Source organism: Schistocerca americana, chromosome X, assembly GCF_021461395.2.
Source record: "Schistocerca americana isolate TAMUIC-IGC-003095 chromosome X, iqSchAmer2.1, whole genome shotgun sequence".
NCBI lineage: Eukaryota > Metazoa > Arthropoda > Insecta > Orthoptera > Acrididae > Schistocerca > Schistocerca americana.
In genome coordinates this window covers 219,664,240-220,817,672 of record NC_060130.1, presented here as the reverse complement: position 1 = coordinate 220,817,672, position 1,153,433 = coordinate 219,664,240, and the positions used below count along the sequence as shown (strand labels likewise).

The following is a 1,153,433-nucleotide window of genomic DNA, read 5'->3' as shown; positions in this document are numbered from 1 at the left end:
AGTAGCCAAAATGAGATTCACCCAAAAAAAAGATGCGTTTCCATTGATCGACGATTGTGTCTCGATTGTGCCAACTGCAGTCGTGACTGACAATGTTGTGGGTCAGCATGTGAACATGTAGGGGTGGTCTGCTGTGGAGCTCCATGTTCACGATTGAACGATGAACAGTGTGCTCCGAAACAGTTGTGCATGCACCAGCGTTGTGCTCTTTCAGCAGAGATACCACAGATCTATACTAATTTACAGAGTAGACGAGCCTCCGACCCCAATGTTCTGTGAAGAGTCATGGACGTCCAGCCATTCAGCACTTAGTGGCAGTGTCTCTGTCCTTCTACCTACACTACTGGCCGTTAAAATTACTACACCAAGAAGAAATGCAGATGATAAACAGGTATTCACTGGACAAATATATTATACTAGAACTGACATGTGATTACATTTTCACTCAGTTTGGGTGCATAGATTCTGAGAAATCAATACCCAGAACAACCATCTCTGGCTGTAATACCGTCCTTGATACACCTGGGCATTGAGTCAAACAGAGCTTGGATGGAGTGTACAAGTACAGCTGCCCATTCAGCTTCAACACGATACCACAGTTCATCAAGAGTAGTGCCTGGGGTATTGTGATGAGCCAGTTGCTCGGCCACCATGGTCCAGACGTTTTCAATTGGTGAGAGATCTGGAGAATGTGCTGGCCAGGGCAGCAGTCGAACATTTTCTGTATCCAGAAAGGCCCGAGACGTGTAACCAATTGCACCCGATACCATCACATCGGCTGATACGGCAGTATGGTGATGACGAATACATGCTTCCAATGTGCGTTCACCATGATGTCGCCAAAGACGGATGTGACCATCATGATGATGTAAACAGAACCTGGATTTATCCGAGAAAAAATGACGTTTTGCCATTCGTGCACCCAGGTTCGTCTCTTGCGCTGCTGTCTGTGATGCAGCGTCAAGGGTAACCACAGCCGTGGTCTACGAGCTGATAGTCCATGAACTGTTTGTGCAGAATATTGTTGTGTTGCAAACGTCCCCATCTGCTGACTCAGGGAACGAGACGTGGCTGCATGATCCGTTACAGCCATGCAGATAAGATGCCTGTCATCTCGAGTGCTAGTGATACAAGGCCATCGGGATCCAGCAGGGCGTTCCGTATTACCCTCCTGAACCCACCGATTCGATATTATGCTAACAGTCATTGGATCTCGACCAACGCTAGCAGCAATGTCGAGATATGATAAACCGCAATCACGATAGGCTAGAATCCGACCTTTATCAAAGTCGGAATCGTGATGGTAGGCATTTTTCCACCTTACACGAGGCATTACAACAACGTTTCACCAGGCATCGCCGGTCAACTGCTGTTTGTGTATGAGAAATCGGTTGGAAACTTTCCTCATGTCAGTATGTTGTAGGTGTCGCTCCGGCGCCAACCTTGTGTGAATGCTCTGAAAAGCTAATCATTTGCATATCACAGCATCTTCTCCCTGTTGGTTAAATTTCGCGTCTGTAGCACATCATCTTCGTGGTGTAGCAATTTTAATGGCCAGTAGTGCAGTAAAAAAGATGAAGTACTTTATCCATTGTCAATGTTTGGTGGATTGTTTAAAGATTATAAAGAAATTGTTTTTGAAAGAAACTTAACTGTAGTTTTTATGTGTAATTCATCTTCTGGAGATGCAGTTTTACGTTGGTTTGATAAAAAATGATGCTGGTGTTGAAATAAAAGATGCACTTCCTAAAGAACGTAAAATAGGTGTAGGATGTATGGAAATACGTGTACCAGAGATTAAATATGAACCACATTATGAACTTGAAGAATGTGAGAATATTTTAAGAATCATAAAATTCCTATTTCTCTTTATGACTTCAAACAGAAGAAGGTGCTGGATTATCTGGTAAAAACAATTTTGAACTAGATATAACAAATCACTAAACTCTACAGAATTTGATATGCCATATTTTGTTTTTGTTGTATTTCAGACAAATCGTAAAAATAATCAATTAGTTTATTCATCATTATTTGATCATGTTAAACTACAGAATATATTTTTAAAAAATAGTAAAAATGAAATTTTTCCTCAAGAAATGGGGAATATTAATCCACCAAATAATTTTGTAAAAGCATATGATGCATTTCTAGATTTTAAAAGAATTACTTTACTAAAATCAGGTATTGATATTAATCCATTTAGTTTTATAAAGAATTATCCCATTCATGTAATCAATATGATATATAGAAAGAATGTTATAACTATGCAAAAAAACAAATATGAAACTTTGTGCAACTTTTAATGATAAAATTCCAAATGATACACTTGCTTATATAGTTATGTATGGTAAAAAGAATCTCACATATGATGTTCATCATAGACTACTTACTGAAAATTTTTACTTATTAATTATTAATATTTGCTTCTATATAAATGAATGAAAAGCTTAAAAAGTCTATAAAATGTTAATTTCAAGCTTATACACATTTCTGAAACATTTTAAGATGGACAGAAAAAATAAAAGCTGAAAATTTTAATATAATTTACTTTTGTTAACTAATAAATTTTAAAATAATTTACTTATCTTAACAATGTGATTTTTTAAAACAATGTGTTTTGTTTACTAATATATTTTAATTAATTTATTTACATTCACAATGTAAATTTTTTTAAAAATAATCTAATTTTGTTAACTAATTTATTTTATTTATTTACTTATGTTCACAATCTAAAATTTTTAAAAATAACTTATGTTCTTTAACTAATACATATTATTGTGTTAAAATCGTGCTGTAAATGAAATAATAAAGTTAGAAATCAGTTGTTTATTATAATTAGTTGTATTATTGAAAAAATTAGGTATTTAGTCAACGTTTTAAAATCGATTAAGTTAATTAAATATACTGAATTTTTAAAAAATCATTTAAGTTACTTATATAATACAGAATTTAGTTTTATGTTGTCCTATTGTCCTAGAACTGGCAAAATGTATCTACTTACATTAAACATGGAGTGCTTGCAGCATTTCCACACCAGAAACATAGGTCGGCCTTTTCCTATGGTTTATCTCTCATGACAAATAAGTTCAAATTGTTCAAATGGCTCTGAGCACTATGGGACTTAACATCTGTGGTCATCAGTCCCCTAGAACTTATAACTAACTAACCTAAGGACATCACACACATCCACGCTCAAGGCAGGATTCGAACCTGTGACTGTAGCGGTCGTGCTGTTCCAGATTGAAACTCCTATAACCGCTCTTCCACAGCGGCCGGCGACAAATTAGTACCCTATCGAAATTAATCACCACATTCTCCACCACTCGGGGCTAGTAAGATTACATTAGGCTTCTTAAAGTAGGATTAAGCCATATTGACACCTTGGAAGCAATCGTGTTTCATCTCTTGGGATCTGCGTGTGTTTTCTTTTTTTAATCTCTTCTGTTACTCTGTTCCAGAAACTATGTCTTTGCTGATCTTTTTGATGAAATTCCAGATGCCAGTTGGGGTTGCATTACACCACGACTGGATGACTATAGTATCAGGGGATGCGCACTCCTCACTTTGATTTATCAAAGTGTATAAAATGACTTGAAGGCAACATCAGTGACTTGTATCTGGCGATTGTTAACTGTGTAGTGTTGTTGTTGTTGTTGTGGTCTTCAGTCCTCCATGCTACTCTATCCTGTGCAAGCTTCTTCATCTCCCAGTACCTACTGCAACCTACATCCTTCTGAATCTGCTTAGTGTATTCATCTCTTGGTCTCCCTCTACGATTTTTACCCTCCACGCTGTCCTCCAATGCTACATTTGTGATCCCTTGATGCCTCAAAACATGTCCTACCAACCGATCTCTTCTTCTAGTCAAGTTGTGCCACAAACTTCTCTTCTCTCCAATCCTATTCAATACCTCCTCATTAGTTACGTGATCTACCCACCTTATCTTCAGCATTCTTCTGTAGCACCACATTTCGAAAGCTTCTATTCTCTTCTTGTCCAAACTGGTTATCGTCCATGTTTCACTTCCATACATGGCTACACTCCATACAAATACTTTCAGAAACGACTTCCTGACACTTAAATCTATACTCGATGTTAACAAATTTCTCTTCTTCAGAAACGATTTCCTTCCCATTGCCAGTCTACATTTTATATCCTCTCTACTTCGACCATCATCAGTTATTTTACTCCCTAAATAGCAAAACTCCTTTACTACTTTAAGTGTCTCATTTCCTAATCTAATCCCCTCAGCATCACCCGATTTAATATGACTACATTCCATTATCCTCGTTTTGCTTTTGTTGATGTTCATCTTATATCCTCCTTTCAAGACACTGTCCATTCCGTTCAACTGCTCTTCCAAGTCCTTTGCTGTCTCTGACAGAATTACAATGTCATCGGCGAACCTCAAAGTTTTTACTTCTTCTCCATGAATTTTAATACCTACTCCGAACTTTTCTTTTGTTTCCTTTACTGCTTGCTCAATATACAGATTGAATAACATCGGGGAGAGGCTACAACCCTGTCTCACTCCTTTCCCAACCACTGCTTCCCTTTCATGCCCCTCGACTCTTATAACTGCCATCTGGTTTCTGTACAAATTGTATTTCACCCCTGCCACCTTCAGAATTTGAAAGAGAGTATTCCAGTTAACGATGTCAAAAGCTTTCTCTAAGTCTACAAATGCTAGAAATGTAGGTTTGGCTTTTCTTAATCTTGCTTCTAAGATAAGTCGTAAGGTTAGTATTGCCTCATGTGTTCCAACATTTCTATGGAATCCAAACTGATCTTCCCCGAGGTCCGCTTCTACCAGTTTTTCCATTCATCCGTAAATAATTTGTGTTAGTATTTTGAAGCCATGGCTTATTAAACTGACAGCTTGGTAATTTTCACATCTGTCAACACCTGCTTTCTTTGGGATTGGAATTATTATATTCTTCTTGAAGTCTGTGGGTATTTCGCCTGTCTCATACATCTTGCTCACCAGATGGTAGAGTTTTGTCATGACTGGCTCTCCCAAGGCCATCAGTAGTTCTAATGGAATGTTGTCTACTCCCAGGGCCTTGTTTCGACTCAGGTCTTTCAGTGCTCTGTCAAACTCTTCACGCAGTATCTTATCTCCCATTTCATCTTCATCTACATCCTCTTCCATTTCCATAATATTGTCCTCAAGTACATCGCCCTTGTATAAACCCTCTATATACTCCTTCCACCTTTCTGCCTTTCCTTCTTTGCTTAGAACTGGGTTGCCATCTGAGCTCTTGATATTCATACAAGTGGTTCTCTTCTCTCCAAAGGTCTCTTTAATTTTCCTGTAGGCAGTATCTATCTTACCCCTAGTGAGACAAGCCTCTACATCCTTACATTTGTCCTCTAGCCATCCCTGCTTAGACATTTTGCACTTCCTGTCGATCTCATTTTTGAGACGTTTGTATTCCTTTTTGCCCTCTTCATTTACTGCATTTTTATATTTTCTCCTTTCATCAATTAAATTCAATATTTCTTCTGTTACCCAAGGATTTCTATTAGCCCTCGTCTTTTTACCTACTTGACCCTCTGCTGCCTTCACTACTTCATCCCTCAGAGCTACCCATTCTTCTTCTACTGTATTTCTTTCCCCCATTCCTGTCAATTGTTCCCTTATGCTCTCCCTGAAACTCTCTACAACCTCTGGTTCTTTCAGTTTATCCAGGTCCCATCTCCTTAAATTCCCACATTTTTGCAGTTTCTTCAGTTTCAATCTGCAGTTCATAACCAATAGATTGTGGTCAGAATCCACATCTGCCCCTGGAAATGTCTTACAATTTAAAACCTGGTTCCTAAATCTCTGTCTTACCATTATATAATCTATCTGATACCTTTTAATATCTCCAGGATTCTTCCAGGTATACAACCTTCTTTTATGATTCTTGAACCAAGTGTTAGCTATGATTAAGTTATGCTCTGTGCAAAATTCTACAAGGCGGCTTCCACTTTCATTTCGTCCCCCCAATCCATATTCAACCACTATGTTTCCTTCCTTCCCTTTTCCTACTGACGAATTCCAGTCACCCATGACTATTAAATTTTCGTCTCCCTTCACTACCTGAATAATTTCTTTTATCTCGTCATACATTTCATCAATTTCTTCATCATCTGCAGAGCTAGTTGGCATATAAACTTGTACTACTGTAGTAGGCATGGGCTTTGTGTCTATCTTGGCCACAATAATGCGTTCACTATGCTGTTTGTAGTAGCTAACCCGCACTCCTATTTTTTTATTCATTATTAAACCTACTCCTGCATTACCCCTATTTGATTTTGTATTTATAACCCTGTAATCACCTGACCAAAAGTCTTGTTCCTCCTGCCACCGAACTTCACTAATTCCCGCTATATCTAACTTTAACCTATCCATTTCCCTTTTTAAATTTTCTAACCTACCTGCCCGATTAAGGGATCTGACATTCCACACTCCAATCCGTAGAATGCCAGTTTTCTGTCTCCTGGTAACGACGTCCTCTTGAGTAGTCCCTGCCCAGAGATACGAATGGGGGACTATTTTACCTCTGGAATATTTTACCCAAGAGGACGCCATCATCATTTAATCATACAGTAAAGCTGCATGTCCTCGGGAAAAATTACGGCTGTAGTTTCCCCTTGCTTTCAGCCGTTCGCAGTACCAGCACAGCAAGGCCGCTTTGGTTAATGTTACAAGGCCAGATCAGTCAATCATCCAGACTGTTGCCCCTGCAACTACTGAAAAGGCTGCTGCCCCTCTTCAGGAACCACATGTTTGTCTGGCCTCTCAACAGATACCCCTCCGTTGTGGTTGCACCTACGGTACGGTCATCTGTATCGCTGAGGCACGCAAGCCTCCCCACCAAGGGCAAGGTCCATGGTTCATGGGGGGGAACTGTGTAGTGCAAATGATAATATTTAAGGAAGAACTGATTTAGGATTCATCTCAAAATGTTTCATTTATTTAATTAATCTCAATTCATCTACTTTCATCGTCTTACCAACCCTACAAATTTTTCAAGTTTTTCCATGCTGATGTAAAGAGTGAGGTGTCTAGTCTCCATGTGTATTTGTCCTTCTGGTTTTGCCCTAGTTATGGCGAACCTCATCTTTTTATGTACTCAAGAGCGAGCTGATGATCAGTTGTATCAGAAGTCAAGTCGACGAGCACAGGTTCTATCTTTAAAGCATTACTAAGACTTTCTAAGAGTCTAGAAGAAGAAACGAAATTACAGGTAGCCACAAGCACCATAAAATTAAACATAGCAGCCTGTTTTAACAATGATACTTCGACAATTCTCTTATGGATGTTGCGATAGCTTAGGGACGTCGTTAGTGTGAAACAACAGGTTAGTAAACTACGAGCAAAATGCGCCAGCTGGGAGGTACTGCATAAAAATTCCAAGCTCGCTCATCTAAGGTAACGTCTTGTTATATCTTTGGTTTCTCTCCATCTTAAGTTGTCTGAAAATTAGAAAGCTGATTTATCATGCGCTTTTCGCTTTTATTGGGAAAGTATCACAATCAGATACACTGATCAGCCAGAACACTATGACCACTTGCCTAATGGCCGGTATATCCACCTTTGGCACGGATAACAGCGGCGATGCGTCGTGGCATGGGAGCAGTGAAGCCTTGGTAGGTCGCTGGAGGGAGTTGGCACCACATCTGCACACACAGGTCACCTAATTCCCATAAATTCTGGAGGGGGGAGGGGGCGATGAGCTCTGACGCCACGTTCAGTCACATCTCAGATGTATTCGATCGCGTTCAGATCTGGCGAGTTGGGTGGCCAGCACATAAATTAGAACTCGTCACTGTGTTCCTCGAATCACTCCATCAGACTCCTGGCCTCCTGGCCTTGTGAGATGGCCCATTATGTTGTTAAAAAATGCCACTGCCGTCGGGAGACATCATCGTCGTGAAGGGATGTACGTGGCCTGCAACCAGTGTACTATACTCCTTGGCCGTCATGGTGCCCTGCAGGAGCTCCACTGGACCCATCGACGCACACGTGAATGTTCCCCAGAGCATAATGGAACCATCTCGTAGTATAGGTGTCAAGGAGATGTTCCCCTGGAAGAGGAAGATTTGCGCCTTCCCATAGGCATGATGAAGAAGGTATCGGGATTAATTAGACCGTGCAACGCTCTGCCACTGCGACAGCGTCCAGTGCCGATGGTCGTCTGCCCAATTCAGGCGTAGTTGTCGATGTCGTGGTGTTAACACTGACACATGCATGAATCGACGGCTGCGGAGGCCCGTTGTTGGGAGTGTTCGGTGATCTGTGTGTTGAGACACACTTCAACTCTGCCCAGCATTGAAGTCTGATGTCAGTTCCGCCACAGTTCGCCGCCTGTCCTGTTTTACGAGTCTGCCCATCCTACGATGTCTAACATCTGTAATGAAGGGTGGCCGCCCAACCCCACGACGTCTGGACGTGGTTTCACCTTGGTTTCGTCACGTGTTGAAGACACTCACCTAGCACTCCTCGAACACCCGACAAGTCGGCAGTTTCCGAAATGATTGTGCCGAACCTCTGGGCTACCACAATGTGCCCTTGGTCAAACTGAGATACATCACACGCCTTCCCCATTCTACATACGGACAGCACGCTCACTGATACTACTCGTACATGCACCGTGCGTGCGTCTGACAAGCAGTCATTCCTCCCTAGGTGACGCTGTTATCCCTTGGGTAGATTCATATCGGTAGTAGGTCTGTGGTCATGATGTTCTGGCTGATGAGTGTATATTGCGATCGTTACAAGTAACCATACTTTCCGTCCCTTTGGTTTTTATAAAATGAATCACATTTTTGCTTAAGAATGATTTATTCGAGGAGTTACTGTCGGCTCTTCTTCCTGCTAGTTTCACTTTCTCATCAGAACTGCTTCTCCTTTCACGTAATCATAGCTGGAATCGAACTTACACTACAGTCATACACTAGTTAATTTTCTTCACAGTTTTTGTTTCTCATTTCTCGCTCATTACGAAAGGTTTCCTATCACAGTTTGCTTTCCTGATATAAAACTGTGTTATTTGTAGCTTATGAAATTTCTTTGTATATGTTTGCATTTTGTAATCAATGTTATGTTGTCTTTTCATTTGTGCTGTGACGGTACTGTCGCACATTTCTATGCAATACGTATTCGTTTCAGGGCCAGAATATTTTTCCTTTTCCATTATTGGTTTGTGGACTGTATGTTGAAAGAAAAGCTTCGAATTCGGCCGGCGGACATGGGGTGGGCTGAGGGTCCGATTGTAGCAACAGAGGGCAGTCGTTAAATCTCATTGTGTGAACCACGTTCCCATGGTAGATGACAGAAGCTTGGCATCAGTCTGAACGCCTCGCACCATCGCCTTTGGTGTGTTGGCGAGCGGCGTCAAGGGCCTCTCCCTGGAAATTAGTGACGTCAGTAATCACGCTTCTCTGTGCATGCATTTTGAGGACCGCTCCGAAACTTTCATTGAGCCAAAGAATTGTTGTCAGTTCACCTAGCATTAGACAAGGACGAAAAGGCCAATCGAAAATAATTTGGTTAAATCCAGTACCAAGTTCATGTAGGTTAAATATGCTTCGTATACGCAAAGATACCGAAGTTTGTTGTCTTTTCCCCGATTTCTCGAATATTTTGTGGTATTTGTCAGCTGGCATGTTGGCAGTAGCATAGAGATACCCCTCCACCTGTGATTTTTGAGAAGTCAGAAGTTGGGCAAGAGGAAGGAATTTTTCAGCAGAGTCGTGAAAGCACTGTCAAGTGACGTGGGCGCTGATCGCCAGAGGTGAGAGCGACTGGCCATCTGTGGCTGTTTTGCACCACTCTGCTGACTTGGAACAGAGATAGTTTTTGAAATTGACGGTAGCGCGTTCCGCAGTCTGAGCAACTCTTCTCATATATTTTTGATGTGCAACCCACGTTGCTGACTTAACTCCATCTTGAATTTAGGTTCTTTAATCTTGTATCAACGAGCTGCACAGATAAGATTATCTTTGTCATATAGCTCCCATGCAGTCTTCCATCCACAGTGTTCCTCTCACAGCCTTAATCTCAACCAATGTGTTAACCTAATTTAAAATTGAATTGACTTCATTTCACTGTTTGCCTCGGTTATGATCATTGTTGCACATATAAGTTTCTGCTAAAAATTAATTTATTGTGATGTACTCATGTTTCACTTAAAGTAACAAATTAAAAATTCGGTTAAAGGCAAATAACTTATTACTCTCGTTCAAATTTAGAATAAACAAAAATTTTGTTAAAAGCGGATCTTGTAATGTCGTCTGAAGAACGAGGTCCAAGGTCAAAGTTGGTACCTCACGACGGAACTGCAAGCCAGAGTAATCACTGCCTGATGGAAATGGAAATGCCGCGTGGCTAGGGCTGTTCGCCTGGTGCAAGTCTGTCGAGTGTACGCCACTTCGGCGACTTGTGTGTCGATGGGGATGAAATGATGATGTTAAGGACGACACAACACCCAGTCCCTGAGTGGAGAAGATCTCCGACCCAGTCGGGAATCGGACCCGGGCCGTTAGGTATGACATTCCGTCGCACTGACCACTCAGCTACCAGGGGTGGACAGTCGCTGCCTGATGCAGCAACGAGTGAGACACGCGCTGAAGAGGTTCCATGCGGCAGCGCTGCTGGTAGGTTACTTACGTCAGAGCACAGCGCCGGTGTATCGTCTTACTTCAGATCCAGCAGCGAGAGTTGTATTAAGAGTTACAACTGTATCGAAGTTTATAGTTGGTTTACATTAAGAGATGGTACTATCATTCAGTATTGTGTCAAGTGATAAGTTTTGGAGTACAGTCATAGTATAAAATACATAGACAGTGGTGCAGTTTACGTTGTTCAAAGTTTGATGAAGTGAGCCAATATTTTGTGTGTGTTGTAGTACGCACTAGACTTCCTCCAGAAGTAAATCGAGGCTTGCTGGAACCCAGCACAGTGCCGTCACGAATGTCTCAAGTGTTTTCCTGTCCGACATTACAGTGGTGACAAGGATGGTTGCTGTCGTATTCCAGTGCATTAAATTTCGCCCTGGTCTGCCCTGAGAATGTTTTAAATTCCGCTAGTCACAGAAGCCAAACTCATATTACTATATTTTTATGTCTACTATAATGTGTTTAACTGTGTCTGAACCCGCACGGGAAATGTCTGTAAACGAAGCTGTTCAGTTTCAAGCGCAGCAGATTGATCGACTGCTGCTCTGCGTCTGAAATATGACAACTCTGCTGTTGCAACATGCAGCTCCGCAGCCTGTTGCTGCTCCCAAGTTTCGATCACTGCATACAACATTACAGGTGTGGCACTCATTGATATGCTTTATCAACTGTCGGAGCCGACGTTTGTAGACTCTTAAAGTGTGTCCTGACTGTCGTCCGGACTGGTCTGCCTACATATAAGGAACTCGTTTGCAATTACAGTGAACGTTATGAATCACAGATTCGTGTCGCTATGGCGAGATTTAAACTCTTTTTCTAAAGCAGCAGCTTGAACAGCCATTAAAACAGTGGACTGCTGAACTTAGAGGGCTAACTAGAGATTTTTCATTCAAATGTTCTTATGGATAAAGTTATAGTGACGTTATGTTACATGATGCAATCACCCAAAATGTGTCAGACACGTGCATTCGTGCTGTTGTTCTAAAATTGCCTGATCTGGATCTGAAAACAGTTTCGTCAGTTGTAGAATCTCAAAGTATGGTGGACGCAACTGAAGCTGAATTTGTGGCTCCGTCTGTTTCTCTCGATCATAGTGCACAAGACACTTAGTCTCCAGTTCATGCTAATGTTAAAGTGAGTAAAAACAAGACTCAGGTTAACAATAAACTTAAAGACAAAACCTTTCAGTCATGTGGTATATGAGGTGTATTTGAGAATAAGGTGAGGAAGTCTTGTGCTCGGTGTTTTTAAAATAATGATAGAAAAGCTTGTCCTTTCGTGATGCAAAGCGTTTCCAGTATGATAAACAAGGTCATATCCAGACATCCTTCTTACAAAGTAGCCAGGGTAGGCACAACTCGCGAGTGCGGCTACAGCATAGCTTTCAGGGAATGAATGTCGTGTTGACGCAAACGTTACAGCCGGCGCCACCGAAGGCTCGCTTTTCTGCTTCGCGGAAATCTTCTTTAGTTCGCAGACAGAAGAACCAATTTCTTGTCCAATTAAGAGTGGCTCAACAGAAAATTACATTTCAGTCAGACACAGGTGCATATTTTTCCCTTATCAATAAGGACACCTATGAAATGATCTGTAGCCCACGGTTACAAAAGCATACTTTTGTTTTGTTTGCATATAACGGACATTAAATTCCAGTGCTTGGAAGGTGCAGATTGCCCGTAACTTTTCGTGACTTCGTAAAGAGTGTTTCATTTCATGTCCACAGTTCTAGAACAGTGCAAACATCTTTGATTTATACTTGTTTGATTTGTTCAGCCTTTGCATACAAGAATTATGCAATAAGACTTATGCAATAAGTACATTGAACTTTTGAATCAGGATTAAGAAAGTTTAGAGATGTTTAGGTGCACATTACTGTTAAAAGACAAGGCCCAACCACGATTTTGTCGTGCTCGGACTGTCTCCCATGCAATACAAGAGCAGGCTGCTTCGGAACTCCAACAATGGAAAAAAAATGGGGTGTGCAACCCATTTCTGAACGTCAGTGGGCATCACTCTTGGTCATATTAAAGAGGCGTTAGGGGGTTATGTCTCTGTGTTGATTTCAAAGCAAGAGTTAACCCACAAAGTGTCATGGATTATTTTCTCTCAGACGGCCGGAGAAATTAATGAACAGATTGGCACATGGCAGGTTCTTTTCCAAGACTGATTTACATGAGTCATGCTTACAGTTACCACAGGACTAGTAGTCCAAGCAATATTTTGTGATTAACACTCACCTGAGTTTGTTCCAGTAGCAAAGACTACCGTTCAGAAGTGCTTCAGCCCCTGCTATTTTTTAACGGTTCCTGGAACAATTAACAGCCAAAGTTCCTTCATGTACTATCTGTACAATATTTTTGTTGCGGATCATACACCTGCTGAACATTTGACTAATTTAGAATATTTGTTTAAAGTTCTTGCTGTGGCTGGCTTAAAGTTTAACAAGTACTCCTTCCACGAAGAACTCGAATATTTAGGACGTCATGAACGTCCAGTGTATTCATCGTGCTTATTCGCAATTGTCGGCGATTACAGATCTGCTGGCTCCCCTGTCGTCGAGGAACTACAGGCCGCCACGGGCAAGCTCACATATTACAATACGTTTATTGCAAACGCTGTTCCATTGAACCGGGTGCACTGGAATGGTATTCCCTTTGTGCGGTTTCACGAATGTTTGGACGCCTTTCAGCAGTTGAAAGACGCATTGCGAAGTCGTCATTGCCTGATTCATTTTGATCTACCTAAGCTTGTTATCTACATCTACATCTATACTCCGCGAGCCACCTTACGGTGTGTGGCGGAGGGTACTTATTGTACCACTATCTGATCCCCCCTTCCCTGTTCCATTCACGAATTGTGCGTGGGAAGAACGACTGCTTGTAAGTCTCCGTATTTGCTCTAATTTCTCGGATCTTTTCGTTGTGATCATTACGCGAGATATATGTGGGCGGTAGTAATATGTTGCCCATCTCTTCCCGGAATGTGCTCTCTCGTAATTTCGATAATAAACCTCTCCGTATTGCGTAACGCCTTTCTTGAAGTGTCCGCCACTGGAGCTTGTTCAGCATCTCCGTAACGCTCTCGCGCTGACTAAATGTCCCCATGACGAATCGCGCTGCTTTTCGCTGGATCATGTCTATCTCGTCTATTAATCCAACCTGGTAAGGGTCCCATACTGATGAGCAATACTCAAGAATCGGACGAACAAGTGTTTTGTAAGCTACTTCTTTCGTCGATGAGTCACATTTTCTTAGCTGAGGATGCAGCTTCTTACAGGGATGAAGGTGTGGTCTCCCATAGAATTGGTTTTTTCCTGATAGGCTCATCGCATTTACCTCGAAAACTTTAACCAATGCGCAGTGCGATAGTCTACTTGAAAAAGAGGCGCTCGCTATTATCTATGGTATTACCAAGATACACCAGTATTTGTAGGCTATTTGATTACGGATAATTGGCGTTTAACAGCTTTGTTCAATCCTTCGAGGCCTGTCCCATCATAGGCAGCGCAAAAATTGCAACGTTGGGCTCTTTTGTAGTCTAATTATCAATACTACACTGAAGAGCCAAAGAAACTGGTACACCTGCCTAATATCGTCGAGGGTCCGAGCGATGACGCAGAAGTGCCGCAACACGACGTGGTGTGGACTCGACTAATGTCTGAAGTAGTGCTGGAGCGAAATGGCAGCATTAACCCTGCAGGGCTGTCCATAAATCCGTAAGAGTACGAGCGGGTAGAGATATGTTCAATAATGTTCTTGTCTGGAGAGTTTACTAGCCAGCGGAAGTGTTTAAACTCAAAAGAGTGTTCCTGGAGCCTCGCTGCAGCAATTTTCGATTCGTGGGATGTCGCATTGTCCAGCTGGAATATCCCAAGTCCGTTGGATGCTGACGTACGTGTCTCCTGTCAGAGTCGTACCTAGACGTATCAGGGGTCCAATATCACTCCAATTGCACACGCCCCACACCATTACAGAGCCTCCACTAGCTTGAACAGTCTCCTGCTGACATTCAGGTTCCTTGGATTCACGAGACTGTCTCTATAGCTGCACACGTCCATCCGCTCAATATAATTTGAAACGAGACTCGTCCGACCAGGTAACATGTTTCCAGACATCAACTGTCCAATGTCGGTGTTGACGGGTCCAGGGCGAGGCGTAAGGCTTTGTGTCGTGCAGTCATCAAGGGTATAAGAGTGGGCCTTTGGCTCCGAAAGCCCATATCGATGATGTTTCCTTAAATGGTTCGCGCACTGACAGTTGATGATGACCCAGCACTGAAATCAGCAGCAATTTACGGGAGGATTGCACTTCTGTCACGTTGAACTATTCTCTTAAGTCATCGTTGGTCCCGTTCTTGCAGGATCTTTGTTCGGTCGCAGTGAAGTCGGAGATCTGATGTTTTAGCCGATTCCTGGTATTCACAGTGCTCTCGTAAAATGGTCTTACGGAAAATTCCCACTTCATCGCTACCTCGGAGACGATGTGTCCCATCGCTCATGCGCCAACTATAACACTACGTTCAAACACACTTAAATCTTGATAACCTACCATTGTAGCAGCAGTAACTGATCCAACAACTGCGCCAGACACTTGTCTTATATAGGCGTTGCCGACCGTAGCGTCGTATTCTTCCTGTTTACATACCTCTGTATCTGAATACGCATACCTTACCGGTTGGCAGTTTCTTTGGCGCTTCAGTGTAGTTGTACTGACCGAGCGAAATGGCGCAGTGGTTAGCACAAAGGATTCGCACTCAAGAGGACGACGGTTCAAACCCGCGTCCTGCCATCTTGATTTAGGTTGTCTGTGATTTCCCCAAATCATTTCAGGCAAATGCCGGAATGGTTCCTTTCAAAGGACACGGCCGACTTCCTTCCCCATCTTTCCCTAATCCGATGGGACCAATGACCTCGCTGTTTGGCCCGCTTCCCCAAATCAACCAATCAACCTACTAGTTGTACTACAGGCCCGCTGCACAATATTCGAATGTTGGCTTTTCTCGGTTACGGCTGGTACCGACACAGAATTTGCTTTGTCTAAGGATTCATGGTATCAAATCGATACTCAGGATTTGGAAAATCATCAACTGTTTCCTCTTGACTTTCGGCGTATAGCTGGAGCAACTGCTTTTGACCCACCTCTTCAGGTCATTTTGCAATTCATGCGCCATGAGTAGCCACGTAGTTTGAAAGGAATTAGACACCCAGTGGCGCGTCGTTATTTTTCACATTGTCACGCGTTATTCTTGTTGTCAGGTGCTCTGTTACTGCGTACAGAGAAGGACGATACACGGGTTGTGTTTCCTCATTCCCTTCAGTGGGAAGCTACGTCTTGTTGCCTGGTCGGACGTGTCTCGTTTCAAATTGTATCAAGCGGCTGGAAGTGTAAGGGTATGGAGACAACCTCATGAATCCATGGACCCTGCATGTCAGACAGGGGCTATTAAGGCTGGTGGGGGCTCTGTAATGGTATGGGGCATGTGCAGTTGAAGTGATATGGGACCCCTGATACGCCTAGATACGACTCTGACAGGAGACACGTACGTAAGCATGCTGTCTGATCACCTGCATCCATTCGTGGCCATTGTGCATTCTGAAGGGCTTGGCAATTCCAGCAGGACAATGCGACACCACTTCCAAAATTGCTACAGAATGGCTCCAGGGTCACTCTTCTGAGTTTAAACACTTCCGCTGGCCACTAAACTCTCCATACACGAACATTATTGAGCATACCTGGGATGCATTGTAACGTGTTGTTCAGGAGAGATCTTCACCCTCTCGTACTCTCTGCGTACTCGTGGGGGCCCTACATGATATTAGGTAGGTGTACCAGTTTCTTTGGCTCTTCAGTATGTTATTCATAACCAAGCTTTAGAGCCAAATCCTATCTATGGGAAAGCGACAAAAACTCATTTCTTCTCCCAGTCAACGTGACTGCAGCGAGTGCTACCATGTCCTTGGAAAAGGAGCTTCCCCAGTGCTAGCCAGCTAGACAAACACATCAGCTGAGCAAACGAATTCTTCCTGTCACTAGTCTAATGTAAAATTGGCCACATTATAGAATACGTTTGGCCACTATATGACCATCGATTTACTTGATGGAGTGGTTTAGAATTATCCTGGAAAATTCATTCGATATTTCCCTGTAATTTAGATTAAATATAAGGGATGACATAGAAGAAGTAAATATATGGTTTTGAATTCAGAAAACTCTGTCCAACAGAAACTACTGCTTACTTCGCCAGTTACGTTGCAAATTCTCGGTCGTAGCGATCACTGTGGCAACAAGTGATCGCTGTCTGCTATAGTTGTATGCTAGCTCAGCGATAAAGTGTTCGGCCTTTAAGGAGAAGTCGATGTTAATTTTCGGTTATAATCTTGCTGGAGACAAGATTTTTACCTCTTCTGTGGAAGAGTCGCTAGTAGACAAATCGCCAATCAGTAAAGAAATATTAAATCAACTTGTCCTCAGTCAATTTTCTAGCTAACTTCCTTATGCAGATCTGAAGGTAAAACTCTGCAGAACTGCACACTTGTTAAGGCCTGCTTTTCTGCTACTGTCCAGTTGTATTGACTTAATCGTGCACGGGATGGTTTGTTAACTGGATTTCATAATGTATCTATTCCTACTGCCACATTTGAATACTTTCATTGTAGTCCTTCCCGTAATATGACTTTGGGCCCAATATAGACACAGACCGTTCTGAAGCCGAAAGTGTGTATTATCCTGCTAATTCGTGACAATTTGGGATACTTTATTTCATTGTGAAAGAATTTTTCATAATGTTATCGTGGTAAGTTGTAATTCATTTTTATTAGTACACTGCACTAGAAGTAGCGTTTTTTCCTAAGTTTATTGAACAAAACGGATCAACATAACAGACAAATCAATCAGCAGTATTGTAGTCCCACTTATTATCTGAAATAGTCTGACAATGCTCCGATAGTTTTTCGACTTCACGTATGTAGACAATGTATTCGTAGGACTTTGTTACCTTGCATGTTATTCTGTGTAGTGGACAGTAGAGCCGTGCAGTTCACAGTGACTATAAGGCGAGGTGTCTCGAGAATTCTGTCACCGATTGTACAAACTGAGCCCCAGAGGAGCCTGGATAGATTCTTTAGCTCAATCTGTGAACTCATCTTGTTACCTATTAGTAGTAGGAACCATTGGTTACTGAAAATTTCAGGGATTAGATTTTTAGCCTTGGGTGACTTGCAGAAGTTTTTATATAGCACTTTGCCTCTAGACAGTATAAAATGCATTACCCTGTACATGGCTCCTGGATGGTGCTAGAAGAGCAACAAAATACTGGCAACCAGCTAGTCCTAGAGAAGTTCTGGAAAATATTAGTGTACACAGTAGTACGTGAATGAGTCAAAACGTAACTAATTATTTTGTATTATAAATATCTGATGAAATTATGGGTTGAAAATGGCTTATTCTTAAGATTAAATTTGCATATTGTGTTTACACAAAAACATAAACTGTAATATTTCAAGTATATTGAAATTCGGTAATTTCAATAGGCAATCCATTTTCAGCCGCACAGGGTAGAAGCGCTGTCTATGGCGCCTCGCCACGGTTCGCGCGGCTCCCCCCGTCGGAGGTTCGAGTCCTCCCTCGGGTGCGGGTGTGTGTGTTGTCCTTAGCGGAAGTTTAAGTTAGATTAAGTAGTGTGTAAGCCTAGGATCCGATGATCTCAGCAGTTTGGCCCCATGGGAACTTACCACAGATTTCCAAAATTTTCCAATCCATTTTCGTAAACCTTTCATGTAGCTGGATGAACTTCGTTTCAATACATAAAATTAAAGTCTAAGTGTAAAAGTCTCTATGAACGCACTGACACCAGTTCCATCTTTGCACACTGAATAGTGAACGAGTTGAATAAAATGACAGTTTAGGAACTTGCTCCGTTTGGGATGTGGGAATTCTACGGCGCGTCTACGTGCTCCAGCTAAGATGTCAAACCTGAAATAAAGTTGAATAGGACACAAAACTACTAATTTCTTCCGCTATTTTTTCTTTTTGATGACGTTGGCATCAGTGTCAACCTGTATTATCAGAAGCCAGTGCATACACTTGATTTCTCGAAGAGCAAAGTATATGTTTCACGCTCATTCATGGGGTTCTAAGAACTGCCAGTATTCTGTCTCAGATTTTCGAGTATAGGTAATTAGTGAAACAGAAATAGTTTTTTAAATCTGTAAATTCAAATGCGATCACAATAACTACATTTTTTCTGTGGCATTGCGGACTTGTTTTATTATTTATAATATTACACTTTTCATGGACATATTTAAACATGAATAATTTTTTTACACTATGCAGACTATAACGTTGGCCCTTCTGTTGGTTATACCGCTCTCAATATTTACATTTTCGGTGTACATCAGTGCAAATATTTTACATTTTATGTCGGAGTATTTTATTATGAGGGACAATTTAGTTCATATTACAACTGTTTTATCTACGTAGATACAGTACTACTTACGTAGAATTAATCTGATGTTTCCTGATGATACTATGGTAGTGGTATACGTAATGGAATGCTTTAGTTTCAATAGTTACAACAATGTCCATAGAAATCAATGAAAACTATATGAATGAATTGAAGAACAAGTTAACTGAAAATATGTTTTCGGATAATCATAATCAGCTGAAGGCAAAGCTGCAAGAACGTGACATTTAGCAAAAGGAGGATAGATACACCTGAGGACAAGCCAGAATGAGTTTTGCAGCAAATTATATGCGAGTCAACGAAAGTGAGTAAGTGTCTACGGGAATATTAACTGAACATTACGTTGCAGAAAGTGATAAAAATTACAGTGTTGTCTCTTCTAGCTCTTCTACAGCTAAACAAATTTTGGAATTGGAAAATACACAGAATTTTTAAAATCGACACGTAACTGTCAATAGTAATTAATATTTCTGACTCATTCGGAACATCATTGACAAAGATTCTGCCTGAAGAAAAACTAGCGCTCTCCAATGAACAAAACGAGACCTGGCTCACTGATTCTCACCCATGAAGTGGGATGGACAACTTTTAGAAATGGGCTTTGCAGTGGAGTAAGAAGCGTAATGTCCAATGGACATGAAGTGTTAAACTGTAAATATTAATTTACTTACTGAACACTTTTTTTTCATTCCATTAACTGTCGACTGCATATTTGTCATATCCTGAAGAGCAGCAGAGTTTCACAGACGTTCTATCACAGCAGAATGTGTTGTGTAAATCAGTACTGTTGTTGCAGCCCGCAGTGTAACATACAGAGGAAGGACTTGATAACATAAAATCATGTCTCAATGAGTGACTTGCTATTTCAGCTGCACTAAAACTTTCATACAAAATGTATCTCTATGAAGAGGACTTCACGCTTAACGCCTGTTACATCTAAACAACTAAATGAAATAACGTTATATAGAGTGAGAAATGCTGTTTAAGGGAGGAATTCTATGACATAAATCCTCTGCAGAACAGCATGAGCTCCCTTGTCCGGAAAGCTGCGGTTGGCCGGAGGAACTTTTGTGATGCCAGGGCTTCCAGTTAGAGACGTCTGGTTCGCCGGAGATATTTTTGTGATACCGCTGGTTCCATTTTGATTCGTCTTCATGAAATAAGGCGTAAGACTGAGGTCAACCGCCGCGTGCTTCTCTTTTTCATACTCTCGCTGAAGTTCCAAGAGTTCGCTCTCATTCCGCAGTACCATGCAGCAGGCTCTCATCGTGAAATAGTAGATCATCTCCACTCCAGAAAGCAAACTGAATCCCAGAAACAGACCGGCGATACCTCCAAACGACACTGTAATTGGAGAAACATTACTTAATTTTTATAATTGAATTAGGCGCCACTGTTTATTTTCTAGTGAGAATCAGCTCAATAAAATAATAAAATTAGTGACAAATATGGCATTATGCGATTGATTTTTTTATTAGAACAATTCATTCGTGTTACAGGTAAGAAAAGTGTCTATTGCATGTTTTCAAGTATTGGGCCTAAAAGCCTAATCAGAGATCACGAATAGACTTCGAGCGTATGATCTAGCACTGACAAAGGCGATACTTACAACATAAATTTAATTTGAGCCAAACTATTACTAACATTTGCCATTAACTTGAGAAATAGAGACCAGTAAATATAGTTCCCAATTAAAATTTATTTTCTGTACTGATTTATCCGAGTTTTCCCTACACAGAAAAAAAAGACAAGACTACTTAGATTGTCATTATATAATTTAATTTAACTTCTGGAGGAGCTATTAAAATCGATATGAAAGGGAAATCAGCGTTAAACGTCGCGTCCACATAAAATGAGTGTAAGCTCAGATTGGAGCGCGTTGGAAATGAAATGGGTTATATGCTTTTCAACAGAGCCATAAGGTCAGTTTCCTTAATTAATCTGTGAAACAGCGGAAAATTACAATCTGGATGGCCGGAAGGGTATTTGAACCGCTCTTCTCCCGAATGTCTTAGCAGTGCGCCACCTCGCTCGGTGTCAAAACTGATATTAGTGTACTGAAATGTATACGAAAATTTTAGGTATTGCCTGATTACGCTTCAGGTAAGGGCATTTGGCGTTATTTCTGTTCTGTCACATTTCTTTCTAAAGTGTTGAAAGTAGTCTCAGAATGAAACACACATTTTCTGGACTGTACTTTGCTATAGATTTGTTCAGTTGTATTAATGGTTAACAGCCAAAACACAATGATTTCTTTCGTTATTATCGGTTCATTTGACTGCAGTTTTTGTTCATTTTGCTTAGATACAATACTGTATGTATATGTACATAAAGGATGAGGCAGTTAAGACAACGCACGACAAATTCATCAACAACGAGTAAATATATTGAGGTGCGGAAGCAGGTGCGGATTTCACATTTTAGCAGACAACGACACGTAGCCCAAGTGTTTGGTGTTTCAAGAGGCGCCGTGTCGAAGATGTATACCGGATGCAGGGCAAGCAAGAAAACATCATTCACTAAACCACAACGAGGACGAATGTGTAAGCTGAGTGATCGCGACGGAAGATTGTGATAAAAAATGGTAGAGACGACAGTTGCAAAAGTCACTGTAGAACTGAACGTCGCACTCGCGAACCCTGTCAGTACTAAAACAACACGAAGGGAGCTCCATAAGCAGGGAACTGCAGGGCGAACTGGAATTCGACATCCACTCATCAGTGATGCAAATGACAGTAACATGAAAACGTGGTGCCGATCCCATAAAACCTGGACTATGGAGTAATGGAAGTTCGTCATTTGGTCGGATGAGTCTTGCTTCACACTGTTTCCACCTTCTGGTCGACTTTAGGTACCCAAAAGTGAAATATGTCACTAGCGATTTGGGCAGCTGTACTGTAGTATTCCATGGGTCCAATAGTTACTCTGAAATGTTGCTTTACTGCTAATGATTATGTGACCATTTTGGCTGATCAGGTCTATGTCATGGTACAGTGTTTGTTCCCCAAAGCTTATGGTATGTTCCAGGACGATAGGACCCCTGTTCTCACAGCTTGCATTGTCCAGGACTGGTTTTGTGTGCACGTCGATGAAGTGTCGCATTTCCACTAGCAACCATAGTCGGTAGATCTTAATATTATTGCGTTTTTCTGGACTATTTTTTACCTGAACTTGGCACTATTTTACGGGAAGCATGGTATGAGATTCCCTTGAAAACCATAGAGGACCCGTATTTATCCGTTCTGAGACGACTGGAAACTCTTTTGAATGGCGACGTTTTTCCTACGTAATGTCTAGTGTTTTGTTGTTTCCACATTATTGTCCATTCTCTATGATATCATAAACAAGATAGATACAAAAGACACATTTACGAACACTAAGCATATTTTTTCGTTATGAACTACAGACTGAAACTGAAGAAATTGCGTCCGCAGCTCGTGGTCTTGCGGTAGCGTTCTCGCTTCCCATGCCCGGGTTACCGGGTTCGATTCCCGGTGGGGTCACGGATTTTCTCTGCCTCGTGAAGACTGGTTGCTGTGTGATGTGCTTAGGTTAGTTAGGTTTAAGTAGTTCTAAGTTCTAGGGGACTGATGACCATAGATGTTAAGTCCCATAGTGCTCAGAGCCATTTGAACCATTTTTTTGAAGAAATTGCAAGAAAGATAGGAGATTAAGGAAATGGGATCTGCATAAATTGAAAGAACCTTGAATGGATGAGGGTTTTAAATGGAACATTAGACAATGATCAACTGAAGCTGTGGGAAAGAATATAATAGAAGGTGAATGGGTGTGAGAGACGAAATAGTGAAGGCAGCAAACTATGAAGCAGGCATAGAGACAAAGCCCAGTAGGAATCCTTGGATAACACGAGAAGTTAAATTAACTAAGAAAAGGAGCAAATATAAAAATTCATAAAAAGATAAAAGGCCAACAGATGTCTAAAACATGAGATCGAGAGAGAGCGCAAAATGGTGAAGGAGGAATGACTAGAGCCAACGGCCTTGCCGCAGTGGTAACACCGGTCCCCGCCAGATCACTGAAGTTCAGCGCTGTCGGGCTGGGCTAGTACTAGGATGGGTGACCATCCGGTCTGCCGAGCGCTGATGGCAAGCACCTTATACTCAGCCCTTGTGACGCAAACTGAGGAGCCACTTGATTAACAAGTAGCGGCTCCGGAATCGTAAACTGGCAAAACGGCCGGGGGAGTGGTGTGCTGACCATATACCTCTCCATATCCGCATCTAGTGACGCATGTGTGCTGAGGATGATACTTTTGGAGAATAGAGGAACATCCACATAAATATTAAGAACTCAGGTGGCCAGTCACCAGTAAGAAAAGAAGACGAGGCAGAAGGGTGGAAGGAATATATAGAAGGTATGTGGAAGAGAAAAGAACTTCAAGACAATTACAATGTTAAGTAGAAAGAAGCGTAAGTAGATGACGACGAGATGGGAGACATACTTCCTGATGAGTTTGACAGAGCAGTGAAAATCCTATGTGAAGAAAAGGCCCCTGGAGTAAATGACATTCTCTCAGGATGAGTGAGACCCCTGTGAGGGCCAACCATGACAAAAAGTAATTCTCCTGGTATGCAAGATACATGAAACGGGAGAAATACCCTCAGACATAATGAAGAATGTAATAATTCCTATTCCAAAGAAGGCAGTTGCTGACAGGTGCGAATATAATGGAAATATGTTAACGTCCAATAAAAATGTTAGTGTTACGAAGACTTTTCCAAAGGTGTTAATCTGGAAGGTAGCCTTGTACGAAAGCGAAAAGTGGACTACTAACATTTCGCTCAGTAAGGAACAGAATATTTTGAAATGTGATGCTACACAAGAATGGTGAATATCTGGTGCGTAGATGGAATAACTAATAAGGAAGTACTGAATCAATATGGTATGAGAAAAAGTTTAATGCACAACCTGACTAAAAGAAGGGACTGGTTGACAGTACACATGCTGAGGATCAAAGAATCGTGGTTTTGGTAATAGGAATGAGTGTAGGAGGTATAAACAGTGGAGGGTGACCAATGGTTGAGTGCAATAAGCTGGTTCAAGTGGGTGAATTATGCAGAGATGAAAACGCTTGCGTGAAACAACGTAGTGTGGAGAACTGTATCTCATCAGTCCTCGGACTGACGACCACAACAACAGCATCGTAAACCACAGTATCATCGTCACGAGAAGTCCGGCAAGTGTCTGCCCTGTTGTACCGAATGTAAGGTTGGTTGGTTGATTTGAGGGAGGGGACCAAAGAGCGAGGTCATCGGTCCCATCGGGTTACGGAAGGATGAGGAAGGAAGTCGGCCGTGCCCTTTAAAAGGAGTAATTCCGGAATTTGCCTGAAGCGATTTAGAGAAATCACGGAAAATCTAATTCAGGGTGAACGGACGTGGGTTTGAACCGTCGTCCTCCCGAATGCGAGTCCATTGTGCTATCCACTGTGCCAATTCGCTCGCTATCCAACGTAAGTAGAAGAAGAAATTGTGTTAAGTATATGAAGTATGAGAAAATAAATACATAATACTATTTTACATTAATTTCAAAATATATTAATATGGCGCATCTTGAAGAGTGTGACAAAGTTTGCCACTAACATAATAGTGGGAGAACAATATCTGTTCATAACTAAGATAATCTCACATGTTGCTACCATAGAAACTTACCTAAAAGATCCACCCACCCGAAGAGCACTTCCCTCTTATATCTCACCATCGGCCACGACACAAATCCTATGTCTATATGCCCTGGTGCAGCTCCACTGCAAAAATGAAAACAAAAGTTCGTAATTATATAATTACTGTGGTTGACCCATCTGACATGTTAGTCCTGCTGTATGATTAGTGATGTTAGATGGTGAAATGCAACTTCAGGGTTAATCATACTTATACAGTATACCTTAAAATCATTTTGACCTCTTACCTCTGTAGGGAATTTGTTTTCATTTACGCAAATTATCTCAAGGGTTTCATAAATATTGTATCATTACTCGCAAATAAAGAAAAACCGACTTCAGTCACAAATCGTTATTTTTATTTCAGTACATGACGTATTTCGAGGCCTGCGGGCTCATCTCTAGGTGCTTGATCATTCTGCATCAGTTTCCAATTTTAGGTTAATACTGGGCTTCTTAAGATTACATAAGTATGTTACAAAGTGGCACACCATGAATATGTGTTTTATGAAACTAAGACGACATCGAAAAATTACTCATTGGTCCCAGTAGTGGTTACGCAGTTTTGAAGCACAAGATAAGTTGAAATAGTTGCAGACATATATTACTCATACTGTACTAGTATTGGTTACTGACATGTAACCACTACTGGAAACAGCAACCATTTTTGCAATGTTGTAGTATCATAAAACTTGATTTCACAATGTGCCACTTTGTAACGTATTTACGTAATCATAACAGGACCAGAATTAAGCTAAAATTGAAACAAGATGTTGACTGATGAAGCAACTGAAGATGATCACCCAGGGCTCGAAACTGCTTCGTGATTGAAATAAAGATCACAATTTGTAAAGAAAGGTTGTTTGTTTTTTTATTTTAAAAAAGTAATACAGTCACGGAAGCAACATGACAACTCATGGATGAAATTAAGTTAAACCAAAGACATTAGAGTTTTTCAAACTCTGTTGTCTGTTGTCTCTTGGCTTCTGATTAGCAGTTCTGAATGGTAAAAATGCAGTAGTCTGGAGGTCTGAGATGAAATTATGGAGAAAACATGCATTTAAAATTTAGATTTAAGAAATTATTCTTGCGATGTGTAAACTAATGCCGCTCTCAACTATAAAATGCTTAACCAAAGGAGGAAATTCTTAATGAGTTTTGGTTTGACATTCCGAATAATTCAGTGTGTTGGTACAACAGATCTGCTTAGGGTGGGGAAGGAGTAAGTCACTTTGATTTATATAGAGAAGCGGTGAGGATTGTGAGGCAAGAATAGCTACTTCTGCTACGTCATTGGCATTATAACTTTGTACTCGTTTTTAAGGGGCAGTATGTCGAAACTTTTTGACAGTATTGACGCAGCTGGGGGGAAATGGACAGCATTTTCTTGCAGACCATATTTCATCTAGTTCTACAGTTCACGGTATATTTAGTTTACATATACATGATTTAATACCTTGTAAACAAATCCTTCGTTGGGAAAAACCGTTGTAAAACTGAATGATATACGGATTAATAATTATTCAGTAATGAAATATCGTGTACCAACAACCGAACAATATACTACATTACCTACCAAACGACATGATCGACGTACACATAAGCCCCACTGCACTTCATCAAATCTTGCGAAGAGCAGTACACAACTTTTCAAGTAACTCTTAAAGGTATTTTACCTTCGAGAAAGGGATAGACGCAAAAAAAGAAAACAGTAAATGCAGTTTCGTGGCATAATTTTTATCATATAAAAGCTTAATTTGGCTTGAAAAACAAATTTGTTTTCTATACCTCAGTGGTCAATAAGATAATGGAACGTGCTAGTCATGATTCTGAAAACCCCTTGTTTTAGGGGAAAGCCGATTATCAATATATCTAACGTGACAAATGGTGTTTAGGTCATGACGTCAACTGCTTCATCTTCTTTGTTAAATATAAGATTACGAAATACTGTGGGCAAAGTATCACAACTTTGAAACATAACAATTATCATTTTAATTACACAATGTCAACAATAAGCAAATTATACTCGATGGAAGAGATGCAAAACCTTTAAAATATCTTTTAATATCGATCAACAGTTAAAGGAATAAAGGAATTACAGTGAAGAAAGCAGATACTAGACGAGAAATGCAGCCAGTCACAATGCTGTCACATGAACGATTAATATTCCATAATTAGACTGTATGCCAGTTTCCTTTTGTCTTGCAGGTTGCAAGTTATTTCTCTCAAATTACGAACCAGTAAGTGTTCAGGCAGTTTTTGTTAAATACAGAATCGAGGATTACTGCTCTTCACTAAAAAGATACCTTTTTGATCTGAATTATGTCATGTGACGTTTGGCATGCTTGTCATGCCTTTAAACCAAAATAAATTACCATAAATGAATCTACTGAGAAGAAACGCTGAAAAAATTTATGCGTTGAAGGTTCCTTAGGGCGTCCTCATGTTTGTACTGACGAGGCCCATTCCCACTCTTCAGTAATTAATATAAACCGCATTTGGATTTGTTCGTTAGCACAGCAGTTTGTGATGGGTCTTCCTCATATCGTACCTCGCCAGTGTAAATACCATCACGTGCCCATTTAGTAAAATTAAGTAACTATCTGATTTTATACATATATATCTCTAAAAATGTATGTGCAGTTCATGTTACTTTCAGTTCTATTCAGAATTGTTCCTTATACTCCTTAAAAGATTTTTGATGTTATTGTAACTAGAGGTATACGATATGTACTTTACAGTTGTTTATGCCGTTAGTTGGACTTGCCATATATTTCCTTATAGGTGGTTTCACTTTAACTCTTCACCTATACCTATATCTCCGATATTTGAACATCTGCTGTGTTCTTTTAGTATTTAATTGCATAAAGCAATTCACAGTTATTATTAGATGTTAAAATGCTTATAAAGAAAGCGGTTTGTGCCTATGAAAAAAGTTATTTTTTATTGAAATAACTGGTGTACTAATACCCACCGAAGTACGCTCTTCGTCCTAATCATCGATATGAATAAGCTATATCTAGTAGCACCCAAAGCCAATAAGTAATATGCCGCAAGTAGAAAGATACAGGCTCAGTTTCTTATCGCTGTCTGATTTCAGTTCTTTTCGACGCTCATCTAATCTCTCTCGGCAGCGTACAGTGAGTTCATGTGATTTCTCTCTCCTGTTTCAGCTGTGCTCGGGCATTGACATGCCTACGTCGTCGAACTTGGTTATGTGTGTTAAGTAATCTACTCTATAAGGCTCAGTAATGAATGAATTGTTTTTGTTTATTTTTAACTAGTTTTCGGTTTATTGGGCCATCTTTAGGGAACAAGTGACTAGCTTCCTTAAGGAACAATAGTTCTTAGTTAAGCAAATAATGTAAGAAAAGATACAATCCACTTGCACAGAATGATGTGCACCGAACTTGTTTTCTATGGTTGTAAATTACCCTTACACAATGGACAGTAATAAACGCAATAAATAATTAAACTACACATTATTAGCGTATTGCATGCTATATGCTATGCATGCTATGTTATGCTTAAGTTTGTGAGGTCGTGATATTGGTTGCGAAACTGTCAAACTGAGCACTGTTCATTTATGTTATGCACCAAACATGTTTTTAGCATTGTAAATTTTGCTAAACCCAATGGACAATACTGTACACAATAAATGGCTAAAATGTACAATATTACAGTATCTCCCATTGTATGGTGATAATGCTGTTGTTTCTGAGGTCGTGACATTTGTTGATAACTGTCTAATTACATTGTGCAACAAATAAGGTTTACATTGTAAATTACAGTTTACACAATGGTTAATATTAAACAGAGTACTTGATTAAAATACACAATATTACAGTATTACAAATTATATTGTTATCATGTTGTAGTTTGTGACGTAAGCAAGCTAAGAAATATGAAACTCTATTGTGATTTTATTCTTGTCTAGCAGTATGTGTCAGTGTGACAGGCTCTGGGTATGTGGCTGGTTGACTGCATAACGTGAAACTTACAAGTGGGGATGTTCTCAGCTGTAATTGATCATTTAGAGCCAGCTGGGGATTATTAGCTAAATTTTTGTTTACCTCAAGTGATTGTATCAATCTTAGGTTTCCTCCTTTATTGACTATATGTCGCACTTCTGTATGGACTTACTATTTGTGTCCTTCCTTGAACACATGTCTGACAAAGGCTGAGTCTGACTTATGCAATCTCCAGCTGTGTTCATGTACAGCTGGTTTAGTTGTTATAGCTCTGGCTGTTTGAGCAATATAGAGTTTGTTGCAGTCATTGCAAGTTATTTTATATGCACCACTGTTTTTAATAAATCCATTTTGTCCTTGCTGTTGAATAAGATATGAGCTGTAGTGCCTCTAACATAACATGATATTTTATAATTGCAGGATTTGAGAGTTTTAGCTAATTTGTTGGACAGCTTTTCTAAATATGGGATAGTACACCAGTTTGTTATAGATATGACTGTTGTTGCAAAGGGGGCATACATGCAGTCCAACATTTTTCTTCTTTGCTCTTTGTGTCCAATATTGTCAATTAAGTCAGGGCTGTAGCCATTGTTAAATGCAGTACGTATGATAGTGTACGATTCTGTTCGAAAATTCTGTTTTGACATTGTTATTGATGTAAGACGATGCACCACGGAATGGAAGGTAGCATGTTCTTGCGTTACTGGATGTTGTGAACATGAGGGTATTACCATATCTGTTGTTGTATAGTTTCAAAATTTACAGAAAATCCACAACAGATGCGGTAATACCCTCATGTTCAAAACACCCAATAACACACAGAAATGCTGCCTTCTATTCCATGATTACATACGTACATCGTCTTACATCCGTACCAATGTCATACTGAATTTTCAGACAGAATTAGATACCATTAAACGTATTGCATCCAACAATGGCTATATGCCTGACTTAACTTAGAACATTCTACACAAGAAACAAAGAAGAAAAATTTTGCACTATGTGTATACAGCAATGTTCATATCTAACAGAAACTGGTGTACTATCCTGTGTTTAGAAAAGCTATCGGACAAATAAGCCCAAACTATCAAATCCTACAGTTATGAAATTTCATTTTATGCAAGGGGGGCTACTGCTCATATCTTATTCAACAGCAAGGACAAAACAGATTTATTATGTAACAGTGATGCATATAAAATAAGTTGAAATGACAGCAACTAACTGTATATTGGTCAAACAGGCAGGGCTATAACAACTAGACTGATTGAATATGAACACAGATGGAAATTACGTAAGTCTGATTCACCTTTTACAAACATGTGTTGAATGAAGGACACAGATATCAAGTCCAAACAGAAGTGCTACATATAGTCAACAAAGGAAGAGAACCAAGTCTGTTAGAAAAATTTGAGGTAAACAGAAATTCAGCTAAAAATTGCCAGCTGGTTCTAAATGACCAAATACATCTGAGCACATCCCTACTTTTAAGTTTCACATGATGCACACAACCAGTCACATACACACAAACTGTCACAATGATACATACTGCTACACAAAAAAAAGCAATACAATTTCAAATTCCTTACCGTGCTTACCTCAAAAACTTGAACATGATAACAGTGTAATTTGTAATACTGTAATATTGTGTATTTTAATCGTGTACTGTGTTTAGTATTGTGTATTGCATAAACTGTAACTTACAATACGCAACACGTTTGCTGCACAACATGCCACTAGTGTTTAGTCAGTTATTAACCAATGTCACGACTGCACAAACGTCATTATCGTATGACTTGCATTACTTGTAACAACATGCAGTTTAATTTTTTGTTAGGTTTGTTACTGTCCACTGTGTAAAGCGTAATTTGCAACGATAAGAAACTAGTTTGGGACACCACATTTTCTTCATGTGGATTGTATCTTAGCTTATAATATGTGGTTACATAAGAACTAGTGTCTCTTACAGACGCTAGTCAGTTTTTCCTGAAGTATTTGCATTATGGTCATTGTTGAACATGATTTACTACACACTTTTGTATTCCTTGTTTTAATATTTTCCTATATTTAGGAAAATCCACGAGTTGCACCTGCATTTGTGAAACGGGGTCTCTGCCAATTGCGGGCACACAGCAAAATATTTGATAACATAAAAGTATCTATAAATTGAGTATAAAAAAGACGGATTAAAAAACAGTGTGAAAGTTGTTAGATGAAGCAGCTATCAGTCACTTAAGTATGACTTGCAGAGTAGTCAAGTTGATGTAGATAGAGATATACTAGAATGGCAATCGAGCCGAAGAGCTTCTTTAATTGTACAAAGATTTATGAATTTGAAGTACAATCTGCTGTATATGCCATGGTTGCAAGAATACCTGTAATTGCAGTCATGGACACACACACTTAATTAAGTGCCCTGTTGGCGGGTTTCCAAGGAAGAAATTGTGAACACCAAAGGTATCAGCATTCCTGGTGAATGGATGCCAGCCCCAGATATAAGCCAGTGAAGTCGCAGGCGATGATAAAAACTGAGATACGGGAATTGAAGTTAGAGCATTCGTCCCTGGTAGTAAATGGTTTGACAGCAAAAATGTTTCGTAGGAATTAGACCAGAAAGATTCTAGGGTCGACCTCTGTGCTGGCCAGCTAAGTTTGAGAGTAGGTTATGACCACATCATCACCAATTTGAATCATGGTGGTGTGAGCCATGGGCCTGTTTGCCAAACAGTAAAACTACAATACATTGGCAAGCTCACTTACGATAAACTGCTGAATGCACTGAAACCACTTGCCATGAATCAAGCCATTTTGTGGAATCTGACACTCAGAGAAGTGAGTTCATATATATTTTGGAAGAATTTGAAGTAGTATTTGAAGAACCACCTGGAGTCTTGTGCAAATATGAATCTAAACTGCATGTCTGTCCTCAAAAAGCATATTTTCAGGTTTTGTATAGCGTCCCCTGCACCAAGTGGCTGGCTGTTACTAAGAAGATCAGGAAGATGCTATCTAGGGAAATTTAGCATCTCTCACAGAACCCATACTCTAGTCCAGCATTAATAGTTTTGAAACCTGGCAGAAGTGTCAGACTTGTGGCGCAGCAATAAAGAAAATTCTTGTTCCTGTACAGACCCACCCAGGAAACATCAAATAAAAGATTCAGAGCTTCTATGGTGTCAAATTGTTAACCAGACTTGACGTGCTACATCATACTGGCAGATTTCCTTGGAAAAGAAGTCACATATATATTGCTTTCTTATTTGCTGGCCACATTTACCAATTCAAGGCGCTGCTGTTTGGGTTAAATGTTATTATTAGTGTGTTTACAGCTCCCTTGGACACTGTTATTGGCCCTGACTTACAAGATCAAATCAGAGTCATTATAGATGATATGCTTACTGCAATGGCTACGTGATGGGAACATCTCGAATTATTGTGTAAGGTTCTACTATGATTCGAGGACTCTGGAATTACCGTCAATCATCAGAAGTCAAAATTTGCTACATGCAATATCAACTATTTGGAACATATTAATTCACTGGAGGATATACAACCTGACTAAAGCAAACTGACTGCTGTTAAGAGCATTCCTGTTGGCAACACAATGAAACACTTTAAGTCATTTCTCGGTCTTGTATCCTTCTATTGGAGGTTTCTGCCGAATCATCTACTCAGTAGTGCAGTTCTGTCGAGTTAGCATGCACACTGGTGCTGGTGAAATGATTGTCAGAATGACTTTGACTGCATAAAGCAAACTTCATGTACACTCCTGGAAATTGAAATAAGAACACCATGAATTCATTGTCCCAGGAAGGGGAAACTTTATTGACACATTCCTGGGGTCAGATAGATCACATGTTCACACTGACAGAACCACAGGCACATAGACACAGGCAACAGAGCATGCACAATGTCGGCACTAGTACAGTGTATATCCACCTTTCGCAGCAATGCAGGCTGCTATTCTCCCATGGAGACGATCGTAGAGATGCTGGATGTAGTCCTGTGGAACGGCTTGCCATGCCATTTCCACCTGGCGCCTCAGTTGGACCAGCGTTCGTGCTGGACGTGCAGACCGCGTGAGACGACGCTTCATCCAGTCCCAAACATGCTCAATGGGGGACAGATCCGGAGATCTTGCTGGCCAGGGTAGTTGACTTACACCTTCTAGAGCACGTTGGGTGGCACGGGATACATGCGGACGTGCATTGTCCTGTTGGAACAGCAAGTTCCCTTGCCGGTCTAGGAATGGTAGAACGATGGGTTCGATGACGGTTTGGATGTACCGTGCACTATTCAGTGTCCCCTCGACGATCACCAGTGGTGTACGGCCAGTGTAGGAGATCGCTCCCCACACCATGATGCCGGGTGTTGGCCCTGTGTGCCTCGGTCGTATGCAGTCCTGATTGTGGCGCTCACCTGCACGGCGCCAAACACGCATACGACCATCATTGGCACCAAGGCAGAAGCGACTCTCATCGCTGAAGACGACACGTCTCCATTCGTCCCTCCATTAACGCCTGTCGCGACACCACTGGAGGCGGGCTGCACGATGTTGGGGTGTGAGCGGAAGACGGCCTAACGGTGTGCGGGACCGTAGCCCAGCTTCATGGAGACGGTTGCGAATGGTCCTCGCCGATACCCCAGGAGCAACAGTGTCCCTAATTTGCTGGGAAGTGGCGGTGCGGTCCCCTACGGCACTGCGTAGGATCCTACGGTCTTGGCGTGCATCCGTGCGTCGCTGCGGTCCGGTCCCAGGTCGACGGGCACGTGCACCTTCCGCCGACCACTGGCGACAACATCGATGTACTGTGGAGACCTCACGCCCCACGTGTTGAGCAATTCAGCGGTACGTCCACCCGGCCTCCCGCATGCCCACTATACGCCCTCGCTCAAAGTCCGTCAACTGCATATACGGTTCACGTCCACGCTGTCGCGGCATGCTACCAGTGTTAAAGACTGCGATGGAGCTCCGTATGCCACGGCAAACTGGCTGACACTGACGGCGGCGGTGCACAAATGCTGCGCAGCTAGCGCCATTCGACGGCCAACACCGCGGTTCCTGGTGTGTCCGCTGTGCCGTGCGTGTGATCATTGCTTGTACAGCCCCCTCGCAGTGTCCGGAGCAAGTATGGTGGGTCTGACACACCGGTGTCAATGTGTTCTTTTTTCCATTTCCAGGAGTGTAGTTGAAACACTCTTGCTTATCCTGACATGAACAGAGACTTCTGTCTGTCGACAGATGTGTCAGATCTTGGCTGTGAGGCATCTTTGTCGCAGATTCGTAACACTGAAGCAGACCAGTGATACATATCATAGGTTTCGTCAGTCGCTTAGTAACCAACTGGTAGTTGTCATATTACATCACTGAGTTTCAAGTACTTGCCATTGTGTGGACTTTTAATAGGTTCCACTATTAACTGTCATTCAATTGTATACTGTAAGCACCAAGCCTTGATCTTACTGTTAAAAACTAAAGTACTCTATGCATGTTTAGAACGTTGGTCATCAGTGTTACAGGAATACAACTTCCCTATCTTTTACATATCAGGTAAATTTAACGTAGTAGCTAATGCAGGTTCATGACTGTCTGAGAACCTCGATCAAGCGCCTATGTCATGTCAGAATATACCTTATGAAAGTCGACAGTAACTAGCGGTATTTCCTGAACTTGTGCTAGAATATAGCAGATATGCAAGACGCTGACGAACGTTGGCAGGGAATAAAGGACCATTGCTACACAACCCGATAGAAGTCCTAACAGCACTCTGTCAGATACACATTGGCGTATTATTCTTGCAACATCAGAATCACCCAGGATCAGGTACGTGATGTGTCTGCATTCCAGCTATGGCTGAAGAATGTTGATCTTATAAACCCACTTATGGACAGTTCAGTGTGTTAAAATGTGTGAAGAAACTGGGAGACTGTTGTTACTTTCCAAGGATCTGCATGAAAGTCAAAAAGCTTTTGTGCATGTGTCTCATGTGTCAGAACACCAAGCCACAGAATATCTTCATGACAGGAGAGTTACACCCGATTACACTGATCAAGGCACTACACTGATGTTTGCGACCTTTGCCGCAAAGTAGAACAGGTATTGAGTACTTCTCTATGATGTAAAAGGATGTATGGTACTCGTACAACTACAATGGAGATCATTATCAAACGTGTATTGAATGATATTATACCCAAAGTCAGTAATCACAGATCCATTTTACCAGGCAATGGAAGTACGTGCATTCACAACCTGTAAAGAGAAACAGTTCTTGAAAAAATAAGACATAAGCCCTGTGCTAATTTCAAAATACCACCCAGAAACCAATCTCGCTGCACAGATCGTCTGTAAATGCAGAAGATCAATCGTAATTTATTGTTATAGTAGACACAGTTCGTGATTTCCACATGTGTCCAATTTTGAGGAAGCTATGAATTGCCTACGTCATATATCTAATAATAGTGTACCATACAAACTTATGCTTGGAGTAACAGAAAACAAATACCAAAGATCCCTAGTTGAATAGTGTATTGGGAGAAAAAAAGGTTTCGCAAGCTGTACTTGCGTGTTTGTGTAGGTTTTCCTGGCGAATGTGTTACTCGAAAGCCTCTTGGGCACGCAGCTGTATTAACTAATCGTTGTAGAACGAATTTTCGATGGCGTAACATGCCATCATCAGAGACACACCCCGCTAGCTGGGCTCTATAGGACGTTGAAACTTTGACCTGCATCCAGAATTGGTATCATTGCTCGTCCCAGTAACTAGGAGTGGGTTGAATATTCAATGAATTCGAAAGTAAAGTTCAATGTACTGACTTGGCAGAAAATCCTAAGAAATTTTGGTCTTATGTCAAAGTGGTAGGTGGATCAAACCAAATGTCCAGACATTCTATGACCAAAATGGTACCGAAACACAGGATGACAGACTAAAGGCCGAAATACTAAATGTCTTTTTCCAAAGCTGTTTCACAGAGGAAGACTGCACTGTAGTTCCTTCTCTAGATTTTCGCACAGATGACAAAATGGTAGATTTCGAAATGGATGACAGAGGGATGGAAAAAAATTAAAACCGCTCAAAAGAGGAAAGGCCGCTGGACCTGATGGGATACCAGTTCGATTTTACACAGAGTACGCGAAGGAAAGTGCCCCCTCCCCCCCCCCCCCCCTTCTTGCAGCGGTGTACCGTAGGTCTCTAGAAGAGAGTAGGGTTCCAAAAGATTGGAAAAGGGCACAGGTCATCCCCGTTTTCAAGAAGGGCCGTCGAACAGATGTGCAGAACTATAGACCTATATCTCTAACGTCGATCAGTTGTAGAATTTTGGAACACGTATTATGTTCGAGTGTAATGACTTTTCTGGAGACTAGAAATCTACTCTGTAGTAATCAGCGTGGGTTTCGGAAAAGACGATCGTGTGAAAACCAGCTCGCGCTATTCGTCCACGAGATTCAGAGGGCCGTAGACACGGGTTCCCAGGTAGATGCCGTGTTTCTTGACTTCCGCAAGGGGTTTGATACAGTTCCCCACAGTCGTTTAATGAACAAAGTAAGAGCATATGGACTATCAGACCAAATGTGTGATTGGATTGAGGAGTTCCTAGATAACAGAACGCAGCATGTCATTCTCAATCGAGAGAAGTCTTCCGAAGTAAGAGCGATTTGAGGTGTGCCGCAGGGGAGTGTCGTAGGACCGTTGCTATTCCCAATATATATAAATGACCTTATGGATAACATCGGAAGTTCACTGAGGCTTTTTGCGGATGATGCTGTAGTATATCGAGAGGTTGTAACAACGAAAAATTGTACTGAAATGCAGGAGGATCTGCAAAGAATTGACGCATGGCGCAGGGAATGGCAATTGAATCTCAATGTAGACAAGTGTAATGTGCTGCGGATACATAGAAAGAAAGATCCTTTATCATTTAGCTACAATATAGCAGGTCAGCAACTGGAAGCAGTTAATTCCATAAATTATCTGGGAGTAGGCATTAGAAGTGATGGAATGACCATATAAAATTAATGGTCGCTAAAGCAGATGCCAGACTGAGATTCATTGGAAGAATCCTAAGGAAATGCAACCGAAAACAAAGGAAGTATGTTACAGTACACTTGTTCGCCCACTGGTCGAATACTGCTCACCGGTGTGGGATCCGTACCAGATAGGTTTGATAGAAGAGATAGAGAAGATCCAACGGAGAGCAGCGCGCTTCGTTACAGAATCATTTAGTAATCGCGAAAGCGTTACCGAGATGATAGGTAAACTCCAGTGGAAAACTCTGCAAGAGAGACGCTCAGTAGCTCGGTACGGGCTTTTGTTGAAGTTTCAAGAACATACCTTCACCGAGGAGTCAAGCAGTATATTGCTCCATCCTACGTATATCTCGCGAAGAGACCATCAGGATAAAATCAGAGAGATTAGAGCCTACATAGAGGCATGCCGACAATCTTTCTTTCCACCAACAATACGGGACTGGAATTGGACGGAGAACCGATAGAGCTACTCAAAGTACCCTCCGCCACACACCGTCAGGTGGCTTGCGGAGTATGGATGTATATATAGAACCTGGGCGCAATCAGACATGGCACAATGAAATACATGTATGAACCACTCTTCAAAATTCAACCAACTATCGTCGAAACAGCCAAAAAAAGAGACTAGACGAATTGTCATGAGTATTAAGAAGAAAACCATTGATGATACTGCGTTGTATGTCCTTGAGAAATGCTTAAACATTGTCCCAACACCAGCAGCACTACCTGCAGCAGTATTCATAAGCAGAGTGGAGCATGTTGCCTACACTCTACCACCCAAAACGGCGGAGGAGATACGGCAAGAAACGTGCCGTACTCTCGCCAGGTCTGCGAGGCCGAGGCATTAACATCTCCAGATAGGAAAGAGCCGCTCTGCGTTCTCTGCATGACGATCCAGACGTTGCCGTCCTCACCGCAGATAAGGGCATCAAACTAGCAGTCACAATATACAAAGAACAAATGTACAAACTCTTAGACGAAGTAGCTTCCAAGATGATGACGATGGATCCCACCAGCCGAATGCTGACAAGACGAATTAACTTCTCCGAAGTAGTTTTACAGAAGAGACAGCAAATAAACTTCAGCCACGTGCTGCTGCACAACCTAAGCTCTATGGGCTTCCAGAGGTACACAAAGACGTCACACCTCTGAGACCAATAGTTAGTGCAATAGGAGTGCCAACGTTCCAGCTTGTCTAACACTAACACTTTACATTAGTTTTGATTCCGCAGGTTGGCAAATGTGAGCTTCACATCAAGAACCTTGCTCAAGGAGTCGCTGGAACTTATTGAAAAAGAAATTTGGGCCCTCATTCATTAAACTTTTCAGTGTCGTGGTCATGTCCACATATTTTGTTTTTGACGGACATTACTATGAACAGACTGATGGCGTGCCTATGGTTAGTACTCTGACCCTGTGGTGGCCGCTATGTACCTGGAAGACTTTGAGGATAAGGCACTAGACTCAGCACCATTAAAACTGACAGTCTTTTACAGATATGTTGACAATACATTTGTCATTTGACCTCAGGGGAAAGATGAGCTTCAAGTTTTCTTGCAACACCTGAACTCTATTCACACCAAATTCATTTCGGGTGAAGGTGAAACAAACTGTCAGCTGCCATTCTTGAATGTTCTGGTATGGAGAAAACTGGATGGAACACAGGGACACAACATCTATTGGAAGAAACCCCACACCGACCATTATCTTCACGCCTCTGGGGCAGGAGTGCTAAACACGCTGGTCCACAGAGCTCGTGTGATCTCCGATGAAGAAAGCCTAAAAACGGAACTAGACCACTTAATTGTGTAGAAAATCGAGTGAGTACATTGTTGACTGGTAGTTGTACGTCAGTCGACCCGCCAGATACGCGACGCTGCTGGTCAAAGGGTGCCACCGTTAGTGAATTCTGTTGATATCGCGAGACGGTTGTGGATAACGTAAATATCACGAGACGAGTGGCTGAGTGGTGTTATCTGATCCATCTGCTGGCTGGTCATAATGTTGCCATGACTTAGCCGTGACATGGGGACGACAGCCATCTTGTGACGTCTCATGTGACTGCATGGACTTCGCGTTACTGCCACTGGATGTCTCCACTGTTTCCACGCTCTCATCGGTCTTTTATGACAAACGAACGAAGATGCTGCGTCACAACCACACATCCAAGAGTCGCACCATGTTGAAATTGTTGTGAACTGATAGGTGCATGAACTGAATAATGACATCATTTCAGAACTGCATACAGTCATCGATTGAGGGACACTGGACTCAACTTCTAGCTCTGTGAATTCTTGTGATTAAATTTCACACTTGAACTTCAGGACTATCACAAGAATCACGACTGAATATCGCAAGCGCACAGTTGTATTTGTTTGAGTTGTGTCACCTCTTCTCGCGTATTTTGTTCCACGCAGTACCTCTGTCCATACCAGATCCTCAATTATAAACCTATACTAATTGCATACTCTTGCAGGAAAAGCAGTGTGTTTTTTTTACTAGTGCTTGTCGTACCATCTGGTTTTGAACTCTTTCATTTTCTTGAGTCTACCTCATTTTGGAGACTCCACTTACTCTCAGCCTGCTGTATGCGGACTGCGTCTTTGAAACCAAATATCCGTTGGCTTACCAATCCATCCTATGGTCCACAAAATCGCCGTGTGTAACATAACAAGCAATGAGCCAATGAAAAATCTCACACTCGAAGTTTAAGTAGGCTTTTTTCGAGACAACGGGTGAATGCCGAGATGTGCCTGTACCACTTCTAATCTGAAAGGCAATTAATTCTAGAGCGCATATGACAGAAAAAACGGAAATGAACGAACTCTAATGAACATAAATGTTGGCTGAGCGAACTGGCGTCAAACACCATGTAAAACTCAAAGCATTTCAGAACTAACAACTCTCTTAACATTTCTCGTAAAAATTTTGAAACTATTCTGTAATGAATATATTTATTTTAAACGTTTCTTCTGCTGCAGTGGCCCATAGGGAATTTTTAAATCATTGTCATAGATGTTTACTGACTGAACTACTAGTTCAGCGTTGAATCTTTCTCTTTGAAAGACTCAGTTATCTTCAAGATTTTATTAAATTAGTTGCTCATGTTTTATCCCTACTTGTCATGATGAATTAGTGGCCAACATACAGTTGACTGAACTCATAAACGCCGTGATACAGTTGTGCTGTCGTGAACTGACTCAGTGAGAATCAGTTGAATATATAACTGACGAACAGCGAAGATTTTGCAAATAGGGTAAATTATTTTTTAACGTGTCTACAAAAAAATAAAAATATGTGGCAATCCTCTTCGCCCCGAACATTGATATGAATAAATGACAATAAGTAATATGACGCAAGTAGAGAGATACAGACTCAGTTTTCTTATCTCTGCCTGATTTAAGCTATTTGCGACTCTCGTCTGATTTGTCCTCCCGACAGCGAGTAGCGAGTTTACGTGGCATCTATTTTGTTTTAGTTGTGCTAGGGTGCAGACATTCCTATGTGACCGACCTTGGTTATATGTGTTAAATAATCTTTTTATTGTATTGTATTGTAAAATCGGCCATGGATAGTAGCTTATGCATACAGATTGATATTTTCAATGTGAGAGAGCAATTTTTCGATTATAAAATGAAAAGGTAAATTTCAAAGTCTAAGTCTTTTCATTATGGTCGTTACTAAACATCTTTTACTAAACACTTTTGCCTTGCTAGTGTTATATGTTCTTACAGTAAAGAAAAGCTGCGAGTTGAGCATACATTTGAGAGATGAGTTCCGTGCCGATTCCGGGCACATGACAAAATATTTAATTACATAAGCGTATCTATAAATTGAGTATAAAGCAGACAAATTAAGATATTACTATTTGCAAAATCTTCGCTGTTCGTCTGTTATATATTCAACTGTTTCTCACTGAGTCAGTTCACGACAGTACAACTGTATTACGGCGTTTATGAGTTCAGTCAGCTGTATGTTTGCCACTAATTCATCATGACAAGTAGGGATAACACATGAGCAACTAATTTAATAAAATGTTGAAGATAACTGAGTTTTTCATAGAGAAATATTCAACCCTGAACTAGTAGTTCAGTAAGTAAACATCTATGACAATGATTTAAAAATTCCCTATGGGCCACTGCACTTCTATTCTTCATTACCATTCAGTTCCTCTGAAGAAGTGGGTGACAGGAATCATAATTCATGTCAGTAACTACAACTGGAGGTATAATCAAACTAATTCAACAAAACGCTAAAAATCTGCACAGCTACTATCTCTGCAAATTGGATAACCTAATTAGCGAGGAAACGAACACATCACCGTTGATGACCTCTTACTCGTAAAAACATGAGAGAAAGAGAAGTGAGAGCACATAGAAGTGGGTATCTCATCATCAAAATCACATTACGTTCGCGTAACACTGAAGCTTGCAGAAGGATAGGAAAATGGCGATAAGGTACACGTTTCATGCGCGGAGGTGGTTAAAAAATTTTTTTGAAGCTACTAAAATGAGTAACGCAGAAAAAGTGTTTGTATGGAGAAAGAGTTTTGTTCCATTTCTCATATATCTTAGTTCAGTAAAGAGATATTACAAAGCTTGATTTTATATTTTGGTTTTCTTCGTATAACTACGTCGCAGTGAGTAATATAAAGGCAACTTCTACGATACTTACGTTTGGTCCTGAAGTGTTTCCACTTCATAGACGGTGTTCATGCAGCCCAGTTCGCAGTGGCAGTGTCTATTCTTGTCCAGGAACTTTTCTGCAGATAAAGAACACTAAAACCACATGTTGTCCTGTACTGAGTTAATGAACTGATATCTAGCATGCACATTCAACGTAAAACGGATAGCACTGTTGCGTTGCAACAGGCTAATTACTTGAACTCACATGAGCGTCTTTTTCTCAATGGTGGTAAAACTGCTTAATATTTAAAATAATGTCTTAACACTACACTGAAATCATTTGTAGTTGATAGTTCCTTCTTCGTAGACGATCTACTGAAGAGATCATTTCCGGGTGTGGTTAGGTCACATTTATCAAATTTTAATGAGGATTAAGAGTGGAGAAAAAATACTGTTATGTTAATGGAAAGCGTATGGCCATGTCTCAGAAGGAAAATAAATATCTTTTCAAAAAACCTACTGACATGCTCCACATCATAGCGAGTTGTCGCAAATTTGAGGTACGGAACTCGTAAATCAGTAACCAATTCCTTAAATAATTAACTAATCCTGTTCTTTTCTATACCGAAATTACTGCGACTAAATAAGTTTCACTTTCTAATGAATTAGGTCATAAAATAACTGTTACAGCGAATGGAGCATCATGCAACGTCCATGAATGTACTACGTTGTTTCTTGAAGTGATCGCCCATCTAACTTTGATCCCGTCTCTCTGTTTTAGCATCAAAATCACTGAGGGAATGAATACAGGAAACTTGCCTAACCTTCACTGCCTCACGTTTTCAAGACTGCCTTTCATGCACAACTGTGTAATAATTCAGAGTGAAAACGCCTACATCAGAATACGGTCCATATCTGATACACTTATTTAAATATATGTTAAATATTTCAAATCAACTATCTGTGAGATTTGGAGTGATATTGTCACGAAGTAATTCTTTAAAGTGACAGTCTGTAGTTTTGTCATTTCCTGATTACGCCTATTAATATGCTAAATTGTTCATTATCGGGAATTTCAGCCTAACTAATGCTGAGGTTCTCACGACAGAATATTATAAATATGCGACCAGTAGCATTTCCTTAACAATTTGCCTTATGGGTATTGTGTTCGAGAAGTATCCACTTATGCAGTTGTTTGAACAATATGACCGCTACATCGTCGATGTACATCGTCTGTGAATGAGGTGTCAGTATCTTTTTGTGGTCAGATGGAGACCCACTATAATCTGTGACAGAACGAAAATCCAGTATTCAGAAAAATTTAAAGTAAAGAGATAGTGCAACAGTCGCTGGAAAGAGGGGAAATGATAGTAGCACCCTAAGTAAATTTCGACACACAGTATGGTGGCGTACGGGGTACAGAGTTATGCGACGAACAGCCTAGTAGAACGCCTGATTGTGTCCCAGCTGAAACAATGAAAAACATACTGACCACAGAATCCGTCACTGGTGTTCAAATTACCGTAGAATTCAACAGGATCTGGTTACACGTAGTTTCATCTACGATTCCCTTGGGTATAGGAAAGTTTATAGCTGAAGGATACGAAGATGGCCGTCGTTTGATCACATATGTGATTCAAGAGCACTTGAACGGCTTTGCGCGGGAAGCTGACGGTTATTTTCGATCGAGATGTGACGGGAGATGGGTAAATCCTTACCAACCACAAATTAAGCGACAACACATAGTCTCCGATGAGAAAACGCTCATGATGCAGGCGTCAATTAGGAAAATATTAATTTTCGTTTGGGTTAAGTGGTACTATACTGCTGCAGGTGCGAGGTGTCGGTCGTGAGCTTCGGCATGGCTGTCTGTTAACGTCCGATGCTGGCTGGACTTTTCGGCAATCAGGGTGTTCTCCATTATTCACATACGTGAATTAAGATTCGCGGAATGGAACTGAAGAAGAATGATCTCCGTACATGAACAATGGCTGATTGATCTGGCAGAATCACTAATCAACAGTGGCAGACATTACCTAACTAGAGAAATACACTAAAGAGCCAAAGAATCTGGTACACCTGCCTAATATCGTGTAGGTCCCTGCGAGCACGCAGAAGTGCCTCAACACGTTGTGGCATGGATTCGACTAATGTCTGAAGTAGTTCTGGAAGGAACTGAGAGCACGAATCCTACTGGGATGTCCATACATACGTAAGAAGAGTACGATGGGCTGGAGATCTCTTGTGAACAGCACATTGCAAGACATTCCAGATATTCTCAATAATGTTCATTCTGGAGAGTCTGGTCGTCAGCGGAAGTGTTTAAACTCCGAAGAGTGTTCCTGGATCAACTCTGTAGCAATTCTGGACGTGCAGGGTGTCGCACTGCCCGGCTGGAATTGCCCACGTCCGCCCGAACGCACAATGGGTATGGATGGATGCTGGTGATCAGACAGGATGCTTACGTACGTGTCACCTAACAAAGAGTATCAGGGGTCCCGTATCACACCAACTGCACACGCCTCACACCATTTCAGAGACTCCACCAGCTTGAACATTCCCCTGCTGACACGCAGGGTCCATGGGTTCGTGAGGTTGTCTCACAGCCATACACGCCCATCCGCTCGATACAATTTGAAACGACACTCGCCCAACCAGGCAACATGTTTCCAATCATCAACAGTCCAATGTCGGTGTTGACGGACCCAGGCGAGGCGTAAAGTTTTGCGTCGTGCAGTCATGAATTGTACACGAGTGGGCCTTCGGCTTCGAAAGCCCATATCGATGAAGTTTCGTTGAATGGTTCGCACGTTGACACTTGTTGACGACCCAGAATTGAAATCTGCAGAAATATGCGGAAGGGCTGCACTTCTGTCACCTTTAACGATTCTCCTCAGTCGTCGTTGGTCACGTTCTTGCAGGATCTTTTTCTGGCCGCAGCGATGTCGAAGATTTGATGTTTTACCAGATTCCTGATATTCAGGTACACTCGTGAAATGGTCGTCTGGGAAAATCCCCACTTCATCGCTACCTCGGATATACTCCACCGCTCGTGCGCCAACTATAACACCACGTTTAAACTCACTTAAATCTTGATAACCTGCCATTATAGCGGCAGTAACCGACCTTACAACTGCGCCAGACAGTTGTTATCTTATATAGGTGTTGTCGACCGCATCACCGTATTCTGCCTGTTTACATATCTCTGTAATTGAATTATCATGCGTATACCCGTTCCTTGGCGCTTCATTGTAATATAAGGGGCGAATAAAAACTTTCCGTTCATCAGCTGTACAGTTCGGAATCGGTATGCCAATCGGGCAAAATCATAGTGTGCACCGAGGGAATCAACCCACCATCGCAACAGGTCAGAGATACCGGTTTTATAAAACACCGTGTCCTGCTGCATGAAGAAGTCCGTAGGTGCCTGGTGCACATCCTCATCTAACGGGTATCGTCGACCCTTCGAAGCGTTTTTTAAGGGACCAAAAGTATGATAATAGCACAGGAGAGATCAGAACTATGGGCCGGGTGCTCGAGTGTCTTCCATTTGAGTAATGGATGAGTCTGGTGTTTCAGATCGACCAGCATCGTGTGTTGAATGGCGACCAGCACGGAACCTGTTGTAATTATATACCCACATCAGACTCGAGCTGCGTTGCATATACGCTGCAGCAACGCCCTCAGACGGAAGCTTTTTGACCGCCCCCCTCCTCGCCCCTTATAGCAAAAGGAAGTTGATACGTTCTAAAAAACTGTCAATACACACGTGAAGGCAGTGAACTATGTAATTCATACTTTATACACTTACGAGGTGGATCACGAGGAATAAGGGAAGATGGAGCGAAAAGTATTACCTCCAGCGATTACGCTGGGACCTACTTATACCGCTATGACACAGTTAATCATGTTATCCAGGCTACAAGGAGGGGTACTAATCAGATATACAAGAACCTAAAAACAGGCACTTGGCACTGTAATGAACAAAATGTGGAGGCACAAAATTGTGGAAGAAACCTTGAATATATGCTGCATTCAGCGAAGCATCAAACGCTTCTGTAAGCTATTTACCCTTTTCAGCTCGACTCTGATATGGATATATAATTACAACAAGTTCCGTGCTGGTGGCCATTCGACACACGATGCTGGTCGATCTGAAACACCAGGCTCATCCATTACTCAAATGGAAGACACTCGAGCACAACTAATTTAAAAACATCCGGTAAATGAATAAGAAAATAATGAAAAATGGTACTAAATGAAGTAAAACGTTAGCACGACGATCGTGAAAAAGACCCGATACCTGACCGACTCCATCCTAGACACACCGGAGCGAAGCAGAAGATGCCCAGCTATGCAGCGCCAGAGTCGCAGCCATAGATCCATGTACTGTTCCGATCCAAGTCTGAACCTAGAGTCTCGCCGCAGCGTCCGCAGATCAGAGCGGAGTCTGCAGCAGTGTCTCCCTGAACAGCTCGCAAAAGAGTGAGTAGAAAAATTCTTTCTTTCGACTTCAGGCGTTCTTATGGAATAAGCGGAGCCCGACAAAGTAGTTATCGTCCAATAAAAACCCGTGACTGGTTGTCATTCTATCAAATTAGAGAAAATTACCGTTTCTAAACCCCATTCTATTGTGGCGTACCTGAGAAAGCAGCGCACCCAAACTGTCATCGGCTTATCAAAGTCCACGACCAGTGCTCCTTTCAAGAACGAGCGGACACTACGCTTACGAACTCCCCCTCTCTAGCGAGAATTTGAACTAGCGGGCCAGTCAAATGTGCAACGACTATGCAAGGCACCAATTTGTCGCAGAGTCATTGCCCGGGACCGTACCTCAGACACCTAACGTCAAGGTAAGACACCGTACAATCGCCTCGACATGCGTGGTAGGTGACACCCCTTTTCAAAGTCGCTTTTGTCCAGAAATTTTCGCGCATAGCCAACAAAAGCTACACACAGCGCCGCCGCCGTCGAGTGGTTTGAGCCGGAGGTCCACTCCAGGGCTCCCACTCTCCAGGAGGCTTCGAAAGTAATCGACAAAGGAATGACAATGCAGACCCTATCGTCGCTACATGGCACAACTTTTATTACATTAGTGAAATCAATATTGCTCCTACATCACCATTATAAGATGTACATGAAACTAAACAGAAAAGGGCTGGATGAGTGTACTGTCTATTTGTTATATCGCAATTATTTCTGTTATAACTGAATGTTACATCGAACTGTTGGCTGAACAAATCTTAAACAGTGGTCGAAAATGATCTGCATGAAACTAGTCAGCTATAAAGCGGGCAGAGACGTTTCACACTTCCACAAGAGGGGTCAAACTGTGACTGCTACGTTCTGTCATGCAAGCGCAACATTAGGAACGTCTCTACAATCATACACTGCTGCCCCATGACCACGTTCGTCCTTACACAGCTGCCCCTAGAAAAGTAACAATACGTGATTCGAAACTAGCGTGTTGAAACATCCAACACACAACCATCGGCGTCCACAAGGTTGGGAGGGAGGGGGGGGGGGGGGGAGGAGAGGTAGCTCTTGCCCCCATTTGGAATCTGAGGGTATAGACGTTACATTTATACGTTTCTAGCAATGATTGCCTGCAGTTCTGCTAAATCGCAGGTTTAGTATTGCCGAGCACGATGGGAATTAATGTTATTTTTAAAGTTTAATTCTGTTTCTACAATTTAGGAAAACACAATTGTGATTTCTAAAGCGTAATTACATTCCTACGCTTTGGAGAGTAATAATTTGATATTTTCCCCTGATTATTTTTGTTCCTATCCAACAAGATTTTATCAATCTTTATGAAGATTTTTTCTGTTTGCTATTTTTAATTTTCGGTGGTAATCTAACATTACTGGTTCATGAACAAACAAATTTTTTGTAATAGCTCGTTGGATACTATGGATTTAATTATAAGAAAGAAGTACTGTTCGACCGTTGAACCAAAATAATGGCTTTTTCCCTCCTCTTGGATAAATTTATGTGGACGCCCATACATACAGCCCTGATTATTCACACCCTCTGAAAGAAAATCTGCCGGATCAGAAGCTGGTATATGAGGATCAAGACACAGGTGCGCTGTGATCACCCTTAAGATTCGTTTTTGAAATTTCCGAGAAGATTAAAATTGTGTACCAACGCGAACACTGGACTTTTCAGCATTCCTGGGCTATTAGCTTCACGACTGAGCTATCCACACATGACTCACGACACCTCATAACAAACTTTCTTGCGCCGGTACCTATCTCCTACTTTCCAACAAAAGTGGGGTACTGTGGGCAGATTGTGAGTCATACCAGGACAGCTCAGCCGATAACAGTATTGCTGGTGAAACACAAAGTTCTAGGTACTATAAAAAAATTTCTCTGACAGAAAGTTTCAAACCAGTACACACTTCACTGCCCTGTGAGATACATTCAAGTTTTCATTTTTCCTGGAAGACATTTAATTAAGCTTGTAGACAGGCGGACCATATAAATGGCGTAACAAGAGGAATATGTCAGCTGAATAAACCGAAAACCATTTCTGTAAGTATCTTTGTAAAAAACTTATAACAAAGTTCCTGCTATTTAATGATTTTCCCTCGCTATTTAACGAAATATGAGTCTAATATGTTCAATATTTCATACTCACTGTAATGATGAGCTAAACATTTAAGTCCTTCCGCGTCACAGGATTTGTATGGCTCTGAAACAGAAAGTTTATCAAAAGCTAAACTCACAAGCCTAAGGAAAGTTAATGTTATATAAATAATAACAGATTAGAAGCCAGGTCCGTGGAGATTATTAATTCCAGTAAAAAATTTGCCTGTATCACACATTCTTGCATTAAAGGCTATCGGTTTCGGAAGATCAACGTTTCATCTTCAGACACTTGAGATAAATGTACCCACATGGTATAGATTTGGTTACCAGCATCCAGTTATATGAGCCATGGTACCAGAAACACGATGATTATACGGCTGTCGTACCGTAACATACATCGCTCCCCCCCCCCCCCCCCCCCCCCCTCTCCCGAGCACCACCGCCCAAAAAAAGAAAGAAAGTCCACTCGTTCTCAACAGCACCGTTGTCGTGTGTCGAAAGTGACTGAAGTTGAAATATTAACCTTCTGTCGCAGGTAGTATGAGGCAAACTTTAGTTGCTGTAGTTTAATAGGGATGCAGCACAACCTCGGTCTGGGGATGGAAGGGGAATGAAATCGGACGTGTCTTTTTCAGAGGAACTGTAACGACATTCACCTTAAGAGATTTGAGGAAACTAGGGAAACATATTTCGATGACTGGACGGGGATTTGAACCGCCGTCCAGTCATTTGCGTACCTAGAGTGCTGGCCACTCGTATCGAAACATATAAAAGAGCTTGTGTAAGATAAGCACATCGGACGAAACATTCCTCCCTCCAGGAGACATCTTGCCAATACCGTCTCTAGCCAGTAAATTGCCACAATTCGGCGACAAAGAAGAGTGCACAAGTGTCTTCAGTTATGCCATATCCAGGGGAAGCATGTCATTGATGATAAAGTCGTAGAAGGCTACGGAGACGTAAAGTAGTATGTTTCATACGTTGTTGCAAATAATCCTAGACATTTTTATGGGATTAAGATCAGCTGATTTAGTGGATCAGTCGGGATGTGATAGGGTGCCTGAATACTCGCAAAAGCAGGGACGCATACGTGCAGCCGTGTGAATCAGCTGTTGATATCTTGGAAGGTGGGAGTACACACGGCATCTCATGAAAATGTAGAAGAAAGGGCAACACTTGGTCAACAAGAAGGTTGAAATAAATATCCTCGTACAGGTTACTGTCAACATGAACGAAGCTGACCAAATGTTGCCCTTTCTTCTTTCATGTTCTCGGTGACATGAGCGAGCTGGCGAAAGTCAAAACACCACAGACCCTCCTCCGGCCTGAATTACAAACTTCATATACTGCGAATTAAACGCCTCGGGGACTGTCGGTGCACTCGACACTTTCCATCAATTGAAAAGAGACAAAACCCCGACTCGTCTGACCACACTATATGGCTCCAGTCAGTTACTGTAAAGTTTTTGTATTGTTCGATCCACTGATGACGTGCAGCTTTATGTGACCCTGTGAGAAATGGCCTTTTGCGTGATTCTGGAATCCAAATTACCTGGCACGCAGTTACCTTCGCAGCACACGCTTGGAAACTGGTTGAGACTGATCAGCATCGACTGACAGCACCAAATTAAGTTGTGTTTTGAACCGATTGACTTTGACAAAGCGTGAAAGTCGTGTCCGGTCTCAGTCAGTAACGGCCTTTTTACGAACATAGTTCTTACGCCGCGTTACGTAACTCCGAGTGGTACACCATCCGTTGTAGACACATTGGATACACCAAGCTGATATACCGTACATTCGGACAACGTCATTTGGTCATGGATACGTCCAAGCGCCTCACTACGCTGATTCCACCGTACCGACTGGGACATAAACATCACTTCACTGTCATGTCTTATGTCAGCGGTGAAGAGTGACATGGCTGCCTGTCACCAATTCAGCAGCAACTGCAGCACTTCAAATCGACCAGTGTGGTGTTTTAAGGGAGCGCCTAATATTTTGTCCGGTGAACTTAATACACTACTGGCCATTAAAATTGCTACACCATGAAGATGACGTGCTACAGACGCGAAATTTAACCGACAGGAAGAAGATGATGTGATATGCAAATGATTAGCTTTTCAGAGCATTCACACAAGGTTGGCGCCGGTGGCGACATCTACAACGTGTGACATGAGGAAAGTTTCCGACCGATTTCTCATACACAAACAGCGGTTGACCGGTGTTGCTGATAAAACGTTGTTGTGATGCCTCGTGTAAGGAGGAGAAATGTGTACCATCACGTTTCCGACTTTGATAAAGGTCGGATTGTAGCCTATGGCGATTGCGGTTTATCGTATCACGACATTGCTCCTCACGTTGATCGAAATCCAATGACTGTTAGCAGAATATGGAATCGGTGGGTTCAGGAGGGTAATACGGAACGTCATGCTGGATCCCAACGGCCTCGTATCACTAGCAGTCGAGATGACAGGCATCTTATCCGCATGGCTGTAACGGATCGTGCAGCCACGTCTCGATCCATGAGTCAACAGATGGGGACGTTTGCAAGACAACAACCATCTGCACGAACAGTTCGACGACGTTTGCAGCAGCATGGACTATCAGCTCGGAAACCATTTCTGCGGTTACCCTTGACGCTGCATCACAGACAGTAGCGCCTGCGATGGTGTACTCAACGACGAACCTAGGTGCACGAATGGCAAAACGTCATTTTTTCTGATGAGTCCGGGTTCTGTTTACAGCATCATGATGGTCGCATCCGTGTTTGGCGACATCGCCGTGAACGCACATTGGAAGCGTGTATTCGTCATCGTCATACTGGCATATCACCCGGTGTGATGGTATGGGGTGCCATTGGTTACACGTCTCGGTCACATCTTGTTCGCATTGACGGCATTTTGAACAGTGGACGTTACATTTTAGATGTGTTACAACCCGTGGCTGTACTCTTCATTCGATCCCTGCGAAACCCTACATTTCAGCAGAATAATGCACGACCGCATGTTTCAGGTCCTGTACGGGCCTTTCTGGATACAAAAATGTACGACTGCTACCCTGGCCAGCACATTCTCCAGATCTCTCACCAATTGAAAACGTCTGGTCAATGGTGGCCGAGCCACTGGCTCGTCACAATGCGCCAGTCACTACTCTTGATGAACTGTGGTATCGTGTTGAAGCTGCATGGGCAGCTGTGCCTGTACACGCCATCCAAGCTCTGTTTGACTCAATGTCCAGGCGTATGAAGGATTACGGGCAGAGGTGGTTGTTCTGGGTACTGATTTCTCAGGATCTATGCACCCAAACTGCGTGAAAATGTAATCATATGTCAGTTCTAGTCTAATACACTCCTGGAAATTGAAATAAGAACACCGTGAATTCATTGTCCCAGGAAGGGGAAACTTTATTGACACATTCCTGGGGTCAGATACATCACATGATCACACTGACAGAACCACAGGCACATAGACACAGGCAACAGAGCATGCACAATGTCGGCACTAGTACAGTGTATATCCACCTTTCGCAGCAATGCAGGCTGCTATTCTCCCATGGAGACGATCGTAGAGATGCTGGATGTAGTCCTGTGGAACGGCTTGCCATGCCATTTCCACCTGGCGCCTCAGTTGGACCAGCGTTCGTGCTGGACGTGCAGACCGCGTGAGACGACGCTTCGTCCAGTCCCAAACATGCTCAATGGGGGACAGATCCGGAGATCTTGCTGGCCAGGGTAGTTGACTTACACCTTCTAGAGCACGTTGGGTGGCACGGGATACATGCGGACGTGCATTGTCCTGTTGGAACAGCAAGTTCCCTTGCCGGTCTAGGAATGGTAGAACGATGGATTCGATGACGGTTTGGATGTACCGTGCACTATTCAGTGTCCCCTGGACGATCACCAGTGGTGTACGGCCAGTGTAGGAGATCGCTCCCCACACCATGATGCCGGGTGTTGGCCCTGTGTGCCTCGGTCGTATGCAGTCCTGATTGTGGCGCTCACCTGCACAGCGCCAAACACGCATACGACCATCGTTGGCACCAAGGCAGAAGCGACTCTCATCGCTGAAGACGACACGTCTCCATTCGTCCCTCCATTCACGCCTGTCGCGACACCACTGGAGGCGGGCTGCACGATGTTGGGGCGTGAGCGGAAGACGGCCTAACGGTGTGCGGGACCGTAGCCCAGCTTCATGGGGACGGTTGCGAATGGTCCTCGCCGATACCCCAGGAGCAACAGTGTCCCTAATTTGCTGGGAAGTGGCGGTGCGGTCCCCTACGACACTGCGTAGGATCCTACGGTCTTGGCGTGCATCCGTGCGTCGCTGCGGTCCGGTCCCGGGTCGACGGGCACGTGCACCTTCCGCCGACCACTGGCGACAACATCGATGTACTGTGGAGACCTCACGCCCCACGTGTTGAGCAATTCGGCGGTACGTCCACCCGGCCTCCCGCATGCCCACTATACGCCCTCGCTCAAAGCCCGTCAACTGCAAATACGGTTCACGTCCACGCTGTCGCGGCATGTTACCAGTGTTAAAGACTGCGATGGAGCTCCGTATGCCACGGCAAACTGGCTGACACTGACGGCGGCGGTGCACAAATGCTGCGCAGCTAGCGCCATTCGACGGCCAACACCGCGGTTCCTGGTGTGTCCGCTGTGCCGTGCGTGTGATCATTGCTTGTACAGCCCTCTCGCAGTGTCCGGAGCAAGTATGGTGGGTCTGACACACCGGTGTCAATGTGTTCTTTTTTCCATTTCCAGGAGTGTATATTTGTCCAATGAATACCCGTTTATCATCTGTATTTCGTCTTGGTGTAGCAATTTTAATGGCCTGTAGTGTAGTTCTTACGCCGCGGTTCGTAACTGCGAGTGGTATACCAGCCGTTGTAGACACATTGGATACACCAAGCTCATATACCGTACATTCGGACAACGTCATCTGGTCCCTCGGCCGGCCTCACTACGCTGATGCCACCTTACCGACTGGGACATAAACATCACTTCACTGTCATGGCTTATGTCAGCGGTGAAGAGTGACATGGCCCCCTGGCACCAGTTCAGCACCAACTGCAGCACTTCAAATCGACCAGTGTGCTGTTTTAAGGGAGCGAGTAATATTTTGTCCGGTGAACTTAACAGGTTGTAGGACGAAGTGCTTTGCAGCTTGTGTACCAGCAGGCGGTTGTCATACTCACTGCTGGGCCGGTAGAAGGTGGGTACGCAGTTGCAGAGGGTGAACGCGAGCCGCATGCGGCACTGGCTGGTGCACGCGCTGTACGTGTATATGGAGTCCGTCTCGAGCTTGATCTCGTCGGCGAAGACGCAGCGGCGCTGGCGAATGGACAACTGGCGCGCGTCCTCTGTGGTGTACGTCTCCTTGGCAGAGAACGCTATCATGCTGATCTTCTGCGTCCACTCGTGCTGGGGGCTCACGTCCAGTACCGGGATCTCGTCGTTGCTGTGGATGTACAGCTGTGGGACAGACCACCATACTACACAATCCTGGTTAAACTTAAATTTTGTCTCTGCACACAGCTACGCTAGTACATTCAATACATCTATAAACGAGATATTGTTACTACACTAACATTTCAAATCTTCAAATGTGTGTGAAATCTTATAGGACTTAACTGCTAAGGTGATCAGTCCCTAAGCTTACACGTTACTTAACCTAAATTATTCTAAGGACAAACAAACACACCCATGCCCGAGGAAGGACTCGAACCTCCGTCGGGACCAGCCGCACAGTCCGTTACTGTAGCGCATAAGACCGCTCGGCTAATCCCGGGCTGCACTAACATTTATCAAAACTGCATCATTAAGAAGGCGAGACACGGCCCAATCGAACTTCATTCCACATGATAGGTACCGTGCGATTACACAAATCATGTTGATTACAGAACTGTACACGATCACTGACTTCGACAGTCCGATTTTGTGCGAGAGGCCGACACTTCGCAAATTGAGTCCCTAAACGTTAGACGAGGAATGTAAAGTGCCCTGGGTATGTTCCTAATATTCCTAGGGAATCGAACTTCCAGTGACCTCTATGCAAGCCCACAAAGTATCAACAGTGGGTGCTGGAGCGGCTTGAGCAACAAGTTGTCGATCAGCCAAATCTCAGACATTGTGAAGTCCCCATCAATCTACTTGCCATTTGCCTGGATGACTGTTACCAACGACAGCATCTAGCAATCGGCTGAGTCGGATTGGACAGATGAGTGATTTTGAATTATAGTATCTCTTCATACTTCGTCTTAAGGGTGCGTAGCACAGTCTTACCTACGTGTCTCACATCTGTTCTCTCTTTGAAATATAAGGAGGATTTTCTGATACCGCACGCCGCGGAATTTGAATCCGCGCCAGGCGTCATGGACGTCGAAGACCCATAGAGGTCTCTAGACCATCGCGCCGTAAGCTGTGGCGGCGCGCGCTTCGTGTCCCGCTTTTAGTGTGAGGGCGCCACAGTGGGACACGTGGTCCCAGCGGCCAATAGCGGCGCCCCCGATAGCGTACTTAAAGGCTTGCCTCGCGCTCAGCCAGCCACCCCTCTACCATCCTCCACACCTACAAATCCTTAATCCGTCCCATCCTCTGTTATGCCAGTCCTGCCTGGATATCTGCCCCCCCCCCCCCCAAATTCTATAAGTCCCTCCAGATCCTTGAGCGTCATGCACTCCGCCTCGCCTTCCGTATTCGCCTCCCATCCCCCACGCGGATCCTCTATGATCTCATTCCTTACCCCCATCTGCTCCTATTCCTCGAACATATCCGCATCCTCTACACCTCCCGCCGTCTTGAACCCCCTCACCCCCTGGTTGCTCCTCTCCTCTCCGATCCCCGCCCCCTGGCACATCTGCACCGTTGTGTCCCGCCTACCCTCCATCTCTACACCCTACATCTCCTTTCCCAAGGTGGCTTCCATCAGCTCCCCCTCCCGGATGATGCCCTCTCTCCCTTCATATACCCCTCTTATCAACTCTGATCCTCACTCCCCTTCCTTTCCTCTGTCCTTTTCCCGGGCTCCCTCTCCCCCCCCTTCCATCCTCTTTCTTCCCCACCTCCCCTCTCTTTGCCCCCTTCTCTCCCCCGTGTCCTTTTCCATTTCCCTCCTCTGCCTCCTCTCATTCCCTCTCGTGTCTGTCCTTCTCCCCCTTTATTAGTCCTCTCCCTCCTTGGTTCCCCCCTTTTCGTTTTTTCCTCTCCTCCCTCCTTGTTTTTCCCCCTCCTGCAGGTTCCCCCCCCCCCCCCCCCCCATCTGCTTTTGGCTCGGGAGTGTCGTCTTTGTGCTGCCACTTTCGTGCAGTGTTCTACAGTGAGTGTTCTACGTTGCGTGTTCCGTGTTGTGTTTTTTGGGACTTGTTGCGAATGGCCATCATACTGTCACTGGGTGTGCCTTTTGTCTCTTGCGAACAGAAACCAGACTGCCGCCATGTTTTTTAATTGTGTGTCTACTATGTTACTTGTCTGATTCCTGTGTATTTTATCTACATTGCCAACCCCTTTAGCTTTCTGTTTTAACTTCCAGCAATTTTACGCCATTTTACACTTTAAATCACCATTTTATCGCCTGTTTTTCCTTGTTTCTTTCTTCTTCCTTTATTTAAAAAAAAGTCTGTAGGCTGTAGAGCAGCGTAGTAAGCTGCTGCCAGCCCGCCCCCTTCGGGGGGAATTGAAAATCAATAAAGAGGAAAAAAAAAAGCTCAGTCAGCCATCCATAATGCCAATTCCCACACCTTCTACCCCTCAGCCGGTGTGCCCCAGGGCTCTGTCCTCTCCCCTCTCCTCTACCTCCTGTACACGGTAGATATGCCCCAACCCCTCCCCCCCCCCCCCTCCAGTACACCTCTTGCAGTATGCCGATCACAGCGCATTCCTCGCCATCACTCCTACCCTACAACGGTCCCAACGCCTTCACGAGAATCACCTTGACCTTTTTGCCGCATGGTGTAACCAGTGGCTCCTGAAAATCAATCCTTCCAAGACCCAGGCAATCATCGTAGGTCGTACCACTCACTCCTTCCGGCTCCTGGATTTCTCACTTACCGTCTGCGCCCATCCTTTCCGCCTCTCTCCCACCCTCACCTACTTTGGCCTCACCATTGACCGTAACCTCACCTGGATCCCTCATCTCCGCTCCATCCAATCCAGAGCTCACAACCGCCTCCGACTCCTCAAACTCCTCTCTGGCCGGACATGGGGGGTGCACCCCTCTACCATCCTCCACACCTACAAATTCTTAATTCCTCCCATCCTCTGTTATGCCAGTCCAACCTGAATATCGGCCCCCTCCCCCCCCCCCCAAATTCTATAAGTCCCTCCAGATCCTTGAGCATCATGCACTCTGCCTTGCCTTCCTTATATGCCTCCCGTCCCCCATGCAGATCCTCTATGACCTCATTCCTTTCCCCCATCTGCTCCTATTCCTCAAACATATACACATACTCTACACCTCCCACTGCCTTGATCCCCCTCACCCCTTGGTTGCTCCTCTCCTCTCCTCTCCCGTCCCCACCCCCCGCCACGCCTTCACTGTTGTGTCCCCCCTACCCTCCATCTCTACACACTTCATCATCTTTCCCAAGGTGGCTTCTATCAACTCCCCCTCCCGGATGATGCCCTCTCTCCCTCCATTTACCCCTCCTATCAACTCTGATCCTCACCCCCCTCCTTTCCTCTGTCCTTTCCCTGGGCTCCCTCTTCCCCCCCTTCCATACTGTTTTCTCCCTGCCTAACCTATCCCTACCTCCCTTCTCCCCCCCGAGTCCTTGTATTCCACTCCTCTGCCTTCCCCACTCCCTGTCGCGTCTGCCCAGCACCCCCCACCCCTCTTATGGGTCCTCATCCTCCTTTGGCTCCTTTCCCCCCTCCCCCTTTCGTTTTTCCTCTCCCCCCCTTTTCATTTTCCCATCATCTGTCCAGTTTCTCCCCCCCCCCCCCTACACCTGCGGCCGGCCGAAGTGGCCGCGCGGTTCTGGCGCTGCAGTCTGGAACCGCGAGACCACTACGGTCGCAGGTTCGAATCCTGCCTCGGGCATGGATGTGTGTGATGTCCTTAGGTTAGTTAGGTTTAACTAGTTCTAAGTTCTAGGGGACTAATGACCTCAGCAGTTGAGTCCCATAGTGCTCAGAGCCATTTGAACCCTACACCTGCTCTCGGCTGTGTTATGTCATATTTGCCAAATTTTAGTGCAGTGTTCAAATGAATGTTCAGTGTTGTTTGTCTTTCCAAAGTGTTGCGAACAGAAACCATGCTGTCGCTGGGTGTGAATTTTATGTCTTTTGCGAACAGAAGCCAGACTGTCTATTGTTTTGCCTGTCTGATTCATATGTATTTTATTAGCATCATCATCCCTTTGTTCTACGTTCTAAGTTCCACGATTTTTTTCGCCATGTTACCATTTAAGTCTCCGATTTATCACCTGTTTTCATTATTTATTATCTTCACCTTTTTAAAACAAAGTCTGTAGGCCGAAGAGCGGCATACTAAGCTGCTGCCAGTCCATCCCCTTCGGGGGGAATCGAAACTCAATAAAGAAAAAAAAAAAATAAGCTCAGCCAGCCAGTCTAATCTCGCGTACGTCGGTTTACACCTCGCTTCGCGCTAGACAGCTTTCTTCCTTGTTCTGTGTACGAGTGGACGTGTTTGTTCCTTTTTTCCTTGTGACTCCGTTGTTCGATCTTGTCGTTTTCGTTCTGTCCTTTGTTGTTCGTGTCCGTCCTCTCCCGTTGTGTTGCTGTTCGCGGGCCTCTCCGCGGGTCCCGCCGCGCTTTCCGTCATTGCTGCCCCGCGACCGTCCTGGTCGCAGTTACAACAGATTTATGATGGTAGCTAATAAAAATATGTAAAAATGACCCTATGAAGTCGCCAATCAATAGAAAATGTAGCTGTAAAATTAAAGGCAGTTATTTATTTTCATTCACAGTGGTAAAAATTATGAGTAGTGATCTAACCTTGTTCCAAAGATCGGATTCAAGTGGAACGCCATCTTAAAATACGAAATAATACAAGTGGAGTAAATCTTGCTCTTAGGCGAACAAGTGCTAGCGGATCCTCTTAAACAACCGTCTGTCTCAACATTGCTTAAATGAGCAGTCTCGGAGCGCCTCAGCTTCACTAAAGTCCAACAATTCAGAATTTCATAACGGTATCTTATAGCCTACTCGCGAAATGTTAATGTACTGGAACTGCACTCTAGTCTGGTACTGAAAGCAGTAAAAATATTTCCAAATCTCCGCAGGTGTTGAAAGCCTCTCGTAAAGTTTTAAGTTTAACCTGACGGTCAAACTCTGTCAATGAACGACAGCAAACTATTCTAACTGCCAAGCTGATTTTCTGAGCCTATCACTAGACATATCTTTCAACATCTACATCTATATACAGGGGGTACGGAAATATCGGTCTTGGCTTTTGGCAAACCATAAGTCTAAACCGGTCAATAAACAAATGTTACTGCGATCTTGACTGTTGATTTGAACCTAAGTATAGCACTAGATTGCTCATTCCATAGACAATGTTGTCTAAATTGATGAACTTTCCTAAATGAACGCGGAAGTAGAGAAAGAGAGAGAGAGAGAGAGAGAGAGAGAGAGAGAGAGAGAGAGAGAGAGGGATATTAACGTTCAACGTAGACTGTGTGTGTTTAAGTCATAGGAATTGGAGGAAAAGCTTGAACTCAGCTGAAAGTCTGCCACAGCCTTTTCGACGAAACAGTTAAACTAACGCAGTTTATGGAAATCGTGACAAACTTAATCGGGAGAGTCAGACGGAATTTGAACATCGCCCCTTCCACAGACTAGTCTCGCGAGTAACTATTGCGTTACCCCACTCGGTTCGGGCTCAGTGCTTTAGTAAATGACTTTTATAGTTAGAAAAACTGCGGTGATCATGATGCATAGGTTTCTATGAGCAACATTAGAAGGGAACGGATTTTACCTGGTGACAAAAGAGCAGAAATAGGTTTACTGGCAGGCCGTTGTGGCCGAGCGGTTCTAGGTGCTTCAGTCCGGAACGGCGCCATTGCTACGGTCGCAAGTTCGAATCCTGCCTTGGGCATGGATGTGTGTGATGTCCTTAGGTTAGTTAGGTTTAAGTAGTTCTAAGTTCTAGGGGACTGATGACCTCAGATGTTAAGTCCCATAGTGCTCAGAGCCATTTGAACAATTTTTTTCGGTTGACTGACCAATATTCAATTTCTTTGATGCAAACATTAGACAACTACAATAGTGTCTTTAAGACTGTATATATTTGAATTATAATAGATCAGGTAAATCCTCCACAGGGCACGTGGGGTTTTCTTGAGACAAATAACACTTATACTTTATGTAGTTCATTACTTACTGATCCTGCAATGCTCATGGTCCTTGACATCTCTCTTGTAGCTATCATCTAAATGGCCACTATGCAAAAATACCATTAATTAACTATTTCTTTAATTTATGATGATTCACTTTCTGAATAAACGAAAGTGGGCGCTTGGGGTATTTAAGGACATAAGCCGGATTAACTGACTCAAAGTTGCCAGCAAATGGCTGAAGTTGACAGAATTTATTTACAATGAAGGTTTCTCATTTGTTGAGCCTTAGACAGCATTGTGATGTGAGGAATGCAGATGATGGGAAGCTCAGTGCTTGTTTTCAGACCGTACAGTTTTCATATATGTGTGACACTGTTCATCCAAAAAAGAAATGATTTAAGTAAGCCATGAATAATGAAAAATTTAGGAATTTCAGGGAAAACTATTGTCTAATAACTTAGGTTAGAATTTAAATATAGGATTAGTTTTTTGTTTAGGATTATTCGGCCTGAAGAGGCTGATAAGATTCTTCTTCAGATGCAAGATGACGCTCATGTCGTTAACAGAAATATTTTTTACCTGAATGATGATGAATACTTGCCCACAGACAGCGAGGAGGAGGAAAGCAATGAAGTAATGAAAGAGGAAGATCATAGTCATAATGTAATAGTTAGTAATGAGAACACTATGAAATATTATTTCATCGGAAAAAAGGGAATGATTTGGTAGAAAGAGCCTCCAACTAAGTGCCAAACTCCATCTCATAATTTGGGATAAACCAGGTTCAAAAGCGGCACCCGCTAGTTCAATAAAATAAGCCTTACTCCTCTTAATTACTCCAGAAATAATATCCGTCGTGGTAAGGAAACCTAACAGAGAGGCTAGGCGGGTGTACAGTGGAATGAAGATTGTCCGAATAGTATACATAAAGTGTGGAAGTAACTAGCAGGGGAAGAATTAGAGGTCTATATTGGTTTGCTTATATCTTCTGGAGCCAACAGTCAGGGAGGGAGGACGTAAGTGAACAGCGGAACGAGGAATAAGATAAGGCTTTCATACGTTTTCTTAGAGTTGACAATAAGGAGACAAGGGCAGCTCATAGGATTCATGATAAACTGGTTGCATGTAGAGAAATTTGAGAAAGGCTTTCTTCCACATAAAGTCCAGGTTTTGACGTAACTTTTGACGAACATCTTTTTACGTTTAGAGGGAAATGTCCATTTCGACACAATATGAAAAGCAAGTCTGCTAAATATGGTAGGCTCGCGATTCTAGAAATTCATTTTCATCTAATGGACAGATTTACCCGAGAAAAATTGGTTCAAATGGCATTGAGCACTATGAGACTTAACTTCTGAGGTCATCAGTCCCCTAGAACTTAGAACCAATTAAACCCTAACTAACGTAAGGACATCACACACATCCATGCCCGAGGCAGGATTCGAACCTGCGACCGTAGCTGTCGCGCGGTTCCAGACTGTAGCGCCTAGAACCGCTCGGCCACTCCGGCCGGCTTACCTGAGAAAACAACCAGGCCTACAGAGAGAAGTAAATCAGGCTTCCAGAGTCATGAAACATTTAATTGCAAAATAGTTCTACAGAGGCCGCAAATATTGTAACTGAAAATTTTTTTGGTAGCATCTCTTACTGAGGAAACTGCTGGCGGTGAGAACTGAAATTCCTAAGGAGATGCGGCCAAAACTAAATTCATCTGTTTTTAGATTTCCTTATTCCATATCACTAGCATCACATATACCAAAGAAATCATCGGCAACACCAAGCTGAAATAGTGCTGCTAATCTGGTCGTTACCGTCGTGATACGGTACGAAATCGTAGTAATGGGACATGGCTCACCTTCACTAATTCTCCTTCATCAGCGCTGATTGAAACGTCAAGGGCCCATTTTTCATCTGTTTCTCTGATAGTTTCAACTTCAAAACTGCCTCTGCAAAGAGGAACAAATAATATGAAGCATATAGATTATGAGTAGATGTCTTAAAATACAGTACTGATAAAAAAGCACAGTGAATTTTAAAGATAGAATAACAGAGCGTAACGATATGCAGAATATATGTAGCATCATATGTGTTATTTGTGTCACAGACTACTTCTTTCGAAGTAATTCAAATCAGAGGAAAAATTGTGGTTAGATTTTCTTTCTCATAATGAATACGAGCATCTTTCATTATTCCTTCATCAGTCTGTGGAGATTAGAATGACAGTTCCTTTTGTATCTTTATAAGCTTATACTTATGGACTGTGGTATGATATGAAGAAGACTGATGACGAATTGGGGTGCAGGGGGGACGGTGTGCAGAGCCAGGCAAACAGTGGCAATTTTCTAGATTGTTTCACTGCGGCTCCCCACTGTGAAACAGTGCTGCAGCTCCGGCCTCATCCAGTAACACTGACCCCAGCAGCAGCACATGACACAACCGCCTCTGGCAGTGACGACTCTAGTCCTGGCGGCTTCGGCAACTACGGCTGCAAGTTCGGTGGCACGACTCTAGCTGCCGTCGCTGTCCAGTAGGTGACTTGACGGCAGTGAGCCACTCCCCAGCGTTTATGGCAAGCAAAATGCATCTCAGACCCTGCTGGCTCGATGTGACGGTGGCCTTAACTCCAGTGGTCTCAGAACGGACTGCCCTGTCACAGAACCGAACTGTGGTCCACGAACAGCGTTCCGGATGGTGCTCCAAGCGACACAGCCCGGTGGTAGTAGAGATACGATACTAACACGAGAGACCTTACAAGGGAACCTCCCCATCGCACCCCGCTTAGATTTAGTTATAAAAGGGCACAGTGGATAGGTCTTGAAAAACTGAACACAGATAAATCTAGAAAACAGGAAGAAGTTGTGTGGAACTATGAAAAAATAAGCAGAATATACAAACTGAGTAGTCCATGTACAAGATAGGCAACATCAAGGAGAATTGGAGCTCAGTGGTGCCGTGGTCCCGTGGTTAGCGTGGGCAGCCACCGAACGAGAGGTCCTTGGTTCAAGTCTTCCCTCGAGTGAAAAGTTTATTTTCTTTATTTTCGCAAAGTTATGATCTGTCCGTTCGTTCATTGACGTCTCTGATCACTGTAATAAGTTTAGTGTCTGTGTTTTGCGACCGCATCGCAAAACCATGTGATTAATAGACGAAAGGACGTGCCTCTCCAATGGGAACCGAAAAAATTTGATCGCAAGGTCATAGGTCAACCGATTCCTCCACAGGAAATCACGTCTGATATATTCTATACGACACTGGTGACGGCATGTGCTTCACATGACAGGAATATGCTGTCGACCCACCTAACTTGTACACTTGGCGAATGGGTAAAAAGATTCTTCTACCTTGCCCGATTTAGGTTTTCTTGTGGATGTGAGAATCACTCCCAAAAAAGTGATGAAAACATGAGAGTTTGTCACATAAACTGAAAATAAAACAATTAAAATTTCCATTCGAAGGAAGACTTGAACCAAGGACCTCTCATTCGGCAGCTGCCGACGCTAACCACGGGACCACGGCACTACTGAGCTCATATTCTCCTTGATGTTGCATATCTTGTGCATGGACTACTCAGTTTGTATATTTTGCTTATTTTTTCATAGTTCCACACTACTTCCTCCTGTTTTCTCGATTGATCTGTGTTCAGTTTTTCAAGGCCTATCCACTGTGCCCTTTTATAACTAAATCTGAGGGGGGTGCGATGGGGAGGTTCCCTTGTTAGTACAGAATGGCTGCTCTTGCTTGGGCTTTGTTGTGTCTTGTGGCATGCGTTCTAGACACTGCAGAAACTGCCGGTGTGGAAAGGCTTCTGCCTTTAATCGCTTACTGACTGCTATATCAGCTGTTTCCACACATGTACTGTAGAAAAGTTGGGAATGTTTTCAAAGAGATAGTATCGACAGCAATTGAGGGATATATACCACATAAATTAATAAGTGATGGTACTGATCCCCCATGGTACACAAAACGGGTCAGATCGTTGTTGCAGAAGCACCGAAAAAAGCATGCCAAATTTAAAAGAACGCATAATCCCCGAGATCGGCAAAGTTTTACAGAAGTTCGAAATATGGCGCGTACTTCAATGCGAGACGCTTTTAATAATTTCCACAACGGAATTCTCACAGAAAACCCAAAGAGATTCTGGGCATACATAAAGCACACCAGTGGCAAGACGCAATCAATACCTTCACTGCGCGATAACAACGGTGAAGTCACTGATGACAGTGCCACTAAAGCAGAGTTATTAAAGACGGTTTCCCGAAACTCCTTTACCAAAGAAGACGAACAACATATTCCTGAAGTCCAATGATGAACAACTGCCAAGATGAGAAACATAGAAGTAGATATCCTCGGAGTAACGAATCAGCTTAAATCACTTAATGAAGGCAAGGCCTCCGGTCCACATTGTATACCAGTCAGGTTCCTCTCAGAGTATGCTGATAAAATAGCTCCATATTTAGCAATTATATACAACCACTCGCTCCCAGAAAGATCCGCACCTAAAGACTGGAAAATTGCTCAAGTCACACCAATACCCAAAAAGGGAAGTAGGAGTAATCCGCTGAATTACAGGCCTATATCAATAACGTCGATTTGCAGATGGGTTTTGGGACATATACTGTATTCGAACTTTATGAAGTACCTCGAAGAAAACGATTGGCTCAAATGGCTCTGAGCACTATGGGACTCAACTGCTGAGGTCATTAGTCCCCTAGAACTTAGAACTAGTTAAACCTAACTAACCTAAGGACATCACAAACATCCATGCCCGAGGTAGGATTCGAACCTGCGACCGTAGCGGTCTTGCGGTTCCAGACTGCAGCGCCTTTAACCGCACGGCCACTTCGGCCGGCAAGAAAACGATTTATTGACACACAGTCAGCAGGGTTTCAGAAAATATCGTTCTTGTGAAACATAACTAGCTCTTTATACTCATGAAGTGCTATCGACAGAGGATGTCAAATTGATTGATTTTTAGATTTCCAGAAGGCTTTCGACACTGTTCCTCACAAGCATCTTCTAACCAAACTGCATGCCTACAGAGTATCGCCTCAGTTGTGCGACTGGATTCGTGATTTCCTGTCGGAAAGGGCACAGTTCGTAGTAATAGACGGAAAGTCATCGAGGAAAACAGAAGTAATATCCGGCGTTCCCCAAAGAAGTGTTATAGGCCCTCTATTGTTCCTGATCTATATTAACGACATAGGAGACAATCTGAGTATCCGTCTAAGTTTGTTTGCAGATGATGCTGTCATTTACCGTCTTGTAACGTCATTAGATGATCAAAACGACTTGCAAAATGATTTAGATTAGATATATGTGTGGCGCGAAAAGTGGCAATTGACCCTGAATAAGGATAAGTGTGAAGTTATTAACATGAGTACTAAAAGAAATCAGCTAAATTTCGATTAAGCGATAAGTCACACAAATGTGAAGGCTGTAAATTCAACTAAATACTTAGGAATTACAATTACAAATAACCTAAATTGGAACGATCACATAGACAATATTGTGGTTAGAGCAAACCAAAGACTGCCATTCATTGGTAGAACACTTAGAAGGCGCAACAGGTCTACTAAAGAGACTGCTTACACCACGCTTGTCCACCCTATTCTGGAGTATTGCTGTGCGGTGTGGGACCCGCATCAGGTGGGACTGACGGATGACATCGAGAAAGTACAAAGAAGGGCAGCTAGTTTTGTATTATCTCGAAATAGTGGAGATAGTGTCATGTATGTGATACGTGAATTGGAGTGGCAGTCATTAAAACAAAGGCGTTTTTAGTTGCGACGGAATCTTCTCATGAAATTTCAATCACCAGTTATCTCCTCCGATTGCGAAAACATTCTGTTGGCACCCATCTACATAGGGAGAAATGTTCATCACGATAAAATAAGAGAAATCAGGGCTCGCACAGAAAAATTTAAGTGCTCGTTTTTCCCGCGTGCCGTTCGAGAGTGGAACGGTAGAGAGACAGCTTGAAGGTGGTTCATTGAACCCTCTGCCAGGCACTTTATTGTGAGTAGCAGAGTAATCACGAAGATGAAGATGTAGATGTACTGCTGCAGTGCATGGTGCGTGCTGGCACTTTTAGCCAAGCGCCTTTGCTGAAGAAGAACAGACAGTGACTTAGGCCGAATGATAAGGATATAAAAGCTTGGTCCTGAGGTATGTCAACAGTTGAATTTGTGGTGGAAACGCCCTAATAGCACCATTTCTTACTTGTAATAAATTCATCTATGTGTACCAGTGCACCAGTTAAGCATAATCAAGAAATGAGAGTACATTTGATGGACAATAAATCACGAGCTGTCATCTTGCATTGGAAGTTAAGCTTGCCGTGCAGCCAGGAGAGCACATTTGGTTCTCACGCTGGCACAGCTGACGCTGGCTACCGAGAAGCGCGAGTCATATACTTGCTTAATGCAGCGTGCAATACGTTACACATACTCTCTATAAATCTGAAGAAGTACTATTAAATATTAATTGATCTTTTTCATACTTGGTGTACCAAATTCTATGGCTAACACAACCATACTGCTAAAATTTCAAACCAATAACTTCAGTACTTTCGGAGATACACATATTTGCCTAAAACACGTAATAACCGTGGTGGCATTGTGAAACGGAGTTAGGGACTGTAATATATTCACCTATAGTATCAATTGAAACTTTAAGTTGATATAATCCTATTTTCTGGAATTTTCTTTAGTTTAATTACTACAGATTTTTGGCATAATTAAAAGTAGTTTTGGAAGTTATTATTTCGTCGTGTTTTGATTGTATGAGTGTTTTGGAGAGACTGAGAGCGTGGATGGAAGACATATGTAAAGTGAGAATGTGATATTACATTAAAACTATGTAAATGTGGGCATGAGAATGCTGCTGTGCAGTAGGGACATTTGTGACGTATGTCCGAGTGAGCTCGATTTTGTAAAAGACAGCCAGAAGGGGAGTTCAGTATTAAATTTATTAGTAATTTCTTTTGTGGAAAAGAATCGTATTTTGTTTTCATTATATTTTATTTAGTTTCATAATTACGAGATTTATAGTTTAAATTACTTGTGGTGATCTGATTGGCTGACATAAGAAATACCGCGAGTGTAGAAGTGCTCGAGATGATCTGATTGACTGCTTAACATACTAGCCAATAGGAATTCATATCTTCCCGCCTTAAAACTATGAGTCGAGAGAGTCGCTCGGAAGCCGTCTTGTGGTAAACACCTATGTTACACAGCGTTGATAAAATTTGTACGAAAATGAAGAAATTCGCGAGTCTGAGCGGTTCTCGTGTCCATGCCGAAAAGCGACTATAGTATTGTGTATTTTGTGGAAGTTTGAGCATTATGAGTGGTGTATTTTATGAGATATTTGAGTGTGAACCGTTCATGTCGTATAAAAACTCCGCGTAAACTCGTACAGCTTACAAGACATGGCGAGCACTTCCTTACAAGAAGCCTGAACGACTGAACGTGTTAATTCGCAAGTAGTCGTGGGTCAGTGGCTATTTAGGACGTTTAAAATATCGGGTCTTACTAAATATCTTCTGGCTGCTTTTGGGTGTTACAAAAACAAAAAAAAGGTTCTAAGCACTATGGGACTTAACAGCCATGGTCATCAGTCCCCTAGAACTTAGTACTACGTAAACCTAACTAACCTAAGGACAGCACACAATACCCAGTCATCACGAGGCTGAGAAAATCCTTGACCCCGCCGGGAATCGAACCCGGGAACCCGTGCGTGGGAAGCGAGAACGCTACAGCACGACCACGAGCTGCGGACGTTATAAAAACAGTCAGTAACATTGTGTAATTGATCTCGGGATGCGAGATACGGACTCGGTAGCCGGTTTATGTGTTTTAAAGACAATAAACCCACTAAAAGGAACTTTTTACCTTTTTTTCCGAATTACTCATGCAAGAATTGCATCAAACCAATCTCAGGACTGAAGACCACAACAACAACAACAACATGCCAGAATCCCGAACATTCGAAAGTTTAACTAACTTTTAGATAGACGGAGTTATTGAGCCTTTTGCGTGGTAGGTATTTAGTCGAATTTTCATCAAAGCTGCTTTTGTCGGCTAAACCAGTATCTACCATCGCAGAGTGAATGGGCGAACAACCTGAAACCTATCCACGTAGATGGACAGATTGTTTAATCAATAGTGAGAGTGCAACCCGCTCTGCCTCATTTGGTGCATTTAGCGGCCTGGAAAAGTAAAGTTCAGTGTCGAACGAACTTAAAAAGCAGTGGTGTAAAACCCGTGACAGAAAGACCCACGCATGTGCAGATAAACTTTTGAACTGAAGCGATAGAGGAAGGGCTTAAATAAAGTGTAGATACTGTGAACAATACTAGCGGAGGGACAGGACACAGCAAGCAGAGAGGACAGCGAAATACAGGAACGCCGACGGAAGCAGCTGGCAGCAGCGTCCGTAGCAGATCGGCAGCCAGGAGCAGTTGGCAGCCGTGGATGGTGCTGTGAGGTCCCAGGAATTGGACCGGAGCTTGCAGCCTGTGGCGGACGGATCCGCAGTAGCTTCATGCCGTGCTCACAACGTGGAGAAAAAGGTAAGTAGTGTTTTGCTTCGTTTGGTTTGTGAATGTGGAAAGAAACTTGCCAACATGGAGGAAAGTGATGTGCCGGTAATAAGTGAAAGGGAGAAGGTTATAGATTTTGATAATTCAGTACTTGCAAATGACAATATGAGAGGAAATTTTAGTTTTAATGTGTGTAAAATTAATGACCGTGGTTATCCAAAATCAGTATCTGATACTTAAGGGTCAATTAATGGGCAAGACATAGTGGAAGCTGATGTTAAGTTCGCACCAGATTTTGTGAAGGAAATAAAAAGGGAGTCAAGTTCTGAAGTTGAGGAAAAAATATATACAAGTACTCCTGCTCAAAAAATAAGAATGGAACAAACACCTGGTCCTAATGTTAAATTAGTACCATTTACAGTCACTGAAGCGAAAGTAGAGACAGCATTGGAGGCTGGTGAGTAGAAATGTAGCATTGCAATCATGTTCCTAAAGGTTATGATACAAATTGGAGGTATTAGCATTGCTATGAATGGAGTGAATAGTAAAATAAGTGGACTGGGTATGGATATGAGTAACAGGAATACAAAAGTAAATGAACTTGGGCCTGATGTGGATAGTAAAATAAGTGGATTAGTTTCTGAAATTAATCAGGGGTTTATAATACAGTCAGAAGAGTTTGAAAATAAACTGAAAAATTTTAAAGAGGAAATTCAGAGGGAAATCGATCACAGAATTTTAGGTTTAAATGATACTGTAAAAAATGAGATGCCACAGCTTAACGAAAGCGTGAAGGGCAAATTTGCCACGCGAAACAAGAATGTAAAAATAATACTGGAACAGTAATAGGTGAACTAACTACCCATATAAAGCAAGCTGCTGAAGGTAGTAAACAGCTAGTCCTGACTTGACTAAAGTACAGGCCAAAGTAGATCATACTGAAAAACAGTGTAATGAGAATTATAAAATTCTGGGTAATAAAATTAAGGAGGAAAGTGACAAATGTAAACTGTTTGGAGGACAAGTGCGAGCAAATAACTGCTTTAGAAACTAACTTGTCAGAATTTAGTACACCAGTAAATGGTTACCTACAAGAGCATAACAGTAGTGGCCATGTAATAATAAATAGTGTTGCAGAACCATCTGAAATTGCCTATGTTAACCACAGACAGTTTTTGAGATTTGGTCCCAGTATGAGTGTGCATCCCAAAGAGTTCTGGAGGGATTTTGAGGCAGTGTTGCCTAGGACATGAAATGGCAAACAGGAAATAGGATTTGTGGTATCTAATCTTATGGGAGAAGCTCGTGTTTGGGCAAATTTAGCTGTAGACAAGTATTGCAATGTGGAAAGCTTTAAACAGACTTCTTTGAGGAATACTGGGAAAAAAGAAAACGGATGGAAGTATTAAACAGCTTTTGGTCAGGTGAAAAGTTTATCCCATAGAAAGACACTATGAAGAGGTTTGTGCAGAAGTGGGCAACTATATTGTCTTATATGACTACCAAATTAGGAGCAGAACAAATTATAATGGGGCGAGAAAACAAATTGCTTTTATACCTGCGAAATAAACTAATTTCTGCACCCAGAGAGAACATTAACAAGTTCGTTGGTTACTTGTAAAGGGTAGAGAATCTTTTGAAAGAAGAGGAAAATAATAATAGTGATTAGAGGGCTCCTACTAGGCAAAATGAAGTGCAAGTAAACAGAATAGGTGTGCAGAGGGCTAACAATCACAGATGAAGGTCCAGCGGCCGAGAGGGGTTTTACTGGTATTAGAAATTACGACAGGAACAGGAATGACACGTATCTGAATCTGCAATCAGCTGAGAGAGCAGAACAGCATTACAGACAGCCGAATGTTCAAAATGTTCAAATGTGTGTGAAATCTTATGGGACTTAACTGCTAAGATCATCAGTCCCTAAGCTTACACACTACTTAACCTAAATTATCCGAAGGACAGACACGCACCCATGCCCGAGGGAGGACTCGAACCTCCACCGGGATCAACAGCCGAATGAACGGAACGCTACCGCTAATGGCAGAGTGGACGACGAGGAAAACTAGTAGCATCTGTAAGGGTGCTAGCGTTGCAGACTGCCAAAAGGTTGGTTAAACCGCTAACAAAGCCCTTTGTAAGGTAGTAACCAACACAACAACACAGTGGTACAGGTACTATAAATTTAACGGAGCAAAGAGAGGAAGTGATAATACACTCCTGGAAATGGAAAAAAGAACACATTGACACCGGTGTGTCAGACCCACCATACTTGCTCCGGACACTGCGAGAGGGCTGTACAAGCGATGATCACACGCACGGCACAGCGGACACACCAGGAACCGCGGTGTTGGCCGTCGAATGGCGCTAGCTGCGCAGCATTTGTGCACCGCCGCCGTCAGTGTCAGCCAGTTTGCCGTGGCATACGGAGCTCCATCGCAGTCTTTAACACTGGTAGCATGCCGCGACAGCGTGGACGTGAACCGTATGTGCAGTTGACGGACTTTGAGCGAGGGCGTATAGTGGGCATGCGGGAGGCCGGGTGGACGTACCGCCGAATTGCTCAACACGTGGGGCATGAGGTCTCCACAGTACATCGATGTTGTCGCCAGTGGTCGGCGGAAGGTGCACGTGCCCGTCGACCTGGGACCGGACCGCAGCGACGCACGGATGCACGCCAAGACCGTAGGATCCTACGCAGTGCCGTAGGGGACCGCACCGCCACTTCCCAGCAAATTAGGGACACGGTCCCGCACACCGTTAGGCCGTCTTCCGCTCACGCCCCAACATCGTGCAGCCCGCCTCCAGTGGTGTCGCGACAGGCGTGAATGGAGGGACGAATGGAGACGTGTCGTCTTCAGCGATGAGAGTCGCTTCTGCCTTGATGCCAATGATGGTCGTATGCGTGTTTGGCGCCGTGCAGGTGAGCGCCACAATCAGGACTGCATACGACCGAGGCACACAGGGCCAACACCTGGCATCATGGTGTGGGGAGCGATCTCCTACACTGGCCGTACACCACTGGTGATCGTCGAGGGGACACTGAATAGTGCACGGTACATCCAAACTGTCGTCGAACCCATCGTTCTACCATTCCTAGACCGGCAAGGGAACTTGCTGTTCCAACAGGACAATGCACGTCCGCATGTATCCCGTGCCACCCAACGTGCTCTAGAAGGTGTAAGTCAACTACCCTGGCCAGCAAGATCTCCGGATCTGTCCCCCATTGAGCATGTTTGGGACTGGATGAAGCGTCGTCTCACGCGGTCTGCACGTCCAGCACGAACGCTGGTCCAACTGAGGCGCCAGGTGGAAATGGCATGGCAAGCCGTTCCACAGGACTACATCCAGCATCTCTACGATCGTCTCCATGGGAGAATAGCAGCCTGCATTGCTGCGAAAGGTGGATATGCACTGTACTAGTGCCGACATTGTGCATGCTCTGTTGCCTGTGTCTATGTGCCTGTGGTTCTGTCAGTGTGATCATGTGATGTATCTGACCCCAGGAATGTGTCAATAAAGTTTCCCCTTCCTGGGACAATGAATTCACGGTGTTCTTATTTCAATTTCCAGGAGTGTATTTACTTATCAGGAAAACGTGGCAGAATTTTGCGAAAAGTTTGGATGAAAATCGCAAATCTAGGAACCAGGTTAGCAAGGAACAGGAGTTATCTGATAAAATTGTGAAGCAGAATCGTAGTCTAACTGAGTACTGCCATACTATAGATTATCCTGTAGGGAACGTGGAAGAAAGCACTGTATATGGTAAAAGTGTAGCGGAGGAAGAAGATATACCGACAGATGAAATTTTAAGTAGAATAGAGGAGCTTCTGCCTGATAGTGAAGGAACAGTTTCAGATGTCGAAGAAGGTGGAGTGGAAGAAAGCTCATCGAATAGTGATGCAGCTACAGAAATAGATGACGCTGGTGGTTATTTTGAAAGTTCTGACAACATAGAAGGAAGTCTCGCAGAACTGAGCAGATGAGGGAAGGTGAATTTTTGGAGAAATGTTTTGACTTGTCACTAGTAGACAGATTAATTAAAGCTGCCACAATTAAAGAAGAAGAAGACCCCATAAGAAAGTGTGTTATTTCCGCAGAAGGTATAGGATTCGTCAGACGTGAGGTAGTGAGGGATTTATTGGAAGAACGAGATTCGGAAACTGTTGAAGAATCATCAGAACAACCGATAATAGAAGTTGCAGGTTTTATGAGAAATTCCCTTGCTTACTTGATAGTGGTTCAGATGTATGTGAAGTGTCAAAAAATTTTGTAGATATTATTTCCAATCGTCTCCAGAATAAACATTGTAGTAGCCACAGGTAAAAGTAAGAAAGTAGTAACTCACGAGGTCATATTACCTATAAAGATTCAGGGTGAGCAATTGTACCAGAACTTCCTGATAATTTTCTGGTTAAGTCTGGAGATGTTGGTAGGGGCAGATTTTTTGCAAAAATACAAAGTGAAGGTCGATTTCGGGAATTACGAGGCTATCTACCATTATCGTAGATGGAAAGTACTTGACAGTGCCATTTACAGGAAGAAAGCGATATCCGGCAGGTGAACAATTGATGTACCTATCCGTTGCTGCAGGAAAAAAGAGGATATCGTAGGTTACAATGAATGTGGAGAGCGGTAGGAAAAGTATATACAGGAAGATAATGGAGGCAGTAGTAACTAACTGTCCTCAGGGGCGCGCTTTCTTTGTGATGTCAGGTGTTTGACGAACACTAGGCATTCCGAGCTGTTGGCAATATTATTTCCTTTCCGTTTCGTATTGTCAAACTACTTCTTCTTCATTCAGAACTTTTGCTATTATCTGTTCTGTCTTCAATATGTGGTGTATACAGTGTACATTGTGTTTCCTAGGAGGTAAAGAGTTACTAAAAACTATTTTTGAAAAAATTTAATTACTAAAAAACTGTACTAACATACTAAATAGTGGATGAGGAGTGAGTGAGGAGTAGAGTTTTGTAGAATAAGGCAGTGTAAAATGTAACTGAGATGAAATGTGTTTCTATCTGTTTATGTGAAAGCTTCAGAACAGAGACAGTACTGTTATGATTGACGATCTACAAAGCCCAGATATTTTGTACTGAGATGAATGTGAAGAGGTTGTGTATTTCATGACAACTACAAACTGAGGCAGCTATTGTAAATGTTTTCAGGAATTTTTCTTTCATTGTGTGTTTGTATATATTAGGTAAAGCTTTATGCAATAGTAGGTGCTAGGCTTAATACGTAGAGATCTTCTAAAAGTTATGAAATGTGTTTACTAGTATTTAAGACTGAAAATTTATTATCAGAAGCAAAGAACGTACGTAGTAAAGAGAGATATTTTTCAGCAAGTTATAGTTACAGTACCATTTGATTTTGATTACTAAAAATTATTTCACTTTTTACTGAACAATATTTTTTCTGAAGAAGAATTTACACTGAATTATACTTTAGTGAAGTAAGTTTACTACTGGGTATGTAAAGTCAATGAAAGCCAGAAAATTGTCTTTGTAAATGTACCGATTATGATAAAAAACATATAGTGTACGTATTTTGGAAGAAACATGTATAACATTCTTCTTTGCAGGAAGCAAAGTAATGACTGTTTGGCTTAAACGTATTGTATTTTGCAGGTAGCCCATTATGTAAACCGGACTCGTGAGACACTTGTACCTGACAGATGAGAGGACGTCGATGTTTATAAAGTACTTAAGGTGCGGAATTGGTGTAAGAGTAAACGGAAAAGAAGTTCCCATGCTGTTTCATCGAAAAGTAGGTACCGAAAATATATCATTTTTATAGACGCTCACCACAGCGAGAAAATTTTGTGAAAGTTAGGAAATGGTCCGCCCCCCCCCTTCCCCCCCCCCCCCCCTCATACTATTGTCGAATAGGACAAGGACGCCAACAACATATCATTTTGTGAGAAGTTTGTGAAACAGTATACTTAGTTAGAAGAGAGACGCCCTCCATAGTACCTCGCCATTGTGTAGATTACGTATTGTTCAAAACGTTTTTTAAACGCACACCAGAGATAATTTCGGGAATAGTTTACGTTTGTAACGAAGGACACCCACCAAAGTGACTTTGATATAAAGAAGGTTTCAGTAGGTTTCCTGCATTACGAAAATTTCTTTTTATAATGAAAACGGAAAAGTAAAATTTTTGAAGAGCTCTGTTTGCAAGTAGATCTAATTCCTGAGAAAGAATTGTATGGATACATGTAAGAGACCATGGTGTCAGCTGACGGGCTACAGTTCGTTTCTCCAATGCGTCCCAGACGTGCTCAACAGGATTCAGATCTAGAGATTTCACTGGCCGTGTGTGCATTGGTTTTTTACCTGTCAACTGTTTATTCTGTTCGATTCCGACGGACATTATCGTTCGTGAAGATGAAGTATCGCATGTAAGACAACAGGCTACATCTACATCTTAACTCCGCAAGCCACTTTATGGTGCGTGGTGGAGGATATTCTGGTAGCCATATCGTCACCTCCTTTCGAAATTACATTCGCAAATGGTGCAAGGGAAGAACGACTTTCGGTAATCCTCCAAACGAGCTCTGATTTCTCGGGTTTTCTCGTCGAGGTCACATCATGAGATGTATGCGGGAGGAGTAACATGTTTCCCGAGGCTTCCCGGAACGAACGCTCTCGGTATTTCAACAGTAAGCATCCACGTGATGCTGAATGCCCCTGTTGTAACTTCTGGCACTAGAGTATGTTGAGCAGCTCCGTAACGCTCTCGCGCTCACTAAACAGTTCCGTGACGAAACGTGCCATTCTTCGTTGAATCTTCTCTATTTCTATCGCTTGCGCCTTGTCCCGCGGTTACGCAGGGTCGGTCACGGTTAATCGGATTTGGCATGTTAATTTTAAGGGGTAGCTGGATGCAATTCCTGCCGCCACCCTGAACCCCCCAGGACGGAATAAGTGTACCCCAACTGTCTGTGTCTAGTGGAATCCATGAAATAGTGTGAATGTGTTCAGATGTCTGCGAGCTGTGTAACTGAGGAGGAACGGGGGCACCAGCCCGGTATTCACCTAGCGGTATGTGAAAATCCGCCTAAATACCACATCCAGGCTGGCCGGCACACCGGCCCTCGTCGTCAATCCGCCGGGCGGATTCATTCTGGGGCCGGCGCGCCTACCGGAGTCCAGGAAGCAGCGCGTTAGCGCTCTCGGCTACCCTGCCAGGTGTTGAATCTTGTCTATCTCTTCTATTAATCTAATCTTGGAAGGATCCCATATCGATTAACAATGCCCGAGACCCACTCGAACAAGTTTTTTGTAGGCCACTTCGTTCGTGGATGAATTACATTTCCTTAAAGTTTTCCGAATGAATCTCAGCCTAGCATCTGATTTCCTACAAATAGTTTTAAAGATCATTTCACTTCAGGACGCTGCGAACGGTTTCTACAATTCACTACTGTGGTGTCACCGCCAGACACCACACTTGCTAGGTGGTAGCCTTTAAATCGGCCGCGGTCCGTTAGTATACGTCGGACCCGCGTGTCGCCACTATCAGTGATTGCAGACCGAGCGCCGCCACACGGCAGGTCTAGAGAGACTTCCTAGCACTCGCCCCAGTTGTACAGCCGACTTTGCTAGCGATCGTTCACTGACAAAATACGCTCTCATTTGCCGAGACGATAGTTAGCATAGCCTTCAGCTACGTCATTTGCTACGACCTAGCAAGGCGCCATTATCAGTTGCTATTGATATTGTAAATAATGTACAGACAAGAGCTACGTTCAACATTAATGGATTAAAGATAAGTATTCCACCATCTGCGTCCGTTTTTCTAAGTTCTAATTTCCTTGTCCTGTTCCAGACCTCACGCCAGCCTGCGTGAGCTAAAACGCGTGCCTTTCGGCTTCCTCTAACATTAGTGGGTTGGCTCTTCTGCCAATCCACAACAACTACAGTCTTCTGCCGTTTCAGGCGTTCTATATTTTCACACGCCATAACAACACCAAAATCCAAATCCGAAAGCTGTGAACTTCATCACTTAGCACTGAAAGCACGTTTATTACGAACACCAACGCACAGTCAGAGCAGAACTCCTGGACGGAGAATTCTGCTGTTTATACAAATATCAATATTCCAGAATATACGAACATTGCAAACATAAAACGTTCCGAGAACCTTCCAGAAACGATAACGAAGAAATAACATACAATTACTGCTGTTCGTCTTCAAACTGACGTCCCACAGTACGCTCGCCATCCGACCCTAACAGTTATGCTACACTGCAGGCATCACTGAGGTAACGAAAGTCAAGGCATAGCGATATGCACGTGTAGAGATGACGGTAGTGTCGCGCACACAAGGTACAAAAGGGTACTGCATCGGCGGAGCTGTCATTTGTACCCACGTGACTCACATGAAAAGATTTCCGAGGTGATTATGGCTGCAAGACGGATTTAACAGACTATGAATGTGGTGTCACCGCCAGACACCACACTTGCTAGGTGGTAGCTTTAAATCGGCCGCGGTCCATTAGTACAAGTCGGACCCGCGTGTCGCCACTGTGTGATCGCAGACCGAGCGCCACCACAAGGCAGGTCTCGAGAGACTGACTAGCACGCCCCAGTTGTACGGACAACGTAGCTAGCGACTATACTGACGAAGCCTCGCTCCTTTGCCGAGCCGATAGTTAGAATAGCCTTCAGCTAAGTCAATGGCTACGACCTAGCAAGGCGCCATTAGTAACATTGCATGTATCTAAAGAGTCTCACTTGTATCGCCACAATCTCCAGATGTACCAAAAGGATGGATTAAAGTTAAGTATTCCAGAAGCTACGTACTTTTCTTTATAGCATTCATTACCTATCCTGTTTCAGACCTCACGCCCATCTGCGTGAGCGTAGCGCGTGCCTTTCGGCTTCCTATCATTGTGTCTAGGCTGTCTTGTCTAGACACAACAATGAACACGGAATGGTAGTTGGAGCTAGACGCATTGAGACCTTCCATTTCGAAAACCGTTAGGAAATTCAATATTCAGAGATCCACAGCCCTAAGAGTGTGCCAAGAATACCAAATTTCAGGAATTACTTCTCACCACGGACAACGCAGTAGCTGATAGTTTCACTTAACGGCTGAGAGCAGCGGCTTTTGCGTTGAGTCATCACTGCTAACAGACAAGCAACACTGTGTCAAATAACCACAGAAATCAGTGTGGGACACAAGACAAATTTATCCGTTAATACAATGCGGCGAAATCTGGCGTTAATGGTCTATGGCAGCAGACGACAGGCGCGAATGCCTCTGCTAGCATCAAGACGTCGCCTGCAGCGCTTCTCCTAGGGTCCTGACCATATCGATTGGAACATAGACGACTGGAAAACCGTGGCCTAGTCAGATCAGTCCCGCTTTCAGTTGATGAGAGCTGATGGCAGTGTTAGTGTGGCGCAGACTTCACGAAGCAATGAATCCAAGTTGTCAACAAGGCACTGTGCAAACTGATGGTGGCTCCATAATGGTGTGGGTTGTGTTTAAATGGAATGGACTGGGTCCTCTAGTCGAACTGAAGCGATCATTGACGTGGTGACCATTTACAGCCATTGATGGACTTCATGTTTTATGAATGACAATGAGCCATGTCGTCCAGTCACAAATGTTCGCCTCGGGGAGTGGCCGCGCGGTTTGAGGCGTCATGTCACGGACTGTGCGGCCGATCCCACCAGAGGTTCGAGTCCTCCCTCGGGCATGGGTGTGTGTTATTCTTAGCATAAATTAGTTTAAGTTAGTTTAAGTAGCGTGTAAGTCTAGGGACCGATGACCTAAGCAGTTTGGTTTCTCAGGAATTCACACACATTTGAACATTGACAAACGTTCACGACTGGTTTGAAGAACATTCTTGACACTTCGAGCGAATGATTTGCTCACCCAGATCGCCAGACATGAATCCCATCGAACATTTATGAGACGTAATCGAGAGGTGCATTCGTGCACAAAATCCTGCACCGGCGTCACTTCCGCAATTATGGACGGCTGTAAAGGCAGAGGGCTCAGTATTCCTGCAGGGGACTTCCAACGACTTGTTGAATCCGTGCCACGTCGAGTTGCCGCACTAAGGCGGGCAAAACGAGGTCCACCACGATATTAGGAGGTATCCATGAGTGTTGTCACCTCAGCGGATACAACAGCATCGTCCACGAAGAGCCTCAACAGAGTTACCAACACTATCCTCTAGAGTCTAGACTATTTATGTGAGTTGTACGCAGTAACGGCTTTATGACACTCGCTTTATAACACTCTCTTGAGATACAAACGAAACCACGTCTACATCTGTCAATTTCGTCCCAGTAATAACGACTTTGCCTGGATGGAAGTCCTGAACCTAATCAGAAATTTGATCCGACATACAGTAAACTCGTATTTTGGTCACTAAACGACAGTTTGAGACTGTGTTGAATGCCTTCTAAAAATCAAGGAATGCATCAATCAGACGACGTTTTCTACCGCACTCTGGATCACAATAACGAACAGTGCAAGTTGTCTCTCGTATGGCCGGCCGAAGTGGCAGAGCGGTTCTAGGCGCTACAGTCTGGAGCCGCGCGACCGCTACGGTCGCAGGCTCAAATCCTGCCTCGGGCACGGATGTGTGTGATGTCCTTAGTTAGGTTTAAGTAGTTCTGAGTTCTAGCGGACTGATGACCTCAGACGTTAAGTCCCATAGTGCTCAGAGCCAATTGAACCATTTTTTTATGCTCGATGTTAACAAATTTCTCTTTTCCATTGCCAGTCGACATTTTATATCCTCTCTACTTCGACCACCATCAGTTATTTTGCTCCCCAAATAGCAAAACTCTTTTACTACTTAAAGTGTCTCATTTCCTAATCTAATTCCCTCAGCATCACCCGACTTAATTCGACTGCATTCCATTATTCTCGTTTTGCTTTTGTTGATGTTCATCTTATATCCTCCTTTCAAGACATTGTCCATTCCGTTCAACTGCTCTTCCACGTCCTTTGCTGTCTCTGACAGAATTACAATGTCATCGGCGAACCTCAAAGTTTTTATTTCTTCTCCATGGATTTTAATACCTACTCCAAATTTTTCTTTTGTTTCCTTTACTGCTTGCTCAATATACAGATTGAATAACATCGGGGAGAGGCTACAACACTGTTTCACTCACATCCCAACCACTGCTTCCCTTTCATGCCACTCGACTCTTATAACTGCCATCTGGTTTCTGTACAAATTGTAAATAGCCTTTCGCTCCCTGTATTTTACCCCTGCCACCTTTAGAATTTGAAAGAGAGTATTCCAGTCAACATTGTCAAAAGCTTTTTCTAAGTCTGATGGTTCAGATGGCTCTGAGCACTATGGGACTTAACATCTCAGGTCATCAGAAATTAGAACTACTTAAACCTAACTAACCTAAGGACATCACACACATCCATGCCGGAAGCAGGATTCGAACCTGCGGCCGTAGTGGTCGCGCGGTTTCAGACTGTAGCGCCTAGAACCGCTCGGCCACCAGCGGCCGGCTTTCTCTAAGTCTACAAATGCTAGAAACGTAGGTTTGCCTTTCCTTAATCTTGCTTCTAAGATAAGTCGTAAGGTCAGTATTGCCTCACATGTTCCAACATTTCTACAGAATCAAACTGATCTTCCCCGAGGTCGGCTACTACCAGTTTTTCCATTCGTCTGTAAGGAATTCGCATTAGTATTTTGCAGCTGTGACTTATTAAATTGATAGGTCGGTAATTTTCACATCTGTCAACACCTGCTTTCTTTCGGATTGGAATTATTATATTCTTCTTGAAGTCTGAGGGATTTCGCCTGTCTCATACATCTTGCTCACCAGATGGTAGAGTTTTGTCAGGACTGGCTCTCCCAAGGCCGTTAGTATTTCTAATGGACTGTTGTCTACTCCCGGGGCCTTGTTTCGACTCAGGTCTTTCAGTGCTCTGTCAAACTCTTCACGCAATATCGTATCTCCCATTCCATCTTCATCTACATCCTCTCCCATTTCCATAATATTGTCCTCAAGTGCATCGCCCTTGTATAGACTCTCTATATACTCCTTCCACCTTTGTGCTTTCCCTTCTTTGCTTAGAACTGGGTTTCCATCTCAGCTCTTGATATTATTACAAGTGGCTCTCTTTTATCCAAAGGTCTCTTTAATTTTCCTGTTGGCAGTATCTATCTTACCCCTAGTGAGAGAAGTCTCTACATCCTTACATTTGTCCTCTAGCCATCCATGCTTAGCCATTTTGCACTTCCTGTCGATCTCATTTTTGAGACGTTTGTATTCCTTTATGCCTGCTTCATTTACTGCATTTTTATATTTTCTTCTTTCATCAATTAAATTCAATATTTCTTCTGTTACCCAAGGATTTCTACTATCCCTCGACTCTTTACCTACTTGATCCTCTGCTGCCTTCACTACTTCATCCCTCAGAGCTATCCATTCTTCTTATACCGTATTTCTTTCCCCCATTCCTGTCAATTGTTCCCTTATGCTCTCCCTGAAACTTTGTACAACCTCTGGTTTAGTTATTTTATCCACGTCCCATCATCTTAAATTCCCACCTTTTTGCTGTTTCTTCAGTTTTAATCTGCAGTTCATAACCAATAGATTGTGGTCAGAGTCCACATCTGCCCCTGGACATGTCTTACAATTTAAAACCTGGTTCCTAACTCTCTGTCCTACCATTATATAATCTATCTGATACCTTCTAGTATCTCCAGGATTCTTCCATGTATACAACCTTCCTTTATGATTCTTGAACCAAGTGTTAGCCATGATTAATTTATGCTCTGTGCAAAATTATGCCAGACGGCTTCCTGTTTCATTTCTTACCCTAATCCATATTCACCTACTATGTTTTGTTCTCTCCCTTTTCCTACTCTCGAATTACAGTCACCCATGACTATTAAATTTTCGTCTCCCTTCACTACCTCAATAATTTCTAATTTCTTTTATCTCATCATACATTTCATCAATTTCTTCATCATCTGCAGAGCTAGTTGGCATATAAACTTTTACTGCTGTAGACGGCATGGGCTTCGTGTCTATCTGGCCACAATAATGCGTTCACTGTGCTGTTTATAGTAGCTTATCCGCACTCCTATTTTTTAATCCATTATTAAACCTACTCCTGCATTATCTCTATTTGATTTTGTATTTATAACCCTGTATTCACCTGAGCAAAAGTCTTGTTCCTCCTGCTACCGAACTTCACTAATTTCCACTACATATGAGCTTAATCTATCCATTTCCCTTTTTCAATTTTCTAACCTACCTGCCCGATAAGGGATCTGACATTGCACGCTCCGATCCGTAGAACGCCAGTTTTCTTTCTCCTGAAAACGACGTCCTCTTGAGTAGTCCCCGCCCGGAGATCCGAATGGGGGACTATTTTACCTCCGGAATATTTTACCCAAGAGGACGCCATCATCATTTAACCATACAGTAAAGCTGCATGCCCTCGGGAAAAATTACGGCTGTAGTTTCCCCTTGCTGTCAGCCGTTCGCAGTACCAGCACAGCAAGGCCGTTTTGGTTAGTGTTACAAGGTCAGATCAGTCAATCAACCAGACTGTTGCCCCTGCAACTACTGAAAAGGCTGCTGCCCCTCTTCAGGAACCACATGTTTGTCTGACCTCTCAACAGATACCCCTCCGTTGTGGTTGCACCTACGGTACGGCTATCTGTATCGCTAAGGCACGCAAGCCTCCCCACTAACGGCAAGGTCCATGGTTCGTGGGCGGGAACGGGTCATACGAACTGAAAAATCGCTGATGTCATGCGGACCGAGATGGAGGTAAAATGCGACGCCGTCACGTTCCATGTGTAAGCAAACACCACGAAACGCCATACATAGATACCCTCATACGCCAAGCAACGCAGAGTTTAAGAGTTCGGCAGAGTTCGTGAGTTTCAGCGAAAGACAGCAACCTCGGATGGAGGAGCCTACAGCAAATACTACTGATATGTAAGTGATCAGTCGCACTCAGTTTTGTGCACTAAGAAGGACTTGCCTCAGGGGTGGGGTTATTTGTTTCCATCGTACATTTGTTTACATGCAACTTTGTCTTCATGTCCTTTCCATAACGACGAGTACTAGTACCTAAAGATTTGATTAAAGTAACAAAATGTGGCACTTTCATGGTTCGTGGTCTGTAGTTCCATACATTGCTGTATATACCTGAATCTTAACAAAAATATAAGCTGGGATGACTATTTGTTCTAATATCTGATTAGAGAATCTAGTAAGCCTCATAAGTTTTTATAAACCAGTGACTGTGCTCTTCTGTATATTCACTGCAAACGCGTTAAGAAGCAATAAAAGGCAGATTAGTAAGCCAACACAGAGTTTCACTTCTCCTATCATGGCCACATTTATCTCCTTAGCTTAACATCCAAGTCATTCTGTACTGTCTCCAACCGCAGATACCTCAAAAGTCTTAGCTTTATCACGTAGCTGTTTCACTCGTGAACACAGCCGCTCGCATACCAAGAAACGAATGACCAAAAATCTCGCTTCACCTCTGATCTGAGCGCGAGCTATTAAGTATGTCATGATCCACGTCGGGTAACGACATATAAAACTGGTGCCCCTTGTGGGGTTCGTGATACGAAGTGCTAATATTCGTTTTTGTACATACACGATGGCTGCCAATAACAGTTCGTACTCTCCTCTCAATTCTTGGAAAATTGCTACCAACTGCATCATCAGTTCATTAAACACTGTCTTTAAGGTTTGTCGCTGCAATCATTAGACTGTTTCATTTCGAAATTGAGACACTTGTTTCTTATTTTTCTCCATAATGATTCACATAGCATCAGTGTACCTTTACAGACTCTCTTCTGTGTTGTTAAAGTCGGTTATCGCGGAGAAGGGGGAAAACGTATGGGAGAAGAAAAATAAATAGTTACAAAATGTAGCAATAGATGGCGCTGTAAGCATCGTAATTTATGGTGGCCGGCTACAAATGACTAATGAATCATACAACAATGCCTAATGTGTACGTTTGACGTTAAACAAACTGTACTACTCATCGTGCATGGATGTACAGGTGTGATACTGTTAGTTACGTAAGCCCATCCACCATGGCAAGTTCACATCACATCGGATGGGAAAAATCGGTTTTTAATTGTTTTGAGGCTAAAAACAGCATAAAAAGCATCAATCACATCGGTTCTTAGTTGTCCTGAGACCAAAAACCGCATAAAAAGCTTCAATCACATCGGTTTTTAATTGTCCTGAGGACAAAAACCGCATAAAAAGCGTAAATCAAAATCAAATCGTGTTATTAATTTGGCGCAAGACATGTTCAATATGCTGCCCACCGTTTTCTGTAACAAGTTGAAATCGAGAAACAGCATGTTCCACAGCTGATCGAAGTGTTTCTGGGGTCACGTTCAGAATGTGTTGCGCAATGCGAGCCTGTAATGCAACAAAGTCTGCAATCGGAACACTGAACACAACATTTTTCAGACAGCCCCACAGCCAGAAGTCACGCGGATTAAGATCAGGTGATCGGGACGGCCAGGCTGTAGAGAAATGGCGGCTGATGATTCTAGCATTTCTGAAATGGTGCTTCAGCAGCTGCTTAACTGGATTTGCAGTGTGCAGAGATGCGCCATATTGCATAAAAATGATCCCATCCACACATCCACGTTGTTGGAGAGCTGGAATGACGTGTTGCTCTAAAGATACTCATAGTGACGGTACAGGTAACAGGACCGAAATCACCTGTCTCTTCGAAAATATATGGCCCTATGATGAATGATGCCGTAAACCCGCACCACACAGTGGCCTTTTCAGGATGAAGTGTGGATTTTCCGGTGCCCATATTCGACAATTCTGTGTATTGACATAACCGGTCAGATGGAAGTGGGCTTCGTCTGTCCACAAAATCTTCCATGGCCAATCATTGTCCACTTCCATGCGAGCAAGAAATTCTAAACCAACGGTATCTCTTGCTGGCAGGTCAACAGGAAGCAGCTCTTGCACATGGGTAATTTTGAATGGATGGCAGAAAAGAATGTTTCGTAGGATTTTACGTACTGTGCTCACGGGTATGTCCAATGTTCGGGCAATTCTCCGTGCACTACATGTTTGAACACCACCACTCGTCTCCTCCTGCATAACTATGGCCACTGCTTCCACTGACGTCGAATCATTTCGTTTCCTCCCTCTACCAGGTTGCGCACCAAAAGAACCCGTCTTTTCGAATTCCCGAATCATTTTCTCCAGACCCACGGCAGTCATCGGACCAACGCCTCTTTTCTAACCCTTCAGTGCCGGACGTTCTGCAGAGCGACGTGTGCACAGTAATCATTGTTGTAATACGGCTGTACAAGCAAAGCGCGATCGTGCGTTGAGACAGTCATGGCCAACTTCGCAGACGCGAAAGGAGGAGAAGCCGTGTACCCTACTTGTTTATACCAACTTCAATGGGTCGTGCGCGTGGCAGGTGTTTCATTTACGTATTATGACGCGTACAGCGCCATCTATCCATCAGTTTTCACGCTATTTTTTTTTCTTCTGCCATACGTTTTCCCCCTTCTCCGATAATATCCCATTGTTAATTTGACGTCCAACTGACCAGTGGTGCTATATCTACAGCGTTTGGAAAGTTTAACTTTAATTATGATCACCCTGTATATCTAAAACATCAGAATGTTGTTAATAAGAATGGCTCTGAGCACTATGGGACTTAACATCTTAGGTCATCAGTCCCCTAGAACTTAGAACTACTTAAACCTAACTAACCTAAGGACATCACACACATCCACGCCCGAGGCAGGATTCGAACCTGCGACCGTAGCAGTCCCACGTTTCCGGACTGCAGCGCCTAGAACCGCACGGCCACCGCGGCCGGCGTTGTTAATAAGAGGGGGTTGGGGGTTGGGTTGTTTTGGGAAGGAGACCAGACAGCGAGGTCACCGGTCTCATCGGATAAGGGAAGGACTGGGAAGGAAGTCGGCCGTGCCCTTTCAAAGGAACCACCCCGGCATTTGCCTGGAGCGATTTAGGGAAATCACGGAAAACCTAAATCAGGATGGCCGGACGCGGGATTGAACCGTCGTCCTCCCGAATGCGAGTCCAGTGTTTAACCACTACGCCACCTCGCTCGGTGTTAATAAGAAAGACCTGTATTATGCACTATCAATTGTCACCGATAGACTGTGTCATTGGAATCAATAAGTGGGAGTAGTGTACTATGAATTTGTTGAGCACTTGTGCAATAACACTATAAATACTGACCAAGTGGAGCAGTACGTCTTGTACCAAAGAGTGTAAGTATTGAGTCTGTAACTATTACATCAGTAGAGGCTGAATTTACTGAATGAATGCCCACGTGTGTAATTGCACCTATAGGCTTGAACACGATTCAGGCTGAATGCAAAGCGTATAGAAAACAATTAACTGGACCTGACTCTGAAACTGAATAATTGTGTGTGAAACAATAAAAATTTGTATAAAGTTGTTCTTATTTACTTTCACGCTACAATAATTTTAATTGTGAAAGCATCAAATAATAATAATAGTAACAACACAGATGCGGAATAAAATCTCATGGTTTATTATGAGAAACAAAACATTTTTAAAAAAAGAGACTGCATAAGTACACAATGATTTTATTTTTTACGTTACAGCTCTTGATCAACTATTCAATGCTTTTACAGCAGCAGAGATGCGCTAAATCAGTAACAATACTTTTCTTTTTAAACAGGAGATTTTACAAATGCAGAATGAATTTATTTATTTGACAGCAAGTAATCAAGTAGCAGAGATTCAGCATGTTAAGATGATTTCTTTAATTATTTACCATATTTACAGTGTATAGCGAGTAGCAGCAGCAGGTGAAGAACAGCACACACACACACACACACACACACACACACACACACACTCTCTAACTCACTTGAGCGAATAGTGTGAGCACGGGACGGTTCCAATCCAATCCGCACAGATGAATCATTTGTTGTCATGACGTGACGTATCGACTTTCAGTTGCAGTGCAGTGTTCATCATGGTCCCATGACCGAATGACTACGTTCTGCTTCATATGAGCAGAATCATCATAAGGAAAATTAGATCCCATACACTCCTTATAGTCTTCTATCATGTTCGCTCCTGAGGTTGCTTGACCTAAATCCTTACCCCGTCCCTGGGTGGCACCTGCATCTACATGGTATGCATACATCTTCGATATGATGGCTCTGAGCACTATGGGACTCAACTGCTGAGGTCATTAGTCCCCTAGAACTTAGAACTAATTAAACCTAACTAACCTAAGGACATCACAAACATCCACGCCCGAGGCAGGATTCGAACCTGCGACCGTAGCGGTCTTGCGGTTCCAGACTGCAGCGCCTTTAACCGCACGGCCACTTCGGCCGGCCTTCGATATGAGCCCTACAGACTCCTCAATATACGAGCCATTCGCCTTGTGCTTCATCAGGCCGATAACCTTCTTCTTCTGGGGTGTTATGTTATAAGGATTATCGGTCGTAAATCCAGACATGTCGAGTTCCTCGGGATTACATCTAATTATTTCATATAGATCGCAACCCTTCACCCAACAGAGGAAACTTTCTGTATGCATACAAAGATAACTTGACATCAGTGAGTTTTGGTGTGGCAAAAATGTGATGGAATCTGTACATGAGAAGTTTGGAGAGACCAAGGACACATATATCGATGCAGACAGGCTTCGTGAACTCAACTGAAACCTTAGGCTACTCCACAGCGACTAGTCCTTCATTGAAGATTGTGGCCTGCTTAAAATTTGGCCTTGTGACGTAATCTTTTGCATCATAACGCCCATCCCAGGGGTACAAAAAAGAATATTGCAACTGTTTCTAACATTCTCCATGATTTTGCCTAAAACTGAATTATTCATTAGTTTATCAAAATCTTTTTCATTGCAAAAGCCTTCTGTTTAGCGTTTAAATCAATATGCTCCTTCAACCAGGGTTGCTGCTAGAAGGAGATGCTGCAGATGATTCTAAGAAGTCACATCCCCAACTTGAGACATCGCTAGAGGTTTTCATAGTGTAGAATATATCTCTACTTATTTCACAGCGTTGTCATTAGCTTTGAGACGGAATCATTTCGCGGAGCACACATAGGACACAATGGCAGGTCACTGTGCATGTCATGCAAATCGGCTGAATATTCCAGGTGTGCCTCCAGAACATATACCCAACTAACGTCAGCAGCGGCAACGAGGATATTCTCCTTCAGTCTCATGATTTCCTCTTTGGGCAACCATCCGAAACTTCCACATGTCAGAGTGGCGTATGACCTGTTCGTTGAGATTGTTCACATCCAAGTAAAGTATGTAACTCAGATCATCAGATGACCTGTACTCCCACTTACTCAGTCATGGGTTATTCACCTTGGAATACCTGTGGCCGCACTGGCAAAGTCCCCTGCGAATCCCACGTTCGAAAGAAAGGAACATTTCAACATCAGTCAACATTTCAAGGTTGACACGTGTCTTTTTTAACACTGCATCCCACGAAAGTCTTGGCGCGGTGTTATAGAAGGCAGAATCCAGAATGTATGTGCCCAGACATACACTACAGAATTACTGAAAACTGTCTGCAGGCAAGCGCATGTCTGCCTCCATGTGCAATTTAGCATGAACCTCTAAATCAGAGACGTTGAACTCCTGCCAAACGTTAACCGCATGGCAGTGCCAATGAGTTTGCTGGTGAATGCGGTTATATCAAGTAATGTGGTTTCGCGGAGTCTTTCCATCGAATTCAGGTATTCGTATGACCCCATCTTCGTTATTAGGTGAAACTTTCGATCATTGGGAAATGCATATCGACTGATATGCATATCTGTTGACGCATCGTCTCACCAAGTTTCTGAAGAGGCGCCTATATAAATCAGAGTGAAACCAGGAAGCCGAGCAATAGTCTTGGCGTCATTCGCTTGGAGAATGAAGTGTATTTTTCTACATCGTCAGGTATGAAACTGACCCTATCACACTCCAACCCAAAAGAGCTCAAGTGCTCAACTGCTCAGCAAGAAAGTAAACATCACACTCACTCAAATTATGGAAGAAGGCGAGTATGTGTCATGGTGCTTTGTACTTCAGGTTGCATGTGTTTCAAGCTACAAAGCGGAAATTCCCCGTTAGATGACAGTGATCTCTATATGGAATTTCAATTTTCCTGTCCAAAGGCAGGTCACAAACATGACATTTAACCGCCTGCTTGTAGAAGGCATCGTTCTCCTGCAGCTGCTCATTAGCATGTTCTTGCTATATAGGTCATCAACATCCCTCGCAAGCTTTTTGAGCTCAGGAAGAAGCCTTCTCACAGGATTATCCCTGAGACATATGACCCAAATTTGTGGCCTGAAGCGCTTCCGCATACGGTACATGTTCTGTGAAAGTGGTTTGCTAGGCGTTGGGACCTCCTTGACAATGCGCCACAGGGAATAGCAAACACTCAAAGTCAGTGTACACAACAAAGGCACATCCGTCCTGGTGATGGCCCTTCCTAAACTCTAAGAATTTTTATTCTCAGTGGGCATTTCCACACATACCAGTTCCTGGCTCAAGCAGTCAAGCAGATGTCTTTCTAAATACTCACGCTTAGTAAAAGAGTTGAGGCATATGCGACAAAAGTGCCTTGTGTCATAATGTGTCTGTGCTTTCATAAACTGTCGCCAGCACACCCGTTGGCACACAGGTTGTGAGAAGATCGATAGTAGGCGCTGGAGCAAGTGCGGCTATTAGGACGGAGGTCAAAGACAGACTTGCAAGCAACGCGCCACAACGCTCTTTCGACCACAAGTATTTAGATCGCCGCCGCGGACCGGAATCGCCCAGTCAGTCGCAGTCTCAGTCAGAGAGTCAGAGTCTCAGTCCCTGTTCTAGTTGGTGTCTGTCAGTTCACATCACTGACTACAAGAGTTTAGTATTTATAGTGGGATTTGTAGTCCGCCAGCAGTGAGGCTAATGCGGACTATTACAGAAGAGCTTGTACCACAACACATGAAAGCTTAAACGTAAGTAGCTTCTTGTTCTTGTAAATAAAGAACCCTGTTAATACACGTGTGCAGTTGTGTTGTAGAAAGAGGATACTAACCACCAAATAATGTCCTCTCCCTTGCTTCTCCTGGTACAAGGCTCTACAGTGGCAATGACACCAAAATGGCGAAGAGGGTAATTCAGTACAGATCAAAGTTAATCAGCTTGGCCAATGATTTTGGTTACTTCTCTTGTGTTTTAGCTTGTAGGGATGATCATTTTGCGAATCTATACTGACCACCAAATAATGTCCTCTCCCTTGCTTCCCCTGGTACAAGGCTCTACAGTGGCAATGACGACACCAAAGTGGCGAAGAGGGTAATTCAGTACAGATCAAAGTTAATCAGCTTGGCCAATGATTTTGGTTACTTCTCTTGTGTTTTAGCTTGTAGGGATGATCATTTTGCGAATCTGCTGTTTGTTCGTGCGTGCATTCCAGGAGGCGAACCACACAGCTAATCAAATTTCTCGTTTCAGAGGCTTTGCTTGCTTTTTGGTATAACGTATTTGTGTGAACCATGGTTACCCTGCCCCCTCTACCCACTGCCACGCGCCTCAGGCCCAGACGATGGATCTAACACAAGCTTTTCAGTTTCAGAACCAACAAACTGCTGCCTTGCTGACGACGATACAACAACTACTGGCTGCACAAGCGGCGTCGGCCGCAGATCCACAACAACGAGCGCGTACACAGTCGCGCGGTCAGCCACATAGACATGTAGACAGATCTACAAATTTGCCCTAGATGTTTTGCTCGCCATAAAAGACACGATAGCCCGTCACGTAACGCAACGTGTTACACGTGCGCGAAAAAGTTCATGTCCAAGCAGTTTGTTTGCAACGGCACAAAAACGCCAATTTTGCCCGTTCCCAGAAAAAACAGGTTGTGCATATGAAGTCAACGCTGTGTTTTCAAAACCTACAACAGGTTATGACAAAAGTAAGATTAAGGTTGTGCCTCACTCTCGCCCTAGTGCTACGCAACGACGTTCTAACAAAATGTCACATTTCGAATTGCTGGCCATCGTGTGAACTTCCAGTTAGACACAGGTGCCTCAGTAACTTTGCTTAATCGTGCCACGTACGAACAGTCAGGCTCACCACGCCTTTCTAAATCTAGCAGGCACCACACTGCTTACAATGGACAAAAAATTCCAGTGCTTGCACAGTGTAATTTGCCTGTCACTTACAAATCGCACACCAAGACAGTGAATTTTACTGTGCTGAAATCCAGAGGTTTAGATGCCTTTAATTTGTTTGGCCTTAGCATCCAAGACAATGTACTTTCAGCTTTTGCACGAAAAGACAGCGTCGCTAGCTTACATAAAGAATTTCCTGGAGTATTTTCAGACGGAATGGGAAAAGCTAATAACTTTGCAGCGCATGTTACACTGAAAGACAATGCACAGCCTAAGTTTTTCTGGGCCCGCCCCGTTCCAATTGCTTTAAGAGACAAAGTAGCCAATGAACTGGAAGAATGGCTCAAATGGCTCTGAGCACTATGGGAATTAACTTCTGAGGTCATCAGTCCCCTAGAACTTAGAACTACTTAAACCTAACTAACCTAAGGACATCACACACATCCATGACCGAGGCAGGATTCGAACCTGCGACCGTAGTGGTCGCGCGGTTCCAGACTGTACTGCCTAGAACCGCTCGTCCACCCCGGCCGGTGAAGAATTACAAGATAACGGTGTAATTGCTCCCATTCAAGCTAGCCAGTGGGAAAGTTCTCTCGTTTTGTTGCCTAAGCCTTCTGGTCGCATTCGCATTTGTGTAGACTAGACGTCTACAGTTAACCCACAGACAGTAGTTGACACTTAACCGTTACCTCGCCCAGAAGAACTCATGGACAGGCTATGGGCAGGACGTAACTTTTCTGAGACAGATTTTCGTGATGCCTACTTACAAATTCCATTGGACGAAGAATCACAGGAAGCGTTTGTTGCAAATACATGCGTACTACTGTTCAGGTATTTGAGTTGTCCCTTCACCAGTGCTTCCGCACACGTCATTTTTCAAGGTTATTTGGAACAGCTGACAGCAAAAGTGCCATTTTGTTCAAACTACCTAGACGATATTGTCGTCTCAAGTCGTACACCACAGGAACATATTGATAATTTGCGTACTCTTTTTCGAGCGTTGTCAGAAGCAGGACTCAAGTGTCGTCTCGAAAGGTGACTTTTTTCAAACTGAGTTCCAGTACTTAGGTCATGTGATAAACAGTCAGGGTATGCACCCCCTCCAGTCTCATTTGCTTGAGATCCGTGACCCGCATCTTCCTCACAATGTGTCTGAACTGCAGTCAGTATTAGGCAAAATGACGTGCTACATTCGTTTGACCGATGATCGTAGCAGTCTGGTCGCTTTAATCCCACAAACGACATTCGTTTCTTACCGAATGCCGCTCAGATCGCGGCTCCACTGCACGTCGCAAAAAGGTACCTTTTGTGTGGACTGAAGATTGAAAGACGCATTTCAGAAACTAAAATATGCTTTCCTTAGTGACAGATGTTTAGTGCATTTTGATCCTACCAATCCAGTAGTTTTGCAAGTCGACGCTTCTTCCTACGGAATCGGCGCTGTGCTTTCACACAGAATAGGCGCACGAGACAGACCTATTACTTTTGCCTCAAAATTGTTAACTCCAACTCAGTGCAATTATTCTTCAATTGAAAAAGAAGCTCTTGCTATTGTGAATGGTGTGACAACGTTCCATCACTATTTGTATGGTCGCAAGTTCTATTTAGTGACAGATCGCAAGTCTTTGCACTACTTGTTTCATCCGTCAAAGCCGGATCGTACACGCACTGTTCAAAAATTGCAACGCTGGGCTTTGTTGCTTTTGCAGTACCAGTATGAAACTGTGTACAGACCTACGGCAAAGCATGGCAATGCAGGCGCCCATGTCGCCTTCCGATAGGCCCAGACTCTGAATTTGATGCATCAGCCACATCTTGTTGCCAAATCGATGCGCAGGACTCTGAATTGCTGGAATATTTTCCCTTGAACTACAGAAAAATTGCGCAGGCCACGGAAGCAGACCAAGATCTCAAGATTTTGTTGCATTACCTTCGCAACTTTTGGCCTCGTTCATTGGACAGTATCCAAAACTCAGCTGTGCGCCGATATTTTACACGTCGGCACCTTTTCGGTACAACAAGGTGTGGTTCTAGTTCAAAATGACAATGGACAATGGCGTGTGCTTATTCCCAAAGTGTTGCAAAAGGATGTGGTGCGATTGCTCCACCAAGGACATTGGGGAATTGTTCACACTAAACAGATAGCGCGACGGCGCTTTTCTTGGCAGGGCATGAACGCCCACATTGAGCAGATGACATCACAGTGTCGCGCATGCGCAGAGAACCAATGCGCTCCACCACAGACATTTTCAGCTTTGCCTAAGACACAATCGCCATGGCAACAGGAATGTTATTGCCGTGTAACCACTCCGCCGCAGGCCGTGCATTATGGACAGGTGCTCGATCGTGTTGAAAGATGCAATCACCATCCCCGACTTGCTCTTCAACAGTGGGAAGCAAGAAGGTGCTTAAAACATCAATATAGACCTGTCCTGTAATAGCGCAACGCAAAACAACAAGGGGTGCCAGCCCCCTCCATGAAAAACACGACTACACCATAACACCACCGCCTCCGAATTTTACTGTTGGCACTACACATGCTGGCAGATGATTTTCACCGGGCATTCGACATACCCACACCCTGCCATCGGATCGCCACATTGTGTACCGTGATTCTCCACTCCACACTACGTTTTTCTACTGTTCAATCGCCCAATGTTTACGCCCCTTACATAATACGAGGCGTCGTTTGGCATTTACCGGTGTGATGTGTGGCTTATGAGCTGCCGCTCGACCATGAAATCCATGTTTCTCACCTCCCGCCGGTCATAGTACTCACAGTAGACCTTGATGCACTTCGGAATTTCTGTGTGATGGTCTGGATAGATGTCTGCCCATTACACATTACGACCCTCTTCAACTGTCGGCGGTCTCTGTCAGCCAACAGAAGAGGACGGCCTATAGGCTTTTGTGCTATACTTGTCTCTTCACGTTTCCACTTCACTATCACATCGGAAACAATGGACCTAGGGATGTTTGGGACTGTGGAAATCTCGCGTACAGACGTATGACACAAGTAACACCCAATCACCTGACCACGTTCGAAGTTCCGCAGAGGGCCCCATTCTGCTCTCTCATGATGTCTAGTGATTACAGAGGTCGCTGATATGGAGTACCTCGCAGTAGGTGGCAGCGCAATGCACCTAATTTGAAAAACGAATGTTTTTGAGGTGTCCGGATACTTTTGATCACATGGTGTATATGGGACTACTGGGAAAGACTGTGTATGTAGTATGGACTAGTCGTCATTGAGGTGCGAATTCGTCGCGATATTACTCTCTACACGAATCGTACTGACTGGTAATATGTCTGCTGACTGATGCTACTCATAAATATTATCAGTATTATGCTCCTGCACTTGTCCTCCCTAGAAATATAGTACCGATCTTACTGAACCTTTGTGACTAAACCCCTGTGTATCTTCTGATATTTTTATCTTTGTTTTAAACGTATTAGTGTTTGCTAGTAACTCAAATCCTTTTACAAATCATTTTATATAAGCATTTAAATCGCCAATGTCATAGTAGGCAGGAGATATTACCATAAGTTCGCCACTCCCTAAATGCAGTTTATTGTTTACTTAGCCGGCCGCTGTGGCCGAGCGGTTCTAGGTGCTTCAGTCCGGAACCGCGCGACCGCTACGGTCGTAGGTTCGAATCCTGCCTCGGGCATGGATGTGTGTGATGTCCTTCGGTTAGATAGGTTTAAGTAATTCTAAGTTTAGGGGACTGATGACCTCAGATGTAAAGTCACATAGTGCTCAGAGACATTTGAACCATTTATTATTTACGTCAGTGACATTAGCTATGTTGTGTGTTTCAAGACCGATCAGTGCTATACTCAGCTTTCCCCTGCTCAGATCTGTTGGAGGAAAGTAGTTTGCTTTTAATTATTTAATTCAGACGAACGTTCTTTTAGAGTTAGAGTGTACGACGTCGCATCTTGATTTCGAATGATCATAGTCACCAATTTGTTTATGGAAGATTTTGAGGATACGGGGATACGGCACTAAAGACGACATCCTGAAGACCAACTTGTTTTTGGAAATACACTCCTAGAAATTGAAATAAGAACACCGTGAATTCATTGTCCCAGGAAGGGGAAACTTTATTGACACATTCCTGGGGTCAGATACATCACATGATCACACTGACAGAACCACAGGCACATAGACACAGGCAACAGAGCATGCACAATGTCGGCACTAGTACAGTGTATATCCACCTTTCGCAGCAATGCAGGCTGCTATTCTCCCGTGGAGACGATCGTAGAGATGCTGGATGTAGTCCTGTGGAACGGCTTGCCATGCCATTTCCACCTGGCGCCTCAGTTGGACCAGCGTTCGTGCTGGACGTGCAGACCGCGTGAGACGACGCTTCATCCAGTCCCAAACATGCTCAATGGGGGACAGATCCGGAGATCTTGCTGGCCAGGGTAGTTGACTTACACCTTCTAGAGCACGTTGGGTGGCACGGGATACATGCGGACGTGCATTGTCCTGTTGGAACAGCAAGTTCCCTTGCCGGTCTAGGAATGGTAGAACGATGGGTTCGATGACGGTTTGGATGTACCGTGCACTATTCAGTGTCCCCTCGACGATCACCAGTGGTGTACGGCCAGTGTAGGAGATCGCTCCCCACACCATGATGCCGGGTGTTGGCCCTGTGTGCCTCGGTCGTATGCAGTCCTGATTGTGGCGCTCACCTGCACGGCGCCAAACACGCATACGACCATCATTGGCACCAAGGCAGAAGCGACTCTCATCGCTGAAGACGACACGTCTCCATTCGTCCCTCCATTCACGCCTGTCGCGACACCACTGGAGGCGGGCTGCACGATGTTGGGGCGAGAGCGGAAGACGGCCTAACGGTGTGCGGGACCGTAGCCCAGCTTCATGGAGACGGTTGCGAATGGTCCTCGCCGATACCCCAGGAGCAACAGCGTCCCTAATTTCCTGGGAAGTGGCGGTGCGGTCCCCTACGGCACTGCGTAGGATCCTACGGTCTTGGCGTGCATCCGTGCGTCGCTGCGGTCCGGTCCCAGGTCGACGGGCACGTGCACCTTCCGCCGACCACTGGCGACAACATCGATGTACTGTGGAGACCTCACGCCCCACGTGTTGAGCAATTCGGCGGTACGTCCACCCAGCCTCCCGCATGCCCACTATACGCCCTCGCTCAAAGTCCGTCAACTGCACATACGGTTCACGTCCACGCTGTCGCGGCATGCTACCAGTGTTAAAGACTGCGATGGAGCTCCGTATGCCACGGCAAACTGGCTGACACTGACGGCGGCGGTGCACAAATGCTGCGCAGCTAGCGCCATTCGACGGCCAACATCGCGGTTCCTGGTGTGTCCGCTGTGCCGTGCGTGTGATCATTGCTTGTACAGCCCTCTCGCAGTGTCCGGAGCAAGTATGGTGGGTCTGACACACCGGTGTCAATTTGTTCTTTTTTCCATTTCCAGGAGTGTACATCGACGATACGTGTATGGTATTGGCACATGGTAGGGATATTCTAGATCGCTTCGTATATCATTTTAATTGTCTGCATCCCAATATTACGTTCACGATGGCAGTTGAAAATGACGGAAAACTTCCGTTTTTAGATGCCTGCAGGAGGGATAATAGGACATTAGGACACAGTGTCTATCGTAAGCCAACGCATATGGACCGATATCTTGATGCATCAAGTTATCATCCATCGTTCCGACGCAAAGGAGTCCTGCGTACATTGGTACAAAGAGGTTATGCCGTCTCAGATGCAGATAGTTTGACAGAAGAACTGGTTCATCTAAAGACAGTGTTCAAGCAGAATGGTAATACCGTCAGTCAGATCCGTCGCGCTCTACGGACTGGACCTTTGCGGTAACCGGCAGAAGATACAAGCAAACTGGTTGCGTTCCTACCTTTCGTGGTAAGCATTTCTTCAAAAATAGGAAGAATTTTAAGAGATTTGACATTAAAAGTGTATTCAGTCCTCCAGCTAAACTTGAGGGCTGCTTGGCTCAGTGAAGGATGATTCAGGTTTGAGGAAGCCCGGTGTCTAAAAAATTCCCCGCCATTTCGGGAAAGCCTATATTGGACTAATTATATTGTAACGTCCCTTAGCAAAAGACATATTTTGTAGTAAAGAGAAAATATTGTGCATCGTATTCTGTTATTGTATGGAATTATGTATTTTTTTATTATTATTATTTATTTTAGATAATATCTGTGTCGGCGAGTACTGAAACCGCACAGACGATAAATATCATACAAAGATGAAAAAATATCACTAGTATAAATAATACAGAACGAACAGTAATTTCTTTGTCTTCCTCTTGGAGTTACGGGAGTAAGATAGCCTGTGTCGCAGTTGTACATGCTAACGTAGTCTTCTTTTGTCATGGTTAATCGATGTACGCCATTACGTACTCATTTTTAAAAAAGGTGTGTATTGTAGATAAGTTAACATATTTGAATGTTTTGAATAGAGGTATTTAATGAAACCTTGCATTATTATTTGTAGTAGCTTGCTTAAAATATTATCCCATCCTTTTAAGACATTTTCAGTTATTTAAATATTATCCGTGGTGCAGAGCTGCGCTACGAACGAACAAGCCGCTGCCGCGGCGCATTCAAACTGCATTAAAAGAAATCGATCATACCGCAAAGAAGCGGGAAGGTAATAGTGAAATAAAATCATCTCTTTCAGCTTCCGGACTTGCAGAGCAGACCAGCAGATTTTATGATGTGTTTTGCAGGTTGACGCGGGCTGCTGATAATATATTGCCAACAGTACAAAAGAGATAATTTACCTTCGTAACATAATAGGAATTTTGCTGTGCTTAGTTCTGGTCTGGCAAACCTTATAGTGAAAACGTATTTTTCTCCGACAATAGTCTCATGTTCTTGTGCTAGTCGTGGTAATTATTGGTGTTTTACGCTTAACAAAAATCCACTGCAAAATGTTGAACAATCTTTGCGAACTGTAACATCAGTATTTCATAACAAAGTAATTTTCATTTTCAATAACTATAAAGTAGGGAAGATATGTTGATTTTTATAGTGAGTTACAGTAACCAAAAATGTTCCTTTAATAGAAAGCCAGATACAGAACAATAAGAACCCAATATATTCTGTTTTGTTGAAAATTAATGATTCTAAAGAAATTCTTGGCACAGCATTACTAAAAGGTATTTCGTGGCTCTTTTCGTATATGCGTTATTACGCGAGCAATAACAAAAACAAAACCAAAATAAATAGAAAAGAGTATATAATTGTCGCCCAAAAACATGGGGCTCGAATTTGCAGTGGCCACGAAAATAAGAATATTTTATGTACTTTCTTTCAGTGTTTATTGTTATATATATGTATGTATTTAGTGATAAATGTATGTATGTGTATCATGATTAATGCTATGTATTAATGAATGTACAAAAATTTTTCATGAAAAACCGCACCACTGCAAGCAAGTTAGAGGAAACGAACCTGATAGTACTGAGAAACTGTAACGACTACATAATCCGGGGGCAGCCGATCCCCGAGATCAGATAAATTAAAGGTAAGACTACAGTGTAGTTGTCCTGTTTGTATAAGCTTAACTCCAGTGAAGTGATCTCATATCGCTAGTGGTGTGTAGTTTGATGTTAGTGTTTATGACAGAACAAAGTTGATTGTAGATAGCAATTTTTAGTGTGCAGTGTATTGTAGATAAACTAACATATTTTGTGTGCAAGTGAAAAAACTGTTAGGTCTTGTGTTCGAGTAGGTAATTTATGAATATGGTTAAATTGCGTAGTCAACGTCCGAGCAATATGGATACTGAGGAACAGCCATTAGTTAGTGCAGGAAATGTAGAAACGGGTGCATTAAGCAGTACAAGTACTCTCTTTGAGGATATACCATGCGAAAATGTGGGGGCAGGGGCACAGGAAGTGGTGCCACCGCCCACCAGTGCTCAAGGAGAGGTAGATAAAGAAATTGCACCACCCCCCGCGTGCTGGATTACCAGGCAAAATTCGCGCAACAACAAGCTGAAAAAGACGAAAAAATTGAAATCTTTCATGCACAGCAAGCCGAGCGAGATCGCCAGCAAGCTGAGCGAGATCGCCAGTTAACAGAAAATTTACTTGCCCAGCAGGCTGAGAGGGATCGCCAGCAAGCTGAGAGAGATCGCCAGCAAGCTGAGCGGGACCAGCAACTTGTGCAATCGTTAGAAAATATGAAAAAAGAGATTGCCTGTATGAAACAGAACTATGAGTCGATACCTAAGGCTGTGCAGGAGTTGACGGTACAGGTCAACAACCTGCAAGTAGCAAACACTAACATGGTAGACGAGATAGGTGTCTTAGCCAACCGAGTAGAAAAGCTAGAAATAGATTCCACACAGCTTGTAGAGCAGAAGTGGAACGAACAAGCGACTAAAATTGAAACCGAATTCAACTCATGGCTAGAAGCGAAGGAGAGTGAGATTGACAAAAATATTAATTCTAAGGTACAAGCAGCCATAGCGGATAGAGATTCCGAATCGTTCAGTACCGCAGTAAATAGTCAGGTACAGAACGACGTCCAAACCATCAAACAAATACTCAGTGAGGATATTCCGCAGTGGCAAGTGAATATTAACAAACGGATATCCGACTTGGAAAAGGGTTTAGCACAAAGTAGCAAACATCTTGAACATGAAACTATGTCGCCAACAGCCAATGTGTTTGGCAACGCACAAACTTATATGCGACGCAACAATTGTGAATCTTTAGGCGATAATGCGAAGAGCTGTAGCTTCTGTTCGGAGCACACAGCCTATGTCCCAGGAGCAAACCAGTATAGCCCAAAAATATTAGTTGAAGAAAGTTTGATAAAAAATAGGCAGTTTCAAACGTTTACTACTGAACGGAAGTCAGTACACCCAGTAGTATTCATAAAAAGCTTTAAAAATATCTTGCCTAGTGTGTGAAACGAAGCACAGAAAATTCAATACGTAATGTCATACATTCAGGGTGATGCAGCGTTGTGGGCTACGGAAGTAGCAGACAGCTGCATGACATATGAACAGTTCGAAAGGGCGTTTTTGTCGAAATACTGGTCGCCTTGTATACAAGAGCGGCTAAGAAAAGAAGTATACAATCCCGAACCGTACTCACCCCGTCTCGGGAATCTGAGACGGTATTTCGAGAAGTACATAAACAAAACGCGTTACTAGGACGAGCCGATCTCACCAAGAGACATAATAAGACTCCTAAAATCACATTTACCCATTCATATCAAAGAGAAATTAATACACGTACCAGAAAGCGACATGGAACATTTCCTGTCTGTTCTAGATTCAATAGACTTAATCCAGGAAGACGCAAAAGCAGCGTGTGATCACTCGCGGAATAATGGATCAGGATGTAAACATGACAGAAATAATAGTGCACAAAACCACAACCATGGAAATGGTAGGGGTGGTAACAAGCGGCAAGAGCATTCGCAAAATTGTAATAATGGGAGAAGTCAGAACGGGTATGGGCAGCCGTCCCATAACAAAAAGCGTCGATTTGACGACCGGTACGATTCCGGATTGTCAGGGACCAACCGCTGGAAAAATGCGCGAGGTCAGTGGCATAGCAATTACAATGACGGTAATCGTAATTGGAATCAGAATCAGCGACCAAGCCCAGAGCGGCAGGGTAATGACCGGTACGATAACAGCCGACCACCACTGCAGAACGCGCCTATTGCGCAGGCGTGGCGGCCCACAAACCAAAGCGTAAACATAGTAGAGGTCGCGGATAATAGCCGTCCAAGTACCTCGCAAGCAAGCCATCCAACAAACTAGAATCGGCCTCGATATGCTCTCCATCGCTGGCCGAGGGGTGGAGTGAGAGCAACACGAATAACAATAATATCCCTGGAATACATATGCTGCGATACAACGACGGTATCAGTATGGATAAAGATCTACTGACCGAACCGCATGAATGTAAGAAAGATAGCAACGAAAATGTGCAAGCCATAATAGAAGCGAAAATCAATGATGTTGCAGTGAATATAATCATTGACACAGGTGCCTCAGTGAGTGTAATGAGTACAGAGTTGTTTAAAGCGCTAGGGAAGGGACGTAGTATACCGACTTTCCCGGTTAATAATTGCAAGGTGTCTGGAGCTATAAGTGCACAGAGCCAGTTAGTTAAGTACCAGGTGCAGGTGGAGATTTGTAAGGAGGGCGAAGCCATAGTGAGCTCGTTCCTCATTGTTAAAGGGTTAAAGGTGGCCTGCATTCTGGGAGTAGATTTTCTCCGTGAGAGGGACGCAGTGATCGACCTCTCCTCGGGAAAACTAAGTATAGTTAATAAAGGTAGGAGGATTGAGTTGTCTATGATGAAATCGAAGGAGGTACTTGTGCCATGTTGCAATCGAATTAATATCAAAGGTAGGAACCCCTGGGTACTACACTTTAATGATTATTCACCTGTGACGGATCTCTATTATCCGAATATAGGAGATAGAAATTTTGAACCAAATGTTGATGAATTTCGAACCAAAGTACAGGAATCTGAAAGTTTAAGCAACATACAAAAGCAACAGTTGACGCAGCTGTTATCGGAATATACCATGGTATTTACCGACCGACCAGGAATAGTCAAAGGGTACCACTATCACATAGAGGTGATGCCTCACAAAACATACTGTCGCGCATCTTACTCCATCCCTTGGTCGAGGAGGGAAGTAGTGGCTAAAGAGATTCGGAAGATGTTGCCACACGAATGTAGCTATTTGTTAGCACATCCCCAGACGGGGAAAATAAAAGGACTGTATCCACGTAAAGATGTAAAGTTATTTATTCAGTGACATGTCTGATGTAAATAGTAGTGGTAAGAAGGTTTCAATTGTGTTTTAGAGTATAAGTATGTTAGTTTTAAGAAAGAATTTATGTATAGTTACAATTTTGAGGAAGTAGAATCAGTAAACTGAGCAATAATATGCAAATGGAAGACTTTGTTTACAGACAGTTAGTGTCATTAAAATACTACATGCTCTTCAAGCAATGAATAATCCTTTGTTGATAAAATAATGATTAATTTCTTGAATCATTTTGTAGTAAGTAAGTACAATTAATGATGAAATCTCATATAAATATGTAGCAGATGTAATTGTGTTAGAATTAAGGAACCTTGAGAGAGAGTCTATACTAGCCAAAAATTGACTTTGTAGTACGAAATAATTATGTGATGTAATGTTTACTGCCAATAGTGATCTGAGAACGACACTGGAGCAGAATCCAATAAAAAACAAAACCGTTCCGTGTAACCTATGCTTTGTATGTATGAATGCTTCAATTGAAGCCTGTGTACTTGGTACACGTTCTTGAATATTAATTACGCGGTACGCGAATCAAGTTACGCGGAAACTACACTGTAGTCCTGTAGGACAGACCGTTAAAAATAATATTAGTACTAAATGAAGTATTTATTGAACAATATGCCCAAGTCAAGCTGTCATGCACATGGTAAAATCTGTTTGCTAGATGGGTGATAACCTGGCAAGCTACACTAAAAGAGGAAAAGAAAGCTATGCACAAAAAAATCACACACCTTTAAATAATTACAAAAAAGCAATATATGCCTAGTAATAGTATTAAAAGTGTGTAATGAGAAGGTAACACAATGGACTCAATGTAGATGAGAGTGATTATGCTAAGAACAGTTGTTATGCATTAAAAATAAACTGTGTGCATAAACAATCTAGGAAAGGACGGAATATTGTGTGTAGTAGGGACAGAAAATGACTGTTGTATCTGCACCAATATATACGTCGGTATAAGTTAAGTGTTGAGTGACTAACTGTCATAGTGCAGTGCTCAACGAACAGTACACTGTGAGTAAAAACGGTAGTTAGTGATCCGTTCGGAGTCGATTCAAACAAACATCGCTCGACGGAGACATTTAGTATGTGTGTACCGAAATATTTTCGCGTGTTGAAAGACGCTCTGGCAGTGTATCAACCGTGAGAACAAGTGAAAGTGTGTAGTACAATGTGCGTGTGACGAACCCTGAATACCAGTGTCACAATGCCACAAGAAACCTGTTATCACGCCAAAACATCCTGTGCATACCAGCGAAGCGACGGCGTAATGAACAATAAACGCTTTTAACCAAAGTGCATTTTCTTCCACAGCTAATAAGTTGTATCCTTAAAGACAGTACACCGTTGTGGAATATTTGTTTCATGCGTTATGACGGGGAGCCATGCGGAGAAGCAGAGACGGGTGCCGTGCCGCCAGCCAGCCGGTCGCAGGAAACCACTACAACACGCCGACATTGGTGAATGGTTCGGAGCGGTTCGCGACTGCTCGGGCGCCACCGCAGCACGCCGTCGGTGTTGCTGCTAGCAGGTCGTCGACCTCAGCGGTCGTTGGCACGCCGCGCTCCAGACGACGCTACGCAACAATTGCTTCGCGCCGCCCGCTCCGTACGACATTGTTGACGTTCAACCGAACATTACCAACTACGTTGTTCATGTACTAATATAAAAATGATTTATTGAACACGAAATTACGTGACAAACATTTTTTTTTTTTTTTTTTTTTTTTTTGCTGAGTATAACTCAAAACATTCACTTGTTCGATGATATATGTCATATGTTTTCGTCATATTAGTGACACAAACTGACACGAATGCCATACAATGGTAGAACATTTGTCGTGAGTAAGTGTAGAGACAATCCATTACATTGCTATCGAACTGTTTAATGATTGACCTTAATTGTGACACAGAACACAAATGTGAAAAAGTGTAGAAGGTACATTTTTAATAGAGAGACTAAAAGGTTTAACATTTTGACATAAATAATCATTGTTATCTGTGAACATTGGATAAAGTCCACCCTTGTTTGATGAACAAAACCGTGTGTTAAGACAAACCAGGCGAGATGACCATGGCTCCGGCGCAGTTTTCCCAGGTTTTCTGATCGCACGTAGCCCAAATGGGGGAGCCAGAAAACTGTAATGACCCTGGGACTAGGTTTACGGTCACCTCGCAAAGTGTGAAAAACTATAAAAAAAATGTAATTAAAACTATAATGTAAAAGAAGACAGAAGTGAACAGTGAATATTCCAAACAAGGTGACAGACAATGACAAAACGGACGTTAGTGGCAGCATATTGCCGAACATTCTTAACGTTAGTCAATTGCTGCCAGGGGGCATTGTAACGTCCCTTAGCAAAAGACATATTTTGTAGTAAAGAGAAAATATTGTGCATCGTATTCTGTTATTGTATGGAATTATGTATTGTTTTTTTATTATTATTTATTTTAGATAATATCTGTGTCGGCGAGTACTGAAACCGCACAGACGATAAATATCATACAAAGATGAAAAAATATCACTAGTATAAATAATACAGAACGAACAGTAATTTCTTTGTCTTCCTCTTGGAGTTACGGGAGTAAGATAGCCTGTGTCGCAGTTGTACATGCTAACGTAGTCTTCTTTTGTCATGGTTAATCGATGTACGCCATTACGTACTCATTTTTAAAAAAGGTGTGTATTGTAGATAAGTTAACATATTTGAATGTTTTGAATAGAGGTATTTAATGAAACCTTGCATTATTATTTGTAGTAGCTTGCTTAAAATATTATCCCATCCTTTTAAGACATTTTCAGTTATTTAAATATTATCCGTGGTGCAGAGCTGCGCTACGAACGAACAAGCCGCTGCCGCGGCGCATTCAAACTGCATTAAAAGAAATCGATCATACCGCAAAGAAGCGGGAAGGTAATAGTGAAATAAAATCATCTCTTTCAGCTTCCGGACTTGCAGAGCAGACCAGCAGATTTTATGATGTGTTTTGCAGGTTGACGCGGGCTGCTGATAATATATTGCCAACAGTACAAAAGAGATAATTTACCTTCGTAACATAATAGGAATTTTGCTGTGCTTAGTTCTGGTCTGGCAAACCTTATAGTGAAAACGTATTTTTCTCCGACAATAGTCTCATGTTCTTGTGCTAGTCGTGGTAATTATTGGTGTTTTACGCTTAACAAAAATCCACTGCAAAATGTTGAACAATCTTTGCGAACTGTAACATCAGTATTTCATAACAAAGTAATTTTCATTTTCAATAACTATAAAGTAGGGAAGATATGTTGATTTTTATAGTGAGTTACAGTAACCAAAAATGTTCCTTTAATAGAAAGCCAGATACAGAACAATAAGAACCCAATATATTCTGTTTTGTTGAAAATTAATGATTCTAAAGAAATTCTTGGCACAGCATTACTAAAAGGTATTTCGTGGCTCTTTTCGTATATGCGTTATTACGCGAGCAATAACAAAAACAAAACCAAAATAAATAGAAAAGAGTATATATTTACGAGTTACGCGAAAATATGTACGGTCCAGGCTCGATGCGTGGAGCATCATCGCCACACGCTTTTATTTCAGCCACAAAAATCTGCGGTTGCGGAACATTATTTTACTGAAGGGCATAAAATGTTGTATGATGAGACAAAGGTGGTTACCCCTGCGTCAAGTTATTGGGATTATGTAGTAAAAGAAGCTATTGAAATGCGGCTATCTGACAGTATCATAAACAGAGATAAGGGGTAACTCTTAAGATAGAGTTGGAACCCCGTTTTGTTTGATATTAAAAAACAACTATCCTTGTTTCGGTAATTAAAAGCACAGTGTTGGATAGTGATTTATCGTTCAGTGAGTTTTCACCACTTGTGCGCTGTCGTGCGTTGTGTTAGAGGGCAATTCTGTTCGCGCACGCGCCGTGGTCCTACAGGCGATGTATGAAGGAGCGGCAGCAACGGTTTGATTTCAGTTCCAGCAAGTTAGTGCGACGGGTTAATCACGAGAAGATAGCGACCAGTTGTAGGTCCAATATATTGTGTCAAGATGACGTTATGTTCCGGCTAGAGACTCGATATGAATATCATTGTACAATACCTGCTTCCCGTCGGTGAAGTAACGACACATTTCTTCAGGCGGTCTTAAATCGTGGTTCAAAAATGGGTCCAAATGGCTCTGAGCACTATGGGACTTAACATCTGAGGTCATCAGTCCCCTAGAACTTAGAACTACTTAAACCTAACTAACCTAAGCACATCACACACATCCATGCCCGAGGCAGGATTCGAACCTGCGACCGTAGCGGTCGCTCGGTTCCAGACTGAAGCGCCTAGAACTGCACGGCCACACCGGCCGGCTCTTAAATCGTGGAATGAGTCAAAGTAGTAGATGGTATTCCGTTTTTTCAACATACGCAAGCCAGTGAGTTCCATATCCTCCCACGACATCTAAATTAACGATCCCACATTCTTCAGATTCCACATTGCATCGGTAAAGCATTCCGCATAAACACGCTGCGAAACTCGAGATTTTGAGTTTTCTGTCGAATTTAAGCAGATCTGTGTTTGTAATCGGTCTGTCCGGTAGTATCTATATGGATTTTTGTTCCTTCAACCCATGCCGTTCCCCGTATGGTTTTAAATATATGACTTTAAAGATAGCGATGGCCTCCTCGCCCATATTCTGCTTTTGAGCGTCTTTTAATTGCTTCTCAGCGTTTCGGGCATTTTTACTACTTGAGTTATGGCAGCAGTTCCCCCAGCTAACGAACCAATGGCTGATAGCCTTGCAAATCCAGGGATTAGAAACGGAATTATTCCGCCATATATCTTCGGTACTGGCAGGACGCTAGGCAAAATGCCTTTTCCTTCCCCTTTTCTGCCTCAAAGCACCTTTCGCCACTGTCAGCGCTGATTGATGCTATTTTTGAAGATAATTCCAGCACCCAGTTTAAGATGGGCATGCACTGCCTTAACAACCACGAATGCAACAATACATCACCTGATACCAGTATCCTTTCGTCGATGTATCTGTCTAGCCTTATCAGCTAATATTTGGTCTGCAATGCGGCGATCTTTATATGTAGCGTAAGCAATGTCGTGCTCTTACACTGTGTTGTTTAGTAAATTAATTCCCTTGTTACCAAGGTCTCGGTACTCTCTCAATTTCGTTCCAGGTCCACAAAAACTGAATCCTGGCATATGGAGTTGGAATGGTAGATTCCCGAGAATGCAGCCATAACTCTGTTGATACGTTCCCTAGCACTCATGTCACGTTACCGGGTGTTTTGAGGTTTGCGTTTCCTGTTATACAGAAAACTGCTAGCATTCACCCAACTGTTCTGCTTTAATGAGAAGCCAAGTCATTTCACCAGTGCACTGTTCCCCCCATGTCTTATGACACGCTCTACAAGGAACACGTTCGGTTCAGAAATTTCCTGTAATTCCTTTGTGTAGAGGTTCCCTGTGATTTCTTAACTATCACTGTCTTTTAAGATGTACATTTATCAGCCAGAACATTATGGCCACCGACCTACTATCGATATAAACCCGTTCAGGCGATGGCAGCGTCACCTGACTAGTCAGACGCACACACGTTGCATGTAGTATCAATGAGCGTGCTGTATGTGTGTAAAATGGGGAAGGATCTAGCTGATTTTGACTGAGGGGAGATTGTGATGGCCCGGAGCCTCAGCACGAGCATTTCCGAAACTGCACGACTAGCCAGCTGTTCGAGGAGTGCTGTGGTGAGTTCCTTCAACATGTGGAGAAACCAAGGTGAAATCATGTTCAGACGTCTTGAGCAGTGAGATGACAGGGTTTCCAATACACTTTGATATCAAACTGATATGCAAAGGAATTAAATTGTGATAGATTAAAGTCCTTAACCTGTTGTTCTGCTAAGTGGTTTATGACCCCCTGCGGATAATCTGTCCTTCTGAGATCCATTTCCCTTATCTTCCCTTTCCTCTCCTTCCCTTCCCTTCCCTTCCACACCCCGATCCTCACCAATCCCCTCCCTTCCCCACCCCTCCCCACCTCTCCTCTCCCCTCCCAACACCTCCCCTCCACTCCCCTCTGCACCCCTCCCTTCTTCTCCCCTCTCCTCCCTACATCTCTGCTCACCTCCACTCCTCTCCTCTCCCCTCCCCTCCTCCCATCCCCTCGCTTCCACAGCCCTCCACTCCCTTCCCCTCTACTCCCCCCTCCCCCTCCATTCCCCACTCCACGCCTCCGCTCCCCTCCCCACCCTTACTTGTTTTCTAATTCATGCATCTGCTGTCCTGTCCCTTTTAAGTTCTATGAGTGACGTATGAGTGTAAGAGCAAGGAAGTGCAATTGTCTGTCTGTATTTCTGTTTCAGGTGGGACCTCCTTCAAAAATATGTTAACATGGGGTAGCATGTCGAGGAGGACTCTCACAGTTCATATTGTCTATTGGGTATGTAGTATAGTTTGCTCACCATACCCCATACACTTTCCTAAGAGTATCAGTTTACCCAATTCTTCCACAGTCTATTGGTTCGTGACTACCACAAAACACTGTTAATCTTTCCTCTTTAGGCGCTATGTAGATCCATTCATTCGATTACATGGCTGTCCAAATGCTATTCGTGATCGATACTGTTTTCTTGATACAGTATTTGGAAGCTCTTTCGGCTACTCGAACAGATTTGTCTCACAGGGCGTGTGCTCTCGTGTTGTTTTAATCGTAAATGTGAGTCTGCATATCGTTTGCACTTGTGGTGGTGGTGGTTGTTGGGATGTTTAAGGGGGACTAAACAGCTAAGGTCATCAGTCCCCCATTCCAAAAACAGGCGAGACATAAATTCGCGGAGCAGGTAAAACCCCAAGGGGAAGGAAACTCCCCCCCAGGCACTAAAAGAACACAAATGAGGCAACGAACACTACAGACAAGAAGAGGACAGATAAACACCAGACAGAAAGTAACAGAAGAAAAGAAGATGGCCGGAGAGTGGTTGACTGACTACGAGAACAAGAAAAGGGAAAGAGTGAACCATCTTACGACACACTAAAATCTGCAACCAAATATGAGAGACTCGAGGACAAGAGACACAGAAAGGGAAAGGTGCAGGACCCCCCTAAATGGAACCATAAAAAGGACTACCACGGATAAAATTTAAAACATCGTCAGCCATGGAGGCATCGTCGCATAAAACCAAAGGCAAAGTGCCCGGGACATTAAAAGATTGCCGGAGGGTGCGCAGTCGGGGACACTCCAACAAAATGTGGGCGACCGTCAGCCGGGACCCACACCGACACAGGCGGGGATCCTCCTGACGCAAAAGATGGCCGTGCGTCAGGTAGGTATGGCCGATGCGGAGCCGACACAGGATTACAGAGTCCCTGCGAGAAGCCCGCAGGGAGGACCACCACACATCGGTCGTCTCCTTAACAGCCCGCAGTTTATTCGGGGATGTCAGGCCACACCGCTCAGCAGCCCACATCCCAAGCACCTGACGGCGCAACACCAACCGCTGATCACGAGCCGGGAGGCCGATCTCCAAAGCTGGGACGTCGATCGCCCCTTTGGCCAGCCTGTCGACACGTTCGTTCCCCGGGATGCCAACGTGACCTGGCGTCCAAATAAAGACCACCGAACGACCAGAGCGGGTAATGGCGGAAACAGACTCCTGAATAGACGACACCAGAGGAGAAGAGGTATAGCAGCGGTCGATGGCCTGGAGGCTGCTCAGGGAGTCACTGCAGATGACCATGGACGTACCTGAGCAGGAACGCATATGCTCAAAAGCGCGCAATATGGCCACCAGCTCTGCAGTAAAAATACTGCAGCCAGCCGGCAAGGAGCGCTGTTCAACATGGGCAGCGTGAGCAAAAGCGTAGGCAGTGCGACCAGTTTGGACTTTTAATATTGCTCTGCAATCTAGCTGATCCTGTTATAACGCAGCAGGCTGTTGTTCGGCATCGTCTATTTAAAGATACTCCATTTATGAAGCCAAATTTACGTGCCTGTCCTCCTTTCTCTTTACGGGTAGTGGCAGAACCGCCTATAAATTGACAGCTTGGCTCTCTACTAGGAGTACTGAGCTAAGTACTCTTACGTGTCGGTCAGGAACACATCTGTTTCTGTTATTCGGAGGACCCTGCATCCATTCTCTTCTTTAAGGTGTGGTGGAAACTTCTTGTTGCCGACATCGACCCTGATAACTCGGAGGTATTCTATCCCCTGTGCTTCTTCTCTTAATGCTAGATCTACTGCTTGTGCTGGCGTTAAATCCTCTCCTCGCGCTCTCACGTCTGTTCTAGTCTCTTCATCTTCGATTCCATGTATGAACACTGGTCACGCCAGCTTCCCAATTACAGCATGGCTTCCCGGAACGTCTCGTTCCCTCCTCACTCCACAGACGTATTCTCGAAACTGGTGTTGCAATGTGTCAATACGATTCGCTCACTTGGTCATACTTTCGGCCCTGTTCTGCCTACTAGAGAATAGTAAACACGTACGGTAACCTAAGTCCGTTTTGTCTCATAGTTCTCCAATAAAATTCCTTTCACGTCTGCCCAAGTAGCTGTCAAACCGCGTACAAGTAATTTGCTCTGAGATGCGCCCACAGTCCTAGTTTTAGAAAGAATTAATAGCGTATTATGACTATGGCTGGGCGTTAGTTCGAATGCTGCGTCACAGTTGTCTACGAACTCTCTAAGTTACTCTTCATTTTCGTCAAAAGCTCTCGGTAGTAACTTAAATGAGTCAGAAAAAGCTACATGTTCAACGGGGAAGTCACTACCAGTTTTATATTAGATGTTTTATCGTCCGTTTTCGCAGCGTAGACCCCGTTTCCATACTATGCTGTTATACACTCACCGTGTTTCTCGGTCAGGCGTTGCGCTCTGTTGTCGTCCCATGAAGGCAAAAGGTAGGAATTCGGTGCGATCAGCATACACGTGCCACTGATTCAAGTGTCGGTGTCCCCGACCTCCAGTGTCATAACTGCTCCTAAGGGGACCCTGTTGTTCACTGTTGAGAACTGCTCGCTGCGCTCTCAGAATTCTTCGTCACGGGACGGGACTTCTTCACGCGTTCTTCTTCTTGCCTCGCTCGTGCTGTACACTATGAAGGACTGTTTCGCCTGTGCACCATAACTGAACTACCTCGAAAGTTCAAGCCTATTCGCCCTAAGACGGAGCTTGCTAATTTTCGTAAGAGAAAACCCTATCATCAGTACTCTATGGCACCTTACTTCTTAGTGAAAGTACTCAGCCAGGAATCGAAACCTGGACCTCAACCCTGACACCAGTTTTATATATCGTAGCCCGACGTGGGTCGCGACATACTTACTGTAAAAGCTCACGCTCAGATCACAGGTGAAGCGGGATTTTTGGTCATCCGTTTCTTGGTACGCGAGCGGCTGCGTACGTGAGTGAAACAGCGACGGGGTCAAGCTGAGAATTTTCAGGTCTTAGTGGTTGGAGACAGTACACAATTACTTGTATGTTCGCATTCGGGAGGACGACGGTTCAATCCCGCGTCCGGCCATCCTGATTTAGGTTTTCCGTGATTTCCCTAAATCACTCCAGGCAAATGCCGGGATGGTTCCTCTGAAAGGGCACGGCCGACTTCCTTCCCCATCCTTCCATAATCCGATGAGACCGATGACCACGCTGTCTGGTCTCCTTCCCCAAACCAACCAACCAACTTGTATGTTAGGCAAAGGAGGTAGGCATGGAGAACATAGGAAAAGTGAGGCTCTATATTGACTTACCCGTTGAATTTTCTTGCTTCATCACGTGTTAGCAATGAACATGCGGCAGAGCACAGCCGCTAGTTTCTTGAATCTTAGATGAGGCTTACTAGATTCTCCAGTCAGTTGTCAGAACAAATTACCTTCCCAGCTTATAACTTTCTTAAGATTCGGGTATACACTGCAGTGTACGGTACTGTACACCACGAATTGTGGAAGCTTATGTTGCTTTAATTGAACCTTTACGTTCTAGTACTCGTTGCTAAGGAACGGACATAAAGACAAGGCTCCATGTAGACAAATGTACGATGGAAACTAATAACCCTAGCCCAGATGTACGTATAGGCAAGCTTTTTGTGGCTCTGTGGCTCTGAGCACTATGGGACTTAACATCTGTGGTCATCAGTCCCCTAGAACTTAGAACTACTTAAACCTAACTAACCTAAGGACATCACACACACCCGTGCCCGAGACAGGATTCGAACCTGCGACCGTAGCAGTCGCGCGGTTCCGGACTGAGCGCCTAGAACCGCTAGACCACCGCGGCCGGCTGCAAGCTTTTTCAAGTTCTTCTTTGTGCGCGAAGTTAACTGAGTCTAACATACGAATAATATTTGCTGTCGTCGTTCACCAGGACTCTCGAACTATGCCGAACTCTTGAACTCTACTTTGCTTGGCGTTTGAGGGCCTCTATATACGGCGTTTGATGGTGTTGGCTTACAAATTGAACGTGATTGCGTCGCATTTTACCTCCAGTTCGGTGTGCGTCAAATCAGCGGTTTCTCAGTGCGTATCCTGTTAATGGACAGACGAGAGCGGCTTCCACTGTGCGTCTCTACCTAAGTTACAAGACTTACAGTTGTAGTCATACTTGGATGAGCTTTTCTTTTTTTCTGGCAATCTTACATGATTCGATCATTACAATACAAAGGTAAATATGACATAAATGTTACAGTAATTGAATGAAACAATATTACTTACGGTGTTGCATGACGTGAGTTGAAAGAAAAGCAGAAACCAACTTCAGTGTAGATGGGAAAAAATCGTTCGCAACAGTCGAACTTCTGCGACAACTTGAATGTACAGTTTTGCAGTAGATCCTTACATCTCTTCACCAGCTGAAAAAAAAAGAAGTAAATAACTTAGCAGTTTTCTTAGCAGTTTCAAAGAGTATTTAGAAGGGAAATAAAGTTATTTATGGAAGTTACAACTATAGACTGTTTTATTGCACTGCTCTTAACACGAAAAATCACGGATCTAACCGCTCAACTACAGGGAACACCTAATTAAAGTTACAGTTCCAAAACGCTGTAGAGAAAGAACCACTGCTCATAATAAGGTCAAATTTGAACAGCATATTATTGGTGTAGGGGGAAACGTCATGAAAGAAAAAAGACAATTTGACCAAAAGGTGGTACTGTAAGTGTCAGAGTATGCACATCAGAAGACGCGCGGGCCGCGGCTGTTCCTCGGGTTGCGTCCGAGACGCCCCACATGACTGTCTCCATGAAGGATCTCGCACTGCTGGTAGAGCTCTTTTACAAGATCGGTTATTGTGCGTCAGTAGCGGTATGAAATAAGACGTGGGTTCCGTTTTTGCTACGGATTCGGAGAAAATGATTACAAAATTCGAAAAGACAGGTTCTTTTGAAGAGCAATGTGGCAGAGGGAGGAAAGCAGTTGATCCAACATCTTTCGATGGGGTGGCCACGGCCGTGCAGGAGGTGTCGAGGCGTGGTGTGCAGACATGCAGTGCACGGTGCATAAAATCCTGAGAATCATTCTGCATTGCTATCCCTATAAAAACACCCATCCTCAGAAGTTGCTTCCTGTTGACCTGTCAGCAAGACAAACATTCGCTCTGGAATTTCTTGCTCGCTTGAAAGTGGACAATAAATGGCCATGGAACATTCTGTAGACAGTCGAAGCACATTTTCATCTCCAAGAACATGTCAATATGCAGAATATGGACAACGAAAATTCCGCACACTCATCAACCGGTACCCCTTCAGTCTGCAAATGTGACTATGTGGCGCGGGTTGACAGCATCTTTTATCCTAGGGCCGTGTTTTTACGAGGAGTTGAGTCCTGCAGATCCTGTTACCTGTACCGTAACTGGTAAACAGTATGAGAATCTTTTGCGTACCAACGTCATTCAAACCCTACGACAGCGTGCACGTGTGGATGCTAGAACTATCAGCACTCATTTTCCTACAACTCCGTGCGACTGCTACGGTCGCAGGTTCGAATCCTGCCTCGGGCATGGATGTGTGTGATGTCCTTAGGTTAGTTAGGTTTAAGTAGTTCTAAGTTCTAGGGGACTGATGACCACAGATGTTAAGTCCCATAGTGCTCAGAGCCATTTGATTTTTTCCTACAACTTGGAAGTCCAGATCACCTGATCTTAATGTCCGCCCCCGCTATCTGAGTGGTCATTCCCGCTTCGCGCGTCGGGCGACTAGGTTGTGCTATTAGTTCCGCCTCTACCGTAGCGCCGGCCTCGGTGGCCGTGCGGTTCTAGGCGCTACAGTCCGGAACCACGGGACTGCTACGGTCGCAGGTTCGAACCCTGCCTCGGGCATGGATGTGTGTGATATCCTTAGGTTAGTTTGGTTTAAGTAGTTCTAAGTTCTAGGGGACTGATGACCTAAGATGTTAAGTCCCATAGTGCTCAGAGTCTACCGTAGCGCTGCGTGTTTTGCTCGTGTCCGTTTAGTGTCGTATTGGTCTCCGCGCGCGTCGCATCGCTGGTTGTAGGCTAGTGTTCGGTGTTCGTGCGGCCCTTCCTGTCGCGGCGTTGTCTTGCGCCATGATGTCCACCATGGTTCCCAGGAAAATTCTGCATACAGGTACTGTCAGCTTCACCTTCGACAGATACACGCGTCACGTCCAGTCCGGTTCTTTGGAGATACATGACTGGTTAGTCGATACAATTAAAGTCACTACTGATCAAGTGCATACTGCATATTTTGACAACGAACTATATGTGTCTTTTGTTAAGTTTCTTGATCCAATCCAGGTTGATAGGATACTTTCTCGTCACGGTTCTCAGGTACCCTTCACGCACCGTGATGGTTCCACTAGTACGGTTCTCTTGGCAAATGCAGAAGTGATATATACGAATGTCCGGGTGTTTAACCTTCCGCCCGAGGCAGACGACTGTTTTCTGAGGCCCGTTTTGCTTCCTTACGGGGAAATACGTCATATTCGAAAGCAACGCTGGTCTGCTCAGCACCACTTACAGGTCTATAGTGGTATACGGTCGGTGGAAATGGTGGTCAAAAAACATATTCCTTCTCATCTACAGGTATGTGGTTATAGGGTCCATATTACGCACAGTGGCCAAGAAGGAACATGTTATTATTGTAATCAAACCGGTCATTTCCGTACTAATTTTCCGCGGCGTGTGGTGGTATTAAAAACCTACATACGAACAGCGTAAAAAATTGACTTTAGCTGCTCCTTTCCCGCAGGGGTCTGACTGAATCACTCCCTATTACTGAGGGACGCAGTGCCCGACTACTCCCGTGATTTTCTCACGCTGTCCTTGCGTAGGGATGTTGATGCCGTTAATTCCGATGTGCCCGCCGTGATTTCTCACAACAAGCGTCGCCGAACACAAGATGGTGCGGCTGATGAACCTTCCCTGCTGGCTCGCCCTTCCGATGGGCCTCCAGTAAAGGACCCTCTTCCTCAGTCTGAAATTGTGGATGAGGACGCCACAGGTGCTTTCACGCCTGTGCAGAAGATCCCTGACACCTTATCTGGCGTTGTTCCTGTTGGCGAGGCTGCCTCTTCGGAGACGCCCGTGAAGGAACCTGCTTCCGGTTCCCACGTGTCTTCTCCGGTTCTCTCTGACACTTCTCCTGTCGACTCTGTTTCCATCCCTCTTCTGCGACTTCTGTCGCCTCCTCTGGGTCACAGCCTTTTCCCATGAAACAACTGATTGATTCTCAAGAGTCAGTGAATCCCGTTGCTATTCACCAACCGTCCCTCCGTGAAACCATGTCTGCGGACGAGAGGGATGTAGAGGCCTCTCCCTCGCAATCTGAAGCGGAATACCTACATGATGCTCCCACGCGACCAAACGCGTAAACAGCCACAGCATCACGGCCGAAGAAAAAGCAGTGGGAAGATAAGGGTTCTGTTTCGTAGTTCTTCTCTCTCTGTGGTTCGGCGATTGAGTCTGGTATGGTTACATGCATGTTGCTCCGTCAACTGACGGATCTCTATCGTTCTTTGTTCTTCTTTCTGGGTTGAAGTTCCGTGCAAGCATACACATTTCTTACTCTGAATATTAACAGAATATGTTCTGAGCTTCGGCTCGCCGCTTTGCGACAGTTTATATATCAGTCTGGGGCAGATGTTGCTTTTTTACAGGAAGTCTTATTTGACCAGTTTTTCATTCCTGGATTCTCAACCTTTTTTAATGTAGCTTCCAAACTTTCTACGCGCATTGCCTTGTTTTATAGGGAATGCATTCCGTTGATGTATTTCGAAGTACTCGACAGTGGAAGGGGGATCGGGTGTACGTTTTGTGATCTCAGTTTACTCATTCACGTTCGAGTTTCTATAAAGAAGAATCATTTACCTGTTTCGTAAATCCCCGACAAAGATTATCTTAGGTGGGGACTTCAATTGTGTTGTACGGCCAGTGGATCAGTCTCCTAATTTTAATTTCAGTAAAGAACTCGACGACCTGGTGCGCTCCTTGCGCCTGCGTGACTTGTGGGTTTCTCGATATCCTACACTTGTGCGACATACATACTTTACTCCCACGTCTAGCAGTCGCCGCGATCGCTTTTATCTTTCCGATTCCTTGTGTGGGCAACTTCTGGATGTTGATGTGATACCAGCCTCTTTTACTGATCATTGCGCCGTAGCCATCACGTTTAATTACGAGCAGCAACCAGTAAAATTGTTTCGTCCTCCCTGGATGCTCAATATAGCCTATTTGCAAGATACCTCTCTTGGTGTCGTCCTGGAGGACGTATGGGTTCGTTGTTCTCGTACTATGGACCGGTACTCGTCTCTTGTGGCATGGTGGACACAGCCTACTGAACCACAAATCCGTAGGGCTCTCATGCGTTTTGGAGCTGCGCATCAAAGCCAAATTTCTGCGGGCCAAACGCATTCAAATGGAGGGACTGCGGACGAGGTCTCAACCACGTTCCCTTTAACAAGACGAATTGACGTCACTATACCATCTAGTCCGTTTACGGGCACGCCGGAAAGGTGTGTGCCTTACCTCCTTCACAACCGCTGACGGCCTCATGTTCACTTCTCACCGTGACATTTCCGACTTTATTTACAACTATTTAAATGATCTGTACGATACCCATGTCCCGGCTGAAAACTCATTAACGACTTTACATTCTTGCTGCATCACGTCGTCACTCCTCAATTAAATGACGCCTTTCTGCCTCCCTTTCACAAGGATGATATATATGATGTTGTTACAGGATCTCTGTCTCGCAAGTCGCCTGGAGTAGACGGTATTCCTAAGGAGTTTTATGTTCAATTTTGGCCATCCATTGGCGACACCTTAACGTCGATGGTTAAATGAAATGATGCAGGGAGTCTCACTTCCTGCTCCTTTTCAGGATGGTAAACTGGTCCTCCTCCCGAAATCCACAGGTCGCCATGCGATTGATTCCCTCCGTCCTATTACTCTCCTCAACTTCGATTGTAAAATTGTCGCTCGAGCAATTAATTTACGTCTCTCTAAGCTGCTCGATACCGTTATTATCGCCCACCAAAGCTGTGTGCCTGGACGCACGATACTGACTTCTGTTCTCGAATGTCGCGATGTAATTTCGGTGGCGGCTGTCGCTAATATCCCAGGGGCTTTGCTTTTTCTTGATTTCCAAAAAGCGTTTGATCGTGACAGCCATGATTTTGTAACGAGAGTGCTCACCGCTGTCGGCTTTAATAATCATGCTCAACAGGTCTTAACTCGCCTTTTTACCTGTATCAGTGTCTCGGTGATTGTGAACGGTCACCCTAACTCCCCCCCCTCCCCCCCCCCCACCCCCCACCCCAGGGAAGTCCCCTATCCATGTCACTTTTTCAAAAAAATTGTTCAAATGGCTCTGAGCACTATGGGACTTAACATCTGAGGTCATCAGTCCCCTAGAACTTAGAACTACTTAAACCTAACTAACCTAAGGACATCACACACAGCCATGCGCGAGGCAGATTCGAACCTGCGACCGTAGCAGTCGCCCGGTTCCAGACTGAAGCGCCTAGAACCGCTCGGCCACACCGGCCGGCCATGTCACTTTTTGTCTTGTTCTTAGAGCCCTTACTTCGGCGCCTCGCCATGCAATTACGTTGCTGGGCTATATTGGGGGAACTTTTTTCGGTCCGTGCATACGCCGATGACGTCATGGCTTTAGTACGACATATCGAAGACATACCGAGGCTTAAGGATACCTTGGATTCATTTTGTCGTCTTGCTGGCGCTCGCATTTATGATCGTAAATGCATGTTCCTACCGTTGAGAGGCTTCGATCATGTCGTCATTCCTTGGGCGACGGTCGTCAATCGCCATAAAACCTTAGGGATCTTAGTGAATCGCAATCCGATCAAAATGGCGACACTCAATTGGCGTGAGGTTACGAGTCGTGTTCACGGGGCGATCCTTGAACATGAACGCCGTTCCCTCAGCCTCCTTCACAAGGTACGGGTTTTAGAGACCTATGTCTTCAGTAAAGAATATTACGTTGCGCAGGTCTTCCCGTTTCCCGCGATGATGGCCTGCGGACTAAAACAGCTGTCTGGTTGATTCCTGTGGTGCCGCCATATCTTTCATGTCCGGTATGAAGTCGCGGCCAGGCCTCGAATGCTTGGAGGATTGGATCTTTCCGATATCAAAGTGAAGACATCCATCTTATTTGCCCGCCACAATGTTTTAACCTGTACGCGGGCTTCGCATTCAGTTACCTTTACCTCTCTTTTAGTTTCCCGCCTCTGGCAGGTCTGCCTGACCTCTCCTCTTGATGTTGGGCTGATTAATACTAAATTGCAGCACATTCGTGAATACTTTCTAATTATCGGTATCCTAGGTGCTGATATACTTTCTATGACGCATATTACTACGAACATACTATCACCCCGTTGGGGTGCACTATGTTCCCTTTCTTCTGTTGAACTTGCTTCCCCGTCAACGTCTTGAAAAACGGTCTGGTCTCATCTTAGTCTTCCTATATTGCCGATGGAGATTGCTTCAACGTGGTATAAGGTCATTCACCGTCTGATACCTACTGGTGATCGTCTTTTTCGTATTGGCCTTCGTCCGACTGATCAGCGTGAGGAATGTCATCAGACTGTCACCTTACTTCACAGGCTTGTTGCTTACGGACGGGATCATTGGCTTTGGGTCCGCCGTCAATTAGCTTTCCTTACTCGAGGGACTGAAACCGCCTTCCCAGACGACATTCTCCTACATCCGGACATATCCTTTTTTCCTCAGACGAAAACGAACACGATTGTCTGGCTCTTGGGTTACTATGTTCACTATGTCGTTGAAGGCGGGAATGACTCAGATCCCCGAGTTTTTCACCATTATCTGACATCTGCGCATTGGAAATGGCAGCGGTTGCCACGATACCGAACGCTTTTTGCGAATATGCTTTTTCTTGTGTTTAACCGTCAGGGTGTTTGTTAAGTTCCCCTGTGATCCCTGTTTCTTCCCTGAGCTTGAATCCCCTCCCTTGTAGCTTTGTTTTGTCACTTTTTCTCTTCCACATGTACATAAAAGAAACTGAGGAGAAGAGTGGGATATGGGCTAGTCTTCCCGTTCAGAAGTTAATTATTGTTTGTACTGGAAATAATTTGTTGATTTTCTTTTTGCAGCTGATATCAAATAAAAAAAAGTGGTCAGCGAGATAGAATGTCAATCCTAAGGGCCCGGGTTCGATTCCCGGCTGGGTTGGAGATTTTTTCCGTTCAGGGACTGGGTTTTGTGTTGTCCTAATCATCATCATTTCATCCCCATCGACGCGCAAGTCACCGAAATGGCGTCACATCGAAAGACTTGCACCCGGCGAACAGTCTACCCGACGGGAGGCTCTAGTCACACGACATTTACATCTTACCTGATCTACACTCCGCTCTTATGTGGAGCATGGTGTTTCCCGATTTCAACTTTTGGCAGAAAACTGTGAACAGCATACTGAACATGTCTTGTATCAGTCTCACAAAAATTAGAAACTAATGTCAATCTGCTTTTTATGCGGTTTTTGGCCTCAGGTCAATTAATAGTGATTTTTCAATTCGATATGGTACGACATTGCCGTGGTGGATGGGCTTACCTGACTAACAGTGCCACAACTGTTGACTGCCGAACTTCTGCAGTCATGCACATTGAACAGTACGGATGCTGCAATGTGCACCTCAAACCATAGCCGTCGTAGTGCGATTCATTTGTCATTTGTAGCCAACCCCGTTTACCTTAAGACGCTTAGAGCTCCATCTATTGTAAAATTTTTGTTGATTTTTCTTGCTCCATGATGTTTCCCTCTGCATCAATAATATGCTGGTCAAATTTGATGTCATTCTGAGCAGTGGTTCTCTTTCTACAGCTCTTTGAAAATGGAGCTTTCATTATGGACACACTGTACATAACACATTACTGTTCATGCAGATAAAAAAACAGCGTGTTGCAGGCTTAAAAGCAGCTGCTCTGACGAGTCCTTGAAGTGCTCCTGGCGTTCAACATAGACAAAAGCCAACCCATTCTCATCAACAAGTGGAATATCCCGGCCAACCTACAACATGTACACTTTCATTGATACCTATAACAATGGAGCAGAACTGCTGGTTACCTTTGTCATATTGGGCATTCGGTTAACGAAGTGCCAGCATGTACAGAAACAATCTATTTGATGGTGAATCCTTCATGATTGTTTCTGGGGAACCTCTGATCCGTCCTGTACATGTTGCTGCTCTGACAAATAACGGAGTAGGCAGCAGTAATGTGAGGGAACGCTGCGGATTCATTCAGTTCTACAGCGTTATTCTGTTTGAGTTTAAAAGGATGGCTGTGCGAGAACTACGAGACATACAGGAAATTGACACGTGCAAATGGATAGAGTATCTCTCCAAGTCTAGAATCGTAATACACGCCGTGCAGTAGATACGCTAACGGGCTGGCATGTTAGAATGTGTAGACCAGGGGGGCTAAGAACTCTCCATGGGTGCAGTGCTCTCGTTCGCGTGCTAACTTCTGTCTCCTGGCTGCACCCTCCCCACACTAACACTCCATCCTGTCTGAGGGGAAAGAGAGAGGAAATGCGAATGCTCTGTATTTAGAGGCAATGTAACTGCGCAAGGATTAATTAACTCCTAGCGTGTGGTCTCATTTCATATTTCATATCGATAGAGATCACAAAGGAAAAAAAAAACAGTATTTAATTACTTCTGACGCACTGTAGATATAATAAAATTTATATCTGGCACAAACTGTCGGCATACGCACAGACACAGATAATTTCGCAGATTTTTGTCACTCGGACTGCCACATTATTCTAACTCAATTACTTTCCTAACAGAAAAAAGCCTTTTACACACATATGTTGATCGAAGCATTCTATCACGTTTGCAACCTCATTATGGAGATGTGGGAACTATTCCTGAAATTCTTTCAACGCCACAATAAATTCTTCAAAATTAGCGTTTTCTTTGATGCCTGTGAGCTCAGAGGAATGGACTTTTTTCAGAAGTTGTCTCTTCCACAGTGCGATTTTATTTTTAAATGCACCCGCACTAAATCAGAAAGAAGTTGTTTTTAACGTTGCAGCGTCTTACTGTGGGTGGTGTGCAATGAAGTCCACTTAAAGTGAAAGGTCTGCAATCCATTTTGAATGTTCTAATTTTCTTTTATGCTTTCCTTTTTACATCACAAAGTCAGCAATAACGTGTCTTAAATCTAAAAATAATTTGCAGGCGTACCTGCCGGCCGAAGTGGCCGTGCGGTTAAAGGCGCTGCAGTCTGGAACCGCAAGACCGCTACGGTCGCAGGTTCGAATCCTGCCTCGGGCATGGATGTTTGTGATGTCCTTAGGTTAGTTAGGTTTAACTAGTTCTAAGTTCTAGGGGACTAATGACCTCAGCAGTTGAGTCCCATAGTGCTCAGAGCCATTTGAACCATTTGAACCAGGCGTACCTCTTGACTTAATCAACGTTCTTTGTAGTAATATATAACGTCTCCATACTCGTCATTCAGTTCTATCAAAAACTGTTGCAACTGCCGATGCAATAATGCATCAAACTTCAGAAAATTTACTGTTCGTACCAGCAATTTCATCGTGCTCCACGCCTGCTAATTTGTCACAAAGTGCTTCTTGATGTACAAGACAATGAATCCCATACAAATCGTCCGTCGATCTTTGTAGCTGTTCGATCTTTGATAGTCAAATTCTGTACGGTGTTGAAATATCGTTCCATACCAAATTTTCGGTACCTGTCGATTATGTGACTGCATAATAGATCTTGAGAATTCTCATCCTTCCCTTTTGTGATTCCCGTTCCTTGTTTAAGCTTGGGACAGTGGATCGCTAGACTATCTCTTTTAGTGCAAAGAATCACTGGACCTATGAACTTCCTTTGTACCAAGGATAGATAGCGATGGATAAACAATGCTGACACCACCATTCTGCAGAACAGAAGAAACTCGTGACAACCACAAAATTCCGCACCAAATGCCGGAAGCAGCAGTCTCACATCACACTGCAACATTGAAATGTTGCACTGCACCGAGGAGTTCCGAGAAGGATCAAGCAGAGCCGAGAAGACAGACCGAGCCTTGGATCGCAAGCGTGCAAGGTGAAGTTTTGCCATTAAATTAGTTCGGGCCTGCAGATAGGTAACATAACAGAGCAGATTTCCAAAGCAGAATGTTGTCACGCCTTCCTGGCCAATTCGTGTCATTGCACACTTGTATTGACGTTTGCCACATCACAAAAGGTGCACGTATTAAGCACCTGTAGTTCGAGTTAAGAACTTGGACAGATACTTTACCCACTGAAATGCATCTATTTTCTGCATATCTTGTAGTTTGCACCCATAACCGACATAATCAGGCACTAGGACACAAAATCCATCGAACTATCATTACAGAATGTCAGGATTACTAACAATATAATCAGCATCTGAAGAATAACATCGTTAAAGAGATCACCACAATACTCAACGAAACAAAGGACAGATCACGCATTACATAAAACAGGAAGAAAAACCAGAAAGTTGAGAACTTACAGAAGAAGACCCTGTAGGAGCTAAACTATTTGCTAGAACATTTGTAAGTTTTGAGACTATTTTAAGGGGTTTTAGATAAAGAGATTCAATGAAAATTATACAGACTCAAGAATTCCACACGTAGATGAATCTCTTGCTATACTAAGCATAGACATGCCGGAACTAGAAAGTTCCAGTTACTAATAGTTTTGTTGTTGTTACCGGTCCTTTTTACCAATGGAAATTTGGAAATTTGTGGTAAGGACTATGGGACCAAACTGCTCAGATCATCGGTCCCTAGGCTTACGCACTACTTAATCTAACTTAAACGAACTTAGGCTAAGGACAAAACACACACACACACACACACACACACACACGCACGCACGCACGCACGCACGCACACACACACACACACACACACACACACACGCGCACACACACACACACACACACACACACACACACACACGCCCGAGGGAGGACTCGAACCTCTGTTGGGGGAAGCCGCGCGAACCGTGGCAAGGCGTCCCTAGACCTCAAGGCTACCCCGCCCTTTTACCAATGGAACACCAACAGATCCCATCGTTAGTGAACTAGTAATACAGCAGACACATACACTGAACTTGTATAAAGCGTATTATTGCGGTCAGAATAGGATGGTTTGCCTCAGAAAGAGACTTCTTACATAAAATGGATGGAGTTAAGAGTAATTCAGTCGTAGGCTCTGAAGGACAAAATTTATGAAATGCTGATTAATCTATTTTCTGAAACAAAACTAAATTCTCTCTATTAGCTAATTCTTAACACAATACATAGAATGTAAACAGATCACAGAAAGCGTTTGAGTCGTAGCTGATAACAAGAGATTGAGTATTCACTAGAATGTAGACAAAAAATAGAAGCCAATTAATTTCCTAACCTGTTTTTGTGTATCTTTTATGGACTCTGATAGGTTTATCCGTTGTTGTGAGAGAAGTTCATCTATAATATATAGATTACTGTACGATAAGTTCGCTATCTGCGTGAAATATTCGGTGTGAACTTGTGTACAATTGTGAGTTTCTTCGTTACACCTGAAAAAAAGAAACACAAATAAAAGGAAAAGAGCAATTTGTTAGAAGAGTAAATATATCTACCTTAATGTTGAATGTGTGTAGTGTGATTTTTTTTCATTATATTTTGATTTCATATTACATTATAACTCACAAAAATTTTCTGAAGTTCCTTCAACAAAACTGCATTCTATTAAAAGAGAATTTACTGTATAACACGTAAATATGAGGTACTTTTATGTTCCATCGACACAGTACATTATGAAACATGGTAAATAAAATGAAGTATTTGGTGCTGAAGTTTATTTACAAACCCACTAACACTGAAGTTTCCATTTCCAACTTTCACGAGATATGGAAAAATATGGTGGGGTGAATGATTTGGAAACAGAAAGGAAAAGGAGGACGGTTAGGTTCTAATCTTCTGTCGGCGACGAGGCCGTTAGAGGCTGCATGCAAACTTGATCTGAATAAGGACGGGCAAGGAAATCGACCGTGTTCTTTTAAAAGAACCATTCCGCCATTCGCTTTAAGAATTTTTGGATACTGACAAAAAGGTAAATCTGGATGGTTGGGGGCATTTGACGGTTCCTATGACGACGCAGTGTTAGTTGCAAATGGTCCCACCTATTCTCAACCTGGCTCATATCAAAACATACTGTTGGCCATCCCGTTCGGTTTGTTTCCTGCCTCCTGGAGGGAGGAGCTCGCGAGATGGTCGCGGTATGCTCGTGCGATACCGTCTTCAAGACGAGGTCATTGCTGAAATGTTGACTGCACAGCTGACAATAGATTTGAGGAAAATGGCCCGATACTGCACAGGTTTCAAATTTCCCTCTACAAAGGTAAGATAGTCTGACATACACTGAAGAGCCAAAGAAACTGCCACACCTGCCGCGAGCACGCAGAAGTGCCGCAACACGACGTGGCATGGACTCGACTGATGTCTGAAGTAGTGCTGGAGGGAATTCACACCATGAATCCTGCACGGCTGTCGATAAATCCGTAAGAGTGCGAAGGGGTGGAGATCTCTTCTGAACAGTTCGGTGCAAGACATCACAGATATGCTCAATAATGTTCATGTCTGGGGAGTTTGGCTGCCAGTGAAAGTGTTTAAACTCAGAAGAGTGTTCCTGGGTCGACTCTGAAGCAATTCTGGACGTGTGGGGTGTCCCATTGTCCTCCTGCGATTGCCCAAGTCTGTCGGAATGCACAATGGATATGAGTGGATGCAGGTGATCGGACAGCATGCATACGTACGTGTCACCTGTCAGAGTCGTATCTAGACGTATCAGGGGTCCCATATCAATCTAAATATACACGCCCCACTCCATTAAAGAGCCTCCACTAGCTTGTACAGTCCCCTGCTGACATGCAGGATCCATGGATTCATGAGGTTTTCTCCATACCCGTACACGTCAATCCGCTCGATACGATTTGAAACTAGACTCGTCCGACTAGGCAACATGTTTATCGTCATCAACAGTCCAATGTCGGTGTTGACGGGACCAGGCGAGGCGTAAAGCTTATTGTCGTGCAGTCATCAAGGGTACTCGAGTGGGCGCCGGATGTGATAAAGCGCATACGTTCCGAGGTGGAAGTGGCCTGTGAGCCATATTGGTAGGCTGGACAACGTACGCAAGACACAGTGCTCTCTACTGAACTGCGATTGCCATTTAGCTTTATTTTGATCTCCGTTATGGTTATCTGTACACAGCGATTTCCTGTGGTCGAAAGACCAAAAGGGTATTGAGAAAGAGGTGTACTACAAAAGTCATGAGAGCGCCGAAAAACGTTTTTCAGGCTGTTTAGATCGGGACTTGACGGCGCTTGCTATTAGTTCTGGAAGTAAGCGGAAATAAGTATGGTGGATCTGAGCACAGACAAACATAAAGACTAATCAAGGATTTTTAGTGTAAACTGATGTACGCAAAACATGTCAGTTGTAAGGATACGATACCCTTGCCATCAACGTACCTAGCAGCAGGCACTAGGCGGTGAACGTTGCCTTCCAGTTTTTTTGTGATGTTACTCGTCTTTTTTGTGAATGAGATACTGTTCTATGACGTCCAATGCTAGCAGCAATGAGAACGTGGAGGCTGTATCCATGACGAAACGAGTCACTCTTCTTTAGCTATTCTCCACGTCCTCTATCAATGCAGCGTCTTCAAAGTTCACATTGAGGAACAAAATTTCAGAGTGAGCTGAACAAATACGAATACACAGTCCACTCACGTTAATGTGACCACCGCCTATTTTCGACATCAACGTGCAATAAGCACTCACAGCGCCAGGTGGCGCACTAGCAGTGTAGGGTGCATAAAGCGTGACGGTGGGATAGCGATGATGTGGGGATTTTCCTGTACGACCATATCACGAGTGTAGGTCGGAAAAAGATGCTGCAAGAACGGGACCAACGACGACTGAAGAGAATCGTTCAACGTGACAGAAGTGAAACCCTTCCGGAAATTGCTGCAGATTTCAATGCTGGGCCATCAACAAGTGTCAGAATACGAACCATTCAACGAAACATCATCGATATGGGCTTTCGGAGCCGAAGGCCCGCTCGCATACCCTTGATGAATGCACGACGCAAAGCTTTACGCCTCACCTGGGTACCGTCAACACCGACATTGGACTTCTCATGACTGGAAACATGTTGCCTGGTCGGACGAGTCTAGTTTCAAATTATATCGAGCGGATGGTCGTGCACAGCTGTGGAGACAACCTCATGAATCCATGGACCTGCATGTCAGCAGGGGACTGTACAAGCTAGTGCAGGCTCTTTAATGGTGTGGGACGTGTATATCTGGATTGGTATGGGACTCCTGATACGTCTAGATACGACTCTGACAGGTGCCATGTACGTAAGCATGCTGTCTGATCACCTGCATGCATTTTTATCTATTGTGCATTCAGACAGACTTTGCAATACCAGCAAAACAATGCGATACCTCACATGTCCAGAATTACTACATACTGGCTCCAGGGTCACTCTTCTGAGTTTAAACACTTCCGCTGGTCACCAAACTCTCCAGATATGAACATTATTGATCATATCTGGGATGCCTTGCAACGTCCCGTTCAGAAGAATTCGCCAACCCCTCGTACTTTTACGGATTTATGGACAGCCGTGCAGGATTCATGGTGTGAATTCCCCCCAGCACTACTTCAGACATTAGTCGAGTCCATGCCACGTCGTGTTGCGATACTTCTGCGTGCTCGCGGGGGTCCTACACGATATTAGGCAGATGTACCAGTGTCTTTGGCTCTTCATTGTATATGTAAACGATCTTCTGTATAACATACAACAAGCAAAATTAGTTCTTTTTGCGGATGGCGCTAGAATTGCAATCAGTCCCAGTATGCATGCAGCAGCAGAAGAAATGATAAACAATGTTCTTAAAAGTACCATTGACTACTCGTTTTCTGCGAATTTTAAAAGGACGTATCTGGACATTTAGAGGCACTATAGCAGTGATACGTGCAACACATGGCGAGGAAATAATAAACAGGGCGGAAACTTCAGAATTTATGTATCTCTGTTCTACAGTATCTAGCGATGACCAACTTACAGACGAGGTCAAAGCAAGAATGTAGGTAGGCTAGATGAAGTGGCGAATTACAACACGAGTCATCTGCGATCGTCGGTTGATGGATCATCTGAAGTCAAAGATCTAGAGGACTGTCATTTGCCCCACCGCTCTCTACGGCTCTGCTGGCTAGCTACAAAAGAGCCAGTACGACGACTGGAGGTCATGGAGGCAAAGGTGCTTATATGCACACGAACCATCACTCGACTGGATCACGTTTAGAACGAAACTGTCAGGAAACGTTTTGAGGTCCCACTGATCCGGAAGAAAATGCGAGACTGCCGTCTGCAATGGTTTAGACATGTGCTGTGCGCAGAGGACGATGCTATAGGAAAGAAAGTCTGCGCAGTGGAAGTCATGTGAACGCGACCTAAGGGACGACCAAGACATGGCCTACGATCAGACAACATGGAGACAGCGAATTCGGTCAATGGACTCCACCACCAGGCGGGACAATCGCTAAAGAAGGAGAAGAAGAAGAATAAACTTCAAAATTCTTAGTTATTTGTATTGATGAGAATATGAAATGGAAAAAGAACATTTTGGAACCCCTAAAACAACTTAGTTCGGCTGCATTTTCACTTAGAATCTTTGCAGATCAGTAAATTGACATATATCGTTTATTTTCATTTGATAGTGGTCTCGAGGAGCTCATCTTTAAGAAGGAAGGTCCTCATTGCTCGGAAGCGTGCTGCGGGAATGATGTGTGGTGCTCGCCCACGATCGTCTTGTGGACGTCTGTTATAGGAGTTGGATCCTATAGATACTGCTTCACAGTATATGTGTTCTCCCAGGAAGTTTGCTGTAAATAATCCACTGCAGTTCAGAAGGAACAAAGATGTGCATAATTACAATACCAACTGAAAAAATGACTTATTTTCTTCCACATTAAGGTTATTTTTGCACACAAAGGGGTGCACAATGCTGCATTCAAAATTTTTGATCACTTACTCAGCGATATACTGCAAGGCCTCCGACGGTTAGCAAGGTAAGATTTTGAAACAAACTGAAGAGGTTTCTCCTGGACAACTTCTTCTATTCCGCAGAAGAATTTCTATCATTGCAAAGTGTAAAAGGTCTTGGGTAGGAATTAGTAACTCTCATTCGTAGTTTGATTAAAAAAACACTTGCACATTTACAAAATAATTTTTGATGTGAGTATAAAATGACTCGTTCCACCTCATTACGATTTATCGAGAAAATGATCCATGGCACATGAAACTAGCTAACTAAACAACGTAATTCATCGACTATTAAATACGGTGTTAACAAGATTTTATCGACTACAACACTTTTAAATTTGAATAGAATGTTTGTCCCTTGGTTCATGAGCATGTACCTTGGAACAGCTTTTTCCACATTTGGAAAAAACTTTACTTACGTATTTCTTGCAGTTCCACAAAAACACTGTAGCACACATATAGTGAATGCTATCATTTCAAAATGGAGTAAGGAAATATATTAAATTTTTGTTACAAGGCCGGCTAGATGCGAAAGTCTGAAAAGTGTTCCAGAGTACAACACTTCCCCCTATTAAGATTGTTATCATTATTTAAATAAACTATGATGCAAAAATAATTGCTTGTGAAAACCCTGGTCCAGTGAAAGAGATATCCTTGAAGTCCTCATCTAGTTACGTTGAATAAATGGAAAAAAGAAAAGAATCATTGCTATAATTCAGATACATTGCCGAGTGGAGGACGACTGAAAAGAAAAGAAAGAAGATGGACGGAAATTAAGGATCTAGGCCGGCTAGATGCGAAAGTCTGAAAAGTGTTCCAGAGTACAACACTTCCCCCTATTAAGATTGTTATCATTATTTAAATAAACTATGATGCAAAAATAATTGCTTGTGAAAACCCTGGTCCAGTGAAAGAGATATCCTTGAAGTCCTCATCTAGTTACGTTGAATAAATGGAAAAAAGAAAAGAATCATTGCTATAATTCAGATACATTGCCGAGTGGAGGACGACTGAAAAGAAAAGAAAGAAGATGGACGGAAATTAAGGATCTAACTAAGACTTTGGTGCAGCAATGCACCACTTGTATTTTGGGTGCGCATTGTGGTGACATTTTCGTGTAAGACCGATCGAGTGATGAGGTAGAGTCATTACAGCCATTAGTGAGCGTTCTTCGTCTCGTGACTACAGACCGAGTACATGCTCTCCCTGTGCATAAACTGCAGTGATAATTAAGGAAGGAAGATTAGAGTTTCGTGTCCCGTCATCGATAAAGTAATTATAGACGGAGCACAAGCTCAGCATGGGGAAGACAAAAAAATGTTCAAATGTGTGTGAAATGTTACGGGACTCAACTGCTAATGTCATAAGTCCCCAAGCTTACACACTACTTAGCCTAAATTATCCTAAGGACAAACACACACCAATGCCCGAGGGAGGACTCGAACCTCCGCCGGGACCAGCCGCACAGTCCGTGACTGCAGCGCCTTTGACCGCTCGGCTAATCCCGTGCGGCGTGGGGAAGACAGTCGGCCGTGCAATTTCACAGGAACTTTCCCGGCATTTGCCTTAAGCGATTAGTGACATCATGTGTGAGGTATCGGTTGTGATCGGAGCATGTCCCTAGGATGCACAAAACAAATTATGGAGCCCAGCAGAATGAGTAATAACCCAAAATGATCATGCAAATTAGCTGAAAACAAGGATTCTGGCGCACAACAGAAAACGTCTTATTTAAATGAATATGAAGAGTTATGGTCCAGTTAAGATTGAAAAAAAATCGGTACCACACTCATATAGACGTATTAATGAGAGGAGAGGTCTTCTAGCTATGAACAGAAAGAAATGGACACTATAAAAAATAGATTTATTGACTTTGAACATGAAAGTTACCCATTGACATCTTAAAAAGAACCATTAATAATCGGTTAAGGGGATGCAACGCGAAGTATTAACTTGGCACAGGTGGGTAGGGAGGATGTAACATAGTTACGTTAGTACTTCGCGGACACGGCCAGTAATTGCGTTAAGTTGTTAATTAGATATAGAGCGAACACCATTAGACTGCCAAAAATGCGCACTGAGAGCAAGAAGCTGGATGGGTGACTTTAAGATCCTCTCTCCTGAAGAGAGCGAGCTAGATTCGTTTCTAAACTGTTTCGGCGGGCCGGCCGGTGTGGCCGTGCGGTTCTAGGCGCTTCAGTCTGGAACCGCGTGACCGCTACGGTCGCAGGTTCGAATCCTGCCTCGGGCATGGATGTGTGTGATGTCCTTAGGTTAGTTAGGTTTAAGTAGTTCTAAGTTCTAGGGGACTGATGACCTCAGATGTTAAGTCCCATAGTGCTCAGAGCCATTTGAACCATTTGTTTCGGCGGGCGCGACGATGTGTGCCATCTTACTAGTAGGTCCGTGAGTACATAAACAGGCTGGCGGCAACAATGACTAGAATATATGATTTCAGCACTCCTTTGGGTACTTAGAGCTGAAGTACAGACGTCTTCCCAGCGGCATTAAGGCTCGTATCTCCTGCCCAAAACCTAAAGCAAAGTCATCACTGAACGAAGACCTAAAGCGAGGTGTTTTCTCGAAGAGCCGTGTGAAACTCGTCTGTCTTGCTACCAGAACTGGAAATCGCTGCTCAGTGAGCGCGGAGATTCTGAGACACGAATGAAAACGTCCAGGATAGTATCCCCAATGGAAACTAAAATTTCGTCCGAGTTATACCTTGACAGCTCCTGGAAGCCGAGCCTTTGTGAATGAACAGTAGACTGCCAGCTAGAGGCAAATGCTGAGCGAATTGCGGCAAACACGGAAGCTACCGCAGCACGGGGGAACGACTGAGCGCCCAACTCTGCAAGCGAAGCATAACGACATCTTGAAAACCAGAGATACCGTCATGTTAGTGACAAGGCAGAGTGTCTTGAGCAACAATAAGTATTCAGGTGCCGAGCCAGCAGAAAACAGCCTCTGAAAGGTGAAGTTGCGAAAGTCTGAAGTCACTAGGAGAGCTGGCAGCAAGGGAACACATGATTTAATAGCCTTCCTCACCGGCACAGTGCGCACGGGAAGCGCCAACATAAATAGCCCCCACTTCATGACAAATGTCGGATTGCTCCCCAGTGTGTAGTCTCACCCCTTGTGCCAGTGAACCTATCCAGTGTGAGGGGCGGCTGTGGAGGTCGACCCTCAGCACGCATAGCTGTCTTTGATCGTATGTGGAATTACGCGTCCAGCTGGAAGAACGCTGATGCTCCCAGCTGCACCGTCAACTTCAGAGGCAAAGGTGGTGGAGTGCAGAGGCTGCCATCACCCTGCATTCTGCTGGAGGCTTGACCTGCATGGGTACTGCCTGTCATCTGCCTTTGAGAGGGAGGCCACTGTTCTCAGTCCATTCCTGTGGCAAACAACAATCCTGTGGGTTCCTGTCTCCTAAAGGAGCTAGGAAGCCGACCCCTGCAAGCCAGCGAGTACGTCAGCTGGTCATGGGGCCTGTCTCCTGAGTGAAAATCTTCGACGTCAATGGGTGCGGTCTGAAGATCAATACATGGAGCTGGAGGCCACTGGAGTCCATGGTTCGACGGCTGCTTCGTGACGTACAGCTGCAGCCCGACGCTTTGCTGCACTGGAAGTATTGCAAATGGAGCGCATGCCAGCCTTTTGCTGCTGACGAGGCACTGCTATGCCAGCCTGATGGTGGCGCCGCAATTTGGTAGACAATCCTGTATTACTGCCTAGTAACTATGTTATTGTTGACGATATTTTCTTGGCGTTCTTGAGCGTAACTATGTCCTCATCACAGAATCCCCCCTGGTTTTCTCCTGACGACTGTAGGAGTCTGGGACTCAACACATTATGCGGAGTCAGTGGTGCCAAATGAAAATGTGTGCCGGACAGGATCTCCTGCCTACTAGGCAGTTGCGTTAACCACTGCACCACCCAGACATAACATTTATCACAGTTGTGGGGACTATCTTGGCACGCGCCCCAGACGACTTACACTCCCATATAGCGCCACCTATCCACAGTCCCCGCCCATGTCCTCCATGCTCGCTACTTTGAGATTCTCACAGGTCAAAAGTGATTGCCCATTCGCACTGAAGGTGATGGATTCATTGTCCATTGAGGCGACTCAGTTATATGAATGAGTGACGTCTTTCAGACTGCAGCTGCTTATTCCATTCCTGTGGGAGATACCAATCCGCTGACTACTGTTTCCTAAAGGGGACTCAGAACCGACCCCTGCAAGGCAACGAATACTTCAGGTGGACCTGGAGTCTGACTCCTGAATGCAAATCTTCGACGTCAACGAGTGCGCTTTGGAGAGAGAGCTGCAGGCTACCTGAGTCCATTGGTTGATGGCCACCCTGTGACACAACAGCCAGCACCCAACTCTTTGCTGCACTGGAGGTACTCCAAATCGAGTGCATGCCGAACTTCCGCTGCTGATGAGGCATTGCTCTGCCAACCCGGAAGTGGCGTGGCAATTGAGAAGACATTCCTATATTACTGCGTAATGAATGTGTTATTGTTGATGGTGTTTTCTTGACGCTCTCGAGCGTCACTAGGTCCTCACCACTGCAACCCTCCTGGCTCTCTCCTGAAGGCTGTAGGAATCTGGAACTGGACTCCTGTACAGTGTTAAACAATCTCCTACTCTTTTCAGTCATATTATACCTCAGCCAATAGCTCAGAGGTAGGCAGCCAGAGCCAAGAAATTCCTCCCACCCCATGACGTGATTCTGATATGGACAAATAAAAAGCTCTGCAGGTAAGCAGAGCACAAAACCCTGAGTACTGCCGAAAATGATAGTGTGAGGCGATTAAGAGACGGTATTCTGAATTAAACTGGACATTATTCCGAAGCATAGTAATGAACATTTGCACGCCTTGCCAGAATCTACGTCTGCTTAAAGATCTCTTATCTAGCTAAAAAGGTTACTGCGAGGAATTCATTGTTTCCTTCGACAAAGGGATGTGTGTTCCTCATCTCTTGTGCTGAGCGTGCCGGGGGGATGAGAACGCCAGGCTTGCTACAAGCCGATGGGCCACTGCCTTAAATTCTCCAGTTTTACCGAGCGAGGTGGCGCAGTCGTTAGCACACTGGACTCGCATTCGGGAGGACGACGGTTCAATCCCGCGTCCGGCCATCCTGATTTAGGTTTTCCGTGATTTCCCTAAATCGCTCCAGGCAAATGCCGGGATGGTTCCTTTGAAAGGGCACGGCCGACTTCCGGCCCCATCCTTCCCTAATCCGATGAGACCGATGACCTCGCAGTTTGGTCTCTTCCCCCAAACAACTAAACCCAACCCTCTCCAGTTTTATTGAGGCAAATTGCCTTGACAGACTCTCTAATCTTGTGCATCCATCTTGTGAGCTTTCCAGCCTTCGGAACCACCACCAGTTACATAAGAAATGAAGAAGTGAAGCGAAAAAGAGTCACTGGCAATTTTAATCTAAATCTGAAATCACAGAGCAGTGTACTGAACGACTAGTTGAATTTGCATATTAACCTCTGAAATATGTTACTGGACAGTTTCAACGAAAAATGGCCTCATTACACAGGGAAAACCTAAACCTGGACGGCGGGAAGAGGATTTGAAGTACTTCTTTCAAAATACGACTCGAGTGTCTAACCACAGCGCCAACTCTCTCAGTGTGATAATTAAGCCAGATTACCAATGTGTACGCCACATGCTTACTATCACTCGGAAAAATTATCATGGTGTACCACGCCCATTGGCCTGTGTGAAGCTCCAATTGTCCCAGTTGACAACATTGTCACAGGAAGTGTGTGACCTTTCTTATTCTAAATGATCAAAGGTCGTTTTTCAGCACAGTTTGTTCAGATGAAGAGCTCGTTTGTTTAAGCGACTCTTCATCGGGATTTGAATACCTTGGCAGTGCTGTACTAGTACAGAAGGAGAGACAATTAAAATGTAAGACTCCATTGGCATTCAGGTATTTAGAAACGGAGAGTTAGACCTAATTGGACAAGGATGGCTTTGAATTTAGCTGTCTAAGCTTTTGCTTCAGGGAAGCCGAGTCTGGGCAACCAAAGTCGCTACTCGCGAACGCGAGTCATTTGCCCTATTGACTGCGTCATCTTTCTTAGTGTACTAATCTAGACTGCTGGCATACGAAAGATCTTCATTGGAGCGTACATCAAGAGGATAGTGCACTAGCTGCCGTAATGAGCAAACTTCCCCTTGATCACATATACTGAAACTATGATATCGCTGGCAACACGGCAAGAAACTCAGATTACAAAAATGTGGCAAGATGGGTGTCACTGCAGCACGTGGCCTCCGCATTTTTCATTTTGGATCTAGAAATGTTTACAAATAGGCCGCAGATGGTAAGACTGGTCCAAGCATCGTTCAGCATGTGTATGGAACACACTCTTCGACTGGTAAGATATACTGTACGAAACCTTATCAACAGTGGTAACCTAACTCTGTAAGCAATGAACAATTAACTGTCAGAGTCTGGAATTATAAAGTCGGTTTAAACTAAAAAAACTAAAAAGCATAGTTCGCAGCAGTCAGTTCATCGGCTTCACTATCAAGTAAATAACGTTTTATTTATTTGCCTATTGATACGAAATGGATCATTAATTTCTAGGGTGAACTTTTGAAAAACGATCTGTTGCTGACCAACAGTATGGTACTAACTAAAGTGCTGTCTCCATTGTCATGAAAAAATCCATATAATATGATGTTACATAATGCGATGTGAAATGATTTATTTAAAAAAAAATCATCTGCTTCTCACCCAGAATTACTCTACACTATGGTAATCAGCTGTAACAAATCTTGCCTCCGCAGAACTTTCTTATTTAAATTGAAATGTTCTATTCTATATAAATTTCAGCCTGGCTTGAGTTATTTATACTTAAATTATATATTCCATATTTAAAGATAATTTTGCATATATTTGATCACCAAAACACTATTTTTCTGATAATATAATTTTATTTTGTATCGATCCATTTAGCAACATCGATCTCGAACTACAAAAGCTAATAATCACGATTGTGAACTTAAATAAGTCAAAAACCACTTTACAGTGAAGCTAATATTATTATGATTTAGATTACATGTAAACATAACTTCTGTTTACATTTTTAATTTTTCTAATTTCATTATCGATAATCCAGCCGACAGTTATATAAAGACAAGAAGCTGCTAGTTTTTATACTGTCAAAATTTGCAACCTTCATTATTAATAATTGGATGCATAAATCTTTATATAAATAATTAATTCTAGAAATCATTATGTAAATCATACCTGAAAAGTAATTTCAATTAAGACAGTATTAATTATTTTGAAATACATCCTGTTCTAGAAGGATCTGGAAACTATGTTGGTAATACTTATAGAAATTAGGTGCCAAATGAGCCATAATAGTTTCAATTGTTGTGGAGATTGGTCATTGTAACCACAAAGTTCCTTGAGTTGGGTTGAAATATTGCATAATGTACTTACTTAACGAGTGGCGTTGTAGAAAGTGTCAAGAATTTATGGATAAATACTGATGATGTCAAAAGCAATAATATTCGAGCGACTTTTACTGTAACAAGAAACCTTCGACATATTAATTAGAAAGCATAAACAAGAACCCTAGACAACGAGACAGCTGTAACAAGATAAGTAACATTTATCTGCTAATATAATGTTCCTACTATTATCAAATTATACAAACGTTGAGAACACTGGAATAGTTAATTCAGCGTAGGATATTTACTTTCTGTACATCTACGAACATTTTGATGGTAAGAGATATGTAACTTTATATAGTTAAAACCAATTTAACCCCACGGAAGGCTTTGCGAATACTTTAAATTTATTGTGTCATCTTCGAATACATGGAGTTACAGGGACTATAATATAATACATTTGATCAAGTTTTATTTTGTGGTTCTACACAAATGTTCAAAGTTAACTGCGAATCTAACCATCTAATATTCCTCTGTTATTGACTACAGAAATACCATGAAAGTCCTGTGTCCTTCAACCCACGTTCAGGTAGTGCTGTGTTGGAAAACAGAGAGGAATATCTGGCGTACTTATTAATACAAAAAGAAACTATAAATGATGGGCTAATCTAAGAGTACTCACGTGCTGGTGAACGTCTGACCAATTTTTGCTACATACTTCTCAACGGCTTGTCGGTTAACAGGGTTTTCTGAACAAACAGATATTGCTGGAAACGGCACTTTCCAGTTGTGAAAATCAGTGTCCAAGCCTGTGATGGTTGGATTCGTCTGGAACTTCTCCCACAACGACACGATGATAATGAGCGTTGCTATGGCTCCAATAGATGTGAAGCAAAACCACATAAACCTGTGATGTAGAAAAAGTTAAGACATAAGCTGAAATCGTGGACAACTTTTGCACTATTGGGTAGGTGTATAAGTTCGCAGCGTTTTTGTTTTGCATGTTGGTATTCCAATTGCTTTGGGTTTGTTTACCGATTGTCACTTTTTTTACTTTTAGTGCAATGTTGTTATTTGAATTTATGTATTGTCATTTTGTCATCTAGATATAGTGGAGTTGTGGGCGTCACAAAATAAAGTACCTAGTGGAGAAATCGGAAGATTTCTAATATATTCTTCTGTTTGAGTTTAGTAGAAGAGTGACAGCAGTGCAGGCAGCCAGAAGCACTTGCGCATTGTATGGGGATAATGTCACTAGCACGGCAAGAAAATGGTTTTCTCGTTTTAAGGAGGGTCGTTTTGGCGTTAGTGACAATCTACGTTCAGGAAGACCCTCGGGGTCTGACGAAGATCGTTTAACGCATTAATCCAAAATGACCCTCGTCAGTGTACTCGAGAATGGGCAGATGTGATGAACCGTGATCATTCCACCGCCATGCGACATTTGCATGCAATGGGGAAGGTTCAAAAGTAGATGTATGGGTGCAGCACGCTCTAAGCTAAAAACGCAAAAATCTGCGGGTGGCCGCGCGGAGTGGCCGCACGGTTTGAGACGCCATGCACCAATTGCGCGGCCTCTCCCGCCGGAGGTTCGAGTCCTCCCTCGGGCTTGGGTGTGTGTGTTGTTCTTAGTATAAACTAGTTTAAGTAGTGTGAAAGTCTAGAGACGGATAACCTCAGCAGTTTGGTCCCTAGGGAGTTCACACACATTTGAACCTTTTCAGCGGGTGGCCATATGGGCATCTTTACTTGTTCGTCATCAATTGGCACGTGAAGAACACCGACCATTCCTATTCTGTATAGTTAATGGTGACGAGAAGTGGTGTCTGTGTACAAATCTAAACAAAAGAAAGAAATGGTTGGGCCCAAAGAAAGTAGCATCTCCCATACAAAGACCTGTGCGCATCCACAAAAGATAACGTTATGCCTCTGGTGGGACAGCGACAGTGTGGTGTACTACGAATTGCTTCCCCGAGGTGTAACAATCACTGCTGACATTTATTGTCAGCAACTGAGACGTCTTGCAGAGACAGTCCAAGAACAACGAGCAGGAAGACTGTGTGAAGTGATGCTACTCCGTGATACTCCCGCGGATATTTTGCTAGATAGACAGAAGCAGCGTAGAGGTGTTACGTTGGGAAGTCATTCCACAACCACCTTACTTACCTGACCCTGTGTCCTCAGATTTTCATCTTTTCCTCTCTCTATCGAACAACTTTCGAGGAATTTCCTTGCCGGGGGAAAATGCGCTCCGAACTTGCCTGGGCGATTTCTTCACCTCAAAATCACGTCATTTCTACAGTCGTGCAGTCAAAAAGTTACCCGAGCGTTGGAAGACTGTTGTAAATTATAAAGGAGAGTATATTATTGACGACTAAACTCTCTGTTAAGTGTATCTGTTGCGTTTATTAAACTTATGGATAAACGCTACGCACTTATGCACCAATGTAATATTTGTAGAAGTATTTACTTGTTTTACTCCTCCCGTTTCCAGTGATTCACGTTTACATCTAAAGCTACATAAATGGTAAATGACGAGCATAGCGTTGACTCTGTATAGGTAACAAATTTCTCATGCAGCATGACTCAGGAATTTTCTGTTACTAGCAGTCGTTTCTGCCTCATGTATCATAAAATTTCTTACTGATGTTGCTTATAGTTTTAATTTTCTTGAAATAATAATGTTTAATGTCACATTAATGGTTTCTTATGATTTGGAAGAAATTGCTTCATAAATTACAGCTCTACTGAATTATTTAAATGATTACAACTGCGAGTTTTACTTTGTTTGTTGTACTTCTGTACTATTTTCAAGTATCACCATCAAAGAATAGATAAGAACTCACTGCATCATAAATCAGTTACACATTAAACACGGTGACAAACTAATTTATAAACTATGGTAAGATTAATAAGAAATTTGTGGAAACTTCTGGACAACAGATTTATAAAAAAATCTGCGATGTTACATTATGTTATACCAGTCTAGTATCAAGGGGCTGTCCACAAGCACTCTTCTTGTGAGTGAAAATGTCGTAGTAGTAACAAAAACGTGTAACATTAGCACCATTAATGCACTGGAATGTTATGGCTCAAATGGTTCAAATGGTTGAAATGGCTCTGAGCACTATGGGACTTAACTTCTGAGGTCATCAGTCCCATAGACCTGAGAACTACTTACACCTAACTAACCTAAGGACATCACACACATCCATGCCCAGGAAGGATTCGAACCAGCGACCGTAGCGGTCGCGCGGTTTCAGACTGTAGCGCCTAGAACCGCTCGGCCACTCCGGCCGGCAGAATGTTATGATCACCGACCTACTATCGATATAAACCCGTACAGGCGATATCAGCGTCACCTAGTAAGGAATGACTGCTGGTCAGACACACGCACGGTGCATGAGTATTAGTGAGCGTGCTGTTCGTGTGTAGAATGGGGAAGGCACGCGATCTATCTGAGTTTGACTGAGGGCAGATTGTGATGGCCCGGGGCTGGGCACGAGCATTAGGGAAACTAAACGACTTTTCGGGTGCTCGAGGAGTGCTGTGGTGAGTGTCCTCAGCATGTGGCGAAACCAAGGTGAAATCACGCCCAGATCTCGTGTGGTTCGGCGCCCACCCATCACTACAGATGTCGGACGTCGTAGGCTGGGCAGACTGGTAAAATAGGACAGGTGGCGAATTGAGGCGGAACTATCATCAGATTTTGACGCTGGGCAGAGTACAAGTGCGTCTCTACACACAGTGTACCGAACACTTCTAACGATGGGCCTCGGCAACCGATGATATGCCTGTGCCAATGTTAACATCATGACATCGGAAAACACGACTGAAATGGGCACGTAACAATCAGCACTGAAAGTTGGTGCTGTGGCAGAGCGTTGCATGGTCTGATGAATTCCGATATTTTCTTCATCATGCCGACTGGAGGGCGCGAATCCGTCGTCGTCCAGGGCAACAGATCCTTGACACCCATACTGCGGGACGGAGACAAGCTCGCAGCGGCTTCATTATGTGCTGGATAACATTCACGTTAGCATCCGTTGGTCCAGTGGAGCTCGTGCAAGGCATCATGATGGCCGAGAAGTATCGTACGCTGGTTGCAAATCACGTACACTCTTCATGACGAGCATGTTACTGGACGGCAGTGGCACTTTTCAACAAGGTAATACACCATGTCACAAGGCCAGGAGTGTGATGGAGTGGGTCGAGGAACGCAGCGGTGAGTTCCAATTGATGTGCTGGCCCCCAACTCGCCAGACCTGAACCAGATCGAACTCGTCTGGGATGTTATTGAACGTGGCGTCAGGGCTCATCGCCCTCTCCCTGGAATTTACGGGAGTTAGATGACTTCTGCGTGAAGATGCAGTGCCAACTCCCTCCAGCAACCTACCAAGGCCTGGTTGCTTCAATGTCACAACGCGTCGCCGTTGTTATCCGTGCCAAACCTGGACATACCGACTGTTAGGTAGGTGGTCGTAATGCTCTGGCTGATTATTGTATGTATGAACGTCATAAATTTAAAATTATGTTAATTACTAAGTAGCATCGCACTGTGGTTTATCACTGTGTTTAATTTTTAACAGATTTCTTATGCACTGATTTCTTGTCGATTCTTTTTATCAGGATACTTGAAAGTGGCCTAATGGTGAAAATATACTACAAATAAGTAAAACTAACAGTTGCAGGCGTGATGGAATCACATAACGAATTTGTCGCGACTGTGGACCCATGTTCTACCAACACTGATTCACCTCTGCTTTTGAATTGCTTGATTTGAAGCAGCAGTATAAGTTTGTTGTTGATAAAGTAGCTGTATCTAGAAACCATTGGACCGGCCATCTAAGACTTTAAAATTCAGTGGACGGTCTTCGCCATGTCATAATTGTAAGCACTTACCTGAAATTGAGTTCTGTGATCTCATTCGTAATTGCCACAAGTGCAGTACAGGAAAACCACGATCCTTTAAAAGAACTGCCACAGAAAGATTAACCTATAAACAGCTTTGTATATGATGTCTGCGGAAACTGTAGAAAGACGTTCAAGGGGAGGTTATTGCGGATACTGGTGAGAAGAATCCTTACAAAATATACACTCCTGGAAATTGAAATAAGAACACCGTGAATTCATTGTCCCAGGAAGGGGAAACTTTATTGACACATTCCTGGGGTCAGATACATCACATGATCACACTGACAGAACCACAGGCACATAGACACAGGCAACAGAGCATGCACAATGTCGGCACTAGTACAGTGTATATCCACCTTTCGCAGCAATGCAGGCTGCTATTCTCCCATGGAGACGATCGTAGAGATGCTGGATGTAGTCCTGTGGAACGGCTTGCCATGCTATTTCCACCTGGTGCCTCAGTTGGACCAGCGTTCGTGCTGAACGTGCAGACCGCGTGAGACGACGCTTCATCCAGTCCCAAACATGCTCAATGGGGGACAGATCCGGAGATCTTGCTGGCCAGGGTAGTTGACCTACACCTTCTAGAGCACGTTGGGTGGCACGGGATACATGCGGACGTGCATTGTCCTGTTGGAACAGCAAGTTCCCTTGCCGGTCTAGGAATGGTAGAACGATGGGTTCGCTGACGGTTTGGATGTACCGTGCACTATTCAGTGTCCCCTCGACGATCACCAGTGGTGTACGGCCAGTGTAGGAGATCGCTCCCCACACCATGATGCCGGGTGTTGGCCCTGTGTGCCTCGGTCGTATGCAGTCCTGATTGTGGCGCTCACATGCACGGCGCCAAACACGCATACGACCATCATTGGCACCAAGGCAGAAGCGACTCTCATCGCTGAAGACGACACGTCTCCATTCGTCCCTCCATTCACGCCTGTCGCGACACCACTGGAGGCGGGCTGCACGATGTTGGGGCGTGAGCGGAAGACGGCCTAACGGTGTGCGGGACCGTAGCCCAGCTTCATGGAGACGGTTGCGAATGGTCCTCGCCGATACCCCAGGAGCAACAGTGTCCCTAATTTGCTGGGAAGTGGCGGTGCGGTCCCCTACGGCACTGCGTAGGATCCTACGGTCTTGGCGTGCATCCGTGCGTCGCTGCGGTCCGGTCCCAGGTCGACGGGCACGTGCACCTTCCGGCGACCACTGGCGACAACATCGATGTACTGTGGAGACCTCACGCCCCACGTGTTGAGCAATTCGGCGGTACGTCCACCCGGCCTCCCTCATGCCCACTATACGCCCTCGCTCAAAGTCCGTCAACTGCACATACGGTTCACGTCCACGCTGTCGCGGCATGCTACCAGTGTTAAAGACTGCGATGGAGCTCCGTATGCCACTGCAAACTGGCTGACACTGACGGCGGCGGTGCACAAATGCTGCGCAGCTAGCGCCATTCGACGGCCAACACCGCGGTTCCTGGTGTGTCCGCTGTGCCGTGCGTGTGATCATTGCTTGTACAGCCCTCTCGCAGTGTCCGGAGCAAGTATGGTGGGTCTGACACACCGGTGTCAATGTGTTCTTTTTTCCATTTCCAGGAGTGTATGGGCTTTTTGTAACAGAAGACGAACTATAATGTTTCCCCTTGTTGCAGAGAACAAGTCACTATCAGTTTCACAGATATAAAAGCCTTAATACGAGGTGTGACTGTGTTACCTGAGACATACAGGAAGTCCTTTTGCACCAGAAATGCCGTTTATGTTGATGAACGTCGCGAGGAGCGAGTAGCGCAGGGATCATCTTTTGAAGTAGTCCATAAGACTGTGTGTTTGCTGGTCCCCCTTAAGGGATATGTTCTCAGCCTCTGTATTAAATGAACAGCTACTCACAGCGCTGTGTCCGTGAGCACCACATTGGACGTGCCGTCACGTTAGTGCCCATTTACACCTTCCATAAAGTGCACAAGAAAGCACTCACTAAAGCCATCGGTAATAGCCCCTTATGGTTAGACGAACTACGGCACAAAGCGTACGCCAGCACCACACGAACGGAGAGCGAGTTGTCATTGCATCCATTGCTAAACGGAAATCAACAAATTTAGCTTTCTCTGCAGTTGTGCATTATAAGCAGTGAACAATACGGATAGTTATGGTTAATGTCTAATAATTTCAGCACATAACCACAAAATTTTATCACATTCCGTGTGTGCTGCCATGATAAATTCGTTTTGAGGTCTCAATGGCATGTCCCTCTAGCCAGTATCCTTTTTGTTCTTTTTTTAATTTCCTCGACTGTTTCCAGAATGAAATTTTCACTTTGCAGTGGAGTGTGCGGCGATATGAAAATTCCTGGCCGCTTAAAACTGTGCACCGGACCAACACTTGAACTCGGGATCTTTGCCTTTCGTGGGCAACTGTTCTACGGACTGAGCTACCCAAGCACGACTCATGACTCACCCTCTCAGCTTTAATTGTGCCAGTGTATCGTTACCTACCTTCCAAACTTCACAGAAGCTCTCCTGCGAACCTGCAGAACCTGCAGAACCAACACTCCTAGAAGAAAGGTTGAGCACTCAGTTTCAATCTGCCAGGAAGTTTCCTCCACTGTTTTTCGCCGCCTACACTCTTTTAACATACAGCACACTTCATTTAGCGCAGTATTACTTTGCTACTGTTAAGACAGTAGGAAATGAAACACTAAACATAGTTGATGAGTTCTGTTATTTCGGTAGCAAAATTGCTGATGATGGTCAAAGTGTAGAGGATATGAAATACACCCGGTAATAGTAAGAAAACGTTTCTGAAAAAGAGAAATTTACTAACAATGAATCTATACGTAACTTTTACGAAGTCTTTTTCTGAGCGTATTCGTATGGAGTGGAATGATAAGAAGTACTGTCAAGAAGAGAATAAAGGCTTCTGAAACGCCTTGGCATAGAATAATGTTGAAAACTGAATGGCTTGATCGAATAACTAAAGAGGAAATACTGAACCGCGTTGGGGAGAAAGGAATCGTCAATTTGGTAATGAAAAGAGCTCTGGTGGAGTAAAAATTATCGAGGGGAAGCAAGGCTAGCGCGGATAAATGAATCAGACCAGACTTCAGACTGCAGACCACAACAACATATAATATTAACTTCTGATGTCAAAAAGACACGGCTTCAGTTTATATTGTTCCTTTGTAACACGCGTTCATTGCACCAAGTAGTCGTATTCTGCCTTCTTTCTCCTCGAAATCAGTCACATTCTCGGGGCGATGCAACAGCTGTGAAGTGCACAGGTGACGACTATTTTCCTCGCTTGAAAGCACGGGCCTTAGTGAAAGCTTCGGTTTATACTGGCCGCATTCGTGTATTATCGGATGTGGAATGGCCGTCGGTTCTTTGTATCGTGTACAAGTATGGTGGGGGGGGGGGGGGGGAGGAGGTTAATGACGTTAGGCATTACGCGCCATTCCTTGGACTACTGTTGTGCACCGAAAGGAGCGTTTACGGAACGTCATGGAAAAAAAAATTCTACAATATATTTCAAATGGCGGCATCCATCTCAATCGTCGATGGAACGGCATGGAACGCCAATGTCGACGTCACGTCAACGATACTCTCGAAGAATGTTTTTAAGCTGACGTGATGGTGACGTTGTCTGCTTACTGCTGACATTAACCTGTTCTCGTTGCACTGAATCATGTTATAGTAGTTGAATTTGTGTTTTGTATTTTTATTTTTTTTATCTGGTTTGCCTTCTTGACGCATTGCGAATGTTGGATGGGTACTTGACATTTTACTTACAGGTCGCCTCCCATGATCGATGATACTTAGTATTTCACGTTCCATGTAGTGTGAATACACCAATATTTGAAGTGAAAAGTTATTTAAGTTTTAAAGTATCTGGATAAAGAAAATGCCCACTCTGTGCATAAGAACGGACGTAATCATCTTGAAAAATACAGTTGTATTGACGTTATTTGTCAACTGTAAAGAAAACAACGCGCAGAAGGATACCACAAAAATTTGAAATGTATTGCATTCTAAATTTTTCTGCCATGGTCGTTCGTTTATGTTTTGTTGAGCTAATAATTACTGATGTTTCAAAAAGTTTTATGTTTTCCCTATCGTTTCTGTTCGCAGCAGTGCTTAGAATTTACTGTACGATCTTTGTCAGGAATATCTATTTTAAACTTTCCTTTGGCCATTAATAAATTCCACTCCGATGTTAGTTCCTTAATACTGTTTCTGTAGTACGACTATTTGCAGTACGGACACTTCCTCACAACCTCACTTACACCTTTCAATACTAGCCAATGCGACGATACGTGGTGTTGAAAGTCCATCTACGGTGAATACACAACCTTTTTTTAAGTTTTACGAACAAAACAGTGTAGATCGCGTTTATTGAAACCGTAATTATTGGTTTCGGTCGAAGAAGACCATCTTCAGATTTGAACAAAAATACAGGAGGGCGGCTGCTACCATCGATGTTAGCTGGTGAGCGCCGTCACATCTGCAACCCCTCCACTTGCCTAACGTTCAGTTGACGTTCAATGTCAGTCGGTCTTAGCAGTTACCAACCACGTCAGGAATTTAACAAAATATCAGAGTTTTTCTATAGTTCCACAAAAAATCTAACTGTTACGTCTGGGCCGGCCGCGGTGGTCTCGCGGTTCTAGGCGCGCAGTCCGGAACCGTGCGACTGCTACGGTCGCAGGTTCGAATCCTGCCTCGGGCATGGATGTGTGTGATGTCCTTAGGTTAGTTAGGTTTAAGTAGTTCTAAGTTCTAGGGGACTGATGACCACAGCAGTTGAGTCCCATAGTGCTCAGAGCCATTTGAACCATTTGTTACGTCTGGGTAAGTGATCTTATGTGTTCTCACTGAAGTTTCTTCAGGCAGCGCTTGCAACGGGCTAGCCACAGTTTAGCCAAGTGAATCTATCATACACCATAGAAATAAAGCAGTAATATCCTGATTTTATTTTCAGAAATGATTTAATTATGCCCATCTCGCCAAACTATCAGCACTGCAGTGCGACCAAGTAATATTCCCAGTGAATCGTAATGTAGCCCCGTAGAGCGTTGTGGTAAGTCCAATCTATCTATGAGCACTGATCGTTCGATTATTGAAGAACAGATCGTACTGGCACGAAGAGCTGCTGTTTTGGCCTTCCATACAACAGCACTTTCATTATATTACAGACCTATCGCAGTATAAGTGTATTCACGTTTGTGTAAACACGTGGAAACGACGAACCGTTAATGCAGCTGTGGAATACAGCTTTTCGTTAAATAGTCACCGTTTCCGCCGATCTAAGATGACGATGATAAAATACCCATTACTAATTAGGTTTCAAGAATCATAAAGAATAACTTCAATATACATCTCCACCTGCCAGCTTTAACATTATCAAGTTCCTGAGGGCAGCTTGTCTCCCGCCATGTATGAGCCATTGGAGGAAATTGTTTCCCACAGTTAAATTACAAGGCGGTCTAATTCTTATTCTTGGAGAACAACTCGAAGGACTACCAAATGTACTCGGTAAGAATACTGTGTGGCACAGATTTTTTCCTTAAAAAGTCGCCGTTTTCGCCGATCTAAGATGACGATGATAAAATACCCATCACTAATTCCGTTTCAAGAATCATACAGATTAACTTCAATATTCATCTTCAACTGGCAGCTTTAACATTATCAAGTTTCTGAGGGCAGCTTGTCTCCCGCCAATTATGAGCCATTGGAGGAAATTGTTTCTTACAGTTAAATGAGAAGGCGGTCTATTTTTTATTCTTGGAGAATACATCGAAGGACTACCAACAGTATTAGGTGAGAATACTGTGTGGCAAAAGTCGCCGTTTTTGCCGATCTAAGATGACGATGACCAAATACCGATTACTAATTCCGTTCCTAGAACCAAACAGATAACTTCGATATTCATCTTCACCTGCCAGCTTTAACATTATCAAGCATCGTAGGGCAGCTTGTCTGCCGCCAAGTATGAGCCATTGGAGGAAATTGCTTCCCACAGTTAAATAAGAAGGCGGTATAATTCTTATTCTTGGAGAATACCTCGAAGAACTACCAATATTATTGTGTGAGAATACTGTGTAGCACAGACTGATTTCCTTAAAAAGTCACCTTTTTCGCCGATCTAAGATGACGATGATCAAATACCCATTACTAATTCGGTTCTAGAATCATACAGATTAACTTCAATATTCATCTTCACCTGCCAGAAGTATGGGCCATTGGAGGAAATTGTTTCCCACAGTTAAATAAGACGGCAGTACAATTCTTGATCTTGGAGATTACTTCGTAGGACTACCAACAGTATTGGGTCAGAATACTATGTGGCAAAGGCATTTCTTCCTTAAAAAGTCACCGTTTTCGCCGATCTAAGATGACGATGATCAAATACCCATTACTAATTCGGTTCTAGAATCATACAGATTATCTTCAATATACATCTTCACCTGCCATCTTTAACATTATCAAGTTTCTGAGGGCAGTCTGTCTCCCGCCAAGTATGAGAAATTAAAGGAAAATTTTTGAAACATTTAAATAAGAAGGCAGTCTAATTCTTATTCATGGGGAATACGTCGAAGGACTACGACCAGTAGTGAGTGAGAACACTGTGTGGCACCGACTTTTTTTCCTTAAAAAGTCACTGTTTTCGCCGATCTAAGGCGAGGAAGATCAAATACCCATTACCAATACGGTTTCTGGAATCACACAGATTAACTTCAATATTCATATTCACCTGCCAGCTTTGACATAATCAAGTTTCTGAGGGCAGCTTGTCTCCCGCCAAGTATGAGCCATGAGCCACTAGAGGAAATTGTTTCCCACAGTTAAATAAGAAGGCTGTCTAATTCTTTATCTTGGAGAATACTTCGTAGGACTACCAACAGAATTGGGTGAGAATACTGTGTGGCAAAGACATTTCCTCCTTAAAAAGTCACCGTTTTTGCCGATTTGAGATGACGATGATCAAATACTCATTACTAATTCTGTACCTAGAATCATACAGATTAACTTGAATATTCATGTTCACCTGCCAGAAGTATGAGCAATTGGAGGAAATTGTTTCCCACGGTTAAATAAGACGGCAGTCTAATTCTTGATCTTCGAGAATACTTCGTAGGACTACCAACAGTATTGGGTGAGAATACTGTGTGGCAAAGACATTTCCTCCTTAAAAAGTCACCGTTTCCGCCGATCTAAGATGACGATGATCAAATACTCATTACTAATTCCGATTCTAGAATCATACAGATTATCTTCAATATACATCTTCACCTGCCATCTTTAACATTTTCAAGTTTCTGAGGGCAGTCTGTCTCCTGCCAAGTATGAGAAATTAAAGGAAAATTTTTGAAACATTTAAATAAGAAGGCAGTCTAATTCTTATTCATGGGGAATACCTCGAAGGACTACCACCAGTAGTAAGTGAGAATACTGAGTGGCACAGACTTTTATTCCTTAAAAAGCCATCGTTTTCGCCGATCTAAGATGATGATGATCAAATACTCATTACTAATTCCGTTTCTAGTATCATACAGATTAACTTAAATATTCATCTTCAGCTGCCAGCTTTAACATTATCAAGTTCCTGAGGGCAGCATGTCTCCTGCCAAGTATGAGCCATGAGCCATTAGAGGAAATTGTTTCCCACACTTAAATAAGAAGGCGGTCTAATTCTTATTCTTGGTGAATACCTCGAAGGACTACCGACAGTATTGGGTGAGAAAACTATGTGGCACAGACCCTTTTTCTTTAAAAATTCGCCGTTTTCGCCAATCTTAGATGACGATGATCAAATGCCTATTACTAAATCGGTTTCTAGAATCATAGAGATTAACTTCAATAATCATCTTCACCTGCCATCATTAACATTATCAAGTTTCTGAGAGCAGCTTGTCTCCCACCAAGTATGAGCCATGAGCCATTAGAGGAAATTGCTTCCCACAGTCAAATAAGATGGCAGTCTAATTCTTATCCTTGGAGAATACCTCGAAGTACTACGAAAAATATTGGGTGAGAATACTGTGTGGCACAGACTTTTTTTCCTTAAAAAGTCGCCGTTTTTGCCGACCTAAGTTGACGATGATCAAATACCCATTACTAATTCGGTTCTAGAATTATACTGATTAACTTTAATATTCATCTTCACATCCCAGAAGTATTGGCCATTGGAGGAAATTGTTTCCCATAGTTAAAGAAGACGGCAGTCTAATTCTTTATATTGCAGAATACTTCGTAGGACTACCAACAGTATTGGGTGAGAATACTGTGTGGCAAAGACATTTCTTCCTTAAAAAGTCACCGTTATCGCCGATCTAAGATGACGATGATCAAATATCCATTACTAATTCCGTTTCTAGAATCATACAGATTATCTTCAATATAAACCTTCACCTGCCATCTGTAACATTTTCAAGTTTCTGAGGGCAGCCTGTCTTCCGCCAAGTATGAGAAATTAGAGGGAAATTTTTGAATCATTTAAATAAGAAGGCAGTCTAATTCTTATTCTTAGAGAATACCTCGAAGGACTACCACCAGTAGTGAGTGAGAATACTGTGTGGCACAGACTATTTTTCCCTAAAAAGTCACTGTTTACGCCGATCTAAGGCGACGAAGATCAAATACCCATTACTAATTCGGTTTCTGGAATCACACAGATTAATTTCAATATTCATCTTCACCTGCCAGCTTTGACATAATCAAGTTTCTGAGGGCAGCTTGTCTCCCGCCAAGTATGAGCCATGAGCCATTAGATGAAATTGTTTCCCACAGTTAAATAAGAAGGCGGTCTAATTCTTATTCTTGGATAATACCTCGAAGAACTACCAAAAATATTGTGTGAGAATACTGTGTGGCACAGACTTCTTTTCCTTAAAAAGTCGCCGTTTTTGCCGACCTAAGTTGACGTTCATCAAATATCCATTACTAATTCTGTACCTAGAATCATACAGATAAACTTCGGTACTCATATTCACCTGCCAGCCTTAACATTATCAAGCATCTTAGGTCAGCTTGATTCCGCCAAGTATGAGCCATTGGAGGAAATTGCTTCCCACAGTTAAATAAGAAGGCGGTCTAATTCTTATTCTTGGAGAATACCTCGAAGAACTACCAACAGTATTGTGTGAGAATACTGTGTGGCACAGACTGATTCCTTAAAAAGTCACCTTTTTCGCCGATCTAAGATGACGATGATCAAATATCCATTACTAATTCGGTTCTAGAATCATACAGATTAACTTCAATACTCATCTTCACCTGCCAGAAGTATGGGCCATTGGAGGAAATTGTTTCCCACATTTAAATAAGATGACAGTCTAATTCTTTATCTTGGAGAATACTTCGTAGGACTACCAACAGTATTGGATGAGAATACTGTGTGGCAAAGACATTTCCTCCTTAAAAGTCACCGTTTACGCCGATCTAAGATGACGATAATCAAATACCTATTACTAATTCTGTACCTGGAATCATACAGATAAACTTCGGTATTATTCTTCACCTGCCAGCTTTAACATTATCAAGCATCTTAGGGCAGCTTGTCTCCCGCCAAGTATGAGCCATTGGAGGAAATTGCTTCCCACAGTCAAATAAGAAGGCGGTCTAATTTTTATTCTTGGAGAACACCTCGAAGGACTACCGACTGTATTGTGTGAGAATACTAAGTGGCACAGACCTCTTTTCTTTAAAAAGTCGCCGTTTTCGCCAACCTTAGATGACGATGATCAAATGCCTATCACTAATTCGGTATTTAAAATCATGGAGATAAACTTCAATATTCATCTTCACCTGCCCTCTTTAACATTATCAAGTTTCTGAGAGTAGCTTCTCTCCCACCAAGTATGAGCCATGAGCCATTAGAGGAAATTGTTTCCCCCAGTTAAATAGGACGGCGGTCTAATTCTTATTCTTGGATAATACCTCGAAGGACTACCAAAAATATTGTGTGAGAATACTGTGTGGCACAGAATCTTTTACCATAAAAAGTCGCCGTTTTCGCCGATCTGAGATGACGATAATCATATACCCATTACTAATTCCGTTTATAAAATCATACAGATTATCTTCAATATTCAACTTCACCTGCAAGAAGTTTTAGCCACTGGAGGAAATTGTTTCCCACAGTTAAATAAGAAGGCGGTATAATTCTTATTCTTGGAGAATACCTCGAAGGCCTACAACCAGTAGTAAGTGAGAATACTGAGTGGCACAGACTTTTATTGCTTAAAAAGCCATCGTTTTCGCCGATCTAAGATGATGATGATCAAATACTCATTACTAATTCCGTTTCTAGTATCATACAGATTAACTTCAATATTCATCTTCAGCTGCCAGCTTTAACATTATCAAGTTCCTGAGGGCTGCATGTCTCCTGCCAAGTTTGAGCCATGAGCCATTAGAGGAAATTGTTTCCCACAGTTAAATAAGAAGGCGGTCTTATTCTTATTCTTGGTGAATACCTCGAAGGACTACCGACAGTATTGGGTGAGAAAACTATGTGGCACATGCCCTTAATCTTTAAAAATTCGCCGTTTTCGCCAATCTTAGATGACGATGATCAAATGCCTATTACTAATTCGGTTTCTAGAATCATAGAGATTAACTTCAATATTCATCTTCACCTGCCAGCTTTAACATTATCAAGTATCTTAGGGCAGCTTGTCTCCCGCCAAGTATGAGCCATTGGAGGAAATTGCATCCCACAGTTAAATAAGAAAGCGGTGTACTTCTTATTTTGGAGAATTCCTCGAAGGACTACCACCATTAGGAAGTGAGAATACTGAGTGGCACAGACTTTTTTTCCTTAAAAAGCCACCGTTTTCGCCGGTACTAATTTCGTTACTAATTCCGTTTCTAGTATCATCCAGATTCACTTCAATATTCATCTTCAGTTGCCAGCTTTAACATTATCAAGTTTCTGAGTGCAGCTTGTGTCCCGCCAAGTAAGAGCCATGAGCCATTAGAGGAAATTGGTTCCCACAGTTAAATAAGAAGGCGGTCTAATTCTTATGCTTGGAGAATACTTCGAAGGACTACTGACAGTATTTGGTGAGAATGATATGTGGCGCAGACCCATTTTCTTTAAAAAGTCGCCGTTTTCGCCAATCTAAGATGACGATGATCAAATGCCTGTTACTAATTGGGTTTCTAGAATCATAGAGATTAACTTCAATATTCATCTTCACCTGCCATCTTAAACATTATCAAGTCTCTGAGGGCAGCTTGTCTCCCGCAAAGTATGAGCCATGAGCCACTAGGGGAAATTGTTTCTTATAGTTAAATAAGAGGGCGGTGTAATTTTTATTCATGGAGAATACCCCGATGTACTACAATTAGTAGTAAGTGAGAATACAGAGTGGCACAGACTTTTTATCCTTAAAAAGTCACCGTTTTTGCCCATCTAAGATGACGATGATCAAATACCGATCACTAATTCCGTTTCTGGAATCACACATTAACTTCAATATGCATCTTCACCTGCCATCTTCAACATTATCAAGTTTCTGAGGGCAGCTTGTCTCCCACCAAGTATGAGCCATGAACGATTACAGGACATTGTTTCCCAGAGATGCATAAGATGGCGGTCTAATTCTTTGTCTTGGAGAATATCTCATAGGACTACCAACACAATTCAATGAGAATACTGTGTGGCACAGACTTTTTTCCCTTAAAAAGTCACCGTTTTCGGCGATCTAAGGCGATGATGATCAAATACCCGTTACTAATTCCGTTTCTGGAATAATACAGATTAACTTCAACATTCATCTTCACCTGCCAGCTTTCCCATTAACAAGTTTCGGAGGGCAGCTTGTCACCCGCTAAGTATGAGCCATGAGAGGAAAATGTATCACACATATAAATAAGAAGGCGGTCTAATTGTTATTCTTGCAGAATACCTCGAAGGACTACCACCAGTAGTAAGTGAGAATACTGAGTGGCACAGCCTTTTTTTCCTTAAAGAGGCACCGTTTTCGCCGATCTACGTTGATGATGATCAAGTAATCATTACTAATCCCGTTTCTAGAATCATACAGATTAACTTCAGTATTCATCTTCAACTGCCAGCTTTAACATTACCAATTATCAGAGGGCAGCTTGTTTCGCGCCAAATATGAGCCGTTGGATGAAATTGTTTCCCACAGTTAAATAAGAAGGTGGTCTAATTCTTATTCTTGGAGAATACCTCGAAGGACTACCACCAGTAGTAGGTGAGAATACTGTGTGTCACTGACTTTTTTTTCCATAAAAAATTTCCGTTTTCCCCGATCTAAGGCGACGATGATCAAATACCCATTACTAATTCGGGTTCTAGAATCACACAGATTAACTTCAATATTCATCTTCACCTGCCAGCTTTGACATAACCAAGTTTCTGACGGCAGCTTGTATCCCGCCACGTATGAGCCATGAGCCATTAGAGGAAATTGGTTCCCACAGTTAAATAAGAAGGCGGTCTAATTGTTATTCTTGGAGAATACCTCGAAGGACTAACACCAGTAGTATGTGAGAATACTGAGTTTCACATACTTTTTTACCTTAAATAGCCACCGTTTTCGCCGATGTACGTTGACGATGAACAAATACTCATTACTAATTCCGTTTCTAGAATCATTCAGATTAACTTCAATATTCATCTTCAACTGCCATCTTTAACATTACCAATTTTCGGAGGGCAGCTTGTTTCCCGCCAAGTTTGAGCCGTTGGAGGAAATTGTTTCTTTCAGTTAAATGTGAAGGCGGTCTAATTCTTATTCTTGGTGAATACCCCGAAGGACTACCATCAGTAATGAAAATTCCTGGCAGATTAAAACTGTGTGCCCGACCGAGACTCGAACTCGGAACCTTTGCCTTTCGCGGGCAAGTACTCTACCATCTGAGCTACCGAAGGCGACTCACACCCGGTACCCACAGCTTTACTTCTGCCAGTATCTCGTCTCCTACCTTCCAAACTTTACAGAAGTTGTCATGCGAACCTTGCAGAACTCTACCTCAGATGGTAGAGCACTTGCCCGCGAAAGGCAAAGGTCCCGAGTTCGAGTCTCGGTCGGGCACACAGTTTTAATCTGCCAGGAAGTTTCATATCAGCGCACACGCCGCTGCAGAGTGAAAATCTCATTCTGGCTACCATCAGTAATGGTTGAGAATACTGTGTGGGACAGACTTTTTTTCCTTAAAAAGTCACCGTTTTCGCCGATCTAAAATGACAATGATCATATACCCATTACCAGTTCCGTTTCTAGAATCATACAGATTAACATCAATAATCATCTTGATCTGCTAGTTTTAACATTATCAAGTTTCTGAGGGCAGCTTGTCTCCCTCCAAGTATAAGCCATTGGGGGAAATTGTTTCTTACAGTTGAATAAGAAGGCGGTCTAATTCTTATTCTTGATGGACTACCACCAGTAGTAAGTGAGATTACTGAGTTTCACATTTTTTTCCTTAAAAAGCCACCGTTTTCTCCGATCTAAGGTGTGATGATCAAATACTCATTACTAATTCCGTTTCTAGAATCATACAGATTAACATTTAATAATCATCTTCATCTGGCAGTTTTAACATTATCAAGCATCTGAGGGCAGCTTGTCCCCCGCCAAGTATGAGCCATTGGAGGAAATTGATTCCCACAGTTAAATAAGACGGCGGTCTAATTCTTATTCTTGGAGAATACTTGGTATGACTACCAGCGTTCAATCCCGCGTCCGGCCATCCTGATTTCCGTTTTTCGTGATTTCCCTAAATCACTCCAGGCAAATGCCGGGATGGTTCCTCTGAAAGGGCACGGCCGACTTCCTTCCCAATCCTTCCCTAATCCGATGAGACCGATGACCACGCTGTCTGGTCTCCTTCCCCAAACCAACCAACCAACTACCAACAGTATTGCGTGAGAATACAGTGTGGCAAAGACGTTTCCTCCTTAAAAAGTCACCGTTTTCGCCGATCTAAGATGACGATGATCAAATACCCATTACTAATTCCGTTTCTAGAATCATACAGTTTAACTTGAATATTCATCTTCACCTGCCATCTTTAACATTATCAAGTTTCTGATTGCAGCTTGTCTCCCGCCAAGTATGAGCCATGAGCTATTAGAGGAAATTGTATCTTACAGTTAAATAAGAAGGCTGTCTAATTGTTATTCTTGGAGAATATCTCGAAGGACTACCAACAAGATTGGGTGAGAATACTGTGTGGCACAGACATTTGTTCCTTAAAAAGTCGCCGTCTTCGCCGACCTAAGATGACGATGATCAAAGACCCGTTACTAATTCGGTTTCTACAATCATAAAGATTAACTTCAATATTCATCTTCACTTGCTAGGAGTATAAGCCATTGGAGGAAATTGTTTCCCACACTTAAATTAGACGGCGGTCAAATTCTTGCTTTTGGTGACTACCTCGAAGGACTACCAACACTATTGGGTGAGAATACTGTGTGGCACAAACTTTTTTTCCTTAAAAAGTCACGGTTTTCGCCGATCTAAGGCGATGATGAACAAATACCCATTATTAATTCCTTTCTGAAATCATACAGATTAACTTCTATATTCGTCTTCACTTGTCAGTTTTCCCATTAACATGTTTCTGACGGCAGCTTGTCTCCTGCTAAGTACGAGCTCTTAGAGGAAAATGTTTCACACATAAAAATAAGAAGACGGTCTAATTCTTATTCTTGGAGAATACCTCGAAGGACTACCACCAGTAGTAAGGGAGAATACTGAGTGGAACAGACTTTTTTCCTTTAAAAGCCACCGTTTTCGCCGATCTAAGTTGATGATGATCAAATACTCATTACTAATTCCGTTTCAAGAATCATAGAGATTAACTTCAATATTGATCTTCAACTGCCATCTTTAACATTACCAATTTTCGGAGGCAGCTTGTTTCCCGCAAGTATGAGCTGTTTGAGGAAATTGTTTCCCACAGTTAAATAAGAAGGCGGTCTAATTCTTATTTTTGGAGAGTACCTCGAGGGACTACCAAGAGTAGTGATTGAGAATACTGTGTGAGACAGACTTTTTTTCCTTAAAAAGTCACCTTATTCGCCGATCTAAGATGACAAAGGTCAAAAACCCATTACTAATTCCGTTTCTAGAATCATACAGCTTAATATCAATAATCATCTTCATCTGCTAGTTTTAACATTATCAAGTTTCTGAGGGCAGCTTGTCTCCCACCAAGTATGAGCCCTTGGAGGAAATTGTTACCCACAGTTAAATAAGAAGGCAGTCTAATTCTTATTCTTGGAGAATACCTCGAAGGACTACCAACAATATTGGGTGAGAAAACTGAGTGACACAGACATTATTTCCTTAAAAAGCCACGGTTTTCGCCGATCTGTGGGCAGCTTGTCTCCCGCCAAGTATGAGCCATTGGAGGAAATTGTTTCTTACAGTTAAATAAGAAGGCTGTCTAATTGTCATTCTTGGAGAATACATCGAAGGACTTCCAACAGTATTGGGTTAGAATACGGTGTGGCACAGACTTTTTTTCCTTAATTAGTCGCCGTTTTCGCCGACCTAAGATGACGATGATTAAATACTCATTACTAAATCGGTTTCTACAATCATAAAGGTTAACTTCAATATTCATCTTCACCTTCCAGATGTATGAACCATTGTTAAATAAGACGGCGGTCTAATTCTTATTCTTGCAGAATGCTTCGTAGGACTAGCAACAGTATTGGGTGAGTATACAGTGTTGCAAAGACATTTCTTCCTTAAAAAGTCACCGTTTCCGCCGATCTAAGAAATACCTATTACTAATTCGGTTTCTAGAATCATACAGATTAACTTCAATATTCATCTTCAACTGCCATCTTTAACATTACCAATTTTCGGAGGGCAGCTTGTGTCCCGCCAGGTATCAGCTGCTGGAGGAAATTGTTTCCAACAGTTAAATAATGAGGCGGCCTAATTCTAATTCCTGGAGACTACCTCGAAGGACTACCAACAGTAGTGGTTGAGAATACTGTGTGAGACAGACATTTTTTCCTTAAAATGTCACCTTATTCGCCGATTTAAGATGACAAGGATCAAATACCCATCACTAATTCGGTTTCTAGAAACATACAGATTAACATCAATAATCATCTTCATCTGCCAGTTTTAACATTATCAAGTTTCTGAGGGCAGCTTGTCTCCCGCCAAGTACGAGCTGTGAGCGATTAGAGGAAATTGTTTCCTACAGTTAAATAACAAGGCGGTCTAATTCTTATTCTTGAAGAATACCTCGGACTACCAACACTACAGCGCGAGAATACTGTGTGGCACAGTCATTTTATCCTTAAAGAGTCACCGTTTTCGCCGATCTAAGGCGATGATGATCAAATACCCATTACTAACTCGGTTTCTAGAATCACACGGATTAACTTCAATATTCATCTTCACCTGCCAGCTTTGACATAATCAAGTTTCTGAGGGCAGCTTGTCTCTCGCCAAGTATGAGCCATGAGTCATTAGAGGAAATTGTTTCTCACAGTTAAATAAGAAGGAGGTCTTATTCTTATTCTTGGAGAATACCCAGAAGGACTACCGACAGTATTGGGTGAGAATACTACATGGCACAGACCGTTTTTCTATAAAAAGTTGCCGGTTTCGCCAATCTAAGAAGACGATGATCAAATACATATTACTAATTCGGTTTGTAGAATAATACAGATTATCTTCAATATTCATCTTCACCTGCCAGGAGTATAAGCCATTGGAGGAAATTGTTTCTTACAGTTAAATAACAAGGCGATCTAATTCGTATTCTTGGAGAATACCTGGAAGTATTACCACCAGTAGTAAGTGAGAATACTGTGTTGGCCAGACTTTTTTCCCTTAAAAAGTCGTCGTTTTCGCCGATATAAGATGACGATCATGAAATACTCATTACTAATTCCGTTTCTACAGTCTTACAGATAAACTTCAATATTCATGTTCACCTGCCAGCTTTAACCTCTTCAAGTTTCTGAGGGCAGCTTGTCTCCCGCCAAGTACGAGCCATGAGCGATTAGAGGAGATTGTTTCCTACAGTTAAATAAGAAAGTAGTCTAATTCTTATTCTAGGAGAATACCTCGAAGGACTACCAACAGTATTCGGTGAGAATACTGTGTGGCACAGACACTTTTTCCTGAAAAAGTCGCCGTTTTCGCCAATCTAAGTTGACGATGATCAAATACCCATTACTAATTCGGTTTCTAGTATCATACAGATTTACTTCAATATTCATCTTCACCTTCCATGTATACCATTAACAAGTTTCTGAGGGCATCTTGTCTCCTGCCAAGTATGAGCCATGAGCCATTAGAGGAAATTGTTTCCCACAGTTAAATAAGACGGCGGTGTAATTGTTATTCTTGGAGAATACCTCGAAGGACTACCAACACTATTGGGCGAGAATACTGTCTGGCACAGACTTATTTTCTTTAAAAAGTCACCGTTTTCGCAGATCTAAGGCGACGATTTTCTAATACCCATTACTAATTCGGTTTCTAGAATCACACAGATTAACATCAATATTCATCTTCACCTGCCAGCTTTCACATTAATAAGTTACTGAGGGTAGCTTGTCTCCCCCAAAGTATGAGCTATAGAGGAAAATGTTTCGCACATATAAATATGAAAGTGGTCTAATTCTTATTCCTGCAGAATACCTCGAAGGACTACCACCAGAAGTAAGTGAGAATACTGTGTGGGCCAGACATTTTTCCCTTAAAAAGTCGCCGTTTTCGCCTATCTAAGATGACCATGATCAAATACCGATTACTAATTCCGTTTCTAGAATCATACAGATTATTTTCGATATTCATCTTTACCTGCCAGCTTTGACAGAATCAAGTTTCTGACGGCAGCTCGTCGCCTGCCAAGTGTGAGCCATTAGCCATTAGAGAAAATTGTTTCCCACAGTTAAATAAGAAGGCGGTCTAATTCTTATTCTTGGAGAATACCTCGAATGACTACCGACAGTATTGGGTGAGAATACTATGTGGCACAGACCATTTTTCTTTAAAAAGTCGCCGTCTTCGCGAATCTAAGATGACGATGATCAAATACCTATTACTAACACAGTTTCTAGAATCATAGAGATTAACTTCAATATTCCTCTTCACCTGCCACCTTTAACAGTATCAAGTTCCTGTGGGCAGCTTGTCTCCCGGCAAGTATGAGCCATGAGCCATTAGAGGAAATTGTTTCCCACAGTAAAAATAAGACGGCGGTCTAATTCTTATTCTTGGGGAATACTTCGTAGGACTACCAACAGTATTGGGTGAGAATACTGTGTGGCAAAGACATTTCCTCCTTAAAAAGTCACCGTTTTCGCCGATCTAAGATGACGATGATCAAATACCTATTACTAATTCGGTTTCTAGAATCATAGAGATTAACTTCAATATTCACCTTCACCTGCCATCCTTAACATTATCAAGTTTCTGGGAGCAGTTTGTCTTCCGCCAAATATGTAAAACTACACGACAATGTTTCCTACAGTTAAATAAGAAGGCGGTCTAATTCTTATTCATGGAGAATACCTCGAGGGACTACTAATAGTATTGGGTGAGAATACTGTGTGGCACAGACTTTTTTTCCTTAAAAAGTCGCCGTTTCGCCGACCAAGATTACGATGATCAAATACCCATTACTAGTTCGGTTTCTAGAATCATACAGATTAACTTCAATATTCATCTACCCCTTCCAGAAGTATGAACCATTGGAGGAAATTGTTTCCCTCAGTTAAATAAGGCGGCGGTCTAATTCTTACTCTTGGAGAATACTTCGTAGGACTACCAACAGTATTGGGTGTGAATACTGTGTGGCAAAGACATTTCTTCCTTAAAAAGTTACCGTTTTCGCCGATCTAAGATGACGATGATCAAATACCTATTACTAATTCCGTTTCTAGAATCATAGAGATTAACTTCAATATACATCGTCACCTGCCATCTTTAACATTATCAAGTTTCTGAGATCAGGTCGTCTCCCGCCAAGTATGAGAAAATAGAGGAAAATGTTTCACACATTCAAATAAGAAGGCAGTCTAATTCATATTCTTGGAGAATACCTCGAAGGACTACCAACAATATTGAGTATGAATACTGTGTGGCACAGACTTTTTTTCCTTAAAAAGTCACCGTTTTCGCCGATCTAAGATGACTATGATTTAATACCCATTACTAATTCCGTTTCTGGGATCATACAGATTAACTTCAATATTCATCTTCACCTGCCAGCTTTAACATTATGGTTCAAACGGTTCAAATGGCTCTGAGCACTATGGGACTCAACTGCTGTGGTCCTCGGTCCCCTAGAACTTAGAACTACTTAAACCTAACTAACCTAAGGATATCACACACATCAATGCCCGAGGCAGGATTCGAACCTGCGACCGTAGCTGTCTCGCGGTCCCAGACTGTAGCGCCTAGAACCGCATGGCCACTCCGGCCGGCTGCTTTAACATTATAAAGTTTCTGGGGGCAGCTTGTCTCTGCCAAGTATGTGCCATTGGAATAAATATTTTCCCACAGTTAAATAAGAAGGCGGTCTAATTCTTATTCTTGGAGAATACCTCGATGGACTACCAACAGTATGGGTGAGAATACTGTGTGGCACACACTTTTTGTCCTTAAAAAGTCGCCGTTTTCGCCGATCTAAGATGACGATGATCAAATACCCATTACTAATTCCGTTTATAGCATCATACAGATTAACTTGGGTATTTATCTTCACCTGCCGGAATTATGAGCCATTGTAGGAAATTGTTTCCCACAGTTAAATAAGAAGGCGGTCTAATTCTTATTCTTGGAGAATACCTCGAAGGACTACCACCGGTAGTAAGCGAGAATACTGAGTGGCAGAGACTTTTTTTCCTTAAAAAGCCACCGTTTTCGCCGATCTAAAATGATGATGTTAAAATACTCATTACTAATTCCGTTTCTAGCATCATACAGATTAACTTCAATATTCATTTCAAATGGCAGCTTGAACATTACCAATTTTCGAAGGGCAGCTTGTTTCCCGCCATGTATGAGCCATTGGATCAAATTGTGTCCCACAGGTAAATAAGACGGGGGTATAAATCTTATTCTTGGAGAATACCTCGAAGGACTACCAACAGTATTGGGTAGGAATACTGTGTGGCGCCGACTTTTTTTCCATAAAAAGTCACCGTTTTTGCCGATCTAAGACGACGATGATCAAATACCCATTACTAATTCCGTTTCTGGAATCACACAGATTTACTTCAATATTCATCTTTACCTGCCGGCTTTGACATTATCAAGTTTCTGAGGGCAGCTTGTCTACCGCCTAGTATGCCTTTGAGAGATTTCGCTTGAATCCATGCAGCCCACAGAACGTAACTGTCATGCATTTCCTCTTTTATAATAATACTCGGTCGCACACAACAGGGGCAATGAGGAGGCCTCTGCAGCGGTTCCGATGGGAAGTGTTTGATCACTCACCATACAGCATGGACTCGGCTCCCTCTGATTTTCATCCTTGCTCACATGAACCGCTGGCTATGAACACAACATTGTGCCACAGAGAACGAGCTGAAGATCAGTGTAGAGAATTGGGAGAAAGCACAGTCGGCTGCCTCCTATGATGAGGGTACTGGGAGGTTGGTGCAATGCTATAAAAAATGTCTCAATCGGAGCGGTGAATATGTAGAGAAGTAGCTGAAAGGTGTAGCTAACAGCTGAAAGTAAATCATTTTTGTTTTTCACAGTGGTTTCCATTTCGACTTCGATATGACCTTACTTTTCCGAACAGCTCTCGTATATCTTAGGTGGTAGTGCAATCTTTCGCTCTAAAGGTTGTGAATCAGAGCAAAGATGCAGCAGTGTATTGCATAAACCTTTAATAAATAACAAAATTGTAGTAATCCAAGAAAACATAGAGCAGTTGACATGAGTCTAAGAGACGGAATTATATTGTTGTGAAGACAATACAGCGATCTTTGTATTCAAATTGTCTGAACACTGTTAAGCGCCATCAACTAAACTAGGTGTTGAATGAGCTGACGACGTGCAACAATTACGACGACGAGTTTTTAGGTCTTAAGATGGTCTATACTTTCCGAAGTCGGTCATCTAAAATAAATAAAATTATAGAAATAATTCAAATAAAATACTGTTTACTGGATAACCGGTTTCAACACTTTAAAGGTGCCATCATCGGATCTGAATGTAGATTAACATTTATAAACCATTTGGGTATAACGATACATGAGGCAGACTAGCTGATATAAAATCATAGCCACAATAAATAAAAAAGCAACTTCTCTCATGGTCATTCCTTTCCATAACACATGTAAAACCGAAGTCACAAGATAAACCTATTTGGTACATGACCGTTGTTAGTCGAACAGCGGGCATGTACCAAATAGTAGCGCGATAACACGAATCGAGCTGCCATTATTTGCACTTTTTCGGTGTCCTCAGTTAATCCTATCTGGTAAGAATCCTACACCGCACAGCAGAGGACGGACAAGTGTAATGTAGGCTGTCTCTTTAATCGGTCTGTCACATCTTCTAAGTGTTCTGCCAAGAAAGCGGTCTTTGTTTAGCCTTCCCGACAATATGATCTATGTGGTCTTTCCCATTTAAGTTGCTCGTAATTGTAATTCATAGGTATTTAGTCGAATTGACAGCTCTTAGATTTGTACTATTTATCGTATACCCAAAATTTATCGGATTTCTTTTAGTACCCATGTGGATAACCTCGCACTTTTCTTTGTTTGGTGACAATTGCCACTTTTCGCACCACACAGAAATTCTCTCTAGATCATTTTGTAATTGGAATTGATCGTCTGATTATTTTACTAGACGGTAAATTACAGCGTCATCTGCAAAAAATCTAAGGGGGCTGCTCAGATTATCACCTAGATTATTTATGTAAACCAGGAACAGCAGAGGGCCTATGACACTACCATGCGGAACGCCATATCTCACTTCTTTTCTACTCGATGATTTACCGTCTATCGCTACGAACTGTGACCTCTCTGAGAGGAAATCACGAATCCAGTCACACAACTGAGACGATACTCCACATGAGGCTCCTGCCCATTTTAGTCGTCCTGTGCGTCGATTCTTGAACCGACAGTCTCGTGAAAAGTGGAACTGGCAGTCGTTGCCTGTACTACGGCCTATTTGATCCCCTGATCTGACCACTCTGGACTTTTTTGTGTGTGAAGAGTTGTGTAACTTTGTTTATAAAACCCATGCTGAATTAGAAAAGGGTCTGGTTGCCCAGAAAGTAGCAGCAGCAGCAGCAGGAATTAAGGACGTTCCTGCATCCTTTGACCTTGTTAGACACAACATGACCCACCGGTGCAACCTCTGTTTACAGGCCAATTGAGGCATTTTTGAACCTCTACTGTAATTGAAGTAATATGTTGTGCTAATGTTGTTGTTTCTTATTAATAAAGAATTAAAACTCGTTTGTGTTACCCATTAGAAAATGTGTTCTCATTGCCCCATGCAGCCTCCCAGAGCTTGTTAGCTTAATTAATTTTCATCCAGAGAAAACTCACTCTACTGGTTTATAAAATCCTCATAGGAAGTTATAACATTAGAGAAAAATATTTGTTTTTGTGTCCCGGACAGCCTCCCAGAGTTTTTTGGTTTAGATAACTTTCGCCCTGCATAACACGAGCTCAGTGAAGTTATTTTGATTACTCACATAAGAGAACTAGAGAGGAAATGCTGGGGAGGTACTGTATGTAAACTGACAAGGCTCTGGCTCTGAGCACATGGGACTTAACATCTTAGGTCATCAGTCCTCTAGAACTTAGAACTACTTAAACCTAACTAACCTAAGGACATCACACACATCCATGCCCGAGGCAGGGTTCGAACCTGCGACCGTAGCAGTCCCGCGGTTCCGGACTGCAGCGCCTAGAACCGCACGGCCAAACTGACGAGGGAGCAGCGCTCATGGTGGGGGAGGTTGCCTTCTCCGGAAGAATACTACAGCTGTCGTACCGAGATTAGATTAGATTAGTACTTGTTCCATAGATAATGAATACGACCCCTCGTAATGATGTGGAAGTGTCGTATTCATGAATCAATTTTTCCTCAGGCAGTGTAGAACTGTGTGCAGAGATTTACCTATATTCTCTCCATATTCATGCGTTTATGTTATTAGTGACTCGTATCTGCATTTCATTTAGCGTTAACGAATTTTGGCAAAATAGACACTCCCCGGACATGTCTACGCACTGCGTGAGAGTTTCACTGGTCTTATACGCGAGTTGGGGTGGCAGTCACTGAAACAAAGGCGGTTTTCTTTGCACCGAGATCTATTTACGAAAATTCAATCACCAACTTTCTCTTCCGAATGCGAAAATATTTTGTTGAGACCCACCTACGTAGGGAGAAATGATCATCATATTAAAATAAGGGAAATCAGAGGTCGAACGGAAAGAATTTGGTGTTCCTTTTTCACACGCACCATTCGAGAGTGGAATGGTAGGGAAATAGTATGAAAATGGTTCGATGAACCCTCTGTCAGGCACTTAAGTGTGAATTGCTGAGTAACCATGTAGATGTAGATGTAGATCAGGCTGGAACCATATGCTCTATCTTGCAGCGAGTGGCGGGTCATCCAGCAACTCTGCAATGCTCTGGCCTAGGTAGAAGATATGGCCCAATCAGTCAGTCACCAACAACACCTGTCCCTATATTCACGTAGAACCGCACATTATGGACGCGAGTAGATGTAGCATGCGGATTAAACTCACTCAGAACATGCGAATTGTGGGTGTTGAAGATCCCCATCACACCCGAGCGTTGCTTCATCTGTAAACAGGACAAGGCACGGAAGTGTAGGATGCATTTGACACTGTTCCAGGTACCATTGCAAAAACTGTGCTCTCAGTGGATAATCATCCGGTTCTATGTTGTGCACACACTGTAAGTCAACTGGATTATAACAATTGCTCATGTAGGAAGTTTCTTTCTTTCGTCTGATTCGTCCCCATGTTATGGGTTGGTTTGGGGAAGGGGACCAAACTGCGAGGTCATCGGTCCCATCGGATGAAGGAAGGATGTTGGAGGACGTCAGTCGAGCCTTTTCAGAGGAGCCGGCCGGTGTGGCCGAGCGTTTCTAGGCGCTACAGTCTGGAACCGTGCGACCGCTAGGTCGCAGGTTCGAATCGTGCCTCGGGCATGGGTGTGTGTGATGTCCTTAGGATAGTTCGGTTTAATTAGTTCTAAGTTCTAGGGGCCTGATGACCTCAGAAGTTAAGTCGCATAGTGCTCAGAGCCATTTGAACTATTTTTCAGGGGAACCATCCTGGCATTCGCCTGAAGCAATTTAGGGAAATCACAGAAAACCTAAATCAGAATGGCCGGACTCGGGTTTGAACCGTCGTCCTCCCGAATGCGAGTCCAGTGTGCTGTTACGCGTAATTGTACAAGTACTGAGAGCGATTACGCCCTCTACGGGATTAAAAAATGTTCACAGGTAACTATGAAATTAGAGACAAATGTTTGTTTTAGTGTTCCGCCAACCTCCCGCGTTTGTCGGTTTAAATAATTTTCACCCTGTATAGCGGAGTTATTTTCAGTTTATTAACCTTAGATACTAAAGTGAGGGAAATGTTACATTGCTACTAAACCATCGTGTGGTTTACTACTCCAAATATTATTTAGAGGAAGTCATAATTTGTAGGTTATTCATTAGTTATTTACAATTATTAGGTCTCCAGTGGCGTGTTAGATATCAAATTAAGTACAAAATGTCCTGTTTTATACCGTGCTACAATCGTAAGCCGGTCAGAGTGGCCGAGCCGTTCTAGGCGCTACAGTCTGGAACCGCGCGACCGCTACGGTGGCAGGTTCGAATCCTGCCTCGGGCATGGATGTGTGTGGTGTCCTTAGGTTAGTTAGGTTTAAGTAGTTCTAAGTTCTAGGGGACTGATGACCTCAGAAGTTAAGTCTCATAGTGCTGAGAGCCATTTGAACCATTTTTTGAACCATTTTACAATCGTAAATTTTATGTGGGTTTAGTAATCTACGGTTAATTGAGTACTTTTTTGTATTTGTTAAGTGAGCTATTAAGTAAAAAAAGCTCAACCATCTACGAAAATGGAGCGTCTTCTCCATGTGTAACATGCTGTCAATGTGTAATCGACAATGTCGATTTCATTGTCTCCACTATCACTGTCTGGAACACTTTTCACAGCGTGAGGAGTACAACATGCACCAGCCCCAACTCTGCCAAACTCCAAACAGGCCCAGAAGCTTAAATTGTCTCAATCTGCAGTACATGTAGGTCACCTAGATTTTGTAGAACTTCAGATATTTCAGACAATGTGTTACAGCAGATTACTGTTCAAGACTTGAATATGATCAGCCCCGTTCCATCAGACATACTCACAGTCATGTTGAAAGATAACTGCGGATGTGTAGTAAGTGCCTCCACCCAGTACAACCCACTCTACAAGTGTCAACAATTCCTAAATGCCGGCCGCGGTGGTCTCGTGGTTCTAGGCGCACAGTCCGGAACCGTGCGACTGCTACGGTCGCAGGTTCGAATCCTGCCTCGGGCATGGATGTGTGTGATGTCCTTAGGTTAGTTAGGTTTAAGTAGTTCTAAGTTCTAGGGGACTTATGACCACAGCACTTGAGTTCCATAGAGCTCAGAGCCATTTGAACCATTTGAACCAATTCCTAAATGAAAACATTTATGCACACTATCAGTAACACTATTAATGGTGAGAGAAGTGCAGCAACTTTTAGCTCGTTCGTTAATACACCACAAAGTGACTAAACACAAGTACACGGCATGCGACCATGGAATAGTACTGCACAAATGCTGATTAGGTCACGTAATAAATCGTCACCAGCTGGGGTATGAATGACTTTAACATTATGCGTCTCGGGATAACCCATCGTCAGATATCAGAAACATAGAGTTATACAGATGAACTGAAGTTATATGATTCATACATAACGGGCTGCCTCTGACAGTTCATAGCTACAGCTCGATGTATCTGCTATCTGATGATGGGTTAGCCTCTATCACGGATATCAAAGTTATTCGTTCACCAGCTGATGACGTTTTATTAAGTGACCTAGTCAGCATTTTTGCAGTACTATTCCAGTTAGACAATTACACGGCTTTACAATACGCAGTCAGCGATAGACAGCAGCCAGGCGCCACTTTTACCAGTCCAGTCTCTTTCTCACGTAGGTCACTGACATCATCACACATCCAAATTAAGCACTTCTCAGCCATTTTTTACAGGAACATATTTTACATAAGAGATCACTTTAACAACTATAAATAATTACATAATAAACTGAAAATAACGCCACTATACAGGGTGGTCCATTGATCGTGACTGGGCCAAATATCTCACGAAATAAGCGTCAAACGAAAAAACTACAAAGAACGAAACTTGTCTAGCTTGAAGGGGGAAACCAGATGGCGCTATGCTTGGCCCGCTAGATGGCGCTGCCATAGGTCAAACGGATATCAACTGCGTTCTCTCTAATAGGAACCCCCCATTTTTATTACATATTCGTGTATTACGTAAAGAAATATGAATATTTCGGTTGGACCACTTTTTTCGCTTTGTGATACATGGCGCTGTAACACTCACAAACGTATAAGTACGTGGTATCACGTAACATTTCGCCAGTGCGGACGGTATTTGCTTCGTGATACATTACCCATGTTAAAATGGACCGTTTACCAATTGCGGAAAAGGTCGATATCGTGTTGATGTATGGCTATTGTGATCAAAATGCCCAACGGGCGTGTGCTATGTATGCTGCTCGGTATCCTGGACGACATCATCCAAGTGTCCGAACCGTTCGCCGGATAATTACATTATTTAAGGAAGCAGGAAGTGTTCAGCCGCATGTGAAACGTCAACCACGACCTGCAACAAATGATGATGCCCAAGTAGGTGTTTAGCTGCTGTCGCGGCTAATCCGCACATCAGTAGCAGACAAACTGCGCGAGAATCGGGAATCTCGAAAACGTCGGTGTTGAGAATGTTACATCAACATCGATTGCACCCGTACCATATTTCTATGCTCCAGGTATTGCACGGCGCCGACTTTGAACGTCGTGTACAGTTCTGCCACTTGGCACAAGAGAAATTACGGAACGTTGACAGATCTTTTGCACGCCTTCTATTTACTAACGAAGCGTCATTCACCAACAGCGTTAAGGTAAACCTTCATAATATGCACTATTGGGCGCTGCCATAGGTCAAACAGATATCAACTGCGTTTTTTTAAATAGGAACCCCCATTTTTTATTACATATTCGTGTAGTACGTAAAGAAATATGAATGTTTTAGTTGGACCACTTTGGACCACCTTTTGATAGATCTACATCTACATCTACATTTATACTCCGCCAGCCACCCAACGGTGTGTGGCGGATGGCACTTTACGTGCCACTGTCATTACCTCCTTTTCCTGTTCCAGTCGCGTATGGTTCGCGGGAAGAACGACTGCCGGAAAGGCTCCGTGCGCGCTCGAATCTCTCTAATTTTACATTCGTGATTTCCTCGGGAGGTACAAGTAGGGGGAAGCAATATATTCGATACCTCATCCAGAAACGCACCCTCTCGAAACCTGGACAGCAAGCGACACCGCGATGCAGAGCGCCTCTCTTGCAGAGTCTTCCACTTGAATTTGCTAAATATCTCCGTAGCGCTGTCACCCTTACCAAATAACCCTGTGACGAAACGCGCCGCTCTTCTTTGGATCTTCTCTATCTCCTCTGTCAGCGCGACCTGGTACGGATCCCACACTGATGAGTAATACTCAAGTATAGGTCGAACGAGTGTTTTGTAAGCCACCTCCTTTGTTGATGGACTACATTTTCTAACGTCTCTCCCAATGAATTTCAACCTGGCACCCGCCTTACCAACAATTAATTTTATATGCTCATCCCACTTCAAATCGTTCCGTAAGCATACTCCCAGATACTTTACAGAACTAACTGCTACCAGTGCTTGTTCCGCTATCATATAATCATATAATAAAGGATCCTTCTTTCTATGTATTCGCAATACATTACATTTGTCTATGTTAAGGGTCAGTTGCCACTCCCTGCACCAAGTGCCTATCCGCTGCAGATCTTCCTGCATTTCGCTGCAATTTTCTAATGCTGCAACTTCTCTGTATACTACGGCAACATCCGCAGCAAGCCGCATGGAATTTCCGACACTATCTACTAGGTCATTTATATATATTGTGAAAAGCAATGGCTGACCGGAGTGGCCGTGCGGTTCTAGGCGCTACAGTCTGGAGTCGAGCGACCGCTACGGTCGCAGGTTCGAATCCTGCCTCGGGCATGGATGTGTGTGTTTTCCTTAGGTTAGTTACGTTTAATTAGTTCTAAGTTCTAGGCGACTGGTGACCTCAGAAGTTAAGTCACATAGTGCTCAGAGCCATTTGAACCATTTTTGAAAAGCAATGGTCCCATAACACTCACCTGTGGCACACCAGAGGTTACTTTAACGTCTGTAGACGTCTCTCCATTGAGAACAACATGCTGTGTTCTGTTTGCTCAAAACTCTTCAATGCAGCCATACAGCTGGTCTGACATTCCGTAGGCTCTTACTTTGTTTATCAGGCGGCAGGGCGGAACTGTATCGAACGCCTTCCGGAAGTCAAGGAAAATGGCAAGTTCTTTCGCGTAGAATCGAATGAGTATCCCGTCAGGTCCAGTGGGTTTTCCTCTGTTGAGTGATTTCAGTTGCTTTTCTATTCCTTGGACACTTATTTCGATGTCAGCCATTTTTTAGTTCGTGTGAGGATTTAGAGAAGGAACTGCAGTGCGGTCTTCCTCTGTGAAACAGCTTTGGAAAAAGGTGTTTAGTATTTCAGCTTTACGCGTGTCATCCTCTGTTTCAATGCCATTATCATCCCAGATTGTCTGGATATGCTGTTTCGATCCACTTACTGATTTAACGTAAGACCAGAACTCTCTAGGATTTTCTGTCAAGTCGGTACATAGAATTTTACTTTCGAATTTACTGAACGCTTCACGCATAGCCCTCCTTACGCTAACTTTGACATCGTTTTGCTTCTGTTTGTCTGAGAGGTTTTGGCTGCGTTTAGATTTGCAGTGAAGCTCTCTTTGCTTTCGCAGTAGTTTCCTATCTTTGTTGCTGAACCACGGTGGGTTTTTCCCGTCCCTCGCAGTTCTACTCGGCTCGTACCTGTCTAAAACGCATTTTACGATTGTCTTGAACTTTTTCCATAAACACTCAACATTGTCAGTGTCGGAACAGAAATTTTCTTTTTCATCTGTTTGGTAGTCTGAAATCTGCCTTCTATTACTCTTGCTAAACAGATAAACCTTCCTCCCTTTTTTTATATTCCTACTAACTACCATATTCAGGGATGCTGCAACGGCCTTATGATCACTGATTCCCTGTTCTGTACATACAGAGTCGAAAAGTTCGGGTCTGTTTGTTATCAGTAGGTCCAAGATGTTATCTCCACGAGTTGTTTCTCTGTTTAATTGCTCGAGGTAATTTTCGGATAGTGCACTCAGTATAATGTCACTCGATGCTCTGTCCCTACCACCCGTCCTAAACATCTGAGTGTCCCAGTCTATATCTGGTTAATTGAAATCTCCACCTAATACTGTAACATGCTGAGGAAATTTATGTGAAATGTATTCCAAATTTTCTAGCAGCTGTTCTGCCAATAATGCTGCTGAGTCGGGAGGTCGGTAAAAGGAGCCAATTATTAACCTAGCTCGGTTGTTGAGTATAACCTCCACCCATAATAATGCACAGGTACTATCCACTTCGATTTCACTACAGGATAAACTACTACTAACAGCGACAAACACGCCACCACTGGTTGCATGCAATCTATCCTTTCTAAGCACCGTCTGTGCCTCTGTAAAAATTTCGGCAGAATTTATCTCTGGCTTCAGCCAGCTTTCCGTACCAATAAATATTTCAGCTTCGGTGCTTTCTATCAGCGCTTGAAGTTCCGGTAATTTACCAACGCAGCTTCGACAGTTTACAATGACAATACCGATTGCTGCTTGGTCCCCGTATGTCCTGACTTTGCCCCGCACCCTTTGAGGCTGTTCCCCTTTCTGTACTAGCCCGAGGCCATGTAACTTAAAAAAAATTGCCCAGTCCACGCCACACAATCCCTGCCACCCGTGTAGTCGCCTGTTGTGTGTAGTGGGCTCCTGACCTATCCAGCGGCACCCGAAACCCCATCACCCTACGACGCAAGTCGAGGAATCTGCAGCCCACACGGTCGCGGAACCGTCTCAGCCTCTGATCCAGACCTTCCACTCGGCTCTGTACCAAAGTTCCGCTGTCAGTCCTGTCGGCGATGCTGTACATGGTGAGCTCTGCTTTCATCCGGCTAGCGGGACTGGCAGTCTTCACCAAATCAGATAGCCGCCGGAAGCCAGAGAGGATTTCCTCTGATCCATAGCGACACACATCATTGGTGCCGACATGGGCGACCACCTGCAGATGGGTGCACCCTGTACCCTTCATGGCTTCCGGAAGGACCCTTTCCACATCTGGAATGACTCCCCCCGGTATACACACGGAGTGCACATTGGTTTTCTTCCCCTCCATTGCAGCCATATTCCTAAGGGGTCCCATTACGTGCCTGACGTTGGAGCTCCCAACTACCAGTAAGTCCACCCTCTGCGACCGTCCGGATCTTACAGACTGAGGGGCAACCTCTGGAACAGGACAAGCAGCCATGTCTGTCCGAAGATTAGTATCAGCCAGAGACAGAGCCTGGAACCGGTTTGTCAGACAGACTGGAGAGGCCTTCCGTTCAGCCCTCCAGAATGTCTTTCGCCCCCTGCCACACCTCGACACGACCTCCCACTCTACCATGGGTGAGGGGTCAGCCTCAATGTAGGCAGTATCCCGGGCAGCCACAGCCATAGTCCGATCGGGGGATGCGTGGGACGAGCTGGCCGTCCCCGACAAACCCACATCCGAACCCCCACAGTGATGCCCATTGCCAACAGCCTCAAGCTGTGTGACCGAAGCCAACACTGCCTGAAGCTGGGAGCGAAGGGATGCCAACTCAGCCTGCATCCTAACGCAGCAGTCGCAGTCCCTATCCATGCTAAATACTGTTGTGCAAGAAACGCCTGAACTAATCTGCAGAGAGCACAAACAATTCGACACAAAATTTAAACAGTTATTAAAATAAAAGACTGCCTAGTAAATGCAGTAATGCTGCTACTTACGCACTGCTGACACACTGCTCGGCGGCAGAAGGCGCTGTAATAGTCACAAACATATGGCTCACAATTTTAGACGAACAATTAGTAACAGGTAGGTTTTTTAAATTAATATACAGAACGTAGGTACGTTTGAACATTTTATTTCGGTTGTTCCAGTGTGATACATGTACCTTTGTGAACTTATCATTTCTATGAACGCATGCTGTTACAGCGTGATTACCTGTAAGTGCCACATTAATGCAATAAATGCTCAAAATGATATCCGTCAACCTCAGTGCAATTGGCAATACGTGTAACGACATTCCTCTCAATAGCGAGTAGTTCGCCTTCCGTAATGTTCGCACATGCATTGACAATGCGCTGACGCATGTTGTCAGGCGTTGTCGGTGGATCACGATAGCAAATATCCTTCAACTTTCCGCAGAAAGAAATCCGGGGACATCAGATCCGGTGAACGTGCGGGACATAGTATGGTGCTTCGATGACTAATCCACCTATCATGAAATATGCTATTCAATACAGCTTCAACCGCACGCGAGCCCTGTGCCAGACATCCATCATGTTGGAAGTACATCGCCATTCTGTCATATTGAAACATCTTGTAGTAACATCGGTAGAACATTACGTAGGAAATCAGCATACATTGCACCATTTAGATTGCCATCGATAAAATGAGGGCCAATTATCCTTCCTCCCATAATGCCGCACCATACATTAACCCGCCAAGGTCGCTGATGTTCCACTTGTCGCAGCGATCGTGGATTTTCCTTTACCCAATAGTGCACACTATGCCGGTTTACGTTACCGCTGTTGGTGAATGACGCTTCGTCGCTAAATAGACAGTGTGCAAAAAATCTGTCATCGTCCCCCAATTTCTCTTGTGCCTAGTGGCAGAAATGTACACGACGTTCAAAGTCGTCGCCATGCAATTTCTGGTGCATGCAAATATGGTACGGGTGCAATCGATGTTGATGTAGCATTCTCAACACCGACGTTTTTGAGATTCCCGATTCTCGTGCAATTTGTCTGCTACAGATGTGCGGAGTAGCCGCAACAGCAGCTAAAGCACATACTTGGGGATCATTTGTTGCAGGTCTTGGTTGACGTTTAACATGTGGCTGAACACTTCCTGTTTCCTTAAATAACGTAACTATCCGGCGAACGGTGCGGACACGTGGATGATGTCGTCCAGGATACCGAGCAGCATACATAGCACATCCCCGTTGGGCATTTTGATCACAATAGCCATACATCAACACGATATCGATCTTTTCCGCAATTGGTAAACGGTCCATTGTAACACGGGTAATCTATCACGAAGCAAATACCTTCCTCACTGGCGGAATGTTACGTGATATCACGTACTTATACGTTTGTGACTATTACAGCGCCATCTATCACAAAGCGAAAAAAGTGGTCCGACTAAAACATTCGTATTTCTTTACGTACTAGAAGAATATGTAATGAAAAATTGGGGTTCCTATTTTAAAAATCGCAGTTGATATCCGTTTGACCTATGGCAGCGCCATCTAGCGGGTCAACCATAGCGCCATCTGGTTTCCCCCTTCAAGCTAGACGACTTTCGTTCTTTGTAGTTTTTGAGTTTGATGCTTATTTCGTGAGATATTTGGCCCGGTCACTATCAATGGACCACCCTGTATAATCGCGATCTCAGTGAAGTCATTTTGTCTATTCGCGTAAGAGAATTGGGCTGGAAATACTGGGGAGGCACATTGTCTGTAAACTGAAAATCGAGAAGCGCTCATCATGGGGGAAGTTGCGGTTCTCGAAAGGATACCATTGCCTTAAAGGGTGACTGTGAATCAATTTCTCCTCTAGCAGCGTAGAACAGTGTGTAGAGATTTACGTTGATTCTGTGCATGTGCATTAACTGCGTTAGTGTTATTAGTAAGTCATCTCTGCATTCCATGTTGTGTTAATGCATTTTGTGCAAAACAGGCACTCCCCGGGCATGTATGCGCACTGCGTCGCCTGTGATTCAGAAGGCGCGCTGTGGATCACCCGCGTAGCTTAATGAAACACTCCGTAGTTACTTAGGAGGCAAGTGCATAAATGCAATCCGGCGACCTACGTTTCCTCGCGCTTCTACTCCACATGTCCTCCCTTCACCCTTTTACAGCCCCGATACACAATTTATCCCTTAATAAGGCTGTACTGCACTTAGATGTGATACAAACATTTAATATTCGATTTTCACCCACTTCATTTAAAGATAAACATTAATTTTGTACCATCAGAACAATGTTTTTAATTATCTGCAATTTTCATATGTCCTGTGGAAACTATTAGTCCTAGAGCAAAAAAGAATCGTAGCTTTTTTGAAGGAAATTTAATGTAGTTTAGTTTTATACTGGGAAACATTACCGAACGAGGTGTAGTGGTTAGCAAAAATGGTTCAAATGGCTCTGAGCACTATGCGACTTAACTTCTGAGGTCATTAGTCGCCTAGAACTTAGAACTAATTAAACCTAACTAACCTAAGGACATCACACACATCCATGCCCGAGGCAGGATTCGAACCTGCGACCGCAGCGGTCACGCGGTTCCAGACTGAAGCGCCTTTAACCGCACGGCCACACCGGCCGGCAGTGGTTAGCACACTGGGCTCGCATTCGGGAGTACGACGATTCAAACCCGCTTCCTGTCTCCTGAATTAGGTTTTCCGCGATTTCCCTAAATCACTCCAGGCAAATGCCTGGATGGTTCCTTTGAAAGGGCACGGCCGATTTCCTTCCCCATCCTTCCCTAATCCGAGCTTGTGCTCCGTCTCTAATGACCTTGTTGTCGACGGGACGTTAAAAACTAATCTCCTCCCCCTCCAATTATTTCTCTGTGCACTGTGACTACAATTTGAACAGAGAACACCACATGACATTAATTCGAGAAGCGATGGGTTCAGGTTACCGTCAGGTCATTCTGCATAACTTTTTGTGACTCGGTTGAGGTGGACGTCGAGAGGATTACTAGGAAAGGCCACAGCGGACTCCTTCATCCAGTTGTTTCGATTTACGCTATTTTGTCACTTCTAATGACTCCGACGTAAAGGTCAACTCAAACCTGCCTTTCCTACTTTAGTATTTTATGTAATTTAATTTCAGTGAATTTTGCACCGCGTGAGACTACTAATTGACGATGAAAACGTGAGAAAGTTATCCTACTTCGCGAATTTCTGTAATTAATATTATACACGTGACTAAATTACTAGGAACGTTACACATTTCATAGAACAGAAGTTTCGTAATTTTATTCTAGAGCGAAAAATTTAGTGTAAAAAAGTAAAAAGTATCCACTATTTTCACACTTGCTTTCGGAATGATCAGGATGAAGACGTCATAAGGACGGAACTGTGCATTATCGTGAATGCAGACGACGAGCAAATTATAATGCAGGAGAAACTCGAGCCTTAACATACACGGAAGGCAGCTCTGAAAGGTGCTACGCAGTCTCTCCACCTTTGTGCTGAGACATCGACTGGGCACACAACGTGGCAACAGTTGAAACTCTAGCGCCACACACGTTAACAACCTTCGTCATTTGTTGAGCCCCACACGAGTGCCAAAAGCTCTCACACAGAAATGTGGGTCTTTAAAGAGAGTATGGAGGATAGAGGAAATGGTAGCTCCACAAGGCAGAAGGAAACATGCTGCAGGGATTATAAAAGATTCGTTCGATGGTCGGTAGGATAGCACAAAGGAAAAGGTAAAGGAGGAGTAGGAGAAGGTATTGCTACATGACGTCGCCCTTGAGTGTACTTGTTTCGAAAAGATTCCCACGACCTGGGAGTTTGACAGGTCAAGAGCCTTTCTTCTAATAAAAACAGTCAGTTGCTTTTTAATTCCGCTGTCACTCCTCTCTATATTTGTCATTTTTGCATGTCTGCAACGACAGAAAGTAGGAACTGTATTGCGGACTTCTTTGGTGAAGCAATCTGAAGAGACAGAACTTAGCATTATTGACAGCTGGTAAGATAGACCTAATCTTCGAATTCATTAAATGTTTCTCGCACAGTTGTCCTTATGATTGGTTTGTTTGTTAAGTTTGAATCGATATCTTTCGAATGTTCTAATCAGTTCTCCCTGAGTTTTCAGCAACTTTTCAACATAGTTATTGCACCAAGGTGGGCCTATGTAGTTCCAACGTTTCAACAAACTCTCTACTTCTCTTAGTATGCGCAGAGCACTACTGTTAACATGTGACAGTAATTCTTGGACCTTAATCTGAGGGTTTCATCATTTAACTAATAGTAAGACACAATTTGATTTTTCTGACTTTAAAGGACGTGCACCATCCTGTATGACACATACAAGTAACCCGTTCTTGGTGTTTTGGGATATTACACCAAACCGATGATAGGTCCTGCAGACAGCTTTTTATAACTTCAAACACGTAGTGTGTACGTCACACGTACACTGCTGCCGTAATACATCGTCTGGAGTGTAGTGCGTGACTGTTCTATAGAGAGGGGACCCTGCAATTATACACTCGATAACGCAAGTCTGAGATCGTCGGAGTGTCGATAAAACCTCTGATGAATGTTTTGTTCTCAGTTCTAAACCAGAACCCACTGTCGGTGTTTGGGGACTGTGGTCACAAGAGAAGGAAGTCATCTTCACGACTTGGGGCAGCAGCTGCAAGTCAATATTCTTCTCGACATCTGTAGCGCATTCTGCTGAAGAAGGAAAGATTAAGGTTTAACGTTTCGTAGACATCGAGGCCGTTAGAGAGGAAGCACAATCTCGTAGGAGAAGGATGGGGCAGGAAATCGGCCGTGTTCTTGTCACAGGAACTATCCCGGCATTTGCATTTAAGATTTTATGGAAACCACGGGAACTTAAATCTGGGTGGCTAGACTGGGATCTGAACTGCCGTTACACCGAACAAGAGTTCGCTGTCCCATCACTGCGCCCCATCGCTTGGTGATTTGCAGCTGGCCTTCGGTAGTCGCCGGCAATCTCCTTCATATTTTGCACGAGACCCTCCAGCAAACATGTGGTCTTCTTTGCCGATCTGTCTGATATTTCCCTGAATGGCTCTTACTTCATCTTGACATTGGAAGTCCCTACAAAGTACAGTCCCGCTCTCTTGCAGGAAGAAGAAGATTGGCCCCAGTTCCTAAAGAGGAAATGACTGCTGGTGATACAGACAACGTATCGGCATCAGCCAATACCACATAACCGCTATTATGGTGTACAGAGGTAGCCTTGTGGTTTCTGTCCACACTTGTCGTACGCCCAGAGATTTTCGATCCCATCACTGTTCATCATTCACCTTTGGGTGAAGACTAACCTGTAAAATCAAGCGCCCTGGAAGGAGCAAAGCCGTCAGAGATCCCATGAGTCGCCACAGAGATCCAAGAACAGCTATAGCTTTTGGCAGCAGCAGCCTGAAAGCAAACAGTCGTTGCCAGTGGAGCTTCTCGCTGTTTACTGTCAGCTGCCAACCCCCACCTCATCCACAAACAGCTAACCAACTCGCTACGCATATTTCACTACCAGGTGTAACTAAATAGGCACGTGAAAGAGTCTCTATAAGTGGCATCAGGTAAAACAATTAGGTGCTTCGGATAAATCAAGTACTGCAACTGCTGTCAAAGACAACTTAACGTTGTCAATACACAGAACTGAAGTAGGTTTACCGCAGCAGGAAGTTGAACTACAAAATTAGAATATTCGAGCCTAGCTCTCATAAATATGTGAGCAAACGATTAAATTGAAATGAAAGTACTAATGCATAGCGTCAAACAGGGAGATTGATATCTGGCCAGAGGTAGAAAAGTCCCCTGGCAGCAGGCACGGCGGGTTACGACACATCACGTACGGTTCTCGTGCCCTGTGATGCCATACTTACATTAAAAGCGGCCACCGCGGCCTGAGCACTTCTTTCAGACATTGCAACAACTAAAACCGATTATGGCTAGGTTGCCGCATGGTTTGGTTCTGGACTCGTGCTGTACTCTATCTGCATGAGAGGCATATCCAATCAGCCAGCAGAGGGAACTGCCCTGTAAGTTGCTGGTATGGCGTTACTTAAATTCTGTCGCAATCTAAATTATAATGTTAGGCACCTCCAGAGACTAATGGATAAAATCACCAATTTCTGTTCATTACCAAGCTCAAGCATCCAAACGGCCAACTCACTACTGAAGGCAACGACTTGACGTTGTATGAAACAGCCAAATACCTCACCCTCATAACTGTAAGACATTGACTTGGTAATCGCACATAACCAGTATGGTCAACAAAGGTTTTGGCACATTTTACTGTTTTACCCGATCTTTAAAAGTGATGAACTATCAAACGTAGCAAAACTGACCATATGGTGTTTCATGACGCGCTCAGTCAAAAAAATGGTTCTGAGCACTATGGGACTTAACTTCTGAGGTCATCAGTCCCCTAGAACTTAGAACTACTTAAACCTAACTAACATAAGGACACCACACACATCCATGCCCGAGGCAGGATTTGAACCTGTGGCCGTAGCGGTCGCGTGGTTCCAGACTGATGCGCCTAGAACCGCTCAGCCACAACAGCCGGCATGCGCTCATTCAATGACGCCTGTCTGTCACGGAATAGTCTACAGACTTTCCGAAACAAAGCTTTCCGAATAAATCATCAATGATGACTGAAATAATCCCGACACGCACGTCAATCAAGGTTTAGACAACCGCAAAACTACCGTTGCGCCCACAGAAACTCATCAAATTTCATGCTAAAACAAATTATTCTCTCCACAACCTTATAAACTCATTATGCCAAGAATCATCAAATTCTGTTCACAAAACACCCAAGATAAGCCTGAAGATACGCTTTAGGGACTGACACACACATTTAAAAACAATACCGTCTTATAACATTTGCACACAGTTTATAAGTGAATCAGAGATATATTACGCCCAGTGGGAGTATTACTACCTTAAGATCAAATAGCCTCCGAGCAATTCACTCGGTACTCATTGATGTTCACACCACTCACTCAAGTTATCCGCCGTACTGCATTACTGACAACGAAATTTGCGCTGCCCAGTTCATGTTCTTGGATCTTATTTGTACTTATTGTGACCGTGCTACTGGCGAATTGTTGTGAACTTATTTACGGAGAGCCATTTCGGTCTGGTAACTGTATCGTCGCTCCAAATGTTGCCGTCCATATTGACGCCTGTAGTAACTTTCGTGTGTTTGATATAAGTCATGGCCCAGGGCCCATATTCGGCAGTACTTCCAGATCAAGCTAGCATATGTTAGCTTCCAGTCAGAAGCACATTCGCAAAATCTGTTTACTAATATCTGTCTTCATAAATTTCTTATAAAGCGGCCAACAACTGCGTACATTAGTTGTAATGTCTCATTCGAGGAGATGATGAGAGAACTAAACAAAACAGTGCATTGGTGTATTTGTGAGCGAATAGTCAGTATAGAGGCGGCGAAGAGTGGCGTGGTTTCTTCACAGGTGAGTTTGAAAGAGAATGTGCGTGTTTGCATGCCGTCGCGGATCGAGAGAGTAGTTGAGCCCATGTGCACGTTGGTGTTCAGACCGGCATTGTGTGGTAGATAAACAAGTCCAAGGATTTAGGGAACACACACACACACACACACACACAGCTAAGTGGGTTTAGCTCAGGGTCGAGAAAAGATTTCAGTCACAGCCAAAGAACCCCAACACTTGGGTTTTGCAGCTAGTAGGTTGGTTGGTTGGTTTGGGGAAGGAGACCAGACAGCGAGGTCATCGGTCTCATCGGATTAGGGAAGGACGGGGAAGGATGTCGGCCGTGCCCTTTGAAAGGAACCGTCCCGGCATTTGCCTGGAGCGATTTAGGGAAATCAGGGAAAACCTAAATCAGGATGGCCGGACGCGGGATTGAACCGTCGTCCTCTCGAATGCGAGTCCAGTGTCTAACCACTACGCCACCTCGCTCGGTGCGGCTAGTAGGCTCCAACATTTCTCAGGGAAGATTATGCCGAGCAGAGGAAGAGTTTAGCCAGTTCTACACGTTTTCAGTAACAACTGCGAATGAATCATGTGGTATAAGTTTTTATCTGGGATCTTGGAATCCGAGATAAATTAATGGAATGGGGACGAAATTGAGGTGAAAAGGGTCTCTGTATGCAACAGTGGAAGGAGACAACTTGAAAGCATCCGGGTCAGTTAGCTGTCAAAAATGAGAAGAATCAAAGCGTTTTACGAAAGAGTGGAAGGAGACGACTTGAAAGCATCCGGGTCAGCTAGTTTTAAGATATTGAAAAGAAGCAAACCACTTCAGTGACGTTTCCTTGGACTGTTTATATTATGGTGGCAAAAAACTAGAAAGGTTGAGTAGAAATTTACTTCAGGATGCACCTTACAACTGACCAGAATTTATTGGGGATAGAAAATAATAAACTGGTAGGGAAGATCGTAGGAATTCGTTTTATTCCATTATTACCGGTTTTGGCAAAACTAAAGCCACCGTCATCGGATCTTAGGACACATACAGTTTACAACATCAAGGCAAACAATGGTGATATTAATAGTTGCCTATAACACGCAGGCCTTACAAAATTGTCGTAAGTAGCACATAGGCGCCCAAGAGAGATGAGATTATGAATGTTAGGTGTCGCCATCACATAGAAGCGCAAGCTAAGTACAACTACTTCGTCCGCTTGTATGTGATGGAGACACTTAACATTTATAATCTCATCTCTCTTGGACGCCTGTGTGCTACTTACGACAATTTTGTAAGGCGTGCGTGTTATAGGCAACTATTAATATCACCATTGTTTGACTTGATGTTGTAACCTATATGTGTCCAAGATCAGATGATGGCGGCTTTAGTTTTGCCGAAACCGGTAATCATGGAATAAAAAGAATTCCTGCGATCTTGGCTACCAGTTTATTGTTTTACAAGCATCTAGATCGCTCCAACATGAGCGCAATGTGCTCCCTACAGAAAATCTTTAGTATTAGATACTAATTTGAACCGCGTAGGCAGCTAAAGTCAACGCATTTGTTTGGAATAGGAAATCCTTTCCTTAAGCCGGCCGCGGTGGTCTCGCGGTTTCGCTCCTTACGTTCATTCAAAGTTTCAGTATTGTTTTGATTGTATGGTCGAATCGAGTCAAATATCAAAAAAGTTCTAGGCAAAAAGTTTTTAGTTTCAGAGAAGTATTCAAACTTACGAATTTAGTTCAATTTTCGTTTCGAAAATTCAGAAGATGGCTTCGCTGCCCCCCAGTTTACAGAAAATTCAGTCCTACTAAGGGTTAACCGCTAAGTCCGTGATAACGAAACGTCCTGGCTGATTAAAACTGTGTGTCGGACCACGACTCTAACCCAGGAACTTTGCCCTTCGCGAGCAAGTGATCTACCTACTTAGCTATCCGAATATGACTCACAGCCCCTTCTCACATTTTTACTTCTGCCATTACCTCGTCTCCTGTCGTCCAAAATTCACAGACGTTTTCCTACGAAACTCGCTAAACTATCACTTCTGGAAGAAAGGATATTACGGAGACATGTCTTAGTCACAGTCTGGGGATTATTTTTCAGGTTCGAGACCCTATCTGGCACACAGTCTCAATCTGCTGGAAAGTTTCATATCAGTGCAAACTCAGCTGCAGAGTCAAAATTCTTTCCGTCTATAATGGTTTGCTATAAACACATTTTACCTGAAAAAGAAAAGACTACCATTTTCCAGAAAAAGTGCTAGTGTAGTAAGTTACAGTCAGTCACATGGATTCTGAAGCAATTTTACATGGATAAAGCATGCGTACAGTGGTTATAGACATGTAGTAAAGGCGCAAGTGCGAAAATTGGTGAGGTACTTACCTTTCACAGAAAGGTCGTCCTTCTTCGTTAATGTAACGTACCCCATGAAGAGTGCTTTTATCGAAGAACTGTCGTGTTTGGTACGTCCAACTCGTCTTGAGAAGATCGTAGGTACTTCTTCTTGGCTTTGTAGCTATTTCCATTATGAAATGCTGAGTGTCGTCTCCGCACCTACAAACGACACTTACAATTTCAGTGTTATGTGTAGATATACTGAACACTGCAATCACATATTAAACTACTGTAAAACGAAAAATGACCAAGCTAAGAGTTGGAATCTGAGGAGACTGACGTGCTGCTCAGTTCATTTCCTTAGCCAGTGTAGCGACACACCTGGCAACCTGAGTTTTCTTATTTCTAATTGTGTTCACTGCACATTTCAGGGCTTTTTAAATGCTCCGAACTTTATATCATCACTGGATCCGACGGGAGATATTCTGAATACTCTTACTTACACACCGAGAACCGAACGTTCTTAAATTATCTTTTGGTTTTCACATTGTGAAGCGTGTAGATTTATTTGTATGTTTTCTTGTGTGCATTGATTCTTTACGTCTACACAGAAGTGATGTAACTTTTTTTTTTTTTTTTTTTTTTTTTTTTTTTTTTTTTGCTCGCTGTGTAAAATTTTGTCATAAGTTGTAATTTCCTTCTTTTTCGTTAGTATTTGTCCCCCCTGTGGTAGAGTCGATAATCATAGGCATTAGCTCATTACTTCTAAGCTATTTTGTTTTTATTCTGTGTCTGGATGACCACCTCGTCAATACAGCCATCAGTTACCGTTTGGGAGGAGAATCGAGTCTCCGTCTGTCTATGAAGCGAGTAAACATTATTGTGTATATTAGTATTGCACGTGTTTGCGTGTTGTGTTCCTGCGGAATTTGTTATGGGACATCGTAGAATATTCCCGCTTCCCCTCCTGTAGTTTCATGAAGTTTCAATAGGTGGCGACGCTATACGTAGCCTTCAAAATGGCGTCAGTAACGGAAGCGTGTTGTAGACAGAGAGCTGTCATTGCTTTTCTTTTGGCGGAAAACCACAGAATGGAAGATATTCATTGGGGCTTGGGTTGCTGGGTTGTTTTGTGGGAGGCGACCAAACACCGAGGTCATCGGTCTCATCGGATTAGGGAAGGAAGAACGCCGTTTCCTTTCAAAGGAACCATCTTGGACCTACTGATAACAAACAGACCCGAACTTTTCGACTCTGTAAGCGCAGAACAGAGAATCAGTGATCATAAGGCCGTTGCAGCATCCCTGAATATGGGAGTAAATAGGAATATATAACGAGAGAGGAAGGGTTATCTGTTTAGCAAGAGTAACAGGAGGCAGATTTCAGACTACCTAACAGATCAAAAAGAAAGTTTCTGTTCCGACACTGACAATGTTGGGTGTTTATGGGTAAAGTTCAAGGCAATCGTAAAATGCGTTTTAGACAGATGCGTGCCGAGTAAAACTGTGAGGGACGGAAAAACCCACCGTGGTTCAACAACAAAGTTAGGAAACTACTGCGAAAGCAAAGAGAGCTGCACTGCAAATTTAAAGGCAGCCAAAACCTCTCAAACAGAAGCTAAACGATGTCAAAGTTAGCGTAAGGAGGGCTATGCGTGAAGCGTTCAGTGAATTCGAAAGTAAAATTCTATGTACCGACTTGGTTCAAATGGCTCTGAGCACTATGGGACTTAACATCTGAGGTCATCAGTCCCCTAGAACTTAGAACTACTTAAACCTAACTAACCTAAGGACATCACACACATCCATGCCCGAGGCAGGATGCGAACCTACGACCGTAGCAGTCGCGCGGTTCCAGACTGTAGCGCCTAGAACCGCTCGGCCACCCCGGCTGGCGTACCGACTTGACAGAAAATCCTAGGAAGTGCTGGTCTTACGGTAAATCAGTAAGTGGATCAAAAAAGCTTATCCAGACACTCTGGGATGATAATGACATTGAAACAGAGGATGACATGCGTAAAGCTGAAATACTAAACACCTTTTTCCAAAGCTGTTTCACAGAGGAAGACCGCACTGCAGTCCCTTCTCTAAGTCCTCGCACAAACGAAAAAATGGCTGACATCGAAATAAGTATCCAAGGAATAGAAAAGCAACTGGAATCACTCAACAGAGGAAAGTCCACTGGACCTGACGGGATACCAATTCGATTCTACACAGAGTACGCGAAAGAACTAGCCCCCTTCTAACAGCCATGTACGGCAAGTCTCTAGAGGAACAGCAGGTTCGAAATGATTGGAAAAGAGCACAGGTAGTTCCAGTTTTCAAGAAGGGTCGTCGAGCAGATGCGCAAAACTATAGGCCTATATCTCTGACATCGATCTGTTGTAGAATTTTAGAAAATGTTTTTTGCTCGAATATCATGTCATTACTAGAGACCTAGAATCTACTCTGTAGGAATCATCATGGATTCCGGATACAGCGATCGTGTGAGACCCAACTCGCTTTATTTGTTCATGAGACCCAGAAAATATTAGATACAAGCTCCCAGGTAGATGCCATTTCCCTTGACTTCCGGAAGGCGTTCGGTACAGTTCCGCACTATCGCCTGATAAACAAAGTAAGAGCCTACGGAATATCATACTAGCTATGTTGCTGGATTGAAGAGTTTTTAGCAAACAGAACACAGTATGTTGTTCTCAATGGAGAGACGTCTACAGACGTTAAAGTAACCTCTGCCATGCCACAGGGGAGTTTTATGGGACCATTGCTTTTCACAATATATATAAACGACCTCGTAGATAGTGTCGGAAGTTCCATGCGGCTTTTCGCGGACGATGCTGTAGTATACAGAGAAGTTGTAGCATTAGAAAATTGCAGCGAAATGCAGGAAGATCTCCAGCGATTAGGCACTTGGTGCAGGGAGTGGCAATTGACCCTTAACATAAACAAATGTAATGTATAGCGAATACATAGAAAGAAGGATCCTTTATTGTATGATTATATGATAGCGGAACAAACACTGGTAGCAGTTACTTCTGCAAAATATCTGGTAGTATGCGTACGGAACGATTTGAAGTGGAATGATCATATAAAATTAATTGACGGAGCAAAGCATTGGCTCTGCCGTCGACCAGCAGAGTGGTATCATGCGGGCATACAGGCCCTCCCAGTAAGGTGGTGTAAGGCCATCGCATTGAACGGAGATTATGTTGATAACTAGGGTTTTGTAGCAAAAAGAGTGGAGAATTACACGTATGGTGTACTGGAATCCTGAACAGAACCAACCTGTGCGCAGGAAAAGAATTGTTACACTACTTATTGAACGCCCGTCGTAAAGCACCTAATGGGAATGGGGCTGAATATTGTTATTTTACCCGTGGACCCTGGAAATAGTACGGTTGTGCTAGAAAGGGAGGTTATGTCCAAATGGTGCAGTGTTTACTATCTGATCCATTGTATCGCAGACTCAGTGTTTGTATCTTTGAACGCTTTTACATTTTTGAAAGATTCAAGCCAAGAGTAGTAGTGCTGCTTTATGTTGCGTTTCAGCCAATAAATACGTAGCACTGCAAAACGGTCTCGCACTAGGCTAGAATTAACAGTGCCAAACGAAGGAATACTTTATAAACGTGCAAACAGACGGTGTTTCCCGAAGCGAACGACAACCGGGCATAAAATACCGCCACTGACTGGGTTTTCCTACGATAAAACGAAACATATTTGGTGACAGACATACATTTATTTATAGTTTCAGAAACGGATTTAAAATATCTTCAATAATTATAAAGCAGCTAACAACAATAAGGCCACACAAATGAAGAATCTGTAGCACGGTCAAAAAGGCACAATGCCCATTGTATCTTCTACTGTATGAGAACTACATCGTTTCCCCCGTTTCAGTTGACCTTCGAAACTGACGTAGTGTTCATCTGTTCTCTGGGAATTGTCAAACGTTGTGATTTTGAGGCTCTTCTAGCGGGTGAAATCGCCTCTCAGGAGGCAATGTTGTGTGCATTGTTCCTCGAAGAACACTTCAGACCGAAACTTCTCGACAGATTAAAACTGTGTTCCGGTCTGGGATTCGAACTAGGTACATTATCTTTTGCGGGCAATGTTTTTACCTACTGAGCTATGCAGACGCGACTTATCACCCCCCCTCCCCCCCCCCCCCACCACACACACACACACTCACAAGTAATACATTAGCATTCCTGGAAGTAAGAACATAAGGGAGAAATGGCTACCCATCACCTAGGGGATTGTTTCCAGCCCGAATCTTTTACTTTTTAAGGTAACAACGTGAGCCGTACTTGGATAGCTGAGTTAGCAAGGATATTACCTGCGAAAGGCAGGGTTCTGTGTTGCAACTCCGGTGCGGCACACAGTTTAAACTTGTCAGGAAGTTTGGAAAGAGCGCACAACCCGTTACAGAGAGCAGGATCCGTTCTGGAAACATTTCAAACTGTCTTCGTAAGGAGTTGAAAACAGTGTTAGACTGATTAAGGCGAGGTTTTCAAAAAAATTTATTTTACTAATCTAGAAATAGTGGGCTCCGGCAGCGTCGCCGAGACAGAACTTACCAGAAGCCGCAATCGCTGCCGGCTACACAACACGCGACTAAGCACGGCGGTGTGGTGAGTAGCCACGTGTGTGCGTGCTGCGGCCATACCTGCGATGGCTGCGTGATAGTTGCCGTGACGCAACATAAACATAATGATTGTGCTGCCCGGCCTGAGGCGCAGGCTTGTCCCTTGCAACGACACGCCATGCGTGCTTCAAAAACTGCTCATTTGCACGTGCGATGCCAATGTATGTCGAAACACATGTATTCTCTGACTGCAGTACACTATATATATCTCCTTTAAAGGTTTTTGTAATAAAATCCAATTTTTTTCTAGTAAAAGACGTGATCCCGTTGTTCTTATAAATCTAGCATTAAAATTAAATTACGTTCAATAAAAATTGTTTTATTCGTTGACACGTCCTTTTCCCTCGCATGTGAATTAACTCCGACATCTGAGGAATAGCGCAGTTTCATGCTAGAAGATTGGTCATACTCTCTGTCTCTTTATTCCAGTTTAAGGTCCATTTTTTGGTGAAGCAGTAATTTTTGCAGTTTACTTGTTCTTCTGAAAGCCTCGTACTATGATTGCATAGTGGAATGTTTGATCTCTGTTATGGTCTACAGGTAAACGGACGGTACTGAAATTCGGGTTTACAGTTTTACAGGGTGAGTGAGGAGGAAAGGTAGCTACACGCTTTGAGAGGTGATAGTATTAGTGATTCCGAACAGAAAACGTCATGTGAACAAATGTACTGCTCTCAACAGTTTCCTGGTAAAGTAATGAGAACAACGCGGAGCAGGAGAACTTCAGGTGATAGTAAATGAAACACTGTGATGTAATGTTTTGTTTAATTGCGTACGTTTCCTAACAAGAGTAGTTAAAAAATTTCACTGTCAACTGCAACTCATTTTGCAGCTCTTGTAGACAACTGCTGTGTTGCTGATCCGAGCTCACTCGTACGGCCCTTTACTTGAGCACATCATGTAAAATAAGAGCGAGAAATTCCTCCTTTGTGTGCGCTCTGGGCTTGCAGACTTCGCTCTTAAGCCAACCCCACAAACAGTAATCTAATAGAGTAAAATATATTTACCTGTTAACGCTGGTGAAGAAGGATATGCGACTGACGCATGTGATTTTCAAACAGTTGTATGTTGGATACGATGAAAAAAAGGGAATATGTTCATTTGAAGATTTTTGTTCAGAATCACCAGCAGTATTACCCCTCAAAGCATGTACCTTTCCACCTGACTCACCCTGTATGCCTCTTAATTTCGTTAAAAATTGTAGCCCAGTCCCGTCAAATGACGAGCTGAAGTCGCATGAATTTGATATGGCATTTAAATTCTAAGACGAGTTCAGATCCCAAATGCTACATAAACCCTGGGAGTTCAATTTCTAGCTAATGCATAGCTTTTAAATGTACTCCAAAAAGAAGCAAAGGCCATGTGTGCCACGTAGTAGCCGATATTATAAACAACTAACATGGTGAAAAGAGCCATTCGTGATGATGATGAAGAAGGCTTACAAAAGCTTGTTGACAGTGTTTTCAGCAGTGATAATGAAAGAAGTCATTTGTCTTTCGGTGATTCAGCTTCTGAAGTGCCGCAAACAGTAGTCCAAACTGAATATAGTTCTGAGCTGATGATAATGGCGTCCATAACGTCTTTGTAGATACTGGAGGCTCTGTAAGACAAAACAGAGGAAATAACATGCGCATGCGACCATCAGCTGATATCATCTCTAAGAGTCTTCAAGCGAAAACATGGTCTCACTTATTTATGCACATACCCCTAACTAAGATGGAAAAGAGTCTCGAAAAGCTGTTTTGTGTGCTACTGAAGAGGAAAAAGAAGCGAAAGTTCATGTTAGTGCAAAGAGTGGTTTTCAATTCTACCATACCCAGCAATCATCCGAGTTGATCTGTATTAAATACGATTTCACAGCAACCAGTAGGGTACTTAAATACGATCTCATGGGGTTAATGACACTATCTTTACTCCTTTCAGGTATCCACATACGACAGTTCAAATACCAGTGAAGGAAGTATGATTCCACCTATGAACTCATAAGAGGCAAAGCAAACGTTGGGATTTGATAAAGATGTGGACGGTTATGGACCATGCACTTTTTAAAGGAAATATTCCTAGATTCACATTAAGTTACTTAGGGAAACAACGTAAAAGCTAATTCAAGTTGTCAAGACCATCCCTCTCCAATGCAGACAAGATCTAGTGCTCGCATGCACTTACAACAGAAGCAGGCAACCTGACCGACTCCAACAGCAGGGGACCCACCTGCTTTCTATAGTCGCTCCAAAAGTAATACAAATACACTGTGGATGATTTTAAGGAGGTATGACCCCCACGAACCATGGACCCTCTCAAGGTATGGTGTCTTGCGCGCTTCTGCGATACATGCAGCCGTACTGTAGTGCAACCGCATCTGAAGGGTACTTATGGAGAGACTAGACAAACATATCATTTCTGGAGAGGGGCAACAGCCTTTCCAGTTCCAGGGCAACGGTCCGGATGATTTGATGGCATGGCCTTGTAACATCAACTGACAAATTCCTTGCTATGTTGGGACTACGAACGACTGAAAGCAAGAGGAAACTATAGGTTTATTTTTCCCAAGGGCATGAAGCTCTACTGTATGGCTTAATGATGATTACATCTTTCTGGGTAAAATATTCCGGAGATAAAATATACCACATTTAGATCTCTGGATGAGTATTACTCCGGAGAATATCAGGAGACACGAATCTCGCTTTCTACGAGTCTGTGCGTGGAATGTTAATCCCTTCCGCAGTTAGGTAAAGGTAAATAAAGTCGGAGGCGCAAGCTCATGACCGGACTATTGGCCTGACTAAAGGTAGAGCGCAGCCTTTCTTCCCAGTTACACACCAGGAGGAGGATTGTGGAGGGTCCATCGCCCCGGTCGCCTTTTACCCCCACGAACGGTGCCACCAGTACTCATTTGACAGCAGGCTGAGTGGACCTGTCTGTACTGAAGGAATTGGCACAAAGAAAAATTCGCCCACCACCACCTGTCCAGGGTTTGAACTCTGGATCTCCGAGGCGGGAGCCGCTATATCATCACGGCGAAAATCACAGACGTAGTGTAGAACAATTATGAAGGGGAGTTGACTGGTTGAAGTTAAATGCACTGGGAATTAGTGAAGTGCGATGACAGGAAGAACGGGACTCCTGGACAGGTGAGTACAGGGTTTTCAACTCAAAATGAACAGGAGTGATGCAGGAGTAGGTTCAAATGGTTCAAATGGCTCTAAGCGCTATGGGACTTAACATGTGAGGTCATCAGTCCCCTAGACTTAGAACTACTTAAACCGAACTAACCTAAGGACATCACACACATCCATGACCGAGGCTGGATTCGAACCTGCGACCGCACCAGCAGCGCGGTTCCCGACTGAAGTGCCTAGAACCGCTCGGTCACAACGGCCGGCGGAGTAGGTCTAACAATGCATACAGAAACAGAAACGAACAGAATACTGAGCCCACCATAATAACCAAGATAGACAGAAATCCAACACCCAAAACAGTAGTACAAGATTATATGCCTACTAGTTCCACAGATGACGAAGAGATTGAGGGAATGTATGATGAGAGAAAATAAATTACTCAATTAGTTAAGGCAGACGAAAATTTAATTGTGATTGGGGACTGGAATTTGATATTAGGAAATGGACGAGAAGGGAAATAGTAGTAGAACATGGACTGGGAGAGAAGAATGAGACAGGTAGTCATCTGGCAGAATTTTGCACCGGTAAAAATTTAATCATTAAAACTTGGTTTAAAAATCATGGATGAAACTCGAATCTCCCTGACAGATTAGAACTTTGTACCTGAATGGGACACGAAACGGGAACCTTCACCTTTCGCAGGGAAGTGCTCCAATGATTGAGCTATACGTGCACGACCCACGACCCGCACCGACAACTCTACTTCCGTCAGTACCTCATCTTCTACCTTCCAAACTTCACAGAAATTCTCCTGCAGACCTTGTGGGACTAGAACCCCTGGAGGAAAGGAGATGAGGCACTAGCGGAAGTGGAACTTCAAATGTTCAAATGGCTCTGACCACTATGGGACTCAACATCTGAGGTCATCATTCCCCTAGAACTTAGAACTACTCAAACCTAACTTACCTAAGGACAACACACACACACATCCATACCCGAGGCAGGATTCGAACCTGCGACCGTAGCAGTCGCGCGGTTCCGGACTGAAGCGCCTAGGACCGCTTGGCCACCGCGGCCTGCAAGGCCGTAGAACAGGACGATATGGGTCACGTTGTACCATCGAGACCACCCCCCGAGAAGATCGACACCTCATCCGAATGGCATTTCAAGACAGATCCGCGCTCTCCTCGGCTCTGGCACACAATGGAACAATGTAACACATCGTGCTCTATCAGGGGTGACAGTATGTAACCGTTTATTACGGCATATGTTACGTGCGCGTCGTCCACTTCTCCGCCTATCTTCGACGAATGTGCGGAAGCGTACTAGACGGCAATTGTGTATGGAACGACGTCACTGGGTACAGAAATGGGATCAGGTAGTGTTTTCGGACGAATCCACGTTCTGTTTGTTTGAAAATGATGGTCGCCTTTTGGTTATCCGCAGACAGGGTCTGTGGCATGACAGTGACTGCATTTGCACAGGACATACAGCGCCAACTCAAGGCCTTATTGTGTGGGGTGCTATTAGGTATAACCACAAATCACATTTGGCGAATGTCCGGTGTAGTGTGATTAGTGTGATCTACGTGAATGACATCCTGCGACCCGTAGCCATACCGTTTCTGCACAACTCTCTAGACGCCACTGTTCAGCAGGACAATGCACGACCTCATTTTATTGCTCGAACACGTGCCTTCCTGATGTCATAGGATGTTAGCCTTTCGCCGTGGCCCACCAGTTCACCAGACTTGTCGCGAATCGAAAGTGTGTTGGATGTGGTGAAGCAGCGGGTGCAGTGGTGTGACCCAACGCCAACCATCACATATGAGCTTTAGCACCAGGTGAATGCAGCAGCGATGCCATTCGCGTCTTATACGCGTCGATGCCATCACGCATGGAACAAGTTACCAGGACCCAAGACGGACCCTGTGCCTACTACACAACAGGACACGTGCTGAACTAAGGTGACTGGAATTCTAATCACTTATGCAGAGCATAATAATATACATGTCCTGGGAATATGGACGTCATATTTCTGGTCGATTTAAGGTGTTCTGTTTTTTTCTGAACACGTGTGTACTAAGAACTCACGCGGCAAGAGAATATTAAGCAAAGAAGAGAGGTTGAAGGGTTGAAGAAATACGTAGAAGATCTATTTAAGGAAACAAATCTGAACATAATATTATAGAAAAAGAAGAGGAAGTAGATGAAGACGAGCTGGGAGATATGATACCACGAGAAGAATTTGACAAACAAAGCCCTGAAACACCGAACCCGAAAAACGTGTCCTACGGTATACGACATTCCCTTAGAAGTATTGAGATCCTTGTGAGAGACAGTAATGACAAAACTACTCCAACTTCTATGCAAAATATATGGGACAAATGGCTTGGTTCAAATGGCTCTGAGCACTATGAGATTTAACTTCTGAGGTCATCAGTCCCCTAGAACTTAAAACTACTTAAACCTAACTAACCTAAGGACATCACACACATCCATGCCCGAGGCAGGATTCGAACCTGCGACCGTAGCAGTCGCACGGTTCCGGACTGCGCGCCTAGAACCGCTAGACCACCGCGGCCGGCACTGAAACCTGTTGTGACATCTTCTGGTGAAGTCTGCATTACGTATTGGTGTCCAGATATTTTTGATCTGTGTACAGTAAACACACACATCCGGTGCCTATTGAAACTGAGGTGGTCAACTGAAATGTGTTCGAAAAAGCCGAAAATCGGTCGTCTTCATGTACGGAAACCAAGTAAGTACAACTACAGGTCGACACATATGGTATAACAAGCTCACAAACCGTTAAGTAGAACCAAACAGCTATTTAACCTTACTAAACTTGCGCTCAAGAAAGATTTTTTCTTATTATATAATAAGAGAATAACAGAAAACTCTTATATACAGTAGTAACTCATCTGGAATAGTCATGCAATGCACTCATATACATAAAACAAACACGTACTACAGATCACAGAATATACTTCATAAATAAAAAGAATCGAAAACGCATATGGCACAAAACAAACAACCTTTCATTTAGCTGCGTTGTTGGATCATATCTCCGAGAAGAAAGAAAATTGTGATTGGTCAGTGCTGAACCCTGTTTCCATAATTAAATATGGAAGGAACCACGGACAAAAAGTGAGCTTCAATCACAAGATGAAATGCTACCCAACATTCCTGAAACTTACAGTACCAAGGATGATGAAAGTGTCTGAAATGAACTTTATGCCACACAATAATATCGTCGATTCGCTGTTAAAGTAACAGTGTTTAGATGTAGCTTTTTAATTGTATGCTGTAATTTACATTTGATTCAAAGTTTATGAGTGGTAGCGCATAAATGAAAGAGAATTCTATATATGTTAATCAGCTGACGGTTATACAGTTGTGTGTTCAATAAATCGCTGGGTTAGTTCCATCATCTACTGACAACATGTAGTTAGTGTTGTGTGTGTGTGTGTGTGTGTGTGTGTGTGTGTGTGTGTGTGTGTGTGTGTGTGAGTTTACAGGGAAATATGAATGTCACAATTTTCTGTTACACTGTTTAGACAGTGCACTCGAGTATCGAAATTCTGCTACTGTGCTCTGGGAGGATACAGCGACCAGGCAGAATAACAAGTGGAAATCATACACGAAATGTCAGTAGTGTAAACGTAGGAATTTAGAAATAATCACCACTGATTACACATCTGGAAATAAAAATCAAAATGCGTATGGCGTAAATAGATGTACAACGGCCGATAGCAAAAACATGAAAAAGTATGCATAGGATATTTAATACATTTCCACTCTCCGCACATGGGCCGTATTACACACAAGATTTTCATTTTCTATTCTTCGAAATCCAAGTGACGCATAATGATGAGGCACTGAGCTAAGGATTGCTGACATAATGCTGATATATCAGTTTTGTCTCCTCGATGAGCGGAATAATATGGTGTGATTTATGACAATGAGGTCATAAGAAAATATTTTTTTGCATAAAATTGAACTTTTTAATTTTTCTTTCGTTATTTCAGCCATCAATCTTGAAATTTCTACAATTCTTTTAAATAAATATCGTTGTGTTTCGTTATGTTAAATGATTTCCTTATCTTTATCATTCTTATCTTGTAATTCACATATAATTGAAGGTCAGTGTAGATAATAAATTTTATTGCAAGATACACATAGGGCTTAGGCAGAAACGATATTTTTTAAAACCCACAGTCATACCTGTACTGGAACTCACACCTGGGTACTGTAGTTGACAGGGCAACGCCGAATAAACTGAAACCACGGAGGCTGGGTGGTCAGATCTTCGACTAGGCGTCTGCGTGAAACGCATTTTCGTGGTGTGATAGACATGAACTGTTTCGCCACAAATCCGGGCGGTTTTTCTCGGATTGTGTCATGCAAACGCCATTGAACTTGTAAATAATTCTTTTTATGATTGTTTGATATTGTGGCAAGAATTTAAGGTGCACTACGCATTTAAAATCGAAGAACAAAATGTATATAACCTTCCAATTCGATCGTACTTGTCGAGTTTCTTTCGGGTTTGGCGACCCAGAATGTCTTCACTCGTGTGATTGAACCTTTGCTTCGACGACATATCCGTAAAACCATGTTTTATCACCTGTTGTGACACGTTTCAGTAGTTCTCTGTCGTCACTGACTTCATCTAGCCGGTCCTGAGCAACTTGCATTTGCTGTAAAATTTGTGCGAAATACAAAATTTTGGAACAAAGTTTACTTTCACACTTTTCGTACCCAAAACGTCAGAAATCATTTCATGGCACGAGTCAGTTGATATTGCAGCCTCATCAGCGACTTCTCGCATTGTGATTCGCCGATATTTCATATTTCTTTCTTTCACTCTTTCCACCATTTCATCGGCTGATGATGTGTTGGAGCGCCCGTCATTATCACCGTTTTCACATCCTTGTTCGAAATGCTTATGCACTGAAGTGACAAAAGTGGTGTGCTAGCAACATCCACATAAACAGATGGCGGTAGTTTCGCGTACACAAGGTATGGGTGTAGTTGTTATTTATACTCAGCTGATCCATGTGAAATGGTTTCTGACGTGACTGTGGCTGCATGACGGGAATTAATAGTCTTTGAACGCGGAATAGTAGTTAGAGCTAGACGCATGTTGGAAATCGTTAGGGAATTCAATATTCCGAGATCCACAGTCCCAAGAGTGTGCCAAGAATACCAAATTTCAGACATTACTCTCACCACGAATAACGTAGTGGCCGACGGCTTTCTCTTGACGACCGAGTGCAGCGGCGTTTGCGTAGAGTTTTCAGTGGAAACAAACAAGCAGCACTGCATGAAACAACCACAGAAATCAATGTGGGACGTACGATGAACGTATCCGTTGGGAGAGTGCAGCAAAATTTGGAGTTAATGGGCTATGGCAGCAGACGACCGACGCGAGTGCCTTTGCTAATAGCAGCGTCTCTCTTGGGCTCTTGAGCATATCGGTTGGACCCTAGACGACTAGAAAACCGCGTCCTGGTCAGATGAGTCTCGATGTAAGTTGGTAAGAGCAGATGATAAGGTTGGAGTGTGGCGCAGACCACACGAAGCCATGGACCCAGGTTGTCAACAAGGCGCACTGCAGTCTGGTGGTGACTCCATAATGGTGTGGGCTGTGTTTACATAGGATGGCCTGGGTCCTTTGGTCCAATTGAACCGATCATTGACTGGAAACGATTCTGTTCGGCTACTTGGAGACCATTTGCAACCATTAATGGACTTCACAACGATGGAATCTTTGTGGGCGACTGTCACTGGGCCCAATTGTTCACGATTGGTTTGAAGAACATTCTCAATAATTTGAGCTAATGGTTTGGCCACCCAGGTCGCTCGACATGAATCTCATCGAGAATTTATGAGACGTAATCGAGAGGCCGTCTTGTGCACAAAATCCTGCAGCGGCAACTCTTTCACAATTATGGTCGACTACAGAGGTAGCATGGCTCGATATTCCTGCAGGGGACTTGCAACGACTTGTTGAGTCCATGCCACGTCGAGTTGCTGCAGTACGTCGGGCAAAAGGAGGTCCGACATGATGATAGTTACGAGGTATGCCATGACGTTTGTAATCTCATTGTAGAGCTCATAAACCCACATTTTGCTCATAGCAGACTCACCAAAAGCGACATCTAACATTTATACATGTTTGCTGCACTTTATTATATTCTTATAAGAAAATCTGAATACAAATTCTCTGATACATTTTTATATAAAATAAATAATCACCGATACTACGAAAACAGATGTAACGTTTGTGCAGCTAACAGCAGAATAAATATTCACTGTGGCTAACACTGTACAGATACGTTTGAGACATGTTTACCAATAGAACAGAGGAAAACTGGGACTAATACAAAACGCAAAATTAACAAATTCATGTTACTTTTTAGATATATCTCGTATATCAGGAAGTCATGTTCATTTCGAACACTATTCTAAACATTTCTGTGTTTATCGTCAATACAAATTCTGGTGTGCCAAAAAGCAAACGTGCTGTATATTATGTCAGAATGTGCACCAACGAGCAATGATTAACTGTGCCAGTAACCAAATACTGATTATTAGAAATCCTAATGTACAGCAGGAATCGAGCATTGGATCAAAACACAAAGACGCTACGATCTGCATTTACAAATCCAATAACGCCTGGACGTCTCTCAACATGGTTGTCGAATGCGTAACAGAGGATATGTTTCTTTGCACCTTAAGGTAAACTGCGCTTTCCATTCATTTGTAAATGGGACGTTGGAGCCACGAAGATCTAAAAGACTATTTACCTGCTTAAATTAACCTTATCTTCTACACTATCTCTATGTGAGAAGTGTAGAGAGAGCTACAGAAGAAACCGTGAGACCTCATCAAAAATTAAAAGTGCTGCTCGTAAACTTTCTCCGTCCCTTGTATCTACAGTCAGTTACATACCTGCATACCTGGACTAATATTCCTGGTTATGTACGAAAGTTTCTGGAGAGTGGAGTAAAATCATGCAAACAACAATAAGTTCTGAAAATACAAGAAAATTATACAAATATTAAGTGTTTTATTGTCATTATGCAGATGTGGTGTTGCAATCCACTATAAGAGAAGCCAGCTAGCCACCAGATTTGCATAACAGATACAGATACTGCATAAGGCATCTCTGTGAGCTGGAGACACTACATAAACGAAAAAAGAGCGCGTATATTGGAGGGGGGGGGGGGGGGGTTGAGGGGTGGGTACGTGTGAGTGTGAGAAACAAAGCCTCACTCAGTGTAGCTAACATATCACAAAGACATCCAGACTCTTACTTGAGTTTCAAGAGACTTTGATTTAAAATCAGGTAAGTAAAATACTTTTTTCGAAATCATAATAATGAAATGACACCAGTCAGTTTTGTGTGAGACGTGCTGAAGTTTTAGAAACTGTAGTTTCTGCAGAAAGACTCCCAAAGGACGATATTGTAAGAATAGTAAACACAAAAATTTTTATAAGCAACACTGGAAAAGTTAAAGTGCGTAGCAACAGACAGGTAGCGGCGCACGACACGTGAAATGAATTAACTATAAAGGAATGGCGTTTGTGACGTTCGGAAAGCAGCAGCAGATCGTATTGGTCCTCGTTTCGCGACGAAGCAGGAATGACGGTGAACACATGAGATCAGATCCGAAGGAAAATATTTTCGAATTCACTTTACCGTATCTTCTCATATATCAGAAATTAAACGCCTCCGTCGCAACTTTATTAGCTTTCTGTGTGCTGTGAATCGGTGCGGTGAATTCATCCACATTTTCTCAACATAAACATTCAGTTCAACATTCGCTGTAGCTAGTCATCTGGCTGTAAGTTGTGATAATTTCTCTGCAGATCAACGAAAGAATTTACTTCTTCACGGAAAGGTGTATAATCTAATCTTCCGTCTTTCTTCGTTACAAGGGCGTAGATGCTCAAAAGTATCAAAACGATCTGAATTTCATACCGCCTGTTTTACATGCAGACCATATAAAGTACCAGTCTTGCAGGTCCTATAATCTCGTTTCGGTACAGTCGCTTCACTATACAAAATGCAATCACGAGGGACTAGTAGAAAACACTGCTCTACATGACAGTTACTCCAGATGTAAAGTAAAACCTCGATACTAAAAATATCAGGGCACATCTGAGACAGTCCTTAACGCTTGTAAAATCAAATTTATTACAATAAGTGACGCAAAACAAATTTTTTTCCGAATAAGAGATTTTTCAAGAATATCTGGACTCCCAAATCCCTATGATAGTTCGAAGTATTACTGCTGTCTAAAAGGTTTCCCAACCACATAGTAAACGTCATTCACTAAGCGAGTGCTTTTGAATAAACTGATTAATGAACTAACTAACCCTTTAGGAAAAACCATTATTAACAGCGTCAAGAGCTCTGTCGAAACCTCACCATCGACAACGTTTCACCTATCACCTATTTCACCTATCATGATGGCACGTTGCTCTACGAGCAATTTGAAAACGACCTATCGTACTTGATATCTAAAACACAACCTCTTCCCCCCCTTCCCCCCCCCCCCTCCTCCCGTGAACCATGGACCTTGCTGTTGGTGGGGAGGCTTGCGTGTCTCAGCGATACAGATAGCCGTACCGCAGGTGCAACCACAAAGAAGGGGTATCTGTCGAGAGGCCAGACAAACGTGTGGTTCCTGAAGAGGGCAACAGCCCTTTCAGTAGTTGCAGTGGCAACAGTCTGGATGATAGACTGGTCTGGCCTTGTAACACTAACCAAAAAGGCATTACTGTGCTGGTACTGCGAACGGCTGAAAGCAAGGGGGAACTACAGCCACAATATTTCCCGAGGGCATGCAACATTACTGTATGGATAAATGATGGCGGCCTCATGGGTAAAATATTCTGGAGGTAAAATAGTCCCACATTCGGATCTCCGGGCGGGGACTACTCAGGAGGACGTTGTTATCAGGATAAAGAAAACGCGTTCTACGGATCTGAGCGTGGAATGTCAGCTCCCTCAATCGGGCACGTAGGTTAGAAAATTTAAAAAGGGAAATGGATAGGTTAAAGTTAGATATAGTGGGAATTAGTGAAGTTCGGTGGCAGGAGGAACAAGACTTTTGGTCAGGTGACTACAGGTTTATAAATACAAAATCATATAGGGGTAATGCAAGAATAGGTTTAATAATGAATAAAAAATAGGAGTGCGGGTAAGCTGCTACAAACAGCACAGTGAACGCATCATTGTGGCCAAGACAGACACGAAGCAAAGGCCTACCACAGTAGTACAAATTTATATACCGACTACCTCCGCAGATGACGAAGAGATTGTGGAAATGTATGATGAGATAAAAGAAATTATTCAGATAATGAAGGGAGACGAAAATTTAATACTCATGGGTGACTGGAATTTGATAGTAGGAAAAGGAAGAGAAGGAAACGTAGTAGGTGAATATGGAATGGGGGTAAGGAATGAAAGAGGAAGCCGCCTGGTAGAATTTTGCACAGAGCATAAATAACTTAATTATAGCTAACATGTGGTTCAAGAATCATGAAAGGAGGTTGTATACATGCAAGTGGACTGAAGGTACTGGAAGGTTTCAGATAGACTATATAATGGTAAGACAGAGATTTAGGAACCATTTCCAGGGGCAGATGTGGACTCTGACCACAATCTATTGGTTATGAACTGTAGATTAAAACTGAAGAAACTGCAAAAAGGTGGGAATTTAAGGAGATGGGACCTAGATAAACTGAAAGAACGAGAGATTGTAGAGAGTTTCAGGGAGAGCATTAGGGAACGATTGACAAGAATGGGGGAAAGAAATACAGTAGAAGAAGAATGGTTAGCTTTGAGAGATGAAATAGTGAAGGCAGCAGAGGATCAAGTAGGTAAAAAGACGAGGGCTAGTAGAAATGCTTGGGTGACAGAAGAAATATTGAATTTAACTGATGAAAGGAGAAAAAATAAAAATGCAGTAAATGAAGCAGGCAAAAAGGAATACAAACGTCTCAAAAATTAGATCGACAGGAAGTGCAAAATGGCTAAGCAGGGATGGCTAGAGGACAAATGTAAGGGTGTAGAGACATATATCACTAAGGGTAAGATAGATAATCCAGAATGCAGCGGAGTGTGCGCTGATATGAAACTTTCTGGCAGATTAAAACTGTGTGCCGGACCGAGATTCGAACTCGGGACATTTGCTCTACCATCTGAGCTACCCAAGCACGACTCACGACCCGTCCTCACAGCTTTAATCTGCCAGGAAGTTTCATATCAGAGCACACTCCCCTGCAGAGTGAAAATCTCATTCTGGAAGCATCCCCCCCATGCTATGGCTAAGCCAATTCTCCGCAATATCCTTTTTTTCAGGAGTGCTAGTTCTGCAAGGTTCGCAGAAGACGTTCTGTGAAGTTTGGAAGGTAGGAGACGAGGTACTGACAGAATTGAAACTGTGAGGACGGGTCGTAAGTCGTGCTTGGGTAGCTCAGTTGGTAGAGCACTTGCTCGAGAAAGGCAAATGTCCCGAGTTCCGGTTCGGCACACAGTTTTAATCTGCCAGGAAGATTCAAGATAGATACTGCCTACAGGAAAATTAGAGAGACCTTTGGAGAAAAGCGAACCACTTGTATGAATATCAAGAGCTCAGATGGAAACCTAGTTCTAAGCAAAGAAGGGAAAGCAGAAAGGTGGAAGGAGTACATAGAGGGTCTTTAAAAGGGCGATGTACTTGAGGACAATATTATGGAAACGGAAGAGCATGTAGATGAAGATGAAATGGGAGATATGATAGTGCGTGAAGAGTTTGACAGAGCACTGAAAGGCCTGAGTCAAAACAAGGCCCCAGGAGTAGACAACATTCCATTAGAACTACTGATACCCTTGGGAGAGCCAGCCCTGACAAAACTCTACCATCTGGTGAGCAAGATGTATGAGACAGGCGAAATACCCTCAGACTTCAAGAAGAATATAATAATTCCAATCCCCAAGAAAGCAGGTGTAGACAGATGTGAAAATTTCCGAACTATCAGTTTAATAGACCACGGCTGCAAAATACTAACACGAATTCTTTACAGGCGAATGGAAAAACTGGTAGAAGCTGACCTCGGGGCAGATCAGTTTGGATTCGTAGAAATGATGGGACACGTGAGGCAATACTGATCCTACGACGTATCTTAGAGGATTGATTAAGGAAAGGGAAACCTACTTTTCTAGCATTTGTAGACTTACAGAAAGCTTTTGACAACGTTGACTGGAATACTCTCAAATTCTGGAGGTGGCCGGGGTAAAATACAGGGAGCGAAAGGCTATTTTCAATTTGTACAGAAACCAGATGGCAGTTTTAAGAGTCGAGGAGCATGAAAGGGAAGCAGTGGTTGGGAAGGGAGTGAGACAGGTTTGTAGCGTATCCCCGATGTTATTCAATCTGTATATTGAGCAAGCAGGAAAGGAAACAAAAGAAAAATTCGGAGTAGGAATTAAAATCCATGGAGAAGAAATAAAAACTTTGAGGTTCGCCGATGACATTGTCAATTTGTCAGAGACAGCAAAAGACCTGGAAGAGCAGTTGAACGGAATGGACAGTGTCTTGAAAGGAGGATATAAGATGAACATCAACAAAAGCAAAACGAAGATAATGGAATGTAGTCGAATTAAATCGGGTTATGCTGAGGGAATTAGATTAGGAAATGAGACACTTAAAGTAGTAAATGAATTTTGCTATTTGGGCAGCAAAATAACTGATGATGTTCGAAGTACAGAGGATATAAAATGTAGACTGGCAATGGCATGGAAAGCGTTTCTAAAGAAGAGAAATTTGTTAACATCCAGTTTACGAGTAGATTTAAATGTCAGGAAGTCGGTTTTGTAAGTATTTGTGTGGAGTTTAGCCATATATGGAAGTGAAACATGGACGATAAATAGTTTAGACAAGAAGAGAATAGAAGCTTTCATAATGTGGTGCTACAGAAGAATGTTGAAGATTAGATTGGTAGACTACATAACTAATAAAGAGGTATTGAATAAAATTGGGGAGAAGAGAAATTTGTGGCACAACTTGACTAGGTGGCATCAAACCAATCTCTGGACTGAAGACCACAACAACAACAACATCTAACACAAAGTGACATTAAAGATGAGCAGGTAGTCTTGCATATGTTCTAACTTTAAATGACATGATGAACTTTTTTTTTCTCGATATGAACTGAAACACAATACTAAGTAAAGCACAGTATGAGCGAGACTCAATTACAGCGCTTATCGTCATTTCTGAGTAACGATTTACAGACGTGATGGCTCTGAGCACTATGGGACTTAACATCTTAGGTCATCAGTCCCCTAGAACTTAGAACTACTTAAACCTAACTAACCTAAGGACATCACACAACACCCAGCCATCACGAGGCAGAGAAAATCCCTGACCCCGCCGGGAATCGAACCCGGGAACCCGGGCGTGGGAAGCGAGAACGCTACCGCACGACCACGAGATGCGGGCTACAGACGTGATATGTGACATTTTTAGCCGGTATCAGTTTGTAAATCTGAACTCGAAAATACACGACGAAAGTTTTTGTACTGGACTGGGACTCCTGTTAACCAACCATGAAAGTTAAATGTGGTTTCATTCTCAAGTAAAAAACTTGAAATGACGTTATGTATGTGTTGAACGGCGATTCGAACACAGCACATAATCTGATCATTACGTAAGCACAATCAAATATCGAATTTCTCACCTGTAGCGAGATGGCTGAAGCTGCAATGATGAGACAATCCAATAATTTCTGCCTTCCCGAGACTCGAAGCCGGCACCTATTAACATTGTTTTCTAGATACTAATAGACATTAACAATACGTTTCTTTTGCCAGTAGTGAGAGGTACGCCTGTTTCAACTACTAATGACGTGACGAAAAGTACAGCGATGACTGTGAATCGAACCCCGCGCATACCGTCGTTGACTACACACGAAGAAACGCTAACTATCAAATTCTCCGTCACCAGCAGTGGCGGTTACATACGGGGGGCGCGCAGGGCGTGCGCGTCAGTCGACTCGACTGATTCGAGTTATCGAGTAGTTGTACTTTCCTATGTAGCACGCGCGTCTGCGTCATCGTATTTTATACATTTCTGTCTGGCTCATAGATAGCTAACACATACCTACAAGAAAAGTCGCGGCCATTCTAGTGATCTCGATGTGCATGTGATTTGATTATTATTTTATTATGGTAAAATTAGAGGTAGCTCAAGATATCTTTAGCGTCCCCTTCTTGAGGTTTTTCTGTATCCTCCACTGGTCACCAGTAGCCAGAAGTGGCATGTTTGTACTTGAAACGATGTGACGAAAAGATTTGTGTCTCTCTGGGAGTCCAACAGTCAAATATTATTATTGACAGTGAATGGAAAGACGTTAAAAATCAAAATAATTTTCCACCAACAATTAGGTGTGCTCACGCTACAGCTTGAAAGGACATCATGAAAATTTTTGTGTCGAACCACGATTAGAACGCTAACACACTTTACGTGGAGAACATGAGGAGTTTGGAATCTTCAGCAAACAACGAAATGATGACACTATGTCATCCCTCGAAAGGGAAGGAGATCCAAGTTCGAATCTCAAACCAGGCCAAATGTATTTAATATCTCAAGCTGAAATAAAAGAGAGTATAAGTGCCCTACGACCTTCTTACTTGGCGTTTGGTTCTTTAACAAAAATAAAAAACAAAGACTAGTGTAAGGAAGGCTACTGGTGACAGAAGTTCTACATGTCACCACTTACGCTTCTATCATGGCCAACCCAATCTGTAGTCGGTAGCGAAGTGACGTCATGTTTGATGTGAATTTGCAACCACGGTGAAATTGTACATTCTTCATTTCACGTAACGAGGGGTAAATAGGATCTTCTAGTGCCTATTAAAAACAACCACTTGAAGTGGGAATCAAACCCTGACCAAATGTATACCAGTTTAGCGTCAAGTCCTCAGATCACCGAACTCCACATACGGCTGTATCATGATTTTGTCGTAGCACAGGTGTGAACACAGAACAAGAATTCTAGCCTCCTTTCTCCCTGGAGTTAATTTCACTCTGCTCAATAGATTTATTTCTTGCTCGATCGAATCGCCATTAACGAGCTGCCTCGGCTACCCAGTGCATACTTTGGACTTAATTTTCTAATTACTGAAATGAAATCACGTATCATTAAAAAATGGTTCAAATGGCTCTGACCACTATGAGACTCAACATCTGAGGTCATCATTCCCCTAGAACTTAGAACTACTTAAACCTAACTAACCTAAGGACATCACACACATCCAAACCTGCGACCGTAGCGGTCGCGCTGTTCCAGACTGAAGCGCCTAGAACCGCCGGTCTCACCGGCCGGCACGTATCATTCATCGAAGCAAACTGCCAACACTGCAAGGCGCGCAATTTTCCACAGGAAGTGTTGTCTTCCACTTCAGCTAATCTGCTCCACTGTCTGCTTATGGTAAATTTCGCGCAGTACAAAAGAAAATTTGATATAATGAACCTGATTCTTCTGTAATTCAGTAAATCACAAATTGTTGGTAAATAATTTACTTCATTTCCTAACCCGCCAGTAATAGCGAACCATTGGAAAAAACGTTTCGAAGAAGAGCTCGTGGCTGTCTGTCCTGATCAATTGTGATCGTCAGTTTTCTTTAGAGTGTAGGGAAAAGTCCCTAGGGTTCATATTTTCAATTATGTGTATCAGTTATCATTAAATTTAAGAAATAGTGTGACTTGATTACATAAATATGTCTAGTTTACTTATCAGTCTATTTGTTAAACATTTGTTGTGTTAAAAGATTGAGATTTCGATTTTGTAAATACGCATTTTGTAGTTTCTTAGTACAATTATGTATTCTGTGTAAACACGCGTTCTCGATGGCTAAGTAGAGCACAACCTTTGGAGGCCAAATAAACCAAAGCAAAACACCGTCCTGATCACACCAATCTACAATCCATCGGTAGCCGGCGTCAGCGCAGGTGATTGCGACGAATCGTGCATTGAGCCTATGATCTACAGCGGACGTCTCTATTCTCACACTGGCGAGAATAGGATCATTTAATATTGTAGTTTGGTCTTACACGTGAAATATTTCCTATAAATTGTGTGTACACCATGCAGTAACAACAATGTTGTAATCAGTATTCGTGTAGCAGATGACGTGGGGAACACGAAGTATGTAATCTACCAGTGACGGCAAAATTTACCTGGAAAAAAGAGATTGGTGCATAGGTTTGTGGTAAAGGCAGGAAGCTCGAGCATCTGTGCCCTGTACGGCGTGAGTGCTATCGCAGAAATCAAATCAGATAACAGTTTTCTGGCCTCATTATTTGCCACCTCACGAATCCGAACGGCTGTAGCTCCGTTCCGTAATAGGTAGAACGTTAGTCTCCTGTGAGGTTGGAACCTAGAACCAATGAAACTTCTGTTTTTTCATGTGACGACGTTTTCGTTGACCTAGCGACCCACTGCAGCATTCAGTGCTCTCACATAGTCCTAGTCATGGCTAAGACAGGTAATTCTCAATGAAGGAGGAATTAGTTGGAGCTTCTACCTTTAATGACCATCTTGGACTAAAGAAATACATTTCACAGATGACACACCAAATCGTTCATAATATTTAATTGAAATACCAAGACAATATAAAGTAAATTTAGTACGATAATTCTGTGGCACTCCCGAAAGTAAGTCAACTATTTCAGGGTAACCAGACTTAATCTCCAACGTTGCCAAGTCCCAATCATCCTCGTAGTAGGAAGGAATGCATTTTCACTACCGGTTTGTTTTCGGAGCAGGAGGAATCCAGCAGTAAAGCTTTCGCATCAAAGAACCAGGTGAAACTGAGTTCAAATTGACAGATACCACAAATGCGACAGATGTAAGCAAATGTGTAGAACTGAATAGAAAGAACACAAATTAAGAGCATGGGAAATTAAGTAGATGGCCTTCTCTTCTTAGCTGTCATTATATTATCTCTGGTTTAGTCTGTAGGTTATCTGAATATTCATAGGAGAATTATCGAGAAGTAATTGCTAGAACAAACTTTTAGGTCAAGTTTAAATAGCATAGTAATGAGCACTCTTTCTAATGAAGCGCTCAATGACAGAAAGTCCTTAAATAAAAAGAAATTAAATAAGTTTCCAGGAGTGATGTTTACACACAGCGACCAAGAGCAACATGTGGGGATACGAATGCGTCGGTATAGATGGGCAGGCGGTGCTTGAATGTGTACAAACTGTACAGACAGTGCGTGGACATCATCAACATCTTTGTATCCCACACACAATACAATCCTCTCACAGTCTAATTAATCATAGTAATATAACCTATGCTTACACCTTTCTGTTGACGATGTAATTTCTTCGTAGCACGCAGTCGCCTCAGTTTGGAGGGAGTACAGAAGAGTACCAGGCTATCAGACTATCACAGACTTCATACATACCCATCACTCCGCCACCCACAAACTCCGTAGTGGATTTCCCATAAATTATGATCCCACACACAGAAACATAACGAAGTTTTGTTGTCTTTCCGCACTCGAAATAAGTTGGGCAATTCCCTACAGATCTCATGCTTCTGCCGTATGGCACTGATACACTCTAAAAGGCAATTACCATGTCCTGCGACCCCCAGGGCGCTAGGACGTCTACTCTATCCTCGACGTGGTAAACCGCGACTTGAGAACGGCCCCCGAATTGTTTATGGTCTACTCATTTTCGCTAATCAGCTCTGTAGGCACAGTTTCACTGGCATTTTGTATCTCCTATTGGTCTTTGCTACTAAAAGCACTGCCCTACAAAGCTCAAGTAATACCCCTCCGTGAATATTAGAATAATCACGGGAAACCCTTACATCAACTGCAGAACAGGCGACAAATGTAGTATCTTAGCATTAATGGCAGTATACATATGGATGCATCCATCTTGTGTACCCTCATCTCCAAGACTGTTTAATTCGATGAAGCTCTCACAGCTCATCCAGTGGTTAGGCGAAATCACTTTTTTGCTATGAACAGTAAACTAATCAGGAAAAAATTCTTCTCCACCAGTTTCTTCCTATAGCATTGTAGACGAAGTTTTAGAAAATAGCTCGGTATTCCAAAAGCAGTCAACTATAGATACTCACACAACAATCTGAGCCATGGTTTTCAGTGGACCTTTTAATTAATTTCAGTATCGTACGCCATACCAATAATTATTTGCCGATAACTCTGGGATTTTGTCCCAAAAACCAGAAGAAGTCGGTATTTCAACCTTTTCGTATTTGTTTACAAATTCATTAGAATCCCAGCCTCACGAAACATTTTCTGCCATTTTCAGTTAATTCACTGGAGCCAACAACTGAAACAACAGAAAAGCCTCCTAGGCCAATCATGAACGCGTATTTGTGGCTTCCCGCTAGTTACAGCGCATTTACTCATTTCATCGTAGGGCGCCTTCTCTGACGTGATTTACTTTTTTGTTACAGTGATAAATCACCTTAAATAGTTGTAGGTTTATACTCAGAGTAACGGCTCCTTGTTATCAGCTTTTCTGGCTGGTTGTTCTCCTTTTACTCTATTATAGCAATAACCAATGAAGTTTGACAGATTCCATCATTTAAATGATGATTGTCAAAAGTTACCTGTGCTGTCTATACGAAAACTGCAATACGAAATCAGAGATTTTTTGCAGATTGTATTACCGAATTTCACTCTGCTCCTTTGCAGTTGCAATAGAGAACGAAAAAAAAATCTGATTTTTCGTATTCCACTTTTTCATTGGTGTTCGATCCTAAGGTAAAAATCGAATTCGCATCAGCAAAAAAGTGCGGTATCATAGAGCTGGGAATCGCTGGTTCCTAAAACATTAGCAATTTACGCGAACTGTTTAAGGAAAATAGGAGGGCAAGTCAAAAATTGTCTACACTTTTGCCATAACGTTTGTTACATTGCGCACGTTGTCTTCTTCACATGTCGTCGTTATACTGTTGTTGTAATGCTGTGATAGTTTGATCTCATTTCCGCCTTTGTTCTTCCTTCTGTTGCCGATATAGAATGGCAACTCCATTAGAAGTGTGCACCAAAGAGGAACAACGGGCGGTGATCCGATTCCTCCGGTCGGAGGGTGTCAAAAGGGCAGACATTCATCGCAGACTACCATCGCAAAATGGGAGAAGCACACTATCACCTAAAACTGTGTTTTAGTGGATCGAGAAGTTTAAAAGTGGTCGAACAAGTGTAACGCATGAAGAGGGAGTGGGACAGCCATGAACCTCCACTACAGATGACAACATTCAGCGAGCTCGGGAGATGGTTCTGGCGAATAGGTGAATGACTATGGGTGAGGTAGCATCCGCTTTGAACATCAGCCATGGCTCCGCCCATCACATCCTCCACGACGAGCTCGGTTTCCATAAGGTCTGTGCACGGTGGGTACCAAGAAAGATTACCGACGAACATAAGCTCACCCGTGTTAGGGTCTATCAGCACCTTCTTAGTGATGCATTTTTGAGCAGAATTGTTACCGGAGATGAAACGTGGGTGCATCACTACGAGCCTGAGTTAGAGGTATTGATCTGTAATCTTTCGGGCCCGTTATGTTACCTTTCTTGTATACTGGAGTCACGTGCGCTTTTTCCAGTCGCTTGGAACTTTGCGCTGGGCGAGAAATTCACGACAAATGCAAGCTAGGTAAGGAGCCAATGCTGTAGAGTACTCTTTGTAAAATCTACCTGGGATTCCATCCGGATCTGGTGATTTATTTGCTTTCAAATGCTCCAGTTGTTTCTCTAGGTCAGGTATGATTATTACTATGTCATCCATACGGGAGTCTGTGCGATGGTCAAATGCCGGTATGTTTGTGCGAATCTCTTGTGTGAACGATTTCTTGAACGTGATACTTAAAACTTCAGCTTTCCCTTTGCTATCTTCAACTGCCATACCAGACTAGTCAACAAGGGACTAAATGGAAGCCTTAGACCCGCTTAGCGATTCTACATACGACAAGAATTTTCTCGAGTTCTCCTCCAGATCTTTTGCTAAGGTGATAGCTGTTGTATGCTTCGCGTATAGCTCTTCTCACAGACGCACGAATCTCTACTTCCTCTATAAAATATTGCACCAGTTATAATGCAGACCCACTGCGTTTGCTGTTTTCAGGCAAGAGATGAGTTGGTTGCTGTTCGTAAGTAGCTGTAAATTCTCTGACTACGGTCAAGCGATTGGAAGCTGCTGCGAATGGATGTGGTTGGACGGTCACGAAGAGTTGGCCCCTACTGGTACCAAAAGTACCTTAAGCACTATCCTCTCCTATGAATACTGTCTCTCCTACAGGGAATACAAGCCCAATCATTACTGGTCCACTTCACTGTGCATGACGTGTCAATGAAGAGTCTAGGCGTTCTGTACAGCGTAGACAGGGACGAAGTTGGACTGACAGCGTTATACCGACCCCTCTAACAAACAAATTCGGGCGTTGTCTTTCAACGAAACTGAAACTGAGCGAGTGGAACTTACTTCACCTGTTTTGGGGAAACCTGCTTTGACTTGTGTCAAGAGGAGGCAAACACAAAAGGATAGGGGTCGTCGGCAGCTCCAACATACGGCGAATAATAGCAGGAAAAAGGGAGCAATAGATGGGAAAGAACATCAGGTATACTCATTATATATGCCTGGAGGCCTCATTCTCCATGTTGAAAAGGCTGTTCGGCACCCACTGAGGGAACAGGGTGCATCCAACTACAGTTTGTGGCACACGTTGCGTAAAACGGTGCCTGTCGTCTAGGCTCCGTGGTCATATTTCGGTCATTCCAGCGACTAGCAGAGAAGGTTGAGAATAAGGGCCTTGCTCACGGCGTTTCAACAAGATCACACTCTGCAGCATTGTCCACCGAATATATTGTGGCCCCCTGGTTCTAAGTCGAGTGGAAGGCTTTAACCAGAGACTCGGAGGGTTCTGTGACAAGCTAGGCTGTGACTTCCTATATTTGCGCCAGTGGGTTGAGAGTTGTAGGGTCCGCCCAAATAGGTCAGGTATGCACTACGCATCAGAGGCAGTTACCCAAGTAGCTAACTGTGTGTGTGGTGCACGCCTATTTTTTGAGGAATATGTCACGGGAGAAGTTGTATTATATGCGAACCGTGAATCACAAATCGACTGGTTTGATTTTCCTATACTGCCAGCCCGTATAAGCGCTTTAAGAATGGGTCGACCGCCGGCTCTCAGCGAAGCGTTCCTCTGATTTAAAGGCAAGTAGTGGACACGTGTGGAATAGTGGGGGCCCTGGTAGTTGGATATGGGCAGTGCGTTGTGTTAGGGTTGGTTAGGACGGCGTCTGTGCGAAGCGGGCAAAGTACACGAGTAGGGAGGACAAGTGAAGCATTTCTTTGCACAGCTTCAATAGTGTTGTTTCGCATCGGATTCAAATTCAAATGGCTTTGAGCACTATGGGACTTAACTTCTGAGGTCATCAGTACCCTAGAACTTAGAACTACTTAAACCTAACCAACCTAAGGACATCACACACATCCATGACAGAGGCAGGGTTCGAAGCTGCGGCCGTAGCAGTCGCGCGGTTCCAGACTGAAGCGCCTAGAACCGCTCGGCCGCACCACCCGGCCGCATCGGGTTGTTTGCAAGTATAACCTAGTGTCGAAGTGAAGTGCTGTTTTCCTGTTTAGAATGAATGGTGTATATTGTGACACAGTATTTTAAATCTTGATAGTCAGTATCTCACTCTTGAGAAAAGATGTAACTGAAAAGTTTAGGATCACCAAGACCTGATTTAAACATTGTACAGGCTCAAGATGCGTGCAAAAGCAAAAGTAGTTTTACCAGAAAATTAACTCCTACTTTAAATAAACTTGCGGACGGACCGTGTGGATGCGAAATAAGAAATGCTTTCTTCTGTTACATGTGTGTGTAGCGGAATATAAGTGAGCTACTCATAGACAGTAGCATCGAGTTTGCTATGCTCGGCAAAGCTGGTATAAAATGTTAGACGGACGTAGTTTACAGAATGAGGGTTAATGAGCTTGATAAAGATATTTCTAAAAATCATTGCGTCGTTGTCAAGCACTGTTGCGCTGAAGGCACATGACGGAACAGATATTTCAGAGAATCCTGCTATTCTTCAGGGTTTGGCCAGTCTGATGGTAGAACTGGATTCCAGGTTGAAGGAACATATTGAAAAAACCAATAATAGTGTATTTTTGTGGCTTTCCAAAACAATTCAGAACGAGCTGGTGGACCCTATATATGCACTTACTTTTCCCCCAAGCGTTACGAGACTGGGTACAGAACTCCCGCCCCTCCCGACCGAGCGGCTCAATGCAACTGTAGCACCACCACCTACGATCCGCAGCATATCATGACGGTAACGCCGCAGACGTCAGGGACGGTGGCCCTAGTGGATTCGCCGCAGATACCACCGCCTCCTCCTACAATACAGCATGCACAACTATTCCACCAGAAAATTACGAATGCATTGTTGTAGTGAACAGTGTTGTATTTGTACATTCTTGCTTGTTAGTTGCACGATTACGTAACGACTATAAGGCTCACATACTTAGAACACTTACCAGTACTGCTAATGAGATTTTAATGCAGCATTTTGGTTTACTTGAAAATACATTCTGGGTTTAAAGTACTTTCTGTGAGATACCAGACGACACAGTGGTTAGTTTATGTGACAACTACACGGTTTTATCACGACGCTACTAATGAGTGAAAATTTACAATGTTGCTTTTGCAGTGTTTCTGTTTTATATCTGCACAGTTTTCTGTTTTATTCTGGAAAGTAAAACAGGTTTTAGTAGTAACTTTTGTAGTATAGCTACAATGAGACTGCCTTTTCCGTAGCACAACAATACGTTACAGCACAGTAATTTCTTCATCACAACAATAAGCGTAATAACAAAGATATCTATACGCAAAGCATTTCACTTTTGTTTATCATGAGGTAAGTACATTGGCTTCTGCAGAACTTAGCTTTTGGAGGACGATAACTACGACACTTCCACAGAGATTATCTTACAACAAGATGCACATTTAGCGCTGCAGGACACGCATTTCAATGATTAATGTTGTACTTAAAACATTTATTTTTAAAGATTTTTGAATTACAAAGAAAGTTTTTCGTGATACATTTCATTCCATTGCTGTAATCTGTAACACCTGAGGGTATAATTACAATAATCCTCAGGGGGGTACACGCCTACTTTGTGTATCATGTGTGTGGCAAGCACAAGGAGCCCTAGCTAATATGGTATTTGCTTATACAACTTTACACATCGGTACCATGTTTCTCTCACACACAAATTACACAGCTATCTGATCATTTAACTGAGTGAGACAAACTTTTTTATTACGTCAGTGACAGATGTTTACGTAATTACACCGTTGGGTAACTTCACACTTACGAAATTGTATTCTGTCTGTACTGTGTGAACTTTCATATTTTTTCGGAACCATTGTGATACTATGAGAGCTTTGAATGATGTATTTGGTATGAGACCATGATTTTTAAAGTACGTTTGAGGTAGATGACACTACTGAAATGAGCAGAGAATTTTCTTTAGGTTTTGAAATTATTGCAGAAAGCTACGACCTTTTTGAGATTTGACTGAGGTGTTATGATGTTATTTTTATGACGACGATGTGTATTATGCTGTTGAGGTATGTTTATGATTAATAGGCTGATGCTATATGAGTTATTTGATTATGCTACTTATCTGTTATGATGCAATATTGAAGAAGTGTCGACGAATAAGGTAAGGAGTAATGAAAGAAGTTAAGGACTCTTGACTTGTGAAAAAGGATGTTGGAAACCGAGAATCGTACTTTAAGAGTTATGAGATGTGTGTAAATGCGTGAATGTATCACAATGCCGACGAAATTTTTTTGGACACTGTTATATTCATAGGATTTTGTTTCTACACATTTGCAACGCAAATTCTTGACCTGTGAAATATTTTTATATGAGACTGTCACTGTAGCGGAAACTGCTGTCGTAAATATTTCCGTACGAAAGTTAAGTGACCACCTGCACATAATGCGTCGTGGGCACCCAGGTGTGTCAGACGCCTGGAGAACAAGCCATTAGTGTGAGTGCCTCGTCAGAAGCACAGGTAGGAAAAAAAAAGAAAGGGAAGGCCATTGTCCGCGCTACTGACATCTCCTTGTTGAAAGCATACTGTGGAGCTCGTAATTTATGATATTTACTGAAATGCCTAATGAAACGATGAGAAACATTTCACAGCTATTGCCTTGCTAGTTAAGAAAAATGCCATATGGCTTGCTTTATGTATTTATTTACACATTTTGTTTAATATCAAGTTTCTAGCTGCACTGCAGCATTGGTTAAAATAAAATTTAATATATGTACTAATATAAATATTTTATGCCTACAGATCCAGTAAATAATTTTATGATCTATCCAAAACAAATGAGGGAGCACAAAAAGACATTTCCCTTCACAGGAATTACATAAATAATTTTTTTACGATTTGGTAACTTATCTACTAGCGTAAGTTTTTGTGATGCATCACTCTAAAGTTAAGATGTGACATAGGTATTAGACATGGCCATTTTAGTGTAATATTTTTTCTGCTTGCGCTATGTCATGTTTAGGTATAAGTTGGTGCTGTTTGCCAGGCATAGTGTTATTGAATTTGACTTTTGCTAATTTATGCTGCTAGCTTTGCCGATCTGTATTTTTTGTCATTGCTGCTTGTGTTAATTGTTTTGTGCTGCTGCATTGCCTCGTCCCTTAGTTTAGCATCTGAGCTCAGTAGATTTAAGTTAGCTTAAGATGGGGTAGGCTATATGAGAGAACGAGATGTGATGAATTGGAAGAAATGCATTGAGAAGCTATCAGAAAAAAAAAAAAAAAGGATACTGTACAATGGAGAAAAACTATTTTTGACAGAGGATGTGAACAGAATACAGAAAGCAGGCTTAGATAGGACTTTTTGGGAATAATGATGAACAAAGGGAAATCTCCATGCAAAATACTGCAGTAAAACCAACCCTGTCCTTTCCCTTTTGTGTTATCCCACTATATGCTTGTGTACCCTTGTGTATTTATGTTCTTCCTGTATTTATATGTGTATCTGACAAGATTTATGTTGTAGAATTTTTTCTTCTTCTAATACTAAGCTACATTCACTATGATGAGGAATACAGTTATCCTCATATATAATTGGCATTAATAACATGTTATTTACCTTGTAAATATGCTTAGACATTATTTATTCTGTTTTGTTTTAATGCTCATGTGTGAAGTTGTTGTTTCAAAAGTTATTCTGATCTTTTATGTATGTACTCATGTCATACTTCCACTGATGTATATGTTAGTTCGATTCTTTTGTAAAGCCTGTACTACAAATGTTATCTGTATTATTATGTTCTTTAATGATGTATTTTGTACCTTTGTAATTGTATTTTCATGTTGTAATTTTATAATTGTACAGACACCAGTTCTTCAAATTAAGTTACATTTCACTGCACACGTTTCTGTTGGTCATAGTATATGGACAATATGTGAGAAGTAGGGACTGTTAGTGTTTGCACGTGTGTTACTAATTCAGCAAGGGACTGGATAACAGCATTGCTGGTTCTAAGGACAATTCCAAAAACTTTGTGAATGCACAAGTGGTGGTTATGGACTTGCTATATTATTCGCAAGACTCTTCGATGGTGATTGTGCACCTGCACAGTCGCAACAGATCGCAACAGATGGCTGCTGGCCATCTCTACAAGGACTACAGTGGGTCTGCATCTTTGATGACCCACCATGCCATTATTTCTACAAGGACTGCAGTGGGTCTGCACCTCTGGTGGCCCACCAATACCACAATCTCTACCAGGACTCCAGTGGGTCTGCTCTGTGATGACCTACCTACCAATATTCTTCAAAACTTCGAATGACTCTGCTGTGGGTTTGCTCCATTGTGGCCCATTACCTGTCAGCATGTCAAGAGTCAGCACTGTCTTTCCGTTGGAAGGACAACACTGCTTCTTCAAGACTCCATGGAAATCCACTACTTCCGTGTGCATTTTCTTTTACTGCTCAGACTTTGAGAAAAACACTGAAATTTTACAGTGATGAACAATCTGGACTGTCTTTATAGACTGTGAGAGAATTTTAGCTTTTGACCAACATTGTATCAATAAGTGTGTGCATTTGATTTCTTTGTTATTGTAATTATGAAAAATTTTATCAAATCATTATTGGCCACAGCCCAAAAATATTTTGTAAAATTTTTTGTGGGGAGCATGGGGGCTATGTAAGTAGGCTGTTTATGTTTTCTCTATGTAAGTAGGCTGTTCATGTTTTCTCTATGTAAGTAGGCTGTTTATGTAGGCTGTTTATGTTTTCTCTATGTAAGTAGGCTGTTCATGTTTTCTCTATGCAAGTAGGCTGTTTATGTTTTCTCTATGTAAGTAGGCTGTTCATGTTTTCTCTATGTAAGTAGGCTGTTTATGTTTTCTCTACGTAAGTAGGCTGTTTAGGTTTTTTTATTGGTGGCGCCACCTCTGTATGAGGGTCGCTGGCTGTGCTGTGTGCAGTCTGTGGCTGCTTTGCGTTGTTGTAATGCTCGCTATTGTGGTGTTGGGCGGCTGGCTGTGAACGGCGCGTAGCGTTGCGCGATTGGGGGTGGGCCGCCGGCGGTGGTGGATGTGGGGAGAGAGATGGCGGAGTTTTGAAATTTGTCATGAACTGCTATATTTATATATGATGATATCAAGGTAAATACATTGTTTGTTCTCTGTTAATGTCTTTCATTTGCTAACTATCCCTGTCAGTGGTTAGTGCCTTCCATAGTTTGAATCTTTTATTTAGCTGGCAGTAGTGGCGCTCGCTGTATTGCAGTAGCTTGAGCAGCGAAGATTTTTGTGAGGTAAGTGATTTGTGAAAGGTACAGTTTAATGTTAGTCAGGGCCATTCTTTTGTAGGGAATTTTGAAAGTCAGATTGCGTTGTGCTAACAAAATATTGTGTGTCAGTTGAAGCACAGTCATGTATAATTGTTCAAAGGGGACGTTTCAAACTAACAGAGTGTTGTTGGGAACTACCTCATTAACAGCATTTTAAGTATAATTATGGCAGTGTAGAATACTGTACCGTAATACTAGGCTAGCTATGAGCCCACTCCAGTACTAAAAACAGAATCGATTCGGATGTCAATCCAAAATATGTTGTCCCTACTCCTTGCAACCCAAAATAGCCTATAAAATCATCCAATGGAACGCAAAATCGCTCAAGACGAACAAAGATGGGCTTCGACACCTTCTGCTCAAAAGTTATGTAGACATTTGTGCCATCATCGAGACATGGTTAAAACCGAACGAACCGTTCCCACTTCTCTGTCATTAGAGAAGATAGAGATGATGGATACGGCAGTGTAGCATTGTTGGTAAAACAAGATATCCACTTTTCGTTGTCAGTACCTGCACTCAGCAGGATTCATCGCAAGTAGTGGATATCCGTCTTCGGATTAAGAACCTCCATGTGACTCTGATCTCAGCATACAAACCACCGAATGATAGGCTTTCCAAACAACAGTAAACAGCAGTTATTGCCTCCCTCGGAAAACCATTTCTGCTACTAGGTCTACTAGGTGACTTTAGCGACCACAATGCACGGTGGGGCTGTAGAAATGCCAACGCAATGGGGAAGGTACTTATGTATGTACTAGATTCAGAAAACCTTATAGTATTAATTGATGGCCCATCCACACGAACTGTCCGAAGAAATGAAGCGCCGACGGCAGTAGATTGAGCATAATATCCGCTGAGGTTCGGATCACTTACCAGCTCAAATTAAAATAAACTCACAACCTAGGGAGACTGTAAAACACGCGATCAGCCGGAAATGGAGCACAATCAAAGCCAACTGGAACTTATACGAAACAGCACTGGAAGCCAATCTGGAATCGATCGTAGAAGCTTGGAATCCCGAAAGAGACTATGAGATCTTGGTATCGCTTATCACTTTAGCAGCGGAAGTCTCAATACCTCAAAAAGGACATAAGCGTCCTGTAGGTGGGATTCAGAATGTGACGCCGTCCTCAAGGCACGATGGGAGGCATTAAGAAAATACAAAAATCTCTCTAGTAATATAAACTTTCCCGCCATTAAGAAAGCACAAGCTTCAGCTCAAAAAATATGCAATCACAAAAAAGAAAATCGTGGCACAATTTCTGCTCTGCAGTATGCAAAGAAACTCCATTAACCAGGATCTGGAATGTAATCCCGAACATTAAAACCGGTCTGCTAGTGGCTATACACACACACCTCCGTCATCCGACGAACTTTTAGAATCGGTCTTGTGTATGGTAGCTCCATCTGACGTTCTGGATAACGAAGACAGGACAGAGGACAACACTGTCACTAGACAATCGTTTTCGCTGGTAGCACTCCGGATTGCGCCCTTTCAAGGGAAGGGTACTGCATCTAGTCCGGATTATACTGACTACCCAATGCCACGACATATCCCTCACAAATAAGAACTGCTGCTGCTCCAAATTTGCAGTAGTGTATGGACACAAAAGATCAAAATCGACTCGCTAAAAACTTTTCGTGTCATCCACATCCACAAATCACGAAAATGATGTGATAAACCCGAGTCATACCGGTCTCTCGCCTTACTATTGTGTTCGGCGAATGTAATGAAAAGGATTATTAAGCGGCGCTTAGAATGGTGGTGTGAAAACAAGTGTGGCACGCTGAATTTTATCAGTAACAAATTTCCAATTCAAAGCCACCATCTTTAGTGGGTAACGATCAACGACACCCTCCAGAGATGTAAGCCGATCCACTGAATGTACCCAGGAAGGCGACCTTGAAGGCGAACAGGTTCAGGAATTGGCAGTTGTCTTCATTTAAGCGCGAACCTGAACTACACAAAAACCATCGATTATCAGTTTTAACAAGGGAGCTTCCTGACTTTGGAGGACTCTCACTTCCTCGACATACACCTGAATTGTTAGGTTCTCCCCTGAGAGTTTTGAAACTGACACCCGAGCAGCAGCTTGCCGCACCGACGGTTCAAGAGACAAGACAAACAAATACATAGAGAGCGGACTGTCCTGCAGCACTCACCGACAGAGAACAACCGGTGTTGTCAGCCGTCTATTGACCGCCACTGATGCCGCAATGTTTTTGTAGATGTTAGAAAGAACGACACGAGCGGGAGAGACAAAGCCAATAATCTCTAACAGGCGATCGAGATAGGTGTGACTAACGCGATCAAATGCCTTAGAAAAGTCTAAGAGGGCAAAATCATAATGATGAGATCCCTGCATTCTGCCACCGGAGTCAAAATTGTACGGCCACGCAGGCAAGTTTGATGTATATCAATCATACGACGCAATAAGGACAATCTGACTTTCACAGTTCGTGCAACAGTTTACAGCCGTTGTTAAACGGCCATGATGCTTCGAAATGAGAATAATTTTCCCCACTTTAAATCGCGCAGAGAGAGCTCTCCCCCGCAAAATCTCATTTAAAATGAGGTGGCAAAAATGTAAATACTATACTTTCGAAAGACCGTCTGGATGGTTTATGGAAGGGGAGAATTATCAATAAAATCAAACACTTCAGCCTCCCGAAAATCTCCTAGAAACTCAACATTCTGGTCAGACGTAATCATCCCACCGAGGATCGCAAAACTAGCAAGGAACGGGGATCCACGGTATCATTCGCTGCGCACAAATGTGCATAGTACTGATGTAAATCTTGAATCGTCTCACCTTGAGCAGCCACTGACGGCCATCACGTGCAGTGAGGGAGGCAATAAGAGAGCGAAGACTACGAGTGTCATGGCGACGCAGGTGGTACACGGACGTCAGTTCCTTATTAACTATCCTTGTCAGTTATCCTCATAGGAGAATCACCTGCTCGTGCACATAATTCATGAAGAATGGTGTAATAAATCTCGTATCTGTTCCGATAGTCTCTCCTCTTTGCAGCACAATAACAAATCAGTGTTTTACGGATTCGCAGCTTTGCATACTCAGACCACTATCCCAATAAGGACGGGCAACGCTCTGCCGAGCGGAGGCTAAACTGCAACTCAGCTCAAATCACGGCATCAACGGACACATCAGCAAATGGGAAACATTGAGCGTCCACTCAGCACGATAATATTTTATGGACTGTCAGGCGAGGTTGGTACTCATTCCAGCAGCACAGTGATCAGTGAAAGGCGCAGGAATCACGTCGACTGTTAGAATCTGATGACAAAAAACACTGGAGAAATAAAGTCTGTCAAGTCTGCTACGAGATGTCACATTATAAAACGTGAATTTCACAAGCTTCGGAAAATTTATGTTCCCCGAACAGCCTTTGAATGCATCGTACGAACCAATTCATGGAGATCACGACTAAAATTAAAATGAGGAGACTAGTCAACAGGACGCAACACACAACCGAAGTCACCACCCAGCATAAGGTTCCGAGGATTTTCACGAAAAAGATAATGGAGTTCCTCCCCGTAAAATTTCAAGCGCACCACTGTTCGACCCGTGCCAGACAGTGCAGAAAACACAAATAGGGTAAGGTCAAAAAGATGGCAACCAGGCCCGCGACCAGAATGCGAACTTCAGTGCCAGTGACAGGAATACCTTCACGAAAAACAGTACCCCTCGAATTTTTAGGCGCTATATAAAAAAGAGTCCGAAACGCTGGGAGAGTAAAGGTGATAAACAATACTTCCTACAAGAATATAATATATGCACTGGAATTGTAATTAAAGTGACAGAGAGCTGCGAGACATACAATATGTGATAAAAAGTGTCCGGACACCTGCCTGAAAATGACTTATAAGTTCGTGGCGCCCTCCATCGGTAATACTGGAATTCAGTATGGTGTTATCTCACCCTTAGCCTTGATGAGAACTTCCACTCTCGCAGGCATACGTTCAATCAGGTGCTGGAAGGTTTCTTGGGGAATGGCAACATATTCTTTACGGAGTGCTGCACTGAGAAGAGGTATCGATGTCGGTCGGGGAGGCCTGGCACGAAGTCGGCGTTCCAAAACATCCCAGAGGTGTCATAGTACTTACAGTGGATCCTGATTCAGTTTTGAATTCCTGTGTGATGATCTGGATAGATGTCTGCCTATTACACATTAGACCCTCTTCAACTGTCGGCGGCCTCTGTCAGTCAACAGACGAGGTCGGCCTGTACGCTTTTGTGCTGCACGTGTCCCATTACGTTTCGACTTCTCTGTCACATCGGAAACAGTGGGCCTAGGGATGCTTTGGAGTGTAGACATCTCGTGTACAGACGTATGACACAAGTGATAACCAATCACCTGACCACGTTCGAAGACCGTGAGTTCCGCAGAGCGCCCCATTATGTCTTCTCAAGATGTCTAATGACTACTGAGGTCGCTGATATGGAGTACCTTGCAGCAGGTGGCGGCACAATGCACCTAATATGAAAAACGTATGTTTTTGGGGATGTCCGGACACTTTTGATCACATGGTGTAACCCAGCTCCCTACTTAGCAATCATATTCAACCGCTCGCTCACCGATAGATCTGTACCTACAGATTGGAAAATTGCGCAGGTCGCACCAGTGTTTAAGAAGGGTAGTAGGAGTAATCCATCGAACTACACACCTATATTATTGACGTCGGTTTGCAGTAGGGTTTTGGAGCATATACTGTATTCAAACATTATGAATCACCTCGAAGGGAACGATCTATTGATACGTAATCAGCATGGTTTCAGAAAACATCGTTCTTGTGCAACGCAGCTAGCTCTTTATTCGCACGAAGTAATGGCCGCTATCGACAGGGGATCTCAGGTTGATTCCGTATTTCTGGATTTCCGGAAAGCTCTTGACACCGTTCCTCACAAGCGACTTCTAATCAAGCTGCGGGCCTATAAGGTATCGTCTCAGTTGTGTGACTGGATTCGTGATTTCCTGTCAGGAAGGTCGCAGTTCGTAGTAATAGACGGCAAATCATCGAGTAAAACTGAAGTGATATCAGGTGTTCCCCAGGGAAGCGTCCTGGGACCTCTGCTGTTCCTGATCTATATAAATGACCTGGGTGACAATCTGAGCAGTTCTCTTAGGTCGTTCGCAGATGATGCTGTAATTTACCGTCTAGTAAGGTCATCTGAAGACCATTATCAGTTGCAAAGCGATTTAGAAAAGATTTCTGTATGGTGTGGCAGGTGGCAGTTGACGCTAAATAACGAAAAGTGTGAGGTGATCCACATGAGTTCCGAAAGAAATGCGTTGGAATTCGATTACTCGATAAATAGTACAATTCTCAAGGCTGTCAATTCAACTAAGTACCTGGGTGTTAAAATCACGAACAACTTCAGTTGGAAAGACCACATAGATAATATTGTGGGGAAGGCGAGCCAAAGGTTGCGTTTCATTGGCAGGACACTTAGAAGATGCAACAAGTCCACTAAAGAGACAGCTTACACTACACTCGTTCGTCCTCTGTTAGAATATTGCTGCGCGGTGTGAGATCCTTACCAGGTGGGATTGACGGAGGACATCGAAAGGGTGCAAAAAAGGGCAGCTCGTTTTGTACTATCACGTAATAGAGGAGAGAGTGTGGCAGATATGATACGCGAGTTGAGATGGAAGTCATTAAAGCAAAGACGTTTTTCGTCGCGGCGAGATCTACTTACGAAATTTCAGTCACCAAATTTCTCTTCCGAATGCGAAAATATTTTGTTGAGCCCAACCTACATAGGTGTTAATGATCATCAAAATAAAATAAGAGAAAACAGAGCTCGAACAGAAAGGTTTAGGTATTCGTTTTTCCCGCGCGCTGTTCGGGAGTGGAATGGTACAGAGATAGTATGATTGTGGTTCGATGAACCCTCTGCCAAGCACTTAAATGTAAATTGCAGAGTAGTCATGTAGATGTAGATTCAGTGCCGTTGACATTCAAAGTAAAAAGGGTGTAAGCCTGAGTCACCTACTAAAGTGGGACGAAAGTGGAATCCATCTGTGCCATATTACGAGCATCAATCCACAGAAGAGTCAGCGAGAGGGGGACTACTCCCGCGCCCTTGCAGGAACATTCACTTCGTGACTTCTTGCGCGAGACAGCATGATCTGGTTTGTCACGCTGTGTATGATAGCGCTGAGGCAAAATCCCCTCAGCCTCAGCAGCCGGAAGAGTAGGGGGATCAAGCCCAAGACCTGAATCTGCCAGCACTGGACTAAGAAAAGTTACCTGCTGCGCTGTCATTACAGACAGCGACGGGATAACAGGTTCAGCAGGCGACAAAACTAGTAGAACCTGGGGCAACTTCTGCACTACAAGGTGGTCTACGCAAAGACGGGGAGGCGTCGCTGGTCACCAGACTGCGATATCTGAGGACGGATGGGGAGTGATTCGAAGGGGGTAGGTCAGACGCATTCGATCCCTGACACGACTCCATATGATTCACACCAGATGCCGGACGAACGGCAAATTCCACCGCCCCCAAAGCCTCCACAGGAATACGAGAGGTTATTACGCAGTTTATATCACCAAGAGAGACACTTCATGCAGGAGGAAATAACGAGGGGAATTCCACATGTGGAACATCTGCATCCTGGCTACGACATCAGTTTCGCTGCAGCACCTGAGCATCAGCGTGGGGAGCAGACGCCACAGAATCCGTCTTCGATTTTAACAGGGGAACCTTGCCCGCAGCTGAACTCAAATTCGACTGTCAATTGCTGCTAGAATTCACACCAGGCGGAACGAGATCCTCAATTCCTTTCTATGTTCAAAAGAAGAGAACAGAAACCCGCTTCTGACAATTGAAATGTTGGTGACCACCCTCATTACATAAGAAGTATGTTCTCGCCTGACCACTTTAAACAACATGGACTTGATAATCACTAGTTTGAAGATGTGATGGGATGTCCTGTTTAATGTACAGTCATGCTCAAAAGTATCCGAACGACTTGAATTGCATTTCGCCTGATTCGCATGCAACCGGCCTAACGCAGCTGTCTAGCAGGTCCTCTAATCGCTCCTTGGTACAGTCGTTTGACTATTGATAATGGTTCCAACAAGTCACCACTAGAAAACACTGCTCTGTACCGCAGTAACTCAAGATGTAAAGTAATACCACGATGCTAAAAATATCAGGAAACACTTTATCACAGATAAGACTGTCTTTAAGGCTTGTAAGCTCACATTTATTACAATAAATGACATGCCTGAAATGTTACCACTCTCATTATTACGTCAGATAGGTAATGCACGTAGTAAGTTCGTCGTATTCATGATTTCTTCCTCAAATTAACATACCGTACTTATTATTTAACACAATATGACATTAAAAATTTAAGTTATTCACGAGCAGTTAATTGAGAATATGTATGAACTTCAAATGACACGACGAACCGTCTCGCTCTGCATATGGATTCAAACCCAGGTCATGCAGACTAAGCAAAGATTTCGTGACTGACGCAAACTAACAGTCATTCCTGATTAGGCATTTAAATTAGATAACGCAAACATTTTTAACGGACGCGAATTCCTACCCAGCATCTATTGTCCCTGTTAACGAACTACGAAAGATGTTAAATATTGCTTCTTCACAAGTAACTTACTTGCAATGCCGTGAGGTAAAGCTTTGTGTTTGACAGGGATTCGAACCCAGAACCTAATCGGATTGATATCGAAGCACAACCAACTGTGACATATCGGATTTTATCGGCAGTAGCAAGATGTTTGAACTGAAATGACGAGACGAAACATTAATTTTTTCCTTCCCAGGACTCCAACCCGACACCTATCGCTCGCTAATATATTCTAGAGAAAACGAACGTTAAATACTGGTTTGTTGCACCAGCAGCGACATGTGAGCATGTTTGAACTAGAAATAATTTGACGAAGAGTTCAGTGCTCACTCGGAATAGAGCCCCACGCATATCTTTGTTGACTACACACAAAGAGACGTCAGCTACCGACTTTTTCTCCACCAGCAACTCGGAACAACATCTCGAACTTACAGTGATCTCGTAAATAATTCCGTGTCTCAGTGGGAGTCAAAAACGTCAGATATCGTTAGTGTTGACAACGAATGAAAATACATTAAAAATCAGAATTATTATCCACCATCAGATAGGTGATCTCATGCTAGAGCTTGATAATACGTACTGAAATCTTTAGTGTCGGGCAAGGATTCGAACCCATTCACATGTAATATGTGGAGATGTTGAGGAATCTGCAGTTTTGAACAAACAACAAATTGTAGCCGAGCTGTATTGTCACGAAGGGATCAAATTCCGCGTTAAGTGCGGTCTGAGTTACATTCTCAGTTCAGAACCAATTTCATCGACATTCAGAAGCTCAGATAAAAGATGGAATAAGTGTCCTGTGACCTTACATAGCGTTTGTTTCGTCACTAGAAATAAATAACTAAAATAAGAAAGATTACTGGTGATACAGTTTCTACATGTCGCCACTCCAGACTTTATTGTGGTTCAACTCAACGTCTACTTGGTAGAGAAGGAATATCATCTTGAATGTGTATTTCAGACCACACTGCCATTATATCTTCTTCACTTGGTGCAAGCAGAAGGGAATGGAATCTTTCTCTCCCTATCTAAAACCATTGACAGAAGTGGGAATCGAACCCAGACCATGCCGGCCTGTGTGGCCGAGCGGTTCTAGGCGCTTCAGTCTGGAACCGCGCGACTGCTACAGTCGCAGGTTCGAATCCTGCCTCGGGCATGGATGTGTGTCATGTCCTTAGGTTAGTTAGGTTTAAGTAGTTCTAAGTTCTAGGGGACTGATGACCTCAGATGTTAAGTCCCATAGTGCTCAGAGCCATTTGAACCATTTTTTGGAACCCTATGAGACATTTTTCTATCGCAAAGCTTTTGCGCACACTAGATGAGAATTCTGACACACTGGCTCCCTGTAGTAAATTGCAGCATGTTCAGTAAATTCATTTACTTGGTTGATCGAATCACCATGAACTAGCTGCTTCGGCTACCAAGTTCATACATTCGACTCTATTTTGTAATCACCGAAATAAAATCACATACCTGCCACCTACACAGAACTGCCAACAGTGTAAGATGCAGAAATTTAAATAGGAAGTGTTCCTTTCCACTTGAGCTATTCTATTGCGCTCTCTGTTTGTAGCAAACGTCGTGCAGCGCAAAAGAAAGGTTGTAACTGTTTCTCTCAGAAGTCTACACCCGGCCATTTGAATTATCTCACAGCGCTGTGGTATGGAGAAGTTCTGGAGGAATTGTTGTTGAGCTTCGGAGCTGTTGTAGAAATGTGTCAGCTAATAGCGTAATGGTGAGTGTCGTGCAACATAGATAAGATGACGTTAGATCGAATACATTTACTGTTAAATTTTTTTAAAACGCAATTCTGCTTTCTGCTGAAGTTACCAATCTAATGGAACTTTGAACATAATTCCCTTCACTTCTCAATCCAAAATAGTCGCATGTGAAAAAAGGGGAAAACTTCTGTGACATTTTGTTCTTTTCACGTTTAATAGACAGCCCGGCAGCAGATGCATCTCGAAGCTTTTGTATTATGTATAGGGAGAGCGCATCGTGCCCAAATACGTCAGAAAAGTATTACCTACATTAGCTGTCGTGTGGTAGTGGCATTTTATTCCTCTTCAAACCTTGTTTGACAGCTTTAACTCAGAACAAGTTTTCTGCATGCATGTAATCAATAAACTGCATGTGCATTGTCAGACTGTTATAGATAACATCAGAGAATTCGCATATATCGTTATGATTAATTTCTCTCTCATGTTTTCTATTGTTTTAACAACACTAAAGGAAACCTTACGCAAATTGTGCACTGTATTATAAGAAATGAAATAAAACTACCCACGATAACCTTACGATGAAAGTCTGTTTTAATAAAACTGAGTATCTGTACACAAGGGTGCCTCTATCGACACGAATTAGTAAAATACTACTCACTTTGATTGGGTCTGTGTTTAATTTGTATGCTGTGTCATACTCAAGAGGTATGCAAATGTGGCATTTCATAAATATAGTTACGTATTTCTAGAAACCCTAAATTTGCTTGTCAGCAGTGGAAAGAGTCGTTACCTGTTGTGCAGCATTGTAAGTTTTTCACCATTGCACTATGAGCTGAAAGTATTTTCTTGCGATTTCCTTATTGATGTTTGATCTGACTGCTTGTAGCTCTTTCACAGAAGGGATAGAAATGTTGCCGCCAGTGGGACTCGAACTGCGAACTATATCTGACGCTACATCGCAGGTCAGCACGTTACCACAGAGCTGGCGGAGACGTATGAGTACTAGCTTCCTATTATGAGGTCAATATAAGCTTGAACTCATAAACCGCTATTTAAAGGACGAGATTAGTTGAGATATCCATCTGCAACGACTTTCTGGGCTGAATTTGATCCCTTCGTGACAATACAACTCGGCTACAATTTGTTGTTTGTCCAAAACTGCAGATTCCTCAACATCTCCACATATTACACGTGAATGGGTTCGAATCTTTGCCCGACGCTAAAGATTTCAGTACGTATTATCAAGCTCTAGCATGAGATCACCTATCTGATGGTGGATAATAATTCTGATTTTTAATGTATTTTCATTCGTTGTCAACACTAACAATATCTGACGTTTTTGACTCCCAGTGAGACACGGAACTATTTGCGAGATCACTGTCGGTTCATGATGTTATTCCGAGCTGCTGGTGGAGAAAAATTCGGTAGCTGACGTCTCTTTGTGTGTAGTCAATAAAGATATGTGTGGGGCTCTATTCAGAGTGAGCACTGAACTCTTCGTCATATTATTTCCAGTTCAAACATGCTCACATGTCGCTGCTGGTGCAACAAACCAATATTTAACGTTAATTTTATCTAGAATATATCAGCGATAGGTGTCGGGTTGGAGTCCTGGGAAGGAAAAAATTAATGTTTCGTCTCGTCATTTCAGTTGAAACATCTTGCTACTACCGATAAAATCCGATATGTCACAGTTGGTTGTGCTTCGATGTCAATCCGATTGGGTTCTGGGTTCGAATCCCTGTCCAACACAAAGCTTTACCTCACGGCATTGCAAGCAAGTTACTTGTGAAGAAGCAATATTTAACATCTTTCGTAGTTCGTTAACAGGGACAATAGATGCTGGTTAGGAATTCGCGTCCGTTAAAAATGTTTGCGTTATGTAATTTAAAGTTGATATTTGCTAACTGATACTGTCTAAAATCGATGTATATCACTCTTTGTATGCCTAATCAGGAATGACTGTTAGTTTGCGTCAGTCACGAAATCTTTGCTTAGTCTGCATGACCTGGGTTTGAATCCATATGCAGAACGAGACGGTTCGTCGTGTCATTTGAAGTTCATACATATTCTCAACTAACTGCTCGTGAATAACTTAAATTTTTAATGTCATATTGTGTTAAATAATAACTACGGTATGTTACTTTGAAGAGTAAATCATGAATACGACGAACTTACTACTTGAATTACCTATCTGACGTAATAATGAGAGTGGTAACATTTCAGGTATGTCACTTATTGTAATAAATGTGAGCTTACAAGCCTTAAAGACAGTCTTATCTGTGATAAAGTGTTTCCTGATATTTTTAGCATCGTGGTATTACTTTACATCTTGAGTTACTGCGATACAGAGCAGTGTTTTCTAGTGGTGACTGGTTGGAACCATTATCAATAGTCAAACGACTGTACCAAGGAGCTATTAGAGGACCTGCTAGACAGCTGCGTTATGCCGGTTGCATGCGAATCAGGCGAAATGAAATTCAGTTCGTTCGGATACTTTTGAGCACGACTGTACATCTCGACGGAGGGTATACAGAGGTGAAACCTTGTAATATGGTGTTGGACATTCATTTTGCCCGGCTTAATGCACCAACTCGACATAGCACGGACTCCACAAGTCGTTGAGAGTCCGCCGCAGAAATGTTAAGCCATGCTGCCCCTATGACCGTCCATAACTGCGAAAGTGTTCCCGGTGCAGGATTCTGTGTACGAACTGACCTCTCGATTATGTTCCATGGCGGGCGACTTGGATGGCCATATAATTCTCTCGAGTTGTCCAGAATGTTCTTCAAACCATTCGCGAACAATTGTGGCCTCGTGACGTGGGGCATTGCGTCCACAAAAATTACACCATTGTTCGCGAATGGGTGGAAATTGTCTCCAGATAGCTGAACATAACCATTTACTGACAATTATCGGTTGAGTGGGTCCAGAAGACCCAGTCCATTCCATGTAAACACAGCCCGCAACAGTAATGGAGCGATCACCAACCTTCAGCCTGCATAGCGCCTTGTTGACAATTTGAAACAATGGATTCGAGGGGTTTGCACTAGACCTGGACGCTATTATCAGCTCTTACCAACTGAAATCTGGGCTCATCTGACCAGGACACGGTCTTCCGATCGTCTTGGGTCCAATCGACTTGGTCAAGAGCTCAGGACAGGCGCTGCAGACGATGTCGTACTGATAGAAAGGCACTCGCGTTGGTCGTCTCCTGCCATAGCCCATTAACGCCAATTATCGCCGCTTGGTTCTCACAGATACGTTCGTTGTACGTTCCACATTCATTTGTGCGGTTGTTTCACGGAGTGTCACTTGTTAGGTAACACTGAAACGCTACGCAAGCACCTCTGCTCTCGGTCGTTAAGTCTAGCACTAACTACCACTCGGCGTTCATTGTCTCTCAACTACCGTCTTGCGGGCCATAATCACGTCGGAAACCTTATCATATGAATCATCTGAGTACAAATAACACCTCCGCCAATGCACTGCACTTTTATACAGCACCTTGTTACGCGATACTACCGCCATCTTTGTATGTGCATTTCGCTATCCCATTATCTTTGTCATCTTAGTGTATACTACTGTATCAATGTAGGTGATGCTGACTCGACCACCGTTCCCAGCGTATGCCCTTAGCATCACCAAATTTAAGCAAGACATCATTAAGATACTGATGATCTACTTGTGACGGTAAGTGGAAAACCTATACATTGGTAAATTCAACATCAACATTAGCAAAGAGGACAATACTAACTAACCCAACGCCATGGTGAAAAGAAACCCGATTGTCGTGTTTAAGTAAGAACACGTCTACTTGGAAGGCGTTCATGAATTTTACAAAGAAGACATAAAGCTGAGTGTCATAATATGTGTTCTGAACGCGATCTTCGTAAGTACCAAACATTTCTACTAACCAATCATGAAGCTTAAAGGAACTTTGCTGCAAATTATGGGTGGACTTATCAAACTCAAAAATGACTGTATCTTCACACAGAATCATCCTGGACATCATGGACACGAATAAACATACAAATCCGCCACTAAGAGAAGACACCACAAAAGGATAGACAAGGACGACTCTGTGACTCAAGTACACTCGTAAATGAACACACACAGCGGCAAGAGCTAACTGCTGCACTCGAAGCACTACAGTGGAACTAAGGAGTAAACACATCTGATTGCTGTCGCTGCTCAAGGAGGGCTGACAACTAGACCAGCACATCAGATGCGAATTTGATCACGCCTTCTGCAGTCTCAAGGCACTGCTGCTCTTTCGAGTTATGGCGGCTGTACTCTAGGTGACAATGGCATCGTTTTCACATCTTGAGTTTAACTGATCATAATTCAGACAATTTGTATGAAATATTTACAAATTACATACAAAATTCTTCCTCACGAATCAGTGTATCTGTTAGTGAAAACCAGAACAAACTCCCTACAGGAGATTTTGAGATCAGCCTGTACATACAACGGACACGAGGTGACGACTTGAATTTATATGTGTAGAATTTATCGGTTAAATGGAATGCATGCACATCCACGCAAGTCAACAGTATTTATTTTAATGTTCAGGGAGATGATGGTTTGGACCCCACATCAGTCTATCTTAGTAATTGTAAACGTATAGGACAAACACAGGAATGTGTCTTATTGTAGGAATATGACCACCTACAGAAAATGCACTTTTTTACTGATGATCACTCACTCTAGCAACAAAAAATTTCGGATAAAGGCCATTTTGACAAGACTTTCACTCCTGTGAACTTCTGGTCATACCTTCTAAATGTGATTGCGTATGCAATCCAATTACACTACTTTGTTTGTGCTGTGACATGGATACCCAGGGATATGGGGTGGGGGTGGGGGGTGGAGGGGGGGGGGGGAGAAGGGGCGCTGGGTCCAGCCATGTCATGCAACATGCATGGTGCTAATCTGCACACCAAAACCTCGTACTTAGAGGTTTATATTTATTAAAGTATCAGCCCAGATGTTTACAAAAATTTGAGATGTCGCTCCCAAGCCTGACTACCACATAGAAGAATGTGGTAACGCTACCCTCGCATGGGATGTCGTCATAACATATGGATGACTTTGATACCGTTTTAAGTATTTTGATAAAATAATACACATAATCTAGACTTAGGTCCTTAGTCCTGCACTTATATTGTCTTTATAGTAGTAGTAAACGCGTCAGAATACATTATTTTATATCAGCACAACAGCATCGATTTCCAGGCTAAATAATTAAAGCTATAGACATACAGAGCATAGATGTATAACCAGTTATCGATCCTGATTAGATGGAATGTAAGCATAGCCCCGGAAGTCAACAATAGTTTAATTCACTAGAAGATGCTGGTTTAGACCCCATGTCAGTCTTCCTTAGTATGCGTGAAAATGTAGGACAGACTCTGGAATGCATCTTAGCATGGCAGTATGACCACCAACAGAATATGCTTTTTACAAATGATGGTTATTCACCCTAGTAGCAAAAAAAAAAAAATCGGATAAAGATCATCATGACAACAATACCAGTCATGAGATCCGCTGGTCATAATTTGTCATAACTTGTAAATGTGAATGGACTTGCAATCAAAATACAGTGTTCGTGTGTGTGTGTGTGTGTGTGTGTGTGTGTGTGTGTGTGTGTGTGTGCTGTGACACGGAAACCCTAGGACCAATGGACAGGACATGGATTCACCAACAAGTAACATGCACTCAGGAAGACAACACTTTTGGCCATACCCTCTAAGTACGGATGTATTTACACTCTTCTACGTGTGTGCTGCAACAAGAATACCCCAAGACCAGGGGCACTTGGATGTGATTTTTTCTCTGTATGTGTGACACTACGCAAAACGATACCAATGGTGGAAATTTACTTTAACGACATCCACACCACTTTCCACCAAAGGATTAAGTGCTTAAATATCAATAACAATAGTAATGTATGACTGAAAATGTTAGCGAGAAGATGGAGACAGGAGATCTCAGGATGATAAATGGAACTATCAGACGAACCAGACGACTTGTCTGAGACGTACCTAGTGCTCCGAGACTGGTGATGAGATATGAAACAGTATCTGCACTGACTATAAATTTCACTCTCTCTCTCTCTCTCTCTCTCTCCACTGTACGTTCAATCTCCTCCAAAACACTCAGTTGTATATATGTCGAAACCAGTAAATTTCCCACAAGGGACACTGTTGGACAGAAAATCTAAAAAAATGGTTAAATGTAGTATAAACAGTTTAAAAACTAGACAAACGACGAACCGTAGTATTAGGTGCTAATCTGAGTCATGTAGACGAAAAAAAATGCTATCCATGTTGTGCACAGAGACCCTTTTATACTCTATCGACAAACTTCCAGTGATTTCATTTATGTTTGCGTCAATACGTGATCAATATACATAGCTTTACACTGCATCCAGCGCATTAAGCTAACGCTAGCCACTTATATCACTCGATGTACCTGCAATATTATATCACTGCGCTACATATAGTCGGGGAGATACGACGTCACAAAGATTGAGCTAAGTGAAAACGAAAGTTCAGGATGAAATTCGCTAGAATATAGGTGAAGTATGTGTACAAATACGTCTCAAATATGCTAAATATATGTGAAATATATTTGGCATGTGAGTACGTGTTCAAAGCCATGAATAGCTCCTTCTAAACCCCTGGAATGATTTCAGTCAAAGATAGTACACGTATTAATTAGGATCTGGAAAGAAATACTGCGGGAGTGACAACCACCAGCCTCCTGTTGGGCGGGGGTTGACAACGTGGAGAGAGAATGGGGGAGGGGGAGATGCATAGAGAGAGATGGAATGGGTGGGGGTTGGACAGAGAGAAGGAGTGGAGGAGATGGACAGAGAGGGGAGAAGGACGGGATGGATACGGAGAGGTGGAAGATTGAGATGAGCTAAAAGAAAATTGGAATAGATACATACCCAGTCGTTTTTATAAATAAATGTTTAACTGTGGGTAACACTGCAGGTCGCAGCTCATAGCTTAAATCAGTAAATGTATGAAACAGAATGTCACTTTAGTTTTCATTGACAGAACACAATTTCCTTCTCCCCCTGTCAGTAAGGAGAATGATAGACAACAAAAATAAAATCAACTTTACTACTCATGTCTCTTTTTAATATAACGATTTCCATTATCATAGTAAAAAATCTCTATCCCTGATTCGCTAATATCTCTGTAAATCGCACAGCGTTTTATCTGTGGTTCCCATTTTAAGCTTTCACCTGACGATGACATAACAAGCCGAAAACCGATTTGTGATTACGTAAATGAAGGTTGCAAAACGGCAGGAAAGTGTTTTCCTTTTGATATTATGAATAGATATTTTTTTACAATAAAAACGTCAAATTTCAGTAACCAACATTCGTCCCTTTTGTACAGAGCCGCGTGGGTGCAGATGAGATCGCTATATTTGAATCAGTTGTGTTTCAGGAGGGCCGACTGGCCTATTGTTAGTCCTCGCGGAGACACGCACGGCTGCGTTCAGAGTTGCCCTTGAAGAAGCAACATCATACAGGGCGCCGTTTCCGGCCATCAGCGACGCTGGGTGTCTGCTGTCTAGAGCCCAGACCACGCTGTTCCCAATTAATAGCTGCCACTTGTATCGCACCAGTTAACGTACTCTGCAGACCGAGAGGCCGCATCTGGGGTGGAAACAGAGGGAACAGCCTGAACTCTAAACAGGGAAGATCAATGCTTGTAAACTAAGTGAATCTTTCATCCTTACCTGTATATTTATATTATTTCCTTCGTGTCCTATGTAGACGTTTAAACTAATCACAAATATTATTCTGAAATATCAGATACACCATGATCGCTTGTATATCCTTTTACTGACTACCGGTTTCGTCAGACCTGTGCTGTCATAATAGGGTCTTGTAACATTTTAACGGACGTTCACGATTTTTTAAAAAAATGGTTCAGATGGCTCTGAGCACTGTGGGACTTAACATCTATGGTCATCAGTCCCCTAGAACTTAGAACTACTTAAACCTAACTAACCTAAGGACAGCACACAACACCCAGCCATCACGAGGCAGAGAAAATCCCTGACCCCGCCGGGAATCGAACCCGGGAACCCGGGCGTGGGAAGGGAGAACGCTACCGCACGACCAGGAGATGCGGGCTCACGATTTTTACAAACCTGTAAGTCACACAGTGATTTTGAGTCGTTTCTCAATAAAAGGTAGCAAGGAACATAAGCATGTCAAACATAAAATACCACAGATATAAAACAAACATCATGTTGTGCTGATTTCCTAGCGCACTCGTTCACTTAACACCACAACAGTTACTGAGGTAGTAACACATTTGCATTTGTCCTTGACACAATATGAAACATATATAATATAATTATAAATGTGGCTAACAGGAACTGCTGTGAACGAGGAGAGAGTTTAGATCTACTCCTATAACTTGATCTTCAAAATTAAATCGATTACATGTTGAAATGTGGTTATCAGGTTGCGCATATTTTGATATACACTATGTGATCAAAAGTATCCGGACACCTGGCTGAAAATGACTTATAAGTTCGTGGCGCCCTCCATCGGTAATGCTGGAATTCAGTATAGTGTTATCCCACCCTTAGCCTTGATGAGAGCTTCCACTCTCGCAGGCATACGTTCAATCAGGAGCTGGAAGGTTTCTTGGGGAATGACAGTCGATTCTTCACGGAGTGCTGCACTGAGAAGAGGTATCGATGTCCATCGGTGAGGGCTGGCATGAAGTCGGCGTTCCAAAACATCCCAGAGGTGTTCTATAGGATTCAGGTCAGGACTAAGTGCAGGCCAGTCCATTACAGGGATGTTATTGTCGTGTAACCACTCCGCCACAGACCGTGCATTATGAACAGGTGCTCTACCGTGTTGAAAGATGCAATCGCCATCCCAGAATTGCTCTTCAACAGTGGCAAGCAAGAAGGTGCTTAAAACATCAATGTAGGCCTGTGCTGTGATACTGCCACGCAAGACAATAAGGGGTGCAAGCCCCCTCCATGAAAAACACGACCACACCATAACACCATCGCCTCCGAATTTTACTGTTGGCACTACACACGCTGGCAGATGACGTTCACAGGGTATACGCCATACCCACACTCTGCCATCGGATCGTCACATTGTGTAACGTGATTCGTCACTCCACACAATGCTTTTCCACTATTCAACTGTCCAATGTTTACGCTCATTACACCAAGCGAGGGGTCGTTTGGCATTTACCAGCGTGACGTGTGGCTTACTAGCAGTCGCTCGACCATGAAATCCAAGTTTTCTCACCTCGCGCCTAACTGTCACAGTACTTGCAGTGGATCCTGATGCAATTTGGAATTTCTGTGTGACGGTCTGGATAGATGTCTTCCTATTTCAAAAAATGGTTCAAATGGCTCTAAGCGCTATGGGACTTAACTTCTGAGGTCATCAGTCCCCTAGAACTTAGAACTACTTAAACCTAACTAACCTAAGGACGTCACACACATCCATGCCCGAGGCAGGATTCGAACCTGTGACCGTAACGGTCGCGCGGTTCCAGACTGTAGCGCCTAGAACCGCTCGGCCACTCCGGCCGGCTTCCTATTACACATTACGACTCTCTTCAACTGTCGGCTGTCTCTGTCAGTCAACAGACGAGGTCGGTCTGTACGCTCATGTGCTGTACGTGCCCCTTCACGTTTCCACTTCACTATCACATCGGAAAAAGCGGACCTAGGGATGTTCACGAGTGTGGAAATCTCGTGTACAGACGTATGACACAAGTTACACCGAATCACCTGTCCACGTTCGAAGTCTGTCAGTTCTGCAAACTTCACTTATTAAGTTAAATCACCTTCAGAAAAAGTTTGATCACCACGTAAATTACCCGAATACAGTTATGCTCTGTCCAGAGAACCACAACCAAAATTTAACATGGAAATTACCTGGTCTAGTTATAAGCAAACAAGAAAATGTAATCCACCTCTAATCAATTCACATCAACAAACTAATGAATACAACAACAATGTATCACCATCCCCCATTTGAGGGAATCAGTAAACACATAAAATAAAGTTACGCATTATCTCATAAACAATGATCATTTCAGTATTCAAATAGTACTGGGAGACAATCATCACATATACCGAGCGAGGTGGCGTAGAGGTTAGCACACTGGACTCGCATTCGGGAGGACGACGGTTCGCTCCCGCGTCCGGCCGTCCTGATTTAGGTTTTCCGTGATTTCCCTACATCGCTCCAGGCAAATGCCGGAACGGTTCCTTTGAAAGGGCACAGCCGACTTCCTTACTCGTCCTTCTCTAATCCGATGAGACCGATGACCTCGCTGTTTGGTCTCTTCCCCCAAACAACCCAACCCAACCCAATCATCACATAACTTCATTGACACTATAGTGACAAGATCCTGTAAATATCAACTTTCCTTCTAACCACAGTTCAGATCATCTTCATGTTTTTCATTTACCATTTAATTACGAGGCGAACTGAAAAGTAATGCCTCCGAATTTTTTATGATTTTTAAGTAAAACAAACATTTTTAAAGAATGAGATTTTCACTTTGCAGCGGAGTGTGCGCTGATATGAAACTTCCTGGCAGATTAAAACTGTGTGCCCGACCGAGACTCGAACTCAGGACCTTTGCCTGTCCCGAGTTCGAGTCTCGGTCGGGCACACAGTTTTAATCTGCCAGGAAGTTTCAAACATTTTTAAAATTTTACATCCTAAATGTAACGTGTAACATGGCGGTGTGTAACGTAACTACAAGATTTCGGTGCGTGAGAAACAGCGCGCTGCAGTCGAGTTTCAGAGTCGAAGAGTTAGTCCACACATGGAACACCCTCTACTTCAGCATGACAATGTTAGACGACTCACGAGAGCTGCGACATCTGCAGCAATCCGTCGCCTTGGGTTCACCGTCATCGGTCATCCTCCACACAGACCCGAATTGCCACCATCCAATTTACATCTGTTTCCACAACTTTAGGTACACCTTCGAGAATTTCACTTTGATAGAGATAATGCGGTGATAGCAGAGTTGGGGCTCCAGCAAGAAAGTTAAACATTCTACACTGACGGTATCAACAAACTAGTCTCTCATTGTAGAGTATTTTTGTTCGTCATCAGAGTGACTATGTTGAAAAATAAATATGTAGACATGAAGTATAAAGCTGTAGAATGGCTCTGAGCACTATGGGACTTAACATCTGAGATCATCAGTCCCTTAGAATTTAGAACTACTTAAACCTAACTAACCTAAAGGCATCACACACATCCATGCAGGATTCGAACCTGCGACCTTAGCAGTCGCGCGGTTCTAGACTGAAGCGCCTAGAACCACTCGGACACCACGGCCGGCAGAATGTTAATAAAGTTTGTTTTATTTAATAAGCCTTAACAGTTTTCACACAAAAAAATTTGGAGGCATTACTTTGTACTGAATATATGAGAAAATAAATTTTGAGAGCTGATTTAAATAAAATAAAATAAAAATGATTTTAGCAAAGGGCAAGAACCACTCACAGCTGAACCCAGTCGTACCACTTCCTCTAGCGCCACACGTTGGTAGCAGAATGTGGTTGTGGGTATGGTGAGCTGTAGTTGGTAAAAATAAGTGTTTAGATAGCATTGTACGTGGGGGAGTTGGAAAATAAGTTTCCTCTGTCGACTGTCGACTGTGGTCAGAGTTGTGTGTGAAGGGAGAAAAATAGAATGGGACATTAAAGATAAGACATATCTTTATTTTTCTACATAATTTCCAAGTACATTGAGACATTTGTCATAACGCTTTATAAGATTCAAAAAGCCTTCCAGGAAAAAATCAGGGTTTTGCATACGGAAGAAGCGTTGCACAGCTTGTCTGACGTCAGCATTGCTGCCAAAGCGCCTTCCGCCGAGGGTCTTCTTCAAAGCAGGAAACAGATGGAAGCCACTTAGCTCGAGATCCGGACAAGGCGGATGGTGTACGCGCCCCCAACCCAGAGTTGCAATACAGTTCTGCGTTGCAGTCGCCGTGTGTGGTCTCGCATTGTCATCCAACAGCAGAATGCCAGATCTGAGAAGGCCAGGCCGCTTTTTCCGAATCACCTCTTTCAATTTGGACAGAGTGGAACAGTACCGCACCGCATTGATGGTTGCATCCTCCAGAAAGTCCAGCAGCAAAACTCCTTTGGCGTCCCAGAAAACTGTGAGTAACACTTTACCTGCAGACGGAGTGCTTTAGAACTTCTTTCGGACAGGTGATGACGGATGTTTCCACTCCATCGATGCAGCCTTCGATTCTGGCGTGTAATGGTGGACCCACGTTTCATCCCCCGTCACAATCCGAAACAGAAGGTCATTGCCAGATTCATGGTAACGCACGAGCTATTCCAGGCTGAACGCCATGCGTTGTTCCGTGTGTGTCGGGGTCAGTTGGCGGGGCAGCCATCGTGCTGACACCTTCCTGTATCGAAGAATGTCGTGGATGATCATGTCCGATTCCAAGTTCTGCCGCTACTACATCGATGGTGATACGCCGGTTGGCTTTAGTCACGTCATCCACCTTCCTGACATTTGCCTCTGTAGTGGCCGTGCGCGTCCGTCTAGGTCTCGGTATGGCCTGCACTTGCTGACGTCCATCACTGAATTGCTGGAACCATCTCCATATCATTTGCCTCGACATCACACCTGACCCATACACCTCAACAAGGCGGTTATGAATTTCTGTGCCTGGCACTCCACGCGCCCATTCATAGCGCAAAACAGCTCTCACTTCCGCCTTTGACCACGACTCCAAAACGCATCTTCTTTCCATAGCCCCGGGAAAAGACTGAGCGGCTGGCCTCCGCTTTGCACAGACACTGCGACAGCACCATCTGCTTGATCGCGGTCGACCTCTACTCAATGGTGTATCGGTGTCTTGCACGTGCGCGTTCAACTGCCGTGTCGTCTTTCGCCCCTATCACACAACTCTGTCCACAGTCGACAGGGGAAACTTATTTTCTAACTCCCCTTCGTAATATTTCGGGGTGGGTGTCTTGCTGCAGCAAATACTACTTATTTACAGATCTGTTTGAAAATGGCTGCAAGAGAAGTGACCGGAGTGACGGATTTCCGCTAGGCTGAATTACAGTAAAAACTGCAAATTAGAAACGTAGATGCTGGTGGAAGTGCAGCTTGTATGGTGCAGCGTCTCCGCGGGGTGGTACACAAATCTGTGGCCTCACTACACGTGCGGTTGGCAGAGGTGAGTGAGGCCGCAGTCACGCTTCAGACTGCTATAGCTGAGCTATCTATGGTGATAGGCATATTTGAAGTGAGTGAACCCTCTCGTTTGCGGGTTATTATAGTTCAATCTGAAGTGTTACCCTATATGGACAGGACCGAGGATTTCTGTAGCGCCGAGGGAGTAGCGGCGTTTTATAAGTCCATTGCTCCATTATGGGATTAAGTAAATTGTTTGCAAGATAGAATTCAAGCGTAGTGGGGTGAAATTGCAAAAGGCTGTGATAACGAAAGGTATTATGGTGAGGAGGTAGGTAATACCGATTGAGCAGGCTTGGGACAAGGTGAGCACATATCCGAATTATTTGCTGCATTGAAAAATCCCCCGGGTGTGGCGTTCTGTCTTTAAGGGTTGTAAGGACATTGAATATACCTTACAGTTTCTGCTTGATGTGCAACAAGACGGAGGCACTAGGTTTGAAAGATTTTTAGCAAGAGTGGAATGAGAAAATGGTAAACACATCTCGACTGCTGCATATAAAAGTGAGGAAGGGAAATTTTATGCCTGTAATCGTTCGGGACATTTGACATATCCTAATAAGCAGGGGAAGTTAATAAATGACGCCAGAGGAAGGGGGCACAGCGCCAAGTACGACGCTGTAATAAGATAATTGCAGCACCCAAAACTCGATTGCCTTTTGTGTTCGTCGAGACTAATGGAGAAGTTGTCGGTGCTCTTTTTGATACAGGCAGTTCTTCGACCTCGATTAGTAAGGAATTTTATGGCATTGACAGGGAAGAAGCAACTGAACAATCTAGTTAATTTTAGTGGAATGTTGTTATTGGGAAATTTGCGTGTAAGTTTGTGCATTCAAAGGTTTTCATGGCGCTTTTCACGTTAAGGTAGCTGAAGATTTATATGTTCATAGGTTTCTGGGAGCGGATTTTCTTAGTCACATACGCTTGGTGCCGAACTGGCGTTATAAGAAGTGTTAATTTCATTCTGAGCCACGTCCGGCGTTTGAATTTTGAAATAATTGGATGGAAATGAGTACACACGTGACAATTGCAAGCAGTGATGATGTACTGAACTGGGCTCTGAATTGATCATAAAGCAACAACGGGAACAGTGAGTATGTCTGTGCCAAGAATTTTGTGATGTTCATACTGATAGATTAGGTCTGGTAAATTGTGATAAATGCAACATAGAACTGAGTGATAGTATCCCAGTGAGACAGTCGCTGTATCGCCTCTCCCCACGGCGTATGAAACAACTGAGGACAATGGATGATGAAATGTTGAGAGACGGTGTTATTAGGTCTTCGCAGTCACCCAATGCTTCACCTATTTTCTTAGATTCAAAGCAACAGGGCGGAGTTAGAACAGTGGTTGACTACCACGAGCTTAATAAGAAAACTGTTTAGCAATCTGTTCCTTTGGCAGAAATGCGTTCCTCTTTCACCTGCTTCCAGAAATCCATGGCATTTACGACTTCCGATGTCAACGAAGCATATTTCCAGTTTCCGCTTGCCGAAGAATCCAAGCCACTTACAACTTTTGTAACTGACTGCAATTTGTGTGAGTACAACCGTGTGCCATCTGGCTTGGACACGGGGGTGGTGGTGCAGTCACGTAGTTTGGATAACGTTTTTTTTCTGGTTTGTGGTTCAATTATGTCTACCATTAAGTACATGATTTAGTCATTTTTAGTTAAAATTTTCAAGATCATGTAAGAAATTTTAGGAAAGTATTAAAACGGGGAAGTGAAGCAGGATTTACTGTAAAACCCTCAAATTTCAAGGTTGCCTAGTTCAAAATTTCCTTTACGGACACATTGAGTCGCCATCGGGTGTTGGTACTGATCAAACGCGAACATTCTGTCTATACATGCTCTGCACTTAATAACCTTAAAAGGGTCGCCCATTTTGTAGGTACGTATATTTTTTTTGGAAATTTAACCTTAATTTTGCACAACTGATGGCCCCTCTTAATGAGTTGCGTAAAAAGGGAAAAAGACTTGAGTGGGGTGTCTCTCTCATCAGGCAGCTTTTGAAAGTCTCAAGGCTGCACTAGCAAGTGCGCCAGTATCGGAAATGCCCGAGTTCGAAAAATAATTTATTGTCCAGATGGACCCATCGGTATCTGTGGTGACCACCGCTTTGCTGCAAGAGTATTCCGGTGGAAGGAGGCCTATGGCTTATGCCTCTCGAAGTCTTTCACTACCGGAAATGTAGTACTCGGTACGAAAGCGAAGCTTTCTGTGTTTTTCGTTTTAGAGAAATTTAAATTGTATGTGGAACACAGACCCTTCCATTCAGAGACCGATAGCTAGGCTCTCAGCTGGGTTATCACACGCTCGAGGACCGCAGCGCATATCGCCCGGTGGGTCGTAAGGATGTCCGTCTTTCAGTTCAAGGTTAAATATATCAGGGGAACTGAGAATATAGTTGCGAACGGCCTAAGCCGTATGTTGGATGACGATAATAAAAGATCTGGGCACTGCTGAGTTAGTGGAGGACATTGGTGTTGAATCTGATGAAGTTGTATGCTCTATTTTGATCGGGTTACCCCTTCTTTTTCGCGACATTGCCCAACACCAAGCTAAAGACACCGAGTTGACACTCATTAAGGAGCGTCTATGGTTCAAATGGCTCTGAACACTATGGGACTTCACATCTGAGATCATCAGTCCCCCAGAACTTAGAACTACTTAAACCTAACTAACCTGAGGACATCACACACATCCATGCCCGAGGCAGGATTCGAACCTGCGACCGTAGCAGTCGCGCGGTTCCGGACTGAAGCGCCTAGAACCGCTAGACCACCGCGGCCGGCGAGCATCTGAGGAAAGGGGAGACCGTCAGGCCTTATCGTATGAGAGGCCGCTCAAGGTCACAAAGGCGACAAGGTCGTTTTGCCATATGTGCATTTAAATTTTTCCATGAAACGCACTTGGGAGGACATTTGGGTAGCTATAAGACTAGGTTGAAAATTCGTGAGAGGTTCATGAGGAAGGGTATGGATAAGCAGATTCCGGAATTAGTTCAGGAATGTAAGACTTGTGGTGCGGTTCTAAGTGCGTCAGTTTGGAACCGCGTGACCGCTACGGTCGCAGGTTCGAATCCTGCCTCGGGCATGGATGTGTGTGATGTCCTTAGGTTAGTTAGGTTTAAGTAGTTCTAAGTTCTAGAGGACTGATGACCTCAGTAGTTAAGTCCCATAGTGCTCAGAGCCATTTTTTTGTAAGACTTGTGCTATTAGTAAACCGACTGTGAGTTCCCACCACGGGTTATCGTCCTCGGACGTAAATTTGTCTCCAATGAGCAAAATTTATATTCATTATGTTGATCCTTTTTCGAGATCCGAGGCAGGAAGTCGGTTCGCACTGGTGTGTGTGGCCGCATGCACGCGTTTTTTCTGGTTAATCCAACGACGCACCAACGACGATAAAATGTTGACCCAAGTACAACTATTTTTTCCGATAAATAGACCGCCTTTACCTCTGCGGCATTCAGAGCCTTTGGTTCTGAGATGGGAATAGCACACACCACTACTACACATTACTGACCAAACCCATCACTCGCTAAGAAAGTTCACCGGAATCTGAGGGCAGCGCTCATCGCTTTCCATCAAGATGATCACTGTATGTGGGACACATCACTGTGTTGACTGAGTTATGCCTTTATTTCTGCTTTCCACGATGTGCACAGAGAAACGCCGGCCAAAATCGTGTCTGCATTTAAACCAAATCAACCCCTCTCCGAACTGTTGGCCTTAAATGATACACTGCCGGAGATACTTGACGCTGAGCAAATTCGCGAGAAATGGAAATGGTCTAAGAAAATTTTAAAGGTTAGTCACCAAAGATTCGATCAGCGCCATAATGTGGAGAGACGGTCCACCATCTTGAAGCCAGGGGACCAAGTATTTGTGAAGAACTTTGGGGTAGTGAGCAAGGGTGCCGAGACGTTTATGGAGAAGTTGCTGTCTCGCTTTAAGGAGCCAGTTGAAATTGTGAGGTTCATCATTCTAGTTACCTTAATCGCGAGGGATCCAAGAAAGAGACGTATCTATAGAGTTCACATTTCGTTAACAAAAGCCGTATAGGTCTGGGATGGCTGCTTAATTGTTTAAATTCTACCTTGGTATTAATTAGTATTTATGTGTGAGAGAGTGACCTTTATGCTTTGTTCTGGGAAGTCTAGTTGGTCGGAAATAAGTGGGACTCCTTAGGTTAAAGAAGCGTAAAAGAGGTGACCAAAGGTGTTGGACGTGTTCTTAATTGTGTGTGCTGGTTTGCAGACAAATGCAACCTCTCCTGGCCCTCGGAAATTCGGGTGGGGAGGAAGAGTTTTCAGAAGACATCACGCAACCGCAGCCCTTTAAAATCCGCGCCACTGGTGCGGCATGGGTGGTCGAGTAACTCAGTGGCAGCACTACGGCACGTCTATCGGAACACCTGTACCACAGCGAGGACCTTCTGAAGAAGAGGAAGCGGAGCTAGAGTCTTGTTTCGGAGGGCGAGCGAGCATCAAGCAGCGGACAGATACCAGTACAGGAAAACGGCCATTGGATTTGACTGCACGCCGTGGCTGCCGTGGTGGGACAGCGACAACAATGGTCACAGCACAGTTCTTATAAAACACTTTAGCCAGTGTTCGTGTCATTTATATTTCTTCCCGCTATAACGATTTCTCGCGTTAGTCAGCGTGGAAGCTTGGTTCGATAAATTCTTACTAATTCCACCATCTCGTACAGTGCATCAAGGTACCGATTTTCTTTGATCATATCCTTGAAGAACAATATTGGGTTCCTGCAGTCTGAGTCATTATAAGTCTCTAACATCAAAATGCTTAGTTTTAATGGGGCCTAGGTTCACCCAGCACGGCACTTCTTCTAAGTCGCGCAATTCCGCAGACTCAGCGTGCGTACGTTTACTTCCATTGCCACATTCCCCATTTCACTATTTGCCGTAATTTTATTATGCCTCGCAAACCGTTGAACCACAAACAGCACTTCTCCGTTCCACCGATTAATATCGCGCCGATTTTGTTAGAATCGTAGTAAGGATAGAACTTCCACACTATCGCTTACTCTTCCACACTATCGCTTACTATGATGGGACAGATGTGATCAGAACCCTAGTCATTGCAAAGTGAAAACTGCAGTCAATACAGATGTCACTTCGCAATGCTAGACCGCCTTGTAGAGCCATGACCCGGTTTTCATTACATCCAACTATTTCTGTCACTTCAGAAGCTCTTTTTTGCCACCTCTTCGCGTCAATGGTATACCGTTTCCAGACGAGACCTAACTTCAGGCACCTCTCTTTGAATATCCTCCGTGGTGCCCTTACTCTCTGCACTGTATGCGTCTAGCTTGGTGTTTTGCGCCCGAATACAAGCACTCTGCTCGTTGATGCTCGCTATCTGGTGATCTATTCTAGCTTTCTGCGGATCTGTCTTTCTCTCTATATTTCCTACGTTCACCGTCTGTACTTGGAACAGCTGTAGAACTAGCATTTCAAAAGCGCTAAAAACGAATGCAAGCAAAGTGATCTTTACGTCGCTTCGCATTGTTCCTGGGGATGCGAAGTCACCTCGTCGTCAGAAACTGGCGCTACGGGAGTGTGAGTGTCGACTGTTCGGTGAAACTATGTAATTCTGAAGAAACATCCCCCCCCCCAACGCCTGTGAGTGCACCCCGTTCCATACTTTTTTTCTCGAAACTGACTCTTACTGGGTAGACTTTTAGCTTTTGAGTGGGTGGTCATACGTATGCCAAATAAAAATGAACTACGTAACTGAATTTGCTGAATAAATCTGCTAAATTTTGCTAAACAACAAAAAATAATTTAAATGCAAAAATAATTCGTTTGCCCCACTGTCACTGAGAAAATTCTAGACGCACAAAATTTTATCCCAGAACAGTATACATAACAAAAATTATCTTCAACAACAATCAACGCCGTAGTGCTACGCTATGGTTCAACACTGTGAATTACTACGTAAGTTTGAATTGCATGACACCTGCATGCATGCAAAATTAAAAATTTAACCACAAACTTTATCTAACAGCTACACAGAAGTTCTGCGATGTCTAATACTATAGCAGCGTCGCCATATAAATGTGGTCCATTTTCTTTGTGAAATTGCTGCCCCTACTTCCGATTAATATTCATATTTTGGATATCATTATTCGGGACATCAATGATAATTTACTTTATTGACCCATGTTCTGACATGGCGATACAAAGAACAGTTTTCGTTGTGAACTGCTGTGCTGAACTTAAATACGAAGTAACTTTCGAATGATGTGTCGTAGCCGACTTGGACCATTCATAGAAAGAACCGCTGCAGTATAGTACAGATGGTAACTGAATGAAATATACAATGAAATGAACAGAAATGATACTTTTATTCAAAGACACGAATTGCACTGAAGCCACTGAGATTCATGATGGTTTCCTAGACATCAAAAAATGTAGAAAATGGTTCTTAACAGAGTGTGTGATCACTACAGACGGATGGCCACATGGTTAGTAAGGCGTTCATGGCGTAGAGCGTTCTATTCTTCCACCAGCGTCGTTGACAACTTCTGGATGGTCTTTGGTGCATACGGACGTGTTGAACTACGTCTCCCTAATGCATCCCAGCATCCCATACATACTCGACAGGATTTAAGTCAGGGGAATGGGGCAGGCCAGTCCATTCCCCAAATATCATCCCAGTCTAAGTTCTCCTCCAGCTGCGCTGTTATCGAGCAAGGACTCGATGGTTCAAGCCCATGTCCAGCCATCCTAATTTAAGTTTTACATCATTTCCCTAAATCGCTTAAGGCAAATGCCAGGATGCTTCTTTCGAAAGTGTATGGACGCTTTCCTTCTCCATCCTTCCCTAATCCGAGCTTTTGCTCCGTCTCTAATGACCATGTTGTCGATGGGTGGTTAAATACTGATCACCTCCCCCTCCTCCAGCGCCGTTTGATGCGGTCGCACATTTTCAGCCTAAAAATTAAATCAGAGCAGAACTCACCCCTGAAAAGAGGCATATGGGGAAGGAGTACAGTGCCACAATACAATTAACAAGTGAGTGTACCATGTTCAAATTTTTGGCGGTCAGCGCCCATGCAGCATAATGCCTCCCAACAGCATAACATTTGATCACCAAAACGATATTATTTGAAAATGCTGGACATACCCAGATATGGCAAGAGGTGAGAACACATAATAAACCCTGGAACATTGTCGAACATGATCGTTTTGGTGACCAAGGTGCTAGGATGTACAGAGGCATAATGTTGCATGTGCGTGCTGACCTCCAGCTCTTTGAACACGGAACACTCGTCGGCCAACGTTGTTGTGAAACTGTATTCCTTCGCCACGTGCTTATTTTCAGGGCTGCTTTTAGCTCTGACTTCCTTTTTATGGATGACAACTCGCGTCCGCATTGAACAGCGCAGGTGGAGGAGATTTTGGAACGAGAGGATGCCCATTCCCTCAACTTAAATCCTATATAGCACGTGTGAGATGTATTGGGCAGATGTATCTGAAGACGTCCTCATGCACCAATGCCCTTCCAGCAGCTGTCAACCTATAATGATTATATTAGTAGAGGATACTCAGTGAGTGGTAGCTAAGATTGCGCAACTTTGGGCAACATGTTGCCGCTGGACTGTGAGAGAAAGAGGGCAAATAAACTGGTGGACAGAGAGCGTCCTACGTAGCGTCCCTAGTGACATGGCATAACGTCAGCCATGTAAGAAGACGGCCATTGGTCCACCCCAGAAGGCAACATTTACATAGGCAACAAAACGGAAGGCTCTGATAGGCGCAAAACACAAGCAAGCACTTGTGAAGGTAACAGAGAGGCAGTCAGGAAGGGACGGCGGAGGTGGCTGGGTGCTTGTCGGGCGTAGATCACGCTGATCATCGTAGAATATGCCTTATTAGTCACACTGAGGCACTATTTAAAGTTCGTTAAATGTAACTGTCATTGTTTTGTCGAGGAATATGAGTGTAACACAGCTATAATCTGCATATGGTGCAAATGATGGGTAAGTGATTGTGTAAACATGTTTTGTAAACCACCTTAAAGGAAATTGCTAGAATTAAAAAATTGCATCCTTTCAAAAAATGTGCGCGCTATAATTCGACCACTAACACCTGTCAGACTTCACATCATTCTTCACTCCTGGAAATTGAAATAAGAACACCGTGAATTCATTGTCCCAGGAAGGGGCAACTTTATTGACACATTCCTGGGGTCAGATACATCACATGATCACACTGACAGAACCACAGGCACATAGACACAGGCAACAGAGCATGCACAATGTCGGCACTAGTACAGTGTATATCCACCTTTTGCAGCAATGCAGGCTGCTATTCTCCCATGGAGACGATCGTAGAGATGCTGGATGTAGTCCTGTGGAACGGCTTGCCATGCCATTTCCACCTGGCGCCTCAGTTGGACCAGCGTTCGTGCTGGACATGCAGACCGCGTGAGACGACGCTTCATCCAGTCCCAAACATGCTCAATGGGGGACAGATCCGGAGATCTTGCTGGCCAGGGTAGTTGACTTACACCTTCTAGAGCACGTTGGGTGGCACGGGATACATGCGGACGTGCATTGTCCTGTTGGAACAGCAAGTTCCCTTGCCGGTCTAGGAATGGTAGAACGATGGGTTCGATGACGGTTTGGATGTACCGTGCACTATTCAGTGTCCCCTCGACGATCACCAGTGGTGTACGGCCAGTGTAGGAGATCGCTCCCCACACCATGATGCTGGGTGTTGGCCCTGTGTGCCTCGGTCGTATGCAGTCCTGATTGTGGCGCTCACCTGCACGGCGCCAAACACGCATACGACCATCATTGGCACCAAGGCAGAAGCGACTCTCATCGCTGAAGACGACACGTCTCCATTCGTCCCTCCATTCACGCCTGTCGCGACACCACTGGAGGCGGGCTGCACGATGTTGGGGCGTGAGCGGAAGACGGCCTAACGGTGTGCGGGACCGTAGCCCAGCTTCATGGAGACGGTTGCGAATGGCCCTCGCCGATACCCCAGGAGCAACAGTGTCCCTAATTTGCTGGGAAGTGGCGGTGCGGTCCCCTACGGCACTGCGTAGGATCCTACGGTCTTGGCGTGCATCCGTGCGTCGCTGCGGTCCGGTCCCAGGTCGACGGGCACGTGTACCTTCCGCCGACCACTGGCGACAACATCGATGTATTGTGGAGACGTCACGCCCCACGTGTTGAGCAATTCGGCGGTACGTCCACCCGGCCTCCCGCATGCCCACTATACGCCCTCGCTCAAAGTCCGTCAACTGCACATACGGTTCACGTCCACGCTGTCGCGGCATGCTACCAGTGTTAAAGACTGCGATGGAGCTCCGTATGCCACGGCAAACTGGCTGACACTGACGGCGGCGGTGCACAAGTGCTGCGCAGCTAGCGCCATTCGACGGCCAACACCGCGGTTCCTGGTGTGTCCGCTGTGCCGTGCGTGTGATCATTGCTTGTACAGCCCTCTCGCAGTGTCCGGAGCAAGTATGGTGGGTCTGACACACCGGTGTCAATGTGTTCTTTTTTCCATTTCCAGGAGTGTACAGTGTCACAGCCATTAATCCACATACTGAGTCTAGCGAATCCACAGTCAGCACTTGTACTGTGCAGAGGGGACATCGTCATCTTAAAGACGCTGGTAAGTGTATTTCATGTACGTACAGCGAGATATTACGCACGTGCGTATCTCCACTAGCAAAATCGCTAAGTTCAGACGATTTATCACCAATGGGTTCTGTGACCGGTCTGGTTTTGTTAACGCAAAGTACGTTGGAGCACGATGCAGACCATGCACTGCCGTCCATGGAGGTCGCACACACTATCAAGAACCATGTCCCGTCTTTTGTAGTGTCCAAGAGACCATCATGAATCGAAGTGATTTAAGTGCAATTATTGTCTTTGTTCGCCTCATTGCGTAATTCTTTCACTTACCTTCTGTACTATACTGTAGATTTTCTTTTTGTGTGTGTTCCAAGTTTCATCGAGCTGTGCTACTTAGCAGGAGTCCGCCCCTAGTAGCTGAGTGGTCAGCGCGACGGAATGTCATACCTAACGGCCCGGGTTCGATTCCCGGCTGGGTCGGAGATTTTCTCCGCTCAGGGACTGGTTGTTCTTATCATCCTCATTTCATCCCCATCGACACGCAAGTCGCCGAAGTGGCGCCAACTCGAAAGACTTGGACTAGGCGAACGGTCTGCCCGACGGGAGGCCCTAGCCACACGGCATTTACATTTACTTAGCAGGAAGTTGCTTTCATCCTTACGTTTTGCACACCAGTGTACGTTCGTTACACATTTTCCAAGTACAATCCTCTTTCTGTCAGTGATTTCATATGAGAAATGGGAAATCGGCGGAATATGTATGGAGGAAGGAGGAAAAGTGAATCATATTATTTGAAGCAGACGTTTATTAACACCAAGGTCAGTAGAGAGACACATCTTACCAGTAAGATGAAACGGGGTTTTCATGAAACCGTCTTTACATTTAACAACACTATGAGGTCTTTGAGATAAATGGATACTTCAGAAAGCATAATAAGCTCTGAGTCTCATAACACAGTCATGTTCACTCATGTGACCAAAAACTATGGGAGGAAATAATTCATCATTTACATGCCAGCATGCACTGCTATTACAGGACTGCTTCAAACGGACAAAAATCTTAAGTCCAACGTATTTACCAAAGTCTTAATAGCTTCAATAAATCCCAACTTTGCGAAACCTTGCCCGCTTAAATGTACCTATTCTGTTTAGAAAATTGTGTATGATACAATTATATGGACCTATCGCAAGTGAACACCAGTTCGTCACCATCCCATTAAAAAAAGGATTAAAACTGGAAAAGCCTGACACACACACACACACACATTTACATACACGTATAGGTATTCGTTTTGGTCATTGAGATGAGAATTTATGGATTGGCCCGTCTCCTAGAAGGACACGGAATCTACCGAAGGGCCACGTGGTGGTTGGTACTACACAGATATGTAAGTCAAACCTACATTATCATACACAAAACAAAAATCAGAAATGCGATAAAAATTACAAGAATGAAAAACAGAATTATAGATAATTTGAGGAAAGTGATCAATACACAGAATGGTCTGAGGCTTTTACATGATGATAACTTGGTACAGTGGTCGCACTCATTGTTTTAAAATAATAAAAAAAAAATCAGGAAATCTATTCAGTCACACGACACAAGGGAGCGTTAATCAATGTGCCAACATGGAAGCAACTGCTCACACTGTTAACGATCGTACTGGAACAGCGCCAGAAGTAGTTCAAAGTATGAAGACGCCTAAATCCCGACCACGCGGAGTGGCCGCTCGGTTTGAGGTGCCGTGTCAGGGATTGCGCCCGCCCCCCCCCCCCCCCCCCGTGGAAGGTTCAAGTCCTCCCTCGGGCATGTATGTATGTGTGTGTGTGTGTGTGTGTGTGTGTGTGTGTGTGTGTGTGTGTGTGTGTGTGTGTTTGTGGGTGTGTGGGTGTTGTTCTTTGTATAAGTTAGTTTAAGTAGTGCGTAATTTTGGGGACCGATGACCTCAGCAATTTGGTCGCTTAGGAATTCACACACATATGAACATTTGAACCAAAATCCATATTAAAGTGAGGAAACAGAAACTGGGCCTTTTGTGAATAAATTTCTTGACTTAATTTAAGTAAACGCGATGATTACTTGCATTACAACACGAAAAGTTTAACGAATTCCGAACAAAACTAAAACTTATGCTAGGCGTATTCCGAGGACCACGATGTACTTATAATGATTTCCTAAGGAAGTGTTGCCTCAAAAAACTTTCTGGTTCCCCCTGTTAGCCGCCATTGTGTGCTGCTTCTTTAAGGATGGGGGCGTAGTGGACCAATCGGGGAAACAGTAAAAAGCCGCCGGATGTTTGCGAAATCGAAAGGACGCTAAAAAAGTAGAACATAGTTGTTTTGTACTATGTCAGCTTACTGGGCGAATTTTTAGTAGAAATTCAATGTAAAATTTCCACGACTTTGCATGGTGCGTTCTTGGCCAGTTGCAAGACGCAAAATGGCGGGATGTTCGTTCCTCTAAACAATAATAGACTACAGTGCATGTCTGAACGAGACACAATGGAAAACTCGCAACATTCTACGCGGAAAAGAAGTAAAACTACGCTGATTGCTATTTGTACAAATGAAGATCCAGTTACCACCACATCCACATAGTACAGAGGTTTCTGAAAAGGAAGTTTGCTGATGTGTAACATGAAATAAAACAAATGGATCCCTACGAATTGTATCTCCAAGTATATGATAGAAATATAATAAAAATAGCAGAAAACGAGCCTGCTAAACTAATTCCAGGGTAAAAAAGGTATTGTAAAGGACATTTCATGAAAGGGGGCTCAAAGAGACCGTTTTCACTGTCATACGTATATAACAGACGATGCCTAATAGTTACATACTATTCCTATATTCACTCAACCCTTAGATAGGGAATCGTTTTTTGGGGATCCCATGCACAAACATAGAAAACTGTGTTCAAACTGCAGAATAGAGCCATTACAACAATAACTAAAAATAGTAACTCAGCTCCCTGTAACGATTTGTTTAGAGAGCTGAGGATTCTAAGTGCAGCTTCTCAGTGCCTCTACCAACTTGTTAAGCACATCAAAAAGAAGAGCGACATTTATCTCACAAACAGCACCATTCACGATCATAGATCAAGAGCCATAATACACTTATACTTATCATGAATAAAAAAAAAAAAATAAAAAAAACCCACACAACATACAAAACAGCGATTGAAGAGATTAAAGAGACACTTGAAATCAAAATTTAAAAAGTTAGTTTCTGCATATCTCTTAAGTAACTCATACAACAAAGTCAAGGATTATTTGGATAGCTCTAAGTAGGGAATCGTAAAAATTTACATTATTCAGTAACAAACGTCTGTGAATCTGCAGCAATCTGTCAGAGTTTAATGGATGTGTGTGTGTGTGTGTGTGTGTGTGTACAGTACATTCCAGTGCAGTGCAGTGTAGTATAGCAAAGCGTGTGTTTGAGTATAGTGCGGGCTGTGATCATTGATATATATATAAATAACGTACAAGTATGCCTAAAATACTGTACGCAACATATTAACATTACCAAAACGTGCTAATCTAGACCCACATAAGACGATATCGTTGTATACATTAATTTGTTAATTAAAAATATATTTCTTTTTTCAATTTTTACGTTTACATTACATTAAATTTACCATATTTGGTGGACCTCTCAGAGTGTGGTCTCTGGGAAATGGAAAGAAGCCGGAGATGTCCATTTAATTTAATTTAAGTGCAAAACAATGAAATGAAGAGAAATTAATGTGTTATGGTGATAATTATTATTATTCATTAACGTAAAACATTAATTTTAGATTTACTGTGAAGATATTCTTCAATGGAGTCGGAAGAATTATCCAGTCGAGATCTTTAACTCAGTGTTAAACTGAATTATCTAGCTATCATTTAATTTGCTTTGTTAGGTTGTTAAAAACATGTGTACCCATGTATCTGGCGCCTTTCTGAGCTAAACCTTTGACGTTTCTGTAGAAGTTGTTTTTGGCTCTAGTGTTATATTCATGCATCTTACTATTTTTCGTGAAACGAGAAGTATTGGTACTGACAAAGGACATTAATGAATGTGTATATTGTGAAGTATTTGTCAAATCATGCACTTTTTTGAAGAGATCTCTGCAAGTTGTTCTTGAATTAACACCAGATATAATTATCATAATACATATCTCTGTTCTAAAAATATTATCCATGTAACTTAAATTTCCCCAGAAAATGATTGCATGACTCTTTAATGAATGGAAATGCGTAGAATAAAGTAGTTTCTTCATTTTAAAACGTCCAGCAACTGGAATCATTCTTACTGCAAATATATCTGAACCACGTTCTTCATTAATTCCAGGCATTGTATTTTCTAACTGGGGTTATGATCTGTCTGCAGTCTCAAAACTTAACACTTTCTGCTTATTGTATTTCTTCGAAAAACTTATTTTTGTACCTTGGGGAGTTATGTGAGAAGTACTGAAGAGTATCTACATCTACATCTACATCCATATTCCGCAAGCCGCCTGACGGTGTGAGTACCTCTATCGGTTCTCCCATCTATTCCAGTCTCGTATTGTTCGCGGAAAGAAAGATTGTCGGTATGCCTCTGTGTGGGCTCTAATCTCTCTGATTTTATCCTCATGGTCTCTTCGTGAGATATACGTAGGAGGGAGCAATATACTGCTTGACTCCTCGGTGAAGGTATGTCCTCGAAACTTCAACAAAAGCCCGTAACGAGCTACTGAGCGTCTCTCTTGCAGTTTTCCACTGTAGTTTATCTGTCATCTCCGTAAAGCTTTCACGATTACTAAATGATCCTGTAACGAAGCGCGCTGCTCCCGTTGGATCTTCTCTATCTCTTCTATCAACCCTATCTGGTACGGCTCCCACACCAGTGAGCTGTATTCAAGCAGTGGGCGAACAAGTGTACTATAACCTACTTCCTTTGTTTTCGGACTGCATTTCCTTAGGATTCTTCCAGTGAATCTCCGTCTGGCATCTACTTTACCGACGATTAATTTTATATGGTCATTCCATTTTAAATCACTCCTAATGCGTACTCCCAGATAATTTATGGAATTAACTGCTTGCAGTTGGCGACGTGCTATATTCTAGCTAAATGATAAAGGATCTTTCTTTCTGTGTATTCGCAGCACATTACACTTGTCTACATTGAGATTCAATTGCCATTCCCTGCACCATGTGTCAATTCGTTGCAGATCCTCCTGCATTTCAGTACAATTTTCCATTGTTACAACCTCTCGATATACTACACCATCATCCTCAAAAAGCCTCAGTGAACTTCCGATGTTATCCACAAAGTCATTTATATATACCGCGAATAGTAACGGTCCTCTGACACTCCCCTGTGGCACACCTGAAGTCACTCTTACTTCGGAAGACTTCTCTCCATGGAGAATGACATGCTGCGTCCTGTTATCTAGGAACTCTTCAATCCAATCACACAACTGGTCTGATAGTCCATATGATCTTACTTTGTTAATTAAACGACTGTGGAGAACTGTATCAAACGCCTTGCGGGCCTCAAGAAACATGGCATCTACCTGGGAACCCGTGTCTATGGCCCTCTGAGTCTCGTGGACGAATAGCGCGAGGTGGGTTTCACACGATCGTCTTTTTCGAAACCCATGCCGATTCCTACAGAGTAGATTTCTAGTCTCCAGAAAAGTCATTATACTCGAACATAACACGTGTTCCATAATTCTACAACTGATCGACGTTAGAGATATAGGTCTATAGTTCTGCACATCTGTTCGATGTCCCTTCTTGAAAACGGGGATGACCTTTGCCCTTTTCCCAATCTTTTGGAACGCTACGCTCTTCTAGAGAGCTACGGTGCACCGCTGCAAGAAGGGGGGCAAGTTTCTTCACGTACTCTGTGTAAAATCGAACTGGTATCCCATCAGGTCCAGCAGCTTTTCTTCTTTTGAGTGATTTTAATTTTTTTTCTATCCCTCTGTCATCTATTTCGATATCTACCATTTTGTCATCTGTGCGACAATCTAGAAACGGAACTACAGTGCAGTCTTGTCAAAATTCAATGATAATCGATTTTCCCTGAGTCATCTGTTGATATGTCCAAATATTTCACTATTTACCTTTTCAGTAAGGGGACTGATACTATTTTCATTGCTATACTTGTACCAGCTGCAAAAATAATAAGATTTGCATCTTATGCAACTTCAAGCAGAAGAAATAAATTATCAGAAAAGACATAGAACCCAAAATCGAACTTTGGGGTGGATTCTGTCTGACTACTTCAAATTCTTAGCGCCTATCGCTATGAACTCAAAACATATTGGGGTCTGTCATTTAGATAAGATAAAAACCATGAACCTGCTGTGTCTACTTTTCGTTAGTATTTTAGCTTTTGAATTAGGATAGCGTTAAAACGTTAGTTAAGACACAAAATATTCCCAATGGTATCAGTTTCTGTTGTACTAATACATTTTTTAATGTTCCAATTAGTTTTTGTTTTGTTGCTGAATGAGCTTATTTTTTCTTGAAAATGCATACATTTTGACGCTCTTCGCTTAGAATTTTACAGTACACTTTGTAACGAGATTTAACCCCATCATTACCTGTGTTCCTTGATAACATGTAGATTTTGGCATATCCTGAGCCCATTTGTAATCCAGGATTTAGATGAATTTAATCTGCTTCTGTCAGTTAATTTCTAATGGAAACAGTGTTCAAAGTGCCCTATGCTTAAATTAAAGAGTACATAGTTCTCGTTTACAACATTTTGCACATCTTTCCAGACTGTATTTAGCAAATTTCTTGAATTCCTTAATTACTTTTTCATTTGAGGTACGTAGTTCTAAGAGTCGACATTTGCTTCCTAAATCATTCTTACAAAAATGGAAAAAACTTGTTCCAATGTTAACAGGATTCATATAAATGTAAATAATGTTCTATAGTCATCAAAAATGACTCTAAGTATAAATTACATAAGTGAAAATAATATAAAGTGCATATTTTATGAGTTATAAGGTCCTTAAAAATGGGGATGTCTTGTCTTGGAACTTATTATACAATATGTCTTGTTTTGGACCAACAACAGCGAAAATGTAGGGCTTTGGAACTTAGAATAAAGCCATATGTCCCATTTTAGTTAAGAATGTTCATTTTATTCAAATTGGACTGCATAGAAATATTTACAAGCGTATCTTAGTATCGTCAGTTTAGGGTGATTAGTTAATAACAAGTTGCACAGTATTTATGTCCTCAGATTATATTCAGCTTCCTGTGGCTCACAGTGTGGATCTGGATGCACATTTTGCTCCTCTTCCTCATAACACGATCTGTTATATTCATGTAATAAACCAAGGATTCCATCTGTCTCCAGCTATCTCCAAGATGTTTGCAAAGTAATCGCTCAACACCACACAGTTTTTCTTTTTTGATGATGGAGGCATCTATGGGAAATTCCGTTTTTTCTTGTTAGAAAGTGTGTTTCCCTGTTTTAGTATTCCTCTGTATATATTCTGGTCACATGTATGGTACTGCATACGTCTTACTATAACTACATTTTTCGACCTTTTTATCATAATTCTCTCGCAGAATTTCACTTTGAAATGCCAGGTGTTTGGTGGCTTGAAAACACTTTGTGTGCTTCCGTTCCAGTCATAAACTGGACAGTCCACACCTAATTTGTTTTGGGAACCATAGTTGTTGAATATATTGTAATATTCTTCTGGTTTGATAATTGTATCTATTTTTATGTCCCTTTCAGTTCTTCCGAATACTTGGTTCAGGCGGGATAAAAGAGTAGCCAAAAACTGGACAGACCAACTAAACTTTATCTATATTCTGTGGTGCTTCATTTCTCACCGGTAGGAAAACATGCCAATAATTGTGTTGTTTTTGTTTTGTCGTGCGCAGCCGTCCAATTAGCTTAAAATTTTTTATGACAGAGGGTTCAAGCTTGTTTATCTGTCATAAAATGCAGACGCGATTTCGTTGGTTACGTTAGGGTGACATGATTCTAGCCAAACATGCATGGTGATGTTGTCCTTATTTTGGGGATCATGAGATGAACCAACACAAATAGTGAAATTGTGTAAGTACCGTTGCCGATAATAATAAGCTGCCTGATTAGGAGTCATAACTAAGAATGAGTTTATCGATCTTTTCTTTTTCCAAAAGTTACAGAAAGTTAGGGCTCGTAACTTATGTACTCTTAGAATAGTCATCACTTCTAATATTTGTTCGGTTTTTTAGAGATTTTACTTTTTCTTTCAGCATCAAACAGGTGGAACAAACATCAGTTAATGGACTTCCAAATCATATACTGTAATTCGTACAAAATAATGTTGGAAATAAGCCTGGTTTACTTTAAGATCATGTGCGTCCTATTCATTGAACATTCTCAAGAGTTTGGTAATATTCAGATCACTTTGCAAGTACTGGTGGCCATTAATCTGATCTTCGCTTACATTACCTGTTTTTTCCACTGATGGTAGCCCAGTTTCTAAATGCCGTTTTCAGACTAGACCTACCCCCATCCTTTGAGACCCATGCCTCACTGCTCCTTTTACAAAATACTTGATGGAGACAGTTTTTTTGCGTTTTGTTACCTGTAGTGTTTCTCTCTGTCTTCTTGGATGATCAGCTGCTGTGTATTTCAGAATGAATACATCCTGAAGCAACTGTTAGGGAACACTGTAAAACACTTTATGAAAATGCTTTATATCATGTAGGGATAAGATACTACATTGGAAAGCTTCTGTTTTACGGTTAATAAATTGGAGCACCAGGATTGCTTTTCGCTGAGTACCTAAAATAATGAATAAAAACACAATCAAACATACATTGTAGCAGTTGTAAATAAACATATCAAAAAATACATAATTCATGATAGTTGGCACTTACCTTTCTACTTTTTTTCTTTATTTTGTCCATTTAATGATGTCACAGACTCTGTTCCTTCCACGTTCTTACTCTGCTGGTGACACTTCTTGTACGTGAGATTCTATTTTATGAGCTCAGGATAACACTCCAAGTCACTCTGGGAAACCGTAGACAAGTGCGGATGTGGCGATGAAGCAGCATAACAATATGACATTCAGCTATCGCTGCATTTCAACGTTCCCTCCAGTGAAAATAGCGCAATAAAGATGTAGATTTATAAACCTGTGTGGAATAAGTATCACGTATCTTAAAGCAACACACGTCACGTGAAAAGATGTCGGGTTCTGAAACATTACATGATATCGTGGTGCACAGTGTAAATGCAAATGTCTGGTTGGAAGTAACTGCGCTTGTCGAGTTTTGAACGTTCTCTTGCGAGAGTATGTCGAGTTTTTGAGGTTACTCTGAATTTCAGTGCTTATTTTATATAAGAGGAGAAGGGTTTTGGGAAGTAGACTGGTGTTTCTTTAGACTTATTTCAAGATAGAGAAACAGGAAATGACCATACATCATTTTCGAGCCAAAATGCCAAACGTCCACTTTTGAAACTATAAACCACCTCAATTATTTTTTCATTTCTTACTCTTGTAGTTTTCCAGTTATTTTCATTTTTATCATACACTCTGGTATTAAACGTTGGAGATGACCATCATTAGCTGAGAGGCCATTAACTATTTGAATTACAGTATGACCTCGCAGTCTCAATGCATCTATAAAAATGTTATAAATAGCAGTGCTGCTGTTCCCATAACTCTTGTTGTGATTTGTACAAGATTAAATGAAGTCGCAAGGGATTCAAATGTATCTCTGGAATAGGTATTCTCTCGAAAATTTAAATTAAAATTTCCAGTTAATATTATACCAAACTGTTTGGAAGTTAAGAAGTTAAATAATGCATCAAGTTCTTTCTGCAACATAAGCTTCAAAATGTTGATCGCTGCAAAAAAAAAAAAATAAAGAAATAAATAAATAAAAAATTATTATATATATATATATATATATATATATAATAATAATTTTTTTTATTTATTTTTTATATATTTATTTTTTATTTATTTTATATATATATATATATATATATATATATATATATATATATATACCGCAAGTGGTAAGTGCTCCTTTCTCTATAGCTGACCTGCTGTAACTGGATTCAAAGTAATATTTAACCATGTTCAGAATATCTACATATCTGTTGTCAAATGATAACAGAAACATGTATTACACCTAACAGATCAGAAGTTCACTGATTTTGTTTTTTAACTCACTAATATTTTGGTACACTGAACTTACTTTTACCTTCTTTTCATCTTCACGTTTTAGGCTTAAAATTTTAGTTGTATTTTATTCTTTCAATATTGATTATCTAAAATCTAAGCTTCCCCTAAAGAAAATCTGCTGCCCCAACACCAGTGACTAGAGGGATACGTAAAGAAGTATTAATGTGCTCCATTAAGAATTCTGCTTCCAACTCAGCGAATTCCCCTTTCCTATTTCTGCTGATATGTGGGTCATGCCTTCCAAAACCCAACCTGCTGATGTTACATCAGCATAAAATTTTTTCTTTGCAGTTGTCATTATTTTAAACACTATGTGTCAGGCTTTTACATGTGAAACGAGACTTCAGTACTACTTACTGGAACAACTAGTAGAAGGTGAATAAAAGCACACAAGCACACACATACACAAAAAATTAACTCATATATGTTCATAATACACATTTACAATATGTACACATAAACACATAGTGTGTAGTCAATAAACTCAGGCTTGCCTATGCACAAACACCTATGACAAATGGCCCATACTACTGTTCCACATACATTCATACACACATGCACTATTTACAAATAAACAGCCATCCACTCTCCATCACACAAGTGAATAGTGTGAGAATGGGAGAAGCCTGATCCTGACCTCACAGATGAATCACTTGTCACCCTTGTGCTACAGCATGCCTGGCTAAAGGAGTTTATAAATGTCAACACTGTTGTAGAGTTGATTTAAAATGAATTCTTTAAATTAACGAAAAATTCAGTTTTCGGAAAATCATTAGAAAATTAAAGAAACCACCAGGAAAATCACTTGGTCTGCTGCTGGAAAGGACATTATGACACACAGGATTATATCGCCAGGCGAAATTTTAAGTAGTCCACTATCTTCAATCATGGATTAGTTGCTCTGGAGATGGCTAATGTTTCGACACAGTTCAAAAATCTTCTTGGGTGAGTATGTGCACACTTAACCTTTCCAAACTCCACATGTACCGATTTCACTGTGAGTTTATAAAACCTAACTTCACTGATCTGAAGTTACTTTATATGGATACAGAGAGTTTTATCTACTGGGTGAAAGGCTTGAAATAATTAGGTGACACACTGACGCATTTGACATGTTTGGATGTGCAGCCGGTAATCCTAATTCCATAACATCTTGACATAATTAGGTCATCAGCCAGATGAAAGATAAGTCAAATGAATCGCAGATTATGGAATTTCTAGGGCTCACATAGGAAATGTACAGATATCATACAAACCCGTGTGTCATCCAAAGGCAAGTTAAGGACTTACATCATATGGCCTCAGATTACTATGAGTGCCTGCTCGATAGTGTTGGCGGCAGTGCATATCAAACTCCACACACGGTGCAGCAGGTAATCATTCGATCATGAGATCATGTGGTACACACTGTATAACAACTGAAACATCATCTGTCATGTCTTGATGAGGGGAAGAGGGGATCAAAACCTCCCCACTCTCACACTATTCAGCTGTGTGACAGGGTGTGTGAGGGTATTTATTTGAAAACAGTGTGTGTGTGTGTGTGTGTGTGTGTGTGTGTGTTCGTCGTATGTATGTGTGTGTATGGATGCCTAAGTTGATCAACTGCATACTCTGAATGACCATGTATACAGGGTGTCACAAAAAGGTACGGCCAAACTTTCAGGAAACATTCCTCACACACAAAGAAAGAAAATATGTTATGTGGACATGTGTCCCGAAACGCTTACTTTCCATGTCAGAGCTCATTTTGTTACTTCTCTTCAAATCACATTAATCATGGAATGGAAACACACAGCAACAGAACGTACCAGCGTGACTTCAAACACTTTGTTACAGGAAATGTTCAAAATGTCCTCCGGTAGCGACGATACATGCATCCACCCTCCGTCGCATGGAATCCCTGATAAGCTGATGCAGCCCTGGAGAATGGCGTATTGTATCACAGCCGTCCACAATACGAGCACGAAGAGTCTCCACATTTGGTACCGGGGTTGCTTTCAAATGCCCCCGTAAATGAAAGTCAAGAGGGTTGAGGTCAGGAGAGCGTGGAGGCCATGGAATTGGTCAGCCTCTACCAATCCATCGGTCACCGAATCTATTGTTGAGAAGCGTACGAACACTTCGACTGAAATGTGCAGGAGCTCCATCGTGCATGAACCACATGATGTGTCGTTCTTGTAAAGGCACATGTTCTAGCAGTACAGGTAGAGTATCCCGTATGAAATCATGATAACGTGCTCCATTGAGCGTAGGTGGAAGAACATGTGGCCCAATAAAGACATCACCAACAATGCCAGCCCAAAAGTTCACAGAAAATCTGTGTTGATGACGTGATTGCACAATTGCGTGCGGATTCTCGTCAGCCCACACATGTTGATTGTGAAAATTTACAATTTGACCACGTTGGAATGAAGCCTCATCCGTAAAGAGAACATTTGCACTGAAATGAGGATTGACACATTGTTGGATGAACCATTCGCAGAAGTGTACCCGTGGAGGCCAATCAGCTGCTGATAGTGCCTGCACACGCTGCACGTGGTACGGAAACAACTGGTTCTCCCGTAGCACTCTCCATACAGTGACGTGGTCAACGTTACCTTGTACAGCAGCAACTTCTCTGACGCTGACATTAGGGTTATCGTCAACTGCACGAAGAATTGCCTCGTCCATTGCATGTGTCCTCGTCGTTCTAGGTCTTCCCCAGTCGCGAGTCATAGGCTGGAATGTTCCGTGCTCCCTAAGACGCCAAAGCGTAAATACACGGTTAAAAGAACACAGAAGACTTTGCCGATTAGGAAAAACAGATAAATCGGCTGTAGCAGAACACGCTTTTCAGCCAGGAAATCATCAAGTGAAGTTTTCCGAAACAAAAATTTTATCTACGACGACGAACTATTACCCACGGCTTTGTAGAGAAGCAATTGAAATATATAAACATAGGGATAATTTTAATCGGAAAGAAGAGACCATGAAACTTAGTGATATTTGGACAGTAGCACTACAGAATTGCTAGACAGTTTTATCCGTGACAAGATTACGATCGATAGTTAAGTTTTATCTCTGACAAAGGTTATCTCTGCATATCACGTGTAACTCTGGTCACGCCCACTTTCTACGATACATAAGCCGCTCTCAGACGTCCGACCCGTCAGTCGGCAAGACTCACCGGAGGAGAAATACCCCTCTGAAGATGTCCAGCGAAGAACTGGACGAAACGTTAGGAGCTGAAGAGTTTCATGGACCACGACCTTACATCCCGCAAGGTTTACCAGAAGATAGGCTGGAATGTTCCGTGCTCCCTAAGACGCCGATCAATTGCTTCGAACGTCTTCCGCATTTGTAAACATTGCACTGACTGCAAAACCACGTTCGTGATGAACACTAACCTGTTGATGCTACATACTGATGTGCTTGATGCTAGTATTGAGGACAATGAGTCGCATGTCAACACAAGTACCGAAGTCAACATTACCTTCCTTCAATTGGGCCAACTGGCGGTGAATCGAGGAAGTACAGTACATACTGACGAAACTAAAATGAGCTCTAACATGGAAATTAAGCGTTTCCGGACACATGTCCACATAACATCTTTTCTTCATTTGTGTGTGAGGAATGTTTCCTGAAAGTTTGGCCGTACCTTTTTGTAACACCATGTACATTGTATATGTATAGTGTATGCACAGATGAGTTCATTGTTAGTGTGTTTGGTTTTCATCACTTGCTGCTAGTCATACCAGTCAGTTTTATTAAAATCCTGTTTCCATGTAAGAGTATCAAACATTATTATTGTGTGAAAGAATGACAACTGTATAGAGAAAAATATTGTTCTAAAAGGAAGATTAAATTGTATATAAAAAGTATTAGTGTAAATATTATCTCTCTCTGTGTATAAGAAGAATCTCTGTACCTGCTAGTATTGGGGTAAGTATATCACTATAAGTTTTCTATTCAAAGCACGAAAAGTAATTTACTCTAAAAAAAACTTTGAGAAACTACTGTTAATAAAAACAAAAACAAAGTATTGTAAAATAATTCTGAGAATTAATGTCAGTATAACAAAAGATATTAACAAAAATAAATTGTAAAAAACTCTGAAAAATTGTTGTTAATGAAGCAGAAATTAATTTGTCTTGCACTCGATATTACTCACAAAGAAAAATCTATGACTTGATCTCAAACAAACTTGATCTTTTCACTATGGCGTACAAAGCACAAATGATGAAGCTAATGCAATTTTTGTAGTAAAAACAGAGGGGGAGGGAAACTTGATTCATATTAGTGTAGAGAGGAAATGGAGGGAGAAGAGGCTTTTCCCGCTTTTTGTAAGCCTTTCTATCGGCCATGATTGGGGGGGGGGGGGGGGGGGGAGGGAAGTTGACTTCATCTTAGTTCACTATCTGCACCAGAACAGGTACAGTGGACGGGCATTTATTTTCCCACCATTTGTAAATGACACATCTGTCCAAGACATTTGCCTGACCTTAGAGGGGGCTTATCGTGACATAATTGGTATCAGGTCACATCCTAATGTTGGAAGTACCTCACACAGTTGGTTGAGATACATTTGCGGATGGAGGGGCTTCCCAGAAGTGTGGGTGTGACCTTGAGATATGATTGTTATCTGCACCAGAATTCTCTCTGATTTACTATTTAGGATTTGCACTTGACTTGAAAACAATTTGTGATCTGGTACTCATCTCCTAGTTCATCATGTAACAACTCGACTACACCTTTTCCATCACTGCTACCTGACAGCAAGATTTTATTTCATTTTCTTACTTTTTCTTAAACCACTGGTTTCCTATTGAATGTCTTCTGTCCTTTGGCTATTCCTGTATCTACTGGAGACTCTTCATTTTCTAACTGAGGTAGTGCAGTAAATCTATTTTTCGTGCCAATGACAAAGCTGTCAGATCCTGTTCATATCCCATCTCTTATTATCCTTCTGCCCCCTTAATTTTTCCAGTTCTTGTCTATCACCACCAAGCCCCGCATTGTGGGCCCTAGTGAAAAACTGTTTAGCTGTATTTCTGTCTCATACACAGGCTCTGGAATACTGTGGAAGAGTCTCACATACCTCAGCATATCCCACGCGTCCTCATTCTCCCCAATGAAGCCGTCTTTCACAGTAGTTGCACTGCATCCCAGAACCAACTTTCCAATGCTAGTTCAGACACTTTGTGCTGATGCTTACGAGGGCGTTTAATAAGTAACGCAACACTTCTTTTTTCTCTATCAGTTTTGTTTGAAAAAAAAAAAGAAAGCGGGACATTGTGAAATATTCCCACTTCAGTCCCTATGGATTCGCGAAGTTCCGATAGGTGGTGCCATTATACATAGCTTTCAAAATGGCGTCTGTAAAGGAGGTGCGTCCCAAGCAGAGAGCTGTAATTGAGTTTCTTTCTGTAGAAAACCTGAGCATTGCAGATATTCATAAGCGCTTGCAGAATGTCTATGGAGACCTGGCAGTGAACAAAGGTACGGTGAGTTGTTGGGCGAGGCATTTGTCACCATCGCAACAAGGTCGCACAAACCAGTCCAACCTCCCGCGTGCCTGCCAGCCGCAAACAGGTGTGATTTCTACAATGTTAGAACGTGGGGACACTCTCATTTGAAATTATCAACGGATCACAGTCACACTCCTCGCTGCTCAGCTGGACGTCTCTGTTGGCCTACACGCCCGAGAGGAGCTCACAGAACTTCATTGGACTGTTCTCCCTCATCCAACCTACATCCCAGATCTTGCACCTTCCGACTTCCATCTGTTTTGCCCAATGAAGGATGTACTCCGCAGGAATCAGTACATACATGATGGGGAGGTTATTGGTGCATCAAAACGTTGGCTCCAACATCGACCAGTAGAGTGGTACCATGTGGGAATACAGGCCCTCCCAGTGAAGTGGAAGGAGGCCGACTCATTGAACGGAGGTAAAGTTGAAAAACTGGGTTTTACAGCCAAAAGATTTGCGAATAACATGGCGTATTGAAATCCAGAACAAAACCAACGTGCTTTGAGAAAAAACGTGTTGCATTACTTATTGAACGCCCCTCGTATTTAAAAAATAATTGAACGTGGGACAACATTCAACATTATGTGGTCAGTTACCAGGCCAAAGGACAAATAAAGCGTTGTATATGGAAATTTATCGATTCCTGGAAAGCAAAAATTTAGAGTAAAGACCCATATGAATGATATTTCGAAAACCGCAAGTAAGCAGATCTTCAATTATTTAATTGTACAGGTCGCTCATGTATGATTAAAAGACAAAATTTCTATAAATGTTACAGTTAAAGTTTATAACAAAAGACTATTTGAGGCCACGAAATCACAGCATAGTCCCTCAGACAAAGGTATTACTCCTGCACTGTTCCTCATAGATGAATTGTCTGATAATACACAGCAAATAATCCACAGATGAACAAAGAATTAACTAAATAACTCACTAACAAATGCATGTAAGTTAAATATCTATGACGTGTATTTTACATGACTATTCCTTGTATCCATACCTTCTACAAAGAGTATGACGGCTAGGTGTATGTAAATTTTACCCACAGGAAAACATCTACCTGTGATTCCTTCATAAGACCATACCATAGTAGCATAACAGCCATCCATGGACAAAAATTCCGTGTTACAATTGCTCTTCAACACTAATATGGATCCCATATGTAGTGTGATGACATCTACGATTGGCAAATGGCTGATACAGTGATGCACAGCCAATGTGCTTGACCTTCATGAGGAGTATACTGCCTTTACAATTAGAAATCGTGATCCTATCAATTCTATGCCCCATGTTTTTCATGAATAATGTGGCCCCAAAACACTTCTGTGTGGACGTAGACTGATGTTTTGACGAAACCTACCCAACACGATGGATCGGGCGTCGGGGTCCAGTGCATTGAATTTTCTATTCTGCACATCTTAGATCACATGACTTGTTTGTTTGCTGTTTTTGTTGTTGCTTCATGCATACGACAGGCCCCTTTGGGACTGTAGCATGTGATAAAATCACTTATACCATCTTTCATCGAACACAGGCGGAAATGGCAGTTTTGCACCATGTAGGATCACTCCGATATTTATCAAACTTTGAGGAGATTCGAGCCACATAACGGGTATTAAATCATTAAACTTGCACTCTTCGGAACAGATGTCCACATCGACATCAGTATGAAGTGTTACCCCCGCAACCACGAATGCATTCTTCTGGTCGGTGTGGCATGGAAACAGATAGCCATAGAATGTCATATTCAGCAATTTTCTGCCTTTTCAGAAATACATTCTCTTTTATTTCATGAAGACTGAAGGCTACTTTGAAAGTGTACGTCTTCCTATCATTTCCCAGATATGCTGTGTAGGTGTGTGATCAGGGGAGTGCGCAGCCAGTCTGTGGATCTGTCATTATAATGCTCCCATATCAACTACATCAATGATACGACCTTTTTCGAATTCTAAAGATGATGATAAGCCGCAAGTGTACGGCCTTTGGGTATGCTGTGTTGTCACCTTCAAAATGGTTCAAATGGCTCTGAGCACTATGCGACTTAACTTCTGAGGTCATCAGTCGCCTAGAACTTAGAACTAATTAAACCTAACTAACCTAAGGACATCACACACATCCATGCCCGAGGCAGGATTCGAACCTGCGGCCGTAGCGGTCGATCGGCTCCGTTGTGTTGTCAGCTCCACCTGGAAAATTCTAGTTACATTTGACTCGCCCAGTGGCCATCATACTGTCACTCTATTCTTCATCGGTAGAAGTGACTTTTTAGGTGCTGAAAATGAGTTCACATAAGAATGCAATTTTGTCCAGCGAATTCCAATGGCGTGTAAATACCGGAATACCAGTTTGGTAACGATCGGTCCAGGTGAAACTTCCAGTTTCATCTGTGAATATAATTTTTTAATCACATATCACAACATTTGGTTATGGGATACATGAAAAATTTGATGAAGCTTAACGACATCTCCGATATAGAACGTATTGCAGTATTCACAGCAGTGTAACTTTTCAAAAAGACTCAGTTATTACTGAACTGCTTTGGCAATCCGTACCAAAACAGCGTCACTTACGTTACTCTGATAAATGGAGGACTATTTATGCATATCATGTGATGTGGCCATTGTAGGGCGTGTAACAATGTAACATGTGTTTCTGTATTAATACTAGTGCAGCTAATACTCGGAGGAAGCTAATGAGTGAAAACAACTGACAATCCAAAGTGAGGCCAACATCACTTCACGTCAAACCAAGGCGGAAGCCACAACACAAATACTTGAACTCCATCACAACACAGGAAGAAGCACAGCAGTTATTCCTGTATCCCCGGCCGACATACAGCTGCTGCCGACTCTGAATCAGCTCACAGCCTGCAGCTGGCGCCTCGATCACGACTTCTTCAAACCTCACACCACTGCCGCTGCTGTCGCTTCACCTGGGAAATTCTTACGATAGGAATTTGCGAATAAAGTCAGGACATCCGTCTCTCACGGTGCCTTGCCTGTGCGCTCCACATACAGAATGTAAAAAAAGTGTTGAATATTTTAAGAGGTGGTTGTTGTGGTCTTCAGTACGAGCACTGGTTTGATGCAGCTCCCCATGCTACTCTATCCTGTGCAAGCCTTTTCATCTCCGAGTAACTACTGCAACCAACAGCCTTCTCAGTCTGCTTACTGCATTCATCTCTTGGTCTCCATCTACGATTTTCACCTCCCACACTTCCGGCCAGTAGTAAATTGGTGATCCTTTGATGTCTTAGAATGTGTCTCTCAGAATCAGTCCTACCAGCTGTTTTCTTCTTCTAGTCAGGCTATGCCACAAACTTCGTCCCCCTCCCCCACCCCTCAGTTCAATTCAGTATCTCCTCATTACTTACGTGATCTACCCATGTAATCGTCAGCATTCTTCTGTAGCACCACATATCAAAAGTTCCTATTCTCATCCTGTCTGAACTGTGTATCGTCCATTTCTTACTTCCACTACACTCCATACAGACGCTTTCCGAAAAGAACTGCTGACTATTAAATCTGTACTCGGCGTTAACACATTTCTCTTCTTCAGAAACACCTTTCTTGCCGTTGCCAGTCTAGATTTTGTATCCTCTCTACTTCGACTAACATCGGTTATTTTGCTGTCCCAGTAGCAAAGTTCATCTACAATTTTAAGGATCTCATTTCCTAATCTAATTCCTTCAACATCTCCTGATTTAACTCTGCCATATTCAACTTTCCTCGTTTTACTTTTGTTGGTATTCATCTTATATCCTCCTATGAAGACACTGTCCATTCCATTCAACTGCTCTTTCAAGTTCGTCGCTGTCTCTGACAGAATTACAATGCCATCGGCAAACCTCAAAGTTTTTTTTCTTCTCCCAGGTCTTTAATTCTGACACCAAATTTTTCTCTTGCTCAATATACAAATTGAATAGCAATGGTGATAGGCTACATTCCTGTCTCACTCTCTTCTCAACCACTGCTTCCCTTTCATGCCCCTCGACTCTTATACCTGCCATCTGGTTTCCGTACAAATTTTAAATGTCCTTTCGCTCCTTGTGTTTTAGCCCTGTCACCTTTAGAATTTGGAAGAGGGTATTCCAGTTAATCCTGTCAAAGTTTTCTCTTAGTCTACAAATGCCTTTCCTTAATCTAGCTTCTAAGAGAAGTCGTAGGGTCAATATTGCCTCTTGTGTTCCTACATTTCTCTGGAATCTGAACTGATATTCCCTGGAAGTCGGCATCTACCAGTTTTTCCATTCTTCTGGAAAGAATTAGTGTTAGTACGATGACTATTCGGAAAGTAAGGTCCGATCGGTCGCGAACTGGAAACAGCTGTAAACCACAAAAATGTTTTATTTGCAACAGTTAGCTACATCTACCAGCTACTTCTCTACGTAATCGCCCCTTGACTGAGACATTTTTCGTATCTTTGTATCAACTTTCCAATACCTCTGTCACAGAAGGCAGCCACCTGTGCTTTCCATCATTTCTCTGCGCTGGTCGGTAGCTCGTTGTCTGTGCCAAAATGTTGATTTTATAGCCAGCGGTTCATGTGGGCAGAGATGAAACTCAGGGGAACTAATTATGGTCTGTATTGTGAGTCACCAAACACTTCCCCTCAAAAACGCTACTGGAACATCTTCATTGCCCCTGGAGAGTACGGCCAAGAATTGTCACGAAGAAGGAAACACATGGCGGTTGTGTTATGTGGGCTGCGTGATATCAGGCGAAATCTCTCATTGGCACTCATACTTGGCAGGGACACTATTTTCGAAGCAGATTTACGTGCTCACTGTGCGCGCAGGACTAAAAAGAGCGACCTGACGCAATTGACGTCCATACTGGAGACACTGCTCAACACACCTGTGCAAAGCTTCATCGAATTTTCACTATCGTTTCCATTTTGCGCCCGATCAGACATTACTTTCTGAATAGCTCCCGTATTTTGGAACTGTGACTTATCAAATTGATAGTTCCGTAATTTTCACACCTATTAGCACCTGCCTCCTTTGCAGTTGGAATTATTATATTTGTCTTAAAATCTGAGGATATTTCACCAGTCTCATACATATTGTTAACGAGATGGAAGAGATCCATCATGGCTGGCTCTCCCAAGGCTATTAGTAGTTCTAACAGAATGTTGTCTACAACCAGGGACTTGTTTCGACGTAGGTATTACAGAGTTCTGTCAAATTTTTCACGTAGTATCATATTTCGCAACCCATTTTCATTTGTGTCCTCTTCCATTTGCATAGTATTGGCCTCAAGCACATCTCCCTTATACAGGGTGTTACAAAAAGGTACGGCCAAATTTTCAGGAAACATTCCTCACACACAAATAAAGAAAAGATGTTTTGTGGACATGTGTCCGGAAACGCTTAATTTCCATGTTAGAGCTCATTTTAGTTTCGTCAGTATGTACTGTACTTCCTCGACTCACCGCCAGTTGGCCCAATGGAAGGAAGGTAATGTTGACTTCGGTGCTTGTGTTGACATGCGACTCATTTCTCTACAGTACTAGCATCAAGCACATCAGTATGTAGCATCAACAGGTTAGTATTCATCACGAACGTGGTTTTGCAGTCAGTGCAATGTTTACAAATGCGGAAGACGTTCGAAGCAATTGATCGGCGTCTTAGGGAGCACGGAACATTCCAGCCTATGACTCGCGACTGGGGAAGACCCAGAACGACGAGGACACCTGCAATGGACGAGGCAATTCTTCGTGCAGTTGACGATAACCCTAATGTCAGCGTCAGAGAAGTTGCTGCTGTACAAGGTAACGTTGACCACGTCACTGTATGGAGAGTGCTACGGGAGAACCAGTTGTTTCCGTACCATGTGCAGCGTGTGCAGGCACTATCAGCAGCTGATTGGCCTCCACGGGTACACTTCTGCGAATGGTTCATCCAACAATGTGTCAATCCTCATTTCAGTGCAAATGTTCTCTTTAGGGATGAGGCTTCATTCCAACGTGATCAAATTGTAAATTTTCACAATCAACATGTGTGGGCTGACGAGAATCCGCACGCAATTGTGCAACCACGTCATCAACACAGATTTTCTGTGAACATTTGGGCAGGCATAGTTGGTGATGTCTTGATTGAGCCCCATGTTCTTCCACCTACGCTCAATGGAGCACGTTATCATGATTTCATACGGGATACTCTACCTGTACTGCTACATCATGTGCCTTTACAAGAACGACACATCATGTGGTTAATGAGCGATGGAGCTCCTGCACATTTCAGTCGAAGTGTTCGTACGCTTCTCAACAACAGATTCGGTGACCGATGGATAGGTAGAGGCGGACCAATTCCATGGCCTCCACGCTCTCCTGACCTCAACCCTCTTGACTTTCATTTACGGGGGCATTTGAAAGCAACCTCGGTACCAAATGTGGAGACTCTTCGTGCTCGTATTGTGGACGGCTGTGATACAATACGCCATTCTCCAGGGCTGCATCAGCTTATCAGGGATTCCATGCGACGGAGGGTGGATGCATGTATCGTCGCTACCGGAGGACATTTTGAACATTTCCTGTAACAAAGTGTTTGAAGTCACGCTGGTACGTTCTGTTGCTGTGTGTTTCCATTCCATGATTAATGTGATTTGAAGAGAAGTAATAAAATGAGCTCTGACGTGGAAAGTAAGCGTTTCCGGACACATGTCCACATAACATATTTTCTTTCTTTGTGTGTGAGGAATGTTTCCTGAAAGTTTCGCCGTACCTTTTTGTAACACCCTGTATAGACCCTCTATGTACTCCTCCACCTTTCTGCTTTCCCTTCTTAGCTTATGACTGGTTTTCCATCTTGGTATCCACACAGGTGGTTCTCTTTTTCTGTAGACAGCATCTGTTTTTCTCCTAGTGAGATATGCTTCTAAATCCTCACATTTTCCTCTAGCCATTCCTGCTTAGCCATTTTGCCCTTCCTGTCAGTTTCATTTTTTAGACGTTTGTATTCCCTTTCGCCTGCTTCATTTACTAAATTTTTATATTTTCTCTTTTCATCAGTTAAATCAGTATCTCATGTGTTACCCAAGAAATTCTCCTAGCCTTCGCCTTCTTACCTACTTAATCCTCTGCTGCCTTCACTATTTCATCTCTTGAAGCTATCCCTTTCTTCTTCTACTGTGATCAGTATACCTTTACCTGATCGAGCTCTACGGTTAAACATTTTATAATGTCTAAAGCACCCCGTATATTTTGATTTCACTGTTGCATTCTCATAATAATCTGTCTGTGTACTTTAGAATTTGGCTGAACACAGTATGTCTTTTACATTCGAGAATTTAACTGCTGTAACTGGGGCGGAATCGAGATAGTTATCACTCTTAAAACTTAGATTTGGACCATAGATTGAGTACATTGTTGTTTAGGGTCCAGCTACACTATCGTCTGATCTGACGGAGATTGTTTATGGAATTAGAACGATTCCCACACAAACCTTAAAAGTCCTTTAATACAATTACTTCAGTCTTCCAGAGTGTGCAATAAATAAGCCAACAGTCCACAGAGATTAATTTTTCATACGTAGTACAGGAAAAAATGTGCACAGTTCAAACTTTTTTGCTGGCTTTCGGAAGCCTTTCTTAAATCTTACTATATTTGTACGTAAAGCAGAACGTCCCAATCGCTACTGAACTCGTTCTATCAATAACTTTAGTACTGACGTCGATAGTGCATTTCTTACACGAAGACGTTCGTTGCATGGTAAAGAAAATAAGTCTGCATTATCGAGGCAGCTTGTTGTGGCACGAAATAGGATAGAATGATTTTCAGACATATATTCGCATTGTATATTCGCTAAACTCGTGTATGACCAAAATCCTGTTCTTTTTCAACGACCAAGTTATTTTGGACTGTGTTGCTTCCTCCCTTCTCCAGTGTGCGTGGCCAGATTTCTTATTCCTAATTGTACCTTTACGTGAGAGGTAGAGTTTACACAAATCAGCTGTGAATCACACTACACCAGAAAGCGGTAGCTGAATATTTCAGGTAGTGTCAGGGAACGTTGACAATAAGGATACAAAATATGCTGCACTGGGATTCGCTATTGCTTGGCTACAAAGGGCTCTGAGCACTATGGGACTTAACTTCTGAGGTCATCAGTCGCCTAGAACTTAGAACTACTTAAACCTAACTAACCTAAGGACATCACACACACCCATGCCCGAGGCAGGATTCGGACATGCGACCGTAGCGGTCGCTCGGTTTCAGACTGTAGCGCCTAGAACCGCACGGCCACTCCGGCCGGCTGCTTGGCTACAGATTGCGACATTTTTCTGCGTCTTTTCGGTGTCATCATGAGTACACGTATTTTTATGGATAAAAAATTATGAACTGTTTATCTATTTATACACCAAAAAATTGAAAATATACGAGGGTTGTAACTTTAATTGTGGCAACTATTTATTTACAAATGGTTGAAATGGCTCTGAGCACTATGGGACTTAATAGCTGAGGTCGTGAGTCCCCTAGAACTTAGAACTACTTAAACCTAAAGACATCACACACATTCATGCCCGAGGCAGGATTCGAACCTGCGACCGTAGCGGTCGCGCGGTTCCAGGCTGTAGCGTCTAGAGCCGCTCGGTCACCCCGGCCGGCTATTTATTTACAGCTCGTACAAAATAGATACGTGTTTCAAAGTTTTACTGACCTTCAGAGTAGTCACCAGCATTGTGTATAACCCGTTGAAAGCGATGTGGAAGGCGTAGGATACTCTTAGCAGTGCAAGTTGTGTTGACAGTTCGAGTGGCGCGGTGTATTCCCCGACGAATTTGTGGCAGTTATGAAGCGAATGCCGTGAAGTGTTTCCTTCAGTTTAGAAATCAAGTTGAACTCACGAAGGCTTAAGTCAGGGGAGTGCAGTAAGTGGTATAGCACTTAGCATCCCCATCAGTCAAAGAAATGAATGACAGCTTGGATTGTACGTGCTTGAGCATTGTCCTGCAAAATGACGGTCAGGTCCTGCAGAAAGTGCCATCACTTCTGTCTCTATGGTGTTCATTTTTGGAACACAACCTATGACCAGCTTAGAGACAGAAGTGATGACACTTTCTGCAGGACCTGATCATTATTTTGCAGGACACTGCTCAAGCACGTACAGTGCAAGCTATAACTGATTTGTTTGACTGACGGGGCTGCCAAGTGCTATATCACTTACTGCCCCCCCCCCCTCCCCCACCACTTAAACCCTCGTAAGTTCAAATCGATTTCTAAAGTAAAGGAAACACTACATGGCATTCGCTTCAGAACTGCTACAAATTCGTCGGGCAATAGACCGCGCCGTTCGAACTGTCAACACAACTGGCAGTGCTAAGAGTATCCTAAGCCTTCTACATCGCTGGCAACAGGCTGTACACAATGCTGGTGGCTAGTTTGATGGTAGTAAAATTTTGAAACACGTATCTATTTTGTACGAGCTGTAAATAAATACTTATTTATTATTAAAGTTCCAACCCTCGTACAGTACATTCATAAAACTTAAAAAAAATTGAAGAAATTAGAAAAATCACACTGAATTCCCTAAATTACATTTTCTGCGTTATGAACACAATCCTTAGGTTTCCAATCGTAAAAGGGTAAGTATTGTCGGAGAACAAGGTTTTATAATGCGGAGAAGTGCGTTTCACTCACACTTTGTCAGTCTTGAGTATTCATCGAGCGCTGCAAGTGCATTATGAACATCGCGTACGCCATCAGCCAAGAGCAGACTAGAAGCTTCTAAATTTTCGATTACCTTCACTACAGATGTTAACTTTGATTTTATGTAAAGCAAGTCTTATTTGAAATTTGTGTTAGATTACAACTGCCATAAAATGTCAATTTTAAGAACATCCATAGTAGTGAACCGGTTTACTACACTAAAAAATAATTCGAAAGCCTCAGCAAAACGTTTATTTGCAGTTAACCGCGTACTGAACGTCATAATTACAGGACGAGGAAACAGGTTGCTTCCGTATCCAAGCGTACAAATTTAAATCTCGATGGTGTTCAGTAAAAGCTTATTTCCAATTGACGGTTAGAGCATAAATATTCAAAAAGACAGTCTGATTTTCTTGCATATACAATGCAGTATGTGAACTATCGACATCACGTGAATGATTTTAGCATCGCTTACCTGTAATTCATTGGCTGATTTTTCTTCCCATGTGTGTGGCCCCCTCAGTTAATAGCAGCACGACATTTTTGGAGCGAATACTATTAGGCCACGGTAATTCCATGAATTCATTCAGCAGTGGAGCAACTGAGTAATGCTAAACAGTTTTCGTCTCATGGCTATTGAACAGTAATGGTGGAAATTTCTCTCCGTCCTCTGTGATCGGATCAGTAACGATATTTTTAGGGCACTCGAGTCACGTGACTCGACAACTTCAGTCCAAATATTTCAACGAAATTTCTCGCCAACTGTTCTCATCGTTTCCATGAAACAGTTAGTTGACACGTAGTTGGTTCATTGGTCATGCACAGTCTTATGTATTTGGAGAGAATGCATTTAGCTGAGGTTTCTGTAGCTTAGTCAAAAATATGTAGGCTCAATTAAAAATTTTGCCCGCATCTCGTGGTCGTGCGGTAGCGTTCTCGCTTCCCACGCCCGGGTTCCCGGGTTCGATTCCCGGCGGGGTCAGGGATTTTCTCTGCCTCGTGATGGCTGGGTGTTGTGTGCTGTCCTTAGGTTAGTTAGGTTTAATTAGTTCTAAGTTCTAGGCGACTGATGACAACAGCAGTTGAGTCGCATACTGCTCAGAGCCATTTGAACCAATTAAAATTTTGCGCAGATCCATAAAATTCTTCTGCAGTATGAAATTGCCACTGATTTGACGAACTCTTTGCTTTTGCCCTTGAAGGTGCCGAGCCCTTTTCAACGTTGATTTAAATCGAAAAAATTGTCACATAGCGTGTAAAATTTGACTGTTCCATCAGTACCGAACACATACGGATTTTTCACCGCATATTCGTTGCGTCTGTAAGAGAGTTTTATTAGCATTTTAGGCAAGGTGAAATCAGTACTTACAAACATTATCACTTTATATTATAAATTAAAGTTCCCCGGCGCGTTTTTCTGTCTGGATCTCGCGAACTGTTTTAGTGATTTTGATACGTTTTTCACTAACATAGACTGACTCACTTAGAAGGTTAGTGTATACAATTTATTGCCACCGTCCTGGCGTAGATGTTTAGTGCAAGCAGTGATCGTGTTTAAAGCTAAAAACTGTGCACAGTGCGAGGTGCTTCAGGAGCGAGACTCAACACAACCTCTGTGACTCGTGACACGCGACAAGTATCGAAAATCGATCGGCATTCTTGAATTAGACGTACTACGAAATTTATTGCGTCGAGATACTGGCATATCCTCGCTTTGCTGCGCGAGGCCCATGAACTCGTGTGTGGCGCTCAGGAAAAAAGAAACCAGACTATGTAGGCCATATCACGTACAGTTAAAGGTCAGTCATTGAAAGCGCTCCTCAGGTATGTAATATTTGCTGTTTGTTATAGAAAAATGGGGAAACATGCAATAAATATGCTTTATCATTAAAATACTTCGTTTTATGTGAAAACAATGTAAGTATGTAATTTTTGTGCTATAAGTTTTGCCAGCTGTTCTCAAACATATACCATTTCTCAGAGGTATACTGCGTATATATAAAATATGCAAATATAGCATAAAGGCGATCAAAAAGTTTCCGTTTGAATGTGTTGCTGCAGTGTGTATGCAATCCAGCGCGACTCCGATGTGGGTATATAAGCACCGACATGTACGCAAATGGTTATTGTGACCTTCAGATGGAAACCTTTTGATCGCTTCCAATCCAGATTTATATACTGTGGCCATGGTTTACTTATAGTATTTGTTCTTTCTAACCCCATATACCTATGTATCTGCGCGTACTTGTGGGGGTGTAGGGGAGAGGGGAAGGGGGATAATACCATATGGTTTCATTCAAATCTTGCGTAGACATTCTGTGTCAAATATTTTATATTTGTGTTATCTACTGGAACTTTCGTTGCTTCATCGTATTAAAGGGCTAAGTATATTGGAATTGGTCACAAAGTAAAAGAAATAACTCACTGACACGCAATTAACTAAGTCACATTTGTGGTCAGATTATATGTATTCTTCTTTTTCTTCTTCTTCTAGTGTTCAATCCTGAGGTTGGCTTGCAGCAGAGCGTCATTCCACTCCTCTGGCTGCCTTCGTCTCTATTTCCATGTACGTGTTACATCCAACGTCATTCATGATCTGTTGCATGTATGATATCCTTGGTCGCCCCTGCCGATTCCTTCCCTCAGTAGCTCCTTCTGCTACTGTTCCAATGAAGTTGTTTCTTAGGATGTGCCCTACAAGTTTGGCTCTTCTTGTTTGGATGTGCCTCCACAGAGATTCTGTTTCCTGTACTCTTCTAAGCACCTCTTCATTTGTTACTTTGTCTCTCCAGCTGATCTTCATCATCCTTTTATAGCGCCACATCTCCAGGGCCTCTAGCCGTCTTCTCTCTTCTCATCCCATTGGCCAAGTTTCACATCCGTATAGGGCCACACTCAAACGAAAGCTTTCGTGATATGTTTCCATATTTTGCTGATGAGTAAGTTCCTCCTCAGATTAAATGCAATTCTGGCCTGTTGTATTCTGCTCCAAATTTCTTTCCGGCTTCTACCATCCCTTGTGATTTTGCTTCCCAGGTAGGTAAATTTCTCTATCACTTCCAGCTCCTCTTTTCCAATTCTTATTCTCAGAGGCTCATATTCTGCTTCCATACTGCATACCATCACTTTAGTCTTTTTCTTGTTCATTTTTATTCCATTCAGTCTACATAGAATCCTTTCCATTGTTCTGAATACTTCCTCTAGATCTTCTTTTGTCTCCGTGACTATAGCAATATCATCTGCATAACATAGCATGTCTATCTTCTGACCATTAATTTTGATCCCCACCTCTGTAGTTTCTCGAACTTGCTCTATAGCTTCCTGGATGTAAGCGTTGAATATAAGAGGACAGAGAGCACATCCATGTCTTACCCCTTTTCTAATATTTACTTCTTGTTACTGGTGGTAATTCCTAGGCACTGCCACCTCATTTTTACAGAAACTGAGTATCACACGGTTGTCTTTGTACTTCATTCCACTTTTCCCCAGCACTCTGAACATCTCTTGCCATATAACGTTATCAAATACCTTTTCCAGCTCTACAAAGGCAACATAAGTAGGTTTATCTTTCTGTAATTGGTTTTCGATAAGGAGTCACATTGCCAGACTCACTTCTCTTGTTCCCAGTCTCCTTCTGAAACCAAACTGATCTTCATTCAGCAAATCCTTCAACTTCTCTTCAATTCTCTTCAGAATAATTTTTATGAGAATTTTTCATGCTTGTCATATTAGGCTTAAAGTACGATACTGTTTACATTTTGTGGCTGCTGCCTTCTTTGGCATAGGAACAGTGATGCATTTCTGGATGTCTGTCGGTATCTCTTCTGTGTTGTAGATGGATCTTATATGTATTAAGGAAGGTTATTTAAGCAACAGTGGCAGATTGATTGAAGCCTAGGAAACTGAAACGAAAGCTCTAATTTCGCACAGCGCCTGTCAGGTGAGGGAGTCTATTTGAATTTACGGTAGTACTTACATTTCTGTAGGAAGCTGTATTGAAACATTAATGGGTGGTCAAGTAATGTCGTTATAATTTTTTAGTAGTCTGTGTATTAATCCAAAATCTTTGGGTCTTCAGGGAATTAAGTAGACTTCCATCTCTCACAAAACTCTCTGTACATGAAAAATGCCAAGTCGTAACACGGTTTGCATCACACACTACGCAGCCGATTTTATGTCTCACATGACATTCATTTCAGTTTTTCTCCGACGAATATTCTTCCCGTTATTAAATACTCTGAGGCTAAGTTCTGTCGATTTCTAATGCGCACACTTATTCTGTGGCTGCTGCCTTCTTTGGCATAGGAACAGTGATGCATTTCTGGATGTCTGTCGGTATCTCTTCTGTGTTGTAGATGGATCTTATATGTATTAAGGAAGGTTATTTAAGCAACAGTGGCAGATTGATTGAAGCCTAGGAAACTGAAACGAAAGCTCTAATTTCGCACAGCGCCTGTCAGGTGAGGGAGTCTATTTGAATTTACGGTAGTACTTACATTTCTGTAGGAAGCTGTATTGAAACATTAATGGGTGGTCAAGTAATGTCGTTATAATTTTTTAGTAGTCTGTGTATTAATCCAAAATCTTTGGGTCTTCAGGGAATTAAGTAGACTTCCATCTCTCACAAAACTCTCTGTACATGAAAAATGCCAAGTCGTAACACGGTTTGCATCACACACTACGCAGCCGATTTTATGTCTCACATGACATTCATTTCAGTTTTTCTCCGACGAATATTCTTCCCGTTATTAAATACTCTGAGGCTAAGTTCTGTCGATTTCTAATGCGCACACTTATTCTTATCGTTATGACAAGATTTTCGTTTGGTAAAATTTTACAATTATTCTCGCATAGCTGTAGGATTTTGCATAGACGTGACACAAAACATTTTTAAAATGTCCTTCTTTGCTTGTAGTGTACTATATACGCTACCATACACAGTTCTATGTAAAATTTTCTTAATTTTCCCTCGCTGATATGCTCCCTGAAAGCAATTTTCCTTTGGTACTAATAACTTGTGATAGCTTCCTCAGTTCACTCATACTGGATGAGCGTTGTTCTTAAAGACTCTCCTGCAGCGACGCCACATTTCCTCACGTCGTAGTGTCGTTACTGCTGGCGCCAACGACCCTCACAAGTCATTCAGATTCACACTATGCCACCTGACAATAATTATATGAAAAGACACGAACTAAATAGGGAACAATCAGAAAGAATAAAACATGTGGGATGTAAACTGCTCTGTGAAAGACTGTATCTGATATCTTCCACATTTTTGGTTACTAGTGCTCATCTCACACATACAGAAAAATAACGTACAGAACCATAGAGGACGTTTCTTTACATACTTAAACCATCCGTAAGGAAAGAGAAAGAAAAGTATGTTTATTGCTAATATTTCTGACGATTGATTATTTTATGAGTATTTAACTTTTAAAGTTTTGCATGAGAATCGTGAAATTAATTTAAGAATCTACGATAGTCACATGGTCTTTTTCACTTGCAGTTGTCTAGTCCCGGGAAAGTTAACAGTTCACGAAGGTAATTTCAACTCTGTCACCTTGTTATTTCCAATACCTGTCGATTCTCTAATATCGGACAACACCACACTCCTTTCGCGCCCAGCATCGTCAGTTTTACCTTGTATAATTTGATGTATTAGACATTAGTTGCATCCTGACACGCTGCGGATAAAATATTTGTTTTCGCTCACAGACCACTGAGGTGAAATCGAAGCTGTTACCTCTTCGTGTAGTACATGGCTGCTTGTTTTAATGGCCATATTTCTGTCGACCTGCCTACGGTGATGGAACGTGTTGTAATGAGTGTGTCGAACGGTGGCTCGGCATCAGCGCTGGCTCCATTGGGCTCCGACTGTCATGGAGCACTGCGCGTTAACGCAAAAGATGTTAATCTTAGACGTAATTTAGTTCTTTAGGGCGATGTGAGACGGCCGCGCGCTGCCCGGGAAGTTTGTTTTTGCGCTTAGCTGGGCCTCAGCATGAAAGACGGCTTTGAGGAGAGGTGCGGCGCGATCGTAACGCGATACTCGCCCCCGGCCTTTGCACCGGTCCAGAGGTTATTACCACCGGAATCCAGACAGCACCCACACTACTACTGCACTTATAAACACTGTCATTTTGGATCCCATTCGGTTAGATTTCGACACTAAACACGGTGAACAACGGTGAACAAAATTTCGGAATTTGTTCTGGAAAATTCTCTGAAAATTTCAGTATGTCAAAAGACTGCCAAAATAAAGGCATTCGCATACCACTGCAAATCAAGTAATAAAATAACACATAAAATTTACAGTCAAGTACAGTAGATAATGCTTAGCATGGACACGCAATTCGTGGCTGCCTAGAAGTGTTTACACATTGCCACAGAATATTCCTCGAGAACGTATCGTATGCGCCAGGATGCGTTACCTAATAAGTTCCAAAATGCCGCGCATAAAAACTGGATCTTTCCGGGGCTCATACGCCGGTCTGTGTTGGTGATGGAAAGGTAGGGTCAGCTGTTCTGGATAGCCCTCGGGCTGGGGACCATTTGTATACCCAGCAGGGGGATTGTATGACTGTAACTATCCTATACCACACGGTCAAAGTTTGAATATTAGACACTTCCTCCAGATTAGGCAAATGGAGCAAATCGGTGGGTTCTTTTTGCATTAGATGTGATCTGTGGATTCCAAGACGGGTACGCACAGCAAATGGTTGTAATTTTTACTATCTATTCCTAAGATCCCGATCTCAGACCACACCGAAAATTTTCTTGATTTCTTTATCTGTTTCCGAGATAAAGAGGTTCAAAGTTACCCTGATTCTAGACTTAAAATACGCACATAAAATCCAATAAGAAGCGAAAACATGGTTCATAGAGTGACGTAGCACGGAGAAATATTCCGAAAGTGTCTCCGGGATCTGGTTTTGGGATCCCCATTTTCTTGTAGTACTGAAGCATATGCAAAGTTTTTGTACACATAAAATCCGGTACGAGATGTAAAATTATACATAGTTTTACGTTACTTGAATTTCACAAAAGTAAACAATCAAATTTTAGTGACCCATAAAGATCTTTTCATATGAGTGACATGCATTGCTGTAGCAGGGAAAAGAAGGGAACCAGTGGGAAAATGCTCCTATCAGAGTACAAAAGAGGTGAATATGCTCCTGTTTAAAAGACTCTGATTGAAAAGTGTGGTAACAGCTGCCTCATTCTACCTTCCTCAGCACTTTAAAAATTTTGGAATGCAAGCATATTCGGGTTTTTTACGCTGTGAGAGAAGGAGACTGTGGCAGTGGGAAAGTGGCGGAAAACTAACAAATACTGGAAGATAATAGACAGTGATTGTGTTATAGAAACGCCGAAGGAGATAATGGCAGTGAGTGAAAAAGAGAGGGACACAGTGGCAGTGAGACATAACTAACAGTGGTAGGGAAAGAGTGAAAGAGACGGTGTCTCTGAGAGAGCAATAAAGAGGAGGAGAAAGGAGGAGTAGGACAGAGCCAGTGAGAATGGGAGACAGAATCGACGACAATGACAACGAGGAATAGAGAGAGATAGTGGCAGTGAGAAGAGACAGCAGCAGTGGGAGGGAATGAATGAGACAGTAGCAGTGAGAGAGGGCAAGAGGGAGGCAGTGGCAGTGAGAGCAGACAGTAGTAGTAGGAAAGAAGGAAGGAGCCTGTGGCTGTGAGACAGGAGACAATGACAGTTACAGCAACACAAGGAGATAATGACAATGAGTTGGGTTGAATGAGAGAGTGGGAGTGGGCAAGCTTACAGCGACGGACTAGTAGGTGTTGGCGAATTACAGTTAGGAGAGCTTGTGAGACTGAGAGACGAGTTGAATGTTAAAAAGAATAGGCATACGTTCGCTTGCCAACATTCTTCGGAAAATTTTTAAAAATGCTGAGGAAGGTAGAATCAGGTAGTTGGTATGCCAGTCTTCAGAGAGTCTTTTAAGCAGAAGTACATTCGCCTTTTTTGTGCTCCCATAAGAGCAGTTTTCGCTGGCAATAATAGATCTCAGCGGAAGTAATGGCGGAGACGAAGTTCACTGGAACGGAAGAACTGGTGGTGCTTTTAGAGTTAACACGAAAGTTAGAAATTAAACTCTTAACATGTCTGTTCCCAGATTGAGTGGTGTTTGATCTGCATCTGTATCCGATGCTAGGGACATCTGTAAAAGAACACTCCAAGACAAACAATCTTACTTTTAACTCTGGTAGCCAAATATCTACCCACATCACATAAATAGGATAAGTATGATATGTGATGAAAAAGAAAACAATATTACTTCCTTTTAAATAAATTAGAATTCTATGGTGTCATGGGCAGTGCTGCAAAATGGTTCAAGTCATACCTCGCTAACAGGAAACAAGGGGTATCAGTGCAAGGGACAAGCGAATTAAGTCATCAGTCATCATCAGAATGGGAAGAAATTACATGTGGTGTCCCACAAGGATCCATCTTAGTGCCATTGATTTTTCTTGTGTACATTAATGATCTATCATAAGTTTCACTGCCAGAAGCAGAGTTCGTTTTGTTTGCAGATGACACAAGTATTGCAATAAATAGTATGTCGAGTGTAGTTCTAGAAATATCTGCTAATGATATTTTCATGGATATTAATAAACAGTTTAAAGCCAACTCACTGACATTAAACTTCGAAAAGACTCACTATATGCAATTCAGAACCTGTAAGAGGTTTCCACCCAGCATATGCATAAAGTATGAAGAAGAGCAGATAGACGAGGTTGACAGTCTTAAATTCCTGGGATTGCAACTTGATAATAAATTCAGTTGGGAGGAACGCAACACAGAACTGCAGAAACGCCTTAACAAATCTGTATTTGCAATTCGAGTGTTAGCAGACATAGGCGACATAAAAGTGAAAAAGGTTGCATACTTTGCCTACTTTCATTCCATAATGTCATATGGTACAATATTTTGGGGTAATTCTTGAAGTCAAACAAAAGTTTCCAGAGTCCAAAAGCGTGTAATACGTATTATTTGTGGAGTAAATTGACGGACGTCCTGTAGAAACCCCTTTAAAGAACTGTGTATACTAACTACTGCCTCTCAGTATATTTACTTTTTAATGAAATTTGTCCTAAATAATATACCTCTTTTTCCAACAAACAGCTCAGTTCATACATACAATACCAGGAACAAAAATGATCTGCACAAGGAGTTAAAAGCACTTACTTTAGTTCAAAAAGGGGTCCACTACTCAGGAAGAATCGTCTTCAATAATTTGCCAGCAAACATAAAAAATTTACTTACAGATAAAGATCAGTTTAAAAGGAGCCTGAAAGACTTACTAGTGGCCAACTCCTTATACTCCACTGACGAATTTTTTAATAGAAACAAATGATGTATTGTATACACTCATACTATTAGTATTGTTATTTCAGCTTAAAAAATGATGTATTGTATATACTCATACTATTAGTATTGTTATTTCAGCTTAAAAAACGATGTGTTGTATATACTCATACTATTAGTATTGTTACTTCAGCTTAAAAAAAAAAAGATATGTTCCACATCCACGAGGATCTCCTCAGTACGGATCTATGGAACGAAAAACTAATCTAATCTAATCTAATCAGGTGGTCAATTCACCATTCCTGAAAGGAGTGAAAGCAGACGTTCGTATTCAGGAGTGCCTGCATCATTACACAAGAAACACTTTGGGGAATCTGAAAATCTTTGTAATATAAAGTTGAAATTACAGAGGAAATATAAATTTGCAACTGTAAATATTAACTTCCTCTGCAAGGTTCGGAAACTCAAGCAAACAATAGACTTTTTGAACAGCAGCAACATCCTGCTAACAGCCATTCAAGAAACAACGTATGTTAATGACCTAACAATGGATACTGAGAAATATCTAATTTTTGAAGGTAAATCGGCAGACAGGCTTTCGATCTGAAATCTCAGAATTTTAGAACCAGCCTTCACAGTTCACAGAAACATAAACCGGAATATTGCTGACTTTGATTCTTTCAATGAAAGAATCTCTGTTTTAGCTATTAAATGCAAGAATAAGTATTACTAAAAATTCAACTATCATACAACAACCAGTGAAAACAACAAGAAGAACCGAGACCAAGTACAAAACTTCTGAGAAGGTCTGGAAAACAAACTGTCGAAAGTTTACAAGAACAACATAATAATCATGATACTTTAATGCCCAACTGTATAATGAGAAATCAGTCCGAAAAGTTATTGGAAATTATCCAGCTCACAAGGGCACTAACATTCAAGGTTGGTAGTTACATGCGAGTCATTTTATCTCAAAATCATGACAACACACTTAAAAAACAACTGCCTAGAAAGCGAAAAACATGGCTCCCACCAAACCCCAAATTGTGAGATCAGTTTAATAAGCAAGCAGAATAAATTATTAGGCACATCAGAGGTTCTTTGAAAAAGAGCAATGTGAAACTGTAGAAGAATACAAAAGATTAATTTTAAAAATAGCTTCTGCAAATGAATAAAGTCATAATGAAGACAACGCACAAAACAGACAAATCTTAGAAATAAGACGAATCAAGAGTACCTAAAATTAAATGCAGCGACTGTGATATGTTCTACATCGCACAAACTGGACGAAAAATTACTATAAGATACAATGAACATTTAAACAAAAATGAAAACTGCCTCTCCACATCTGGTATGCAACTTCGACAAAATCAACACTCTTCAATAGATATATGCAATAATCCTACCAGTCTTCATAGAACCGAAAAAGAAAGTTATATGAGCATCGTACACGAAATATACATCTACAAAAATTTGACAAAAAACGAAAATCACATCCTAAATGAACAAAGAAAACTAAGAAATAATAATTCTTATTGGTAACAGACGATTCAGAAGAAAACCAAATCCTAATTTTGGAAAATGGCATTCACTATCATACTGCGTAAGTAAAAAAAAGATAGTACATCCAAATAATACACTGTTATATGTATACACATAGATGTATGTACCGATAATAACTTGATTATATTAAGCCAGCGCCAGTAAATGAGCCATGCTCGAAACCAGTAGTACTAAATAAAACGTATATAAAAAAGCAGCTATGGTTGACTATCATTACAATGTATATCATACAATTTATTGCTGAAGAACAGCACACAAAAGAAATATTCAAGAATAGTTCTTCTTTGTACGTCCCGCAGTCGCTGCACACCGGAAATGAAAATGGAAAACTCGCCAACTGTGAAGAAAGTTGCAAGCTACTGGCACCATATTTTAAAAAGCTATTTAACTATGGTAAACCGATGAAACAAATGAAATTCAGTGATAATATTCCAATAAATGAGTCCAAGATCATGTTAAGTCACTGTATTTATAAAGGTCCGTCTTGACCACATAAACCGTACTAGTAACAATTACCGGTTTCGGCCGTTGCCATCTTCAAATTAGTTACATATAGAAAAACAGTGGTGTGACAACGAAAGTTCAATTAGCTGAAGTGGTACAGACTTAGTGGTACAGAAGAATAATAAAAAATGCTGATTTGGTTAATAGCCATGCACACTAGCCAATATATATATCAAGGTGCACAATAAGTGCTGGCAATGGCCTGGGTGCGTCCTGTATTCACACAAATAAGCGAGGCCAGAAGAGAGCACTAATGCTAGGATACATGAGTAACCGGTGTATTAAATTCAATAGTTAAAATGCAGTACGTGTCATGATCTAAAATTATTTCATATGGCAAAAAGAGCGTCTGGTAATAAAACACGAACTGACATACAATATGTGGGAATAAAACCCATGCTTAAGCTCCACTTAAAAGGCGTGAAGTGTGATATTACGAGGCTCGTAGCCTGACATAGAGTAAGTAGGCTGTTTAGGTTTTTATGTTGGTAACGCCACGTAGCGCTCTGTATGAAAATCACTGACTGTGCTATGTGCAGTCTGTGGCTAGTTTGCATTGTTGGAATTTGCTATTGTAGTGTTGGGCAGTTGGATGTGAACAGCGCGTAGCGTTGCGCTGTTGGAAGTGAGCCGCCAGCAGTGGTGGATGTGGGGAGAGAGATGGCAGAGTTTGGAGAACGGGTGATCTGGACGTGTTTCCGTCAGAAAAAGGAAATTTGTGAGACTAGATGTCATGAACTGATATATATATATATATATATATATATATATATATATATATATATATATATATATATATAGAGAGAGAGAGAGAGAGAGAGAGAGATGACTTTTGAACATTATTAAGGTAAATACATTGTTTGTTCTCAACCAAAATCTTTCATTTGCTGACTATGCCTATCAGTAATTAATGCCTTCCGTAGTTAGAATCTTTTATTTACCTGGCAGTATTGGCACTCGCTGTATTGCAGTAGTTCGAGTAACGAAGATTTTTGTGAGGTAAGTGATTCACGAAAGGTATAGGTTATTGTTAGTCAGGGCCATGCTTTTGTAGGGATTATTGAAAGTCAGATTGCGTTGCGCTAAAAATATTGTGTGTCAGTTTGTTGACGATCAGAATAAGTAAAGAGAGAAATGTCTGAGCACGTTCAGTTTTGCTCAGCTGTTTGAAAATCAAATAACGTAAGAGGTTTACCGGCACAGTAATTTATAATTTTCAAAAGGGGAAGTTTCAATAGTAAATAACACACGATTGTGTAAAAATTGGAATAAAGATTTTAAAAATAAATCGAAACCTTTCATCATGGGAAAACATTTAAACATAATGGTAAGGGCAAGATAATTAACAAGACAATGACTATTAATTTAAATCTCTATAGTCGATGACACATTCGGTGTGGAATCTGAGTCGCGTCGACTTGCGGCTTCCCTGTAAGACGTTAATTTCATGTGGCTGCGATTACGGAAGACGGCCCAGTATCCTGCGCCGGCTACCAGCGGCCTTATCGAAACCTCTTCTGGACATATTAAATCCTGAATTAGATAAACAAGTTGTAGAGTACTGAGCTGTATTTAGTGGTACCACATATTACTACCTAGGACACATTCTAAACCTTAAACAAGTAATATAGGATACGAAAATACCAAATAAGAAGATACTGCCATTATTTGTTGAGTTTAAAAAGTCTTATGTTTCGACAGACAGAGACTCTCTCTTCAAAACCATGGAGGAATTTGCAGTAGATAGAAAAACTCCAAACAAATTCCTACAAACGCAGCATCTAAAGCTGATCTTCTTGGAACAACTTCTAGTATCTTCCAAATCGTATTAGGAGACAAGGAGACGATTTCTCATCACTATTATTCCATTGTGCAATGGAAAATGTTATAACAAATTGGAAATTAGAGGAACGAAAATAAAAGTTAATAACTACATGAAGTTGGGTAGATCGAAAGAAGCAATAAATTGTTTGGTCTTTGCAGACGATTTGTAACAAGAGATGGAATCTTAGAGAATACAAAGAAAAGATTAAAACGTCTAAAGGCGACAGATCCATAAATATCTTTTTAAAACACAGAATACATGACTAGTGAAAGTAAACTACCAAGAGTTTTAAAACTCAAGTATGGGAACATTAAGAAAATGGACAGCTCTAAATATCCAGATGAAAAAAATTGAAGAAAGCGAAAAAAGAAAGTACTAAATCACAACTGAAAAGTGAAAAGAGCATAGATAAAAGTGAGGTATCTGCACTATAAAACAGTTTTTATAAAGATGTTAAATTAAGGCATTATAATACAGTTGTAATGCTAGATGTCCTCCCTCGGTCGAAAACAACACTTCTATAATAATGGAAGATGGCATTAGAAGATTTCGAAAAGAAAGAAATATGAATCCTGCAAAAATATTAGCTCCAATCAGGAATAAAGACGGCAATTGGATTTTGATACCAAATAAGGAAATATGCTAATTCTGTCCTAAAATAACTTGTGATACCATGAAAAGACGTGTTACAGTCTATGAAAACCTAGAGAGAATGGAGGAAGACAGATTCACGAGTTGAACGAACCGATCAGAGAATCAACGTGTCTCTCTGCAATAAGGATAATGGTACGTTTTATTCCGGCTGTAGTTGTTTTCGCATATTTATTTTCTTCTACGTCGACGGGTCGTTAAATCCTAACCGTTCTTTCCCTTATCATTAGATATGGTTGAGTACTGGAGGACGAAATCCGTGGCCTACCCGTTCATCTGACTTGAATTCTTTCCATTTTTGTGCTTTGAGAACATTTAAAATATTTCATTTATGCAACAGACATCTATATTCAAACACGCTTTATTAATCTGTAATGGTAACGTGCGAACTCTTGTCACCGTGTGATGGTAGTAGAATGAATGCAACATCCCACGATCTTAGAAATTCACGGTTGTCGAGAAGCAATAGGAAGACATTTTGCTGTTTTTTGATGAGTTGATGGTGTTGAAAACAATTCAAATGTACTGACAAATCCAAACAGGCAGTATGATATTTTGCAATGCTCTACTAACAATAACAGAGAAATGAGGCATACATTTATAAGACTTTTCTTCCTTATTTTGTTTCCAGGACTCCGTCTGTAGCGTTTGTCCAAGTGTATTTGATATGTTGCATATATCTATCTGTTATGGGTGACTGTAATGAATGATTATACAACATAGTATTGTGTTGGTGTTGTTATGGATATGAAGGATGCGAGAGGTGCTGACACTTATCTTACACATATCTAATGACACCAATGAGACCACTGAGCTTAACATCCACTTTCTACGGACAGATTAATAACAACAATGTAATGTGCTCATGTTCCATGGTACACCGCAAAAGGTCAACTGTGCACAGTCTGGTGATCAGGAATTGTGCGTCACGCCATCTATTGCCTTTACTCTATTATTTTTGCTGATAACACCTGCCAACACCGGAAGTTGAACCTTTTACGTAGAAGCTGGTTCTGATCGAAGTGAAAATTCCAGCTATAGAGGAGAATGTTAAAAATGTAAATAATTCGAGTGAACTCATTATTTACTATCTGTTCACAGAAACTGTACAAAACAATGTCTCCAGTGATTGGAAGAGGTCGGCGGAAGAAAGTGCTAACCTTCGTTCAAGTAAGAATTAGTCTGATCTTTTATGTTTTTGAATGCACAATATGCTGGTAACAAGTAATACCATACGTACCGCTAGAGAATACTGTATGCTACATAAATTTCTTTGTCTTAGTGTATTTATGTTCATGTCTTTGAATTTAACCAAACATATAAAATGTAATAACTCAAAATACGCTGTTGTACGTCAGCACTTTTTTCCGTCGACCTCTTCTTTTTGCACTAAGTAAGTTTTTCTTCGTAATTTTTTATCAGCCACTTCCTACGGACGAATAAGTAGAATAAATACTACAAATTATCAGACCACTCGAGGATAAGATACGAGAGGTGGGAGTTTCCTGACGTCAAAACACTCAGACTTTACTAGAATCGTATTTGGGAGAAATGGAATTCAATTACCCGTCTCGTCACCGTGTGTGAGTGCTGTCCATACCGTAAGATAGTTGTGTGTAGGCTTAGGGACTGATGACCTAAGCAGTTACTCCCATAAGACCCTACCACAAATTTCCAAAACATTTCGTCATCGTGATCTGGCTTTCAGCGGATTCTTCAAATGATTTCAGGTGAATACCGGGCTACTTCTTTCAAAAAGGCCACAGCCGTAGTCTTATCCATTTGCTTTTGTCATCAGTCTCTAACGATCTAGATGTCAAACAGACGTAAAAACCCTAACCTCTCTTCAGTCCAAGTCGGTTGGCAGAGTTCGCGTTTAGGCTGATAGGTAGAGCCGTATCGTAAGGTCCTTCCGGTAGTCCAGTCGTGCCCGTCTCGGCAATAAGAAACGCAGAGTGAGGGGCGGAATGAAGAATTTGTGGGCAGGCCGGTAGCGGGTTGGTGTAATTAGCGAGGTGTGTGTCAGGCCACGTGTGGTGTTTTTGTGGCAGCGGAGTAGTTGTGAAGGCTGCCGGCAGAGCGGCTGTCACGGCTTCCGGCCCGCGGCGCGGCGCCCCAGTGGCGGCGGGGCCCACGCTGCGCTCGCACGACTGCGCCCTGCGGTGAGTCTCAGCTGCTCCTCCCGCTCTACCACGTGCCTATCTGTCCAACTGTTCTCATGTCAATGTTTTGTTGCTATTACTATTGTGGTTTGGTGGTTCCGCTCAGAAGTGTCAGATTACAAGCTCGAAGGTTCAGGCTCCGTCGCCAGGTTGGTTCTCGGATTTTTTCTTACAGTTCGTGCGACGTTTACCTCTAGTTTCTCCTCTAAATCGTCATCTGATTTGGTTCTAAGGCTGGATGAGGCAATCTAATAAGACCGTGCCTAGCAAAGCGCAACGTCACTCAAAGGAACCGACGTAAATGGAAGTTTATCATGCTCACATAATGCAATGTAACAGCATTATGTGCAGTTTAGGGCTACACAAAGCGTACTAGGTTCTCGGTAAATTACTATTAAATCCCACATACAGCTTGTCGTATATTATTTTGAACAGTATTTACTGTAAATTTTTCATTTTGATAATGAATTATTAGTGAAGTTTCTAAATAGTTGTGAGGATTTTCTGCGGGGAGTAGAGAGAGTGTGTCATTACAAAAATTACTCGAGGTCGAAAATACGACGCCTTTCTTTTCAATTTCCGTTGTAAGGCAAGAGAAAATTGATACCACAGAGTAGCGTGTAGCTTTTCCCGCAACTCTGAATAATGTATAGTCATGCGCAGTTTACATTTTCGTCTTGACTTTGCGAAGTGAATGCGGAAGTTCCTGCTGAACAGAGTCCTATTAGCGGGACCAAATTCATTTCGGATACATACACACTGTCATCGTCGATGTTAGCATTTCCGTTCTCTCCAGCACGTACCCTGATGAGTTTCTCGAGCTGGCGACTCATTTCTCTGAAGGTTTGGTTCCCCGCTAATAATGTGTTTCTTGGGTAGGCGGGGTTGTCTCAGATTTCGTAGGACAGAGATAGCAAAGTAATTGTACAGTGAAGTGTTAACTCAGCATCTGAATAACTTTAGGTTAAAATCAGAATAAAGATGCGGCTGTGGTTAATACGATCGCTGATAAAAATTTTTACCGGAGCATTGACACAAATGACAGTTGTCACTTCACGACGGAAGTGTTACGTACCGGACAAGGGCATGCATGTAAACATTAGAAAGCTATTTACAACTGACCCAGTAATGTAATAGAAAAGAAAGTAAATCAGATTTCGCCCCAAAGAGCCAATAATACGAAACAGACTCCTAGTTCGCTGTTAAGAGCAAAGCGGAAAACAACAACGCTCAATATTTAACTTACGTACTTGTTACATGTTACAGTGAACTGAGTGGACCACCAGATACATGCATTGACTGCTGCTTCCAAAAGAGGTGTTGACCGTCACGGCGCAGAGACGGCTCACCTTCGGTATCTGAATACTTGCATTACTTGGTCGTGCCATCAGGCGAAATTTTGATGCCTATAATGTTTTTTTTCAAATTGAAAATGTAAGATATTCGATGATAGTATGCCACACTTCAAACGAATTTAATATCAACTGACATTAAGCGACAACTGCTGTCAGGTGATGTCTTATTTGATAATTCAGGTACCGCCTACTGTCCTTCCAGCGTGAACACCAGTGCAAAGATCAAAGTGACAGAAGAAGCAGTCTGCTGTACACACTTGCATAGTAGCTTCTGCGTAGACGACGAATCTATGGTTAATAAGAAAATGTACCTCTATCTACGTTCAAGATTGCGACGATCATTGCAGATTTAAAAGATCTATTTGCGTGGTTTGTTACTGTCCTTCCACTTCCATAACATATTCAGTATCAAGAAAAGTAGTAGACATGTAGCTCCGAAAAATGTCAGTACCTGTAGATTGTGTTTTGTCCTGAGCTGATAACTACGTGGCACAAATCCAGCACAAGAAAAAGACTGAATAACAATAAAAGTGTAATTGCAGATGACTTTAGTGCGAAATTCGTAGCGACTGATTCAATCCTGCATTCGAGCAACGAAGGACACCAGTAGGTCCGAGAGGTTAAATAAATCCAAAGTACCACGTGTCACGAAAGAGCCATTTCAATACATATATCAATTATTAAGAACCCCAAACGATAGTGCTGTAGTTGTTTTACTGATCTGAATGGAAGTAGCTTTTGTTATGAAAGATTCTTACTCCGTTGTGATTTGCAGCTTATTGACAACTTTTTTCTAAAAAATGGGATTTACGCGTAATTTAACATTCCCATATCAGTGTTGCTAGCAGTTACAGCAGCTGAAATAGAGCAACTTTGTTGCTCTGCTTCCACATGACCATCTTTATTGGTTTGTTATTTGTCGGAATCGGCTTTACGCACTGTTTAAAATCTGTGACTTACACGTGCCGGAATATCGTGAAATTCTAGCAGCAGTTACCATCAAAAAACGTCAAATATTATTCACCGATATAATCGTGAAACAACTTTTCATACATCGCATGCACGCACACGTAAAACTAAAGAAGATGTATCGAGCTCAGTTCATAACATGTACTTGTTACAGTAGTTCAGTTTCCTCAACAAATTATTTCTGGAAGGCTGATATTAAAATTTGCAGATATTCAGCACCTTAAGATCACATTATTCCCCCTATGTGTGTGTTTCAGTGAACGTAATGTCGTATATGATCCACAAGTGATTGCCTGATATAAACTGCAACTCGTTCACGTCAGACGAGCTGTGACGGGTCAGCCATTACGCTTGTATCACGTGTCACGAAAACGCCCACACGCGCTGCTAGAGTTCCATTTGTAGTTTCAAATATAACATCAGTATCAATCAGAGAGTTAGGTACTGCATTTCACACAAAAGATGCAAGAAAACAGCCGAAATGGGAGAGTTGATGCAGAATTATTTTAGTTCAAACATTCGGTGTGGGTTCGTCTGATCGAAAAAGAGTGCCACGTCATTAACACAGCTCTCAATAAAATGCAACTTCAGATCCGTATCCTCATAGTAACAGGGATGACAATGCTGGAAGTTCCTCCACACATAAATGGCGGCATACCAGCACTGAATTACAAACACCTTTCTCATTTATGACCGAAGAACATTGTCGCTTGTTACTTACAAGTTCAGTATCAGATACGGACAGATCTTTCACAGCTATTGATCTCTTTAACATTATAAGCGTGGTGTGTATCGGTAGTTGTGTATCTCAAACTCCACGTCTGTTTGTAGGGCAAATTTCTTCATTACAATGTGCAGATCGGCTAAAACAACAACGAATCAGGGTTTCTGTGCCCATTTGTCCATTATAGGGGTGCGTGTGGCATTTGAGACTACGCGGAGAATGAACATTGCCTACCTTTTTACTTCACATTAGATTAACCACTACCTTGAGAGAGAGAGAGAGAGAGAGAGGAAGAAAACTTAGAGATTAACACCCGCTGTGGATCGACGTCATTATAAACAGAGGACTAATTCCGGGATGGAGAAGGAATCAAACGTCACCTTGATGAAACCATCCTGGCGTCCGATTAAAGTGATTTAGGGGAACCACAGAAAACCAAATGCAGGATGGAACGCCGCTCGTCCCGAATAGGAGTCGAACGTCTTAACCAGTGCGTCATGGAACACTGAGTAATAAAGGTAGTATACCTTGAATGTACAGAAGTCATTCCTTCCAAAAATTCAGTATTATGAAACATATACATTTTCGCGCAATGTTGCTTACGTAATAAGTCGGGCGACTACGTAATTACCGAACATACTTTTTCTTGTTTTTATGAAATGCGAACTGAGCTTCCAGGCAGCTTGTAATGGCTCTGAAAACGTAGCTAAAATAACACTTCATAAAGACCGTCTTGGACGTAAAATTGTTAAGTTCTTTATTGCGATACTGCCTCAAGCAATCTGTATCAACCAACGAGACCGTTGTATTGTCAGTAGTTGGAAACTTACTTTCTACATGGTTTTGTTGCTCACCGTACTCTTTCGCGCCACTTATACAGTCTTTTGCACCAGTTACATCTAATTAACATTTCTGTCGCAGCCGGTGGCAAGAGAAGATATTCCTACGTCACTGTCTAACCGATCTTCAAATAAGCAGCGCTGTTTTTTAGTATTTCTGAGCTGGAAGTGTCTTTTGTTGGCTTCGAGCCACCGGCGTGTGAGTTTCCACTGAGAGGACTTCTTGTGTTTCGAAATTGATACAAAAAAGGCGCCTCTAATTGAACCTACGTAGTTGCCATTAATCAGAAGTTAAAATACGTGCCACTGAAACCTGAATGTGAGCGCCAAGGAATTGTAACAGCCCCTACTTTTGTTGCAGGACTCACGGGTTCTCCTATGATGAAGCTCTGGAGGATGTTCAGGAAACCACAGACGGCAGGCGCAGGTAAGTCATCATAACAGCATTTATCTGTAATAACAATTTAAGTGCATAGCAGATTAATATACCCAACCATAACAAACAGTACTGTTTAAGGCTGGATGATGCTATTTTCATCTGAAATGAAAATGAAGCGCATCAATAAAGGGCTCGAAACAAAGATGTTAATTGTTCCGTCTTTCGAATTACATTTCCCTCATTCGCGTTTGCTGTCAAAATCTGTGAGTCTTTTGGAAAAATTGAAAAACAGCTATGCAGTGTCGTACAGCAGATCTGTTTTATTCACAGTATGTAAAATTATGTTTAAGAAGTAAAACTGATTACAAGGCATTCTAATATCCAAATAATTTATAAACTCTAATGTGTCGATAATAGAAAAATAGTACAATGAGCGACTTACATGTAATTCAAACGAGAATGATAATCATTTAATGCTGTAAGGAAGAAGAACGCCAATCTGAGGTCGTTGGAATATGACATCATGTTCAACACACTGGCATGTTATCCTGAGTTTATAGGAAGGCTACATGTTTATCTGAACACGAACCGAAGTTCACTGGAAACAAAAAAGACGTGGGTCGATGAGTGGGGCGACACTGAATGTTATCAAAACCCCATCTCCTAGGCACGTGGCACTCGAGGAGAGGTAGATGACGGACTGGAGAAAACACTACCTCAGTAGCAGAAAAATTAAAGGAGAAATCAGCGGTGATCTTGCTTAAAGAACCATTCTAAGATCTGCTTGAACTGGTTCAGAAAGATCGTATTGTTTCAGATATCATCCATTTGGTTCCTTGAGATGATATATCGGTGATGAATTTCGTCATGCCTTTCCTAAGATAAGTACTTCTGCACAGAACCTCGAAAATCATAGCTCTCCTGCCTGCGTTAGGTATCACCCCTGTACATACTACACGCCTGCATTTTAGTTTCTCTGTAATTCTCCCATTCAGATTATCCTGAAAAACAAAAGGGGAATCTAAGTATGCGAGAGTTTTGAGTCAGAGATACCGGTGTGGTACATACAGTTCTAAAGTTATCGGTCATTACAGTTTTAAAAATGGAATACTCTCCACGATCTAGAATCAGGTCACTTAGAAGTCAGTGTAACACATTTACTGCAGCACAGCTTCAATATGAGCTGATACTTGCTGTCAAACAACAACAAGCATTTAATTACACACTGTTAATGAAAACTTACACTACTGAAGCACTTGTCTTAGCAAAAGAACGATATAATTTAACAATGATCATTAGTGTAATTGAAACTCTGGCTTGTTCCCAACACACAAGAATGAATCACAAAGCGGAAACGATGGAAATCGTGCGAAGGAAATGCAATTTTATGGAGGATATACCGGAGGAAACGGCCTTGTGGAAGAATTATGGTAGTTCACATGAGCGCCCAACATTTATTTTCGAGGTTTATTTACGTACACCGAACTTTGTAAAAAGCGGGAACATAAGCTCGTTGACCGCGAGTGTACGGAGGCCGTGAATGTTTCCGTCGTCGTAGCTACAGACTGTTTGGGGATTCTATAGCAGTTTTATTTTTAGGAGGACTCCCTGTTAACAGGGATGCTGCGCCTGCTTCCTGCTGGAGGATTTATTCTCTTGATCCCAGCTGCGTCGCCCGTATTGACTGCCGACGCCAACGTATGGAACCAAATATTTCGCTTTCTTTAGAATACCAGTTGTGCTATATCTGCCTTCAAAGTGTGTTTATTGATTTCTTTGAGGAAATGAACCGAACGAATCCTTTATGTGTGTCGAAGGAAGAATTTCAGCTCTACGCGAACAGATTCTCAGATGCTCAACGAAACCTTTAGATTTTTGTTAATCTAGAATATGTATTATAAAACGTTTTGGTGACCATTCTCATTGAGACGTAAACTTTGATGTATAAACTAATTCGACGTGCATCTCATTGCTAATAACTATAAGCTAATAGTACGGTAATTGAAACAGGTTTCTATGTGAAACAGTTGTTCCTCACATAAGTTTGAAAAGGATATAACAAAAGAAAATCTGCAGTTGTGACCACAGGGAAACAGCAATTTGATAAACATGTGACTAATTGCTGAGATGGCGCAATAACATTTCGGTATATACGAGACTTGTAAGATTCAGTATTAGCAAAACTTAACAAGTAATCATGATATGTTCGTTATTAATACGGCATCTTCGAAATGTCTGTTAATATCGATAACAAGCAACTGCTTTAATAACTAAGATTTTTGGCCAAAATCGATGACTGAACACAAAGCAAATATGCGTATTTGTAGCTTGAAGATGGGCACCTAACATCAGCCACTGTGAGTTATCATTCATATATTGTAATGCCAACATCTCCTTCAGAAACCCACTTGCATCTGCTGACGTAACGGATGGACTTGTACTTCAGTTCTGCAAATCATAGAACTGATCTCGTCTCAGCATTTATGAATATGAGACGACAGTGTAACTACAGCGATGCTCTTGTAGAGAGAGCGTTTGTCAGATAGTAATTTGGAGGTAGAAAATTATGCTCACTATCGTGGAAACCGAAGTCTGTAATAGCATTGCTGCAAAGACAGTGTAGGATACCACGCAAGTCTGCATTAATAATTTAGAGCAATCGTCATTCTCAGTGTTAGAACACACCTGCAGCAAGTATCTGACTCAGACATAATTAATTAGTATCCTTGCAGGTTCCTTTTGCTTTATGAGTGATCAGAAATTCTTTCAATTCCAGAAATAAATTAGTATAATGAAATTACTCACAACGTAATTTAAAATATATAAATAAGAAATAGATGATTAAATTTATCCATTACGAATACTTTTGAACACCATGACTGTATATTAATAGAGTCAACAGCTACAAATCACTTACGGAATATTTTTTAATTTCCGTAAACTAGTTTTCGACACTTTCCAGGCTCGTTTTCGGAAGGACTTTTAGAAGTCACAGATTTCTGTTAAAATGAAAGTTCCGCCATTTTAAATATATATATACCTAATGGATGAAAAATATAGTGAACCAGAAAGTGGGTAACATTATACCAATACGATGTAGGATAAAAAAGTTAATTTTTTTTAGAAGTTAAAAATTATTGAAATTGTAAATTGCGTTACTTGCATTTTAAGCATAATCAGACTTTTGTAAAAGAAATCATCGTCGAAATATATTAAACTTGGTTATATATTGCAGGTGTCACAATGAATGAATGAGAACATTGTCACAGAGTGTCTAGCAGAGGTAGAACTAACATATCTGGCATACAGTGAATAACTATACCATAAAATGATCACCAGAAACAATCATTATGTGTGCAGGTACACTGTCGAATTTACTAACAGAATGGAAGCCTAAGATGAACATCGTAGGCTGTCAGTTTATGTGACGAACTCAATGTTGAATACAGAGAAGCGTTGTGAGCAACAGACCAGAGTCCCATAAATTAAATTAAATTAGAATTGTAGTAATACCTTCATCTGCTGACGTGCATTGATATATATCAAAGGGGACAGGTGAAAATGTGTGCCCCGACCGGAACTCGAACCCAGGATCTCCTGCTCACATGGCAGACGCTCTATCCAGATTGAGCCACCGAGAGCACAGAGGATAGTGCGACTGCAGGACTATCTCGCGCACGCCTCACGCGAGATCCACATTCTCACCTTGTATGTCCACACACTACATTCGTAGCGTCCCACCTCAACACATTCATTACTCGTGGAAGACATTCTTACCAAGTCCCGTAAGAGTTCGGGGAGTATCTGTGTATCTGCACAGAAGAAGAAGGTCGTGGCCGGTATTGCCAGAACTATACAGGGTGTTACAAAAAGGTACGGCCAAACTTTCAGCAAATATTCCTCACACACAAATAAAGAAAAGATGTTATGTGGACATGTGTCAGGAAACGCTTAATTTCCATGTTAGAGCTCATTTTAGTTTCGTCAGTATGTACTGTACTTCCTCCATTCACCGCCATGATTTCATACGGGATACTCTACCTGTGCTGCTAGAACATGTGCCTTTACAAGTACGACACAACATGTGGTTCATGCACGATGGAGCTCCTGCACATTTCAGTCGAAGTATTCGTACGCTTCTCAACAACAGATTCGGTGACCGATGGATTGGTAGAGGCGGGTCAATTCCATGGCCTCCACGCTCTCCTGACCTCAACCCTCTTGACTTTCATTTACGGGGGCATTTGAAAGCTCTTGTCTACGCAACCCCGGTACCAAATGTAGAGACTCTTCGTGCTCGTATTGTGGACGGCTGTGATACAATACGCCATTCTCCAGGGCTGTATCAGCGCATCAGGTATTCCATGCGACGGAGGGTGGATGCATGTATCCTCGCTAACGGAGGACATTTTGAACATTTCCTGTAACAAAGTGTTTGAAGTCACGCTGGTACGTTCTGTTGCTGTGTGTTTCCATTCCATGATTAATGTGATTTGAAGAGAAGTAATAAAATGAGCTCTAACATGGAAAGTAAGCGTTTCCGGACACATGTCCACATAACATATTTTCTTTCTTTGTGTGTGAGGGATGTTTTCTGAAAGTTTGGCCGTGCCTTTTTGCAACACCCTGTATACTTATATGGATATGGTGCCTATTCTTTCGGACGCGACGTGGCATGGACTCAAAAATGTCTGAAGTAGTGCTGGAGCGAATTGACACCATGAATCCTACAGGGATGTCCATAAATCAGTATGAGGGGGTGGAGATCTCTTCTGAACAGAACGTTGCAAATCATTCCAGATATGCACACCCCACACCATTACAGGCCATCCAGCAGCTTGAACAGTCCCCTGCTGACATGCAGGGTCCAAGAATTCATGAGGTTGTGTCTATAACCGTACACGTTCATCCGCTGGATACAATTTGAAACGAGACTCGTCCAACCAGGCAACATATTTCCAGACAACAACGGTCCAATGTCTGTGTCGAAGGGCCCTGGCGAGGTGTAAAGCTTTGTGTGGTACAGTCATCAAAGGTACAAGAGTGATTCTTCTACTCTGAAAGCCCATATATATGATGTTTCGTAGAATGGTTCGCACGCTGACACTTCATGACCCAGCATTGAAATCTGCAGCTATTTGGGAAGGGCTACACTTCTGTTACGTTCAACGATTCTCTTGAGTCAGTCGTCGTTGGTCCCGTTCTTGCAGGATCTTTTTCTGGCCGCAGTGATGTCAGAGATTTGATGTTTTACCGCATTCCTGATGTTCATAGTACACTCGGGAAATGGTCGTAAGTGAAAATCCATTCTTCATCGCTATCTCGGAGATGCTGTGTCCCATTGCTTGTGCGCCGACTATAGCACCACGTTCAAACTCATTTAAATCTTGATAACCTGTCATTGTAGCAGCAGTAACCGATCTAACTACTGCGCCATACACTTGTTGTCTTATATAAGCGTTGCCGACAGCAGCGCTGTATTTTGCCTATTTACATATATGTGTATTTGAATATGCATGCCTATACCAGTTTATTTGGCGCTCCAGTGTATAATCATGCATTAGTGCAACGTAGATCAGTGGTAAAAGCAACATAACGTAACAATCTGTCGAAGTGTAGTATGAAGCGGACTATGGTTGCCGTAAAAGATTATCACATATTTCTGTTTGTAGAGTGACGCTAAGTACTAGCTCTGTAACAGGAAGGTAGGAATCACTTTAATTCACCATCATGAGTATTATTACTTGGAAATACTACTTATTGTATAGTGTATGCATTACAAAAGTAAACAAATTTTAAAATATGGAAATTTCAGGCTATGTGATAAACATGCTTTTAGTCCTCATTTGTTCACACATTTCTTCTCGATGTGCATCGTTGTTGAACATACTTATTGATTCTAAATACGGTTTGCTAATAACTGATAATCAACAGTGAGGACAGCAATGACCTACCAGTTGCAAAAGTTGGGATTCATCATTACTTAACTCCAACATACCCCCCTAGCTACATTAACTGACTGATGCCGTGTTGTGTGGTCCGACAAGTTGCGATTTTGCCTGTTTCAAATGATCGAAGACATCACGTCCTTCGACGGACTAATGTGGCGTTTGATTTCTCCCGATTGCCGTGAACATTAACCAGGATATTTATTTCAACATTTTGTGTTGCCCTTTCTTCTACACCTTTATGATAAATATGCAATGGGCGCTCAAGTATCCCAATGTAACGGTCATGTTCACAGCGCTGCAGGCATACGTTCTTGGTTTCACGAACACTCAGTGACCTTAGCGTGCCTCGATTGGCTCACTATATCAGCCATCTTAATCGAACAGAATTTGTCTGAGATTATTTGGAACTACGCGTGAAATGTAGCAATCAGTATCACTGTAGTTTGGTAGCTCTACGCGATCACAAAACAATCGTTCGATCTATACTTGAGTATTGCTCATCAGTGTGGGATGTCAGGCTGACAGATGAGATAGAGAAGATCCAAAGAAGAGCGGGGCGTTTCGTCACAGGGTTATTTGGTAAGCGTGATAGCGTTACGGAGATGTTTAGCAAACTCAAGTGGCAGACTCTGCAAGAGAGGCGCTCTGCATCGCGATGTAGCTCGCTGTCCGGGTTTCGAGAGAGTTCGTTTCTGGATAAGTATCGAATATATTGCTTCCCCCTACTTATACCTCCCGAAGGGATCACGAATATAAAATTAAAGAGATTCGAGCGCGCACGGAGGCTTTCCGGTAGTCGTTCTTCCGGCGAACCATACGCGACTGGAACAGGAAAGGGAAGTAATGACAGTGGCACGTAAAGTGCCCTCCACCACACACCATTGGGTGGCTTGCGGAGTATAAATGTAAATGTAGATCAAATCATCAGTAAGTAGCTTCAGATAGATATGGTATATCTGAAGAAACTTGGAGCTCTTTTCGTCGCAGGAGGTCATTATAAAGACTACAGGCGAGCTGATGCCTGTTGAAGGTGCGTAATGTTTTTTGTACAACTGCGCTAAGTTCTTCCGCCACTCTGTTTGCCTAACTGCAGTCTCCAAATCCGTCTGTGAACTGATGTATGCAATATTTGCTTATGATGTGAACCTTACATGCGACAGCATTGTCTAAACATACAAAATTACATCCCTGCATTTATGATGAAGTTTTGAAATGAAAATTATTTAGAAGACCGATCTAGATGGCAAGGGGGGATAAATCAGCCCCTTACGTCTTGATGATCTGTACTGTCCAGAAGTCGATGTGAACAGAGACATAGCCATCAGGCAGCAACTAGCTCTGGAGTCTTGCCTTTATCCTCCTCTTCACCATATATGGAAAAAAAAATCCACAGACAGTGTAGAACGCAGTATCAGTCTGAGGCAGTCGGTTTGCATTCTTACGAGGTGACCATTGTATCACAGACACTGTAAGGGAAGAATGTGGTTATCGTCATTTCAAAACTCCTGAGACACTGGATTTTAACAGGTTACTTGTCACATAGAAAAACAGAAAAGAAGCTGACACGCTCAATGAACATAAAACAGACACGGGGATCTTACGAAACAGATAATCTGTACTACTATACGTAAATGGCAAGTCGTTGTTTAACTGTATTAACAAACATCTAGAAAAGTTCTTGACAGTTATCTGTTAAAAACGACTACGAGAAAGAAAATGCTGTGCTGTGAAAATGTACTGTTTCGTTTTCTTCCTGGCAGTCCGTTTTAACTACGACAGCTAGGCCGATTGAAACTATGCGGAATACTGTCATTGAAGCTACTACCATCACAGATACAGCAGGAGGAGAGGTCTCTCATACCCCGTATGACAATGAACTCAATCGATTTATCCATTCATTTTTAGTTACCTCAGCTCCAAATCAGCGCTTCGTTGGCAATAACAAAAAAACAGCGTTCAGTGTCAGAGGGAGTGTTACGGCGTAAAGTCAGTGCCGGCACGCCAGTTGGGAACGACAGAGAAGGGATGGCTGCGAGAAGAAGTCAGCCAATCGCTCGCTGATCGACCTCCCTCCAGGACGACAATGCGACAGCAGCGGGCCGTAGACGAAGAGGACACAAGCGCCGCGCCCGACTGGTGTCAGCCCATTTCGATAGCAGCTTCAACGTTAGCCACTTCGTTAGGTGACGCATCGCAGCTCTTCACTACTACTCCTTACGTAGCACAGACTTGTGTTTGTCTATTCTGGAAAAGACTGATTATTTTGTACGTTGGCCTTTGCTTGCGACAGATCTATGAAAGTTAAGTATTGTATATGTCTATTTGTAATACAACTTATTAATACGAGCTATTTAATTGTTTGTCTAGCGAACCGAGTATGCAGAATTCCTAGACACAACAGGGAGGGGGGAAGTAAATGGACATAGAGATGGGGAAGAAGGGGATGGAAAATATGGTTCAAATGGCTCTGAGCACTATGGGACTCAACTTCTCAGGTCATTAGTCCCCTAGAACTTAGAACTAGTTAAACCTAACTAACCTAAAGACATCACACACATCCATGCCCGAGGCAGGATTCGAACCTGCGACCGTAGCGGTCACGCGGTTCCAGACTGCAGCGCCTAGAAGGGGATGGACAGAAAGAGGGAGGAAGAAGGGGTGCAGAGTAAGTGGTGGCAGGAGTTGATGGAGACAGAAGTGGGAGCAAAGGAGGAGATGTTAAAAGAGAGAGAGAAGGAGGAAGAGGTGATGGACAAAGAGAAGGAGCAGATATATATTAGGACGTATATCCCAAGTGCCGTATCCATACATATTTAGTAATTGCGAAGCATTGCTGTGTTCAGTAGTATAAAGTATGTAGGTGACAGTTCTTTTAAACAACACAGTTTGAAGATCATGCAACTTTAACGATTTCTCAACGCCAATCATTCCCCCTACTGCATTACAGCAATATAATGAGGCTGCTACCAAGTAGAAGTGTATTATATTGTATTTTGACCGGGGGCCTAGAAACGACGGAGAAGCTCCGTCCCCGCCGCAGCCGCAGTGGTCCACAACCCCACGACGACTACCGCAGTCCACTTCACCCCTCCGCCGCCCCACACCGAACCACTCTTTCAGGGTTATTGTACGGTTTGGCACCCGGTGAACACCCTCCCTCCCCCCCCCCCCCCCCCCCCTCTCACAGGGAACGTCTCACACCAGACGAGTGGAATCCCTGGAATCCCTATGTTTGCGTGGTAGAGTAATGGTGGTGTACGCGTACATGGAGAACTTGTTTGCAGAGCAATCGCCGACGTAGTGTAGCTGAGGCGGAATAAGGGGAACCAGCCCGCATTCGCCGAGGCAGATGGAAAACCGCCTAAAAGCCATCCACAGACTGGCCGGATCACCAGACTCGACACAAGTCCGTCGGGCGGATTCGTGGTGGGGACCAGGCGCTCCTTCCCAATCCGGAAAGCCGTGTGTTAGACCGCACGGCTAGCCGGGCGGGCATAGAAGTAGAAATGTACTTAGAAGATTTCCGAAATTTGTAGCGATTGAATGCTCAGAGCGTTTTACATATTCAAGTATGTGTTATTTAAGTATCACTTCTCGCTAAATATTCCATACGAGCGATGTTTTCTTCCGTAACTATAGTCAGCTGTTGTTTGTGATCCTCATCTTGCCCCTAGACACAACTCCCTGTACTAGCAGTCACACAAAAAAGGAAATGTAGCGGCCACGGCATAGTGCTTGTTTCCAAAGTGACTGATTCAACTTGGAATTTGGAAACTGTGGAACATTCTGTCGAAGCTATGTGGCGAGTCTTAATTGGGTGAATAGCAACTTATTGCATTGCCCGCCGCACTGAACACTTATACGAAATTAAGACAGGTTATCATGATTACCAACGTCTTCCTTCGGAAATAGCTGAGTGGTGTATACGAAAGAAAAAGCATTCATTTCCGTGCTTCTTGAGAATGCTATTGGTATTTGACAAAGCATAAGCAACACAAGGAAAATTTTGTGCGAGCTTCTGTTTTCTCGGGCAGCAAGTGTGACTTGAGACGGCTATACTGGAAAGCTCACTCCATCTCTTTTATCTCTCAATATGAACTATAACAGAAGATCGTATTGCTCAAGATTTTCTCGTTTTCTGAGACAGACTTGCTGTGATCACTGATTTTCAGTACATTATTGTTATGAATATCATCAGTACAGGGAAGTCTAAAAGCACTGCGTTGTACAGAAGGCTAGAAAAATACATGAATGAAACGTTCTGCATTCTCATCAGAACGTACAGCATAACTGCAGCAGTGCATAAAAAGCGCATAAAAAGAATCAGTAATGTATGAAGAACAGTTTACAGTTGTCATCTGTTTATCCTCAATGTCGTCAAGAAATATATTGATGCGTGTTATGCAGGTTGCATCTGGGTTATGAAAGAATACGATATGACTAAAGGTTACTGATATTTAAGATGTACATCGTTAATCACAAACCAACAAACTTTCTACATGCGGCTTCACACTCGAGAAAACGCAACTGAACGTAAAGAAATACGAAGCTTTTATCTCAGTTGGACATATTACATTCAGAATGAGATTTTCACTCTGCAGCGGAGTGTGCGCTGATATGAAACTTCCTGGCAGATTAAAACTGTGTGCCCGACCGAGACTCGAACTCGGGACCTTTGCCTTTTCGCGGGCAAGTGCTCTACCAACTGAGCTACCGAAGCACGACTCACGCCCGGTACTCACAGCTTTACTTCTGCCAGTACCTCGTCTCCTACCTTCCAAACTTTAAGCCATGTCTTCGCAATATCCTTCTTTCAGGAGTGCTAGTTCTGCAAGGTTCGCAGAAGAGCTTCTGTAAAGTTTGGAAGGTAGGAGACGAGGTACTGGCAGAAGTAAAGCTGTGAGTACCGGGCGTGAGTCGTGCTTCGGTAGCTCAGTTGGTAGAGCACTTGCCCGCGAAAAGGCAAAGGTCCCGAGTTCGAGTCTCGGTCGGGCACACAGTTTTAATCTGCCAGGAAGTTTCATATTACATTCAGATTAGCAATGATCCCAGAAGGTAATATCAGCACTCTGTGTTTCAATTACCAATAGTTTTGGAGATTATTGGGAACTTACACGAAAAGCTTCTTCATGTAATCTGATGAACTAGTCGATTGTATGTCATCTCTCCTATGTCGGTAACTTGGTTGTCAAGTCCTGAATTTTTTTTTGCTTCAAAGCACTCATGTACGAGGGGACTACAACTGGTAAGTTACGCACTATTTATCAATATGGTAATTAAGTCTCTGTAAACAACGGACGAAACGTTCTATCAATAATTAAATTCGTCAACGATAGAAATTCGCTCCTTGGCCATGGCGTCATTCGAGAACCGTTGTGTGAACGTCTTCATCGTTGGAAAATCTGTGATTGCTGCGACTGAATTCCTCCATTGCCTGGACACTGTCGTTGTCGTCTGTAGACGATTTCGTTATAGAGGCGCTCAACAAACACCAGTGGCAGACGGGAGGTCCGAAACGCATCCATCAGCGATGAAATCACGCAGTTTTGTTACGGGTGGCAGAGGAAAATATTTCTGACACACTGTTCCTCAGAACAGATTTGAAAAGGCCTCAGGAGGTGTCACAAAGGGTGTGACAGAAACCACCCCGTCACAAACGACAGTTTGCAGGGCGATGTTCAACGGGACAACATTCCTGACAACCTTTGACACTGCTGACGCGCTCTGGGCGATTCAGCCCTTCTCTAAGGACAGCAAGCGACTGCAACCCCATTTAACGCGATGTTACCCCTTTGGAGTGTAGCGTGGTAGCAATCTGTGCTTTGGTATACATAGTATAGCTGTTAGGGAGCATTGAAAACCATTCGACGAAAATTGAACGTGATCCAAAGCAAAAAAAAAGAAAAAATTAATGCTTCCTCATCCCTCCTTCTTCGCGCCCTCCTGTGGCGGATGAACGAGAGGGTGCGACATTGAAATACACTTGAATAAAACCCCAAAGGGTCTCTCCAGTTCGATAACACCCTCGGTGCTACCCATGCAGCTTTACTTCGCTTTAAAAATGTCCCTGTACAGACACACTCATCCATAGGCATAGGCAACCCACTCGACACTAGCGCCGCATGCGACATGCCCATATTAATTCACACAAGACAAGTACAAGGAAAAACAGGTACAAAACGGGCTGTGTACGGGTAAATAAACAAACAGATATTGCTCTTCCCTTCTCCTGAGCACTGTGTCGTTGCGGCAGGCCGGAAAAGTGACAGAGAAGCAGATACTGTTTACATGTTAGGACGAGACGTCCTCTTAACATTTATGAAATGGCTTCTACTGGATTATTTCAATATGACATTTTACTTCCTGTTCAATTTCTTCGGCTATGAACACTTGTATCCTGAAATTGGCATTAAAAACTCTGTGTTGGTATGCTTAAAACGAGATGTCTAAAATTCAGTGGTGTGTGCTACATAACATTTTTAGACAGACATTTTTAATCATCTTAAAAGAACTGCAGCTTAAACACGTGTGTTACTGACAGCGTTTAATAACTGCACTAGTACAGCTGTAGCATATTGAAGCTCTCTGTATGTTGTGTACATCTTGAAATGTACCTGAAATTTTAGCAACTATTTCCGTGCCTGTGGGTGGTGTAAACACAGTGGACGATATGTTATTTTCTCTCGTGCTGCCTGAACGTTTCACAGCGATCAAGATTTTGAAGTCTGTGGGACTGATATTACCCAAGATTCAGTCGAATGCATATCTTCTGCAATAAGCCATCGTGCGCGTAGCTCTGACAGCCTGCTTCATTTCTTGTTATAGTTAGACAGGGCATTTGAAGCCAGAGCCCTGCCTAACAAGTGAATTACTTTTCTTAATGCTTCCTCAGTCCACTTCTCTATTTGGAGACTGTGTTACACAGCTTCCTGTTTTAAATTCCCAGGCAGTTCTCTTACGAGTCTTGGGCGATCAGCAGGGCTTAAAGACAACGTTGACTGCGAATCAGCCCTACGTCTTTTTAAGATAATAACCGAAAATCACTGGTAACTCTCGAAGTAAATTCTCGTTTTACCATCGTTTTCTTGGAGATGGGAGTAACCAGATCTACCTTCCATTCTCGCATTAGGGAGGACGACGGTTCAAACCCTCGTCCGGCCATCCTGATTTAGGTTTTCCGGGATTTCCTTAAATCGCTTCAAGCAAATTCCGGGCAGGTTCCTTTGAAAGGGCACGGCCGACTTCCTTCCACATCCTTCCCTTATACGATGGGTCCGATAACCTCGCTGTTTGGAACCCTTCCCCCGAATCAACCAACCAACCAACCAATTTTCCATTCTCTTTGGATTTTATATTCTAGAAGACAGTGTTTTAGAATTTCCAGAAATATGTGTTACATTTCTATTGGTCAACTTAAAAAAATTCTTCAAATGATTTACCTACAGAGATTTTCTTCCATTTTTTCCAGTACTTTCCTTTAATACTTCTGCTATTTTCCAAAACTAAGGGATCAATACTGATACTTCGGAAAAGACGGTTACAGAAATCACATATAGATATGAATATGTTGCAGATCTGCCTCTTTCCACAGTTGCGAGAACATACCAAAAATATTTTTCGGATGCATGGAGCACCACTGCACTTAACAATGACATGCTTCAACCATCGAACGGCTGTAAGTGGTGCACGGATCTCGTATTTCATCATTGGTCGCCGGGGTCACCTGATCTCACAGCACGTGATATTTTGCAGGGGTGTGTGAAAGACTCCGTCTATATGGTACCCTGCCAGTAACCTTTCTGTGAATTGCGACGACGCCCAATAACAGCAGTGAATGCAGTAACTCGAGACATGATCACATATATATGACTGAACATTTGTGAAAGACAGATGACAAATTGATCCTAAATGTAATTATGAAATGGATCCCAAACTTGTACGATCATGCATCTAAAAGATATACTCTTGTAAAAACTGATGGTTCTTTTGTAAATAAAACACTTTGTAGTCCAATGTGTAAGTTATAATTCATTCCAAGTTTCTATTTTCATTCATGTAAAATATAAGATTGTCTTCTAAAATCGGTTGAATTTTTTTGAAACACCGTGTACAATAGTGATACGGAAGATATCAGGCTGTACTGTGGTGTCCGAGCCGAGCCTAAACGTAGATACGTCTCCTCAAGTTTACTTATATTACCTTGCCGTGATAGACATTTAAACAGAACCGATGTTCAGTAAACCAAATGGAAATATTATTTCATTCGTTGTGCATCATCATCCGCTAAAGAAAATTTCCGATAGACGTCATAGGCAGCGAACAGTCGATGAGTGCTGCTGACAGTATCTCATAAATAGTTTGTGTATACTAATAACATTAGCTGTTACTTTTTCTTGGGGCACACAGGATGACATTTTCATATATTTTTAGTTCCTGCCCGGTACAACGTACGTAGTTCTATCAGTCAAAAATTATTCGACAAAACTGCACACCTGAGATCAATCTCCGTATAATTGTATATTGATTAACAATCAACAATGTTTCGAAATCATAAGTAAAAATATAAATTTTGAAAGAAGTTCACAAGTGTCTCATTTTTCCGTAAACAATTCCGCCCAGTAGCTGGGCAGTATTCACGTTTTATGATTAGCTCCTACTCACCATAGGTGCGATATGATGAGCTTCGTTTCCTCTAATTATGCAGAATATCAACACATCTCTCACGAGAAAGTCGTACCAGCTTGCACAATGGTGTGGAAGTAGTTACTCCTCCCACGCTCTACTCGTGAATGACATGAGAAGAAATGTTAATATAGTGTGAAATGAAACGTTACCGTACACTTCATAGTGATTTTCAGAGTATAGACGTGCTTAAGATATAGACACATGTCCGTCACCGTTTGTTTACATTTAGTGTTCTACACGTACATAGTATTCTTGAATAACCAAGCGCCAGCTAAGACATGGAATTCATAATGCAGAAATTTGTAACTAGACGTTCCGTTAAAATGACTGAAGATTACTGCAGTCATCGACTCCACAGTTACAGCTTAGCGGGCAGAATGAGAGCTAGCGGTCAACAGAAACTGTCTACTGAAAGAGAGTTTTGTGCATGGATTCAATGGAGACACTAAAACCAGAGGGAATCATCTGTAAAACGTAGCCCCTCCTTTTCATCCTTGAGACGTAAACCACCGTCTTAGTACGTCTGAGGTTATATGGCAGCTGCCTGTTTTTAAAATGATGGTAATGACATTAGTTCTGTCAGAAATCGGCAGAAAGTGTTCTTTAAGCTATGCGTGTTGATAAAGAATTCTTGTTCACAGCTCAGGCCACAGCATATCTGAAAAAGTAGGTAGTTTCGGGAGTGCAGTCGCTCCTCATTTATTACCACGCACGCTACTACAGTGTAAGCGGGCTATCAAACAGTTTGCGTTAGAAGGCCGCACAGTCCACCACTTTGAGCACTGAGGCAATCATCCCACCGACGCAAGAGGCTGAATACAACCGTTTGGTAAAACACCGTGTCCTGCTGCGTTAAGAATTTGGTGACTGCCAGCTGCACATTCTCGACGGACAACAATCGTCGACCATTCCAGGCTTTTTTAAGGGGCCAAAGGCGTGATAATCACACGGGGAGTGATCAGGGCTATAGGGCGGGTGCTCGAGTGTTTCCCACTTGTGCTGGCGTAACTTCTGTGATACATTTGCGATATAGGGACGTGCGTTATCATGAAGCAGCAGCAGCCCTTGTCGCACACCATTCCACAACGGTGGTTTTCGATGGACATACTTCCCCATACATATTCTTTATTCTCCAATGGATGTCTATCAGTGTTTCTCCTTCGGCAGCCAAGAAAATAATATCGACACGTTGGTCTTGTTTGGATGCATATGGTAATAACGTCGCCGTAGTTCACGTTTCCTTATTTACTCCATGTACATCGAAAAGATACGAACGCCACATTAATTTTTTGCCTACATGTCGGTGCTTATACAGGGTGGCCCATTGATAGTGACCGGGCCAAATATGTCACGAAATAAGCATCAAACTAAAAAACTACAAAGAACGAAACTCGTCTAGCTTGAAGGGGTAAACCAGATGGCGCTATGCTTGGCCCGCTAGATGGCGCTGCTATTGATCAAACGGATATCAATTACGTTTTTCTAAATAGGAACCCCCATTTTTTTTACATATTCGTGTGGTACGTAAGGAAATATCAATGTATTAGTTGGACCACTTTTTTCGCGTTTTGATAGATGGCGCTGTAATAGTCACAAACGTATAAGTACGGGGTATCACGTAACATTCCGCCAGTGCGGACGGTATTTGCTTCGTGATTCATTACCCGTGTTACAATGGACCGTTTACCAATTGCGGAAAAGGTCGATATCGTGTTGATGTACGGCTTTTGTGATCAAAATGCCCAACGGGCTTGTGCTATGTATGCTGCTCGGTATCCTGGACGACATCATCCAAGTGTCCGGACCGTTCGCCGGATAGTTATGTTATTTAAGGAAACAGGAAGTGTCCAACCACACGTGAAACGTCAACCACGACCTGCAACAAATGTTGATACCCAAGTAGGTGTTTTAGCTACTGTCGCGGCTAATCCGCACATCAGTAGTAGAAACATTGCGCGAGAATCGGGAATCTCAAAAACGTCGGTGTTGAGAATGCTACATCAACATCGATTGCACCCGTACCATATTTCAATGCACCAGGAGTTGCATGGCGACGACTTTGAACGTCGTGTACAGTTCTGCCACTGGACTCAAGAGAAATTACGGAACGATGACAGGCTTCTTGCACGCGTTCTATTTAGCGACGAAGCGTCATTCACCAAAAGCGGTAACGTAAACCGGCATAATATGCACCGTTGGGCAACGGAAAATCCTCGATGACTGCGACAAGTGGAACACCAGCGACCTTTCGGGGGTTAATGTATGGTGCGGCATTATGGGAGGAAGGATAATTGGCCCCCATTTTATCGATGGCAATCTAAACTGTGCAATGTGTGCTGATTTCCTACGTAATGCTCTACCGATGTTACTACAAGATGTTTCACTGCATGACAGAATGGCGATGTACTTCTAACATGATGGATGTCCGGCACATAGCTCGCGTGCGGTTTGAAGTGATATTGAATAGCATATTTCATGACAGGTGGATTGGTCGTCGAAGCAACATACCATGGCCTGCACGTTCACCGGATCTGATGTCCCCGGATTTCTTTCTGTGGGGAAAGTTGAAGGATCTTTGCTATCGGATCCACCGACAACGCCTGACAACATGCGTCAGCGCATTGTCAATGCATGTGCGAACATTACGGAAGGCGAACTACTCGCTGTTGACAGGAATGTCGATACACGTATTGCCAAATGCATTCAGGCTGACGGACATCATTTTGAGCATTTATTGCAATAATGTGGTATTTACAGGTAATCACGCTGTAACAGCATGCGTTCTCAGAAATGATAAGTTCACAAAGGTACGTGATCACATTGGAAAAACCGAAATAAAATGTTCAAACATACCTACATTGTGTATTTTAATTTAAAAAACCTACCTGTTACCAACTGTTCGGCTACAATTGTGAGCCATATGTTCGTGACTATTACAGTGCCATTTATCACAAAGCGAAAAAAGTGGTCCAACTAAAACATTCATATTTCTTTACGTACTACACTAATATGTAACAAAAATGGGGGTTCCTATTTTAAAAAACGCGGTTGATATCCGTTTGACCTATAGCAGCGCCATCTAGCGGGCCAACCATAGCGCCATCTGGTTTCCCCCTTCAAGCTAGACAAGTTTCGTTCTTTGTAGTTTTTGCGTTTGACGCTTATTTCGTGAGATATTTGGCCCGGTCACGATCAATGGCCCACCCTGTATACCCGCAGCGGAGTCGCGCTACATTGCATAGACACTGCAACAACGGCCTCAAACAGAAACTTTTTGATCGCCCGTATACTTTCTTTGATAATGAGAACAGAACCCACGTATTCAATAGCTTGAATAATTACAGTTTTGCATTTCGTACGATATTAGCTGACTGTATTTGCTGTAACCAAGTGAACAATCGCTGCAGAACTGACAAAAGCCATGGACCGACACAAACGGCTCCAGGCCGTGGAAGCCTTAGAGTTGAAAATAACTATAAGCAAGAACTATTTATTTTTTGTCTCTTATTTTGCATTGCATTGCGTTTTACTAGTGATGTACTTCAGACAGAAAGACATGTAGGTTTATAAAAGAGACGCCTAAATATCTTCCCAAAAAAATAAGCTAGGGCCAAAATCATTCACAACGTACAAGCATAGCACTGAACAAGATAGGCATGTCTAAAATGTTCTTTCAATAGAGTCTGTATACCTGAATGACGGCTCCTCACAATAGCTGCATTATAGTGCCTCTGACAAATAACTTTGTCTGAAGTATCCACAACGTCCAGTAGAATCTTAGAACATATTCTGAGTTCAAACATAGTGAGTATCTCGAACAGAATAACCGCCTCCTTGCCAACCAGCAGAAAACATCGATCATGTGAAAGGCAAATTGCACTTCTGTCACAAGACACCCTGAAAACTTTGGATCAAGGCCGTCAAGTAGATGCAGAATTTCTTGATTTCCAAAAGCCATTTGACTCAGTACCACATCTACACTTATTATCAAAAGCACAGTATGGGGTGTAAAGCGAAATTTGTGAGTGGCCTGAGCGTTTTTTGGCAGGAAGGACGCAATCAGTTTATTGAATGGAGGCTGATCAATAGATGCAGAAGTAACTTCTTGTGTGCCCCAGTAAGATGTTTTGGGAGCCGTACTGTTAATTTTGTATATTAATGATTTTGCGAACAGTATTAATAGTAACCTCCAAATTTTTGAAATGATGTAGTTATTTGTAATGGAGTACTGTCTGAAAGAAGTTGCATAAATATTCAGTCAGATCTTGATAAGATCTCAATGTAGTGTGCAGATTGGCAACTTGTTTTAAATATTCAGAGGTGTAAAGTTCTGGATTTAACAAGAACATAGTATCCTATGAGCACAAGAATAATATTAATGAGTCGTAGATGGAAACGGTTAACTCAGACAAATGCCTGGTTGTAACATTTTGTAGGGAGATGAATTGAAATTAGCACATAGGCTCAGTGTTAAAACCAGGAATAACAGAATAAATATATCACCGTTCATTTATTGACACAACACTGATACAAATAATTCTGTTACCAAGCGCCAAGTTGGAGATTAACACTTACGGAAAATTATATGTGTTGATGGTGGTTATACCAATCTCCAGGAAGTCCAAATGAAATGCAGAATTCCGGCGAAAATCACAAGTTCGTTGACACACTAACAAGGGGAGGCCGCCAATTGTGAAATTCAGATTCGATTCATACTGCGCATAATAAAAGCTCATGGCCAGAGGTGTAATGTGGCAAAGCACCAAGATGCACTTCTCAGCCGTTGTCGAGAAAATCGACAGTTAAAAGAAACCGTTGCGGTGAAATACTCTCTACGATTAATAACTTTTCACAGCGTCGTGGCGCAGCGGTAAGCGCTTGGGTTCGTAATCCGAAGGTCGCCGGATCGACTCTCGCGCCATGCAATTTTTTTTATTATTAGTTTTTTGTAATTCAAATATATATATTAATGAATTGCTTATGCATGTTGGTGAAGGCGGAACGCTCTCCAATTGTACCGCCTCCATTTTTCTGTTTTTTTTAACAGGGTGTACCAAAGCTCTCCCGTCCGCACTGATTTTCGACGATGTTATAAGTTGCGCTAGGGACCGCATCTACCTTCTTACGAAGTTAGCAGGCAACTACGCTGTTATTCGGCGGCTCGTTTCGGGCCATTCATCTGTCCTTCAAGTGTAACGAGCGAGTAACGGAGTTTATATTTCATACCTGCCGCAGCGAATTTGTGTTCGTGGGGTCTCTATTCTAATTCGAACGTTTGACTTGCGCTGTACGTATTCGTTTCGGAATATCGTTTCTACGTCTTCCGTTAACTATACGTGGTTAACATTATGAAGACAATTAATAACATTTGTGAAATACAACTTTGTTTGCGGAAAACATAATGATGTTCGAAGTCGCCAGTTTTTCCACGACAAACGACATTCAACAACTTATTATATGCATAATTGTTGCAACTGATTGCCGGGATATATATATATATATATATATATATATATATATATATATATATATATATATATATATATTTGAATTACAAAAAACAAATACTAAAAAAAAAGTTGCATGGTGCGAGATTCGACCCGGCGACCTTCGGATTACGAATCACAGCGCTTACCGCTGCGCCACGACGCTGTGGAAAACTATTAATCGTAGAGAGTATTTCACTGCAACAGTTTCTTTTAACTGTCGATTTTCTCGACAACGGCTGAGAAGTGCATCTTGGTGCTTTGCCACATTACACCTCTGGCCATGAGCTTTTATTATGCGCAGTATGAATCGAATCTGAATTTCACAATTGGCGGCCTCCCCTTGTAAGCCTAGCGAACGTTGAAGTCCAAGTTCCAGTGTAGCATTCGGATTCTAAGTCCAGAACACAGCCATATCAACATCGAACAACAGATTCACCGCAGCGGCGCACTTCCGAGTTGTGGAGTAGAACATAGCCCGATGAGGACTAGCTTGTAGACATCAGTAGTGGCGTTAAATAAGTCTCTAACGTTACTGGAGCCGGCGGCAGGGGTCGCTGTATATTCTAGGCGGTCAATCGCTGAGTGTTATGTGTGGCCAATCACTGTGGTTTGTAGAGCGCGCGCGCGCGGAGGCGGCCTGGAATGTTAGCAGTGGGCCGCGCACGGAGAAGTGCAGCCAACGCTGCCGTTAGTAATGGAGCGTGCAGCTGCTCGGTGCGGAGATTTAATAGTTGTGCATACCGCGCCGCTCCCCCCTTGGGGAAGAGAGTAAGCATCTGCTGCGAATGAACGTCACATCCACGGGGTCCTCCTGCGAGTCCTCAGCGGCGTTGGTGACTCGGAGCCCGGGAGTATATGGACGAAAACGCCCCGACCGGGGTCGAAGGTTGTACAGTGTGGGCCTCGGCAGCGGAACAGGGGGAGCAGGAGGAGCCAGCGGCATGTCTACATCTTCATCCGGAGTTACTCGTGGTTGGTGACCTAGCGACATCTCGTAGTGTGGGAAGGGCAACCTCTGGGGTTGGGCAACGTCTGGGGTAAATCGCTCTTCTCGCTGTATGGTGTTGGTCAGCCAGCTGTGTACAAAAGGCATGTATAAGTCTGGTGTTACACTGGCTGGGTGGCATGGGGTAAAATGGGAACTAGCTGACTTGTAATGGTGGTGTGGAGAGGGGGACGGAAAAAGCTGTTGAGAAACTAGTCAAGGATAAAGTTGGTTGGCATATCGCAGAACCTCCCTGTCCAGAAGTTGCACCCCGAAGCCCTTCCGGCAGCAGTGCTGGACGTTTTTTCCCAGAATCCAGGCTGGTTGCCGGCCAAATCCTTTCACCCACACCAAGGTCCAGGGCGAAACTTGGAAGCAGGCAGTGGTGGCGGTGCTGGCCATGGCGTCGGCATGAGCAGGCTCAAAAGGGTCTGGGACTGCCGTCCATGGAGAAGTTTCGCAGGACTTTTGTCTCCGATGGGTGTGGATCTGCAAAAGTTCAAAAAAAAAAAAAAGTTAGTGACGCATCGGTGGAGTGATCCTGGAGGTATTTCTTCATCTGAGTTTTATCTCAGTTTTGGAAGTATGGACCATTCTCTCGGCTTCTCCATTAGATTGTGGATGGAACGGGGGTGTTGGAGTGTGGCGAATACCGTGCTGGGCACAGAAAACATGAAACTCCTGGCTACGGAAATGGGGACCATTGTCAGTTACGAGCACTTCTGGTAGACCTTCAGTCGCAAATTTTTTTCTAAGGCTGTGATGGTGTTGGTGGTTGACGTGGCATTGCATTGAAGACTGTACGGAAATCGGGAGTATGTATCAACTACTATCGACAGCATTGCATTAAAAACCGCCCTGGCAAAATCAATGTGTGACCGCCACCAAGGGCGAGCACATGGTGGCCAAGAAGCAAGTAAATGTCTTGAGGCTGTCTGCTGGCTTTGGCAGGATAGAGATGCCTCAGCGACTCATTCAATCTCCTGGTTCATGCCTGGCCAGTAAGTGAACCTGCGAGCCAGGAGTTTAGTTCTGAATACTATCCAGTGACCTTGGTGAAATAGTTGCAGGATGTTCTGACGTAAAGAATAAGGAATGACTACTCGTGGGCGTCCCTCGTTGCAATCGAGCAGAATTACTCCATCGATCAACATGAGCTTATGGTGGGTATTAAAGAACTGATAGTACTCCGTGGAAGCCTTGGGAGGTTGTCATTCGGGCCATCCATGAAGTATGTGACTCTGGACTTGTTGGAGTACCTAGTTGTTACCGGTGGCGTCTGCCTTCTGGGAGCTGGTAATAGAAAAAGAATCTACAGCAGTTTCTGCTTCTTCTCGATGTGAAAACACAGAATTCCTTCTTTACCGAACTCTGGATCGGGTCTCCATGGAAGGTGGGAGAGGGGATCAGCGCTGGCATGCTCAGTCGTGTTGCGGAAGTGAATCTCTTACTGGTAGCGCGACAAAAATAACGCCCAGCGCTGGAGGCGGTGAGCAGTCCTGTCTGGAATCTTTGCTGCCGGAGTGAATAAGGAGATCAGCGGTTTACGATCTGTGACGACGTGAAACTTCGTGCTATAAAAAAATGTGGAATTTCTTTAATGCGAAGATGATGGCCAGTGCTTCTTTTTCTATTTGGGAGTACCTGCGTTGGGTGTCAGTCAGATAAATAGGCCACAGGGGACTCAGAGCCATCCGCCTCCCCGTGTGCCAGGACCGCTACGGCGTCTGTCATCAGATGCGTCCGTTGCAAGAACTTGTAACGCCGGAAATGCATATCCTCCTATTTCCATCTATTGTACTATAAATTTTTTCCTTATTTTGTTACCTGAATATATGACATTTCTGTGCCTTTATATATTGTGATTGTTTTACTATTTGTATATATATTTATGCATCTATGTCGATGTATAATTGGTTTGTTTTGTAAATATTATTTGTATTTTACGCTGGGTCTTGCCTAGGGAAAACTATGCTGTCGAACGAATACATCGATAGGTCGTGTGGAGAACCAAAGTGTTTGGATCTTTGGTAGTGTTAACTCTGCCGCGTGGAGCGCGGGCAGAGCAGAGGGAGTCTGGCTGGAGGAGGGCAGTGGAGTAGGTGTGTTGTGTGACGCTCCCGCGAGTTGCCGCGCATTCGGGGTTTGGCAGCATGTAATTGCGCTCGACTTGCTATGATAGTTTCTGACACGGTGTCGCGGACGGGAAGCTTTAGTTGGCACACATCAAGAGCCCGTTTCGGCTGGAGACCGCGTCGAGAAGAAGGCGCGCCAACATCCAGCTTCCGCAACAGCGACGGCCGACAATGAGTGACTGTCGCCACCTCCTCGACCGACGACTTCAAACCTTCAATCAACCAAGAAGGAAGACTGGTAGCACGTAAAGTTTTAGAACTATATGGAAGACCTCAGCTTTTCAAACGGTTAAATTTTTCTCACTAAATTACAGCAACGTAGCATGAACCTTTGTTCCTCATTGTCCCAATTGCATTACCAAGCAGGGTCCCTTCCTTTTCCGGAATGAACCCGAGTGTCGTTGAAATTCAGACGCCAGCATTAAAGTAATATCATTCGATTTCACTGCTTTAATTTCAAAGTTCAGTTAAGGTATTCATAGCTGGCTACAATATTTAGATTACACAAGCACAAATTAAGAGTGCGAGTTTTGTTACCGTATTTTAGCTTACCTGTGACTGCAGCTCAGCTTGGTACGTACTAATCTCTTATTTCTAAATTTCGTAGATTCAAGTAGCTTTTTAAATGATTGTTGAGGTAGCCCAAGACTAACCTTATTTTATTGAATTCCGTAGTCCTTCAGAAACAAATTTCACTATTAATTTCAGTCACTAAATTAACTTTCAATTTCCCGGTTTTATTAATTCTTTTGCTAAATTAAGTCAGAGTGTAGCGAAATTTATTACTTCTGACAAACATTCTGTTTTCACACAACACGTGTCAACCTTCAGGTGCCACGCTTTTAGTGCTAGTTATATGTGTAATAACCTTTCTTTTTCAGTTACTATAGTCATTGTACATAGGGCTGGCGACCGTAATTTCCCCCAAATCTCAAATATCTAATTACCGCTAGTTAATTGTTAACGTAACGGCCGCACATTTACTTTCTTTATTAACTTTACCCCTTTTCAAAATTAATTTCCACCAGTTTCATTTGCATTTTTCCTTTCATTTAGATGTAACCCTTTCCTCCCTCTTTACCGACAGATTAACTTCGGCCCGGCCGGAGTGGCCGAGCGGTTCTAGGCGCTAAGGCGCTACAGTCTGGGACCGCGCGACCGCTACGGTCGCAGGTTCGAATCCTGCCTCTGGCATGGATGTGCGTGATGTCCTTAGGTTAGTTAGGTTTACGCAGTTCTAAGTTCTAGGGGACTGATGACCTCAGATGTTAAGTCCCATAGTGCTCAGAGCCATTTGAACCATTTTTTTGATTAACTTCGGTGACGATTGCTTTTCCCAAATTTCTATTAGGTACACACGGTTTAATTTTTCACTTTCATTAAGGTCGATAAGTGAGGGAGAGGTTACAAACTATCTGCTTTATTGGATCAAAATGTAAGAAGCAAGGGGCTGCCAACAGCTGGGATTTCAACCTGTGGAAGGCGCGCTCGCACGCTGGTGTTCACTGGGAAGGCACCCCGTTTTTGCATAATTGACACAAGGGGCTGTTTCTGGTGCTGCTGCGGGTAAGAACTTCGGTAGTACGAAATATTCCCCAGAAAGGAACGAAGTTCCTTAGCGTTGTTGGTCTGGAAAGTTCGATTATGGTTTCGACATGTTTATCCGGAGGATGAATGCCCGAGCTGGAAGTGAAGCGGCCGAGTTACTCAATCTCAGGCTGAAAAAAACAATATTTTTCTTTTCTGCTTTTTAGGCCTGCCTCACTTAAGATGCTGAATAAAGATTTCAGATTGCGAAGGTGTTCCTCCGTGGTTCTCCCTGTTACAGTGATGTTGTCGTCTAAATAGTTAATGCATCCATCCAGTTTGAGTACCAATTGTTCCAAAAACAGTTGAAAAATAGCGGGGGCACTTGCTATAACAAATATTAGACGTTTCGAACGATAAAGCCAGTGAGGCGTGTTCTGTGTAAGAACTGTTGAGATTCTGCATCAAGTTGAAGTTGAAGGTATACATCCGCTAGGTCTGTTTTAAAGAAGTTTCCCACTTTTAATTTTGACAGTATTTCTTCCGCCTTCGGAATAGGATATGTCTCAATCTCTGATTGGGCATTGACAGTTACTTTAAAATCGTCTCACAGGCGGATCTTCCCCGATGGCTTTTGCACTGACTAATGGGGTAACCCACTGACTAGAAGGAATATGTTCTAGAACTCTAACTGCAGTTAGGCGATCCAATTCTTGCTTTACTTGGTCTCTCAGGACTAATGGAACGGCGCGGGCTCGGAAGTACCAAGGCCGAGCACTATCTTTCAGTGCGATGTGCGCCTCATAATCCTTTGCGATGGCGAGTTCCAGGATGAACAGGTCCTCATAATCCTGGCAATGTGTCTCTAGATCCGAGTACGGAACATCTTCAGATACCAAATTCACAGAATCATCTATTGAAAATCCAAATTTCTGAAAAAGGGTCAAGACCAAACAAGTACTCAGCAGAATCACTGTTAACGGCTAAGAAAGTAATGTGTCAGATGACATTATGATATGTCGTTGGCAGTTGGATTTGATCACGTACTCGGATGGTATGTTTATGATACGCCACTGGTCATCTCTTGGTTTCTTGCAAGGGAGGAGCTCCAAGTTTCAAATAGGTACCGTACTTTAGAATGTTTACAGCTGCGTCGGTGTCTACTTGTAATTGAATTGGTTTCTCCGCAATTTTCACTTCTTGGTGGTGTATAGTGGCTACCAGATTAACATCCATCTGTTAGGAAGGAGGCTGCCTTGCCTGACGGGACATACGACGTACAGAAGCTAAATGTCCGTTGGCAGAAGAGTTTCGGGAATAGGTCCATCTGTCAGGACAATCTTCACGTTGATGGTTTTTAAAAAAAACCAGACATAATGCCAATCATTTCGGTACCCAAGATCGGTTTGATAGGCTCGAGCAGGGTGGAGTACGTTACTGGTTAATGTTAAGGCGTCCCGTCTGTACTGTTACGACGTCCAAATCGCCTCTAGTGTGACCACTGGCCACTGGTTCGGATGTGTTCACATTAACGGCTGCTATGTCGATCCATGACTCCATTTTCTTGCCTGCTGCTCGGGTCACTTCGAAGATTTGTGCTAAGTCAGAAACCTTGTTTAACGACGGGTCTTCGAGTTGAAGTGCCTCATGCTGGATATCCATGTCTGGAGTACCCCGGATGATCATGTCCCTGATCATTTTTTCAGCATAGGCCTCCTTACTTTTAGGGGTAACAAAATGGCATTTTCGCTCTAAGCCTTTAAACTCTGCGGCCTATTCTCTCTGAGTCTGGTTTGACTGTTTCTTGCACTGGTAAAATGCTACCTGGGAGGAAATAACATGGGTATTCCGCTGGTGATATTTAGTCAGCAACGAACGAATATTTCAGAAGATAAGATGTGAAGGTTTAGATGTTGTTGTTGTTGTGGTCTTCAGTCCAGAGACTGGTTTGATGCAGCTCTCCATGCTACTCTATCCTCTGGAAGCTTCTTCATTCCCCAGTACCTACTGCAACCTAGATCCTTCTGAATCTGCTTAGTGTATTCATCTCTTGGTCTCCCTCTACGATTTTTACTCTCCACGCAGCGCTCCAATACTAAACTAGTGATACCTTGATGCCTCAGAACATGTCCTACCAACCGATCCCTTCTTCTAGTCAAGTTGTGCCACAAATTTCTCTTCTCCCCAATCCTATTCAATACCTCCTCATTAGTTATGTGATCCACCCATCTAATCTTCAGCATTCTTCTGTAGCACCACATTTCGAAAGCTACTATTCTCTTCTTGCCCATATTTCACTTCCATATGTGGCCACACTCCATACAAATACTTTCAGAAACGACTTCCTGACACTTAAATCTATACTCGATGATACCAAATTTCTCTTCTTCAGAAACGCTTTTCTTGCCATTGCCAGTCTACATTTTACATCCTCTCTTACATCCTCTCTACTTCGACCATCATCAGTTATTTTGCTCCCCAAATAGCAAAACTCTTTTACTACTTTAAGTGTCTCATTTCCTAATCTAATTCCCTCAGCATCACCGGATTTAATTCGACTACATTCCATTATCCTCGTTTTGCTTTTGTTGCTGTTCATCTTATATCCTCCTTTCAAGACACTGTCCATTCCGTTCAACTCTTCCAGGCCCTTTGCTATCTCTGACAGAATTGCAAATTACAATGTCATCGGCGAACCTCAAAGTTTTTATTTCTTCTCCATGGATTTTAATATCTACTCCGATTTTTTCTTTTGTTTCCTTTACTGCTTGCTCAATATACAGATTGAATAACATTGGGAATAGGCTACAACCCTTTCTCACTCCCTTTCCAACCACTGCTTCCCTTTCATGCTCCTCGACTCATAACTGCCATGTGGTTTCTGTACAAATTGTAAATAGCCTTTCGCTCTCTGTATTTGACCCCTGCCACCTTCAGAATTTGAAAGAGAGTATTCCAGTCAACGTTGTCAAAAGCTTTCTCTAAGTCTACAAATGCTAGAAACGTAGGTTTGCCATTCCTTAATCTATCTTCTAAGATAAGTCGTAGGGTGAGTATTGCCTCACGTGTTCCAATATTTCTACGCAATCGAAACTGGTCTTCCCCGAGGTCGACTTCTATGAGGTTTTCCATTTGTCTGTAAAGAATTCGCGTTAGTATTTTGCAGCCGTGACTTATTAAACCGATAGTTCGGTAATTTTCACACCTGTCAACATCTCCTTTTTTTGGGACTGGAATTATTATGTTCTTCTTGAAATCTGAGGGTGTTTCGCCTGTCTCATACATCTTGCTCACCAGATGGTAGAGTTTTGTCAGGGCTTGCTCTCCCAAGACTGTCAGTAGTTCTAATGGAATGTTGTCTACTCTCGGGGCCCTCTTTCGACTTAGATCTTTCAGTGCTCTGTGAAACTCTTGACGCAGTATCACATCTCCCATTTCATCTTCATCTACATCCTCTTCCAGTTCCATAATATTGTCCTCAAGTACATCGCCATTGTATAGACCCTCTATATACTCCTTCCACCTTTCTGCTTTCCCTTATTTGCATAGAACTGGGTTTCCATCTGAGCTCTTGATATTCATACAAGTTATTCTCTTTTTTTCAAAGGTCTCTTTAATTTTCCTGTAGGCAGTATCTATCTTACCCCTAGTGATATATGCCTCTACATTCTTAGATTTGTCCTCTAGCCATCCCTGCTTAGCCATTTTGCACTTACTGTCGATCTGATTTTTGAGACGTTTGTATTCCTCTTTGCCTGCTTCATTTACTGCATTTTTATATTTTCTCCTTTCATCATTTAAATTCAGTATTTCTTCTGTTACCCAAGGATTTCTATTAGCCCTCGTCTTTTTACCTACTTGTTCCTCTGCTGCCTCTACAATTTCATCTCTCAAAGCTACACATTCTTCTTCTACTGTATTTCTTTCCCCCATTCCTGTCAATCGTTCTCTTATGCTCTCTCTGAAACTCTCTTCAACCTCTAGTTCTGTCAGTTCTGTCTAGTTCTGTCTAGTTTATTCACGTCCCATCTCCTTAAATTCCCACCTTTTGGCAATTTCTTCAGTTTTGATCTACAGTTCATAACCAATAGATTCTGGTCGGAGTCAACATCTGCCCCTGGAAATATCTTAAAATTTAAAATCTGGTTCCTAAATCTCTGTGTTACCATTATATAATCTGTCTGAAACCTTCCAGTATCTCCAGGCCTCTTCCATGTATACAACCTTCTTTCATGATTCTTGAACCAAGTGTTAGCTATGATTAAGTTATGCTCTGTGCAAAATTCTAACAGGCGGCTTCTTCTTTCATTTCTTACCCCCAATCTATATTCACCTACCACGTTTCCTTCTCTTCCATTTCCTACTATCAGATTTCCAGTCACCAATGACTATTAAATTTTCGTCTCCCTTCACTATCTGAATAATTTCTTTTATCTCGTCATACATTTCATCAATCTCTTCGTCATCTGCAGAGCTGGTTGGCATATAAACTTGTACTACTGTGGTAGGCGTGGGCTTCATGTCTATCTTGGCCACAGTAATGCGTTCTCTATGCTGTTTGTAGTAGCTTACCCGCACTCTTATTTTTTTATTCATTATTATACCTACTCCAGCATTATCCCTATTTGATTTTGTATTTATAACCCTGTATTCACCTGACCAGAAGTTTTATTCCTCCTGCCACCGAACTTCACTAATGCCCACTATATCTAACTTTAATCTATCCATTTCCCTTTTTAAATTTTCCAACCTACATGCCCGATTAAGGGATCTGATATTCCACGCTCCGATCCGTAGAACGCCAGTTTTCTTTCTCCTGATAACGACGTCCTCCTGAGTAGTCCCCTGCCGTAGATCCGAATGGGGGACTACTTTACCTCCGGAATATTTTACACAAGAGGATGTCACCATCATTTAAACATACAGTGTAGCTGCATGCCCTCGGGAAAAATTACGGCTGTAGTTTCCCTTGCTTTCTGCCGTTCGCAGTACCAGCACAGCAAGGCCGTTTTGGTTAGTGTTACAAGGCCAGATCAGTCAGTCACCCAGACTGTTGCCCCTGCAACTACCGAAAAAACTGCTGCCCCTCTTCAGGAACCACACATTTGTCTGTCCTCTCAACAGATATCCCTCCGTTGTGGTTGCACCTACGGTACGGCTATCTGTATCGCTGAGGCACGCAAGCCTCCCCACCAACGGCAAGGTCCATGGTTCACGGGGGAGTGGGGGGGGGGGGGGGGAGGGTCTTAGATAAGGGGGCCAATTTGTACAGTAGCCGGTAAATCTCAGGTACTGTCCAAGGCAAAAACATAGATTTCATGAGGCTGGCGTTAGTATCTGGAATGCTCCAGTAATCTCGATTCGTAGGCTTCCCAGTCCTCTAAAACCTCATCAAAGGAAGGAGAAGCTGGCACTTGCTATGTTGCTTACGTCTGCAGTAAGCTTTGAAGAAGTGGTTGGAGTATGTTCAGTAGCAGCTTCTGATTCTCGTCCTGCTGATGAATAAGTTACGTGAGTATATCTTCCAATGTAGATGGTTGCTGATTCGTCGCCGTTTTTTGTATTATAACCAGGAAGCACGCAATTGACACAACATTGATACAAATAATTCTGTTACCAAGCACCAAGTTGGAGATGAACACTTTATGGAAAATTATATAAATTTATGGTGGTTATACCAGTGTCCAAGAAGCGCAAGAGAAACGCAGAATTCCAGCGGAAATCACAGGTTCGTTGACATACTAAGCCTAGTGAATGTTGAAGTCCGAGTTCCACTATAGCATTCGGATTATAAGTCCAGAGCGCAGCCAAATCAACATCGAACAGCAGATCCACCGCAGCGTAGCACTTCCGAGTTGTGGAGTAGAACATAGCACGATGAGAACTAACTTGTACACCTCAGTAGCGGCGTTAAATGACGCTCCATAGTTATTGAACCCGACGGCAGTGGTCGCAGTAAATTCTGGGCGGCGAGTCACTGAGTGTTATGGGTGGCCAATCGCTGTGTTTTGAAGCGGCCTGCGATGTTACCAGCGAGCTGAGCACGGAGAAATGCGGCCAACGCTGCGTTTCTTGCCGCGAGTAATGGAGCGCACCGCTGCTCGGTGCGGATATTTAATAGTGATTGATACCACACTCAGTCGTGGGTAAATGAGGTGGTAGATTTCGGTTCATTGGTGGAATACTGGGGAAATGCAGTCAGTCTACAAAGTAGATAGCTTAAAAATCTTTCGTGCGATCCATCCAAGAATATTGCTCAAGTGTGCGGGACCTGTACGAGGAAGGACTAACAAAGGGTACTGAACGTATACAGAGAAGGGAAGCACGAATTGTCACACTTTTTTGATCCGTGGAAGAGTGTCACAGAGATGTTGAAGAAACTGAACTGTCAGACTCTTGTAGATAGACGTAAACTATCCCAAGAAACAGTTCTGTTGGAAGAACATCAGCAACTGAGCATTATAGCAGAGGTTCTATATTTGAAATATCATCGGTTTCTGGCTCTTATATGCACATCACCAGGAGTGAGTAAAGAAATATGCAGTGAACACCAGGACACTTACACTTCGTGCTGTGGCACCGTGTGCCGCGGTGGACGAGTACAGAACGCGGTGTATCACCTGCCTTAGCAGAGCACGGAGTTGCGTAAACGAAGGGGGAAGCAAACTGGTAAATCAGAGTAGCAAAAATATTGTCATCTATTGTAGGGGAATAAGAACGCGGGGCTAACTAGCCCATCCGTTTAAAATTTGAATTAATGATTAATATTTAAAATGAAAAAAAAGTTACATAGAAAGTCTCAGGTCTTATCTTATGTAAGCATCATTTAGTCGTCCACTTTTAGTTAGCAGGTTTTAAATTGATCCCACTTTTAATGTGTCCCTTTAGTGCTATTGCTGCTAGCTATTAACTGTTATATAGTTTTGACAGTGTAGACGGTAAGGATTTGCTACCGTCCATTTTGTTCAGTAGCGAGATGCTTTCTAATAGGAATGGCATATGTGTATGTCCTTTTATCTCATGGTGGTGGCGCGTTGTTCCACGTCATCATATATATCCCCACTAAATTAAAAACTTGTATGCCACTCGCGGAATTGAGAAAAAATTTCCTTGTGTTTTACGGTATATACATAAATTTTAGGTCGCCGGCTTCCAGTTAGTTTCACTACAGTTCTGTGCTACCCCTGTTCAATATGTTCCTTTACCACTCATAATGTACTTTTAACGCTTTTCATGTAACTTTCTATGTTATGCTTTTTTTCTTTTTGAATGTAAATCAATAATTTAAATAGTGAACGACTTTTTTCTTTTTGAATGTAAATCAATAATTTAAATAGTGAACGACCGGGCTAGTTGTCCCCACGTTCTTCTTCCCGTCAATAGATGGCAGTACTTTTGCCACTCTGATTTACCAGTTCGCTTCCCCCTTCGTCTACGTACTCCGTACTCTGCGCTCGCTGGTGATACACCTCGCCCTGAACTCGTCCACCGCGGCGCTTGGGTGGTGGTGGTGGTGGTTAGTGTTTAACGTCCCGTCGACAACGAGGTCATTAGAGACGGAGCGCAAGCTCGGGTTAGGGAAGGATTGGGAAGGAAATCGGCCGTGCCCTTTCAAAGGAACCATCCCGGCATTTGCCTGAAACGATTTAGGGAAGTCACGGAAAACCTAAATCAGGATGGCCGGAGACGGGATCGAACCGTCGTCCTCCCGAATGCGAGTCCAGCGGCGCTTGGGGTCAGAACACAAAGTGTAAGTGTCCTGGTGTTCATTGTATATTTCTTTACCCAGGCAGCTGTCCGTAGTACTGTCTGGTGTCACTTTGCCATTGACATGACTTTTACCGCACCTATCCCGACCAATGGTTTCTAAAAATGTCATAGGGAACTTCCATTTTTGCTTTTTTATGTGTCCTGCCGCGTGTAAAAACTATTATTAGCTCCGGTCTCTTGTTTATTTTCAGTATAACACCTGATGATGAGCATATAAGAGCCCGAACCGATGGTGTGTTAAGTTTAAAAAACCTTACATTTGAAGCAGCATTTTCAACCTCTGCTATCCCGAGAACGCTTACTTCAGTGTTTCAAGAACCGGCTTTAAACGATAACTCTTGGACTATACTACATCCCTCTACCTATCGCTTCCGTAGGGATCTTGAGGACAAGATTAGATTAATTAGAGCACTTACGGGGCATTTAAACAATCATTCTTTCCGCGCTCCATACGTGAATGGCACGGGGGAAAACCCTAATAACTGGTACAATTGGACGTACCGTCTGCCATGCACTTGAGAGTGGTTTGCAGAGCATATCTGTAGATGAATAGGTAGATAAAGGTTCTTTAAGCGATTCAGCTAGTTTTTGCGTCTTGTTCACGAAGAGTAAAGAAAGTGCAAAGTCTTTCTAGACAAAATCTATCTGACAAGGACAGGACGTCTGCTCGTCATCGCCGAATTATTCCAAATTTATGGTACATGTGGGGTGTGGCGAGACAAGAAAGTGCCCCAAGTGGAAACTCAAGATGGGAAAGCGTTTAGGAAATAAAAGGAATTTTGATACGCATCTATAACCATGTCCACCTCATTAATTGTCCCTGCGAGATTGTGTTTGGAAAGCGATGTTTGGCTCAGCGGTAAGAGATCGGATGTGCGTTGAAAGGGTCGCAGGTTCGTCACCGCTCAGGGGCATACATTTTTGTGCTCCTTGGCAAAGCGTACACTACTGACATCACAATCAACCGCAACATCATATAGGCTATTTTATTAATTTATGTAAGCACAAAAACCATAAGCATAGGATGAAATGCGGGACTGCAAACATTTAAAAAGGTATTGTAATTAACGCTTACACGGAAACGTCGTGTCTGTAAATCGATACTTTCATTCTTTGCAATTGATCAGTTACATGTACCGGCGTGATATTCATCAAAGAAACAGGGAAAGCTATAATTTTGTCCGATCTTTCCTCAATAATTTCTTCCAGTGTTCTCATGGTACAGTTGTTTTGGCTGCAATGATTGCGATATTTCCCAGAATATTCGCACACTAATCTCGCAATATTCAAGTTACCCGGTCAAGAGCGAGCAGGTGAATGAGTTACCTTGCTAGCGTTGTCCCTTAACTATTATAAATCAATACAACAAGATGATTAAGGCACACGTCAACGGCAAAGTTCAAACACGAGTAGCGATACCAATTCAAAGCACGATCATAATATGCCTGAAAATAAGCATGTCCAGAGCGAGTATCCACGAGAGAGAGAGTGAGTCCAGTACTCGTAGCACAGTATACAATCGGCAGCACAGTACGTACACGGAACCTGACTGTATGGTGACGGATGATCTGTTGCCTGGTAGCGGCCTTTATATAGCTGCCCGTCGTTGGGGCTGGTGTTGTTTGTGCCGACAGCGCCACTAAGGTCAAATTAAACTCACTGTATACGATTATTCGTGTTTGCACGTTATGAACCATTCACAGCCCAAGTTTGCAAGTTAATGCGGTTGTTTCAGAGACTGAAGTCCCACACTGATGTTGTGCACACAGAAATACAAAATAACCTATATGATAGTCCAATTAATTTCGGGCATGCAGCCGCGCAAATAAAATTTCCTCCACTGATATTTCGCCAGCGTATCGCCCGGCCTTCCTCAGAGTGAGTCACAAGACTGTCGACAATATTTTTTTTCTTTATTGTTATTTTGAAACCTTTACAATAAAGGTAAGCCGGCAGCGGCCTATCTACGCCGCTCTTCGGCCCTAGAGAACACATACAGTAAACAGAAAGGCAGAAAAACAAACAAACATGGTGGATAAAAACTGGAGACAGACATAGTAAAATAAATGCAGCCGTTCATGGGCGCACTGTTTGGATAAAAACGTTCAACACTGTACACCACGGAGAATACAGAGTTTACACACGTGAACGGAGGAGCACAAACGGAGAGACACTAAAGCACCGACGCTAAGACAAACACGAACATTGGCGACGATCTCTGACGCACGAAGATGCACCGTTCACACGAAAAAGCCGGGGACCTGCCAGAGGGAGGAGGTGAGGGTTGGAGGGAGAGGGGGAGAGGGTTGATGACAGTGGGAGAGGAGAAGGAGGGAGGGGAGACGGTAGGGGGTGTGTGGAAGCCTAGGGATGGTGGAGGGGTGGGAGGGAGCAGGAGAGGAGGGAGAGGAGGGAAAGAGGGTGCCCTGGAGGAGAAACACCGGGGGATGAAGGGGAGGATTAGAGTTGGTAGAAGTAGTAGATGGAGGGGATGAGGGCATCATCAGGGAGGGGAAGTTGGCGGAAGCCACCTTGGGCAAGGGTATGGAGTGTGGAGGGGTGGAGAGCGGGAGGGATGTGGGAGTATAGGCGTGGCAGCGGACAGGGGTGGGAAAGGATGGGAGAGACAAATGGGTGAGGGGGATCAAGTTTGCAGGAGGTGTAAAGGATCCGTATCCGTTCAAGGAAAAGGAGGAGGTTGAAAGGTGGCTACACTGAGCCACAGCGCCAGAGATTGCGCCAAAGAGTTTTATTCCGCCGCCTCCACTGGCAGTGCTTGTCGAGATGTGGCAGTAGTCAGTGCTTGTCGAGATGTGGCAGTAGTCAGTGCTTATGGAGAAGTAGTAGTAGTGAGTCGGTGTTGAGATGTTGTAGTAGGGAGTGCTTGTTCCATGTTTTATGCAGTGTTTGATGGGCTAGACAGCAGATGTTGTTCGAATGGAGATATTGTAATGATCAGAGTGCTTTTCGTCAATATATATGAAGGTAAAAAAATTCCCTTTTCCTTTTATTATTTCAACGTCTTAAATAATGCGTCATTACAGGTTCAGTCAAGAAAGCATCTGGCTTGTGTTCTTGTATCAGAGTGTAATTCTGGTTTTCTTGCGCAATTATAGTATTTCTATTTTTTTTAATTACTTCAGTATAAATGGTATTTAAAATTTCTTGTCTTATTGAAGAAGAACCGTGCCAGATGTGTACGTTGAATCACACTTCCACACACAGAATAGTTACACTTGTGCTTTGGTTTCGTACGTTTTATAGTTGCTGGGGACTTAATTAATTAATTGTGTTATCGGAAATTTTCTTTCATTCTTTGTTGTTATTCTATGCAGCCAGATTGTGTACTAAAACTAGTCAGGGCCAACCGTTTAAGAGACAGCGTAACCGGACAGTCAGCTACTAAAAAAATTAAAAATATTTGCATTAAATTTATAATTAAGCCCCCATGCATGTGGCGACCGCTGCTTCGGATCGTCCCTTGGAATTCTTCTGATTGTAAAAATAGTAGACAGTAGTATTGTTGTAGTAATTTGTAGTTTAGTAATTGTAGTCTGTATTGCATGTGTAGATTTGGTAATTGTCATTCTTCTAATGGTATTTTTTGCAAAATTTAATTTTTGTTGTCTTGTATATGGGTTTGACAATTTTGTGCAATTATGAAGATTTCAATTGTTCGTTAATCGTGTTTGAGGGAAGCATTTCGTGTAAATGATATTGTTGGAGATAAGGAGTCATTGTGTGTAATTTTCGTACAGTGACGAGTTTTGTATGTTTTGTAAATGATTACGCGATCAATGAAAAAGGCAAAAATGATGAATAATGAGAATGACGAAATTGTTAACATGGCGAACTCGCCAACACAGGAGAACAGTATGATGAATAATGAAGTGGAAAACAATTTAATAAGTCGGGAAAATAGTCCGGAACCAATTCAAAACTATTCACAGTTAGAAAATTTTCAGAATTCGAGATTAACGACAGAAGATTCTGGAATATTATCGAACACAGATAGCTTTACAGCTATGACGAAGGAAGCTGGTTTTGTGGGAAATGTTAGGGGCGAAAGGAATTTTGAACCAGTTCATATGGAGCAGTTGATGGGTGCAATATTAAATTTGGCTCTGAGCACTATGGGACTTAACATCTATGGTCATCAGTCCCCTAGAACTTAGAGCTACTTAAACCTAACTAACCTAAGGACATCACACAACACCCAGCCATCACGAGGCAGAGAAAATCCCTGACCCCGCCGGGAATCGAACCCGGGAACCCGGGCGTGTATTAAATTTGGGATCACGGTTAGACACACTGGGATCACAAATAGGAACAATTAAAACTGATATAGGAACAATTAAAACAGAGATGGGAACTTTGGGACCTGAATTAAAAACTGATATGGGAACAATGGAAACACAGTTAAGATCTGAATTAAAAACAGTGGGATCACAGTTACGATCTGAAATTAAAACTGATATGGGAACAATGGAAACACGGTTAGACTCACTGGGATCACAAATAGGAACAATGCTTTAGTTGCTGCTCCACTTCTTTCACATCCGGATTTATCTAAAGATTTTTGTTTGGCGACGGACTCATCATACAAAGGCCTAGGTGCACACTTATTTCAAGAGATAGAAGATAACGACGTTGTAGTACAGAAAACTATTGCTGATCTGTTCTTGCCAAATGCAAATTATGTCAAAAGGCTAAGCCGCCAACTATTTCTCACAGAGCACCGTTGTTTCCTATCATTCCAGCGAAGTTAAAGGACATGGATGCAGTCGATTTGTTCGGTCCAGTGGTTCGTTCTACTAATGGTTTTGCGTACATTTTAGTAGCAGTGGAATTGACATCAAAATATGTGTGTTTTACACCTTTACGCAAAGCAACAGCTCATTCAGTATCTAACGCTTTCATCAAACATTTTCTTAAAGAAGTGGGTCATGTTGATAAGGTTATATCAGATAATGGATCACAGTTTCGTTCTAAAATTTGGCTTTGTACTCTAAGGCGTCGTAAGATTAAACCAATTTTCATTTCACTTTTTCACCCTCAATCTAACGCTTCAGAGAGATGGATGAAGGAAATCAATAAATTGTGTCGCCTTTATTGTCATCAGAATCACAGAACGTGGGATCAGTATCTTCATATTTTTCAAAACATTCTGAATGAACTCCCTAATGATTCAACTTCTTTACCGACTATATTGATATTAAAAAATAAAGCACCGACAAATCGCATTTCTGAAATCGTTCCTTTTCCACCTTCACGGAAACTGCGGCATTCTGAAGTTGTCAACTTGGCTCTACGAAATATTGCATCTGCGGCTGCTAGAAGAGAGAAATCAGCTAAACATCCTGGTCGTTTAAAAATCTTGTCAGTTGGTCAGAAGGTGTTAATTAAGTCTCATCGTTTGTCTCACAAAGGAAAAGGCTTGTGTCGCAAATTTTTTCTGCTTTATAACGGTCCATATAGAATTCGCAAAATTATTCATGATAACACTGTCGAAGTAGAAACTCTTAAATCTCGGCGCTCTAAGGGAATACATCATATATCAAACGTTAAAATTTTTGTGGAATGACATACTTTTGAGACATCAACAGTTATACGTAAACACACGGAGAATGCAAGGATACCGCGCCGTGTTCCGGCGGCGGCACATACTCAAAGCAACAGTCAAGTCTGCGCGCCGCGCCGGCCGGAGTGGCCGAGCGGTTAAAGGCGCTACAGTCTGGAACCGCACGACCGCTACGGTCGCAGGTTCGAATCCTGCCTCGGGCATGGATGTGTGTGATGTCCTTAGGTTAGTTAGGTTTAAGTAGTTTTAAGTTCTAGGGGACTTATGACCACAGCAGTTGAGTCCCATAGTGCTCAGAGCCATTTCTGCGCGCCGCACAAGGCAGTCGTTGACCGCAAACAGTTACTTCCTACGTCACGCGCCTACAGCTGATCGAGCGCTCAGTGCAAATGCACTGACAGCCGTAAACAAATACACAGTCTAATTTCTCCGACTAAATTCAGTATAAAGCTATAGTGACTTAATGAATTATGTTATTAACGTTCAGTATTTTTCAGGATACGGTTGTATAAAATATTTAAGAACTTCAGGTAAATTCTGTGCGTGTCCGACGTTAAGACGACTTGCTATGGTGAAAATTTTAGGAAGAATGTAATTTCGTAGAAAAAAGTAATAAACTAAAAAGGGTAACTATTAATTGAGTTTATTTTTCAGGTAACATAATTCCACTTAGGTACGTACTTTAGACGTAATTTGCTGCTCGCGATTACGTGATTCATACTTTGTGCTAATTTCATGTTCTATGAATTTACTTGTGAAGCGACGTGCTTGTGTTCATTTACTGATTTTGACAATGATTGATTAATGAACAGGGTTGTTACTTATGTGTATTATGTATCGCTTGGCTACACTGCTTTTTTACTGATGTTACATTTTTTTATTATGTGCCTGCTGTGCTTATTTATTTAAATTATAATTGTCACCTGATTAGTTGTGCTGATATGGTTATGTATGTAAGTTATACTTTGTGATTTATCTGCTTGCGCCTTCGTGTTTACTTATTAAGGTTACATACGAACATTTATTTGCTTATGCTGATATGATGATAATGACCTGTTTATTATGTAAGATATATATTTGCTATTTTGCGTCTGGATTGCATATTTACACATTTCTGTTTTGTTTTCATAACTACTATTTAATTTGGTATATAGAAATACTGATATACTGTGTACAAACATAGAGTTTAGGTCACACTATGGTATTAATTATAGATTGCTTGCTTGGCAGAGCCTCGTTGTAGGAATTGTGCTGCATCCACTTGTTGACATTCTGTTCTCCACTGGTATATTTACTCGCTATTGCATGTTTTGCTTATGCTCAGTGCCTTATATTTTTAAGATAAGAAAATGAACTGCTATAATTCGACGAACGACATTAGTACAAGAAACTTCATAGAAGTCACATGAGCTGGAGGTTTTATGGAAGCTGTATAAATTTGTGCTAATAGAAAGGAAGCTAACGACATGACATACCAACACTAGGTTTAGACCATTGACAGTTATTACACTGCATTTTTCGTGAGCAATTGAAATAGCAAGTGACACTTGACACAAAAAAATACTCCACATGTTTGCTTCTGCCATGATTCTTGAAGTGGTGTACACCCTGTGAAATATTATGATCATTCACACTCCGTAATCGTACTTAATTACTGAGAGTTATTCGAACTAAAGTCTGTTATAGGTCATGTATGCATTTCTCTTATTTAATGATGGACAAGGTAACCAAAATGTATTTTATAATTCATAATGAGTAGAAGATATGGGCAGATGGATTACACAGAGGTTGTGTGTGGACATTGTATCTACGGATTGTATGGGATGATGAAGTTTGCACTAGGATTTTATCTGTACTTGCTCGAGGAGACTGACTAGAAGAAAGAGTTGTTATGGAAGTGAAATGATATTGGTAATAAGGTTTATATGAATCGACGTATTGAAGAGGTATTATTGAGGTATTGAGATTATGTGAAGTTGATGATTACTGGAGTTTTGGTGGACAAGAGGTAAGGTAAATGATATTGATGATAAGTTTTATATGTATCGACGTAAGAGGTATTATTGAAGTATTAAGATTATGTGATGCTGATGATTATTGGAGTTTTGATGGATAAGAGGCAAAGTAAGTGAGGAGCATTTTTTTTTTTGTTGGTTTATATGGAACAAGGAGGATGAAGATGGCAGACTAGAACACTAAAGTGGAAGGAAGATTGTCTACACACACTTTGTTAAATCAATAAGCAGTACATACTTTTTTTTTTGGAGAGAGGAAGTAATTGCATATCTTGGCTCACTGACAGTTGTTCAGCAAACGTACATTTGATTTGGCTTGGCAAACATTGGTCTTGACATGATGACTATGACGTTACTAACTATTATTGACTGTTATACATTGCTGCCACTACTACTTGATACACATGTCGAACATCAAATCTTTGACAGAATTGTATTTACACAGTTAACACTATTCAATTACACAGTAGCACTTAATGTGGATGAAAGATGAGTGAGTGTGTTTTGTGTGTTTTCCTTTCCTAATCCCAGATAGATGATATCGACCTATCTCCTAAATATTATTTTACTTGTTTGTTGTGGCTTGCACTGACACCCACAAATATTATAGGTTTACTGTTATTTGTGTATTGTAATAGTTAATATGAGAATTATCTGATATCATTTGTGTGTTTATTATAATTTGTATGTTTAGTGTAAGAGCATTGATAATAAGTTTGTAAAAGCAATTGTGTGTGTATTCAAACTGTTGTTCACACCTACACCTGTTCAACATTGATGTGTGACACTTAGAAATGTTTACTTTCTGCTGATGAACTGTGTGATTAGTGATAGTGAATATTATGGACTGCTGTCTGCACCTGTTCAACGTTGCTGGGTGTCACCAGTGGAACTGCTTATACTGAAATGATGTCACTTGTTGCTGTCTGCACTTGCTAAACATTGCTGGGTGCCACTGATGGAACTGTTTCTACTGAAATAATGTCACTTGTTGGTGTCTGCACCTGTTCAACATTACTGGGTGCCACTGATTGACTGCATCTATTGAAATAATGTCACTTGTTGGTGTCTGCACCTGCTCAACATTGCTGGGTGCCACTGATGGACTGCTTCTACTGAAATGATGTCACTTGTTGCTGACTGCACCTGCTCAACATTACTGGGTGCCACTGTTGGAACTGCTCAACCAGTGATGAGATGTCACTTGTTGCTGTCTGCACCTGTCAACATTGCTGGGTGCCACTAATGGAACTGCTTCTACTGAAATAATGTCACTTGTTGGTGTCTGCACCTGTTCAACATTGCTGGGTGCCACTAATGGAACTGCTTCTGCTGAATGATGTCACTTGTTGCTGTCTGCACTTGTTCAACATTACTGGGTGTCACTAATGGAACTGCTTGTACTGAAATAATGTCACTTGTTGCTGTCTGCACCTGCTCAACATTACTGGGTGCCACTGATGGACTGCTTCTACTGATATAATGTCACTTGTTGGTGTCTGCACCTGCTCAACATTACTGGGTGCCACTGATGGAATTGCTTCTACTGAAATGATGTCATTTGTTGGTGTCTGCACTTGTTCAACATTGGTGGGTGCCACTGATGGAACTGCTTCTACTGAAATAATGTCACTCGTTTGTGTTTGCACCTGTTGACCATTGCTGGGTGCTACTGCTGGAACTATCAACTACTTGTTTTTTGAATCATTGAAAGCATTTTATGTGAACATTTGTATAAACTGATTTTTTGTGTATTATGTAAACTATTATGTAAAGTCACATGTATGAAAGAATTTGTATTGCTTACTGTATTTTATATATTAGGTTATTGAAAGGTCAGTGCAAAGCCAAAATTTTATCTAATTATGTGGTATTTACGTATTAATATTATCTTTTATTTTTGTCTGTATTTTTGTGGACGAATTTGGTGGTATTTTCACCACCAATGCTGGCAAAAATACCATCAAATTCTGGCCCGTGGAGGAAGGGCATATGAAAGGTGGCTACACTGAGCCACAGCGCCAGAGATTGCGCCAAAGAGTTTTATTCCGCCGCCTCCACTGGCAGTGCTTGTCGAGATGTGGCAGTAGTCAGTGCTTATGGAGAAGTAGTAGTAGTGAGTCGGTGTTGAGATGTTGTAGTAGGGAGTGCTTGTTCCATGTTTTATGCAGTGTTTGATGGGCTAGACAGCAGATGTTGTTCGAATGGAGATATTGTAATGATTAGAGTGCTTTTCGTCAATATATATGAAGGTAAAAAAATTCCCGTTTCCTTTTATTATTTCAACGTCTTAAATAATGCGTCATTACAGGTTCAGTCAACAAAGCATCTGGCTTGTGTTCTTGTATTAGAGTGTAATTCTGGTTTTCTTGCGCAATTATAGTATTTCTACTTTTTTTAATTACTTCAGTATAAATGGTATTTAAAATTTCTTGTCTTATTGAAGAAGAACCGTGCCAGATGTGTACGTTGAATCACACTTCCACACACAGAATAGTTACACTTGTGCTTTGGTTTCGTACGTTTTATAGTTGCTGGGGACTTAATTAATTAATTGTGTTATCGGAAATTTTCTTTCATTCTTTGTTGTTATTCTATGCAGCCAGATTGCGTACTAAAACTAGTCAGGGCCAACCGATTAAGACACAGCGTAACCGGACAGTCAGCTACTAAAAAAATTAAAAATATTTGCATTAAATTTATAATTAAGCCCCCATGCAAGGTGTGGGAACGGAATTAAGTTATAGAGGATCTGCGTGGGGGAGGGGAGGTGGATGCGATAGGCGCAGCGGAGTGCATGACGTTCCAGGATTTGAAGGAATTTGTAGAAGGTAGGAGGGGTGGCGATCCAGGCAGGATGGGCATAACAGAGGATAGGGCAGATGAGGGAGTTACATGTGTGGTGGATGGTGGAGGGGTCCAGAGCCCATGTGCGGTCAGAAAGGAGCTTGAGGAGGCCAAGTCGGGAGCGTGCTTTGGCCTGGATTATCTGGAGATGGGGGGATCAGGAGAGGTGACGGTCAAGGGTGACGCCAAGGTACTTCAGGGTGGGGGTGAGGTTGATAGGATGGCCATAGATAGTGAGACAGAAATCGAAGAGATGGAAGAATGGGGTGGTTTTGCCTACAATGATCGCCTGGGTCTTGGAAGGATTGACCTTGAGCAGCCACTGGTTACACCAAGTGGTGAACCGGTCAAGACGGGATTGGAGAAGGTGCTGGGAGCGTTGCAGGTTGGGGGCGAGGGCAAGGAAGGCAGTGTCATCGGCGTACTGGAGAAGGTGTAAGGGAGGTGAAGGCGGCGGCATGTCCGCCATGTAAAGAAGGTAGAGAAGATGGGAGAGGAAGGAACCTTGGGGCACAGAGGCGGAGGGGTAGAAGGTGTAGGAATCCGTGTTATGAATTGTGACATAGGAAGGACGGTGGGAAAGAAAGGAGGCCATACACGGTCGTAGGCACATTCAAGGTCGAGGGAGAGGAAGATGGCAGAGCGACGGGAGTTGATTTGTTCAAAGAGGTGGTGAGTGAGGTGAAGGAGAAGGTCATCGGCAGAGAAGGACAGCCGAAAGTCACACTGGGCAGCGGGAAGGAGGCGGTGCTGGTGGAGATGCTGGTGGATGCGTCGGGTGAGGATGTATTCCAGGACCTTGCTTTAGACAGAGGTAAGACTGATGGGATGGTAGGAAGAGACAGCGGATGGCGGTTTTTTGGGTTTGAGGAACATCAGGATCTGGGAGTTTTTCCGCAAGCCGGGGTAGAAGCTGGTGGACAAGAACACATTATATACTTTGGCCGGGGTGGAGAGGAAGGAGGCTAGAGCTTCACGGAGCTGACGATAGGTAACACGGTCGTGACCACGAGCGGTGTTGCGATTCGTGTTGAGTGCAGATATGATATCTTGAGTAGTGATCGGGGCATTGAGTTCGGTGTGTGTAATGTTGTCCAAGTACTGGAAGCCAGGAGCGAGTGGAGGGGCAGAGGTGTCAGTTCGATCACGGACATCAGGGAAGAGGGAGTAATCGAACTGGGGATCGTCAGGGAGGATAAATATATCGGAGAGGTAAGAAGCAAAATGGTTGGCCTTACTAAGGTTAACAGGAAAGGTGTGGTCATAATGAAGGAGAGGGTAGTAGGGGTGTGTGGTTAGATCTGGTAAGGCGGCGGAAGGCTGACCAGCACTTAGACGAGTTGATAGGTAGGGTAGCATTAAGACGGGTGTATGTCTGTCGCCAGTTCAAAAATGGTTCAAATGGCTCTGAGCACTATGGGACTTAACATCTTAGGTCATCAGTCCCCTAGAACTTAGAACTACTTAAACCTAACTAACCTTAGGACATCACACAACACCCAGCCATCACGAGGCAGAGAAAATCCCTGACCCCGTCGGGAATCGAACCCGGGAACCCGGGTGTGGGAAGCGAGAACGCTACCGCACGACCACGAGATGCGAGCTGTCGCCAGTCCCGGCGTTTCTTGGGCGCGAGAAAGTTTCGGACGTGTCCTTGGAGTTGCCGGTGGCGTCGTAGTGTGTCCCGCTCACGTGTGTGAAGGAAGGCACGGTATACCAACTCGATTCTACACAGAGTACTTGCCCCCCTTCTAACAGCCGTGTACCGCAAGTCTCTAGAGCAGGGCTTCACAACATACATGCTCGCGGAGCAAGCTGTGAGCAGCAAGGCGCGAGCATGGAGCAGTGCAAGCACGCTACCCCCACTACCGGACCAGAGCGGAGAGTGGGGAGAGTCACGTGGGGCACACAACAGCTACCGCCAGTCAATGTAAATCCGCGGCCACCTGCAGGGATATCATTCACGAATTATTACTGCGACAAATGAAACAAATAAAGGAGAATGTACATGTGCCATATAATTTTATTAGCTTAGTGTACGCCTCTACATTCGTATTAATTTGTGAACTGTTACACAATAAAAGCTGTCACTGAAGTGTGGGATTCTCGGTTATCTTGTACTTTTTGCCCTTTACAATTGCGTCTATATTCGGAGTAATTGTTCTTGTGCACTGTAGGCGCAGCGTGCAGCTTAAATTTCGATCAGACAATGCGTTTCTCAGGCGCGTCTTGTTACATTTCATTGCAGAGAACAGTTATTCACAAACATACGTGGAACCGAACATTGATATTATTGTAGCCGCCAGTTTGTGCAAACGAGGAACTCTATCCTGAGGGAAGTGTCTGTAGAATTCCAAAATGTTTTTCTTGTTCTGAAATTTGTCTCTGTATTCTCTGTCACGCTGCAGGTAAATAATTTCCAGTTGCAGCTCAGGACGAATCTCTTCAATATTCGCAGAATATGGAGAGGAGAATAGATCAAAATCACTGTCTAGTGCTGTCAGATCTTGAAAGCGTTGATCAAATTCTTCCTTAAGGGCAACTAAACTATGTGAATAACGTTCACAGTCTTTGTGAACATCTTGCATGGATGATAATTTAGGGAAATGAGCTAGATTTCCTGTTTCCAGCTGACTCACCCAAAGTGTCAATTTCATTTTAAAAGCTCGTATTCGAGCTATGAAATGAGTAATTAGCAGATCTTTACCTTGCAGTGAAATGTTCAAAGCATTCAGATGGCTAGTTAAATCTGCTAAGAACGCGAGATCACATTTCCATGAAGGCTCTTTCAATTCAGGAACATATTTATCTCATCTAATAGGCAAAAAAATCGATTTAATAATTCGCCACGACTAAGCCAGCGGACCTCGCTGTAATAAGGCAGGCTACCATACTGGCTTTCTACATCCTCAAGAAAGCTTTTAAATTGCCTGTGTTGTAGCCCAAGCTTCCTTATATAATTGGTTATACGAACAACACCACTCATCGCATTTTTTAGAGTGATACTCTTTGCACATAAGTTTTCCTGGTAGATCACACAGTGAACGCCCCTTATTTCATTCGGCACGGTCAGTTTTTGCATTTTCTCCTTCAACAGTGCAACGAAACCTGATTTTTTCCCTGTCATCGCTGGTGCACCGTCTGTAGACACTGAAACTAAAGAATTCCACGACAGTCCTATATTTTCAACACTACTTAAAATATCACCTCCGGTTGTAGTGTTCTTCATGGCTACTACATCGAGAAGCTCCTCCCTCACCTGAAGATCTCTATTAACACCTCTAATAAATATGGCAAGCTGCGCTGTTCCAGTGATATCAACACTTTCGTCCAGAGCTAGAGAATGCGCCATAAAATCTTTACAGATATTTGCAAGCTGGCTCTGAACATCAGATGCCATGTCCTGTATTTGACGCATAATGGTCATGTTAGATAATGGCAAAATCCGAAACTGTTCAACTTGAGATGGACACAAATGTTCCGCTGCAACTACCAAACATTCTTTTATGAAATCTCCATCAGTGAAGGGGTGCAGGGATTTTGCTAAAAGCAAAGCAGTTTTGTAACTCACTCTGAGAACTGCCTCAGTTGATATTTCTTCGTCGTCCAGATCTTCTTCGGATAGCTTCCTTTTAAGTTTAATAACTTCCTGTGCACGTTCTGGTCCATCACATTTTCCACTTCCGTAGTCTTTCGCGTGGTACGACATATAATGTCGCTGCAAATTAAATTTCCTAAAAGAATTCAGCGTTTTATGACATACTAAACATTTTGCAACACCATCTTTTTCTGTAAACAGATACAGTTCCTCCCAATGGGGGTTGAACTGCGAAATCATCGTTGGGGTTACACAACGGCGACTCGACATGATTCTTAACCAGCGAAGTGACTGTTAGAGCTGATCGTAGTACTTTAAACGTTACACAGTCGGCGCGAATTCAATAGGCACGCTGCGGCCCTATTCAAAAGTGCGTGCGCATTTCCCCTCCCTCCCTACTTCGCGACCTTGCACCTGCACGCGAGCACGTGCCTGAGCAGACGCGAGTACTCGCGCTCAAAACCGGCCAGTTGTTAAGCCCTGCTCTAGAGGAACGGAAGGTTTCAAATGATTGGAAAAAAGCACAGGTAGTCCCAGTCTTCAAGAAGGGTCATCTAGCAGATGCGCAGAACTGTAGACCTATATCTTTGACGTCGATCTGTTATAGAATTTTAGAACATGCTTTTTGCTCGCGTATCATGTCGTTTCTGGAGACCCAGAATCTACTCTGTAGGAATCAACATGGATTCCGGAAACAGCGATCGTGTGAGACCCAACTCGCTTTGTTTGTTCGTGAGACCCAGAAAATATTAGATACAGGCTCCCAGGTAGATGCTATTTCCCTTGACTTCCGGAAGGCGTTCGATACAGTTCCGCACTGTCGCCTGATAAACAAAGTAAGAGCCTACGGAATATCAGACCAGGTGTGTGGCTGGATTGAAGAGTTTTTAGCAAGCAGAACACAGCATGTTGTTCTCAATGGAGAGACGTCTACAGACGTTAAAGTAACTTCTGGCTTGCCACAGGGGAGTTTTATGGGACCATTGCTTTTCACAATATATATAAATGACCTAGTAGATAGTGTCGGAAGTTCCATGCGGCTTTTCGCAGATGATGCTGTAGTATACAGAGAAGTTGCAGCATTAGAAAATTGCAGCGAAATGCAGGAAGATCTGCAGTAGATAGGCACTTGGTGCAGGGAGTGGCAACTGACCCTTAACATATACAAATGTAATGTATTGCGAATACATAGAAAGAAGGATCCTTTATTGTATGATTATATGATAGCGGAACAAACACTGGTAGCTGCTACTTCTGTAAAATATCTGGGAGTATGCATGCGGAACGATTTGAAGTGGAATGAGCATATAAAATTAATTGTTAGTAAGGCGGGTACCAGGTTGAGATTCATTGGGAGAGTCCTTAGAAAATGTAGTCCATCAACAAAGGAGGTGGCTTACACAACACTCGTTCGATCTATACTTGAGTATTGCTCATCAGTGTGGGCTCCGTACCAGATCGGGTTGACGGAGGAGATAGAGATGATCCAAAAAAGAGCGGCGCGTTTCGTCACAGGGTTATTTGGTAAGCGTGATAGCGTTACGGAGATGTTTAGCAAACTCAAGTGGCAGACTCTGCAAGAGAGGCGCTCTGCATCGCGGTGTAGCTTGCTGTCCAAGTTTCGGGAGGGTGCGTTTCTGGATGAGGTATCGAATATATTGCTTCCCCCTACTTATACCTCCCGAGGAGATCACGAATGTAAAATTAGAGAGATTCGAGCGCGCACGGAGGCTTTCCCGTAGTCGTTCTTCCCGCGAACCATACGCGACTGGAACAGGAAAGGGAGGTAATGACTGTGGCACGTAAAGTGCCCTCCTCCACACACCGTTGGGTGGCTTGCGGAGTATAAATGTGAATGTAGATGTAGATGTAGACGGCAGGATTCATAGAGGAGGAGGACGGCCTGTGGTGGTAAAGTGGGACAGTGTGGGTGGATGGCGACGGTAGGGATGTTGGCCTCCACGGCCTCAGACAAGGTCTGGTGGAGAAAGGAGAGGCACGGTAACGTCATCAGGGTGGTGGTAGTCGAGGTTTTGGCTATCGATCCGGGTAGTGAGGGTATCTCGGTAGGTGTCGACAATATGCCAAGCGCGGCTTTATATGCTCCACCGGGTCGGTACTGCGCATGTGGGTCACAGATGCTGGCTGGCGGCAAAGAAATTCGCTTACATATGCGCCGCCTGTGGCGAAGGCGTACAGACATTCGATTCGCATATCGCTGTATGACCGGCGGCGGTGACACCATGACGACTTGTCTGCAGTTTAATTACCCCAAGAGCCGGATTCCTTGCTTGTGTAAGCATGTGTAAGCGCATTTCTTTGCCACCGATCACCATCAGTGACCCGCATGCGCAGTACCGCCGCGGTGGAACATATAAGGCCGCGCTTGGCATCTTGTCGACAGTCTTGTGACTCACTCTGAGGATGGCCGGGCGATACGCGGCCGAAATATCAGTGGAGGAAATTTTATTTGCGCGGCTGCATGCCCGAAATTTAATGGACTATTCATTACGCCGCGAGAAGTTGAAGATGCACAAACCTACATGGTCGTAGTGGACGTCATATGGCATCCGTTGAAGTTCGTTACTGATCCGTTCACTCGATTTTCTTTATTACAGAGACCACCCAGTTCTCTGACCGAACACGCTGAACTACCGTGCCGGCAACGCTGAGCCAAACACCGCTTCCTAAACACATTCTCACAGGGACAGTTGATAAAGTGCACATGGTGATAGATCCGAATCAAAATTCCTTTTATTTCCTTATCGCTTGCCCATCTGAAGTTCCCACTTGGAGCACTTTCATGTCTCACCACGCCCTGCGTGTACCATAAATTTAGACGAATTCGGTGATGACGAGTAGGCGTCATATCATTGTGAGAACCACGACAATCTGTGCAATAGTATCAGCTCTCATCTGCGACAGCCGGCCGCTGTGGCCGAGCGGTTCTAGGCGCTTCAGTCTGGAACCGCGGGACCGCAACGGTCGCAGATTCGAATCCTGCCTCGGGCATGGATGTGTGTGATGTCCTTAGGTTAGTTAGGTTTAAGTAGTTCTAAGTTCTAGGGGACTGATGACCTCAGATGTCGCCAGTCCCGGTGTTTCTTGGCCGCGAGAAAGTTTCGGACGTGTCGTTTGAGTTGGCGGTGGCGTCGTAGTGTGTCCCGGTCACGTGTGTGGAGGAAGGCACGGTATAGACGGCGGGATTCACAGAGGAGGAGGACGGCCTGTGGTGGTCAGAGCCATTTGAACCATTTCATCTGCGACAACCGATACAAACTCAGCTACACTTATTTCATTTCCTATTGGGGCATGGTATATCATGCTTAGAAGAGCCCTGTACATCAGTAGCCTTGCAATGATGATCACTAAACTCAGCATGGAATTTAGCAGTAAAGCTCTAATAATACGGAAAAGTCCGCCTGCTTAGCTGACTTGTAACGTGCTTGCCTCCCATGCAGCGGGCCCGGGTTCGATTCCCAGCCGGGTTGGAGATTTTCTCCGCTCGTGGACGGGGTGTTGTGTTGTCCTCATCACCATTTCATTCTCATCACCGGCACTCGAGTCCCCCAATGTGGCGTCGATTGAAATAAGACTCGCACTTTCGGCCGAACTTCACCGGATGGGGTCTCGCGGCCAGCAATGCCATACGATAATTGCATTTAACAAGCAAAATTCCTGCATTTGATGAGTCTCTGCGTTCGTCATGTCCACGAAGTGTAATTTCTGATGCATCAAAAAATTTGAAATGAAATGCGTAATTTTCGAAGGCACGTAACGATTTTTGTGAATATGATCTTTTTTTTTCAGTTGACTGTCTATAAATGTTTTCCAGTTGAATCGAATATCGTGTTATCTTAAAATACTACGTCAATCATGTGTGATTCAGAAGGCTCATATTTCTTATCCTTATATGATAAATGTTTGAGATCGTCGACGTTTATTAGGGTCTAAGTCGGGCCGCTCCCATCATTTTTATTGTTCAAATGGTTCAAATGGCTCTGAGCACTATGGGACTCAACTTCTGAGGTCATTATTCCCCTAGAACTTAGAACTAGTTAAACCTAACTAACCTAAGGACATCACACACATCCATGCCCTAGGCAGGATTCGAATCTGCGACCGTTGCGGTCCCGCGGTTCCAGACTGCAGCGCCTAGAACCGCACGGGCACTTCGGCCGGCCCATTTTTATTGTAAACAACAAGTAAGGAATACAGCACAAATTGTTTGTGGTATCGCAGTCATATAGCCATTGACAGTCGATGGTTGGAGTGCTGACACATTATCTGCGAATCCAGTAATGCTGGTAACTGATGGGTTATGCATGGGGATCATATCAACCTGTACCGCATCAAAACAGCCTGAAGATGACGCAATGAAGCGTCGAAACTGGTAGCGACAAAATAAAATAAAATCATAAGGACGGCTGTAGGTGTTTTTATTTTTTGTCACGATAGTAAACTGCCGTCGGTCCAGAGACGTCCTGCTAAACGGATGAACATACAAAAGCTAAATATATCCAATCTGTTTTCTCGTAAATGTATGCTTTAAATATTCTTGCAGTTTCTTTTTTTAAGTTTTAGTTTCCTTAACTAACCTACTTTCCAGTGTTTATTTCCCCAGATTCTTGATTCGAACCTCATCTACAACCGACAGGGACGAGAAATTATTTTCCCTGAACCCTTACACAGAAGTTTCGTGCACTTCGCCTTTACACAGTAGAACCTGTACATTTAAATACTCGCGTCTTCAAACCCAGAGCTGTCGTACGAATTATTGGTAACGTAACCCTAACAAATAAAGGTAACTGTCGCCTGTTGCTACTGAATAGGCTTCTGTTGTTATTTCAGGTTCAGAAATATATTTTTTTTGCAGGGGCCTTTGACATTACCTATATTAAAAGGCACTGAGGTATGAATTATATTAGAAATCTGTAATGATTGTGTCTTGTTGGCGGAATGGGTGGTGAGGAAGAGGAGCCACACTCTGGTGAAGCACAACAGCTGGAGGGGAAATGGAATCTATGGCGAATACAAGCCGGTACGTCGATCCAATGCTCGGCATGTGTGAGAAACCTACTGTCTACATCCCTCGCCGGTGAATTCAGTGGCTGCAAGAGTCTATGGGACGCAAAACTGGATTTTGTCCACGGGTCGAATGAGCTAAGAAATCCGTTGAAAACCTAAATCAAGAAGGCCGCATTGAATGTGAAGTTCAACGCTCCGGAATGTGACTTTAGAGTTCTGATCACTCGGTCACCTCGCTGGAGTATTTGAGCCCTCTCGGCAGTTAGAAGCAAACGGTGGACATTGTGGAAAACTTGTGCTAATAACAATTTGGCTTCGTAGTTCTCGAGTTTCAAATGATAAACTCTACACCACTGGGTGTCTACGACGGCTTCGGTAGTGTTTCTACAATGTTCACTATCATCCAACAGCTGTATTCATGCTGGCATTTCTGTAACACAATTAGTTTTGTATACCGATACGTATACTTGGTTCAGTCTGATTTACGAATAAGATGCACGTCAACTACCACACGCCTATGATATTGGTCTACCTCTAGGAGAGTCGCGTCAATGCCATTGGCGTGCCACTCCGATGACGATTTGCCCTATACTTCCGTTTCGCAATTTTGAACAGAGTTAGTCAGTTTGGTGATATCGGCAGCTTTGCTTATTTTGAGACTTTTGCACGCTATGATAGAATGCACGAGGTTTGCAGTTGCATTCTTCAGTTTATAAGGAACAATTTTCAACATTCAGCTACATACTGGTTCTACAGCATACTGGTACTACAGCATTCTAGCTCTATTTTCAGTACGAGCAAATCATTTTTATTCCCTTGAGGTTGCACAAGTGGTGTACTAACGCCAAGTTACAGTATTACGCCATTGAAAATCAAAAAGAGTGCATATGCCCTTCAAAATTGGCGTACATTGATTCAGTTACATGCAGGAATGAAGGTAAAATGATAAAATACTGATGGTCACTTAAAAACAATTTAAGGTAAAGCACATATGAACAACAGATGACATAGAGATGTTACGTTAAACGAATTACTTGAAGTATTGGTTAAAAACAGTCTTGGTTGCAATTTTAGCTTTTTAGTTTTCAACGACGCGTTTCGCCTTATTTAGGCGTCTTCAGGTTATCTATATAAAAAACAGAGAACAAATACATCTATTTAAGAATCGCGATCGCGTTGTGCAGACCTGCATAACCTATAAGCATGTATAAACAGATCAACCATTGAAAAATCAAATACCTTAATTTGGTATTTCTTAGAAGAATCCTTTAGTCAGTGGCCGTGCGGTTCTAGGCACTTCAGTCCGGAACCGCGTGACTGCTACGGTCGCAGGTTCGAATCCTGCCTCGGGCATGGTTGTGTGTGATGTCTTTAGGTTAGTTAGGTTTAAGTAGTTCTAAGTTCTAGGGGACTGATGACCTCAGATGTTGAGTCCCATAGTGCTCAGAGCCATTTCAACCTTTAGTCAGTGTAGCCAAATGGCATCGTCGAATATATCAGGCCAACATCGCCTTCGTTAATCTCAGTAAAAACTAGATGGACGCGCAACAAGATCTACATAACGCGTTCCCGTTCACAGGAGCAAGTAACAGAGTAAGATGGGGGCTCAGGTAGTAAGCATAATGCACCACAGCGTCGTGTTGCTAGTACTAAAGCCTAATACAGAATCACCTCAATAGGTGGCGCTGCGACGCAGCAGTGATAAGCATGAGAGATCGTAAACTGGATATACATACCCACTAAAACTTTATAAATGTAATGCACATAAAACATTGATAAGATGGAATTCCTAGGGGCAACACCTGTGCAATAACTCATCCTAAAATTTTGACGAAGTAAAATATAAATGAAGGTGGTAAATTTAAAATGAGAAAACAAGGTGTATAATACAACACACAGATGCAGTTCATAAACAGCTTTTTCGTTTCATATACCACTAGAACGAGAACATTAAAAACACAGGACCATAATTTCAGATAAAGAGGCCGCCCATATAACACTCGATACTGCGTCATTCGGAGCTAGAACTTCTAGCAAGAAAATTCTGAATATACTTGATCAAAGTCGTAAGGATCATTTTAAAACACCTTGTAATTACCCTGCACAGTTAACTCTGCTTATGATGGTTATATCGTTGGCGTTTGGGTAGTTATGTGTCCAACACTTGTATCGTAGATTAAATCGATTGTTGAACTAACTGTTGCGGCACCAACCATAGACTAGACCTGCTGTTAAGCCGCCTAAAGGCTGCCGCCGGGTGATAGAATGCTATTGGCACAGCACGCTGCGATACCACATTCTGCTCTAGCACTGGGCGAAGTTTCCACATGCTGCACTTTCGCGGTCACATACGGGCTCCTGTCATAACATAGCTGGCCACAGCGGCTACAAGCGTTCACCACACTGCGCTCAGCAGAACTTAAATTTGTACTGCAACTGGGTCTGGTACTTCTGACTACAGCCAATACCGTGACGGTCTTCACGCCAACCATTGACCCAATGTGGGGCAAAGCAGTTTCAACTTCGCCTAGCATCGTTATCAGCCACCACTAGACCACGTAAGCTCGCTGGCCGGCTTGCGTCAGCACGGACGCCACAGCTTTTCCACTGACGCAGCACCCGCTACCTAAAATACAAACCCGTGGTCATCGGGCCACACACGCTGCTGTAAGTTGGGTTGAGGTACTTACCTCCATCATCGTCATCATTTGTGACTGTGGCTAGATTGGACTGTGTAAAAAAATTGAAATGTGGAGAAATTGGGGCTTTGTAAGGACGCTGATGACCGCGCAGTTGAGCGCCCCACAAATCAAACATCATCAACATCAGGTACGTACCTGCTGCCCAGCTAAACCACACATGCCACCCAGATGCCGACAACAACCTCTGTATGTAAATCTTGCAGAATAAAGAACGTTAAAATTGGATGAGCTCTCCTGATTCCGTGCCCGCTGTGGTACTGGCAGACCCTGCACACGCTATTCTGAGGCAGGACCATACCGGCTTACAATGCAGTCCGCACATTGCCATTTCATTTGGTACCGGGAGAAAGCTAGCAACAACGAGCGACACCGTGGGACAGCGATCAGCAGCATAATTCCAACATGGTGAGTCGAAGCGAACTGTTTTACACTTTTCATGTGGTTGCACTGACAATGTCTAAACACTTGGATTGGAGGGTTGGATGGAAGATTTGACTGTTGAAAGTGGACTCAATCAGTGATTTAAGTACTTTAGGGGCAACACTCTGTGGCTGCGTTAAGCGTAGGCGAGCGCTGACGACCTCGCGCCTGTGGGAGCCTCGCAGAAAATTTAGTCAAGTTGGTAAAATTTAGCAGTTTAGTTATCCGTATTTATCTCCGAACGAGTGTAGTAGTATTTATCTAAGGTCTTCTGGCAACATTATGAAAGTTGAGCCAGCATAACACGACGCAGCCAAGGTGTACGCATACGTAGCAGCGCCCCAAGTGTGCATGTTTGGAACTGCAGGCTGGTTCAGGTATATCGATTACACGAGACACGCGGAATGTACCTGTCGCGACTCCTCGCATGCGCACGAGCGCGAAATAACGCTGAAACTCAAAGAGACAGAGATTCACGTTCGTAAAACTTCTGGTTACGTTTCTTTTCATTACTAAGTGAAAAATTGGTTATTTGTTCATTTTAAATAAGTTATTACTTATCTTTTGATACATTTATCAATGTTCTGATTTATTTTATATTTTTAAGGGAAGTCAGTATCCAAATACATTTCTTAACATATTTATTTTTCTGTAGATCATTATTTATTTTACTATCGTAAATTTTGGATAAGCTTTTCGTAAATAGTTCTTGTATTTTAATTTTTTTTATTCTGCCATCATACATGGCAGAATAAAAAAAATCTGTCATGCACAATGATCACACATCCTGTTTTGTCTATACTACAACACTGAGTACTTTAAGTACTGTACTCATCAACCTACTTGGCAAAAAATATTTTTAGACCACCAAGTCTGGTGGCCCTCAAGAGACATAGACAAATGGAGGAAAATGAGAATCCGGTGCGTCAAAATATAGAAGAAAGGATGAGACAGGCACGAGTTCGAGTATGATCAAATTCTTTAACAAACCTCCTTCAGATATAAATTCTCCAGAGGCCTCTGATTAATCTCTTCTCCAAGTTTCTTTAGTTTCTGAAACAGAACAAGCATCAGAGTCGAATGAATCGGTAACACTTTTTGATACAGCATCAACAATGGGTGGAACTGCTGTGATCCAAGATTCTGAGCCGAATAAAAATTGAAAAAGTGAAAGGATTTGTGATTCAGAAAATTAAGAGCAAACTTTTCATATAAGAGGGTCTTTTATAGAATTAGATCCGAGGAAGTGGGTATCTCCAATAATAGATACGCAGTGTCATGACAAAATGGTCCCCAATGAAACCTGCAGAAATCTGGTGAAAGTTACCCCAAAGACGCAAAGAAAAGGAATTTACTAAATTTCATTTTACTAGAAAATTGAATAATGGCGAAAAATAACCTCGGATATTGTTAGTTTATTCCTTATCTCAATATATGGTAATGTTTATTGTTTTCTACGTAGACTTTTTTTACATCTGCAGACAGATGGTAAAAGTAGGATGTTGTGTAAAAGAAGGATGTTGTGGCTGGAAAGATTTGAGTAGGATACTGCAAAGACATGAACAAAGTCGAAGACACAAGGGCTGCACGATTAAATGGATGGAATTCTGTAATGAATCAAATACAGAAAAACAATAGGCAAGGAGAACGAAATACTGATTAGGGAATCACGAAAGTATTGGTTTAACTTGTCTGAAAGATTGATCGATATTATTGACTACTTAGCCTTAAGCAATCTGACATTTAGAGTTCATCGAGAATCCTTTAACCTGAACGATAGCGGAAATAGTGGAAATTTTATAGACCTATTTAAATTGTTACCCAATACGATCTAATACTAAAAGACGTATTAATGAAAAGCAACTTTGTCAAATTATCTGAGCCATGATATCCAAGATAAATTAATTACATTAGTATCCAAATCTGTTATTAAAGAAGTTATAAACACAGTCAAACACAAGTAAAGTATTATGCCATCATGCTCGATTGCACCAGGGATGTGAGCAGTGTGGAACAAATGCCAATAATATTAAGATTTTGTAATTCCTCAACTGGAGAGACAGAGGAACACTTCGTTGGGTTTATTACCGTCGCAGAGTATTTAACAAATGCCATTTTAAAGGAACTATAAAATAATGACCTAGATATCCTAAACGTTCGGGGCAGGGATATGATAACGGCGCCACTATGGTTGACACTAATAAAGGTGTCAGAACAAGGGGACTCAATATTAATCCACTAGCTTCTTACACGCTCTCGGATACCGTTGTTGCGATTTGCTTTTGCCAGATGCAGTTTATGTGCTCTTTAAAAAGTCAAGGAAGCGTTGCGAACTTATAAAAACTAAATTAAATTTGTCATTAAAGCCTCTGTCTGAAACACGGTGGGAAAATAGAATCGGAGCCGCAAAAACTATATTCTACAATTCGATGATGCCATCGAAAGCGTGAATGGCGTGAAAAATAAAAGTGATTACTCCGAAACTCTTAACGACTGTGAAGCAATTTTGAACGAAATATTAACTTTTGAGTTTATTGTTATAATGCACGTGTGGTACGAGATTTTACAGTGTGTGAACAGTATCAGTTAACTATGGCAATCAGTTAAAGTGAATTTGAAAGTCGATATTGATACTTCACGTTCATTTCGTGAGTGGAGTAATGGCTGTAGAAGCTCGATTGTTCGTAGAAAAAATCAGTTATGAAATTGAGTCTCCGTTTTTTTTAAAGGAAAAGAACGCCACAGAAAAAATGAATGTTCGGTTATGAAAAAATTGATGAACCTATACAATCTGTTGGAATGCAGTACAGAGGTAACTTTTTAACACAACGATAGATGCTATAATAGTCGACACTGAATGTCGATTCAAAGCGCTCAACGAATATTTAGAACGATCTGGTTTCATGTACGATATTAATTATTTGAAATCTTTAGCCAAGAAGGACCATCTCAAGCACTGAATGATTTAGGTACAGTAATTCGAGAAGGCAGAAAAAGCGACATGTAGCCTTTCTAACTTAATACAATCCACTGGACTTCATCAAAGACGCAAACCAACTTATTCAGTACATTTTAGAAAATAATTTGGGAGAAGCATATCCGGTCAGTAGAGCTTCAGCTGAGAGAAGCTTTCCGAAGTTTAAATTAATTAAGAACTTCTTGAGAAGCAGGATGAGCCAAGAAAGACTATCTGCGTTGTCAGTACTACCAACTTAAGCGGAAATAGCGGGTGGTATTAACTATGACGTAATCTTAAGAAAATTCTGTGAAGCGAAAAGCCGAAAAGTTCCGTCTGTATTAATTTGTGTTTGTTTATTGTAAATTTCGTCATTGCAGTAATACTTGTATTGTATACTAATAAAATTGGTGTATAATTATTTTCAGTGTCGAAGCAGTTCATTTAATTTAACATTTTCTTCCTGGCTACAAAATGAAAGAGGTCTCGCAAAGCTGATTTGTTGGACGCCCAGTTTCCGTCTAGCGCCGCCACTGGGCACTCTAAGGAAACGCATGGAGGTTTGCACCCAGTTTCGTGTAGGCAGTGCAACTTTTGGGGTACAGTGCTCCGCGCGCCCAATTGCCAGCAGTAATTGGTTTTAAGTCTAGGAGGCCTGGTCATTGCGCCAGAGAATGTATAGAATGCTTATTGTTGGTACTCACGCGTAATGATCAGAAGCGTCTACAGCAAGAAGTATAAGGCAGGCATTCATATTAACTTACAATGAAATGAATACCTCTAGCTGCTCACAGGCGTTGACATAAGTCAACGGGGACGGTTGAAAGTGTGTGCCCCGACTGGGACTCGAATCCGGGACCTCTTGCTTACATGGCAGTTGTTCTATCTATATGAGTCACCGAGGACACAGAGGATAGTGCGACTGCAGGTAGTTATCTCTGGCACGCCTCCCGTGAGACGCACATTCGCAACTTATTGTCCCGCACTATATTCATAGTGCCCCTGCCAATCATACTCATTACTCGCGGCTTTACTGCCCATTCCCGTAAGAGTTCGGGCACTGTTTGCGCATCCACACAGAAGAAGATGGTCAAATGGGCGGTGAAGTTCTTTCGGACATGTCCGAAATAACATATACCATCGGTGACCATACAGCTCGTTAGAATGAAATTACAATGAAATGAATGCCCCTATCTGCATACAGGCGTTGATATAAGTCAAAGAGGAGAGTTGAAAATGTGTGCTCAGACCGGGACTCGAACCCGGGATCTCCTGCTTACATGGCTGACGCTCTATCCATCTTTTTTTAATCTCATTTTGTTCGCATTTGTTCGTTGCATCTGCTCGGGGCGGACGTCGTAAGGTCGTAAGACATCCGTTTAAGTTCGTCGTTGATCGATTAACTCAGTTTTTTTACTATAGAGGGCAGCTAACCCTCTGACCGAACACACATCCATCTGAGCCACCGAGGGGACAGAGGATAGTGCGACTGCAGGGACTTATCTCTGGTACGCCTCCCGTGAGACCCACATTCGCAACCCATTGTCCCGCACTATATTCATAGTGCCCATGCCCACAATACTCATTACTCGCGAATTTACTTATATATATATATATATATATATATATATATATATATATATATATATATATATATATATATAAAACCAAGCAGCTCGTTAGAATGAAATTACAGTGAAATGAATAACCCTAGCTGCATACAGGTGTTTATATAAGTCAACGGACAGTTGAACATGTGTGCCCCGACCGGGACTCGAACCACTACAGAGTCGATACAGACCTTGATGAATCAAATGGCACAAATGCAGGAGAACAACACAATCTTGCGTAAGCAGTCAGTTTCATCAAGAGAAGCTAGATCCTCGCCCCATATATCAGCAACTACGCTAGATATTAATACCGTTTGCAGTTAAAGCAGGGGGGGATATATTAGCGTTTATAGATAACCTACTGCCAGTCTCGACGTGCGATGTTGGTCACAGTTATGCACTTGTTGCATATGGCCGAGTTACGTTTGGTGGGAGATGCCTAAATACAGATGGTTCAAATGGCTCTAAGCACTATGGGACTTAACATCTGAGGTCATCAGTCCCCTAGACATAGAACTACTTAAACCTAATTAACCTAAGGACATCATACACATCCATGCCCGAGGCAGGACCTGCGACCGTAACAGCAAAGGGGCAACATAGTGCTCAGAGCCATTTGAACCATTTTGCATAGCGTGTGCAGGTAGCTGGCTGTGAGAATTAGATCAGCAAACTGCAAACTTGATAACATATAAACGACTTAGTGCTCGCGTCGTCTCGCTGAGTGAAAATACGGCCCATGTTTAGCACACTAATGATGTACGAAAGCAGAAGATGGCTGCAGTAATGGCTGAGAGTTCAAAATTCAGCCCAGCATCTGAGTTTTGCTCTAAGATGTCTCAAGAAAAACTGTTCTCTACGTCGCCCTAATTACTCTCTTCTACAAAACTTAGCTGGTTCTGCCAGCATCGTAATATTGCTGGATAATTGAGACAGACATTGTGAGTTCTGAGTAATGATAATTTAATAATCATGGTGACAAATTTCCTGACGGATTTTGCTGTGTTTGACCAGTAAAGTATATTCCTCTCTTGGAGTGGGATAGAAGGCAGAAAGTCTCCCACAGTATGTAACAGATTTCTAGTTACAGCAAATGTGATGGCGTCCATGTACACTTGTGCAGGAACTCTCTCCCACTACCAAAATAATTACTATGAGCCAATCAGAGATCAGCTTACTAAAGTTTGAACAAACATTCATGCCGATAACCTTTGGGCCTAACGGCTGGTCCTACATTAGCAGCACCATACTTTCTCCTGTCGTTCACATCTTTATTTTTGATAAAGGGGATTCTTTTTGCTTCGCACACAATACAGCTTTGTGGCTATCTGGCCATCCTCACTAGTCGCTCCTGCTGCGTTTGGTCAGCAAACCGCTCTTCCCTGCATTTACCTGCACGATACTTTGACTTTCAGTAGAAACATCTTTGTGAACCCTACAGTTCCTCCTAGTGACTCTCGCCTTTTGCCAACCAGCTCAGGGTGCAGCACATTACAAGACTACTTCACCATACCAAAAGAAAAAGAGATGGAGCTAATTAGAATTACAATCATTGACATTTGTTTTGCAGTTTTTGAAAGGATTAGTGGTTTTGTTTGATTTACTAGTAAGATATGCATATTGGGTTGTTAAACAGGTCACAGGATAATTTCAGAAAAAACTGCCACGTAACGGCATTAAAAGAAGTTGAGAAATGCTCAGACATTTAATTTATGGGGACAAGCTTCGTGCAGCCATGTAGAAGGAAGAACAGGTGTAGATATTACAGGAAGCAGTTGAAGAATGTGTCACAAAATAGGGGACTCCATCGACAATTTTATGGACAAGATTAAGAAGCGTAATGTCAAAACATAAGAGTTGCTGGGAAGTGATGACACCAGTAGAGTCCTACTGCTAAAACCAGAACAGAGAATATTGGTCGCATTTCTGCAGGGCTTCCACCCAATATATCAAGAAACGTGTGGGAAGAGTTTCCTAGACAGAAGCCTAATGAAGGGCAACATAAAGAGCAGAATAGTAACCCCCATTAAATGGCAATGGGGATTCTAGGGCCGTCGAGCAGCTGCTCCCAGAAAATTTTAGCACAACTAAAATGTGTCTAGAGGAAGAATTTTTCTTAATTGGTTTAGTGGATGGAAGAGAACATAAATTTTTAATGGATATAGGTTAGCTTGTGTCGCAAGTGGGGCAAGTTTAGACCTCATGGGGAAAGGAGTTTGAGCCCACTACAATACTGGTTATGCTGAGTGGGGGGAAGTGGCATACGTTCACTATAGGTGATGGTTGCTGTACAATCTTATGATTATATTTCTTACATTAACGTCATGCTAAAATTGACCTCAGACCCATGTAGTGTAAATCGATGGGACATCGTTCCAACTGGCTGAAATTGCTGTCAGTACCACACTGCCACAAGGTTCATCTCTCCAGGAAGGGGAACCAATAAGATTGAGTACAAGACCACTAACGACTAATATTCGTGAAAAACTACCACAAATTACAGGAAAACTACTTTGGGTGAGTGTAGAAGCCGATTTGCCGTTAAACATATTGTGCGTGGTTGAGCCACTGAAGGAAACAGAGGAATTAGATTAGGCACAGTGCTTTATACGTAGTGGTGTGGGGTATGTATAGGAACTGGACGATAAGGAGGTAGTGCCCAGGAGATAAATGGTTCAAGTGGCTCTGAGCACTAGGGGACTTAACATCTCAGGTCATCAGTCCCATAGAACTTAGAACTGCTTAAACCTAACCAACCTAAGGACATCACACACATCCATGCCCGAGGCACGATTCGAACCTGCGACCGTAGCGGACGCGCGGTTCCAGACTGCAGCGCCTAGAACCTCTCGGCCACCAGCGACCGGCCCCAGGAGATAATTCTGGGACCAAAGGGAGGGGACCTTTCTAAAGGGCTGATAGTTGACAATTTGGAGATTCTGGAGAAAGGTAGCGAGTGAGGTGATGCAGTGGGTAACACACTGAAGTCTCATTCAGAGGGAGTAGCTGAATAGTTTTGTTGTGAAGTGATTTTGGCACAAGTTTAATTTACAGTGGGGCTGAAAGGAAGCATGGCTTGATCATTAAGTTGACAGCAGTCTCCAGCAGTGTCAAAGGGAGCAGATTACGGTTAGTTCTTCCAGGGAAGTCCAGACTGTCTTGAGGACGTGTCTGACGGGTCATTTCATCGTTTGACAGATTTGGAGGATGCGCATGGGACATAATTGCACCACAGCCTCATTTTCAGATTACTGTACCTCACTGGGTGGTCTCAGTGTATGACCTAGTTGTAGTTATCACTACTTGCAACGAGCAGAGACGCTCTAGGTCAGTGGTTTCCAACAGGTGGTCCGCGGACCCCAGGGATCTGCGAGCTATGCCAGAGGGGTCCGCACGATGCTATTAGAATGAAAAATATATTTCGTATGATAACAGATTTTTTGTTTTGTTTTGGCCGCTTCCTGCATGAGCAGAGATTTATCGAACGCTAACTTCTGCGTCTAGCAGATTTTGAGCAATAATCAAAAATTTAACAGTAACAATGATGGCTAAATTGAAAAAGTTTTAAGCTCAATATTTTTTCAATAATGAATATGTCAATGTTTTTTCTAAGTACCAAAAACAGGAAACGTATAAAAAGACTCTTAATTTGGCTTTTTTAGTTACTTGATACTGTGATATGACAAGGTACCAATCATACTCGATGAGCGGGTCCTCGAGAAAATTTTGTTGGGAACCCCTGCTCTAGGTAACAGAATGCTTACAACTACGGAACAGTGGATACTACTGACTGGAACTCAGTCTGATCTCAGGAATGGTTTTCCAGCTTCCAGCAACCACAATAAGGGCCAAGGCTCTAAATTTAACGTATGGTCTGCTGTATTTACCCAATGCTCCTTTGGAAATACTGCCAGGTAGAAGCCTGATCCACATGAATAACACGCTATATACAACCATACACAGTTCTCTCGAAGAGCTTATCGCTGCACAGAGTGGGTATATTAGAACGAAACCAATGTTACAACGTATTCATCAGAGAATATATAGACACAGGCTCACGTTAAAAGAAATTTCGTCTTGCGGGTCATTTTGATCCTGGTTCTCGCTTGTACGGCCTATGTCAACAACTGTTGATGGCCTAGCATTGAAATCTGCAGGAATTTGAGGAATTTGAAGATTCTCTTCAGTCGTCCGTAAACAGGTACTTGCAGGATCTTTTTCCGGCCGCAGCGATGTCGCAGATTTGATGTTTTACCGGATTCCTGATATTCACGGCACACTCGTGAAATGGTCGAACGGGAAAATCCCCACTTCATCGCTACCTTGGAAATGCTGTGTCCCATCGATCTTGCGCCGACTATAAAAGACGTTCAAAAGCACTTAAGTCTTGATAACCTGCCATTGTAGTAGCAGTAACCGATCTAACAACTGCGCCAGACGTTTCTTGTGTTATATAGGCGTTGCCGACCGCAGCGCTGTATTCTTACACATCTCTGTATGTGAATACGCATGCCTATACCACTTTCTTTGCCGCGTCAGTGTGTTACCTAGAGAAATGTATTTCCGAAACTTCATTATTCTACATTAATTATTTTTTGGTGTTGCGATTTCTTTCTGTCAGTGTGTTTCAAATTTCGTGCTTGCTAATTGCCAGTTGCCCAATACTTCTTATGTGTCGAAATCCCTATCTTTAAATAATAACATGAACTTGGAAGCCAAGTTACAAAGTCGAGGGAACATAATCCAAGTATTGCTATTAATATGTCAATTACAGTTATTTTACATGCCTAAATATTTCTGAGAAATATATTTCTTTGGACTCTTCTTGCAGCCGTCACATGTTTCATAAGATTAATTCTATAGGCCCATGCGCTTGAGACATAACCTACTACTGAGTCAAGTAACCTGCTATGTTAAAGTTTGTACCAACAGGTGGAGGGTGAAAATAATTATTTCCAGTGTTTATAAGCTTATTGTATGTGTGGGCTACACCATTCCACCATTCTGAATGATTCCTTGTTACTGGACAAGCATCGTCTGGAGGCCATCAAGAGACAACAAAAGAAAAAGTTACTTTGCAGGTATCACATCTTATTTTTCTTGTGCCTCTGTTCCTCATCTGCGCAGGATCGGTGTGGTTATTTACGGATTTGGCAAGGATAATTTAAATGGATGGTCCAATGAACATTCTGTTGCAAATCCCTCCCCCCCCCCCCCCCCCTGAGATGGACTGTGTTTACTTCAAATGCCTGCGTGTAGAGTTATTCATGTGAAAGTTTTCTAAATGTTTTCGAGTCATGTAACTAAGGCGGGACTTGGGTACCAGCCTGGTATTCACCTAAAAACCATAATGAGGCTGGCCAGCACACCGGTCAACGTCGTTAAGCCGCCAGCAGGAGTCGACCTGGGGCCGGTGTACACTTTGCAGGTATCACATTGAGAGCATGAAACTGACGCCACATATTCTCGAGAGTAGGATTCGTCTTCGTTTCTTTTTTTAAATTCTTTCACTGAATAAAATCTGTGCTTCCAGCAAACTCCCTCAACATCTGAACCATACGTATCTTACCAAATTAGATGACAGTGTCTTAAAAAGAGTTATCCCCATGGGTAGTATCGACTTTTTGAAATCATTTATTCGGTGGCGTAGGTTAGGGTCACCAATTTCATACCCTGTAGGGATCATAAACTACTGCACTGTATACATGTTTTCCAAAAGTCGGTCCCACCCCTGGGGACCTCCCCTTCCATAATCGTTTATTCATCTCAAATAACTGTATCAATTTAAAACATACTATAACATCTTCCACATTGATGTTTCTCCCTATTCAGCGTTGTATTAGTTACATTAAAGTTACAATTTAAGCTAGATTATACAAGGAACTACTAAGAATATTAAATTAGAATGCTTGAATAGATGTGGATGTTACTTGGACCTTACTTTGTAAGATAATGACTAGTGATTGCTCTGCATGCCCTGCAGAAATTGTGTGGCGGTTTTCTCTCTTTCTCTTTCTCTCATTCTCTCTCTCTGTCCCTCTAACTTATTCACACGCAAACGCGGTAAATATTGGCGTGGAGATATTGGTGCTATTGTGTGGATTAATTTGGGTTTAGGTTTATCGTCCCTCTTCAGCTTCCATATCCTGACTCGATATAGCATCTTCCAGTATCATGCCCATGTTATTTTGTTCCTGGTGTATTAAAGTTAGCACATCAATCAGAATAAGACTTATTGGGTTAAGATGCACTAATAATGAGATGCAGCAGATATAATCTGCTCGTTATCAACTACCACTTCTATAATCACTACAATATAAGGTGGCTCACAATATGTCTAAACACTAATACCCTCAGATACTAACATCCGGGTGACTGATACTGCGCAACAGTAACTTTAAAAAACGACAGATCTCACCTGACAATATTCTCACTGTGTAGTGTGTAGAAACGACAGTCATTTGCATATCACTCCCAAGGAGATGTTCAGTATGAAATTATACTAGAAAATATCCCACTGAGCCTGCAAATATAATTTCTCCATGTGCCAATAGAACAGGAAGAAATAGTACAACGAATTGTACAACATTCCGAATGGTCCTTTAGTATGTGTGTCATCAAAGGTTACGCCCAGTCCCATGAACCATAGACCAGGCAGAGGTGGGGTGGCTTGCGTATCTAGTGATACCTATGGCCATACTGCAAGTGCACCCTCAACTTCTGTAACTATGTCAAATATTCTATTTCCGGACAAGTATTATAAGATCTCTGTAAAGTTCATGTATTCTATTTCAGGACAAATATCGTAAAATCGTGTTTGATCTCCTGAAAGCCGATGTATTTTATTTTAGGAAATGTATAATAATCATATAATAATGTTCGACCATAATTTTTGTGCTATTCTAAGTACACATAGGACAAGAAAACAGTTGAATATAACTGTTCCTCAACTGTAACTGCGCGAAAGCGAATGAAATAATTGAATTTAATTGTTATACTATTGTAACTATGGTATAAAATATGGAAACAAAAATCCAAATTTAGAACCACAGGTATTTACACCACTCTGAAGAGTAACGACAGTTTTCCCAAGGGGAAACAAATGGCGTCAACGATTCCGCTTCGTGCGCCTCCACCACTATGTGCGTTCAAAGATTTTGGATGTAGTGTTTCTGACAGTGTGTTTTGTGTACATTTTTCACATAGTATTCAAGCCGTAGATAAGTCGAGTGGCACAGAAAAGTATTTTAACTGATATTATGGGCGACACGCTACGGTCGCAGGTTCGAATCCTGCCTCGGGCATGGATGTTTGTGATGTCCTTAGGTTAGTTAGGTTTAACTAGTTCTAAGTTCTAGGGGACTAATGACCTCAGCAGTTGAGTCCCATAGTGCTCAGAGCCATTTGAACCATTATGGGCGACAGACTCATTGTCAGATCAGATGCCTGAGAAGATCAACGAGAGGTGGGCACCGAGTATAACACCGTTTGTGCTATCATTTCGCGACTATGCAGAGGTCTCCATAACAGTGAAATCATTCACCTGCACTACAGGCAAAATCGGCAATGTGCGTAACTTCAGCACCATGTTCGTTACCAGCCACCAGCCCTTGTATCGTCTGCTGCGAGAGGTAGCTCCGTATGGTCGGTGACCAACTAGGTGCATTTCCCTCACACCATGGCACCGCGCGGGATTAGCCGAGCAGTCTTGGGCGCTGCAGTCATGGACTGTGCGGCTGGTCCCGGCGGAGGTTCGAGTCCTCCCTCGGGCATGGGTGTGTGTGTTTGTCCTTAGGATAATTTAGGTCAAGTAGTGTGTAAGCTTAGGGACTGATGACCTTAGCAGTTAAGTCCCATAAGATTTCACACACGTCTGAACATTTTTGAACAATGGCACTGCAGGTGCTGTCCTCATCACGAATGAGCTGCGGCTTTGACTGGAGGGCGCTTCGTTACAGTCTTGCGAGTACAGTCAAAAGCTGTCAATATGATGCTTACACCGCGCGTCGTAGCAGCGCGGGCTAAAGCGCCTTGCCACGGTTCGTGCGACTTCCTCCGTCGAAGGTTCGAGTCTTCCCTCGGGCATAGATGTATGTTGTCCTTAGCGTAAGTTACTTTAAGCTAGATTAAGTAGTATGCAAGCCTACGGATCGATGACCTCAGCAGTTTGGTCCCAAAGGAACTTACCACAAATTTCCAAATTTTTATGATGCTGTTCTCGTCCGGACCGGGATCATGTTATGACCTTTTATACACTAAAAATGTGCTAAATTGTCTACGTGACATCTGCGCCCTATAGGGATGACGTCATCCAACAGTATTTTGACACTTCTCGTAGTGTATATTAACAAGGGTCCCATTTCTTCATTTTCTTGTGTGTTTGTCCCTCATTGGCGTGGGGTCCGCATTGTTATTTACTTGTTTGGCATGGTTGGTGTTAAGAGGTGGACGGACACCCGCCCACCCGAGTCGGAATATGTGTACTCTAAACTGTCTGCGTGCAGTGTTATTCATGTGAAAGTGTGCGAAAGTGTCCCGAATTTTTGCGAATCGTATAACTGGTGCGGGCCTTGGATCCCAACTCGGTATTCACCTAGTGGAAAGGGGGAAGCCCCTATAAACCACATCTAGGCTGGCTGGCACAGAGACCCTCGTCGTTAATTCGTCTGGCGGGTCCGATCCCAGGCCGGCGCAGGTCCTTCTTCTGGATGTGGTGCTTTAACAAGTACGGCTATCCGGGAAGGTCGAAAGGCGTTCCATACCGTAGATGACACTTTCTGACCTGGTCACGAGTACGTCCAACTTTAGGATATCACGCAGGTAGAGTCACAATGTAACCAACAATACAACTACAGTGACCAGCTCGCTCACTCCGATTCAAATGATCACTTATTGAACGCTGGGGTAGGAGGAAGGTTAGTATCCCTAACACTCCGAGTACTGATATTTTCTGATCTAAGCGCGACACTTGTCCAAGGGATGAGAGGCTATGCTGAATGGCCTGAGTCACATTATGAGAAACCGTTTTCCATGCAAAGTCAACACACTCCTTATTGATATTCTGAAAGCCACCAGCAGATAGTCTCCACTCGCGGCCACGCGCGTCTACTGGCCACTTTTCATATGTACGTTGTATCGTATCATTGAGCTGCGTGTCACAGTGTTGACAGAGTACATTTTAGTACACAACATTATCATCCCACCTCTTGTTATTTCACGAATTTCTATTGTCACTAAACTTTTGTACTTACGTGTTTACGCTGTATATGACCTGAAAAAGTCATTTTATTTTATTTTTATTTTGAATTTCATTGTCCATTATGTACGTCTTATCCCATCATCAGGTGTCTTATAGTGTTTATATTTTTCATAATCGACTGAACTGTTGCGTGGCAAGAAAAAGATAAAGATTAATTGTCATTGAACAGAAAAAGAATTCTAGAACAAATATTGATCTCGTCAGAGAAAGGGAAATTTTCTTGAGTGTTGAGTACATGGGAAGGTGCTGGTGTTGTTGTGCACTTGAGGGGACGTATGGGCGATGCGGGTTTAGGTACATCTGCTATATGAATGAGGAGCAGGAATGAAGAGGAAATGGAGGAAAACACTGATGGACTATCAGGACGTTGTTAATTTTAATACTTTCTTTTCCTCGTTTCTGCCTATTGTTATAACTTGCACGCGCAGAATTACCTTAATCAGTATCAAAGGGTTTCTTATAACTCCTTACTTTATCGAAATGTTACTCTTTTTATGTACCAGACTTCACAATTTAGGCTACTTTAGCTAGGACGTTTAGTGATTGCGCACCAGCACAACCTGTGTGATATGTATACTGTTAGCTGGTGGCATATCAAAAATTGATGCAAGTTTTAATATATTTGTCCCGCTGCATCACCCCCCATTAAATTTTATTTTACTGATTCGTCACATTTACAGACTTGCTAGTATAGGTTAACACGCAAGCGCAAGCTGGTGAGACAGGAAGGTGGGGAAGACCGGGATAAGTCAGCACGTCCGGTGAACGACCGTTGTCTGGGACAACAGCCAGCCTCGGTGTAACTTTTAGGCTGTTTTCCGAGCTTTTTCGGAGAACTTAGGGGCTAGTTCAGAACATAGGCCTCAGAGAATGCCACACGCAAGGAGTTAAAACACAATAAAACAGCGACAAAGTGAAAATGAAATAAATTTGCCAAATCACGAAAACAGCGGTCACCGTACGACGGGGTAAACGATAGGAAAGATGGAGATTCATCAAAATTACCATTGACTCTTCAGTGGAACGTGGAAATGTATCAAATCGTAAATAACACTAACTGTGAAAACCCACGAAATAAAAATAAATCTAAAGAATTGAGCGACAATGATGAAATATGTAATAAAGTATGGGGTAACGATATAGCGAATTTTTTTCTAGTTTAATTTCAATTAATTCTATCATTGTTGCCTAAGGTGCCAAATTTTCAAAAGCAGTAGCATCATCAGAGATTCTATAACATTTCTGAATAGCTATTTCTCCCGTTAACGGAATAACAGATTAAACTCCCTCACATTATGGACACTTCTGTCTTTTTTACTGGTCTCCACGTTCACAGGAAGCTAATCATCTTCACTTATAGGTAGACATACAATATGAACAAAAGTATTCGGACGTCAGTTAGTGGATGTTATGAGATATGTCCACCATTGTACTCTATCATAGCTTGAACTTTGCTGGGGACATTTTCAATGAGTTGTCTGAATGTCTGTGGAGGACTGGTAAGCCATTATTCGCCCAAGACCAGAAACTGGGAAATTACTGTTGTTGGAAGCTTTCTCCTGGAGCGAAGTCGACGTTCTAAATCATCTCAAAGATGTTCAGTTTGGTTCAGGTTGGCACTCTTGACAGATCAGTCCATTTCACGATCGTTATTGTCCACAAACAATTGCCTCACAAATGCAGCTTTATGATAGGACGCATTATCATGCTCATACAAACAATCATCGTCTCCGAACTGTTTCTCTGCCGTACGCAGTACACAATGTTGTAAAATGTATTCATATTTTTCTATAGTTAGCATTTTCTGATAGCGCAATAAGGGGACCTCACCCGAATCACTACACATATTGGCACGTAACGTTCTCCAGGCGTTCCTCAAACCCAAACCCTTGCGTCCAGTTGCCACAGGGTATAGTGTGATTCATTATTTCAAATCACTCGATTCCAGTCGTCCACTGTCCAGTGACGTCTCTGTTTACATCACCTCAATCGTCGCGTAGCAGTGATTGCAGAAATGTGTGTATATGAGAAGCTGTCGTTTCTGCCTGTTTCCACTTCTCACTCACACCACCAACAGTCAACATGGGCAGCTTTGGAAGGGTTGAAATGTCCCTGATTGCTTTGTTACTCAGGTGACATCCAATGACTAGTCCATGTTGAAAATCAGTGAGGCCTCCTGACCGACCCATTCTCCTGTTGTCACTTCTGTACTGACTGTACAATACTCCCCGCCTCCTATCTTGAGACTGAGAAGCTTATGTCACGAGTCAGCATGATTTTAGAAAGCATCGCTCTTTCAAAACTCAGCTTATCCTTTTCGGACACGTTATACTGTGAACTATGGATGAACAGCAACAGGCAGGTCCCATATTTCTAGATTTCCGGAAAGCATTTGACACGGTGCCCTATTGCAGGTACGAGTATATTGAATAAGTTCACAGATATGGAGTGGCTCGAAGACTTTTTAAGTAGTAGAACCCACTAGTTTGTCCTCGATGGCGAGTGTTCATCAGAGACAAGGGCATCGCCAGGGGTACCCCAGGGAAGTGTGATAGCACCGCTGTTGTTCTCAATACACATAAATGATTTGGCGGACACGCTGGGCAGCAATCTGCAGTTTTTTTGCTGATGATGCAGCAGTGTACGGTAAGGTGTCGAAGTTCAGTGCCTGTAGGGAGATACAAAATGACCTAGACAAGATTTCTAGTTGGTGTGATGAATGGCAGCTAGAATGTGGAAAAATGTAGGTTAATGCAGATGAGTAGGAAGAACAAACCTGTAATTTTTGGATGCAGCGTCAGTAGTGTCCTTCTTGCTACATTTAGATCGTTAAAATAAATGGGCATAACGTTGCAAAGCGATTTGAAATGGAACGAGAATATGAGAACTGTGTTAAGGAAGGCCAATGGTTGACTACGGTTTGTTGAGAGAATTTTAGGAAAGTGCGGCTCACCTGTAAAGGAGAACACACGTAGTATGCTAGTGCGACCTGTTCTTGAGTACTGCTCGAGTGTTTGGGGTCCGTATCAGGTGGGATTGAAGGAAGACTGCGAAGCAATTCACAGGCGACTGCTAGATTTGTTACCAGATTAGATTAGATTAGTACAGTACTTGTTCCATAGATCGTCAATACGACACTTCGTAATTATTTTTAACGTGTCAGGTTAATAAAAGGTGTCCGTACAAGATATTACATTACGCAAAATATTACATGACACTTAATACTTTTAATTTTTAATTTTTTTTTGTGGGGGGTTGGGGAAATTACCCACTTACTATATCCAAAAATTCATCTGATGAGTAGATGGAATTGCCATTAAGAAATTCTTTTAATTTCCTTTTAAATGCTATATGGCTATCTGTCTTTTGTGGCAGAATAATTTACCCCTTTCTGAGACAAAGTTAGATTTAACCTTGAGTAGTGAAGATCATCCTTTCTTCTAGTGTTGTAGCCATGTACACTGCTATTACTTTTGAATTCGTTCGGATTGTTAATAACAAACAATGGTTCAAATGGCTCCGAGCACTATGGGACTTAACATCTATGGTCATCAGTCCCCTAGAACGTAGAACTACTTAAACCTAACTAACCTAAGGACAGCACACAATACCCAGTCATCACGAGGCAGAGAAAATCCCTGACCCCGCCGGGAATCGAACCCGGGAACCCGGGCGCCGGAAGCGAGATGCTACCGCACGATTACGAGCTGCGGACTGTTAATAACAAATTTCATAAGTGAATATATATATTGTGAGGCTACAGTGAAGATCTCTAGCACTTTAAATAAGTGTCTACAGGAAGATCTTGGATGAGCTCCAGCAAGTATTCTGAATACACGCTTTTGTGCAATGAACACTCTTTTACTCAATGATGAGTTACCCCAGAATATGATGCCATACGAAAGCAAAGAATGAAAATAGGCGTGGTAAGCTAATTTACAGAGATGTATACCGCCAAAATTTGCAATGACCCTAATAGCATAAGTAGCTGAACTCAAACGTTTCAGCAGATTTTCAGTGTGTTTTTCCAGTTCAACCCCTCATCAATGCATACACCTAGAAATTTTGAATATTCTACCTTAGCTACGGATTTCTTATCGAATCCTATATTTATTAATGATGTCATTCCATTCATAGGTTCGAACAACACGTAAGTGCTACGGAGATGCTTCGGGAACTCAAATGGGAATCCCAGGAGAGAAGGTGACGTTATTTTCGAGAAACACTATTGATAAAATTTAGAGAACCAGCATTTGAAGCTGACTGCCGAACGATTTTACTGCCGTCAACACGCACTGCGCGTAAGGACCGCGAAGATAAGATACATGAAATCGGGGCTCATACGAGGACATTTAGACAGTCGTTTCTCCCTCGCTCTGTTTGCAAGTGGAACAGGCGAGGAGACGACTATTAGTGGTACAGGGTACCCTCTGCCACGCACCGTACGGTGGCTTGCGGAGTGTCTATGTAGATGTAGATGTAGATGTAGATATTGGGCGGGAGCGTCTCTCGTGACATATAGTGACCAATCACAAATTTCATAGGCTCAAAAATGGTTCAAATGACTCTGAGCACTATGCGACTTAACTTCTGAGGTCATCAGTCGCCTAGAACTTAGAACTAATTAAACCTAACTAACCTAAGAACATCACACACATCCATGCCCGAGGCAGGATTCGAACCTGCGACCATAGCGGTCGCTCGGTTCCAGACTGTAGCGCCTAGAACCGCACGAACACTCCGGCCGGCATTTCATTGGCGTGTCTGGGTAGTTTGATCAGAAATTGTACATAATCCTTCAAAACTGCGACATCATTCCAGAGGAACCAAATTCTTTGAGTAGACGTTAATTCATTATCCAAAATTGTTTGCACTTTTATCGCTTTTTCTCCGCCTCGAATATAAACGTTTACAAAGGAAGGCATATATTTCTCTAAGGTTTCGTGACGAGTACTCTAAATATTTCACAAGAAACGTCACGATTTTTGCACTAATTCCTGGCGACTGCTACAAACTAAAACGCCACGTTCGGAACGCATATATTTAGATATATAAAACTTTTGGCACGAACTCTGTTTTGCGCGCCAATTCCTGGCGCAGCTCATGGCCACTGATGGCGTCGGCGCCGCTTCCGTCCAAAGGCTGGACACATCTGCGGCCCAAAGACCCCTCTCTATCCCTCTAGTTCGTAGGCAGGACTTACGTCGGTTTTCTTTTTCGACGGAGGGGACGAAATGCAATCCGTAATTACTTTAATCATCTAATATGTCAGAACACGTGTAGTGGAGCGATACATTCTGATCTGGCATTGGACTAGAAGTTTACCTCTACTAGTAATCACATCATCAATGAAATCAGCACCTTGCTCAAAATTTAAAGCAATATTTATAACAGTCGATTTCGGTAACTGGACTCCCATATAGTTTGTCTGGTAATCTGTAATCTCTGTTGGTATTATCAGTTCCAAATACGTACCCTCTACAATATCCACAATACGATTAACATTGAACTTACTTAGATATTGCTTGTTTTTTGCTGCAACCTCAATTCTTAAGAGTGTATCTGGATGATACTCATCGACATCTCTCATAATGATGACTTGGAGTAATACGCGTCCCATAGGTTGTGTCAATCATTACTGTCGGCCGTTACCAGATTCGAATAATTCTGTATCTACACCTGCATCCATACTGTCCAAACCACTGTGAAGTGCATAATAGAGAGTAATTTACAATGCAGTAAGTATTATGATTTCTTTTAGTTCTTGACACGTTGAAGCGCGGGCAGGATTGTTGCTTAAATGCTTCTCAATGCGGTGTCATGCTGTAGTCTGGTCTTCCTGCCCTCTACCGACCGATACATTTTGTGTGGTGTCACCGTCAGACACCACACTTGCTAGGTGGTAGCCTTAAATCGGCCGCGGTCTGCTAATATACGTCGGACCCGCGTGTCGCCACTATCAGTGATTGCAGACCGAGCGCCGCCACACGGCAGGTATAGTCTAGAGACTCCCTAGCACTCGCCCCAGTTGTACAGCCGACTTTGCTAGCGATGGTTCACTGACTACATACGCTCTCATTTGCAGAGACGACAGTTTAGCATAGCCTTCAGCTACGTCATTTGCTACGATCTAGCAAGGCGCCATATTCAGTTACTGCAACTAAGTACTTCAAGATTGTATTCTGAACAAATAAAATTGTGAATTATGTACCGTCAAGAGCGACGTTCATCATTAATGGATTAAAGTTAAGTATCAAACTAATTCCGTCCGCTTTCTGAATTCCAATTCTTTGTCATGTTCCAGGTTTCACGTCAGTATAGTTCTTCCCTCTTCACACCAGCCTGCGTGAACCAAAACGCGTGCATTTCGGCCTCCTCTAGTAACACGGTGTTGGCTCTTCTGCCAACCCAACATTTTGGACTGAAGTATTTTTGTAGAGCCGTTGAAACTTTGTAAGTAGGGTAAGCGGAGTCTATTTTTAAGGGCCTGTCAGTTCAATTTTTCAAAATGTTCGAGGCGCCTTCACGTTAGGTACCTGTTACCATTTGTGCTGTCCTTCCTTGAAACGGTTCAGCATCCTCTGAATGAAAATATTAAAAAATAGTAAACGAATCACTGCCTACGTGCTCACTTGGCTGCAGAATATCATCTCTTGTGCCTCTAAACAAATGGTCGTCGAACTATTTTGCTCAAGAGCTAATGCCGACATTGTGGAGTGGCACCTTGGGTGGCATATGTACCGATCTTACTATTAATTGGCAACCTACGTAAATTCAGCCCCCAACAGGCAAGCTATATTAAGGGCGAGATAAGTTGGCCGCTACCCCCGAGTAGTGATCCTTAAAAGTCGGCACGATTTGCAACACTTCGTGTCGACTGACCTCAGTTTGAGACTGCTGCCACGCTCAGCGACCGAAAAATTATGACTTTGTAATTGCTTGATGGGTGTTGTCGTTTTGCCTATCTTGGTTGAAGGTTAATTGATTAATAACTATATTTGTACCTATATTTAAGTGCATTGAGCAATATGAGACACGGTCACAAATGTTTACTGAATATTCTGAATGTCATTTTTCTTTTACTCATTGCGTTGTATTATAGCAGCCTTAAATTAATTTCATATTCCTCGGTACAAATAAGTATTTGAAGACGAATGTCTGTGTAAAGGGCATTCACGAAACCATGTTACTTCCGTTTCAAAATTTATACCATAACAGCTGATCGATATGAGTCGCACGCGCTGTGAGCTATGAGTGCTGGAAGACAAACAATAAAACCTTCTCTCTCTCACATCGACTAACCCCGCAGTGGCCGCGCTGCTTATCCCTCTCCCCTGACGTAAGCGTCCGACTTAGTACACGCCCGAATACACAAACGGTAATTAAAAGTAAGCATATCTTAAAGTACTATTGTCTCTGTAAATGTTTTTGTTTGCTACTGAACAGGAGAATTACACTCTTTAGAAGCTCTTAACATCAATTGAAGTTTTCGGATTTCGTTGCTGCTTGGTTGATCATATTATGATAAAATACGGCTCAGAATCGCGAACCGCACAAATACCTGACTTGGTCCGTACTCGGTCACCAGTCTCAGTTTGACGCCCATCGCTCCAAACTAATTCTTATGACAGGTATCAGGGTAATTCGAATATTATGAAAACATTGACACATATAATAATTTATTACTTCATACCTATTAACTCTAATACTTTAAGCTAAAACGAAAAAAAAAGAGGAAAGATAAAGTTGTCGACAGTCCGAAGGTTGCTCTGCAGACTACACTACTTTACTCGACATGGTAATATGCCCTTGTCTTCCTCTGGCAATTGAGCTGACTTACACAGGAAATTATTGTGGCACCTAGAGTTCAATTCAGACTCTGAACCGAGCGGCAGTTTGACATTTTTCACATACACAAGTAATTGGAACAAGTGGTAAATGGAGTAAATCATCGGAGGGTTGAATCGTAAACCTTTTGATCTGTGGTGTTAGACTTCTTCATTTGGGCATCGAGCCTACCTTACAGCACGTTTCAAACAAAGTTTACTGGCACTTCAGAGCACTTAACGTAGAGATGGACGAGTTTCTGTATACTCTCGTCACAGAACTATTCCACCAGAAACTTTAAATATGCTTCAATGGTGTCTTTGATAGCCATATCGCTTGCAAAACGCCATGACAATAGCCACTTTGTCATCTTAAAAATGGTTCAAATGGCTCTGAGCACTATGGGACTCAACCTCTGAGGTCATCAGTCTCCTAGAACATAAAATTACTCAAACCTAACTAACCTAAGGACATCACATACATCCATGTCCGAGGCAGGATTCGAACCTGCGATCATAGCAGTCGCGTGGTTCCAGACTGAAGTGCCTAGAACCGCTTGGCCACTTCGGCCAGCCTTTGTCATATTAGGTAATAGGTAGTAATAGTAGTGGTGCAAAGCAAGTTCTGTGCCGCTTTTCATATTCAAATAATTGACTGGTTAATTAAATTGATCAATTAATTACCCTCTTCACTCTGGGAAATCCCCAGTCCTCCACCATCCCTGCCAGCTGGTGTAGATGTGGCAATGTCACGCTGATGATGCCACCTGATGGCTTCATGGGTTTCCCCCCTACTCTTTCCCCACTTTGGCTCCACCTCTTCACCTCCCCACTACCCACATCTCTCTCCACCCCAACTCGAAAAATGGCGGGGAATGCTCAGTCTGTGCTGGGCTGCTGGTGTGGAAGGATGTAGCATGTTCTCTTTCTTATTTCATCACTTTTTGGTTTTTGGGGCACTAACCTGTAGGAAAACTTTCTTGTGTGTGCTCCCCTCGACATGCAGAGCCAGACTGACCTGGGCGACACTACCACCACCAGAGTGCCCTCGTAATCGTGATGTCGTGGGATTTCCCACCTTCCATTTCCCTCCCCTCCCCTCCCCTCCCTGCACATCCCCTCCCCTCTCCTCGCCACCTCTTCCCTTCCCATCCCTCCCCTCCTCACACCTCCTGTATCTTCCCCTCTCATCCCCTCTCCTCCCCTCCCCATCAGTCCCCTGCCCTCCCCTTGCCAACTCCTGCTTGGAAACTGGCAGGAAAAATCACTTATCTGTCCTTGAGATGCTGATGCAGAAGGACACCGGGTAGTTTATTTTCTTTATCTTGCATTGCAGAGGACATAATAATAATAATTATTAATAAGATCATATTCTTTATTGGTAAAAATTCAATTGCATATCACTGGTTTGGAAGGATGTAAGGTACTCTCCTTATCTTATCATCTTTGAATAACTGTACAGTCTTATTACGAAATTATAATGCAAGGTGGCCACACAGAATACTGGCGCTGTCTAATTGCCCTCCTCCTACTGATGGGAAATTCAAAAACTGGTGGGAAATTCCAAAATTAGTGGGAAAATTAAAATGCTTTCTCTGATTGTGGAGCATGGCTTGCGAAGGGATAGCTGCCCTTGATCGTGTGCTAGAGAACACCTCTAGCTAGTTTCATTAATGACTGCTGGATGGAGAGAGGATATTTTCACTGTTAGTCTAGCACTAGAGAGTTGCTACTGCCAGTCTATCCTATATATATATATATATATATATATATATATATATATATATATATATATATATATATATATATATATATATGAGAAGGATGGATAATAATAACAGAACAGCAAACTATCTCTGGAATGCAGAGAAGTAGCCTCCTGCTGATCTACAACTGAATAACTGCTGAGAGGAGTATAAGGATGGGTAATAACATTAGGACACCAGTCGACTATCGCAGTGCTGCTATAGATGCCTGCCTCTATGTACAGGACTCCTGTAGCGACAGCATTGGGGAAGGAAACACACTTATACCTGTTTATGAGTCACAAGTCGCATCCAAGCCAACAGAAACATGGGAAATACATCATTAGATATTTCTTATGAGTGTAATGCTTATTATCTTACTTGAACATGGCATCTCAAGACAAAAAAAAAAAAACTGACCAGTCACCTCCAGTCTAGACCAGTGCCACCTGTTGAGTGTGCTGTGTATATGAGGAGCCGACAGGTCAGAGCGTTCCTGTGCATCCGCTGGTCATGAGCGGCTAACGCCAGGCCTCCAATCAGCTGAAGCCTCATGATCACTCCCGATGCTGGCCGAGGATGCGCGCACACTGTGAGAGCAGTAGGCCTGGCTTGGATATGTAGTTCTAACCGTAATTCCAGCCCCGACATAATCTTCCCAGCTTTGAAAACCCACTTTACTCAATTTGAAATGGGGATGCACCCCGAATTTCTCACACAAAATGTATATTGCCCCCTTTTATAAGAGTTATTTATGAAGACAGAAGAAATCTAAGCATACATGCGTTTCCACATCGCTAAAATATCGTTGCTTCTAATGAGAAATCTGTACAACAGTACAGTATAGGCTATATTTCCTTGAAGTATTCTCTCATAGGTAAAAAAAATCTCTTCCCAGCAGCTTAATATCTGTTATGCCCTGCATCACAGGTCTAGAATGTTAAATTTGGCACATGACAGACTGCGAAGAGCATGCTCTACCACTGTCACAGGGTGCGTCCTCACTTTCTAACTCTCTTATGGTTGTCAAATGCCTCATTACCTAGGAAGCCTCTTAAGGTAGCCAAACAGCAGCACTGAGGAGAAGGAAATGTCAGGTTAATACAACATATCACTTTATAAATTCGGTAATATAGCTGATGTTATTACAATTGCTATCTCTCTTTGTGTAGAAGGGAAACTGAAATTATGTTAAAAGATCTCACTGTAATGATTAAACTCCTGATTACCGCTCCAACTCGCCAACCATGTCTGTGGTACTCTCGCCATCACTTCCATCCACCCAGTGGCACCTAATTGATATCAAATGACTGACTAGTTAATTAAACTGATCATGAGAGTCCCTTTGCATGGTGAGCTATTTTTTGCAGCAGTTGGATTACACTCATCAGGTAACAGTTACAGACACTTGTGTGACATCTCATGGGGCTTCCCACAGTCTAGGTAATCACTTCCTTTGACACCAAAATGGTTGCTAGCTGTTGTCAAGCAGCTGAAGATATCCAACATTTATTACATATTGCCTCTTGGTTGGCCCATCATTCTGGTGGAAGCAAGGCACTTAGAGTTCTGGTATACTACTCCCAAACTAATCGTGAAGAGGTCTGTTGGTTATGGAAGCTGTAAAATGCTTCACTCTCTTCTCCACCTATGCAGTGTCTGCACCCCCAACCCTGCCATCAACATTGGGTCACACAGGAACAGCTGCAGCCACTGTCACCAGATCCCGAACCTTTGCCCACTTGTTGGGGCTGTACTGCTCCCAGCTGAAAGCCATCATTCACTTTACCAAACAGCTGTTACAGACTCACAAAAGTTGTCCTATCCTCTGAGGGACTGTATGGTTAATTGTCGATGGAGTAAATGCCAAGATGTTAACTATAGCAAAATACCTGTCTGCTGACCAACCCATTCCAAACGTATATGAGCCTGCAGACCAGTAGAAGCGTTCCCATCAGCTGCAGCCAAACTAGTGGACAGATGCTTTGAAAACTGTAATAGAAATCCTAGGAGGGAAGCTGACATTTTTTTCAAGGAACGCTACTAAGAAAATTTAGAGAACTGACATTTGAAGCTGACTACAGGATTCTACTGCCACCAACATTCATTTCGAGTAAAGTCCAAAAAGATAAGATACGAGAAATTAGCGCTCATACAGAGGCATATAGATAGTCTCTTTTTCCCCTCACTTAATTTTCAAGTGGAATAGAAAAGGAAATAACTAGTTGTGGTACAGGGTACCTTTCGCCAAGCATCATAAGATGGCCTGCAAAGTGTGTAGTCGAATCAGTGTTACTGCTCATCAATATCATTTAACCATAGATGGGCCCATGCATGTTAAAGTAAGGATAGTTACTGACAATAGGCTCCAAGTTATAGTGGAAATTGAGAATCTATAGTGGGAACAAATGTAGGGATTGTTCAAATAGAGTGCGGGAAGCTGTGCAGAAAACTGACACATATGTCAAGTGGCAGTTAATGGCATAGTATGGCATATTCCGTCTCTACAACCCGTCTTCAACAGCAACAGTGTTATTGCATCATTACTCATTGTGCTTGCCGCTGCCAGGTTAAAATTAACAAGAAAATGTTCAAATGTGTGTGAAATCTTATGGGACTTAACTGCTAAGGTCATCAGTCCCTAAGCTTACACCCTACTTAACCTAAATTATCCTAAGGACAAACACACACACCCATGCCCGAGGGAGGACTTGAACCTCTACTGGGACCAACTGCACAGTCCACGACTGCAGCGCATTAGACCGCTCAGCTAATCTAAAATTAACAGTTTGACAGTCATGACAGGTCATATTTCTAAAGGAACTAAGTGCTATGAGCAAACTTTGTCTACACGAATTGATATGTGTTGCAGGGGGGGGCGGGGTGGGGGGGGGGGGGAGAGTAGATACGTGGTGTTGTTTTGCTTAAGATAGTGGGAGCATTGAGATGAATATGCGCTGTTCATGATTTCAGTCACTCAATCATTCTAAGATCAACAAAAGATCAGTGCAAGATGGTATATATACATCAACAGGTTCTTGTGCAATACATGTGGAATTCAAAGCACAGAGAAAACAATTATCTGCGAAGTACTGTTGCATTGTTTTCAAACTCCAGTCAGTGCTATTGAAGTACAGTGATGCTGTGTGTGGTACTCCCTCGCACCATTAATAAATGTTCCATTAAACCTAGACTCTTCCTTGCAATATACATGCAGTCAGACTCCATCCTGATTTTGATACATAAACTGCTTATGACGAAGATACAGCCCAATCAGCGAGGCAATTGAATCAGTTGTCTGTAACATAATTACCAAATGTTTGGCAGGGCTATTTAAGTAAAGTGATGCTGCATGTTCTGCTCCACCAATAAGAAACGTTCCATTACAAATTGAGTCTTCCATGTCATATACATGCATGTAGACCCTATTCTAATTTTGAAATAAAATAAGCGTATGAAGAAAAAGATAAGCAGTAATTCTATAGTCCATTGGAAACATATTTGTATGATATAGGTACCAAACGAATGTCTGTTATTTAAGTACAGAGATGCTGTGTATGGTACTCCCTTCCATAATTAACAGATGTACTGTTAAGACTTCAGTCTTCCACGTCATATATAATGAAGAGCCAAAGAAACTGGTACACCTGCCTAATATGGTTTAGGCCCCTGAAAGCACACAGAAGTACCACAATATGATGTGGCATCGGGTCAACTAATGTCTGAAGTAGTGCTGGAGGGCATTGAAACCATAAATCCTGCAGGGCTGTCCATAAATCCGTAAGAGTATGAGGGGGTGGAGATTTCTTCCGAACAGCACAAAGAATCCCAGATATACTCAATAATGTTCATGTCTGGGAAGTTTGGTGCACAGCAGAAGTGTTTAAATTCAGAAGAGTGTTCTTGGAGTCACTCTGTAGCAATTCTGGACGTGGAATTCCTGCTGGAATTGCCCAAGTCCTTCGGAATACATGATGGACATGAATGAATGCAGGTGATCAGACAGGATACTTACGTATGCATCACCTGTCAGTTGTATCTAGACGTATCAGGGGTCCCACATCACTTCAACAGCACACGCCCCACACCATTACAGAGGCTCCACCAGCTTGATCAGCCCCTGCAGACATGCAGGGTCCATGGATTAATGAGGTTGTCTCCATACCTGTAGACGTCCATTCACTCAATACTATTTGAAACGAGACTCGTCTGACCAGGCAACATGTTTCCAGTCATCAACAGTCCAATGTCGGTGTTGATGGGCCCAGGCGAGGCGTAAAGCTTTGCGTCATGCAGTCATCAAGTATACACGAGGGGCCCTCCAGCTCCAAAACTCCATATCAATGATGTTTCATTGAATGGTTTACATGCTGACACTTGTTGATGGTCCAGCACTGCAATCTGCAGCAACTTACAGAAGGGTTGCACCTCTGTCATGTTGAACGATTCTCTTTATTCATAATTGTTCCCATTCTTGCAGGATCTTTTCCCAGCCACAGCGATGTCAGAGATTTGATGTTTTACCAGATTCCTGATATTCATGCTACACTAGTGAAATGGTCATACGGGAAAATCCCCACTTCATCGGTACCGCAGAGATGCTGTGTCCCATAGCTCATGCGCCGACTGTAACACCACATTCAATCTCACTTAAATCTTGATAACCTGCCATTGTAGCAGCAGTAACCGATCTAAAATTAGTTGTCTTATATATGCTTTGCCAATCGCAGCACTGTATTCTGCCTGTATTTAAATACACATGCCTATACCAGATTCTTTGTCGCTTCAGTGTATATCTCATACTGATTTTTGAAATGCTCTTCCACATCGAGAGCATTTAGACAAGGTTGGTCTCGAATAGTCCATTTTCATAGTTATAAAATAGAGCTTAAAATCCAGGTTCTTTTAGCCTAGGACACGTAAACATTTCTCCCAAACGTTATGTAATCACATATATTCATGCTGACTCTTGGAATCCATAAGCTGGTGGTCATCTATAGAGGGCCATTGCGATAGTACAGGCTGATGGTAAATTTCAGCATCAGCCAGTTCTGCTTTAGATAGACTTTTTATGTTCCCACTACAGACAAGACAATATTTCCTAATGAGTAACTAGGCAGGTTGAGCGAACTCAGAGATAGTTTACTGAGCAAACCCACCTATCCACAAAAATAAAACATGAAAAATTACATGAATAAAAATTTATTGGCACAATCAGCTCTAGATTGTGAAATTCGATATCATTATTTTTAGTTACCTTGATTTCTTTATACTTTAGCATAATATTACTATCTTCTAAAAATTTAAAGTAACAGTTAGTTATTATTTTATTAAAACTACCTGCCAAATAATTTTAAATTTATTGTCAAGTGGGCTTGCCAGTGTGGCTGAGCAGTTCTAGGCACTTCAGTCTGGAACCACGCAACCACTACAGTCGCAGGTTCGAATCCTGCCACGGGTATGGATGTGTTTGATGTCCTAAAGTTAGTTAGGTTTAAGTAGTTCTAAGTTCTAAGGGACTGATGACGTCAGTTGTTACATCCCATTGTGCTCAGAGCCATTTGAACCATTTTTTTTGAGAAAGTGGGAATAACGCAGAGTTTGAAAAATAAACTTGTTGCTTTCATTATCAACAATCCAAAAGGAATTCCATATTAGATCAGAATTTTGAATATGCTTCCTCATACATTTTGGAAAAGTGGAAAGCCTCATAAAGAATTAGTCAATTGGGTTTTAAATAATTTACCAGTACAACAGATGTATCTACCAGGATTTAATTACTGCAGGCCATTTACTAAGCTTGAAGAAAGACTAACACATAGCAATCCAGGAATAAATAAATTAGATGTATAGAGATGATAAAGAATTAGAAAAAGACACAAAGCAGATAAAGAACTTTAATTAGCTGCAAAAGAAATGATGCATGCAAGTGCTGCTTCAGTAGGAGAAAAATTAGCAGCAACTGCAGTTAGAGGAATAATGTACAGAAAGAGAAAATTAGGTACGAGATTAAGCATGGATGACAGTGATTGGGGAGTGTAAAAAATGTTAATCCTTATAAATTGTTAACCTACATAAATGAATAACTTTTCAATTGATTATATTTTCTTACCATTTTTAACTGATGCACAAAAAAGAAAGAAAGAGAAAGGAACTGCTGGAAAGTTACTGTTTGATGAAGACTTGTTTTTGTCTCATTTATTTCTTTATTATGATGTTCCATGATAGCATTATAAACATGACTGCAAACTCATAAATAATATAAAAGATACACAGTAAAAATGCCAGTAATAGTAAAAAATTAATAGTGTAAATACTTTTTCTATACAGCTATCTATGCCACAACAACATGTATGCAGATTCATTTACTAAGGAATAATTTTAATTAATATAATGAGAATTGTCTTTATAAATGGAGGTGTTCAAGAAGTGTAAAAAATGTGAAGAAGAGAAGTCGGTTGATAAGCAATCACATATTTGTAAACAATGTGATAAAGATTATCATAAAAATAGGTGTATTTCAACCGACTATTATAAAAAATGTTTAAAACAGTTTTCGTGTGAGAAGCATTCTAAAATATCGTTATCCATAAAAAGATGATTGTCTTAATCAACAAAAAAGTTTACAGGCTGTGAAGAAATTAAAGACTTTAGTTGATTTTACTTTAACCCTTCATCTAGGAACAAACCCTTAGTTTAATGTAAGATTTGCCAACTATAAGGTAAGCTAAAAAGACACATGGCATGTAAATATGGAAAAGAAATAATTACAAGTTGTCTCAAAAGACATTTACTGTCAAACAAGCATAAAAATTCAACTTCTTTAATTTGTGATCCCATTTTTTACAAACCTAATGTTTTTATTCTACAAAAATGGAAGCTTTGTTGAGAGAGCTTACAGCCACTCAATTTCATAATTATTGCAGAAGGAATAATTTACAAATGTATAGCAGATTTAGAAAGATACCTTAATTAATTTAATCATTTCAAATTATTTACCGGCTCCTACAAGGAAGCTCAAGAATTTGAAAGTAAGGGAACTGAAAGCTATAGCTAAAAATGTTTGTATTAGAGGATACAGCAAATTCAGTAAATCAGAGTTAGTTAATACTATTGGGTTACAGGAGTTTAAATTTCATCTGGAATTATTTCAAAATACTAGATCAAGGCCAAAACGAATACCTCATATAAATTATTTTTACAGATCTGATGATGATGTTATCGAAAAAAACTTGACCACTGAGACAAGAAAAAATAGTGAGACTAGGTCTAGTCTATCGATTTAGTAGTAAGCTATTTCAGCAAGGAAATGAGGCTGAGCCATCTAAAAAGCATTTATTTGAGATAAAAGAAATAAGATCAAGATTTAAGGAAAAATTTCAAGCTTGGTCTGTTGACTATAAAATTGTCTTTAGTGATGCTAAATTGCTAAACTCGATACTGTTAGTGAGAAAACAGATTATATAACAAAATCACTCAATTCTGTAGTTGAAGTAGTGAAAAAAGAACTAATTTTAGATACTGAGAAAAGTTGAATATGGCATCCAACAATCCAAAAATGTTTTATCCAGTTTCTACAGCATATCAAGCATCAGATAATATTCCAGAATCTCTTCACGTTTTGTGTAATATCAGAGATATTGATATATCATATACTTTGTTTAATTAAATTCAGCTTCCAATATTATCGTTGACTTCTTTCAATATCCATATGATACCAGTTACTAAAGGCAGAGGTGGTAGAGGTAAAAAAATAATAAATCTACCTGAAGACAAAAAGTTTAAAAGATGTATGACAAGAATTAATAATAACGATAATCTGTGTTGTCCTATTGCAATAATAATTTCATTAACATACCATACAAATAATATTTTGGGCAGCGAACTAAGTACAAACGAGATTAAGAAAAGTAGAGAGGAGATAAATACAAATTACAAAAAGAGTTAACAGACATATTATGTAATCAGTTGGGAGAATACAATGAAGAAGGCTTTACTTTAGATGACATTAAAATGTCGAAGAATTGTTGGATTTTCAAATAAATATTGTATAATTATATTTATTATGTTTTTGTTTTTATTATTTATGTTTTATTTCATTACTTATTATATTATTTTGTTATATCATTTAAAATGTTTCATTAAATATTTTATTAACTGATTTATTAACTATTTTATTTATTTATATATATACTAGTTTTATTTATTTAATTTATAAAATATTTTATTAATAATTTTTGTTATATTAATTATTGTATTATTATATTTATTATATTATTTTATTACATTTATTAGTTTATCATTATTTATTATGTTATTTCAATTCAGTTATCTATAGTGGCCCTCAGAAAGAAATATATATCTGTATAAAGATCACAACCATTTTGATTCAATTGACAGTGCGACAGCTTTTTGAAGATAATCATATTTCTGTGATAATTGTACCAAATCATGTAACAACAAATATAAGCATAATTGCGAAATAGGGAGAAAAATATGTATACTTTAAAAAGGTCTAAAACATGAGACTCTGGCAAACAAGATATACTGTGAAAACTGTAATAGATATTGTTATGATGAAGAATGCTTAAAAAATCACCAAGAAGTTGTAACACAGCTTATAAATATAAAGGATGTAAAACGATTTGTTTGACATCATAAGAACATAGATGTGGTTTTCAATTTTGCATAAATTGTAATCAAGCAGTGAAAATTGGAAATCATAAATGTTACATGCAGTCAAATTTCAAAAAATGTGGTATTTGTGAAAGAAAATTTCATGAGGATTATATAGTCCAAAGTTGCCCAAGTTTTAATAAAGATGATTGATACATTAATGCAGAATTCAAAGATTTTTATTGTTGACAATGCTTCATATACTGTAAAGTAGTTGCTGGTAAACAGTTTGAGTGTTGTGAAGAGCGCAGCCGCTACGGTCGCAGGTTCGAATCCTGCCTTGGGCATGGATGTGTGTGATGTCCTTGGGTTAGTTAGGTTTAAGTAGTTCTAAGTTCTAGGGGACTGATGACCTTAGAAGTTAAAGCCCATAGTGCTCAGACCCATTTGAACCATTTTTTGTTGTGAAGATGGATTCCCTCAGAGAGTGAATTGTACCTATACTGAAAGATACTTGTGGTCTGATTATGAAGCTTAACCAGAAGCTGGTGTACATATACCGAATCTTATTTTAAAGGAGATACTGTTTATGGGTTTAAGACAAATGAAGAATTATGCAGTTTGATGATATCTGATAAAAACGGGAATTATGCATTCATAGCTCATTATGCTAAAGGTTATGATTCACAGTTCATTTTGAAGTACTGTGTCGAAAATACAATAAAGCCATATACCATCTAGACAGGAACTAAATTAATATTATTGGAGATAAAACATTTACAACTAGAACTTATGGATAGAAGTAATTTTGTACAAGGGTATCTTAGCAGTTTTCCAAAAACATTTGATTTGAAAGAACTGACGAAGGGTTACTTCCCAAATTCGTTCAATACACAAGGAAATGAAAATTACATAGGATCAATTCCAGGTACTTGATAATATTGTGCTGATACTATGAAACGAAAAGATAGAGAACCATTTCTCAAATGACATAGCTCCAGACTTAAAGAAAATTATGTATTCAATATGAAAAAAGAAATTGTTGAATACTGCAACTCTGTTGTAAGTATTTTGAGAAGAGGGTGTTTAGAACTAAGAAAACAATTTCTAGAGATAGCTAATATTGATCCATTCTGTTATTCAACAATTGCTGGAGTTTGTATAGCTATATAAAGATCTATATATTTACCTGAAAATATAATTTCTGCATTGGATAAAGAAGAGAGAGAGAATTATAGTAAAGAATTCGTAACTTGTTAAACAGTTTAAACAATAGTAATATGTCACACCTCTTAACAGTGGAGAAGTAAAAATAACTGGTGCTAAAGCAAGTCGCTTTGGTAAAGACACTAATACTGTTTAACAGTACCAAGATTGTTTTCATGGTTGTAAAAAATGTTTTAAAAGCGAGATGATCAACAGTAAAAATAAGGAAACAATAGATGACCATTATCAAGAAATTTTAACAAGATGTGCAGAAATACTAATGCTGGATATAATTTAGTGGAGATATGGGAATGTGATTGGCTTAACTCAGTAGAGTCAAACACATCGTGATATTACAAAAGTAAAATATATTGATGTATGTAGTCTTTATCCTACTGTGCAGTTTTATGACTTTCATCCCGAACAACATCTGAGAAAAATATGTAGACCAAGATATTATTCTAAAATTGGTATGGTTTAATAAAATGTTGAAGTAGTGCCACCTAAAGGATTGTACCACCCTGTTTTACCAGTAAGAACACTGTTGTTTCCTTTATGTGTCAAATGCACAGAAGAAAAAAATATGTAAATGCAATCACAATGATGACAAATGAAGTTTTATTGAAGCTTGGATGACTAATGAAGTGAAGAAAGCACTAGAAAATGGATAAAAAAATTTTAAATGTCTATGTAGTGTGGGATTTTAGAAATAAAAGCGACATGCTGTTTAAAAATTATGTGAAAGACTTCCTGAAAATAAAATTAGAAACCAGCCACATAATTTTGAAGCTGATAAAGAGTATATCAAATGAGTTAAAGAGAAATTAGATATTGACTTAGATCCTGATAGAATAATGGAAAATCTAGGAAAATGAACTGTTGCTAAGATATATCTTAATTCACTATGGGAGCAATTTGGGCAAAGGCAAAAAGGTGAGTCAGACAGAATATGTCATAAATTTACAGCAATTTTATGAGATACTATTGGATGATCGATTAGATAAAAAAGATGTAAATTATCTTAATGATAATATGGTTCAGATGAGGTTCAATTTCAAGGATTATTATGTGGACAATAACACAGCAACAAATATTTTTACATTTGCATTCACTACATCAAATGTAAGGCTTAGGTTACTTGATATGTTACATAAACTATGACAATGTGTTATATATTTTGGTACCGATTCTGTAGTATATACTGATGATGGTGAAAATACTGTGCAAACAGGTTGTATGTTACGTGAATGGACTGATGAATTAGGAAATAACTGGATTACAGATTGAGCATCAACTGTCCCAAAAAGTTACTACTATGAGAAAAAGGATAAAAAACGAGATGAAACTAAAGGGATTCATGTTAAATTATAAGAATATTCGAAAGCTGAATCTTATCTGTGATAAGATTAATTGAGAATGAAGTAAAGGAAAAGATACAATTAGGATACAGTCAAATCATTAGAGATGTTGATACTAAAAATCTAGTTCATACATTTTCTAAGAAAGAATTTACACTTCAGTTTCATAAAATAGTAGTTCTAGAAAATTGTGACAGAGTGCCTTATGGACATTAAAAATTATTAGTTATTTATTAAATTTTAAAATAAATTTTCTATATCTTCTAATGTAAGAATAAGTCACACCACATTTGTTGTACAAATGATTTAAATTTATTAGTTGATTTTAATTGTATTCTCTGTCTTCTAAATCTCTACTTATTGAGGGAGAAGCTATTAAAAGTAATCCATAGAATTTAATATATTATTGTATTATTTTTGATAATTATTTATTGATAAATTATAATTCACTACTTTTTTACAGTCTTAAAAACATAGAATCTGAGTTTTCTGTTTCCTCCCATATATCAATAACAGTTTCATCATAACTATTAAATCTCATTTCTTATCCTGCTTCATGAATTTGCTTTAATATTTTAATACTTTCAGTATGGTCCTAACTTCTCAAATGTTCTATAATTAAAGATGGTTTAAAATATTCTTTCCTGATATGACACTGAACTTGCTTCTCTCTTGGTTTCTTGCTTGTCAACAAAAATGTCAAATTTAAATTAATCCCACACATCAGTCATATTTATAATATAAATAATTAATGGGCTTATTAAATTTTATGCTATAGAAATAGATACACTACTGAATAAGCCTAATAATGTAAGCAGTTTTAGTTTGTTTAAAGATATTAGTGAGCAAGAGGTAAATCTTGTTGCTATCTATATGAATAAAACAAAAACAAAACTTTGTGAAGCCATCTATGTGGGCATGAGTGTACTTGTTTTATTGAAATAACTGATGTACGAGGTTCACTATAGAATTACTAAGCCAAAATATGGAGAACATATTGAGTCATGATATCCAGATATAGACAGTTACATCTACAATATAAAAACTGAAGATTTTTATGAAAACATGAAATTGATTAGTTGATAGTAGTGATATCCAACAGATAATTATTATGGTATTCCAGAAGCAAACAAGAAAGTTTTAGGAAAAATGAAGGTTGAATGAAATGGAAAAATTATGGAAGAATTCTGTGGTTGAAGGGAAGAATGTATATTTATAAAATTGGTGATAAGGATGGGAAAAAATTTAAAGGAGTGAAGAAATGTGTTGTTACAATTAAAATAAACCTAGATGATTATAGAGATTATTTGTTGAACTACAGAGAGCAGTACAGAACAGTGAAAAACACGAAATCTTACCAACTAAGATAAACTAGAAAGTACTGACTCCTCATGATGATAAAAGATGTATTTTGGAAACAAAAATAGATGTATTATCATACAGATATTACTCATTATTGTCATCTTCTTCATAAGTGATATTTAAAATCCTATTAAGATTTTTTTCAATTTAAATGGAAGCTCTACTGAAGAATCTCAACAACGTAAGTGCATCTAAAGTGAGGAAAGAAATAAATGCGCTAGATGTAAATGTTTTCTATAATGTTACTGGCTGTAAATATTTGATTGATATATTGATGTGATATGGAGATATGGGGAGAAATTATGTTTGGAACTCAATATTGTATTTAAAGTTATTTTTCCAGACAGATATTTGAAAATAACTAGTGGTTGGGGTTTTCAATTTTTTGAAGGAGAACAGATAAAACTGAGATATAAAGGAATGAAGAAACTTTAAAATAAAAATTATAAATTTCTTTTTTTCCTACTAAATTTTATAATCTTTAAATGGACAATACCAAACAGCTAAAGCAGTGTGGTGAAATTGAATTAAAAATATTGAATTTTATTAAGATAAATATCAAACAGATGGATATTGTAGTGTATATAAGGAATATAAAAAAATATTACTAGAAAATTAAATTCACATGTGAATGTCTTTGAAGAGTAGTCAAGTGTACACCAAAAACATGAAAAGACATCAGTTCATGAAGAGTCTCATTTTGCTAGAGAAGAAAGAATTTGGAAAATTTCGGATAAATAAATGGGTTCGTTTCCCTTATCTTCTTAAATTAGAATTTTTTCCTTACATTTACTTTTTTCCGAAGACATCAAGTTTCATCCTTATGTTCATCTTTTCAGAAAAAAATCGAATTTTTATAAGAAAATAGTGAGCTATAGCTGAGAAAGTGGGTAGAGTACTGAATAAGTGTAGGTTCTTGGTAAGTTTTTTTGTTAAAAAGTGAGTCAAAACATATACTTATTCACTAATTTCGTGCATCACCTATAACTGAGCAGTAGCCGGCAGCAAACGTGGCAACACTGTAGCAGCAAGCGACAGACGTCACCCATCAGGTAATTTTAAGAGGACTAGAACAAAGTGTAATCGAAAGATGCTTTAAAGTTTATATCCTCAGTACCCAGTTGAATCCATGGCTGTGTTTTGAGCTTTTGCAGCGTTTGTCTGGATGAATATGGTAATTATATTTTTTTACATTTTTTCATACATACTTCGCAAGTCACTATAAAGAACGTGACAGGGTGTACTAGGTACTGCTACTGGCAATTTTGTGCCCTGTGGCTTTCAAAGAAATATTCTGCAAAGATTCCTCTTTTCATGTTCTAATCTTTGTTCGATAATTTCTCTTAGCTTATTCACATACAGGTAACTGCATCTGATACTGATAAATTATTTATCCATATAGAGTGAGTGATGAGTTTCCTGCGCTTGAGTAGAACTAACGGAGCCACCAGCTTTAACATTCCCATCCTAATGACACACCATAATGTCAGGGTCTCAATTCATGAAGCACAGCACAGAGGACACTTTTCGCCCAGATTAGCAATCATGAATTGGTCGCCATAATCCCTGCTTCCATGATTGGCTAAAAGAAAAATCGTAAAATGAGTTGGCAGAAGTCATGGGATAGCGATATGCTCATATATAGATAGCGGTAGTATCGTGTACACGAGGTATAAAAGGGCAGTGCAAAGGCGGAGCTGTCATTTGTACTCAGATGATTCATGTGTAACGTGTCCGAAGTGATTAGAGCCGCGCGACGGGAACTAACAGACTCTGATCGCGTAATGTTGGAGCTAGACGCATAGGACGTTCCATTTCGGAAATCGTCAGTAAATTCAGTATTCCGAGATCCACAGTGTCAAGAGTGTGTGAGAACATCAAATTTCAGACATGCTAACAGCACGACACCTTCTGCAGCGCCTCTCCTGTGCTCGTGACCATATCGGTTGGTCATTAAACGACTGGGAAACCGTGGCCTTATCAGATGTGTCTCGATTTCAGATGGTAAAGGCATATGGTGGGGTTCGAGCTGGGCGCAGACCCCACGAAGCCATCAACGCAAGTGGCTGACAAGGTATTGTGCAAGCTCGTGGTGTCTCCATAATGGCATGGGCTGTGTTTACATGGACTCCAACTTCACCGATCATTGACTGGAAATGGTTATGTTCGGCTACTTCGAGGACATTTACAGCTACTCATAGACCTCATGTTCCCAAACAACGATGCACCATGTCACTGGGCCACAACTATTAGCGACTGCCCTGAAGAACATCGTGGAAAATTCGTGCGAATGATCTGACCATCCAGATCCCCGAAGTGAATGCGATCGAATAATTTTGGGGCATAATCGAGAGTTCAGTTCGTACACAAAATCCTGCGGTGGCAACACTTTCGCAGTTACGGACGGCTGTGGAGACAGCGTGGCTCAATATTTTTGCAAGGGACGTCCAACAGCTTGTGGAGCTCATGCCACGTTGCCGCACTGTGCCGGGCAAGAGGAGGTACGACACGATATTGGGAGGTATCCCATGACTTTTTCCACCTCATTCTTTAGTTAAAATGTCTTTTAGTGTTAAACAACAGAAAATGATATTTCAAATAGTCGTTTGTCTCAGGTTTTTCCACTTTACAGTCTATCAAATTTTCACAAATACATCTTTATTCGCCATGGTTTTAACTGGTTTACTTCTCATCGAACTGTTGTTGTCTGACACAGCGACTTACCCACTCAGGTGTTTCGAATCCTTTTGCTTCAACTCTCCAATAATCTCCTATCTCCTTTGTACATATTATTCATAAACAAGTATTTGTACAGAGTTATTTTGTTCTCTTTGATATGACTGCTGAAAGCTGAAAGGATATATAGGTGTGGTCTACCCAGTGCAAACCGCGACTAGTTTGGCGAAAGAAGAAGGTGTCGCGCAGTACAAAACGTACGTACTATTCTTTCAACTACCAAAGTATTTGCGTCTTATCCTTTTTGGCTGTAGAACGCTGAGACGGTGTTAATTTAAGATGCCTTGGTAAGAAATTGCATCAAGGTGTATTATTATATATATAGGCCGATTACTCTCTGGACAGCGAGTGTAAACAGTATGAATACACTTTTTGTTTAATAGATTGTGTGCATATAGTCACTAAAGTCATGGTGATACCTTAGGCTTCAAGAAGTTCTGAGAAATATGGCTTAATCGTATCAGTTTTCGCCACTGTGAAACCTTAGTGTCTACGAGTACATAACTTTATAGATGATGTGCAAATAGTCAACTTTGGGTCTTCACATGCTAGCTAAAATAGCTATTGTCACGGTGTGTTTCTCAGAACCTTCTCGCTATTATAATGCTGACTACGCTCCACGGCAAGTCGCAAAAAGACTGCAAAAATAAAGTTAACCATAACAAAACAGAAAATAAAGTATTGTTATCATCGCATCGACGACGAGATCTTAGAGACACAACACAAGCTCTCAAACGACTTTGACTGGTCACATATCGGCGGTGTCCTTTCCAAAGGAAATGCCTCATATTTGTCTTACGCGATTTAGGAGACCACGGAAAACCTCAGTTTGGATAGCTGGGCTGGGGTCTTCATGTCCTCACGCCACGAATGCGAGGCAAATACTGCGCCGCCTCGACCGGTGGAGAAGCTCTGAAGCCGGCTAATGATATATTAAATAATTTCAAAACATTAAACACAACTGGTTGCAGATTCTACTCAAGTCGCTCGTTACAAAAATATTTATATGTTGTAGAGCCTATAGGTCCCATTACAATGGTAACGATAAAACATTTTAAGTGAGGTTTCTTTTGCCGCTACATACCGGGAAACTTAGAAGAGAAGGATATAACGCTCCGTCGACGCAGAGGCTATCACAGAAGAAACCAACGCCTACCCACAGACACAGCATAAAACAACAAAGTCTTGCTGCTGCGCGGAGCAGAGGAGGTTGTAGCAGGGACCTGCAAGCGTCATGGGTAAAAACAGTGACGCGTCCCGGCCGCCGTGGCGCCACACTGCTGCAGCCAACTGGCTGGCCGTGGCAACACACTGGAAAGACGCCGGTCGAGGCGAATGCCGGCATGAGTCCTTTGAAAAGGATACGGCTGATTTCCCTACCCATTATTTTCGTCTCTAACAACGTCGATGTCGACGGGACGTTAAACTCTAATCTTCCTCTCTCCCTTCCCCATTTCGAGCTAGCGCTCCGTCTGTTACGCTCTCATCGACGACAGGATGATTGGAAAAGGGCACAGGTAGTCCCAGTCTTCAAGAAGGGTTGTCGAGCAGATGCGCAAAACTATAGACCTATATTTCTAACGTCGATCTGTTGTAAAATTTTAGAACATGTTTTTTGCTCGAGTATCATGACGTTTTTGGAAACCCAGAATCTACTATGTAGGAATCAACATGGATTCCGGAAACAGCGATCGTGTGAGACCCAACTCGCTTTATTTGTTCACGAGACCCAGAAAATATTAGATACAGGCTCCCAGGTAGATGCTATTTTCCTTGACTTCCGGAAGGCGTTCGATACAGTTCCGCACTGTCGCCTGATAAACAAAGTAAGAGCCTACGGAATATCAGACCAGCTGTGTGGCTGGATTGAAGAATTTTTAGCAAACAGAACACAGCATGTTGTTCTCAATGGAGAGACGTCTACAGACGCTAAAGTAACCTCTGGCGTGTCACAGGGGAGTGTTATGGTACCATTGCTTTTCACAATATATATATAAATGACCTAGTAGATAGTGTCGGAAGTTCCATGCGGCTTTTCGCGGATGATGCTGTAGTATACAGAGAAGTTGCAGCATTAGAAAATTGTAGCGAAATGCAGGAAGATCTGCAGCGGATAGGCACTTGGTGCAGGGAGTGCCAACTGACCCTTAACATAGACAAATGTAATGTATTGCGAATACATAGAAAGAAGGATCCTTTATTGTATGATTATATGATAGCGGAACAAACACTGGTAGCAGTTACTTCTGTAAAATATCTGGGAGTATGCGTGCGGAACGATTTGAAGTGGAGTGATCGTATAAAATTAATTGTTGGTAAGGCGGGTACCGGGTTGAGATTCATTGGGAGAGTCCTTAGAAAATGTAGTCCATCAACAAAGGAGGTGGCTTACAAAACACTCGTTCGACCTATACTTGAGTATTGCTCATCAGTGTGGGATCCGTACCAGATCGGGTTGACGGAGGAGATAGAGAAGATCCAAAGAAGAGCGGCGCGTTTCGTCACAGGGTTATTTGGTCACCGTGATAGCGTTACGGAGATGTTTAACAAACTCAAGTGGCAGACTCTACAAGAGAGGCGCTCTGCATCGCGGTGTAGCTTGCTCGCTAGGTTTCGAGAGGGTGCGTTTCTGGATGAGGTATCGAATATACTGCTTCCCCCTACTTATACCTCCCGAGGAGATCACGAATGTAAAATTAGAGAGATTAGAGAGCGCACGGAGGCTTTCAGACAGTCGTTCTTCCCGCGAACCATACGCAACTGGAACAGGAAAGGGAGGTAATGACAGTGGCACGTAAAGTGCCCTCCGCCACACACCGTTGGGTGGCTTGCGAAGTATAAATGTAGATGTAGATCTAGAAATTAAACCGCAATCTTACTTCACTTTTACAGCAGAAGTTACGCTAGATCAGCAAGTAGTCTCAGTCAAATCATTTTGAGCTTCCATGTTTGTTTTGTTGTTCCATGCTCCGTCTTAAGTACGACGCGCAGATCTTATACGCATCCCTCGACTTTTCTCGAAAGGTTCTTCGGCATAATTTCTGCTCCGAACAAGAGCACTACGCAACGAAAATCAGAAAGATATGTCGCGGAAACGCACACATGAATTTGAAATAGTCTTCTGTATGGACAGTTACTGAAAAGTAACAACATCCCTATCCCACATATACATAGGAAAAAAAATGTAGCAAGAAACTTATTGAAAAAATACAGTAGCCAGTAGTTTTTAATGGTTTTATTTTACATACGGACGCGTTTCGGATTTCATCCATCCTGGCCTTGAATAACGCTTTTAGATCATTATCAGTATAATTTTCTTCTTGGCTGCATTTTGAACTCTGCAGTTGCCTCAAGCAGAATAACACTTCGTTTAGCTGCCGCGTTTCCCGAGTTTCCTTAGGTACACTTACTTTTGTTCTGTAATTTATGATTCCCTTTTCCTTGTTTATAAAAATGGTTCAAATGGCTCTGAGCACTATGGGACTTAACAGCTTTGGTCATCAGTCCCCTAGAACTTAGAACTACTTAAACCTAACTAACCTAAGGACATCACACACATCCATGCCCGAGGCAGGATTCGATCCTGCGACCGTAGCAGTCGCACGGTTCCGGACTGCGCGCCTAGAACCGCGAGACCATCGCGGCCGGCCCTTGTTTATACACACAGCACAAACATTTTTATGTTTACAAATACACTGCAGCATTCGGGATTTGGCCAACTAATACGTTTCTTCACATCGTAAGTTACAGCTAAAGTCAAGTTGCAGTCTCCTTGCACATTCTAAAACGACTGCTGAAGTCAATTAAATTTGTAGACATAATATTGTTGCCCTTAAAACTAGATACAAGTCCTCGTGTGACCACAATTCTTTCCCCTAAATATACTGGGTGGCACAGAAAAACAGGAACATTTCTACAATCCAATAAAACTATAAGTGTTGAAGGAAAGAAATTGCATTCATAGTAATTGTAACCTTACAACTTTTCCATTTACGAAACATTGATGGTATTTATAATTTTTTTAAAAAAATCACGTCCTTTAGATGGCGTCGTAATGTACGAATACATTCTTGAAATATGCTGTTGAGATTCCTCATTGACCGCTGCAACATCTCAGCTGGGATACTGTGATTTGCATCAAGAATTCTCTGCTTTAACTCATCCAGGGTTCTTGGTCGAGTCGTGTAGTCTTTGCTCTTGAGGTAGCCCCACAAGAAAAAATCACAAACGGATAAATCTGGCGATCTAGGGGGCCAGGGAATGTTACCGAATCGTGAGATCAGAAGGTTGCCAAACAATTCCTACACATTCGAGGCCATTGATTGCCATGCAGTGTGTGATATTGCTCCGTTCTATTGAAACCAGGCTTCTTGAACGTTTGGAAAATTGTTCATGCAGGTGTAACGAAAGTTCCTAACATCTCCACGTAACGATCGGCATTGACAGTTATTGCGTTTCCCTGTTCATTTGCGAAAAAATACGGTCCGATAATCCCATGTGATGAAACACCACACCATAGTCTCACTTTACTAGCGTGTAAAGGGCTCTCATGAACGCCATTAGGATTTGTGTTAGCCCAATAATGGTAGTTCTGTTTATTCACATAACCTGTGAGATTAAAATTTGCCTCATCTAACAGCCACAACTTGTTTAGAAATTCATCATCATTGTTTTTTATATCATTTGTTGACAGAATCCTAATCGTAACCAGTAATCGTTGTCCTTCAATTGTTGCTCCATCAGTAGTTTGTACAGATGAAATTTTAAATCAAGATGAAGAATTCTGCGAACACTCTCCCGGGGCATTCGAACCAATGCTGCTTGCTTACGAACTGAACGCCGTGGCCTCTGTAAGACAGATTCGCGTACAACATCAATGTTCGCTAGAGAACGCACACTTCTTGGTCGTCCTCTTGGTTTCTTCTTGAGGACAGATCCAGTCTCTTCAAAGTTATTAAAGGTTTAAAGGTGTGTGAATTCTTAAAAGACCAAACCGCTCAGGTCATCGGTCCCTAGACTTAGACACTACTTAAACTAACTTATGCTACGAACAACACACACGCCCATACCCGAGGGAGGATTCGAACCTCCGGCGGGAGGTCAAACTTCTTAATTCAACATTTTATCGCGTCTTTCAACAGAACGGCATCAAGTCATCCTAAATTATAAAAACGTCGAAACTCCCTTTGCGCCGCTACCAAACTATCACTGTTTTTATAAAACATTTTTATGGCTAACGCACGCTGTTGTCCGTTTCACTGAGCGATGATTACTGAAATGTCGGACGGTTTACTCGCTAACTGTCACGAACCTGGAGTGCTGCCACCTGCCCATGCCTGCCACTACTCATTTCAAACATTCCCGTTATTGTAGAATGAAGGCTTTCACGACCGGGTGACATGGCTGTTGATATACTTTCCGGGATGTGAGGTCGTGGTCCAAGAACTTTTCTGCTCCTTACGTTTCGTCCAGGACTGCGCTGGACTTCCTCAGAGGCGCTGCTCCGCTGAGTCTTGCCGACTGACTGGTCGGGTGTCTGAGAGCGACTTATATATTGTGAGAAAGGGGGGCGTGGTTCAGGTGACACGTGATGAGCAGTGATAATCCACAGCAAAGATAAGGTTGACTATCGATTACCACCTTGTCAAAAAAAAAAATTGTTAGCAATTTTGTAGAGCCACTGTCCATATATCGCTAAGTTTCATAGCCTCCTCTTTCCTATTAAAATTATCGTGATCTTTGCAGTATGCTTGCGATGTAGAATACACGAAAGAAAGAATAGTGCCGAAAGTTGTCATTGTGTCAAGCAACTTTCATTTGATGGTTCAAAATATTATCCCCATGTTTCCTCACAACTGTGAGGAAATTCCAGAACCCACATATGAGGAGGTGGCAGAGTGTATCAAACGCCTAAAAAATGGTAAAGCAACTGGCAGTGACAGCAAACAGATCCACCATTGACAACATATTTGCAATCACAACCATAAATGAAAAATTTTGGGAATATAAACAAAAAGTACATTATCTGTTCATCGATTTCATGAAAGCTTATGACTCCATCCATAGACAAAGCTTGTGGAACGTAATGACTGAATTTAGTTTCCCAATCAAATTGATAAATCTCTGCAAAGTATTCATGGATGAAAATACAAGCAGGGTTTTACTAAATGGATTAATGTCTGACCATTTTAAAAATAAAACTGAGTTAAGAAAAGGAGATGCTTTATGCCCCCCCCCCCTTCTCTTCAATAAAGCTTTAGAAAGAGTTGTGAGGAAATTCAAACTGGTACCTAATGGGATCCTCCAAGAAAGAAAAATTAACGTATTAGCATACGCAGATGACATAGTACTCATTCGAAATAGTGAAGAAGAGATTAGGCAAATATTTGTGGAGCTTGCAACAGAAGCATCAAGACTTGGCCTCAAAGTAAACGAAATAAATGACAGTTCAAAGATGTAGAGATTAATGGGATAACCAATCACGTCCAATAGTTGGTGAACACAAATTCGAGCGTGTTGAACAGTTCAAATTTCTGTGATCAGTGATAGATGAACAAAATTAGAGACAGATAGAAATAAAAGCGAGACAGTAAAATGCTAACCGGGCCTATTGTGCAATACAAAATCTCTTAGGGTCCAAACTGCCGACTAGGAAAACTAAAATAAAGTTATATTATACAATCATCAGACCAGTTCTAATCTATGGGTCAGAAACATGGAGCCTAACGAAAACAGAACACCATCGTTTACAAGTATTTGAGAATAAAATTTATAGAAAAATCTTTGGTCCATATTATGACAATGAATCAAAATGCTGGAAGAGAAGACATAACATAGAAATCCACGAGCTATCACAACAACTACCGACAGTACACATAATAAATGCTAGAAGACTTCAATGGGCTGGACATCTGATGAGAATGAAAGAAGACCAAATTGTGTTAAGAATATTCAGGGAGAAGCCATATGGCAAAAGACCAAAGGGGTGACCCAGGAGTACTTGGCGCAATGAAACTGATTGCATATGCGAAAGATTGGGAATAAATAACTGGCAAGAGGCAGCAGAAGACAGAAGCATCTGGAGGAATCATGTGAGATCGCCACGGGAGCTTTGAGTCCCTTAGAAGCCCTCTACTAGTACTGCTACATGTTTCTGATGGGACATAAACCCACAGGAGTAGAGGGGGGTGGGGAGTGGGGAGTGGGGAGCACATGGGGTCCTGTCCATCCTCAAAGAAGTTAGTTAGCTCAGGCAAACAGTTTGCTGCATCTGCTTACTGGTATCATACAATGATAATCAATAGATTGTGTTGTGATTTTTGGTCTCTCCAGTTTGAACAGAATCGCTATCTACAATAAAACAGGATCCGCCTGCGCAGAAAACGGGTGTTCCAACCTATCCAGCTAGCCTGGAACTACGGATTTCCTGCCACTTTTGAATCTCTGAATACAGTGATATAAATAGCAACCTGAGTGCGCGTGTACAGTTACCTGAATGGGATGCATCAAACAGGGCGGAGCAGTGGTGAGATTCTGAACTTGTATTTGGGAGAGCAGCGGCTCAAATCCCGGTTTGGCTGTCCAGATTTAGGTTTCCCCTGGATTCCCTAATTCGTTTAGAGCAAATGGTGGGGTTGTTTCTTTGCAAACGACAGGGCCGATTGCCTACTCTATCCTTCCCCAGTCGTCGACAGGGCTTTAAATCCTAACTATCCTATCTTCTTAATGTGATACAGCAGTCTCTTCCATTGACAGACAGACTATCCGATCTGGTGACAATGATAAAACATACAGATAACATTTACATACACTGAGAGACCCAAAGATAAAAGAAAATGAGAAAAATTTAATAATGTAAAAAGTACTCTCAAAAGTAGTGTGGCTTCAATACAAACGCGTAGATAGAACGAAATTCTTTCACAATAAACAAAAATCCTACATTGGGAGGTTATATTATTCGCCGACACGGGGTACTATAGCAGTTCTAAAGTTACTCTTCCTCGTAATTTAAACAGATTTGCTGTCTGACGGAAATAAGGATGCTGCGGGCTGGTGATTAAAAGTCTAATGGGCGAACGAGGTACATTTCTCATGCAAAGCACACACATGGGATTATACTACACCATTATAAAACTACCGATTCAACTCATTCCATTTTTTGGTGGAAACTAAAAACCATGATTTCTTCGTTACAAGTCTCATGCCTTTTTGTGAATTTTCGTCACAACTGCCTTAGCTGCTAGACATTAATTTTGTGTTAAAGATTTTTAATTTTTTCTTGCTTTTGGATCACCCAGTACATTACCATCTATGTACATTTGGTACCTGAAACTTAAATTGAAGAAATATCATCTAATTAAGATTAAAACTAGTATGTAATTGCTTTCACTTCGAAAGTCTCCTCCATATTTTCCGCTATCAAGATTACAATACCTCTGACGATGTCCTGAAAGCTTCGTTAAGTCTTAGCAATAAGCTCGTCCGCTCTTACCTCCTTTCTGCAACTCTCTTCTCGGCACCTGTCGTTCCATACTAGACTGGAAAATACATCCGTTCAGTGCACAGTGCTATTCTGACATCTGGAATGACGATTTTTGCAGAATTTTAGCGCTCTTTTGTGAAACTGTAGCAGTGTATGCCGAAAAATTTTTCTTTTGTTCGAGACGTTCTATGTTTTTGTGACAAATGTTTCTTAAGATTGAGATGCCTTCCAGTACATAAGAAGGATTCCTTGTTGCGGTAAGTCTACATTACGTTGGCATATTTTTGTGGAACTTTTTTAATTTTTTGTGTGCATGCTTAGATCCGTATGTTTATGTGTCGCTAGGTCGCGCCCTAGACATTGCTGTGGATTCTAGAGATACCACGATGAGGATGTCACAAACAGACACAAGAATAAGTAACCCATCCTCTGTACTAGCAAACGAATAAACAGGTTCTCTTGTTCGACACTGTAGAGATCTGCAAACTAAGCACATTGCGTCACTAGTACAGCTGTGGAGGTTCGAGCCAGATTTCCCCACTCCCCCCCCCCCCCCTTTGCCCCCTCCACCGTTCATTGTTGCCAGATTTCCCCTCCCTACCGCCTGTGACCTCATAGGCTAATTGATATGGCAATTTCCCTATATATGAGACGGTGATAAATTCGAAAATTAGCTGGAAATGTTGTACCAGCCGAATTAACTCTCGTCTGTACAGTAGTGCAGTCTCAGCTTTACTCCTGATGGCCATACTACAACAAATAAAATATTAGATCACTTTATTATAACTTCAACAAGATGAAATACTTAACTTTGTTACAATCCATGTCCACAGGAATGACATGAGTATTTATTACTGTCATGGAAAATTGGTACAGTACAAGTTACTAGCCTCTTCTCACAGAGAGCAATTGACTTTTACGTAGAGTTCTGCCTAATACAAATGTCATGCTGCTGACTCAGTAGAGAGAGGATGCTGTCATCTTTGGTGATGATTGCTGACCAGGATGAGTGGCACTGCAGCCAGACATAAGTATGCGAGCTGTTGCAGTTGCATATGGAAACTCTTCTGGGCATGTCTACACCACCATCTCATATGTTGCTGCTTCTGGCAGTGTCTACGTTTACTTGGGGTTTCATCACAAGGTACGAACCTTGCTTTGGCACCTTTCTTTTCTCTTCGGATGACACGACGTCCCCCCCCCCCCCCCCCCCCACACCAAAAAAAAACTTTGCACTGTCATTGGTTAGTGCTGTATCATATGACAATCGTGGGGGAGGGGGCAGGAGGGAAACCTGAATGCAGACATAGATGAGGAGACAAGGCGTGGAATGACAGCCAGTGGCAGGTTCCTGTCAATACCCTGGGGTATCAACCCTACAAGTGACCGAGAACAACGCCTAAAACACTGGCCACTAGGTGCACTTCCGCGTCCACTGACACAGATACTGCGGTCAGGCTGAATGCGACAGCGATAGTGTTGGTAGCATGCCTTCAATCTATATGGGTGTCATTCTGGATGATGCTGGACATTGCTGGTAGAGATAACTGCTGTTGCAGACCTCAGTGGCATGTTTAGCATGTGGGCAAAACGTCTGTGGCAGAATCACTGACTTACTTATAGCAGCGCTGCAGCTGATTCTGGTGACGCCAATGCAAAAATGGCTCTGAGCATTATGGGACATAACTTCTAAGGTCATCAGTTCCCTAGAACTAAGAACTACTTAAACCTAACTAACCTAAGGACATCACACACGTCCATGCCCAAGGCAGGATTCGAACCTGCGACCGTAGCGGTCGCGCGGTTACAGACTGTAGCGCTTAGAACCGCTCGGCCACCCCGGCCGGCTGACGCCAATGCAATCCTGTGAAACATTGTACTACGAAAGAAGAACATCTTAACACTTCTGGTATGACACCCTGTTGCTAACGTTGTTACTTGCCAAAAACTTTAAAGAAGACTTCATCCTGCGACTGAAATTTCATCTCACCAAGCGAAACAAATTGTTTCCAAGGTAGCCATAGAAGATGCAACAAGGTATTGAGGCGGAAACCATATAATAACTGTGCTGGTGACTTCTTGTCATGTGGCATGGAGCCGTAGGAGGAATAAATATCTTTAAGGCTTGCTCCTGTCTGAAGGAGGAACAAAGTTTCTCCATGCGACTTTTGAAGATTTGAATAAACGGTTGAGCTTCACCATAGGACTGACGGTTAAAAGGAACAGCAGCCACTTAGTGTATGCTGTTGGCGGCACTAAAGTGTCAGAAATTGGCTGATGTGAATTGTGGTCTGTTGTCTGACACAAGGACTTCAGAAAAACCTTCAAGACAAAAAATAGAAGACAAAACCAATACCTTTTTGCAGTGGTGGTGGATGTCGTTGGGACAACAAAAGGAAATTTTCTGTATACATGTACCACCAACAACAATATGGATGAACACGGCAATTCAAAAAAGCATTGCAGCAGAGCTGACTGATCTCCCGCACAAGCATCACAAGAAGAGATCAATTGCTCTATCTGAGTGTCCATCCCCTGTCAAGTAAAATGATATCAGGTGAGTTCATTTGTGTGAATTACACCCGACTGATGTTGATGAAATAAAGGGAAAACTTCTCACTGGAGGGAATACGGACTCACAATACGCGATTGTATGCAAGATCAGAACAGCTGTCCTCATGGGACGCACATGACAATACGAAAAGTGGCAGTGTGCCACTGGGTGGAGAATTTCTTTCAAACTATACGGTCACCTATGGTGCACATATCAGTAGTAGTTGCTGTGGCAGTACTCGAAAACCGAGAGGAAAATTTTGAAGACTTTCGAAATCCTGAGTATCGATTTGATGACATGATTCCTCAGATGAATCAAACACTGTATGGGTAACGACCAATAAACGAGACAAGTCAGCATTAGAATGTTGCGAAGCGGATCTGTACAACAACTCATACTGATAATTAAACAATATCAGAGCCCAATTTTGCACTGTGTGTGATGGGACAGGCTTGGAAGAATTGAACAAGGCCGTGAAAGGCGGATGATCTGTAAGCAAAATTTCCTACCGTAAAGGTACTGATGGAACTCGCTAACACAATGGCAACACCTCTTTTTCAAGCTGCGTGCAATTACACTGGCTTTGTTCAGAGATTTTGAGACAAAAGCAACAGGCCTGCCAGTAGAACAAATGCTATGGGAGACTACAACTCCAATCCCATAAGAAGATGCATCCACAGCTAACACCACAGGATTATCTGGATCAAAACAAATCAAACAACGACGACTTAACAATATGTCCTTTAATTGCTCAAATGAGTCCTGACATCCTTGGGACCACACAAGGGGAATATCTTTCCAGCGCAGTCGGTTCAGCGGAGCAGCAATTTGCACAGCGTTTGCACTGAGTTTAATGTAATAGGTAAGCTTCCCCACAACAGCTTGGAGCTCCTAAATGTTTCAGGGCGAACATCGTTAATGATAGACAAGTGCGAATCAGCATGATGAAAACGCTATGCATTTATAACAAGTCGCAGTTACTCTAAGTTCGTCTTAGAAGATGAGGCACCTTTCCTTGCGGCAGTTAAGCCAGCCACAGAAAGAACTTGAAACAAACAGTCTAAATTTGCCAAATGTTCACCAGGTGTATGCCCAACGACAATAATATCATCTAAATAGTTTCGACAAGAAGAGATATTTGCTGTTAATTGTTGAACAATGGCAGGCTCTGAATCACTTCCAAGCAGTAGTATCTGAACCTGGATCAAACCCAAGTGAGTGTTGACCACAAATTATTCCTTAGCCTCTCGTCCAACAGAAACTGTAAGTACGCCTCACGTAAGTCAACCTTGGAAAAGTATCTGCCCTGTCCTAGACATGGTAGAAAAGAAAAATTCACGACGGTTTGTGGGTTTATTGATGGTTTAAAATCAGCACACAGGCGCAAGCCTCCTGATGGCTTTTTGAGAATATCCAAAGGTGATGCCAATTGACTTGCAGAAACAGATTGGATAATCCCACTACCTTTCCATCTTTGCAGTTCCTGAGCAAATTGCTCACTTGTTCCAAGGCGAACAGGCCTTGTGCCAAAAAGTCGTGGCTGTGCCTTGTCTTTAACAGTAACGTGAGCTTCAAAATCTTTAGGCCCTCCTCAGCCTGATTCAAACAGTTAACTGTACATTTTGCACAAGTCAGAAACGTTAGTGTGAAGCACAGAGACATTGACTTGTAACACACTGCCTTGTACGCACAGGTTTAACAAATGGACCAAGTCTAAATCAAAAATGTCTTCACTGTTCCTAAAACTGAGTACGTGAAACAGAACACATTTCGATACTTCATGAAAAGTTGGTGGCAAACTTCACACGCCAAGTACTGGTATTTCGAGTCCGTTATGTGCAGACAAAACAGAATTAGGCTTGTGTAACTATGGGCTACTTATCCTTTCATATGCGTCTTTCTTGTAAAGTGCTTTAAAATTTATTAGGAAGGCAAGAAGTATGTGGTACGCAAATAGAATGTGGTACGCAAATAAAATAGCTAATTCACAGGATAAAAGTAAAACCATATGGTCAGTTGTGAAGGAAGTGTCTGGTCAGAAGCACAATGGCGGTTCGTAGAAAAAATATTTCTCTTACCGATAAATTAGGTATATGTACAGTATTCAACAACCATTTTCTGAGCATTGTTGGTGAATTAAATAAAAACTTAGTTTCTACAGGGAATCATATAACTCTTTTGGGAAATGCCTCTCCGAGACTGATGTCTGAAATACTCCTCTGTGATGGTGTGAAGGGGGAGATTGAGTCAATGATTAAATAACTCAAGACTAAGGACTCTCATGGAAACGACGGAATGCCTAGCAGAATATTAAAGTACCGTGCTGCTTATGTTAGCCCTGTACTTAGCCATATTTGTAATTCTTCCTTTAAGAATCGTCAGCTTCCTGAACGATTAAAGTACTCAGTAGCACAGCCGTTTTATAAAAATGGAGAAAGGGATAATGTAGACAACTTAAGACCTATTTCTATGCCATCAGCGTTTGCTAAAGTTATTGAAAAGACTGTGTATGTAAGGATAACTGATCATTTTATATCACATAATTTGCTATCAAACGTAGAGTTCGGGTTTGGAAGTCGTTTAACAACTGAAAATCTACATCTACATCTACATGACTACTCTGCAATTCACATTTAAGTGCTTGGCAGAGGGTTCGTCGAACCACAATCATACTATCTCTCTACCATTCCACTCCCGAACAGCGCGCGGGAAAAACGAACACCTAAACCTTTCTGTTCGAGCTCTGATTTCTCTTATTTTATTTTGATGATCATTCCTACCTATGTAGGTTGGGCTCAACAAAATATTTTCGCATTCGGAAGAGGAAGTTGGCGACTGAAGTTTCGTAAATAGATCTCGCCGCGACGAAAAACGTCTTTGCTGTAATGACTTCCATCCCAATTCGCGTATCATATCTGCCACACTCTCTCCCCTACTACGTGATAATACAAAACGAGCTGCCCTTTTTTGCACCCTTTCGATGTCCTCCGTCAATCCCGCCTGGTAAGGATCCCACACCGCGTAGCAATATTCTAACAGAGGACGAACGAGTGTAGTGTAAGCTGTCTCTTTCGTGGACTTGTTGCATCTTCTAAGTGTCCTGCCAATGAAACGCAACCTTTGGCTCGCCTTCCCCACAATATTATCTATGTGGTCTTTCCAACTGAAGTTGTTCGTAATTTTAACACCCAGGTACTTAGTTGAATTGACAGCCTTGAGAATTGTACTATTTATCGAGTAATCGAATTCCAACGCATTTCTTTTGGAACTCATGTGGATCACCTCACACTTTTCGTTATTTAGCGTCAACTGCCACCTGCCACACCATACAGAAATCTTTTCTAAATCGCTTTGCAACTGATAATGGTCTTCAGATGACCTTACTAGACGGTAAATTACAGCAACATCTGCGAACAACCTAAGAGAACTGCTCAGATTGTCACCCAGGTCATTTATATAGATCAGGAACAGCAGAGGTCCCAGGACGCTTCCCTGGGGAACACCTGATATCACTTCAGTTTTACTCGATGATTTGCCGTCTATTACTACGAACTGCGACCTTCCTGACAGGAAATCACGAATCCAGTCGCACAAGTGAGACGATACCCCATAGGCCCGCAGCTTGATTAGAAGTCTCTTTTCTCTGTGAGCTACTGGATGGATTAAACAAAAGGTTTCGAACGCTAGGCATATTTTTTGATTTAACGAAGGCGTTTGATTGTGTTGATCACAAAATATTGCTCCAGAAGTTGGACCATTACAGAATACGTGGAGTAGCTCACAATTGGTTTAACTCTTACTTTAACAAGAGACAACAAAAGGTCATTATTCACAGCGTTGAGAATGGCTTTGATGTGGGGTCTGAGTCGCGTATGGTCAAATTGGGGCGCCCCAGGGATCAGTGTTAGGGCCTCTCCTGTTCCTTATTTACAAAAATGATATGCCCTCTAGTATTACGGGTAATTCTAAAATATTTCCGTTTGCTGATGACACTAGCTTGGTAGTAAAGGATGTTTTGTGCGACATTGGCTCTGTTTCAATCAGTACAGTTCATGGCATAAAATCATGGTTTGTAGAAAATAAACTAACACTAAATCACAGTAAGACCCTTTTTTTTTTACAGTTTCTAACTCACAATTCAACAAAACTCGACGTTTTAGTTTCACGGAATGGGCATACGTTTAGTGAAACTGAACAGTTCAAATTTCTAGGTGTTCAGGTAGATAGTAAACTGTCGTAGAAAGTCCACGTTCAGGATCTTGTTCAAAGACACAACGGTGCCATTTTTACTGTTCGAACGGTATCTGAAGTAAGTGATCGTTCGACACGAAAATTAGTCTAGTTTGATTATTTTAATTCGCTTATGTTATGTGGTATTATATTTTGAGATAACTCTTACCATTCTAAAAGGATATTTTTGGCTCAGAAACGGGCAATTCGGACAATAAGTGGGGTTAGTTCGCGAAGGAAATTGACGGAGATTCGAAATGTGAAATAATTTGGGTGTAGGTTACAGTTAAAGCAGGCTCAGACCTTGTAATTGGATGTCTCTATAGGCCCCCTGGCTCAGCAACTGTTGTGGCTGAGCACCTGAAGGATAATTTGGAAAATATTTCGAGTAGATTTCCCCACCATGTTATAGTTCTGGGTGGAGATTTTAATTTGCCGGGTATAGACTGGGAGATTCAAACGTTCATAACGGGTGGCAGGGACAAAGAATCCAGTGAAATTTCTTTAAGTGCTTTATCTGAAAACTACCTTGAGCAGCTAAACAGAGAACCGACTCGTGGCGATAACATATTAGACCTTCTGGTGACAAACAGACCCGAACTATTTGAAACAGTTAACGCAGAACAGGGAATCAGCGATCATAAAACGGTTACTGCATCGATTATTTCAGCCGTAAATAGAAATATTAAAAAAGATAGCAAGAGTTTTCTGTTTAGCAAAAGTGACAAAAAGCAGATTACAGAGTACCTGACGGCTCAACACAAAAGTTTTGTCTCAAGTACACATAGCGCTGAGGATCAGTGGACAAAGTTCAAAACTATCGTACAATATGCGTTAGATGAGTATGTGCCAAGCAAAATCGTAAGAGATGGAAAAGAGCCACCGTGGTACAGCAACCGAGTTAGAAAACTGCTGCGGAAGCAAAGGGAACTTAACAGCAAACATAAACATAGCCAAAGCCTTGCAGACAAACAAAAATTACGCGAAGCGAAATTTAGTGTGAGGAGGCTATGCGAGAGGCGCTCAATGAATTCGAAAGTAAAGTTCTATGTACTGACTTGGCAGAAAACCCTAAGAAATTTTGGTCTTATGTCAAAGCGGTAGGTGGATCAAAACAAAATGTCCAGACACTCTGTGACCAAAATGGTACTGAAACAGAGGATGACAGACTAAAGGCCGAAATACTAAATGTCCTTTTCCAAAGCTGTTTCACGGAGGAAGACCGCACTGTAGTTCCTTCTCTAGGCTGTCGCACAGATGACAAAATGGTAGATATCGAAATAGACGACAGAAGGATAGAGAAACAATTAAAATCGCTCAAAAGAGGAAAGGCCGCTGGACCTGATGGGATACCAGTTCGATTTTACACAGAGTACGCGAAGGAACTTGGCACCCTTCTTGCAGCGGTGTACCGTAGGTCTCTAGAAGAGCGTAGCGTTCCAAAGGATTGGAAAAGGGCACAGGTCATCCCTGTTTTCAAGAAGGGACGTCGAACAGATGTGCAGACCTACATCTCTAACGTCGATCAGTTGTAGAATTTTGAACACGTATTGTGTTCAAATATAATGACTTTCCTGGAGACTAGAAATCTACTCTGTAGGAATCAGCATGGGTTTCGAAAAAGACGGTCATGTGAAACGCAGCTCGCGCTATTCGTCCACGAGACTCAGAGGGCCATAGACACGGGTTCACAGGTAGATGCCGTGTTTCTTGACTTCCGCAAGGCGTTCGATACAGTTCCTCACAGTCGTTTAATGAACAAAGTAAGAGCATATGGACTATCAGACCAATTGTGTTATTGGATTGAAGAGTTCCTAGATAACAGAACGTGGCATGTCATTCTCAATGGAGAGAAGTCTTCCGAAGTAAGAGTGATTTCAGGTGTGCCGCAGGGGAGTGTCGTAGGACCATTGCTATTCACAATATACATCAATGACCTTGTGGATGACATCGGAAGTTCACTGACGCTTTTTGCGGATGATGCTGTGGTATATCGAGAGGTTGCAACAATGGAAAATTGTACTGAAACGCAGGAGGATCTGCAGCGAATTGACGCATGGTGCAGGGAATGGCAATTTAATCTCAATGTAGACAAGTGTAATGTGCTGCGAATACATAGAAAGGTAGATCCCTTGTCATTTAGCTACAATATAGCAGGTCAGCAACTGGAAGCAGTTAATTCCATAAATTATCTGGGAGTACGCATTAGGAGTGATTGAAAATGGAATGATCATATAAAGTTGATCGTTGGTAAAGCAGATGCCAGACTGAGATTCATTGAAAGAATCCTAAGGAAATGCAATCTGAAAACAAAGGAAGTAGGTTACAGTACGCTTGTTCGTCCACTGCTTGAATACTGCTCAGCAGTGTGGGATCCGTTCCAGATAGGGTTGATAGAGGAGATAGAGAGGACCCAACGGAGAGCAGCGCGCTTCGTTACAGGATCATTTAGTAATCGCGAAAGCGTTACGGAGATGATAGATAAACTCCAGTGGAAGACTCTGCAGGAGAGACGCTCAGTAGCTCGGTACGGGCTTTTGTTAAAGTTTCGAGAACAAACCTTCACCGAAGAGTCAAGCATTATATTGCTCCCACCTATGTATATCTCGCGAAGAGACCATGAGGATAAAATCAGAGAGATTAGAGCCCACACAGAAGCATACCGACAATCCTTCTTTCCACGAACAATACGAGACCGGAATAGAAGGGAGAACCGATAGAGTTACTCAAGGTACCCTCCGCCACACACCGTCTGGTGGCTTGCGGAGTATGGATGTAGATGTAGATGTAGAAACTCTCGTCTACCCCTGTTCTGGGTATTTTGACATTGGCCTCTCAATATATATATTCTTTATTGTCGTTTCTTGTCAACAATATCAGCTTAATCCCAAGAATTAGCAGCTTTCTCTCAGCTAATAAAAAACTAAACTAAGCTCCGTCCGAACAGGCCTTGGAAGGCGCACCGGTACCGATCGGCCGTATGTCAGTTTACGAGACCGGAGTCACTACTTCTCAATCAAGTAGCTCCTCAGTTTGCCTTACAAGGGCTGAGTACACCCCGCTTGCCAACAGCACTCGACAATCCGGATGGTCACCAAGTGCTAGCCCGGCCCGACAGCTCTTAACTTCGATAATCTGAAGGGGAACCTGTGTTACCACGGCGGCAAGGCTTCACTCAATTAATACTCGGCAGAAATCCAATCTGCATTTGGATCGCACTTCCTTAACTCTTGTGCAGAAAGGCGTGCAGTATACTGTTGCATCCATTTTCGATAAGCTACCACAAGAATTCAAAAATCTTAGCAGTAATCCACGCGCTTTTAAATCGAGACTGAAGAGTTTTCTCATGGGTCACTCCTTCTATTCTGTTGAGGAATTCCTTGAAAAATCAAGCTGATTCTTTTGATATATTGTTAATTGCATTTACTTAAACTTAAGGCTAGACATTTTTGGGGTTCATAAACGTTTCAGGCATGTAAATAAATAAATAAATATAGATGAGGGAAGCAGAAGCACTCATATTTAACTGAAATTTAATTGTCTCTTGAGCCACTCTTAAGTAGAAAAAAGTTTGTTCTGCCCTCTGTGTACTACAGCGGAAGGTTTCAGCTTGTATGGGCTCTAATGGCAATGGCGAACAACATGTTGATAACATGGCTGAAACTGTGCCCTGACTGGCACCTGATCTGGCCCATGCCTGCGCTGCCTTGTAAACTTATTGTTTGAATACGACGTTCCCTATCCCACTGGAAACATTTTGCATCACGATAAGGACAAGCTTTTCAGTCATGATCTGAAAAGCACTCAGGACAAAACCTCCTCACTGTATTCAGTAGCAAACCTTGTGTACTATGAGACTGTACCTCTACGTTTACTGTTAATCTAAGCTCCGTTTTAATGTACTTCAACATTAGCATGAACCTTAGAGTGTCATGTGCACTTCTAACAACAGAAATACACAGAGCCTCAAAATCAAGTTGTGTCGGCAGAAGTTTTAGGTTCCACAATAGACAGAACTCTTTCAGATAGGGATTTGGCAAATTGAGATTAGCAGGGCGAATGCGTGTGTGTGACACATTTATCGTGATTCCATCACATAGTACGACACCACTATAACCGAATACACAAGAATAGCTAAACGTACAATGCCTGCTTAGCCCTCTAAGTTCTGCACACCACTGTTTTAGAGTTTGTGTAGGCTACTTCTTGAGCTGGATGCACCTGAGCGTCGTAATGTTCATTGGGCAGCCTAACAAGTTTGTTGTAACCCACAGTTTCTGGACAAGAATCAGAACACAATTTTGAATACCGACAGTGCACTTCGGCTCCGATCATCGAAAGAAAAAAGCATTACGTGTCCTACCTGTAATGTTGTATATGACGAAATGGGCCTCCATCTGTTCCTGATATTCTGATCAATCCTCTTCGTTATTACCGAATAGGCAAAACTTGGATGCAGAAATCAGTGACGGTGCTGCTTGCTGCAATAGTAACTCAGTCATCTGTAGGACATTGAGCAGCAGTCGTTCAGTCTGCAGCACCTGAAACTTAACAACTTCGTTTGCAGACATTTCCTGTAGCGTCTCAGACATCGTTAGATGCTTTGTATAAAACGCAGAAAATCAGAATATACTCGGCAAACTCAGGGCGGGCGGTGCATGGGAACAACATGCACACATCATCGCCGACTTCGTAACGAGGCGAGTAACGTCTACATAATGACCAGACTCTTCGTCCTTTGTTCTACTGGTGAAACAGCACTCGTCACTACTGTAGTGGGTTCTTAGCTTTACTCCAGGTGGGGCCAATGACGATACCACAACACATAAAATATTAGATCACTTTATTACAACTTGACCAAGAAGAAGTACTCAACTTTGACATAATCCATGTCCACAGGAATGTCGTGAGTATTTATTACTGTCACAGAACACAACATATCACTTGGTATAGAAAAAGACATTAGTCTCTTCTCGCGGGGTACAAGTGACTATAAATTTTTATGCAGAGTTCTGTGTAATACAACTGTTGCACTGCTGGCTCGGTAGGGAGACGATACTGCCGTTTTCAGTAGCGGTTGCTGTTTAGGGTGACTAGCACTGCTCTCAGATGTAAGCAAGCAAGCCGATACGGTGGCATGTGGAAACTCTTCTGGGCAAATCTACGCAACCGTCGCTCATTAGTTGTCGTCTCTGGTAGCAACTACGTTTACTTGTGGTTTCGTCGTGAGGTACCAACCTTGCTTTGGCATCTCGCTCTTCGGATGACACCACAGGAAATTTAGAAATTGCCTGGAATTTAAAAATGGTCAGCTTCACATTTCACCAACAGGAATTGGTTGAAAATGCTGGACGACTGACCTGCAGATATGAGCACAATCTGCATCAGTTTCAGGTTTCATGAGTATTCTGAGTATGGAATCCAAGATTACCGCTTGGATTCTCCCTGATGCAACTGTTCTCTTGTGCTAAGAGTCTACGTGCCCTACGTTTAAAACAGTGCAGTTTGAATATTTAAACATTTCCCCACCCCTTTTACGTCACAGCTCGTACGATTAACACCGTAAAGTCTGGATCCCAATAGCTGCAGGGTATCGGCCGCCATCCGCTCGGCCGTCCTTTAAAACACGTTACCTACAGCCGTCACCGCGGCATGATGGCGCTGCCTAGAGCTTTTATGCCGCTGCCAATGATATGCGAGCATCCCCTCTCCGGAGCTCCAACGGCGGGTCTGCTTAAGTTCAAATATCGACACACTGAGTCCCATTATGTGTGTTTCCCATTTCATAACATTTACAGATTCCACAGCGGCCAGGGCTCGTCATCAATGAAATAGTCATTGTATTCAAGACTGACTGAACTGTAAACCTTTGTATCCGTATATATTTCAACACTCAAATCTACTGTTAGCAAATGGCGCTGCAACTGCAGCAAAGTTATCTACTACTTTTATTATTTGATACTACATGAAGAACAAATTAATATTTAAATTCTCTGTCCACGAACCGCACCTGTCCCTCACTCCTGTATCCACTAAAAAACCGCAAAGTGTGCAAAGGTAGTTGCAACATTGACTTGTCCACTTGTGTTAGGCTCATATTTAACGTTTAGGCATTTTCCCTCACCCAGCTGCCAGCCGATTCGTGGTGCTACCACGATCACTGAGCCGGCCGCTGTGACCGAGCGGTTCTAGGTGCTACAGTCTGGAACCGCGCGACCGCTACGGTCGCAGGTTCGAATCCTGCCTCGGGCATAGATGTGTGTGATGTCCTTAGGTTAGTTAGGTTTAAGTAGTTCTAAGTCTAGGGGACTGATGACCTCAGATGTTAAGTCCCATAGTGCTTAGAGCCATTTGAACCGTCACTGAAATTGTACAGGAACAACTACGTCTTAGTTTAAAACTAAAAAAAAAAGTGGGAGAGCTGTTTCCACATGCATCACGAAGTTGGTGAGCTCCACGCAGTCTGTCTGGCTGTGTTACTTGCTTCGCATGTACCATTTCCAGATGCCACATTAATGGCATTTCCAAGCGATATTAAACCTACATTTAAAAATTGCAGTCGATAGGACAAAAAGAAAAATCTGTAAAAGTGACATTCACTATTGGAAACTTCATTTTCCTTTGCCATCAGTCAGAACACATTTGATGTTGACTAACACTTTATGTATTTTGTTAAGAAAACAGGAAAATACCCCACACACACTTGTCAGCAAGAAACAAAGAAGGCGATAACGCAGCCGACAATAAAACACTACAGAGTTGATATCTGAGGAGAATAAGTGGAGTATAAAGGCACTCCACCAGAATTTACGCTGGAGAGCACTTTCAAATATTGTCACATAGTCTGAGAGACAACATTTCATAAGTTAAGAGTTAATATAGTTTAATTTTTTACTGGTAAATATTTTTGTTAGGTGCCGCGGTTTTCGAGTTATTCAAGAAAAACGTAAAAAAGTGACATCGAAACGCCGCTTTCCCCACTCCAACGTACACACCCGACAAGCCAAGACTTTTAGTACGTTGCTCAGGACACTCCCCTCTAGCACTGTATAGAAATTAGCGACTACACCATTTTTCCTCTAATTTTCCTTAGTTGACTGGACAATACGATGAAACACTCCCTTCACATGGGCTTTAAGGAAACGGGATGGCCTGAGAATATCACAGAAAAAATTGAATAAAAAGATGGAGGTATCACTACTGCCAGACAGCGTCAGACCAATAATTGTAGGTCCATCAGACTGTGGTAAGACAAATGTCCTCATGTCTCTGCTAATACATCCAGAGAGTGTGCACTTCAAACACATATCTGGATTTTCAAAAATACTATTCCAGTTCAAATATCAACTACTGGAAGAGATAAATTCAGTCACTGACATTGTTACATACAGAAATTTCACCAAAAGTGTTGATGTTCGACTGTGTGAAGGAGTAGAACCAAATACTGTCTTGATATCTGATGACGTAGTCAAGATCAAATACAAAAATTGTTCTTCTTTGGTCAATATATACATACTGTTGTCTTTTGCCTGAGTCAAATATACTCTAGGATCCCAAATCAAGTGGTAAGTTATAGTGTAAACCTTATCATAGGTTTCAAATAAGATAATATTATTTATAACACATTTATAAGGCACAATGGAATCCGACATGACATTCGACGATTTTACAACTTTATGTGTACATTACTGGAATCATTCACAGTATAGCATTTTGGTTAATGATACAATAAGGCATTTGAATGATGGCTAATACTGGCTCAATTTTAAGGAGCTTTTTAAAAGATGATGACATATACATATAGTGAAATAGTGGGTTAATTATGTTACCACACAATACATCATGGATAAATTTGCACGTACATCAACACATAATAAGTCTCAGAAAGGGAGGGAGAACGCTTGTCTGTGTACTGTCACGATAATTCAGATGCATTACAGTGACCTCAAATATTGTACTACTAGACACGAACCACACAGCAAAAGTATCAGGGAAGTAAATACTCACTCTCAGGCCATTTAGATGTTAATCAGTGAATTGATTGCAATGGTTGGTGTAACTGAAAAGAACGCAAATTAGAATATATACAAGTTGTATATTGTTCCAAAGTTTGTGTAGTATATTATAATATATCGACAAAATATAAATTTTCTGAAGCACATAAGTCTATTCGAAAGAAATGAGCTATTGAAGTTAGGGCAGTCAAAAAGAGATCTGTAACTCAGAGAACTGTTTAGGCCTGTTACCAAATCCACCGAACAACTCTCAAAGAGAAACGCCACTGGCAGTTCCATTAAACATTGACGCAATAATCAGGCCGATAGAATATATGGAGTACGCAGGGGGAAACCACACACGCCGACTACTCAACCAGTAAGTTTAACCAATAATGCAATACAGATCAGTAATAGAGAATTTGAAAGAACTGTTGGTTTACTAAATCTAATATTCTTCAAACCTATGAAGCTTGACAACTATTCATCCAAAGATATAAAAACGTATGGTTAGATATTACACATGACGGAAGTACCGGTATATAAAAAACCCAATAGAATAGGAAAAATAAGCACAGACATTCGAAATAGAAAAACATTATTAAACCAGCACTAGAATATGCACCTGGAAATGGTTTTATCGACATTCAGAATAAGAAATTTAACAACAGATCTTTATAATACATGTAATGCAATGACCCCAACGAAACAGTTGAACAATTATGGCTTCCTACGGCATTAGCTGCAGCTGGGACTATAGTACATGTGACTGAAATCATTTCAGTAGTTTCAGAGGTTTGAGAAAGAAGAATTGTTGAATAATTATGGAGACAATAGTTTGACAGCTCCATAAACCAGCATGCAAGACATACCTGTGTAGGTGTATTATAAATTAAGGTTTGGATGATTTATGTCAAATGGGTCTTATAGACGTGAGACAGTATTCATGGGAGAACAAAGATTTCAAGTATGTTTTAATGGTCATTCATACATACATTCATACATACTTGCCTGGGCCTTACCTATGAAAGCAAATGTGGGAAAGCTGTTGAATAGGTATCTGATCAAATGCCACAGATGGTAACCATTGGAATCCCAGACAATCTTCAAATAAACCATGGCAGAGATGGTATGGGAATAGTATGGAACACACCACTACTTAAAGTTCCCCTACATGAAAGGAAGTATTGTGAAACATTTAAACCGAATGTTAAAAGCACAAACACGGATACATTTTTGCATTCACTGTTCATATAAATGGGCTGATATCCATCCACAAATCACTGACCAGTATATCCAAAGTGTGCTCTGAACAGTAAAAATGAAACAATGAACATTTATAATAACAAGCGTCTAAATACTGCATTCACTCATATTAAAATGCTAGATACATGCAAACAGAAATTTAATGTAGGTGATTTAGTATGTATTTTAAAAAATTGGGGTATTTAAAGTTTCCAAGGCCCAATAAACAAGCTCTAGAACCTACTTCTTGAAGGATAGCAACATGATTAAAACTAGAACATCAGGGGAATCCTTCCACTCATAATTCCAGCTCTGGTGGGACTTCCAGTAATTTGCTCTTTAGGACAGTAAAAATGCAGAAAATTCACAGCAACAGTTCGATGAAGTGAAAAAACTTAATAGGTTTATGTAATTTGTGGCTTTGGGAAAGAACTGTATTTAAAACCGCCCAAGGAAGGGCTTGAGCAGTTTATAAAACAAAGCTACTAGCTATACTGCCCATCAGACTGTTTACAAATTTCGGTCTACTTCAGTTTGCCAAAAATTTCTCTATTCCTTGATTCTACGGAGTGTTTATGAGAAATACATCTCAAAAGATTACGTGTAAATCTAATGATTGTGGAATTGTAAAGTTAGACGTTGAGTGAGGACCTGAACCTCACTGAGTGGCATATATTAGAAGCAGAAACTAACATAGCGTCTGCTTCTTTGATTCATTAAGTGACTTACAACGGTCAGAAGAATTATGCAACTACTTTGCCGGTAACAAGTCCTAATACCTCATTTTCAAACTGTAAACTACATCCAGGAAATGGTAAAATTGTGAATATGACTCATGGTGCATACAACATTGATGATTTAAATGTATATTCACTATGGGCTGTACCAGGTTCCGAATTAGTCATTAATGTCATTATGTTTAAAACATAAATAGGAATGGCCAAGGAGGTAATGGATTTTACACAAGAAAATTCAGTAGGATCACTACTGGGTTTCTCAAAGCGTCAAATTTTGTGGAAGACTCGGAATAAATTTTATGAGTCAGCTCAGTCAGTGGATATACTACTGTTTAGCATGATTATTGTCAAGTACAATATTGCAATTAATTCATATCTCAGTGGCAAATTGATTCATACAATCTGCAGATTCTTCCCTACAGTCATTTCAGGACATAAAATTCTGAGACACCATGCAATACCATTTACCGGCCAGTGACTGTTCAGACACTGAATCATCTTGAGTTGAATATTGTGGACCAAAACAGATGTATCGTCAACGTTTGAGGTGAAGAAATCGTAATACGGCTGCATTTGAAGCATGATGGATGTATGGTACAAAACCAGCATATGCAGTCAATGGCACATCACTTTAAAACCAAAACACAACATATTAACACCAAAAACTGTCAATTCCTTACGTTGTTGGGCTTAAAAACATGCAATAACAATATCATCACTCAAAATAACAGCTCCGTTCGAGTATGATGAACAAATAATTAGTCCGAAACAGTTCTCACACAAACCATTTACTTCAGCAATATTAGAAATCGGTGATGATATCTGGGTTGTTATCGAGCACCATGATGATTTAACTATCCCAAGCAACAATTTCCTGTACTTAGAGGGGAAATTTGTGAAAAAGCAACATTTCGTCTAACATGTAACATATTCATTTTGCGGTTTCAGAAAATAAGATATGAGCTAAATGGGGTTCAAACTGACCACACTCAGAATTATGTCTCACGTCAATCTTAAAAACATTTTTCAGCAGCAAAATCTGACTTGAATGCTTTTAAAAATGCAGGATGTTTTATGGAGAAACCGGCATCAGCAGACTAATACAAACTATTTAATGCATCTACACCTCTCAAGATTCTGATGGGACATATCAAGAACATAAAGCACATTCTAGTTAATATGAAGCAACAACCCAGTTTAGTATAAAGTGGAATGGATGATAATCTATATGTTCAGAGAGCTGACAATCCTGAAGAGAATAAGAGTATACTTGACAAATTAATTTGGAAAATGCCCCTGTCTCTGTAATCAAAGGAGAACACATAACACTTTTAAAAATACTTGGTGCTGGCGTTCAACCGCCTTTACATTTCAGATTGCATCTACTTCCAGATGTATCTTAACAATCATGGACCATTCAAACATCAGTTTAATTAGAAACATCTCAATTTATCACACTTGCGTGTCAAACCGATATGAAAGCGAACCTGAAATGTGACTAAAGTGAATTCGATAACTGTAATCTAACAAACACAATACTTTACCATAACTCAGAGTTCTGGCCTTATAACAGTTTACAGAAAGGTTGCTCAGATAATGTATACAGCCTACTGTTAGATATGTATGAAAAGTTTACTATGAGGGTAACAACAATGAGGGATGTCAGCTCAGTTCACAGGAACCGAAGAAGTTAGCTGCAATCGCCGTTATAGATTCCTCAAAACAGAATGAGGGTTGAGGAGTGAGCTGATAGATGTCTGTGCTGAATTTGAAGCCTCTCACAACTTCCCAACAAACGTAGCAGAATTCACGTTAATACTCCAAGTTAACATCATTAACTTCTCCCCAGTTACCAGAGTCGTGCAGAAACTTGCATAAATTAACTAGCCGCGTCCGATGGTGCTCCTGAGGTTGAAGAGTTACTTACAAAAAAATGACTAGGTATGTACTTATTAATCTTTCATTTAGATCATCTCATCAACCCTCCCTCTCTGTCCACCTCTACATCCTCTTCCCCAGTTCATCTCCTCCACGTCCCTTTCTCCGTTCGTGTCCTTCTCCTCTCTTTCATATCATCTCCTTCTCCCCTCTTTCCCTATCCACCGACTCCACCCCCACTCTCTGTCGATCTCCTCACTCCCCTCCTTCTGTCCACCTCTTCCTCTCCCCTGTCCCTCGCCATCTCCTCCTATTCCCATTCTCTATTCATATCCTACTCCCTCTCTTTCTGCATATATTCTCCTTCCCTCTCTGACTGTCCATCTCCTTCTCCCCCTTCTCCCATCACATTATCACCCTCATCCCAACAGGAGGCTGGTGGTTCTTACCCCCATAGTATTCCTTTCCCGATCGTAACTAATTTATGTAACCAGTTCTATTGAAATCGTTCCCGAGGCTTAAAATGAGCTTATTGTCTGTGGCTTTACCTGTATAACCACATGTCAAATAACTTTCAAAAGTATTTACCATATTTCACACTTTTTTGTACACATATTTCATCTTTATCTCTAGCGATTTTCACCCTGAACTTTCATTTTCACTCAGCTGAACGTTGTGTTGTGTTGTGAATAGAGGTAGCAGTAAAGAAGTAATAAATTAGAACGTTGTGCGTGATGTGACAGTTTTTTATGCATCTCAGTATTTGACTTATTATCTCAAGAACTTTACGAGCTGTATGTCGTACAGTGATATATTTTTTAACAGTATTCAACGACATATGCGGATACTGTTTGCAAAATGTATTGCACAGGGAGTCAGCAGCAAAGAAGAAATAAATTTAAAAGTCACACACAATGCAACAGTTTCTCACGCATCTCAGTGCTTGCGATGTCAGATCTCCTTGTATCCTACGGGTATTCGCATTTCGTGGGTTTCACTTCTTTTTTACCCAAACCTCTTTGATAGGTAGGTACTCTACTGGCCATTAAAATTGCTACACCACGAAGATGACGTGCTACAGACGCGAAATTTAACCGACAGGAAGAAGATGCTGTGATAGGCAAATGATTAGCTGTTTAGAGCATTCACACAAGGTTGGCGACACCTACAACGTGCTGACATGAGGAAAGTTTCCAACCGATTTCTCATACACAAACAGCAGTTCACCGGCGTTGCCTGGTGAAACGTTGTTGTGATGCCTCGTGTAAGGAGGACAAATGCGTACCATCACGTTTCCGACCTCGATAAAGGTCGGATTGTAGCCTATCACGATTGCGGTTTATCGTATCGCGACATTGCTTCTCGCGTTGGTCGAGATCAAATGACTGTTAGCGGAATATGGAATCGGTGGGTTCAGGAGGGTAATACGGAACGCCGTGCTGGATCACAACGGCCTCGTATCACTAGCAGCCGAGATGACAGGTATCTTATCCGCATGGCTGTAACGGATCGTGCAGCCACGTCTCGATCCCTGAGTCAACAGATGGGGACGTTTGCAAAACAACAACCATCTGCACGAACAGTTCGACGACGTTTGCAGCAGCATGGACTATCAGCTCAGAGACCATGGCTGCAGTTACCTTTGATGCTGCATCACAGACAGGAGCGCCTGCGATGGTGTACTCAACGACGAACCTGGGTGCACGAATGGCAAAGCGTCATTTTTTTCGGATGAATAGAGGTTCTGTTTACAGCATCATGATGGTCGCATCCGTGTTTGGCGACATCGCGGTGAACGCAGATTGGAAGCGTGTATTCGTCATCACCATACTGGCGTACCACCCGGCGTCATGGTATGGGGTGCCATTGGTTACATGTCTCGGTCACCTCTTGTTCACATTGACGGCACTTTGAACAGTGGACGTTACATTTCAGATGTGTTACGACCCATGGCTCTACCCTTCATTCGATCCCTGCGAAACCCTACATTTCAGCAGGATAATGCACGACCGCATGCTGCAGGTCCTGTGCGAACCTTTCTGGATACAGAAAATGTTCGACTGCTGCCCTGGCCAGCACATTCTCCAGATCTCTCACCAACTGAAAACGTCTGGTCAATGGTGGCCGAGCAACTGGCTCGTCACAATAAGCCAGTCACTCCTGATGAACTGTGGAATCGTGTTGAAGCTGCGTGGGCAGCTGTACCTGTACACGCCATCCAAGCTCTGTTTGACTCAATGCCCAGGCGTATCAAGCCCCAAATTGCGTGATAATGTAATCACATGTCAGTTCTAGTATAATATATTTTTCCAATGAATACCCGTTTATCACCTGCATTTCTTCTTGGTGTAGCAATTTTAATGGCCAGTAGTGTATATATAAGACAGCTTATATGTTAAATCAAGGTATAAGCTATCGCCATTCCAAAATTCAACCAAATATGTCATGCTGGTTCAACGTGAAGGAGTAACACACATACTAACACACGCTATTAAACCACACGCACTCACAAACTTTCGCATTTATAATATCTATGAGATAGGTGCGGTATCACATCCAAACCATTTTGCGATGGAATCTGAAACAGCTAATGTCATAATCGACAGATAAGGATTTGTCAATGAATATTTAATGACATCATCTTTATCGTTTTCACTAAAGGATGAGCGAGTTAGTAAACATTTTTGTATAATCATCAGTTCAAGAAAAGCTATCAGAGACGCTAAATGCACAAAGACATGTAAACATATAAGTTGGTTACCATGGAGTAGCTGAGAGGAAGACGAGATGACTTTTCAAGATATTGTGACATCTCTCCAAAGTTTCAATTATATTGACTCGATTGCTTATGTGAAAGGTAGTGAAAAATCATTATGAATTCATGATATTTACAACAATGTTGCTATTAGAAACCTAGAAAACATAGATGTCCTCCACTACATCAGCTTAGGATGAAGAAGAAGAAGAATAGTTAAATCTGTGCATTATGTAATGTAAAACAACTATTAAATTGAATGATAAATAAATGATTTTTATCTTAAAACAGTCTGTCATGTTTTATCATTTCACAAACATGCCCTTAGCACTCACACTCTCATCCCAGCAGCTGTAGAGACCTATGTCCACCCCCATTGGAAGCTGCAATGCAAGTGGCTGAAATTTATGTATGACCAGAATCTCTTTGGGTTTTCTGCCAGATTCCGAGGCAGAGTTTTGCTGCGGAAATTATTAAAAGCGTCTCTCAATGAAGTACGCGCTATATTTCGAACTTCTGCGAAACTTTACCGATCTTGGGGAGTTTGCGTTCTTTTAAATATGGCATGCTTTTTTCGTTGCTTCTGCAACAGCGATCTGAACCGATTTGCGTACCATGGGGGATCAGTACCATCACTTATTAATTTATGTGGTATATATCACTCAGTTGCCGACGATACTATCTCTCTGAAATCATTACATATCAGATCGGAAGGAGTGAAGACTGTCTCTTAAAAAGGCGTTAAGAGTATTTTTATCAGCTTTTTAAATAGATGTACTTTGCGTTTCTTTTTGATGGTTGTAGGTGTTAACGTCATTCAGCCTAGCAGCAACTGCCTTGTCGTCGCTAATCCCTGTATTCGTCATGATACTCCCTATTTGTCCATGATTATTTGTTGCTAAGAGGTCAAGTATGCATTCAGTACAATTTCGGATGACGTTTTATGCCTGCCGCCGGCTTTAAACGTATAATTTTTCCAGCATATCGAGGGTAGATTGGTGTCACCACCGACTATAATTGTATGAGTGGAGCACCTATTTGAAATGAGACTCAAGTTTTCTTTGAACTGTTCAGCAACTATATCTTCTGAGGCCAGGGGTCGGTAAAACGATCAAATTAATAGTTCAGTCCGATTGTCAAATATAACCTCTACGTATACTATTTCGCAGTAACTATCTAGTTCAATTTCACTAGAAGGTAAACTACTTCTGACAGCAATAAATACTCCACCACCAACTGTATTTAATCTATCCTTCTTGAACACTGTTAGGACGTTTGAAAAATTTCGGCTGAACTTATTTCCGGCTTTATCCAGCTTTCTGTACCTATAACTATTTGACCTTCAGTGCTTTCTGTTAGGGCTTGGAGCTCTGTTTCTTTCCCAACACAGCTACGGCAATTTACAACTACAATACCGATCGTTTCTACAACTACCTTACTGTGTTTTACCTGCTCCCTTTTAGACGGACGCCCTTTCTGTGGTTTCCTGAGACCCTCTAACCTAAAAACCCGCCCAGTCCCTTCCACACAGCCCCCGCTACCCGTGTAGCCGCTTCCTGTGTGTAGTGGACTCCTAACCTATTAAACTGAACCCAGAAACCCACCACCCGATGGCACAAGTCACTGATTCTGCAGCCTACACGGGCACAGAACCGCCTAAGCCTCTTATTCAGGCCCTCCACTCGGCTCTGCACCAAGGGACCACAGTCGGTATTATCGACGATGCTGCAGATGGTGAGCTCCACTTTAATCTCGCAAGCAAGACTGTCAGTGTTTATCACTCCGCTAACCGCCCGAAACCAGAGAGAATCTCCTCCGATCCAAAGCAACACAAGTCATTGGTACCGACATGGGCCACCACCTGCAGTTGGCTGCACCCTGTACTCTTCATGGCATCCGGAAGCACCCTTTCTACATACGGCATGACTCATCCCATTTTGCACACGGAGTGCACACTGGCTTCCTTCGCCTCCTTGGCAGCCATGTTCCTAAGGGGCCCCAATACGCGCTTGACATTGGAGCTCGCAACTACCAGCAAATCAACTCTCTGTTAACGCCCAGACCTTGAGAGCCGAGAAGCTTGCTCTGGAACAGGGTGGACGACTATATGCGGCTCAGAGACTTCGTCAGCCACAGACAACGCCTGAAACCTGTTGGTCAAACGAACCGAGGAGGTCCTACAATCGGCCTACCAGAATTTGGAATGATCTCCCACTCGACCACGGATGAGGAATCAACCTCAGTGCAGGCAGTACCCAGGGTGGCCACAGCAGTGGACCGATTGGGGGTCACATGGGATATACTTGACAGTATTGGGGCTAGGCTGGTACCACCTCAAAGTACCGTTATCCCAGATGGCAGCGATGACGTCAATGAAGACGGCGAATTTTGGCGGGAAGTTTGAATTTTGGCGGGAAAGTGCCACACCCCCCTCGCCCAGAAAAAATGGCGCGAAATTCAAATTCCACCATGATAATGCATCACACCCCAGTTATCTCTACTAAGCAAAGAAAATGGCGGGGAAAAGGACTTGTCTTTATTATTTAACCAATTTCAAGCATGTGTGTTCTACACTGGGTAAGGACTCCAACTGGCTTAGTTCATATTGGTGCCACCAGAGGGCACTCTGCTGACATCACTTGATGACGCAAGTACCGTCAATCAAGGATGGCTGCACCCACTGTATTCACCGAGAGTTCCATAGTCAATCTGACTTAGTTCGTATCATGCCCACCAGAGGGCGCTACCGTGAAGTTGCGTGATGACACAAGATCGTATGCTCTCTCTCACGCGCACGCGTTATAACTGGACATGCGCCACACCACCGGCCCGTGGGTGTCTGACCGTTTACGCCACACACCCTTGGCCACCACCTCCATACACACGCTGGACATAGTCTTCTGTAAATATGCTAACTAAAGTAACACCCACATTGCGCATCTAACCTATCAATTACCTAAGTACTTAATTCCACTTCAACTTTAATCATATTCAATAATTCAATTTACAACTACAATATTCAATGATCAAATAAGAAGTTCCACATTTTGCCACTATCAGCGCGGTGTTCATTCATCACCCAGCACCCCCCCCCCCCATAGGACATACGAGGTGAGGCTAGAAAAAAACCGGACTAGTACTGGTGAAACAATAAAACGAATGCAATAAGGCTGAAAGTCGCGTGGCCTGTCACGTGACTCTCGCTCCGCCTACTGCTCGAGTTTCATCTGCCTCCTGCACTCAGTCTGCCCGTGGCGTCTGTTTTAAGTAGTTGACGTTTTGTCTGTGCGTCGGAAAATGTTGAGTGTACAGAAAGAACAGCGTGTTAACATCAAATTCTGTTTCAAACTAGGAAAATCTGCAAGTGAAACGTTTGTAATGTTACAACAAGTGTACGGCGATGATTGTTTATCGCGAACACAAGTGTTTGAGTGGTTTAAACGATTTAAAGATGGCCGCGAAGACACCAGTGATGACACTCGCACTGGCAGACCATTGTCAGCAAAAACTGATGCAAACATTGAAAAAATCGGTAAACTTGTTCGACAAGACAATAGGTTAACTCCTGTTAACTCAGACACTGCTCTGATTGTTAAACGGCAATCTTGTCGAACAAGTTTACCGATTTTTTCAATGTTTGCATCAGTTTTTGCTGACAATGGTCTGCCAGTGCGAGTGTCATCACTGGTGTCTTCGCGGCCATCTTTAAATCGTTTAAACCACTCAAACACTTGTGTTCGCGATAAACAATCATCGCCGTACACTTGTTGTAACATTACAAACGTTTCACTTGCAGATTTTCCTAGTTTGAAACAGAATTTGATGTTAACACGCTGTTCTTTCTGTACACGCAACATTTTCCGACGCACAGACAAAACGTCAACTACTTAAAACAGACGCCACGGGCAGACTGAGTGCAGGAGGCAGATGAAACTCGAGCAGTAGGCGGAGCGAGAGTCACGTGACAGGCCACGCGACTTTCAGCCTTATTGCATTCGTTTTATTGTTTCACCAGTACTAGTCCGGTTTTTTTCTAGCCACACCTCGTAGGATGCTGCACTTCTGTTGCTACTGCATTAGTCACGTAAGTCGACTTCATACTGGTAAGAAAATGGGTTCGCAATGCTTTCAACTACCTAGTTTCAACTACTTTTCATATATATGAGAAAAGGGGTTTACTATACTTTCAACTACCTAGTTTCAACTACTTTTCACGGTCCAGACCGCCACCTCTTCCTAGGAACCACCGCCGAGTTTGAATTCTGAGAGTAAAGAAAGGTCACTTGGGCTTTCCCTACAAACCTAAGAAGATTGTTGCAAACGAAGCTCACCACCACTAACCTAAGCCTCCAGGGCGCAACCTCTTCATAGGGGATGCTGGTAAAAGGACTCCACCCGCACTAGGCTGACGGAGACAGGAAGGAATGTACTTTATTTATTTTGGACAATTTATTTAGGGATGGAGTATTTGTATCACAGAACACATGCTCTGACATGCTCCACAGCATACAGACCTGCAAACTACACCTACATAACTCATGTATAAGACTCTACACACACGCTTGCTAATTGTATACCGTCAAAAATAACGCACTGGGCAGCCTACAGACATGCGAACCACTCGTAAATAATGTAATACACTTACGTCCAGATAACCAAACAACTCGTAATTTGTCAAAATAATAATCCATCTAAAACACTCTCCTTCCTAATCCTCAACTGTCTAAATCATACACCGCTCTATATTTAAACAATTAGAGGTAACACCACTACCAAGTGAATTCGCCACTGAGTCCATAGCCCAACTGACTTAGTTCATATCGATGCCACTAAAGCAAGCTGTAGTGACGTCAGGTGATGACGCAAGTACCGTAATCTAAGATGGCGCCACCTAGTGGCTTCACCACAAGCTCCAGACCCCAACGGTCTTAGTACATTTCGTCGCCGCCAGAGGACGCCTCCGTGACACCAGCTGACACAAGTACAGTTATCCATGATGGCGGCAAACAGTGTGTTCTCCACAAGGTGTAGTACTCAGTACCACTAGCAGAGGACGCTATCGTCCTTTTCGTGACGTAAGCCATGATGGTGAGGGAAAATAGTGGTAAAACGACTCAGCCTGCTCTGGGCTGCTGGGGAGAGTAAGGATGGAGTGCACTCTATTTATTTTCAAACAACTTATTTAAGGATGGAGGATATCTATCACACTCATAGAAAACATCCACCCTGATGTGCCTGGGGTCATGTTTCACAGCCCACAGACATGCAACCAACTCGTAATTTCAGTACACAGTAGCAAACTGCTCCTAAATAATTCTTCACACTGATATGTAGGCACGGTCAGTACTCGTAAACTGTCCAAATAGCACATAGCAGGGCTTACAGAGCCACTCGCAAAATAATGCGATCAACGCACGCAAGCACAGTCCACCGCCCCCTGTCCACTAGAATACACAGGAGGTAGCAATAAGTGACACATCCGTCAGATGTCAAACCGCGCACAGTCCTTGCTCGGCTTCCACGAGCATGAGGTGGTGGCACCTCCATTCATACGTAACACATTAGAAATTCCTACCCACTAGACACTGCTGTTGACGCTATCGCACGTACAGTCGAAGCAGCCGTCAGCTGTCAAACCACGCACAGGCCCCACGCCAGGGTCCCGCAAACATGAGGTGGCGGCACCCCCATACATACGAGGTGTGGCTAGAAAAAAACCGGACTAGTACTGGTGAAACAATAAATCGAATGCAGTACGGTTGAAAGTCGCGTGGCCTGTCACGTGACTCTCGCTCCGCCTACTGCTCGAGTTTCATCTGCCTCCTGCACTCAGTCTGCCCGTGGCGTCTGTTTTAAGTAGTTGACGTTTTGTCTGTGCGTCGGAAAATGTTGAGTGTACAGAAAGAACAGCGTGTTAACGTCAAATTTTGTTTCAAACTAGGAAAATCTGCAAGCGAAACGTTTGTAATGTTACAACACGTGTACGGCGATGATTGTTAATCGCGAACACAAGTGTTTGAGTGGTTTAAACGATTTAAAGATGGCCGCGAAGACACCAGTGATGACACTCGCACTGGCAGACCATTGTCAGCAAAAACTGATGCAAACATTGAAAAAATCGGTAAACTTGTTCGACAAGATCGCCGTTTAACAATCAGAGCAGTGTCTGAGTTAACAGGAGTTGACAAGGAAAGTCTTAGGCAGATTCTTCAAGAAAGTTTCAACATGAACAAAGTGTGTTCAAAAATGGTTCCAAAGTGTCTCATAATTGAACAGAAGGAACGCCGAAGAATGATTTGTTCTGACATCCTCGAAAACATTGAAAGTGATCCCACCTTCTTACAAAATGTTATTACTTGCGATGAATCGTGGTTTTTTACTTACGATCCCGAAACTAAACGCCAATCGATGCATTGGAAACCTCCTGGTTCTCCACGACAAAAAAAGCACGAATGTCAAAATCGAAATTCAAGGCAATGATGATTGTTTTTTTTTTGACATCAAAGGGATTGTGCACATTGATTGGGTAGCAGAGGGACAAACAGTGAATCAGCATTACTACATTAGCGTCCTGGCTACCCTACGTGAGCGAGTACGGAGAAAACGGAACGATTTGTGGAGAAAAAAGTCATGGATCCTTCACCAAGACAATGCCCCAGCTCACAGTGCGTTGTCAGTGAAGACGTTTTTGGCAAAACACAACATTCCCATCTTAGATCATCCACCCTACTCACCTGATTTGGCCCCCTGCGACTTTTTTCTTTTCCCTAAAGTCAAGTCAGCTTTGAAAGGAACTAGATTTGAGACTGTTGAAGCAGTAAAAGAAAAAGCGACGGAAGTAATGTATGGACTTACCGAAAATGATCTGCAGCATTGCTACGAACAGTGGAAAATTCGTATGGAGCGGTGTAGAAACCGAGGAGGAGAGTACATTGAAGGAGATAACATGAAATTGTAAATAATTGTAAATAAATGTTTTTTCCAGCATCAGTCCGGTTTTTTTCTAGCCGCACCTCGTACGTAACACGTGAGAAATTCCTATCCAAATACGTGTTCACCTACACACACGTGCTGACGTGATCGGGCGGGAGCCGAACGCAGGCCAAAGTTGTATGTAGGCGCCGTCAATGACTGCGGGCTTATTTACAGAGCACGCACTCCAAGTAGAACCACACCCATTCGGCGTTCCTCGCTACCCTTACTCTAACTGCGGTCCGGCGAAGACGCTGCAGAATTCCGTTTCACAATAGCAGAACCTGGTTTCTCATTAGTGATTCTAGCGGACCATACATGACGTTTGACTAACGCTCCACCGCGCATAGCTACATACCGTCGCAAACTCATCTAGCTACGTTATCAATCTTATAGTCAAGTCACATTACTATCTACGAGGGGCGTTCAGAAAGTAAGCTCCGATCGGTCGCGAAATGGAAACGACTATGAAAATCCGACAAAGCTTTGCACAGATGTGTTGGGTAGTGTCTCCAGTATAACCCCAGTTAGCATCACGTCGCTCTTCTCATTTCTGAGCTCGCAGTGAGTGCGTAAAGATGTCTAGAAAATAGTGTCTGCCGCCAAGTACGAGGGCCTGGTGAGAAATTTCGCCTGAAGCTATGCAGCTAACATTACATAACTGTCGTGCTGGTTCAAATGGCTCTGAGCACTATGGGACTCAACTTCTGAGGTCATTAGTCCCCTAGACCTTAGAACTAGTTAAACCTAACTAACCTAAAGACATCACAAACATCCATGCCCGAGGCAGGATTTGAACCTGCGACCGTAGCGGTCTTGCGGTTCCAGACTGCAGCGCCTTTAACCGCACGGCCACTTCGGCCGGCTAACTGTCGTGCTGTTTCGTCTTCACGACAATTCTCAGCCGCATTCTGCAGGGGCAATGAAGATGCTCCTGCATCGTTTTCAAATGGAAATGTTAGATTACCCACAATACAGTCCGCAATTGTCTCCCCCTGAGTTTCATCTCTGGTCACATGAACCGCTGTCTTTGAAGACAACATTTTGACACAGACAACGAGGTGTAGGCCAGCGTGGAGAATTGGCGGAAAGCACTGGCGGCTGCCTTCTGTGATGAGGCTATTGAAAAGTTGGTACAACGCTATGACAAAAGTCAAAGTCAGAACGGCGACTACGTAGAGAAGTAGCTGAAAGGTGTAGCTAATTGTTACAAGTAAAACATTTCTGAAGTTCACTGTGGTTTCAATGTGGCAATCAATCGGAGCTTACTTTCTGAACAGGCCTCGTAGAATAATAACCAAGTCTAACTCTGATAAATTCCATAGCCGCCCCAGATATAGTTAACGCTCGCTTTCTTTTTGTCTCACCTTCCATGCGCGAAAATTCCTGCCCTAAGAGAACCTATTTACCAAAATATCACCGAATCCAGTCTTCCTCCCGGACATTACGTGATAGCCTTCCTGCTATCAACATACGCAAATGTTCTCATCTCTCCTATATCCCATCACAATCAATCGAGTATTTTCTTCCTGGGGCTTTCTGTCCGTTATTTTGCAAAGAATGCTAAATTGCACCGACCGTTCCCTCAATCTATACACTCCCAACCTGTTCTTCCTTTCTACAGACGCTACACTCAGTGGTAATAAACTATTTTACACTGATCACCATTTTGCACTGACAATTAAACATTGCAAAGATGTCTACAGGTCATCAAATACATACCATACTCGCAAGAATATTGGAGCATCAAACCGACCTCTAATCGGGGAATATATCACTGAGTACTGTCTCGATGTAGTAAACATGCGGTTTATATCCCCCACTATACCAAATCATCCCCTTTACATCAGCGAACCCAACTCACTCTATCAGAACTGATGTGAAAGACAGGCTCGTTTCCCCCCGGCACAAACGCATTACTGTTTCCGCTTTCTTGCTCGCATTTCTACAGACTGTTCCAGACTCGTCCATTAAAAGAACAACCATATTTTCCCCTAGTATACAATTTTCGCTGTACTTCTCGATTTCAAGCACACAGCAGTACCTTCCCGATCGCTAACGCAACATAATACACAAGATATAGACTGGGAAATATTTATCCACAAACACCAAACTTTAGCGAGGTGCAGCGTGCTGTGAATCATTGACTAACTAGAAACAAATAGAGGAAAATGATATTTGCACTCTCGAATACCGAAGTCGCTGATGTAACAAATTCCAGATGATCAATATTGTTTACAAACCAACTAGAGTTTTTCCCACGTTTAGAGAACAGGCAAACGTGTGTCCAACACACCACAATCGATATTCCCTCAACTAAATAAAGGCACCAAATCTGCAGAATCAGTCGACCGAACAATTTACATGGGAGGGAATAACGCTCCACTGCAAACGCACCATCTTCTCAAAGGTACACTTGATCACGAAAGTCGCCCAGCGCATACTTAGTTCGCTATTCGGTCGTCTAGAAGATGGTAAACGTAACTAAGATACATTCCCACACTCCACAGGCCACTGCATTCGGAACACAGCTACATTAACATGGGAACGCGAATCAGTACCACCACAGACTTTACATACACGAACACATTCTAGAAAACACCTCACATATTTCTTCTATCATTACACTTACAATTAAATCTTACGAACAAGGTCTCTACTGAACGGTATTCGGCAATGAGCGAAGTATCGGAAATATACTCTGTTGACCGCTGTGGCTCTGGAAATACCTGTGCCTTCCTGTCCACTAGACATACTCTTCTCTTCGCTATCACAAAACTGCAAGTCAAATCCATGCCCTCCCTACAACAGCACATAGACATTTCCTTTACACAAACAGATACACTTTATGAACCTGATGCTCAAATGCGAACATATCACACACCCAGCACTAACACTAAGTATAATATTACCTCCTCAATAACTGGATGCATACGACACCAAATAATACTCATCGAAAATCAACGATGAGTGTGCATGTCTCTTACGTTCTTCCTGCGATTCATACCACCGTGTCACAGACGTAATTGAGCACATATTAAAGAAAAAATCCCGATCCCAACAACTACTGCATGTTACTCTCACAAGCGCCCTTCGCTCTACAGGTGCACCAAAGTATCCATGATAAAACCTATAACCGCTTTACGAATCGAGATACGTTATTATCTCTGAATGAGATGCTGTTTTCCAGACAAATACCGTGACCGTGCTCGTAGAAATGTCTGTATTAAGAGCCAAAGATGCAACCTCGCCATAAACTCAATGAACTTTGAAAGACATTGAGCTAAGGGACGTGGTATGAAAGCGCTATTTGCGACTCCATCACACTGCACGCAACTACATAATTCACTAGTTTTTTCAGTGAATCCCGCCTCTAGACCATATCAAACGTTCCGTGACATATCCACTGAGTTATAGGTGATGACAGACAATAGTACTAAATGATGTGCTGATTGAGGTCCTAAGAAGAAAAATACACTACTGGCCATTAAAATTGCTACACCACGAAGATGACTTGCTACAGACGCAAAATTTAACCGACAGGATGAAGATGCTGTGATACGCAAATGATTAGCTTTTCAGAGCATTCACACAAGGTTGGCGCCGGTGGCGACACCTACAACGTGCTGACATGAGGAAAGTTTCCAACTGATTTCTCATACACAAACAGCAGCTGACCGGCGTTGCCTGGTGAAACGTTGTTGTGATGCCTCGTGTAAGGAGGAGCAATGCTTACCATCACATTCCCGACTTTGATTAAGGTCGGATTGTAGCCTATCACGATTGCGGTTTATCGTATCGCGACATTGATTCTCGCGTAGGTCGAGATCCAATGACTGTTAGCAGAATATGGAATCGGTCGGTTCAGGAGGGTAATACGGAACGCCATGCTGAATCCCAACGGCCTCGTATCACTGGCAGTCGAGATGACAGGTATTTTATCCGCATGGCTGTAACGGATCTTGCAGCCACGTCTCGATCCCTGAGTCAACAGATGGAGATGTTTGCAAGACAACAACCATCCGCACGAACAGTTCGACGACGTTAGCAGCAGCATGGACTATCAGCACGGAGACCATGGCTGCGGTTACCTTTGGCGCTGCAACACAGACAGGAGCGCCTGCGATGGTGTACTCAACGACGAACCTGGGTGCGCGAATGGCAAAACGTCATTTTATCGGATGAATCCAGGTTCTGTTTACAGCATCATGATGGTCGCATCCGTGTTTGACGACATCGCGGTGAACGCACATTGGAAGCGTGTATTCGTCATCGCCATACTGGCGTATCACCCGGCGTGATGGTATGGGGTGCCATTGGTTACACGTCTCGGTCACCTCTTGTTCACTTGACCGCACTTTGAACAGTGGACGTTACATTTCAGATGTGTTACGACCCGTGGCTCTACCATTCATTCGATCCCTGTGAAACCCTACATTTCAGCAGGATAGTGCACGACCGCATGTTGCAGGTCCTGTACGGACCTTTCTGGATACAGAAAATGTTCGACTGCTGCCCTGGCCAGCACATTCTCCGGATATCTCACCAATTGAAAACGTCTGATGAACTGTGGTATCGTGTTGAAGCTGCATGGGCAGCTGTACCTGTACACGCCATCCAAGCTCTGTTTGACTCAATGCCCAGGCGTATCAAGGCCGTTATTACGGCCAGGGGTTGTTGTTCTGGGTACTGATTTCTCAGGATCTATGCACCCAAATTGCGTGAAAATGTAATCACATGTCAGTTCTAGTATAATATATTTGTCCAATGAATACCCGTTTATCATCTGCATTTCTTCTTGGTGTAGCAAATTTAATGGCCAGTAGTGTATACACTAACATCTCAGATCCCTAGCCTTACGCTATATATTAGAAATTTCGTCCATTCAAACATATACTTGCATAGGCTCACACCCACAAGTCAATCATATTTCACGTTCTCTCATATTTCTAAACGAGTCACCTTCCTCGAATCTGTCTGCTACAGTAAAATTACAACTTCCTTTTAATCACACCCTACACATCATCCAGTCGCACCCATTTCTACAGCGTTCTACAAGTGTTAGTTCCAATTTAAGTCGCAGAAAGACATATCCAACACCTACTGCAACCCGTGTAGAAAAAGATCGAGCTGAGTTAGTGCAACAGGATCGTGTTTTGAGCATCGGTGGAACTTCGCGCAATGTGGTGCGTACTCAAACTAGATACAAGTACTACAGATCCCCATCATGCTATCTTCGTTATTCTATACCCACCCCAACATAGAAAAATTACGAACTATAAAAGCTCATCCTATTTACAAGTCACCTAGGCGACGATGCGGGCGCAATGACGTATAGCTACGGTGGGCCTCCAGCGTGAAGAAAGACATTTCACAACACTTCCCCAGAATAGCGTAGCGTGCAGCCATCCAGGCATTCGTAACGGTTCACCAAGTCCGACACCTCAAACCGCAGCTGTCTATGTGGAGACGATCATATTAAATATGCAAACACCGCAGAGACCACTTTAAACTTTCACCACCTATACTGTAAGCGAATTATCGTATGAGACGTTCCCTCTGATCCTGATTCAAACACTGATTTCTAACACACTTTTGTACACTGCCAAACATTTCGTTTTCTGCCACGACTTCGAGGTCTGTGTCAGATTCTAAACTGACTTTAAGACGGCCGGCCGGGGTGGCCGTGCGGTTGTAGGCGCTATAGTCTGGAACCGCGTGACCGCTACGGTCGCAGGTTCGAATCCTGCCTCGGGCATGGATGTTTGTGATGTCCTTAGGTTAGTTAGGTTTAAGTAGTTCTAAGTTCTAGGGGACTGATGACCTCAGAAGTTAAGTCCCATAGTGCTCAGAGCCATTTGAACCATTTGAACATTAAGACGCTCTGATCCACGACCTCTCACAGAAAACTAGACATCACACGGTTTAAATCATATACTTACAGCGGATATCATAACACTGGATGATTTTTAAATCACTTACAACATAAGGGAACTAGAAGAGTTTGGCAGCGTTGTGGAGAGTTTCCAAACTACCGTCCGAAAGTGATTCATGACCTCTACATTTAAGTTCATATGTCACCGTGACGTAATAGATGATGGCTCCGTGTTCCATTTCTAGTTATCCATACTTTTGCACTCATGTACGTGATCCCTGTTTAGCTGCTAGCAACCCCCAGAAGTTGTCACCCATCCACAAAACTTCTTCGCCAACTCAAACAAGCGATGTCAGTCAATCATTATGTGGTGACCAGTGCACAGACGTGATGGAAAAGACACCGTCGATGTACTGTAATATTAAGCAACAGACTTGATAGTGCGAAGAATTTTACACTAAGTTCAGCACCGGCCAATGACGTGACAGCATGTTTCCCCAATTTCAGTATTATAGCTAAACCATACCCTCTCCACGTTGCGAATATCATTGCGAACATTGATAGATGACTGAGCAGTACGTCCATTAACTCTTGATTCTCGAACATATCAATCATCAAAGTATACGAGATAGCGCTCCACATATTTCTATCACCTCGAGCATAGTGTTTAATTTACGATCTATCTCTCAGCGTATGGGAGTCACAGAGCATTCTCGCCGTCTTAGGGCAAAAACCATTCTCACACTGTCATTGACCAACTAGCCCTGCACAGTTAGCGAATTAATCTGCAACTGACCATAAGAAGACCTCTACACCCTACGTCTCGTGAATGAATTGAACTTTCCGAGTCCTAACCCATCAAAGTGCACGAGATTTCTCGAGATGCGACCATATCGAGGAGCTTAGCACCCCTTATCGGTGTATAGTAACAGATTCCAAAGTGCGGTCATATAATAGCAGACAGTTAAGAAGAACAACAAAGAACTGATTTTTATACGCGATGGAGCACTAGACGGATGGAGCTCAACGCATTTTTAGGTAAATAAACCAAGCTATCAACTCTAAAGTATTATTCTAGAGTCTAGGATCCGCACCTGGAAGGTATTCCTAAGAGAGAGAACATAAACACACGCACTCTTAAGACTAAAACGTTCTGCACTTAAAAACTGGCTATAATGTTAGATCGCATACGTTTCCGACCTATCAGACACACGTTCATCTTCCCCGTTTCTCTACGCTGAACTATCTTATCGAATCGTAAAACATTTGCCTTGCATGGTCCGAGCACAATATAGCTTTGCGGAGACGTATAGTGTCCACTGTTCACATCCGATCATGGTTCAGAAATTATATAATGCCTGCATCAGGCATGTATATAAAATGATAGTTGGTAGCGGGGGATACATCCTACAAGGAAACAGATAAACGCATATCAGCAGCGTCTGACATGTGAAAATTACAAGCCATTCCGTCACTATCTCTGCAAACAGCACATCAGTCGGGCAAATCTGTACACAGGGATTGCAGCACATCACAAGCTTTACACCCAAGATGCGACAGGGGGATCGCATAAAATCAAAATTTGTTTAGAGGAATGTATCAAGTTTCATCACACATGAGACGGAAGTCCTCTGAAGACCAAGAGGTTTATCATTAACGATCGCAAGTAAACAGTGCTTTAAACCACATACGGAACACGTAGCTGTATACGAGTAGAACGTAGGCTATGTCACGTGACTCATGCATCTGGATAGAACACTGGTGAAAAAAAAATTGACCTGCAAAATATTGACTACCTCCCTGATTCCCCTTCGTTTCGATGTCAATGTTTTCTCACATTACTCTTCTTGGGGCATACGTGATCCCATGTGCAAACTGTTCGGAGTAAACCAGAACATACACAAGTACTTCCTCAAAAGAGAGTGAGTTGGGGTCGCTGATGTAAAGGGGATGATATGGTATAGGGGGGGGGGGGGGGGTTATGAATTGCGTGTTTACTAGACTGAGACACTACTCGGTGATATAATCCCTGGTTGGAGATCGGTTTGATGCTCCAATATTCTTGCGAGTATGGGTATGGTATATATTTGATGACCCGTAGACAACTTTTCGATGTTTAGTTGCCGGTGTAAAATGGTGATCAGTGTAAAATAGTTTATTACCACTGAGTGTAGCGTCTGTAGAAAGAAAGAACAGGTTGGGGGTGTATAGATTGAGGGAACGGTCGGTGCAATTTAGCAATCTTTGCAAAATAACGGACAGAAAGCTCCAGAAAGAAAATGCTCGATTGATTGTAATGGGATATAGGAGCGGTGAGAACATTTGCGTATATTGAGAGCAGGAAGGCTATCACGTGATGTCCGGGAGGAAGACTGGATTCGGCGATATTTTGCTAAACAAGTTCTGTTAGGGCATTAATTTTGGCGCACGCAAGCTGAGACAACAAGAAAGCGAGTGTTAACTATGCCTGGGGGGCTACGGAATTTAGTAGAGCTAGACTTGGTTATTATTTTAGATAGCAATATGACTTGAGTATAAGATTGATAACGTTGCCAGATGCGTTTGCGATGGTATATAGCTACGCACAGTGAAGCGTGAGTCAAACGTGACGTATGGTCCGTTAGAATCGCTAAGGAGAAAGCAGGTTCTGCTATTGTGGAACGCAATTCTGCAGCGTCTTCGCCGGACCGCAGTTACAGTGAGGGCAGCAAGGAACGCCGAACGGGTGCAGCTCTGCTTGTATTGCGTACTGTGTAAATTAGCCCGCGGTCAAAAAAATAGTTCAAATGGCTCTGAGCACTATGGGACTTAACTTCTGAGGTTATCAGTCCCCTAGAACTTAGAACTAGTTAAACCTAACTAACCTAAGGACATCACACACATCCATGCCCGAGGCAGGATTCGAACCTGCGATCGTAGCGGTCGCGCGGTTCCAGACTGTAGCGCCAAGAACCGCTCGGCCACTCCGGCCGGCACCCGCGGTCATTAACGGCGCCTACATACAACTTTGGCCTGCGTTTGGCTCCCGCCCGATCACGTCAGCACGTGTGTGTAGGTGAACACGTGTTTGGATAGGAATTTCTCACGTGTTACGTATGTATGGGGGTGCCGCCACCTCATGCTTGCGGGACCCTGGCGTGGGGCCTGTGCAAGGTTTGACAGCTGACGGCTGCAGCGACTGTACGTGCCATAGCGTCATCAGCAGTGTCTAGTGGATAGGAATTTCTCATGTGTTACGTATGAATGGGGGTGCCACCACCTCATGCTCGTGGAAGCCGAGCAAGGACTGTGCGCGGTTTGACATCTGACGGATGTGTCACTTATTGCTACCTCCTGTGTATTCTACTGGACAGGGGGCGGTGGACTGTGCTTGCGTGCGTTGATCGCATTATTTTGCGAGTGGCTCTGTAGGCCTTGCTATGTGCTATTTGACAGTTTACGAGTATTGACCGTGCCTAGATATCAGTGTGAAGAATTATTAAGGAGCAGTTTGCTATTGCGTACTGAAATTACGAGTTGTTGCATGTCTGTGGGCTGTACAACATGATCCCAGGCACGTCAGGGTGGATGTTTTCTATGAGTGTGATAGATATACTCCATCCTTAAATAAGTTGTTTGAAAATAAATAGAGTGCACTCCATCCTTACTCTCCCCAGCAGCCCAGAGCGGGCTGAGTCGTTTTACCACTATTTTCCCTCACCATCATTGTTTACTTCACGAAAAGGACGATAGCGTCCTCTGCTAGTGGTACTGAGTACTACACCTTGTGGAGAACACACTGTTTGCCGCCATCATGGATAACTGTACTTGTGTCAGCTGGTGTCACGGAGGCGTCCTCTGGCGGCGACGAAATGTACTAAGACCGTTGGGGTCTGGAGCTTGTGGTGAAGCCACTAGGTGGCGCCATCTTAGATTACGGTACTTGCGTCATCACCTGACGTCACTACAGCTTGCTCTAGTGGCATCGTAATGAACTAAGTCAGTTGGGCTATGGACTCAGTGGCGAAATCACTTGGTAGTGGTGGTACCTCTAATTGTTTAAATATAGAGCGGTGTATGATTTAGACAGTTGAGGCTTAGGAAGGAGAGTGTTTTAGATGGATTATTATTTTGACAAATTACGAGTTGTTTGGTTATCTGGACGTAAATGTATTGCATTATTTACGAGTGGTTCGCATGTCTGTAGGCTGCCCAGTGCGTTATTTTTGACGGTTTACAATTAGAAAGCGTGTGTGTAGAGCCTTATACATGAGTTATGTAGGAGTAGTTTGCAGGTCTGTATGCTGTGGAGCATGTCAGAGCATGTGTTCTGTGATACAAATACTCCATCCCTAAATAAATTGTCCAAAATAAATAAAGTACATTCCTTCCTCTCTCCGTCAGCCTAGTGCAGGTGGAGTCCTTTTACCAGCATCCCCTATGAAGAGGTTGCGCCCTGGAGGCTTAGGTTAGTGGTGGTGAGCTTCGTTTGCAACAATCTTCTTAGGTTGGTAGGGAAAGCCCAAGTGACCTTTCTTTACTCTCAGAATTCAAACTCGGCGGTGGTTCCTAGGAAGAGGTGGCGGTCTGGACCTCGAAAAGTAGTTGAAACTAGGTAGTTGAAAGTATAGTGAATCCCTTTTCTTATCTATATGAAAAGTAGTTCAAACTAGGTAGTTGAAAGTGTAGCGAACCCCTTTTCTTACCTATATGAAGTCGACTCACGTGACTAATGCAGTAGCCAATAGAAGTGCAGCATTCTAGGGTGGAGGGTGCTATGTCATGAATGCACACCAGGCTGAAATTGTAAATTGAATTATTAAATATGATTACAATTGAAATGAAATTAAGTAGTTAGGGAATTGGTAGTTTAGATGCGCGATGTGGATGTTACTGTAGTTAGCATATTTACAGAAGAATATGTCCGGCGTGTGTATGGAGGCGGTGGCCGAGGGTGTGTGACGTAAGCGGTCGGACGCCCGCAGGCCTGTGGCACGGTGTGTGTCCCGTTATAAAGTGCATGTGCGAGAGAGAGCAGACGACCTTGTGTCATCACGCGACTTCATGGTAGCGCCCTCTGGTGGGCACAATATGAACTAAGGCAGTTGGGGTATGGAGCTCTCGGTGAACACAGCGGGTGCCGTCATCTTGAATAGCTGTACTTGTGTCCTGATCTGACGTCAGGAGAGCGCCCTCTGGTGGCACTGATATGAACTAAGCGAGTTGGAGTCCACACCCAGTGGAGAACACACATGCTTGAAATTGGTTAATTAATGTAGACAAGTCCTTTTTTCCAGCCATTTTCTTTGCTTAGTCGAGATAACAGGGGTGTGATGCATTATGATGGTGGAATTTGAACTTCGCGCCATTTTTTCTGGACAAGGAGGGCGTGGCACTATCCCACCAAAATTCAAACTTCCCGCCAAAATCCGCCATCTTGGTTGAGGTTATCGCCGCCGTCTTGTATGACGTCATCGCCGCGATCTTCGATAACAGTCCTTGGTGGTGGTACTGGCCTAGCCACAATACTCTTGACATCCCTCGCATACCCATGTCTGACCCCCTCAGTGATGCCCCTTGGCAGCACCCTCAAGCTTGTGACGGAAGCCGACACAGCCTGGATCTGTGTGCGAAGAGTCAACAACTCAGCTCGCATCTGTACACAGCGATCATAGTTCTTATCCATCACTGTAGTCGCTCCAAGCTCGTAAAAATAAATAATAAATGAATGGTGTACTTGCCTTATTAGTGGCAGAAGCCCGTGGTGCTCTCTCACTGATGGTGTATGTGACAATGAAATAAACATGTACTTGTTAAAAATTTATCACGCTATATGTCTTTAAGTGTTATGCTATACTTATGCAAATGTGTTCAGAATGATTATGCGTACTTATGCTCATTCGGTTTTGCATTATAATGCTTGTGTAATCTTAACCTGGTAACAGTGATGCAGTCTATCCAGTCTTGACTTTCGAACGACCTATCTATGCTACTAAATGGTAAAAAAATGGTGGATGTGCATGTAGGTATGTAAATATATATATATAGTGCACACTGTGTACGTGTTAGACTGTGTACCATGTATGGTGGTTAGCCGGAACACTGTGTGTATGAAACAGATCCTATATATTATTTGCACCCTAAGTGTGCAAGTTAGTGTAGTTCCTTTCCTGCTGCTGGTCTTACAAAGATATGATCGTATTTAGTTTATAGGAAAACAATAGATACAGAATGTCATGTGTTACAACATCAAATGCTTGACACTGTGGGTAAAGTGTTTAAAACATACAAGTGCATGAATGTCAGCTGTCGTTGGAGTGTAGCACAACCTGCTGAAAACCAAATAAGTGCGTCAGTCTACGAAAACACATATTAAACTTTTAGGCTTATGATGTATATTTTTTCTGTACACTGTTAAGTGACTTTTGTAAATATTGTACACAGTTGTTGTACTTGTTTTTCTGTGTAAAGCATAGGAATTTTTCCAACTTGTGGGACAAATATTTTTTGAAAAAAAAAAAAAATACCTCAAATGTAATATATACGAATTGTGGCCCATATGTTTTGAAAAAATAGATTATGCTAATTGGTAAAATCTATATTTTTTTAAATATTACAAATACATTCACTTTGCTTAACTTTAGTTACTCGTTTTTTCTTTGTAATACAATCCTGTCCATTAATTGCTTACCATATGAGATTGCTGGAGCATACAATGTGCAGTTACATCTGCACTGAAACCATATTTGTATAAGAGTGGACATATGTACACTTCCATGACAGAGTTCAATTTTTTTCAGAATACAGTTGGCAGAAGGATGCGCTTTTCACACATTACCGTGAAAGTTTGTGGGTAAAAGAGTATCATATCTCCAGGACTGTGATCTTAATTCTGTACTTAACCCAGGTAATCTGGCAATGGTACAGGCTGTGTTCATGTCTCCAGGTGTGTCATCCTGGATTTTGATGTCATAGAGCTGCCCTTATGTCACCAGTTCTGTCATCTTCGATTGTCAGACAACAGGATAACTGCCATTTTTTGAATTTCATGCCAATTTACACTTCCAACATTAGGGCTCTGACCTGCGATGTCATAGAAGTGGAGGAGGAAACCTTAGCACAATTGGGCTATTTTTAATTTTCCACCCATTTTTTAACTTCCACCAATTTTTTAATTGCCTGTCATTTCATACACAGAGCAACTGGCCAATTAGGTCATAGGAGTAGGGAAGGGGAAACCTCGCAACAGTTCATGATATCATTGATGAAGTAAAAGTAACAGGGGAAGGGGCAGAGGGAAAGTTCTGGCAGCAATGCAAAGAGGGTTTGTACCCTCACATCGTTACTTGCATGCTTGCATCGTTCAGTGAACTAGTTAACTTTTCCACCTTATCAATAGTCACTGAGCTAGGCAGCACAGTGATTTTACCATAGGACTCACTTCTGAGTTTCAACTCCATTGTCGAACATCCAAGTTTAGGTTTTGCTTGCTCTCTCCAAATAGATTAAAGTTAATGTCAGGATGGTTCCTGTGCCCTTTTAGTCCTGTGCGAACTTGTACTCTCTCTGCACTGAGAATAGAACGTTACACCCCATTCCTTTTGGCTGCACTTTGCAGTAGTCATCAAGTCCTTGGAACAGCAATTTAAGTATCTACATTTACATGAGGAAATGTCAGAGGTAACGATAAGTTATGAAAAGAACTATTGTACTTATCATGATTATCATTACATACCTACTTGCCATTTGATCTACAACACAGCTTTATGATGACACTACCTACTGATTTCCTTTACTTACTAACTGTCCCAGGAAGTTCATATGCGCAGTCTCTCCTGGACCTGAGCCAGAGTAGTAATGAAACGTCTGATTTTATAGTTTTCAATTCCCCAGAGTCTTAACAGCAGTATCCTTTCTTACATCCACCACCCTGAACTCATAAGGCGAAATTCATATCGTTTGCCACAGCAACAAAAATGGTCTACTTTTGCAGTATATTGTTTCTAAGGCACACAAAGTGTGAAGATAAATCAGTGCTGATTTTGTCTACACTAGTGGTGTATCCAAATTTCATTAATAATAATTAGGTTTATGGCTGCTGAAAGTTCCCTCTTCAAATTTTTTAAGTAAAAGTGGATCAGTAATGTTGATTGTGTTTTTAATGTTAAATTGTCCCATAGATGCTAAACTTTATGTTTCCTGTTTTGAACAGTGTGCATACCAGACCTTAAAGCTGATAGCTTGCGTAATGCTAACTGATGACGTCAAAATTCTACTGTAAGAATGCATTAAAAAATTTAACTGTGAGAATTCAAAGAAAATCTGACTATCAGCTGTGATGAAAAACTATGTACTTGAAAACCAAAGCTGGTCCTTACGAAATTTAACTTATGAAAGAATCTGTTTTTACCCTATTTGGCTTACCTGGGCCACGCAGGATAATGCCATGCAAACTGCTCTTGAAGCTGCAGCGCGTCTCGATAACACAGCTGCAAAATTTAACTGCTGAGGTACACACATGTGATATGTCTTCTCTAGAAACATTGCTATCACTATTGGTTCATAATTGTTGATAAGGAATTAAAATAAATTGAAAATTAATTGACTTTTGGGATTGGTCAGTGACTCAGAGTTAAATGAACTCAGTAGCAATCTCATATCATTTGACCTAAGAACATTTAATGAAACTTCAGTAATATTTAAGCTTTCTCTAAAACCATGTGAGTATAATCCAAGAGCTACAAAAATTAAACTTCATGTGTATAATCTTTCCTTAAACAAAATTCCAAAGTCTAATTCTTAAATCAGTTTCTCTCACGATGATCGATAAATCATAACAAGAAATGAAAAGCAGTAACAAAGAGTATAATTGTATCACTGTAAAAATCAATTCTATATCTTTCCACAATAAATATTCCAATAATCCATAATATATTTTTCAAAAATCTCCATTTATTTGCTGCTTACTGCAGCTAAACCAGTTTGTTTGTTGTTCACATCTACCATCAATGTTTAACAATTTGTCTACTCCCCTCTCCTTGCGATCAATAGATAAATCTGGCGCTAATCTTCATAGAGCAAACATCAACCCTAACTTATATCTGTGGAGCGCAGATTCTCTGCTGAGGCTGCTCGCACATGTCTAAGCAATTCATACCTTTATTCCGGACATCTGGAACAAGATGCATTACTATGAAAATTTACACACACTTTTCACCACCCCTCAGCATCTCCAACCAGATTTTTACTGGATGAGATTTGTAGTTGACAGAGATTGGGCTAAAAAATTCACTAAAGTAGTTGCAACACAAAGTACATAATTATAATTAAAGAAATGATAACTGTAATAGTGTAAAAAGATAACATGATTTACAGTCCTTACAAATCGTTTTCATTTGTCATGCACAGATGCACTAAAAGTCTTTGACAGATCGTTTTAAATCATTGGGCACAGGTGCACCAACAAATATCAGCATGATCAAAGCATCAGTAAGAAAACAAATACGGTAATATAATTCATGGAAATTGGTTGATAGCTTTACTCCACACACAGTATGTGAGTACATTGTAAAGAAGTTTGTTGCATCAAAAAGATGAAGATAAAACTTCACTGAAATGTTACATTTTTTTACACTGTTGAAAAAACTATGTTGCCATCTTTCTATTACAGGTATTGAGTGCAAATTGTCGTTAACTTGAGTGCACCCACTTAACTCCTCGACATGTGTCTTAAGGATACAGGGTACTTGTAAATGGTAGAAAAATCAAATTTTTTATGTCTTTATTAAATTATAGACTCTTTCCCGATTACATTGATGTATACATTACAGCATTATAGGTTTCAAACGAAAAATGATATATATATATATATACATACATATATATATACATACATATATATATATATATATATATATATATATATATATATATATATATATTAGCGTAGCATGGAGAAGTGCATCAAACCAGTCTCAGGACTGAAGACAACAACAACAACATATATATATATATATATATATATATATATATATATATATACCAAATTTTAAAATTACGGTTATGTATGCCGCAACACCCCCTTTATTTCTGCTACAGAAACCATTATGATTTCGAAAAGAACTGAACTTTCTGTTTCCAGCGATTATACATATGATACATTGTATATGTTGGTAACAGTACAGATTCCTAGTGTCTATAAATTATTATCTTTGCTAGTATATACCTTTCTTTAGCTGAAGTAGTTTGTTCACGTGTCACTGAATGTTTGTTGCCCAAGTGCTACATATATTTGTGGAATTACATATCCTTTAGTGTGCAATAAATACGAACTATGCCACACATCAAGAAATTCAATAAAAGGAAATTCCGTGGTAACCAGTTCACAATCAAAGCAAGCTACACTGTTGAAAGTAACCTATGAATCAGTTCTTCAGGGAAGAAATTCCCACATGGCACACCTCCTGGTGATTCAAATTTTTGTGTTAACAATGACGCTGTTTGTAGTGGATTTTTTGTTGTTGATGTGGGCATCTTATCTTCTTTGACAAAGGAAGTGGCGAAATGTAAGCAATGTGATGGTGTAGGCTGTCTGGAACTAACTTAACAACAAAGTAGCTTGAAGGGTTTGGCGTTAAAATTAGTTGTTCTGTGTAGATCCTGCAATAAATCTACCTCGAAAATGACTTCGAACATTGCGTATAATTCATATGATGTGAATTTGAAGTTAGTGTATGCAATGCTTGCAATAGAAAAAAAAGGCTGCAAAAACGTTTTGTTGTTTGATGGACCTTCCTTCTCTTTCCAGTAGGTTGAGCAAATACATAAAAATACTTTTAGGTGCCTTGACAGTTGCGTCTAAAGCATCTATGAAACATGGAGTAGAAGAATGTGTAAATATTAATGGAACCAAGGACATTGCTGTTGCACTTGATGGCAACGCGAGGACATTGTTCCTTGAATGGTGTTGTAAGTGCTACTTCTCTGGAGAATGGAAAAGTTGTTGATGTTGAGTGCTTATCTACGTACTGCCGCACCTGCCATGGCAACACTGAAAGACATATTGAACATCACTATGCTAAGAATTATGATGTTTACATGGAGGTATGGAGTGTGATGGAGCTCTAAAAATATTTCAGAGGTGGGTGTCCATTTATAACGTTAGATATACGAAGTACCTAGGCGATGGGGACTCTAAAGCTTTCAATAAAATTAATGACTTCAATGTTTATGGTGATTCCTTGGTAACAAAACTGGAGTGTTGTCGACATGTGCAAAAGAGGATGGGCACTAGATAGAGGGAGCTATGAAGAGAAATGAAAGGAAAGTTGCTATCTGATGAAAAATCTCTGTCTGGCCGAGGCAGATTGACAGAAACTGAAATAGACCTTCCTCGGAGCTATTATGGACTGGCCATTAGACGAACTGCACCACTGCATGAAGTTTCAGCAATGAGAAAAGCTGTACGGGCCACCTACTTTAATAAGTTGTCCACAGACAACCACCCTGTTCATGGACTTTCCCCTAAAGTAGTGGTTACCAAAAAGCAAAATAAAGTGGTCAAATATATCATCATAAGCATTCTCTTCCTGAGCCTGCTATGAATGAAATAAAACCAATTATTAGAGACCTGAGTGACCCTGTTTTGCTTAGTAAATGCCTTCATGGGGGCACTCAGACTACAAATGAAAGTTTCAACCATTGCAAATGGGAAAGATCACCGAAGAATGTTTTTGTAGGATTAAATACATTAAATGTTTGTGTACTAGATGCACTGATATATTTCAATGATGAAGTGATAGGAAGGTTGGAAGTCCTGAGAAATTTAGGCATAAAATGTGGCTCTAATATGGAGGATCAATTGCTTGCGTGTGACACAACAAGAGCATGAAGCTGAAAGATTCGTTCTTCAAGTTACCAAAGACGCAGGAAGTAATAAAAGGAATGCCAAGAGGAAGCTTAAAGATGAAGAAATGCTGCAGGATGAAGACTATGCTTCAGGAATGTTCTAATGCTCAGTTTAATTGCACTCATATCTTCATTTGCAATTTCCCGAAAATTGTATTTTTCAGAATTCTGGTAAAAATATTCCCTAAAGTTTATAAAGCATTGCTCAAATTTTTTCTGTAACTTGCAATAGTCCATACTTAATGGAGTATACCTAAGCTTTATTGCAGAATCAACTAAATTATAGATAAATAACATTGTATTAGGAAAAAGTTATAAAAATAAAAATGTAAGGTGTGATATTTTTGTAATCCTTGTAATATACATAATAGGTGGAATTAAATAGGTCTAGTACCTCAGCCATCATGTCATGCATATCTGGTAAAAATTTGGTCTCCTTCAAATGTATAACATTGGATTAAATGGTACCTGAATTTGAGGAAGCATTTTGAAAAAAAAATTGTATAAATTTCTTTGTAATTTTGTAAAAATCCTAAGCAGGTACAAAAATATTCAAAATACTTCTAATTTCTTTAGAAAGTGAGCTGCATTACCTAATATCAACAAAAAATTTGTAAAAAGTATGCATTATAAACAGTGCCTGAGAGAAATAGGTGTTCATTTTCACATAATTTGAGCCAAGAAAGTACCCTGTTTCGTTAAGGTAAATATGTTTTGTCAACGATTCAGTGCATAAACATTGTTGACTTGTGTCATTGTATTGGTATAATTATGAGGAGCCTAAGCGCAGACTCACGGGATGCAGTAGTGATCCGTAAATATTCCATTGACGTCTCTGAGCCAATGTCTCTCACAACATTACTGTTAAGTTTCATAGTAAGGTGAAAATGCAGCAATAGTTTCACAAATGTCTGTAAACTAATTGCACAATCTAGTTTAATTGACCTAATATAGCGTCTTTGTAAGAAAAAATTCAATTCGTTGCACAAATGTCTCAAGTGCTAAATAGTATGCTTATATATTTCCATGATTGTTCTGAGAGCATAATACATAACAGACAAACACTTTTACAAATAAGTAAATACATAAGATTTTATGAAATGTGTATGTGTTACCATACGGTTATGCAAATATCCTAAGTAAATTTCGATAAGAGAATGAATTTGGTCGTGGCAGTTGCGACCAGTCCACAATATATAGCTAAAATTGACAAATTGCCATAAAGGTTGCGTAGTTACATATAAATGAAATTCTTTATATCAGTGTTACACAGTATTCTCGGTAAGAAAACATGAATAAAACATTATATGCATACAAGAAATGAATTGAGAATAAAAATCATAGCGTTATCATACACATGAGTCAAAATACATGTACAAAACTAAAAACTTCCTTAAGATTGTTTTGCTTATGGTATATAGTAGTTATGAAACACAAAACTATTTCCTAGAAGAATTTCTATACCGAGAAACTATTCAGAAGGCAAGTGGATGAATCAAGAGAATAAAGATTTGAGCACAAAATTATTGTTGTACCTGTCAGAAGAAATTAATTATGTTAAATCACCAGCCATCAGTCCATCACAAAGCATAACGAAAATGAAAATGTGGCCACAGATGGTTATTTTATGGATGTGCTAGCTAATCATCATCATCTAAAAAAATGCGTTGCATGTACCAAATGCATGAAAGACAAAATGGCACCAAAAAAATTCCATACAGCTGTACAGTAATAAAATAATGAACAGTTGTGGTAAATGGCTAGAAAACATATTTATCTGTAGCTGAGCTGAAAATAAAAAATGTCATTAACCTCTTAAGCAAGAAAAAAAGTTGTTGGGACAAGCAAAACCAAACAGTTGTCAAATCAAGCACGACAGAGAAGTGTCATCTCTCATAAATATCACTATCCTCACAGAAAAATGTGTACAGGTGAAAACGTTTGCATCACAGTGTATCAAATAAAGTAGGAAAATTCCCAACGTATCTTGTCTCCATTCATAAGAAATCTCCTACTCCAGACAAAAATCACTAAACCACAGCAACTCAAAGTGTCCACTACAAGCAAATCTCCATGTTTCCCTAACAGTCCCTGACCTCAATGCATATCTTCTGAAACCTTAAAATATATCTCCTCAAACACGTAATTCATAAATTGACAAAATCATCAATTTCATCATGTCATTCAAAAATCGCCATAAACTTATAATTACTTTCATCACATACTATATGTTACCTAAAAAATCTCATATGAGATTGTACTCATAGTGCTTGCTCCATATTATTATGTTCAGTGCTCGTGCTAAAAATAAGGACCTCCCTCTGATTAGTAACAAAAGTCGTTAAATCCAACCAAAAATTCTCTACTTGTTCACTAACTGCATACTGTATAATATTTGCCAAATACGATCCAACTGTTGCATAGTTGTGTGTGTGTCAGCCTGCAGAAAAAAATCCATAACTTTCCACAGTACCCGATGGTATCATCCAACACTCATGGTTTTGTGCCATAACACAATTCTACTCGACTAAAAGTTGCTGCTTCTTATTAGCATTCTAGTTTTGCCAGAATCTTTGTGTGACACATACCACTAGAAAATTTTATTATCAGTGTCACTGTAATTTATATCTGTAACAGTAAAGTACATTATATTAACAAAAGTACGTAAAGTGAAAGAAACAATTACAAAGAAATGGTCGACCTCTTCTACCTTATATATGTGAAAGAAAAAAATTACGATCTACACTTATAGGATAAAACGCCTCATGCGGTAACTTCTACATATTGACAGACTATCCACCAGGTCCCCTTACTACCAAATCTGAGGGGGTTGTGTACTGACTAACAAAAAAGAAAAAAAAAAAAAAAAATTACTCCACAAAAATTTTGCATTGGAAGTGGGGTTTAAACCATAAGTTCCATTTGTGCACAGTGCTTCGGTTTTAATCGCATTTAGGTGAGCTATTTAGGGAATATGGAATGGTCCATTGTAGATTATGAAGAATTTCTGAAACTTGTTCTTTCATTTGTATGATAACTGGTGAGAGTGAACTAAAACCTTCTGATCAGCTTTAAATTCTTTATTGTTGCATCTCCACTTCTGCAGCTGTTATCTCTTCTCTACTGCCTGTTTTATGTGTTTAACAGCTATTTCAGTGACATAATGATATCTTAAGCACTGTGACTTTGGAAATGGTTTGGCTTCTCTGGTTTTGTCAGGTGGTTGTTTATTTTTCAGTACCAAATGTGGGGAGAGAAAGTGGAATCATTAGGTGAAGAATTTATGTATCCTGAAAGATCTGAATATACCTAAACCATTCCTGCTTCTTTCATGATTCCGGAGATGGCTTGGAAGAAGCGTGGTACTGGAGCGTGGTACGGGATAATTAAAATTGGTGTAATGTTTCTATTTTTCAGCGCATGTATCCAAAGAGCTGTATGAAAATGAAGTCCATTGTCGGAGATAGGTTTGTCGACACATAAAACTAATCTTAATAATCCTTGGTAAATACCGCAAAAACAATTCTCGTAGCCGCTTTATGAATCGGTGTAAAAGAGACAAATTTTGATGTGAGTTCCAATGCCACAAAAATATACGAAAAACTTTGTCTGGTCGTTCGAACTAGCATAACTAAGATGAATGCAGCAAACTAACTTGTCGACCAAATTATGTGGAATGCAAACAAGCCACGGATCACTGTCAGGGTTTAAAAGGAATGTTGTTCGTAATCAAATAATAACGTCTAATTGTCGAGTTGTTTGTGTCTCGCCACAGTTGCCTGATATTCATCCATATGGGATTTCTATCTTGTTCTCTCGCGACGTCCTAAACCAGAAAAAACATAATTTTCGAAAGTGACCTATTGTATGTATAGAAGACTAAAACTGGACTGACAGAATTCTGTGGATGAACCAACTTGTGAGCCACCAAGAGATCGTGAAAAGGCATCAGAAACAATATTTTCTTTTTGAGGAATATGTATAACAGTGAAATCAAATTCCTGTAAATATAATGACCATCTCCCCAAGAGATCATGAGATAGTTTGGTGGTCGTAGGAAACTGTAATACACGGTGTTCTGTCCATTGTCAAATGAAAAATATCGAAATTACGTAAAAGCCCAAACGACAGATAATGCCTCAGGTTCTGTGACTGAATAATTTCGTCCAAAAGATGAAAGAACACGGCTGGTAAAATCAGTGCTCTTAGTGACAATAACACCGTCTTTCTATTTCTTGAAACACTTGAACGCCAAGGGCTGTCTTGTGGCTATCAAACGTGATGCAAAAATTACGCGAAATGTCCGAGTGAGAAAGTAAAGGTGCATTAGGTACGCTTGTTTCAATTTATGAAGTCCCGTTTATACTTCTCCGTCCCAAAACCAATTTGAATTTTTATCACTTAATTAACACAAGTTTGGAGCTTTGGAGCTTTGTAGTGAATGATATGGTGAATAAAATTGACGAGGCCTAAAGAACTGCTAACTTCGCGTTTTGTAGTAGGAACTGCAATGTCACAAATGGTCAGAAATTTGTCTGAATCGGGTTCAATACCAGAAGCTGAAATGATATGCCTTAAAAATTTAATAGGCTATTTTACAAACTCAGATTTGCTTAAATTGACCATAATTCCATGATTTGGAAATGTTTCCAATAACGAGTTCAAGACGTTGTTATGCTGGTACCAGGTTTCCTCAGCAACAAGTGTGCCATCGACATAAGTAGTGATTCTCTCCTTTAACACTTTCAACACTGCCCTCTTTACACCCGGCACTTGGCTGTGAACTGGCATATTTAATGGATGTTTGAAATTAGATTGCAAAGAACAGAAAAATGATAGGAACATGGTTCTTGCATCATTTAAAAGGAAAAAGTAAGAGCTTTACATTAATGTGAGTTTATTTTACAATATAAAATAAAAATGGGTGTTATAATTAAAAAAAGAAGACACAAAAATATCGTGGATAAAAAACTTTTTACATAATCTCTCTCTTGAGTAGTGCCATTATTACTGTATCTAAATTTAAAACAAAATATCACTGGACTGTCTGATTGCAGGTACCTGTAAACTAGAGTATTTTAATAGTTCAGATGTAGGTAGCCTTTGTGTGAAAATCCTGGAAACACTGTGGGACGCAAAGGCCAACGCCACAGTCCTTGCACCACCATCTACTTTTCTTCCTGATGCGCTTACCCGTCTCTTTCTTCTCACTGTCTGAACATACTTTTCAATACCTGGTAGTATCACCTTGTTTGCAGTGGGAAAGTGCCTTGCAAATGTCCTCTCAATTTGTGAGGATGAAGCGGCTTGTTGCTGAAAAATATTTCCGCCATTCTCAGCCAATTTCTTCCCCACTCTGTGAATAAAGCCTACTAGGGATACATTCTTCCTAGTGTCCGCTTTAAATAAAATAAAACTGTTGACAGTTGGTACGATAAACGAGTGGAAATACAGTTTTTCGGGCAAACAGATAATAACTGGAGGACTGATCTGCTCTGTCAACCCCAGCTTTATTCTTATTGTAATCAATAATAACGTCTGGCTTTACAATTTCTGCTATTCCACCTTTGGCCCCCACTTGAATACTAGTGCTGGTAGACATATGCTTTGTGGAAAGACAAAAACATCTCGTTTTAACTTCCACTTCATTGCCAAGAGATAGTTTTTCAAAGGAAACACCATATTTTTTTTTTTTTAGTTTTAGTGTTCTGAATATTCGTCGCAAACCTTTCCTGTTTTTCATTACAGTTCCCACTCCAAGAGCTTTATTTTCCCACAACATGTCCAAAGGAGATGGACTGGTGTAGTATCTATCCATATAAATGCAATGTCCTTCGCCAAAGTACTGTGAACACAACCTTTTTACAAGGCCCTGGATACTTTTGTCAACACTGCCTGCAGAACCTGTATATACATCACAGTTTAGCATATAACCAGTTGATGAATCGCAGAGAGCACAGAATTTTATTCCATATTTATTGGGTTTGTTTTTCATGTATACTCTGAAGCTTGTTCTACCACGAAAGGGACACATTGCCCCATCTATTGTCAGATTTATGGTTCAAATGGCTCTGAGCACTATGGGACTTAGCAGCTATGGTCATCAGTCCCCTAGAACTTAGAACTATTTAAACCTAACTAACCTAAGGACATCACACAACACCCAGTCATCACGAGGCAGAGAAAATCCCTGACCCCGCCGGGAATCGATCCCGGGAACCCGGGCATGGGAAGCGAGAACGCTACCGCACGACCACGAGCTGCAGACATCAGATTTATGTCTGGACGAAAACTAATTTTGCTTTTATTCACAAAGAAATCAAACAAAGGCTTCACTTTGTGAAGTGGGTCGTGCTTTTCTTCGCCTCTGCTAATGAACGTAGCATTGTCATTCAAGTGTAACATTGACAATGTAGCGCAAAATCGATCGCGATTCAACAATTTACTCGCAAATCCTGTCTGCGGAAACGGGTCTGTTGACCAATAATCACTGATTTTCGGCAATTTTACGACGCACATATGCAAAATAATACTGAGAGACCAGTAAATCTCTTGCAATTTTACTGCAGACCACTTATGCCAAACAGAGTTTATTTTCAGGCTACCTTTGCGTTTCATTGTCGTAATAACTTTACCAGCGTATAGATTCGTTTTACTTTGGATGAGCCGAATAAGGTCGTCATCAGAAAAATAATTAAAATACCGAAGCTCCTCAGTGGCATCTGAAAAATGCGATGCTACGCCGACTACTTCCTGGAAATACGGCAGTGCTGGCTGATAGTCTGGTTCCGGCCAATCTCGCTCTTTGTGCTCAGTGAGGCTCACACGACCAGGTACCACAGATGGTGACTAATGGTCTGTACCACTGTCTGCATAGAAAAAATATAATGCTACGATTGGTACTAAATGTTGTGACTTGGCAAGACAGCCAAGTCACAATGAGAGGAAGCCGAAAGGCAAGCGTTAAGCTCACGCAGATTGGCGGGAGGTCTGGAACAGTTAAAGGAATGAATAGTAGCAAATAAAGTACGTAGTTGATATAATACTTAACTTTAATCCACAATTGGAGAACATCGCTCTTGAGGATACAAAAGTATATATAAACTGGTAATGGCGCCTTGCTAGGTCGTAGCAAATGACGTAGCTGAAGGCTATGCTAACTATCGTTTCGGCAAATGAGAGCGTATTTGTCAGTGATCCATCTCTGGCAAAATCGGCTGTACAACTGAGGCGAGTGCTAGTAAGTCTCTCTAGACCTGCCATGTGGCGGCGCTCGATCTGCAATCACTGACAGTGGTGACACGCGTGTCTGGCGTATACTAATGGACCGCGGCCGATTTAAAGGCTCCCACCTAGCAAGTGTGGTGTTTGGCGGTGACACCACAGTAAAAGGTACTAAATGCAAGTAACGTAATGAACATTACTCACAATACAAAATGCGGTAATGAACTCCTCACTTTATGAAAAATTGAGACATATACATACCTGAATCATCACTTGTACTTTCGTCTGGAGAGTACGAATCCTCTTTGTCAGAACCGTCAATTTCAGATCCTCCATCTCCATAAAGAATATCTAAGATCTCTGCTTCCGTCAACTCGCTGCTCGATATTTTCACGATCGTAAACACCTGTGAATGAACTGCAGATAACTTCGTGTTTGCAGTGCTCCCAGCCGCTCCCAGGATGAGATAGCCGATAAGTGCTTGCCTCTTGCGGAAGAAGAACGAAATACCTCCACATTAGTTGACGAAACTGCTTCGGAGACGCGCTAAACACCCTTACGGAGTCAAATAAAGGCTCGCCCTTACGGTATACGGGCGCCGTCGCCAACGTCAGGGCGGCCGCGCCCGTGTGGCGTACCGGCACCGTGCGGTAAGTGTTAAATATGTTCGAACAGTGGAGTCGAGGGAAAATGAAAGGTGTGTCTGTAAATTTTCTTACCTATTTTTCTTGTTTTGTATGTCTGGAATCGCATTTGTAAGGTTTGAATTGCTGAGACATGTGCGCACAGCCTTAGCAGAGTAGTTATGCTCCAGAGTGATGGGTCAGAGGTGATCTTTGCTCTGTCAAAATGCGCGTCAGATTCATCTGTTGAACGCGAGGAGAGGAGAGGAGACAGACAACAATAGAGATTTTTGGGAACTATATTATGAATTAATGGAAGATTTACCATGGGAAGAAAAAGAATTTACGTAAGTAAAATTACACACTTTATGAAAAATGGACTACAGATTATGATTATTTTTTTATTTGTGGCTGCGGTTTGGAAATGCAGCACTCTTGATTCGTCATATATACAGATCAGAAATATTTTTGCTTTCAATTTTTTGTTAGGATTTTTCGACCACTGTGAGAGAAATGGATTTTAAGAGTTAGATTTTGGAAATTTTTTTAAGGAAGGATTATATGTGTGAAGTTTAATTTTTGTAATTCTTGGATTACAGTTACATGATTTCAGGGAAAACTTAACTATTACTGAAGTTTTGTAAATGTTCTTAACTCAAATGATATGAGATTGCTATGGAGTTCATTCAACCGACATTCATTGTCCACATTTCAAGAGTCGATTAATTTTCAATTTATTTAAAACCATTATCAAAAATTAAGAACCAAGAATGGTAGCAATGTTTTTTTAGGGAAGACATTGCACCTTTGTGTATCTCAGTAATTAGATTTTGCATCTCTTTTTGTTGGGATACCCTGTAGCTATGAGAGCAGTTTGCATGGTGTTATCCAATGCGACCCAGGTAAGCCAAATAGAGTGGAAAACGAAATTCAAATGGTCCATCTTTAGTTTCAAAGTAATCTGTTCTTTTTTCATCAAAGTTCACAATCAGAGTTGTGGTAACAATTACTTTCAGACAGGCTATGATTTTGTTAAACTTCTTGCAGTTAGATTTTTCTATGCATTCTTGCTGTTTTAAGGTGTGATATGTGACCATTTAAAACAGGAAGCCCAAAGTTTAGTATTTAAGAGACAATTTAACATTAAAAACACAATCAACATTACAGATCCACTTTCACTAAAATATATCTAAGCAGATAACTTTCACCATTGATTTCTTTATTTTAGAGGAATATTACGTTTAATGAGCAAACAATCTACAATTTTTGTTATTCAGTGTTTACATTATATCAGTTTTGCATTATGATCTTTATTAAAGGCTGATTCCTGGTATCATTATATAAATAAAGAATAACCTATTAAACTTAATGGAAAGAAAGAAGCTCATTACTGTTAACTAAGGGTCTGCCTACATTGATATCTATGCAGATTACAAGAGATACAATGCAGCAATAATTATTTCCTGTTATGCATCATTACTACAGTGAATTCACAATAAAAGTGGTAGAAACATGTAAATACTGATTCAAAGAGTATATCTGGTCATATTCAAATTTTAAACAGAGAAGAAACAATTATATTCAGTATAATCAGTAGAACAAAAACAGTGTACTTCTTAATCAACTTTGAATATGGAACTGTTCTACCAAGAAGCAATGGAAGAATCCATAAATATGTTCAGATATATAAAAATATAATAAAGGTCTCCTTTATTAGTTTTACAGAAATTAAGAGATGACTAGTTTTAAGACCATAAATTTCAGTGTGATCCTGATGAAACTGCCACACAGAGTGGCCATGCAGTTTGAGGCACCATGTCATGGATTGCACAGCCCCTCTCGCTGGAGGTTTGAGTCCTCCCTCGAGCATGGGTGTGTGTGTTGTTCTTAGCATAACTTAGTTAAAGTAGTGTGTAAGTCTAGGTACTGATAACCTCAGCAGTTTGGTCCCTTAGGGATTCACACATATGTGAACATTTAAGCCACAGGGGGAACCACGCTGTCTGAGGCCTCTTGCCATGTTTCGCACACCTCCTCCCCCCCCCCCCCCATCACAGGTCCGAATTCTCTCTCGGGCATGGGTGTGTCTGTTGTTCTTAGTATAAGGTAGTTTAAGTTAGATTAAGTAGTGTGTAAACCTAGGGACCAATGACCTCAGCTGTTTGGTCCCATAGGAACTTACCACAAATTTCTAAAAACAAAATATCCTGATGAAACTACACAATGAAATAATGATAAAATGAACAATATAGCTTATGATAGATTCTAGTATATTCCTAGAAATTACCAGATTCTCATTGTTCATTTGAGAAATGATAAAGAGGAGTATTCTTCATGACGATTAAAAGTGTAGTTGTAATATATATATAGAATTAAATAATACAAGATAGTCTTAAAAAAACAGAATCAATGAATTCTGTAAGTTCGAAATATTATGAAGGACATGTACATTTATATAAATGCTCACAATTAAATCACCCCTTATAAAAGAATACTGAAATATCCACAACTTAATTTATCTGAAAAATTTTTATCCCCACATTACAACAACTTTGATGTTACATTGAAGAACCCATTTTTTCAGTGTTTTGTTGGAATCTAACCATGTATTATGTGATAACATATATTTGAAGTTACAATCAATAAAAAGGAATACAGAAGATTCAGGAAACAAATGGAAGGAGAAAGTTGAGGTTATTTAATTTAGATTTTGGATTCATCTATTTAATGAAAATCAAATTTACTGAAAAATGAATTGAAGAATGTTAAGAACATTTCTTGTCTACATATAATTAACTTATTTTCTAAAAAGCGAGTTTCTAATTAGTTAGATAATGTGAAAAGATTTGATGGAACAAACCTGCCCTTGGAAACATATTTTTTTATTGAATTAGATAATGTAACATAATTGATAAACATTATAATTATTCAAAACATGATTGAGAAAATTCAATATTTAATATCTTACAGTACGCTAAAGTTTCATGTAGGAGGTTGGTGTTTTATTATTAACAAATATAGTTCAAAATTTTAAAGACTCTTATGGAAAACTTCGTGAATCCTATATAGTGTCATGTAGCACCAGTGTTATTGTGGGATACAATGTTGAAGTTGACTAAACTAAAAATTTTAATTATTATCACTCACTCCGTCTTCAGGCCACATCTGGCCCATCGGGACAATCCGACCGCCGTGTCATCCTCAGCTGAGGATATGGATAGGAGGGGTGTGTGGTCACCACACCACTCTCCCGGTCGTTACGATGGTTTTCTGTGACTGGAGCCGCCACTATTCGGTCGAGTAGCTCCTCAATTGGCATCACGAGGCTGAGTGCACCCAGAAAAACAGCAACAGCGCATGGCGGCCTGGATGGTCACCCATCCAAGTGCCAGCGACACCCGACAGCACTTAACTTCGGTCATCTGACGAGAACCAGTGTATCCACTGTAGCATGGCCATTGCCCAATTTTAATTATTAAATGATTTTAATACAAATTAATTATTCAAACATTTATAACAATCCAAATCTTCATTTTATGGTTAAGAAAATAATTTGTATAGATTAGTAATGTCACAAAATATGTCTATTCATAAGTGTTATGCATAAAATAGTCATTATGCATATTTGTACATATAGTTTGTTGTCAGACTCAGCTTTTCTTCAGGAAATTATGCTGCGTGATACTTAAATAGACTATTGTACCTTAGAAAAGGGGACCTGCCAAATTTCCCTTGGACTCTGGGTTGTTACATCATAGTAAAATATTAATTGTTTCAGAGGAACTTACTTATTAAGCAACTTTGTAAGAGTAATCACAATCAGTTTAGCCAAAATGAATAAATTTTATGAAAAAGAAACAATTACAGTGTATTTTAATTACATTCCTGAAGATTGTTATATTAATTTCGGGACTGATGACCATAGATGTTAGGTCCCATAGTGCTCAGAGGAACCATTTGTTATATTAATTTCGGATCCATATAGTACATTGTTTACAATTAATTTGTGTAATGAACATAAAAAGGGTTGCAAAATATCCATCGCTACATAAACTAGCCTCCGAAAGAGGCGCTAGCGAAAGTGTCCCTGCTTGCTCCATAATCAGTTATTTCGAGCCGCTTGGCGACTGTACCCTTCCTTCCTTCTTCCGGCACAACCTATCACGAGAATGTACTGCGTTCCCGCGAGGTACGAGGCCAACATTACGTCTCGGCAGCACCTCATTCCGGCGCAGGGCGAGAGCTTCGGGCCGACGACAACGTGACAGGCCGAAGGCGTGGGGCGCCGCGAAGGGTGGAATAAAGGAAGTCGTCAGGGGAGCAGCTGTCGCGCGCCGTGGGACACGCACAGCTCGGTGTGCGGTGGGCGGCGTCCCGAATTAGGCGTCTATATTTAGCGGTGGCGGCGCGCGCTCGGCCGGCGAGGCCGCAGTTGGGCGCCGACCCGTCGCCACGACGCTGCTCGCTGCCTTTGTCCGCAGCCGCCGCCGCAGCCGCCGCCGGCTTTCGTGTTAGCGCACTGCCTCACATAAAAAGTTCCGCACCGGCTGACGCGCGCTCCCGTTCACCAACCCCAGGCAGGAGAGCCCGCTCCTCCCTGCCGTTATAAGTGTGTGCTAAACCGTGACGAGTCACTGGTTGCCCCTTTTCTGTAATCACGCTCAGCAAATATTTCTTCGCACGCTGTTTTCTTAATTTTCTCCCCTACGGCAATGTTATCATCTTTATATAGGGTGGAAAATCTGTGGCGCAGTTAGAAGTAATATTGGCTCAATTTGTTTTTTGTCGGTGCATCTTACGAGGGACTGTCATGGCCAGCCACAGTAGCCAAAGACTTTAGCATAGGAATATTCTGTTCTGGGGATAAGAGAGTGCTTTAACGGATACTCGAGCGGACTTAGTGATATGGGACTAATATGATATTCTATCTTCAGAAGCAGTGAACAAATATAGTGGAGTTTATGTCCGGATTGCAGGTATCACCGCATTAAGGATAGAGCAGGAGGTCGTGTAACGCTCAGCCACGAGAACTAGCAGGTATCTGCAGAACGAGAACTGACTTAGAACTGTAGTGTATAGGCCGAATTGGGAAATAATTCACGGTGATACGAGTGTCGAAGCTGAGTCGATGTGAAGCTGTGTGACTGGGTGCTGAGCAGCCACATGTGAGACTCGGCGCGGCCACATACTTCGGCGCGTGCTGGCTGGGGAACGGGCTGTGCGGGAGACTCCGATGCCGTGCGGCGGCGCAGTGGCCATGTTCTCCTCTCTCAGGCTGAAGCAGAAGGCGGAGGGCCGTGCGCGCCGCGGCTCCACCTGTAAGTCATGCACTAACCTACCACGTGGCTTAGTTACAAACTCCTGGTGCAGATGGTTTCCCGTTGCCTTTTTTCGACGCAAGTACCTGTTTAGTGGGAATTACTATAGCGAGTACTTTCCGTGTGCAGGGTACTGTATCTATTGCTACGAATGGAAATGAAAAAGTGGGTGAAGCTCAGGGCTGGAAGACAGCCTGTTCCTATTGAAGAAAAAATTGGTGATCCTTAAATACCCACTCAATCGCAGTCCATAGTGTATTGTATCCTGGTGCTGTAGGACACAGCATACTTGATATTTAACCCAACACATGGTCTCAAAACTTGACCAGAAAAGACAGGACATCACTTACCTTCCCAAACATTGTGAACTGTCTTCATCATTTGGTTTTTGGTTTCGAAATTCTTGCAGTAGCCGCGTTTTTACACCATATTATTGCAATTCAGGTTCCTCTATCATGGGAACAACTGTTGTTTACGAATGCCAACACGTTTCAGCACCTTTGTTCCATCATCAGTGGGTACATTTAGTTAGTTCAGCAAAACGCAGTCACTAATTATTCTAACAAAATTATATCTAAAAACAGTTTACGTCTGTTGTGGTTATTACCTCATTTTCTACGTTGTTGAGTTCTGTACGACCCTCTTTACCTTCTTGTATACCGGAAGCTTCTCATCACCAAACTGTGACTTTAGATGGTGGGTTAACAGTTCACTTTGTAAACGTAATTTTGTTGCGTGAAAATATTGTATGTAATCACGCAACAAAATTACTTTTATAGACAAAGTGAATTATTAACTAGACAACCAACTGACAATAACATAATTTTGTTGCAGATAACAAACGACCGGCATACAGTAATGTAAAGCGGGTCCTATAAAATAAGGTAATAACCACAGTAGACTGGTTTTAGACGTAATTTCGTTACAATAATTATTGCTTAATATATGTTTGCATTTTATAGAACAGATAATGGCACAGAGGTGCTGAAACATGTTTGAGAATTTACAAACGACAGTTGTTCGCATAACAGATGGACCTGGATTCCCATGATTGTGAGCATTATTGAGTCCTGATTGTCGGTGAAAGTGACGAAAATGTAGCTCTATACTAATGGCCGCAACCAGTCACAAAACATAACTACTTCACATGTTTTTATCGGTCCTATGAACACAGAACTATGTGTTTCTGACTTCTGTCCATCACCTAGTGCCTTATTACATTTATATGACACTATACACTATCAGATCATATCAAACCTATCTTAACGTATTACAAGTATTTAAAATTCGTCTTCACAATATCTAAAAAACGCGTATTTATTTTACCTTACACATTTTCTTTCATTTACTTAAAACATTTAATAGCATTTTTGTCTGATTTTTGCTCACGTCTGGTTGAATATTTACCCACAATATCTTACACAAACACTTACGGCGCAGTATTTTGCCGTGATTCAAGTCAAGAAATGTGTGGTGGTGTAAACAAAACTGAAATTTGGCAAAAAAAGAAAAAAATCGTGCCAAACCTAGGAATAGCAGAAGAATCAGCAAGCGGGTAACACTTCCAGATACAGGTGAAAATCAGACCAAAATTCTATCACTGACTATGTTTTAAATCGAGTACGGTAATATAAACATGCAGTTTTTTGTAGTTACAAAGGCTGATTTTAAATACCTTTAACTATTGTACACCAACTACTGATACTATTGCCACACGAATGATGAATTTATCCTAACTTACACTATTGCAGCAGTTTTTTGGCTATTTCTTAATGCTGATATGGAGAATATGTATGTTCATATGCGTTTTGCTTAACCTTCTTGTGGACAGATTAAAATTTTATTTGGTTCTACCCATTATCTATAGTCTTCATACTGATAATGTTCGTTTATTTATTGAACTGTTCTGTATTCAATGTGAATTTAGAGGCTTTCTGGACAAAGACCTTGGATGCAGCTTCCTTTAATCGCTTTGGATGTGTAGAATTTGCGGCCGTGAGGGTTGCACACAAAAGCAACAGACAGACTACTACAATGGTGTAGTTTGGGATAAGATCAACTTTATTTTGTAGTGTATAAATATGCTTTACGCTGAAGTTACACATAATAACGTACCATAAATGGGCGAATGTCCAAAACACATAGTTTTATGACCATATGATTAATTAACACATGTTAGTTGACAAATTTATGTAGCTAATTTCTGCCTTACACACGTAGGTAAGCTTTCTTCCCAAGTTTGAGTAGAAAATATTTCTCCTAACTACACGTTCCGAACCGCATATTTTGTGATCAGTTGGTAATAAGCGCCTAGAACTTAGAAACTTTGGCAAAGATTCATTAGGATTGTTATTTACACTGAGTGTATTTCCCGCATGCATAGTGTGTCGTTACATAAGGGGCATGTTTGAAAATACGGAGAAAACACAAACTAACTTTCAGTCTTATTCTACTTTAGTGATTCAAAAAACATGCAATGGGGGCGTGTCTTGAATCTCATCACTGATAGCAAATAATATCTAACCAGTATAGTTTAATCAGCTAGAAGATTGTGACCACTTACGTATGTGTTCTGATCCATTTCTTAGGAAGCACACTAGCCGCAGTTCGTCGGAAAATGGCTTATGCTAGTGATCGATAAGTAAGGAGGTGCTAGGTGTCCATTTTAAGCTAGTGGTCGAAGATATCTCAGGTGTAGTCGATAGATGTGGTACATGGAGTGTTTGTGATCCAGGACATCAACTGAAATTCATAATTACACTCGTCAAACTAGTATAGGATGATTCTGAACATGTGACACATGAAACCACTCTATTGGAAAGTGTCACCGTAGGTGGTAAGGTCAAGGCAGATCCAGGAGACTGTCCACTGTGGATACGGCAACCATTCTCCTACAACACAGTGTCTGCTGAGTCGTTCGTGGCTGTAATTTAATTGAAAGCAAGGCTCATTTGCCCAAGTACTCGTTCACATTCTTCCACGATTCAGTCACAGTGTGTCCCTGACGGTGTCGTGCGCTATCCGACCAGGGGATTTGTGACCTGTAAAGTCAACATGGTGGTGTTGTTGCGGTCGTCAGTCCGAAGACTGATCTGCTCTTCACGCTACTTTAACCGTTGGAAGCTTCTTCATCTTCGAAGAACAAGAACTACTGCAATCCACATCCATTTGAAATGCTTACTGTACTCGTCTCTTTCTCCCCCCCCCCCCCCCCCACACACACACACATACACGCTTCCGTCCAATACTAACCTGATGATTCCTTGATGTATGAGAATGTGTCATGTCAACAGTTCCCTCCTTTTGGTGTCAAGTTACCCCATAAATTGCTTTTATCCCCAACTCCATTCGGTACCCCCCCGTTAGTTACGTGAGCTACCCATATAATCTTCAGCTTCCTTTTGTAAAACTAAATCTCAACAGCTTCTGTTGTCTTCTTGTCTGAACTCTTTATCGCCAACGTCTGACTTGCGTACAAGGCTACACATCAGACAAATGCCTTCAAAAATGCTTCCTCACATATATATTTTATATGTGATGTTAGTAAAATTTATCTTCTTCAGAATCGCTTTTCTTGACATTGCCAGTCTACATTTTATATGCTCTCTACTTCGACCATCATCAGTTATTTTATTGCCCAAATAGCAAAACTCATCAACTAATTTTAGTGTCTCATTTCCTAATCTAATCCCCTCAGCATCGCCTGACTTAAATTGACTACAATCCATTGCCATTGTTTTGCTTTGGCTAATGTTCATTTTATATCGTCCTTTCAAGGCACTGTCCATTCCGTTCAACTGCACTTCCAAGTCCCTTGCTGTCTCTGACAGAATTACAATCTCACTGTCAAACGTCACAGCTTTTATTTCTTCTCCCTGAGTTTAAATTAGTTCTCTAATTTTTTTCTTTGGCTTCCTTCATTCCTTGCTCAATCTACAGATTGAATATAATCGGGCGTAGGCTACAATCCTGTCTCAAGGCCTTCCCAACCACTGCTTCCCTTTCATTTCCTTCGAATCTTATCACTGCCGTCTGGTTTCTGTGCAATTATATACTACCTTTCGATCCTTGTGTTTTACCCCTGATACCTGAGCCGAAACAAGGCCCCGGGAGTAGAAAACATTCCATTAGAACTAGTGACAGCCTTGGGAAAGCCAGTCCTGACAAAACTCTACCATCTGGTGAGCAAAATGTATGAGACAGGCGAAATACCCTCAGACTTCAAGAAGAATATAATAATTCCAATCCCAAAGAAAGCAGGTGTTGGCAGATGTGAAAATTACCGAACTATCAGTTTAATAAGTCACAGCTGCAAAATACTAACACGAATTCTTTACAGACGAATGGAAAAACTGGTAGAAGCCGACCTCGGGGAAGATCAGTTTGGATTCCGTAGAAATATCGGAACACGTGAGGCAATACTGACCTTACGACTTATCTTAGAAGAAAGATTAAGGAAAGGCAAACCTACGTTTCTAGCAGTTGTAGACTTAGAGAAAGCTTTTGACAATGTTGACTGGAGTACTCTCTTTCAAATTCTAAAGGTGGCAAGGGAAAATACAGGGAGCGAAAGGCTATTTACAATTTGTACAGAAACCAGATGGCAGTTGTAAGAGTCGAGGGGCATGAAAGGGAAGGAGTGGTTGGGAAGGGAGTGAGACAGGGTTGTAGCCTCTCCCCGATGTTATTCAATCTGTATATTGAGCAAGCTGTAAAGGAAACAAAAGAAAAATTCGGAGTAGGTATTAAAATCCGTGGAGAAGAAATAAAAACTTTGAGGTTCGTTGATGACATTGTAATTCTGTCAGAGACAGTAAAGGACTTGGAAGAGCAGTTGAACGGAATGGACAGTGTCTTGAAAGGAGGATATAAGATGAACATCAACAAAAGCAAAACGAGGATAATGGAACGTAGTCGAATTAAGTCGGGTGATGCTGAGGGAATTAGTTTAGGAAATGAGACACTTAAAGTAGTAAATGAATTTTGCTGTTTGTGGAGGAAAATAACTGATGATGATCGAAGTAGAGAGGATATAAAATGTAGACTGGCAATGGCAAGGAAAGCGTTTCTGAAGAAGAGAAATTTGTTATCATCGAGTATAGATTTAAGCGTCAGGAAGTCGTTTCTGAAAGTATTTGTATGGAGTGTAGCCATGTATGGAAGTGAAACATGGACGATAAATAGTTTGGACAAGAAGAGAATAGAAGCTTTCGAAATGTGGTGCTACAGAAGAATGCTGAAGATTAGATGGGTAGATCACTAATGAGGAGGTATTGAATAGAAGTGGGGAGAAGAGGCGTTTGTGGCACAACTGGACGAGAAGAAGGGGCGGTTGGTAGGACATGTTCTGAGGCATCAAGGGATCACAAATTTAGCATTGGAGGGCAGTGTGGAGGGTAAAAATCGTAGAGGGAGACCAAGAGATGAATACTGGGAGATGAAGAAACTTGCACAGGATAGGGTAGCATGGAGAGCTGCATCAAACCAGTCTCAGGACTGAAGACCACAACAACAACAACCTTCAAAATTTTAAAGAATGAATTCCAGTCCACATTGTCAAAAGCTTTCTCTAAATGTAGGGAAGGTATGAACGTAAGTTTGCCTTGCTTTATTCTACCTTGTAAGATAATTCGAAGGGGCAGTATTGTTCTCCGGTACCCAAACTGATCTCCGAAGTCGGCTTCTACCTTTTTTCCATCCTGTAGATACACTGAAACCTCCTGGCAGATTAAAACTGTGTGCCGGACCGAGACTCGAACTCGGGACCTTTGCCTTTCGCGGGCAATTGCTCTACCATCTGAGCCACCCAAGCACGACTCACGCTCTGTCTTCACATCTTCAGTTCTGCCAGTATCTCGTCTCCCACATTCCAAACTTCACAGAAGCTCTCCTGCGAACCTTGCAGAACTAGCACTCCTGGAACAATGGATATTGCGGAGACATGGCTGAGCCACAGCCTAGGGGATGTTTTCAGAACTAATTTTCTCTAGAACTAATAGTTTGTGCGCAGAGAGCGCGAGAATGTTGAAAAACTTGCTGTACGCGCATGCGCTCTAGCTTATGTAGTTTTTGCAGGCCAATTTTTTGGTAGTTTCTGACCACCAGTGTCCCGCATCAAAATTTTGGTCTCAACTTGCTACCTCAATATGCTCCATCTATGAGAAGACACGGCTTCCCTTTCGTTGTTGTTGTAACTATTTCCACTAGTTACTGTATGGGGAACTCAAGTAGTTGAGGCCTACGAAACGATAAAGAAATGAAGGCTGTCGTTGAGGGCACTGTCTGACTGAGACAACACATCCAGTGCAAGTGAATTGGTGGCGTAAATCAGCTGTAGGATCGGAAAACCCACTGTGCAAAACTGTTTGATCGAAAGTCCCAGGCTACATGGGGTACCTACAAAAGGGTCAGAAACACAACGGTCGGAAAGCACATGTAGCGTCTGTACCACAGCAATCAAAACTGACGCTCTCGTCGGCGATCAAGTGCAAATGACAAGGTAATCTGCTGCGAAACACTATTTGCAACAATGTGCGAAGATCCGTTTGCTCTGGATTACTCGCACCTCCCGTTGAAGCAGTTCGCTACACCGCAGAGTACTAACCATTAAGGGGAAAGCTCCTACACTCAAGTTTCTGGACGCAGCATAATCAGAGCTAGTTGACTCTGTCATCCATTCGCTTAACGACGACGTCCGGAAATAGACATCGACTTTTCGCATCACACCCTGATATGGACGTTGGGCGATCACAAAGTGCTCACAGTTTTCATTGAATAATTTTTCTATATCCTCGGCACCTGCTACAGACCTTTCGTATCATAGTCACGTATCATCTAGGTGATCTATCCCATGCACATTGCCTCCGTAAGATGGATGGTCCACAGTGTTCTGCTTAAACAGTGTACTGCATCAGTTGCTTAAAGTAAGTAGGATACGAGAAATGGTGTTAGCTATCAGAGAGAACTCTATCGTAGGAAATCAGTGATCAGATTGAGCTCTCCATCATTAACATATTTTTATTCGGACTGGAAAGAGTCTTTCAGTCGTCTGCATAAAGTCAGCATAAAACTGGTGGGGTAATTTACTTACAAGGTACTGTCCGAAGTGAAATGGTCTTTAATTTCAGCTTCGGAAATGTATTAGTCAGAAAGAAACACTCGTAGTTTTTTTAAAAAATACCTATAAACATTGAGAATGCTAAAAACCTCTTTCTAGAATCGAATTCCAGAGTTATGCCACGTTACAGCACTCTCTACATCAAGGAGAAATTTATAGTGCGTACTTTATCATATGGAATTATTTTACTTATTTTTGGCTGGTGTAAAAGTGCATATAGTTTTTTTCCGTCAAGTATGACGTTCATGTGTTAAATAACATTAATAAATCATCGTATAACTTTTTCTAGTATGGCATTGCTTGTCGTCGTCATAAGGAATAGTAGAGACAATTCAACTTAGGACTAACTTTTCTACAAACTATATTTGTAATACAAACTACTTGTGAGATGTATGTCAGTATACAATTTCCGAAAAATTTCTGAGTGAAGTAAACGATGTAAATTTTAAGAACCAGCTACTCGAACGTCGAAGTGACCTGTCTGGGTCAACAAGTCGCCGTCCTCAAGATCTAATATTACAACTGAATTAGGTTCGGCTCATTAAACCGAAGTACCTCAGGTTAATATATCTTCTCGGGTTGTTGACACAGGAGGACATCCTTCGGCTTCCTGTTTATTGCATTCGAAAGGAATAAGTGATATATTTCGGATTAACACAAGTTCATCTGGCATGCACATGTTTACGCAATTGCGAATATTAACCACCACCTCATAGTACATTCATCTACAGACGATATTTGCTGCCAACAATCCATTGATGTCTGAGGGTAACGAGATATTACATTACTAGTAATTTCTTTTCCTGTTGCATTCCCAAACAGTGCTGGTGACACACAATTATCTATATGCCACTGTTAGAGCCCTAATTTCTCTTACCTTATCTTGGTGATCCTTATGGGAAATGCACGCTGGCTGCATAGAACCGTTCTGCAGTTAGATTCTAAAGTCCGCAGCTCGTGGTCGTGCGGTAGCGTTCTCGCTTCCCGCACCCGGGTTCCTGGGTTCGATTCCCGGCGGGGTCAGGGATTTTCTCTGCCTTGTGATGACTGGGTGTTGTGTGATGTCCTTAGGTTAGTTAGATTTAAGTAGTTCTAAGTTCTAGGGGACTGATGACCATAGATGTTAAGTCCCATAGTGCTCAGAGCCATTTTTAGATTCCAATGCCGCTTCTCTAAAGTTTCTCAACAGTGTTCTTCGAAAAGAACGTCGCCTTCATTTCAGGAATTCCAGTTTGAATTCCCAAAGCATCTCCGTAATATTTGCGTGTTGATCTAACCTACCGATAACAAATCTAGCAGCCCACATCTGATTTTCTTCGATGTCTTCATTTAATCCGACTTCGTGGGGATCCCAAACATGCTGGCAGTACAAAGAATGGGTCGCACTTGTGTTCCATACGCCGTTTCTTTTACAGATGAATCACATTTCCCTAAAATTCTCCCAATAATCAGAAGTCGATCATTCGCCTTCCATACAACACACCTTCTGTATTCACGGCCCTCTGAAAAACTTTAGAAATCACAGGTGGTTAGGAATTAAACTTGTGATTGTGTATATTACATTCGTGTCTCTTTTAACGAAATACTTTAACTAACGCATGTATTATCAGCCTGAAAACTGATCGCATCTAAAAGATGCATTCCGTGAGTGACGAAGTTTGACATTAATGTATGGTCCAATGATCTTCTAACTCTACTTGAAATTTCAGCAAGCCTATATGAGTCTACTCTCAAGTGTTCCACACTGACACCATGAGACGTAACAGACTGGGCACAGTCACTTTAACACTTCTGCATAGTTCATTATTAATGTGCCAGTATTTGACAGGAACATTTTACCGAACATTTCATACAACTCTAGTGGCACCCACACTGCCGCAATGGTAACACCGGTTCCCGTCAGATCACTGTAGTTAAGCGCTGTTGGGTTTGGCAAACACTTGAATGTGCGACCTTCCGGCTGCTGACAGCTGTTGGCAAGCGGAGTGCACTCAGCCTTGTGAAGCAAATTGAGGAGCTACTTGGTTGAGAAGTAGCGGCTCCTGTCACGAAAATTGACAATGGAGGGGAGAGCGGTGTGCTGACCACATGCCCCTCCCTATCCGCATACAGTGACGCCAACAGGCTGAGGATAACAGGGCGCCTGTTCAGTACCGTTGGGCCTCCGAAGCTTTTTCGGACAGACTTTAGTTTGGTTTTAATTCATTGGCACCCACAGAAGAGACTTACACTACTGGCCGTTAAAATTGCTACACCACGAAAAAATGCAGATGATAAACGGGTATTCATTGGACAAATATATTATACTAGAACTGACATGTGATTACATTTTCACGCAATTTGGGTGTATAGATCCTGAGAAATCAGTACCCAGAACAACCACCTCTGGCCGTAATAGCGGCCTTGATACGCCTGGGCATTGAGTCAAACAGAGCTTGGATGGCGTGTGCAGGTACAGCTGCCCATGCAGCTTCAACACGATACCACAGTCCATCAAGAGTAGTGACTGGCGTATTGTGACGAGCCAGTTGTTCGGCCACCATTGACCAGACGTTTTCGATTGGTGAGAGATCTGGAGAATGTGCTGGCAAGGGCAGCAGTCGAACATCTTCTGTATCCAGAAAGGCCCGTACAGGACCTGCAACATGCGGTCGTGCATTATCCTGCTGAAATGTAGGGTTTCGCAGGGATCGAATGAAGGGTAGAGCCACGGGTAGTAACACATCTGAAATGTAACGTCCACTGTTCAAAGTGCCGTCAATGCGAACAAGAGGTGACCGAGACGTGTAACCAATGGCACCCCATACCATCACGCCCGGTGATAACGCCAGTATGGCGATGACGAATACACGCTTCCAATGTGCGTTCACTGCGATGTCGCCAAACACGGATGCGACCATCATGATGGTGTAAACAGAAACTCAATTCATTCGAAAAAATGACGTTTTGCCATTCGTGTAACCAGGTTCGTCGTTGAGTACACCATCGCAGGCGCTCGTGTCTGTGATGCAGCGTCTAGAGTAACCGCAGCCATGGTCACGGAGCTACTGCAAACGTCGTCGAACTGTTCGTGCAGCTGGTTGTTGTGTTCCAAATGTCCCCATTTGTTGACTGAGTGATCGAGACGTGGCTGCACGATCCCTTACAGCCATGCGGATAAGATACCTGTAATCTCGACTGCTAGTGATACGAGGCCGTTGGGATCTAGCACGGCGTTCCATATTGCCCTCCTGAACCCACCGATTCCATATTCTGCTAACAGTGATTGGATCTCGACCAACGCGAGCAGCAATGTCGCGATACGATAAACCGCAATCTCGATAGGCTACAGTCCGACCTTTATCAAAGTTGGAAACGCGATGGTACGCATTTCTCCTCCTTACACGAAGTATCATGACAACGTTTCTCCAGGCAACGCCGGTCAACTGCTGTTTGCGTATGATAAATCGGTTGGAAACTTTCCTCATGTCAGCACATTGTAGGTGTCACCACCGGCGCCAACTTTGTGTGAACGCTCTGAAAAGCTAATTATTTGCATATCACAGCCTCTTCTTCCTGCCGGTTAAATTTCGCGTCTGTAGCACGTCATATTCGTGGTATAGCAATTTTAATGGTCAGTTGTGTAATATGTAGAATACTTTTTTCCGCCCTGACTAACTGATTATCGTTCGTGATTCTGGCGTTAATCTGAAAGACAGAAGGAATATTACAATATGTCGATTTTTGTTAGTCTTCTCTTAGTCACCAGACCGTAATTCTTGGATTTCCGTTGTTTATCTCAATTTTGCTCCTACATGTCGATATCGGTAATAAGTTACTGACCTTTGAATGACTACGTCAGGTGTACACTCATGTTCAGAAAAAACAAAACATCTTGAACGACTATAGACAGGACATTCATATTCACGGGAGATGGACATTAGTATGTTCTGCAGAAATGATTAGCATTTGAACCATGTCGGCCCGCGGGTTCAAGGACAACATCGATATCGCGGCGCAACACCACCTACATGTCAAATGTACCTGCGGCTCTCGTTGTCGCTGTATACCGAAAGTAATGGATCAGTGTGACTAGAGCACACACACAGGATGCCTCGCAGACGTATGCGCGAACGGCACCGTCAAATTAGTGTGTTTGAAAGAGTACTCGTTAACAGCATGAGAAAATATGATGCATCCATCCCGGAAATTGCTGCTCGTGTGAGACGAAGTGTTTCGGCAGTGCAACTGTTATGTGCAGAATCGTGCACGGAAGGTCGTAGAACACGACGAGATTGGTCAGAATGCTCCATCCAGACCACCACCCGAGAAGATCGACACCTCATCCGAATGGCATTGCAGGAAAGATTTGCGTCCTCCTCGGCTCTGACGCAACAGTGGAACAGTGTAACACATCGTACAATGTCAGGGCTGATAGTCCTTCGCAGTTTATTACACCATACGTTACGTACGCGTCGTCCACTTCTCCCCTACCTTTGACAAATGTGCAGTATGATGCTAGACGGCAATGGTGTATGGAACGATGTCACTGGGGCGGGAATGACATCAGATAGTGTTTTCGGACGAATCGAGGTTCTGTTTGTTTGAAAATAATGGCCACATTTTGGTTCGCCGCAGACAGGGGAGTGGCATCACAGTGACTGCATTCGCACAAGATATACAGTGAGAACTCAAGGTCTTATTGTGCGGGGTGCTATTGGGTAAAACCACAAATCACAGTTGGTACGTATCCAAGACGCTGTGTCCAGCATCACCTGCGACACGTAGCCATACCCTTTCTGCACAAAACCTCTGAAGCCATTTTTCAGCAAGACAATGCACGACCACATGTTGCTGCACAAGCACGTGCCTTCTTGGTGTCACTGGATGGTAGCCTTTGGCCCTGGCCAGGCAGATCACCAGACTTGCCGCCAATCGGAAATGTGTGGCATATGGTGAAACGACGAGTGCAATGCTGTGACACAACGCCAACCACCACAGATGAGCTTTGAAACCAGGTGAACGCAGCATGGATGGCTATACCACACGAGGCCATTCGCGCCTTATACACCTCGATTCCATCAAGCATGGAACATGTTATCAGGACCCATGGCGGATCCTGTTCCTTCCAGGCAACAGCACACATGCCGAACCGAGGTGGTCGTGTCCTGACACACGACAGAGGGAAGACAGGTAGTTCGTGTTAAGTCTGCAATTTCCGACCGGTGATGAGCAAATGCAGAAAGACCAATTCCCAGCGAAGGCAACCTGGTGACTTGGATCAGCGCCACACACTGCCACAGGGCACCTACGAGAGACGCAGATTCTGGGACTCGACAGGATGCTTGCAGCAACAGACTCATAGCATTCAGGGGCCTGATTATCACTATTTGTTTGCGATCAGCCTAACTAATACAATGAAGGCTAATTTTGAACATTAGAAAAAGTGAAGGAGGCAATTGGTTGTGCAGCAAATGTCAGTGTCTGAAGCCACGGGGTGGGTGACAACAGAAGCAGCGAACACTATCAACACGTTAAGTACAAACTGGAGAGCAGCACTCCAAGTGACAAAAATAGACATGTCGGAGCTTACCGAGGCTGGCCACGAGCGACACGGGGTCAGCGTGCCAGGGATCTGAGAACTCCCTCTGGATACAAAAACATAGGTTTTTAAAGAATCGTGGTGGCGCACCGTTTGTCCCTTCCTATAGTCGAGCCACCAATCCACCGGCACCCGACAAGCGTCGGCCAATCTGGCGATTCGCTGCACCTCCAGGGCGCCCCTGTCCAACCACATTTAGATTCCTCCCCTACTCCCACTCGGTAGGAAGGAATGCTTCTGTATTTTACATTAACATGCACCAAGTTTGGTATCAACAGCGTTCAGCTGAAAGCTAAACGTCACTGCCACTCCTATTATGACCAGCAACAACCGTGTTTTACGTCACCTGGCCCCACCCTCCTTCCTTCAGTGGGTGGGGACTACTGTTGTGCTACTCTAACCTGTGTAAACCCACTGACGTTGCAGTTCTCAGGAGCAAGTACCAAGCTTGCTGCCTCTACAAAGACGTGCCTTTTCGTGGCCATCTTCTATAGTGACACCTTATAACAGCGTCTAGAATGTGGATGGAACTACAATTTAATTCTCGGAAGTGAAATTTCTCCCCTGGGACAGCTGCCCAGAGTGTCTGCAATTTGCAGGGTTCTGGTGTTACTATTTATCTCCAATAACCTAAACGCTATCACTTTTGCCTGCTCTCCGCAATGTGTCTCTGGTTTGATACCTCCGGGTGCCCTTGGTGGCTCCCAACAGCCTTAAGCTTGTCAACGTTCAAGTCATTATGTTTTCAGTATATGACAAAATGACTGAAATGCTGATCATTTATGCAGAACATGCTAATGTATATGTCCTGTAAATATAAACGTCCTATCTCCTGTAGTTCAAGGTGTTCTTTTTTTCTGAATACGAGTGTATTTCACAACGCTGGTTTGCTGTTCATTACTGTAAGAAAAAGTGCTGGTTTCTGTTTGTTTTTAATTGTGAAACTTGCCATTTTTCATTTGCATCGTGGTATTCGTACCATTTCACTTACTGCCATTGCCTTACATCTAAGAGGCTAATGAATCACACCGGAATTGTGGAGGTCGTTTATTCGATTCCTGTCTAAGTTTCGAGTTATTTACATAATACTGAAGCGATCTTATCCAGCTGGTGAAATTTCATTTATGAAAAATATCTACTTGCAGTGTATGGCATTAGATTCTCCCATGGCAGCTGGGGAAACTGTTAAAAAGTAGAGGTGGAAGAAACAAAAATATGTCTTCGTTAAGATATTTACTTGGAGTTCACCGAAAGTCGAAGTTTCCATCGCGGTCTTCTTGCCCTTCGCCTCGCTAGCGACTGACTGTGAACAGCAAGCTCAAATATTATAGCTCTCTCATAGCCGCTTTTCTTTACTGAGTTCATTTTGTTATTAGCACTTTGGATATTTACACGGTAGCTCAGAAATATGTCCAATGGATGTACTGATGACATATACCCAACACTAGTCTACTATCTTGATTTGAAGACACCGCAGCTGTTATTACTGTCACTTAAACCAGAAGACCGTCGCTCTCTAGTTGTCCTCAAGAATTATACTGAACGATAGTCGGAGGGAAAATTAGCGAGATTCAGTTATTGAAAAACGAGGTAGAATTCAGCCCATAATCGATACTGAAGCATTTTATAATAAAATTCTGACAATCCCTTGCCTGTATATGCTACTGGAAGATTTCATATTCAAGTCTTCGTTTTTTACTTCTCTTTAACTTAACGATGTTGCTATTGCTGGTAGATGTATTAACTTTTCGTTTGTCACTGTCAATAACGATGACTGTCTTTTCTCGTGATGTTTTTCGAATGTTAAATACTGCCTCATTACCACGCTGACTGAGTACAATATAAGACAGAACTCCACGCTACTTCTCGTTGATGCACTGAACAAAGAATTCTCAACGCTATGATGGTCATTGTGTCCACCTAACCGAAAATATCACTTTTAAAGATGTTTGTATGAAGTTAATAAGGTTTGTCTTCTCCGTCAAATCAAAACACCTTTGATCTCACCACGTAACTTCACTAGCACTCATTCACGGAGAGCTCGAGTGGAGTGACAGATGTGACTATTTCCTACTGCGAAGAGTAATAACTAGTAAACACGGGGCTCGTTGACCCATATATACACGACATTTATGACATCTTCTGCTCAGAGCCAGTAATGGCCCACCTTTGGCACGGATAACATCGACGTCTGGTCGCGGCATGGAACCAATGAGCCCTTGGTAGGTCGCTTCAAGGAGGAGGTGGTTCACAGTTCGCTAGTCTATTTCCTCCCACTTCCCCCTCCCAAATTCAACTGACGAACACTCCGACCCCAATTTTAAAGTGACACAGCTGTCTAAGATAATACACTACTGGCCATTAAAATTGCTACACCAAGAAGAAATGCTGATGATAAACGGGTATTCATTGGACAAATATATTATACTAGAACTGACATGTGATTTCATTTTCACGCAATTTGGGTGCATAGATCCTGAGAAATCAGTACCCAGAACAACCACCTCTGGCCGTAATAACGGCCTTGATACGCCTGGGCATTGAGTCAAACAGAGCTTGGATGGCGTGTACAGGTACAGCTGCCCATGCAGCTTCAACACGATTGCACAGTTCATCAAGAGTAGTGACTGGCGTATTGTGACGAGCCAGTTGCTAGGCCACCATTGACCAGACGTTTTCAATTGGCGAGAGATCTGGAGAATGTGCTGGCAAGGGCAGCAGTCGAACATTTTCTGAATCCAGAAAGGCCCGTACAGGACCTGAAACATGCGGTCGTGCATCATCCTGCTGAAATGTAGGGTTTCGCAGGGATCGAATGAAGGGTAGGGCCACGGGTCGTAAGACATCTGAAATGTAACGTCCACTGTTCAAAGTGCCGTCAATGCGAACAAGAGGTGACCGAGACGTGTAACCAATGACACCCCATACCATCACGCCCGGTGATACGCCAGTATGGCGGTGACGAATACACGCTTCCAATGTGCGTTCACTGCGATGTCGCCAAACACGGATGCGACCACCATGATGCTGTAAACAGAACCTGGATTCATCACAAAAAATGACGTTTGCCATTCGTGCACACAGATTCGTCGTTGAGTACACCATCACTGGCGCTCGTGTCTGTGATGCAGCGTCAAGGGTAACCGCAGTCATGGTCTCCGAGCTGATAGTCCGTGCTGCTGCAAACGTTGTCGAACTGTTCGTGCAGATGGATGTTGTCTTGCAAACGTCCTCATCTGTTGACTCAGGGATCGAGACGTGGCTGCACGATCCGTTACAGCCATGCGGGTAAGATGCCTGTCATCTTGACTGCTAGTGATACGAGGCCGTTGGGATCTAGCACGGCGTTCCGTATTACCCTCCTGAAACCACCGATTCCATATTCTGCTAACAGTGATTGGATCTCGACCAACGCGAGCAGTAATGTCGCGATACGATAAACCGCAATCGCGATAGGTTACAATCCGACCTTTATCAAAGTCGGAAACGTGATGGTACGCATTTCTCCTCCTTACACGATGCATCACAACAACGTTTCACCAGCTGCTGTTTGTGTATGAGAAATCGGTTGGAAACTTTCCTCATGTCAGCACGTTGTAGGTGTCGCCACCGGCGACAACCTTGTGTGAATGCTCTGAAAAGCTAATCATTTGCATATCACAGCATTTTCTTCCTGTCGGATAAATTTCTCGTCTGTAGTACGTCATCTTCGTGGTGCAGCAATTTTAATGGTCAGTAGCGTAATAATAATAATAATAATAATAATAGTAATAATAATAAATATTTACGTTGTTGTAATGAATAATAATTTGTTCATATCAGTGTCTAATACATGCCTATAGCGTTACTTCCAAGAAATGGCAGATCAAAGAAATACAGCTTTTCAAAAGCATTCGTCTGAAAATTTGATAAGTACATGTGTTATGAGCTGATTTTAAAACTTCATTAGCAATAAAACTATGACAAAATCAAACCTTACGGTATACAAAATCGAAGTTAGCATTCATCATTATCAGTATCTCAGTTAGCACTATGGTTGTGAAGAAAGGTCTGCAGACTTTGGCTACACTAATACATAGGTGGGTCTGCAGACTGTGGCTACCTATATATTAATATAAGTGAGCTGACTCTGGTTTCTTTCAGTCGTTTGCGCCACGGAAAGTCTACCTTTGTGTTATTTCCCTCTTAGCTATAGATGGGACGGTCCTTCGTCTTTTGTATTACTTCACTAAACTTCCTGTGGTTTGTTGCAGTTATATCAAATATAGATACCTTGGCTGTTAAGCAAAACAAATTGTTGATAGTGTACAGCAGCAACCAGCCACAAATTAGTTTTAGGTTACTTTCTTCAAAACGTACCGTTACTGGTTTCGAACTGACACAATTCATCATCAGACAGCTTTCATGCTTTCGTCAAAACACATTTTACTTTGGAGTGACTCTGTGTTTGTTCTCATATATTGTGAGTCGAGTCACGTGGTGCTCATTGCTACTTTGTTTTGTGGTCCAACAAAAGTGTTTAATAATGAAAACTAGAGTACGTACGTGTATGTGTGTGTGTATGTGTGTGTCTGTGTGTGTGTGTGTGTGTGTGTGTGTGTGTGTGTGTGTGTGTGTTTGTGTGAGTGCGAGTGAGTAAATGAGTGAAAATATAAAAATAACATGGATATGATTCGTTGCAGGTAAATTGCAAACACATATGTTCCAGGCGCAACACGTGTTTTCACGAAAACATGCAAGCCATTTGATGATAAACTCTAAAAAAATGGTTCAAATGGCTTTGAGCACTATGGGACTTAAAATCTGATGACATCAGTCCCCTAGAACTTAGAACTACTTAAGCCTAACAAACCTAAGGACATGTCCATTATAATTATCCGGGCTGTTATGCCGTGGTCGGTTGATGAATTCTGAGGTGATTCCCAACGTTTCGTCTCCGACTGCGGGAGACATCTTCAAGGGGCCCATAGCTTGAAGGAAGGTCCAACACACACACTGGCTCGCTCCCGCAGTCGGAGACGAAACGTTCGGAATCACCTCAGAATTCATCAACCGACCACGGCATAACAGCCCGGATAATTATAATGGACATGATATTTCCGGCCGTGAAAGTTTACAAACCTAAGGACATCACACACATCCATGCCCGAGGCAGGATTCGAACCTGCGACCGTAACGGTCGCGCGGTTCCGGACTGAAGCGCCTAGAACCGCTCGGCCACATCGGCCAGCTGATAAACACTGTCATTTCGAAACGGGTAAGGGTACTTTTTGAATAAAGTAACCTTAGAACATTTTGTAGCTGGTAGCTGCTGTACACCATCAACAATTTGTTCCCGTGGTTTGCCGGTACTACATGGAGCATCAAGATGGAGGTGTGCGAGATAAGCAGAAGTTGGTAAGCGTGTTTCTACATCTGAAAGATGATATATATTCAAATTTCGTGTATATAAATTTCGCGCCAGCCGCATAAAACTTGCGCTACTAGCGCCACTATAAGGGTGCAAATCAGGTTTGCTTTAAATACGCACTGTAACAGTAGTGAGCATTAGCGAGTTTTGAGATTGGCGTGGTGAGTTGATGTTAGTCAAGGCTGCCTTCAAGGCGATAAAGATGTCATTGTCAGCACCTCACTGAGTTTGAATGCGGTCGTGTAATGGGGATGCGAGAAGTTGGATGTTCCTTCTGCTATACTGCGGAAAGACTTGGCAGGAATGTAGCCACTGTACGTGATTGCTGGCAATGGTGTTCACGAGAATGTGTGGTTGCAAGAAGACCTGATTCCAGAATCCCACGTGGCACTACCGAGGCGACAGACATTGTATTCGGCGTATGGCTCTGACGCATCGTACTGCATCGGTAGCAGCAATCTGCTCAGCAGTTGGCACCACAGTGGCACAACGAGCTGTAACAAATCGGTTACTGTAAGGACAGCTCCGAGCCAGACGCTCTGCAGCGTGTATTCCACTGGCCCGAAACCTCCGCAATTTGTGACTTCAGTCGTGTCAAGCGAGAGCTCATTTGACGGTGGAGTGCAGGTCTGTTGTGCTTTCTGATGAAAGCCGGTTCTGTCTGGATGCCAGTGATGACCGTGTGTTGGTTAGGTGGCCAGTTGAGAGCCTGCAACGAGCCTGTCTGCTTGCTGGAACTCTAGATCTGTCTCCAATCGAGTACATGTGGAACATCATCGGACGACAACCCCAGCGTCATCCACAGCGAGCGTCGACCGTCCCTATATTGCTCGACTAAGTGCAACAGGCGTGGAACTTCATTCCACAAACTGACATCTGGCACCTGTACAACACAATGCATTCATGTTTTAACGCTTGCATTCAACATCCTGACGGTTACACCAGTTTACCAACTGGTGTAACCGTCAGAATGTTGAATGCAAGCATTAAAACGTACCAGCATTACACATTTAGAATGGCTTACCTCGCGCTGAAATCAACCTGTAATCTTGCAACATTAATCACTGAAATATGTAACCTAGAAAAATGTATTCCTGAAATTTCACTACTCTACATTAATTATTTATTGGTATTGTGATATTTTTCCGTCAGTGTATTTTGCGGTGTAGCACTCTGAAGAGGACAAGGCTGACTTCGCTCCTCGTTAAATATTAATCTTTGTTCTTCCATTGACTTAAATGGGACCACTCTAAAATATATGGGCAACAATTTGCCACTACATATGCCAATAGCAGCACAGAAGCTGCGAAACTCACAATTAATAAAAACAATACTAGAAAGATCAAACAGGATAAATTCTACTCTCAATCCAAAATTTAAGTTTATGTGACAAAGTGTAGTAATCAACTGTGAAATAAAATATCTCTACTCATAAAAGAAACAGACAGATGAATTAGAGCAAACAGAGATGACACTAGACATATCTAAAAACACCTAAATCTCTATTGTGGCATATGGCGTTTGCAATGCCGACGGAGTGGCCGTGCGGTTCTAGGCGCTACAGTCTGGAACCGAGCGACCGCTACGGTCGCAGGTTCGAATCCTGCCTCGGACATGGATGTGTGTGATGTCCTTAGGTTAGTTAGGTTTAATTAGTTCTAAGTTCTAGGTGACTGATGACCCCAGAAGTTAAGTCGCACTGTGCTCAGAGCCATTTGAACCATATGGCGTTTTCTGTTGATCTCCCCAAGTTGTATGGCAAGCAGTAGAAACGACCTTCCATCGTTAAAAAAAAAGAGGAATAGCAAGAAAATAGATACGGTGACCATAATCTAGATTTATTACTCCCAAAAAGAGTGCGAGGATCATCAAAAAAGTAAATATTTTCAAGAGTAACAAGAGACTGAAATCGGTGAAGCAATTGACAGTTGAATATTTTTATAATGCCTATAATGACGATATGAATTTAAACATTTACCAGAGAAATAATTATCTGATGTTACCAGACGGCGACGATGTGAGTCACAGCCTCTATTAAACATGGTACACTCTGCCAAGGAGAAACGTAAAAGAGAAGTAACAGGAATTCTGTGGAAGACCAGCATGCGAAGTTTTGCCTCCACATGAGGACGGTCTTGTTACTCGTACATACGACAGGATACCGCCTGTAAGTGTCTGCCAATATATATTTGTTTCTTCGTTAAATACTTAAATGCATATAAATATTCAGTTCTCACATTGGCTATTAAACTTCGCCGGCCTTGGTGGCCGAGCGGTTCTAGGCGCTACAGTCTGGAGCCGCGCGACCGCTACGGTCGCAGGTTCGAATCCTGCCTCGGGCATGGATGTGTGTGATGTCCTTAGGTTAGTTAGGTTTAAGTAGTTCTAAGTTCTAGGGGACTGATGACCTCCGAAGTTAAGTCCCATAGTGCTCAGAGCCATTTTATTAAACTTCATGTTTAATCAGGTTATCGTATATCAGTTTTATTGATCAGTTCTCCTAACCTGTGGTGTCCAAATATTTATTTCATTAATGACGCAATTAATTTTGATCAATGTCTACCGAGCGAGGTGGCGCAGTGGTTAGACACTGGACTCGCATTCGGGAGGACGACGGTTCAATCCCGCGTCGGGCCATCCTGATTTAGGTTTTCCGTGATTTCCCTAAATCACTCCAGGCAAATGCCGGGATGGTTCCTCTGAAAGGGCACGGCCGACTTCCTTCCCCATCCTTCCCTAATCCGATGAGACCGATGACCACGCTGTCTGGTCTCCTTCCCCAAAACAAGCAAGCAATCAATGTCTACTCGCTAATGCCCCGCATTTATTTCTCAGATACTTCGTAAAGTCGTAGAACCTTTTGCTAATTATAACAGTTTCGAAATTTCCAATGTAACATCGCAGAAAGAAAACCGATTTCTGGTGCCACACTTCCAGGTGCTGGACAGGGGTGTTGAGTGAATGTTCTGTGCCAGCGGGCGCGTGTTTGTACGAACAGTTCGATGTTGACACGTTAGACATAACCTTAACAATACCATACATGCTTCTATCGTCATATATTTAAATAGGCGCATGGTATTACGGATAGGAATAATGACACGAAGAGGTAACTAGAAACATAAGTAATGAAAGAGTCAGTTTTATGATAATCAAGCCTCCTACTCAGTCTGTTCAAGTTTCTAGAGGATCCACGATGCGCGCTGGGATAGCGAGAAGGGTGGGTGCCTCGTTTCGAGTCTACACAGTTAACCTTGGCAACTATAATCAACCTGATACATAAAATCGACTTAAATTTCGTAGTCTAGGGAGGCCAACTTTAACTCACTGCTTTGATTTCTGTTACGCGTCTTTTATTGAGTACTTACTTCACTCTCGTCTTCTCTTCAGTAACTAGTCGGTGAACAAAACATTCGGGTGCTTTTTAAAATGATTAAATATTGCTGAGAAATCCATTTCCAAATTTTCTTTCGTTCACTATTCAAAAAATACGGAACTCATCTCGCAAGAAACTTGCTCGTAGTTCATTCTTCATGGAGAACATACTGTACTGTTTTAGATTATATACCTACATAATCAGATATTCCTGACAGGCTTCATATTTCCATCTATGTAGTTTTCGGACGTTCCTATTATTGTGGCCTTCAGTCCGTAGATTCCATGCTACTCTATCCCGTGTGAGCCTCTTCATCTTCGAACAACTACTGCAACCTACATCCTTCTGAACCTGCTTACTGTATTCATCACTTGGTCTCCCTCTACGATTTTTACCCCCAACATTACCTTCAAATATTAAATTGATGATCCCTAGATGTCTGGGAAAGTGTCCTATGAACCAACCCCTTCTTTTCGTCAAGTTGTACCACACATTTCTTTCCTCTTCAATTCTGTTCAGTGCCTCCTCATTAGTTACGTGATCTACTCATCTAATCTTCAACAATATTCTGTAACACCACATTTCGAAAGCTTCTATTCTCTTTCGTTTAAGCTGTTTAGCGTCCATGTTGCACTTCCATAAATCGCTACACGCCAAATAAATACTTTCAGAAAATACTTCCTAAAACTTAAATCTATATTCGATGTTATTAAATTTCTCTTCTTAAGAATTGTTTCTCTTTCCATTGCCTGTCTACATTTTATACCCTCTCTACTTCGGCCATCATCAGTTATTTTACTGCCTCAATAGCAAAACTCATCTATTACTGTAACTTTCTTGTTTCCTGAATGAGATTTTCACTCTGCAGCGGAGTGTGCACTGATATGAAACTTCCTGGCAGATTAAAACTGTGTGTCGGCCCGAGACTCGAACTCGGGACCTTTGCCTTTCGCGGGCAAGTGCTCTACCATCTGAGCTACCCAAGCACGACTCACTCCCCGTCCTCACAGCTTTACTTCTGCCAGTACCTCGTCTCCTACCTTCCAAACTTAACAGAAGCTCTCCTGCGAACCCTGCAGAACTAGCACTCCTGAATGAAAGGATATGGTGGCGACATGACTTAGCCACAGCCTGGGGGATGTTTCCATTCTGGCGTGAGTCATGCTTGGGTAGCTCAGTTGGTAGAGCAAGCAGTTGCCCGCGAGAGGCAAAGGTCCCGAGTCCGAGTCTCGGTCCGGCACACAGTTTTAATCTGCCAGGAAGTTTCTTGTTTCCTAATTTAATTCCCTTAGCGTCACCTGATTTAATTCTACTACATTCCATTATCCTTCTTTCGATTTTGTTGATATTCATCTTATGTCCTCCTTCAACCGCACTTCCAAGTCCTTTGCCGTCTTTGACAGAATTACAGTGTCATTGGAAACCCTCAAAGTTTTTATTTCCTTTTCCTGAACTTTAATTCCTACTCCAATTTTTTTCTTTAATTGCCTTTACAGCTTGTTCAGTGTACAGATTGAACAAAATCTGGGACAAGCTACAACCCTGTGTCTCTCCCTTCTCAACCACAGCTTCTCATTCATGGCCCTAGACTCTTATAACTGCGGTCTGGTTTCAATAGCCTTTCGCTCCCTGTATTTTACCCCTTCTATATTCAGAATTTCAAAGAGAGTACTGGAGTCAACACTGTCAAAAGGTTTTTCTAAGTCTACATGTGCTATAAATATAGCCTTCCCTTTCCTTAACCTGTCTTCTAAGATAAGTGATAGAGTCGGTATTACCTCGCGTGTTCCTACCTTTCTCTGGAATCCAAACTGATCTTCCTCAAGGTCGGCTTCTACCAGTTTTCCTAGCCCTATGTAAGTAGCTCGTGTTAGTATTTGACAACCAGACTTGTTGTTGTTGTTGTGGTCTTCAGTCCTGAGACTGGTTTGATGCAGCTCTCCATGCTACTCTATCCTGTGCAAGTTTCTTCATCTCCCAGTACCTCCTGCAACCTATATCCTTCTGAATCTGCTTAGTGTATTCATCTCTTGCTCTCCCTCCACGATTTTTACCCTCCACGCTGCCCTCCAATGCTAAATTTGTGATCCCTTGATGCCTCAAAACATGTCCTACCAACCGATCCCTTCTTCTAGTCAAGTTTTGCCACAAACTCCTCTTCTCCCCAATCCTACTCAATACCTCCTCATTAGTTACGTGATCTACCCACCTTATCTTCAGCATTCCTCTGTAGCACCACATTTCCAAAGCTTCTATTCTCTTCTTATCCAAACTAGTTATCGTCCATGTTTCACTTCCATACATGGCTACACTCCATACAAATACTTTCAGAAACGACTTCCTGACACTTAAATCTATACTTGATGTTAACAAGTTTCTCTTCTTGAGAAACGCTTTCCTTGCCATTGCCAGTCTACATTTTATTTCCTCTCTGCTTCGACCATCATCGGTTATTTTACTCCCTAAATAGCAAAACTCCTTTACTACTTTAAGTGTCTCATTTCCTAATCTAATTCCCTCAGTATCACCCGTCTTAATTTGACTACATTCCATTATCCTCGTTTTGCTTTTGTTGATGTTCAATTATATCCTCCTTTCAAGACTTATTAAACGTATAATTCGGTACTTTCCACACCTGTCAGCAACTGCTTTCACTGGAATTGGAATTATTACATTCTTCATGAAGTCTGAGGGTATTCCGCTTATCTCATACATCTTGCACACCAGATGAAAGAGTTTTGTCGTCCCAAGGCTATCAGTAGTTCTGACAGAATATCGTCTACTCCCGGCGCCGTGTTTCGACTTAGAACTTTCAGAGCTCTGTCAAATTCTTCTCGCAGTATCATATCTCCCATCACATTTTCATGTCCGTCCACTTCTCTTTCTATAATATTGCCTTCAAGTGCATCTCTCTTGTGTAGACCCTCTATGCAGTATACTCCTTCCACTTTTCCCTTCTTTGCTTAGAACTGGTTTTCCATCTGAGCTCTTGTACAGCTGCTTCTCTTTCCTCAAAGGCCTCTTTAATTTTCCTGTGGGCGCTAACTATTTATATCCTAGCGAAATATGCTCCTAAATCCTTACATTTGTCCTCTAGCCATTCCTGCTTAGCCATTTTGCACCACCTATTCATTTCATTTTTTAAACGTTGGTATTCCCTTTCGCCTGCTTCATTTTCTGAATTTTTACATTTTCTCCTTTCATCAGTTAAATTCAATATCTCTTGTGTTATCCAAAGATTTGTACTAGGCGTTGTCTTTTCACCTATTTCATCCTCTGCTGCCTTCGTTATTTCATGTCTTAAAACTAGTCATTCGTCTACTACCGTATTCCTTTCCCCTGTTATAATTAACCTTTGCCTAATACTCCCACTGAAACTCTCAGTAACCTCTGGTTCTTCCAACTCATCCAGGTCCCATTTTGTTGATTTCCTATCTTTTTTCCAATTTCTTCAATTTTAATCTACAGTTCATAATCAATAAATTTTGGTCAGAGTCCATATCTGCCCCTAGAAATGTCTTGCAGTTTAAAATCTGGTTCCGAAATTTCTGTCTCACTATTGCATAATCAATCTGAAACCTTCCGGTGTCCCCAGGTTTCTTCCACATACGCAGTCTTATTTTGATTCTTAAATCACGTGTTAGTGATGAATAAATTGTGCTCTGTGTAAAATTCCACCAGGCATCTTCGTCTTTCATTCCCTTCCACGAGTCCACAGACCACTACCATTTTTCCTTCTCTTCCTTTTTCTGCTACCGAACCCCAATCTCCCATCACAATCAAATTTTCGTCTCCTTCAGATATCTGAATAATTTCTTTTATCTTATCATACATTTCATCAATCTCTTCACCATCTGCGGTCCTTGTTGGCATATAAACTAGTACTACTGTGGTACGCGTGGGCTTCGTGTCTATCTCGGCTACGATAATGTTACCTCTATTTCATTTTGTATTTACAACCCTGTAATCACCTGACGAGAAGTCCTGTTCCTTCTGCCACCGAATACCACTAATTTCCAGGTATCTGAATAATTTATTTTGTCTTATCATACATTTCATCAATCTCTTCACCATGTGCGGTCCTTGTTGGCATATAAACTAGTACTACTGTGGTACGCGTGGGCTTCGTGTCTATCTCGGCTACGATAATGTTACCCCTATTTTATTTTGTATTTACAACCCTGTAATTGCCGGCCGGAGTGGCCGAGCGGCTAAAGGCGCTACAGTCTGGAACCGCACGACCGCTACGGTCGCAGGTTCGAATCCTGCCTCGGGCATGAATGTGTGTGATGTCCTTAGGCTAAGTTAGGTTTAAGTAGTTCTAAGTTCTAGGGGACTTATGACCACAGCAGTTGAGTTCCATAATGCTCAGAGCCATTTGAACCATTTTGAACCCTGTAATCACCTGACGAGATTCCTGTTCCTCCTGCCACCGAATACCACTAATTTCCAGTATATCTAACTTCAACCTATCCATTTCCCTTTTTAAATTTTTGTAACGTACTTGCCCGATTAAGGAATGTAACATTCCACAGTCCGATCCGTAGAACGCTAGTTTTGTTTCTCCTGATGACGACGTCCTCCTGAGTACTTTGCATTAATTACCTTCAAGAGAAATACCGCGCATTTGCATTCAGTCGTTCATATCTTAACTGTTGAAAAGTAAGGAGTAGCTTGCTTATAAACCTTCACGACTTTGGATGAATTTCCGTTGGCGATAAACGGCCCATAACCAAGGATTTTTCGATTGTGCGATATTTCTGTAAATCTGTTTGAACGTAACAGGCAAAATACCACTACCTTACAAACAGTATGGTCAAAGCTAGCCCTCTGATCAACTCCAAGCTTGAATTATAATACTCAGAAACAAAAAATCATTCTTATCTACGCCATTTGTGTACCAGACCGAGAACTTATTTCGCTTGCACACAACCTATTTACTCTGTTAAAGCTCCAATTATTATTAATTATTGTGAAATAAAGTTTTCGTTATTAACCATAATTTTCAAGTCGTTTGTTTATTTCTACATCATTGGCCTACAACCTAAACTTCTCATGTTATTGACGTTTTCTTTTTTGTATTACTCTTGTAGTTAATAGAGTGGAGAAAACAATACTGAAAATAAGGGAGAGAGCTGCTTATGTTCGCCATGCATACGAAAAGCTATCCCCTGTAAGCGACATAGGACTGGCAGCCCTGGGTGTGGTTAGTGCTGCGGCTGGTCGGAGCCACTGCCAGTTCGTATGAGTCACTTCGAGCGACTGCTGTGAGCCGTCGTCAGCTCATAACGGGGAGGAAATGACCCACGTGGCCGCCTCTATTCCTGCTGCTGCTGACACCAGCCATCTCTTCTCTCCAAGCGGCTTTCTTTAATTTCACATGTTCGTCTTAAGGCGACAGTGGAAACCTCCACAGTTTCTGTAGAGTACTGTTTGGCTTGACACGAGGCGCTTAGCTCTTGTCTCGCTGTCACTAGCTTATTAAAATTACTGCGTTTTACACAAAACAGTCTCTGTATTTACCCCCCCCCCTCCCTTAATACTTATTTTCATATGATTACTGCTTCGTATGCGAATAATACGTCAGGCGTGCCATACACGGCTCGATAAGGTATGTTCTGATTTTAGACAGAGAAGAATATCATCCTCACTAATTACAGAGAGTAGCATTCGTCATGGCAGATCTGAGAAAAAAATGTTAATATAGTAGTAGTTAACTGCTGGTGCGTCCATGGAAAGGTTCCAGAACTACTCCCGTTTATAAGCGGTAATAATGCCCGCGTAGTACTACGAACAAACAGCTAGATGAAACCAAATATTAATAGCAAAAAAAAAAAATAAATAAATAAATAAATACAAAAAAAAATAAATAAAATTTAATTCCGGTAGGAATATACATCGCAATGGTAGGTTGAACACCAGTGGTGGACGAGTGTTTACATCCGTAAATAATACAATATCTAGTGAGGGTAGTACAGATTCTGAAAGCTAAATAATTCGGGTGAAGAGATGTGCTAAAAGTGGGTCAAATGTGGTAATGGAATGCTTTTGTAGACTCTCTGCTGCAGTAGCAGTAGTGGTGCAACATTTTAGGAAAAACGTGAAGGATGCATGTGAATTTGCGGGTCTTATTGTAATACCTGGGTGGGATTTCAGCTTCCCCAAAACTGGGGACTCAAGTGGGGTGGGTATTAGGAAGGGTGAAAGTATGACATCGTTCTAAATGCCTTATCCAAGAAATACCTTAAGCTGTTGATCCTCGACTATGAACATAACGTCTTAGATGTGGTTACCAACAGGCCTCCATATTTCGATATGGTTAACGTGGAACAGGGATTCAATGATAACAAGGACGTAACTGTGGTGTCACCGCCAGACACCACACTTGCTAGGTGGTAGCCTTTAAATCGGCCGCGGTCCGTTAGTATACGTCGGACCCGCGTGTCGCCACTGTCAGTGATTGCAGACCGAGTGCCACCACACGGCAGGTCTAAAGAGTCGTCCTAGCACTCGCCCCAGTTGTACAGCCGACTTAGCCAGAGATGGATCACTGACAACTACGCTCTCATTTGCCGAGACGATAGTTACCATAGCCTTCAGCTACGTCATTTGCTACGACCTAGCAAGGCGCCATAGCATTTGATATTGAGATTATAACATGTACCGTCAAGAGCGATGTACACCAATTGTGGATTAAAGTTAAGTATTATATCAACTACGCACTTTATTTGCTACTATTAATTCCCTTAACTGTTCCAGACCTCGCGCCAGTCAGCGTGTAATTAAACGCGTGCATTTCGGCCTCCTCTAGCAACACAGTGTTGGCTCTTCTGCCAACACTTCAGTAACAGCATCATTGAATACGGCTATGAATTGGAATGTAAAGAAGTTTAGGAAGATATTTCTGCTTAGCAAGTACAACAAGAAAGACTTTCAGATTACCTGAGCAGCATGAAACATTCATCTCCAGGACTGAATATGTTGAACACAAACGGCCAAAGTACAGGAGTATTGTACAGTACACCTTCTACACGTATGTGCCGAGCAAAGTTGCAAGCTGCGCGGGAGACCCGCCTTTGCCGGCAGTTGCGGCCGAGCGGTTCTAGGAGCTTCAGTCCGGAGCCGCGCTGCTGCTACGGCCGCAGGTTTGAATCCTGCTTCGGGCATGGATGTGTGTGATGTCCTTAGGTTAGTTAGGTTTAAGTAGTTCTAAGTCTAGGGGACTGGTGACCTCAGATGTTAAGTCCCATAGTGCTTAGAGCCATTTGAATCATTTTTGAGACCCGTCTTTGTTCGACAGCCGAGTTAGAAAGCTGCTCCGAAAGCAAAGAGAGCATCACTACAGATTTAAACGTAGACAGAGCTTTGAAGACAAACAAAAACCGAACGAAGCCAAAAGTAGCTCAAGGCGAGCCACGCGTGATGTGTTCAGCGAATTCGAAAGTAATATTCTATCTCCTGTCTGACAGAAAATACTAAGAAGTTTTGGTCATACGTTAAATCAGTAAACTGATCAGAGTCATTTTTCCAGACACTCTGTGACCACAATCACAGCGACACGGAGTATGACAGAGAGACGGCCGAATTACTTAACTCTTTTTCCAAAACTATTTCACTGATGCATATCGAACTGCGGTTTCTCCTTCAAAGTCGAGATGACAGATATGCAAGATCCAAAGAAGAGCAGAGCTTGTCGTTACATGTTCATTTAGCAAGCGCGAAAGCATCACAGAGATGATCACTTAACTCCAGTGACAGATGTTACAAGAAAGGCGGAGTGGTTTACTCTTAAAATTCTGAGAGCGTGCGTTCCTAGAAGACTCAACCAATATATTGCTTTCTCCTATACATATCTCGCGAAAATATCGTGAAGGTAAAATTAGAGAGATTAGAGTTTACACGGATCATTACCGACAGTCGTTTTTCCCGCGGATCACTCAATATGTGTTATCAAACCAAATTTTTGACCGGCTTGACGTTTTCTTCGTGGGAAGGAAGCAGCACGCTATCTTGGATGGAGAGTCATCAACAAATGTAGAAGGGATTTCTGGCGTGCCCCAGGGAAGTGTGTTGGGTAACTTACAGTGCATGTTGTATGTTAATGGCCTCGCAGATAATATTAATAATTACGTCAGACTTATTGGAGATGATTCAGTTATCTGTAATGAAATACTGTCCGAGAAAAGCTGCACAAATATGCATTGAGTTTTTGATCATACCTCTGTGCAGCAAAAATATTGGCAGTTTGCTTGAAAAGTACTGAATTGTGAAATTATGCATTAAACAAAACGCAGATGATAGCATCTTATACCCACAATATTACTGAATCACAAGTTAAATCAATCAGTTCATGCAAGAATGGGGTGTAACAATTTGTGGCGATATTAAATGGAACTATGCTACAGGCCCAGTCGTAGGTAAAGCATATGGCAGAATTGGGCTCGTTGGTTGGATACTGATGAAATTGCAGTCAGCCTACAAACGGAGAATACTTGCAAAACAGTCGTGCAACATATCCTAGAGTTTTAAACTTCATGGCAGAGTAAAGCTGTGTGCCGAAGGGGGGACTCGAACTTTGGACTTTCGTCTTTCGCGTACAAGTTCTCCACCAACCTTTTTTCCATTTAACGTATACTCTTATTTATTTTCTGTATTATTCAATACATTGTCATGTTTACACGTGAACACTTTTAGTAAGTATTGCAGGTTGCGTTTTGCACTGCTTTTCACACGTAGTGTTCGCCATATAAGTGTTCGTGGGACGTTGATGCGTGCAGAAAGTCGTCATGTCCGGATAGCAGGACTACGCTACATCATAGCAATGTGTTGCTGCTCCTGCACAGGTTGTTGAACTACACATTCCGAGGAAAAAATGGGAAATAGTAAAAATACCTGTTTGAGGCAATGTGCTAAAAACGCTGATAAACACTCTACGATCAGGAATTCGACGTGTCGGTAAGCGCTGACGGTTTCCTTTGACAGCAGCAGGTTCACTACCAACACAGAAGCCGTAAGCATACACCATACCTACATATTCTCCATTAGTGAAGAAGTATGGTATTTTAACCAGCGCGTGTAAAAAACATTTAACCGATGCTTCATCTGAAGCACTCTCAGTCCCTCGCATTGTTTCACTCAGAACCCACCATCGACAACTGCGCGCTCGACGGACTACTTTAATGACAGAAAGACATCCCGTACAAAGAAGTTGAAAACAACGAAGTAAATTTCGGAAACTTTTCGGGAAAGGGTATATGTCCATTTGGAGCTTTTTGTTTCAAGTGAGCGTTCCAATCATCCCTGAATACTGACCATTCTCCTGGGACACCCTTTATAACGAAGAGTAGTAAAAATGGTCAAAGGTGGTTTTTACTAAGTGAGGGAGCTTCGCGGAAATGCTGAAGTATCTGAGATGGCTTAATATACTGAAGCCCCCTACGTCTCATTGCCGTAGTGAGCGCTATTGCAAGATGTAATTAATTAAAGGGCAGACAGAAGCATTTTGTTAGGTTCTTTTTTGTTATTTTTCCGATGCTCCATACGCAAACTCAATGGGAAGAAAATTCTAGTACGTGAAATAGTGCGAAGTACCCTCTGCTGTGCACTTCACAGTGGTTTGCAATGGTTTGCAAGTCATGGATAAAGATGTGGCTGTAAATCGAGATAAGCAATCCCAGTCACTCTTCCTTCAGGAAGTGAGAATGATCCATGAACTTTACGTTCTGAAAATGATATAGTTAAGAAGGTCTTTGGCAGTAATATTTCATTTATAAAAGTGACACACAACCCATTGATTACTTCAGGGCTTGCAGCAGTTGTAAACCGTTCGGACATTTTCCAAATTACAATTCTTCCTCCGTGACATACCTAAAAATCAGAAGTTACGGTATTCAACCTTCAGTTGGTCCTAGGATTTCTTTCTGTCACTTACGGCTTCCTTCATCTCTGTTTATGTGAAAAACGTCAAGTTACTCTGCAGTTCGGAGTCCACATTAAACTGTAGTGTTCTCGTGTAACTTGCTGTGTAACTGACATGATAAGTCTAAGCTCATGTAACTTCCTACCAGGGTACAGCTTGACCCTGACGAATATTCTGCATGGTCGAAGCACACTGTCGTATCGTCTTTCCATTGTTCAGATGGCAGTATGGGCACGTATTGTAAACAAGTTAATTTAAAAAAAGTTTCCCGAGGGAAGCACCATTCTCCATAGTCACGGCCGAACATTGCCGGACTTGCCCTGGCGTGCTGGTCGCTGCTATGTGAACGAACGGTTGCCGAACCCCGCAGCGCCGCTCTGAGAAGATATTTGATAGTCGATGTAAGGAGACAGGCACTGGTAGAATGAATGTTGCAGCTTGTAGCCACAGTTTTAGCAAAATACGGTTAATATGTAGGCGAAGGCTTCCGCCAAAGCATCACATAGGCAAAAGTGTTGCGCAAGCTTGTGATGTGTAACGTTTTGTACCCCGAAAGAAATTAGCACTGTCCGTTATATGCGCTGAGCGAGACCCCCGCAAAACTGTACTTAGGCTGAAGTTCACAAGCAACAAACTTGACCCAAAAAGCGGTGCTCGGGTTTGAGTCCGCTACTGGATCAGCTGTAGCACGTAAAACTGGGCTGGACAAATGCGATATTGCGAGCATTATCGTTCACAGAGGCTTGCATAGCCAGCCCGCTGCTGCTGCTGCTGCTGCTGCTGAAGATGATGATGATTATGATGATGAGACTAATCATTTAACGTCATCGGCCAATTATTCACTCTACAGGACAGAATCTGTATACGCCTTCTGTCAGTGTCTAGAGTTAATCCTATGAGTCAAGTGCGAGAATGTTTTCTAAACGTTTGGGTAAAGTGTATCTAAGGCGCGACCTGTGTGTCAGAAAGGTATTCAACAAGTGGGATGTGGGAAACCGCCTAAAAACCACATCCAGGCAGGCCTGCTCACTAGGAGTAGTTAAGGTAATGAAAATGTAATGAATCCTTAAGTTTCGTTCCACAGTGAGAAGTAGTTTACCTTTTAACTGAAACACGAAAAACCTCAATATTTGGTTTTTGATATAAAACTATTGGCGTCAGAAGAAGTGTAAAGTGAAGCAATATTTCCAACTATTTCATGAGAAATTAGTTATAAATTTTATGTCAAAGGAAGTAAAGCCAAACTTATCCAGCTAAGATAGAACAGAGAGAAAGAAGTAAGTATTCATGTAGGTAGATACATGTCAATTTTGGAATTTATTACTAATATTGATAACGCATAATATGGTTTTGTTGTCAGTTTTACCTCCTCCATAGATATGCAAACAAGATTCTGGAAGAAAGTCGTGTGGCAACTAAGCTATCATATAGCTCTTAAAATACTAGTAAAACCATCACGTCTTTTCGGCGGTGGAGAATTTGTGAAAAATGTTTTGTGACCGCCGCAAAAATTTTATGATAGAGGAAATACCTCTTTTCCAAACAGTTTCTCTTTCAAGGAGAACAATTTACAGACACAGTGAAGAATAGTTATACACACATACTTCCGACGGAAGTTAAAGAAAGGCTTTTGCTTTTTAGGCTTCCCTACCTCAATCGGCAAAAAAAGGAACCCTTATAGGATCATTGTGGTATCGTCCAAAGGTCGTGGTGCCATAATAAAGTCAGAAACTCGCATCGATAACACAGAAGACAGCGATGTCTCAAGGCAAATTGCAATGACGAATGGAAGGCATTGGCGAAGCAACGCCCTCTGTCCCAGCTAGGTAGTCCCACAGCACAGAGGCTGATATATAGCCGAGCAGAAAAAGGCTCTGCCCAGTTCGTGACCTTCGAACAAGCAGACAATATCCTCTAGTTAGAACACATGTGTTACTCGTGTCTTAGACTGAACTGTCGTTCTGAACTTTGGGAACTTTATACGTCAAGAGAAGAGTTTAGTAAATTTGTGCGTCATGTGATGCTGTAAAGTTCAAAGACAGTTGTATTTGGCACATTCCTGTGGCAATGGATTGTATAAAGTCATCCAAATCTTTTTATCATTTTTGCAATAAAGTGAACTAATATATCATATGTTGTAGTTCCACTCTACCATCTCCCAGAGCGATTAAAGAATCCACAGTTATACTGGATGATTGTAGTTTTATCAGGTCATAACAATCACTTCCTCAATAAATTTCTTTTTCCCAGCGAAGAAGTCAGATACAAATGGAACCTATCGTGAAGTTCAAAGAGAAATCCTATATAAAATCCATATACACAGCGATTGGGCTGGTATGACACGTTCCGAATAGCTTCATGTAGAAGAGTGATCTGTCTGGCGTTCTTTTTATATACATTTCGATCTCTAGATGTAGCAGGCTGTTTGAGTATATGCATAAAACATCTGAGCGACAGGATGAGCAGCAAGCTGAAGATGTTTCCTAATGAGGCTGTAGCCTACGTGAAAGTGTCATCTTTGAGTGACTGTAGGAGACACAGGATGACTTGGCTATAACTTCTATTTGGTTTGATGAATGGCATCTTCTTCTAAAAAGTAAATTAATGAAGATTCGTAGCCGGCCGCTGTGGCCGAGCGGTTCTAGGCGCCTCAGTCCGGAACCACGCTGCTGCTACGGTCGCAGGTTCGAATACTGCCTCGGACATGGATGTGTGTGATGTCCTTAGCTTAGTTAGGTTTAAGTAGTTCTAAGCCTAGGGGACTGATGACCTCAGATGTTAAGTCCCATAGTGCTTCGAGCCATTTGAATTTGAAGATTCGCGGGGAAAACAATTCTGTAATATTCGAATACAGTATTAGAGGTGTTCTGCTTGACACAGCCGTGTCGATTAAATATCTAGGCCTTACGTTGCAAAGCGACATGAAATGGAACGGGCACGTAAGGTAAGTTGTAGGGGAGGTGAACGATAGACTTCGGTTTCTTGGGAGAATTCTAGAAAAGTGTAGTTCAACTTTAAAGGAGACCACGTACAGAACACTTGTGCGATTCATTCATGAATACTGTTCGAGTGTTCAGAATCCACCCCAGCTCGGGGTAAAGGAAGACATCGGTGCAATCCAGACGCGTGCTGCTAGATTATATACCGGTAGGTTTGATCAAAACGCAAATGTTGCAGAAATATTCCGTCAATTCAGTTGTTAATCCCTGGAGGGAAGAAGACGTTCTTTTCGCGAAACAGTATTGAGAAAGTTTAGAGAACTGGCATTTGCTACAGACTGCAGAAAGATTCTGTTACCACCACCGTACATTTCGCAGGACCTCGAAAACAGGATAAGAGAAAACACGGCTCGTACGGAAACATATAGACAGTCTTTTCTCCTACATTCCATATACAAGTGAAACAGGAAAAGGAATGGCCATCAGTGATACAATGTAGCCTCCATCATGTACCGTATGGTGGCTTTCAGAGTGTGTATATACGTGGATGCAGATGACCTATATCTGAGACTCTTCAGCCAAATAGCAAGCGATCTGGTATTGGTATGGAGGGATTCCCAACTAGAATATTTAGACGAGGATTTCTATTTGCATCATGTGCCTTACAACCAAGGGAAACATCCCAAAAATCATGATCAGAACCGGCGGAAGGTGAACTATTTTGTAATATTATTCCGGGACACTATGTTCTAGACGAAAAATTTAAGTCTAGAGCATGGGAAAGTATGTTTATTTACCATTATATATACAATGTGTTCATGCATGGTGTCTGACGCAGCTTGTGGCGGAGTTAATTGCCAGCGCAGCCTGTGTGTGCCTCCGCCCCTAGCGCTAACGGTACGAGCAATCTCTGTCGGGCTCTGTCTTCCAGAGATACCTACGTTCATCGTGTCGTTGTCCTCACCTGGTGGTAGATCAAAATCTCTGTGTCTCCGTTGCTGCCGTGTGAGGATACATACGAATATATCAGCAGAACAAAACAAAAACTAGAATCGTATGCAGGGTGGTCTATTGATCGTGACCGGGCCAAATATGTCACGAAATAAGCGTCAAACAAAAAAACTACAAAGAACGAAACTTGTGTAGCTTGAAGGGGGAAGCCGGATGGCGCTGTGGTTGGCCCGCTAGATGGCGCTGCCATTGGTCAAACGGATATCAACTGCGTTTTTTTTTTTAAATAGGAACCCCCATTTTTTATTACATATTCGTGTAGTACGTAAAGAAATATGAATGTTTTTAGTTGGACCACTTTTTTCGCTTTGTGATTGATGGCGCTGTAATAGTCACAAACATATGGCTCACAATTTTAGACGAACAGTTGGTAACAGGTAGGTTTTTTAAATTAAAATACAGAACGTAGGTACGTCTGAACATTTTATTTCGGTTGGTCCAATGTGATACATGTGCCTTTGTGAACTTATCATTTCTGAGAACGCATGCTGTTACAGCGTGATTACCTGTTAATACCACATTAATGCAATAAATGCACAAAATGATGTCCGTCGCCGGTCAGTGTGGCCGAGCGGTTCTAGGCGCGTCAGTCTGGAACGGCGCGACCGCTAAGGTCGCAGGTTCGAATCCTGCCTCGGGCATGGATGTGTGTGATGTCCTTAAGTTAGTTAGGTTTAAGTAGTTCTAAGTTCTAGGTGACTGATGACCTCAGATGTTAAGTCCCCTAGTGCTCAGAGCCATTTGAACCACTTTGATGTCCGTCAATCTCAATGCATTTGGCAATACGTGTAACGACATTCCTCTCAACAGCGAGTAGTTCGGTTTCCGTAATGTTTGCACATGCATTGACAATGCGCTGACGCATGTTGTCAGGCGTTGTCGGTGGATCACGATAACAAATGTCCTTCAACTTTCCCCACAGAAGGAAATCCGGGGACGTCAGATCCGGTGAACGTGCGGGCAAATCCACCTGTCATGAAATATGGTATTCAATACCGCTTCAGCCGCACGCGAGCTATGTGCCGGACATCCATCATGTTGGAAGTACATCGCCATTCTGTTATTCAGTGAAACATCTTGTAGTAACATCGGCAGAACATTACGTAGGAAATCAGCATACTTTGCACCATTTAGATTGCCATCGATAAAATAGTGGCCAATTATCCTTCTTCCCATAATGCCGCACCACGCATTAACCCGCCAGGATCGCTGATGTTCCACTTGTCGCAGCCATCGTGGATTTTCCGTTGCCCAATGGTGCATATTACGCCGGTTTACGTTACCACTGTTGGTGAATGACGCTTCGTCGCTAAATAGAATGCGTGCAAAAAATCTGTCATCGTCCCGTAATTTCTCTTGTGCCCAGTGGCAGAACTGTACACGACGTTCAAAGTCGTCGCCATGCAATTCCTGGTGCATAGAAATATGGTACGGGTGCAATCTATGTTGGTGTAGCATTCTCAACACGACGTTTTTGAGATTCCCGATTCTCTCGCAATTTGTCTGATACTAAAGTGCGGGTTAGCCGCTACAGTAGCTAATACACCTACTTGGGCATCATAATTTGGTGCAGGTCGTGGTTGATGTTTCACATGTGGCTGAACAATTCCTGTTTCCTTAAATAACGTAACTATCCGGCGAACGGTCCGGACGCTTCGATGATGTCGTCCAGGATGCCGAGCAGCATATATAGCACACGCCCGTTGGGCATTTTGATCACAATAGCCATACATCAACACGATATCGACCTTTTGCGCAGTTGGTAAACGGTCAATTTTAACACGGGTAATGTATCACGAAGCAAATACCGTCCGAACAGGCGGAATGTTACGTGATACCACGTACTTATGTGTTTGTGACTATTACAGCGCCATCTATCACAAAGCGAAAAAAGTGGTCCAACTAAAATATTCATATTTATTTAAGTACTACACGAATATGTAATAAAATTGGGGGTTCCTATTTTTTAAAAAACGCAGTTGACATCCGTTTGACCTATGGCAGCGCCACGTAGATAGCCAACCACAGCGCCATCTTGTTTCCCCCTTCAAGCTAGATGAGTTTCGTTCTTCGTAGTTTTTTCGTTTGATGCTTATTTCGTGAGATATTTGGCCCGGTCACTATCAGTGGACCATCCTGTATAAATTTATTAAAGATGCAATCGCAGAATTCACTGACTAGTCGTCATCTTTGACATTGCCCGCACATGATGGTTGTTTAGTAACCCTGCATTTGACAGTCTGTGGTCATTTTCGCTTCCTGTCAGTGCGAAGTCTTAATCCAAAGCTTTTGAGAAGTAGAGAGAGGAGGACAGGTCTTGTACACCGATTGTCTACGAATACCGTCACATTCGTGGCATGTATCTCCGTGTTTTAATTGTTTGTGTTTCAGGTACTGGGCGAAGAGGGATATTTCCTTTAACAATAGCAGGCGAGGTGCCAGGATATATTTCATTATTATGCAACAACTTTTAGTCTGATGAAATAGAATATTGTTAGAGTATGTAGTCAAAGGAAGGACCACATGAAACCTTGTAGTCGCGTCAGGAGAGGTTGAAAGTACGCTGAATAGCTCTTGAAGCCCTCACAGCTGCAGAACAGCTCTTTGATGGATTTCGCTCCCGTAGTGAGGATTTCAGAGCTGCCATTCAATGCAGAAGTTTCTCGTACACTGCAGAAACATCCAACGATGATATTTCCAAATTGGAGGCGTATACTACTCACTGAGGTCACACAAGGTCAAATGAATTTTACTGTGCACAGTATTCCAATAATACTTGTACAGGCATTGTGGGTAAGTTTCTTCCGCTGTGTTAATCAGCCAGTATCACACATTATCTATTTACAATTATCAAGTCCTGTGAATTGCTCACAAAATCATCAACTTATAGAAAATCTTGGAAATGTCCTGTCTCGCTTCTACGTATGTATAAACTCCTCTCATCTTTTCAAAGACCCCGAGAAAGATTGAGAAGCTGGTATCTGTAGTCAAAAAAAGAGCAAATAAAAGAAAGAAAGGCCAGTCCTTGCACCTGACTGAATTAATGTTGGACAATTTGCTGTTAGGAGAAACCGACACAGAAATGTAAGTCCAAGATAAAACTTTATTGGTCTGTCAGTGAAAAACTGATGTCTAGATGAAAAACACACTTAGATTTCGATGCACCCTCTTTTTCGGTCAATGCATCTTGTCAAACGTTTTCCAGTAGAGTACATTCTCAACAGAAATACGCATACCTGAAAAATACCGCTCAACAGTGTCCATAATCCAATCATTAGAATCAAAAAGTAATCCTACCACAAGTTTCTTTAGATGATCATAGGTGGAAGATAAGGTCTGCAACATAGAGTGAAAAAGGTGAATCCTTTAGCTTTCGCTCCGTCGCAGCACTCTTCCTGTACGTACGTTGTCCTATATACAAAAGATGTTTTTACTTGCATTTCAAATCTTTTGTTGGTCATAAGATTTGTAAATTATTCATTAGTTATATCTTGTCACTAGTTTTATCCTTTCTAAGAGAATAAAAAAGAATGCTGGCTTTTGCGTTCCAGGAAACAATAGCCTTTCAGCAGGTAGAACTGACTTCTCCTTTTTTGGTGCAGGGCTACCGTGTTCTGTTCACAGCATTGATTATTCTTTCGTTTCTGGTGTGAAGTGGTGGACTAATGTAACATTTACTGAAATTAATCTGTGTACAAAATCAGTTGGTTTTCTCTAACACTAGGAAACCTGGCAGTGCTAAATTGCTTAATATGTATGGGAATCGGATAGACGACATCATTTCCTTCTCCCCCTCTCACTACCCGCCTTCTCTCTTTATCGACCTCCTCCTGAAGCGATCTCTGTTACATTCTCCCTCTGTCTCTCTCCACCTCCCTTTCTCTGTTCATCTTCTCCATCCCCCTCTCTATGGACAATTCCGACCCCCCCAGCCCCCTCCCTTTCCATTTCCTCTTGCCGCGCGAGATTAGCCGAGCGGTCTGGGGCGCTGCAGTCATGGACTATGCGGCTGGTTCCGGCGGAGGTTCGAGTTCTCCCTCGGGCATGGGTGTGTGTGTTTGTCCTTAGGATAATTTAGGTTAAGTAGTGAGTAAGCTTAGGGACTGATGGCCTTAGCAGTTAAGTCTCATAAGACTTCACACACATTTGAACATTTTTGAACATTTCCTCTCTCCCCCCCCCTCCCCCACCTCTCTCTCTCTGGCGTTGAGCCTGATTTATTGCTATCGCCAATGAAACCTCGATTATGAACTGAAGTCGCTTAAAATAAATGGATAAATCGGTTTGGATCACTGGTATACGAGGTATGAGAGACCTCTCCTGCTGCTGGATCTGTGTGGATAGTAGCTTCAATGACAGTATTTCGCATAGCTTTAATCTGCCAACAGGTAGAATTACAATGGTTCGGATGATTCCATTTCCGTAGTAGTATTTTAATTAAAAATTTTTTATTTGTGGGGATCCACAGCCTACAGATGCTTAATAAAAGTAAACAGGGGCCGTAGTAGGCTGTAATGCGATGTTTATTTAATCGTACGATTAGCTAATTTCGACTAACCGTCATTAGCAATCACCTATAAAACCAACATGGAATAACACTACATTTTCTCCATTCATCTCCATGAATAAATAACATTTTACACACCTCACATTAAGATAAAACATTACTATACAAATTTCCTATTTAAATTTGTAACATCTGTATTTCATGACATTTTCAAATCACTCTTAATTACGAGTAATAAGTACCCATATTCAGTCATTTTACGAAATGATCACACTACAGTGACACCTTTTAAGATCGCATTCTAAACTTTGCCCTATATACAACAACATGGTAACTGACAGTAGCTGGTAATTTGATGTCACAGACACATATTCATTCAAAGGCTTTAAGACTCTCAATAGCACATATCACAGGCGCGTTACATACATTCCCCGCGTACCGTACTTAGTTGATATCATGTATACCAAACAGTTAGCGAATAAAGAATACATTAAGGGTATACAAATGGACATAAAATATTGTATACAGTTCATGGCATATCACTGGACAAAGTACATTTGAAAATATCTTGAAATACAGATGTTACAAATGTAAGTAAGATATTTGTACAGTAATGTTTTATCTTGGTCTGATGTGTGTTAAGTGTTATGTATGCAGAAAATGTAGTGCTATTCCATGTTGGTTTTACAGGTGCTTGACAATGACGCTTAGACGAAATTAGCTAATTGCACCATTAAATAAACATAGCATTACAGCCTACTACGGACCATGTTCACGTTTATTAAGTATTTTGATTGTAAGGCTATAAGCCGTAAATACGGCTTCCTAGTTTCTGTTAAAACCGACTGCGAGGAAGAAAACAATACAACACATAGTGGTGTATTTAATTTTTGTTTAAAATTAACATGTCAGGAGAAAGAATGTGTATGGGAGAAACAATTTTTCTAATGGTTAAAATGCCGTGCTATCGTCGTTCAAACTGATTGTGAGAAAGAGGCTGAAACCGCACGTTTTCATAGGAGAGTATAGCACTGCAATTTCTTTCTCGCAGTCAGTTTTAACAGAAGACTTGTACGTTGTTCTTTTAAAAAAAATTACAGGCTATGAAGCTAGTCTGTCAAGAACGTTTTGAGATTTTGGCTAACAACTTTTTCTATTATACAGGGTGATATTTTCCACCGTGTAAAAATTCTAAGGATTGATCTATGAGAAGATACGGAACAAAAAAGATCTAATGAAGATGTGTCGGGAAATGCATGGTTTCCATGCTAGAGACCATTTATTCAATCATGTTTTGTTGCAGAGCCTGCGATCTAATACGCGCTGTACCATGTAGCTACAGTTACAGTATGCATGGTTTCCTCCTAGAGGGTGGTACTGCTCCCCACATGTCACGCCCTAGCGCCCTCTTCTGCCATAGTAATTGTTAATGTTGTGTCTGATTCACTTCTCTTGCTGACTCACCTTGTAAAGGATGTGATACAGCGTTGTACACAATGGTTCCGTATTCGAATCGAGAGCTTGCCGACATGGTGTTTACTTACGGAAAGGCAAGTGGCAATGGGCGGCGGGCAGCAAGATAGTATCAGGAGACCTATCCCCACCGACAACAACCACAGCACTTAATATTTGCAATAGTGTTTCGTCGTTTGTCTGAGGCAGGGTTGTTTCAGGAATCAGAAAATCATGAAGGACATACACGAAATGTTCGGACTCCAGACTTGCAGGAAAATGTGATTAACACTGTCGAAGGTGACCGCCGTGTCTGCACTAGGCATTTGGCCCGCCAGTACAGCGTTAGCCAGGCGACCGTGTGGAACATTCTCCATGACAATTGTTACTACCCTTATCACTTACAGCATGTGCAGGGCTTACGAGCCACAGACTTCCCACATCGAGAGAAGTTTTGTCACTGGTTTCTTCACAAGGCAACCACCATTCCGGGATCTGTGTCATCCAGCCTATTCACATATGAGGCCACCTTTACGCGGTGTGGTTCAATCCCGCGTCCGGCCATCCTGATTAAGGTGTCCGTGATTTCCCTAAATCACTCTAGGCAGATACTGGGATGGTTCCTTTGAAAGGGCGCGGCCGACTTCCTTCCCCACCCTTTCCTAATCCGATGAGACCGATGACCTCGCTGTTTGGTCTCTTCCCCCAAACAACCAAACCTTTACGCGGTGTGGTATCTTCAACTTCCATAATAGTCATCTATGGGATAGTATGCAGAACCGCAGCCGGAATGTGTGCGCCGGGATAATTGGCGAACGTATTTTGGGACCAGTCGCCTAACAGGCCGAACTATTGGCGTTTCTTGCGGGTGACTCTGCCTCTCCTGCAGGAAGACCTGTCATTGATGATTCGAAGGGTTATGTGGCTGCTAGCTGATGGTGCTCCATCCCACTTCGCATCTCAATCGTGTCTTGGTTCAAATGGCTCTGAGCACTATGGAACTTAACATCGGAGGTCATTAGTCCCCTAGAACTTAGAACTACTTAAACCTGTCTAACCTAAGGACATCACACACATCCATGCCCGAGGCAGGATTTGAACCTGCGACCGTAGCGGTCGCGCGGTTGCAAACTGAAGCGCCTAGAGCCGCTCGGCCACTCCAGCCGGCCAATCGTGTCTTCCCTGGCCGATGGATCGGACGAGGGGATCCAGCTGCATGCTGGCTATGAGGCCATCTCAAAAGTATCGTGTATGCAGAGCCCATTCCAGATGTGAAGACACTGGAGCAGATAATTCATGCTGCCTTTGACACTGTTCGGATGCAGCTTGGCCGATGTGAACGTGTGAGACAGAACATTCTACGGCGCGTATATGCATGCCTTGAGGCACAATGGAAAGCGTTTTCAACACGTACTGTAACTGTGGCTGCATGGTACAGCGCGTATTCAAAAAATGGCTCTGAGCACTATGGGACTTAACATCTATGGTCATCAGTCCCCTAGAACTTAGAACTACTTAAACCTAACTAACCTAAGGAAATCACACAACACCCAGTCATCACGAGGCAGAGAAAATCCCTGACCCCGCCGGGAATCGAACCCGGGACAGCGCGTATTAGACCGCTGTCTCTATAACAATGTATGAGTGGATAAATGGTTTCTAGCATGGAAACCATGCATTTCCGGACGTAAGTTCAGTAGAACTTTTTTGTTCTGAATCCTCTCACCGATCAATCCATAGAGTTTTTACACGGTCGAAAAAAATCGCACTGTATATTATATATACACTCTTAAGATTAAAAAAAAAGGCGTACCACGAAAAAAGGATCCGAATAGGCCGGAAACCGGTAGATATGATATATATATACCGACAAGCAAATGATTATAATTTCAGAAAAAATGAATGATTTATACCAGAGAAAGAGCATCGCAAATTGAGCAAGTCAGAAACTCGTTGGTCCACCTTTGATACTTATGCAAGCAGTTTTTCGGCTTGGCATTGACTGATAGAGTTGCTGAATGTCTACGTGTGGTATGTCGTGCCAAATTCTGTCCAACTGGCGCGATGGGTCGTTAAAATCACGAGCTGGTTGTATGGCCATGCACATAATGATCCAAACTTTCTCAAATGGAGAGAGATCCGGCGACCTTACTGACCAAGTTAGAATTTGGCAAGCACGAAGACAAAGAGTCAATACTCTCGCCGTTTGCGGGCGGACATTATCTTGCTGAAGTGTAAGACCAGGATGACTTGCTGTGTAGGGCATCAAAACGTGGTGTAGAGTATAGCCGACATATCGCTGTTCTGTAAGAGTGCCGCGGATGAAAAGAAATGGCACCCCAGACTATCACTCATTGCTGTCGGGCCGTATGGCGGGCGACAGTCAGAGTGGTACTGCTGTCCGGGACGACTCCAGACACATCTTCACTGGTCATCGGGGCTCAGCTCGAAGCAGGACTTATCACTGAAGACAATTCTACTCCACTCAGTGAGATTTCAGGCCGAAGAACCATGATACTATTGTATTCGTCGTTATGATACATTCACAACTACCTTACATGGACTTATAAATAATACCATTCTGTACTTCAAGTTCACACTTAGGTTATTCCGCAACATTTATATTTACATCTACGTGAGTACTCTCCAACTCACACTTAGATGTTTGGCAGATGGTTCATAGAACGACTTTCAGATTTTTTCTGGGCCTTTGCGCTCTTGAATAAACTCGCTCCACTGACCCTGGCGGGGCCGTTGGTACCGACCCTTCGCACTGTCATTCTCCACCAGTGGCGCCACTGGATGCAGTATTGAGGGCGTGGGTTCATCACACAACTGTCTTGTCTCGAATAGCACGTGGGAAGAATGAACATGTCAATATTTTCGCGTGAGCTCTAATGTCTCTTACTTTATCACTGTGGGTGTTTAACCAAATGTAGGTACGAAGCAACAAAATACCTTTTCGCATTCGGCGGAGGAATTTGGTAACTGAAATTTCGTGCAACTATCTCAACTTACGAAAAACGCCTTTGTTTGAATAACTGCCATCCCAACACGAGTATCATATCCGTGACACTCCCTACTATTTCGTGCTAATACACAGCGAGCTGGCCTTCTTGAACTTTTTTCATGTCCTCCATCAATCTTCACCGGTGAGAATCCCATATCACGCAGCAGTACTCCAGAAGAGAACTGATAAAGGTAGTGTAGGCAGTATATTTAAACTACTGACCATTAAAATTGCTACACCACGAAGATGACGTGCTCCAGACGCGAAATTTAACTGACAGGAAGAAAATGCTGTGATATGCAAATGATTAGCTTTTCAGAGCATTCACACAAGTTCGACACCTACAGCGTGCTGACATGAGGATAGTTTCCAACCGATTTCTCATACACAAACAGCAGTTGACCGACGTTGCCTGGTGAAACGTTGTTATGATGCCTCGTGTAAGGAGGAGATATCCGTACCATCACGTTTCCGACTTTGATAAAGGTCGGACTGTAGCCTATCGCGATTGCGGTTTATCGTATCGCGACATTGCTGCTCGCATTGGTCGAGATCCAATGACTGTTAGCAGAATGTGGAATCGGTGGGTTCAGGAGGGTAATACGGAACGCCGTGCTGGATGCCAACGGCCTCGTATCACTAGCAGTCGAGATGACAGGCATCTTATCCGCATGGCTGTAACGGATCGTGCAGCCACGACTCGATCCCTGAGTCAACAGATGGGGACGTTTGCAAGACAACAACCATCTGCACGAACAGTTCGACGACGTTTGCAGCAGCATGGACTATCAGCTCGGAGACCATGGCTGCGGTTACCCTTGAGCTGCATCACAGACAGGAGCGCCTGCGATGGTGTACTCAACGACGAACCTGGGTGCACGAATGGCAAAACGTCATTTTTTCTGGTGAATCCAGGTTCTGTTTACAGCATCATGATGGTCGCATCCGTGTTTGGCGACATCGCGGTGAACGCACATTGGAAGCGTGTATTCGTCATCGCCATGCTGGCGAATCACCCGGCGTGATGGCATGGGGTGCCATTGGTTTCACGTCTCGCTCACCTCTTGTTCGCATTGGTGGCACTTTGAACAGTGGACGTTACATTTCAGATGTGTTACGACCCGTGGCTCTACCCTTCATTCAATCCCTGCGAAACCCTACATTTCAGTAGGATAATGCACTACCGCATGTTTCAGGTCCTCTACGGGCCTTTCTGGATACAGAAAATGTTCGACTGCTGCCCTGGCCAGCACATTCTCCAGATCTCTCACCAATTGAAAACGTCTGGTCAATGGTTGTCGTGCAACTGGTTTGTCACAATACGCCAGTCACTAATCTTGATGAATTGTGGTATCGTGTTGAAGCTTCAAGGGCAGCTGTACCTGTACACGCTATCCAAGCTCTGTCTGACTCAATGCCCAGGCGTATCAAGGCCGTTATTACGGCCAGAGGTGGTTGTTCTGGGTACTGATTTCTCAGGATCTATGCACCCAAATTGCGCGAAAATGTAATCACATGTCAGTTCTAGTATAATATATTTGTCCAATGAATACCCGTTTATCATCTGCATTTCTTCTTGGTGTAGCAATTTTAATGGTCAGTAGTATAGTAAATTTCTTGCCTCTTCTAAGTGTTTTGCCAATAAAACTCAGTTTCTGTTTCGCCTTCCCTTTATTATTTTCCATGTGATGGTTCCAATCTTCGTTATTCGTAATTGTATTCCCTAGTTATTTCGTTCAAACGTCAACCTTTACAATGTGTTATTTATCATACAACGAAATTTTAACAGTTTTTTAGTACTTACGTGGAGGGCCTTACACATTTTATTGTTTAGAGTCAATATCCATTTCTCACAACATGCAGATATCTTGTTTATGTCTTTCACAATTCGTTTAGATCTTCTGATGGCTTCACTAGTCGGTAAACGACCATGTCATCAGTAAACAATCTGCGAGGAGTATTCATTTTGTCTCCTAAGTCCTTTCTATACAGAGGACGTGTAAAAGTGTTTTGGGAAACTCCAGATACCACTTCTGTTTTACTGACTTCTTGACAGTCACCGCAAATTGTGACGTTTCTGACAGAAAATCACGAGTCTAGTCGCTCAATTGAGGTGATACTCCATATGTAAGCAATTTTATTAGAAGGTGCTTGTGAAGAGCGGCGACAGAAGTCTTCTAGAAATCTAGGAGTATGAAACCAACTGGACACCCTCTGTCGATAGCATTCATTATATGGTATGAGGTGCTCTGTTTCACAAGACCAATATTTTCTAAATCCGTGTTGGTAACGTGTCAATAGAGAGTTTGCAATGAAGTTCAAACTGGTTCAAATGGCTCTGAGCACTATGGGAACTATCATCTCAGGTCATCAGTCCCCTAGAACTTAGAACTACTTAAACCTAACTAACCTAAGGACATCACACACATCAATACCCGACGCAGGATTCGAACCTGCCACCGTTGCGGTCGCACGGTTCCAGACTGAAGCGCCTAGAACCGCTCGGCCACCACGGCCGGCTTTCAATGAAGTGTTCCACAATTTTTGAACATAGTATGTGCTCTAAAATCCTACTGCAAATCTCTGTCAATGGTATAGATCTATAACTCAGCGGATTAATTCCATTCTGTTTCTCATGTATTGGTGTGACCTGGGCAACTTTCCAGTCTTTGGGTACGGATATTGGAAAGAGCAATCGTATGTTACTGCTAAAACTGGAGCTCCTTCATCAGAATACTCCGCTAGGAACCTAACTTGTATACCATCTGGACCGGAAGACCTGCCTTTATTAAGGGACATAAGTTGCACCTCATGCTGACTACTGTTCCTGCTTTAATATATCAAAATAAAATGTCACTGATATCAACACCATCTTTGTGCCAGGGTGAAAAGCGTTCCTCATGGAAGATTGTATCTGGTGTTCTGGTACACCCAGTTTTAAAAGTGTCGACACATGATGGACACTGAAGTGGAGACGGGCGACACTTACCCTAGTGCTTTGTGGCGAGCCCGTGGCTTCTCATCCTTTGATCACTCGCCACAACGTGACACATTTACAGTGAAGTGTGCTAAACATCGGCTCATTCGCTCTCCTTCTAGTTCATATGCTTCCACTTCTGGCATCAGCAACTTCTTCCAATTATAAAGCACTTACATAAGCGCAAAGCACGCTTACAGACAACCTTGGCCTTCAGGCAACTGTTGGTAACAAAATCTGTGCTACATGTTCTCAAGCGCAATCTACTCGATGGTGTCACGAAATAAATAATTTCATTCTAAGAGCTTATTGAGAAACATCGGTCATAAAAGTTCAGTTTCCAGAATTTATTCGTTAAGAAGTCGCAATTTTCTAGGTTTCTGACGCTGTTGACTGTAACATACTTCACATGATTTTTTTTTTCTTTTCTTCGGTTGAATGAAGTTAGAGATCGTATATTTCGTTCTTTGAATTTTCTACTTGCTTTGTGAATATTTTGAGTACAACATACTTTCTAAAACGTCTCGCTTGCTAGCCTGACCTAATGGACCTGCAGTCTAGTGTACATATTGAATGACATGTCCTCATGCAAAGAGTCATGATGGTTTGGGAGTGATGGCACTACTCTAACATATGCACATGTGCAGCCATAGCCCACAATGAGATTACACCACCATGTAGGAATATCCACTGCTCTTCCGTCATATTCAAGACACCGCATTTTCTATTTTTGTTATTAAAAACCTTAAATCTGTCTTCAGGAAGTATACAGCACGGTCAAGGGTTCCGGTACAATCTGATAAGCAATGTAAACTTCATGCAAATAGAGGAGAGCACTCGAATACGCAGAAGGGGAACTGCAAGGGAGGGGAAGAGGTATTACAGTGTAGCGGACGAGCAAAGGAGTTACAGGCTGCACGAGCATACATAAGAATCTGCAAAAGGGTGTATTTTACAAGCGTGGCTACGTGAAACGTACAATTAGGTTGTACGCAATAGTTTCACTTTTAAGAAAGCGTTCACAGATCTTTGGAATAACTGCAGACACAACTGCACATTACAAATAATACAGTTCATCGTTTGATATAATAGCATAGGTCTTCCTCTGTCAATGTTTCCACACACAAAACACAGTTAGAAAATGTTCCAACCTATGTTTCTTTCTTTTCAATAGCCATGCCTACTACACTTCAACTGGCAGTGTCAGTTGGTTCACTTTTATATTCACTTGCGGAATCAGTATTTCTTCAATCATTATGACTATCACTGTTCGAGTCTGTACCACTTCCCACATTTATGGTCATCTCTAGCGCTTTCCAGTAAACCTTCACCTTTAGTACGCCGCTCTTTAATTTTCTTTTTTACGCGCTAGGAGCGTTTCTTCTAGTCTTAATTTGCTGTGGGGAAACAATTTGTTTATCTATAAGTGTTAATAATGTATCCATTCTCTACGTCATATTACGTTCAGAAACGCCGTTCTTGACTCTTTCTTGTAGGAGATCTGTATGATTCGATTCTGGGTTATGTGGAGGAAGTCTTAACACAGTATGGCTCTTTTCGGTTAAAATACTATTTTATAAGTGATGTAGCCTTGTTTGTTCATTTTGATGAATTAATACTACTCGGGCCTCAATATGTCCTCGTGGAAAGGAATTTCCTTTTCTGTTAACCAGGACATTATTCCCCCCTCCCACCCGTGTAGTTAGATTTTGGAGCACGAGTCAGTTGCTTCTACATCTACATGTCTACTCTGCAATTCACATTTAAGTGCTTGGCAGAGGGTTCATCGAACCACAATCATACTATCTCTACCATTCCACTCCCGAACAGCGCGCGGGAAAAACGAACATCTAAAACTTTCTGTTCGAGCTCTGATTTCTCTTATTTTATTTTGATGATCATTCCTACCTATGTAGGTTGGGCTCAACAAAATATTTTCGCATTCAGAAGAGAAAGTTGGTGACTGAAACTTCGTAAATAGATCTCGCCGCGACGAAAAACGTCTTTGCTTTAATGACTTCCATCCCAACTCGCGTATCATATCTGCCACACTCTCTCCCCTATTACGTGATAATACAAAACGAGCTGCCCTTTTTTGCACCCTTTCGATGTCCTTCGTCAATCCCACCTGGTAAGGATCCCACACCACGCAGTAATAATCTAACAGAGGACGAACGAGTGTAGTGTAAGCTGTGTCTTTAGTAGACTTGTTGCATCTTCTAAGTGTCCTGCCAATGAAACGCAACCTTTGGCTCGCCTTCCCCACAATATTATCTATGTGGTCTTTCCAACTGAAGTTGTTCGTAATTTTAACACCCAGGTACTTAGTTGAATTGACAACCGTGAGAATTGTACTATTTATCAAGTAATCGAATTACAACGGATTTCTTTTGGAACTCATGTGGATCACCTCACACTTTTCGTTATTTAGCGTCAACTGCCACCTGCCACACCATACAGCAATCTTTTGTAAATCGCTTTGCAACTGATACACGTCTTCGGATGACCTTACTAGACGGTAAATTACAGCATCATCTGCGAACAACCTAAGAGAATAATTGTGATAATGTTCGTTATCTATGACGTGGAAAGTATGAGGTAGAAATTAGGTAGTAATGTCTCCCTGAGCCACTTTTCATAAGTTGAGAAGTTCATTTCGTTGCTATAATCTCCAGGTTTCAGGCCTGAGTTAAAAATTTTATAGGCTTTCGGTACAAAACCGTCCTCTACGCCAGCATGGATGATGATAATTCTGCTTCCTTTCGAAACAGATTTCAGCAAACCCTCTACTGAATAGTCACTCTATCGGTACGATGCTGCGTGACTGTTGTGAACATGTCTCGTCCATATATTCAATTGGAGAGGTGGGTGGCAGTCACGTCTGTCCTCTTTGATACATTTTAAATAAGGAATTCCTTTTGCCCTGATTCTGAGTTGTTCCTCGAGAACTTTCGTGTTATTCACCGTCTTCTTCCACGTAAGTCCGAGTGTGCGAAGAATTTTACGAAATGTATTTATACATCATTCAAAATTTATTAAATGCTGTAACTTTCCGGTGTGTTTAATACAAAAATTATTCACCATACGGCGAGCGACAGGCTAATTAAAATTGTCTAAGTTGGCCATCCAAGAACTAGTAACTTTTCTGTTTCTAAACTCTGTTTGTGTGTAGCGCAGAGTATATGTACACAAAACTGTTGTTGTTGTGGTCTTCAGTCCTGAGACTAGTTTGATGCAGCCCTCCATGCTACTCTATCCTGTGTAAGTTTCTTCATCTCCCAGTACCTCGTGCAACCTACATCCTTCTGAATCTGCTTAATGTATTCATCTCTTGGTCTCCCTCCACGATTTTTACCCTCCACGCTGCCCTCCAATACTAAAGTGGCGATCGCTTGATGCCTCAGAACATGTTCTGCCAACTGATCCCTTCTTCTAGTCAAGTTGTGCCACAAACTTCTCTTCTCCCCAGTCCTATTCAATACCTCCCCATTAGTTATGTGATCTTCCCATCTAATCTTCAGCATTCTACCGTAGCACCACATTTCGAAAGCTTCTATTCTCTTCTTGTCCAAACTATTTATTGTCCATGTTTCACTTCCATACGTGGCTACACTCCATACAAATACTTTCAGAAACGACTTCCTGACACTTAAATCTATACTCGATGTTAACAAATTTCTCTTCTTCAGAAAGGCTTTCCTTGCCATTGCCAGTCTACATTTTATATCCTCTCTACTTCGACCATCATCAGTTATTTTCCTCCCCAAACAGCAAAACTCCTTTACTACTTCAAGTGTCTCATTTCCTAATCTAATTCCCTCAGCATCACCCGACTTAATTCGACTACATTCCATTACCCTCGTTTTGCTTTTGTTGATGTTCATCTTATGTCCTCCTTTCAAGACACTATCCGTTCCGTTCAACTGGTCTTCCACGTCCTTTACTGTCTCTGACAGAATTACAATGTCATCGGCGAACCTCAAAGATTTTATTTCTTCTCCATCGATTTTAATACCTACTCCGAATTTTTCTTTTCTTTCCTTCACTGCATGCTCAATATACAGATTGAATAACATCGGGGAGAGGCTACAACCCTGTCTCACTCCCTTCCCAACCACTGCTTCCCTTTCATGTCCCTCGACTCTCATAACTGCCATCTGCTTTCTGTACAAACTGTAAATAGCGTTTCGCTCCCTGTATTTCACCCCTGCCACCTTCAGAATATGAAAAAGAGTATTCCAGTCAACACTGTCAAAAGCTTCCTCTACGTCTATAAATGCTAGAAACGTAGGTTTGCCTTTCCTTAATCTAGCTTCTAAGATAAGTCGTAGGGTCAGTATTGCCTCAAGTGTTCCAAAATTTCTGCGGAATCCAAACTAATCTTCCCCGAGGTCAGCTTCTACCAGTTTTTCCATCCGTCTCTATAGAATTCGCTTTAGTATTTTGCAGCTGTGGCTTACTAAACTGATAGTTTGGCAATTTTCTCATCTATCAACACCTGCTTTCTTTGGGATTGGAATTATTATATTCCTCTTGAAGTCTGAGGGTATTTCGCCTGTCTCATGCATTTTGCTCAACAGATGGTAGAGTTTTGTCAGGATTGGCTCTTCCAAGGTTGTCACTAGTTCTAATGGAATGTTATCTACTCCCGGGGCCTTGTTTCGACTTAGGTCTTTCAGTGCTCTGTCAAACTTTTCACGCAGTATCATATCTCTCATTTCATCTTCATCTACATCCTCTTCCGTCTCCATAATATTGTTCTCAATTACATCGTCCTTGTATAGACCCTCTATATACTCCTTCCACCTTTCTGCTTTCCCCTCTTTGCTTAGAACTGGGTTTCCATCTGAGCTCTTGATATTAATACAAATGGTTCTCTTTTCTCCAAAGGTCTCTCTAATTTTCCTGTAGGCAGTATCTATCTTACCCCTATAGATATATGCCTCTACCTCCTTACATTTGTCCTCTAGCCATCCCTTCTTAGCCATTTTGCACTTCCTGTCGATCTCATTTTTGAGACGTTTGTATTCCTTCTTGCCTGCTTCATTTACCGCATTGTTATATTTTCTCCTTTCATCAATTAAATTCAATATTTCTTCTGTTACCCAAGGATTTCTACTAGCCTGGTTTGGTCAGTTTATCCAGGTCGCTTCTCCTTAAATTCCCACTTTTTTGCAATTTCTTCAGTTTTAATCTACAGTTCATAACCAATAGATTGCGGTCAGAGTTCACATCTGCCCCTGGAAATGTCTTACAATTTAAAACCTGGTTCCTAAATCTCTGTCTTACCATTATACAATCTATCTGAAACCTGTCAGTATCTCCAGGTTTCTTCCATGTATACAACCTTCTTTTATGATTCTTGAACCAAGTGTTAACTATGATTAAGTTGTGCTCTGGGCAAAATTCTATCAGGCGGCTTCCTCTTTCATTTCTTACCCCCAATCCATATTCCCTCTCTCCCTTTTCCTACTGCTGAATTCCAGTCACCCATGACTATTAAATTTTCGTCTCCCTTCACTATCTGAATAATTTCTTTTATTTCATCATACATTTCTTCAATTTCTTCGTCATCTGCAGAGCTAGTTGGCATATAAACTTGTACTACTGTGGTAAGCGTGGGCTTTGTATCCATCTTGGCCACAATAATGCGTTCACTATGCTGTTTGTAGTAGCTTACCCGCATTCCTATTTTCCTATTCATTATTAAACCGACTCCTGCACTACCCCTATTTCATTTTGTGTTTATAGCCCTGTAGTCACCTGAGCAGAAGTCTTGTTCCTCCTCCCACCGAACTTCACTAATTCCCACTATATCTAACTTTAACCTATCCATTTCCCTTTTTAAATTTTCTAACCTACCTGCTCGGTTAAGGAATCTGACATTCCACGCTCCGATCCGTAGAACGCCAGTTTTCTTTTCCCTGATAACGACATCCTCTTGAGTAGTCCTCGCCCGGAGATCCGAATGGGGACTATTTTACCTCCGGAATATTTTACCCAAGAGGACGCCATCATCATTTAACCATACAGTAAAGCTGCATGCCCTCTGGAAAAATTACGGCTGTAGTTTTAGTTAGTGTTACAAGGCCAGATCAGTCAATCATCCAGACTGTTGCCCTTGCAACTACTGAAAAGGCTGCTGCCCCTCTTCAGGAACCACACGTTTGTCTGGCCTCTCAACAGATACCCCTCCGTTGTGGTTGCATCTACGGTACGGCTATCTGTACGGCTGAGGCACGCAAGCCTCCCCACCAACGGCAAGGTCCATGGTTCACGGGGTAGGTACACAAAACCAATTATTGGTTCAAATGGTTCAAATGGCTCTGAGCACTATGGGACTTAACATCTATGGTCATCAGTCCCCTAGAACTTAGAACTACTTAAACCTAACTAACCTAAGGACAGCACACAACACCCAGCCATCACGAGGCAGAGAAAATCCCTGACCCCGCCGGGAATCGAACCCGGGAACCCGGGCGTGGGAAGCGAGAACGCTACCGCACGACCACGAGATGCGGGCAAACCAATTATTGAAAAATGTGATTATGTAAGCTATGTAATGGGCAATCAAGTGAACAGTGGTGTGTTGCTTGACTTCAGAGTGAACAGTGATGCTCCTTTTAAACTTTAAAATTCCGTTTTAGCTTGTTCATCCCCGTTCCATACAGTACTCTTTCCAGTAATTTCATATAATCTCTGAGTCGAAAGAATTTTGAAATTTAGGAAACAACGATAGAAATTTATTTAACCTAGGAAACTGCGAATTTGGCCTTTAGTAGTAGTAGGAGAAATTATCCAAAGCGTCTAATTTCCCTGGATCGGATTCGATACCTCCTGAAGCAATAATATGTCCAAGAAATTTTACTTTGGATCTACCAAACTCTGACATCTTAAGATTGACTGTAATACCAGACTCCAGAAAAATTCGTAAGAGAAAGTTCAAAGTACGATTGTGTTCTGACCAAGACTTTCCAGCGATCACTGTATCGTCAACATAACATATAATATGCTCCGTTAAATAATCAGGGAGGATGGTGTTTAAACCATGAATGAAGACGGCTGAAGAAACGTTCAGATCAAAAGGCAACTTACAAAACTGGTACCATTGTCCAAATCATAGAAATCCAGTATATTTTCTACAATCCGGATGTAATTCAATCTATGAAACACTTGCACGTAAATCAGCAGTAGATTGTACCTCCACACCAAAGAAGTTTTGAAGAATTTCGTCTGGAGTTTGTGATCTGTCAGTCTCAGGAAAAATAATAGCGTTGATTTTTCTTGTGTCAAGGACAAGTTTGATAGATCCGTCTTTCCTGTTACAGTGCGAAGGGGGCTGTTGTACGAAATAACTGCCAGTTCAATTATTTCATGCTCCAACATTGTGTGAATTTCTGCTTTGACTTGTTCTCTGTAGTGTACTAAAATAATATATGGCTGGACGCGAAATTTATTGTGTTCCTTAACTCGGAATTGATACGGAAAACCTATAATGGTTTCTGAAAGATGAGTGAAAACAAGGCAATGGAACTGCAAAATATAGGAAAGATTCTTTATGTCATATTTAGAACACTCTTCCTCTCTACCTACTTTCTCCAGTATCAAGTTTTGTATGTCAGTGACATGCTCTGTGTCGTCGCAGATGGCATATACACAACCTGAATCACTACGAAAAATTTCGTGTGAAAAATGCGATGTGTGCTCAATCAAAAAACATAAACAGTTCACTTTTTCTTCCTGTCTAGACATCTAATCATCAAACTTTAAACATATTGAGTTACGTTCCTCTTCTAATCCTATTTCACCATCATTAAAATTCCATGTATAGTAGCTTTATAGTCACTCAAAAGGTCTACTGCTAAAATTATCCCTGTGGAAAAAAGGCGTAGAATAATAATATAACCTTGGCACTCAAATTCTAAGCAGGCCTATTGTTTGACATCTACACTTTCTCAAGGAATCCCACCTTACAGACTTGTCTTCTGTAACGGTAAAGCTGGGCAGTCAGTTGCTTTTTTACATTTACTACCTGAATCTAAAACACAGAGAGAGTACTATTTTCTATCAGAGTGGTGATAACCGGGTGGATAACAGAATTTTCATCGTTACCGTATTCTTCTAGTAAGGTACCTCTTCTGTCAAAATTTTACTCTCTGGCAGTGGTATTTTCTATGTGATCTAGCATATTGTTTGCTGACGGTATTGCAAGTCGTTGTTCCGATGGACGTTAGTTCTACGTGTTATCGCGAGAGATAGGTGATTTGGACCCGAATTTTATCTGCAGTTACCTTCGTTATTATGATTAAGTCGATTTTTGTCATAATGTCAATTTGGGCTCGAGTTTTGTCTGTCCTAACCTATGGACATCACACACATCCATGCCCGAGGCAGGATTCGAACCTGCGACCGTTACGGTCGCGCGGTTCCAGGCTGTAGCGCCTCGAACATTTGAAATTTTCAGTTTTCTTGTTATGCTTTCGCTGCATTTTGTTTATACCTGCTGCATGCGCAGCCTTCGACTTTTTCCACAATGGAAGCGAAAATAGCAGGATTATTTATTTTTTCTGCTAGCTGAAGGTGAATTTCGTATAATGCTTGGTTTAGTGGCTTGTTTTTGGCATGCCGCGCCTTGTCTTCAAAATAACGTCAGGGCTTGAACATTCTGGCTGATAAAAGTTTTTAAGCGTAATGTTTCCTTGTTATCTGATTTTTCGTAGCCCGTGACCAGTATGGTGACAAAAATATGTGAAATAATTCTGTGTAACTTCGACATTCTCTCGCTATAGAGTTCATCCTTGTAGCCGGTTCATTTTCTAGGCATCCGGACATGAATTTTAATTCGTGAACAAGTGGCCAATTATGAAGTAATGGGAACTGAAGTTGATGAAGACAAGCTTGGGGCCGAATCTCGTTCCCGAAGTTTCGAAACACCTTGAATTTTTTAACTCTCAAGTAATGTTTGTAGGTCGAAATTATCACTCTACCGTGTTTTAAACTGTTCCTTCCCGCACCACATTGGTTGCTCAGTATCTTGTCTACGAAAGTAATTTTGTTCTCTGGGATAATCACCAAAAATCCATAAATCTGGATGTTACTCAACATTATCTGAATGAGAATGAGCGAAATCGTTAGCATTGTCACCTCTTGTTATTTATCTTTCGTTTTTTGTGAGCTTATCACGTATCGTGTTTACTTCTTGTTTCTGTTGCTGGTTGATTTGCATTTGTGCGTCTGCAAATCGTTTCATATCTTGGTATTTACTTGTTTGAGAAAAATTAATGTGTAAAGTGTTGTTAAAATCCCTATCTGTGTCAGTTGACAAATTTGACACTTTTGTGTTGAGTTCATCGGCCTTTTCAGAAACAGCACACAGCTGTTCTTTCTGTGTTTCTAATAGTAATTTTAGTGCTCTTATTTTTTCACCTATTTCACGAACAGTGGTATCGAGTTGTTCATTGAGCCGTTTTACTAGGGCGATCATAGCGCTCGGCGTTATATTATTTATTGTTGCTAGCAATGCCTCTCTATCCTGAAGTAGATTTGTTTCAGTATTTGAAATCCTCTCATCTAACCTTTTCGTCTGTTTCTAAATGCCTTTCGTTCTGATGCTGACGTGTCTCAGCGTTACAGAGTCTATTCTCTATGTAATTTATTAGTGGCTGAAAATCATCATTAATTTGAACTGACAGATTATGCATCTGTGCTGTTATCTTTTGCTATTCCTTTTCCTTTGATTTGGTATTTTCTTCCAGTTTCTTTTTTCTCTCTTCCTGTGACCTATTATTTTCTGCCTTAATATATTATTTCATCTCTTCCTGTGCCTTTTTGCGTGATCTTTGCATAGGTTGCAAACGTTCTACGATGTTCACTTTACTAGATACAACATTAATGCCAATAGAAGGTGATGCGTATACAATTTGCACAAAAGAGATTGACTCAAAACCGAAACCTGCCATTCTTGTTCGCGTTTGTTGCAAAATTCATTGTTTTTTTTGTGTCTCGTCTCACACAGATTCGTCCTCGAAACCTAAGTTTCCACTAACAATGTTCTGGTCAGCCCTTTGATTTGATAATGGATTAATCGGAACCTGCTACTCAGTGCTATTTTCAATATTTTCGATCGTGTTACTAATTTGTGATAAATCTTCGACAAAACTAATTTCGCACGATGTAGAATCTTTATTTTGAATTTCACTCATTTCTCCCGCTCGACCACTTGATCTATAATTGCTAGCGATAGTGCTAGTTTGTAATAAGAATGAAAATTTTCTTATCACCCACAAAAATTTCACTTTCAATGACACACAAATTCTTCGAAGTAATGAGTCACTAATAAAAATGTTACATAATCCAATCGAAACACATAGCTCACCAATACAATGACCTCAGTTAGAAGAATTACTATTCACCAACATCGCGAAAATGTCACACAGATACCGGTACCAGCAAATTCCCTAAAATAGCACACACCATGAAATAGAAATGACAATACATAAAGAAAAATACACAAAATTTTGACACTAGTATTAGCCAGCAAAGCAGGGAATGCGCAAAAAATGCAAGGTGGTTGTTAAAGCAACACTGTAGAGACAATACATTGATCTGACTGCAAAATTATGACACGTTCCTAAAACGTCGCATCGTAGGCAAAGGGCTCACCAAGTGTAACATTTCTGTTTTGTAACACCGTGTGTGTGTGTAGTGTAAAGTATATTCACACGAAACTAATTACCGAAAAATGTGATTATTTAACCCCTATAGTGTGCAGTCGAATGAACAGTGGTGTTGATGACGTCAGAGTGGACAGTTTTCAGCATCTGAAAGATACGCCAAAATAAAACCAATAAAAACTATACATCAAATGAACGACTAACCTTGAGCATAATAATTCATCCAAGCTTTTTTAATAGAAGTCCACTGCTAATAAAAATTACACATTAAATGAACTACGAAATTTAGTCACAATAATTTATCCAAGTTACTTTAAGAAAACTCCACTGCTGATTTCTTTAGCTAACTAGTGAAACGAAAGTCAGAATATGATAAATGTTTCACGCAGCGATTTACCACACTGTTCAGTGAAATCTACTTTGTATAACAAGAAAATAATTTCCAAACTGAATGTAAGCTATCCAACATAATCACTGATTAACAGTGTAATAACATTGTTCTGTATGTATAGTGTAACTGTGCGACTATGGCCCTGGGCTATTCTTGCATTCACATCGGTGCAGTAAACGTTTTCTTTCGAAAGCTGAGCACGGCAAGTAGCACCGCAACAAAGCTAAATTAAAGTGGCGAGCTAAAAATGACATTCAAAAGCGTGTGTACCACCATGTGCAATGCAGACGCGAGCAATATAATGTTTCTTGCGTGGGAATAATTTTGTGTGCTAATGTTCTACAAGTGATTTTTCTGAAACAATATTATAGCAAGAAATTACTTTATAGCTTGACTTTCAAGACCGTGAGCAATATTGACTTTATACAAAATTGACTCTTTTTTAACAGGTCATTATATAAAAAATTAAGATTACACAAAAGACTGACCTACCCAAAATGTATATGTTGGACAGGAGAACTACCCTTGCTATGAGCAATCGATGAGATGTGTTTCAACCAAATTTCGGGATGTCAATTAATTTTACAAACAAAATTCTAAGTACGCGCAAGTATGCAAAGCGTCGGATTTACCTAGATTCACAAATCTTCACAAAATTCGTAAATACACTTATCATCATCTTATTCAATCATTTCGAGCAAATCTGAATGTCCTGTTTAGCAGCTCATTTCCAGATAAAAATTTCCTGGCCATTCAGTTCCACATCTGCTTCCTAACATACTTTAACTAACAATAATGCTCTCTCTGAGAGCGCCCTCAGGCAGAGATGGTGTAACAACACAACCAAAGATTGCGGATAAACAACTATTGCTCTCAGATGTCTACATATCGATATATGGATGTGTTCTGTAATGACCAAGATAACGTGCACACACAGTGTCTGCCCTTTCCCCAATCAGAATTTGTTAGCGGCTTATTTGCAAGTAGCGAGTGAGCCTCAAAAAACTCCGAAAGAAAATTTAAAAAAAATTAATTACAAAAGTATAATTTCAGAATAGCATGAAGAAATAACTCAAAGATTTTGATGGGTGCTGCGTAATATGACTTTACAGGAAACAGCGTGACAATGAAAAACCTACGTGGAAGACAACATATATAACAAGTAACATGTGTACAAGTGTCATTCGGTGTAGCCACTGGGTGAATGAAACCTAATATTCTTTCTATACTTTGTCGATTTTGCAATATCCAACAGAGCATCGAGTGACATTATACTGAGTGCACTATCCGAAAATTACCTCGAGCAATTAAACAGAGAACCGACTCGTGGAGATAACATATTGGACCTACTGATAACAAACAGACCCGAACTTTTCGAATCTGTATGTACAGAACAGGGAATCAGTGATCATAAGGCCGTTGCAGCATCCCTGAATATGGAAGTTAATAGGAATATAAAAAAAGGGAGGAAGGTTTATCTGTTTAGCAAGAGTAATAGAAGGCAGATTTCAGACTACCTAACAGATCAAAACGAAAATTTCTGTTCCGACACTGACAATGTTGAGTGTTTATGGAAAAAGTTCAAGGCAATCGTAAAATGCGTTTTAGACAGGTACGTGCCGAGTAAAACTGTGAGGGACGGGAAAAACCCACCGTGGTACAACAACAAAGTTAGGAAACTACTGCGAAAGCAAAGAGAGCTCCACTCCAAGTTTAAACGCAGCCAAAACCTCTCAGACAAACAGAAGCTAAACGATGGCAAAGTTAGCGTAAGGAGGGCTATGCGTGAAGCGTTCATTGAATTCGAAAGTAAAATTCTATGTACCGACTTGACAGAAAATCCTAGGAAGTTCTGGTCTTACGTTAAATCAGTAAGTGGCTTGAAACAGCATATCCAGACACTACGGGATGATGATGGCATTGAAACAGAGGATGACACGCGTAAAGCTGAAATACTAAACACCTTTTTCCAAAGCTGTTTCACAGAGGAAGACCGCACTGCAGTTCCTTCTCTAAATCCTCGCACAAACGAAAAAATGGCTGACATCGAAATAAGTGTCCAAGGAATAGAAAAGCAACTGGAATCACTCAATAGAGGAAAGTCCACTGGACCTGACGGGATACCAATTCGATTCTACACAGAGTACGCGAAAGAACTTGCCCCCCTTCTAACAGCCGTGTACCGCAAGTCTCTAGAGGAACGGAGGGTTCCAAATGATTGGAAAAGAGCACAGATAGTCCCAGTCTTCAAGAAGGGTCGTCGAGCAGATGCGCAAAACTATAGACCTATATCTCTTACGTCGATCTCTTGTAGAATTTTAGAACATGTTTTTTGCTCGCGTATCATGTCATTTCTGGAAACCCAGAATCTACTATGTAGGAATCAACATGGATTCCGGAAACAGCGATCGTGTGAGACCCAACTCGCCTTATTTGTTCATGAGACCCAGAAAACATTAGATACAGGCTCCCAGGTAGATGCTATTTTTCTTGACTTCCGGAAGGCGTTCGATACAGTTCCGCACTGTCGCCTGATAAACAAAGTAAGAGCCTACGGAATATCAGACCAGCTGTGTGGCTGGATTGAAGAGTTTTTAGCAAACAGAACACAGCATGTTGTTATCAATGGAGAGACGTCTACAGACGTTAAAGTAACCTCTGGCGTGCCACAGGGGAGTGTTATGGGACCATTGCTTTTCACAATATATATAAATGACTTAGTAGATAGTGTCGGAAGTTCCATGCGGCTTTTCGCGGATGATGCTGTAGTATACAGAGAAGTTGCTGCATTAGAAAATTGTAGCGAAATACAGGAAGATCTGCAGCGGATAGGCACTTGGTGCAGGGAGTGGCAACTGACCCTTAACATAGACAAATGTAATGTATTGCGAATACATAGAAAGAAGGATCCCTTATTGTATGATTATATGATAGCGGAACAAACACTGGTAGCAGTTACTTCTGTAAAATATCTGGGAGTATGCGTACGGAACGATTTGAAGTGGAATGATCATATAAAACTAATTGTTGGTAAGGCGGGTACCAGGTTGAGATTCATTGGGAGAGTGCTTAGAAAATGTAGTCCATCAACAAAGGAGGTGGCTTACAAAACACTCGTTCGACCTATACTTGAGTATTGCTCATCAGTGTGGGATCCGTACCAGGTCGGGTTGACGGAGGAGATAGAGAAGATCCAAAGAAGAGCGGCGCGTTTCGTCACTGGGTTATTTGGTAACCGTGATAGCGTTACGGAGATGTTTAATAAACTCAAGTGGCAGACTCTGCAAGAGAGGCGCTCTGCATCGCGGTGTAGCTTGCTCGCCAGGTTTCGAGAGGGTGCGTTTCTGGATGAGGTATCGAATATATTGCTTCCCCCTACTTATACTTCCCGAGGAGATCACGAATGTAAAATTAGAGAGATTAGAGCGCGCACGGAGGCTTTCAGACAGTCGTTCTTCCCGCGAACCATACGCGACTGGAACAGGAAAGGGAGGTAATGACAGTGGCACGTAAAGTGCCCTCCGCCACACACCGTTGGGTGGCTTGCGGAGTATCGATGTAGATGTAGATGTAGATAAAGATTCATATAGCACTGTTTTGTATCACATGAGGAAAATCTATAAATGTGAAAAATGTATAAATGTTATTCTGCACATAGATAAAGCAAGTACTTCACTGGATATTTGAGCACACACAGCACTGTAAGAAGTTAATTCCTTAACAAGTCTTGTTGTATATAATCATACTAAGCAGACTCAGTGTCTATTTGTTCACACTGACAACTCACTACCATGGATGAATGTAATATTCCTTTTTGGTGAACGAATGAGAGACAGACTTAGTGAAATATCCTGATGTTCTCAACTGACAACCCACTCATTTCTTGAAGAAAATGCTGATAAATGTAATATATTTTGTACAGTCGTGAAATAGTCATACCTTCATTTTATGTCCTTGGAATTCAGCGTAATATCCAAAGCATGTATGGCATATGCTTGTGCAGTAAGTGATAAGTCTCTCCCAGGCAGGTCCCAGTTATGAATATTGTGTGTTATGAAACAAAGGATAGAAAAGATTGCAATCTATAATGCTGCCACTCTGCAACAAGAAGTAATATGAAGGGCAGGAATAATAACAAAAGTAGGTACTGCACATGCAGTATAACTTTGCTACATAGAGGAAAACAAAACGTGGATGTTTAAAAATATGATACTCATATAGCAAAGAATATCATTCTGTGACAGACAAATAGATAAAAATAGCAAACACATCATGTGATAATAACATTAGAGTTATTGAAGAATAGTAAATCATGACCTACAACATTTTTTGCATACTATAACAGAAAAAGCTTAGGTTCCTAATTAACTAGAATCTATACCATCTCCAATTACTAACTACAAACACAAATAGATAAAGATAGCAAGTACATAGTGTGAGAATAACATTAGAGTTATTGAAGAATAGCAAATCATGGCTTACAACATTTTTTGCATACTACAACAGAAAAAGCTTAGCTTCCTAATTAACTAGAATCTATACCATCTCCAATTACTAACTACAAATATGCATAAGCATAAGGAGCAGTGCTGGCATAAACACACAAGGATGGGAAACACACACCAATGAGGGAAGCATAAACACATTTTCAGGAGAAAACATACACACTTAACGACAAGGAATAAGAAACAAAGGTCAAATAAGAGGGTAACATAAATACAGAAAGGGGTTAAACGCACTTCGTGGGACGGTTTGCCAAAGTCAGTCACATAGGCCGTCTAGTCATGACACTGAAGTTGTCTAAAGACATATAATTAATAAGTATTTCAATGGCATACCCTCGCTACTGCTGTGCAACAACACAAATGGATCAGTACACTGAAATCGCCATCGTAAAACATTTTGGTATAACAACAGAAAACAAAGTAGATAAAATTGTCAAGAAAAGTATATGTTATGATCTGTACAACATGATTGTGATCTTAAAAGAAAATATCATTACCTCATGCTGAAAATTGTAAGAAAATGTAAGAGCACATGAATTACAGACAACTGCGAACATATAAACTCCTGAGCTATATAAGACTAAACATTCATAATAAAATCTATGCTATTGCCGTTGAAAAAAATTACTGTAATAGGAAAATCTGGATAAAAATTAGATGATGGTGGTCAAATTATTTGTTGATGATCTTTGTTACTCCTCCATTACTGTATGATCATCGTCTGTCATTTTACTGCTTCTCTTTTTTCTTGTTTTATTTCTGTGGTACTTTGAGTTTATTATTTTTATTCAACACATTCCTTAAATGTGTGGACAAACAACAAGAAAATTTGTATTATCAACGTATTTCTTTTTGAATGTTTTATCATCTGTTAAACAAAAGGTAGCTGGTTAGTCCTACAGTAGTAAAAAAATGAAATTCTATAATTTTGTGCCTTTATGAAAGGATCAAAGATAAGTAGAAATTATTATTAAAATTCATCACAAAATCCTCAGAAACCTGTTGCTCAAAAGAAACTGTGTCAATATGGATGAAAAATAAAAATATTTTTTAGTAATATAACACGTCTATACACAACGAAAATATAGCTCATCACGGAAAATAACCAAAAAATATCCAAAGAAACATTTTGTACTAAGAAAATTGTGCCATGCTAACTGGGTGGCTAATTTCGTCACATCTGCATATTACATTAGTCATCAACAATGATTGCAATTCAGGGAAACTCATAAGTGCAAGAGAAACTGTTATTGGCATTGAAAGAAGAAAGGTGAGAAAGCACATATTTTCTCAAAATTCTTCAACAGCAGCTCGGCTCTGAGCAGGGCCTACGAAAAATCAATATGTAATTGAAAAGGTACCCACAAATATCTTCACTTTGTTGTGTGCTGTTGAGAGCTTACTTGCATTTAAACGCATATTCAAGTGTTATCAAACTCGTCCGAAATAGTCCTTCGGTGGCGGCTGCTGGCGCTCTTTAAGACCTACTGTGACGTTAAGTGCCATGGCCTGTCTTTCTCGTGGCCTCGCTTGTGGACAGTGTGACGTCATGTACTCATGACTAGGAGCGCTAATGAATTTTATTACATTCTAATACTTAACTGCGTAAAGAATCAAATTTAGCCAGAATGCTATGGTGCTTTAATTCTAATTGATTACTCAACGTGAACTGTTCATTTTCTTTCTCGTATCTAAAAATTTCTACTTCCTCCAATCCATTCAAAATAAGGCTTTTTTTTCTTTTTATGGAAAATTTTTAAATTTTCTGAAGGGATTGTGATGACGTGCCCCAATTCGCGTAAGAGTGTTGTTAATACAGATCGGGGGTTCTTAAAATTACGGTGTTCTTGAAATGTTTTTTGAAATTACATATTGGTTTGCCCTATGTATTTCTTAGGGTAATCATTCCATGCAATGCAGTACACACCTGCTTCATTACATTTATTTACCACAGCTTTTTCCTTATGACCAAGTTTTCTATCTAGATCCGAATAAGTAAAATACATTGGAATGATGTTTTTAAGCCTCATACATCTGCCAGTTGTTTGATGTATGAGGCTTATAAACATCATTCCAACGTATAGTACTCATTCGGATCTATGTGGTAAACTGAGGCATAAGGAAAAAGCTGTGGTAAATAAATAAAATGAAGCGGGTGTATGCTGCATTTCATTCAACGATTGCCCTAAGAAATATATACGGCAATCCGGTAGGTCATTTAAAAAAAAATTCAGGAACACCTTAACCCAATCTGCATTTACAACGGACTTACGCAAATCGTGACGCAGCACCACAAGCCCTTCAGCTATTTTAAAAATACTTCATGAAAAGAAAGAAAAGCCGTATTTTAAATATATTAGAGGAAGGAGGAATTTTTACACATAAAAAAGAAAATGCACAGTTCCTGCTGAATAATCACGTGAAATTAAAGCATCATAGCATTCTGGCTAATTTCGATTGTTTGTACAATTAAGTATCAGTACGCAGTAAAATTCAGTATTATTCAGGCTTGTAAAGGTGGCGAACCAGCACTCCTAGGCATGAGGACATGACATCACATTGACCTCCAGCTTTTCGAGCGTCTTAACCGTTTCTGCGGGCCACATCTACTCTGCCCAATAACGGTTTGCCAAGCTGTCACACGGGTAAGAAAGTGTCACCTTATACCATCAGACACAGTAATCTGCATTGTGCCCCGACTAATCACGTTAGTACCGTGCATTTTTTTTAATTGAAAATCCAATTTTTTTTTTTTACAAAACAGGCCTATAACTACATGATCCACCCACTAGCAATTGTTACGAAATTTATGGATCACGTCTATGTCTCCCTACATTCACCAATGTAAAGTAGTCAATATTCACTGAATAATATATCTTGACTAAGAACAGTGGGTACACCTATGACCTTCTAGATATTACCTTCATTAATTTTAACATCCATCAAGTTTAGACACTGTAAATCACTCTTTACCATGTAGGCTTTAGGCCGCGAAACCGTTTGTGTATCAATAGAACAACACTTTTACCAGCTATCAACGGAATTCTTCTTAACATCATGCCCTTCAACAGCTGTAGATGCCCAGAATATAAAGCACCTTCTGATATCTCCGCATCCCAATCGCCTTTTACGAACATATCTTTTCGCATCTCATGGACTACGTGTCTTCACTCTAGCTGATGAGTATTTGCTCCCAGGCTATGTCACGTAATTTCCAACCAGCAGACCAAGTCCAGCAAGCGTTTACGAAGACAGGATAGTCACTGAGCAAAGTACACATAAGACAGAGCTGAAATATTGAATACGGCAAATATTTTCAGGAGTATCTTTCGACCAGTGACAGTAATAATGCTTCAAACACTACCAACGAAAACACGATTCGCCTGAGACACTGAGGAGCCTAAAGGCATTCCTCTTCCTCTGTTCTGCAGAAAGTGTTGGTGTGTGTCTAACGTCAGTTTGACAGATTTTACAGACTGCGTTATGAGTAGACGCAAATAAGAATGGGGTACAGACTTCAAAGACGAGGTGACGAGAGGTGGCAGATGCGGTAGGTCGCTCCAGACACAAGCCCTTGCAACACTTCTCATCACCTCCGTCCACTTCGGTGCTCCGATGACGGAGACAGAAGTTTATTTTCAATGTAAGAAATATGTCTTCAGGTCGATCCTTGTGATAACTGTATTATTGTTCTTCACATAAGACAGACGACTAACAACGTGTCTATTATGTGAAGCAGTAGCAACTCACAAGACTGTGAATAACCAACGGTTGACCTTCTGGTCACATGTGGACTACTGATAGCTTTCTGAACTACGTTATGGCGTCGCACCATTTGAAGATTGTAATATTTTGTGTGCGTTGATGTGTATGAACTATCAGTGACATAAAAAATATAGAAGCAAAGCCATGTGTGTTGCTCAACGTCAACAAGAAAATCATAAAACTAATAATACGTCCTCTTTGTGTCCGAATAACGACGGAGATAAGTTTGTGCATCATTTAATCATGAACTGTATTCACTTTAGATATTGTTCTAATGAAGCTGCAGATTAGAAACGGATAATTGAGGACTTATTTCCCTCACAACCTAGTTCGCTAACGCTTCCCCTTGCAGTGGTTCTCGATCTGAAGATAAGTGTTTCAAACCTGGGTCCGGAAACAATTTTTATTCGCAGTATTACAAGTATTTTCGCAAGAAGTTCACCTGTGGTTGTAATCTACAGTTCTTGTCCAACAGACTGTGCAACTATGTCTTGCATTAAATTCAAGATCTCTCCGTAATGGCATGTGGAATGAGGGCACGTTTCATTATTATTGGTGATTCGTCCGGTAAGTTAAGCGGCTACATTGTTGCTGTTCCCGAGAAGTTAGCTATATCCTGCCATCAGATGTAACCCGCTCCCTTTCGTTCATTCAATTATAATCCACAATAACACCACAGTAAACTGCTCAACAACTCACTCTAATTATCCACACATTCACAAGAGGGCGGAAGAAGGCATAGGGGAAACCATCACGATCAGTCTTGCCCAGGACAAAAATGTGAGATTCTCGCATTGCCTCCGACCCTCATTCGTAAGCATGAATCTGCCTTCAATGTATATTCTTATGTAAATCAGCAATTATTTTACATAAATGGAAAAAAGAACAGTACCGCCTCTGCAGTGGTATGTGTTCATTTACAGGTGGAGTGGAACCAGTACTGTGCGGAGGTATGAACAATGGCACAGCAGAAATCGGCAGTGTAGAAGAAGTTGACATAGACTACTCAAGAGGTAAGTGCATATACTGTAATCAAATTAACAGACTCGTTTCATTAAAGGATGATTAATATGTTTTACTAAGTACTGAAAACAACATGTAAAATATACATTGACGGGAAAAAAATCGCAACAGCAAGAAGGTGTTGTGCGAGGTAAACGAAGGTTGGTAGGCGTGTTTCTACATACCAGAGATGACGCCTATTGAAATTTCGCACCAGTCGCGTAAAAGTGACGCTGGTAGGGGCATTATGAGGATACAAATCAGGTTGCCGTTAAATACAAACTGTAACGGTCGTGAGCGTTAGTTACCTTTGAGATGACGAATATGCCATTGTTAACAGCTCATTGACTTAGAACTAGATCGTGTAATAGGAATAAGAGAGGCTGGATGTTCCTTCGACGATACTGCAGAAAGACCTGGCAGGCATGTAGCCACTGTACATGATAGCTGGGAGCGGTGGTCATGGGAATGTACGGTAGCAAGAAGACGGGGCTCTGGATGGCCACGTGGTCCTACCGAGAGGGAAGACCGTCATGTTCGGCATATGGCTGGCGTGTATCGTACTGCATTCCTAGCAGCAGTCGAGCAGTAATTGGGACCACAGTGACACAAAGAACTGTTACAAATCTGTTACTTCAAGGATAGCTCCGGGCCAGACGCCCTGTAGCGTGCATTTCACTGACCCCAAACCACCGCCGTTCGCGACTTCAGTAGTGTCAAGAGAGAGCTCATTATAGGGCGCAGTTGAGGTCTGTTGTGTTTTCTGATGAAAGCCGATCCTGCCACAGTTCCAGTTGTTGTGTACAGCTTCTTACACAACGGTAAGCAGAGCTAGGCGTCAGAGTGCTGCGACAACTGTCATCATAGGAAAGCTTGCAGGAGCAGAAATGATGTGACCAATTTAACACTGTAAACAGATGATTTATTTATCTTGAGTTTGTCCGAATGTACAAAGACTCATTACAAATAATGCAGCAGGAGACAGAGCCCAGCACTCAGTGTCAACAAGAAAGAGGCTCTCTGAACTAAGGCACGAACAATGGTGTCAGAGACACTACTAGGTGATGTCTTTACAGTGTGACGTAGCAAAGTGTCTCCAAGTATGAGTGTGCTATGTGGCTGCCACCGACCGTCCTATATCAAGGCGGCAAAGTGCGCTCATGGTACGGAGCCACTGAAAGAGTGGCTCAATGGGCACGCACCTTTGGTTTCAGCAAATTTCTTTTTAGGCCAATGAGGTGGTATCAGTACATGGCACCATACCAGTATTGGCCGCGTGTTGTTGAGGAGGAGACCATGACCGTGCCTACAGCCAAACTGTCAGCCTAGACACACTGAACCTACACCTGAAGTTATGGTCTGGGGTGCGATTTCGTATGACAGTAGGAGCACTCACGTGGTTATCCCACACACCCTGACTGCAAATGTGTACGTTAGTCTGGTGATTCTACCTGTTGTACTGCCGTTTATGAACAGGATTCCAGTGGGCGTCTTCAAACTGGATAACACTCACACACATACTGCTGTTGTAACCCAACATTCTCTACAGAGTGTCGACGTGCCTTAGCTTACTTGATCACCAGATCTGTCTCCAATTCAGCAGATATGGGAAATCTTCGGGCGACAACTGCAGCGTCATCCACAGCAAGCATTAACCGTCCCTGTACTGACCGACCAAGTGCAACACGCATCGAATTGCATCCCACAAACTAACATCTGGCACCTGTACGACACAAGGCATGCATATTTGCATGCTTACATTCAACATTCTGGTGTTTACACCAGTTATTAATGTACCAGAATTTCACATTTGCAGTGGCTTTTCTCAGGCTTACATTAAGCTGTGCACTTGTAACGTTAATCTCTTAAATATGTTACCTAGAAACACGTATTCCCGAAATTTTATTAGTCTACATTAATTATTTCTTAGTGTTGGGATTTTTTTCCATCAGTGCATAATCAAGTTCCCACATGTTTGAAAGAGGAAACTGGAACTATGGCTGCCTTATAACTTTCATAGCAAAGACAAGTATGTATCGTTACTAAAAATACGACCGTTATGGATGCGTAAGAAGTAAAGATTTATGATGATTTTGATCGTTCTTTTTTAGAGATAACATCAGATAACCCATTGGAACACTTACGCAATATTGTATTAGCAGCAAAGCGGATAACAATCCGTCCTTGGTTTAGTGCTTAGGTATATGAAACAAACTCCACCGGAAAATGAGTCCACTGTTGCCTTGCTGTCCATAATGAAGTAAACTCTGCAGTTGACATGTAACTGATAAGTAGGTAAATCACGAATAAAACTGTTTTCTTTTGCAGAAGATAATTGAATTCAACGTATTCAAATGAAACATTTTCACATGTCATTTGGCTGCTAGGCCATAAAACCAGCTCAGCCGTCTTCGAATTCTCAGCTACCCTTTTATTCGAACGCTACATAGTACTGCTGTGTGTGTATTAATTGTTTGAATGCAATTTTCTTGTTACATTTACTATCATCAAACATGTGTTTGTACCCTACAACTATGGAGTACAAACATAGGAATCAACTTCCACCTATTCCTAAGGCCAGACTTCCACTCACGGCTAGCACTTGCTGCTCAGACCCCATGGAGGTCACAGTGAGATTCAGATGTAATTTAAAAAAAAAAAACAGTTACTCAGCACTCACGAAAACTATGAGAGAAGCGGAAAATTAGCAATTCTTCAATAATAGGAAGTAGCTGAATTGTTCCATTGGTAAGAGATGTAGCCATGAGTATATTAACACATAGAGAAATGTAATATCGAATGAAAATTGACATTTATGTACTAATATAGACTGTGAACTATTTGACTCGGAAAATAAACTTCTGCATTTTGAGTACGGCGTGTGAGGTGCTATATATGATTCAATCCACATTCGCAAACGTAAGAAGTGTTTTTCTTCTCATGTCTTTTTGTTTGGTTTTAATCACTATTCTCGTTTTCTAAGATTAAACACATAAAGTTTTCGTAACAGTAATGCTTAATTCCACGAATCCGATCCACATTGGCCGAGCGGTTCTAGGCGCTACAGTCTGGAACAGCACGACAGCTACGGTCGCAGGTTCGAATCCTGCCTCGGGCATGGATGTGTGTGATGTCCTTAGGTTAGTTAGGTTTAAGTAGTTCTAAGTTCTAGGGGACTGATGACCTCAGATGTTAAGTCCCATAGTGCTCAGAGCCATTTGAACCATTTGAACCGATCCACATGAGAGCCCCAAAAAATTGTGCAAGTGGACGGGCAACGCTTGAAGAAGAACTCAAATGGTCAAAAATACATTGTCTAATGTGTAAAAATATGTATAATTTGTCTTTGTGTAGCACATACTTTATTTGCAGATGAAATAAGTTATATCACTTAGAGCACAGACCGCGTAAAGTACCTGAGTAACATGAAGAAACTAAACTCTGTAAAGCATTATCGACATCAAAATGCGTCCTTTCTAAAAGACGAACGATACTTTATTGGGTATTTTAGGATTTTTGTCTTACTCGTTGACGGTAAAAAGTTACATTATTCGAGCAGTTAAACTGGTCGCAGTGTATGTGACCTTAAATGGCTCTGCTTCCTCCAGTCATCTAGAAAGACGTTCATATCCCAAAACAAGGAAGGCACTGTATCCAGAAAGAGTTTAATGTGTTTAATATTAACTAGTAAATTATAACAATGACCTAAATTTCTGTTCATAATTAAAAAGGACAATATTTCAGCAGTTTAACATAATCAGAAGCCTCTTGTGTAATTATGGCCATAGCATCCCGTACCAGCGTACGTAATAAGTCTGGTATGTTTATTGGAGCGTAGTGGCTACTGACATAGAATATCAAATATCGGCATCAAAATTGTCTACTGCAAATCATTATTTACCTCACAGGGAGATCTAACGTCATGTCACACACTTGATATTGTGGTGCTAGGTCAGTTCATTCGCGGTCTATTCCCTTCCCTTCGTTTATCTCATCACCTTAGGTCTATGAACTGTGGTAGTTCGAGCTGTTGGTTAGACTGAAACGTGGTAGCATGGCCAAACCCAGCACAGCGAGCGCCTACAGCATTAACGGAGTCTCAAGACTTCGACAACGTCATATCGTTCATCCTAGGAACAGAAAAAATTAAGTTTGTCTTGTAAGGGTGTTTCACATAGATAGTGATTTCAGTATATTATGTAACAGATAGCACAAAATGTGGCCCACCGTAAATGTAACCTAGAATTACGCTCTCTCTCACCATTACTGATATCGAAGAGGAAACATATTTGTGATGAGAACATAAATCTTGCATTGTAGGTAGGGAAGGGGAGACTCTGATTAACGTCCCATCGACGGCGAGGTCATTAGATAACGCTTTAGCACATTTAGACATGTATTGCTGAAGAAATCAGCAGTGACCTTCTTGACGGAACCACGTTCTAGCGGCGAGTCTCTGAAAGACAGAAGCCTTTAGCCCCACGTAACGCCTCCTGCTTCTTCCTTGGCCTGCTCGTACGTAAGACGCATCGCCGACTGAACACAAATGTTGTATGGTCTCTCGGCAAACAAATGAACAGTGCCTTCCTCTGAGGTACCAGTGCACGGCGTTCTCTGATCAAATCAGCATGTAAGGCAAACACATTGTACTAGCTAGAACAATGTTCTGAAACTATCAACTCCCACACAACAGCTCTTTACTAATTCTAGAAAACATTCAATGCCTGTACTGTTCTACGCCATGACGTATAAAGTTGTTATTGCACCTCGTGGCGGCTTCACCAAATGCAGGTTTTGCGACTGTACTACAGTGGAATGAATGCGATATTTTTACTTTTAGCCGTTGTTATTCGCATCTCTTTCAATCATAAGTTTTTCTAAAAACTCTTTCATTGCATTGTAGTTTTTACCAGCATGGAATTACAAACAAGAAACAGACATTCAAATGCTGTGTCGTGCAGTATCAACGGTATCTACTGAAAGAACCTATAGCATCAAAACAGGTACAGCTCCAAGGTTCAGTTTTTGAGGGAGTCACAGTTTGTTACTGTCTACTCTCCTCCTCTCCCTCCTCCTCAACCACACAATATAATCTCCTGGCACTCCACTTTTAAAATGCCACAGATGCTTTGAAATTTAATAATAACAACAATAAAATATATAAATATATATCATAATGTCATACAACAATAATTTGTTTACTCAGGCTTACTACTAGCGTTAGCATAACTTCCAAGACATTGCGGTTCAGAAAAATACGGGCTTTGAAAATCATTCTTTCGAAAATTTTAGAAGTACTTGTATCTTGTAAGAGATTTAAGAACTGTAACACCAATAAACTCACCCAATTTTGACATTATAATTTGAAGAACACGGAATCGAAGGATGCACCTACAAGTATCAATATTTCGATTAGTTATTTCTTTTCGTCTCTCCACCTAAATTCAGGGATCGCAGCGGGAGAAGGTAGTCTGTGAATGAATGCCTTCACTTGGCTGGAATCCCATGCAAGTGGCCAAACCCATAAAAAAAACAGCTCAAAACTATCCTCACTTAGGTACTTTTTATAATTGCTAAAATATCTTGCCATTTTCGAAGCACATTAAATGCTTCCATATTCTTTGAAATTTAGCTGAGAAATTTGGAAATCGATATGTCTGAAAATATAAACGCCTTTACTAAAATGTTCTTTGGGAGACAGTCATCGTTCTCATGACCCTCCCCCTCCCCCCTTTTCAATAAACACTTGTAACATAATGGAACAAGAGCAAGACAAAATACTGTAAACAGAAGAAGTTAGACAACTTGCACAGATCTGAGATTAATTTAAAAGTAAGTATGGTACAGCTCACGAGTAGTATTGCTGAACAGGTCCAAGAACAATGGGTCCATTGTTCTCTCAGTGTAAACAAACTGCCCACTTGGGCTAGCCTCGATATATAAACAAACAGTACAATTGCGCACTGATGTTTGCATCAGTGTAATTCATGACCAGTCACATTTCTCTTAACTTATGTTTATGTATGACCAGGTACTTTTGGCCTAATCTGAAACGTCTTAATTTATGACCCCCAACCTTCCTCACTCCTCTAGGCCAATTGGCTGATGGCGGCAGACTGAATTACTGAATGGCTACCTAAGACGTTTACCCACAACTCCAAAATAGTGGTGGCTTACCCCGACAACTCGTTTGCGAATGGTAGCCGTCATGAGACGGACTTGGAATTCATGCTCTGCGCGCCGACCTATCAACATCACCGTGAAACATCATCAGAGATCAGCTATCAGCTCCAGACAGATAAAAACCGACTATCACATTCGAAATAACTAGTGCTCACATTATCAGTTACTTAAAACACTTCGCACTGCACTTACTAGAATTTATGACTCAAAACAAATGGCCTTCACACTATGATATCACTACCAGGCTGTCTAAGAGGAGTCTGACACTATAAGCTTATAATAGACTTGTAAATAATGGCGGAAAATCCAATAAGACCCAAGTAGGAACGTTGCTGCAGGTATCTAAGCAAGTAAAAACACACAAAAGAAATCACTAGATTCAGTAATATCCCATGTTTAAACAAGTCGCCGTACTTGTGCCACTAACGCCTCCTCTAGGATAAGACAGTAACAGTATCGGGAAGGTACCTTTTGTGGTCTGGTCCTTCTGCACCAGCTGACGCGACCCATATAGACATCAGTTCGTGCAGTCAGGACGCCACTGCCACCGCCAATGCTGCTGCTGTGCCAGCTATGACAACCAGCAGCCACTGCAGACATTGTGTCTGCACTAGTTGGTGATGGAGTCTGGAATGATTTTAATAGCGTGAAAGGAGGAACCACAGAGAGGCCACTGCATAAACAGGTCTCCATCCATTGGCAGCAGGGACAGATACGTTTTTGTTGTACTCTGCCATGCAAGCTGCTGCAGGGACCAGCCTGAGGCAGCATCTAAAACGAATGCCAACACTCCAAGAATGGTGTATAATGCTTAACAAAACCTATTGGAGATGTTGCTTCCATCTAAACGACATGCACCTACATTCTGGACACCTATTAGCATACATTAACATGAGGAGTGCCTACCAGCAAATCACACATCGTATTTTTTACATATAATTGAGGGATTTGTGACCATTTGTCTGTTAGGCAAACTAGTGTGTGAGTTCTCTGGACATTTGCATATGGATCGCTGGGCTGGTTCCTCATCTCCACAATAAATAGGATTCCATCGAAGAACAACAACTTAGATCTCAGGAATCTCTATTGGGTAATTTTAGAGAATGGGCATTTGAGGTAGACTGCATTATAATACTACCACCACCATCGTATATCTCACATAGAGGCCATAGGCATAAGTGAAATTAGAGGACGTGAATATAATCACTATTCAGCGTATAGGATGGAAAACCTTTAAAATTCCTACCTAGCACCTTCTGCCATGAACACTGTTATGTGGTACATACACTGATGTATATGGGTTCGATAAGTGGATTTAATACTTCGAGATATGCATCGCTTAGCAATATTACACACAGAAAAATGGGATATGCGGAAGGTTTAAAGGTTTAATACAGAAATTGCTGATTTTCTCCATGTGCTGTTCGAGAGTCGAACGACTTGGATATTGGAGTTTTGGTAGTGTAGCACAAATCTCATCATCTCTTGCAGGAACCTAGAAGTAATTTTTTAATAGAGACTTGCTTCTACATCTAAGTGATTACTCTGCTATTCACAATTAAGTGCCTGGAGGACGGTTCAATGAACCACCTTCAAGCTGTCTCTCTACCGTTCCACTCTCGAACGTCGCGAGGGAAAAACGAGCACTTAAATTTTTCTGTGCGATCCCTGATTTCTCTAATTTTATCGTGATGATCATTTCTCCCTGTGTAGGTGGGCGCCAACAGAATATTTTCGCAATCGTAGGAGAAAACTAGTGATTGAAATTTCATGAACAGATCCCGTCGCAACGAAAAACGCTTTTGTTTTAACGATTGCCACTCCAATTCATGTATCATGCCTGTGGCACTATCTCCCCTATTTCGCGGTAATACAAAACGAGCTGCCCTTCTTTGTACTTTTTCGATGTCATCCGTCACTCCGACGAGATGAGGACCCCACACCGCACAGCAGTACTTCAGAATAGGGCGGTCAAGCGTGGTGTATGCAGTCTCTTTAGTAGACCTGTTGCACCTTCTAACAAGGGAACCTCCCCATCGCACCCCCCTCAGATTTAGTTATAAGTTGGCACAGTGGATAGGCATTGAAAAACTGAACACAGATCAATTGAGAAAACAGGAAGAAGTTGTGTGGAACTATGAAAAAAAATAGTAAAATATACAAACTGAGTAGCCCATGCGAAGATAGGCAACATCAAGGAGATTAGTGGTCGAGGAACGCCGTGGTCCCGTGGTTAGAGAGCAGCTGCGGAACGATAGGTCCTAGGTTCAAATCCCACTTCGAGTGAGAACTTTAATTTTTTATTTTCAGTTTATGTGAAAAAGTATTATGTTTTCATCACTTTTTTGGGAGTGATTATAGCATCCACAAGAAAATCTAAATCGGGCAAGGTAGAAGAATCTTTTTACCCATTCGCTAAGTGTACAAGTTAGGTGGGTCGACAACACATTCCTGTCGTGTGACGCACATGCCATCACCAGTGTCGTATAGAATATATCACGCGTGTTTTCCTGTGGAGGAATCGGTTGACCTATGACCTTGCGCTCAAATGTTTTCGGTTCCGATTGGAGAGGCACGTCCTTTCGTCTACTAATCGCACGGTTTTGCGGTGCGGTCGCAAAACACAGACGCTAAACTTATTACAGTGAACAGAGACGTCAATGAACGAACGGACAGATCATAACTTTGCGAAAATAAAGAAAGAAAAATTTTCAGTCGAGGGAAGACTTGAACCAAGGACCTCTCATTTCACAGCTACTCACGCTAACCACGGGACCACGGCGCTCCTAAACTCGTATTCTCCTTGATGTTGCCTATGTTGCACATGGACTACTCAGTTTGTAAATTTTACTAATTTTTTTCATAGTTCCACACAACTTCTTCCTGTTTTCTCGATTCATCTGTGTTCAGTTTTTCAAGGCCTATCCACTGTGCCAACTTATAACTAAATCTGAGGGGGGTGCGATGGGGAGATTCCCTTGTAAGTATGCTGCCAGTGTATCGCAGTCTTTGGTTTGCTCTACCCACAACATTATCTATGTGATCGTCCCAATTTAGGTTATTTGTAATTGTAGTCCCTAAGAATGTAGTTGAATTTGCAGTCTTAAGATTTGTGTGACTTACCACGTAATCGAAATTTAGTGGATTTCTTTTAGTACTCATGTGAATAACTTCACACTTTTCTTTATTCAGGGTCAATTGCCACTTTTCGCACCATATAAACATCTAATCTAAATCATTTTGCTATTCATTTTGGTCATCTTATGACTTTACAAGACGGCAAATGACTGCATCATCTGCAAACAACGAAGACTGCTACTCAGATTGTCTCCTATATCGTTAATATACACTCCTGGAAATGGAAAAAAGAACACATTGACACCGGTGTGTCAGACCCACCATACTTGCTCCGGACACTGCGAGAGGGCTGTACAAGCAATGATCACACGCACGGCACAGCGGACACACCAGGAACCGCGGTGTGGGCCGTCGAATGGCGCTAGCTGCGCAGCATTTGTGCACCGCCGCCGTCAGTGTCAGCCAGTTTGCCGTGGCATACGGAGCTCCATCGCAGTCTTTAACACTGGTAGCATGCCGCGACAGCGTGGACGTGAACCGTATGTGCAGTTGATGGACTTTGAGCGAGGGCGTATAGTGGGCATGCGGGAGGCCGGGTGGACGTACCGCCGAATTGCTCAACACGTGGGGCGTGAGGTCTCCACAGTACATCGATGTTGTCGCCAGTGGTCGGCGGAAGGTGCACGTGCCCGTCGACCTGGGACCGGACCGCAGCGACGCACGGATGCACGCCAAGACCGTAGGATCCTACGCAGTGCCGTAGGGGACCGCACCGCCACTTCCCAGCAAATTAGGGACACTGTTGCTCCTGGGGTATCGGCGAGGACCATTCGCAACCGTCTCCATGAAGCTGGGCTACGATCCCGCACACCGTTAGGCCGTCTTCCGCTCACGCCCCAACATCGTGCAGCCCGCCTCCAGTGGTGTCGCGACAGGCGTGAATGGAGGGACGAATGGAGACGTGTCGTCTTCAGCGATGAGAGTCGCTTCTGCCTTGGTGCCAATGATGGTCGTATGCGTGTTTGGCGCCGTGCAGGTGAGCGCCACAATCAGGACTGCATATGACCGAGGCACACAGGGCCAACACCCGGCATCATGGTGTGGGGAGCGATCTCCTACACTGGCCGTACACCACTGGTGATCGTCGAGGGGACACTGAATAGTGCACGGTACATCCAAACTGTCATCGAACCCATCGTTCTACCATTCCTAGACCGGCAAGGGAACTTGCTGTTCCAACAGGACAATGCACGTCCGCATGTATCCCGTGCCACCCAACGTGCTCTAGAAGGTGTAAGTCAACTACCCTGGCCAGCAAGATCTCCGGATCTGTCCCCCATTGAGCATGTTTGGGACTGGATGAAGCGTCGTCTCACGCGGTCTGCACGTCCAGCACGAACGCTGGTCCAACTGAGGCGCCAGGTGGAAATGGCATGGCAAGCCGTTCCACAGGACTACATCCAGCATCTCTACCATCGTCTCCATGGGAGAATAGCAGCCTGCATTGCTGCGAAAGGTGGATATACACTGTACTAGTGCCGACATTGTGCATGCTCTGTTGCCTGTGCCTATGTGCCTGTGGTTCTGTCAGTGTGATCATGTGATGTATCTGACCCCAGGAATGTGTCAATAAAGTTTCCCCTTCCTGGGACAATGAATTCACGGTGTTCTTATTTCAATTTCCAGGAGTGTAGATCAAGAACAAGATCAAGAACAGGAACGCTACCTTGGGGAACGCCGGATATTACTTCTGTTTTACTCGATGACTTTCCGTCTATTACTACGAACTGTGGCCTTTCTGACAGGAAATCACGAATCCAGCGGCACAACTGAGGCGATATTTCATAGACACGCAGTCTGGTGAGAAGACGCTTTTGAGGAACGTTGTCGAAAGCCTTCTGAAAATCTAAAAATATGGAATCAATTTGACGTCCCCTATCAATAGCACTCATTACTTCATGAGTATAAAGAGCTAGTTGTGTTTCACAAGAACGATATTTTCGGAATCCGTGCTGACTATGTGTCAATAAATGGTTTTCTTCGAGGTACTTCATAATGTTTGAACATAGGATATGTTCCAATACCTTACTGCAGATCGACGTTAGTGACATGGGCCTGTAATTCAGCGGATTACTCCAACTTCCCTTTTTGGGTATTGGTTTGACTTGAGCAATTTTCCAGTCTTTAGGCACGGATCTTACTGTGAGCGAAGTCTACTTCATAGAATGCATAATTTTCTTAATCTCTGTGGTATAAACGTTTTTGTACGAACAAGACCAGTTTATGCTGCTTCCTTCTTAAGACCTATGGAGGGACTGCACAGTGCTGATACTTCATAACCATCCCCCCTCTTTTTACGCAGATCCAAATAGATGTTCCATAATATTCTCGGATGCAAATCTGTGTTATAAGAGATTATGTACACTGCACCTATCAGCTGCCATTTAGAGTATTACTGTGTGGAGCTGCTTTCCCTTTATCCTTGTCATTAACAAATATTCCAATAGAACTACAGTCTTCGTAATGTACAGCATATTCAACTTTAGTCTTTGATTTTTAAATGAAATTTACTTATTCTCATGAGCAGTTCTCTTACTGTAATTTTTCCTTACAATTTGGCAATCGTCCAACAGCATACTAATACATTATTATTTTTCGATAGTCGTAAATTCCTTCCACAACTACGACATTGGCAGGTTCATATGACTTCTACGTGATAGCAGATAACTGTCATATGTTATAAAAGATAATTTGTACTCGGTAGTAGCTCACATTTCACCTCCAAGTTCAGGCACATCTGATAGGGCAATTGGCTTTCCTTCACAAAATTTCGAAAATGCTAACATTATTGTAGTGAATGGAGATATATAATCACACTTGTGTATTGCAGCAAGTGAACTACATGTGTTTTGTAGGAACTTAAATGGTATTCCATGAATGAAAGACAAGAGCTTTTCCAGACAATCCTACTGGCTACATAGAAAATGAAATATGTAACACCTTATGGGATGTGGTGGATAGCACATCTGATATTTAACCATTATTAATAACTCTGCATAGTTACTCCTAGATACTATATGGCTGCTACACCGACAACATAACTGCACGGGGCAGGGTTCCATCCCCTATGAATATGCAGTACATTACATTTAATTATCAAGTGTTTTTGTACCAACGCCGCGCGCAGTGGCCGCGGGGTCTAGGGCGCCATATCACGGATTGCGCGGTCCCTCCCGCCCGAGTTTCGAGTCCTCCCTCGGCCATGGGTGTGTGTGTTGTTCTTTGCATAAGTTAGTTTAACTAGTGTGTAAGGCTAGGGACGGATGACCTCAGCAGTTTGGTCCCTTAGGATTTCGCACACTTTTGAACATTTATGAGAGTCTTGTAGGCAATGGATCCTCAAAGAACAGCGTCTATCTTCATCGAAACAAATACTCTGCAAGCCACTGTATAGTGCATGGCATACGGTAAGTTGTACCAGTATCATTGATTTTCTCTCACGCAATAATAGAGGAAAAACTGATTGTCTATATGTATCTGTACATGCCCCAGTCCCTCTTATAGTCACTGTGTTAGATATACGATGGTACCTCACTCCTCGTTGAATGCAGTTTCTTAAAATTTTCGCAATAGCGTTTCACAAGAAATACATCGACTTTTTCTGATATTTTTTGCGTCAATTTTCGAGTGAGGTATATCAATCTGAAACCAATCTAGCTGTCCTCATAGAGCTTCCAATATTAGCGATTGAATCATTTATATTGATACACCTGCTTATGCGTCAGTCACGACCAAATCAACACACATTGCTCGTGAGTCTGGGATCCACACCAGGTAGGACTGATAGAAGAAACAAAGAAGATCCAAAGAAAAGCAGCATATTCTGTTTCAGGTTCCTTTAGTAACTGTGAAAGCATCACATCAATGCTCTGCCAACTCTAGTAGCAGGCTCTGTGTAAGAGACGTTCTCCATTACAGTGTCGTCTACTGTTGAAGTTCCGAGAGATTATGCACCACGAAGAGGCAACTAATATATTGCTACCTGCTATATACATATGTAGAGAAACACCATGAAGATAAAATTACAGACAGCAGAGCCCATTAGAGGATTACCAAAAATCGTTCTTCCTGCGAAAAATTCTTGATGAGAACAGGAACAGAAGTGACACTGGTACATAAATACCCTCTGAGAAACACCATAAGTTGGCTTACGGAATAGAGATTTAGATGTAGATGAACATGTAAACGCAACGTGCTTTTATTCACGATCAGAGATGGGTAATGTCACTTGTGTATTACAGTAAGCAAGACGTGAAGGCTTTGCAGACATGCCATTACTCCCCACCCCAAAACACGTACCAAGGGGGGAAATTTGGCGCTGTGTATGTACTTCAATGTTGCACCTATATTGCATCCTTGCACAGTAAAACGATACATACTGCTAACTCCAACGTTTTTGATAATTGTGACTGCATACAAGAATCAATGATTGGCTGGTGAAGTGCCCACTGACAGTGCCCTCATTACAAAACACACAACCCGTTGAGTCCCAAGTCACAGACGCATGTGCGGTCATATTTAAAAGACCCATATATTGCAGAATGCCCTTTCTTGACAAGAATCGAAATGAACCACAAACACTTCATTATTTATGAAGTATTGCCCCCTCATCCCACTGTTTTCCTTGCTTGTAGCACATTAAAAGGATTATACTATAGAATGGCCTATCTTACAAGAATCTAAATAAAACACACCATATTTATTATTAACAGAGCCTTGCCCCACATCCTCATATTTCCCTTTTTAATAAAAGAAGTTCATGATCCAATTTCAACTCTGTTATTAGCCTATGACTTACTTTTTTTCCTGTGACAGAACCTAGATCCTCCAAATTCGAAATAGTAAGCCTGCTTCACCATTCCATCAAACCTGTCCACAACGGACCAACTGGTTTCAACTCAATATTCCCATTCCATTAACCTCTATGAACAGGACTGAGCAAGCTCCAGCTTATCCACTCTGGACCTACTGGTTTCAAATTGATAGCCGTTCCCACCATTGAAGACTGCTATGGGCCGTGACGAGTCATAGAAATCAACTGGTGTTGGGAGGTGCTGTGTGTATATAAACCAATTCATGAATCTAGTTAGCTGTTAAAGCATAGTCGTCGTTCACTAGTACATTTTATTATACTGTTTGAACATAGAAGTGCACCTGTGTTTGAATAGCGTCATACCTCGAGTTTGCCATTGTAGTTGAACTAGAGACAATACAAAAACGAAGAAATAAAAGATACACCTGTGTGAAAATCTGTCACACATCGAAAATTATCTCACCACAAAATAGAACCCATATAAGATAGTCATCAATGTTTTCTCCAGCAGAGGTGTTAACACCAGCAGTGATCATGTTACCACCTCAATAGTGACAGTGTTCAGTGGCACAGCACTGAAACTACTGAATAGTTGGACTGCACATACTGTATGTTTTGAAAAGCAAAGTGCTTCAGACATACAAAGTGTATATGATACTATGTATTTTGTCATAGACAGACTACACTAGTAAAGCAATAGTGTAAAAAATATTGAATGGCGAGGTGGCATGTATAATGTGCCATAAAGCTTGTGAGGGTAATGAACTGGATGACTACGTATGAGCATGATCACATACACAAAAACTTTAACATTTACAAAAGACAATTATCTGGTAAATATTGCCTTATGGCGAAAGCTTGTGATGAAAGAAGAAGAATAACTACATATGAAAGAAGATGAAAATTTGGGCCACTCACCCAACCGTGGGGAAGGTCCACAGTTTCCATCTCCTCCTATGGATCAACCCCCACCCCCACCCACTATAACTCAATTTTTTTCAAACGAGTAAAAAATAAATTTCATCGTAATTCATGAATAAAACTAAACAATAAACGAATCAAATTATAACTTTAATCCACTATGAAAATGATTTGAAAATCGACAAAATTATCAATTTTAACTAAATATGAAAATGAATAATACCAGTTAATGAAAAATTTTTAACTCAAAAAAATTTTGAAAAAAAATCTTAAAAAATAGACATAATAATTTAAAAAAAATATAAACTAGCTTTTATCCTTTTTTAAAATGTAACAAAATTCTATCTTATAAAGTAGAATAAGTAAAATATGACTAACATATTGGATGAATTCAAATCTGATAAAAATATTTTGGTTGAGAGAAATCATAAACCAAGAGTGAGACAAGTTACATGCAATACTTGCAATTATTATTTTAAACCACAATAATAATAGAACATTTGATAAACAATACAGATATTTGGGAAGAAATAGAAAAGATTAATATTCTCCTTTTTTGACTTTGAAAGGATTTGTGGTTTATTACGTAAAAATAAAATAAGACACATGAAACTTTGCTGACTGCAATTTCTATAGTTTGTATGGAAAGATGTAGGTTTTTTTAGGGTTCTTTCTTGTTCTAATTCAAGTTCATATTCAGCTTTATATTTAACAATAGGGACTCTGCCTTCCATGCTTTGTGCAACAGGTTTACTTTTCTTTATATTGAGCTCATCCCAGTAGAGAAGCTTCAGCACTTGAAGATTTTGTGAAAATTATAGTTAAAGCTCCTTCCTAAACGTCTTTATAATCTTTTAAAAAATCCTCTAAATATTTCTAAAGGGTAAGGTACTTCATTTCTTTTTATTTTACAATTGTTAAATATATGTCCTTCCGTATAAATTTTATCAGAAAAAAACAAAGTTAAATTTAATAAAACTGACAAAGAAATAAAAGGTTGAACTGTTTTAGATAAAATATTATTTTCCTTTTTTATAGTGACAAAATCGAATAACTTTGCAACATGGTTGTCAACTAATTTTTTATTAGATTTTTCATCATATGTAGCTAAATCTAAATCATCAGGTTAAATAAATGATACACTCTTACGAGTAAGATTAGTACTTTACTTTCCGCTACCTTCTCAAATTAACTAATTTCTGTAAAATTGATATTAATTTTAGCAATTTTTTTATCAGATTTTTATGAGTTTTATTGATTTTAATAAATATTTTACATCGGCAATCTCTCCTATTTTCCCACAAATCTAATGAAAATTTTCCTATATAAATGAAAGCTGAAATTAAAATGTCTGCTAACGTAAAAAATATTCTGTAGCATAACTTTTTAGAAGTAAAACAAAACTAACGAAAGATTTGGCTTATGGTCATGTACAAAAACATCAAATGATAATAGTCTTGTTAGAGATATTGGCAATATTATTTGCACAAGAGGAGAGAAAAAGATAATAAAAATTTAAACCAATTACAAGACTATTTTCTGACAATATTATGATAAAAAATACATATTTTATAGATTTTTAAGAAAAAAGAAAAGTTGACAACTTCTTCTGCAAAAGAAACCTGTGAAATTGTAACAGTTTTTTAAGATCGAGAGTTTCTAAATTTAGTCTAGCAAACATGGAGTGAAAGCAAAAATTCCTTGTTTATTAGATTCTAATGTACAAATATTTAAGGTATTAAACAAATTACCAAAGGTATAAACATTATTAAGAAATATATAAACCCTATTGCTATTTGCCACATAATAGAATAAGCTGATGTTAATTTAAATACCCTTTTAAGAGATTTACCAGAGAGTCTAGAAGAACATTACTATTCATTAGATTTAGACAAGACAAGATTTTGCAGCTATTTTTAACAAAGAATAAATGTGCACATATTTAACAAATAATTATAATTTTTGGATGCATGGAGAATATAAAAACGGAAAGTAACAGAATACTAAACAACAATAATTCAATTGGAGAAGACTGTTTAACATGGATATATTCTAATTCTAGAGTAAAATTTTAAAGTGAATTTATTTGCCAAATAATGAATCATGTGGTTTCTAAACAAGTTGTTAACCATATTGTAATATTTCTAAGCTGTCCAAACAAAACATCAAAGGAAATATTTTCTTCGAAATTAGTTAAAGAAAATGGATTTACAAGATTATAGTTAACAATTTATAATTATATTCACCCAGACTTCCAAATAAAAAAATAATTTGATCCATACACAGATTGTTTAGAATTAATAAAAAATGGTAAATATTTTGAGAAAGCTCCTGTTTATTCTGTTCCACCAAGTAAAATGTGGTAGAAATTAACAAACTCATTATAATTGTTTCTTATTTACAAAAAATCTTGAAATATGTTTATAAATGTAACAATAACACAAAAAATCACAGGAATATACATAAGAATTATAACAGATAATAAAGAAGGAAAAGAAAAGTTCATTAAAAGTCTATCACCTGATTTTAGTTTCAACTATTTGCTTATTAATTCATAGAAATTTACAAAGAGATAAATGACACAATTTCTGTAAAACAAACATGCATTATAAAACGTAAGGAAACATAATTTTTTAAACCTAATAGTTCATTATCTAAAACACCAAAAGATACAAATATCAAAGAATTTAAATTAATCAAAAATAATAAATATTATTAAATTTTTTCTACAAAAAATAAAGATATCCAATGAACATTGCTGATATACAATTAAAGAAGTTAAAACAATTAATGTAGCATATTTACAGTCTAATAACAATGAGAACAAGTATACATAAGTATATAAGAAAGAAAACTAGAATATTTTACTAGAAGAACAGAAAAATATTTTAGATAAGGAGTAAAAAACAGGAAGTACCAAATAAAAGAATAAAAAAACTAATTCAAGTGACAATAGATAGACCTTGACACATGTGATGTTCATAGAATTTATGACTTTGTTGTAAATGATAATAATTAATTTAAATTTTTTGGCGTTTTGTGTGAAAATAACGGTAAAAAATTTGCATATGTTGTTAAAGCTCCCAATAAAAACAAAGTTACCGAAATTAATCAACCTAAAAATTTTCTTAAAAATGATTGTTTTATTTCTATTCCATATAAGAATTTCAAATATGAATTAGAAATATTTTACCATCCAAAGAACAACCATTGGATTTCCTGCTTTTAATGGAAATTCTTTCCCCAGACTAATTGATTAAAAAACTATCTATTTTCGATAGCAAAGATGATTTAATGGATAAAGTTGAATATGAAGAAATAATCGATACGATAAGAATAGGAGAAAAATAGTAAAGATAAATACAAAAGATTGTAAACGACTATAAACTCTAGAAGATGGCTTATAACCAGTTATCTAGCATTGTTATTGAAAATTACCATGAAGGGAAAGATATAGTTTTAAACTCGAAATCATACAGCATTGATTGAAAGAAGAAATTCAAACCAAAAAATAATCTAAATTACAAGATTAAAGTTGAATTAAACAAAATTGAAACAACATGAAGTAAATACAAGGAATTATTGGTGGTTGTTGTCTAAATATCAAAATTTGTTTCAGTTGTTTCGAATTTTTTTGGGATAACTATATTATTTTCTTTAAAATTATTTAGCATTAGTTTCAGATATTGTTTATTAGTCACAACTGAAATCTATGTACATTTATTAATATAAGAATCTCCAAACAAATACCAGGGATTAGTTAAATCTCCCTCCTCTGCATGATAATGTGGTACTGAAAACATTATACCCTAAATAGAAACCTTTCTATTTTTATAGTATCCTTGGTTATAGAAATATCTACATCCTTTTCACAAGATGTAATATATTGAGGACTAGTTAGTTCTCCATTTGTTTTAACTGATGTTATTTATTAATTGGAAAATTTGTAGTTATAGTGTAGGAAGACTATAATATTAATAGTATGATTATAGTTTTTTTTACATGAATAAAAAGCATTGCCAAAATATGAGAGCAAAATAAAGTAGTTTACTAGATGAAAAATACTAAGTACAGTGCTTAGATATAATTATACTTAAAACTGTTTGTGTTACAATTACTGTTTACAATAAGAAAAAATATGTATTTCTAGAATGAAAAGATTTAAATATATGCACTAGAGGAAAATATATAGCAAAAATTCTTATCGCAATTAACAAATGTTACTTGGAAGGAAATGATTGAAATTCTAGCAAAGAAAGCGAAATAAATAATGATAAATATTATGAAGACGATTTTTAAGGAGAAGAAGCTGTAGAAGTCTACAAATTTGTTCAGATTTACAGAAAACGGATTTTATTATTCTTCTTTAGTTTTTCTTTTCTCTCTTTCTAATTTTTTCCTTTTTAATTTAATTTCTCTTCATCTATAATTTGTAATAGTTACTACTGTCACTGGCTGACCTTAATTTTTTAGCTTCTTATTTTTTGGCAGGTAAAATTTTGTAAAAATATCGTAACACGTATGAAATTGACAACTGCAGTAAAACATCAATGTCTAAAAAATATTCATACTGCTATGCCCAGGAAGACATCAGAAAAAGTTTACATATGGGCAACAAAAAGTTGCCCATGAGGCTGCGGACTTGAAGTCAAATCTTTTTTAATTAAAGTAAAAGTTTTTAATTAAAAAAATAGAGTTTTTTGTTGGAAACTCGATGAAAGTGAAAATAAAAATCCTTAAGGGACCATAAAACATTAAACAAAATTTACAGAACCATGAAAAAGATAAAATAATAAAGGTGTAAGATTATAAAAACATGAAACATATTTTTCACTGGTTGCAAACATTAAATATAAGCATTAAACATAATGCATAACATATACAAATGCAATCGAAAAAAATATGTTTTATGTCTTATGTTTTTGTAATTCAAACTGATAATTCAGTTTGCTCTATATATGATGGAAAATCTAATGAAACGTTAATTGATAACTATGCTTTTCCTCTATTTTTAAGAAGTGTGTATGTGTAAAAGTAAAAAGATTAATATTTTTTTTCTTCAAAATGTTGCAATATATGTATAATTTCCAATCATACTTATTACTGTAGTCTCATGTATTACTTTCATATCTGAGACATAACTTAACATCATCATTATGGTGTGAGAGTTGCATAGAAGTATTACAGCTCAAAGTATGAGAATGGCCATGCTCTGTGTTAGTAGTTATGTGTGGTACAAACATCAAAATAAGCCTGTTGATAAGCGCTGCTTAGTCTGCAAGGTATGCCAGTGGTGTCACTATGTGTATGTTTCTGCAGCTATATAACCATTAAGTTATAACAGTAGAGCTACATATATGTTTATACTCAAAATCTTTAATAGGAAATAGTTTAAGTCTGATCAACATCTTGGTTCTTATACTTAAGACATGTGGATAATGTAGAATGCTGTTTAACACAGCACAGAAGCTGATTTATAAGCAGTCTAATAATTTACACTGCTTGGAAGTGATTAGCACAGATCACTTCATAGAGTATTTCTAAAAATTGTGTTCTTAGTGCTCCACAAGGTCAAACAAGCACACCCCATTCTGTAGTTATAAATCGTAGCTTTTAGTCTGCTAACACAATGTGCTTTAGCCAGGGAGGATTACTGTTTCCCTGGCTGACCTTTTCTTGCAAACAGAAGTCTTTGTTCAATGTTAGGTTGTCACACATCTCCATTTTGTTAAAAATCCTAGTAAAAACTTGCATTGTATCCACATCCATAATCTGTTAGATGTCTACATGTAGCTGTGGCATTGACAAATGCTGGTATTGTACTGACTCATGGTTCTTTAATTTTGGGCTGTTTTCTGAAGGAAGTGTTCAGGTCATCATGTAATTATAACTATCATATTAAGACTTCATCTATTTAGGAAATAAACAGAATTACTGTACTGTAGTCATGGTAGTCTGGTGGCCATATACTAACAATACATAAAAAAATATATTAAAATAATGTTTTTCCAGTATTGCTCATCCACCCCCCCTCCTGCCCCAATTCTGTCTCTTTTTTAAATTATATAGAGATACACAGACATTGTAGTTCAGCCAGAATGGTGATTGCAGGGGCTTATAAAAAGGGTATTGCCATTACTATCCTCCCCACAACTGGCTAAGCTTTGATGACTGCATATACTTCGTAAGAAGAAAAAACACACACATACTACACTCAAAAAAATTTATTTGTTCCCCCTTTTACAACAATCACATTGTAGTTTGAAATAATTGATTCAGCTATGTCGGATTTATTACATCAAAAATGCCAACTGTTGCTGAAACAGGTTTCAAACATGTAACAACTGAGAAAAAGGTGAGACGCACATTTAATGCAAGTAGCAATATGCCTGCATGGAAGAAATAGCACTCCCATCTCTTCCTAAAAGCAAATTTTACATGGGTGACCATTATCGAAAGCTCTTACAGTCACATGACATTCTGATGGAAGTTTAATATTAGTTGCATCGTTTCCAATAACAGTTGCATCTTGGTTCCGACAAATATTGCCCACGAAATCTTTATCCTTTGCAACAATCATAAATAAACACTTGACATATCACATAGCACATTGCACACACCATTATAAATGAATCAAGCTTCACGTAGCTTATCTAGATGCACATTATGCATTCAATTGCACAATGGCATTGATTAAATACCTGAATGCAGATGCATTTCCATTCTGTGTGGGTTACGAATATCCTGCAAAAAACAATTTGAAGTATAACATATGACTCATCAGAGACCTACTTACACAAATTTACCTCCCAATGGCTAAGAGATCTTCTATGGTAGAGAGACTTGCTTACAAATTCTTGTGATACAACACAGTGACATTTCATGAATACATGTTCATGACGTGTCTGGTCATTCCTTAAACATTTGGTTGTAGAGGCAATCCAGTCATGAACACCAGCCAAATTACATTATTTTGGGTAACTGTTTGTTCTGGGGGAGCAGGGCCTCAGACCATACCTCAGACCTAACATTGGTTGATCCACCTTCAAACACAATACCAAATGTAACGCCGGTGGATCCACTTCCGAATGCTATGCTGGACATAAAACCAGTGGATCCACCTCTGACCACTATTCCAGATGTGATACTAGTGGATCAACCCACAGACCCAACCTAGGACCTTATGCAGGTGGATTCTCCGCTGAACACTAGACTTGACATGTGGTTGGATTTCATCTACTAGCAATGTAGAAGGCATGACCAGAAGTAATGTCGTGATCATGTGACAAGAAGTGTCTCCATTGTTGATAATTAGAGTGTATAAGAAGTTTTGAAAGTAGACTCCTGTAACATAATCGGTGTCTCGGGTTTAGGGAAGGTAAACCTGTGAAAATAGGCCTGGGATGAGTCAGATATTACGTCTGAAGCTGTTTTATGGATGATATTCATAACCTGTACAGGATGGAAATACATCTGCATTCATCTCCTGAATCAACGCCATTGTGCAGTTCAACACATAATCTGCGAGACAGTGGGTTAGATCACACTAAGTATAGAACATATGAGGTGAGGTTAGCATGCTGCGATGGCTGGTCATTATCTATTAAACAATGTCAAGAGAATCTGTGTGGAACTGGATTCCTTTATACTGATAGAGAAGGTGAGACTGTGTTTCCATTGTGGTTGAGGGTTGAAAACTAGGACAGGAATGCACAATCCATGTGTTGAATGTGCTTTGTGGTTTAACCCAGCTTTTGTTTATGATTCTAGCGAAGGGTAAAGATTTCATAGGAAGTATTTGTCAGAACAAAGATGCAATAATTACTGCAAAGGATGCGACTAATATTAAATGTCCATGAGAATGGCATTTGACTGTGAGAACTTTCGAAAATGCTCACCTGTGTAAAACTTTCTTTCAGGAAGAGATCGGGATGCTGTTTCTTCCATGTTGTCATGTTTATGCTTGCTTTAAATGGGCACCTCCCCTTTCCTCAGGTTCTGTGCGTTGCAAATCTGCTACAGGAAATCATTTTTTTATATAACCTGTATTACAGAATTAACTATTTTAATTTGTGCTGTGAGTGTTGTAAAATGTGGACAACTAAAAAATTCATTGTATTATGTTGCGTTTTTAGTTAGTTGGGATAGGATAGTGATGAGAATACTTTATTTGATATAAGAACCTGTACTTACCTTGCAGACTGAAGTAAAGTGACTGACTATCAATATAAACCTTTAAATCACATTTGAATAAAAGAAAGACAGGATTGGGGGAAAAACAATTTTGTAAAAATTATTATTGTTTTATTTTTTTTTTTTACATTCATAATATACATTCTGGAGATTAAAATACAGTAATTCTCTTTTTTCCTACATCAACCACACTTATGTTGACTCAGTACCATAGCTTTGATTACATCATGATATTCACACATGCTTCGAAAATAGTGACCAACACTAAAGAACCATGAATTTACTGTTTGTCATACAATCTTCAGACAAGAATCTGTCGATTTAGACAGTCTTCTGCAGGGTCAGAAAACACAATTTTATCCCCTGCACAGTAGTAGTGTTAACACATTTATGTATGTACAATACAGTTCTGCATATCTGTTAACAAGTACTTTGTGATGTGAGAAATATGGACCATTCGAATCCAAGTAAAGCAAATTGCAAAAAACCTGCCCATACTTAAAAAACCTGTATATAGAGGGCATAATCGGAATTTGTGACAAAAGCTGCGAGCACTAGATATACTCTGGTGTACAAAACAGTAACATTGACCAGTGAGTGTACTGTGTTCAAAGATATGGAAGTCACTGCGCCCATCCAACAGTATAACTCTGTACACCATAACACCTGGACCATCAAAACGATCATATTCTACAACCTTCCTGAGTGCATTAAGTACCCTCATATGGCGAGGGGTGGGAACATGTAATACACCTAGGAACTTTGCCAAATATGATCATTTTGGTGGTATAGCTTTTATGGTGTCAAGAGGCATAATTTTGCATGGTCGTACTGACCTCCAAATCTTTGAACATGGTATACTACGACACTGTGCTTCTTTCGCATGCTCGTTTTGAACAGGACAGTTGGAGGCGCTCTTGGTACAAGAGGGTATTCGGTGAACGGACTTGCCAGCCTTTTCTCATCTGGCATTTATGGGATGCATTGTGGAGGCGTACTGCGTCATGTCTACAAACCAACGACCATCCAGCAACTGTCAGTTGTGCTGGTGGAGAAATGGACGCCCTACCACAAGAACTCCTTGCCAAACTTATGGCCAGCATATGAGCATGTTGCAGAGCATGTATTGCATTCTGTAGTGACGACACACTATTAAGAACCACGTCCCACCTTTTGTAATATCCAGGGCGCCATCATGATGCATGGTGACTTCAGTGTAATTTAATCATTGTCTTTGAATAACAGTATCATTTTCGCACGTCTCATTCTTTATATATTCTGCAGAAGAGTAATGGTGCAAAAGCATGGTGCCCTGTGATGTCACCCTCAGACTCAACAACACATCAGACACCAAAGCGTCGACACATGCGGGTAAGAGGCCAGAGCTTGATGTTCATATGACGTGTATAGTGCGTTAATGATATCACATTTACACCAAATTTCACATTTCTGGCTGGTGGCACCGTGAATGAGTCACACGATAGGAAGGTCGCCACAGCCCCTCTTACCCACATTTTACCTCTTCTTTTGACGACGACGCTCAGAATCGAAACGAAAAGGCCTCAGGTGTGGTAAAAATGGCGTCAATGGAAACATCCCTTCCTTGAGACATTGATTTCCAAACCTGTTGCGTTACTGAGTGCGTTAAAAATTTGCCTTTACAATGAAAACCAGCAAAATACTTCTAGGCTCCTGCACGTATGCAACTGGCCTCAGAGGTGTGTAAAGCGGCTGCCTATCTGCAGGCGCCTTGGGCTACTTTGAAGGTTTTCTCTGCATAGGTACATTTTCAAAATTCTCAATAAACGTGGTAGGATGTCATCGAGGGTTTGGTGAGGTGGGGGAGAGGGGGGGGTATTAGAGAGACCCTTTGTCATTTTACTCTCGCATGTGTCGATGTCGCACCCCTCCGTGATCACACCACAAGAGAGATGAAACAGGAGTCCTCAAAAAGTATAAGGACCCTTTGCTGCTTCCTATCACGTTCCGATTCCGTCGAATGGTTTAGAATGGTCCTTACTGGTACAACCTGTAGACCAGGGGTTCACAACAAAATTTTCTCGAGGACCCCCTCATCGAGCATGATTGGTACCTTGTCATATCACAGTTTCAAGTACCTAAAAAAGCCAAATTAAGTGTCTTTTTATACGTTTTCTATTTTTGCCACTTAGAAAAAACATTGACATATTCATTATTGAAAAAATATTGAGCAGGCAAAACAAAAAATATGTTAGCATACGAAATATATTTAATATATTTTTTACTCTAATAGCATCTTGCGGACCCCTCTGGCATAGCTCGCGGACCCCTGGGGGTCCGCGGACCACCTGTTGGGAACCACTGCTGTAGACGATAGCAAGAGTTGACGTCATACTGCATGATCTTGTTCATCGCGGACACGGCCCCACAAGTTCCTTAGAGAAGGGTTGAAAAGTCCCAGGGTGGCAGTAGTGTCCAAGCTTGTCAAGAACGTCTTCCTGTTGCACATTGCACTGCAAATTGTCGTTTTCGACCGCGAGATGTGTGGGAATCAGTGTCCCAAGGAAGGGGATGGTTCCATTGACGCCCTTTAAACCACACCTGAGGCCTTTTCGTTTCTATTCAGAGCGGTGGTATGTCCGAAATGCTTTCTTCGGCCACCCATAAGAAAACCGCATGATTCAAAAGCTGCACACCACGATTCTGACAGGAGCTGTGACCACCTTTCCATCATGCGGCACGTCCACCGAGACGTTGGGCATAATTTTGGTGAAATTTTGTGTCAATGTGACATCATTAAGCCACTTTACACGTCACACGAACTTCAGATTCCTTTCCTTTTTCCGCACGTGTCGACACCTTAGTGTCGGAAGTGTCGTCGAGCCCGGAGGTGACGTCGCAAGGCTCCACGCCTTTTCACCATTACAGAGGAAGGTTGTAGGCACCTTTGAACCAAATTTTAAACTTATACGTCGGAATGGGAGACAATCACGGGATTTCTTACAAGTGACACTTTAATTCTCTTATGCAGTGTGGGAAGACACCACATATACGTATCTTAATAGAGGAAAGACTATACACTCTAGAAACATGATCTCAACACTACACTGCCATTTCTACTACACAGGAACAATACTATGCCAGTCAGACACATACTGGAAAAAATTAGCAAAGGGAGCACTGGGAAAAAATTCGTGGAAATATAAAAATCATGTGGCTACTCCAAATAGAATGGAATTGGTCAGCATTAACATGGATGTTCTAATGGGCCAGCTGCCATGACTATTGCAAAAGCTTCGTGTAGACGACTAGTAGCTTATGGATGTGGATATCACGCAAGATTTTCTTCGGTTTTTTAACAAAATAGAGATGTGTGACTACCTAACATCAAACCATGAGTTCTGTGTGCAAGAAGAAGACTACCACAGAAACGGTAATGTTGTTCTAATCAACGATAAGACGATAAGATAATGTAGATAAGCTACAATTGTAGAGTAAAGACACACAACAAATTTATATGTCAAACCACAAACCAAGGAGTGAGCATAGTTACTGGTAATCATATTATCAATTTTTATAAACTAGTCTTATCTGCATCTCGTAGAAACTTTTACATATTCCCTGGCTAAAGGGCATGGTATTATCACACTAAACGCTATGATTTATAGCTATGAAATGGATTGTGCGTGTTTTACCATGTGAAGGACGGTTTAATGCAAAGGAACAGAATTTTTTAAAACGTGCTGTGGTGCAATATGTGCTAATCGCTTCCACGCTGTGTAAATTATTAGGTAAGTTAGAAATCAGCTACTGTGTTTAACAACACTCTGGAATCTTTCTGCTGGGATCAATAAGAACACATGGAAATTCAATGATGTGGAAGTAAATCAAGACTAATGAAAGATCATAAACTATGTTCTGCCTGCCTACAGTTTTAGTTCTAATTATATGCAAATTGTGTGGAGATTGATAATACAGACTAAAGACATCATAAATATTATACAGAGGTGTTATATTAAAGCTCGTGAAACATATTTTTTTCTCAATCCAAGACAATGTTCTCCACAATACTGTCAGATAGAGATATTACCAAATAAGAACTGGTTCCTACAGACAATGTTATTCCACAGGTCTTAAGTAAAAGAATCAACCATTCCCTAATAAAGATTTCGACTATAAAATATATTTGTAGCTCTACTGTTGTAACTTTATTGTTCTACAGCAGCAGAAAAATACACATAGTGGCACTACCGGCGTCACTTGTGGGTTAAGCAGCACTTATCGACAGGATTATTTGATGTTCGTACTACAGATCGCTACGAATATTGAACACAGCTACTCTCATGCTTTAAGTCAAAACACTTTTATGCGCCTCTCACACTGTGATGATACCGTGGAAATATGTCTCTCGTATAAAAGTAATATGTGAGAACATAGTAATATGAATGATTCGAAATTAAACACATGTTGTAACTTCTTTTAAGAAAACAATTTAATCTTGTTGCTCTCACACATATAAAATTGTTAATACATGGTTATTCTTCTTCTTTCATCACAACCATTCGCCATATGGCAATATTTAGCAAATAATTGTCTTGTACTTGTTAATGTCTGTGCATATCTGATCATGTTCACATTCAGATATGTAGCCATCCAATTCAACGCTCATACAAGCTTTATGTTGCATTATTCATTCCATCACATCACTCACTTTTTTTATGCCATTGGTTAACTGGCATAGTCTGTCTACAGCAAAATACACAGCCTCAGTTACACTCTGTATCTTTGAAACTTTTTTTTTCAAAACATACACTATGTGCAGTCTCACTGTCCAGTAGTTTCAGTGCTCTACCACTGAACACTGTCACTATTGAAGAGGTAACATGACCACTGCTGGTGTTGACACCTGGAGAAAACTTTGATGTCTATCTTGTGCGGGTTCTGTTTTGTTGTATAGGTTCTGTTTTGTGGTCAGATAACTTTCGATGTATGGCAGATTTTCACACAAGTACCACCACACTGTTTCATCAAATCGAATACTCTAACATTGTTCTACACTCCCTAGTTGAACTACAACGGCACACTCGAGGTACGGCTCTATTCCAAATCTGATGCATTTCGATGTGCAAGCAGTAAAATAAAATGTACTAGTGAATGACAACTATACTTTGACAGCCAACTAGATTCAAGAACTGGTGGGTTTCATATACGTGCAGCATCTCCCCACACCAGTTGATCAGTTGATGTCAGTCCATCATGGTGGAGCACATCAGTCTGCAGTGATGGGGAAGGCTCAGAAATTGAAAGCAGTAGGTCCAGGGTGGATAAACTGGAGCTTGCTCAAACCTGTTGGTCAAGAGTGATGGGATTGAGATATTAATATGAAACCAGTCAGTCCAGGCTGGTCTTCTGTTCTTCTAAGTAGACGGAAATTCTACCACATACTTTGTTTAATGTGCTACACATACCAAACATGCATCCGCGACGTAGAACTCCTAACAGCATGAATTTTGTAATGAGAGCACTGTCCAGGGGCACTTCACAAGTCAGTCAGTGATTCTGTCATGGGATTGCAGTCATCAATAACGATGCAAACGGATTGGGGTTTTGCAGTATGTATCGCTTTACTGCTCAAAGACGCATTATAACTGCCACATATTAATACATATACACCACTCAATTTCCTCCCTAGGTACATGTTTTGTGGTGGATAGTACCTGTTGTGTACAAAGCCTACGTATGTTGCTTATTGTAATAAACACGTAAAATTACAGATCTATGATCGTGAATAAAGTCGTGTTATGTAATTGATTTGGTTCTGGCTGACCCGCAAAGCAGTTGTGTCAATATAAATGATCCTGTGAATAAAGTCAAAAGCTCCAGGAGGACTGCTAGGATCGTCTCATGTTAGTATACCCCATTCGAAAAAGTAACAGAAAAGCTCGAAAAAAATACGATGTATTTCTCATGAACTGTGGAGTGGAAATCAATAGCGGACTAAGTGTCGATAAACTGATTCCGAGTTATTCAGTCTTTTTTATTTTGACAAAAATATTTTAATGAATAAAACCTCATCTACAGTAGTAGTTACACAACTATTCCAATTTTTTTAAAATTTCCTTCGTTTTGTCAATGAAAATAAATATTTTATTCTGAAAAACGCAGAACGTGGTAAATGCGACACAAGTGTCGGCAAAAACTGGGTAAGCATTTATCAGTTTTTTTTTTTAATAAGAAGATTTTGCCGACACATTTTACAGCTACAATATCCTCTGATTAAATTATTTTTAATCCTTCTTTTAATTTTATAGTACACAGAGCAGTTTGAACTGATTAACTGTTCGAAATATGTTCTATTAGCTGCTTTAAAATACGGCAGTATCTGTTGCTGATCCTTTTTCTTTTCAGCTGACAAGTTGCTTTCACATTGTTGTTATGGTAAAACAAAGTTCTTTATTATATTTATTTTTCTTGAAAGTCTTGCAGCTGCTCATCTTCAAGTTGGTAAACACTGTTATCGTCTTGACGATATTCACCTGAATGCAATTAAATTTGGAAATATTCATTACCATTGTGTTAATATGTGTACCAGATTATTTTTTTTAAATTCCTCAGGCTGGGGCACAGTAACCCCAGATAGACTGTCAGGTTTCGTAGTCACCATACGTTTTACAAGGTCTTTAGATACCCGACTTCTCACATTCTTCCAGCCTCTTACGTTTTCAACCTGGGCAAAATCTCCGTCACACGCTGCAAACAATAACAAAGTCTTATGGCACTTAGCCCGCTTTAGCCTCACCAGTGGGCCGGGCCGGCACGTGCCACTCATGGTATCCTTCGTGCCTACTAGAAATTATTGTAGCGCTTAGCCCGTTTTCAAGTTGTTGGCAACGGCACTTAGCTTGGTTTTTAGGGTCTAACTAAAGAAAAAATTTGGCACTTAGCCCGTTACTAATTTCCACTCTACAAATTTAAGAAATTGCACTCAGGGAAGACCACGATAGCATCATATATCTCACGTAATAATCATAAGAGAGATTAAGGTATGTACAGAGGCATACAGACAATCAGTTTATCCTCTGCCAGCACTTGAGAGGAAACTGATAATGTTACAACGTCCGCCAGGTACTATACAGTGCCGAGCAGAGTATGTATTTAGATGTAGACCTAGGTTGTTCGCAGGACAGTAGTGAATTGCAGAAGATCGACAGCTAGTACAGAGACTGGAGTTAATGAATATAATGTACCACATACGAGGGACCACCCAAAAAAAAAGAAAGGAAAAAAAACGGAATAACACTGCACTGCCGTGGGCGGAGCGTGTGCAATACGCATTTCTGCCGCTAGGCGTGTATAGCGCAACTCAGTACCAGTCCAATGTCGCGTGTGTTATCGACCTGGCTTGTTCTATTCACCTGCAGTGATTGTTATTCCTAGCGCTGTTTTGTCCTTCTTTCGTTTTTTATTATAACAAGTTTAAGTGAACAACGTGCAGCTGTGAAATTTTGTTTTCTACTCGGTAAAAATGCTGCTGAAACTGTTTTAATGTTAAAACAGCTTACCAAGATGACGCTATGGGAAAAACTCAATTGTACGAGTGGTTTGCTCGATTTAAAAATAGCGACATGCCTATTGATCACAAACCTCTTTCTGGACGTCCATCAACTGCCCGAATCGACGAAAATATAGAAAAAATTCGGGAGCTTGTGCTCAGTGACAGTCGACAGACAATTGATTAACTGTCAGAGGAGAGTGGGTTACCTTGGAGCTCGGTTCAGCGAATTTTAACGGAAGATTTAGGAAAGAAAAGGGTTGCTGCCGAGTTTGTTCCTTGGGTTCTGACTGACAATCAAAAGGAACGTCGAGTTGAAACATATCGTGCTTTGTAACAACAGCCTGAAATTTATCCAGATTTTCTGTCAAAGTGTGAAACCTCTACCAGTAGAATTAATAGAAGATCCCATGGAGAGCGATACTGATAGTTACTACATATACACTCCGTCAGTGCTGATCGACCCTGTTTACAGTTGCCATGTTCAAAGTTTATGAGCGTGGTGTTGTTCTACGGTGCTATGAATGATTCACAACGCTTGATATAACCTGATGGTCCCCAACCCGGGCGAAACGCCTTGTTTTTGAACCAATAAAGAGCACTGTGCAACATAGGCCTTTTTTTAATATAATTACGCTTTCAAGAACTGGTTTAATAATCAACTAATTCTTACAGTGGTTCTAGACGAGCGAAATGGCGCAACGCTTTCGTCACAAGACTGATAATCCGGAGGAGTAGGGAGCTGAGTTTCAAATCCCCATCTGACCAATGTAACTTTAATTATCCGCTATTGCCCTAAATTATCTCAGATCGCGGTCTAATACTAAATAACTAAAAGATATTTCAAATTTAAGGTCCTTAATATGGTCACCTGATGAGTGACTGATTTTATCTGGACGCCTGTAATGAATGACTTAAGAATTTTGGGGCGAATTTGTACTTATATCTATGAGAATTTTTCCCTGGTTCACCATTTCAGTTTATTAGGTATAAAATAATTCAAAATTTTTTGAAACGTAGTTTTAGGAAAGATCAGTGGTCATAATTTACTATTAAAAGTATAATAAAAACATTCTTGAACGCATAAAATATTTTATTTCAAAAAACGGTGGCCGGTTTCGATCAGAGTCTGACCATCCTCAGCCTAGAACAGTTGGTGATCAGGTGGACACTCCGCTCTCTTCTTGTTTACTGCAGGCTTCCGATACTTGAATAGCTACTTATTCACAAGTAGCTATTCAATAGTTGTATCGTATATCAACTGCGTACTAATTATCGGAAATGCTTCTTACTTTGAGTGTAAGGGAGGTGGAACCTCTCCCGACTAGGAATTTTAGCCTCCTGAGAACCAGAGGAAAAGTTCTGTATGGACACAAGTGAAATAGTTTACACAGAAAAGACACTTCCATTAAAGTTTAATTCTATATTTAGAAATATACTGTGTGTTTCACAATTCCTACTACAAGCTTCTAAAGACTGTAGAGGGAACTGAGTAGATAATGTTTTGATAGGGAACCCTTGTCCAGAAATGTACCGTTAGGATGTAAAATAAGTTTGAAGATCGTGTAATTTTCAAATCTCCAGCTTGAGGCTAAGTACACAGCGGAGACAATAAGCTCCGACTTGTGTGCTGTACAGGAGCCCATGCATGGGCAATGTTTCGAGTACTCGTTGGCGGGTTCAAATGGTTCAAATGGCTCTGAGCACTATGCGACTTAAATTCTGAGGTCATCAGTCGCCTAGAACTTAGAACTAGTTAAACCTAACTGACCTATGGACATCACACACATCCATGCCCGTGGCAGGATTCGAACCTGCGACCGTAGCGGTCGCTCGGTTCCAGACTGTAGCGCCTAGAACCGCACGGCCACTCTGGCCGGCTCGGCGGGTTCACTTCTATGTGACAAGGACGTCCTCTTCAAAGCCGAGAGTGCGGCGCGTCCGTGGAGCACTGGAGTGCTCCCTCCTACGTGACAACTTACCAGTTTTTCGCTGCCGTTGCTACAGTCGGAAGAAAATGGTATATGGTATCATTATTACAACAGGGACTGATGACGGCGCCCTCGTTTCAGTTTGTGTGCGCACCATGAAGCGGGATACGATCTTCAAATTTATTTTATATCCAAACGGTACATTTCCGGACATGGGTTCCTTATCACTTTTCTGCTAAGTCTCATCTACAGCCCCCAGAGGCCTGCAATAGAAATTGTGAAACACCCTGTATGGGCTGCTAGAGCTGACGTAGCTTCTTTTTCAAAGCTATGCCACTCTAGCAGTGTGCTGTACAAAACAGACAAGTGTACCAATAAAAACATCATAATAAATACTTTTACGAGGCTAGAAAATTCCCTTCCAGTTCTTAACCAATCAATAGACGTTGGCGGCATCGTGAAGACAGCTCATGTCCTCCGTGAGATAACTCACCACCCAGCTTGTGAGGCGAGCTTCCTTTACGGAAGTAGGTGTAGATAATAGTCCACTAAAACAGCAATCTAGTCTAGAAGAGATTTTCCCTCAGCCGCGGATTTTGCGCTGATATGAAACTTCCTGGCTGATTAAAACTGTGATGGACAGAGACTCGAATTCGGAACCTTTGTCTTTCGCAGGCAAGTGCTCTACCAACCTCTTTTTTTTTTTTCATTTTGTTCGGTATCGTTCGTTGCGATTCGTCTGGGCGGACGTCACAGGACATCCGTTCAAGTTGATCGTTCTTTCCTTTACTCAGTTTTTTTATTACAGAGAGCTAGCGCCTCTCTGGCCGAACACGCTGAGCAACCGTGCTGGCGATACAGGGTGTGAAACTTCCTGGCAGATTAAAACTGTGTGCCAGACCGAGACTCGAACTCAGGACCTTTTCCTTTCACGGGCAAGTGCTCTACCGTCTGAGCTACCCAAGCACGACCAGACTGAGCTACGCAAGCACGACTTACGACCCGTCGTCACAGCTGTTGCAAGGTTCGTAGAAGTGCTGCTGTGAAGTTTGGAAGGTAGGAGACGAGGTACTGGCAGAACTGAAGCTGTGAGGATTGGTCATCAGGCGTGGTTGGATAGCTCAGTTGATAGAGCACTTACCCACGAAGGGCAAAGGTCCCGAGTTCGAGTTTCGGTCACACTCTACCACTTTCATCTCAATCACCACATTCATCCACATGACACAAGAACACATTTGACACAATAGGTTGGGAAAGGGAGGGTGATCCTACGCCTCTCTTTAGTATATACCACGAACTCCTATGAAAATTGCTCACAACTTATGTTTTTACGTTAATTGTTAGTATTAGACGAAAAGTAATTGGAGAAGGACTTGTAAACATCTAATACCCCTAACGCGTGACAAAGCCAAAATTTTTTCACTCGTATATAGCCAACTGAGTGACTCCAGCTTAGTAGTCGCATGTCTTGACTGTTGTGGCGTTAACAGGGAATCGGTGATGAGTAATTGGGCCCCAAATCTTTTTGAAGAGTGTTTTGTCGAATGTCAAAATACCTTAATTTGTTCTCCACATTATTACGCATGGAAGCCTCATGGGTCAGTGAAGGCAAAGTACTTCAAATGACGGTGTACGCCATGAGTGTTTTTGTTTGACTACTATAGTTTATGAAACTAACCGCACACTAACCTGTATGTTGAGGCTGCTGAACCCTGTCTTGCAGTTCGACACCGACTTCTCTTTTTGTGTTGTGTCCACACGGCACTGATTGTTCCACAAACACTGAATTTACATACCGTTACTAGTGGACCAAATGAGGCTTTCTGGGATCCGCGCAAAGCAGTTTTTAATGACGTTGATCTCATTTCGGTTCTCAACTGTCAAAGACGTCTTTACCGGCGATTGTTAATTACAATAGGTATACATAGTGTGTTTCTTCTGAGTACTAAGGCTAAAGATGTTTGAATATCTAATTTTTTCTTGTATTCTTTATAGGATCTCACTGACGACTGTTAATTTCTTCATAGATCTCTCTATAATTTATTTATTTATTCTCGTGTCAGAAACACATGTATTATATATAGTTATGACTATATTACTTTGGCCAAAACTTGGCCACTTCCAAAGCATTTCTGTTCTTGGACACAGTAGTCCTTGAAGCATATGATGAACAGTCTGGTCTTCTCCACATGCACGCCGAAAATCATTTTGATCAGCGTAGCTCCATCTTGCTAAATTAACCTTTGATCGGCCAACTCCAGATTTCAACCTATTCAAGGACTTCCAAGAGTTCATTTCTCATCATAGCCAAGAGGCAGAGTTTCTCAGACTCTTTTCCAGTCGTGGGTAAGGTAGGTCGTAGCGATCAACAGTTGCAACCCAGCCTTTTCACCTGTGGTTCTAAGTGCCGTTGATATTCTAAGAAAATTCCTCCTTGACTTCATTCGTTGCGGGTGCGCTTCGTGCCCATGTAGAGGATGCGTTCTGCCCTGCTCTACTTTCTTTCTTTCCTGATTCGCTGCTATTTCTCTTCGAACAGCAGGTGTGAGTTGGCAAAGCCATTCTACTGGAGTGGATTTATTGATAGCTATGTCCACCTGTTTGGCATGAGCTGAATTATACCAAACGCGACATGCACTCACTGCCGCAGGATAGCATAGTGCCATTGCAGTAGCTCATAGAGTTTCAGGTTGAGTACCCCACTGTGATCCGACCAGTTTCCGTACAAGATTGCTCCTGGTGAAAACTTTTGACTTGCAGTTCATGCAGTGCTTCTTGACTGTAAGAGATCTATCAAGTGTCACTCCTAGATAGTTTGAGGTCTCACAGTGTTCCAGTTTGACATCTGACCATATTATCTCCAGTTCACAATTAACTTTCCTGTTTCTCATATGAAAAGCACGCACTTGTATGTTTGTGGGACTGGGTTTAAACTGGTTCATGCTGAAGTATCTCGAAAGTTGTTCAAGGGCATTCGTGACGGTGTTCTCCACTGATTCAAAATCTGTGCTACGGGTGGCTAGAACAAGGTCATCGGCGTACAAGAAGCTCCTGCTACTCAGTACTATAGGTTGGTCATTCGTGTACATAATGAACAGAGTTGAAGAAAGCGTTTTTCACTCTAGACCAGCTAACTGCAAGAACGATATGTTTCTGATTGTTACGCGGCTTCCCCGTATTTCCCACATTGAACTCTACCGTTGCTCGCAATATTAATATGATTCTGATAGTTCAAACCTACATCGAAATAGGCATATAGGACCTTGCTTTAAAAAAATGACGAAACTCAATTCCTTATTCGAGGCATGTTGCCATGGGTCCGCAACTGTTCAGCACTGAGGAAACTGGATAATTTTTTATTCCGTCCGTCTCAGTTGCATTGATATAAAATTCGGTAATTAGTGCAGCAGAATTTTATATCAATGGAACTGATACAGACGAAATAACAAAATTATTCAATTTTCTCAAAAGTAACTTCTTTTGTGGTCTGACAATACCAGTGTGTTCAAATATGAAGTTTCTTTTTTCCTCCAATTCACATTTCTTTCTGCCTTCTTGTTATTTCTTATTACAGAGGCACCTCATATTTCCAGTGTGGTAGCAGTTTTTTAACATCGCCATCGACTTAATACAGTCAAGTAGTTCTTTCAAAGTGCGGAGTAATATTTCAAAAAAACAGGGAGTAATAGTGTTCTGAGTAAGAGAAGTACCATTAAAAAGATAGTGTATATTATTCTGTAACATATTTACCACTCCAGTTAAGTCTTCTAGACTGTCATATGTACTTTAGAAAATAGTTTTACTTACTCCACCCTAACAGGCCATGAAGGCCCGGTACCGACCGGCCGCCATGTCATCCTCAGCCCACAGGCGTCACTGGATGAGAATATGGAGAGGCATGTGGTCAGCACGCCGCTGTCTTGGGCGTTTTGTCAGTTTACGAGACCGGAGCCGCTACATGTCAATCAAGTAGCTCCTCAGTGTGCCTCAAGAGGGCTGAGTGCACCCCGCTTCCCAACAGCGCTCGGCAGACCGGATGGTCACCCATCCAACTTCTAGCCCAGCCCGACAGTGCTTAACGTCGGTGATGTGACGGGAATCGGTGTCACCATTGCGGTAAGGCCGTTGGCGTAGAAAATAGATATAGCTGCACAAATAAGGAGCCATCTGCCGAAAGTAATATCATCTCTAGACATATAATTACCTGCTAAATATAAATGATCGTAGGGACATGGAACTGTCGCCACCCTACAAATGAGATATGACAGGTGGAAGAACTCGTGATTAGTACTTCTAACTCGTCCTGCTACAGTGTGTGGCTCGCTGCCTTACGAAGAGCCAGACCTCAGCCGATCACTGCCGCATGTATCGGCTACAAGATTGTCGTACATCACGTTGAATTTCCTGTGCGTCAAATTCCATGGAATATTGTTTTCTGTTGGTGCATATTGGCGTTAGGCGCGACACGTATTTTGTACGGGAAGGAGTTGTGCACATCGAGTACTACAACTGTTGGCGCAACAAATGCCTGATGTCTCTTAATACGAGGGTTACCAACAAAGTAATGCACAGCATTTTTTACTTTATCAATTCTTTATTGAACATAATGACAACTACACACACACGAAAGAATGGTGTTTTATCTACACACCGCCGGCCGGTTTGGCCGAGTGATTCTAGGCGCTACAGTCTGGACCCACGCGACCGCTACGGTCGCAGGTTCGAATCCTGCCTCGGGCATGGATGTGTGTGACGTCCTTAGGTTAGTTCGGTTTAAGTAGTTCTAAGTTCTAGGGGACTGATGACCTCAGATTTTAAGTCCCATAGTGGTCAGAGCCATTTGAACCATTTTTTTTTATCTACACACCCTATTTTTCCATACAATCTCCATCCTGTTCTATGGCCTTCCACCAACGCGAAACAAGGGCGTGTATGCCCTGTCGGTACCAGTCCTTGTCCTGGTGGTGAAGCCAGGGTTTCCTCATCCTCCTCGAAAAGCCTTTAATGGCCCAAACAAGTGGAGGCCTGACGGGGCTAGGTCATGACTGTAGGGCGGATGGGATAACACTATCCAACCCTGTTTTGCGATGTGTTCAGCAGTCCCCAGACTTGTGTGGGGCCGAGCGTTATCTTGTGGCAGCAAACCATCTTCTGGTTTTTTGTGGCGGCGAAGTCGGCGGAAGTGCGTCTTGAGTTTTGTTAGTGTGTCGACATATGCTTCTGAATTAATGATACCGCCTCTTGGCATGACATAAATGAGAATCACACCTTCACAGTCCCAGAACACGGTGATCATGACCTTAACGGCCGAAGCAGCTGCTTTGAATTTTTTCTTCTGAGGAGTGGGAATGGCGCCATTTCATCGACTGTCGTTTTGTTTCGGGTTCAAAATGGTGAACTCAGGTTTCATCACCTGTCACAATCCGGAACAAGAAGGCCTCCCCTTCAGCTTCAAAACGTTGCAACAAATCAAGACAAATGTGGGTTCTTTTCGTGAAATTTGTGACCCATCGTTAGACACCGCGGGAGCCATCTTGCACACACTTTTGAACGTCTAACAGTGCAGATAACTGCATCCACACTTCCTGTGCTGATTGACGGATTCAGCCCCAACTGGCGAGTCGTAATGCGTCTGTGCTCCGCGAATAACAGCTTACCGCAACGTGTCAGGCGTGACAGCCGTGGATGGTCTCCCCGACCGCTGCAAATCGTGGAGCTCCGCCGAATCGCCTTCTGATGGCCTCACCCTCCATGCCCAGCGACTAAATGTGCAACTATCGACAGCAGATGCTTCATAGACTTTGCACAAGCGTTTGTGCATATTCCCCACAGTTTATTTCCCTGCAGTGATAAATTCGATGACGGCACGTTACTTGTAACGTATATCACCTGCAGACACCATTTTGAAACTGCCCTGCAGCTATTCGGAAGTGACGGAAACTTCGCGAGCTCACTCAGGAGACTTCAAATAATGCATACTTAACGTTTCACGTTCGTAGCATTGTTTTCGACTGAGAAAAAAGTGCGGTGCATTACTTTCTGGGCAACCTGCGTTTAAGTGTGAATGTAATTTGCCGTGTTCATGCGTGTCGCGGGATCAGTTGCTAGGGTTGTGTATGGTTGTATTCTTTCATGAACTCGGTTATGCAGGGTGGCTACAATTAAACTTTCGCTACTTGATCCAGTGTAGATGGAAAACTAGTTACCAAATGGGCACTCAATTAAATAGGTATGACTAGCTGAGTACCTGGCATTGCCTGAGTACGTATTTATTCCAGTCTTCTGTTAGTGCATTTCCTCCTTCTCACTCCATCTCCACCACACCTTCTCTCTGTCCACCTCCTCCAGCCCCTCTCACTGTCCATCTCTTCCCGCCCTACCCCCTCTCTCTTTGTCTCCTCGTCCCTCTTCTCCCTGTCAGTCTGCTCCTCCCTCCTCTCTCCATCTGCACCTTCCCCCCTCTGACCATCTCCTCCCCCTCTATTTCATCTCCTCCTCCCACTCTGTTTGTCAAGCTCCTGCTGCCCCTCTTTCTATCTCCTCCTCGCCTCTCTATGTTCAACTCCACCTCGCCCCTCTCCCTGTTCATTAGCCGTCCTTTTCTTTCTGTGTCCATCTACTCCCCTCACCTCTCTCTGCCCATCTCCTCCTCTTCCCTTTCTCTGTCCATTTCCTCCTCCCTCTCCAGCTGTTCATCTCCTCCTCTCCCATCTTTCTGCATATCTGTTTGTCACCCTGACTCTGTCCATCTCCTCCTCTTTCCATTCTCGGTCCATCTCCTCCTCCTTCCTTTCTTTGCCCATCTTCTCTTCTCCCCTCTCTCTGTTTTCCCCTCTTCTATCTCTGTCGCATCTCTTCCTCCTCCTATCTGTGATTATCTCCTCTTTCTCACTCATTGTTGTCCATCTCCTCAGCCTTACTCCTCTCTCCCCATTATCACATTCACCCCAAAAGGAGGCTGGTGGTCCTTACCCCTACAGTATTCCTTTCTAGATTGCAACTACACTACTGGGCATTAAAATTGCTACACCGGGTACATAGGTCCTGAGAAATCAGTACCCGGAACAACTACATCTGGCCGTAATAATGGCCTTGATACGTCTGGGCATTGAGTCAAACAGAGCTTGGATGGCGTGTACAGGTACAGCTGCCTATCCAGCTTCAACACGATACCACAGTTCATCAAGAGTAGTGACTGGCGTACTGTGACGAGCCAGTTTCTCGGCCACCATTGACCAGACGTTTTCAGTTGGTGAAAGATCTGGAGAATATGCTGGCCAGGGCAGCAGTCGAACATTTTCTGTATCCAGAAAGGCCCGTAATGGACCTGCAACATGCGGTAGTGCATTATCCTGCTGAAATGTGAAATGTAGGGTTTCGCAGGGATCGAATGAAGGGTAGAGCCACGGGTCGTAACACATCTGAAATGTAACGTCCACTGTCCAAAGTGCCGTCAATGTGAACAAGAGGTGACCAAGACGTGTAACCAATGGCACCCCATACCATCACGCCGGGTGATTCTCCAGTATGGCGATGACGAATACACGCTTCCAATGTGCGTTCACCGTGATGTAGCCAAACACGGATGTGACTATCATGATGCTGTGAACAGAACCTGGATTCATCCGAAAAAATGACGTTTTGCCATTCGTGCAACCAGGTTCGTCGTTGAGTACACCATCGCAGGCGCTCCTGTCTGTGATGCAGCGTCAAGGGTAACCGGAGCCACGGTCTCCGAGCTGATAGTCCATGCTGCTGCAAACGTCGTCGAACTGTTCGTGCAGATAATTGTTGTCTTGCAAACGTCCCCATCTGTTGACTCAGGGATCGAGACGTGGCTGCACGATCCGTTACAGCCATGCGGATAAGATACCTGTCGTCTCGGCTGCTAGTGATGCGAGGCCGTTGGGATCCAGCACGGCGTTCCGTATTACTCTCCTGAACCCACCGATTCCATATTCCGCTAACAGTCATTGGATCTCGACCAACGCGTGAAGCAATGTCGCGATACGATAAACCGCAATCGTGATAGGCTACAATCCGACCTTTATCGAAGTCGGAAACGTGTTGGTACGCATTTCTTCTCCTTACACGAGCCATCACAACAACGTTTCACCAGGCAACGCCGGTCAGCTGCTGTTTGTGTATGAGAAATCGGTTGGAAACTTTCCTCATATCAGCACGTTTAAGGTGTCGACACCGGCGCCAACCTTGTGTGAATGCTCTGAAAAGCTAATCATTTGCATATCACAGCATCTTCTTCCTGTCGGCTAAATTTCGCGTCTGTAGCACGTCATCTTCGTGGTGTAGCAATTTTAATGGCCAGTAGTGTAATGTACGTGCTAAATTCCATTGAAATCGTTCCAGGGCTGTAGTATGAGTTTTTTACCAGTAGCTTTAATCGCAAACGCACGTGTCAACTATGTTTCACGCATATTTAACATATTTCACAGGATTTTTACATATATTTCACCTGCATGTCTAGTGAATTTCGCCCTGCAGTTTCATTTTCACGTAGCTCAATGTTTATGATGTCGTATCTTCTGAACTATCTGTCGTACAGTGATGTATTTTCGCTGGTACATTCAGTGCATATGTGCATACCGTCGGCGAAATTTGTAGTGAATAGAGTTAGTAATAAAGAAGTAGTAACCAAAAAGTCATTCATGCTGCGGCAGTTACACAAGCATCTCAGTGTTTATGACATTACTCCTGGACAATTTGTCGTACAATGATGTACTGTTCTAAGTGGCAAATGTGGATACTGTCTGCGAAAAGTATTGTGAATAGAATTAGTAGCAACGATGTAATAAATTTAAACGTCTTGCGTAACGTGGCAGTTTTTCACGCATTCAGAATTTATGACGTCGTATCTCCTGAACTAAGTGTCGTACAATGATGTAATCGTTCGGGTACGTTCACTGGCATATATTATACCGTATTCTAAATGAGTCACGAATACATGTAGTAGTGAAGAAGTGATAAATTAAAACGCCGTGCTTCATGTGCCAATTTTACGGCATGAACAGCTAAATTGTAATAAGCGATAAACTTCTTTCGTTCCATCACTTTGTGGCGCCGTCAGCGAGAAAAAGTTTCGTAAACCTTGTGTAAAGTTGGCTGCAGGTCTCTAAGTGCTAACATTCTCAAATACTGGATGACTAAAGTATGAGTATTCTCGCGTCCTGGACTACACCGCTTTTTCAACCGAACTACATAAGCATCCTGTCTAATCACCTGCATCTATTCATGCCAATTGTGCATTCCGACGGACTTGGGCAATTCCAACCTTTGATAGGTGGGCGGTTCTTACCCCCAGAATGGTTCTTTCCAGACAGTAAATGATATGTGTACCACGTTTGATTGGAATAGGTCCAGTGGTTTAGAAGGAGATGTGGAGCACACATACATGCATACACACATACAGGGTGACAGTTATTGAACTACACTCAAGAGTCAAAGAAACTGGTACACCTGCCTAATATCGTGTAGGGCCCCCGCGAGCACGCAGAAGTGCCGCAACACGACGTGGCGTGGACTTGACTGATAGTTGAAGTAATGCTGGAGGGAACTGACACCATGAATCCTGCAGGGCTGTCCATAAATCCATAACAGTACGAGAGAGTGGGGAGCTCTTCTGAACAGCACGTTGCAAGGCATCCCACATACGCTCAACAATGTTCATGCATTGGGAGTTTAGTGGCCAGGGGAAGTGTTTAAGCTCAGAAGAGTGTTGCTGGAGACACTCAGCAGCAATTATGGACGTTTGGGGTGTCGCATTGTCCTGCTGGAATTGCCCAAGTCCGTCGGAATGGACAATGGACATAAATGGATGCACGTGATCAGACAGAATGCTTACATACGTGTCACCTGTTAGAGTCGTATGTAGACGTATCAGAGCTCACGTATCACACCAACTGCACACGCCCCGCACCATTACAGAGCCTCCACCAGCTTGAACAGCCCCCTGCAGACATGCTGGGCCCACGGATTCATGAGGTTGTCTTCACACCCGTACAAGTCCAGCCGATCGATACAATTTGAAACAAGACTCGTCCCATCAGGCAACATGTTTCCAGTCACTAACAGTCCAATGCCAGTGTTGATGGGCCCAGACGAAGTGTAAAGCACTGTGTCGTGCAGTCATAAAGAGTACATGACTGGGCCTTCAGCTCCGAAAGCCCATATCGATGATGTTTCGTTAAATGGTTCGCACGTTGACACTTGTTGATGGCCCAGCACTGAAATTTGCAGCAATTTGCGGAAGGTTTGCACTTCTGCCACGAGAACGATTCTCTTCAGTCGTCGTTGGTCCCGTTCTTGCAGGATCTTTTCCCGGCCGCACCGATGTCGGAGATTTGATGTTTTATCGGATTCCTAATATTCACGATATACTCGTGAAATGGTCGTACGGGAAAATTCCCGCTTCAACGCTACCTAGGAGATATTGTGTCCCATCGCTCGTGCGCCCACTATAACACCACGTTCAAACTCAACGTGCCACTGTAGCAGCAGTAGCCGATGTAACAACTGCGCCAGACAGTTGTTGTCTTATATAGGCGTTCCCGAACGCAGCGTGGTATTCTGCCTGTTTAGATTTCTCTGTATTCGAGTGCGCATGCCTACACCAGTTTCTTCTGCACTTCTGATATCATGAACGGCTTTTTTCAGTTCAGCAATGGTTGTGTGTTTATTTCTGCACTTGTCTTTGATATGAGTCCACAAAAAGGAGTCACATCTGTTCAGTTGCGGAGAATATGGCGGCTAATCGAGGCCCATGCCAGTGGCCTCTGGGTACCCCAGGGCCAGAATGCGGTCCCCAGACTGCTCCTCCAGGACATCAAACACTTTTCTGCTTCGGTGGGGTCGAGCTCCGTCTTGCATGAACCACATATTGTTCACTTTGGACAAAGGGGATAAAATCATCATCCAAAACCATACCATCAAGAAATATCGCACCGATTACTCCGTGACTGGACGTTGCCCACCACACAGGCACTCGTTGAGGGTGACGAGATTTCTCAATCGCGAAATGAGAATCCGTCCCGCAAATGCGGTAATTTTGATTATTGACGAATCCATCCAAATGAAATTGGGCTTCTTCGCTAAACCGCACGTGCATATTTATTCCCATCATGCCCTTCGGTCAACCGTGCAGTTTTGACGTCCTAACGCAAGCCGTTCAGAAATTATGACGATTTTATTTCATATAGTTCAATAATTGTCGCCCTGTATGTACATACATACGTACATCCAATTTTATATTTTATTGGGTGTTGAGATTGTGCGCTGCAGGATTAGCATTGTCAGCAGTGTTGGCGTCGTGACTTGTCGTTAGGCGCCGGTACCGTTACAGCGACGTCCAGTTGAAACAGAGGCATCAATGTGCATTACAGGTACAGGCAGTTATCATGGGTCTGGACAATGTGTTCAGGGCTTCATTATAAAGCTGTTTTATCAAAACAACAGCAATAGTGTTGCTACTTTTCGGAAGCATTGACGCATTAAAGGAATATAGAGAGGTCATCTTTCCGCATCGGGGTTGAAGAACATGATTCGGAAATTACATGATTCGGAAGTTCGAACCAGTTACCGATTTGGGAATTTCTCCTGGGGGAGGCGGACGACCATTTGCGTCAAAAATTGTTGAAGAAGTCACTGTTGCCATGGCTGAAAATGGTGGGAGCAGTGTGCGACTTTCATGCAGTGCACGAGCTGTGTCATGACAGCTGAGCATTCCATGGTCCACTGTTCGAAAAGTGCTGAGAACAACTGTGAAGTGGTATCCATACAAATTTCACATTACTCACCAACTTTTGCCACTTGACGCAGACATTCTAGCATACTTTGCTCTTACATTTCTTGAAGATGACGACATGTGGGCTGGGAACACTCTGTGGATTGATGATGCACACTTTATGCTCACTGGGGCATTGAACACTCACAGTCGTCGCATTTGAGGTTCGTCACTGCCAACGAAGTTCCCTTGCTTGGTGAACACCTCATTGTGTGGTGTAGCTTTGCCGCAAAGCTTATGGTTGGTCCTTTTTCCTATGGGGAACTCAAGACTCCAACAACCAAGAACATGTAGCAATTAATGGCACACGTTACTGTGATGAGCTTAGCCAACATGTGATACCTGTTGTATGGGAGGAAGGTGCTTTGGAGTCAGCTGTTTTGATGCGCGATGGAGCTCCATCTCACACAACTCATGAGATCTCTTGGTCACCAAGTAACACATTTGGAGAAAACTGAACCATTGGCCCATCAATCCAAATCACGTGGCCACCGACACCACCAAACCGTGTGATTTCTGGCTGTTCGGTTACCTGAAGGACAGGGTTTATCAACGAGACACTAACACATGTTGGAGGTTGAAGATGAGCATAATGAGGAAGGTAGCTAACATCCCTCCAGTAGAACAACCTCTAGTACGGTTTCAGGCTGTCGTGGATGCAGATGGTGGTCACATTTCTGGTACCGCACGACACGGAATTTGAATCCCCGCCAGATGTCATGGATGTTGAAGACCCATGGAGGTCTCAGCACCATCGCGCCATAAGCTGTGGTGGCGCGCGCCTCCTGGCCCGCCTTTAGAGTGATGGCGCCACAGTGGAACACGTGGTTGCAGCGGCCAATAGCGGTGTCCCCGATAGAGTACTTAAGCGCCTGCCTGTCACTCAATCTGCCTCACCCCCTGGTTCCTCCTGCTCTCCCATCCCCACCCCCTGCCACGTCTTCACTGTTGTATCCCCCCTACACTCCATCTCCACACCCTTCATCTCCTTTCCCAAGGTGGCTTCCATCAACTCCCCCTCCTGGATGATGCCCTCTCTCCCTCCATTTATCCCTCCTACCAACTCTGATCCTCACCCCCCTCCTTTCCTCCATCCTTTTCTTGGGCTCCCTCTCCCCCATTCCATCCTCTTTTTTCCCCACCTACCCTCTCTCTGCCCCCCTTCTCTCCCCTGAGTCCTTTAGCATTTCCCATTCCCTCTCGTGTCTGCCCTGCCCCTCTCCCCCCTTATGAGTCCTCTCCCTCCTTTGGTTCCCCCCCCCTTTAGTTTTTTCCTCTCCTCCCTCCTTGTTTTCCCCCACATCTGTCCAGGTCCCCCCCTCCCTCAATCTGCCCTTGGCTAGGGAGTGTCATCTTTGTGCCGACATTTTCGTGCAGTGTTTTACAGTGAGTGTTCAGTGTTGTGTGTCTTTTGGGAAGTGTTGCGAACAGCCATCATACTGTCGCTGGGTGTGACTTTTTATCTCTTGTGAACAGAAACCAGACTGTCGCCGTGTATTTTTAATTGTGTGTCTACTATGTTACTTGTCTGATTCCTGTGTATTTTATTAGCATTGCAAACCCCTTTGCTTTATGTTTTAACTTTCCACCATTTTCCGACATTTTACAATTTAAGTCGCCGTTTTATCGCCTGCTTATATTGTTTCTTTCCTTCTTACGCTTTTCAAAAGTCTGTAGGCTGTAGGGCAGCGTACTAAGCTGCTGCCAGCCCGCCCCCTTCGGGGGGAATCGAAATTCAATAAAGGAAAAAAGCTCAGCCTGCCAGTCTAACCTCGCGTGCGTCTCAGGACATATCGCCTCACATTAGACAGCGTATTGACTTTCGTGTTTTCTTTATGAGTGGACGTGGTTGTCTGTTCTTGTTGTGTCGTAAGGTCCTTCATTGGTCGTGTCCATCCTCTCCCGTTGTGTTGTTGTTCGTGGGCCGCATCGCGGATCCCGTCGCGTTTCCATCACTACAACCTCGCGACCTTTCCGGTCGCCGTTGCAACAACATTGAACAATGGTTGTGAGCTGGAACGTAAACATGGCACTCAGTTAATAAATGTTACCCTCTCCTGTGCAAATTAAAATGTGTTTTTTTTTTCAATGGTTTATTCGTTATTTATCTTTCACATGTCCTTATAAGCGTTTCTGCAGTTTCTTTGTCCTACGATCACTAATTTTTCTGTAGGGATGCTCTCAAGCAGCGAACGTTAAATCACATCCAGCCTGTACATTCGACTATTTTTCTTTCTCGAGAGCTAAATTCTTGATTCTACCAATCATTAAGAGACATTAAATTTTCTTACAGATTAAAACTGTATGCCAGACCAATATTCAACTCTTTGCCTTTCAAGGGATAGTGCTCTACACTTTTCATCGTTATCCCATATAGATGGTTGTAAGGCACATCCGTCATCCTCACGAATGGGATTCCACCAATGTCGACGGAATTTGATGTTATTAAACTGAAAGGACTCTTCTCATAAAATGATAAAAAATGGTTCAAATGGCTCTGAGCACTATGGGACTTAACATCTGAGGTCATCAGTCCCCTAGAACTTAGAGCTGCTTAAACCTAACTAACCTACGGACATCACTCACTTCCATGCCCGAGGCAGGATTCGAACCTGCGACCGTAGCGGGCGTGCGGTTCCAGACTGAAGCGCCTAGAACCGCTCGGCCACGACGGCTGGCTATAAAATGATACAAAGTAACACTCACATATCTTAATAAGTTGAATACATGAATATGCGCAGCACTGCTACTGCTACACCAGTCACTGGCCTCTCTCACAAACCGAAACCGTAGTATAGCAAAACGAATAATAACACAGAAAGTTAAAGTCACTAATTCTCTTTTGCATGTCGTTAAAAGGGTGTGGGGAAGTGAGTGTAGGGAAGGGGATGGCGACGGGAGGGGTTTGGTCCAGAGTTAAGATGTGGACGTTATAATGTGGATGAAGTTATGAAACGCAGGTCTGGATCTAGCTCGCAGGTACTTCATTAGATACCAGTGATGACTTTCAAGGTGCACCTTGAAAAGTCTTCAAGTTCGGGACGTGCAATCTGTAGGACATAGTACACGGAGCGCCCAGCCAGCCACGCGTAGCTGTAATGTTTAGCGGGCGAGAAAAACTTCCAATCCGGTTCCAACAAATGTGATGTCGTGATTGTGTGAAGCGCCATCCTGGTGATGAGAGCCAGTTTCTTTCGAAACCAACTCCAAATGACGTTCTGTTACAGACACAAAAATCGATGTTCGATGGTTTCGAGAATTTGACAGCGGTTGCAGAGTTGGTTCCGTGCAAATTTGACTGGATCAACTGTTCTCGCGTAGACACGGCGTTGGCGGACGCTTAATACCACATCGCCTGTACACAAAGGAAAGACATTGCTCCATACCCTGGGCAAATTGAACTGTGGGAACTTGGCTACTAGGGGGTGCGGCGGAAGAGGTCTAAGCAAAATACGCGTGTAGTACATAAATGATGTGGAGCTTCGAAGTACTCCCTCGCCCAATTAGTTAAGGGCTTGGTAGTAGATGCAACGTATTCTGGTACAACAATAGCAGTGACGTCCGTAGGCAGTGATGAATCAATTTCCTGGTGAATGAAGGTGTAGAGGTATTTAATAACGGCCTTTTTAAGATCACTGATGATTTTATATGTCCTTTTGAGAAGAATTGTCTTGTAATGGATTCTTGGAGTTTTAAGTCCAAGTCCTCCTAATTTATTAAGTGTGGCGGTGATTCTGAAACGTAGTTTTGAAAAGATTTTGTTGCCAGACATACTAATAGGTTGAGGCCAGCGCATGCTGTGCAATCGCGTTGGGCGTGGGCAGAACTGCTGCTACATGTTGCAGTCGTGTAAGAATGTATTGGCTGACGAAGAAAACTTTTTGGAGGCGGTCGATGTACCTCAGGTTATGCGTGCGTCAGATGGCTTTTATATTTTGCACCTTAATGAGCCAGTTGATCCTTATCATGTCATTTGCGTAGGCAGTAAAGAACAGCTTTAGATGTTGCCGGATGTCTAAGGATGGCAACCAATTGTGTTGAAATTCTTGCGGATGCCGACTTACAGGTAAGATTGCAAAATATGGTTCGAATGGCTCTGAACACTATGGGACTTAACTTCTGAGGTCGTCAGTCCCCTAGAACTTAGAACTACTTAAACCTAACTAACCTAAGGACGACACACACATCCATGCCCGAGGCAAGATTCTAACCTGCGATCATAGCGGTCGCGCGGTTCCAGACTGTACCGCCTAGAACCGCTCGGCCACCCCAGCCGGCGTAAGATTGCAGACTTGTGTATATTCAAGAGTCACCACTATGCCGTTGGTAGGTATCTCGAACTGGGTGAGATTTGTCATCTTGGAGTATAAAGGTGACTTCATCTGCGTAAGTTCGGTCGACTGTTTTTAGGGCATATACACTATTGGCCATTAAAATTACTACACCAAGAAGAAATGCAAATGATAAACGGGTATTCATTGGACAAATACACTCCTGGAAATGGAAAAAAGAACACATTGACACCGGTGTGTCAGACCCACCATACTTGCTCCGGACACTGCGAGAGGGCTGTACAAGCAATGATCACACGCACGGCACAGCGGACACACCAGGAACCGCGGTGTTGGCCGTCGAATGGCGCTAGCTGCGCAGCATTTGTGCACCGCCGCCGTCAGTGTCAGCCAGTTTGCCGTGGCATACGGAGCTCCATCGCAGTCTTTAACACTGGTAGCATGCCACGACAGCGTGGACGTGAACCGTATGTGCAGTTGACGGACTTTGAGCGAGGGCGTATAGTGGGCATGCGGGAGGCCGGGTGGACGTACCGCTGAATTGCACAACACGTGGGGCGTGAGGTCTCCACAGTACATCGATGTTGTCGCCAGTGGTCGGCGGAAGGTGCACGTGCCCGTCGACCTGGGACCGGACCGCAGCGACGCACGGATGCACGCCAAGACCGTAGGATCCTACGCAGTGCCGTAGGGGACCGCACCGCCACTTCCCAGCAAATTAGGGACACTGTTGCTCCTGGGGTATCGGCGAGGACCATTCGCAACCGTCTCCATGAAGCTGGGCTACGGTCCCGCACACCGTTAGGCCGTCTTCCGCTCACGCCCCAACATCGTGCAGCCCGCCTCCAGTGGTGTCGCGACAGGCGTGAATGGAGGGACGAATGGAGACGTGTCGTCTTCAGCGATGAGAGTCGCTTCTGCCTTGGTGCCAATGATGGTCGTATGCGTGTTTGGCGCCGTGCAGGTGAGCGCCACAATCAGGACTGCATACGACCGAGGCACACAGGGCCAACACCCGGCATCATGGTGTGGGGAGCGATCTCCTACACTGGCCGTACACCACTGGTGATCGTCGATGGGACACTGAATAGTGCACGGTACATCCAAACCGTCATCGAACCCATCGTTCTACCATTCCTAGACCGGCAAGGGAACTTGCTGTTCCAACAGGACAATGCACGTCCGCATGTATCCCGTGCCACCCAACGTGCTCTAGAAGGTGTAAGTCAACTACCCTGGCCAGCAAGATCTCCGGATCTGTCCCCCATTGAGCATGTTTGGGACTGGATGAAGCGTCGTCTCACGCGGTCTGCACGTCCAGCACGAACGCTGGTCCAACTGAGGCGCCAGGTGGAAATGGCATGGCAAGCCGTTCCACAGGACTACATCCAGCATCTCTACGATCGTCTCCATGGGAGAATAACAGCCTGCATTGCTGCGAAAGGTGGATATACACTGTACTAGCGCCGACATTGTGCATGCTCTGTTGCCAGTGTCTATGTGCCTGTGGTTCTGTCAGTGTGATCATGTGATGTATCTGACCCCAGGAATGTGTCAATAAAGTTTCCCCTTCCTGGGACAATGAATTCACGGTGTTCTTATTTCAATTTCCAGGAGTGTATATTATACTAGAACTGACATGTGATACATTTTCACGCAATTTGGGTGCACAGATCTTGAGAAATCAGTACCCAGAACAACCACCTCTGGCCGTAATAACGGCCTTGATACACCTGGGCATTGAGTCAAACAGAGCTTAGATGGCGTGTACAGGTACAGCTGCCCATGCAGCTTCAACACGATACCACAGTTCATCAAGAGTAGTGACTGGCGTATTGTGACGAGCCATCATTGACCAGACGTTTTCAATTGGTGAGAGATCTGGAGAATGTGCTGACCAGGGCAGCAGTCGAACATTTTCAGTATCCAGAAAGGCCCGTACAGAACCCGCAACATGCGGTCGTTCATTATCCTGCTGAAATGTAGGGTTTCGCAGGGATCGAATGAAGGGTAGAGCCACGGGTCGTAACACATCTGAAATGTAACGTCCACTGTCAATGCGAACAAGAGGTGACCGAGACGTGTAACCAATGGCACCCCATGCCATCACGCCGGGTGATACGCCAGTATGGCGCTTACGAATACGCGCTTCCAATGTGCGTTCACCACGATGTCGCCAAACACGGATGCGACCATCACGATGCTGTAAACAGAACCTGGAATCATCCGAAAAAATGACGTTTTGCCATTCGTGCACCCAGGTTCGTCGTTGAGTACACCTTGCAGGCGCTCCTGTTTGTGATGCAGCGTGAAGGGTAACCACAGCCATGGTCTCCGAGCTCATAGTCCATGCTGCTGCAAACGTCGCCGAACTGTTCGTGCAGATGGTTGTTTTCTTGCAAGCGTCCCCATCTGTTGACTCAGGAATCGAAACGTGGCTGCACGATCCGTTATAGCCATCGGATAAGATGCCTATTATCTCGACTGCTAGTGATACGAGGCCGTTGGGATCAAGCCCGGCGTTCCGTATTACCCTCCTGAATCCACCGATTTCATATTCTGCTAACAGTCATTGGATCTCGACCAACGCGAGCAGCAATGTCGCTATACGATAAACCGCAATCGCGATAGGCTACAATCCGACCTTTATAAAAGTCGGAAACGTGATGGTACGCATTTCTCCTCCTTACACGAGGCAGCACAACAACGTTTCACCACGCAACGTCGATCAACTGCTGTTTGTGTATGAGAAATCGGTTGGAAACTTTCCTCATGTCAGCACGTCGTAGGTGTCGACACCGGCGCCAACCTTGTGTGAATGCTCTGAAAAGCTAATCATTTGCATATCACAGCATCTTCTTCCTGTCGGCTAAATTTCGCGTCTGTAGCAAGTCATCTTCGTGGTGTAGCAATTTTAATGGCCAGTAGTGTAGATTGATGCCCGATAGAGAGTGATGAAGTAGCAAACGCTCCATGGCCACCGCAAACAAACCAGCGGATAAGGGCAACTCAGTCTAAGTCCTTTTTACAAAGAAAGGGGTTTCGTGAGGGTTTCATTCATTTTTATCTCGAGGATGTGCTGCAGATACGTGAGGCGATTATGTCAGTGAAGGAGGAGTGGAAACCGAGAGCAGACATTGTAAACAATAGGTAACCATAACCGACGCGGTCATACGATCTCTCTAGGTCTAAAAAGGCGATAGAATATTCATCATTGATCGCCCGTCAACGGTGCTGTGTTGGTACGATCCCAGGATATACGATAAAAGAGGTTTCATTCTGTTGTTAAGAACACGCGTCAGCAATTTGAAGTCAAAGTTTAACAACGTAATCGGCCGCAGAGCTTTGACAGTCACAGCTTTCGATGTTATTGGAGTGAGGACTATGATATCCTGAGTAAAATGCGCTGGTATAGTCGCAGCACTCTGAAACAGCTGAATAATCGTTTCTGTTAAGAAGTTGCCTAATAGATGCCACTAGCGGGTGTAAAACTCTGATGGAAGGCCGTCTGCGCCTGAATATTTTCTCCGTGGCGCCGTTTTTAAAGCTAAATGCAATTCCTCTGCTGCAAAACTTGCGATTAAGGTTCTATTTTGTTTGTAGGTGATTGTTGTGAATTAATGTGGTGCTCCTTGCCATGTCTGGGTGTGTGTGAGGTCCGTATGCCCTTTAGAATACAAGGCGATGTATTTTTCCGCAATGAAAGCCTTGATATTACACTGCCTGCGGTATCTGGTGCTCACGTCATCACATATAGAGCTGATTAAGAGAGGTGGCCTGCCGCGACTCTTGAACAACGTGGTGAATGGAAGATGGAGAGCATAGTCCCGGGCTTGAACATTGAAACCGCCAGTAGTCTGAGGTACTGTGTTAGTGACATTCACTTTAATCCTATTGATTGCCGCTATACTGTGGATAGACCGTACAGGTTCAGAATATACCTGCCGCAGCTCCAGGAAATAGTAATCTTCAGCCGTCTTATTCCATCTTGCTCGATTGACTACGTAGGTTTTTAAACAGTTTCTCAGTTTCACCTTGGTGTGTCTGATCCACGAAAGTATTCCAGACTGAAATTTTGGTCGCACAGCCAACGCCAATCGCCAAGTTTGCTCGACTCGGACTTCCAAGTCCGTGTGCGCTAGATGACGCAATCGAGGTGCCAGAGCCCTTGGCACCTGTACACTTCCTGAGGTAGGTGTCGTACCGACATGTGGAGAGCGTATTATCTTAAAAATTGACGGACCACATTTCATAGTCAACGAAGTTTGGCAGGAGTTTTCTTTGCACGCAGAATCTGCCAAGACGGCTGATTGAAGCCGCTGTGACGCATGTGTAGGCGACGGTATTCGGTTTCAGTCGCCGTCGAACATCTTCGAGGGCCATTTACACTAAAAATGTATTACGTTGCTCCGAACACTTGTAGCCTTGGATTTGGTACTCTTTAGATAAAACACAGCTGATATCGCCACCTCGTATAACGGGCAGTAGTATGAAAAGCTGCGTTTTATGGCCGTGGTAGACGTCACGCCTTTCCCTTCTGTGGTTCGTTCCCGAGGGAGCATAAATGTTTATCAACTGCAGGTCGTGCAACCGTGCGGCTGTGCCTCTCCCGGAGGGGAGTAGGATCTGCGGGACATGTGGGATTCCTATCTTCAACATGATCATAGTGCCTGTGTCGGGTCCAATGTTGATAACTGCATCGTAGTCTGTCGAAGCTGCTTGACTGCTATTGGTTGTTTCTTCAAGAAAGATGACATCCACGTCAGCAGCGTACAGATATTGATTGAAGCTTAATATGTTGCTATCAGACGTCATCTGGTTGAGATTTAAGGTGTCAAATGTGTATTTTTGCTTGTGGAGGCTCAGTTACTCTTCGGTATTTTCAGCCCACAAAATGTCGTGACATGTTCGAGACTGCCTGACCTCCACTGGTTCTGCCTTCTGCTGCTGAGGGGTGTTATCGTGTGTGAGTTGCATCGGTGTGGGAGACACTGAGACGCGCTCCTCTTCAGCTGTGTCCATTTTGTTAGAATTTCTTTTTATTCTGCGTGAACGTCGTTTGCGCGCATTTTGGTAGATTCTGCTCTGATTTTTTGGTATTAGATGCTTCACTCTGGAGCTCCAAAGACGAATCACGATTTCTCTGAGATGCAGAAGATCACGTTGACGAGAACAGTTGTTTGGATCTCTCGACTGTCACTGAATCGTGTACCATTAGATTAAGCTCATAAGAGGGCAATGTTTCGGGTGAATGCATATTTTGACTCTCTCTCCTTTCCTACAAGGTGCATGGATCTGGAGAAGTGGCGATGGACATCGTGCTAGTAATAGACGAAATGGTTGATGTGGCAACAGGACTCCTGTTGACTTGGCGGTGGATTCGAACCCTGATATGAGTGCGACCAGCTGCTGTGAATCAGTCATCACTGGTGATACGGGGCGGCCGTTAAGCAAGCGACCTGTTTAGGAGTCTGCCTGCGGAGTTTGATTTCGCAGGTTGTCGTGAGAACTGGCTATAGTAGTAGCTGGGCACTGGGCTCAGAGATGTTCTGAGCCACCACATGTCACGCAAGAGCAGAGCTGTTCCTCGTATATAATCAGAGCTTTGCGACCATTTAAGATCAAGTAAGAGTGTGTATGCTGCTTCAGATCTATGCGCACAGCTCACACATTATTATACACATTGAAATGTTTGTTCACAGACAATATTTCCTACTGGTTTTGCACAACAGTTCCGAAGCGTGCTAGAGAGTGTTTTATAGCCTCATTGGATGTCTCAAAGAGTTTTTTCCTTTATTCTGATTTCATTCCCCTGCCTCATATGGACAGTGGCACAATCCGCCGCTCGTCAGCCGAGTGACATAATAGCTACTAAAAGGGAGAAAATTATACATATAAAGGAGATAAAAAGGGGGACATAAAAACAGAGTAAGGAGTGACAATGGATGTAAAATATACACTGACATGGAGACGTTCATAGGGGGACAATTTAAAAGTATACATAAAGTTAAAAAGCACAGTTGGCGATTCTTAGAGCACAAAAAAGACACTGAAGTCACATGCACAGGTTAAAAGCTTTCTACAGTATTAAAACACTCCAGAACAAAGATACCTTAAAACCACTTTAAGAGATGAAGCACACACGACAAAGAAATAAAAACTGCCGGGAGGGACCTGCCGAGGGAGAGGCCTGAGAGGCTGGAAAAGGAGGGGAGAGCAAGGTACAGCGGAGGAGGGGGTGGGATGAAAAGAATAGGGTTGGCAGGGGGTGTACCAAGAGGCAGGAGACAGATGGTGCAAGAGATGAAGAGGGAAGACAAGGCAGGAGGGAGTGCAGAGACCCTGAGGGGGAGCACGGGAGAGGGAGAGGGTGCAGGAAGGGGAAAGCTGCTCTGGAGAAGGGAGGGAGAGGAGACGGAGCCCTGAGGAAGAGGCAGGAGTAAGGTGGGGTTAGAGATGGTAGGAGGGGTAGATATCAGGGCAAAGCTCATCTTCCGGGTGGGATAGGTGATGGAAGTTGCGTTGGGAAAGGAAGTGGAGGGTGTGAAGATTCAAAGAGGGCGGGACACAACGGTAAAGGCGCGGCAGTGTGTGGGGGGGGGGGGGGGAGAGGAAGGTACGCACCAGGGGAGGCTGGGGGGATCGAGTTGGCAGACTATATACAGGGTGTGGATGCGTTCAAGGAAAAGGAGAAGGTGGGGCAAGGGGATGAGGTTGTAGAGGATGTACGTGGGGGATGGAAAGCGGACACGGAAGATGAGGAGGAGGGCATGATGGTCGATGATTTGGAGGGCGTTATAGAACTTGGGACTGGCGAATATCCAAGCAATGCTGGCATAACAAGGGATGGCGCGGATTCTCAAAGGGCAAGTTTTACACCTTTTCAGAGAGCAGACCCATACTGGTATGCGGCCGAGTACTTTGTACACGACAATATGACGTGGTTCAGATCCGCCACCGCCATTGTGTCGTGATCACAGTGTACAGAAGCTATGATTTTCAACCGGTGTAGGTGGGCGGGGTAACATCCGTGTCCCAGCCACATGTGGATGAGAGAGGTCGCATGATGTATACTAAGCTTCACCGAAGTGAACTATGGCTGGGAAGAGACATTCGGTGTATGGCCACCAGATGGCCACCCTCGCAGCGCTGGGATACTTTCGATTCACAGTTCCGGTCGTGATAAGCCGCTTTCTTAACAGTCGAACTGAAATCCGTATACGGAATCAGTGTTGGGCGGAACTGCCCTTCTGTAATGCTTCTCACAGCGAGGTGGTCAATAGTTTCATTATGGAGTGTGTCTTAATGCCCTTTTATCCAAAGCCAGCGAACGTCAGTGCCCAATGTCAACGCATCTGTTATGGCCTCCAAGACATCTGACACACATCTGTTATCTGTTTATCAAACGTCGGATGTTATAGTTTAATGATCAATACGAGTCAGAAAGTCTGCATACCACACCAAGCAACCTCCTGGATCTACACCTACATCTACTTAGATACTCCGCAAGCCACCGAACGGTGCGTGGTGGAGGGTACCCTGTACCACTACTTGTCATTTCCCCATCTGTTTCTCTCGCAAGTAGAGCACCTTCGAGTGAACCCTAATTTCTCATACTTTATCTTCGTGGTCCTTAAACGCGATGTATGTTGGCGGCAGTAGAATCTTTCAGCAGTCAGCTTCGAATGCCGGTTCTATAATTTTCTCAGTAGTGTTTCTCCAAAAAAACATCGCCTTCCCTCCAGGGATTCCTATTTGAATTCCCAAAGCATCTCCATAACACTTCCGTAACCCTTCCGTGTAGACGGACAATTCTGGCGGCTGTACCAACGTTGGTATGAGTCGCTAGAGTGGCTTAAGAAGGCGTATCCCACAACTGCATCACTTTTAGTGTCATCCCTATACTTGCAAGCATACTGTGGCCAATTTCGGGTAAGGAAGTGCTCCAGGTAGTGATTAATGTTCGTCACCGTCCTGAAATCGGATGGCAAGTACGACACCGGGGCTGAGAAGAAGACAGTACCAAACGGAGAACGAAAGAATGGGAATTTTGAATCTTGTAAGACGAACGGTAAAAATATCGCCATTTTTCTTAGCTGAGAATTAGTAAGAGAGTTCAGTTCGCCCATCATCTGTGAGGTGTGCTTATAACCCCCAGAACTGAACCACTGCCTTGAGAGAGGCACAATCAAATATGCAAGACCGCTAAAGAGAAAATTATTGGGCAACATCTGCCGACATATGGCGAGCGGCACTGCAGACGCTTCCACTAACAGTACGTTGATGGAGTTGATTTCATGGCTCCAAGAACAAAAGTACTAAACGGAGAACGAAAGAATGGGAATTTTGAATCTTGTAGGACGAACGGTAAAGGACATCTAGTTTAAGACATCTAGTTTAAGAAAAGTCGATTTCGTCGCGTTGCCATAGACGATGCCGACATAATCGAAGACAGAGCGGATCAAGACCTTATACAGACTTAAGAGTACCGTCGGCTCGCTCCTCACCAAACTCTAACGAGCATCCGCATATATTTGCATTGTCTTCCACCTTGTCTATGAGGTACGCAACATAACGTGCCACATCCGTTTGCTGTGAAAGCAGATGCCAAGTAACAAACAGGAAGTTTGTACAGACCAAGTTGATGTTCAGATGAGAAGTAGCTGCGTCGTTTTCTTGTGAATATCACCACTGCATATTTTTCGAGCTAGAAAGTGAGTCCATTTCCAAACTTCCATGTGGTCAGCTTGATGCATGGATCAGGAGGCTATAATCTTGTCACCCAAAAGCACGGGAAATGGGCGTTCATGCAAACGTCGTCCGCATACCCGACATGGCACGAGAGCGTCACACGTCCGATGGCCAGCAGAACACATACAAAGCACAACTAACGACCTCCCCAACATAGTCTTACTTCCACCAGTCCATTTCTTGTACTTTTCACACTGATGGAAATTAAATGACGTATTCCTTAAACTATGACAGTGTAGAAGCGATTCTACGGGATAAAAAATAAATAACATTCTTCACACGATGCATCCGTGATTAAATCGGCAAGAAAACTTACCGTAATTTGAACAAAAAGAACTCTCTACCAATTTAAACTGTTATTTACATTTGCCACTAAGGCGGGGGAGGGGTACTTTCACAGCTCTTCGGCTTTCATTAAAACAAATACACTGATGAGCTAAGACATTATGATCAACTGCTTAATAGTTTGTTTGTTCGTCTTATGAACGAAATACATCACTGATTCAGTTTGTTGGTAGGTTTGTGGAGGTATTTGGCGTTAGATATCTATGCACATGTCATATAATTCGCGTAAATAACGGGCCGCTGATTTGCGTACGTGGTGATGCGCCCGATAGCGACGCAGATGCGTTCCACAGGTTTTACATCAGGCGAATTTGGTCGCCGAGACATCAACGTGAGTTCGCTACACTGCTCCTCAAACCACTGTAGCACGGTTGTGGCTCCCAGACACCGACAATTACACTACTGAAAGATGACATCGCCGTTGGGGAAGAAGCCAAGCATGAGGTTATCAGCGACCAAGCATGAAAGGATTGACGTGGTTCTCAGCTGTCAGCGTGTCTTCGATCTACCAGAGGTCCCACACAAGTGCAGGAGGCTGTCTCCCATACCATAATACTGCTCCCACCAGCCTGCGTCCGTGGCGCGTTGCACGTTTCGAGTCGCTTTTCACCTCTATGACGGCGTTTTGGAAACGCCCATCGACCTGGTGTAGCAAAAATGTGATTCGCCCGAAGAACAGACACGTTTCCATTGATTGACGGTGGAATCGCAATGGTCTCGTTCTCACTACAGTCGTAACTGGCGAAGTCGTTGGGTCAAAATGTGAACACAACGTGCGATGAACGGTGTGCTCCGAAACACTCCTGCGTGCACCAGCATTGTCCTCTTTCGGCAGAGATGCCACAGATCACCATCTATCCTACTGCACAGAATAGACAAGCCTCCGAACTCCACGTGCTGTGAAGAGTCGTGGACGGCCAACCATTCAGAGCCTAGAGTTAGTTTCACTGTTCTTCCACCTCTTCCCGTAGATGCTCACGACTGTAGCACGTCAACATTTGACCAGCTTCGCCGTGCACATGCTCTCCGTAATAATAATCTAGCCTTTGGCAAAGTTGTTTATCTCAATGAATTTCCCCATTTGCACCCCATATCTTCCCCTGGGGTAGGCCCCTGTCAGTGTCTGCTCCGCTTACATGCTTTTGTTATCGCGTCACGTGCCCGCAACGCCACCAGGCGGCATCCAAAGTCGCGGTGGGCTGCGGTCATAATGTTTTGGCTTATCAGTGTGTATAAGAAAGCATTTATAAGAATAAAAACCTATATCGTAATATATCTCCTGTTCGGATGATGGTGCTATGGGCTCATAGTAACATTTTATGGCGAGCCTCGCAAACACAAAAATACAATCGCCATTTAATATGACGTTAAGTCAGTCATCAGTGCGATTCCCTCGTCTTTGCTACAACAGATGCTACGTAAGTGTCTCCATTTTTACTTGAGTAGCAGAACGTGTAAGGAGCCCATTTGTGTCTTGATGAGTCAAAGAAAGACATAGAATTTCTAAGATGATCGCCAACCAGCTGTCTTTCAAGCGATGTCGTCGTCGCAGCACACAAGTGGCACGCAGATCTTGAGTCCGCTCCTTTTTCTGTGAGTATATAATGAAACTACCAAGAAAGAGGCTAAGACTCACTCTTGTTGAAATAAGTTTTGAAGTTTAAATGGTTGCTAGCTACTTTTATCATGCTCATTTCTTCAGACAAAATAGCAAACTGCACAGTGATGTCTACAGGAATCACAGGAAACGCTACTTACAATTTTAATTGTTCGAAATATAATTCTTTCTGACTTTCAGATCGAGTAGCAAACATTGTCAACATTTCACAAACTAAATTATTTTTTCCTAAACTCAGTGATACTATGCATTGCTCGCGGAGTCCCGAACTTAGACGCGCGCCGCAATCTATCCAACCTAACTGCTCGGACCCTCCCTTACAACTGAACTGTTCGACCGCTCGTCCCACGCTGAACTGTTTAACGCGAACCGCTTTGCTAGTCGGTCATTCGGCGCGAAGCCGATGCTACACGAAGTGCTTTGACTCTTTCTAGTTACTCAAATGTTTCCTAAAACTTGATAATAAAATGATGATTTGATTACGTGTTGGTAGTTCAGGTTCTCCCCTATTATCTTAAACAAAATCTGAATGATAATTTAGTAAAAATTAATAAACGAAAATATGAGTTTTGGCACACAAGGCAGAGGTTAATCCCTCCAGCGGTTATTACAGCAGCGAATCAGTTGGCTTAGTTTCCCCTAATAGGACACTGTTTAGCAGTAACAGTCGTCCCGACCTCCCTCCAGTTTATGACGTCATGAGTCACCTAATGTACCTTTACTCAGTTCAGAAGTGAAACAAATGGTTCAAATGGCTCTGAGCACTATGGGACGTAACTTCTGAGGTCATCAGTCCCTTAGAACTTAGAACTACTTAAACCTAACTAACCTAAGGACATCACACACATCCATGCCCGAGGCAGGATTCGAACCTGCGACCGTAGCGGTCGCGCCGTTCCAGACTGAAGCGCCTAGAACCGCTCAGCCACTCCAGCCGGCAAGTGAAACATCCACGAGCCATAAATGATACAATTTCCTCGGCGAGGGAAATGGATGTAGATGGGATCGGGGGCGTAATGCTTTCAGAAAGCATGTAGGATGACTATCGTGAAGAGTCATGAGATGGGATGCAGTTTTACAAGGAAAGGATTGGATATAACCTTCATTGGGAATGGAAGAAGTAGGGTTATTTATAGTTGATAGGATGAGTAGATTTCAGGAGTGATATCATGGTCTGAAATGACAAACTGGTTGATACTACCCTGGAAAAGGACATGGAGCATTTGGAGATGTAAGGATGTTGGATACAGGGTGTAAGAAAAAGTTATGGACAAACTTTCAGGAAACACTCCTCACATATAGAGGCAGAAAATACGCTTTATTTCCATATTCAATAATAGAGCTCATTTTCTGCAAAACTTCAACACATTAGTCATGGGAAACACATACAAAAAGAACATATCAGGGCAGTATGAAACACTTTGCTAAATGATATGTTCAAAATGCCCTCATTTAGGACACATGCATCAACCCGCCATCGCAATGAATCCCTAATGTGCTGATGTATCCCTGGAAGATTACGTAATGTTTCGCACCCTTTCACAATACGAGCATGAAGACTCTGTACATCTTGTATCGGGGTTCCAGGCGTAAGAGCATTTCAAAGGCTCCCATAAATAGGTCTGTTTAGGTCCGGAGAGCGTGAAGGCCAAGAAATTTGCCCACCTCTACTTATAAAAAAAAATGGCTCTGAGCACTATGGGACTTAACTTCTGAGGTCATCAATCCCCTAGGACTTAGAACTATTTAAACCTAACTAACCCAGGGACATCACACACATCCATGCCCGAGGCAGGATTCGAACCTGCGACCGGAGCGGTCGCGCGGCTCCAGACTGCTCTACTTATCCATTTGTCACTGAATCTGTCGTTTTGAAGTATACGAACATTACAGTAACACTGAAATGAGGAGGATCTTCACTGTGCATGCAGTGCTTGTTTTGTTGCACTCACAACGGCACATACTGCAGCAGAACACGTAGAGCATGTGAGAGTTAAAACTTTCCCGGCGTCCATATTGTTCCACAAAATTTCGGGAGAACTGCAGGATGTTAGTAACTTCCTGCCACAATATTTCGGCGTAGAGTCTTCTGGCCATCTTCAGGTGATACTGGCGAAAACGCACTGAGTTCTGGTATTTAAGGCCCGCCGGCACACGCGTGGTGGATTCACTTGACGTTGAGCGTGCGATACTTGAGCGCGTTCGATTCTACTGCGCCGCGCGCCCTCCGTGGTGAAAACTCGCCGCATCGATATCAATTCGATTGTCTTCCCGCGGTTCCATCACAGAACTACGCCGGCTACGGAGGACATGAAGTTTTTCAATGACTGGATTCTATGCCGAATTGAATTCAAAACCGCTGTCTCGATTAATAAGAAACTCACTGTTTGCCACTGTTTCCCACGGATTCATTAATAATAGAACACCAAAAGTTAGACACACGGGCCACAATTTTTGTCTCACTGTAATTCATTACTCGACCAGTGGAAATACAATGTTTGGCGATGGCAGACTTACAAAGTTGAAGGAGGCGAGCATGCCACTGATGTTCTACAATGCGATCCTGCACAGTACGCGTCGTTTGCCCTATATAAGATTTGCCGCATTCGCACGGAATCCTGTAAACACCTGCCTTACGCAGCTCTAGGTCGTCTTTGACAGATCCTAACAGCGACGAAACTTTCGCAGGAGGCCGAAAGATTGCTTTCACTTTATCTTTTCTTAGTATTCCGCCTATTTGCGCTGAAATATTACCAACATATGGTAAATAGGCAGTCTTCTTTGCTCTGTCGCTTATAGGTCTGCAGCGTTCTCTCCACTTGCTGGGACGAATACCCATTCTTCAGAAATACAGTCTGCAGGTGCTCCAGTTCCGTTTGCAAACTATCGGTGTCGGAGACGACGTGGGGTCGGAGAATCAAGGTCTTCAAAATACCCATCGTTTGTGCCGTATGGTGGCATCTAGCGTTTTGGAAATAAAGGTCTGTGTGAGTGGGCTTTCTATATACTGAATGACCAAGTGTGCTGTGGTGTCACCGTCAGACACCACACTTGCTAAATCGGCCGCGGTCCGTTAGTATACGTCGGACCCGCGTGTCGCCACTGTCAGTGATTGCAGACCGAGCGCCGCCACACGGCAGGTCTAGAGACACTTCCTAGCACTCGCCCCAGTTGTACAGCCGACTTTGCTAGCGATGGTTTACTGACAAATTACGCTCTCATTTGCCGAGACGATAGTTAGCATAGCCTTTAGCTACGTCATTTGCTACGACCTAGCAAGGCGCCATTATCATTTGCTATTTATCTTGTGATGCATGTACCGTCAGACCGATGTTCACTAATCATGGATTAAAGTTAAGTATTCCAACAGATACGTACTATTTTTGCTAGTCTCATATCCCTGACCTGTTCCAGACCTCACGCCATCCTGCGTGAGCTTAAACGCGTGCCTTTCGGCTTCACCTCGTAGTGGCTTGGCTGTCTTGCCAAGTCACAACATGTGCCATCTCTTTTACGTCGCACCAAGACGTCTAAAAACGGCGGGAAACTCTACTTCTCCAACTCCATTGTAAATTTTATGGAGTTCAGATGTTGTAGAAACTCTCGCAGACGATCCAAATCATGAGGTTAAACTATAAAAGTATCGGCAGCGTATCGCCAAAATACTGTTGGTTTAAAACTACCTGGGGCGAGTGCTTGCTCCTCAAAATCTTCCAGAAAAAGACTGGCCAACAGGGGAGACAAAGGACTCCCCATGGCGACACCGTCTGATTGCTCATAAAACTCTTTGTTAAGTAAAAAATATGTAGAGGAGAGGGTGTGCTCAAACAGCGCCGTAATGTCAGCTCCAAACCTGTTGCCAAAGAGATGAAGTGAGTCCACAAGAGGTACATTTGTAAAAAGTGCAACCACATCAAAACTGACCAACAAGTCATTACCTTGCTGCTACAGTAACTTAAGTCTGCTGATGAAATCACTAGAATTCTTTATGTGACGTGGACATTTTCCTATCATTGATTTGTTCAAAAACGCCAAGTACTCTGCTCCAATATTACTCACAGTTGGACGCAGTGGCACGTTATCCTTGTGGATCTTAGTCAATCCATACAACCTAGGTAGAACTGAACTATTTGGTTTCAGCCTCTTAATTACCACCTTTGGTAAGGAACTGTTAGAAGTTCTGCTGCTTCCCGCACCACTCGGGTAGTAGGATCCTTATCAATTTTACGATATCTTGAGTTGCTTAATAAAACACTGATATTATTAATGTAGTTCTCTTGTAGCATTAAAACAGTAGCATTACCTTTGTATGATTTAAGCACCACTGTATCCGGGTCTGCACGCAAGTTCCGGAGGGCTGCCCTCTCCTTAGGCGAGATGTTGCTCTTCGGCGGTGTAGCTCTTGCCAACACACCACAAGACTCCCAGGGCACTTTCTCAGCTTCATCTGTAGCAAGACGGCGCACAGCTTCTTCGATGAAAATGAGAACGTCCACTATTGGTGGCGAAACAGGTGTAGGAGCAAAACTGAGTCCTCTGGCTAACACAGACGTAGTAGTGTCATCTATAGATTTTCCCCGTCAAGTAGGTACTTCCTCCAGCATCTGTGTCGAAAGTCTGTTGAACTTGGCAATTTGCCTCGTCGTAGCCTTGTCATGGCTCCAGTTTGCTTTGGCCCATGTAACACCATCCACCCAGTCCCAAGACTGCATAGTCATGCTGCCAATACTAAATGAAGATAGGACATGTCCTTCCATACGGAATCCAGTTCACCCCGACTGAATCGAATCCTTTCTCTCACTAATGCCATACTTGCTTTACGTTTGATGTTATTTACAGCACCACTATTAATAAAATGCACAAATTTTGCAAACTTTGGAATACTACACTTGTCTCTGCAACTTAATAAAAATATCAGAGAGCTCAGTAACCTCGCTCTTTTTTCACGTAACGTATCGAATCTTCGAATACACTGCACCAGTTCCTCCCCGTAGAGTTGCTTGATGTGAGATTTAAAACTTTCCCGGCGTGCATATTTTTCCACAAAATTTCGGGAGAACTGCCGGATGTTCGACCGACTTTCGACACGGATGCTGGAGGACTCAACGATCCGTTATTAACTTGACGGGGAAACCTATAGATGACGCAACTACGTCTGTGTTGCATGAGGTCTCCATTTTGCTGCTACACCTGTTTCACCGCCACTAGTGGACTTCGACAGTTCCATCGAAGAAGCTGTGTGCTGTGTTGGTACAGATGAAACTGAGGAAGTGCGCTGGGAGTCTTGTGGTGTGTTGACAAGAGCTACACCGCCGAAGAGCAACATCTCGCCTAAGGAGAGGGCAGCCCTCCGAAACTTGCGTGCAGACCCGGATACAGTGTAGCTTAAATCACTCAGAGGCAATGCTACTGTTTTAATGCTACAAGAGAACAAAAATCAAATGGCTCCAAGCACTATGGGACTTAACATCTGAGGTCATCAGTCCCCTAGACTTAGAACTACTTAAACCTAAATAACCTAAGGACATCACACACATCCATGCCCGAGGCAGGATTCGAACCTGCGACCGTAGCAGCAGCGCGGTTCCGGACTGAAGCGCCTAGAACCGCTCGACCACAGTGGCCGGCTACAAGAGAACAACTACATTACTAATATCAGTGTTCTATGAAGCAACTCAAGATATCGTAAAATTGATAAGGATCCTACTACCCCAGTGGTGCGGGAAGCAGCAGAACTTCTGACTAACAGTTCCTTACCACGCGTGTGCCGGCGGGCCTTAAATACCAGAGCTCAGTGCGTTTTCGCCAGTATCACCTGAAGATATTGAGGCAGGGAGTTACAAACATCCGGCAGTTCTCCCCAGATTTTGTGGAACAGGTCGAGCATTCTCTAAAAAAGCGTGGTCAGTTTTCTAAGAAACAGACACCAACAATGCCGACCCATACGTTCGTAGAAAAACATTTTTTTTAACGACGTGATTGCACAACCTGCTAGGGATCCTCAATGACGCATCATAAAGACTAGGAGTTGACCCAAAATTGAACCCTGTATTACTCCCTTCCTACTTTCTCCCTTATCACTAACATTTTTTGTCCTTCCAACGGGTTGAATTATTCAGCAGAACTTCTCGCGTTCTGTTTGTTAAAAATGATTCAAACCAGTCGTTTCCCATCATTGATATGATTATAATTAGAAGTAGAAAATGATCTTTGACATGGAAATACAGCATTTCATTATCCGTGTCTGTATAACACATTTGATTCCTCTGTCTGTGAGGTGTGTTTCCTGAAAGTTTGGTTATACTTTTTTGCAAATTTTGTATTGAGACAGGCAATAGGGGATACAATATGGTGTCGGGATTCGATTTTGTGGACGGAACAGGAATGACGAAAATATTTAAGGTTATTAGATTATTAGAAAGATGCACCATAGTAGCTACTTACAATAACTAATATTTATTCCCGACAGAGCTTTCTGACATACTGTATATTGTCATTGTGAAGTACTTGCGAATGTAAGTTTGGTGAGAACGTGTGTAAATGTGAATATCATTTATATTAAAGTAACTATATGGTACTCACGTGCTTACTGATGTGACGTTCATGTTATGTCATTAGCGAACTGTCTTATAACTGTCACTATTTTTATAAGATGATAAATGACGTAAATATATTGAAAATTATACGTTAATTATGGTTTGAGAGTAGTTTGACAACTCAGCTCTTACGGCGTTACATGTTTACAAGGATTTTGCAAATCAACAGCGATATTATTTTAGTAACTAAAGTTTTCACGATTATCTTTGGTTGTTGTTATTTCCGATTTATCCATTTCCGTATTCTAGAAGTTCAGTCAAGTACACACATCAAAAAAAGTGTTTGTCACCCCGGTTCCCAGAACTCCTAAAGACAGACGTTGGCTGTGGATATTGTATCACAGACACAGTCTCTTTGACTGTTCAGAGATGTCATCAAACCCGCCCAGAGATGTAAACAACCATGCATAAGCAGCGCCTGTAAGACGGAAGAGGTCCGACAGCTGATAAGTTCCAGTCATTCCACCAGGAAGGAGGTACACGGCTCGTGTTGTCTGTAGTTCAACCATGCCTAGGCGCTCAATACCGCGATCCGATAGCGTCGGCATTGTTACGTTGTGCCAGGAAGGGCTCTGAACAAGGGAAGTGTCCAGGAGTCTCGGAGTGAACCAAAGCGATTTTGTTCGGATTTGGAGGAGATACAGAGAGGCAGGAACTGTCGATGACATGCCTCGCTCAGATCGCCCAAGGGCTACTACTGCAGTGGATGACCGCTACCTACGGATTTTGGCTCGGAGGAACCCTGACAGTAACGCCGCCACGTTGAATAATGCTTTTCGTGCAGCCACAGGACGTCGTGTTACGTCTCAAACTGTGCGCAATAGGCTGCATGATGCGCAACTTCACTCCCAACGTCCATGGCGAGGTCCATCTTTGCAACTACGACACCATGCAGCGCGGTACAGATGGGCCCAACAACATGCCGAACGGACCGCTCAGGATTGGCATCACGTTCTCTTCACCGATGAGTGTCGCATATGCCTTTAACCAGGCAATCGTCGGAGACGTGTTTGGAGGCAACCCGGTCAGGCTGAACGCCTTAGACACACTGTTCAGCGAGTGCAGCAAGGTGTAGGTTCCCTGGGCATTGGGGTGGCATTCTGTGGGGACGACGTACGCCGCTGGTGGTCATGGAAGGCGCCGTAACGGCTGTACGATACGTGAATGCCATCTTCCGATCGATAGTGCAACCTTATCGGCAGCGTATTGGCGAGGCATTCCTTTTCGTGGACGACATTTCGCGCCCACATCGTGCATATCTTGTGAATGACTTCCTTCAGGATAACGATATCGCTCGACTAGAGTGGCCAGCATGTTATCCAGACAAGACCCTATCGAACATGCCTGGGATAGATTGAAAAGAGCTGTTTACTGACGACGTGACCCACCAACCACTCTGAGGGATCTGCGCCGAATCGCCGTTGAGAAGTGGGACAATCTGGACCAACAGGGCCTTGATGAACTTGTGGATAGTGTGCCAAGATGAATACAGGCATGCATCAATGCAAGAGGACGTGCTACTGGGTATTAGACGTACTGGTATGTACAGCAATATGGACCACCACCTCTGAAAGTCTCGCTGTATGGTGGTACAAAGTGCAATGTGTGGTTTTCATCAGCAATAAAAAGAGCGGAAATGATGTTTATGTTAATTTCTGTTCCAATTTTCTGTACAGGTTCCGGAACTCTCGGAACCGAGGTGACGCAAAACTTTTTATGATGTGTGTATTTCAGGTAGCACTTGTGTCTAAATTCTGTAAGTTACTTTAATATTTCTTGTGGGTATTTTCTCGTGTGTATATAGATTTGCAATTCTTCAAGAATGTTCACTGTAAAATGTTTTGGTATTCTGGGCAGAATCTGGAGTGTATTTTCGATTGTACCAACAGTGTGGTTTTGATGTTTCAAATGCAGGAAGAAGCTCGACTGATTATTTTCGCTGCCTCTGATGAGTTGCTTATATCTTACGTAAACATTTCTTCCCGTTTGACCAATTTAAAAGCTATTACAGGTGCCACATGTGATTTTATACATGTCTGCGTTACTATATTCGGATGTTCTAGTGGGGGCAGAATGCATTTTTGTTGAAATGTCGTTATTGAATGGAAAGTGTAGTTGAATACCTGTGGCTTTAAAAAGTACATTAATTTTTTTGGAGATTCTAGCAACGTACAGTGTTGGTACGTACCTTATTTTTTATCTAGCAAGGTACAGTGTTGGTACGTCTCTTATTTTTTATTTAGGTGATGTTTCTCGAGTTTGGCGTATCTTGCTATGTATTGTGTTCTGCTTTGCTGTTTTACACATATATTATAATTTTATGATCATGTTGTGGTCAAAGTCATTTGTATAGGCTGTATAATGAAGTGTGTTAAGTTGTTTTTGAATTTATGGTTCTTCTGGTGATAGGTTATTTAATCTATTAATAATTGAATGAAAAATTGCTAGTTTATGCGACATTGGATGACAGGAACTGGCCTTTATAATATTGTCAGAAATGGTATTTTTTCTATAGATATCAAACGTATGGTGATTATTAGTTTTGCTAATTGTGAGATATAGATAGTTAATGGTACTGTCTTTCTCAATTTCCATAGCGAAATCAATTATAGAGTTTTGACTGAGTTTTTGGTGGATGTTTTCGATACCTGCGGCGTTGCTACCAATCAACATGAGGGTACGATCTACATACCTAAAATAGTACCCAATTTATTTGAGAGTAGGGTAATTTGGGTGAAAAGAATTACTCTACCAGAGAATTTAGGAAAATATCGGATAATGTGCGTGCTGCACTATTGGCTATGGATACTCCATCTGCTTGGATATAAATTTTGTTGCTAAATTAAAAAAAATGTTATAATGCTAATTCCAAAAGATATATGATTTCCAGAGTTCCAGTCAAGGATATTTTCCTATATTGTAACAGATTATATTTTATAATTTGGATAGTTTCCTACAGTGGAACGTAGATTAGTGACACCAAATGAAATAAATTTAACATTGGGTAGTATTTCTGCAGGGTGGTCCATTAATAGTGACCGGGCCAAATATCTCACGAAATAAACTACAACGAACGAAACTCGTCTAGCTTGTAGGGGGAAACCAGATTGCGCTATGGTTGGCCCGCTAGATGGCGTTGCCATAGGTCAAACGGATATCAACTGCGTTTTTTAAAATAGGAACCCCCATTTTTACTACATATTCGTGTAGTACGTAAAGCAATTTGAATGTTTTAGTTGGACCACTTTTTTCGCTTTGCGATAGATGGCGCTGTAATAGTCACAAACGTATAAGTACGCGGTATCAAGTAACATTCCGTCAGTGCGGACAGTACTTGCTTCGTAATACATTACCAGTCTTAAAATGGACCGTTTACCAATTGCGGAAAAGGTCGATGTCGTGTTGATGTATGGCTATTGTGATCAAAATGCCGCCCAACGGGAATGTGCTATGTATCCTGCTCGGTATCATGGATGACATCATCCAAGTGTCCGGACCGTTGGCTGATATTTACGTTATTTAAGGAAACAGGAAGTGTTAAGCCACATGTGAAACGTCAACCACGACCAGCAACAAATGATGATGTCCAAGTAGGTGTTTTAGCTGCTGTCGCGGCTAATCCGCACACCAGTATCAGACAAATTGCGAGAGAATCGGGAATCTCAAAAACGTCTATGTTGAAAATGGTACATCAGCATCAGTTGCGCCCGTACCATATTTCTATGCACCAGGAATTGCATGGCGACGACTTTGAACGTCGTGTACAGTTCTGCCACTGGGCACAAGAGAAATTACGGGACGATAACAGATTTTTTGCACGCGTTCTATTTAGCGACGAAGCGTCATTCATCAACAGTGGTAACGTAAACCGGCATAATATGTACTATTGATCAACGGAAAATCCACGATGGCTGCCACAAGTAAAATATCAGCGACCTTGGCGGGTTAATGTATGGTGCGACATTGTGGGAGGAAGGATAATTGCCCCCCATTTTATCGATGGCAATCTAAATGGTGCAATGTATGCTGATTTCCTACGTAATGCTCTACCGATGTTACTACAAGGTGTTTCAATGCATGACAGAATGGCGATGTAGTTCCAACATGATGGACGTCCATCACATAGCTCGCGTGCGGTTGAAGCGGTACCGGAACTTCAAGCGCTGATAGAAAGCACCGAAGCTGAAATCGTTATAGGTACAGAAAGCTGGCTGAAGCCAGAGATAAATTCTGCCGAAATCTTTACAAAGGCACAGACGGTGTTTAGAAAGGATAGATTGCATGCAACCGGTGATGGCGTGTTTGTCGCTGTTAGTAGTAGTTTATCCTGTAGTGAAGTAGAAGTGGATAGTTCCTGTGAATTATTATGGCTGGAGGTTACATTCAACAACCGAGCTAGGTTAATAATTGGCTCCTTTTACCGACCTCCCGACTCAGCAGCATTAGTGGCAGAGCAACTGAGAGAAAATTTGGAATACATTTCACATAAATTTTCTCAGCGTGTTATAGTCTTAGGTGGAGATTTCAGTTTACCAGATATAGACTGGGACACTCAGATGTTTAGGACGGGTGGTAGGGACAGAGCATCGAGTGACATTACACTGAGTGCACCATCCGAAAATTACCTCGAGCAATTAAACAGAGAACCGACTCGTGGAGATAACATCTTGGACCTACTGATAACAAACAGACCCGAACTTTTCGACTCTGTAAGTGCAGAACAGGGAATCAGTGATCATAAGGCCGTTGCAGCATCCCTGAATATGGAAGTTAATAGGAATATAAAAAAAGGGAGGAAGATTTATCTGTTTAGCAAGAGTAATAGAAGGCAGATTTCAGACTATCTAACAGATCAAAACTAAAATTTCTGTTCCGACACTGACAATGTTGAGTGTTTATGGAAAAGGTTCAAGGCAATCGTAAAATGCGTTTTAGACAGGTACGTGCCGAGTAAAACCGTGAGGGACGGGAAAAACCCACCGTGGCTCAACAACAAAGTTAGGAAACTGCTGCGAAAGCAAAGAGAGCTTCACTCCAAGTTTAAACGCAGCCAAAACCTCTCAGACAAACAGAAGCTAAACGATGTCAAAGTTAGGGTAAGGAGGGCTATGCGTGAAGCGTTCAGTGAATTCGAAAGTAAAATTCTATGTACCGACTTGACAGAAAATCCTAGGAGGTTCTGGTTTTACGTTAAATCAGTAAGTGGCTCGAAACAGCATATCCAGACACTCCGGGATGATGATGGCATTGAAGCAGAGGATGACACGCATAAAGCTGTTTCACAAAGGAAGACCGCACTGCAGTTCCTTCTCTAAATCCTCGCACAAACGACAAAAAGGCTGACATCGAAGTAAGTGTCCAAGGAATAGAAAAGCAACTGGAATCACTGAACAGAGGAAAGTCCACTGGACCTGACGGGATACCAATTCGTTTCTACACAGAGTACGCGAAAGAACTTGCCGCCCCCCCCCCCTCCAACAGCCGTGTACCGCAAGTCTCTAGAGGAACAGAAGGTTCCAAATGATTGGAAAAGAGCAAGAAGGGTCGTCGAGCAGATGCGCAAAACTATAGACCTGTATCTCTGACGTCGATCTGTTGTAGAATTTTAGAACATGTTTTTTGCTTGAGTATCATGTCGTTTTTGGAAACCCAGAATCTACTATGTAGCAATCAACATGGATTCCGGAAATAGCGATCGTGTGAGACCCAACTCGCTTTATTTGTTCATGAGACCCAGAAAATATTAGATACAGGCTCCCAGGTAGATGCTATTTTTCTTGACTTCCGGAAGGCGTTCGATACAGTTCTGCACTGTCGCCTGATAAACAAAGTAACAGCCTACGGAATATCAGACCAGCTGTGTGGCTGGATTGAAGAGTTTTTAGCAAACAGAACACAGCATGTTGTTCTCAATGGAGAGACGTCTACAGACGTTAAAGTAACCTCTGACGTGCCACAGGGGAGTGTTATGGGACCATTGCTTTTCACAATATATATAAATGACCTAGTAGATAGTGTCGGAAGTTCCATGCGGCTTTTCGCGGATGATGCTGTAGTATACAGAGAAGTTGCAGCATTAGAAAATTGTAGCGAAATGCAGGAAGATCTGCAGCGGATAGGCACTTGGTGCAGGAAGTGGCAACTGACCCTTAACATAGACAAATGTAATGTATTGCGAATACATAGAAAGAAGGATCCTTTATTGTTTGATTATATGATAGCGGAACAAACACTGGTAGCAGTTACTTCTGTAAAATATCTGGGAGTATGTGTGCGGAACGATTTGAAGTGGAATGACCATATAAAATTAGTTGTTGGTAAGGCGGGTACCAGGTTGAGATTCATTGGGAGAGTCCTTAGAAAATGTAGTCCATCAACAAACGAGGTGGCTTACAAAACACTCGTTCGACCTATACTTGAGTATTGCTCATCAGTGTGGGATCCGTACCAGATCGGGTTGACGGAGGAGGTAGAGAAGATCCAAAGAAGAGCGGCGCGTTTCGTCACAGGGTTATTTGGTAACCGTGATAGCGTTACGGAGAAGTTTAGCAAACTCAAGTGGCAGACTTTGCAAGAGAGGCGCTCTGTATCGCGGTGTAGCTTGCTGTCCGGGTTTCGAGAGGGTGCGTTTCTGGATGAGGTATCGAATACATTGCTTCCCCCTACTTATACCTCCCGAGGAGATCACGAGTGTAAAATTAGAGAGATTCGAGCGCGCATGGAGGCTTTCAGACAGTCGTTCCTCCCGCGAACCATACACGACTGGAACAGAAAAGGGAGGTAATGACAGTGGCACGTAAAGTGCCCTCCGCCACACACCGTTGGGTGGCTTGCGGAGTATAAATGTAGATGTAGATGTAGATGAATAGCATATTTCGTGACAGGTGGATTGGTCGTTGAATCCCGCACGTTCACCGGGTCTGACGTCCCCGGATTTCTTTCTGTGGGGTAGGTTGAAAGTATTTGCTATCGTGGTTCACCGACAACGCCTGACAACATGCGTCAGCGCATTGTCAATGCATGTGCGAACATTACGGAAGGCGAACTACTCGCTGTTGAGAGGAATGTCGTTACACATATTGCCAAATACATTGAGGTTGGCAGACATCATTTTGAGCATTTATTGCATTAATGTGGTATTTATAGGTAATCACGCTGTAACAGCATGCGTTCTCAGAAATGATAAGTTCACAAAGGTACATGTACCACATTGGAACAACCGAAATAAGATGTTCAAAGGCACCTGCGTTCTGTATTTTAATTTAAAAAACCTACATGTTACCGACTGTTCGTCTAACACTGTGAGCCATATGTTTGTGACTATTACAGCACCATCTATCACAAAGCGAAAAAAGTGGTCCAACTACAACATTCATATTTCTTTACGTACTACACGAATATGTAATAAAAATGGGAGGTTCCTATTTTAAAAAACGCAGTTGATATCCGTTTGACCTACGGCAGCGCCATCTAGCGGGCCAATCATAGCGCCATCTGGTTTCCCCCTTCAAGCTAGACAAGTTTCATTCTTTGTAGTTTTTTCGTTTGACGCTTATTTCGTGAGATATTTGGCCCGGTGTGGTGTGCGTACTGTAAGACTTTCGGTACACACACCATCAGATTATCTGACTTGTCGCTCTAACGAAGTAGGCGAGTGTCAGCAATATGTCTCGTGGTCTTATCGTGGCGTGTTTATCTACTGCCGTTAGGTCAGACCATAGAAATGCCACTTGCACGCCTAGAATAGCAGATTGACGGTGACCAGCTTTAAACAGAACTTGATTAATATTCACACACATTTATTAAAATAATAAAAAACATAGACATTACGTAACGTGATTCTGGATGCTGTTTACAATTGACAATCTAAAGTTCCTTTGGTCTTGGTACGTTAATCTTATTCTCACATATCTCTGATACTTGACAAAGTGTCTATTCATTTATCTTCATGGCTATGTACAGGAATGTGATACTGTTATTAGGCGCAGACTGAAACTTGGCTGTAGACTGGTACAGACAAATGCAGACTGGTACAGACTGGTGCAGACCAATGCAGACTGACTAATCGGAGGTCTGTACACTCGTTATAATACCTCGCGCGTTCAGGTATCACTGCACAAGTGTGATCCGTGAGGAGAAAAGGTTCTACATTAGCAGCAATCTCATTGGCTGCATTACATATTAATACGCGGATTGGCGGAAGAAGAATTTGGTCCGTCTCTAAGGCAGTGCCATCTCGTAGTATGGAGAAGGACGAGCGCTGTGCCTGCGCTGTTGTGCTTAGCGGGGTGCACTCTAGTGGGAAAGTTGTGTACGTGCTGACTGCGCGGAACTACGTACACAACACCTGGGCATGATCACTGGACCACCCTGTATATCTTTTAAATTTTTTGCCAAATTACGCGAGTTTTTGACTTTGTACTTTTTGTCGTAGGTGTAAAGTTATGTTATTAGTTTTTTTGTTAAGGTGTTTGAGGAGACGTGGAAAATTTATCAGCTGGTACAGCTTATGGGTGGGGAAAGTAGCACAGTCTGATTTTCGATTGCGGCTACGGTCTGATGAAATGGAGTCGCTGTGTATTAGGGGGCGGCCCATCCTGCCTGGATCTCTGCCCCCCCCCCCCTACCTTTTACCAATCCCTTCAGATCCTTGAACGCCATGCTCTCCGCCTCGCCTATCGCATCCGTCTCCCCTCCCCCACGTGGATCCTGTATGACCTCATTCCGTTCCCCCACCTCCACCTTTTCCTCAAACAGATACGGATCCTGTACACCTCCCCAAAACTCGATCCTCCTCACCCGCTTGTCTCCCCCATCCTCTCCCACCCCTGCCTGCTGCCACGCCTGTATTCCCACGTCCCACCCGGTCTCCATCTCTCCACCCTCCTTACCCTCTCCCAAGGTGGCTTCCGCCAGCTCTCCCTTCCTGGTGATGACCTCCTCCCCTCCATCTACCCCTCCTACCAACTTTGATCCTCCCTCCCTCTTCCTGTGTTTGCTCCTTTGGGCACCCTCCCTCCCTTCTCTCCCCCCTTCCCTCCCTCCTCCATTTATCCCCACTCATCCCCCGGGCTTCCCCTCCCCTGTCCCTCTACTCCTCCTCCCATCTCCTCAGCCATTGGCATCTTTGTTCTCCCCCCCCCCCCCCCCCCACCCTTCTTCCCCACTTGGTAGGTCCCCAGACTCGCACACGCTACGTGGACATTCGCGCGCCAGAGATCATCGCCATTAGTGTCTCATGTGTGTCGTCGTGTTTAGTGTTCAGTGTTCACCGTCACACTCCATCGTTCACCAGTGCCATCGACATCTTAAGTTTTTGTGCTTCGTGTCAACAGTTTGTAGTGTGGCTTGTCATCGAGTGTGAACGGCTTCATGTTTTTTTATGTTCATGTGTCTACTGTTTTTTCCCCGCCGTTTTGTTCCAACTCATGTGTCTTCTCTGTTTTATCATTGTACTACCTTTGGCTGAAGGGTGGCGTATTGTGCTGCTGCCAGCCTACCTGTTATACGGGTATTAAAATCACAATAAAGAACAAAAAAATATTAGGGGGCGGCGTGAGGACGGGAGGTTTGTTGTTGCAGGCGGCGAGGAGAGGCCGGTGCAGAAGACGGCGCAGGTGGTGCTGGAGCGAGACGCGGAGACGGGCAGCCTGGGCGTGACTCTGCGCGGCGGCCGGGCAGGGGAGCCGCCAGTCTGCCGACCGCTGCTCGTCACCACCGTGCGGCCCGGGGGGCCCGCCGACAGGTCGGTACACTCTCCATACACGACAGGCTGCAAGCCCACAGCTCCGTATCAAGGTTGGGGTGATTTTAATCACAAACAGGTACTTTGCGTAAGGCTTGTTTCATTTCTTCACTCGATTTGAGCCTCCTACGGACCGTGATTTAACTTCCGATTCCTCAGTAATTTGTCGTGCGATTAGAGTGAAGTTGTTTCCGAGCTTCTGTCTACTTTGTTCCAATTGTCTTTTCCGGTTGTCTCTGGTGATCGAAATCTAAAACCTTCTTTTGGAACATATTCCTGATCAGAATTTCGTGTTCTACGGTCTTCGTCTCTTTCACATCACGGTAAGAGTGATTTCAGGTGTGCCGCAGGGGAGTGTCGTAGGACCGTTGCTATTCACAATATACATAAATGACCTTGTGGATGACATCGGAAGTTCACTGAGGCTTTTTGCGGAAGATGCTGTGGTATATCGAGAGGTTGTAAGAATGGAAAATTGTACTGAAATGCAGGAGGACCTGCAGCGAATTGACGCATGGTGCAGGGAATGGCAATTGAATCTCAATGTAGACAAGTGTAATGTGCTGCGAATACATAGAAAGAAAGATCCCTTATCATTTACCTACAATATACCAGGTCAGCAACTGGAAGCAGTTAATTCCATAAATTATCTGGGAGTACGCATTAGGAGTGATTTAAAATGGAATGATCATATAAAGTTGATTGTCGGTAAAGCAGATGCCAGACTGAGATTCATTGGAAGAATCCTAAGGAAATGCAATCCGAAAACAAAGGAAGTAAGCTGCAGTACGCTTGTTCGCCCACTGCTTGAATACTACTAAGCAGTGTGGGATCCGTACCAGATAGGGTTGGTAGAAGAGATAGAGAAGATCCAACGGAGAGCAGCGCGCTTCGTTACAGGATCATTTAGTAATCTCGAAAGCGTTACGGAGATGATAGATAAACTCCAGTGGAAGACTCTGCAGGAGAGACGCTCAGTAGCTCGGTACCGGCTTTTGTTGAAGTTTCGATAACATACCTTCACCGAGGAGTCAAGCAGTATATTGCTCCCTCCTACGTATATCTCGCGAAGAGACCATGAGGATAAAATCAGAGAGATTAGAGCCGACACAGAGGCATACCGACAATCTTTCTTTCCACGAACAATACGAGACTGGAATAGAAGGGAGAACCGATAGAGGTACTCAAAGTACCCTCCGCCACACACCGTCAGGTGGCTTGCTGAGTATGGATGTAGATGTAGATGTAGATGTAGAGATCAGAATCTAAAACCTTCTTTTGGAACATATCCCTGATCATAATTTCGTGTTCTACGGTCATCGTCTCTTTCACATCACTTCTGATTTCTTGCAGTCATTTTCACTGGGAAGATTTTTTGCGACTGGTATGTTCAAAAATACTCCTCACATATTTCGTTATTCGTTATTTCATTGTTACATTTAGTTGTTCCATTTTCTTGTACTGATCTTCCTTGCTCTCGTTCCTGTATTCATCGTCGTGGTTCTTATTTTTAATTTTTTTTTTTTTTGACCTCATTATTTTTCTTAAAATTTTACTCTTCCCTCTCGCATTTTTTCTGTTTATATTGTCTTGGTCATATCCAGCGGCGTATAAAATTTTGTTTTCATTACTAATATAGTGCTGTAACATTGCTTGGGAGAAAATACACTACACAACACAATTAAAGGGTTGCTTTTTCGGAACCCCGTAATTGTCTCCCATTGCGACGCACAAGTTTGAAATTTAGCCCAATGGATCCTAAACTTTCCTCTGTAACGTGACCAAAGCGTGGCGGACTGCGGCGTCACCCTCTGGCTCGGCGAAGCTTAAAAAGGCAAAGTGTCGATACATACGATAAAAGGCCAGAGCTCAGGAGTACATGTGAAGTGTAAGGTTGGTTAACGCGCGAGATTGGCGCCAGATTTCACCGTAATTCATCCCAACACCTCTATGGACGTATCACACGATGTGAAGTTAGTCACACTCTCTCTCTCACCCACATTTCACTCCTTCTTTTGACACATCGGCGTTGGAGGCCATGACCGCAACGCTCAGAGTTGAAATCACGCGGTTTCCTTACGTATGGCCGAGGAAAACATTTTAGACACACCATCGCTCAGAACCAATACGAAGAAGCCTCATAGGTTGGTATTAAAGGCCGTCAATGAAACCACCCCTTCCCTGAGGACGTTTATTCCCACACGTTTTGGTGTCGAAAACGACAGTTCACAGTGCGAGGAATGAGAGGACGACGTTCTTGATAACTTCTAGTGCTGCTGTCAGCCCCAAGACGATTCAGTCCTTTTCTAAGGACGCCGTGGGTTTACAACCCCTTGAAATTGATTTGATCCCTTTGAGGTGTAGGGCAACACCAATGGTTCATCTGGTGTACAGGATGGAACCACGAGGGATCGTTCAGAACCATTCAACATAGTCTGAACGTGATCCGAAGCAGCAATGGATGTTGGTCCCCTAATATCCCCAGCCACCATCCCATCCAAATTCAAACGGTTCAAATGGCTCTGAGCACTATGGGACTTAATATCTAAGGTCATCAGCCCCCTAGAACTTAGAACTACTTAAACCTAACGAACCTTAGGACATCACACACATCTATGCCCGAGGCAGGATTCGAACCTGCGGTCGTAGTGGTCGCACGGTTTCAGACTGAAGCGCTTAGCACCGCTCGTCTACTCAGGCCAGCCCATCCCATTCGGCGACGCCCTTGGTGCTGCCTACGCCCCTTTGTAGGGCACTTTAAAAATGTTCCTGTACATAAACAGCCATTCACTGATTACTATGCGCCGGTGTGACAGGAAACCATTACGGCATTGTTCAGCTGAGTGACTACATCACTAAAGTAGCGCCTGCTGGTCGCTTTCGAAATCTAACAGGTGTCGAAAAGGATGCTTGTCACGCCGGCTCCTAAGTATCAGTGAATGGTTGTCTCTGAACCGAATTAATTTTAAAGTGCCCAACAGAGGTACATGGGAGGCGCCGAGGGCTTTCCGTACCGAACGGGTTTTAGAGGTACCCGTTTGCTTTTTTATTCACGTGTGTGTCAATGTCGTAGCACCACGCATGAGATTTTAAAAAGCATAAACACCATTTTCTGCTTCAGATCACGTTCAAATTTCGTCAAACGGATCTGAAAGGTCCCTATTGTTTCCACGCTGTATGCCAGAGCAAAAACTACGGTAGTGCTACACCTCAAAGAGACAAGGGCACGTTCATTGTGACTGCACCCCACGATGTCCTTAGAGGAGAAGGGTTTAATCGACTGAGAGGTGTCAGTAGTGTCAAAGGTTTTCAAGAACGTCTCGTGGTGCTCATCCCTCTGCGTGGGAATCAACGCTCCAAATGAAAGGTGATTTCATTGAAGCCCTTTAATGCCATGCCCTGAGGCCTCTTTACGTCGATTCTGAGCGGTGGCACATCTGAAATGTTTTGCTTGGCTACCCATAAGCAAACCGCGTGATTTCAACGCTGGGCATTACGGTTCTGGTCTCCATTCAAATGACTCTGAGCACTATGGGACTTAACATCTGAGGTCATCAGTTCCCTAGACTTAGAACTACTGAAACCTAACTAACCTAAGGACATCACACACATCCATGCCCGAGGCAGGATTCGAACCTGCGACCGTAGCAGCAGCGCGGTTCCGGACTAAAGCGCCTAGAACCGCTCGGTCACATCGGCCGGCTCTGACCTCCATTGCTGACGCGTCAAAAGAAGGGGTGAAATGTAGGCAACAGGGGGTGTGACGACCTTCCCATCGTGTGATCGCATGGCTTTCGCAATCGAAAATGACACCTCGCAGTGCGATGAGCTGCAGGACGACATTCTTGACAACCCTTGACACTGCTGATATTGGGCAGAACTGTGGTGAAACTTGGTGCCAATGTTGACACCCTTAACCCACCTTACACCTCACATCAACTTCTGAGCTCTGGCATTTTTTGCGTATGTGTTGACACCTTGCTACTTTAAGCGTTGCCGGCTGGTGTGGCCGTGCGGTTCTAGGCGCTTCAGTCTGGAACCGCGTGACCGCTACGGTCGGAGGTTCGAATCCTGCCTCGGGCATGGATGTTTGTGATGTTCTTAGGTTAGTTAGCTTTAATTAGTTCTAAGTTCTAGGGGACTGATGACCACAGATGTTAAGTCCCATAGTGCTCAGTGCCATTTGAACCATTTTTTTAAGCGTGCCGAGTTCGAGGGTGAGGTCGCAGGGCACCTCGCTTTTGCAGCGTTACAGAGGAAGTTGTAGCTCCCTTTGAGCCAAATTTCAAACTTCAGCGTCGCAATGAGGACACTCACAGTGTTACGAAAAAGCAACACTTTGTGTTCCCCAGTGTTGATATCTCAGTAAGCACATTTTGAGTCGATTAAAAAGCCGTTTCCATTTTCCTTGCCCTGGGTTTATCATCATCCTCGCTACCATCGTTGTTCTGCTTTACCTCAATATTCTATTTAAATTTATTGACTCTTTTAATTTTTCTGTAATCTGTGTTCATGTAATTAAGAGCATGTCTCATATTTTTCATATATTCTGTTTTTGTGCAAGATATTTGAAACCTATTTCTTCAGCGATTATTTACCTATGTTGATTTTTCTTGTTGCGATCGTTTTGTCAACAGCAAATACCGCGAGAGAATGGGCAAGTCTATTTACTCTATAACGAGGTATCGGAAATCGTAGGTCTCTTATACAAAAGTATTTCGAAAATACCCTGAACAACCTCGGAAATTTGCCGATGGGGATCGGCTTCACCCTGTATATTATTGATAATATTCCTGAAAGTGAGTGCTGTGTAATAGCCAACTTCTGCACATATTATCTATGCAGTAACATGATTATTATACATAAAAACTATCATTTCAAACCTCCTCTGTTCCATTTACGTATGGTTTACTGAAATAACGACTGTCGATAACCCTCCACGTGATCTCGAATTTCTCTGATTCTTCCGTCACTCACATTTAGCGAGATGAATTAATGACTCCCTGTGGATAATCTGTCCTTCTGAGAAATCTCCACTCCGCCATTCCCCCTCCTCCTCCCCCACTCCTCTGGGAAATCCCCTCTCTGATAGCAGTACACCTTTGGTTTCAAATTGACTAGTTAATTAAATTGGTCAATTAATCATCCCCTCCCCTCTGGGAAATCCATAGCCCTACTCCCTCCTCCACTCCCATGACCCTCCCCCACCTGTAAATTGATGGGAAAAAGACTCAGTTGATTGGCTATTTTGGCGGGAAATCGATTGCAGTGTATGCATTATTGATTAAACAATTTCTGGTAGACAAAACGAAATGTGTAATATTATTTATTTAAACAATTTATGAGACACAAGGCAGTGTCTGAAATATAGTTTATTTATTTATTTAAAGAATTTGTCAGAAAATTGACTGCAGTGTATGGAATACTGTTTATTTAAGCAATTTGTGGGTGACATGGCGTTAAGGAATATTTAAAAATTGTGGCGCTTTTTTATTCCGATCACGCAAGGATAACCACCATGAAACAATCATCACACGTAATTACACAGTCACAGATCGCGCTAAACATATCGTTGCCGACTGCTGGACCAATCGCACTGCACAGCGCGTGCCACCGGTCTGGGACCGCCACAGCTAATCTGCACAAACAAAACTTCAGGTAGCGGCATCCCTCCCACTAAAATTTGATACCAGACTCTCTCTCTCTCTCTCTCTCTCTCTCTCTCTCTCTCCCTCTCCCTCTTCCTCTCTCCCTCCCTCCCTCTCTATATCTCAAGCGGTTATTTCCTATTTATGTGAACCAACGTATGCAAACCAAATGTCCTTCCCACTTCTCCTCCCTGCGGCTGGTCCCGGCGGAGGTTCGAGTCCTCCATCGGGCATGGGTGTGTGTGTTTGTCCTTAGGATAACTTAGGTTAAGTAGTGTGTAAGCTTAAGGACTGATGACCTTAGCAGTTAAGTGCCATAATATTTCACACACATTTGAACATTTTTCCTCCTCCCTTCCATTCCACTCCCCTGCTTCCCTCGCTACTCATGCAGATCTGATTCTGGTAGTCGGCATATTCCTTTGCTCTCACATTCCTACATCTAGGAAAGCCTGTTGGGATGGAACAGAGACATTAAAAAAAGAAGTAGGTAGCATCCGTCGTGTACCGCACTAACCCTTCTTTTCTCCTAAACAAAATAGTGGATACCTGGTAGATTCCCAGCTGTGGATGTCTTGGAAATATGCCCTCACACTATCATATTGATTGACTAATTAATTAAATCAATACCTTTTGTATGTGGGCAGTTTTTCGTTGCATCCTACAGGTGGATACTAGGACTGGTATCCCATAACTGCCCTGTTTCCAAACCATTCTGAATTTCTGTGTCCTTTGACTCCTATTGGTGGATACTGGCACAGTTATGTCATTTGGTAGGAATTCCATTACGTTGGAGGTATCTGAGAGTTTAAGATTTCATCTCAACTGCGTACTATGTCCTTCAACAATCTGCAGAGCGGTTGGAATGATGTGTGACCTTGTGGTTCAACTACCAGAAACAATAAATTGATCAATCGGAAATTTGATTTTGCAATTAGTTTTTTAAAGCACTATATAATCCATGCGTTGGGTCTCTCAGTTACATCAGGACGAACAATGGAGAGGAGGAGGAGAAGGAAGGGTCTAACACGTGATTGCTTTGCCACCGTGTATGCGCATCTCAGCGTTTGTGCCAGGTGATCTGCCGACTTCGGCCGGAAAACGCTGCCTAACGTATACTGAATATTAGTTTGCAATTCACCTGTGGAAAGGGCGACACAACTGTAACCTGCCTGACCAGTTTGGAATGCTTGGAGGTGGCGGCTCACACTTTAAGATGGAAATGTCAGTTCGTTCTGATCACCGGCTACCTGCAGCACGAACCCGGATGACAGGCAGAGTCCTGCTAGGGAAAGAGCCACATATTTGTCAGTGTAATTACATTTAAATATTACGATCATAGTACCACTCTGGTGACATTCCACAATGAGCAAAGTATAGAAAATACCTCCTTCTGTGGCCAATACAATCGATTTCCTGTCAAATATCCAATCTACTGCGTCTTTTTCCCACCAATTTCCAGGTGGGGGAGAGGAGGGGCATTGGGCGAGGACAGGGGGACTGGGGGATTTTTCAGAGGTGGAGAGGTTAATTAATAGATCAGTTTAATTAATTAGTCAATTAATTTGCTATCAAAGGTTTGCTTGTATTGGTGAGGGGATTTTCCAGAGGAGTGAGGGAAGAGGAGGTGGAGAGACGTGGGTGGAAGTTTCTCAGAGAGTCATAAATCAACCCCCAGGGGGCCATAAATCAATTAACAGAACGATAGTTTAAGGTGTGGGGGGAGGGTTTACATGAAAAATCACTTAGCAGAACAATAGGTCGAAGTCATAAATCAATCAGCTGTCACAATTTAATTGATTTGCATATTAATTTGATGTCAAAAGTGTGCCAGAACGAACATCATCCCACTACTTGTGCTTGTTCGTTGCACACCACACCACTTTTGTGGCTTCTGTCACTGGAATTTGATAGGTACGTCCGTGGGACCTACTAAACGAACCTGTGACGAAATCGCGCCTCTTCTTGTCTAAGGTAACTACCATATTGCTTTGGAAATGAAGTCCTTCTTTTTTTACTTGTTCCACATCACTGTCTATGGAAAGGAAACAATCAAAGTATACGACTTCTTCCTCTATGAAGAAATGATATAAATTAGAAAGTGCAGTTATACCTATGCTCACCATGAAAAGAAACGTTATCTTGGTGCAAGGACACGACTCTAGTCATTAATGTAAGAAAATATAAACGAAAAAATGTAATAACCTTCGAGTTTGATAATTGTAACCTGTTATGTGATACAAATATGAGAGGGTAATATTTTGAAGAGAATATGAAGAGAAACAACCACATAGACACATGTGAAACAAATGGCAACTTCTGGTTTACTGGTAAGACATTGGGAAACTCCACTTGCTGAACAAATGGATTGCTTACAAAACCCTTGCACTTGCTGTGCTGCTCAATTTTGTTGGTTCCGTATCTGGAGACATCGAATGTATTCGAAGAAATGCGGTCCAGGTAGCGACAGTGTTGAATATCTCGCGAGGAACATATAAAATCCCAAATGGTAGACTCTTGAAGGTAGATGCTTAACGCCTCGCGAAGACCAATGTAGAAAATCCGAAGAGCAATTTTCAGGAAGGAATGTGCTTATGGTCTTTTATTTTTATTATATTTTAAAATTCTTGGATACGTATTCCGTAGATCATTCGAGGGATTATGTAGCGATTATTTTAGCGCAATGATGTGGAAACAGTCAGTTTTCAAGATGTCTATACATGATTAGTGTTAACATTGATGCACACATCATTATTTTTTGTCCTTCTAATCCAAATACACTTCAATTTTTAATTTTTGTTTTGCTTTGTTTTTTACTCGCTACCAGGTTTTAAGCAGAAGTTCCGCGGTGGAATAGGAGTTGTCTAGGAGAAATGGTTTTAAATTAGATTTAAAATTTGCTTCGCTACCTATCAAGATACTCTATGTTAATGGGCAAATCATAAAAAAAATTTGATGCTGCATATTTATATTCTCTGCCGGCCAGAATGACCGAGCGGTTCTAGGCCCTACAGTCTGGAACCGCGCGTCCGCTGCGGTCGGAGGTTCGAATCCTGCCTCGGGCATGGATGTGTGTGATATCCTTAGGTTAGTTAGGTTTAAGTCGTTCTAAGTTCTAGGGGACTGGCGACCTCAGAAGGTAAGTCCCATTTTTTTAAATTCTCTCTGAGGCACTGACAGCTTTAAGAATGGGTAATAAAGGTCATTTTTCCCACTAGTGTTGTATCTATGAACATCATTGTCCTTCTCAAACTGTGTTGGATTATTAACACTATGCCGTCCGGCGACACCACAGTGGTGTCGTGCGCTAAATAGCGGTGAACGGCCGGCGACATCACACTGGTGTCGTCTGCATAGTATCGCTCAGTGGCCGGTGACACCAGAGTGGTGTCGTGAGTATAGTTTAGCGCAGTGGCCGGCGACAGCACTTTAGTATCTTTTGCGTTCTATTCGTGTTTCGTTGAGGTGACAATTAGTTACACGCGTCAACAAGTGTTTTGTTTTTAAAGGTACTTGTGCTCTTTCATCATGGTGGACGAAAGAGACAATAGGATTATTTACTATGAATGCGCGGACGTCTTGTCTGACGTTCCGGACGATTTGGCCGATAGGGAAGAAGACATTGGATATCAAAAAAATGAAACTGAAGACGAATCCTAGGAAGATAGTGAAATACGTCCAAGAAGAATTCGGCGAACGCTATAATAAATTTGAAGGATCCCGGGTCCAAACATACGAGTATTTGCCAAAGATATGCAGAGCGTTGAGAACATCGTACAATTATATATTGGGAACGGTCTATTTGAATATAATAGTAACGAAACCAAAAAGTACTACAGTCAAAATTGCAATAGAAGGAAACTGGAGTAAAAAAAAAAATGCCAAATTTGTCGACGTTACGGGACCCGAACTCAGAAAGTGGTTTGGGCTTGCTATCCTTATGGGAGTTGTAAGAAAAGCAAGGATCAATTATTATTGGTCAACGAATCTGTTGATAGACACACCGATATTTCGCAAAACGATGTCCCGCAACCGATTCAGACAAATATAATTTTTACATTTTTCCGACAGCAACAATAAACTGGATAATGCCGACCGGGCCGGCCAGAGTGGCCGAGCGGTTTTAGACACTAAAGTCTGGAGCCGCGCGACCGCTACGGTCGCAGATTCGTATCCTGCCTCGGGCATGGATGTGTGTGATGTCCTTAGGTTAGTTAGGTTTAAGTAGTTCTAAGTTCTAGGGGACTGATGACCTCAGCAGTTAAGTCCCATAGTGCTCAGAGCCATTTGAACCGACCGGCTTGTCAAAGTGCAATTCGTAATTGATTATTTTTCCTAAAAGTTTCAAAAAATGGCTCTGAGCACTATGGGACTTAACATATATGGTCATCAGTCCCCTAGAACTTAGAACTACTTAAACCTCACTAACCTAAGGACATCACACAACACCCAGCCATCACGAGGCAGAGAAAATCCCTGACCCCGCCGGGAATCGAACCCGTGAGCCCGGGCGTGGGAAGCGAGAACGCTACCGCACGACCACGAGCTGCGGGCCCTAAAAGTTTAAAGAAACGTTTAATCTGAGTCAAATGGCTCTGAGCACTATCTGAGGTCATCAGTCCCCTAGAACTTAGAACTACTTAAACCTAACTAACCTAAGGACATCACACACATCCACGCCCGAGGCAGGATTCGAACCTGCGACAGTAGTAGTCGCGCGGTTCCGGGCTACCGCGGCCGGCTAATCTAAGTCAAAACATCTCAACTGATGAAGGAATGATACCATGGCGTGGACGGTTAAAATTTAAAGTTTACAATCCATCGAAAATTACGAGCCGGCCGGAGTGGCCAAGCGGTTCTAGGCGCTTCAGTCTGGAACCGCGCGACCGCTACGGTCGCAGGTTCGAATCCTGCCTCGGGCATGGATGTGTGTGATGTCCTTAGGTTAGTTAGGTTTAAGTAGTTCTAAGTTCTATGGGACTGATGACCTCCGAAGTTAAGTCCCATAGTGCTCAGAGCCATTTGAACCATTTTTTTTTTTTTTTTTTTTTAATTGCGAAACACGGCATACTCATTCGGAAGCTGTGTGATTCGAGTACGGGATACATTTCCTCATTCAAGATATACTCCGGCGGTGGACAGTCTTTAGCAAAAACAGTGATGGAACTATTGACACCTTATGATGGAAAGTGGCATCACCTCTGCTTGGATAGTTATTATAACAGTGTAGAACTTACAGAGAATTTACTTCAAAAGAAAATTCGAGTTTGTGGAACGATACGGAAAAATAGATTTCCGGAAAATTAAAGCGCGCAAAAATCAATGTGTTTGAAGTTTATCATCAACGGAAAGGTGACAAGCGGCCGGCGACAACCCAAGTAATACGACTTAGCGCTGCCGGCGCCAAGCGAATAAATTTGTACGAGACTTGCGGACGGCAAAGTGTTAATGACGAATTTCGTCGTCGAATATATATGTACTGTGACGGCGCAGTTAAAGTGCCTAGTTCTTTGAAGAGGTACGTACATCACGTCCATGGGTAAACACCATATATTATTCTCACTGCTCCCTATTACTTCCACCGATATAGTGAAGCACTTCCATCTACACTCCTGGAAATTGAAATAAGAACATCGTGAATTCATTGTCCCAGGAAGGGGAAACTTTATTGACACATTCCTGGGGTCAGATACATCACATGATCACACTGACAGACCCACAGGCACATAGACACAGGCAACAGAGCATGCACAATGTCGGCACTAGTACAGTGTATATCCACCTTTCGCAGCAATGCAGGCTGCTATTCTCCCATGGAGACGATCGTAGAGATGCTGGATGTAGTCCTGTGGAACGGCTTGCCATGCCATTTCCACCTGGCGCCTCAGTTGGACCAGCGTTCGTGCTGGACGTGCAGACCGCGTGAGACGACGCTTCATCCAGTCCCAAACATGCTCAATGGGGGACAGATCCGGAGATCTTGCTGGCCAGGGTAGTTGACTTACACCTTCTAGAGCACGTTGGGTGGCACGGGATACATGCGGACGTGCATTGTCTTGTTGGAACAACAAGTTCCCTTGCCGGTCTAGGAATGGTAGAACGATGGGTTCGATGACGGTTTGGATGTACCGTGCACTATTCAGTGTCCCCTCGACGATCACCAGTGGTTTACGGCCAGTGTAGGTGATCGCTCCCCACACCATGATGCCGGGTGTTGGCCCTGTGTGCCTCGGTCGTATGCAGTCCTGATTGTGGCGCTCACCTGCACGGCGCCAAACACGCATACGACCATCATTGGCACCAAGGCAGAAGCGACTCTCATCGCTGAAGACGACACGTCTCCATTCGTCCCTCCATTCACGCCTGTGCGACACCACTGGAGGCGGGCTGCACGATGTTGGGGCGTGAGCGGAAGACGGCCTAACGGTGTGCGGGACCGTAGCCCAGCTTCATGGAGACGGTTGCGAATGGTCCTCGCCGATACCCCAGGAGCAACAGTGTCCCTAATTTGCTGGGAAGTGGCGGTGCGGTCCCCTACGGCACTGCGTAGGATCCTACGGTCTTGGCGTGCATCCGTGCGTCGCTGCGGTCCGGTCCCAGGTCGACGGGCACGTACACCTTCCGCCGACCACTGGCGACAACATCGATGTACTGTGGAGACCTCACGCCCCACGTGTTGAGCAATTCGGCGGTACGTCCACCCGGCCTCCCGCATGCCCACTATACGCCCTCGCTCAAAGTCCGTCAACTGCACATACGGTTCACGTCCACGCTGTCGCGGCATGCTACCAGTGTTAAAGACTGCGATGGAGCTCCGTATGCCACGGCAAACTGGCTGACACTGACGGCGGCGGTGCACAAATGCTGCGCAGCTAGCGCCATTCGACGGCCAACACCGCGGTTCCTGGTGTGTCCGCTGTGCCGTGCGTGTGATCATTGCTTGTACAGCCCTCTCGCAGTGTCCGGAGCAAGTATGGTGGGTCTGACACACCGGTGTCAATGTGTTCTTTTTTCCATTTCCAGGAGTGTAGTTGTACTTGCATCTTAAATACTTCGACGTAATAAAGCTATGGCGTGTAACATACGTGCGCAAATAGAATACGGACATTAGTTTTGAGTGAATATTATTTTCTGGTTATAGGTTTTTGCAGATACATATGTAGAATAGCCCGAAGCCAAGGTTAGGTTAAAAGGTGAATGTTCGGGTAGTTAACGAAGGTGTTGCCAAGAGAACAAATGTAATTATTGTTATGGTTACGAATGTTGCAGTCGAAGCGGCATTTACGCCCCCTGTTTAGCTGAACGTGGTATCGAATGCTTCAACTAATCTCGCGAAACGACGAGCATTTAATCTGTGAAAATTACATCTCGAGAACTATTCAAGCTGCATGTGTAAGGCATCAATACAGAATACAAGACCGCAATCGAAAGAAATTTCTCAGGAGGAAGAATATTCAACACTGCAGTATACCGCTACTAGTTACCTATAATTTTAAAGTAAGTGTAGGCATGAGAAACATAACAGAGAAGTTTGGAATTGAAATGAATCTGAATTACTTTACAAATCCTCAAACACAGATTATCGAAACAAATAAATAATGCTACCTTCTCAAAACATGCCTCTTATTACAAATTGCAAAATACATTAATATATTTTCAAACTGTATCCGTATATATTCTAGAGCAGAAGACACACTTCGGAAATCTGAAAGGCTTAACCTGTTTTCTTAAGGTGATGGTGTAACTAATCAGTAAGATATCACTGTAGCGTGACTGTAACGACATCTATCGATGTGCTCGGTAGTTCACGGCATCCTACGTTATTGGCTCCAGAAGCCTATTACTAGTTCTAACAAAGAATGTAAACCAACAAAGAAGCAACGATGAACCATCATGTATATCGACGTGTCTTTTTAGTGGTTTTAAACTGATAACGACGTCGAGCAAAGTCAAAAGTGACTTCTTAAAATTTTTGAATCATCAACATTCATGACTGTATTGCACTACAACTGTTCAGTAACTCTAAATGCACAACGAGAAGGGCTAAAATTTATCAACTCTGACCCTCACTCCCCCTCCTTTCCTCTGTCCTTTTCCCGGGCTCCCTCTCCTCCCTCTTCCATCTTCTTTTTTCCCCACCTCCCCTCTCTCTGCCTCCTTCCCTCCCCGACTCCTTTTGCATTTCCCTCCTCTGCCTCTTCTCATTCCCTCTAGCGTCTGCCCTGCCCCTTTCCCCCTTTATGAGTCCTCTCCCTCCTTGGTTCCCCCCCCCCTTTTCGTTTTTCCTTCCTCCCTCCTTGTTCTTCCCCCTCCTCCAGGTCCCCCCCCCCCCCCCCATCTTCCTTTGGCTCGGGAAAGTCATCTTTGTGCCATTTTCGTGCAGTGTTTTACAGTGAGTGTTCCGTGTTGTGTTTTTTTGGGAATTGTTGCGAACGGCCATCATACTGTTGCTGGGTGTGCTTTTTATCTCTTGCGAACAGAAACCAGACTGTCGCCGTGTTTTTTAATTGTGTATGTACTACGTTAGTTGTCTGATTCCTGTGTCTTTTATTAACATTGCCAACCCCTTTTGTTTTCTGTTTTAACTTTCCGCTTTTTCCGCCATTTTACACTTTAAGTCACCGTTTTATCGCCTGTTTTTCTTGTTTCTTTTCTTCTTCCGTTTTTTAAAAAAAAAGTCTGTAGGCTGTAGAGTAGCGTACTAAAAAATGGGGGGGGGGGGCTAAAATCTCAAGATTTACATTGTGCCAGCATCTTTAAGAGAACTACCTCACAGCATTCGAAATGTGTAGTCCTATGCTAGTTTATATTAGGGTCTAAACCTGTTTAATTTTTGTCAGAGCTTTTCAATTTAGTGCATCTCTATAATCTTGTTCCTTAATTTACAACACAGTGAGCTATGTTCTGGAACACCATTAACTATTTGTTGTTCTGTCGTCCACAGTTTGTATGTAATATTATACTGATATTTTATCATTATTTAAGATCTGTCTGATCACAACTGAATACAACTATTTTTCTTGCCATACGCCTTTCGCCTTTATTATTTGCAAAGTATATTCAGTCGCCTGGACTATATACACACTTGCGTTTAAACTATTTTGTTGTACGTTTTGAAAATTATATATTCATGTCATGAACAGTTCTGGAACTTCCTGTTTATCGATGACGTAGTGACAGTATAAATATTTACTTACAAATTTCGTAGATGTTGGTCTATATGTGTTATTTTCGTGTTTTGCAGCTGTTCAAAAATGGCTCTGAGCACTATGGGACTTAACTTCTAAGATCATCAGTCCCCTAGAACTTAGAACTACTTAAACCTAACTAACCTAAGGACATCTCACATATCCATGCCCGAGGCAGGATTCGAACCTGCGACCGTAGCGGTCGCGCGGTTCCAGACTGTAGCGCCTAGAAACGCTCGGCCACTCCGGCCGGCGTGCAGCTGTTCTTCTTCTGCTTTCTGCCATACGAAAATTTGTTTTCACAACACTAGGAAATGTACGTGTGTTTACTTAGTATTATGCTTTGGATGGTGACGCCATCTGTTGAATGTTATTATCACCTGTTGAAAAATATTTGCATAACCACAAACACACACACACACAAGTGTTGGTAATACTATTCAACAGTTGGCAACACCATCCAAAACACGACAACACGTAAACGTATAGTCTTTTCCTAGTGCTATGAAAATAAAGTTTCGTATGGCAGAAAGCAGAAGAATAATAGCTAATAATAGAAAAAAAACACATGTCGCCCAGAGTCTACGAAATTTGTAAGTAGAAATTTATACTATCACTGCATCATAAATAATCAGAAAGTACCAGAACTGTTGTAACCTCAATATATAATGTCCAAAATGTAAAGCAAAATATTTTGAACATAAATATGAATATATTCCAGGCCACTGACGGAACCTTGCAGGTACTAAAAGCGAAATGCATATGACAAGAAAAAATTGGTTTATTCAGTTGTGTTTAGCTGTATCTAAAGTAATAATTATCAACGTACTATGTTCTGGAAATTGACACTAGCACAACAAGTTGCTTTCTTTTTTTATCTAGAATATTAACCGCTCGCTTTTTTGCACAGTAATTCAAATTTCTAATTGAATTTTAAAAATATAACTGTAGGGAAAGGGGAGAATGGCACCGATGGTGTAACTTTCCAGCAGTTGTGACGACTTCAGAAGTTACGTCACAATGGAAAGCCAAAAATTTTGGTTTTATCGAATTAACTACAACTAACATTCTGGCATACATATATCGACAAAATTTGGATAGCAGGTAGCGCTGGCTTTTGCCTTTCTGGCATTAAAACCAACACGTCATTGAGTTGCTCAGGGTTCTAGATTGTGACAGGTCTCCAACGGCCAAATAACTCGAGGTTTCCTCGATGTTAAGCTCACGTGGCAATCACATAGCCGAATACGCAACAATATTTCACAGTGATTCGGCGCACTCTACCTGCTCAACAGCATCAATTTGGAACTATCGGGAGAATATGCCCTCAGTCTTTACCGGCTTTTCGTCAGTTCGGTTCTGTATTTGTGAAAAGATACCGTGTTCTAAATCCTTAACAGTGAGCCATGTAGCAGCAGACGCTAGCTGGCGAGCTTATCCTCCAAGAAACTCCCGCCTTCTACGGCGGGCAGGGCACTGTCGGACTGCGTTGACAGTGGGAGTTAATAGCGAGCGCGGGTGTCAGGGAAGCAGTAGTTGGGCACATTCGGTCGAGTGAGCATGTAGTGAAAGAGCTGTGAGCCAGAAACACGCGAAGTTGAATTATTAAGTGTTTAGTAGTGCATTGAGGGAAATATTTCTTTAAAATAGGAATATGGAATCGTCCGTGGTTTTTTTTCTTTTTTTTTCGATATGATCTAAGGAATGCGTGTGTGAAAGTTAGGCGCAGTTTCCATTGTTTTTAGATGAATAAATTGAGTTAAAGGACGTTATATTTTATTTCAGAGGAACCTATTGGGCTAAAATTTAGTTTTTCTGTGCGATCGGGTTGAAGTTAGTCTCTATCCCTGTAGTCCGATAACCAGCCATTAGGATCACTGTCAGAGGTCTAACGATAAAGAGATGAGAGCTTACAGTTATGCTTCCATATTGTGGGGAAATGCAGCGAAAATACACCTACAAAAACTGCAAACACTGAAAAACAAGCCGCTACGTCGAATGTACCACTTACCAGTAAATTTCGCAAAGATATCTGCGTGACGTAGCAGAGGAACTGGAAGTGGCGAGAATATTTAACAACAGTTACGAACAGCTCTACGAACGGTCGAGAAGACCTGAGAGCTAATTCATAATCCAGTTCGTGAGAAGAAAAGGCGGTAGACACCGTTATAAGTGGCTAGTAGCCCGTCTGGACAGGAGATGAGGCTGCAACATGATGACATTATTGTTAGATGAAGGACAGAACAAAGACGATATGGTGAACATGTGAAGAGACTGGAAAAACAAGCAAAGGAATAAACATTGCCAAAACATAAATACTGTGGTGAGAACTAAAAGAAGAGTGTTAAGTGTGCTTGCTTGTGGAGGGTAACTGCTGAGGTGCCAGTTTAAACCGCGGATGCTGGTGACCTACGAAACTATTTCTCCGCTCGAATGTCGATGCACCTGCGTTGTTGGAGAATTTGTATCGTCTCTCACCCAGGAGATTGTTGTGTTGGCCAGTGCACTACAGGCTGCTATTCGCAAAAAATTTCGTCGCCATAAATGTATCTTTAAAAATAACTTAAATTTACTTCACATATGACCTACGCTGTGTGTAAAGAAAACAATCTCCAAGCCATATCTGTTATAGGACTGGGGGCGTCCACTTTGATGTAAATCTTGTTGCCGCTGAAAAAGACTAATAAAGGTTCCTGGTAGGATGGATGCTTCGGTTCTAGAGCAGCGCACACACAATGAAAGTAACACGGAATAGTGAATAGTAAAATATAATAATCAACCTTGGTCACAGCAATTGTACAATGCAGGTTCAGCCTATCTGTCGTGCGTTGACTACAGTTCCATGAACATAAACTAAATAATGTTCTGTGAACTAAAATCGGAATAAAACTAATTTTCTGTCTTAATGTACTATTCGAAGAACAGTTCCAAACTAACAATACCCAGCTAAATCTCTACGCAGGTGGTCTGTGTCCATACATAATAATTCTATACGCTGTTCCTTTTCTACTGAAGGCTAACAACTGTCTATCTATCGATCACTGTTTCAATCTCACTCGCCGATTTGAGGAGTTGAAGACACGACGAACGCTCTTCAGGAACTCTCTAGCAATACTCTGACTGACTTACAACTTGTAACTCCAACTTCTGCTCGTGCTTGGTTACTTAAGCGCGCGAATCTTCCTGGTGGCGCTGCCGCCCCAGGGGGAGTGATACTCGCGGGCAGCGTGATTGATTTGCGAGCAGCGATGTTCCTACTGCGGACGACCTCCACGGTATTTCTGGTACCAAATGTCCAAACTCTTCTAGTGTGGTATTCTCACTACACCGCAATCTCAACTGTCCAAAGTCTTGCTATTCACGCAGTGATATAGTGGAACATTTTGCACGATGAGGTATAGCAGAGGCAATCTGTGACAAAAAAGGAACGAATTGTGTAATTAACATAATTATGTCGTGAAGTATCCAGGTTTTGTCCATACATTCGTGCGTTTTAACGAGTTCGCCAGTTCATATTGCGGCGCATTCCTGTATGCCTCACTGACCGCGGGGGACTTGGTAGGGGAGGTTCGTCGAAAACATATCTAGGCTAGGTGTACAATGTTGTTGATTGAAATGATCATGCAAGGTGCTATATGGTATGAGCAAAATGACCTTTAACATGAACGACCTTCATTTATGGACATGCGATCGTTAGACTTTAGTTGCTTTTTTTTCCTCTCAAGAATGACCCCGATACTCTTTCCCCATTGCTCAAAATTAGCCTGTCGTAACGCAAGCATAATGTATCACAACTTTAGGTGCTTTCCGTGTCAGGATGAGTCAATTTAAAGAATTAAATTCCAAAATGGCATTACTGCAAGAGTCTTCATATTCAGCCCTTCTGTCAGAGATAATTTATGAGTTACATGTGCCCAGCTCATAAATTACGGGTGTTAATGTGAAGTGTGAACATTGGGGAAAGAAAGTCATCTCTTCCAATGTGTAGTTTCCGAGCCTTTAGTGACGAGTCATTGAAGGTGTTCCTATTTAATCAGTGTTTTAATTCGTAGAATAGTTTTACCGGCATAACTGTGATGTGAGAAACCTCCATGGACATTGACACAGGTGCAAGCATCCGCCAGATTTTCGGAATACATTCAGAACCGCAATAGAACTGGAAGACTCTCCTTTTGTCGGCAACCTGGAGCTAACGGAGTCGATTTGCTCTAAGTCCGAACGTATGGTGGAAGTTTGCAAAGCATGATTAATACTTGGTTGAAGTTCGGAGTCTAGCCCTTCGCCGAACCAGTGTTCGTCAAATTTTTCCATAATCTCATGTAAAATTTTCTGCCTACCCTCCATTTTAGGTAAAAATGACATGAGTCTGGAATTTTTTAAGGTTTTTTGTGTTGTCTGGGCTCCTGCGGTAATTAATGTGTAGAATATTTTAATATGTATCGGAATGGCCGATATATCCCTTGATAGTCAGTGCTCTACCTGTCACATCTATCTGTTTACATTTTCGATGGCTTCAGCTTTTACTTTCTAACTTAATTCTGTGCTTTCATAGGCTTTTATTATTTTAATAATAAACTTTAGAGTACTCGTCTCAAAGTTGAAAGAGACGCAATCGTGTGACCTAAACGAAAACTTATCTTCAACTGGAAACGTTTGAACAGTAGTTACTAGTGCCAAATGTCGGGAGAACTCGATCTCCAAAGTTAAGCAGTCATTCAGCATTCTCTAATCAGCCGTGTCTCCATGAAGATTTGATGTGCAATGGTAGAACGTGGCTACTTCATGATGATGGCCAGTGACACCACGCAAGAAAATTCCGGGCACTCGATAAGCTACACTGGTCAGAGGGACATCAGATAGCAGATCAGGAGCTAGTAGATGATGATGATGATGATGGTGATGTTTGGTGTGTGAGGCGCTCAACTGTGCGGTCATCAGCGCCCGTACAAAGTCCCAATTTTTATGCAGTCCAATTTTTACACAGTCCAATCTAGCCACTGTCACGAATGATGATGATGAGGATGAAATGATGAGGACAACACAAACTCCCAGTCCCCAGGCAGAGAAAATCGACAACCCGGCCGGGAATCGAACCCGAGACCCCGTGATCCAGAGGCAGCAACGCTAGCCACTAGACCACGAGCTGCGGACTGAGCTACTAGATGTGTTTCCGGTAGAGCAGTGGGTTGTTTCTTGAGATACGAGAGCAGAAGGTGCGCTAAAGAGCCTTCGTTTGTGCAGCAGTAAAAACGATTACAACTCGGCTACAATGCTGAAGTCCTATCTAGTATAAAGGAAATCCGGAAATTCGTAACTTGGCCACATTAATTATATTATCGGCCATTTGGAACAGACGACATGATTTAGGTATGGTACAGACAACATAAACCAAGAATTTTTGTATTCAACAGTGCTCTAAAAGTGATGAAACCACTTAGTGTGTAACCAAATTGCTGTATTCCATTGAGCCATAAATGTTTCGGCGATAAATTAGGCACGTATCTAATTATCTGATGAATGGATCCTGTGAATATATTTAATAAGATACAACCATTCATGGCTATACTTTTTTGAAATTTGCACAATTATTAACGAGAAAAAATTACTGTCCACACGGGTGCTAATAAGAACGATGGGTCTGCTACTAAAGTATCCACCGCAGGCGGTCAGGAAAGTTAAGTCCCAGATGTACGATGAACACCAAGCTTACCAAATTAAGATGGTTCAAATGGCTCTGAGCACTATGGGACTTAACATCTGAGGTGATCAGTCCCCTAGAACTTAGACTACTTAAACATAAATAACTAACCTAAGGACATCACACACATCCATGCCCGAGGCAGGATTCGAACCTGCGACCGGAGCGGTCGCGCGGTTCCAGACTGAAGCGCCTAGAACCGCTCGGCCACACCGGCCGGCGCAAATTAAGAGTACACGATTTTGTTTCTTGGAAACAACTCTTGAAACAGCCATGAACAAAATTAACCCTTCTGGTTTGAACACAGACAGTACATGGTGCAGAGTACCTATTATTTGTAAATAAACGAAGTTTCAGAACTGAAGTCTTCGCAAAAGATATCAGAATTAGAGTCCAGCAAGGACTACCAAAATCCCATTTCAGAAGTACGTTCGATGCAGCCAGTGACAATAAAGAACTGACATAAATGTAATCCAATGTCATAAGACCTCTAGAACGAAAAATAACTGTTAGAAAACAATACTAACTATTAATTACACAAATCACTACGATAGAAAAAAGTTCAAGTCCCGACATGACAGTCCCAATTTAAAATGTTGAGAACTGAGGATTAGTTCAAGTTGAAGTCCCCGCAGGACAGTCCAATATTAAGGTTCCAACATGACGAAAACATAGTCAAGTCCCATGTATCGCAGCTGAAAACGAAGCCCAGAATTCATACAAGCCCTCTCACAGAAACACTAACACGAAGTTTTGCGTCTTTGTTGCGTCGGCTCCAAAGCGAGTTCCTGATTGAATACATGCACAGGCATTCAGGGCTTGGCCCACGAAGCTCACACGGAGTGAACTGGCCTCTCACAGCCCGTTAGCCAGCCTAAGTACAGGCCTTAGCGCAAGGATGCAGTCTGTCTTGGTTAGTGTAGCGTGACCAGCATAGGGAAGAGGACCAGGGGACTGGCGGCGTCGGTTGGCACTTCAGTTACTGTCCCGTGGCGGTGTGTAGTGTGGCAGCTCTCGAATGCTATCTGTAAGGAAGTTGGCTGCCTTGTAAACTGGATGTAATATGTGTTGCTGACAGAGTATGTGTAAACCTATGACACAGTATACCTCTCCAGCGCACACCAAGCCCCAACCAGGGTGAGAGGTTGGAGACCCATGCCATGACCTGAGCCAGTGATAGGTTCGAGTTGATTGTAGAGGAGGCTAAGGGTGTAAAATCAACTTATATAGGCGTTGGAGTTGGCAACGCTGATGTGTCTTCGGGTAATACCTCTGGAGGTGTTTCCCGCCTCGGAAAGGTGGGGACCCATCTTGACAGCTGTGGAGAAGTAGAATCCCAGCTGGTAGCCCGTGAAGAAGCAGAGAGCCCCCACCTCCACCCCACCCCCAGCACTGACTGCAGACGGCGGCATCTGCAACATCCAGCAGCCATTCCCCTGGGGATAGTGTGGGTGGACCTGGAGTGACCAGTAGTATTGGAAGCCTAGAGTCACTATATAAGGAGATCACACAATGTAAGTGACAGACTGGACACAGAAGGTCTAAACAAGTGGAAAATAAGATCGAAGAATGAGTGTGCAGAAGTTGCAGTGATGAAAATTCCTTGTGCGAAGCACGTGGGGTGAAAGTGTGTACTGCGAAAGCATGTAGCACAAAAAATTGTTTCACAGAAGCATGTGGGAGGGAAATTGGCCATATGAAAGCAATGGAGATAGACTGTTGCTGTGTGAAAGCACTGGGGACAAAGTAAGATCCTGAGTGTGTGTATGAGGCACAAAAAGGTAAAGTGGAAGACAAGTGAAACGATGAGGCACCAAAAGGAGCAAAAAGTGCGTTTGTGGATTAGGTAAGAGTCTGTGCCACGTTGGAGAGAGGAGGCGCAATGATGTGTTCTGGAAACAGCCTGAGGAAGAACCACGAAGTTGGGTCAGAGTAGACAAAGATGTCGGTGCTGCGTCCAGAGGTGGAAGCAGCAGTGGTGTAGACTGTCAGTGGTAGACCTTGGTGGAGCAATGGGAATGGTGCCGGCCGCTGTGGCCGAGCGGTTCTAGGCGCTTCAGTCCGGAACCGCGCGACTGCTACGGTCGCAGCTTCGAATCCTGCCTCGGGTATGGGTGTGTGTGATGTCCTTATGTTAGTTAGGTTTAAGTACTTCTGAGTTCTACGGGACTGATGACCTTAGATATTAAGTCCCATAGTGCTCAGAGCCATTTGAACCCTTTGATGGGAATGGCGGCGGGAAGTGTCTGGTGTCCTGATGACGTTGCTCATAGGGTCTGGTGTCCCACCAATAGCAGGAGGCAGTGGTAGTGGTGGCCAGCCCTGACGGCACGTTGGGGGATGGCGGCTGGGTACCTTTAGAGCTGTCAAGATGAAGGCTGTGCCAGGGACTGGAAACCATGTTGATGCCTGCAGAAGAGTAACCCCGCAGGGTAACTCCAATGGTTTGGTATGCTCGCTAGCAGTTCTACAAGGCAGTGTTGAATCTGCCAGTAGTTGCACAATAAAGAGAATAGAGAATATAGAAGGTTGCTGTGCTACCGTATACATATTGAAGCATGCATACGATACACTGTATACAATTCATGGTGCGAGAGATCAGGCACAAACGCTGAAGACTGGCGATGGAAGCTAGTGTCTGACAAACAGACCGAAAGTCACACAAATAAAAATGAGGCACACCAGAAAACGTCCACTGTGTGCGAAGGATGTGCATGAAAAATGAAATCCCACGAATAGCACTTTACCAATAGCTATGGGACGAGAAGCAGTAAGATGGCACAGCAGCCACAAAGCAGCAGAAAGAAACGAAAGCACACGCAAAAGCACTGTCTACCTTGGATGCAAGCACATGTGTAAGCACTGATTCAGTAAAACCACAAACAACTCGTCACCAGTTGAAGCATCCGCCATAGATGGTCAAAAAATGAAGGCCCAGATATACGATGAATACCAAGGGTCTTTAATTAAGAGAACACAGTTCTCCTTGGAAAATTAACTTTTCTGGTTTGAACACAGACAATACATAAGACAGATTGCCTATTATTCGTAAATAGTCAGAGTTTCAGAACTGAAGTCTTTGCACAAGGTACAGTAATTAGAGTCCAGTAGTGACTAGTGTTGTGACTGACAATTCGCAATTTTTCACAAACACAACTTTTATTGATGTAAGTTCACAAGGTTGATGACTGAACAACAAACGAAAGGTGACAATAACGATGCCAGTAAAAGTCTCCTAATTGAGGCAAACAAAAGTTCTCTTCTAATTTTGCACAAAGGTTTGTGGTAAAACACACCCACCCACCCACCCACCAGCCCACCCACCCACCCACCCACCCACCCACACACACACACACACACACACACATACACACACACACACACACTAGTAAGAGTCCAATTCGGAGACGAAGATGTAATCTACAACTGCTGAAGTACACGAGGTCGGCATCCAGAGTGAACTGAACTTCGTGGGTGGTTCTAGCCCCTAAATAGCTGTCTCCAGCCAATCAAGTTTTGGCGTGCAGGAAGTAGGGCTCAGAATGTCTGTTTTCATTACCTTGTAAGTAAATAGCCGGTGTTTACCATGGTGCTTTTGGTACGCCTTGGACTTAGACAACCTCGTCCTCTTTGATGTAATATGGGTTTCCAGCCGTCAGGGGCTACCTTGGCTCCGGTATAACAACTAGCAAAATCTTAGCTCAGATGTAACACACAAACCCCCAGATATCAGACACTCAGATCGGGACCAAACGTTGTGTGTTGATAGAGTGTCAACCAAAACACCGGTTTAGTTCGTGCTGTGTGCTGTCGTCTAGTATAACATGCATAAATGGTACTTGAAAGTAACACCAGAACTACAGAGTACAGGGAAAGCGTATCTGTGAGCTTTTTTATTATTGTAATGATCTCTGGTAGGTGAGTTGGTAGAGCTTCAGATCGTTATACTAAAGGTTCCGAGTTTGAAAGCCACTGACAGTTTTTTTAACAGTTTACACGTGAAATTGTTACATGGCAGAAGATTTTTCTGTCATGTAAAAGGACGTTTCGGAGCTTGTGGCAATGTTCTTTCGTATTCCTATAGACAGGTATGGTATTACCTATACAAATGTACTCTATAGGTTTGCTACTATCAGCTAACGAAGCGAAACCAGACTGCCAAAGGAATATTGCTAGAAATTCCGAAACGTCATTTTACATGTCAGAAGAACGTTCTCCCATGTAACAATTTCTCGCGTAAACTGTTAAAAAAATCACCATCAGTGGGTTTCGTGATTGGGTCCTTTAGTAGTACAATCTGAGACTCCACTAACTCACCTACCACAGATCATTACGTTAGCAGTTCACAGATATGCTTTTCCTATACTCTGTAGTTCTGGTGTTGCTTTTAAGTACCTACTGGACGACAGCATACAGCACGAACGAAATCGCTGTTTTGGCTGATATACTATCGACACTCAATGGTACCGATCTGCGTGTCTGACATTTGGAGGTTTGGGTGTAAGTTCGTTGCAGGCGGTGACAAGTAAGATTTGACATAAATATAGGTTGGTCAGAAACAGTCTGAAAAGCTTGTAAGGGCGCTGCACGTATGTTGTGATGAGAAATAATTGTCAAGAAAAAAATTCGATACGTTGCGCCGCTTCCGAGGTAATTAGCATTACATGTCAATTGAAGGTGAGGGAGGAGGAAGGAAAGGGATTATTGAAAATCAGCTGCATCGGGCATGACGCGGAATCAGTGTCATCGACTGAAAATGTGTGCCGAACCGGGACACGAATCTGGAATCTCCTGCTTACTAGGCAGTTGCATTGACAACTGCGCCATCCGGACAAAGGGTTAACTGCATCTGTGCGGACTATCTCAGTACATTTCTCAGCCGATCCACACACCCATCTAGCGGCACCTAGTCACAGTCCTTGCCTACGGACTCCATGATCGCTACTCAGAGATTACCACAGGAGGTCATTGTGCATCTGCACTGAAGAAGGTGGATTCTTTGACCATACAGGCGAATCAATTGTATGAATGTGTGATGTCCTTTCTTTTGGACACTTCCAAAAGAACAGACACCACACAATCATACAAGAGTTCGTTAGCACTGAAGGTAGCCAAGCAGGCGGCTGCGTGTGCAAGTTCAAGCGGTCCACCAGAGACATATCGCCAAATGTGTTCTTCATTTGGCTTGCTAAAACCAAACAAGAGAGCGACACAAAAATTGGACAAGGGATGGTAGTAAGGATCGAACCGAAGGCAACGGCTGAGCTGTCTCTGCTATCATCTACACTGTGACAACAACTGAGCCTAATTGTATCTGGAAGGCTACTTGAATTTGATCGCAAAAAGGCCTGACTGGCTAACTTCAATGCTAATTAATTCGGAAAGGGCGCCACGTATCGAATTTATTCCTTAAGACCTTTTTCCTTTTTTTCGCACAAACTACCCGGCAACACTCTTGCAAGCTTATTGGACTGTTTCTGACCACCATGTATAATCCAAAATCAGAAGGTCTCTAGAGCGAAAGCAAACACTGTTAGAAAATGTTACTAACTACTGATTCCACGAAGCACCACGCTAGAAAAAAGTTCAATTCGCAAAGGGCAGTCCCATGTCAAAATTTTGAGATGTCAGACTTAGTTCAAGTTAAAGTCCCTGAAGAACTATGCAAAATCAAATTGCCAGTATGATGAAAACATAGTCAGGTCCGGTGTATTGCAAATTAAAACAGTCCAGAATTCATACAAGTCCACTCACAGAACCACTAACATCAAGCTTTGCGTTGTCATTGCGGCGGCTCCAGATTGAGTTCCTGATTGAAGTCATGCATAAACATTCGGCGTCTGGCCCAGGAAGCTCACTCGGAGTGAAGTGGTCTCTCAGGGCCTACGCGATTGATAGACTCTGTCTTGCTTCCTATCACGTGGCCAGTGTGGGAAAGAGGTCCGTGGAACCAACGACCTCTGTTGGTGCTTCGGTCGCTGTCTGGTTGCTGTGTGTAGTGTGGCAGCCCTCGAGTGTCAAAACCGATTGTCCGCATAACTTGGGTGTAATGTGTGTTGCTGGCAGGGTAGGCGTAAGTCCATAATACAGCAGCAACAGTCGCTTTTATTTTCGTATACCAAATTTAGGCTCAGCTAAGTGTTGACTACAACAAAAGCATCTTACTTGGTAGTCGATCATTCTAAATATTAAAAAAATTACAGTAACTGAGAATGATCTAATATCAGTGGAAAATAAAGTTATCTGCATATGCATTTTTATATGGAAAAAATAAAGGTCCGGCTCACATTCTCATCGACGTCCAGGTTATTAGAGGCTGAGTACTAGCTCAGTTTGACAGTGTGGTTAATCGAAGGAATAGGGGAGGAAGCAAAGTGGCCTTGCCTCTATCAAAGGCACCAGCTCATCATTCTTCTGGAGTGATTTATGGGAACTATGGAGAAACTAAATCTGAATGGCAGGACAGGATTTTGTATTCAATTCCCAGCGAATACAAGTACACAATACGAACTTATCACAAGTATTCATTGCAAAGTATACTCCGAGTAAAAGTAAAAATCTGTCATCTCTTCAGTTCAGTGTCTTAACGATTGCACCACTTCGCTCGATATCTTTGTAAGGCAGTCTTTATGTGTAAACATTTTTCAAAAATTGTGGACATGTAAATAAATTGGTTACTTCTCTCTCACAAATCGTTATTGTACTAAATGTATGAGCGCTGACATGAGTTCCAAATCGTCATGAGTATAGTGCTATATTTCCTTTGCACAATACTGATGCTGCCCAACAGTAAAATCAAACTACCTCACTACCGTATTTCTCCATCATAAACAAGTTTTTGAACAACATCTGCTTTTTTTCTGTCGCTTGGTTTAAAATCTAATCATGTCAGTATATAAAGATTCTTTGATCTGTAAACTGAGTTTCATAATTAACTTTTTTATTATTTCTTCTGTAGGCATGAAGAGTATAGGCGAGTGCAGGAAGCTGTTAGTAAAATGACATTGGTGAATTCATTATTATTTGTAGATTAAAATTAGTAAATCAACAACTTACTACCTCCTCCTCCTTTGTTAACGGCATAATAGCCGAAAAACGAATTCAAATAAGATTTTTTTTACAAATTTAGACTGTATTATACCGGCTGACTGAAGAGTATTCACGGCAAAGTGAACATCAGAAGTATATTATTTTACATCTCACAACTTGATCTCAGGAAGAAATGTTTGAGGGTACACAAACTGCGCACTCCCTGTTCTGTGTCTGACTCCAAGAGCGGCCAGTAGATGTGTTCCCAGGCAATTAGTTCCACCAAGAGCTGGTTCTCACGGTCCGTCACCTCCTGCTCGTCCGTACAGGCATGCAGCGGCCTTTACCAACCAAACTCCCCAAATAACTGCCAGTCCTTTCACAAGGAAGCTCGTGCTGGAGTTCGTTGACTTATTATATTGCCCCCCCCCCCCTCTCTCTCTCTCTCTCTCTCTCTCTCTCTCTCTCTCTCTCCCCCACCCCTCTGTATATGCGTGTGTGTGTGTGTGTGTGTGTGTGTGTGTGTGTGTGTGTGTGTGTGACCTGACAATATCCGTGTTATCTGTGTTTTTATGTTGTCGCGACGAGTAGAAGAGGCTCAGTAACGTGCAGACTTTCAAGATCAGTTTGTCTCGCAATTTATGAGAATATACACTGACGGAAGAAAAATTGCAACACCAAAAAATAAATAATGTAATGTAATGAAATTTCTGGAATACATATACGTAGGTACCATATTTAAGTGACAAACATTGGAAGATCACAGCTTATTGTAAGTGCGAGATAAACCATTGCAAATTTGAAATGCTGGAACATTAATGTTGAATGCAAGCATGCAAACGTGCATGTATTGTGTTGTACAGGTGCCGGACGTCAATTTGTGAGAGAGTTCCATGCCTGTCGCAGGGACGATTAATGCTGGTTGTGGATGACGTTGGAGTTATCGTCCAGTGTTGTCTCACATGTGCTCGATTGGAGACAGATCTGGTGATTGAGAAGGCCAAGGCAACATGTCCACATGGGTTACAACAGCGGTATGTAAAAGCAAGGTCTCCTATTTTTTTATAAGTACACAGACCTGTTTATTTCTGCAATGGTTTACATCAGTTTACAGCTTGAACATTTAGTCATTTTTCGACATAATCACCAATTCTGTCGATGCATTTTTGTAGACGCTGTGGCAGCTTTTGAATGTCCATGTCATACCAGCTCGCCGCCATGATGTTCAGAAAGTTAAGAACTTCTTCTTTCACCTCGTCGTCGGAGCTGAATCGCTGGGACCACAATTAACTCTGACAGGTACTGTGAGACTCTGAAAAAACTCAAATGGGCAATTCAGAAGCGGAGAAGAGGAATGTTGAGCAAGGGCGTACACATTCTCCATGACAACGCTCGCCCACACATCGCTCGGCAAACCGTTGCTCTCCTGCAACAGTTTCAGTGGAACATAATCACCCACCCACCCTATAGTCATGACTTGGCACCCAGTTCCCTAGGTTAAAAGAACATTTGGCCGGAAAGCGATTCAGCTCCGACGACGAGGAGAAAGAAGAGGTTTATAACTGTCTGAACAGTATGGCGGCAAGCTGGTATGACATGGGGAGACAAAAACTGCCACAGCGTCTACAAAAATGCATCGACATAAATGGTGATTATGTCGAAAAATAGCTAAATGTTCAAGCTGTAAACTGATGTAAACCATTGTAGAAATAAACAGGTCTATGTACTTATAAAAAAATAGGTGACCTTACTTTTGGTATTACCCTCGTAGAAGACGTCTCCATAGGATCTAAGGCAAGTATGTGGTTGAATGGATAGATCTGATTCCAAATCGCCGACAGCATTTAAACCAGAAAGAGTAACACTATAGAGTTGAAAGGCCAGTGTATTGGTCATTGGATTTTGTACATTTCTTATGACTTCAATCTAGCGCTGCACTTTGTAAGTGGTCCCTCACATAGCATATCAACTATTGTGTGTGATCATTCTCAATCAACCGTCATCCTGCCTCTCCTACAATCTTGTGGATGTATTGGAGAACCTCTGTTACACTGTCTACATTGTACTGAGATGGAATGCACTACATATACACTCCTGGAAATTGAAATAAGAACACCATGAATTCATTGTCCCAGGAAGGGGAAACTTTATTGACACATTCCTGGGGTCAGATACATCACATGATCACACTGACAGAACCACAGGCACATAGACACAGGCAACAGAGCATGCACAATGTCGACACTAGTACAGTGTATATCCACCTTTCGCAGCAATGCAGGCTGCTATTCTCCCATGGAGACGATCGTAGAGATGCTGGATGTAGTCCTGTGGAACGGCTTGCCATGCCATTTCCACCTGGCGCCTCAGTTGGACCAGCGTTCGTGCTGGACGTGCAGACCGCGTGAGACGACGCTTCATCCAGTCCCAAACATGCTCAATGGGGGACAGATCCGGAGATCTTGCTGGCCAGGGTAGTTGACTTACACCTTCTAGAGCACGTTGGGTGGCACGGGATACATGCGGACGTGCATTGTCCTGTTGGAACAGCAAGTTCCCTTGCCGGTCTAGGAATGGTAGAACGATGGGTTCGATGACGGTTTGGATGTACCGTGCACTATTCAGTGTCCCCTCGACGATCACCAGTGGTGTACGGCCAGTGTAGGAGATCGCTCCCCACACCATGATGCCGGGTGTTGGCCCTGTGTGCCTCGGTCGTATGCAGTCCTGATTGTGGCGCTCACCTGCACGGCGCCAAACACGCATACGACCATCATTGGCACCAAGGCAGAAGCGACTCTCATCGCTGAAGACGACACGTCTCCATTCGTCCCTCCATTCACGCCTGTCGCGACACCACTGGAGGCGGGCTGCACGATGTTGGGGCGTGAGCGGAAGACGGCCTAACGGTGTGCGGGACCGTAGCCCAGCTTCATGGAGACGGTTGCGAATGGTCCTCGCCGATACCCCAGGAGCAACAGTGTCCCTAATTTGCTGGGAAGTGGCGGTGCGGTCCCCTACGGCACTGCGTAGGATCCTACGGTCTTGGCGTGCATCCGTGCGTCGCTGCGGAGGGTCCCAGGTCGACGGGCACGTGCACCTTCCGCCGACCACTGGCGACAACATCGATGTACTGTGGAGACCTCACGCCCCACGTGTTGAGCAATTCGGCGATACGTCCACCCGGCCTCCCGCATGCCCACTATACGCCCTCGCTCAAAGTCCGTCAACTGCACATACGGTTCACGTCCACGCTGTCGCGGCATGCTACCAGTGTTAAAGACTGCGATGGAGCTCCGTATGCCACGGCAAACTGGCTGACACTGACGGCGGCGGTGCACAAATGCTGCGCAGCTAGCGCCATTCGACGGCCAACACCGCGGTTCCTGGTGTGTCCGCTGTGTCGTGCGTGTGATCACTGCTTGTACAGCCCTCTCGCAGTGTCCGGAGCAAGTATGGTGGGTCTGACACACCGGTGTCAATGTGTTCTTTTTTCCATTTCCAGGAGTGTACTACTTCTTAGCGTGACAAATATCTAGCAGTGGCAAGAGGGATTTGCAAATACCAGCTTAATACCACGTTCCTTAGCCAAATCACTATCTAAATTTGGTGATAAGGGTATTTTATTACAAGCTTACACGACATGGCGAAATGCGTCTGCACTTTCGGTCTGTTAATACGCACCCCATGATCACCGTCTATTTCTGTATTTGTGTGAAGACCACTTCATTTGGAAGCAATACTGTACCACGATTTATAACGCATGTGTAGTTTTTAACATGAATATTGTTAGCGATACTTGTGTGTGCCTGTAGAACCAAGACCGCCTTTTTTATGCAGGGTTACTGTTACATGGTCGTTGCGATCGAGTTTTTAACATCTCTTCCTAAGACATACTGATGCCACTGGCATGAAAAACAAATGAGACCGGTCCACCCATCGGGGAATCTCTCTCAGTATTGCTTGATGCCACCAGCATTCAGTTACTGGCGAAGTATTATACTTAGTAAGCGATGCATGACACATTCGCTGTGATCGGCAGCCTTATAAAGCTTGTGTTGGGACGTAAAGTTGCTATGGTCAGTATTCCGACATGTGCAAAGAAAATGGCTATGTCCATTCATAAGGGAGGTATGGATTTGACGAGGTAGTTTGCGATTGCAACGCACTGATAGCCGTAAAGGGGATGAAGGATTTTACATGGAAAATTATGTCAGTTGTAAAAGGGATGTTGTTGTTGTTGTGGTCTTCAGTCCTGAGACTCGTTTGATGGAGCTCTCCATGCTACTCTATCCTGTGCAAGCTTCTTCATCTCCCAGTACCTACTGCAACCTACATCCTTCTGAATCTGTTTAGGGTATTCATCTCTTGGTCTCCCTCTACGATTTTTACCCTCCACGCTGCCCTCCAATACTAAATTGGTGATCCCTTGATGCCTCAGAACGTGTCCTACCAACCTATCCCTTCTTCTAGTTAAGTTGTGCCACAAACTTCCCTTCTCCCCAATCCTATTCAATAACTCCTCATTAGTTATATGATCTACCCATCTAATCTTCAGCATTCTTCTGTAGCACCACATTTCGAAAGCTTCTGTTCTCTTCTTGTCTAAACTATTTATCGTCCCTGTTTCACTTCCATACATGGCTACACTCCATAAAAATACTTTCAGAAACGACTTCCTGGCACTTAAATCTACACTCGATGTTAACAAATTTCTCTTCTTCAGAAACGCTTTCCTTGCCATTGCCAGACTACATTTGATATCCTGCTTCCCTTTCATGTCCCTGGACTCTTACAACTGCCATCTGGTTTCTGTACAAATTGTAAATAGCCTTTCGCTCCCTGTATTTTACCCCTGCCACCTTCAGAATTTGAAAGAGAGTATTCCAGTCAACATTGTCAAAAGCTTTCTCTAAGTCTACAAATGCTAGAAACGTAGGTTTGCCTTTCCTTAATCTAGCTTCTAAGATAAGTCGTAGGGTCATTATTGCCTCACGTGTTCCAATATTTCTACGGAATTCAAACTGATCTTCCCCGAGGTCAGCTTCTACCAGTTTTTCCATTCGTCTGTAGAGAATACGCGTTAGTACTCGTATTTTGCATCCGTGACTTATTAAACTGATTTTTCGGTAATTTTCACATTTGTCAGCACCTGCTTTCTTTGGGATCGGAATTATTATATTCTTCTTGAAGTCTGAGGGTATTTCGCCTGTCTCATACATCTTGCTCACCAGATTGTAAAGTTTTGTCAGGACTGGCTCTCCCAGGGCCGTCAGTAGTTCTAATTGAATGTTGTCTACTCCCGGGGCCTTGTTTCGACTCACGTCTTTCAGTGCTCTGTCAAACTCTTCACGCAATATCGTATCTCCTATTTCATTTTCATCTACATCCTCTTCCATTTCCATAATATTGTCCTCAAGTACACTGCCCTTGTATAGGCCATCTATATACTCCCTCCACCTTTCTGCTTTCCCTTCTTTGCTTAGAACTGGGTTTCCACCTGAGCTCTTGATATTCATACAAATGGTTCTCTTTTCTCCAAAGGTCTCTTTAATTTTCCTGTAGGCAGTATCTATCATACCCCTAGTGAGATAAGCCTCTACATCCTTACATTTGTCCTCTAGTCATCCCTTCTTAGCCATTTTGCACTTCCTGTCGATCTCGTTTTTGAGACGTTTGTATTCCTTTTTGCCTGCTTCATTTACTGCATTTCTATATTTTCTCCTTTCATCAATTAAATTCAGTATTTGTTCTGTTACCCAAGGATTTCTACTAGCCCTCGTCTTTTTACCTACTAGCTCCTCTGCTGCCTTCACTACTTCATCTTTCAAAGCAACCCATTCTTCTTCTACTGTATTTCTTTCCTCCATTCCTGTCAATTGTTCCCTTATGCTCTCCCTGAAACTCTGTACAACCTCTGGTTCTTTCAGTTTATCCATGACCCATCTCCTTAAATTCCCACCTTTTTGCAGTTTCTTCAGTTTTAATCTACAGTTAATAACCAATAGATTGTGATCAGAGTCCACATCTGCCCCTGGAAATGTCTTACAACTTAAAACCTGGTTCCTAAATCTCTGTCTTACCATTATGTAATCTATCTGCAACCTGTCAGTATCTCCAGGCTTCTTCCATGTATACAACCTTCTTTTATGATTCTTGAACCAAGTGTTAGCTATGATTAAGTTGTGCTCTGGGCAAAATTCTATCAGGCGGCTTCTTCTTTCATTTCTTAGCCCCAATCCATATTCACCTACTACGTTTCCTTCTCTCCCTTTTCCTACTACCGAATTACAGTCACCCATGACTATTAAATTTTCGTCTCCCTTCACCATCTGAATAATTTCTTTTATTTCATCATACATTTCTTCAATTTCTTCGTCATCTGCAGAGCTAGTTGGCATATAAATTTGTACTACTGTAGTAGGCGTGGGCTTCGTGTCTATCTTGGCCACAATAATGCATTCACTATGCTGTTTGTAGTAGCTTACCCGCACTCCCATTTTTTTATTCATTATTAAACCGACTCTTGCGTTACCCCTATTTGATTTTGTATTTATAACCCTGTATTCACCTGAGCAGAAGTCTTGTTCTTCCTGCCACCGAACTTCACTAACTTTAACCTATCCATTTCCCTTTTTAAATTTTCTAACTCACCTGCCCGATTAAGGGATCTGACATTCCACGCTCCGATCCGTAGAACGCCAGTTTCCTTCCTCCTGATAACGACGTCCTCTTGAGTTGTCCCCGCCCGGAGATCCGAATGGAGGACTATTTTACCTCCGGAATATTTTACCCAAGAGGACGCCATCATCATTTAACCATACAGTAAAGCTGCATGCCCTCGGGAAAAATTACGGCTGTAGTTTCCCCTTGCTTTCAGCCGTTCGCAGTACCAGCACAGCAAGGCTGTTTTGGTTAGTGTTACAAGGCCAGATCAGTCAATCATCCAGACTGTTGCCCCTGCAACTACTGAAAAGGCTGCTGCCCCTCTTCAGGAACCACACGTTTGTCTGGCCTCTCAACAGATACCCCTCCGTTGTGGTTGCACGTACGGTACGGCTATCTGTATCGCTGAGGCACGCAAGCCTCCCCATCAACGGCAAGGTCCATGGTTCTAGGGGGGAAGAAAAGGGATATTATATATTGATATTTCCAGAGCCACAGCCGCCAGATGGATGTATTTCCGATACTTTGTTCACTGTCAAACGTCATCAGACTGGGGCTGCAATCGTAATATGTAATTATAACAACAGTAATAAATATGTGGCTGTTTTCCTAGAACGACGACATTTGGTGTGTGGAGCGCATGGCGGAGGTAGCCTGTGGCCGGAATGAATGCGCATTTCCAGCTTAAGGCTGTCGAGAGCAGCGGGTACAAAGGAAAGTTCCGGCTAGCTGGCTAGTCGGTTCTTGCCCACAGCTGCAGGGGAAAGTCCCGGTGGTGGCGCCCTCTGGATATCTGAATGGTGAACTAATACTCGCCGGCCGGAGTGGCCGAGCGGTTCCAGGCGCTGCAGTCTGGAACCGCGCGACCGCTACGGTCGCAGGTTCCAATCCTGCCTCGGGCTTGGATGTGTGTTATGTCCTTAGGTTAGTTAGGTTTAAGTAGTTCTAAGTTCTAGGGGACTGATGACCTCAGAAGTTAAGCCCCATAGTGCTCAGAGCCATTTGAACCATTTTTGAACTAATACTCAGTGTGGATTGGGCTGTATCAGAGATTGAGTGTGTTGCATGTATTCTACGTGGAAAATTGAGCAATTCAGTATCGATCACGGCCAAGTGCTGGTGCTTCATGTATTGATAACATCTGAATTCCTACCACTGCAATCATCCCTGGATGCCATGCACGTCAAAGGCTGTGGCAGTTTTCTCTGGCCTCTGAGCGTTAGTGGTGGCAGTGTATGAAGGGATGGGCGTGCTGCGTGTGGACATCTGAGAGGTGAGTGGGCTGTATGTATGAGTGTTTTCAGCGATCTCAGCCATCTCACTGTGACAGCTGCTAGGATCATGGTTTAGTGCTACTCAATACACTGCAGAGTGATCTGTCCCATAGTGGCTTATGTTGTTGTTACTCTCCTATAATGTGGTAGACCCTACCTCCTCCTCCTCCTCCTCCTCCTACTGTTCCTGCTCATTCTTCGTCCTAGTGTAGCTGAGAGAACCAACTTAGGGCTTATATTGTGATTTAAAAACCCAATCGCAGCATCAAATTCCCGATTGACCATCTTATTGTTTCCGATAATGGTACTGTGAGCACACATGCCACTCCAATCCCTAAGCAGATTCTTTAAGGACAAAGCATGTAACTGAGATGAAATTTGAAATTTCCAGCTACCTCCACTGTAACGAACTGCCAACCAAATGACCTAACTGTGCCAGTATCCGGTAGAAGCCAAGGGGAAAAAATCAAGTAGGGTTTGGAAACCGGGTGGTTGAAGGATCGAATCCCACCAAATATTCCAATCCTAGTATCCGCCAGTAGGAAGCAAGGAAAAACTGTCCCACGCAAAGGATATCGACTTAATTAATTAGCCAATCAATCTGATAGAGTGAGGGAATATTTACAAAAAATCCACAAGTGGTTGTGTTTGCCAGGTAAACGCTTCTTTGTTTGTGGTTCGATCTGGCTACAACCAACAACATATGCAGGACTGTCAGTGAGACATGATAGGTGTGGCCACTAGCGAGAGAGAGAGAGAGAGAGAGAGAGAGAGAGAGAGAGAGAGAGGAGAAAGAGAGAGAGAGAGAGCGTACGTTTCGACAGGAATTTCTCGGGAATCAAACGTCGAAAGTTGCCACCATCTGAAGCTTTTGTTAGGGGATGAGCGCGACATACAGTCTGCAAGTTGCGGTGCGGGACCCAAGGGGCATAATGCTGCCTGCGCGTGCGGCAATACACAAAGTAGTCGGCTCGGTGGACTGCGGACGGCACGTGCTTTGCGATCGAAAGATTTTTAACAATGTAATTGTGTGTGGTGAGTTGTGTTGACAGTATTCCTTGCACGACTGGAGTAAAAGAGCGCTACAGTTGTTTTAAATATTACATACTGCCTTGTCACTCTCAAAATGTTTAAATAAAGAGTATTCCCTATACTGCAGTTAATTTACCGACAAATTCTTTAAATAAATAGATAAACTATAACCCGCGAAAGGCAAAGGTCCCGAGTTCGAGTCTCAGTATGGCACACGGTTTTAATCTGCCAGGAAGTTTCATATCAGCACACACTCCGCAGTAGAGTGAAAATTTCATTCTAGAAACATCACCCAGGCTGTGGCTATGCCATGTCTCCGCAATATTCTTTCTTTCAGGAGTGCTAGTTCTGCAAGGTTCGCAGGAGAGCTTCTGTGAAGTTTGGAAGGTAGGAGACGAGGTACTGGCAGAAGTAAAGCTGTGAGGACAGGGCGTGAGTCGTGCTTGGGTAGCTCAGTTGGTAGAGAACTTGCCCGCGAAAGGCAAAGGTCCCTAGTTCGAGTCTCGGTCCGGCACACAGTTTTAATCTGCCAGGAAGTTTTATATCCCACACACTGCCTTGTATCCCACAAATTGTTTAAATAAACAATATTTCACACATTTCTTTGTATACCAGGAATTGTTTAAACAATAGTCAATACACTGCAATCGATTTCCACTAAATTCTTTAAATTAATAAACTATATTATGTACACTGTCTTTTATCAAATAAATTGTTTAAATAAGCAATATTCCACACCTAGTCTTGTCCACCAGAAATTGTTTAAACAATATTCCATACACTGCAACTGTTTCCCTTCCAAATATCCAATCAACTGAGTCTCTTCCTTAGCAATTTCTGGGTGGGGGAGGGAAGAAGGAAGCCTGGGGATTTCCCCAAGGAGGAGGAGTTAATTAATTTATGGATTTAATTAATTACTCAATCAAATTGATAGAGTTGGAGGGGGTTATTCACGTAACCCAGGCCTGAAAGTGTGCTTGTATTGGCGAGGGGAGTTCCCAGAGGGCTGGGAGGAGGAGGGAGATGGGTAAGGAGGCTTTCTCAGGAGGACAGATTATCCACAGGGGGTCGAAAACCACTTAGCAGAACAGTAGGCTAAGGAGAGAGGGAGGGGGTCCTAATTAAATCAGCTGTCACAATTTCATTAATTTGCATATCAATTTGATATCAGAAGTGGCTTATAACAATAGGTTAAAGACTTGTCACTCAAAAGAGAACAATAGGTTAAGGGCTAACATCGAGCAGAACAATATGTTTACCCCTGAATATATGCTTGCCCCTGATGTAGGAAACCCGCACTAACAGAGTAGCATAGAACGAGCTTTATCCCGCTACTCGCAGAAAAGTTAACTGTTGGACCCAGGGTAATTCTCTGCATTGCTACGCATATAAAATCACTCTAAATAAGGATCACCAGCCTTGTACTGACACAGGTGGCAGTGTTAAATTCTCAGCACTCCAACATCAATAATTAAAGCCATGCAATTACGGAATCAGTCTTACGAAGATTCCGAGATCCGACCACTGGAGTGTAATATCTGCACCGGCAACAGGTCCTCCACCAGTTGCCTCCTAACAACTTCCGCCAATTAGGTACACAAATACAAAACAGGCATATTGTTGAGATTGTTCAAAAGTCGAAAAGCTACAGACTGCACGATTAGACGTGATGTCTATGCCTCCCGCACACATCCACTATCACGAAACTGAAACACTCGCCGAGATGACAAGAAAGTGATTAAGTAGAATTCTATGCCAGTATAAAAGACTCTACTGGCGAAACCTCTCAGAGCTGTCCGTACTGGCAGTATAACTTCATTGATCGATGAGAATTACCCACTCCTGACTTCAACAACGCAACTTATAAAGTACCACCTCCGCCCTATAGGGCATGTGGCTCACTTCTGACTCAGCTGAGGGCTGCTGGACGACTCTTTAATTTCACGAGCACCAAACTGCTTCACGAAATAATTTAACATTTAGCTCTTTCAGATAGTCAGTCTCAGATGCAGGATTCAGGCATTCGCATTGGCAATTTACTGCTCCCACTAATAGCGCTATTGTGTAAAGCACTAGTTCCTGTCAGGACTTTCTTTCCAACGGGTGCTGGGAAACACCTACCTACAAGCCCGTAAGTTATAAGTCAGAACACAACCCATTTACAATAATGTAGAAAGAAAGGCTGAACAAAACGCCCTTCCCCAGGTACGGAAAATTCTCGTTTGCTGAGACATAACTTTATAATCACATGTAACAACTTAAAAATGTGAAAAACAGTAACTATTTCTAAATAGAGGGAGTAGCTCTAAAGGAAACGATAAAATTAAAGAGTAAAAAAACTACCTCTGGCGTCCGAAATCGCAAACTGCATGAGTCGACAGCCATGGTCAGAAACGATACGTTACAAAATCACTTCGTCGCCGTTTTTTATCATAACCCACGAACACCGTGAAAATGATGTTAACTGATTCCGCCGTAGCTGCTTGTAAGAGTAACTTCATATTTACCAATGAAAAGAACGAAAATGTCGATGTTCGTCGGTAACACTGTAGGATATCCACATTTTTGTGCTTTTCATTTATAAAGCACGAAAATGGTTTAGCACAAACACTCGGAACCGCGGCCCTTGCGCAGTGGGGTACATGCCGTACCTCTACGGTGCGGATAGCTGTACAGTGGATGCGACCATATCGGAGAGGTGTCTACGGAGAGGCCAGACAAATGTGTGCTGCCTGAGGAAAAGCAGCAGCATTTTCAGTAGATGCAGGAGCAACGGTTTGGGTAATTGACAGATCTGGCCTCGAAATATTAGCCATCACGGCCTCGCTATATCGGCACTGCAAACAGCTGAAAGCGGGGAAAAACTACAGCCGTTATATTTCCCGAGGACAGGCAGCTCTACTGTATGGCTTACGAACAGCTCAACCGAGAACAGATGCAAGATAGTCATATGGGAACGGACACATTGAAATTGACTCGAGCTCAGATTCAAAATCACAGTGAGGAACGTGAAATAAATCTAATCGAGAAACCAGTAAAGCAAATTGAGCTAAATATATGCACTTGACTGCTAATGGTTCGGCACTCACTTTGCGTAATAAATAGCATTGCTCAGCCTACCGTAATGCCTTTGGTTAATATTTCTACTATGGTAATTGTTCATAAATGAATATTTGCTGTTAAGCAAAATATGTCTTATTAGCGTCTAACTTTCATTAAATCACAACTGATTAATTTTTACATAACACTGTTACGTGTTTTGGAAATGAGAGCAAAAATTATTGATCACGCAAAGAAATTAAACATTCTGAACTAGAATAATCTTTGAAAACTTTCTTAAATTAGCTTAGCAATTTTAATCTTATCATCAACACTGTCACTCAGGTTTGATTATAATGACAGGATAGGACCCTACATGGTAATTATTCAGGTTGGAGCACTTTTAACACAGCGTAAGCGTTAAGTTGGTAATTATTCACAAAATGGAACTAATACGCTGGCTGGCCTTGATACACTTCTGAATATTAAAGTTGGTCTGGCCTTACTTCAGTGAGTGGCAACTGGTGCTGCGTATGGTAATAATCGCCGACAATGTGTGGCAACAGGCTCTTCTAAGTGTCGCTTTGCAGTAAACGGTTTTCGGCCCAGAGTGATCTTGTTTCATATTAATTCCTCTTGATGCCTTTCGCACTGTGCCCGGTTAACACTGTAATTATGCCTGGCCTTAACATACAATTCTTTTACTTCGGTACTTTACAATGGGCTGCACTACATGGCGCTAGCAAACCTTTAAGCCTGAGCGCTTCTTTCAGGCTCTGCTGCACAAGAGCTCGCGCCAGGCTCAACTGCAATCCGCGTCCGCGCCCAGCGACAATGTTTCCTACTTCAAGTATACTCTTTGAGTGTTTACGACGGCAAGTCGTCCTGACTAGATCAGCGTGTTTACTGCATGCTATTATATAATTCTCTTTTAGATATTTTTTTAAGTTACATAGACATATTCATTCGTAACAAAATATTTCAAAAATGGTGCCAAGATATATCACATGAAAAATTACTCCATTACTCAAAATTACAACATTAATGCTGAGAAAATTTCTTATGTGAGACATTGTGCTGTTGTGTTGCAAACTCCTTGCCAACCGTGTGGCCTGCATGGGAGCACATTGCAGAGTGTGCAGTGACTCCGCGATTTTGAAATTTGGTGCTACAATAGAATGTTGAAAATTAGATGGGTAGCTCGAATGACAAATGAAGAGGTACTAAATCGAACTGGAAAGAAAAAGAAATTCGTGCCAGAACTCGAAAAAAGAACGGATCGGTTGATAGGACACATTCTGAGACATCGAGGAATCGTAAGCTCGGTAATGGAAGCGAGTGCGAGGAATAAAAATTGTCGAGGGAGACTGAAGTCGAGTATTTACGCAGAGATGAAGAGGTTCCACAGGATAGACTAGCGTAGAGGTACATCGGGCCATTCCTCGGACTGATGTCTACAACAGTAAAAAAGTTTGTCTTCGAATAATCTTCTTCTTCTTCTTGCGTTACGGCCTCTGTACGACCACGGGTAGCTCCTTCGTGGACTGCATTTTCCTCTTCTTCTCCCAGAACCTCTTCATTCTTTCTCTTCTCCTCTCCCGCTCTTCTTCCGAGATCTTCAGTTTCCGTTTCTCCTAGCGGCTCCACTGGTGACATTCTAATCTTTTCTTGTATTCTTCTCTGTCATTGATCTCCGGCATATTTGTCAGTGTATATTTGTTCCTCCAATTTTCCTTTCCTTCGACCTTGATCCCCAATTCCAACCAGTCCTTCCGAAGTTCAACAATCCACTCGGTTCCTGTCTTTCCCCTTGTTCTCCCTGTTGTTTCCCACACTCTCTTCGTCATTCTGTCCATACTCATCCTACCTACATGCCCAGCAAACCTTTCCCTTTTGAGTCTGATTTCCCCGGGTATTGTTCTCATGTCCCGGTACAATTCTTCCCTAGGTCTTCGCATCCACCTCTCTCCACCTCTTTTGGGACCTAGTATTTTTCTCAGTATTTTCCTCTCTTCTTTCTCTAGTTGCTCTGCCCCATTGCTTCCCAGTGTCATGGTCTCAGCAGCATGTAATACTGCATTCCTCACTGTTGTCTTGTAGTGGCTTATCTTTGCCTCTGTGGATATATTCTTTTTATTGTATACCTCGTCATGCAGAAGGCTGACCTCATCTTCTTTATCCTCTCTGTTATCCCCTCCTTGCTCCTGTTCCTTCCTGTTATAAATTCTCCCAGGTATTTAAATTTGTCCACCATTTGCACAGTGCCTTCCGGTGTTTCCCAGTTTGCAGTGGTGTTTGGACGATCCTCAGTCCCACCTTTTTGGCTACCTTACTTAAGTTGTCGAGTTGTGTCTTTGCGTCTTCTTCCGTCTCACTTACTATTGCTACGTCATCTGCAAAGGCTAGGCAGTCCACTTGAGCCCTGTTGTCCTTTTTGTCCCCCACACGGGTCTTTGGTATTCCCATTTCCTCGTTATTGCTCTCCACTACCTGATCACTTCGTCCTGTGCTATATTGAACAACAATGGTGACAATCCATCTCCCTGTTTAACACCAGTCTCGATCTCAAATTCTTCTGACAGTGCTCCTCTGAATCTCACCCTTGCTTTTGTGTCTCTCAGAATTTCTTTTATGAGTTCCATCAAGTCCTCTGTTCTTCAGGATCCTAAAAAGAGTCTGTCTGTCGATGAGTCATACGCCTTTGTGAAGTCCACGAAGGTTATTACTGTCTTTTTGTTTTTTAAGGGCCTATGTTGTATCAGTTGCTTCAGGATAAATATCTGTCTTCGAATAATGTGTAGGGGTAAGTAGTTTAGATGTGTGAGTAAGAGGAAGGGACGGGGGCGCTGCGCAGGGAAGGCAGCCTGTGCCCCGGGGACCGGCTGGTGGCGGTGGACGGGCAGTCGGTGCGCGGCGCTTCGCTGTGCGAGGCGCACGCGCTGCTGGTGGCGGGCGGCGCCGCCGTGTCGCTGCTCATCGAGTACGACGTGGCGCGCGTGCGGGAGCTGCACTGCGCCAGCGGTCCTCTGCGCGTCGAGCTGCGCCACGCGGCGGGCGCCGGCCGCAGCCTGGGGCTCGCGCTCGCCGACCGCGGCCGCGGCGTCGTCGTCAGCGCCGTGCGGCCCGCCAGCCTCGCCGACAGGTACGCGCCGCACCCTTCACCGCTCACGCATTTGTTTGCTACGCCACTCCACACCCTAATTTATATTAATTACTCTTATCAGTAATAAAATTTTCACTCGACTGTGATGTTGGCGGGTTGGCAACAAATAAAAGTCCGGAGGCGTACCGAGGTTATCCTGCGGCCGTGGCAGGACCGAGAGAGCTGTGCCTCTGCCCCTTACGATCCTGTCATCCCGCTCGACGTAAAGCTACGTTACTGCAACCTTCTCTACACATATTTAGTAGATTTTGTAAGCTCGCAATTCGGTTTAATTACAACGAAACATTATTGAACAATATTCAGTGTTTAAAATTCTACACGTAACAAAGTGAATTTTTATTTTTATAATTGTTGTGTACATAGTTCCGTATAGTCAGCGCGTACACAACTTTCCCACTAGAGCGCGCCCCACTAAGCACAACAGCACAGGCGCAGCGCTCGTCCGTCTCCGCACTACGAGATGGCGCTGCCATAGAGACGGACTAAATTCTACTTCCGCCGATCCGTGTATTAATATGTAACGCAGCCAATGAGATTGCTGCTAACGTAGAACCTTTTCTCCTCGCGGATCACACTCGCGCAGTGATACGTGAACGCGCGAGGTACTGTAACGAGTGTACAGACCTCCGATTAGTCAGTCTGCACCAGTCTGCATTTGTCTGCACCAGTCTGTACGAGTTCTACATTTCTCTGTACCAGTCTATAGTCAAGTTTCAGTCTGCGCCTAATAAGATTACCATATTCCTGTACATAGCCATGAAGGTAAATGTATAGACACTTTTGCCAAATATCAGAGATATATGTGAGAATAAGATTAACGTACCAATACCAAAGGAACTTCAGATTGTCAATTGTAAATAGCATCCAGTACCAAGTTAAGTAATTTTTATGCTTGTTATTATTTTAATAAATGTGTGTGAAAATTAATCAAGTTCTGTTTAAAGTTGGTCACCGTTAATCTGCTACTCTAAGCGTGCAAGTGGCATGTCTATCATCTGACTTAACAGCAGAAGATAAACACGCCACGATATGACCACGAGACATTGCTGACACTCGCCTACTTCGTTAGAGCGACAAGTCAAATAATCTGATGGTGCGTGTACCGAAGGTCTTACAGTACGCACACCACAATAATATTGCTAAAAAATTGTAACTAAAACAAACTCTATATCTTATTGTTAATGGCAGCTACTTTACGTTAGTTTTAGTGTCATGTGTAATAAAAACAGGTTTTGTTTACTTCTGACATATTCGTAGCTAGCTGAGTACCCAGCGTTGCCCAGGTATGATTTTATTCCGATCTTCTGTTACCCTATCTCCTACTGTACCCTCTGTCCATCTCCTTCTTCTACCATTGTATGTCCGTCTCCTCCTCCCCTTCTGTCTGTCCATCTGGTCGTTCCCTCTCTGTCCGTCCACCTCATCCTCTTCCCTTTCTCTGTCCTTCCCCTCCACCCTCATAACTGTGTCCACCTCCTCCTTACCCCTCTCTGTGTATCTTCTCCTCCCCACCATCTCTTTCTCTCTGTCTCTCTCTCTCTCTCTCTCTCTCTCTCTCTATATATATATATATATATATATATATATATATATATATATATATATATATATATATATATATATAGGGTGTTTCAAAAATGACCGGTATATTTGAAATGGCAATAAAAACTAAACGAGCAGCGATAGAAATACACCGTTTGTTGCAATATGCTTGGGACAACAGTACATTTTCAGGCAGACAAACTTTCGAAATTACAGTAGTTACAATTTTCAACAACAGATGGCGCTGCGGTCTGGGAAACTCTATAGTACGATATTTTCCACATATCCACCATGCGTAGCAATAATATGGCGTAGTCTCTGAATGAAATTACCCGAAACCTTTGACAACGTGTCTGGCGGAATGGCTTCACATGCAGATGAGATGTACTGCTTCAGCTGTTCAATTGTTTCTGGATTCTGGCGGTACACCTGGTCTTTCAAGTGTCCCCACAGAAAGAAGTCACAGGGGTTCATGTCTGGCGAATAGGGAGGCCAATCCACGCCGCCTCCTGTATGTTTCGGATAGCCCAAAGCAATCACACGATCATCGAAATATTCATTCAGGAAATTAAAGACGTCGGCCGTGCGATGTGGCCGGGCACCATCTTGCATAAACCACGAGGTGTTCGCAGTGTCGTCTAAGGCAGTTTGTACCACGACAAATTCACGAAGAATGTCCAGATAGCGTGATGCAGTAATCGTTTCGGATCTGAAAAATGGGCCAATGATTCCTTTGGAAGAAATGGCGGCCCAGACCAGTACTTTTTGAGGATGCAGGGACGATGGGACTGCAACATGGGGCTTTTCGGTTCCCCATATGCGCCAGTTCTGTTTATTGACGAAGCCGTCCAGGTAAAAATAAGCTTCGTCAGTAAACCAAATGCTGCCCACATGCATATCGCCATCATCAATCCTGTGCACTATATCGTTAGCGAATGTCTCTCGTGCAGCAATGGTAGCGGCGCTGAGGGGTTGCCGCGTTTGAATTTTGTATGGATAGAGGTGTAAACTCTGGCGCATGAGACGATACGTGGACATTGGCACACTACTTAACCTAAATTACCCTAAGGACAAACACACACACCCATGCCCGAGGGAGGATTCCAACCTCCGCCGGGACCAGCCGCACAGTCCATGACTGCATCGCCTCAGACTGCTCGGCTAATCCCGCGTGGCCATATTTCTTGAACTATACGTGGTACAATGATATAATTTTGTAGGTACACTCAGCGGCATATGCAGTTCCTGTCTACAAAATTCGTTGCGAATGGAGTTACTAGCAGTGAAATAATAAATTTAAATGCCTTGCATGATGCGGAAGTTTTTCACACAGCTCAAGCTCAGTATTTATGAAATGATACCTGCTGAACAACTCTGAGTCGTAGAATGATATAATTTTTGCAGGTACATGCTTCAGTGGTATTATGCGAATACTGTCTGCAAAATGTGTGGCGAATGCAGTTATATGGAAAGAAGTAATAAATTAAAACGTCATGACCCATGCGGCAACTTTACTACGTGAACGTCGAAAATGTTGTAAACGATGAACTTGCTTTGCTTTCATCATTTTGCGAGAGTTGTCAGTGAGAAGTAGTTTCGTAAAGCTTTGAAATTCTGTGTAAAGTTTGTTACAAATCACCAAGTGCTCTCATTCTCAGATACTGGATGAATAAAGTCACATATTTGATTTGTTATAACAAAATCTCGAATGAGTTGCCTTGGCAGTGTAGGAAGAACTGTAAGGCCCATTATCACGAGAGTGTAAAATCAGCGTATTTATGTGTGCCAACATAGGGTATTTGCAACATTCATGATTTTGGCGCTCTGTTAAGTGCCCTATATGCGTTTGGCTTACATGAATGTACCATATACATTCATTAGATATCGTTACAATTTTTTTTCAATCACATATTCCATCATTACTTACGACACTTCGTGCGTGGCAATATGACATAACTCACCAGCTCTTCATTTAAGATGTGTCTGTGTTTACATCATGGAGGTACCAAAAATTACGCAGGTGAGGAAGATGCCAGATAAATGTTGGGGGGTCAGCAGAACAACTCTACGTGTGTGTCTGTGTGTATAGCTCTGTCCAATAAACATCCAAATTTAGTCAACTGATTAGGAATAATGTTGTATGGGCCTACTGACTTCCAAATCATGGACCACGGTACACTAACGGTCAGCTTTCTTGTGACACTGTACTCCTTCCTCATGTGCGTCTTTTAAGGAGTGCATTCGGCCGTGATTTCATTTTTTATGGATATCAATGCACGTCCGCATTGAATTTTGTAGGTGGAGGAGCTTTTGAAATGTAAGGATATTCACCGAAGGCGCTTCCCCCGACTTAAATCCCGTCGATCACGTGTGGGATGCGTTGGGGAGACGTGTTGTAGTGCGTCCACATACCTAACGATCATCCAGCAATTGTTAACCGCGCTAGTGGAGAAATAGAACTCCATACCACTAGAACTCCTTTACCAACCTTGTGACTAGTAAGGGAGCACTTTGCAGACCACACATTTTATCCGTGGCGATCACACACCGGTTAACAAGCGTGTCCCGCCATTTGTAATGTCCAGGGGCAATAATAAACCGCGTTGACTTCGGTGTAATAAAAGTGTCATTTCTAATCGTCTCGCTGCGTGTTTCTTTCAATTAAGATCGTGCACTGTACTGTACTGTAGCAGTTCTTTCTATGTAAGGTTTAAGTTCCATTGAGCATTGGTAGTGACACATGATGCGAAAGTTACTTTTGTCCTTCATTTTTGCTCACCAGAGTACAATATTTGCCTATACTGCTATGAAAGAAACAAACGTATTTCAATGTTTTATGAGACAGAATTTGAAAGGGCTTTAGTGAAGTGAGCCAACGGCCTTGCCCCAGTGGATACACCGGTTCCCGTCAGATCACCGAAGTTAAGTGCTGTTGGGTATGGTCAGCACTTGGATGGGTGACCGTCTGGGCCGCCCTGTGCTGTTGCCATTTTTCTGGCTGCACTCACCCTCGTGATGCCAATTGAGGAGCTACTCGACCGAATAGTAGCGGCTCCGGTCAAAGAAAACCATCATAACGACCGGGAGAGCGGTGTGCTGACCACACGCCCCTCCTATCCGCATGCTCATCTGAGGATGACACGGCGGTCGGATGGCCCCGATGGGCCACTTGTGGCCTGAAGACGGAGGGCTTTTAATGAAGTCATCTTTAACACACCTTCGGCAAATATGTCTGTTCCATAGGCACACTCAAAAAAATTCCCAGTACCAGCAGCAAAACTTAAGGATCTGTTCATAATGTGTGAAAAACGGATGATTACGTGATATCAAGAATATTAACACAGAGTGTTGAGCGAGGAAACTGTACGTGACCCATTACCTCAACGATATACTGAGAAGGACTGTGATGCAGCGTAAAGGCTTCTGAGGACTAGATTGTCTGTTTTATGGGTGACTTAAGCTTTGTTTTTCAGATTTTTTAAGCAATACAATAGGAATTGGCATCTGGTTGTATGATTTAGTTTTAGTACGTGTGCAAAAAATCATTATGTATTGGTAATTCCGGAACAACGGATGTGCAGTTGCACTCCCCTCCCCTCGGTCCAAAGAGAAGTGGCGAACGATTTTGAATTTCATATTCTAACATGTGTAAATATGGGGACAACATGTCACAAGATAATCGATATCTCAAATTACCATTGTTGATTTTAAGGTTCTGTGAAACGTTGAATCACCTGTATTTCAATTCTAGTGTAATGCACATTTATTGTTTTGGTGTAATGCGGACGACATTTTACTGTCCAGTCGCACTACTGTGACCATCTGCCAAAAGCCTGACTTTTGCAACGCGGACCGCTGCGAGACGTGCAGGAAGAGAGTCAGTGAAGTTCTGCAAGGTATCGACAGGGATGTGTAGCCATGCCGACTCCAGTGCGCTAGGTATCTCGTTTGAGGATCCATGGTGCGAACAGCCAGGTCGAACTGATCCCACGAATTCTTAATTGAGTTTAAATCCGGAGAAATTGTTGTCCAGGGAAGTACGGTAAACTCACACTGGTGCTCTTCTAACCACGCATGTGCACTGCGAGCTGTGCGGCACGCTTCATTGTCCTGCTGATAGGTGCCATCGCGCCGAGCAAAAACAAGCTTCATGTAGGGGTGGACATGGTCCCCTAAGATAGATGCATACTTGTGTTGATCCACTGTGCCTTCCAGAATGGCGAGATTACCCAGGGAATGCCCTCAGTCCTTGAGTCTACCATCGGTTGTTGCAGGGTGTTCGCTTTCAGACGTTTCACGCCGTATACGCTAACGGCCATTTGTTCGAGGGAGCATAAAACGTGATTCATCCGAAAGGCCACCTCTCGCTACTCAGTGGACACCCAGTTGCAGTACTGGCGTGCAAATTCCAACTTTCGTCGCCTATGAACGTGAGTTAGCATGGGTGTATAACCCCTGCTGCGGAGATCCATACGCAGCAACGTTCGCTGAAAGGTCTCTGAGGAGACGCTGTTGGTAACTTCTAGGTTTATCTGAATGGTCAGTTTCTCAACAGTTGTACGTCTATTCGTTTATGCTCATCTTCGCAGGCTTCGTTCAGCCCTGTCATCTATGGCCCATGGTGTCCCACATGTGCCTCGCCGTCTCTTTTGGATAGCGCCATTTTCCCATGCACGGCATACTTTAACCACGGCGGCACGCGAACAATTTTCAAACTTAGCCGTTCCAGAAATGATTTCACCCTTGGCCCGAAAGCCAATTGTGGTGTGCGTACTGTAAGACCTTCAGCAAACACATCATCAGATTATTTGACTTGTCGCTCTAACGAAGTAGGCGAGTGTCAGCAATGTCTCGTGGTCTTATCGTGGCGTGTTTATCTTCTGCCGTTAGGTCAGACGATAGACATGCCACTTGCACGCTTAGAATAGCAGATTGACGGTGACCAACGTTAAACAGAACTTGATTAATTTTCACACACATTTATTAAAATAATAACAAGCATAAAAATTACTTAACTTGGTTCAGGATGCTATTTACAATTGACAATCTGAAGTTCCTTTGATATTGGTATGTTAATCTTATTCTCACATATATCTCTGATACTTGACAAAAGTGTCTATACATTTATCTCCATGGCTATGTACTGGAATATGGTAATCTTATTAGGCACAGACTGAAACTTGACTATAGACTGGTACAGAGAAATGTAGAACTCGTACAGACTGGTGCAGACAAATGCAGACTGGTGCAGACTGACTAATCGGAGGTCTGTACACTCGTTATAATACCTTGCGCGTTCATGTATCGCTGCGCGAGTGTGATCCGCGAGGAGAAAAGGTTCTACGTTAGCAGCAATCTCATTGGCTGCATTACATATTAATACGCGGATCGGCGGAAGCAGAATTTGGTACGTCTCTATGGCAGCGCCATCTCGCAGTGCGAAGACGGACGAGCACTGCGCCTGCGCTGTTGTGCTTAGCGGGGCGCGCTCTAGTGGGAAAGTTGTGTACGCGCTGACTAGGCGGAACTATGTACACAACACCAATGATCTTGCCCATTTATGACATCAGATAAATTACTCAGTTGCCGCGTAGCGAGAAAATAATATACTGTTGTCCGAATTCCCCTGACAGGCTTGATATACTCTGCACTGCTGCTGCTGCCATCTGCCGTCTGTGAGTAGTTATTGCACGTAGACGTCAATCATTGGTGGTGAGCCGGCCGCTGTGACCGAGCGGTTCTACGTACTTCAGTCTGGAACCGCACCACCACTACGGTGACAGGTTCGAATCCTGCCTCGGGCATGGATGTGTGTGATGTCCTTAGGTTGTTAGGTTTAAGTAGTTCTAAGTTCTGGGGGACTGATGACCTCAGAAGTCCCATAGTGCTCAGAGCCATTTGAACCATTTTGAACCATTGGTGGTGGTTACATTAATGTGACTGGACCGCATATAATGGTTTTTATTTCCACAACTAGATTGATTGCAAACTACCCTATACAAATTGTTTTATGAAACAGTTATCATCTTTCCTACACATACTGAGACTAAAGGAAAACTAAATAGACCACTGCATTAATAATTATCACAGGGTTACCTTCCTGGATGTTAGTTTGGAACAATGGCTGGCAGAATTTTACGTTAGTGCTTTAGCGTATCTCATAACCAGACGGCCTGCTGCTTAACCACACACCACGCAATGTCCTTGCTGTGTCTTGGAGAGAGCTGCATCCGCAAGCAGCAGTGTAGGAGTGGTGGCCACATCGGAATGGGCTCCTCGCCTACTGGAATGACTCTAAATGACAGTTATTGTTTATTCTGGCATCACATTGGACGTGAAAGCTATAAAGTGGATGTGTAGCGCGACTAGCTTTGTGATGTTATTCTAATTAGGAGTGTTTAGCGAATGCGATGTCTATCCTGAAATGGAATACGACAGTGTTCTACAAAGTGTGTTCAAAGATATTCTGTAATAAGGTACCGAGAGATTTGGCGAAGTGGTTAGCACACTGCACTCGCATTCGGGAGGACGACGGTTCAAACCCGCGTCCGGCCACATTGATTTAGGTTTTCCGTGATTTCCCTAAGTCGCTTCAGGCAAATGCCGGGATGGTTCCTTTGAAAGGACACGGCCGACTTCCTTCCCCATCCATCCCTAATCTGATGGGACCAGTGACCTCGCTGTTTGGTCCCCTCCCCAAATCAATCAATCAAGAAATCAGTCTAATACAGTATATTGGGGAGTTGTCCGATGTGGTTGTAATTCACAGCTCATTTGGTTTAACATTATGGCATTGGTGCATTCAGGTACTAATAATTCTCCGCCACAGCTCCGGATAACATTGTGCAACACGCACAAATCTTGAATGATAAAAATTAACTTTGCAAGTATTGCAATACAGTGCCTTATTTAAAGCTCTGAATTTAGATGTTTACGTACAAACCGCGCCTTCCACTGATTTTCGTCTCCTTGCGAGCCTGCTATTAAATATTCTTCGCTCGTACCGGACTTTCTCGGTAAGAGTTTCGGCTAGCGACCGGCGGCCACAGCTTCTTTGTCAACAACTGTTCACGATGCAGGCGATGCCACTCACTAACAGGCGAACCGAACCGAGTACTTTCGCATCGCAGAAAGCTTCCACTGCAATACACATGCAGGTGAACAAACTTTTTGTTCTTTTAAAAGTGGATCAAAAGACAATTTAGTTTGTGTTGGAGACTCGTGGTTCTGTTTCTCTGATAAAGAAAGGCACTTATGCCAGAATCGGTAACGTAACAATAAAGCAGCCTACTTCTATTTTTTCTGCCTACAATGCACAAGAAATTCCAGTCCATGACATGTATAGTTTGCCAGCAACTTTTCATGGGGTGACAAAGTTTGTTTCTTTTCATATACTCAATTCTGAAAACAGTGCAAACATATTTGGGTTAGATTTATTTGAATTGTTCAATTTGTACATTCAGAACAATGTGCTACAAATCAGTGTTTCTGCGCCTCACACTAATGTTTCTGACTTGCGTAGTAAGTACAAAGAACGACCTCAACCATGAATGGGAAAGGCAAAAGTCTTTTAGGGGCACATCACTGTGAAGGACAACACACAGCTGTGATTTTTTTGCGCACAATCTGTCCCCCGTTCAATACGTGAGCAAGTTGCTCTGGAACTGCGAAGATGGCGAGGCAATTGTGTCATCAAACACGTCTCTGCAAGCTAACTGGCGTCACCTTAGTTATTCTGAAGATGCCTTCAGCTTGTTTACATATGTGTACTAACTTTAAGGCAAAAGTAAACCCACAAACTCTTGTGGATTCTTTTCCTCTTCCATGTCCGTAGCAATGATGGACAGACTTGGACAAGGCAGACACTTCTTACAGATAGATTTGCGAGAGGTATAGGTAGAGTTCAAGCGATACTTTCTGATAAAGACTCAGGTTTGTTCCAGTTTCAGAGACTACCGTTTCAGCTCCTTCAATACTTTAGCGGTTCCTAGAACAGTTAATAGCGAAGTCCCTTCTAGTACTAACTATCTGGACTATACTGTCATCGAGGGTCGTACGCCTGCGGAACGTTTAGACTGTTTGTTTCAGCTTCTTTCATCAGCTGGCTTAAAATTCATCATGGCAAAGTGCTCTTTTTTGCAGGAAAAATTGACTTGTTCAAGTTACGTAATAAATGCACGGGGTATACGTCCAACTATATCGCACTTGGTTGCGATTAAGAGATCTGCTGGTACCCCGTAACATTAAGGAGCTCCAGTCATGGGGAAGCTCACCTATTATATAAACTTTATTCGTAACGCTGCGCAAATTGCTGCTCCGCTTAACCGACTACCCCGGAAAAATGTTCTTTTTGTGTGGTCCAAAGAACGTCAGCACGCATTTCAGCTACTGAAAGACGCCTTGTTAAGTGGCAGACGTTTCAGACACTTTGACCCAGCTAAGCCTGTCGTAGAGTTGGATTTGTAAATTAAAGTGTCCTTGTACTAGAACTCGACCAAAATTACTATTCTGAAAAGAGCCTCCGCTGCTGTTGCGCCGATATTCATCAATGTCCATTGGTTTAAATAAGCCATCCGTGGGAACGGCCCGTAACACACACACCTAATTGAAAAACAAACTTTTGCAGTTGATAGAGGCAGATCCTGGACGTGGTCGTATCTTTAATTCTTATGTATACCATCGACATTACTGACAGGGTTGGCCAGGCTCCACAGTGCAGATAACTGCGCGTTATTTCCTCCCGTTTCGCTGCAGAAGGCGTAAGCGTCTGTTCAAGTTGTAGGATTTGCCATTAAATCTGTGATGTGTCGTAAACTGTGGACTGGCTTCTCAGCAAGTAGAATGAAAGGGCTTTAAATGAACTACGCAGTACTGGAAAAGGAACAAAATTGCATTTCTTTGTTTTATATTTCGTGTTTACAGTGACGAATAACGATTATTCATTCGTTCTTTTAGAAAACATTTTAACAAATGCTTGCTTAACGAACATAGACTATTTTCTGGTCATCTTACCTCAAGATTATTAACCTCTCCACCGGACAAATAGGCTGCTTCCAGTCAGTTGATTTTCCCTGAATACTGTTCTTTACTTTGTTTAACGCAAAAATTCTATAAACGGTCGGGTTACGTTTTCAGTTCTCTCATTATGTTGAATATTATATATTTCTTTCCTTTCTTTCAGCCATAAAGGATGCACCCAATATCTCCTTCGTTGCTCAACGTTTACGAGTTGCAGATCTCCAGTGCAACACTATCCTCGTCTGATGAAAACGACATAGTCTGATACTACTAGTAAAGCCGCTACGCGTTCGCCCTACGTCATTCGTGCGTGAAATAGGCCTAAAGCCGACTCACACGGGACGTGTTTCTCATCGCGAAGGGCGCCATACGTTATGGCAGTAGTGGTTGCTACCCGCTCTGACATGGCCTACTGCTTCATCTCACGTAGTTGGTTTACGAATATTGACACGCGTAAAATAGCTGCTTTAAAGCTATTAGCGATATTCGAAGAAGGGCGGAGAAAATCCCGGAGAAGATTTTCGACTCGTCGACTGCTTGAATAGGAAATTGCTGGCAGGGGAACGCTGAATATACTGAGGTGACCAAAGTCATGGGATAGCGATATCCACACAAACAGGTGGCTGTAGTATCGCGACAACAAGGTATAAAACGTGTTGTGGACTGACAAGACAGCCAGTCCACAGTGACGGGTAACCGAAAGGCACGCGCTTAAACTCACGCAGGATGGCGTGAGGTCTGAAACAGGATACGTAATGAATGCTATAAAGAAAAGTATGTAGCTTCTGGAATACTTAACTTTAATCCATCATTTGTATACATCGTTCTTGATGAGACATGCTTCATACGATAACTATCAATTGCTATGGCGCCTTGCTAGGTCGTAGCCATTGACTTAGCTGAAGGCTATTCTATCTTCTCTGCAAATAAGCGAGGCTTCGTCAGTGTTGCATCGCTAGCTAAGTCGTCCGTACAACTGGGGCGAGTGCTAGTAAGTCTCTCGAGACCTGCCGTGTGGTGGCGCTCGGTCTGCTGTCACTGACAGTGGCGACACGCGGGTCCGACATGTACTAATGGACCGCGGCCGATTTAAAGCTACCACCTAGCAAGTGTGGTGTCTGGCGGTGACACCACATTCCTCCCCCGCAAATCGGCGAACGGTCGTGTTATAAGGCTTCCGCCCGCCGTGGGGAGGACCCCATGTTGGCGGATGCGATGAGGTGGGGAGCCTAACAACAGACGAGGCTGTGCCACCCGCACCCGGCCATTCGGTCCGAGGGGAGCTAGGAAACGCCTGAAAACCTAGTCCAGGGTGCACGCCAACATGCGGTGTATGCGCCCGTAAAGAGACAGGAGGGGCCGAAGGGTCGACCTCCATCGCGTCGGGTTACCCGACGCGCGAAGATGTCATGTGGTCCGGAGCGGGCAAGAGTTCCATGGCGGAGGACTGCTGGTCACGGGAAGCGATCGGCGGCGCGTGACCCAGGGAGGCGCATGGCGGCTGCAGCGTCGCGTCCACTGCGGGTGGCGTCGGCAGGAGAACAGGCGGCGGCGGCGGCGGCGCGTCGCCATGGGGCAAAATGGAAGGCAGCGTCGGTAACACCTGGGGATGAGGCGAGCCAGTAGATGGGTCCCCAGGGCGCTGACCGGACGGCACCGTCGCTGAAAGCAGACGGGGAGCGGCAGAACCCAGGCGACGACAGAGGCGCAGCTGATTGAGATGCCGACGCACCTCACCAGAGGCCCCCAAAACCAAATACATCGCGCGGCCGAGGCAGCGAAGAATGCGCCCTGCGAGCCAACGCCGTGAACCGCGATAGTTGCGATAGAATACAACGTCGCCTGGAGCAAAAGCAGGAGTCTGCCGCTGCACAGGAACCGGATGCGGCGGATGCAGCAAAGACATCAAGGTTCGATGAGGACGACCGTGGAGAAACTCAGCCGGCGAGCGACCATCTCGGGGCTGAGAGCGAGACGATGACAAAAAGAGCAACAACGCGTCCTCACGAGAATGCGACTCTTTCAACTTCAACATCTGTGACTTGAAAGTCCGGCCCAATCGTTCAGCGGCACCGTTTGACTGAGGCGAAAACGGCGCGGACGTCAGATGTTGAATACCATTGGCCTTGCAGAATGACTGAAATTCTGCAGACATGAATTGTGGGCCATTGTCGGAAACAATAGTCTGTGGAATACCTTCTATGCAAAAGATAGCAGATAACGCTTGGATGGTGGCTGAAGACGTCGTGGAAGACATCCTGACAACAAAAGGAAAATTACTGAAGGAATCGACAACAACCAACCATCGAGCATTCCAGAATGGACCAGCAAAATCTATGTGTAAGCGTTGCCAAGGGGAAGTGGCTTTCGGCCATGCAAAGAATTTCCGCGGAGGTGCGGAGTGTTGTTCGGCACACGCCATGCAAGAAGAGCACATATTCGTAATCGCAGCATCGATTCCGAACCAAGTACAATGCTGACGAGCAAGTTGTTTCGTTCTCACTATACCCCAATGTCCTTGGTGAAGAAGCTTTAAGACAGAGGACTGTAACGAACGTGGGACAACGACTCTGGACTGATCATTATCAGAACGCAACAACAAAACACCACGTCGTACAAAAAGTCTCTCCATGTGAGCAAAAAATCTGCGAACCAACGGATCCTCTATCCGTGACTTTGACAAGGGCCATTGCGTAGCAACAAAACGCCAAACGGTAGCAAGGACAGGGTCAGCAGCTGAGGCCGTAGCTACACGACGAAAATCAATCGGAAACGATTCGACCACGTCATCGGTTTCCGTATCAATGAACATGCAAGCAAGTTCGGAAGAATCGAATGCTCTATCCTCAGCAACAGGCAAACGGGACAACGCATCGGCGTTTCCGTGCTTAGCAGTGGACCGATACAAGATATCGTAGCGGTACTGCGAGAGGAAAATAGACATGCGAAGGAATTTCTGCGCTGTACGTGGAGGTACAGGCTTGTTCGGATGAAAAAGAGATGTCAAAGGTCTGTGATGATGGTAAAGTGACGACCATACAAGAAATCGTTAAACTTTGTAACACCAAACACGAGAGCCAAAGCTTCTTTCTCTATCTGTGAATAATTTCTTTCCGCAGACGAGAGCAATTTGGACGGAAAGGCAATAGGGCGATCATGCGAGCCATCTTTGTGCGCAAGCACAGCACCGATCCCGAAATCCGATGCATCTGCCATCAACAAAAGTGGTTTCTGGGGATCGAATGGCGTAAGGCAAGTATTAGAAAGCAACGCCGATTTCAACTGGCGAAAGGCGCGTTCGCATTCCGTCGTCCAGACGAACGGAACACCTTTACGGCGTAAGCGATGAAGCGGAGCTGAAATGGAAGAGGCATTGCGCAGAAAGCGATGATAGTAATTTATTTTACCCAGCACACTCTGTAGCTGCTTCAAATTCTGAGGCGAAGGCAAGTCCTGTATGGCACGGAGGTGCTCTGGATTCGGATGTATGCCTTGTGCATTGATGACATGTCCCAAAGATAGTAAGTCACGAGCAAAAAACACACATTTGTCCTTCCGCAAGCGAAGACCATTTTGTCGCAAGACCTGAAATAATGTGCGGAGGTTGGCTAAATGTTCGGCTTCTGTCTTTCCGGAGATCACAATATCGTCCAGATAGTTTGCTGCAGTAGGGACCGACGCACAAACAGTTTGTAGATACTGCTGAAACAATGCAGGGGCGGATGCATACCCGAATGGCAGTCTTTTGAATCAATACAAACCAAGATGCGTATTAACCACCAATACGCGCTGGGATTCTTCGTCCACCAGTATTTGCAAGTACGCATCTGCTAGGTCCAACTTAGAAAAATATTTACCCGGGCACAGTTTGTCAAAAAGATCTTCCGGGCGGGGTAAAGGAAAAGTTGCAATCACTAGTTGTGGATTCACTGTTGCCTTGAAGTCCACACAAAGTCTCAATTTTCCGGAAGGTTTTGGCAAAATTACTAAGGGTGATGCCCAGAGAGAAGCCTGCACATGTTCAATCACACCTTGCGATTCCAAATCGTGTAATGTTCTTGCGACCTCATCACGCAATGCGTGGGGAAAATTGCGCGCTCTGAAAAATTTCGGTTGCGCGTTTACTTTCAGTTCCAAATGTGGTGTATAGTTCTTAGCGCAACCAAGGCCCGGTGCAAAAATGTCTGCAAATTCTGCACATAGACGAGAAACACTGTCTGAAGGCACAGTCTGGTTCACTGATAGGACCTGATTGACTATAGACAAGTTAAACAACTTAAAAAATCTAAACCAAACAAGTTCACTGCAGAAGAAGAAAGAAGGACGTAAAATGACACAAGTTTTGTTTATCCTTTGTATGTTGCAAGAAGGCTGCACTGTCCTAGCACAGGGATATGCTGTCCTGAATATGTAGTTAGCGTAACATTTGCGGCACGCAACGGGGGTGTGCCCAGTTGTTTGTACGTGTCTTTATTGAACAATGAAACTGCAGCTCCTGTATCGAGCTGGAATGGGATCACGTTGCCATTAATGTCCAAGTCTACAAAAAGTTTATTGTCCTGCTGACGACAAGAGCGACTGTCTCGTGCAACGTGAACAGACACTGGTACAGAATCACTCGCGACTTGACGTGATTTCCGTCGATGTCGACGCACGCTTTTTGTGGGACGAACACAGTCACCGTTGGAGAGAGTGGCACTGGGCGGAGTGGAATGAACTACATGGATATCCATGGGCGAAGGTTCACGAGCCTGAGTATTCTTGGTTCGATTCCGGCGCGAAGCAAAGGGCCTGGAATGTTTTTTAGTGTCCGATCTGAGCTTTTTCTGGCAAACACTTTGAACATGTCCTTTTTTATTACAGAAAAAGCAAATAGCTTGGCGTGACGGGCAATTGTCACGCGAATGTCTAGTGGCACACCGGCGGGCCGGTTAATGTGACACACAGCTGGCGAAGTTTCAAATGATTCCCGAGCAAAGTCAAGTGTGTCTTGCCTATCCAATATGTCTATCACTTGTTGAAAGGAGGGATTGACTAGTTTCAAAATTTGCTCCCTTATGCGAACATCAGAAACGTTCTGTGCAATTGCATCACGCACCATAGTATCTGAATAAGGGAGTCCACATTCACACTCAAAAGCACAATCCCTGGTAAGTCCTTGCAAAGTTGCAACCCACTCCCGATTAGTTTGACCGGCCGTACGTTTTGTACGAAAGAACGTATACCTTTTTGCAACGACATTGACTGTTTCTTTGAAATAGGCATCTAAAGCAGACAAAATTTCTTCGTCGGACAGAGTTGCTACGTCGCGTCGGGGAAATAATTTCACTATCACACGGTACGTTTGCATCCCTACACACGCCAATAAAAAAGGCTGCCGCTCGTTACCTTGAATTCTGTAGGCGGCGAGATGGAATCCAAATTGGCGTGACCACTCCGTCCAGCTTTCCATCGCCTCATTGAAGTGTCGAAACGATGGTGCAACTGCATGTTGTGGGTGCGGTAGCGGTGGAGCGGCGACGGCCACATCGTTTTGCATTGCACGTTGACCCTGGACGAGCTGTCCAAGGGCATCCAATAACGCCTGCGTCTGCTGATTCTGCACGCGATAAAATTCGGACAGTACAACTGGAGATTGTGGCGAAGCCATGACACAAATAAATTAGAGCAATACGAACGCGAAATCCTCTTTTAAGCCTCGTCGCCAAAAATGTTGTGGACTGACAAGACAGCCAGTCCACAGTGACGGGTAACCGAAAGGCACGCGCGTAAACTCACGCAGGATGGCGTGAGGTCTGAAACAGGATACATAATGAATGCTATAAAGAAAAGTACGTAGCTTCTGGAATACTTAACTTTAATCCATCATTTGTATACATCGTTCTTGATGAGACATGCTTCATACGATAACTATCAATTGCTACGGCGCCTTGCTAGGTCGTAGCCATTGACTTAGCTGAAGGCTATTCTATCTTCTCTGCAAATAAGCGAGGCTTCGTCAGTGTTGCATCGCTAGCTAAGTCGTCCGTACAACTGGGGCGAGTGCTAGTAAGTCTCTCGAGACCTGCCGTGTGGTGGCGCTCGGTCTGCTGTCACTGACAGTGGCGACACGCGGGTCCGACATGTACTAATGGACCGCGGCCGATTTAAAGCTACCACCTAGCAAGTGTGGTCTGGCGGTGACACCGCAAAAGGGCAGTCCATTGTCAGAGCTGTCCAGTGTCCAAAAGGGGCAGGGGAATGAAATCACAATAAAGAAAAAAAAACGGAGCTGTCATTTGTAATCAGATGATTCATGTGAACACGTTTCCGACATGATTATGGCCGCACGACAGGAATCAACAGACTTTGAACTCGGAATAGTAGCTGGAGCTAGACGCATAGGACATTCCATTTCGGAAATCGTTAGAGAATTTAATTTTCCGAGATCCACAGTGTCAAAAGTGCGCCGAGAATATCAAATTTCTGACATTTCCACTCACCACAGACAGCGCTGTACCCGACGGTCTTCACTTACTGACCGAGAGTAGCGGCATTTGCATAGAATTGTCTGTGCTAATATACATTCAACATTGCATGAAATAACCGCCGAAACCAATGTGGGACGTACGATGGACATATCCGTTAGAACAGTGCGGCGAGGGCTGTGGCACCAGACGACCGACACAAGTGTCTTTACTAACAGTACGACATCGCCTGCAGTGCCTCTCCTCTCATCCTGACCATATCGGTTGGATCATAGACGACTGGAAAACCGTGGCCTGTTCAGATGAATCCCGATGTCAGTTGGTAAGAGCTGATGGTAAGGTTGGACTGAGGGGCAGACCCGACGAAGCCATGGACGCAAGTTGTCAACAAGGCAGTGTGCAAGCTGCTGGCGGCTACATAATGGTGTGGGCTGTGCTTACGTGGACAGGACTGGGTCCCCTGATCCAATTGAACCGATCATAGACTGGAAACGGTTGTGTTCGGCTACTTGGAGACAATTTGCTGCCTTTCATGCACTTAAGTGTTATGTATGAAAATACGCCGTGTCACTGGTCCACAATTGTTTTCGACTGATTTGAGGAACATTCTGGACAGTTCGAGCGAATGATTTGTCCACCCATGTCGCCCAAAATGAATCCCATGTACATTTATGGGACATAATAGAGAGGACGGTTCATGCACAAAATCCCGCACAAGCAACACTTTTGCACTTACTGACGGTTATAAGACACAAGTTGTCAACAATGCTCAATATTTCTGCAGGGTGCTTCTAACGACTTGTTGAGTCCACGACAGGTCGAGTTGCTGTAATACGCTGGCCAAAAGGAGGTCCGACACAATGTTATGAGGTATCTCACGACTTTTGTAGTCTCAGTGAATGCTGTAAAACGATCTGAGATACACACTAGCAGAAGTTCCTCGTTAACTTCATTGAATCTCTTATCATATTTTTTGTTTTAAATTGAATATAGTTCAAGTATAGTGTCTAATGTCAGTTGTCACACGCATGTTATCTGCGAGAGGTGTTCGGAAAGTAAGGAACGATAGGTCGCGAAATGGAAACCACAGTGCAAATCAAAATTGTTTCATTTGCAACAGTTAGCGACAACCTCCAGCTACTTATTTCCATAGTCGCCGATCCGACTTAGACGTTTGTCGTACCGTTGTATCAACTTTCCAATACCCTCGTTATAAAAGGCAGCCGCCAGTGCTTTCTGCCAATTCTCTACGCTGGCCTACAGCTCGTTGTCTGTGCCAAAATGTTGTCTTTATAACCAGGGGTTCATGTGAGCAGAGATGAAACTCAGAGGGAGACAATTACGGGCTGTATTGTGGGTAATCAAACATTTCCAATTGAAAACGATGCAGGAGCATCTTCATTGCCCCTGCAGAATGCGGCTGAGAATTGTCTTGAAGAATAAAACGCACGACAGTTATGTAATGTTGGCTGCATAGCTTCAGGTGAAATTTCTCACCAGGCCCTCGTACTTCGAGGGAGACACTATTGTTCTATGTATCTTTATGTGCTCTCTGTGTGCTCAGAACTAAAAAGAACGGTGTAACGCGATCGATGGGCATTCTAGAGACACTGCCCAACACACCTGTGCAAAACTTCATCAGATTTTCACTGTGGTTTCCATTTCGCGACCGATCGTTCCTTACTTTCCGAATAACCCTCGTATATTATCGATGTTCTGACGTACTTCATCCCATAGGTTTCAAGCTCTAGATTCGTTTCGTTATCGAATTAAAGAAGTGATTTTTCTAAGCTACTCACTACCATTGAAATATATTTATTTATTTATTTATTGTTTAGATAATTCAATATATACAAGATGTAGCATCTTTAAGTTATTAAATACATTTTTAAGAGGTGTGTCCATGCATCTCTGTCCGCTACTGTCTTCTGTCAGTTGAAGCCCGCAAGTTTCCTGAGTTCCTTATCCCAGCGATACGGTGGTCTCCTTGGTGGTCTTCGTTATTCTCTGGGACTCTACTCTAAAACTGATTTTGTCCATCTTCCATTCTTTGTTAGTGCAATATGTCATGCCTACTGCCATTTTAGAGTCTTAACCCGTTCTATAATATCTTTTACTCCTGTTATTTCTCGTATGTCTTCACTTTTGTGTCAATATATGCTGCTGCTGCCGTCACTAGTATCGATAATAATAATAATAATAATAATAATGATAATAATAATAATATTGAGAAACACCCGAAACACAGTGGTCACTTTTGTAGATTTTAAAAAGGCCTACGACTCAATAGATAGAGTAGCGCTCTGCAAGACGCTGGAAGAATTCAGCATTGACAGAAAGACAAAAGCAATCATTCGGCAAACATTAACTGACACAGTCTCCAAGGTTAAATTTATGGGGGATATCTCGGAACCATTTGAAATCCAAACTGGAGTGCGACAGGGTGACGGACTTTCACCATTACTCTTTAATATCATTCTTGAAAAAATTATCAGGACATGGGAAAAAGAAGTCAAAGGAATCCAAATTGGCATTAGAAAAGATAATAGATTCAATGTGAAGTGTTTAGCGTTTGCAGATGACCTTGCAATCCTCACAAATAATAGAAAAGAAGCAACTAACGCCATAGAGAAGTTACACGAAATTGCACAAAGAACTGGCCTGCAAATCTCATATGAGAAAACCCAGTACATAGAAAGAGTGCCACAAGACAAATTGCCTATTGTGACAACCCATGGGAGAATCGTACAAGTACTACATTTTAAGTACCTGGGAGAAATCATCCAGCCATCAGGGATCAACCAAAAGGCCAATGAGGAAAGAATAAGAAAACTGCAGAAAGCATATAAACTCACGTGGAACTATTGTAACAAAAAGTCCATATCCATTAACGCAAAATTGAGGCACTACAACACTGTCGTACTTCCGGAGGCACTGTATGCATCTGAAACAACGCAAATAGGTGGGCAAACTAAAATCAAAGAAATAGAGAAACAAGAAAGGAAAATTCTCAGGAAAATTTTTGGCCCGATACAAGAGCAAGGAATCTGGAAGAAGAGACCAACATCAGAATTATATAAATACACAGACTAGATTACCGATACAAGAAGGAAAAGAAGAATGCAGTTCTACGGACATATCCACAGGATGAATGAAAACAGAATTTCAAAGCGAATTCTTAAAGTCATCAACTCAGGCAGGGGAAAAACAAAATGGATAAAAGAAGTTGAAGAGGACCTCAGACAAGCACACATACCAGTAAACGATGCAGAAAATAGAACTGAATTCTGGAACATCATCAAGAAATATAAATTTGACACTACAACACAGAAGAGATCAGGATGCAAATGGACAGCGGAGCGAAAGAAACAACAAAGTGAACACATGAAGAAAATTTGGGCTCAGAAAAAACATAAACTATCATCATAAAGGAATTCAAGTTCAAAAGCTCTCTTTAAATGGGAATAATCGAAAATAATAATAATAATAATAATAATAATAATAATGACAACTATAACAATAATGATAGTGGCAGCCATGAAAAGAATTTATAGGTGTACAAAAAAGATGTTTTCCGATATAGCAGGTTCTGGGGAAAGGAAATTTAAGGAGCCTGCACCAGATAAGAATACTTGAAAATGAGGAAGATCTAGATGAAAAGAAGGATGTACAGGGGTAGCGAATGCGTAAAGAGACAATGGTAGGAGCTATTGTTGCTTCAGTAGATATGTCATTAACTGTCTTCTGAAGTTGGAGATGTTATTCAGTTCTCTAACATAATGCTGGAGATTATTCCAGAGTCGGATTCCTGCTACTTAGAAGGACTTAGAGAAAATGGCTAAACTATGGAGTGGGACGGAAAAGCATTTTGCTCTGATGGGAGCGAGTGTTTCTGCCATTTAGTTCAGACAAAAGCTTTAAGGTCGTGGAAGGAAATGAGGGACAGTGTACGTTGATAAGAAAGTAGAGACGACAGAGGGTATGGAAATCCCTGCGAACATCACCGATATAACGAAAACAGGCATCCATGACCATTTCCAGGGGTCGTGAGCTTTCCTGACGAAGACCTTGCTACATACCATCACTGCAATTAATAATTGCAAGTATAAGTGTTTCTATAAGTTTCTTTTTCAGGTCAAGGGGGAAGAGGTTTTTATATTTCATAGAGCATGGAGAGATGCTGACGCCTTCCTGCACGTTGTAGTTACGTAATCAGTCCAAATTAGATTTTTATCTATTATTACTCCTACACCCTTTGCTGAAGGAGAGAAGTTGATGTTCGTCCTATTTAGGGTTAAAGAAGTTGGGGATTCTGGATAAATCAGCCGAATGAGTTTAGACTGACTAACAATTCCGCTTGGTTCTGGATGGGCTTCCTGTATACTGCGCCCATTTTGATAGTGCAAAAAGTCAGTACTGATATTCACGATAGCTGTCTTCAGGTTCATTGGTTTTGCACTTAGATACAACTGGAGGTCATCAGCATATGTGTGATATTTGCGGTAGGACAAAACTGATGACACGTCATTGACATACTGTGTTAAGAGTATAGGACCTAATACGGAACCATGAGAGATGGTGACTTTATGGTACCAGACATGACGCATTACTGGCGAGATGACAGGTAAGAGCGAAACCATTGCGTTGCACTTGGCGAGAAATTTAGGCTGCTAAGTTTGGCAAGCAAAAACTCAATGCTGACAGTGTCAAAGGCTTTGCTGAAGACTAAGAAGCACATCATAGTCGCCTCTTCTGCATCCAAGGCAAGATTCAGGTTATCTGTTACCGTATTAAGGCACTTGTTGTGCTGGGATGATTACAGAAACCTGATTGGCATTGGTTTAGTAGATTGTTGTTAGTCAGGTATTTTGTTAGCTGGTCGTAGACTACATATTCTAAGGCCTTGGACAGTACAGGTAGAATGCAAATAGGTCGATAGTCAGCGGGTGGTTTGTCAACGTCCTTTTTAGATAGTGGCTTAACTAGTCACTGTTACCAGGCCTCAGGGGAAGCACTTGTGGTTAAGCAGTGCTTAAAGATATCTGTTATAGTGGGCAGTAGTGGATCAGTAATAAGTTTCATCATTTGGACTGTGATGCCATCGTGTCGAGTAAATGTTGATCTCATACGCGTGATGGCTCATTTGACGATGTTTCCAGTACCATTCTGTAAACAGAAATTTTCGTGGCTACAGTCTATTACCACCAGGCAGTAATCAATGAGTCTGTTTCGTTTGCAGTTCAGTTGCGGTTGTACATGATGTACCGGTTCACTTCTTCGGCTGGGACAGTGGGATCAACTGCAGCTATTACTTTCACTGTACCAAGACCACGAAGGTTTTCCATGCGACAACTAGTCTACTTCCACTGTCGGTTGACCTATACGCATGCCTGAGTTTTGCATTTCTTACAGCTTGGCTATGTTTCGCTTCTGCTTATAAGCAATGTGATTATCAGGTTTAGGGCGTAGTTTTTATGCCCATTGTTTAGTGCCACTGATATTCACGATCTTTTAGTTCTTCGGTCAGCCAAGGTGCAGGTTTCCTTCTTACTTTTCCGGTCTGTAGAGGAGCATATTTGTCATGTAACTGAGTAAGTTTGTTAGGAGACCCATGAAGTTTTTCGTTTATGTTCGGGAAAGGAATAGAAGATGTCTCCCAAACTATTTCTTGCACCTCAGTTGCAATTTCAAATAAATTAATGTGTTTGATGTCTCAGTATGTAGTAATTTATGGTTTCTTTTTAGGATATTCTGGCGAGTACGTCATGGAAATAATGTCACAAACAGATTTGCAGATATTTGAGATGTGTGAATTGCTCTGGAATTTCATTCCAAATATGTCTATGAGACGGTGACTACTAATCGAATGGTGGGTAGGGACAAACAGATGCAGTGATACATTTGAAGAAGAACGCTCCCGCTTAAATTTCACACTGGAAGCGTTGTGTTGGCAGAAGAGCCAACACCGTGTTACTAGAGGAGGCCGAAATGCACGCGTTTTATCTCAAGCAGGCTGGCGTGAGGAGGGAAGAACTATACTGACGTGAGGTCTGGAGCATGACAAGGAATTAGAATTCAGAAAGCGGGCGAAATTATTTTGATACTTAACTTTAAACCATTAATGATGAACGTCGCTCTTGACAGTACATGATTCACAATATTATCTGTTCAGAATAGTAACTGAATATGGCGCCTTGCTAGGTCGTAGCAAATGACGTGGCTGAAGGCTATGCTAAAGTGTCGTCTCGGCAAATGAGAGCGTATGTAGACAGTGAACCATCCATCGCTAGCAAAGTCAGCCGTACAACTGGGGCGAGTGTTAGGGAGTCTAGACCAGACCTGCCGTGTGGCGGCGCTCGGTATGCAATCACTGATAGTGGCGACACGCGGGTCCGACGTATACTAACGGACCGCGGCCGATTTAAAGGCTACCACCTAGCAAGTGTGGTGTCTGGCGGTGACACCACAGGAAGGACTATTGTATAGAAAATTTATATTTGGGTCACCGGCTGGAATTATATGCTTGTACGCCGATTCGAGACTTGAAAGAGCAGTTCCAAAACAGGCAAACAGCCTACTTTGGGAGGTTTGTAGAGGCACCTTTTTTTACTGGATTTGATCTCTATGAATATATATTCCACTTGTTTATCTTCGTTATTATTGCACGTTTGTAGCACTGTATGTGATAAACCAGAGCGTATGTACACTCCTGCTCCACCCTCTCGTCTGTTACATCTGATGTGTCTCAGAAAGATTTACCGAACTTGGGGGAATACTCAGTTTGAGCCAGGTCTCCGACAGAAGTATTACATGGATGTCTATGTCTATGTCTTGAAATTTATGGCGAAACTCGTCGAGACTTGTTGACAGAGATTAGCCATTTTAGTGAACAACATGGAGTTTGGTACGTTCTGGTGCAGAACGTGCGTGGCAGTTGATAACGACTACCACTGCTACTAATGATAATAACAACAATAATGACAGTTTTGTTTACAAGTGGACTGTCAGATTGGACGTTTGAGCGTTGTTACTTGTGAAACAAAGTCAACTAGACGATTCTGCTCCTTCCCAAATCTTTCGACGACATCGTCAATACATATGTCTCGGCTTCAAGTATTCGCAGTACTGGTTTTCTGATTGAGGTACACGCAAGAGCTAATAAGCGATCTTAGGCCATACTGTTCGTCGAATATATTTTTATGCGTTTAAGACAAGGAGAACTCCTTTCAACTGAACCACTTGTTGCAGGACTGGCGGCAATTAGACAAAATAGTGTGAAAACTTCTGGAAGAATTTGGTCCGTTTCATTCTCAATCACTCCTTTGATAACGTCTCCCAAACTGACAGACTGAAGTGTTACTCTATGCTGCAAAGAAAATACAGTATCTAGTTCTACACGCAACTGCAAGCGACTAAAGGACGTACCATACGTTTGTAACAACGAATTCACACCTTCTACTGGGAAATGTCGACCATAACTGGCGAACTGAGTAGTATCGCATAATGTGAGCAAGAGCAGTTTATCACACTGCGAAAAATCTTGTTTCCAGTTGTGTTCCGATATTATCCTATATCTCGAAGTACAACTGTTTGTGTTTTGACATCAATGAATTGCCTATGTATTCATCCGTCATTTCAGCTGTATTCATGGAAGCTTCAGGCTGCGAATTAGCCGAGAATTTCGTGGAATGTTAGAAGTCGATCAACTTATCTTCACTTCTTAAGTTTTTCACGTAAATTATGCGTTCTGAGACAGCAATGTTTTTTAAGAATGCTGAAAAGCAGTTCGGAATTTTTTTTTTTTTTTTTTTTTTGAAGCGAAGTCAGAGTCTAGTAGGGTATATACGAAACCACAGGTTTCTCTTGTAGTCGATGCACTAGTTTGACCTGTCAGTTATTTTATTTATAACATCAGTAGCCCCGGACGGTTTTCGTGAAAGGGAGATGTTATTCTGGCATTACAGTTCCATCTCGTTTGACTGCTAGAAGGAATGCGTTTACCAACAGTGCTGTCGAGAATTGCTGTGCGTTTGAAGAACCGGAGGAGAAAGCAGGAATACCCTGAAGCGTGGCCAAAAAATCCTGAAAGGTTTTGTAGAAAAACAGCTCTGCTGCAAAACAATATTTAAACGATGTGCAAAACAGTGAGTAAAAATAGGCTAGTGGAGGAGTGGCGATGGGGGGAGGGGGGGGGGGGGAGGAAGACAGTTTCACGAATATTAGTTTGCAGACCATTTAATTCTGCTGCCAGTACGGAAGCACCATCATAGGTTAGGGCCACCAGTTTTTTCTTCATATCGTAATTCTGAAATACGACACTCACCGCAGTGAATAAAGCAGCAGCAGTTCCAGCTTGGCTAACAGCACGACAACCAAAAAATGTTCTTGGATGTCGCCTATGGAGTCTACTAATCTCACAGCAAAAAAGCTTTGTGACTTGTCTGAAAGTCTGTTGCTTCTTCCACAATTCGGGCAGAAAATTAGGTTCCATCGAAATTTGAATGTATAAACTCATAAATCTACTCGTTTATACATTCAATCAGTTTGTTCTGTATAGCTTTTGAAAATCCCTGAAAATATCACATTTTCTTTCAGTGTCCTTCCAAATCTTTGTTTCTGTTTAGCATAAGTTTAAAAATGGCTTTCAAATTTCCGGGATTCATGTAATATTCTGTCTTATCATGACCTCTGAAAGCTATCTCCTGCTTACACAAAAGATTTATCACGTCAATTAGAATTTTCATGATGTTTCTCGTAGCTTTCACTTCGTTGTTGCATCTGATTTTCATCAGTTTGTGGTGTTCATTAAGAAGCTCCGTAAAACCAAAAACTTGTACTGATACTTGTTTATGCACAATAAAACTACCTATATGAGCTTTGGAGGAAGTACGCCGTGGTAAACCTCTAAACAGATTGTTTATGTTGAAGTCCATTCTCCAAAATTTAACGTCCCATCGGAGACGCTGGCAATCGTGGAGGATTTTCTCGCAGTGAACCAATCACCATCTCAGTCTAATGAGGCTAAAGATTCAAAGAATCTCCCAGCTGCACCTCAGTTCCTCGTGGTATCACGTTCTGAAGGTCAGTACTTTGCTACGGTTGATCTGTTTATTATTCAGAAAGATGTTGATGCAATTGCAAGCCCTATGAAATCTTGCTTTCGTTTACATATCGGAACTTTGATTTTCGAGCCCAACAACTGCTGCCGGCTTTGTTCCTCCACAGCTGTCCTGTTCATGTCAAGCTCATCGAACATTAAATTCTTCACGTGGTGTTATTTGCACTAGGCCCCTCGATGGTCTGACTGAGGGAGAAATCCTAACTTCCCTCTCTGATCAGGGTGTCACTGTAGTCCATCAGGTAACGAAAACGGTTGATGCAACCTTAGTGCCTACACACACTCTTTTTCTCACGTTTGATAAAGTAGTGCTTCCACCAAAGATTAAAGCAGGCCATCAAGTCATCGCAGTCCGACTGTACATTCCAAGCCCAATGCGTTGATATCAGCATCAATGTTACAACCACACTCGCATGTCCTGCTGAAACATGGCGAAATGTATTACTTGCGGTAGGGATGTTCACTAAGGCGATATCCCGCATCCTTCTTCCCGCTATATCAATTGCAACGGCGCCCATGCAGCCTCAATGTGAGAATTTCCAGGGTATCTAGATGAGCGGGCCGACGAGGATATCCGGGTTCCGGGTGAAGGGAGAAGTGCCTTACCCTGTCACTGGCAAGTTGTTGGCTAGTCAAAAGCCTTGCATTTTACCATGTGGCCCTTACAGCACCATTCTTGCTCTGCCTCGTTCCACGAGGGACATGGCCATGCAGACTTGCGATCTCGTATTCAGCACTGCAGTTGGAACACCACCCAGTATCACGGTAACATCGCCGTCTCCTTCTCCTTCAACTGTGAAACAAGCCACCAAATCTTCGCCTCCAGCGGCGAAATCACATGTTACACAACCGGCAGGCTAGAAAGGACAAAAGTCGTACTCCCATGAAGAATTTTTACGTCTTTGCAGTCAACAAACATCTCAGTCTTCATCTGCCAACCGCATAGACTTTAAGAAATCAAACAAAAGTAAACGGTCTTCTTCTCTCCTGACTCGGAGGTCCTCTTCAAAAGAATCGCCGTGTGATACCCTAACACGGCGGACCTCCATCTCGCTGGTGCGCACAAGCTACCGTTTTCCTGCCCTGGAATCATGGACCAACCCTGTGAGAGTGCAGACACCTCTGTAGATTTCATGGAACAGTATCTTCCAATCTCTGCACTCCATAGCAGTGAGTCTTCGAAGGCTGGCACTCAGAAGCCGCCGAGGTGACTACCCTTCATTTGTTCCCCCCTCCACAATCCCCATTATGACTCTTCTCCAGTGGAACATATGTGGCATTAGACCCAAAAACTAGGAATTACAGCTGCTTTTGGAATCGCAGCATCCACTTGTTCTCTGTCTCCAAGAAACAAAATTGCGTCCTTGCAATTGTTTTGACCTCTTGCATTTCCTTTCGGTCCACTTTGACCTTCCCCCCGAGGACGGAATTTCATCACATGCGGAAGCCATGCTGCTCATCTGGGATGACATTCATAGCCAAACCATCTCACTGAACACTCAACTGCAAGCTGTTGCACTCACACTATCCTTCCTTTTCTCTTTGCAACGTCTACATCCCTTCGTCATTCAGTGTCACCAGGACAGACGACAGACTTACTCCAGCTTATTGATCAACTCCCTCACCCATTTTTTCTGCTTGGTGACTTTAATGCACACCACTCCTGCCCAAGAGGTGCCATCTTGGCTGACCTTCTCAGTCAACTCAACCTCATTTGTCTTAACACAACAGGAGCAACCACGTTCCTTTCAGACTCCATGCACACCTATTTCCATTTGAACATCACGTTCTGCACTGCCCAGCTTGTCCATCATCTTGAGTGGTCTGTTCTCTCTGGCATCTAAAGTAACCATTTCTTGTGTGCTATCCATTTGCCAAATCCTACCCCATCTACATGTAAACCATATTGGAAGATTTCTAAGGTCAACTGAAGGCTTTATTCCTCCCTGGTGACCTTCAGCCAATAACATTTACCCAATTGTGATGACCAGGTAGAGTATCTCGCGCACGTTATCCTTGCTGCCGCAGAACATTCCATATCTCGCACTTCATCTTGAGTGTTGACCAAATCTCATGTCGCGATGTGATTCACATGCAGAGACGTGATCTCCACGTTTTTAACCATCAACCTATGATGGCAAACATTATTCATTACAATCAGTTGCGTGCACAGTGTCGTCGCATTCTTTAGGATGGCAAAAACGGTAGCTGGATTTCATTTACTAGTTCTTTTTACAGTTCCATACCCTCTTCCATTTTGTGGGGCAAACCTCCGTCGGCTCTCTGGGACCAAGGTCTATTTCCCAATTTCTGGTCTGACCATAGCGGGTGATGTCATTTTGGACCCTACAGCTATCTCCAACATCTTGGGCCATTATTTCGTGGAGATTTCGAGCTACACCCACTATCACCCCGCCTTCCTCCCTCGGAAACGAGTGGAGATGTTCAGGTGATTTCCTTCTCCTCTCAGAATCGTGAATGCTACAACGCTACATTTACTGTAAGGGGGCTACATCATGCTCTCACTTCATCCAGATCTCCCACCCCAGGGCCAGACGATGTTCACATTTGCATGTTGCAGCACCTTTCTTTCACGGGAAGGCAATTTCTCCTTCATAATTGCAATTGTATTTTGGTAGATGGCACCTCTCCCAGACGCTGACGTGAAGCCACTTTCATTCTCAAACCTAGGTCCAGTAAGGACAAACACCTTCCTTTTTCTTACCAGCTGTGTTTGCAAGGTGATGGAAGATATGATTCACAGGTGGTTAATGTGGTGGCTCGAATCCCGCAATCTAATAACCACTGCATGATGTGGATTTCGAGCACGCCATTCTATAGCTTACCATCTTGTCACTTTGTCCACCCATGTCATGAACGGTTTTCTGCAGAAATACCAGACTGTGGCCGTGTTTTGTGATTTGGAGAAAGCCTACGACACTTGTTGGAGGACTAGTGTCCTTCATACTCTATACACATGGGACTTCTGAAAGCACCTGCCTTGTTTTCCTTTAGGAATTTTTAAAAGACCGAGTTTTCAAAATGCATTTGGTTTCGGCCTTGTTGGACACCTTCATCCAGGAGAACAGGGTGCCTCAAGGCTCAATCCTGAGCGTAGTCCTCTTTGCTATTGCCATTAATCCTGTCTCCCGCCACGCATCTCTGGCTCCCTTTTCGTCGACGACTTTGCGATGCTAACCACACTATTTTCAGTATCGGCTTCCAAAACACTGCTCAATAGTTGCAGCAGAGGTCTTCGCTCTCTATCAGGCCACCCAGTACATTCTGTGATATAGGTTTTTTAATTGTGTCATATGCTCCGATCCTCTCTGCGCCCTTCAGAGGCTCTGTGTGCTGTACACAGTCCACCCATTAGTGCAACAGGTCGAAGGAAGCTTCCACTTGCTCGCTGTTGAGGGTGTCATTCTGATGTTCATGTCACGTCGACCTAACGGCGAATAAGGCTGATGACGCTGCTGCCTAGGCTGCAGTCCTCCTACCTCAGTCTTCCACCCCTTCGGATGATCTCCGTGCCGTCATCTGTCGGCAGGTAGTGTTACTTTGGCGTCACCACTGGTCTTCTATTCACGGGAACAAGCTCGAGAGAATTAAGCCTCTCCCAGTGGCTTGAACGATTTCAACTCGACCCTCTCGTCGCGAGGAGATCATTTTAGCTAGGTTTGGGAGTGTTGTTTTTGTCATCACCATTTGTTAAGTGGTGATCGCCGCCACTTTGTGCTCATTGTCGTCAACCTTTGACGGTTTGCCACTTCCTGATCGAAGGCCTTTTTTGAACCACTTACGTTTTGAAGTATGTTTGCCGTTTGAGATAACGGCAGTCAGCAAATGACGAGTGGGCTGTCGACCGTGTTTTACTTTTTATCCATCGTAGCAATATGGTGAAGGACATTTAATCTTTGGTTCGGGACCTTTGCTGTCCCTACAGCGTATTTTGTGGACCTTTCTCCTCGAGGAAGTCCTTATTCTTATTTCGCTTTCCTTCTGTCGATTAGGCGTAACGTATAGTGCTTTTAAGTTCCTTTACTTCTTGATGATCTAAGGTTATGATTCATGGGCGCTTATGATCTTAGCTGTTTTTGTTCTCTAAAACAAACCAGAAAAAGAAACAGGAACCTCATTAGTGGATGCATGATACATTTTTTACGTGATGGTGGGAGCTAGTGAATGGACTTTCAGATGGCTCATTGGAGGAGCACGTAGGCCCATTCCAGTATTGGCTAGAAAGATTAACTTGGGTGCCTTTCCGACGTCTGAAGGGAGGCTATTAAAATTTAGAGAAGCATGCTAGTTCTGTGTCTCAGTATGATTATGATTCCGATTCTCACTCTCTGACTCTCAGTCTGTCTCGGATTCTGTGCTTGCAGGCGTTTTTATTTATTTATTTATTTATTTTGGCTTCGGGCTTTTGCACAGTTTTTCGAAATTCTCCTACGACCTTACTCACATCCGCGATCAGTAATCGGGAAGAGGATTAGATCCACCACTGGCGATCACACTAGCAACTGAAGCACGGTGCACGGTGACTCACCTGCAGCCATTTTAAGCTCAGTCACGGTAAGGGGACATCTGCAGTTCGCAGTCCCGACTTCAGTGATCGCGACATAATGCACTGGCAACAACTTTAGACTCAGAAAGAATGATGCCCAGGTATTTGAAGTCATTTAATAAGCTGTCAGTGTTTCTTGTCTCAACATCAGCTTTAGTATTTCGAGCTTGTAGTTATATGTTCTGTTGTCAACTGATACTAAAGACTTTAGCCAAATTAATGCCATGATTAAACACTTGAAAGATCTCACGTAATTCAAAGCACTCCATGCCACAGAACGTGTTTCAGCTGACAAATTTAACTTGCTGTGAGTTTCGTCAACGATGCCAATCTTATCCATGTGAGCTGCCAACGGGTATCACACATGAAATAAAAATGACTTTCAGCACTTTTTCAGAATTTCCCATCGTTGTGGGCTGCAACTGAACAGGTCGTGAAGTCGCCGAAACCACCTGAAAAAAATGTTTGCTTCATGATATCTCTCAGCAGCACGTGAGTTAAGGATATGACAAGCACACGGAGAAAATTTTGCAAGAGGACTGCACTTAACGAAGTGTGTCTGAGCTTCTTTCTAAGCAGCACTGATATTACTTCTGTTACCATAATCATGTCAGTGATAGGAACAGAGTATTTTACAAGTGTTGACCGAATTAAATGTGCAGTAGCAATTCCTGTTTTCTAATTACAGTTTATGAAATTACAAAAACTGGCCATTTATTTCATTATTGAGTAAATACAACGCAAGATCAATGTTGTCTGTTAAACATGATTTGAATCAGGAGTTGCAAAAACAATAATTGAATAGTACTTTGCGTTTTCTCTCTGTTCCAACGTGGCACAGCTAACATGATGGGCACTACTAGAAATAAATTCATTCTGAATATCACTAGACAGATAATGCACTTGTAAACGCTTTCCAGCTCCTTGTCGGCCTCTGACCTTGTTAAAGTTTTCTGCAAGAACTTCATCATCGAGACTCGAGAGTTCTGATATTCCGAGGACGTTTCCATTATTTGCATCTTCCATTTCGGGGATGGAGAACTGAAGGCCAAGCCTCTTTGACCAAGAAATATTGTCACGTCAAGTAACCGTATTAGTATTTGTTTCCAAACAGAGGCTTCATTTTTCGTCTACACTCCATAAAATAAAATTATACGAAATGAAAGATTAATAAATAATAATTATTCCACAATCACGTAATAGATTTATCCACTTCTGTAGTTTGAATATCAGGTGACTGGTTTTTGTCGTTTACTTTATCATTGTACACTGAGACAGAAACAAACACGAAGCTGAATAAAATAGTCTGATCTTTCTTCCGTTTCCCCACTATGTCTCTTTTTCTTTTCTCTTCATTGCCCCAGATTTGTGTTTTAATTCTGTAATGTTAGTGTCACTTAACCCTTAACTCAGGAGGTGACTGTTCCGTAACGTACACTAGCAATGTGGTGTTTGGGACCCCAACGTCCCAGATTTAGGGGATAAATCATTTGAAATTTTTCATTTAAGTTATATTTATTTCAGTGTTGTGTAAATACTCCACGTTGACTGTATTGCATTAAATAAAGTCTGAAGTATTTCATTTTTTGTCACACAAAATTACATACTTTTGTGCAATTTTTTAAATATTACATATAAATAAACTGTCAGAGGCCTAAATTTTACATTCTGAAAAATTATAGTACCTTTGAGTAGCGGGTAAATTTTCGCACAAAACTAAATTCCAGGGTTTAAATTTGCACATAAACATTGGACAAAAAGAAAGTCTGTAGAACGGACATTCCATACTGGGATCTACATTTCCCTTTACCACCATTCAGAAAATGTCTGATTTTAACTAGCACTTTAAGTATTTCATTAAAGGAAGAGGAAGCTGTCCAACACAATTGTCCCAAAGTTCTTCCTGTGAATGATACTCTCGCTCGCTAGCAGAACTATGGCCACTGGCTATTGAAAAATCATCGTCCTTTTCGTCTATTTCTTGATATACAGGGTGATTATAATTAAAATTAAACTTCTAGACCGGTGTAGAAATAATACCACTGGTTAGAATGACGTTAAATTGCAACGGAATATTATCGGAGAAGGGTGAAAAAGAATGTCGGAAGAAAAATCAATAGTTACAAAATGTAGCAATAGATGGCGCTGTAAGCATCATAATTTAATAGTGGTCGACTATAAATGACAAATGAATCATACAATAATGCCTAAGGTGTACGTTTGACGTTAAACAAACTGCACTATTCAGTGTGCACCGGTGTAGACGTGTGATACTGTTAGTTACGTAAGTCCATCCACCACAGCAAGGTCATATCACATCAGACGCGAAAGATCGATTTTTCATTGTACTGAGGCCAAAAACCGCATAAAAAGCATCACTCACATCGGTTTTTAATTGTCCTGAGGCCAAAAACCGCATCAAAAGCATCAATCAAAATCAAATCGGAGTATTAATTTCCGTGTGACTGGCGCAAAACGTGTTTAATATGCCGCCCACCGTTTTCTGCAACAAGCTGAAATCGAAAAACACCGTGTTCCACAACTGATCGAAGTGTTTCGGGGATCACGTTCAGACTGTGTTGCGCAATGCGTGCCTTCAATGCAGCTAGGTTTGCAATCGGAACACTGAAAACATCTTTCAGAAAGCCCCACATCCAGAAGTCACACGGATTAAGATCAGGTGAACGGGACGCCGTAAATCCGCACCACACAGTGACCTTTTCAGGATGAAGTGGTACTGGCTGATTTACATTTGGATTTTTCGTTGTCCGTATTCAACAATTCTGTGTATTGACATATTCTGCAGATGGAAGTGGGCTTCGTCTGTCCACAAAATCTTCTACGGCCAATCATTGTCCACTTCCATGCGAGCAAGAAATTCTATATCAAAGGTTTCTCTTGCTGGCAGGTCAACAGGAAGCAACTCGTGCAGATGGGTAATTTTGTAGAATAGCTTTACATAAAAACTGAGCGCGATCGTGCATTGAGACAGTCATGGCAAAAGTCGCAAACGCGAAAGGAGGAAAAGCTGTGTATCCGGCATGTTTATACCGACTTTAATGGGTGTGCGCATGATAGATGTTTTCATTTACGTATTCTGACACATAAAGCGCCATCTGTTGATCAATTTTTGACTATTTTTTTTCTTCTGCCATAGGTTTCCCCCTTCTCCGGGTATATTCCGTTGCAATTTGACGTCATTCAGACCAGTGGTGTTATTTCTAAAGCGTTTTGAAAGTTTAATTACATCATCCTGTATATCACTGACATGTTCCTCTATTCACTGACTTCTGTCTTCCTCAAATTTAGGATCGATAAAACTGACAAATTTCTGGGAATACATTTCGTGCTATACTAAGAAAACAGGTATGTAGTTTACGAGGCATGGTCTAGGAGACCCCAGAATGTGTCAACAGCACGTGTTAGCAAGAAATTAAGAAGGCGATAATGCAACCTACTGTAAAACCTTATAGAATTGGCGATTTAACGATATTAGGTGAAGTATGGGATTACTCTGCTACGCTGTGTGATCCAAAGCATCCAGACACCTGGCTGAAAATGACATACAAGTTCGTGGCGCCCTCCATCGGTAATGCTGGAATTCAATGTGGTTTTGACACACCCTTAGCCTTGGTGTCAGCTTCCGATTTCGCAGGCATATGTTCAATCTGGTGCTGGAAGGTTTCTTGGGGAATGGCAGCCCATTCTTGACAGAGTGCTGCACTGAGGAAGTCGGCATTCCAAAATATCCCGAAGGTGTTCCATAGAATTCGAGTCAGAACTCTGTGCAGGCCAGTCCATTACAGGGATGTTATTGTCGTGTAACCACTCCGCCACAGGCCGTACATTATGAACAGGTGCTCTATGGTGTTGAAAGATGCAATCGCCATCCCCGAATTGCTCTTCAACAGTGGGAAGGAAGAAGGTGCTTAAAACATCAATGTAGGCCTGTACTGTATTAGTTCCACGCGAAACAACAACGGGTGCAAGCTCCCTCCATGGAAAACACTACCAGACCATAACACCACCACCTCCGAATTTTAGTGTTGGCACAACACAAGCTGGCACATAACGTTCACTGGGCATTGGTCATACCCACACCCTGCCATCGGATCGCCACATTGTATACCGTGATTCGTCACTCCATACAACGTTTTTCCACTGTTCAATCGTCCAATGTTTACGCTCCCTACACCAAGCGAGGCGTCGTTTGGCATTTACCAGCGTGATGTGTGGCTTATGAGCAGCCGCTCGAACATGAAATCCAAGTTTTCTCACCTGCCGCCTAACTGTCATAGTACTTGCAGGGGATCCTGATCCAGTTTGGAATTCCTGTGTTATGATCTGGATAGCTGTCTGCCTATTACACATTACGTTCCTCTTCAACCGTCGTTGGTCTCCGTCAGTCAGCAGACGAGGTCGGCCTGTACGCATTTGTACTGTACGTGCCCTTCATGTTTCCACTTCATTATCACATCGAAAACAGTGGACGTAGGGGTGTTTAAGAGTGTGGAAATCTCGCGTACAGACGCATGACACAAGTTACACCGAATCACCTGTCGACGTTCGAAGTCTGTTAGTTCCGCGGAGCGCCCCATTCTGCTCTCTCACGATGCCTAATGACTATCTAATGACTACTGAGGTCGCTGATATGGAGTACCTGGCAGTAGGTGGCAGCACAATAGACCTAATATGAAAAACGCATGTTTTCGGTGCTGTCCGGATACTTTTGATCACATTGTGTATAAATTACCTTGGAGAGCGAGTTTGAAAATTCTCGCAAAGTCACAGAGACCACACCTCGTGAGTTAAGGGTTAAATCCAGGTTTCACTCTTCAAACTCATAACCGTTAAAAGTTTGTAAACCAACTCACTGTCGCCGGCCGGAGTGGCCGTGTGGTTCTGGGCGCTACAGTCTGGAGCCGAGCGCCCGCTCCGGTCGCAGGTTCGAATCCTGCCTCGGGCATGGATGTGTGTGATGTCCTTAGGTTAGTTAGGTTTAATTAGTTCTAAGTTCTAGGCGACTGATGACCTCAGAAGTTAAGTCGCATAGTGCTCAGAGCCATTGAGCCAACTCATTGTCAGTGTTGCAAACTCAGGGGTCTCGAGACGAGGTGGGGGTACACAGTGGTCAGCTCTTGGTACCTTTATGTACCAAAGTGCATTCCTTACAATGCTACTACTACCTGGTAGTTCTCCTGTTCTGGGTGCAGGTGACGGATATCAGGCGTTTGCGAAAACGGTGATATTTTGAGGAAAGCAAATGTTTTTTGAGGAATAGCAAAGGGAATCCCGGAGTCGGTGTAATTATAGTAATTCATTACCTCAGCATTGGCAGATGCTATCTGCCGCTAACGTCAACAGACACGACAAATCAGTTTTTTCAGTTGTTTATTGGTTTCAGTTATAATCGCTTTTTAAAAATGGTCTGATGACTGGGGGAAGAAAACAGGCGAAAATTCGACTTGCCTGATCAGTGGTGCTAATGTTTGAAGTTTCTAAATGATGATGGTAAATTTTCCATTGATTTCAAATACTGGATTACTAAACAAAGTAAAGCAAACAGTGCTCGTTTCATGACAATCCCAAGAAACAGTCACATGACAGTATGAGTGCTACAGCATTATTGAGCTAACAATGTGACTGTCGCCATGTGGCGCCCATGCACTTAGACTAGCACATTACAGGGCGCGATCGTAGAACAACGAACGTAAAAGTGAACTGCCACACGCAATGTTATTTTGGTGGTGGTGTAACTGTAATTGTGCTGGCTTGAGAATTATGAACCGACGACTGATGTATGTTGCCATCTTTGGACATTTTCTAAAACCCAATATGATACAACATTTGCTTCACAGTAGCAATGTGATATTTGCGAACTGAGCCCTGCGAGATCCGTCGGACCTGGCGGCAACACTAACTTTCAGGACTTTCATTGTTGGGCTAAAAGGCTCCTGCAAATTACTTTTGAGAATGAATTGCGTAAGTGGAACAGCACTTGTGCATGTTTTAACCCTTAACTCACGAGGTGTGGTCTCTCAGATCGCGCGAAAATTTTCGAACTCGCCCTCCAAGGCCAGTTGTGGCGGAATGCTCCTATACTCCCTCTACCCTCCTTAAATTGCCAAGCCTAAGATGTTTTGCTGTCGGTTGCGTTATCGCCTTCTGTGTTTATTTTTGACACGTGTTAGTGATCGGTGTTGGAGTCTCCTAGACCGCGGCTCGTGAACTACGTGCATGTTTTCTTCAGTACGGTACCACATAGCTCAAAATTTGTCGGCACAAATGTGGCATTTTTAACTTTGCGAGTTTGATTAAATTGTTAGTCGGTCTATGGAGGAAGGTGACAGTGACATAGACCAAGAAATAAACAAAAAGACGACGACTTTACATTACCCAGTGATGACAGTTCTGCTATCGAACAAGAGTATCATTCAGAGGAAGAACTTCAGGAAAGTTTTGATGAGGATCTGTATGTTTCTTCAATGAAATTCTTGCACTGTCTGTTAAAACTGAATGTGTTCTGAGTGGTGATAAAAATGTAGTTCCCAGCAATGAATGTCAAATTGACAGACTTTCTTTTTGTACCTATCGGGTGAAATTTTTACACACAAATTTAAACCCTGGAATTTAGTTTTATTTGAAAATTTATTTGCTACAGAGATTGTTAGAGTACTGAATTTTACATTTTCTGTTTATGTGCACTATTTAAAAGAACCACACAAAATTATGTGCTTTTGTCTGATAAATACACACATCAAAAAAAGTTTTGCATCACCTCGGTTCCGAGAGTTCCGGAACCTGTACACAAAATTGGAATAGAGACCAGCATAAACATCATTTCCGCCCTTTTTATTGCTCATGAAAACTACACATTGCATGTTGTACCACCATATAGCGAGACCTTCAGAGGTGGTGGTCCATATTGCTGTACACACCAGTACCTCTAACACCCAGTAACACGTCCTCTTGCACTGATGCATGCCTATATTCGTCGTGGCACACTATCCACAAGTTCTTCAAGGCACTGTTGGTCCAGACTGTCCAACTCACCAAAGGCGATTCGGCGTAGATCCCTCAAAGTGGTTGGTGCGCCACGTCGTCCATAAACAGTCCTTTTCAGTCTATCCCAGGCATGTCCGATAGGGTTCATGCCTGGAGAACATGCTGGCCACTCTAGTCGAGCGATGTCGTTATCCTGAAGGAAGTAATTCACAAGGTGTGCACGATGGGGGCACGAATTGTCGTTCATGAAGACGAATGACTCGCCAATATGCTGCCGATATAGTTACGCTATCAGTCGGAGGATGACATTCACGTATCATAGAGCCGTTACGGTGGCTTCCATGACCACCAGTGCAGTACGTCGGCCCCACATAACGCCACCCTAAAACAGTTGGGAACCTCCATCTTGCTGCACTCGCTGGACAGTGTGTCTAAGGAGTTCAACCTGACCAGGTTGCCTCCAAACAAGTCTCCGACGATTGTCTGGTTGAAGGCATATGCGACACTCATCGGTGACGAGAACGTGATGCCAATCCTGAGCGGCCCATTTGGCATGTTGTTGGGTCCATCTGTACCGCGCTGCATGGTGTCGTAGTTGCATAGATGGACCTCACCATGGACGTCGGGAGTGAAGTTGCGCATCATGCAGCCTATTGTGCACAGTTTGAGTCGTAACACGATGTCATGTGGCTGCACGAAAAGCATTATTCAACATGGTGGCGTTGCTGTCAAGGTTCCTCCGAGCCTTAATCTGTAGGCAGCGGTCATCCACTGCAGTAGTAGCCCTTGGGCGGCCTGAGCGAGGCATGTCATCGACAGTTCCTGTCTCTCTGTATCTCCTGCATCTCCGAACAACCTAGCTTCGGTTCACTCCAAGACACCTGGACACTTCCCTTGTTGAGAGCCCTTCCTGGCACATTGTAAGAATGCGGACGCAATCGAATCGCGTTATTGACCGTCTAGGCATGGTTGAACTGCAGACAACACGAACCTTGTACCACCTTCCTGGTGGAATGACTGGAACTGATCGGTTGTCGGACTCCCTCCGTCTAATAGGCGCTGCTCATGCGTACCTGTTTACATCTTTGGGCGGGTTTAGTGACATCTCCGAACAGGCAAAGGGACTGTGTCTGTGATGCAATATCCGCAGTCAACATCTATCTTCAGGGGTTCTGGGAACCGGGGTGATGCATTTTTTTTATGTGTGTTGTTAAATGGTGCAGGCTTTGTTTAGTCCAATAAATTAACTAGAATAATTTAAACAACATTTAAATAATTGTAAAAATAAATATTATATAGCATTATTTCCCGCCATAAACCATGGACCTTACCGTTGGGGGGGAGGGGGGGGGGGCGGAGGCTTGCGTGCCACAGCGATACAGATAGCCGTACCGTAGGTGCAACCGCAACGGAGGGGTATCTGTTGAGAGGCCAGACAAACGTGTGGTTCCTGAAGAGGGGCAGCAGCCTTTTCAGTAGTTGCAGGGGCAACAGTCTGGATGATTGACTGATCTGGGGTCATGGACTGTGCGGCTGGTCCCGGCGGAGGTTCGAGTCCTCCCTCGGGCATGGTTGTGAGTGTCTGTCCTTAGGATAATTTAGGTTAAGTAATGTGTAAGCTTAGGGACTGATGACCTTAGCAGTTAAGTCCCTTAAGATTTCGCACACATCTGAACATCATCTGAACTGATCTGGCCTTGTAACACTAACCAAAACGGCCTTGCTGTGCTGGTACTGTGAACGGCTGAAAGCAAGGGGAAACTACAGCCGTAATTTTTCCCGAGGGCATGCAGCCTTAATGTATGGTTAAATGATGATGGAGTCCTCTTGGGTAAAATATTCCGGAGATAAAATAGTTCTCCATTCGGATCTCCGGGCGGGAACATCTCAAGAGGATGTCATTATCAGGAGAAAGAAAACTGGCGTTCTACGGATCGAAACGTGGAATGTCAGATCCCTTAATCGGACAAGTAGGCTAGAAAATTTAAAAAGGGAAATGGATAGATTAAAGTTAGATATAGTGGGAATTAGTGAATTTCGGTGGCAGGAGGAACAAGACTTTTGGTCAGGCGAATACAGGGTTATAAATACAAAATCAAAGAGGGGTAATGCAGGAGTAGGTTTAATAATGAATAAAAAAATAGGAATGCGGGAAAGCTACTACAAACAGCATAGTGAACACATTATTGTGGCCAAGATAGACACGAAGCCCACGCCTACTACAGTAGTACAAGTTTATATGCCAACTAGCTCTGCAGATGATGAAGAAATTGAAGAAATGTATGATGAAATAAAAGAAATTATTCAGATAGTGACGGGAGACGAAAATTTAATAGTCATGGGTGACTGGAATTCGGCAGTAGGAAAAGGGAGAGAAGGAAACGTAGTAGGCGAATATGGATTGGAGATAAGAAATGAAAGAGGAAGCCGTCTGGTAGAATTTTGCACAGAGCATAACTTAATCATAGCTAACACTTGGTTCAAGAATCATAAAAGAAGGTTGTATACATGGAAGAATCCTGGAGATACTAAAAGGTATCAGATAGATTATATAATGGTAAGACAGAGAAATTAAGGAACCAGGTTTTAAATGGTAGGACATTTCTAGGGGCAGATGTGGACTCTGACCACAATCTATTGGTTATGAACTGTAGATTAAAACAAGAAACTGCGAAAAGGTGGCAATTTAAGGAGATGGGACCTGGATAAACTGAAAGAACCAGACGTTGTACAGAGTTTCAGGGAGAGCATAAGGGAACAATTGACAGGAATGGGGGAAAGAAATACATTACAAGAAGAATGGGTAGCTTTGAGGGATGAAGTAGTGAAGGCAGCAGAGGATCAAGAAGGTAAAAAGACGAGGGCTAGTAGAAATCCTTGGGTAACAGAAGAAATATTGAATTTAACTGCTGAAAGGAGAAAATATAAAAACGCAGTAAATGAAGCAGGCAAAAAGGAATACAAACGTCTCAAAAACGAGATCGACAGGAAGTGCAAAATGGCTAAGCAGGGATGACTAGAGGACAAATGTAAGGATGTAGAGGCTTATCTCACTAGGGGTATGATAGATACTGCCTACGGGAAAATTAAAGAGACCTTTGGAGAAAAGAGAACCATTTGTATGAATATCAAGAGCTCAGGTGGAAACCCAGTTCTAAGCAAAGAAGGGAAAGCAGAAAGGTGGAGGGAGTATATAGAGGGCCTATACAAGGGCAATGTACTTGAGGACAATATTATGGAAATGGAAGAGGATGTAGATGAAAATGAAATAGGAGATACGATATTGCGTGAAGAGTTTGACAGAGCACCGTAAGACGTGAGTCGAAACAAGGCCCCGGGAGTAGACAACATTCAATTAGAACTACTGACGGCCCTGGGAGAGCCAGTCCTGACAAAACTCTACAATCTGGTGAGCAAGATGTATGAGACAGGCGAAATACCCTCAGACTTCAAGAAGAATATAATAATTCCGATCCCAAAGAAAGCAGGTGTTGACAGATGTGAAAATTGCCAAACTATCATTTTAATAAGTCACAGCTGCAAAATACTAACACGAATTCTTTATAGACGGATGGAAAAACTGGTAGAAGCTGACCTCGGGGAAGATCAGTTTGGATTCCGCAGAAATATTGGAACACGTGAAGCAATACTGACCCTACGACTTTCTTAGAAGAAAGATTAAGGAAAGGCAAACCTACGTTTCTACCATTTGTAGACCTAAAGAAAGGTTTTGACAATGTTGACTGGAATACATTCTTTCAAGTTCTGAAGGTGGCGGGGGTCAAATGCAGGGAGCAAAAGGCTATTTACATTTTGTACAGAAACCAGATGGCAGTTATAAGAGTCGAGGGGCATGAAAGGGAAGCAGTAGTTGGGAAGGGAGTGAGACAGGGTTGTAGCCTCTCCCCGATGTTATTCAATCTGTATATTGAGCAAGCAGTGAAGGAAAGAAATGAAAAAATCGGAGTAGGTATTAAAATCCATGGAAAAGAAATAAGAACTTTGAGGTTCCCCGATGACGTTGTAATTCTGTCAGAGACAGCAAAGGACTTGGAATATCAGTTGAAAGGAATGGATAGTGTCTTGAAAGGAGGATATAAGATGAACATCAACAAAAGCAAAACGAGGATAATGGAATGTAGTCGAATTAAGTCGGGTGATGCCGAGGGAATTATATTACAAAATGAGCCACTTAAAGTAGTAAATGAGTTTTGCTATATGGGGAGCAAAATAACTGATGATAGTCGAAGTAGAGAGGATATAAAATGTAGACTGGCAATGGCAAGGAAAGCGTTTCTGAAGAAGAGAAATTTGTTAACATCGAGTATAGATTTGAGTGCCAGGAAGTCGTTTCTGAAAGTATTTTTATGGAGTGTAGCCATGTATGGAAGTGAAACAGGGACGATAAATAGTTTAGACAAGAAGAGAATAGAAGCTTTCGAAATGTGGTGCTACAGAAGAATGCTGAAGATTAGATGGGTAGATCACATAACTAATGAGGAGGTATTGAATAGAATTGGGGAGAAGAGAAGTTTGTGGCACAATTTGACTAGAAGAAGGGATCGCTTGGTAGGACATGTTCTGAGGCATCAAGGGATCACCAATTTAGTATTGGAGGGCAGCGTGTAGGTTAAAAATCGTAGGGGTAGACCAAGAGACGAATACACTAAGCAGATTCAGAGGGATGTAGGTTGCAGTAGGTACTGGGAGATGAAGAAGCTTGCACAGGATAGAGTAGCATAGAGAGCTTCATCAAACCAGTCTCAGGACTGAAGACCACAACAACAACAACAGCATTAATTAAAAATTTTAAATGATTTTTGCCTTAAATCTCGGTTTAAACATAGGGGTCCGAGAGACCACACCTCATGGTATACGTTATAGAAAAGTCACCTCTCGAGTTATGGGTTAAACTCATTCTTAGGCCACACTTCATGCTCACAATGACGCAATGACTCATCAAATCCAGGAATTTTCCACAGTCTCACAAATTTCACTGGTGAACTTGATGCTGCATTGGCAATCACGTTTTGAATGCTACTGTTTTCAAAGAAAACGCTAAAGATATTAAAAATGGTTTTGCTATAGCAAGAACAAACACGATTTATGGAACATAGTATTTTATAGAGCAATATGCAAATACAATGAAGTACAGGTCGTGCATAGCACTGAACACATTGACTGGACAACAGTCATACAGGTTACATAATAGCCCAAGCATTCGTGTACAAGCATTTAAATAATACTGCTTCTTTGGCAAGTCACCAGAGGGCACCAGGGGCCTCTATAAGCGCGCCTGTGTAATGTATGGACACATGATCTCTGCAATCACATGCATCATGAGTGAAGGTACATCACTCCTCCCTTCTAGGAGGGGAGAAAACCACTTACATATATAAACTCTAGGCACAAAGAAAGATGTATTACGAGTCACGGAAAACACCAATGACACCACTGATGTCAATTTCATTGCCCAATGATGGCGGCTGCTGCAGCATGGGGCAGGCCACCCCCCCTCTTGTGAGAGGCCATAGGGCAGGATGGGGGATGGCATCTCAATAGCCAGGTCCAAATCGAGGTCAGCAGTTGGTGCTGGAGGCATCAATGGGGACATCAGAGACAACAGCCGCACAGGATTTAGCAATGGAGGCAGCAGTGATTGTGACTTAAGATGAGTGGGAACTGCACTGGCGACAGCTGTTGGAGAGTGGGGGCAGAGGCAGGAACCCCAGAAAGTGATATGCCATGCAGTGTTGTGGTACGAACCAGACCATCTGCGACACAGGCGCAGGCATTGGCGGCGGCAGTAGAAAGGATGTGGTGGGCCCTCTGGAACAGACTCTGCAGTCCACAGCCTCAGCTGGTCGAAGCGACACAACATCCGCTCATCAGGAGTGCAGACAGTGCACAAGCACCAACCCCAGCGATGTTAGTGATTGCAGGAACCCAGTTCAGTCAGTGGCCGAAACCATGAGCCCAGACAGGCGCACATGGCCAGAACAGTCATGGAGGTGGCACTGCCAGTGGATGTGGCATTGAAGGGGGTTACGTGGTTGGCGTCCGTGTAACAGCTCCACCGGGCTCTTGTTCCCCACTGGAATGAAACTATACGAACTCAAAAAATGGCCTAAAGCAGCTTCAGAGGACCTGTCAGATACAGACCTCCACATCTGAGTTTTAAATGTCCAAACCATGCATTCGGCACCACCATTAGATCAAGGATGAAATGGTGGAGCTGTGAGATGGCGAAAACGACAACCCTGACAGTAAGATTCAAATTATTTAGAAACAAACTGGGGGCCATTATCGGTAACCACGGTATATGGAAATCCCTCAGTTGCAAAAATCTTACACAGGGCCACCATGGATGTGGACTGACAATGCACCATGCAGGGAAACTTGTAACAGACGTCCACTACAATGAGAGAATACTGATTTAGAAATGTCCCAGCAAAATCGACATGTAGATGCTCCCGCAGGTGCTGCGGCGTTGTTCAAGGGAAAAAAGATGCCCGTAAGGCTACCTGTTGCTGAACACAGTGAGTGCAATTCGTGTAATGTTCCCATCTATGACCGGCCCATACATATGCTGGTGAGCCGAAGCTTTGGTGCCAGAAGTCCCCCAATGACTGACATGCGGAGGTTGCAGTACATTAGGGCGTAAGGAAGAGGGAATCACAACCCAGGGAGCACCATTCTCTGTATCTAACAAAAGAACCCTGTCAAACAGAGAAAGGTGGTGTTGGAGGGAGAAGCTTGATCTGAGGCATGGCCTGGGGTTTTTCCACCAAACCATGCTGCGCAAGAGAGGATTCAACTAAATACATGATCCGCGGATGTGGCCAATGCTATCATGGCACTTAGTGATGGAAAAACCATCAGCTGCATTCTGGTTCTACATATCTAAATACAAACAAAGCAACCCGTCCAGGCTGAACGCCGGGTCCGGCTCGATCAGAAGGCGAGATAAGGCATTGGCATTGGCGGGTTGTGCTGTCGGCCAGTAATGGATCTAATAATGATAACGGAAGAGGAAGAGAACCCTCTGCTGCAAATGTCATGCAGCCTTGTCCGCCACAGAAACCAAAGGGTTAAAAAGAGCAACCAACGGCTTGTGATTCGTGATTAAATTTAACTTAGAAACATACAAGACGACATGAAATTTCTTGAGACAAACACAATCGCTAAAGCCACCTTTTCAATCTGAGAATACCGCTGCGGAGCGGGAGTTAAGGTCTCAGAAGCATAAGCAGTGGGTCATTAATACACGTCCATGTATTCGTGCGCCAACACCGTACCAAGACCATACTGAGAGGCACCTGTAGCCAACATGAAATGCTGACCCGGCTAAAAAGTGGCCACACACGGGCCAGATTGAAGCTTAGATTTAAGCAAACCAAACGCTCTGTTACAAGATGGGGACGAGGAAAAAGGCAAAAGCGCGTGCAGGGGCTGAGCAACTGTGGACGCGTCAGGTAAAAACTTATGGAAGTACGCAAGTTTACCATGAAATGTATGCAGTTCCTTAACGGAGGTCGGCTACGGCAAAGCCGCAATCACCTGAACATGGTGACCCAACTGCTTGACTCCTGTGTGAGAAACCACGAAACCAGGATACTCAATTGACAGCTGAAAAAATTGAGATTTGGCAAGATTGCACTTGAGACCCACAGACTGCAAAACACAAAACAACGATCGGAGATTTCTTAGGTGGTCCTCGGTGAAAGAACGCGAAACAGTGATATAGTCGAGATAATTAATGCAGTCAGGCACAGAGACTGTCAGCTGTTCTAAAAAACGCTGAAAAATTGCGGGCACGCTAGCGATGCCAAAAGACAAGCACTGATACTGGCATAGGCCGAAGGGGGTATCCAAGGGCAGCTGGAGGTACGCTTCCATCAAATCAATCTTCGAAAAGTAGAGGCTGCCTGGTAAATTTGCGAGCAACTCGTCAGGGCAGCGCAAAGGGTATGTATCTGTCACAGACTGTGCATTAACCCTTTCGCTGCGGCATCGCTGCAGGCGCGCAACTCTCCAGTGCGGCCCGTCAACGTGCGAGTGCGGGCCGGTAACGCTCTGAAACGGCAGGTACCGCTCGGAGCCGACGCTCCTAAGCACACCTGAGCTATATGCTGACGTCAAGACCTTGTAAGATCTGTAGGATCATGTTCTATACTGACTTAATGATGACACCTTAGATGCATTACTTCAAATAAGCTTCGACTGTACTGTGGTCGTGTTTTAAAGTCTGTTTGCTGTCTGACACTTATAGGGGTCACAGGCGTCACTCAAATGTTCGTGATTTGTTGATAACGTAACAAAAAATACAATTCAAACAAGCAACAAATCCACTGCATTCAGGAAAAATTTGGATTCCAAAACGCAAATTCTTAAGAAGGAAAAAAAAGGAAACTGGATTCATTTGAAATTATATTTACTTCATATGCGCATTTTTAAGATTGACTCTGATAGAGGTCGTCAATTTAGTAGCATGTTTGCTCCTGGTATGAGAGAATTAGCTGTCTACATTTATCATAGACGCCCAGGGGACGCCCGGATGTGTAGAAATTAGTAAGTGAAACACACCCTACGTGGAGGCTTCTCTCGTGTCCCCCATCACTTCAACTGCCGTGCTATTAAAACAAATTTAGCACAACAAATTCTTTCGCAAAAAAGCTGAAGTGAACGCTTTACAACGCAATAAGAAATAAGTCGACTTAACACAAAAGGAAACCTCATTTTCTGAGTACTCGTGAAAAAAACTTTCACGTCATAAAAAGAAACCATGCAATGTCAAAAGAAATAAAAGAAGTTGTCTTTGATAATCGGAATTTCCCCGATATTATCGCGTTTTTGCTACTTATGGTAAATTTTACAGCAGTTCAAGCAGTATCCAGGTTTGTCTGGGCAGGTTGTACACTCGTATGGTGTATCAGTGCGCTTGCATATTATGTGGTTCTTTATGCCAGGAATCACCTGGATTATCTCCGTGTAACAGGTCGGACTCTTTTTCGTCGTCGATTTCCACACAATCGTCGTGATACGTATCGTCAGATTCGGAACCGTCACGAAACAGACTCGAAAGCTGTGTTTCCACGCTATCATCACTCTGCAATTCTTCTGCAGCCTCTAAATGACAATCTCCGTGGTATGCCTCGTCCGCACTACACAGAAAATCGCTGTCGTCTAGTACACTAAGTAACTGTTCCTCTGTCAATTTAAATTTAACACTTTTCCTGCTCCGTTTCACATTGGAACGTCCAGGTGTCGTTTCATTAGCCGCCATTACGAGCAATATACATTCGATAACTGACCACGCAAAATAAAAGTTTACACGCTTTGATGCTAGCTTTGACGCTGCAACTAGACTGAGTAATCCGACAGTGAGCGCGGACGCTTATAAGCGTCATCAGCACTGGCTCGTGGCTTGTTGTGAGTCTTATCAGCGTCAGCTGCAGCGAAAGTGTTAATCGTGACACTGACGTCGTCACAGAGGCGAAGCTCACCCGTCGGCTTCTTAAAGGTGACCAGCGGTATAGAAAGAAGAAGAAGAAGAAGAAGAAGAAGAAAGAGGCCGAATGACATCGAGCTACGTCAAACGGTCTAATTCGGCCTTGAAAGAGTCGTGCAATACGACAAGCACCTGCCGCGCCCCAAAAAAACGTGGGCGGGCGGACTCTTTGATGGTAATGTGGGCCTGAAAACTGGTAGCACATCCGAGCCCAGGGGAAAACAGGGACGAAAACTCAGAGCAGAAGGACTCCAGTTGCTGGTAGAATTCATCTGACACTAATGTTATGACATTAGCAAAGGAGAAACCGAAAGTGTTAAATGCATCTAACCCAAACAGGTCTGCGGTATAGGAATGATCCACAACAAGAAAAGTGAGATGGTGAACATCAGATTTGTCGGAAACAGGAGCGGAGAACTGACCTAGAATTGAAATCGGCTGTTTATTGTAACTAACCAGCTTCCATGAATCCTGTGTGAAGGGAGGGGAGCCCAAGTGCACGTACGTTGGTATGTTTACTAAAATCACTGCAGCTCCCGTGGCCACTTGCATTTTTAGCGGTTTGTTAAACACATACGAGTCAATTTGTTCAGGGAAACAATCATTGTAGAAGCAAATTTTATGCTCATTGGTACTACTGTATCCACCGCGTTTGAAAAGGAGTTACACACCAATGCAATTTGCTCATTCTTTTGGCACTTGTTGCAAACAGACCAACTCTCAGGGCACACAGCACACTCGTGTTAGACGAAGCAGTACGGGCAAGATAGAAGGATTGTTGTGACATGACCTGCTGGAGCTGTGGCCGTATCCATCTCTGCTCTACATGACACTGAGTCAAAGGCTGTACTGCTGCAACGGCTTGTCATCCTGAACACTTGCAGCGTGCCTAGCACGGGTTGACTGAGCAACTTCTAATACCTCCACCCCCCCCCCTCCCCCCGACGTTGTCCCCCCACCCCCACCCCCGCAGAAATCTGATCGCCTGTAGCCCGTTACACTTCAAAGGACTGTGCTATATTGAGCAAATCTGTAAACTTCGGATTCTCACATTGAAGTGCCTTTTCGCAGACTTCCCTGTCTGGGGCCAGATGAATTATAACATCAAATACCATGTGATCAGCATAGGATTTGGGATGGGTACTACTGACAAATTTACAATGATGGTTCAACCTGTGGAATTCTGCAGTCCAGGATTTGTAAGATTGGACTAGGAATTTCTGACAACGGTGAAATTCTACACACGTTGCAAGAACATGCGTTCTGTCACGGTAATAGGTTGAGAAAAGGTTGTACATTTCATCAAATGATAAGCCGATCGATTCTTGCAAAGGCGCAAGTTGGCACAACAACTGATAAGTGTGCAGCGAAAGCGAGAAAAGAAAGAAAACCCTACACAGGTTCGCATCGCCCATGTGAAAAACCTGAAAATGTTGGCATAATCGTGTCTTGTAGGAGTCTCAACCTTCAGCCAATTTATCATATGCTGGAAATCATATGATAAATGCTGATGGAAGAGTAACCTGCAGCGAACACAAAGGTGCCACTTGATTTAGAGTGGTGGTGAGAGCCTGCTGTTGTTCTGCGGCAGCTTGCTGCTGGGCAGTGATACATTGGAGCATGTCTTCCATAGAGATGGCAATGGCCTTGCCGCAGTGTTCCCGTCTGATCACCGAAGTTCAGCATTCTGGTTAAATAACTGTTTCTTTTTTAATGGCCTAATTTAATAGGTGCAAGGTTCTGTAAAAAAATGGCTTCTAGGTTTGTTTTTTGTTAACAGTATGAGAGAAGCAATCTATGTTGACAATATAGTACAGTGCAACTTCATAATAATATACAGCATATCGGAGTAGAATGGAACATCTATGAGTAAATAAAAATCTTGTGTTAATTTGTTATACATTAAATGCAGAGAGAGGGAGCTCTTGGCAGAGCTCTTGTCCATGAAAGGTAAAGGTCCTGATTTCAAATCTCAGTTCAGCACACTATTTTAATCCACCAGGGAGTTTCATATCAGTGCACAATCCATTGTAGAGGGAAAATTCATTCTGGAAAGGAATAACTGCCCATTTTTGGGAGTATTCTGGTTAAATAACTGTTTTTAATGGCCTAATTTAATAGGTGCAAGGTACTGTAAACAAATGACTTTTGGGCTTGTTTTTTCTCAACAGTATGAAAGAATCAATCTCTGTTAACAATTGTATGAACTTCATAATAATACACAGCATATCAGAGTAGATTGGAACATCTATGAATAAATAGAAATCTTGTGTTAATCTGTTGTACATTAAATGCAGTTTAATGGAGCACAATTACCAGCAATGTATTCTTCAAAATTCAAAAATACTCGCTACTTCATGTCAGTGATCTGTTATTTCCAGTGCTTAAAAATACCGCCCAGTTGTGCAAACATAATCCTAAACAGTATTACTATTTTCAGTAAAAAAAACTGCTAATTGTTTGTTTTTCCCTGAAAAACTCAGAACTGCTTGTTCAGACCCTGACATCACAGAGCCCATACAATACATGTTATGTGGAAAAACTGCCTCTGAAAATGATTTGTGACATCAGCACAAACTGATTTCATTGTCATGTCAGTGGTGGGCTGTAAAGATTCATCTCATGTGGTATTGGTGCCATTGAGCATCACAGATTATCTAAATTATGGAGCTTGTTCAAGCTGTCACATTATGACTCACTCATAATACACATCTATTTGCTAATACAGATGCATTCTGAACTCAGAAAAAACTTAGTGGAAATATCTTTGTCATGGACGTTCAGAGTTTGTTTCATTCAATGTAACAAAATGTCAAGGTTTTTATTGCAGCCCTTTATGACTTCACTAAATGGATACACGTAAGGGGCATTCAAATGAAAACTGAACACCTGCCACAATGGGACCAGATGATCAGTCCCTGTTCTGTAGGATATGGTCAGCCACTGACAGATCCACAACCACACCTACTCTTGCACTTACTTGTCTGACTGAAATTGACATTGATCTACATCTTTCTTCAGGTTGTTGAAGATGTGAATATCACATGGTGAAAGATCTGGGCTGTACTGAAGATGTTGCACTGTTTCCGAACCCAATCGCTGAAGCATACCATTCATCCAATAAGCAATAATGTGGGGACAGGCAATATCGTGCAACAGGATGATTCTGTCTGACAGCCTGAATTCAAACAGCAGAGCCAAAAGTGGAAATATCCCACATTTCTCCCCACCAAAAAAATCCAAAGCTGTTCATACAAGTTCTGGTAAGGTCATGATGAACCCCTTCAACTGCAGGGGCCCTCTGCTTACCAAGTTCCTTGAGCACAGAACCACAATCAGTGCACACCACTATGAAGACTCTTTGCAGATGCTGTGATGTGCCATGAAGTCAGAACTCCCAAGATTGCTGTCAGATGAATCGTCCTGTTGCACAATAATGTCTGACCCCACAATGATAATTGAAGGCTAAACTTCAGCGATTTGATTGGAAACATTCCACACAGTCCAAATCTGTGATTTTCACATCTTTGGCAACGTGAAGAAAGATGTGCATGGACATTGGTTTTAGTCAGATGAGGAAGTGTCGATCTGGCAGCAGCCAACCATGCTCTATGAAACAGGAACTGATCACCTCTTTCCCAGTGGGGTAAATTTCTTAACACATATAGTGAGTACTTTTGAAAGGAACCATTCCATGGTCCCATTGTGGTGGGACCGCCCCTCATGATATTTTATTATCCTGTGCATTTGACCATTGCTTTATGTCACAGTAGGTAAAATATGAAATAAAACTCAATCATTTCTGATTAAACCTTCAAGTAAAGTACTGTAATTTGCACCAACTGTGGGTATGGTTCAAATGGCTCTGAGAACTATGCGACTTAACTTCTGAGGTCATCAGTCGCCTAGAACTTAGAACTAATTAAACCTAACTAACCTAAGGACAACACACACATCCATGCCCGAGGCAGGATTCGAACCTGCGGCCGTAGCGGTCACGTGGTTCCAGACTGAAGCGCCTTTAACCGCACGTCCACACCGGCCGGCGACTGTGGGTATGTTAAATGTATATTTCCACATGGTTGCAGTACACATAGCTGTTGTCTGTTCTCAGGTGTGGAGCTCTGCATGTGGGGGACAGGATATTGGCCGTCGCAGACACACGAATCGAAGGCAGCAGCATGACAGCAGCTGAAGTTTCAAATTTGCTGCGTGGAAACACAATTGTCCTCGAGATACTGCCTGTGTCCCGGATAGGCTGTGGAGACTGGTACAACAAAACTGGTGAGTCTCTGCCTGTAGTCAACAAGATGCATGACATCACTAGTGAGACATGATGGAAGATATATCTGTAGTAACCAAGTAATACACAAAACCAATCCAAGTAACTTGAACATGGCTTCCCACGTAACAAGACAAAAGAATCATGCAGAGGGTGCAACACAACAAGTGATGCACAGAAAATAATGAGGGTGAGTCAGCACTGCTCCGTGTGTATATATGTATGAGTTGCCAGTATACGGAGCAGCAGAGATCTTGCTGTGTGCATGCTTCCTGCAGGCAACCTCTAGTGGCCAGCCAGCTGATAAAGTAGGCAGTTGATTTAAGTATACACACACACACACACACACACACACACACTCACACATACACACACCAGTAGCAGAGAGATGTGCACCTCTCCTGCAAAGAGGGTGCCCAGGCAACAGAGGAAGTGACAGTGGCCCAATGAGAGACACCTCCATCAGATAAAGAGCACTGGCATCTGGTGCCAATGTTGGGGGTGGGATAGTCTGCTGGGCAGGCACCAGAGCATAGGGCTGGAATGTGCAGAGATTTGGGCATGCCCAAGAGCGTCGTGCCCGCATGGTGCCCGACAACAGCACGTGGGAGGAGGGTGCCATCGCCATCTCTCCATCATCATCATCAGCAGGCAGGTCCCAGTGTGGAGAGGATGGGGCTGAATCCACTGGTGAAAATGGCTGAGGTGATGCTTTTGAGGGGGCTGGTGGAGGTGGCCTGACTGGAACAGCAGCTTGCTTCAATGGGCTGGAGGCCCAGATACAGACCAGCACCAAGTGCTGGATAGCTGGAACCCCAGGACACCACACCTGGAGGAGGCAACCAACAGGACAGGGGTGCCTCCACAGCAGGCAATAACAGGCTTGAGGTGGAGGGTGGTGGGGTGAGCTGCAGCCATGGGGGCCACACCCACAAATCGATAGCTTCTGGTGGTAAGTGGGGACACAACTGATGAAAGTGGTGCACCACCAGCCTGTTGGCTATATGAACATCACAAAGATATCATCAACCAACCCCTTGAGCCCACACCAGCAATCTCAGCATGAAGGGTCCAGATGAACCCAGTCGTGGCAGGTGCAGCACAGCCCAAAGGAGATGGAGGACTGTATGTGGCTGCTGGCCGTGAAGCAACTCAGCCGGGCCCTGTTCCCTCATAGGTGTGAAGCAATATGTACTCAGAAAATGGTGAAGGGCGTCATCTGGTGGAGAATTCACAACAGACTTTTTGATTTTGGCCTTGAATGTCATTCCAACTCGCCATTTGATTGGGGTTGGAATGGTGGAGCCGTAACATGACGAATGCTATGACTGGAATAAAACAATTGGAAGGTGTAAGAAGTGAACTGGGGCCCATTATCAGAATCTAAGGTACAAGGCAACCTCTCAATAGAAAAAAAGCCTCAAAATCTTATGAACTGTGACCTCAGCCAGTTTCAACACACTCCTGAGAATGTAAGGAAAGCAGGAAAATGCATCCACAACCAAAAGTCAATAGTCAATCCCTGGCCCAAAAACATGTTCCTAGCTAAGAGTGTAGTGTGAAAAATTCGCCAATGGCCCTGGTGAACCTCATGCCAGAATGTGGTGGGAGTGACTACTCTTGCAGAAAGGTTTTCCATGGACGACAGCAAAACAGCGTCAAAAGTAGAGAGATGATATCACAAGGAAAGATACTTGTACAGGGATCCGATTCCTGACCTGGCAGCTTATCTCGAGAACCCTGTTGGAAAAAACCAAACCACCTGGTGGAGAACTGGGCCAGTGGCAATGGCAGTTGTTATGCATGAGCTAGTAATTGGGAAATCCTCAACTGTGGCTTGTGTTTCAGTATCAAGATGGAAGAAAAGCAATTTTTCATGATCAAAGTTGGGACAAAGGTGGGACAAGGCATCTACATTGGCATGTTTCGATGTAGGTTGAAAAAGGAGTTCATGATTGTAGTTAGACAAGAACAGTGTCCACCGTTGTGGGCAATGTGGTGCCTTATCAGGCAAGGAAGTGTAAGGTTAAATGAGGAAATCAAGGGTTTATGATCAGTAATAAGTGAAACTTTGTGAAATTCACAAAAACATGAAATATATATTGCAAGAGCCTTGTTTTCTACCTGAGAGTAACATCTCTGGGTTGGAGTGAGAGATTTAAAGGAAAAAGCAATAGGTCGTTCAGAGCCGTCAGCATATCGGTGTGTTAGGACCACACTGATGCCATGCTATTAGGTGTCAATCAACAAAACTATATGCTGGTTCAGAGAGAACATAGCTAAATGAGGGGCTGAGAGTAGTTTGGATTTCAATGTTTGAAGAGCACGTTCACAGTTCTGGCTCCAGCAAAAAGGTACATTTTTGTGTAACCAGGCATGCTATGAGTGGGCCAACTAGGCCACCCTGGCAGGAATTTTTGGTAGAAACCTGTCTTCCCTAGGAAAGCCTGAAGCTTCTTTGTGGACAAGGAGCGAGGCACAGATATAGCAGTGGAGATGTGGTCCCACAAGACCTTGAACCCTATATAAACAATAGAAGGTTGAGAAAACTGAGATTTCACGAGGTTCCACCATAAGCCTGTGGACTGTGAGACAGAAAACAAAGTTTGCAAATTTTTCAAGTGCTCAACCATGGAGGAGGCCATGACAACAATATCACCCAGATAATTAATGTAACATGGGGCAGACACAATCAGTTGCTCTAAAAGTCGTGGGAAAATAGTAGGGGTGCTAGTCACACCAAAAGAAAGATGTCAGTATTCACAAAGACCAAAAGAAGTATTAAAAACCAGCACTCTTTGAGACTCTTCACCCACAAGAACCTGCAGATAAGCTTCAGACAAATCAGTTTTAGAAAATTGCTGGCCACCCGATATTTTTGACAATAGCTCCTCCTGGTATGGGAGAGAATACATATCCATAATTGACTATGTGTTGACAGCAGTACTGAAGCAGTACTGAAGTTGCTACAGAGGCAAAGTTTTTACAACAGTTTCCAAACAACAACCAGCAGAGATGACCATTCACTAGCCATAACAGGTTGCACCACCTCTAGAGTCTGAAGTCTGTCCAATTCTGCTTTCACTTGATCCTTTGGGGCAACAGGAATTAGGATGTGCTCAACAAAAACAAGGCCAAGCCATGGATTTCAAAGAAATATGAGCAGAAAAATTTGCAGCACACCATATACCTTCAGAAAACAAGTCTGAAAACTCCCCACACAGTGTTTTCAGTTGAGAATATGATACCTGATTGGATACAAGGTGACTGCGTTGGTGATAGAAAATCCAAAAGCCTGAAATACTTCCATCCCAAACAAGTTCTCAACATCAGTATCAACAACCACCAAACATGTAATGGAACAAATCACTGACTTGTAAGAGGCAGATATCATAAATTGTCCCAAAACTGCAATGTTATGTTTGCTATAACTGACCAGCTTCTGCATGACTGGTGTCAAGGGTAGCGAGCCTAAAGTCACACAGGTTTTATAATTCAATAGCATCACTGCAGCGCCTACGTCAATCTGCAACCAGAGCACTATGTGAAAAACACTTTACTCTGTAAACAACTTGGGAGAAGTCAGAAGCACTGGAGTCACACAGTTTACATCCATATCCTGAGCAACCTTCAGCAAACAATGCATGGAGACAGTTTGGCCTTTCTTCTGGCAAGAATTAAAAGTAGCCCAACACTTATGGCATGCCAAACATTCATGCTGAACAAAACAGAAAGGACAAAATGGAAACAGATAACACTGTGGTTGTCGCAGCTGCTTGTGCTGGCCTTGGTCTACTGGACACTGAGCCCACATGTTTACTGGTCACCACTGCCACTTCCTTGTGCAAATTATCTGTCATCTTAGTGAGCACATCTTGTGACGCTATTGCCACATTGCCCCATGCTTCAATTTGGTCACCTGCTGCCCAAGAAACCACAAAAAATTCTGCTATTTGCAAAACTTCTGCCAACAGGGCTTTTTCACACAATAAAGCCTTCTGGTGCACTTCCTTATCCATAGCTAGACAGATAATTGCATCACAAACCATAGCCTCTGCATAAGAGTCATTATGGGCATCAGTAACAAATTGGCAGTTATTGCTAAGGCTGTGAGGTTCAGCTGCCCAGGCCCTGTACGACTGGTTTGGTTTCTTGCAGCATTGGTGGAATTCAGCTTGCACCACTATGACATGTATTCATTTGCAATAGTAGTTGGACAATAAACTGCACATGTGATCAGAACTAAGAGCTGCCAGTTCTTGTAAATGGGCAAGCTGACACAGTAATTGATACACATTGGGTAGAATCCACAAGAGGAATAATGGATTTGCACAAATTTGAGTTTGTCACACTGAAAGCCAAAAAATGCTGTATGTGACTTTTTTCGTAAGCTTCCCAATCCTTGGCTGAATCATTGTATGGAGAAAAAGTGGGTGGACAGACCTGTCTGTTAATGGAAGTCAACAAAGTGGTCACTACCAAAATAAGCTGTTCAATCAGGGCCAGTACCGTGGCATCCATAATCACTAAACCTGATGAATCTGCACTTAAGGACTGCACACACAGAAATCATTCCAAACTCTTTGTCAATCATGTAGTAACTAAATAATACACAAAACCTATTCAAGTAACACAAATATGGGTTTATTCATAAACCTCTGAATAATAATGGAAATTAGTCTCGTGACTCCATACATAACAAGATAAAAGAATCACACAGAAGGTGCAACATAAACAATACACAGAACAACTGGTGTGAGCAGTAAAAACTAAAAGAATGTAGTGAGGATGAGTCAGCACTGCTCTGCAGCTGTGTAGGTGTGAGTCACCATTAGATGGAGCAGTCAAGACTGTGCCATGTGCGTGCTTCCTACAAGTGGCCACTAGAGGTAGGCCTGTGCTGACACAGTTGGCAGTACACACATGTGGCAACACTACACTCAGTGTGTTCACACTCACCCGCACTACAGTTGGAGTCATGAACGATGGCATTTCAGTTTAGGCTTGTTATGGGTACCTACGTCACGCATACTCTCGACAGCTAATGAGCATTCAGCAGTGTTCTGAATGTTCTGCTCTGAAAGCCATAGCTAATGCGAGCATTAAACGTGCTTGTAGCGAATTGTTTAGTGAATTTCTATTTAATTTGTTGTGAGCTGTTATCACTGATGGTGGTGGTAAGTGATAAATGCTGCATAAGCAAATGAGGGACATAATTTGCAGGATATACGCTTCCTTCAAGCAGAAAGTACGCGCATACGTGTACTGCAACTGTCACTTGGAATCATCAACAATGTCATTCCTGTCCATGCCTTGATGTGCATGAACTGCCATCATTTGTGAATCGGACTATAATAGCATGATACTGCAAGCAGTATCTGAGCACCATTTCATCCAGTGCAAACACTTACAAGAAAATAAACACACACCCTGCCTGAAATGTTTTCTCTTGTCAAACAGTATCCATGATCTCATTTAGTTTCAAATATATCAGTAACATACCATCAGATGTACCAGTGTATACTATGAAACATCACTCCAAATCCTCTTTCCACCCTTTGAGTGTCCACTGATGGTGTTCATTCATCCCTGAAAATCTCTGTGCTCTGGAGTGGTGAGCAGATTTATAAAACTGGAGTGATGGCTTCTGTATGCCATAGTGAGACCATGGTTCTGTATGATATAGCTGCTCATAGGTTGTCATAGGCCAGGATTTTATTTTGAAATGACTTGTTGCTCTGTGGCCCATCCAGCTGCTGCTGTGATTTGTGATATTCAGTGGTGAGCCTCATTACCAGGTTGTTGCCTATGGCTATTGATTTTGATGGTGGTAGTTGTTTTGCAGTGGATATAATCATGATACATCCTTGACATGATGATTCAAGAAATTATCAGTGCCTGAGTGACCTCAAAGGTGGAGTTCCCATGCAACAAGCACCCACATTTTCTTCATCTTCAGATCCACTGACATTGTCAGTTGACCCCATCCTGCACCCAATTTTCATGTGGTATTATTGCATTTAGCATGGTTACTGGAGCAGTCTACCCAATTTAAGCACTGTGATTTCTGTTTTACAGTTTTTTCATCTCTTAAATAACAGTATGGTCAATATATATTTCGTAGTACATTATTAAACTTTCCAAAATGAATTAAATAGTCATGTTGTATGTTTATTATTATTATCAGAGTGTAATGTTCCAGCAGTTAATAGTGCATTGTTTTATTATTCTTATATTTAGCTTTTAAGTGCAAGATGTGTAATGTTGCAGTCTATTGTAATGTTCCATTGTCAGAGAGAATCCAAGGGCATCAAATACATAAAGGAGTTAAGTATGACAGGCTAACTCATTCAGTAGCTATAAACTGAATCTTAATTGAATAACAGATTGTGTGTGCAAATGTGGTTACTCATACACCATTATTTTGTTGATGTCTCAATAAGAACTGACATGAATTAGAAAGTTTTGTGATGCAATAATTAACCCGAACCCAAAATACATACACTACTGGCCATTAAAATTGCTACACCATGAATATGACGTGCTACAGATGCGAAATTTAACCGACAGGAAGAAGATGCTGTGATATGCAAATGATTAGCTTTTCTGAGCATTCACACAAGTACAGCACCAGTGGCGACACCTACAACGTGCTGACATGAGGAAAGTTTCCAACCGATTTCTCATACGCAAACAGCAGTTGACCAGCATTGTCTGGTGAAACGTTGTTGTGATGCCCTGTGTAAGGAGGAGAAATGCGTACCATCATGTTTCCGACTTTGATAAAGGTCAGATTGTAGCCTATCGCAATTGCGGTTTATCGTATCGCAACATTGCTGCTCCCGTTGGTCGGAATCCAATGAATGTTAGCAGAATATGGAATCGGTGGGTTCAGGAGGGTAATATGGAATGCCGTGCTGGATCCCAACAGCCTCGTATCACTAGCAGTCGAGATGACAGGCATCTTATTCACATGGCTGTAACGGATCATGCAGCCACATCTCGATCTCAGAGTCAACAGATGGGGATGTTTGCAAGACAACAACCATCTGCACGAACAGTTCGACAATGTTTGCAGTAGCATGGACTATCAGATGGGAGACCTAGGCTGCGGTTACCCTTGATGCTGCATCACAGACAGGAGCACCTGCGTTGGTGTACTCAATGACGAATCTGAGTGCACGAATGGCAAAACGTCATTTTTTTGGATGAATCCAGGTTCTGTTTACTGCATCATGATGGTCGCATCCGTGTCTGGCAACATCACAGTGAATGCACATTGGAAGCGTGTATTTGTCATCGCCATACTGGCGTATCACCCAGCATGATGGTATGGGGTGCCATTGGTTACATGTCTCGGTTACCTCTTGTTCGCATTGACGGCACTTTGAACAGTGGACGTTAAATTTCAGATGTGTTATGACCCGTGGCTCTACCCTTCATTCAATCCCTGTGAAACCCTACATTTCAGCAGGATAATGCATGACCGCATGTTGCAGGTCCTGTACGGGCCTTTCTGGATACAGAAAATGTTTGACTGCTGCCCTGGCCAGCACATTCTCCAGATCTCTCACCAATTGAAAATGTCTGGTCAATGGTGGCTGAGCAACTGGTGCGTCACAATACGGCAGTCACTACTCTAAAGTATTTACTTTCTACCAGAAATTTTTTACAACAATAATTTCAAAAAGGTGTAGGTCTATGGCAAAACAAAATACATGGTAATACTGAAATAGAGGATATGTGTACATCTGATCAGAACTTTTATTAACAAGAGATTTAGCTTTTTTTTTTTTTTTTTTTTATTTTTGTGTTGTTGTTCCTACAGTGTAAGTCCTTTTATAATTTGAATAAATGATGAACTAAATTTATGGAAAAATGCTCCTTTTTTAATACTGTATGATTATGGAAAATTAATTGCTCCAAATGAAAGATAATTTTCTACTGTAATTGCCAAATAAATATACGTACATGCATTTTACTGAATAGACATACTCTCTCAAGAAGATGAGCATAGTAAAAGAAAATAATCATGCAATATGAATACAGGAATTTTAACTCTCTTTCAAAAGTGTGCTCAGTTTTGGATTTGGTAGTAAGGTTTCCCAATCTCAGATAACGTTCTAAATTATTTCACTAAAAGTAGTAAGAGAGGTTTCTACATTTACTTGTTGAAGTATCTGCTTTACACATTGCAAAAGGAATGTCATAATAAAATATAATTTACTGAAATATCAATTTTAATATGATAATATGACAGAATGGAAAAGAAATGGAATATGAATTGAACAAAATGGTGTATAATGAGCACATAAGTTTTTCATTATTATTGTTTTTGTATAACCATTCACTTAATTTCATTGTGTAAATAACATTGACAGTTTTTGTATTGATTCTTTTGCAATCCACCACATAATTTGTGTACCAATGCAAGAGCTGAATGCACTTTGTCCATCATTGTCCAAAAAAAGCTGGAATGTAATGACTAGTAAGAAACTATCATTTTTCCCTCACTGAATTTGCAAATGGAACTGGACAGGGTGTAACTAGTACCTTCCACTCTGTACTGCATAGTGAGCTACAGAGTAGGCCTATATGTAATGCAGGTGCATGATAAAAAATTGGGAAAAAAATCTGCTCACAGTCTGCTTGATAAAATCAAGACACATTAGTTTAATTAAACACAAGAAAAGGTACAAAAATTGAAAAGAAAAAAAAACAGTAAATATATTTTGGTATCATTACAAAAAAAGTTTTGTCAAGGAAGTAAATTAGTCATCAATGATACAGTCCACTACAGTTGTAAAAAATATGAAAAGAAAAGCACAACCCAGTTTCAGGACATGTATCCCATCTTCACCTGTAGCAGATTTTATCAATAATGATGAATAACAGTTGTGAGTGTTCCACCAAGAGGAAGTAAATTTGTGTTGTATAAAAATCAGTACATCACGGCTCCTCAGATAAGTGACATTTAAGTTACAAGAGCACTTTTTCTGTTTAAAAAATTATAATATTGAAAGTACTTCTACACAAACAGTTGCAAGAGTGTATTCAGATCTGTCAATGCAGTTCTTTAAATTTACAATTTGATTTCACTTACGGCCCATCCCTGTGAGCCTTGAGTAACATATTCAGATAGACTGTACTTAAGAAGCTGTGAAATCCATTTCAGATTTTTTATGCTCTTGAAATAAATTATGAAAATTTTTGTTACTCCAGTATATAGCAAAATTTATTCTTACTATTGCAAATATGATGATATCATTATTGTATTGAGCAATAATGATAACACCTTCAGCTATATTTGCAACCAGTTTTGGAGATATGGTCAACCATCTTCAGGTCTCTAGATAAAGCAAATATAGTATTTATCATACTATACAATAGACAACATTATAATGTCAATATTTACTTTTTTAAATGATAAAAAGTTAACTATATTAGACTGAACCAATTTACATTATACAGGATGTCCTAGAAATGTTGCAAAAAGCTTCGAGGTGTTGTAGAGGGTGTCTTGCAGAAGAAATTGAAGATAGGAACCTGTGTCCAAAAACATCATCCAATGACACTACAGAGCTCTGAAGTTGTAGGCACCAGCAACTGCCACTAGCCCACCCCTAGGCAAATCTGACTTTTTATGCTGACAGACTGTACGTGGAACATTTCACAATGTTCTTTGTTATTCAGTAATCATGAACGAGTGCCACAATTGCCACTGGAGAAGATGAGGCTAGCTGCCATGTAGGCAGGCCTTGTATCTTATGAATGTGATCCCCTGCTTCCTTGGTGAATGATGGTGTCAGGCAGTGGTTTCCACCTGCAGTTTACTTTTCTCCTGTATACCAGAATATTTTTGGGGTTTTAGAGGGTCTAGGAGAAAAATAAACTGTAAATGGAAATGTATGTCTGGAACCATCATCCCCTAAGGCAACAGAGCATCACATTCATAGAAGACAAGGTCTTTCTATACAGAAGCTAGCTCCATCTTTACCGTCGGTGATCATGGCAATCAGTTGCAATCACTGACTTTGTAAGACATTCTGCCTAAAGTCCATCAGCATACGAAAGTCATGTTTGTGCTGAAGGGGTGGCCTGGTGGCAGGTTCTGGCGCCTGTAACTTCAACACTCTATAGTGTCACAAGATGACATTTCTGGACACAGGTTCCTACCCTCAATTTGTTCCTCAGTTTGGTGCAGTTTCTGGGACACCCTGTATATGTGTTTGTGACCAGTATAGCATTAAAACTATAAAAACATGAATTATGGATAGTGCCTCTACTGTAACAAATTAGCAGTAATTATTGGAAGACCAAATGCACTAAACTGTAGGTACTTAAGGTTGTTCAATAAGGTCTGAAACCTATTATGCTATAATAACCTTAAGAAGAGGACTGTATTCCACTTGTGTCAGTCACATAAAACTGTCAAACGCTGTGGTGCACAGTGCATCAAGAGGTGGGATGTAAACAAATAAAAGAAATTTATATTTAAGTTGCTTAAAACCTAAACACAGCTGTATGTAGGAGCCTGAAGATGTTTTATTGTACCACCAAAACTGGTCGCAAGTAAATAAAAACTGATGCATATATCTGAAGGAATTATCATTATTGCACATAAATACAAAGCTGCTGTCCTAGTACCTATCAGAAGGTGGATGTACACGAACTACTATAATGTGTTTTGCTGTTCGGTAGTCTCTTAAGGTTTACTGCTAGACCCTAAAATCAATGTGACTCAATATTTCAGTGATCCATCTTCAAGAGAATGCTGCTGCTGCTGAGTGCCACAGAAAAGTGATGCCAAAGCTGCAAATTGTAGACCTCTACAGGTATCAATACAGTACACAGTGCATGCTCCACCCATCACTGTTGCTGCCTCCAAGATTTGGCTGGTGGTGCTGCCTCTGGTAGAACACCAACACCAACAATATATCTCACTCAAGGATTACCTTCGAACGCTCAGACTGGCTGCACCAAAGAACGCTATCTTTTGATTGAAACAGTATGGGTTCTACATCCTGCTGAGAGGAAAACCCTTATCTTTATTAATCGAACTTTCCACCAACATAATTTCAATTGTCTCTTTATAAACACTGTTCCAAAAACCAGAAATACTGGTAACTATCAGAGTCTCATCAGATTTCATCCTGTGCCCCTCATTTAAACAGTGTTCTACAACTGCTGATTTTTCTGGCTGTTATAGCTTTGTGTAATGGTGATGTTCCAAGCACCTGACCTGATCTATGTGAATCAAACAGCCTTCCCACATTGACAGAATTTTTATATGCCAGGCTTCCTAAGCCCAAAATCATATTTGATAGAGCCATGTAGTGCCCTAATCTTGCAAGATGGACAGAATACACTCTTAATGTTAAAACTACTTAAAATTATTCTAATCTTGAATGATAAGTGCCCAACATAAGTAATAGAGGCCACAGATCTGCACTTGTCTTCATGCACCTCTGGGAATGGTCGAAACTCGATAACCCGACGAATCTGCTTCTCAGGTTCCCTTAAACCCAGCCATCATATGTGCAAGTTCTTGGATTAAACTCTCCACATCAAAAATGCCAAACGCTTTGCATACCAGAGTCTTAAAGACGTGATTGCTTTGGTACAGTGGATGGCAACTCTTAGCATGCAGGTACCAATCAGTATGTGTTGGCTTCAGTGAATGCTATGTCCCAGTGTACCAAACAAAAAAGGTTTCATCAGTGTATCTCCAGAAGTACACTGGGTGTGAAGCTCAAGTCCTCATTGCCCTATCCTCTAAGTCTTCCAGGAATAAGTTGGTGACTGTGTATGATAAAGGGCTACCCATAGCTACTCTCTCATTCTGCTAAAAAATAATGCCATTAAATGAAAAATACATTGATGTTACGCATGATGACAAAGCTTCACTGGCTCTTCATCCAGTTTGTCACTAATCAAACTGAATGATTCTTCCAGAGGGACTTGTGTGAATAGGGATATCACATCAAAGCTGACAAGTGAATCTCAAGGATCCAACCTCAAAGATATCAGCCCTCAAGTAATGTCCACCATACAGGAAATATGGTGTTCACATTTGCTGACATATGGGCTAAGGACAGATGTCTAGTGCTTCACCGGATTGTAAGTAGGTGCACCTAAATTACTAATTATATGGTGTAAAGCTACCCTTTCTTTATATATCTTTGGTGGACTGTATAACCTAGGGGAAACAGTAGCACAAGGATGGATGCTTCATAGTTACTTGTGAGTTTTGATGTGTTATCCCTATTCACGTGAGTCTCTCTGGAAGAATCATCGAGTTTGATTAGCAACAAACTGGATATAGATTTGGTGAAGCTTGGTCATCATGTGCTGACATCCATTTATTTTTCATTTATTGGCAACATTTTTGAGCAGAATGATGGAGTGGCAGTGGGTAGCCCTTTGTCACACATAGTCGCTGATTTATTCATGGAAGACTTTGAGAAAAGAGCACTGAGGACTTTAGCTTTAAAATCAATGTGCTTCTGGAGATAAGCTGACAATAAATTTTTTATCTGGCCTCATGCTTATGATACACTTAACTCACTTTTGGACCGCTTCGGCTGTCTTCATCCCGACATTAAATTTACTATAGAGGTGAAAATTGATGGGAAGCTTCCTTTTTTGGACATTATGTTTTACAAAAAAAACTGAAGGTACCCTGGGACATACCAATTGGTACCTGCATGCCATCCACCAAGCCAACACAATGACGTCCTTAGGAATCTGGTATATAAAGCGAATGCTATTTCCGACATGGGTAGGAACTTGCACATTTTGCAACTGGGTTTAAGGAAAATGAATACTCTGAGAAGCAAATCCATCATGCTATGGAGACAGGCCCATCCCCAGAAGTGCTTGAAAATAAATATACAATGAAGAGCCAAAGAAATAGGTAACCTGCCTAATATCGTGTAGAGCCCTGCAAGCATGAAGAAGTCCAGCAACATGATGTGGCATGGACTTGACTAATGTTTGAAGAAGTGCTGGAGGGGACTGACACCATTAATCTTGCAGGGCTGTCCATAAATCCATAAGACTACAAGGAGGTGGAGATCTCTTCTGAACAGCACGTCACAAGGTATCCCAGATATGCTCAATAATGTTAATGTCTGGGGAGTTTGGTGTCCAGCGAAAGTGTTTAAACTCAGAGGAGTATTCCTGGAGCCACTGTGTAGTAATAATGGATGTGTGGGGTGTTGCAGTATCCTGCTGGAATTGCCCAAGTTCATTGAAGTGCACAAGGGACAGGAATGGATGCAGATGATCAGACAGGATGCTTACTTACATGTCACCTGTCACAGTCATATCTAGACATATCACAAGTTCCATATCACTCCAACTGCACATGCCTCACACCATTACAGAACCTCCAACTGGTTGAACAGTCTCCTGCTGACATGTAGGGTCCATGGATTCATGAGGTGGTCCCCATAACCATACACACCCATCCACTTGATACAATTTTAAATGAGACTCGTCTGACCAGGCAACATGTTTCCAATCATTGGCAGTCCAGTGGTTGAACAGTCTCCTGCTGACATGTAGGGCCCATGGATTCATGAGGTTGTCTCCATAACCATATACAACCATCCACTCGATACAATTTTAAATGAGACTTGTCTGACCAGGCAACATGTTTCCAATCATCAGCAGTCCAATGACAGTGTTGATGGCTCCAAGTGAGGCATAAAGCTTTGTGTCATGCAGTCATCAAGGGTACACAAGTGGGCCTTTGGCTACGAAAGCCCATAGTGATGATGTTTTGTTGAATGGTTCACACACTAACACTTGTTGATGGCCCAGCATTGAAATCTGCTGCAATCTGCAGAAGGATTGCACCTCTGTCACATTGAGTGATTCTCTTCAGTCATTGTTGGTCCCATTCTTGCGGGACCTTTTCCAGCCACAGCGATGTCAGAGATTTGATATTTTACCAGATTTCCGATATTCACGGTACAGTCATGAAACCGTCATATAGGAAAATCCTCACGTCATCGCTACCTCGAAGATGTTGTATGCCATCACTCATGCACTGACTATAACACCACATTCAAACTCAGTTAAGTATTGATAATCTGCCATTGTAGCAGCAGAACCCAATCTGACAACTGCGCCAGACAGTCATCTTATAGGGGCATTGCCAACTGCTGTGCCGTAGCCTGCCTGTTTACATATCTCTGTATTTGAATATCCATGCCTAAACCAGTTTCTTTGTTGCTTCAGTGTATTTCTGTGGCCTTTATCCTTAGGCTGGGGGCAAGTTATTCAAGATTGGAAGACTTTCAAAGAGTCTTAAAATTAAGAGTTTATTCCACCCACCTTTCAAGATTCAGACACTGCTCAGCTCTGTAAAAGATGATTTGGGACTTAGGAAGCCTGGAATAAACAAAGTGTCATGTTAACAGGGGAAGGCTTACATCAGCCATTTAATTCACAGAGTTTGGGACAGGGCATGGAACATCGTCGTCACATGAGGCTACAAAAACCAGAAAAATCGGCAGTAGCAGAACATTCTTTAAATAAGGGGCACAGGATGAAATTTAATGAGACTCTGATAGTTGCCAGTACATCTGGATTTTTGAACAGAGTTTATAAAAAGGCAATTGAAATTAGGTTGGCGGATAATTTGATTAATAAAGATAAGGATTTTCCTCTTAGTAAGACCTAGTGTAGAATCTTGCACTATCTCACATCAAAACACATTTTTATGGTGCAGCTCACTTGAGTGTTTGAAGATAGTCCTTGAGTGCTATACATCATTGATACTGGTGTTCCACCAGGTGCAGCACCATCAGCCCAGTCTTGGAGGCAGGAACGGTGGTGGGGACCAGATACGCTGCGTGCCTATGTAGCCATGGCTTGGCTTCATTTTCCAGTAGGTCTCAGCAACAGCAGCATTCTTCTGATGATTGCAGATTGTTTTTCACAAAAATATTGAGTCATGTTGATTGTTGGATCTGACAGCAAACCTGAAGAGTTTACCAATAATTATTGTGTCATGTACGTCTATGAAATGTTTTGCTGTTTGTTTATCGGTTTTGTGATGTTCATGTTTCATGGACATGCTTTCAGGGACCCCAGAGGCAAGAACTGCTATAGTGCCAACAATTAGTCCCTGCTCCTCTTCTTTCAGTACTCTTGATTTCCGTCATCAAAGTAAACAGTATTCACGTGCACGTCGACAGCAAAATGAGGCAAGCAATCATGAATCAGGTGAATTTTTGTGGACTTTGGTGTGTAATACTTCACTGCTCTTACATATTTTCATATTATTATTTGGCATGTGTCATAAATGTGACAATTTATTACTCAGATATTGTGTTTTTAAAGTCCAACTTCCCATTTCATTAATATTTCCTACTACTTTCAGTATGAATTGAAAAAGGAAGTAAGATGTTCTCTGATCAATTTGTTGAAAAACGTCACTCATTGCATCAACAGTGGTTTCAACAGCAACATAATTATGTTGACTTTATTATCTCACTGAATTCATATGAAACATCAACACTACATTGTTACTAAGTTTTGTGTAGGCAGTATGTTCCTATATTTGTGTCATAATAGTTTTATTTAAGTTTTTCTCCCTATTGGTCCTGCAGTAGGACCTATGTCTTTCTTATTTTCAGCTCAGAAAGGGTGTAGGGGAAAATCATACAGGATGACTCTCAAAGACTATCCTGGCATTCCATTCAGTGTTTTTGGAAACTGACACAAAACTTAAACCACAATTTTTAAGCTGTGTATTTAACCTTTGTCTTGTCAAGTTGCAGTATTTTATGTGAATGCTGCACCATTTGACAGACTCACATGATATTTTATATGAGAACATGGTAGTTAATTTCAGTATCCATTGATAATGAGGCAATTAAAAGTGAATATTAGCTGTCGTTTTTTAATATGTCTTCAGTACCTGTCATCTTTTATTTTGTGTGTGTGATTATTAATGGATAATATGTCTTGCATTTCTGCTGATTAAATACACTCCTCACTTCTTTCACCTTAAGCATGTTTTTGTGTAAAAAATTTTAAGTTGTACCATGGTCTGGATTCCAGTAGCTGGAAAGGTCTGTAATCAGTTCCTATCAGCCTCATAAAACCAGGAAAGAGTATGCTCTCATAAATAAGTGGCAAAATATGCTTTGCAAGCTGCTACAATACTTAAGCTTCAAAATGAGTAATATACTTTTAAAAGTGCTATCATATTAGCAAGCATGTGTGCCACAGATATAACTAATGTTGCTAAGCTCATTGCTTTTATGTTGTGTAATTGATTAGTTATGGGTTTTATATACCAAAGTAGCACTTCCTGCCAGTTTAGCACATCAAAACCATACTAAAAATGGTGCATTTTGGAAAGATCTTTAATGTAGTGTATCAATGAAATTGCAGAAGTGAATGTTCATCAGTGGTGTCAGATGAAGATTAAATTAAAGAACACCAGTTCTACATGCCGAACTTTCATGGTAGCAAAGCAGTGAAGCTCTCACAATTTGGGGCAGCAGCTTGTACAGCATGTGCAAGAGAAACACAATGAAGGCTTTGTGATTACTTGATAAATTATATGAATGAAAGCACTGGAGATGAAGAAGCATTTCCAACTGTATGCATTGTGAAATTCAGAGCAAGTTTTGGTTGGTGAATGAGGATGATAAAAAGGGTGGAGTTTACATTACATTGCAGAACTATGCTAGCCCAGCAGTTTCCCACAGTGTGTGACAAAAAACTATTTGCATATGAGCATCATATAATCACTCCTAGGAAACAGCAAAACTGTTTGCTAGGTCATATGGGCAATATTGATCAGTGCTGTTTATTTGTATATGCTGTCAGATGTTACTGTTGATGTTAATGGCATTAAAAGTGTTCCTGTAAGGACTTCTAGCAATGAAATGGCCAGGATAACAATAACACTGGGTGCCTAGCAGATGGAAGAAAGCTCTCCCCATATGTGATCCTTCACAGGAAAATGACACTGAAAGAAAAACTGCCTGCAGGGCTTATCTCTAGATGCCAAGCAAATGGGTGGATGTCAGATGACCTAAGGCTAGATTGGTTGAAGGTTGTTTGAAACAGAATACCATGTTCTGTTCTTTACAGAAGGACAATGATGGTGTCAGATTCTTTCAGGGGACACCTCACGGAGAAAATTAAGGATCTGATAGCAAAGAACAATGCAGGTCTGGTCATAATTCCTGGTGGCATGACTTCACAACTTCAAGTAATAGATGTTGTTGTGAGTAGACCTTTCAAGGTTCCCCTGCAACAGCTTTATAGTGACTGGTTTCTTCAAGGAGACCATGCCCGTATTGAGGGGGGCAGAGTTAAAGAAACCCTCAGTACTCATGCTCGGCCAGTGGATCCTTAATGCTGGGGCAGAATCTCAAGTGATTCTCTTATGAAAAGATCCAACAAGTGCTGTGTATCCAATGCTATTGATGTCTGAGAAGATCTACGTCTACATAGATACTCTGCAACCCACCATAGTGTGTGTGTGGCAGAGGGTACCCTGTACCACTGATTGTCATTTCCTTTCCTGTTCCACTTGCAAATAGAACGAGCAAAAAAAGGCTGTCTGTATGCCTCTGTATGAGCCCTAATTTCTCATTTCTTATCTTCATGGTTCTTACGCGCAATGTAGGTTGGCGACAGTAGAATCGTTCAGCAGTCAGCTTCAAATGTGTTCTTTAAATTTTCTCACTAGTGTTTCTCAAAAAGAACATTCCTTTCCTTCCAGGGATTCCCATTTTAGTTCCTGAAGCATCTCTGTAACACTTACATGTTGTTCAAACCTACTGGTAACAAATCTAGCAGCTTGCCTCTGAATTGCTTTGATGTCTTCCTTCAATCCGACCAAGTAGGGATCCCAAACACTCAAGCAGTACTCAAGAATCAGTCTCATCAGCATCCTATATGTTGTCTCCTCTTTCCTAAAATTCCCCCAAGAAACCAAAGGTGACCATTTGCTTTCCCTACAACAGTTCTCACAGTTCACATGCCCATTCCACCTCATATCGACTTGCAATATTATGTCCAGAAATTTAAATGACTTGACTGTGTCAAGTAGAACACTAGTAATACTGTATCCAAACATTACAGGTTTGATCTTTCTACTCCTCCGCATTAACTTACATTTCTCCACATTTAGGGCTAGCTGCCATTCATAACACCAACTGGAAATTTTGTTTAAGTCCCTTTGTATCTTTGTGCAGTCACTCAACTTTGACACCTTACTGTACACCATTGCATCATCAGCAAGCAACTGCAGACTGCTGCCCACCCTGTCAGCCAAATCATTTATGTATATAGATAACAACAGCGATGCTATCACACTTCACTGGGGCACTCCTCACAATACCCCTGTCTCTAATGAACACTCACCATCGAGAACAACATACTGGGTTCTGTTATTTAAGAAGTCTTCGAGCCACTCACACTTCTCTGAACTTATTCCATATGCTCCCACATACTGTGGGAGGAGTGTCACAAAAGAAGAAATGCCAGTATGCTTACAAGCAAAGATAGTGGTTCCAGTGATGAAGACAATGATGACAATGTGTACTGAACAGGACCATATGCAGTGGGCCAAAATGAAATGGATTCTGTACCTTCCATGGCAACAACAATCTCAGAATGCATACCATTCTGTTCATTGCATATTAAAATGGTTGTGTATGGCAGGTTATGTTCAGCGCCTGAAGATATCATGTGGTGTTGAAACTGGTAGCATGTACTAAGCATGTATTAGAAAGAATAAATGATGGTACATTCAAATACACTGGTTTTATCATTATTCAAGTACTACATGTCTGGCTGTAATCCCACTTTCCTTCATGGATAGTACGCAAAAAAGAAAGCAAAAATAAAAATTAAAGTAAATTGTTTCTTTTTGTTTATTTTATTTCTCCTTTTATTATCAGAATGTAGAAACCAATAAATGGCATAATTTTAGAATAGGTATAATGTTAAATTTTTTAAGGAGATACCTTATATCCACAAAACAGTTTGTAATTTTGATTGGACAGATTATGCTAAAAATAAAATTTTTTCAATAAGACTCTTAAAAACATGGGTGGAAGTGTTGTTTTCCTCAGTATCATTTTGTACTTGGGTAAATATGGTCACACCCATCCACTGAGGACACAGCAGTCTCATGCCAGTTCCCATTCATTCATTATCCTTATTGCACTGTAAGATACACAAGCCAAATCTCATAACAACCAGCCAAATGTCTTGATTTATAACTTCCTCTGCCACTACCCTATCAGACCTGTCAAACCTGCATCAAAGACATACTTGTACATACAACAGTTTATTGTAATTGCTATCATAAATGCCTATGTGTTGCAAATACCTGTATTTTAAAAGAGTGCACTGCAGCATAATTGTTCAAGGCTTTGCTCATTTTAATTTATCATTTAAGAGCAACACAGACTGTCATACAAGTTCATGAACTCATAATTCCTTTCCTACATTTATTCTGAATTTAGCTTTGGGTTTGTACAGTTCTCGTCAATTTCATCTCTGAACAGTCTTCATCAATAGCATCTGAAGATTTCTATGCACTGTTTGTAAATAGTATAAAATACTATCTATTAACCTAGTAGGACTGTATGTGTTGTATCCTGTAGTGATTCATGAGTTCTAAGACAGAAAGCAGGGAATGAAAGACACAACAACAGTTAGATAAATATCATTTATTTAACTTCAATGGGTGTCAGTGGAACACAAGTTCAGGAAAATCCAATGTGCAATCCAGAATAATCCAAATCTGTTGGCAAGTCCATATTAACACTGTGGTATCACTAGAGAGGCTGATGCAGCATACTCCTATACTCTTTGATAGTGGCACTGCCTGTGCCAGGCGAAGGGCATGCAGCCATTGGTTGGTGTCTATAGGCGCTGTGTGGCTGCCTCTTGGGCAGTATTCTGAATGCCTGGTGTCAGCCTTTGAACTAGGAACTGACACATAGAGCATGGTGTATGTGGCAAACACCACTGTACATCACCCAATAAAATGCTCCTCTGTTGTATTTCTTATTTGGCTGACTCTTCTCTGGCAACAGTTGTTAATTACATGTCTATAAGTACACTGAAACATGAAACAAAAGTCAATAAGTTCACAGTGCAATAAAATAATTGTCCTGAGTCACAAGTAAATTGTTGATTTTGACATTAGGTACTTTGTGGCTGAATAAGTATACCAGTCCATAGGCACCAAAGCCTAATTTCACTCTAGCAATCTCACACATAGGCACAGTCAACTTGAACTGTTGTGTTGGCAGAAGAGCCAACACCATGTTATGAATGGAGGCTGAAATGCACGCGTTTTAGCTCACGCGGGCTGGCGTGAGGAGGGAAGGACTATACTGATGTGAGGTCTGGAACATGAAAAGGAATTAGAATTCAGAAAGTGGATGTAATTAGTTTGATACTTAATTTTAATCCATTAATGACGAATGTCGCTCTTGACGGTATGTGATTCACAATATTATCTGTTCAGAATACATTCATAGTAACTGAATATGGCACCTTGCTAGGTCGTAGCAAATGATGTAGCTGAAGGCTATGCTAAACTGTCGTCTCTGGAAATGAGAGTATATGTAGACAGTGGACCATCACTAGCAAAGTTGGCTGTACAACTGGGGCGAGTGCTAGGAAGTCTCTCTAGACTAGACCTGCCGTGTGGCGGCGCTTGGCCTGCAATCACTGATAGTGGCGACACACGGGTCCGACGTATACTAACGGACCGTGGCCGATTTAAAGGCTACCACCTAGCAAGTGTGGTGTCTGGTGGTGACACCACATAAACAACAGTAAGAACAGTCCACTTCATTATCCAGCAGAATCCATGTTGCAACAGTATTCATAGTCAAGGATTATTGGCACCAATTTGCCGCGATGGTGCTAACAATTAAATATCCTCGTTGCCATTTCGTTGTGATGGCAATCACCAAGTGGTGTATTACATCCCATAAATTACCATTTTCTTCAAAGGTAGCTATACAACTACCAATGGCAGTCACACTAAAATCAATACATTTGTTAAAGTCACAGTGTGTGCCATTCAACTCTTCTGAAGAATGTGAATGTGAACATTAATTATAGCATAGATGCAAGGTCCAAACAGTAGAGTCAAATGACCACTTTGACATAATGTCAAACCTATGAGAGTTAAAGCATCTCTTAGACACAAAATCCAAATTAAGTAAGTTAAAGGATCACTTAGATGCAAAGTCCAAAACTAAAGTTGTGGAGGGGGAGAGCTGGATGGTCGATCAATGGCTTCTTGGTGACCATGGCTTAGCTGCTCAGTGATCTTAGAAGTAACTTGCTGAAGTGGAGCTCTAGCCAGAACTGTCTGTGCAACCAGAACTGTTGGCTAGAAGCCATGTGGCTTCCTAACTACTGGTTGAGTGGAAGGTTACATGTCTCACTCTCTTCTTGGACTTGCCATGGGCATAATGGAATAGTGTGCCAACTTTGGTGCCACCTGTGATATTGCTGGTGCCACTGATCCAAATGGAGCCTTTCACAAGCCAGGCAATACAGGCAATAAACACGTTGTCTGAGTAGGCAATCCAGCAGACCTGGCTGTATTCCAGGAGGGTGGAGGGCATGTACCCCAGAATACCGCACCCCTGCCCACCCGGGCATGGAGGTAAACTTGACGATACTAGTCTCCTGCTGATGTGGTCCTCAGGTCAGGAAGAGTCTGGATGTGGATGCTGTGGCTCATCTGGATGGTGTCACAGACCGAGCAGATCTGAAACAGAAAAATTGGCAGCATTTTAGTCATAAACTACTGAGGATAAGGAGGAGGAGATTAGTGTTTAACGTCCCATTGACAATGAGGTCAATAGAGATGGAGCACAAGCTCAGCTTAGGGAAGGATGGGGAAGGAAATCGGCCATGCTCCTTTAATGAAACCATCCCATCATTTGCCTGATAGGATTTAGGGAAATCACAGAAAACCTAAATCAGAATGGCCGGAGATGGGATTGAACCACCATCCTCCTGAATGATAAACTACTGAATCCCTGTTGTGGACATACCTGACTGAGGTGTTTCCTGGCATGGGCCTGATTGGCCATCTGAGCTTCAACCACAAAGTGACCCAACAGTTTGACACTTTGAGCAGGGACCCATCTTCATCTGCCCTAGACGAATATGGTGACAAACACCTTTTTATTTAGTTTGAGTTTATGTGGACATGTGACAGGCTGTGGATCCCTGTCATCAATTGCCTTGACAATGGACAGCTGTGTACTTTAGAGTCAACTGTGTAGAAGATCCATAGGACATTGATCATCTTGAGCTGTGCTGTGGTATGTTGATCCTTTGTCCTGGACATGTTTCAGTTCCAAGGAATGTTTATCCTTGAAGGCAAAGGGTACATTTCCTGCTGATGGCTTCAGTGTAATATGCACTTTGTAGTTCCTGACACAAGTTGTCGTGCCATCACAGAGAGTTTGGGAATTGTGTATGAGGTCCATAAGGTGCATGTGGGGTATGGCACCTGCACCTAACTGTCTGTGTTGTGTACTCGCAGACCCAACTTGCTGAATAGTTAGAGATGCAGGATATTACTGCATCCTGTGATTTGACCACCAACTTTGCTGTGACAGTGGTCTCCTTGTACAATACATTAGCATCAAACTGGCTGCATGTTACTGTGCAAGTATTACTGTACCTGGTAAACTTACTATGGAACAGCCACAGCTGTGGTGAGCCTAACCATTAACACATTTACAAAAAAAAACTTACTGTGGAACAGTTGGAGATGTGGTGAGCCTAACCACTGGTAAGTTTGCAAATTGAGAATCTTTGAAGATGAACCCTTATCAATATGGAAATTAGCAAGAGTGACATTGATTCACACTTGTAAATTTAAATGTTTGCATGATAAAATTGCATGAACCTGTCAGCCATTGTGAAATGAACCTAAAAATTTTTCTTTTTCATTAGTAAAACTATTACCATTCACTTTCATCTGATGTGCAGAATTACACATTTTTGCCTTGTGGCCTCTCTTGTGTTAGTAATTACACTTTGCTTTTCAAAAATAACAATTTTCATGCTGGTGAGCTATAAAACACTTAAAACAAGAGAGTAACCTATTGGGCTCCTGTTTTCCTGTTGTGTCCTGACGGAAGATGGTTATATCCAGCCCATCAGTGCACTGGATAGTGAGACAATTCCATGTTTCAGCATTTTTTACTAATCTGAAATACAGTTGAGGGTAGGGGTGTGTGTTCTACAACCCCACAGACAATGTCATTGTTTGTTCAAAAGCACAGATGAGAGGTAAACCAGCATCTAACAAGGGCTTGTTCATCTTCACTGCACCATTTTTCAGACAGTCATCCAGTGAATAAACTGAAATCCTGTCCCACGCTAATGAATTCGATATGATTGATTACTCTTGTCACTGAGACACTGGAATTCACATGCCCACATAAGTTCCTATAATTGGACTGTCCACTAATGATAACTTTGTCCACTTTTCTTTGTACAGCTGAAAATTTTATGTTCAACAGCTGCTACATGTATATGTGAATCAAAGTAATCTGCCAGCTTGTTATTCAGCTGAGTGTATGTTAGTTCACTAGGATCTACCTCTCTGTTAAGTTGTTGAATAAGTCTAGATACATAACCACCAGTGTGTGCAACTAAAATGGCTTTCTGTCGTGTGTCACCTGTAATATCATGGACCATAAAGTGCTGTTCAAACCTGGCAATATCATTCAGCCATGACTCTAATATCTTATTGAAATTTGGAAACAGCAGAAGTGGTAGTGTCTTTGCTTGGGTTGAGTTAGTGTCTGGCTGGGACAATTTGGCCAAAATAAACTCCTGTGTCTGTTGCATGTTTTGCAACAAGAGCAGTAACTCTGTTGAGATGTCCAGGTCTGGAGTTTCTGTGCGGAAACATAATACTGTCTGATCAGAATATAAGCAAAGAAGTGGTAGGAACACCAAAATTCACTGAGAACAGTTGAAAAGATGCACTGAATGAAGTTGCCACAATTGGAAATGTAAATTATCACTCATGTTGGAAAATCCTCATTACCATTTTGTTGCAATGGTACACATGGTCAGACATCCTCATCTCCAATTTGTTGTGATGATACTCATGGTCAAATATCCTCATCACTATTTCATTGTGACAGCAGATACCAAGTGCCGTATTGCATGCCCTAAAGTGCCAGTTTCTCTGAAGGTGGCTACTTAACTACCAATGACAGTCTCATTAAAATCAACACAACAATGTCAAGAGTCTGAATGTGAACTACACTAGCCCATTGATTATCATGTAGATATGAGATACAGACTATAGAGTCAAATGATCACTTTCCACAGGAAGTCATACCTTAGAGACTTAAAGGGTCTCTTAGATGCAAAGTCCATACTCTTCTTCTTTTTCTTGTGCCTTGGTCCCACTTCTAGATGGTGTCAGCATGGTTCTTACTGAATTTGGAATGGTTAATTTAAGGGGTGGCTGGATGTTTTTCCTGTCACCATCCTTTTATCCCCTGAGCAAAATACACTCCTGGAAATGGAAAAAAGAACACATTGACACCGGTGTGTCAGACCCACCATACTTGCTCCGGACACTGCGAGAGGGCTGTACGAGCAATGATCACACACACGGCACAGCGGACACACCAGGAACCACGGTGTTGGCCGTCAAATGGCGCTAGCTGTGCAGCATTTGTGCACCGCCGCCGTCAGTGTCAGCCAGTTTGCCGTGGCATACAAAGCTCCATCGCAGTCTTTAACACTGGTAGCATGCCGCGACAGCGTGGACGTGAACCGTATGTGCAGTTGACGGACTTTGAGCGAGGGCGTATAGTGGGCATGCGGGAGGCCGGGTGGACGTACCGCCGAATTGCTCAACACGTGGGGCGTGAGGTCTCCACAGTACATCGATGTTGTCGCCAGTGGTCGGCGGAAGGTGCACGTGCCCGTCGACCTGGGACCGGACCGCAGCGACGCACGGATGCACGCCAAGACCGTAGGATCCTACGCAGTGCCGTAGGGGACCGCACCGCCACTTCCCAGCAAATTAGGGACACTGTTGCTCCTGGGGTATCGGCGAGGACCATTCGCAACCGTCTCCATGAAGCTGGGCTACGGTCCCGCACACCGTTAGGCCGTCTTCCGCACACGCCCCAACATCGTGCAGCCCGCCTCCAGTGGTGTCGCGACAGGCGTGAATGGAGGGACGAATGGAGACGTGTCGTCTTCAGCGATGAGAGTCGCTTCTGCCTTGGTGCCAATGATGGTCGTATGCGTGTTTGGCGCCGTTCAGGTGAGCGCCACAATCAGGACTGCATACGACCGAGGCACACAGGGCCAACACCCGGCATCATGGTGTGGGGAGCGATCTCCTACACTGGCCGTACACCACTGGTGATCGTCGAGGGGACACTGAATAGTGCACGGTACATCCAAACCGTCATCGAACCCATCGTTATACCATTCCTAGACCGGCAAGGGAACTTGCTGTTCCAACAGGACAATGCACGTCCGCATGTATCCCGTGCCACCCAACGTGCACTAGAAGGTGTAAGTCAACTACCCTGGCCAGCAAGATCTCCGGATCTGTCCCCGATTGAGCATGTTTGGGACTGGATGAAGCGTCGTCTCACGCGGTCTGCACGTCCAGCACGAACGCTGGTCCAACTGAGGCGCCAGGTGGAAATGGCATGGCAAGCCGTTCCACAGGACTACATCCAGCATCTCTACGATCGTCTCCATGGGAGAATAGCAGCCAGCATTGCTGCGAAAGGTGGATATACACTGTACTACTGCCGACATTGTGCATGCTCTGTTGCCTGTGTCTATGTGCCTGTGGTTCTGTCAGTGTGATCATGTGATGTATCTGACCCCAGGAATGTGTCAATAAAGTTTCCCCTTCCTGGGACAATGAATTCACGGTGTTCTTATTTCAGTTTCCAGGAGTGTATATGTGCCCCAAACTGTCTGTGTGTGGTGTTATCCATGTGAATGTATGCCAACATTTTCTAAATATTTACAAATTGAGATAGGACTTGGGTACTAGCCCAATATTCACCTATCTGAATGTGGGAAACCACTGAAAAGTGATAATCCAGCTGGCTGGTAAACTAGCTGTCATTTTTAATCCACTAAGTGGATCCAGTCCAACTGGAAACACTTGCCCAAATCCTGACACAGGCATAGTAACATGTGGGATTATCCAGGTGCTTACATAAGGTCTGAACTAAGAGAGTTAAATGATCACTTAGATGCAAAGTCCAAAACAAAACTTGTGAAGGATATGAGTTGTATGGGTGATCGATGGCTTCCTGATTACCACAGCTTGGCTGCTCACTGAACCTGGAGGTAACCTGCTGAAGTGGAGCTATAATCAGAACTGGCTTGGAGCCATGTGGCTTTCTAAAGACTGGCTAAGCATGTTAACATGTCCCATTCTTTTTTTGGACTCATGATTGGCATAGGGGAACAGTGTGGCAACTTTGGTGTTACCTGTGGTGACGTTGGCATCATCAGTCCAAACTGGAAGACCTGGTTGCATTGCAGAAGGGCATACATCCCAGGATGCAGCATCCTCCTTCCCATGTGGTTCCATCATGCCTTGAGGTCCATCAATACCACAAGTAATCGGATCAGTCATACTGCTCGTGGGTGATGGATTTGCAGGGGCTGAGTAAATGTTGTAATTTCACTTGCACAGATCCATCTTGCGAAATCTTATATGTGGATACCTTGATTTGAGATGTGCTGGTCCAGTTGGCCCCCAGTCTAGAAGCACACATTTCAGCCCTCAAGCTGAACAACGCTTCCTTGGAGACATTTTAAAAATCACAGACTCTTTCAATATTGTGCAGGCAGCAAATAAACACTTTGTGGCTTGCCGAAGGTGGCAGTGGTTCAACCACCACCAAGGGGACAAAATTCTCATAAGTCCTTTTACTTATGGTGATGCTGTGATTCATCACTTTTGGACATGTCAGTGACCTCTGAGCAGCCGGTTACACTAAATCAGCATTTGCAGTGGGGGTCTCCCATCTTGTCCTGACTGTTTCACGATGCACAACCATACAGACTGTCCAGATCACTAGGCACACTGCACCCATTGTGGAAAGGATTGGCATCTCCAAAATGTTTGCCACTAAACATCAGGACAGTCGAACCCCACTCCATACTTGCATTGAGAGACATTGCATGAACTCCAGGCCATTGTTCTCCAGGGCAATCCTCCTACCACAAATTGCTTATTGACCTCATGATTACACATCAGGACGTTTGTTACCAAGCATGCACAGGAGCAATGGTTTCCCTGGTGAACCTCTCAACATATGCTTGTCTGTGTTTCCCAGCATTGGCCCAACCTCCACAAGCTGATTGCATATTGTGACAGCTCAATTCCCCTCAGAGGTCAGTTCACAAATATAGCAGTGTACAAGAAGGTTACAAGGCCAATAAAGCTGTTTGTTGTCAATAGTCACTCACCTGGCAACATTTTTAGCATAGATTCTTTCTCACTGTTTTGGTTCTCCATCACGGATGAAGTTCAGTTCACCTCGAACATGGTTCCCTTCCAGGAATTTGATGACTTTGTGCATCTTTCATGTCTCCATTCAAACTTGGCCAGGGATGTGCCACCGATTTTAAGGTGCATATTTCTCTACATCCTGATGCAGTGCCCCATTTCTTTTTGGCATGTTCACTTCCGGACTCCCTACAGACAGCAGTCAAGCTTGAACTTGATTGCCTTTATGAAGCAGGGGTAACTGAACATGTCAAAACTACTGCTTGGGCCATGCCCCTGGTGGAGATTAAGAAACAAAATAGCTCCCTCTGGCTATGTGGAGATTTTGGGTCAACAGCCAGTGCCAGACACATGAGGAAACCTACCCCATACCATATCCAGAGGATCTTCTTACAAAACTTGTTAGCAGTGAATATTTTTCCGAGATAAACCTTGCCAATGCTTAATTACAGACCCCCACATGAGGAATCGCAATGCTTTATGCTCATCAATACACCCTTTGGCTTGTACAAACACAAACGTTTGCCCTTTGTAATTACTTCTACTCTGTAAATCTTCCAGAGATACCTAGGACAGTTAACCGTGTCCATTTCCTCTTGTACCAATTACCTAGGTGACATAATAGTTACCACCAAGACCACCAGCATAACCTCTGCGCCCTCTTTACTATGTTGCATGATACCATATGCAAGTGCTGCCTACAAAAATGTCAGTTCCTTCAGGAGCAAGTGGAATACTTTGGACACTTATTCAACAAAAATGAGACTCATCCCACTGATCACAACATCTCAGCTATTGACTCTCTCCTATGTCCTCAGAAACTAAAGAAACTGAAGGCCTTTTTGGGTAAAGTGAAGTTCCTTCCACAAACAGCAAACATTATGCACCCACTCAACCAGTTGCACAAGAAGGGCATTAATTTCCAGTTGTGGGCTGCCTGTGAACATGCTTTCACCCAGCTGAAGGACATGTTAGTCTTGGCACTCTGCCTTATGTCCTTTCCTCCATCACATCCCCTTGTTTTGGCTGCTGACATTTTCCCTAGGGCATTAGTGAAGTGCTCGTGTTCCATAACAATGATGGTACTTAGCAACTCATCACCAGTGCATCAAAGACCCTGACACATTCTCAAAGAAACTACTCACAGATCGAGAAAGAGGCTTTGGCAATCATCATTGCCATTAAGAAATTGCATGTGTACCTCTTTGCAACTGGGTTTACCCTCATTGCTGCCTAAAAATCACTGGTAGCACTCTTTGGACCATACTCTCAGCTTCTAGAGTGAATGACTCAAAGGCTCCAGCATTTGGCTCTTTTCCTTAGTTCTTACAGTTACACCATTAAGTACAATCCTACCACACAACATGCAAATGCGGATGCACTCCCTTGTCAACTCTCAGGACAAGACTTAGCATTTGACCAACAGGAGGTATCTTGTTTCAACATTGACATAAAATGAAAACACGCCTTGGAAGGTGTTCAATGGCTTGCCCATTTATTTTTTCAAATCTGCTGATTCAGAACTCCAGGCCTGGGCTCACCTTGATCATCATTTGTCTGTTATCTCTGACATTCTCCTGCTGTCCTGCTGAATGCAGATGCAAATTCCCACCACATTGTCATTCTGACTACCTTATATCCTCATATCTTGGAACTATCCCATTGTGAGCATTGTGGCATGTCACAGATGAAAGTTCTCGCCAGACAACATGCCTACTGGTCAGGTCTGAACAAAGAGATGGAGGTCATGTAGGGCAGCTGTTCTGCATGCACCCACCATCAGGTTGCTTCTCCTTAGTCTTTCACCCCTTGGTCCACTCCATATCATTCCTGCAACTGCAGTCATCTGGAGTGGATTGGTCCCTTTCTGGGCTCCATATGGCTAATTGTTGTAGATTCTTATTCCAGCTACCCCATGTGGTTAGCATGGCATCTGCCACTACAACCACCACACTCAATGCACTTACCCAGATTCTCATCGTCGAAGGGCTTCCCTACACCCTCCTGTCTGACAACTGGCCCCAGTTCATGGCAACAGCCTTTGAACAGTTCTGCAATACCAGTAGAATTAAAATCTGTTTAGATCACTGTTTGACCCATCCTCCAATGGTGAAGTGGAGCAGATGGTATGTAAATAAGAACTACAACTGTTGAAAGCAATGGGCAAATCTTCTTCCACATCGGTGCTCATGATGTTCCTGAGCACCTACAGGACCACCCCTGTCCATAACCACAGCCCGGCAGCGCTCCTTCATAGGCAACAGCCATGTACTCTCCTCCACTTCCTGTCATAACAGTCCTCAGAACCTGGCTCCACCACGTTGGACAATGCCCATCAGGTTCTGTTATCTGCACATGCTCCTACAGAGAAAAACCTTCATGGATGCTGGCTACAGTGGTGAGTAGCCATTGACGGGACCTTGTGCTGATTGATACTCTATGAGGTTTGGAGTGTCAGTACACCAACCAACTCAGTCACCACCTACTGACTGTGCCACCATCAGTGGGTCACTCAGACTGGTAATGGCCCCCTTGCAAACCCCCAACTGCACAGGTACAATTTGCACTCCAGGGCACCCCATTGGTGGTTCCCATGGATATAGGTTTGGTGGCTGAGCACATACTGCAGCATGCATAACCTCAATAGTCATCTCCCACATCGCCAGTCTCCAGTGCATTGTCTGACATCCCATGTTCCTTCTCCCAGTTGTCAGGCATCTCCACCAAATTACCAATTGTGTGGCTGGTTCACCTTCTGAAATGACATGCAGGGTGCTTCAGACCCTATGCACCCATTTGGGAGGGGCGAATCTGGTATCCCAATCTGACAAGTTCAAAAGCTCACCAGAATGCCTGGAACTAGATGACAGCTGCTAGGTGATGCTCCTAATGTTTTCAAGTGCTGCTATCACTGCTTCAGCACTAGACTCATGTGCCAGCCTGTTGGCTCCTGCAGCTGTGCTATAAAGTTAGCAGCATGGGGGCTGGACCTCAGTTATGTTCCAACTGTGGTCTCATATCATCTCTTGTGAGCAATGTTGCTTGGTTTCAGATATTGCTACATACAGGCTCCCGATATGGTTTACACTCCAGATTTGTCATTCTGTCATGTTGTCTTGTTGTTTGTCCATCACTGTTGTTGTCTTGTGTGGTTTTCAGTGACTCACGATCAACACCTTCAGTCTGTTAGGCAGTATCTCCCAGCCACGTCAGATTCTGGGTACTATACATGGAACAACTTAACCACATCCTTCACCAGGTCTTTGACTGCCTATTGTTGTTCCTGGAAATGAAAAATTATTCTACCCACAGCCCTTCCCACCCATCCCAGAGTGGTAATACACTGCATTCCCAATCTACAAAATATCTTGCTTGATCATTATGGCACATCTACTACTAAAGCCTTGCTACATGGGTCATGTTCCTGATGAAGAGCCAGTCAGATTCTGGGCACTATACATGGAACAACTTAACCACATCCTTCACCAGGTCTTTGACTGCCTATTGTTGTTCCTGGAAATGAAAAATTATTCTACCCACAGCCCTTCCCACCCATCCCAGAGTGGTAATACACTGCATTCCCAATCTGCAAAATATCTTGCTTGATCATTATGCCACATCTACTACTAAAGCCTTGCCACATGGTTCATGTTACTGATGAAGAGCCAAGTGCTATACACACCCTGTTTCAGTTTTGTATCAGGCATACCCTGCCCTATCAGAGTCTGGTCAGCTGGTGAAACAAGTCATACCTTACAACTTTCACACAGCCTTTTATGTGTACATTAGTACTAACCAGCTGCCCACCTGAATGAATTGTTACTGCCAAAATATGTGTAAGATCAGTAAAAGTTGATCACCCAGTGGCGAAACACATTATCGAGCACAACATTCACAAATGGCTGCTTCAGAATCCATGCCATCTGGATCTTGTCGTCCCCCCCCCCCCCCCCCCCCTTCAAAAATGACTTCCAGTTTCTCTGAAATTCATAAATGGGAATAAGACTTACAACATATTTTTTGATAACAAATTCCTCATAATCTCAATCGTCACTAAACCATACAGTCAACTGCATGTCCTTGACATATGTAATAACTATCATTTCCCCACGATTTTAGCCATTTACAGTACCAACATAGGAAGGCCATGTTGGCTTATGTTACAGGGCCAGATCAGCAAGGCATCCAGACTGTTGCCCCTACAGTCATTGAAAATACTGTCATTCTTTTTCAGGAACCATATTTTTGTCTGGTCTCTCCTCAGATATTCTTCCAATGTGGTTGCACCTATGGTCCAATGATCTATATCATTGAAACTCTCAAGCCAACCCATTAAGGAAAAGTTCCTGGTTCCATATCCATCCATGAACTGCCAACACTAATGCAATCATCATAATTAGTCAAGGGAAATTTGTATTTTTAAGTGATGTTATTCATTTGATTTTATAAAAAAATTGTGATCTTTCTGCTTACTTTATTAGTTTTCCAATATCCTACAATCATGGGAGCTACCATATTTTACAGACTATGAGACACACTCTTTTCTTCGAAAAATTGTCTCCAAAATTCAGGTGTGTCTTATACTCGAAATTAATACAAAAATGCCCAGTGTTTGATTTAGGCTTAAAAATGACAATATATTCCATGCTGCAGGAACCCTACCTCTGTCTGGTAACATTGGATTCAACTGGCAGTGGCAGTGCACTAATGCGATTAACATGAGTTGCAGGGATTCACGAGCTCACTAACACTGTCTCCCACCCGCTCGCCATCACAAATCCAGATTACTGTCTAATGCGTTATTGCAATCTACACCAGTGAATTTGAACTGAAGCTGATTTGTGTTATTGTAATAACTTCAAGTTGAACAAATATAGTTCAAGGAAGATGCAATATATGAAAGTCACAGATCAAGTAAACAGAGTAAGACGTGTGTACACTTTAACAGTCAAATCATAACTGAGTCCAAGTTTAGCGGCCGCTGGCTGGCTGATCGCTTAGGTGGCGCTGCTGCTACATGGCTTGCAAACAGTGCCACATGTAGAGGACACACGTAACTGTGTGGTGGCACTTTGAAGATTGGTGAGTCACAACACTTTTCCCCCCTTAGAATTTTTTACACAGGTCTTGATGGAGGTGGTCTGTAGATTGCTAACGTCCATAGGTGTTATTTGACTGGCACGGGGCCTGTTTCAGCATAGTCTTCAATTTCTGGAAAGCCGCATCGCATGACGCGGACCAGTGAAAAGGCACGTTTTTATGCAACAGGCGATGCAACGGCTGAGCCACCGAAGCAGCAGATGGTAAAAACTTGTGATAGTATGCTATTTTCCCCAAGGCGGCCTGCAGTTCCTTAACAGATGTAGGGTGAGGAAGGGCATCGATCACAGTGACAGTTTGCTGAAGCAGACAAATACCATCCCGAGAGAGTTGAAACCCCAAGAACGTGAAAGATGCCTGAAAAAATTTTGATTTCTGAAGATTAAACTTAAGACCGGCAATCTGTAAGACATGAAAAAGTGAGTGGAGATTTTGAAGATGTTCGTCAGTGGTGAAGCTAGTGACAACAATGTCATCCTGATAATTTATACACCCAGGGACAGTGAGCAATAATTGTTCCAAGAATTGTTGAAAGAGAGCAGGGGCACTGGCAATCCTGAATGGCAATTGTTGGTATTGATAGAGGCCAAAGGCATAATAAGGAGCAGAAATTGCCAGGAAGCAGCGTCAAGAGGAAGTTTATGATAAGCTTCTGACAGGTCAATTTTAGAAAAATACTGGCCTCCAGCAAGTTTACTGAACAATTCTTCAGGTCGAGGCATAGGGTAAGTGTCGATAAGGCATTGAGCATTCACAGTGGCTTTGAAATCGCCACAGAGACGAATATCACCATTTGGCTTAGCAATGACAATGACAGGAGAGGACCACTCACTGGAAGTGACAGGAAGCAAGACCCCTGAAGCAGTGGGATGATCCAGCTCCCATTTGACCTGATCACAAAGGGCCACAGGAATGGGCCTAGCCCAAAAAAACTTAGGCTGAGCAGTGGGTTTGAGCGTGATATGAGCTTCAAAGTCGTTTGCACAGCCTAATCCAGGAGAAAAAAGGGACGAAAATGTCATCGACAAGGAATCCAATTGAGCATAAGGAATAGCATCAGAGACAATATCGACAGAGTCATCTATGGAGAACCCAAAAACTCGAAAGGCATCGAAACCAAAAAGATTCTCTGTGTTACTATGGTCGACCACAAATATGGGAACAGTGCAAATGACAGATTTGTAAGATACCTCAGCATCAAATTGTCCCAAGAGAGAAATCTTCTGTTTATTGTAAGTCCGTAATTGCCTAGTGACAGGTGACAGGATTGGAGAGCCCAACTGAAGATACGTCTGAGAATTGATGATAGTGGCAGCAGAACCAGTATCCACCTGCATGCGAACATCTCGACCAAGTATTTGGACAGTGAGGAATAACTTCCCTGAAAGGGAAGCAGTACAATTGACAGACAACACAGAATCAGAATCAGTGTCATGTTCATGAACGTCATGTATGTGGTCGGAATTTGCAAACGGATGACACATGACCCTTTTTTTGCATTTGTGACACACGGCCAACGTTGTGGACAATCTTCTCATGAATGTTTCGTAAAACACCATGGAGATGAAGGAAGTTGCCATGGGTTTTGCTGCAGTTTCTTAGAGGTTTGTTTACGCTTAGGCTGAGGCTGCACTTGGGAGCATACTGCGGCCACATTGGCTGGTGGGGACATGCCACACGCTTCGTCAACATCGCACAGAGGTTGTATTTCCCCAACGTTGCCCCATGCCTCTATTTGCGCTCCAGCAGCGCGAGAAATTTCAAAAGACTGAGCGATGGATAGGACTTCATCTAGATTCGGATTTGCCAACTGAAGGGCACGTTGCCTAACTTCTTTGTCGGGCGCCAAACCACGGAATCGGCGTGGGATTCTTTGTGAACTTCAGTAACAAATTGACACTTTCTACTGAGGCTGTGAAGTTCAGCAGCCCTAGCATGATAGGATTGATTCGGATGTTTTCAACAACGATAAAAGGCAACACGAGAGGTTACCACACGCGTTTGCTTTTGAAAATAGACGGACAGAAGTGAGCGCATTTCAGCAAAGGACAAAGACACAGGATCTTTCAAAGGAGCCAACTACAACAACAACCGATACATTTGAGGTGAAATCCATGAAAGGAACAGAGACTTACATGTTTGTTCATCTGCAACATGAAATGCCAAGAAGTGCTGTTGAAGAGGTTTTTCGTAATCAGACCAGTCTTCCGCCATCTCGTCATAAGGAGGAAAAGTAGGTAGAGACAATGACGAGAGATGCCCCGCATTTGATGACGCGACAAAATCATGAATCACATTTGTGAGAAGCATTTGCTGTTCTGTGAGACCTTGCAATAGTTGCTCTAAAGTAGCCATGGAAACATGTGGGTCAACGATGGAAAAGAAAAATCGCTACCTTGTCGCCAACTGTAATAATTTCAAGTTGAACAAATATATTTCAAGGAAGACACAATACATGAAAGTCACAGATCAAGTAAACAGAGTAAGACGTGTGTACACTATAACAGTCAAATCATAACTTTGTCCAAGTCTAGCTGCCGCCAGCTGGCTGGCCGCTTAGGTGGTGCTGCTGCTGCATGGCTGGCAGACAGCGCCGCATGTAGAGGATGGACGTAACTGCGCGGCAGCACTTTGAAGGTGGGTGAGTCACAACAGTTATTGGCAACAGTACAATATTTTTGTTAGTGGGTAGGTTTTTAAAGGGCAAAAAATAAATGGTATTCATATGATATGGCCTATAAATTGAAAGTAGTAGCATATGCAAAAACATGGAAACAGAGCAGCTGAATGGCATTTCAGCCCTTCACCAACAGAAAAAAACCATTCATGATTAGTGGGCTAGTAAAGAAGAACTGAAAAAATGAAGAAGACTAAATGTGCAAATAGAGCACTGAATTCAAAATGGCCAAAGCTTGAAGATGGTGATTTTCAGAGATTTTAACGGTCTGTTTGGTTTCATAAACTACGAATTTTTTTATTCTGACTTTGCAATCTAATAACAAAAATGGTAAAAATACTATTTTTTTAATCTGTTTAAAAATTAAGTTGCATCTTATAGCCCGTAGTGCCTTACAGTGTGTAAAATATGGCATGTTTTCCCTGAAAATTTCTGTGCAATATATTTGCATCATTACATTTTTCAGTCTCTGGCTATTCCGTGTCTACCAGTTTCCAATATCAAATACATTTGACATAATGGTATTTCTCTATGAAAAACCATCATAGTATTGTTAAATCCTTTTCTCCACTTCCATGGCAGCCTCCAGTTTTCTTCCTCCAGTGATAATTCTATCATATCAATACTTCCTATGTTTTTGCTCTTCCCTGTAATTTTACTGTTATGACTGATATTACTTCTCCTAAAAATGTCAAGATGATGTCTTGCTGTAAATTTTAAAGTGCAACCATAATGCCCACTTTTCCCATTGTCTTTAAGTAATTTGTATACTATAGTGAAAACAACAGGTAAGTATGACAATGTAAAGCTAAAACTGACATTATACCTGGTGAAATGTGTCAGTACAGTCTTGTGCTGAGAAACAGGATATTAACAGCACATTTGTATTTTATATGCACTTCTCTACAAAAACTCAAATCTTTGTTGATGTGTTTACAGTACCTTATTTCTCCTGCTGCTACAAATTACATGATAACATACAAATTAAAAAAAAAAATAATCAGTTAATACTTCTACATATATTTTCAATGGGCAACATATTATATATATGTTTTTACTATTATTGTTGTGACATAAAACAGTGTGTACTTTTATGCTAGTTGCTAGAGTAGCACTAATTTATCAATAGGATTTATCTGGGTGTTTATATACAAATATTTCTCCAAGACCTTGGTAGCACACTGCAACTAGAAAGAGGAAATATAGGAAATATATAAGCTTGTCATTATTGATGGGTAGTTAATGCAACATTCAGAAGCAGTTTGTGATAGCTGCTTCAGTCTCCTCTCAAATATATATTTCTAATATATTCTCACATCCAAAACTGTATTTCTCTCTCTCTCTCTCTCTCTCTCTCTCTCTGTCTCTCTCTGTGTGTGTGTGTGTGTGTGTGTGTGTGTGTGTGTGTGTGTGTGTGTGTGTGTGTGTGTGTGTGCACGCCCATGAACAACAGGCTACAACACTTTAAAATGATCTTGGGATAAGCTAAAAAGTTGAATATTTTGCAAACCTCATTCATTTATGTTTTTTCCAGTCTGTAGACAGATGGCTCTATGAGCAACTTGTACACGTGTCAAAAGGGAAACATATTAAACTTCCACAATATGTCATTTGAGTGTTATCTGGATAATAACTGCTGCATAAATTTTATAAAATTAATGTGTATTTTATTTTCTTATAGGTTCAGTGACTAGTGCTGGCTGTACTGGTGTATGCCACTCAGAGACAGTGTACCTAACTCTTCAGTCTGATTTGCATGGTTATGGAATAGCTGTACAAGGAACTTCTGCAGGGGAGGTTGTTGTCTCTGGTATTGATAAAGATAGTCCTGCTGACAGGTAAGCTGCTAAAAGGCTGATGAGAGGAATACTCTATCAACCTCATTTGCAAATAATTTTTTGTATAATAAATTACAGCATGTAAATTACCATCTGTTCTTGATAAAAAACAATTAGCTTAAATTTAGCTGTTATAGCCTTTGATTGAACAAATTGAAACTGAAAGTATCAGACACTGCTGGAGCACATTACAGATAAAATCAGGAAAAGCCTACATTATTGATGACAAGTAAAAAGCATAGGGATTTAAAGATGTTTAACAAGGGATTTTTCTGGCCTGAATTACAAATGTAGCATCCGTAGCTTCATAATGTTACTAATACTGGTAATAATAATCATGTTTAATGTGTCATTGTCTTGAAACCAGATGATAGTAAGAATACCTAAGGAGTGAGCATTCAAACTCACAGGCCATGATTTTTGTCATCAACCTACATTACCTCCCTGATCATGTGATCTTGGTATGGAGTAGGATTTGCCTGTGAGTGCAATGCTATTACTTCCTTATTACAGACAGATCCTACACTGATGCACGAAAGACGCTGGTACAGGCATGCGTATTCAATTACAGAGATATGTAAACAGGTAGAATACGGTGCTGTGGTCAGCAACGTCTATAAAAGACAACAAGTGTGTGGTGCAGTTGTTAGGTTGGTTGCTGCTGTTGCAATGGCAGATTATCAAGATTTAAATGAGTTTGAACATGGTTCATAGTCGGCACACAAGCAATGGGACATAGCATCTTTGAGGTAGCGATGAAGTGGGGATTTTCCTGTATGAGCATTTCATGAGTGTAGTGTGAATATCAGGAATCTGGTAAAACACAGTCTCCAACATTGCTGTGGCTGGAAAAAGATCCTGCAAGAACAGAACCAATTATGACTGAAGAGAATAATTCAATGTGACAGAAGTGCAAGCCTTCTGCAAATTGCTGCAAATTTCAATGCTGGGTCATCAGCAGGTTTCAGTGTGTGAACCATTCAATGAAACATCATTTATATGGACTTTCGGAGCTGAAGGCCCACTCGTGTACCCTTGATGACCGCATGACATAAAGCTTTATGCCTTGTCTGGGTCCATCAACACTGACATTGAATTGTTGATGACTGGAAACATGTTGCCTGCTCGGATGAGTCTTGTTTCAAATTGTATCAAGCAGATGGACATGTACGGTTATGAAGACAACCTCATGAATCGATGGACCCTGCATGTCAGCAGGGGACTGTTCAAGCCAGTAGAGGTGCTGTAATGGTGTGAGACATGTGCATTTGGAGTGATATGTGATCCCAATATGTCTAGATATGACTTTGACAGATGACACGTACATAAGAATAGTGTCCAATCACTTGCATCCATTCATGTCCGTTGTGCATTCCAACAGACTTGGGCAATTCCAGCTGAACAATGTGACACCCCACACATCTGGAATTGCTACAGAGTAGATCCAGGAACATTCTTCTGAGTTTAAACACTTCCACTGGCCACCAAACTTCCCAGACATGAACATTACTGAGCATATCTGGGATGCCTTGCGATATGCCATTCATAAGAGATCTCCACCCTCTCATATTTGTACAGATTTATTGACAGCCCTGCTGGATTCATGGTGTCAATTCCCCCAAACACTACTTCAGAGATTAGTTGAGTCCATGCCATGCCATGTTGTGTTGTGGCATTTCTGCATGCTTGCATGGGCCCTACATTATATTAGGCAGATCTATCAGTTTCTTTGGCTCTTCAATGTATTTGAAAGTAAGACTGATTTTACATACACATTTCATAGACATCCTCACTCTTTACATTGGAAACCTGGAGTGAAGTTGGCTTAAAGATTTGAAAACCTAATTCAAGTGCATTTTGCTCCATCTGTTTTCTTGATACATTATTCTCATTGTAATATGCAAGCCCACATTAATATTTAATATTCAACAATACTTATTTGATGCATTTTATGTACACAATTCCACTGCACAACAGAAAACACATACAGATAGGCACACACACACGCACACACACACACACACACACACACACACACACACACACACAAGTACAAATTTCTACCTTTCAAAATATTTGTCAATAAAGTATTTTCAGTGCACTATGAAAATATTTTAGGGACAAAATTGTTCTGTTTTTATTTTATGGTACCATATTATTAATCTTTATTCATCATTAAGGAAACTAAGATATTAATCACATGTAATCATTCTACACATCATAGGTACAGAGTAGTATAGCTTCTAATTAGGACTATTTAAAAATCAAAAAGATTTGCAAATTTGTGTAGGATGGAGGAAACATCTCAAACTGGCATATACAAGTCTTCTCTGAAGATGAAATTTCCTCAGAATGTGTATACATTTAGTAATTTACCTGGCAGCATACTTCCCCACAGATGAATTTATCTAGGATTGATATGAATATAAGGACTACAGACACATAAATTTGCGTTTTGACACTAATTCTTTATTACAAAATGTCCTAATATTCTTCAATGCTTAGGGAACCTCTTACTAGTATAGAAACTATAATTTGATATTTATGGTATTTTGCTATGAATATTAACTTCCCTCCTGTGATGTACTGAAACTTGCACTGGTAGTAACGAAAATTTTTCACCACTGCTGCTACTAATAATTGAGACAGTAAAATCAGTGACAATATATGTGATCTTAGCACAAAGTGTAAATGTGCCGTGTTATATCAAAGTCGTGCGACAATCCCAGTTTGATATTGGCAAAATGTACAGTGTGCTCATGTGACAGATGTTACTAGTCCATGGAGCAGACAATGGAATTTATGGCTGTAGTAATAGACAATAAGAAACATACAGGAAGACCATATGTCTATCAAAGAGCAGGTACAGGGAGAAAAGAAAAATTTAACTGAAACAATACTGCTACTGCTACTACTCCTACTCCTACTCCTACTCCTCCTCCTCCTACTACTACTACTAATAATAATAATAATCAGACAGTGGTGCTTCAGATTTGATTTGATTTGATTTATTATTGGTCCTGTAGATTATACAATTTGCACAGTGAAGCACATCATGATATAGGACAAGTCAATTTGAAAAATTATGTTAAGATGGTATATGACAAGAGATGACAGTTGTGGCACATGACTCACATAGCAGAATACATATAGGATATATAGACAAAATATTAAAAAAAAAAGGTGGTGTGTGATGAGAGATGATGGTGGTGCATACTGCACATAGCAGAATACATATAAGAGATACAGACAGAATATGAGTAACAAATAATAATTAAATTATCTTACTAAGTAGAAATACCTACAAGTGAATATACAGCTTATTACAAGTAATTAAAATATTGTGGTACATAGTTCACATAGCAGAATACTTATATGAGATACAGACAGAATATAGATAAGATACAATAATTAAATTATCTTACTAAGTAGAAACATCTACAACTGAATAAACAGCTTATTGCAAGTAATTAAAATTTTGTTTCAAGAAATTCATGTATGGAATAGAAACAGTGATTTAGTAGCAATTCCTTTAATTTAATTCTCATTATTTTTGGGTTTTTGCTTGTTTTTATGCCTGTTGGGAGGTTGTTGTATATTTTAATGCCCATACATTTAACCCCATTCGCATATTATTTTGTGTTGTGGGCTGTAATTTGTAACTGTGTTTTGTTTCTGGCGTCATGTGTGTGGTGGTCTGCATTTCTGTCGAGGGCATCCAAGTGCTGTACCGTAAAATGAGCTAGTTCCAATATATAGAGGCATGGCAGCAGCAGGATTTTTAGCTGTTGAAATAGTGGTTTACAGTGTTCAGTTCTTTTTTTACATTTCATTATTCTTACTACTTGTTTTTGTAACTTGAAAATTGTGATAGAATCAGAGCTCTTTCCCCAGAAGATTAGACCATAGCTAAGACAGACTCAAACAGGGCATGGTACACCAGCTTCCAGGTATCTACACTGGCTGTGTCTTTTAATGATCATAATAGATAGCAGGTTTTACTAAGCTTTTTTGACAATGCCTCAATATGTGGTTTCCAATTTAGTGTGTTACTGATGGTAAGTCCAAGAAATTTGGTGTCCTGCGTGTTCGTAATGTCATCTTTGCCGACAACTATAATTACATTGAAGGGGGTTAGATTTTGTCTAGTATGGAAGTTCATACTTACAGTTTTTTGAGTATTTATGAGTAGTATATTTGCTTCAAACCATGATTCTAAATGACAAGTAGTTTCGTTAACTGCATCTTGCAATGTGTCACCTCTACTGGTTATCAGGATATCTGTGTCATCCACATACAGAAAGGGAGTTGGTACGCAGTGTTTGATCAAAAGTTATGAGTCTTTAGTAAAAGTAATAAGAACTAGTGAGAAAGCCGCCATGGAGTATTGCGTTAGTAGCCAGAAGCAAGTAGCTCCTAATGTGGACACATCACACTAACAGATACGCAAGTGGACTGTAAGATGAGGATAGGCAAGTGCAGCTGTAAGCTGTACTGCACGGTGGTAATTGCTTAGCATGTGAGGCAATATCACACCAGGGCAAGTCTCTTGTTACAGAAAACATGACTAGATGCCAGGTTTTAATGAAATTTTGAGGCAGCGATCACTTCTCATCACTGGAGATCAGTAATGCCACGATGATGCCAGAGCTGCACCAGATAGTGAGTTAACTATGCACTGCCAGCAGCAGCCATGGTTTTGAGACCAGACTACACCTGCTGTCAGCATCAAGTCCTTCACAGGACTCAGTGCCACAGTCCCACTGATCTGCTACCTGTTCATGCTGCCACCAATGCTGAATTCTTCATGGGACTTGGCATCTCAGCACCAGCTGCCATTCAGTTCCTGCCAGAGGGCAGCGACTTGTATCCCACACACAGCCATCTCCAAGCATGACCATAGTGATGCGAGTGAAGCGAAGGGCAGTCAGGGCTCCATGCTGCCAAGGACAGTACCACATCACTGACATCAATGGCCATAACATCTAAAAGCTGCCAGCCTACCCTGGACCTGCAGTCAGCATCGCAGGGCACCAACTCAGCATACAGAAGCTGGAACCCATACACGAGCACCAGCCACGTTCAACAGAGGGAGACATGATCACCTCATTGAGTCATGACACGTCATGTATTGGAGTTAAATAAAGTCATTATTTACTATCAGAACTGTTCCACTGGGTCCTTCAGCCCACAGCCCACCTCAAGGACTTTATATTTTGAACTGTTCTATCTATATCTACATCTTCACCTACATGACTAATTTATGCAAATCCTCCCATGTGATCTCTGATTTCTCTAATTTTAGTATGATGGTCATTCCTTCCTTTGTGGAATTGTTACTGGAAGTTCATAAAAATATCTCACGTAAAAAAAAAGAAAAAAAAAACTTTTAATTAATTTAATTAATTCCACCTCATCTTATGTATCATACGCATTACACGCTCTTCCCTACCTCATCATAATACACAAAAAATACCCTTGTTTGAACTTTTTTTATATCCATCAAACCTGGAAAAGATTAAATATTGTTCTGTAATACTCCAGATGAGGACAGACAAGTGTAGTGTAGGTAGTTTCTTCAGTAAATTTGTTACATCTTCTAAATGTTCTGCCAATAAAACAAAGACTGTATTGCCTTTCATGCAATGTTTTCTATATGATGGTTCCAATTTTTAGTTGTTCCTAATTACAATCACCATGTATTTAGTTGTATTGACACTCTTTAAATTTGTATAATTTATATGTAGCTAAAATTGAAATGATTTTTTAGTACTCATGTGGATGACCTCACACTTTTAATAGTATAGGGCCAATAGTCACTTTTTGCACCATGGAGATAACATGTCTAAATCATTTTGCAATCAGTTTTGATCTTCTGATGACTAAACTAGGTGGTAAACAGCAGCATCATCAGCAAAACAGTTTAAGAGGTGTGCTCAGATTGTCTTCTAAATTAATTATATAGACTAAGAACATCAGAGAGCCCATAATACTTCCTTGGGAAACCCCAGTCCAGTCCTGTCAGTCAAAACAGACTGTGACTTTTGTGACAGGAAGTCACAAATCCAATCGCTCAACTGAGGTGATACTCTACATGCACACAATTTGATTAGAAACTGCTTGTGAGAAATGGCGTCTGAAGCCTTTTAGAAATCTATAAATGGGATAAACTTGAGATCCCTGTCAATAGTAGTCTTCACTTAATGTGAATCAAGATCCAGCTGAAATAAAATCTGAACCTGTGTTCATTATGTGTCAGTAAATGGTTTTCTTTGAAGAAATTCATAATGTCTGAACATAGTATATGCTCCAACATCCTACTGTATATTGACATAAATGACAGAAGATTACTTCTATTTCCTTTTTTGTGTATTGGTGTGACTTGTACAACTTTCTAGTCATTAAGTATGGATCTTTAATCGAATGGATAGTTATATATGATTGCTAAAAGCAGAGCTATTTCATCAACATACTCTGAAAGCCCCCCCCCCCCCCCCCCCCCTCGTGAACCATAGACCTTGCCGTTGGTGGGGAGGCTTGTGCGACTCAGCGATACAGATAGCTGCACCAGTAGGTACAACCACAACGGAGGGGTATCTGTTGAGAGGCCAGACAAACGTGTGGTTCCTGAAGAGGGGCAACAGCCTTTTCAGTAGTTGCAGGGGCAACAGTCTGGATGATTGACTGATCTGGCCTTGTAACACTAACCAAAACAGCCTTGCTGTGCTGGTACTGCGAATGGCTGAAAGCAAGGGGAAACTACAGCCATAATTTTTCCCGAGGGCATGCAGCTTTACAGTATGGTTAAATGATGATGGTGTCCTCTTGGGTAAAATATTCCGGAGGTAGTCCCCCATTCGGATCTCTGGGCAGGGACTACTCAGGAGGATGTCGTTAGCAGGAGAAAGAAAACTGGCGTTCTACGGATCGGAGCGTGGAATGTCAGATCCCTTAATCGGGCAGGTAGGTTAGAAAATTTAGAAAGGGAAATGGATAGGTTTAAGTTAGATATAGTGGGAATTTGCAAAGTTCAGTGGCAGGAGGAACAAGACTTTTGGTCAGGTGAATACAGGATTATAAATACAAAATCAAATAGGGGTAATGCAGGAGTAGGTTTAATAATGAATAAAAAAATTGGAGTCTGGGTAAGCTACTACAAACAGCATAGTGAATGCATTATTGTGGCCAAGACAGACACAAAGCCCACACCTACTACAGTAGTACACAAAAAAATTGGAGTCTGGGTAAGCTACTACAAACAGCATAGTGAATGCATTATTGTGGCCAAGATAGACATGAAGCCCATGCGTACTACAGTAGTACAAGCTTATATGCCAACTAGCTCTGCAGATGACAAAGAAATTGAAGTAATGTATGATGAAATAAAAGAAATTATTCAGATAGTGAAGGGAGATGAAAATTTAATAGTCATGGGTGACTGGATTTTGGCAGTAGGAAAACGGAGAGAAGGAAACTTAGTAGGTGAATATGGATTGGGGATAAGAAATGAAAGAGGAAGCCGCCTGGTAGAATTTGCACAGAGCACAACTTAATTATAGCTAACACTTGGTTCAAGAATCATAAAAGAAGATTGTATACATGGTAGAAGCCTGGAGATACTAACAGGTTTCAGATAGATTATATAATGGTAAGATAGAGATTTAGGAACCAGGTTTTAAATTATAAAACATTTCCAGGGGCAGAAGTGGACTCTGACCACAATCTATTGGTTATGAACTGTAGATTAAAACTGAAGAAACTGCAAAAATGTTGGAATTTAAGGAAATGGGACCTGGATAAACTGACTAAACCAGAGGTTGTACAGAGTTTCAAGGAGAGCATAAGGGAACAATTGACAAGAATAGGGGAAAGAAATACAGTAGAAGAAGAATGGGTAGCTTTAAGGGATGAAGTAGTGAAGGCAGCAGAGGATCAAGTAGGTAAAAAGACGAGGGCTAGTAGAAATCCGTGGGTGGCAGAAGAAATATTGAATTTAATTGATGAAAGGATAAAATATAAAAATGCAGTAAATGAAGCAGGCTGAAAGGAATACAAACGTCTCAAAAATGAGTTCAATAGGAAGTGTAAAATAGCTAAGCAGGCATGGCCAGAGGACAAATGTAAGGATGTTGAGGCTTATCTCACTAGAGGTAAGATAGATACTGGCTAAGGAAAATTAAAGAGACCTTTGGAGAAAAGAGAACCACTTGTATGAATATCAGGAGCTCAGATGGAAACCCAGTTCTAAGCAAAGAAGGGAAAGCAGAAAGGTGGAAGGAATATATAGATGGTCTATACAAGGCCAATGTACTTGAGGGCAATATTATGGAAATGGAAGAGGATGTAGATGTAGATGAAATTGGAGATATGATACTGCGTGAAGAGTTTGACAGAGCACTGAAAGACCTAAGTTGAAACAAAGCCCCGGGAGTAGACAACATTCCATTAGAGCTACTTACAGCCTTGAGAGAGCCAGTCCTGACAAAACTCTACCATCTGAAGAGCAAAATGTATGAGACAGATGAAATACCCTCAGACTTCAAGAAGAATATAACAATTCCAATCCAAAAGAAAGCAGGTGTTGACAGATGTGAAAATTCCCAAACTGTCATTTTAATAAGCCATGGCTGCAAAATACTAACACAAATTATTTACAGATGAATGGAAAAACTGGTAGAAGCTGACCTCAGGGAGGATCAGATTGGATTCCATAATAATATTAGAACACGTGAGGCAATACTGACCCTACGACTTACCTTAGAAGCTAGATTAAGAAAAGGCAAACCTACGTTTCTAGCATTTGTAAACTTAGAGGAAGGTTTTGATAATGTTGACTGGAATACTCTCTTTCAAATTCTGAAGGTGGCAGGGGTAAAATACAGGGATCGAAAGGCTATTTACAATTTGTACAGAAACCAGATAGCAGTTAAAAGAGTCGAGGGGCATGAAAGGGAAGCAGTGGTGGGTAAGGGAGTGAGACAGGGTTGTTGCCTCTCCCTGATTTTATTCAATTTGTATATTGAGTAAGCAGTAGAGGAAACAAAACAAAAATTTGGAGTAGGTATTAAAATCCATGGAGAAGAAATAAAAACTTTGATGTTCGCTGATGACATTGTAATTCTATCAGAGACAGTAAGGGACTTGGAAGAACAGTTGAATGAAATGGACAGTGTCTTGAAAGGATGATATAAGATGAACATCAACAAAAGCAAATTGTGGATAATGGAATGTAGTCGAGTTAACTTGGGTGATGCTGAGGGAATTAGATTAGGAAATGAGACACTTAGAGTAGTAAAGGAGTTTTGCGATTTGAGGAGCAAAATAACTGATGATGGTTGAAGTAGAGAGGATATAAAATGTAGACTGTCAATGGCAAGGAAAGCGTTTCTGAATAAGAGAAATTTGTTAACATCAAGTATAGATTTAAGTTTCAGGAAGTCATTTTTGAAAGTATTTGTATGGAGTGTAGCCATGTATGGAAGCGAAACATGGACGATAAATAGTTTGGACAAGAAGACAATAGAAGCTTTCGAAATGTGGTGCTACAGAAGAATGCTGGAGATTAGATGGGTAGATCACATAACTAATGATGAGGTATTGAATGGAACTGGGGAGAAGAAGAGTTTGTAGCACAACTTGACTAAAAGAAGGGATTGGTTGGTAGGACATGTTCTGAGGCATCAAGGGATTACCAATTTAGTATTGGAGGGCAGAGTGGAGGGTAAAAATTGTAGAGGGAGACCAAGAGATGAATACAGTATGCAGGCTCAGAAGGATGTAGGCTGCAGTACGTACTGGGAGATGAAGCAGCTTGCACAGGACAGAGTGGCATGGAGAGCTGCATCAAACCAGTCTCGGGATGGAAGACCACAATAACAACAACAACAACAACAACACTCTGAAAGGAACATAACTGGTATAGAATCTGGACTTTGCTATACAGAGAGTATCGACATCTAGATCACTTTTGTTGTCAGCTATTCTTGATCTGAATTCTGGAATATTTACAGTATCTTCTTTAGTGAAAGAATTTTAGGAAACCATGTTTTGTAACTCTGCTTCAGTGGTTCGTTCATCATGGAGTGAAGATGTTGATTGTGTCTTGGCACGAGTATACTTTACTTACAATAAGAATTTCTGTGGATTCTCTGCCAGAGTTCAGAGTTTAGTCATGGAAACTAGTAAAAGTATCTTGTATTCAAGTCTGATCTAAGTTTCATGTTTCTGTAAAACATCACCAACCTTACAGGTTTTGTATACATTTAAATCTGGTATGATTTTTCCATTGCCTCTGCAACAATGCCCTGATGTTTGTTGTGTACCATGCGGGATCTGTTTCATCTCTTGTTAATTTACATGACATGAAACTCTTAGTTGCCACCAACACTACAAGTATTTCTTTGAATTTAAGCATTATCTGGTCATCACTTACATAGATAATTTGGAAGGAATGGAGACTCTGTTTTAGGAAGGTGTCAAGCAAAATTGTATCTGCTTTTCTAAACAGATCTATTTTGCATTTATTTTTGGTCAATTTGGGCGTTATGGTACTGAGTCTCACTGCAGTGAGCTTATGTTATGGCAATCATCTATACTTTGTATGGGCTCCTGAACTACTTCCTCAAAAACATTTTTGGAGTAAGCATTTAGTACAACTTTGGTTAAGTTTATTGTCTACCACTTTAAACGTACAGTGATGAAAAGAAAATCACAACACCAAGAAGGAGCTGTGCTAAATAAACAAAAGTAAGTAGGCATGTTTCTACACCTGAAAGATGATGTTTATTCCAATTTCACACTAGTGGTGGTAGTAGCATCACTATGAAAATGTAAATCAGATTTGCTTTAAATACATGCAGTAAGAGTTGTGAGATTAGTTACTTTTGAAACTTGGCATGGTGAGTTCGTGTTAGCCAAGAATGCCTGTAAGGTGACAGACACAATTATCAACACCTCACTGAGTTTGAACAGGGTTGTGTAATAGGGGTAGAAGAAGCTGGATGTCCCTTCTGTGACACTACAGAGAAATTTGGCAGGAATGTACCCACTGTACATGATCCTGATACTGGTAGTCATGAGAATGTATGGTCACAAGAAGACTGGGCTCCAATAGCCATATGGTACTACTGAGGGAGGAGACCATTGTGTTCAGTGTATGGCTCTGGTGTATCATTCTGTATCTAGTGTTGTGATTTTTTTTCATTCAGGGCATCTTCACCAGCATACTGAAGTCAGACTGAAGCAATCACTAACTATACCTGTATGAGTCAGGTACCTATTCAAAATAAGATGGAAGTGTGAATTTTAAAATTTTCCCGGTGAATTGACTGTTCAAACAAATTTCGGGCTTGCAGCCGGTCGACGTTCAATACTTCACACGATATTTCAACTGGGCACCTGCCAGTCATCTTCAGGTGAGCCGTTGCAGACTGGTGAAAACGTCCTCCATCCACAATATATAGCGTACTGTAACTATTCTGCGCATGCGTCGAAAACTTGATAGATGAACCACACTGCCCACCAGCAGTGCCCTCGCTGGTGGAATAGCGGAACTCAGTTGCTCTCTGCGTTGCTTTGGAGATGATGGGATTCCATGCACTGTCCAGCTGGTAGCCACTGTCATGGTTTAACAGATTTTCCGCCAGTCGTATTTCTACGGATTCTTTAATAATGGAGTCCCAGAAAGACGTTGCAGTGGACAAAATCATTGTTTCCTCATACTCCATTGAATGTCCAGTAGAAATACAATGTTCAGCAATAGCGAACTTGCTTGGCTGCAAAAGGTGAGTGTAACGTTGATGTTCAGTGCAGTGTTCTTTCACGGTGCGTGTGCTTTGACCTATGTACGCCATACCACATTGGCACTGTATCTTGTAAATTCCAGCCTTTCATAGTAACAGATCGTCCTTAACCAATCCCACAAGGTCCGCAATCTTCGATGGTGGGCAGATAACCACTTTTACCTGAAATTTTTGGAGGATTCTTGCTATTTTAAATGAAGTGTTGCCAACGAAAGGAAGAAAAGCTAAATATTGTTCCGGCATGTTCTCCTCTTTATTCACTTCCTGCTTCTTAGTTTTAACTGTTAGTGCCCTGTTAATCTGCCGGATGGAATACCCATTTTTGCTGAATACTGTCTTTAGATGCGCGAGCTCTTGAGGAAAGCTATCTAGATCTGAGACAGTATGAGCTCTATGAACAAGTGTTTTAAGCAAACTCATGGTTTGCGATGGGTGATGGCAACTCGATGCTTGCATGTACAAATCAGTATGAGTAGGTTTCCGGTAAACTGAATGCCCTAGAGAACCATCAATCTTCCTTCGAACCAGGACATCCAAGAAAGGCAAACAGCCATCTTTCTCTACTTCCATCGTGAACCAGATGTTGCTATGAATGGAGTTGAGGTGATGTAGAAACTCTATTAATATATCTTCTCCATGAGGCCACACTATGAAAGTGTCATCCACATACCTCCAAAAAACTGTTGGTTTCAGGGCAGCTGATTCAAGCACTCTCTCCTCAAAATCCTCCATAAAAAGGTTGGCCACCAAAGGAGACAGGGGGCTACCAATGGCAACACCGTCAGTCCGTTCAAAATATTCTTGATTAAACATAAAATAAGTTGAGGAAAGAGCGTGCCTGAACAAAGCAGTGATATCAACAGGAAACATGTTACCAATCAGTGTCAAAGAATCTGCAAGAGGAACTTTTGTAAAAAGTGAGACCACATCAAAACTTACTAGAAGGTCTACACTGCTAAGACAAAGAGCCCCCAGTCTATTGATAAAATCAGCTGAATTTCGTATGTGATGTGAGCACTTGCCTACAAAAGGTCTCAGTAAGGAAGTGAGATGCTTAGCTAAATCATATGTAGGAGCTCCAATGTTGCTCACTATTGGACGCAGAGGAAGACCCTCTTTATGAATTTTTGGAAGGCCATACAGTCTTGGAGGTACACAACCATGTGGTCTTAAACTCTTGATGGTCTCTTGCGGTAAGGAGGAGGAATTTAATAGTGCTGAAGTTTTCCGTTGCACACGTAGACCATACATCTTATCTTTATACACACCACGAGGTAACAAGACAGTTGCATTACCTTTGTCAGCTTTCAATAACACTATGTCAGGGTCCTCTCTCAGATTTCGTAATGCAGCCCTTTCTGCAGAGGTTAAATTACTGCACTGAGTAGGAGCCTTCAACAGAGCATGGCAAGTTTCCCTTCTTATTTCGTCTGCAGCATCCAAAGGAAGACGTCGTTCAGCTTCATCAACACCACTCAAAATACTTATTAATGGCGGTGCTGTAGGTGTAGGTGCAAAATTTAGTCCCTTGCTTAATTCAGACAGCGTAGCGTTGTCCAACTTCTTCTCCGTGAGATTGACAATGGAACATCGTACCATTACCCCTTCTGGCGATGGCTTCTGTGGCAACAGGCGATCAAATTTTGATATCTGCCAACAATTAGCATCCTTGTGGATCCACTCGAACTTGGCCAAAGTAACTCCATCAACCCAGTCCCATGATACAGGAGAAAAATACCTCGCAACCTTCAGATGTAACTGGTAAAGTTCTGCTGAAATAGCATCTAACCTTCGTCTTGTGTAGCAAATCCTCTCTTTGACAATAGCATGAGCAGCCTTCTCAGTAATCTTCCATGCAGCAGCGGTCTTAATGAAATGAGTCACTCTAGCAAATTTTGGTATAATGCCATGGTCCCGACATCTCAATAAAAAGGTTACAGAACTTAAAAGCTTTGCTCTTTTACCATGTAGCTTCTCGAAACTTCGGCTATGTGAGGCCATCTCCTCCCCGTAAAGGCGTCTGATGTTAATTTTAAAATTTTCCCGGCGAATTGACTGTTCAAACAAATTTCAGGCTTGCAGCCATTCGACGTTCAATACTTCACATGATATTTCAACTGGTCACCTGGCAGTCATCTTCAGGTGAGCCGTCGCAGACTGGCAAAAACGTCCTCAGTTCCGCAATATATAGCATACTGTAACTATTCCGCGCATGCATCGAAAACTTGATAGATGAACCACACTGCCCACCGGCAGTGCCCTCGTTGGTGGAATAGCGGAACTCAGTCACTCTCTGCGTTGCTGTTTGCCACGGCCACTCTGTCGTCTTCGATTTGAGCAAACCGTGGAGATGATGGGATTCCATACACTGTCCAGCTGGTAGCCGCTGTCACGGTTTAACAGATTTTCTGCCACTCATATTTTTATGGATTCTTTAATAATGGAGTCCCAGAAAGACGTTGCAGTGGACAAAATCATTGTTTCCTCATACTCCATTGAATGTCCAGTAGAAATACAGTGTTCATATGATATCACTGCTTTGTTCAGGCACGCTATTTCCTCAACTTATTTTATGTTTAATCAAGAATATTTTGAACAGACTGATGGTGTCACCATGAGTAGCCCCCTGTCTCCTTTGGTGGATGGACATCCCTTTGATCCCCACCTCCAGTTTCCCACAGTGATGTGATGCCAACTGGCAACAACCACAAGCTGCATGACTGAAGACAGCACTGTCTGGAGCTGTGAGCAAAGGGATTCCAACTCACCTTACATACAAACACAGCATTTGCCTTTCCTAACCATAATAAAGACTGTGGAAATCTACAGTACAGAAACATGCAATAAATTTAAGATTAAACTACAAAACCACAAATACAAAACTAAATAAGCAACTAACTTCTACTTAGAAGCTCACAATATTGCACAAACAAATGCTCTACACATCTTGTGGTGCTAGAAAAGAGGTGAGTGGCTTACTGAGCTATCTACAATGATCACTAGCTCACTGCCCTGTTCAAAACGAAAGACAGTGACAGTACAGGTGGCATAAATATACACTACACAGCTACTAAAATACAAGACTACACACAATAATAAATAACCATACAAGAAATTTAAGACTGAAGTACAAAATCACACAGGCAAACCTAAATAAGTAACTCACTTCTACTTAGAAACTTGTAATGTAACAGACAAACAAGTGATCCACGCTCCTGGTGCTGCTTGAACAGAGGTCGGGGCCAGACTTCAGTTCAACTAACTCTTACACAGAAACATTTAGTAATATAGTTTTAATTACAGTTAAAGGGTTATGAACTTCTTTAAGCTATAGTTCATTTGTTATATTATCAACATAGTTACAAACTGCAGTCAGTGTAATTAATGCAGAAGTGTTGTCCTTGCACTAAAAACAATAAAACTAACATATACACTGCTGGAAAAAAATTAGTACCTCTGGAAAGCTGACATCAATTTTTATCCAATGATGGCATATGCCATGTGGGGGTAGTAGATGTACTGATAGTGGTTTGAACATCATCTGCCGCATAGTGGCATAGCTACCAGAGCACCATGTGTGTCTACCCTTTAATAGGGAATGCTCACAGCCAGGAGGCTCAGTGTGGTGTAAACATATGAAGCAAGCAATCAGACAATCCTGCTGCTGGATGCATTTGTGCTTCCTACAGCCAACTGAGAGAGTTTGAAAGGGGTCAAGTTGTGGCCTTCTGAGTAACAGGATGGTCCTTTCGGAGAATTGCCACACAAGTTGTAAGTGATGCATCAGTTGTGCAACGATGCTGGCATCAGTGGTCACATGAATATTCTCACACCTGTAGACAAGTTTCTGGACACCCACACAGCACAGACACCTGCCAGGATCATTATATTGTAAGGGCAGCAGTGGCAGATTGTACAGCTACCACTGTACAGATAAGAGGGCTTGTGAACCAAAATGTGCCAACACAAACTGTTGTGAACCAGTTATTATCAGTGGGACAATGGGCATGCACACCTCTAGCCTGTCTTCCACTCACACCACAGAGTTGACCTGCACAGCTCAACTAGTACCATCAGATGATCTCTTGGAGGATGGTCTGTGGTGTGTGGTCTTCATCAATGAAAGTAGATTCTGCCTGCATGCAGGTGATGATTGTTTCTGCATACGATGTAGACCTGGTGAGCACTGACTCATAGAGAGCAGTCATCCAAGGCACACTGGCCCCACTCCAGGCTTAACTTTCTGGGGTACAAGAAACTAAAATTCTTGTTCACCTTTGTTGTTTCGGGGGGATGCTAACCAGCACACAGAACCAGAACCTTCAGAAGGTTGTTAGACCTGTTCTTTTGCCATTCTTGCAACAGGAAGGTGATGTGTTGTTCCAACAGGATAATGCACACTGACACACTGCCTGTGAAACTCAATGTGCTCTGCAAGACATGCAGCAACACCCCTGGACATCATGATCCCCGGACTTGTCTCCAGTTGAGTATGTGTGGGATATGATGGAACAAGAAGTGACTTGTGTAACTCGTCAACCAACAAGTCTTACAGAACTACATGAACATGACAAGCAGTTATGGCATAACATAACCCAGGACAGTATTCGCCATCTGTACAATCAACTGGATGCCAGCATCAGTGCCTGTATTGCCACCCCTGGAGGTCATACCACGTACTAATATCAGTGTTTTGGCATGGGTAGATACCTGGTACTTCAGAACAACTTGTGCTATTGATCTGGATTTGTAATCATTTCATGTTCTCTGTACATACTGCTACAATCTTAACTGAATTGTAGCCTCTAAAAGGGTGTACTACTATTTTTTTCTGGCTATGTAAATGATGGTGAGGAGAAAAGGTGTAAAATGTGAGACAAATACTTCTAATAGGTACTGTAATTGATATCATATTTACTATCTACTGAAATTACAACTGTGTAAAATTCTTTGCCAACAGACTTCAGTATGTAGTCAAACTCTTTGCCTGTGAATTTAATCATCTCATCATCATCATCATCATCATTATTATTATTTGTTGCTCAGTTTCGTTCAATTACAGGCTTCATTAGTACATTGGATAAGGTAGAAATCAGTATGAAAGGGAAAACAATGAAAGCATCTAATCTAGTTTCAAATACATAAGGAAACTTAATGACAGCAAAACTTCCTCTGTTATATGGCTACTGTGTGTTATAATTGTCATTCATAGAATACAATTTAAAATTACATAAATGCATGAGTCTACAGTGGAGTGCAGAAGTCTAAAATTATGCTTATTTAATATCATGAAACTAAAAAAGAAGGTATGCAAAGTAAGAGTTGGTGGTCATATGACTCACATACTGGAAAAAATTAGTGAACTCCAATGTTGAGTTACAGTAAATATACAGCTGATCATGCACTGGTTCACAGGACCACCAGATTCATTTCTCTGACAGTGTTGTTTTGGTAAGATCCAATCATTACTGTGCTATAATATACAGGGAGACCATAGAAATGCAAAAGCACAAAAACAACTTTAAAAAGAAAAGAAGAATGACTGAAATTAGACAAGTTGTGGGCCTTAGTGCTAAATAAAACAAACAGTGCCAACTCTTTTCCACTGCAAGCACCATAATATAAAGGGTGTTCATTTTAACTGAAGACATTGAAGTATCTCAGGAACTACACATTGGATGAAAAAAAGTTATGATTCAAATTTGTTTGTCTCAGAGGTGGACATGCAATGATACCATACTCGACCCGTTATCCCACCCTGTGTGTGGGTGGTGAGAGCACAATTTTGAAATCTTAAACTCCATTTTTTATTGCAGATTATGATTCTAGGGCAAAATATACATACTCTTGTCTGAAGCATTTTCTTTGTTTTGACACAGATGGTGCTGCAATTGGAGGAATAGAAATGGGTACAAAATCATAATTTCCAACATGCTACTCAATGGCCCTGGAATATCCCGTGGCATGTGGGACCCCACCTCCATGCTGCGAGGGTAAGACAGGCCAGTATTCTATACCTTCTATTTGGAAACTCAATCTGCAGTGTTGTATTCCTCCAATATATCAAACAGGGGGCTACTTGATGTGTCACAGTGGACACGGCTCGTGGCAAATGCTGCTCTACTTTTCCATTTAGAGTAAATGTTCAAACATAGTACCACCAATTTCAATACACTTAGTGATCTGCTTTTCAAATGGCCATACACAGGACAGAAGCATATCTGCAGGAACGTCAGCAAAGGTATTTCTGGTGCATTCAACCTTGTCTTCATGGCCTGTTGGCAATTTCTGGTAAACCTTACGTTTAAAATATCCCCACATAAAGAAATCCGGCAAAGTCAGTTAAAATGAACATCCTGTATGTTGGCATGACTTCTCACTCTTAGGCTGCAGTATGATAACAATGCATATTGACTGTTGCATGGATACATATAAGGAGTTCATCTTGCTGAGCTTGTTTGAGGCTGTAACTGCTTTCTGGGTCTTTAAAGCCTCTGGTTATGTCTCCAGAATGGGAAGACAAAATGTTAGCCAGAGAGTTCTGCTGTGGACCATCGGCCAATGCCCATAAAACAAATATCAACAATAACCTTACCACTGGGCCACCAAACCACGCATACACTGTGTGAATCTGAAAACAAAAGGACTTTAATTAATATTATCCCACAATTCCCTCATTCATTTTTTTCTCTTATTAATTTTCACATATGCAACATGCCATAGAATTTACATGATTGAGAGCCCTACTTTATCAGAAGAAATTTTTTCTAAACCTGGAGTAAAGCAGTCAGTGCAACACTACTTCTAGCCATTCTCTGATTTCTTAAAAATCCTTCCCTCTTAGATGCTGCTTGCTATGATGCTGTGTAGGAAATAGTCTATATTGATAATTTCTCTCTTTGAATCTTCATATCAGACAAATATCTTTGGCAAGGAGGAATTTGCTGAAATGGTAATTGATAACATCAAACTGGATCTTGAGCAAGTAATTAATTCTGTTTGAACAGTGAGATATGGTGTAAAATTAGACATTGAATTATAAAGCTTGGCCTACAGTTCCACTTATTCAGCCATTTATAAAACATCAGATCAGCTTAAAATGTAGCTTATCATTTGATATAACAATGAATGTCATAACACAGTCATATACTATCATTTATCACTTAAAATCAAAATAACCTCCCATCTCAAAGGTCATAAGTGTAATATAATGTTATATAATAAACAAAATCAAGAAGAAACAGTGGCAAAGGGTTCCTAACTCTGTAATTTGCCTTACAAAATCTTCTGTTCTGTAGAGGCAATGAATATACATTCAGACAAAGGTGATGGGAAGGGAATGCAAAATGATTGTGATACAGCAGGAATGACATATCCAGGCTGTGCTGAGACACATTGGCAACTAGGAAATAATTTGCATTGACAGTAACACTACCAGCAGAGTAAACTGTTTTGTCAACATTGACCAACTGAGAAGAGAGTTTTCTTGGACATCAGCATTGTCACTACACTCACAATGCTTATGAGTGTTATGCAATAATATAGGCAGAAAGAAATCAGACATATTGCTTCAGGGTTGGATTATGTCCACAGTTTTGTTACTTAAAGGGTTCATGTAGTATCCAAATATAATAATATCTTATTAATGTAAATTTAATTTGAATGCTAAATTTTAACTCATTAAGTCAATGCTTTCAATATTCATTAGGGTTAGTTAGTTCCCAATTCAAAAAAATAATCTCATTCTAAATAACAAGCAGGATTTTTTTGTTAAAATGTATTTGTTGTCTAATGTTTTTACTGCACTTAAGCATTGTGGAAGGCATTGGAATCATGAAATAATCACTGCATATGACTACTACTGACAATATTGAAGTAGATAGACAGTGGATATAGGTGCTAAAATCCCAAGTATGGCCAAGGTACAACGTGAATGAACCTTCTCGTTCTTACTGTCTAGTTTACTAATTATAAGTGGGCACTAATGCTGGATTTTAATTTTTGATGTATTTTATCAATTATTTTATTCTAAATTATTAAAAATTGAAAAACTTTCTTGCTATACAATGTTTATAGATGTGGATGCATCCAGATAGGTGACCGTTTGCTGTTTGTGAATGGGAGGATGGTTGACCAAGAACACCTGCCTGCTGAAGCTGTTACCCAGATACTACAGGATGCCTGTGAAGGTTCTCTTCTGTCTCTGCAACTAGAATTTGATGTTGCAGATTCAGTTGTACCATCAAGTGGTGTTTTTTCAATAAAACTGGCAAAGAGAGGCAATGGACTGGGAATTACCATCACAGGTATGATGTATGTCAAGTATTAAGCATAATTCTATATCAAGTCATACAGAGTGTGAAGGAATTTATGATAAATGTTACTTAGTCAGTTAATTAACTATTCATCCACTCATCTTTCTGCAGTTATATTAGATTTAAGTCACCTTAATACAACTATAAAGTGTAAAAGTTAACAATAAAACGTAATTAAAATTTGACAGCTTCCTTGTGCAAGCATCTAATTGTTCACAGATATATTTTCAAACTGATTTATGCATTATGTAAAATACTCTTGCATATAGATACATATTTTTATTATATGATACTAACTACAGGCTGAGTCAGTATTGCAGAAAGTTATACCTGGGGATGTGATCCAACAGCTACTTCACCCATTAAAAAAAAAAAAAGAAGTATGTTTACTGCTTTTAAAACATTCCTGTGTGAAAATTTGTTAAACTGCTGAGTATGACAGATTCATTGCGCTTTATTATATCATGGGAATACAGATTCTTTGTCTCATGGCATACGTGCCCTGCAATTGACATTTATTTCTCTCTTTGGGCCAGCCACGGTGGCCGAGCTGTTCTAGGCACTCCAGTCTGGAAATGCGCGACTGCTACGCTCACAGGTTCGAATCCTGCCTCAGGCATGGATGTGCGTGATGCCCTTAGGTTAGTTAGGTTTAAGTAGTTCTAAGTTCTAGGGGACTGATGACCTCAGATGTTAAGTCCCATAGTGCTCAGAGCCATTTGAACCATCTCTCTTTTGGTCAACACATATTGTACTGAATTATGGAAATTACAAAATATGTGTGATTCAGTGTTCATTATGATGTTATTACCATCTATGAAGTGTATATTATTCAAACTTTCATTGGTGATGAGCCACAGGAAGAGCAATCAACAAATTTTCAAAGCCAAGACCACTTAATAGTTAAGCCTATGATCTGGTAACTCAGTTAAACCAGACACTCCCTTGAAACTCATAACTTGTCAACCCATTTCAATTGAATGTTTCTCACATGCCCATGACCTGTTAACAACAATTAGCAAATAAAATTTTTCGTAACATTCACTGCAACAGTTGTGTAATACACTACACCTTCTGCACAAAAATTTGGAAACAAGTGCACTTACTGAATACTGCAAAAGTGTGCAATTGTTCAGTGAAAATATGTTTTTATGTGAAGCTGCTATAATCAGTTCATTGACTGGTGTCCATGGGGATTGTTGTGTCATCTCTTGCTTTGTATATGCTGTGACATCAGTAGCATGTTAAATGCTCAAAGATGTAAAAGCTGCACAGAATAAACTGAGTGGAAAATGAATTATTAAATAAAATATACTAATCATTAGACTATTCATTAGATCCTTTTTGTACTCATACATAGTGACTTCAAATCATCTCTTGTTTCTGTAGTTAAAGGAGATGCCATGACAAATAAAACTAAAGTTTAACACTCTCATGCAAGTAAATGAGGGGTTTCCACTTTAACTTTTATTCATCCTCCTGTACTGCATTTAGAGTGCTCTACTGAGGACTGAAATATAAAAACCGATACATCAAATCAGAAATAAATGGGATATTTGAAGAATGTATGAAGAAACATCAGTTTGCTGATAGATATTCAGGAATCAATCCTTATTTTGTGAAGTAGATGCCAATAGTAGATCATTTATTGTTCTTTTTTAGAAAAAAATTGTGGGTTAAATGTCTTAAGACTTAAACAGCTAGTGTACTTTTGTTACAAGACAATCAAAAGAGAAATACACTTCCAGGTTTCCACATTACAGATGAATGTTTTTAGGAAATATGGGAACAAACAAGCAACACAAGTAATTTCATATAATGAAATGGAAAGACATTGCTGCAAATATGTTTTACTATTTCTGGCAACCACAGTGATTATGGTACAGAATTCACACATATAGATCCAGAAATTTTAGTCATTTGACATTCTGTTTCATTCAGAAATGTTTAGATTTATAATGGATAGAACATCAGCATATTATTAATATTCTGCACTTCTGTAACAATAAAATTACCTCACTATCAGTTTTATCCTAATGATTATTCCATTATATTTAAAGTAAGGGAAAGGCAACCACTCACCTACAGTGGATCAATGCTTGGAGCACAGTAACACATAACAGAAAATTGTGTTTCATTGTCAGTGACAATGGATTTCAGCAGTCCTTCAATAGAGAAGACCTCTGACAGAGCCTGAATGGTACTGGTTGAAGATATCAATATCCTCTGTATCACAGATGGAAATTTGAAGAGAGCATAGATGAGGGCAAGGCAGTAGCTTCTGATAAATAGTCCTACAAAATCACTATGCAGACATGACCAAGTTTCTGATGCCCATGGCCATGGAAAATATTGTAGAGGCAGAGTTAACTGGTACTTCTGACATAACTGAGATTTAGCCAGTATCGTTCCAGTGTTTTTCTAAGTATTTCTCTATTACCAGTGCTCTTTGCATATCTGCATCTATACACATACTCCACGTACTTCAACCTGGTGCAGATTCCAAACAGTCAAACATTACTAAACAATGGGTCACACTAATGTCTTATATGTGGCCTCCTTCCCAGATAAACCACACTTTCCTACAATTCTCACAATAAATCAACATCAACCATTCACCTTACCTACTACAGTCTCTTCATGCTCATTCCATTTCATATTGCTTTACAATGTTATGCCTATATATTTAATTGATTCACTGTGTCAAACAGCACACTACTAATTCTGTACTCAAACATTACGGGTTTGTTTTTCCTATGCTTTTGTATTAACTTAAATTTTTCTACATTTAGAGCCAGCTGTCATTCATTACACTCACTAAAATTTTTGTCTAAGTTATCTTATATCCTTCTACTGACACTCAATGACAGCACCTTTCCATACACTACAACATCAGCAGCAAACAACTGTGGACTGCTGATTACCCTGTCCGCTGGATCATTTATGTATATAGAAAATAGCAGCCATTCTGTCACACATCCCTGGGGCACTCCTGATACCCTTGTCTCTGATGGACACTAGCTGGCACGGTCAGCATACTAAGTTCTGTTACTTGAGAAGTCTTCAAGCCACACCCATACCTGGGAATCTATTCTGTATGCTTGTACCTTTGTTAACTCTCATGTGAGAAAAGGTCAATCTGAGTTTTGCATGAGCAATGCTTCCTAAAACTGCTCATTTGTGAAAAGAGGCTTTTCCTTCTTAAGAAAATTTATTATATTCAAACTGAGACTAGGTTCAAGAATTCTACAGCAAACTGATGTTAAAGATATTGGTCTGTTCTTTTACCTTTCTTGTATACAGGCACCATCTGCACTATTTTCCACTCACTTGGGACTTCACGCTGAGTGAAAGATTTGTCAGGGGCCAATGCTGCACAGTACTCTTTGTAAAACCAATTTGGGATTCCATCAGTGCCTGGTGACATATTTGCTTTCAACTCTGTGTGATGGTCAGACAGTGGTATGTTTGTATGATTCCCCTGTGTGAACAATTTCTTAAATACAAAAATTAAAACTTTGGCTTTAGTTTTGCTATCTTCTACTGCCACACCAGATTGATCAATGAGTGACTAGATAGAAGCCCTAGACCCACTTAGCAATTTTCTGTAGGACCAGAATTTTCTTGCGTTGTCAGCAAGATCTGCTGCTAAGGTATGACAATGATAGATGTTGTAAACTTCACACATCATCTTTCTACAGACTCAAGAATTTACTTGCAGCTGCAGTCGCGCCACCTTATGGTGTGCCAGAATGTTGAAGTCATGACAGTAGGCCATGAAGCAGATATAGATACAAGCCAGCATGGCTCAGTCACCTCCAACTAATATTGCAAGATCTGGTTATTTCTGCACTACTGACTATAGACTTTCTCTCAATGACCTTAAAACCATCACAGGGGACTCGCATGGTTGATAAAAACAGCCAACAATTAACTTGATTTAACCTAGACCTGTTATATGTGGCTAGATAACTTCACTATCACACTCAAATTCAATCTCAGTAGAGACAATATTGCCACATAGAAGAAGGTTTATTCAGCACTTGCACATACAAGAATGTGGAGCGAACTGCCTACAGCTAGAACACATACAGTATATATACAGCTACAGAACATTCCAGTACAATGATTCTTGACATTTGCAGATACTTCTAGAATATACTCGAACCGAATATAGAAATTAAAATTGTACAGTCAAGGTTAGTTTTGCACTCATGACCCTCCATGCATCAGTTTAGGATCATAACCACTACACCACGATGCTACTCGTCTTCTTCTCTGACATTGCTCCCTCCTTAAGAGAACAGCGTCTCGGTGTTACTCATCCTAGTCCAAGAATGAGTCATCAGTCCTGCATACTCTGACTCCTGATGACTGATTCTCTCCCTGGCAGAGATCTTCTTAGAACTTCTTTTGCCGCTATGCTCTTTGTCACCGTTTGGCTTGTTGCCTGTCGCTGGAGCTTTGAATTTACCATGGGTTGCAGGATCCTTATAAGGCTTCATTCGAAGTATGTGGACCGTATCTCTGATCTTTCGTCATCTTGTGTTGGGGTTGAAAACATCAACTTCATAAGTAACATCAGACAACTGTCTTACAACCTTATAAGGTCCAAAGTAGCGCCTGAGGAGTTTCTCAGAGAGACCAACCTTCTGAACAGGAGTGAAGATCCAGACGAGGTCACCAGTCTGGTAGACAACAGGGCGGTGGCTCGCGTCATACCTTCAGCAATCGTTTTCTTGAGCCTGTAGCATGCAGAGTCATGCTAACTGCCAAGCTTCCTCAGCTCTGGTTAACACCTGGCCAATGTAGTCATTGTCCATGTCATCAGGATGTAACAGAAACACAGTGTCCATTGTCGTAGTCACCTCACGCCCGTGCACCAGGAAAAATGGCATAAATCCTGTAGTGTCTTCTTTGGTGGTGTTGCAGGCAAACGTTACAAAAGGTAGCACTTCATCCCAGTTGCTCTGCTCAACAATGATGAACATTGATAGCATGTCAGATAAGGTCTTATTTAGGCGTTCAGTAAGCCCATTAGTTTGCAGATGGCACGCAGTTGTCATATGATGAGTAATGTTGCACCGATGGTTTATCTCTGTCACAAGATTCGATTGAAAAACTTTCCCTTGATATGTAATTAATGACCTTAGGGCACTGTGTCTTAATAATTGTCTTCCACGATAAATTTTGCTACCTTGAATGCTTCGGCTGTTTTCGTGGCTTTTGTAATGGCATAGCATGTCAGAAAATCAGTGCAAATAATAATCCATCTATTGCCACTAGCAGACATTGGAAATCATCCAAGGAGGTCAATCCTAACATGCTGGAAAGGTGTTTCGGCTGGTGGAATTGGTATGAGTCAGTCAGGTGGTCTCTGAGGAACTGTCTTTGTCTCCTCTGGCACACTTGACAGTGTGACACATAGTGACAGACACTCCTAAATAAACCTGGCCAGAAAAATCTCTTACAGGTCCTATCATATGTCTTAATAAATCCTAAATGTTCAGCCTTAGGTGTGTCATGAAATTTCTGTAGAACATCTAAGCACATGTGCTCAGGAATCACTGGTAGCCACCTTTTTCCAAATGGATCAAAGTTTTTCTTGCAAAGTAATCCATTAACTACCTTAAATTGTCCTTTCCCATCCTCTGAACAATTTAAGGCAAGCATAATTTGAGATACCTTGGTGTCCTTCTTCTGCTCAACAGAGAGATCCTGGAGTGCAGCGAGACAGTCACTATCTTCATCAAAGTCGTGATGGTCTTGCACAGGGTTTCTTGAGAGACAGTCAGCATCTTGGTGTTTTCTTCCACTTTTGTACACTATGATAATGTCATACTCTTGAAGTCGTAGTGCCCACCTGGTGAGCCATCCCGTTGAATCATTAAGATTCAACCAACAAAGTGAATGATGGTCTGTAACAACTGTGAATGGCCTTCCACAGAGATACTATCGAAATTTGCACATAACCCAGATCACAGCAAGACTTTCTCTTTCTGTAGTTAAGCAGTTTCTCTTGGCTTTTGTAAGTGTTCTGGAAGCACAGGCTATAACCTTCTATTCCATCCAAAATTTGGATCAGAACAGCACTGATCTCATACCCACTGGCATCTGTGTGTATTTCTGTAGGTGCTCTCTCATACAGACCAAGTACAGGGTCAGTCGTCAGAGGTTTTTGCAGCACATCAAAAGAATCTTGTTGAGCACCACCCCAGATAAATTTATCATTGGCTTTTAACAATTCTTGGAGTAGCCTGGCTTTGATACAAATGTATTTGATAAAACGACAGTAATAAGAACATAATAGAGAAGGCATTGATTGTGTCTTGCCGCTAACATACTTTACATGCAACTAGAATCTCTTTGGATTTTCTGCCAGGTTTCAAAACAAAGTTTCATTGTGGAAACTACTGTAAGCATCTCACATTGAAGTCTGTGCTAAATTTTGAGTTCCTGTGAAAGATCAGCAATCTTAGGGATTTAGCGTTCATTTAGATTTGGCATGCTTTTGTTGTTGTTTCTGCAATAGTGTTCTGTCTTGTTTTGTGTACCAAAGGGGATCAGCTCCATTGCTTGTTAATTTATTTGGTGTAAATCTCTCAATTTCTGTTGATACTATTTATTTGAATTCAAGCCACATCTGGTCTACACTTACATTGTTAATTTGGAAGGAGTGGATATTTTCTCTCAGGAACACATCAAGCAAATTTTTATCTGCTGTTTTAAATAGATATATTTTTCATTTATTTTGTCAGAAGAATGGTATAAGATTCCCTTGAAAACCATACATGACCTGTATTTATCCGTGCTGAGACAACTGGAAGCTGTTTTGAATGCTGAAGGGTTTCCTACACCATATTAAGAATGGTAATGTGTTGTGGTTTTGATGTTTCCATTTTTTGTCAAACTCCTGTATGTTGTGAAATGTTTGGCATCAAGCAAACACTGTTTTGAGTTGTTAAATGTGCATTGGCATTCACAGTTCCAGTTCCATGTAGTATCTTTACATAACAATGTGTCCATTGTACATAACAATGTGTCCAGTGGTTCACTGATGGATGATGCATGAGGGATAAACTTCTTATAATAATTTATTTATCATAATACTGCACTGAATTGCTTGAAGTCCTTTGGAACCAGAAAGTTTTTAATTTTGTTGGCATGTTGCAGCATAGGCTTAATGCCCTGTGCAGACAATATGTATCCCAAGTATTGCACTTCATACTGAAAGGAGATCCACTTACTTTGTGGCATATCAAATTTTTAAAACAGATTCCAAATTCTGTAAGACTTCCTGTGGAGTTTTGTCTGAGATAATTCTGTCCTCAAGGTACTACATAGCATTCTGAGAGTCCTGAATTAATTGTTCTAAATACTGCTTTAACAAACTCTGTGCACTGGTTAAGCCAAAGAGTAAGCTTTTGTAAAGGTAGAGATCAAATGGAGTATTTGGCACCATAAATCTCTGTGTGTCTTCATCCAAAGAGATTTGCAAGTATGCTTCTTTAATATTCAGCTCAGTGAAGTACACGACACCAGCTAATTTTGACATCAGTTCTTCTGGCTTGGGAATTGGGTATGAGTCAATGACTGAGTATTAACCAATGCTTTGAAATCTCCAGAAGTGCATAGTGAGAATTCAGTTTCTGTACAACTAGAATCAGCATCAATCGCTGGCTACTGGTTATGTCTTCTACATCCTCATTCTGTAAGAACCTCCTGATATTGTTGCAACAGCTGATTTCACTTTCCATTCAGAATTTCAGTTTATATTTGATTCACTCCCTCATGAATGATGAAGAACAAAACACTGAAAACATTCAGTCCTAGTAAACTTGTTGCTTTACTTGAATTTACTACTATGAACACAGCCTGTACCATAAATTGTTTCTAAGAAACATCTCTTGAAAATGGTCCTTTCACTGTACTCTTCAGATTGCTGTAACAGAACAGTGAACATTCAAAACCTGTCAGCTCCAACAAACCTAATTTTCAATATGCCACTAGATTAATGATTGAAACTGACAACCCTATGTCAATTAGAAGCTTGATTGCAACTTTATTAACTTGAAGAGTTACAGAGACAGACTTATTATTGACAATAATGATGGCATTTACATGAAATTTCATCAGTGAAAGTTTTTGAGTACCTCTGGTTGAAACTGAGAAGATGCCAGGGAAGTGGTTGTGTTTATGTGGTGGCAGCATATCATAGTATTGTACCTGTTGAGCTGGTACACAACACAAGTTATCTGGGAAGATATTATGAATAGCATCATAAGAATGAAGTGTACGAGCAAACCAATTAGCCAATAAGATTATTTGAAAGTTTCATTTTAAGGCTGATTATTTTGGAAAGTATCTTCTTTGAATTACATATAAGTAAGATTTACATGGCTGTTAAACTCTTCTTGTTACCTTAAATTTTCCTAATAAATATGTTTCCTTTTAGTTACCCATGGAGTATGATACTTTTAAAACTGAAATTTTGATTTTACATGTTTTGTTCTTTATTAAAAATAGTAGTTCATAGTAATGTTAACAACACATGTCAATTACGTAAATGATTTAAATTATTTTCGTTTTTAATTTTAGCAGTTTACTTAAATCATAAATTGAATTGTAAAAGTTTATACTATTAAATAATGAAACTGCTCTAAAATGCCAAGTTTATGGGATAGTTATCACAAAATTTTCCCTGACCACAGGTTCACCATAGGAGTGTATACATCCTAAATGTGGCCCTGCAATTAAGAGATTTAATATTGTATGCTATGACCTGTAGAATGACAGATTTATTGCTGATAACAATATCCTCCTGAGTATTCCTCGTCTGAAGATCCATAGACAGGCCAACTTACTTGCAGAATAATTTCTGCACAAATATGCCACTGTAATTAAACCATTTAATAGAGCTGCATGGCTTCAGGAAACATAATGGCTGTAGATCATATGGTTTAGCTGTTTGTGTTGTTGAGACACATAAGCAATCAAGCTTCATGGGCCCACAATTCATGGAGGGACTAGTCTCTTATTGCATTATATTCTAGGAAAATTCTTCATTGAAGAAGAAGTATTTGTTTCCCAGAAATGTGTAATAAGGATAATGTATGTTCTCTCCTCTAGAATCTCTGTTGATCATGACAGGATTAATTGGGCTTACAACACCAAGCGCTTGAATGAAGAAAGTTTCTTTTTAAACAGTTGGGCATACTGGCAATAGCCTCATAGTGATTTCCCTTCCTAATGAGGTTTGTTGTCAACAATCAGTCACAGGTCAAAAACAACAGTAATATTTATAAATAGGATACCAGAAGGAGAAATAACTTACACTATCCATCAGTCAGCCTTAGTGCGGCACAGAAAGGCCAAGGTATTCAGCCATAAAAATCTTTGTTTGATTGCTTTCTCAGTGGTTTATTTATTTATTCCTTATATCATATGAAGAATCTAATGGATAATAAAATTGACTTCAAACAGAAACTGATGTATTAACTGTTTCACAACTCTGTCTGCTTCATAGAATTGTTAATGACTGTGCACTATTATAATGCATGTGTGTTGTGTGTGTGAGTGTGAGTGTGAGTGTATGCATGGTCAGAGCTATGCTTACATCATCACATGAAAAAAAAACAGTAACTTAAGATTACTGTAAGACAATCACACAAATAGTCAATATACACTCCTGGAAATTGAAATAAGAACACCGTGAATTCATTGTCCCAGGAAGGGGAAACTTTATTGACACATTCCTGGGGTCAGATACATCACATGATCACACTGACAGAACCACAGGCACATAGACACAGGCAACAGAGCATGCACAATGTCGGCACTAGTACAGTGTATATCCACCTTTCGCAGCAATGCAGGCTGCTATTCTCCCATGGAGACGATCGTAGAGATGCTGGATGTAGTCCTGTGGAACGGCTTGCCATGCCATTTCCACCTGGCGCCTCAGTTGGACCAGCGTTCATGCTGGACGTGCAGACCGCGTGAGACGACGCTTCATCCAGTCCCAAACATGCTCAATGGGGGACAGATCCGGAGATCTTGCTGGCCAGGGTAGTTGACTTACACCTTCTAGAGCACGTTGGGTGGCACGGGATACATGCGGACGTGCATTGTCCTGTTGGAACAGCAAGTTCCCTTGCCGGTCTAGGAACGGTAGAACGATGGGTTTGATGACGGTTTGGATGTACCGTGCACTATTCAGTGTCCCCTCGACGATCACCAGTGGTGTACGGCCAGTATAGGAGATCGCTCCCCACACCATGATGCCGGGTGTTGGGCCTGTGTGCCTCGGTCGTATGCAGTCCTGGTTGTGGCGCTCACCTGCACGGCGCCAAACACGCATACGACCATCATTGGCACCAAGGCAGAAGTGACTCTCATCGCTGAAGACGACACGTCTCCATTCGTCCCTCCATTCACACCTGTCGCGACACCACTGGAGGCGGGCTGCACGATGTTGGGGCGTGAGCGGAAGACGGCCTAACGGTGTGCGGGACCGTAGCCCAGCTTCATGGAGACGGTTGCGAATGGTCCTTGCCGATACCCCAGGAGCAACAGTGTCCCTAATTTGCTGGGAAGTGGCGGTGCGGTCCCCTACGGCACTGCGTAGGATCCTACGGTCTTGGCGTGCATCCGTGCGTCGCTGCGGTGCGGTCCCAGGTCGACGGGCACGTGCACCTTCCGCCGACCACTGGCGACAACATCGATGTACTGTGGAGACCTCACGCCCCACGTGTTGAGCAATTTGGCGGTACATCCACCCGGCCTCCCGCATGCCCACTATACACCCTCGCTCAAAGTCCGTCAAATGCACATACGGTTCACGTCCACGCTGTCACGGCATGCTACCAGTGTTTAAGACTGCGATGGAGCTCCGTATGCCACGGCAAACTGGCTGACACTGACGGCGGCGGTGCACAAATGCTGCGCAGCTAGCGCCATTCGACGGCCAACACCGCGGTTCCTGGTGTGTCCGCTGTGCCGTGCGTGTGATAATTGCTTGTACAGCCCTCTCGCAGTGTCCGGAGCAAGTATGGTGGGTCTGACACACCGGTGTCAATGTGTTCTTTTTTCCATTTCCAGGAGTGTATTTAGATATTTTTAATGAGGGAGTGTCTTATAATTGGAAACTAACTGACATGTTTTACAATATAATGAGACATACCCAAAGACAATCATGTAAATAGTCAACATGTTTATATATTTTTACTGAGGGAGTGTCTTATAATTGGAAACCAACTGACATATTTTACAACATAGTGAGACATTCCAATTATGATCCATGGAACATGCAAATTGCTAATGTATTGACTAACACAAGCAAATAAAGTCTAATTTTACATATGTTGTACTCAGTCATATGAAGTAAAGAATGTAAAAAAAATAAAGATAAAGGAAAACTATATGAAGAAATCTGAGAAACAGAAAGTGTATTGGTTGACACATCCTCATAAAATAATCTTAACATGGGAATAGGGAAACAGGCAAGCAGAACTATTAGGCCACAGGGATATGAGTGTACTGAAATTTCTGTTACAGTGACATGATCTTGAAGGCATGGAAGCCTTTGTCAGCTACAATATTTCAATATCTAACTTTAATATATCTCACTGTTAATATTTTATAATGGTTTCTACTGTCTAGCATTAAGTCTCCTTGCAGAAAAATAAGTACTCTATTTGTTTAAAAGTATATAAACAATCTTCCTGTAATCATACTGTTCTTTTGCAGCTTCAAAAAATCGCCTCCCGGGAGATTCTTTACTCATATCTGATATTCGAAGAGGTTCAGTTGCACACAGGACAGGCACGTTACAGCCTGGTGATCATCTTCTGGCAATAGATGGTGTTTCTTTGGAGCATTATACACTAGAGGAAACACAAAACATACTAAAAAATTCAGCCGACATAGTAACTTTACGTATCAAGAAATCTGACTGTGTAAAAGGTAATTAAAAGGAGTCACATACCTGATTACAGTGATCATAGCAAAACTGAAGAAGGAAATGCCTACTTATAGTGGTGGAGCCTTGTTTCTAATTACTGATAACTATCTACACTTGTATAGTTTAGTGAGTGGAATGAACAATTCATCCACAAGTTTCATTTATTAAGGAAATAACAATGCTCTTTGAACAAGAAGTACATGTTTTTAGTTATGGAGGTTTCCTTTTGACATGTTTCCTTTCTGAAATTATGGACTGATTTGGTTTTCCTACAAGACCTCCTCTTTCTCTCAGTGTGACATCATTATCATAATATGTCTGATATTTCCTCAAGAATATTGCTCTACATTTTCTGACCAGTTACAGATAACATTGGCAGATGCATTATATCCTGTTACTATGAAGCATATAAATTCTTACAGGTAAAATTGGATTTTTGTTTATTACAAAATATTAATAGCAACATCTTGCTTGAAGAGAAGGGCAGAATTTAAATAACAACTTTGAATAACTGCATTATATTCATAATTTATTTCCAGTCATGATCATGAAGTGGTTCATTAGACTTGTGTCAGTCTCATAAATATTGAAATAATATTCAAAATAATCTCTCAATCACCCTTCACAGTTTTAGTAAGCAGCTGAACAGTGTAAATTACTGGAAGCCTTCTTATGTTCAACATCTCATAAAAATGCATTTATCTCCATGTTAAGATATTAATCACATCTTTAAATATGGTGCTGAGTCATTGACAGACAAATCCTTTATTGTGCTAGAATACATGCACACATGCACACACACAATCACTGAGAAGCTGATCAGGCCTTTGCTTTAGTAACAGATATATTGTGAAGACTAAAGATTTTCTTGAATTTTCACGTTCATTATCTAATGTACTCATGTATGGAACAAATTAGACTACCTTTACACGCTTTGCTGGACTAATACATAGGTTTATTAAGACAGAAAATACTCTGTGTGTTGCTGTTGTTGTTGTCTTCATTCTAAAGACTGCTTTGTTGCAGTTCTCCATTCTAGTCCTTCCTGTGAAAGCATCTTCATCCCTTCATAACTATTGCAACCTACATCCACTTAAACTTCCTTATTAGAGTCAAGCCTTGGTTTTTCACTATGATTCTTACTCCCCCCCAACTCGTTTTACTCTATTACAAAATAGACAATTCCATGAAGCCTCAGGGTGTGTCCTATTTGACAGCCAATGATCCCTACAGTGCAAATGCACACGAAGCTTGAACTCTTACAGGAATTAGTGAGATGCTGTGGTAATGAGGTTCGTGAGGAGGGGCACGACATCAGTTGTGTGTATTATAAGTTGATAATTTGGGTCTGAGGGGAGGTATGCTTGGACAGATCATGCAGTTGGGTGACCACAGTGTCCAGATGACATAGTGGTCAGTGCATCTGCCTGGTAAACAAGAGTCCCATGTTCAAATCCCGGTATGGCACAAATTTTCAACTTTCCCCATTGATATAAATTAATGCCCTCTGGCAGCTGACATCCTTAATTCCTTTGTGTCTTGATTCATAGTGGCTGCAGGATCAAAATGGTGTCAGTTCTTTCAGATGTGTCTGAAACAACAGACACCGAATATATATGAGTATTTCTCTAGTAAGTGGAGAAGCTTCAGCAAAATCTTTCTAAAACATGTGTCGCACCCAAAGTGATTTATACAGCAATGACAATGATGATGTTTCCCCCAACAGAGGCTGAAGTTAGGAAGACAGTACAACAATTAAAAAATAAGAAGTCAGCAGGCATGTATAAGATTTCTGTCTCTGATCTGAAGATGTGCATAGATTAGCATACAACCACCATTAACAAACATAATCGCTGAATGTTTTAGCTAAGGTGTTTTCCCAGAATACCTAAAGAATCCACAAGTGGTGCCCCTGCTAAAAAAAGTCACACGAGCAAATATAACCTATTTAATGAAGCATAGTTTGCTTTCACAAGTTGAAAAAGTACAATGTTGGCGATTGCAGAACTCACAGAAGTGGTACTTGAAGCTCTTGATAAGGATAATTGTGTTAAAAGCATTTTTTTAGACTTGTACAAGGCTTTTGACTCTGTTGCCCATAAAATACTATTGAGCAAGCTATAACTGCTAGGTATAAGATGAATAGCAAATTAGTGATTTCAGTCTCACTTCAAAAGCAGGGTGCAAAAAGTGGAAATTGGTCACATGTCTGCTAATGATAAATTTTTAGTAAAACAACTATCAGTCAAGAAATATATAAACATAGGTGTTCTGCAGGGTAGTGTATAGGGTCCAGTTACGTTCTTTAATGTACCGGGTGATCAAAAAGTCAGTATAAATTTGAAAACTGAATAAATCACGGAATAATTTGGATAGAGAGGCTCAAATTGACCACATGCTTGGAATGGGGTTTAATTAGAACAAAAAAAAAAAAATACAAAAGTTCAAAAGATTCCGACAGATGGCGCTTCATCTGATCAGAATAGCAATAATTAGCATAACAAAGTAAGATAAAGCAAAGATGATGTTCTTTACAGGAAATGCTCAATATGTCCACCATCATTCCTCAACAATAGCTGTAGTCAAGGAGATGTCGGTCAACCACGATACACTTGCGACTTCAGATAACCCCAAAGCCAATAATCACATGGACTGAGGTCTGGGGACCTGGGAGGCTAAGCATGACGAAAGTGGCGGCTGAGCACATGATCATCACCAAACGATGCGCGCAAGAGATCTTTCACACGTTTAGCAATATGGAGTGGAGCGCCATCCTGCATAAACATCGTACATTCCAGCAGGTGTTTATCAGCCAGGCTGGGGATGATGCGATTCTGTAATATATTGGCGTACCTCTCACCCATCACGGTAGCAGTTACAAAACCAGAATCACACATTTCCTCAAAGAAAAAAGGCCCGATAATGGTGGATGTGGTAAATCCAACCCATACCGTGACTTTCTCATCATGCAATGGAGTTTCCATGACAGTTCTAGGATTTTCAGTAGCCCAAATTCTGCAGTTGTGGGCGTTGACAGACCCTCGGAGCATGAAATGAGCTTCGTCGGTCCACAACACATTACTCAACTAATCATCATCTTCCGTCATCTTTTGAAGCGTCCACATCACAAATGCCCTCCACTTCACTAAATTGCCAGGTAAGAGTTCGTGGTGCTGATGGATTTTGTACAGATAGCATCGGAGGGTACGCCTCAGTGCCAACCAAACAGTAGTGTATTGAATGCCGGTGCGGCGTGCGACTGCATGAGCGCTGACTTCCCCGCGCATAGACGAACCCACTACAGTCTACATTTCTTCCTGAACTATCTCAGCAGCATTACGCCTTGTGCTTGGTTGGCCACTACGGGGTCTATCATCTAAACAACCCGTGGCTTCAAATTTTGAAATCATTCTCACCACAGCTGCATTTGTCAATGGACCTTTACCCATTCAAATCCACCTCCTATGGCATTAGGATCATAACGCTGAACTAGCACATTCCCCATTCTGATAATACAGCTTCACTAAAAGCACCTTTTCAGGTAATGTCAACATGCTGCGAGTGCTGGCGCATCTGATTCTCTCTCTCTCATTACATTACAGCTTCTTTTATACATGATTGTCACGTGCAGTCACTGACTTTTTGCTGTCCAGCGCCATCTGTCAGACATTTTGTGAACTTTTTTTTTTTGTTATAATAAAACCCCATGTCATTCCAAGCATGTGTGTCAATTTTTGCCTCTCTATCTACATTATTCCATGGTTTATTAAGTTTTCAAATTTATACTGACTTTTTGATCACCCGGTATATAGAGGACTTTCCAGACAGTGTGAGATGTGAAGAAAAAGTTCTCTTTGCTGATTGCAGTGACATCATGGTCACTTATAAAACATCAGAACTCCTCTTAGAGAGAAAAAATGACAACATGAAGATGTTTACAATTGGGCAGAATGTAATAAATTAATGTTGAAAGTTGTCTTCAATTAATTTGTGTCTAGAGAAATAATCATTTACAGAATTTGTTATTCCTGAGGACATTCTATTATTCTGTCCCCATCTTTGATTTGTATGTTGCTTTGCTTTTGTCTACCTTTTCCAGTTTCTTGGTTTTTAACCTCCCATAGCACTTTCTTTTTATTTTCTACATTAGTTGTTAATTTGTCACTGGATGATTTTTGCCACAAACAGTGCCCTCCTGCATATTTATTATACCTGTAGTAGTACTCAAGAAACTGTGGATTAGTGCAGCACTTTTGCAAATAACTGATAAATTTAAGTTTCTGTGAGGACTTCCTAATACATGCAACTTTCAATCTGCTTTTCCTAGTTGCAGCAGTAGAAATGGCTACTTTTGGAAATGTCATATCAAAAATTAATTTAAACAATGTGCAAAATTTAGACAGCTTATCATCTTAATTACTTTCCATACACACTCCATCCCAGGTTTTATTTCCCAATGTCCTAGAAAAAATATGTATCTTGTGATGTGAGAAAATCCTTTAGCAAAGCCTGCGGTTTTGCACATTTCACTGAGACTGTCCTTAGCTTTATTATTTGATAGTAATAATCCAAAATGCCAAGATCTCTTATAAATACTGTACAATTTTTGCTGTCAGTGTTCATAAGTACATTGTCTAAAATTGAAGTTGAACTTTTTGGAACACTTGCAGTAGTGTTTATCATTCCTGCCATGCCGGAAGTGCTCAAATGCTTTGGAAGTTATTACTAATTTCACCCTCGACATCTGCGATAACAGTTTATCTCCACATATTATTATGCTTGATTTATGGGCTGAGACCATTTCCAGGACTTCAGTTAATTTGTTGACAAAAGTGTCAACATTACCCCTAAGTGAGCAGTAAACACACAGAATGTTAGGTTTCTTATAGGCATGTAGATTTGTTAATTCAGTAAATGACATTTCAAAATGTTTATCTACACTAATTGAGGTCAAATCTTCTCTAGCTTTAAAATGTATGCCGCTTTTGATATAGATACAAGGACCCCCACCCTTTAAGGTTGACCTACAGTAGCAACATGTGTATTCGTATGATGATAGCACTACATGCTGAAATTCATCATCTTTGCACCAGTGCTCTGTAATGCATAGTACCATGCTGCTCAAAAGCTGTAATTAAGCTTCAAGCTGGACTATGTTATTTTTAATGGATTGCACATTTTGATGCATAATAGATAATTCTGGGAAAATTTCTGCAGTGCTTACACACACCAGTGTGGCACATTCTCTTTCCCACATACACAGTGCAGAAGTATCATAGCTGGTTGAGATCCTTTAGAGAGGAGAGTCTGTTGTCAGGATTTGTCCTAAAGAAGCCCTAATTCTCCTACCCATGAAGTTGGGTATTTGACAATGTGTGGCTCCACATACACCCACTATACTCTCACTAATCAACTCCGCCATCTTCCATTTCCCAAACCTCTTGAGATGCAGATCATGCTTAGTGCAGCTGCAGCTCCCAATACTCCACACTGGTTTGTGCCCATCCAGCAGTCATCAGGACCATTCCCAGCTCAGCATTGACACACCTTACAGCACTGCCAAGATGAGGCTAATCATGCTGCTGGAACCGCTCTACCATGCTCATGTTGGTGGACATAAACTCTCAATAATCTGATCAAGCCCAGCACTGAACTTCAAACGCTAGTGGCCTCATACTCCTCCCATAACTTCTACTGTAATAGAGGGCCTGCATTTCTGCCATGATTGCAACGTAACAGCAGTGCCCTCTTCTTCCCAACATTAGTGCTATTCATAATTTTCCTAATTGGGGACAGAATCTACTGCACACATCCTGCTCCTATGTCATCTTGAGGTTCCTCTCCCCTCAACTCTGGCAGCTGAAACCTGTTGCTGGTGGCTGCAACAAAACTATCAGACAGTGCCCTCCTCCTGTTAGCCCTCCTACTAGTAGCCAGTTCCCAACCACCCCTTTCATCACTACCCTCCCTCATCCTCACCAGCTCTTTCATAGCTTGGTCAAAGTGTGCCTGAAGGGCACAGATCTTCAATTCCTGCTCCTCTATTAACTTATTCCTGCTGCAAATTTTGCAGTTCCAGGAGAGGACCTCAGTGGTCTACCCTGAGTCCGCCTCATTACATTCCCCTTCCCCCCTCCCCCCCAGTGAAACAATTTACTACAGTTTCAAAATGCACATCACTAGTCACTTTCCTACAGCAGCTCCCACAGAGTCCACTAATGGTCAAAGAATATCTATAAGATATGGAAAACGAAAGGAAATATTATGAAATGTGTTACATTTATTGCACTACAAAAGCAATGTAAACTCTGCTAATGTTTTAAGTTCATTACTACCACAAGTTCAGAAATGTCAGATTAAGGTTATTTTAAAAGGTCAAGTGAATGTAAACAAATGTTTCTCAGAAGTCGCACTTCATGGCAATTTCAACTATCTCACTATTGCCAAAGCCTAACATGGAGATACCAAGACTTAAGACAGGAATAAAAGACACTGGTACAGCTATTCACAAGAAGAGGTGTTTATAAAATACACATACATGTACACAGTTTGTTACAAGTGTTAAGTTCAGTATGTTGGTTGGTTTGTGGGATTAAAGGGACCAGACTGCTATGGTCATCGGTCCCTAAGTTCAGTATGTAAACAGAAGTCAGACCAGTACAATGTCCATCAAAAATTCACTGTACAGGCAAGCCCACAATATAATACACATTAAACGTACTGCAAACGATATTCAAAATGTGAAAATAGACAGGAAAAAACCAAAATGTAATCAAAATATGCAATCAAAACTTTTCATTTTGATGAGCAGTATAATCACACTTGTCATTCAATTTCCATCTTAAATTTATGTTACATGTTAATCATTATCTGATTAAATGTTATCTCCTTTTTTAGAAACGTTTATTTTGCTATTGTTAGTCTGGCTTTTCTATCCCCCCTACTTCTGCCTCGGTCAGTTGCTGATGATGCAAGTATAGCTATCACACCCAAAAGACAAGAATTAACTGGTGAAACTGTAAATGATGTTTTTCAGAAAATCATTAAGTGGTTCTCTGCAAATGGGCTCTCATTAAACTTTGACAAAACACAGTACACACAGTTCCACACAGTAGATGGAATGACACCATTAATAAATATAGACTTTGATCAGATACCAGTATCTAAGGTAGAATATTCAAAATTTCTAGGTGTATGCATTGATGAGGGGCTGAACTGGACAAAACACACTGAAGATCTGCTGAAACATTTGAGTTCAGCTACTTATGCTATTAGGGTCATTGCAAATTTTGGCGATATACATCTCAGTAAATTAGCTTTCCACACCTATTTTCATTCTCTGCTTTTGTATGGCATCATTTTCTGGCGTCACTCATCATTGAGTAAAAGAGTGTTCATTGCGTAAAAGTGTAGCTCATCCCAGATCATCCTGTAGACACTTATTTAAAGAGCTAAAGATCTTCACTGTAGCCTCACTATATATATATATATATATATATATATATATATATATATATATATATATATATATATATACACACACACTCACTTATGAAATTTGTTATTAACAATCTGAACGAATTCAAAAGTAATAGCAGTGTACATGGCTACAACACTAGGAGTAAGGATGATCTTCACTACTCAAGGTTAAATCTAACTTTGGCTCAGAAGGGGGTAAAGTATGCTGCCACAAAAGTCTTTGTTCACTTACCTCATAGCATCAGAAGTCTGACAGATAGCCATATATCATTTAAAAGGAAATTAAAAGAATTTATTAATGGCAACTCCTTCTACTCATTAGATAAATTTTTGGATATAGTAAGTGGGTAATTTCCCAAACCCCCACCAAACACAAAAAGAAATTAAAAATATTAAATGTCATGTAATATTTTGTGTAATTTAATATTTTGTATAGACACCTTTTATTAACCTGACATGTTCCACATCATTACATAGTGTCGTATTCATGATCTATGGAACAAGTACTAATCTAATCTAATCTAATCTGCCAAAATAGGAAAACTCATCCACCACTTTTAGTGACTCATTTCCCAATCTAATTCACACAGTAATATCTGACTTAATCTTTCATCCTTGCTTAACTTTAGTTGATAATCATCTTATAACATTTTTCAAGACACAAGACTGATTTTCAAAGTCTTTTGCCATCTCCAAATGGTGTGCAATGTTATCAGCAAGAATTTCTTCTCTCTGAACTTTAACACCCTTTCTAAATTTCTTACTGGTTTCCTTTACTGGTCGCTCAATGTACAGGTTGAATAAAATGAGGGATAGCTTACAACTCTGTCTCATTCCCTTCACAACTATTGCTTCCCTTCTGTGTCCTGTGACTCTTAAAACACAGTGCAGTTTCTGTACATGTTGTAGATAACCTTTGAATCTCTGTATTTTATTCTTGCTACCTTCAGAATTTCCAAGAATGTATTACAAACAACATTCTCAAAAGTTTTTCCTAAACCTAGAAATGCTGTAAATGTAGGTTTGCCTTTCTTCAGTCTATCTTCTACAAGAAGTTGAAGGGTCACTACAACCTAATGTGCACCTAGATTTCTCTGGAACCCAAACTGATCTTCCCCAAGATCAGCTTCTACCAGTTTTTCCATCTCCCTGTAAATAATTTGTGTTCCTTTTTTGCAACCATGACTTATTAAATTAATGATGATGATAAATTAATGATTCACAAAGCCTTCTGAAATGCCTTTGCAAAAGAAGATGAAGCAAATATTTCAGAATTCGAATCAAGAACAGCTGCCAACATGAATAACATAGAAGTAAACATCCTCGGAGCAGTGGAGCAACTTAAATCACTTAATAAAAGCAAGCCTTCTGGAGAAGGCTGCACACCAGTTAGGTTCCTTTCAGAGTATGCTGATGCATTATCTCCATACTAAACAATCATATACAACCATTCGCTTGACAAAAGATCCGTACCCAAAGACCGGAAAGTTGCACAGGCCATACCAATATTCAAGAAAGGTATTAGAAGTAATCCACTTAATTAAAGGCCCACATCATTAATGTCAATATGCAGCAGGATTTTGGAACATATATTGTGTTCAAACATTATGAATTACCTCAAAGAAAATGGTCTATTGACATAAAGTCAACATGGCTTTATAAAACATCGTTCTTGTGAAACACAACTAGCTCCTTACTTGCATGAAGTGTTTAGTGCTATTGACAAGGGATTTCAGATTTATTTTGTATTTCTGGAAGGCTTTTGACTGGTGACACACAAGTGGCTTGTAGTGAAATTGCATGCTTATGGCATATCATCTCAGTTACATGACTGGATTTGTGACTTCCTGTCAGAGAGATCACAGTTCATAGTAACTGATGGAAAGTCATTGAGTAAAACAGAACTGATTCCTGGCATTCCCCAAGGTAGCGTTATAGTTGTAGAATTTTGGAACACATATTATGTTCGAGTATAATGACTTTTCTGGAGACTAGAATTCTACTCTGTAGGAATCAGCATGGGTTTCGAAAAAGACGATCGTGTGAAACCCAGCTTGCGCTATTCGTCCACAAGACTCAGAGAGCCATAGACACAGGTTCCCAGGTAGATGCTGTGTTTCTTGACTTCCACAAGGAGTTTGATACAGTTCCCCACAATCGTTTAATGAACAAAGTAAGAGCATATGGACTATCAGACCAATTGTGTGATTGGATTGAAGAGTTCTTAGATAACAGAACACAGCATGTCATTCTCAATGGAGAGAAGTTTTCCAAAGTAAGAGTGACTTGAGGTGTGCCACAGGGGAGTGTTGTAGGACCATTGCTATTCACAATATACATAAATAACATCAGAAGTTCACTGAGGCTTTTTGCAGATGATGCTGTGGTATATTGAGAGGTTGTAATAATGGAAAATTGTACTGAAATGCAGAAGGATCCGCAACGAATTGATGCATGATGCAGGGAATGGCAATTGAATCTCAATGTAGACAAGTGTAATGTGCTGCAAATACATAGAAAGAAAGATCCTTTATCATTTAGCTACAATATAGCAGGTCAGCAACTGGAAGCAGTTAATTCCATAAACTATCTGGGAGTAGGCATTAGTAGTGATTTAATATAGTATGATCATATAAAGTTGATCGTTGGTAAAACATTTGCCAGACTGAGATTCATTGGAAGAATCCTAAGGAAATGCAACCCAAAAACAGAGGAAGTAGGTTACAGTACACTTGTTCGCCCACTGCTTGAATTCTGCTCACCAGTGTGGGATCCATACCAGATAGGGTTGATAGAAGAGAGAGAGAAGATCCAACGGAGAGCAGTGCTCTTCATTACAGGATCATTTAGTAATCACAAAAGCATTATGGAGATGATAGATCCAGTGGAAGACTTGCAGGAGAGACACTCAATAGCTCAGTACGGGCTTTTGTTGAAGTTTCGAGAACATACCTTCACCGAGGAGTCAAGAAGAATATTGCTTCCTCCTACGTATACCTCACAAAGAGACCATGAGGATAAAATCAGAGAGATTTGAGCCCACACAGAGGCATACCGACAATCTTTCTTCCCACGAACAATACGACACTGGAATAGAAGGGAGAACCGATAGAGGTACTCAAAGTACCCTCCGCCACACACCGTCAGGTGGCTTGCGGAGTATGGATGTAGATGTAGATGTAGATAGGCCCATTGCTGTTCTTTATCTATACAAATGATTTGGGAGACAATGTGAGCAGCTGTCTTAGGTTGTTTGCAGATGATGCTGTCATTTATTGGCCAATAAAGTCACCAGAAGACCAAAACAAATTACAAAATGATTTAAAAAAGATATCTGAATGGTGTGGAAATTGGCAGTTGACCCTAAATAATGATAAGTAATAGGTCATCTACATGAGTGCTAAAATGAATTCGTAAAACTTCGGCTACACGATAAATCACTCAAATCTAAAGGCCATAAATTCAACTAAATACCTAGGAATTTCAATTATGAACAACTTAAATTGGAAGGAACACATAGAAAATGTTGTGGGAAAGACTAACCAAAGACTGCATTTTATTGGCAGGACACTTAGAAAATGTAACAGATCTACTAAGGAGACTGCCTCCACTACACTTGTCCATCCTCTTTTAGAATACTGCTGCTCAGTGTGGGATCCTTACCAGATAGGACTGATCGAGTATATCAAAAAAGTTCAAAGAAGGGCAGCACATTTTGTATTATCACGAAATATGGGAGAGAGTGTCACTGAAATGATACAGGATTTGGGCTGGACATGATTACAAGAAAGGCGTTTTTTGTTGCAACGGAATCTTTTCACAAAATTCCAATCACCAACTTTCTCCTATGAATACAAAAATATTTTGTTGACACAAATCTACATAGGGAGAAATGATCACCATGATAAAATAAGGGAAATCAGAGCTCGCACGGAAAGATATAGGTGCTTGTTCTTTCCGCGTGCTGTATGAGATTGGAATAACAGAGAATTTTGAAGGTGGTTTGATGAACCCTCTGCCAGGTACTTAAATGTGATTTGCTGAGTATCCATGTAGATGTAGATGTAGATGTATTCACACCTGACAGTACTTGCCTTCTTTGCAATTGAAATTATTACATTTTTCTTGAAGTCTGAAGCTATTTCATTCATCTCCTATATCTTACATAGCAGACAGAACTGTTTTGCATCAGCTGGCCTACCAGAGATTTTAATAACTCCAAGGGAATTTTGTCTACTCTAGTTGCCATATTTCAACTTAGATCTTTCACTGATTTGTCAAACTCGTCTCTCAGTGTCACAACTTGCATTTCATCTTCATCTACTTCCTCTACCCTCTCCATAATGTTTTCATCAAGTGTCTTTCCTTTGTGTGACCTCTCTATGCATTTGTAATGATTCTGGAAGGGACTTCTCACATAATGAAACAGGATGCTAGTAAATGCAATTAACACACACTTTATTACCAACAATAGACATATAACAGAAATGCATGTACACAATAAACTGTTCATATTGAAATCAGCAAGGTGAGACAGCCAAAGTTATTCCTCATTCTGGGATGGCTGAACTCATTTCACTGCCAAAGAGTCTTATTTGTGTTATTTTTTTGTGTCATCATTGGTAAAGTCCCCAAAGAGCCCATCCATTGCAATGCAGAACACTGGTGAGGGGTGGAGTACCAGCCACTCATGTGTTCTTCATGCAGCTGTGCATGACCAGCCATGCCATGACCTGCTGCAAGGCAGGACACAAATGGGCCATTTCTCAGCAAAGGAATGCAGTGATGGTGCCCCCTGCCCCCTCCTCCTCAATTAGTGCAGGTGAGACTCGCTAAGGTAGGAGGAGGCCATCAGATACATCTGTATCGAGATTGCTGTTCGGTGAAGATCTCAAGCAGCAGCATGGGAGGGTTGCTTGTGGTGATGATGAATAAGGTGATGCTTTGTCATCTCTCGTTTCTTGCATGTTGTCTTCTGTCTGAGTGGTGCCTGTGTCACTGTGCTGGGTACATCTCACAAAATCCAGGTGGGTTTAAGATGATGCATGGATCTAGTGGGCTTGGCATGGTGTTAATTTCATGCACTGTGCCATGTGCCATGTCTGACACTTTTCACACACATTATGTTGGCAGGGGGGGGGGGGGAGGTAGGAGCACATGTAGAGGATGCATGCACACTGTCAGAAAAGTTCATCATACTGACCTGCATTTATGGTGAGTTGTGCAGTGCAGTATGCATCGACTGCCCACTATTCATGTATGTAGACCATTGATGTTGTGGCAGCTGCTGTCTCATTCACACCAGGAATTTGCAGATGGTAATGCTGTTCTCATTGTAACAGTCATAAATAAGATTGCATAGGATCCAATTTCCTACCTAATGAATGTACTTCAGTTTTCAGTTGTAAATTCTTGTTGTGTAGCAGTAGCTTCCCCTTTTTTTCTTCTTCATAACTTTTTGCCATAACTTTAGTTTGTACTCCAAAGCCTGACACTCATTAAGTAGTTGCAGGCAGTTGTCACATGTGGAAATTAAGGGGGCAAGGGGGTTATTACCAGAATAGCCACCTCTGGAGCTGCATGTGAATTTTTCTGTTGAACTGTGAGTGATACCGAGTACTGACTCTCCACAGCTGGTTTGCCTGAGAATATCTCGTGTTAGCTCACGGGACAGGTGAAACTGATGGAGAAAATCCACACTCAAGATCAGTTTGTGGGCGTCTTTGATCACAAACAGCCATGATTTATAATGCAAACTGAGGTCCATACTTCATGTGATGGTTCCAAACAATTTCACAAGAATGTCATTTGTGGCACACAGTTGGATGTTAGGCATTGAATGTTCTGTTTGTGGCCATTACCCAGCAATGGTGCTTACTTCAGAGCCAGTATCTGTCAGAAAGTGTTGATTTGCTGAGTTGTCTAACACATGCAGTTGACTACTGTCACTTGTAGATGGGGAAAAACTAGTTTGACCCACTTGCTTGAGCTGTAGGCTGCTTTGTTGTGTGCTGCAGTCCAGATTGTGTCTCGCTTTTGGCTGATTGCACAGTGTGGAGCAGTTGTGTGTCTGGTCATGAAAGCAGGAGTGAAACCAACACAGCTGCAGCTGCACTGCCTCACTGCTGTGAGGAATATTACTGCTGGCAGGTGCAGTGGCAGTCAAGTCCAGTCAAAGGTCACCGCTCCTGAAACAGATGCTAGTGACGTCACTCTCATGAGAGTATGTAAACACTCGGGTCTCAACATCTCCTTGTAACTGCAACTGGCACGGTTTGTCCATGAATGTGCTGGAGATTTTGGGATTTTTACTGTTGTACATTATATCTGAGTATTGTTGTTGCTGTGGGACTGCAAAAAATCTGTCAGTCAGAAATAATCTGTTTTCTTTTGTTTCGTTTTTGTATGAAATCATCAGCAACTGTATCTGAGATGGTAATTTAATTAACCAGAGCATCCAGAGCATACTGTGTGGCATAAGAGTTGGGTTGATCACTGCATAGCTGAGATGGTATCCTGCTGCCCAATTGTTCCTGGTAAATTACTTGTCGCAGTTGTTGCTGTGGCCTCTTGACAAGTCGCTGGAGCAAAGCTGCTTTTGCAATGTTGAATTTTCGTTCAGATTGAGGTGTTGTATGACATGATTAACAGTATCAGCATGATCCTCTAAGTTGCAGAGTAGGACTACAAACTTGACAGCAGCATCGATGATAAATGTGTAGTATGAATTCAATGATTATGAACCATGTCACCGACTGTTCTGGTTGTAGGTCAGCAGTTTAGGTTGCGTACACGGTCATGTGTGTGCTCTTCAGGAGACGTGTTGTGGATGTGCTGGAACTTTTGGTCAGAGATCCTTTGGACTGTGTCCAACATGGGCGGAAACCCGGGAGTCTTCCCTCATGGCCCAGCCAGCTAGGCCCCACATTGGATTACGGATGAGTTTGACTGGATCATTCCTGATGTGCATAGAATGATTAAATCATGCAAGTTATTGTCATGCAGACATGAAATAGTTATCTGTTACTGTCTTGTTAATGTGAGGCTAGATTTGTCTTGCCATTGAAATCAGAGAGGAGGTCAGAATGCGCTACACACTGTTCTTGCACACATTCACCATTGTTGTTGTCAATGGTAAGACACAGCGGAATGACACTTTTGTTTTTCACGCCATATGTAGACCGATCAGGGTGAAGAGACCATTATGCGAGTCACTTTGGAAGTCATCATTTTGTCCAAATTGTTCGAAAAGACTGCAACTATAGAATGGTTCTGTTGTCAACGCAAACACAATCTGATGAAGTACACTTGTTACATTGAGGTAGATGCTGCTGTTCATTGTGGGGTCACCACTGTAGAGGTTCTGGTGGGGAGTGCTCACAGAATGAAGCAGTCGTACATTCTCTTTTCTCCAGAGGTTACTTTAATTTTCCCTATTGGTGGCCTCAATCTTTCCCAGAGGTCTTGCACACTTCTACTACTTTGTATTTCTCCTCTGGCCATTCCTGATTTGCCATTTTCCTCTTCCTGTCAGTCACATTTTGTTAGATGCCTGTATTCTGTCTTGTCTGCTTCATTTGCTAGGTCTCCATATTTTCTCTTTTTGTAAATGAAATTCATTACCTCATATGTTATCCCAGGATTTCTACTTGGTCTTGTATCTTTGCCTAGTTGTTCCTCTGCTGCCTTGACTATTACATCTTTCATAACTCCCCGCCTATTGTACCTATGTGATTGTTTCAACATAAAATTATCTGACTTTTTCAATGTTATTAATTACAGTATCATATATCAGGTGATTTTGTTGCTACATTGACTCGAGACATATTATCACATGCCATTAGCTAATCAGATGCCATTAGAAGTAGAATAAACAGTCCAGGGTTCTTGACTATAAAATAGTAACATGACAATCTTTATGTATACCATTATCTTCCAAAGTATCCTTTCCAGATGCAGCAGATAAAGTCACAATTTTTCACACTTATCATGATACAGCATAAAATACAATTATCTGAGCCAAGTCAGTACTACTACTCTTCGATTAACATAGACAACTAAACTGCATGTCATTTCTTTAGCCTAACGCCAGCTCTTATATAGAATAGTAACAGTTGGTGATGAAAACTTCATTGTTGATTCTGGTACTGTAGTTATGTTATAATGAAAATTTACATATTCATAGTAACTTGTGCATAACAGTATGTTTTGCAATAGAAAGCAAAATGCTTACCACTGGTTTTTTACATCATTTCAACTTTTATACAAAATTTTGTAAAACATGAGCTACAACAAATAGTTCCAAAAAAACTTTAAATTTATTCTAAATTATATAATTATTTTGATTACTAAAATTTATGTATATTCCCACTCAATGATTACATTTTTAGTTTAGCAAGTTACTTTGAACTTTATGTTATACACTTCTAAACAGTATTGATGTTTCTGTGCCAGACTGCTGTAACTTCCAAAATGACAATTCCATACAAAAGGTAACTGCATTACATAAAGATACACAAATAATTTTCAAATACTTAGAATTATATTGAATAATAAATGTGAAATGTAGTTATATAAAAACACTTCTGTTGATACAGTGTATCAGGTGACACATTAAAAGCTGTTTACTGAGTAATATATTAAAAATTGTGTAACACATGCTCCTTCATGTGAGTCAAGGCTGTTACATTACATCATTCAACTTGTATTGTGTTCCTTTCCCCTGAATAGTTTCCTAATGCTCCTTTTGATGCTCTCAAAAACCTCTGATTCTTTAAAATTATCAAACTGTCATCTTCACAATTTCCTATATTTCTATAATTTCTTGGGATTTCATGTACAGTTCATAACCAATAAATTATAGTCACAGTCTACATTTGCTTCTGAAAGTGTTTTGCAGAATAAAATCTGGTTTTCAAATCTCTGTTGTACCATTACATAATGTAACTGAAACCTTTCAGTGTCTCGAGATCGTTCCCATATAAACAACAGCAACAAGTAAATTGTGCTATGTGCACTATTCTTCCAGGTGACTTCAGTCCTTTCCCACAATTAATTTTCCCCTATTAATTTTCCTTCTCTTCCTTTTCCTATGCATTCTTGTCCCCAAACACAGATTTTCATCTCCCTCAGCAATCTGAATCCTCTATATCAATTCATAATTCATCTACACACTTCAGTATGTTTACTGACATGCATCAAGTCCAGACAATGTCAAGGATGTTGTGATGCAGGTGGTATCTACAGTTGTGGAATGTATATCATTATGGTACAGCTTGGGCTTACTGGCAGTGATGACAGAGATAGTGCAAAAGCACTTCTTGGTGACTGTTAGTGCACAGCAGAACAGAGTGGTATGAGTAACTGTGTAACATGTAAGATGCACAACCAAGGACCATGATACATTCTTTTGTTAGATAAAGCACCCTTGTCAGCATAATTTACCCAGATTGGATGCTGCCTGAGGAAAAAACACCTGCACTGTTGGTTGTGATGTACAACAACTATCACATTTGCATGAATGATGAATGTTCTCACTGTTTAAACTGGTCTGCTAAAATATGCATTTTCTCAGTTATAGATGTATGGTATTATAATTTGTGGAATTTGATTATGTGCACTTTGAGGTAGGTCTTGAATGTAGAGTAGGTGATGGACTTTTCTGAGGCTAGTCAAAAATTCCCATTATTTGAATTAGATTGACTGGTTTGTGTATGGAGATTTTAGATGCACTCTGAAAAAAGAGCAAGTATGATAAATTCCAGTTATTTCTTCTGCTTGCATTACAGTGATCTGAAACTTTAATAATTCAGCACCACCTCTGTAAAATTCCATTTCTGAGCATTGTTTCGCACTAGTGAGAATACTTTTCATCTTGCCCACAATAAAGACAAGATGTACTGTTGATATTGGTTGGTTGTTTTGGGGAAGGAGACCAGACAGCGAGGTCATTGGTCTCATTGGAATAGGGAAGGACAGGGAAGGAAGTCAGCCGTGCCCTTTTGAAAGGAACCATCCCGGCATTTGCCTGGAGCGATTTAGGGAAATCACGGAAAACCCAAATCCGGATGGGCGGACGCGGGATTGAACCGTCATCCTCCCGAATGCACTGTTGATATTTGTCACATACCTTGTGCACTAATAACTTGTGGGACAGGTGAGCAGTGTAGGGCTTAAAAATAGACCTTCAATAACTTAATAAAACCCTGTTTATGTCCATTTCAGGACTGATGGTTAAGTGTTTGACCACTAGACAGCATCTGGTCCTACATCTGTAGCTTGGCTGTTGTGTTTTGGTTGACAACACAATTCATGCTTTCAGCATCTCTCCTGTATTGTTGTTTAGGTTGGGCTTTCAGAAAGTGAAGAAGAATATGACATCACTTCATCAGAGACTGAAAGTGATGACAGTTCATCAGCTGAGTGACAAATGCTCGCCAGAGGTACGAGACAAATACACTCCTGGAAATGGAAAAAAGAACACATTGACACCGGTGTGTCAGACCCACCATACTTGCTCCGGACACTGCGAGAGGGCTGTACAAGCAATGATCCATGCACGGCACAGCGGACACACCAGGAACCGCACTGTTGGCTGTCGAATGGCGCTAGCTGCGCAGCAGTTGTGCACCGCCGCCGTCAGTGTCAGCCAGTTTGCCGTGGCATACGGAGCTCCATCGCAGTCTTTGACACTGGTAGCATGCCGCGACAGCATGGACGTGAACCGTATGTGCAGTTGACGGACTTTGAGCGAGGGCGTATAGTGGGCATGCGGGAGGCCGGGTGGACGTACCGCCGAATTGCTCAACACGTGGGGCGTGAGGTCTCCACAGTACATCGATGTTGTCGCCAGTGGTCGGCGGAAGGTGCACGTGCCCGTCGACCTGGGACCGGACCGCAGCGACGCACGGATGCACGCCAAGACCGTAGGATCCTACGCAGTGCCGTAGGGGACCGCACCGCCACTTCCCAGCAAATTAGGGACACTGTTGCTCCTGGGGTATCAGCGAGGACCATTCGCAACCGTCTCCATGAAGCTGGGCTACGGTCCCACACACCGTTAGGCCGTCTTCCGCTCACGCCCCAACATCGTGCAGCCCGCCTCCAGTGGTGTCGCGACAGGTGTGAATGGAGGGACGAATGGAGACGTGTCGTCTTCAGCGATGAGAGTTGCTTCTGCCTTGGTGCCAATGATGGTCATATGCGTGTTTGGCGCCGTGCAGGTGAGCGCCACAATCAGGACTGCATACAACCGAGGCACACAGGGCCAACACCCGGCATCATGGTGTGGGGAGCGATCTCCTACACTGGCCGTACACCACTGGTGATCATCGAGGGGACACTGAATAGTGCACGGTACATCCAAACCGTCATCGAACCCATCGTTCTACCATTCCTAGACCGGCAAGGGAACTTGCTGTTCCAACAGGACAATGCACGTCCGCATGTATCCCGTGCCACCCAACGTGCTCTAGAAGGTGTAAGTCAACTACCCTGGCCAGCAAGATCTCCGGATCTGTCCCCCATTGAGCATGTTTGGGACTGGATGAAGCGTCGTCTCACGCGGTCTGCACGTCCAGCACGAACGCTGGTCCAACTGAGGCACCAGGTGGAAATGGCATGGCAAGCCATTCCACAGGACTACATCCAGCATCTCTACGATCGTCTCCATGGGAGAATAGCAGCCTGCATTGCTGCGAAAGGTGGATATACACTGTACTAGTGCCGACATTGTGCATGCTCTGTTGCCTGTGTCTATGTGCCTGTGGTTCTGTCAGTGTGATCATGTGATGTATCTGACCCCAGGAATGCGTCAATAAAGTTTCCCCTTCCTGGGACAATGAATTCACGATGTTCTTATTTCAATTTCCAGGAGTGTACATCCACCGTGCATCAGTAAGCTCCTCCAAAATTTATGTTCACAGAAAACTGTTGTGAAACACATGGTTAGACTTCATAACTACACAGAAACTAAAAAAGGCTTCAAATTTCATGATATTTTAGTCAAAGTCCAGTGTACGAGTATACTTGGGATTTTATTATTGGTGATCTTCAAAATTTTGTAACTCATTATTTTGCACTTCAAAGGCTATCTTTAGACACCTAAATACATGCATTATAGGATGTTTTTCATTAATAAAAATATTGTTTCTTGGGATATAATTTGAAAAAAAATCAATATGTGAAGGGGTTAATACTCTTTGGTGACAGAGGTGGTAACTGTTGGACTACCAGCTGTTGAATTATTTGTTACTGTAACTGTTTCATTATTTGCTAGTAACATTATTGTAGGTGGTTGTGGTGTCACCTGCTTCATTACAGCAAGATGGATGATTTCATACTCTATAATAACATATGAATTTATAAATATAATTGTTAATGATATGGTAGTAGAGGGACTTTTGATATATGGAATCCCCTGAAAAATTTCAATCAAGTATTGATTTTCTTGAATTTTCAGCCTTTACACAATAAGAAGATTGACTAAAATGAAGATGAAGCTTGTTTGGTGTGGATTAGTTTTGAATCAGGTGGAGGGTTGAGTGGAGGCTGTGAAATACTGTGGGTTCAGGCTGCAGTGGCTGTGGCTGGTGAGACTCACTGGTCTCATCAGTAATGGGGGAAACTGACTGAAATCCTTTACAGAATGGCAGTCTGTGGGTGGGACAGGTAGTTAAATGATTTCACCAGACATGTACCTGAGGAAACACATGGAGTAGTGATATGATGATATCAGCTGACCAATAGGAAGATGGAAGTCTGCTGGTGGCCTAGAGACAATGCTGAACACATACCGGTGTAGGTTTGATGCATAACAGAGGTAGCTTTGGGATGCTGATCCAGCATGAATGTTCTGAAATGAATTGCTGTTGGTTCTCAGTTTACTGCATGGTACTAGAGTTTGTATGGGTGGTGCTGCTTGCTCCTGTAGGTAATATGGTCCAGTTCTAACATTTGCTGGGCAATAAGCCATCAGAAACATGGCTTAGCAAATATTTACTAGCTGTAGAGGAAGTATGGAACCACAAACCTGAGGCAATGCTACAAGAGCAGCTTCTAAACAATTTGGTCATTAACCTTAGTGCATAGCAACAGCCAGAACAGTCTTACTGAGATAGTAAAGGTGAAACAGCAACTGTGAAGAGTTTGGAAAGAATTTGAGTGCATAGTTCATAAATGACGTTCAGGTGCAACCACAAAATCACAGGGCATTGGTGGCAAGAGTGCTTCCTGTTTTTACATTCAGTTGCTTGTAACAGCAATGATGAACAGACAAATATATGTCAGTGATGTTGCTTGGCCACTGCTAATAGAAGCTGGTAATGTTCCATCAAATGAGCACTGAGAACTGGATGTGATGTATTCGGCTGGGACTGAAAACTCCTTTCGTTAATTCTTAGCATCTGGCTTAATTTGAGTGATGTGAGCTGTAACCTCCTTGTCAGTTTGTCAATCTTGGGACAGCACCTTTACCATGGTAAGAAATTTTCTAATACACAATGACCCTCTGTAATGGGGCAACAATTTTTTAGAGATTCCTTGCACCCGCCTTAGTAAACTTCTGGAAATTCTTATTGTAGGCCACATCACCCACTCACTAAGAATTTGGCCATTGCTGCTGGTTATAACACATAACATCCTCCCTTTGGGAATCCTGGACATTTCTCCTGGCTAATTTCCTCTGTACAGCAACCAGTTGAGGACTTTTCCCTTCAAGCAATAGATCCTTGATTGTCTACAAGGTGCATAGTGGAGTTGCCACCTGATAACCCAGAAGTAACTTGGATGGCATTGATCTGAGAGCCACGTGATATGTGATATTAAATGCCATAGTCAATCAAGGTAGAGAACAGTCCCAGTTACTTTGGTCTTTATGATGGTAGGTAGGTAGTGCAGATTTCAGATGGCAGTTAAGGTGCTCAGTGTAAGAGGGGTTAGGATAGTATGGGGTTATGGTTGTGTTGCGCCCCTATCTGTAAACAAAATTGTTTAATTGCCTTGGCAGTAAAACAGCTCGTACTATCAGTAATGATGGATTTCAGCAGTCTGAAGGCCCAAAACATCTTGCTTAAATTCTGGGTGTCTGGCAGGTTGTCACCCCTCCAATGGGTAACAACCATATGAATCTGGTACAGGCATCAATACAAACCAAAAGATACTTGTTCTCATCCCTAGATTTTGGCAAGAGACCCACAAAACCATTATATATGCACTGAAATGTCTTATCAACGTGTTTTTAAGCCAAGTACCTGACGTTGGTATTCTGAGCATGTTTACTCAGAGCACATACTTGACCGTTGGCTACCATCTTGGAAATCTCTGTGTCTGTTTTCAGCTATCATAAAAACTCCCAGATCTTCTCCTGTGTTTCATATGTCCCAAAATTCCCACCCACACCTTAAAACACAGCACCTGATCTTTCAGCAAATAAGGGATGACACACTCATCATTCTCAGTCATCTGTTTTATGACACTCAAATGTTCGTCCTGATCTTGAAATTCTCTAATATCTCTGAAGAGACTAGGGATCTGAATCAAGATGCAACTAATTTGATCTACATGTTCCTGTTCACCCTCTGGAGGATGATGCATTGGACTATCATCTTTCTGTTCATACATGTGGCTTAAACCATCAGCCAACACATCTCAGAGACCTTGACATTGTGGACCTCAAATCTAAATGTGAGAATCCTGGTAGCCCACCTCACAATTCATCCTGTCTCTGGGGTCTAGCAAGTACCCAGCTCAGTGTTTAACTGTCTGTTTCCAGGATAGATTTCTGGTGTTTCAAATAGTACTTACATTTCAGAATCCCAAACAAAACAGTGTGCGCTTCTGGCTCATACATGGATTACTTCCTCTCTATCTCATTTAACCCCTGTGAGGCATAAGTAAAGCCCTCTGCTCCCATTCTTTTTCTTGTAACATAATCCAATTAAGTCCTTCTTCAAAGGTATCAGTTTGTAAAATAAATTCTTTATTAAAATCTGGTGGAGCTAACACTGGCACAGACTGTAAAGCTTGTTTAAGCACTAAAAATGCAGCCTCCTGAGAAGACTGTCAAGTAAATTTACACCGCTGTGAGTATAGTTCATCCAGAGGAGCTGCTTTCTCAGCAAGCCTCTCAATGAACTTACAGAAGAAATTTGCCATCCCAACAAACTGAGCAACCTGTTTAACATTCATGGACAAGGCACTTATTTTATAACCTCCACTCGGTCAGGATCGATGCAGATCCCCTCTCCTGACACAATATGTGCCACAAATGTCATTGAAGGAGAGGCAAAAACTACGTTCTCAGTATTTACAGCAAGCCCTGCTTTCTATAACTGCCTGAACACTTCCTCCAGATGCGCCAGGTGCTCCTGAATCAAGTTACTGTGTACCACTAAGTTGTCTAAATAATGGTACACAAATTTGAATGTCACATCAGAAAATACAACATCCATCAATTGTGACAGGACAGCAGCCCCTGTTGCCAGCCCAAAGGGTAAACACAGTGACTGGCTTGGATTGTTCATCTAAAGGTATTTGGTTGCAAGCTTTGTGGTAAAAACCAGTGCCCCTCAGAACCACCCAGATTATCAGTGAAGGTCTGGTAAAGGTAACAACCTTAATACCACCTTTTCATTTAATTCCCAATAATCCACTACTGACCAAAATTACTCACTCAGTTTAGGTACCAGAAGTATTGGTGCCATGTACAGTGACTTACAGGGGTGAATGACACCTTTATCTAACATTTTATTTATTTTTTTCTAGTAATATCTTCATCATAGGTGGAGGTAACCTATGCAGTATTGCCTTAACTGGAATGTGGTTCACTAAGTAAATGCCATACTTGAGCATGTGGGTGACCCCCAGTTTCTTTGTTAGCAAATCCGAAAATAGGGAACAAAGAGCTTTGATTTTGTTCCTAACCATGGCATCACCCTCACCATGCTGGCAGAACTTGAACAGAGTTCTCAGTTGAAATTTGAAATAAAATCTCTTCCCAATCTGGAGTTAAGCCCATGTGCACACCACTCAATCCACAGTCCTCCCACCTCTGACCTGGCTGTCACACCACACTCCACCTGCTGCCACACCCTGTACCACATGCTAGCACCATGTGACCTTGTCACACCATTGGGCAGCACAGACAATGAACTCCATCCTTATTGGAGGAGAAAGATATACCGTAAAATAGGCAGACCAGTGCTGACACAGCGCACACCATTACTTTAAATGATTTGTTAATGTTCACGAAATGCTTTAATAAAAGCATCTTTTTAAAATAACTGTAGGAGCATTGAGGAGCACAGGTTTTTTTACTTATGGGATTGCCTTCCTTACTGCCAATTTACTGCCAATGTCATCATTGACAATTTCACAATCTTCTTTTACATTGTAGCTTTACTTCACAATTTCACAGAACTGATATGTGAGCCTTTTTTGTGTCTCATTGCTACTCTTACAAGACCTCAGATTATTTTTGCTTGACTGTGATTTGCATATTTTATTTGTGCAGGTTTCACAATTACTGTCTCTAACTGCTTCCTAATAATTCTTCTTACACTATTTGTTGCTGAACTTCTAGTTTTGATAGATCTTATAGTTTTTGACATGATAGCCTGATTCATCCACAGTGACCCATTTGTAACAGACAATTTTTCACTGGTACAATTAGCTATTAGATACTTTCTCCCACAAATATTATCACTGTTTAACCAGTGATGAAATTCAGATCATGCAGAATTGTCTCTAATTTCAAATGTTGCATGTGATTCGTGGAACATCACTACATGTAGAAAGTTGTTGCATACAGGTATACGAGAAATGTATTCATTCTCAGAAACTATTAAAAATAAATCATATGTCTTCAGGAACAACTGTCAATGTTTCTGTGCTTTGACAAACTTTGATTTTTGAGTTGTGTGTAAATGCAACCACTGTGCCAGCTGTAGTGGCTGAGCAACCGCACGACCGCTATGGTCGCAGGTTTGAATCCTGCCTCAGGCATGGACATGTTTGATGTCCTTAGGATAGTTAGGTTTGCAACCACTGTTATTGGACCAGTATCATTTGTCATTGCTTGTAGAACAAAGAAAATAGATTGTTTAGAGTAATATAGAACCTAGTATTTTTTCATATGTATTCATTTCTTCTTCTATGGTGATCATGTTTTTTTTTAATAATCCATTGTATATATTAAGGTAATTGGGTGGTTGTTAGACTGTATGTCCAATACCCCCCTTCCTGCTCCCACCTCCCACATCCTCCCCCATCCATAAACTATGAGCATTACTGAGGTGAGTTGCTTGGATGCTTTATGATATAGATAGCAATACTGTCAGAGAGCTGTCTGTGGGGAGGCCAGGAAAACATATGGTCCCTGAAGAGAGACAGCAGCTTTTTCAATATTTGTAGGGGCACCAATATGGATGACTGTCTGGACTAGTCTTCTAACATAGCCAAAATGGCCTTGTTATACTAGTACCTCAAATGACTGAAAGCAAGGAAAAATTACAGCCATTGTATTTCCAGAGGACATGCAGCTCTACTAGATGGCTTCATGCTGATAGCACCCTCTTGGGGAAAATATTCCAGATATAAAATAGTCCCTTATTAGAATATCCAGATGGAGACTAATGAGGAGGATGTTGTCATCAGGAGAAAAAAAGTGGCATTCTACATGTCAGACATGGGATGTTAGATCCTGTAACTGGGTAGGTAGGTTACAGAATTTAAAAAGAGAAATGGATAGGGTGAAATAAGATATAGGAGCATCAGTGAAGTGTGTCAGCTAGAACAACTAGACTTCTGGTCATGTGAATACAAGTTTATCAACACAAAATCAAGTAGGGGCAGTGCAGGAGTGAAAATATGGGTAAGCCATTGCAAACAGCATAGTGAATGCATTATTATAGCCAAGGTGGAAACAAAGACAACACCCACTATAGAAGTACAAGTTTATATGGTGAGTCGCTCCATGGATGATGAAGATATATTTGATGAGATAAAAGAAATTATTCAAATTGTTAAGGGAAACAAAAGTTAAATGTAATGTGGTATTTGAAGTTGATAGTAGGAAAAGGAGTAGAAGGAAAAATAGGAGAACATGGACTGGGGGAGAGGACTGAAAGGGGAAACTGCCTGGTAGAATGTTGCACAGAGCATGATTTAATTCTTGCTGATAGTTGACTGAAGTATCATGGAAGAAGGTTATATAAATGGAAGAGACCTAGAGACACTGAAAGGTTTCAGATAGATTATATAGTGGTAAACAGAAACTCTGAAACCAGATTTTAAACTGCAAAATATTTCCAGGGATGCATGGGGACTCTGACTGTAATTTATTGCTTACGAATTGCAGATTAAAACTGGAGAAACTGTAGGAAGGTAGGACCTGGATAAATTGAAAGGATCACTGATAGCGAAATATTTCAGAGAGCATTAGGTGAGGACTGCCTGAAACAGCAGAAAGAAATGCGGCAAAAGCAGACTGGGTGGGTTTGAGTGACGAAATACTAAAGGTGACAGAAGCTCAAATAGGCAAAAATATAAAGGCCCATTGGAAATCTTTGGGCAACACAAAATGCAGCAAATGAAGGGAACACAGGTGTCTAAAAAATTAGGTTGACCAGAAGTGCAAAATGCCAAAGCAGGATTGTCTAGAATAGAAATGAAAGGCTGTAGAAGCCTGCATGACTTACAGAAAGATAGATGCCACCTATAGTAAAATTAAATAAACCTGTGGTGAAAAGAGAGGCAACTGTGTGTATACTAAAAGCACAGATGGCAAGCCAGTACAAAACAAAGAAGGGAAGGCTGAAAGGTGGAATGGATATATAGAAGAGTTATAGAAAGAAAGGAAATGTGAAGACAATTTTATAGAAATAGAAGAGGAAGTAGATGAAGATGGTATGAGAAATATGATACACTTAGAAGAGTTTGACAGAGGACTGAAACACCTAAATCAAAGCCATATACAACATTCCTTTAGAATTATTAAGATCGTTGAGGGAGCCATGTTGACACTATTCTGTATCATATGTAAGATATGTAGGGTGAACATTAATAAAACCAACTAACTGCAGGGACAGATTCCTGTCTGGAAATGGAGGAAGAAAGGTCCTGTGAGCATGTGTCCAGAAGTGCATCGTTGCCATGGTAGATGGCGCTGACGCTGGCCAGTGAAAGTTTCTCTGACTACATGCCATGTCTCCTTCTGTGTTGTAGCCTGTGCGACTGACACACTGTACTGTAGGCATCAGAAATGGTCCAATATTCATGTTGGGAACAAGCTGACAGAATCGTACTTTGACTTACATCATGTTGGTGGACCAGTTGTCTGGAGCTCCTACTAGGGTTTGTCTCAACATCCTGTTGAACCTGGTCCTCCAAATCTGCCGTATGGTCAGTCCAGCACCTCCCTGCACATTTGTCTGTCTGAAAGGACCCATGGTCACACAAATGCCCAAAAAGGGCTTGAAATGCTATGTGATGCAGTTGGTGTCTGTCAGGGTACTCGTTTTGGTATAGCTGTGCTGCCTCTTGACCATTTCCATCTACTTGGCCATACACAAAGACAGTCTTAGTTTGTTCCTGACAGGAATACTGGATAATTCTTCTGATTACAGTATGATGCATCAATCATACAGCCTTCAACACACAAGGAACACAGAGCATGTCGTCAGAGGAAGTTTAATTCATCAGTGTCATCTACTGTTGCAACAGTGCATTTCCAGACACAAGTTCATAGGACCTTTTTGCCTCCATTTCCAGTCAGAAATCTGTCACTGCATTCTGTCAGTTCTATTAATGGTCACCCTGTATAGAACAAGCAAAATATCCTTTTACTTCAAGAAGAATGTAATAATGCCTATTCCACAGAAATCAGGTGCTGGCAGGTGCAAATATTATTGAATCAGCAGTTTAATAAGTCGTGGCTGCAAATTACTGGCTATAATAATTTACAGTATAATTGAAAAACTGGTAAAAGTGAACATCAGATAAGGAGAGAATTGAAGCTTTTGAAATGTGGTGCTGAAGAAGAATGTTAGAGATGATATCGGTAGATCAAATGACTAATGAGGAGGTGCATAACTGATTGGTAAGGAATGAAATTTGTGGCACAACTTGAGTGAAAGAAGGGACCAATTGATCAGACACATCCTGAGGCATCAATGAACTGTCAACTTGCTAGTGTAAGAGAGTTATGGATGTGGGAGTTAAGACTGTAGAGGGAGACCACAATCTGAGTATAGCAATCAGGTTCAAATGTCTATAAGCTGCAGTAGTTATGCAGAGGTGAAGGGCCTTGCACAAAAAAGACTAGTTTAGAGGGATGCATGGAACCAGTTTTTAGACTGATGACCATGACAACATGTACACCTAATTCTGGATTTACGCATTACTAAATGTATTGGATTTTCCATTCTAAAGATAAAATAATATTTCAGGCAAAGCTAAAGGTGTGAATGTTGACATCCCTTTACAGAGATATGAAGGATAAGATGTTTATAGCTTTTTTATTGTAAGGATTTCGATTGCCTACAGTTTTATATTGCTTGCCTAAGGTTTTATTTGCAGTAGCAGATTGTTGCTCTAGATTGAAATTTCTGTACTACCACTTTTTTAATAGTTTTGGTATATTTTTTGCTATGTTTCTGACTCAAATTAAAGTTTATTGTTGCTGCATTTTGTTGATTTTTTTTTTATTGCATTGACAGTATGAGTACTTCAAAACTCTTTCTCACCTTCAGACTGCATTAGACAGAAAACATTGTAACTGTATATAAGGCCACCTGAAAAGAAAACTGTTGCTTTTAAAATGTTGAAGCATCTGTTAATGCTGATTGTTCATAATAATTAGTGTTTAAGAACTCTAGTATTTTGTATTTGTTGCTTACAGGAATTTTTATTATGTGTCAGATCTAGCATCAATTACATTAAATTATGTAAACACAGTAATTTTCTGTAATGACATTAAACTAATGGGATTCAGATCATGTTTCCTGTTAGATAAAATGTTTCCTGTTAGATAAAACAGTTTTTATTGTTATGAATCTTACGTCTGTTATGTGTAGTACAGTTCAGAAAGAGAATAATGATTGTTGTCAGATATTGCAGACACCAAGAGCGTTGTTTACACTGTTGAGTTAGTGAGACATGGAGGACCTCTTGGAATAACTATAGCTGGCAGTGAAGAGCCGCTTGATCCAATAACAATATCTGCCCTTAGTGCTGGTGAGTGACACAGCTCCTGATTTCCTTACTTCATTAATTGTGTTATCAGTGAAACAATATGTCCCTCTTATCTGAACATGTGTCAAACATGATGTGTTGCAAGATTTGCATATCTTTTGATGTTCAGTAGTAGCTCAGATTAGAAATAATTTGGCCTACTCTATTACCTTACTTTATAATGCAGTTCTTGTCCAATGTGGCTTTGTCAGACTATGTGAAGATGCAAAGGCTTACTAACCTTGACATTACAAATCTTACTGAAGTTCTGTTTACTAGTGATACTATGTTGATTGTTTGAAAATACAAATAACTTCGTTATTGTTTAATGCTTTTTTATTGCCTTAGTCTGTTTAAGTGATTACAGTATGCATGCTCATGCAAGCACATGTACGCTTTTGTGTACACCCACCCATTTACACACTGACAGATGTACACATGCTCTTCAAAATTCCCATCTCTGTCATACATAAACTGCTCAAAAAGCTTTTGCACTACCCTCATGTTTACATAGTGGCCCCCACCCCCTCCCCTTCCCCACTGAAGATCAGTAGTTTGCTGTATCTCCAGCTATGACCGGGATGATACACTTTGGGTTTTCACTGTTCGGTGTGCCAACATTCCACAAAGGTTGATTTCAACCTTAAATCAAGTACATGTTGTCACTTTAGGGCTAGAAGGGTTGTTTGCATGGGAAGCTGCCTGTGAGATTGGTATACACAACAGCAATATCATTCAAATACTCAACTGTCATTGTGAGACATAAAATACTGAAGTGCTTTCTCTGGTGACAACACCAGCACATTACTAATATCTGCAGATGAACTGCACACTACCTTTTCAGTGGCAGATGGGAGGGCTGTGTCAACCTTTACTGTATGTAGCTGGCTCCACACAATCAATTTATCCTACACACATCCATCATAAACAATGGTACAAACCTCCCACCACTGTGATGTATGAAGAAAGTGGGTAAGGGATCATCCAGGATTGAAATTCGATCAATGGCATTAATTTCTCATCATTGATGAGTGCAAATGTCTATAATCATCGAAGAGTGGAGGTGGGCAGACCAATGTATATCTCAGAAATCTATAGATGTTAGCTGCTTCTCATCACTGTCAAGGATAATTTGAGGGTTATGCAGTACTGTATTAATTTTTCAGCCTTACAGCCAACATTTAGCAGAGGAGTTTTTCTTTCGAGATGATAATACGTGAAAACAGAACACCCACTTCAAGAACACCTTACTCCAAAGGCAGGATTCAACTTAATATGAAATGTACACTTTGTTATAAAAAGTATCTGGACACCCCCAAAAACACACGGTTTTCATATTAGGTGCATTGTGCTGCCACCTACTGCCATGTACTCCATATCAGCGACCTCAGTAGTCATTAGACATCGTGAGAGAGCAGAATGGGGTGCTCCGCAGAACTCGCGGACTTCAAACGTGGTCAGGTGACTGGGTGTCACATGTGTCATACATCTGTATCCAAGATTTCCACACTCATAAACATCCCTGGGTCCACTGTTTCTGATGTGATAGTGAAGTGGAAATGCGAAGGGACATGTACAGCACAAAAGCGTACAGGCTGACCTTGTCTGTTGACTGACAGAGACCACCCACAGTTGAAGAGGTTCTTAATATGTAATAGGCAGACATCTATCCAGACCATCACACAGGAATTCCAAACTGCATCAGGATCCACTGCAAGTACTATGACAGTTAAGCGGGAGGTGAGAAAACTTGGATTTCATGGTCGAGGGACTGCTCATAAGCCATATCTCATGCCAGTAAATGCCAGATGACACCTCGCTTGGTGTAAGGAGCATAAACATTGTATGATTGAACAGTGGAAAATGGTTGTGTGGAGTGACAAATAAAGGTACACAATGTGGCGATCTGATGGCAAGGTGTGGGTATGACAAATGCCCGGTGACTGTCATCTGCCAGTGTGTGTAGTGCCAACAGTAAAATTCGGAGGTGGTGGTGTTATGGTGTGGTCGTGTTTTTCATGGAGGGGGTTTGCACCCCATAAAGGTTTGCGTGGCACTATCACAGAACAGGCCTACATTGATGTTTTAAGCACATTCATGCTTACCACTGTTGAAAAGCAATTCAGGGATGGCGATTGCATCTTTCAACATAATCGAGCACCTGTTAATAATGCACAGCCTGTGGCAGAGTCTTTACATGACAATAACATCCCTGTGATGGACTGGTCTGCACAGAGTCCTCACCTGAATCCGATAGAACACTTTTGGGATGTTTTGGAATGCCCACATGGTGCCAGGCCTCACCGACTGACATTAATACCTCTCCTTAGTGCAGCACTCTGTGAAGAATGGGCTGCCATTCCCTGAGAAACCTTCCAGCAAGTGATTGAACATATGCCTGCAAGAGTGGAAACAGTCATCAAGGCTAAGGGTGGGCCAACATCATATTGAATTCCAGCATTACCAATGGAGGGCGCCACGAATTTGTTAGTTATTTTCAGCCAGATGTCCAGATACTTTTGATCACATAGTGTAGCATGCTTAATTCAACCATGGGCATGCCGTTGACACCTCTCACTAAGCCTTTATCATAACTACCAAAAATTGTCAACACAAAGGAATTAATGATATTTAGCTGCTAGTGGCCATTGATTTATATTAACGAGGAGGTTGAAAATTTGTGCCAGACCAGGATTTGAACCTTGGTCTCCTATTCACTAGGCAGATGCTCTGAGCACTAAGCCATCCAGATACAATGGTCATCACAACTGCATGCACCAACTAAGTATGACTCCTGTCAGACCCAAATTCCAACTTATCCACAGAGTACTAATATAGTGCCCCTTCCCACTATCCTCATTACTCGCAGCATTTCACTGATTATCATAAGAGTTTGAGTCGAAACAGACACCAGACATATAATTAAGGTGAGGTTGGCTAGTGATTCCTTCTGTGCAAATGTACACCATGCATTAACTCTTACAGGAATTGGTGGGACACTGTGAGTAATGAGTATATTGGGCAGGGGTACTACATCAGTAGTATGTGGATACGTTGAGAGTTTTGGTCTGATGGGAGGCATGCTAGGGTAGTCTGTGCAGTTGTGATGATCACTGTGTGTGAATGGCTTAGTGAACAGAGCATCTGCATAGTGACCAGGAGATGAGGGTTCAAATCCCAGTCTGGCACAAATTTTCAACTTCCCCCACTGATATAAATCAATGCTCACTAGCAGATAAGTGTCATTAATTCCTCTGTGTCTTGATTTACAATGGCTGCAGGATCAGAATGGTGTCTGTTCTTTTGAACATGTCTGGAAAAGCAAGTACCACATATATAATAAAAGTAAGACTGGCTAATGATCCCTTCAGTGCAGATGCACACTATGCATGAACTCTTTCAGGAACTGATGAAACACTGTGAGTAATGAGGATAATGGGTAGGGGCACTATGTCAGTAGTGTGTGCATTAGTTGAAAATTTGGGTGCAACAGGAGGCATGCTTGGGTAGTCTGTGTGTTGTGTTTGCAGAAGCCAACACCGTGTTATGAGAGGAGGACGAAATGCACACGTTTTAGCTCACGCAGGCTGGCGTGAGGAGGGATGGACTATACTGACGTGAGGTCTGGAACATGACAAGGGATTAGAATTCAGAAAGTGGATGCAATTAGTTTGATACTTAACTTTAATCCATCAATGATGAATGTCGCTCTTGATGGTACATGATTCACAATATTATCTGTTCATAATACATTCTTGAAGTAATTATAGTAACTGAATATGGCGCCTTGCTTAGTTGTAGCTAATGATGTAGCTGAAGGCTATGCTAAACTGTCGTCTCTGCAAATGAGAGCGTATGTAGGCATGAACCATCGCTAGCAAAGTCGGCTGTACAACTGGGGTGAGTGCTAGGGAGTCTCTCTAGACTAGACCTGCTGTGTGGCGGCACTCTGTCTGCAATCACTGATAGTGGCGACAAGCGGGTCCGACATATACTAACGAACCGCGGCCAATTTAAAAGCTACCACCTTCAAGTGTGGTGTCTGGTGGTGACACCACACTGTGCAGTTGTGTTGACCACATTGTATGCATGGCTTAAAGGTCAAAGTAGTTACCTAGTGAGCAGGATACTCAGGTTTGAATTCTGGTCCAGAACAGACTTTTAACTTTCCCCATTGATGTAAATCAATGTCCACTAGGAGTTAAATGTCATAAATTCCTTTGTGTCTTGATTCATAATGGCTACAGGATCAAAATGGAGTCTGTCCTTCTGGAAAGAACAGACACCATATATGTCAAAAGTGCAGTTTAAGCACCAACACCTAGTCACTTCTGAAAACTAACTGTTCCTGATTCAGTGTAATTAATTGGTTAATCTCAAAACTCCATACCTCAAAAGTTATTAATTAAGATCCAGTCTAAAGGAACCATCCATTTTTGAACCATCTTGTGTTTCTAAAATCTATTTTGATAATATTACAGCCCAAACTTTTCTGATCACAGTGATGTTCATAGATTTCCCATTTCTTGGAGTTACGGAAAAGATTCAAAATTTAACCTTTTATTAAACATATACTTATATGGACCTGCAGCCATCTAGAACGAAATTAGAATTATATATTAATACCTTCAGTTGCTGATGGGCATTGACATATATCAACGGGGACAGGTGAAAATGTGTGCCCCGACTGGGACTCAAACCCGGGATCTCCTGCTTACATGGCAGAAACTCTAACCATCTGAGCCACAGAGGGCACAGAGGATAGTGTGACTGCAGGGACTATCTAGCACACACCTCCCGCGAGACCCACATTCTCACCTTGTATGTCCACACACTACATTCTTAGTGTCCATACCCAACACACTCATTACTCGTGGAAGACATTCTTACCAAGTCCCGTAAGAGTTCGGGTAATATGTGAGCATCCACACAGAAGAAGGGGGTCATGGTCAGTATTGCCAGAACTATACACTTATATGGATATGGTGTCTGTTCTTTTGGACATGTCCGAAAGAACAGACACCATTGATGACCTGCACCTGTCTAGAAGGAAATTAGAATTATATATTAATACCTTCAGCTGCTGACGGGCGTTAATACATATCAATGGGGGCAGGTGAAAATGTGGCTCCTACCAGGACTCGAACCCACGATCTCCTGCTTACATGGCAGATGCTCTATCCATCTGAGCCACCAAGGGCACAGAGGATAGTGTGACTACAGGGACTACCTCGCGCATGCCTCTCGCGAGACCCACATTCTCACCTTATATGTCTACACACTACACTCGTAATGTCCCTACCCTACACACTCATTACTTGTGGAAGACATTCTTACCAAGAGTTTGGGGTAATATGTGTGCATCCACACAGGAGATGAAGGTCATAGCCTGTATTGCCAGAACTACATACTTATATTGATATGTCAGAAAGAACAGATGCCACATCCTTATAAGTATATAGTTCTGGCAATACTGGCCATGACCTTCTCCTTCTGTGTGGATACACACATATTACCCAAACTCTTACGGGATGTGGTAAGAATGTCTTCCACGAGTAATGAGTGTGTTGGGTAGGAACACTATGAATGTAGTGTGTGGACATATAAGATGAGAATGTGGTTCTTGCAGGAGGTGTACACGAGATAGTCCTTGCAGTCACACTATCCTCTGTGCCCTTGGTGGCTCAGATGGTTAGAGCATCTGCCATGTAAGCAGGATGTTGTGGGTTGGCAGGAGAGCCAACACCGGGTTACGAGAGGAAGCCGAAAAGCACGCGTTTTAGCTCTCGCAGGCTGGCGTGAGGTCTGGAACAGGACAAGGAAATTAGAATTTAGAAAAATGGACATAGCTGGTGGAATACTTAACTTTAATCCATTAATGGTGAATGTCGGTCTTGACAGTACATTATAACAGTATCAATAGTAACTGGTACTGGCGCCTTGCTAGGTCGTAGCAAATGACATAGCTGAAGGTTATGCTAACTATCGTCTCGGCAAATGAGAGCGTATTTTGTCAGTGAACCATTGCTAGCAAAGTCGGTTGTACAACTGGGGCGAGTGCTAGGAAGTCTCTCTAGACCTGCCGTGTCTGCAATCACTGATAGTGGCGACACGCGGGTCCAACGTATACTAACAGACTGCGGCCGATTTAAAGGCTACCACCTAGCAAGTGTGGTGTCTGGCGGTGACACCACACAGGAGATCCTGGGTTTGAGTCCCAGTCTGGACACACATTTCCACCTGTCCCCGTTTGTATATATCAGTGCCCATCAGCAGCTGAAGGTATTAATATATAATTCTAATTTTATTAAACAGGTTATAAATGGCAGCTCTATTGAATGCCAGAAAAGTTTTATTTCACATCATATTACAATATCAAAAACGTAGTGCCTTGTCTTTTTGAAAAACACCAGGATACAAAAAATGTGATAAATAAAACAATGAAAAATCCTGGATGGAATAACGCCAATATTATGATAAGGACAGATTGCTGGTCACCATATAGAGGAGATAGTGATTCACAGACAGGCACAACAAAGACTGCTATACACTTGAGCTTTTTGGCAAAAGGCCTTCTGAAGTTTCACACGAGCACAACTTGCACACACGCAGGCATGCCCACTGTCTCTATCTACTACTGAGGTTGGACAGCATACAACAACTGTGCCTGATAGGGGAAGCAATCTGTGGGTGGTCAGGGTAAGAGGCTGGCGGGGTTGGGGGTGGGGGGGGGGGGGGGGGGGGGGGAGAGATAGCTGTTTTGGGAGGGGGTGGGTGGATGATAAGCTGCAGTGACAGTCAGTGCAGTCATATAGCTTTGTGCTGCGCATGGGCGAGGAGGTTGATACAGTGTGGCTCATAAGTCAGGGTATGTGCATTTTGGAAGGTGACAAGCAAAATACAGGAAAGTAGAGAAAGAAAAGCCTCTAGACAAAATTGAATGATGGAAAATCCATGATGGAATTACAACAATATTATGAAAAAGATAGATCGCTACTCACCATATAGAGGAGACACTGAGTTGTAGAGTGGCACAACAAAAGAGTAGCTATACATTTGAGCTCTCAGCCAAAAGGCCTTCTTCTAAATTAATGTCTCCTTTACATGATGAGTAGCAATTTCCATAATATTGTCATTATTCCAACCTGGATTTTCCATTGTTTGATTTTGCCTAGAGATTTTTCTTCCATCCTACAACCCAGTGCTGTTTTGGAATTACTTTATTCAGAGTCCATCCTTCTCTTTCTCTTTGTTCCTGCATTTTATCTCTCATGTTCCAAACTGCACACACTCTTACTTATGAGCTGTGTGATCACACTGATCATTGGAGCAGTACCTTACATCCAACAGCTATCCCCCCCCCCCCCCTTTCCCTCTACCCTGCTATCCCTCCCCTCCCCACCCCAGCCTCTTACACCCACCACCCACAGATAGCTTCTCCCAACAGGTGTAGTTGCTGTTTGCAATCCGACTTCAATGGTCAGAGAAGGTGGTCATGTGTGTGTGAGTTGTGCTTGTGTGAATGTGTGGGTGTTTTCTACTTTAGAATAAGGCCTATAAGCTCAAATGTATATCAGACTTTTTGTTGTTCCTGTCTGTGACTCAACACCTACTCCACATGGTGAGTAGCAATTATCATTTTCATAATATTGTTGTTGGTACATGAAATGATTAGTCACAAAAATACAGCATGGTTGACTCTATATTCACTCTTTATTATTATTATTATCATTATCATTATTATTATTCTGTTTATCCATTTCTTGTAACTGACAAAAGAAATGTGAAGTTGCAAGCTGCTGCAAAAAGGTGAGGGTGGAAAGGGCAATCGGCCAGCCTATTCATGAGAGCACTGGTTATGTTACTAACAGTGGCAAAACACTATTTGAACATTGTTAAGTGTGTCATGTAGGAATACTATAGAAATAATCAGAGACTGAACTAATATCATTGCACATGTATTTAAGCAAGTATTCAGTATTTATTCACATTTACCCCAAGACTCATTTTTTGAATTGCAACTGGTATTATCAACATTATGTATGTTTTGTGAGAATAAACTGAACATACATAGTATTATCATGTGCCAGTGTTTTCAATTGCCACTAATACAGTTCCATATTCTGATGCACCACTACTATTAAAGTTTCAGCCTTTGTTGGTTACAAAAGGAGAAGCTTGACATGGTAGGATATGAGGAAAAGGCAAATATAAAAATGATTCAAATACAGTAGCCTTCGATATCTGTTGACATATACACAACTGAGTACAACTGGTACCAGCTGAAACCTGCAGTACGTAGTTGCTGGAAACATGCCTCACACACTTGATGACCTCAGATGGCCCACCATTGAAGAGTGGAGCTAGTTGGAGCAGCAACATCATGAGCACTTTGTGGACAGTGTTCTAAGAATCGAGCAAGCATGTTACAGTGAATGGGGTGGAGCAACAAAGTATTCAATGCTACACATCACCATATTTTTATTTCACAAATATGCAGAGACCTACAATTCCAAAGAGATTGTTTTTATTTTGGTTATTGCTTTTATTGCATAGTAATATTATTTTTATGGCCCTTCATATCACAATACTCATAAAGCATCCCTGAACAACCACCAAAATTCTTTCAGTTGAGTTTGGGTTCTCTCCTTGTATAAATTTGTATATTGTTGTGCAGTAACTTTTATTACATGTTACTCCACATTACTGAAAGATATGTTCATCCTGGATTGACTTTTGCATTACTTCATTTATGTTGGTAGGTGGCCTAGCACAACAAACAGGAGCATTGCATGTTGGTGACCGTTTATTAGCCATCAATGGTCAGTCACTACAAGGGAAACCACTATCAGAAGGAATTGCCCTTCTTCAGAGTTCTGGAGATACTGTGACTCTGAAAGTGGAAAGGAGTATTACGCGTAAGTGAGCATGTTGAATCCAATGTCAAGCTATGAAGTTAAATAGACTATTTCTTTTATAAAAAAAGACAAAATAGTTAGTTTGTGTTACAAATACTCAGTAACACATATTTAATTTAATCAAAGTATTGTTACTTACAGAGAAAAAATGTCAGTACTTGTGTAGTAAAGAAGTAGCAATCTGAAATAAAACCTGGTATAGCACATTAAATAGTATGTTGGTATCCAATTAATAGTGAAATTTCAGTTTTAATGCTATAGTGCACTGAACTGGATTTCTTCTCTAAATTTTTATTGCTTCAAGCTAACAAGTTAAAGAAACATGGACCCATCTACTGGAGAGCCTTTAATAAATATCATGTTAATCCTGATGAACTACATTTTTTAAGTGACTAGATGTCCCATTAATTACAAGGTCACTACAAAATATAAACTCAGTTTGGACAAGAATGGGGTGGAATCACAGTCATAATCTTTCAAAGAAGTCATCCTGGCATACATGATCTAGGAAAATCACATAAAACCAAAAACAAGATGGCAGAACTCCTCTCAAACACAGCCTCATTTGTTAGCACTGGAACTGCTTTGAAGTCCTGTATTCACTTGGCAAGCTGGTAAACTATGTAGAAAATATTATTTATTTTCCCTAGGAATATAGGAGTTATTGACACCATTTGTCTGTGATATGATTTCTTCTGTTGTCCAAAAATTTTTATCATCCCTAAAATACACTCCTGGAAATTGAAATAAGAACACCGTGAATTCATTGTCCCAGGAAGGTGAAACTTTATTGACACATTCCTGGGGTCAGATACATCACATGATCACACTGACAGAACCACAGGCACATAGACACAGGCAACAGAGCATGCACAATGTCGGCACTAGTACAGTGTATATCCACCTTTCGCAGCAATGCAGGCTGCTATTCTCCCATGGAGACGATCGTAGAGATGCTGGATGTAGTCCTGTGGAACGGCTTGCCATGCCATTTCCACCTGGCGCCTCAGTTGGACCAGCGTTCGTGCTGGACGTGCAGACCGCGTGAGACGACGCTTCATCCAGTCCCAAACATGCTCAATGGGGGACAGATCCGGAGATCTTGCTGGCCAGGGAAGCTGACTTACACCTTCTAGAGCACGTTGGGTGGCACGGGATACATGCGGACGTGCATTGTCCTGTTGGAACAGCAAGTTCCCTTGCCGGTCTAGGAATGGTAGAACGATGGGTTCGATGACGGTTTGGATGTACCGTGCACTATTCAGTGTCCCCTCGACGATCACCAGTGGTGTACGGCCAGTGTAGGAGATCGCTCCCCACACCATGATGCCAGGTGTTGGCCCTGTGTGCCTCGGTCGTATGCAGTCCTGATTGTGGCGCTCACCTGCACGGCGCCAAACACGCATACGACTATCATTGGCACCAAGGCAGAAGCGACTCTCATCGCTGAAGATGACACGTCTCCATACGTCCCTCCATTCACGCCTGTCGCGACACCACTGGAGGCGGGCTGCACGATGTTGGGGCGTGAGCGGAAGACGGCCTAACGGTGTGCGGGACCGTAGCCCAGCTTCATGGAGACGGTTGCGAATGGTCCTCGCCGATACCCCAGGAGCAACAGTGTCCCTAATTTGCTGGGAAGTGGCGGTGCGGTCCCCTACGGCACTGCGTAGGATCCTACGGTCTTGGCGTGCATCCGTGCGTCGCTGCGGTCCGGTCCCAGGTCGACGGGCACGTGCACCTTCCGCCGACCACTGGCGACAACATCGATGTACTGTGGAGACCTCACGCCCCACGTGTTGAGCAATTCGGCGGTACGTCCACCCGGCCTCCCGCATGCCCACTATACGCCCTCGCTCAAAGTCCGTCAACTGCACATACGGTTCACGTCCACGCTGTCGCGGCATGCTACCAGTGTTTAAGACTGCGATGGAGCTCCGTATGCCACGGCAAACTGGCTGACACTGACGGCGGCGGTGCACAAATGCTGCGCAGCTAGCGCCATTCGACGGCCAACACCGCGGTTCCTGGTGTGTCCGCTGTGCCGTGCGTGTGATCATTGCTTGTACAGCCCTCTCGCAGTGTCCGGAGCAAGTATGGTGGGTCTGACACACCGGTGTCAATGTGTTCTTTTTTCCATTTCCAGGAGTGTACATTCCTGCTTTACAGTAATTTCATCAGGATTTCAGTTATTGGAGTTATTGCTATCATTCCATCAAATGTATAGCCGTAACATAATGTAATGTTTTTTATGTTATCTTCACACAAATACAGTACTACTGTTTGCTTTCAATCAAATGGCATTAGTTACGAGTAACGTTCCATGTTCACATGGTGTCACTGTATGGTGTTTCAGACTTGATTCTGTTTGATAAAATATTTGTTGTACAGAGCTAAAATGACTGTATGTGAGGTTCAGTAGTTTGATTCACAAGATAACGACTTTGTAAATAAGTTTTCTTACATTGTAAATAAGAACATGTTCTGCTGAATGATGGTGAGCAGTTAAAAGTGTAGGCTCAGTCAAGGCTATTACACATAAATGTGACTTAAGTAATCAGAACAATTCCAAATGAGCCATCACAAATCAACTCAAACTAATATTTGTCATTCTTATGAAAATCTTCATGGGCTATCCTATAATGCAGTAGGAATAAGACCTCTCAAACAAATCAGTCACAGAGAATCTGATTTAATCAGCATCTCAGGATTGTAACAAAAATGAGATGTTGCACTTTCTACAAGAGTATTCACCACAATGGAATTGTAATAATTAAAAATAATGCACTGGATTCAGTCTTAAATCTAATTGGAACAATTTGTTAATTTATATGTAGCCTGACAGAAGTGGAGAGAAACAAGTTACAAGTTACAGCTTTGAGCTGATCTACTTTACATGCTGGAATAGGTACATCAGAACAATATTAGTAAAAGAGTAAATTAATTACTTTTGAATACATTATGGGAGTGACAGTGATCAATTTGTTACAAATATTTACTATTAAAAATAATCTTGATCACAATTTATTTATTACGGTGACTGGTTTCGAGCGATTGTGATCAAGATTTTTTTTAATAGTAAAAAAGAGTAGATTGCTACTCATCATAGAGATAATCTATTGAGTTGCAGACACGTACAACAAAAAGACTGTTATACTTTATGGCTTTGGCCATAGCCTTCTTCAGCAAAAAAAGCGCACAAATTTTCTTGTGCCTGTCTGTAACTCCACAACTCATGTATACAGTGAGAAGCAATCTATCCTTTTCCTAATATTGTTGACCTTCCAACATGGAGTATCCATTGTTAGAAGAGAATTCTCTTTGCATGTAGTTGCTCAGATACAAATCCCAGACTAGTGCAAAATTTTAATATCTCATAGGTGTTAATAGTGATTTTTATTTTGATTATTTGGATTTATTTGTCTATTAGCCCACAGATCTAGAATCTACAGATGTAGTGAGTATCTATCTGTAAATATGCATTGTAAAATATTAAAGCAAATAAACAGAACTGCTTGCTAATGATGACAAAATTTCAAGTCACATTTAACAGATGGTTCATTTCAAGCACCTAAACTTATACATAGAGCCAGATAATTTATTTTTAAAAGTTTTCTACAACTATTTTAGGAGCATTATTTTTATCAATGTAATACAAAATAATTGTTTACCTGTTGGTTAAAATAGTAATATATAGAATACTTTTTCAGAAATTCCTCTTATTGAAATTCAAGCAGAAGGTTTGATCCATGGAAGACAGTTTTGTTCAGCTTTGCCATCTGTTGATAGTGCAGTGGCATCATGGGAAAGTAGTATAAGAGGCAACACTCCTCCTCAGACTGCACACGATGACTACTGTGGAGGTAAATGGGAGTGTTACAGTTTAACAAATTATTTATATCATTTAAAAAGTTCAGTTTCTCCCTCTCCTATTTTAATGTTATATTACATTAATTATTATAGATAGGGCTGGCAGGTTGATAGACACACAAACATACACACGAAATTCAAGCTTTCGCAACAAACTGTTGCCTCATCAGGAAAGAGTAAGTCTTTCCGCTCCCGGGATTGGAATGACTCCTTACCCTCTCCCTTAAAACCCACATCCTTTCGTCTTTCCCTCTCCTTCCCTCTTTCCTGATGAGGCAACAGTTTGTTGCGAAGGCTTGAATTTCGTGTGTATGTTTGTGTTTGTTTGTGTGTCTATCGACCTGCCAGCACTTTCGTTCGGTAAGTCACATCACCTGTGTTTTTAGATATATTTTTCCCACATGGAATGTTTCCCTCTATTATATTCAATTATTATAGATAGGGATTGAGATGGAGTTGAAAGGTGAGATGACTATAAAAAATCATTCCGCATGCTGAACAAACTGGGAAAAACTGGCATAATGTTTTCTTATAGTTGAGTGCATCACTTATCACTTTTGTTGGTTGTTGCTTGCTTGGAAAAGTCTCTATTAATCTTTACTTCTACCACATAAATCTTCATTTCCTGCAAATGCTAACTGCTAAAAGATGAACTATTATCAGAATACCAGGTCAACAATTTTATTCAACTTAGTGTTGGTCTGTCTCAGGTGACAGAGGATATAGGATCACTCTGTAAGAGTTCACCAAAGAAAACGCCATGGTTATAGTGGATGGGGTGGGTAATAATACTGACAGAGATCCTGAGTACAGTATTGAGTGTGACCTGATAAAGATAGTATCAGTGTAAAGAGATACCAGTGTTTAATTTGTATCTGGTTTGAGATATCATGACCGACCACATTTGAACTCTTCTGCCAGAGGAGATAATTGTGAGTCAGAATAACTGCTTATGTTGAGTGTAGGATTAGGCATTTGTGTGGTCCCTGTTAATTCGATCAGCAGATGCAATTATACTAGAAATAGCTTTTGCACCAACAGGAAAGGAAAGGGTAAACTGGCCGTGCTAATAGCAGAAAACCTAAGGAGGGTGGGAGGCAATGTCATGAGTAGTAAAACACCAGTTGTTACAGGGGTCAGAGTGGCATATTTTTAGGGTAGGGAGGACAAGAGAAAAACCATATTTGAAGAGAGATTTGAACTGCAACAAACATTCGGCTTGAGAAAGAAGTCAAACAGGATAATTCTAGCATACTCCACCAGTACAATCAGACATTATTTGAAACTTTTCAGCAATCATTGCAAATTTTATTTTGATCCACTTATGTCTCTGTTAGTGCTTGCATTAGAATATTCTATGACTGAGGATCAAAAAACAATGACATACTTACTTGCACTGATGATTTCGAATCATCAAACTCAGTTTACATAAACTGGCATTCTGAACTTCATATTGCCACTGGTATAGATATGCCAAGTGTTGCAGGATTTAGTTTAGCATCTCACTAATGTAAAGCACAAATGAAGAAGGAGTGGCACATTCATCAGGAATGTTCATATTCTTAAGAGTATAGAAATAAATAATTTTTCCTTGGAACAACATATGTAAGTATGTTCAACAGAAATTTAATTTCATAATAAATGCTTTATAATAGTAAGTGTATCCTGAGCACCTGCATATAATTTTAATCTGCTCTTAAATCACATTGAGGATCTATTGGCCTATTTATCAGTAAAAATTAAAAAAAGAAAAAATTTGTGGTTGCAGGTGATTTTAATATACTGTTGTAGAAATTATTTCAGTAATAATTTATTACAGCCAGTAGCATTGTCAATCAGCTTCATTCCTACAGTGAACTTCCCAACTAAGTAGCTAATAGCTCAAAAACAGCCTTTGGTAATGTGTTTATAGAAAGGTCTAATGAATAAAATTAGGTGTCAAAACCAGTATAAAATGACTATTTATACCATGTAGTGTGGTCCCATATGTTAAATGTTGGTACTGATCTGGATAAAAATCTACTAAGATATAAATTAATTAGTGCAGCAAACTCCTCAAAGACATTAACCGAAGTGACATATGCATTGCTCATGAGATGAGTGAAAAATACAACACATTTATTAATGGTGGCATTATCTTCTCTGAAAACAACTTTCCTACAAAGGCAACACAGAGTAGACCAAAGTCTGCAAGAAGCCCAGTCGGAAACGCTCTGATACTGACACTATATCTTATCAAAATGAGTATTGCAAAATATTGAAGATAGTAATCACAGCAAATGCATAATGAAATACAGATGGTCACATCAGATAGCAAAAGGGTGACAATATGGCATACAATGAGGGAGGAGACTGGTAAAACCAGAGATGAGGAGTAGCAGCTAGCTCTAAGAGTAAATGATACACTGGAAATAGATGTGTGCAGTGGTGTGAACCTTTTTAACAAGCATTTCATAGCTATTACTGAAACTATGGCAGTGTTGGGTTCAGTATTCACTGCTATGGACTATTCAGACCATTTAGTAACATGAGTACACCAGAACTAGTAATTTCAATCATAAAATCTTTAAAATCAAAAGTTGCTGGAGCTGTGGTCACCATATTAAGCTATTTGTGTAATCAATTGTCCATCACTGGAATGTTTCCCAATTGGCTTAAATATGCTGTAGAAGTTGAGCCCCAGAATAAGAAAGAAGATAAAGAGATATCATCAATTTTCTGTACAGTTCCACTTTTACCATATCCATTAAAATTTTAGAAAAGGTGATACACAACTAACCCTCAGACTACAAATAATATAATGTCACTGTTTAGAGTTCTAATGGGTTCCAATATTGAGAGAGCTATTTACACATACAGCAAGGATGTACATAATGGACTAGACCATAAATTACAGGCTAGAGGTACCTCTTTTTATCTGTGAAAAGCATTTTAATGTGAAAATCACAATATCCATTTAAGCATATTAGAATATTATGGTGTAACAGGAAATGATACAAATTGGTGGGAAACATACCAGTAGTATGTCAATAAGAAAGTTTCCTGTATTGAGCTATCCATCAGCATCCACTTGGTAACTAATTACATGTGGTGTTGTAAAGATTTGACATTTCACCAATAACATTACCAGATGCCAAGTCTGTTTTGTTTTTAGGGGATATAAACATTGCAATAATCATAAAAACAATAACAGTTTTTGAAAAATAAGTTAATGAAATTTAAATTGACATTAACAAATGGTCCCTAACCAATATTTTGTCACTAAACTTTGGAAAGAGACATTATATGCAGTTGAGGGCTTTTAGGAGGTTTCCTCTCACAGTGTACACAAATTCTGACGACAAGCAGATAGAAGAGATTTACTCTGTTAAATTCTTTGGTCTGCAACTTGACAGCAAATTCAGTTTGGAGGAGCATACAACAGAACTACTAAAGTACCTAAGAAAATCTTTATTTTCACTGCACATGTAGTCAAATGTAAGTAATTTGAAGGTAAAACAAGCTAGCATTCCATTCCATAATTTCATGTGGGTTTATCTTTGGGGTAACTCATCGAGCCAAGTTAAAGTTTTCAGAGTCCAGATACATGTACAACGCCAGACAAAGTTGTGAGGCTCCCAGAACACATAGTCATATGACAATGTAATTTTGTATATTTACACACCATTGGTGGGTATGTAAATTCTTAGAGCAGCAGTTCTCTGTGACAGGTAGGTTGACCAGAAGAGTGCATTAGTGTTATTCAAGTTTGGTGTTATTACCAGGCCTGGCAGGGCATTTAATGGGTGTGAACAATATCAGATTTTGAGTGGGTACAGTAAAGAACACAGAGATGCTGCATGCACATGTGATACAACATTATCAGTGCCTGACAGTTTGGAATGAGCTTCATTGTGGGTCTCCATTTGGTCAATTGGTACAATCATGAAATATCCAGATTTGTGGGACATTTTGATGTGGCATCATCCCAATGTTGGATGGCATGAAAACTTGAGGGCAGGTATACTTGCCGTCAAGGTTCTTGTCATCCACATCATATCACCTTGAGAGAGGAAACCGTACTGTGCACCAGGCATATCGTAACACCTTCACATCTACATTTGTCATTTCAGAAAAGTAATGGACTCCCTGCCACTTTCTTTGTCATCCTGCACTATTGGTCAGAGACTAATAGCACCTGGAATAGGATATTACCATTCAATATCTAGGCTTCCTTTACCACCACAAGACAACACAAGTGGCTGTATTTGGCATGGTGCAATGACTGGGAAATATGGACTGCTCATGAATATTATCACTTTGCGTTCAGTGCTGCACTACCCTGGGTGATCATCAGCAAATATGGTGGCTTCATTGTGGGTCTCCATTTTGTCAGCTTTTAGAATCATGGAATATCCAGATTTGTAGGACGTTTTGATGTGGCATCACCCCAATGATGGAGGGCACAGAAACTTGAGGGCAGGCATACTCATCATCAAGGTTTTTATAAATCACATCACATCACCTTGAGAGAGGAAACCATAATGTGCACCAGACATATCGTAACCCCTTCACATCTGCATCTGCCATCCGAGAACAAGTAATGGACTCCCTGCAAATTTCTTTGTCATCCTGCATTATTGGTCAGAGACTAACAGCTGGACTAGGAAACTACCATTCAACCAGAATGTTTAGATATGTGCCATAAGGCACAGCAAAGCCTAAGCAGGCACAGCTCAGATGCATATAAATACCTATCAATTTAACACTTAAGTCACTTCTGTTAGTAGCACAGCTCTATCACCATGACACTGTGATGCTTGGGCTCTATAATTTAACTCTGCATCAGGGCAGACTAACCTGAAACCACAGCACCTGGAGCTGTCACCACATTTGGCTTCAGATCTGGAAAGCAGGTTGCCAGCCATTAGTGTACAGTAATGGGTCACTGCCGTAATGTCACCTGCCTTCCATCTGCTGGAGAGCATAGGGTGTATGAGGCATACCACAACACAAGTGGCCATTGTTGGCCATGAATGCATGGAGCAGTTGTGTCATGAGCCACTTCCTACCTGATGCTGCACTCTGTCAATGTTGTGAGGTGACAATATGCAGGAGGCTACTGGATGTCTCAGTCATGCTGCCACTTCCTGTACTGAGCCATGGTTGAGGGTCATAATAAAGTAATTTGGAATTTCAGGCTGCTTGATTGGCACTGTGTAAAGTTTCCCTACACCCCAAATCCACCAGCTATTGCATACAGAATATATATTGTTAGATTGATTAAGAATTGTGTTCTTTTGTGAAACAAATTGTTAATTTTGAGAAATCAAGTGTGGATGGGCGTATCTGCATGCATATGTTTTATCTTCTCCCCCTCATTTCGCCCTTCTTCAAACAAACACAAGCACATGAGGAAAGATGAGTAATTCTCATAACACTGGAGTTTGAACAGAAGGTTTAAATGAGTTTTAACAAGAAAAACAATGTCAAAATACTTTAATTATTGCATTGATTGCATAATCAACTAAATACTATTATTTGTAGTGAGAAGCATTTCATATGACACAATAGCTATTAATTCTTATAGCATAACACATTTCACAATTTATTTATTTATTTATTTCTAGAGAGCAGCTCAGTGAAGAGAAAACACAGAAGTACTGTTATACATAATTCTACCTCTCACTGGGATGGAACTTCACAGAGTTCACACAGTATAGACAGTGGGCAGTCTGGTAAGAATATTATCTGTTACTTCAGTTATGAGAAAACTTGATAGATGCAGCATTTCTGTAGTGCAGAGTCTCATAAATTTATATATGTTTGCAATGAATACCCTTTCCTATGTCAAAATTTATTGCACTCTGTAATATGCTCTTTCACTAATGAATATCTATCTCATGACATATTCACAGCATGGATGTTTGTCAGTTTCAAATATAATTGAACAACATGCCCACTTTGTTAAATGTAGAATTTTGTTAATTATCTGGTTTTTATTTTGGATTATTGTGTTCGTCTCTGGGGTATGATGCTCTTGAATTTTCCTGTATGACTAAATCTGTAATTTTTATAGATGTTCTGATTTGTTGGGTCACCTCAGCTACAAAATAATAATAATTTGTTCCTTTACACCTCTGCATTTTAGAATGCTCAGATAACTGGATCACAAATATTACACAACTAGCACATTAATATGATATTTATCTGCTCACACAGGTTACATAATTCTAAGTATTCATTATGTCCTCAGAGAAACCTGTTGTAGCTTTACAACTAACTTCACAAAACTCTCATTGATGATTACTCTTCCTACCAAATGCAAGAGAGGGAGATCAGTGATTATAGTTGAAGAACATCACTGGCAAAGACATTATTTAGATTTTTTGATACATATTCTTTACTTAAGCTTAACAAAATTGGCATAAAATACGATTTACATAGTTTCAGGCCAAGTAACTTCAAAATTAATCTGATCATACAAAATGCGAACAGCAATGTATTCATATGAAATACATCATATTTTTACACATACTGTCATGTTGAAACCACAGTCAAGTCCAAAAACATCAAATACACAAACATTACAGATACATGATATTACAAGAACTTTCCAAAAATGATAAATCCTAAATACAAGTAACTGGTTGGGTTTGAACTAACTACCTGCAGCACATCATCAATGATGCTAATCACTAGACCACATTACATACACCACAGCTCATAGCATTGCTCGCTCTCCTGAAGAAACAGTGAACTGCTGTTTCAGAAGTTCTCATTGGAGCTGATTGCAGCACATTGGATGTAAATCTTGACAATGGTTCTCTGTATGGCTGTGCTGGTGGGATTCTCAGATTCAGTTCATTTTGCTACATCCTCTTCACTATGATGCATATCAAAGGTAGTCCCTCCATTAAAGCTTTGCAATCACCAAGTGGGTCTTCAATTTCCTTGAACCTCCCATTGTCAATTTGCACCTCTAGACTGTAGTTGGGCTTCATATGGAGAACATGTGTGAAATCTCTGTGCTTTTGCCTTCTTGATGAAGGGTCATAATTCTTGACTTCATATGTGACATCTATCAAGCAACAAAGGCTATGATACAGCCCAAACTAGCACTTTATTAACTTTTGCAGTAGCCCCATTTTCAGCACAGGTGTAAAAACACATACCAAGTCTCGAGGGCTGTGGTTGACATTATAGTGCCCTCAGTCTTTCTCCAGGAGCATCCATGTTCTGTATGTGAGCCAGCTGCCTTGCTTCTTCAGTTCTGGTGCTGAAGTGCCTCAACTAGTCATCATGAGTGTCATCCATTTGAAACTGGAACAGTGTATCCGCTGTCATTTTGGCCTCTTGACTGCAGAGCACAAAGAGTGGTTTGAAGCATGTAGTGTCTTGCTTCACTGTGTTGTATGTGAATGTCATGATGAATGGTATTGTATCCCAGTCTCTCTGTTCAACATCAACTTACATTGAGAGTATATCTGCTAAACTCCTATTAAAACATTATTGATACCATTCAGCTGTGGGCAAAGTGAAATTACACCTGATACTAGTCTTGATTGGAACACTTTTCCACAACCAGAGATCATCACACAGGGTGCTCTGTGTTTCAAGTGATGCCTTTTACAAGGAACTTGGCATTTCTGAAACTTTGCTAGTCAGCACAGACTTGATGACAGCGTATCAGGTGAGATAGTGTGTGTGAAATATTGTCCATTTATTCCTATTTTTCATCTGCAGCAGCATCCCCAAGAGGTCGATTCCAGTATGGAGCAATGGCAATGCTGCAGGCAGAATTGGTACCACATGCTCCAGAGACAAGTGTGCCAATTGCTTCCATCATTGAAATTCCTTACAGTGGCTCACATACTATTTAATGGGTCACTGGAGACCTAACAGTGATGCTTGCATCTGTTTCAGCCTACAGTCTTCAAAAATACTTGTTGACCAGACGTTGCAGCATCATGGAAATACATCAGAATCACTGCCTGCAGTTGAGATTGAATGACAAGCAACCATTTCCACCCCACTGGATCATATTTCCCCCTGTACAATGTTTCTATTGCTGGTTCCTCATTTTTCAAGGCTTCTATGGTTTCTAGCAATGCTGAATCTTCCCTCATTTCAGCAGCAATGTTATTTAATGCAATGATAACAGAGAATTGGTCCACACTGCTGTGATCCATCAAAGGAGTCCTTGAAAGGCAGTGAGCATCCTTATGTTTCATCTGTTTTTTTTATAAACCATTGTGACATTGTACTGCTGAAGCCTCAGTGCCCATCTCACTGGTCCACCCGATGGCTCATTCAGGCTAGTCAGCCACTATAGAGATTTATGATCCATCACAATAGTGAATGGTGCTAAGTAAATACTGCTGGAACATGCTGGTGGCCCAAACAAGTGCAAGGTCCTCGTTCTCAGTTGTAGAGTAGGTATTCTCAGATTTGGAGAGTACTGTGAAAGCATAAGCTATCACCTTTCCAGCACCTACCTGAATTTTTACTGGAACAGACCCTATCCTGAAGCTGCTAGCATTGGCATGAAGTTCTGTCTTTGCATTCTCATCATACAATGCTAAAAACAGAGATGTTAGCATCCCTTTAACAACACAGAAAGATCTTCCTTGCACTTTTTTTCCGGGGAATCTGATATCTGCCTGCAGTAGTTCTTGCAAGGAAGTACCTTTGTACAGAAGTTCTTTATGAATAACTGGTGGTATGAGTACACTGTAAGCAAACTTCTTACATCACAGATGTGCCAAGGTGTCAGAAAATCTGTGACTGCTATTTTCTGTGCACCTGGATTGCTCCACCACCATTCACTAGACGTCACAAGACTTTTATTTCTTGGGCAATGGAGAGGCACTTTTTTTTATTCATACAGAGACCTGCAGCCTAAACGAACTTCAACACAGTTGTTGGTCAACTTACATGTTTTTCAAATGGCTTTGACAAAAAGAATTCATTGAGCCATTAGCAGTTATGAAGGCAGGCTTCTGCTGGTCAGCCTCTTCAACCTTGTTTTGTCAGTAACCTATCTACATGTCCATAGTTGAGAAATACTTTGCTCCTTTCAAATGCACTGGGGTGTTATGTGTGCATGGCAAAGGACAGACATCTTTCTTCATGGTTTTTTTGTTCAGTTGTCAGTAGTCAGTGCACCCTTCTTCTTCACACACTCTCTGAAGTTTCAGTGGTGTCATCTTGCTGTACCTTTTCTCTTCTCTCTCATATCATCTGTCATTCATGTGGCAACACCCTTGATGAGTGCTGACTAATTGGTGGATGATCCTCAGTGTTGATGTGGTGCTTCATCATGGGCTGCTAGGTCTGTCTTTTCTCTACTCTGATTCTGAAGGCACCCTAAAACTGATGAAGAATGGCTATCACTCACTAATGTTATTCTTGATCAGGCCAGATCCTTTTGCATTTTGATAGTAGCTTCCTCCCCTGCATTGCCTGTACTGAGAATGGAGCTTGATTCTTTGTTGGTGACAGTAAGCTGTCTTTCTCAGACTGGTTCAACTGTCTCTACCCACATACCTTAAGAGGTGAGTTGTGGCTGCTTGTGACAATTACTGCTCCAAATTTCTCCTTGACTAGCTACAATTTTTATGAACATTGCTAGCATGTAGATTTGTTTTGTGTGCCTGAGTATCTTTCTGCCATCATGAAAAGGTTGACAGTTTAACTGAGCATCTTGATTGACAACTGGCACTTGTCTCGTTTATGATGGTGGGAAACAATGTCTCCAGTGGCAAGCAACTGGCCAGAGCACTCTTTGTTTCGTGTACTTGTTATTTTTATTGTCAATCTGGAAGTCTGATCTTCCACAGTCTACAATTGCTTGTAATATCTCCAATAAGTCCCATCCAAAAATAACATTATGACTACATTATGTTAAAATGACAAATTCAAAGGGCTGTGGTCTGACTTTGATAATTATTCTTGTAATGTACATTCCTGTCAGATAGATGTATGTCCAATTTGCAACTTTCAGCACAGTTTCTTTTTCATCACTGAGCACAAAATTCTGTAGCTGGTGATGATAAGCATCCAACATTAAAGAAAAAGAAACCCCTGAAGTGGCTATTACATAGACTGTCTGGCCCATCATGATGACATTGATGAGATTTACTGCCATCTTGATATCTGTCATCCATGGAGGTTTTTCATGTGTGATGGTCTCACCTCCATATATGGTTGACTTTCTTAGTTTTCTTGAATTGTAAGGGTGGTAAGCAGCTAGTACCTCTATATGGTAACATGGAATGACTGGCATATTGAGGAGTCATCTTGACCAAGATTAAGCAATGACTTTCAGCTGGAAAGTCAACTATAATATTTGCAGTTGACTTACATGAATAGGACTTTTGTGATGGTTGATATCTTGCTGTGTAATAGTCATCAGACAGTTTTATTCTAGCACTGCAGTAGCACAAAACATGTACACCAGTGAAAATAGACTGGCATATTGTCCTCCATCCTCCAAATGTCTGTTATTCTGTCAGACATTTTACTTGGTAGAAGAGTTGGTTGTACCTGCATTGGTCAGATGCTGTGTTATCATTTGATGGAGGCTGGATATATTTGAGTTGGCTGAGTCCATTTTTCTTGGTGGACTTTGATGGTAGCAGAGATTCATGCTAAAGCCCAGTACACCTCTTCTTCAATATTATCTATTACCTTTTGATGTATGTGATTGTCAGTCACTGCTGATATCTTTTGCTTACTTCATCTGCTGCCATAAACTGCTATATCTCTTCTATTACTACTTGGTATATGAGAGAAGTGAGGTCATGGTGTTTTTCCACAGCTGTCATGGGGACCATATTCTAGAGTCAGTAATTCTTCTTTCAGCTGACTATTTTTCTGTTGCATTTCCTTGGTGCACTGGCACCACTTGATGAATTCCTCTGTGATGTGACATCCTTTATCAGAAGAGCTCAGTAAATTTCATCAAGCGTGAGATTTTCTTGGTCTCTGCTATGTTAGGATTCACAATGTGGCATAGGACCAATACATTATGTATATATGACTGTGTCATTTCCTCATGATGTTGGGCTCTGTTCTTCAGCTGTTCCTCCATGAAGCTGACTTGCTCCTGATTGACACCAAATTTCCTTCAGTTCATCTTGAAATTTGTACCAGCCACTGAGCTTCTCTTCTTTGTTCACAAGCCACTGCTGGGCTGTGCCATCCAAGTAAAAGTACACATTTCCCATGTACATCATGTCATTTCACTTTTTGTATTTGATGACACAATCAAATCCTTTCAGCCATTTCATCAAGTTCTGACTAGGATCCCCAGAAAACACTAATGGAAGGCTGATATGCATCCGACTTACTTCGATTTTGAAATCCATCTGTCTCCTCAGTATACTGATCATAGGAACAGTGTGATGCTTGTATCTGGTTTCTGCCCATGTAGACAACAGTTTTTATGATGCATAATAAAAGTCATGATGATGCACATGTTTTGAAGTATCTGGCATTTCCACCACAGTATCATACCAAAACCACAATCAACTCCAAACCCAAAGGCAGGGTCATAAATGAAGCTCAACACTTAATCCGAAAACACGTTTATTGCTGACACCACCTTAGAACCAGAGCAGAACTGACCTCCTGGATAGAGTATGCAGCAATTTATACAAACATCAAATATTCCAGAATGTTTGTATTCCAGAATGTACAAACATAACAAATGTAAGATATTTCAAGAGCCATCGGGACCGATGATCATAGCAGTCTGGTCCCTTTAATCCCACAAACCAACCAACCAAGAACCATCCATAAATGGTAAATCCTAATAGTTTCTGTTGATTGGTTTTGAACTGATGACCTGCAGCACACAAATCAGTGACATTAACCAATATACAACACTGCATGTGCTACAGCTGATGGTAATATTTTTGTATGAGGATACTGTCTTTTTAAAACAGAGGTGGATCTCCTCCACACCCACACCAGCATGATGGCCAACTCAAAAGGTCTACTGCCATCTCTGCATAAGGGTTAGTTTTCAATAAAGTGAGGAGTTGCAGGATGTGGGTACTGCGATGTCTGGTTAAGGTTAACCATTAATACACACTCATCTGGAGATAGATTGGGTTGAAAGTCAAATGAAATGCAGTGGTTTGGAGGGCAGAGGAAAAAAAGTGCCAAGGCAAGAGCCAAGGGAAAAAAAACATATGCAATAGTTAGGTCAGGTGGTAAGAGCAGTGGTGGATGTCTTCCTGCCTGCGACAGGTCGTGCAAGGATACAAGGATACGCTTTGTTAGTAGTGGGTATCATGCATGTTGATATCTTTGACATTGTGCGGTGCTATCACTCAGTGGCTTCCACTGGGTGCCAGTGTTGATCTCTTGCTCAGCATCAGCAAAACTGTAACAGGATTTGTGTCCGATAGGTCATATTTCATACGCACAGTGTAGGGTGATGTTGGCAATTTCTTTGTGCATCAGTGGGTGAGCTTGCTGGTTTCCCTGCTGTAGCCTTTTGATTGGCTTTAGTAGCAGCTGGTATTTCCAGTCAATGATGCTGATATGCACGGGCCTGCCGACGTTTGTCACTTGTTGGTGTGTGTCATCTTGCCATAGGTGGTTATGTCCTAGCTAGCAGTGTCTTTAGCCACTTTTGCTTCCTCCTATTGTTGTGATCATAGTTTCCCAGAGTAAGGATGAAAGGGTTGTTCGAGTGTCTTGAATTCCTGTATAGTCGTGTGGCATGTTTTTTGAAGACTCCCTTGAGGGTTTCAAGGAAGTATTCATTGTGAAGATCCACAGTGTGTGTGAAGCATGGAGCATTGCTAATGATTTGTAGCGCTTTGTTCTGTATGATCTACAGGTGGCACAGTCATGTAGGAGCTGCATATCCCCAGACGGGAGCTGAGTATGTCATCAGAGGTCCAATCAGTGTCATGTATGTGGACCTCAACACCGTCCTATTCAGTGTGATTTCCCTGTTGAGCATTGGGTACAGTTGTTTGAGTCTCATGTGCACTCTGTTGGCAATGTATTTGATGTGGTTTCCCCATGTAAGTTTACAGTCCAGCCAGACACCGAGATATCTGACTTTCTCTCACAAATGTATTGGGCATGTATCTAGTGTTATCTGTCTACTGTGTTGATGTTTGCACAGTAGTTTCGGTCTGCATGTAAACAGAATTGGTTTGCACTTACTTTAATACGTCATCATTCCAATCAAGGCTTGGCAGTTCTGAGTGCTGTCTGTATTTGTGAATTAATGTTTGACAGTTTCCAATCTTACGCAAGGATGGCTGTGTCATCCGTGTAGATGGGTAACATCATGTTTTGTGTTGCTGGGAAGTCGTTAATGTACAGGTTGAACAAGATGGGCCTTAGGATGCTTCCCTGGGGTACTCCAGCTTGGGTACCATGTTGTGTTGATTGTTTGCCCAGCACATCAGTGTTGAAACATATGTTGTGAGATATGATTGTATGAGACGTATGAGTCCATCCGGGGAACCAGCTTTGCTTAGTTTGCATATAAGGCCATTGTGCCAAAGATGGTTGAAAGCTTTTTCAATGTCCAGGAACACGGGCCCTGTAGCTTTGTTCACATTGTAGCCATGTGTTATACGTTTGACAACACGGAGGAGTTGTTGTGTTGTTGAGTGGTGATTCTTAAAGCTGAATTTCTCTGGTCATTGCCGATGCAGTGCCTAGTGATGCATTTTAATATTACCTTCTCAACGATCTTGCTGAGTGAGCACAGCAGATTGATGGGTTGGTAACTTTGTGGGAGGGAGTAGTCTTTCCCTGGCTTCCTGAACATCAGGACCTTGGCCGCCTTCGAAAAGTCAGGGAAGTGTTGGTGTTTTAGGATGACATTCGTTATGTGTGTAAGGTATCCTACGGCTCTATCTGTGAACTCCTGGAGGACACAGTTTTGAATGCCATCAGGCCCAAGGGCTGTCCTAGTATTGGTATGCTTGATATCCCATGCAATTTCATTTGTGCTAGTGCAGCTAATTTCATCGCACATGGGCTGGGCTACAAGTTGTGTAACCTCCTGGCCCATTTTGAGTGTAAATACTGGATCTGAAGGAGCCAGATTTGGCACGAAAGATGCTGCAAGTGTTGTGGCCATAATCTCTGCCTTCTCCGTCATGTAGTAAGCTGGGCCGTCTGGTCCTCGTAGAGTGGGAATGTAATGTTTCTCCCTGGTGAAGTGTCTGGCTAGCATCCTCACACCAGGATGTGTGGTATCTAGCCCAGCAAGTTTCTGTCCACGTTGTTAATTTCTAAATGTTTGCATTTTGTCACGTATTAAACCCTGGTGTCTGATGACGTGCAGTTTATAGAACAGGCTCCTGGTACACTGCCAGTATCTCCTGAGGCAGTTCCTCATTGAGATAAGGCCCAGGATCTCCTGGGGCAGGGCTGTTGAGTGTTGTTTTGGTGTTGAATTTGGAATGGCATCAGTCACTGCATCTTGGATGGCAGCAGTAAGAGAGTACCTGTAGTGGTATGTTGAGAACTGTGCTGATATCATGTGTTACTATGTCTCTAGGATGATTGTACAGCAATACCAGTGTGGTGTTAGCTCTGTTGAACTTGACCCTGATGGCTGTGGTCTCTGGTCTCTCAAGTGCAGGGAGCATGATGTTCGTATGTCTTTGTGTATGATGATTGCTGTGCCCTTCCTGCCATCCACTCAGTCAGTACGATAAACACAATAGCCTGGAATGTTTAGCTGTTTGCAAGGCATAAGCAGTGTTTCATTCACTAGGGTGATTCAGATACCCTTTCATTCCATGAACGCACCAATTTCAGCTCTTTTGTTTGTGATCCCATTGGCATTCCAAAACAGGATCTGTGAGTTTGTGTTAGCATCTGTGTTTCGGGGCTGGTGTGGTGTGTTATCCATGTAGTGATGTAAAAAGTGGCGTGATAATGGCTTCGATGCTAGTCCAGTTGAGCGAGCCTGACATGAACTGTGTGAAAAGTTGTGTGACACACCCCATAATCTTCATGACTACTTTGGTGGCCATGAGTCTGGGGAATAATGTCTCAATTACTCTCTGGAATGTTAAGATAGTGTTGGGCGTGTCAGCCTGTGAGTTGTTGCTTGTGTTGGTGGCCACTGCTCATTGTGTTGGTGTCTGGTGAGGGATGGCTTGTGTGTCAGCTGTTCAAGTAACAGTTGTGGGCGCCTGTGTGATCTCTGTGGTGAGTGGGTGTGTTGTGTGAGTCGTTGTGTTGGTGTCCAAATAATGTTTGTGAGGATTGGTGTGCTGTTGTCTGTGTGCTTGTTGTGGTGTGGTCATGTTTCTCCTGTTCTGATTGTTTCTCCTTCTCCTTCTCTGGTGTTGTGGTCATCCCTTTATTGGTGCATCTGATGAGGGTGTGGTGTTGGGTGTTGTGTGTATTGGTTGTGTGTCTGTTGCTGGGGGTGTTTGGTGTGTGTGTCCTGAGCTCTGAGCCTCCTCTGACCATCCTGTGCTGCTGGAGTTCCCGTGCGGTTAAAGGCGCTGCAGTCTGGAACCGTAAGACCGCTACAGTCGCAGGTTCGAATCCTGCCTCGGACATGGATGTTTGTGATGTCCTTAGGTTAGTTAGGTTTAACTAGTTCTAAGTTCTAGGGGACTAATGACCTCAGCAGTTGAGTCCCATAGTGCTCAGAGCCATTTGAACCATTTTTTTGCTGGAGTTCCCAGCGACCACTCCAGCATAGGATATTCCACTTCTTACTGGGCTTGGGGGCAGTTTCAGAGCTGTGATGGCGGTCGTTTTGGTGTGTTTTGCTATTTTGTACCTCAGAGCTTCTTTGTATGCAATGCACCCCCTGTAGTTGGCCGGATGGGCTGCACCACAGTTGGCGTATTTGGGAGGTGCTGTGATGGGGAGTTTGCACTCTTGTGTCATGCACATTTGCGGCAGTGGGGATTGAGACCACATCAGATATCTGCGTGCACAAAGTGCTGGCAGTAGTGGCATTGTTGGGGAGTGGACAGCGTGTTGTAGACCTCTGCACTGACAACCATGTGAAGAAATAATTTTAACTTCAACAGGTTGATGGACTTGGCCGTGTTGGCCACCTCCACCATGTAGTTGTGAGATGGTCTCGCTGTGCTGAACTCTGTCAGTTGGTTTACATGAATGCATTCCCATCCAAGGGTGGTGTGTTCCTCGTGTATCATCTTGATTGGTGTTTGTAAACCTATCCCCTTGATCATGTACTGCTGTGTTTTATCTAGGACTGTCCTGTACGTGAAATGTTCTACCTTTCTTTCTTTCAGAAAGTCCAACAGATTTGAGTAGTCTGTTTTGTTTGCCACATACAGTGCCGTGTGGTCCCCAGTGAGTTATGAGTAGAATGTTGTGGGTTTGTGTTTTTTATTTAACTCTTTGTTTAGGATACTGAGGTCTCTATAGTTGTGTATAATGACTGGTGGGAAGCCAGCCAAGGATTTGTTGGGGTTCTGCATAGCTGCTTGTATGTGTGCGTATGGTGCAGTCACAGGGTTGTTTGTATTGTTCCCTGTGTTGCTGGTGCGGCCAATTTCCCATGTTGTCAGAGTTTGCAGCAGTGCTCAGTGGTTGCCTCATGAGTTTGTGGGCTCACTTGTTTGTGTGTTTGTTGGCTGTTTGCGTTGTGGACCAACATGCTGCCACGGTTCATCTTCTGAGTTTTTAGTGTCTTCTGTTGGCTCTGGCTCTGATTCCATCGGTGCCTGAGCCACCAGGTGTGAGAGTGAGGACATATCTCTCATGTTTGTGGCAGGTGCTTGTGTGTGTTGGATGTGTGTCTGTGTTTGTGAGTGTTCACTCCCCATCAGCAGTTTGATCAGCTGTTGCTGATCTGCAATCTGCTGGTCCTTTGAGGCAACTGCCTCTTGAAAGGTGGAGAGTGGGACGGAAATGCTGGCTGGAACAGCCGGCATCCCCACCTCTTGTGCTGCAGCTTTGCTGTAGGTTACTGGTGGGGATATGCAGGAAAGATCAGACATCTTTCCTGCATAGGGAAGTTTTATTTGGATAGGGAGGGGTGTGTGACAATTTTGCTCTTTTTGAAACAACAATAGTGGTACAGTTGAAATTATTTATACACACTGATATTTGAGAGTTACATTACAATATCCCCCTAGAATTCTGCACATAAACATTTGTTTTTGGAATTCTGCTAACAAGCAGATATTAATCACATCTTTTTTTATTTACAAATGGAAAAATAGGAAATTTTTTCAGAGGTGAAAATTAGAAAGAGTATGATAGGTGTGATCTTCTCTTCTTGTCTTTACTCACAATATGTTCTGATTATTCCTTTACCAACATTCATGGTCATTACTCTGTAGTATGTTGTCCTTCCCCTTCATTGTAACTACATCATAGTGTCCATCTGTTCAAGTATAATGGTGATGATATTTCTTCTTATTGAGTCACCAACAAATTGTCTTACAAAGTACAATCCTACAATAATTAGTACACAGAACCAGCTTTCCCTGCACATGACAACAAACACCCATTTTCTAAAAACTGAACAGCTGAAATGAAAGTGTTAAAATTCTCAGACAAATAAATCAAAGAATTTGAGGTGACATTTCTTAACAGTTAACTTAATCAACAGCAAGAGAAGCATTGTTATAAGCTATTATTACACTAAAACAAGTTTCAAGTTTGAAGTTAACTCTTCTATGAATTATAATTAACTTTCCTTAAAGTGCAATGTTAGGTTTATATTTCTGTTAAATTGTTTACAATGCAACAGATAACTTCAGTCTTTGCAATACAGCATTCAAGAGTAACCATAATTTCAGTTGTAAACTCAAAATCCTCACGGCATAGCATATAGTTTCAATAAGAGTACAGGTGTCAATGTCAATCAGTGTCCATAAGTGCTTACATCTATCAGCCATAAGCTCTCATTTAACTACAATGCATAGCATGTTCAAATTATGACTGAACTAATATGAGTACACCTGAATTTCTATGTACAAAAAGCATAACATCATGAAATGTCGTAAGTTGGTGTTTATATAAATGGATAAGTGGGAAGAACCACAATAGCATATTGAAATAAGTAAGAAAATAAATACTAATCATTTAAGTGCATTTCTCAACATGTGGGTAATCTTTCCATGTAAAATAAATTTAATGCAGCAGAGATTTTTGTTATTTTTTCAGTAATACTGACCACCCTCCCCTCCACACACACACACACACACACACACACACACACACACACACACACACACACACACCTCTTATGCATTCTTCATTGCAATCATCATTTATGTTTGCCAGGTTTAATTAATACAAGTCAGCAACTTATTGCACGGTAAGGTTTTATTTGAATAGTTGTCATCAACACAGTATCCCATATGTTTGCCATAGTGAAATTATCAAACTTTTCCGTGCACTGCTATTCCATTACATTGCATATCATCAGAACCACTATTAAGATAGTATGTTTTCTCTTTACTTACTTACAATCACCTCCATAATTGCATACCACATAACTGAATGGATAAAGTGTACTAAATTTCATGACTTTGAATCCCTGCGCCTATCCCCATCATTTACTTCCGCATATTACAACCCTTCTCACAGGTCTCCTCCATATGAAATTATCAGTATAAACATCACCATCATCCTCATCCTCATCATCTTACTCCCAGCTCTGATGATCTCATTGTCAATAGGATGTTAAACATTAATCTTCCCTCCTCCTTCACCTTCCTAGAGACCTAATACATAATAATTCATGAAATATCCCTACATTCCAGTATATTCCTGACATCTCACACTTATGTGAGAACATCATGAAGGTATTAGATTAATATTTACTACATAACTACCAACTCTAGAAAACCATAAATATTACTGCTTCTGAATATTCTACTTTACAATCACCAATCATGACAAGAACATTCATAGCTTACTTAATTTAAAGATTACAGTTTTCACACTATGCGATCTGAGTTGCAATGAAATTTTTCCCGATTTTCAAATATTTTCTAAATATGAATGTGATACTTCTTAAAGAATATTACTATGACAAGTTCTCACAACAATTTTAACAGAACTTCTGTTCTTTCTCCAGGAGGTTTATCATTCATTAGTGACTTATTTGTACAAACTTACTGTAGAATCTATAATTCAGATTTCCTATCTTCCATTAAATAATTTAACATCAATATAGGTTTGAAGTCCACATCATAATGTAATTAGGTGAAAGGACCCAATGTATGTGAAAAAGAATTACCATGGTATGCACAACATAATCACAACACAAAAGATTTGTCAGTTGATACAAGAAACATAATAATAATATTGTGTATTAATAATTGATATCTGAAACATTCGATAATGCAGATGATATTAATTTATCTTTATGATTAGTGTCTTCATTGTGGTAAATCCCCCCCCCCCCCCTCCTCCTCCTCCCGAGGAGGGGTGGGGGGGGCTCGCGACTCTTTGCACTCCTTGGCAGGCTCATGCTTGGCTACCATGGGGACCCATCCTTTGCAGCATCTTTTCCCTTCTGTGCTGCATGTCTATCCTCTTGCTATTCTTTTTCCCCTCCCTTGGGGAAAATGTCTAGATTTTTTCGAGAATTTTCCGCACTGTCTGTATCTGACATAAGAACAGTCTCACAACTGTTTTTTGTTCCCTTTTCCTTTCATTGTTCACCTTCTCCTATCCTTCCTCTGCTTCACTGTTTGAGGTTCCTCTTTTTCTGCTTCCTCCCTGTGTGCTCCTAAAGGCTGGCTCACATCCCTTACATGTAACAGGTGACTGAGTAATGCATAATTCCCAGCCCTGGGTTGACAAGCAGGGTTTGCACATACTCGCTGGTACAGGCCAGGCCCAGGGAGGTGTGATTGCCTGAGCTGCTACTTCCCTAACTTCCTCAGGTAATTCTTGTTTGTTGTGTGTGATTACTATACCTGTATTATCAGCAAAAAGAACTAGCTTTGCATCCTCGTAAATATAGAGTGGCTAGTCATTAGTATATCTAACTTCTTTGTAATGAATACATTTAACCTCTTTGAATTGGAACTACTGTTATGAATCTAAGTAAGCATCTTTAAACTTAAAATATGTTAATTCATTTGAACATTTCAAGAGCAGTGGATAGAGATTTTTAACAGAACAAAAGTGACAATTCTGTCATTAAGTAAGAAAGTTGGAATAGATGATCATATATTTGGAAAGTTTGTAGGGACTGAGTAAAGAATGTGATGCGGACTTTATGAGCAATGATGTATTCTGGGGAAAAGAACAAGAAAAATGTAGAAATGAAAGACACTGAACAGTTTATGGAGCTACATTGTACTTATGACAACTATTGAAGACTCCATATCAAGGGATTTCCAGGAATGAAAATTATAATCTTATCTAATTATATTTAATAAACTACCAATAAATAAAACAAATGAGAAAAATCTCTCTAAAATGTCTTCCAAAGTAAGTTACAGGATCTTCCCACTTGATACTCTTAATAGAGAACACCATAGTTCTCCATACTTTCCACAGCTTTCACATAAGACTAATTCATTTCTTAAAATCACAAATGAACTTACAAAAAGTAGGAAGAGGGGCAGAGGAGCAATGGAGATGGGACAAAATGGGGCTTGTGATACATGAATAATAAACAGTTTACATCTAAGTGTGAGAATGTTTACCTGCTTTAATCTCAGTCACAAAAAGAAATATGTGGAATGATTCACACAAGGAAAAAAATCTCTGTGGGGCAGAGAATTTGAAAAGTATTGATATTAAAATGAAATGAAAAATTGGGCTATAAATTAATGTTCAATTACTTGAAGCATGTGACACAAAAGATATTTCAGATAGAGTTTAATTGTGTTATTATTTGTTGTGCAATTAAAAGAGCATTGTATCAGACTACCTACAATTCCTGTCAGCATTGACTCTGCACAGCAAACGGTGTGATACAACTTCACTTTTATGCATTCAAATGTTCATTCATAGTGTTTTGTAAACTTAGGAAGTACTTGTTTTCCATAGGAGCTTTATCAGAAGAAGAAGAAAAGCTGTTGTATAGCAAAAATCTGAAAGCAGAGCCTGAGCAAAGCATCCATTATTTAATGAAGAGCTCCAATGATGAACTCTGCACCCCTGTAGGTAGGTGATAAATTTCACTGCATGGCAATCAATAAAATTCAGATATGAATGTAAACAACAGTAAACCAACATCATAATTACTGAAAGTACAACTTTTCTATTAAACCTATTATCATTTTCCCAGAGTGTGGACATTTTTAAACTTTATCAGCTGTTAAATTATTAAATGAAAGGCTAATTCCATAACAAAGTGTGAGGAAATATTTTCCAATAAATGTAAGTCATACCTTAAAAACTTAACAGCAGCTGTCTGCTGATAAATCTATTCCCAGTATATATTATCCATGGAACAATATATATGGCACATTACAAAAAGGACTTGCATGAAATATTCTTGAATATTGGTGTATATTACTTTAATTGTGCACACTGATTTTAATATTCATTTATTTTCTGGATGCCTCAGTGGACGTCATCCTAACAGACAGGTTTAACAGTATCCAAAACTAAGTCCATGAGCTGCTTCAAGAAGAACAGCACTTCTGGGAGCAGAGTGCTAAAAGTAGCTGCCAATACTAATAAATACAGCACATTGTCATTATATTCAGAAAGCACTTGTCAACTGCTATGTTATTGGGCAAGTTACTATCAGATTGATACATCCTCATTTGCAATACAATGGGGTTTTAGCATTCTTTTCATTATTCAGAATGAGAATTAATAATAAAGAGATACAATGTACAGTGATATGTGCAAGAAAAGTAAGAATGAGTATAAAGTTAGAACAGGAAGATATAGAAGAAGTTAATGTTTTCAGATATCTGGAAAGTATTATTATGGACAACATGAGATGTAATAAGGAGGTGAAACATATAGCAATTGCCAAGAAAGCATTCAAAAAGAAGATGGGGCTTCTATGTGAGTATATGGACAGTGATCTCAGGAAGAGACTGGCAAAGAGCTTCATATGGAGCACGGCGTTATACAGAGCTGAGACCTGGACACTGAGAATAGAGAAAGAAATAAGAATAAAATCATTTGAACTGTGGAGCTGGAGGAGGATGGGAGGGATAAACTGGGAAGACAAAGTGAGAAATGCGGAGGTTCTGAGAAGAGTAGAGAAGAGTGGTGAAGAGAGAGAAATTTTAAGGGTAATCAGGAAGAGGAAATACAATTGGCTTGTACAATGGATGAGAAGAGATTGTTTACTGATGGGTGCTATGAAAGGAGCAGTGAATGGAAGAAGAAGAAGAAGAAGAAGATACCAAATGGTGGTTAGTGAGGGATAGAAAACAATTATGAGAAAACAAAGAGGGTAGCAAATGACAGGACTGCATGGAAAACTACATGTGGAGACCTGCCATATTGTAGAACACTGATGATGATGATGATTACACTGAAAATATCCCTCACCTTCCTTTCCACCCTCTGTTACAAATGTGTTGTATATGACACCACAGCAGCTGCTAAGTTGAAGATGTGGTAGCTATAGGAAGCCTCTAAAAAGGCGCAGTTTTCATATAAGGTCAACATTTTTTGTTCTCCAATTAATACAGATGCCTGACATTTTGACAGCATGATCATACACAAACATCAAGTTTTGTATCTCATGGTAAAGCCACATGGTTGGGAAGGTTGTAGTCAGGAATTTTGAGTGGTGTGGGCTTGTAAATAAAATACCCATGTTTAATAAAAAGAAACCATACAGTTTTATTTTCTGGCAATGAGAATTGCCAGGAGGTGAGAGAAGATAACTGAAGTAGATCCAGTCTCTCCTTGCAGGAGAGAAATGAAAGGGTAAAGTTTGAGGACTAAAGTCTGCTCTGGTCAGTGACTTGGAACTGAAGAGAAATCCATTCAGTGGGGGCCTCTCCAAGAGCCCCCCCACTCTCACAAGTCTGATGAGTCTGTATCATTATGTGATTGGCATGGTGACTTTCCTGATGATGATCAGCCTATTCTGGTCTGAATTGGTCAATTCTTGTTACAACAATGGAAAGGCAACATTATTTTGTAAAATTGTGTACAGGATTTGAAAACGGCAAGGCAATTTCTGGATGTTTGCATCTGAGAGTGCATGAAAATGGGGGGAATTGTTCAAAAGAGAGAAAATGAATACAGTTCAAAACAACTAACTGGTGTTTAAATCTACCTCTAAAGGATTCAAGTGGCACCTGGGAGGCCATTAACAGACTAATGGGCATATTGGCCAAGGGGAATGCGGAAGTCTGATTGCCTGATTGGTTAGAAACCTGGCTGCCAAGAGGGCATCAGGGAGGCCCCAGCACACCCTTGCTCGCATTCTCTGTGGTCCCCAGTGGACCATTCACAGTCCTCTGATCAGTTGGTAGAGTGTATGATGGAAGCACACCCTTTTCAGTGACACTTCACCTGAGCATCACCTTATCAGTGAAAATAGTATGCAATTGAACAAGGCCCATGTTGGCAATGATATGTAGTGGCAGCCTCGACTGAACCACCCTCCATCTAGCCACTGCTCTGCAGCTAAACACAGTTTGGCTTTATAAGGAATGAAACTTTGAAAATTAAAAAAAAAAAATATCTAAAATAAACTTTTCCCAGTCAATCTGTCAGTCCACGATGCACAAGTAAAATAATAAAAAAGAAAAATCGAATGTTAGTCTGGAGGCACTTTATGCATCACTATGGAGTCTTATGTCTTATAAAAGAGGGCACAGTCACTGTCTCCAAGGACATGAAATGAAAACATAGTGCCACTGTTTGTCATTTACACTCTGCAGACAGAAATCTTGGACCAATTTTTTTTCCCACTCTTCTAGAAGTTAACTGAGGTCATTCATATTGTGTGCCCTTGATGAAAGTGATTTCACTGGTTGGGAACAATAGTGAATTCTGTACCATTTTACAAATTTTCTCGATTGTGTTCTTACTACTTTATTTGGTACAGAGGTGTCACCATCTTCATTGATGTTGGATTCATCAAATACCACCCAAACCACCAGAAAACATTTAAACATGTTAGTTGTGTGTTTACTATAAACTGTATGTAGTTCCCATAAAACATTTAATATTGCATGCTTATGTAAGACAACTAGAGTCCTATAACAAAAATGTAACATAAAGTACCTCAAGAAGTGGTTAAAATAAATCCAGAAATATTGAATAACACTGAACCTTCATGCAACAATGGTTACATTCTAAAATGTACATTAGAATGGTTGGTCCTCTTATGTTCTTCTGACTCCTCCAGTCATATTATAACTCATTCATAGTACCCTATCATAACACAGTTCAGATGTCCCTGATACCTTCCTTCTACGCAGTGAATGTCTTGGTGAAAACATTCATCATGTTCTTCACTTATAACTCTTAAATCTTGTTCTTCTTGTTGGTCATTCTTTCTTAGTGTAATGTTGATTATCTTATCTACTGTCTCACAGGCAGAGAAAGCAAGAGTATTTGGTGTAGCCATCTTCAGCCCCAGAGGAAATCCCAAAATTTTAAAATCACCACAAACATCCCATTTTTAACAATCACCACAAACATCCCATTTTTAACATTCATATTTTAGTTTTTCCAAGAGCAGCTTTATATTTTCTTAAGTCTCCTTAAGTTGTGCAGAATGAGATACTGGTATTGAAGGAAATTAGTTCCCATTATGCAATAAGACAGGTTTGAGGCTTATACTGGAAATATCTATAAATAGACACCATTGATCTGGTTCATGAGGAATCTTAATATGTTCAAAGAGACCATTGACATCACCATAAAAACAAAGATTTTTTTGCATCTGGTAGAAACATGCAAAATCTTCATGCCTTACCTTATATTTTGTTATTTTACAGGATTTATGAAGTACATTGTTTCATATGGGATACAAGAAGTTCAACCTTTGATTCATTTAGTTTCAAATCGCTAACAAGGTCATTCAGTTTCAGCTGAGTAAAGAGCTGTAGTTCCAAATTGCAGTCACCAATAAAACAAAAATCACTGTCATTACTTGAATTTGTCTCTTCACTAGTATTCTGTATTGGCAGTGATGCAATTGGCAGCTCTTCATTATGTGGTACTGGAGCAATAGATGATGGTATGCTAGGGTACAGCATATTTGCTCTGCTCTTGGTACTTTTATAATGTGCAATCTCCACCATACAAAAATAGCAGTTTACATGATGATTTGCAGGCTCTAGCTATATTCAGGGAATTGCAGGTGGCATTTATATTCTTGTTCTACATAGCCAACCCTCTAAAGTAGACCAGCAATGGCCACAAATAATGTGGTGTGCCAATGTTACATATTTGTCTTCAACATGCACACCAAAATAAGTGTGGTATGCCTTGCAGAACTGTGTACTGGGAACAATTTTATGTTTCACTTATTTAGATACAGTCTAATGTCTGCAAACATAACGAACTGTGTCTGCTGGCAGTTTACATCAGGATGTTGACATTTTATATTTAAGGATCACCTTCAATGTTACTTTTAACCACAGAAACAGCTCAACATTCACAAATACATTCACGCATAGGGAAAAATATTCATATAGGGAGTGTTTGTTTTAACTTTAGACAACTAAATATCTCAAAAATGTTGCATCACATGAAAAAAAAAATTGTAGGTGAAAAGTTGATATTAGTAAAAGGGACTGGACGGGGTCAACTTCGTATTTTCAAAGGGGAGTCCCTCATTTCTATTGCATATTCAGATCATATGACAAATAATACATATGATTTACCATACCATTGTTTTCCCTTCATGGTAGGTGGTGCTGTAATTGACAAATATTACCTGTGCCTGTTTTTGCAATTATAAACTGGTGCATTTGATTTTACATTTCATTTATGATGTAAATGTTAACCTTTATATTTTAACAGTTGAATTTGTGATCAAATGTTACATGAGTGTTGTAAATGTGATTTTACATTACAAATAGACATTGACATTTCTGGCAAATAAGCTACTTGTATGGTAACTTAATTTTCTGTTCCCTATGGGGTCGGTTGTAGTGAGTCTGCAAGCCGTCTGAATGCTTGATTTTTAATGTTGCTCTGGAATCCTGCTATCAGAGTGACTGATATTGTTGTGTGCCAGCCACCTTAGCACTTGCACTGGTCACTGTGTAAGTATCGGGAGAATAAAAACCACAACCATTGTAATAAGATAACACACCCATGAAATGATAGTCAGGTGCACCTGCCATGGATACTCACAGAAATTAAGCACCTCAAAGGTGAGAGGCAAGAGGACTTGCCAAAGTCAAAACATTCCTAGATCACAATAAATGCAGAAATTAAAATAAACATCCTGTATGTCGATGCATGCAGATGGCTTTTTAAAGAACTTTTTTTAAAGAATATTGAACCCATCCACATATATTGCAATAAAGTTGGAACATCACATTACAGTGATCTGGTGGGATGACTGCCAGAAAAAGTGGTGAATTCACATTTTTTTCAAAAATCATTGAATTACCAGAAAGTATCAACATTAAAAAAAATATTGGGATGCACATGTTCAGTATATTTTTTTTATTCAATAAACATACATAAATAATATAAACAATTTTAGTTATATAGTGAAACATGCAGCTAATTGCATCAGCAAAAAGTACTTTAAAACATCAAGCTTATGATTAGTCATATTGTATGTTGCACCTCAGAGAATCAAAAATACAGAAAATCTTAATATTAAAAAAGAAGATTTACCAAACTAGATATGCACTTACTTCATAAATGAAACAATGTCATTAATCTCTAAATCCACAAATCAAGATAAACCATAATGTCTGAAAGTAACTTGTGGCACGACAGTCGATCCAACCAATGAACATGACGTACACACTTCAGATAATGTGGCCAAAGTCGTGCTGTTTGCAGATGATACTAATGTGTTAATAAGTGCACCAAAGCAATTGCTGCATAAACTGCAGGTAAAATCCTCAAGCATGTCCACCATTAGTTCAGCACAACCAGGCTAATATCAAACATAAGAGAAACAAATGACATGCAATTTGGGAAAATAAATCAAAATGTAAATCTAGATCTGGTGTTGTGCAACAAAGCCTTGGACAAAGCAATAGCTACAAAATTGCCATGGATCCATGTTGATGAAAAATTTAGGTTTAGTTACCATGTAATAAAACTGACATAGAAACTTAATTAAGCCATTTCTGGTCTAAGAATTATTGCAAACATTTGCACCACAGAAGGTGTCACAATGGCATACTTTTGCTATTTTCACTCTCTTGCAACATAAAAAATAATATTCTGAGGTATTACTGCTTGCCATGAAATTCAGAGTTTAACATTACAGAAGAGGGCCACCCAAATAATAACACACTGTTCACTACAGACACATTGCAAACCCATACTCTTAAAGATTGAAATACTATCAACACAAATGCTAATTTTCATAGTTTCATTTGAAATAGCCCAGCACTCCATACACAGCATACAAAAGGAACTAAAACACAGAGGAAACATGAGCCATATTGGTATCATATTTTATGACAGACTGAAAGTCTGTATCAGAAAGTTACAAGATGAATATAAATTTATAGCAGAACTTAAAATATTTCGGCTCAAAAAATGGTTTTACTCTTTAAGTGAGTATGTTGGCCACTAACATTTTGTTAACATGTTTATACTAAGCTGAAACTAAAAATACTGCCATTCTCCCCTTAACATTTGTATAATATTTACGTATCTAATGGACAGCTGCTTTCCAACTGAATCATTGTTGTGTGTAAAAGGATTTACTGCTAAGGAAATATAAGAGTACAGACTTATGAAGAACAGGTCAAGAATTTATAACAACAGAAGCATTTATGCATAAATTTGATGTATGGATCATTCTGTATTATCTTGTGTGTATTTTTTTCTGTATATATTTGTATCTCACATTTTTCTTGTAATGAATTGACATAACATTTATATGTACATTTGAAGAACAGCTATATAGTATTTATTGCCTACAGATCACAGGGAAATAAATAAATCATTTGCAGAATGCCTAATATTAAAAAGGTGGGAAGGATAAAGATTAAAATTGCTATAATAATGGATGACATATTGTCCAAGAGATTCCACAACTGTTGATATATTCTAAAAATATGTATTATTACAGTTTCAGTTGCACATGTTGACACTGGATTACTGGTTTTGATTTTCAGCACTGATCATCCTCAGATTTAGAAATAAAATGAAAGGAAACATTAGTGGATAACTATTTCTCTAGATGAGATATACAGAAAAATATTTGAAACTGAGGACATTACAATTGTAGGTGTATACTGAAATTACATATAATGACATTGTTTAAAGTATAGCACACATAAAATAGTACCTTATTCATCATGAATTATGAACTCCCACCATCTTCAAAATGAAAAACACAGCCAGAGTCATAGAATAAGGGTGACAGTACAAAAGCATGCATTTGAGCACATTCCATGACATCTAGCTTTATACTGAATTCACTATGCAGAATGCAAATCCATGCATCATAAATGATGGCTATGACAGGGAGGAAGGTGGAAGGCAAGATAAAATACTGATATATGCATTCTTAAACTATTACACACAACTGTCTAAAAGGGCAGTACAAATAATTTGATCTTAAGAAGCACAATAGATAATCCACATGATGTTTATACATGACACATCTTGTTGAAATTTGTTAATAAAACATTGAACTAAAACACAGAGTACATGCTGTTTCCAGCAGAGGGCATCTGGGGCATGTTGTGCTCTTGTACACAGGGCTCAATCTGTTTGCAACCATGCTGCCAATCACCCTCACTGCCTGCAAATGTGGCTAGCTGCAAGGGTCCACACTGGGAGGCTGACATGGAACTCCTGTAGGTGATGTGGGTGGACGAGACATAGACCCACGTGTGAGGATGGAGCAGTGTGGGGAGGGACTGTGTCCACCATGTGATCAGCTGACAGCATCCAAAGTGTAACCCTCCCTATGTGGGTCACCGTGGCTGGAATTAGATTGTGGTCAACCCCTCATGGGAGTGGGTTGGAGCCGGTGATCGACTGATGAACTGGGTCCCCTGTCGGGTGGGGCAAGTTGTCTTGCAGCAGGATGAAGATGTGGTTGTAGTCGATGAGGATGGTGACATCCCCCACACATTCGGGTGGGACATTGGTTTTCAGAACCCCTAGAGGGGATAGCGGAGGGAGAGTAGAGAGAGAGGAAGAGAGTAGAGAGAGAGGGCGAGAACCCGAGGCACAATGTTGATGGTGATGCAGGCGCATGTTCGGGTGAGGGCTGCAGCAGCAGCTCTGAGGCGTCATAGCTTTAGCACAAGTCCTCAGGGCTGGGAGACTGCATAACATTTACTGGCATGAAAGATGCTGAGTCAAGGTGTGCCGGTTTCATGCAGTGGATAGAAACAGTGAGTGGCATACCTTTAACCCAGATGTCCATCATCTTAGCATTGCGGTTTATGATCTCATAGTGGCCTGAATATGGTGGGGGGGAGTGGGGCCCGGACATTGTTGTCACGGAGAAAAACAAACTTGCATGAAAGGAGGTCGGAGGACATTTAGGAGCTGAGAGATGTATGGCTAGAGGAGGAGGGTCAGGGAAATGTTCGCAAAATGTGTTTGTATCTGGCTTACTAAGTTAGGAAGGGCGGTGGGAGCATCAAGGGGGGGTTGGCTGGAACAGCTCCACTGGGAGGACAGGGTTTTCACCATAGACGAACTCACTTGTGGTGCCCTGTATGACAACTGTAGCCCAAGGAGTACCCATGGGAGGACCTTGGTCCAAATACTGTTGTGATACTGCAGTGTTGTCTTGAAGGTGCGATGCCACCATTCTACCAGTCCATATTCCTTGGGGGGTCACCACTGTGGGATTTCAGTTGGGCTGTAGCCCAAGGAAAACCCACTTAATACTGTAAGACTTGATATATTTCATATTGGTAAATACAAACGTCCATATTACAGCAAGTCATACAGTGAAATGAATAAGCAAGATGGTGCAGGCCACAAGGTTAAAGAGTCAAAGTTCTTGTGATGGTGAAGATATGTTGTTCGTACTTGTTGACACCACATATTTCTTGATCAAAAGTCCACGGATGTACTGCTAGTTCATAATGTCCAACAGGCACATTATTTGAGTGGATAGACATGTTGCCATCATGAGGTGCACTAACAAACTGACCTCCTGGGGGTGCACAGATTCCCCCTACCAGCCATTTTCTGTGTAGTCCATTCCCGAGCCAATGGTGCAGAGGCAGTGGCAGCAGCATTTGTGGTACCATAGGTGTAGTTACTCTGTCCACCCTTGCCATCAGATCATTGTGGTTGCTGAGTGTGTTCTTAATTAGACCCAGTGCTGGTTCCCAACTTTCTCTGAGATCATAGCTGCAGTCCCAGTTGATGTGATTGTCCCTGATGCAAATTTCGATTGCCTCTCTAATGACACTGTCCCAGTGTACATTCATACTCCATTGCATGATTTTTAGACATACAGCCCTCTGTGACTGCTGAGTTGTTGAGATACATTAGTAGAGTGTGTTACTGGTGTTCTCAACATGCATCTACCATGGCTCCCACTGTTTGTTGAATATATGTCTTATCACATTAGCACAGAGTCTGATATATCCAGCCTATTGCAAACTGAGGTCACCTTCCACACTCCCCAATAGTGCCCATGTTTTATTGGGAGGGAAAAAGACAGTTCTTACTTCATGCTTTTCAGTAAGCATCTGATTTTTCCCAACTGTGTCTCCATGTGTGGCATTAGGGCGGTGGCGACCTCTTCCCCAGTGATACCTTCCATCTCCACAGGTAGATTATAGTGCTTGGAGAGAGAGCACACCAAATCTGCCATTCTGAATAACCATTTTTTCAGAACACATTTCTGAGGTGTCCGAGTTCCTGGGTAGACACTGTGTATCTGATATGGTGCACACTCTGTGTGCTAGTGGTTTTAATATCCCATTACTTTACACAGAGTGGTGGTAGATGGCTCCACACTGACCTGTATTTGCATGCATACAGCCACTGCTACCCTGCACACAGGAATGGGCTATTAAAAACACGTGCACAGGGCACAAACCATCTCAGATATAGAGAGTGCACCCTAAGAACTAGACCACCTGAAAACTGTGTTTAAAAAAATGAGTACTCAGAATTACTCAGATTACTCTGCCCCGCCACTACAGTACAATCTGTGGAGATGGAAAAAGTCACAGAGGAAAATGTGGCCACTGCCTTTATACCATACACTGTCTGGAAGAATCAGATACACACTGAAAAGCACTGAGTAAAATCTGGCTTTTGCCCATTCAGTAATCACGGACATTATTGAGGAGTGTGATAGCTTATAGAAGACCAGGGTAAATCAGATTCCACGCCAATGTAGCAAGACATACATTGGAGAAACAGTGTGATCTATTGAAGATCAATGCTGAGAACACCTGTGGTACACTCTACTATTGCAGCCCAACAAGTCAATAGTCACAGAGCACTGTTTGTCTTGAAAACATACAATGGAACATGAATGTATCAGAATTGTAGCACAGCCTTCAAACTACTGGGACCATATCATTTGAGAGGCCATTGACATTCACACCAGGGACCATCTCATCAATCTCATCAACAAAGACTGCTGCTACAATCTCAGCAAGACTTGGGAACCAGCACTGGGCCTAATTAAGATGACACAGCAAACACAATGATCCAGTGGCCAGGGTTGACAGAATAACTACACCTATGCTACCACAGATACTGACACCATTGCCCACAGGTACAGATTGCATAGAGAATGGCTGGTGGGAAACAGGATATAAATCAGCAACGTGCTCCCAGGAGCTCAGTTTGTCAGCACATCTGAAGATGGCAATATGTCTGATCACCAAAATACTGAGCTTGTTGCACATTATGAACTGGCAGTGCACTCATGGACTGTTCAGTCACAATTTTATTGAGTTCAAGTCAGGATGGCTCTGCAAATAATACAAACAAATCAGCTGAGTAATTTTTGATGTGCTTGGTAAAATATATTACCTAAATTTTAAGGAAAACAAAGCTGATGTGGAATGAGACCATAGAATATGTAGAAGAAGAGAAAAAGATAGCACATAAGAACTTATTGGGAACCAAACTGGATAAAGGTCTTAAGAAAAATGAGAAAAAATATATGAGTGGCCATAATCTCCTGAACACTATGAGAACACAAAATGTAGACACTACATTTTTTAGACTAATAAGTCTGAATGAGTATAATACAAACATGGATTAAGAACCTGAGGATGAAGATAGGGATATCTCACCAATAACTGCTAAATAAATCTAGAAAAGCAATGACTATTTCAGTTCCAATAAAGACAATAGGATGGATAATAAAAATTGTGAAACTAGATTTGATTATTGACTATAGTATCTATGACACTGGTATTGACAAAGCAAATTAGATTTACAGCTGTTAGCCATTTGTCTTAAAGACTTTGAAGTGGTAAATGAAACTTTGATCCATTTATTAATTATACACAGTGTAAACAGCTTTATTTCACATCAAGGAAACACGGGGTAAAATGTATGCCTACTTGACTTTATGATGACAGTGGGAAATAAATTGCTTGAAAAAGGAAGGGGATTTACATTTCATTTTCTAAAGAAGATAATACCTGTGAAAAATACATAAATGCAGTTTGTTACTGAAAAATGTGTTCTCAATGTGGGAAGAAAGTCACTAGCAAGCATGTAAAAAGAAGAAAACTGATGGAGAGGTAAGGAGTGAACTGCCATCTTTTGTTTTTCAATGTTTTTGTGGACTTTCCCACAAAAATAAATTATGTTTTAATCATAAAAATTATTGTTAAAATCAAAGCACTTAATCCTGTGCTTTTATAACTCAGGTCCATAGTTTCATGAAACAACAAACTAAGCTCAAAAAGGCTGACCCTTCAGCCTATTCAGACTCTGCGGCTTTAAAGTCTGCTGTCAAAGAATCCAAACAATCTTACATGTACCCTTTAATGTTGATAGACTGCTCTTCTATAGCCCTTTGATATACATACACAACTCAGTGGTTCCAAAGTTACTCTTCAGCCCATGCAAATGATCTCTTTCTGCATTTCTAATCATTTTCACACAAGACTGTGTTTTTGATGTCCTTTAAGTTTGATTGTTTTGTAGGCTTCATTTTCCATGATATAATTTCACCATCAGTTGTGCAATTACAGCTGGCTGGTGTGGCAGAGCGGTTCTAGGTGCTTCAGTCTGGAACGGCGTGACCACTATGGTCGCAGGTTCGAATCCTGCCTTTGGCATGGATGTATGTGATGTCCTTAGGTTAGTTTGGTTTAAGTAGTTCTAAGTTCTAGGGGACTGATGACCTCAGCTGTTAAGTCCTATAGTGCTCAGAGCCATTTGAACCATTTTTTTGTGCAACTACAAATGAAGTAAATTAGGACCTCTGCTACAGTCTCATAAGATAATTAATCTCACAAAATGATTGTTGTTTGACAATATATCTATTTCATTTGATACTTGGTGCATCAGCTGGCAAACAAGATGCACCTCACCTCTTTCCCATCCCCCCAAACAGAAATGTTTAGGCATTGAAATAGGTGATCACACTGATCATACTACAAACAATGCTGTGCCTACCAAATACTTACCATTGTTCAGACATACTCACAAAATCAAGCTGAACTGCAGTACATTCCCATTATCCTAATACCATATGTTTCCTCGCAGCACAAGGAGAACATATAGTCAGTAGCTACAAATTATGAAGTAAATACATCAAATGCATATCAAAGTAAGATTCTCCATTGAAATGAGATATCACAGTGACTGCTCCAAGTCTGTTATAATCAACATTTCCAACCCTGATGATTGACAAAAACATTTGTAGCTGGAGTGTAACAAATACTGTAAGATGGTTGTCATTAACTCAGTTGTAACTATCTGTGTTCTTGAAGTGCCGATCCAACATGAGTAATCACTAAAAAAGGATAGATTACTGCTCCTTCTTTGGAGAACCTACTGAAAAAATAGAACACAAGCTAAAATTTCATTTGACCTTAGTCCCTGAAACTTCTGAAGATATTTATGGAGATTGTATGTTCTAGATTTGGCTCCAAAGTACTTCCCACCACTGAGAGTTGACTTCTACAATCATGAGCAATCTGCCAAGCACTTTTTCTTTAAATTCAGATGTTCTTACATTTCTCTATCAAATAACTCAAAAGGATTATATTAAGTTTCCTAAAGGCATAGTGTCATGTGAACATTTCCTAGAATACTGCTCTTAGTATGGAGGGAAAGCTTATTATTCATTTAGTGTGCTTCACCTTGCCTATGACAGATTATCTTGTCTGTTATTTCAGACAAATCATAAACATTTACACTCAGGGAATAATTTCTATCAGTTGTTTCCTAAACCAGTTACTTAAACGAGTTGTTGACCAGTGTTATGAAAATTACACCATCACATACTTTGAAGAGGTCATGACTCATTTTGTGCCTCTCAGTGAGTGGTATGCATAAGTTGACAAGTTAAATAAGAAAATGCTATCTGCATGTCACATAATTAATGATTATTATTATTAAACTAATTTTTAGCTCAAGAAGAAGCTAACTCTTAATCTGTGATGAACTGATTGCATAACTGTATGCTGAAGAGAATTAAACCCAAAAGGTAGCATTTATTACTTTATTAGCAAACGTTTAGTTTATATTACTGTGGTTTCAATATCTTAATTCATCATGTACCTTTATGTATACTCATGATTATCTGAAGCCAATGAGTCTGGATTCTGGATTTATTCTCACAAGAATTTTTGTTCCCAGATCCTACTCTTTCTGGACGGGAGACAGTTTTCTCTTGTGTTGGTAGCCCTCTGAGAACAACTTTACACAGACCTCAGGATTCTCCTTTACCCCTACCACATTATTTATGTGGTAATGAAAATCTTGTTGAAAGCAGCAACTTGAAAAATGAGTGTGGTTTATCAGATTCTCTCTGGCATGACTCTCCACAACTAGTTGAAATCTATCAGGTATGTTGACTATGTATGGTACTTAACCAATATTCTGAATATATGTATTTTAAAATTATAAAAAAATAAAATAAGTACACTTGTGTGCTAACCACAGATCACCACCATGTAAAATACTATATAAAATTGAAATAAATGCTATTAATAGGTGGCAAATATTGTCTCCACAACTCTTGCAGCAACTTTCTTTTCTCAAATCTACCACATCATTATCATCAGTCTATCACATTGGCTCAGCTAGATAATTATGATTTTATCAAAAATAAAATTTTAATTTCCAGTGTTACTGTTTTAGAGTGTGCACAAAAATCTTGCTCCCTACATGTATGAACAGTGTGGCATGGGAGGTAACAGCTGTAATGGTGGGGCCACTGCACAGTAGGGCAAGTGCAGTGTGGTTGCTGAAACATATGCTGATCTCACGCAACTTCTAAGATACAGCTAATAAGACTGAAACTGATTGTAAGAACAAGTTATGTCAGTGTAACTAATTGACTATTAATTTGACAAATACAGATGTTTGACAAAACTGGAATCTATTAGAAACCTTTTTGTGCAGCAGCCATTAGAATTTCAGTATTAAGAAAAACATAGCAATCAGTGACAAAATCTATCATTTCTTGAAGCAGATCTAGATTTTGACTATTCTTATTCATCATTGGTGCAGTTGCCAACAGGTGAAATAGGCCCCAATATGTTGGAATATAAACACTAATAAATGATATGCATGCCCCTGTCATTTATTAGAGTTTATACTCTGACACATTGGGACCTATGTCACCTGTTGGTAACTGCACTGTTGATGACTATGTAATAACCAAAATCTAGATCTCCTTCAATAACAATGGATTTTGTGACTGATCATTGTCCTTTTCTTAATATTGAAATACAGATGTTCAAAATCAGTAGTATGTGTCTATACCACCAAGAAACAGAAAAAATAAGAAACAATTGAGGTTGCTGCTACTAATGGACAAGTCTGCAGCTCGTGGTCGTGCGGTAGCGTTCTCACTTCCCGCGCCCGGGTTCCCGGGTTCGATTCCCTGCAGGGTCAGGGATTTTCTCTGCCTCGTGATGACTGGGTGTTGTGTGACGTCCTTAGGTTAGTAAGGTTTAAGTAGTTCTACGTTGTAGGGGACTGATGACCATAGATGTTAAGTCCCATAGTGCTCAGAGCCGAGAGCCACTAATGGACAAAGCACACAGTACAGCAAGTGTCAGGCAGCCAGGGTATCAATCCCTTCAGCACAAAAGGATATACTCACACAGTGCTCAGGATGAGAATGTGTTTCTGTGCATGGACCAAGTTATTTGGTATGTGCTCTACAAATTAAAGTTGTTTAATTATGGTCCATCTATGCAACATCACAAAAGTGTTTTATCTGGGTGATCAAATGACTCAGTTACATTGATACTTGTGGAAAGGACCCAGGTGAGGGTACTCCATGGAAGATGCCTGAGACCACATGTGTTGTTTGACAGCAGTACACAAAATGTGTGCACATATTACCAAGGATCAATATGAACTGACTCCAGAGGTAGTCCTATGGAACCACTGTGCCACTAACCAGAGAGTTTTCCCTATGTTAGCTGATGCCGTTGCTGCCGAATCACTAGAGAGACCCCACCCCTGGTTATGTGGAGCACTGGAGAGTGTGTGACACTGTCATTGACCTCCTCTTTTTATAGGCATGCATGACCAGCTGTATTGTGGCAGGTTGCCTATGTCAGGCACAGCTGGACGACAAGTGGATGAAGCTAGATGTGATTGTTACTGGTCAGTAGAGTGAATGAAGTGAAGGGGAAGTTGATGTGGTCATCTGTAGTAGGATTACTGATCAATAATGGAGTGGGAGGGGGGGGGGGGAGGGGGCAGCCACGATTGGTGGAGTTGGGGAAATTGTGGCTACAGGTGTATCCTGTTTGATTTGCAAGGTATCAGGCTGTGGTTGTTTCTTAGCTGCTGTGACCATGAGTGTTCTGTCAACTAACAACAGAGAAAAGATGGTGTCAGGGTCAACATCCTGTGGAAGTTTGTAATGGCAAGGGTATATTCCCAGAGGTGTCACTTCATTGCTCTGCTGTTTGCAGTGCTGTCCTTCCACTACAAGAAGGCCATCAGCAAGTCAACCAGAGTTCTCCTCAGGTTGACACTGTTGGATGTCTACTTGTACTATAACTATCTTGCCATCATGACCAGTGTTACTAACGTCATTCCTGGAGGTGGTGCTATTTACTGTCACCTCAGACATATCCTGTAGGTTCCATGCAGGCTTGATTCTATTGATGGTAACAGTTATCAGTTTCCCCTTCAGTTTGCTGTCAAATATGTTACTGTCCCATCTAATCACTCTGGTTGCAATGCTAGGGGATAGTATCATCTTTCGGCATTATGTAGTTGCAGTCCTTTAGGGCTTGATGTGAGCCATGTGCATAGGGAGGGAGATGAGCAGAAATAGTTCTTTCTCTGTTGGTAGTAGGGATGACTCTGTGAAGTCTGCCAGTAAAGGATTTCCACTATAGACACGTGGCGGTCTTTTTTATACTCCAAACAAATGAATAAAGCACACATGGTAGGGCTTCCATCCACTTCCTCCATGACACATGAGGGCTGTTTTTAGTGTGCAATGACAGAACTCCAGTGCTCCATTACTTTGAGGGTGGTAAGCTGTGACTTGGAAGCACTGAACACCACACAAGTGGTAGAGTTCAGTGAAAGTGGTGATTCAGATTGTTCACCTTGATTGGTCATAACTGGGGAGGAACAACCAGAAGTTCAAACCCAAAAATTGATAGATGCTTTTGCCATACATTCTGCAGTGATATCACATGTTGATATGGCCTAAATCCAGCAGATTACCAAGTTAATTGCTTAAAGCATATAATGAATACAACCTGGGTGGGCGAGGGACCCAACAAGGTCTAGGTGGATATGCTGACAACTGCTCTTAGGAACTGTATATAACCATATCGTGGTTGCACATGTCATCCTATTTTAGATCATTGGCAGGCAGCATAAGTCTGCATCCAAGTTCTACAATGTTTTGTGACATTTGGCCACATGAAGCAGTGTGTTACAAGTTTTATTATTGGATAGGATGGCCTATGTAGTTTATTGAAGATGAGTCTTTGCATGCTGAGAGGTATTAGTGGCTGAAGATGATCCTATGAAACTTCACACAGTACTTGTTTCGTGGGAATGGGAACAGTTTGGCATTCTGTGTGCAAACTGGTTATGGTGTCACGCAAGAATTCACAAAATTGAATGCCCTGTACTTGTTCTTCTATTAGTTTGTCATAATCAGTATCTACTGAGAGTGCATTGGTCCTGCTATGGCAGTGTCAGCACCATGAAGATGTTGAGCACAAGTTGTGAATTGCACAATATAATTTAAATGGTGAAAGCTCCATAGGCAGAAAGTTTTTGCTGGACTGCAAATAGAATCTAAACCTACTTCAATACTCCAGAATTCACTGTATGGCACATGGCAGAGTATACCCCATATCACTACTAGTCATCTTCTTTCCTGTTCTCCTCACAAACAGAACAATGGAAAAGCAACTCTCTGTATGCCTCCATATGAGCCCTAATTTCTCATATCTTATCTTCATGGTCCTTATGTGCAATGTATGTTGGAGGCAGCAGAATCGTTTTGCAGTCAGCTCCAAATGCTGGTTTTGTAAGTTTTCTCAGTAATGTTCCTCAAAAAGAATGTCACCTTCCCTCCAGGGATTCCCATTTGAGTTCTTGAAGCATCTCTGTAACACTTGCATGTTGTTCATACCTACCTGTAACAAACCTAGCAACCCACCTCTGAACTGCTTGCATGTCTTCCTTTAACCCAACCTGGTACGGATCCCAAACACTTGAGCAGTACTTAAGAATAGGTCACTCTCACAATCTATATGTGATCTCCTTTATGGATGAACTGTACTTTCTCAGAATTCCACCAATAAACCAAAGTTGACCATTCATCTTTCCTATCACAGTCCTCACATGCTCTTTCCATTTCATATCACTTTGCAGCTTTACGACCACATATTTAAATGATGTGACTGTACTGAGCAGAACACTACCAACACTGTATCTGAACGTTACAGGTTTGTTTCTCATATTCATGCATTTTAACTTACATTTTTCTACATTTAAAGCTAGCTGCCATCCATATCACCAACTAGAAATTTTGTCTATGTTATCTTGTACCTCCTACAGTCAACAACTTCGACATCTTACTGTACACCACAGCATCATCACCAAACAATCACAGATTGCTGCCCACCCTGTCTGCCAAATCATTAATGTATGTAGAGAATGATGCAAGTCATATCACACTTCAGTGGGGCATTCCTGATGATAACCTTGGCATGTTTCCAGGGTCTTCTGCAATGCAGCCAACGTGCAACGTAGCACCTGTAACCTTACCCTCCCACACATCACCATTAAAATTCTCATTCTTAGCACAAATTTTGAAAACTTTGAGAGGAGTAAGATTACAAAAGAACTTTTTTGCTTATCATTTTGTTGTTGTTACCGTCTCAAAATCTTGTTGTCTAAGAATATATTCTTGCTGCTGAAAATTATGATTTATCGGGTTCCTGCAGATGAAATAACAGATAGAGATTTGCCTGTTTCTATGATTTTCTTTTATTTTTATCCCATTCTTCTAAATTACAACAACTTTACAATTTTCACTTTTATCACACCAAAAATTACATTGTTGTTGACTAGTTTAGAAAAATGTCTACTTCCATCAGAGGCATACCCTCCACTACTTACATTCTGCGGTACTCACAATTTCCAAAGAGTTTACAAAGCAAAAGAGTTTACAAACTTTCTTGACAGGAGAAGATTCTTTACCAAATTATATGATTACTTCATAAATAAATCCAGAAACAAATTTAATAATTAGCATTAGATTGTGCAATTAATAATATGAATTTTAAGTATGCCAGAAATTTTGTAATTTCAGTTATTTTTAAAAGAAGAGTAATTTTAACTGTTAGTACATATCAATTGTAACACATTAATTTATTTTTTATACATATTAGCCTGAAATATAATACATCGTGTACAAAATCATATGCATTCTTTTAGTGAAACAGCTGAGATAATTTTAACCTATGCAAGAATCGGTAGTATACATGGCACCAGTTATCACTATATAAAAATTGGTAATGTTAGGGGAGGGTGACTCTTCATACGTCACTTTGTAGGTCATCACTCCAACTCCACAGGCACACCATCCAAAGTCAGGCAAACTTTGCCTCATCTGCAGGAAGCAGCCTAGTTTAGAGGACATGCGCAAGAACAGTAGAGGCTGCCACACCGACAGACATTTTGCTGCATCTGCCTCACCATTTTCCTCTGCCAATCCTAGCTCACATCACTAGACCCAGACGGGTAGTCATCCACCATCCTGATATAACTGCCCTTGTCCAGCTAGCATCAGGGAGTTCTGTCTCCACCAGTAGAATCAGAAGATTGCCAGTACCATGCCGCTCGATGTTGCCCTTGCCACCCGGGACCAAAACGCGTCATGACCTGCTGGTCTGGTCATGGACTCTAATGCTGGATCTCCTTGCACTGCTCATGAGATGGGATTTAATTTTCTGCCTACTGTTGACATCTAAGAAGATAATATGTTTTGTTTGCATGAGAACTTTGCAGAAGATAGTCTCACACACAGATTTACTTGTGTTGTTTTCATGAATTTTAAGTTGTCAAAGAAGTCATTCCTTTATTTTTAAGAAGGGCTCTTCTTAGTTGTTTTGAACTGTTAACAGATTGCAGAACTTATATTTGTGGACATAAACTGACTGTCTCAATAAATTGATTTTTTAGTGTAATCAGCTGACTTACCGTGAAAGTGCCCCAAGCCGGGACACTTCAACCCTTGTCTCTTATGAACACTCTTCGTCTAGGACAACATACTGGGTTCTATAACTTAAGAGTTCTTTAAGCCACTAACATATCTGTGAACCTACTCCATATGCTTCTATCTTCTTTAACAGCTTGCAGTGGAGCATCATGTCAAACACTTTCCGGAAATCTAGAAATATGGTGTATGTCTGTTGCCCTTCATCTGTAATTTGTAGTATATTGTGCGAGAAAAGGGCAAGCTGAGTTTTGCATGAGTGACACTTTCTAAAATCACGCTGATTCATGAACATATGCGATTGGCCTCAAGAAAATTTATTATATTTGAACTGAGAATATATACAAGGATTCTGTATCAAATCTGTCAAAGGCCAATGATCAGTGTAGATGGTCAGAGGCCCACTGTTCACATCATCTTTAAAATTCTGTACTGTTTCATACACCTCCCTAACATAAGCCAACCACTCACTCTGGGAGTCAGCCAACTTTTTGGAGAAGAAGCATAGTTGTTGTCATGTTTCTGCTACCAATGGTCCGAGAACCATTCCAATTTCCGAATCACTCACATATTAGGTGATGGAAAATTTGCAGGGGGCAGTGGATGTGCCAGCTTCATAGCCTGAGAAAGGCACTCTTTTGTTAGTTTGTTAGTTTCATGTTCCATGGATCATTTGGCACAATAGATCATAGTGATGTAGAATGAGTTATTTTATATTCACATCAGAAATTAATTTGTACATATAGTTATATTCTCAACAGTTTGAAATTGGTTTCTTTTCCAAAAAGAAGAAAGATATACAAGATGTCAGTTGGTAATTCCTGCCCACCATCTTTTACACATTACAGTAATTCTTCTACAGATTAGATGAAGTTGTCACTGTGACACTTTCTCAGTTTGTTTTCAAATTTTTCTTTGCTGTCTGTCAGACACTTTTATATGGCTGGTAAGCGATCAAAAATTTTTGTTGCACCATTATGCACCCCTTTTTGTGCTAATGACAAACTTAATTTGAAGTAATAAATGTCATTTTTTTTGTTCCTGTGCTGTAATTATGTACATGAGTGTTACTTTTGATCTGTTGTGGATTATTTGTAACAGACTTCATGACAGAATAAATGTATAGTAAAGCACTAGTAAGAACGCCCAAGTCCCTAAATAGATACCTACAAGACGATCCTGGATGAGCATCATATATTACTTGTACAGCATGTTTTTGCACAATGAAGACTGTCTTTCTTAAAGAGGAATTATCTCAGAACATTATGCCACATGGTATTACTGAATGAAAATGTACAAATTATGTCAAATTACTGATTTGTCTCTCCTCAAGATTTGCAATGATTCTAAGTGCAAATGTGCCTTTACTAAGTTGTTTTAGGAGTTCCAAAATGTGTTTTTTCCAACTTAAATTATAATAAATATGAACACCCAAGAATTCAGAAGTTTCCACCCTATTTATTATTTCCTTGCCATGTATCATTGGTATAGTACCCCTAGATGCGCAGAACTGAATATGTTGTATCCTTTTAAAATTGAAGGTGAGACCATTTGCAGAAAGCCAATCAATGATACTTTTAAGAACTTTGTTTACTATTTCTTGTGTTTCTGTATTTATGCTATGGTTTATTACAGTACTAGTGTAATCTGCAGTAAGAACTAGTTCTGCTTGTTGCACAGTAGATGGAAGAGTGTTTACATATCTGAGGAAGAATAGTGGACCTTAGATTGAGCCTTGGAGAACCTCATACATGAGTTCTTCCCAGTCAGATTTATGTCCTCAGACTATGTTGTTTAAATTAGTAAGTTCAACTTTCTTCATTCCTTTGGTTAGATATGACATTATCTATTGGTTATACTGTCAATCCCACAAAACTTCAATTTAGCTGTAAGAATTCTGTGTTTCACACATCAAATGCCTTAGATAGGTCACAGAAGATACCAACCAGCACTATTTAATTATTTAATGTTTGTAAAATTTGGTGGGTGACTATGTAAATGACATTCTTGGGAGAGCACCACTTCTGAAAACCGAACTGTGATTTGTTGAGGTTACTATTGTTGCTAAAATGAGATACTATACTACAATACACCACCTTCTCAAAATTTTGGAAAACGATATCAGCAATGGAACAGATTAATAGTTATTTACATCTCTCTTATCACTTTTCTTAAAGAGTGGTTTAACAATGACATATTTCAGTCTCTGGATAAATGCCTTGTGTTAATGATGCGTTACATTTTTCTGATAAAACCAGGATTATTATATGGAAACAAATCTTTAATACTCTACTGGAAACACCATCAAAGCCAGATGAGCTTTTGTTTTTGAGAGGATTTATAATTTTCTTAATTTCAAAAGGAGAATTTGGTGATACATTCATATGATTGACTTTTATGAGAGTTACTTTTTCATCATACTGTTGTGATTTTTCTCTTGAACTGCTTGTTGCTGTGTTTTATATTACACTTAAGAAATGATTACTAAATACATTTACTATCTGTGATTCATCATTTATAGCCTTCCATTCAGTTCAATAGTGATGTTATCTTGTTCTGTGGCTGGTTGCCTGTCTCTCATTTCACTACATTGCATATAGCCTTAAGTCTGTTGTTGGAGTTACTGATTTCTGACATGTGCATCTTTCTTCATTTTTTAATAATCTTTCTTAGTAATTCTAATTAGTTTTTGTGGTGTGCAACTACTGGTTCTTGCTAAGAGATATATTTCAATTTCTCTTTTACAAGATACTTTAACCCCTCTAGTGATACATGTTTTTTACATGGCTGTTTAGTGTCCCTTCTGATTAGTTTACACAGAAAACTATTTTCAAATATTAATATGAATATATCATGGACTAGATTAAATTTTGTGTTAGCATTTGATTCATTATAAATTTCATCCTAGGTCATCTCCTGTAAACTATTGTTAAAAACATTTCTCCTGGAGTCATTAATTCATCATCATCATCATCACTTTTCTGCTATATTAGCAGGCCCTCTGCCTCTACATTTTTGTGAGCCATTGCTTCCTTCATAAGACTTCTGTATTTTGTACTGTGCATCACATCATCCAGTATCTGAAATCTCTTCCTTCCTCACTTCCTTTTCCCTTCTACATAACCTTCTAAAATGTTTTTACCAGTCCATCATTCTTTCCTGATATATGCCCAATCCAATTTCTTTACCTTCTTTTTATTACACCTGGTAACTGTCTTTTCTCTCTTCTCAGTACCTCTTCATTTTTTACTCTGTCCATCCAACTTATTCTTTCCATCCTCTGCCATGTCCACATCTCAAAAGCCTCCAGCCTTTCTCTGTCTTTCTTCCCCAAAGTCCACATTTCAGCACCATACAGAAGAACACTTCATACAAAACATAAATTAAACAAAAAACAAAAATTAATTATTCTGCCTGATTTCCACTGAGGAGCACCCATACTGTGAGGCTCTATGTTATTTATCCTAAGTGTGCATCATGATCAGAGGGATAATTTGTTACTGGGTAAACAGTTATTTTCTTGCTTTGAGCTTTATCAAAGAAAAGATTATAAATTAGAGTCCTACTGTATTTATCCACCCATTTTGGAAAGTTAATTAATGATATCAAATTGTAGGATCCAAATAAGTGTTCCAGATCGGTTTTCCTGTCATAATCCTTCAGAAAATCCAGTTTGAAGTCACCACTGACTATTAACTGCTTAATGCTGTCTGACAGATAGCACATTAAGGACTCCTGATCCCTCATAAAGAGTTCCAAATTTCCTTGTTGGAATCTATATACAGTTACAATTAAAAGTGAACTATTTTGCAGTGTTAATTCACAAGCACATACTTCTATGTCCAGATCACTACAAAATCTACTTGTCTCAATGTTTTTGAACTTTTGTACCATCTTAGTATGTGTAACAACTCCTCCTTTTCCCTCATTAGTTCTCATGAGTAAGCTGCTATAGGGTAATCTTTCATGTGTACCTTATGTAACTTATTCAATTTTCTCTAATGCCTGTTGCGTCTGTGGACTCTATTGAATGACTCTTTTTTGCATTATCAGTCTCACAGTGAAAAACAAGGAAATAGGGGTCACTGGTGATTATAATGTGGATTTATTGAAAAGCTCCATCAGTGACAATTACTGCAATCAGTAACACTGTCATTCAATTTCATTCCTGCTGTGAACTTAGCCACAGGGGTATGTAAATGCTCTGAGACTGCTATTGATAATATCTTTGTAGACAAATCTAGGGATAAAAGTCATATCACAAAACCAATAGTAAATGGGCTATCTGATCATGACATGCAGCATCTGACATTAATTGTTGAAACTTGTCAGGGTATAAAAACTATTAAATCTGGGTACAGGAGGGTAATAAAGCAGGGAAAAAAAGATAATTTTAGGAGATTGTTTGAAGACATGAACTGTATAGAGTTTTACAATACTTCTACAAAACCAATAGTAAATGGGCTATCTGATCATGACGTGCAGCATCTTACATTAAATGTTGAAACTTGCCAGGATATAAAAACTATTAAATCTGAGTATAGGAGGGTAATAAAGCAGGCAAAAATTGATAATATTAGCAGACTGTTTGTAGACGTGAACTGTATAGAGTTTTACAGTACTTCTGCGTCAAATGTAAAATAGAAAGCATTCATTAGTAAATTTACTTTCTCATTTGAAAATTGTATTCCCCTAAAGGTAACTCATATCAAACAGAAGTCTAAAAACAAACTGTGGATTACACAAAGAATAAAGGTATCATGGGTGATGAAAAGGAAACTATCTACTATTTAGGAACAGCTCTGATGTTAGTATTGTAATGCATTACAAAGAATACTGCAAAATATTGAAGCAAGTAATCTAGGAATCAAAGCAGTTTTATTATGAGTAAAAAATTATTACATGAGGCAAAAAAATAAAAACTATATGAGATATATTGGAGACAGAGACAAATACACTCCTGGAAATTGAAATAAGAACACCGTGAATTCATTGTCCCAGGAAGGGGTAACTTTATTGACTCATTCCTGGGGTCAGATACATCACATGATCACACTGACAGAACCACAGGCACATAGACACAGGCAACAGAGCATGCACAATGTCGGCACTAGTACAGTGTATATCCACCTTTCGCAGCAATGCAGGCTGCTATTCTCCCATGGAGACGATCGTAGAGATGCTGGATGTAGTCCTGTGGAACGGCTTGCCATGCCATTTCCACCTGGCGCCTCAGTTGGACCAGCGTTCGTGCTGGACGTGCAGACCGCGTGAGACGACGCTTCATCCAGTCCCAAACATGCTCAATGGGGGACAGATCCGGAGATCTTGCTGGCCAGGGTAGTTGACTTACACCTTCTAGAGCACGTTGGGTGGCACGGGATACATGCGGACGTGCATTGTCCTGTTGGAACAGCAAGTTCCCTTGCCGGTCTAGGAATGGTAGAACGATGGGTTCGATGACGGTTTGGATGTACCGTGCACTATTCAGTGTCCCCTCGACGATCACCAGTGGTGTACGGCCAGTGTAGGGGATCGCTCCCCACACCATGATGCCAGGTGTTGGCCCTGTGTGCCTCGGTCGTATGCAGTCCTGATTGTGGCGCTCACCTGCACGGCGCCAAACACGCATACGACCATCATTGGCACCAAGGCAGAAGCGACTCTCATCGCTGAAGACGACACGTCTCCATTCGTCCCTCCATTCACGCCTGTCGCGACACCACTGGAGGCGGGCTGCACGATGTTGGGGCGTGAGCGGAAGACGGCCTAACGGTGTGCGGGACCGTAGCCCAGCTTCATGGAGACAGTTGCGAATGGTCCTCGCCGATACCCCAGGAGCAACAGTGTCCCTAATTTGCTGGGAAGTGGCGGTGCGGTCCCCTACGGCACTGCGTAGGATCCTACGGTCTTGGCGTGCATCCGTGCGTCGCTGCGGTCCGGTCCCAGGTCGACGGGAACGTGCACCTTCCGCCGACCACTGGCGACAACATCGATGTACTGTGGAGACCTCACGCCCCACGTGTTGAGCAATTTGGCGGTACGTCCACCCGGCCTCCCGCATGCCCACTATACGCCCTCGCTCAAAGTCCGTCAACTGCACATACGGTTCACGTCCACGCTGTCGCGGCATGCTACCAGTGTTAAAGACTGCGATGGAGCTCCGTATGCCACGGCAAACTGGCTGACACTGACGGCGGTGGTGCACAAATGCTGCGCAGCTAGCGCCATTCGACGGCCAACACCGCGGTTCCTGGTGTGTCCACTGTGCCGTGCGTGTGATCATTGCTTGTACAGCCCTCTCACAGTGTCCGGAGCACGTATGGTGGGTCTGACACACCGGTGTCAATGTGTTCTTTTTTCCATTTCCAGGAGTGTATCTCTAAAAATAAATGTGACATTGGTAGTAAGTGCATGTATCGTTGCAAACCTTTTAGACAAGTAAACTTTGATTCTTTTGCTGACAGCTTGGGTTTATCAGGTTCACTAAACAGTGCAGTGGAATATCTAAGAGCAGTCTCTACAGATAACTACAGTAAAATGTAAATGACAGTCACTCTTCCCAGACAAGTAGCATCCATCAAAAAATCCTTAAAATCAGTGTTCTAGTTGTTATGATAACATATCACTGAAGTAAATCAAAGAGTCTTCATGTAAGTTAAGTTCTACCTTAGGTTATTTGCGTAATCAACCTCTTACCAGCAAATCAATTCAAGATTGGAAAAAAATACGTTGAAGTCAAATATCTCAACAAGAAGGGGGATAACGAGATACCATAAAACTATTGACCAATTTCAGTTTTGCTGATTTTTTCATAAACATTTGAAAAGCTTGTGTTCAAACATCTGCGTAAGCAATTGAGTGGAAATAATATGTTGTCCAAGTCACAAATTTGGTTCCTTAAAGGCTTTGATATAGAGAGAGCTATTTATATCATCTGTGAGAATGTACTTCATTCGTTAGATAACAAATTAGAGGCTACTGGTATTTTCTGTGAACTGTCAACAGCCTATGACTGTGTGAACCACAGCATTCTCTTAAGTAAATTAGCAACAAGATGAACATGGAACCACTCAGCATAAGACATGATGGCAACATTATAAAGAACCCAGATACTATATGTAATAATTTTAATAACTACTACATTTCTGGCAAACATATTCAGATTCACAGGTTGCCTGATGCCATCTCAGCCAGTGTACCAAATATGAATTTGGGGAAGTGAATGAGCAGAAGGTTTGCAGGACAATATACATGTTAAAGAAAAAACTTTCATCTGGATGGGATGCTATTACTAAAGCGTGCTTAAAAGAAATCTGTAAACCTCTTACTCACCTGATTAATTGCAGCATTAGAGAAAACATGTAGCCAACAGTTCTAAAAATGAGTGTAGTGAAACCAGTGTATAAAAAGGGATGTAAGGAAGATGTCTCCAACTATAGACCAATATCATTAATTCCCACTTTTAGTAAGATATTCGAAAGCATTATCACTTCACAGCTAAGTGCCTTTTTCACAAAACATAAACTGCTTGTAGATTCACAGCATGGCTTCAGAAAAGACCTAAGTACAACCACAGCAGTTGCACAGTTCATCCATGAAGTTTACTGTCTGTTGGACCAGAAGATGCAGAATGCAGGTATATTTTTGGACCTGACAAGAGCATTTGATATGGTAAACCATAGGGTACTTCTTAAAAAGCTAAAATCTTATAGTATTGGAGATCAAACCATGAATCTTCTAACCAAATACCTGCTGAATCATAAGCAAAGCACTAAATTGTCATACAAACTAGATAATAATATCATGAACTCCCAATCCACTAGTGAACCTATATTACTAGGTGTACCACAGGGCTCAATCCTTGGACCCTTTCTCTTGCTTATATACACTCCTGGAAATTGAAATAAGAACACCATGAATTCATTGTCCCAGGAAGGGGAAACTTTATTGACACATTCCTGGGGTCAGATACATCACATGATCACACTGACAGAACCACAGGCACATAGACACAGGCAACAGAGCATGCACAATGTCGGCACTAGTACAGTGTATATCCACCTTTCGCAGCAATGCAGGCTGCTATTCTCCCATGGAGACAATCGTAGAGATGCTGGATGTAGTCCTGTGGAACGGCTTGCCATGCCATTTCCACCTGGCGCCTCAGTTGGACCAGCGTTCGTGCTGGACGTGCAGATCGCGTGAGACGACGCTTCATCCAGTCCCAAACATGCTCAATGGGGGACAGATCCGGAGATCTTGCTGGCCAGGGTAGTTGACTTACACCTTCTAGAGCACGTTGGGTGGCACGGGATACATGCGGACGTGTATTGTCCTGTTGGAACAGCAAGTTCCCTTGCCGGTCTAGGAATGGTAGAACGATGGGTTCGATGACGGTTTGGATGTACCGTGCACTATTCAGTGCCCCCTCGACGATCACCAGTGGTGTACGGCCAGTGTAGGAGATCGCTCCCCACACCATGATGCCGGGTGTTGGCCCTGTGTGCCTCGGTCGTATGCAGTCCTGATTGTGGCGCTCACCTGCACGGCCCCAAACACGCATACGACCATCATTGGCACCAAGGCAGAAGCGACTCTCATCGCTGAAGACGACACGTCTCCATTCGTCCCTCCATTCACGCCTGTCGCGACACCACTGGAGGCGGGCTGCACGATGTTGGGGCGTGAGCGGAAGACGGCCTAACGGTGTGCGGGACCGTAGCCCAGCTTCATGGAGACGGTTGTGAATGGTCCTCGCTGATACCCCAGGAGCAACAGTGTCCCTAATTTGCTGGGAAGTGGCGGTGCGGTCCCCTACGGCACTGCGTAGGATCCTACGGTCTTGGCGTGCATCCGTGCGTCGCTGCGGTCCGGTCCCAGGTCGACGGGCACGTGCACCTTCCGCCGACCACTGGCGACAACATCGATGTACTGTGGAGAGCTCACGCCCCACGTGTTGAGCAATTCGGCGGTACGTCCACCCGGCCTCCCGCATGCCCACTATACGCCCTCGCTCAAAGTCCGTCAACTGCACATACGGTTCACGTCCACGCTGTCACGGCATGCTACCAGTATTAAAGACTGCGATGGAGCTCCGTATGCCACGGCAAACTGGCTGACACTGACGGCAGCGGTGCACAAATGCTGCGCAGCTAGCGCCATTTGACGGCCAACACCGCGGTTCCTGGTGTGTCCGCTGTGCCGTGCGTGTGATCATTGCTTGTACAGCCCTCTCACAGCGTCCGGAGCAAGTATGGTGGGTCTGACACACCGGTGTCAATGTGTTCTTTTTTCCATTTCCAGGAGTGTATATTAACAACATTGCACAACCCATTAACTCCCGTATTGTAAGCTATACAGATGACACATCAATCTTATTCTATGGAAGTGAACCAAATGATCTGGAATCTCTTGCTACTAGTGGTGCAACAGAAGTTATAAAATACTTAAATGATCAGGGACTCAAGGTGAATGTCACCAAATCTCAACTACTGGCATTTAAAACAGGCAATTCTCACCACAACAATATGAATAATGTGTATAATATCTCTGCAACAGAAAATGGTAACTTAATTCCTGTATGTGTATGTTGATGAAAATTTGAGGTGGACATACCACATTAATTTTGCATTCAGAAAAGTCAGTAGTGCCATATACCTCCTCAGCCAGCTCACAAAGATAGTTCCTAGCCAAGCACGGAAATTAGTATATTATGGAACACTTCACCCCTTTCTCAACTACGGAACTGAACTATGGGGCTGTGCAGCTGATGTACATTCAAAAAGAATACTACTACTACAGGAAAGAGCAATAAGACATATACATGGGATGAACATAGAGATTCATGTCGTGAAGTGTTTCTGTAGCACAAATATCTGACAATATATTCTCTGTACATCTTCAAAATAGTTATATTTTTTATAAGTCAACCAACAGAAGCTATCATGGGCAGTGATGTACATGATCACAACATTAGATATAAGTGTAACTATTTCCATAACAGAACAACATTAAAAATGACTGATAGAAGTCATCACAAGGAGGGAAGAGTAGGCATATAACAGTAGATGTGCTACCACTCCAAGTGAACAATTTTTTTTAGCAAAAGGCAACATGAGGCAGAAATCCAAAAGATAAGCCTTGTAAAAGGTTTGAAAACCAATCACCATAGTGTTCAGTGTGTAAGGAATAAGAGCATGGATCTTAAAATATGTTACCTTAACATTCAAGGACTGAAAGATAAAGAACTTATCATAAATGAGTTTGGTCTTGATAACCAGTTTGATATTTTTTGTCTGAGTGAACACTGGGCTAATGAGAATGAACTTGCGGTTACCAAATTTGACAATTTTAGTATAGTAAATAGCTACTGTAGGAAAGAGCACATTAGAGGTGGTGTGGCAATTTATTCCAACCAGTCACTCAATTGTATAATAACCAAACTAGACCTAAATTCCTTGTGTGATGAACAGCACTTTGAAGTTACGGATATAATCATTAATAGTCATTAATCATTAATCATTAATCATTAATAGTCATTTATAGTCATTAGTAGTATCCATGTACAGATCACCAAAGGGAAGCATTAACATATTTTTAGAAAAAAATGGACATGCTATTGAGTGAATTAAGTAATATTAAATGGCTACCCTATGATATTGCAATAGGAGGTGATTTGAATGCTGATTTTGATGTTACTAAATGTAAGGGTAGTGTTGCAGATCTGGAAAACTTACTAAGACAATACAATTTACATCATGTCAATAACAGACCCACAAGAAACAAAGCATGTTTAGATAACATATTTGTAAACTTCAAGACCACTGAAAACACATGTGAAGTTGTAGTGTTCCCATTCTCTGACCATGAATCTCTAAATTATGCAAGTAAAATTCCCCTCAATAGGAGCATTGCAAACAGACCTGTCCCAACAGCTGTGATTACCAGACCCGTAAGTGAGGATAAAATTAACACATTTAGTAATTCCCTTGCTGACAGAGACTGGTTTGGCCATTGTAGTGTCGATGGACATTACACATCAAGTAATGACCTGCCAGCCAAAATAATATTTGATAGATTTTTTAATGCATTCTTTACCCTATTTAACCATAGTATTCCCACAAAGAAAATCAAAATAATGGACAACAGCCACAAATCCAGATCTCAAAACAGACAAAATATATGGTACACTAAACAGCTGACAGATCTAAAGAAACAAGTTTTGTTACTATACAACGTATACAATAGTACGAAGTCTGACTATGCCAAATCAGCCTATGTGGAATGCAGGAATGAATACAAAAAAGCCATACTGCAAGCCAAAAACACCTACAATGCCAACAGCATACATAATTCCACCAATAAATGCAAAACCACTTGGAAAATAATTAACAGTGCTGCCACAGATATTAAAAAAGACAAAATTAATATCCCACCTCAAACACACAATGAGTTGTTTTATTAATTCAGTGAAAGAAATAGGAGACGCAGTTATCAAACCAGGCATTAGTCCATCAGAGTTACTCTCCCAAAATTGGGGTAGACAGTCACTAAATACAATCATGCTAACCTTCTCTGAAGTATCACCTAGATTTGTACAAGGGGTCATAAAGCAACTGAAATCATCTGATAGCTTAGATATATATGGCATATCATGCAACCTGCTAAAAAAAGTGTGTGATTGCATTCTGTACCCTTTAACCCATTGCATAAACAAGTGCTTACTGGAGGGATATTTTCCTGATGAGTTAAAACTGTCTAGGATTGTCCCAGTATACGAAAAGGGAGATAAAGACTCTCCATCTAGTTACAGTCCTATTTCAATAGTACCTGCATTCTACAAGGTAATAGAATGCATCATGTACCAACAATTATCATCTCACTTTGAGAACCTAGGAATAATTAATGCTACACAATACGGGTTTAGGAAGAATCTGTCGACCATTGATGCAATCAACACGGTAGTCAGTTACATCCTCAAAGTTTTTGAGAACAAAGGCTTCGTTCAGGTCTCATTCTGTGACCTAAGCAAGGCCTCCGACTGTGTTGAGCACATGCCGCTACTAGAGAAACTAGAATTCTACGGCATCAAAGGAAACAGTCTCAGACTATTAAAAGCTTATCTCAACAACTATAAACAGGTAGTTTGTGTTGGTAAGGAAATGTCAAACGTAGAAAATGTTAAAGTAGGTGTGCTTCAGGCATCTGTACTGGGCCCCTTCCTGTTTCTGATACTGATCAATGACCTCCCCTTGTTTATTAGATCCGCCACTGTGTTGTATGCATATGATATTAATTTTCTTCATAGCAGTAACAATCTTAATGATCTTAAAACCTGTGCTGAAAATACACTCTCTCACGCAGCATATTGGTTCAGAGCAAATGGTTTCCTGCTAAATGAAAATAAAACTCAGCAGATAATCTTCACTCTAAGAGACAAGCCACTATCTGATGACCCTAGTTCTGTTAAATTCCTGGGAGTTTATTTAGACAAAAAGTTATCCTGGGGCCAACATGTAAACTATATTAGTAGTAAGCTATCTAGAGTAATTTATTTATTATTTATTTATTTATTTACTTTGATCCAACATCAACTGATTACAAAAATGTTTTTTTTGTTCCAGTATTCTGGATAAGTTAGAGCCTTACTTACTAGGGTAACATATTATTAAGACAACTCAGAAATTTTGTGCCTGAAACATACATCAGATGATCTTATTTTGCATTTTTCCAAAGTATAATATCCTATGGCATTATCTTGTGGGATAACTGTAGTCATATACATGACATCCTATTATTGCAGAAGAAAACCATTAGGATAATTACAAATTCTTCACATAACACTCACTGCAAACCCTTAGTTTCTAAACAAAAAATTATGACAGTAATAAATCTCTATATATACAATGTCTTAATCTTTACGAAGAAGAACCTACAAGATGTGAAACATAGAGAAAATGTACATTGTTACAACACAAGAAGCATCAAACACATATACACGCCTTACCACAGATGATCAAAATCAATAAATAGCTATGAAGTCACAGGGCACAAACTATTTAATAAGGTGCCACATGCTATACAGGATCTTCCTGAACATACATTCAAGGAAAGACTACATGAATGGCTTATTGCCCACCTGTTCTATGATATCAATGCGTTCTTCAACTGTAAAATGCAGTAATCCAACAGATGACCCACTGTACATTTATTGTAATATAAGCTAAAATATTTCAGTAGTCAATACCTTATGACACTGTATTTTAAATTGTAACTTCATTTGACATTGTCAATTGCTGTAATGGCCTAAAGACAATAAAATCTTTATTATTATTATAAAAACCTTTATTATCATATATCAGTGGTTAGATTTGGTATAACAAGCTACCAAACACTCTAAGAACATACACGGGAAATGTTTTTAAAAGAAAGTTAAAATCTTTTCTAATAGAAAAACGTTTATATTCTTTCAATGAATTTTAAGATAGTGATTTAACATGAGGCATAAGCATATTAGTTCTAATGTGATAAATGTAAAAAATAAACATAAGAAGCAACAGCTACAGAATATAGTGTATTTCCTAAGTGTAAATATAACCACACTATTAAGTCTGACGTTTGCAAAAGCCATCATTATGATGGCTCCACACAAATAAAATGTAAATAAATAAATTAAAAGAATGTTATGGTGTCATTAGCAATGCTGCAAAATGGTTCAAGAATTACCTAACTAACAGAGTGGCATAGCAAAATACCTCTGGACTAAGCAATCAGTCTTCATCAGATTGGGAATTAATTACATGTGGTGTTCTTCAAAGCTCCATCTTGGGTCCATTGCTTTTTCTTGTGTACATTAATGACCTATTGTCTGTTACATTGTCAGGTGCTAAGTTTCTTTGTTTACAGATGATAAAAACATTGCAATAAATGGCAAGTCAAATACATATTTAGAAATGGCTGACATTAATAAATAGTTTAAAGCTAATCCACTGTCATTAAACTCTGAAAAGATCCACTGTATACAGTTCAGAACCTGTAAGAAATTTTCTTCCAGCATGTGTACAACACATGAAGACATGTGGACAGTGGACATTGACAGTGTTAATTTTCTAGGAGAACAACTCAATAATAAATTCAGTTGTGAAAGATATACCACAGAATTGCTGATGCACTTAAGCAAGTCTGTATTTACAGTGTGAATGATGTCAGACATAGGAGATAAAATATAAAAAAACTTGCATACTTAGATTACTTTCATTCTATTATGTCATATGGGATCACATTCTGGAGTAACTCATGAAACCGAGTAAAAGCTGTTAGTGTGCAAGTGCACCTAATAAGAATTGTTTGTGCCATAAATTCAACAACATCATGTAGAAACCTGTTCAAGGAACTGAGTATTCTAACCACTGGTTCTCAGTATATTAATCCCTTAATGAAATTTATTGCAAATAATACTTCTTTATTTCCAGCCAATAGATCAATACATTGTGTCAATACTAGGAATAAGAACAATCTACATAAAGACCAAAAATCACTGGCTTTTGTCCAAAAAGGGTTCCAATATTCAAGAACACACATTTTCAATAAGTTTCCAGCAACCATTAAAAGCTTGGTTTCAGATAATGCGCAGTTTATTAATAGGGACTGCTTTAAAAGAAATGTCTGTTATATTTCACTTTTGACAACACTTGGTCACAACAAACAAGATTAGGTATTTTGTGTATGATAAATTTTTAAAAGTACACAACTATGTTTCATTCTGACAAAGTATGAATTCTGTAAATACTAACAGTTCCAGCTTCCTTTAATGTATTCACATACCTTGACAATCTCCTGACAAATGACCAGAGAATTGAGTACTACATTCTAATTTTCTATGTTTTTTATGTTATACTTTTTGACATTTTCCACACCCATGAGTTTCATCTCATTTTTGAGTCTATGGAACAAAAACTGAATCTAATCTAATCTAATCATTTGATTGCCTGTGAACATGTTCATCAATGGTGCATGGATGGCGGCTGCATGAGGTGAATGTTTGCAATAATAATTTACCATGCCACCAAAACAGCATGATCTCAATCCATTGTATTGTAGGTTGTATGCCTTCAACTGACTGAATGAAGAAGGAAGGTAACTACTGACTGTGACAGTTGACATTTATCATCATGGACTATGATGCCAAGTTTATGCAAGACACTGCAAACTAGTTTGAGATGCTCATCGTGATCGTGTTGAGAAGTATAGAAGACTAACACTGAAGAGCCAAAGAAACTGGTACACCTGTATAATATTGCTTAGGGACACAGTGAGCATGCAGAAGTGCCACAATATGACATGAAATGGACTCAACTAATGCCTGAAGTAGTGCTGGAGGGAACTAACACCATGAATCCTGCAGGGTATCGATAAATCCGTAAGAGTATGAGGGGGTGGAGATCTCTTCTGAACAACACATTGCAAGCCATCCCAGGTATGCTCAATAATGTTCATGTTTGGGGAGATTGGTGGCCAGCAGAAGTGTTTAAAGTCAGTAGAGTGTTTCTGAAGCCACTCTGTAGCAATTCTGGATATATGATGTGTCTCATTGTCCTGCTGGAGTTGCCCAAGTCTGTCAGAATGCACAATGGACATGAATGGATGCAGGTGATCAGACAGGATGCTTACGTATGTGTCACCTGTCAGAATCATATCTAGACATTTCAGGGGTCCCATATCACTCCAACTGCACACCCCCCACACCATTACAGATCCTCCACCGGCTTGAACAGTCCCTTGCTGACGTGCAGGGTCCATGGATTCATGAGGTTGTCTTCATAACCATACACATGAAAACAACATATAACTTGACTAGCTCACATCTTGCGTAGGTAAGTGACTTGTAATAGTTCAATGATCTGGAGCACCTGCAGGTCATTCTTCCCATTCGAATGATTGCAGTGTGCTGTATAGTTGCATGCTTTATCGCCAAAACTTGATGAAACCAACAAAAGCACAACTGAGACTTCTTGTTAGTTTGTGGGGTACTGTTGCGAGCTGGCTGCTTGTTTGTTTTGACTGCTGGAGGTCGCTGCTCATGGGAGTGCAAGTGATGTAATCCTCAGCAGCATCCATGCATACTCAATTCCACTTTTTTGCATGCTGTCACATGTCAGGGCATGATCTCTGACTGAGATGTAGCTAGTCATTGTTGTCTGCTAAATTAATGCATTTTTGGTGTTGCAATGCAGCTAGAAGTCTGTCTGCTAACATTAGTTTCCATTTTAATTACTGATGCTCCTGTGATATCATTGCTAATTGTAACTGGGAGAGTAACTTCACTATCCATAGTGTCCACAAGTTGTGATCAGGAATGCGTGTGACGTCAGATAATGCTCAAAAGTGTCTCCACAATTGAGAGGGCATTTTGGTGCCTAAATATTCATCATAAATAACTTTGCATTACTGCTGATCTGGTGTTCTGCCATGGCAATTGAGCAATCCTGTCTTTGCTCTGCTGTACTTTCTGGTAGCTCGGTGTGACAAAAAATTTGTCATTAATAATGTTGGTGTTCTTGTCCAGATGGTTCAGTAACATGACAAACTTGGAACTGTCATCACAAATTTAGATGATGCACTCAGTGAGTGGTATCTCAGTTGCTCAGAGAACAATGACATATGAACTCTCATGAGATGGTGATGACACAGAAGGAAATCCTGAAAAAGTTTTTTTTGTGGCATGACTGGATAGACTCAACATGTTGGTAAAAATGGTTTGGTTGGAGCAAAATTCCACTGCACTTGACTGTGACAGTATCTTCTTCACATGCATATTAATCACATTCATTACCAAAGTCGACTGGTAGTGAGTGCACATTGTTCAGATACAAGGGGGGGGGGGGGGGGGCATAGTCGACACCATTGGCACTGGACAAGAAAGTATCATTTTTATGTTTTGTGAAGGGTGAAAGTTGTTCCTGTTGATGCAAAGCACTAAACAGAATACTACACTCCTGGAAATTGAAATAAGAACACCGTGAATTCATTGTCCCAGGAAGGGGAAACTTTATTGACACATTCCTGGGGTCAGATACATCACATGATCACACTGACAGAACCACAGGCACATAGACACAGGCAACAGAGCATGCACACTGTCGGCACTAGTACAGTGTATATCCACCTTTCGCAGCAATGCAGGCTGCTATTCTCCCATGGAGACGATCGTAGAGATGCTGGATGTAGTCCTGTGGAACGGCTTGCCATGCCATTTCCACCTGGCGCCTCAGTTGGACCAGCGTTCGTGCTGGACATGCAGACCGCATGAGACGACGCTTCATCCAGTCCCAAACATGCTCAATGGGGGACAGATCCGGAGATCTTGCTGGCCAGGGTAGTTGACTTACACCTTCTAGAGCACGTTGGGTGGCACGGGATACATGCGGACGTGCATTGTCCTGTTGGAACAGCAAGTTCCCTTGCCGGTCTAGGAATGGTAGAATGATGGGTTCAATGACGGTTTGGATGTACCGTGCACTATTCAGTGTCCCTTCGACAATCACCAGTGGTGTACGGCCAGTGTAGGAGATCGCTCCCCACACCACGATGCCGGGTGTTGGCCCCGTGTGCCTCTGTCGTATGCAGTCCTGATTGTGGCTCTCACCTGCACGGCGCCAAACACGCATATGACCATCATTGGCACCAAGGCAGAAGCGACTCTCATCACTGAAGACGACACGTCTCCATTCGTCCCTCCATTCACGCCTGTCGCGACACCACTGGAGGCGGGCTGCACGATGTTGGGGCGTGAGCGGAAGACGGCCTAACGGTGTGCGGGACCGTAGCCCAGCTTCATGGAGGCAGTTGCGAATGGTCCTCGCTGACACCCCAAGAGCAACAGTGTCCCTAATTTGCTGGGAAGTGGCGGTGCGGTCCCCTACGGCACTGCGTAGGATCCTACGGTCTTGGCGTGCATCCGTGCGTCGTTGCGGTCCGGTCCCAGGTCGACGGGCACGTGCACCTTCCGCCGACCACTGGCGACAACATCGGTGTACTGTGGAGACCTCACGCCCCACGTGTTGAGCAATTCGGCGGTACGTCCACCCGGCCTCCCGCATGCCCACTATACGCCCTCGCTCAAAGTCCGTCAACTGCACATACGGTTCACGTCCACGCTGTCGCGGCATGCTACCAGTATTAAAGACTGCGATGGAGCTCCGTATGCCACGGCAAACTGGCTGACACTGATGGCGGCGGTGCACAAATGCTGCGCAGCTAGCGCCATTCGACGGCCAACACCGCGGATCCTGGTGTGTCTGCTGTACCGTGCGTGTGATCATTGCTTGTACAGCCCTCTCGCAGTGTCCGGAGCAAGTATGGTGGGTCTGACACACCAGTGTCAATGTGTTCTTTTTTCCATTTCCAGGAGTGTATATAAGACACTGTCATGTGTTAATACTTTTCCAGCACTAAAGCTGTGAAACAGTTCCATTGTTTTGCAATATCAGATGGGATAAAGAATGCAGAATAATCCATAGAAGGTACTGATATTTATAGTGAGGGTCACCAACTGTGGAGAGGATCAAGGTGAGGATACTGCAGGTAAGATGACTGAGATCGCAAGTGCATGATAGAACACTTTATTGGTTTGCAGCAGTATACAAAATGGTGGGAATTTAAGGAGACTGGACCGGGATATACTGACTAAACCAAAGGTTGTACAGAGTTTCAGGGAGAGCATAAGGGAACAATTGACAGGAATGAGAGAAAGAAATACAGTACAAGAAGAATGGGTAGCTTTGAGGGATGAAGTACTGAAGGCAGCAGAGGATCATGTAGGTAAAAAGACAAGGGCTAGTAGAAATCCTTGGATAACAGAAGATGTATTGAATTTAGTTGATGAAAGGAGAAAATATAAAAATGCAATAAATGAAGCAGGCAAAAAGGAATACAAATGTTTCAAAAATGAGGTCGACAGGAAGTGCAAAATGGCTAAGCAGGGATGGCTAGGGGTAAGATAGGTACTGCCTACAGGAAAATTAAAGAGACCTTTGGAGAAAAGAGAACCACTTCTATGAATATCAAAAGCTCAGATGGAAACCCAGTTCTAAGCAAAGAAGGGAAAGCAGAAAGGTGGAAGGATTATACACTCCTGGAAATGGAAAAAAGAACACATTGACACCGGTGTGTCAGACCCACCACACTTGCTCCGGACACTGCGAGAGGGCTGTACAAGCAATGATCACACGCACGGCACAGCGGACACACCAGGAACCGCGGTGTTGGCCGTCGAATGGCGCTAGCTGCGCAGCATTTGTGCACCGCCGCCGTCAGTGTCAGCCAGTTTGCCGTGGCATACGGAGCTCCATCGCAGTCTTTAATACTGGTAGCATGCCGCGACAGCGTGGACGTGAACCGTATGTGCAGTTGACGGACTTTGAGCGAGGGCGTATAGTGGGCATGCGGGAGGCCGGGTGGACGTACCGCCGAATTGCTCAACACGTGGGGCGTGAGCTCTCCACAGTACATCGATGTTGTCGCCAGTGGTCGGCGGAAGGTGCACGTGCCCGTCGACCTGGGACCGGACCGCAGCGACGCACGGATGCACGCCAAGACCGTAGGATCCTACGCAGTGCCGTAGGGGACCGCACCGCCACTTCCCAGCAAATTAGGGACACTGTTGCTCCTGGGGTATCAGCGAGGACCATTCGCAACCGTCTCCATGAAGCTGGGCTACGGTCCCGCACACCGTTAGGCCGTCTTCCGCTCACGCCCCAACATCGTGCAGCCCGCCTCCAGTGGTGTCGCGACAGGCGTGAATGGAGGGACGAATGGAGACGTGTCGTCTTCAGCGATGAGAGTCGCTTCTGCCTTGGTGCCAATGATGGTCGTATGCATGTTTGGCGCCGTGCAGGTGAGCGCCACAATCAGGACTGCATATGACCGAGGCACACAGGGCCAACACCCCGCATCATGGTGTGGGGAGCGATCTCCTACACTGGCCGTACACCACTGGTGATCGTCGAGGGGACACTGAATAGTGCATGGTACATTCAAACCGTCATCGAACCCATCGTTCTACCATTCCTAGACCGGCAAGGGAACTTGCTGTTCCAACAGGACAATGCACGTCCGCATGTATCCCGTGCCACCCAACGTGCTCTAGAAGGTGTAAGTCAACTACCCTGGCCAGCAAGATCTCCGAATCTGTCCCCCATTGAGCATGTTTGGGACTGGATGAAGCGTCGTCTCACGCGGTCTGCACATCCAGCACGAATGCTGGTCCAACTGAGGCGCCAGGTGGAAATGGAATGGCAAGCCATTCCACAGGACTACATCCAGCATCTCTACGATTGTCTCCATGGGAGAATAGCAGCCTGCATTGCTGCGAAAGGTGGAAATACACTGTACTAGTGCCGACATTGTGCATGCTCTGTTGCCTGTGTCTATGTGCCTGTGGTTCTGTCAGTGCGATCATGTGATGTATCTGACCCCAGGAATGTGTCAATAAAGTTTCCCCTTCCTGGGACAATGAATTCACAGTGTTCTTATTTCAATTTCCAGGAGTGTATAAAGGGTCTACACATGGGCAATGTATTTGAGGACAATATTATGGAAATGGAAGAGGATGTAGATGTAGATGAAATGGGAGATATGATACTGTGTAAAGAGTTTGACAGAGCACTGAAAGACCTGAGTCGAAACAAGGCCCCGGGAGTAGACAACATTCCATAAGAACTACTGACAGCCTTGGGAAAACCAGTCCTGACAAAACTCTACCATCTGGTGAGCAAGATATCTGAGACAGGTGAAATACCCTCAGACTTCAAGAAGAATATAATACACTCCTGGAAATGGAAAAAAGAACACATTGACACCGGTGTGTCAGACCCACCATACTTGCTCCGGACACTGCGAGAGGGCTGTACAAGCAATGATCACACGCACGGCACAGCGGACACACCAGGAACCGCGGTGTTGGCCGTCGAATGGCGCTAGCTGCGCAGCATTTGTGCACCGCCGCCGTCAGTGTCAGCCAGTTTGCCGTGGCATACGGAGCTCCATCGCAGTCTTTAACACTGGTAGCATGCCGCGACAGCGTGGACGTGAACCGTATGTGCAGTTGACGGACTTTGAGCGAGGGCGTATAGTGGGCATGCGGGAGGCCGGGTGGACGTACCGCCGAATTGCTCAACATGTGGGGCGTGAGGTCTCCACAGTACATCGATGTTGTCGCCAGTGGTCGGCGGAAGGTGCACGTGCCCGTCGACCTGGGACCGGACCGCAGCGACGCACGGATGCACGCCAAGACTGTAGGATCCTACGCAGTGCCGTAGGGGACCGCACCGCCATTTCCCAGCAAATTAGGGACACTGTTGCTCCTGGGGTATCGGCGAGGACCATTCGCAACCATCTCCATGAAGCTGGGCTACGGTCCCGCACACCGTTAGGCCGTCTTCCGCTCACGCCCCAACATCGTGCAGCCCGCCTCCAGTGGTGTCGCCACAGGCGTGAATGGAGGGACGAATGGAGACATGTCGTCTTCAGCGATGAGAGTCGCTTCTGCCTTGGTGCCAATGATGGTCATATGCGTGTTTGGCGCCGTGCAGGTGAGAGCCACAATCAGGACTGCATTCGACAGAGGCACACAGGGCCAACACCCGGCATCGTGGTGTGGGGAGCGATCTCCTACACTGGCCGTACACCACTGGTGATCGTCGAAGGGACACTGAATAGTGCACGGTACATCCAAACCGTCATTGAACCCATCGTTCTACCATTCCTAGACCGGCAAGGGAACTTGCTGTTCCAACAGGACAATGCACGTCCGCATGTATCCCGTGCCACCCAACGTGCTCTAGAAGGTGTAAGTCAACTACCCTGGCCAGCAAGATCTCCGGATCTGTCCCCCATTGAGCATGTTTGGGACTGGATGAAGCGTCGTCTCATGCGGTCTGCACGTCCAGCACGAACGCTGGTCCAACTGAGGCGCCAGGTGGAAATGGCATGGCAAGCCGTTCCACAGGACTACATCCAGCATCTCTACGATCGTCTCCATGGGAGAATAGCAGCCTGCATTGCTGCGAAAGGTGGATATACACTGTACTAGTGCCGACAGTGTGCATGCTCTGTTGCCTGTGTCTATGTGCCTGTGGTTCTGTCAGTGTGATCATGTGATGTATCTGACCCCAGGAATGTGTCAATAAAGTTTCCCCTTCCTGGGACAATGAATTCACGGTGTTCTTATTTCAATTTCCAGGAGTGTAATTCCAATCCCAAAGAAAGCAGGTGTCGACAGATGTGAAAATTACCAAGCTGTCAGTTTAATAAGCCATGGCTGCAAAATACTAACACAAATCATTTACAGATGAATGGAAAAACTGGTAGAAGCCGACATCAGGGAAGATCAGATTGGATTCCATAGAAATATTAGAACACGTGAGGCAATACTGACCCTACAACTTACCTTAGAAGCTAGATTAAGAATAGGCAAACCTATGTTTCTAGCATTTGTAGACTTAGAGGAAGCTTCTGATAATGTTGACTGGAATACTCTCTTTCAAATTCTGAAGGTGGCAGGGGTAAAATACATGGAGCAAAAGGCTATTTACAATTCGTGCAGAAACCAGATGGCAGTTATAAGAGTCAAGGGACATGAAAGGAAAGCAGTGGTTGGGAGGGGAGTGAGACAGAATTGTAGCCTCTCCCCTATGTTATTCAATCTGTATATTGAGCAAGCAGTAAAGTAAACAAAACAAAAATTTGGAGTAGGTATTAAAATCCATGGAGAAGAAATGAAAGCTTTGAGGTTCCCGATGACATTGCAATTCTGTCAGAGACAGCAAAGAACTTGGAAGACCAGTTGAACAGAATGGACAGTGTCTTGATAGGAGGATATAAGATGAACATCAACAAAAGCAAAACAAGGATAATGGAATGTAGTTGAATTAAGTTGGGTGATGCTGAGGGAATTAGATTAGGAAATGAGACACTTGAAGTAGTAAAGGAGTTTTGCTATTTGGAGAGCAAAGTAACTGATGATGGTTGAAGTAGAGAGGATATAAAATGTAGACTGGCAATGGCAAGGAAAGCATTTCTGAAGAAGAGAAATTTGTTAATATCAAGTATAGATTTAAGTGTCAGGAAGCCGTTTCTGAAATTATTTCTATGGAGTGTAGCCATGTATGGAAATGAAACATGGACGATAAATAGTTTGGACAAGAAGAGAATAGCAGCTTTTGAAATGTGGTGCTACAGAAGAATGGTGAAGGTTAGATGGGTAGATCACATAACTAATGAAGAGGTATTGAATAGAATTGGGGAGAAGATGAGTTTGTGGCACAACTTGACTAGAAGAAGGGATCGGTTGGTAGGACATGTTCTGAAGCATCAAGGGATCACCAATTTAGTATTGGAGGGCAGCATGGAGGGTAAAAATCATAGAGGGAGACCAGGAGATGAATACACTAAGCAGATTCAGAAGGATGTAGGTTGCAGTAGATACTGGGAGATGAAGAAGCTTGCACAGGATAGAGTAGCATGGAGAGCTGCATCAAACCAGTCTCAGGACTGAAAACAACAACAATAACAAAATGCATGTGCGTGTTGCAAAGGCTTGGAGTGAACTGATTCCAAGAAAGTCCTGTGGAGCAGCAGTGCCACTGACCAGAGCATTTTCCTTATGTTAGCTGATGCAATTGCTGCTGAGTCACTACTAACTTTTAAAATTTCAGCATAATTTATCAGTTACAAGAAATTCTAATGTCATCAGTACCCGTTTATTGGAATCAGTCAGCAAGCAAACCATTGCCTGAGATCAGTAATGGCAAAGTACTATTGTTTACAATAATTCTAGAGTGATAGTTTCCTGCAGGGACACATACACACATGCATGCATGCATCAGTATCTGAAGAAATCAATTTACAATACAAGACCACTCCAACAACAATGAAGCACTTGTCCTATAAGAAATAAAGAAATATAGCTATCAAAATATTGCTGCTTATTTTCATTAAAAGAGCTGAACTGTTAATAATATATATTATATCCATTAATTTGTTTTTTTGTTCTTCAGCTAATGATTGAAAAATAATTTCTAACATTTTGTCATGATTAGTAACCATTCCATTTCTGTTGTCAGAGGTAATAAGGGCTATACTGTCAGGAAATTATATAATGGCCCAGACTTTGACAGAGATCCTTTCCTTGTTGTTTATTAATGCAATACTAGATAGTACTGTGTAATGAAACAAATTCTAACTATGGTGAAGAATTACTATTCATGTCTATTCAGAGAAGCAATGTAAATTTAGGAGCAAAACAGCTACTGAAATTGGAAAGGTGAGAGCCTTATGATAAACTGAGTCCAAATTTCCATCTTATGTCATACATCACTTGCAAGTTATCTCCAGAATTCAACACTAACAACAACAATGAGCTGTGGTTGCTAGCACTATCATTACAGTGCTGCCATCCTGAAGATAAACTGTTTGTATCCTGACAGTTTTGTCACTGATGTGTTAATTGTCATTGGTAGGAAATGTGGTGCTGGGAAGTTACTGATCACCATAATGTATTCAATGCCCAGTGCTAATCCTTAAACATTTCCACAGTAGGTGATGGGTTAAGGGCATGCAATACTTTTGACTGTTATCCACCATCACATGAGACTATTAAGATCAGTGGGCTCCCACTTTGGAGGTATTCAAGAGGACTAGGCTATGTGCAAGCACAGAGCTTTACACACTGCTTTCCCTCTGTCATCATCAACTATTGGTTGGGGTCCGAAACAACTGAGCAGTACTCAAGATTGAATTGCACTGTTATTCTATATGTGATCTCATTTACAGGTAGGTGCACTTTCCTAATTCTCCCAATAAACTGAAAAGTTCGACCATTTGCCTTCCCTACTACCATCCTTATGTGCTTGTTCCATTTATTATCATGTTGGCACATTATCCCTAGATGTTTAATCAATGTAACTGTGTCAAGCAGCACACCACTAATTCTGTATTCAAAAAGTACAGCATTATTTTTCATACTCATTTGCATTAACTTACATTTTTCTAAACTTATAGGAAGCTGTCATTTATCCCACTGAACAGAAATTCTGTCTGTGTCATTCTGTATTCTTTTACTGTCACACATACACTACACTTTTCCATACACTGTAGCATCATGTGAACGGTGCAGATTGCTGCCCACTCTATCCATCAGATCACTGATGTATATAGAGAACACAGGCAGTCCTATCACACTTCCATGTGGCACTCTTGATGATACCTTAGTCTCTAATGAATACTTGCTGTCCAGGACAATGTACTGAGTTCTATTACTTTAAATATGTTTGAGCCACTCTCATGTCTGAGAACCCATTCCTTTTCCTCAGACCTTCATTAACATTGTGCAGTGGGCCACTGTGTCAAATGCTTTCCAGAAATCTAGGAATACAGAATCTGCCTATTGTCCTTCATCTATGGTTTGCAAGATATTGTGTGAGAAACAGGCAAGCTGAGTTTCACATGAGTGAAGCTTTATAAATCTGTGCTGATTTGTAGACAGAAGCTTTTGTGTCCCAAGAAAATTTATTATAGTTGAAATTAGAATATGCTCATAAATTCTGCAGCAAACCATGGCTAAAGGTACCAGTTTGTAAATTTGCTTTCTTCTGATGTGTATTGGAGTTTTCTTTATCGTGAATAGAATGCCTGTCTTGTAATAATTAATGAATTTTGTCCTCTGAGAAGGCAGGCCTCTCCCAGGTTGACTGGGGGAGATGAACAGTGTTTGAATTCCATAAGTGGCTGACTGCATTCTGCAAAACAGGAATTGATCATCTCATCTGCCAGTGGGATAAATGTGTTATGATTACTTTTGAATGGAACCATTCTGTGGTCCTGCTGTGGTGGGTGGGTGGGTGGTTGGTTTTCATTTGACTGTGCCTTATGTCCTTAATGGGACAGAATCTTTTCAGTCATCTTGGGTGGATGGAAAATACAGTAAATCTGCTCTGGACCTTACTATTTTACTAATCAGAGCACCACAGAAAGGTAGCAGCACAATGGGCAGATCATTACATGCTATGTGATAGTTTGTTCAAGAAACATGTAGATGACACCTTAGAAATTACTGTCAAACATTGAGGGAGCGTGTAATCTCTAAATATTATGGTGACAAAAGAGCATTAAGTTCTGAAAATATTATAAATAAATGCTATAAACTAAACAAAATCCTTCATTGGTTTGTTTCACAACTCTTTATTTTTGTATTTGGGTAGTAATTCCATTATTCAGTACACAAATGATTCCAACAATGGCATCCAAGCAAGGTCATCATGGCCTTACGTGGTGCCACTATTTCGAGCTGGAGGGCAAAGCCAATGGTGGAAACACCCCACATTCATGCCTCAAGTTTTTATCCACCCATAGGCCCTATTCCCAGCAGATTTTTATATGGTGCTTGGTAATAGCATAATTCCCTAACTTAACTCTCTTGCTGTTTCTGGCTTCTATATTACTGAAATTCTCTTTTTTATCCATATATAACTCATGAACTTCTTCTCTTGGCTTGTTTCCGTTATTAGCAACCTGTATTCAACTTACAAGGAAAGGCACCCAAAAGTAATATTGAACTATATGCACTAGAAACAATAAGAAGTACAACCAGTAAAGTTATAATATGATAGTCATTATTTATTAAATCAGAACTTGCCTTACAAATGTGAGAGAAAATGGTAGGCTTGACATCCAGTCTACATCCTCCAATCCAGACAAGCATTATCTTGCAGTATTCTCAAATACTTGGACTTCATCTGCTTTAGTAAATAACTTTAAGCAACTTAAGAAAATACCAGTTAATAAATTCAAATCTACATCCAATAAACAAATAAAAATTAAGACATTTTATGTTGTTCAGGTATTTCAGAAATAAATTATGTGCAATCTGACTTACAATACATGTAGCAATATAGAATGACTGATGGGCATAAAACTCAGTGTTACTTAGTGTAATATTCATATGGAACATAAGATGACCTTTTGTATTATACTTATGCTTCAATAATAATTATTTTATTTTGCTATTGCCTGTTACCAGTAACATCCCAGAAATATTTGGTTTTTTGGATACCATATTTCCCTTAAATAAAGGATACCATCAAGGAACACAATTCCAATGGCATATTTTTATCTGAAATGTTGTTTGCAAAAAACAATCAAGTTAAATAAAAGCATTCTGCACTACTAAGACACAAAATATAACCAAACTACTTATAACTTAAACCAGTTATTTGAGGTCTCAAAAAAAAATTCTTTTCTGTTCTGTAAATCTGGTATATTCCACTATGAAATATTCATTGCAACATTGTCTGTTGCAACCAAACTGTCTGATAGAATTTAAATTTGTTCTGCTTGTCTCTAGTTGAGCGCTAATTGCGTACTGAGTGTACCTGCTGCATTGTTCAGTGCAGTGTTCACACTGAAACTCTCAAACTTACTTCCTGACCTACCATCACTGATTGTGCACGAAATAAAAAGTAATGAAACCTTCCATAGTTCTGCCTTCTACTGTTGCCTATGAAGAACACAAAATGCAAGGACAGAGATATTTTTTGGAAATATACCTTTTTTAAAATTTGTCTACACGTTTTTACGTTTTCATTGTGTGTGAACATATCACTAACACAGTGCACCAAAGATGAGACTATCATGTAATATAATATATTAACTGTCTTAACATTCTTAAATGGAAGCTAAATGACTTGTTTCAGGTCACACTGATAAAGGACCCTGTATATGAGGATTTCGGCTTCAGTGTGTCAGATGGATTATATGAGCGTGGTGTTTATATCAACAGAATGAGAAAGAGAGGCCCAGCAGATTTGTGTGGTGTTTTGAAACCATATGATAGGATACTTCAGGTACAATGTTGCTGAATGATATTAGATCAATAAAAATGTTTGTGTTTCTAATATAAGTGATACCAGCTGCTGACATAAGAAACAAATATGAGTAATTATGATCAGTAATACTATGTAGCCCTCCTTTTACCTTCCATATAGGAATCACACAACATGTTAGTGTTTTATGAAATGTCACTTATGGTTTTGTTGTATGATCAACCACAAATTGTAGGGGGTCCTTATTGTCAATGTGGAGCTGAGTGATATTTTAGTGACTGTTTATGTCTTAGTCACTTGTGCCACAATTTTTCAACAGGATTGACATGTAATAAATTGTGGAATGACTAAGTAAGACACAGCTTCATATTGAAATTTTTGTGCATATGACACATGTTGGTTAGGTGTATTGCATATTTAAAAATGACTCTTTTCACTGAAGGAAGTACCATCTGGTTGGATCTACAGCAAAACTAGATTTGTGCTCCTCTGTATATACATGGGCACTAAGTCACTGATTCTTGGCAGGTTAACATGGTTCACACCATAAAAACACAACTGTGTTCATTTGGTTACCACACACAGCCAGTGTATAGCCTCATGTAAATTATATTGTGACATCATAGCTACAATCAACTCCCAGTATGAAAATAATGTCATCAGCAAAGTACAACACTTAGCACGCAAAGCACATTTATTACATACATCAGCATAGAGACAGATTAGAACTGAACACCTGGGTGGAGAGTGCTGTTGTTTATACAAACATCAAATATTCTAGAAATGGTAAATACTAAATAACAAATAATTGCTGGTGATCAGGTCTGAAATAGCAACCCACGGCCTGCCAGCCAGTCATGGGAACTCCTGCATGCAGTACTCCTTACGACATAGCTCACTCTCTTGGAGAAACAATGATGCACTGTTTTAGATGGACTGGTTGGAGCTGACTACAGCATCCTACACCTAGATCTCACCAGTGCAGCTCTGTAAGGCAGCATTGGCACTTCCTCATGTTCTAGTATGTTATCACTTGTTCTTCACTATGATGTGCATTAAATGTGTCAGAACTTCAGGATGGTCAATAGCAGGTCTTTCAGTCTCCTAGAACAAGAAGCCTCCACCATTTATCTCAACTTCAGTACTGTAGTAGGGCTTCATATGTAGGACTTGGATGACACAGTTCTCTTTTTTCTTTTTGGTGAATCGTCATAATCCTCAACTTCATATAAGATATCTGACAAATGATGAACAATACAATATGGCTCAAAGTAGGGCTTCAATAACTTTTACAATAGTCCCACTTCCTGCACTGACATAGAAATTCATACCAAGTCTCCCAATTTGTATCTCACTGGCTGATGCTTTGCATTATAGCACTCTCTGTCCTTCTCCTAGTCATCCAACATCTGTATGCAAGCCAGCTGTCTTCCTTCTTTAATCCTGGTAATGAGGTGTTTCACATAGTCATCCTGAGTATCATCCAGTTGCAATGGGAACAGTATACCATTTGTCATTTTGGCCTCACAATTGTGGAGCCAATAGAATAGTGTGAAGCCTGTAGTGTCTTGCTTCACTGTGTTACATGTGAATCTCATGACAAGCAGTGATGTATCGCAGTTTCAGTGTTCTAATTCAAGGTACAATGAGAGCATATAGCCCAACATCTTATTAAGGGGTTCTGAGAGGCCATTCATCTGTGGATAGTAAGCAGTTGTAATCCTTCATGTGATGTCACATAGTGAAATTACCTATGATAGTAGTATCAACTGGAAAACTTTTCCACAATCAGAGATCATCATACAGTGTACTCCATGCTTCAGAATGACATATGGTACAAGTAACCTTGCAGCTTCCAGAGCTTTGGTAGCCAGCACAGCTTTGGCAACAGCATAGTGAGTGTGGTAGTAAGTGCAGACTATTACCCATCAATTCCCATTTGTTAATTTCAGGAACATCCCCAAGAGACTGATTCCAGTTTGGTGGAATGGTGCTGCTGCAGGCAGAATTGATGCATGATGCCCCCAGAGGTAATTGTGGCACATGTTTCCATCACTGGCAGTACTTATGGTGGCTCACATAGTGTCTAACAGGTCAGTAGAGACCTAGCCAGTGATATTTGTTTGTGATTCGTCTAGAGTCTTCATGAATCCCAGGTGACTAGACATTGGTGTGTAATGGTAAAACTTCAGAATAGCTCGTTGAAAATGAGCTGGGATGACAAGCAGCTATTCCCACCATAATGGATTATAGTTCCTCTTGTACAATGTTTTGTTTATTAATTGGAATTCTCATTCTGTTGGTTCCTCCTTCAAGGATTCTTTGGTTTTTAGCCATGCTGGATCTTGCCTCTCTTCAGCAGCAATGTCATTTAATGACGTGATGATTGAGATTTCATCTACACTAGTATGCTCCACCAAAGGATTCTTTGAAAAGCAGTCAGTGTCCTTCCATTTGTGTCTATATTAGTACAACACTGTGATGTCGTACTGCTGAAACCTCAGTGAACATCTCACCAGTCAACCCAATGGATCCTCTAGGCTACTCAGCCATCATAGATAATGGTAATCCATGGTTTGCCAAATATGTACTGCTGCAACTTGTTGATAGCCCAGACAACTGGAAGGCAGTCTTTCTCAGTTGTTGAGTAGTTCATCTCACATTTCAGCCTCTCAATTTAAAACTGGATCTTATCTCATTGATGATGGTGGGATAACATCTTCAATGGAAAAACGTCACCAGGAATAATTTTTGTAATGTGTGCTTGTTGGAATAACTCCATGAATCTGAAGCTCTAATGTTCCACAGTCTATGACTCCTTGATGTCTGCAAAAAGTCCCATCCAAGAATAATATTCTGTTAAAATTACTTATTTAAAAGACTGTGTTCTGTCATTGATAGTTAGTCTTGACATACATTTTCTTGTTGTATGGACACATTTTCAATTTGAGTTTCAGCACAGTGGGTTTTATGTCACAGAACATAGTAATCTGTGGGTGGAATCACCCAATAGAAAATCGAGGATGGAAAATTACATTATTATGAAAAGGTTAGACCACTACTCATGATAAGCACAACACACACACACACACACACACACACACACACACACACACACACACACAAATTCAAGTATCAGACACACATGACCACTATCATGTTATCGCGTGTGTGTGTGTCAGTTTTGATTTGTGTGTGTGTGTGACTCACCATCTCCACCATATGGTGAGTAGCAGTCTCACCTTTTCATAATATCATAATTATTCCATAGCTGGTGTTGATAAGCATTTGACATAATTGAAAAGGAAGGCCCTGAGTTGACTACCGCCTGAACATGGTGGCTGCTGTGGATGACATCAATGAGGTTTCCTGATATCTTTGTGGTTGTTGCTCTTGGAGGATTCCCATCTGTGGTAGCCATACTTCCATGTTGGTCTCCTCACTTAGTTTCCCTGATTGTGATAGCTAGGCAAGTGGCTGGTACATCTGTGTGGGGATGGGAACAGCTAAAGCACATTGGGGAGTGACCTTGTCCAGGATTCAGTGATGGGCTTTGTCCCACAGGTCAACTATAATCATCTGCAGTTGTCTGGAATCAATAAGACTGTTGTGATGATTGATATCTTGCAGTGTAATAGTCATTGCACACTCATCTTCTTCCTTTGCAGCAGTGTATGTGTTCAGGGCATCCATAGTGAAAACATATTGGCATGTTGTCCTCTAAGTGTCTGTCCTTCTGTGGGGCATTATATCATTGTAGCTTCATTGATTGGGTGCTGGGTTGTCTTTTGATGGCTGAGATCAACATTCATGGCTAATAGGTTTCGCTTATTTGGTATGACACTTGATGCTCCCATAAACTGCTGTATCTCTTCTATTACTAGCTGGTGTTTGAGAGAGGTGAATTCATGGTGTTTTTCCAGAGCTGCCATTGGGACCATATTCAGGAGTCAGTCATGTTTCTTTTAGCCAGCTTTTTCCAATTGCATTTCCTTGATACTTCATGAATGCTTTGGTTTTTATGACATCATTTATCAAAAGAACTTTTTCATGTCTTCTGTGACTCGTTTCATAGTGTGTGTGATTTTGTCAGCTTCTGTCATGTTTGAATTCACAATGTGACATAGGACCAAAACATTCAGTATGTGTGACAGTGTTATTTCCCCATGTCATGTTCTTCAATTGTTCTTCTGCTAAACAGACTTGCTGCTGATTGTCACCAAATGTGTTCTTCAGTTTGACTTAGAATGTATCCTAGCTATCGAGCTTCTCTTTGTTGGTCTCAGACCAGTGCTGGGCTGTGCCATCCAAGTAAAAGTACACATTTGCAGAACAGGTCACATTATCCCACTTGCTGCATTTAGCAAAATCTGCCATTTCACTGATTGTGGGAACCACAGATGGATACCTGATGTGTAGCTGAAGTGTTTTCTGTTTCAGAATCTATTGGTTTCCTGAATATTTGGACTTTGGAAATGATGTACTGCTTGTATTCTGGTTCTTGTTGCAAGTGCTAGTGTTTACATTGCCTGATGGAGCCATGGTGATGAAGGTGTTTTGAGTATACGCAGCATATCCATCAAACAATGTCATGTTGTAACCACTGTCAAGTCCAAATCCAAAAGTACGTTGTCAATGAAGTACAACAATTAGCGCTGAAAGCACGTTTATTATGAACTCCAATGTACAGACATATCAGAACTGCACTCCTGGATGGAGAGTTCTGCTATTTATACAAACATTGGGTGTTCCAGGCATCGATATGAAACACACTCATACCCATTAATGGAGGTGACTGAAAACTATAATTTGCCAGACCAACAGACTTTTTCTAATCCTTATTACAAGTGACTCACTTTCTTTAGTGAGGTGCATATTATGCATTAGGGGTTAGCAAGAATAACACAATGCACAAATTTACAGCATGTAGTCTTCACAGACATGTTATCAGATTGATCACTGTTGTATTAAATGTTTAGATTCTCATAGACCCAGACACATGCAAGCAGCATTACATTGTCCTGGTGCAGATGCTGTTGTTGCTATGTTACATGCTATACGATCCATAGTGAGGAGATCATTAGTGATGTAAATTTGTCGCAAAACGTGAACACACATAATTAAAATTTACAACAAAAAAGGAGAGATGCTAATACCCTTTCCACAGGTTCTGAATCCAATGGTCTTTAAGGATGTGGAATACATAAAATAATCTTAAATTTATTTCCATTCAAGTGGTAGTGGCAAACTTGTCACAAAACACACAGTTCTACAATACTATGTGGTACCTATGGTTATCATTAGGTTATTGTGCCATACATCATCAAATAGAAAGTTGTATGCAATAATTATTTACATTAAATACATTACTTCACCAAAGATATGCAGAAGTCAGATTTTATTAAAAACTTAAACACACACTATTAACATTCCACAACAGTTGTGGAACCTTAATACAGTGTGTTTCTGTTTTTAATATGTCAGTATTCCTGAACAGATGGAATATTCCAATAATGTTTCTCATATTGTATGTAACACTCTTGTTACATGATATTTCTGATGATTTACACTTCAGTGTTTTCTACTAACAGATTTATGGAAGGAGTTGAGAACAAATAAGTTTTCAGGCTCCACTTACACTGAATTTTGTTATTAATTTAACTTTTTTATGGCTGCTGGTAAGTTACTACAATTGTGTTCCTTAATAATAGATGCCTTTCTGGACTACAGTACCTGAATTTAAACATTTATGAACATAATTCTTATTTCTATTATTGATTCATTGTTCTGAGCTGTTGGTTTTGAAAGGAGATATATCACTTATGAGAAATGTCATTTAGGAATAAATATGTGTAGAATCAGTAGTTAATAACCCCATTTCATTGACCAGAAATCGGCAGGATGTTCTTGAGTTCATACCACAAATAATTCATATTACATGCTTTTCAACTCCAAAAACTTTGGCTTGGCTTAATGGGTTACTTCAAAAATGATCCTATTATATGGAATGGTAGAAATCCAAGTATGTAAACTTCTTTATTTTAAAATCGCTTATGTCTGGCAGTGTTCATATGGCAAATGCAGATTTGTTTAGGAACTTCAGCAGTTCTCCAAACTGAATTTCTTATCAATTTGTAATTGCAAGATGTTAACATTGTCAACCACTTCCATGTGGTTGTCATAATATTTTATACATATACTGGGAGGAAACTTCATACATTCTGAGCAGCATATAATGTCTCTTCCCAAAGTTTAGTGACAAAATAGTGACTAGAAATCATTTATTCCATGGAAATTTTATTAATCAATTTTGGTAAAATTATGCTTGATTTGATATTTATGGAAACATTTGTATCATCTGCAAACAAAACAAATTTGGCACCTGGTAATGTTAATGAAAGGTCATTAATATACACAAGAAAACATATGGCTCTGAGATGAAACATCATTTGATATCACATGACATTAGTTTTGATATGCCGGCCAAAGTGGCCGTGCGGTTAAAGGCACTGCAGTCTGGAACCGCAAGACCGCTATGGTCGCAGGTTCGAATCCTGCCTCGGGCATGGATGTTTGTGATGTTCTTAGGTTAGTTAGGTTTAACTAGTTCTAAGTTCTAGGGGACTAATGACCCCAGCAGTTGAGTCCCATAGTGCTCAGAGCCATTTGAACCATTAGTTTTGATATAGTGAAAACTGATAGTTTGATACAAAATGCTTTCCTGTTGACAGCCTTTGTTTCCTGTCAAAAATATACTATCTAAACTGTTTTGCAGCATTTCTTGTTACACCATAATATTCTAATTACTTAAAAGGATATAGTGATTTACACAGAAATGCCTTACACAAATCACAAAAAATACAAGTAGCCTTTAATTTATGATCGAATTAATTAAATATGATACATTTTTGCTGCATATGTAAATAACCTTCACAATATTGGAACCCTGTAGAAATCCAGACTGTGACTTTGACAAAATATTATTTGTCATCAGACATTTAAAAAGCACCTTGTATATTATCATTTCTAGAATTTAGAGAATATTAGTAAAAGTAAAACTGAATGGAAGTTTGTTGGCATTTCTTCATCTCCTTTCTTATATAGAGGATTAACTTTAACATATTTCAGCTAATTGAGAAATGTTCCAGTGACGAATGACTGACTAAATACTTTTTAATTAAATTTGCTGATATTTCATCACAAGTAGTAAAACTTTTATTTTATTTATCATACACTCCTGGAAATGGAAAAAAGAACACATTGACACCGGTGTGTCAGACCCACCATACTTGCTCCGGACACTGCGAGAGGGCTGTACAAGCAATGATCACACGCACGGCACAGCGGACACACCAGGAACCGCGGTGTTGGCCGTCGAATGGCGCTAGCTGCCCAGCATTTGTGCACCGCCGCCGTCAGTGTCAGCCAGTTTGCCGTGGCATACGGAGCTCCATCGCAGTCTTTAACACTGGTAGCATGCCGCGACAGCGTGGACGTGAACCGTATGTGCAGTTGATGGACTTTGAGCGAGGGCGTATAGTGGGCATGCGGGAGGCCGGGTGGACGTACCGCCGAATTGCTCAACACGTGGGGCGTGAGGTCTCCACAGTACATCGATGTTGTCACCAGTGGTCGGCGGAAGGTGCACGTGCCCGTCGACCTGGGACCGGACTGCAGTGACGCACGGATGCAAGCCAAGACCATAGGATCCTACGCAGTGCCGTAGGGGACCGCACCGCCACTTCCCAGCAAATTAGGGACACTGTTGCTCCTGGGGTATCGGCGAGGACCATTCACAACCGTCTCCATGAAGCTGGGCTACGATCCCGCACACCGTTAGGCCGTCTTCCGCTCACGCCCCTACATCGTGCAGCTCGCCTCTAGTGGTGTCGCGACAGGCGTGAATGGAGGGACGAATGGAGACGTGTCGTCTTCAGCGATGAGAGTCGCTTCTGCCTTGGTGCCAATGATGGTCATATGCGTGTTTGGCGCCGTGCAGGTGAGCGCCACAATCAGGACTGCATATGACCGAGGCACACAGGGCCAACACCCGGCATCATGGTGTGGGGAGCGATCTCCTACACTGGCCGTACACCACTAGTGATCGTCGAGGGGACACTGAATAGTGCACGGTACATCCAAACCGTCATTGAACCCATCGTTCTACCATTCCTAGACCGGCAAGGGAACTTGCTGTTCCAACAGGACAATGCACGTCCGCATGTATCCCGTGCCACCCAACGTGCTCTAGAAGGTGTAAGTCAACTACCCTGGCCAGCAAGATCTCCGGATCTGTCCCCCATTGAGCATGTTTGGGACTGGATGAAGCGTCGTCTCACGCGGTCTGCACGTCCAGCACGAACGCTGGTCCAACTGAGGCGCCAGGTGGAAATGGCATGGCAAGCCGTTCCACAGGACTACATCCAGCATCTCTACGATCGTCTCCATGGGAGAATAGCAGCCTGCATTGCTGTGAAAGGTGGATATACACTGTACTAGTGCCGACATTGTGCATGCTCTGTTGCCTGTGTCTATGTGCCTGTGGTTCTGTCAGTGCGATCATGTGACGTATCTGACTCCAGGAATGTGTCAATAAAGTTTCCCCTTCCTGGGACAATGAATTCACGGTGTTCTTATTTCAATTTCCAGGAGTGTATATGACACGAGGATTCTATCTGTCATTCCAGTTTGTGTCTTTGAGGAGTTCCCTAAAATCAATTTTAAAATCAATTTTTGGTTTACTGACTACCATCCTGAACTCAGATGTAGTAGATTTTGTATGCTAGTCAGTAGTAACATTTAGCATAGGGAACTGCATGCCATGGTCTGAGAGGCCATTAACTGTTGGTTTTGTAATATAATTATGTTCACTAGAACTTTCTATAAAATATTACCAAAACCTGTTTTTGATCAGTTGTCTACCCTAGTAGGGAAGTTTACAGTTGAAATTAAGTTCATCATCGGAACTAAGTTCATCAATGCAGGTAAGTAATTCATCAGTTTTATCCCACAATCCCTGGATATTAACCACACAGAAAATAGAGAGAATTTTATGCTATTCATGTATCAATTGAAATAATATTCATGAACTCCACAGTATATGGGACACCACAGTATATGGTAATAACAATATATAACAAGTTAATGGGCAAAAACATATTTAATATGAAGCCAGAGATTCTAAAACCAAGGCTACAGCAGATACTGCAGGAGAAATGTTACTATACAGTACTGGAGGATAAATGATAATTTGATCAAGGGGTAATGAAGTATAACAAAATTATTATGATCATGAAATCTTGCTACAATTTTGACATGTCTCCTGTACCAGGATCAAATGATTTAGATTATATATGTTATGCAGCTAGTAAACTATGATTTGTAATAATAGTAGCTCAAATTTCACACAAATTGTGATACAATTGGATGAAAATAAATTTGTGGTGATTGCTGAGAATTTTTAAATAAAGGCTATTTGTACTGATAATGTTTGCTAGAATTATGCAGTTTAGTTTCTTTCTTAAACTGAATGTTTGTTTAAATTCCAACCTCACTTAAAATTTGGTTTCCTTCTGTTCTCCCAACCCTAAAACTGGTGTTGCTCTGTCACAAGTAACCAATGGTATTTTACCACTCAATAGAATGCCTTCCCCATGCTCTTAGGTTTTTTGCTGTCAGTCCACTCAGTTTATCCTTTCCTACTCTGCTGATAGAAATGCTATTTCCAGCATAATTCCATCTACTGGTAGAATCAACAGGAACCACACCAATGTGTGACACTTAATTCAACATAAGCAACTGTTGCAAAACTAAATTAACTCTCTTGATAGAAGAGCTCAAATGGCATCTTAGAAAAGATACAAATTCATCACTAGTATGTAAAGATATTGATGCTGTTTTGGGTAATACTTTACATTGTACTCAGGTTCTCTGTCAATACTATTGCCTTGCCCACCAACTGTAGCCATGATGTCCTCTTTAGTGAAATCCTCAAAAACTGATTCTAAATTCTCTGTCATTCTGCCCAGACAAGTACTAGGGTTAGAAAAATATGACTCAATACTCTGATCCTATTTCTGATTTTCCTGCAACAGTTGGCCCACATATCTAGCATGAGAACTAGCTAGCAAAATTTCCTGCATCTTTACTGACTTTCCCACATTCTTCCTTTTTAGTTGCTTCATGAAAGCTTGTTGTGTCCTGTCTACACCTATATCTTCTTGAAGAACATCCATTCTTAGCTGAAGAAACAGCTCAAACCTATTTTCATATCTACCACAAATCTGTCAGAAGCCTGTCACCACTGCACACCTCTAATTACCCTTCTCCAGCATTAACCTGTCTAGATCTTTCTAGTCTCACTTAATTCAGACTAAAAGGCAGCAGTTTGCTCTTTCTGTTTCATCAACATATTATCTTATTGCATATTCTGCATCCACTGAAGAACCCCATTTACTTCTCAAATACATACGTCACTACAGTTGACATAAGGTGAAAAAAGCTACAGCATCCATCACATAATACCCCAGAATAAAACATTCTGTGGCAAGGCAACCCCATTTTACTCATGGTGAATAATTATTCAGCAAGAATAACAAATTAAATTATCAAGAAATAGGGAAACACATTTACAAAAATTTCGTCATTACACTGCTATATGTACACAAACTTCCTTTCTTTCTTGTGCCCTTTATCCAGCTAATGCTGGGTTGTGACTGGTGTGGTACTTCTTCACTTTCATGGAGAACCAACCATACCCATATGTAGGTTACTATTTCTTTATTGCTTATTTAGCTTGACCAGATTAGGGCCATAAGGTCCTCTCTTACATGAGACTGGGAACAATACATACCAAAAAATCACAAAAACATTCACAGCAATAATAATAATAACAATAATAACATTAATAAAACAGTGAAGCACCAAAGAAACTGGTATAGGCATATGTATTCAAATACAGAGAAATGTAAACAGGCAGAATATGATGCTGTGGTCGGCATTGTCAATGCAAGACAACAACGGTCTAATGCAGTTGTTAGATCAGTTACTGCTGCTACAATGGCAGGTTATCAAGATTTAAATGAGCTTGAATGTGATGTTATAGTCGGTTTACGAGGAATAGGATGCACCATTTCCAAGGTAACAATGAAGTAGGGATTTTCCCATATGACCATTTCATAAGCATACCATGAATACCAGGAATCTGGTAAAACATCAAATCTCTGACATTTCTGTGGCCAGAAAAAGATCCTGCAAGAACGTGACCAAATATGACAGAAGAGAATCATTCAGTGTGACAGAAGTGCAATCTTCCCGCAAGTTGCTGCAGATTTCAATGCTGGGTAATCAACGAGTGTCAGCATGTGAACCATTGAATGAAACATCATCAATATGGGCTTTTGAAGTCGAAGGCCCAGTCATCTGCTCTTGATGATTGCAGGTCACAAAGCATTACACCTCACCAGGGTCCATCAACACTGACACTGGACTGTTGATGCCTGGAAATATGTTGCCTGGTCAGACGAATCTTGTTTCAAATTGTATCGAGCGGATGGATGTGTACAGGTATGGAGACAACCTCATGTATCCACGGACCCTGCATGTCAGTGGAGGACTTTTCAAGCTGGTGGAGGATCTGTAATTGTGTTGGGCATATGCAGCTGGAGTGATATGGGACCCCTGATATGTCTAGATATGACTCTGACAGGTGACATGTACATAAGCATCCTGTCTGATAACCTGCATCCATTCATGTCCATTGTGCATTCCGACAGACTTGGACAATTCCAGCAGGACAACAGGACACCCCACACGTCCAGAATTGCTACAGAGTGTCTCCAGGAACACTCTTCTGACATTAAACATTTCCCACTGGCTACCAAACTCCCCAGACATGGACATTATTGAGTATATCTGGGATCGCTTGCAGTGTGCTGTTCAGCAGAGATCTCCGCCCCCTCATGTTCTTATGAGCTTACGAAAAGCCCTGCAGGATTCATGGTGTCAATTCCTCCAGCATTACTTCAGACATTAGTCCAGTCCATTTCACGTCATATTGTTGCACTTCTGCATGCTCACGGTGTCCCTACATGATAGGCAGGTTACTAGTTTCTTTCGCTTTTTGGTGTAATTTACATTAATAATCATAACAATAATTGCCAATAACAATAATAATAATGACAATAGTACTTGATACTAATAACAATAAAGATAATAAGAGCAAAGAGCTTGAAGAATGATTTAGATTAGTTTAGCACATTTGAATACATGTTTAGTATTATATAAGTGGAAGAGGTAAAGAAAGATGGGAAGATTAAAATGACAGTGACAGTGGCTGTTAGAAAGAACAGAATTTAAATAAAGGACTCTGCCAACATGGTGGAGGGAAAAGTTGTGGGGAGGAGGAGACTCATGAGAATGAGCTGCAGACATGTATATGAGAGCGACGGTTATTGTGGTAAAACATGGGCAATGAACTGTCTTTTAAAGTTTGGAAGGATTTTAATTGCTCTGATTTTTTTTAGGAAGATTGTTCCAAAGTTGGGTTCCTGATACAGAAAATGATTTAGAGAACATGACATAGTTATGTGATGGTACAGAGAGGATTTTACTTTGTTGAGAATTAGTATTTCTGCTATGCTGTTCAGACAATAGTGTCAGTAGTAATGTATCCAATGTAAAATGCCTCTGTCTTAAATACTTGAATATGGCATAAGGCCAAAACTGTACAACCTTACATGAAATAAAGAGAATGTCAGCTGAAGGCATCACAAAATCTTTCAAAAAATTCATTGCAGTTGCATACTACTCTATTGCATTGAAAAAATGTGTTAGAGCTGAAGTTAAATAAGAGTGAGTGCCATGATTGAGAAGACAATAGAACAGATACAGAGTATGACATTCTCTATGCTTATTGGCACACAGCCATGATAATTATTCACAGGCAGAAGTGACATGATCAAAATAGCATACATTACCAATGTATCGAACACAAGCATTCATCCCCAGTTCTAGCCTGCATGAGCTTTCGTATTAAAGTCCTTTGAGAATACCATCACCATAGTCAAGTATAGAGAGTATTTGTGAGTCTATGAGCTTCCTCTTAAGCTTGAAAGCAAACACTTTCCTATATTTCTGTAGTGAATGAAATGACACTGGCACCTTCTCACAGACTGCAGTTACACTACATGATCAAAAGTATCTGGACACCCCCTCAAACATGCATTTTTCATATTAGGTGCACTGTGCTGACACCTATTGTCAGGTACTCCATATCAGTGACCTCATTAGTTATGAGACATCGTGAGAAAGCAGAATGGGGCGCTCCACGGAACTCATGGACATTGAACGCGCTCAGGTGATTGGGTGTCACTTGTGTCATGTGTCTGTACATGAGATTTCCACACTCCTAAACATTCCTAGGTCCACTGTTTCCAATGTGATAGTGAAGTGGAAATAGTAAGGGACATGTACAGCACAAAAGCATACAAGCCGAATTCATCTGTTGACTGACAGAGACCGCTGGCAGTTGAAGAGGGTCATAATGTATAATAGGCAGACATCTATCCAGACTGTCACACAGGAATTCCACACTGCTTCAGAATCCACTGCAAGTACTATGACTGTTAGGTGGAAGGTGAGAAAACATGGATTTCATGGTCGAGCGGCTGCTCATATGCCACACATCACGCGGGTAAATGCCAAACTATGCCTCGGTTGATGTAAGGAGTGTAAACATTGGACAAATGAACAGTTGAAAAATGTTGTGTGGAAAGATGAACCATGGTACACAATGTGGCAATCCAATGACAAGGTGCGGGTATGGGGAATGCCCGGTGACTGTCATCTGGCAGCGTGTGTAGTGCAAACAGTAAAATTCGGAGGCGGTGGTGTTATGGAGTGGTCATGTTTTTCATGGAGGGGGCTTGCACCCCTTGTTGTTTTATGTGGCACTATCACAGTACAGGCCTACATTAATGTTTTAAGCACCTTCTTGCAGCCCAATGTTGAATAGAAATTTGGGGATGGTGAGTGCATCTTTCATGACTGAGCACCTGTTCATAATGCATGGTCCATGGCAGAGTGGTTACACGAGAATAACATCCCTGTAATGGACTGGTCTGCACAGATTCCTGACCTGAATCCTATAGAACACCTTTGGGATGTTTTGGAACGCTGACTTCACACCAGGCTTCACTGACCAACATCAATACCTCTCCTCAGTGCAGCACTCCATGAAGAATGGGCTGCCATTCCCCAAGAAACCTTCCAGCACCTGAGTCTGTGAGTGGAAGCTATCATCAAGGCTAAGGGTGGACCTACACCATATTGAATTCCAGCATTACCAATGGAGGGCACCTTGAACTTCTTAGTCATTTTCAGCCACATGTCCAGATACTTTTGATCACATAGTGTATGTTTTTAGTCCAGTCTACATTATTGTCTAGAATTAAGTCCAAGTTCTTTGCAGAAGAAGAAGAGGTTACTTCTGTGCCATTTAGGATTAAGGGTGGAAGAGATTCTCTGAACTGTGTGATAATAAGTCTTTTGTGAGTGACTAAGATTTCTGTCAATTTAGATGGGTTAAGTTTCAAACATATACTCTGTGCCCACTCAGATAAGGCAAGTATACCAGCATGTACATGCTGGATGGCTGCGCACATATGTTTTGGGCTTGCACATAGGTATAACTGAAGGCTGCCAGCATATAAGTGATATTTACAATATGTGAGAATAGTCAACAAATCATTAACATATAATGGGAAAAGTAATGAGCACAATAATGATCTTTGTGGGACCCCTGGTACTACATCTTTCCATTGCAACCTTTTAGTTTCAATTGTTACACACTGTTGACAGGATGTCAGGTATGAGTGGAATCATTGTACAGCACTAGAAGAAAAAATTTGATTTGTGAGGTTAGCAAGCAGAATGTCGAAACGATCGGTGTCAAATCCAAAAAGCACATAATAGTCACCTGGAGTTTGTCCATAGCTTGTTTTGGTTTATCATTCACTTTTATAAAATCAGTCATCATGCTGTGATTTTGCCAGAAACCCAACTGGAATTCATATAAAACATTAGCTGATGTTAAATAATTGGTAAGCTGTTCATGGGCTATGTATTCTAAAGCCTTGAATAATGCTAGTAGAATGCAAATGGACCTGTGGTCAGAAGGTCATGTGGTGGATTCTTTCTTGGGTAACGGCTTTATGAATTCCTGCTTCCAGGACACTGGGAGGTTGCTGGAGGTCACAGAATAATTGAAAATGTCCATTATTTTGGACATTAGAGGATCAACAAAAATACTGATCATTTCCACTGTTGTAGTATCATTTCCTCTAGCTGCCAGACAAATACACACAATGAACTTCCAGTCTATGTCAGGACTTATTGGGCGCAGAAAAAAAAAATTCATTCATAGCAACCACTGATAGTTGATGGGAGTCTATGATTTGTGACCTTATGCATTTGTAAAGTAAAGATTTTGCCTTGGCAAAACAGTCATTTAGATCCTTAAAAGGAAACAGTGGTTCAGTTGCAGATTTAGATTTGCCTCTTTGTAGACCTCAGTGATTTTTTCACAAGATGGTGGGTCTGTGAAAATCTTCAGTTTGCAAGTTAGTATACCTTAATTTTGTATTCCTCACAGACTGACTAGCTCAGTTAAGTAATTGCTTGTAGGTGTGATGGTTATCAGAGGTTGGGTGCCATTTGTGTGGCCTGTGTGCTGCATCACTGACACTCATGAGGTGTCTGGGTGCTCTGTATGCCATGGTGCAGGCTTTCTTCTTACTATTACTGTTTGAAGAAAAGCATGTTTATCATATAAATTATTAAAGCTCTCAGTGAATGTATCGTAGGCATCGGATGTGAGTTCTGATATATTCATACACTTAAAATCTGTAAAAGTTGCCACTTGCAGTTTTTTCTTTGGGCATTGTAGTGAAATTGTCATGAATATTGCATCATGAGCAGACAAGCCAGAAGTAGATATCCAATCTGTGTGAACTCTATTTGGAGATTCAGTTTCAAAAATATCGATAAACATATGAGATTCAGCTGTATGAGTGGACCCAAGTCGAATCAGTATAAAGTGTGAGCAGAAGGATTATTGGTTAGAAAATTGATGTTAATATATCTGGCTACAATTATGTGTTCATATGAAGATTCAAGACATGAAAGTGCATTATAATGGGGTTGTCACTCTCCCAAAGGCTTTTAAAGTTACTGGCAGGCCCCAGATTTTTCAGTAGACTTCCAAAAGCTACCCATTCCATTCCCTACAGTATATTTAAAATTGTTTTTGAAGAGTGGTCAAAGAAGAAGGCATACTACTCCATAAAAGAGTATGAGGGCTCATTTAAATGACATAAAGTTCTGACTAATTACTGTTATACTAAGTTGGGACAAATGATTAGTCAAAAGGTTCCTGCACATACAATCTTCAGTTTATATGTAACAGTGTGTCACTGATGTAAATATCATGAAATTTTATGTACCTCATGTCTCTTGGCTTTATATTTTAATGTTTACACCAAAACCATGTAACATGTTTGAAGGTGAATAAACTCATTGTTAACTCTCTGTTACACTGGCAAAGCTACTTCACATTTGGGTTTCATATGAGTTGATTACCTTCTTCTTCTTGCCGCAGTATCTTTCTCCACTCTCAGATGTAATTTTGTAAAGAACAGTGGAAAAGTTCATGACCTTGTATGACACCAGTCTTGATCTCAAATGCTTCTGAAATGTCATTCATGAATTTTAATTTTGACAGAGTGTTTGTGAAAGTCTGTTGTATCAGTTTTCTTGACATATCGTCCACTCCAAATTCTTCCTCTGTTATTACTCTAAACTTTTTACCATACAGATAACATTTCAGATATGTGATTCCATAAATAAGACTTAACATTTCTTTCTCCATTGTGGTCTAATTTCTTTCTGCAGAATTTAGTTGTCTTGATGTGTAAGCAGCTCATTGTGTCAATCTACTAGAAGGATTCTTTAACACCAACAACCATGTTAATGCTGTATGATCTGTTGTTACTCTAAACATTCTACCATACAGATAACATTTCAGATATGTGATTCAATATATAACCAGCCAGCCTTGTGCGCAGTCTGATGTTTACTTCAGCCGATGTGACTAGGACTACTAAGGGCAGCTGCTCTGTGCCAAGTGTTTTTCCTTTGTCAAATATTTGACACAGCAATATTTGTAGTTAGACCACAGAAGTGATGAGTAGTGTTATTTTTCATGTGTTACATTGTGCAGTTGATTTTTGCTTTCAGTTGTGACATTTTCCTTGTTATGACATGGAAGCTCTGCTTCAAACGTTGGTGCAACAGCAGACAGAACTTCTTACTGTCCTGCAACAGGCTCTGCTGATGTTTCTCTCTCCCCCTTCAGCTCCAGCTATGTTTTCTCCTCCACTGCCATCACTGGATGAGGCAGTGGAAGATTGGAAAGCATACAACTGCTACCTATGGCAATATTTCTACATGATAGATGCAGATATATGTCATACACTGTTTTTGTCCTTGATTTCTCCTCTCTGTTGTGCAGTTTGCCCATTACAGGAACCTTCTTTGTTGTCTTTTGACAGTTTATGCTCGTTTGTGTCTTCCTATTATCACCACCGCACTCAGGTTTTGGCCACTCTACCAATGCAAGAAACAGATCTATAAGTCTTATCATGCCTGTAATAGGCCCTCCAATTATAAAACCCTTCACTCAATGAGGTGTTGTCCATTGTCCAGTTTTATGAGGTCTCACATGCCACTGGTTGGCAGATGGAAGCATGGCGCAATTTCACTGCAGTGCAGGGTGGCACAGCTGTGTCCACTGTGTCTGAGGAGGACAATATAGTGGTGGTGCAAGCCAGCAGATCCAGCAGCTTCCATGCAACATGTAAAGAGCATTCCAAGTGCCACTCCCTGTCGCTGTTGTGTGCATCATGATAGATCAGTGTCCCCCTAGCATTTGGGCCATCTGTCGTAAGTGCCAGAATAAAGGCCACATTGTGGTAGTTTGCCAATCAATGGCACAGAATGCAGAACCAGAGGGCATGGATATGGATATCTGGAAGTGTTATCATCAGGACTGGTTCCTGATCAGATATCCAACAAGTTCTTTTTTTTAAGGTCTTGGTTCTTTCATGACAGCTGCACCTGCAGGTGGGCACCAGCATGGCAGTTTCCCTGTTTAATGCTCAAACATATTCAGACCTTGGTTCTCCACTGCTGTCACCACTAAACAGGTGGTTATGGGGATATGGTAGACAGCAAATCCCCTTGCTTTGCTTGGTCAATTTACAGCTGATGGTACCTATAGGTCAGTAACTTGGCCTATTACTTTTATTGTTGTTCACAATGCTAGTTGAGCAAACCTTTCCATGTTTGATGCCTTTCAGGCCTTCGGCTTTTCAGTCATGGACTCCATACAGGTGGTATCTGCCAATATCCCTATCAATCACTGGAATTTCTGTGCACTGAATTTCAGGATATTTTAGTGGAAGGCCTAGGGCGCACAACAGATTTTAAAGTCCACATAACCTTGAGGCAGTCGGCTTTTCCTAGATTTTTTCATGCTCAGCTCAGCAGATTACAGTAGCCCTCTGCACCCAAGACAAGGCAGAGTTAGATTATGGTTCCCATTTCCTGTAGCAAGTGGGCCTCTCCCCTTGTTATTGTGATGAAACTGCAGCTTTGTGGTAATTTTAAGATCACCATGGTTGATACATACCCATTTCCGTGTGCAGAAGAGCAGGGGTCAATTCTTCTCCAAGCTTGATATTTCTGAAGCATATGGCAGACTGTCCAACCCCTGGCATGCCTGGCTGCAGGCATCACTGACCTGCCGCATCACTCGTTGTTGCATAAATTGCAGGCTTTCATAGGAAAAATTGCTTATTACCATCAGTTCGTTCTCACAGCATCCACCATTGTGGACCCTCTCCACCTTCTGTTCCATGAGCGTACTTCGTTTGTGTGGTCTCCAGTTTGTGACCACACCATTTCCATGCTGAAAGCCTGCCTCAGGTCAGATTTGTGTCTGAATACATTTGATCCTAGTAAACCATTGGTATTTGCTATGGGCACCTCGCAGTATGGCCTGGGGGCTGTCTTTGCCCATTGTAATGCAGGTACTCAGAGCAGCCAGTGGCATTTGGATCCAAAGCTCTCAATCTGGTACAGGACCATTACTCTCAGGTCAAGAAGGAAGCTTTGGTTATTGTGTATGCAGTCACATATTCTTATATTGCACTAAATTCCGACTCATTATGGACCATAAGCCATTAGTTTCATTATTCAGTCTGTCTGGTTGGGTCCCTGATAAGGCGGCCCACAAGTTGCAGTGGTGGGCATTGTTCCTCTCCAAATACCACTATGACATCCATTTTTTCCCCATCAGGGCACTAGTCAGTAGGTGGCCCTCAAGGCACTGTTTTCCCCATGGCCTCATGTGTTTCCACTTAGACGTTGTCTCCTGCCATGTGGTAGATGGCTTTCCAGTCACTAGTACCTGGGTCACCAGGACCACAGAGTCTGATCCTGTCCTCAAGCAGCTTGTCCACCTCATCCTGTAGGGTTGGTCATCTCATCCCCTGGGTTGTGCTTCTAATCTGCTTTGTAACTATTTTGTCTTGGACCATTGTCTCTTGGTCTTGGACAGGTTCCTCCTCCACTCCACAGATGATGCAACCCCCAAGGTTGTCATTCCCAGGAGTTTGTAGTGGGAGATCTTACAGCTGTTGCATAAGGGTCACTGAGGTGTTCCCCACACCAAAGCCTTGGCTGGCAGATATGTGTAATGGCCTGGCATTGAATAGGAGCTGGAGAATTTGTTGGCTGCCTGTCCCCAGTGCACTAGTCAGCAGGCAACTCTCAAGGCACCATTTTCCCCATGGTCTCCAGTGACCCAGCCCTGGAAACGCCTCCATATGCATTTTGCAGGTCTGTTTATGTCTGTGTTTTGGCTGATTGTCATTGACGCATTTTTGCATTTTCCATACATGGTCTGGTGCTCCTCAGCCACAGCCAAGCTTACTAATCTGGCTCTTTCAAAAACTTTTTCTGTGGAAGGTCTCCTAGTTACTCTTGTTTCTGACAATGGACCTCAGTTTCTGCTCCTGGCATTTTGTAATTTCTGTGTGTGGTCAGGCATTTTCCATGTTCACTCAATCTAAGAAGAAGACTGAGCACATGGTTCACAACAGATGAAGAAATATCTGCAGATTTTCCCACCAATGAGGTATTACTGTTTTTTCTGATGACCTACTGGACAACTACTATTGATTCCTGTAGCCCTGCTGAGCTCTTCCACAGCCACCAACCATGAATGCTGCTCCACCTCTTCCATCCAGGTTCTCACCTGCCATCACGTTCCACTGAACTGCACTTACCAACAGGGATCACAATTTTGGTTGGTGCCCCTGCTAGCTACTGGCAACCATCATGTGACAGAACAGCCACTGTGTCCACACTCTGTGAATGGGTACCCTGAGGCCTGGAGCCATCAAAATCAGCTCTGAGTCTGGGTGAGCATCCACCCACCCATCCAGGCCATGCCAGTGCCTTCACTGATGTCCCAGTCACTAGGTGCCTCCTATACACTGGAATTCCTGCCTCAGTTTCCACCCTTATCAATGCTGCCCGATGAACCTTCAACATCACAGATTCCAGCTGCTGCTCTGGAACCAGTGTACATACCCCTTGCTGGTTCAATATCTCCTGCATGGCCTCAACCTATGGCAGAGTCACTTCCACCTTCCACAATGCTGCTGGACTTCACCATAGATCCCAGCTCATATTTTCCATTGCTGGTCCTGTCATCTCATGCACCCACAGGGGAAGTGTTGGGGCACACTTCTTGCTGTTCACATTTGCCCATATTCCAAAGGCTCCACCAACCAGGAGTTGCTCTTCCTTCATGCCTTCAAGGCCTCCATGGTCATGGGCGCCATTTCCCCATTGTGGCCATTCACTCCTGGCCCAGGCAATCAGTGATGCTCTGCCTCCAAAGGGGAAGGGCTGTAGTGACCCACCTAAATTTCCACAGCTGCGATCTGGGCATGCAGCTGTGTGGTGAAATACAGAAGTCCTAAGATGCCAACACCAGCAGAGGCCCCCTGCTCTCAGATACACACACAGCCTCTTCATACTGTACTGGTTGGTCGATGGCATATAGAGTCAGGCCTGGCCATCCTCAAGCACAGTCTGATATTTACTTCAGTCAATCTGACGAGGCCTAGTAAAGCAGTCACATTGTGGCAAGTGTTTTTACTGTACTAAATACTTTAAGTAATAAAGTATTGTGTCCATTATTAAGTTTCTTGTTGTCAGAAAAGTCACAAAAATTTAACAAGGCAAAGGTAAAAACATAAATATCAAATGGAGACTGGTTGTTGCAATTCATACGTGTGTGTAACTTCATGAGTATTAACAAAGAACATTGGTTCCAACACAAAATATAACTGCACATTATGACTTGTAGTGAGTATCATATATTAATATTTGCACATACTTATTTGCATAAGTGTAACTGGATGAGTACTTTTACACAGAGATGTTCACATGCTAACTCTTGGGCACTCACCTCTACATAGAGATGTCACTGGACTGATCTGTGTGTTAGGTAACTGTAAAATTAACAAAATCAGATGAAATTTTTATTAACAGCATATATACCTTCTAGTTCATGGAAATTTCTCTGGTTCATAATTTTTATAATTTGCTTAATTTCTTAATTAACACATTATTATGATAACTAAATATATTTCCCAGCTCAGAAAAATTAGGGCAACAAAATCATGACACCAGTTCTTCAGATTAAACATTCTTAAAGGTAAAAATAACTCAAGTCTTTTCTGGTGGATGGAAACTTTAATTACAAATAATTTTTCTGTTCTTCTCAGAAAAAGTAAACTGTTTTCTTTAAATAGTGAAATTAGAGCTTTCAAATGAGCTGTGTCTTATTGGAAATAAACAATCATTAGCTCATGAGTGCATGGTTTCTGAACATCATAAATTACAGATTTCTCCAAAAAGAAGTTTTTTATGGTTAACCAAATCAGCAAAGTTCAAATGATTTAGGGAACAAATAATTTTAATGAAACATCACTTAGATAAGAATTTTGATATCTTAAGTAAATGCGGTATATCTACACCTCTACAAGAGGAAAAAAATTGGGTATCTAATGAGTGAAATTATAGTAAATGGAGTTATTACACTTTTCTACATCTACATTATTCAGTTGTGTACATCTCTGTGTAAAATTACTCATCCAATTACATTGACTTTAAGAGATGGTTCAAACATTGATGCAAGTGTACTAATCAAGCATCCAAATTCAACCTTAGTAGACACAGCTAGATGATAACTGGGTATGTCTACAATAGCTCCACAGCAAACAATTTAACTATTAATTCACAAAGACATATTATAGAATTTCATACAAGCAAAAGTGATCTACAGGTATCACTAGTAGATGGTAATGTTTAAAAATTAAATGAAACACTGAGAGTAGGTCCTCCTTCTTGACAGTATCTAAAGAAGATGATGCATGAATGAATGATTTACATTTTTCTTATCTCTTTCCTTGTGTAGTGTACAGATCAGTACTGACTGCCATTTAGATGCTATCTTACCAGACCTCCAAACACCTTAAAGAGTTAACTGTCATGCGTATATGACCTTTGTTCACAATATTTAGATTTTCTGTAACTATCAGGCCTTCTAATTCTGCTTTATTACTTTTTAGGCTGCTAATAATCTGTTAATTATTTTGATGTATGTGAATTTATAGTTTCTGAGATGGTTGGCTTAAGGGTGCATCATAGTTAAGCAATCTATCAAAACACTAAGCCAACTTGGTACAGTTCTTTTTACTATCTAGACCTAGGTTCTCATTTTCCTCTGTAAAATACGTGCTGTGGACCTGACACCCTTCCAGGTTGGTCTTGAAAGTCTGGTAAAAAATCTCACACACAGTTCTATGGAAGTCACCATCAGTCTGTTTCATATGCTGTTTCACATACAATCATTCAATTTGCTGAAATGCATTGGCGGTATCCTTTATAGTTTTATGAAACGTGCCAAAGTATCCCTGTTTCATCATAAAGTTCCACTTTTCCCAGGCATTTATTCTGCAAGTGAATCCTTGTTTACATTCATCACTTCACCATCAGTGTTTACATTTTGCAGTGTGTAAGATTCTAGTACTAGCTACTTCTGGATTGTCAGACGTAACATCAGTATATTTCTTGGCTACAAGTAGCACTTGCTATTGATATAATTTCAAAATATCATCATTTATTTTCAATTTTGACATTTCACACCTTCAGAAATTGTTGTTGCTTACCTGAGCCATCTTGAGAAGGATGAAATTCACCTTAATTTTAGAGAGGTAGTAGTCAGAGTTAAACACCTCTTAGCACTTTTCCTTTCATTACATATTATTGATCTTCAGAAGACTATTAGACAGTTAATCATTTTCTTTCCATGTGAACTGAAATCTCACCCTCTCAGATGGAGGGGAGAATGGGACCTCAGCCCACGTCACCACTATACTCACCAACAAATCATCCAGGGTAGTGACATTCATCAGCAGTCCTTGGTTCCCAGTCATCTGAATCTACATCTTCATCTACATACATACTCCATGAGCCACCATGTAGAGCATGGTGGAGGGTGCCACATACCACTACTAATCACTTCCTCTCCTGTTCCACTTGCAAACAAACTGATGGAAAAACATTTGTCTATAGGCCTGCTATAAGCCCTCATTTCTCTCATATTATCTTCATGGTCCTCACGTGAAATGTACAGTGGCAGGAGTAGAATCATTCTGCGGTCAGCCTCTAATGGTGCTTCTCTAAATTTCCTGAGCAGTGCCTCATGAAAAGAACATCATCTTCTCACCAAAGATTCCAATTTGTATTCACAAAGCATGATTAAACCTACTGATGAGAAATCTGTCACCCTACTTCTGAATTGCTTTGATGTCTTTCTCTAATCTTACCTTGTGAGGATTCCAAATATTGAAGTAGTACTCCAGAATTGGTCACATTAGTGTTCTATATGCAGTCTTCTTAATAGATGAGCTACTCTTCCCCAAAATCCTCCCAATAAAATAAGTCCAACCTTTCACCCTCCCAACTACCAACTATATTTGCTTGTTTCATTTCATATCACTTTGCAACTTCAGGCCTAGATATGTAATTGGTGTGACTTTGTCAAGTAACATGCTACTAATGCTGTACTTGAACATCACAGGGTTGTTTTTCCTGCTAATCCTCAATAACTTACATTTTCCTATATCTAGAGCAAGCTGCAGCTCATCACACCAGCTAGAAATTCTCCCTAAGTAATCCTGTATCCTCCTACAGTCACTCAGTGATGACATCTTCCCACACACCGCAATGCCATCAGCAAACAGCCCTAAATTGCTGCTCACCCTGTCCATCAGATCATTTACATGTATAGAGAATTAGAGCAGTCCTATCACACGTACCTGGCGCATTCCTAACGATACCCTTGCTTCTGACGAACACTTGCCACTGAGGACAAGGTATTTGGTTCTGTTACTTAAGAAGTCTTCATGTTACTCACATATCTGGGAAACTAATGCATGTGCTTGGACCACCATCAACAGTTTGCAGTGGGGCATCATGTCAAACATTTTCTGGAAATCTAGGAATTAATGATCTACCTGTTGCCCTTCATTCATGACTTACAAAATACCATGCAAGAAAAGGACAAGCTGAGTTTTGTACGAGTGATGCTTTCTATATATGTGCTGACTTGTGGAGAGAAGCTTTTCTGTCTGAAGGAAATTTATTACATTTGAACTCAGATTGAGTTCAAACATTTTGAAGCAGACCAATGTTAAGGATATTGTTCTGTAATTATCTGGGTCCATTTTTTTATCTTTCTTATATACAAAAGTCACCTGCATTTTTTTCTGGCCACCTGGGGCTTTGTGCTAGGCAAGAGATTCACAATAAATGCAAGCTAAGTGAGGGGCCCGTTATTCAGAGTACTCTCTGTAAATCAAGTTGGGATTCCATCTGGATATGGTGACTTTCTTGTTTTCAACTCTTTCACTTGCTTCTCTGTGTCAGCTGTGCCTATTTGTATGTTCTCCATGAGGGAGCCTTTTTGCCAGTCAAATGACAGTATGTGTGCACTCATACAATCCTCCTGTGTGAATGATTTCTTAAACGTGAAATTTAAAACTTCAGCTTCCCTTTCACTGTCTTCTATTACCAGTCCAGTGGGTTAACAACAGACTGGATAGAGGCCTTTGACCTGCTTAGTGATCTTACATATGACCAGAATTTTCTTGGGTTCTCGGCAAGATCTTTCTCTAAAGTATGAGGAGGGTAGAAGTTGTGGTATGCTTCGCACATTGATCTTCTTACAGACACATGAATTCCTACCAACTTTAGCCTGCTGATGATTGTGTGTTCTTTTATGAACTGAGAGTGGAACAATCTCTGCTTCCTCAGTATTTTCTGAATTTTATTATTAAAGCACAGCAGATCTTTTCCATCCTTAATCTACTTATTTTGCACATATGTCTCCAGAGTGCAATTTTCAGTCAATTTAAACTTTGCCCACAATTCTTTTATGTCCATCATATTGGAACTACACTGGTGTCCAAAATTAAGGCAACAAATTGCTATTTTCCCACCCTGTGCGTAATTCACAATATAATAATATCAACTGTTGACAGATCTCCATATGATTGTGTTCCACATGGGAGATGGCATTTTGGTGAATGGACAACCATGCTAATGATGACATGAGGACAACTATCAAATGGGGTAGTGTTTGCCGGGTAGTTCCACATCTATAATTGTTGTGCACACAGTCACAGATGGGGCAGCACGGCACAGAGAAGATGGCTACCAGACTCTCTGTGGTGGAGAGCCATAGGAAGATTGGAACCAGGACAGTTGCAAACTGATGTTGCCCCATGGCTTAATGTGAATCACTCTGTTGTTTCTTGGATGTGATGACAGTTTATAGAGATTGAAATCATATCCTGAAGACCAGGGCACACTGACCACATGTGACATTCAAAATAGAGGACAGTTATTTGGCTTTAAGAGCATGACAATACCACTTTAGTACTGTACAGCAACTGGTATGTGACCTCACAGCACCCACTGGACATATTGTGTCGAGACAAATGGTGTGCAGAAGGCTTTGCACAGTGGCCTCTATTGCCAGAGACCTCCTCTATGTGTACCTCTGATGCATCTTCACAGAAGGGAACATCTAGAATGGAATCATCAGCATGCCACCTGGGAGATCAAACAGTAGGCCAATGTTCTTTTCACATATGAGTCCCAATTTGGTATGGAGAGTGATTCTTGATGAGTTTGCATCTGTAGGGAATGTGGAATGTGATTTTTGGACCCAAACATTGTGGAAAGAGACCAATATCGAGGAGGATCCCTAATTGTGTGGGCAAGGATTATGTTGAACACCTCTTCATGAAACTGTACAGATGAATCGGCAAGGTATAACTGCTGTTAAATATTGTGGTGAGATCTTGGGACCTCATGTGACATGTTGTGGGCCCAGATTTTATATTGATGGACATTAATGCTCAACCTCATAGAGCACAGATGGTTGAATGTTTTCTTGGAAATGGAAGATACTGCACCCATGGCGTGGCCTGCTCACTCTTCTGATTTGAATCCCCTAGAATGTGCCTGGATGCAATAGGGAGACAGGTTGTATCACGTTAGCATCCACCAACCACTCTCCAAGATTTGTGAACAGCTCTGCAGGAAGAATGGGTGTTATTGCCTCAAGCTGAAATTGATGAAATCATTCGCATCATGCCCCATCATTGTCAGGCCTGTTTTGCTACCAGATGAGGTCACACTCCACACTGAGCACATTAACCAGTTGTTGGAATGCGTGTGCAAATCCATTAAGTTGGAAGAAAATGAAGAACATTTTTGTCTACTGTTATACATGTTGCAGTTGTTTATGTTCTGTGTTCTTTACCTTGTTCAACCTTGCAAAATTTCCATTTGTTGTTATAATTTTGGACACCAGTGTAAATGACATCCATTCCTTGTCTAAGTGAGATGCTAACAACTGCTTATTTGCCTTTTCTAGCACGAATACTCTTCTAGCCTTTTTGATGGATTTATTAACTCTAGTAATTGTTGTTGCTATAATGAAGTCATGATCACTATTTCCTGTCTCTGTACTGACTGTCTGTAGCTACAAGGTCTAAAATATCTCCATTGTATGTGAACTGTCTAACTTATTGTTCAACACAGTTTTTGGAAAACATTTTTAAAAGTACTTCAGAAGACTGCCTGTCCACACCACTTGCAACGAATGCATAGATGACCCAGCCTATACTTGGTAGGTTACAGTTGCCTCCAGGTAATATTGCATGGTCTAGATATTTTAGTCCTATTTAGTGTAGATTTTTGTTGAGTGATTCTACAACTGTTATGGTTGAAATAGGTGGCTGGCAAAAACATCTGATAATTAACTTGAATTCACCTAGACCTGCTACTTGTGTCCAGATATCTTCACTGTCAGACTCAATTTCAACCTTGATAGAAACAATATTTTTATGGACAGCAATGAACACTCCCCCTCTTATGGTTTTCTTTTCAATATACACTTCATGCCTCATTAAATATTTCAGGTTTCAATCAGCTTTTGGTTCAGAGAATCATTTGAGCATGACAACTTTCAGGAGGCAGTAAGTTCAGGAACTTTGACATGAATACTTTGACAATTTACTGTTAAAACTTTGACAGTCAGTGTGTATTTACTTTTTATGTGATCTGCTTTCTCTCTCTGCATATCAGCTGGCACCTAGCCTTTAAAAAACCAAGCGCATTCCATAAGTACTCTACTACCTGAGGAGCTGCTTCCTTTGTGTAGTGCACCCCTGATTTACCATCAAGCTTCATTTAGTAAGTGACCAATAATATATTTTTCTGGAAAACTGTAAGTCATTTCCAATAGTTCATAATACTTAAAATGGCAATTTGAGCTATTTGCTGTTAAATAATGATAAGCTGTTCAGGTGCTTTCTTTGTAAATAAAAAACAACGAATATTCTTTAGCATCTTACTTATTATTAGGTCATTAAAACTGAAAAAAATATTGGACTAGACTAGGATATGCATAAAAATCAGCTGTGCTCTTTCCAAAGGAATCATCTGTGCATTCATCTCAAGCACTTTAGTGAAATCAGGAGGAATCTAAATATAGATGGTGAGACAGAGATTTGAAACCCATTCCTCCTCAAATCAAATGCATTTTGCATTTCACTGCATCACCTAACTTGATTATTTTCTTTGAATTTATCTGGTAAGACTGAGCTTAGCTATTGTAGAATGGTCATCTGGGAGATGGCCAGGAAAAAAAGATCTAAGAGTAATAAATATTTATTTGAATATTTACAGGGGTCCACTGGCTACGTCTCAGCTTAGTAACCACCATTATTATGGAATTTATTGTACTGGTACACAAACATCATATATCATAAGATTCTACTACCAACAATTGAAGGAATGAAGTTACTCCTGCGTGTAGTGCAGGACTGTTGTGGAAACATTTTCCTGCTAGAAATATGATTTAGGAAACAGAATGGGAAAAAACAACTTTATGAAAAGTTGTGGCTATAAAATGGATGATCAAAGATCTCCCATTCAGATTGATGCCATGTGAGGTGATCAAAAGGGGGTCATGCATTGCTCCGTGAAACCATAATGCAGCCAGTTAGCACCCCATGTCTACTATGCACAGTTCTCACTGAGGCAATACAACATGCATTATCATACACAATGCAACACATGGTATTACACCAAAGCTACCAGCACCTGTGGAGTGTGTAGAAATGTAGTTGAAGTAACATAACTGGTTCACACTGGGATGGCAGTGATACAACACTGATACGATTCTCTGTTGTATTGTCCAATACAACATGGAGTGTTGGGTGCTCCATGCAACTATACTGTGTGGTACACTGGGGGAAAAATTTCAAGTCATCTGATGTGCCTCCAAAAAATTGTTTTATGTGGATGAAGCAATGCTACTTTTGCCTCTGTAGTTGGTTTCTGAGTAAGATACTTTGTAATTAAGTAAAACACAATGCATATTTTCAAAATTTTGCAGACAAAATATAGTCACTGGCTGGTTTACATTTGGAGACTTTTATATATCCTGCATGCCAAATACAGCTGACGTATCAAAATTGTTTTTAAGGAATACCTATTTCCAGTTTCGAGTAAATATGTGACATGTTTCAAAGTTGTCTGCAATGATGCTGGCAGTGAAGTACCACGAACAAGGCTATTGCTGCCTTCTTTGTCTTGTTGCTTGTTGTCCTGTGGGGACATGAGTGTCATAAGGATAACTGTCACAGTGCATGACCTTGTTACAACGTGACATATCACATACTGTATCAAGAAGTGCGCCTTATTCACAGTTTTAGCATTGTCTCACCAAACTGATCAGCAATTACATCTCCCTCTTGCAGTAAAAATTCAATCAGGAGGACACCATATTGATCTGAGAAGAGGATGAACCTTCCTTGCAACAGAGACTGTCTACTTGAATTTTGTCATCACAAATGAACAATTTTTTTTGGCAATGTGTGGATTTTTGTATTTTTTTTGTTGTGGCATGTGACACCCATTTTTCATCATAGGTGACATTAGAAACAAGAAACTCCTCTCCTTTCACTATACACCACTGGAGGAATGTCACTGCTATGGCTAGACATTTACTTTGTGTTCACCTGTCAGCCAGCTTGGAAATGATCTTGAACACATCTTATGAAAACCAAGCCATAAGGTGAAAATTTTATGCAGCATTGAGCAAGGAATCCTATACTAAAGAATCTGAGAATTACAAAGTGTCACACCCAATCCATAGGTTTTCTTTCGAGCAGTTTCAGGAACAAGAGCAGTTGACCAGTACAATTCTTACTGTGCTTTTGCACATTGCTAGAGCCTTCCATGCTGCCTGCACCATCATGCAACCATATCAATGCTCATAATGTTGGACTGACACGTGTGATAGAACTGATTGTGGATATCTGTTGAAATTTGTTTCTAAATGTGCAGCGATCTGATAATTGCATAAAGCTTGCAATTGGTATGAGACAACATTAATGTTCCTTTCTTCTAACACTGTGAAATTATGACTGCTGTCACAACACTAAAACTTAACTATGTTATTACCTGAAATCTACTCTCTACTGCAATCTCTAGATACATTCTGCTCTTACTTTCAGATGACACTCATATTAACACACTTGCCTAACCAACAAACATTACAACTTTTTAGACATTTGTTGAGGGGAAGGAGTTAACTATGGTAATTATTATGAAACAGGACTTACAATCAGGTGCATTTTCATTCATATCTATGGCTTTTGGGGAGTACTGGATACCGTAAGACTCTCCAATGATATTTTTGACATTCACTTTATTGTTACTAATATCATTTCCATTCTTTTTTTTATAAGTCCGATGAACTGAAAGCCACATAAGAGTGCTAAGTAAATATAATGAGGAAAGAACAAACAGCCTGTACTTAAATATACAAACTTTATTTACTAGTTCAGTACTTTCATAATACTTATACAATTAATGCAACTTTGACTCAAAGAATACTTAATGATTTCAAACTTTGTTGCAGGTAAATAATACACAGACCAATGACTTTGACTGCTGTTTAACTGTACCTCTTATAGCATCAGCAGGAGAAAAACTTGAACTAACAGTTGCTAGAGCTGTCAGCAATCCACAAACAGAGAACAAGGTAAGTGTCTGGAACACCATAGATCAAATAGTTAAGAATAAAAGAGTCTTAAGCCAATTTTGTGCTTTCCACTAATTTTTTGTTCTAGCTTCAAGTAAGTTGAATGCATGTCACAGAAAGACCCAGTCAGTTTTTAATAACTATTTTAATGACTATAAAATTTTGTAAACCCTCATCAACAGTTTTGTAAAGGCCTCATCACTACTGCTGTGGAGGCTGAGTTTGTGAGATCATGAAATGGCTTCTGCTGCAGTACACCACTAAGACAATTTCTCCCTCCCACTATTACACAGCTATGCCCCAGGGCCAGGTAACATGATAGGAGAACAAAGGTTCTATAACACTCCAACAAATTAGTAATCAAGTCACACAAATGAGGTAAAAGGTTTACTTATCTTTGTGTCTTGACAAATAAGAAGTCTGCAACACTACTTGTAATATAACACATAAAAGGCCCTAAATGGCTAAGTGCAAATAATCATAGGGAAACTGTACAGTTAATAGCAAATGCAATGTACAGCAATTGTCTGTTCAGTTCTAAGAGTTCACCAAGCGATGTTCCCTGTCTAAGTCAGTCCTGGATGATGATCTATTACCAAGTGGGCGAGAGCTGCTCTTATATCTTCTGAGTACATTTCTGTCTGCTGTTGACGGGTCATTGGCAGATTGTACTCAGCTGGCAACTGGCCAAGGCGAGTTCGATATCTTCACCCTCAGTGCCACCCATGGTGCAGGTGGAACTCGCACAAGTGGCAAATCTCTCTGGCACTGGCACCAGCTCGTATCTTTGTACATTGGTGCTTTTGCCCTGGTTGTGTTGTGTTTGGATGACACAGCATAAAACATGTTCTTAACAGATCTTATGTCTGGTTGTTTTCAAAATATTAGTTCATTTTGCTTTAATGTTTGTTTCAGTTACTTCAAGGAGGCAATTTTTTACGTTGTTCTTACACTGGATGTAATTTGCTCTTACAGGTGCTGCAGTGGGCACAACAAGATGCTGAAGCAATGAAATCCCTTGAGACAATAACCAAAACACTTTGAAGCAGTGCAAAACCATTAAGAACAGTGATTATGAGAAATTTTGTGAATGAACACCAATGATAGAAAACTAAGAAGAGTTATAAGACATTTTCACCACTATCTATCGTACATGCAGCAGTTATGATAAACTAAAACAGTGAATTAAAGTAATGTGTCAATTGGCTTTACAACAAATGCCATTAATAACTTTCTACATGTTATTCATTCTTGTTGATATAGGAAATGGTTAAAGGACAGGAACCTAATGCAATGTTGATAAACTAAATGGATGAGTCAAAGCTGGCTTCACAGAAGATGAACACATACTAGTAAGATGTGGATGTTTTAGTTACCAGACTTTCTGTTGTCTCTTATATTAGTTGATGCAGATAGTTTTGGTTCTTGCCTAGGAACATCCATGACTCTAATCAGCTGAACTGAAGGACAGTCAGTTGAATGTTAATCACAAGCTAAGATTGCAAAATCCACAAACAGTTCCTCCGGACAGTGTATTCTTGACAAAAACATCTATTGCTCTCATGACAACATTCCACACCAATATAGGCAATAGTAATACATACTCTCTATACAGCTGGCATTGTAAGAAGATAATAAAAAATTTTACATAATCTTTAGTTTCATTAAATACTTTTCAGTTTGAAATTCAACAATGAATATTACTATAAGTTGTTCATTGTTTCACATGTGCTAAATTTTTGTTACCTCTGGATATCTTACTGACAGCTCCATTGTTTTAAATGCAGTTTTTTTCTTGGATTTGTCAGAGTCACAAAAATATGATAACAATATTTCATGGAAATTAACCCATCATTGATTTAAATTCTGTTTTAGAGGCCACAAAACTGAAAGGTAAAAGATTTTGTAAACTGCTGTTGCTCTCCACAAATATAAACACAGTAAAATGTGCACACATTTCTGTTGTGATGTAGGGCTGACTCCAATTTTTAAGTAAATGGACACAGTTGATCCTCTGACCAAAATGGCATAAATGATAAACTTGATGAGATGATTGAACTGTATGTACCAATAAGTAGGGTACTATTCAGAACTGCATTTGATATTAATATATGTTCTTATCAAACAAATTTCTTAATTTCCCATTTATACACTTTAATTAGTTGCTAGAAGCTTTTTTGCATCATCAGAATTGTATAATTAAACAACTGTATAATGCAAGTTCTTCACATCTAATTAATTTGATATTTAGTAACAGCTCCAGTCTTCTTTTAGTGGAACATACATGCGAGTTATATGTTAATGGCAAACAGGAACTTTTGTGATTTATAATTGCTTTTAAATATTATCACCTTTCTAATCGTGAAATCTCAATTGAGGTACTCGTTCTTGAACACAAATATTTCTTTCTCTATCCATAAAGGAAAAGCTGATATTATCAAACATGTCACTATTTACAGGTGCTTTGGAAGTTCCAAATGGCTCTTCACTGGCTAGTGCTGAGTTTGTACATGCTGATTGACTAGTATCAAAATTCAGATAGCCATCACACTTTGTCTTGTACCCATAGCCACAACAGTTACAGATTTCCTCACCATAGCAGCTTCTAGAACCACCTTCCATGGATATCTATGGTTCTCCCATTCAGTTTGGTCAGTGAGGTTTACCTATATTCTGATTTCAGTTGTCTTCTTAATAACATTAACACAGAAACCATGAAAGAATGTGAAATGGACAGTTACTTGAACTGAAGTTTGACTCCTCACTTAACTGTGTCTACAAGAACATCCTCCTTGTGCTTCTGCCTGAGCAGAGCAGAGCAGATGCTCACACACTTCTGTCAATAAGCTAGTGTGACCAAACTATGTCTGTAGTATAGTGACAGGCTGCCCACCAATCCCACATCAGTTGTGTATTGCTGCTCATTGATGTCTAAAAATGTATTCCATCTATCAGACATCTACAGGATAAGGTGGTACTTAGGGCTCTGGTTTCATTCACATCAACGTGTCTTTTATAAGAAACTTCCTGTAAGTTTAAAATCGTGTGCCAGACCAAGACTCTTGGACCTTTGCCTTATGTGGGCAAGTGCTATACTTGCACACAAAACGTGAAGGTCTTGAGTTTGAGTATTGGTCTAGCACACAGTTTTAATCTGCCAGAAAGTTTCATATCAGTGCACACCCTGCTGCAGAGTGAAAATTCATTCTATACCTTTCATATGTTCTAGAAACTGGAACATAATGACTTCACTTGTGATGATAGATATTTGATCCTTAGCAGTGGTTTCATAAGATGGATCATTTAAACAACAATAACCTTCAAGTAATATTCCAAGCTGTTCACATCCTGTTACACTGCCTAAGTGTAACAGGACCTTTGCAAAAGGCAAAGGTCCTGAGTTCGAGTCTCGGTCCGGCACACAGCTTTAATCTTCCAGGAAGTTTCAGCCATAGCTAAACCTTATGGACATCTTCTAATTACCTGTTACACAGCCCTGAGAATCTCCTTCTCTGGGAGTCTCCTGCACAGGAATGAAATCAAGACCTTGGTAAGAGCATGAACTTAAATAACAAGTAAGAACAACCAGTGCTAGATGAAAGCTATACTTGTATATAGATATTTTCAGCTTCTTCATAGATTCACTCATTTTATCGCATGTGTAGTAGCTTGCCTTGTTTGTAGTCCCCCTCCCCTCCCCACCAACCTCTCTCTCTCTCTCTCTCTCTCTCTCTCTCTCTCTCTCTCTCTCTCTCTCTCTCTCTGTGATATAATAACTGGTGATAGGAATTTGCAGTAAATGAGGTTACACTTTGAAAGTTTAAATTACAGTCAATATTAATTTACTTTAACAATCTCTCTGAAATGAAGCTCAGCTTGCAGTTCACATTATCCACTAACCTTACAAAAGGAGGTCAGTAGCTTACATAGACTCACACCTAGTCTAACCTAACTCTATGAGTGGCAGTATTGATGCAAACTATTTAACAGAAACTAACAGTGAATATTTATGATAGAATGCTTAGTGAAGACGAACTGATCTCAACTAATTTAACATGTGTGCAATTTGGTGGAAACTGCTGTAGCATTGTCCATAATGCTTATTTAGAGAATCTTGTAGGAAATTTTCTACAAATGATTTACATAATGTCACTGTACAGATTGATTGCATATTTGATAAGAACATTATATACTGGAATTATAAGCAATACTTACACACATTTAGAAATGAAGTTAGTTTGTATTACTATTGGCTAAGCATTCTTTAAATAATCTTAAAATTTGGTTGTACTTTTACAAGCAGAGTTGTTTTTAGAGCACAAATTTCTCCCATGTCTTCAGTTAACACCTACCAACATTACTCCAGAAACAAAATCTTAAACTTCAAATGTTTTATTAACTGACAATTTTTTCCAATAATCACATACAATTTTATTGATGAGAACTCCCTAGCCCAGTATTCTGAAGGTCTCAGATAGGCAGAGAGACACTACCCCCCCCCTCCCCCCACCCAAAAGTAGCCACTGCAATCTTGTTAAAAGTCAAGTGTCTACTAATTCACTGTGTTACCTAATAGGAATATTATTTGAAAATAACATTTTTCCTTGGCAGGCCACTAAAAATGTTGAAAAGTACACTCAGACTAGACAATAATGGGCTCATGTAAAATTACTAAAATATTTGTGTGAGTACAGAAAGAAAGATAGAGAGAACCTTACTCTCCTCAAATGGTGTCAAGGGAATTGCCAAGCTTAATGTCTGTATCAAATAGATGAAGCACCATTAAAAATGTCACAAGCTCTCACTCTGTGAGAAACAACAGATACAAAGGAAGATTGGGGTTTAATATGTGTTAAACCATGATGTTTAGTTATTTATTAAGATTTTTGTGTGGATTCATCAATGTGATGACTTTTGTAAATGTCCAATACATTTAAGTCTTAGTATTACATTTTTATACATTGGCCAAGAGGTCAGTTTCAGTACAAATGGAGAAGGAAATAGCTGATGACCTTTCTGAAGGGGCTGTCCTTGCCCTCTCCTTGAGTAGTTTAAGTAAATCATGGAAAACCTACATAGAATATAATGTACACAAGATCCTATATATTCATTACAGCAGTAGCTTCTTACTTCACTAAACAACATTTTGACTTACTGAACGCTGTAATAACCTCACACATTAATATAGAAAATTGCATCTGCATGGTGGTGCACATGTACAAGCATCTTACAACTGTAACTACAGATATGTCTGACATATTCCAAATGAGAAAAATAAAAACAATAGTTAAAGTACAAGATAAATTAATTTTTAAAGAAAGGCTGAGTGTATAAACAGTTCCCTGAAATCAGCAGCAAGTCACAGCACAAGTATGAGTCAGACATACATAAGTAATACTGCTACTAATATAGCAAAGTTCATGAAAACTTGCTGAAGGCATATCTTATTGAAAACCACAAAGAACAAAAGTCATACAACAGTAGACAGTACCATATTGCTATGATAGTTGCAAATCCATTACAATCAGCAGACACCATCCAAGTTGGCTGATGATGTCTTCAGCATCCCCCGTTTTCTGAGATCCAGATACTTGCCTCACACTGCAGGAAGGGAGTATGGCTCCACCAACCCTCCAGGCTGCATGCATGAGTCAGTATTTGAAAAAAAATGAAAGTATTATGTCAAGGCACTGTAACACATTTTTCCGCTGCACCAATATCTAGGGTGCAGCTCATCAGTATAGACAGTAGGAGGTAAAAAGGCTCAGTTCATTCCAAACAAATTTGGCAAACATATCTGTAGTTGTGGCTGTAATCTGCTCCAGCCTGTGTGCCATCATGTGGGTCCATGACCCTATATTAATGTACAAAGCTTGCACAGAATTCAGTATGGTAAACTGTGATTTAGAGAAATAATGAGATTTTGCAGTAATGTCTATATGGTATTTTGTGTACACACTGAGGTGATAAAAGTCATGGGAATGCAATATGCACATATACAGATGGCAGTAATATCAAGTAAGCAAGGTATACATGTGATTATGGACACATGATGGGAATTAACAGACTCTGAATGCGGAATGGTAGTTGTAGCCAGACACATGGGCCATTCCATTTTAAAATCTTTAGGGAATTCAATATTCTGATATCCAAAGCGCCAAGAGTGTTGTGAGAATACCAAATTTCAGGCATTACCTCTCTTCACTTAATGATCAAGAGCGGCATTTGAGTAGAGCTGTCAGTGCTAACACACAAGCAACACTCCATGAAATGATCACAGAAATCAATGTGGGATGTATAATGAATGCATCTGTTAGGACAGAACAGCCATCTGTTAGGACAGAACAGCTAAATTTGCCATTAATCGGCTGTGGCAGCAGGCAACTGACGTGAGTGCCTTTGCTACCAGCACGACATTGCCAGCAACATCTCTCCTGGGTTTGTTATGGTATCAGTTGGACTCTAGGCAACTGGAAAACTGTGACATGATCAGATGAGTCACAATTTCAGCTGGTAAGAGCTGATAGTAGCGTTCAAGTCTGGTGCAGACCCCATGAAGCTGTGGACTCAAGTTGTCAACAAGGCACTGTGTTAACTGGCTAGCTGATGGTGGCTCTGTAATGGTGTGGGACATGTTTACATGAAATGGACTGGGTCCTCTAGTCCAACTGAACCAATCGTTGACTGGAAATGGTCAAGTTCGGCTAATTGGAGACCATTTGCAGCCATTCATTGACTTCATGTTCCTAAACAATGATGGAATTTTTACGGATGACAATGTGCCATGTCACCAGGCCACAATTATTGTTCTCAGCTAGTTTGAAGAGCTTCTGGACCATTTGAGCAATTGATTTGGCCATCCAGACTGCCCAGTACAAATTACAAATCCTATTGAACATTTATGGGACATAACTAAGAGGTCAGTTCATGCTCAAAATTCTGCTCGGCAATACTTTCACTATTATGGATAGCTATAGAGGCAACAAGTCTGGTATATTTCTCAGGGGACTTCCAATGACTTGTTGAGTCCATGTCACATTAAGCTGCTACACTATGCTGGGCAAAAGGATGTCCAGCACATTGTTAGGAGGCATACCATGACTGTTGTCACCTCAACATCTTTTATTCTAAGTATTATTTTAACCTGCTGGCCTTTTCTGATTATTTTTCTTTGTTTTCAGTAGATATGAATATGACTGTGAAGTACAGTTGAAAGTAGTCATCTCAAATAAAGAAGGTCTAGCAATCTAGACATTATAACAAAACATTTCATAACTTGTTGATGTGTCTAGTAATGATTCAATCCCCAAAAGTACAGCAAAAAAAAATGGCTCTGAGCACTATGGGACTCAACTGCTGTGGTCATAAGTCCCCTAGAACTTAGAACTACTTAAACCTAACTAACCTAAGGACAGCACACAACACCCAGCCATCACAAGGCAGAGAAAATCCCTGACCCCGCCGGGAATCGAACCCGGGAACCCGGGAACCCGGGCGTGGGAAGCGAGAACGCTACCGCACGACCACGAGATGCGGGCAAAAGTACAGCAAGTTGTTGACCTTCCTCCCTATATTATTTATATTCTGCTTAAGATTTTGCATTTCCATATTAATAACATTTTATGACAAACAGCGTCCAACACATCTGAAAGTGTATTATAGAGTCGGAAGATGGTTTACTTCCCATTCATTATTTAATTAACGTTTTTTATCAACCTGATGCTAATTAGAATAAAAACTTGCCATACACAACTTCACAGATCAATTATTCCAGCATCATACATACATGAGTTTTCTTTAAGAGAAAGAACCAGTCAAAAACTCACTTCTGCCACATAATATCAAATAATCTGCTTGGGATGTTGAGTGGTGGTCTAAAGAGGTGTGTGAGTAAGTTTAAACACAGAACTACCTTCAGATTCTGCATACTTGAAATCCACCCACACATTCTTGACCTGTTAATCTACCTGCCCTTACCTGTGATGCAGCTGTTCATCTGCTGCACTCCCACATGTGAACCAGATGTAACTTTGTGTAAATACCACAATACCCCAGATAGGATTGGTACACTCTTAAATACAGAACAGCTAATCTGGTAAATTCAAATATATTACTGAGGCCCTTTTTCCTCTAGTTGAGTTGAGGTGCATATATTACAACATTTATGCAAAGTTGACTATAGGACTCATTAGAATTCAAGGTTCTTGCAAGACTGAAACTAATTCTGATTCACAAGATAATTTCATCCTGCCAAATTAGCTAGTCACACATACCATTACAATCAATTTGCTGTCCTGTCATATGGGGCATACAGTCCACAGCTCGTGGTCTAGTGGCTAGTGCTGCTGCCTCTGCATCACAGGGTCCCTGGTTCTATTCACAGCTGGGTTTTCTCTGCTCAGGGACTTGGTGTTTATGTTGTCCTCATCATTTCATATTCATTATCATCATTCATGACAGTGATCAGATTTTATTGTGTAAAAATTTTACTGTGTAAAAATTGGAACTTTGTATGGGCGCTGATGACCCCTCAGTTGAGTGCCCCACAAACCAATCATCACCATCATACAGGACATAGACACAAACCATCAGGATACTTTTCAAATTCCTGACAGTAACTCACATAAATTCTCCTAGACACAAAATATCTTAATCCCACAATCAAAACCAGATGACCATCAGCAACAATCAATAGCAACACTGAACCAGTACACAATTAGATAACTGGTCTTGTCCAACATACCGACATTTAGTTGGTGCGCAATAAGCTTGGTCCAGTAGATCTAACACCATCGAAGTCTGTAGATGTGATTTCCATCAAAAATATACCTTAAAACATCAACTAAAAATACATGACTTTATATATACAGACTTAGTTAACATAAATGAAGAAGTTTAAAGTTTATAATGTAACTAAGGTGAACTGCCATGCGATGTAGGTCAGACTCCATCCAAGCCCCTATGCATTCTCTTCCACACAATGGTCTGCCACTCACACTTCTAACTTTTGTGACTTCTGTGATGTCAATCAAGCCATTTTATCATTAATTTTGTTAGCAAAACTGTAGTGTCCTTAATAAGTTCCTCCAATGGAAACTCTTCTGGAACACTATCATAAATAATTCTCACTTAATTCTTACTCTTATGAAACGTGTTTTTAGATGAACTATTTTTCTTTCCTTGGTCATCCATTCCACCTTCTTGTTGCCAATGGGTGTCTGCCCTCAGGAATTGCATCTAACTTTTGACTTGTACCCTTCATATTCTTACACTAGCCTTCCAAAAAATTGCCATCAGTGAATTCTAAATAACGCATCCTTGAGCACTCTGTCACCCCAACTCACGACTTTGGTTGCCTTGGTCAGCTTTTACATGCTGCCGTGAATCCTGATTTCAGTATTTAATTAAAACTGAAACATCTCATGATCCATAACTCAGATCACTATGCGGTTTTCATCAAACTCTTAAAAAAATGACTGCAACCATACATCTTCCATTCCAGCCTTCTTCTCATGTTACTCAATTCTTATGCTCATGGAAACCACTTCATTGGCAATGAGTTATTTCAGTGATTGTATGCATGACTGGCACATACAGAGCATCAGAATGTGTTTTTACACATAAGTATTGTTACTGAAATACGGTTCTCAATAAACAGGAAAAAACATAAAGGTAAAGTTCCACATTCTGGTCCTATACATGCCAATTGCGGCCAACCAACTGCCATGTCATAATCTGTCAGTGACATCACTGGATGCAGTATGAAGGGCACTTGTTCAGCACACTGCTCTCCTGTTTGCTGTCAGGTTTCTCAACCTCAGAACCACAACTAATCAGTCAAGTAGCTCCTCAGCTGGTCTTGTGAGGCTGAGTGCACCTTGTACCAGTCCTCCCACTGAGGAAAAATCTGTGGCAGTATGGGGAATCAAACCTAAGTCCTGCACATGGCAGTCAGCTGTGCCAACCATTCAGCTATGGAGGTGGACAATAAATAGGAAAACTGTTAAACTGTTGCTGACTTTAATAATAAGTATATTTGCAGAGGTGATACTCCTGTAAAGTATGTAGGAGAGCTACTGTGAAGTTCAGAAACTGAGAGAGAATTTACCTGGCAGAACTGAAGCTGAGGAGGCAAGTCATCAAATTACACTCCTGGAAATTGAAATAAGAACACCGTGAATTCATTGTCCCAGGAAGGGGAAACTTTATTGACACATTCCTGGGGTCAGATACATCACATGATCACACTGACAGAACCACAGGCACATAGGCACAGGCAACAGAGCATGCACAATGTCGGCACTAGTACAGTGTATATCCACCTTTCGCAGCAATGCAGGCTGCTATTCTCCCATGGAGACGATCGTAGAGATGCTGGATGTAGTCCTGTGGAACGGCTTGCCATGCCATTTCCACCTGGCGCCTCAGTTGGACCAGCGTTCGTGCTGGACGTGCAGACCGCGTGAGACGACGCTTCATCCAGTCCCAAACATGTTCAATGGGGGACAGATCCGGAGATCTTGCTGGCCAGGGTAGTTGACTTACACCTTCTAGAGCACGTTGGGTGGCACGGGATACATGCAGACGTGCATTGTCCTGTTGGAACAGCAAGTTCCCTTGCCGGTCTAGGAATGGTAGAACGATGGGTTCGATGACGGTTTGGATGTACCGTGCACTATTCAGTGTCCCCTCGACGATCACCAGTGGTGTACGGCCAGTGTAGGAGATCGCTCCCCACACCATGATGCCGGGTGTTGGCCCTGTGTGCCTCGGTCGTATGCAGTCCTGATTGTGGCGCTCACCTGCACGGCGCCAAACACGCATACGACCATCATTGGCACCAAGGCAGAAGCGACTCTCATCGCTGAAGACGACACGTCTCCATTCGTCCCTCCATTCACACCTGTCGCGACACCACTGGAGGCGGGCTGCACGATGTTGGGGCGTGAGCGGAAGACGGCCTAACGGTGTGCGGGACCGTAGCCCAGCTTCATGGAGACGGTTGCGAATGGTCCTCGCCGATACCCCAGGAGCAACAGTGTCCCTAATTTGCTGGGAAGTGGCGGTGCGGTCCCCTACGGCACTGCGTAGGATCCTACGGTCTTGGCGTGCATCCGTGCGTCGCTGCGGTCCGGTCCCAGGTCGACGGGCACGTGCACCTTCCGCCGACCACTGGCGACAACATCGATGTACTGTGGAGACCTCACGCCCCACGTGTTGAGCAATTCGGCGGTACGTCCACCCGGCCTCCCGCATGCCCACTATACGCCCTCGCTCAAAGTCCGTCAACTGCACATACGGTTCACGTCCACGCTGTCGCGGCATGCTACAAGTGTTAAAGACTGCGATGGAGCTCCGTATGCCACGGCAAACTGGCTGACACTGACGGCGGCGGTGCACAAATGCTGCGCAGTTAGCGCCATTCGACGGCCAACACCGCGGTTCCTGGTGTGTCCGCTGTGCCGTGCGTGTGATCATTGCTTGTACAGCCCCCTCGCAGTGTCCGGAGCAAGTATGGTGGGTCTGACACACCGGTGTCAATGTGTTCTTTTTTCCATTTCCAGGAGTGTATATTAGTTGTAATCTATGGATCCCATGGAAAGGAGTCTCTATTATGTGGTGTAAAAGTGCAAACCTAACAACATGATTCATTACTGCAGGCAGCCAGTTGCTCCAATGTGCTGGAATGGCATTGTGCCATGGCACACACTTAGGCACCCCAGCCTACCTTCAGGTGGTGACCAGCTGGTTACCAAAGCCAGAAAACCTCAGCACACAGTGTGTATGATATCTGCAGCAGTCACACCAAAACAAACCCACCTATGGTGAAGCACAGCCATTCCACCTTGCACCATAGCTAAGCCAGCACTACTGGCAGCCTTAGTGGGCAGTCACTGCAAGGTCCCTGCACTGCCATACCGAACTAGACATAGCAAAAGCCAGGCTGCGTCACCATTATGCTTCATGCACTGCCCTAGCACCAGCTTGACATGGGCAAGAGCCTCCTGTAAACACTATGGGACATAAAGGCTACTGCTGACAACAAGCTGCTTATGACACACCGACCCACCATCTTCTATGAGAGAACACCTACCACAACATTTATAAGTGATGTCAGAAGTGGGGTTGGTGGAGGTGCTATCTTCTTCTTCATCATCATCATCATCATCATCAGTGCACTCGAGAGTAAATAGCATTGCATGTATTCTGTAATTCCCCATGGGCTCATCATGTCTGCTGTTCCTTAGTTTTCAAACATCATCTTCCTGATGTCCTATTGACATGTCTCGATTATGTGAGGAATGTATTTGATTGTGTTATCTGGGGAGGGTCCAAGGGAAAAACCAACGAAACCTGTTATATGCATGCAGTGTAACTTATGAAGTCATGTGGCTCCATTTACCGACTCTCATGGTGGGATATGTTAGACATGATGGCAAAGAGGTCATAACACCAGAAAAGTGCATGACTGAGACATGGTAGACTGTGGGTATCAGGGAAGTTTAGGGGAATGTAAATAGTGGTGAGTGAAGGCATAATTTATTGCAAATATTGTTGTCATGCGAGTTATGTCGAAGGCTCTATACTGGTAGATATGTAGTTTGATGTCCATAGAGTACTAGTAGAATCATGTACAGAGCTTGTTGTCTTTCTTTATGTTTCTGTGCAGTACTCCTTCTCCTTCGATTCTTTCTCTAGTGAGGTAAGCAGTGATACACTCTACTGAGGTAGTTGTAAGCAGTGATACAGTGCTAAAACTATATCAGTGTCACAACAGTGTCTTATGGTTCAGGTTTTTTGCCTTCTCATCATGCAACTATGACTCAATATATTGTAGCAAGGTAATGAGATACCACAAGTGCAAGATGAGTCACTGGCCATGATATCACCATTATACCACTCCTGGTCCTTCAAAGACTAGTTGTCATGGTAGCAGGGAATCTACTTAAGATAACTGTCAGAATCAGTGTGAGGAGTAATGGAAGAATGTATCAGGTTCCAGCAAAATATGATCAGAAGGTGTTAGTTGAGTAATAGGAGTTGAAATAAGGTTGTACACGGTGTAGCTAGTAGAGTTCCAGAGTGTTATCACAGAGCTCATGAAGCACGATACACTGAATGAGTCTCTTTGACATAAAGGAATGAGTTTTGAAGATTTAAGCAATAATCTACAGACATGTTCAGAAATATGACAGCAGTGACTTTACCATGGACTCCTTTTTTTTATGTAAAATTTTATGTTAAATTATTCTTGTCAAATTTTTGTGCTTTCTTGTGATGTGATAATATGTAATAGGCTCTTAGGATAATATGTAATATGAAGAACAGGATGACTATGTTGATGATGATGAGACATAGGTTGATGATGCTAGGTGTAGATTTAAGGAGGATAATTCACAGGGAATAGCAAGTAGATAATTCAGTAATGTTAGACAAGTCAAGCACGAGTGCTGTTGTATGACACCTCCATGAATTCACAACCCTATCCCTATGAGATGATTTGACCCTACTACCAAATGGAAAAGTCAAAGTCATAGATGGTAAGTAGCTTATGGACACCTCAGTGTGACAGCATGGAGACTGCCGCAGTAGGCAGGGAGTGAGTGAATTACATAAGAGTGGACATAGTATGTATTGTGTACACAAAATTCAAAGTGTGATATTACATATGAGCTATCCTGGTATTTGTTCACAAGACTAGTGCTAGTTCTCAGGGCCAGCTAGTAACTTGGACTATACAAACCATAGACAGGTTTTAAAAGTATCTGGTTGGGTTGCAAAAATGGCTTCTAAAAATAAAGTGAGCCAAAGAAGATGAACTGTGAAAAATAAACTACATCCAGGTACAGCAGCAGAGACAATTCAGAAGTCCAAATTAATGACATGAGCCTAATGCAAGAGGATTCATTGCCGCAGGCAGCCACTCACTGTAAGATGCTGGTACAGCATTGCACCATGGTACCATCTTAGGTACTGCAGTCCACCTGTCGACTGGTGACTAGTTGGTTACAGAAACCAGGGACGCTTTGTCACAAATGTCATGTATGCAACATGCCAGTCACACCACAACAAATCCACTTTGGTGCATATAAATACAGGTCATCTGGCCAGGCTGGTCATCAAACTGGGTAGTCATCGAGTAAGCATCTGCAGTAGTATTGGTTTCAGCTTTGAAGACACTAATGCTCCGACGATATGCTGACAGGACCATATGCCAGGGGTATCAGTTGCAGCATTGATGGGCTGAGGCAGCATCAATGGGCCAAGGGGCGTATGAAACCATCTGAGCTATGAAGTCACTGGGCACCCGCCAGCACCTGACATCGCCAGGCAGCCACCTTTGCCTACAGCCAAGACCAGCAGAGTCACCTTCCATCACAGCTGAGTCAGCACTGCCAGCAGTAGACATTGCAAGGTCGCTATACCTCTGTGCTGAGCTCAATGAAGATGTAACAACAGTCAAGCTGTCACTACTACACTTCATGTATGGGCAACAAAGAACATGATGCCTGCCATCCCAGCACCCACCTGATGTGGAAACACGCCTCTTGTTTCAACAGAAATAAGGATTACTACTGACAATGAACTGCTTATCACTCACTATGAACCACCATCCTCAACCAGAGAACACCTGCCACACCCTTTACATAGGAAAGAATTCCAGGGTATACTTTACAGCCGGCCGCGGTGGCCTGGCGGTTCTAGGCGCGCAGTCCGGAACCGTGCGACTGCTACAGTCGCAGGTTCAAATCCTGCCTCGGGCATGGATGTGTGTGATGTCCTTAGGTTAGTTAGGTTTAAGTAGTTCTAAGTTCTAGGGGACTGATGACCACAGCAGTTGAGTCCCATAGTGCTCAGAGCCATTTGAACCATTTTATACTTTACACAATGAAGTAATTTGGTCTGCAGTGATGATAATAATTACAAAATAGCCTAAACATTAATTTTAAGATTATAAAGATGGTCTTCATTGGAGTAGAAAACAAAAATTTTTGAGGCTTTCATGGCCAAAGCTTACCTGTTGGCTTCTGTATCAGTTTCTTTAGCTGATGTTTTATGATCTTTCTGCTGTTTCACCAGCACATATGGCTCATGTTGTAAAAGCTTTGCCCTCTATTCCTGGTGGTGGACTGGATCAAGCTCATAACTATCGTTTACATGTACCTGTTAAGCCAAAATTTGAGAGCTTTTTACTGGTCATTACCACTGTGTTTCTCCCCTTTCTACCTGTAATTGTCATTCGCTGCAGCACTGGAATCCAGGACCCTTTTACTGTGAGGCTTTCCTCTTTCTTGTGGAAGCTATTGTCATGTTTGTCGATTCCTACAGCTTTCCTGAACAAGCAGCCACATTAGAGCTGGCTGGGATCATTATTGCAACTTTTCATTCATAGACACAAGTCAATCTTGTCACATGGTCTAAGTAACGTGAAAGACACATAACATGGAAATCTGTTTATGAAATTCTGCTTTGCAGAAAACTGCTGCTAAACTAACAAATTTGAAACTGTTGCTAAACTAACAAATCTGAAACTGAAGCATTCTGCTATTGCGTCAGAATGGCTCAAGAGAAAGAGATGTTCCATCAATCATTGCTGAAAGTTTTCATTTACTCCAGACTCTACATAAATAATTTGAACATATGCATGTATGTTCAAACAACTTATGGCAATGCAGCTGGGTGACATCTCTGAAAACACCAATGTTTCTCTCTCTCTCTCTCTCTCTCTCTCTCTCTCTCTCTCTCTCTGTGTGTGTGTCACACACACACACACACACACACACACACACACACACACACACACAAAAAAAATAAACAACTAATGTCCACACACACACACAAAATAAACAACTAATGTCCACACACACACACACACACACACACACACACACACACACACAATAAACAACTAATGTCACCACAAAAGTGAAGACAACTAACATCAGAAGTTATCAATAGCCAATATTAATTACCAACACAGTAACTATCATAAAAATTAAATACCTAGGAATAACCACCGGGACAACTGAAAGTGGAATAACCACATACAAGTAACTGAAGGAAAAGCAGATTCTAGGATGAGGTTCATTGGAAATATGTTAAGGAAATGTAATTCATCCACAAAAGAAGTGGCTAATGAAACACTTAACTATTACTCAACAGTGTGGGACCCTCATCATTTTGGATTAGTAGAAGGGACTGAGAAGATGCAAAGAAGAGCAGTCCATTTCATCATAGATTTATTGAGTTAGCACAAGATCATTATGGATATGTTAACTCCAGTCACAGGTGTTACAAGAGAGACGTTTTGCATCATGGAGATGTTTACTGTTGAAATTTCCAAGAGAGCATGTTCCGGGAAGTGTTGGGCAGCATATTGCTTCCTCCTATATATGCCTTGTGAAATGACCACAATGAAAAAATCAGAGAAATTAGAGCTGATACAGAGGTTTAGCAACAGTCATTTTTCTCATTTCCAAATTGTGAATGGAACGTGTAACAGGAGAAAAGATAGTGGCACCAAAAGTACCCTCTGCTACGCACTGTGGCTTGCAGCATACAGATATAAATACCAATGAGTGAGCAAGTAGCATTAACTCTGTACCTCTGTTGTCTGACCACAAGAGAACAGGATTCCAAGCAGGATTTAAGTGGAAACTTCCATTTCTATTATTAAGGTCATTTGCTAATTTAATCTCAACTGCTTCCTTGATAACAAATTCCCAATAGCAGGAAGTGCACGCCAGAATCACTTATGTTGTTATATTCCATCCAATGTTCTGGAATAGCACATTTGCTTGGCTCCTGTAAGTGTGTTTGGTTCTAATGCTCTACACACTGGTCCTCCATGATCTGACCAATGTAAGACATGTCACAACTGCACTGGGTGCGGTGTATGGTAGACACCATTTGACACAAACCAAGGTACTCAATTATAGACCTAAAAAGATCTCTATTATGGTCAAAAAATACAGTTCCTATAGTGTTTCCCCAGCATATGATCAAATCTGTAGGAAATGCTAGTTGTGTAAGGCAAAAAGATCATAGACTTAAGTGCCACCTTGGCTGATAGTGCAACACACATTTTTTCTGTCTTTCACTATAACTATTCTGGCAATGGAGGACTTTGATGTGGGCTAACTCAGCTAAGAAACTTTCAGAGTCTTAAATTACATGACCCCTATGAACCAAGATACAAATTATCCCTTCACACTGAATTGGATGGTCAAAACTATTAACATGAAGATACAAAATCGATGTGGATTGGCTTCCTATAAATTATATGTCCCAAGGTACCATCAACCTTCTTCTTGATCAACACACCAAGGAAGTGAAGGCAAATATCTTTTTCCATCTCCATAGTGAAGTGAATGTTCTGGTGGATTCAATTACGTGTTCTGCACTGTCCAGTCACATAAATGTGACCACCTGTCAAAAGCCTGAATAATCACCTATTGCAGTACAAACTGCTGCAAGATATGCAGGAAGTGTGTCAGTGATGTTCTGAAAGTACTGACAGCACTTTGGAGCCATGCTGACTGAGAAACTGCGGTGTGAAAAGCTGGTCCCACAGATTCTTAATTGGATTTATATCCAGGGAGTTTGGTGGCCAGAACAGTACAGTAACCTCATCCAGCAAACTGTGTAACACATTGCATTGTCCTGCTGGTAGAAGCCATCGTGCTGAGGAAAAACTAACTGCGTGTAGAGGTGGACATGGTCGCCAAGGATAGATGTATACTTGTGTTGATCCACTGTACCTTCCAGAATGATGAGATCACCCAGGGAATGCCATGAAAACATTCCTCAGATCGTAACACTCCCTCCTCCAGCCTGGACCCTTCTGACGATTGTTGCAGGATGTTACCTTTCACACATTTCATGCTGTACATGCCAACAACAATGTGTCATCTGAAAAGGCCTACTGATGTCTTGTTGTGGTGCTGGCATGCAAATTCCAGCCTTTGTTGTGATCAGGCAGTACAGGTGCATGAATCAGGTGTCTGTTGCAGTGGCCCATATGCAGCAATGTTCACTGAACAGTCATTGAAAGGACATTGTTGGTAGTTCCTTGGTTCATCTGGGTGGTCAGTTGCTCAATAGTTGCACATCTCTGCAGCCACCCGACATCTATATGGCCCATGGCGTACCACACTTGGCTCAACACTGGTTTTGGACAGTATGCAAAGTATGTTTCAACCATGGTGGCATGTGAACAGTTTAAAAACTTAGCATTTCAGAAATGTTTCCACCCTTGTCCCAAAAGCCAGTGACTGTGCACTTTGGATGTCAGATAAATGACTCTGTTTCCACATTACGGCAATGAGTGCACTGCTTTCCGCATCCACTTACATGCTAGTGCTGCCCCCTTGCTGTCTGCTAGTGGTTATTGGATGTTGATGTCACACATAGATGATGATCAAATTAATGTGACTGGCCCTGTAAAACACTGTGCAAATTCTCACTGCCATGGGACCAAGGAATAACAGATTCATCAACATATCTAAAAAAACATGGAGGTTGCAATACCATCAACTCCAGGGCACATTCCTCACAATCTTCCATAAAGGGATTGGCAATAATAGGTGAAAAAGGGCTCTATATCATTACTACATCTGACTGCTCATAGAACTTGACACTGAATAAAATGCAAGTGGAAGTCGACAATTGCCAAAATATGTTAGTTAATTCAACACCAAACCTAATTCAGTAAACCTCAATGAATCTTATAAACAAACACAGAGCTTTTTGATTGTAATCCTGCTGTCTCCTTGGTCAAACAACAGAGGGACCAAGCTAATGCTATTTGCACAACCACTGTTAATTAATATTCGTTACTGACAACTGCTGGCATTGCTCATCTTTGGTTCTGTGGTGGTGCTAGTTGTTTAAGTTGTGTGTATTGTCTTACTGTATATGCCATATTATGGTTCTTGGTCGTCATAGCCCAGCCTCCAGAAGGTTTTAACTTCTTGCACAGTGCTCTCTCATTGCATTTGTGTCTTGAAAATGATAGGGTGTTCACCTGCTGAAATACTAGCATTTGTCAAAGACATCACATAGCTGCATCCCCATTTGTTTGAACATTTTATATTCTGGAAGAGACTCAAATTTCACATAGTTATGTATATTAATGAATTTGTTATTGATATTTATATTTAATAAATGAACTTGTGACAACAGAATTACTTGTGTTATTTCTCTGTCTTCTTGAACATAGCCACTAAATTATATTTTCACAGGTGCACTCATTTGGTAGATAGCCAGTTACAATCTTTTCTGTGGAAGGAATTTTATCATCACTATATATGGATAGCAAGACAGGAAAATGGCATCACATAGCTCTCAATCATTAGCTGCATACCAACCCTAGACTCAATCTCCTTTTTTGCCTTCACTTTTGTTTCAGCATACAAGGACATTACAGTAGCATGATATTTGGTCAAAGAACCCATTACAAGTATGTTAATCTGCAACATATCCAACTGATCTAGAGATTAAGTAGCAGTCCTTACTGCATTATTTTCTGATTTCATCAGACTCTTTGTGCCTGGATTCCTTTCACTGCCTTCCTTACAATGTCAAAAAAAAGTGTGGGGTTCTGTTGTTCTACCTTGCTCCACACCCTCCATTTTGAGTAATACTGTGTACTGGCTATTTTTGGATCATCTGGTATTTGAACTTAACATGTAGATCCTGTGGAATGGACCCAACTATATCTTTTCTCATATACTTGTTCCACCCAAGTTTCTGCTCACTTGCAGCCTGTCAACCTCTAATAACATCTCTCAGAGCTGTATTCTTGGAATAAAATATCATTGCTTTCTTTGTTTCAAAAAGTTTATGTCAGGTTAATAGTTTACATTCTTTTCTAAAAGATGTACTCCACTTGATGAGAAAATCTGTTTAGAATTAATGTTAGGTGGTTTCCCCCCTTATGTAAATAATTAGAGTTGTGATTCTCTGTGACAGAATGGCCACTACAGTGCATTAGTTTTTTCATATTTAGTGTTGTTATCAGGTATGGAAGGGTATATAAGGGGTGTGAACAGAATTACATGCTGAGTGATCACTGTGAAGGACACAGAGATGCCATGTACTTGGGTGAGACTGTGTTATCAGCACCTGACATACTTTGAAATGGGTCTCATTGTGGGTTTCCATTTGGGCAACTGGTTGAGTGGTGCAATATTGAGATATATAGGGCATTCTAATCTAACAGTAGCCCAATGCTGGACTGCATGGAAACGTGGCATCCATTCCACACATATGCTTCTGTTAACACCACAACACAAATGACTGTGTTTGGACTGGTGTCATGACTGAGAAGCATGGATTGCTGATGGACAGTCTTGCACTGTGTTCATTGATGAACTGCGATTCTGCACTACCCTGCATGACCACTGTTGGCAAGTACGGTGATAGCTGGGTGAGAGGTCCCATTCTTCCAATGTTCTGAAGAGAGACAGTGATGTTACTCATGGTGTCATGCTGTGGGGGGACTATGGGGTGTGAATTCAGATCACCATCAACATTTGTCTTCAAACAACAGCCACAGTCTCCATCATGTCATCATATGACAAAATTGCATAAAACAGTTTTACAACTCTCTTTTCAACTGAATCAGCGCATGCATCCAGGTCGGAAGGGGGGGGGGGGCGGGGGGGGGGGGGGGGTGCAACATCACACTGGTAAGTGGGCTTATATTGCAAAGCTTCTTGTAAATTTAACTCGAATTTGTAATCACTGAAATAACATCTCACACCCTCTCAACCCGTGACATTTAATTTTGTTTCCTCCTCCACTGTTGGGTGCTTCATTTCTTTCCCATGCAGTGCATTAATACCTCTTGCACTCGAAAGTAATATGTACCTCATAATACTAGCACTCTTTCCATTAAGAGTTCCAGTGAAATACTTCTCTTCAGCTACTCTGTCAATTCTGAAACACTGCCATAAAAACAGAGTGCTTCTTCATTACAATAACACTGGTAATAAAGTATGAATTTATCATATCACACAGCAGAACAAGATAGTGCAGTGTTTACAACCCTGAATTCTTATTTGGGAGTAACACGAAAAACTTACGTAAAAAGTACGCTGTTGATGTTACCTCTGAAAAATACAACAGATATCAGTATTTCATAACAAGTGTTCATTGCACAATGTATCATATAACATTATGACATGTTAAAGAAACTGGAATGTACAATATAGAAAATTAATTATTGGTGTTCTAAATACATTACATTTCTCAGCTTGATAACTAATTCATTGTAGTGTCACAGATAAGGATGTAAACTTCCATGTAGATGGCTGACATACTCTACAGCACTGGCCCCTTATAGGCTTACATTTATTGCCTATCTCTTGCTCAGCGCAAAGTCCCAAGTGAATAGTAAAAAGTACTGGTAATTCCTGTATATGAGAAGGGTAAACGAATGGACCTGCAAAATTACGGACCAATATCCTTAGCATCGGTTTGCTGCATAATTCTGGAATGTATTCTCAATTCAAATATAATACATAGGTTTCAGAGAAGCATCTGACACGGCACCCTTGTACACTGATAATGAAGATTCTCAGACATGCAAGTGGATCAAAGACTTCCTAAATAATAGAACCTTGTATGTTGTTCTCGACAGCATGTCTACATTAGAGACAAGATACCATAAGGAGTGCTACAGGGAAGTGTGATAGGACTGCTCTTATTCTCTAGATACATGAACTGACAAGACAAGGTGAGCAGTAATCTGTGGCTGTTTGTTCATGATGTGACATACAGAAAGGTGTAATTGAGTGACTGTAGGAAAATACAAGATGACAAAATTTCTAGTTGGTGTGATGAATGGCAGCTAGCTGTAAATGTAAAAAAATTATGTTAATGTAGATGAGTAAGAAAAACAATCCCATAATGTTCAAATAAACCATTAGTAGTTTATAAATCGACACAGTCATGTCGATTAAATATCTAAGCAAAACACTGAAACATGATATGAAATGGGACAAGCACATAAGAATGATAGTAAGGAAGGTGAATGGTTGACTTTGGTTTATTGGGAGAGTTTTAGGAAACTGTGGTTCATCTGTAAAGGAGATAGTGTATACAACACTAGTGTGACTCATTCTTGAATATTGCTCAAGTGTTTGGGATTCCAACCAGGTCAGATTAACGGAAGACATTAAAGCAATTCAGAGGTGGGCTGCTAGATTTGTTACCGGTAGGTCTGATAAACATGCAAGTATTATGGACGTTTCTTCATGAACTCAAGTGGGGATCCCTGCAGGTAAGGCAACAGTCTTTTTGCAGGACACAGTTGAGAAGTTTTAGAGACTCAGCATTTGAAGCCGATTGCAGAACAGTTCTTCTCCTACCAATGTACACTTCATACAAGGGCCACAAACATAAGCTATGAGAAATTAAGGCTTGCATGGTGGCAATACACAGTTGTTTTCCCATCGCTCTATTTGCAAGTCGAAAAGGAAAGGAAATGATTAGCAGTGGTACAAGGTACCCTTCACCTTGCACCATATGGTGGCTAGTAGATTATGTATGTAGATGTAGATGTAGACAAGCTGTCATATCAAAATGCCTCTGAGTGACAGTCATCATCATCCATATTTGTTTACACATTTGTCATAATGTTATACAAGCTTTTGTATCCCTAAGCATAGACGTCTGCCATCTGTGAGGATAAGCTGTCTCATTTCACATTTTCATCTGTTGTGAAGCACTTTCCATCAAGAAACTCCTTTAGGTAGTGGAACAAGTGAAATAGCTCAGTGCCAAGTCTAGACTGTGCAGTCGGTGGACAATCTGTTTGCATCCAAAAGGCCTCATCATATTTTGTTTCTGAATAGCAGAATGGAGTCTGGCATTATCATGCAGCAACAAAGCTGCAGACGTCAGAATGCCACGTCACTTATTCTGTATTGCATGCTGAAGTTTTGTCAGGGAAGTGCAATAAGCAGCTGCATTTATTGTTGTCTCTTGCTGCATAAATTCAATTAACAAGACTCCATATCCATCCTGAAGCACAGATGCCATAAACCTGTGCGTTGGGATTGTTTGCTTAGCCTTCACTTTGACTGGTGATATTGTGCAACACCATTCCACTGACTGACGTTTAGACTCTGGGGTCATACGAGAAACACACATCTCACCCCATGTGACAATTTTCTCTAGAAACAGATTACCTTCCTTATGACATTGCTCCAGAAACATCAGGAGCACAAGCCACTCTTTCCATTTTGTTTCCTCAGTAAGCAGCCTGGGAACCGAACATGTACACAATTTGTAGAATTGCAAATTAAGAAAGACAATTTTGTGCAGAGTTTTTCTGTCCATGTTCAGAAATTTCAACGCTTAAGCTGAAACTGTGAAAAATGCTACTTTTCACAAGTCTTTCCTTTCACGCCTATGAACAAATCTTCCCAGATCACTGATGGTCAGTCTGGTCGTGGTTCATCATGGACATTTTCCTACTCGTCCTTGAAAGCTCTCACCCACTTACACACTTTGCTGTCACTCGTCACAATGGGGCACACCCCTAACTTACCTGCTGATGAATTTCCACTGCTGCAATGTTCCTTGCTGTCAAAAAACGAATCACTGACCTTATTTGACAGTCGGCAGGCTGGTCAGTTGTTTAAAACATTTTGAACTAACACTATAAATAGCACACTGTGACAATATCAATGCAAATGGCATCGTTTGACGAGGGAGGCATGTGTGTTTCAATGTTCGCGTGACACTTGATTAGCTACGTCAAGTCAACCTTACTTTCTGAATATCCCTTGTGGAAATGCAGAACCTTCTAGCTTTCTTTTAGAGCGGGGGGATTAATGTCATTTTGAGATGATTCACTGGGCAATTAAGAACCACTATTAAGTAACAAATTTCCTTATTTTATTCTTCCTTCTATGTCAGTATTTAATGCCTTATTATTGTATGACGATCAAAGCAGGAGAATTTTCTATTTATACACCAGAGATGCACCCATCATTTGTAAGTATTAATCAGTGGAACACCGCAGGAAGAAAATTTTTCAAGGTTTTGGAGTCAAACACCCTTTTAGTTTCTTATTAGCTTCAAAGATCTTTTGAGTTGTTTATTCAATATGATAACAAACAACACATATTGCACAAATGAATGCCAAAATATCTGTATAACCTGAAGCAGACCTGTCTAAATTAATAACAAGTATGCTAAATCAGAAAGCAGCTGACCCACAGGACAGTTTTGCAACAAGTCTGTTTGAAATATGTTTTCTGTTAATGCAAAGCATTTCAGAATGTAATGCAGATTTCAAAACCATTTAAAGAATATACACAGTACCTAAATCTGGAGTTCACTCACATTCACCAGCATGTTTGAAAATTCTGTCTTCTACAGAAATACTGCTAGTAACAGGATTAAAAATTGTGAACAATGTGTACTAAATGCTTAGATAAAGTGTATAATGTATAATATAACAATAATGTCAACTGTAACTGCTATCTTCAGGTGATTGCATTGTACGCAGACAGAAAAAAATTTCCCAACAAGGAGTTGTGCGAGATAAATGAAAGTTGGTAGGCATGTTGCTACACCTTGAGGTTGATGTCTATTCAAATGTTGCACCAGCTGCATCAAAGTGGTACTTCAGCAACTCTATTAGGATGCAAATCAACTGTGCTTTAAAAATGCGCTGTACAGGTCATAAGCATTACTTACCTTTGAGATTGGACAGAGGGTTGATGTTAGTCAAAAATGTCTTTAAAACAATGAAGATGCTATTATTAACAGCTCACTGAGTTTGAACGAGATTGTGTAATATTGTTATGAGAAGTTGGATGTTCCTCCCACAGTATTGCAGAGAGACTTGGTAGGAATGTAGCAACTACACATGACTGCTGGCAACAGTGGTCATGGGAAGGTATGGTCACAACACGATTGGCTTCATATGGCCACGTGGCAACACCTAGATGGAAGACTGTTGTGTTCGGTATATAGCTGTGGCACATCATATTGTGTCTGCAGCAGCAGTTGGCACTGTAATTACACAATGAGCCATTACAAATCAGTTACTTCAAGTCAAGGACAGCTCAAAGCCAGACACCCTGTAGCATGCAATCCACTGACCACAAACCATACCAGTTTTCAACTTCCGTGGTGTCATGCAACACCTCACTGCAGGGCAGAGTGGAGGTCTGTTGTGTTTTCTGATGAAAACCAGTTCTGCATTGGTGCCAATAATGGCCATGTGTTGGTTAAGAGGAGGCAAGTTGAGTGCCTGAAAGCAGCAACTTGTCTACAGCCTAGACACACTAGACATACACCTGGGGTTAGTGTCTGGGGCACAATTTCGTAAAACAAATTGAGCGACTCCACGCATCCAGACTGAAAAATGTGGTCGTCAGTCTGGTCATTGAACTTGTTGTGCCAGGGACAGATGACCTCACAGTTTGGTCCCTTACCCCCCCCCCCCCCCCCCCCTTTCAAGCCAACCAACCACACTAATCCACATACTGCTATTGTAACCCAACACACACTACAGATTGTCGACATGTTGCCTTGGCCTGCTTGATCACCAAATCTGTCTGCAATCAATATCGTATGGGACAACATTGGATGACAACTCTAGTGTCATCCACAAACAACAGTAGCTGTCCCTGGATTGACCAACCAAGTGGAACAGGCATTGAATTCCAGCCTACAAACTGGTATTTGGCACCTGTATTACAATACATGCATGTTTGCATGCCTGCATTCAACATTCTCACAATTACACTGGGTATTTATGTACCAGCATTTCAAATTTGCAGTGGCTTTTCTCACACTTACATAATCCTGTGGTCTTGCAACATTAATCACTTAAGTATGTAACCTAGTCAAATGTATTCCTGAAATTTCATTACTCTAAATTAATTATTTCTTGGTGTGAAGAATTCTTTACCATCAAAGTATGTCAACTTGTCTCCACGAAGACTTGGTGTGAAATGCGTAAATTGTAACTACTTTATTACATTCTAGAGAGATAAAGGAAAGAACCAAATAGAAAAAGACATGTCCAAATCAATCAGTATCTGGCTAAGGGTTATTAGACCACTCCTAAAATTAGATTCAGAACTGTACTGCATCTCTCTGTAATGTTCATCACGTAGAAGTATGTCAGCAAGCAACCAATGAACAATAACAATTATGATAGACTTCACTTTGTTAAAAGAATGTGGGTCCTTTCCATGTCCAGTACTCTCTCTCTCTCTCTCTCTCTCTCTCTCTCTCTCTCTCTCTCTCTCTCTCTCTCTAACACCACATTCATTGTATATGAGCCTAAGGCAAGATGCCTGTGGATGTGGTGTAACACGTGATGTGACACATACATGGTAGTAGTGTGGTATGCATGTGACTCAACACCAATAGAAGTGATTCACTGTTAATAACATGGCACAATGTTTTCTTCTGACAATGTTCTGGCTTTAATCAACTTAATGTTAATCAGTGAAAGTCTAAAAGAAGATGTTTCGTACATCCTTACTAGGATACTAATGTGACTGAATGAGGTGCTAATTGTATTTACAGAGTTGAATATGCTTCACGCTTTTCTTTAATTCTTTCCGAGGACACACTACAATTTGAATAACTGAGGGTGAAATGTGCAAAGCAATATGAGAACATCAGTAGAGTGAATATTTAACACCACCAGCTCAAGGAATCTGAAAGAAGACTTCTAATTGTTACTGGAAACTATGGAATTTACCGAACTGTATTGGTATCTTAGACAGAAAGCACATCAGAGTTAAAGCTCCTGCTAAATCTGGGTCAACATTGTATAATAACACAGGTTTTACTTTCACAGTCTTATCAGCTGTTTCATATGTAGATGGACTACTTTTATCAAATACTGTGGAGTACAGCTGTATCAGTGATGGAAATTATTACAGTCATGTCAGTAGTATATTATTTGGGGATGAGCTCTCACTTCTAGAACCTGCACCACTGCCACAAGAAGACTGCAAACTTCCTTATTATTTTGCTGTGGATGTTGGTTTTCCCCACACAAAACAAATATTGAGTCCATGTGATTTTAAACAATCACCTAATGAATGATGCATATTTAATAACAGATTATCTAGGGGTGCATGGCAGAGTGTACCCCTGAACCACTATTAGTCAATTCCTTTCCTGTTACACTCGTGAGCAGAGCAAGGGAAAAATTACTATCTCTATGCCCCCATACAAGCCATAATTTCTCTTATCTCCATGGTCCTTATACGAAATGTGAATTGGTGGCAGGAGAACCATTCTGCAATTGCCTTCAATTGCTGGTTTTCTAAATTTGCTCAACAGTGTTCCTCGAAAGGGCCATCGCCTTCCTTCCAGGGATTTCCTTTGAATCTCTGTAATGTATGTGTGTGTTTGGACCTACCAGTAACCCATTTAGCAGCCCGCCTCTGAATTGCTTCAAAGTCTTCCTTTAATCCAACCTGATGTGGATTCCAAACACTCAAACAGTACTCAAGAATGGTACACACTAATGTCATGTGCGCGATCTCCTGTGACAGATGAATCACACTATCCCAGAATTCTCCCAATAAACCAAAGTGTACCATTTGCCTTCCTTACTACAATCCTTACATACTTGTACCACTTCATATCACTTTGCAATGTTAGACCTAGAAATTTGCTCAATGTGACAAGCAGCACACTACAAATGCTGTATTCGAACATTACAGGTTTCTTTTTCCTACTCATTTGCCTTAATTTCGATTTTTCTACATCTAGAGCTAGATGCCATTCATCACACCAACTAGTAATTTTGTCAAGTCATCTTGCCTCCTCCTACAGTCACTTGACGACACCTTCCCATACACCACAGCAAGATCAGCAAACAGCCACAGATTGCTGCTCACCCTGTCTGGCAATTCATTTATGTATATAGAAAATAACTGTGGCTCTATCACACATATCCTTTGAGCACTCCTGACAATATCCTTGTCTCTGATGAACACTCACGATTGATGACAACGCATTGGGTTCTATTACTTAAGAAGTTCTCAAGCCACTCACATGTATGTTTTCTTTTGTTTGTTTTGTCTTATGGTGCAAAAACAAGTAAAGTCATATGCACCTATGTCAGGACCATAAAACATGAAGACAAAAAAGAAGTTAAAAGCAACTACACATTAAGCCCAATTGACAGAAGGAAAGACAGCTAAAAACAGGGACTTGGAGAAACCCCGAAGAATACATCATAGAGATAATGGAAGTCCTGAACTAAAGATTAAATTTCCTTGGCCATATTGCTATGGCAGATAAAAAATAAAACATGATCAACAACCAGCGCATCATTCGCTAAAATGGCTGATAACTCAGATGGTAAACATATATTAGAACGTAAATGGTTAAAAAAAGGGCATTCCATCAGGAAATGGCAAACTGTCAAAGGTTGAGGACAATGAGCATAAAGTGGTGGCGGATCACCACTTAACAAATGGCTATGGCTAAGAAGACAGTGCCCAATATGCAACCAAGCTAAAATGATGTCCACACAGCGAGACGGCCGAAAGGAGGTTGGCCAAGCCACTGGGAGAGGTTTAATTTCCCCATAGCTTGTTCCCATGAAGGGAAAACCAATGGTTATGCCAAACTGATACCACTTGCTGACAGATGGCAAGACAGAGATTATTGGAGGCAATGGAAGAACTAGCAGGCTGAGATAGGAGGACTACAGCCTAAGCAACAGGTCAGTGGCCTTGTTTCCCGTCAGACGGACATGACCAGCGACCCACATAAACATCACAGAGGCTCCATCAAGAGAGAGCCAGCAAAAGCTTTCGTGGATCCATTGCACTAAGGGATTATTGGTGCAGAGCACACACAGGCTCTGAAGGGCTCTGAGAGAGTTGGAGCAAATGACACAATTGGAAAGTCTGTGTCACCAGATGTACTGCATACCCTGGTACGTGGCAAAGAGCCCTGCTGTAAATACTGAGCAGAGTTCCAGAAGCTGATATCAAAAATTGTTGGTGCCAATGATGAAGGCACATCCGACATCATGGTCAGTCTGAGAGCCACCAGTGAACACAAAGGTACTGTAGAGAAGTTCCAAGTGAAAGTCAAACTTACAGCAATAGAGCAAGTCTGGGGTAGTTTCCTTAGGAAGCGAATGAAGTCCAAGGTGAACACAGTCTGCCACACAAAGCCAAGGTGGTGAAGGGTTCACACCCATCGGAAAAGTGGCAAGTAGCATGAAGGTAAGCTGCAGGAGCAATGGGCAAAAGTGAACTCCAGGAGGTAACAGAGAAGAGGGACATGGCCCATACTGGCAGTTAAAGGAGTCGTTGAAGAAGGCAGTACAAGTATCTGTCGAGGAGAACATCACATAGGTATGACAGTGGTAGTTCGGCAGCTTCTGCATACAGACTCTCAAAACGGCTAGTGTAAAAGGGAGCAATGGCCAAACGGATGCCATGATAGTGGATTGTATTGAGATGGTATAAGATAGACGGACATGCAGACACATAAACGAAACACCCATAGTCTAGTTTCGAACGGACAAGAGATCCGTACAAACTGAGGAGGGTGATTCGATCTGCTCCCCAGGAAGTACTGCTAAGGGCATGTAGGACACTGAGGAACCAGTTACAGCGGGTGTGGAGAAGTGCATTATTTTGCAAAATCATTGAATAAAAGGGAGCCGGAGATGCCCAGCAGGAAACAGGCCATAACAGGGTTAATGGCGACAGCAAAAAGAAAAATGCTCAGGACGGAATCCTGAGGCACACCATTTTCCTGGGTGAAGGTGTCCAAAAAGGCAGAACCCATGTGTACTTTGAAAACTCTTTCTTTTAAAAACTGCTGAAGGAAACAAGGTAGGTGGCCTTGTAAGCCCCACATGTAGACAGCACAGAGGATACCAGTCCTCCAGCAGATGATGTAGGCTTTGTCCAAATCAGAAAACACGGCCACAGTCTGGCATTTCCACAGAAAACCATTCATGACATGGGTTGACAAAGTGACAAGATGGTCAACTGCAGAACTACATGCTCGAAATCCACATTGTGTAGTGGTTAGTAAATTGTGAGACTCAAGCCACCACATCAGCCGGGCATGAATCACATGTTCCATCACCTTGCAAACTCAGCTGGTGAGAGAAATAGGGTGGTAGCTAGATTAGAAGGAAGGTGTTTGTCCTTACCTGGCTTAGGTATGACAGTGGCTTCATGTCAGCATCTGGGAAATATACCCTCTGCCAAGATGTGATTGTATGTGTGAAGGAGGAAGCGCCTGCCCACAAGAGAAAGGTGCTGCAACACCTGAATGTGAACATTGTGCAGCCCAGGGGCATAGGACTGGGATTAAGTGAGAGCATGATCTAGCTCACTCGTAGTAAAAGTGGCATTGTAGCACTCATGATTCTGAGAAGAGAAGGGCATAACCTGAGCCTCCTCCAATCATTTCCGATGGAGGAAGACAGAATGATAGTGGGTGGAGTTCGAAATCTCCGCAAAATAGCAGCCCAAAGTGTTGGAGATAGCAATAGGGTCCACTATGACATCGTCTGCTACGGTCAGGCCAGAAACTGGAGAATGGACCTTGGTCCCAAAGAGCCGTCAAAGGTTGGTCCACACGACGTAAGAGGGAGTGGAACTTTTAAAAGAACTAGTGAATGAAATCCAGCTAGCTTGTTTTCTATACTGAAGAAATATATAGCAAATACAGTTCGTCATAGTAGGATGACAATTAAAAACATGTATAGCATGTCTCTGCACACAAATTGCGTTGCAGCATACCTCAGTCCACAAAGGAACCAGGAAACTGCGTGGTAATTATGAAGTGCGAGGAACGGAACATCCTGTGACAATAAGGATAACATTTGTAAGGGGCAGAGAACAAGTGGATCCTGCAATTCCAAGAGCAGCCGTAATTTCTCCTTGTTGTATCTAAGGCTGCAAACATTCCAGTGGAGGAGTGTCATGACAGGGAAAGGGGAGTCCCCAACAAAAAAATGGTTGGTTTGTGAGCACCGACAAGACGGAGGTCTGCCAGGTGAGAGTATCACATGGCGACACCAATAAAGAGGATCTCGGAGTCAGTGAAGGAGAAGACCATTTGCTTCTGCTTGATTTCTTGGAGCATTTCCAGTTGGCAGAGGAAGAATCAGACATTTTTTAGCTGGAAGGATGTGAAAAGTCTTCACGGAAGTAATATTTTTGTCCTTTCTGGCCTGCCAGTTGTGTAGCAGGAGACTTCATCCCGAGAGTTGAAAGTTTGGTGGCTTGTTGCACAACTGGAGGAGGAGGAGGAGGAGGAGGAGGAGGAGGAGGAGGACGAGGAGAGAGGGATGTTACCATGACACTGGGCAATTTTACATCTGCTGTTCTGAATTTGAGGTTGCATGTCAGCATGGCCCTGTCCTTCGTGGAGCGAGATGCAGCAAGAACAGTACTATAAGTGCAGGTTGGTAGAACACAGGTTTTCCAACTAGCCAACAACTTGCAAGCGACAGGGTAAGGCACGTTTTCCTTCACCCAGATCTCCTGGACAATCTCAGGACGAGGCTGCATGGTCACCATTGCAATTGATACAGTGGAGAGGAGGAGCTGGACAATCACCCTTGTGAGCATCCCTACCACAGGTTACACATTTGGGTGAGTGTCAACAGAATATTCGAGTGTGGTTGTGATGATGACAATGGTAGCAGCACATTGGGTTCGGAATGTACAGTCTGACTGTGATAACTACACAGCCTGCTCTGAACTCTGAGGGAAGCACTACCCTATCAAACATAAGAAAAAAAAGAGTGTGTGTGGGCACTTAGAATACATCTACCTTTTTCATCACCCCATGGACTGCAATACTTCTGTGATGAGGGAGTTAAGTTTGGATTTCTGCCTCAGTCAGAGCATCGAGCAGCCTAGTGTAAAAGACACCACATGAACAAATCACCATTCAATGGGCCTCAACACAAACAGAATAGCCATTGAGGAGTGAAACTGCAAGCATTTATTGTGCTTGAGAATCAGACGTAGTCTCAAAAAGCAAAGTCCTATTCCATAAACAAGAGCAGGATTTCACACGGCCGGCAATTTCATCAACACCTTTCTGAATAATAAATAGATTTACTGTAGTAAAGGACTGAGTGTCTTCATTACGTGAAGCCATGAGGAACCATAGTGCAGCTGAGAGGTTCTTCTAATTGTTAGCCTCATTCTGTTCATGTTTAGTAGACATAGACAATGAAGAGATGATTGGCTGATACCGAGAAAATCCTGCACGATTGCCAGTGTCTCTGATGCTGCACTCCTCCCAACTGGGGATGCCCCTCAAAGGGGGTGCACCACCTTAAGTGTGTATCACACCTCCGGAACACCTGACAGGAGGTCTAATTGGCAATTTGAGAATGTAACAGCTTAGGCAGTGATCCTTTCCTGGGCCTGGCCTGTACCAGGGGGTATGAGCAAACCCTACCTGTCGACCAGGGGCTGGGAATTACACATTACCCAGTCACCTGTTACATGTCAGATGTGTGGGCTGGCCTTCAGGAGCAAACAGGGAGGAAGAAGAAAAAGAAGAACCTCAAATGCCAAAGCGAAGGAAGGATAGGAGAATGGGAAAGGAGGAAGAAAAAAAGACTGAAAAAAACAGTGGAGAGACTGTTCTAATGCCAGGCCACTGAAAATGCAGAACACATTCCCTAAAGCATCCCAGACATGTTGCCGAAAGGAGGGAAAAAGAATAGCAAGAGGATAGACATGCAGCACAGAAGGGAAAAGATGCTGCGAAGGCTACAGCCCCATGGTAGCCAAGCACGAACTTGCCAAAGATTGGTAAGTCCCCTATGGTTGCCACTCACATATATGGGAACCAATTCCATACGCTTGTACCTTCGTTAATATGTGTAGAATGCTCTGTTGGTATGTTAGTGAAGAGGTTTCAGGTGTTGGATACTTCAGTAAAATGTAAAGTGAATAAAACTGATATGATATTTCAAGTTATTTGTATGTTATGTAACTTTACACAGATTCATCATGGTGTATTTTCTGCCATTTGTGCAGGACAGTACAGAATGAGAACTCACATCAAAACCCGGGAAACCAACAGAGACCTATAAAAATGGCTCTGAAATTCCTTTCATAGTCCAAGTGGATACTTGTCTTGACATGAAGTATATATGTAGCTACATACCGAAAGGATCTGATATTATGTTACAACCGGCAAAACAGTAAAAATGTTTGTAGGTCTATTTTATAGAAAAGCACATTATGTATCTCCGTTTTACCAAAAGGACCTAATATTACGTTACACCCAGCGCAACTAAAAATGTTTGTAGATCTGTTTTATAGAACAGAACATTATGCATTTCTGTCTAGTTCCGCATCTTTTTCCTCTTCCACAAATAAATTAAATGAGCTTCAATTACAATACCGGTTGCTCATATTTCACTTGCAATCCTTTCCCACATTTTATCTCAGATATTCCTGTGATAGCAAATACATAGATATTTTTCCACAAAACTAACAAAACAAATGGTGGGTGCTGGAGTCTCTCATTTTTCTGGGTAGAGAGACAATCACACAATCAAAGCAGAAATGTTGATAAACTGTCACCACTCACAAATGTGTGTGGTAAAAGTGGAGCATGCCACATTCATCTGCAGTGATGTGACACGACATGTCTCAGTTACATTGCACGAGTTCAGTACGCATTACTTCGTTAGACTGTGTTTGTTCCTTATGCCACACCACACACCAGATCACTTGCTATGTCACTTTGGTGAGTTTGTGAACCATCTGTATCTCATGTGTGGTCACACTGTAGTACTCATGGACATACGTTTCAGCATATGAACAAATCGGGGGAAACTCAATTTAAAACAAGACCACTGCAATTAAATTAGTCATTTGACTGCAAAGTAATTTGAATGTATTGAGAAGAAGATGCACACAAACAGAGTGCAAATATTGCATTAATGACAATTTTACTAACATGTAGTGACTATTCACATTTCATATGTATGTATGAAAGTGGATGGGGAAAAGAATGTTTTGTAGCTGTCACAAGTGTTTTCCTTTCATTAGGAGTACCGTATGACTTAAAACATACTGAAAATGGTACTTAGTGATATTTTAGAACACACTACATAGTTGCATATAATCCAGCTGTTTACAAAATAATACCCACTTTTCAGATAAAAATCTTTTATTTAACTCAGAAATATTCTCAGATCAAAAAGATACACAGTAACAATATATTCAGTTCACTACACATCCATCAAATGCTTTATAAAACTGCAATTGCACTATCAATCACACATCTCAAAATGCTTAATGTCAATGGCAGTTACCACATTTGATATTTTTCCCCTTACCTCTCAACAGAAACATAAAAAGACAGCTGGTAGTAATAAAGTTAACTTGGTACAGAAATTCATTTTAAAACAGCATCCAGCATACCATTTTAAAATATCTGCACATTTATATGTAAGGATGAAAGGAATTTGCAAATGAAATCTACATACTTATCTGAGTACATTAATAATACTGTATAATATACTTATTCCAGATATAAGTCCAGAAAAAATATCACATTCTCTTTGATTGTGTTTTCAGTTTGAGTAATGAAACATTACTGCACTTAATGCATGTTGAAAAGATAGAACTGACAATGTTAACATCTGTAACAAAACAATATTTGTGGTACCCTTATGAATTCATGGTCTTACAATTTACACTTGAAAAATGTAAATTATTTCCAAACTGAAATACTTTTTAATGTACTGCAATACATAGTCAAAACATTAAAAAAACTGTACGGTACCAACTTTCTGAGGAAAGTAGAATGAGTTTTCTTACACTTGTGAATAACATATAGACAGTTCTCTTTATGACATATTTAGTATTCTAATCACTCAAAAATATGCTTCAGCATGTGTAACAGATCCTAATAACTGGCAAGAGTCAAGCAACAACTATAAAACAATGATAAAATGCAATACTGATCTGCATTTAATAAATAATATGCACAAAATACTTTCTTAACAGAGATAATGGCATCTCAGAAATTTGGACAGAGCAGATGTCCGGTCAAAAAGTATTAGTCCATAAATAAAGTGAAACTTTATTATATGTTCATAAACTTAACAAATTCTTAGAAGCAGTAAAACCTTCAGAAATCACTAACATATGATGTAAACTTTCTAACTATTGATATAATCATCAAATATTGGCTGTACATACTGCCCACATTCGTATTATCTTTGGACATTTGAGATATATATTCATTACTTTGTAAAATATACTTTCCAATCTTGTCTGTTCTCATCAAGTACATTTCCGCAGTTGGATTTTGATCTTTATTTTACAGCAAACAAAATTCTGCATTCAAAAAGTTCAACTTCATACTCGTTCCAAAAGCCAAAGCAGTGACTTTAGTCACCACACTCCAGTTTATTTCAAAACTTGTATTTAACAGTTTGGAGTTTATCAGAAAACTAACAAGAATTTAAGCTACCTTCATAGCGTTCAAGTATAATAATGCAAATAATACACCACTACAAAGTGAACACAAAACAAGAAGTGAATGAAAAATCAGCAGGACCTGTTTGCAATTACAGTGTCATTTGGTAATGATTTATTTGAGTGTATAAATAACTCCTACAACCCACAAAAAGCACAGCCAAAGCTTTAAACTTTCACCTGCAGATTAAAAGTGTGGCTCTTTCATGAAAGATTAGTTTTACGATTCAAATGAGATTGCTGCTTTGACAACTACAGCAACAAATTACACTGGTTTCACCTTTAATATTAACAAAATTTTCACATTTATACAGGAAGACTGAAAACTTTAAGACCATTAAGAGGCCGTTATGTCACAAATCCATTCTGCCAATGTGGACACAAGTGTTGAAAATGTAGGAAGTGGTTCTGAAAGGTAATTAGTACATGTAGCACACAAGCTTTGCTAGAGTATAATGTATGCCACTTATGATGACCAAAAGGACAGATACTATCTGAGACTAACATAATATTGAAGAAATTTGGGGAAAAAATACAGTATTACAAAATTAGATTCAGAGAGCACACTTCATATCATTATGGTCACCACTGGTAAATGATTGAAGACTGCCAATAATGAGTAAAGGCCAAAGGAAAAATTAAATGAAAAGCTTTCACTCAAAACACATCACTTGGTGAAACACACCTGTACCTTATTCCAGTTGTGATGAACTAACTTGAAAAAGGGGACAGGGTGCCCTCAATTACATAAATAAAATACACAAAGATTTTGACAAAATGTTTCACCAGAACACAAAAGGTTGTGGTGTGAAAATCTGAAAATTACATAGCTTCTCCTGGGTCAAGTGTTCCTATACTAAAATTTTATTATATTTTCATAAACTTAAATTCTTACAAGCAGTACAGCCATCAGGAATCACTAACACGTGGTGTACATTTTCTAACTATTGATATAATAATCACATTATGGCCGCATATACTGCTCACATTAATATTACTTTGGGACATTTGAGATATATATGTTACATTATAAAATATACTATTCAGTCTGGTCTGTTCTCATCAAGTTATGAAAGTAGCCTATACAAACACTGTGTATAGTGAATGACAGCATCCATTTTTTGCAAAGACAAAAATTATGGAGGGAAATCTATCAAGCCACCACATTTAACAAAACAGTACTTCCGAACCAATTAGTCCTCTAAAAGCAAATTCCTAAGCTTAATCATGAACAAAATCCTATCTGCACATCACAGTGGTAGATGACAGTAATGTCATACAGTGACTAACATAAGGATGAACTGAATAAATGCAAGGATAAGCATTTGTTAAAACTTCTATTTGTCACTGGGGTGAGAAATTGCCCTAAAAAATAAAAGAACCACTGTTATAAGGAATGGAACGGCAACGAAAATGGCAACAAAGAACTACATAGATCCACTGAGTTTTTTGAGACAAAACGTTCCACAAATAGTTTTTGAGTCAAACCTTTGAGGAATAGGTGGGGGTGGGCAGACTTGCTCAAATGGAACCACTACATAGATGAAAAGAAGAAGATTAACACTGGTATGATCAGCATAAATATTTCATTTGAGGCAGAAAAAGCTCAAATTTTATGTAAGAAATTGACAAGCTTCAAGTGGATAAATTGGGTGCTGCAGAAACTTGATGGTTTGGGTGCAAAAAATGTTGTGTCCCAGTTAGGGTTATCACAGTAGAATTTATAGGTAAGGAGTTGGAATCTTATCAGAAAAACTCAGAAGTTTCGCTGTATATTCCACCCCAAAAATCTAACAAAAATTGATTAATTTTATGAAGATATCAAAGCACCATTAAAACTGGCAAGAAAGAATTGAATGGAGTCATGGACAGTTTTAAGACTAATGCAGAAATTACGAAGATATAATAGACCTATTTGGTCCAGGACTTCATAATGAGAGAGGAAACCATTTCATTGAAATTTGTCAAGTGGAAAATACGAAAAATCAAAAGCATTTGGTATCAATGACCACCTTAGAGACTCTGGACATGGAAATTCCCGCAGGCACACCACCGGACATATAAACAAAACAGATCATATACATACATCAGAAAAGTTAAAACCAAAATAACATCCTAAAATTAAAATAATGTACTACTTACTCTGGAACAAGGGTTCAAAATGATCCCTAGCCTACATATTTTTGTTATAATCTGTTCAGTTTTTAGTTATTTAAAGCACATTATCTGACTTTTCATGATGTTCTACCCTCGTTACGATAATGTATTGCAACTTAAAAAATACAAAATTCGATGTTTTCATTGAAACTTTGAACAGCAAAAAGGGTCAATTAGACTTCCCATCATTTCTACTCTGTGCTACAGTATAAATATTATTTAGTGGTAAACATTCTAACAATAAATTGGCAAGTGCAGTAAATAATGCAACAATGAGGTAACAGTAGTTGATATCCACAGCCAGTAAAAAAACCTTCATTGTTGCTACCCTTGGTACGTAGATTTCAGATGACACCAGAAAGACTCTTGAATCCTATATTGCCAGCACAAACTTTCTGACAAGAAATCTTTCATATTTCAGAGAATTCAGGTGCTGTATCCAAAACCAATTGCTTCCTTAATGGATGTAGTTTTGTACCAGAGACAAATGCAGGGCCAGTTCAAGAACGTTTTTCCACACAAGCGAATTAGCATTTGGTGCCACTTTTTCCTCCCCTTTTCCCACATACACTTTCACCCATGTCAGTTTCCATTACAAATTGGTCACCACTGGTGCCCCTCTCAGCTTGGCACCCCAAGCAGCCACTACTAATTGTTCTATTGTTCTATGTCCTATATCTAAATCTTGCAATTGTAGTGCCTCTGGCACCCATCATCATAGCTTGGTGCCCCAAGTAGCAGCTTATGTTGCTTGGGCCTCAAACCAGGCCTGAAGTAATAATCACAGACTGGATGAACAAATTATGGTGAAGGAGAATGCAGGTGCAAGTCCAATTCATGACATACTCCAGTAATTTGAACAGGTTCACTTAATTGATTTAGCAATGACGGCACCTACAGATGGGACAACATGATAAGTGTCAGACTCGCCATAGTCATTAACTGGAAAACAGTCTGATATGAACATCCTAAATGTGTGACAAGGAAAAATTAGTTACACCTAACAACTTGGTCATTCTGTTACCAGTGCTCTTTGAATTCTTGTCAATGAATCAGTGCTTCAACTTATGAAAAAAATTAGAGTCAAATATTCAAAGAAAGACTAAAGAACAGCAGTTGAACTGTGTCATTTGGCAAATAGAATAAATTACTGCCATGATGTATGTTCAGGGTGCCACCTGCACAGGAGGAACATAAGCAGATGATCTGTAGTCGTATGCTTTGGAGACTACAGTTAGGGAGGACATGAGGGGAAGAACTAGAGTTCAGATTCCTCTTTTTTTTAAAAAAAAAAAACACCCAGTCAGTAACCTGGTAAGATCATTGTTCTGTCGGAAATTTAGAAGACTGTTGGAAATTGCCTTGCTACAGCAAAACAGGGTGCACATTCACATGTGCCCAAAAAAAAAAAAAAAGACAACTATGACATAAAACACCTGATTGCTGCTGACAGAGATGAAGAATGCATGCAATTCATTTCTATACATTGGTAAGAAAAATGCAAATTGAGCAAACCAGCTGTTGGGAGAGTAACTCATCTTGCATCTCACAGAGTCATCTATAAGTCAAGAAAGAAAAGTGACTATAGACAATTCTTCACTTCTGTTCATCTATCTAAGAAGCTACAACACAAGGAAGCATTAGTGGGCATAATAAACAAGGCTCACTGTGAAATTCTGGATGAGGTAAGTGGCCTGAAGCTGAAGTACGTCCCACTACAATCCAGTGACTGAATGGATACAGGGAATGCGCCATGACTGTGTTTATGTGTTTGACCAGATGAAACATAAATCTACTATGAAGTATATGTGGGAGATGATCACTGTCTTCTGCAATACCTGTTTGTGATGGCAATCAGTGTAATAGATAAGCTACAAAACAGGAACAAAGCAACACATGAAAAGGAAGAAGTTAACTCCGCAGCCAGCAGATGAACTAAAGAGAAGATAAGTTCACAGAGGAAAGCACTAGGGCGCACAACAGCATAACAGCCAGTCACAGTCAGTGTGGCCTGAACTCCTGGTACATTATGACAGGTCATCTGCAAGGGTCTACTTTGTGTTCAGTCACATTTTGTGTAGCACTTTTTGTTGCGTACATGGAGAAGTGCAAAACCTGGCCTGTTCGTGTATGGGTTTTGTTTTCCCACCTGTATTTCATCTAGACGTCCAAAAATTGTCACTGATGACACACTTTGGTTATGCACATATGTGAATAGCATTAATTATTCACCTTACCACAACCGATAGTGAAAGGTAGCCTTTTGAAACAACTAAAAGTGATGAATAAATTCAACATGGCACAAGTATAACATTCATTTTACAAATATTTCTTCCAAAGGTCATGTGAAGATCATAGGCTTATTAGCATCATGGGGTGTGCTACAAAAAACATATTTCAGACCTATTCACTTTGGATTGTATAAGGAAGGTGAAAATTTATTAAGTGATTCACTATTTGGCTTCAGAATACAATTTCAATACAAGAGATGCAAGAGCCAAAACAAATCTTGGGGTAAATTTAATATGATCAAAGGGTAAGTGCCTCTCTATTTTGTTAATTATGAAAATGCCATTGTAAGAACATTACTGGTGTAGGTGTGTACCTAGTTATTTGGAAATCTAAAATATATTTCATCCTTCACCTGAAAGAACTACAATACATCAGATTGAATTAAGTGAGGACACAAATGTGTGCGCAGCAGTTGGTGGTAAAAAGGAAGGAAGACTAACTGAGGTTCAACAATCCATCCATGATTAGGTCTTTACAGATGGAGCACATGCTTGGATTAGAGAAGGAAGTTGGCTGTACCCTTTCAAAGGACCTATCCTGGCATTCACCATACACAATTTATGGAAAGCATGTGAAAATTCAATCTGGAATCGCTGACCACCTGAGTACAAGTCAAGTGTGTTACCACTCTCACTCAGTGCATACTAATCCAACTGTCAATTTTTGACTGTGTGGTCTTTACAGTGTAATAATACATGATATTCTACCGAGTCTGCCAAACCAACTAATTACAACGCAATAACGCACCTGTATAATTGTTTCCATGCAGAGTACGGTGAAATGCATCAATTCTTGAAATATTACATGAAAGAGAACATACGGAATACTGGCCATATATAGGCAAGGAGATAGAAGCAAGAACTCCAAAATGCCCTAAAACATGTCATTAGAAGTTTAATGAAATACTTTAGAAAATGATTGATGATGAGTGCACAGATGGAGATCACAATCTATTGTGAATGTGAGTTATATAAGACTGAGACACAAGTGTTATATCAACGATCTTACTAATTTAAAGGCCATATTGTGACATAACTGCCCACAAAATATTGGCTTTATTATTTAATTTTATTAGTTCAGAGCTAATATATATGTAACAGCAAAATTTCTTCAGTGCTCTTGCATTGAAAGGCAATAACGGATTAAGGATAGAATCATTTATCACAAGAATAAAAATAAAAGACGTATCAAGAGATACTATCAGTTTTGTGCTGTAATACTACCAGGAATTGAATATCCAAAAACTGATTAGTTTGACAGATACAAAAAAATTTCATAACTGAACAAAACCAGTTACTGTAAGGGAGAAAGTGCAACAGCAGACTGTAATGAAAGACATGTTAACAGTTATGTTTCTTTCCAACAATTGTGTGAATGCCATTGTTTTACAACTTCCCTGTGTTTCAAATAGACAGACCGCACAGTTGCTAGGAATACAGTGATTAATATCTCAATAATATCGTTAACTTTGCTGTACACAGCAAATATTAGCAAAATGTCATTGCCACCAGACAAGAGAAGAGACAGATCAAGAAACTGAACTTCCTTATCAGTAATTTCTACAGTTAATGCATTACACACACTGCACATGAAAACAAACCACATGATACTTTAGGTAACATTTCACAATCATTTAGTATGGCTGCTGATATCAGTTTATAACAAGAAATGTTAGGCAGTCAGCATACATCAATTCTACAGTGCATTATCACGTCATTTGAATACACAGGAGCATATTAGCCTTTCTACAACACACATATATTTCCAAAGCTAGTGTTGTGATAACATCACTAACAATTATGTCCTAGAAAGTATTGACAAATTACGGTGGGAGGAAAATGTGTGTACAACAGCTACTGGTAAAAAGAAGGAAAGAATATTGTGGTTCAACAATCCTTAGATGATGAGGTCATTAGAGGTGGAGCACAAGCTCAGATTGAGGAAGGAAACTGGCCATGTCCTTTCGAAGGAACCACCCTGATATTCATCATTAACAATTTAGGAAAAGCACAGAAAACCTAAATCTGGATGATTGTACAAGGATTTGAATTGCTGTCCTACTAAATACGAGTCCAGTGTCTTACCAATGCGCAGCTGCATCTGTTCTTAGTGATAAAATGGTATTGAAAAACACGAAAACCAGTATTAATGCACAGTCATTTCACTCTCCACTACTGACTGTGTGGTCTCATAGTGTAAAAGCACACTGTAGTCCACGATGAGGCTGCAAACCAAACTAGAATCCCATAACAGTCCAGTTGTGTAAATGGAGCCAACTGTTTTGGTGCAGGGTGCTGTGAAATGCACCTATTCTTGAAAAATAAATGAGACAAAACATAGGAAACATTGATAGTACATACAAATTTAGTACAGGCACATAGATGGAAGCATAAGTAAAACCTCTTAAAATGCGCCTTTTAAAATTTTAAGAAAAACTTGACAACATGATTGATGAAGAGAGCAACAGTGGAAATTTTTTTAATGTGCTGTAGAGAACTGGGGAAGAAGAAGAAACTCCATATGGAAATTCATTTATTAAATTGCTAAGAAAATGGAAAATTATATGTTTCACGAATACTACTAGTTCATATTTCAAATGATCTTTAGAAGTTTTCAAGTCAGTGCAAGTTGTTGTGGGACTGTCACAGCGAAGAAAACTGATTGTGGGGCGCTGATAACCTTGTTGTTGAATGCTTGCAAACTCCAAACGCACAGAACTGACTGATGTTTTAATTGCTACTAAAAAAATCAGATATGTGCTTTTCAACAGTTTTGGTGATATGATTTTAGCAATGATAGCTCTGAATGTTGAGGGCCTTGAATTCCAAATGTTTAACTGGGTTATACAAACATTGCTGTAAAGTGTGTTAAATACTAGTGAGCTATACATGAATACATTTGATGAAATACATTTGATGAAATACATTTGATGAAACACGTTGCACATTCAAAAACACTCCATTGCCAATAGGTACGGTAATATCACTGATGATTGCTATGGTGATTTCTCCACCAAGAAACAAGGAATCTCCCAAACAGTTTTAGATACACCCCGACAATATTTTATCGTTTCATCATAACAACTTAAAAAACATGACCCAAAAAAGTTTCAGACTGAACCTGTCATAATTTATAAGCTTGAATATAAAGTTTTAAGTTCAGACAATAGTACCTGATAGTTCAGTCCCTAGAGGAACATAAGAACACTATTTTCATAAGACAAATATAGCTTTTGAAAAGCTAAGGATTAATAAATGCCAAAAACGTGATATTTTATTGCTATAAGGGTAATCCCAAAACTAAGGTCTCCTATTTTTTTATAAGTACATAGACCTGTTTATTTCTACAATGGTTTACGTCAGTTTACAGCTTGAACATTTAGCTATTTTTCGGCATAATCACCATTTCTGTCAATGCATTTTTGTAGACACTGTGGCAATTTTTGTACGCCCATGTCATAGCAGCTCGCCGTCATGCTGCTCAGAAAGTTATGAACCTCTTCTTGCACCTCGTCGTCAGAGCTGAATCGCTGGGACCACAATTAACGCTGACAGGTACTGCGAGACTCTGAAAAAACTCAAATGGGCAATTCAGAACCGGAGAAGAGGAATGTTGAGCAAGGGCGTACACATTCTCCATGACAATCAGTGATCATAAGGCCGTTGCAGCATCCCTGAATATGGAAGTAAATAGGAATATAAGAAAAGGGAGAAGGTTTATCTGTTTAGCGAGAGTAATAAGAGGCAGATTTCATACTACCTAACAGATCAAAATGAAAATTTTTGTTCCGCCACTGACAATGTTGAGTGTTTATGGAAAAAGGTCAAGGTAATCGTAAAATGCGTTTTAGACAGGTTAGTGCCGAGTAAAACTGTGAGGGACAGGAGAAACACACCATGGTTCGACAACAAAGTTGGGAAACTACTGCGAAAGCAGAGAGAGCTTCGTTGCAAATTTAAACGCAGCCAAAACCTCTCAGACAAACAGAAGCTAAACGATGTTAAAGTTAGTGTAAAGAGGGCTACGCGTGAAGCGTTCAGTGATTTCGAAAGTAAAATTCTATGTACCGACTTCAGAGAAAATCCTTGGAAGTTCTGGTCTTACATTAAAGCAGTACCTGGATCGAAACAGCATATCCAGACACTCTGGGATGATGATGGCATTGAAACAGAGGACGACACGCATAAAGCTGAAATACTAAACACCTTTTTCCGAAGCTGTTTCACAGAGGAAGACTGCACTGCAGTTCCTTCTCAAAGTCACCACACGAACGAAAAAAGGGCTGACATTGAAATAAGTGTCCAAGGAATAGAAAAGCAACTGAAATCACTCAACATAGGAAAGTCCACTGGACCTGACAGAATACCAATTCGATTCTACACAGATTACGCGAAAGAACTTGCCCCCCTTCTAACAGCCGTGTACCACAAGTCTCTAGAGAAACGGAAGGTTCCAAATGATTGGAAAATAGCACAGGTAGTTCCATTTTTCAAGAAGGGTCATCGAGCAGATGCGCAAAACTATAGGCCTATTATGTCTGGAATTTTAGAACATGTTTTTTGCTCGCATATCATGTCATTTCTGGAAACCCAGAATCTACTCTGTAGGAATCAACATGGATTCCAGAAACAGTGATTGTGTGAGACCCAACTCGCTTTATTTGTTTATGAGACCCAGAAAATATTAGATACAGGCTCCCAGGTAGATGCCATTTTCCTTGACTTCCGGAAGGTGTTCAATACAGTTCCGCACTGTCGTCTGATAAACAAAGTAAGAGCCTACGGAATATCAGACCAGCTGTGTGGCTGGATTGAAGAGTTTTTAGCAAACAGAACACAGCATCTTGTTCTCAATGGAGAGACGTTTACAAATGTTACAGTAACCTCTGCTTTTCACAATATATATAAATGACCCGGTAGATAATGTCGGAAGTTCTATGCGGCTTTTCGCGGATGCTTCCCCTTACTTATACCTCGTGAGGAGATCAAGAATGTAAAATTATAGAGATTTGAGCGGGCACGGAGGCTTTCCGGCAGTCATTCTTTCTGAGAACCATACGCGACTGGAACAGGAAAGGGAGGTAATGACAGTGGCACATAAAGTGCCCTCCGCCACACACCGTTGGGTGGCTTGCGGAGTATAAATGTAGATGTAGATAACACTTGCCCACACATTGCTCAGCAAACCGTTGCTCTCCTGCAACAGTTTCAGTGAAACATAATCGCCTACCCACTCTATGGTCCTGACTTGGCTCCCAGTGACTATCACCTGTTCCCTAGGCTAAAAGAAAATTTGGCTGGAAAGTGATTCAGCTCTGACGACGAGGTAAAAGAAGAGGTTCACAACTTTCTGAACAGCATGATTGTGAGCTGGTATGACATGGGCATACAAAAACTGTCACAGCAACTACAAAAATGCATCAACAGAAATGGGTATTATGTTGAAAAATAGCTAAATGTTCAAGCTGTAAACTGATGTAAACCATAGTAGAAATAAACAGGTCTATGTACCTATAAAAATTTAGGAGACCTTACTTTTGCGATTACCCTCGTAGTAAAAATTTATTCAGATTTCAGTGAAGTAACTAAAGTGAAAATTGCTCATATATAAAATAATTCATCAGTGACTGAACTGAATCAAAAAGTACCTAATAATCACACAATACCCGATTTGTATACATTTTATCCTCCTCCCTTTGTTGTTTCTATGAGTCTAGAATAATAAACACACTGGTATTACTGTAGTTGCCATACTACACACATCACTTACAGCTTTTTCACAATAGTATAAGTCAAGTTTGTTCAAAAATGTTGTATGATGTGTGCAGAGCTTATATGGGCAGGTCCATAAAAACTAATAATCCAGTTGGGATACTCCTCCAACATTACAGCCGGATCTTCAAGACAACGCAATATTTTGATGGCCTAACTAGTTATCTTCAGGTGACATGCTGCGGTTGCCAAGTCTTATCACTGATTTTACAGCCTCAGCATAGCATCAGTTCAATGAGGCTCAGCAACAGCATTGTCAACAACAGCAGGGGTTATCCCCTTCGAAAGCTTAGACTTTTACCCAATCATGTAAAGATACTAATAACCATGCTGTCATGCAACCCCAAAAGTAACTCAAACTATTCTGGATTAACAGCTTCATCAGGTTTTAAAGAGATACTGTGACTGAAAACTTCCCTACAATTAATAAAATATATATGATACGCAAGACAAGACTGTTGTGAAAATCAAAATCAACAAGGCTGATCAAAAGTTCATATTCATGCTACATAATGATGGAACAGCTACCACATAATTTTTACTGGCTGCAACATATGAATTATTACACCCACACAAAAGGATCTGCAATTACGACAATAGTTTTAGGTAGATGGATGTGTCCATCAAATAAAAACTCCAAAGAACTAAGTTATTTTACTAGCTAGATATCAGTCAGCTGTCTCACATTTTGTATAGCTGAAAAAACACTGGGAGAATATATAGATATAAATCACGATACCATTAGTTGCTCTACACAGTTTTAGTACGATCTTTATTACTCAAAAGACAAACCCCTTTCAAAAAAAGGCATAAACAATTTTATTAAGTACATACTGCCAAAAAGTGTACTGCATAATTACAAATTTCAGAATACTATCTAAAATTAATATGGAATTTAAAAAAGTAAAGAACGCATGCTGCCCACTATCCAAGCTAAAGCCAAGAAAACATGAATTATGACTCGTTTGGCACCTACGGAAAAAATTAACAACAATGATACGTATCTCTCTTATGTTTATACAAAATGCCACAAACACCCAAGTGGTTTAGTTGCATCTTCCTGATAGCAACTGCATATAGGACAAGGAATAACCAGTTTAGTTAAAAAAATGTGGGCTTCACCTGAAATAAAAGTATAACAGAAAAAGCTGAAATGAAAACAATAAAAACAAGATTAATAGAATCAAAAGAAACTTGAAACCTACATACAATGATAAAACATGTTCAGTATCATAAAATACATAATGAAATGAATGTAAGCAATGAGTGGTTATATTATAAATGTCATTAAAGAAGTATATTTTAATAAGGTTTCATATTTTAATAACAACATACAAGTAAGTACAATATTACTTTTGTATATGAGACAGTTAAAAAGGACTTGTGCACAACATCTTTGACTGGACAATTTATAGTTACTTTAAGAGCTCCAAAGCAAACTGAAGAGATAAAGACACCAAAACCACTCACAAATTGGAAAAATTTCTTACTGAAAGAATATTTAATTTTCATTAGAGATAGCGTAGTTAACTAAAGGGTCATGAATTAGAGCATCAGGCTTTGTATCCATTACAAGATTTGTGGAGAATTGTGTCTTGGCTGATCTTTTTCCCAGCACCTTCACCAATAATAAATACTCTGCAAATAAATCTGGCACTGCAGCCAATTTTACACAGAAAAGCTTCCAAATTGATTGCAGGTGTGGAATCATACTCCACACTGGTGATATGATAGTATGAAACTGTGTAGTTTACACATTTATCACATGAAAAAAGAAACTATGGTGAGATGTAAGGTGACCAACTCTGCTGTATTTCCCAGGGTCTCACATATGATTTCATTTCAGTCCTCCCAGCTCCCTAATTGATTACCTGTTTCTCCAGTATGTTTCATCAATGATCACTATTATAAATATTAATCCCACAAAGTACTGTTGACAGTTCAGATTACCTGACTGACAGATCTTGAAAAGTTTTGTATAATAATCAATACTACTGTCAACACACAGTCTGTTTTTCTGTTCCCACTTCTGCAGAAAGAAGACAGTTTGGCTCAAGGGAATATGAGAAGTGGAATCACAATGACACAGCCTACACGTCTATAGGAGTAACAAGAGGGGTTATGTTTATTTGTTTCTCGGTCAGTACTGGCAACCCACGGACCAGCATCTATGGTACAAATAATACAAGGAAGTAACATGGGCTTTGGAAAGCAGATTATACAAAGCCCTTCATATTTAAACAAACTTGTTACATTATCTCTCAACTGACTCACACAACACAACAACATTTTGCAACACAAAATATGATACCGTACAATATAACAGACTAAAAGTAAGTGAAGTATGTCAGTTTTCTTATATTTGTATCTCCACTGTCATCCATGCCAATAAAATGTAATGCTGTTATGCAGATTAAATTATAGCAACTAAATCTCCCTTAAAATCGTGGTCAGATGTTGGTCATCTCACTTAAAATCACAATCAAATGTTGGTCACCCTAGTGAGATACAGTGCAGATAAATGGCTCAGAAATACTGCAAAGTCTAGAACTGCTCTTACGAAGTTGACAACTGGTAATTCTTAAGCGAAGTGTGATGTCAAACACACGAATTGAGGCACATAGAAAACCAAGAAAATGTCCACTATGTTTAGAAACAGGCTGCAAGTAATCAAAAAAATGGAGGGTAGGTTTATAAATGTTCTAGTCATAAACAACTAAGTTTCTCTACATATTTTAAAAAACATACACAAAAACTTTTAAATCCTAATGCAAATAATAGTGCACAGCTTCACCAACTCCGAGAATTCTTTGCCATAGAATTGTTGTTATTGAATTCATAATGCTTGCACTTCCGTTTTAATCCTGCCACGCATCATCATATCGTCTGTCACAGCCAAAATACACTAAGGGGATTTCAGTTACATGGAATGGTGGGAGCAAGCACCAGAAAACAAACATGCATCAAATGGCGCTGAGAGCACAGTGTCAAAGTCTACTATGAATAGCAGTGCAACATCAACAACGTATCACTTTGGTTTGAGTTCAGGCACGTAGCATGCATAACAGTTAGGTGATGTATTAAAAAGCCGTGCAGAAAGATGGAATTTTCCACCCAGCTGAACACCTAATACCATATTGCACCTTATTACTTACTCCATTAGAAATATACTGCAATAAAAATATTGAGTTGAAAGAATGGAGGCAATGAAAAGTTGTTGATTTTTTGCAGTGAAAAAAATTAGCATTTTAACAAACATAATCTAAAATCAGTAATGAGCAACAGAAATATCTACCACAAAAATATTAACCTATATTTTGCACAATCTATTACAATTTTTTAACTCACATGTTGAGTCTCCACAAATGGGAAGTAAGCCCACTCATATTTGTTGACAAAGATAGCACATGGCAGTTTGAAGAAGAGGGGAGGAGGGGTGTTAAAGCAGGTACACACTGTTTCAAAATACTGACTCCAGCTGAAATATCATAATATATACTGTGTGCTTGCATATCACTACAACGAATGTATTATTCACAAGTAATTCAAATGAACTCGACACACAGTCTTAAACACTGCAGTAACTGTCATGTAATAATCATACTGGTGTACTATGATGATAACTGCAGTCCGTATGGAAAAAATGCACAACTCAAGGCAAAAGCAACCCCTTCCCCTTTCCTCTAGCTGCTCCCAGAGAGTTAATTCCAGTTTCTGCAAACCAATAAAGATGCACCATACAAATTATAAATATACGAGGGTCGGTCAAAAAGTAATGCCTCCCATTTTTTTTCTACTTAAAGAAATTAAGTTAAGTGAAAAATTTGAATTTGGCGCCATTCCTCAAACCTTCTTCTGCAATCCACTGCAGTAGTAACTTTCTGTGTCAACAGGTGGCAGCACAGCAGAAGTTTGTAAGATGGCCGACATCGATGTTCGTTTGAGACAGCGTTGTGTGATTGAATTCTTGAATGCAGAAGGTGAAACGCCCATACGCATTCATGAAAGACTGAAGAACGCGTATGGTGTTGTGACAGTGGATGTCAGCACTGTTAGACGATGGGTTCGTCGTTGTAAGGAAGCTGAAGGGCAAACACCATTGACTGACGAAAAGCGGAGCGGCAGGCCGGTGAGTGCAGTGACTCCACACAACATTCAGCAAGTTGATGACATCATTCGTGGTGACCGTCGGGTGACTGCAGATGAAGTGTGTCGCATTATTTCTCTTAGTAAAGGCAGTGTGATCACGATTATTAAACAATTGGGGTACTCAAAAGTTTGTGCACGGTGGGTTCCAAGAATGTTAACCGATCAGAATAAAGAGGCAAGGAAAACAATAGCCTCCCAACACTTGCAGCGCTTCCGTTTGGAGGGAGATGAGTTTCTGAAAAAAATTGTGACCGGGGACGAAACATGGGTGCATTTTTTTGAACCCGAATCAAAGAGGCAGTCAATGGAGTGGCGTCACACAAGCTCGCCGAGGAAGAAAAAATTCAAAATTGTGCGATCGGCAGGGAAAGTTATGGCAACAGTTTTCTGGGATACAGAGGGTGTGATTCTGGTTGATTTTTTGGAGCAGGGATGCACAATAAAATCTGTTCAATACGTCACAACCCTCAACAAACTTAAAGCACGTCTTCAGCGAGTTCGCCCAACAAAATCAATGGCAGATGTTCTTCTTTTGCATGACAATGCAAGACCACACACCAGTCGTCACACCTCTGACGAGATTGTCAAAATTGGATGGGAAGTTTTGCCTCATCCCCCATACAGCCCTGACCTGGCACCATCAGACTTCCATCTGTTCGGGCCACTAAAAGAAGCTCATCGTGGGATTCATTTTGAAGATGAGGAGGCCGTCAAAACATCCGTGCGTCAATGGCTTAGGAAGCAGAGCTGTGATTTTTACCGTGCTGGGATACATGCCCTTGTTCAAAGATGGACCAAAACTGTAGAGATGGGCGGAGATTACATTGAAAAATGACAAAATGATCCTCAATGTTGTGGTTTTCAACCTATGTAATTGCATTTAAATTTCCTGACAATTAAACGTAGAAAAAAAAATAGGAGGCATTACTTTTTGACTGACCCTCGTAAAATTAATTTAAAATAAATGAAGAACTTGACATATGTACATAACATCCTAGGACTGCCCAATGATGAAACATTTTTTCTTCTTACTTATGGTGAAGGTTTTAGCAGCTGTCACAAATATTAATTATACACATAAAGACAATATTATGAAAAGGATAGATTGCTACTCACCATATAGAGCAAATGTTGAGTTGCAGACAGGCACAACAAAAAGACTACTAAATACATAGCCTTCAGCCACAAGACATTCTTCTGAAATATAACACACACACACACACACACACACACACACACACATTCATACAAACACAGCTCTCACACATGGCCACTGTCTCTGGCTGTCAGGGCCACAGTCTCTTTGTTGCGCATGTCTGCGACTCAACATTTCCGCTATATGGTGAGTAGCAATCTATCCTTTCCATAATACTGTCACTATTCCATCCTGGATTTTACATTATACAAATAAAGAGTTTACTTATATAGTAGTTTCAGGTACACTAGCAGATTTGATTGCAAACTTCACATCATGTTTTACAGCATCAGATCTTTGTCGCAAACATAACACAAAATGTCACCATTAAGAAACCATAGTAAACTTATACAATCCACAACACCAAACATCTACGGAAAAACACCAAATAAATTCATTTAATGTCTTTAATAAACAAATTACTTTCACATTTGGAATTTAAATACCATTTGCATACATCCTCCTCTTATTCACTACTTATAATTACATGGTATCACCACTCACAATGGGGTAACAGCTCAGTCAAACTATTTCTGAATATCCACAAAATATTGTCAATGAAGTTAATGTTTATGTAATTTTTAAATGACTATTCCAGTGTAAAACTCTTGAAAAGCTAATCCCAAAATATTTTGTTTTACTCTTCTGCAGTGAAGTGTTATTCAGCAAGAGAGAGGAAGGTGGAGGGGTGGAGATGAGGTGAGGGAAAGGAACACACAAATATAGCTTTTATATTTCAGTAAGATGGGGCAGTGGTTGCTATAAAAAAGAACAACTAGAAATATTATAAATAATGGAAGGCTCCACAAGTGGCTATTAATTTCCAATAAAATGTAATAATAAATGAACAAAATTAAATTATTATAAAATACTGCACCACGCATACTGTAAAAGTCACAGATCTCATAAGCAGAAAACCTTTGAAAATGCAGATTTTAACCTGCATACATTGGCAGATCATAAAATACTCATGGGAATAAATAAATCAATAAATAAATAAATAATAAATAGATTAAATCTTCAAAACAGATCAAAAATTATGTAACCAATATATGCTACTATACAGTAGCATCCTCATTTAACTTTTACAGATTCACAAAGAAAGTGTACTGCTCCTCCTCCAAACCTAATAACATGTACAAAAATATAGTATTTTAAATATAAATAATTATCTTTTAGTTTGTGTTCTGGCATGTGGCACAGAATTGTATTTCACACAATAAAATTTCAGTATCTAATCGCCACTTCATTTGTACACACCAACTGTTTCATCAACGTCATAAATGCTCAGATATACTCCATTTTCTTTGTGCCACCGAAGTTATAATGATAATGCCCATTAGCAACACCATTTGACTTGAAAGGAACATTGTATGTCTGATACTCAGGCACTGGGAGCACTGCATAGCCAGTCTGATTGTGCCACGATTGCTGTGAGAATGGCAGCAGTGTCTGTTTCTGGTGAGTTCTCTTTGCATCATATTTTGCCTGCAAAAAAGTTAATGAAAATTGACATTACACAGCAATTTAAATACACATAAAATATAACTAGTGAGATTTAGTTTCATTCAAATGTTTGAATACCCCCCTCCCCTGCCCGGGAGGGAGGGAGGAGGGAGAGAGGGACACACACACACACACACACACACACACACACACACACACACACAGAGAGAGAGAGAGAGAGAGAGAGAGAGAGAGAGAGAGAGAGAGCGAGCAGGGGGTGGGGGAGGCATATTTTGGCTTTCTGTGTGATCTTATTACTACTGCAGTAAGCACTGATAAACTGACTGCTAATTTTACTTCCAAATTAATCTTCTTTTCACAACTTATATTAAAAGAATAACGATAGTTTTTGAAGAAAGGCAAAAACATTACAAAAGAGCGCAGTCCAAAAATTTAGAGAGTGGATTAATAAAGAAATTGAGAAAAGTTAATATGGTGGTTTTAATGCTTCAGGTATTCTACATAGCCTCCCTCTCCCCTAACCCCTCCAGCTCGACTACAAAAATCTTCTAACATGTTTATATAATCCTGTGAAACTCTCAGGAAAATTGAAACTGTCAGGAAAATTCCTTCTTGGGAATACTGTTCAACTCATGTGACACATTGGCTTGAATGTTGGTTATGTCATCAAAGTGTTTACCATTCTTGTGAATTTCTGTACTTTATAGTTTTATGGTAGGCTCATGATTATTTTTTCCGGGAAGGAGTTTTCCACATTTTACACTTTGCATTTCAGTCAAGTAACAGCATATGTCTATGTGGCATTTTTGTTTGGGGTGCAGGTGTGCAGGATGACAAACTTTGCACACACTTTTCTCTTCTTCAGAACATTGTGGAAAATGTGTTGAATATTTGTTTTAGAGATGTTCAGTTCATTGTTCCATTCCAATTTTTGACACAGCAACACTGACACACCACGCCTCCACATCCACTACTTAACACAACCTGCTCACAACTGACTGGGTGAATGCACATTTGTTGTTTACAAATGTTAATTCACGCTGCTACCACAGTTACTGTGCTGATGTTGCTTAAACACCAGGAATAAAAGCAGTCTCTGAACTTTTTGGACAGACAATGGATAAGCAGAATTCTGAATTTTCCTTTGTGAGAGAGCGCGTGTGCCATATACGTCAGATTCAAAAGTCTAGGTTCTAATGTTTACTGTTCATCTCGTTTTCGCAAATCTTATAATGATTGTATAAATACTCTTGTGTATCATGACGTATTGTGTATCTTCAAGCATCTGCAAGTGACATGAAAAACTTTTACTATATTGTCGATGTAAACTTGATTTGTACTTTTTAGAAACTTTTGACAACAGTATCTTCATTCGAATATAATCATTCCCTAATTTCATTGTAGATTTACATGAAATAAGATACGGTATATTTCTGAGAATTTTTGAATACTTGCTTGAGAAATTTCGTACTTAGGAATGTTGTGCACAACTTATTTCATAGTAAGTTAGTTGTTATTTACAGTTACTGTAAATAACTAACATGCTGTGTCATACTAGTTTTCTCTTTTAATACAAGTGTATATTGTCTGCATTTATTACAAATTAATGCAGTTGTTGAATTTTTTGGTAATCGTAATCTCAAAAACAATTCAGAGAAACAATAAATTTTACAGCAATTTTCTGTTGTCATAATACATCTCTCATTTTGGCTGTTAATAGCTTTAGTTCTAGTTGTAGCATACCAGACCCGTAAATCAGGAGACACACTCATCGAGCTTAGTTTATAGTTATTTGTTTATGGTGTGTCTGTGCTATCAGAGACAAAACACGAATGATATTCCATAAACTGTTTTTATTGGGAAAAACCAATAAACAAAAACACTGCTGATGTCAACAAAGTTGTAAATACAAAACACAATTTAAGCATGAAACAAAGTATGGATTCCACTTCGGATCTTATAATAGAATAACAATAAAATAAAATGTTTTCCTTGCAAGTCTCTCTCTTGAGAAAGTACACCAAAGAGAAGGCGGAAACAAAACTACTAGACAGGGGTCAGCACAGCATGCCACAAAGCTGTCCAGGGAGGCTAGACCACTGTTACACAACACTCCTGAGTCACAGACCAAAGCTACCATTCCTGACAATCCAGGACTACCAGACAATTAAGCATGTAGATGTTGTGGCTAGGATGGCAGTTACCTACAAGTCTGGGCAGCATGTCAAACTGCCTTCTCACTGACTGTGTACCAGCTTATAAGGGCAGTTGGTCGATGGATCTTCTGGGACAGTTTTCAATCACGCGAGTGGTGTAGGAAAATAGTCGGCTTATATACGAAGCATCTCGTAGCAACGTTTCAATAGAATGCGTCTCCATCATCTTCAGGCTGGTGGTGGTGGAGGGGAGAGGGGGGGGGGACACGTGAGCTGGGTTCGAGTCCCAGCGTCCGTCTCTGTCTGCTCTGTCCGCGGCCCTTGGTGGAACAGAACATTCTTCTCTGATTTTCCCGACTGCAGGCTCCCAGGCTGTGCTGAGATGGCAGCCACTGTCACGGTTGATTAGGTTGTCATGTAACCATATTTCTATGGACTCTTTGATTACTGAGTCCCAAAAACCGTTTGTACTACATATTTTCTTTGTGTCCTCGAAATCGAAGGTGTGCTTCTCGTCAATACTATGTTCCGCCACAGCAGATTTGTCGGTCTGACCCAAGTGCACATGCCTAATGTGTTCACTGTGGTACTGTGAGATGCAACGCACCGTCTGTCCTATATATTGCATCCCACATTCGCATCTGATCTTTTACACACCTGGTGCCGTCAGACCTAGTGGATCCTTGGTTGAACTGAGAAGATCTTTGATTTTTCCTGCTGCACAGAAAACGGTTTTCACTTTATGTTTCTTGAGAATTCTCGTGATCTTGGACGTCGGAGGATGCGCGTATGGCAAGAACGCACAGCCCATTGCTTCGTCTTCATCCGGTCTCTCTTCTCTCTTCTTGTGGTCGGTCTTCAGAGCTCTCCTTATTTGTGTCTCACTGTATCCATTTTTCTTGAAGGTGTCCTTTAGGTGTTGCAATTCTCCTGGCAAACTTTCCTTATCGCAGATGGACCTGGCCCTGTGCACTAAGGTGTGGAGTACAGCATTGTGTTGCGCAGGGTGGTGGCAGCTATTGGCATTAAGATAGAGGTCCGTGTGTGTTTTCTTTCTATACACTGCGTGTCCCAGTGTGCCATCCATGTTTCTTGTGATCAGGATATCCAGAAAGGGTAAGCTTCTGTTCTCTTCTATCTTCATGGCAAAATTTGATATTTCCATGTATGCTGTTGAGGTGTTGATGGAACTCTAACAGTTTGTCCCTGCCATGTGGCCAAACTACAAAGGTATCGTCAACATACCTGTAGAAGGCTTTTGGCTTGTGTTTAGCAGTGTCCAGTGCTAGCTTTTCGAAGTGCTCCATGTATAGGTCAGCTATGCTTGGTGCTAGGGGGGAGCCCATAGCTACACCATCTATCTGTTCGTAGAGCAGCCTGGGAGCCTGCAATCAGGAAAATCAGAGAAGAACGTTCCGTTCCACCAACGTCCGCGGGCAGAGCAGACAGAGACGGACCCCGATCCAGGCGCATCGGGCGATTCTGCGGACGCGTGATTGGCCGGCCGCAGGAAGCGGAGAGCAGTCCAGCAGAGATATAAGCCCGCGACCGACGATATCCCGACACTTCGCCTGAAGATGATGGAGACACATTCCCTCGAAACGTTGCTACGAGACAATGATGCTACTCAGCTGACAACCCGTGAACACTTCATATATGAAATTCGCCAAGAAAACCTGCACTCCCATATAATAGTCTGCTTGTTGACCATGACCTCTGGTGCTGCTGTCAATCCATGGGCTCAGGTAGCACACCCTGGCGGCTATTGGCCGAGCCATGGGGCTGTGTTTTCGTCTCTGGCAAGGGCCTCAGTCATACCGTAAACATCGGCTTTGGTTTCACTCGCTGTGATTAAGGTATCTCGCACCTCTGTTCTGTCACGTGGGATGTCGATATTGCAGGCAGATGGGACACATGCTACAAAATCTTGCCCCAGCCACAATGCAGCCCCACTGTGTATGCCGCTCTCAGGCATGGGAGAGAGTTAGTTGCTGTTCGTAAGCAGCTGGAAACTGCCCTGACTGTCAAGCCAATGGACCTTTTGCAAATGGCGGTGTTGGGAGGGCTACTGAGATTCATGTGCCATAAGTACTGGAGGTCCCATAGGCATTACCCTCTCCTGTGGATACTGTCTCTGCTACAGGACGTGCAGGATCTATCACTAGTTGTCCACTTGATTGTGAGGGATGAGTTCATGGTAGATCTAAGTGCCCTATACTGGGGAGACAGGGTCCAGGGAGAGCTCAGGATGTTAAACTCAGGTTGTTGGGAAAGATACTGTGTCCCATGCCACAGGGGAAGCCCACGCAAACGAGTAGCAGTCTCTTAATCATCAGCAGTTCAAACTTGCACTGAATAATGGTACCCAGTATGGAAATGGCAGCAAAGTATGGGATGGAACACCATGTGCACTTAGTATGGCAGAGAAGTATGAGAATAACAGCCTTGCTCGGAGTTTTAACGAAGCTCACAATCTGCAGCATTGTACCCAGAACAGTTCATAACTCCCTGGTTCCACGCTAAGTGGAAGGCTTGAACAAGAGGCTGCGAAGGTTCTTTGGATGCAACTTCCAGTAGTTGAGTCATAGGGTTGAGAACTGTAGGGTTCTGCTAAATGGGTCAGTTGTGTACTTCACATCAGAGGCTGTGTGTGGGGTAAACACAAGTTTGTTTGTTTGTCGATTAGGCAAATAAACAAATCATTCAATCCAGATAATGATAGCTGTAGGAGAACAGTAAGTGTCAGTGTAAGATCCAAATAAATGCCACCCCGACGAGATAGCATTAAAACCTGGGTGATTAGCTATTGAAGCATTCACAACAAAATGCCAGAGTTAGAAGTGATCCTAGAATGCAGTGAAGCTGCCATAGTACTATGTACAGAAAGCTGCTTAAGACTTGAAATCAACAGAAGTGCGATTTCTGGGAAAAACTTAAGCATGAACAGAAAGGATAGGCCAGTGAGAAAATGAGGTGTTGTATTTGTTGCAGTAGAACAGAAACTTAAATCTGTCAACGTCAGAAACTGAAGCTGTATGCGAGAATGTTTGGGCAAAACTCAGTACCAGGGTTGGACATAAGATTATAATTGGCTCTTTCTAACAACAACTACACTCACTTCCAAATGTAACCAGAAACTTAAGAGGAAACCTTAGTTCATTAGTACAAAAGTTCCTCAGTTATACTGTAGTCATTGGACAGCTATCAATTGATCAATTGGGATAATTACAGTTTTGTTAGTGGTGGATGTGACAAGACATTCTGTGAAACTTTTAACCATACTGAAATTGAATTGGTACCAGTGGCCATGAAGGAGTTTTACTATCAATGAGTACCCAAGGCCGAATAAAGCAAGTACGAACATTTACATGTTCATTTTTATTCATTTATTTATTTTTTAGGGCATAACAACAACCTGAAGTCATAAACACCCCTATCATAACCTTACTACAACAAGTAAAAGAAGTTGAAAGTGACTATACGTCAATCCCAACGAACGGAAGGAAAGGGAGCTTAAAACATGGACTTCCCCTTGGAGAAAGGTCTACAAAATACACCACAGACACAGCGGAGATACTGAACCAAAGATTAAATGTCCTTCACCATATTGCTACGATACATAAAAAGTAAAATGTGGTCGACAGCCCTCATGTTATTGCTAAAATGGCCAATAGCTCAGGCGACAAACATACGCTGGAATGTAAGAGATTAGAAAAAGAGCACTGGGTCAGGAAATGGCGAACCATCAGAGGCTGATGACAGTGAGCATAAAGTGGTGGAAGATCACCATGTAACAAATGGCGATGGCTAAAATGACAGTCCCCAACATGCAACCTAGATAAAATGATTCCTCGCAACGAGAAGGCTGAGAGGAGGTTGGCCAAGCTGTTGGGAGAGGTTCAATTCCCCGGAGTTTGTTTCCGTGAAGAGACCATTGGTGATGCTGAAGTGACACCATCTGCCAACAGACAGCAACACGGAGAACATCCGAGGGAATGAAAGAGCTAGCAGGTCGTGGTAGGAGGATTGCGGCCTTGGTAGCAGCATCGACAGACTTGTTTCCCGTCAGACCCAGGTGACCAAGAACCCACATAAACATCACCATGGCTCTCTCAACAGTGAGCAAGTGGGAGCTTTCTTGGATTCTTTGCACTAAGGGATGGACTGTGTACAGCACACAGAGTCTCTGAAGGGAACTAAGAGAATTGGAGCATATAACACAATTGAAAAGTCTGTGTCGCCAGGTGTACTGGGTGGTCAGATAGAAGGTGAAGAGCTCTGTGGTAAAAATCAAGCAGTGTTCAGCAATCCAATACCAAAAATTGTCGGTGCCAATGACAAAGGCACACCCAACACCACAGTTGGTCTCAGAGCCATCAGTGTACACGAAGGTGCTATCACTAAGTTGTGTGCCAAGGTTGGGAAACTTACAGCAATAGATTGAATGTGGAGTAGTGTCCTTGGGAAGCAAATGAAGTCTTAGATTAACATGAGTCGTCGCACAAAGCCAAGGCGGTGAAGGGTTTACACCCCTCAAGAATGCAGCAGGTAGCACGAAGTTAAGCTCTCGAAGCAGTATCCAAAAGTGAACTGGTAACAGAGAGGAAGGACGTGCCCCATACTGGTGAACAAGTGAGTCATTGAAAAAGTGAGCATAGGACGGGTGGCTGGGCATGGCAGACAAATGGAATGTGTATCCACTGAGGAGGATATCCAGCCAGTATGACAGTGCTGATATGGTAGCTTCTGCTTAGAGACTCTCAACTGCACTAGTGAAAAGGAGCAAGTGACCAAACTTATTCCATGATGGTGGACTGTTTAAGATGACATAATACAGATGGATGGGCACAGGAATAAACAGAACACCCATAGCCTAGTTTTGAATGAACATGAGATCAGTACAAATGGAGGAGAGAGAACCGATCTGCTACCCAGGACGTACAGCTTTGGACACAAAGGACATTGAGGGACCAGGTACAATGTGCAGCCAGGTAAAGACACATGGGTGGATCAAGAAAGTTTCCTATCAAGCATGAGCCCCAGGAATTTCGCAGTTTCAGTGAACAGAAGAGCAACAAGCCCAAGATGTAAAGACAGTGGAAGAAACCCGTTGCTCTGCCAGAAATTCATACATATGAGTTTGTCAGTGGAAATGTGAGAGCCATTGTCGATGCTTCACCAGCAAACACAATGGAGACATCGCTGAAGATGCCGCTCAAGGAGACAAGTCCATACAGAACTGCAACAGAGTGTAAAGTAGTCGATGAAAAGGGAGCTAGAGATGTCTGGTGGGACAGTTGTTAATAGGGTTAATGGTTACAGCAAAGAGGGTGACGCTCAGGATGGAGCCTTGAGGCACCCCATTCTGCTGGAAAAAGGTGTCCGACAAGGCCGAACCCATACATTACTTGAAAATTCAGCCTTAAAAATTTGTGAATGAAATGGGGGCAGGTGCCCTTGGAAGCAACACGTGTATAGAGTACGGGGGATACCAGTCCTGCAGCAGGGGTCGTAGGCTTCCTACAAATCAAAAAACATGGACACAATCTGGTATTTCCACAGAAAACCATTCATGACATGGGTTGACTAAGTGGCAAATGGTCAACTGCAGAACAGCACACATGAAATCCACACTGTGCAGAGGTTTGTAGATTGTGAGACTCGAGCCATCATACCAGCCAGCCATGAATCATACGTTCCAGCACCTTGCAAACACAGCTGCTGAGAGAAATGGAGCATCAACTAGAAAGAAGCTGTTTGCCCTTACTGGGCTTCGGTATGGGTAGAACACTGGTGTCGTGCTAGCATCTGGGAAACATGCCATCTACCCAAATATGATTACACAAATGAAGGAGAAAGTGCTTGCCTACAAGATAAAGGCACTGCAACATCTGAATGTGAACATCATCCTGTTATGGGTTGAAAGATTGGGATGAGGTAAGAGTATGGTCAAGCTCCCTCATAGCACAGGCAGCATTGTAGCATTCATGATTCTGAGAGGAAAAGGGTAAGACCTGAGCCTCTTCCACTCATTTCCAAGAGAGGATAGCAGGGTGAACTCGAAATCTCCGAAAAATAATGGCCCAAGGCATTGGAGATGGCAATAGGGTCCATAATGTCATCACCTGCTACAGTGAGGCTGTAAACTGGGGGAATGAATCCTTGAACCCTACTTATAGAGAGCTGATAGAGCCTGCCCCACATGATGGAAGAGGGAGTGAAACTGTTGATAGAACCAGTAAAGGAAATCCAGCTAGTTTTTTGCTACCCTGAAGACTGTGATGACAATGTGCACACAACTGTTTATAATACAGGGTGTATACGTGGACGACGAAAAACAATTCCCGGATTTTTCCCGGATTTCTCGGTTAAAAATACACTTTCTCCCAGATGAAAATACATTTTTTCTGTGTTAGGTAACAGTATACCTTTCCGCGAAACTGTAAAACTTATCAATCTTTTAAATGGTTGTGGTTTTATACACCGGCGTAGAATTTCCCAACACTTTAAACAACGAAACTCAGGGGAAAAAACATGTTTTAGAAAGATGTCTGAAGTGCAGCAACATGTACACTGCATATTTTCGTATTATGAAAGTATAAATTCGAATTCCACCAAACATCGCATGTTACTTTCCGAAGGATTTAAATCGAGATTGCGATCCGCTTTTGTAAGCCAGTTGTAGCTCATGTCAAGCTATCTCGCCAGCCGATGACAGCGGATATTCAGATCATAGGACACGTGATGTAGTCAGCCAATAACAACATCACTGTAAAGTAGCGCGAACACACAAATAGGAAAAGGCAATGGTTTAAATTAATATACATATATACATAGTGCTGCTATAAGAAAAGAAAAGCTTTTACGTTTAATATTGGTCACTAAGATTAATAAGCTGCAAGAGAAGCTAAGCTTTAACACATAATGATCATTTTTGTACCTGTTACACTTTAAAGATACATCACAAAAATGTGCCAGTAAATTTTTTAACGACGACATATATATCTGACCTTCTGGGCTCAAAAATATTCTAAATGGTCGCCCTCAAAGATTTGATATTTGAATGAGAGTCAAACGCTCTGTGATTTAAGAAATTCATCGGACATTCGCGCGCACAGAGTTCATCTTGCGTAAAAGGAAATTTACTTTGAAGTAACGCTTCCAAACAACCATTCGCAATATTTTCCCGTGACCTGTTAGAAAAAGAATCGTTTCAGCAGTTGCCAGAGCGCGCCAAATAACAGGTGTCGCAGCGCTTGCGCAGCTATGACGACGCAGGAAGCCCGTATGTTCGTATGTGTAAAACATTAAAAGATCTTACATTATGCCATAAAAGAAACAAGACATTAGAGGACACTCCAAGAGCACGGGAATTTTGTGAACTATACTAAAATGCATCATTCGGCTTAAAGTGCACATTCGTATGTCCAGATTCAGATGTAAATTTTCTTGGAGTACTACATTATCTCATGTTTGGTTCTTTAGTGAGGCATAATGCCATACGTGCTAGAAGATGAAAACATGAACTTGAAATGCAGCGAACAGTTGAAACTAGCCAATAGTGTGAAATTAAACACTTAGTTTCAAATAAATTGACTGCCTCAGCAGAAAAGATTAGTAAAAGTCAAATTTCTTTAACAAACCGACAAAAATAACTTCATTGTTCTGCAAGGCGATTAACGCTTGACTGTCAGAAGGGTGGAAACAAATTAAAATCTGTAACTAATGACATATTTTAGCCTTCCGTAATTATGTGAATGTATTTTAATTCATTTGATAGGTCCCGGGCACAGAAATCAGTTTTGTTTTCATTTGAAGTGAGAGCAATAAATGAAGAGGAAACAGCCAAATCACTTAACGTAAACACGGGTCACGTGGAGACTACCACCTCCCACTACAACTAAGACTGCTCTGTAAATCACGTCCGGATCTAGGATATTTCCGAACCGGGGCGATATTAGATAGTGGCGCTCCCCCCTCCTTTGAGCATTTGAAGTAAGAAGCCAAAAATTTAAAAATCGACTTTTCAAAAATATCTTCATTTTGTAGCACACATCTTTCTGAAGAGTCTAAGACATAAAACATACATACTCGAGGGAACATAAGACATGTTATTTGGTCTTAAGTGTGGCAAAGTGCAGTGCCACGCCTCTCCACACAGCATACTTCCATCGCACGTCTCCTGTATTTCATTCTGTGGAATTCAAACATGTAATATTTTGTAATGGAATGGGTGCCAACAAACTATATTCACACCAGTGGAAATTAAAATGTCCTGTGGTGCCTCTCCTGCTCCCAGTCGGCCGGTTTGACATCCTGCTCCTCTTTATTGACATCTTTTAAAAAATCTCGGAATTAATATTGCTTGGGATTATTTGTAACAGGCAGAACAAGAACTCTTCAGAAAATTTGCAGTCTTTATTGCCTATTATGTAATAACTTGCTGATTTGTGTGACATAAAATTAAATAAAGGATACGTAAAATGAGTAAAATGAGTTACGACAAGAGACAAGCAAGACAGTACACGTTTCTTCAATCTTTAAGTCCTAGCTTCTTTTCTCTCTAATCTTGCCACAGCTTTATATGGCGTACTTTCCTTTCTGGGAAAGAATCTACTACCTCAACAAAGTTCATCAACGTTTTGCTACATGAAAAAAATGAAATGTCGTTGTCTAATACTAGAAAAGCTGTTAATACACATTGTACCCAAGACTGGTGTGGTTTCTCGATCTGATTACGTGTATTTTGTCACTGCTATATACCTAAAACGAAATAGGCCTGCCAAATATTGCAGCAGTTGTTACACACACCAAATAAACGAGTGTTTCGGCACAAATGGTCATTTTTATAACATGACGGAATATATTTCACGAAGTACCAATATCAAATGCCTATTAGGCCTACTACAAGCAAAAAGTTTGAGTTAGGAAATAGTTTCACATTTCATTCATTCATACTCTCTAGCTTCTGAAGCATGAGATCGAAAAGTAGTAGTACTAAATTTTTAAATAAATTTCGAATCGTCATATTCTCCTGTAATTTGTGAGAGTCCCCGTTTCTTCTCCTTCCTCATTCTAACAAACAATCTTATCACTAATTCTGTAACTATTCCTATCAGTGTCAAAACTTATTCTCTGGTTAATTTTGTCACTGGTTTAGTTACCCGGTTGGGTGTTATTACGTGTTTGTACAACGCGTTTTCCACGCTACGCCCAGAATAGAACTTTAGCGGCTGCTAGCCGGGGACTGTATAACTGGCCCTTAGCAGTGTAGCGGTCTGGCCAAAAATTTTCTTCAAAATTTCATTTTCTTGGACACATGGAGGAGACAATACGCAATCTTTGTTGCCTGTTATTCCTGTTAGTCGTTTTTTTCCACTCTGGTAGTCTGAATCTATGGAATTCGCTAGTTGTTATAACAACACTGATCATTTGCAAACTCAGTCAACCACATAAACAGTGGATGGCATTCATCCGTTCGGCTTTATTCCGCTCAGCTCGCATAGACCCATTCCCATTTGTCTGCAGGAAAGTTTATTTCTAGATGGGACGGGGATTCCCCTGGCAGAAACATCACGTACACTATGCACGCATTCAAAAATCAACTTACGATTCTTTCAGAAATCAACTTAGAATTTGTACAAAAATGTTCAAAAACCAACAGGGATGCATTCAAAATCATATGAGAAATCTATAGACCAACGTGCGGTGGGTGCTAGGGGCTTTGTGAAACAAGGTCTTTTTCCAGGGTGTATACGAGGACGAGAAAAAAAAAATTCCCGGATTTTTCCCGGTTAAAAATACACTTTCTCCCAGATGAAAACACTATTTTCTGTGTTATTAAGTAACAGTATATTTTCCCTCGGAATTGTAAAATTTATCAATCCTTAGAATGGTTATGTTTTTATACACGGGCGTAGAATTTCCCGGGACTTTAGAAGTCGAAACTCAGGGAAGGAAACCTCTTTTTGGAAAGATTTTTGATGTGCAGCAACATGTATGCTGCTTATTTTTATATTACGAAAGTATAATTTCGAATTCCACCAAACACCGCATGTTACTTTCCGAACCATTGTAATCGAGATTGCGATGTGCTTTTATAAGCCTGTCATAGCTCATGTCACGTGACCCCGCCACCCGATGACAGCGGATATTCAGACCACAGGACACGTGATGTCGTCAGCTAATAGTAACATCACTGTTAAGTAGCATGGATACACAAATTGGAAAGGTAATGTTTTTAATTAATATAAGTTGTGCTGCTACAAGAAAAGCAAAGCTTTCACATATAATATTGGTCTCTAAGGTTAATAAGCTGCAAGAGAAGATAAGCTTTCACATGTAATGTTGATCTTTTTTGCGCGTGTTACACTTTAAGATATATCACACAAATGTGCCAGTAAAATTTTTAGCCGAGTCCAGTAACTTGTCCTCAAAGTTTCCCACAAATAAATTAGCTACCGAAGAAGAGCGAGAGAGAGAGAGAGAGAGAGAGAGAGAGAGAGAGAGAGAGAGCGAGAGAGAGAGCTTCCCGTAGCACTACATCAATTTGCTCATGATAACAACATGAATGTCTGGGCAAAAAATATTTCTAAATGGCTCGTCCTCAAACACTCTGTGAAAAAAAATGGCTTGTCCTCAAACACTCTGTGATTTAAGAAGTTCATCGTACATTGTCGCACATAGTTCAACTTGCGTAAAAGGAAATTTACTTTGAAAGTAACGCTTTTCAAACCACCATTCGCAATATTTTCCCGTGACCTGTTAGAAATAGGTTCATTTCAGTAGTCATCAGAGTGCCAGATGACAGGTACCGCCGCACTTTGGCAGCTACTGTGACGCAGGAAGCCCGTATGTTCGCATGTGTAAAACATTAAAAGATCTTACATTATGTCATAAAAGAAAAAAGACACGAGAGGATACTCCGAGAGCATCGGAATTTCGTGAATCATACTAAAATGGCACATTTAAAGCGCATACTTAAAGAGCATATTCGTAGGTCCAGATTCCCAATGAAGTAGGCCTCGACCTGAATTCAGCTTTTCACTGTGGGTTCCGGGATGTGAATTCCCTTGGAGTACCAGTACTGTATTAACTCATTTTTGATTCTATATTATGGCATAATGCCATACGTGCTAGAAGATGAAAACGTGCACTTGAAATGCAGCAAGCTGTTGAAACTAGCCAAGAGTGTGGAACTAAACACTTTGTTTCAAATACATTGACTGCCTCAACGTAAAAGATTAATAAAAAAACCAAATTTCTTTATCAAACCGACAAAAATAACTTTATTGTTCTACAAGGCGATTATAGCATGACTGTCAGAAAAGTGGAAATAAAATAAAATCTGAAACTAGTAACGTATATTAGTCTTCCGTGATTATGTGAATGTCTTTTAATTCACTTGATAGCTTCCGGCCACAGAAATCCATTCTGTTTTCATTTCACGTGAGAGCAGTAAACGAAGAGGAAACAGCAAACTTACTAAAGTGTAAACACGGGTCACATGGAGACTACACACTTCCCCACTACAACTCAGACTGCTTTGCGCATCAGCTCCAGATCTACGATAATTCCGAACCGGGGCAATACTGTGATAATAGTGCCCCGCCCCCTCCCTCGAGCGTTTGAGATACCAAGTCAAAAATTTTAAAAAACTGTATTTTCAAAAATATGTTCATTTTGTATGCACATCTTTCTGAAGAGCCTAATACATAAAACATATATGTTTGAAGAAATGTAAGAAATGTTATTTGGTCTTAAATGTGCCAGAGTGCAGTGCCACCCGTCTTCACACAGCATTCTTCTATCGCACGTCACTGTATTTCGCTCGGTGGAATTGTAAAGTGAATATTTTGTACTGGATGCCATCAAACTATATTCAGGACAGTGGAAATTAAAGTGTCCTGTGGTGCCTCTCCTGCTCCCAGTTGCTGGGTTTGACATCATGCCCCTCTTGTTAACTCGCAATTAATACTGGATGGGATTATTTGTAATCGGGAGAACAAGAAATCTTCAGAAAATTTGCACTCTTTATTGCCTGTTAGCTAATAATTTTCTGTTTTGGGTGACATAAAATTAAATATAGGATACATAAAACCAATAAAGACAAGAGACAAACAAGGCAGTACACATTTCTTCGATCTTTAGCTCCTAGCATTATTTTTTCTCTAATCTTGCTACAGCTTTACATGGAGCGCTTTCCTTTCTGCGAAAGAATGTATTACCCCATCAAAGTTCGTCAAACATTTTGCTACATGAAAAATCGAGATATTGTTGTCTAATACTGCGTAAGTTATTAATACAAATAGTACCAAAGACTGGTGTGGTTTCTCGATCTGATTACGTCTATTTTGTCACTGTCTGCTAGGTAAAACAAAATAGGCCTTTCTAACACTGCAGAAGTTGTAACACACACCAAATAAACGATACTGTTTTGGTACAAAATACGACAGAATATAATTCACGAAGACCAACATAAAATGCCTAATAGGCCTACTATAAGCAAAAAGCTTTATGTTAGAAAATAGTTTCACATTTCATGCATACGCTCCTGTTTCTTGAGCATGAGATCTAAAAGAAGTAGCACGAGATTTTTATATAAATTTGGAATCGTCATATTCTTCCCTAATTTGTGTGATGTCCCCGTTTCTTCTCCTTCCTCGTTCTAACAATCAATCTCGTCATGACTAATTCTGGAACTATTCCAGCCTTTGTCAAAACTTATTTGCTGGTTCACTTCACTAACCCTGCCAGAATCACTGGTTTAGTTATCTCTGATTATTCTCCGGTTAGGTGTTGTTATGTTCGTACAAATCATTTTCCGCGGTACTTCCAGAATAGAACTTAAGCGGCTGCTAGACGGGGACTGTACAACTGGCCTTTACTAGTGTAGCGATCTGGCCAAAAAATTTCTGACATTTTCCTGAATACACTGAGAAGATAACACGTAACCTTTCTTACCTGTTATTCCTGTTAGTCGTTTATTTCCACTCTGGAAGTCTGAATCTATGGATTTCCCTACTAAGTATAACAACGCTGATCATTTGCAATCCCAATCAAGAACATAAAAGACAGTGATTGGCGTTCACTCGTTCAGCTTTACTCCGCTCAGCTCATATAGCTCAGTCTCCTTTTGCCTGCAGGAAAGTTTATTTCTAGATGCAACGAGCATTCCCCTGACAGAGACATCATGTACACTATGCACGTATTCAAAAATCAACTTATGATTCAGTCTGAAATCAACTTACAGAGTGTGTTCAATACCTAACAGGGATGTGTTTCAAAATAATATGAGTAATCGATAGACCAACGTGCGCTGAATGCTAGGTGCTTTGTGACACAAGGTTTTTCCTCCTCAAGTATATGAATTTGGGACCCCTCTCCCTCCCTCATAGATCTGGGCCTGCTGCGTATGCGTGAATCTGGCAGCTTGGACTCTACAGTAAAATTTTTCCCAGTTGCATCTAGCAGTTTGCTGCGACTGTTTACACAGCCAACAGCCACATTTCTGTAGCCAGAAGCGGGAGAAGGTACTACTCATACACCACTCAACTGCGCATGCGCATGAGCCCGTTCGTAACTGCTAAAATGAATCTAATGTACACAATTGTGACGTCATGCTCATCGGAGGCAATCTGTTGTCATGAAGCATTTCATAGTCTTCCTAAACCCTTTGACACAATTTGCCGTTGGTAAAAGCTTGTATGAGCACTGTGTTTTTTTATATACGGCACATTTCCTTTGCAATTAATGTTTTATTTTCGTTTTTTTTCTCGTTCACATTTTATTGTTGCAGTATTATTCTGCAATAGCGCGATACAGTAATATCCTTTGTTAGAGTATCGATTCTTACCAGCCAAATTACAAAAATTTAACTGAAAACTAACAACGAAAAATTCCCGGAATTGTAAAAAATTCCTGGGTTTTTCCCAGGTCGTATACACCCTGTTTTCCTCAATAATATGAATTTGGCACCCCCTCCCCCCCCCCCCCCCCCCCCGAAACTATCGCCAGGGGCAGATAACCCAGTTTGCCCCCGCCCCCTAGTTTCGGGCCTGTTGCGCATACGTGAATCTGGCAGCTTAGGCGCACCAGAAGCAGGAGGAGGTACTACTCATACGAGACACAACTGCACATGCGGATAAGCTCGCTCGTAACCGCTAAAACAAATCTAATGTGAAGTTGTGACGTCACACCCATCGGAGGCAAGTTGTTGTTATGAAACATTGCATAGCCTTCCTAAAGCCTTTGACACATTTTGCTGTTGGCAGACGCTTTTAAGAGCACTGTGTTTTGTTGTTGTATATAGTGAATTTCCATTGCAACTTAAATTTTATTTTAGTTTCTTTTTTTCTCGTTCTTTTTTATTGCAGCAGTATTATTCTGCAGTAGCGAGATACAGTAATATTCTTTGTTAGAGTATTGGTTCTTACCAGTCAGTTACAAAAATTTTACTGAAAACTAAAGCAAGAAAAAATTCCCGGAATTCTAAGAAATTCCCAGGTTTTTCCCGGTTTTCTTCCAGATGAAAAAATTCTCGAGTTTTTCCTGGATCTCCCGGTTGTACCGGGTTGTATACACCCTGTAATAAATACCCCTCGTCATCATAGGATAATGGTTAAAAATGTGGAGAGCATGTCTTGGCACACGAACTGCATTGCAACATGCCTCAGTCCACCAGTGGACTGGGACACAGCACAGTAAAAAAGAGGTGCAAGGTATGGAACATTCTGCGGTGTTGAGAGTAACACTCTTAAGGTTCTCAACGTGATCATCACAACGGGGGCCATGGTGCAGTAAAGCCTCCAGTCAGCCTTAGATAGCTGCCAATCAGTTGGGTTTACATGTAGGTGGGGTAGGAGTCAGCAAGTGCATAGTACACGGGAAATGGTCATTTGAACACACATCACAGAGAACAGACCACTCAAGACCAGAGGTAAATGAGAGGTCCAAAGGGGGATAGGTGGGCGTGCAGTCGGAAAGGAACATGGGTGCTCCAGTGTTAACGCAGATGAGGTTAAGTTGACTGAGAAGGTTAGCCAAGAGGGAAACTCGCGGACAGGTTGTTGAAGAGCCCGAAAGGGGATGATGGGCGTTAAAAGTCACCAAGCAGCAAAAAGGGGTGAGGGAGCTAACCAATAAGCAGGATTAAGTCTGACCCAGTAACAATGAATGACAAAGGGATTTACACGTTATAAAGAGAAGGGATGTAATGAAGATGGAAAATGCAGACTGCAACAGCTTGCAGCTGGACGTTCAATGAGATGGTTTGGCTATGGACATCATCCTGAATGAGAAGCATGATTTCCTCATGAGATAAAATGCCATCCTTGGCAGGAAGGTCAAAGCACACCAGACAGAAATGCGAGAGCTCAAAGTAGTCGGAGGATGGAATCTAATTTCTTGAAGGCAGAAAACAACCGGACACTGTGATTTCAAGAGCAGCCGTAATTGCTCTTTGTTGGACATAATGCCATGAATGTTCCACTGGTTAAGAGTGATAGTGGGAATGGAGAGGAGGGAACAAACAAAGGGCATTCACCTAGGTGGCTGCCGAGTGTAAGCCTTCGATGACTCGCTGCTGCTGGGCACAGAGGCTGGAGGATCTTGTTCAGTGAAATCTATGGAGGAATCGCCATTCTCCCTGGGTCAGACTGGGGACTACAGGGCAGGAAAACAGTAGATGGTGTACACCGGCGAAATGGAGATCGGCCAGGTGTGGGTCTCATGCAGCAAGACCATTGAAGAGGATGTCTGAGTCAGGGAAGGAGGAGACAGTTTGTGTTTGTTTGACTTCTTAGAAACTTTACAAGACAATGACTCAGACGTTTGTTGGCTGGAGGGACGTAAAAAGTCTTGCATAAGTGTTCCTTTTGTCCTTTCCAACCTGCCGGTTGTGTAGCAGGTGATTTTGCTGCTTGCAGGGGATGAAGATTTGGTGGCTTGATGTGCAGCTCTTGGAGAAGATGATGTGGGTGCTACCATGATAATGGGCGATTTCTCAACTGCAGTACTGATCTTGAGGTCACAAGTCTGTGGGGCCATGTCCTTTGGGTAGCGAGGCATTGGTACTGTAAGTGCCAGATGGTAAAATGCAGGGCTTTTAATTAGCCAACGACTGTGAGCGACAGGGTAGAGTACATTTTCCTTCACTTGGATCTCCTGGATGGCCCACTCATCAAAATACATGGGACACTCACAGGATCAGGTGGTATGGTCGCCATTATAACTGACCCAGCAGGGAGGAGGAGGAGGACCTGCCGGTTGTGTAGCAGGTGATTTTGCTGCTTGCAGGGGATGAAGATTTGGTGGCTTGATGTGCAGCTCTTGGAGAAGATGATGTGGGTGCTACCATGATAATGGGTGATTTCTCAACTGCAGTACTGATCTTGAGGTCACAAGTCTGTGGGGCCATGTCCTTTGGGTAGCGAGGCATTGGTACTGTAAGTGCCAGATGGTAAAATGCAGGGCTTTTAATTAGCCAACGACTGTGAGCGACAGGGTAGAGTACATTTTCCTTCACTTGGATCTCCTGGATGGCCCACTCATCAAAATACATGGGACACTCACAGGATCAGGTGGTATGGTCGCCATTATAACTGACCCAGCAGGGAGGAGGAGGAGGAGGAGGAGGAGGAGGAGGAATGCTATTGCCCTCATATGTATCTCCACCACAAGTGACACACCTGGCTGTAAAATATCGACCATGTGAAATTCAATTTGTGCTATTCTCACAAGACATCCTGAAAGCCATGGATTAAGGCACTCAGATGCAGTGATTCTTGACTTTCAAAACACATTTGACTTAGTACCACACTTATGCTTATTATCAAAAGTACTAGTTTAGACAAGAAGAGAATAGAAGCTTTCAAAATGTGGTGCTACAGAAGAATGCTGAAGATTAGATGGGTAGATCACATAACTAATGAGGAGGTATTGAATAGAATTGGGGAGAAGAGGAGTTTGTGGCACAACTTGACTAGAATAAGGGATCGTTTGGTAGGACATGTTCTGAGGCATCAAGGGATCACAAGTTTAGCACTGGAGGGCAGCGTGGAGGGTAAAAATCGTAGAGGGAGACCAAGAGATGAATACACTAAGCAGATTCAGAAGGATGTAGGCTGCAGCAGGTACTGGGAGGTGAAGAAGCTTGCACAGGATAGAGTAGCATGGACAGCTGCATCAAATCAGTCTCAGGACTGAAGACGACCACAACAACAACAAACAACTATCATTTGGGGAATTAAGCAAGCTTTGTAACTGGATTGATGATTTCTTGGTATGCAGAACATAGAATCTCGGATGGATAGTCATCAACAGATGTAGAATTAACATCAGGTGTGCCCCAAGATTGAGAGTTGGAACTTTTTGCTGTTCTTGTTGTGTATTAATGACCTTCCAGACAATATTAATAATAATGTTGGGCCTTTCACTGATTATGCAGGTATCTATAATTAAGTACTGTCTGGAAGAAGCTGCATAAATATTCAGCCAGATCTAGATAAGATTTCAAAGTGGTGTAAGTACTGGAAACCTAGCTTAAACGTTCAGAAATGTAAAATTGCACATGCCACAAAATGAAAAAAAAAAGAAATATCCTATGAATACAACATTAATGTGAATAGAGGATGTTGAACAAATACATGGAAGGACAGCACAATTGGGTACATGCTTGTTTAACACGTGGCAGAGTGTCACGAAGATGTTAAAAGAGCTTAACTGGCATACTGTTTAGGATAGGCACTATCTATTCCACGAAAGACTAAGTAGAAAGTTTCAAGAACAAACTTGAAGTGGTGAATCTAAGACTCTAGAACAATGCCCTATGCATCGCTCTCATAGGGGTCATGAAGACAAAGTTAGAAACATTACTGTTTGTACAGAGCCATTCAAGCAATAATTCTTCCGACGCTCCATACATAAATGGAATGGGAAAGGTCGTAATGACTGGTACAATGGGATGTACTCTCTACTGTCCACTTCATAGTGGTTTGCAGAGTAAGCTCACATGATGAGGGAGGGAACAGCTTGTGATCTTACAAAATGAACAAGTTCAGAATGGTTATACATGAATTTGAACATCACTTCTTTAAATGCAACAGCATTGTGTTAACCACTGTGGCACCTTACTGTCTTCTGCAAACAACAAATTTTTTTCAGGTAGACCAGTAAAGATATCCATTTACAGTGCTCAATTAACTGACGAACACAGTCGGACAAATATGTTACTTTCGTAGTTTTGTAAAAGCTTTCGACACAGTTGACAAGAGTATTCTAATACAACACATTAAAACTGTCTGGATAACCTCAACATCTCAAAGTAACACAAAGTCTGAACAATAATACAGTTGTGATGATAAACACTAGCTATTGATTTTTAGCCTCTATCTAGATTAACAGAGGAGTGAGACAGGATTGTAGTTTGCACTAAACTGCTTACCTGGCACAAAATGTACTGGCCAGGCATAGACCAGCAGGTTGAGCATCTTGTTCATTCCTGTTCTCAGTCTGAACAGCAGCAGGGGCACCCCGCCAGATGCTCTCTTCCTGGCCGACACCCTCCTGCTCGTGGGAGTGATTTCATGTCGAATTTGTAGGTTCCTTCTTGGTTACTATCTAGCTGATTATCATCAATGTGAGCTCAAACTTTCTGTATGTGGTCAACTGTCGGTGCATGAGTGCAGAAGTTACAGTTGCCGCACTCAATAGAATCTGCACTACTGAAGGTTATCCTCTGATGCTGATGTCTGACAATGGACCACACTTCCATTTCCAGGTTTTCAGTGAGTTATGCCACTGCAATGGCCTTCACCAGCTGCTGTCACCTTCTTTCCACCCCCAGTCAAATGGTGAGGCCTACAGGTTTATGTGCACATTCAAGACACACATGCATGAACACGTGGCCGAAGCTTCTCCAGTAGAGCCCCACACTTTTTTTTTAATTAATTTCATACAGGTAAACTCCGACAGGGGAAAAGAGTGCAGTGGAACTCCTCTATGGGTGTCAGGCCTGCATGCCGCGTCTCCACTTCATTCTGCCATTGCCTGTGGGGCCATCTCCTGAACTATCTCCCTGTTTCCAGCAGGGCACCCCATGTGGGTGCACAAGTTCGGCTGCCAGGATAGGTGGATTTCGGCAGTCATCCAGCAGCAACTGGGCTGCTGTGTATTCACTCTGAACATGGGGACTGGACAGTGATGCACCATCAAAAATCAGCTGCACCTGCAACGGGGGAACCTGCTGTCCCCTCCTCCGGACCCCTCCAACATCACTGCCAATCTTAGTTTCTCCAGTCACACCCTCTGCCTTCAGAGTCTTCAACCTGTGTGACACCCATGACTCCCACACCTCCAACTTCCCCTCTTCATAAGCCACCCACAAAGGCCCAAATATCAGCAGAGAGCCAGGCTGCGGTACTGGCCTCGCTGGTGCTGTCACTGCAACCAATTTTCCCTTCTGGCCTTATGGTGCTGTCTGTGCCGACCGGGAGCTGGTGAAGCCAGAGGACTATTCGACATGACCAACGCTATCAGCCTGGTTCGGGCCACTGCCAGGATCACTGGCCAGACATGGGTTGCAGTACCAAGAAGTAGCTCTTCACTCACCCATGGACAAAGGTGTGTGGTAACCCACCAGACTATCAACTAGGCATTGGGAACCAGCTCACATCTCCAACAGCAGCTGCTAGGATGAGACATGGCGGCTGAGTGACAGTGTATGACAATTGTGCAGGTACATTCACACTCAGCGCCACCTGCCACACACATCTATGTAGACGATCATCGTCTTGTGCTCACCCTCATTCTGATTTGGCTCCCCATGCAATTCACTTTGCTATAGAAATGTTTGTAACTGTCTTGTCAAGTGGTACCCCAAAGATTGTGCTCGTTGTTAAACCTGGCACTCATAAAACGGTTCTAGAAGTGACCATGTGTTTTTATGTTGTGTGTTACAATAACACCTATTCTAAACTTATGCCTTTCATTGATAGTCTACATTTTGACAACACAGAGACAAACAAATAGTTTGCATTGGCCGAACTTCCCCGAATGGGGCCTCCCAGCGAACAATGCCATACGATCATTTCCATTAATTTTGTCTTACAAAGCCTCTCTCATTCCCATCATATAATCACAGCAAGCATTGACAACACTGTTGCATGAAACATGTATGTACACGACTGGCCTCTATCTAGACTTTGGAAGGTAGGAGACGAGGTACTGGCAGCTCAGCTCAGTTGGTAGAGCACTTGCCCGCAAAAAGCAAAGGTCCCGAGTTCGAGTCTCGGTCCAGCACACAGTATTAATCTGCCAGGAAGTTTCATATCAGCGCACACTCCGCTGCAGAGTGAAAATCTCATTATGGAATTTTGTCTTCCTTTCCTTCTTTCTTACCATCAAAGCTAGCCATCTGTGGTATCACTATTATTAATAATAATCACCACCATAATAATAATAATAATAATAATAATAATAATAATAATAATGCATCACAAACACCACTGGTATCATTATCAGGGATAACAGTTTCACGTAACCAATGAGAGATATGGGGGGGGGGGGGGGGGGGAAGACGGTGTATTTCTAAATATGAGCAGCAATGAAATTTATAATCTTGGTTGTCACAAATACTCGGCTGTTTCTTCCAAATAAGTCAGGATTTCTGAGGTGGTGGTTAGGGTGGGACCTCGTAGCACAGTTGAAATTCCTGCGAGTGTAATGAGTTGCACTGATCTTTATAATTTCGATTGTCACAATTCACTATTTCTTCTGAATATGTTGTGATTTCAGTGGTTGTGGTTGGATTTGAGAACACAACTGTTTTTTCTGAATACACTGAGAACTTCACATCTATACTGATATGGGAATGTGACAATCTTTAACAGCTTACACATCCTCTCTCATTCCCATCATATAATCACAGCAAGCATTGACAACACTGTTGCATGAAACACGTATGTACACGACTGGCCTCTATCTAGACTTTTACATCTCCTGCAGGAATGTCTACTATTGTTGAGAATTTGTCCAATTTCGAAGTCTATTCAATTTTACTCTACAAATGAAAAGGTGGTTAACTCAGAAAAAGATTTAGTTGCAATTTCTTTTTCATTGCTATGAAAATAGCCAAGTTTTACTTTTGCTAATGTGTAATACATTTTGGTAAAATCAATGTTACATTTCACTCAACGGAGCAATTACTTTTTTTGAAAACTTTCTCCGATCAATACAGGAAAAAGCTAACAATTTATTGTTAAAAAGAGAACAGTGTCTCCACAGTGTAAGGATGTTTGAATAGATTCTAATTTCCTTGATGTGAAGTCATGGAGTCCTCTCAACATCTTTGGCAGGTGCAACAGTTGCCAGTCTATGTTACGTGGCGGACAAACACCACTCTGCTGTGGTGTTCGCTGGTCTCACATGCAGTTAAATAAACAAAAGAAACCAAATCCTTGCGAAAAAATTAAATATATGAAACAAAAGTCCATTAAAACAAATCATTGCCAAATTAGACATTGCCAGTGTTACACCAGTGGCAGCAGTACGAACTTTGGAGTCAGCAATTTTTTGACAATAAACAATCTTTCTGAATTCTTCAAAATAAATCTTCACGTAACCTCAATTACCAATGCTTTACCTGTAAATGTAAGACAACCCCTACATTAATTTATTTCTCTATGTAATCACTTGGTAGCATAATTTGGGGGAAAAATCTCTTCTTATAATCAGGTATATACAGCATTTTAAAGAACTATTGACAGAAAATAGGGAAGAATTTCTGGATGCAATGAATAGTGAAATAGACACACCAGAAAATAATGAATGCTGTTTTTGGACACAGAAATAGCAAAATATTCAATCAAATCTTTAAAGAATGATAAGAACTACAGCAACTGGTGGAATCCTAACAGAGCTGTTGAAATATGGTATAGATAAATTAAGTGAACTTCTGAGAGTTCTTTTTAAATGGTGAGGTCATCCTGGAAGATTAGAAAGTAGGGCTTATATAAATAATTCATAAGGAGGAGGGAAAAATTATGAGTATAAGGATTATACAGGCATAACTGTGACTAATATATTTAGCAGATTCGCTCAAGACTTACTAAAAGTTTTTAAAGACAGAATATAAGGAATAAGAGGCCGAAGAACAACCTGGCTTCAGTGCAGGATGATCAATCATTTATTTTGTTTGTAACAAATACTTGAAAAAATCCAAAATAGCCCCTACATTTGTAGACACAGACAAAGCCTATGATAATATCTTTCTGCAGTTTTTGGAAGTCATCAGATATTAATTATGAAAGGAATTAAGAACCTATACGAAAACTCTAAAGCAAGAGCAAAAATACAAAACTTTTTCTCACCTGGATTTAAGATGACATCGGGGATGTAGCACAGAGCATAACTTAATCATAGCTAACACTTGGTTTAAAAATCATGAAAGAAATCTTACATGTGGAAGAGGCCTGGAGACACTGGAAGGTTTCAGATAGATTATATAGTGGTAAGACAGAGATTTAGGAACCAGCTTTGAAATTGTAGGACATTTTCAGGGGCAGATGTGGACTCTGACCACAATCTATTGGTTATGAACTGTAGATTAAAACTGAAGAAACTGCAAAAAGGTGAGAATTTAAGGAGATGGGGCGTGGATAAATTGACAGAACCAGAGGTTGTAGAGAGTTTCAGGGAGAACATTACAGAATGATTGACAAGAATGAGGGAAAGAAATACAGTAGAAGAAGAATGGGTAGCTTTGAGAGATGAAATTGTAAAGGCAGCACAGGATCAAGTAGGTAAAATGATGAGGGCTAGTGAAAACCCTTGGGTAACAGAAGAGATATCAAACTTAATTAATGAAAGGAGAACATACAAAAATGCAGTAAATGAAGTAGGAAGAAAGGAATACAAACGTCTCAAAAATGAGATCGACTGGAAATGCAAAATGGCTAAACAGGGATGGCTAGAGGACAAATGTAAGGATGTAGGAGCATATATCACTACCGGTAAGATAGATACTGCCTACAGGAAAATTAAAGAGACCTCTGGAAAAAGAGAACCACCTGTACGAATATCAAGAGCTCAGATAGAGAACCAGTTCTAAGTGAAGAAGGGAAAGCAGAAAGGTGGAAGGAGTATATAAAGAGTCTATACAAGGGTGATGTACTTGAGGGTGATGATATGGAAATGAAAGAGGATGTAGATGAAGATGAGAAGGGAGATATGATACTGCATGAAGAATTTGACAGAGCACTGTCGAAACAAGGCCCAGGAGTAGACAACATTCCTTTAGAGCTACTGATAGCCTTGGGAGAGCCAGTCCTGACAAAACTCTACCATCTGGTGAGCAAGATGTGCGAGAGAGGCGAAATACCCTCAGACTTCAGGATGACTATAATAATTCCAGTCCCAAAAAAAGCAGGTGTTGACAGGTGTGAAAATTACCAAACTAACAGTTTAATAAGTCACAGCTGCAAAATAATAACACGGATTCTTTACAGACGAATGGAAAAACTGGCAGAAGCAGACCTCGGGTGGGATCAGTTTGGATTCTGTAGAAATGTTGGAACAAGTGAGGCAATACTGGCCCTATGACTTATCTTAGAAGATAGATTAAGGAAAGGCAAACCTACATTTCTAGCATTTGTAGACTTAGAGAAGACTTTTGACAATGTTGATTGGAATACTCTCTTTCAAATTCTGAAGGTGGCAGGGATCAAATACAGGGAGCAAAAGGCTATTTACAATTTGTACAGAAGCCAGATGGCAGTTACAAGAGTCGAGGGGCATGAAAGAGAAGCAGTGGTTGGGAAGGGAATGAGACAGGGTTGTAGCCTATCCTCGATGTTATTCAATCTGCATGTTGAGCAAGCAGTAAAGGAAACAAAAGAAAAGTTCACATTAGGTATTAAAATCCATGGAGAAGAAATAAAAACTTTGAGGTTCGTCTATGGCATTGTAATTCTGCCAGAGACAGCAAAGGACTTGGAAGAGCCATTGAACAGAATGGACAGTGTCTTGAAAGGAGGATATAAGATAAACATCAACAAAAGCAAAACGAGGCTAATGGAATGTAGTCGTATTGAGTCGGATGATGCTGAGGGAAATGGATCAGGAAATGAGACACTTAAAGTAGTAGATGAGTTTTGATATTTGGGGAACAAAATAACTGATGATGGTTGAAGTAGAGAGGATATAAAATGTAGATTGGCAATGGCAAGGAAAGTGTTTCTGAAGAAGAGAAATTTGTTAACATCGAGTATAGATTTAAGTGTCAGGAAGTCATTACTGAAAGTATTTGTATGGAGTGTAGCCCTGTATGGAAGTGAAACATGGATGATAACTGGTTTGGACAAGAAGAGAATAGCAGCTTTTGAAATGTGGTGCAACAGAGGAATTCTGGGTAGATCACATACCTAATGAGATGGTACTGAATAGAATTGGGGAGAAGAGGAACTTGTGGCACAAATTGACTAGAAGAAGCTTAACCTAACCTAACCTAACCTAACCTAACCTAACCTAACCTGTTGGCAGGACATGTTCTGAGGCATCAAGAGATCACCAATTTAGTATTGGAAGGCAATGTGGAGGGTAAAAAACTTAGAGGGAGACCAATAGATGAATACACTAAGTAGATTGAGAAGGATGTAGGTTGCAATAGTTACTTAGAGATGATGTAGCTTGCGCAGGATAGAGTAGCATGAAGGGCTGCATCAAACCAACACACATGAAACCACTCTCATATAAACATGATATGAGCTCACTATCAGGACAATTTCATGGATGTACAAAGTTGCTCAACTGCTTTTGGAGTAAACACTATTGAAAGTTTAACAGTAAATTGCTCTGTGATGCAGAATGAACCCGTAATGAAACACAATGTTTACCATGTGCAGTGTTAAAATGGTGTGTGTATTTGTATAGCTAAACACTTGCACTTTCACTGTATTTCTATTGCCCTTGCCAGTGTGAAAAATTAAGGCTATAGCAATACACAATACATGAGTTGTTATCTTTTACTCTTGGATCCCGCTGTCCTCTATAAAGGAAGATCATCTCCTACTCCACATAACTTGATTGCTTGAATAATTAATATACACCCTTAAGACTGATGACACAGTTTCAGTGAAGTTGAAAGAATTTCCTCCTTTGATCCCATGGTGCTATGTTTATGCTGCAATAGGCCAAGGACCTGTCTATTGAGATACATAATTGAACTTGCTGGAAGTTTAATACTGTGTGCCAGAGTGAGACTCACACTTGGAACCTTTGCCTTTTGAGGGCAAGTGCTTTACTAACTGAGCTACCCAAGCATGACTCATGACTCTTCCTCACACCTTTACTTCTGCCAGTATCCCATCTCCTGTGAGGACACATTGTGAGTCATGTCCGGGTAGCTCAGTTGGTAGAGCACTTGCCCACGAAAGGCTAGGGTCTCGAGTTTGAGACTCAGTTCAGTCTGGCGCACAGTTTCAATCTGTCAGGATGTTTCACATCAGTGCATATTCCACCCAGAGTGAAAATTTCGTTCTGGAGGTACTTAATGTCTGCCTTAATCGACTGAGGCAACATAAGTGAATAAAAGATAAGTATAAATATTTTTTGTCTTCCTCCCAAATGATTCTTCATAATATTTTCAGTGTCAGATTTAGTAACTCCACCACAAACGCAAATGGAAGATATGGTCACGTCGATATGTACAACACTGTCCATGTATGGCAAGGTCACCTACACAGAAGATATCACATGCTGGTTATGTGAGCTTGTGTGGTGGGCAAAGATAAGGATGCCCCAGAATAGACCCGCTTCAGCTGTACAAGTGAATTATAACTACTGATGCAGTTTACTTGGATCTATTCAGACTTGCACAGTGCTTTGACTGATGGGTGTGTGTTTTGCACCATCACTGGACTTAATACAACTTTGCTCGATATTATACGAAATAGTAGTGCTTAGATTTACACCAGTTTAAATCAGGAACTACTGGATATTAAATCCTATCTGGGAATACGACTTATATTAATTTCCATCAAGATCTATTATTGTTTGGTTTCATAGACTAAGAGAGAATTTTAATCTGTTGTTACAGTGGGTTATTTGCGTCCAATAAATGTTTTTAGCCCTAAAGTGGGGATCAAATCATGAGGAAATTGTCAGCTTCCCATCCTTTCTTCAGTGTGAGGATATCTATATGCATTACATACAAATGTTATGTAACATACTGAAACTGTAGAGTGCTATGAAATTCTGATGTTATGGAGTATTAACCTAAATTTTTTAAGAACATGGTTGTATGATGTGTTCACTTCAAAAAACAGCACACTAAATACAGATTTCACGGATACCTGTAAGCCAGTATCACTCTGCGAGCTGGGTTATGAACTCTGCTTCAAACATATTTTTAACCATAGGTAGTATGAAACAAGTATTACATGAAAAGCAAAAATTAAGTGTGGTCACATATTTTAACCCTATGGCGCACTTGTCCACTGCAGTGGACACCTATTAATGTTGCTTCTTTGGCTTTGCAGTCGACAGCTGCACCACACGGTTAAAACAGAAAATCAAGCAGTATAAAACATAAAATCACAGCTTTGAAAACAATTGTCTACTGTTTTCATTCAATGAATTACATAAAACAACTTTTAATCAATGCACACAACAACATAATAGCCTTTAAGCAGTATCTCACATATACAACAAATACTTTTTCATTGATATACAAAAAGTTCCAGCATCATAGTTGAATTTGAGGCTTTATCTAGAAAACAGCATGCAATCAACTTACCTTATTGTAAAACAAAACACCAAATATAGCCATCATCATGCCAAAAACATTTGTCAGTGTCACTGGGTTGCCCAACACAAACAGAGATGATGCAATGACAAAAATGCGCTTGGAGGCACTCGCTACAGCGTATGTCAGAGGAGTAACAAGTGATAAAACACTGAAAGCTATGATGTTCTGTAACCAGTTTAGAACTCCATCGATGAACAACAGAGAGAGGACAGTTGTGTTATCTCCATTGATCTGTAACAAAGTACAAATACCTGTATCATTTTTTCGTTTGTATACTTATTCTCACAGTGACATTCACCTCCTTTAAATGTATCAGAATCAGAATTAACTCTCCCTTTAACAGCCTTAAAAGACCAAAGAGGTTATGACTCATTACACTGACTTTATTGTGTGACTGCTTCCAATTGTGTCAAGAACTACAGTCAAATATTACTGCAAAGATAATACCTACACACAATACATTCCATAATTTCATAATACTTAAACAGATTTACATCTGAACCCCCATTCTGAGCCATCTGGCATTAACTGTGGAAAATCTATGTATAAGCTCAAATTTCTCTGACTGGATATTCGTGATTATTTTGTGAAATAACTCTTACTGAAATATGTATTAATGCCATTTTAGCAATATACCTCTGTGATGTAGAGCAGATCTATTGCTAAATCTGCAATTCTGCTGTAACTAGTTTTATGTCGTTAGTCCTGTTAACTACTCGGGATGCAAACTTCATATATATTATGGAATCTACTGACTCAGTAATGGATCTAGCCATCTATTTACACACAATATGTTACATTTGCTTGTGATGAGAGTCAACTGACAGCCATTACATCAAATGTTGATCCTCAGTAGGCCTTCCTGCATTTCGCTACAATTCCTGATATAGTAACATCTGTAAACAGTAACAGCACTTTATAGTGATATAACTCTTCCTCAGCATACACCAAAACTTCTTTCACATCATCTGCTTAATCTCCACTGCAAGCAATGTAACAAGTTATATTTGGAAAAGCTTTTTTTTTTAAAATCTAGTCATTGTGTTAACGTATGTTTCACTCGTCATCATGTGGTTTGTATGATGTGAAAAAGTTTTTCAGTGACCACTACAAATCACGAATGCTTCTTAACTTCCTTATTTAATAAAGCAACATGTTTCAAGGTACAATCCTCATCTTCAGGCTATAATAATGGCAATACAAACAACATTGGACAAAGTATACATTGATATTAAACTTTTTCATTACAGTTTTGGCATGTGCTGCAGCCATCGTGGGGAGAAAGGGTGAGATCACCTAACATGATGAAATATTCACTTCATTTGTCAGTCTACTGTTTATATAAAAACAGTATGATATGCCTGCTTTCAAAATTTAAAAACCATGTTTTCAGATGTTGTATGATACCTCTCTAGAAAGCAAATTCTTCATTTACTAATATACTTACGCTAGCTCTACTATGCATCACAAAATACCCCAGTCCTCTCAGAAGGTTTCAATTTTTTCAGCTGATGACTCCAGACAAAATACTAATCCTCAAGTATTGGTAGCCAAAGTATTTTTACGAAGTTACTCAAAACAGAGAACCTTCAACCAATCAGACTTTATGCAATGAAATACAGTCTGATGTTTTGCTTCTCTCACTACTGATGCAGAAGGTTGTTCCTGCAGAAGGTTGTTCCATTTCATATCATTCCCAAGCAAGGAAGATTAGGACTTAATCTCCCATCAAAGGCAAGGTAATTAGAGATGGTGAACATGTTACATTTGAGAAGGGAATCAGCTGTGTCTCTTCCAAAGGAAACATCTCGACATTTTCCTCAAGTTGTTTAGAAAAGTTGCAGAAAAACTAAATCTGGATGGTCAGAAGGGGATTTGAACCACCATTCTCTCGAATGTGAGTCTAGTGTTTTACGAATGTGCCACAGTGATTGGTTGAATCAAAGTAATAGGTCTTGTACAGGGTGAGAGTGTGTCCAATTTTGAAACATGCGTAACTTAGTTTATGTGCAACATACGGCATACGCAGAAAGAATATTACACCATTACAGGTGGAAACAGGAATCAGAAGAGCCATCATGGGGACCTGGAAGAATGGCTGCCTAACTCAGGTACTTAGGATTTTATATGGTAACCTTCTTAATGTATAAGTGCTATAACTCTAAAGAACGAATTCCTCTGCACCACTCTAGGTAGAGAATCAAATGATTTATATTTGATTGTATATTCAAAGAATACAGGTTACTTCCATCTGTTTATTCATGTCGGTATTATTTCTCATCAGTCAATGTTTCAAGAAAGCTGAACTAAAATCTGATCCTGTCTGAAGTCAGACCAAACAAATACTTATAATTATTTTCAGTTTCTTTAACACATGAAACTTCTTAACCTTCTTTCCTAAAAACATGATTAACCAGAAGAAAGTCTTGTGAATAATGAATGTAACATGTACAGAGTCAAAAAAAAGCTTTTTCTAGAAAAGACCATCCTACTGTCATTCTCTTTTATGTTCATCTCAGAAAATGACAGCAAGAATATTCCTTACTGTAACGATAAGTAAGGTGAATGGAGAAAGTATCTTCACATTTGATAGTGTTTAGAAGGAATCTGCCACGGGCTTGTTGGAAAACTGAATTCAGGATGGCTAAAACTTAATCTCAGTGATGATTGTTCATGTATCATACCTAACATTCTATCACTGCACTATCTTGCCTTTCAGCTACCAAGCTCCATAACAGTTCAACTGCACTGAACATTAGTAAGCTTCCTTGTATGACTCAGTGCCTTTGTTGTTGTGCTATCCAGTATGGTGGCATAAAGGTTCAGACATGGACAGACGCATTTGGGAGGACTGAAGTTTAGTTCACCATGCAACCACTGAATTGAGTTTTCTTTTATTTTTATTTTCTTGTTTGTGTACATCTCTTTAACTGTAAGGGGGTCTTCAATAGTCACAGAGACTACAGGCTACATCTTAAGCAAAGAAGGAATAACTGTTCAGAATTTAGCAACCATTGACACCTTGGAGGTGTCAAAACATTTAAAGAACTTCAATCCTTTTCAGGAAAAGGAAATCATTATGGCAGGTTTCTGTCACACAAAACAACAATCACTCACCCCATTTTATTTAACATGTGACCAGACAGATGCAAAATTAAAACAGAACCTTCACTTGGAGGCACTGTTAGTAAACTATAAGCTTGGAAGAACCTTTGTTTTGGCAGCTAGTTTCCCAATGGGGAGTTGGTCTAACTACGACAATTAAATTCATATGGCTCCAAATAATAACATAAACATTCTAGACCTTAACTTCAGCCAATTAAAATTAACCTAGTAATGGAATGTAAGTCTTTCCCGGCCATTGTAGGCCACACTTCAACACACTCAACATAACTGTAAAAACCTTTCACCAACAAACATTGTGTCTTACCATCTATAGCTACAAGATTCACTTCAAACCAATCAGGAAACACACAAACACTGATGCACTGTCATGTCTCCTCATGGGCACTCCCCTATTCTTCACCCAGTATGAAGAGGTCTGTTACCATATTGACACCACACTACAAAATACCATTGACCCTTTTCCTGTATCAAGGCAACGGTGGTAGTGGAAAGCAAGCAGGACCCAACCATACAGCAAGTCTTGCACTTCTAATATGAATACCCTGCACTCTATATGGCACCACAGGTTTCCTTTGCCACTTCTGTTTAAAAATAATTTGCATCAATATGCTGAGCACAAGTGATCAAGGCCCTACAAGGTAAAAGTTGGAGGGGGGGAGGGGGAGGGGGAGGATCTCCTACCACAGCCACTGGAGGATACCTGCATAAAGAACTTGATGCTTAATCACAGATTAGTGGTGCACTGAACTCACTGTTCATGCTGGTGGGAGGTGACAAAAAACTCTACATCACAATCTTTTGTTGCTGCCCAATGCCCTGCAAACTGCAGAGCTGGATTCACACTGACTTTGTGGGCACATTCTTTTTACCAGTTTGGGTTATAGTGGTGGACACACTGCCCAACTACCCACACATTGTACATATGCCATCCACAACTGAGGCTACCCTCTGGATAAACCATTACTGAGGGGTTGACATAAGCTACCATGACAAACAATGGTTCTCAATACTGATCACCAATGTTCAGACAATTCTTCACACGACACCTAACAACAGTGGCAGTACACACACAATATAACGACGAAGTTGAGTGCCTGGTCTAGACTTTTAAGCAAGACATTCAAAAGGCTGAGGGACAGGCCCCTGAGGCAAGGCTGACATTCCTCTTGAGCAGATAATATTTGCCACTGTCCTACTGAGCTCATTCATGATTGGCAACTCCATGTACTGTCACATCAAACAATGCCAGTCATCATCACCCTCTAGGCAGCACAATACATGGATAAAGTTCAAATCTGGGTTTGTAACTTTGGCCTCCCACTGACATCTCCCACAAGAAAAATGACTAAGTCACAATTTCACTGAAATTCCAATCTGGAGTTTTTAGTCTTTATCCAGTGGAAAAAAGTAACAAAGGTGCCAAACTGTGTCAACTACAAAGTCATCAGAAACTGAGCACAAGCTTTGGACAGAAAAAGGATTGTGAGGGAGAAACATACTATGTCCACTTTATTTAGGGGATGGTCAGACAGGGATGTGAAACACACCCTTCATGTACATGAGTTCTGTGTAAACAATGTATTACAACAAGTTCCGAACTGGTCTCTCATTTTTTCCCCTCATGGACAGATTGTCAACAATAATGAACGCTGGACCACTACACTATCATGAGTTACAGAACATACCCAATGTTGTGTCAACAAATTCCGCTTACATCTGAAAGGCAATGGCAATGGAGCCACCACCTGCAGAGGCTTATCACAGCCACTGGTTATGAACAACACATCATTTCTACCCATTGCAGGTGAGTCATGATCAGATTTTGCCAATCTATCAGCAGCAGCAACACTCCACATGGGGTCTATAATTCCATGTTGTATTGCAAGTGACTGTAGATCTATTATCTTTGACCTCTCTGGACAACTACACATTGCTGACCAAGGAAGTTAACCACACTATAATGACCACAATTCTGCGATTTATTCTTTCCTCCACTTAAACATTAAGACAGTACTTGCCACCCTTGATCCAGTTCCCACTGAGCAGTAGAAAAACTCCAGTTTTACATCACATAGCATCTCCCAGCAATCAAGATCTTTAAACTTTGCCACTGGTGCCACTGGTCATCTTGGGAATGCACCCCTGTCACTGTTTGACTTACACAAACTCAATGCACAATATAACTTCACCATTGGATACCTTGTCCACTTTCAGAATTTTCTATTAAATCAGACACAATGCTGTAGGCTATATTATTCATTTTTCTACAGTCTTCATTTTAAATCCAAAGTAATACCGAGCAGTCCAGACTGCCAAATGTGTCAGTTTTGGGATTATGGTAAATGCATAACACTTAATAATAAAAAATTATGAAATGTAAACTATTACCACTCCCACTCTACTTTTCATTTATGATGGAATAATACACATTTCATTTATACCAATAACAGTATGTTATCTCATTATGAAGAAATATTAAATAAACTTTTTCTTGCAGAGAAATAAGTAATAAAACATCACAAATACTTAAAATATGGCAAGATATTAAATTAATATTCCTATAAGTCACAAATTTTAAAGCTATCTTGCTACTTACAATAACTTGATCCTGTAGCAGCACCTGCAGGTCTGTGAAGACCCATACGGGAAGAAACACAAAAAGAGCAAGGCGACCAAGTATATGCAACAACCGTAAGTGATGGACACCAGTATCATGTAACACCTGCAAATAAAGAGAGAGAGAGAGAGTTGAGAAGTGTATACATACTTTGCATTTTCTATGAATAAATAACTTGATGAACTGAATGTGTTACAAGAATAAAAACTTTCCTCTTTCACTTAGTTCACCTATTACTGATGCAAATATTTGTGGACAAATGTGGAAGTAACTGCTCACTGTTAAAAATGACAATACCGACAATATCTTTTTTGAGATGGAGAACGTCCTCAACACTGGGAAGTTATCCGACAATGCAGCTATATTACGATAAGGATAGATTGCTACTCACCGTAAAGATGACATGTTGAGTTGCAGGCAGGCATGACTAAAGGACTGTTGCATATAAGCTTCCAGTCAAATTCTTACTCAGAAAGGAAAAACACACACACAGTCACAAAAGCATGCACACCTCACCCGCACATGACTGCTATCTCCAGGTAGAATATATCTATAAGGCAGTTTATGCAAGAAGAGGTACTACCCAAAACAACCAAGAATTTCATTGTATTGGTCAAACCAGTAGCAGAACAACTGTCTGCCACTAGATGGCTCGAGGTACACTGCGGCACAAAATTGTGTCATCTTTGGCGAATGCAATTGTGAGTTGTAGTGGTGTGTGACAGGACATGTTTCAGTGCTGCTGCGAATTGTGAAATGGATAATGTGATGGAACAATGGACCTGAATGAAACTCTGTTTTAAGTTGAAGGAAGTTGCAGCTGAAACCCACTGCATGCTGACATAGGCATTTGTGAGAGTGCACCAAGACAAGCAAGAACATTTGTGTGGTTCAAGTGGTTCAAGGAAGGCAGTGAATCTGTGGAAGATGGTAAACATTCTGACCAACTGTCAACATGCGCTACACCAGAAATGATCATGAAGGCGCGTGACGTGATTTACGACGACTGAAGGTACACAATTCACAATGTTTGTAACAGACTTGGACTGATGTACAGTACACGTCAACAAATTCCAGCCAAAGAACTAAACATGAGATAAATTGCAGCAAAGATTGTCCCTTGTCTTCTCAGCTCTGACCAACTAAATATCAGGTTTCACATGTGCACTGAGATACAACAAAGAGTTCAAGAATGTCCAAAATTCTTATCCAAAGTCATAACAAGTGAGAAACAAAGCAGTAATTATTACAATGCAAAATGTCATCTTCCCCAAGGTTGAAAAAAGCTTGACAAATTCGCTGCAACATGAAATCAATGCTGATCTTTTTTTCGACATTTGAGGAATTATGCATAAGGAGTTTGTTCTGCCTGGTCAGACTGTCTATGGGCAGTTTTACTGTGATGTTCTGAGGTGATTGAGGGAAAATGTTCAGTACGAACAGCCAGAGATGTGGAAAAAGGAAGACTGCTTGTGCAACATGACACACACACACACACACGTTCTGATGTGACTGAGGGAAAATGTTCGGTACGAACAGCCAGAGATGTGGAAAAAGGAAGACTGCTTGTGCAACATGACACTACACACACACACACACACACACACACACACACACACACACACACACACACACTGCTCATTGTGAAGGAATTCCTGGCCAAAAACAGCATGGTAATGGTCCCCCACCTATTAATCAGACCTAGCCTTATGAGACTTCTACATGAAGATGAAAATCACATTGAAAGGGTGACGTTTTGATCCAACTGAAGACAGCCAAGTGGAATCCCAACTGGTCCTGAAATTCCAGACATTCTTCCAAAAATGGGAACAATGCTGGAATCCTTGCATACGTGCAATCACAATTGCTATCGGAACATGACTGTGGTATGAGCCCCTGCGTTGCAGACTTTATAGGAGCACTGCAAGCACAGATAGGCCAGCATGGCAGGCATTGTCCACGCATAGTACTGTGGCGGTGACAACAGTGCTCACACATTATAGGGGCTGTTGTCTACGTCAAAGCCTTCTGGTGGGCTATCAAAACTCTCAGACTGGGATACCAGAATATTGGTCTGTAATTTTCAAGGTGTGTACTTTTACCCTTCCTGTATACAGTAGTCAGCTGTGCCTTTTTTTTTTTTTAATTGCTTGTGACTTTGTGCTGGGCAAGAGATTCACGATAAATGCAAGCTAGTGAGGAGCCAATGCCGTAGAGTACTCTTTGTAAAACTGGGCTGGGATTCCATCCCGACCTGGCAACTTCTCTGTTCTCAACTGTCTCAGCTTTTTATCTATGCCAGGGATGCCTATTAATAAATCATCCATACAGGACTCTGTCGGATAGTAAAATGACAGTATGTTTGTATGATTCTCCTGCATGAACGATTTCTTTAATGCAGAATTTAAAACTTCAGATTTAGTTGTTCTATATTCAACTGCCAAACCAGACTGGTCAATGAGTGAGTGGATGTAAGCCTTAGATCCGCCTAGCACCGAGCGAGTTGGTGCGGTGGCTAGCACACTGGTCTCTCATTTGGGAGGACAACGGTTCCATCCTGCATCCAGCCATCCTGATTTAGTTTTTCCGTGATTTCCCTAAATCAGTTTAGGCAAATGCCAGGATGATTCCTTTGAAAGGGCACAGCCGACTTCCTTCCCTGTTCTTCCCTAATCTGATGAGACTGATGACCTCCCTGTTTGGTCTCCTCCCCCAACCCAACCCAACCCTCAGCCTAGCGATTTTATATAGGACAAGAATTTTCTTGGGTTCCCAGCTAGATCTTTTGCTAAGGTATTTTGATGATGATGATGATGATGATGATGATGATTGTAGTTATGTGCTTCACACAGAGACCTTTTCACAGTGCACCAACCCCATTTTTGATAAACAACTTCAAATTACAGAGTTCAAACCATCATCAAGGTTCTGGGCTTCATAAAACCCCACACTTTACAACACTTATTTGAACAGAATTCATTCCGCACTGAGAGGCTGAAGCAAGAGCATGTCATGGATGTGAGAGGAGTTTTGCAGCATGCTTAACAAGAAGACATATGGCAGATTGCTGTACGGCTGAGCAGGTGCAGGCAACTGCTCCTGCTCAGACAGCTGCCTCATCTGGTCCCCCAAGTAAGTCAACTTCCGCCAAGACAATGGAACAAGCCATGGATATGGAAGCATGTGCCACTGCGTCCACACCTCCTGCTGCCAACAACACCACTGCACCAGAGGGTGCACGGAGACTTTGCCTGAAGAAGGAGTCCATGACTGCAATTATGGTGGAGTTCGAAGACATCTGGCAGAAAAAGGAGAGAAGAAAGAACAGCCAACAGGCCATCCACTGAAGTGGGGAGAAGACAAGCACAAGCTGACCTGCTAGGTGAATGCAGCACCTGATGGTGAAAGGAAGAAGAAGTTGGCAGCCAGCATCCCGAGTGCCAACAAGGGATGCAAACAGAATATTATCATTGATGAGTGAGGCTGGTCTGGCCTACTTTTGCACCCATACAAATAAGTCGCACACAATCTCCAGAGGCAGATGGCCACCCCGAGTAGCAACTCAGCGGCTCTGGAGGTGTCTTTGCTGCCCTTCACGAGGTGGCAGAGGATGCTACCATCTCACCAGAGACTCCTTAACCCACTACCTGCAGCAATTAAGCACCTGAGGCCACCTCCGATCGTCTATCAAGTGAGGAGTGACTAATCCGAGTTCCTACAACAGATATAGCAGTGGACAAATCAAGACTGACACTGCAAAATCTGTAGGAAAGGGCCTTGTGCGCATTTTATCTGTGTGACTGTGAAGACTACCGTAGCATATCGAGTGAGGTGGCCGACAACCCTCTGCTGTTCTACACCTACACTAAGGTGATCAAGACCGTACTCCAGGGCTTCCCACAGACCATGAAGCTAGATCACCTCCAGAAGACATTGGAATGACTTGGGTTCAGGATTCACACTGTGGCACAAATGAAGCCCACAAACACTGGTGAAGATATGCCGCTACTGCTAGCTGGGCTACAGACAACTCCATTAACTGGAGTCTGTTCGGCCTCACACTGCTAATGAAGATGGCCTTCACAGTCGAGAACTTGAAGTTGCAGAGAGGGGCCGCCAGGCACATGGCACACCACTACTCAATGCCTGACATCTGTGTGAAGTGTGGCAATTATTCCAGCAATCAATGCACACTCAAAAGAGAAGATACACCAATGTGCACAAACTGTGGTGGGCTGCACGTGACGAGCTACAGTGGCTGTGAATATCTGGAAGCCACGATAGCTCACCAAATGCGGTGTACCATACAGGGTGCCACAAAAGGCAGCACCAGCATGCCCAACCCGCCATCTGCACCCCTGCCAGAAGCAACATGCCAGCAACGGGAGGGGGTGTGACATCTGATGACTGCACCCAGTCACGCCTCTTGGTGCAAGCAAGGTGAGACGCGATGCTGGTGCAGATATGACACAGCATCCGGTCACCATCACTGCGCTCTGCAGGCACAGACGACAGCTCACTGCACGAGCTTGAAGTGCAGGGTGGCCCACCCAGCAGAAGAGGACCAGGGGTGACACCAAAGAACTGGAAGGCTGTGACAGCGGCAATGCTGAAACCGCTGACCACAATGCGTTGGCACCACTCAACAGGAAACACTGATGTCACAAGGGAAAGTAACATCAGCAGCCTGGTCAAAGTGCTAACGACCATGTTCCATCGAATGATGGGCATGATGGAGCACATGATGAAACAGTGCAGATAGTTGTGCCAGCTGCTAAGCGGTCCACTGATAGGCAGTAGATGGCGCAATATCACCGGTCAACGTGTCCATGGTCAGCCTACTGACCTCCATCACACTGCTGTGCTGGCACCCAGAAGAAGATAAATCTGAAAAGGGTCTACCTGAACATGATCAGCTGAGAGTCAACAACACAATCTTTAAGAATCTGGAGACAGAGGACCTACAAGTTCTGACCTCTGTCAACCCCAGAGGGAGCAGCTACCTCCGTGAAGGAACCTTTGTCAGCACATATTTGAATGGATAAATTCACTCTCGATATCCAAACTTATTGTACTATTTCCACTATTTTCTCCATTATCAGTATTTTGTCACAGCCACAAATGGAATCAAGCTTTACATTAAACTTACTCCTTGATACACTGATGGGTTATCTAGCATGATGGGGGCATTGTCCCTTTAATGTGACAGGCACACTCTTCAGCACATATGGGAAGTTTGGAGCTCTAGAACCCATAGCACACAATTTTCTTGCACAGTGGATATGTTTTGGTAGGGGACCAAACAATGACATCATCAGTCCCATTGGATTAGGGAAGGATGGGGAAGGAAATCAGCCATGCCCTTTCAAAAGAACAATCCTCGCATTTGCCTGAAGCAATTTAGGGAAATCACAGAAAACCTAAATCAGGGTGGCCGGACACAGGTTTCAACCATCGTCCTCCCGAATTCGAGTCCAGTGTGTTGGCACAATATGTAATTTAATCAAAAAATTGAGAGTGGACTCAAGAACCTATGCTGTGTCCTAATAATGGCTGGGTTGTACACATGAAAGATGTAATAATTCATGAATATACATTTTTCCATTGAATACTGCCCTTGGGTTCCTAAAGGCTGAGCACAGCCTCACCCCATCTGACATAGACCACATAAGCTTGATGTAGAGGCAGGATTTCCCCATAACATACAAAGCTGAGGTGCAATTCCAAAATCGGAGAGCTTACATAGTCCATGCAGCTGTGGTAGCCACAACACTACAGTGGTGTAATGGTTATCACATCTGCCTAGTAAGCAGGAGAGTCAGGTTCACGTCCTGGCTGTGGCAAAAGTTTTAATTCATTGCTTCCGCTTTTATTCAACAGCAACACGTTTAGTGTGGTATGGGTCTGTTCCGGCATAACAACAAGTGCCGGCACGACGATGATAAAGAACTGAAAAGCAGAGAGGGCTGTGAGATGACATCAGTCAACAGCATGCTGATTAGGATGACACCAAGACAGGAGCAGCATCTAGACAAAGAGAATATAAGTACCGCTCCACCTAGTCACGTGACAGTGGAAGACGAGCCGTCATAGAAACACTACAGCAGTGACTTATGAACTCTTTTGTTTTGCTTGCATTGAAATAGTATATACCGAAGGACATTGATTATCTGCATGTCGCCGTTTGCTTACGACACAACTCTGTGAATATGCAAAGTTAAGTACTGTCAATTTAACTTACTGCAATAAACTCCATTAATACGATTTACTTGAACTGTTGTCTAGCAACCCAAGAAAACAGCTTTCTAGGCACCCTATATTAGACAAGTGGGCAGGATACTACAGGGTCCACGGCATCTGTGTAATTAGTAAACATGGTAGGTTCCACTTACAGCTGTAAAATAATTTTTTATTTATTGTTTTTAGTAGTACTACTCAGCTCCAGACAGAAGTCTCAAATACAGATATCCACACAGACATAAACACAGCCACTAACCCAAATATCAGAGGAGTAGGAATGGTGTTCAAGTAACAATGTGCGTGAGAAATCACAAAATGAGATAAAACCCATAACAGTATCTTATTTTTACATTCATAGGGTCCTGCCTGACAACTGAGTAACACACTTTAGACATGTATCTTGCAAGATCATGACAGTAGAATCAGAGAAATTCGAGCTCATACAGAAACTTAACTTACAATTGTTTCTCCTTTTCACCACTTGTAAATGGAACAGCAAAGTGAGTTAATATGTGATAGATGTTATAGGGTGACTGTGTTGCCTATGGTGTCTAAGGTTTAGCATGACTCATTGCTAAAATGGAGGTCCTGGATTAGAATCCTGATGACCATCTCAGATTTTTTGTGATGAAAATGTGGCCAACAGGGTGTACTAAAATGAGTAGTTTCCTAATAAACTAAGTACCAAACCAGGCACACAAGCAAGTTGTTGTACTGGTGTCAAATCAAAAGTCTTGGTTTGTTGGTTGGTTTTTGGGACTGAAGGGACCAGACAGCTAGGGCAATCGGTAAATCAAGTCTTCCCACAGGCTGAGAACCACATATGTTCCAATAAGGTGTAAAGATATAGATCGGCTAGGTAAACTGGCTCACCTTTGATCAAAAACAAATGCAAAATTTGTCCGAGTATCAGTAACGCAACCAAACTATTTTGGGTTTCCAATTAGATTGCACTCGCAATACTTTGGAAGTTTACTTTGGTAATATCAGATTTACAGAGGGGGACAAACTTTCCAAAGCTCCCCAGAGGATGGCTGCTAACAAGTAGCAAGAACCATGGGACATTTTAACAGCACATTATTCAAATCAGATGCTTAAATTATGCTGTTTACCTGATTTTGTGTAGCACTCTTATGGCAATTACTTACGCATGATATGAAGAGTAGGAGCTCACATGGAGCTATTATTCTGTCATACTACAGTTTTAACATAATATGAACTACTGCAATTTTCATTCCCTTCCTCTTCTCACAGGAAGTGTTGTTGTTGTTGTTGTTGTTGTTGTTGATGTCTTCAGTCCTGAGACTGGTTTGATGCAGCTCTCCATGCTACTCTATCCTGTGCAAGCTTCTTCGTCTCCCAGTACTTACTGCAACCTACATCCTTCTGAATCTGCTTAGTGTATTCATCTCTTGGTCTCCCTCTACGAATTTTACCCTCCACGCTGCCCTCCAGTGCTAAACTTGTGATCCCTTGATGCCTCAGAACATGTCCTACCAACCGATCCCTTCTTCTTGTCAAGTTGTGCCACAAACTCCTCTTCTCCCCAATTCTATTCAATACCTCCTCATTAGTTACATGATCTATCCATCTAATCTTCAGCATTCTTCTGTAGCACCATATTTCAAAAGCTTCTGTTCTCTTCTTGTCCAAACTATTTATCGTCCATGTTTCACTTCCATACATGGCTACACTCCATACAAATACTTTCAGAAACGACTTCCTGACACTTAAATCTATACTCGATGTTAACAAATTTCCCTTCTTCAGAAACGCTTTCCTTGCCATTGCCAGTCTACATTTCATATCCTCTCTACTTCGACCATCATCAGTTATTTTCCTCTCCAAATAGCAAAACTCCTTTACTACTTCCAGTGTCTCATTTCTAATCTAATTCCCTCAGCATCACCCAACTTAATTCGACTACATTCCATTATCCTCATTTTGCTTTTGTTGATGTTCATCTTATATCCTCCTTTCAAGACACTGTCCATTCCGTTCAACTGCTCTTCCAAGTCCTTTGCTGTCTCTGACAGAATTACAATGTCATCGGCGAACCTCAACATTTTTATTTCTTCTCCATGGATTTTAATACCTACTCCGAATTTTTCTTTGTTTCCTTTACTGCTTGCTCAATATACAGTTTGAATAACATTGGGGAGAGGCTACAACCCTGTCTCACTCCCTTCCCAACCACTGCTTCCCTTTCATGTCCCTCGACTCTTATAACTGCCATCTGGTTTCTGTACAAATTGTAAATAGCCTTTCGCTCCCTGTATTTTACCCCTGCCATCTTTAAAATTTGAAAGAGAGTATTCCAGTCAACATTGTCGAAATCTTTCTCTAAGTCTACAAATGCTAGAAACGTAGGTTTGCCTTTCCTTAATCTATTTTCTAAGATAAGTCGTAGGGTCAGTATTGCCTCACGTGTTCCAACATTTCTGCGGAATCCAAACTGATCTTCCCCGAGGTTGGCTTCCACCAGTTTTTCCATTCGTCTGTAAAGAATTCGCGTTAGTATTTTGCAGCAGTGACTTATTAAACTGATAGTTCGGTAATTTTCACATCTGTCAACACTTGCTTCCTCTGGGATTGGAATTATTATATTCTTCTTGAAGTCTGAGGGTATTTCACCTGTCTCATACATCTTGCTCACCAGATGGTAGAGTTTTGTCAGGACTGGTTCTCCCAAGGCCGTCAGCAGTTCCAATGGAGTGTTGTCTACTCCCGGGACCTTGTTTCGACTCAGGTCTTTCAGTGCTCTGTCAAACTCTTCGTGCAGTATCGTGTCTCCCATTTCATTTTCATCTACATCCCCTTCAATTTCCATAATATTGTCCTCAAGTACATCGCCCTTGTATAGACCCTCTATATACTCCTTCCACCTTTCTGCTTTCCCTTCTTTGCTTAGAACTGGGTTTCCACCTGAGCTCTTGATATTCATACAAGTGGCTCTCTTTTCTCCAAAGGTCTCTCTAATTTTCCTGTAGGCAGTATCTATCTTACCCCTATTGAGATAAGCCTCTACATCCTTACATTTGTCCTCTAGCCATCCCTGCTTAGCCATTTTGCACTACCTGTCGATCTCATTTTTTAGATGTTTGTATTCCTTTTTGCCTGCTTCATTTACTGCATTTTTATATTTTCTCCTTTCATCAATTAAATTCAATATTTCTTCTGTTACCCAAGGATTTCTACTAGTCCTTGTCTTTTTACCTACTTGATCCCTTGGCGCCTTCACTACTTCACCCCTCAGAGCTACCCATTCTTCTTCTACTGTATTTATTTCCCCCATTCCTGTCAACTGTTCCCTTATGCTCTCCCTGAAACTCTGTACAACGTCTGGTTTAGTCAGTTTATCCAGGTCCCATCTGCTTAAATTCCCACCTTTTTGCAGTTTCTTCAGTTTTAATCTACAGTTCATAACCAATAGATTGTGGTCAGAGTCCACATCTGCCCCTGGAAATATCTTACAATTTAAAACCTAGTTCCTAAATCTCTGTCTTACCATTATATAATCTATCTGATACCTTCTAGTATCTCCAGGATTCTTCCATGTATACAACCTTCTTTTATGATTCTTGAACCAAGTGTTAGCTATGATTAAGTTATGCTCTGTGCAAAATTCTACCAGACGGCTTCCTCTTTCATTTCTCTCCCCCAATCCATATTCACCCACTATGTTTCCCTCTCTCCCTTTTCCTACTCTCTAATTCCAGTCACTCATGACTATTAAATTTCCGTCTCCCTTCACTACCTGAATAATTTCTTTTATCTCATCATACATTTCATCAATTTCTTCATCATCTGCAGACCCAGTTGGCATATAAACTTGTACTACTGTAGTAGGCATGGGCTTCGTGTCTATCTTGGCCACAATAACTACGTCCTCTTGAGTAGTCCCCGCCCGGAGATCCGAATGGGTGACTATTTTACCTCCGGAATATTTTACCCAAGAGGATGCCATCATCATTTAACCATACAGTAAAGCTGCATGCCCTTGGGAAAAATTACGGCTGTAGTTACCCCCTTGCTTTCAGCCGTTCGCAGTACCAGCACAGCAAGGCCGTTTTGGTTAGTGTTCCAAGGCCAGATCAGTCAATGATCCAGACTGTTGCCCCTGCAACTACTGAAAAGGCTGCTGCCCCTCTTCAGGAACCACACGTTTGTCTGGCCTCTCAACAGATACCCCTCCGTTGTGGTTGCACCTACAGTACGGCCATTTGTATCGCTGAGGCACGCAAGCCTCCCCACCAACGACAAGGTCCACGGTTCATGCGGGTAGACACAGGAAGTGAGAAAAGGTTTAAAAGTAATGCCAGCCTCTCCTTTTGCAAATATGACAGAGGCATCCATTAAGTAATTTGATGACAAAACTGAATGTATTTTCGTTTTTCCCTATACCTTATTTCACGAAACAACTTTCTGTAAGAAAGATACAGGTTCACTTAATGAACTAGTTTTGTCATAATTCATCATTCAATACAGACAGTAAAAAAAAAAATGTAACTGGGGAAGGATGCAATAGAAGAATAAACACAAACCCATTACACACTAACACATTTATGATGCAATGCTAAACATGGTGTTTAAATTGTACAGGACAGTATCTCCATGATAACGGTGCACTGACTTCAGGTAGTAAGTAACCAAATTTTAACAGAAAAATGAAATTGCAAATCCACCACCTACAATATCTCAGTTACTTTTAACTTGATTAATTTTTTATCCCACAGGGCTTGGAGTCTTAGATACAAGATTATGGAACTGGCCAAATATGCTTACACCAAGTTTTATGCTGCAATACATGAGTTTTAGTTACAATAATAGGGCTATATAGTCATTAAAAATCATCTGATTCTATGATAAACACATTTAACATTTTTAAACACACACACACACACACACACACACACACACACACACACACACACACACACACACACACAGAGAGAGAGAGAGAGAGAGAGAGAGAGAGAGAGAGAGCTGCTGTTATCAATATCAGCAGCATAGAAATTTTACAGAAGTGACTCTTGCACAAACTACTGCAGAACGAATTATCACCAGTGATAAGGATACACTGGTTTTATCTGTAAAATTCAACAGAAATATGTATAAATATGAGAACCTGACAAACCAAACATTATTAATGAGAGTGAACAATGTTCCACACAAATACAACTAACGCTGCTTCCAAAAAATGTGAGTTTTTCTCAGTTTTCAGTGCCCAAGAAACTATCAAAAAGACTAGTTTACATGAATGAGTGGGGAATTTGGCTAATATGAGAACTTATGCTAGAGAAGGAAAACAGAATGTTCATATCTGATCACAGTTTTAGGACTCTTAAGGACACAAATTTCAGCACTCTTGCTGAATGTAAGTTTATGTTTTTAGTGAGCTGCTTTGAAGTCTTTCCTTACAAATAATGTTATTGATATGGTGTACAATGGAAAAATATTGCCAACTATTTTAAAAGTTTATAAGATAGATTCAGTGTTTTGCAGTGAGTGAAAGGCCAACCTCCCTGGCCAAACTGGCAAGAAGAGCCGACAACAAAAAACCCTCATCAATGTCCAACTCTATACTGCCTCATGTAAAAAATTATAATGTTGGACAACATCAAGTTGCAGAGTGGCACCTGAACGTTTTGCGTGTATGTTTCACCCCCCCCCCCCCCCCCCCCCACCCTCCCCTCCACCCGCCCCCCCCGTCTACTGATGAAGGCTGTGGCCAAAAGCTATATGTGTCTCTTAACTGTACCTGTTTGCAACTTGACATGTCTTCTTTACAGTAAGTAGCAACTATCTTTTCCCACATTTTTGATTGGAGTTTCCATTCTTTGCTTTACTTTTTTAATACTTAGAATTATTTAAAACTTTAGATCACAATTACATCAAATCAGAATATTTTAACCCCACACGATTTTATGCTCATCACCATACACAACATGCACAAATCCTCAGTTAAATAATGTTATGCTAGTCCTGATATAAAATACTGCTTCAGGAAATGAAGCTTAGCTTAATACAAACTAACACTTTTCCCAGATAAATGTGACTGGCAGAGCACTAATGTAAAAAATAAGATGGATAATATAATAAATAAGATGGAGCCAGTTACTAAAATGTTAAAAGTCTGCTTCCTATCGACACAGAGAGGAGTTCCAATTCCTCACAAAATTTTTAAATTCGAACTATACTCGTTCAATTGTTATTTAAAATAGAGTGCACATCTGCAACCAAAACATTTCATACCCATTATCATCCATCGCAGCATCAGCCTCAGGCAAGACTTTGCAAAAAGCCGAGGGCCATTCAGACCTGCAGCTGCATGCTAAAGTAGTGTCAGCATTGCATTCTGTGAGGCAACCATCTACTGTAGCAGTGGGCCAGGTTACTTGATGCTGTGCCATGATATCATGCTTCCGCAACTGTCAACATGGCAGGAAGTCTACTCCCATCATGACACATCCGGGTCCAACAAGTATGGTGCCCCTATCAGCCATTAGCAGAATTTGTTCTCTAACCCATTTTAGACAAGTGACTTTCTGGTCAAAACTGATTATTCGAAGTGTCGACGTCTTTCGTGGCTGCATGTAAATCAGTGACAAACTGTGACACACATGTCTGTGACACTGGTGATCTACAGATTGTGCCGAGTGTGGAGTTTTAAATTTCACAGCGTGCCACACGCCATGCTTGTGCTGAAACGTGGGACTACAGCAGCGCACACTGATACTGGAAGTTAACCTATTCTGACCAGGCTCACTCCTATTGTAGAAACAGATTTTGTACTTTTGTGTCTTCTTAGTGTTGATGGTCTCATCTGCTTTGTTTTCGTGATACACTGAGAAGTTACACGAGGTTCTAACTTTATTTCTTTTTTGTTCTTTTATAAGAGAGATTAAATATATGAAAGCAAAAAGGTATTTTATGTTTCACGTGAAAAAGCCCGCGCTATGCACAAATAAGAACACAAACAGGTAAACATGTTTTAATGAAAATTATTTCAACAGTGAAAAAAATCAGAATTAACTGACGAGAAAAAAAATTTTGATGCTATTTGACACTTAGAAAATGAGATACAGCAGTTATATCAAAGAGGCACTATTTACTCCCTTTTAGATATTGTTTGCATATTTGCAAGTACATAGTTTCTTGAGCACACAAACGTGTAGATTTTGAAATGTTTGGGTGACGCTCTTCCTATTCTTTCAGTTCCCAGGAGAGTAAAGAATTTACCACGTGACTTTTGACAAGAACTTCCATTAGGAACTCTGCTTTGGTCATTAATAAACTCTATTATCATTGCTGGTTCCTACATTTTGTTACTGTATTTCAATTTTTTTGTAAAAAGGACTGTCGCTTTAACACCACTTTCTCCATTCCAACACCAAACTGCACAACAGACAGCTTTCATATGCATCAATTTTGGCACTGACGTGTAGATGAAAATGACCAGTCCAAACAGAAGAGACTCTGCACAGGAATCAAGACAAGAAAGTTGATTGTATAAAACAGACCTTTGACTTCCGCCACCACCATGACAATTCCCACCCCAGTCATTGGTGCAATGAGTGTGTCTCACCAGGCAGGATCATCAGATAGGTAAAGAAATTGTCTACAAGCTGCCAGTGACACCTGATAGTTTGAAACTTAAACTGCTATCGAGAGGAGGCCTCTCCATGGGTGATATCACCTGACACTCCAGGTGACTTCGAGGGTTCCGGGTTCAACACAGGGCATCAACAAAGCCCTGTCTACCACTCAGGCTGCACAGAGCGTGCGTCACTCGGCAGTCTCACCATACTGCCGCAAAGCAGAACGCTGCCTCGCATCAGCAAATACAAAAATGCTGCTGGCCACATTATGTTGAGAAGACATGCAGGTGCTCCTATGTCCACATCCACTGTCTTCCTTCTTATAGGGAAACTGTACTTAATAAGGAATGTTGTTATTTAGCAAGCATTCTCAACTTTGCTCTCAGTGCAGTATTGGAAGAGCCCCATGCACAGATCTTGCACATGTCATTCTGGGAAAGAAGTCAGTTTTTGCGAGCAAAGGTTGGGAAACTTACAGCGATCAGCAATAGATTGTTTTGTTTTCGTTTTTGGGAGCAAAAACAACTGGCTTCATACACGCCCATATCAAGACAATAGAACACGAAAACAGAAAGGAGTTAAAAAATTACGAAACAGCAATCCCAACTGACATAAGAAGACAGCTAAAAAACAGGGACGTGGAGAAAGGTCTACTCAAGACACCGTACAGAAACGGTGGTCCAAAACTAAAAATTAAATGGCCTTCACCATACTGCTTTGACAGCTAAAAAGTAAAATGCGGTCGACAGCCCATGCATTATTTGCTAAAATGGCTGATAACTCAGACAGCTAACCCAAGAGGTCACACGTCTTGTTGGATTAGGGAAGAAAGTCGGCTGTACGCTTTAAAAGCAACCATCCTGGCATTTGCCTGAAGCGATTTAGGGAAATCACGGAAAACCTAAATCAGGATGGCCGGACATGGGGTTGAACTGATGTCCTCCCGAATGTGAGTCCAGTGTGCTAACCACTGTGCCACCTTGCTCAGTCTGTGAGCAACTGACAGTTTCCCTGCACACATTGCACTAAGAGATGGGCAGTGCACAGTGCACAGAGGCTTGGAAGGGTGCTGAGAGAGTCTGAGCAGAGAACACAATTGAAAAGATGGTGTTGCTGGATGTACTCCGTGGCCTGATACAGGGCAAAGAGCTCAGCTTCCGATAACCATCAGCGTACACAAAGGTATTACTGCAAAATTCCATGCAAAGGTCGTGAAACTGAAAGCGATAGAGCGAGGTTGGAGTAGTGTCCTTAGGAAGTGAATGAAGGCCAAGGTTAACACAGACCACTTCACAAAGCCAAGGTGGTAAAGGGTTCACACACACCAGGAAAGTTGCAGGTTGTGTGAAGTTACGCTGCCAATACAAGCACCAAAAGTGAACTCCAGGAGGTAACAGAGAAAAGGGACATGCCCCATACTACAAAGACAGTGGTAGTTCAGCAGCTTGAGCATACAGACTCTCAACTGGGCTAGTGTAAAGGGTGCGAGTGGCCAAACGGGTGCCACAGTGGTGGATAATGTTAAGACAGCATAGGAGGGATGGAAGTGAAGACACAGAAAATACAGCACCCATAGTCGAGTTTCGAATGGACAAGGGACCAGTAAAAACGGAGAAGGGTGGTTCGATCGACGCCCCAGAAAGTACCATTGTGGACATGTAGGACACTGAGGGACCACGTACGGCAGTGGGAGAAATCATTTGCTCCACCAGAAATTCATACAGATGGTTTTGTCAGTGGAAAAACAAAAACCATTGTCAGTGCTCCAGGAGTAAAGACGATCAAGACAGCATTGAAGATGCCACTCAGTGAGACATATCCATGGAGAACTGCAACAGATGACAAAATCGTCAACAAAAAGAGCTAGAGGTGACCAAAGGGAGACAGGCCCTAATAGGATTCATGGTGATAGCAAAGAGGACGACACTTAGGACGGAACGCTGAGGCACATCGCTTTCCTGGTTAAAGGTGTCCTACAAGGCAGAACACACATGCACCTTAAAAACTCCGTCTTTTAAAAATTCCTGTAGGAAACAGGGCAGGTGGCCATGGAAGTATAATGTGTGAAGACTACGGAGGATACCAGCTCTCCAGCAGGTGTCGTACGTCTTCTCCAAATCAAAAAACACAGCCATAGTCTGGGATTTCCGTAGAAAACCATTCATGACATGGGTAGACAAATTAACAAGATGGTCAACTTCAGAACACCGTGCTCAAAATCCACACTGTGCAGTTGTTAGTAAATTGTGAGGCTCAAGCCACCACACCAACGGGGCATGAATCATACGTCCCGTCACCTTGCAAACACAGCTGGTGAGGGAGATGGAGCAGTAGCTAGAAGGAAGGTTTCTGTCCTTACCAGGCTTAGGTATGGGTATGAAGGAGGTTTCATGCCAATGTCCGGGAAATATGCCCTCTACCCAGATGCGGATGTATGTGATAAGCAGGAAGTGCTTGCCTGTACGAGAAAAGTGCTGCAACATCTGAATGTGGACAGCGTCTGGCCCCGGAGCAGAGGATCGGGATGAACTGAGAGCGTGATAGTGCTCCCTAATAGTAAAGACGGCATTATAACACTCACGATTCTGAGAAGAGAAAGGTATCACCCAAGCCGCCTCCACTCGTTTCCGATGGAGGACGGCAGAGTAATAGTGGGAAGAGCTCCAAATTTCCGCAACATGGCGGCCCAAGGTGTTGGATATAGCAATAGGGTTCACGACAACATCGTCTGCTACTGTCAGACCAGAAATTGGCGAATGGATCTTGGTCCCAGAGAGCCATCGGAACTTGGTCCACACAACAGAGGAAGGGGTGGAACAGTTAAAAGAATTAGTGAATGTAATCCAGCTGGCTTTTTTGCTATTCCGAAGAACGCGATGACACTGTGCACGCATCTGTTTATAATGATGCAGTTTGACATCGTAGGATGACGGTTAAAAAAGCAGAGAGCATGTCTCCATGTGCAAACTGCATCACAGCATGCATCAGTCCACCAACCACCAAGGGACTGGGACACGGTGTGGTAAAGAGGAAGTCCGAGGAATGGAATGTTCTGCAGCAGTAAGGATAACATTTGTGAGATAGTCCACCTGGTCATTACAACTAGGAAAATCCTGTTCTTCAAAGGTCACCAGGGAGGAGTAAAGCCACCAGTTAGCCTTACTGGAGCAGGTGGAGTAGGAGTCAGCAAATGGACAGTACATGGGAAATGGTCATTTGAGTAGGTGTCAGAAAGAACAGACCACTCAAGACGGGCAAGCTGGGCAGCGCAGAAGGATAGGTCCAAATGGGAATAGGTGTGTGAAAAGACTGAAAGGAATGTGGGTGCTCCAGTGTTAAGGCAGAAGAGGTTGACTTGATTAGGAAGATCAGCCAAGAGGGCACCTCTCTGAAAGGTTCTGGAAGAACCCCAAAGGGGATGATGCGCATTTAAGTCACCGAGTAGCAGAAATGAGGTAGGTAGCTGCCCAATAAGCTGAAGGAAGTCTGCCCTTGTGACATCGAATGACGGAGAGACATAAATGGTACAGAGGGAAAAAGTCAGGTGAGGAAGGAAAAGGTGACTGGCAACAGCTTGAATTTGGGTAGTCAGGGAGATGGGTTGAATATGAACATCATCCCGTATGAGCAGCACGACACCCCCATGAGATGGAATGCAGACCTCAGGGGGAAGGAGGAGGAGGAGGAGATTAGTGTTTAACGTCCCGTCAACAACGAGGTCATTAGAGACGGACGCAAGCTCGGATGAGGGAAGGATGGGGAAGGAAATCAGCCGTGCCCTTTCAAAGGAACCATCCCGGCATTTGCCTGAAGCGATTTAGGGAAATCACGGAAAACCTAAATCAGGATGGCCGGAGACGGGATTGAACAGTCGTCCTCCCGAATGCGAGTCCAGTGTGCTAACCACTGCGCCACCTCGCTCGGTCAGGGGGAAGGTCAAAATGCACTGTGAAGGAATGTTAAAGCACAAAGCGGTTGTGAGGATGCAATTTTGCTCCCCGAAAGCAGAGTACAAGGGGACACCGCGATGCTACAAATGGCCGTAATTCCTCTTTGTGGGACCGAAGGCCACAAAGGTCTCATTGGAGGAGAGTCCTGAGGAGGAAGAGATGAAAGGGTCTCACCTTGGCGGCTGCTGAGTGACAGCTTGTGAAGAGTTGCCGTCACAGGGCACAGAAGCAGGAGGATCTTGCTCCATGGGGCCCACAGAAGAATCGGCTTGCTTGTGCTGTTGGTCGGTGAGCACAGAAAAACAGTTAGTGGTGCACACAGGTGGCACGGAGGCTGGCCGGGCTAAGGTATCCCAAAGCCACACCGTTGAAGAAAATCTGAGTCAGCGAAGCAGAAGACCATTTGCCTTTGTTGGACTTCGTCGATCCTTTCTGGTTAGTAGATGAAGACCCAGATGTTCGGCTGGAGGGACGTAGCAAGTTTTCATGGGAGTACTCCTTCTGCCCTTTCCAGCCCACCGGTTATGCAGTTAGTAGCTTCGCCCCGTGATTCGAGAGTTTGATGGCTTGTTGCACAACTGGATGTGGGGATGGAGTGCTACCTTGACACTAGGCGATTTCACAACCTCAGAGCCGAATTTGAGGTCGCACATCCGCATTGCCATGTCCTTCATGGAGCGAGAGGTAACAAGAAGTACAGGTGCCAGACAGAAGAACACAGGGTTTGCAACTAGCCAATAACTTGTGAGCGACTGGGTAAGACACTTTTTCCTTCAGCAAGATCTCTTGGATAGCCCACTCCTCAAGATACACGGGACAATCCCGAGAGGTGGCAGCATGACTGCCGTTGCAGTTGATACGGCGGAGAAAAGGAGGCGGACAATCGCCCTTGTGCGCATCCCTAGTACAGGTTACACATTTTGCTGGATGTCGACATGATGTTCTAATGTGGTTGAAACAATGACACTGGTAGCAGCACATCAGATTCAGAATGTACGGTCTGATTGTGATAATTTCATAGCCTGCTTTGAGCTTGGATGGAAGCAACATTTCAAAGGTGAGAAAAAGAGCGCAGGTGGACACTAAGGAGGAATCTACCTTTTTCATTACCCAATGAACGGCAATGACACCCTGATCACAGAGGTAAGATTGGATTTCGGCATTGGTCAGACTGTCGAGCAGCCTATTGTAAATAACGCCATGGGAAGAATTCAGAGTTCTATGGGCCTCAACACGAACAGGGTAGCCATGGAGAAACGAGGGAGCAACCAGTTGTGCTTGAGAATCAGAAGTAGTCTCCAAAAGCAAAGTGACATTCTGTAAACAAGAGCAGGATTTCACAGGACCAGCAATTACATCAACACCTTTCTGAATAATAAACAGATTTACCATAGCGATGGACTGACCGTCTTCAGTATGCGAGACCATGAGGAACCGTGGTGCAGTTGGAAAGGTTTTTGAACGTTAGCCTCATTCTGTTTACATTTCATAGACGTTGATTGTGAAGATCATCGGCTCAGTGTGGGAAAATCCCCCATGATTGCCAGCATCTCCAATGGCGTGCTCCTACCAACAGGGGCCCCCTTCACAAGGGGGCGCACCTACCTTAGGTGATTGTTCCCACCTCAGGTTACACCTCCTGAACACCTGACAGAGGGACCAATTGGCAATTTGGGAAGGTTGCAGCTCAGGCAATCACCCCTCCCTGGACCTGACCTGTACCAGGTGGTACGCGCGAACCTTACCTGTCAACACAGGGTTGGGGATTAAATGTTACCCAGTCACCTCTTATGCGTCACACATGTGGGCCAGCCTTCAGGAGCGCACAGGGAGGAAGAAGAAAAACAGGAACCTGAAATGCCGAAGCGGAGGAATGAGAGGGGAATGGAGACAAGGAAAGGAGAAGGGAACAGAAAACAGTGGTGAGACTCTTCGTATGTCAGTGACAGACAATGCGGAACATTCCCGATAACACCCCAGGCATGTTCCCCATGGGAGGGGAAAAAGAATAGCAAGAGGTGAGACATGCAGCATGGAAGGGAAAAGATGCTGCACAGGCTGGGGCCCACTGGTAGCCAAGCACGAACCCACCAAAGAGCGGCGGCCCCCTACGGGGGACAACGATAGATGGAATCTGGAGTAGTATTCTTGGGAAGCAAATTAAGTCCTAGAATAACATGTGCCACCGCATGATGCGAGGGCAATGAACAGTCCACACCCATCTGGAACGTAGCCGCTAGTGTGAAGTTAAGCTCCGAGAGTAACAGAAAGCTATCTCCAGGAGGTAATAGAAAAGAAGGACATGCCCCACGCTGGCAGTCAAGGGAGTCATTGAGAAAGGGGCATAGGATGGGTGGCTGGGCATGGCAGACAAACGGCATGTGTATCTGCTGAGTCGAACATCATGCCTGTATGACAGTGGTATTTCAGCAGCTTCTGCATAGATACTCTCAACCGGGCATAAGATAAATGGACATGCAGATGCATAGTCTAGTTTGAAATGAACAATGGATTGGAGCAAACAGAGGAGGGTGGTCCTATCCAATCACCAGACAGTACCACTTAGAATGTGCAGGACACTGAGGGACCTGGTAAAGCAGGCGGCCAGGTAAGACACATGGGTGGACCAAGAAAGTTCCCTATCAAGCATGAGCCCCGGCAATTTCGTAGTTTCAGTGATTGGAAGAGCAACAGGCCCAAGATGAAAAGACAGTGGAAAAAAACCATTGCGCCAGCAGAAATTCATAAAAATTGTTTTGTCAGTAGAAAAGTGAAAGCCTTTGTCGATGCTCCAAGAGTAAAGATGATGGAGACATCGCTGAAGACACCACTCAAGGAACCAAGTCCATGGAAAACTGCAACAGATTGCAAAATTGTTGACACAATGGGAGTCAAAGATGCCTGGCGGGAGACAGGCTATAACAGGGTTAATTGCTATAGGAAAGTGGGCGACGCTCAAAACAGAGCCCTGAGGCATCCCGTTTTCCTGGATAAAAGTGTCCAACAAGGCAGAACTCACACGGCCCTTGAAAACTCTGCCTTTTAAAAATTCCTGAATGAAATGAGGCAGGCAGCCTCAGAAACCCAGCATGTAGAGTGTACGGAGGACACCAGTCCTCCAGCAGGTTTTGTACGATTTCTCCAAATCAAAAAACATAGCCACAGTCTAGTATTTCCTAAAAAAATGCTCATGACATGGGCCGATGAAGGGACGAGATGGTCAGCTGCAGAATGGCGCACGCAGAATCCACATTGTGCTGTGATTAGTACATTGCAAGACTTGAACCACCATACAACACGGGCGTGAATCATATGTTCCATCACCTTGAAAAACACAGCTGGTGAGAGAAATAGGGCTGTAGAAAGAAGGTGTTCGTCCTTACCGGTCTTAGGTATGGGTATGGGTATGACAGTGGCTTCACACCAGCATCTGGTGTGCCATCCGTCCAGATGTGATTGTACATATGAAGTAGAATGTGCTTGCCCTCCTGCATGATAAAGGTGCTGCAACATCTAAATGTGAGCATCGTTCGGCCCTGGGGTAGAAGATCGGAATGCAGGGAGAGCATGATCTAGATCCCTCATAGTGAAGGTGGCATTGTAGCATTCACTATTCTGAGAGGACAAGGGTATCACCGGAGCCTCCTCCACTCGTGTCCGGCGGAGGAAGGCAGGGTGACAGTGGTTAGAGCTTGAAATCTTCGCAAAACAGTGGCCTAAGTTGTTGGATATAGCAATGGGGTCCACAATGTCGTCGTCTGCTATGGTCAGGCCAGAAATTGGAAAATGTATCTTGGTCCTGACAGCCACCGGAGGTTGGCCCACATGACGGAAGAAGGGGGGGGACTGTTAAAGGAACTAGCTTTTGTAATTAATACAGTTCACCATTGTAGAATGAAGGTTAAAAACACAAGAGTGTATGTCTCCATGTGCACATTGTATCGCAGCATGCCTCAGTCCACCAAGGGGCCAGGACACAGCGCGGTAAAGATGAAGTGTGAGGAATGGAACATTCTGTGGTGGTGAGGATAACATTGGTAAGGTATTCTACCTAGTCATCACGATGTGGGAAATGTTGTTTGGTAAAGATCACCAGGGAGGGATAAAGCTTCCAGTCAGTCTTAGAAAGCTGACAGTTGGGTTTACACATCAGTGGGTTAGGAGTCAGCAAATGGAGAGCACATGGGAAATCGTTGCTCAAGTACATGTCAGAGAGAACAGACCACTCGAGACAATGACAAGCTGGGCAGTGCAGAACAAGGTGTCCAAATGGGAGTAGGCGAGCGTGGAATCTGAAAGGAGCATGGGTGCTCCAGTATTAAGGCAGATGAAGTTCAGTTGATTGAGAAGGTCAGCCAAGAGGGCACCTCTCGGACAGATTCTGGAAGAGATTCTGCCCTAGTGACACCGAATGGTAGTGGGATGTAGACATTACAAAGACAAAAGGCAAAGTGAGGAAGGGAAATGTGGAATGCAACAGCTTGCAGCCAGGTGTTCAGTGAGATGGTTTCACTATGAATGACATCCAGATGGGCACCATGACTCCCCCATGAGATGAAGTGCCATGCTTGGGGGGGATTTTAAGTAGACCAGAAAGAAATGTGAGAGGTCAAAGCAATCACAAGGACACAGCTTTGTTTCCTGGGGGCAGAATACAAGTCATTGTGATTCCAAAAGCAGCTGTAATTCCTTCTTGTTGGATCTAATGCTGCAAACATTCCAATGGAGGAGAGTCACGATGGGGAAAGGAGTGAAGGGAAAAAATAAAGGGTTGTCAACTCGGTGGCTGGAAAGTGCCAGACTTCGAAGATTCAGTGCTATAGGGCACAGAGGCTGTATAAGCCTGTTCCACGAGATCTACAGAGACATCGGCATTCTCACTGGGTTGGCAATGGATTTCAGGACAGAAAAATGATTGCCGGTGCATACCGATGAAATGGAGGTCAGCCAGGTGAGGGTATCACGTGGCGACACAGAGGAAGAGGATCTCTTAGTCAGCAAAGGAGGATACCCTTGTATGTCTTCTTACTTTGCGATTGGCAGAGGAAGACTCAAATGTTTGTTGATTGGAGGGATGTAAAAAGTCTTCGCAGAAGTATTCCCTCTGTTCTTTCCAACCTGCTGGTTGTGTAGCAGGTGATTTCGCCCCCAAAGGTGAAGATTTGATGACCTATTTCACAGCTGGAGTAAAACCGCCCATCGACATACACGGGTCATTCTCAAGATGAGACTGCATGCTCACCACTGCAATTGATACAGCAGGGAGGAGGCGGTGGGCAATAGCCCTCATGAGCATCTCTACCACAAGTAACACATTTGGCTGTGTTTCGACAGGATATTCGAGTGTGGTTGTAATGTTGACACGGATAGCAGCGCATCAGGTTTGGAATGTACAGTTGGACTGTGATGACTTCATAGTCTGCTTTAATCTTTGATGGAAGCACTACTCAATGAAACGTGAGAAAAAGAGTGTGTGTAGACACTAAGGTTGCATAAACCTTTTTAACTACACAATGGACTGCAGTGATGCCCTGATCAGAGAGATGAGTTTGGATTTCTCCCTCAGTCAGACCATAAAGCAGCCTAGCATAAATAATACTACATGAAGAATTCTGAGTTCTATGGGCCTCTCAACATGAACAGGATAGCCATGGAGGAGTGAAGCTGCAAGCAGTTGATGGGCTTGAAAATCACAACTGGTCTCCAAAAGCAAAGTGCCATTACATAAATGATAGCAGGATTTTACAGGGCCAGCAATTGCATCAACACCTTTCTGAATTATAAATGGATTAACCATAGCAAAAGATTGACCTTATTTAGTACGTGATACCATTAGGAACTGCGGTGCAGCTGGAAGAGTCTGAATTTTTAGCTTCATTCTGTTTACATTTAATACACGTACACTAAGACGGTGATTGGCTCATTGGGAAAAAATCCCCACCATTGCCAGCATCTCTGATGACGTGCTCCTTCTCACAGGTGGGGCTCACCCACCTTAGGTGATTGTTCACACCTCAAGGTCACACCACCCGAACTCCCAACAGAGGGACCAATTGGCAATTTGGGAATGTAACAGCTCAGGCAATCAACCCTCCCTGTGCCTGGGATGTACTAGGGAAAACGTGCGAACCCTACCTGTCAACTTGGAGCTGGGAATTACGCATAACCCAGTCACCTGTTACACGTCAGATGCATGGATCAGCCTTCAGGAGCACACGTGGAGGAAGAAGATATGAAGAGGAACCTCAAATGCCAACACACAGGAAGTACAGGAGATGTAGAATGGAAAAAGAAAAAAAGCAGTGGAAGACTGTTATGATGTTAGGCTACTAAAACTTCAGAACACATGCCCAAAAATATGTTAGACATGTTCTCCAAGGGAGGGAAAAAAGAATAGCATGAGGACAGACAGGCAGCACAGCAAGGAAACGGTGCTGCAAAGGCTAGGGCCCCAAGGTAGCCAAGCATTAACTCAACTAAGAGTGGTGAGCCCGAGGCAGGAGGGGGGCGGGGAGGTTGGTTGTGTTGTGTGTCATGCCCAGTGTAGTAGAGTGTGCACGACATAAGAACAAGAACCTAAGAAAATGCAAATACAAATGTGTGTGTGAGAGAGAATCACAGATGTAGGGGATAAATGTAGACATAGCAATATCATGCTGTTTCAGTAGTTCACAGGAGCAGCTAAAGCCTGAAATTTGGAGAACTGAATTTTCCCAAGGAGGAAGGCAGTCATGTGGCGTCAGCAACAGGCATGACTCAGCAACCAGCTGGCTGCTAAAATAATGATAGCATATCATTCTGCAATGTAGTGGTAGGTGGCTTCCTTCACACTGTTGCACAATGCTGTGCTTCTGCAGCAGTCTATGTGACTGGAAGCAGGCTCCTGTCACAACACACCCAGGCCCAATATGCACAAATGTCTCCAACTCGGCCATCAGAAGCACTTTTCCTGGGACTTCCAACTTCCGCTGGTGACATAAAGAGTCTCTACACCACCACGAAGTGGACAGCTGTCTCAGACCGGCAAGGCCACACATGCTACTGGCCGTGTTTCAGCACATCACCACCCTGGTGTCCATATTGGCCACCTGGTTCCTGAGCATAGACATTGGCCTCTCATATGGAAGCTGTGCTTAATAAAGAATGTCATCATCAAGTGAGCACTCTGTGATCACTGCAGGATTGGAAGATCCCCAATTGTTATTCCACACCCACCATCCTGGGACCGAAATGATGATCCCAGCTAGTACTGATCTCAGTGTCGTCTGCCAGTCTGTTGTGCCATTACACACAGTACCAACGTCTACTTAAAAGAAGGCACACTATTATAATATTGGCACTTATATAACAATATTGGTACATACGTAACATACTGGAGAGTCTACAGCCACAGGTTAAGGGAAGGAACACTAAAATAACCTCTGTGTTTGTGTGACTGGATGTAACTATACCATAAGGAGGTGGTCAATTTTACCACCTTAAGATTATTCTTGCTGATTTTCAGCCACACTATCTAACATACTGACGATTACCATCCTTAAAAATGATGTAACTGAACACAGGGGATCTCAGATGACGCTACTCAATTTTCATCACTAAAATGTTTCGCAGCTGCATCTGTGATCTTGTTACTTTGAATTCCAATGTGCCCCAGTAACTGACTAAATGACTCATTCATCCTGCTTCTGCAGAGGAAACAAGGTATCCTGGATGTTCTGCAGGGCACTCTGCGCATTTGAGAAGATGACGCAAGTCTTTATGTGGGCACTTTTCATGTGGTTGAGAGCAATCAAAACTACATATAAGTTGGCATTAACACACTAAATGCTGCTGGTAGACAAATCCTTAGGTCGTAATGTAGGTACAGCAATTGAACATTCAAGTAACACTCCTTGCATGGAACCATCCACGTAAACCACAGAGTCATTACCGTCCTTGTTCAAGTAACACAAGAATATATACTGATACATAAAATTTGCTTTATTGAACTGCTTGTATGTAAGCAATTTAAAATTAACGTAATTGTCTACATGCCGAAGGTGGGTGACTCATTAGCTTCGACTATATGGACCTGTTGCCACTCCGTTGCCTGCATAGTGTACTGCATCTACATCTGCATGCTACTCTGCAATTCACTCTTATTTGTTTGGCAGAGGGTTTATAAAACCACTTTCAGACTACTTCTCAGCTGTTCCATTCCTGAACAGTCAGCGTCAAAAATGAAAACCTAAATCTTTCTGAGCAAACGCTCATTTCTCTTGTTTTATTATAATGGTCATTTCTCCCTATGTTGCTACGAGTCAATAAAATATTTCTGCATCTGGAGGAGAAAGTTAATTACTGAAATTTTGTGAAAAGACCTCACTGCAACAAAAGTCTTTGTTTTAGCGATTGCCACCTAATTTGTGTATCATATCCATGACACACTCTCCCCTATTTTGTGATAATACACAATAAGCTGCCCGTCTTTGACCTTTCTGGATGTCCTCTGCCAATCCTGGTAAGAACACTATGCAACCATCTACATCTACATACATACTTCGTAAGCCACCACACGGTGCATGGTACAGAGTATCTTGTACCACTACTAGTCATCTCCTTTCCTGTTCCACTCACAAATAGAGCAAGGGAGGAACGAGTGTCTGTATGTCTCCATATGGGTCCTAATTTCTCATATTTTATCTTTATGGTACTTACATGAGATGTATGTTGGTAGTAATAGAATCATTCTACAGTCTGCTATAAATGTCAGTTCTCTGAATTTTCTCAGTAGTGTTCCTCGAAAAGAATGTCACTTTCTCTAGCAATTACCATTTGAGTTCCTGAAGTAAATCCCATTGAGTTCCTGAAGTAAATCCCATTGAGTTCCTGAAGTAAATCCCATTGAGTTCCTGAAGTAAATCCCATTGAGTTCCTGAAGTAAATCCCATTGAGTTCCTGAAGTAAATCCCATTGAGTTCCTGAAGTAAATCCCATTGAGTTCCTGAAGTAAATCCCATTGAGTTCCTGAAGTAAATCCCATTGAGTTCCTGAAGTAAATCCCATTGAGTTCCTGAAGTAAATCCCATTGAGTTCCTGAAGTAAATCCCATTGAGTTCCTGAAGTAAATCCCATTGAGTTCCTGAAGCAACTCCGTAACATGTGGGTGCTGCTCGAACCTACCGGTAACAAGTCTAGAAGCTCACCTTAATAGCTTCAACATCTTCCTTTAATCCAAGCTGGTGCGGATCCTAAACACTCTTAGCAGTACTCAAGATTAGGTCGCAGTAGGGTCCTATATGCGGTCTCCTTTACAGTTGAACCACATTTTCCTATTCTGCCAATACAATGAAGTTGACTGCTCACCTTCCCTATGACAATTCCCACACGCTAATTCCACTTCATATCACTTTGCAACTTTATGCCCAAATAAATGATGTGACTGTGTGACGCAGGACACTACTAATGCTGTATTTGAATATTATGGATTTGTTTTTCCTACTCATCTGCATTAAATTACAGTTTTCTACACTTAAATTTAGCTGCAATTCATCACATCAACTACAAATTTTGTCACACTCATCTAGTATCCTCCTACAATCACTCACCTTTGACACCTTCCTGTACACCAAAGTGTCATTAGAAAACAAAATGCAGACTGCTGCCCATCCCATCTGCCAGATCATAAAAGTGGTCCTATTACACTTCTCTGGGGCACTCCTGATGATACACTTGTCTCTGATGAACATTAACTGTAGAGGACAATGTACTGGATTCTGTTACTTAAGAAGTCTTCCAAGCAACCCCCATATCTGGAACCTACTCCATATGTTCATAGCTTCATTAACAGTCTGCAGTTGGGCACCACGTCAAATGCTTCTCAGAAATCTAGAAATATGGAATCTGCCTGTTGCCCTTCATCAATAGTTCACAGTACATCCTGCGAGAAATGGGCAAGCTGAGTTTTTCACGAGCAATGCTTTCTAAAACTACTCTGATTCATGTACAGAAGCTTTTCGGAATCAAAGATATTTATCATTTCAGATTCAGAATATGTTCAAGAGCTCTGCAGGAAATTGATGTTATGGATATTGGTCTGTAAATTTGCAGGTTCATTCATTCACCCTTCTTATATACAGGAGTCACCTGTGCTTTTACTGTTGCTTGGAACTTTGGACTGGGTGACAGATTTGTGGTAAATGCAAGCTACGTAAGGGGACAATGCTGTAGAGTATTCTTTGTAAAGTCAAATTGGGAGTCCACCCGGACCTGGCAATTTCTTTGTTTTCAACTCCTTCAGTTGTTTTCTATACCATGGATGCCTATTACATCAAGTGCCCCAGGGAAGCATAATAGGTCCGCTGCTTTTTACAAATTTACATAAATGATCTGATTGATGGTACTGACAGCAGCATTAGATTGTTTGCCGATGATGCTGTAGTCTACAGGAAAGTAGTATCACACGAAAGTTGTGAACAAATCAACGAGGATTTGCACAAAATAAATGTGTGGTGAGATGACTGGCAGTTATCTCTCAATATTAGTAAGTGTAACCTACTGCATATAACAATGTAAAAATCCCCAGTAATGTATGAGTACAAAATAAATGGTCAGTCTTTGAAAGAGGTAACATCTGTCAAGTATCTGGGTGTGACTATTTGAAATGATCTCAAATGGAACAATCAGATTACACAAGTAACGGATAAGATGAACTCTAGATTGCAGTTTATTGGTAGAATCCTTAAGCGATGCAGTCCTTTATCAAAGGAAATTGCTTACAATATCTTAGTCTTATAGTCTTACAGTCTTAAGAGTATTGTTCGTCTGTATGCGACCCTTACCAGTTGGGTCTGATTCAAGAGATTGAAAAGGTCCAAAGAAGAGCAGCAAGATTTGTGACTGGTACATTTAGCCAATGCAAAAGTGTTACAAATCTCATAAAAAGCTTTAAGTGGGACACACTTGCGGATAGACAACAGGCTAAACAGAAGGGGCTGCTCACTAAATTCCAAAATCCGATCTTCGCCGATGATGTAGAGCATATATTATTACCACCAACTTTCAAATCACGCAGTGATCACCATTCAAAGATAAGGGGAAATTAGAGCTCGTACTAAGGCATTCAGATCGTCATTTTTCCCTCGCACAATCTGCGAATGGAACAGACAGGGTGAAATATGACTTTGGCGAGAATAGTGCCCTCCACCACACACTGCTTGGTGGCTAGCGTAGTATATATGTATATGTATTACTATGTTGTCCATGCAGCAGTCCATGCAAAGGTCAAACAACGGTATGTTTGTAGGATTCTTCTGTGTGAACCATTTCTTAAATGCAAAATTTGAAACTTCAGCTTTCCTTTTGCTGTCTTCCACTGCCACACCAGACTGGTCAATGAGTGACTGAATGGAAGCCTTAGACCCACTCAGTGATTTTACATAAGACCAAAATTTTCTCAGGTTCTCAGTCACGTCTTTTGCTAAGATATGAAGATTGTAGTAGGTGTATGCTTCAAGCATAGATCTTTTCACAGATGCATGAATCTCTACTAACCTTCGTCTGTTGTCATTTGCACATTCTCTTTTGAACTCTGAGTGCAACAGCCTTTGCTTCCTCAGCATTACCTGTTCTTTCTAGCAGAAACACTCCCCTAGTCTTCTTAATTGATTTATTAACTTCAGTAACCATAGTCACTAATGATGATTTCATGGTCATTAATCCCCATCTTTATACTGATGCTGTCATTAAGGTCTGGCCCGTTTGTAGCTACACAGTCTAAAATATTTCTGTTCAATGTGGGCTGCCAAACTAGCTGTTCATGACAGTTTTCTGCAAGCTGTGTTTGAACTATCTGTCTGTACCCCATTTAATGAATATATTGATGCCCCATTCTATACTGGCTATTAAGTTAATGATAGCAACACTACAATAACTGCCTGTGGAGGTACTATCCTTCCCTGGTTTAAGGATGGCTACCGTAAGAGGTTCATTCTATCACAGGTTTACTTTTTCAATTGATAAACTAAACAGCCAACCAGTTGCCACAAGTTTATTTATTTAAACTCTGTCTAAATAAGCTTCTGGCTACTGGTTGCATTTATTTTATCAATTCAAGATACTCCCAGTTACTGCTAACAGCCAAGTTCAAGACCGTGTTTACTTCTTATGAGCATCTCTTTAGAGTCTTTATACAACTGACACACCATTCTATGCCTAACAGCATTTAGTCCCAGTGCTCTATCTCTACTAGCGGATAATGAATTTTCCAGTTTCCACACAGCGAAGCAGCAGGTGTACCCCTCTCAGTTGTCTTAACTGAAGTCCAACTGCACACACTCTGCAGCATCTTCACAAAGTAAGATTGTGGGATCTCTGCTGCTGATAGATGTTACATTTTGGAAGTAGGTAGAAATTACGTATGTTATGTCAGGTGCACAAGTTAAAATGATCTTATCATTCATTATGGCAACAACAGGCATCGTTCTGCCTTTACCAAAGAAGACTCTTCTGATTGAGTCCCATACTCTTGTGATTGGTGTAGAACAATTAATAAAATTATTACCACAATCTTTTTCTGTTTTCTTTAATCGTTTTATGTGCTTTTTGTCCTTGTGACCAACAGGGCTGCTGGGTTTCCTAATGGCATGGCCTTGAACCATTGCAGTTATGCCTACCTGTCCCTGCAGTGCAGCATCTATGCTTCCACCAGGCAATAAGGGTGTTCTCGAGATATTTGATGTTGACTTCTTGGCATGGTGGATCACACTTTTAACATGACCCACCTAGTCCAGGACACTATCTGTGTTCAAACCTAGTTAATTAGCTACATAGTATCTAGTTCAAACATGATTTTCCGAAATTCCTTTACCAAAGAAGACAAAGTAAATATTCCAGAAACCAAATCAAGAACAGCTGCCAATTTGAGTGACTTAAAAGCATATATCCCTGCTGTAGTGAAGCAGCTTAAATTACTTAATAAAGTTAAGTCCTCCAGCCCGTGCTGTATACCAGTTAAGTTCCTTTCAGAGTATGCTGACGCAATGACTCCATAGTTAACAATCATAAAACCACGTACTCAACAAAAGATCTACCTAAGACTGGAAAGTTGCACATGCCACAGCAGTACACAGAGAAGGAAACAGAATTAATCGGCTGAATTATAGACCTACATCACTGACAGTATGATTTTGGAACATATACGTTGCTTGAACATTATGAAATAACCCCCAAGAAAATGAGCTATTGATACATAACCAGCATGGATCTAGAAATATCATTTTTGTGAAACACAACTGGTTCTCCTTACAGTGCTACTGACAGGAAGGGGGGGGGGGGGGGGATCTTTAGTCAATTCCATATTCCAAGATGTCCAGAAGGCTTCTGACACCACTCCTCACAAGTGGCTTCTAACCAGATTATGTGCCTACAGAGTGTCATCTCACTTGGGGCTCATCTATTCATGATTTCTTCTCAAGGAGGTCACAGTTTTTAGTGATAGATGGGAAGTCATTGAGTGAAACAGAATTAATATGTACCGTTCCCCAAGAAAGTGTTATAGGTCCTCTGCTGTTTCATGACAGTTTGCATATGACACTGCCATTAATTGTTTAGTAAAGTTGCCAGAAGATCAAAACAAACTGAAAAATTATTTAGAAAAAAATCACGTGTATGATTCAAAAAGTGGCAACTGACACTGAACAGTAAGAAGTGTGTGGTGCTCCACTTGAGAATGAAAGAATTCCATTCAATTTCAGTTACATGATACATCATACAAACTGAAAGGATACTTATTCAACTGAATACCTAGGGATTACAATTATGAACAACTGAAATTGAAACCACCACATATAAGACATTGAGGGGAAGGGGAACCAAAGACGGCATTTTATTGGCTGAACACTTTGAAGACACAACAAACCTACTAAAGGACTATGTAACCACACTTGTTTATATTCTTCTGAAGTATTGCTGCATAGTAAGGGATCCTTATAAATGGGATTGATGTGTCACAAAATTCCTATCATCATCGTTCTCCTCCGACTGTGATAATATTTTGTTAGCTGCCACCTACATAGGTTGAAATGACCATCATAATAAAAAAGACAAATCGGTGCTAGCATGGAAAGATTTAAATGTTCATTTTTCCTATGTGCTGTATGAGAGGGGTACAGCCAAGAAATAGTCAAAGCAGTTGAATGAACCTTCTGTTATGTGAATTGCAGAGTATGTAGGTGTTGCAATGCAGTGTATCTGGTTGTGTGTCAGTTTCCCAGTCTGTCATATCTCTGAGCGCAGACACACAGACAGAAAGATAGTTTCATGTCCCATGGATCATTTGTGTGATTAAGCATGATGTTTTGGAATGAATCATTTTACATTCGTATTACACATTCACATGTGAACATGGCTGCATGTTGGGCACTTACAACTGTTTTTCTTTCACATGTGAATTAGAAATTCCTACCCATCACCTCTTATACATTACAAAAATAGAAATTCTTTGATAGAATAGAAAAAGCTGTCAAGAAGAAACATTCTCAGTTGGTTTTTAAATTTAACTTTGCTGTCTGTCAGACATTTGATATCATTGGATATGTGATAAGAAATTTTGATGGTAGCATTGCGCGTCCCCTTTCCGCACTAATGACAAATCTTAAGGTGGAATAATGTATGTTAACAATGCAGGAAAAGATAGATTGCTACTTACTGTAAAGAAGACATGTTAAGCTGAAGACAGGCACAACTAAAAGATACTTACACAAAGCTTTCGGCCACAGCCTTCATCAGCAAAAGAGAAACACACATCATTCACACACACAACTTGTTAGATATGACATCCATAAATTGGCTGTACCACCAATTCCAAATTACATAAAACCTCAGTTTATCTAGGAGAATACTGTGATTCACATAGTAAAATACCTTAGATAGGTCTCATATCAATGACCACTAATGACACTGACACTCAGCTGAAATTTGTTACTTGTCTTCTGATACAACGAGACTTTCACAAATTCAACCCTGCAGCAAATGTTGTTGGCATCCCAAAACACAGAGTGTGCATTTAAATGGCTGACAAGAAGGATTTGTGTCATTGGAGTTATGAAAGCCTCTGCAGCAAATATGTCAAGATGCAAAAAACAAGTTATACATTTAGTGATTTTCTGTGACATGTGGCTGACAACAGTTGCTCCTGCAAGATGGTGGTGAGTGGAACAGGTGATGTGTTACTGTTGAATACCACCACCACACTCTGTGCCCTGTCACCACTAAGGAGGCATATGCCACAGCTTGAATGGCTAAAAGCAAATACAGTGGTTATGGACATTTGTTTGTTCTAGCAGCCATCAAAGTTGTTTAACTGTAAAACTTGGCATTTGTGTAATTGATATTTGAAGGTTAATATGCGAAGTACAAGATTACAAGTCAGTGAAGAAAAAATAGTGTGTAGCAGATTCACAAGCCATAAACATGAAATTTTTTGGCAAAAAGCTAGCCATTCTCTTGGAAATAAGATATGTGACCACACCAAGTACTTGCAAGGTAATTTTCTCAAAATAGAAGTTGCTGTGTTGCTATTCTTTCCTTATTCACCACTGAGGTGCAAATGTGGAACCAGTATTTTCGAACTGCTGTAATCCCTTCCAGTACCAACAATTTCATCATAGTTGCCTTCGTGTGCTATCCAAAATCTGTAATTGCCATTTTTAAGAGCTGTCTATTCTTCTTCACCAGAACTACCAACCAGGTATTCATTTTCACACTGTCTACAACCTCTCAGAATTTTGAATGCATATCACCATTTCTCAATAATTCCATATCTCATTGCTGAATGATGATTCTTCTTGACAATTTTATTTAACTTCTATTAACTCTTAATCATCACTTAATTGTGATTGTACCATATGTCACTTCCACAAAAAATGGCTATAGAGTCCCAACTTTCGTGCAGGAAGTACTAGCATAATTCCTGAAAGATCTGCCACTGAACACATGTGAAGAAATATGTTTTCAATATGCTGATCACATTTGATTTCCTGTTTCTGGCCAGCTAAAAACATCATTTGAGGAAACAGGGGTAGGTTGAAGTGAACCACTTTCTTGGCCACCACAGTCCCCTAATTAATAGTTCATTAGACTTTTTGCTTTGGGAGTACAAGAGAAGTCTTGTTAAAAAGACATGTGCACAATCTGGGTAAGATATGGCAGCACAGATTATGTATGTGGCACAAGTGATTCACTATATGCCAGGTATTTGAAATGATGTATATCAAAATGTACTGCAGAGATGTCAGTTGTGTCACAAACAATATGGTCATCATATAAAGGAGTTTCTGTAGTGTACTCCATTAGATTGGTTGGTTTGTGGGATTAAAGGGACCAGACTGCAACGGTCATCGGTCCCGTATTCCAAAACTTAAAAACTACCACACAGAGTAAAAAAACGGATAATAGAGACAACAGACAACACAGGACAAGAAAAACTCAGACAAAGAACAGACATAACAAATTAAAATCACCCGGAGTGTGGCGGTGGTTGGCCGACCATAGAATAAAAAAGGAAAAGCCAACCACCGAGAACACATTAAAAACTCAGTTTAAAACCATAGGCCAAAGGCCACAATCAACACAAAACAATAAAATAAAACAAACACTCAAATTAAATGATAAAAACCCCTGCCGAATAAAACGTAAAACTAAGCCAGCCATAGCAGGGTCATCGGTTAAAAGGGCAGGGAGCGTATCAGGCAGCGCAAACGTCTGCCTGACCACAGCTAAAAGGGGGCAGGCCAACAAAATGTGGGCCACTGTCAAAGCCGTCCTGCAGCGACACAGAGGAGGGTCCTCCCGACGCAGTAAGTGACTGTGTGTCAGCCAAGAGTGGCCAATGCGGAGCCGGCAAAGGACGACAGAGTCCCTGCGGTTGGCTCGCATGGATGACCGCCACACAGTCGTCGTCTCCTTAATGGCACGGAGTTTATTGGGCGTGATCCGATCGCGCCATTCAGCATCCCAAAGCGCAAAAACTTTTCGTCGGAGGACTGCTCGCAAATCAGTCTCTGGGAGGCCAATGTCCATAGATGGTTTACTGATGGCCTCTTTCGCCAGGCGGTCAACATATTCATTGCCCGGGATACCGACATGACCGGGGGTCCACACAAAGACCACAGAGCGGCCGCAACGGGCAAGAGTATGCAGGGACTCCTGGATAGCCATCACCAGACGAGAACGAGGGAAACACTGGTCGAGAGCTCGTAAACCACTCAGGGAATCGCTACAGATCACGAAGGACTCACCTGAGCAGGAGTGGATATACTCTAGGGCACGAAAGATGGCGACCAGCTCAGCAGTGTAAACGCTGCAGCCAGCCGGCAATGAACGTTGTTCAGAATGGTCCCCTAGAGTAAGCGCATAACCGACACGACCAGCAACCATCGAGCCGTCAGTGTACGCAATACCAGAGCCCTGATACATTGCAAGGAGGGAAAGAAAGCGGTGGCGGAAGGCCTCCGGAAGGACTGAGTCCTTCGGGCCCTGTGCCAATTGCAGCTGAAGGCGAGGGCGAGGCACACACCATGGGGGTGTACACTGAGGTGCCCTGAAAGGAGGGGGAAGAAATAAGGCCCCAAGCCCGGAGAGAAGCTCTCGGACGCAGACCGCGATCGTACTGCCAGCCCTGGGTCGACGTTCTGGAAGATGGACGTGCGACTCTGGGAATAGTAGCCGATAGTTAGGATGCCCAGGCAAGCTGAAAACATGGGCAGCATAAGCAGCCAGCAAATGTTGGCGCCGTAACCGCAGTGGAGGGACACCTGCCTCCACTAGTACGCTGTCCACAGGGCTGATACGGAAAGCACCGGTGGCAAGGCGTATCCCGCTGTGGAGGATTGGGTCCAGCACCTGCAATGCAGATGGGGATGCTGAGCCATAAGCCAGGCTCCCATAATCCAGACAGGACTGGATTAAAGCCTGGTAGAGCCGTAACAGGGTAGATCGGTCGGTGCCCCAGCTGGTGTGGCTCAAGCATCTCAGAGCATTGAGATGCCGCCAACATGCCTGTTTAAGCTGCCAAATATGAGGCAGCCAAGTCAGCCGGGCATCAAAAACTACACCCAAAAACCTGTGGGTCTCCACCACAGCAAGGAGTTTGTCAGCAAGATAAAGCCATGGCTCAGGATGGACCGTTCGGCGCCGGCAGAAATGCATAACGCAGGTCTTGGCAGCCGAAAACTGAAAACCATGCGCTACAGCCCAAGACTGCACCTTGCAGATAGCGCCCCGTAGCTGACGTTCAACAGCTGCAATGCCAGTAGAGCTGTAGCAAAGGCAGAATTCGTCAGCATAGAGGCAATAATAGTACAAGGATTAAAATCTTGAGTCAATTCCGTTTTCTTTGCAACATCAAAAACTGACCATCCCCTGCAACATGTTCCGCATACAGGCAGACAGTGCTCGCAATATACTAAAATATTATTTTCCATATTCTCATGCATTAATGTCAAATGTGAGAACATTTTGGGCAACTAAGTTTAGGTCAAAGAACTAAGTGAACTATGTGGCGTAAACTCATTGACCACACACAGTCCTTTAATCAATGACCAATGGATTTCAATACTGGCATCACAGCACTTCTAACAAAAGTTGTGGTCGACAAAACAGTAATATCAATCCAGTGATTGCAAGACACATGAGACATTTTTATGTTTCAACTGTATCTTACCCAGTGGAAAAAAAGATGGGGTGGGGGCATTGTACACTGTGACCATATTTCCAATGTATTTCCATACAAACTGAAGACCACACAAGGTTCACTTAACTGTGTTTTGTCTTCGGCATTCATATTTGTTCGGCAGTGATTCCAGATCGTGCAACCAATTGTGAATCTCATCAATCTTTTGGGAAGCTCCTGACATTATATCGGGGATGACTTTCAGTCAAAGTAGTTTACTGAAGTGGCCTTCATTGATCTGACACCTACATACGAAGTACGACTTACCATAAAGATGAGGCCTGGCATAAGCACTCTCAAATGTATATGCAAACAACAAACCAGTGCCAAACCACACCGAACAATTCATATATACTAACGGTAAAGCAGTGACAGCTCAAGGCTTGAGCTTTAAAGAGGTACAAAAGAAACTGTATTTGGATGTACTACAGCACTAATAACGTTAAGCTCAGTTCCAGCATGACAGGTTTGTGTTTACCACCTCAATAATAGAGAACAGGGCAACAACATCATATAGCACAGATGGATGAACAACAACAACAACAACAACAATGTGCCCAGTGCAAATACATGTGTGTCCTCCTGGCTAAAACACTGACATTCAGAAAACAATGTACCAACACTAAAGCTAAAGTCTGTGCCAGAAACATTGTTGGTGCTGATGATCAGGTTGTGAGGCGAGAAATCAAGACAGCTATGGATGGCTCACAGCATTGTGTGTGTCTGCTGCTAAAAGTATGGAGGACCTCTGTGCATGATATGCCCACCAATCAAAGCTACTGGCTGGATATGTGGAAGACAGAACTAGAAAGCCTTGATGTCCTTCCAAAGAATGGATGGCTGGCTGTGACTTCCCTGTCCTGTGTAGTGGATGGGGAACAAGCTGAAGGTTGGTTTGGTGCACTGCAAGATCAACATGGGAGAAACAGGATTCACATCCCATGTGAAATGAATGTTTTCTGCAAATGCAATGAAGTGTGTGACATGGGCCATTTGTTGAAATTCCACATTGCACCCAAGGAGTATGTTCACAGATAATGGAAATTTTTTGGAGACAACTTGTTTAAATGAACTTACTTTGTGTTATGGTAAATAAAACTCACCAAAGCAAATGGAAAACCAGAAAAATAAACTATGTATGAACACTGGGTGAATTTGAAGATACACATCGAGTATAGATTTAAGTGTCAGGAAGTCGTTTCTGAAAGTATTTGTATGGTGTGTAGCCATGTATGGAAGTGAAACATGGATGATTAATAGTTTGGACAAGAAGAGAATAGAAGCTTTCAAAATGTGGTGCTACAGAAGAATGCTGAAGATTAGATCGGCAGATCACATAACTAATGAGGAGGTATTGAATAGAATTGGGGAGAAGAGGAGTTTGTGGCACAACTTGACTAGAAGAAGGGATCGGTCGGTAGGACATGTTCTGAGGCATCAAGGGATCACCAATTTAGCATTGGAGGGCAATGTGGAGGGTAAAAATCTTAGAGGGAGACCAAGAGATGAATACACTAAGCAGATTGAGAAGGATGTAGGTTGCAATAGTTACTTGGAGATGATGAAGCTTGCACAGGATAAAGTAGCATGGAGAGCTGCATCAAACCAGTCTCGGGACTGAAGATCAGAACAACAACAACCTTATTGTAGCTGTCAATTTCAACAAAATTATTTCAGGTATTCTATCATTTCATGACCTAACTGAGTTCTGATCCACTTAGGTGTCAATTGACAGACATTCAAAATGTTGACTGCACAACAGATTCAAGGAGATGGTAAAAAAGGAAATACGGAAGCGTCCGATCCCACCCGTCTGCTTTGACCCATGGCGTCACAAATATGGCGGAAACAAAAACAAACACACACACTTTCCACAAGAAGCCTAATGACACTAACGGGACAAGTCCGGGAAATGGGGTGTTTTGGGTGGGGGGCAAACTAAATATAAACAAATTTACAACGTGTAAGTGAAGACAGCCATGCATGAATACGCACCCACCTCCCCAGGGGTCGTAACCCCTGCAACCCATAGAAGATGCTTCAGTAGCTGATTAGTGTTTTTTGTCTTTTTTAAAAAAAAATCTCACGAGATAGAACGAACAGATCAGAAAAGTAAATAAAATAAGATAAAACAGAACTGGAGACAGCCACACTCAAACCAAACTCCGCGCCGTCATGACGTCACACACGACAACACCCTCACGTCACGGGTCAAAGCCTACGCGTGGGATCGGACGCTTCTGTCGACCCGTAAAAAAAGCCCTCACTGTGTCTGCAGCATACTACTGTTGGTTACTACTACCATATTCAATCCATAGTAATGAAAATACACAGCTGCAAGTTGTCACATATATTGACAAGGGCAATGGGGTATCTTAAGGCATATCTATAAGATAAGTAACACCCGGTCTCCATCTATAACACAGTGAATGCAAGAACAAAAATAAAAACTAGTTCTAACAATAAACTTTATACTCATGGGAGCCAATCAATTATGTACTGTTGTTAGTTTATAAACATTTTCAGTACATCATGTCTTGCATCTCTAAAATATCGAAGAAAAGACATTTTAACACCAAAGCTGCTGTTTAATTATTGGCTGAGTAGTTTCCAGCTTTGCCCATTTTCACAAGCTGCCTATTACAGGGAACAAAATTTGTTATGAGTGGAGACGTAGAACATGGCTGACAATAATAATAATATCAATGATAAAATTGTTTGTACGGCAACTATTTACGTATTTGCATTTATGATATGGTTGGTGTGGCCAGTTCTATTTATGTCATCGCGCTTAGATGTACTGTATCTCGTATTTCCAGTAAAAGATGTCACAGCTGTAGTTGTACCTTACACTATTATTTTAACGTATGTGCATAATATACATTTTTCTTACCAAGACTAAGCTATCTGTGCACCATTCAATCTTTTGACCAACTTTGTTGTATGGGAGCAAAAGCTGGGTGGATTCAGGTTACCTTATCAACAAGGTTGAGGTTACGGATATGAAAGTAGCTAGGATGATTGCAGGTACTAGTAGAGGGGAACAATGGCAGGAGGGTGTCCACAATGAGGAAATCAAAGAAAAACTGGGAATGAACTCTATAGATGTAGCAGTCAGGGCGAACAGGCTTAGATGGTGGGGTCATGTTACACGCATGGGAGAAGCAAGGTTACCCAAGAGACTCATGGGTTCAGCTGTAGAGGGTAGGAGGAGTCGGGGCAGACCAAGGAGAAGGTACCTGGATTCGGTTAAGAATGATTTTGAAGTAATAGGTTTAACATCAGAAGAGGCACCAATGTTAGCACTGAATAGGGGATCATGGAGGAATTTTATAAGGGGGCTATGCTCCAGACTGAACACTGAAAGGCATAATCAGTCTTAAATGGTGATGTTGATGATGTGGTATCTTCATTATATAGCACGGTGTGCGTCACATGACAACAACATTGTATATGCAATGGAGAATTTGTTCTTACTGGAAAAAAGGAAGGAAGATTGGGTTTAACATCTTACTGACATTGACATTATTAGAGATGGAGCACAAACTCTGATTGTGTCAAGGATGGGGAAGGAAATCAGACATACCCATTAAAAAGAACCATTGCTGCATTTGCCTGGACTAACTTAGGGAAATCATGGAAAACCTAAACCTGGTGGCCAGATGTGGGTTTGAACTGTCATCCTCCTGAGTGAGAGTCCAGTGTGCTACCCACTGTCCCACCTTGCTTGGTGTTGCTTTTACTTGACTACACTGTGTGTTGCACTTACTCATTTATCATAAGTGTTATTGCAATTTTGACAGATGTTGATGCAAAGAATTATAAGGTCTTATATAGTCCTAATCTCAGATACTTTCAATTTGCTTCACTGAGTATGTGCTATGTGAGGCACAGTGTTCCATCACATCATAGTGCTCCAATAAATTTTCATTTCCTTTTCAGCACAGTTTAAGAGGAAACATTGTTTCATTCATATTTCAAAGGAACCAACATACAACAGTATTGTCATGCTGATAAAAATTTTCAGTATATTGTCTGTAGTTTCATGCTAGATAAGCAATTGAGGTAGGATTCAGTGCAATAGCATCTTAATCAGCATATGAATTGACCTCCATCCTACCTTAATCATTCACTAAATATGAGACTGCAAACTATGCACCAAAAATTTTAACCAGATAGTAATTCTGTTGTATGTGGATTCCACTAAAATATGAATAGAACAATACATTTCCACTTAAATAGTACTGAAAAAGAAATGAAAATTTAATGTACTACTGTGATGTGACAGAACACAGTCTCTTTCACTGAACACAGTCAGTGATATACTACTGTGATGTGATGGAATACTGTCCCTCTCACTGAACATAGTCAGTGATGTTAATAAATCTGTGAAATAAATTGTAATATCTGAGATTAGATAAGACCCCATAATAAAATTCCTTGCACAACATCTGTCAATATTAGGATAACCCTTAAGAGAAGTAAGTCAGCGTGACACACAGTGTAGTCCAGTACAAACACATTCTCTACTGTGTATACAATATTGATGCCACATGGAGTACATCGTGCTGGATAATGAAGGTACCACAATAAAGAAACATATACATCACATATGTTAACATAATACTGTAAGATGTAACTACATCTGTAATATCTTTTAATGTAGATATGAGATACATGAGGACAAATAGAACCACCCATTCCAACCATATCCTAAATATAACCATTTTATCACTGATACTTTTATTACCCACATTCTACACCTTCACTGACTAATTTTGTTCTCTATAATAGGCACCTTGCGAAAATGGGCTAAGTCAAACTAGTTAGCCAACAAATAAACAGCAGCTTTGGTATTAAAATGTCATGTCTTCAGTTATTGTTTTACTTTCAATGTCACATTTCTTTTCAAAATAATGTTAACCATCTGCATACTTCACTTCATTCTTGGGTGTACTCATTCTCATTAAATTAAATGTGGAAGACTACAGGTTGGAAGAAATGCAGAAAACTGCCTACATATAACAAGAAGCAAGTAAGTAAAGAACTGCTGCTAATTCGTTCATTTAATATAACAAATATAGTTCATCATGGGAAGGTTTGTGTTGACATATGTGGTTTTCACGTCATTTCTATTAAATCACGTTTTATATACTGGCATTTAGTATGTGGTAATTCGAATGAAAGCCGGCACCAAAGAACATAACATACACTAATATGTTTATACAATGTTAGAAAATAATTTGCAGTGAGGTTTAATAACCTAAACTGTTACGAAACTAAATGCTGAGGTTGTTCAACACGTACTAACCTTTTTTGAAAATATATTCTGGAGTGAAAATCCCATTGTCGCCACTAAGGCGCTGATCAGACCAATAAGATCAAATGACATTTCCGTTACTGTCGCAATGGCAACACCCAAAATAATTGGCACAAGTGAAATGTACACCTGTGGAAAGAAGCAGGTGTTAAAAATGGAAAAGCATAACGCAATATCGTTATTCCGAAAATTATTTCCTTTTACATACTTTGAGTGTTTGTTTCTCCCCAATTATTAGTCTTGAAAAAATTACTGTGAAGAGCGGCATCGTAGCTTTCACTGGAAAGAAGTAAAACAATTACATGCGATAGAACAGCTGCAACAATAACCTGCCAACAATATTGTTCAATTGCTCCACGGCAATCACCTGTGTGCGCGTAGGAAACTGGTACTTTCCATATACTGATGTGTGAAGACACAGAGGCGAAAAACTTTCCTAATGCGAGGGGAATTATGATTTTTAGGTAGTAACTTCTGCTGATGTCAACAAATTTCCTGACGCCCGACATATTGAAGAAAGGCCCGGAATATAACGTAATAGATAATAACTGCACCATCGTTACAGTCATTGGATATGGAAAATCATTCAACAACATCTTACCGATCACATTATTACTCGAACTCACAAGATACCACAACAAACACAGCACCACAACACGAACAGCAGACTTCACCTGCCTCCCATCAGCCATGCTACCACCACGCTTCACTCAAACTGCTGCCATATGATCTCTGTTCAGCTTAGTCAAAGATATTAAATATTTTCCAACTAATTAGCTTCTTTGTAACATTGTTGCAGCCTATGTTCTAGTTGCAACAGAAAATTATTTCTGTTATGTGTTTCATGCAGTAACATTGCTTTAGGGTATAAGAGTTTCACACGGGACAAATGTGCGTGGGTCTGTTTTCTACAACTGTCAAAGCAAGGCATAGTACAATGAAGCCTCCGTAAAACTACAGTTAGACTGCGGTATGACATTTACCGATACAACGCTAAGCCCGGGTACAGCGATAATTTTATCTGGTCCCGGTTGATATCCTATACGTACTGTGTTAATTACCCCTCATTACAATGATCAAGTAATTTCAGTATCGCCTTGTTGGAACGAAGAGAAAGTTTCGGGGATCTTACTATTTCTGCTTCTAAAAGACTCTGATCATGGCGATTAGCAGGAAAAGTGCCGTTACTTCGGTTTTCGGGATTTTTTTTTTATAACGGTAGTTGCTGTGCTCTCCAACAGGCTGCGCAACGGTCGCTTGTGGTTGGCTGAAGTACGCTTCTAACAGGGCGGCTCTTAAGACACGTTTAGAATTATTGTGGTGTTTGGTTGTGTTTCGTGATGTTAAAGAACTTTTTATCAAAAAATAACAGCGGAGTAATATTTACGTGTGTGTTGGTAGACGTTCTACGCATTTACTGATAATCTGTGTGGTGGATTTAATTATTGGCATCCGACAAAGGAAACTGCATTCCCGGGTGTCGATCAGTATACAAGTCATGCGCAACAGACAGGCACTTTTTTAAACCTCCAAAGACCGCCAGTGATTCTTCTAAATGGGCTAAAGCTATTCTGAGAAAGGATATTCAATTAAAAAGTAAATAATACATATGTGACAAACATTTCGCTGTTAATTTGCTTGTTAAAATGGACTCAATCGGTATAGAAGGAAACAAGATCGAAAAACTGAGAAAAAGATATAATTTAAAGCCATGGTCGGTACCTCACATTTTTCCAAATTTTCCAGGCTATTTAACAACCCACTTGAAAGCACGCAAATCTAATGCCAGAAAAATTATCGACAGTCTCAAGTGCAACGACAAAAGTCTTAAAAGAATGTTACGGAGAACACAGAATTAGATCAGGTTGCCCTCCATGGGATGGGTGCACACAACGACTGTGGTTATATTGGGTTAGATAGAGCAGCAATCAGTCGTAGAATTAAGTTGCTTTAATATGACATTTATAGTCACAATGCAGATCAGATTTCGACCTATGTCAGGTCATTATCAATGCAGTGGGGAATTGTAGCAGTTGTTTGTGCTAAAGTGAATGCTTACACATGGTTGAACTGGGTAAGCATTCACTTTAGCACGAACAACTGCTACAATTCCGCGTTGCATTGATAATGACCTGACACAGGTCGAAATCTGATCTGCTTTGTGACTATAACTATCATATTAAAGCAACTTAATTCTACGACTGATTGCTGCTCTATCTAACCCAACAGATCCAGATATTGAAAGAGGGGGTGAGAGTAATTTTGTTAGAAAAGAAAGTTTCTCCTGTAACACGAACCAAGTCCTGTGCATGTAGTACATCGAATTTCCTGAGTAAAACACAGAAATTAGTCATAGACACGATGCTTAAGAAGTGCTAAATGACCCCAACTGGTATTTGATATAGTGATGAGTTTATTCCGTGAAGCTTGCTTCTCAAAATTAAATCACCTGAGGGCTACAGGCACTGTCAAAGGTACGACTGCATGCTGAGGATCTTCTAAGAAAGCTCTGAAAGGGACTTAAATGCTCCTACAGCGTCAACGCACATGCCATAAATGCTATTAGAGAAGTATTTAAAAACGAACAGGACGAAAATAAACGTTTAGGCGCTATAATTTTCGATGAAATTAAATTAGGGGACGAAATTCGGTTTAATTTCTCCTCACTCAAAGTGGATGGCGTAGTAGAATTAGGTGATTTAACTCCAGAGGAAATAAAAAAACACTTCGGCTAGCCGTGTTTTGGTATTCATGTTTATTCCTCTCCTTTATAGCTGGATCCAACTGGTTGCTGTTTATGGGGGAAAATGCAATTTGTGGCGATATCCTAGCTAAAATATTGATAAGATAATCTTATAGCTGGAACAAGCTGGAGCAAGAGTGATAGGTTTCACAAGTGATGGAAGTCAACAAATAAAAAGGCTTAGATTAATCCAGGAATTACCAGCAAACAAGGAAATGCGAAATGTAGTACCAAAATTCACTAACCAGTACAGAATACTTTAGGCCTAATCAGACTATGTAAGTGTATTAAAATGTATAAGGAACTATTTTCCGATAAAAGTACGTTGCTGTACAAAAATCAAGAAATAGATTTTAATTCAGTAGACAGGTGTATGCTTTGGACTCGTTCTATGAATTTGCAGGCCTTATAGAGGTTGTCCAAAATTGACTTACTCTCATATAGACCCTACATCTTTCCAAAGAGTGAATGCAAAGTCGGTTTTTCAATTATTCAGCAATTCAACTGCAACTCCAATTAAATTTTTTTGCAGAACTAGTCCCGAGAATATCAGCTGCAGTGAAAACATGGAAATACTCATGAGAGATGTGAATAATGTATCAGATGCGTTCAACTCTAGGATCCCAAGTAACTCACTTTACAAAGATTCCCCTTGATACAAAATATTAATTGACTTTTACGAAACCGTTTGCTCAGAAAACAATACATTTTCCACAAACAGAACAATGGAATCTCTCAGAGTCATGCTAAAGAGTACATTGGAAGTTTCTTAATATTTATAGTTCACGGGTTTTAAATAAGTACTGACGGGATAAACCAGTCAAGACCCTCTGTAATATCATTTTGAAATTCTGAAGTCCATAAGTTGTGACGACCATCCATCAGCTGTAGATTTTCTGCAATTACATATGTTACAGTGCATGTATGTCCCTGTTAAGATGGTTATATCTGCATCCCAGCACAGTGAACCGAATTCAGAGCCACTTCTTACATCATTTCTTAATCAGATGCGTTTATGTGCTAAGGAAATAGATGTACAAAACAAATGGATTGACTTATCTGCTGAGAATAAATTAAGGACAAAATGGTGATAGGGGACTGGGAGAATGATCTTCCTATTCTGTATAAAGACAACATTCCAAAACAATGTTTATTTTATTACATACTGGGTTGTTGTTGTTGTTGTTGTTGTCTTCAATCCTGGGACTGGTTTGATGCAGCTCTCCATGCTACTCTATCGTGTGCAAGCTTCTTCATCTCCCAGTACTTACTGCAACCTACATCCTTCTGAACCTGCTTAGTGTATTCATCTCTTGGTCTCTCTCTACGATTTTTACCCTCCGCGCTGCCCTCCAATGCTAAATTTGTGATCCCTTGATGCCTCAGAACATGTCCTACCAACCGGTCCCTTCTTCTCGTCAAGTTGTGCCACAAACTCCTCTTCTCCCCAATTCTATTCAATACCTCCTCATTAGTTATGTGATCTACCCACCTAATCTTCAGCATTCTTCTGTAGCACATACTGGGTTACACTGTCAAAAAGCTTAATAAACAGAGCAGCTGTGTGGAGTTAGTAAAATACTGTCTGACACAATATCTGCAACCTTCACTACTATAAAGGACTTTGGCTCATTAATGGCCTTTCTTATTTGACTTACCCATCCTAAAGTGTTTTCAACATTCTTTTATGGGTTGAAGTGGTTCTAGAAAAGAAACTGTCTTCTGTCTCAAGTATATGGGGTGATATATTTTATGAGTTTTAAGACAGCACTGAAGAAATTTTTTTTTAGAAACAGATGATTTAGAATGCTGTGAGGAACATAAACTTGACATTGTAATAAATTAATTTTCCATTTCATGAAGTGCCGCTTTTTCTTTTGCACGAAAGAAATCGGCAAAGAGCTCTTGTCAGAGAAGACTGCAGAATCACCATGCAAGCTTTCCAATGTTTCCAACAACTAACACCTACAAATTAAATGAGTGAGTTTATATTATCTTTCATCTTCTATGTTTTAATTTGTATTATTCATTAGTATGTGCCTCCATTGATGATTATTTGTGTGTTAAGCTGCATTTCAGTCTTTGTCAGTATATTTTATTTGCTTATTATATATGACGAAATGTTTCATAATTGCGTCAAAGGGCGTGAAAGTTTTATATTTTCTATATAAAGTGCATAGTTCACTGAAGTTGTCTTAGTCTTTTCAAATGCAGTGTTTTAAAATTTTGTAAGATCCGACCAGTACACATATCATGTACTGAAACGTTCCTCATGCAGCACTAAGCCACGGTAGAGCCACCTAATGACAGGCCCATGGAAACTTGTTGAGTGCCTGCACTTCTGCTTCTAGAAACTATGCTCTGACCACTACTGTACATATAGTTTCTTAAACCTCTCGACCTTCAGCGCCATATTACTAATTGTGCCGCTGGTAAGCAGATGCCGCTGCTGCTGTCGAGCTGTGCTGAGTGACAAATAGAAAGAGTCATAGAGCTCCTGTGTTTGAACCAGTGGTCACTGTTGTAGTCTGTACATTGTTGAGCTTGCGTTGCAGGCAGAAATATTGTGTTGGGCGCAAACACTGTTTATTTCTGTGCTTTTTGCAATCCTGCATCGTCTATCACTTGGCTAAGACATGCACTGCGCTTGAAAAATCTTGTGACCTGGTACCTATCACCTAATTTTCCCTGCAAGATCTGGTCCACACTTCTTTCATGGCTACTACCTAACAGCAAAACTTTCCTCCTACTTCCTACTCTTATTGAAGCAGTTGGAAGTCTGCTGAGTATTAACTATACTTACATCTACCAAAGCCTCTTTCTTTGTTAACTGAGGTAGCAAGGCTACTCTGTTGTTTCTGCCAATGATAAAACTGTCAGATATTGCTCTCTTTCTGTGGCCCCTGTTCCTTGCTACCATTTCCCACATATGTTTACTCTTCTCTCCCTCTCTCTCGTTAACCTCATGAGATCCTCCATAGCACTGTCAGTTTAGCCTTAAGGGCTCAAATCTTCCCTTCCTGTTGAGCTGTTTTCCTACTGCTTGAACATACTGGGCAGTACCTGTGAAGACATCGTTATTTGTGATAGATATATATTTATCTTGTTTTTTCCCTTTTTTCCGTCTGTTCATATATCTTTGATGTTGTAGCGCATTTTTCGTTTGCCCTGTAATATAGATATAAAAGTTGTTTTCTAGCTGTAATATGTAACTGGAAATTATTTCTTTTTTGTAAGTAGATAAATATGTTTAGAGTTTATTGATTTTTTATTTATCGTTTACTGTAATAAGTTTGGTAGAAAATAGTTGTGTAAAGATATATGTAATTTACTTTGATGTTGTATAAACCGTGGGCGAGAGTATTAAGAGAGAGCAATATCGATAGTCGATCCAACAAAAAGGGGTGTGCTGTTGGGTAGCTAGAGAGGCGGATACATGTTTTAATGTGGCAGCCATGACTTTTACGAGCTGGTAAAGATTGAGTTTAGTGGCAAGCGATGTACGTTTTTTAATGACTGTTTTGTACCAGGACGTGATATGATAATAGTGAGTGTAGAAACTGGGCGAAGTAAATACTGAGACTGTGCCGTGAGACGAAGTAATTATGACAATGCAACCGAGAATGGACGGTACTGTAGCTCTGTGTCTGTGAATTGAACTGCGGTTGTATTTTGACTGTGTTTTCGTACGCTCAAGTACTGTGAACTTACGTATTTATTCGCGTTTCGATGAACTACCGGACGCCTATAATCAGTAACAGTCGTTCTGAACTTATGCGAACTGTCTATTGTGTGTGAGTACATTCCCGCCCTGGACGGTTTTTCTCGATCGCGGCACTCATAATACGAATTGGCTTTCTACAGAATTCGCGGTCGGCAAGTCTTACAAACTGTGTGTGGCATAAGTAAACTTAAATTGTGTGCACCAGAAACATTAAAACTCTGCACATACGGACATCTGTAACAACAATTACATCGACCTTCCTGTGGCCTGCAAAACGCCACTGTAATCAGATTTGCAGCTTAATGAATACCATCGCTCGCCTGATTACGAGGAAAAATCATCAGCTGCAATCACACGATCGTGGTAACAGATCTCAGCGTTTCACCAGGACCAGCCAGCTGCTGTCGATGTCGCGACCATCGTCACAACACACAAGATAAGATTTAGAAGCAGCGCTCTCCTCTCTGAGACTCAAAATTATTGCAAACAATTTTAATTTGTAATTTCTTTTCCTTTTGGCTGACATTCACATAACGTTTGTCTTCTTTAGAATAAAAGTGTTCTCCACGAAGTGGTGTGTTCTATGTAGACATTGTTGACTTTCTGTAGCAGTAGCCATTTCCCTTTTAATTATTTCCATTTTTTTTCTTTTTACATTTTAAATCCGCTGCCGCTGCATGTATATTTTTTATAACTTTAGGAGGGTATGTGTCTAAATTCGTGTGCCGTAACATTTACCAGAAGTATTGTAATGTTTTGCTACTTGAACAAGGGCGCCCACCATTAATTTCTTAAACGTCGACCAATGACAGTGAAGCTCGCTTGCTATTGGTGCTAACATTCTATAGTGGGTAATTCAAAGGTGGGTAGCTGTCAAACCACACGGGTTGTGATTACTTTGAATGAGAGTCGTGTAAAATTGTGGGTTCATCACTCAACTTTGCTATTCTTTTGTTTATTGATGTTAGAAGCAATTTTTTTGGTCAATGTCATTAAATATTATTTAATATGGTTATTCTATGCTAAACTGGGATAAATGCACAGTCAGATATTGTGTTGGGAAGTAAAATTTGGAGAAACGTCTATTTACACTCCTGGAAATTGAAATAAGAACACCGTGAATTCATTGTCCCAGGAAGGGGAAACTTTATTGACACATTCCTGTGGTCAGATACATCACATGATCACACTGACAGAACCACAGGCACATAGACACAGGCAACAGAGCATGCACAATGTCGGCACTAGTACAGTGTATATCCACCTTTCGCAGCAATGCAGGCTGCTATTCTCCCATGGAGACGATCGTAGAGATGCTGGATGTAGTCCTGTGGAACGGCTTGCCATGCCGTTTCCACCTGGCGCCTCAGTTGGACCAGCGTTCGTGCTGGACGTGCAGACCGCGTGAGACGACACTTCATCCAGTCCCAAACATGCTCAATGGGGGGACAGATCCGGAGATCTTGCTGGCCAGGGTAGTTGACTTACACCTTCTAGAGCACGTTGGGTGGCACGGGATACATGCGGACGTGCATTGTCCTGTTGGAACAGCAAGTTCCCTTGCCGGTCTAGGAATGGTAGAACGATGGGTTCGATGACGGTTTGGATGTACCGTGCACTATTCAGTGTCCCCTCGACGATCACCAGTGGTGTACGGCCAGTGTAGGAGATCGCTCCCCACACCATGATGCCGGGTGTTGGCCCTGTGTGCCTCGGTCGTATGCAGTCCTGATTGTGGCGCTCACCTGCACGGCGCCAAACACGCATACGACCATCATTGGCACCAAGGCAGAAGCGACTCTCATCGCTGAAGACGACACGTCTCCATTCGTCCCTCCATTCACGCCTGTCGCGACACCACTGGAGGCGGGCTGCACGATGTTGGGGCGTGAGCAGAAGACGGCCTAACGGTGTGCGGGACCATAGCCCAGCTTCATGGAGACGGTTGCGAATGGTCCTCGCCGATACCCCAGGAGCAACAGTGTCCCTAATTTGCTGGGAAGTGGCGGTGCGGTCCCCTACGGCACTGCGTAGGATCCTACGGTCTTGGCGTGCATCCGTGCGTCGCTGCGGTCCGGTCCCAGGTCGACGGGCACGTGCACCTTCCGCCGACCACTGGCGACAACATCGATGTACTGTGGAGACCTCACGCCCCACGTGTTGAGCAATTCGGCGGTACGTCCACCCGGCCTCCCGCATGCCCACTATACGCCCTCGCTCAAAGTCCGTCAACTGCACATACGGTTCACGTCCACGCTGTCGCGGCATGCTACCAGTGTTAAAGACTGCGATGGAGCTCCGTATGCCACGGCAAACTGGCTGACACTGACGGCGGCGGTGCACAAATGCTGCGCAGCTAGCGCCATTCGACGGCCAACACTGCGGTTGCTGGTGTGTCCGCTGTGCCATGCGTGTGATCATTGCTTGTACAGCCCTCTCGCAGTGTCCGGAGCAAGTATGGTGGTTCTGACACACCGGTGTCAATGTGTTCTTTTTTCCATTTCCAGGAGTGTAGATACGATTTGATTATGACTGCATTAGTTAACACGGTACTTTTCGGGTATTTTGGCGATACTTAGTGACAGGATAGAATCGCAGTCGCCACATACCACAGCAGAGACCCATTTGCTTCTCCGATTCTCATGGCACTACATTCGCCCCAATGTAACCATCTATTACAGCATCTGCATAGAACCCCAGAACTAATCTTCCTATGGCAGCTCAAACACGCCTTGCTCATGGTTGTTTACAACATTTTTACAAAATTTGTCTACACAATAACAGTAATATTCTGTTAACAACAAATCATGAGAGTCACTAAAGTTACATGGAACGCTAATATATGTGTTGCTATTAATATAGCAACGGAATACAGTTGAAATAACGTTAGATTCCAAAACCTGTATACCTGAAAAGTTAGGTGTAAGATCGCATATGCGCGATATGGACTTTAAGCCCTTCGAAAAGAAATAAAAGGTAGATCTTCAAGTCTTTAATTCCCCAAGTAGATATGGCACTGCTAAATATATGTGTAACGAAAACAACCTAAATTCTTCACTTAACCCATTAATACCCAGTGGCAACTAAAGTTGCCAATGAATTTAGAAATTAATGTTGGCAGCAACGATAATGTTGCACGCAATTTAACTGTTGGAAGCAGTTATACATACTTTTCTTTCTTGTTTAAAATGTGAAGTAGCAGTATTCAGTCCACTGTTGTTGTTTCCGACTGTTAGATCTGTTTGTGTGTGTGTGTGTGTGTGTGTGTGTGTGTGTGTGTGTGTTAAAAACCGCTTTGATGAAAAATGTAAGTACACAATAATATATGATTATTTGAAGTTAATTTTCGTTGCTGTCTTGTAATAAATAGTCTAAATTATACATAGCATTTCTTTCGAATTTGTAAATTTGCTTTTAGCATGTTTTATGTTAGAGAAAATATGTTTTTCATCTTTAGTTGCAACTGGTATTTGTCTGTTTGTTACGTGTGACGATAATTTACGGACTGTGGTCGAAACAATAAATTTTCTTGAAGCAGATAGAAACAGAACAATACGATCAATTGGTTTCATCCCTATTTATGAAGTACAAGGTGGAGATACTGATCACGATTCCGATTTATCAGATGAAATCCAAGGAAAATCATGTCATCTTCCTGCAAGTATACTAAGGATATAGTTCAGTATGATGAGAATGAACATGTTGCAAATACAAAGGGAAAGAAGGACATGTGAAGGCAAAATTTTGTAGTGAGTGACAGAAGTGAACGAGAGGAAGAAATTGAGAACTCGACAGACATTCAAGCTACTCTTCCTGCTGCAAATACTGAAGGAAGTCCGCAACCATAGCTGAGTGGACAGTACAATGGCTTGTCATGCCGGGGGGACCCAGGTTTGATTCTGGCTGGGTTGAAGATTTTGTCCACTCAGGGACTAGTTGTTTGTGTTGTCTTCATCATCATCATTTCATCCTCATCAACGCACAAGTAGCCAAGGTGACATCACCTCAAAAGACTTGCACCAGTCAATTGGGTCTACCTGCCCAGAGGGCCTCACTACACGACATTTCATTTCAGTTCACTGAAGGAAATAGGAAGTGACCATCAAGTCAGAATTTTTCAGTGAGTGGAGAAAGTCAAGGGCTAAAACTGGTAGAAGCTGATATTCATGCAGAGATTCCAGCCACACCAGCTGTTATAGATATGAAGGGAAAGAAGAACGGGAGACTAAGTAAAAGTTTTGCAGTGAGGGGGGGGGGGGGGGGGGGTAAGCCAAGGACAAGAAGCAGTTAAGATATCGACGATTTTGCAACAGAAAGGGAATCGTAATCTAAATGTTTCCTACGATGAGCTATGCAACATACTGGGAATAGTGATTCTTTCAGGTTATCATAAAATGCTAACTAAAAGAATGTATTGGCTGGACGAACCTGACTGCAAAGTAGCTTTAGTTTCGAAATCTATGTGGCGAAACAGATTTGAAAAAAATCTTGCGATATAGGCACTTGAATGACAACACAAACATAAATTAACCGCTTGATCCAGACTGTTTTGATGGGTCTCATAAATTTTGAAATAGCTCTAAACTAAGATTTAAATGAGAATTTTTTAATGATTGACTGTTTAAAGACCTTTTTAAAAAATAAAGTAATAATGCATATTAAAAAGAGTTCAAAAAATAAAAATTGTAAAAAAATTGGAAAATTTGTTTCATTTGTTACCTTAAGTGCCCATTGGCAACTTTAGTTGCCATCAGTATTTATGGCTGCGTAAGTTAAATTTAAACTGAAATTGTGTTTTTCATGTAAACCTGCTATAAAATAATAAACTACAAATATTTTTAAGAAGAAAAACCGAACTTAATAATTCTTGACACTAATGGGTTGATACTTACTCAAACATGTTAAATTTGTATGAAAACATCCATCTAACATAAGCAAAAACTGGGCATTAGGATTTTTTTTTTTCGAGAAATACATTGACACAAGGGAAATCTTCAATTGATATAAAAAGTTAATCATCTTTGAGTTCATAGTTACAAAACCACATCTGAAAGCTGGCCATCATACAAAATCCTGCAGTAGTAACACAAGGGAATGTCAAAGTGATTAATACAAACCGTCAAAAATTATTAAAATGGCTTAAAGCTCAATCTGTTCGAAATCTTTGAAACAGTAGTTAGGTACTACATGAAAATTTTATATACGCACTTACTGATAACAAACTGAATAAACTGCAGGAAAAGTATATTCAGAAACTTCAATGTCAGATTTCTGCAAATTTTTTGAGGAATCGATTTCCTCTAGACAGACAATATTACTGTCCCATAGGAAGAGAAAGTATTCAGTACTGATAAACAATTAACTTGTGGAAGAGGAAATGTATACCTGTATAACATAATGAGAGTAACATAAAGAAAAATCATTTTCTATTAGTACAGTATTTGAAAACATCTCAAAAAGCTTTACTAAGGAGATGATTCCATATGCAGAAGACACACTCCTCATCGTTAAAAGTGAATTAGCATTGAGATTAGAAGTTGTTTGAATATAGAACAAACTAATAAAAACTTCGAGAAAACTACTTACACTCAGAAAAATAAAACGATATACATGAGAGTTCATAAAATGCGTAATTAATCAAAATTCTGTAGAAATGTCTACAAAATAATGTCAAAATATGCAATGCAACATTACAAGAGGAAAAACTGAAATAATAAGTGTAAGAAGAAAAAAACAGAAACTTATGTTGTGTAGACATTGAATTCTATTAGTTAAGGTGGCAGGTGTATTAGTAATTAATAACTGAGAGAAATATTGCAGATAACATCTGTTTTGGTTCTTCAGCTGATATGTGACTGATAATTTGACATTTGAGCAACTCTAGTGAGTGGCCAGTATGGCCTCTCTGTTGCTACCTGCAGTTGTCTGCCTCTGTAACATAGGAATTAAACATTCACTTAGCCTGAAGCATTCTTCTTTCTTGTTGTGATCATGCTCATACAGTATGGTGACTTTACAGAGTAAACAAATAGGACTTCAGTTTCAGTTAATTTTATTGAATTTATTACATCATTCAATGAATGTTCGGCCATTGTCTATTTCTCTAGCTGTCCCAGATTGTAGTTTCGTTTATGTTCTATGACCATAGAGTTAACAGACCGTCCCATGATTCCAATACTCCCTTCGCCTAATGCTTGGTACTTGGTGAACCTGTGGAGCAGTGAGTAGGTACCATTTATTTTTTGCTGATCTGAGGTGCACACTGATTTTCTTGATTGGTCTGTATACTATTTTTCTGCTGTGTTTTTGGAATATAAAGCTGATTCCATCTGTTATCATGGACATGTATTGAAGAAGGGCCACTCTTGAGTGAGAAGTGGTCACAAAAGTCTCAATGCTTATATAACAGAGGTAAAACTGAATAATCATTTGAAGATTTGTTTAAAAGTTTGCGTAATTTAAACAATTAATTACAAATATAGATTGTTAATAATGGCATTAAAGAAGTAATACCAAGTTATATACATAAAACTATTTGAGAGATATGAGCAAAACGAAAAGTGGCTGAGAAAGGAAGTGTCTCAATTTACCAAATTATTTTTAGAGAGTCTGCAGAGGAAGAGTATTCAAGTACACAGGAACAACTGTAACTGATTTACTTTACATGTATGGAGATAGACAACATAACAACTAATGACCTATCAGTTTCCTCCCAGCAGTGTAGAAGAGATTCAAATAAATTATCATTAACTGTATGGAAATGAGCATCCCATTTTATTCAACCAAAGGATGAAGGTGGCTTTATTGGTGAATATGTGGGTTGGATCCGAACTAATGGAATACGTCTGGGACACGATCGGGCGCCAGCTCTGCGCCACAAACCACTGGTTCATAATTTACGGGAACTGCATGACTTGTGCATAGACCTTTAGTGCCACATACCACCAGAAACCTACCAAGGACTTGTCGAATCCATTCCACAGAGGATCGCTGCTGTATTGTGTTCCGAAGAAGGACCAACATGCTATTAAGTAATAAGTTATGAGTAACTGATTTTGGAATCGTCTTATTTATCAACATGTTAGATCCATTCAGTCTTTTCTGCTGTCTAAAGTTGAAAGTATCAATTTTCGGCATTCAATTTCAGTTGACACAGCTACTCCCGTGTCACTTTGTCGGGTGGTAGAGGATGCGTATACTACTGTTATACTTAAATGGCATGCTGTGTAACAAAATAGAACTCCTTACATCGAAATTATTGTTTTAAATCCACTTACACTATGTGATCAAAAGTATCCGGACACCTGACTGAAAATGACTTACAAGTTTGTGGCGCCCTCTATCGGTAGTGCTGGAATTCAATATGGCGTTGGCCAACCCTTAGCTGTGATGACAGCTTCCACTCTCGCAAGCACACGTTCAATCAGGTGCTGGAAGGTTTCTTGGGGAATGGCAGCCCATTCTTCATGAGTGCTGCACTGAGGAGAGGTATCGGTGTCGGTCTGTAGGGTCTGGCACGAAGCTGGCGTTCCAAAATATCCCAAAGGTGTTCTGTAGGGTTCAGGTCAGGACTCGGTGCAAGCCAGTCCTTTGCAGGGGTGTTATCGTCGTGTAACCACTCCGCCACAGGCTCAATGGTGTTGAAAGATGCAATCGCCATCCCTGAATTGCTCTTCAACAATGGGAATCAAGAAGGTACTTAAAACATCAATGTAGGCCTGTGTTGTGATAGTACCGCGCAAAACAACAAGGGGTGCAAGCCCCCTCCATGAAAAACCCGACCACACCATAACACCACCGCCTCCGAATTTTACTGTTGGCATTACACATGCTGACAGACGACGTTCACCTGGCATTCGCCATACCTACACCCTACCATCGGGTCGCCACATTGTGTACTGTGGTTTGTCACTCCATACAACGTTTTCCCACCGTTCAGTCGTCCAGTGTTTACACTCCTTACACCAAGTGAGGGGTCGTTTGGCATTTACTGGCGTGATGTGTGGCTTATGGGCAACCGCTCGACCATGAAATCCAAGTTTTCTCACCTCTACCCCTAACTGTCATAGTACTTGCAGTGGATCCTAATGCAGTTTGGAATTCCTGTGTGATGGTCTGGATAGACGTCTGATTATTACACATTACAACCCTCTTCAACTGGCGATCTCTGTCAGTCAGCAGACAAGGTTGGCCTGTTCATTTCTGTGTTGTACGTGTCTCTTCACTATCACATTAGAAACAGTGGACCTAGGGATGTTTAGGAGTGTGGAAATCTCGCATACAGATGTACAACACAAGTGACACCCAATCACCTGACCACGTTCGAAGTTCGTAAGATCTGTGGAGCGCCCCATTCTGCTCTCACGATGTATAATGACTACTGAAGTCGCTGATATGGAGTACCTGGCAATAGGTGGCAGCACAATGCACCAAATATGAAAAACGTATGTTTTTGGGGGTGTCCAGATACTTTTGATCACATAGTGCACATGTCTTTCAAAAAATTAATGAAGGTATGGAGTTCTTTTTGTATTCAAATCATGGGACACAATGAGATCTGTTCCTGGCACTGCCCTGGCTGTTCCCAGTTTGTATAAATGGTTACATAAAGCGTAATAAACAACTGATTATGCTTTAAAAACGAAAAGGTACTAGAAACTGTAATAAAAAAATTTACAGCAAGTTTTAAAAGACGAATTTTTCTGAAAGCAGCAAAATTAAAGCTTTTGTAAAAATTTGACAATGTCGGGATTTTATGGCCTGTAAGCTAGATCATATGTTTATTTCAGATGCATATCTTATCTTTCATATGACTGACCATTTTGCACGAAGGCCTTACTGCGACTGGAACAAGCGCTTATTCTGTATAACACTATGGTATTCTCCATTGGCCAGTCCAACAATCTGTGCGTAAAACTAACGAATATCGAAGCCACTGGGTCTCTGTCCAACAATAGCGGACACAGGAAATCGCCAGAAAAAAACATTGGGGTACTATTTCAGTACTGTTGTGCAAAAGTTTGCAAAGTTCTCGAATTCCGGTTACTTACTTAGCGCAAAAGGGGCAGCTGCGCCGAAGGAAACGGCGTAATTTATCGTAAAGAGTGTGACAATCAAATAAACGTAGCTTATGTAAGTTGCACTTGCTAAGGCCCTAGTACCAGTCATTGTGGGGTCCACGTTATGCTAGAATTACACAAATGTGTGGGGTAGCGGAATATAGGCTGTTCAAAAATGGTTCAAATGGCTCTGAACACTATGGGACTTAACTGCTGAGGTCATCATTCCCCTAGAACTTAAAACTACTTAAACCTAACTAACCTAAGGACATCACACACATCCATGCCCAAGGCAGGATTCGAACCTGCGACCGTAGCGATCGCGCGGTTCCAGACTGTAGCGCCTAGAACCGCTCGGCGGAATATAGGCTGTCATTCCTAGAAGTGTTCATGAGAATTTTCCAATGAATAAAAAATCTGTACTCCAGACTCCGGAGGAAATGGGAAACTTGCATAAAATACAGTAGTATACAAATGGGGACATCATGGAGGCAGTATGCTACAGATGTCAAAATCACATGAAGTGTTCTACTACTGCGCAAAGTACGTAGGGGTAAAGCCATCTACTTTTTGTATGGTGGGAAAGATTGCAGAACAGGTTTCTCATTCAGAAATCGCTTTTGAACGTAGATGCTGGCTGAGCTGCCTGCACAAACGACAATATACTTTCATTACTCTGCTGGTACTTCTTCAGCCTTCAGCAGACTAAAGGTCCGTCCACGTGCAACGATCTGCCAGCGCACCTGGTGAATGGGTGTGCATGAATCAGTTCGCTGAAAATGTGATATGTTCCCATAACACAGGTTCCAATCTAATGCACGCCTGCTATCCGTTGGTGTAGAAAAGAAATTTCATTGACAAGCGACTGCACTCTCATACAGTAACCTCAAAGTATATTTCATTTATTCAGGAACCGAGAAATCCTATTATGGTCCGTGTTCACAATTTGTGCCAAAAAAAAAGCAAACAGTAAACTAGAAACAGAAAGGCAATTTAAAATGGTCTACACAATGGCACCTTAAGCAAAGGCAGTTTTCGCACTTAAATTTACTTCACTATAATCCGTACATCATAAAAATAAACCTGACATAAACATTGCACTATGTATTCTTCCGCGATTGCTGGAACGTCATTGGATTTCCGTTTCACGTGGGACTGCAGCCAAGCTGTCTCGAGTACTGTGAAGTACGACAATAAGGGTACGTTTTGTTCTGTGCGTTACGCGCAAATAGACTTAGCGATAGTAAGGGACAACAGCTTTAACGGCGCGTTTAACTTGGACAGCACTGGCCGGTCAGCTGGTGTAGGTAGCCTGCAGTGACGTGGCCAGCTGCAGTTCACACATATAAAGAGACGAGTAGATGAGCAATACAGCTTCGAATGTCATTTAATTTTTAAGCAGAATTAAAATAATACACCGCAAATCTCCCACAGTATGCTCCTTACACAACTAGACGAAAACCGCAACACGTTATCGTTTTTAGCTAATGTACTATTCTAATTAAAAACAAGAATGATGAAAATTCCTGACGTAACCACTGGGCAATTTTTCTGCATAAGTTGTGTGAAACATAAAAAGAGTATTGAAGGATTTCGCTGTATAGTTAAATATTGAAGCGCAGATGCGATGTGTGCAGACGTTTGTGTAGACATGTCGTTGCGTATAGACAAGCTTTATAGAGAGCTATAACAGAGATACTCAATGTGCTATAGATATGTGCGAAGCAAGAAAGTCTGGGCGCAGTGACATCCGTCATTGCCGGAAGGTACACTTCTGGAAATGGAAAAAAGAACACATTGACACCGGTGTGTCAGACCCACCATACTTGCTCCGGACACTGCGAGAGGGCTGTACAAGCAATGATCACACGCACGGCACAGCGGACACACCAGGAACCGCGGTGTTGGCCGTCGAATGGCGCTAGCTGCGCAGCATTTGTGCACCGCCGCCGTCAGTGTCAGCCAGTTTGCCGTGGCATACGGAGCTCCATCGCAGTCTTTAACACTGGTAGCATGCCGCGACAGCGTGGACGTGAACTGTATGTGCAGTTGACGGACTTTGAGCGAGGGCGTATAGTGGGCATGCGGGAGGCCGGGTGGACGTACCGCCGAATTGCTCAACACGTGGGGCGTGAGGTCTCCACAGTACATCGATGTTGTCGCCAGTGGTCGGCGGAAGGTGCACGTGCCCGTCGACCTGGGACCGGACTGCAGCGACGCACGGATGCACGCCAAGACCGTAGGATCCTACGCAGTGCCGTAGGGGACCGCACCGCCACTTCCCAGCAAATTAGGGACACTGTTGCTCCCGGGGTATCGGCGAGGACCATTCGCAACCGTCTCCATGAAGCTGGGCTACGGTCCCGCACACCGTTAGGCCGTCTTCCGCTCACGCCCCAACATCGTGCAGCCCGCCTCCAGTGGTGTCGCCACAGGCGTGAATGGAGGGACGAATGGAGACGTGTCGTCTTCAGCGATGAGAGTCGCTTCTGCCTTGGTGCCAATGATGGTCGTATGCGTGTTTGGCGCCGTGCAGGTGAGCGCCACAATCAGGACTGCATACGACCGAGGCACACAGGGCCAACACCCGGCATCATGGTGTAGGGAGCGATCTCCTACACTGGCCGTACACCACTGGCGATCGTCGAGGGGACACTGAATAGTGCACGGTACATCCAAACCGTCATCGAACCCATCGTTCTACCATTCCTAGACCGGCAAGGGAACTTGCTGTTCCAACAGGACAATGCACGTCCGCATGTATCCCGTGCCACCCAACGTGCTCTAGAAGGTGTAAGTCAACTACCCTGGCCAGCAAGATCTCCGGATCTGTCCCCCATTGAGCATGTTTGGGACTGGATGAAGCGTCGTCTCACGCGATCTGCACGTCCAGCACGAACGCTGGTCCAACTGAGGCGCCAGGTGGAAATGTCATGGCAAGCCGTTCCACAGGACTACATCCAGCATCTCTATGATCGTCTCCATGGGAGAATAGCAGCCTGCATTGCTGCGAAAGGTGGATATACACTGTACTAGTGCCGACATTGTGCATGCTCTGTTGCCTGTGTCTATGTGCCTGTGGTTCTGTCAGTGTGATCATGTGATGTATCTGAGCCCAGGAATGTGTCAATAAAGTTTCCCCTTCCTGGGACAATGGATTCACGGTGTTCTTATTTCAATTTCCGGGAGTGTATTACTTACAGTCAGTCGTCTGGTAAGCTCTTAACACCTTTCTTATCCGAATCCGAGAAATACATTTCAGTTATGGAGGTGTCACCTGCTACGTTGATAACGAGCCTGTCAACAACAGAATCCACAAAGCCAACCAAGCGCAGCATTTTCTCTTCTGCTTTTATGACGAGCCGTCCTATATCCTGCCAGCGTTCCGCAGTGACTTGTGAAAAAGGTGCGTGCGTTAGTTCCAGTACGTCTGGCAGCTTAACAGTCTTATTCTTTCTCGGGCCAATTCCCACAGGTTGGCTCCAGATCAGTTCTGTTGAGTCCGTATTGTAATGGTACAGTAGCAACTGTAAAAATGCAGCATTTGTATGATGTGCTCGATGCTGTGAAAATTGCCGAGCGGTCTAATGCGCTGCAGTCATGGACTGAGCGGCTGGTCTCGGCAGAGGTTCGAGTCCTCCCTCAGGCATGGGTGTGTGTGTTTGTCCTTAGGATAATTTAGGTTAAGTAGTGTGTAAGCTTAGGGACTGATGACCTTAGCAGTTATAGTCTGGGAGACGAGTCTTTGGTATTGACAGCTCGGTAGCGTCTTTCCGTTGCCTAGCGACCGCAGGCAGGCAGCCAATGACGGCCTGACTTTGAGCGGGTAGCAAGGGCCACGTTGCCGCTCTGAAACGCGGTCGCGCGCGCTTATGAAACTTACCTGTGTTCGCGCGCAGGCGGTGCGGTCGTTCGTCGTTTGACTGAACTTGAATTCGCAGTTTATTTCGTTTTTGTTGTTTTTAGTGTTTCTTTGTTTATGTTTCGTTGTAAACAATGTCTAGTGCGCCGGGTAGTACCAGCCCAACACAAGAAGTGAAACGGAGGAAGAAAAGTGTGCTACGCACCCATGCCCGTGAATTCGTGTGCCCTGTGAGGGATTACTTTGAGAATGAAAAGGACAAAAGTGGGCCCTTAATTCCTGTTGTTCAGGTTGTGAAGAGAACTGCAGCAGCATTGAAAATAAGTAAGAACACTGTTGTAAAGATAGGGAAAGAACAGTATAGTGTAGATTGTGACGAGAGTGGCACAACAAAGCTGCACACACCAGGAAAGAAGCGACCGAGAAATAAGCAGGTGACAGCTTTGGACGATTTTCAGAAAGACGCTATTCGTCGTCATATATACAGCTATTATAAGAGTAGGGAACATCCCACTCTATCTAAATTACAGGTGTCGCTTCAGAAAGACGATCTTTTTAAAGGGAGCAAATTTTCATTGCGTACAGTGTTGAAAGACATAGGTTTCAGCTATTCACTGTTTAACAGACGCAAAATATTAATGGAAAGGACAGATGTAGTTGCATGGCGGTGCAGATTTCTGCGCAGGATCATGGGTGTGGAGTTCGAAAGTATAGTGTGGTTAGATGAAACTTAGGTCAATGCAAGCCATTCTTTACGTAGAGGCTGGAATGATGGAACGCCCGAGGGGACAATGGCAGTGCCTGTTGGCAAAGGAGGGCGTATTATTGCCTTACATGCAGGAACATCGAAAGATTTTGTGCCAAACTGCTTGAAAATGTTTCGGTCAAAAAAGACGGGAGATTACCATGAAGAAATGAACAGTGTAGTATTTCAAGAATGGTTCGAGACATCGCTTATGACGAATCTGAGAAGTCCATCAGTGATTGTTACGGACAATGCGCGTTATCATTCCGTTGTTCACGATAAGGCACCAACCTTGGCAACAAAAAAAGACGATATCATTCAGTGGTTGAAACGGCGAAAAGTAGATTTCAGAGAAGATTTAAGGAAGGCGGAACTGCTCAAAATTGTGACACAAAAGAAACCCCAATTTCCAACATATGTAATTGACGAGATTGCTAAAAGGCACGGGCATGAAATCGTTCGGCTTCCTCCATACCACTGTCACTTCAATGCAATTGAAGGAGTGTGGGCGCAGATAAAAAATTACGTTGCTGCAAACAATAAAAAATTCACGATCTCTGAAGTGGAAACTCTCCTTCCAGTAGCTATCAATAAAGTGACAAGCGAGACGTGGGCTAAAATTGTAAACAGCACTGCAAGTACCAACAGAGAGGCGGCCAAAAACGAAGGGGTTGTGGAAGAATGCATCGAAAATTTAATTATACATCTGGGAGAGAGCAGTGATAGTTCGAGTAGTGCTGAGGAAGACAATGTCAAATCAGATTCTGACAGTGATGTGAGTGGTGTTTTTCCATTACAGTAACTACAACGTATTCAGGAATGTAAGGAGGGAGTTTGCTATCGATCTGCAACCAGATCATCATATTGTGAGTACTTTCTTCAGATTATAACTCTTAATACACTGACCAATTATTCTGTAGCTTGTAGTAGAACAAATTAATAATGCTAATACTTAACAATGGAAACCAAAACTGCTAATGTTCAACAACTTGCGAAAATAGTTTTCATTTCAGTTGTGAAGTTTAACAAATAACTTTATTATGTTTCAGCATCTTAGATACTTGTACTAAATAGCTCTTATCAGTTTTCGAGTTAATATATTTCAAGCATCAACTTTAAATAAATTCACGCGTACCAATACGACTTGTATTTTGTCTCGCTTTTATTTCTGCTGCTAGAGAATGCGTGTAGCAGACAGGGCGCCGCGTGCTGTGAGCCACGTTCGGCAACAGCGCCGTCTGCCCGCTGGAACTGTCAGTACCAATCACTCGTCTCACGGACTATAAGTCCTATAAGATTTCACACACATTTGAACTTTTTTTTTTTTTTTGCTGTGAAAATTATTGTTTTCATGTTTCTACGATACTTATCTACCACTGTGATATAAAATGATGGACATAGTCCAAACAAAGAAGATTTGGTTTTTCATTTTTGCCTTAAAAAATTAAATTATGTTTTCTTAATTTAAACGACTTTTATGTACAGTCTTTCATAAAACATAGATAATTAAGAATTTGTATTTGAAATGGATACAGGAATTTCGCGTCAAATATGTAAGTATTTCAGACTGAACGAGAAAAAATTATACCAGGGACACTGAACATACGCACGAATATCCGCATTGTGTTCCCATTCCATTACACTGCGCTACATATTCAACGTGGGTTTGTGTATCAACTGCAGTATATACAACGCTGGGAAAACTTCAAGGCCTATTATCTCCGTAATTTTATGAAAAACATTAAGAACAGCCTAATTCTCGGCACTTTTTAACTGTGTTTCACTACGGAACAGAATGCAGCCTCAGCCATTTTTATACTGCGCATAGCAGCGCGACAATCAGAGCACAACACTGCAGAGACTGTGACTGTATACGATTTTTGAAATAAAAAGTAGGTGGCTAAAGCGAGATTAAGAAAAACGTTTATGGCTGTTAATACATTTGAATGTCTTAAAGTTTCATTTAATGTAATATTAGTAATAAGATATCTAATACATAAGTAGGACCTACTTCCAAGAGCGTAATAACACCAGTGTACTTGTGCTACGGCTTCTGACCAATCATCGCGTTTGTATTTGTTTACATCGGGTTATTCTTATGATGAACGAATTATAGTTGCAGGGCGAACTCGACGACTGGCGTTATTATTTGTGGATGTATTTAGAAATGTATAATTATCTTTTGATGCTCATAGCTCCTAGTAAAATACGGAAAGAAACTTGTACGAGGAGAGCAGTTACTCCTCATGAGTGGCTGAAGGTGACATTAACATTCCTGGCAATAGGGGCTACAAGGATCTAGAATTTGCTACTGCAATTAGGAATAAGCATCGAGTGAAAGCATACCCAACACATGTGAGCAATTTACATTGTCTTAAAGGAAGATTTCATGACGGCAAGGAAAGTACTGTCCATCAAATCTGAGAAGTTACAGATCACATTTTTATAGTTTTAGATATGTCTGAGCCTCAGTAAATTTTTAGAGGTTATATATATGACCAAGAGCTATAGTTCACTTTATCTCTGAGATTTTCAGTTCCCCACCTGAAGTCTACAGCAACTTTTGCACCAGAATACAAAATTCCATCTTGAACTCTATACAGTGATTCGTAGTACATCTGAAAATCTCTACTTGTATGTGGTAGTGAATTCTGTAGTTCACCTCTAAACACTCTTGTTATGAACCATATATTATATTAGGAAGTATATTATATTATTATATATTTATATATTATTATATATATTATATTATTATATATTAGGAAGTATATTGTATTAGGAAGTATATTAGGAAGTAAAAGTGATAATAAGTCCCTGAAGGCTCTGTTCCAAGATCTTCCATTATCAGCTTAACGCAATATTCTAACTGCACTCTTCTTTGGAATTAATATGGCTTACATTTTTTTCTACACTCCCACAACCCCCATTAGATTATGGGGTAGGACAGTTTTGAAAACATGCTATCAATCCCCCAGCACCAGGTCTAATAGATGTCGTTACTTTGCTTAGCTCTTTACGGTAAACAGTGAGCAGTGAATTTTTCTATTATGTACCGTTTCCCTGTTTGCTGTAGGGTCTACCGCTCGTAATTTCTCGTTTAAGAATTATAAGCAGCTGCCTCGATAAACTCGGCAATGAACTATCTAGAACACTGACGTGTGTATGCCATTTTAAAACGCACTCAGTACACACAGGCGAGAAACACCTGACTGAACGAACAGCTTACACTAACTCGTCTTAGAGCGAGATTTGCGGAGAACTCCTGTCCACACGCCCCAACTTGGTTGCACAGATGTGTTTTGAACCCAGAGATTTGAGCAATTTCGCTCACATTTCCAACTCCAACTTCCAGGTTTGCACACATCTCACATTTGCGCAGATCTCCTGTTCTCACGCAATGATCTTTTTGCGCAGATGTGATGTGCGCAGACGTTTGTGTAGACATGTCGTTGCGTGTAGACGAGCCTTATAGAGAGCTATAACAGAGATACTCAATGTGCTGTCGATATATGCGAAGCAAGAAAGTCTGGGCGCAGTGACATCCGCCGTTGCCTGAAAGAGCAGGTAAACGTTTCGTGTGAGCATGAGTTAAAATTTCGTACAGTGGCTGACACACGAGTTAAAGTGTTCCTCCTAAACCGCTATTTCCATAGAGGTCAGAACATTAAGAGGAGGCCAACTAGTTAAAATCGGGCTCGTCAATACCCGGTATGGAGTAAGTCTGGAGCCTAGTACAACTGTTTATGATCTTCCAAGTCGAAAAAAGCTGCGCTGTGTACATTACACATGCAGATACGTAAATGTGTCTGCTTTTAGTGCATGAGGTAAGTTTGTCGCTGTAATAGTCCACAAGATGGCGGACAGACAGAGCACAGAGAATATCTGTTACATACAATTACAAATCATACTCAAAAATCTCAGATCCTGGGCATATTTCATTCAATGAATTCGTACTAAGGTCATAGTTAAATCTCATCAAGGAATTGGCGTACATCTGCGCATTCAGATGCTCTTAGTTCAAGTCAGACTTGGGTAAAAAATACATACATTTAAATGAATTCCGTGTAAGAGTAAAATTAATTTCAGTATAATTCACTGAGCAGTAGCTTACAAGCATTTTCATAAGCAAAGTTGGCAGCAGCTAAACAAGCTTTCAAATTTTCGTTGGTTGTGGAAAATATCGTCTTACCGTTATGTAAGAAAGATAAATGTTGTTGTTGTTGTTGTTGTGGTCTTCAGTCCTGAGACCTGTTTGATGCAGCTCTCCATGCTACTCTATCCTGTGCAAGCTTCTTCATCTCCCAGTAGCTACTGCAATCTACATCCTTCTGAATCTGCTTGGTGTATTCATCTCTTGGTCTCCCTCTACGATTTTTACCCTCTACGCTGCCCTCCAATACTAAATTGGTGATCCCTTGATGCCTCAGAACATGTCCTACCAACCGATCCCTTCTTCTAGTCAAGTTGTGCCACAAACTTCTCTTCTCCCCAATCCTATTCAACACCTCCTCATTAGTTATGTGATCTACCCATCTAATCTTCAGCATTCTTCTGTAGCACCACATTTCGAAAGCTTCTATTCTCTTCTTGTCTAAACTATTTATCGTCCATGTTTCACTTCCATACATGGCTACACTCCATACAAATACTTTCAGAAACGATTTCCTGACACTTAAATCTATACTCGATGTTAACAAATTTCTCTTCTTCAGAGACGCTTTCCTTCCCATTGTCAGTCTACATTTTATATCCTCTCTACTTCGACCATCATCAGTTATTTTGCTCCCCAAGTAGCAAAACTCTTTTACTACTTTAAGTGTCTCATTTCCTAATCCAATACCCTCAGCGTCACCAAACTTAATTCGACAACATTCCATTATCCTCGTTTTGCTTTTGTTGATGTTCATCTTATATCCTCCTTTCAAGACACTGTCCACTCCGATCAACTTCTCTTCCAAGTCCTTTGCTGTCTCTGACAGAATAGCAATGTCATCGGCGAACCTCAAAGTTTTTATTTCTTCTCCATGGATTTTAATACCGACTCCGAATTTTTCTTTTGTTTCCTTCACTGCTTGCTCAATATACAGACTGAACAAGATCGGGGAGAGGCTACAACCCTGTCTCACTCCCTTCCCAACCACTGCTTCCCTTTCATGCCCCTCAACTCTTATAACTGCCATTTGGTTTCTATACAAATTGTAAATAGCCTTTCTCTCCCTGTATTTTACCCCTGCCACCTTCAGAATTTGAAAGAGAGTATTCCAGTCAACATTGTCAAAAGCTTTCTCTTAGTCTACAAATGCTAGAAACGTAGGTTTGCCTTTCCTTAATCTAGCTTCTAAGATAAGTTGTAGGGTCAGTATTGCCTCACGTGTTCCAACATTTCTACGGAATCCAAACTGATCTTCCCCTAGATCGGCTTCTACTAGTTTTTCCATTCGTCTGTAAAGAATTCGCGTTAGTATTTTGCAGCCGTGACTTATTAAACTGATAGTTCGGTAATTTTCACACCTGTCAACACCTGCTTTCTTTGGGATTGGAATTATCATATTCTTCTTGAAGTCTGAGGGTATTTCGCTTGTCTCATACATCTTGCTCACCAGATGGTAGAGTTTTGTCAGGACTGGCTCTCCCAAGGCCGTCAGTAGTTCTAATGGAATGTTGTCTACTCCCGGGGCCTTGTTTCGACTCAGGTCTTTCAGTGCTCTGTCAAACTCTTCACGCAGTATCGTATCTCCCATTTCATCTTCATCTACATCCTCTTCCATTTCCATAATCTTGTCCTTACATTTATCCTTTAGCCATCCCTGCTTAGCCATTTTGCACTTCCTATCGATCTAATTTTTGAGACGTTTGTATTCCTTTTTGCCTGCTTCATTTACTGCATTTTTATATTTTCTCCTTTCATCAATTAAATTCAATATTTCTTCTGTTACGCAAGGATTTCTACTAGCCCTCGTCTTTTTACCTACTTGATCCTCTGCTGCCTTCACTACTTCATCCCTCAAAGCTACCCATTCTTCTTCTACTGTATTTCTTTCCCCCATTCCTGCCATTTGTTCCCTTACGCTCTCCCTGAAACTGTTACCTGTCAGAATTCAACAGTGTTAGGATTCTGCAGTATTGCTGCTCATGATGGCTGGTACCATATAACTGCCATGTGAATAAGGAATCAATGGGTTCAAAGTGGCAATACTCAATGCCATGCAGTATCTGAATGGTGTCACATCACAAGCTCCACAAGACATAATGATCACTTAGTTGTGCGAGATTATACAGCCATGTCTCATACCATGAATCAGGAAACTGTCTCCTTTGCAGCAAAAGAAGTATCTGCACAGACAGGACGACAACGTCTGGAGAACCATAGGCTATCAGCAAGGCGACCATTGTTATGGCTTCCTGTAATGCAGTAGCAGAGAGGCGCATGAGCAGTGGCCTGCCCAAAGACGTAATTCTATGCAATCGTTATATATGTTTTGTTATCTTCCATCTTAAACTTCACCTCCTTAATAGCACTCATCTTTAGCAAAACTAATGTCATTTTACACTGTGCTCCCACACTGGCAGCAGCCGCAGTTTGACAGGTAAATTCAGTAACTATCGCTAGGAAGAATGCACACTGTGCTATTCTGGAAAGCATTGCTACATCTCTCGGCACTGGACCCACATCGAAGCTATGCGCCATTGGTCCAGCAACGGTAGCTAGGTGAACACGTATTTCGATAGGAATTTCTGAGATGTCATGTATGAAAGAGATGTCGCCGTCTCATGCTTGCGGGACCTGAAAGGCCGCGTCGTAGCTTTGTGGGGACCATCGGTGCACCCCAACTCCTGCGTCGGGCAGCGGGATGTGTTTTTTATTAGCGATCTTTTGTTTAAACTGTATTCCATCGATTTCACTGACCAATAGGATGCTGCGAATTAAAAAAAAAAACTACCCCATACATGTGAAGAATATCGATTTAATTAATTTGCATACATTTTTAATATCAATGTGGTGTTAGCGGTACAATAGGAAAGGGGAAGGGGGTGTGATTGGGTGACACGGATCAGAACAGCAGGTTAAGTGCAGAACACTAAGTTAATTTGAATAATTTTTGTGTAAAACGCATTACAATGGTTTAAGGGGGTGGGTGACAAAGAAGAATGCGCCAGAAATAGCGCTCAGAAGCACGTGAAATTCGAAAAGTGTACCAGAAAATGGTGGGAGGACATAACTAATTACTTAATTTGATACCAAAGACGGTGCAATAGTTTAAGGAAATGGGGGTGATATCGAATACCACTTAACAGAAGACTAGGTTATGTAAGACTTACGCCAGGCAGCCCGGTTGGCCATGTGGTTTAACGTATGGCTTTCCGGGCGGGAAGGAGCGCCGGTCCCCGGTACGAATCCGACCGGCGGATTTGTGTCGAGGTCCGGTGAGCCAGCCAGTCTGTGGATGGTTTTTAGGAGGTTTTCCATCTGCCTCGGCAAATGCGGGCTGGTTCCCCTTATTGTACATCAGCTACACTACGTCAGCGATTGCTGCACAAACAAGTTCTCCATGTATGCGCACACCACCATTACTCTACCACGCAAACATAGGGGTTACACTAGTCTGGTGTGAGACTTTCCCTGGGGGTCTCCACTGGGGGGCCGAACCGCACAATAACCCTGGGTTCGGTGTGGGGTGGCGGAGGAGTGAAGTGGACTGCGGTAGTCATCGTGGGAGTTGTGGACTACTGCAGCTGTGGCGAGGATCGAGCCTTTCCATCGCTTCTAGGTCCCTGGTTAACATAACATAACATAACATAAGACTTATGTCCATACTCTCAAGCACAGGCTGAGTCCTTTTCCAGCCCATCCCTAGGAAGAGGTGGCAGTATTCAAACTTGGAGCCAGTTCCTAGGAAGAGTTGGTGGTCAGATGACTTAGATTAGTGGAGGTAGCCCAACCGACCTATCTTCCCGCGATTTTCTTAGGTTAGTAGAGATAACCGTGGTGTGATGCATTATCCTGTTGGAATTTGAACTTCCTGCCATTTTTTCTGGGGGACAGGAGGGGGGCATGGCACCTTCCCACCAGAGAGGTTAATTAATTGATCAATTTAATTAAGTAGTCAATAAAACTGATAAGAGTGAGGAGGGCTATTCCAATAACTCAGACTTGAAAGTGTACCTGTAGCAGCGAGAGGGGAGGGGGTTGGGGGAGGGGGAGTGAGTGGGTGGGGGGACAATAGGTTATGTGCATGTCAATCAAAAGGAAATGGGGGTGACATGGAAAAGCACTTAGCAGAGCAATAGGTTAACTCAGACCTGAAAGTGTACCTGTATCAGCGAAGGGTGAGAGCTTCCTGAGGGGGGAGGAGAGTGGGAGGGGGTGCGGGAACAATAGGTTAAGTGTAGTGACATGGAAAACCACTTAACAGCACAATAGGTTAAGTACCTGTCAATCAAAGGAGAACAATAGGTTAACTTCCTGTCAATCAGAGGAGAACAATAGGTTTGCCCCTGAGTGCATACCTGCCCCTGATGTAGGCGACCTGCCCTAACAAAATGAACCATAACGAACCTTGTCCCACTACTATTGTGCAACTTACGAACAGTTAGCCTCTAAATCTAGTAAGCACTTCACTGTTTACAATGTACAGAAAATTCAAGTGCTTGGACAGTGTAGTTTGCCTGTCACTTACAGATCTCACACTAGGACAGTGAATTTTACTGTGCAGAAATTAATAGGCAATGAGAACATATTCGGATTACATGCCTTTGATTTGTTTGAACTTAGCATCCAAGACAATGTACTGTCAGTGACTGCTTTTAATCCAAAAGACAGAGTAGCTTGCTTAACGAATTTCCTGAACTATTTTCAGACGGAATGGCAAAAGCTAATAACTTTATAGCACATGTTGCATTGAAAAACAATTCACAGCCTAAGTTTTTCCCGGCCCGCCCTGTTCCAATTGCTTTAAGAGACAAAGTAGCCAGAGAGTTGAAAGAACTGCAGGATAATGGTGTAATTGTTCCCATTCAAGCTACTCAATAGGCAAGTCCTCTCGTTTTGTTGCCTAAGCCTTCTGATCACATTCACATTTTTGTCTACAGTCCACCCACAGACAGTTGTTAACATTTATCCATTACCACGCCCGAGAAATCATGGACAGGCTTGGTGTAGGACGTTACTTTTCTAACATGGATTTGCGTGTTGCCTACTTGCAAATTCCATTGGATGACGAATCCCAGAAAGTGTTTGTTGTAAATACACACTTAGGAGTGTTCAAGTATTTGCGTTTGGCCTTCGACAGTGTATCCAACTACCTTGACGATATTGTCGTCTCAGGTCGTACACCAGAGGACACATTGCCAATTTGTTTACTCTTTTTCAAGTGTTGTCAGAAGCAGGACACAAGTGTCGTCTCGAAAAGTGTGACTTTTGTCAAACTGAACTACAGTGCTTAGGTCATGTGATAAACAGTCAGACTGTGCACCCCCTCCAGTCTCATTTGCTTGCCATCCGTGACATGCCTCTTTCTCGCAATGTCTCTGAACTGCAGTCAGCACTAGGCAAGATGACATACTACATTCGGTTCATACCGAATGCTACTCAGATCGTGGCTCCAATGCATCGTTGCGTCGCAAAAATGCATATTTTGTGTGGTCTAACGATTGTCAAGACGCATTTCAGGAACTCAAAAATGCTTCCTAGCCCCCCATGAACCATGGACCTTGCCACTGGTGCGGAGGCTTGTGTGCCTCAGCGATACAGGTAGCCATACCGTAGGTGCAACCACAATGGAGGGGTATCTGTTGAGAATGGTTCCTGAAGAGGGGCAGCAGCCTTTTCAGTAGTTGCAGGGGCAACAGTCTGGATGATTGACTGATCTGGCCTTGTAACACTAACCAAAACGGCCTTGCTGTGCTGGTACTGCAAACGGCTAAAAACAAGGGGAAACTACAGCCGTAATTTTTCCCGAGGGTATGCAGCTTTACTGTACGGTTAAATGATGATGGCATCCTCTTGAGTAAAATATTCCGGAGGTAAAATAGTCCCCCATTCGGATCTCTGGGCGGAGACTACTCAGGAGGATGGCATTATCAGGAGGAAGGAAACTGGCGTTCTACGAGTCAGAGCGTGGAATGTCAGATCCCTTAATCGAGCAAGTAGGTTAGAAAATTTAAAAAGGGAAATGGATAGTTTAAAATTATATATGGTGGGAATTTGTGAAATTCGATGGCAGGAGGAACAAGACTTTTGGTCAGGTGAATACAGGGTTATAAATACAAAATCAAATAGGGGTAATGCAGGAGTAGGTTTAATAATGCACAAAAAAAAGGAATGCGGGTAAGCTACTACAAACAGCATAGTGAGCGCATTATTGTGGCCAAGATAGATACGAAGCCCACACCTACCACAGAAGTACAAGCTTATATGCCAACTAGCTCCAGATTAGATGGTTAGATCACATAACTAATGAGGAGGTATTGAATAGAATTGGGCAGAAGAGAAATTTGTGGCACAACATGACTAGAAGAAGGTGTCGGTTGATAGGACATATTCTGAGGCATCAAGGTATCACTAATTTAGTATTGGAGGGCAGCGTGGAGGGTAAAAATCGTAGAGGGCGACCAAGAGATGAATGCACTAAAAAGATTCAGAAGGATGTAGGCTGCAGTAGGTACTGGGAGATGAAGAAGCTTGCACAGAATAGAGTAGCATGGAGAACTGCATCAAACCAGTCTCTGGACTGAAGACCACAACAACAATGTCTTGCTACGGAATCGGCTCTGTGCTTTCGCACAAAATTGGTGCACAAGGCAGATGTATTGCTTTTGCCTCAAAGTTGTTAACTCAGATTCAGTGTAATTATTCTCAAATAGAAAAAGAGTGTCTCGTTATTGTGTATGGTGTAAACAGATTCCACCACTACTTGTATGATCGCATGTTCTACTTAGTGACAGATCACAAGCCTTTGTATTCCTTGTTTCATCCGTTAAAGGCGGTTCCTACTCGCTCAAGAAATGCAACGGTGGACTTTGTTGCTCTCGCAGTATCAGTATGAAATTGTGTACAGACTTACGGCAGAGCATGGCGACGCAGATGCCCTATCAATTGCACAGGCCACGGAACCAGACCCATGTCTCTCAAGATTTTGTCGCATTACGTTTGCACGTCTTGGCCTTGTTCACTGAACAGCATCCAGAATTCAATTGGGCGCCGATATTTTGCACATCGGCATAACCTTTCAATTCAACAGGGTTTGATTTAGCTCAAAATGACAGTGGACAATCGCATGTCTTTATTCCCAGAGTGTTTCAAAAGGATGTGTTGCTATTGCTCTACTACGGACATTGGGGAATTATTCGCACTAAAAAGTTAGCGGGACGGCACTGTCCTTGGCAGGGCATGGACGCCCATATTCAACAGACCGCGTCACAGTGTCGCCCACGCACGGAAAACCAATTCCCTCCGCCACAGATATTCTCAGCTTGACCTACGATTCAATCGCCATGGCAACGAGTGCACATTGACTTTGCAAGATCATTTTGGAACGCTCATTGGCTCATAGTGGTAGACTCTTTTAGCAAGTTCCCATTTGCAGTGCCTATGGCTTCTACTATATCAAGTAGCACCATTCAAGCGTTGTCCTCTATATTTTGCGTAGAAGGTTTGCCAGAAGTACTTGTGTCGGACAACGGACCACCGTTCACTTCGCGTGATTCTGAATATTTGTGAATGAAATTGCATTCGTCATCTAACAAGTGCACCGTTTCATCCCCAGTCCAACGGAGAAGCAGAACACTTCGTACGTGTTTTCAAACAACAGATGGATAAGCTCCGCACCACCCACGCATGGACAGAGGCGCTGCAACTCTTTCTCGCCTACTATCGCTACCACCCACGCACGCGACGGACCATTACTGGCGGAACATTTGCATGGCCACCGCCATCGGACGCTGCTACACTTACTACACCGACTGCAGTATCTGGCGCCGCCAATGGTGCGCAAGTATCGCTTTGCGTCGCACGATCTTGTTCTTTTCAGGGTTTGTGGCAACCGTAGGCGCTGGGAAAGAGGCGTGATGCAGGAACGCATTGGCTCTTATATGTACTTGATTGCAGGTGCTGATGGTTTGCAGCCCCGCCACCAGAACCAAATTCGTGCATGTCATTTGCCCCATCATTCTGCTGTTTTCTTCCCCTAGATTCATAGCCTCACAAGACTGCGCATTCTTCGCAGTTGCCCACAGAGGCTACCAGGGCATCCCAGGAGGGGAAAATGGACAATGCGCCCTCGCCCTCTCCATTCCCATTTGCCAGCCGAATGGATGAGGACTCGACATCGCTGTCATCATCCCAGGACACGCCTTCAGGACTGGACGTGTGCCCTGGCAGCTGTTTTAGCGAGGCTGTTTCTGTTGCCTCGTAAGCCAGATGGCGGGGTACAGTCAGGAGTACGCCATCCTCCACAGTCATGGCTCCCGGCTCTTCTCTACATCCAGCATCCTGCATACCCCCCCCCCCTCCCCCATTGTCATTCGCATCCTCCCTATATGTCAATGGTCTGGCATTTAGGGGGGGGGCGATGGAGGGGGGTGGAGTGAGGAATGTGCTGGTGTAAGCTGTCACCAACACACCAGTCAGCAAAGATGAAGTGTGAAGATAGACTGGATAAGGCACAACCACACAACCATCACGAGAGAGGCCAGAGACACACTGACAAGCAATGCGCTGCCAACTCCCTCTCAACAGCATGTATTTAGGCGGCTGCCACTGACTGGCGGGCCTCACTCGATTCACTCTTCCAGTTTGGCATCTGCCAGTACATTTACGGATCAGGCTCAGTTCATGTCACAGGCTACGACACTACATAGCGACCAGATTTGTGACCCTAGCACCGACATTACCGATATTGTCTGCAATAGGACTATTACTGATGTGCTTAAAGAGGATACTAGCCGCCAATAACAACATCCTTTCCCTGGCTTTCTTGGGACAAGACTCTGCAGTGGTAATGAGAATACTACACCTTCCAAAGTCCTCTGTGTTATATTGGAATTCATGGCACGATCTACACCTGTGTAGAAGAATGAAACCGGAATTTCCCTATAGATAGTGCTAGCCTTCAGTGTAGGATCCGTGAGACCGCATCTGCAGCGCCATCTGCTTCATGTAACAGCTGATGACGAATGTCAACACACAGTAACCCAAGGTATATACATCGGTATGTGTTTCAAACCCATAAACATGTCGAGTTTTGTGCCTAGGAACTACGATTTGTGGACAAAATTGATTTTCTGTTATCATATTTTGAGAATCTTAAGCGTCGTAAGTCGTTGGCGAATCCACGCAAACCATTGGCATCCACTGCAAGAGCAAACTACTTTGCAAAGAAGACACTGCTCTCTGTTTGGTGGGATCAGAAGGGTGTCATCAATTATGAGCTGCTAAACTTGATGAAACCGTAAACACTGATCGCTACCAACAGCAAATGATCGATTTCAATCGAGTATTACGTGAAAAACGACCGAAATTTGGAAAAAAACAACACAAAGTCATATTGTTCCATGATAACTCCCCATCACACACAGCAAAACGGGTCATGGAAACGATCGAGGCGTTCAGTTGGGAAATACATTCCTGGAAATGGAAAAAAGAACACATTGACACCGGTGTGTCAGACCCACCGTACTTGCTCCGGACACTGCGAGAGGGCTGTACAAGCAATGATCACACGCACGGCACAGCGGACACACCAGGAACCGCGGCGTTGGCCGTCGAATGGCGCTAGCTGCGCAGCATTTGTGCACCGCCGCCGTCAGTGTCAGCCAGTTTGCCGTGGCATACGGAGCTCCATTGCAGTCTTTAACACTGGTAGCATGCCGCGACAGCGTGGACGTGAACCGTATGTGCAGTTGACGGACTGTGAGCGAGGGCGTATAGTGGGCATGCGGGAGGCCGGGTGGACGTACCGCCGAATTGCTCAACACGTGGGGCGTGAGGTCTCCACAGTACATCGATGTTGTCGCCAGTGGTCGGCGGAAGGTGCACGTGCCCGTCGACCTGGGACCGGACCGCAGCGACGCACGGATGCACGCCAAGACCGTAGGATCCTACGCAGTGCCGTAGGGGACCGCACCGCCACTTCCCAGCAAATTAGGGACACTGTTGCTCCTGGGGTATCGGCGAGGACCATTCGCAACCGTCTCCATGAAGCTGGGCTACGGTCCCGCACACCGTAGGCCGTCTTCCGTTCACGCCCCAACATCGTGCAGCCCGCCTCCAGTGGTGTCGCGACAGGCGTGAATGGAGGGACGAATGGAGACGTGTCGTCTTCAGCGGTGAGAGTCGCTTCTGCCTTGGTGCCAATGATGGTCGTATGCGTGTTTGGCGCCGTGCAGGTGAGCGCCACAATCAGGACTGCATACGACCGAGGCACACAGGCCCAACACCTGGCATCATGGTGTGGGGAGCGATCTCCTACACTGGCCGTACACCACTGGCGATCGTCGAGGGGACACTGAATAGTGCACGGTACATCCAAACCGTCATCGAACCCATCGTTCTACCATTCATAGACCGGCAAGGGAACTTGCTGTTCCAACAGGACAATGCACGTCCGCATGTATCCCGTGCCACCCATCGTGCTCTAGAAGGTGTAAGTCAACTACCCTGGCCAGCAAGATCTCCGGATCTGTCCCCCATTGAGCATGTTTGGGACTGGATGAAGTGTCGTCTCACGCGGTCTGCACGTCCAGCACGAACGCTGGTCCAACTGAGGCGCCAGGTGGAAATGGCATGGCAAGCCGTTCCACAGGACTACATCCAGCATCTCTACGATCGTCTTCATGGGAGAATAGCAGCCTGCATTGCTGCGAAAGGTGGATATACACTGTACTAGTGCCGACATTGTGCATGCTCTGTTGCCTGTGTCTATGTGCCTGTGGTTCTGTCAGTGTGATCATGTGATGTATCTGACCCCAGGAATGTGTCAATAAAGTTTCCCCTTCCTGGGACAATGAATTCACGGTGTTCTTATTTCAATTTCCAGGAGTGTACAAGGGCCTGCGGCTTATTCTCCAGACTTGGCTCCGTTCAGTTATCATTTATCTGCATCATTGGGACACGCTCTGTACGAAAACGGCTCACTGACTGGTTTGCTTCAAAAGAAGAACTGATTTTTTGGCGTGGCATTCATAACCTGCTGGAGAGGTGCGAGAAATATATAAACAGCAATGGGCATTAGTTTGACTAAAATATTGTTTATCAGTTTAAATCAACAGACATGTAATTATTGCAACCAAATTCCGGTTTCATACTTCTACACCTCGTACACCGGACACCTGGCTGAAAATGACTTACAAGTTCAGGGCGCCCTCCATCGGTAATGCTGGAATTCAATACGGTGTTGGCCCATCGTTAGCATTGATGACAGCTTCCACTCTCGCAGGCACTCGTTCAATCAGGTGCTGGAAGGTTTCTTGGGAAATGGCAGCCATTCTATACGGAGTGCTGCACTGAGGAGAGCTATCGATGTCAGTCGGTGAGGCCTAGCACGAAATCGGCGTTCCAAAACATCCCATAGGTGTTCTATAGGATTTAGGTCAGGATTCTGTGCAGGCCAATCCATTACAGGGATGTTATTGTCGTGTAACCACTCCGCCACAAGCCGTGCATTATGAACAGGTACTCGATCGTGGTGAAAGATGCAGTCGCCATCCCCGAATTGCTCTTCAACAGTAAGAAGCAAGAAGGAGCTTAAAACATCAATGTAGGCCTGTGCTATGATAGTGCCACGAAAAACAACAAGGGGTACAAGCCCTCTCCATGAGAAACACGACCACACCATAACACCACCGCCTCCGAATTTTACTGTTGGCACTACACACGCTGGCAGATGAGGTTCACCGGGCATTCGCCATACCCACACCCTGCCACTGGATCGCCACACTGTGTACCGTGATTCGTCACTCCACTTTTTAATCGTCCAATGTTTACGCTCCTTACACCAAGCGAGGCGTCGTTTGGCATTTACTGGCGTGATGTGTGGCTTATGAGCAGCCGCTCGACCATGAAATCCAAGTTTTCTCACCTTCCGCCTAACTGTCATAGTACTTGCAGTGGATCCTGATGCAATTAGGAATTCCTGTGTGATGGTCTGGATAGATGTCTGCCTATTGCACATTACGACCCTCTTCAGCTGTCGGCGGTCTCTGTCAGTCAACAGACGAGGTCGGCCTGTACGTTTCTGTGCTGTACGTGTCCCTTCACGTTTCCACTTCTCTATCACATCGGAAACAGTGGACCTTGGGATGTTTAGGAGTGTGGAAATCTTGCGTACAGACGTAACACAAGTGACACCCAATCACACGAATGTTCGAAGTCCGTTAGTTCTGCGGAGCGCTCCATTCTGCTCTCTCACGATGTCTAATGGCTACTGAGGTCGCTGACATGGAGTACCTGGCAGCAGGTGGCAGCACAATGCATCTAATATGAAAAACGTATGTTTTTGGGATTGTCTGGATACTTCTGATCACATAGTGTATATGAAATGTGACCATTATTTATGTAATGGCAGATGTGATGTTGTGGCTTAAACTGTTTTAAGTCTAATCGGTGAAGATGGTCTGTGACTGTAACCAGTCGATATTTGGATTCCAAATGAAAAAGCAGCTGATGATCAAGCATACATTTTATACATGCCACAGGATTGACTGTTCCGGGTCCTAAAACGTCGGCGGAGATGGGTTGTGGGACGGGTAGCAAAATTGTGACTAGTGGGAGAATCAAAAACGTGCATGACGTGTACAGAACCATTAAAGAATGCAGAAAGCTTTTAACAGTCAGAGAAAGGGCTTTTGCAGAGGTATAAGGAGCAGAATAATATGAGGTATTTTCGGGCACAGTTGAGAAGTAGTGTGAAGAGGCATGGGAAAACTGTAGAAAATGTTTCAGATAGGATAATGAAATTTAATGAACACACACACACACACACACGCACACGCACACACACACAAACACATACATAAACACACTAGTTAGCGCAGAGTGATGCAGCAAAGGCAATTTTGTTGCAAGAAACTGAGCTATGGGCGCTCAATGCTTATCTGAAGGAATGGGTGTGGGCGGAAAGGGCATTTACAGAGGCAGTGTCGCCAGCCACAAGGAAGTAGAGGAAATGGACAATACCAGCAGTACAATTTTATTAGTAGCATTGGATGACGAGGTGGTAAACAGCCGTTAAACGCAAGGGGAAAAGTAAGTCCACCTAAAGGGGTTCCCATTAAAATCAGATGCATCAAATACATATGCAGAGGTTTAGTGTGCAGTCTGAGGTGTTGCAGGAGGTAAAGTTTATAAGTTTTTGTTGGACACAGGGGTGAATGTGTCGGTTGCTAGTAGAGTCTTAGTTGGTCAAAGGCAGTAGAATCCGCCAGGCTACAGGCTATATGGGGTTGGCGATAATGATGTGAGGCTGTTGGGGTCAGCGGACACAGTTTTTCGTATAGGGGCTGTACCATTTATGCAATGTGTAGAGATAGTACGGCATGTGAGCGAAGGCTACAGTATGGTCATGGGGTTGGACTTTTTGTATCAACATTGTGCTAAAATTGATCACTGGCGATGTGATATCACATATCAATACCAGCCCACGGGCGTCAGAAAGTTGGAAATGAAATTGCTAGTTTCCATCAGATGCTGATAGCCGTCGTGTGGAATTTCATGGACCCAATGGTGCACATGTGCTGAGCCACCCTCCAGCAGCTCCTCTGCCACAACAATATACGACGGCCGGCGGCTGCCACTCAGCCCACTCGCACTTAGAGCCTCTATGGTTCAAATGGCTCTGAGCACTATGGGACTTAACATCTCAGGTCATCAGTCCCCTAGCACTTAGAACTACTTAAACCTAACTAACCTAAGGACATCACACACATCCATGGCCGAGGCAGAATTCGAACCTGCGACCGTAGCGGTCGCGCGGTTCCAGACTGAAGCGCCTAGAACCGCTCGGTCACTCAGGCCGGCGACCCATTGCAGGCGCTTACAAAATATTATGAGGACAGGGCACACGTGGCAGCTGCCTGTTACAAATTCCTTAGGTTGCTTAAGCAACAAGGACAGACATACCGTCAGTGGGCGATAAGATTTGCAAGATCTTACTAGACAGTATAGATCCAAATGTGACTCTGGCAAATTTTACAGTTATACGATGGTTCATGATGCCATCACGTACAATGTAGTTGACTATCGAATACGGGAACACGTCATTAATTATCAGGACCCTTCATTGGAACAGGTTCTGCAGATTCTAGATTATTAAGAGTCCTGCAAAATCGAAGCCGACTGTTTTGAGGAAGCGCCTGTTGGTTCTGTGGATAGCCGCGACAAACAAGCCTCGGAGCCTGCTCGCAAACAGCGGCCCGGCCGGCCACTATAGCGCTTACGTAAACACGTGTTGCGCCCGGCAAAAGGTGTGAAGTCTTGCCCTCGCTGTAGTACGACGCATGATTGCCGATCTTGCCCCTCGTTTAATGGGACTTGCTTCTTTTGCGGCAAACAGAGACATGTACAGCCTGTGTGTTTATAGAAGCGTAAGGCACCTGCCTCTGCTACTTCTTCACTCAAATCTAAGTCTCAAACAGTGTGGAGTGTGTTTCCCAAGCCCACAGTGTCGTTAGTGCAAAACAACATCTTAATAGCCGTCGAGGAAAGGCTTTCAACCCATCTGCAGTGCTACGTGAAGACAACAAACTTTTAGTGGCTCTTACTATTGCTGAATAATCAGTTCTTTTGCAGCTTAACATTGGAGTTTCAGTGATTTTGGGCAACCGTAGCATCTACGAATTTCTCGGCCAACCTAAGTAGTGCACCTCGCGCCGTACCCTGACGTGTATAACGGCCAAGACATTCCTGTCTTAGGCACTTGTAGCGCTCCTGTAACTTTCCGAAATTTTACGAGACAGTGACATTCACAGTGCTTTCCTACCAAGAAAGGGCTAATATTTATGGTCTCGACTTTTTTATTTGTTTGGATTTCTTCCTTTGATCATCAGGACACTGTTGCTAAGTTATGTGCAGAATTTCAGGATTTGTTTTCGGAGGGTTTAAGCAAGGCCAATAATTTTGTTGCCCGTGTCACAATGGACAATGCACAGCTGCGTTTTGTTAGAACTCGTCCTATCCCTCGGGCCCTTCGACAGCAGGTGGTTCAGAAACTTGCTGCTTTGCAAGACAGTGGGATCTTGGCACCCATTACTGCCAGTCAGTGAGCGTCCCCTCTTGTTATTCTAAGTGTGGTGTCGTAAGCGCAACACGCACTACCAGGCAGCACCACAGACGTCGACTGACAACCCACGGCGTATAGACCAGCTATTACCACAACAGAGGCGGCCGCTGTGGTCGAGCGGTTCTAGACGCTTCAGTCCGGAACCACGCGGCTGCTACGGTCGCAGGTTCGAATCCTGCCTCGGGCATGGATGTGTGTGATGTCGTTAGGTTGGTTAAGTTTAAGTAGTTTTAAGTCTAGGGGACTGATGACCTGAGATGTTAAGTCCCATAGTGTTTAGAGCCATTTGAGCCATTACCACAACAAGAAGTCGCAGGGATGACGCCGCCAGAGAATAGGTATGCGCCAGCGCCACAGGAGAGCAGGGAGTTCCAAGTCATCTCAACTACCGAGACGGTAGCCTTCTACTTGTGTACTTCGTGCCACATCGTCTGCTTCTAGCGAGTCCACACCAGCCCGCCTTCAGTGAGCATTCTAGTGGGGGAAGGACTATTTCCTATCCAGTCTTAGCTTCTGGGATTGTAATTGAACTTTAGGAACTGCTGCCTGAGCCGATTTGTAGAAAGTTGAGTATTCGTCAATAAATGTGTACGTTGTTGTCACTAATCATAATCAGTGCTTCAGTGTTCTCCTCGTTCTCCACTCACAGTATTTCCCTCAGTGCACTATGAATAGATGAGGGTGGCAACAAGTAAAATCTCCTTCTGCGAATGTATCGCAAGTACAATGCAACAGCTGGGGATGAGATTGGGATAGGATTTGCGCAAGTAACAGGATTAGTTTTTGCCCACCCACACACCCTTGGTACTTGTTTATTTCTTGCTATTTCTTTTTATATGGCTAGTGTGTGGACTTTTGATTCAGGATGGACACTAATACTGAGACGATTGTGTTATTTTGTGTACAGTCATGGCTTCAGGGTAGCCGAGAGCGTGCCGGCACGGTAGCTCAGCGTGTTCGGTCAGAGGGTTAGCTGCCCTCTGTAATAAAAAAAAAACTGAGTGACTGGATCAATAATGAAATTCAACGGGCGTCAGGGGACGTCCGCCACAAACAATTACAACGAACTATAACGAACAAAATGAGATTTAGAAAAAAAAAATCGCTAACGCGCTGCTTCCTGGACTCGGGTAGGCGCGCCGGCCCCGGATCGAATCCGCCCGGCGGATTAACGACGAGGGACGATGTGCCGGCCAGCCTGGATGTGATTTTTAGGCGGTTTCCCACATGCTGCTTGGTGAATACCGGGCTGGTCCCCATGTTCCGCCTCAGCTACACGGCTCGCAGACATCTGAACACTTTCGCACTATTCCATGGATTACACTCGATGCAGACAGTTGGGGTACACTAATTCAGTCCCGGGGGGTTCAGAGTGACGGCAGGAAGGGCATCCAGCCACCCCTTAACCATTAACATGCCAAATCCGCTTAACGATGGCTGACCCTGCGTAACTGTAGGACAAGGCTCACACGATAGAAATGGCTTCTGGATCACAAGACGGTTCTCCAACGCAAGTTATTCAGGTACAGCGTGAGCAAATCCAGTAATTGTTGCAAGCCGTGATGCAGCAAACACAACTACAGCACAAGTCACAAGCAGAACAGCAGCTCAGCTGCAGCCTCCATCAGCCATTCCAAAATTCCGCAGCTTCAACAAACAGCATGTGGACTGGTCGGAATATGTAACTCAACTAATGAATCATACTGAAGCACACGAATTGCATGGTAAGAGGAGCAAAGAATTTTTTTCTTTTCCTAGTGGGTACAGACACATACAGGCTCGTAGTAATTTTTTTCTTGACAAATAACCAGAGCAGTTAAATTTTGAGACTTCAGTTAGCAAGTTAACGACGTACTCTGATGAATAAACAGGTGTGACTGCAGCAATGTTAAATTTTTTCTGCCTTCAGTGGGCAACTGGTCAAACTCATAAAGAGTGAATCACTGAACTACAAGGTTTAACTAGGGATTGCAAATTTTTGTGTCGTTGTGGACAATGATGTCATATTTGTGACGATAAAATTCGTGCTGCTATTTGAAACAACCTGATCCTTCTTTAGACGCTGTGGCCGCCCACTTCATACAGCATAGCGCCTACTGCATCGGCATCCCACTTCACGTCCAACCAACACGGGATGCCTGCATCACAGGGCGTATATTCACCAGGAGAGCCTATGTCGTCTGTTTTGTCAACACAAATATTTACCGGCGGCCAACGGTCACCAGGGACCGCTACCTGTTAACGGAGACTGCAGAACAGCTTCACCAGCTAGCCCAGGAACTACTTTGATATGACAGGCACGTGATCGGAAATAGTTCCAGCACTTACATCCGCCAAACGGGCTATATAGGGCGGCGCACTGCTTGGAAGTATACAGAGCTGCCACACCGGCAGCCACAGCCAGACGCCTCTTCTAGCTGGCCGATCTCTTGCAAATGGAGTTAGTATAGTCGACGAACATCTTGACATTGTAGAATTGTTATATTGTGATCTCTCCCCGTGAAGAGTCGGGACTTTTCTATTATTATTTGTTATTTTATATTTGCGATGATCCGCAGTTGGGATCGATTCTGTTGTTGTTCTGGAGATTGCATTCTTGTTTCGTTTTGGTGAGACCAATAAATAGTTTTCGGACTTGTGTTTTCCATATTTCTATTCTGCTAGCGCAGATACTTCACAGGAGACTTATGATTTAGCTAAATGTGAGATGCATATGTCAAATATTAACGAACTGCATAGTGATAGTGTTAGTGCTGTAGAATGTAAACAGTCTCGTGGCCACCCGTCCTGTGTGGCACAGCATGTGACATCACGTGCAGAGACAAACAGTGCCATGCCGAGTCGGCAGAAAGCCCAAGTCGCCACGCTGTATGTAATTTTTGCAGCACAAAAAATCATGTTCAGTCAGTATGCATGGAAAAGCTGCGTGGACAGCAAAATTCCCAAGCAACATGCCACTACACCAGCTAAAATCGTTAATGTTGTCATGGTACAGCCAGCGACGGAACAGTGTGACCCGGTGGATGTAGTAAATGTTGTGTAAGGTCGCCAAGTACAAAAGTTAGCAAACACCAGTCAGGTGATTTTCATGTGCCAAACAAGTCACGCCGACACAAACAAAGGTCCATTACTAAATCTTTGCCCACTTCGCCTGTCATGCACTGTTGTAGTTCACAGCAACAGTGAGGAAGTGATAGTTCCCTCTTAGATATGTGGTCCAGTCAGGACAAAGTGTTTGTTGCTTTGACAGTGACTAAGAAAGATGTGGTGTCACCGCCAGACACCACACTTGCTAGGTGGTAGCCTTTAAATCGGCCACTGTCCGTTAGTATATGTCGGACCCGCGTGTCGCCACTATCAGTGATTGCAGACCGAGCGCCGCCACACGGCAGGTCTAGTTTAGAGAGACTCCCTAGCACTCGCCCCAGTTGTACAGCCGACTTTGCTAGCGATGGTTCACTGTATACATACGCTCTCATTTGCCGAGACGACAGTTTAGCATAGCCTTCAGCTACGTCATTTGCTACGACCTAGCAAGGCGCCATATTCAGTTACTAGAATGTATTCTGAACAGACAATATCGTGAATCATGTACCGTCAAGAGCAACATTCATCATTAATGGATTAAAGTTAAGTATCAAACTAATTACGTCCGCTTTCTGAATTCTAATTCCTTGTCATGTTCCAGACCTCACGTCAGTAGAGTCCTTCCCTCCTCACGCCAGCTGGCGTGAGCTAAAACGCGTGCATTTCGGCCTCCATTCGTAACACGGTGTTGGCTCTTCTGCCAACACAACATTGGCGATGAGTCAAAACGGTGTTCTTATCTACACTGCCCTGATTTAATTGTGTAATGTCTTCGCCACAATCTCCAGATGTACTGTCCTAATTTTATCGCTTACAGAATCAGCAGACGCAGGCCTTACTAGATGCCCTTGGACAGCTCGTCCAGGGTCAACGTCCAATGCAAAGCGATGCGGCAGCCGCCGCTCCACCGCTAAAGCAGCCACAACTCACTGTTGCACCGACTTTCGGACCTTTTGATGCTGCATTGGAAAGCTGGACTGAGTAGTCACGCCAATTTGGATTCCATCTCGCTGCCTACCGAATTCAAGGTAACGAGCTGCAGCCTTTTCTTTTGTCGTCCGTCGGTGTACAAACCTACCGTGTGATAGTCAAATTATTTCCCAGACGCGACGTAGCAACTCCGTCCTACGAAGAAATTTTGTCAGGATTAGATGCATATTTCAAACAATCAGTCAATGTAGTTGCGAAACGGTATACCTTCCTCCGTACAAAACGTACGGCAGGTCAGACTAACCGGGAGTGGATTGCAACCTTGCAGGGCCTTACTAGGGATTGTGCTTTTAAGTGTCAATGAGGACTCCCATATTCAAATACCACGGTAAGTGATGCAATTGCACAGAACGTATCTGATGTTCATATAAGGGAACAGATTTTGAAACTAGTCAGTCCCTCCCTTCAACAAGTGATGGACATATTGGATCATCAGCACACACTTGACTTTGCTCAAGAATCATTTGAAACTTCGCCAGCTGTGTGTCAGGTTAACCAGCCCGCCAGGCGAACTGCACGGAGCAGTAAACAGCCCTCGCGCCCAGCGGCGCCGCTGCCGCCAGGCTCTCAGCTACGTGTGCAGTGCTCAAATCATGCCCGCGGTGTGCTACTAAACATTCACGTGAGAATTGCCCATCACGCCAAGCTACTTACTTACTGTAATAAAAAAGGACATGTTCAGAGTGTTTGCCAGAAAAAGCTCAGATTGGACACTCCAAACCATTCCAGGCCCTTTGCTTCGCGCTGGAATCGGAATCGAACCAAGGATACTCAGGCTCACGAAACTTCACCCATGGAAATTCATGTAGTTCATTCCACTCCGCCCAGTGCCACTCTCTCTACCAGTGACTGTGTTCGTCCCACAAATAGTGTGCGTCGACATCGCCAGAACTCCCGTCAAGGCGCAAGTGATTTTGCACCAGTGTTAGTTCACGTTGCACGAGACGGTCGCTCTTGTCGCCAGCAGGACAATAAACTTTTTGTAGACTTGGACATTAACGGCAAAGTGATACCATTCCAGCTCGATACTGGAGCTGCAGTTTCACTGATCAATCAAGACACTTACAAACAGCTGGGTACACCTCCGTTGCGTGCCGCAAATGTTAAGTTAACTAGCTATTCAGGTCAAGAGATCCCTGTGTTAGGACAGTGCAGCCTTCTTGCAACATACAAACGACAAACAAAACTTGTGTCATTTTACATCCTTCGTTCTTCTTCTGCAGTGAACTTGTTTGGTTTCGATTTATTTCAATTGTTTAACTTGTCTATAGTGAATCAGGTCCTACCAGTGAACCAGACTGTGCCTTCAGACAGTGTTTCTCGTCTATGTGAAGAATTTGCCGACATTTTTTGACCGGGCCTCGGGTGCACTAAGAACTATAAAGCACATTTGGAACTGAAAGTAAACGCGCAACCGAAATTTTTCAGACCACGCAATGTTCCCCACGCATTGCGTGATGAGGTTGCAAAAATATTACACGATTTGGAATCCCAAGGTGTAATTGAACGTGTACAGGCTTATCTCTGGGCATCGCCCTTAGTAATTTTGCCAAAACCTTCGGGAAAATTGAGACTTTGTGTGGACTTCAAGGCAATAGTGAATCCACAACTAGTGATTGCAACTTTTCCTTTACCCCGCCCGGAAGGTCTTTTTGACAAACTATGCCCGGGCAAATATTTTTCGAAGTTGGACCTAGCAGATGCGTACTTGCAAATACCGGTGGACGAAGAATCCCAGCGCGTTTTGGTGGTTAACACGCATCTTGGTTTGTATCAATTCAAACGACTGCCATTTGGGTATGCATCCGCCCCTGCAATGTTTCAGCAATATCTACAAACTGTTTGTGCATCGGTCCCTACTGCAGCAAACTATCTGGACGATATTGTGATCTCCGGAAAGACGGAAGAAGAACATTTAGCCAATCTCAGAACATTATTTCAGGTCTTGCGACAAAATGGTCTTCGCTTACGGAAGGACAAATGTGTGTTTTTTGCTCGTGACTTGCCATACCTGGGACATGTACTCAATGCCCAAGGCATACATCCCAGTCCCACGCACCTCTGTGCCATACAAGACTTACCTTCGCCGCAGAATTTGAAGCAGCTACAGAGTGTACTGGGAAAAATCAACTGCTATCACAGATATGTGCCGCATGCCTCCTCCATTTCAGCTCTGCTTCATCGCTTACGCCGTAAAGGTGTTCCATTCGTCTGGACGACGGAATGCGAACGTGCCTTTCGTCGGTTGAAATCGGCGTTGCTTTCCAATACTTGCCGTACACCAATCGATACCTGGAAGCCCCTTTTGTTGATGGTGGATGCATCGGATTTCGAGATCGGTACTGTGCTTGCGCACAAAGATGGCTCACACGATCGCCCTTTTGCCTTTGCGTCCAAATTGCTCTAGTCTGCGCAAAGAAATTATTAACAGATCGAGAAAGAAGCATTGGCTCTCGTATTTGGTGTTACAAAGTTTCATGACTTCTTGTATGGTCGTCACTTCACCATAATCACAGACCACAAACCTTTGACATCGCTTTTTCATCCGAACAAGCCTGTACCTCCACGTACAGCGCAGAAATTCATTCGCTGGTCTATTTTCCTCTCGCAGTACCGCTACGATATCTTGTATCGGCCCACTGCTAAGCACGGAAACGCCGATGCGTTGTCCCGTTTGCCTGTTGCTGAGGATAGGGCATTTGATTCCTCCGAACTTGCTTGCATGTTCATTGATTCGGAAACCGATGACGTGGTCGAATCGTTTCCGATTGATTTTCGTCGTGTAGCTACAGCCACAACTACCGACCCTGTCCTTGCTACCGATCTGCGTTTTGTTGTTACGCAATGGCCCTTGTCAAAGTCACAGGTCGGGGACCCGTTGGTTCGCCGATTTTTTGCTCACAAGGAGAGGCTTTTCGTTCGACGTGGTGTTTTGCTGTTGCGTTCTGATAATGATCAGTCCAGGGTCGTGGTCCCACGTTCGTTACAGTCCTCTGTCTTACGGCTTCTCCACCAACGACATTGGGGTATAGTGAGAACAAAACAACTTGCTCGACAGCACTGTACTTTGTTCAGAATCGATGCCGCGATTACGAATATGTGCTCTTCTTGCATGGTGTGTGCCGAACAACAATCAGCACCACTGCGGAAATTCTTTGCATGGCCAAAAGCCACTTTACTTTGCCAACGCTTACACATCGATTTTGCTGGTCCATTCTGGAATGCTCGATGGTTGGTTGTGATAGATTCATTCAGTAATTTTCCTTTTGTTGTCCGGATGTCATCCACGACATCATCTGCCACCATCCAAGCGTTATCTGCTATATTTGCATTCAAGGTCTTCCACAGACAATTGTTTCCGACAATGGCCCACAATTCATGTCCGCAGAATTTCAGTCATTCTGCAAGGCCAATGGTATTCAACATCTGACGTCCGCGCCGTTTTCGCCACAGTCAAACGGTGCCACTGAACGATTGGTCAGGACTTTCAAGTCACAGATGTTGAAGCTGAAAGAGTCGCATTCTCAGGAGGACGCGTTATTGCTCTTTTTGTCCTCGTATCGCTCTCAGCCCCGAGATGGTCGCTCGCCGGCTGAGTTGCTCCACGGTCGCCATCATCGAGCCTTGATGTCTTTGCTACATCCGCCGCATCAGGTTCCTGTGCAGCGGCAGACACCTGCTTTTGCCCCAGGCGACGTTGTCTACTACCACCACTATCGAGGTTCACGGCGTTGGCTCGAAGGGCGCATTCTTCGCTACCTCGGACGCGCTATGTATCTGGTTTTGGGGGCCTCTGGAGGTGTTACCGACGCTGCCTTCCATTTTGCCCCACGGCGACGCGCCCGCCGCCGACGCCTGTTCTCCCGCGGCGACGCCCGCAGTGGACGTGTCGCTGCAGCCGTCGGGCGCCTCCCTGGGTTACGCGGCGCCTATCGCTTCCCGTGACCAGTTGTCCTCCGACATTGACCTCTTGCCCGCTCCGGACGATATGTCGTCTTCGCCCGTCGGGTGCCACGGCCCGATGGAGGTGGACCCTTCGGCCCCTCCTGTCTCTCTACGGGCGCATACACCGCATGTTAGCGTGCACCCTGGAGTAGGTTTCCGGGCGTTCCCTAGCTCCCCGCGGTCCGAATGGCAGGGTGCGGGTGGCACAGCGTCGCCTGTTGTTAGGCACCCCACCTCGTCGCATATGTCAACATGGAGTCCTCCCCACGGCGGGCGGAGGCCTTATACCACAACCGTCCGCCGATTTGCGGGGCAGGAATGTGGTGTCACCGCCAGACACCACACTTGCTAGGTGGTAGCCTTTAAATCGGCCGCGGTCCGTTAGTATACGTCGGATCCGCGTGTCGCCACTATCAGTGATTGCAGAACGAGCGTCGCCACATGGCAGGTCTAGAGAGACTCCCTAGCACTCGCCCCAGTTGTACAGCCGACTTTGCTAGCGATGGTTCACTGTATACATACGCTCTCATTTGCCGAGACGACAGTTTAGCATAGCCCTCAGCTACGTCATTTGCTACGACCTAGCAAGGCGCCATATTCAGTTACTAGAATGTATTCGGAACAGATAATATTGTGAATCATGTACCGTCTAGAGCGACGTTCATCATTAATGGATTAAAGTTAAGTATCAAACTAATTACGTCTGCTTTCTGAATTCTAATTCCTTGTCATGTTCCAGACCTCACGTCAGTAGAGTCCTTCCCTTCTCACGCCAGCCGGCGTGAGCTAAAACGCGTGCATTTCGGTCTCCATTCGTAACACGGTGTTGGCTCTTCTGCCAACTCAACAAAAGATGTCAAATTGCGACTGAACACCAGTGCCTTTGTTACACTTCTTAACAAACTTACCTATGAACGATTAGGTTCACCAATACTGAGTTCAGCAACACATGTGTTGTCAGCCTAGAATGGACGGGAAACTCCAGTTTTAGGAACTTTCGGTATGCCAGCTATTTTTCAAGCTGTGACGAAGACAGTTGTATTCACAGTGCTTTCTGCCAAATCTTAGCACAATATTTTTGGCTTAGATTCGTTTGACATGTTCGGACTGTCAAATTTCAACTGCTTCAAGCGCTGTGTGACAAATTTAGTAAACTTTTCAGCGACGGTTTCGGTTGTGCAAACCGGTTTTTTAGCTCATGTGTCATTCAAAGACAATGCATGACCAAAATTTCATCGAGCTAGGCAAGTGCCCATTACCATTATGGAACAGGTCGCTGAACAATTACGGTATGGGGTCATCAAGCCAATCAGTGCAAGTCAGTGGTCTTCCTCATTAGTCATCCTTCGCATACCTTCAGGACATCTCCGACTGTGCATTGATTTTAAGTTGACTGTGAACTCGCAGACAGTGACAGACACGTACCCTTTGCCCCACCCAGAGAAACTGATGGAAAGATTAGACGAGAGTCGTTATTTTTCCTAGATAGACTTGGCGATTGCTTACCTCCAATTGCCTTTGGATGACTACCCAAAGAAATTTTTGGTTTTTAACATTCACCTCCAGTTATTTGAATTTCAACGCCTTCCATTTGGTAGTGTCTCAGCACGGGCGATCTTTCAACGCTTTTTGGAACAAGTGAATGCCAAGGTGCCATCTTGCTCAGATTACCTGGATGACACTGTCGTGTCTGGACGTTCTGCGGAAGTAATTTAGCCAATCCTGAGCGCCTTTTTCAAGTACTTTTATCGACAGACCTCAAGTGTCACAAAGACAAGTGCTCTTTTTTCCATCGGAAATAGAATGTCGCGACATGTCATTAACGTGCAGGGTATTCACCCCACCCAGACTCATTTGCGAGCCACCAAAGATTTGCCGGCTCCCAAAAATCCAAAGAAAATGGAAGCAGTATTAGGCAAACTGAACTACTATTTCCGATTCGTTCGCCAATATTTTTCCTGTCGGCATGCACTTGCGGCTCACTTAGGTGTCGTTTTGCTTCACACCAGTAATGACCAGACACGTTTGCTACATAAAGGTCATTGGGGCATCGTTCGCACCAAGCAGTTGGCTTCATTGCACTTGGCACCGACTGAATGCGCAAACTGAACAGTTGACTTCTCCACGCCAAGCCTTTGCTGAACGTCAGTCAGCTGCACCTCAGTAGTTCTTTGAACGGCCGAAACCTCAAGAACCTTGGAAATGTCTGCACTTGGATTTCGCGGGACGTTACTGTAATACACGTTGGCTCGTCATCGTTGCTGCTTGCAACAAATTTCCGTTTGTGATTCCTACGCACTTTTTCGGGAGGACGATGGTTCAATCCCGCGTCCGGCCATCCTGATTTAGGTTTTCCGTCATTTCCCTAAATCACTCCAGGCAAATGCCAGGATGGTTCCTTTGAAAGGGCTCGGCCGGCTTCCTTCCCCATCCTTCCCTAATCCGATGACCTCGCTGTCTGGTCTCCTTCCTCAAACAACCCAACCCCAGCCCTCCTACGCACTTTACTCTGGCTCGTTCTACAATCCAGGCCTTGTCGTCAATCTTTCGCCTCGAGGGATTGCCTGCAGTGATTATGACTAACAATTGACTTCAATTAGTTGCCGGCGAGTTTGAACTGTTTTGCACCGCCTCCAGCGTCAACCACATCATGAATGTACCTTTCCACCCGCAATCCAATAGCGAAGACAGACGCTTTGCACGAATATTTCAGCAACAGTAAGGCAAACTTCATGCCTCCCATACACGGGATCAAGCCTCGTTGCTATTCTTATTTTCCTATGGCTCCCAGCTACGCAACAGACCATCAGCGGGGCGTTGTTACGTGGTCAGCTCCACTACACCTTGCATCAATTGCTGCACCCGGCACAGCAAAATGGCTCTGAGCACTATGGGTCTTAACATCTGAGGTCATCAGTCGCCTAGAACTTAGAACTACTTAAACCTAACTAACCTAAGGACATCACACACATCCATGCCCGAGGCAGGATTCGAACCTGCGACCATAGCGGTCGCGCGGTTCCAGACTGAAGTGCCCAGAACCACTCGGCCACACCGGCCGGCCCGCCACAGCAGATGGTGCACACTCCACCCAGGCAGGCAAAGCGTCAAACTAAAAATTCGGTCTTTAACAGCTCATATGGTGGATGGAGATGCTGTGAGTGAGGCACCATTGTACGACTTCCAGGATGATCGCTCCTTTTATTGGAGGGACGCCAGCGGAATCTAATTCATCGATGTCTATTGCGTGATCCTGCTGCAGGCGTTGTGCTTTCAGATTCTGTGGTCGCCTGGACGTAGCAGCCCTCACTGCATCTTTCTCCTGCAGGCCCTGCACCTTCGTCGTTGGTTCCAGAGCTGATGGAAATCGACGTCATTTCATGGTTGTCGCCGTCTCGACAGTCACCATTGTTTGGGGATGGAACTCTCTTCCCAACAGCTATCCCACACGTCACTTTTGGTCCCTCTGCAGTCATTGAGATGCCTCTGTCTCAGTTTGCTGCTCTGCCTCAGGATGTGGGTGCCCACCCCCTGCCTGGTCTATCGACTAGTGTTCTCAGGTGGGCTCAAAGAGTATACTGGGCTGCAAGCAGGGGTTTGGCACCAGACTCAGTTTCGCCTCAGCATTGCCACCTGCATACAGCACTCCTCTCCCCCCCCCCCCCCCACCCCCCGCACCACCACCACCACCCACCTCCATCCTCATCCCATCGTCATTCACCCATCTACACTACACGATGATGGTGAGGAGGTTCAGGGGGGAGGAATGTGGTATCACATATCGACGGGTGTCAGAAAGTTGTCAATGGAATTGCAAGTTTCCATCAGATGTCGATAGGAATCAAGCGAGATCTGGCTGTTGAGCCATGCCTCCAGTGCATTTGGACTACGAGCGTCCTCATTTGTTCAGGAGTCATTAATTATTCTACATGATTTCCGCTGAGGAGCATCAATAATGTAAGGCACAATCTTAATCATCCTAACTAACTGTGTATCATGATAACAGAGAGCATTTGTAACTGGGTTTGAACTTGTTTTCTTACTTTGAGCTTCATCAAAGAATGTGATCAATTAGGATTCTGCTGTCTTTATCCATCCATGTCGGAGAGTTGATTACTGTGATAAAATTGTAGGCTCCAAATAATAATGTTTCCAGGTAATTTTTCCTATCAGAATGGTTTAGAAAATCTGCATTGAAATCACTCCCATATATTAACTGCTTCGTGCTGCCTGACAGATAGCATACTAAGGAATCCAAATTCCTTATAAACAGTTCAAAATTTCCAAGGGGGGATCTATATACACTTACAATCAAAAGTGAACTATTTTTCAGATTCATTCACAAGCACACACTTCCACATGCTGATCACCTCAAAATCTGCTTCTTTCTATGTTTTTGATAATGTGTTCTGTTTTAAAATACAGAGTGTTTGTTCAGCATCTCGAAAACGACACATCATATGCAAAAAATGTTCTTGGTGAAAAGTTAATATATGTAAAGGGGACACCTGTCTGTGTTACAATTGGCCACCTCCTAACCACCCCTCTTGCATGCACTGGGTCAGCTTTGTATATTCAAATGGGGACCCCCATGTCATTGCATAGTCGAATTCTACACAAAAAAATGCTTATATTTTACTGAAATCATTGTTTTCCATTCATGGTAGACGGCGCTGTAATCGATAGACATCAAGTATGCTGATTTTTGCAATTAAGAACCGACGCATTTGTTTCTACATTTCATTTACAATGTAAATGTAAATCTTTGTGATTTAGTGGTTGGTACTTACGTTTTAAATGTACTTTATTCCCTCCACTTCCCTTCACCGATACAAGCACATTTTTATATCTATTTGATTGACCAATTAATTACATTGATATATTGATTAACCCCTCCCCCTTTGGTAAACCCACCAACAGCCCCCTCCCACCCCTCCCCTTCCCTTACCTGGAAATTGGCGACTCTGTGGTGGAGAGGAAAGATTTCACGACAGGAAATTCAATTACAATTACAAAAAATTCTGTTTGCAGGGGTTGGAGCTCTCTTGCTCATACTTCTATGCTGCTTGAGAAGATGCAGGTCTTTTAAAATAAATCGAAAAGAAGTAATTAAATCGAACGGTCCTTTTTATTCTGATCACAGTAGGAATACCACCATGTAGCACACATCACACGTAATTATACTGTTAAAAATCGTTCGATCGCGAAACACGCACCGTCCGTCATCCCATCTCGTCACCACACTGCCCCAGCTGCGCCACCCAGGGCCCACGTGAGTTGCTGAGCCATGCAACACTGGCAAGAGCCTAAGAGGTGGAGGCATGCTCGGGGCCCTGCAACTGACAGACCAGATGTCATGCTGATCCCCTAACAAATGCACCTTATAAATTCCTATCGAAACATGTGCTCTCTATTTCTCCTTGTGTAACTCGGCCTGCGTGCACTGCCAGTTGCAGTTGGATCGAACTGCAAACAAACCAGCATTTACCCTGTAAACCCCTGCAGAATACCGATGCACGTGAGAACTCCTCCCTTCCAAGGCAGACTCCTAACTGAGAAAGGATTCCGCCATGGGCTTTAAGCTGGCCTCTTTGCTGGAGATGGTTCAAATGGCTCTGAGCACTATGGGACTTAACTTCTGAGGTCATCAGTCCCCTAGAACTTAGAACTACTTAAATCTAACTAACCTAAGGACATCACACACATCCATGCCTGAGGCAGGATTTGAACCTGCGACTGTAGTTTGCTGGAGAGAAAGGATCTCATTACAAGACATTCAATTATATTCAATTATGTAACACAGGATATACTGTTTATTTATAAAATTCAACATGCAGGGGCTGGATCTCACTTTTATTTTGCGGGAAAAGCTCACATCCAGCAACTGCATGTCCTACGTAATTACACTGCGGCAGATTGAAGGTGTTGTCTTATTAGAAAATTTTCCTGCGTGCACTCACCTTGACAGGCAAGGATGGACTCAACTAGTGCACAGTGCCACCACCAGAGCACGTTCCAACCCCTCCCCCTCGCCCCCTCCCCCTCATCCTTCCCAGAAAAAACTGGTAGGAAAAAGACTCACTCTGTGCTGGAGAAGAAGGATCTCACAACACGAAATTAAAATCAAAGTCAATAATATATTGATAAATATTCTTTATTTAATCAGTTTGCGTGAGAGAGAGAGAGTTTCCCCACTATGGTAGACATCACGACTGCACCCGCACCCTTGCTCCCCATGACATAGTAAATGTTCAAATGGCTCTGAGCACTATGGGACTCAACTGCTGAGGTCATTAGTCCCCTAGAACTTAGAACTAGTTAAACCTAACTAACCTAAGGACATCACAAACATCCACGCCCGAGGCAGGATTCGAACCTGCGACCGTAGCGGTCTTGCGGTTCCAGACTGCAGCGCCTTTAACCGCACGGCCACTTCGGCCGGCCATAGTAAATGTAATCACAAGGAAATGGAATGAAGCCACCAGAAGAGGTCTCCCACGCGTGTGTCTTAACGTCAGGCCGCCGCCACGAAGGTCAAAACAGCCCAATGTCCTAATTACAGATCACGTTACTAAATACCACCGACCACGGAGCGGACGTCACTTCATTCAATCTTGCGACCCCCAAACAAAACGTCAAGTGGCAGCATTCTATTGATCGGCAAATTCCAGTCTCGCTGCCTGTCTCTGTCGCTCTAAGGAGCCATTCCTTGCTTGTCTGTCTGAACCAACGTATCCAAACACGAAGATGGCGGTATTCATCTCGCCTCGGAATACTGTATTCCTATTTGCTAATGCTGGAGAGGAAGAGAAAGCTGACGCAACTTCGATACCAAAAATAGAGTGAAATAATCAATTTGCGCTAACCTGTCAAATTAGCTGTTTAACAATTTACGGGAATCAAATAGACCGCTTAAAACACTCACTTTCACCTTACGGTGACCCTTCTTCATAATAAAACATATTTTCAACGTTCGAGTATCACACACAAACATTATGCAAATCAAGTAATGAAATTTCCGTCACAAATAGATCGTAACGCTAAATATATGTCCGGGGTCTTGCACGCGCCGTCCTCCACCACAACGTTTCCACTCAACCTATCTGGTGAAAAAAAAAAAAAAAATCCTGACGATAACACTATTCACGAGGCAATGTAATGGCAAGAGAATGGAATGAAGTCCGATATAGCAGACACCAGTAGGGGTCCTCCGCGTTTGTGTCTATCGTCAGGCCGCATGAAGTGCCCACTGCCAACTGCAGGGAGCCCTGTCCGCGCCGGCTGGGAGAGTGAGACCCACAGCCGAATGCACATGTGCAAGCACTACAACTACCAGAAAAAATAAATTGATCAATCGGGAATTTGATGTTGCGACTACGTTTTTAAAAGTACTGCTGTAGGTTTGCTAAACTGATTGTCTCTGCTAAATTTGGAAGATAGGAGGAAGGTTCTACTGCATGATAGAAAGAAACAACAAATACCACTGCGATGTATTGAGAAGCGCTAAACACGACACACTTAAACCATGATCCAGTCCATAGCAATAAGTTTTCATGGCTAGATGTCGAAGACAGCTGAAAACACTCGCATATCCCGTGCACTCACCTTCCAGATGTCCACAGAAACAGCATGCCAAACACTTCAAACGCCGCCGTCAGCAACGTTCAGGGATCGGAGAAACTACACCCGCGGCCGAAGCCACAGTCACGGACGCGCGTGTACGACAGAGTGCTCCACCCCCAGCAATGGAGGACATCCGGGGATGAATTGGAGTGGTAGGAATTCAGATGTTATCAATACTTCCAACGCAAACGTCCATAATTTTGATCTTCTCTCACGCAACACACACACGTCCACGTCCGTCGAGCTTACCCAGCACTCTGGCCACTTCACCTGGCCTCGCTCTCGTGGGCAAGATCAGACAAGTATGAGCATTCTTCGTACGCGTCAAAGGCTGCGCTAATCCGTTTCTTCCGGTTGCCTACTACTCGTGACAGCCATTGCAGACAGCCGCGGTGGACTGTGAAACAAGCAGCAGCAGCTTGGACGTATACAATAGTCCTACACAATTCCACCCCGATATAGACCACACAGTTTAAAAAACCCACTTTACCCTTCCTGAAGCAACGATGTTGTTGAATATACACCTCGAATTTCTCACGCGAAATGTAGATTCCTCCCGTTTATACGAGTTATTTTCGAACATAGAAGAAATCGGACGATACACACGTTTTCACATCTCTAAAGTATCGTTACTTGTTGTGAAAAGCCTGTATGGGACTACGGAATAGTCTATATTCCCTCTATGTACTCTTTCATCAGCAACAAAAATAAAAACCAAGCGAAGTATCATATCCGTGGTGCCCTAGCCAGCGCCTACACCTGCCAAACGGCATGTCACTGATACTAAATTGATAGGCTGATTAATTAAATTGATCATGAGAGTCACTTTGCACTTTCTTTTTCAATGGTCAGATAACACTCACCAGGTAGTTCAAATGGAAATCCCTGGAGAACAATACTGAGATCCAAAATTTGAAGCTGACCACAGAAGGATTCTACTGCCAACAACATACATTATGCATAAGTACCACACTATTAAAAACACTATCACAATGACTATTTTACCGTCACCCTGCGTAAAAAGCAGTCTTGGTTCTACGGGTACACACAAAAGACGCTGATGGGATTTTCGCCTTCAGGCACACAGACATACAGAAAACAGAAAAACCGGAAACCAGGGAAACAGTAATTTTTTTCGTCGAGGCAACATTCTACAGTGTGTCTATTGAGGTAATAGTGATGCATGCGAGTTGACTGCTTTCTTTGATGCTTTTCTGGAAAAAAGAGAACCATCTGCCTCTAAATTTACTTGCATCTGCGTTAAAGGATGACCGAGACTGGATGGAGTGATCGGTTGAGATGAAGTTGTAACGAGGTATGATTTAATGGTAGACTGTTGATGCGTTCTAGAGAGAGAGGGAGATGTTGCTGCAGATCATTTGACCATTTTTCCCGTTGTTCTGTCGGGATACATCAGTTATGTGACATAACCTTGTCGACAACTCAGTGTTCTGTGCATGAATTAGAGCACTGTTTCCTTGCGATCGTTAACAACAAACCCCTCTGTCATCAGAGGACTTCCATTTCATGTGTGATGAAACATGTCCATCCTGTTTCGACACATTCCTCTAGACGAAGGAAGATTTATGTGATGTACTCCATTCCCCTGCCGTATCTTTGCATGAAATTAAGCCTTCAGTTTCGTAACTACGGTGATTCTAAGTCAGCGAAAGGTGTTTGTGAAGTACTGCAATCCCTATGTATACATCTGCTTGACAGATGTCCTTAGTGATGGCATAACATATCATTTCATATGTCAAACACCACTGCTATGCGTTTGTCTCTTTCTTTGTAAGAGGCATTCTCTGTTACTAACGATCATTTTATATAGGACTGATGCGAGCACAGTATAATTTCTGAACAGTGATCAGATGTGAACAGGTTCATGTATCACAAAGAATCAAGGTTTTAAGGAATTAGTTTTTTTTTTTCATTTTACAGTTTGTCACCATAGTTTATCGTAGAGAAACCTGCAAGGAGGACGTATGTCATGCGCTGGAAATATATTCCCTACATTGGGATAGTAACAGCATTCTATTCCACACGACCTATCGCTCGGAAACTGCAACTATCTACCATTATAGCATGTTTGAAGTGAGAATTATATAGCGTTAGGAGTGCATGAATTTACATTCTGTCTTACCGACACCTTCTTGATACTGACTGCAGACACTAGAACGATACTTTAGAATTGATAGCACAGTTGATTTACGTAAAATGCTTCAAACTCCGTCCGTCTGGAGCTCCATCACGATAAAAACCACTCGCCCATCAACACTTTCATAACTACTATACACCGGCAAGGGGCGCTAACCTCCTCGATATTAGCGCATCTCGAGAAATCGTGTGCTCTTGGATGGGTGCGGGACAGCAGTTACTGGCTCAGTTCACTCTGTTCCTTCACGAACGTGGAATGTAGTATTCTCTTTCTGGTTAGCTACAGATTAAATCGGTGACATTGCTGCAGGGAGGGTTGGTCAAAGACAATGCGAGAAGATCTTTCAATCTCTAACGTTATCCTAAGAAAGCGAGAATGCTCTGTGATCTCCATCTGCATAGGGAAAGATCGTAAATTACGGACTATGATCGAAGTGTTAGAAATATGTAGCTCTCTGTCTCGTATACTTTGGTGCATATGTTCGAGAATTAACAATAAATGGACATAATGCATAGCCATCTATTTACATTCACAATGGTACTTGCAAAGTATTTTGTATCCCGCCTGGTAGGCGGCGCGTGGGTCTGCTCCTGTTAACTGAAGTGTAGGCAGAATGTAGGAAGCTAGGAGGAGCAGGTGAGGTAGAACACTCGGTACTGCAGTGTGGATTTAAATCACCTTCAGTTTAGCAAGAAGATGAATACATAACATCGCACTGAGGAGCACGTAGGTGCGAAGCCGGATGTCTCAAGCTCCCAGAAGTTACACAGGCAAAAACTGTAGTGGCTCGCCCACTATGAAACAGAACAATGTTGCTTGGTCGTCTCCTCTGAATCAAATGGGCTGAATCTGGAGCGGCGCTCGTAGAGCTGCACAGCGCCGGCTAGAGGGCGCTGTCGTCGGTGTCGGTGTCGTAGTGCCAACCTAGCAGAGCGCACCTACGTTGTGGCATCGTAGCTATCGATACCACAAAGTAGAGGAGGAGCGCTTTGGCGATGATACAGAAATTGGTAAGCATGCTGCTGTGTCACTGGTTGGCGTTGTTAAGAACTGGTAAAATTGCTAAAATTGATCGCACTATCAACTGTGATGCTTATTATTACAGTACATCAATGGTGTCTTTTCCATCCCATCCGTTCACTGGTTGATTACCATATAATGATTCACTGACATTGCATTTTTGAGATGGAGAAAGAGTCTTGGCGGAGGGGCAACACCTTCCGGGAATGGCTAGCAATGAAACAGTGATCATGTACATGACTACAATACAAGGAGTAAATCGAAATGGAACACCGAGCCATCAGCTGTCCCGTCACGGTGAAAGATGAGTTTAAGTAGAGGTTGTCAGTCACCTTCGGACAGCAGTTTGGAAATGTTCTGCAATGCCGCAAAACTCTTCCAGCTTCCTTATGTTGTGACTGACTTTTATTTCAATCACCCAGTGTGTGTGTTGTGGGAGCAGCAGCAACAACACAATTTACACTGTGTGATGTCCAGTTTTCTGAGAGAGCCAATGGCTTGAAATGTGTTAATGTCAGTTTAGAACCTGACACAGACTACGAAATTGTGGTGGAAAAACAAAGTTTATGTCGGTGTACAAAGTGTATTACCGCCGAAAAAACAATGTATCAAGCAACAAAACAGGGACCCTCTCTTGCAAGTGATAGTTTGTGGGATATTGTCCTCCTACAGTACAGGCGATGAAACTTTACACAAGTCTGTACAAGCGACTTAGATCACTGGAAACCCGCGATGGCCACGCGGTTCTAGGCGTTGCAGTCTGGAACCGCGCGACTGCTACGGTCGCAGGTTCGAATCCTGCCTCGGGCATGGATGTGTGTGATGTCCTTAGGTTAGTTAGGTTTAAGTAGTTCTAAGTTCTAGGGGACTGATGACCTCACATGTTAAGTCACATAGTGCTCAGAGCCATTTGAACCATTTGTATTTGTTTTCGATATGTTGGAAGAGAGACATGCAGTAAAAATCTTATCGAGTTCTCTGTCGGATGAAATTAGTGGAGCTTTTATAGTTAGTAGTTTCTCTCTGTTAGGTGGTACAAGATAACGATGATAGAATGTTTGGGTGACAGACGTGAATGCACCCTTAGGGACGCAGATCTCCTTCGGACTGTAGTACCTGTATGTAGTTTGGAAATACATCGCAATGCAGTATCAAAATCCTAGTTCTTCTTCCAGTTACTGTACGATGTGTGGTCTTCCTAATATTCCCGATAAGGAATACCAGTGTAACTGTTTGTAGTGTCTTTTATGTCACCTCGTGTTCCAGGAAAAAGCTTCGCTTTGGAGCTGACCTTACACATCATACACCATTGGCGGAGCTACGACAGTATGTTCCCATTTCCAGCAAGTGGTCAAAAGAGGGTCTTGCTACATTAACTCAGCTTACCCTGTTTCTACATAGGTTGCATAAGGTGTAGAAATAGCGATCTCCGACTCCAGTTCCGACTTAAATTGGAATGATCAGATGTGCAAAGCTGCAGGTATGGAGGAGAGAGCGAGGAGCAGTTACAAGATGCATTGGGACTATCTAAAACCACGTTGTAGTTTTACTGTAGCAGATAGGTTCAAAGAAAGGTGTCTCGTTTCAAGATATGAGAGTGCCACGAATATGATTCACTAGTGGCTGTAATCATTAAAAGACATCTCCATAGACTCTAACGCGGTTATGTGGTTCAATAGAAAGACTTGATTCGAAAGCGCATACAGCATTTCTAGCAGAAAGTGTAACACCATCAGCGACTCTTGTGTTTACCTAAGAACCAAGATCGTTTTTATGCAGGGTGACAGTAACATAGGCATTATGGTCGTGTTTTTAATAGTGCTGTCTTTACGTGAAATGTACTCGTAGCCGGCTGGAGTGGCCGTGCGGTTCTGGGCGCTACAGTCTGGAACCGAGCGACAGCTACGGTCGCAGGTTCGAATCCTGCCTCGGGCATGGATGTGTGTGATGTCCTTAGGTTAGTTAGGTTTAATTAGTTCTAAGTTCTAGGCGACTGATGACCTTAGAAGTTAAGTCGCATAGTGCTCAGAGCCATTTGAACCATTGTACTCGTATGTTGCTAACAGTAGAATACTTCTGTCGTCAGCTTTGTTGGCAGCGCTACGACTGCATGTTCCCATTTCCACCGAGTGGTCAAAATACGGTCCTGTTACATTAACTCAGCTCAACCCATTTCTACACGAGCTGCAGAAGGTGGTGGATATAGCGCTCTCCAACTTCCACTCAGTTTCGACTTAAATTGGGAGGATGACATGGACTAAGCTGCAGGGAGACCAGGACAGAGACTAAGAAACAGTTACAAGAGGCAGAGGAACTCTCTAAAATCTCGTTGGATTTTTGCTGTAGCAGATAGGTTCGAAAAAGGTGACTCGTTTCGAGATATGAGAGTAGCACGAATGTTATTCACCACTGGTTGTAATCACTAGAAGACGTCTCCGTAGGATGCAACACAAGTATGTTGTTGAGTGGAGAGACTTGATTCCAAATCGCAGACACCATTTCTACCAGAACGTGTTAGACTGTCAGCGACTCTTGTGTGTGCCTGTAGAACAAGACCGCTTTTTATCCAGTGTGACGGTAACATAGTTGCTGTGATAGAGTTTTTAATAGTGCAGTCCTTATGCGTAATGTATGTTGTCAGCAGTAAAATCCTTCTGTGGTCAGCTTTAGATATTGGATCTCAATAGTGTTCTCCAGTGATTCCCATTTGAACCATCTGGTGTGTGTAACCCGACTATTGAAAAAGAAAAATTACTCGTCATGGAAAGTGACTCTAATGATCAATTTAATTAATTAGTCTACCAAGTTGATATCAGTGACATGCTGCTTGGCGGGTGTAGGCGCTGGCTAGGACACCACGAATACACTGCTGGAAATGGAAAAAAGAACACATTGACACCGGTGTGTCAGACCCACCATACTTGCTCCGGACACTGCGAGAGGGCTGTACAAGCAATGATCACACGCACGGCACAGCGGACACACCAGGAACCGCGGTGTTGGCCGTCGAATGGCGCTAGCTGCGCAGCATTTGTGCACCGCCGCCGTCAGTGTCAGCCAGTTTGCCGTGGCATACGGAGCTCCATCGCAGTCTTTAACACTGGTAGCATGCCGCGACAGCGTGGACGTGAACCGTATGTGCAGTTGACGGACTTTGAGCGAGGGCGTATAGTGGGCATGCGGGAGGCCGGGTGGACGTACCGCCGAATTGCTCAACACGTGGGGCGTGAGGTCTCCACAGTACATCGATGTTGTCGCCAGTGGTCGGCGGAAGGTGCACGTGCCCGCCGACCTGGGACCGGACCGCAGCGACGCACGGATGCACGCCAAGACCGTAGGATCCTACGCAGTGCCGTAGGGGGCCGCACCGCCACTTCCCAGCAAATTAGGGACACTGTTGCTCCTGGGGTATCGGCGAGGACCATTCGCAACCGTCTCCATGAAGCTGGGCTACGGTCCCGCACACCGTTAGGCCGTCTTCCGCTCACGCCCCAACATCGTGCAGCCCGCCTCCAGTGGTGTCGCGACAGGCGTGAATGGAGGGACGAATGGAGACGTGTCGTCTTCAGCGATGAGAGTCGCTTCTGCCTTGGTGCCAATGATGGTCGTATGCGTGTTTGGCGCCGTGCAGGTGAGCGCCACAATCAGGACTGCATACGACCGAGGCACACAGGGCCAACACCTGGCATCATGGTGTGGGGAGTGATCTCCTACACTGGCCGTACACCACTGGTGATCGTCGAGGGGACACTGAATAGTGCACGGTACATCCAAACCGTCATCGAACCCATCGTTCTACCATTCCTAGACCGGCAAGGGAACTTGCTGTTCCAACAGGACAATGCACGTCCGCATGTATCCCGTGCCACCCAACGTGCTCTAGAAGGTGTAAGTCAACTACCCTGGCCAGCAAGATCTCCGGATCTGTCCCCCATTGAGCATGTTTGGGACTGGATGAAGCGTCGTCTCACGCGGTCTGCACGTCCAGCACGAACGCTGGTCCAACTGAGGCGCCAGGTGGAAATGGCATGGCAAGCCGTTCCACAGGACTACATCCAGCATCTCTACGATCGTCTCCATGGGAGAATAGCAGCCTGCATTGCTGCGAAAGGTGGATATACACTGTACTAGTGCCGACATTGTGCATGCTCTGTTGCCTGTGTCTATGTGCCTGTGGGTCTGTCAGTGTGATCATGTGATGTATCTGATCCCAGGAATGTGTCAATAAAGTTTCCCCTTCCTGGGACAATGAATTCACGGTGTTCTTATTTCAATTTCCAGGAGTGTATAATTCGAATTCCTACCACTCCAATTCATTCCCAGATGCTCTCCATAGCTGGGGGTGGAGCACTCTGGCGTACACGCGTGTCAGTGACTGCAGTTTCCGGTCCCTGAACGTTGGTGGCGGCGGCATATGGGGGGTTTGGCACACTGTGTGTGGACATCTGGAAGGTGAATGCATGGGATGTGCGAGTGTTTTCCGCCGTCTTCGACATCTAGCCATGACAACTTAATGCTACGGACTGAGTCGTGGTTTTAGTGTGTCGTGTTTAGCTCTTCTCAATACATCGCGGAGTACTCTGTCTAGCAGTGGTGTTTGCTGTTTCTCTTCTATCACGCTGTAGAACCTTCTTCCCTCCTTCGAAGGTAGTGGAGAGAATCAATTTAGAAAGTCTACAGTAATTTTAAAAACCGAATCGCAATATCAAATTCCCGATTGATCAATTTGCTTGCGTTCGGGTGTGGGTCCCTGTCTCCCAGCCGGCGTGGACGGGGGCTGCCCTGCAGTTGGCGGTGTGCGCTTCATGATCGTGAGTTTCTGTGATCGTCAAAGTTTTTTTCTTTTTTGCGCCAGATATGTTTAGTGGAAACGTTGTGGTGGAGGAGAGGTGTGCAAGACTACCAATATATATAGCGTTACGATCTATTTGTGATGAAATTTCATTACTTGATTTGCACAGTGTTTGTGTGTGATACTCAAACGTCGAAAATATGTTTTATTATGAAGAAGGGTCACCGTAAGATGAAAGTGAGTGTTTTAAGCGGTCTATTTGATTCCCGTAAATTGTTAAACAGCTAATTTGACAGGTTAGCGCAAATTGATTATTTCACTCTATTTTTGGTATCGAAGTTGCGTCAGCTTTCTCTTTCTCTCCAGCATTAGCAAATAGGAATACAGTATTCCGAGGCGAGATGAATACCGCCATCTTCGTGTTTGGATACGTTGGTTCAGACAGACAAGCAAGGAATGGCTCCTTAGAGCGACATAGACAGGCAGCGAGTCTGGAATTTGGCGATAAACAGAATACTGCTACTTGATGCTTTGTTTGGGGGCCACAAGATCATGTGATCTAAATGACAATAGATTTATTCATCCTGAATATAACAAGACAACAAAAAGACTAAACAAACGTCACACAAACATTTTTATTTGACAAACGCTTTCACTAAGATGGGGTCTGTTCTAAAATGTTCAAATGTGTGTGAAATCTTATGGGACTTAACTGCTAAGGTCATCAGTCCCTAAGCTTACACACTACTTAACCTAAATTATCCTAAGGACAAACACACACACTCATGCCCGAGGGAGGACTCGAATCTCCGCCGTAATCAGCCGCACAGTCCACGACTGCAGCGCCTCAGACCGCTTGGCTAATCCCGCGCGGCAAAGATGGGGTCTATGGTGGACAAAGTTGTCAGCTGGGGATGGACACACGACACTAACTGGAACACTAATTGCTTTATCTGACTTCATACATATGAATCTGGGTTATGGCACAAAAACTACGCCACCATCAAGTATTTATACTCTATTATTCCAAAACAGGAAAATATGCCTAAATAATGAGATTTTCACTCTGAAGCGGAGTGTGCGCTGATATGAAACATCCCATAGGCTGTGGTTAAGCCATGTCTCCGCAATGTCCTTCCTTTCAGGAGTGCTACTTCTGCAAGGTTCGCAGGAGAGCTTCTGTAAAGTTTGGAAGGTAGGAGACGAGGTACTGGCAGTAGTAAAGCTGTGAGGAAGGGGCGTGAGTCGTGCTTGGGTAGCTCAGTTGGTAGAGCACTTGCCCACGAAAGGCAAAGGTCCCGAGTTCGAGTCTCGGTCCGGCACACAATTTTAATCTGCCAGGAAGTTTCAGGAAAAAATATGGTTTGAAAGAACAGGGTTCTGAGACACATATATTGGAGCCCTGCGCTGTAGCAGTGAATACTTTACCCTCCTTTCTGGCCAGGGCGGCACACCATGGTGCGTTCGGCGACTGACGTCATGGACAGCCGCAATCTGTTATTAGTGGCGCGCTCCTGAAAACTGCAAGTACGCGGTCTCGCGTTCGGTTAATTCGGAACACAGGTACTTCGTTATGAGCCTCTGGAACCCCAGTGGATTCCAGTGTGCAGGTGGACCCGTTTACTGGTCTGCCAAACCAATTTGACTCCGTCCCACGACTATACGTGATGGGATATGTCAACTGATTAGACGGCAGAGTCAAGACAAATAAGTACACCCACACAACACTCGCTGCGTGGGGGATGCTAAAAGCAGTACATCTGATGGTCTATCATCTTCCCTAAGAACATGAAGTGGCATAACACCGAATCAGAAGTGAGAGTGCCCTGCAATCTCTCGCAACCTCAGCGTTCCTCTCAAATTTATTCTTGGGGAGTGTCACACTTTAAAAGGTTAGTGTGACATGGAACAGAATAAATTCTGACACATTAGTTGGGTCATTATCAAAGAAATAAACACGAATCAATCTTTGTTCACCATAAATCCCAGCACAATGTTATACTCTGCCTTTACCACATTCAACCAGGGATCATCCATATACTCTCTACTGCATGCCTACAAATTTGAAGTGGGAAATAAAAATGTGATGGGTGTACCATCAGGTCATATTCTTGAAGACCCTACTTAAATGCCAATTTGTAAACGCATATAGGGTCATGCAGACATTTATCTACTCATTCATCCTGAAATTGGGGCCAGAGAAGGTTATTCCCTAACCAGAATACAATATTGTCGTCTTGAGGTTTCTCTGCCCCATGAAAAATCACTACCCCAGCTCAATTATATATGTGGCTACATTCATTCCTTGATAGAACATTGATCGCAAACGCTCTGACATTCACCCAATATAAAAGGTTCTTAGTTTACATTTTACATGTGTCATTTTTTCTGCTTGTTTCTCTGAAATATGTCAGTCTGTTCCTTAAGTACAAACATATGTGTCAAAACAACATATGTTTGACATAAAACAAGTGAATCTTTACAAAAAACGAAAAAATAATACATGAGTTCATTAAGAGAACTTGATAAGAAAACATAGAGAATACATGTAATCTTGTAAAAATGAAGGCACATATAAAATATATATAAAACATATGTAAAACAAACATACAGAAAACACTTAATCAAAACAATAACCTTCCTACAGCTCCCTTCTCAAAGGTCTTTAGGGAGTCCGATTTTTTTAAAATTTACAATTGACACATGAAAACACATGTCATGTAACAGGTTAGATGTGGCAGCTATGTGGGTTGAGTTTGCCAACATGGGTTACCCCTTTTTCTCAGCATGTATAGTACAGGCAACACCCTCAGTGTGGCAGGACCTTGTCTATGGCAGGAATCAGTGGTGTCTCGATTACTGACCGTCTCGGATGATGTGGTGGTCGGCAATACATTTCCGCTGTCAAAGACGATCATGAGATGACCCGGACAGCATATGGACACAGATTTGAGGTGAATCAACTCCTGCCGTCGCCGTCTACTATGTCTCCAGACATGTGAATTCCTCCATTCAGACCTGGGACTTCCATTCAGTGGTAGGTCCCTCAGGAACTTGTAGTGGCAGCGGCGGCGAAAGTGCTCCGATGTCGGCCAGGCACCAGCCCCCTGTTGACAGCTCGAGACATGAAGGGGCTTGCCCTCTCCTGACTCCACTCACGCAGCCCGATGATGTCATGTTGACCAGCTGCCCTGCAGTCGCTAAGTGGGCCACCATTGCCTGCTGCATCACCGCCTGTTCACAGGGCTGGCATGTGGCTCTGAATGTCTTGTTTGCGTGATGGCCCATCTGCCCAGCTGCTACAGCCACTCCGGTGTCTGCGACCTCTCCAACTGCCTGATACGTCACCACAACTCAACGGCTCATAGTCTGCACAATCCTTACATGGAAACATAGTGGCGTGTTTTTACAAATATGTTTACAGCATAAATACAGTGAATTATAATGAATGATTACTCGAAGAATTAAAAAAATGGTTTACAGCTATTTGATAAAAATATAATCTTATTCTATTTCACAAAAATTGGATATTATTACAGCACTAATTTTAAATGATTAATTTTCTGTGTCTAAATCTTTATAATCTTAAGTAGTGGCTAGGCGTTGCACTATATGATAGTGTAGGGTTAATTTCCCATAACCTTTAATGCGCTTAAAGTACTAAGCTGGCTTAGACTACACATTCATTTCAGTCATTCTCATTCCATCTAAGTATACTACTTATTCATGCAACCCAACTACTATAAAAGATATGCAAACTACTATACACCCATTTTGTTGTCGTTAAGGTGGCACTGACACCGGTGTATGGCGTGAATCTTGGTAAGTACCGACGTCACCAATCTGCTCGCTGTTCTAAATGGGATAAAAAAAACGCGAAATTCTCTTTTTGCTGAAACTGACACAAAATTTTCTCAGGTTGGTGAACAAATTTTCCACTCCAGCCCCTAAAACAAACATAAAAAGCACAAGGTATTATCGGCATTTGACTGCAAAGCTACATACCTTCCGTTCTTCTCTTTCTCACAAACTGATGGTGCGCCTCGCTCAGTCTGCAAAAACATACCAAAGAGACTTGCACATTCCATGCTCATGTCACTTAGTACAAACTGTCGCCCAAGATTTACCAGTCAGGTGATTGCGAAACCCCACACGAATATTATCGCACAATAGTGCCGAAAACCACATGCGAAAACCGTAAGCGAATGACCACAGTGAACAATCGCATTAGATACAATAGCTCATCTGTGTAACCACACTTGAATAAAAATTCCATTCGCGAGAAAAATCGCACCAAGGCGACAGCCATAGACTAAAAACACACCACAAACACATCGCGCCACTGGCGAAGACAATAATCAGCGCACACATTGCGCTGGGCACTGGTCACAAACCACAGAGGAAAACACAACGAAGTCAACACATCTCTCGCATGGACAATGTGATCATCCTGCAAAATACCTCCAAGGATCTCGCAAAGTAATCTCAACAACGCCCCTCTCACACACTACACTACGAAATATATACCAGATCGTACGAGCGCGTGTACTCCAATGCACACATAATAAACAGAAGAAATATGATTGTAGCTGAACTCTAAGATGTTACGGGAAGAGTTCCGTCCCCAGTACTCATGCACTTGTTTTGGACTCGAAGATATAAATTCTATCGTTGTTGTGACACCTTATCCTGTCGTTTCGTGCAAACTGCAAAACTGCTATGAGAACATATTAACTCACGTGAAATAGGACTCAAATAAGGAACGAAGTTTCCATCGTGGAATCGGCACATTTCTACTCTCAGCAATTCTAATTTATTCAGCACTGGGATGACCAACTGTACATCTATAAATTTGCTACATGCTACGAAGAAAATCTTGTACGATGAAATTCTCACAATGCCTACTCTTACGACTAGCAGTAATGGGAGAAGCTCCTTTGCTAATTACCATGGAGATTGTCATCTTTAAAATTATTATAGCTAAACAAACGTATGCTACATCTACATCTACATTTATACTCCGCAAGCCACCCAACGTTGTGTGGTGGAGGGCACTTTACATGTCACTGTCATTACCTCCCTTTCCTGTTGCACTCGCGTACGGTTTGCGGGAAGAATGATTGCCGGAATGCCTCCGTGAGCGCTCGAATCTATCTAATTTTACATTTGTGATCTCTTCGGGAGGAATAAGTGGGGGAAGCAATATATTCGATACCTCATTCAGAAATGCACCTTCTCGAAACCTGGACAGCAAGTTACACCACGATGCAGACCGCCTCTCTTGCAGTCTGCCACTTGAGTTTGCTAAACATCTCCGTAACGCTATCATGCTTAACAAATAACCCTGTGACGAAACACGCCTCTCTTCTTTGGATCTTCTCTATCTCCTCCGTCAGCCCGACCTGGTACGGATCCCACACTGATGAGCAATACTCAAGTATAGGTCGAACGAGTGTTTTGTAAGCCACCTCCTTTGTTGATGGACTACATTTTCTAAGGACTCTCCCAATGAATCTCAACCTGGCACCCACCTTACCAACGAATTAATTTTATATGATCATTCCACTTCAAATCGTTCCGCACGCATACTCCCAGATATTTTACAGAAGTAACTGCTACCAGTGATTGTTCTGATGTCATATAATCATACAATAAACAATCCTTCTTTCTATTTATTCGCAATACATTACATTTGTCTATGTTAAGGGTCAGTTGCCACTCCCTGCGCCAAGTGCCTATCCGCTGCAGATCTTTCTGCATTTCGCTGCAATTTTCTAATGCTGAAACTTCTCTGTATACTACATCATCATCCGCGAAAAGTCGCATGGAACTTCCGTCACTATCTAACAGGCCATTTATAATTATTGTGAAATGCAATGGTCCCATAACAATCCCCTGTAGCACGCCAGAGGTTACTTTAACGTCTGTAGACGTCTCTCCATTGAAAACAACATGGTGTGTTCTGTTTGCTAAAAACTCTTCAATCCAGCCACACAGCTGGTCTGATATTCCGTAGGCTCTTACTTTGTTTATCAGGCGACAGTGTGGAACTGTATTGAACACCTTCCAGAAGTCAAGGAAAATGGCATCTACCTGGGAGCCTGTATCTAATATTTTCTGGGTCTCATGAACAAATAAATCGAGTTGGGTCTCACACGATCGCTGTTTCCGGAATCCATGTTGATTCCTACAGAGTAGATTCTGGGTTTCCGGAAATGACATGATACGCGAGCAAAAAACATGTTCTAAAATTCTACAAGAGATCGATGCCAGAGATATAGGCCTATAGTTTTGCGTGTCTGATCGACGACCCTTCTTGAAGACTGGGACTACCTGTGCTCTTTTCCAATCATTTGGAACCTTCCATTCCTCTAGAGACTTGTGGTACATGGCTGTTAGAAGGGGGGAAGTTCTTTCGCGTACTCTGTGTAGAATCGAATTGGTATCCCGTCAGGTCCAGTAGACTTTCCTCTGTTGAGTGATAGTTGCTTTTCTATTTCTTGGACACTTATTTCGATGTCAGCCATTTTTTCGTTTGTGCGAGGATTTAGAGAAGGAACTGCAGTGCGGTCTTCCTCTGTGAAACAGCTTTGGAAAAAGGTGTTTAGCATTTCAGCTTTAAGCGTGTCATCCTCTGTTTCAATTCCATCATCAGCCCAGTGTGTCTGGATATGCTGTTTCGAGCCACTTACTGATTTAACGTAAGACCAGAACTTCCTAGGATTTTCTGTCAAGTCGGTATGTGGAATTTTACTTTCGAATTCACTGAACGCTTCACGCATAGGCCTCGTTACGCTAACTGTGACGTCATTTAGCTTCTGTTTGTCTGAGAGGTTTTGGCTGCGTTGAAATTTGCAGTGAAGCTCTCTTTGCTTTCGCAGTAGTTTCCTAACTTTGTTGTCGAACCACGGTGGGTTTTTCCTGTCCCTCACAGTTTTACTTGGCACGTACCTGTCTAAAACGCATTTTCCAATTGCCTTGAACACTCAACATTGTCAGTCTCGGAACAGAAATTTTCATTTTGATCTGTTAGGTAGTCTGAAATCTGCGTCCTATTACTGTTGCTAAACAGATAAACCTTCCTCCCTTTTTTTATAATCCTATTTACTTCCATATTCAGGGATGCTGCAACGGCGTTATGATCACTGATTCCCTGTTCTGCGCGTACAGAGTCGAAAATTTCGGGTCTGTTTGTTATCAGTAGGTCCAAGATGTTATCTCCATGAGTCAATTCTTTGTGTAATTGCTTGAGGTAATTTTCAGATAGTGCACTCAGTATAATGTCACTCGATGCTCTGCCCCTATAACCTGTCCTAAACATTTGAGTGTCCCAGTCTATATCTGGTAAATTGAAATCTCCACCTAAGAGTATAATATGCTGAGGAAATTTATGTGAAATGTGTTCCAGATTTTCTTTCAGTTGTTCTGCCACAAATGCTGCTGAGTCGGGAGGTTGGTAAAAGGACCCAATTATTAACCTAGCTTGGATGTTGAGTGTAACCTCCACGCATAATAATTCACAGGAACTATCCACTTCTACTTCACTACAGGATAAACTACTACTAACAGCGACAAACACGCCACCACCGGTTGCATGCAATCTGTCCTTTCTAAACACCATCTGTGCCTTTGTAAAAATGTCGGCAGAATTTATCTTTGGCTTCAGCCAGCTTTCCGTACCTATAACGACTTCAGCTTCGGTGCTTTCTATCAGCACTTGAAGTTCTGGTACTTTAAAAACGCAGCTTCGACAATTTACAATTACAATACCGATTGCTTCTTGGTCCCCACATGTCCTGACTTTGCCCCACATCCTTTGCGGCTGTTGCCCTTTCTGTACTTGCCTGAGGCCATCTAACCTAAAAAACCGCCCAGTCCACGTCACACAACCCCTGTACCCTTCATGGCATCCGGAAGGACCCTTTCCACATCTGGAATCACTCCACCCAGTATGCACACAGAGTGCACAATGGTTTTCTTCCCCTCTCTTGTTGCTATATCCCTAAGGCGCACCATTATGCGCCTGACATTGGAGCTCCCAACTACCAGTAAGCCCATCCTCTGCGACCACCCAGATCTTGCAGACTGAGGGGCAACCTCTGGAACAGGACAAGCAACCATGTCTGGCCGAAGATCAGTATCAGCCAGAGACAGAGCCTGAAACCAGTTCGTCAGACAAACTGGAGAGGCCTTCCAATCAGCACTCCAGAATTTCTTTGGCCCCTGCCACACCTCGAGACAGCCTCCCACTCTACCACGGGTGAGGGGTCAGCCTGAATGTGGGCAGTATCGCGGGCAGCCACAGCCATAGTCCGATCGGGGGATGTGTGGGACGAGCTGGCCATCCCCGACAAACCCACATCCAGACCCCCACAGTGATGCCCATTGGCAACAGCCTCAAGCTGTGTGACCGAAGCCAACACTGCCTGAAGCTGGGAGCGAAGCGATGCCAACTCAGCCCGCATCCAAACACAGCAGTCGCAGTACTGAGCTCCACATTACACCTGCCAGCTAATAATACTTGTTGATATGCTGACGGACGTTTGGTGAAACAATGATGAATGATTTCACCGGTAGAGGATGCCTTGTCAAGAAACTGGTTCTTGTCAGTAGGATGTTTTTGTATATTCTGGCGCACTAGCTCAATTTTATAAAAAATAAAAAATTGCTCTTTTACCCTCACATTTTTCATTTTTCACAAAATTGATCTAGCTATCCAGAACATACAAAAACATCCTTCTATCCCTTTTACCTAATAATAATATAACATAATAAAATAATATAACAATAGCTATTTTAAAAAGATTCCTTTATTTTACATACATTTCACATAGGTGAACGTAATAAAATAAATAAAATGAATTAGTTAACAAAGTACATTTGAAAAAAATCGTATTCAGAACATTAGTAAATAATGAAAACGTATTAGTCAACAGAAGTAAATTTTTTACATTGTGAACTCATATCATGAAATTTATTATTTCTATTTTTAAGTTTCTTCATCTCATTATATTTCAGTTTCATTTTTCCTTTTTTAATTATTTCAAATGCCTAAGGATGAATTAATTTGTAATATCTATCTGGTAAAATAACTTTAGAGTCATTATTAAGCACCACAGAAATTTTTTCTCCATATCTAGTATTTAAATATTCATAGTCAGCAACATTACATAAAATATTTATCTATAGTTCAGTTGTTTTTTTTAATCTCTTTCGAGACACTAACATCATTGAGTTTATTGATGATAGTCTCCATTTATATAGAAAAAATTTTATTAGATTTATATATAATAATTTTTTATTGAGTAATGACTATATGGTAACGTATCTACTTTATTTTCCAATACATATCTATTATTATCATTATGACTTAGTACTTTTTTGTTTACTTGAATGTATATATTTCACTTTTTTCAATTTTAATTAAATTAAATTTTCTACATTGTTCTATAAGGTGAAACATATATTCTTTAAAATATTCTAAACTTATTTTGTTTTTAACAACACATTTTTTAATTCCTTTCGATTTCTACTCTATTTTGCCACCAACTTTATAAGCATACATCTTTGCTCTTCAACAACAAAATACTTCCATTATTTTTCTGTTACATTCATCTTTCATTTTACCAACAACTTGCATGTTTACTTGCGGAATACCATATATATCATCTGGTGGAAAATCCTTTGTATCAAAGTAATCAATCATTGATTTCATACCTTCATAGAAATCTTCGGTTTTAATATTCTAAAAAGAGCTATCTGTGACTTGATACCATAATTCAATATTTTCTCCATATTTAGATTTCATAACTCTATAACAAATATCATACATTAATACTTTATATAAATCAAGTATACTTAACCCAAAGTAAATAAGTTTATTAAATATTATTATTGTTTTATTCATATGAATAGCAGCCAGATTTTCACTGAATATCGTTCTATGATTGAAGTTTGATTTAGCTATGAGATTATCACATATTTTACTATTTGAATCTAATTATATCTGGTCTATTTATTATACTTTCCATTGTTTTACCAAATACAGAATTAGTCACAAAATTTATTGAAATCTTTTTCAAAATCATTTGTAGTTTTAGTTCTTAACTGTGTGTTTAGATTTATATATTTCTTTAACTAATTAGTTTGTTTAAACTTTAATATTTTATCTATTTTTGTAAGTTGCTTTCCTAATGATAAATATTGTTTAAGATTTCTATAATGAACTACAAAATTACACTTTGTATCTAAATTAGTTATTAATTTACTTCCATTTGTACCTGGATCAAATTTTGATTCAGGAGCTAGTGGTGAATCTTTATGTAAATCATGCAATTCTTTTGGAGATTCTAGATCTACTTCAAATACATAATCTTTTTCAGAATTGTTTGAAATTTCATTTATTTGTACATTTAACATTATTTGGTTCTTCCCATTTAAATCGTCCATATGATAAATATTGGTTCATAGCATAACCATGTAAAAATATTTGCATTCAGATACATTAAATAATCAGATATTTCTTTATTATTAAAACCTTTTGCATATTTATTATTTGTTTTTACATATTTTTTGCAACATTGAGAAATACCTCATTCCTCTTTCAACCATTAAAAGCATATCATAATCATATAATAATTCAGGTTTTTGATCAGTAATTTTTAACATTGCATCCCAAGATAAACCTGGTGCTGTAAAATACCAAGATGGATGTAGATTATATGTATTTATACATGTTTTTCAAACTTTTCAAATATATTTAATAATAATACATCAGTTTTAAGATATAAATCATGATATTCGACAAGATTTTTTATATTGAACTTTTCCCAAACTAATTTTTCATGTTCATAATCTTCATCACTTATGTCACAATGATTTAATTCACTATAAAATTTATCTTTTGTTGGTAATTGTGTTTCTCCAAATTATTTCCAAGAATCCATGTAATCATATGGATGAACACCTTTTCTTATTACTAAATCGTATAACCTCCCCCCATGAACCATGGACCTTGCCGTTGGTGGAGAGGTTTGTGTGCCTCAGCAATACAGATAGCTGTACCGTAGGTGCAACCACAATGGAGGGGTATCTGTTGAGAGGCCAGACAAAGGTGTGGTTCCTGAAGAGGGGCAGTAGCCTTTTCAGTAGTTGCAAGGGCAACAGTCTGGATCATTGACTGATCTGGCCTTGTAACAATAACCAAAACGGCCTTGCTGTGCAGGTACTGCGAACGGCTGAAAGCAAGGGGAAACTACGGCCATAATTTTTCCCGAGAGCATGCAGCTTTACTGTATGATTAAATGATGATGGGGTCCTCTTGCATAAAATATTCCGGAGGTAAAATAGTCCCCCATTCGGATCTCCGGGCGGGGACTACTCAAGAGAATGTCGTTATCAGGAGAAAGAAAACTGGCGTTCTACGGATCGGAGCGTGGAATGTCAGATCACTTAATCGGGAAGGTAGGTTAGAAAATTTAAAAAGGGAAATGGATAGGCTAAAGTTAGATATAGTAGGAATTAGTGAAGTTCGGTGGCAGGAGGAACAAGACTTCTGGTCAGGTGCCTACAGGGTTATAAACACAAAATCAAATAGGGGTTATGCAGGAGTAGGTTTAATAATGAATAGGAAAATAGGAATGCAGGTAAGCTACTACAAACAGCATTGTGAACGGATTATTGAGGCCAAGATAGATACGAAACCCACACCTACTACAGTAGTACAAGTTTATATGCCAACTAGCTCTGCAGATGATGAAGAAATTGAAGAAATGTATGATGAAATAAAAGAAATTATTCAGATAGTGAAGGGTGACGAAAATTTAATAGTCATGTGTGACTGGAATTCGGTAGTAGGAAAAGGGAGAGAAGGAAACATAGTAGGTGAATATGGGTTGGGGATAAGAAATGAAAGAGGAAGCCGTCTGGTAGAATTTTGCACAGAGCACAACTTAATCATAGCTAACACTTGGTTTAAGAATCATGAAAGAAGGTTGTACACATGGAAGAACCCTGGAGATACTAAAAGGTATCAGATATATTATATAATGGTTAGACAGAGATTTAGGAACCAGGTTTTAAATTGTAAGACATTTTCAGGGGCAGATGTGGACTCTGACCACAATCTATTGGTGATGACCTGTAGATTAAAACTGAAGAAACTGCAAAAATGTGGGAATTTAAGGAGATGGGACCTGGATAAACTGAAAGAACCAGAGGTTGTACAGAGTTTCAGGGAGAGCATAAGGGAACAGTTGACGGGAGTGGGGGAAATTAATACAATAGAAGAAGAATGGGTAGCTTTGAGGGATGAAGTAGTAAAGGCAGCAGAGGATCAAGTAGGTAAAAAGACGAGGGCTAGAAGAAATCCTTGGATTACAGAAGAAATATTGAATTTAATTGATGGAAGGAGAAAATACAAAAATGCATTAAATGAAGCAGGCAAAAAGGAATACAAACGTCTCTAAAATGAGATCGACAGGAAGTGCAAAATGGCTAAGCAGGGATGGCTAGAGGACAAATGTAACGATGTAGAGGCTAATGTCACTAGGGGTAAGATAGATACAGGAAAATTAAAGAGACATTTGGAGATAAGAGAACCACTTGTATGAACATCAAGACCTCAGATGGAAACCCAGTTCTAAGCAAAGAAGGGAAAGCAGAAAGGTGAAAGGTATATATATAGAAGGTCTATACAAGGGTGATGTACTTGAGGACAATATTATGCAAATGGAAGAGGATGTAGATGAAGATGAAATTGGAGATACGCTACTGCGTGAATAGTTTGACAGAGCACTGAAAGACCTGAGTCAAAACAAGGCCCCAGGTGTAGACAACATTCCACTGGAACTACTGACGGCCTTGGGAGAGCCAGTACTGACAAAACTCTACCATCTGGTGAGCAAGATGTATGAGACAGGCGAAATACCCTCAGACGTCAAGAAGAATATAATAATTCCAATCCCAAAGAAAGCAGGTGTTGACAGATGTGAAAATTACCGAACAATCAGTTTAATAAGTCACAGCTGCAAAATACTAACACGAATTCTTTACAGACGAATGGAAAAACTAGTAGAAGCTGACCTCGGGGAAGATCAGTTTGGATTCCATAGAAATACTGGAACACGTGCGGCAATACTGCCCTTACGACTTATCTTAGAAGAAAGATTAAGGAAAGGCAAACCTACGTTTCTAGAATTTGTAGACTTAGAGAAAGCTTTTGACAATGTTGACTGCAATACTCTCTTTCAAACTCTAAAGGTAGCAAGGGTAAAATACAGGGAGCGAAAGGCTATTTATAATTTGTACAGAAACCAGATGGCAGTTATAAGAGTTGAGGGACATGAAAGGGAAGCAGTGGTTGGGAAGGGAGTGAGACAGGGTTGTAGCCTCTCCCCGATGTTGTTCAATCTGTATATTGAGCAAGCAGTAAAGGAAACAAAAGAAAAATTCGGAGTAGGTATTAAAATTCATGGAGAAGAAGTAAAGACTTTGAGGTTCGCCGAAGACATTGTAATTCTGTCAGAGACAGCAAAGGACTTGGAAGAGCAGTTGAACGGAATGGACAGTGTCTTGAAAGGAGGATATAAGATAAACTTCAACAAAAGCAAAACGAGGATAATGGAATGTAGTCAAATTAAGTCGGGTGATGTTGAGGGAATTAGATTAGGAAATGAGACATTTAAAGTAGCAAAGGAGTTTTGCTATTTGGGGAGCAAAATAACTGATGATGGTCGAAGTAGAGAGGATATAAAATGTAGACTGGCAATGGCAAGGAAAGCATTTCTGAGGAAGAGAAATTTACTAACATCGAGTATAGATTTAAGTGTCAGGTAGTCGTTTCTGAAAGTATTTGTATGGAGTGTGGCCTTGTATGGAAGTGAAACATGGACGATAAATAGTTCGGACAGGAAGAGAATAGAAGCTTTCGAAATGTGGTGCTACAGAAGAATGCTGAAGATTAAATGGGTAGATCACATAACTAATGAGGAGGTATTGAATAGGATTGGGGAGAAGAGAAGTTTGTGGCACAACTTGACTAGAAGAGGGGATCGGTTGGTAGGACATGTTCTGAGGCATCAATGGATCACCAATTTAGTATTGGAGGGTAGCGTAGAGGGTAAAAATCGTAGAGGGAGACCAAGAGATGAATACATTAAGCAGATTCAGAAGGATGTACGTTGCAGCAGGTACTGGGAGTTGAACAAGCTTGCACAGGGTAGAGTAGCTTGGAGAGTTGCATCAAACCAGTCTCAGGACTGAAGACCACAACAACAACAACAAATCAAATAATCCTGTATAAAAGCACTTTTTTAAAATTTTTCATTGATTTTTCTTTATATTTGATGATAGTTTATCAAGTGAAGAAGCCATAAATCTAAATGTATCAATACATCTCATTTTTAAATTTTTTGTATATTTAAGAAAAACCAAGGTATTTATTTTTATTATTTGGTGCTAATTCTATCTCTTTATTATCATACAAATTTCTTTTACAAAAAGATGTGAATCATTACCAGATAAGTTATGTAAACAAATAGTTACAAAATTTGGTTGTTGTAGTTTTAAATTACAATTATTACATTATGTAGCAATATATTTTCAAGTTAAAACATCATGATGAACTTTTTTATTCCTTTTCATAAGACATTTACATCGTGTACAAACTCTAGATTTAACATACCTTTTTTACTCATGAAGTGTAAGTGGTTTCATTTCTTCAATTTCAGAATATATTCTTCCAATTCTTCATCTTCTTGTTTTATACATCTATAAATTTTTTATGACAATTTGTCATCTATAAACAACAGGATCTTTATAATTTCCATATATATATATATATATATATATATATATATGTAATATAATAACAAAATCCACTTTGTTCATGTCTGATATTTCACTTTTTATGGTGTTTCTGGATTTGGCTCACAATTATCCATCTTTAAAAGTAAACTTTCAAAATCATCAAAAATTACCAACGGAAACTTTTGTGTAAATTGATAATTTTTAAAATATACAGACTCCCCTTCACATAGGATTTCAACTTTTAATGGTTTATTAGCGAAACAGTTTGTTCTACGATTATCTAATTTTTCATTACTACAAAAATGTAATAAACATAAATCACGAATAAATTTTACTGCAGCATGTTTAGTAATTTGACTTGATAGAAATCTAGATAACTTTTTTATATAACAATATGTGAAATAGTATCTTTCTTTCAATAAAGTACATTTACATGTTTCTTGCATATTGCAATTATTAATGAATACACTTGATAATTTTCATCTTCATCATCAAATGAATAAACATTAATAGATAAATTAATTATGTTTTCTATTTTTGCAATATTGTGAACTAGTACAGGAACTTCAATATTTTTAAGATTTTAATCAAGATCAAAATTTTTATATTTGTTATTCTTTCTGCATTTTTATCTACATGAAACAAATCTGATTTTATAGCCCACAAAAAACCTTTTTGATCTTCATTTTTCACATTAACACATGCATTTTTATTTTTAATATTGTCTGGTAAATCAATATAGGATGATCCTCTTAGTGCAACATATTTGTTAATTATTAGTTGTGAACCAATAATTCTATTAAATGACGATCCTGATCCTTGTGCTTGAAAATTAGATATTATTTCTAAAATATGTATTTTACCATATTTGAATGTTTCATTAAAATCTTTTTCTGTTAAAATAGTAGAGTTTGCTGTTTGTTGAACAAATTCACGATTTTTTCAACTGTTTCACCTTTTTTGTAGTATATATTCACAATATAAATTAAAATTTACCTTTACACCCTGATGTAGTTTCAAACAGTCGTGAAGAATTTTAAAAATTTTTGATTTTGCTGCATTTAAGAAATGATTAGAATCAAATATATCTGTACTATTTTCTAAATTTATAGTTTGTAATCTGTCTGCAAATGCTTTTTCAACTAAATGATCTGCTTTTCCATCTCTTGATTTGACAGATGGATTTCCAGATAATGGAAATATTCCATTTAATGGTTTATGTTTTTTAGTTAGAAAAATATCACAAATATCATAAAAAGGTAATTTTTTCAAAGGTTTTCACTACGATCAGGTTCATAATTTTTTGCAATATTTATATTATCTTGTTCAGGTATATAAATATTAACAATTTTTTTTAATTTTTACTTACTTCAGTTATATAATTTTCATGATATTCACTTATTTTTGATGTATTATTTTTAACAATATTTGTATTATTTTCAGATGTATTACTTTCACTTACTACAGGTGTATTATACATATCAATATCTGGAAGATTACTCATAATAACTGTATCATTACTAATAAGATACGTAATTAAATCAGCTTCATGCAAACTTGAATATCCTCATAAATAATTTATTCTACAAAACTCATGAAGTTTAGCAATAGTTAATTTTTGTAGTTGTGCAGCAATGTTACTTACTCTTCTACTAATTACAAAAAATTTATTAGATGTACAAAAATTTACTTAATAAATAATTAATCAAAAAGAGAATTAGATTATTATTTAGTTTAACAGTCAATTAGTTTACTATTTAGTTTAGCAATCAATTAGTTTATTTAGTTTTTTAAAAAAAATAGTTTACAATTTACTTTAACAATCAATTAGATTGCTCATCTATTTGTTACAAAAAAGTCCATTAGATTAGTAAAAATTATTTAAATTAATAAAATGATAATTATTTAATAGATGGATAGATTATTAAACATAAAGGATAATTGTTTAAAGTTAAAGTATTCTTATTCTCAATATATTCTACATTTCTTACATTTAAGGTACATTTCTTACATTCATTATTATGATTATCTTTATGTTAGGGATTTAAATTCAAACAGTTTAATTCTTTAATTTCTTGACAAACTTAACTTCTCTTTTTTTTCTTCAGTTATAACTTCTTCATTATTCATTGTAGATTGGTTTTCCATTTTCAAAAGTTCCTCTCAAGGATTTCGTCATACATGAACTTTGAAATATTTTCCCATATTCACAAGGAATTCAATTTCTATTGTCTTTTTGTATATGATATTTATATATACACAAAGAATTCAATTTATATTGTAACTTTGTATATAATATTTATTTAAAAATTGACTACATATATTGCTATAACCATCTTTTGTGTACTTTTGTAAAGCGAAATTATCAACTGATTTCTCTGTATTACAATATTTACAAAATTTAGCTTTCACAGAAAAAACTTGTTTAACTTGCTCGATTTATATAGAAAAAATTTATTAGAATTCTAAAAAAAAGTAAATTAATTATCATCATAATCCCCACAATATCCTGCTTCATCTAAAGCATCAAACATAGCATTAATATCAATTATCTCAAATTTTTCTGGTACTTTATTTTTAATAATAAAACTATGAAGTGGACAATTTTTTTTCCCTTTAACCATTCATCAATACATTCTTTATGAAAAATATGATTGAAACTAGTTTTAACAAAATATTATTTTCATCACTTAAACAAATAGGAAAATCAATATCTTTCACACATACCTCAATTAGTACATAAGTTTCTTTTAGTTTAGTTTGCATTTCGTTTTGGTTCTCCATTTATAAGCACATAATTTTTATTAGATTTATAAAAAAGTTAAATTCTCTAATTTTTGTACTGTATCTTTCAAGAGATTTATTACTTCAGGAATTATTTCACAATGGATACCTAATAAAGATAAATCAGTTGTACCAGCTCTAACTACTTATTTTAAAATTCACCATATTTGTAGAATGTATCATCCCTGAAAAAATACAAAAAACCATTTGTATATTTAAATGCACAATTCATTTTTGGTGGTAATCCTAGAAATTCTATAGTTATAGTTTTCTTTGACTTATATGTAAAAGTACAATCATCTAATTCTACATAGAAATATTTGTTATAGAATAAAAATGTTCTACCTGAATAAGTGTTTACAATATTATGAAATAATTTTTTTTACATAATCCTATAGTAGTTATTGACTTTGGATATCCAGAAATTAATTGTAATGTGTGTAAATCTACCGTATAAAACATATTGCCAACAAATATTATAGATCCACCACTTTTTCTTTGATATGTTCCATCTATTTTTCTGTAAATCTTGTGGTAAAAATGTTAACCAATTAGTTATTAATTTTGTTTTATTCTCTTTTATCGAAACCCAGTTATTATGAAAAATATACAAAATTCCATTTGCAAATCGTTGGTGATCAAATTTCTTAAGTTCACATAATGATTCAATTGGTTCAATTGGTGTAGTTGTAGTAGCAGTAGTAGTTGTAGTAGTTGTTGTTCTATTTCTTTGTGTTCCATATATACTTTGAATAGAATCAATAGCAACTTGAGATAATTCTAAATGTGAACCATTATAATACGGATAATTTTTTGATACAAAATTATCTGAATGTTCTAAACGTAATGCATTACCAATTTCATGTACTAAAACTACAAATTGGTTTGATATTTTGGTGTATTTTTATCAATTTTCAAGTACCAGTTTTCATCTTTATCTGTATATATTTCAAATGGATTGTTATTCGTATTTGGAAGAAAGCATGATCTAACACATTTACTTTTCCATCTAACTACTTTAGACAACATTGACCATTGAATTCATGTATATGTATGCGTCTTTTACCTGTTATTTAAATATCAAGATCATCGACACTATGAATAAATTGAATACCACTATATTTCTGCCATTAACTAAAAGCTGCATTTGTTAATTCCAATAATCCTTTATTTGCACCTTTATATTCCCATTTGGTTTAATTTTTATCCCATTTATACATACTATGTATATAACCATCAAATGAATCTTTTACACCACATCTAGGTTGTTCATAAAACGTAAATTTTCTCCATTTAATTCACCACTAACCTCAAGATTGTGTCTTAGTTGAAATAACATTAATGATTCACTTAATCACTAACTCGAGTTATTTTAGTTTTTGGTAAAATATCTAAGTAACCAAAATCAAATAAATATTTAACTACCTTATTCTTTTGCAGTTCCAATCCTGGTGCAGTTATTATTTTCACAAACAGTAATAACAGAAGTTTATTCATTTAATTAGAGTTAAAATCATATAATACATAGGGTTTTTTCATTTACAATTTAATTTAATCATGAGTACAAACTACAAATTTCAGCTACTATTTATTTTTTGCAAAACTAATCAAAAATATTTCTCTTAAATGGAACTGATCGTAGATAGCATCAACAATAAGCAGGTTTACATGATTGTTGATGAAGAAAATAATCCATGGTTTAAAGCTAAAGATGTTGCTGAGATTTTAGAATACTTACACACAAATGATGCAATAATTAATTATGTTGATTCAGAAGATAAAGCAAATTTTGTAATATTTTGAGCCCTCATCAAGAATTGATAAACATACTATTTTCATCACTGAATCTGGATTATATGCTTTAATTTTAAAATAAAAAAAGAAGAAGCTAAGCAATTTAAAAGATGGGTTCCTCATGAAATTTTACCAATATTTAGGAGACATAGAGGATATATTATTAAAATTTTTTACAAAGATCGAATAAAAAACAAAGATTGATGTATACAACAACTACAAGAATTCAATAAATGAAACACATAAATAATTCAACTAAAAGATGATAGAATTAAAATGAAAGATGATGATATTCAAAATTTGAGAGAAACAGTTAATACTACTTTAGAAACAATAGGTAAAAGAAATGATGAAATAAATAGTTTATTAACACATGTAGTTCCAAAAACGATTAATAAAAATTAAGACCAACATTCATGCTTTTCAAATTATCTGATGATGAATGTGAATATAACTATTATGTCATAAGAACACAATGAAAAAATTTACACAAACAACTTTATGGAATGGAAGGTAGACATCAACATCATGAAGAAATGTTAAGATTGAATCATAATCCTAATTCTATAAATCTGTATCAAAGAATGAAAGAAATTTTAAGGATTGTCTCTCATCTGAATTAATTCAAGATTTTGAATAACTATACACAAGAACAATTGATTAATGATATAATCAGTCTTCATCAAACTGAACTACTATGAAATTACTTTATCTTTATTCACGCAACTATTGTGTGAATTATCAAAACCAAAACATGTAACTTAAACTTTATTATCTTTCTTTTTAAAACTTTTTCAACTAAGTATACATCTGGATATTTTATTTTATGTAGTTCTTTTTTGCAGCATTTTGATGTCCTCTGTCAATCCCACCTGGTAAGGATCCCACACCGTGCAGCAATATTCTAACAGAGGACGAACGAGTGTTGTGTAAGCTGTCTCTTTAGTGGACTTGTTGCATCTTCTAAGTGTCCTGCCAATGAAACGCAACCGTTGGCTCGCCTTCCCCACAATATTATCTATGTGGTCTTTCCAACTGAAGTTGTTCGTAATTTTTACACCCAGGTACTTAGTTGAAATGACAGCCTTGAGAATTGTACTATTTATCGAGTAATCGAATTTCAACGGATTTCTTTTGGAACTCACGTGGATCACCTCACACTTTTAGTTATTTAGCGTCAACTGCCACCTGCCACACCATACAGCAATCTTTTCTAAATTGCTTTGCAACTGATACTGGGCTTCGGATGACCTTACTAGACGGTAAATTACAGCATCATCTGCGAACAACCTAAGAGAACTGCTCAGATTGTCATCCAGGTCATTTATATAGATCAGGAACAGCAGAGGTCCCAGGATGCTTCCCTGGGGAACACCTGATATCACTTCAGTTTTACTCGATGATTTGCCGTCTATTACTACGAACTGCGACCTTCCTGACAGTAAATCACGAATCAAGTTGCACAACTGAGACAATACCCCATAGGCCCGCAGCTTGATTAGAAGTTGCTTGTGAGGAAAGGTGTCAAAAGCTTTCCGGAAATCTAGAAATACGGTATCAACTTGAGATCCCCTGTCGATAACGGCCATTACTTCGTGCGAATAAAGAGCTTGCTGCCTTGCACAAGAACGATGTTTTCTCAAACCATGCTGATTACGTATCAATAGATCGTTCCCATCGAGGTGATTCATAATGTTTGAATACAGTATATGCTCCAAAACCCTACTGCAAACCGACGTCAATGATATAGGTCTGTAGTTCGATGGATTACTCCTACTACCCTTCTTAAACACTGGTGCGACCTGCAGAATTTTCCAATCCGTAGGTACAGATCTATCGGTGAGCGAGTGGTTGTATATGAGTACTAAGTAGGGAGGTATTGTATCAGCGTAATCTGAAAGGAACCTAATTGGTATACAATCTGGACCTGAAGACTTGCCTGTATCAAGCTATTTGAGTTGCTTCGCAGCCCCTAAGGTATCTACTTCTAAGAAACTCATGCTAGCAGCTGTTCGTGTTTCAAATTCTGGAATATTCCATTCATCTTCCCTGGTGAAGGAATTTCGGAAAACTGCGTTCAATAACTTCACTTTAGCGGCACAGTCGTCGGTAACAGTACCATCGGCACTGCGCAGCGAAGGTATCGACTGTTGACCAATTACCTGAAGTTACTAATTCCAACTTTATCTTTTTTTTTAAATTTAGCTTTTTCATTAGATACAATGTTACTTATTTGTAAATTTTTCTCATACACTTGTATTGCCTTCATTTTTATAGTTTGATGAACTGTGTTACTGTATTTCATCAAATGTATTTTCAAGTAAATTTAACCTTTTATAATTTCCTCGTAAAGCAAATTTATTCCACATCTTTTCTTTAAGTGTGTTGGTTAATTGTTCAACAAAATTCTAAAAAGTTGAATAACTATTAATGTTATAGTTCTTCATTAATTCTTTAAATTATTTATTATAGAATGCTTTGCCATTATCCATTTTTAAATTATTTGGTTTTCTGTCTATAAATATTTTTTGATAATGGTTAAGTACATTCTTACTAGTTTTATCTTCAATAGGAACAGCCCAGGCAAATTTTGAGAAAACTTCACTAATGGTTAATAAATGTTTATAACCTTTGTTTATTTTAGAAATACATTTTAAATTACCAGAATCCATTTCAACAAAATCAGCTTACCATAAATCATCTATATTAAAAGAAAACAACATATCTTCTTTTAAAATTCTTTCTTAGTGGTTTATGTAGTTCAGTATTACATTTTCACGAATTTTATTATTATTTAGACCTTCACCATTTACAAAATTTTTTAACAAATTTATTCTTTGTGCTTTAACATATTGTACAATTACCTTCAATTCTGTGTCTTCCATTTTTAGTTGTTACTCTATTTGGATTATGTGAATCAGTAAACTTTTTACACTTTAAACAATTAGTGTGATAGTCATGTGAAGTATATTTTCCATATATATTGATAAAAAGTTTATTAAATTTTAAATTATTTCACCAAATATAATTACCTATACATCAACTGCAAAAGTTTTAACAGAATCTTTTAATTGTACATAAAAACGCTTGATGTGTGTCCTGGTATTGATTGATTAGTATTAGTTATTTGTTGATATGCCTCATTACCTAAAATTACTGATATATCAAAAACATTAAAGTTTAAATATCCGTTTGGATGTTTAGCAAGAACAATAAGTCTTTTAAGTATCAAAAGATATTCAAATTTGTACATTTTTAGTTCATTGGCTGTTGGAAAAGTAAATTCAATCTGTTTTTGCGAAATAGTCTGAAAAAGCTTTATCTACTTCTTTTTTGGTAAAATAATTATTAAACTATGTTAAATGTTTGTGTATTCTGGTTTTGCAACATATTCTTTTTCCAAGTATTGTTTGTTAACTACATCTTTTGCATCAATTGGATCATTTACATGAGCAATTTTTTTATTTTTAAAACCAATATAACATAATAATATAATTTATTTTTACAAATTTTTAATTGTATTAGTTATCTTTGGATCTATTAATGACTGTAGTTGTTTAATACTATTTTCAATAATTTTTTAAAAACGGAATGTAGATATATTAACTACTTGTTCATTTTGTTTAACTAGATTCATCTTATTACCGAAAATGTCCATTTATTAAATCTAAAATTTTTAAATTATAATTCTCACAAAGCAATTTTGAAAGAAAAAGACATAAATGAGCACATATTACTTCATCAAAATTTTGTATTCTTTCTGTATTGTAATACATGTTATCTTTTCGTATATAATTAACTAATTGTTTTGGTATATTACCACCAAATGTATCAAAAACAACTCTTATTTTTATATGTGTACTAGGATTATTAGATGTATCTAATTAACTATTCCACATTCAATCTTAATGGTTTATTTGGCAATTCATCATTCATGTATACACCAAGAATGTGTTTAATTTTTAATTGTTTAGTAAGTTCTTCTATATCAGAATTACTTAATGCATTAGGATGTTTATCAATTACTTTTTGAATTTTGTTTTCTTTATTCCAGTTCCTGCCTTTTTCTCCATTTCTAAATTATGTCTTTTTTGGTCTCCTAATTCTCTGTCAGCTTTCTTCGTACTTATAACTGCTTTTGCGATTGCTGCAGATGCACTAGCTAGTGAACCAATTGTTGATAAATATGGTAATGCAGCTAATAATAAGGGAAGAAATCCTCCTTCATGTTGTTTTAGTCGTTTACCTTCTTTTTTTAATTAGATATTCAGTAATTTTTTTAACAAGAGGAATACCTAATATAACAAGTAAATTTCACCTACTTTCTTTCGTTTTTTTTTCAAAAAGTTTAAAAATGGTTCAATGGCATTTAATTGTTCATTATTGAATTTTAATTTTATTGATTATCAATTATAAAATCTCTAAATTTGTTTGTTAACATTTCTGCAATACTAACTTTTTCATTATGATAATTTCATTTCCTGCTAATTCTTCACAATGAATTACTGCTAATCTATGAATTAATTGTCTAACATCATTCGTCCAAACATATTCAATTGATCTATCTGTATATTTTTTAACTAACCCTTGACTCATTTTCTTAGGATTCATTTTTTTATTTTCTCCCATATTGGTTTGATTAATGTATATTTCTCACTTCTACTTGATTTGGGTTTTTTAGAATTTGGATCACTATTTTGATATATAGAGTTTGATGATATTAAGATGTCTTCACATCTGTTTAATGATTTTACTTCATTTTCAACATTAATGTCATTCAATAGTTCCATTAAGTCATCAGTTTCTTTTTCATTTTTTCCATTGATTAGGAAGTTGTCATTGTTACATCTAAGTTCAGAATCTCGTACATAGTGCTTGACATTTTCAAATCGTAACCCAAAAACTGTATCATTGATAGAGCCAATATACTTTGTCATTGTTGGAACAATATATGTCGTTTGAGGTAAAATCATTTTAACTCTATTTTAATTTCTCCTTTTCTTTTCCATTTTTCAGCATTTCTTCAAGTTTTTCTTCATGTTTGTGGTGATGGATTTTCAGTATTACATAAACTTATTTCAAATGAAAATTCTGAAGGTGCTGATAGAACAGGAAAAATATCATTGTAATTTTTCTTATGGTGATAAGGAACCATTTTGTTTTTGTAATTCTCTATTTTCTCCAATCGCTTTCAAAACATCATCACATATGCCTTCAATTTCTTGTTTTACTTCTTCAATAACATCAATAAGGGTTGATCTTCCTTTTTATATTTTTCACATTCTGTTCTTGGTTGCTTTTTCCAAAGCTTAAATTGTGGTTTTAATTCTTCAGCTTTCTTTCTATTTTGTTAAGCTTTTTTAACAACTTCATCACTCTTTGAAAATATTTATTAAGGAAGAAAAACATGAGTTATATTTAACATTTATCTTTATGTTTAATGTCTATGTTTGAGATTTATGTTTATATTTATATTTAATGTTTATGTTTACATTTAAGTTTCTGTTTAATATTTATGTTTATATTTTTAAGAAATGTTGTATTTTATTTCTAAGCTTACCTTCGTCTGATTTTCTGGATGTATCTATTGTGAAAAATCCAAACTCATCATTCCAACATTTGTGACTCATTTCTTTAAAATTATCAAACTTTAAATCTCCACCAACAAACTCATGGTAAATATGATTTAAATTTGTATCATCTTGTCTAAAAATGTTTTAAAAATTTAAATTGTCCCTAACTAACCGTTTTGGTATTTTTGAATACGTTTTAGCTAAGTAATAACAATCTATCCTTTATGTCTTCCTCTAGTAAAATAATCTCTTACAATATCTTGATTTTCTAGAATAAAATCATCAAATACTACAACTGAATTTTCGTCACATTCATTTAATGGAATAATTTCTTCAATATTTTCAATAAAACTAACAATGTTTTTATTAATTTTTATCTTCAATTTTATTACACTGTTTTATAAATTCTTGATACTTTGTTCTAAACTTTTTTAAAAAATATATAAATGTTTCATTTTATTCCAATTTAACCATCCCTGGAGCTAACATATACTTATCGATTATTAATGTTGTTTTACCACAACCATTTTATTCAATTATTTCACATTTAATAGAATTTGGTAAAAATTTACCATGTTTGTTTTTTAACTTATTTTCTGGAATTCTTACTCTTGGTTCCCAAACCGTTTTGTTCATTCATTTAATAAACTTTTTCAGTAGTAAATGAGTAGATTATTTCATGTGAAGTGATAAATCTTCAATACTTAGAAAAAGATTAACTGTTCCAATACGTGATAGTTATGCCAATGTTTCATTAGTTGGTTTTTATTGAACTTTTTGAACTCCTAATATTACAACAAACAATAATAAACTTTATTGTGGTGGGGAAACGATAGAAATTCCTGTAGGTCAATGTACTTTTAAAAATTTTAAATAATTTTTCATTGAGAAATGAAATTTTAAACACAATTGTTATTGAAAGTTATGTAAAATTATACACGGATATTAAAGATACTATCGGAAATTTACTTGGTTTTACTTATCAAGTTGTTCCCAGCTAATGAAATAGCTATAGCTAAAAATGTTCCTAAAATAATTCCTTTTGAATTAATCAATATAAATTCTAATCTTGCTGATAGAATGTATGTAAAACATGATGATCATTTTCATAAAGAAATGAAATTTATTGCTTCATTTAAACATAATGCAGAGTTTGGTGGACCAATAGTTAATGAACCAAAATATCCTGTAAATGTTCCAATTTTTGATACAATTCAAGATTTAGAAGTTACTATAACTGATAATTTACTTGACTTTCATGGTGCTACTGTAACAGTTATTTTAGAAATGTCTTATAAAGTTTTTCCTTAATAAATAACTAATTGCTAAAACAATCATGAATAAAATATAAAGTTATCAGTTTTACTCACTCCCTGTGAATGAGAAAACTAAAAATAATTTAAATGTTCCTAACAAATATACAGAAATTGAAATAAATATTGGTGATGGTTGGCTTCATCCAAATCATGACCAATTGTACATAAATTTTAGTATTATTGGTAATGATGGTACAGATTATTCAACTTGTGATGGAAAATCAAGCAAAAAATTAATTGATAATAATGTAGCAAAACTGCTTGACTTTGTAACAATAAAAAAAGGAAATCGTATTTTACCTGGAATTGACCAGCCTTTTACTTCATCAACAGTGTTATTACATTTAACTTCATCTGTTACTGACAAAATAAGTTTAGAGGAACATATAATAAATACAGGAAAAATAAATAATAAAGGAAAAGAAGTATTTTATCCACTATCATTACTTGGTGGATTTTTTAAAGATTATAAGAAATTATGTTTGAAGGAAACTTAACTGTAGTTTTCACACGTTGTTCATAGTCTGGAGACATAATTCTTCTTTCGGCTGATAAAAATGATGCCGGAATTGAAATAAAAGATACTCTTCCTAAAGAAGGAAAAATTGTTATAGAATCTATGGAAATTCGTGTACCTGTTGTTAAATATGAACCAAATTAAGAAATTGAACAACGTGAAAAATATTCTTAAAAATCCGAAAATACATATTTCTTTTTATCAACTTCAAATAGAAGAAGTTGCTGGTTCATCAAATAAAAAACAGTTTGAACTAGTTATTACAAATTACTACAACTCAACAGAATTTGATATGCCATATTTCGTATTTGTTGTATTTCAAACAAATCGTGAAAATAATCAATTAGTTCAAAAATGGCTCTGAGCACTACGGGACTTAACATCTGAGGTCATCAGTCCCCTAGAACTTAGAGCTAATTAAACCTAACAAACATAAGGACATCACACACATCCATGCCGAGGCAGGATTCGAACCTGCGACCATAGAGGTTGCATGCTACCATAGAGGTTGCACAGTTCCAGGTTGTAGCGCCCAGAAGCGCTCGGACACCATGGCCAGCTAATCAGTTAGTTGATTCATCATTATTTGATCATGTTAAACTACAGAATATTTATTTAAAAAATGGTAGACCATTGTCAGCAAAAACTGATGCAAACATTGAAAAAATCGGTAAACTTGTTCGACACTTTCCTTGTCAACTCCTGTTAACTCAGACACTGCTCTGATTGTTAAACGGCGATCTTGTCGAACAAGTTTACCGATTTTTTCAATGTTTGCATCAGTTTTTGCTGACAATGGTCTGCCAGTGCGAGTGTCATCACTGGTGTCTTCGCGGCCATCATTAAATCGTTTAAATCACTCAAACACTTGTGTTCGCGATAAACAATCATCGCCGTACACTTGTTGCAACATTACAAACGTTTCACTTGCAGATTTTCCTAGTTTGAAACAAAATTTGATGTTAACACACTGTTCTTTCTGTACACTCAACATTTTCCGACGCACAGACAAAACGTCAACTACTTAAAACAGACGCCACGGCCAGACTGAGTGCAGGAGGCAGATGAAACTCGAGCAGTAGGCAGAGCGAGAGTCACGTGACAGGCCACGTGACTTTCAGCCTTATTGCATTCGTTTTATTGTTTCACCAGTACTAGTCCGGTTTTTTTCTAGCCACACCTCGTATAACGTATTTGTGTGAAGAGAGCTAGCCATTAGGCTAAAACATCCAACACACTCACCTATGTACTAAATAACAGCCCGAATAAAAGAAGTGGTTCTGTTAATTCAGAACTTAGTCTTCGTGTAGTGCTGTGTACATAGGGTCAGAAGAGTCCGAAACATAGAAAAATGTGTGTAGTACATAGTGAGGTTGTTTTGCGGTTTTTGAAAATCAATAAAATTTTTAATATAATTTACTTTTATTATCTAATACATTTTAATTTACATAATAATTCACAATATGATATTTTAAAATAATGTACTTTGTTAACTAATTCATTTTATTTATTTTATTATGCTCACCTATGTGAAATGTATGTAAAGTAAATAGTTTTTATTATAGTTATTATTATACTATTTTATTATATTATTATTAGGTAAAAGAGCTAGTAGGAAGTTTTTGTATGTTCTGGATAATTAGATCAATTTTGTGAAAAATGCGAGTGTTAAGAAGCAATTTTTTTTAATTTTTATAAAATTGATCTAGTGGATCATACAAAAACATCCTACTCTTGTCAATCATTGCATCAAGGAACTTGATTGGGCTTTTGTAATTTGAACTCTCGAAATCTTTGCCAACAATCATCTCGTATTAATTTCTACACGTCGCTGTTATTCCGCGCATTTACTCCGCGACTGACCCTTGCAAGTGTCCGCAAAGAAAGTCTAATTTGAATTTTAATTCCGAATTTGGAGGTAAAGAGAGCTCAAACTGTGATATCCAAGTGCGTAGGTGTGTAAAATTACCCTCATCTCGGAAAATTTCGAATTTTCGGACTTGCAAAATGTGTTGAAAATCAAATGGCGTTTCATCGAAAACTTCCGTCCTACGGAAAATATCAGACCTTTGGATGTTCTTGTTCGATGTTCCCACATATGTGCTCCCTCCTCGGCTTCGAGAAAATGCGATGTTCATCTCATCATGTCCTCTGCTCGCTGATAACGGTATGAAGTTATCTGTCCCGTCTGAATTTTTTTATGGATCTGTTGCGTTCGCACTTGGCCGCATTTGAATTTGTTTCCTTAGCGCTTCCTCAAATTTCTTCTACATACGCGAGTTGATCGCTTCCTGTTGCGATTTGAATGAAAGGAGAGCCCGGACCTCTTCAGTCTCACTCACTGAAGTTGCAGGTCTTACCTCTTAACCAGTCCCTAATTTGTGCAGCGCAGATTCTAATTTGTCCATGGCCACTGTCACATGAAAATCCGTGGCTTCACGAATTGTGTCGGTGCGCTGTTCAGCGTCATTTTGCCGCTTTTCCAAGCTTTCGACCTTCTTGTTCAAATTGATCACCATCTCTCGTCCTTGCAATCCTATGCGTTTACTCACTTTCGATGCTTCAGCTGCTTCTCGTCTTGCGAAACATGCAACTATCTTGGCGCTCTCTGCCATCTTCTTAGCATCATGTGCAATCTTTAAACCTTTCATTGCTTTGGTGTTTACTTTCCGTAGGTTGCACTAGAGTTTATTTTCCCATGACTTGTGTTCCTCTGAGCACCGATATTTTTTATGTCCGTCCTCATCTCATTAATTTTCTCCTCCATTCCCTTTAGTCCATTAAACTTTTCCTCAATTCCTTTTAGTCCAGCCTCCATTCCCTTTAATCTATCAAGTTTCTTCTCCATCCCAATTAAAAGGCCACCAGATCAGTATCGTGATCGACCGATCTCATACATGATTTCTGTGGTGTTGTATACGCATCATTGCATCCTGATACCCCTTCCTCCCCCCCCCCCCCGTCTTCTCTGTCTGGATTTCTAATAACCACATCTGCATCGATATGATGTGGTACGCACACATATTCTATCACACCCGATTTGATGCAATCTGTCCCCTCAAGAAAAGCCATATGATTTCCTTGTTGCACGTCATCATTGTTGCTAACACCGTTCAACAGCAACGCCTCCATACGTTCAAACTGTGCCTCAACCTTTCCATTGCGCTCTTCCTCCATGATGTATGCTTTATTTTCTCGCTCCCAGTCTACTTGTCTAGCCCTACTTCTCTTTATCATTCAAACTCTCTATCAACAACGAACTTTAAATATCCGTGCAACACGTGGATATCTGCATTACCTAACTCACAAGATATATGCAGTACAATACAATGATGACATAAAAATTAGCACAGCAGTATGTAGTCTGAGAGTAAGACACTAGTACACGAGATTCAGAATCAAAAACAGACAAATACAAAGCCAATACAATAGTAAACACCACAAAAATAATACAACGCCGTTAGCAACGGCGGGAAATCAGTCGACAAGTGACACACAAGTCACTGACACAAATGCACTATAAATAAAACAAACACAAACAGCACAATCAGAGAATTAAGTATCTACAGCCTACTAATGAACCATTTTTTTTATTCCGTAATAATGTGGACCTGTTCGGCAAGTACACAAACTGACAGCATCACAGAAGTGCCAGTGACCTAGACCCTGGCAGCGGTTCGCCAATTGCAAGCTTGCTACTCTCTTTTAGAACCTGGACTTTAACACAGATGGCAAGGTACTGTTAATCAGAACACAGGGAGAAGTTGTGATCTAAATGACAATAGATTTATTCGTCCTTAACGTCATATGACAACAAAAATGACTAAACAAACGTCACACAAACATTTTTATTGACAAACGCTTTCACTAACATGGGGTCTATGGGGGACAAAGTGATCAGCTGGGGATCGACACACGATACTAACCGGAACATTAATCGCTTTATCTGACTTAATACGCGTGAATCCGGGTTATAGCACAATACTACGCCACCATCAAGTATCTGTACTCTACTATCCTAAAAAAGGAAAATATGGTTCGAAAGAACAGGGTGCTGAGAAATATATATTGGAGCCCTACGCAGCAGCAGCGAATACTTTATCCTTCTGCTGGTCAGGGAAGCATACTACGATACGTTTGGCGCCTAAAGTCATGGACGGCCACAATCTATTATTAATGGCGCGCGCCCGAAAGATCCAAGTACGCGGTGTCGCGTTCGGTTAATTCGGAACACAGGTACTTCCCTATGAGCCTCTGAAACCCCAGTGGATTCCAGTGTGCAGGTGGACCCGTTTGCTGGTCTGCCAAACCAATTTGACTCCGTCCCATGACTAAGCATGGTGGAATATGTCAAATGTTTAGACGACCAACTTAAGTCAAATAAGTACAAACACGCATCATTAGCTGTGTGTGTGATGCTAGTAGCAGTACATCTGATGGTTCAGGTGACTGGCACAGGCTCTAAGTGGCACACTAGCAAAGGACACAAGTGTCACCGTTTAGGTAGAGACCTGCAGTTCTTTAATAGTGAATCGCCAGTATAAGAGCGATCTTCTGTTTCTGTCCACTTTCCTCCTCACCTCGGTAGCAAAAGCCCATTTACATCTTAGACTTCCCCCACTTTAGCACAAGCCAATCACGAGTTCGAGCGCGGCATTCGAAGCTCGGAGAGCGCCCCTTGCTGTGCGTACACTGATTTGACCAGTCACAGCCTTTAAAGTTAATTGGGAAAAAAGCAAAAGAAGATTCAGCTTAGCGGCCTCTTTCCCACACGTTTACACCATGTCTTTTGCTAACAACATGACCAGGATGGAACCACTGCCCTCCATAAAAACCTTGTTATCACCCCTGTTGTATCCAATTCCAAGTTTCCAAAGAAAGGCCATAAACTCGCTAAAAGCCTTGTGCTTTCACAAATATGTTTTATAACACAGTCTGGACGTCTGGGAGCCAGCATGCAGCAAGAGCATTAACTACTGCCCACAATTTCATCATGATGTATGAAGTCCAATCGTAATAAAGATCATCTTCCCTAAGAACATGAAGTGGCATAACACTGAATCAGAAGTGAGAGTGCCTTGCAATCTCTCAAGCGCACACAGGAACATTTTCTAATAAGACGACACCTTCACTCTACAGCAGTGTAATTGCGTAATTAGGACATGTAGTAGCTGGATGTGAGCTTTTCCCACAAAATAAAAGCCAGATCCAGCCCTGCCAGTATAACCTATGTTATATAATTGAATTTCTTGTCATGAGATCCCTTCTCTCCAGCACATATGTCAGCTTAGTGCTCATGGCACAATCCATTCTCAGTCAGGTATTTGCCTTGGAATGAAGGAGTTCTCATATGCATCAGTATTCCTCGGTGTTTTACAGGGTAAACACTGCTTTGTTTTTCAGTTCGTTCCGACCTTGACCAATGGCGTGTGCAGGTCCGCAGTGGCACGTTACACAATGAGACATAGAAAGAGAGCACGTGTTTTGACAGGAATTTCTCAGGTTGTTTCGTTCAGGGATTAGCGTGAGTGACATCTGGTCTGTCAGTCGTGGGGCCCAAGTGTGCTGCCACCTCTCACGCCACCTCCTCTCAGGCTCTCACCGGTGTGGCGCGGCCTGGCAGCCAACACAGTCCCTGCGGTGCATGACTGGGGCAGCCTATGCGGGTTGTGTGATGGGATGATGGCCAATGTGTGCTTCGTGATCGAAAGATTTTTAACAGTGTAATTACGTGTGACGGATATTTCATGGTGGTATTCCTTGCGTGATCAGAATGAAAGAAGTGATCAAGTTAATTACTTCATTTCAATGTATTTTAGAAGACCTGCATCTTCCAAACAGCACAGAATGATGAGCAAGAGAGATTCAACTCCTGCCAACTGTGTTCTTTATAAATAAACAATATACCTTCTGCTTTGTAATTGGATTTTCTGTCGTGAGATCCTTTTACTCCACCACAAAGCCGCCAATTTCCCGGTAGAGGCAGGGGTGAGGGGAGGAGGGGGTGGTTGGGGTTCCCTAGAGGGGGATATGTTAATTAATACATCAATTTAATTAATTAGTCAATCAAATAGATATCAAAAGTGTGCTTGTATTGGCAAGAGCTTGGGGGGGGGAACTGGAGGTTTCCTGAGGAGTTGGGGGGAGGAGAAGGACAGGGATGGCTGGATAAACAATAGGTTAATTGCCTGTCAATCAAAAGGATGGATTATCCCCAGTGGGTCTCAATCATCTTAGCAGAGCAATAGGTTAAGGACCTGTCAATCAAAAGAGAACAATAGGTTTGCCCCTGAATATGTGCTTGGCGCTGATCTGGGAAACCTGCACTAACAAAAGACACCAGCACCCCCTTGTCCCCCAACTAATGGGACATTTTGGTTGTAAAAAATGATGTTAACCCTATGATAGCACTCTACTGGAAGATTTGTTTAACCATCATACACTCATGATAAGGAGTGTGATACTTATATTCCACATCTATTAACCAAACCTGGTATGAGTGTCAGACACACAAGTAAATGTCTTAATGTGTATTTATTAACTAGCTGGTCACACTTCATAGAGAATCTTTTGTTGCTGTAAAACACACCTAAATATGTAGAAGACTTTTACCAAAAGTCCAAGACGTAATGCTGGACTTGGTCCCAGTAGCACACTAGTATTATGTGAACTAGAACTGGACAAATGAAAAAACAGTATTGAGGAGTGACATACATAGCCAGCCTACATTTTGAATAAGATGAGAGTAGTTAGCGATTGATAGATGTGTTACTCTGTAGCACCGCTTTTGTGAGTGACACAAGGTACCATATTTTTGTGCATGTGTCTTAGGAAGAGAGACGTCATGTTCGTGTGATGCTCCTATAATCACCTAGAATTTGGATAAGCATTTAAAAACACAGTGAATCTGTGTCTGATATTTGTTCAGAAATGTATGTATGTAAATACTATACTGTCAGTGATATATGCTCGTATGGAAGTAGATCTTGTAATAATTACAGGCCAAGTCCATTAAACCAACCTGGTAAGTGTCTCAGACTATTGATCAACTTTCGTATTTTGTTGTAACACATCACGAAATTCATAGATATGTTAAGTATGTGACAAATTGTTACGTATTCAAAGATCAGTTATAGGTGTTTATTTATAGGCCTAACAGCATACTGACGCCGGCCGAGGTGGCCGAGCGGTTCTAGGCGCTACAGTCTGGAACCGCGTGACCGCTACGTCGCAGGTTCGAATCCTGCCTCGGGCATGGATGTGTGTGATGTCCTTAGGTTAGTTAGGTTTAAGTAGTTCTAAGTTCTAGGGGAATGATGACCTTACAAGTTAAGTCCCACAGTGCTCAGAGCCATTTGAACCATTTTTGAGCATAATGACATTAGCTCTGTGTGGTGGAAGCCTAGCACATGTTTCTGCCAGTCATCTCTGTGAGGGCATAATACAGCAATTTTCAAAATTTTGGGTCGTCTAACAGCCCTATTTCCGTATATAACATATATATTCTATTATAGAAGTATCATATGATAGTAATAAATGTAATAAACAATAAGAATCACACAAAAGCAAAGTGCATGTAACTAGAATACAACAAATAAAATTTGTTTTTGATCTATAAAACCGAAAACATTATCAGTGCTGAGCACTGTGCATCTCTGACTGTGAAGCTGATTAGACTCTTTGTACTGTCCTGGTCCTCATCCTTTCGCATTACTGGTTTAAAGTTACCCTGTCGTCACTACAACGGTTTTCTGAATAACTGTAAATGTGGCCGTCTTTCATGCACGATATAGATTCGTAATTTTATCAAGGGCACTTTTGAGTGGCATTTTGCTCCATTTTCATTTCTTAGTATTTCCGAAACAGAACCTGCCGTATCTTGTAAGAGAAGTCCGATTGCTTTACAGATTTGGAAATTTGAAAATTTGTGGTAAGGTCTTATGGGACCAAACTGCTGAGGTTATCGGTCCCTAATCCTACACACTACATAATCTAAATTAAACTAACTTATACTATGGACAGCACACACACCCATACCCGCAGGAGGACTCCAACCTCAGATGGGGGAGCCGCATGGACAGTGACAAGGCGCATCAGACCGCGCGGCTACACGGCGCGGACCTTTCACATTACATTAATTTACACATATTATCATTTTGTATTTGCGTATGTAATGCAATTTCAAAACGAATGGATACCACATAGACCAATATGAATATTCACTGAAAAGCATTTCAAGTAAATAAAGGCTTTATCAAAATAATTAAAAGCGTGTGCAAGCCATTGCAAATCGGCATGTAGCAAAAGTAGAGGGGAACATTATTTTTTTTATCGATTGTTGGCTGACTACCTCAACGAGAATTTAAATTAGAAAAGGGTGGGAACTACAGATCCTTTAGTATATGAGCCTAACAAAAGAATGGCTTCGAAATGATAGGATTTTATTATGTAAAAGGAAATTTTATGTCTTTTATTATAGTGTACTTAAAATTTGTGTTTTCGATTTACAAAAATCGCATGAGATAAAGAACTAAAAGGGGGATGTTATGTTATGTTAACCGGGGACCTAGAAACGACGGAGAGGCTCCGTCCCCGACGCAACCGCAGTGGTCCGCAACCCTCCGACGACTACCGCAGTCCACTTCACCCCTCCGCCGCCCGACACCGAACCCAGGGGTATTGTGCGGTTCGGCCCCCGGTGGTCCCCCCCCAGGGAACGTCTCACACCAGACGAGTGTAACCCCTATGTATGCGTGGCTGAGTAATGGTGGTGCGCGCGTACGCGGAGAACTTGTTTGCGCAGCAATCGCCGATATAGTGTAGCTGAGGCGGAATAAGGGGAACCAGCCCGCATTTGCCGAGGCAGATGGAAAACCGCCTGAAAACCGTCCGCAGACTGGTCGGCTCACCGGACCTCGACACAAATCCGCCGGGCGGATTCGTGCCGGGGACCAGGCGCTCCTTCCCGCCAGGAAAGCCGTGCGTTAGACCGCACTGACAACCGGGCGAGCTAAAAGGGGGATAGTAAGCAGAAATCGACTAAGAAGAAAAGAAGAACATTTTCAAAAGTTTCGAAAAATATCAATCACTCGTTGCTGGGCTGCGGTAAGCAATGAAAGGTAAGGAAATAACCGTTTTCACTTACCTTTACGTGTGTCGCTCGTACAGGGAGTGTAAAGTGAAGAACCATGTAATACATTAGTGTCGATTAATTTTTCAAATTTTTTGAACCTATGAGAGATAGGCTTTTTCTGCTAAAATTAATGCTGGCAATATGGTCTAACTTTAGCACAAATTACATAGCGCCGCTAGTCAGTTTATTAATGCATCGCGTGCTAGTAATAGTGAATAAAGATCATCAGTATATCTTTAGCAGGACTGTTAAAGCATTAGTAAACATTAGATTTCAATAAAAGCTATCTGTTTAACTGAAAATTGGAAAAATAGGAAAAACAACAGCTATCGCGGACAATGCCGATGTTGAATCCGAGATTTATGAGCAAGAAATAATTGGCAGGTCAATCGAAAATATGGATTCTGTCGTAACTGAGAAAGGGATGACGGCAGAATCTCAGAAAATCGCTCAAATGGTACGCGGATCGTTTAATGATTTTCGTAAATTTTTTGACGAGATCTCTAAACAAAACGAAGCAACTGAACGCAAATCTTGAACATGTGACATCTGAATTACATACTAAAGTAACTGCACATTTAAGCTCAGTTATGAATACGAACTTTGAAGATACGGCACCTGAATTACATACTAAAGTAACGATACAGTTATGTTCAGATATGAACCATGGACCTTGCCGTTGGTGGGGAGGCTTGCGTGCCTCAGCGATACAGATAGCTGTACCGTAGGTGCAACCACAACGGAGGGGTATCTGTTGAGAGGCCAGACAAACGTGTGGTTCCTGAAGAGGGGCAGCAACCTTTTCAGTAGTTGCAGGGGCAACAGTCTGGATGATTGACTGATCTGGCCTTGTAACACTAACAAAAACGGCCTTGCTGTACTGGTACTGGAAACGGTTGAAAGCAAGGGGAAACTACAGCCGTAATTTTTCCCGAGGGCATGCAGTTTTACAGTATGGTTACATGATGATGGCATCCTCTTGGGTAAAATATTCCGGAGGTAAAATAGTCAACCATTCGGATTTCCGGAGAAGGAAAACTGGCGTTCTACGGATCGGAGCGTGGAATGTTAGATCCCTTAATCGGGCATGTAGGTTAGAAAACTTAAAACGGGAAATGGATAGGTTAAAGTTAGATATAGTGGGAATTAGTTAAGTTCGGTGGTAGGAGAAACAAGGCTTTTGGTCAGGTGAATACAGGGTTATAAATACACAATCAAATAGGGATAATGCAGGAGTAAGTTTAATAATGAATAAAAGAATAGGAGTGCGGGTAAGCTACTACAAACAGCATAGGGAACCCATTATTGTGGCCAAGATAGATACGAAGCCCATGCCTACTACAGTAGTACAAGTTTATATGCCAACTAGCTCTGCAGATGACGAAGAGATTGATGAAATGTATGATGAGATAAAAGAAATTATTCAGGTCGTGAAGGGAGACGAAAATTTAATAGTCATGGGCGACTGGAATTCGATATTAGGAAAAGGAAGAGAAGGAAATGTGGTAGGTGAATATGGCATGGGGGTAAGGAATGAAAGAGGAAGCTTCCTGGTAGAATTTTGCACAGAACATAACTTAATTATAGCTAACACTTGGTTTAAAAATCATGAACGAATTTGTATACATGGAAGAGGCCTGGAGACACTGGAAGATTTCAGATAGATTATATAATGGTAAGACAGAGATTTAGGAACCAGGTTTTAAATTGTAAGACATTTCCAGGGGCAGATCTGGACTCTGGCCACAATCTATTGGTTATGAACTGTAGATTAGAACTTAACTACAAAAAGGTGGGAATTTAAGGAGATGGGACTGGATAAACTGAAAGAACCAGAGGTTGTACAGAGTTTCAGGGAGAGTATAAGGAAACAAGTGACAGGAATGGGGGAAAGAAATACAGTAGAAGAAGAATGGGTTGCTTTGAGGAATGAAATAGTGTAGGCAGCAGAGGATAAAGTAGGTAAAAAGACGAGGGATAGTAGAAATCCTTGGGTAACAGAAGAAATATTGAATTTAATTGATGAAAGGAGAAAATATAAAAATGCAGTAAATGAAGCAGGCAAAAAGGAATACAAACGTCTCAAAAATGAGATCGACAGGAAGTGCAAAATGGGTAAGCAGGGATGGCTAGGGGACAAATGTAAGGGTGTAGAGGCATATAACAGTAGGGGTAAGATAGATACTGCCTACAGGAAAATTAAAGAGACCTTTGGAGAAAAGAGAACCACTTGTATGAATATCAAGAGCTCAGATGGAAACCTAGTTCTACGCAAAGAGGGGAAAGCAGAAAGGTGGAAGGAGTATATAGAGTGTCTATACAATGGCGATGTACTTGAGGACAATATTATGGAAATGGAAGAGGATGTAGATGAAGATGAAATGGGAAATATGATATCGCGTGAAGAGTTTGACAGAGCACTGAAAGACCTTAGTCCAAACAAGGCCCCGGGAGTAGATAACATTTCATTAGAACTACTGACAGCCTTGGGAGAGCCAGCCCTTACAAAACTCTACCATATGGCGAGCAAGACGTACGAGACAGGCGAAATACCCTCAGACGTCAAGAAGAATATAATAATTCCAATCCCAAAGAAGGCAGGTGTTGACAGATGTGAAAATTACCGAACTATCAGTTTAATAAGTCACAGTTGCAAAATACTAACACGAATTCTTTACAGATGAATGGAAAAACTGGTAGAAGCCGACCTGTGAGGCAATACTGGATCTACGACTTATCTTAGAAAATAGATTACAGAAAGGCAAACCTACGTTTCTAGCATTTGTAGACTAAGAGAAAGCTTTTGACAATGTTGACTGGAATAATCTCTTTCAAATTCTCAAGGTGGCAGGGGTAAAATACAGGGAGCGAATGGCTATTTACAATTTGTACGGAACCAGATGCCAGTTATAAGAGTCGAGGGGCATGAAAGGGAAGCAGTGGTTGGGAAGGGAGTGAGACAGGGTTGTAGCCTATTCCCAATGTTATTTAATCTGCATATTGAGCAAGCAGTAAAGGAAACAAAAGAAAAATTCGGAGTAGGAATTAAAATCCATGGATAAGAAATAAAAACTTTGAGGTTCGCCGATGACATTGTAATTCTGTCAGAGACAGCAAAGAACCTGGAAGAGCAGTTGAACGGAATGGACAGTGTATTGAAAGGCGGTTATAAGATGAACATCAACAAAAGCAAAACGAGTTTAATGGAATGTAGTCGTATTAAGTCGGGTGATACTGTGGTAATTAGATTAGGAAAAGACACACTTAAAGTAGTAGATGAGTTTTATTATTTGGGGACCAAAATAACTGATGATGGTCAAAGTAGAGATGATGTAAAATGTAGACTGACAATGGCAAGGAAAACGTTTCTGAAGAAGATAAATTTGTTAACATCGAATATAGTTTTAAATGTCAGGAAGTCGTTTCTGAAAGTATTTGTATGGAGTGTAGCCATGTATGGAAGTGAAACATGGACGATAAATAGTTTGGACAAGAAGAGAATAGAAGCTTTCGAAATGTGGTGCTATAGAAGAATGCTGAAGATTAGGTGGGTAGATCACATAACTAATGAGGAGGTATAGAAGAGAATTGGGGAGAAGAGAAATTTGTGGCACAACTTGACTGGAAGAAGGGATCGGTTGGTAGGACATGTTCTGAGGCATCAAGGGATCACCAATTTAGTATTGGAGTGCAGCGTGGAGGGTAAAAATCTTAGTGGGAGACTAAGAGATGAATACACTAAGCAGATTCATAAGGATGTAGTTTGCAGTAGGTACTGGGAGATGAAGAAGCTTGCACAGAATGGAGTAGCATGGAGAGCTGCATCAAACCAGTATCTGGACTGAAGAGCACAAAAACAACATGAATACCAACTTTCAACGTGTAGCATCTGAACTAGAAACAAGACGGTTCTAGGTGCTACAGTCTGGAAACGCGCGACCGCTACGGTCACAGGTTCGAATCCTGCCTCGGGCATGGAAGTGTGTGATGTCCTTAGGTTGGTTAGGTTTAAGTAGTTCTAAGTTCTAGGGGACTGATGACCTTAGAAGTTAAGCCTCATAGTGCTCAGAGCCATTTGAACCTAGAAACAAGAATTAATTCTCAGCAAAAAATAAATTTTTAGAGTATTAGGACGTAATTTTGAACTAAGATACATAGACTTGCTGGCGACAGTGCAAACTTTCTCGGCAGGTCGAAAAAAATCAAAACTGCAAAGAGAACAACAGGAGACACCGTTTAGTCGAGCGCTGATGACCGCGCAGTTGAGCGCTCCACAAACCAAATATCATCATCAAACTGTTTAGCAGCTTGCTGGACTTGTGCAATACCTTGCCGTAGAGCAAGACAAACGTATACAAGAAAATGTGAAAACAAAAGTGAAACGATTACCCTTGACTTTGTCCACTAGTTGAACCAGAAGGACGATTAGTGTTTGCGGTATGAGTTATCGTTGGTAGTACAAGTTACAAACGAAGAATTATTAGCACGTAATGGAATTAACGAAGTAGATAACGAAACGTCGCAGTGGCATGAAAAGATAATTGAAGAAATCGAGAAAGTCAAAACGGAATTTTCAGCAGTAAAGGATGTGGTTAAAGATACCAAACCTGTTACGGACAGGCCGGCCGGAGTAGCCGTGCGGTTCTAGGCGCTACAGTCTGGAACCGAGCGACCGCTATGGTCGCAGGTTCGAATCCTGCCTCGGGCATGGATGTGTGTGATGTCGTTAGGTTAGTTAGGTTTAATTAGTTCTAACTTATAGGCGACTGATGACCTCAGAAGTTAAGTCGCATAGTGCTCACAGCCATTTGAACCATTTGAGCCTGTTACGGACAGCACTGTTGAAGCACCTACTGTTCCGCCGCCACGAGCAGCGAAGGTAAACAACTGTGGTGTAGCGAGTGCTAGTCTGTCAACCAGTCACTTAGCTAGTGACTTGGGGGGCGGTAAACAATCTATCATCCATACTTGATGAGGAGAGTCTACAAAAGTACAGACAATTTCAGACGTTTACTTCGGGCAAAAAGGGTCCACACACAGTGATTTTTATAAACAGTTTCCGGGACTTAATGCCTAAAACGTGGACCGACATGAAAAAACTTCAATTCGTGTCCACACATATCTTAGCGATGGAGCATTGTGTGCTAATGACACGGCTGATTATTGTCAAACATACGCACAGTTCTAAAGGGAATTTCTGAAAAAATTTCGTCAAATGAAGTTCAAGAGCGAGGTGTACAACCCTGAACCACATAATAGCAAAGAGGGAACCTTCCGAAAGTATTTTGAAAAATGTATTAATAAAACCCTGTATTGGGATGGATGCCAATGACGCAACTAGAAGTAATCTCGCTCTTAAAAACCAAAATTGTTAATACATATTAAAGAGAAATTAATAAATGTATTTTACGCAGATGTATATCTTTTCATGTCAGCTCTTCACTCAGTTGATCTGCTGCACGATGAAACTAAATCGAATAATGGTAAAACCTATGGTGGGCATGTTATGAACAGTAACAACCACTTTAATAATAACGATCGTAATGGTAATGGAAAGAAAATAATGCGTCGTCGCAGCATCCTAATGGTGCAAATAACAGACTAGGAGATGGCGGAAATTCGTTGCCTTTTAGTAAACGCAGGCAACAAGAAACTAGATACAATCCTGGCTATTTACAGTACGGAAATAATCGTCAAAATCAATGGCAAAATGATCAGCGAAGAAATCGGCACCAAGATGTGGGGAATACACTTACGTCAGCTAGCAATGCGAACGCACAACAGAACGCGCCTGCACCCAGCAATACAGAGAAGCAGAATTGGCGGCAACACTAGCCTGACAGACTGATCGAAGCAGTGGAGGATAAGAGACCCAGCACCTCAGATGCGACAAACTAACTGAGACTACATTGTGTCCTCGATGGACTGTCGCGGAAGGAGTAGGGGGGCGAATCCGGTGAGTCAGTGAAGTCGATAAGGTTCACGATAGAACTGATATCAGAGGAGAACTATGTAACGAATCCGAACAATGCAAAAGACCGAATACTGAAGTGATACAGCCTGCATTTTATGCTACAGCGGGAGGCATACCAACTACTTTCATTATAGACACACAAATGTCATAACCCTGGAACTACATAAAAAGATTTGTAAAGCAACCACACCATTAACCGTCCTGTCCAAAACTGTAAAATAGTAGGTGCTTTGGGCAACAAGTCTAAAAATGTCCATGCGCAGACTCAAGTTTTAGTCGAGACAAGCACGTTTCTGGACTGTATTTATTAGTGAGCTGCATATGGGGGATGGATTATTTGTAGGAGAAAAATGAATTGGTCGACCTCTCTTGTGGCAAGTGTATGTTACAAGTACGTGGGAAAGAAATAATCTTACCACTTATAAAGAGTAAAGCAGAGCATGGCAGTTTATGTCAAGGTGTCAGGATTAGATTCGTAGGTACTGAGGTAATATCTAAAGACAACAAACAGGTTTCCTTGCTTTTCAGAGGACCTGAGTTCACATAAGAAAAATAATGATGTTCAGGCTTGGAAGAACAGAATTAAAGAAAAAATTGCAGAGGCGGCATATTTGAATTTTGGGCAACAAAGTGAATTAACTATCTTTTTTTTGTTGATCTCATTTTGTTCTAGATTGTTCATTGAATTAGTTCGTAGCGGACGTCCAATGACACCTGTTCAGGTTAATCGTCGATCCGTTCACTCAGTTTTTTTTTGTTTTTTGTTTTTATGCAGAGGGTAGCTAAACCCTCTGACCGAACACGCTGAGCTACCGTGCCGGCTGTCCATCTGTGCCACCGAGGACACAGAGGACAGCGCGACTGCAGGGATTTATCTCTGGCACGCCTCCCGCGAAACCCACATTCTCAATGTACTGTCATGCACTACATTGTAGTGCCCCCGCCCATTATACTTATTACTGTCCGAAAGAACAGATACCATCTTAGTATATATAATGTTCCTTTTGTTTCACAACTACTATACAAACCTAACACACGTATTGTTAACGCCTTTAGCGTCTGGGTGTCTTTAGCGTCTGGGATTTTAGTGTCCGAGCTTCTAGCGTTTGAGTCCTGAATATTCACGTCTCTTAAGTTCATGCACCACAGCGTGAAATAATTTACTTTATTGGTAGCCAGACTAATTAAAAGTAAATTTTGGTTCGTTTAATTTATTGTCAAATATACGAAAACTGACAGCAGCTCTGTCGATAAAACATTGATATCACTAATTCCGATTTCAGAACTTCAGTTGTTGCCGAAGTTTGTGTGTATTGTATTGTATTGTATTGTATGTTAACCGGGGGCCTAGAAACGATGTAGAGGCTCCGTCCCCGCCGCAGCCGCAGTAGTCCACAACCCCACGACGACTACCGCAGTCCACTTCACCCCTCGACAGCACCACACCGAACCACTCTTTCAGGGTTATTGTGCGGCTACTGTAACCTGTGCGAGCCTTTTCATCTCCGAATAACTACTGCAACCTACATCCCTCTGAGTCTGCTCAGTGTATTCGGCTCTTGCTCTTCCTCTACAATTTTTACCCCCACCCCCTCCCCCCACACATCCCACCGATACTAAACTGGGTGATCCTTTGGTGTCTCAGAATGTGTCCCATCAATCAATTCCTTCTTTTGGTCCAGTTGTGTCACAAATTTCTTGTCTCCCCAGTTCTATTCACTACCTCCTCATTAGTTACATAATCGACTCATTCAATCTTCAACGCTCTTCTGTAGCACCACATTTCGAAACCTTCTATTCTTTTTTTGTGCGAACTATTTATCGTCAATGCTTCACTTCCATACATGGCTACACACCAGACAAATCCTTTCAGGAAAGACTTCCTAACACTTACATCTAATTCGATTTTAACACATTTCTGTTCTTCAGAAATGCTTTTTTTGTCATTGCCAGTCTATATTTTATATCTTCTCTACTTTGTCCATCGTCAGTTGTTTTGCTGCTCGAATAGCAAAATTCATCTAAAATTTTAAGTGTCTCGTTTCATAATTTAAGTCCCTTAGCTCCACCTTATTTTATTCTACTACATTCCATTATCCTTGTTTTGCTTTTGTTGACGTTCGTCTTATATTCTCCTTCCAGGACACTGTCCATTCTGTTCAGCTCCTCTTGCAAGTCCTTTGCCGTCTCTGAGAAAATTACAGTGTCATCAGCAAACCTCAAAGTTTTTATGTCTTCTCCATGAACTTTAATTCCTACTCGAAATTGGAGGTTAGCTTTCATATAGATTACGAAATACTACATAGACACTCACGTACGTGCATGTAAAGCTAGGGCTTATGATCTTGCAACAAACATTACGATCGCGAAGGGAAGAGACCTTATTAATAAAAGAGCAACTATTATGTAAAATACATCACTTGAAAACAACAATATAAAACATAAGCTGTGGATTAAAGTAAAATGTTGACTGGGGATGACACGCATAATAATAAAAAAATCTATTACTCATATTGACTCTGTACAACAGAGCAAAGAGATATGTGTTATCTAGAACCCTTGGCTACTGATAATGCAAAATTTATCGGTGTAAAGTGTCAAAAAACATGAAGCTAACGCTTCGAAATGAACGGCAAATCTGGTGTGAAATGTGGAAAAGACAATTCTGTTAACTTATTTATCTACAGTGATGGTACGATGTAACCAGCTGGGAAAGTGTAAGGCGGACATGCGGTGCAGACGAACCTTGCCTCCTGCATATAAGTGTATTGTCTGCCGCATACAGTGACTTAGGAAGCAGACTGTGCCAGCGTAATGTGACGGTTGTCGCGCCATGCTAACTGCGCGGCCACTTAAAAATTTAAAGCTTCATGAAAATCTATATCGTTTACGCTCATGAAAGACAATTACACATAGCGCATGTCGACAGTAATCGATAAAGAGGGAGCAATAACGACAAATGACGACGCAGTGCACTAATACGCATATCATGTTCAAGATAGCAGCTTGAAACAACAGCGCAAACATAGAAACCAATAACCCACAGTCACAATGAACAACAAGCAATCTACCGTATAATACTGCATATTAGTGTATATATGTATTTGAACTAATGACATTCTGTCTAGGTCCAACATGATAAAAAACCGATTATCCTCTAGTACTGACACAAATGTACAAATGTTTTATGTCAGTCCTCGTACGGTGAGCTGCTTGGCCTGCTGTAACGGAATGTCATGTGCCCTGAGACCTGCTGTCACCTGACAACGCGCCAGCCTGCACACGACGATCGTTGTCCACTTCCCAGGGTCCTGCCTTTAGCCCACGACACCACCATTTTTGTCGAAACGTAAATATTTCGATGTGTTACAAGGTTATATTGCGAATGTCATTAATGTAGAATAAAGCTAAGGGTCTGAAGCCTATCCTGCAGTTTTTGCTTAGTTTCCTCTTTGGACCGCGCTCGGATGGGAAGGCAGCACAAGTTCAGTTTCAGGCTTTAACCAAACAAACGACACTCACGTAATTATTATGAGCAAACGTACAATGAAATATCCAGATAACTGTAATAACGGGGTAACTAAAAGTTTCAAACATTTGGGAGTCAAACTGAACTGATAACCCATGAGAATCTGAAGAACTATGTAATTTCACCTATGTACAGGAACTGTTAAATAATGTTGTTGGTATAACCGAATTTTGTGAATTCAAGGGGGGATTGTGGCCTCCCTTTTTTCGTATATAACATATGTACACTGATGAGCCAAAGCATTATGACGACCTGCTTAATAAGTCGTTTGTCCCGTCTTTGGAACGAAATACATCGTTGATTCTCCGCATCGGGTTGATTGGTTGGTTAGGGGGTAGGGCAAAAGCAGCGAGTTCATTGGTACCATCGGATTAGGGAAGAATGGGGAAGGAAGTCTGCCTAGCCCAGGGGCGGGCAAACGTTGCACGCGGCTCATGTGCGCATAGCGCTGCACGTGTGCTGCTCGCGTGCAGGCGTCGACCGGGGCAGTGGCGACAGCCGGCAGGTTGCTGCAGTGTAGTACCAGGCTAAGCTGCGGACGTCGATGCGAAGCGACCACTACGTAGTGAACGTTGTCTTTCAAGAACCGGAAAATGCAGAGTGAGTCAATGAAACGGAGACGTGGACATTTGCTATCTTTTAAAAAGTAATGGGAGAATCATTTTTTTCTTTGTGCAAAAATGTGAAAATTCGAAATGTTTAATATGTGGCAGTATTCTCGCTGGTCAGCGGAAGTTTAGTATTGAAGGCCATTATAATAAATTTCACAAGGACGAGTACAATTTATTGTCGGATTCTGAGCGGATGGGGAAATTGACTGAGCTTAAGAAAGCGATCTGACGATACTACACTCCTGCAAATGGAAAAAAGAACACATTGACACCGGTGTGTCAGACCCACCATACTTGCTCCGAACACTGCGAGAGGGCTGTACAAGCAATGATCACACGCACGGCACAGTGGACACACCAGGAACCGCGGTGTTGGCCGTCGAATGGCGCTAGCTGCGCAGCATTTGTGCACCGCCGCCGTCAGTGTCAGCCAGTTTGCCGTGGCATACGGAGCTCCATCGCAGTCTTTAACACTGGTAGCATGCCGCGACAGCGTGGACGTGAACCGTGTGTGCAGCTGACGGACTTTGAGCGAGGGCGTATAGTGGGCATGCGGGAGGCCGGGTGGACGTACCGCCGAATTGCTCAACACGTGGGGCGTGAGGTCTCCACAGTACATCGATGTTGTCGCCAGTGGTCGGCGGAAGGTGCACGTGCCCGTCGACCTGGGACCGGACCGCAGCGACGCACGGATGCACGCCAAGACCGTAGGATCCTACGCAGTGCCGTAGGGGACCGCACCGCCACTTCCCAGCAAATTAGGGACACTGTTGCTCCTGGGGTATCGGCGAGGACCATTCGCAACCGTCTCCATGAAGCTGGGCTACGGTCCCGCACACCGTTAGGCCGTCTTCCGCTCACGCCCCAACATCGTGCAGCCCGCCTCCAGTGGTGTCGCGACAGGCGTGAATGGAGGGACGAATGGAGACGTGTCGTCTTCAGCGATGAGAGTCGCTTCTGCCTTGCTGCCAATGATGGTCGTATGCGTGTTTGGCGCCGTGCAGGTGAGCGCCACAATCAGGACTGCATACGACCGAGGCACACAGGGCCAACACCCGGCATCATGGTGTGGGGAGCGATCTCCTACACTGGCCGTACACCACTGGTGATCGTCGAGGGGACACTGAATAGTGCACGGTACATCCAAACCGTCATTGAACCCATCGTTCTACCATTCCTAGACCGGCAAGGGAACTTGCTGTTCCAACAGGACAATGCACGTCCGCATGTATCCCGTGCCACCCAACGTGCTGTTGAAGGTGTAAGTCAGCTACCCTGGCCAGCAAGATCTCCGGATCTGTCCCCCATTGAGCATGTTTGGGACTGGATGAAGCGTCGTCTCACGCGGTCTGCACGTCCAGCACGAACGTTGGTCCAACTGAGGCGCCAGGTGGAAATGGCATGGCAAGCCGTTCCACAGGACTACATCCAGCATCTCTACGATCGTCTCCATGGGAGAATAGCAGCCTGCATTGCTGCGAAAGGTGGATATACACTGTACTAGTGCCGACATTGTGCATGCTCTGTTGCCTGTGTCTATGTGCCTGTGGTTCTGTCAGTGTGACCATGTGATGTATCTGACCCCAGGAATGTGTCAATAAAGTTTCCCCTTCCTGGGACAATGAATTCACGATGTTCTTATTTCAATTTCCAGGAGTGTAGATGAATCTGTCGTAGTTGCTGTTGTCATGAGAGATCTGCAACTTTCTTTCGTCATGTCTCTCATCTAACTGATTTAACATTTTATGGAGCACTGTTTTCAATTTTTCAGGGCGACAACAATAATAGCCCAGCGGTACGTGCAAGTTATAAGATTGCGCTTAATATAGCGAGAGTTGGAAAACCATTTGCTGAATTAATAAGTCTCGGTTAAGAGCAAACATCAGTGATGAAAATTTACGTAACTGTTTGTATGTAGAAATTTTGTTCCAGATATTAAACGTTTTGTTAACTGCACCTGTGATAATTAAGTGAAACGTGTCTTAGGTAATAGCTAACCTTTCAAACCATGATTTCTTTCAAGCACTCCCACTTACCTTATTCCTTCATTCAATAAAGCAAGCAAGGAAACAAGGAGCGGACAGAACGTATGGTGGGGAGGGGAGATAAGCGGGTGGCCAGCTTGCCCCTGTGTGCACACTGAATATCTGTTAACTGCACGCGTGCAAGTGCACTGCACACGTGCAGGATTCCTGCCCGCCCCTGGCCTAGCCCTTTCAAAGGAACCATCCCAGCATATGCCTGAAGCTATTTAGGGAATTCACGAAAAACCTAAATCAGGATGCCCGGGCGCGGGTTTGAACCGTCGTCCTCCCGAATGCGAGTCCAGTGCGTTAACCACAGCGCCACCTCGCTCTGCCTATCAGTGATCCGACAGTTTCTTGGTCAGTTTGTAGAGGTATGTGGCGTTAGATATCTATGCGCAGATCATGTAACACGCGTTAACAACGGGCCGCTAATTTGCGTACGCAGCAATGGCACTCGATAGCGACCCAGATGTGTTTCATAGGATTTACATCAGGCAAATTTCGTCGCCGAGACATCGACGTGTGTTAACTATAATGCTCCTCAAACCACTGTATCACGGTTCTCGCTCCGTGACACGTACAATTTTAGAATTGCTGAAAGATGACATTGCCGTCGGGGAAGAAGTCAAGCACGAAGGGATGCTGGTGTTTCGCAACTGTCAGAGTGCCTTCGATTGCTAACACAGGTCCCATGCAAGTGCAGGAGAATGTCTCCCATTGCATAATACTGCTCCCACCAGTCTGCGTCCGTGACGGGCTGCAAGTTTCGAGCCGCCGTTCACCTCGACGACGGTGTTTATGCAGACGACCATTGACCTAGTGTAGCAGAAATATGTTTCACTCGAACAGCGAACACGTTTCTCGTATTCAAACACACTCGTTACGCTATTTTTCAGTTGACACGCACAACATGAGTTCACCACGCTACTGTAGTGCTACCGGTGTTAGATCACTGCAGTTGCCAACAGTGAAACCAGAAAGACGGTCGCCACGGAGTGAGGCAACAAGTTGCGACCCGAACTTAACAGACATTGCGGCCCTTCTCGCTGTTGCCAAGCTTCGCATCGTAACGCTCGTTGCAGTCATTGTGAGTCTTCAACAAGCAGAGTTTAATGTATTTCATTTAACCAATAATTGCCGTAATCAACGTGAGTGACTTCAAACACACGAAAAAAGACATCACTGCTGTGGGGGGAGGGGGGGGGGAGTTGGAGCCCCCTCCCCCCCTAATCTACGCTCCTGACGAGAACCGTTTGAAAAACACACCTTGGAATGAAGAATTTACTGAATTCAGAATACATACTCCGAAGCCACTAATAAAACAGTAAGGAAACATTTGTGAGAGAAACTAAACCAATACATTAAAAGAATCAAAAGGAGATAATACTGTGCAGAGACAAACTACTTCTCGTATATCAGATGAGAGTAACAGTTTCGTGACGTACGTTAGAGATTGACGACTTCTTTTCCTCTCATATAATGAACATATGGCGGAGAAACAATGATCCCAATAAGAATGTGTCACGCAAGCATGGAAATAGAAAAATGAAACACGTGTGTCGCGTGTGACTGCGGTTCAGTAGTTGTATGTCACATGCGATATCAACCTACTGTACAGGCATACACTTTGCAATGTGTCTATATGCACCTTTTAAAATTGCAGAGATCGCAGCGGATGCTCATAAAACGCTGCAGAAGGCATGTGACGAGGATGTTCTGGACATTAAATTATATCTCGTGTCTCAAATACTTTCAGGAGTGCCGTAATAACACATAAACACTGGTCGGTCCAAGCCATCCGTATAAGGTTGTTGTGAATAAAATACAGTATAGTGCCACGAAAGCAGACGATAACAGTAACAATGGTAGTAATAACAAATCAGCAATCAAGGAAGTTTACTGCATTACAGACAATTGTTAACGATTAACAAAATAACCAAAAAAAGGTGAGTGTTTAATTGGCGCACTGCACAGGTGTTCTTACCATTTTGTTACTGAATTCTGTTCGAGTTGTTTGCAGAGAGAAAAGAAAGAACCCTGTAACCATACATATCGCTGGTAAAACGAGATATTACCTATCAACTATCCTTGCTTTACCTCACGAGACGAACATGGCGTCATCGAGCTGATAGTTGAAATACATTTCTGTTTTCTCTCTCTGTCTCTCTTTTTATTTTTCTTCTTATTTTTATTTTTTGAGGAAAACACCGAGAAGCGCGAGTAATAAGCAAATAGGCATATAATCTATTTACAGTTATTTTCATCGGGATACATAATGCAAAAAATACACCTTTTAAGTGTATTATTGCGTAATTCCAGTTATTGGCAGTCTATTCGTGAGCTTGCTCGGATTCAGTGGGGTGAAACCTATCACAGAAGCAAGCAAAACGTAAATATCTCTTGCACCATGCGCTACACACAAACGAAATCTCGCTGCACTGTCATGTTGTCCGATATATTGCTCGGAAAACATATCTGATTCATGTTGCTAAATATAGCTCTATCAGATATCAATTTGGGTGCGTACCAAGTGTATAAACGTATATCTTGAAATACACAGAAAGGCACATAGAGGTATTCGACTGAAACACCGCCATGGCCAAGATTGTAACTGGGGTCGACAGCATCGTCGTCTACCACCTTGACAACTCGAACGGTGACAGTGCTCAGCCGGTTACTTACGTTTACTGGTATCAAAGCTACAGCATGAAAGCACAAAAATGTTAATAATCCGAAGATCATTAACTTTGGAACCCATAGAAAGTAAAGCAGTCATCAGTCGGAAGAGTGGTTTGAACACCACAGTGCTTTAACTGGCACGGTCTTGTTGCAAGTGGTATGCCGTTGCTTTCCTGAGACCTTTGAGTTGACTTACCTAGCCAGTTAATAGGGGAACCTACCGTTTAACGAGGCTTTCGAACCACAGTGAAACTCGGCATTTTTCGCATCAACAAACACTGCCCGAGGGGAAATAAGTGTAAAATGGCACATAAAAGTACTGAGAATGATCAGGGATCAAACCCGAGATCCCTGTATTCGTAGTCTTGCTCTTTACCACTTTGCCACCATGTAGCCAATACTGCGGCTTCTGATTGACATTAAAATTAAGAATCTGTCGCTTGTGCCTGCATTGGCACTTGCGTGTCCCTGCATTAAAGTAAAGAGAACTGAATTGACTGTAGTGCCTTCAAGTTGGCATAAACGGGAAAGGAGAAAAACAACATAAATGTTCTCTCTTTGATGCCTCAGTCTTCATTGCCATTATGCGTCTTATGAGAAAAAACGTACTCTTCATTAAAAGAAGCAGCACTAAATCGTGGTTTGTGAATTGTTTACCGGCTGTAGAGAGCATATTGGAAGGCCAAAAGCTTACTGACAATTTAAATTATTTATTTAAATGATTACAAAATCAGGTAAAACGAACAGTGAGGTTGTCAGTATCAGAACATTGCTGTTGTCAGTATGATGTTGCACTGCCCATGGCCTGTAATGATAAAGGGCCCGTTTAGGTCAGGCATATTGTATACAGAACTGGAAGGGAGAGCACCACTAAATTCTACAATCCGTATGCATTGCATACACAGAGAAATTACTGTTGCAGTGTACTTATGGAGCCCAATGAGTGAATTGCGTATTTTCCGGTGAGAAAGAGCCCTGGCAAACAGTCGCTGACCAAAAATTCTAGCTCAGAGTGACACCAGTTTAATTAACCTAATGTAGCGAAGACTAAGTTTAAGGTCAATGAGTCGGATGGGGGTTTGGCACCTATGAGATACTTTCCTACATTATAGAAGAGAATATTAAATTTGAATTAATATTGCGAAAATTTTGAACTTGGGTAGCTTAGAATGAAAATCTGTTTATTGCAAAGGAAAACAATTGATTTTCTAAAACATTCTGTCATACACAACTTGAAACAGGTCACGTCGACCAAATCATATGGAGGAACTGACAGTGACGTATATCGGAAGGCAGTAAGATCCTTTGGCTTTTGGTTTGGCAGTATTCCACTGCCATTTCTAGCCCCAAGTAAATGAAGGAAGGCAGCGCTTTTTTGTTTTCAAGTAACGTTTTCATCAATTACTTTAGTTTTAGTGTAATCTACGAGTAATTGCTGATGTTTGATATTAACATTAAAAGGATTCCGTAGACAGGGAAAGCACCAGTTCTTTGGCAACTACTTCTATAATGACCAAAAGGCATTAAATGATGATGAAGCACATGTGTTCCAGCAGCGGTATGAAGAAAATGATAGTAACAATGACGGTAATAATCGAATTATCTGGTAACTTCACACTTCAGAGTGGATTTTATCGAACTAAGAAACTTTCTGAATTAGTGATAATTTCAAAATAGCTTCATATCGAGGCTATGATGCTTAGAAGAGACTTTATACTATTCTCATGTCAGCAGGATGTAATCTCCGCGTCAGGAGCTTGCTTCTACTTAACCATTTAATAGACTCGCATTTTTGTAAGCTAAGCACATCATCCGTTACAGCACTCTCCTGTGGCTGGGAAATGTGTTAGCGTAAGGAGGGCTATGCGTGAAGCACTCAGTGAATTCGAAAGTAAAATTCTATGTACCGACTTGACAGAAAATCCTAGGAATTTCTGGTCTTACGTTAAATCAATAAGTGGCTCGAAACAGCGTATCCAGACACTCCGGGATGATGATGGCATTGAAACAGAGGATGACACGCGTAAAGCAGAAATACACCTTTTTCCAAAGCTGTTTCACAGAGGAAGACCGCACTGCAGTTCCCTCTCCAAGTCCTGGCACAAACGAAAAAATGGCTGACATCGAAATAAGTGTCCAAGGAACAGAAAAGCAACTGAAATCACTCAACAGAGGAAAGTCTACTGGACCTGACGGAATACCAATTCGATTCTACACAGAGTACGCGAAAGAACTTGCCCCCCGTCTAACAGCCGTGTACCACAAGTCTCTAGAAGAACGGAAGGTTCCAAATGATTGGAAAAGAGCACAGGTAGTACCAGTCTTCAAGAAGGGCCGTTGAGCAGATGGGTTAAAAAATTATAGACCTATATCTCTGATGTCGATCTGTTGTAGAATTTTAGAACATGTTTTTTGCTCGCGTACCATGTCGTTTCCGGAAACACAGAATCTACTCTGTAGGAATCAACATGGATTCCGGAAACAGCGATCGTGTGAGACTCAACTTGCTTTATTTGTTCATGAGACATAGAAAATATTAGATACAGGCTCCCAGATAGATGCTATTTTCCTTGACTTCCAGAAGGCGTTCGATACAGTTCCACACTGTCGCCTGATAAACAAAGTAAGAGCCTACGGAATATCAGACCAGCTGTGTGGCTGGATTGAAGAGTTTTTAGCAAACAGAACACAGCATGTTGTTCTCAATGGAGAGACGTCTACAGACGTTAAAGTAACCTCTGGCGTGCCACAGGGGAGTGTTATGGGACCATTGCTTTTCACAATATATATAAATGACCTAGTAGATAGTGTCGGAAGTTCCATGCGGCTTTTCGCGGATGATGCTGTAGTATATAGACAAGTTGCAGCTTTACAAAATTGCAGCGAAATGCAGGAAGATCTGCAGCGGATAGGCACTTGGTGCAGGGAGTGGCAACTGACCCTTAACATAGACAAATGTAATGTATTGCGAATACATAGAAAGAAAGATCCTTTATTGCATGATTATATGATAGCGGAACAAACACTGGTAGCAGTTACTTCTGTAAAATATCTGGGAGTATGCGTGCGGAACGATTCGAAGTGGAATGATGATATAAAATTAAATGTTGGTAAGGCGGGTACCAGGTTGAGATTCATTGGGAGAGTCCTTAGAAAATGTAGTCCATCAACAAAGGAGGTGGCTTACAAAACACTCGTTCGACCTATACTTGAGTATTGCTCGTCAGTGTGGGGTCCGTACCAGATCGGGTTGACGGAGGAGATAGAGAAGATCCAAAGAAGAGTGGCGCGTTTCGTCACAGGTTTATTTGGTAACCGTGATAGCGTTACGGAGATGTTTAGCAAACTCAAGTGGTAGACTCTGCAAGAGAGGCGCTCTGCATCGCGGTGTAGCTTGCTGTCCAGGTTTCGGGAGGGTGCGTTTCTGGATGAGGTATCGAATATATTGCTTCCCCCTACTTATATCTCCCGAGGAGATCACGAATGTAAAATTAGAGAGATTCGAGCGCGCACGGAGGCTTTCCGGCAGTCGTTCTTCCCGCGAACCATACGCGACTGGAACAGGAAAGGGTGGTAATGACAGTGGCACGTAAAGTGCCCTCCGCCACACACCGTTGGGTGGCTTGCGGAGTATAAATGTAGATGTAGATGTAGAATGTGGCCTCAGTGGTCTGGTGGAACGAACTATCACAGGTGCAGTGCGTGGGTTCAGGCATTTACTTTTAAGAGACACAAACAGATTTACCTTACCTCTGGTAACCACAAGAGAAAGACGTCATAATCCAGAAACCACATTAAACATCACGTTCATTCATTACCGCAATCTTCTCTAAGTCTCCTCCAAAGGCAAGTATGTGGGTTCGATCCCGATCCAATACAAAAATATTCATAATTTTATTTCAAGCCGGCCGCGGTGGTCTCGCGGTTCTAGGCGCGCAGTCCGGAACCGCGCGACTGCTACGGTCGCAGGTTCGAATCCTGCCTCGGGCATGGATGTGTGTGATGTCCTTAGGTTAGTTAGGTTTAAGCAGTTCTAAGTTCTAGGGGACTGATGACCACAGCTGTTAAGTCCCATAGTGCTCAGAGCCATTTGAACCATTTTTTTTTTTTATTTCAAGCCCCATCACGTGCACACGTGCATCGGCCTGCTAGTGAAAATTAACGTGCATTTTTTATGTCTGCTCATGTGTTGCCAACAATCGCAATAGGTATCGTTATTTCTGGTCAAACACGCACACATCTTACTGTTGGTGAGTAAGCAATTGATACTTAAGCTATATTCGTGGATGATAAAGAAGGACGGCAGGTGTGCGTTTCGATTGTCACTCAGGCACAAAAATTTGTATCCTTATCTTAGATTCAAACACCTAGCAGCTGGTAAGAAAAACCGATACGTAACATTTGATTTTACTTATTTAACAATCCGATTACGTGTTGGGTTCGTATCTCCATCACAGAACTTCACATCATGTACTTCATCCTTAAATGCATGCACACTTTGTTACTTTTGAATGGAGGTATATCAGACATCTTTCATGGTTAGTTAACAGGGATGAAAGGGTGTTGATAGGAGTTCCGGTTTATTACAAAAAACTGTCGTCTTTTATTTTCAAGTTTAGATTTGGTTACTGATATTGGCTAAAATTTCGGTAATTCGTGACTCTTCATGGCTAGTCAGCAATGTGATATGAATAGATTAGATTAGATTAGATTTTATTAGATTAGTACTTGTTCCATAGATCATGAATACGACATTTCGTAATGATGTGCAATGTATCATTTTAATGAAAGATTTCTTTACATACCATTGTGCTCGACTATGGCCGAGGAACAACAATGTCCGTGAATGAGTTTCTTAGTTTTGATTACACTTACAAAAGAAATATAAAAACAACTATGTGGGTTACTGATTTATGATGCTTAGTTTGCAGCCAGTTTTGAGTATTATTAGTAACTACGCTCCAGTCCCTAAACCTAGTTACAGAAATGCGAATCAGACGCATTATATATTCCAGGCCGTAGCAGCCGCGTCTTTGAGATGCCAGCAACGGTCACTTCCCAGCCCGCTGTAGGATCACATCGGTTTGTCTCTTCCTGCTGGTACTCTGAGATTTGGCAACAAGGTAAGGTATGTTTGGCAACTCTGCGATCGACGAGTTACTTCCTGGTGTGCACGGAATTAGCCTCAAAGTTCACTTGATTTTACCTATCATTTCCATTGAATAATCTGAGTTATTATCGCTTGAGGTGTAACAACAGATTGTAAATTTACGGTTTTCAGTCCAGGAAAGTCGTTGCACGTGGAAATCGCAACTAATCTCGTGCTTTCAATAGCGGCTTACAAGTTGGCCTCGCTAGCTCGCTAGCTCTGTGGTAACGTGCTGCTCTGTAAAAAAGCGTCTGTATAGGTCCGCGGTTCCAGTTTCCATGTAACGTTTTTATCCCTTCTCTGAAAGATCTACAAGCAGTCAGAACAATCATCGATAAGGAAATCGCAAGAAAATGGTTCAAATGGCTCTGAGCACTATGGGACTTAACTTCTGAGGTCATCAGTCCCCTAGAACTTCGAACTACTTGAACCTAACTAACATAAGGACATCACACACTTCCATGCCCGAGGCAGGATTCGAACCTGCGACCGTAGCGGTCCCGCGATTTCAGACTGTAGCGCCTAGAAGCGCACGGCCACACCGGCCGGCCGCAAGAAAATACTTTCAGCTCATAGTGCAATGGTGAAACACTTACAATGCTGCACTACAGGTAGCGCCTCTTCCCGCCGCTGACAAGTAAATTCTGGGTTTCTAGGAATACATAACTTTATTTATGAAATGCCGCAGTTGCATACCACTTGAGAACACAGACCCAATCGAAATCTAAGTGAGTAATATTTTACTAATTCGTGCCGATAGAGGCACGCTTCTGTACAGTTACTCACTTTTATTAAAACAGACATTCGTCGTAATGCTATCGTGGGTAGTTTTATTTCATTACCTATAATACAGTGCACAATTTTCATAAGGTTTCTTTTAGTGTTGTTGAAACAATAGTAAACATGAGAGAGAATTCTCTGATGTTATCTATAACAGTCTGACAATGCACGTGCAGTTTATTGATTACATGCGTGTAGACAACTTGTTCTGAGTTAAAGCCGTCAAACAAGGTTTGAAGAAGGAAAAAATACCACTACCACACGACGGATATGTGAAAAATACTTTCCTGACGTATTTTGGCACGATGCGCTCTCCCCATACGTGATACAAAAGTTTCGAGATGTATCTGCTGCCTGGCCGTCTATTGAACCCGAAAAGAAAAAAATGCCGCAAGAGTTAACCTTTTTTCCACATGCGACTATTTTGAATTGAGAAGTGAAGGGAATTATGTTCAAAGTTCCAGTAGATTGATAACTTCAGCAGACAGCAGAATTGCGTTTTAAAAAATGCAGCAGGGAACGTACTCTTACTGTTGTCTACGGTGCGCGACGCTTACCGTTACGCTACTGGTTGAAACGTAGCTACAACAGCTCCAGAAGTCAACAACAATTCCTCCAGGACTTCCAAGTTTCCACAATGTTGTGAGATAATGCATTATGACCAGATCTAGATTTCTGAGAGACAGACACTTACAGCTTTTCTTTTGCACTGCACGATGTTTTCAACAAACAGATAGCGCAATAGAGTAGCTCAAGTGGAAATGAACACTTCCTAATTAAATTTCTGCATTCTACACTATTGGCAGTTCTGTGTAGGTAGCAGTTACGTGATTTTATTTCTGTGATTACAAAACAGAGTCGAATGTATGCACCAGGTAGCCGAAGCAGCTAGTTTATGGCGATTCGATCAACCAAGTAAATGAATGTACTGAACAGGGAGCATGTGTGTCAGAATTTTCATCCAATGTGGCGCAACGGTGTCACTATAGAAAAATGAGTCACAGAGAGGAGGATTTGATGGTCTGGTGAATTGATGATGGAATCGAACCCAGACCATAAAAATATGAACCCAACTTCTGCCAATGTTTTCTGATAGGGAGAGACAGATTCTATTCTTTTCTGGCTACGCCAAATGAAGAAGGTATAATGGCATTGTGGTCTGAAATTCACATTAAACATGGTATTCCTTCTCTACCAAGTAGACCTTAGGTTGAACCACAATAAAGTTAGGACTGGTGACATGTAGAAACTCTATCACTAACCTTTCTTATAATAGTTATTTATTTCCAGCGACGAAACAAACGCTATGTAGGGTCACAGGACACTTATTCCATCTTTTATTTGAGCTTCTGTATGTCGATAAAATTGGTTCTGAACTGGGAATGCAACTCAGACTGCCTTTAACGCGGAATTTGATCCCTTCGCGACAATACAGCTCGACTACAATTTGTTGTTTGTTCAAAACTGCAGATTCCTCAACATCTCCACATGGGTTCGAATTCTGGCCCAGCATTAAAGTTTTCATTATGTATTATCAAGCTCTAGCATGAGAACACCTATCTGCTGGTGAATAATAATTTTGATTTTTTAATGTATTTTCATTCGTTGTCAACACTAATGATATCTGACGTTTTTGACTCCCAGTGAGACACAGAACTATTTGCGAGATCACTGTCAGTTAAAGGCTGTTATTCCGAGCTGCTGGTGGAGAAAAAGTTGGTAGCTGACGTCTCTTTGAATGTAGTCAACAACGATATGTTTGGGGTTGGATTCCCAGTCAGCAATGAACTCTTCGTCGTATTATTTCTAGTTCATATTATTTCTAGTTCTAGTACATCTTGAGTTATTGCGATACAGAGCAGTGTTTTCTAGCGGTGAGTTGTTGGAACCATTTTCAATAGTCAAATAACTGTACCAAGGAGCGATTAGAGGACCTGCTAGACAGCTGCGTTATGTGGGTTGCACGCGAATAAGGCGAAATGCAATTCAGGTCGTTCGGATACTTTTGAGCATGACTGTACATCACAGAGAGAAGCGAGAGATTTTGATGATAACCACTTTCTTACTGTGCGCAAATACCAGCACTATAAGGAAGATGCAAATATTCTCCACCCCCGCACATTTATTGACCAATTTAAAGTAGGAATACCGACACATTGGTCACTGAAATATAAGTTTTTTACTTGCGTACATATGGAGGGAAGTGTTGCTGAAATTATGCAGGCGATAGCAGAAACTTGCGATTCGTATGATTCGTTTATAGCTGCTTTCATAGCAAGATATTGGTCTCCTGAGGCTCAGATGAGAATAAAATATGGATTATTACAAAATGTCTCATCCGAAAATTCGCACGAGAAAACAGCAGTCAGATACTTCGAGAATATGGCTAAAAGGAACTAATACTTAGATAACCCATAAAGCAACGGAGAATTGATTCAAATATGCAAAACGAAACTGCCAATGAAGTAACAACAAGCCGTCATAGGACGTGGGGGAGAGAATGTAGAAACTTTCAAAGGTGTTTTGAGAGAAGTAGAATTCATGTATGAAAACGAAGCTCAAAGACGTCGCGATTCAGGACAGACTAATTCTGAAAGAACACGTAATAGTAAGGAGAATAACAATAATGGTAGGGATGATAGGCCAGTATTTGGATTGAATTTTGGACGAAATGGGTATAATTACGGAAATAGGAGTAGTGGAAACACTAGACCACAGCGTAATGGATATGGTTTTAATAGTGGTTGGAACAGGCGGAATATAGACGAAAACAGGAATCGAAACTGGATAACTCGGGATAACCGACAGACTGCCTTTAATCAGCGATCTCCAGGATCGCTGATTCAAGTGAGAGAAAGGAGATGGGGAGGTGGTGCGAGAACGCAGCCACAGGCAAATACTTCGGGTAATTAGGTACGTACCGGAGAAACGAACCACAGATGGAGGTTGAGTTACGACCATCAAATCCTGGGAAGCGTGATGACTGACTAACGTTAGGTATTGC

General features: G+C 41.8%; 3 protein-coding genes and 1 pseudogene across 3 annotated transcripts; 2 read left to right on the top strand and 2 right to left on the bottom strand.

The window, feature by feature from the left end:
• Positions 1-18,972: 18,972 nt before the first annotated feature.
• On the bottom strand, positions 18,973-185,376 carry LOC124556462 (sodium channel protein Nach-like). The gene is made up of 11 exons (XM_047130412.1): positions 185,337-185,376; positions 180,806-180,976; positions 135,533-135,757; positions 122,729-122,882; positions 111,550-111,686; positions 61,177-61,267; positions 53,220-53,496; positions 48,073-48,126; positions 41,477-41,564; positions 24,801-24,895; positions 18,973-20,472 (listed from the first exon to the last, which is right to left on the bottom strand). Exons 2-11 carry the CDS (start codon positions 180,946-180,948, stop codon positions 20,111-20,113), a joined length of 1,626 nt encoding a protein of 541 aa, XP_046986368.1. The 5' UTR covers positions 180,949-180,976; positions 185,337-185,376; the 3' UTR covers positions 18,973-20,110.
• Positions 185,377-288,078: 102,702 nt separating this feature from the next.
• Positions 288,079-903,328, top strand: LOC124556461 (glutamate receptor-interacting protein 1). The gene is made up of 19 exons (XM_047130411.1): positions 288,079-288,107; positions 292,356-292,421; positions 521,107-521,196; positions 596,877-597,039; positions 639,468-639,755; positions 691,119-691,288; positions 706,383-706,523; positions 728,307-728,463; positions 748,341-748,570; positions 760,328-760,543; positions 789,126-789,251; positions 798,011-798,166; positions 801,877-802,029; positions 807,646-807,753; positions 823,025-823,141; positions 836,885-837,093; positions 870,722-870,871; positions 901,554-901,676; positions 902,652-903,328. The coding sequence occupies exons 2-19, from the start codon at positions 292,373-292,375 to the stop codon at positions 902,718-902,720; spliced, it is 2,715 nt and encodes a 904-aa protein (XP_046986367.1). The 5' UTR covers positions 288,079-288,107; positions 292,356-292,372; the 3' UTR covers positions 902,721-903,328.
• On the top strand, positions 644,190-644,307 carry LOC124557019 (annotated as a pseudogene).
• A 49,809-nt stretch (positions 903,329-953,137) lies between the features above and the next one.
• LOC124555600 (solute carrier family 35 member E1 homolog) lies at positions 953,138-1,031,433 on the bottom strand. The gene is made up of 6 exons (XM_047129568.1): positions 1,031,101-1,031,433; positions 1,030,942-1,031,012; positions 1,030,725-1,030,862; positions 988,893-989,018; positions 983,159-983,401; positions 953,138-954,232 (listed from the first exon to the last, which is right to left on the bottom strand). Exons 1-6 carry the CDS (start codon positions 1,031,423-1,031,425, stop codon positions 954,032-954,034), a joined length of 1,104 nt encoding a protein of 367 aa, XP_046985524.1. The 5' UTR covers positions 1,031,426-1,031,433; the 3' UTR covers positions 953,138-954,031.
• Between the last annotated feature and the right edge of the window lie 122,000 nt (positions 1,031,434-1,153,433).

Excerpts from the sequence above, each read along its gene's own strand:
- LOC124556462 (XM_047130412.1), bottom strand. The coding sequence starts at position 180,948 with ATGGAAATAGCTACAAAGCCAAGAAGAAGTACCTACGATCTTCTCAAG. Across the intron at positions 53,497-61,176 it reads ATGAAGGAGAATTAGTGAAG|CTGTACATCCACAGCAACGA; the intron begins GTGAGCCATGTC and ends TCTGTCCCACAG. Across the intron at positions 20,473-24,800 it reads CGGGTGGGTGGATCTTTTAG|TGTCGTTTGGAGGTATCGCC; the intron begins GTAAGTTTCTAT and ends CTCCAATTACAG.
- LOC124556461 (XM_047130411.1), top strand. The coding sequence starts at position 292,373 with ATGATGAAGCTCTGGAGGATGTTCAGGAAACCACAGACGGCAGGCGCA. Across the intron at positions 521,197-596,876 it reads TGACATAGACTACTCAAGAG|GCGGCGAGGAGAGGCCGGTG; the intron begins GTAAGTGCATAT and ends TTGTTGTTGCAG. Across the intron at positions 789,252-798,010 it reads AATATCTGCCCTTAGTGCTG|GTGGCCTAGCACAACAAACA; the intron begins GTGAGTGACACA and ends TTATGTTGGTAG.
- LOC124555600 (XM_047129568.1), bottom strand. The coding sequence starts at position 1,031,425 with ATGGCTGATGGGAGGCAGGTGAAGTCTGCTGTTCGTGTTGTGGTGCTG. Across the intron at positions 989,019-1,030,724 it reads AGAATATATTTTCAAAAAAG|GTGTTACATGATACTGGTGT; the intron begins GTTAGTACGTGT and ends CTTTATTTGCAG. Across the intron at positions 954,233-983,158 it reads GTGTTTTGTTTTACAATAAG|GCAAAATATGATGCAAAGAG; the intron begins GTAAGTTGATTG and ends ACTTTTTTGCAG.